The sequence below is a fragment of the Lissotriton vulgaris genome, chromosome 8 (genome assembly GCF_964263255.1).
Source record: "Lissotriton vulgaris chromosome 8, aLisVul1.2, whole genome shotgun sequence".
NCBI classification, from domain to species: Eukaryota; Metazoa; Chordata; class Amphibia; order Caudata; family Salamandridae; genus Lissotriton; species Lissotriton vulgaris.
The window spans coordinates 736959084-738112516 of record NC_141696.1 but is presented as its reverse complement, the minus strand read 5'-3'; the positions used below and the strand labels follow the sequence as shown (position 1 = coordinate 738112516).

The 1153433-nt window shown below is 43.2% G+C and overlaps 1 protein-coding gene across 1 annotated transcript; it reads left to right on the top strand.

The window, feature by feature from the left end:
- The first annotated feature begins 354639 nt into the window (after positions 1 to 354639).
- LOC147697938 (heparan-sulfate 6-O-sulfotransferase 3-like) lies at positions 354640 to 1036272 on the top strand. Its single transcript, XM_086933376.1, has 2 exons — positions 354640 to 354690; positions 1034786 to 1036272. Exon 2 carries the CDS (start codon positions 1034805 to 1034807, stop codon positions 1035492 to 1035494), a length of 690 nt encoding a protein of 229 aa, XP_086789502.1. The 5' UTR covers positions 354640 to 354690; positions 1034786 to 1034804; the 3' UTR covers positions 1035495 to 1036272.
- Positions 1036273 to 1153433: the final 117161 nt, after the last annotated feature.

Here is a 1153433-nt window from a genome sequence, read left to right as displayed (position 1 = left end):
TCTACTGTGAGTGAAACGTGTAATTTACTGACCTGCTTCGCCTCTCTTATTTCTCCATTGTCTCCACTGTGACTGTTTAATTATAATCTTCAAAAGAGACCCCAGACTAAACTTTCTCGTTTGATTTTAATTCCATGTAATTTGCTTTTATCCCTTCCAGATTCGAAATGCCAAAGTGAAATTCTTAGTCAGCCACCAACTCTGCATACATTTCCCTTCTAACACATAACTATCAAGGGCACCCTAAGAAATGATTTGGCTGTTTGATTAATGCAAGCTCTACTACCCTTCACCGCATGGTACTAATCTGGGGATCTAATCTGGGGTGACATAAGTGTACCACATAAATTATTACAAAGGTGCTTCTAAACGTGTGTACAACTCTTCCTGATCTGCGGAGCAGAGTAGTATGGACTATGCTTTAATTATGGAGGTGCTTATTACGAAAATGTTTATACAGACCTTAAAGCTTGAATCTGGAGTCCCCATAAGCATTTCTTACTGCTGTTTATTTTCTGTAGCGTTCTCTTGGAAATGGAGAGCGTGGACAGGTTCACTTAGGCTAGTGTTGGGTTGTACTCCAGGGTCTCTGATTATTCCCAAATGTACATGTAACCATAATGGTCAAACACTTTCACATTTTGTAAAAATTTTTTTACAGACCGTCCCCAACAAAATGCATACCATGGTCTAAACAAAAAATGGTTTTGCATATACATACATTAACCCTTTCTATGCTGATGACGGAACCGCTCCGTCATCAGCTGCTGTGGCGCTGTGCTGATGACGGAGCGGTTCCGTTATGGCCCGGCCGCCGCGCCTGCGCTGAGCGGATTCCACGCCTGTGCTGGGCGTTCTATTGAGCGGGCGGGGCCATGACGGAACCGCTCCGTCATCAGCACAGACCAACCGCGGCTGATGACGGAGCGGTTCCGTCACCAGCATGCGGCTGCCCTGCCCCCTTAGCACTGCGGCGGAATAGCCGCCACAGTGAAGGGGTTAATAGCTCGATTCACAAACAACATTTTGTAGCACGTAAAGAAGTACTAAAGTAGTACTACTTAATAACGGCAAAATAAAATTGACAGCCCTACAGGCTCGATTCACAAACAGCATTTTGTAGTACAAAAAGTATTACTACAGTAGCTATTTACATATTACAAAATGTAATTTGCAAACCTATGAGTGTAAATTTCGTCCTTCACCTCTCCTATATTTTCTTTGGGTAGATCCTCACACATATGTTTACTACTTACTACTAGATGAGAGAGGTTTGGGGAGGAGTAAGCAGAGGTTTATTAAGGGCTAAGAACGTGTTTAAAGAGATACAGATATCCATCCACAAAAAGTAAGGAAATTGCTTTTTACAAAGTGCACTTCTAAAGTTACTCCAGCCCAAAAATATCCAAAACAGTAGTAAATCTACTCCACCTCAAACCTGGAGTAAATCCCACACCACATAAGGCCAACCACTGGTAGTGCAACATGCTCTCATAGAAAATAATGCAAGCAGGGACTCATAATAGAACTACATGCGAAATAATGTTTATATAAATTAATTTAAATAAAACAAATACATAATAGTCCAGCCCGAACTGCCAGGCCAAGTCCTCCCTGGACTGAAAGCAAGCATACTAGGACCGATTTGGGGGTTTCACTACTCATCAGCCAGGATAGCTTGACTCCAGTGGAATGGAGGGCATGGGATTCTAGTTGAGCATGGAAAGTTTCGGGGTGATTAGTCAATATGGGGGCAGAGAAAAAGGGGGGGGCAAAAAAGAGTGGTTCCCATGTTAATTCCAGTAGGGCTTTTGAACACGACTACTGCCCAAATGCTGGATGGAATTACACCAAATGTTGGCGGAAAGCTAGCTCTTGGTCCAGAAACAATGCTTTTTGTTATTTGGTGTAAATTAGTTCAGTAGTTTTAAAGATATGCAATGAAATCCAAATTTGTATATTCAGGGTCATGAAGGCTCCACGAATCCTACTGATCTCGTGCTGAGATCTGATTGGCTGCCAACACTTCAACTAGGAAGTGTTGGTAGCCATTTTGGGACTCCTCTTCCGCCGTCCCTGACAAAAGCATTAAAAAATAAATCAAAGTGGGCAGAGTAGGAATACCCTGATCCCTTAGCTCTGGTCCTTGCGTCCCAGAGGGACCCTGCCAGGGCAATAAAGCACTTTTTAAAAACTTTTTTTCCATAAAATCATAATTGAGTCACAAATCTGCTGCAAAAATAAGAAAAACAATTATGCACAGTCTCCCGTACTGGTTTTTCATGAAGCCCCCGGGTAGGCCTGGTCCTGGGGGCATGTCTCCTTAATATAATTAAAGGAGGGATGCACATGGCCCTCCTACATGGGCATCATTGGACTCATTCTCCTACACACCAATGAAACCTGAGAAACTTGCAACCCCTGCTTTTTATTCAGGCTCCTCAGTAGCAGGCTTTTCTTCCACCCCCACCCCTCTTGGTCGGACAATTCCTGGGATAGGCTGACCAGGATTCTGGACAGAAGGCCCCTTCTTCCACCTCAATGCCCCACCCACATCCCACAGCTGGACCCACCACTGGTCAGGAGACTGGGCCGCCCTCCCGTTGGCTCAGGAGTCCTTTTTGCAGCTGTATGGCGGAGATCCTGCTAACAACAGCTGCCGATGACTGTGAACTTTGGAGGTACCCGGGAGTCCAATTAATTGGTTCAATTCTAGGCAAAGCTGTGCAAGGCACTGCTGACAATATCTGCAAATCACAATAATGGAGCAAGGTTTCACATATACAGAAACTTGCTTGTACTGAGCCCTCTCTGAATAACCTGTAATATATTACCCAACATGTTTTATTTACTAATATTTGAACAAACGAAACATTTCTAGTATCTAGGGGAAGCTTACCTATGTGCTTTTACTAACATTAACTTGAGGGTCCAAAAATGGCCGCTGAAAACTCGGGAAACCTTCTGCGCATGCGTCTGTAACATCTACGTGGCATGACGTACCTCTATGCTTGGTGGGAAATCTTTGCTTCTGCACACTAGTGCCAGAAATGGCTGCTTTAAATTTTACATGCTAACGCTTATGCTGCAGCTTGTACTAAGTTTGTTTGTTCTGCTTAACTATTAATGCCCAACTTAAATTAAAGTAATGGGTTTAGAGTAGAGATAGGTGGTAAACAGTGCATTCATTTATTTTTGCATTCTAATATGTTTCTTTTTGACTTTGCTACTAGCTCGTACTTTGGGCCTGACCATTGTCACATCCTCCATCTTGGAAGACGATGCACACGTGCACTCTGACTCTGAAATTGCTGAAGCATTGGCATTGATCTTCGACCAAGAAGCATCTTACCCACGATGTCTATGAGGAAATGCCCTTCTGACCTCTGGAGGAACTGAAATCATATAAAGTATATCAAACTTGTTGAACAGTATTAATGAGCAGAATAAAATCATGGGAAAGTAAATTGTGGGTGGGGATTTAATTAATATGAATCAAACTGAAATTACATCATCTTAGTATGGTGTGATGACGTCTCCTCGTCTTTCCAACCAACCACTGAAGGGGAGAAGTACTATAAAAATAACATAAAGGGCTATACCTACCAATAGCCCCAATCCCATTACCAAATAATCAGTCGGTTGGCAGTGAAGAATAGTTCAATCATTTATTAAGCAAAATACTCTCTAGAGGAGCCACTCCAACCCTCACACATCAGTGCGCGGAGAAGACTGTTGGCTCGTATTCAAACATGAGGTTATATACTTTTCGGTTCAACACATATAATCACAGTAAAGGAAAAACACCAGTTGGCCCTCGAGCTCCAGGGAAGGACCATATATGGCACACATGATTATTTGAAAGCTTAACTATTTATTACTGGGAAGGTCAGGAGGGGTGACTACCTTTCGTCTTGGTGCCCGGGAGTGTAGGCACGGCGCCTCCAGGAATGCGCTTAACGCACCCAAAGCCAGATGCGACCTTGAGTCTCAGAACAGTCGAGTAGACAGCCTAAGTTCAGCTGCTCCCAGTAATTCAGGTGAACTGGGGCTTGACAACTGCCGGAGACTAACACGTGATCACAGCCCGTGTTCGAGTATAGGTTCGGAAAATGGCGTCTGTATAGTTCTCGGCCTACTCTATTAGTAATAGACACGCAAGGAGCGAATAAATGTTTTCTCCCTTGCAAGCACATACAGATATATATATATATATATATATATATATTTGTAGCAAAAGAGGGTATGTATAGATGCATCATGCTAACATAATATAGGTCAGATACTCCTTATGCTTGGGAAATCAATTTTTTTATCCCTCAAAACGGCCCTTTTAGCATGATGTAGCTAACTAAAACAGCTCAATCTTCAAATATTCCTTCATCAATCATCATTAAATATTTGAGCTCCTGCCAAACTAACTGAGCCTTTACTGCTGCTGGGGATGGACCAGCCACGGAGGAGGTGAGTTTAGTTGCGCAATACGAGCAACATGCAGGTCCGCATTGTACACAAAAGCAGCACGTGAATATGATACCGGCTATACATGCCAGCACTATCAGAATTTTCCATCCCCAAGAAGACAACAGACCCCAGAATCAACCAGAGAGGGACCATGTACCTGTCTCTACATGTATTTCGGAAGCCAAACGAAGTAGCTTCTGGATTGCCAAATGAACGGAAGGGGCGGAGTCAGGGATATAAATACAGCAAGAACTGCCGATCACACATCATGCTCCTCCTCGATCTGCCAAGATAACGTCTAAAACCATACGATTTTGAAGCGAAACGAGACTGGTCGCTTGCAGCTCTACGGTTATATTAGTCAATATTCCTGCAGTAGTGTTAATTACCCCTTCAACTACTCTGGACAAACGCCGTACTTCTTTGCTGGTTATTATAGGCCCCCAAATGGGAAACACTCCTTTTATAATGTCGGTAAAATGCTGCAGTGGAGTATCCGTATGATTTATATCGGTAGTATCTATCTCTCTTTTATTCCTCCTTATGAGCACACTTTGTTTATCTAAGCGGTGATCCTTGTGATAATTAGAAGGGGCAGTATAGACTGTATGGTACAGGAAAGACAGGTAGCAATGTCCAGCCCAACCTTGTGGAAGCCAAGTATAGGCATTTTCTCCACAAACAAAATATACATTAGAAGGGGTTAACAGCGGAGGGCTGCTAAAGGTACGCAACTGATAAGTGTAATTACATGGGCTTTCTCCTACTGATATGTACCCTACTGCCTGAATACAGAGGTACTATTAGTATAGGCACTGGAATAGCCCTATCTTCAGTAACATTACAGTGTTGAAAATGTTGAAAATACTGAGTGAAATTAAACTCAACAAAATCGAAAATCTCATTTTTCAACCAAGTGGTATTTTCATGTGTTGTATACATATTCATACATGCATTCGGATCTAAGGTTCCCTCTCCATTATTCCCCTCGGGGTTGAATCCTTGATGAATCTCAATATATGCTAAAATAATTTCATGATCCTTTTCTGAAACCTTTTAGTGTCCACAGTATAATGCATATAAGTATGGGCGGAAAATCCGTTCCGCTCGCGGATTTTGCGGATTTTCGGTAAATTCGCAATCCGCGAAATTCGCGAATTTCCCGCAAAATCCGCAAATCCGCGAGCAGCGGATTTTATGGCTTGCTCGCACTGTTCGCGTGAGTTCGCGGCTTCCCAGTTCAACTTCGCGCCCCGCGAATAAGCGCTAAATTGCAGAAATACGATCTTAGCAAAACTGAAACTACTTACCAGGTTTAAAAGTTCAAGCTCATCATTAGTAGCCATTTCCTGTAGTGCTTCCTGAGGGGCCCCTCCAGAGTTCAGTTGCCTACTTGCAACTATTATGTGACCCTGCTCTGACCCTCAGAATAGTTACACATATGCCACAAAGGTCCTGAATTACAGCTAAGGGAGACCAGCAGGAGCCAGGCTGGAAGTTCAAATCCAGTGACACATTAATCAGCCCCTAATTCATTATTGTCAGTTGGGGCAGGGCAGGTGTTGTAACTAATTTTGCAACAATGAAAGCACTTAGCAAGTGCAAAAGATCACTAATCAGGAAACACTAAGGAAGCAGGTGCCAGCTAAAAAAATATTCTGTGACACATTAATCAGCCCCAAATTAATTCAGGTCACTTGAGGCAGGGAAGGTGTGCTTTGCTTTGCCACAATAATGTACACTGGACAACCAGAGGGTGCTGTGATGAAACAGAGGGTGGCATGGGTGAGCTAGAGGGTGGCATGTGGTGACAGAGGGTGGCAGTGATGAAGAAGAGTGTCCCAAACAGGCTGGACACGTAGAAACAACAAGTTTGCAAAACTTGCGACCCGACAGGTAAGTTCGCGTTTGCGAAAGTGTACAAAAACCCTTGCGACCTGGCAGAAACTCGCGCGAACACAAAAAAAAAAATCTGCAAATTCGCGAGAATTCGCGGATTTTGCGGATTGCGAGTTCGCAAATCCGCAAAATTCGCGAACGCAAGATTCGCAAAATTCGCCCGTGCTTAAATGCATATACATCATTGAAAGTAATTTAAACCAAGCCTCACATCTCCCCAGATGAGACAAGTGTAGGGATATGAATAAGTCGTGTTTGTGCATAACAGATGGTAAAAGACCACAAACCCAACAATTTGTAGTATTGGTGGCACTGGGTGTTTGATGAAGCAATTCAACAAATACATTTTTCACGTAAGTCTGATGATGCCTTTCCTTATGTGGGGCTAAAGTATGAAACACATGTTCCGGAGGTGGGGCAGTTGTTCCTAAAACAGTATGCATAGGGTGTCGAAATTCTAAATAGATGAATACTCCCATCAATGTGATTAGTAATATTGCTATAATAACTATAAAGGCAATTTTAACTTGTTGGGTCCAACTAGAAAAGACAGGCATATATGCAGGGAAATAACACGGTACAAAAGGACGTTCCTCTTCAGGAACGAAACGAGCAAAGGGATACATGCTAACTAAAAGTCCAAAAATAAACTCCGGCGTGGCAGTCCAACCTGCCAGAGGGTGCTTCTCTCCTGTGTCTGTTTAGAGCCTCACAGGCAGGCTCCTATTGTTCATCACAAATAATATCAAAGCAAGCTTCTTAAGTTGGAGTTATGTTCTCACACAACCCTTGAAGATAACACAACCTGGGCCTCTTTAAACAAGAAATTCAGGAGCATATTACCAAGCAATAGCAATAATTATCGCTATTTCTTGGTTAGCGATAAAAAATTATCGCTGAGCTGCGGCGATTTTTATCGCAGATAAATCTTGGTATTACCAAGGTTTATCGCAAATGCGATAAAAATCGGCAATAATGCATGATTATCGCTGAAAAGTCAGCGATATTTAGGCATTATCGAGCTAATGCTTTTAGCCATGTTCTCCACCTCCCATTGGATAACATGGCTAAGAACTGCTCCTGGGCAGGTGTTAGCATTTGGAGATATTCGCGCTTAGCGTGATTATCTCCAAAAGTTGGTAATAGGGGATAGCGATGTTAGCGACTGTTTCCAGTAGCTAACATCTTGGCACGCCCACTTTGCATGTCATTAGTGATACATTTTTCTGACATGCAAAGCTGGGCCCAAGATGGTCGCTATCTCCTACTAGCTGTCGCTAACGTGTTAGCGACAGCTTGGTAATAGGGAGATAATTTTATCTCCGCTTTCTTGGCTTTTAAAGCCAAAAAAGCAGAGATTAATCCTTTGATAATATGCCCCAGTCTTTCTTTCTGAACAGAGCAAGCAAATGTTCAAGGCTCTCAGTGCGTTTAGTCCATTGTCTCGCTCAGTACCTCAGAAGCGCTTCTAACAGACATTCGTGGAACAGGTCTGTACCCTCTCACTCAAGTCTCTCCCTTCCTCCTACCATATTCACCTGGGGTACCGTGTGTTTTTCTGGGCCGCAGGTTGTAATGAGCATGGCCAGGCACTTCTTGATCAGAGAACAAAACAGAGAATGATGAATCCGGTGAAACAGGGGTACTGCGAGCCTCTTGTTCGACTGTAGGGGCAACAGAATCTGGGGCAATCACTTGTGCTGATCACAGAGCCCCTTCCGAGCCTCGAACATCTTCTCCTTGCCCTTCTCCAATTACCTGGGCATCAGAAAAAGGGGAAAAATGAGGAACTCGCTCACTTTCCTGGGTCAGAACCCCTTCCTGGGTTCGCTGATCATATGAAAGCGGAAGGGGTAGTTTTTTCAGATGTGACACAAGGATCCAGTGTCGCTTGCCGTTCACCTTTACCGTCGTCCTCGTGGCCAACAAGACTTGAAATGGTTCAGACCAACGGGGATCCAAGCTGGATTTTGGCTGATAACTACAGACCAGAACCCACTGTCCTGGCTCCACGCAATGTCCGGGACCCTCCATCAGGCGCTGCAAAGCTGCTGAGACCAGTTGATGAATGGAAGGGAGATCTTTAGCCTGTCATCATAGGATACTCTATATCACGAAATGTTCTGGGTCTCGGGACGCCCGAAACATTAGCAGGGCACCCAAAAATGACCTCATACAGAGATAAGCCAGAACGAGAATGTGGGGTAACCCGTACTGACATTAATGCCAGCGGTAGAGCATCTGGCCACTTCAATCCGGTACTTTCTTGAATTTTTGCTACTTTGAGCTTCAGTATTCCATTATACTTCTCGACCAACCCCGCGGACTGGGGGTGTCAAGCCGCATGGAATTTCTGTTTAATCTGTAGTCCATTACAAATGTGACTGATGAATTCTGCATTAAAATGTCCCCCGTTATCACTCCAGATCACTGAGGCAATCCATAGCGTGGGAAGTATTCCTTTACCAACGCCTTTGCCGTTGCCAAAGCAGTATTTTCTTTGGTTGGGTAGGCTTCCACCCATTTACTGAAAGCGCACACCACCACCAGGACATACTTCAAATTATTTACGCCCTTCAACTGCATATAATCCATTTGGAGCTCCTAAATAGGCAAAGAAGGTGGTGCAAAGTTTCCACTCAGAACAGTCTCCCTGCCCCCAGGATTATGTCGTAAGCAAACCATGCAATATTGCACCAAATGAGCAGAGGTCCTTGGAATATTGGGATTGTACCATACAGGATCTAATAATGCACAAATACCCTTTGTCCCAATATGAACTGAACCATGTGCCATTGTCACCACCGCATTCACTAATGCATTAGGCAACAACCAAAACTATTTTCCTGTCAAATCATTCCAACAATCTTCTGCATCTAATTTCCCCACTTTCTCTTTCCAGTGAGCCAGCTCCATAGGGGTAGCTTCTTCCTGTATTTCTCGGACACTCTTCATGGTGTTATTAAACATCTCTGTTTTAGCAACCCACCTAGCAGAGCTAGTCACAAACATTGAGGTCAATTTGGATTTTGCTGTTTCCTTAGCTACTTGATCAGCAACGCCATTACCTTCACTCACTTCATCAACCACTGCCTTGTGTGCACTGCATTTAACTACAGCCACCATCTCTGGTAACGTCAATGCTGTTAGCAATCGCAAAATCAAGGGGTCATGCTGTATTCTCTGACCATGGGCAGTGAGAAAACCATTTTCGACCCAAAGTCGGCCAAAACTATGAGCCACGCCGAAGGCGTATTGGCTGTCGGTGTAAATATTTACTCTCAATCCTTCACTTAGCTCACAGGCCTGAAACAATACCACAAACTCAGCTGCCTGTGCTGATTGATAGGGTACTCGAGAAGCTTCAACTACAATGTGAAGAGTAGTTATCGCATATGCAGCAGTTGTCATGCCATCTGGTAATTTGAAACAAGAGCCATCGACATACAACTCCCCTTGAGGGTCAGATAAAGGATTGTCCGTCAGGTCTACCCGTCCCTTCGTCTCTTCCTCCGTCCGAAATATACAATCATGAACATCATTGTTCCTTTCGTTCGAAGGGAGGGGTAGCAACGTAGCAGGGTTCAGAGTGGCACATTGTTTAATCGTTACCTTCCAACTTTATATTTTTTGCTCTCAAAATCCTCTGATGGGGCTTAGCTAGAAGGAGTAGCTTGGCAGGGCTCCACTATGCCAGAAGCCCTTTCTGCAAGGTCTCACTGGACAGATTTTCAGTGCAGCAAAAAGATTAAAATGCAGCAAACCTGATCTTTTTGCCTGCATTAGGCATACCCTTCCTAGACAAACACCAGCACCTTGTCCTGATCCTCTGGAGGTGGAAAAATGATTAAGTCCCACTTTTCTCCACCTGGTGGGAAAGATCTTCTTGGTCACACCTGCAGCTATCAGTTCCTCATGGAAAGCTTCTAGCCACCAGTTTTCGAGTCCTAAGTGGTCAGCTGGACCATGTTGGAGTCTGAAGCCCTTCTACTTTTGTTGCCTAGGAGTAGAAAAAAAGGAGGGCAGCTGCCTGACCCTTAGAGAACAGTTCCAGTGCTTGGGTGCCAGCAGCAGTTAGGAGTCCTTGAGTCTTCATTCTTACAGCAGGGTCTTCTTCTTCTTCAGCTGTCGTCAACCGAGATCCAAGAGGTGGTTATGAGGTGCTACTTTTATCCTGTGCACTGGCCAGTGTTTGGAGAATCCTTCCTACCCAAGCCTGTCCACTTTCTTGCACACCTACTTTTTCTGCATGACTTCACTTTACTGTAAAAATTCTCAGAAGCACTACATCCAATATAGTTAACCCCTCCTTCCATCTGAAAGATCTATGTCTAAACCCTAACCACTTCAATTGTAAAACAGTGGTAGTGAGATGCACACCTTTTGATTTTTTTTTTTACTAAATTTCTATTTAATACTTCATGTTTGTTCACTAGCTTCAACCTTCTGTTAGCATGCACGCTTGCTCCGCGCTCTGTCCAGTTGCGCTGCAATCATAAATGAACACAAGGGAACCAAGTGTGATTCCGCTGAAGCTGCACAGCCATTACAATCGAATGAATCCAATAAATCAAATCCATGTAAAACTCTTCCATTAATCCAATTTTGACTCCATTATTTTCCACTTTTTCACCCTTAGATTTCTTCAATTCATTTTATTCATTCTTTTATTTTGTATGATTGTCCTCGAAAACACAGGAGAATCACATGTTTCCACATGTCCCGATTTATTTAAAAAACACCCCCAATGCATTTCGGGACAACCTTTCGTCAGGAGTAAACTGGGTGATGAACGACACAGCACTGCTAAAAAGTGACATTAAGCAATGTTTCCAGAGAGTGAGAGAAACGCATGCCATGATACCCATGACGGAGGGTTGTCCCGAAATGCATTGGGTGTGTTTTTTAAATAAATGGTGACATGTGGAAACATGTGATTAGAGTAGAGTCAATGTGAACGTGGTGTTCTCCAATTTCTCCTGTCCCCCCAAATGGCTAATCCCTTTTAAGCGACGTGTTGTTGACAGCACTCCTGATTCCTGGGCCCAGGGGCCAGGCTGTTGTTTTCTGGGGAGTAGGGTAATTAATTCCAGCCGGAAATGTGCATTAGCCTCTGTAGGGGAGATTAGTGGTAACACTGTTTCTAAGTCAATTTTGGCTCAAGCAGTACAAAGTAAAGTTTTATAAAGTTATTCTTTGAGAAACGTTATCAAAAATCTGATTTCACCATCAAGTTATCATTGCATAAAAAATCACCATTACATACATTTTCTTAAACTGAATGGAAATAACTCTTTGAATCATTTTGCTAGTACTTTCTCAGGTGAACACAGAAATTAAGGGTTTTAATTTTACTTAGGTCTGGTAAGGGGTCACTAGTCAAATCTGCACAGTGAAAACAGCATTTGGAGTTTTAGCCACTATCAGTGCACTTTATTTCAAATATGTAATGTGCCACATTTTTTATATTAAGCACATTGATGTTCCTTCAACTACCACCACGTCTGCCAGAAGCCTTTCTTGGTTTCTTTCTTGAAAATGAGCTTTCATTTTCCACACAAACTTCACATATGGCAACTATCTTTTGTCAAGCTCTTAGGACCCTTCAGAAAATGTTTACTTTTATGTACATTTCTTTTTGGAAACTCATGGTACGAGCCCTCATTACATCTAGATTAGACTGTAGAAACTCCCTTTATATTGCATACCTAATCATCTACAACAGCGTTTACATATTGTATTGAACACTGCAGCCCAGGTTGTACTGAATATCCCAAGATGTTCAGTGAGGGTACATCTTGGGTCCCAGCATTGTCTTCCAATAATTAAATGTGGTCCTCTACTCAGTCATTGCTTACAATCCCTCAAGTCAATCTTACAAGACAAGGATGCAGCCAAACTCTAATCATAACGCCTTTAGTGAAAAAATCAACACCTGACTGTTTCAAAATACTTATTAGTGGAGTGGTGCCTTTCCTCTCCTATTGACAGTTGTCTTTAATTCTAGTTTGTCTTTTGGGTAGCTGTAGCGCTTCAGAAATGGTATTACATTAATTCATTCAATTGGCTCCATGAGTGTACAAGGCACATTTTACAGGTGACTTCTTAATATATAAAAATAGGATTTCCTCCATAGCAAATGCACTTTTCCTTTCTGTGGGTCCCTGCAGTCCACATAATTTTCTCATATATGTGAGTGGTGTAAGTACACACTGCAGGTTACATATGACATATAATTTTCACGTCATTAGTGCAATCTCTCTGCTATTTACCATAGTCTTACAGGGAAGTTAAATAAACCAATTGTGTAAAACAAGCTTGGCAGTGCTATTTTAGGGCTGAACCACATACACTATGTCTTTAAATAGTAGTGTCACAGGGCAGATAATCATAATATTAATCAAACTGGGGTCCAAGGAAAGGCAACGATCTGGGGTGATCACGCAGAAAAGATAATTCTGCTATAATCCCAAACATAACAATGCACAATACAGACTAGCAAACAAAGGAAATGACAACATGCATTGCTATACTCTAATAACTCACAAAGAATTATCATTTTGCTGAACAAAATAAAAGTATAAAGTTAAAAACATATTAAGTGCTTATACTGGAAAGATGGGCCACTTTTGCTTGTCATCTGATTCCTAATGTATCTCAAAATGCTCTAGCAAAGATGAGTGGTAAAGGAGTATCTTTAAACAATATGGGAGTTTCATGTAGCTGTCGGAACCAGGCATTGCTTGTGACTTTGGTGATCCAGTGAAACAGGGGAAGTGAAAGAGGGTATTGGAGCAACAACTCACACAGTGAGTTATGTCAGAAAAAGAAGTGAAGAGAAATGGTATTTCCCAACACATGTAATTATGTATATAGTCAAGGGAAAATAATGTGAGCTCACATCAATATCTGTACACGTACATAGAATAACTGTCCATGTCAAGGTACATTATGCTTTGCATTTCTTGCACACAGTGGATATCCTGCAGATTAGTCAATTCCAATATCTGTATCTAAATTGCTACTTGCTGCAATATATCACTTTGCTATATTCTGACAGGACAGGCAATAGTTTGCACTACATTTCAATGTTGTGGCAAATGTCTCATGTGCTTGAAGCACATGTTGCCGTGTAGTCACTAAAACCCTTTGAGAATTACATCCGTGATTGCCCCATCAGCACTCAATCAACCACAGTTCCAGAAGGCCCAATATACTTGTGTTTGCCAATTTATTGGGTGCAACACTTGACAGTTATCTACCAAATGTCAGTGACTGCTGCTGAAATAAGCAGATGGGTGTCTCAGGATATGTAGAAGATAGCAGAGAGGGAGAAGTAGAGAGAGTGTGAATGAAGCTGATGCCTTAATGATACAGTAGCAATTTCTATCAACCAGGGGTGGTGGGGTGGGAGAGGTAATGAGAGAGGGGGGAATAATAAAAAAAATGGCACTTACCTTTTTTCCACCGACCGCCAGCAGCCACATCTTCTTTCTCTATCCTCCTCTCGGCAGGAAGCACACAGTCTCCCAGAATCCCCTGACCAGTCACAACGCTGCCTTAGCAGCGTTGTGATTGGTCTGAGTGCCACGGTTTGGCGCTCAGACAGGGGCAGGCAGGCCGTGCATGTTCTCCCCCCAGGCTGTAATACATCCTGTGTGGAGAACATGCAGAGTTCGCATGACGCTTTGGCCAGCCGAAGACGGCCGGCCAAGCGTCATGCGCACTTTGGATGCTGCTACGACTCCTCTTCCTTCGATGCGGGGAGCCCTGCCCCGCCTGCCTGGCTTCAGCTGCAAGCTGAATACAAAATCATACTAACGAAAGTTTTTATTTTTTTATTTTTTGCATTTAGCTTGCAGTTGAATCAGTGGGGCGACGCTCCTCCCCCTTAGCAGAGGAGCCACCAGTGCAATGACAGACGCAGGACTTTCAAGAGTGAGAGGATGAACAGGTGGCTGAGGAGAGAGTGTTTAACCACAAAGTTACTGTGTTGCATTGAGGGATAGGGAGAGCAGCAACATAGCTCCTTAGATGTGGTACAGTTGCTCTCACCCTCAGCTGGTGCCCTTTTGGCTGCCTTGTGCCACGCACACTACCTTGCACCACAGTGCAAGGTTGTGTGTGTCATGTCTAGCATAAGTTTTGTACTGGAAAAGAACCATTCGAGAACAAAAGTCTATGCTTAGACATAGTTGAAAACATTTCTCACTTGGTATGTGTGCTGTTCAGTAGAGTACACATGCAAAGTTAGAAATGTTTTGAGAAAAGAAAACTTTTCTCGTATGTTATCCGTGCCTCATGGAGGTGTACATCCTTGGTGCAAATGTTAGTAGATAGGGCTTTGCATCAAAGTCCATAGGTCATTTCAAGAGAATCCAATGAACCTGAGACAAATGTAGTGCAGAAAAGTACATCTGCTACTTTGCATTACTTTAGTGCTATTTTCTGGAAACTAATATCAAAATCAGCACTTTGCACTGGTCTGCGTCACTTTTGGTGATAATGCACTTGCGTAAAGTGTTGAATAATCCGGCTGGTAGTATTATTTCCTTTTTAATTCCTGCAGCACATGTCATGGAGAGTGTAAACTGTGGGATGGCTGGTTTAGAAAGGCCTGATGGACTGTATCAAGGCCTGCGTGCCACGGGCGCTGTAGTGCACCGTTGGGACTCGTCTGTCTGGAATACCCTAATGGATTTCACTGTGGAAGCTGAACTATCTGGATAAGCCTGGAACATTCCAATGTTGCTGTTAGAGGCTAGATTCCATCTTGGCCTTTTTTGGCATCGCCTGTGGGCTATTGTTTAGGGTTTTGCTGGGGCCTGCCTGGAACGCCCTTGCAGATTGCGCAGTATCATGCAATGAAAAGATTGTTCGAGTGTTTGAACTGGGTTACCACTTCATTCTGGACACTAACCTGAGTGGAATAGCTTTGGCTCACTGAAATGGACTGGTGATTTCCTAGTGGCATTGGACAGTTTCGTGTGAGACAGTCAGACAGCCCAAAAATTGTATTTGTAATCAAGCACTCTCCCTAGCTCCTTTTATTGCTTTGTGTCTCTGTCTCTCTCTTTCTCTGTTTCTCAACCTCTCTCACTTTTAATTTTTTGCTTTATTTAGCTGTTCCTTTCATTCTCTCCCTCTCTCTAATTGCCCTTCTCTTTATTTGTCTCCCTCGGTCTCTTTGTTCTCAGTCTCTATTCTCACAATTTCTCCTTTATCCTTCTCTCTTTCACATACTCTCCTCTATCTCTTCTCTCTCTCCTTTGCCTTTCTCTCTTTCACACACTCTTGTCTATCTCTTCTTTCTCTCCTTTGTCCTTCTCTCTTTCACACACTCTCCTCTATCTCTTCTATCTCTCCTTTGTCCTTCTCTCTTTCACACACTCTCCTCTATCTCTTCTCTCTCTCCTTTGCCCTTCTCTCTCTAACGCACTCTCCTCAATCTCTTCTCTCTCTCCTTTGCCCTTCTCTCTTTCACACACTCTCGTCTATCTCTTCTCTCTCTCCTTTATCCTTCTCTCTTTCACACACTCTCCTCTATCTCTTCTCTCTCTAGTTTGTCCTTCTCTCTTTCACACACTCTCCTCTATCTCTTCTCTATCTCCTTTGTCCTCTCTTTCACACACTCTCGTCTATCTCTTTTCTCTCTCCTTTTTCCTTCTATCTTTCACACACTCTCGTCTATCTCTTCTCTCTCTCCTTTGTCCTTCTCTCTTTCACACACTCTCCTCTCTCTCTAATCTCTCTCCTTTAACCTTCTCTCTTTCACGCACTCTCCTCTATCTCTTCTCTCTCTCCTTTGTTCTTGTCTCTTTCACATACTCGCCTCTATCTCTACTCTCTCTCCTCTAACCTTCTCTCTTTCAGACACTCTCCCTCTCTCTAATTTCCCTTCTCTTTCTTTCTCTCCCTCGGTCTCTTTGTTCTCAGTCTCTATTCTCACAATTTCTCCTTTATCCTTCTCTCTTTCACACACTCTCCTCTATCTCTTCTCTCTCTCCTGTGCCCTTCTCTCTTTCACAAACTCTCGTCTATCTCCTCTCTCTCTCCTTTGTCCTTCTCCCTTTCACACACTCTCCTCTATCTCTTCTCTCTCTCCTTTGCGCTTCTCTCTTTCACACACTCTCCTCTATCTCTTCTCTCTCTCCTTTGCCTTTCTCTCTTTCACACACTCTCGTCTATCTCTTCTCTCTCTCCTTTGTCCTCTCTTTCACACACTCTCCTCTATCTCTTCTCTCTCTCCTTTGTCCTACTCTCTTTCACACACTCTCCTCTATCTCTTCTCTCTCTCCTTTGCCCTTCTCTCTTTCACACACTCTCCTCAATCTCTTCTCTCTCTCCTTTGCCCTTGTCTCTTTCACACACTCTCGTCTATCTCTTCTCTCTCTCATTTATCCTTCTCTCTTTCACACACTCTCCTCTATCTCTTCTCTCTCTAGTTTGTCCTTCTCTCTTTCACACACTCTCCTCTCTCTCTACTCTCTCTCCTTTAACCTTCTCTCTTTCACACACTCTCCTCTATCTCTTCTCTCTCTCCTTTGTTCTTGTCTCTTTCACACACTCGCCACTATCTCTACTCTCTCTCCTTTACCCTTCTCTCTTTCAGACACTCTCCCTCTCTCTAATTGCCCTTCTCTTTCTTTCTCTCCCTCGGTCTTTTTGTTCTCAGTCTAAATTCTCACCATTTCTCCTTTGTCCTTCTCTCTTTCACACACTCTTCTCTATCTCTTCTCTCTCTCCTTTAACCTTCTCTCTTTCACACACTCTCATCTATCTCTTCGATCTCTCCTGTGTCCTTCTCTCTTTCACACACTCTCATCTATCTCTTCGATCTCTCCTGTGTCCTTCTCTCTTTCACACACTCCCCTCTGTCTCTTCTCTCTCTCATTTGCCCTTCTCTCTTTCACACACTCTCCTCCATCTCTTCTCCCTCTCCTTTGCCCTTCTCTCTTTCACACACTCTCAATCTCTTCTCTCTTTCCTTCGTCCTTCTCTCTTTCACACACTCTCGTCTATCTCTTCTCTCTCTTCTTTGTCCTTCTCTCTTTCACACACTCTCCTCTATCTCTTCTCTCTTCTTTGTCCTTCTCTCTTTCATACACTCTCCTCTATCTCTTCTCTCTCTCTCTCCTTTGTCCTTCTCTCTTTCACACACTCTCCTCTATCTCTTCTCTCTCTCCTTTGTCCTTCTCTCTTTTACACACTCTCCTCTATCTCTTCTCTCTCTCCTTTGCCCTTCTCTCTTTCACACACTCTCAATCTCTTCTCTCTTTCCTTTGTCCTTCTCTCTTTCACACACTCTCGTCTATCTCTTCTCTCTCTTCTTTGTCCTTCTCTCTTTCACACACTCTCCTCTATCTCTTCTCTCTCTTCTTTGTCCTTCTCTCTTTCACACACTCTCGTCTATCTCTTCTCTCTTTCCTTTGTCCTTCTCTCTTTCACACACTCTCGTCTATCTCTTCTCTCTATTCTTTGTCCTTCTCTCTTTCACACACTCTCGTCTATCTCTTCTCTCTCTGCTTTGTCCTTCTCTCTTTCACACACTCTCCTCTATCTCTTCTCTCTCTTCTTTGTCCTTCTCTCTTTCACACACTCTCCTCTATCTCTTCTCTCTCTCCTTTGTCCTTGTCTCTTTCACACACTCTCCTCTATCTCTACTCTCTCTCCTTTAACCTTCTCTCTTTCACACACTCTCCTCTCTCTCTACTCTCTCTCCTTTAACCTTCTCTCTTTCACACACTCCCCTCTATCTCTTCTCTCTCTCCTTTGTCCTTCTCTCTTTCACACACTCTCCTCTATCTCTTCTCTCTCTTCTTTGTCCTTCTCTCTTTCACACACTCGCCTCTATCTCTACCCTCTCTCCTTTAACCTTCTCTCTTTCAGACACTCTCCTCTATGTCTATCTCTCTGCTTCTTTCTCTGTATCTCTGCCTCTCATTGCTTCCATGCCCGACCCTATCCTACCGGTAGTGCACGCATCAATTTACTCGAGGGTCTCAAGGGGGCTGAATGGCAATTATTCTGCCTTGTCTACAGTGTGGCTATTTGCAAAGTCATCTATTTTTGAGACAGTGGAAATGTAGAACTCATTACAATATTAATATTAGACAGAATTTGAAGTGCATGTGAACATGTTCTGCTGTCCACTGGGACCAAGCCCATCTTTTATTTCAGAATTGTTTGACTTCATGCCTCAATGCATGTATACGCCCATTAGAAAACCCGGTAAAAATAGCCCTAAGGTTACCAAAGAAAGGACATTTGAGGGTTAAGTGCGCACTCATGAATATTCATGAGATTACACATTAAGTCATTGATTAAATCACTGATGACATCCATAATCACATCAGAAATTGTTCCAAACGAAAGCAGAAAACATCATCTAACTAAGAGTACATGGTGTAATTAGAGCAGGTTGCACATTTCACGCTGTTTGGGAACAGAGCTGCTTCAGATACTGGTTAGCCTTGCTTCATTGTAACCCTACATCATGAAAAAGCAGAGATACCTTCTATCAGTCTAGTGGGAGACAACACCATTTACGAAATGCCAATCAGAAACATCAGAGTAGTCATTGCCTGTCCAAGAGAGTAGGCTTTGATCAGCCATTGGTCAGGTATTGGCAATTATGAAGCAGCACTTTGGTTCTCCAAATGAAAGAGTGATAAATAATGTTACTTCGAGGGGAGGTATCTACCTTCTGTAGTAAAGGCCTCGTGTTCTGAGTTTGCGTGGGGTATTGGGTGCAGAATCTGTGTTTACCGCAGCAAATTATTTCGGTGCACGTATTTAGGATCAGTTTAACAGATTTGTTGACGAAATCTATACCGAAAAAACAGTGGAGTGTGTTGTTTACCACAAAATCCGGAATTCCAATCCTTGTGCAAATAAGAGTTTTGCAGAGGCTGCTCCCGAAGGGGGCTCGAGAGCCGACGCCATAACCAGCGCCATGCCCTCCCCCCGGACAAACTAGTGGGGCGGCATTTTGGCGCGAAGAGGACAAAGAGGCCAAAAGAAGTCCCCCTCCCCTTCCCCCCACGGCGGCTGCCGGAGCAGCGACGACACCCCCGGCCAAGGGGGGGCTAGGGCGGGGATACAAACCCCCTAATGGAAAGGGAGCCTCCCTGGGGGCGAAGGCGAGTTGGGGGGCACATAACCACTGCTCCCCCCAGGCAAGCTCCTATCTTCACAGAGCGGGGGAGCAGCAACAACGGCAGAGCCCAACCTTGTCCCACCCACCCACACCTAAGGAACAGCAATGTCGCAGTGCTGAGGAAGAAGCAAGGCGTGGCGAAGAACTACGCTGATATCGGTTGGTACGGAGGCACACCGGAGGTTGGTGTGCCAGAATAGGTCCACTCACCTTCAGATGCCACACGGCTGGGTGAGTTGGCCTAAGGACAGGTATGTAGGACCACCCACTCTGGGATGCCTCACGGCTGGGTAACTTGGCCTACTGAATGGGGGGAGTAGCAAACAGAGACGGCACTCGCAGCCCAGCCCCCGCCAGACGGCAGGGCACAACAAAATTGGACAAGGTAGCGAGGGGGCCTAACTCTGGGACAGAAGCTACTCCCTTCCCGCGCAAACGGAGCGCAAGAAAATCCAACCTGCCAGAAAACGACCCAGAAGGGCTAAGAGACAATACCAAGGAAGTCTGTGATGACATAGCATGATGCAAAGTATATACATGTTTCCTTGTATTCCTAATAAACTAGGGCCAACAAATGACCATCACAAGACAGATGTGTGCGTTGGCTTTTTCTTGTCATGATAAGGAATACAGCATGGGGTATATGCTCCATACAGGAGGGAGTGGGGCAGAGTGCGAAGGTTATAAGCAAAGATCACAATTTTTCTCCGCCGTCATAATCAAACTAATTGTAATTTTTTTAGTCCGTGGTCTAAGATGGTGGCACTTGTGACACCTTCCTTGTTCCAAACATTATCAGGCAGCACAATGTTTTGTCATCATGGTTACTTGATATAATCTGCAAATCAGTGCAATCATTTCATCCACCTAACTACTGGTCATTATGGTGTGTCAGCAACAACCTGTTGGGAACAGTCAGTTTCCTCAGTGTTAAAACTGTACCTGCAGTGGTTTGCATTTTCTCTCACCACACAGCCCACTGCTCACATATTTTTCAGGATATCCCCTTTGCTAAAGCAACTCTAGACTCAGTGGATTTTCTGATTCATAATCACTCAACATGGTTCATTTGTGGCTCCCTCGGTCTAAAACTAATTTCCTAAGTTAAGTGCTCGCTGTCTCCTTTCCCCCAGTTGGTTTCTATCCACCTATTTTTTTCTGTTTGACCTTTTGGATTCATTTACCATAAGCCAAGCAGTACTTACTTCATTTGGGTGGACATCAGCATTTATTATAGGGAACCAGGGCTTACTTTTCAAGACCAAACGTTGACCAAGGGCAAAAGAGAGAAAGGAAGAAAAGAAACAAAGAAGGTGAAAATAAAAGAGAGGAAAAAGTGAGGATGTAGGCAGTGCTCTAAATGGAGAAAAATAATTGCAGGTACTCATGAAATTGAGCTAGGGGCGTGGCAGTGGGCGGGGTTAGAGGCGGGGTGAGACATGATGATACAAAAACATTTTTTTGGAGTATTCATTTTGTCCTTGATAGTTGTCTCCAACTTTTCATATGCGCAGAGAAGGGCATTTACACCAGTTGCAGGACATACCAAAGCATGTAATAAATATATGAAAATAAACAAAATGTGCTAATTTGTTACAAAAAATGAATGACACACACCGCATGTTAATATTTCCTTGTTTCACAATATTTGCAGCTTCTTAATGTCATACTGTTCCTACTTGCTTGCATTTGGCGCAATCCTTTTATATTCAAGAGTGCACACACATACACACAAAACAAGTATTCCACGCATTTCTTTTCAAATTCCTCCTGAGTGTCCCGATTCTCTTCCGCTCTGATTTCATTTCTCTCTCACACACAATTTCCCCTTTAAACTCTTCTCTGCTTCTTCTATCTCTGTCCCCGAACTCTTCGCCTTCTCTCACCCCATTATCCGTCCTCTTCCCTCAGCAGAAGGCCCCTCGGACGGTAAGCTTTCAGTGGCAGACAGTGAGCACTGCTAGGTCGTGAACATGTGCAATGTCCATCTCAATGTCACAGCAGGCGGGGGTGGATTTGCAGGGGCAAGTGAGTCAGGGGAAAGACAGTCAGACCCCAGTAGGAGGCCAAGGGGTGAAAATGGCCCTTTTTACCTGGGTCCTTAAGAGGCTACTCCTGAGCAGGCTGTCCCCCCACCCGCCCCCAACTCATTCAGTCTGCACACATCACTGTGCTACGCCCCAGGTAGAAAATGTCCCATACACTATCTTACAAGACGTCCCAGCATGGAGGCTCAGCCTGGGGCTGTTGAGAACAATGAAAGTCTTCATCTGGTTGGGGAGGGAGAAGACGCCCACTTGACGCAGCAGCAGGCCGCCGGTCAAGCCCCATCGTGCAGCTTGCCACAGCTGAAGGACACAGACAAACGGCAAAACGGTAAACATGCTGCTAAAAAAACAGGAACACAGCTGGCCCTTGGCACCGGCCCGGTGCCAACCTAGTCAATTCGACCCTGAGTACTGGTACTCTCCTTGGCAGTGGAGAAGTGCCGGTACTCTGCTTGGTAAAAATAGGAAGTGCCGGTACTCAGTACCGGTGAGTACCAGCCCATTTGAAGCACTGGATGTAGGACTGAAAAGAACTAGCAAGAGTGAGCTAAACAGAAATGAAACGTAGGTTGGTGGAAGAAAAAGGCATGATGTGGAATAAAAGAAAAGGCGACCTAGATATTTGGCAACTCTGATATCTGCTTGCACTGACTGCCAGACACTACGAAAATCGATAAATCCTTGTATTTGTGATTTTTCTTCAATTTAATCACCGGAGCTCATTCCCAATTAAAGCTGATAATCTAGCATATGCTTCTACTAACCAGTTCTGTGCCCAAATTGTTAAACACCTCACCTTCATATCTAAAACCTTATTCAACTGATCTTTTCAGTTCAATCACTCGCTTAATTCTGGTATTCGACCCTCTTGTTTCAAATCTGCAGTAGTCCTGCCTTTACAAATAAGTTTACAGCTGAACCTTCTAACCATCATCCCCATCTGAGATCCCTTTCTCCATGATACTGGAATGACTGGTGTTCACTCACTTTAGTCTATATCCCTCCTCCAGAAATATACCTAACCCTCACCAATCTGACTTCTGCGCTCTCCACTCCAGGAAAATCACATTGACATATGTAACCAACATCATTCCGTTAGCTCATCGCACCATCATTTCGTCCTTACTCCTTTAACAATCCGTTACATGTGATTCGGGTGAATCTCCCCTTCACTAAATTCCCATCAGCACCCTAGGCACCCAGTGACCAGTCCACAAATGGCTGTCTTCCTGTCTCTATGGATGAATATATTTGTAGCCTAATGCTTCAGACTATTTGTACCCACCTCACTTCCGGCTGGTTCAACTTTCATTGTCTTTTTTTTCTCTGTATCAGTTATGTTGTTAACATAACTCCTCAATTAGTTTCTTCTGTAACTTCTGTGTAGAACAACACCAAAATATTTTTCTCTTTGCATTTGTACTCCCCCCGTCTCTAGTAAATGTAAATATAACTGTATCTCTGCTATTCGGCAATGGATGGCCCAAAATTCTTTCATGTTGAGCTCATCCAAGGCTTTTCCCTTTCCCTCCTCCCTCCTCATCTTCATTGATTTCCTTAACCAAGTCAATTTCCCTCAACACTATGGCTTTCACACCTTCTCTCAGAAACGTCTCTGTTCTAAGCAGTCCATTCAGCTACATGGAATCAGTCATAATCAGCATAGCTCCCACTTGAGATACCAGCTATTAAAGATGTGAAAGGTCTGCTCACTGATTCCGATCAATGCTATTACTACAACCGTCCACCAGTCAGCATCTCCTAACGTACACTGTTCCAACTTGGCAAGATCCTAAAGTTTGTTGCTACTACTCTTTTCAACCTCCTTTGACATGCTCATAACTCATCGTAGAGCCAGTAACCTGGCTGCTAACCACAAATAGGGTCCTATAAAACGTTAAGCTTACTTGTAAGTCAAAGGGACATATCCTGGTTGCCTCTATGATATCCTAACATGGGGTCCTATAAAACTTTGCGCTTACGTACAAGTCATAGGGACATACCAAGGTTACCTCTATAATATCCTAACCTGCTAAACTCCTGCCAAGAACTGAAGATCTGTGATTGTAAACCTGCTAGTCTTGTGCAAAACACCCTGTACTCATTCTAGTTTCTGGTCCTCCCAGGACCATCTCACCAACTGGAGTCACTACTACTACTAATAATAATAATCCACATTTGTGAAGGACGAACAATCACCCGTAAGGGTCTCTAGGCACTAGGGGCCGTTGGGAAGATTAAGCAAGCTATTGCACAGAGTCACATGGTGCTGGGCTAATCTGCCAATCGTCCACCCCAGATTCCGGAGTCAGTCGCCCTGACCGCGGCGCTACACCTCTTCCTAACTAACAGTTATTTGAGCAAGACCTTTACTCCAGGAGTATTACATGGCTTTAGGAAGGCATCATCTGTTGCTAGAAAGCCAAGAGTGATTATTGGACCACTCAGCACACACACTTGTAAATATCAATACTTGAGTTCAACTAAATACAGATACATAATTAGGTGATCATCTGTCCTCAATGACAACAGACAAACAAAAGAGCCTACTATTCGTGCCCAACTCAAAAGCTCAAGTTGGTGTAAACCCCCTTGGCCCAACAGTCATTGTGTTGGTGCCATTCACTCTTACCTTGTCACACTGTTTCTACTACAATATTGTTACTGTCAGCGATGAACAACATGTGTTATTACTAGCAGTTTTCTTATTGATTGCGGTGGTGGGCACTGTCACTCCTATGGGAGGAAGGAGTAAAACAAATTCAAGAAAACACCAATTAAGGTTGAAAGCAGGAATAAAAACGATGCCAACTGATGAGATAAAATTAAAACAATTTAGGGTAGTTGAAAAAAGCCATTAGGTGGAATCAAGACAAGACAGCCTTTGAATTGAGCAACTCCAGCATTTGGCAGTTCCCCCAGTGGGTTTCTCTGAAATACTTTGGCTCTTGTACTTACTTTTCATTTAAATAAAGCACTGATTATCCCAAATGACTAACTTTCCTGGTTCCCAGAATTTTTTTATTTTTGAAATGGTCTCTTGGTGCCTATTGTGACTAGGTGTGTGAAATTAATTTCTATGCGCATAATTACAGGAGTTTTCCAGAAAATAAGACCAAATATTGGGAATTGCACATATTTATGTGCTATTATGCAAAATGTAAAACTAACAATCAGTGCTAGATTTTAATGGGTCCTGGCATGCATTTTGGAAAAGAGGGTGCACTAAAAACACAAGCATCACACACAGTAGCCACTCACTTTCTAGTCATTCGCGTTGCACCTCTGCACACACTAAACCTTGCCATCAATGGTGCTTAATCGCTTGCCATGACAGAATAGCGAAAATCCAGCAACTACTCATAATAGGCGTAAAATGAAATTACCAACATCATATTTGAGATTATACTGATCTAACAGAAATTTTTACCAAATGTAATTGTAACTTCATGGTACGTTTCCGAGAGGATACTTCCATGGGGACTGCTGCCAACTAAAAAGTAATGATCTTAAATCTAAAAAGAATAGGCTTCAGGGAGACACACACACACTCAAACATCCTACATCCTGTACAGTAAAAAGAAAGACTCCATGCTGTTTCAAATGGTCAAATTAAAGATGGAATTATTGAAGGATGACTTAAATAATGACCAGGAACATGCGTGGAGTGGTAAATGCTTTCAGAAATCCATGACGCTAAAACTGGACAAAACATCTGAGAAAAAAAGTCTCTGCTAATAACCGAGAGAGTATACAAGGGTCAATCTCGTAGAGAATGTTAGCAATGAATTAACCAGCACTAGTGGTGCTAGGCGGTAAGACAAGCTAAGAAAAATGGACAGAAAAATGCTGGGTCTGTAGGTCAAAACAAATTGTATTGCCCTTTTCAGCAGTGTATTTTTGTGAAGAGAAGCAGTGAACAAGTGTTGAACTCATATTTACAGAAAAAAAAGGAAAAGTGACCACGTAACCCTTTCCTATCACCTGAAACAAGCCCAGTATTGCGAAAACATGTCAGTTCTACAAATGTGACTATTAGCATTGTTGTGTTCAGTTCGCTGGTTTTTGCAGTTCTCATAAAGTAACGCATGTTGTGTGCTTGAGTAAGACTCAGTGGGGCATATGCATGAGAAAATGTAGGAGCACAGAGCTGTGCCAAAATTGGCAGCGCCATGCTCCGACATTTTCAAAATGCAGGAATGCACCGTACTCACAAGAATACGGCGCACCCCTGTGTTTTCCCTAGCACTGGTCCTAAACTTAGCTGCCTAGCGCCATACAGCACCCTCGCACTTCCTCTAGAATACCTCAGCACATGGTCTATACCATAAAACAGGAAATTCCTATGCAACCTTTGTGACTGGCATTCATTTACATATGTTGCCACTGGGTATCTTATATCACATGTTTTTGCTGCTCTGAACTGCTCACCCACTCTTTCTTTAAGAGCCCGTATTGTGCTTCCCACAAACAAATGACCACACTTACATTCGATGGCATAGACAACATATTTAGCCTGGCATGTGATGTTTGAATGCATACTGTAGTCTCTTCCTTTAAAATCCGTAAAGAATTTAGGGGCATATTATCAAGAACGTCATTAAAATTATCGCCGGCTTAGCGGCAGAAAATTGCAGCTAAAACAGAAATAATGGGCTTGATAATATGCCCTGGAGAATTCCAATAGAAGTCCATGTTCACACCAGAACATGGACTTCTATTGGAATTCTCAAGGGTGTATTATCAAGCCCATTATCATCATTTTAGCATCAGTTTTCTGCCTCTATACCGGCGATAATTTTTAATGCCGGTCTTGATAATATGCCCCCCAGTTTTGTCTTTGCACCACCTGCACATTGCGCAGTTGCCACATTTATAAAAACCCAATGTCTGATGTGGTAACCAGCTATATTAGAATGCAGCTGCTCACAGCTCTTGTTTTCTAAGGTAACTAAGACTCAGTAGGGTTCTCAGAGGATGCCCTCTCCAAAAGGTGTACCCGGTCCTGAGGGTATGTAATCCCTCAGGGCCCTATCATCTCTCAATAGGTGGTCTATTAAAGCATTTACAGTATCTAATTGCAAGGGCATTCAAGTGTGTGACATGATGTACAATTGTTCTAGTATCGCCCTTAGTTGTATGGGTGTCCAATGTGTATCTTCTATCAGTACAGCCATTCATCTCCTAGCAGCTCTAATTACATTGATGCCATATCCTCCTTCCCAAAATCTCCTCTCCCTGTCCTATATACAAGCATTAAACTCCCATTCCTCACTACAAATCCTTCTGGCTCTAATCATTTCTCTGGAAGGTATAGCAATGGTTTGACAGTGTGGATGTGAGCTGGAGTCATGTAGAGTTGCATTGCACGAGGTGGGCTTATGGTAGAATTTACTGTGTAATTCACTGGCTTTTACATATAAGTCCACATCCAGAAATTCAATTGTTGTCTGACTCTATTTGGACATGAATGTGCAGCACACATAGAAGCAGCAAATTGCCATTAATTAATGATGGTTTATATGTAGGATGGGACACCTTCCTGCACATAAACACGTGTGTGCTGCAGAATGGTACACACATAGAAAATGCAAATACAAGGAGAAATAAAATATTTCTCCAAATTTCACCACTATAATGCGTTCTTTTGCATTGTGTTCATTTTTGGAGTTGCCTCAGAAAAACACCTCCTTGTAAATCTGGAGCAGCGTCAAAAGCAATGGGTGTTGTGGTGGAATGCCTACGGCAACACTCAGTGCATTGCATGGCCCTTTCACTTTAAGTGATGCGTGTAAAGGGGCCTTTTTTACAAGGCAGCGTTAAGCCACAAAAAGTAACTTAAGGCTGCTTTGTAAATATAGACAAGGGCATATCGCACCAGAATATCCCTAACAATGACGTTCTGGTGGCGATATCCCATTGTTAATAGGCCCTTGTGTCTGATGAGTTCATTTTTGGTAAATGGTGGAGCACAAGGATAGCTGACGCTTTTTTTTTATCATTTTCAAATTGTGCGAAAAATATCAATAGACTCATTATCTGCACTATCTTATTTTCACTGAAAAGTGTTACATGGAGCTGCATTCTAATATGTCTGGAGTGCTAACAGTTACTGCAAGCCTAACTCACAAAGCCAATATGTTTTATAGGGCCCAATGTACAAAATTCTTTACTCATCTCAGAGTTTGTTATTTGCTAAATCAGAGGTTTTGCAGCAGTTAAAAAGCATTTTTGTATTTACTAATCGCATTTGCATGTTCAGAGAAATGTTTTAGAATGGATAAATGGGTTTGGAAATGGATTACGGAATGCTATTGTTAATGGGTGTGTTTTGGGCATCCCTCCCAAATTGCGATAAGTACCCTCATGTATCAATGGTTTGCTGCTGTAATGCTGGTCGAGAACCATTGATTGGTTACCACCTCCCAAGTTGTGTGGGAATAACTCATTCACAATGGGGAAGGGGGTCCCCACTGGGCCCCTTCTGCTTTGTGAAATTTGGAAATAGTTTCAGGGACATAAACTTTTTGAAAATATTTTCTATTTAAAACACAGTTCCCTATTCTCTAAACATATTAACAGACCTGGTAAACTGCCGTATTTAAAAATACTTTGCATTTATGGGGTCTGTTTTAGGTGGGCTTTCTTCAATTGCACTACATCCTTTAATATAGTATAAAGCAACATTTTGCGCTATTTGAGAGACTTTGTGTGCACTTGTAAATTCTCACAAACACATATGGTCTGCATACAATAATCCATCCTAAACCCTGTGAGGCAATACAATTCACTGTGAAACTGCGCTCATTGCCGGCACAAGCGGAAGTACCCTAAATCATCAAAAGCGGTACAAATTCTGAAAACAAAATGGCGGATGCCACATCCGCCAACCTTGCAGCTCTCCCAAAACATTTAGAAATGGGGACACTGCAGGGTTTTTGACTGAGGAGCATTATTTTACTCTGACTTTGGAAACCCTTGGTGAGATGTCCTCTCTGTCACTGGCTCATGAGGTCACACTGAAAGTTGCTCTGTCCTACTTAGGACAGGCTGCTGTCACAGTTTTTCTGTGTCTTACACCATCAACTTGAGCAGGACATACTTTTAATGGCCCGTACAGGGGAAACACTTCCAAGGTTCTTGTGTAAAACAAAAAAACGAACAAGGTATAAGAAAGCACAGTGTCTCCTCAGCATACTCCTCTTCATACAATACAAGCATTACACAAGTGGATACATTGTAGGCAGTGTGATCCCCACCAGGCAGACAGAAATATCAAAATAAAGTCGGTGTTTCTGTGTAGGTCGGTGGGAGGGGGCAGGTCATGTACCAATCTGTGTCTAAATGATTAAACATGATTTAAAAACGTAATTATAAAAATACTCGTCACAGCCTGTTAAAGGCTTGTCCTGCCATTTTCCCTCTTACAGGAATGGAGAGTGCTGGAAAAGCAGAGCCTCTATTCCTTCTGCAAGTGGTTGCGAATAGTCAAAGAGTAAGAAGGAGGTCTATCAATAATCGACTCGTGCATATTCAGGAGAGGGCCGGTAGTACAGCACTATATTGTCCTGCTACTCTGGGCTTCATATGTAAAATAAAAATAGTGCCTGGGCCCTTATAATATAATCTCTGTTGTAGATGAACATAAGGATGATCAAGTACAATGTGTTGTAATTTCTAAGTAAAATGTTCTGAAATCATGGCAACCACTGATTTTACAGGGAACATGTACCACTATTAGAAAAGAGTCAAAATGATCAAAAACCAGAACTGATGCTATCCACATACGTGTGTTAAAAAAGAAAAGTAATGTAGTGAGTTCCCTTCACTGTACTTTGGCGCGAGTATTGCCCATTCTTCCCAAGAGGCAAGTAAATCCGTCGAAAACCACTCTCAGTAACCATGCTATTAGTGGAAGGCATACTCTCCAAGGTGAGGCACTTTTTCTATTTTATTTAGCATGCTTATAAGATTTTTTTTCAGACCACTGAGCTGAGGCAGAATTTAATCAGCTCTGTCCCTCTGTACTTATTGACCTACGTAAGAAATCTACCTTTGAATATTTATGCTTTTCACATTTCCTCACAGTTTAATAAAGGAATCTCTGTGTGAGGTCAGGCAGATTGGTTTTTATTTATATTTTTTATTTCGATGGCGGTGGTTTTATTGAGTGCTCCTGCAAAACAGCATGGCCTTTAAGTTACAAAGGGGGTGTTTGCAGGCACCAGTGACCTTGAATCGAAATTTCTGATTCACAATAAATTGGCCATTAAGGTGCTCTTACAAGATGTTCACGCAGGTACAATCGGTGCTTGGAGAGAGCAGATCGACACAGGTCTAGATTAAGAACTGTGTATTTTAGCTCTCCTGGCTTTGGGAGTAATTGTGAGCTTTTACAGCCAATTTCTGCTTAAATTCTTTTTTTTCAAGAACTTCAATTTCAAGTTTTTAACATTACTTTGGGAGCAGTTAGCTATTTTATGAGTGCAATTTCTGTTCTAATATGTGTGTACACAGACATCATGTAACTGTAACAGTGAATTGCGCTTGGCTATGAGATGGCTATTGCCACTTCTGGCCCGTTCAGCTAGTCTGGGCTTTCTAGCCAGCAGCACTTTACATGCTAAGACTTTTTAAGCTCCTAAATATGATGGGAACAAGGATTCTTAATTCCCATCATCAGATCACAAACCATTTTTATTTAGTAATTATTAGATGTCATTGGTGGTAGGTAGGGCACTGTTTGTTGTGACTACTTTTATTACTGTATTAGGAAAGCAGTTCTGTGGTGGAGGATAATATGTGACAACTTTTATAAACTTTCAAGCAGATGCACTGCAGTTCAGCAAGAACAACATAACACACAAAAAAATATGACAATTTAACAACCCAGATGAGGAACAACAGCATAGCATAGTAACACAACACAGTATTCCCTTCACAGAAATCAACTCAATAATTCAATTTACCATGAGTCGTTTGAGTTGTGTTTTGTGTTGCTGTTTCCTTTTTCTGGATTGTTGTAACTTTATGTTGATATTGCGTTTATTTGTGGGTATATTTTTGTGCTTTTTTGTGGGTATATTTTTGTGCTTTGTAGGGTGTTGTGTGTGGATATTGTGAGGTATTTGTTATGTTGATGTATTGTTTTGTTGCATTTTTATATGTTGTTAATTTAGTGTGTTTCGTGGTATTATTCTGCCGTGTTATTAGTGTAGTTGAGGTTTATCATTTTGTAGTTGTTTTGTTCATATGTTGTGTTCTGTTGCATATTTGTTGTTTGTTAATGTGATTTGTGTGCTGTATTGTTGTGTTTTATTGCTTTGGTGTGGTTTTTCTTGCATTGCATTATTGTGGTCTGTCCCAAATGCTATGAGGCTGTGTTGTGAGTTCTATTGTTCTACTTTTGCTGTAGCGTTCCCTTTATTTGTGTTGTTTTTGTTATAGTTGGGTTACGTTTGTTGTTTTTCCATATTCAACAACCCTCACCCTGTGTAGTGTTAAGACCATACTTCTCTCCCCTCTTCTTCACAGAAGTGGCAGCTGTGCTCATGCTCTCAATGTATGCTTTCCTGTTTCCTGTCTGCTGTGCCTGCTCACAGGGCAGTCTGAGCTTCAATCACTGTCTACGACTCCCCCTATGCTGCCTCAAGCAACTCCCAGTCATGCTACAACCTCTGTATCTTTAATGGCACTGGTTTTCTGCGGTCCTGGTGCGTAGTTGTACATTGTAAGGAGGTATTTTATGTGTTTTTATTGTATTGTATTGTTAGTGTAGTAACTTGATTGTGTTCTGTGCTTGTTTAGCTCTTTTGTTCTGTCTCATGTTTGTTGCATTATAGTGCTGTTTTGTATTGCTTAGCTGTGTTTTATTTCTCTATCATGAGACTGTGTTGTGTTGTTGTTGTATTGTTGGTGTAGTGTGATGTTAATCTGTGTTTCTCTTGTTCTGGTTTAGTTGCATTATTTGTGTTTCCAGATTTGACAATCATCCCATTTGTATTGTGAAGTTCAAATCTCTTCCTCTCTCAGTTCGACGAAAGCGGCTGTGGCACTCATGCTTCCCTTGTCTCCAGTGTGCACTCACAGAGCGGCCTGAGCTTCCGTTACTGTCCACGGCTGACACTGGGCTACTCAAGTGAATCTCAGTCTTGCCACACCTGTGGCCGCACTATGGTTCTGCAGTCCCTGGTGCTTTGGACCACCAGCATCCTCATCATTGGTTCAGAAGCTACCTTTTGTTTGGACACGTTGCACTTGTGGTGGACTTGGGGTAGGATTTGTATTGGGGAGGTAGTTAGCTAGTAGAGTGAGCCCTTGTTGTCTCACAATAGTTGGAGAAGGCAACAGAGGTGCAGCTTGTGTCCTGTAGTGAGAAGGTCAGTGGAACACTGCAAATATTTGAAAGATTCCATTGCAAGCAGCAAGTTTATTAATGGAGACAATTCAAGAATCATTTCAGGAATTTTAGAACATTGGAATGTTGGGAGCTCTATTGAAAACAATGGAGTGCTCCTGTCTTCTGAAGGCTGGTAAAAAAAATGCCTCATGGAGCTCGAGTGGATTCCTATTCCCTCAGTGAGGCTTTTGTTTCACAAATTAGAACATTCTGCGTTCTAGGGGCGGAATGTTCAAATAGCCTTAGAGCCCTCCATAGCAGGCTCTACTGGCCGGTAAAGGCCTGCCTCCTTGTTGAAGGCCCTCTCCTTCGCCTCTGGCCTTTAATGCTGGAGCGGGCCTTAAATGGATGGTAGTGCCCACTATAGTGGGCTCTAAGGCTATAATAAACGCAGCAATAGGTGCCTTTATAACATTAATGCTCCAAAGGCTATGATGGCCTAGATGCTTCAAAGTGAAAATAGGGATATACAAATACACAGGATATAAACTCGAAACAGGCCAGGTAATTGAATATTGGCAACAGCTGGTGATTTTTAGTGGGGTAGTTATTTGTATCCCATTGCTTTTCCAATGAGTTTTAAAAGAAATTATTGTCAGACGCCAAAGGGCTTGATTTTAGCCCTGCGTATGGGTCACCATATTCTGTTAGTGCCCACAGGAGCAAAATTTGCAAGAAAATTGAAAGCAAACCGTAGGCTCGGGGGCTTTCTTCTTTAGCGTTTTAACTGGCATTCTGAAGAAATCATACCTTACCCTTTGCCCATTGTTTGGAAGTTAAGGATAACTATGAATTATCCCTTTCAGTACCTAGTGCACCACTTATGATAAATGTTGAAACAAGCAAAGGTCAAATGACAATGGAAAATATGAAGTCAAGTAAAGCACCTACCAGTGTGCATGGAGCATTTAAAAGTATGAAGAATACATTTATTTTATACATTTTGGGTGAACCCAATGGGTTAATTCACTCAAAGTGCACCAAGAAGCAATTATTAAATCACCCAGTAAACCAGTGGACACTTTGTCAGCTACTTTACAAATGAGTAAGAATAATTTAATGTTGATTGAACATGAAGGTTTATCAAAAACCGATCAAGAATAAGTTCAACCAGTAACTCAACTTTTCCAATCCTTGGTTAAAAAATGTGTGATATTCCACCATCTCAGATCCCATCATTGAAGGACTTTAGACATGGCTACTCTAAGGAAGACAAACCATTGCATAATAATCAAAGACATGGTCTGTCAATTGTAGACTGTACAATGTTAACATTCAAGACCTTGTTGTCCAATTAAATAAATTAATATTCCAATTAGAGGAATAATTCTTATAATTGAATATGTAGTTCATATTAGAGGTATTACTATCACAATTGCAGTTATTAAAAAAATGACTGGCACCCAAAATCTTACATTTGGTTTTTTGGGGTATTTTAGAAGGTATCCTATTAGGTGATAAAGGAAAGAAAACATTGAATGTATGACTCAAGCAAATGTTTCAGGACATCACATGGGGGATTGTGAAGTTTGAACTAAATGAAGTACTATTGCTAACCACGAACCTCAAGCTGGGAGACCAGACCAACACATTCAATAGATCCCTTCAATAGTTCTAGAAATGCTCACAAGCAACAGAATGTCTATTGCAATATAAACAACTCAAATACTAAAAATACATATTAAGTTTTAGTTCTTTTGCTTCTAGTATATATATCTAATCCAGATATGAAAGCTTGTGAAAGAAATGGAAGGGAGAAAACACCATTAAAGAAAGCTGGGTTTTTCAAAAATACTGACTCTACCAGAAACTATAATGCCAGAGGCAAACTCATCAAAACGAAACTGTTATGTTTCCCATTCCCTTGTTGTACCAAGGAGCAGGATTAGAGACTGTTTATATTGGAAGCCTGCAGGCGATACAGTTGTGCGCTTTGGGTCTCTGGTCCATTAATGGGGTCCAGCTATTCTTGAATGACTATACAAGTACCTGGCAGAGCTTGCACCATCACTGGACGCTAAAACATTGTTTATGTTTGCAAAAACATTAGGTGTATGTTTATATACGTTAATTGTATGATTATGTAATAGATGAGTGTATTAAAGCACATTAGTCAAAATAAACCTTTTGCCAGGCCTAAACATTTCATTTTAATACATACAAGTCCCACCTTGGGTAGGTACTAAACAGCTTACAGAGCAGGGTGCATTGTATTTAAACAATTGGACATGAATTGTTTTACATGTTCCTAGTAGTGAAAAACTCTTACTTTCTTTTTTCACTACTGCAAAGCCTGCCTCTCCAATGGAATATCATTGGGTTACCGTATTACATTTAGTAAATTATATCTTTCAATTGGGAGCAGGTAAGAATGTTGATATTGGTGTCTAATGAATTAAAATGTAAAGCCCTCTTTAATGGTAAAGTTGTATTTTAAGTTACCATTCTGAAAAATGCTACCTTTTGCTACCTTGAGACCCTCCGGGTAAGTAGTGCGCTCTATAAATGTCTTTGATTGATTGATTGATTGATTACCTTTAGAAGGTTTTCATTTTCTTGTCACAACCATTTGGTGCCTGTAGCCTGTATCCTGGGTCATGTGACTTTGTGAAACCTGGCAGTTGTTTTTTTGTCTATTGCTATTGGACAGTTAGACAAAAGGAAAATAGGTGTTAGCAGGATGGGCCAACTTAGGGGCGGAGCTGACACCTACCATACTTGGCACATCACAAAGACTCTGCCTCAGCACACTTAAAAAGGGTTTGACAATAGTAGTTTGTGCCCCTAGACAAGCTGGGCTAGGGCAGGGAGGAAGGTAATTCCAAACTCCTCTGGGTGTGGAAAACTCCAGAACCTTCTCCTACTGCAAAGCTGGGACCAAATATAAATATTAGACCCTCCGACCAACTCTTCAGTGCACCTCTGAACCTGTGGTAGACTCAGAAGGACTGATGTGCTGCTCTGCTGCAAGAAGGACTGCTACCCTGCTGCCTGCTGCTCTGCTGCCTGATTGAAAAGGACTGGACCTGCATCCTGAAACCAGGACCACTGAATGACTTCAAGGGCTAGTTGGTCCGCCTCCTGATCAGAAACTCAGGTATAAAAAGGGCTCCAACCACCTTGAACGCAGCACCTGGAAATTGTCTGCTGTGAGTCTTGCCCCCCAAAAGGTGCCACAACAATCCTGGACCCTTGGAAGTAGGCTTAAAAGTGCTCTATTAGCCCAGCTGTGTTCTCTTGGGCAGAACCAAAACAGCAAAACACATCTCTTAGCAGCTCTGCATCAGAACTGCCACTGTGTGACACCTCTATGACTCAAGACTTCAAATCACATCTCACAGCTCCTCAGAACCACCCCTAGGTGATGCATCCCTGATGCAGAACTTTGCATTACAAGTCAGTATTTTCCCTGCTTGCGTTTGGCCCAATGGGACCCTTACAGCACCACTGGTTGGTACTAGTGTTATATTTAGGATTGTTCTTAGCAAGTTGCCCTTTTGGTGATTGCCTTGTGTTCCAATCACCAAAGAGACCAAAATGCGGAATCATGACGGAATGCGGAATCATGATTGAAACTATATGCTAAGATATCGCTACATTAGTAGCGATATCTTAGCATATATTTTCAATCATTGACAGTTTTTGTGTAACATAGATTCAGTTTGATAGACCCAGACTGAACCATTAAAATAAATATTTTCAAGTCCTTCTTCTCGGTTGATTGGTTGGGTTGCTCCTTAAGTCAATAGGGTTTAGATCTGGAGGTCCACCATGAGATTCTTTGAGTGTCATTGGAATGGTTGCACACTATTGAACACTCCAGAAGCCATGCTAGCCACCTTACAACTGAATTATAGCCACGCTTAAAAATTAATATAGTTGTTTGAGCTCAGGATAAGCAGCATTTCTGCTGGCACAGCTTAATAGTTAAATTCATTGTTCAAACTGTGTTTCATCCAATGTTTTTAAAGGAGGTCCAATGGAGATTTGGTAGGGAATAATAAACATGACATTATCATTAAGGTATATAAGTTGTGACTGGGGATACGGTTCGGCCATCACAAGCCTGTGCCTTCTACATTAGAAGAAATCATGATCACTTCTAATTCATTAACCAATCTTTTATTCTACAAATCATGTTTAACTACACCATTCACTGTTTAATGAAAACCAATGTTTTTCTTTATGGTTGGGCTCTTCACCTTTGAACAATTTTATTGTGGTCAAATCACCCTTTTCCCTTTCTTTCCTTTTCAACACACTGCACTTGAGCATCATCATTGTCCATTACTATTACTATTTAAAGCAGGAACACAATTCCAGTATTAAAGTTTAGCAAGCCATGAACTATTCAAGAAATGAAGTGCTGGTTTTAATACACTGATTACCAACTCATGTTAATTTTTGTGGAGAATGCAGGAAGTGCAGAAATTGATCTGGTCAAGGCTGGTGAAGGACGTGATACTTCTTGTGCACCACTGGTGGGACTTGGGGCGTGATTTGCTATCATTTGACAAATGTAAGGAGCAGGAATGCTCCATATTTACTAAGATATGTTCCATTCCTGCTCCTTAGCTGCACTAGTGAACTGTGTGCTGACTAGCGCTAACACAGGCCTCCTTATGCCATGATGCAAGGGTGCCTGCGTCACTGGTGAGATCGTTTTTGTCAAAATGAGCCCTTTGGATATACGCAAAAAACCATCCACACCTTACACACTCTTATTATATCTTCAATCACACTGAATACATGGTCACATAGAAGTTTAAGTATCCCCATCATGGTATTTAATAAAGTATTGGTTACTTCATTAGTGGCTGACGAGTCTAGTGAAGAAGCATGAACATTGGTCACTTTACATATAAATATTACAAGGTTAAAAGTATTATTGCATCTTTACCAAAAAAAATCCATATGAAAATAACCCTTATTAAAACATAAAACATTTTTATAGTGCTCAATTAATTTTTGCTCTCTAATGGCTTAATACACATTTAAAAATACTCCATTGAATATACACTTCAAACAGTCGATTCCAAAATAAAACATACAGAAAGATAGACACAGACTGGGAAAATACAATAGACAAACACATATGTCTTTTTTATCACTCATCCATTTGGTTCCCTTCTCACTCTTCAAAGAATCCTTAAGAAATGAATATTGACTGTATCCTTTACTGCTCATCAGATTTAGTGTCTCTAAGTGCATCTGATAAAGCGCTATGTCCCGTTGGGAAAGTTTTTGTGCCTGAAGAGACACTTTCCTGATCAAAAACAATCCTCAGAGGCATTTCCGTCTTTCTATGTGTACTGCAGAATGTTTATATATCCTCATTTACCCCCTGTTACGATGGAGTAGCAGTTTGATACATCCCATGATTTATTATCCTAAGTATATCTGTAAATATGCCAAAATCAATGGCTGGCTGTGTTGGAACATCCACCATCAACCCATTGAACACCATTGCAATGCAGAGTATTTCAAGGCAGTTATTTGTGCTGCCTTTGCGTTAATCTGAATATACTAAGCCAAGCAGACCCATTCATGGTGGCTTTGATTGGCTTAATAGGTATCACTTTAACCTTTGCATTGCCTGTGTCGCCTTGCATAACACAATAGCAATGCAAGGGATTAGTGACTCTAGGCCTTAGTCTGAAAGAGGGGAGGTTTGCATGCAGATGGATTGTTTTATTAGATGTGGATTTTATGTGTGCATTAGTTTGAGCTTAGTCCCTTAAAAGTCTGTTCCCCAGGCTCATTGCAGTTGAATTTGCATCAGATGAATATCTAATTTTGGATAACGGCCAGATGCATCCAGCTTCTGCGGATATTCATTTTTTTCCACTCAAAGGCTATGTAAATGGTGAATAGCTGAGGTGATGTGGAATTTTCTTTCCAGATTCAGATGTAATCTGGCTGCTGTTTTTGCTTTCAATGGAGCTTCTGAATCTCCTTGTCAAATGCCCCTTCAGTGACTGTGTTGAAGTAATCTATCCCAGATAGTGGCAGGACACAGGCAAAATAGTACTAAGGGGCATATTAGCAAGGGCTTTATCTCTGCTTTTTTGGCTTTGAAAGCCAAAAAAGCGGAGCTAAAACTATCGCCCTATTTACAAGAGGGTGCTAACATGCATAATCGCATGTTAGCACTCTTTTTCCAGACGCCTCCCTTTGCATCTCTAATGAGATGCAAAGTGGGCGTCACTGGGCGTACCCCTGATGGACTACCTTGTAAAATATCGCTGATGTGCACATCACAATATTTACAAGGCATCCCACCGGATTTTAGCACATGTTAGATTTCGTCGAAAACTGCGGTTTCCGCCAAAAACTAACATCTGCTAAAATCCTGACTTACCTATGCTTAACATAGTGGGTGGATTATGCTGATACGGCCACAGGGTCGTATCATCAAGGTTATCCCCGTTTTGCAGGGACGATGTTCTCTGCGAAACTGCAATTTCCCCGGTATCGCTGGATTTCTTATTGCCGTTGTGAAAAGCGTTGTTGATACAGTGCTATCACGGCGATGAAATCCAGTTATAGGATGAACATCGCTAAACGCGCTTAGCAATGTTTATCTCTAATCGTTGTTGATATGCCCCTAAGTGCTTTGTGTGAAGGAGTAAAAGGTCCTCAAGAGGTACAATGGAGTATATGTAATTGTGATTGCATAATGTTAAAGTAAATATTTAAATAAAATTAATTCACTGAACAAAACACATTATCAAATTGTTGTATGTGTGCTCTTTGTATTGTGTTCTCTAAGGTCAGCATTAGTGTAGATCCCAATTGTGCTTACATTAAAATAATGCAGAAAGCATAAAAAGTAAAAATATTCTATTCCACCGGCAGGATCGGAGAAATTTAGTAATTCTGCATTATTCTTGTAACATACAATTACTGGTAATAATAACTACTTTAATCCGTCGTGGGTTCTAAACATAGAGGGACTGCTAACTACTTTAATCTGTAGTGGTTTCTAAACACAGATGGACTGCTCCTTCCCGCCATGTTTAGAAACCACTGCATACCTCGCTGCACTCTTTCATACTATGCAGTTTTAATCTCTGCAGAGTATTTCAGAGCGATTGTAGGCTGCGCTATTTCCTTAGGCAATATGCACCCTTGCATCCATTTTTGTACCCGAGGGTGCATTTTGTACAAAGAAAATAGAACCAAATGCCCACTCAGCCTCATCGCGGAATTGCACAAAATCTGGCAGAAATTTAATTTAATTCTGCGTTATTCCACGGAATCAAACCCCACAAATTCTGCTCACCCCTAATAAAAGCTCATTCTGACATAACTAAAGCTATGGCACTTTCTCTAATTATATTTGTCTTTCTATTTATTCTGCTGTTGCTTTTGCTCCTGTCTCTCCTTTGATGACATCATAGGGTCCTATGATGTCATGCGTTAAATGTGCTACTTGGTAGCTGGTTGGTAGTTACAGATAGGGGCTGAGGACGGTGAGTGGGTGGCGTTGACCGTAGGTACACTCAACAAGTACAGATTGGATGATCTAAGGACTCCCCCAGGTTTTTAGAAGCTCACTCTTCTCTTGATGTAATGAGCACCAGAGCCATGTAAAGCTTTATAGGCCAGTGTCAAGGCTTTCAACTGAATTCTGCGGCGAATGGGAAGCCAGTGTAGGTTCCTCAGGTGGGCAGAGATGTGAGCCTGGTGACCCAACCTAAGGATGGCTCTGGCTGCCACATTCTGCACCACCTGGAGTTTATTTAATAAATATTCTGGGAGGCCTAAATAAAGGACGTTAGCGTAGTCCAGTCGAGATGTAATGAGGGTCTGGACTACTGTCCTTCTGTGGTCAAGAGAAAGTAGAGGTAAAAATGTACGGATGGTCTTCAAGGTTCCATAGCAGGTCCCTGCCACTGATTGAACCTGCTTCTTCATATCCAGGGAGTCATCCATTTGCACCCCAAGATTCCTGGCTACTCTGACCGAGGACTGGAGAGGGGACATATCGGAGGGCCACCACTGCCTCCATTCATCGGGATTAGAGACCCCAAAGAGAATCACCTCTGATTTGGCTGAATTACATTGCAGCTGATTAAGGCTAAACCAGGAAAAAAATTCTTTAGGCAGTTATTAATTAGTTAAACACATTACATCTCGTCTCGTCGCTAAAAATATACAGACGTGAGGCGAGATTTCTAAGAAAAAGCATCTCAAGCATTCAGAAAATTAAATATATGATTTCTATAATTGATCAAAATAAAAATCTATATGGTTTAGTTATCTAGCAATTGTGCAATCTTTATTGTCTCTGTAAAAGCCAGAGATGTCCATGAGAATTATCATGTATCAGCCACAATACACAGCATAATGCATTATGTTGTGAATGTAGCCTGTTCTATTACACGTTTGACTGCTTTTCTTGTACAAAAAGAACTCATATTTTCAAAACCCATATTTCTCTGGATGATACTGCTTCTGACCACCTGCACCCTTCGGAGACGCGGAGAGGAGAAGGAAGGTGGGTAAGACCGCAAACCACTACCCTGCCGCAGCACTCGGGTCCTTAGAAACCCTGACGAGTCAGTGAAACAAATGTGATCCACATCAGTAGGTAACTACTTTGTTTACCCACTGTTGTGGCGCCAGTGGAAAGAATAACCAGATTTTGTTACAGATATTCACAGGAGAGGCCTCCTGTGGAAGCCATACAGAACATATAGATTTAAAGATGGGTAACTACAAAAAAAAAGCAGATGGTTTTCAAGGAGTGAGCTCTGAGTGACATGAAATAGACTACAAGATGGAAGCTCGAGCTGTCTATAATGTTACTCCAATTTTGCCTTCATTAACAGTTAATCAGCTACAAGTTTATGTTGTCTCTGGATTCATAGGTGGTCCACTATGGTGAAAAGGCTTTTACATTTGAGGTATCTTGAAGATCGAAGTAAACAGGGACTGAAGGAGACCGGCTCCAGTGAGGCCTTGACCAGTGTTACATCACGGCAATGAAAACCAAGCCTCATTTCTCAATTCTCGATGTAATTGCAGTAAATGTTAGCCTTTGAACACCATGTTTCGGATAGGGAATGGGACTCACATATATATATATATCCACTACAGTCAATTCCATTCATTTTTTGTTCTGCATTAGTAATGAGTCTGAAATGAGCCATGAGAGGTCTTTACATCTAAAAAAATGTAAGTCACTTAAATTACTTTTCCTACAGGTATTACTTTGGGAAAAATACATTCTATGAAATGTTGGCATATCTTACAGTTACCTGTTATTACTGCCCGGGGGTTCCTTAAATCTTTCCTTACTGTAAGAAAATACAGGAAAATTGCTACAAAAGTCATTCCCATCCATGCATTCGTCATAGTATCAACAAATCACATATATAGCATATACATTGCATAATAATTGTTATTGCGTCTTTTGTAGTATGTTTTTATGGTTTTAATTAACCGAATAAAGTGAATTTGACTGACTGACTGATATATATAGCATTTCCCTTTGTGCTCTATAAATATAGGATTTTTTTTCAAATGAATTTCCACAAAACCGCGCAATTGGCTAGTTATGAAAAGATTGTGTCAGTCACCCTTCGCTTTGCACTACATTTGCTGCAAGTGACATGACTTTCATGAATCTGACGCCCCAAGATGAGTGAATGCATAAACCGGCTTTCTGATAAGGGCGACTGTGTGATTCCATGAGGTATCCCAGGGTAGCCCATGCTCCTTGTCATGAAGTTGCTTCTTAATTACAGCTCAGCCTGTGATAACCGTGAGAAAAAATTGAATTGGACAGTATTGATTGCAAGCACTTAGGTTAATCTACTGGGGCACTCTGGGCTAGCAAAAACACTCGCTGATCCGCAGACGGAAACTGCCAGGTCCGCCATTTGCTTGCCATGATCAATAGCAGTCTATTTTCATGGCGGATGCAAATGTTCATTTACCCCTAGTAATAGTTATTAGTAGCTGCCGCTGAGTCTGCAGGGAGAACTTGCATTTCTGAAATGCGGAAGATGCAGCTCCTGATCAATTACTTTAATATGGAATAAAATATTAATGCATCTTCCTAAAACATTTTAAAGATAGAGTAATGGATCTAGAGGTGTGTTAATAATATTACAGGTACACTACAACTGCATGAGGAATACACTGCAGGGCAAAAGGGTATCATAGATTGCTGTTGATGCATTATTTTATATTCAGGTAGCAGACCATCATTACTTAAAAAAAATAAAAGAAGCAACTAAATATTTTGCAAAGGAGATCAGAGACTTGTTTTTTTCACTTTAAATGGAAGGCACAGTGGCAATGCTGTGGATTAAGCCACACTTCTATTTTTTATATTATGGGCCTGCTTCAATGAGTGTGATCTGTTAGGTTATTTTTGCGTTCTCCTCTCAGTCCTTCTCATTTCCTCACGTCTGCTGATACTTTCATCACTCTTCTGCCTTTTGTCCATCTCCTCCCTTCCACTCTCCCTCACTTTGTTATCTTCCCCAACACTTTCCTCCATTGACACTTTATGCCCTCTTTTCTTCCATCCTCCCTGTTTTCCTTTATTTCCACTCCTCCCTTATCTTTGTGTATCTGTTCTGTGAGAGGGGGGTGGGCAATGCTGCTGCCCATGTTCGCTTTCTGTGTCTTGTATTTCCTCTCCTGGTGCTGCCACTTGCCCTGTGCACATCCTTGTGTTTGATAAGCTAACAGAACTGCTACCCACGCTCTTCAAAAACAAAACTGATTGGCATGGCCAATGCTTGTTTAAAAGCATGATGCAAGTGAGTGAAATCTCGCACAATATGTCAACAGAGCATCCTTTTGCTTTCCCATGTGAAATGGGCAATCACATTTCAAAAAGCTCTAGACGACTTTGTAGCAAGCCAAAAAATATAGTTTTTGTATAAAACATAGAGGGTTATGGGTAGAATGCTTGAATTAATCTCAGCCACTGATTATTTCTCGGGTAGCATCCCATACTATTGTTTTTGCCCACTACGCCACTCTAGGCAGAGACCAACGGCATGAATACTAAGCAATGGAAATGCTTCGTGCATCGCATTTTTGAATGCTGCCAGTGGTCCTTTCCCTCCGAAAGAATAAATAAGTATGCACCTGCAGGACATCTTCATTCATCTTCTCATAGTCTGTTCAACGTCAAAAAATGCATCAAAGCTTGAAGGTGAGCTACAGCTTTTAGAACCTTCGACCAAAGTTGTGAAATTTCACTTCCTTAGATCTTAAATGAAAAGTACATCTTTCCACGATCACACATAGACTGAAAACCTGTATTTTGGACAACTTAATTGGAAGGCTTGGTCTGTCAGCATTTTTTGGGTGATTTACCTTTAGGCTCCCTTCAGCTAGTGACATAGAATAGGAGATTATCAGCTAGATTCATCATTGTCCCATTTTGCGAGCCCTTAATAGCGATTATTAAGGAATCGCTATTAAGGACTTGCAAAACGGGATTCATGTAGGAATCGCTAAATAAATTGCGATTCATACACATTCCTTATTTGCGATTAGCAAATTGCTAATCGCAAATAAGGATGCGATTTCAAGGGTGCCAGGGGTGTCAGAAGGACACCCTGTAGCACCCCTGAAATGAAAATGTAGACTGATGTTGCGCACACACATGTTTAAAGGGCATGTGTGTGTGTAACATACAACTGAGAAAAATGCACAAAAGTGCATTTTTCTCAGTTTTCGCTATTTACCACGAAGTCAGACTTTGCGGTAAATAGCGGCCAAAAATAGCGATTTAGCAATTTTTAAATGCTTCTTGAATTGCATTTAAGGAATCTCTAATTGAGATTCCTTAAATGCAATTATTCGCAAATATGCGGTTTCTAAAAATGCGATTTTAGCATTTGGGATGATGAATCCCAAATGCAAAAATAGCGCTCGCAAAGGGCCAGATTCTCAGAATCTGGCCCTTTGCGAGCCGTTTTCGGCTTGATGAATCTGACCGTATGTATAGTGTTTCGTGTGCTTTAGAAAAGGACTTCATGTTTGGATAGAAAGAAATAGACTCATGGCATAATTATGAGTTTCGGAGTCCATGGGCCTGCCAAACTTGAGGTGGAGGTGCAGTGGTGGTCATGGACCGCCGCACAAGCGGTCCGTCCGACCCCGTATTACAAGTACGACGGTTGGACATTCAGGGAACCATTACAACCACCAGGGATCCGTGATCCCTGGCACTGGCACAGCAGTCTTGAGAGCGCAATATTCTTGGTGGTACTGCTGCAGCAAAAACGCCAGCCGCAATCAAGCATTCAGCTGATTCCTAGCAGAGGAGAGATTAACTCCCCCGAGTTCGATCACATCGGAAACGACTCTTACACAGCGCCGGACCGAGCTCATCTTCTACCGGCCAGCCTCAACGGCTAGATCAGCACCTGAGAGACACACACTGGCCTGATTATTGCGTTCCTCCGCTGCCATTGGTTCCACACCGGTCTACTTTTACATTTGCACTGTCTTCAACCCATCCTTGTCCTGAAGATGATCCTGATTCCTATGGATCGAAATGCCGTTGACAAACCAGCGCAATCATAGGCGCTTCCTCACAAAGTGGTTCATGAACAATGAAAAAGAATTGTGATATAACTGTACCTACTGAATTCATTAGAACCACACTGTGATAACTATTAACTGTATATTTTTTTTACACCAGTCACGTTGCGCCGTTCACGCTGCTCACACTGTCGCCAGAGCTGCTACCTTGGTTTTCACTCACAAACCAAGAGCGCCTTGTGCCACTTGGGTTGATCCAATTATTTTCATTTATGTACTACAGTACTGTTATAACTGTATTATCCACCTTGTTTTCCTTCCAATTTTCTTCAATTGTTTCTATAAATGATGCCAAGAGCACATACTATAACTAAATAAAGGCGCCTTGTTTTACCTTGTGGATAACGTTGCTTGCATATCCCTAATATTTGCCTATGAATGATACCAGTTGGGATAACTGTTGCTTATAATGCAGCACCATCAAGCATATTACGAATTTCCTCACACCATGAAATTGCTGGTGGTGAGGAAACAAAAGGGGCCCTACATGGCCCCCTCTTGCCCTTGTGCATGGGAGTGCATGCAGGGGGGCACATGTTATTCCTCCATATGTGCATTTACCCCTGTTGCTGCAGGCATGGATTGCACAGTCCATGCTGTGCAGGACTGTGCATTGGTGGTTCTGTGGTGGTGCAGTTCTATGGCTCATATATGAGCCTTTGTACTGCACCCTCGCAGGACCACCATGCCGCCCACCCACCAGACCATAATATTACTCGTAATCTGGTAGGCGGCAGTCCTGTTTGGCCATGTGCGAGCAGAGCAGTGACGTGGCAAGCTGCTACCACACCGCCAAACTCAGGCCCTTAGACTCTAAAAGGGCCATTCCAATCTAAAATGCTTGGCCAAGTTCCCCTAAGGCTGTTCTAACTCTAGAGGGAAAAGGTGTGCAAAATAATTAGGCCAATCTCTGGAACTTATTGTAAAAGTAATTCGTCTCACTAATTTCACAGGATGGACCAAATGAACATACAACTTTGTGTATGCAGGAATTTTTGCATTAACCTCTCACCACTCTGCTTGTGTTGGAAGTTAGATATTTTAGCACATCCCTATTCTATTTCTAACCATAATTTTAGAGCTACATTAGAATATGAGACTAAATAGTACGTTATCATGTTTCACCAATCTTGTGCAATGCTGGTGGAGTAAATGGTTGTTGCAAATGGATTCCACCCATTTAGTATGCCCAGAGCTTTTCTCTAATTCATAACCTGGTTTTGGACTTTTTACTGTGGGTGAGTCTTACTAATTGTTTCTCACCCATGGTAATCACATGGTAAATAGACTGGGCTTATTTAGCACCAGTGTCTGCCTTTTAATATAAGGTCACTGTGATGCAGCCAGGGTAAGGGGCACTTTACTGATTACAAGTGAACATGTGTGCACACACGTTTGTACATGTGTGCGGGCTGCACGTGTGAGACTACTGTCATGCATAGCCCATTAATGGAGCACAGGTGACCTGGCACATGGTGGACTCTGCAAGGTTTTTTATTGAGCTGGGATAGGTCTTAAATTATTAGTGGGCACTCATAGGTAAAGTCAGTATGGATTACTGTTTTTTCTGCAGTGGCTCTGTATTATTCATAATGGGGAAAATCTGCTTTAGGGTGCAGTTTCACTTCCCTTAGGCCTACAGAGGCCAGTCAGGTATGAAACTGGGGTGAAACATGACTACATAGGCCCCAAGATGATGCAAGTACACCTTATGCTTCGTCCAGAATTTTCAAATTTCTCTGGCTTCACAGGATCAGAGTCCAGACCTTTAGCAGATAGAGCAATAAAATGAGTAATTTACAGTGCTTCCCTCAGCTCTTGAGGAGGAAGGCGCTGGGAAGAAAATCTGTATCTCTTTATTAGTTGACACACTTTACCAGGGCTGGTAGAGCACAGGCTCACTGAACAAATGAGGAAGTCCAGAAAAATGGAGCCAACACAGGAGGAGGCTCCTCTGACGTTTCGTGGGAAAGGCCGTGGCAGCGATGTCAGTGAGGAGCAGAGCAGAGGCTTCTGAATGGCACCATCTTCAACTATCCCAGCATGGTGTGGGATGGGACAGGGGTGAAGGGGTGATGCGGCACCCCAGGATTGGCCTGAGGTGACTGACTTCTAGATCAGTCCACCCCATTCAAAAAACTCTCACACAAGTTAAACACTCGAATTGGACAACAGCATCACCATGAACTACTGGTAGGACAAGTCTGTATGCCCAAATAAACTAATGACCCCGTCTAGGGTAGACCCCAGGACTAGTGGGCCTCTCCAGGACCAGGACGCTGGCCATGTTACACCACTTTAGGCCCAATTGAGCACCTGAGACCAAACTAGAGGAAAGGATTAACAGAGGACAAAAAAAAAGGAAGACTGGTGCAGCAAACCCGTGTAACTAGCTCCTTGGAAAGTGTGCCCCTTTCAAGAGAAGGAAGCCTGTGAAAAAGGCTTCATGGGGCTAGGGCTCGCTACTAGGGAGCGAATTGGGCCCAAGTTTGCACAAAACAGCCTAACAGTGCCCAAAATATTTCAGGGTAAAGGAGTTGACCTTTGACATTCCAGCGGAGAAAAAGAGATTGTAGAGCTTTGCTGCAAAAGTTCAAGATACTCCCGGGATGAGCCAGGCCAGGGGTGAATGCAAGTTACATTAATTATTTATCAGCTCGAAGGAGGCGAGCATGGGGGCCCCCCAACAGAGCTCTAGATGCAATGGTCTAAAATCCTAGACCTGGTTGATGCCAGATCGGGCCCACGACCCCAGTTCTGGGCCCCGGTCATGAAAATGGAATGGGGTGTATCGTCACACACCCCAAAAAAGAAGGAAAGAACCCTGGGACTCTATCTCTGGGGCCTGACACTGCAGGAAGGTGAACGCCATTGTGCTTCCCAAGAAGAGAGGAAAAGGACTCGGGACCCCATCTCCCGTCCCGCACCACAGTGGCCTCGCTTCTGCTCCCTGTGCCCATGTCCTGGGGGAGCAGGCTGGTCACTCTGCCTGAAACACTCTGCCCACATGGGGAACAGCCTTTACAACGCGGGTATTACCACGCGCTACCATTACAATGCTGCTATTGCAACGCAAGTTGTTACAACGACTTGCGCTGGAGGGCGCTGTTGGATAGGGAATAGTTTAATTTTCTATTCCAACACCTTCCCTACTGTAACGTGGGCTAGAGTTGGAATAGAAAATTAATATATTCCACTATCCAGCGCTTACAGCGCAAGTCGTTGTAATGACTTGCGTTGTAAAAACAGCGTTGTAATGGCACGCGTGGTAAAAGCCCGCGTTGTAATGCCATACAACCGCTCACATGGATCAGGCAGGGAAAATGCCAGTTGCCCTCTGGATAGAGGCCAGCCATGTGGGAAGTTGGCCAGGACAGCCAAGGGTGGTCTCCTCGTGCTACCTGCAAAGTGGAAGCATGTGGGGATGGAAAAGGAGAGGCAAGCAGGAGCCAAGCACAAAAAAATAAAAGCCGGAGCACCTTACTAAAATTCACCCTCCCATGAGGGAGCATCCCATAATGCCCTGGGGGCTGACGCAGCCTAAAGTTTTAACTTGATCTGGTGGCCCCAGGATGGTAGGGGCGCCACCAACGATAAATAGAAAATGTGTGGGAGGAGCAGCAGGAGTGCAGCAGTCCCCCCAAACAATATTTTATGGTGACCCTAAGTGTCAAAGAAAATAGGATTCCCCTTGGCTTTTCATCTTGATGTTTGAACATTCCCATGGTTGAAACATTTGTTCTACAGCCTGGGAGTGCAGTGATCTCTACTGTTTAGTTCTGAGGCTACATGCTTTTTGGCCTGAAGGTGTATGAAAAAGACGCATACATGTTATGCTTATTTTGACTGCTTTATTAACCATTTATGCCGATAGCGATTGCTGATCAATGTTAAAATGCTTCATTGACCCTAATGATTGTATTTACAATTCAAATGATGATGGTTTCTAACATGTGGGTTATTTGTCTTTTGTTGTGCTGAATATTTGAGCAAGTCAATATACTTTTCTTAGTTGTGTTGTGATGATCTTAGACAAAGCCAACAGAACTGTTATGTTTAAAGTGCTACCTCCTACGTTGTGATGTTCTATCTGGTGTAGAGCGGTACTGTGATTTTGGGGAGTAATGACCCTTTAAGAGATAAATATGATTTCAGAGTGTCACCTAGGTATTCTACATCTGCCTGATGTTTACATTTTTAAATTAATAGTTAGTATTTAGTAGTGTGTGTGTGTGTGTGTAATGAATGCCCTTTTCCTTTTTCAGAGAAAAAGACTGACTCAATAATCATTTATTGAGTGTTATTATTGCTTGCCAGTGAATTGTGATTACTGCCACACACCACCTTCCCTAAGTAGGCCTTTGACTGTTCAGTTTCACTAACCTGAGAAAGTCAAGTAGTGCTTCTTTTCCAGTATGGGGAAATTGTGGATCTTTTGCTTTGGCAGGCCTCACATCCTCCACAACTAATTACCAGACTTCCTACAATTAACATAATATATCAACCATAGCCATTTAGACATGAGCATAGGATACATACATAATCATGACAGAATGAAAACTGTAGTGGGGGGCCTATCCTCAGAATTTGATGCTCATTTACAATTTTGAGCAGTGTAATAGTTCTTAAATAATGGCATACAGGAGGACTAAAGCATAGGGAGAATTCAGTACATAATATGCCCAGGACCAAACTATTTGGTAAACTAATAGAGCTAAGACTCGAACACAGTACTTCATCAAGGGCTTGTAACTTGTCCAGACATTTTGATGAGAAGAGTGTCAAGCATGGTGCTGACTGAGTCTCAACATAGCAAGTTTGCTTCCAGTCTAATTTATTTATGACCTACATCTCCTGCCTAAAATTAGGAACGAAAGTATAAGTAAAGAAAAGTGATTGCCAAAGAGCACTGAACAACTGGGTCGGGGTAGAGCATTGGTCTGACCTATTTCGCAGTCTGTCAGTCTATCACTGACTTATGTGCCTGCTTGAAAGGGCACCATTTTTCTTTTTGGTCTCGTGGGCCATAATGGGGCAAAGAAAAATGTCACACACACTGTCCGTTTCAGGGTGGTCTATCAGGAAGTGCCAAAGTTCCAGACTGCACAAAAGCCAGTAAAATTATGTTGGGTTGGCAGTGATAGCAATGCCAAGCAACTGTTCTCCCCGGTAAAATCCAATTGGGTTTTGAAGTTTGCCCAGACTTAGAATACAGTGTGCATTATCAAAATATTTTGGTGAAGTCACAGAGCTCAAATATAATACTGCTTTGGCTAAAATCTCATTTAGTGGAGGGGTGTGGTGCCTCCCACCAAGTGAATAGTCAATTTTGCTGAGGTTTCTGTCACAGTCTTCTTTTTATTATGGCATCAATACCTAAATTGAGCCTGTTTCCAAACACTTCCAATGTGTGTAGATAAGGAAATAAGGCCTGGAGAGGTATGTGAGACTTTTTCTTCATTAACAGGACAGTATACTTGTTAGATAATGTTGTTTACTATTGGTGTCCCAGGATACTGTTACATTCCAATTGGAAAGGCAAACTATTCCATTTGTACACTTAATTCATGAAGGATAGTGATGGGGAGTAGGCTAGGCTTACTGTAAGAGGTGGTCAATGGATCCGTTAAAAGCAACCAGTGGCCTGATTTTGAGGTGGGCAGTGTGTAATAAAAGGCAAACATATACACCATGATTCATGGCCCCAGCAATGAATGGAGTCTGAGGGCTGCACAAGTGTGTAGTGCCTCATGTGCATCAAGTGTTTCTGTGCTTGCAAAGTGTCTTGCCGCATGATAATGGACTATGATCACCTTCCTTCCATTTTCTCTTGTTCTGATGCAATGAGTGAGCAACTTATTGAGGGGCATATTTATGAAGCTTTCATGCATCGCAGCAAGCCACCCTGCTGTGCTCCGTGGAAGGGAAAGAGCAGGAATAAGTCTTATGTAACATAATACATTCCTATCTGTTCCTTGCACTAGAACCCTCTTGGCTGCTGAGCCCCAATGCAGGCACCCTTGAGTCATGGTTCAAGGGTTCTGGCGTTACAAACAGGATTATTTTTGTGCAGGAAGGGACACCTTTCTGCACAAAAACAATCTTCTGAGGCATTTTTCCTCTGCGTTCGTGTGCCGCAGAATGCAGCACAGATAGAAAGAGCACAAAATGGGGAAAAATACATATATTTCTCCTCGTTACTCCCCCTGGGGAGGTGTAGCATTTTGACTCATTCTTAGGTTTACCATTATTTGAAAACCTGGGAATGTGGAAAAATCCATGGGTGAATGCATGGAAAACCCCATACTCCACCCACGGAACGCCTCTCTGGCACAGAGTAACGCAAAGCAGCGATTCGCACTGCGTTGCATTACTCTGGATTCATCAAGTCATGCAGGGCCATCCAAGGTGGCCTTGCGTGGCTTGATAAATTTGACTTAGGTTTTGCATTTCCCTTATGCCCCCTTGCGTGGTGCAAGGGCGATGCAAAACCTTCATGAATATGCCCCTGTGATTTTGTCATGCTGTATTGAAATCAATTGGTTTTTCACCCATCAGGACAGTTCCCTTAGAAAGAAAGTGGATCCTGAGTACAAAGGTTAATTATAGGACTTGTTCACCAGCTATATATTTCGTACTAAATGGCAGATAGCGCAAATGAATGGGCTAAATGTCCCCCTGATGTACATTATAAACATATAGCAAGTCACCAAGGAGTTCTTTGACTGTGTAAAGGAACAAAGCCAGAGGCCATGTTCATGTGTAAGGTAGTGGAACTCTGAAATGTAATGCACTGTATTTTCAAAGTATGACGAAATGTATTTTATACTTTATACTACATGGTCACACCATCACCCTTCCCACAAAAAACAGTTGCTGTAGAATGATATTGGCAAATGTATGTCAGATTGAAAAAATGCTGCAGCGCAGACTGTGTAAAAACAGGCAGAAAGTCTCTGTATTCCCAGTATTAATCTGAAGCATGAAAAAAATAAACATGTTGCCATATATATCATCTTTCTGCTGATCACTTCATTTTTAAAAAACAGATCAGAAAAAAAGTTAGTTCACCTTATGTCTGTTGAAACTGCAGTTGTAATTATGCTACGTGACCTGTCTCTCACTTTTGCTGCTGGCTCAGGTAGCAGGCATTATGATTTCACAGGTTAGCTTCAATACATTCTTACACTTAAACAGCTAGGGCCTCATTTATGAGGATGTGCGTCACTTTTACTCCGCCGGTGCGTCACTTTTTGTGACGCACCAGTGGCGTAAAAAATGCGCCATATTTACAAAGTGACGCATCTAGGTAGATGCGTCATTTTGTAAACCCCTGCGCCACATTATACTTGCGCCAGCTATAATGTATGCAAGGGGGCGTATTGACGCAAGGAAGGGTCGTAGAAGTGACGCAGTGAAATCTCATAGATTTCACTGCATCACTTTTAGGACACCGTTGCGCCAAAATCTTGCACCTGCCTCACAGCAGGCGTAAGACGGACGCAGGCCCTTTCACATGGGGCTTGCCCCATGTGAAAGGACGCATTGCTGGAGTTGCGTCACTTTTGTGACAAACTCCAGCAATGCGTCACTTTTGCGCTTACAGATACGTCAGAATTACTGACGTATCTGTAACTCCTTGCGACATGATGCGTCATACATTAAATATGACGCATCAGGAATGTCGCAAGGAGTGCGCACTGAGAAGTGACGCATCGCTGCTTTCACGCAGCGATGCGTCACTTTTCATAAATGAGGCCCCTAGTCCTTTCCTTATTACAGATGGGTTGAGATGTCACAACTCCACTGTAAGGAGGAAATTAGAGGCAGTATTTTATACACTGCGTGCAGACTCCCTTGTGATGTATACATATGATGGAAGAAATGTTTTAGAATGAAACATTAACAAGCACACATGAAGCCTTAGGAATCGGCTAATATGTTGAGTTCTCTTTTAGTAAGCTGAAGCTTTTGACTATCTTTGTGACTCATGTTTTTCTTTTTCTTTCCTTTCTTCACGTGGGGACCGACACACTTCGACCACAAACTCTGTCTTCATGACTTGCAAAACGAAATAACAGGTATGATTTTTTTGTACTTTTCTACATGAATTGCCAAATTCTACTGGTAGTTTCCAACTTTCTTCCTATGTCGCAGGTTTCGTTTCAGGTGCATTGCTGTCAAACTGTTGAACTGCTTATTGAATCTATTGTTAAGTGACCTTTTTATGCAGAGTTGATGTTGGCATTACATGATTGATTCATCTCACTTTTTATTTGGCGCCTGGTGGAACGACTAGGTGTTTGCAGTGGCACAATGCTCATGTTTGTGCTGCAGCTCAGCATTTGTCTGCACACCTCTGTCTGTGCATGCTTTTCAAATTGTGTATAGATGTTCAGATATAAAGAGAAAACAATCTCGCCAACAGAAGCATTAAAGTCACCTTGAATCGCTGGTACCTCCTGAAAAGCATGATTTAGTTGGTTGACACGGCGGTTAATGTTTTCCAGCACACTTATCTCAGAAGGAATAATATGGGAGTTGAAAAACACAGTTTTTGATAAATGTGACTTCAGAATCTGATTCATACTGAGATTTCGGGTAAATGTATTTTGTTTGTGTGTGGTAGCTTTAGCAGGCCCAGGAACATTTGTTTGTTTAAAACTGCCTGCCATGCTTTTTGACTCGGGCAATTGACAGCGCGATGAAATTGGAATGAATAATGGTTGGAACACATGGCATGAGCCGCCATGTCCTCCAAATAGAGATAAAGGTGGTTTGTAAAATAAAAACGGGTTAATCAGCTGTGGCATTATTTCACAGTTCACCCTAGGTAACATGGCCTCAGTTCATGTGCTGCAAAATATGTCTATACAGTGGAGAAGCAATTCTTTATAGAACTGCCAACTTTTATTACTCCTTCCACACCGGGCTCATCCCAGGTCATTATCGACAATGTCTCCAGTCTTTTCATCCACAAAGCATTGATTTTAAATAATAATAATCGATATTTGTAAAGCGCAAACATATCACTCCTTAAAGTGCACTGGGGCCATTGGAGAGATTATGTGAGCTATTGCCCAGAGTCACAAGATGCTGAGCTGGGCTGCCGGTGGCGATCAAACCGTGAGTGGCGCACTCCAGAGTAAGCGGCACTGTTTGCTGCACCTCACCTCTGACACAGACTTAGGGGGTCATTAGGATGACGGGCGGACTTAGTACGCCCGCCATCCCATCGGGGAAGGGATCGCCCGCCATAAGGGTGGGCGTCCCGTGGGGAGTATTAGGATGAGCCCGCCACAGTGGCGGGCGCATCATGCATGTTTAACGTTGCGGCGGGCGGTGTTTACACCAGCACCCGCCGCAATGTTAAAAATGCTTGTTATGCATTTGCATACACAAAGCGGCAGGCACCGCGCGGTGCCTGATGCATTGTGTATGCAAATGCAGGGGGGTACCACAGGTACCCCGCATGTGCACCCCCACCTCGCCTTCACCATGGGGGCCTGCAGCGGGCCCCCAAAGTGAAGACTGCATGCTTTTCCGTGGCGGCAATGCCGCCACGGAAAGGCATCTGACGAAGCCCATCCTGATATGGCTGGCGGTGTCTGATAGACACCGCCACCATATAAACCCTTTTCCGCCCCGGTCGTCTTTCCGTCCGCCGCGGACCCCCAAGCCATGTTGATATGTCAGGGGGTCATTGCAGCAAGGATGGCGGGCGTATCGCCCTTGCCAGCCGGCGGTGGCTACCGCCAGCCTGGCGGGGGCGATCCGCCTGCCATCCTAATGGGCCCCCTAGTCTTAGTAATTCACTGGAAGCAAAACATGAACATTCAGCTTTGTGAACATGGGCCTTCTGATCTAATCTCTTCTCAAACTTTCAGTGTGTATATTGACATGTATAGACCTCCTCAAGTGTAGTTCTACACCTAGATGTAGACTTATAAGTCTCTACCCTCTCAAGCAACGGACATGTAACTCCTATGACTGAATCTTTGAGTGCAAAGTCACTATTAGTGACTTTCTACTTCTTTGTGAAGATATCTGCCACCAGGGCAGGAAGCTCCCTATAGAAGGGGCATATCAACAAAGGGTGGCGATAATAATATTGCCGCTTTAGAACCCGTTTTTGGGCGAAAAGCAGCAATGATTTTATCGCATTATCAACAAGGACACACTAGCGCGTGTTTCCTTTCAATAGCGCCCCTTGTCAGCACGCCTCCCCTCGCATCGCTAATGAGATGCAAAGGAGGCGTGCCTGACAAGACTCCCTTGGGAAAATATCGGCAACCCAGCTTCGTCATATTGACAACGAGGCTTAACGATATTTAAAATCACGTTAAGTATGCCTTAACGCAGAAATGTAATGTCTGTTAAATTCCACCAGGGAAAACGGCGATATCCCCACTATCTCTGGAATTTTTATCGCCTCGGCGATGCGCGTTGTTAATAACACGTTAACCGGGCGATAAATTCCAGACATAGCCGGCGATAAATATGCAAGCGCTAAGCGCGCTTTGAGATATTTATCGCTGGCCCTTGCTAATATGCAACGAAGTTTTATAAATCAATTTAAAGTTAATAAAAATATTTTTTTTAAATAAAAAAGTAACTGAACGAAATTTTCCTAGCTCCTATTCAACTAGGACTACCAGAGTAACACGAGACCACACACTAAAATTTAACATATAAGTATATGTGCAAATATTGTACTGTTTTAATTTTTATTTTAATACTTTTTTTAAATTAATTAAAATGCCAACCCCCCTCCTATTATGGTATCATTTGTGTTGAATGCATCAAAGTCTTGGACGTAATGTGTGTTTTATTGTATGTTAATTTTACATTACATGTTTAAACAAAAATAAATTAGTCTTGGCAATATATTTTATTATAATGTAATTAAGTAAATTAAACAATACATTTAGAATGCTGTAATTCGATCTAATAATAATAAAAATAAGATTAATGAATACATTTTTATTTAAAATGTTATTTGATTTATTGCATATGTTTTCCTATGTGTTACTGTTATTCACTGCCTCCCTTATTTTCTGTGGGAGTGTGTTGCAACACTAATGGTTAGACATGTGTTTTGCTTTACTTACTTCGAGGCTGGCTACAGTATATTTAATCCTGGTTTGTCATTAGTACTACTGCAATAGATTTAAATATGTATTTTATGATTTTCAATTGTTTCACAATTATGTAGGTGGGTGATTTTATTAGCACACCCTTCTCTAAATACCTCCTTCAATTTCCCCTAACCTTACCCATTTTGCAGCAACTATTTCCCATTTTCCTACCACCCTCCTTGTCCTTCACATATTTACTGCTAAATCTTACACTTAATGTGTGCAAAGATCACCACGAATGAGGCAGAGATAGTCACTACTGGGATGGATATCCCCTTATAGAGAATGTAGGAGAAACAGCAGCAGAGATCTCCAGCCAGAAGTTTGTGAATTGCATTTTGGAGTATGTAAAGTAGCAATACTTTAAGTACTCCACAATAGGATCTTCAAATTAATATTTGTAGTTAGGCCCCTTTGAAGAAGCAAAAAGATTAGCAACACACTCAGTACTGATGCAGACATCAACCACAACAGAATCCAGCCCACCTGTAGGAAATGTAACTGGGTTATGGGAGGGAGAAGCCAAATTTGTGATGTGAACTGGAAATTTAACTACCAACCAATAGCTCAGTAAAAAACAATGTAAATAAAATCGCCACTTCAGGTTTACATATCGGATTAGATAGAAAAATTACTACAAATCAGGACAAAAGGATAAGGGGGTCAAAAATGACCACAAAATAAAAATAACCCTAAATCTAATTGGTGGCCACAAGGTTACATTAAAGTCTATATAAAATGTAAAATTAGTGTATGACACAAATAGCATTTAAAAAATTTCGTGCTGCAAGAATATCATGAATATTGAGGAACAGAATATAGAAGGTAAGAATATCATTATGCACATATATAATATTGTTTTATTTTAAACACCATTATAAAATATTGTTCATTTAAATATAGGTGTAGTATGCATGTATATATTAAATATAATGTTCTAATACATTTAATATTTCCTATTAATTGTAATATTTTAGGTATTAGTGTTATTGTACTTGTTTTGTTAGTATAATTTGTAAATTTATACTGGGTATTTAATTTTTGATAACATTTAATTATTCATTTATAGTTTAGTAGTGAATTATTGGTTTGAAAAGGGAATAGGGTGTGAAATTATTAAACTAATAAATTAATATATTTTATTTTAAATGATTTTTATTTTAAGTACATTTTTAATTGGTCAATAAATATGTGAATTATTTACTGGAATGTTTTTATTATTTAATTGCTTGTGATTTTAAAATGAAACTTTAATTTTCTATAGTTTAATTACTAATTCATGATTTAGTAGTGGATTCTTAGGCTTGTAGTAGAATTGGGTGGGAAGTTATTTATATTATAATTTTTTTAAATTATTTTATTTTGAAAGGTTTTTTTGATTTTTTTTGGCTAGTAGGTAGGGAAATATATTCATGGTAAATGTATGTATTTTATGTTATATTTATGAAATTTGTTACATTATTTAGGTATTGTCAAATTTTATTTTTTATTTACATTAATATTATTTATTTATAATGCATATATTTCTTCTTTTACATATGTTGATATATTTTTATGTTGTGAGATGTTTAAATGTTTCTAAAAAAATATTTCAATGGTTATCTAACCCTTCCAAAGTCCAACACTTTCCCTACAGCTGCTTACATTGGAGTGGTAATACTAAATGTAAGCCCACCAAACTCCAATACTTTCCCTACTGTTTCTTAAACTGGAGTGGGAATCGTTATGCATCTCCTCCTAAGGTTCAATACTTTCCCTACTATTTTTTAGATTGGGGTGTGAATAGTAAATCATACTTCTTCAATGTCCACCACTTTCCCTACTGCTGTTTAAATTGAAGTGGACATGATAAACCTAACCCCTCCAAATTCCAACACTTTTCTCAGTGTTGCTTCCTTTGGAGTGGAAATACTAAATCTAACCCTGCAAAGTCCAACAATGTCCCAGTTTTGCTTACGTTGGCATTAGAATGGTAAACGTATATCCTCCAACACTTTCCCTACTTTTGCTTGAATTAGAGTTTGAATATTAAATCTGTCTCCTTTGAAGGTCAACACATTTGCTATATCATTTTTTTTTAGTGTTTATATTATTTACAAATAGAATTGCATTTTTTTATTTCAAATGCATTTTTTTATAATCATTTTACATTTAGTTAAGCTTGACATATGTTTTTGTTATTACGTTTATTACTATTAACTTTTTAAGTTACAGTTGATATTTATAATATACATTTTTACATTGTTTAATTTTCAAAGTGTATGTGTGTGTGTATATATATATATATATATAGTCACATATATATATTTAGCTCATATTTTTCATTACATATATTTTTTTATAAATTTTATTTTTCAAATTAAGTCTCATATAAGTTTTTATTATATTTATTTTTGTTAATGTTTACCTTTAAACTACTGTTAATATTTTTTATGTAGGATTTTTCACATTTTTACATTTTTGGGAGGATTATATATATATATATATATATTCAAAATCTTGTGTTTTCAGGAGACCTGGTTGGTGGAGGAAACCCACATTGAAGGATATAAGACATATCACACACCAGCAATTCCCTCAAAACATGATCGACACAAGGGGGGCTTTGCCTCTACATTTCAAACTTACTGGAAGTGCAAAAAATGTCCCTGATAAAACCTACCAATTATTATCAGATAGTATCGATTTATGTGGACCCAAATTGCATTTTAAATGTGATAAACTTTTATAGCAATATAGAGAAGGGCCAGTTCGGGGATATCATAAGACAGCTTAGCGACAATATTGGCAAATTAGGAGTTCCAATTGATACAGACATGACTACTATTTGAGGGCTAGATTTTAATGTCACTCAATGTTCAAAACTAGGGTTAGGCGCTTGTGGCTTAATGACAGAAGAGGACGACCCATTAACACATTTTGACCTTTTAGAATGGGGAGAAAAGTTGAATGATTTGTTTTTCTCATGACTATGGTTTTGCAAACCGATTGTGTTCCCCTAGAGTGGATTTTGACAACACCTTTATAGGTAGAGTCTGCCAATCTATAATAGTTTTTATAATTGTTCCAAATTGCTATGCAAAGTGGGTAGCAAATTATAAAATTCACATAAGCGTCATGAGTGATCACCTGCCCCTAAGTATTGACATATTATTCCCAGACGTCACTGCCCAGCAAACGAATATTAAATTGATTTGGACCCAGGGCAATCACCTCTCCAGTCACAATGGATACACCTTGCGCTGGGATAACTGTGATTCCACTGAGCTAAATAAGCAAATCATGTTTAAGGCATATGATTTAATCCTAGCTTGCTTGCAGGAAAATTCATCCCACAAAACTACCTTGAACCCTTTTCTGCAGATTACCTAGATTGTTCAAAATATGCTCAGAGTGGAAAATAGAAGCGGTCGAGACCGTAAAAATGGGTGGTTTGATTCAAAAAGTACAAAGTCATACTCCCGATTAAAAGAGGCCGTCCATAGGACAGTGAGAGACCAAGATGAGATCAGAGAGTGCAGAAAGTCCTACAATTTAGCATGATATACAAGAAAGAAAGAAAAAAAACAGAAAGAAAGAGCTAAAAAAACAGTCATGGACGGCACTCCACAAAGCATCATTGAGTAAAGATTGTACCTTATTCTGGCGGGCAGTAAATGCACTGTTTTTTAAAACCAAGGATGTTGCGACAATTGTGGTTGCAATAGATGAAAAGACCTGGGTAGAATTCTTCTCTAATGTTTATAGCACTCAGAGGCTGATGTGTAGTTCCTATATTCCCAATAGGCTCTGCGCATTGGAATAATATATCCTATAGATGTGACATAGGACTTATGTCTACTAGGTCTCTACCGAATATATTAGACTTAATTATGAGTGCCAGCTAGCTCAGAGGTCACTAGAAACTTTCTTGAGTTCACAAGAAGGGATTTAGTTTCTGACAAGGTTGTTTCCCTAAGATAAAACTGATTTTCAGAGTTGAGGAAACAATAGATAGATATTTTACTCAGTCATTCATGCATGCTTCGTTTCACCAGAGATGCAGAGACATAGATAGACGGGCGTTTTCAATAAAAGGTATTTATTGAACAGTCTTCTTCCTCAAGCAATAGAAATGAACTGCTACAATCGTAATACTGGTTATATATAGTGCATACAGTAAAAAGAGTATAATAAAACAATACTGTAAGAGCATTGTATGGTTCCTAGACCATAGATAAATACATACATAAACAACAGAGGCCAAAATGTACTCAACTGGTGCTTCTAAATTACACCTACCCCGATGTACCTAACCTAAGCTTAGTACGATGGAAGAAGTAAGTAAGGTATTGCATACATTTAGTATTCTTTGCCATGAATCTATCCAAGATTTCTCTTAGGGTCTAATCAGCTCTGTACCTTGGTTTAGAATGAAATAGGTCAATCTCGGGACTCGATTTCCCAACAATCCTCAAGGGTAGCTTGGAAACACTGGAACGGGATTTCTCGGCAGGAAAAAGACAGCGGCCTAGATGTATCAAGATTCCATTTTGCGAATCTTAAATAGCGATTTTTTGCGAATCGCTATTTAGAATTCGCAAAATGGAATGTATGTAAAAAATTGCATTTTTTTTGCGATTCCTTAATTATCTTTATTTGCGAATTCGCATTTTGCGAATTCGCAAATAAGGAATAATTCCCCATGCATTCCTACGGGCCAAGAGGCCCATAGGAATGATTGTGCAGTAATTCTCAAATTGCGAATTCGCAATTTGCTAATCGCAATTTGAGAATTATTTCAAGGGTGCAGGGGTGTCTCATGGACACCCTGCTGCACCCCTGAAACTTACATGTGTGAGCATATGGCACACCTACATGCCCTATGGGCATGTATGTGTGCCACATGCCACCTTCAAAATAGTCATATTTTGTTTTTTAAAAGGATTTCGCAAATTAACACGAACCTCAAATTGGTGTTAATTTGCGATTCCTTAACCCAAATTCGCAATTTTAAAAAGTTTCATACATGCCATTTAAGGAATCGCAAAATTGCGATTCCTTAAATGCATAGGCAAAATAAGGAATCGCAAATTTTTGCGATTCCTTATTTTGCTAATTTCTGATACATCCCAAAAGATGCTAAATGTCCGTTTGCGATTCCTTAAGGCCGAAATTCTGCGAATTTCGGCCTTAAGGAATCGCAAAAGGCTTGATACATCTAGGCCAGTGTCTCTCTCAGTGTGTCTGCTGGAGGGTCAGCTTCCATCGCCACTTGCTGTAGTGAGATGCATCGGGCAATTAGATAGCCGAACTGCACCAAACCACTGTGTGTTTGCTATGGCAACTGTGGGCATATTTATACCTTGATGGTGCCGAGTTTGACGTAAAGGTGGACATATTACCATCATCAAAGAGTCTCAGTTCTTTGAAAACTCCATGAGTTCTTGGACAAATTATATTCAAGCAAGGGGAAGTCCCTAACTGCTGAAGCCGAGTTTTCCAAGAAATCATTTTGGATTTTCGGAACTAGTGGAAGTAGCCCTGCCGTATTTGGACTGCATGAGCTTTGTCTAAATATGGTAATGATTTCTATGCCTATATAAGGATATGGTGATTTATCTATATCTATACTAATATAATAATGAGAGAGCCCAAACCTTTGAGGCGGGTAATCTCAGGAACCAAAGCACCAATCACAACACCCGATACCGCGTTGGAAAGGGCAGTTGCAGCAGAAGGACATAGGCTATGCAGACACCCACCATATACATTTTAAAGGTAAAAGAACCGTGCTAGCAAAGTAGTCCCTTGTGGGCGTGTCTGCGTTGTGCTGTGGGCGTGTGCTGGGGGCGTGACAAACGATGGGGGCATGTGGTACCTTCCACCCTTCATGCCATGTCTCATATTGTGTGCTAATCCCATCCTGCTCCCTTTAAATACCCCTGCACCCATAATCTAAACCCACTGTTACTCCTTAAAATACCCCAACACCCTTAAACACTAACCCATCTTAACCCTATAAATATACCCTGTACCCCAAAACCCAAACCTATCCCTAAACCCTAAAAATACCCCTGTACCCCAAAACCTAACCTAGCCCTGAACCCTATAAATACCCCTGTACCTCAAAACCCAAACCTACTCCTGAACCCTAAAAATACCCCTGTACCCCAAAACCCAAACCTAGCCCTGAACCCTAAAAATACCACTGTACCACTGTACCCCAAAACCCAAACCTACCCCTGAGCACTAAAATACCCCTGTACCCCAAAACCCAAACCTAGCCCTGAACCCTTAAAATACCACTGTACCCCAAAACCCTAATCTACCACTGAACCCTAAAAATACCCCTGTACCCCAAAACCCAAACCTAGCCCTGAACCCTAAAAATAACCCTGTACCCCAAAACCCAAACCTACCCCTGAACCCTAAAATACCCCTGTACCCCAAAACCCAAACCTAACCCTGAACCCTAAAAATAACCCTATACCCCAAAACACAAACCTAGCCATGAACCCTAAAAATACCCCTGTACCCCAAAACCCATACCTATCCCTAAACCCTAAAACTACCCCTGTACCCCTTAACCCAAAACTATATCTGAACCCTTAAAATACCCAAACACCCCAAAACATATACCTCAGTACCCTAAAACATATACCCCTATACCCATACTTACCTAATCCAACTATGCTTTTACCATTCATGCATTTACAACTAATTTAGTTGTAAATGTATGCGTGGTAAAAGCATATAAAATGTAATGCCATGCGTTATAATGGCATTGCGGAGTCATGGTGCTTTCGTAATGAAAGTATGCGGAGTGATGGTATGCGGAAAGAACGTTGCGGAATAATGGGTGTTTACCCTCCCACGGTAAGTACATTGGTGGCACGGCGGCCCACATCTCCAGCAACATACTCATATTTTTTCACCACCCATTTGAAAAATGTACAGGTCTCTCTCATTGATGGTCAGCACCGACATACACTTTTAAACACAACTCCCGCCAAAAGTTCTAGAATTGCGAACTTTAGAGCTGGGGAGCTACGTTCGAATCTCGGCATCAGTTCAACATCCTGTGATTCCAGGCAAATCGCTTTGTCTCCACATGCCTACCACAAATGAATGTGTCCTTCTGTAATGTAAATTGTGCTCATGCCATGTTGTCAAGTTCGCGCTATATATTATTGCAAGGAAAAATAAAGTAGGGAAACTCGAGTTCACACACTACTGAACGCGCACTCTTAAATGCATCAGCAGTGCACTGTGAATCGGAGCGTTTCACAGGCCTGTCACAGATAAGAAATGCTATCAAAACGAAATCCTACAAAACAATATACTACTGGCCGGCAGCAATTCATACCCGGACAACGTTGGGACGGGCTGCTAGTTCCTATATAAGGACATGAATCGAGAAAATTACAGTAGGGTCCTAAAATACTATACAACAAGGCAGGAGGAAATCCTTCCTGATTCTATATCCCCTCGGGTGGAATATCCCACTACTTTTATACCCATTGAACTTTAATTTTTCCATGATGAGGTGATTGAGGCAGTAAATGCAAGCAAGGGAGTCAAGGCCCCTGGGCCTGACAAGCTCCTCATTTACCTATTTAAATCAACCCCACTACTCTGGTCACCTTGGATAACTAGGGTCCTTCAAGCCAGTTGTGCAAAGGGCTTCATAAAAACATGGTCGGAGTCAGTAATTTTTCCAATTTTTTAAAAAGGAGAACGAGAAAACTAGGCATGGGCGGAAAATCCGTTCCGCTCGCGGATTTTGCGGATTTTCGGGAAATCCGCAATCCGCGAGATTCGCGAATCTCCCGCAAAATCCGCAAATCCGCGAGCAGCGGATTTTGCTCGCACTGCTCGCACTGTTCGCGTGAGTTCGCGTGAGTTCGCGCCCCGCGAATAAGTGCAAAATTGCAGAAATACGATCTTAGCAAAACTGAAAGTAACTACTTACCAGGTTCAAAAGTTCAGGCTCATCATTAGTAGCCATTTCCTGTAGTGCTTCCTGAGGGGCCCCTCCAGAGTTCAGTTGCCAGTTGAAACTATTATGTGACCCTGCTCTGAATCTCAGAATAGTTACACATATGCCACAAAGGTCCTGAATTACAGCTAAGGGAGACAAGCAGGAGCCAGGCTGGAAGTTAAAATCCATTAATCAGCCCCTAATTCATTATTGTCAGTTGGGGCAGGGCAGGTGTTGTAACTAATTTTGCAACAATGAAAGCACTTAGCAAGTGCAAAAGATCACTAATCAGGGCGCACTAAGGAAGCAGGTGCCAGCTAAAAAAATATTCTGTGACACATTAATCAGCCCCAAATTAATTCAGGTCACTTGAGGCAGGGAAGGTGTGCTTTGCTTTGCCGAAAATAATGTACACTGGACAACCAGAGGGTGTGGTGATGAAACAGAGGGTGGCATGGGTGGGCCAGAGGGTGGCATGAGTAGTCAGAGAGTGGCAGTGGTGACAGAGAGTGGCAGTGATGAAGAAGAGTGTCCCAAACAGGCTGGACATGTAGAAACAACAAGTTCGCAAAACTTGCGACCCGACAGGTAAGTTCGCAAATTGCGACATTGTGAAAAACCCTCGCGAACTGGCAGAAACACGGGCGAACACAAAAAAAAAAAAATCCGCAAATTCGCGGGAATTCGCGGATTTTGCGGATTGCGAATCCGCAAATCCGCAAAATTCGCGAACGCGAGATCCGCAAAATTCGCTCATGCTTAGAGAAAACCCGGCATGCTATCGCCTGATATCCCTACTTGATTCTTTAATGGAGGTTATGGGAAGGGCTGTCCTGAACAAATTACAATCTTGGGCTGATGAAAAAAACGTAATAAGGGATGTGCAATATGGTTTTAGATAGGGGCTGGGGACAAATGAGCAAGTTCTGAATTTAAACATCTTAATTGGAAAATATACTGAGGCAAAGGGTGGGAAACTCTATGTGGCGTTTGTAGACCTAACAGCTGCATTCAACTGCGTTATACATAATAAACTGAGGAGTGTTCTACAAAGCCTGAAGATTGACCCGGTATTGATTCCGTTTTTAAAGCAATTACACTCTGGGGCTACTGCTAAGGTGCACTATGGTTCTAATGGTGAATGTACCGTGCCATTTACCATGGATGGGGGGGTGCGACAAGGCTGTATGCTTGCGCCATTCCTTTTTACTCTATATACTAATGCTTTGGAGCAGGAGCTTGAAGGAATAGTGCAGGATCCCCCTTATGTCAACAAACGGCTGATAGTCTCCCTCCTCTATGCAGATCACACGGTACTCATGGCCCACATGCAACTAGGATTGAAGAACGCCCTTATAACATATTCATGTTATATGGATTACCTAGGCCTGAAATTAAATGCAAAAAAAACATTCGTAATGACCTGTGGGCGAGGGATAAATAAATGTAACAGCGTCCTCCTGGGGACAAAAGAGTAGACTCCACAAACATCTTCACATGCTTGGGTGTTTTATTTGCAAATACGGGTTCTTGGGGCCCAGCGGTGAAGAGTAGGAGTTTGCTATTTATGAAGTCGACTGCTGCTGCCTTTAATTTCTCCAAAAAAATGGGAAAAAGGCCCCCTGGCGTACTTCTTAAGATTTACCTGGCCAAGTGTATACGTATTGCGATTTTTAGGGCAGGAGTGTGGTGCTTTTATGATGTGTCTATGATTCAACGTGTGGTAAACGCCTTTTTAAGGTTTATCCTAGCTGTACCAGCAAGCTCCCCGGTTTTTAATTGTCATAGCGAGCTGGGTATCTCTGATGTCTCTGATATTATAAAAATGCAACCTGTATTATTATGGCATAGTGTATGGACAATTAGCAGCACATGTTTAAACAGAGAGATACTCAAGGATTCAATTAATCTGGACCACACTGATAAGATTACTTGGTTGAATTATGTTAAAAAATTCTTGATTGACATTGGGCACCCTGATTACTACTTTACCCCAGAGAAAATGAATTCTATCCACAGGAAGGAACTCAAAGTAACCTGCTTGGCCCATTTAGAGTCACTTAGAGCCGCCCTGGTGATGAACAAAGGGATGGTAGTTTAACATCAAACGACCTTGACCACGTATGATATCCAACCGTATCTGTTATGTTGTACCGAGGGATACGATAGATACCTTTTGACTCGTTTTAGGTTTAACAGTTTTCCTTGTCTGGTTAGTTATTCAGGGATAAATGATTGGTCCAGAGAAATTTATCCTGGCCCCTGCGACAACGTGTCACCACAATCTACTATCCACGTGACATTGTTTTGTAAATTTTTCACAAGGGAAAGAGCTAAATGGATCCTCCCTTAGTTAAAACAGGCAGGTTGGAGACAATGTAGACCAGCTTTTTTCTATTTATAATTTTAGTATTTTATCTGTATGTGTCATGTCTTGCTTCCTGGAACATATATTGAGAGTCAGAAAAAGTATAAATGAACAAATTGATTCTGATCAAAGTCTGGTCTCCATAACTCTGTAGGTTAATCTACTTTTATCTGAAAGCACGTTATGCACTTTGGGATAGATAATGTATTTTACCCAATGTATATTTGAAATGTTTATATTTGTTTTTATGAACATGTATGCTTTTGTGATTGTAATTTACTAAAATCAAATAAAGCTTATTTTGACTTTGACTATATATACACACACATCTGTTTCCCATTTGCTGGACGTCACCAAACCCTAACAGGAGAGCCCTGATGTGTGGGAACGGATCCCCTCTATTCATCGCAAAATATTGCATTAACTTTGGGTGATCCAATATACACTTGTGGACTTGGGTAAAAAAATAAACTGGTAAAGATGCCAGCAGGGGATTTATTTGAAAAATGTTTTTTTTTTTAAATGTGATATATTTTATATAGAGTGACAATATATGACACCACAAAATAATTAAATCAAAACTTACACAATTCATTCAGTAAGTAAATTACAATAGCCGGGTGTCTCAATAATGATTTGATTTATATCAAAAATTCAAAAACAGGGGTTCAGAAACAGGCAATTCCCAAGTACATTGATAACAGAGATCACGGATAAATCACGGATGGAAGTATACTAGTCATCAATGTATGAATACCTATCTCCACACAATCAGAATTTGAGTCTTTTCTATGTATAGGATTCAGAACTCAAAACATACTAATTTAACAATAACTAAAAAGAAGAATGGGTTATACGTCAACATTTCGGTTTCCATCGGAATGTGTCAATGAGACCATCTTCAGGACATTAATGAATTTTGTTATAGAGATCCAAAAGCTTCATCAGGATAAAGTTATTTGTGACATCTGAGAGAGGTCAACATTTTTGACTTCACTTTTTTGGAGACTTTGGCAACACTTTTTCTAGATATTCAAATGTGTACAGCAACACCAGGCTTTATGTTTTATTTGTTTTCCAAATGTCTCTGTAACATACGCATTTGTAGCTTTTCACTGAAGAAGCAGAAAGCAGTTAGCCCCAACTGTTTGCACACAAAACACATTTCCCCATATAAATTGCATGCTCTTGAGGAGGCAGGATTTCTCAATGGGAACCAAGTCAACAAATTCTACTGGTACATATATTACCAGGGATTCTTTCCAGGATCTCTGAGATTACTCTTTTGCAGGACCATATCTCATTCCTAGGGGTCCTGCTCTCTGGACAGAGCTGACTCAGCAGTCCACATCAGGCATGCTTCCACTTAAACAGCTGGTTCCAAACCACTTAGGATTTCAGCAGTTTTAGGTAACTGAAAATTCCCCACATGCAGCATCTTCATGTAGACTAATAGGACCTTATCTAGGCACATACGATCTAGGTGCTCAGTCTCCAGCAAGCCAAGCAGAGTGTGAATGAAGCAGGAATATAGTGAGCAAGTCATACCTAATCAGTAATACTCAAGATGAAATCTTGACATGCCATTTTTAGGGATGTTCTCTAAATTGCCATTTACCTCACTTTACATTCCCAACTCTTACTCGCTACAGTATGTATTACTGAGGAACTGCTGAATGCAAGATCTGACATAAAGCCCTCCTACAACATCCATGGCGCGATCATGGAAATTATCCTCAGCTCCTAGCGTCTACACATGCATTTCATCCAATGATTTGTCTCTCAGCATTGTTGCAGGGATTATGCAGAGTCACCAGACTATGCTTGGGATCATGGAACCTTAGTTGTGAGGGGCTCAGTCATCCTACCACCTGAGTACCCATGAGCCTGAGGACCGATTAGCCATAGTGTGTCACTTGCCCTCCTACTCGCTCACAGAGGAACAAGTGATTCGACACCCCAGACACAACACACCTGACCATCTCAGGAGTCACCGTTGCGGGACTCACCCTTTCGCTTTCACTCTTGCGCCAGTCCACAATAAGATTTGACAGACATGAGGAAAGAGTAAAATCTTTATTTTAACTATTGTGATCTTGTATGCAGCATAAACGCCACAACAAGTAGAAGAATGTCTAACACAAATACAGTTAGCATAGCAAGTAGTCTGTAAATCATAAAAGGTGCTCTTATTATATACAATAGTGTAGCCTAATTTACCTCCCCTTCTACAAAAGCAAAGGGGCATATCATCAAGACAATTATCGTCGCTTTAGCGGCCGTTTTCGGCCGGAAAGCGGTGATAATTTTTTCGTCCTATTACCAAGGTCACACTATATTGTGAATCCTTGCCTTAGCGCTCTGTCCCTGAACTCCCAGCATTGCATCTCCAATGCAGCTAAAGAGCATAGTGCTAAGAAAAGTAGCGCTAACCATGGTTATCGCTACTTTCCTTATGCCTGCTCTCAGGTTGACTTAGCCATTTTATCCAATGGTAGGTGGATTATGGCTAAGTATGGCATGCCCTATCATTAAGGTATCGACGTTCCCTGTGCGATTATCGCTGGATTTCCAGCTATAATCACACAGTTTGGTGGCTAACGCTTGGATTTCTATTACATTGGAGATAAGGGTTGCTGATAGCACGCTATCTCCATGATAGAAACCCGCGGTAGCAGGTGATAATTATCCTACCGCTAAGTGCGCTTAGCGATAATTATCGCCGGTTGTTGATGATATGCCCCAAAATGATTATATATTAGAAGATCTTTGGCTGTTTAGCAGCAGACCCCTTACCTCAGTCTATAGATGGAGGATCTACATCACAGGTGCTGTCACACTCCCTTCTCTGGAAATATCTCTCTCCAAAGTGTGTATTACCCACCTGTGTATACCTATATGACCAGAGTACATGTTCCCAAACAACAGCTGCACCTGTATGCTTTTTCTAGGTGCTAGTTTGCAAACAAAACAAGTGATGGACTGAATGTAGATCAATGTCATACATTCACCCCAGTCCGAAGATCTGGGCCCAAATCCATCGTTTTTTTGCACTCCACACCATCCTGGGTTAGACAATGGCGATATGCAAATCAGCTCTGACCCTGTGCCCCATGGGAACAGTCCAGTCCGAACTACAAAAGCCATGTCCTTCCCAGAACGGAATCAAGCATCCGAGGACCGGACCGGTTTCGAGGTAACACCTCTCATCAGCCCTGCTAGCTTGACTCCAGTGGTGTGGAGTGCCTGGGACCCACGTCTGAGCATCCCCAGCGCACTTAGGGCGGAATTTGCAAACAAAACAAGTGATGGACCGAATGTGGATCAATGTCACACATTCACCCCAGTCCGAAGATCTGGGCCCAAATCCATCGTTTTTTTGCACTCCACACCACCCTGGGTTAAACAATGGCGTTATGCAAATCAGCTCTGACCCTGTGCCCCATGGGAACAGTCCAGTCCGAACTACAAAAGCCATGTCCTTCCCAGAACGGAATCAAGCATCCGAGGACCGGACCAGTTTCGAGGTAACACCTCTCATCAGCCCGGCTAGCTTGACTCCAGTAGTGTGGAGTGCCTGGGACCCACGTCTGAGCATCCCCAGCGCACTTAGGGTGGAATTTGCAAACAAAACAAGTGATGGACCGAATGTGGATCAATGCAACACATTCACCCCAGTCCGAAGATCTGGGCCCAAATCCATCGTTTTTTTGCACTCCACACCACCCTGGGTTAGACAATGGCGATATGCAAATCAGCTCTGACCCTGTGCCCCATGGGAACAGTCCAGTCCGAACTACAAAAGCCATGTCCTTCCCAGAACGGAATCAAGCATCCGAGGACCGGACCGGTTTCGAGGTAATACCTCTCATTAGCCCGGATATCTTGACTCCAGTGGTGTGGAGTGCCTGGGACCCACGTCTGAGCATCCCCAGCGCACTTAGGGCGGAATTTGCAAACAAAACAAGTGATGGACCGAATGTGGATCAATGTCACACATTCACCCCAGTCCGAAGATCTGGGCCCAAATCCATCGTTTTTTTGCACTCCACACCACCCTGGGTTAGACAATGGCGATATGCAAATCAGCTCTGACCCTGTGCCCCATGGGAACAGTCAAGTCCGAACTACAAAAGCCATGTCCTTCCCAGAACGGAATCAAGCATCCGAGGACCGGACCGGTTTTGAGGTAACACCTCTCATCAGCCCGGCTAGCTTGACTCCAGTGGTGTGGAGTGCGTGGGACCCACGTCTGAGCATCCCCAGCGCACTTAGGGCGGAATTTGCAAACAAAACAAGTGATGGACCGAATGTGGATCAATGTCACACATTCACCCCAGTCCGAAGAACTGGGCCCAAATCCATCGTTTTTTTGCACTCCACACCACCCTGGGTTAGACAATGGCGATATGCAAATCAGCTCTGACCCTGTGCCCCATGGGAACAGTCCAGTCCGAACTACAAAAGCCATGTCCTTCCCAGAACGGAATCAAGCATCCGAGGACCGGACCGGTTTTGAGGTAACACCTCTTATCAGCCCGGCTAGCTTGACTCCAGTGGTGTGGAGTGCCTGAGACCCACGTCTGAGCATCCCCAGCGCACTTAGGGCGGAATTTGCAAACAAAACAAGCGATGGACCGAATGTGGATCAATGTCACACATTCACCCCAGTCCGAAGATCTGGGCCCAAATCCATCGTTTTTTTGCACTCCACACCACCCTGGGTTAGACAATGTCGATATGCAAATCAGCTCTGACCCTGTGCCCCATGGGAACAGTCCAGTCTGAACTACAAAAGCCATGTCCTTCCCAGAACGGAATCAAGCATCCGAGGACCGGACCGGTTTCGAGGTAACACCTCTCATCAGCCCGGCTACCTTGACTCCAGTGGTGTGGAGTGCCTGGGACCCACGTCTGAGCATCCCCAGCGCACTTAGGGCGGAATTTGCAAACAAAACAAGTGATGGACCGAATGTGGATCAATGTCACACATTCACCCCAGTCCGAAGATCTGGGCCCAAATCCATCGTTTTTTCGCACTCCACACCACCCTGGGTTAGACAATGGCGATATGCAAATCAGCTCTGACCCTGTGCCCCATGGGAACAGTCCAGTCCGAACTACAAAAGCCATGTCCTTCCCAGAACGGAATCAAGCATCCGAGGACCGGACCGGTTTCGAGGTAACACCTCTCATCAGCCCGGCTAGCTTGACTCCAATGTTGTGGAGTGCCTGGGACCCACGTCTGAGCATCCCCAGCGCACTTAGGGCGGAATTTGCAAACAAAACAAGTGATGGACCGAATGTGGATCAATGTCACACATTCACCCCAGTCCGAAGATCTGGGCCCAAATCCATCGTTTTTTTGCACTCCACACCACCCTGGGTTAGACAATGGCGATATGCAAATCAGCTCTGACCCTGTGCCCCATGGAAACAGTCCAGTCCGAACTACAAAAGCCATGTCCTTCCCAGAACGGAATCAAGCATCCGAGGACCGGACCGGTTTCGAGGTAACACCTCTCATCAGCCCGGCTAGCTTGACTCCAGTGGTGTGGAGTGCCTGGGACCCATGTCTGAGCATCCCCAGCGCACTTAGGGCGGAATTTGCAAACAAAACAAGTGATGGACCGAATGCGGATCAATGTCACACATTCACCCCAGTCCGAAGATCTGGGCCCAAATCCATCGTTTTTTTGCACTCCACACCACCCTGGGTTAGACAATGGCGATATGCAAATCAGCTCTGACCCTGTGCCCCATGGGAACAGTCCAGTCCGAACTACAAAAGCCATGTCCTTCCCAGAACGGAATAAAGCATCCGAGGACCGGACCGGTTTCGAGGTAACACCTCTCATCAGCCCGGCTAGCTTGACTCCAGTGGTGTGGAGTGCCTGGGACCCACGTCTGAGCATCCCCAGCGCTAGGGCCTGACCAGAACAGAATAACAAGGTGCATTTTTGTTCGACCTTGTCTGCAGTGTTCAGACTAAATCCCAAGAAAGAACAGAATGCAAAACAACACTATGTTCTGAGAGAAAGTTTCAGTGTGGCATAAAGCAAACTACGTTCATGTAGTAATGTGTGCAAAGCAGAAGACAGTCTGCCACGTGCTCCTGCTAACATAGTGAAAACAACACAAAGACCACATTCACCATGTGACAGAAACCTGGATCTTTGTCCAACCTACTATTGCATTCAGCTAAAACATGACTGCATTAGCTGAATCAACACATCAACTAAATCATTGAACATTGATCCTTGAAAAAATTACTAAAGAGGCGGCACAAATTGAAGAGAGGACTAGTTATGAGGAAATCAATGAGTACTGTATATAGGGTGGGATTAGAAGACTCAGAAAATGGGACAAACTGTTCCCCTTCTATTATCCTCCAAACAGAGAGGAATAAGGATCTAAATTCACAATCTTTGATCGTCATCCCATGTAGTCAATTAGCAAAGATCTAGTCCTGATGAAGAACTTCAGTGAATATTAGAACCATGTAGAGAGGTGCAAACTCAATGTGTCAACGTGTTTCAAAATGAGGCACACTGAACAATTTATATGGACGATAATACTCCACAGCATAAATATGAAAGTGTTTTCAAGGTGTGAAATCCTATTCTGTTAGTGGCAATAATGTATTGATCTTTCTTACAGAATCTTTTTGTGTGACTGATGATTCTTGATACAGGGCCTGGTACTTGTTTCTGAGTCAAGTGCTTATTTCTAAAACATGTTTTGAGATTTGTTTTGTTGGGTCTTATTTATTGTTTTGGCATGTATTTCTTTTGTGATATTCGATCAAATTCTGAGCAGTGCATTTCATAATCACGAGGTGGCTGAAAGTATATAAATGAAAACACAGGTTTCATACAGTGTCCTTAGAATAAGAATAGGAAGAGATTTGCTCTTGAAAGTAATGAATTCTAGTGAAAAGCAATAAACTGACACAAGAATTAAATCCTGGTGTCAGCTCTTTCATAAATGTTTAGGGGTTTTTATCGATAATTAACTGGAGGACCCTGGCATACCTGAATTCACGAATAGTCCACACCTCCAGAAATTGCAATAGGGCAAAAGCCCTCATTTATCACACTACAGTTAGCTGCAAAGAAACACAAGACACAGGCTACACTGATTTGAATGCTCACTAGCCAAATATATTATCAGCCCAAACTCTGTGCATTAAGCAGCCATTTAAAAAAATGAAACTTGTCACATTTTTTGTGACCTTCTCATTTGACACATCCTTTAAATCTAAAATGGGCTGCTATTCCGGGCAATATCAGTTAATGTGCTGCTCACTAATCTAACACACTTGCATACCAAAGAATCATTGATATGCTGAACTTAGGACTGACTCAAATGATTGTAAAAACAAACCCTTCCAGAGACCTCCTGTTTTCACTCATCAAAGCACTCCAAATCATAGGGCATCCACCGCTCTCCTGATCAGATCATGTCTTGCTTAACCACATATCAGGGTAGCTCTGAAGTAAGCATAAAACGTCACTGAAGAAGAATTCTGCCTTCCCAGTCATATATTGCAAAAGCCTCAACACTGGCACATTTGCAAAAAATCTTGAAAGCCACAAACAACTCACCTCTTGTAACTCCAATGGAACTCTTAGCACACCTGGAAAGCTAAGTCTGCCTGGCTCTTGACCACCTAATGCGCCTCAATGTTCACAAAACCATCCCTGAAAATAAATTTAAAAAAGGCTGGACTGGCAGTCCTGACCCCCGCCATGACAAATTAAACCTGAAAGCCCTCAGGGACAGTCCATCAATTCACAATCACCAGCCAGTCACACAATTGGGCAGAGATATCCAGAGGCTGTAACACCTCTTGCACCAGGATTGAAATAGCACAATGCATGCCTGCATTGCTAATACTGATAATTGATAAACACATCTAATCAGAATTTATTTAGAAAGAAAATGTGTTTCTATCTGTTTTAATTGTCATCCCTTGTTCTCTCACTAGGACTATCCAAATTATTATTGACCTCTTTTTAAGAAAGAAAATCACCACCATAAAAGAAAACATTGAACTGTAACACATTGCATGATCAAAGCAGAGGAGCAAAATTACCAGCCTTTCCTTTGAAAGTACATAATTTCCATTATCGCTGCTTTTATCGGCAGGAAACTGCCGCTAAAGCGGTGATAATGGGCTTGATAATATGCCCTTGTGAATTCCCATAGAAGCCCAGGTTAACACCAGAACCTGGGCTGCTATGGGAATTCACAAGGGCATATTATCAAGCCCATTATCGACGCTTTAGCTGCAGTTTCCTGCCGATAAAAGCAGTGATAATGTATCGCCCTTTCTTGATAATATGGCCCTAAATGTCATCAAGATTTTCTAATCCTTCAGAAAGCCTTGTTGCTTGCTGGGACTTGACAGCTTTCGTTCCCTTCTATTACATCCCTCACTAAAAACGTCATAAATGCCTCACTATCCATAGGTGATATCACTCACAAACTCAAATATGCTATTATCACACCATTATTGAAAACATGTAACTCTTACTCTCTGCTCCCCCCAGAGTTGTGAGTGAATTTCGACTCCATTGCCAAAATGTGTTGCTCAATTTCCTAGTTATGCAACTGGTAGTCAGTGGAACCACAATATCAACGTTCACATCCTTTTTGTGAGCAATCACAAGAAGCAAGTTTAATTAGGACTGCACCGCTGTAACATTTCAGCATTTATGGGATTCTAAAGAGATTGGAGCACTCACCAATCCATTGCAACATCTACATGGTCAATCTAACCTGCATTCTGAAAGCCCATCAGATTAAGCATCTTTTATAAGCCTACAACAATCTACCTCAATTTAGAGGATGGATCTGGAGACATACAGGGAGTGAAAACCTGCTTGTAATATTTCAAGCACTACATTAACTCAATTATATTAGCTTGAACACTCAGAAAGATAAGATCCTGTTCTCTAGTCTGCTGACCCTTAATCCTTTCAGCATACATGGAAAACCACCATCGGTCCACCTCCAGTGCTAAAACAAAAAACATGCAACCTAGAACTGTTAATTTAGAATGACTTTCCCTTTGGGAATCAGGTATATCAGTCTCGAGAACTTTTTCCATGACTTTAGACAAATGCATGGAATCCGCACTCTGCTGCTCTTTGCATACAAAATAACTCTAGTTCTGGAGGGGATCAACTTGCAGTTAGACCTCTGCATCACCATCTACACAGGGCTACCAAAAAAATGCCTGACTAAATTCAAAGGACTAAAACCAGCTGGGTCCAAGCATACAACTCTTTGTCCGATCATACCTACCCTGTAAACACTACACTAAAAAATCACTGTTCAAAAGATTCTCTGGTCAATGAAGCCCTTCGTGGTCATGCAAAAACCTTTTTTCAAGGAGCCCAAGGTCAGCCAAACGATAATATTTTTCCATTGAACAAAAGAGATGCAAATAATTTTGGGTCAGAGAAAGCCATCTTGGTATGAAACTGTTCACCTACATGCTTAGGATTCACAAATATTCATTATGCACAAGAGAGATTTGAAAACACATCTTCAGCTCCACCTATGATTAGGATTTCACCTTTGGCTGAGAGCCTATACGACTATATACCACTTGCAGTTCAGTCTGAGCTATTGAAAATATGATTAGTGGCCTTTAGATAAGGAAAAATAGAGACACTGTGCTTCAGTTTAATTTATCAAGAGTAATATTCATCAATACTCCCTGCAATGAACTAGTGAAATGTACTCCCTGCACTACAAAGTGCACAGATGTTAAGGGTTGTGAAAAAAAGAAAACACTATGGGGCCCATTAGGAAGGCGGGCGGATTGGCCCCGCCAGGCAGGCAGAGGGCGATCCGCCCACCATCCTTGCTCAAAAGACCCCCCGCCATATTAGAATGGTGGGGGGGACCGCTGCGGCAGGCGGTAAGACCATCCGCCGCATTTACGCCCCGGTCGCAAGGCGACCGGGGCGGAAAAGGTATAATATGGTGGCGGTGTCTATCAGACACCGCCAGCCATATTATGATGGGCAAATTTGAATGCCTTTCCGTGGCGGTAATGCCACCATGGAAAGGCATGCGGGTAATCCCTGCGGGGGCCCGTTGCGGGCCCCCAGGGACTCCGGGGGGTGGGGGGTGCAAATGGGGGGTACCTTCTGGTATCCCCCGCATTTCAAAGTGCAACATGGCAGGCACCGCGCTCTGCATGGCATGTTGTGCTTTGAAAAGCAAAAGGGTTAAAAAGTCCATGCATTGGAATCTCTAGAGCTGCATTTCAGATACAGAGTTGATGTATTGTGAAATGTGCTAGCGCGTTGATTAACAAGCAGGCATATTTATAAGCATTTACTGCTATTCCTATAATTCTGAAACAGAATAGTGGGTGCAGGGGGGTTAAATGAAAAAACATCTTATTAGCACTCTAGTCTGTATTGCAAACAAAAGGTCTCAGATGCAAAATAAATCAACACAAGTTTATCCCATTTGTGTATATCCCTGATAAAGATATTTATTGTGATAGTTAAATAATTATATGTGAGGCGAAGTGTGGCTCATCATATTATATATTTTATTTACAAAAGGTGATAGGAGGAATGTTTGGAATATGTCTTATCCTGGTAATTACTCGGGGGTAGCATACCAACCCATTGTTCTTTTGTCCACCATGCCACCCCAGATTAGACCCAGCTATATGCAAATCACCCTTGGCCCTGCTCCAAAGGGAACAGTCCAGCCCGAATGGCCAACCAAGGCCCTCTCTAAACCAAAACACAATCAACCCACAACCTGTTCTGCCTTGAGCGATTGCCAGTGGTGAGATTTATTGCAAGGCTTCATCTGTTGCGAAAACTTGAGTTCATTAAAGGAACATTCTGCAAAACAGGATTATGTCTTAATGTTGTTTATAATTTGGGACATATTTGCAATAGTGTTGCAATAACTGATTATAATGTAATCCGGTGTTGTGTTATCTGCTTGCAACAGCAATGATTGTTTAAACAAAACACCAAAGTTTAGCAGCTTGGGCACGCATCAGGACGAGAGAAGGCTCTATGTGCAAACCACTTTTACAGCCTTTGCATCACGTATCCCACCACCTTTTGTGTGTTTGATGTACAGCCCTAAGTGGCAAGGATATACCCAGATGTGGTTTCAATGCTCACTGTGCCACTGAAACCAAACCACGCCCTACAGAGGAGCCAGATCAGGTCATTGCATAGTCCATACAGTGCTGAACAGAATTAGTGTATATACAAGTGCATAGAAAATGGCCATCCTATATATTATTGTTCTTACTTTCTACATAGGTTTTACCACCAATTCAATTCTCAAAAATGTTATTTGGGACCGATCATAGTATGGGATATACAAGTTATGATAGGAACATTTTCTATAAGTCAGTTTGGATTTTGCTCTTTCGATAATCTGGGGAAAAAATTATTTTTATCATTAGAAAAGTATCAGTCCCTATTATATATCTTTCGTGAGAAGAATAAAAACATTCTGAGCAGTGACAGCTCCTTATCAGGGACTTCAGGGTGCAGCCCTGCTGCCTGACAACTGCCACTTACTGCCCCTTTCCATAACGAATGTCCATGTTTACAACATCTAACTGCTAATTATTTAAGTGAACAGTGTTCATGAAACACACATTATGTGCTTCCATGAACACTGCCAGTCGCAGGTCAGTGCTCTCAGTCTTGTCACCAGATTCCTGATGACAGGAGGAGGAGAAGGCGGGCTGAAGTAGTTGAGGCATGATCCAGCTACAGAGTGCTGTCTGAAAACATGGTAATCTGTAGGTCTATGTCTAGACTTCGCATGTCTGAGGGGCATTATTTAATTATGATCCCCTCATGCAGGCATGTTCCATTTTATTTAGCAGACATACTGTGCATGCCTCAGGCACCACGGCATATATGTTATAATGTGGCAGTCAGTGCATCCCTGAGGACAATGAGAAGCTACACAGAGCAGAAGGGGAAGGGTCCCCAACAGTGTCCCAGCTTCTTACAGGTTTGTGCTTCTAGTCATATCAAGAAGCTGGGAGAGGTATTGAGAAGGGTCTTCCCTTTTTCAAACCTGGTCTTGCTGCTCTGTCTGGATTCTTATTGGGAATGATGCTTGTTGGTTCCAGTGCCCAGCCCCTGAGTACTGCTCACCTGTTACCACAGAGCCTCCAAGATGCCAGCAGAGGAAGCAAGGTAAGTAAAAAGAATGTTTCTCTGTGCATATGTGTGTATGTGTTTGTGAGTGAATGAGATTGAGTGAGAATTTGTGATCAAGTGTGCTTAAGTTTGCCAATCAGAGTGACAATGAGTGAGAATCTGAGTTTGCGAGAGTGCGTGAATAAAGTAAAGTGAGTGCACGGGTGTGACTGAAGGAATGTGAGAGTGTTGAAAAGAATGAGTGTGAGGGAGTGGAAGTAAGTCAGGGGTGCAGCTATCAATGTTGCAGCAGATGTTGTTATGCTGGGCAGAGTCAGTGAGTGTAAACGGTGATTGTGAGCAAGTGTATTTGAAGGAGAGAGTGAGAACCAGTGAATGAGTTTGTTTGTGTTTGAGTTCCATTTAGTAGGAGTTACTATGAGGGAAAATGAGTAAATGAGAGAGTGTGAATTAGAGTGAGTGAAGGGGAAGGGAGTGAATGTTACAGAGACTTCATACGAGTGAGAATTAGACATTGTGAGAGAGTAAGAGTGTGTTTGGTTCCATGTTTTATGATTGTGAGCCTACCACTGGCCATGGCATACTTAGTATAATTCTGGGCTTATGGCAGTATCCATGGTAACATGATTCCGCTGGCATATTGGAGATAGTTCTTGGCTTAAGAAAGGGCACTCATGCCACCATGCAGGCAGTGAAATACTGGAAATCGTTTTGGCTTAGGGCCCTAGTGGAAAAAATGCTGGCTCTTGCATACTAGAGTAAATTCTTGTCATGAGGTCACCTGTGGCAAAATGCTAATGTTGGCATACTGGAGGCAATTCCTTTCTTCAGAGAGGGCAGCCATGGACTACTTGGGCTTAGGAGGAAGGTTGAGGGAAGCAAAGCATGATAAATGATAAAATGCTGGCTATAAACTTATGGAAGTAATTTTTGACATATGGGCCACCACGCAGTATTAATGGCAAAATTCTGGTACTAGAATATTGTTTGTAATTCTTCACAAAAAGGGTTAACTGGCCACCAATTTCAATGATCACCAGCCACCAATGATTCTGAGTACACCTAAACCACGCCAACTGTATATATTTCTTTAGGTAGGGTTATGAAGTCTTAAGAGATTGTAGACAATAAAAACGTCTATAAAATTGTCCTGGCCTTAAATTGTGGTTGTAATAGGCGCATGATGATATTTAATTATTATCTCAATCTATTAAAATTGGTTTTCTGGCTTATTTGGTCCTATGTGAACCGCCATTTTTTTGTTTCTTTAGAAATGGCCTTAGCTCCCTCTCTGACAAAATCCATCACATAGAACCTAAGAAGGGACTTTCAGCTAAATGAAGTAGTCCGACTTTTAATTTGGTGAAAGCAAGTCTCGCTTTTTGATTGGTGAAATTAGTAGCACTCAGCATTTATCCACAAAGCGGAAGTGTTTGTTTAATTGTCTTTTATGCTTCATAGTGAAAGCTGAAATGGAGGCTGTGCTATATAGTCTTGCTAAACAGGAATAGCATGTATGCAGACTTTATGAAGAAAAATCATATTCACTGTTAAATTGCACTTTTTTCTAGAGGTGGGTGAAATGTCGATTCTGCCCATGGAATTGGCAGAATTTGGCGACTCCGCTTTACTCTTGGAACATGGAGTTCTGGACAAATTCTGCCAATCACAGTGGGGTGTAATTGTTTCCTGCGAGGCTCCATAAATGCAAGCACGAGTGATATTTGGCATGCCTTAGTACCATTTTCTAACACCAGCAGTCGCAGTCAGAGGTCTGCTTCTCGAGGAAATTTGCTGCTGCTCGAGTAGACTTTCTACTCGAGGGCAGGCAAAATCAACTCGCGTGGCCGCGAGCTATGGCACTGTTTGCACTGATTTTTCAGTGCTGCCTGCTCTACTGGTGCTAAAACTGGTGCTAAATTATAGGCGGCAGCAACATTTACATATTTTCCAACCATTGGCGAAACTCTGCAGAATATTGCAGAGTTTTTATACAACTTTGCGGAATTTGCTGAGTGAAACACCGCAAGATCCACCCATCCCTACTTTTTCCAGCGCCTCTTTTATACTGAGCTGCATGTTCTCATTAACAGACTTAACAGCCATAAATGACGACTGAACTAAATGCTTGGATTACAGATGGGGTGTCTCATTCCTTTGGATTGTCACCTGTATCACAAGGCTGACTGTTCGACCTGCCTTAACCTCCCACCAGCTTCGTAATTGCTACCAATGGATAAAGAATGAGCTAGGAGTGGGAGTGGAAACTACAGAATGTCCAGCTCTGTTTACTTTTGTTCCTGTCAATCCTTTTGTGACTCCTGACAGCAGGCGTAGAAACTGTATTGTGAGGCGTCACAACCATGCATAAAAAATGCAACCCCTGGTGACTCATAACGAATGTCCATGTTTACAACATCTAACAAACCCAGTTTCCCTAATTTACTCACTAACATTCACACCACACATACCTTTTATTGTCACTGGCAGCTGGTGCATTTATTCATTGGCTATATTTAACTGGCTCAGTTCTTCACTCATGCACTGGTCTACCGCATTTGATTACTTTACCACTGTAGTTCTGTACATTGCATACTAAAGACCTAAATCAGGTAGATATAAGAAGAAGCTGGAGGTGCAGACATGCTCCGCACGGTACATAGAAAGAGCTATCCCAGTACTTGGTATCTAATTAGAACAAAGGATATCAACGCAGGTATACATGTGTACAAACGTGGGAACATCAATGCATATATCTGGTTGGCACACTTATTATTTAATCACAAGGTGCACAGAGGTGCAATCTGTCATATATACATTACATTTTAGTAATACAATTACATTAGTGCCCCAGGGAGTGGAGGAGTGGGATAGGGGAGTAAGTGAGTAAAAGGATGTGAGGGTTTTATACGGTAAACAATGCTAGTCCTAGATTTAAGAATACATAGGTTAATCAACCCTGGCTTCACCATAGAGCCAGCTAAAACAGGGACCATTTATGTTCATAAAATAATTAGAACAAAGCCATGCTCCATGCGCTTGTATGGATATCTTGAATGCAGGTTGCGCAAGCTGGTAGGGGTTTAGGTTTGTCAACGTTTCGACCCCAACTGGAAATTAGTTAGCTGTACGGCCTTTAAACCGGGGTCTTCATCAGGACGTGGGTGGTGTGGTGGGCCAGGATTATCTATAAAAATGAGATGTAGTGAGTGATGTAATTAAACAACACAGTGAATTAAAATGAGAAAAGCCAAATGGCATTATACCATGGGAAGGGCTTCAAGGTTTGGGCCATATGGCTCCAATCCAAGGAGAACACACGGCACACTGCCAAAATTAATAAGCAGAACGGACGTGTGTAAAGTTATGGAACATCTATATGGGAATACAATTCACCAAGTGTAACTATTCTTAGTCATCTTAACACTTACATAGATATCGTGATAAAAGAGACTTAGTTCGCATAGGACTGTGAAGCCGCCGTGAAGGTCAGCAAATTACTAGCTGAAACAGGTACATAAAACGGAGGAATCAACATTAATACGTGACAGGGGGTATGAGAAATAAAATACCATGTCACCACGACTGCGAATACTCACTTGAGTTTTACTGTATCAGTAGTGAGGTCAATGATTCGGGAAAGAGGAGGACCGCTGCAAAGGTAGGCACAGTCTGTAAAGGCGAGGGCACGGTAATTAAACGCGACGCGAAAATGCTATCGAGTATAGCCGCCCGCCCTTACCCTGTTTGTAAAGAGGTTGCCACATGATAAATACCTCTGAGAAGCCGCTGCCATCAATGGAGAAGGGTATTTCACAGCAAAAATACCTCTGACACCATGAATGAAAATCACTAGTATCACAGAAGTCCCTTTTATTGACTCTGCGTTGTAACTCATTTAACTTTACTTTGTATTTTTTATATATATTGGTATCCACATTTGTTTCAAAAGCTCTCCTCTTATACACAACAAATTATGTGAGGTTATTACCACAAAAAACGTAATTATATCACAAGACATATAACTTTACACAAAACATATATACACTTTCAATGCGGTCAATTAAATTCATCTGTACATTTCATTTAATTGGTACGATCAAATCATTTCAAATCATCCTACTATATACACTTTGACAAGTGCTAAATCTGGGGTAGAGATATATGTCCCTTGGATTTGGATTGAATCAATAGTCCTAAATAGTGCAGGAGAAAATTACTATACACAATTATACTCCTCTGGAAAAATGTCTTTTTTCTCTTATATATATATATAAGTAGTTAGAGCATAAATATCTCCAAATCGCTGTCTTGGCTTTATCTTACTTTGTTTTCTCCGGTTCCGTGAGTTGTTTCTTTCTTGATGCTTGGCGCTTTCGGCTTACGCGTGCAGGGTGTGGATCTGAAAGGCTGTTCCAAACGTAGAAGGGCGCCCTTCTACGTTTGGAACAGCCTTTCAGATCCACACAAAGCCAAGACAGCGACTCAAGATACACCGGGAACCCCGAAAAGGGACAACAGTATTCCCCATAATGGATTCAGAAAACCAAGGGTGATGTCCTACAACCAAATTACAGCCCTGATGAAGACCGCACAACAAAATTTTACCTTGTCCTAACGATAAGACAGTCGAAACGCGTTGGCATAATTCAGTGGATTGGAGATATTTATGCTCTAACTACTTATATATATATATAAGAGAAAAAAGACATTTTTCCAGAGGAGTATAATTGTGTATAGTAATTTTCTCCTGCACTATTTAGGACTATTGATTCAATCCAAATCCGAGGGACATATATCTCTACCCCAGATTTAGCACTTGTCAAAGTGTATATAGTAGGATGATTTGAAATGATTTGATCGTACCAATTAAATGAAATGTACAGATGAATTTAATTGACCGCATTGAAAGTGTATATATGTTTTGTGTAAAGTTATATGTCTTATACCCCTTCGGGGGTCTATTCTTGCGCTATAGAAGAATATAAAATAAATTGTGATATAATTACGTTTTTTGTGGTAATAACCTCACATAATTTGTTGTGTATAAGAGGAGAGCTTTTGAAACAAATGTGGATACCAATATATATAAAAAATACAAAGTAAAGTTAAATGAGTTACAACGCAGAGTCAATAAAAGGGACTTCTGTGATACTAGTGATTTTCATTCATGGTGTCAGAGGTATTTTTGCTGTGAAATACTGTTTTAGATTCCACCTCTGATCCCCTTAACTGAATCAACCCCCCCATTACTCTAAAAATCAATGGAGAAGGGGTCCTGTGTATACGCCCAAAAATCAGCAGTCACACAGGACCCGAGCCGTCAGAGTTTTAAAAGGACTCACGCAGCGCGCGTGCAGGTTATCTGCTGCGTCATGCGGCAGATAACCTTGGGAAGAGTATAGATCATGGAGAGTCTAGGATGACTCTGATTGAGAAAACCAAATTCCTGGTCCGTGATGAAGCCTTGGTCTCTGCCTCCTTGGGTAACATGTAGTATCTCCAGTGCTAGTTTTTTCGAGGGATCCGTCAGAAGTTTTTTATAGCTCACCCCATCATTCAATTATCCACAATGGACTTAACAAATTGGACAGCGGTCATGCCCAATTAGCAACTTTGAGCCGATAGAATCCCTATCCCACTATTAGCCTCAATGTTTCAGTTAAATCCAAATCACATAGACTAACACCTCCTGTGATAGGACTTATATATGTGTTTCTGAAAACCTAAACTTTAGACACATTATGGTGGACAACTATACCCTCGTGCCTGAGAGGTACTTGTCGGGCCCTGCACACAATCATGAGTGCCTGCAGTTTTTAATTAGCCATCTAAATCACGTAGACCAACACCTCCTGTGATAGGACAGATATGTGTGCTTCTGAAAACCTAAACTTAATGCACATGATGACGGACAACTATACCCTCGTGCCTGAGAGGTACTTGGCGGTCCTTGCACACAATCATGAGTGCCTACAATTTCCAATTTCACCTGAGTTAGCCCCAATATTGGACTTCTGAATTTAAATTAATGGTACTTATATGAATGTCTTCACCCTCATGCTTGAGAGGTGCGCGTTCTTGTTTACAAAAGTATTATGTGTAGATATGCCGCATCTACAACCATGACAATGGCCTACTTATTAATGTTTGCCCGAATGTTTGCCCGTATGATGTTACATTGTTGGTATCAGTAACCATCTGTATAGCGCCTTCACCCCCGTGCCGGAGAATTGCGCGCTATTATTATAATATCCAACCATGTGGGACATATGTGTATTGACACTTGTGAGGATGGCCTATTCATTAATGGGTTTCACAGATGGTAATTATGATACTAGCAACGACTAGTGTATCACTTATACTTCCGTGTCTTATAGGTGCACACTAGTATTAAGATCCAACCAGGGGAGTATATTCCTTTAGTTACAGCACACCGAGTCTTTCCATCATGTCATCTCATGCATCACGCGGCATATAACGTGCACGCGCGCAGCCTGCGTCCTTTTAAAACGGGTCCCGTGCGACTGCTGGTTTTTCGGCGTATGCACAGGACCCCTTCTCCATTGATGGCGGTGGCTTCTCAGAGGTATTTATCATGCGGCAACCTCTCTACAAACAGGGGCAGGGCGGGCAACTAAGCTTGATAGCATTTTTGCGTCGCGTTTAATCACCGTGCCCTCTCCTTTACAGACTGTGCCGACCTCTGCAGCGGCCCTCCTCTTTCCCGAATGATTTCACGAAAGATTCTATCATTTAATATTTTATTTGCTTCCCTGTTCTTTTACCTCAAACTTTAAAATTGTACTACATCATCATAATAAGTCATTAATGACGGGAACTTAGAAAACATACATTTCACTCCAACGAGACTTTTTGAAGAAAAAAAAGTATACTTTCACAAAGTTTTAGAAGATTCAAGGCCCTGAGCAAAATCAGTTCACATGGCAACAGCAGAATGCTGCTAAGAAGGGGTAGAAAACTTAGGTAGCACTTATGAAAAAGCAACCACAAATAGGACAGTTTAGAAACAGCAAATGCTATTTCAGACACCGATATATCTTTATACCATGTACTGCAATTGCACAAAAAACAATAAATTGAAGAACAAATTAACTGAACATCTCAGATGATAAACTGAAAGTTCAGTTTGCATTACCATTCAGTTTCAGATGTGATTTACAGTGGGAATTGGAAGCCAAAATATTTAAATTGCTGGGAATAATCTATGCTATCTTTCAGCAAGTGTGTCATTTTGCATTGATCAGGTACTGCTTTTTACGAGGCCCTTACAAACCTTCATTATTTCCACCCATGAATATTTGCCAGTTCTTCAGGAAAACTCTGAATGGTGTAAATATTTTCATGGCTGCCGAGAGTCACGACTTGCACAATAGGCTTGTGATGAAATGTGAAACTCTTGACAAGATTGGGGAAAATGGACCCTTTGTAGGTCGAATTCTACCAGACAGCCCAGCTGTCTGGTTTGCTGAAGCCATCTTGGGGACCTTCAGAAAGCTTCCCTGGGAATGCATTCTGTCCCTTGTCTACCATTGGATTTGTGGTTTGTAACTCATGTTTCATGCTTTCTATGTGGTGGCTCTATTTGTGTTAGGATGTCCAGCTTGAGTTTGACCCTTCCTTTGCCTAAAGCTTGTTTACTGTATCCATCTGACATCTCACTTTCTTTAAACAGACCTTCAAATCTTATGCTTATCTTTTCAAATTTGCTGTGCATTTAAAATTAAAGGTCAAATGTCAGGCTCCTTCTTCAGATGAAGCTTGGTGTTTTCTTTCATTGACTTCAAATTGAGAGCATTTATAGGAAAGCAAGAGGGATGCAGTTTACTCACCCAACAGGGCCCGCTCGTGCCCCTCCTACGCTCCAGTTTATGAGGCTGTAACATAACCCTTAAAACAGGCCTCTGTGGAGAAGATGCATGCACTTTCTGTGGCAATAAATATTCATGTTGAGGTTCCTATATTGTTGCAGGGATTCTTCACAAACACAGAACTATGCACTATGGTAGATCTACATCATACGTGCTGTCTCGCTCTTCTCCCTGCAAAGGTCCCTCTCCAATTGTGTCACACCCATTTGTGTACCCCACTAAAATCCCAAGTATGCTATCCAAACAACAACTGCATTGGTATGTTGTGTCTAAGTGCTAAGATCTGGCCAGTACAAAATAACAAAGGGCATTGTTGTTCGACCTTGCACATAATGTTCAGTCATCATCCCAGGAACATGCAGAGAGTGAACACAGCAATGAGTTCTCATGTGAAAGCAATCATTGAAAGTGTTGCAAAAATAAAGGACTGCAATAACATGCGCAAAAGCAGCAGGCAAGCTGTAGCGTGCTCATGCTAAGTTAGTTAAAAATGACAATGTCCCTATGGGCCATGTGATACTCTCCCTTTGGCCAGGGCATTGGCCCGAAGCGAAAAACAATAATCAAAGGCAAGCATCATTGGAAATTTCTGAGTTGCAACTTCTATGTGTGCTGCATAAAGCAGCACACATAGAAGTGAAAAATCACCATTTTTGATTCTTTATGTGCAGGAAGGGACACCTTCCTACATATAAACAATCAGTCTTTGCAATGCAGGCAGCCTTGCAATATGACGCCAAAGCAAGGGTGCTTGCGTTGGCACTAGGCTGCTAAATTTAGCCCTAGGGGAAACACAGGGATGTGCTGCATTCTTGTAGATACGGCACATACCTGCCTTTGGAAACTGTTGGTGCGGTGAGTTATTTGGATATTTGGATATTTGGATATTTGGAGGGGTATTTATAAAGCGCAGCGTTCGCTCCGGAAGGAGCAACATGGCACTGTAAGTCCTTGAGACCAGATCACAGAGTGATAGGGGGGGGGGAGGCTAGATGGCGGCTTTTGTCCAGTCGTCGGAGAGATTGAAAATCCAAGTTTTGAGGAGTTTCCTAAAAGGTTTCTCAAGAGTCTGAAGTCTGAGATGTCTTGGCATGCTGTTCCAGGCTCTAATAGCCAGGGTACTGAGGGTTTTTCCGCCTTTAGACTTCAGGTTGAACTTGGTGGAGGTCATGAAGTTTTCTTGTGAGGATCGGAGGGAACGACTCAGATTATAGTGAGGGAAGCGTCTGGTAAGATAAGAGGGACCTGTTTTGTTGAAGGCTCGGAAGGCAACGGTGAGAATCTTAAAGAGTATTCTCTTGTGCAAGGGGAGCCAATGTAAGGTCTTGAGGGCTGCGGAGATTGATGATTTGCGTGGAAGTTTTAGGACAAGGCGGGCAGCAGTGTGTAAAACACTTTGAAGTTTCGAGAGAGTGGACTTTTTGGTCCCTGCCAGAAGGCCATTACAGTAGTCTACTCGTGAGAGTATAATGGCTACTGTAACTGTCTTTCTAGAGTCAAGGGGGAGAAAATCAAAGAACTTTCTCAAGGATTTAATTATGCCGAAGCATTTTCTTGCTACGGACGTGACGTGGTGATCGAATGAGAGGTCAGAATCAAAAATGACCCCGAGGTTTCTGGCAGAAGTGACCGTCTGAGGGGGGGCTACAGAGTTGTCAGGCCACCACAGGGCAGGACAGAACGAGGCATTCTTTCCAATGGGGAGGATCTCAGTTTTATTTGAGTTGCAGCGAAGGTGGTTAGCGTCCATCCATTGGAAAACTACAGTTAGGCAGTGTTTAAGATTGAGCTCTGCTTTGTTGGAATTGTCGTCTAGGGGGATGATCAGCTGAGTATCATCGGCATAGGAAGTAACGGTTATGCCGAATGATTCTATTAGGGTGAGAAGAGGGATGAGATAAATGTTGAAGAGGAGGGGGCTTAGGATGGATCCTTGGGGGACTCCGGAGGACACCTTTTTCTCATTGGATTGAAAGGAGCCAAGGGTGACAGTTTGGGACCTATCGCTGGGAAAAGATCTAATCCATGATAGGGCTGAGTTGGTGATGCCGATGTCAATAAGTCTATTGATCAGGATGGAGTGGGATATGGTATCGAAAGCTGCCGTAAGGTCAAGAAGGATTAGAATAGCCTTCTTCCTTTGGTCTTGTAGGGATTTAATGGTATCGGTCAGTTCGATTAAGGCGGTTTCAGTTGAATGTTTGGACCGGAACCCGGATTGCTGGGGATGGAGTAAGTTATGGGATTCCAGAAAGGTCTTGAGCTCTTTGTGGACTAGCTGTTCTGTTATTTTACCCAGAGCGGGTAGCAGGGTGATGGGACGGAGGTTGGTCAAGTCCGTTGGGGATTTGTTCGCCTTTTTCATAAGTGGCTTAACCACGCCTTTTTTCCATGCGAGGGGAACAGAGCCGGAACTAAGGGACAGGTTGATTATTTCATTGATGATAGGGTTAACCTCATTAATGATGAGGTGGAGAATCTTGGGGGGACAGGGGTCGGAGGGGGAGCCAGATTTGCAGGAAAGGATCGCTTCTCTGGTCTGAGTCAGAGTCATCGGAGTGAAGTTTTTGAGACTGTTAGCGGTCAGGCACGGTTGGTCCGGATCGGGACCAACCGTGCAAGATAGTTAGCTATCTTGGATTAACGCCGTACTCCAACAGTTTCCTTGTACAAAGACCCAAAGTGTTTTGTAGTCACAAAGCCTATGATCTTTCGATTTGCATGCTTTACAACTCCATTATACTTGTGAACATCTTCCTTATGTACTTAGAATTAGAAAGTATTACATTCTATCAAAATGGATGGTAGATACTTATTATTTTTTCATAGAAATGCTAATTATTCCACAATATAGGTGCTACAATAGAGACTCTACACCCCCTTCTGCGGCAATTCATCATCTAGGACAACTGCAAGAAGAAGGCAAAGCATATCTCTGAATTATGTTACTGTAACTTGAATATATTTGATCAATAAAAACAATGCTTATCGTAGCAAATATAAGGGGCCCACTTCACAGAAATAGTAAGAAATATAATCTTATGTGTTTCCTCATTTTTTGTGTAAATATCCAGAATTTCTAAAGCTCAACAAAGAGCCAATGAGTATGTCTGGAATGCTATAGTGAGCAAAGGTTAAAGGGATACTTCTTAGTTTCCTTTATGGATTCTATGAACTACCATATAACATCGTATTTACATGTGTAAATGTACACATAGCATATATATATATGAATTCGCCAAAGCAGCATAGTGTTTGTGGATAAACTCTTTCCATATAAGCTCTACTTGCAAACTTTGAAAACACCTCTTTATTGAGAATCTTGTGCCAGTTGATTAAATGTGAGCACATGCAGCCCTACTGCACTTTGTAGGCATTGAATCCACAACTAAACAAAATGGAAGTTATTGTAAAGTCACCACTGATGGTTTCTTTGCCTGTGGCATTTGATTGAGTACACCTTTCAGTCTGGTGTTAAACAAGACCCTTTGATTTTACTAATATCATATGTATTATATACTTACTTAAAGGGACTTTCATCCAGCTCTCTTTATTTATTGCACTGTGGTTGGGCCATTCACATTTTGCTACCAACCACTACAACATGGAGTTTTAAGCTGCGCCCATTTTTTATATGGGTTGGAAAGAACCAAAGCACAAATCTTCTTTTTTTTTTCCATTTTTTTTGTCCTCATACGCCAATAAATATATTTTTAGTATTTGATTGTACCAAGAATCTTTATGGGAGCTCTTTGTGCAGACACCCAGTAATAATCTCACAGTGCCACCAAGTGGCCAGTCAGCTCAGTCTCTCACTTTACCGGACCCTTAGACTGATCTTCGGGTGGATCATTCTACAGAAAGGGCTAATCATTGGACAAAGTAGTTATAAACCATTGAGCCAAATAATGCATGGAGTCCAAAAATGCTTCCTTCTCTACCATACCATACTATCCAAACTGAGAGTGTGCCTGATTGCCCTAATCCAATTTACATATGTCGGAACAATAGTGCTCACCCATAGTTTACATATTTCCCTGCGGGCTAAGACAATTAGATAAAAAAATAACTTATTATTATCTCGTGAGACATTCTCATAATTAGAAGGAATACCAAAAAAAACTTGTTGCGTACTAACCTGTATTTCATACCCAAAAAGGGCTTTCATACCTTCTTGTATATCAAACCAGAATTCTCTAAGTGCGGGACAGGTCATGAACATGTGCAGGTCATCTGCTTTTTCCAAATTGCACTTTGGACAACAGGGAGTAGGCCCCTTCGAAAATTTGGCGAGTCTGGCTGGAGACCAATACACTCTATGGAGAGAAAACAAGTGGTTCCGCTTTAAATTGGCAGGTGAGACCGTAAGATGTAATAAATCAAAGGATACTTGCCATAGATTATGCAAATCGGTATCCAGTACTTGATCCCTCCATAGCTGATCTGGGAGGATGAACTCTCCATCTTCTTCCTCAAGTATTGTCCAATAAAGACTGATGTTTTAAGAGTTCTAGGTTTCTTCATTAGGAGCTCATCGAGAACAGTCTTGACACCTTTGTCCCCTGTAACAGCCTGGGTCCAGCTTTTTATTTGAAAATACTTGAATTTAGATAAATTCTTATCTGTAAGAACAGAAATGTCTTCCCAACTCAAAAGGTTCCCTCCAGGTAATAACTGGCCCCATGTTCTGATATTTGCATTCTGCAAAGCAGTAGATAATAAATCTTTAGTCCATTCAGGAGAGCCAGGAGAGTCCCATATTGGGGCGAGAGCGGAATAATATGGAATATTCAGCGCTCTTCTAGCTCTTGCCCACACATATGCCATGTCCCTAAAAACCTTTAGTCTCACTTTTTTAAAGTACCGCATGTCTCCAAACTTAAACAAAAATGCATTAGATCCTCCCTGGATCTCTGATAACATGTTTTGAAACATAAAGTCTGTTTCTGTCTCCCCTAGGGTGTCAAATAGCCTTATACCCGCTTTCAATAATATGGTCCAGGCATATACTCTCAGATCCGGTGCGCTTAAACCACCCTTGCTTTTCTTCCTACAAAGCTTTTTCCAAGAAATCCTTATGCCTTTAGAGGCCCAGATAAAGGAGTTCCATTTGGCTTGAATCTTACTAAGTTTGGCTTCATTGAAGGCAAGTGGGATGTTCTGGAATATGTATATTAATTTAGGAAGCAGCATCATTTTTATTACATTGATTCTTCCAATTAAAGTCAGAGGAAGAAGTGACCAGCTTTTTAAGGATTCCTCAATTTCTTTATGAATTTTAGAAAGATTTTTGTCCGCAAGTTGATTTATGTCTTGTGTGATTTGAATTCCCAGATATCTGATTTGATGTTTCAAAATTGGGATGGAGTTAGCATAGGTTATATTCCAACACATACATTCTGATTTGGATTGATTATTCAGGTATCCAGACACTTGACCAAAGTTCTCTGCTGCTTTGTATATGAGAGGAATTGATTTGATGGGGTCAATAGTGTACAGCATGAGATCATCCGCATATAAAGCGACTTTTTTCACCCAGTTGTTATATTTAAAGGGTATAATATCTTGATCTTGTCTGATCTTTTCTGCGAAAGATTCCATATATAGATCAAAGAGCAGGGGGGAAAGCGGACATCCCTGTCTTGTTCCTCTCTGGATTTTTATCGGAGAAGATAAGCTTCCATTTATTAATAATCTAGCTGTCGGAACCTGGTAAAATGCTGCTATTGCCCTACAAAAATTTCTCCCTAGGTTAACTTTTTCTAATACTTTAGCTAGGAATGCCCAGTTAACGCGATCGAAAGCCTTAGCGGCGTCTAATGTGATAACTGCTAGTGGGACTTTAAATTGAGAGGCAACATCTATTGCACCCACCAAAGCTTGTGTAAGATCTTGTATAGAGCGGCCTCTGACAAAGCCCTTTTGGTCTAGATGCAATAGTTGGCCTGCTACCCCATTTAGTCTCTCTGCTAATATTTTCGCCATAAGCTTATAGTCCGTGTTAAGGAGGGAAATCGGTCTATATGAATCACACTGGGATGGACTCTTCATTGGTTTTAAAATAAGGACCACTATGGCATCATTCCAAGAGACAGGAATTTTACCTCCTTCCTCATATATAGAGGTAAAAAGCAATTTCAAAACTGGTATCATTACAGGTGCTAGCACTTTATATATCTCGGATGGTAGCCCGTCAGGGCCTGGAGCCTTACTTTTTTTAGCGGAATCTATTGCCAAAGCTATTTCAATGGAACTAATTTCACTATTAAGATTGTTAGAAGCCTGATCATCTAGAGCTTTAACCTGATATTGATCCAGCCATGATTGTATTGATTGCTGTTGTGGTAGGAGGTCTTCTCTATATACTTCATCAAAATGGTGGTAGAAAGCCTGATCAATATCTGTACTTTTATCTGAGATCTCATTCGTGTTTGATATCTGTACTCCCTTAATAGAGTTCTTTTTGATATCTTTTTTTGTTTTCCAGGCTAAAAGTTTTCCGCTGGCCTCGCCATATTCGAAATAAGCTAGTGAGCTAGCCTGCCAACGTTTCCTCAACCTTTCATCTAATAACTGTTGCAGCTGTAATTTACATGTTAGCAAATCTTTCTTATTATTCTCTTGATCAGTCAGGTGGGGATCTAATGCATCCTGTTCAAGAGCTTTTATCCTTGTTTCAATCTGTGAAATTTGTGCCTTATATGCTGCATATTTTGCGGTCTGAAATGCTAATAGGCGCCCTCTCAAAAAGGCTTTATATGTGTCCCAAACAACCGAGAGTATAGCTGTACCTAAATTAAAAGTAAAGAACTCGTTGGATTCCTTAAGTAACTTATCTATTATTTCATCTTCCAAGAGAATACTTCTGTCTATTGTGTATCTCTTAGCCAACTGTGGACCTGACAATTTTAGAGTTAGAGTGACCGCTGAATGATCAGAGATGTGGGCACCAAGATGTTTTATCTCCACTACTTGCTGAGCTAAATGTTCCGCAATCAAAAAAAAATCTAATCTGGACTTATGCCGTAATTTCTTATTGTGGAAAGTGAATTCTCTTTTTGTGCCATTTTTTTGTCGCCAGATATCTTTCCATCCAAACTGAATAATCGCATTAGATAGGACAGCTCTAGTTTTGGAGTTATGTGTGAGCCTTACAGTGGTAGATTTATCTAGCTGTGGATCAAGTACTAGGTTAAAGTCTCCTGCAAGGATCACCGGGTCTTCATAATCTAATAGTTCAACAAGGAGGTCTTTAAGAGGAAGGGTATCATCCAGATTAGGACCGTAGTATCCCGCAATCGTAAACTTAAATGCTTGTTGCTTTATTCTTGCTATGACCCACCTTCCCTTTTTATCCCACTTAGATTGTAACAAGGTTATCTCTGAATTAGATTTAATCAGTATAGCCACCCCTTTGGTAGTGGTTGGTTGTGAGGTAGTTACCACCTGCTGAATCCATTTTTCCCCCTTCAGAATATCTCTTAATTCTTGTTCGGTAGAGTGGGTCTCTTGTAAGATAAAATTTTTTTCAGGTGCATCCTTTAAGTACTGAAGAAATCTTTCTCTTCTATGCTTAACCCGTAGACCATTAACGTTCCATGAAAGAATCTTAAGGTATGATAATTGAGTTACCCTATCCTGCATTATTTCTCAAACCGAATATATTTAAAATCAGACTTTAAATATGGCGATTTGGACATTTTTTTTTTCCCCTGATGCTCCCCACCCAGTGCCTTCCCCTCCCTCCCCCCCCCAATCCTGACCCTCCCGTGCTCCCCTGGAGAACCCCCCTCCTTTTCATGGCCTACTTGGGCCATTGAGACTCTTCCTCCCGGGTGTCTGCTCTATATAGATTGAGAGCATTGAAAGTATGTAACTAAATTTTAATAATAGTTGATGCATGAACTAAAGTTCTCAATGCTTTGACTGTTCATCTTCTTGCTCTCTTAAATTATCATCTTTGAGTAATTGCAGGTATTCTTCTGCCTCATCCAACCTTTTTAGAACTTTCATTTTATTTTTATACATCACTTTCAGTGATGCTGGAAATTTTAACTGAGCGGTAGCGCCAAGTTGTTTAAAAGGTTCCAGCAGCTTACCAAGCTCCCACTGTCTAGATGCTGTGATGGAATACACATCTGATCTGATCTGATAAGAAAAGCCGTCTATCAAAAGCTCGCTAGTTCTTAATGCCCTATTGAGGATCTCTTCTTTTAGAGTGTAGGTCAAAAAATATACTAGGATCTTCCTAGGCCTGCTCTTGTTTGGGTTCTGCCTGAATGGGTCCCTGTGAACTCGTTGGATATCTTTTATTATTTCTTCTTCAGATATCTCTAGTTCTATTGTTTGTTTGATCAATCTGGCCACAAAAGCTTTAATATTTCCCCTTTCTGCCCCTTCTGGAACTTTTAACAGGCGTAAGTTATTCCTCCTTTGAGCGTTTTCTAAGGACTCCATTTTTTCTTGGAGTCCTTGCTCCTTCAGTCTGAGATCCTCAAGCTTTTTAGTATGTTGGGTAGCAGACTTTTTTAGTTCTGCTACTGAGGATTCTAGATCAGTGGTTCTAGCGGCTAAAGCATCGAATTTCTCCTTGATCTCCTGCTGATTAATTAGTGTTGCTTCGAAACCACTTTTAACCTCATGACTCAGAGCTTTTAGCATTACTATCACTGACTGATCCATTTCTGAAATATTTATGGGGACTGCAGATAAGCTGTCCTCGCTGTTAGAATTCATTATATGTGTTAGAGCTTCTTCTCCAGATTCAAAATCCTTATCCTCAGAGCTACGTATAGTGTTTTGTTTCGGGGTTACTACAGGGTCAGAGGCTTTCTCAAATTCCACGTCCGAATCCAGCCCCTCCAAAGCTTGATACTTATTAGTAGTTTCCAAGCTGCTTATATCTACCCCGCCTAGAGCCTCTTCCGACAATTTAAGTTCTAATACTGAAGGCACAGCTTTAAAATATGCCTTCAAGGAAGGAGGTGGTTTCGTCTTTTCAGCTATTTTCTGAGCTTTAGCACCTTTTTTCCCAGCTTTTTTTTGAGATTTTATTTTGGATTTCGATATAGCAGCAGGAGGTGTGTCTAAAGGGTCATTTAGATTAAATTGCTTTCCCCCCTTGCTCCTAAGAGTATATCCCGAAGCCTGGGATCCTTGAGTCTCTCTTTCTGACATATGCAAGTCTGGGGTTAATAGAGCTGGATCCTTCAAAGTCTCACTTAGCCCGTTGCATTGTGGGTTTGGTGGTTTTAAATTCCATTTTATAGTTTCAGTTTTTCCCCCTTGGTAATAAAAACTATATCTGTATCCAGCTCTTCTCCCCTTCTTAAGCTCATATGCAGCCTTAAACCATCGTATTAAACCCTGTTTTGAGGCATCATATGTTCCTACCTCTAAGATGCAGGTGGTAAAACGTGGCAGAAGAGAAGTCACGGCCCCTGCCGTGTCAGTATGCGTGAGCCTCTCCAGACTGTTTGTTTTTTTAAACTTTGACACGAAGAAAAATGATGAAAACGAAAATAGACACCAAATATCAGCACATCTGTTCCCCTTCAGTAACCAAGTCTGTTTTTCAAAACCGCTCTCGCTGCAACCGCCGTTCAGTGCTCAGAAAGCTGCATAACGCCGGTGCATGCACCTTATGCCTCGGACTCCGCTTTCCGATTTCCGATTTCCCCCAGCCAGCAGGAAGCCAGTGCACGTCAGTCAGCCTGAGTCTTTGTTTATTTGATTTGGTCTTTGCGGCTGCTCGAGAAGCTGCTCAAAAAGCCGATGAAAATGCCGATGAAAATAACACGAGCTCTGACACAAGGAAAGCTGCTTCCAATGCTCCCGCTATCAAGGTCGTAGAGGACCGGAGCCGATGCAAGCACTCAACAGCTCGGGCTACGGCTCCGCCCGCTCCGCCCGTTCACCTCCGCTCTCCGCCAGCCAGCCTGAGTTGTTGTTGCTATATTACTGTAGCTGTAGCTGTTGCTGCTACCGCTCGCGGAGGACACCAAGAAAGAAGGTTAGATCAGCATTTTTTTTACCGTTCGCTGCCCTGCTCATACTCCGCATAGCACAGAAACCCGGGGCTCCAGAGTCTCCCGACTAGCCACGCCTGCTAGCCGCCATGTTCTCCTCCCCTGCTACTTCCTCTTCAAGCACAAATCTTCTTTTGTGTAAATGCTAACTATGGGTTGTGGGGCTCCATATCAGATTTTTAGACTTCTCCCCAAGGGGACACAGTTAATGTAGATTACAGGTTGGACCCTAGTTTCCCCTAGGAAATGAGAAACTTCCAGGGACGTTCCTGGTAATTTCACGACTCCCCTGGTAATTCTTTACTTTCCCACTGACTATTCATCATCAATAAACTTTATTTGGCTTTAAAGCTAAAACCATAAAGGTCATACAGACATCAATCTACCATCATTCAGGTTACAAATTGACAAATTTGGTAAGTTCCAAGTAATCTAAATACGCAAATTAATCATAGCTTGCCCTGAGTCTAACGGTGACCAGTAAAAAGTTGAGAGTGTCAGGAACGGTGTCACTAGAGAGGAGTTGTAAAAAAATAAAAGCTGGTCTCACCCTCCTAAAACCCATTTTTTAAAGAATTGGGCTAATAATAACTTTCTGGGAACAGTGTAAAAAGTACAAAACATTAAAAAGTGCATCATGTCCTGAGGAGACTCACCGTTGCAGCCACAGGGAATGAGGCACTATCCTCTGTGGGAGCCACGGGGGTGTGCCAACAAGTAGTGAAAGACGTTGAGTATGACCCTCGTCAATAAAAAACAATCATAAGTACTTTTAAGCCCTAGGAGATAAGGCTCTATGGTAGGCACAGTTTTCAGTACAATGTACTTTCCTATACAGGGCTTTCACAGCTCTCTTCCCTCCCTTTCATAATATAGTGTTCTTAAAAAACACTCCTTGGCCCAGACAAGGTCTCTTTTATAAGTACACTCAGGGTTCGTGAGAAGTTCCACTCTTCCTAGCCTGGCTGAATCTGATGTACTGGAGTCATCCGTTATGTGAAACATTATCGAGAAAAAGACAATCCCGTAGGACGTCTTTACTAAGTGTATTCTCTTGCTTAGCCCAGATCTTGAGCCACAAAGCCAGGGGACGGAACGACAGTTCATCTGAAAGAAAAGGCATCCCCATTTCTTCATGAACAACATAAGATGGGATACATTGCGGGACAGAAAGACCCTTCGCAAGAAAGAGTTTTCTGCACTTTGCACTGTCCCAAGCTCAGTGTAGCTTCCCTCCTACACTCCTGGCAAAATTAAAGACAGCTGCAGAGGCTTTCACTAGGACCCCTTTCTTCCGGTTAAGCAAGGGACACCAGCTTAAGGAATCATCAAACACTACTACCAAGTAGGAGAAAACATTAGTCTTAGGTATTGACGAGCATCCTAATTTAAAAAAGGGTTGCTTTGCCCTTGCCTTGCATGATGCATGATTTAGAGTGGTTCACCAACAGATCCAGGTCCTCCATAAATGAGGCGAAAGAGTTAAGGAGAAGTTGCAAACCCCTTGCTGTCTTCGCCAGGAGGACTGCATCGTCCGCAAATAGGAGGACCTGCAGGCTACGCTTGCCTACCTAGGGCAGGCAGCTTTTGTTGCAAGAAGGCCCTTTTCTACAGAGTTGATATATAGGTTAAAAAGAAAGGATGCTAGGATACACACCTGGCGCACCCCCCTCTTGATGTTGAATTGGCCGGACAAATTCAAATTCTTAGAGTAACCGGCAACCGCCCTAGAGTCTCGAGGAAGATCCCTCAAGAAACAGATAATGTTGTTGTCAATTCCGATGGATGACATCAACTGCCATAGCTTGGACCTGTTCACACAGTTGAATGATGAGGACAGGTCCATAAAGGCTAGTTATATGGGGCAGGCATGAGCCACGGTATAATTATTCAGGACCAGATATAAATGTAAACACTGCTCCACAGTGGAACAACCAGGGCGGAAGCCGTATTGAATCTTAGCTAGAAAATTACTTTCATCCGCCAAGGATTCAAGTCTGTCAAGAATCATGTGTCCCACCACCTTTACCACAGATTCTAAAACAGAGATGGCCCTCTAAAAAGAGGAGCTGTCCCGATCACCCTTTTTTAATACCGGGACCATAGTTGCACTGAATTTAACCAGCTGAACTCGTGGAGATAATCATACCAGCTCTGCAACAAGTGTATTAACCCACTAATTCCAATTGGGCAACTACTGAGAGTTAAAGTCCCATTGTAATGAACTCATAGTAGTAGAGCCCTCAATGTTTTTAATAATACATATAGTTGACTCCGGTATGATTTCTATCGGAAAATGTGTATTGCTAGATTATGATGAGTGAAACTGTACAAAACAGATCACCTGGGCATATAATAATAATAATAATAATAATGAAGTTTATATAGCGCAAACTGCTACCTCAAAGACAGAGGTGTCCCAGCGCTCTATATAAATTAGGCCTGGAGCAAATTAAATTACGTAATAGTTGAACTAATTTTAGAAATGTTTTGTTTTGCAAAATGTCCAATATTGCACAATTAAGCCATGTCGCCTAAGTATGCTGCGATACATGGCAACATTATAGCATGGGAGGTCAAGAGCATTGCGAACAACTAGATTGCTAGCTGCTCTTGTTCACGGCACTTGTGTTTTTCATGACATATTGTAAGTGCGAACTGCATCTTTGCATCAAAAATTGACACAAATACCAATTTCGAACACTAATATATTTGACTAAATGGTGCTTTGGGTAATTTCGAGTACTTTAGCATAATGTTCCCAAAATGTCATGTAATTATACAAATCAAATTGTGTGAATTTTGCACACCCCAAATATAAATCTGAAAAACTACAGGAGCTTTGTTTGTGACCCTATCTTGGAAAGTAATCTGTCAGATATGTGTGCTCTCTGACGAAGTGACAATACACCGGAACATACTCCTGTTAACAGGCCAGTGGCCCATAACTGACGGGAGCGAGCTCTCAGCTAGAAGAGAGTGACACGCCGACCTAAAAATCATGCATATGTTCCAGACAATCTGGCTGGAACACTTTTTTCGTTTTAGATTGATTGACTCACATCTAAGCCTCCTGTCTACTTTGTAAGGGTAAATGAGGCTACGGCCTGGCCGCCACTGCTCATTATCGCGCTGATTACCTGCATTTTTATTCTAATATCTCTATTCATGAATATTTATGTCTTTTTTTTAATCCAGTGTGCATTGTTATGCAAAAAGTGCCTCTCACTGGTAAATGATGTGAGGTCTAATTTCAAATGCCTCAGAAAAGAGGACCTTCTTGGGGCATCTGACAGGTACACTTGAGAGAGTGCGCAAAATGCGAACATGTAAATGATTTTAAAAAATGTCCTTACACACCATGTAATTATTATACACAACTCAAGATGCGCAATTGAAATACATTCCAAACAGGAAAAATGATGTCTTGAGTGCAAGTGCAACATGCCCTCAGCACAACTTTTGTATGCAAAATAGACAATTAGCCAGACAGTGGAAAAGGATCGATTGATCTTTTCTGGAATTTTCACACCACAAATATTGTTTTGAAAAAAAGGCCATTAATGACAACATCTTGAACCTACTAAGCCCATTTTAGATTTTTTTTTACTACCAGATTGTATAATTTAGCAGCAAGGTGAAGTGTGACAAATCACCTTCTCCATTGGTTGCAAATCTTGAACACTTTTATGGCTAGATTTACAAAGGCTTGTTACGTTCACAGACTGGAAGATTCTCAGAATCAGCTCATTTGTGAATGCAAAAAGGTTATTTTACATGTACAAAGCCCCATTTGTGATTCAGTAATCTATTACCGAATCGCAGCAAATTGGGTTTTCGATTTGGAATTTGGAAGGGGCTTGATTAGGGTGTCCCTTCCAAATACTGAATCGCAGCGATATGTGCAAATGTTTTGCAACCGAAATGCGGTCACAAAACATTTGCATTTTACAGCCTACTTCAAGAAGGTGGTAACCAATTCCCAAATGGGAAGGGGTACGCAAGGGACCCCGTATCCTTTGTGATTGTTTGTAAAAACATCACAGACATGGTGCTCTGCTGACCCCAGCAGGCCACCATCTCTGTGACTATTAATATTCATGAGGTAGGTATAGTTGTGACCCACTGAGAATCATAAAATGTGTCAAAGACTCATTTGTACATTGGTGTTCGCGATTACCAAATAGCGAATCACTAAAATTCACTATTTGATCATCCCAAACGATTTCTAACGTACAACTGGCACTTAGAGCCAAAGCACAGGTCACAGAACTGCACACCTAATTGTTATTTATTACATGGGTTGCAATTTACCACTTTCTTTGATTAACAGCAATCACATGGATGGTGACCTGAAAGGGACCATTCGACCATTCCTATGATTACATTCCAAAATAGAAACCTTTTTTTTTAAAGCAGCCTGAGTTCCATAAAGAAAACAGTACTTTCTTTAAAACAAACATGTTTTGCACTTTGGAAAACTTCAGGGGGAACAGCAAGTGATCTCCCAACCCACTACCACATCATCACAATGCTGCCAACATGATTCCTGAAGGGGAAGGTATCCTAAGGTGACCATGAAAATGAGTTACTACCATACATTGATTGCCAGTAACTCGCCAATGGATGGAAACTGCAATTGCAATCATCAACTGTTGATACACACCTTTCAGCATAGGAGGGAGGAGGGGGACACTCCTTTTACACCCTCTCCATTTTGGTGAGGATCACAAAAGTTCTTTAGTGAGTTGAAAAGTATTTTCAAACTCATAAATTGTCTCTTGAACATAAGAAAAAGCCCTTTTGCGGTTGCAGACCCTGTGATTTTGTGAATCACAGGTTTTGTGATTTCAAACGCACTCTGTGCATGGTGCCCTAATCCAATTGTTAATTTGTAAAACAATATAAGTGCTGGGGCTCTTGTCAGGAGGCAGCTTACACCAGCCCATTTCTCCTGTTAGCGCTGCCTAAAAGAGAACCAACTGTTAACCATGAAACAAGGGACAGGATGTGGTGTAATGGCAAGAACTGCAGACTTCAGAGGTGGAGAACCAAGTTTGAGTCTCTGCCTCGGTTCAATATCCTGTGATTCTGGGCAAAACAATGAATCTCCCTTTAAATGAATGTGTCCTTGACTGGTGCTCATGAAAAATGCTGGTGTTGATGATTATGTGCCGGTGAAACCACCAGCTCAAATTAGGCACTCAAAAGCACAAAATCCTGCTCACTCAGAAAGAGTCTCAACAACAATGTGACAATAAATTTGGATTAGCACAAAAAGAAATTCTTGTCCAGCGTCGTTTTCATTAGAGGTTCATGTATCTCTCCTTTTTATTAGGTCATCAGAAAGGTAAATTTAAATGCAGCCAGCCGACACCTGTTTCGTTGTAGGACTGTACATGCACAGAGACTACAACTCTTCAGGGCTTGATTGCTGAAATGTCAATACATAGGCCCAATTCCGGTGATATTTCCAACCCGGAAGGGTAACCTTTAAGTTGTAAAATCACGATATCTGTCGCCACCGCTTATCTCTGAACCTCAATCCGAAATGTCAATATCGATTCTTATAGCTTCAAAGTTCCGCTCAAGTCTGGTTGTGTCCAAATAGGTAAAATTCCCCAGAATAACAAACCGTAACCACGGGTGCGTGTGTCACGAAATCCTTCGGCACAATCGCCCTCGCACTACTGGCGTCCTAAACCCGGATTTACGTCCGGGTTTAGGACGCCAGTAGCGCGAGGGCGATTGTGCCGAAGGATTTCGTAACACACTCACCCGTGGATACGGTTTGGTATTCTGGGGAATTTTACCTATTTGGACACAACCAGACTCGAGCGGAACTTTGAAGCTATAAGAATCGATATTGACATTTCAGGTTGAGGTTCAGAGATAAGCGGTGGTGACTGATATCGTGATTTTACAACTTAAAGGTTACCCTTCCGGGTTGGAAATATCACCGGAATTGGGCCTAGGTATTGACATTTCAGCAATCAAGCCCTGAAGAGTTGTAGTCTCTGTGCATGTACAGTCCTACAACGAAACACGTGTCGGCTGGCTGCGTTTAAATTTACCTTTTTGATGACCTAATATAAAGGAGAGACACATGAACCTCCAATGAAAATGATGCTTGACAAGAATTTCTTTTTGTGCTCATCCAAATCTATTGTCACATTGTTGTTGAGACTCTTTCTGAGTGCGCAGGATTTTGTGCTTTTGTTGTAAGGGTGTATGTGTTACGCTCTAATTGAGGGGTTCTCAAGGGTCTCCCCTCCCTGCTTGCACCATTACTCTTGAGAAAAAACTTATTACGTTTACTTTGCTTGAGCGCCTATAGATCCCGAATACTTAAAACCCTCTTCTCTGATATCAAATTAGGCACTCGTCTAATCCCTTTATCAATCTTACTCTCATTCTCATTGTTTGCACTTGATCAATCTTTGGAAACTCCAACTTTGTAGGAGCAAATCGGATTATTCTGCTTTTCCATCCTGCATGTCCACATGATCATTCCCAGAACAGTTTCATCTTTGTTCTTACTGTCCAAGTGCTGTGTGCATTTGTACAATTGTGCACCCAGGAGATGCACATTGCCATAAGTAAGGTCACTCTAAATAAGAAATGTCTGCTCTGATACGAACCTGCCGTTCCACCTCCAAAATACAAAATATATTTTGGTTGATTTACATAAAACCCAAAATGTAACTGAATTAAGTGGTCTAGTGAAAATAGCATTAGCGGGTAAAACCCACATGTACAAATGCAATGCAAAGAGTTAGAGAAAAAAAGGAACCCAAAACATGCCCAACTTTCATTGTTTCAACTGATTGTTTAAAACCCTGGTATTGCCACTTACCCCAAACAACTAACCAAAGGCAGGATCAGTAATTCCTTGACATTGGTCAGGCCACCTCTGGGCCATTCAGAGCCTTGTGTTTCCTGCAAGGCCAAAAACACTCTGGAGCAGATGTCATCATCTACTAATTTGTCTTTTTGTACAGGTTATGGCTGAAGTGGTGACAAGGGCAAGTACGATTCGCAATTGGATTATGAGCTCCTTTTGCATTTTTTTGTACACCATTTTTTAAATATTTATCATGGGCACGCACAAGGTCAAATGGTAGGTGTCTGGCCCTCAAATGAACTCAGTTTGCACAAATGTGGTCCATATTGCATTTGTGCTTGATATACACCTACCAGGGGGTATTCCAGCAGTGGCGGCCGCATGGATTGGGGGAGAGTAGGGATAAGGGGTTGTAAAAAAAAAAGAAGAAAAGCTTACCTTGTTCTGCAACTCTCCTCCTTCTTCTCTCCCAGCTGAACAGGAACCTGGAAGCTCACCCATGACCCCTTGACCAATCACAACGATGTAATACAGCATTGTGATTTGTCTGAGCGCTATGGTTCAGTGCTCAGCCATGGAATGGGAGCCTAGGCATGTTCTCCGCCAGGTTCTAATGAAGCGTGGGTGTAGAACATGCAAAATGCGCATGGCGGTTTGGCCGGTTGGCCCGAGAGTGCCGACCAAGCAGTCATGTACACTTAGGTGTAGACAAACCACTCTTCCCCAACTACACTGTCATCGGAGCAGCCCCTCCCCTCAACCTGCAGCAGAAGGAAATATAAAAGTATATTAACCTTGAGTTATTATCATTTTATGTTTTCTTTATTTCACTGCTGCAAAGCAGTGAATCAACACTCACCTCATTAGCGGATGAGCCGCCACTGTATGTAGACCCCATGAAAACATTACATTCTTTTTCTCTATAGGTGAAGTGGTCTTTATTTGGATACATGGGTAATCATAGTCATGTGAATAACATTTCATAGTTTGATCAATAGAATGTCTCAGATGTCCACCTATGCAGCTTCTGAATTATGCAACCTAAACAACATATATTTATACAAAGCTTTGGTTGATATGCCAATGAGCTACTGGTGGTACATCGTCTACCTCTTCCACCTAACAACCTGAGTATATTTTTCTTGACGAGCATTAGTGCACTGAACACCTACCTATGAATGTGTTTGGGCATGACATTTGTGTCTAAGAAATCATGTAAGATTACAACTTCAGTCAATCTTGCCAAATTTACACACCCCTATGAATTATGAAGCTGATGCCTACTCGTTCCAATAGGAGTAATGCAATCAATCTAATTGTTTTAATAACAATGCATTTTTTTAGGATGTTAGGAACAATGCATGGTTTTGAGGGTGACAATCCCGTGTACTAAGTTTATGATTGTGGAAAATCAACCATTCATGCAGATTTCTTTTCCTTTTAGATTTTGAAATTGCTATTCGAAATAATCACAAATCTTGATTTCTTAAATAGAAGCTGATATTTGTGACTGCTAATTGACATTTTGAACACATACATGTTTCAAAGGTGTGTGAAACATGTTTTGGGAATTGGGTAATATGTATTTTATATATCATACTATTCATATATGTTATTATTTCACATGTTGAACGTTTGATAGTGTTTTTGGTTTGGGGGCCTCTATTAGGAAGATATGTTCTTACCAGTAATCCACAGGGTCAATTTAACCTAGGAATAGAATTCATACGTCTAGCCATAGGCATATCCTAGACAAAGGGTACATGAAAAAGTTGCTTTATATTCTATAGCAAAGTGCAGTCATCATTTACAGCATACAGTAGAACCAGCCACAAAAAAACTCCACAGTCCACAATATATTTCTGGTTTGGGGCTTACTGGCACATGCATCAACGTAGGCTTTTGCGATTCCTTAATAACGATTATTAAGGAATCGCAATTAAGGAATCGCAAAAGCCTATGCATGTAGGAATCGCTGTAAAAATAGCGATTCCTACACATTCCTCAATTGCGAATCGCAAATTGCGAGTCGCAATTAAAAATGCTGTCCCATTCATTCCTATGGTGCAAGGGTGTCAAAATGACACCCTGTTGAACCCCTGAAATCGATCTGTGCACATATGTTGCACACACACATGCCCTAAGGTCATGTGTGCGTGCCACATGAAACTTTGAAAAATGCACAAACGTGCATTTTTCAAAGTTTTTGCAAATTACCATGAAGTTCAACTTCATGGTAATCTGCGCCCCCTCTTAGTGAAATCACATTTTTTTTTACTTTATTGATTTGCATTTAAGGAATCTCAATTTGAGATTCCTTAAATGCAATCACAATTTAAGTAATCACAAATTAGAGATTCCCTAAATAACGAGTTTTGCATTTGGAATAATGCATCCCAAATGCAAAAATACCGGTCGCAAAGGGGCAGATTCTGAGAATCTGCCCGTTTGCGACCGGTTTGTGCATTGATGCATGTGGGCTTTAGTTTTTACACCTGATTTGTCCTAATTACCAAAACGTGTAGGATAACAGACCGAGATGATTTTTCTGGCTAATACCTGGTGGTAAACCTGAGTGAATAATTCTAGTGAGTGCATGCTCACGAGGCTTTTGCAACATGTTTTACACCCACAAAATTCACAAGTTTCATGTTATCGATTTGTTTTAAAATTTTGAGAATTAAGCAGTTGCAAAATTATGGATCATTTTTTAACCATGGAAAACACAGGTTTGCACAGAAAATGGCTTGTTGCCGACATGGTCTCATTAAGCCAGTCCTTTGCCGGTATTTCATGTGAATTTCGAAAGTGTGGTTTAACCGCAAGTTTAATTTTCACACAAGGAAATAGCAGTGAGTTTTGTGAAATGTCATGGAATTTTGAATAATTTGCACACACATTTTTGGAAATAATTTTACCATCAATATTGCTGACTCAAAACGGTTTCATCAAACTTACTGGCTAGCACAATGGTCTTCTCCCAATGACTGCAGAACTAGTAGCATGTGCTGAAGGTATTCCTGCTGCACATGCCTGTAAATTAGGTATGCAGTGGTTTTACAGAGGTTTAGAGAGTCTCATGTCTCTACGTTATCTTGCCTCATCTGATCCAGGCTGATAATTCATTAGTGTAAGCTGATGTTTGGAGTCCATGTAAAACATTTCAGTTCTCCATCCAGTTCACAGTTGACTTGTACCTATTTTACATGATGACACCACCTCCACAATTTACAAAAATGAGCAGTTTAGCAGGCTGCCAACACGCAGAAGGGGAATACAGAAATGCATATGGAATCTGAACTTCCTTTTCATTGTTATGATCAGGTTTTATAATTGCATTGTGAGGGCTCTGGGTCTGTTTTTATATTTGATCTTTTCAAGTGCCTTTATTAATGGACATTAGTAGATGCCTCTGTTTACACTATAGCCGCTGCGAATTACACAATTGATCCAGCTGAAGTGTACTTATAAGTAATTCTATTTATTTTATCTACTCTATCTGCTCTCATTTAATCCTTCAACCGGACTGGGCCCTTTACGATTAGATGATCAATGTGTTTTTACCACTGAGGCAAAGTCCTCTGATGAATCTTTCTCTGCCGATAGGAGGGGTGGAGATAAGGGTGACTAAACTCACTGTTAGCTGTCCAATGAGGACCATTAATTGACAACCAACTTACATGTTTGGCATCAAATTAAGATGCACCACTCTCAAAACCATACTGTAGATATAAAGAATAGCAACTGTAAATTCCCACCTTCTAAAGAAGTTAAGATGAATAAAAACTATGCAAACTAGTAGTCCTGCAGTCGCAACACAAAATGAAAGAAGCGACACCTGTTGTTCTGTCAGGGCCAGTGTCATAGCTACACTTCCGCCCCTGGCCGCATTGAAGAGTGGGGAGGGGATCTGGTGATTCATGTCATTGCCGCGGGTGGGGGGGTGCTGTCGATTCCTGAGTTTGCCGCAGAGTGGCAAATGCATGCAGGAGCAGGGGGGTCTGCCCACAGCCCCCAAAGCTCATGCTGTCTGGGGCGTACCCCCCCCCCCCTTGCTACGCTATTGGCCAGGGCTTGCTGATTCTTTCTACAATACATTTAAAATATTAATCAAACAGCAAATCAACAAGACTCAATAATAGACACAGGTAAGTTCAAAATAATAATTATTATATCAGAGATGCAAAGTTCATCATAATCAGCAATTGCTTCGCCAGCTCAGTTATAAATGAACAGCTTCAGTAAGAATGGCAAGCATTTAAGCAGGTGTTTAAATCAAATTAGCCACAGATTAACAGAATCTGTCTACCAAATAGGCAGAAGTAAAGTTTGCAGACTAACAGCTCATTTCTAAGGGATGGATTCATTCATTTAGACACCTTTAATGGGGAGTCCATTAGCAAAATGCAAAAAAAGATTTCTGGAGTAGTACAATCCATATGCCACTGACTGTAGCATAGACTACGCAGGCCAAAGTTAGTAAAGTTCAACAATCAAATAGCATCTAAATCTGTTGCAGTCCATAATGCAATATTAGCATGCTCCAAAAACAAAAAGTCTGCATTGCAAGTGCACACAGGCAAAATATATCTGCATCAGTGGAAAGGTATGCATCTGCTGTGCATAAAAGAAAAATGAATGCATTGCTCCTCCTTTGGGCTTTCTTCTTTTATAAGTTCTTTAGCAAAGTCCTAGTTGCATTGCATCACATGACCATCTAAAGACCATCGCATGGCTATGGTCACACCATGTCACCTAAAAGGATTGAAACATCGAGCTGGTTTCCCAAGTCTGTCATGAGAAACACAACTTAGAAAGTCTACATAGACCTATTATACAAAATTAAATTTCGTGGTCAGAGGATAAATTCCATTCCCATGGGAACATTTCCACAGTTAACATTAAAAATTACCCCAAGAAACAGAAGTGTACAGAACAAACAGGTTACATTATGCATCTGAAGAGCGATCTCTTCCATTAAATTCAGGGGAAAGGTCAATAATATCAGTAAAAAATTATCTCAAAAGAAGGAAAGGAAAGAAATAAAGAAAGACCTCTAACTTAGTATCGCTCGCGGAAATAAAATAAGCTCTAACTCTACCTTACTTGAAACTAATTCAAACAAATTCCCATAAAAAGTTTTGAACATTCACAAGTGTTATTACATGAAATGTTTACTGTCAATAAAACCTTCCTACACAAATGTTTTCACGTTAATCTTGTAAATGCACATTTTTCAAATCACATAACTCCAATTTTTTGGAATGTTTTCATATTCTATAGCATTTCTAATAACTGTCTGTAAAATATCAAGTTCGTATTTAATTTATAACACATTTTAGCAAAGATTTTCTAAATGATGCAAATTAGCAATAGGCACCATATAACTAAGCCACTCCATTTTAGCATAAACTTCCATTGTTGAGCACATGTTTCATTAGTACAACTTCATTTATATGTATTAATATTATTCTACATGTGTTTTCTTCATCTTATTTTTAGAAGCACACTTTTACAATGCTTCTACCCCACTAGTTTCTATTGCATGTATCCCTATCTTTTGCGTGTAATGTAAAATTTCAACCTTTTTGTGCTCTCCGCATATAAATGTGTTATGTGTTTTGATTCTCAAAATCCCACTGCATCCCAATTTCAAATCTGAAAGGAACTGAGGCATCATTTAGGTCCCCATGGGAATCTATGTGACTGCTTTTTTGAAGAATGTCTGTTTCTATTAGTTTTTCCTTTCTTTTCTGGAGAAGAGAAGCTGCATGCCTTCTTTACTTCACATCGTGCATCTCCCTCTCACACTCCCTGTCCACATTGCTATCTTCTCTGTAACTACCACGTAGAGGAAGAAGCTGCACTTTTAGTAACCTCTCATGTCAGTGCCAGGGTTGTATGACAGAGGCACGCATGGCTGAACCATGCTTGCTTCTATCATGCCACCCCCAACAATGAATGTTTCTAACAAGCGCATTTCCTTACCACACATGCTTTTGTCACACAATTTCGTGATAAAGGCATGTTTGATAAAGGGATGTGGAGTAATGTTCACACCCTAGCCCCTCTGCCCTAAGTCCTAAAATCCTGTCCCATGCTCTATAACACGTTTTCCCCTCCTGAGCCCTAAAAATGACCCCACTCCTAAAACATTAAACTAATGTGACTCCCCCTGCCCTGAGCCCTAAAAACTTCCCCCTGCCCTGAACCCTAAACACTGCCCCTACTTTGAAATTACCACGACCTTCTGTGCCCTGAGCCCTAAACACTGCCCATTGCCTTGAATACTTCCCCTTCCCCCTGCCTTGAGCCCTAAAACTTTGCCCCTACCTTCACACCTACCCTGCCCTCAACACCCCTCTCTGCGCCCTAAAACTGTCCCTTTCCATTAAAGCCTAAAACTGGCCCTCTCCGGTAAAACCTACCACCCACGGGCCCCCACCATGAACCCTAAAACCAGTCCTCTCTCTTAAAACTTACCCCCAGCCCAACTTACCTTGCTGCGTCCCCATCCTTCGTGCAGGTCCTCCCTTCCGGTTCCTTTCCCCACCCGATTAGTAAGCTAGACCGCCAACTGCCTTAACCACACATATGCAGGCTTTAGGCATTTGTGTGGTTAAGGCAAGCATTGTTTAGCTTGCTGTGAAACAGAATGCGTGCTTGAAGCTGCGTTGTAAAAGCTGTTTCCTAAGTGCCGGGGCTTTTCAATGCTTATTCTCCATCTTTTACAGTGGGTCTCAATCCCCTGATTCGGTTCAGAATCCTCACTCCCCCCACCTCTGGACTGCAAAGTCAGCTTCATTGTTTTTTTCAGTGTTCTATAGCAGGAACTCCATCCGAAGGTTATGGAGTGCTTTACATAAGCACTAATTACATACACAAGGTCACATTAATGTCTTCTTTTTTTAGGTCTCGCCAACGCAGCGCGCATGCGCAGGATAGGAGACCTTTAGCGTCATTCAGCTCTTTTTTGAAGCACATACTCGTCCTATTGGCGGAATCCACCTTGTGGGAGCGAGCAGGAGCGTGCCATAAGCATGAGTATGTGCTTCGAAAAAGAGCAGACTGCTCTTCCAAGCGCTCTCGCACACTCACTCGCTCCGCCCTCTTCATCTCATTTTTGCTTGCGCTTCTTTTGTTCTCATTTCATGTTTTATTGTTTCTCCACTTTCAATCTGCAATACTGGACTGGCCTTTTGTGCAGTCTGGCACTGACAGATGGGCCACCTTGAAAGGTTCAGTGTGTAAGCCACTTAGCTCTACAAAAAAAATGACTCCACACTCAATCTTCTTCTGCTATTTGCCTATCTTATCTATTCTACCTTTTCTTTATTCTTTCCTTCGCTGCCACCCTTCCCTCTCCTCAACTCCCACTCTCACATTACCATCTTCCTCTTGCGCATTTTGGCATCCGTATCCTGTTCCCCTAATCCGTTCTCTGCTTTGTATCCTCCCCCGCCACCCCCTCATTCACCCAGCTCATTCTTTTGACCCCTTTACTCTTTCTCTTCTCCTTCTTCTCACCATGTACCATATTGTCTCTATCTCTTGCGCAGGCAGTAGCACAGTTACATTCAGGCTCCATAATTGAGGCCAGCGTCCACGGTTTGGCAGACAGCAGCACCGCTAATGCCTCCCCTAAAGCACAGAAGGTCAAACTAGGGTTTTATAAATATTACAGAAAATTATGCGATCCGGAGATGTGTTTGTTTTCCAGAATTAAGTTGGCACATCAACCACCAAGGCCAGCCACCCACCCCCTAGTGAACATAGAGGTACACATTTTGAAAACATGAGACTGACTACTGAATTAAAGGCCAACTTGAATGTAAAGACAAATGGGAACACAGACTCATGCAAGGAGGCATGGTGAGGGACATTTAGAAAACCATAAGCGTGGAAGGGTATACTCAGATGTGAGTCCCTAGCTCATTGCACCATCAGGATTCAAGCAAGCCGGGCCGAAGACGGCTGAAATGCCAGAAACCGGTCCCCGGTAGCTTGTTTCCTTCCCAGTATAAGAATTGGCTTGGTAGTTTGGTCTGCCCTGTTCCCATGATGCACTGGGCCAGGGTCAGACTAATTTGCATATAGCCAAGTTCTGAGCTGGGATGGTGCAGTGAGCTAAAAAACGGTGATGGATAAAGCCCTGATCTTTGGACTGGGTAAGAGTGGTCTGCTTAATTCAGACACTCTGTTCATCACCACCCCCTTTTCTGAATCATTTTTGTCCACCATAAGCGTGGAAGGGTATACTCAGATGTGAGTCCCTAGCTCATTGCACCATCAGGATTCAAGCAAGCCGGGCCGAAGACGGCTGAAATGCCAGAAACCGGTCCCCGGTAGCTTGTTTCCTTCCCAGTATAAGAATTGGCTTGGTAGTTTGGTCTGCCCTGTTCCCATGATGCACTGGGCCAGGGTCAGACTAATTTGCATATAGCCAAGTTCTAAGCTGGGATGGTGCAGTGAGCTAAAAAACGGTGATGGATAAAGCCCTGATCTTTGGACTGGGTAAGAGTGGTCTGCTTAATTCAGACACTCTGTTCATCACCACCCCCTTTTCTGAATCATTTTTGTCCACCATAAGCGTGGAAGGGTATACTCAGATGTGAGTCCCTAGCTCATTGCACCATCAGGATTCAAGCAAGCCGGGCCGAAGACGGCTGAAATGCCAGAAACCGGTCCCCGGTAGCTTGTTTCCTTCCCAGTATAAGAATTGGCTTGGTAGTTTGGTCTGCCGTGTTCCCATGATGCACTGGGCCAGGGTCAGACTAATTTGCATATAGCCAAGTTCTGAGCTGGGATGGTGCAGTGAGCTAAAAAACGGTGATGGATAAAGCCCTGATCTTTGGACTGGGTAAGAGTGGTCTGCTTAATTCAGACACTCTGTTCATCACCACCCCCTTTTCTGAATCATTTTTGTCCACCATAAGCGTGGAAGGTTATACTCAGATGTGAGTCCCTAGCTCATTGCACCATCAGGATTCAAGCAAGCCGGGCCGAAGACGGCTGAAATGCCAGAAACCGGTCCCCGGTAGCTTGTTTCCTTCCCAGTATAAGAAATGGCTTGGTAGTTTGGTCTGCCCTGTTCCCATGATGCACTGGGCCAGGGTCAGACTAATTTGCATATAGCCAAGTTCTGAGCTGGGATGGTGCAGTGAGCTAAAAAACGGTGATGGATAAAGCCCTGATCTTTGGACTGGGTAAGAGTGGTCTGCTTAATTCAGACACTCTGTTCATCACCACCCCCTTTTCTGGACATTTAGAAAAAGCATAACTTATAGCAGTAGAGAAGCGCCTTCCAACAGTGAGGTCTCCAGGTACAGCAACTCTCGTACATTCCACGCTTTTGCAAGACGCTTTTCAGCATCCCAGCAGGCCGTTGCTTCCGCCGCCTCTATGTTCCATGAATGAAAATGCCAGATTCCTGTAAGTAACATCACGAGCTGTTGCCATAGGAAAACAAGCATTTGCAATGCAATAGGTTTTGCATTTGCATGAGTTTAAGCTATTGGTATTGTAAATGGCAATGCCTTTTATTGATGTTTTAAAAACCAATACGTGAATAAACTGCATTGTTATTTACAATGCCAACAGCTCAAACTCTCGCAAGTGCGAGACCTATTGCATTGCAAATGCTTGTTTTTTTAAGCACGGGGAGGTTAAGCGATTTGCCCAGAATCACAGGATGTTGAGCCCATGCAGAGTTTCGAACCTGTCTCCCAAGTTTCAAAGTCTGCAGTCCTTACATACTTCCATCCCTCTCCTAGGTGTTATCTGTGGCATCATGTTTCATAACTTTTTAATATTTTTCAGTCATTTAAATGTGCTTTTGTAATGAGAAGGAACTTCTATAAAAGCCTTCACCCAAGTCCTAAGCCCATAAACTACACCCAGATTGCATAATGATTATGAACTTCAGACATGGGTATTTGAATTTTGACAGAGAACCTAGACTTTGGTGAGGCCCTTAGGATTTGATTTCCCCACTATTAGGATGTGACTCAACCGTGCTCATTGACCTGAAAATCCGCACTGGATATACTCTAAGGTAGTAGTTTACAAACCATACCTGGTTGGGAGTCAACAAGAAGACTCACCCTCTACTCTGAATAAAAATTATTTTAAAAACCGACCCAGTACCCAAGGACTCTGGTTCTACTACTCATAAGGGCCTTCTCCCTGTGGATACTAAATTTATGATTTAATTATAAAGTCTGTTTAGAGCCATTTTCGCAAGGCCACACTTTCTATTTCGGTGTCCTGGTGAAGACCTGTAGGGATGTTTGAACCGAGCACATAACTCTATTGGGTCAAAACATCAACGATTACTACAGGTTGTCCATACCTCAGTTGAGCATATCCCACATCCAAATATTAACAACATATGCTTGAATCTATGTGAACTTAATTTGGACACCCTTTAGAATCATTTTTGTATTTTGTGTTCAATTATGCAATGTTTTGTGCATGTAAATATTTTTAGTTGTGGTACACTGTGTCGATTTTCAATCAATTTGTTTAAAATGTTTTTGTATATGTTTAGTGAAGGTCCTGTTTATAGTTGTGGTATGTCATTATTTGTAAAACCTCCATGATATATGAGTGTTAATATACCTCATCATAATTCAAAAATCTTCGGTGTCAATGATTATTTCACATTTACTAACCAGAAGGGTTACGCCACACATGTGGCTATTCCCAGTTAAAAAGGTTTATAAAAGGGATTTTGTACTCTCCTACACAACCACTGTTGCTTCATATGACTAGGTTTCCCAAGTTCTGTAGGACACTGGGTTACCCCATTAGCCTTAACCGATCTTGGAACGGGGCCTGGCTCTGTATCCAGTCAGCATGCATGTACTAAGCATGCCCTATGGCCATTCAGGGCGAACTCTGGATTCAGTTCCTTTTTTGGGGGGGAGAGTTTGATATAGCACAAACTAGACCTAAAGGTATCAGAGCGCTTTACATGAGCACCAGTTGCGTTAAAGATGGACACATTAATTTTGTTAGGCACGGGGAGATTAAGTGATTTGCCCAGAATCACAGGATTTTGAACATCCCTGCTGAGACTTAAACCCGGTTCCCCAGCTTCAAGGTTAGTCCACATCCTCTTTCCAGATGCAGTTGCCTTCAGACAAAAGTTGCACTCAGCCTTCAGGCCACCAAAACTTGCTGTGAGTAGCCTTGGGTCTTATGCTGCATGCTCAGACATCAGGATATGGCCTTTGACCTGGCCCAGCCTAAGTGCAACAAATGTGTGTTCATGGCCCAGGAGCACAATGCCCACATGGCCATTTCTAGTTTTTTTGCCACCCTTGGTGAGAACTAAAAAATGCTGCACCCTCCCTTTTACTATCATCACTCTCTCCTCCTATCATTCAGGCTACAAGATTTAATGCATTAGATATTCCAAACTCATGTTTTTTGCCGCCCTCCCCCTTTTGCTGCCCTAGGTGGCCACCTAGTCTTGCCTAATGGTAGAAACGGCCCTGAACATCCATTGGGCTGAAAGGGCTTCAGCCCCCAACATGTTGGTTTTCGCTGACTCAGCTGCCTCTCTAAAGTATGACAAGAGCCTCTCCCAGCCTTGGATATTTGCAGCATTGACAGGTCTGTGATTGTTTTCTTTTTCATGGCTTCAGTAACGCTCATGATAGGTGCACTCTATCTAATTGTTTCTGTTCAAAGAAAAGGGGCAGTGACATTGGTTACTTGAGACGTCCAGTGAGGACGTCGGAAATCACAGTAGGTATGCAAAACGGCTGTTATCTATTGCCAAAAAAAGACCAAAAAAAATGCTCCTATCGAAAGACAATCTAAAAACAGAACTGACATATTTTGCATTCACATATATATGTGTACATATGGATACAGCTTACCCCTGCATCTGGAAATAGTGGATCGTTTAATGTTCTCTTTCCTTTGAGGCCCTTCAAAATCTGGAGTGCTGAACAGATCAATATTTTTCTGGTAAAACCATTCTTTGCAATGATTATATTACTGTAAATATGTGCCACAGTTGTGCCATCTATGCAAAACGTGCAGCGGCAGAGCTAATAATTGGTGTCAGATTCAAGGGGCCCTCTACAATCTAATTACACTTGTCTCTTACTACCAAATCAAGAGGAATATTTACAAAGAAGTAGCAGAGCGTGTTGTTAAACTCCTTGGCTTAACAACACGCTCCGCCACTTCTGAAATGCATGGGCTGCTCCATATTTACAAGAATATAGTGCAGCCCTGCATTCCCCCTGCGCTGGCACTAAATTTAGCAGCCTAGCACCAACGCAGGCACCCTTTCACCATAGTGCAAGGGTGCCCGTGTCGAGGGGAAGATTGTTTATGTACAGGAAGTTCCCCCTTCCTGTACATACCCAATCTTTAAATGCTGTTTTGTAACGTCAATGTGTGCTGCTTAATGCAGCACACATTTTTTTTAAATGATTGTTTATGTATAGGAAGGGGGACCTTCCTGTACATAAACAATCGAATCACTGACAGAATATCGATGTCGAAAATATCGACATCAAAAATATCGGAGGTGGAATATCAGCATCAAAAATATCGAAGTCCTATCTACATTAAGGTAAGTACAAAAATATCGAGAAAAAAAAAATATAAAATTAAACAAAAAAGACATATAATTAAAATAAACATAGTTCAAAATATATTTAAAATTATAAGTGCTACATATAATGTAAAAATATAAAATATATACTTAATATTATTTACAATTAATTACTCTAATAACTTATACATTGTTAAAAAATAATTTATAAATAATAAATATATACATACAACAATAATATAAATACAAATATCAAAACTATATATAACACATTTCAAAAATTTATTTCAAATAAATTAGACACTTCATTAACCAAAACAATAAATATTGGATAGCGTAGGGGTAAAAATTACTATTCTAACTCCAGAGGTTGTGTAACAGTATGGAAAGTGTTGGATAGCTTAGGGGTTTAAATTACTATTCCAACTCCAGAGGGTGCAACAGTAGGGAAGATGTTGGATAGCGTAGAGGTAGAATTTCCTATTCCTACTCCAGAGTGTGCAACAGTAGGGAAAGTGTTGGTTAGCATACGGGTCAAAACTACTTACTAATAATTAAAATAATATATATATTTTGTTTAAATAACCATTTAATTATTAAATTACAACAAATGAATTAACAATACCAATAAATAATTATTTAAAAAAATACCAATTAAAAATAATTAACAATTAAAATAAATACAATTAAATAATAATTATTAAAAATGTCTTAACAAATAATAAAACAATAATTATTAAAAAACATTTAGGAGGTTATAATTATTTACCAATAAATTATTGATAAATACCAATAAACTATATTTAAAAAAATCCCAAATTAATCATTAATAAACAATTATTTTTAAAAAAACATAGGTAAAAATGAATTACCAATCGATAATTGATTAACACTATTTTAAATTATCAACACTCAACACTAAATTTTTTGTAATTAATTGCATCAAAGTACTTTCAACCCTATTACCCTATAACCTCACAACACACTTCAGTAATAAATGAATACACTTAATATAATTACCAATTAATCAATTAATAAAAATTTATTACGAATTATTAAAAATTCATTACCAATTGATAATTCATTAACATAAAAATATTTATCAATACCAATAAATCAAAATTACACATTTACTTAATTCCAATTAAATTACTTCCTACCCTATTCCCCTATATACCCACAACCCGCTACGGTCCTAAAACGCAAAATGTATTAAAAAATATTTAATAATTCCTAAAAAACATTTAATTAATTTACTATAATTAAATTACTTCCCACCCTATTCCCCTATAAGCCCACACCGCACTACGGTATTAAAACGCATAATGTACTTAACTAAATTATTACTAACTTAAAAAATGTAATAAATATATTTTAAAACTAGTTCAATTACTAACAACAATTATGAAAATAAACATATTAAATAAAATACATAACACTAATATTAATATCGATATTAGTAACATTTATATTTTTGCTATCGATATTACTAACTTCGATATTAACAAAAACAATATTTCACACCTTCAGGTCGATATTCTGGTCGCCGATATTCTCGATTTCGATATTCTGTTCCTCTGAAATTCTGGACTCGATATTATTGCCTGTCGAAATTAAAAACTCGATATTTAGATTGTTTTTACCAAACAATCATTGGTGTTTTGTTGTTTGAAATCAGCAAAAATGAGAAGAAATGTAACATTTCTCCTCGTTGCACCAGGGTAAGACCAGGTTTTGTCTTGTCTTAAGTTTAGCGCTGTCTTACATTCACGCTGCCCCTGTAAATATGGGGCGGTGTCAAAATCAATGAGTGTTGCAGTGGAACGCCCACAGCAACACCCATTGCCCTACCCTTTCCTAAGTGTAGCATGAAAGGGGGCCTTATTTACAAAGCAGCGTTAGGCCACTTAATGTGGCTTAACATAGCCCCTATCACCAACACAATTTCACTAAACATGACATTGTGGTGGTGATAGGGGCTTGTAAATATGGCCCCAAAAGTCTGGAACATTTTTCTAAGCTTACGGCTCATGGCACCCAGGCTACTCCACTGTTTCCTGCCGTGGTTTTAAATTGTTGCTTGCGGTGAAATGCGATTGAATACATCTGACATGTTTTCTCAAATAACTGTGATACTTCCAATGCGCACTTGGTGTAGGTTGATGCACATGGAAGTGATGCCACCTTATGCACATAGAAGTGATGTTAGGCAGAGGAGGAGTTCGCCTAATGCAGCAGCATTGCAAATTGTTGACACAGAGCAGTGGTTGGTTTTGCTCATGAGGCAGTCTGTTTATCCTGCAGAGTTCCAGGGTTGTGTTTTTTATAGAGGTGTATATAGTGCAAACGCGACCGGAAAAACATAGCTCTTTACATAAGCACCAGTTTTGTTACAGATGGACACTTTTTTTGTGTATGTGTTTGTGTTAGGCTCAGAAAGATTAAGTGATTTGCCCAGAATCACAGGATGCTGAGCATCGTTGCCAAAACTCGCTCCTGGATCCCCAGCTTTCAGGTCGACTGCTCTAGCCGTTAGGCCACATACTCTCCTGGTGTTGCTGATTGCTTTTCATTGGGTATGCAAGCAGAGATCAGGGCTTGATTTCTCTGTCCCTGGACTATTGGTTTGAGTGTGTGTGGCATTTCCACTTCATTTCACCTGGGGAAAAGTTAGCATAAGCAGTTTATATCACTGCAGTACACTACTGGGGCTGTACCAACTAAGCATATTGGCATGTAGACCACAGCAGCGGCCCGTGCAAGTAAGAGCAGTGGGGTGGTGGGGCTGGCTGTGGGAGGATTTCGACATACGACGAGGAGAGGAAATTATTCAATTATTTAATTTACCCTTGTCTGTCGAATCCCCCCTCGATCCAGCCCCACCACCCCACTTCTCTTACCTGCACAGGCCGCTACAGGTAGACCGTTCTGAAACAGCATTTGAATACCAGCTTTAGAATTTTTAAAGCTTAACAGTCAGTTATAGGAAGCCATTTTTTCTGCCTGAAAGGTATCCATTTGGAAGCATTCTGAATGGCTGATGTTGGTTTAGAGAAACATCCCCTCCGTCAATCAAGAGAACATGTACACCTGCATCAGATTCATCATGTTAAGCTGTAGCTTTTGACCCCCACCAGCTTCAGTACGCACCATTACCATGTACGAATGCTGGTGGCATCTTTCTTCAGTAAGGATTGCGACCCAGCATAGCGCTCTATTGTCACATCACTGGGCTGTAGAGGACAAACTAGAGGGGGTGATCCCAAACCTGGTAATAGGGCTGGCTTTTCACCTGTTACCTGCTAGGGAGATGGCCTACGGGCCTTTCCTGTGTTTTTTAATTGATTCTGCAACACCCCTGTAACCAGGTCCTTCGTCCAACCATGTGTGTCATAAGTGCTACATGCATATAAATTACTTGTGTGGGTAAAGAATGCATGTGGAACACATATGCCACATGGCTGTAGTCACATTGAGGTTCATTTTGTGGTACTAGTATATTAAAATCCAAGGGCCAATGCATTTTACCACTACGGACTGTCCCCACATACTACCATGAATACTGTTTTTCTTCACCCTGATGAATGCCCTCTGTTGATTATGTGCAGTGATTTCATTGTGTGTGTTCTATAGTAATCAAGTACTTTCTTCTTTTAAACAAAAGTACTGGTGGGTGATCATTTCATATTATCTGATGTTTGTGGAGTTCTGATTTATAACCTCACACCAAATTCCTCGGAAGGCCTTGAACCGCTAGACCTCGATACCATTAAGATGACATGCTAAAAGGGTGCACTTGGTGTTCGGATTTGGATCCAGCAGAAAGGTTAAGCCAGAGACACTAGTGGTAAGTGGCTCAGATTGACACAATCTGAACCCATGAACTCAGTAACCCCTTATTGCCCGGAACTCCTGGAAAAATTCCCACAGCGGAATGAACTGTATGTCAGAATACTGTTAACAAACTGTTGTCAGGCAGGAATAACAGCCTATTGGTTTTAAATGTTCTATTATTAAACACATTGGGGTGATATTTTTGGAAACAATACTTAAGACACAATATATCTGTGAGATACTATTTTGTCTTTCATCTGTTTAAGCCTCATTACTCCTGATAGAAGCCAGTAACGTAGATTTGTCATCCATTCTGGAAGTATTAACATATGTTACTACTTAGCTTTCTCAAGAAGATGTATTTTATGATCCATTTTTGACACAAGGGTTGACTTACTCATTCTTCCTGCACAGAGTCCAAATATTTTCATAAAGAAAAATACTATTATGTATTTTTATGTGACTTTAAAATAATGTTCCGCTGTAACTAGAGCTGTAACTAGAGTTTGTGAATGAGGTGCCTATTTGGCTATTGGTTTTGTTGTATCGTGGACGACAATTCTCAAAAACTGCAAGGGGATTAGAAATTGTGTCACACACACTTTGCCAATGGTATCCTATGTGGATATTTAGCCAATGGTTGGCTCATCAACAACTTCCTAATTACTACACAGAGGTTGTCTTGAGGCAAATAACTTTTAGAGGTATATTTATCGTCTCATCCTGCCTCTGGCTTCTTTAACCCTGAAACGAGGAGGAGGAAAGCAGTACCAGGGTTACCAAATGGCCACCATCTTGTAGCAGATGGCACTTCAGGCCTCTAGGTGAGGTCCAGGTGTTCGGTTTGGTAGCAAGAGGGATAATCACAGTCTATGCTCAATATCTAAGCTTCATGTGCTATTAGCGCCAATATCTTTCCAAGCGTGGATTGCATTACAAACTACGAGCATTTCCAAGCACACCAAAATGAGGACTATATGATCGGGAGCTGGAACCAGGGCCGCACTGGCCGTAGGGGACACCGGACATTTCCCTGGTGGGCCGGAGGGGTGGGAGCTGTTTTGTGGCCAAGGGGGGGGGCGCTTTTCTTACAGGGGGCGGTTTCCCAGTAGTGCTGCAAAATAGCCCCCCTGTAATGAAAGCAGGAGTGGTGCTTTTTGCGTCCACCCCATCCAACCGCCCCCCTGCTCCCAGGGCCAGTCGAGCAGCAACCTGCCGGGGCTTTTCCCAGTCCGGCCTTGATGGGATCTTGCTGCGATACAGCTTTTAAATTCTGAGTGTTCTAGAGTTTGAATGTGATGCATCCTTTCACCAGACAAGAATTGTTTCCTGTACTAATCTGCGATTCTGCAAGCAATGTAATGGCATTGTGTGCTTGGAGAAGTAGCATGAACACATCAATAGCTATGCATATGTGCTTACACAAGTTTTATAAATCTAGTCCGAAAGCAAATTATACAGTATTCTTCGGTGATGTCTTTAATTCTTTATTCTGTTGGACAATGCAGGCTGGCTGCATTGTCCAACAGAATAAAGAATTTAAAACATCACTGAAGAATACTGTATAATTTGCTTTTGGACTACATTATAAATCTTGTGTAATGTTGCATGTGTGCACAGGATTTAGATATACTAGTTTGCTGTAGGGTTTACCTCGGAGATTAAGGGGTTGCAAGGGTTTCTCCTTTCCTGTTAGCACCATACTTGATATTGTGAGCCACATACACTGACGTGAATCTGCAGCGCGCCATTACTTCTATATACTAAAACCCTGAACCTGTATTACAACATTGGAATGTTGGGAGCTTCATTGCAGACAATGGAGTGCTCCCTGCTTCTACGGGCTGGTAAAGGTACGCAGAGCAACATTCCAATGTTCTACAAAGACTTCTCGAAGCTCGAGGGGATTTATCCCCTCGAGCTTCGAGAAGCCTTTGTTTAATTTGTTACAACATTCTGCCCTCTAGTGGCAGAATGTTCTAATAGCCTTATAGCCCTTCGTAGCAGGGCTATACCGGCTATTAAAGTCCCGCTGTCTCGTTAAAGTTCCTCGCCGTCGGCTCGGGCCTTTAACGACTCAGCGGGCCTTTAATAGCCGGTATAGCCCGCTACGGCGGGCTGTAAGGCTTTATTAAAACATTGGAATGTTAGTAGCTCCATTGAAAACAATGGAGTGCTGCAGGCTTATAATGACTGGTATAAGCCTGGAGCTTCAACATTCCAATGTTTGTTTGTTCACAACTCTGACTGTGAACAAAGGCTTCATGGAGCCAGATGGGAGTTCAATCCCCCTGCGCTCATTAAAGTCTTTGTTTTATTTTTTAGAACATTCCGCCCTCTAGTGTCAGAATGTTCTAAAAGCCTTTTAGCCCTTTGTTTCAGGGCTATACCGGCTATTAAAGTCCTGTTGCCTTGTTAAAGACCTTCGCCTTGGGCTCGGCCCTTTAATACTGCAGCAGGCCTTTAATAGCTGCTATAGCCCGTTACGGCGGGCTATAAGGCTATAGTATTAATGCAAATGTGCTTAAACTGTACCATTTTCCACCAATATTAAAAATGTTTAGGATCCCCGCAATGTGTTTTGGCAGGTGTTTTGCCCTTGGAATTAGAACTTGCAATTTCCAATATTGCTAGGTCTACTGGCCAAACCTGGATTATAGTCCATCATTTTCCATTCTTTTTGCTAAAATTTCTTGATGGAAACCCCCTGTCAAGTATAGTAAGTTTGGTTGCCACTTATAAGATTTGAAATCATCATGACTGGTATTTTAATGTCCTTGCTGGTACAAAAATTTGAAAAATCACCTAAAAACTGTATTTTTCGCTTATCAGTACATACGTTAAACAGTATATGTAAGAGGAAAACACTTCAATATGTGTTCTATAGTTGGCTTAATGATCCCTGACTAATAATTAAAGGAAATAAAGACCATGTAGCTGATTAAAAATCAGTATAGACAATTTCATGTACAGTTCTATTTATGAATCATGTCCAGGCATTTGCAGCGTGTTAAAACGTGAACATCTGGCTGGAATTATTCTCTGGGAACGGTGACAACCCAAATAGTAACAAAAGTCCAATGTTACTTGCCGAGTGTGCTTAAAAATAAAATATTGTGGATACATTGTCCAGAACAGTGGGGCATAATATCAAGGGGGTTTATCTCCGCTTTTTTGGCTTTAAAAGCCAAGAAAGCGGAGATAAAATGATCTCCCTATTACCTAGCTGTCGCTAACACCAGTTAGCGATAGCTAGTAGGAGATAGCGACCATCTTGGGCCCCGCTTTGCATGTCAGTGATATTTATCACTAATGACATGCAAAGTGGGCGTGCCAAGATGTTAGCGACTGGAAACAGTCGCTAACATTGCTATCTCCTATTACCAACTTTTGGAGATATTTGCGCTATGCGCGAATATCTCCAAAAGCTAACACCTGCCCCTGAGCAGTTCTTAGCGATGTTATCCAATGGGAGGTGGATAACATGGCTAAGAGCATTAGCTCGGTAATGCATGAATATCGCTGAGTTTTCAGCGATAGTCATGCATTTTTGGCCGATTTTTTTCGCTTAGGAGAAAAACCTTGATAATAGCAAGGTTCCTAAGCGATAAAGATCGCCGCAGCTCGGTGATAAAAATATCGCCGCTAAACCAACATAGTGATAATTATCGCTAGTTGTTGGTAATATGCCCCAGTGTTCTTTCTATGTTATGCAATGAATGATACAATAAAGGGGTGTCACAAGTAAGTTTGATATGGATTCTAATTCTAGGTCCGCCCCCTCTGTTAGAAGTGCTAGCCCACCCTAAGGTTTGGGTTTAGTTGCACCCCTGGGATCGGCTATGAATAGATGTGCCTTATTCCAGGCTTATTATAACTTACTTAAGAACTTCAAGAAACACTACATGCTTACTCGTGGTTTCCATGAGTAAGCGTGTCTTGCTCCTAAAAATACTATCAGAACACTTTTTGTGAATCAAATTAAAATGTTTAGGTGCAGACAACTCAAATCTAAGACAGAATTAAGACCCAACGGCTCGTAGAAAAAGATTTGTTCATCAGGCCCACAGTTTTTATGGACATGTTCCTGAAATGCTGACTCTATACCCATCGTGCACTTCGCATGGAAAGTTTAATTTTCGATTTACCAATCCATTACTATGATGCTCTGTCCTCCAGCAAAGATGCAGAGTGCGCCCGTTGGCCTGGGGGAGAATCGTTGTTGAATGTGATTGTTAGCTTATGCACAAATTACTTGAAATCTAATCACCATATAATCTCGGAAATGCATCAGTAAAAGGCAGTTAACGCCAGTACCCGTGCTTGCGGGGGTGTGTGAAGCTGTATTTAATATCCAGTATACGAGTCTACAGACGTGTATCTATCTATCTGTCAGTCAGTTGATAATAGGAGCGATTAATTACGAATTGCTCCGAAATGGAAAATGAACTTTATAAATTGCAGTCAGCAGACTGTAAAACTGTTGGTTTTGTGCCTGGTATCTCCTCGTGGGCACGTGTCAGCACTCGTTTATCTCAAATAACCCCCATAGCAAGAATTACGCGCCTATGCTCGGAACCAGAGCCGGTCTGCTGCCGTGTTAGTCCACGTGCTGCCTACTCTGGATGGGTCGCTTCAGTTAACCTTCTCACGCTCTCCATGTAAAAGATAGGAATGTGTGTCATGCGCAGCTCATGCTGTGGCTGTCAGCGGCAGGTGCAACAATTCTGACGTGCACTGTGCCTGGCTGCGTTGCCACTTCCGCAGCGGCTAGTGGGGCAGGCAGGATATGACGTGAGAGACGTTCATCTCTCAGAACGAATTATTCTTTACATAAAAACCATTAACAGTACGGGGAAGATATTCCAATTTGCGATGTTCAACTCGAATTATTGCTAACACTGTTTTTCCCTTCCCCATCCTTAACACAGTACACATTAATATGTAGTGCCTAATTTGTCCAAGAATGAGTGCCCGAGCCCAAGTTATATGCAATTGTTTCTAAATTCCAGAGGCGGCTCCTTCATAAGGGAGGAGGAGCTTCGGCTCACTGCTTTCTCGCCGTGCAAGAAGCAGAAACATAAAATGGTAAAACTACAATTTTATGCTTCTGCTTCTCGCACTGTGAGAAAGCAGAAGGGTTTGGTTGGGGGGCAGGCGGGTCTGCTGGAGATCAGGGCAGGGGAGGAGTAGCTAGCCCAATGCTGAGGGCCCTGACTGTTTTGTTGGCCCTCATGGGCTGACCAAATCTGTCATGGGCACTCGCCCTTTTCTTCATGTAGGGTGTAATAATGACAACATTCATGCAGTAATCTAGTTCTATTTAGTCTACAGGCTATATAATCAGGTGAAACAGAGTTAGGAGTATGGAATGGGCTGTATCTTCTGGTTTCTCATGGCTAGTAAATCCGATTGCGAGCATCTTTATTTAATGTCCATTCAGCCTCTCCTGACAGATATACTTTAAGTAATAAAATGGAAAGGAAATGGGTGCAAATGTTAATCAATACACATTTTTAATAAACTAGTTCTCTGGCTCCCAATCTTATGCAATACCCTACCACAGACACTCCTGCAGTACTGAGACCCACATGCAGCTTTGCCATGAACCTCCTGACCTGCAGCACCCAATTTACTGATATTCCAGTATTAGGTCCTAGGTGTCGCTCTTCCATTTGCCTCTGACTCACAGGCAGCTCTGCCAATCACCCCACTCTTGCAGTAACAATACACACACCAACATGCAGGTCTGCCTTTACAGCTTAAGCTTCATGTGGAGCACCACCACCATTCTTCCAGTACTGACACCTGATCTGCAGCACTCACCAATAACTACTTCTGTTATTCTGTACTGGGGCCCATTGCCACATAATTCCGTCTGATTTACCAACTGGCTAACCAAGGTAATTTTTCTAGCATAATTGTACAGCAAACATGTGTCATACTCGAATATACTATATAGAACTTCCGAGACAATATATAAAGTCTTTTGGTGACTGGATCTTAGTTTATTAAAGTTGTATGTTGTGTCCAGTACCATAGTGAAAATACATGTCCCAGAATTCAAAGTGTTCTTCGCTTAACAACCATGGCAGGCAGAAAGTGTCACCCTCATAAGATGTAGTTTATTGGCAGTTATGCCCAGTGTTACCTAATTAGCATGAGCAAAAATCAGAACACAGTTCATGCATGGATGCCTGTGTTTCTGCTGGAAGGTATTCTCCCTAGTTACTCATGACAACATTGAAAAAACGGTGCAAAATGTAGTACAATCCTGCACACTTTGTGCTAAGAATGTTGATTTCACAATCCATATAATTTTCCATGTACCCTACCCAGACACAGATAAACGGTTCCTGTCATGCATTTCAGTAGTGTGTATAATTAACTTATTGTGACATTCATCAGAGAACATTTTCAACCCGGAAATTAGAAGAAAAGTAAGATGTGTCCAAAATCATCAAATGTTTTTTTTAAACACTTTCAAACATTACCAACAGTACAGAATCATTTTTCTAGCAAAATATATAAAATAAGAACATGTTTTTTTTCTACAAAAAGCTGGAACTATCTTCTATGAATAATGGTGCTGGCTGTTAGCACAGAGTCTTTAAGTCATGGCAAGGTGAACACGCTGTTGTCCATCATAACTGTCAAGTGGTCTCTTCATGTCACATTGTCAGGCAGCACTGCTTTTTAGCCAATATATGTTGCATTCTGGGTGATGTCGTTTTTTTTTCTCATCATTGCAAGTATGGTGGGTTGGCTAAAAAGCCATGAATGGCTGAAGGTATCATGCATGACAGCATCTGGACTTTAGGTTGCTGAACTTTACTAGGATAGGATGTTGTGGAAGGTGGTTCTGTTAAGGAATAAACTACACCTAAACGTATTGTTGCCCCGACCTGAGAGCTAGGTGGTGTTGGAAATGGCCCTTTTTACAGGGTTATCCCCAAACATTTAGCTTCTTCCTTCTATTTTTCCTGACCTTTTTATGTTGGCCTTAAGACTCTGGGCACTTTAACACTGCTAATCAGTGCTAAAGTGCATGTGATCTCTGTGTAAATTGCAATTAAAATTGGTTATCCTTGAGGAAATGTGCCCGGACCTCCAGACTATCATTGTTAACTTGGAATGTGCGGGGCCTGGAGGAAGCAAGATGGCGGCCGCTACTGCAGCCGTGTGAGGAGCTGCTCGAGTTCTCTCCGGGGATCTGTCCCAGCCTGGCGTGAGAGAGGTGTTTGCTGCTGCTGATCATCTGTGAGCGGAGCGGAGCTGAGCTGTGTGCCGGAGTCTTTTCCGTGGCGCCAAGGAGAGAAGATCGATTGCTCTCCAGTGTTCTACACGCGATATTGGAGCCATTGGTCCGAGTTGGTCCGAGTTGCTGGACCGTGCTGACTTTTTCCCCGCTGGTTGGCGGGGGACCCAGGTGCTTCCGAGCGTCCGCGGCGTTCTCAACCGCGGCGCTTGCAAATTGGAGTCGGCTGCAAGACCAGGCGGGTTGAGCTGCAGCGAAGCGTGTGGAGGACGCAGCTTGGGCGTCTGAGCGGGTGGAGTGCTACATTGTTACATTGTGGGCTACATTGCTGCCAATATTATTTCGAAGGATTCGGCCGGTCCTTTCGGTCGCTGTATGGTTCAAGGACGCGATTAAAGGCGTTTATCAGCAGTACTCGCACAAACCGCTTTCCAGCTAGCAACTGTAGCAGCTAGCAATTGTAGCAGCTTTCTTCCTCCTGTTGCATGTTCAAATTAAGACACTTTTGGTGAGTGGAGAACACATTTTTTTTTTGAATTTGTTACATTGTGGAACTTGCAGTGCTTGAAAAACTTTTTCTTTGCAGCCAGCAAAACCCAGAAAGTATCGAACTCCCAGAGGTGATTTAGGTGACTGGAAAAGATTCCTCCTATATTGTTAAATACTTAACATGGCTCCCAAAGGCAGAGTAACAAAAAAAAATGCCTCTAATTTAGCCAACTCCACAAATGCTGTGAATTCTGCAAATGCTGCAAACACTATCACAACAGTAGATCCAGAACACCGTAATTCACAAACAAATGGAGTTTTGAAAGAGCCCACAATACCTGAGCTATTTAAGAAAAAGCCTACAATTATCCCTAATAAAAGCTCTACGATTGAATTGACTCCATCAAAGGCTACTGAACGCTCTAATCCCGATAAAACCAATTTGAACCAATCAGCTAAAAGTGATGCTGCTTTAGCTGCAGCTAATGCTAATGAAGATGTTGGTGTAAGGGGGGAAGTTAACGATGACGATGCAGTATCTGAGCTTTGCCTTGCTGTAGAGGGAGTTAGAGTTTCACCCAGACCGAATGACCTACAACAACAACATGATGCAGAATCTGTAGAGTCTGGGGGCCAATTCTTTTCAATGTCTGATTTATCTGTTGCCTCAGAAGGTGATCTGGAGGAGGAGCTCCTAAATGAGGAACACTCTCAGGTTAAAGATTCGGCAGAGGAGTGTAATCAAATTACAGAGGAAGACATGCTTGGCCCTGACTTTCTAACTAATGAAGGAGTTTCAAATACAGTCCGCAAGGTCATAGAGGAAAAATCCAAGGAGAATTTAACAGCAATGAATCAACCTCAATGGGATGGGAGCGGTGCTAATAATAATGAATTTGATCATGAAAATTCTGAAACTCCTGAGTTACTAGAGGAATCTGAGGAGATCACCTTAAAGTCCATATATAAGCTACAGGCCTCAATGTACCGTATGATTCTAACTCACAGAGAAGAAACCAAGGCGGAGGGTCTTCGGACTCAGGGAGCAGTTCGCAAATTTCAAAATGTTGTTCGACGTTTGGCCAAGTCTAGTACGGACACTAACTTGAGAGTGCAAGAGGCTGAAACGCGTATTTCAGCAGTAGAAGATGAGTTAACGCTACAAAAGAATTCAATCAAAGACTTGGACAGTACTAGGCAAGACGTGGACTGGAAGCTAACCGATTTAGAGAACCGCGCTCGGCGCAATAATCTGCGCATCTTGGGAGTTGGGGAAAAATCAGAAGGGAAAGATACTCGACGCTTTGTAATAGACTTGTTTGCGGATGCTTTTCAGGATCTCACTGGATGGGACAGGGATAAGGAAATTATAAGAGCCCATCGGTTCCCATTTAACCAAAAAACAGACCAGGAAGGGAGGAACAAACATCCAAGAGCTATTCTCATCTGTGTGCAGAACTATCTTCTCCGCGAGATTCTGTATGATTTGGCAAGACCTTCGAAACCCAGAAAAGGTTTGGGGCACAAATTTTTTGTGAGACCAGATTTTTGTGCTGCAACTGTTCAACAACGTTGGAGACTAAAACAGCTTATGGCACCAATGCAAGCTAAGGGGGGTCAAACCTTCTTACTTAACCCTGCTAAACTCAAAGTTGTGCATAAAGGAAGAACCATATTTTTTGTATCGGAGATAAAAGCGCAACAATACTTAGAGACTATGTAGTAAAATGTTATAGGAACAAGGTTATGTTCAACATTGCAGTTAGTTCGAATAGGCTGACCCCCTTAGTAATATGCTTTGATACTTAACTGATCTCCTTTCTTTTTTCTGCATTTTTTTTCCTTTGCTACTTTTGTCAGGAGGGTCAGACCCGGGTGGAACTCACAGCTGCTACTCACATTCCATCAATGAGGGCAATAGCCCTTACGCTTCTGGTGGGGGGGTGGTGGGGGAAGGGAGGGGTGGGGGGGAACAAAGGGGTGGGTGGGTGGGAAGAATTTTTTCTTTTGGGGTGCAAGGTCATGCAGCTAGAATATGTATTTGTCTTTTGTTTAAGATTCATTCTTGGTAGATATCGAATTTCGGCAGTTGTTGCTCATATGTTTGTGTTTAGTCTAGTTTACTCAAAAATGCTTTATAATGGCTAAATTGTCAATATATTCTATTAATGTATGTGGTTTGAATGATAAAAGAAAAAGAGGTATAATGGCCCAGATGCTTTCAACTATGCGTGTGGATGTAGTTTGCATTCAAGAGACCCATATTGCTTGGTCCAATAGAGGGACCCTAAGAGATCTTGGGTTGGAAGTGGTAGGATTCTCTCGTCAGGGTGCCACAAAACGTGGGGTTGCAATACTCAAGAGGCGTGGAATGGGGGAAGTTAAAAGAGTTAAAGAGGATTTATCTGGACGGTGGGTGATTGCAGAACTTAAAGTTGGAGGCTTGGTAGTTACCATATGTTCCTTGTATGGATATATATTGGATGATTCTGGTGCACTTGATTTTTTAAGTGTAGAGCTGGCACAATGGTCACCCAATATTATTTTTTGTGGAGATTTTAATCTACATTTGGAAGAAACATTTGATATTCATAGTAGGATTCCATACAAGGGGGGGAAGAAGAAGGTATTTACAGCACTTAAAGGGATCATCGAAGAGTACAGACTAACTGATGTAGGTCATGAGAAGCGAGGAAATATGTTTGGGCACACTTTTTTTTCTGCACCGCACCAAAGATTTTTTAGATTAGATTATTTTTTTGTATATAAGGGATTATATGATGATTTAGCACAAATAGAATTTGAGGTCCTTCCAAAAGTTATCTCAGACCATATTCCTTTAATACTCAAGTTTGCATTGAATATGGTTAATACTACCCGCTCATGGTCTTTTGACCATAAACTACTGTATGACCCAGTTTATGTTGATCGTATGAATGTTTGTATTCCGGAATTCTTTCTTAACAATAAAGGCACTGCATCACCAAAAATAGTTTGGGATGCTTTCAAATGCGGGGTTCGGGGTGAAACACTTAGTTATTCATTGAGTAAACAAAAAGAGACCCGAAGCCAGGTAACTTCTGAAATTAAAAATCTTAGATCTTTAGAGGTTCAACTTATGAAGTCATGTAAGCGAGGATTACCTATGGAAACCATTATAAAGAAACTAGTAGCTCTAAAAAATACGATTTACCAACGATATGCTACGAAATTTGCACAACAAGTCTCTGCATTTAGGACAGAGTTATATGAAGTTGGAGAAAATTTGGGCAAAATATTGGCAAAGAGGGCAAGGCAAAAAGCAGCTTTTGCTAGTATCAATAAAATAGATAACCATCTAGGGATAACAGTTAGCAAAGTGGAAGATATTCTGAGAGTTTTTAGAGATTTCTATTCCCAATTGTATACTGATGATGATCGTCCTGATTGTTTAGACCAGATCAATCAGTTTGTCGAGCCAGTATTGAATACCATTCTATCTACTGAAGAGAAGGAGAAACTAGATCTGCCATTTACCTGGGAGGAGATCGAACTCTCCCTAATGTCCCTAGCTTCAGGAAAAGCTGCGGACCTGACGCCATTCCGTTAGAATTTTATAAACTTTTTAGGAATGTATTAAAGGCAGAATTATTGGATTTATGTTTAAATGCACAGCAAGGTAACTCCCCTCAATCATGGCACGATTCTATTATTACGGTGTTTCTTAAAAAGGTAAACCTCCTTTATTGCCCTCATCTTTTCGCCCTATTTCACTTATAAATTCTGATAGCAAAATTTTTTCTAAAATTTTAGCGGTTAGACTTTCTAATATTATTTCCCCTTTAGTCTCTAAATACCAACATGGGTTTATCCCAGCTAGAGACACCGCCGATCACATTCGACGTGTGATTTCCTTCTTGGATTGGTCCCAAGCAACTCGGTCTAATATTGGACTCGTATTCTTAGACGCTGAAAAAGCTTTTGACTGGGTTGCTTGGGATTATCTTTGGGAAATTCTGCTCAGGAAGGGATTAGGTCAGGGGATCATCAAAGCTTTGAAAACTTTGTATATTACCCCAAAAGCATATATTCGAATCAACGGACAATTATCTTCACCTTTATTAATTTCTAGGGGTTCCCGTCAGGGATGTCCCTGTTCTCCTTTACTTTTTGCTTTCTATATTGATCCCTTAATTAATCGTTTTTTTTCGGAAGCCAATATCAAACCCATACATTTAGCCAATATTAACTGCCGAGTCCTTGCTTAAGCCGACGATATCGTGATTACTACTGCAGATGTCCAAACAGCCTTACCTATTACTGATCAGATTGCTAAACAGTTCGGGTTCTTCTCGGGTTATAAACTTAATTTGGAAAATACTCAAGTTTTGTGCTCCGGAGAAAACCCACCAGCTAATATCCCCACTACTTTAGAAGTCACTTATTTAGGAATTAAAATTTCGCTACCTATAGAAAAAATACCAGAGCGCAACTTAAACCCTATTATCACCCAAATCAACACTTTATTACAGCGTCTTGATCATTTACGGTTGTCCCTCTTTGGCCGAACCAACATCTTAAAAATGCTGGTTTTACCGAAGGTTTTATACTTATTCCGCACAATTCCTCTGGATTTCCAACTACATTCCTTCAAAAATTTAGAAAGAACCACATTTCGCTTTCTTTGGGGCTATAAACGCCATAGAAAAGCTGCTAAAAAAATGATTCTTAGCAAGGAATGTGGCGGATGGAACGTACCGTATTTTCTTTTTTATTACTTTTCTGCTGTTTTACAATACATCGGCCCTCTAATTTTGGGTGAAAGAATTGAACTTGCAGAATGCCACACCCCATCAATTTACCAAATGATTTTGGGCGAGAAAGTTAAGGGTAGCTTTTTGAGAATAGTAGAACCCAGTTATCACAAAAAAAACGAATATAAGACTCTGAAATCAGCTTTTGGAGTCTGGCAGAAAATTCGTAAACATATTAAATTAGCGAAATTAAATTTCTACACTCCTCTTATATCAATGGAGCTATTTCCAGAAATTTTTTATGATTTAATTATGTATAGGTGGCAGCAGAAAGGAATAAAGCATCTGGGTGATTTATTTTGTAATGGGCAAATAATTTTGTTTCAGGATTTAATAACCAATTTTTCTGTGGAAAGAAATGATTTTTTTAAATACCTACAACTTCGTAGCTTCTTACAGGGCCATCCCGCAAGTCTACCGATTAAAAATTATTTATTAGAGCTTTTACAAGAAAGCCTCGGATAGGTGCTATATATTCAAGCCTAATGCAGGATTTTGGGGATGATTTAGGCCAATGTCAGATTAAATGGCCCAACAGTCTAGGCATAGTAGATGTTGATATTTTATTGTCAATAAGAATGGCTGCAGAATGTCTTATAACTGGGATGATGAAATCCCAACACTTCATGTGTATCCACAGCCTTTATTATACTCCTAAAAAAGTAGTTAAATGGAGCACGTCGGCCGGTATGAATTGCAGCCGATGTGGATTGTACGCAGCTGATGAATTGCATATGTTTTTTTTTTGTCCTAAATTATCATTGCTGTTCCAACAAATTGAAACTTTTTTGTCTATTATTTTGAAATGTAATATAAAGTTAACTAATGAATTAGTATTGCTTGGTATAGATCACACTACTACTCGGCCTAGACCAATCTCTTATTTTCTTTTTCTATGTATGGCCGCAATTAGATCTTGTATCACCAAAGAATGGATTAGTCAGGATCCCCCCACGTTCTTTATGTGGAGGGAAAAATTACTATTTATGTTTAATATGGAATTTGCTATCTATAAGCTCAAGGGGGTTAAAAAAAGAATCATGGGGGAAAAAATATGGGCACCAATTGCCGAGTGGATTTGATTTAATTTTATGTACTCTATAGTTGCTATTCCAATCTGTTCTTTGTTAAAAATTTGTCATATAATTTGTTCTTCTTTTTTTATGACACTCTGCTCTTTTTTTTTGTTTGTTTTTTGTGTGTTGTTTATTATAATGCTTTGCTGTATTTCCTTGCAATAAAACAAATAAACTTAAAAAAATAAATAAAATGGTTATCCTTGTTCGGCATATTTGATTTACTGGTAAGTCCTAGTAAAGTGCACTGTGTGTGTTCAGGGCCTGTAAATCAAATGCTACTAGTGGGCCTGCTATGTGTCTAAGCCTACCCCTATACCATCAATTTTGAAAGATTTGTTTTCTCCAAAAAGAATACTTCTCACCTTCGTTTCTCTGATCGTCAACTTATGACTGCTGTTGTCTGTGTGATTGATGTTGTTATGTGTACATACTTGCCTTATTATTTATATGTAACTGTGGTCTTTTTTGTTCACTAATGAAGAAGAACAATATTATATTATACACACAATCCATTGTCTTCTCTTACTTTGGGGATCACAGTGTTACACAAGCATTTGACACATGGCAAAGTTAGTGTACATCTTTTAAGATTCATAAAATATAACCGCAGAGATGAGATGTTTCCTCTTTTCAAAACATTACTTTCAAGATTGATAATATAGGGTGAACATTTAGACACATAGTATGTATTAATCTCAGCCCCTTAGGTCCTAATTTGGATCCCTCTCCACTAAGAACAAATAGTAGTGGGTCTGCAGCACTGATTGTGCCACCCACACAAGAAGCTTTTCAAATGTGTCTCAGACCTGCCACTGCAGTGTGTGCACGCACAGTTTTAAACTGCCATGTTGACCTAACAAGTGAACCCAATTGCCAGGTCCTAACCTTCCGTCTCCATGAAAAACACATGGGGCCTCTGAATCAAGGATACACCCTAACAGGGAAATAAACTTTTTTAGAAAAAAGCGATAGCACCGGGTTCAGTGCTGTTTTACCAAAAATATGTGCGCCAACTCTAGATACTTTCTAACATAATGAACACTGTATCAATAAATTTAAGAAAATATTTTTCGTTTTATTGATCTTTGTTTTTTGTTTAGTATAAAAAACATATAATAAATATATGCATTCACTTTTCTATTAAACACATGAATAAATCCACATTGCTACATATATTACTCCAATAGGTTCAACCACAAACTTAATTTAGCTTTCACAGTTTGGATTATATATCAGGTTTCGCTTTCGCTATCGCTTTTTTCTAAAAAAAAACTAACCTTCTTCCTTACATGTAAGGCACCCCTCAGGTAGGGCCAAGGTATCCCTATGGGCAGTGTGCAGTATTTGCGAAAGGTGGGACATGTACTGGTGTGTATCACATGTCATGGTAGTGAAATACTGCCAGTTTAGTTTTTCCCTATTGAAAGGCAATTTGTCCCATAGGATAACATGGGAGTTGCTTTGTAACATCTTACATGTATAACTTTCCATTGGGACAAGATAGATAAATAAATGGAGTTTAGGCTCCCTGAACTCAGATTTTAATAACGCATCTTTTTGGGGAGATGATTTTAATTGTGTGTTTGAAAATGCTACTTTCAGAAAGTATTTGTGTTTCAAAAGGGTGTGCAGTTCCTAGGGAAAGGGGAAGGGAAAGAAATTTCTTTCTTCGTGATGCCCTCACACCTCCCGGAGGATGTCATGCTTCATCATTGAACATTGCTGCTTGTCAGGCTGGCGCTGCAATGTCCAATGGGCACCCGTAAACGGGGCTCTTTGGCGAAGGATTTCCTCCACCACCTCAAGTGTGGCCAATTGAGGCATGTTTGTATATAAAGCTTTAACGTCCAATGTTAGGAGGATGTCAGAATGGATCACCTCTTAGTTATTGATCTCAATTAAATTAAGTACATCCCTGGTGTCCTTGAGGAAGGTGGGTGTAGTTTGGACTAGGGGTTGGAATAAATGGTCGCAGAACTTTGAGAGCGGTTCCAGGACTGACCCTATGCCAGAAACTATGGGTCTCCCGGGGGGGGAGTGGTTGAACGCCCTTGTGGATTTTGGGGAGGGTGTAAAAATAGGGCATTTTGGGGAAGTCGTTGATCAAGAAGCCCGCTTCATGTTTTGTAATCCACCCCTGATTGAGAGCAGCGGTCACCATCAGTTTGATGCATGTGGCGAGGCACGGTGTTGGGTCTTCAGTAAGGGGGTTGTAGTAGCGGGTGTTGCTAAGTGGACGTAGACATTCTGTTCTGTAATCCGTGGTGGACATGATCACAATGGCTCCTCCCATGTCCGCTTCTTTGATGGTGATGGAGGGGTCTGATGCCAAGGTTTTTATAGCTTTGATTCCAATCTGTTGACACCTCCTGGCCGCCCATCACCTTACACCATGTTCCCTCAGTGTTTACTGTTTCTTTATCATGATCTATTTATTAATATGTATTATCCACTTTCATCCAAGGCCCCATCAGGCAGTCAACCCTGTCCCATGGACACAGCGGGTGCACTGAAAAAATACAGACACACAATTTTTATATGTAGCACATATGACTGAAACCTGTTTAGCATGCCTCAGTTTGTAACACAGACCAAGGCGTGTGGCCTAAAATTAAAACAAGAGGAATTTCTTACAGTAACTTACAGAATTTCTTACAGGACCCTGTGAACAGCACCACACTCCTTATAAGGTACACAAGTTGTTGATCACACATGCATTGCATGTCAGTAGGCTTTTACATATTCCTTAGGTGTTGTTTCAGCTATGTCTGTCTTTGATTAATGTGATCTTTCTCATCGCAGATTCTGGTAGGAGGCCATCTGTTTTGACATCAGAGGTTCTTCAGTATCTTAAGATTAATTTGTGTGATACCAGATATTGCCATCAGTGGTGCCCCCCTTCCCCCAAGCTCAGACCTTCCTCTTCCAAAGAAATATTTGTGACAAGGTTCTAAATGCATAATTTAGAGGTTAGTTTTAGTGCTGCAATTGTTGTCAGTCTGGCTATGGTCAAATGAATTACCTGAATAGGGCTTGCCTGACATGTGTTCACCCGCATCTCAGAGCCTTTAGAGCAGGAATACTCAAAGTACGGCCTGGGGGCCGCATGCAGCCCTCCTGACCTTTAATTTTGGCCCCCAGGTGAGCAGCAGCACTGGGCTGCTGGTCACTTGACAGAGCAGGAACATTCAGAAAGCTATAAAACAAACTGGCATACTTTATTTACACATTAACTAAAGTAATAGTAAAGAAAAAATAAGGTTTCCTAGACAACTTATCTTTAGAAACACATTTAGTTTTAAAGACATCTTGCACTAAACATGTAAAAACATGATAAACTCTCTGAAAACTTAAAAAAAAGGGTCTTTTGTTAATATGCATGAGTATTTTCGATTATAGCACTGCATTGAAAGGCATTTATTAGCATTCATGGCTACCCCATTTTGAAAACAATGCCATTAGTGAACCGAGTGGCAAGTGATTTGTCAGGTGCAACTTGTGGGTAGCCTAGGTTGTTATATAATCGGTACAACATTATAATTGATTAAATAAAACACAAGAGAAGGTTTGGTACAGCACACATCTTGCACTCATATATTTTTAGAGGCTCTCATTTGTAGTATTGCACAAATAGAAGGCAAAGTGAAATTAACCACATGCCTACGATAACACAATTTCATCGAGTGGGAAAGCCAGGACTGGTACTAGGTTTTCTGGTTTCACATTTTGCAATTCAGCCACCGGATGAGTATCTCTTTCGCCTCTCATGTTCTACATTAGAAGCTAATACTTTGACTTTATTCTCGGTGCATGAGAATAGAGCATTGGTGGCAGACAGAAGTCATGTGAAGGCTTGGTTTGTTGTCCACACCATATATCTGCTTTGCGTCTCCTTAAGCCCACCATTCATCACCCTGACCCTCACATTGCCGACATTGGTGCAGCCCTTGGGCATGCCACAGACAGTGCTTTGCTGCCCCGTGAGTACCCATTCATTGACTATAGGGTAAGACCCCCACTCAAAAAAGGCTTCTCTGTTTGAGCAATAGTAGACATAATGTGCATGTTCAAAATGTTTCATAGATTTGTTCAAATCATCTACTTTATTTTTATTCAAATTGTTATTACACCTGATTGGGTGAAATGTATAGCGGTAGGCCCTGTGCTTGTTATTGAATATTTCAGATAGTTGTTGGTTGCCGCTAAGCATGGGTGAATTTTGCGAATTCGCGATCTGCGAATTTGCGGATTTGCGAATTTGTGATCCGCAAAATTCACGAATTTGTGTGAATTTGCGGATTTTTTTATTTTTGCGTGTTCGCGGGTGTTCGCGGGGTGCTTTGCGTGTTTGCGGATGTTTGCGGGGCGCTTTGCGTGTTCGCAGTTTTTTTTTGCCTGGTTAATCACTGCCACCCGTTTCTGTAGCCTTCTGACCTCTGCCCTACTCATTTTTTGTCCCCTTCTGCCCTCTGTCCCACTTTTGTGCCCTTCTGCCCTCAGCCCCACTTAAAATAGCACCGGCAAGCTGCCAGCGCCATTGTAAAATAACTACAAAGAGCTTCAACAGGAAGCACTAATAGATAAAGTAAAGCAGGTGCTCGAGTTGAAGGTGAAATTAAGTTACACAATCATTAATCACCCCAAGTTTGGGGTGATTAATGATTGTGTAACTGAATTTGAGCTTCAACTCGAGCACCTGCTTTATTTTATCTATTAGAGCTTCCTGTTGAAGCTGACTTTTGTAACTATTTTAGAATGGCTCTGGCACCTTGCCGGCGCCATTCTAAAAGAGTTACAAAAGTCAGCTTGAACTTTTGACCCAATCCGTTCCGCTCGCGGATTTTGCAGGAGTTGATATGTGTCAATTCTCCGAGACATCAACAACTATTCAAACTGGCTTATATGTATTGTGCTCCAGTGAGCAATGGTCATATGCGGACTATTCTGTGTAGGGCAAGTAGTGCACCCCATGACTAAATACTTTTGTTTCTAAATGTTATTTCTATGATATTCTTGACATTTAAAAATGTTTGGCTGATCGATGCAACGGATGCCCAATTGGTGTACAAACCAAAGACTGCTACTTAATCAGGGTTAAAAAATTGTGCATAATTTTTGCACCAATAATTCTTTTCTCCCTACATAATTTTTCCCGATTAAACGTGCCAATATTTTGTGAAGAAACAATGCAGGATTCTAACTTCTTCACCTTGGAATGGTGAAAAACTCATCTTAGCACCATGATGAGACGCGTTCCAATGTGTGGAACTCATTACTGGACAGTGATACAGCAGGGGACCAATACTGTGCCCGCACTATTTGTATTCCTCAGGCAGTCTTGCCACAAGTGAATACTGGGGCCCTCAGAATACGGCCATAAACAATGTGATTTGAGAAAGAATGGAAATTGTGAGTTTCTCAAAGTATATAGATTATTTATTTATTTACTTCAGATCTTTATGTAGCACGAACAAGCATCACAGTACTTTCAACTGACTAACAGGGCTCTACTGGCTGTAATGGGCATTAGGCGGTTCCCAAGGGGGCTGGAAGGGTGGGGGACTAGTTTGCCATGGTGGGGGCTGGTTTTCTTGCTTGGAGGCCGGTTTTGCAGCAGTGTTGCAATATCAACCCCTAGTAACAAAAGAAGCAGTATTGCACCCTGGTGCACCCCGCATTCACCTCCCCCACCTACCCTGGGGCTGGTCCAACAAAATTGCCAGGGATGCTTTGGGTTCCCATTCCAGCCCTGCTGACTAAGATATAGACAAATGTATTTATAAGTGTGAAGTAGAGGCAAAACTATTTAAACAGAGCAGGTAACTAAACAAAAAGAGTGCAACAACCGTGATACATAATTAACCTACATAAAGTACAAAGTCTTGACATCCATTAGTAACAGCAAACATTTCAGTAACAGGTGATTACGGCTAAAACCCTAGCATAGGTCATTGAAGTCAGAGTCATGGGGTATCTGAGTCGTCATGACTATTACCTACAAAATCACTACATAGTGTGTTCCACGCAGTGGACATCTCAAAAGACCTGCATTGTATGCAGTCAGTGAACACAAAGGCCCTCAATGTGATTGGCCTAAATATTTGAATGGGACCTGTAGTAGAAGTTACTGGCCTTGTTGGAATGATATGTTTTGCTGGAATACCATAGCTCTGTGGTGTTTGACCCAGACATACATAGATTGGCACAGTAAGTCAGATTTCCACTGTTACGATTTGCAATGTACCCCAATATAGGCCTTGGTAGTCATCTAACCTTTCAGCTACATTCACCCTGACATTGTCCTACATAACAGTTTTGGTACTGACCTTTTACCTAGTTAAGGTGCTGCATAAATGTCATGCGGTTTTCCCCGAAAACTAGCCTAATTTATTATACATGAGAATTCTCAGAATCACAGCAGGGTTACCATCTTCTGCGTAATAACAATGGATAAGGTTCATCACTATTGTCACTCTCTGCCAACATGACACATTAAGATAGAACCCCTGAGGGTACCTTTTGGGTATATAAATGCTATATCTTTGCTGGGGCGGGTAGAGGAGAAAGACTCCCATGCTAACACACTGACGCGAGAATCTGAGGTTCCTGCACACAGATACTCAAGCATGCTGTGGTCTGTCATCCCTTGTGGGGTGTCCGTTCGGGGCCAAGACAGGGTCCTTCATTCTCTCACACCAGGTAATGGGGTTGGTTCTTTCCTAGGGGTTTTTTGGCTCTTCACCTACATACTTGCTAGGTACGTTTAGATACATCTAGTTAGGGTTAACATCATAGGAGTACGTATTTCCCCTGTCATGTATCTATATACCTGCATTACCTACTGGCGTCTCGCCAGTAGGTATATATAGTTAGGATTTTTTGTCTATGGAACTTTTGAAAATTCTATGTCTAATAACTTTGGCGTTTTTGGACGGAATCGGCTGAAATTTTCAGGAAAATGGCACATTTTGTTTCTGAGCAGCTCTTGAAAATTTGGGGGGGTTTCGTCAAGGGGGGGCCGAGAAAAAAGGGGGGTCCCAAAACGCGTTTTTTGCATTGAGTTTTCCATAGGGCGGTTGGACTCACTTTTAGCTCGAACGGCTGAATGGATTTGCACGAAACTTGGCAAAATTGTAGGGACTGTTAGCCCGATGTGCCTTTGCTAGGTCTCAATATATGTGCTTCAGTGGATTTTGAGAAATTAACGTTTAAATCAAGATATATATCTGTAACAGCGCTCCGGGCAGCGATCCGGTCCGCTTACTTTTCGCTTATCGGAACTTTGCGCGCAGAAAGCTGATTGTCTCTCCGGTGTCTGTCAACATTCTAAACAGTCCGGAGCGGACGCCATCTTGTCTCTCGGTAGGATCGAGAGAGAAGAAGAGGTGAAAAACGAAAGGGGAATTTAATGAAAGGGGGCAAGGTATCCCCCTCTTGACCCCCTAGGAATGTTGTTGGGGTTATTAAAGGGTCCCGTGGGGAAAATAAAAAAAAATGATTTTTCACGGTAGAAGCGCGGCCGCGAACTGGTAGCGAAACGGGAATTCGCCATTTTGTGCTTCGTTAATTAAATTACTAGTTATAAGTGGGTGCGGGAGACGTATCCTAATCCCCTATGTTTCCTGAGGGTGGCTGAGGAGGCTGATATATGTTGATACATCTCTTCCAGCGGCTGTGCGTGAGCTTTTTTTTTTTTTTGCTGCGTGACAGTCCGGAGCGGCCGCCATCTTGTCTCTCGGTAGGATCGAGAGAGAAGAAAAGGTGAAAAACTAAGGGGGAATTTAATGAAAGGGGGCAAGGTATCCCCCTCTTGACCCCCTAGGAATGTTGTTGGGGTTATTAAAGGGTCCCGTGGGGAAAATAAAAAAAAAATGATTTTTCACGGTAGAAGCGCTTCACGGGCCGCGAACTGGGCCGCAAACTGGTAGCGAAACGGGAATTCGCCATTTTGTGCTTCGTTAATTAAAGTACTAGGTATAAGGGGGTGCGGGAGACGTATCCTAATCCCCTATGTTTCCTGAGGGTGGCTGAGGAGGCTGATATATGTTGATACATCTCTTCCAGCGGCTGCGCCATCTTGCCTTTTTTCGAATGCCACAATTTTGTCGTGCACGGCAGCCATTTTAGATGCCAGGCTGGTCCCAGGCTATCACCTAACCCTGCGGATGTAGTTTATGGCCCCAGCTGTAGAGAATTCAGACATGCCAATCCTCCTGATTCAGGCGTGTGACTACTGATTTCAGTGCTAGTCTCCCGCCTCCCGATTTCTGCAAGCAAAAACCCGGGGGCATATTACGAACAACTAGCGATAATTTTTGTCTCTAACTTGTTTAGAGACAAAAATTATCGCCGCACATCGGCGATTTTTATCGCAGATAAACCTTGCTATTATCGCAGAAAAGTCAGCGATATTCATGTATTATCGACCTAATGCTCTTAGCCATGTTATCCACCTCCCATTGGATAACATGGCTAAGAACTGCTCAGGGCAGGTGTTAGATTTTGGAGATATTCGCGCTTAGCGCGAATATCTCCAAAAGTTGGTAATAGAAGGTAGCGATGTTAGGGACTGTTTCCAGTCGCTAACATCTTGGCACGCCACTTTGCATGTCATTAGTGATAAGTATCACTGACATGCAAAGCGGGGCCCAAGATGGTCGCTATCTCCTTTTAGCTGTCACTAACTGGTGTTAGCGACAGCTTGGTAATAGGGAAATAATTTTATCTCCGCTTTCATGGCTTTTAAAGCCAAAAAAGCGGAGATAAACCCCCTTGATAATATGCCCCACGATTCCTTGGGGGTTTCAGCTGACAGGGCTTGGTATTGTGTTACATGGTAATTTTTCCATGAAACGTCAGAGGGTCGATGCAGGGGTTCTAGAAGAGGTGATAAACCATTTAAGCCTCATGAACAAGCGCATGGTCTTTTAAAGATTTGTGAAGTACTCGGGGCGGCGGTGTGTGTGTGCCCTCTTTCAGGAGCGGGCGGGGGGGCACTGCCAGCAACTTGCCAGGTCAGGTAGTGTTCAACACGTGCATCACCCTTTCTCTGCCTGCTATTGCGCTCCATGCTTCGGAAAGGTAAGAAAAAGAACGTGCATTTGAGTTTGAAATGTCCGATCCTGCAGCAGCACACTTCCAAAGCCCACACATGACAATAACCCGATTCAAGGCCCCATTCACCCGTTTTTAAAAAAATAGATAACACTCCAACAAAGTAAGGTTATAAAACTTTATTAACTACTAACTTTAACGAACGGAACAAAAACTAAAAACATTTAAACATTTCTCAACACAAAAAGCAACAATGGTTAGAAGCTGTCTTTTGTGCGAATAGTCCCAAGGCAGCACAACGTGCAGAGTTCTGGACGGCACCCAGGTGATGTCGCCTGGGTGCCGCACTGGTTTAGGGATCCTACAATGCTGCTCCGAAAATTGGCGTGGGGCGTCCCAGGTGGGGCGGGGGGAGGCCTCGTCAGTAGCGGTCTGTTGTGCGAATAGTCCCAAGGCAGCACAACGTGCAGAGTTCTGGACGGCACCCAGGTGATGTCGCCTGGGTGCCGCACTGGTTTAGGGATCCTACAATGCAGCACAGAAAAACAGCGTGGGGCGTCCCGGGTGGTGCGGGGGGAGGCCTCGTCAGTAGCGGTCTGTGTCCAGTGTCACATGGCTGACACAACATGTACGACAGGCACCCAGGTGATGTCCAGTAAACTGCCGCACTGGTTTTGGTATCCTACAATGCTGCTCCGAAAATTGGCGTGCGGCGGCCCGGGGGGGGGCGTGGGGGAGCCGGCGTGAACGGGCCTCCCCAGGTGGCGGCCATCTAGCTGAGTTGCGCTCGCTCTTGCGGCCACAGCGTCTCGCTCACCATGTTGTTGAGTTGCTCCCACTCTTGCAGTGCAGCTATAGGCGGCTGCCACATGGCTCTTAAAATGGCGGACAGCTCCTCGGTTTTAGGCCTGGTCCACTGAAATGGCCCTGGGACACTTTGGAACTCGGACGCTTGCCTGCTAGGGCTTGGGCTCCATTCTCGAAAAGCGTCCCCTCAGCCGTGAAGATTGTATAAAAGTCTTGGGGGCCCCCGACTCCCGCAGGCTTCCGGTGGGGAGCGGCTGCCATGATTGCTCGCGGAATGACCACGACGGAGCCACGAGATGGTGGTGCTCTCATGCTGACGCCAGCTTCAGTCTGAATGATCCAGAAACAAGGTGGGGCTTTCATCGTTTGGGAAAAAAAAATGTTCTAAACCAATGAAAAGTGTTATTTTTAGGTCATATGACCAAGCCTTCCATCTTTAGGAAACCAAAAGTAAAATGAACCAATGAAAAGTTTTATAAACAAGTCACATGACCTGTTATGCGGCATAGGGCTACAAAAAGCGTAGAAAATCCGTTGGCACGTGAGGCGGCGTCAGTAGCGGACCGATGTGCGAATAGGCCGAAGGCAGCACAACGGGCCGAGATCCGGATGGCACCGAGGTGGTGTCCAGCAAATTGCCGCACTGGTGTGGCCATCCTACAATGCTGCGCCGAAAGACGGCGTGTCCAGCTGAATTGCGGTCACTGTTGCGGTACAGTGACTCGAACGCGCCGAGATCCGGATGGTACCGAGGTGGTGTCCAGCAAATTGCCGCACTGGTGTGGCCATCCTACAATGCTGCGCCGAAAGACGGCGTGTCCAGCTGAATTGCGGTCACTGTTGCGGTACAGTGACTCGAACGCGCCGAGATCCGGATGGCACCGAGGTGGTGTCCAGCAAATTGCCGCACTGGTGTGGCCATCCTACAATGCTGCGCCGAAAGACGGCGTGTCCAGCTGAGTTGCGGTCACTGTTGCGGTACAGTGAGTCGAACGCGCCGAGATCTGGATGGCCCCGATGTTGTGTCCAGCAAGTTGCCGCACTGGTGTGGCCATCCTACAATGCTGCGCCGAAAGTCGGCGTGGGGTGCCCCGTTGGCTTATGAGGTGATGTCAGTAGTGGACCGATGTGTGAATAGGTCGGAACCAGCACAAGGCACCAAGATCCGAATGGCAAGTCCTGGATGTTGAGTGCCTCAGTTGAGAGTTCTGAGCAGTGCTTGTAAGACTGTCTGAAGCTTATTTGCACCTGCTGCAGCTTCACTAGGTCCGGCGGAACTTTTTTCCTTTTCCTTTCTGCTTCTTTTCCTACAATGCGTTTCATCTGAAGACACGACCAGGTCCCTGAATGTGTGCAGGGGGACGCTATTGATTGAATGAAAATGGCGGCTTGACACAAAGCTGACTCAAGCGTTACTGTTGGTGCTATACAGACAAAAATTGGTTTTCAGTTTGTACATTCTTCAGGTTTTTTTTTTCCATCCAAGTCTGATTGAGAGTTTGTAGAAAAATGGCTTCAGATTTTCCACATACTACTCTTCAACATTCTTCCTAAATGTAACAATGTGAAACTCACTAGGAGAACGGCTGTTTCTGTTTCCTTTCAAAATGCTGCCACCAATATTTTCTGAATGGAAGACACCATCTTGTAGCATAAAGGGCCGAAAGGGGTTCTGGTCTGGCCGATGGTTGGTGGAGACATTTTGACTATATCTTGGACCTGCCCGGCCTCGCCCAAAATGGCGCCGGTATAAATGGGACTCGTAACTCCTTGCCCGCAAATGTATATCTAGAAAATGTTATTGTAAGTGGCCCTGTCGTATTTTAATTACAAAATGTACGTCCACCGATTCCGCAACTGTTAGACACCTTTGTTCTTGTCACCTAATGGCCCGCTCGTTACGTTCTTCTACAGTGTAAATGTCTCCTCATCATATACGATTTCAGTTTGCTCCGTGGCCGGCCCACGTGGTTATAGGCCCGTATTTGTATACTGACATTTTCACAATAAAGGTTTTTAAAACAAAACACGGTAGTAGTATTTACATTTGTAAAGTTTTTACTTTTAGTGACTGTTTTCGAATCAGTAAAAGGCAAGTGAAATAAAGCAGTCCAATTACATGACGGATAAAAGGTATAATATGTAGGAACGCAGTAAAGATAAATGGTCAAGGGCAGTTGTGTTTTTCATGTCTGCAACATAAAGTGATCGATAAGAATCTGATAATCAGGCGTATCGGCGACTAAGACAGCAGGCCGAATCTCTTTTACTCAACGGCTCCGTCATGGAAGGAAGAAACGCCCTTTTTCTCGAAAAAGGAATATATTTTACTTGCAAGACAGTTGTAAATTTTCCGGGAAAGTACATTAGCCTGGAATATTATAATATATGTTTGAAAAAAAAATATTGTTCGAAAATAATAAAAAGCGTAATTTTTAGGTCATATGACCAAGCTTTTCATCATTAAATTAACAAAAGTAAAATGAACCAATGAAAAGTTTTATTAACAAGTCACATGACCTGTTATGCTTACGTTACGCGCTGCGCGCCGCGCCTCGGATCACTTCCGGGTGCGCTAACGCGGCGTGTCATAAAACGCATTACGCGACAACGTAGGTCAAGAATATAGTCTAAATGTCTCCACCAACCAGCGTTCAGAACACAACCCCTTTCAGCAGTCCAAAAAGTTCTGTTAAATGACAACAGAGGGGACAGGCAACAAGAACCATCAGTCAAAGAGGGGAGGGCAAGTTCTTCTCTTCCGGGTCATGTTGGGGCGCTACCGGAACTGATCGAATTGGTAGTCTATAGTGTTTCTGGATGTTTCAGACTAAAGCTGGCGTCAGCATGAGACCACTACCATCTCGTAGCTCCGTCGTGGCCATTCCACGAGCAATCATGGCAGCCGCTCCCCACCAGAAGCCTGCGGGAGTCGGAGGCCCCCAAGACTTTTGTAGAATCTTCACGGCTGAGGGGACGCTTTTCGAGAATGGGACCCAAGCCCTAGCAGACAAGCGTCCGAGTTCCAAGGTGTCCCAGGGCCATTTTAGTGGACCAGGCCCAAAACCGAAGAGCCGGCCGCCATTTTGAGAGTCCTGTGGCAGCCGCCTATCGCTGCACCGCAAGAGCGGGCGCATCTCAACTACATGGTGAGCGAGACGCTGTAGTCGCAAGAGCGGGCGGTAAACAGCTGAATGGCGGAAGAGGCACAGTGTAGCAAAAGCGGGCGGAATGGCAACTAAAACGATAAAGGGGCGCCCCACTACAGCTTGTCTTCAGGTCAAACGGATTGTGGGACAAGGTCCAGAATTGAAGAGTCATCAAAAGGCAAAAAGTTCCGCCGGACCCCGGGAGCCGGCCGCCTATGTCGGGGGCGATCTCAGGCTACACCAGTGCTATAAGACTTGGGGAGGGTGTCGGAGCCAAGCGTCTTCTCCGAGTCCATGGCCATCACACCGCCCCTCAGGGGCCTCCGTCAAGCTGTTTAGGAAGGTAACATATCACATTGTTTTCTAATGCAGTCAGGTCCACAAACGACACTCACTTACTTTGAGAATAGTGAAGCTGCAGTAGGTGGAAATAAGCTTCAGACAGTGTTACAAGCACTGCTCAGAACTCTTAACTATGGCACCCAACATCCAGAACTTATGCTATTTGAGAATGGTAGTGACATCGAAGCATCTCAGGGACCAAAACCATTAACGTACTTTCACGTATGAAAATCTTACTTGGGGAGGGGGCAGGAGCGAAGCGCCCCCTCCCAGTCAGCGCCACCACACCGTATGTTGAAAATCTGAAGCCATCGTTCTACAAAGTCAACCAAACTTGGATTGAAAAATCTAGAAAAATGTACAAACTGAAAACCAGTTTTGGTCTGCATAGCATCAGTAGCAACGCTTGAGTCAGCTTTGTGTCAAGCCGCCATTTTGATTAAACAAAGCACAGGCATTGAAAAAGGCTGCAATTCAGAACTCTAAACTATGGCACCCAACATCCAGGAGCTTGCCATCCGGATCTTGGAGCCTTGTGCTGTTTTCGATCTATTCACACATCGGTCCACTACTGACATCATCTTATAAACCAACGTTATGTAAATAGTTTTTTAATAAAATGTTTTACCCTGTTTCTTTGCTGGTGTGTTGTCTATATTTTTAATATTTGCATAGGGTTTGTCGTTATTTTGTGCGGGATGGGTGATGGAGCCGAGCTGTCTTGCAGCCCTCATGGTGTGGAGCTCAGTTCATCTCACTATTTTCGTATTTCTCATGAAGGGTTGTTCCTAATATTTCTATTTTAGCGAGGTCAAAAAGAGATCCAATTAGTGGCCTACTGATTTTGCTCGATTACTTTTATTTTTTTACACGATTTTTCACTATCTGCAAAGACTAAACAGAGTATTGCGACTTTGTGCTTGTTTGTAAATAGAGAATGATCCAAAGAGAACCAATTCTAAAACAGTAAATGCTTGGACAACAATCAATCAAATGGAGAGACAAGGAGGCACGACGGATTACAACGGGGGTAAAGGCCTGCGTTAACTACCCTTCAGTATCTGCAAAGAGAGAGTACTACTAAGACAAAAGAGGGGAGGGGGGGGGTGCAGCGTTCAAAGCACATCAGCGTGCATAAATACGAAAATGTTTTTATCTATCACGTACTTGACATTTTAAAGCTTTTCATATTTGCTATTAAAAAACCAATGAAATTCACAGAAAAAACCATAGGTTATAGTGGATATATAGTTAGGAATTTGCATTTACAAAACCTTGAAAATTCAATGAAAAAACCATTGGTTTTAGGCCATATATAGTTAGGAATTAGCATTTACAAAACCTTATTTTACCCGCATAAAACCATTGAAATTCCATATATAGTTAGAAGCGCTAACTATATATCGCGCACCCGCAATCCACTGCTGATGATGTCACATATTACATCATTCATGACATGGTCAGTGACATCACTGATGACATCACTGATGACATCTCAAATGACATCACTGATGACATCACTGATGACAACTCAAATGACATCACTGATGACATCTCAAATGACATCACTGATGACATCACTGATGACAACTCAAATGACATCACTGATGACATCTCATTTGTCATCACTGATCACATCACTCATGTGATAATACAATGAACCTCTTCAGACTCTAATATAACCTTACATACACTCAGTATAAACAGACACTCACAGACTGTCACTCATCCATGGAGTTACTCACACACCTAGTCAGTCATGCAAAGAATCAATCACACCTCCATTTCCTCAACTATACAGTTATACACATCTTACTTATTCAAACATATAATAACACATATTTACTCTCTTATATAATCCCTGATACAAGCTCACAGTGATCGATACAGCCACTCACACATTCACTGGCTCTTATGTTCAGTTATTTATATATCTCAACTCTCACATGTATTGTGTTTTACATACGTACTTACTTGCACATGTAGCAATGAGAAATCCATTCACTCACCAACACACCCATGCACAGTCAACCGCCCATATAGCTGTTTCCACATGCACTCTTGAACTCATACTCCTAGTGAATCAACTGCTTACACATTTATGCACAGAGTCACGCACCTCCCAGCCACCCACACACACACTCAGCCTCCCATTCAAATACTTGGGCAACCAATCAATAACCCATATGGCCACTCTTATAGCTACTGATCAACACATGCAGCAGCTTACACAACAACAAACATACTGATGCACAAATTAAGACAGTTTAGTCACTAACCCATGCACTCAGTGAGACACATTTAATCACTCTTTCATACAGTCAGTCATGCACCTACTAAATTCTTCATCCAGACACTTATACATCCACTCATTCTTCAATATGTAAAACATATTTAAACTTTACAGACACATACAATCACTGGATGTTGTGATCAGTGATGTCATCAGTGATGTCATTTGAGATGTCATCAGTGATGTCATCAGTGATGTCACTGACCATGTCATGAATGATGTAATATGTGACATCATCAGCAGTGGATTGCGGGTGCGCAATATATAGTTAGCGCTTCTAACTATATATGGAATTTCAATGGTTTTATGCGAGTAAAATAAGGTTTTGTAAATGCTAATTCCTAACTATATATGGCCTAAAACCAATGGTTTTTTCATTGAATATATATATATATGGAAGTAGTCTATGTGTAAGTGTCCACAACGAGAACAAGAATTGCACTCAACGCATACAGTAAGCAGCTATAACACAGGTCCAATCAGTGCTTAATTTGTAAAAAAAAACATAAGTGCCAGAGCACTAGTCAGGAGGCTACTGCAGCTTACACCAGTTATTGCCCCCACCAGTGCAGCCAGCCCCAGTAGCAACACAACTATTAACTATCACACTCCTACAGGTGTGACTATTCCAGGCCCCCAAAGCCATTTATTAGTCATTTTAATGCATTCTAAACTGCAGTGCACCACTGCTTCACCATTCACCATTCAGGAATGACTCCTTCAAATTCGTGCTCCCTCTCAAGCAGCCTAGCTTTAAGTTGCACTTGTTTCAAGGTTATATGCTGATGTGTAACGAGTAAGAAACCAAACACAATTCGCTGAATTGCTTTTTTGATGGATTGGGGCTTTTTGGGCAACAATCTTGAAAGTAATTATATGCTCATTGCACTCCAAAATTGTTTTGAAAAAATGTCTAACCAGTCGAAAGAACTAAAGGCACTGAGCTGGAAACAGGCACTGTGCTATTGATTTATGAAGCAAAATATTACAAGTGACACACCTTGGGAAGTCAACAAATACATTTAGAATGTGTAAGATATCCTGAACTTCACCCACGATCAAACAAATATACCTTCACACAGATATATTTATGTTGAGCACCCCATGATATTCTTTAGGGCAAAAATTTTAAATTGAAACAAAATTTGGAAAATGCGGATCAAAGATATTTTCAATTAAAGAAACAAGAACTTATTGCTTTTGTAACTGTAAGGCGAGGGCCTGTGTAATAGTGATCAAAGAACAATAATACAGTAAATCTAATCATATAACTCATCATGGCTTACACCCTTATGGTACTGAAATGGCACTCTATATGATATATATGGCATTCCAGTGAAAATAAGTGAGGGTTAATTTTACGTTATTTACAGCAACAGTAATATAAACACACATGTATTTCTAACAAGCAAAGGTCAAATCCCATGTTATTACCAGAGTACAGTGCTAACTGCATATTCTCACACAAGTAGAATTTCACAATGATCATGCAATAGAAAAGAACTCTAGTAACAGCCAAGAGGCCTATTCACTGTAATGTCATCTCATTTCATGTATTTATCCCCTTCTAATCTTGCTCTTAAATTCAACAATTGCACAACAGCAAAAAAACTTAAATGTACACCAAATGCAATGTTTATGACCTCCCAATATTTATATCAGAAAGTAACAACCCCTAAACCGCAAAGTTATTACATAACAACACACACTCAAACCAATAGATTGTATTCTATTCATCGCTGTCTCATTGATAGTGTTAATGGAAAAGTAATATGTAACCTGACCTGAGAGATCATTCATGACATTCGTAAAAGCATCTGTTACATCAAGGGTGCAGTCATTAGCATTGCATTGCATTTGGTGTGCGAGTTATGGTGTGTGGGACAGTAGCGGTCAGTGGTGAGAGTGCTGCCGGGCGAATTTGGCGATGCAGTGCGTGCAGCAAAATTTGTTTTATTTATTTATATGTGTACTTACCTGTATTTGTAATAAAAGAGAGAGGGACCCTTTTCCAAAGGGATGGGGTACCAACTATTGACAATGTCAAAACAGAGATTCCCTTTGGACAGATTGATCATTGTGATCAATCTGTCCAAAGGGAATCTCTGTTCTTACCTGTATTTGGCCGTATTCCATAGTTTACTACCCTCCACCCTGCCCCTCCCCTGCCCTACGTCACCGCCCGGCAGCACTCCCACCACCGACCGCTACTGGTCTGAGATCCTCCAGGCAGTGTCAGGATTCACAAATCGAGGTCAGGATTTGCAAACCCTGAATATTATTTTTAAAAATCAGTTTGTTGCACATCTGCTCTGCATGTCCTAAGGACATGTACGGTGGAGACGGGTAATCACAAAAGATTGGGCTTAAAGTCAGGCTCTGCAGCCAACCTCTGCCTTCTACAGCCAAAGACCAAAGTAGTTGAGTTGGGCGTCTTTGGAGGGTTGGAGCAACCAAGCCCCGTTGTGCATGGCTGAAGGCCAAAAACCATGCACGGTGTGGGCTGGCAACCCGTGGTCCAATGGCACACCAATTTTAATGCTCAAAACTTTTATAACAATGAATGCAATATTGGGCTTGAATTTCAGGCATTCTGGCACTGCCAGATGTGCCATCTAGAATAGTGAATGGGCCATTTTATTTGGTTCCATGAGCTGTGATAGGACGGAAACTAATTTCACACTCTTGCAATTTCAAGCTGGCGCATCTGGCAGAGTCAGACTGCACGAAACTCCAGTTCAACACTGAAAAAATACAGGAATTTAAAACTGCATCTTAAAATGTCAACACATGCGCAATGAGATCACAATCCACATTTGTTTCATTCATAATGTTGATGGTAAGGTAATATGTAGCTAGTGAGTTCATTCATGTAATTTGTAAAGACGTCTGTTACATCATGGTGAGGTCATGAGCACTGCATTTGGTGGTAGAATTGGTGTTTACCTGGCAGGTGTGCATGCTGCAGTTTGCACAGATCCATGAAGGTGGGAAATTTAAGAGGTTTTTAAGTTTTATTTTGTAACCGTAACTGCACTTTACCAGTGATTTGCAGAGGTTTTTTAAATATACATTTGTTTAGACCAAAGCTATTCATAATTTCACTTTAACTACACGTATACATACGTATGTTTCTTCATACCAAGCATGAGATAATGATTTCTATTTTGTGCAGCCTGTATATGTTAAAAAGGAAAACAGGCATGGCTGTTACAGGTAAGAGTGGTAGGGGGGACAACAACAGACTATGAGATAGGTAAAAAATAAATAAATAAATAAATAAAACCACTTACCTTGTGCTCTCCATATTGCGCGAGCTCAAGGTAAGTGGTTTTATTATTTTTTTTCATTTAATTTTAACTATCCCGTCGTCTGTTGAACTCCCCCCCACCCTGCCCCGCCCACCGCTCTTACCTGTGCCGGCCGCCCTCTGAGAAAGACTGCTATCCATGGGTGACATAAAACATTAACGAATGAACACCACTAAAAACATTATTTCACACTGTGGTGCTCTAAAAGTACGTGAGGCTCTCATAGTGAGTCATAAGGCATAGTTAATCCATATTGTTGAAGGATCATGAGCAATGCAAGCCAGTGGGAGTTGCAGAACTGATCGATTCTCCCTTTCCACTGGAACACTTCAGTACCATATCTCAATGTCAAATCAGAGATGTTTAAATGCATGGGAAAAGTAGGATATGGCTCAGGGCCTCAGCCTTTCAGCTGGACCCCTGATACAGCCAGCTCTGTTCTGCAGAGAGTCTTGCCCTGGTGACCTTGAATACTTCTTAAACAGGTAAATAGCGTTTTCCTTTCCTTGATTTTTAATTTGAGTGATTGTCTGAGAGTTTATTACCGACATTTTGCAGAAAAATGTTGTCTTTATGTTTCATGCAACATCCATAAAAATATCTTTTTTAAATCAAAACAGGACCTCACATATGAGTATTAGGAGAGTGTCACAGATATTATTTGCAGTGATTTTAGGGAGCTGTTGTTGTGTTACAATGCTGAAAACACACATCGTTATTCCTGAATATTAGATGCAAGCACATTTAGAATTTGGACCAGTGTGGCTGTGTGCTGTCATTGACCTGGCCAAAGAAGGCATGAAAGAGCTGAAACTGGATCATAAAATCAAAGCTGTTCCGAAAAGGGAGCCCAAAAATACATTTGGCCCAGGCCCCTCAAAATCCTTAAGACGTCCTTGTGTCAAATCACTGGTTTGCTCTCAATAGCTATTCCTTCACAAAATGCTCTCACTTCCACATATGGTAGAAGTACCCTGCTCCAAAGAGCAAGAAACAATTATAAGCAGGCCTTCAGGGGAACCACAGTTGCTACTGACTTGCCAAACTGACCAGTTATCATAGCCTCAAACCCATACTTTAGCTACTCCCCAGCTGTTGTTTGACATACTGAGCAATCTCCTTGTTTCCCCTCACATTCACTTCAATCTTTTCCAACAGCTTGTCTAGTGACTTAACCTCTACTATTACAAAAACCAACCACATTATAAACAAGCTTACCAGTCTCATTACTGCCTCCTCTCCATCATCAAGCTCTTCTCATCTTACCCGCTAACTCTCTGCTCATTTGGACGTCATTTCTGAATTATCTTAATTGATCCCCATAAACATGAACCAGATCACTTTAGCCCTCAAATCATTAGTCCACCTACCCATTGTGCCAAAATGAACTCCTTATTCAAAAAATCTGAAACCATTCATTCTTCTCTCACACCCATCAGTGATTCAAGTTTGCTGCTGTGTTTCTGCCTATAAAAGGGACCACTGACCCTTCTTCTTTGTTATCCTGTCCTATTATCCCTGGATGACATTGTAGCACTACCTCTTTCTGCTGAAACTCTTGGTACACAATTGAATTCTAGCATTTTGTCTCCCATTTATTTAATCCTACCAAGTTCTGTCAAATGTTTTCTACTAAATGTACCCTCATAGCTCATTTCATAGAACAAACTCCCTGAAAGCCATGATTAAAATTGAATGCTGTAACCTCCTCCACAACAGCTGGTGGTCATTTCAGTTAAGTAATTGTGAACAGTTTATTTATAGGTTTCATTGGGCGAGGTGTGGCGCAGCAGCCAGATTGGCTGACTCTGGAGTGTGGGACTTGCGGTTCAATCCCTGCTGTCGGAAGCCGCTCAGCATCATGTGACTCTGGGCAATAGCTCACTTAATCTCCCCGATGTCCCCAGTGCCTGGGTACCCTTATGGGTGATAAATCATACTTTACAAACATGGGGGCAAATTTACAAGCACCTTGCGCCACATTGGCGTCATTTTTAACATGGGAAAAATGACGCAAAAGTGGCGCAAGGGGCTTGTAAATCTGCGCCATTGAATTTAGATTTATTTCGAATTTGTTTATCACTCCTATTTATGCAGACACTCATTTACGGTGTTGAGAGGGTGGCATTTGTCTGGGGAACTTATATAAGGTTCTAGTGCCAAGCTGTATAACCTTGTACAATGGCATAAATGAGTGGAAAAGGATAGATGTTAGTAGCATTTAAAAGTACACACATTTGTATTAACAAGTACTGAGAGGAGCCACTAGAAATGCACAACAAGTGGCAAATTTGCGGAATTTTAAGAAGAAGGCTATTGGAAGCAGTGATCATGGTAGTAATAAATGATTCGAGGTGCATGATCGAATTGAAATAGATTCCAAACATTTCTAGATGACAATGTTATGATGAATACTGCTGAGGAAAATGGTAGGGAGAGAATAATATGTGCTGGTACTCAGTGAAAGGAACATAAATTGTGCAGAGATCTGGGCATAAATCAATTTTTTTGCCCAACATTCCATTTCGGTTTAGACCCAGCCATCTACAAATCAGTCTTGACCTTGCTCCCCATGAGAACAGCTCAGCCCAAACTGCCAAGATGGGTCCTCCCTAGACTGGAAAAAAAGCATCCTAGGACTGGGTTCAGGGTATCACCAATCATCTGCCAGGCTAGCTTGACTCCAGTGGCATGGTGAGCATGGGGCTCACGTCTAGGCATACCCTTCCCACTTAGGGTGAGAAATGCAAAAAGAACTATTGATGGACGGAATTCTAAAACAATGTCAAACATTAGCCCCCCAGTAGAATGATCTGGGCCTAAGTCCATCGTTTGTTTGCACTCCATGTCATTCTAAACTGGGGGTGTGGTGAGAAAAAGAACAATGGATTTAACCCAGATCTCTTGACTGGGGGTGAATGTTTAATTTCTTCTGCATTCCATCCTTCATTTGTGCGTCTTTTGCAATTAGATAGATAAGCTAAATGTCCAGGTAGGAATCATTCACAACAACCACTTTAGGTTTATCAGTGTCACCTGAGTGATCACATGAATCAATGGAGTGACCCAAGGGTTTATATCAAAAATATATTCACTTTATTTTTGATTATGCAATTTAGATTTTTCTATACACGGAAAAGATATATCAAAACTGGCAACATACAGACTAACATAACATGTAAACTAAATGCTAGTCTACATACACCTACAGCATAGTGTGTGGCTACGTACTCTAAACCACAGCAAAGTGAGTATATACACATACAAATTCACAAATCAATTTGCACAGTGAATTATACAGTGTATTGCATGTCAGGTGTTAAGCGTCGACGTTTCGGTCCATGCTGGTCAAGTTGATCCGTCGGACCATCTTCAGGACAGAAGACGTTGCACAGCAATGTGAGAAATAAAACGCCCAACAGGTCGTTATGTCAAAATGTCGCCACGTAATTTAATTAGCAGCAATGCGCCGGCTCTACGAAGTCCGTGCTCGTTCACCGTTCACCGGTAACTACTCGGTTTCTTTTGCAATTAGGCTCAGAGCCACGTTAAAAATCAATACCTCTTGGCTTGATTTAGAGCTTGAAGGACAGGTTACTCTGTCATAAATAGTATGTGCATCCTGTTCACCTTATAATGGGTACATTATATGCTATTGCATTTGTAAAAAATAATAAAACACACAAGTTAGCGGTCTGCCAAACTCAAAATCAGGAACAATTGATAACCCCTATGTCCAGATAAAGAAAGAACCGCTTTCAAACTATTTCCTTCAGGTACGTAAACGTTGATTGTGGTTTACATGACCATCTCAGCCACCTCGATGCTCCAAATTATATACGTTTCCTCGTTTCAGCAATTTTTGTTGTTGCATAAATTATGAAGATTGGAGCAACTACCTATTCTGTACAAGTTCTGTTATCAAAGTTCATGAATAATACTGAAAGATATTTTCATAAGTAACTGACAATTAAAATGAAATGTATATTAATTAAAGATAACAGCAATTCAAATCCGTACACATGATCTATGAAACGGTTAATTTTAATGAGATGGCAATCAGTCTGAAAACTCCAAAGTTAATTGTGGTTAGAAGAATGATTCTTCTTTTGAAATTTTAAAAAGAAATCTTACAGGATTGATATAATGTGCAAAAAGGAATAGCATATTGGGCATCGTTCTTGAAACATAGTCCAAATGTTTTTGGAGAATGTGTCAGTATAAGTATTATTGCCAATGGCCTTTTTCAAACATCCTCCCTTTGGGATTTTCTGGTTCTTCGAGTTTAACATTTTCATAGGTTTTAAAGCTCAGGAAGAAGATATCAGTAAAAGAAAACATTTCAGTCTGTAGAACTTCAGCTCTTCAGCTTGACAGCTTTTAAATATTTCATTAGGGTCAGGTTATTCACATCAGGGGAAATGAAATGGGACATTCTCAGAGAGCAGATAATTTCAGACTTCACATAACCACCCTAGATGACAGATTACATTCAAGAAACCATTTGTTAAAATACTAACAACAGCCTCTTTAGATGCTGCATTGAAAGCCAAGTAGGTGCAAATTGCCACGTATATGTGCAGAGATTGAAAAACAAAAAACGGAGGAAAACAAAATTGCATTAATTATCCCCACTGGTAACTGCTCTGTGTCGCATTCCAGTCCACCATTTATTATCAACTATGTCACCTCAGACAGGATCCAGTTGTATGCAAATAAACCTTGTTACTGCTCCAATAGAAACAATCTAGACCAAACTGCCAGGCTAGGAACCTGCTGAACAGGAATGCATTCAATTCGAGACTGTTTTCTGCCTACTTAAACTTCATCAGTGAGGTGTAGCTTGGTTCCTGTGGCAAAGTTTGCATGTCTGGACATATTTGTCACACATATGGCACCACACTAACGAAAACAAGAAGTGATGGGCTAAATGCCTAAATAATTCTCAGCCATTCAGGTCTATGTTCCAGTCTATCATTTGTTGCCCATAATTTCCATTGCAGAAAAGAAACAGTCAGCCTGGTTCTTCTCCAAAAGGAACAGTTCACCAAGAACTACCAAGCTAGGTAACCTCTGAACTGGTTGGCTGTAGGCCAACTCTCCATGGGTTGTCAACATGTATTGCATATGCCCTCCAGTCTGTGAGCAGCAGGAGTTGGACACAGGAATTGGCATGGGTCTGGATCCATGGACCCAAAATAATGAATGTAGAAAAAGCTCCCTTGTCCAATTAGGTTACAGTATTCCTTAAAATGTGGTTACACAAATGTTCCAGAAAACTGGGTTTTCAGACCATCTGTTGAGTAATGGTCCACATATTTGTCAATTGATGGACAGGTCACCATATGGTGTGAAAATGAGGGTGCTGCAGTCACACCAAAATATCCAGGCTAAAGTTTAGGAAGGGAATGAGTGATAAAGATGTCTTGAAATTTTATTTTAATCCTGTTTATATGCAATGCTTTAAAACACCGGAGTCAAATGTCAGGCTATGTCTTCTGACAAATTGCAGCTTAAGTTTTTTTAAAGAGAGATTAGTGTTTACTTTTCTTTTACTGCAAAGTGAGAGAATTTTGTAAAGTGAACTATGTGATAATATCGAGGGGGCATAGGTAGTGTGCAAGGAAAGACATTAGACAAGAATATGTAAATACTTGTTTAGTAACCTGTATTATATTATCTGGTTGCTTATTTCCTAGCTGCTCAGCCAGTGTGAATGTGATGCATAGAATGATGGTGTGATGGTCATGAAAGGAATGTTTGAGTGCCTGGATGCTTGAGTGTGACAGTTGGAGTATGACCTGAGCAACAGGCAGACTGCTCCTGGTGGGGCTGCATCACACGAACTCAAATACTTGTAACAGAACTCCATAAATCTACATGAAACTACATCTTGGCTACAGACCTCTTCACTACAACTTGTAAATGAACCATACAAATGTATTTTAAAATACATCAGCAGAAAGGAAGCACAAATTAAGCGAATTTCTTATTCTGAAGTGTGATTGAAACAAAGATCAAAGGATCTAAATGTATAAAGGCACACAGTGACGTGCAATTGATAAATATTTGGGGAAACCCTTTTATAATTAATACGGTTTATAATTTTATCAACATTTTTATGTCTGCAAATTTAGTGGGCATTTCAATGAAAACGTGCTGTTTTTAAATGACAATGTGCTACCCCACCATGCTTTAGTAATAACTTTGGAACAGTGCACTACACAATGCGCCACCAGACATACTATACTCTTACAAATATTGTAGCTTATTTGCTACACTTGTTGTGTGAGGCCTGGGTTTTTAAAAATCCCTATGACTTCTGTCATGTACCATTGGTGGCAACACCCCCGCCCTGAAAACTGTCCCAGCACCACTGCAGGTCACATTAATTTTACACCCTATGCAGACACTTTTCTAACACTAGTTTCTCAAAACTACCAAAACTAAAACAAGCACAGCGCATCCTTGAAAAAGGTGAACTTTCATGCAAGTTTGGTATCATTCAATGTACCCACTTTTTCTCTAGCAGACAGCCCCAAAATCGTGGCTTCAGTGGGGGAGGGGCAGATTTGGGTGGAGCACCCCCTCATAATCTTCTAGTCTGGTCTTGGTCAGTTGGATCAGCCAAGAAAATATGTGCCAAGTAAATTATGCAAGAAACATATTGCACAAATATGATAAAGTCACTTGAAATTTTAAAATTAGTTTATTTCTTTAACATGCAGGAACGTTTCACCCAGGAACTTGATTATATAAATGCATTCAGAGACATTTTGTGAAGTGATACTTTAAAAACATGAATTTCAAAATATTCATGCTTTTACCTCACTCTTATAACAGTGCCATTTGTGAAATCATAGGCAAGGAATTGTCATGTGTAATCAATATGTGGCCTATATTCTTAATATAAATAGAGAAAAATTACTGTTGTTTCAATCAAACGTAAGGTGCAGCACAATTAATGAGCTCACACATTTGAAAGGAGTCTCATAAGTGATAATGAAGAAAAAGTAGGATCTGTGAAATAAAATATTTACCTAGGATCAGACATTTGTTCAAGAGGGGAAGCCAGGCTTCATCCTTGATTATTTGGTTTCCCATCGTGCAATGCAGCTACTAAATCGGTATCTCTTTCTTTCATTCATTTCTCATCAACCGATACTGCCTTGTTGTCAGTTCTTGGCACATGAGACTAGAACACTTAGGCAGGCTGATGCCACATGAACCTTCATTTTTTTTGGCCCTGGGGGTCTAAGAGAACCTCAAGCTAAGCCAGGCATTTGGCTTGAGCTTTCAATTAAGCCTTGGCGTAGAACTCCGCGAAGTGTGAAAAAAAAACTGCCACGCTATGTGGAGCTCTGTGATCAGTGGAGTGCACCAGATAAATGCAGTTCACTGTGATTTTCAGTGCCAGCTGCTTGTCCGCTCTGTGCAATCGTCGGGAATGGCGCCATGCACAGCTCAAGCGAGCGCTGCTTCCTTTCTGCCGCTCGAGTAGATTTTTATTTGGCCGGCTGCTTTCTCAACGCGAACGGACGACCACTCGCAATGAGAAATCTGACCGCCCACGTTGATAAATATTGCCAGGAGTTTCATGCTCGTGCTCACCAACTTGATGTTAACGATAGTGAACAATGAGAAATCTAGTCCTGAGATGGATTTTCCTTGCTTGAGCTCGCCAACATGACTTTGATGAATGTAAGTGAGGAAAAAAACTCGATTTTCAGAACTCTGCATGCTCCGTGTAATCACCCAGACTTACTTTCAATGACTCATTCATCGAAGATTGCACCTCGGATTGCAGAGTGACCTACAAAGAAAGATGTGTGCCGTGCGCAGGCAGTGTAGGAGGCATGGATCCGATTGGGCCCCTAAGCATCACTTCACATCAGTTTGCCAACTGTAGGGTTTTAAGCAGGTTAGATGCTGCCAGGTCTTAAATGCAGCAGTAATTCATAACTATCTTTGTAATGGGCCCGTATTGGATCCTACATTCATGTTATTTACAGGCAAAAACAATGCTTGAGTTCCCAACAACTATTGTAGCAAACCTTAAGGTAATCCATCACAGCGATGCAGTCCCTGTTTGTTCATTTTAACTTCATCTTGCATGCCCTAAGAGTATTTGTTTTTCCCATATGTTGTGTTTCTGTATTTATTTTAAGTAACATATGTCCTTCACATGAGCTGAGTCATGGCATATGAGCATGTTCTTGTTATCAGTGACTGATCATAATGGGGTACAAGAGAGATCTGGAGTGAGAGTCTGTAGGTAGTGTGAACTTCTCATAGTGACGGTTTGTGTGTCCAGAATGTATCCAGACTTCATGTACATGCAATCCTTGGTCTCTCTGCAGAGCACATAGAAAGATGGTCACATGTCTGTCAATTGTAATTTTATGGGAAATTGTGTGAAGAAGGTACACAACTCAAAATATTGACAGGTACAAAGGAAATAAAATGATGGGTTGTATCTCAAGGATGTTGAAATGAGGAGATGAAAAGAAGCATTCGTAGAAGCTGAAAGGTACAAGATGGAGCAAAGAGGAAAATGGTGACGTGATATGTGTAGATTATTTCAGAAAGATATGGGAAGAGAAAGGGAGTATGTGTGTATTAAGCTGTGAGACGGCAGAAGGAACTGGCGTAAAGGGAAACAAAAGTGAATGAGACACTCGGAAGACCTTCCACAGATCTTATCAATGCTAAATTCAGAACTGAAACATTTTTATTTTCATTTATTCAATACTTCTTAAAAGCATTAGAAATCCAATGGGTCGGGCTGATTTTTTTTATGCGTATGTCTGTTGTATTATAAATGCTTCACAAAATGCACTGGCTTAGGGTTGATAAGCGAATCAAATTCAATGCTTTATGCTATTGGTTCCAGGCCAGACATAGTTTGGTCCCCTTATACATTCAAGGTTTAGTGGAATCCTATGTGCTTACCCACAGTTGAGATCACCCAACCTCTCACTGTTCACAACACCCAGGTTTCATTTTGCTCGTATGAAGGGTCACTCATTTTTCTATCTGGGCCCAAAACTCTGGAATTTTCTCCCGGTTTCTCTTGGGAATTGTCACTCCCTGCTTACCTTTTGTAAGAACCTAAAGCATGTATGACATGGCTTTTTTAGCTGCCATGTCTGGTTTCTGTTACATGGGGCTTTTAGCTGTCCATTGCGGCTTCCATCTGCTGCATATGTTTTTGGGTACCTGCTCGCTATATGAGTTCTGCAAATAAATAAATAAATATGTCTGTAAGTAATAAAATATAATTCAGAGACAGGCTCCCAAATACTAGCCTGGAGGTGTGGTTTGTAAAGCACAGGATTTTAATTTTCCACACCCTTAAGTACATATCCCATGCATCTTGGAAAGGATTCCAACTTAAATTTATTTGCCAATGTCCCTTTTATAGTCTCCCCACTTTTTTCATTCCTCTTAAAGTACTGGCCACATGAGATGATGACTATAGGCATCTGATCAGTGAATAGTTTTGCAGCTTCACACCCCTCTCACGCCTTATGTGTGTGCTTGGACACCTGTGATACAGAGCTTCAGCAATTGAAGTTGGCTCTTAAATGATGTGTTCTCCAATGCAGCATTATTTTTCCTCCATCTGTATCTGCGTTTGTATATGAGATGATGATATACATTCCAGTGATTCCATTTAGGGCTGTCAGGCCCTAACAAAGTCCAGCTTTGTGCCCTTTCACCAGACTAACGTAAGATCTTTAAAGTCCTCACTACTGCACCTCCTACTTTTGTTTAGTTCTACCTGGACTGCCGCCCATCTATCTTCCCAGTGTGACAGTGAGTTGTGAAACCAGCGTTTGTGCTAGTTCCATACCTATTCAGAGAATAGCAGAGCAAACAGCTATGCTTTACTGATAGGTCATTGAAATCGTAAAGATTAGTTCTTAAAGCACTTCATTTTGTGTTATTCTGTAGTTCCGTAAATAATAAATATTCTTATAAATTAAGGCACTTGATAAAACAATTGATGGAGTCAAGTTTGCATGTGTAATCTTAGAAACAGAACTTACATGCCAACAAGATACTATACATAATTTTGAGATGGCTCTCTTTCTGTTATAGGCTGCTCTTACAGCTACCAGTGGTCAGGTCAGTGCCATATTAAAGACATCCTGTTTGTCATTGTAGAATCTCAAATTACTGGGGCATGACACCTATTGGTGCATATGACAAATCCCAGTAACTGTGCAGTATCAGGATGCTTGATGAGATTCAGTAACAGAGCTTCCCCATCACAGAGCTTTGTTGCCCAGCTGGTAAATGTACATGCCCTTCAGTGTCACTAGCCTCTTCACCTCAGCATGTGCACAAGGGAACCAGCTCCAAATACAGCAGCATCAAAGTCATTTACACACATCCATTCACACACAAGACCCAGCTATAGTTACACACCTCACTAGAACAACACCCCATACACAAATTCACCAATATAAGCAAACTAACCATCAATCATCCTTTCAAAAACACACATCAATACAAACAAGCATATTCCTTTCAAATGGAATCACCATCCACATCCCATTGTAGAATCTCAAATTACTGGGGCATAACACCTATTGGTGAATATGACAAATCCCAGTAACAGTGCAGTATCAGGATTCTTGATGAGATTCAATGACAGTGGTTCCCCATCACAGAGCTTTGTTGCCCAGCTGGTAAATTAACATGCCCTTCAATGTCACTAGCCTCTTTTTACACCTCAGCAGGTGCATAAGGGAACCAGCTCCAAATACAGCAGCATCAAAGTCATTTACACACATCCATTCACACACAAGACCCAGCCATAGTTACACACCTCAGTAGAACAACACCACATACACAAATTCACCAATATGAGCACACTAACCATCAAACATCCTTTTAAAAAAACACCCATCAATACAAACAAGCATATTCCTTTCAAATGGAATCACCATCCACATCCATTTATCTATACATCTATATGAGCACACAAACTCAGCATTCAATAAAGCATAATTTCAGCCTCACACTCATCTAGTTGTCCTCCAACTGACACCACCATCCACTTCTCCATACATTTACTCATGTATCAGTACAGTCATTTACCCCTCCACACATAACATACCATGACATTGCATATATATTTGTAAGCAACAGTTCAGCCCTTGGGGCATCTTGGTGCCAAAATAACTGATATTGTACACTACCATCTGTACTTAAATCTTCTACTTGCTTAACCGTCTGTGCACTTACCAATCCACGCAACCATACTGAAACATGTGGATCAAATAGGTAAGGGTGTTTGAAGTAGACTGTGCTGTATCAGTTATTTGAGAAAGGAGGCTTCACTGATGCTTCCTGAGTTTTACCTGTTCTGTTACAACAGGAAGCTTGAATTGCTGCTGTACAGTCAGGGATAGAAGCTTGCACTAATATTACCATGATGTACCTCTTCTTTGAAGAAGAGAAGCCTGTACTTTTGCCCATTCTATACCTGTTATAATAAGAATGGAAGCTTGCACTGTTGATGCCCACTGTATCTTTTTGTGTGAAGATGGGAAGCTTGTCAACTGAATCACATGTTGCATATGCTCTGTGAGAGAGGGTATCTTGCAACATTAATACCTGGTTGTGCCTGTTTTGTGAGTGACACTTGCACTGCAGATGATGTGCTGTATCTATGCTGTGAGGCAGGGAAGTTTGTCCTCTCGTGGTGCAGAATTATTAATCACACATTCTGTTGTGTCCCTGTCTATTGATGCCATCGGGTGCAAATAAATGTGGGTTCTGACCATGATACCCCATCGTCTATGAAGACCTGCAGGAATGGTAGCCACACTTCTTTGAGAAAAATATTCAACATTTCTGTTCATGCTGAGGTTATGGTAGGGCCAGCAGATGGTACTTAATTAGCAAATTGTGTAAAGCTCTTTAGGACATGTGTACAAACATTTTTCACTGGGTTTGCAGCACAAACACAATACAAACTTGTACAGAATATTTATTTTGGATTTACTTTCCAGCGCAAAACATGTTTTGCAGTGAAAAGTTGCCTTAACAGTAGCACAGAGCAGTGCTTGTCACTGCTTTGCTTACTTTACATCAAGAGGCATTCCATAGGTGGTACATGGGTGTTCCAATGCAACCACCCACAATTTTTTTCAAATAATAGTAGAAACGGCTCAAATAAAAAAATAAAGCCTCTCTGAAACTGGCCTAAAAAATGAGAAATGTTTTTATTACTTCTTTCACTGTGCACTGTACAGCACACATCCAAAGTGGTAAATGTTTAAAAGTTAGTCACAATATGCTGCAGATGTGTGTGCATGGTGCTAGGTAGCCTGATTGCACACCCAGCCACACTAGCACATCATACTACATCGTCCCAGATTAAACACAATTCCTGTCACCATCATATGCACAATACAGCTCACAGTCATACAGTTGTCTAAGTGTTGTTGCCTCAGTGGTACATATTGTCAGGTTATACTAGCAAATGGTATCCTGTCATTCATCAACATATATATTGTGAAAAAGATAGGTTAAACCTGCAACATCCACAAACACTTAGAATGACATCAAAGCCACATAATTAGGAAAGGTAGCTCTAAACCTAACAAGTACTTGAAGGTGAGAAATGGACAATTGTACGCCCCAGCAGAAAGAAATAAAGTGCACATGAATCAATCTGAATAATATTTATATTTTTTAATTGGTGATACCATGTCTATATTTTCAATTAAAAGGGGAAATGAAATAGGGATCACTGGTTTATTGATCTTCAGATAACCACAGTGTAAAAGGGTTTTATGATCCAGTTCGTTTCAAAAATTCCTTTGCTGGAGTTTTAGATACCCTATGTCATTTACACACTGTGAGGTATTCTGCACAATTCACTACTATTTTGCAATTTTTACCTAGCCTACTCTTCCTGATTACTCTCTCCTTCCAAGCAATGTCCACTGCTTGGCCCTGGTCTACTAAAAGATTTGCCCTCACTTCCTATCCTATGCCTGGTTTGCTGATGTTAGGTATGGACTAATGCTAGTATGCTCTCCAAGGTGACTCTGCACTACATTGCTGTGAGGAGGAACAGGACTAGCGTGGGAAAAATAGTCCAAACTATTTCACTGAGGTCCTACACTAACTTGGCTCACTTTCACAAATAACAAAAACAGAAATAACTAACCCTGCCCATTACCACCATTCAGTGGCCCTAGTCCACCCTATCCTTCTTAGTGGGCGATACCAATTGGCATAGCTACGGGGGGTGTTTGGGATGTTACAGCCTCCTAATAAATGTATTATATACTAAATAGTTAGGTACAGGTGAATAAGTGGGGTACAGTGAGTTGTTTGGCAGAATTCACTTGAGATTTTTATATACACATACAAACAAAGGCACACACAACTCTTGTCTCTGTTTTAAAAGAATTAAACAAATTATTTTACAAAATATTGAGGTATACTTACCCCTCATAATCCCTACTCCTCTTCCTTCATACTGCTCCTTAAGGCCTCCTCCTGCTTCTCATATAATATACTTTAACTGGTGTGATTGGTGGAAAATCTGAATCTTACACCCCCCTAATCCTACTGACCAAGCTACGCCCCTGGTTACAGCTCATTGTTTGTTGGGAATTTTCAAACTCACCCCCACTAACATTATTGACCAAGCAAAAGCCCCTGGACAGCACAGATTCCTTTGGTATTAAAAATGGGAGACACCATTTTTTACCAATTTTTTTTGCTGTCACTGGCCATGTGTAGGATGGGGACCACAAGGGGAGCCTCAATGCTTTCTGTACACACAAGAGGCTGCTGGAAATGCAGCTCCCTACATGCAAGAGCAATAGTTTATCTTTTTACCTGCCCTCATGTCTGCACGTAAATATAGAGATTAAACCTCTGCTTCCAGCAATTGGGAGCACTTTGACAGAACCCTCTTGCTGGAAGCGGAGTGTTTGCTTTGCTGGATGGTAGCTGTCATCTTGCGCAAAAGCAAACAGCTATGTCCCGGGGGTTGGCTCCGCTGGATATAGCAGGAGGGGTTGGCAGTCCCCAGGACCATTATTGGCTTCAGGAGGGGGGTTGTGCAGCCCGCCCCTTCTCTGTGCATGGGCCAGCCCCGGGAGGTGGTGGTCTCTGGGGATGTATGTGCCCCAAGAGGTGCATGTTTTTTAATAGCAGTCCTCAATGTGGCTCCTGCTATTTATAGGTACAAAGCCCCAAGGAGGTGATGGTCCCCAGGGCTGTAAAGAGCTTATGGAGGATGGTACTCATGGTAACCCCTCCTGTATTTTAAAAAAAGCCCTGGTGAGGTGGTAGTCCTTGGGGCGCAAAATAGCCCATGGAGGAGGCTTTGTGAGGCCCCCTCCATTTTGTTATTAAAGCCCTGAGGAGGTGATGGTCCCTGGGATCAAAGAGCTTTAGGAGGGGGCCCCTCCTTCTCTTAACAAATGCCCCGGGGATCAGGCCCCCCGGGGGGCTCTTTTCAAAACAAGTACGGGAGCCCGCACTTGTTTTTTTAAAACATTTTGCTGTAGTACAGATTTGCAGTGATTTTTGGTGACATTTAAAAAAAATGCTTTTTTGCCCTGCAAGTTCCCTCTGGGACCCTAGGACTGGTGATAAGGGGTCAGGGTATTCCTCCCCTGCCCCCTTTTCTTTCTTTTAAATGTTGTTTTCTGTTCCCAAGTCCCAAGATAGCTGCCAACACTTCCTGCTTGAAGTGTTGGCAGCCAATCAGATCTCAGCTCGAGATTGGGAGGATTCATGGAGCCTCTGTGTCCCCATTTATCCAAATTTGAATTTCTTTTAATAACTCAAAAAAGTACAGGACAGATTTACACCAAATAACCAAAAAGCACCCTTGATGGCCCTGGGGATCGCTACCCCCCAGGGCCTGCTCCTGCAGTGTCCCGGGGTGCCCACCCCCGTGACACTGCCGTTTGCAATGATAGGGTGGGAACCGTGCGGCTCCCACCCTGTCATTGCAAACTGCTTTGCTTCATTAAAGTGAGAGCAGGGAAATCTGCTCTCGCACAATGAAGCAAAGCAGATTGCTTTTCCACTAGGGGAGTTGCATGTTAGCAGCTCCCCGTGTGGAAAAGCAATGCCGGCTTCTGCAAGATGTGGGGAGCCGGCGGGACTGTGGGGGCATTGCGGCTCCCCCCACGGTCCCCAACAGATAGGGCCTGCCTAAACCTAAAACCTATGTTTTTTTCAGTGAAAATATATATATATATATATATATATATATATATATATATATATATATATATATATATATATATATATATATATATATATATATTCACTGAAAAAACCATAGGTTTCACACCAGTTATAGTTAGCTGGAAATTTTACTGATATAAAACCATTGAAATTCCCACGTTATAGTTAGTCGGACTCACTATAACTTGCGCGTGCAATGCACTGCTGATGACATCACATATTACATCACTCATGACATGGTCAGTGACATCACTCATGACATCACTGATGACACCATCCTTGTGACACAGTGACAGACCTCCTTTCAGTGTAATGTAACCCATGAAACACATATTCAAAAATAGAAACTAATATTTTCAAAAAAGTGGATATACCCATACCAGTTACAACAACCAATTCAGTAATACCACCATCTAATACACATCCACTCATGTGTATGTATATGGGTTATTAGATATTTTTATTAGTATCAGTATGAGTGTCTATATGGTTTGGTGGGGGTATTACTTAGCACATAGATGCATGAGTGACTGACTCTTTGTTTGTATGTGTTTTGAAGACAACATATGTACAGGACTGTATGGGTGGATGAGTGTCTATATGTGTTTGTTAGTGAGTGAATGACTGTCTCACTAGTGTCTTTATCAGTAACTACATATGTTTTAATCTAGTATATATGAATATTGATGTATATAAGTGAGTATATGTGAGAGTAAGAGATTGTAAGAGTTCCTGTTTAAATAAGTATGTGTTTCTATAAGTGATTGTTTAAGAGAATAAATATGTGTAATTTTAAATAGAAGTAAGGTGGAAGTGTGTGTATAACTCTATATTCAAATAAATGGATGTCCAATAGTTTATTTGCACGTGTGAATATGTGTGTGAGTAACTTTTGGATGAATGTCGGTGTGTAACAGGATGTATAGGTGTATCACTTCATATGATGAGTGAGTATATGTATGAGTGACTATATAGAACTGTTGGTGAATGAGTGGATGTGTATATAGATAGTGGAATTACTGAATTGCTTGTTGTAACTGATATAGGTATCTCCATTTTTTAAAAAATTTCAGTTTCTATTTTTGAATATGTGTCTCAAGGGTTACATTATAGTGAAAGGAGGTCTGTCACTATGTCACAAGGATGGTGTCATGAGTGATGTCACTGACCATGTCATGAGTGATGTAATATGTGATGTCATCAGCAGTGCATTGCACGCGCAAGTTATAGTGAGTCCGACTAACTATAACGTGGGAATTTCAATGGTTTTATATCAGTAAAATTTCCAGCTAACTATAACTGGTGTGAAACCTATGGTTTTTTCAGTGAATTTAATAGGTTTTTTAAATGCTAATTCCTAACTATAACTGGTGTGAAACCTATGGTTTTTTCAGTGAATTTCATAGGTTTTTTAAATGCTAATTCCTAACTATAACTGGTGTGAAACCTATGGTTTTTTCAGTGAATTTCATAGTTTTTTAAATGCTAATTCCTTTGTATATCGAGTTTCTAACCTTTTTTTTTTTTACAATTTGCTGTTTTTTTTTAAGTATTCATTTTTTTTTATATTTTTTTTCTTTTGCGCTCTGGGTGCGCGCTCCGGGAAGCTTTCAGCTAAGCTCTCCTGTAAGCTTCTCCGAGAGCTCATCTGAAAGCGCACCCAGAGCGCAACTGTCGTTTGTGAAAAAAAAATATGAATGAAAAGTTAATAATAATGCAAAACATTTCGTACCATACAAATAAAATTTGTTTTTTTTAATATGGAAAATGATTATGCATTTCTATAAAAGATTGATGACGTCACTTCGGCGCGCAACGTAAGTGCCCTCGGAAGCGCATACGTGCGCGGCGCATAAACGCACGGAAAAGCGCCTACGATCGCGCCACGTTTGCGACCCGGAAGCGCCTACGATCGCGCTGCGTAAACGCACCCGGAAGTGCTCCGGAGCGCGCAGCGTAAACGCGTCGGGTCATGTGACCCTAAAATAACACTTTTCATTGGTTGCTAACAGTTTTTTTTTACAATGAATGAAATCCCCACCCATTTCCTTCACTTCTTCTTTCACTTTTGTGACTGAAAGACCTGCCTTTTTTGCTGCTCCATATTCCTGGATTCATCATGGCTGCCAGACCATCCAGCAGTGAAGATGATTTCATTGATGAAGAGCCTCCTACCCCAAAGGTGAAGGAACATTTCATCTGGAAATTTTTTAAGTTTCCAGAAGGCCAGAAGAAGGTGAATGCACCAAAAGTAGAGTGCAGGATCTGCAAACAGGTCCTGTCACGGGGTAACCCCCCAAAAAAATACTCTTTTGGCAACTTCACCATGATTCGCCATGTGGAGAGGAGGCACCCCCAGAATTTTGCCCGGGAAAGTGTCAGGGCTCTGGCACAGGAGGTTCCCAGAGATGGGGCCTCTACATCAACAGGAGGAGCAACTTCTTCTGGAAGAGAACAATCGCAGGGGCAGGTAGCAAACATTCAACCTGCATTCAACCATGGGGTCGTCAAATGCAGATACTGCAATCAACTCCTCACCTATGGGGAGCAAAGTGTCCTGCTCATGGTTCGGGCATTGGAGAACCATCACTGCCCTTCCCACCCCTAATTTTTTTCTTTTCTTTTTGCTCCTGTTGAGCAGTTTCTATTCCCTGTTTTTGTTCCTCTTCAGTTAAAAGAAGAAAACCAAAAGTTCTTTTCAGAACTACCTCCAATTCTCATCAAAGAGCTATAATCTTAAAAAATGAAGAGTAAGTGAAATATAGTGCATTGATAATTGAAAGGAGAATGAGTAAGAAAGAACAGAAAGGTATGAGAGGTGAAAGGAAGTGAAGTAGGAGGACTGAAAGAAGGTGAGTGTTAGAAAAGAAAGTTATGACACAGTGAATAAACTGGAGGCCTCATTTCTGAAAAGTGACGCATCGCTACGTGAAAATAGCGATGCGTCACTTTTCTGGACGCACTCCTTATGACATTCCAGATATGTCATATTTAATATATGACTAATCAATTCGCAAGGAGTTACAGATATGTCAGTATTTCTGACATATCTGTAAACACAAAAGTAACGCATTGCAGGAGTGCGTCACAAAAGTGACGCAACTCCAAAAATGTGTCCTTTCACATGGAAAAAGCACCATGTGAAAGGTTTGCTGTGAAGCAGGCGCAAGATTTAGGCGCAACTGCATCCTAAAAGTGACGCACTGCGTCATTATTACCAAGCTTTTTGCAAGGAACACCCCCTCTGCATGCATTATACCTGACACTATTTTTTAAAAAGTGACGCATCTAGGTACATGGGTCACTTTTTAAAACTCTGCGCCATATTGTATCTGCATCAGGTATAATGTATGCAGAGGGGGCAATCCCTCGCAAAAAGCTTGGTAATAACAACGTACTGAAATCTATGAGATTTCCCTGCGTCACTTTTAGGATGCTATTGCGTCAAAATTTTGCGCCGGCCTCGCATCACTTTTATGTTTACACATATGTCAGAAATACTGACGTATCTGTAACTCCTTGCAACATGATTCGTCATACATTAAATATGACACATCTGGAATGTCATAAGGACTGTGGACAGAAAAGTGACGCATCACACCAGCAGTGTAATAAAATGTGCCTCGTTGCACTATATTTAAAGGATGCAACAGCATCCTAAAAGTGACGCAGTGAAATCTCAAACATTTCACTGCGTCGCTATTACAAAGCTTTTAGTGGGAGAACACCCCCTCTGCATGCATTATACCTCACGCAGATATAATGTGGCGCTTGATTTTAAAAAGTGACCCATCTACCTAGATACCTCACTTTTTAAATATAACGCAACGCAACACATTTTTTTACACTACTGGTGCAATGCGTCACTTTTCTGTGCGCACTCCTTATGACATTCCAAGTAACGCATTGCTGGAGTGCGTCACAAAAGTGACGCAACTCCAGTAATGTGTCCTTTCAAATGGGGAAAGCAGCATATGAAAGGTCTTGCCTCAGTCTAACACCTGCTGTAAAGCAGGCACAAGATTTTGACGCAACAGCATCCTAAAACTGACGCAGTGAAATCTCAAAGATTTCACTGCGTCGCTATTACAAAGCTTTTTGCGGGAGAACACCCCCTCTGCATGCATTATACCTGACGCTATTTTTAAAAAGTGACGCATCTAGGTACATGGGTCACTTTTTAAAACTCTGCGCCATATTGTATCTGCAACATGATTCGTCATACATTAAATATGACACATCTGGAATGTCATAAGGAGTGCGCACAGAAAAGTGACGCATAACACCAGCAGTGTAATAAAATGTACCTCGTTGCACTATATTTAAAAAGTGACGCATCTAGATAGATGCGTCACTTTTTAAATATTGCATAACAATGCGCATTTTTTTACACCGCTGGTGCGTCACAAAAATTGACGCACAGGAAGCGCAAAACTAACAGCGCAAGGCCTTCATAAATATGGTCCTGGATTTTCCCCGTGCTTCGCCGGTGCGCGTACCATGCGCTTCCCCCGCGCAAAACGAAAAAAATTTTTTAATGCCGCAGGACCCTATTTTAGTCCCTACATCAAACCTAGGGGGTCAGAGGGGGTCTACTCTTCCCCCTTATGGTCATTTGCCCCTTTTTTTTTCAAACCCCTTGTGTCTCGATTTTACCGAGACACAAGATGGCGGCCGCTCCGCACTGTTTAGAATGTTTACAGACAACTGAGATCCAATCAGCTTCCTGCGCGCAAGTCGCGTGTCGCGCCTGGAGCGCACTCCGGTGCGCGCACGGGAGAGCGCCTATAGATATATATATTTTTTTGAACCTAAATTACTCAAAATCCACTGGAGCACATATCTTGAGACATAGCAAAGGCACATCGGGCTACCAGTCCCTACAATTTTGCCAAGTTTGGTGGAAATCCATTCAGCCGTTCGGGCTAAAAGTGAAATCGACCGCCCTATGGAAATTAACATGGGGAAAACGCGTTTTGGGACCCCCCTTTTATCTCGGCCCCCGCTTGACGAATCCCCCCCAAACTTTCAGGGAAGGACCGGACCGCCATGAGACCATTTTCCTGAAAATTTCAGGCAGATTCGTCAACCGGCGCCAAAGTTATTCAAAATAGAATGTTGAGATTTAACATTGAAAATTATCCTAACTATAACTACCTACTGGCGACCACCAGTAGGTAATATATATATATATATATATATATATATATATATTCACTGAAAAAACCATAGGTTTCACACCAGTTATAGTTAGGAATTAGCATTTAAAAAACCTATTAAATTCACTGACAAAACCAGTTATAGTTAGCTGGAAACTTTACTGATATAAAACCAATGAAATTCCACGTTATAGTTAGTTGGACTCACTATAACTTGCGCGTGCAATGCACTGCTGATGACGTCACATATTACATCACTCATGACATGGTCAGTGACATCACTCATGACATCACTGATGACACCATCCAGTGAATATGTGTCTTTCTGAAAAATAAATATTAGTGAGTAATGTTTAAATATTTAAATATATATATTATTGTTTCACTTTGTGTATAAGTGGCTACATGTGTTGGTAAGTAGCTACATGCGTATGTATATGGGTTATTAGATGTTTCTCTTAGTATCAGTATGAGTGTCTATATGGTTTGGTGGGGGTATTACTTAGCACATAGATGCATGAGTGACTGACTCGCTGTTTGTATGTGTTTTGAAGACAGCATATGTGCAGGACTGTATGGATGGATGAGTGTGTATATGTGTTTGTTAGTGAGTGAATGACTGTCTCACTAGTGTCTTTATCAGTAACTACATATGTTTTAATCTAGTATATGTGAATATTGATGTATATAAGTGAGTATATGTGAGAGTAAGAGATTGTAAGAGTTCCTGTTTAAATAAGTATGTGTTTCTATAAGTGATTGTTTAAGAGAATAAATATGTGTAATTTTCAATACAAGTAAGGTGGAAGTGTGTGTATAACTCTATATTCAAATAAATGGATGTTCAATAGTTTATTTGCACGTGTGAGTATGTGTGTGAGTAACTTTTGGATGACTGTCGGTGTGTAACAGGATGTATAGGTGTATCACTTCATATGATGAGTGAGTATATGTATGAGTGACTATATAGAACTGTTGGTGAATGACTGGATGTGCATATAGATGGTGGAATTACTGAATTGCTTGTTGTAACTGATATGGGTATCTCCATTTTTTTTTAAATTTCAGTTTCTATTTTTGAATATGTGTTTCAAGGGTTACATTACAGTGAAAGGAGGTCTGTCACTATGTCACAAGGATGGTGTCATCAGTGATGTCATGAGTGATGTCACTGACCATGTCATGAGTGATGTAATATGTGACGTCATCAGCAGTGCATTGCACGCGCAAGTTATAGTGAGTCCAACTAACTATAACGTGGAATTTCATTGGTTTTATATCAGTAAAGTTTCCAGCTAACTATAACTGGTTTTGTCAGTGAATTTAATAGGTTTTTTAAATGCTAATTCCTAACTATAACTGGTGTGAAACCTATGTTTTTTTCAGTGAATTTCAAAGGTTTTTTAAATGCTAATTCCTAACTATAACTGGTGTGAAACCTGTGGTTTTTTCAGTGAATTTCAAAGGTTTTTTTAATGCTAATTCCTAACTATATAAGACCTGAAAGCCCACCAGGAATCTCCAGTATGCGCCAGGGGACTGCATTGCAGAGAGGTGTAATGAAGCCACAACCCTTTTTACACCTCTCTGCAACGCAGCCCCCGTGCATGTTTGAAGAGGGGAAACTAATTCCCCTTGCATACTGGGGGCCCCTGGGGGCCAATTAGCCCACCTGGAACCTCCAGTATGCGCCTGGGGCTGCATTGCAGAGGTGTAATGAGACTATGCCCCTTGTTACACCTCTCTGCAACGCAGCCCACTGCCGCGTTTGCAGAGGGGGAACTAATTCCCCTTGCATACTGGGGGTCCCTGGGGTCAACTAGTCCACCAGGAGCCTCCAGTATGCGCGAGGGAGCTGCATTGCAGAGAAGTGTAATGAGGCCACACCCTTGTTACACCTCTCTGCAATGCAGGCCACTGGCGCCTTTGCAGAGGGGGGACTAATTCCCCTTGCATACTGGGGGTCCCTGGATCATATCTGCCCAAACACCGATATTCCGAACGATTGTAAATGACTTTTCTTGAGAAACATTTGGATTTGGATTATCATGTCCTATACTTTGGAATTTTTGAAAGACTGACTTTGAGGATGCTATAAATTACTCAAGTCTGCCCGAATTGTGTGGGTAAAATTGATACCTAGTCACTTTTAATAAGAATATACTTATGTCTCGTCTAACATTTGGAAGAAATATCTAGTTATATGACAACGGGATACCGACATAACTTGAAGGAAATAAGAACGCCCTGAAGAAGTTCTGTTGTACAGAACGAAACGTTTCGGCTGGCTGTGGTACATAAACTTAAGGAAAATAAAAGCATTTGAATATACACCAAGATTCAGCGCTTCAATAAGTACTCTAAGTGATATGATTTGATTGGACTCATTGTGAAAGTGGTGCTGTGCCAAACTTTGGAATATTCTCCACTACTCTCTACTACTTACTCTCTCCCACTCTCTACTACTCACTCTCTACTGCTCTCTACTACTCACTCTACTACTTACTCTCTACTGCTCTCTACTACTCAGTCTCTACTACTCACTCTCTACTACTCTCTACTACTCACTCTACTATTCACTCTACTACTCTCTACTACTCACTCTGCTACTCTCTCTACTGCTCTCTACTACTCTCTACTACTCACTCTCTACTCTCTATTACTCACTCTCTACTCTCTACCTCTCTACCTCTCTACCTCTACACCTCTACCTCTCTACCTCTCTCTACACGCACACATATAGACATATATGCATATATATATGTGCATATGCATTTATATATATGTATGTGTATATATAAAAAAAACAACTAAACATTTTTTTTTCTAATCAGCTACTTTTAAAACTGTCATTCTTTTTCCCCATGGTACACTCCCCGGTACGCTTACCGGTGCGCGTACCGGGCGCTCACCCCGCGAAAATCAAAACATTTTTTTATTTTTTTTTTGCCCCGTGGGGCCCTTTTATGGCCCCCACATCAAACCTAGGGGGTCAAGGGGGGTCTACTCTGCCCCCTTATGGTCATTTCCCCCTTTGTTTTGGCCACCTCTTGTGTCTCGATCCTACCGAGACACAAGATGGCGGCCGCTCCGGACTGTTTAGAATGTTTACAGACCCCCCAGAGCCAATCAGCTTTCTCCGCGCAAGTCGCGTGACGCGCCCGGTGCGCGTACCGGGCGCTCACCCCGCGAAAATCCCAAAATTTTTTTTTTTTTTTTTTGCCCCGTGGGGCCCTTTTATGGCCCCCACATCAAACCTAGGGGGTCAAGGGGGGTCTACTCTGCCCCCTTATGGTCATTTCCCCCTTTGTTTTGGCCACCTCTTGTGTCTCGATCCTACCGAGACACAAGATGGCGGCCGCTCCGGACTGTTTAGAATGTTTACAGACCCCCCAGAGCCAATCAGCTTTCTCCGCGCAAGTCGCGTGACGCGCCCGGTGCGCGTACCGGTGCGCTTACCGGAGCGCTGCTATAGATATATATATTTTTTTGAACCTTAATTACTCAAAATCCACTGGAGCACATATCTTGAGACATAGAAAAGGCACATCGGGCTACCAGTCCCTACAATTTTGCCAAGTTTGGTGGAAATCCATTCAGCCGTTCGGGCTAAAAGTGAAATCGACCGCCCTATGGAAATTAACATGGGGAAAACGCGTTTTGGGACCCCCCTTTTATCTCGGCACCCGCTTGACGAATCCCCCCCAAACTTTCAGGGAAGGACCGGAACGCCGCGAGGCCATTTTGAGGAAATTTTCAGGCAGATTCGTCAACCGGCGCCAAAGTTATTCCAAATAGAATTTTCAGATTTAACATTGAAAAAAATCCTAACTATAACTACCTACTGGCGACCGCCAGTAGGTAATATATATATATATATATATATATATGACCCCACCTGCTATGAAAGATCCAATGGGATGGCCTATAAACGAGCCAAAGACAATTTGAAGAAAATGTTGTTGTCTTATAAAAGAACTAATTTGATCTCTCAAGCGGAGTTTGACTATTTGCACAGAGAACACCCGGTGTTACCAAGATTGTATTTGATCCCAAAGATCCATAAGCAGAAAATCCCCACTCCAGGTCGCCCCATTATAGCGGCAATAAATAGTGTGGGGGAGAACATTTCACACTATATAGACTTTTTTCTGCAGGACATTGTTAAAGATTTGCCTAGTTATCTAAAAGATACGGGGGACTTCCTCTCCAAACTGAATTCTATCCAGTGGTGTCAAAATTGGTGTATTTTAACTTTGGACATTGAGTCTTTATACACTTCCATAGACCACAGTAAAGGATTGAATGCCATCACGCATTATCTTGGTTCCCGATCATGTGAATACTACGCACATAACAAGATGTTGTGTGAACTAGTGCAATGGTGTTTGAACAACAATTACTTCATGTTTGCTAAAGATGTATGGAGACAAGTACGGGGTGTGGCGATGGGATCGTGCTTCTCCCCCAGCTATGCATGCTTGCATGTAGGCTGGTGGGAGGAGCGCGGTCTCACCAACACTCCCGGATTTGAGCAGGTTCGATACTGGAAACGGTTTATTGATGATGTGTTTTGCATTTGGGAGGGGGATGAGGAAAGCGCTAGAGTCTTTGTTGATGCTTTGAATCAGAACAATGATAACCTGTTCTTCACGGCCCATATCAGCAGAGAGAAAGCAGACTTCCTTGATGTACATGTTGCCATTTCCAACAATATGGTTAATACTTCATTATATCGTAAACCAACGGCTGGCAACAGTATATTACACGCCAGCAGTAAACATCCCCAACACGTAATCACCAATATTCCTTATGGAGAGTTGCTCAGAGTTAAGAGAATTAGCAGCACTCCAGAAACCTTTGAACAAGAGGCACAGGTCACAATGGATAGACTGAGAGCCCGGGGATATAACAATAAGGTTCTCAACAGTGCACTTAGGCGATGCCGAGCCAAGTCTCGGGAATCCCTTTTGACAAGTGAAACTGTAGAACAGGAATTAGACAATCCGGCTCCCCGACTGATTCTGGCATTCAGTAATCAAGAGAAACAAATAAGATCTATTGTGAAGAAACACTGGTCTGTTCTTCAAACAGACAGTATCTTGGGTGATATTATCCCCAGTGCCCCTATTATAACATACAAAAAAGCACCTAGCATGAATAACTGTCTGGTCAAAAATAATCCTGAACTAAGCAATGGCAATGCTTGGCTCAAACAAAAAGGTTTCTTTAAATGTTCCTCCTGTAGGGCGTGTAAATTTGGAGTTAATACATCTTATTATTTTACACCTTTCAGCCCTAGGAGGAAAGCCATCCGGGGATATTTCAACTGTCACAGCGAGTTTGCAATATATGTTCTGACGTGCACCTGTGGCCTACGTTATGTGGGTAGTACCAAGCTACAGGTGCACGCCAGAATCTTGCAGCACTTACGTGCAATTGTGAACAGTGACAATACATACCCAGTAGCACGTCATTTCAAATCCACACATAATAATGATTTATCCAACTTATCTTATTATGTTATTGATGTGGTTGCGCCCCTCATGCGAGGAGGCGATAGAGAAAGACTGCTCCGAAAAAATGAAACCGAATATATTATTGAATTAGACAGCAAGTACCCAAATGGGTTAAACACCACTGAAGATTTGCATCATCTGTTATAACTTTATCCATCTCAAAATTCTTACGTGGTTTTCTCCATATTTTTCTCCTCAAGGTCGTTCTGAAAATAACAACTGATACCAGATGGCGCCGGCTAGGCATCATATGGGAGTCCAGCAAGGATTCATTTATCACATTGACCTTGTAGGGTTTTGCCTTCATGTAAATTATATCTTTCTTTCCTTTTCTAAAGAATATATTGGTGACTAATGAATTTCAAGTCAACCAACAACTTGTTTTTAACTCACGATTTTGCACTTTCACGATTTGTCCATTACAGATCATATTTTGATTCAACACTAGTGGGTCAATCGAACATCTGTGTTGCCATGCTATAAAAACATGTACAGGTTGATGTCATACATCCTTCTAGAGTATTGTCAATAACTATACATTGCTTTAGGTCCTTTTGTCCATATAAATGCTAAGAAATTTCCAAATTAGGATTATAATGAATGTATATTTGTAGATAAGAAGGGATTATATATTTTTGTGGTGTATAGATGTGTACATAGGTATAGGTTTATAGAGATATATATTTGTATATATATTTTTTTATATATTACACTTTGATACTGTATATAGGATGGTACGTATATATATATATATTTTTATTTCTTGAGGTGTATATAGATGTATTGGGAATTAAATGGACATGAGTTAATATGGGATGTATGGGTGTATATACATTATATATGTAGTTGTACAAATATATTATTATATGTACATGGTCATGGTGAAATGATTTAATAATATTGCATTCATGCAGTTATAACTTTTCATATAACACAGGTTTTTGTTTCAATTGTATATAGAGATGAGCACGTAGTTGCTAAGTGAACGCGTGTTTTTTCTATGTCTATACTTTGAGACCCACGAAAATGGGTGGAGCATCACTGGTTAAAAAAATGTATAAATTTGTAGCTGACCTGGTGCGCGGTGTGTGACCAAGGGCACTCGGTGCTCGAAACGCGTAACCAGCGAGGGATTGATTAAAGATTTCCTTGACTACAGCCATTGGGTCCGTGTCTTCGCTTTTTCCACGACAGGAGTGTGGTTATTTGAAGATCGTTTGGTTCATATATATATATATATATATATATATATATATATATATATATATATATATATATATATATATTGAAGCTCGTTAGTCTCCCTCGCCACTCCGAAAGAAGACCTGAAGCACTCCGGGTATGGCACTAGATTTTATTCACGGCACACAGCAAAAGATGACAAACGCGTTTCGGACAGTAGTCCTTCCTCAGTGTCGCCGACATGCAATTTTTCGCGACATTTTATGTATACGCCCCCATAAAGACTGAGAGCGGACAACATAACAGAAGCATTTAGACGTGATGTCAAACAGAAAAAAAACGTGGCGGCCATATTAGAACACATTTCATGAAAAGAAAAATGTTAATGTTAAATCATGTTAAAACGTTTTTACATTTCTTTAAATGTAATTATACATTATTAACTTAGTGCAGACTATTCGCCACTGCCAGTTGGTAAAGAATCATATATATATATTGTTCACCAAGGCCCAAGAGCTTTTAGGGGCGCACTCGCAGTTAATTAACCATCCGGCTTTCTCACATGGGAAATCACTCGTTGTTGCTCCCGGTCACAATCCACTGACCTGAGGCTCTTGAGCTTTTGGTGAACAATATATATATATATATATATATATATATATATATATATATATATATATATATATATATATATATATATATATATATATATATATATATATATATTCCAACTCAAACCCCCTGAATCAGTGAGAGGACACTCTGCAACAACCCGCCCTCCGGCTCTGTATAGCTGTCCGCATCAACAGCCTCACTTATTTTCCATGCCGACGCGTTTCGAAGCATTGTAGCTTCTTCCTCTTGGGCTGCCATGAATAACACTCTTGAATCGCATTACTGGTTTGAAGCATTTTATTTGAAACCATGCCTCCCTCAAGGGCGTGTCCTTTCTTCCGCGCACGTGATGACTTATGGGGCATGTAGTCTTCTAACGCGATAATGTTCTTAACTTTGAGTAAGTTCAATCGTGAAATTCTATTCTGGCACTATTAAAAGTCTTTGTTTTAACCTTAAGTAGGTGGTGAGTATGTTGTTGCAGACTCACGTGCTGTAGGGATGTTGCGCTGGTAATGCGCCAGTCGTTTTGGAACTTTCAGCCCCAACTGGCTAGCGATGTGTTGTCTCCAGCCAATGGTGGTGCCACTCTCCGCGGCCGGGGCGACCGCGTGCAATTATTCCAACTCAAATCCCCTGAATCAGTGAGAGGACACTCTGCAACAACCCGCCCTCCGGCTCTGTATAGCTGTCCGCATCAACAGCCTCACTTATTTTCCATGCCGACGCGTTTCGAAGCATTGTAGCTTCTTCTTCTTGGGCTGCCATGAATAACACTCTTGAATCGCATTACTGGTTTGAAGCATTTTATTTGAAACCATGCCTCCCTCAAGGGCGTGTCCTTTCTTCCACGCACGTGATGACTTATGGGGCATGTAGTCTTCTAACGCGATAATGTTCTTAACTTTGAGTAAGTTCAATCATGAAATTCTATTCTGGCACTATTAAAAGTCTTTGTTTTAACCTTAAGTAGGTGGTGAGTATGTTGTTGCGGACTCACGTGCTGTAGGGATGTTGCGCTGGTAATGCTCCAGTCGTTTTGGAACTTTCAGCCCCAACTGGCTAGCGATGTGTTGTCTCCAGCCAATGGTGGTGCCACTCTCCGCGGCCGGGGCGACCGCGTGCAATTATTCCAACTCAAACCCCCTGAATCAGTGAGAGGACACTCTGCAACAACCCGCCCTCCGGCTCTGTATAGCTGTCCGCATCAACAGCCTCACTTATTTTCCATGCCGACGCGTTTCGAAGCATTGTAGCTTCTTCTTCTTGGGCTGCCATGAATAACACTCTTGAATCGCATTACTGGTTTGAAGCATTTTATTTGAAACCATGCCTCCCTCAAGGGCGTGTCCTTTCTTCCTCGCACGTGATGACTTATGGGGCATGTAGTCTTCTAACGCGATAATGTTTTTAACTTTGAGTAAGTTCAATCGTGAAATTCTATTCTGGCACTATTAAAAGTCTTTGTTTTAACCTTAAGTAGGTGGTGAGTATGTTGTTGCGGACTCACGTGCTGTAGGGATGTTGCGCTGGTAATGCTCCAGTCGTTTTGGAACTTTCAGCCCCAACTGGCTAGCGATGTGTTGTCTCCAGCCAATGGTGGTGCCACTCTCCGCGGCCGGGGCAACCGCGTGCAATTATTCCAACTCAAACCCCCTGAGTGCATTTTCAAAGTTTGGGACAAACTGGGAGCGTACACATATTGCGGTCGTCCAGCCGCAGAAAATGCACCGCCTCGCTAAAGTGGGGGCCATGGGACTCTAGATGTTACTGAGCCTCATATGGGAACTTTCACCAAAAAGGGATCGTGAGTAGTACAACATGCCGCAACAAACCACATGTCCCAGAATTCCATCTGGGCTCAACCTAGCCGCTCATTGGACGTTTGGCATTGAAATGGATGGGCATGGGAAGACCACGCCTCTGAAGAAGTGCGGAGGCACTGAAACGCGTCAGGCGTCAAGAATTAAGCAGACAGGAAGATTCTAATGCCGCTGCAACCTGCGGTATGCTGTCACTGCTTTCACCCGTCATCGGTGAGAGTTGGAGTGCATTTTCAAAGTTTGGGACAAACTGGGAGCGTACACATATTGCGGTCGTCCAGCCGCAGAAAATGCACCGCCTCGCTAAAGTGGGGGCCATGGGACTCTAGATGTTACTGAGCCTCATATGGGAACTTTCACCAAAAAGGGATCGTGAGTAGTACAACATGCCGCAACAAACCACATGTCCCAGAATTCCATCTGGGCTCAACCGAGCCGCTCATTGGACGTTTGGCATTGAAATGGATGGGCATGGGAAGACCACGCCTCTGAAGAAGTGCGGAGGCACTGAAACGCGTCAGGCGTCAAGAATTAAGCAGACAGGAAGATTCTAATGCCGCTGCAACCTGCGGTATGCTGTCACTGCTTTCACCCGTCATCGGTGAGAGTTGGAGTGCATTTTCAAAGTTTGGGACAAACTGGGAGCGTACACATATTGCGGTCGTCCAGCCGCAGAAAATGCACCGCCTCGCTAAAATGGGGGCCATGGGACTCTAGATGTTACTGAGCCTCATATGGGAACTTTCACCAAAAAGGGATCGTGAGTAGTACAACATGCCGCAACAAACCACATGTCCCAGAATTCCATCTGGGCTCAACCGAGCCGCTCATTGGACGTTTGGCATTGAAATGGATGGGCATGGGAAGACCACGCCTCTGAAGAAGTGCGGAGGCACTGAAACGCGTCAGGCGTCAAGAATTAAGAAGACAGGAAGATTCTAATGCCGCTGCAACCTGCGGTATGCTGTCACTGCTTTCACCCGTCATCGGTGAGAGTTGGAGTGCATTTTTAAAGTTTGGGACAAACTGGGAGCGTACGCATATTGCGGTCGTCCAGCCGCAGAAAATGCATCGCCTCGCTAAAGTGGGGGCCATGGGACTCTAGATGTTACTGAGCCTCATATGGGAACTTTCACCAAAAAGGGATCGTGAGTAGTACAACATGCCGCAACAAACCACATGTCCCAGAATTCCATCTGGGCTCAACCGAGCCGCTCATTGGACGTTTGGCATTGAAATGGATGGGCATGGGAAGACCACGCCTCTGAAGAAGTGCGGAGGCACTGAAACGCGTCAGGCGTCAAGAATTAAGCAGACAGGAAGATTCTAATGCCGCTGCAACCTGCGGTATGCTGTCACTGCTTTCACCCGTCATCGGTGAGAGTTGGAGTGCATTTTCAAAGTTTGGGACAAACTGGGAGCGTACACATATTGCGGTCGTCCAGCCGCAGAAAATGCACCGCCTCGCTAAAGTGGGGGCCATGGGACTCTAGATGTTACTGAGCCTCATATGGGAACTTTCACCAAAAAGGGATCGTGAGTAGTACAACATGCCGCAACAAACCACATGTCCCAGAATTCCATCTGGGCTCAACCGAGCCGCTCATTGGACGTTTGGCATTGAAATGGATGGGCATGGGAAGACCACGCCTCTGAAGAAGTGCGGAGGCACTGAAACGCGTCAGGCGTCAAGAATTAAGCAGACAGGAAGATTCTAATGCCGCTGCAACCTGTGGTATGCTGTCACTGCTTTCACCCGTCATCGGTGAGAGTTGGAGTGCATTTTCAAAGTTTGGGACAAACTGGGAGCGTACATATATATATATATATATATATATATATATATATATATATATATATATATATATATATCACCAAACAACCACCTTATTCCCAAGAAGTCCAGGGACACAGCGGGGATTCTGTGGAAGCCTTTATTCACAGATTTTCAGCATGGCATGATGCATTTAGACTCTTCGTCTTCTTCAGATGCTGATGCTGAAATGTCATCACCTGTTGCTCCTTTGAACAACTCTTTGCGCTCCCATTGGTGGGAGTTCAGCCAGTCCTGCTGCGCTGTGAGGAAAGTAGTTTCATGTACAACTACAATTCCCATCATCCATTGTTCAGGTAAGTGCTGCAGCCGGATGAAGTTGTAACTGCTGTAAGTGCTGAGGATTGCTTCACAAAGGGGGGCCATGTTGTGGCAGGTGAAAACAAAATATAAACGTGTTGCAGGCTTCCTCAGGTCCCCTACGCCCAGCCCCAGTAATGAGAACACATCGGGCCTGAGGCAAACTGAAGTCATGCTCACCTACCCATGTAATCACGGGCTGCCTGGTCACAGTGGCTGCTGATATGATTCATTCTCGAGGCGGTCCTGGCAGAATCAATACCTTGATACACAGTCCGAGTTGCCAGGAAACACCAGGACCCATGATGGAATATATATATATATATATATATATATATATATATATATATATATATATATATCCACTGCTTGGCTCGCTTTCCCTTCGCTAGGCGCTCCTTAGTTCTCGGTCGCGTTTCTCCTGCGGTTGAGCCAACCGCTGCAAATTATCACAGGATCTCCCCGGTCCCGGGGAGGAATGGAGTCGCTGAAAGACGGCACTGACACGCTTTGTTCAATGAAGGTGATTTATTTCATCAATTCGTGTGGGGAATTTAACAACAAAAAGAAACCAACGCGTTTCGACAGCGTCCGCTGTCTTGATCACGGTCAGTTTGGAAAGTGATGCTCACAGTTTTGTAAAACAAACAAAGCATTGGTTACACCCCTTGGTAATTGGTACCGCCCACATTTTAAGGTGTTATGGGATATGTAGTCCTGAACCGATCGTATCACTTTTGCGTGAGTGTTTAAGGATGCTTGTTGTTTTACTTTTACAAAGCTGCTTAATTCAGTTAATATCCCCAATCGTTTTTATACTAGAACTGCATTTCAGGCTTGTGGGTGTTGTGAAAACCTTTGTGAATTTCAATCCCGCCCTCCAGTGGGCTTAGGCTGTGTCTCTATTCCCTGTAATTATTTCATGTCCCCTTAGGTTAAGCATTTTTGTCATGCTACCCCGACTGTGATCTATATTCTCAGTGACATTTCATTTAGTTCAATACATTTATACAATGGGGTGTGTGAGTTCAGTCCTTGGTTTTATATTCAGGTTTTTCTTAGGTGTAATACTGCCCTCTGGTGGGCTAATTAGTCCATTAGAAAAGCTTGATGTTTTACGTGTGAGCATAGTTACAGTGAAAAAATGAGTGAAGTGGTAAAACCAAAATAATAAGTTAAAATAGTTCATGGTTAGCGGGAAGTTATTTAAGAGTCTAATTGATTAAAGGTGTATGTATAATTCTTCCGACTGATTGAGCCCAAATGGGGTCATGGTCCTGAAGCTCAGGATGTGTTTGGATTCTTTTCGTCGGAGTTCCTTCTCATTGTGTCCACCCCTCATTGAGAGACTTAGGGTTTCGATTCCCCAGAAACGCAGTTTCTTCCAATCTCCTTCGTGGTTCAGCTCCATGTGTTTGGCAACAGCGTTGCTTCTGTCCTTGTGTACAGTGGCTCTAACGTGTTCCAATATACGTTTTTTTAGCTCGCAGATTGTGCTGCCTATATATTTGAGCTTACATGGACATTCGATCATGTACACTGTGTTTTTGCTGTTGCAAGTAATACATTCCTTAATTTTCCAGGTTTTGTTGTTGGGCATTGGTATTTCTGTAGTTGGCTTGGCTATTTCGCAGATCTTACAATTGTAACATTTTACAAAACCTTTTGTTTGCAGCCATGATTTCTTGTTGGAGGTTTGGAAGTGACTGTGAATCAGTTTGTCCTGCAGGTTCTTGGCCCTTCTGTATGTCACTATGGGGTGGTTACCCATTTTTTCTCCTATTGCTGGGTCCAACTGTAGAAGTTTCCAATTTCTTCTTAGAATTTGATTCAATTGTTTGGCCTCTTGACTGTAATCCGTTATGAACCTGATCGGTTCTTCTTGTGTCGGTTCTGAGGTCTCTTTAGGTTTTAGGCAGTCTTCCCTTGTTTTTGAGTTGGCCTTTTCCCAACATAGTTGAGTTGCTCGTTGGTTATATTGTCTTTTGTTGAAACGCTGCTTGGCGATGTTACTTTGTTTTTGCCATTGTTGCTCTTCACTGCAGATTCTCCGTAGCCGTAAGAATTCCCCGTAGGGGATGCTTGTTATGAGTGACGGCTGGTGAAAGCTGGTGGCTTCTAATGTTGAGTTTGTGGCAGTGCTTTTGCGATGAAGGGTGGTTTCTATTAGATTGTTTCTTATATAGACTTCCGTGTCTAGGAAAACTGCTGCATCTTGACTAACAGTGTACGTGAATTTGATGCCAGGTGTGCTGTTATTTAAAATGTGGAAATATTGCACGAATTTGTCTTTTCCTCCGTCCCACACAATGAACAAGTCATCTATAAATCTTTTCCAGACTTGGATGTGTTGTGTGAACGTTTTTAGGTTTGTGTTCCAGGCCACTGTTTCCTCCCACCAACCCATCGCGGTGCAGGCATAGTTGGGGCTGAAGGAAAAGCCCATGGCAGCTCCATTCTTTTGTCTGTACATGGTTTCCCCAAACACGAAGACGTTGTTTTCAAGCAGATATTTGATCATGTTGAGCAGCATGATGTTGTGGTGTTGGTAATGGATGTTTCGTTCTTGAAAGGCGCATTGACACGCCTCGAGACCCATGTTGTTGTCTATATTTGTGTATAACGCAATCACGTCCATAGTGACCAGGATGTAATGTGGTTGCCATTGTATTAGTTTCAAATTGCAGAGAAAGTCCGTGGTGTCTTTTATATAGGACTTTAGACGCTTCACGTGTGGGCTCAGGTAGAAGTCTATGTAGTTAGATAATGGCTCCAGTAGAGAACCGTTGGCCGACACTATTGGCCTCCCTGGTGGTTTCGTGGCATTTTTGTGAATCTTAGGCAGAAAGTATATGGTAGCTAGCTTTGGGAAATCCACTGTCAGGTACTTTTTCTCATCAAAGTCTAGAAGTTCTTCTTTTTCCCATTTTAATATCTTTCCGTCCAGTTCTCTCTTAATTTGGTCCGTTGGATTTTTGTCTATTTTTTCATAATAGAGTGAATTGTTTAGTTGTTCCATCGCCTCGGCAGTGTAAAGTAAATTTTGTTTCCTGGTGCTAGTTGCGGGTAAAACTTAGATTTTGCTTTCAAACCACTAGTTCCGGCTCCCAGTTGTGGTATGGCTGTTTCTAGGCTGATTTCTTGGCGCGCTTTAACCTGGCTCAAACAAGAATTGACCTATACTTATACATAAGGAAAATCAAGCTTGCAAAATTCTTCGCGGAAAGAAAAAACAAACCAAAAATCACAAAAAATCAACCCAAACCAACATCAATACTTCTTGCAAAAGAGTCGGAAGCATACCTAACTGTGCTAAACCTAAATGCACAAGAAGGCCAAGAAATCAGCCTAGAAACAGCCATACCACAACTGGGAGCCGGAACTAGTGGTTTGAAAGCAAAATCTAAGTTTTACCCGCAACTAGCACCAGGAAACAAAATTGACATGTTTCAAGAGGCAGTAATTCATGATTTATACAACATCAAAATCAAAAACCAAACTAGAGACAATCTATCTAGAAGTGAAAGGGAAGCCTTAGACTCACTGCGGAATAACAACACCTTTGAAATCAAAGCGGCCGACAAAGGCGGGAACATAGTGCTATGGGACCGAAAACTTTACACTTGCGGGAGTCGGGGGCCCCCAAGACTTTTATACAATCTTCACGGCTGAGGGGACGCTTTTCGAGAATGGAGCCCAAGCCCTAGCAGGCAAGCGTCCGACTTCCAAGGTGTCCCAGGGCCATTTCAGTGGACCAGGCCCAAAACCGAAGAGCCGTCCGCCATTTTGACAGCCATGTGGCAGCCGCCTATCGCTGCACTGCAAGAGTGGGAGCAACTCCACAACATGGTGAGCGAGACGCTGTGGCCGCAAGAGCGAGCGCAACTCAGCTAGATGGCCGCCACCTGGGGAGGCCCGTTCACGCCGCCTCCCCCCCCCCCCCCGGGCCGCCGCACGCCAATTTTCGGAGCAGCATTGTAGGATACCAAAACCAGTGCGGCAGTTTACTGGACATCACCTGGGTGCCTGTCGTACATGTTGTGTCAGCCATGTGACACTGGACACAGACCGCTACTGACGAGGCCTCCCCCCGCACCACCCGGGACGCCCCACGCTGTTTTTCTGTGCTGCATTGTAGGATCCCTAAACCAGTGCGGCACCCAGGCGACATCACCTGGGTGCCGTCCAGAACTCTGCACGTTGTGCTGCCTTGGGACTATTCGCACAACAGACCGCTACTGACGAGGCCTCCCCCCGCCCCACCCGGGACGCCCCACGCCAATTTTCGGAGCAGCATTGTAGGATCCCTAAACCAGTGCGGCACCCAGGCGACATCACCTGGGTGCCGTCCAGAACTCTGCACGTTGTGCTGCCTTGGGACTATTCGCACAAAAGACAGCTTCTAACCATTGTTGCTTTTTGTGTTAATAAATGTTTAAATGTTTTTAGTTTTTGTTCTGTTCATTATCGTTAAAAGTTAATAAAGTTTTATAACCTTAATTTGTTGGAGTGTTATCTATTTTTTGAAAAACGGGTGAATGGGGCCTTGAATCGGGTTATTGTCATGTGTGGGATTTGGAAGTGTGCTGCTGCAGGATCGGACATTTCAAACTCAAATGCACGTTCTTTTTCTTACCTTTCCGAAGCATGGAGCGCAATAGCAGACAGAGAAAGGGTGATGCACGTGTTGAACACTACCTGACCTGGCAAGTTGCTGGCAGTGCCCCCCCGCCCGCTCCTGAAAGACGGCACACACACACCGCCGCCCCGAGTACTTCACAAATCTTTAAAAGACCATGCGCTTGTTCATGAGGCTTAAATGGTTTATCACCTCTTCTAGAACCCCTGCATCGACCCTCTGACGTTTCATGGAAAAATAACCATGTAACACAATACCAAGCCCTGTCAGCTGAAACCCCCAAGGAATCGTGGGGCATATTATCAAGGGAGTTTATCTCCGCTTTTTTGGCTTTAAAAGCCATGAAAGCGGAGATAAAATTATTTCCCTATTACCAAGCTGTCGCTAACACCAGTTAGTGACAGCTAAAAGGAGATAGCGACCATCTTGGGCCCCGCTTTGCATGTCAGTGATATTTATCACTAATGACATGCAAAGTGGCGTGCCAAGATGTTAGCGACTGGAAACAGTCCCTAACATCGCTATCTCCTATTACCAACTTTTGGAGATATTCGCGCTAAGCGCGAATATCTCCAAAACCTAACACCTGCCCTGAGCAGTTCTTAGCCATGTTATCCAATGGGAGGTGGATAACATGGCTAAGAGCATTAGGTCAATAATACATGAATATCGCTGACTTTTCTGCGATAATAGCAAGGTTTATCTGCGATAAAAATCGCCGATGTGCGGCGATAATTTTTGTCTCTAAACAAGTTAGAGACAAAAATTATCGCTAGTTGTTCGTAATATGCCCCCGGGTTTTTGCTTGCAGAAATCGGGAGGCGGGAGACTAGCACTGAAATCAGTAGTCACACGCCTGAATCAGGAGGGTTGGCATGTCTGAATTCTCTACAGCTGGGGCCATAAACTACATCCGCAGGGTTAGGTGATAGCCTGGGACCAGCCTGGCATCTAAAATGGCTGCCGTGCACGACAAAATTGTGGCATTCGAAAAAAAGGCAAGATGGCGCAGCCGCTGGAAGAGATGTATCAACATATATCAGCCTCCTCAGCCACCCTCAGGAAACATAGGGGATTAGGATACGTCTCCCGCACCCCCTTATACCTAGTAATTTAATTAACGAAGCACAAAATGGCGAATTCCCGTTTCGCTACCAGTTTGCGGCCCAGTTCGCGGCCCGTGAAGCGCTTCTACCGTGAAAAATCATTTTTTTTTTTATTTTCCCCACGGGACCCTTTAATAACCCCAACAACATTCCTAGGGGGTGAAGAGGGGGATACCTTGCCCCCTTTCATTAAATTCCCCCTTAGTTTTTCACCTTTTCTTCTCTCTCGATCCTACCGAGAGACAAGATGGCGGCCGCTCCGGACTGTCACGCAGCAAAAAAAAAAAAAGCTCACGCACAGCCGCTGGAAGAGATGTATCAACATATATCAGCCTCCTCAGCCACCCTCAGGAAACATAGGGGATTAGGATACGTCTCCCGCACCCACTTATAACTAGTAATTTAATTAACGAAGCTCAAAATGGCGAATTCCCGTTTCGCTACCAGTTTGCGGCCCAGTTCGCGGCCCGTGAAGCGCTTCTACCGTGAAAAATCATTTTTTTATTTATTTTCCCCACGGGACCCTTTAATAACCCCAACAACATTCCTAGGGGGTCAAGAGGGGGATACCTTGCCCCCTTTCATTAAATTCCCCCTTAGTTTTTCACCTTTTCTTCTCTCTCGATCCTACCGAGAGACAAGATGGCGGCCGCTCCGGACTGTCACGCAGCAAAAAAAAAAAAAAAGCTCACGCACAGCCGCTGGAAGAGATGTATCAACATATATCAGCCTCCTCACCCACCCTCAGGAAACATAGGGGATTAGGATACGTCTCCCGCACCCACTTATAACTAGTAATTTAATTTACAAAGCACAAAATGGCGAATTCCCGTTTCGCTACCAGTTCGCGGCCGCGCTTCTACCGTGAAAAATCATTTTTTTTTTATTTTCCCCACGGGACCCTTTAATAACCCCAACAACATTCCTAGGGGGTCAAGAGGGGGATACCTTGCCCCCTTTCATTAAATTCCCCCTTCGTTTTCCACCTCTTCTTCTCTCTCGATCCTACCGAGAGACAAGATGGCGTCCGCTCCGGACTGTTTAGAATGTTGACAGACACCGGAGAGCCAATCAGCTTTCTGCGCGCAAAGTTCCGATAAGCGAAAAGTAAGCGGACCGGATCGCTGCCCAGAGCGCTGTTACAGATATATATCTTGGTTTGAACGTTAATTTCTCAAAAACTACTGGAGCACATATATTGAGACCTAGCAAAGGCACATCGGGCTAACAGTCCCTACAATTTTGCCAAGTTTCGTGCAAATCCATTCAGCCGTTCGAGCTAAAAGTGAGTCCAACCGCCCTATGGAAAACTCAATGCAAAAAACGCGTTTTGGGACCCCCCTTTTTTCTCAGCCCCCCCTTGACGAAACCCCACCAACTTTTCAGGGGCTGCTCAGAAACAAAATGTGCCATTTTCCTGAAAATTTCAGCCGATTCCGTCCACAAACGCCAAAGTTATTAGACATAGAATTTTCAAAAGTCCCATAGGGAATTAATCCTAACTATATATACCTACTGGCGATAGCCAGTAGGTAATATATATATATATATATATGTATATATATATATATATATATATATATATATATATATATATATATATATATATATATATAACCAAAGGTTAAAATGATGTTAAATGTTGGTGATAATTACAGTGACGAAATAACATTTTGAACTTAAAAAACACAGAAATCCACCAGTTAAAGTTAGCAGAGCTAACTATAACTTGCGCTGCCTCCCCAAGGGCCCCATCTCTCTGGCCGTATTGTAATTATACTGGAGGGGACGCATGGTCACCTCCTCTAGTCTTAGAGGCCCCAGGGACCCAATCCCCATGAACAAGCAGATTTATATTAGGGAAGTGGGACACATATCCCCCTCCATGATCCCAATATGGCTTTGGGAACCCCATCCCCTGGGAAAGGCAGAAAATATTGGAGGGGCACGCTACCTCCCTTCCTGAGCCTTCAAAGGCACCTGGGAACCCATCCCGGGGCAAGCATATTTATATTAGGGGAAGGGGCATGGCTCCCCGGCCCAAGCCCAAATGGAGATGAGGGCCATGCACCTTATCCATGGAGCCATAACTTAACAATAGGGGAGGGGATGTGTGGCCCCTTCCTGAACCTTAAAAGGCCTAAGGGACCCCATCTCGTGGGGCCAAAAGCAATTACTTTCGATGAGTGGTGTGCATGGCTCCCCTGCCATAGCCCAAATGGACCGAGGGACCCCATTCCCTGGAGCCTAAAACAATTAATTTAGGGGATGGAAGATGTGGACTTTCTGCCCGAGCCCAAATGGGCCTTGGGTCCCCCATTCCTTAGGTCAACCACTAATAATAGGGGTGAGGCATGTGGCTCTCTTCTGACTCTTAAGAGGCACCAAAGACCCCATCATCCAGAGCCAACCACTAATAATAAGGAAGGGAACCAGTGGCTTGCCTCGGTGAGCCTTATTAGGCCCTGTGAACCCAATCCGACGGCGCCAAATGGCATAAAAAAGGGAGGAGCCTTTACAGCCCTACTCCTGAGACTTATTAGGTCTCAGTGACTCCATCCCCTGGCAATATTAGATCCCCGGGACACCATCCCCCAAGGTTGAATTGTATTATGAAGGGGACTGGAGGGGGGTGTGGCCCCTCTACATGAGATTTCATCCCTTGAGGCCAGAGGTAGATGCTACAGTGCCCAACAGAAGCACCCACAAACCATAAACTGGGGCTGCAGGGGTTCCGTAGGGTGCCACAGCCCCACACAGCTCCCCAATTGGTGCAAGAGCCAGTATTGCTCCCTCCTGGAGAGAACAGCAATGTATGCTTGCTCTCTATCCGGGTTGGAGAAATATCTGTTTCCTTGCCTGAAGGAGTTTGAGCAGGGAAACAGAAGTCTGACCCTATCCAGCTGGAGCATTTTGTAAATTTTGCACCGGCTGGGAGAAGACATGCCTTCATTCTGCTTTACACATAAAAAGAGGAAATCACCTGAATTGATTGATTTTGTGCAGGCAGTTGTCTCTTTCTGCATAAAATCAATCATGCCCGCAATGCAGGTACCCTTGCACGATGGAGCAAAGGTGCCTGTGTTGGTGCATGGCAGCCCATTGTGTGCCAGCACAGGGGAAAAGGGCAGAAATGCACCGTATCTTATAGATACAGCACATTCCTGCCCTTTTCTTTTGATGAAGGGCAGTGCAGCAAGATTCCTTGCGACACTGCCCTGTGCCCAAACATCATAAATGAGGCCCACAATTTATAAACTAACAAACACTGAAATTCATCGGCTACAGTCCGCCTAGCTTACTATAACTTGCCCTCAGCCCTTCACTGCATATGACCTAACATATTGATCACTCATGACATGTTCAACAAAAGCATTGATGACATCACTCATGAAATCACAAATGACATCACTAATGACATTATCCAATGAGTGTGACAGTTTGCTATATGCTTTTAACACTAGAAGGTATTTAGTGAGCTACATCTAGAACAACTATTCAAAAATGTTTGCTCTGCTAACAAGTGTAACATTTAGCACAGTGCTTAGACTCCTAAAGGGGCTTGCATGTGTGGAGGGTGTGGGATCTCTGTGAAGAGTTGCCCATAGGATAAAAGCTGTGCATAGTAGAGCGTCATCACCTAACAGGGTTTGAGACTCTGAAGGTAGTAGGCGCTCTGAATGTTGTGCACATGGCGATGGCTGTGCATAGTAGAGGCTTGGGGACCTAATGGGTCTCAGTTATATGCAGCGAATGAGCTCTTTGTGAAAAGCTGTGCACAGTGAGAAGGCTATGCATAGTAGGAGCGTGGCTACCTAATGGGACTTGGGTGCTTGGAGGGAATAGACTCTCTGTGAAGATCTTTGCTTGGGGTGAAGGCTGTACCCAGTACAAAATGAAGGTGGAGTTACATGTAAATGATAGGCAAAAGACACTGTTGCTTTCAAAATCCACCTTTTTAGAAATCAAGTTATGATTTATGTACTTGCAGGTTCTTTCATCAGAAATGAGAAATTATCAGGAGACTTGGCAACAACATTGCATCAGAAATCCATCATAAATATTCCATTTATCCCTGGAGTTACTTTCAGGTATTTTTGTTTCTTAAGCAGTCGAAGTGTCTGGGTGAAAAACACTGACTCTTTGGAGTTCTGCAGGTCTTGTAATTCCGGGGTCTTTAGCTTAAATTACCAACTCCATCATGATCATCACATAAATTGAAACACTATTGGGGTATCCTAGGAAGGAGTTCTGCATCTCATCATATCTCTGCTAGTAATTCTTCACTTTGTGTCATAATTTCTGTGAAGTCATAAGCAAGTTCATGTCTTTGGCCCATAATTCAATTTTCTGAGGTCCAAATACCAATAATTCACTTCCTGTCATCTTGAGTTCTCTTTTGAATGAAACTTCTTTATGTATACCTAGATCCGTTAAATTCAATATGACTTTCAGGTTGTTCAGAAGAACATAATATCATGGTCAATCTCACGAAAGCTGTGGCAACCAGTAGACCGCTTCTTTTTGCAATTGGCATATTAACACATTTAGTATGAGGGTCTCTACATGCCCACTATCTGCTGTGACTAGTGGTGTAAAGTTTTTTTACACCAGCAAAATGTTTCAAAGTTTACTATCCATGCCCTTTATGGAGCTTGCAAAATTTCCCTTCACTCTTGTTCAAGTGTAGTACGTTTTGCTAGGTAACAGCCCCCAAGCAGGACAATCATCATTCTAATGGGTGCAGATATGTGATTGTTTTTTGTGTGATTTGAGCACTGAATTCTTTCTGAAAACCAAAGCTATACCTCTCTGTAGAGCTCTAATTAGAGCGAAACACTGTGTCAGGGGTTGCTTTTATTCATTTCAGGTTGGCTTGAGTTGGTATTGTGCCAATTCAAAGCTGTAATACTGTGCCTGGAGTGATAAATGGCTTATGCCATTTTACAGCTCGGTAAGGACAGCACTGTGCTAGTCCTATGCTTAAAGACTTTGCTGTATAAATGGCAAAAGACTTTGTCCTTTTCTATCTCGGCGTGGATAGCACTGTGCTATTCCTATGCTTAAAAACTTTGATAAAAAAAGAGACATTTGAGGTGAGCAGATCTAGAGTGTCGCTGGTGTTGAGAGTGCTCTAACAGGAGCTGCTTTCCACCAAAACTTGAGAACTACCCAGAGTTCTCTCCTTCTTTTTTGTATGTATATATATATATATATATCTATATGTTTTCCTGCTGATTAAAATTGCGTGCACAGCAAACTTCTGAGCGTCCATTCGATAGAATGGAGTACTTTGGTGAATATAATGGGTGACCGGGAGCCCTACTCCGACCCACTCGTGAGCGTGACTGGTGATTTACTGGAACTTTGGTTTATATATATATACGCACAAGGGACTGTTAGCAGTGAGGCACCTGCCTCGTGTGGACATTGTGCAGTGCACCTTTGACCCCTGTGGATGGAAATCTGTGCGTGGGGCTGTGGTGTTACGAGGGGACAGGAGGACGGATTGCTCGGCATTGGGACAATACAAGCCCGGTCTCCGTCTGCCCTGTGGCCGCGGTGGAGACTATACTCCACATCTTCCCCACTTCACCAGCCCGACTTGCTCTAAACATATGGCTTGCTGGGAGCTGTAGTCCTTGGATGTTATTGGACTGCTGCAGGTGGGCTCGACAAGTAGCAGGGGGAGGAGCGGTCCACGCCTAGATGTACTTAAGAGGCAGCGGACATTAGACTCATGAAGGACTTTGGTGTAGGGTATTGAGAAAGGCGTTTTTGCCGAAATGCATTTGCCGCCACCAAGTTGCCCTTTTTGCTGAATAAACCCGCCTTACCTGACCCCTCGAGGCTCCTGCTTCTTTTGTTATGGAGGAAGAGTTTGTGCAATAGTTTCCTGGGCCTGCCGGCGGCACAGTTCTGGAGCTCCGCCACAATCGAGGAACTGGGCAATTGCTGGCACACGCTCCTCGGAGCCTTCATTTTCCTGGTAAGGACAGCCCAGTTCTCGCTTCGCGCACAAGGGACTGTTAGCAGTGAGGCACCTGCCTCGTGTGGACATTGTGCAGTGCACCTTTGACCCCTGTGGATGGAAATCTGTGCGTGGGGCTGTGGTGTTACGAGGGGACAGGAGGACGGATTGCTCGGCATTGGGACAATACAAGCCCGGTCTCCGTCTGCCCTGTGGCCGCGGTGGAGACTATACTCCACATCTTCCCCACTTCACCAGCCCGACTTGCTCTAAACATATGGCTTGCTGGGAGCTGTAGTCCTTGGATGTTATTGGACTGCTGCAGGTGGGCTCGACAAGTAGCAGGGGGAGGAGCGGTCCACGCCTAGATGTACTTAAGAGGCAGCGGACATTAGACTCATGAAGGACTTTGGTGTAGGGTATTGAGAAAGGCGTTTTTGCCGAAATGCATTTGCCGCCACCAAGTTGCCCTTTTTGCTGAATAAACCCGCCTTACCTGACCCCTCGAGGCTCCTGCTTCTTTTGTTATGGAGGAAGAGTTTGTGCAATATATATATATATATATATATATATATATATATATATATATATATATATATATATATATATATTTATATATTTATTGAACTGTGATGTCCGGATGGTGGCAAACTAAACTCCCCTGGTGTGGTTCCAATGCATGTGTCGGACCCGTTCTTTAGGAAGAGACGGGCTGGTGGTGGATGTGTATGCAGCAAGTCGGCGCTGCAAATCCGACACGCCTCTCGGTTTGGTGCTCCACTGAAGCCGGCATTGCTTTGTGGTGTTGCGTGCTGAATGCACACAGTGGCGCCCCCCCGCCCTAGACTTTGTTTCGGTACCGGGGAGAGAGCAGCGTTATTCCAGCTGACTGGGACACCATCGGGAGACGATTGCCGCCAAGATGGTTTCTCGCAGCAGCAAGTGGGCAGACTCATATGGCCGACAACTGTTGGGGCATTACTAAGTGCCCGGACCGGTCACTGCACCTTGAGTCCACGTTTTGGGAACAGCCTACAAGCCCTCTCTGTGAGACCTGTACGGACTACTGATCAGTGTGGGGACTCCATTTACCAGCATTCATAGCGATCACTGCAGCAGAGGTATGAAGAACGGAGCCTCTGATTGGACAAACTTGACTCCAATGGGAGTTAAATGAGCAGTACATACCCCACACAGAACCATCGTTTTAAAGAACACAATGCTGGCAATGAGGAAGGCAAACGCCGAAACGCGTCTGCCAGGTGTTTTTATTGAACTGTGATGTCCGGATGGTGGCAAATTAAACTCCCCTGGTGTGGTTCCAATGCATGTGTCGGACCCGTTCTTTAGGAAGAGACGGGCTGGTGGTGGATGTATATGCAGCAAGTCGGCGCTGCAAATCCGACACGCCTCTCGATTTGGTGCTCCACTGAAGCCGGCATTGCTTTGTGGTGTTGCGTGCTGAATGCACACAGTGGCGCCCCCCCGCCCTAGACTTTGTTTCGGTACCGGGGAGAGAGCAGCGTTATTCCAGCTGACTGGGACACCACCGGGAGACGATTGCCGCCAAGATGGTTTCTCGCAGCAGCAAGTGGGCAGACTCATACGGCCGACAACTGTTGGGGCATTACTAAGTGCCCGGACCGGTCACTGCACCTTGTGTCCACGTTTTGGGAACAGCCTACAAGCCCTGTCTGTGAGACCTGTACGGACTACTGATCAGTGTGGGGACTCCATTTACCAGCATTCATAGCGATCACTGCAGCAGAGGTATGAAGAACGGAGCCTCTGATTGGACAAACTTGACTCCAATGGAAGTTAAATGAGCAGTACATACCCCACACAGAACCATCGTTTCCAAGAACACAATGCTGGCAATGAGGAAAGCAAACGCCGAAACGCGTCTGCCAGGTGTTTTTATTGAACTGTGATGTCCGGATGGTGGCAAATTAAACTCCCCTGGTGTGGTTCCAATGCATGTGTCGGACCCGTTATTTAGGAAGAGACGGGCTGGTGGTGGATATATATATATATATATATATATATATATATTACCTACTGGCGGTCGCCAGTAGGTAGTTATAGTTAGGATTTTTTTCAATGTTAAATCTGAAAATTCTATTTGGAATAACTTTGGTGCCGGTTGACGAATCTGCCTGAAAATTTCCTCAAAATGGCCTCGCGGCGTTCCGGTCCTTCCCTGAAAGTTTGGGGGGGATTCGTCAAGCGGGGGCCGAGATAAAAGGGGGGTCCCAAAACGCGTTTTCCCCATGTTAATTTCCATAGGGCGGTCGATTTCACTTTTAGCCCGAACGGCTGAATGGATTTCCACCAAACTTGGCAAAATTGTAGGGACTGGTAGCCCGATGTGCCTTTGCTATGTCTCAAGATATGTGCTCCAGTGGATTTTGAGTAATTAAGGTTCAAAAAAATATATATATCTATAGCAGCGCTCCGGTAAGCGCACCGGTACGCGCACCGGGCGCGCCACGCGACTTGCGCGCAGAAAGCTGATTGGCTCTGGGGTGTCTGTAAACATTCTAAACAGTCCGGAGCGGCCGCCATCTTGTGTCTCGGTAGGATCGAGACACAAGAGGTGGCCAAAACAAAGGGGGAAATGACCATAAGGGGGCAGAGTAGACCCCCCCTTGACCCCCTAGGTTTGATGTGGGGGCCATAAAAGGGCCCCACGGGGCAAAAAAAAAAATTTTTTTTTTGATTTTCGCGGGGGAGCGCCCGGTACGCGCACCGGGGAGCGTACCATGGGGAAAAAGAATGACAGTTTTAAAAGTAGCTGATTAGAAAAAAAAATGTTTCGTTGTTTTTTTTATACATATATATAAATGCATATGCACATATATATATGCATATATGTCTATATGTGTGCGTGTAGAGAGAGGTAGAGAGGTAGAGGTGTAGAGGTAGAGAGGTAGAGAGGTAGCGGTAGAGAGGTAGAGATTAGTAGAGAGAGAAGAGAGAGGTAGAGAGGTAGAGAGTAGAGAGTGAGTAATAGAGAGTAGAGAGTGAGTAGTAGAGAGTAGTAGAGAGCAGTAGAGAGAGTAGCAGAGTGAGTAGTAGAGAGTAGTATAGTGAATAGTAGAGTGAGTAGTAGAGAGTAGTAGAGAGTGAGTAGTAGAGAGTGAGTAGTAGAGAGTAGTAGAGAGTAAGTAGTAGAGTGAGTAGTAGAGATCAGTAGAGAGTGAGTAGTAGAGAGTAGGAGAGAGTAAGTAGTAGAGAGTAGTGGAGAATATTTCAAAGTTTGGCACAGCACCACTTTCACAATGAGTCCAATCAAATCATATCACTTAGAGTACTTATTGAAGCGCTGAATCTTGGTGTATATTCAAATGCTTTAGAGAGGTGTAACAAGGGTGTGGCCTCATTACACTTCTCTGCAATGCAGCTCCCTCGCGCATACTGGAGGCTCCTGGTGGACTAGTTGACCCCAGGGACCCCCAGTATGCAAGGGGAATTAGTTCCCCCTCTGCAAACGCGGCAGTGGGCTGCGTTGCAGAGAGGTGTAACAAGGGGCATAGTCTCATTACACCTCTGCAATGCAGCCCCAGGCGCATACTGGAGGTTCCAGGTGGGCTAATTGGCCCCCAGGGGCCCCCAGTATGCAAGGGGAATTAGTTTCCCCTCTTCAAACATGCACGGGGGCTGCGTTGCAGAGAGGTGTAAAAAGGGTTGTGGCTTCATTACACCTCTCTGCAATGCAGTCCCCTGGCGCATACTGGAGATTCCTGGTGGGCTTTCAGGTCTTATATAGTTAGGAATTAGCATTAAAAAAACCTTTGAAATTCACTGAAAAAACCACAGGTTTCACACCAGTTATAGTTAGGAATTAGCATTTAAAAAACCTTTGAAATTCACTGAAAAAACCATAGGTTTCACACCAGTTATAGTTAGGAATTAGCATTTAAAAAACCTATTAAATTCACTGACAAAACCAGTTATAGTTAGCTGGAAATTTTACTGACATAAAACCATTGAAATTCCCACGTTATAGTTAGTTGGACTCACTATAACTTGCGCGCCTGCAATGCACTGCTGATGACGTCACATATTACATCACTCATGACATGGTCAGTGACATCACTCATGACATCACTGATGACACCATCCAGTGAATGTGTGTCTTTCTGAAAAATAAATTTGTTTTATATATGTATTTGTAAAGGTCGATGGAAGAATAAATGTTTAAATAGGTGTGTAAATGGATGTTTTTTTTAAAAAAAATTGGTTGGTTAACTGGCTTATTAAGTGTATCTTAGTGAATACATATATTAGCGAGTATTGTTTAAATATTTAAATGTTTGTATCAGTGTTTCTCTTTGTGTATAAGTGGCTGCAGGGGTTGGTGACTGACTCACTGTTTGTATGTGTTTTGAAGACAGCATATGTGCAGGACTGTATAGGTGGACGAGTGTGTATATGTGTGTGTTAGTGAGTGAATGACTGTCTCACTAGTGTCTTCATTAGTAACTACATATGTTTTAATCTAGTATATGTGAGTATTGATGTATATAAGTGAGTATAGTATATATAGTGAGAGATTGTAGGAGTTCCTGTTTAAATAAGTATGTGTTTCTATAAGTGATTGTTTAAGAGAGTAAGTATGTGTAAGTTTCCTTAGAAGTAAGGTGGTAGTGTGTGTATAAATGTATATGCAAATAAATGGATGTTCAATAGTTTATGTGCATGTGTGAGTATGTGTGTGAGTAACTTTTGGATGACTGCTGATGTGTAACAGGATGTATAGGTGTATCACTACATATGATGAGTGAGTATATATATGAGTGACTATATAGAACTGTTGGTGAATGAGTGGATGAGTATATAGATGGTGGAATTACTGAATTGGTTGTTGTTACTGGTTTGGGTATCTCCATTTTTTTGAAAATGTTTGTTTCTATTTTTGAATATGTGTTTCAAGCGTTACATTACACTGAAATTAGGTCTGTCACTCTGTCACAAGGATGGTGTCATCAGTGATGTCATGAGTGATGTCACTGACCATGTCATGAGTGATGTAATATGTGACGTCATCAGCAGTGCATTGCAGGCGCGCAAGTTATAGTGAGTCCAACTAACTATAACGTGGGAATTTCAATGGTTTTATGTCAGTAAAATTTCCAGCTAACTATAACTGGTTTTGTCAGTGAATTTAATAGGTTTTTTAAATGCTAATTCCTAACTATAACTGGTGTGAAACCTATGGTTTTTTCAGTGAATATATATATATATATATATATATATATATATATATATATATATATATATATATATATATATATATATATATATATATATATATATATATATATATATCCGGGGATTTCCTCCAGAAAATTGCTAACCTAGAGTGGTCAGATGGTCTATATTTAATTTCTCTCTATATAGAGTCTCTCTATACGAGCATAGATCATTTGCAGGGATTAAGAGCAGTCAAACAGCAGGTCTAGAACAGTCTATGAGCACAACAAGATGATTGTGAAGCTTATAGAATGGTGTCTAAATAAGAATTAATTCCTTTTTGATAAAGATATTTTTAGGCAGGTAAGGGGTGTTGCGATGGGGGCCTGTTTCTCCCCCAGCTACGCATGCTCAAAACTACCCACCGATTGCTCTATGAGTCACATGTTGTAACTTATTTAAGGTACATTGATGATGTCTTCATAGTATGGAGAGGAAGTGAAAATGATGCATATAAGTTCATAGAGGAAATAAATCAAAACTCTATGACCCTGGAATTCACTTCCCATATCGATAAAAACCAAATGGAATTTGTAGACGTAAGGCTTTATGTCAATAATGAGAAAATTGAAAGTACCTTATACAGAATACCTACTTCTGGTAACATTACCTTGCACGCAACAAGCTCTCACCCTAAACTCTCACCCTAAACACCTCATTGCTAGCATCCCGCATGGTGAAATTATCAGATTGAAGCGCATCTGCAGCAATGAGGTGGATTTCATCAACTGTCAGTTCGAATTAGTGGGTAGGTTGAAAACTAGAGGATACTCTGATAAATTAATTGCGGATGCAATAGAGAAGGTTAATGCAAGATCCAGAGTAGGTCTTTTTAAACAAAAAGATGCAGGAATTAATGAACCTCTAACAATAACAGATTACAAAAAAACTAATACCCCCAGGCTAATTACAACATATAATAGGGAAGAGCGCAAAGTAAGATCCATCATTAATAAAAACTGGCCAATAGTACTAACTAATAATATCCTTCAAGGAAGATTAGCTGACACTCCAGTCATAACATTCAGACGGGGTAGTACTATGGGCACCAGTTTAGATAGGGTCTCACCGGAATGTAAAAAGGTCACCTCATGGCTCAAGCCGGCCAATGGATTCAGAAAGTGTTCGACATGCAGAGCATGCAAATTTGGCCGCAATACACATGAATATTCCACCCCGTTCAGTGAAATACCTCTCTCTATTCGGGGTTCATATAACTGTAAAACCGAGTATGCTGTATATGTCCTGACATGCACCAGTGGCCTTAACTACATAGGAAGTACGAAACTACAGGTACATGTCAGGATATTGCAGCATATAGGAGCCATTCTCCACAGTGATCCAGCATATCCTGTGGGTCGACATTTTAAACAAACCCATTCAAATGATATTCATGGCCTGTCTTATTATGTTATCGTTGCTGTTGCCAAACACAGAAGAGGGGGCAATAGAGAACGACAGCTCAGGCAGTTAGAAACCAAATACTTTTTGGAGTTCGATTGTAAATGGCCTAACGGTTTAAACCCTACAGATGATATGTACAATTTTTTATGAATGTAGAGTAATGAGAGATTTCAAACTGATATGTATTAATATTTCCTATGTATATAGTAAATGAAGTAGCATTCTGTAAATATAGATGAAATTTGATGTGGTGTACATTTTCCTTCCTTTCCCTCATGATCTGATTTTAAGCAGAATATAATTCTTTTATTTGCAATTTAATACCTTTTTATAACCTTTTAATAGTATCCTGTCCCTTGTTGACATTTTACTGTTATATTTTTGGGTAATTTTTGTATTATTATATTGCTTTATCAGATCAATCTTTTGTATATAATTATATGATGTGGATGTGAGCACTTTAAATTTGCACTTTTTTCACATTTTGCATTATTTTGCACACAATTAGAAAAATATAAAAAGCAAAAATTATGTTGCACATATACAGTTTAACACTTTGGTTGTAAGGATTTATCCAGTGATAGATGTATATTGATGACTACATTCTGTGAGGATATAATGGATTTATCCAGTTATCTATATTGTAAAAGCCGCAAAAATGGTTTTAAATACATGAGATATTTTTATACATGTAATCATAAATTAATTTGATGCACATTATTATTTAAAAAATAATTTGTGGTCTCATTTATAAGAACAATGAGCCACTTGAATGAAGTCTGTCTTTCATATTTACGACCATGTGACCTGTGACGGTGAACAAGGGGTGTGGTTATTTAAAAGTGTAAAAATCACTAAGACAAGTAGACATTTTGCACGTGAACAAGGGCTTTTAAAGCTTGAAACGCGTTGTGTCGGGTCGAATAAATCTGATTGACTGAAGTGCTGCAGGGTCTGTGCCTCCTTCTTCGCCGTACCGCCGCTGTGTGGATTCGGAGTTGGTGGGAGCAGAAACCGCGTGTGTATATATATATATATATATATATATATATATATATATATATATATATATATATATATATATATATATATATATATATATATATATATATATATATATATATATATATATATACTCCAAGAACTCCACTGCCAACAGGCCTCTCATAAATTCTTTTCCAAAGAACATGGAGCACGGACCCAATTTGGTGCACAGAATAGTCTTTATTCAGTCGCTTTCTTGTCTGCCATTGCGCGTTTCCGCACCGGAGCGCCTTGATCACATGACACGTGAGTTAGTCACCTGACTACTTTTATACCAACACTTTTTTTCCCTTTTTTTTCTTTTAGTTGCTGTGTTAAAGTGACAGTGCATATTCCTTTCTAGTTTACTACATAGGGCACAGATGTTCATTAAAATAACATGTTCATCATAGCTACCTATTACGTTGTGTTTTCCTGACAGTTGATTTATACTAATTATTTGTCCAAATCACAATTGTGATATAAATACCTATATTTTTTGACATATGCGTACAATATTGTGCAATAAATAGTTACACAGTATTAAACATTCAAGTATAAATACTAAGATTTTCATTTGTACATGTGCAAACTTTGATTCACTGTGCAAAATAGTGCAGATATAAATATATTGTAATACATTTTTACTAGACACAAAATACAAATAAATATGAATTATATAAATATATATTCCTATAAATAGATTTAAATGTACTATATAAAATCCATTTAAAATTTGTGTAAACTAATACAGCTGAATCCAAATTGAATTATTTCTATTCTTGGCTGTTGTTATATCTAGTTGGTGTAGACCTTCAATTTGCACTCTAACATAGGTATTGCATAGGTTCCCCGACTATGATGTTTTGTTAATTTTTTTTTTTAATCGCCTCCTATTCCTGTAGTAAAGCTCATCTGTCAAAAGAAGCCTCTATCGACAGTAGTATATCTCTATTATAGTGAACAGATAATACTTAAAGTGAACTTTTATTTTTAAGTGTATAAAAACGATTTAAAATGAAACATCTAAGATAAAACTTCAAAAGTTTGGAAGGAGAAACCCTTATTAGAAAAGGGAAGGTTTTTTTTAGAACAGACAAAAAAAGCAGGTTCCCTTTTCGTGTGATCTAGAGGAAGAGAACTTACGTCTCTAGTTATAGAAGGGGTTTGGAGTGAGCCAAAAACGCGTAGTTAAAGTTGTTCAAAGATCCACAAATTCACAATCAATTACACACTACATTGCTAAACATCATTCTGCTTATCTTTTTGCATGACATGGAGTAATAAGGATGTAAACACTAATTTTATATAAAAAAAACCTCTTTATTAATTGATTATTTTCAGTTCATACCATTTTCTGAAGTAGTACATCGATATTAAAATAATTAAAAACAGCTACTGTGGGGTTATACTCCCAAGCATCAAATATCTAAGTCACAATTTAAAAATAATTTTTTCAAAGCAACAATGTAAAAATAATTCTATCAAAACAACACATTTATCACATAAAACAAAAAAATTTTTACGTTTATTTCACAAAACACAAATTGTCGACGCGGCGTTTCGGTGATTCTATATCTTCACCTTCTTCAGGACAGTGTGTCAGTTTAAAAAAACTCTATAAATTTAAAACACAAAAAAAACATTTAATGTATTTGGTCTATGGTAGAACAGAATTTTCTTATCGTCTGTACATTCTCATTCAGTGTACATCCTATGTTAAACAACAGTAAATATTTATTAAACGTTGCAAGTGGCCTCATCTATGCTCTCTTTACTGCAGATGTTTAACAAGAAACAAGCCTATTCGTTATTTGTGGATCCCACAACTCTAGTTTTGGTCGCACATCCTGAATTACATCCCTTCAAGTCTCTTATTCTGGGCCTAAGAGCTTGGCGTTAATACCTGTCTATTTTAGGTATTACTTGTTGGGCATCACTTTTTTTATATAAAAAAGAATTTTTTGGATGACCTCACTTTTAACAGTTTCATGATATGGGGTGTATTAGATTTATACATACCTCCAATTTCGGTTGTTGTTTGGTCTGTCGCTTTTTAAGGAGAAATTAGCGAATCATGACCCTGTCGGATATCTCGACTTCTGTAGAAATGAGTAAAGCACACCGGGTCGTTAGATCACCTCTGGGTGTTGTTTATATTTTACTTTAGCTACATTTTACTTGTAACTTGTTATACCTTACTCTAAATGGGATTTCCTCTTCTGTAGGGTGGTGTTAATCTGCCTCTTCAATCTTATTTAAAAGGCAGTGCCTGTCAAGACAAGATAAGTATTGGCACTTATTCTAGCTTGTTTTATCCATTGTTTAGCTTCTGGGTTTAGTTAGCAATGTGCTATCACTAATCTTGACCATTAGGGTCAAAAAAAGGGATTTATTTTCAGTACCTGTGGTTTTCAGCAAATGGGTCTTTATACTGGGATGGTATCAATTCTCCTTCATCCGATCTGTTTGGTGAGGTATTTTTGTCTTTACGGCCAACTGGGGAACACCAATTAATAAATATTACCTCGGGTTCACAATGGGGGATTCTCACATTCTTTATAAACCTCATTCCACTCTTTTATTAATTTCTCTAATATTAAGAACGGGATTTGTAGTACCTGTGATGCTTCATATAAGAATCTTATGCAGCGGACGGCCTTCCTTGTCTTTACCCGGTATTGATCAGAGTCTTATTTCTAACCTTTAGGGAAACCGGAGAAAACATATGTGACCTTCGTTTAAGGACGACCTTGAGCTATCTGTCTGTTTTAATGCACTACTTCTAAGTTTAAATGCCTTACCTTTGGTTATCTTTTAAGCAGCTCACATTTACTTTTGGAGCGTGGCTTGTCAAAAAAATGGGGGTAATTCTTACTTTGTCTAGAAAAACAAACAAGGGGGACCATTAATTTAATCTAGTACATCAAAATTTAGTCATTAGATGTAGGGATTAGCTCTATTCTGGGACTCGAACCGAGTTGGTACTTACTCGAATTTTTCTCCCTCCGCGTTTCCCGGGCATACACCTTCGCCGTCATGCAGATATTGGTAACTGGCCATTGCTGGGTCTCCCGCTTTTATACGTCTCCTAATTGATAAATTGTACTCAAGCTCTTGCACCTGAGATTTAATTCACAAGCGAGCTCGATTGTCTGGTTTCTTGTGGCGGCCATCTTAGCGCTATACAACATTCATTGCGCCTTCCTTTATTTACATTCTCTTGATCTATTTTATGTTTAGTAGCCCTATCCTTCCCTATTTTAAATTTGTTTCAAGCACCTACTAGTTTCCGGCCATTCCGGGATTCATGTTGTTCCTCGTTTCGGGGTGTCACGCCTGAAATTCATTTGCGCTAGTTGAAACTATATGCGCATGTACGGCGGCCATTTTGGAGCAGGTTCAGGTCCGCCGTTTTTCATCGCGCTGGTGGACACTCTAAGCTTGTGTGCGGCGGCCATCTTAGAACAGATTTAGACCCGCCGTTTCTGGGAATAGAGATCTAATCTACACGTTCTGTTTACATTATAGTGCATTTATCTCTTTACCTATACGTCTGCGCCGAAGCCCCCTTCGAATTTTAAAATCCGGCGAGATCTACAGAGATATGTGATCTACCCTCTTTGGATATTTACTATTGGTATTATATTTAATTAATGCGCTTGTAATTTGCGCCAAATATATTTACAGTCATCATCACTTCCCTTTTTTTAAAAAACTTTTTCCTTATATTTCTTAGATTCCATGAGGGTCATGGAAAAAAAGGAAGCGTGCCCTTATTATTGGGATTTGTTGGGTATTTTGTTCTTACTCGGGAAAAAATAGCTTTGGGATATTTCCTAGGAATTGATGCATAATGCGAGATATATGTATCGCATCTATTTGTTATTGGTGATTCCAATACTCTATATTATGTTTTAGAAAAAAGGGGGGTACTAGTCTTGTATCTTTAAATTGGCCTTTTTCATCCTGTTAGAAAAATTAGAGTATCCTATCCCACTCTTCTTTACTATTCAGTCCATTTTTAAAGGTGTTAAACTTTGACATGTAGTATTGTTCTCTCTTTTTTCTTTTCATGTCTAAGTCACCTCCTCTGTTGTTTAGTGTGACTACTTCGAGCACGCACCATTTGAGATCCTCAACCTTATGTTTCAGGGTATCCCAATGTTCAGTCAAGGGGGCATTTGCCCGTTTTGATCTAATTGCAGATTTGTGCTCGTTTAGCCGTAGTCTGATTTCTCTGGAGGTTTCTCCCACATAGGCTTTTTGGCAAGGGCACTGTATCATATAAATTACATTGGAGGTCCTGCAGTTGACTAATTTAGTTTGCTGATGAGTGACTCCATTATATGTAACTTTAGGTCCCTTTATAATCAGGTCGCAGTTTTTGCAAGAACCGCATGGGAAATTGCCCACTGGGGTTTTCCCGTCTATGGTACTCAATCTATTCCTCCTATGGTTGTCAGGGTACGTGTGCACTAGGCAATTTTTAATTGTTCTATTCCTGCGAAAAGCATAGATGGGTTTTGGTAGAGGTGCACTATTATGATTTTGCAATAAATTCCAATTTCTGTTTATTAGATTCTTAATCTTGTTACTTATATTGGAAAAATTTGTGACGCACACTAGCTGTTGTTCTGTTGTGGGCCGTTCAATTTTGGGTTCAAATATGCTATCTCTGTTGAAATACTTCGCTCTTTTATATGCTTTCTTGACCATTTTTTTGGGGTAGCCTCTCGCTAAGAATTTGTTGGTTAAGGTTAGTGCATGTTTTTCAAATTCCGTATTATCCGTACAATTTCTCCTCACTCTTAAAAACTGACCAAAGGGTATATTGTTCTTTTGGGTGGATGGGTGGAAACTGCCGTAATGTAACATTGTGTTACGATCGGTGGGTTTACTGAAGAGCTCTACTTTTAAAAGGCCTTCTGAGTGTTTTATCTTTAGGTCTAGGAAGTTACAGTTTTGATTGCTGTAGGTGGAGGTAAATTTTAAGTTTTTGTCCCCAAGGTTTATCCATTCGATAAATTCCTTAAGGTTGTCTTCGCTGCCTGACCAAATAAAAAACACATCGTCAATGAACCGATGCCACATTTTAATATTTTCAAAAAAGGGGACAGTTCATTAAATACATGTTTCTCCTCAAAGGTTGAGACATAAAGGCAAGCTAAGCTCGGTGCGCAAGTTGCGCCCATGCTCGTGCCCTTTATTTGTTTAAATAGATCTTCTTTAAACAAAAATATATTATTTGTTAGGACAATGTCTATACAATCCGCAATGAATTGCGCATGTTCAGACATCTCCTCTTCTCCGCCTTTAAGGATATTTTCCATCATTACTCTCGTATCTTGCTGCGGGATGTTCGTGTATAGTGATTCTATATCTAGAGTCACTAGCCACTCGTTGTCTCTATCATAAGGTTTATTTTCAATTTTATTGATCATATCTGTGGTGTCTTTGATATAGGCTTTTTGTTGGGTTACTAGAGGTTGAATAAACTTATCCACGTACTGGCTTAAAGGTTCAGTTAACGAATTCAGACTGGATACTATAGGTCTCATGGGTGGGTCCATTAGGTTTTTATGGACCTTGGGCAGCCCATAGATTGCCGGTATCACTGGTGTTTCATTTCTTAGGAAGTTAAATTCCTCTTGGTTTATGACACCATCTTCTAGGGCATAGTTTAATCTGTTTGTTATTTTTGTTTTTAGGTTAGACCATTCCTGTCTATTTGAGGGTGTATAATGTAAAGGGTTTCTCAACATTTCTTGCATTTTGCTTTCATATTTATGCGTGTCCATGATGACAATGCTGCCCCCTTTGTCACCGGGTTTTATTGTTATATCTTTGCACTCCTGCAAGGTTCCTAGGGCATTTTTCTCATTTTTGGTGAGATTATATTGGACCCAGGATTTTTGTTCTAGAAGGTCTTCTAACCCTTTTTCTATGACTTTTTCAAAAATTTCTATTTCCTTGCTAACCATGGGACCGGTAGGCATCCATTTTGACTTAGGCCTTAATCCTGACTTGTTATCACTTTGGGGTTTTTCTTTTCCTTCGAAAAATCTATTCAACCTGATTTTTCTAAAAAAACTTTTTATGTCCCGCTGAAGATTAAATTTGTCTACAGGTTCAGCGATGGCATAGCCTAAGCCCTTTTCAAGTAATCGCATTTCATCAATGTTTAGGACTCTACTGGATAGGTTTATAACAGCTATTTTAGGATCTAGTCCCAATTCTTTTGACTGCGTGTCCTCATATAGGGACGTGCTTGCCCTTGGTTTTGGGGATAGTAATTCCTCCCTCTCCCCCTTCCTCTTGGGTTCGTAATTTGGTTTGTCTTGCGCCTGTCTAAAAAAGGCAGACTTTCTCGACTGGGTTTATTACTATTGCTATTACTGTTGCTGTTTAAACAGCAACACAAACCAAATTACGAACCCAAGAGGAAGGAGGAGAGGGAGGAATTACTATCCCCAGAACCAAGGGCAAGCACGTCCCTATATGAGGACACGCAGTCAAAAGAATTGGGACTAGATCCTAAAATAGCTGTTATAAACCTATCCAGTAGAGTCCTAAACATTGATGAAATGCGATTACTTGAAAAGGGCTTAGGCTATGCCATCGCTGAACCTGTAGACAAATTTAATCTTCAGCGGGACATAAAAAGTTTTTTTAGAAAAATCAGGTTGAATAGATTTTTCGAAGGAAAAGAAAAACCCCAAAGTGATAACAAGTCAGGATTAAGGCCTAAGTCAAAATGGATGCCTACCGGTCCCATGGTTAGCAAGGAAATAGAAATTTTTGAAAAAGTCATAGAAAAAGGGTTAGAAGACCTTCTAGAACAAAAATCCTGGGTCCAATATAATCTCACCAAAAATTAGAAAAATGCCCTAGGAACCTTGCAGGAGTGCAAAGATATAACAATAAAACCCGGTGACAAAGGGGGCAGCATTGTCATCATGGACACGCATAAATATGAAAGCAAAATGCAAGAAATGTGGAGAAACCCTTTACATTATACACCCTCAAATAGACAGGAATGGTCTAACCTAAAAACAAAAATAACAAACAGATTAAACTATGCCCTAGAAGATGGTGTCATAAACCAAGAGGAATTTAACTTCCTAAGAAATGAAACACCAGTGATACCGGCAATCTATGGGCTGCCCAAGGTCCATAAAAACCTAATGGACCCACCCATGAGACCTATAGTATCCAGTCTGAATTCGTTAACTGAACCTTTAAGCCAGTACGTGGATAAGTTTATTCAACCTCTAGTAACCCAACAAAAAGCCTATATCAAAGACACCACAGATATGATCAATAAAATTGAAAATAAACCTTATGATAGAGACAACGAGTGGCTAGTGACTCTAGATATAGAATCACTATACACGAACATCCCGCAGCAAGATACGAGAGTAATGATGGAAAATATCCTTAAAGGCGGAGAAGAGGAGATGTCTGAACATGCGCAATTCATTGCGGATTGTATAGACATTGTCCTAACAAATAATATATTTTTGTTTAAAGAAGATCTATTTAAACAAATAAAGGGCACGAGCATGGGCGCAACTTGCGCACCGAGCTTAGCTTGCCTTTATGTCTCAACCTTTGAGGAGAAACATGTATTTAATGAACTGTCCCCTTTTTTTGAAAATATTAAAATGTGGCATCGGTTCACTGACGATGTGTTTTTTATTTGGTCAGGCAGCGAAGACAACCTTAAGGAATTTATCGAATGGATAAACCTTGGGGACAAAAACTTAAAATTTACCTCCACCTACAGCAATCAAAACTGTAACTTCCTAGACCTAAAGATAAAACACTCAGAAGGCCTTTTAAAAGTAGAGCTCTTCAGTAAACCCACCGATCGTAACACAATGTTACATTACGGCAGTTTCCACCCATCCACCCAAAAGAACAATATACCCTTTGGTCAGTTTTTAAGAGTGAGGAGAAATTGTACGGATAATACGGAATTTGAAAAACATGCACTAACCTTAACCAACAAATTCTTAGCGAGAGTCTACCCCAAAAAAATGGTCAAGAAAGCATATAAAAGAGCGAAGTATTTCAACAGAGATAGCATATTTGAACCCAAAATTGAACGGCCCACAACAGAACAACAGCTAGTGTGCGTCACAAATTTTTCCAATATAAGTAACAAGATTAAGAATCTAATAAACAGAAATTGGAATTCATTGCAAAATCATAATAGTGCACCTCTACCAAAACCCATCTATGCTTTTCGCAGGAATAGAACAATTAAAAATTGCCTAGTGCACACGTACCCTGACAACCATAGGAGGAATAGATTGAGTACCATAGACGGGAAAACCCCAGTGGGCAATTTCCCATGCGGTTCTTGCAAAAACTGCGACCTGATTATAAAGGGACCTAAAGTTACATATAATGGAGTCACTCATCAGCAAACTAAATTAGTCAACTGCAGGACCTCCAATGTAATTTATATGATACAGTGCCCTTGCCAAAAAGCCTATGTGGGAGAAACCTCCAGAGAAATCAGACTACGGCTAAACGAGCACAAATCTGCAATTAGATCAAAACGGGCAAATGCCCCCTTGACTGAACATTGGGATACCCTGAAACATAAGGTTGAGGATCTCAAATGGTGCGTGCTCGAAGTAGTCACACTAAACAACAGAGGAGGTGACTTAGACATGAAAAGAAAAAAGAGAGAACAATACTACATGTCAAAGTTTAACACCTTTAAAAATGGACTGAATAGTAAAGAAGAGTGGGATAGGATACTCTAATTTTTCTAACAGGATGAAAAAGGCCAATTTAAAGATACAAGACTAGTACCCCCCTTTTTTCTAAAACATAATATAGAGTATTGGAATCACCAATAACAAATAGATGCGATACATATATCTCGCATTATGCATCAATTCCTAGGAAATATCCCAAAGCTATTTTTTCCCGAGTAAGAACAAAATACCCAACAAATCCCAATAATAAGGGCACGCTTCCTTTTTTTCCATGACCCTCATGGAATCTAAGAAATATAAGGAAAAAGTTTTTAAAAAAAAGGGAAGTGATGATGACTGTAAATATATTTGGCGCAAATTACAAGCGCATTCATTAAATATAATACCAATAGTAAATATCCAAAGAGGGTAGATCACATATCTCTGTAGATCTCGCCGGATTTTAAAATTCGAAGGGGGCTTCGGCGCAGACGTATAGGTAAAGAGATAAATGCACTATAATGTAAACAGAATGTGTAGATTAGATCTCTATTCCCAGAAACGGCGGGTCTAAATCTGTTCTAAGATGGCCGCCGCACACAAGCTTAGAGTGTCCACCAGCGCGATGAAAAACGGCGGACCTGAACCTGCTCTAAAATGGCCGCCGTACATGCGCATATAGTTTCAACTAGCGCAAATGAATTTCAGGCGTGACACCCCGAAACGAGGAACAACATGAATCCCGGAATTGCCGGAAACTAGTAGGTGCTTGAAACAAATTTAAAATAGGGAAGGATAGGGCTACTAAACATAAAATAGATCAAGAGAATGTAAATAAAGGAAGGCGCAATGAATGTTGTATAGCGCTAAGATGGCCGCCACAAGAAACCAGACAATCGAGCTCGCTTGTGAATTAAATCTCAGGTGCAAGAGCTTGAGTACAATTTATCAATTAGGAGACGTATAAAAGCGGGAGACCCAGCAATGGCCAGTTACCAATATCTGCATGACGGCGAAGGTGTATGCCCGGGAAACGCGGAGGGAGAAAAATTCGAGTAAGTACCAACTCGGTTCGAGTCCCAGAATAGAGCTAATCCCTACATCTAATGACTAAATTTTGATGTACTAGATTAAATTAATGGTCCCCCTTGTTTGTTTTTCTAGACAAAGTAAGAATTACCCCCGTTTTTTTGACAAGCCACGCTCCAAAAGTAAATGTGAGCTGCTTAAAAGATAACCAAAGGTAAGGCATTTAAACTTAGAAGTAGTGCATTAAAACAGACAGATAGCTCAAGGTCGTCCTTAAACTAAGGTCACATATGTTTTCTCCGGTTTCCCTAAAGGTTAGAAATAAGACTCTGATCAATACCGGGTAAAGACAAGGAAGGCCGTCCGCTGCATAAGATTCTTATATGAAGCATCACAGGTACTACAAATCCCGTTCTTAATATTAGAGAAATTAATAAAAGAGTGGAATGAGGTTTATAAAGAATGTGAGAATCCCCCATTGTGAACCCGAGGTAATATTTATTAATTGGTGTTCCCCAGTTGGCCGTAAAGACAAAAATACCTCACCAAACAGATCGGATGAAGGAGAATTGATACCATCCCAGTATAAAGACCCATTTGCTGAAAACCACAGGTACTGAAAATAAATCCCTTTTTTTGACCCTAATGGTCAAGATTAGTGATAGCACATTGCTAACTAAACCCAGAAGCTAAACAATGGATAAAACAAGCTAGAATAAGTGCCAATACTTATCTTGTCTTGACAGGCACTGCCTTTTAAATAAGATTGAAGAGGCGGATTAACACCACCCTACTGAAGAGGAAATCCCATTTAGAGTAAGGTATAAAAAGTTACAAGTAAAATGTAGCTAAAGTAAAATATAAACAACACCCAGAGGTGATCTAACGACCTATGTGTACTTTACTCATTTCTACAGAAGTCGAGATATCCGACAGGGTCATGATTCGCTAATTTCTCCTTAAAAAGCGACAGACCAAACAACAACCGAAATTGGAGGTATGTATAAATCTAATACACCCCATATCATGAAACTGTTAAAAGTGAGGTCATCCAAAAAATTCTTTTTTTTATATAAAAAAAGTGATGCCCAACAAGTAATACCTAAAATAGACAGGTATTAACGCCAAGCTCTTTGGCCCAGAATAAGAGACTTGAAGGGATGTAATTCAGGATGTGCGACCAAAACTAGAGTTGTGGGATCCACAAATAACGAATAGGCTTGTTTCTTTTTAAACATCTGCAGTAAAGAGAGCATAGATGAGGCCACTTGCAACGTTTAATAAATATTTACTGTTGTTTAACATAGGATGTACACTGAATGAGAATGTACAGACGATAAGAAAATTCTGTTCTACCATAGACCAAATACATTAAATGTTTTTTTGTGTTTTAAATTTATAGAGTTTTTTTAAACTGACACACTGTCCTGAAGAAGGTAAAGATATAGAATCACCGAAACGCCGCGTCGACAATTTGTGTTTTGTGAAATAAACTTAAAAAAATTTTTGTTTTATGTGATAAATGTGTTGTTTTGATAGAATTATTTTTACATTGTTGCTTTGAAAAAATTATTTTTAAATTGTGACTTAGATATTTGATGCTTGGGAGTATAACCCCACAGTAGCTGTTTTTAATTATTTTAATATCGATGTACTACTTCAGAAAATGGTATGAACAGAAAATAATCAATTAATAAAGAGGTTTTTTTTATATAAAATTAGTGTTTACATCCTTATTACTCCATGTCATGCAAAAAGATAAGCAGAATGATGTTTAGCAATGTAGTGTGTAATTGATTGTGAATTTGTGGATCTTTGAACAACTTTAACTACGCGTTTTTGGCTCACTCCAAACCCCTTCTATAACTAGAGACGTAAGTTCTCTTCCTCTAGCCACATCTAAGATAAAAGCCTTTATCTTACTCCGTTATCAATTAATCTATCGTGAGGTCTTTAACATATGTTTTTAGTATCTTTACTTGGTAGTTGTTCTCTGCTTAAGAATTCACTAAATTTCCTCATTTTATTCCTGTAGCTATTGCAGATATGGAGTAAAGCCAAAGTACCCGCTTATAGACATGTGTATAAGTCTTCAGTAATATTCAGACCATTGGGGTGTCTGGAATCCAGTTCTAAAATGTACCTGGTTTCTATTTTACGGAGACTACCCTCCCTATTTCCCCCTCTCTTGTTAAAAGGTAAACTGTCAATTAAATAGTATTTTAAAAGCTTTGGATCTGCTTGTTGAAACTCATTAAAATGTCGAGCAACAGAGTAAGTTGAATCTCGATTCTTGATTGCTCTAATATGTTGTAAAATTCTCTTATGCCCCTGTAGCTTGGTACTTCCCAAGTACCTAAGCCAACAGGGGCACTCGAGAATGTACACAACATATTTTTGCATGACAGAGCTTTGGTGATCAATTGTTCACCTCTACTAAAAGCAGTTTCAAAACTGGAGGTGTTTACCCCATTTTAACAAGCTTTACAAGTCTTACACTTGTAAAAGTCCTTTCTTTGATTAAGCCAGTTCATTTTTGGCTGTTCAGTTGGGTTGTTTATCAATCAATCAAAGACATTTATAGAGCGCACTACCTACCCGTAGGGCCTCAAGGCACTGGGGGGAGGGGGTGCCGTTACTGCTCGAACAGCCAGGTCTTCAACTTCTTCCTGAAGGAGAGGTGGTCTTGGGTCAGGCGCAGGTCGGTCGGGAGGGAGTTCCAGGTCTTGGCGGCCAGGTAGGAGAAGGACCTTCCTCCTGTTGTCGCTCTTCGGATGCGGGGGACGGCGGCGAGGGCGTGGTTGGCTGATCGGAGGTGGCGTTTGGGAGCGTAGAAGTTGATTCGGTTGTTGAGGTAGCTCGGGCCTTGGTCGTGTAGGGCTTTGTGTGCGTGGGTGAGGAGGCGGAAGGTGATTCTTTTGTTGACGGGGAGCCAATGCAGGTCTCTCAGATGTCCGGAGATATGGCTTGTTCGTGGGATGTCGAGGACGAGTCTGGCTGAGGCGTTCTGGATCCGCTGGAGTCTCTTCTGGAGCTTGGCGGTGGTACCGGCGTAGAGGGCGTTGCCGTAGTCCAGTCGACTGGTGACGAGGGCCTGGGTGACGGTCTTCCTGGTCTCGATGGGGATCCACCAGAAGATCTTCCGTAGCATGCGTAGGATGTTGAAGCACGCCGAGGAGACGGTGTTGACTTGCCTGGTCATGGAGAGGGAGGAGTCCAGGATGAAGCCCAGGTTGCATGCGTGGTCTGTCGGTTTGGGTGCGGTGCCCAGGGCGGGAGGCCACCAGGAGTCGTCCCAGGCAGAGGGCGAGGAGCCCAGGATGAGGACCTCCGTCTTGTCTGAATTTCAGGCGGCTGGTCGTCATCCACTCGGCTACCTCTTTCATCCCTTCGTGAAGGTTGGCTCTGGCGGGGGCGGGGTCGTTGGTCAGGGAGGGGATCAGCTGGGTGTCATCGGCGTAGGAGATTATGTAGAGGTTGTGTTGGCATGTGATGGCCGCGAGGGGGCTCATGTAGATGTTGAAGAGGGTGGGGCTCAGCGAGGATCCTTGAGGGACGCCGCAGATGACTTCGGTGGCCTCTGACTTGTACGGTGGTAGGCGGACTCTCTGTGTTCTTCCGTCGAGGAAGGAGATGATCCATTTCAGAGCCTTCTCCTGGATTCCGACGTTGCTGAGGCGCTGCACTAGGGTGCGGTGGCAGACAGTGTCGAATGCCGCGGAGAGGTCTAGGAGGATGAGGGCCGCTGTTTCTCCATTGTCCATCAGGGCTCGGATGTCATCGGTGGCGGCGAGGAGGGCGGTCTCGGTGCTGTGGTTGGCTCGGAAGCCAGACTGTGAGGGGTCGAGGGATCCATTCGTCTCGAGGAAGGCGGCCAGCTGCTTGTTGACGGTCTTCTCGATGACTTTGGCTGGAAACGGGAGGAGCGAGATGGGGCGGTAATTCTTGAGTTCGGTGTGGTCCGCTGTGGGTTTCTTGAGTAGAGCGCTGAGTTCGGCGTGCTTCCAGCTCTCAGGGAAGGTGGCGATGTCGAAGGATGTGTTGATGATGTCTCGCAGGTGGGGTGCGATGACAGCGTCGGCTTTGTTGAAGACGTGGTGAGGGCAGGGGTCGGTCGGAGATCCGGAGTGGACGGAGTTCATCGTGCGGATGGTGTCTTCGGTGCTGATCGGAGTCCAGGCGCGGAGGGTGGTGGTGGGGGGTGGTGGTTCGGTCATGGTGTGCGTTGGTTGGTTGTTGAAGCTGTTGTGTATGTCCGCGATCTTGTTGTGGAAGTATGAGGCGAGGGAGTTGCAGAGGTCTTGCGATGGGGTGATGTCGTTGTTTCCTGCGCTGGGGTTGGATAGCTCTTTCACGATGTTGAAGAGTTCCTTGCAGTTGTGAGCGTTGTTGTCCAGCCGGTCCTTGAAAGCAGTTTTCTTGGCGGTGCGGATCAGCTGGTGGTGCTTCCGGGTGGCGAGCTTGAAGGTGGTTATGTTGTCCGGTGTTGTTTCCTTCTCCAGACTTTCTCGAGGGCTCAGCAGTTCTTCTTGGAGCTCTTGAGTTTGTCGGTGAACCATGGGGCTTTCTTGCTGCCGGGTCTGCTGGGCGGGGTCCTCAGCGGGGCGAGCTCGTCCGCGCAGTTGTTGATCCACTTCGTGAGGTTGTCGGCGGCATGGCTGGGGTTCGCTGAGCTGGCGGGAGGGTGCTGGCTCAAGGAGGTGGCGAGCTGGTCAGCTGTGATCTTGTTCCAGCTTCTGCGGGCAACCTGTTGCTGGTGGTGGAGGGTCGTCGTTCTTTTGAAGGTGAAGTGGACACAGCTGTGGTCCGTCCATTGAAGTTCTGTGGCGTGGCTGAAGGCGATGTCTGTGCTGGATGAGAAGACTGCGTCTAGTGTGTGTCCGGCGAGGTGGGTGGGAGTGGACACCAGCTGCTTGAGTCCAAGATTGGCGAGGTTGTCGAGCAGGGTGCTGGTGTTGCGGTCGTTGTTGTTATCCAGGTGGAAGTTGAGGTCCCCCAGGAGGATGTAGTCAGCGGAGGGGAGGACATGCGGGCTGACGAAGTCGGCGATGTCCTCGCTGAATTGGGTGCGTGGTCCCGGAGGCCGGTAGATCAGGGTGCCTCTGAGGGTGGTCTTCGGGTCGGTGTGGATCTGGAAATGCAGGTGTTCGGCGGTGGTAAGGGAGTTGTCGGTGCTGGTCGTGATACGGATGGTGTTCCTGTGGATGATGGCGATGCCTCCTCCCATCTGGTTGGCGGTGCGATCCCTCCGGGTGATCTTGTAGCCCTCTGGGATGGCGATGGCGATGTCGGGTGCTGAAGAGGCGTTCATCCAGGTCTCCGTGAGGAAGGCAACATCAGGGGCTGTGGTGTCGAGGAGGTTCCAGAGTTGGATGGCGTGTCTGTGGACGGAGCGGGTGTTGAGCAGGATGCACTTGAGGTGGGTGCTGCTGGTGTTCGACTTGGCGGGTGCTGGTGCAAGGCAGGTCCGGATGCAGGTGAACTTGCAGGCGTGGCAGCTGAAGGGTCCGTGGGTACGTCGTGGTGTGGCTTGGTAGCATCCTGGGAGTCGACCGGCGTTGAGTGCGCTGAGGTTGGCGGCGGTGTACGTCAGGCGGGTCGGCCGAGGTCTTCGAGGGCCAGGGGTCCTGGCACTGGGCGCGGTCCAAGCGCGGACGGGCGTAGACGGGCTTGCTTTTGGCCCGCCTTCGGCGCACAATCGGCGCATCCGCTGCGCGTGACCGCTGCGCGCACGCACGGTCGCCATATATGGCGAAGTGCGCGGGGGGCGGAGCAGCTGGGAGGCGGGAGCGGGGAGGGAACAGAAGGCAAAAGGGGCGGGGTTTAGCGGCGGTGGCGGGAAGCGGGGAGGGAGGGAGAAGGTTGGCGAAAAACGGCAAACAGGAAGGAAATGGGCAATTCAACAACAGGCAGTACAGAATACAAAAGTTAAACAAAAATACAACAGTCAATACAGAAATGCAGCAAAGTAACAGGGGCAGGACAAGCGATCGCGGACCACGCCGCTGGAAGGCAGGGGGCGTGGTCACGCGGCGTCAGCGAGGCAGTCGGCAGAAGGGGGCACACACGGCGGCTGGTGGCCGTGCGGCGCGGGGGTGTCCTAGAACTAGGTCACACTCACCTGCGTCGCACGGTCGCCATATATGGCCAAGTGCGCGGGGGGGCGGAGCAGCTGGGAGGCGGGAGCGGGGAGGGAACAGAAGGCAAAAGGGGCGGGGTTTAGCGGCGGTGGCGGGAAGCGGGGAGGGAGGGAGAAGGTCAGCGAAAAACGGCAAACAGGAAGGAAATGGGCAATTCAACAACAGGCAGTACAGAATACAAAAGTTAAACAAAAATACAACAGTCAATACAGAAATGCAGCAAAGTAACAGGGGCAGGACAAGCGATCGCGGACCACGCCGCTGGAAGGCAGGGGGCGTGGTCACGCGGCGTCAGCGAGGCAGTCGGCAGAAGGGGGCACACACGGCGGCTGGTGGCCGTGCGGCGCGGGGGTGTCCTAGAACTAGTTGTTTATCACCAGTCTATCTCTCATGTTGGGTGCCCTTCTGTTTGTAATCGAAGGTCTGAAAGGTAAGTTGTCACCCAGAACTGGATCATTCTTGACCAATGACCAGTTTCTCTGGATTATGTGGCTGATTTCTTTGTTTTGCTTGCTGTACCCAACTATCATTCTAAATTCTTTGGTGGGTGGGTGGGTCTGCATTTTTTACCTGCTTTACAGCAATATTCGTCTCAACATTAGGTTCTATTTCTGGTAGGTTGAGTTTTAAAAGCTTATTTCTGTCTATTGAGTTACTTTTCCATATTGCAGCATCAATACATTTAACAGTGTAACCCTGTTCCAAAAATCTTGATTTACTTTCTAGTTGGGCTTTTCTCTGTTCACACTCGGTGCTACAGATGCGTTTTATATGTAGCATTTTCCCATAGGGGATGCTCTGGACCAGGTGTTTCGTGTGGTGACTGCTTGCGTGTAGGACTGAATTAACCGCAGTAGGTTTTCTGTGCATTTTTGTTTCAATCCTACCGCCCTCTATATATATTTCCACATCCAAAAAAATAACCAGCTGAGCACTAATTTCTGAGGTGAACTGTAAATTAATGTCAATAATATATATATATATATTATATATATATATATATATATATATATATATATATATATATATATATATGTATATATATATATATATGGGTCAGTTTCTGCTTGAAATGGTTTTGACCACAGAAAATCACGGACCACCACGCGGCTCTTCGAGTGTTACAGAAGAAGTTTATTATCCATATTCAGGTTAAGATAGGCACAACGCGTTTCGGGCAGGGACTTCCCTTGATCACATAGCGGACATGCAGTAATGGTCACTTTAAATAATGCACACACTCTTTTTTTCTCATTCGTGGTTTCACCACGTGACCTGGTGATAAACAGTGAAAACATACTATGAATATAAAGTGCTAAATGTTAACTGGGTTTGTAGCACTCCTGTTCAGTGACATGAAAGTTAATTAAAAGCACATTTTAAATCACATTCTTAATTGTGTTTTTCAATAACAACTGTACATTATTTCCGCATAAATGCGTGAAACTGTGCAAAATTAGCTAGCAGCATTGGATCGAATTATACCAGAATAGCTTGTTATATACACATAATAAATAACATATAAATATGCTAAAAATTATTATGTAAAAAACCTTATGTAAAAACCATAAAATGATTTTATATTACATGCGCAAAAATTATGCTAAAATGAATGTGCAAATAACACTATAAACTGATGCAATAAATGGTTTTCTTGCATAAATGCATATTCCATAGTGCAACATGGAGCTGCCTCGCTGAGATTTATTCTAGATCTTGCACTCGATGTTATATGTGCTGTTGCTGTCACAAACATACAAAGTGCTAGTGCTTGGATAATTCTTATAGATTAAGGATCAATCCCGCTCCCGGGAAAGGCCAACAATTTTATCAATTATCCATGTTTTGCAAATACCCATTGATGTTTAAGATGCTGAGTGATAGTAGTGCAAGTTCATTTAGTGTTAAAAAAGTGATATATATATATATATATACACATTGATGTACTCATTTCATACAAGCTTCAATGGTGCCCATCATATTGTCCTGTTTTCCACCAGTTGCATAAAGAAGTGCCCCCATCTGTAAAAAATTGATATTATAAAATGCTTAAAAACAACAGACTCAATTGCAGATTTCAAATATCAAAAAACAATTATTCATGTAAATGAATTGCCAATTCTTCGTTAATATTTAATCCATTTGGAACCAGACTTTCCAGATCAATAATGTAGCGGGACTCCAACTTGTTAAATGATAGTTCCCGGCTGGCCCCTCTAACACCTAGATCTACACAATCGATCACAACCATACGCACAAGAGCATCATCCTGCATGTGGTTGTCATAGAAGTGACGGGCAATTGGGTGTTGCTTGTTATTCTTCGGTATCGCACATAAGTGCTCTAACACCCGTTTCTTTGCCTCATGTTTCGTACTTCCAATATCACTTATTGCAGGGACAAATCAGAACATAGGCACTGTAAGGTGTATTGCAGGTAAGTTTTCTCTTGATGACAAACTCTCTCGAAGAATTAGGTACTACTAATATTTTGCAGTCCTTGCTATTTTTGCATGCTTTACAGTAGCAGCAAAACCTGAACCCAGGTGTGCCAGCACCTGTACCCATTTTCTGTGATGTTACATAATTATGACTCAATTCATCTCTCAAAGATCTCCCCTTCCTAATCGTAATCTGGGGATTGCTATCAAGATTTTTCTTGAGGTGATCGTCAGTCATAAGGACATGCTAATGCTTTTTAAAAATTCTCTGCACTTCATTTGCCTGCCCTGAAAATGTGGTGATAATTGTGATACTTTCTGTGCCTTCACTCTCCTTTCTAGGATGTAACAATTCATCCCTGGATTTCGTCTCAACTCTGGCAATAGCTTCATTAATGGTTCTTTTGCTATGCTTCCAACTTCGACATGAAGCTGGAATGGGCCCGACTTGCGGTGTGTCTTCCTCGCGGCTGAGCAAGCCGTAAACATAAATACAGGTCGCACCAATTCAAGGAAGACTCCAGAATTCATAGCTCAAACAACTTGCCAGCAGTCCTTGTGCCCCAGACCTTGCATCTAAATCCTCGCCAGACGAGTTTCAGGATCGTAAATCCCTTCCTCAGTGGCAGCAAAACATGAATGAAAGGCATCGGTCTGCCCAAGCGACTAATATTTACAGCACCTGCCCTTGTAGGCTTGGCTCTCCTGACGCCTCCTGGTGCTTGAAGTCCATGCAGCAATGTTCCCCAGTGGGTGCCCCTTTCATGCAGTCAAGTAAATGCAAATGTCACTCCAGTGAGTTGATGCTTGAAAAAAAGGGCAGTGGCTGCCCCGCTTTACAGACGTTTGAAACACTCGTAAACTCCGACCCTGAAACGGAGTTTGAACGCTTCCTCCCACTGCTTCCAACTTCGACATGAAGCTGGAATGGGCCTGACTTGCAGTGTGTCTTCCTCACGACTGAGCAAGCCGTAAACATCCAAAAATACAGGTGGCACCAATTCAAGGAAGACTCCAGGAAGGTGATAAAAGTTTACTTTAATTCATAACTCAAACAACTTGCCAGCAGTCCTCATGCCCCAGACCTTGCATCTAAATCCTCGCCAGACGCGTTTCAGGATCGTAAATCCCTTCCTCAGTGGCAGCAAAACATGAACGAAAGGCATCGCTCTGCGCAAGCGACTAATATTCACAGCACCTGGCCTGGTAGGCGTGGCTCTCCTGAAGCCTCCTGGTGCTTGAAGTCCGTGCGGCAATGTTCCCCAGTGGGTGCACCTTTCATGCAGTCAAGTAAATGCAAATGTCACTCAAGTGAGTTGATGCTTTAAAAAAAGGGCCGTGGCTGCCCCGCTTTACAGACGTTTGAAACACTCGTAAGCTCCGACCCTGAAACAGAGTTTGAACGCTTCCTCCCACTGCTTCCAACTTCGACATGAAGCTGGAATGGGCCCGACTTGCGGTGTGTCTTCCTCACGGCTGAGCAAGCCGTAAACATCCGAAAATACAGGTTGCACCAATTCAAGGAAGATTTGTTTCAGTGTTACAACCAAGTAAAAACAATGGGTGACAACGCTGAGTCTATCAGCAGGCTCGTAGCAACATAAGCATTTATTTTAGCCAATGATTATGTGGATATTAAAACGCATCTCGCATTATAATACGGGCAGCATTTTTCACACTATTTCATGGTGTTCGGAAGTTATGAGACGCAATATGAGTATTAACCTGTATTTGAAATGTTGCTACTTTACAAATTGCTGATCTGCAAACACTTGTTTCTACGAGCCAGGGAGATATTTTGTGGGCTCTTAATTTGCCATTATTGATATGTATGCAGAATTAGTATTTTACATGTTGCAAAAACGTCACTCACTGTGTTAAAGACAGGAATTAAGAATGAATTCTGAGATATTATGTCCTTACAAAATGGCCACCAGATTTGCACAATTTCTACACTATGGAGGGTGTTTATTTACTAATGAATTAAGAGGTGTATTTAAAGATGGCGATTTGCATTGTTTGACGAGCGTGAACAAGCCGTAATGGCGAAACACGTCGCTTTTGCACTTGCCGAATAAATATTATTGCAAGAAGCCTGGGTGTCTAAGTATTTCCTTGGAATCACGGTTCTGTTGGTGTGAATATATCTATATATATATAAATATATATATAACGTCCCTGTAACCTTCGTTTTTTTGGTGAATATATATATATATATATATATATATATATATATATATATATATATATATATATATATATATATATATATATTACCTACTGGCGGTCGCCAGTAGGTAGTTATAGTTAGGATTTTTTTCAATGTTAAATCTCAAAATTCTATTTGGAATAACTTTAGAGCCGGTTGACGAATCTGCCTGAAAATTTCCACAAAATGGCCTCGTCGAGCTCCGGTCCTTCCCAGAAAGTTTGGGGGGGATTCGTCAAGCGGGGGCCGAGATAAAAGGGGGGTCCCAAAACGCGTTTTCCCCATGTTAATTTCCATAGGGCGGTCGATTTCACTTTTAGCCCGAACGGATGAATGGATTTCCACCAAACTTGGCAAAATTGTAGGGACTGGTAGCCCGATGTGCCTTTGCTATGTCTCAAGATATGTGCTCCAGTAGAATTTGAGTAATTTAAGTTTAAAAAAATATATATATCTATAGCTGCGCACCGGTGCGCGCACCAGGGAGCGCTCCAGGCGCGACACGCGACTTGCGCGCAGAAAGCTGATTGGCTCTCGGGTGTCTGTAAACATTCGAAACAGTCCAGAGCGGCCGCCATCTTGTGTCTCGGTAAAATCGAGACATAAGAGGTGGCTAAAACAAAGGGGGGAATTGACCATAAGGGGGCAGGGTAGACCCCCCCTGACCCCCTAGGTTTAATGTGGGGGCCATAAAAGGGCCCCGCGGGGCATTTAAAATATTTTTTTTTTTTTTCGTTTTGCGCGGGGGAAGCGCTCGGTGCGCGCACCAGGTAGAGCACCGGGGAGCCTAAAATGAGGGAAAAAGATGACAGAGTTTTAAAAAAATTAAGTTTTTATTTAGAAATTGGAGGCAGTTCTTAAAAAAACTTTTTTTTTTCTTCTTTTTGTTGTTTTATATTTTTTTGGGGAGTTTTTAAACTTTTTTTGCTTTTTTTGGTTTTTCTGAACATTTTTTGTTTTTTTTGTATTTTTTAAGGAGAGAAACAAAAACCAAGCATTTCAAACGGGCTCAACAGGAGAAAAAAAAAAGGGCAACAAATTAATATTTCCTTTGGCACTTGTGGTTTTCCCAAGCACGATTAATAAGAGTGATGCATTGCTCACTATAGCAAATCATTTGACCACAAAATTTACAAACCATTTTAAAATTTGAAAAGTTGGTTTGTATGATGGAGCATGTCTCCCTAACTTCCAGTCCTGATGGGGTGGGAACAGTAGTTTTGGAGGTGCTGGCAGAAGATTGTACAGGGTTTTTGGCCAGTTCCCTGACCTCTGCCCTAGAATAGTTGTTGGGATGTTTTCTTAGCATATGCCTAATCATTGTGTGGTTGCCGAAGGAGTACTTCTTGTTGGGATTCCCCCTTGACATCTCCTGATGACAGATAAGGCAGGTTGCTTTAGGTGCATTCACTTTTTTTTGTCACTCGGGATAGAAAAAAATTGCCAAATGATGTGCTCTTTTGGTTTGTATGTTATGTTGTCCTACTGTCCTCTTCGTCCTCATCTTCCTCCTGTTCTGGATCTGCACCACTGTGAAGTTGAGGAGGTCCTTGTGGTGGTGGTGGTGGTGGTGGTCCAGAAGATCCAGCAGCTGCAGCTAATGTAGCCATTTTCTATAGATAAAAGTAAAGGTCTTCCTCTTTCAAAGCAAAAAGGTAGAATAAGGAAAAAAGGTGGGGGCTTTCCTCATTTTGAAAAAAAAATATCCTGAACCAATGAGAAGTGTTAATTTTAGGTCACATGACTAGGGGTTTTATCATTATGAAACCAAAACTGTTATGAACCAATCAAAAGTGTTATTTTTAGGGCACATGACCCGACGCGCTTACGCTACGCGCCCAGGGGCGTGCCCGGGGGCCTGCCCCGGGTCACGTAGCGTAAGCGCGTCGGTGCGCTTACGTCGTGCGTTTCACGCCTACGCGGCTACGCGATACGTCACGATCATGTTTTCGTTTGCGATATTGGCGCTCACGGGACGCTCCCCGGAGCGCGCCAGGGGGCGCTTTTCAGAAATACGCTTTTCGGGGCGCACTCCGGGGCGCGCTCTGGGAGCGCTCCCCCCAAAAATTAAAAAAAAAAAATGGGATAATTGTAGGGACAGGTAGCCCTATTCTGAAGTGGTTTGTAAAAAAATTAACTTTATAAAAATATGTATTGTGCTACATTGGGCTTAATATATGTTAGAGCCAAAATGTAGCCCAAATGTAGCCCAAAGTAGCCCAATGTAGCCCAAAGATGGCCACCAGAGACCAAAAATTGTAAATGTAGCCCAAATTTCAACTAGATGTAGCCCAACTGTAGCCCAATGACAGAATGTACCAGAGTGTTAAAAAGAACAACTAGAGTGCTAACAGTCTTATTTATAAAGTGAAACTTATAGTTAGGAATTAGCATTAACAAAACCTATGAAATTCACTGAAAAAACCATAGGTTTCACACCAGTTATAGTTAGGAATTAGCATTTAAAAAACCTATGAAATTCACTGAAAAAACCATAGGTTTCACACCGGTTATAGTTAGGAATTAGCATTTAAAAAACCTATTAAATTCACTGAAAAAACCATAGGTTTCACACCAGTTATAGTTAGCTGGAAATTTTACTGATATAAAACCATTGAAATTCCCACGTTATAGTTAGTCGGACTCACTATAACTTGCGCGTGCAATGCACTGCTGATGACATCACATATTACATCACTCATGACATGGTGAGTGACATCACTCATGACATCACTGATGACACCATCCTTGTGACACAGTGACAGACCTCCTCTCAGTGTAAAGTAACCCTTGAGACACATATTCAAAAATAGAAACTGAAATTTTTAAAAAATGGACATACCTATATCAGTTACAACAAGCAATTCTGTACTTCCACTATCTATATACACATCCACTCATTCACCAACAGTTCTATATAGTCACTCAAACATATACTCACTCATCATATGAAGAGATACACCTATACATCCTGTTACACACCGACATTCATCCAAAAGTTATTCACACACATATTCACACGTGCAAATAAACTATTGAACAACCATTTCTTTGAATATAGAGTTATACACACTTCCACCTTACTTCTATTGAAAATTACACATATTTATTCTCTTAAACAATCACTTATAGAAACACATACTTATTTAAACAGGAACTCTTACAATCTCTTACTCTCACATATACTCACATATATACATCAATCTTCATATATACTAGATTAAAACATATGTAGTTACTGATAAAGACACTAGTGAGACAGTCATTCACTCACTAACAAACACATATAGACACTCATCCACCCATACAGTCCTGTACATATGCTGTCTTCAAAACACATACAAACAAAGAGTCAGTCACTCATGCATCTATGTGCTAAGTAATACCCCCAGCAAACCATATAGACACTCAAACTGATACTAATAAAAATATCAAATAACCCATATACATACGCATGTAGCTACTTATCAACACATGTAGCCACTTCTACACAATGTGAAACACTAATATATGTATTTAAATATTTAAACATAACTCACTAATATTTATTTTTCAGAAAGACACATATTCACTGGATGGTGTCATCAGTGATGTCATGAGTGATGTCACTCACCATGTCATGAGTGATGTAATATGTGATGTCATCAGCAGTGCATTGCACGCGCAAGTTATAGTGAGTCCGACTAACTATAACGTGGGAATTTCAATGGTTTTATATCAGTAAAATTTCCAGCTAACTATAACTGGTGTGAAACCTATGGTTTTTTCAGTGAATATATATATATATAGCTGCGAAAATATGCGGAGAACTTGAGGGAGCACTGGACTTTGAAATTGCCTTACCTCCCAACTTGCTTCACGACTGTGCCTGCTCTCGATTTCCACTCCGACAGTGTCACCCCGTCGAGCACTCCTTCACCTGGCATGCACCATACAGAGGCATTCTGGGACTCGAGGTCCGGACTTACAGGACCACACAGGTGTGCTCTATGACGACAGGGGGCGGAGCAAGGTTCCTACATCTCCTTCGAGGCAGGGTTGCCTACGCCACAGCACACGAAGAGGTCGGAGAGAAGCGCTGACGAAGGCTCCAATTGCCGAAATGCATTCGCTTATGACTCTTTCTCATTAAAGTGCGCCTTTGAGTCCTCCACATGGGTTTCTGCTCGTTCTTGTGAAGGAGGTTACTGTGAATATTGTATGCGACTGCCAGCGCGCATTACAGAATACCCCGCAGCACAAGAGGTCTGGGCGGTCTGGTTTGCTCTGACGAGCGTTTCTACATTGATTGCGGTAACAATCACGTCCAGTACCCGCCAGGACGCCTGGATATACAGCGGTTTGGAGGTATTCATACTTCCATTTTGGGTGACCGGGACTCCTGAGCCAACCCCCGTGAAAGTTTCCAGGTTGAGAGGCAGCTGCGAAAATATGCGGAGAACTTGAGGGAGCACTGGACTTTGAAATTGCCTTACCTCCCAACTTGCTTCACGACTGTGCCTGCTCTCGATTTCCACTCCGACAGTGTCACCCCGTCGAGCACTCCTTCACCTGGCATGCACCATACAGAGGCATTCTGGGACTCGAGGTCCGGACTTACAGGACCACACAGGTGTGCTCTATGACGACAGGGGGCGGAGCAAGGTTCCTACATCTCCTTCGAGGCAGGGTTGCCTACGCCACAGCACACGAAGAGGTCGGAGAGAAGCGCTGACGAAGGCTCCAATTGCCGAAATGCATTCGCTTATGACTCTTTCTCATTAAAGTGCGCCTTTGAGTCCTCCACATGGGTTTCTGCTCGTTCTTGTGAAGGAGGTTACTGTGAATATTGTATGCGACTGCCAGCGCGCATTACAGAATACCCCGCAGCACAAGAGGTCTGGGCGGTCTGGTTTGCTCTGACGAGCGTTTCTACATTGATTGCGGTAACAATCACGTCCAGTACCCGCCAGGACGCCTGGATATACAGCGGTTTGGAGGTATTCATACTTCCATTTTGGGTGACCGGGACTCCTGAGCCAACCCCCGTGAAAGTTTCCAGGTTGAGAGGCAGCTGCGAAAATATGCGGAGAACTTGAGGGAGCACTGGACTTTGAAATTGCCTTACCTCCCAACTTGCTTCACGACTGTGCCTGCTCTCGATTTCCACTCCGACAGTGTCACCCCGTCGAGCACTCCTTCACCTGGCATGCACCATACAGAGGCATTCTGGGACTCGAGGTCCGGACTTACAGGACCACACAGGTGTGCTCTATGATGACAGGGGGCGGAGCAAGGTTCCTACATCTCCTTCGAGGAAGGGTTGCCTACGCCACAGCACACGAAGAGGTCGGAGAGAAGCGCTGACGAAGGCTCCAATTGCCGAAATGCATTCGCTTATGACTCTTTCTCATTAAAGTGCGCCTTTGAGTCCTCCACATGGGTTTCTGCTCGTTCTTGTGAAGGAGGTTACTGTGAATATTGTATGCGACTGCCAGCGCGCATTACAGAATACCCCGCAGCACAAGAGGTCTGGGCGGTCTGGTTTGCTCTGACGAGCGTTTCTACATTGATTGCGGTAACAATCACGTCCAGTACCCGCCAGGACGCCTGGATATACAGCGGTTTGGAGGTATTCATACTTCCATTTTGGGTGACCGGGACTCCTGAGCCAACCCCCGTGAAAGTTTCCAGGTTGAGAGGCAGCTGCGAAAATATGCGGAGAACTTGAGGGAGCACTGGACTTTGAAATTGCCTTACCTCCCAACTTGCTTCACGACTGTGCCTGCTCTCGATTTCCACTCCGACAGTGTCACCCCGTCGAGCACTCCTTCACCTGGCATGCACCATACAGAGGCATTCTGGGACTCGAGGTCCGGACTTACAGGACCACACAGGTGTGCTCTATGACGACAGGGGGCGGAGCAAGGTTCCTACATCTCCTTCGAGGCAGGGTTGCCTACGCCACAGCACACGAAGAGGTCGGAGAGAAGCGCTGACGAAGGCTCCAATTGCCGAAATGCATTCGCTTATGACTCTTTCTCATTAAAGTGCGCCTTTGAGTCCTCCACATGGGTTTCTGCTCGTTCTTGTGAAGGAGGTTACTGTGAATATATATATATATATATATATATATATATATATATATATATATATATATTCACCAAAAAAACGAAGGTTACAGGGACATTATAGTTAGGAATTAACATTTAAAAAATCTTTGAAATTCACTGAAAAAAATCATTGATGTCATTGAAGATGTCATCAGTGATGTCATGGACCATGTCATGAGTGATGTAATATGTGAGGTCACAAGCAGTGCATTGTGGGGGTACAAGTTACAGTTAACTCAGGTGACTATAGCGGCTGAATTTTTCTGGTTTTGTATGAAATAAATCTAACCCTAACTATAACATCACTGTGACCTTTTTTTTTTTGTGTGAATTTCTACGGTTTATTAAATTCTATTAGCTAACTATAGCGTCCTTGTGACCTTTGGTTTCTTCAGGGAATGTCTAAGGATTTTGAAATGTTAATTCCTAACTATAACATCCCTGTAACCTTTGTTTTTTGTGAATTTCTAAAGTTTTTTAACTTGCAGTCATGTTTGCAGAGTGGTGGAGAAAGGGTGCTGAGGCTCCAACCAGCTGTCAGGATTTCTGCTGTATAGGACTTACAGGAGGTAATCTTCACCCCAAGGTCCTTCTGGAACCAAGGGGACTTTGGGGCATATTATCAAGGGGGTTTATCTCCGCTTTTTTGGCTTTAAAAGCCAAGAAAGCGGAGATAAAATTATCTCCCTATCACCTAGCTGTCGCTAACACCAGTTAGCGACAGCTAGTAGGAGATAGCGACCATCTTGGGCCCCACTTTGCATGTCAGTGATATTTATCACTAATGACATGCAAAGTGGGCGTGCCATGATGTTAGCGACTGAAAACAGTCACTAACATCGCTATGTCCTATTACCAACTTTTGGAGATATTCGTGCTAAGCGCGAATATCTCCAAAAGCTAACACCTGCCCTGAGTAGTTCTTAGCCAAGTTATCCAATGGGAGGTGGATAACATGGCTAAGAGCATTAGCTCGGTAATGCATGAATATTGCTGACTTTTCCGCGATATTCATGCATTGCGGCGATTTTAATCGCATTTGCGATAAACCTTGGTAATACCAAGGTTTATTTGCGGTAAAAATCGCCGCAGCTCAGCAGTAAATTTTTGTCTCTAACCAAGCAATAGCGATAATTATCGCTATTGCTTGGTAATATGCCCCTTTATCCCCAACTAGTAGTGCACCAGGAGGCATGTTTGCAGAGTGGTGGGAATAGGGGGCGTGGCCTCTGACAACTTCTCCGCAATCATGCTGGGTGGGACTTACTGGAGGTAACAGGAGGGGTAGTTGGCCCCCAAGGAAGTCCTTGCGGGACAACTTCCCCTCCTATTACCGCCAGTAAGTCCCATACAGTCAGATAGTATGCCTTGCTCCCTATCTCCACCACACTGCAAATGCACCCTCCTGATGCAATACAAGCTGGGGAGAAGTCCCCTTGGCTTTTGAGGGTCCATAAGGGCCAACTAGCCCTCCTGTTACGTCCAGTAAGTCCCACACAGCTGGATTGTTGAGAGGTGGTCAGAGACCACGCCCCCTTACTCAACACTCTGTAAACGCACCCCGTGGCTCACTGCTGCTTAGGAGAATGAAGTCCATTTAAGTCCTGAGGCCCTCAGAAGGCAAAGGAACCTCATCTCCCCACCAGCAGTGCGCCAGAAGGCATGTTTGCAGAGTGGTGGAGAAAGTGGTGGGGCCTCGGGCGAGTTGCCCGGTTTTTGATTTTTTTTTGTTTAAGGAAGAGTGGCTCCATGGCCCCCCCTTCTCTTGACCCTCTTGGGCCCAGGGGACCCCATTCCCCGGGCCTGATTGATTAAAACGGGAGGGTGCCGCTCGGGCTTGGCCTTTATTTATTTATAATATAAAAAAGGGAAGGGGCTGCACAACCCCCATTCCCAGGCTGATTTTGGTCCCTGTGACCCCATCCCAGTGGCCCAGCCAGTTTTTAATTATTTCTTTTTTAAAGGGATAGGGGGCCATTTTTGGTCCCAGGGACCCCCTGGCGCATGGCTTCTCAATTGGGACTGAGGGGGGAGCCTAACTTTACAAATAGACCCAGGAGGTGGCTGTCCCTGGAGCTGTGGGGGGCACATGGCACCCTGCACTCCAGTATATTAGCTCCAGGGGCATGGCTCTCCCCTGGGCTGCAGGGGTACCACATGGTCCCCTGCATTTCAGTGAGTCAGCCCAGTGGAGGTGGCGGTCCCCGGGACTGCTGGGGGCCCACGCGGGCCCCATCATCATTATTTATTGCCTCCAGGACCTGGCCCACTCAGGGTTTTAATGAAACGAAGCGTGGCAACCCGCGTTTCATTTTTAAGAAAAAAATTGGGGGCTTCGTAGATCCAACACAACTCCAGCTGAAAAATTTTAAAAAAGCTTTTAGTGACTGAACAGGCCTAGGGGTTAGGGATGTGTCTACCCTGCCCTCTTTTTTATGTATTTGATTGTGTCTCAGTTCAAGCAATTCACAAGATGGCTGCCAACACTTCCTGGTTTGAAGTGTTAGCAGCCAATCAGATCTCAGGCACAGGATAGGCAGGGGTCACAAATCCACAGTAGCCACCGTTGTATCACTAAGAAATCTTTAAATCTCTCAGGAACTACTGAACTGATTCACACCATTTCACAAAAATAACGCTTTCTGTACCAAGAGATACCTTTTTGCCAAATTTGGTGTAATTCTGTTCTGCAGTTCAGGCTGTAGCTGTGTCTAAAGTTTCCTTTGGAAAATAACATGAAGAAAAAGCATTTAGGGACTCCCCCTTTTCTAGGCCTCAGGTTGACAGATCACCATGAAATGTTCAAGACAGGAGCAGAAGTGAGCGTTAAACTAGTTTTAAAAATTTGGCGAAGATTTGTCAAACGTTGCTAAAGTTACTGGCAAATCAAAACTGCTATTAAATAGAATTCAGGTTCTAACTATACCTACCTACTGGCGACCGTCAGTAGGTAAAAAGGAATATGAAGAAAGATAAACAACGGAAGGTTCAATGTAAAGTGTACATGCTCACGCTTGACTTTAAATGTACTTTACAGCAAATAAGCACACATTCACTTTTTTGGAGATAAAATGAAATATTTGACAGAGATATATAAAAATATAAAAACAGAACTATCAAAAGTAAATTTATTGTGCTTTAGGATAATTTGTTCAAATCTCCTCACAAGAACACATTTATATAACATACTTGTGACATAGCAGGAAATGAAATGATAAATATTGCAGAAAATATTCTTGTTTATGATCATATCATTGATTAATGCACAGTTAAATGTAAAGAGTTGATAATTAGTGGTCAAATTACTTTTTAATTGAAGGTGAAGAGAGTTTTGGCAATGGCCTTTTAAACAGACATTCTGTAGTAATTACTCTATGGCCCAGTAGAAGGCTTCGGCCAAAACGCGTAGGCCTGTGGTTTGTTTGTTAGCACAATGGACTTTGGCTGAAAAGGAAAAAGAACAATTAAATAACGTACTTGAAGAATCAGTAAGTAAATAAATTGTAGCAATAGTCAGGATTCTTCTTCGATGTCAAATCTTAGCAAAATTTGTGAAAGGACCTAGGATTGCAAATTTGCACACCTTAACTTAGACCTCATTGTGGTCTTCAGTAATTGAGAGAGCAATTTGAATAAAACCAAGTACTCTAGCAACAGCTGAGTTTTATTCACTTTCTGATTTCACCAGTGATAGGAAGTTTGGTACTTCCTCCCTACTTTATTTAGTAATTTTAGACAGGCAAAGAAACAATGGTCTGCTGAGGTGTCCCACTGGACTATATGGACCATTTAAGACTAAAAAAACACTTGGGGTGGAGTATGATACAATGCAGTGGTGGACAACCTAATGCAAACAAATGTTTACATGGACTGGCTGAACCGTGCCAAAAATATACTTTTTGCAGATACTCCATTAGCACTGATCGGTGAGTGCAACGGTTGGTGCAGAATTTGACAATACTGGTGCAAGTTTTTTGTAAACAGGTTTAGCAGAATGCTTCCACTGTCTTAAATAAACAATTTTTAAGGTCTAATGATCCTAAAAATCCAGAAGGTGAATTGTGGGTTTTTTCTGCAAATGTTACGTTTCCACCATCTGTTTTCTCCATTTCAGGGGCCACGTCAGGTGATCAGTTTTGTATTAGTGGACCTGAATTTATTTTGGAGTACTGGGCATATCCTGTACATAGATTAGCTTAACATGATTGAATTTCTCAGTGACAAAGACTGTGGGCAGGATTTTAATGTGTCAGGGGCCCCTTGATCTAATTATCTTGTTGCAGCATGTAACGTAATTGTTGATGTTGCCAGAGGTAATCCAATGAATAATGTTTTATCCAACACACTTTAAAAATACAGACAGGTGCTTCTGCCAATAAATATTACAGACATAAATCTGTTTACATGATAGGCCACTGGTCCCCAAGCCATGCATCAAACTCCTCTTCATTTTTGTCAGGATACCTTGTTAGCGACTCATAACATTATAAGTGGCAGATTGATTACACAAACCTAATAAATTAGCCAGTTTGTAGTCAGTCCTCTGTCTGTGCTTGATGAAATGGAGAAATTGATGAAAATATGATTTCTGTGCTTCTCTGGTATTATAATCTGAACAAGTGCCATTGTTTCCACAGGCATCAGCAGCCACAGATCAGCAACAAGGAGCACTGCTATCCCTTACATTTTACTATGGATCTTTGAGGAATTACTTAGTCTTAATCATCAAACACTAGAGGCATGATTCACAAACTGCACTTTGAGAAAGTTTATACTTTTGAGTACAATTACAACTTTTCAATATTCATAAATTGCACTTTTGAGTAAGTTTACACTTTTGAGTACATTTACAACTTTTCGGTATTCACCAACTACACTTTTGTAGTAACTCACACTCTTGTAGTACGTCCAGCACTACACATGTCCAACCACACTCATTGCAACACCTTAGCACAGAAAATAATGGGTGTAGGGAGTTAAAATAAGATAGCATGTGTTTAATATTTAATTATGAAATAGATAATATCCTGTTTTGAACGTAAAAAATTCAATACAATCATTGTTACATTATTTTTATTTCAAAATTGGTTATTTAAAAATAATGTAACAATAATCATCAAATTAGTTTTTACACTGAAAATAAGTTATTACATAGTCTATCATACATTAATAAATATGTAATATTTGTATGTTTTTTTAAATACATTTATATTTATTTTTTGTTTTAAGTATTTTAAATAGTTTAGTATAATTTACATTATTTTGTTTGAGTTTTTATTTTAAGGACCTACCTCCATTATTATCTTTATTATCTATGGGAGGGTGTTCCAATATCAGAGCTTGGCCATGTACTACACATGGCTAGACTTGCTACTGTTTTTGTTTTAGTTCAGTTTACTAACCAACTACAGAAAAGCCACTGACAAGAACAGCCTCCTACTTTATGACAGCCATCACCCGAAGGCCCTTAGGGATAGCCTCCCAGTGGGGCAATTCCTCCATCTCAGTAGGATCTGCAACACTGGGGTAGAGTATGAAAATCAAGCTATGATCCTGACATAGAATCTTGCAGAACCTCACTATCCACAAAAAGTGATACGGCAAGCATACAAGAGGGCCAGGAATAACCACAGAGAGAGCCTCTTGGAAAGCAGGTTAAGACACCAACTGACACCCTCACGTGTGTTACCACATTTACCCCCAGCTCTAATAGGATACAAAAGGTGATTAAAAAGCATTGGGGCATTTTACAGATGGACAGTTTCTTCCCTGGGCCTATCCCCTTGTTTGCCTTCAAACATGCCCAGAATTTGAGGGCTTTGCTTGTACACACTCGCCCAAAACCCCAACTGACAAGACAGCCAACTCTATGGGCTCTTCCTTCAGTAGAAGGACATTTTCTTTGCGGGTGCTGTGCTGTGTGCCACCTGACTATGACAACTAAACACATAGATCTGGGTCTCCAATGACCTTGGCAACAAAAGAAACATACCAATTGTAACACCAAGCATTGTTTATACCTCTTCACATGTCCCTGTAATCTGCAGTATGTGGGTATGACCACGAGACGAGTCAAGGTCCGGATTAGTGAACATAAAAGCACCATTTGATGTAAGAAGACAAACACCAGGATGCTTAGTCACTTTTTTGAGGCCAGCCACACACCTGACAGTTTGAGGTGGACCGTTATCAAGTCCAATCCCAACGGGTCGGTCAGAACCCACTTCACACAAGAACAACATTCGGTGTCCCGCCTACAGGGTAATACCAGAGGTCTCAATGATGACATCCCCTGGGCTGAATTTATTAATTGATCTACGCTCCAACCTTTGGTTGCCCTTGTTATTTAACACCTACATTACCCTGAACATTTCTAGACACAGGAGCACCTTTCATTCCAATTACCTGAAACATACAGGAGTCCTCCGCACCACTGATTGCTAGCGTGAGGCTGATCTGCAGCTATTACCCTCAACCTGTTTCCTTGGTTTGCCAGCCATCTCCTGTCTCCACCCATCCTTGAGTGTATATGCATAACTCTTGTGTAAATATCGACACCACACTTGTTTGAATATGCATTACTCTTAAATAAATACTTTTAAAGTGGCCAGCTGTTAACCACTCTGTTTGTTTAACCCATTCCTACACTCAATATGGCTGCCACGATGCACCACTGTACTAAGATACACTCGCATGGATCAATTATCCTGGCCGACATCTCTGCCAATATTTCTTTGTTTATGCATAAACACATTTCAAATTTAACTTGAATATATACTTTTAACAGGACCTGTTGTTAAACACTCGGTTTGCTTAACCCTGAAGATATTGGGGCATATGGCCGGCCCAAACAGATGCACGCATGCAGCTGTGCGCGACTCCGCGTTCCACTCTCCCATGTCACTCGGCTCTCCGAGGTGACACGCGGACGTGGAACATATACGGAAGAAGCGTTATCGCCTTCCACCGGCATTCAAGCAGTGGAGGGCAGATAATATGCTGCATTCCAGGAGAGGCTCCGTGAGTATTTTCCATCTGGTTTACACACCGAAAGAGGTATGCTCTGGGCCATAATCGCCCACCACCATTTTCCACTGTATCACTCAAGGTAGCCCTCTTCATTCCACGCTTAAACACCGATGAGGCCAGCCTTAACTACTGGTGGGGTAGGATATATATGTTGTATGTCTATTTGTTTGTCTGTCTCACAATTATTTCTGACGCCGTTACTCGCACAGGAGTAACTTTGTTACTGGAAGTGGCCCAGCAGGTGTATATATATATATATATTTTAAAGGACTGCACCACAAATCACGGCCCCCACACAATTTCGATAGACATCACAGATATGTATCATTTTACTCTTATCATGAATGGGGATACACATATCCAAGTTTGCAAACACCAGCATGCTGACTCTTCTACACAGCACCAGTGTGTTGAGGTGCCGTGAATTTCACATCAAGCGACAAACTGTGTGCATTGATATTGCAGTGTGTGTGAGCACTGCAATGTCGGTTCCCGGCGACTGGGGTATGAATGTGACAGCATGCATCCTAGCCCCAATCATGACACAAATGTAGTGTATGAGTCAAACGCACTATTTTTCCACAATACTAATGAGTGCTATGACTATCTCTCCAAAAGAATGTTGCCCTTTTTTCTTTTCTTTTTAGGTTGGATTTTGGAACTCCTAGTGGGCGTTCCTCTAGGTGCACTGTCACCGAAAAAAGCTGAACTTTTGTACTATAGGGATACTGGGTGTCTTTGTCTCAGATTCTTATTTTGAACCTCTTTCACTTTTACCACGGTCTTGATGAAATGCCAAGGGATCCATTAGGGACCTATTTAAGGCGTGAAACATGTCGCCTAACTGATTCACCTATCACTATTACCTTCACTTGTTGACAATAAAACAAAAGGAAAATACTCACCCCCCTGAGATAATTAATCTAGAGGCCTTCTCTTGTCATGTGTTTTAACCATGCTACACGGACTCCAGAATAAAAAACTTTAGGGCACCAGTGAAGTATTTTTAATTCACTCACATTTTTCCCCCACACACCCACACTCACCACTGCAGTGTTTCTCTGAAAAGAACTCCGATAAAGAGCCCTCGCTCCTCTCTTTTGGAACAGTCACCCTTAAGTGATTAATTTGTTTTAGTAGTATCTTACTTTCGGAGTTTCTGAATACTGAAAGTATGGGCTTTATTCACAAAGGGCACTTTATCGTAAGTTTATAGTACAAGAGTAGTGCTACAAAACTAACTACAAAGTGCTATTCTCAAATTGCACTTTTGTAGTAACATACACTTTTCAGTAAGTTTGCTACTGTTTAGTTTCTCAAACTGCACTTCAGTGGTAATTTACATTTTTGTAGTAGCTTACACTTTTGTAGTAAATCCCTACCTCTATAATTTGAAATGTAAGGTGCCAGTGGTTGGCCATGTGCAGTGCTAGACTTACTACAAAAGTTTAAGTTACTACAAAAGTGTAAATCAATACAAAAGTGCAGTTTGTGAAAACCGAATAGTAAACTTACTCAAAAGTGTCAAACTTACTAAAAAGTGTGAGATACCGTTGTGAATCGGGCCCTAATTGTGCACAGGGGTCTGAATATACAGTTGTGTGATAACTGTCACTTACTTCTGAAGTTTATAAGGGGAAAGGTCTGAGAAAAAGGCAAAACCTGTAGAGTTTGGTGTGCTAAAAAACAATCCTGCACAATATGCAACAATTTGCTTTTAAACACTCAAAATAGGAGGTATTTACCACAAGTGTTAAAAATCTCCTGTCCCTGGGGTAATGGCATTTACCACATGTGGTAAATACCCCACCCTAGTCTGTCAAACTCTTAATGAGGGCCAGACTTGCCTCTCAATTGTGCGTATCATGCTACATTGCAGCACCTGTGGAAACCTCTGTTTGAAAGAGAATTGCAATTATAAGTGGTTTAGAGTTTTTACAACCCTTTAGACTTTTTCCAGGTTTGACTTGCTGATATTTACTGGGAAAAGCCCTGGTAAATAGTTAAAAGCACCAACATCTGCAGGGTACTTGCCACTGCAATGCAGGCAACTTGTAACATGTACTACTAATCGCTCCTGTTGAATTCTGAATCGCAGGGTATTGGCATTAAAAGGGTGTGATAAATAGCACTTGTTACTCTGAGGTTGCGATATTTGGGGCCTTTCATTTTGTCTTTCCAGATGATCCAAAATTGTAGTCATGCATTCAAGATGTACCTGGCCTTGCGCCCTGCTACCTGATGTGTGGATTGTTTAATCCTGGCTTTTATGTTGCCCATATGAATCATGTATATATTTATGATAATCCAGCTAGGTATTTTAACAATAGTTCGCTCCTTCTGTGTGTCAGTCACCCTTCAAGTAGATCACAAAGAAGTCTGAACAATGCAAATCCTCCGCTGTGTTAGCAATACATTTTTCCAGCGGATTGTAATACATTCCCTCCAAGGTATCCTTTATAGTGTCACTCAACGAAATGTTGGAGATTAGATATGTATGGCTAGAAAATATCATTTATAATGTATACAGCATGATGAAATGGACACTAATTTGCAGATGCTTACTGCTTTTTTCAGGAGATAGTGGGAGTTCCTTACAAAAACCCTTCTTTCAAACTGAGACATTTCCCCCTGTGATTGTACGCCTTCGTTCTGTATATTTCTAACTTTTATAGATTTCAGAAAAACATCCGGAGACTAATCCTGTGACTCAGGGACATATATATATGCATGTAAAAAAAGTGTGACTCAAGTGTATTTTCACTTTGTTACTATTTTTTCTAAACCAGGAAAGTATTTTCTCCATGGGAAAATGATTTCATCCCCATCAGTTTACAGAGGGAGATCTTGCCTCTTTCCCACTCTGAAAACAGAGTAAATCTATAAACACTTTCATTATGAGAACTACTTTCCGAACATTTATGAATGCCCAGATACCAGCATGTTTTCTTCATTAGCATTAACAGATAGATCCAGTAAGGAAGGCGAATTTCACCATGAAAACTGGTTAGCTTCTGCTTTCTACAGTAATATAAGACATTTTAATTGTGAGAAAAAGTCACAATTTACAGTAACAGAGTTTTGTGTTCGCAAATTCTTACATTTTGGCATTGAGTTTCCATTTAATGCAAAAGAAAATTGTGATTCGGGACGATTGTTGAAATAATCGCTTCCTTCATCAGGGAAGCAAAGCACTATCAGTAGCTCTTCTAAGATACACCTTCTCACTTTTCATTCCCAGTGCATGCATACATGTGCAATAACTTCATGGCATCATGTAAGCTTTGTCTGTCAGCATTTCAACCCAAGCCTAAGCCAGTGGCAGAATGCAGATATATTATATGCAAAGAAGCTCCAGATCTTTCTAAATCAAAGTAGAGGTATAGGTAGAGCTTTCAGCCTTAGGAATGGGGCAAATTGAGATCCTTTTGTGTCTGGAGCCTGTGGCCTGTTACTAGTTCCATAGAAGGCAAAGGTTTGAGTCACCAATTCAGTTTGCATAAAAGGAGAAAAAGATTAGCTCTATAAATTAAAGAAAATGAGGACTCAGGTAACTACTAAGGGCCCTATTCCGATCTGGGTCAGAAATCTCTCCGACCAAGCCGGATCCGGAGTGTTTTCCGACCGAGCCGGACTCCTGCAGTCCGACCGAGCCAGTACAATGCGGCCTCATGCTGCCGGACTCGGTTCGGTTGGACTCCGATAGAAGTCAATGGGAGCCAGTTGTACGACACGTACATGGGCTCCCATTGACTGAATGGGTATGTCTTGCACAAAGGCGCCCCCTACAGTGGGTATGTGTCGGTGCCATCTGCACCGTACATGCCTGTTTTGGGGAGACTGTGTCTGAGTCGTAAGGCTGCGGCCGACAGGGGGTCTGACGCGGACACCCAAATGCAACGTCGCAGACGTTTTGCAAGCCGGAAACTTCGGCTCGAACCGGCTGTCCGACGCGTGCATCGTACTGGCTCAGGCGTAAATTGCATCCATTGCACGGCACGGTTTCCTTATGGACGAGAGGTACGGGCCGGTTCGGACCCGGAAACGATAGGGTCGGTGAATTTTGTGTGTCTCGCATCATACTTGCTCGCTCGTACAGCTATACGAGTCGGGTAGAAAACACATGTACGGCTAGTACTTTTTCCATCCGGATCGCATTCGGTGCCCTTCCGAGCGAGTACGGAATTGGGCCCTAAGTGTAGTGAAAACTTACAGTGCTGAAATGGCAAATGTTTTAGAGTTACCAACAAGGAAGAATACATTCATTACAGGCCTGCTTACACTGCCAGGGTTTTGAATGCTTTTTGCTCAAAAGGTATAATAGACACGTTTGATAACTATTGCCTTGTAAGTATGACTGATAATCAACATTCTTTATAGGAGCACTAACACTACTTCAATACCATGTTGATGATTAAATGTTGATAGACAATATTTCGAATACATGCTATTCTAGGAAGAATAATTAGAAAGAACATTATCTGCACAGTAACATTTGTAAAACATCTAATACTCATCTTGTTTTCTACCTGCTATTAGTTTACAATGAAACTAATATTAGATGCAAAAAACTGTTATAAAACTGAATAAAAATATTAATATCTAAAATGAATATACATGATAACATTTGCCGCTGAATAATCACTGATAACTATAATTATTGTTATCTCAAGTAACTATAATTGTGCCCTAACGTAACTATAACTCCCGCCCCGCAATGCACAGTTTTTTCATCAATATTTTTACTGCAAATGTTTCAGTGATATTATCAATGGTGTCATAGATTGATGTAATTTTTGAGGTAGTTAGCAGTGCATGGCGAATGAGAAAGTTATAGTGACCTTAGGGCACCAATTATGATTTCTTGAGATAACTATATCTGTGTTTTATATGTGTAAAATCTGAACCTAACTATAACGTTCCTATAACCCTTGTTTTTACTAGTGAATGTTTAGTTTTTAAAATTCCTATTTCCTAACTATACTGTCCCTGTAACCTTTTTTCTTTAAGTGAACTTCTAAGTTGTTTAATGCTTTCTCCACTCTAACGTACTTGTAACCTTTGGGATTTTAGTGAATTTCATCTTTTTTTTTTACACAAATTGTACTATGATTTGACCCATAAGTTCAATTTACTGATATACATTTTCACAAGTTCATAAATACATTCTATTCATATTCATTATTATTATTATATATTTTAAAACTAAAAATGAAAAAGATTAAGATAAGGTAACTTATGTATTCTTTCTTATAAATGCAATGGATCAAGTTTTTCTTTTTTTTAAATTCATTTTAGGGTTGCGTGGATCCATTGCAAATCCTTTGACAAAAAAAGGGTTTTCTGGTTATATTGCACTTTTTCAAAACAAAAACAACAGCATATTTTATACAAACATTTGCTATTGTAATTTCTATAGGTGTATCACTGCCTTTGTGTGGATGTGTGAGTGGCTGCATGAGTGACTATGTGGGCATGTGAGTGGCTATATGAGTGTGTGAGTGGTGTGTGAGGCACTTTGTGGGAATGTCATTAGATGTCTGAGTGATTTTTTGGGTCTGTGAGTGAGTGTGTGAGTGGTGCATGGGTGTGTGAGTGGGTGTAGGAGTGGTGAATGAGAGGCTGTGTGGGCCTGTGAGTGTGTGTGAGTTGTTTGTGGGTCTGTGAGTAGGTGTGGGTGTGATTGTGTGGGGGTGTGAGTAGTTGTTTAGGGGTGTAAATAGTTGTGTGAGTGGGTGTTTGAATGGTTTGAAACACAGACTTCATCAGGGCATAATTTTCTTTGTAATATTGAACCCTTAAATATGTCAAAGAATCGTCAAGCAGGACCAAATAGATTCCTAATTTGGACTATCCTTCACTTATTCCCCATATATATTTAGGGACAAACAAGGCCTATCCAGATCCCTTAATATGTTTCAGGGGGCACCTTAATACTCTCTGTATCTCTCCTCACAGCCGGCAAATCTCTTTTATCAACAAGAGATTTCACAAAAATGGAATGCAGGATTAATAATTGAAAGGTCAAAAAACTGATCCAATGACTCACAGCTCGTGGGCTGTAAATCCACGCCAAGGACCCCAGCAAATTACAACACTCACATCGATAGACAGCACCATTCAAGGGCTCATCACTTTCATGCCCTAAAATGCCTAACACATCAACCTCACCAGCTGATGGAATGTGTGAACTGGTGTTTGCCTAGCAGTGTGTGTAGTAACCAGCAGCAAGTCACTACTCACACACTGCCAGCCAAGCACCAGTCCATGCACACTGCCACCTAAGCGCCAGTCCACGCACACCACCAGCCTAGTGCCAATCCATGCACACTGCCAGCAAAGCACCAGTCCATGCACACTACCAGCCAAGCCGTAGTCCACACACACTGCCAGCCAAGTGCCAGTCCACACACACCACCATCCAATCACCAGAACACGCACACCTCTAGCCAAGCACCAGTCCACGCACACTGCTAGCTAAGCCCCAGGCTACACACACTGCCAGCCAAGCACCAGTCCTCGCACACCGCCAGTCAAGCACCACTGCACACACACTGCCATCACATTTTTTTAATTTTTATTACAAAACAGAGAACACAAATTAATTGTAAGTAGATGCAAAACTGCAAACACAAAAACTCTAACTAAATGCATTGCACTAATGCCAACCTTGAAACTGAACAAAAACATATATAACACTACAAACCAGACAGTTACCTTTTACACTCAAGATTGCTCCCAAAAAGTATTTTGCGTGTGGTACATTCTTAAACAAGCAGGCACATACAACGCAGGTTTAGAAGAACACTCGGGCAGTACATACACGTCTCTTTCTGTGCACCTCTTTGCATACAGACTCTACATCTCCTACTGGGAAAGTATTTTTTGAGGGTGGGAGGAATGCGATCAGCAAAGTGGCAATCTTTCAATCTAGTCACATACTCCACCACTCCAACTCTAAGAACACTTGCCTGTTCTACTACAACAAAGCTGCCTATCACAGACTCCAGAAACATAACAAATATCATCTTTGACTCTGGAGAACAATCCTTGAATACAATATAATCATTAAAGGTGGGGAAGTGGAAAAGATGGATAGCCTATTTCTTATACCAAATGTAAGCTTCACGAAGAGCAGTGTAAGGTTCCAACTTCTGATCTACTCTATTAACACAACCCATGTGTCTATTATAGTCTAAAATGCACACAGGTTTGTGCACTTCAGCAACCTGACCCCAAACAGTCATAAGTGAAGTACTTTCATCATGGATGGTAGTCGGCATGTAGACATCTCTCCTGTCTGCAAACTTCAAAGCTAGAAGTTCATCACTATGCAAAGCATTGCACTGTCCCCTCTCATGTATTTTAAAAACAAGTTATTTTGGGTAGCCTTTCCAGCTAGAGTGGATTATGACCAAGCAACAGTGTTCACTTTGACCAATCCCCTGAACTATTGCATACAAGTTATCTATATTTAAATGGTGACCTTTGTTAAACAGTCCTCTACCAAGTTCCACCGCAATTTTCCCACTAACTCTGAAAGTGGACGGACAACCAGGCAAGTTCAATCCTGGAATTTCTACCGGTGTACACCCTGAAATTATAGACATATGCAGTCCTACTCTCGGACAACATATACATCTTAATTCCATAATGTTCCCTCTTGCTACTAATGTTTTGCCTAAAAATCAAATGACCCTTGAACAAGACCAAAGACTCATCCACTGCTATTTCTTTCCCTGGAGCATAGATCTCTGAACACCGCTCTACAAAGTGATCATGGACAGGCCGAATCTTAAAACAATAGTCACAATCAGGGTGATCTTATGACAATGCTTAATCATTATCAACAAAATGCAGCATCAGAAGCAGAACAAATACTGATCATGATTCATGATTGCAGAAAATATAGCCATTGCCATCAAGGGACTATTAGACCAATATGAAGACATCAATGGCTTCCTTATGTTGAACTCATCCAGATTTGTTGGAGTCTACTAGATAACTCTAGAATGGGGCTTAAGTCTGGCGCAGTTGTCCCTCAAATACTGTTCAGCATACAAATTAACCTGCTCAACAATCTCATCCAAAAATACATCGTCCCCTAACAACTGAAAACAAGTTTACAGTATCCACTCTACACCTTGTGACACCAGTAAAGGCAGGCAACACCAGCTGCACAATGTTTGGGGCAACCCTGAAGTCAGCTCTTCCAATGGGAAGCCTTGCAATCCAGATACCTGTGCTGCACTATCGGAACACCAGTGCCCTCCTCTGAAACAGGCATTCATATGCACTGAGAGTGGCTTCATCATCAGAGGATTCCTCTCGGACAGAAACTTCCCGGCCAGAATCTTCCACTCCCTCAGATGCAGAGTCAGTCACTGAACCATGTTCAGAGGAAGACTCGAAAAGCATACCAGCAACCTGCTCAGCGGTCATCCTGTGGCTAGTCATAATCCTTACTAAGAAAAGCAACTTCGCAAACAAGTCAATAACAACCAACACTGTGTATAATAAGTAATAAACAAAGTGTGGCTTTATCACAAAGATTGATATACTCAAAAAAATACCACTCACTTGCTAGAGACAGCTAGACTCACCAGCACCTACTCTGCACAGACACAAGAAAAACCAACAATATCCCACTAGAAAGAAAAAACGAAATATAATTACTCACAAGACAACACAATACACATTGAGCACAAATGCAAAACGATTTTCACATACAATAGAACAGAAGCTAAACATGCTGCTCTTCCTACATCATTTACAAAAAATGCATTAATGAGGGGAAATGATACTCATTTACAGTAAATAGTACAAAATAATTTTTTTACCCAACACATGGAACTACTATGGTAGAACTACCAGTGAAGAAACCGCAAACAGAAATAGCAGCAAAAAAAAACTAAAGCTTTGAACTAGAATGAAAATGAGAAATAAAACATTACAAACACAAATGCAAATGATAAGAAATAAAAGTTAACATTATAAAATGCTATGTCACTATCCAAATGTCTGTCCATACACACCGCCAGCCAAGCGATAGTCCACACACACCGCCAGCCGACCTCCAAACACACATTCAAAGTTTCCCTGGTGTCAAGTGCTTTTATACCCCGTAGGGGGCTGATGGGCCTTGAATATGGCCAACCTGCCACCAAAGGGGACAGAAAAATGGCCAAAAGTAAATAATAACTGATGGTCCACCCCACTGGACCAACCCTTAACCAAAGGGCCACACCCAAACCTAAATATAGATACATATCCCCGGTCCTAGTCGTCCCCCCCTCCCCGGAGGCTGATGGGCCTCCAAAGACTTCCGATCTGCTGCCAGTAGGCAGAAAATGGGCAAAAGTAAATAAAACAAATGTCATCCCCTATTGGGGGGGATCCTTGTCCAAGGGGCCGCCTCCAATGAATAGTATGTACACATCCCTGGTGTTAGTAGGTTTTCTGTCTCCTACCCCCATGGGCAGATAGTCCTCCCAATCAGGGTGGAGGCAGGGGGCAGAAAATGCCAAAAAGTAACAAACAAATTATTATTCCCTTATAGGGGTGGTCCTTGCCCATGGGAACACCCCCAAATATAATATGAAGATATCCCTGGTGCTAGTGATTTTTCTACCCCCAGAGTCAGATGGACCTCAAAATAGGGCTGATCTGCCCCCAGTGGGGCAGAATATTGTAAAAAGTAATTAAAAAACATTATTAGCCCCAACAGGGTTTATGCTTGCTCAAGGAACTGCCCCAAAACATAACATGCCAACATTGCTGGTGCTAGTGGGTTTTCTGTCCCCTGTGGGCTGATAGGTCTCCACATAGAGCCAATCCACCCACAGGGGGCAGAAAATGTCCAAAAGTGATTAAAAAAACGTTAACCCCAGTGGAGGAGCTCTTTGCCCAAGGGACTACCCCCCCCCCAGCAGAAAACAGCTGAATCTATCTGAATCCATTTAGAAGTGGTCCTTGCCTAAGGGGTCTGTTCCATTTCAAAAAGAAAAATCTCTGCTGCTAGTTGTGGCATTCCAGTTGCACGATCGTGACCCCATGCACAATTGTGTGACAGGAATGACCTCCAAAGAGACATTGGAGGAGAGGGAAAACTGTGCATAAAAAAAAAACCCTTGACTAGCAGGAAAAACCTACCTTCTCTCCGACGAGCTGGAAACTAAATGGCTTCCAGCTGGTCCGGGGATCTTCATGACGTCGGCACATTCCTTGTGCGCGGATGCCATGGGATTGTGGGGGGGGGGGGTCGAGGTGGCAGCGGATTAGCTTCCAGCTGCTATCCCTGTTTGGGAGGGTTACATAGGTGGCTCATGGGGGGAGCACCAGCGCTTCTCTTTTGGGCGGGTCGAGGACATAACGTTAACACCCTCAGCACACGCACACTGGGCCATATGTATGAAGCCTTTTGTGATTCGCAAAGGCCGAAATTCGCAGAATTTCGGCCTTTGCGAATCGCAAACGGCCTTTTTGCATGTTTTGGGATGTATGAAACATTCCCAAAATAAGGAATTGCAAACTTGTGCGATTCCTTATTTTGCCATAGCATTTAGGGAATCGCAATTTTGCGATTCCTTAAATGCTATGTATATAGCATTTTTGGCTAGCGAATTTTGGTTAAGGAATCGCAAATTACCACCAACGTGTAGTTGGTGGTAATTTGCGATTTCTTGTAAATATGCACAATTGTGCATTTGTGAGGGTGGCATATGACGCACATACATGCCCATTGGGCATGTATGTGCGCCATATGCACACACATGTAATTTACAGGGGTGCAGCAGGGTGTCCTTGAGACACCCCTGCACCCTTGCAAAAATTCTCAAATTGCGATTAGCAATTTGCGAATTCGCAATTTGAGAATTATTTGGAAATCATTCCTATGGGCCTCCTGGCCCATAGAAATGCATTGGAAAATATTCCCTAATTACAAATTCGCAAAATGCGAATTCGCAATTAAGGAAGCTTAAGGAATCGCAAAATAAATGCTATTTTGTTCATACATACCATTTTGCATTTCCTAAATAGCGATTCCTTAAAATTCGCTATTTAGGAAATGCAAAATAGTTTGATGATACATATGGCCCACTGTCTCTAAATGCATTTAGTACAAAGGAAGAAGGGTTTACCATATACAAACCATCTGATTTACTGATTTGTAGGATTTGCAAATGCTAAAACCCAATGCACATCTGAGCCTTCATTTCACCTGGCATTAATGAGGTAAAACAGGTTTGAAATGTTCTAGTATATTTAATTAAGGTGAGCTCATAAATCTCTGTACATTGCAGCTCTTTTCTCCATAAAACACATTTTGTTAATCTAGATTTTATAATTAATGTCACAGTCCAGACACACCTGCAAAAGTAAAGAGCAAGTGGGTGAAGCTTTAATAGACAGTTTAACCTAATCATGAAATTTAGCATTTCAGAAAACAATAGCCCAAATGACTATTTCATTACACATTATAATGCCTCATTAGCTTCACATTTACCGTCTAAGTTAAAGCGAACTCCCAGTGCTGTTGTAGCTCACACAGACAAATGAAGTAATCATTGGAAGCTTTAATGTCAAATTATGGAAAATAGGGGAGAAATTGGTCACTCTAAACAGACTTGGTTATTTTTTAATGCCTGAATAAAAAATGGAAAACATTGTCGCACTCGTTTATTTGAACTCAAGTCTCCTTATGGTGCTTTATTTAAAAAAATGCCAATGCTTTGAAAATTAGAATCCGTTTGTTATTAATTCAATCTTTTAAATACGAATTGTAAATTCAGAACAAAGAGGGTCAAAGTTCAGCTGCGCCCACAGATTCAGGCCATGGACAGTGACCCAGCCTGATACACAAGAGTTCCCCTCCTTCACCTGGCCAGAGAATGGAGTCAATTTCATGGCAAGTCATTAGTGGCAAATATGATCTACTGCTGATAGTTATCTAATGGACCTACGGAAAGCCAAGGATTGGTGTCCATTAGTAAGTACATAAATCCGCATCCCCAGCTGCTGCTCGATCTGAAGGGGGTTGCTCATCTTCATTGGAAGAGTTTCTCCCCGTCGGATAGAGGTAATGACCAGACTGCCCTGCAGCCCCTTAAACCACTGAGCACCCTCTTTCAACTCCCTCATTGTCAATCTCTCTATAATGATGTCCACAGCCTGAAGCCACATCCTGTTTTATCTCAAAATAACTACTATTTATTTTTGACATACCCTTCTCACTGTCAGTCACTTGCATCATGGGCATTAATTGGGGTCTACAGAGACAGTAACTGCAGGCCGGGTCCAGACTGTGAACCCCATGCAGCCCTGCTATATCTGGTATATGTTTGGGACCAGGCCTTGTGTGGTGGAGGAGCAGGGGGGTGCAAGTGTGAAGAACTGCCGTTTTGGTTACTGGGGGCCGATATTGCAACACCACTTCAAAACTGACCCCCATTAACTAAACCGGCCCCCGCATGCCAAAATCGCCCCTCATCCTTCCAGCCTCCAGAAGGAAACTCCTGATGCCCGCTACATCCAGTCTGGCCCTGGTGCTGCCTCTCTCTTTCCCTTTGCTATCCCTGATCATGCCCCTGCAAACCTGGCCTTTGAGGCTACACTGATAGCACAAGGAGCAGAAGAAAACAAGGCCTATGCAGCCGCTCATCTTGGATTTTACAAAGCAGGTGCACGCATGCAGTCGATTGGGAGTCAGATCGGAGCACATTTAACAAACTTGCCTTTTTTCGCAGATTTTATTTTAAAGTCTCCTGTCCCTCTGCTGTGTTAACTGCTGAAACAATGAAGCAGAACAGCATGGTTTGCAAAAGTCAGGTCGGAGCAAACCGAAACTACAGGGGCGAGTAGCTGGCTCTGAGCTGTTTTGAGAATTGACTGCTCCAGGTGGGTTTAGTTCTCCTAACTGTACTGAAGGCACTGTTAGTTACAGGCTCTGATGTCAGAAGTGAGAACAAGAATGCACAATCAGTGCATGGTGAGCAACACAGGGGACTGTTCAGCCTTCGTTTCTGGAATAGCAAGAGGCCAGGAAGGAGAGAGAAGAACCAACTTGAGAGAAGAGGGAGAAATACTGTGGTGCAGACATGGACGACGATTGGCAAAGGCGGCAAAAATCAATCAATCAAATTGGTAAAGAGTATTACTCAGCCGTGAGGGTCTCAGGGCGCTGGGGGGGGGGCGGGAGAGGGTGCTGCTACTGCTCGAAGAGCCAGGTCTTGAGTAGCCTCCTGAAGGTAAGCAGGTCCTGGGTCTGCGGTAGGAGGATGTGGAGGGTGTTCCAGGTCTTGGCGGTGAGGTGGGAGAATGATCTGCCGCCCAAGGAGTGAGAACTAAAAGGAAAAAAGGAAGGATTAGACCTGAGAGCACAAAAGGAAATAGGCGGACCAACAGAGATGGGAACCCAAGAGAAGGACATAGAGGATATAAAATCGAACACAATAGGTCGTAGGAAAGGGAGTGTGAAGGGGTGAGTAGAAAAAACATGGAAAATTAATTAAAGAAGGAAAGGGAGGGAAAAGAGCTTTGAGCACAATGAGGACACACAAGAGGAATAAGGGATAGAAAAAGGGAGGTGGATAGGAAAAGGAATAAGAAGGGCTGATTGGAGCAGTAGGAAGCCTGGGGCAAGAAAGATGCAACCTAGAATAAGGCCTAGGAAAGGGTGGAAGGATGATAATAACTTTATGTAAGATGTCTTCTACCACAGTTTTACCTGATCAAGCACGGTAAACAACACATGTTTCTACTTTTATCAACATAAAAACATTAAGGAACGAAGGGCCCGATGTAGGTAATTCCGATTTACCTACTCTTAAATACCTAATCATACCGATTCGGTATTTAAGAGTAGGTAAATTGGAAGTAGGCAGAGGTAGGTAATTCTTATTTTACAATTACCGATTCTGTAAGATTCGGTATTTACCGATTCGGTAAATACCTAATCGGTATTTCCCATTGATTCCTATGGGCCTTGAAGCATATCATGCATTTTTAACCTTAAAGCAGCACCCGCCACAAGGTTAAAGATACGGGATGTGACCTCCAGGGTGACAGTCACATCCTAATTGCAACGGAGGGACCACCACTACTCCTGCGGACGGTCCCTCCACCTCGGGGGTGGCGGACGGATGCAGGTCCGTCCGCCATCCTAATAGGCCTATTGGTTAGGAGAATGCCAAAATGGTATTAAGAAAGTGAAAGTAAATGGGTGAGATAAAATAAAAAAGAAACTAAATATGTTTTTAACAATTAAAGATAATGAAGTACTTCGCAGGGTAGTTGCTTACGTTTGAAAAGCACACATGGTTTTCTGTCATGTTTGGGTTTCCTAAAAACGAGCATTACAACTGATGAGAAGTAGTAGTCAGGAGGTTGCCCTTGTTTTCATCTTGATGAGCTATTATCAAGGTCGACATGGCTGTGGAGGACCAGACCACTGGCTTTAGGGAAGAGCCCCATTCCTTTTGCAGACGTCATTTAAGGACATGATTAACAGTTTACAGAATAAGTGAGTAGAAATAGCAAAAGAAATTTACCTTTTAGTATAAGAAAAATATTCTAGACTTTCAGGCTTTCAAACTGAGCAAAAATGGAATAGATTGCATTTATTTTCAAGCTAAACGTTTATCAAGATTAGTTTCAAGTGTAACATTTTCCACCTTACAATTTTGTCTTGGGAACTTTCAGAATTTTCTTCATGGGCTTTAAGTGGTTCGTGGACTAGGTTTATCTGACTCTCTTTAGCAGCTAACAGTGATATTGCATCTCAGATGTACAAACCAGTTCATAGCAATAAGGGCCGAACACCCTGGGCAAGGTACTTGAGAATATGAAGGTCACTTCATCTCATTTGATTGTATATTTGTAAAATGTTATACTGTCTTATTTATAGGTTCACTTATTTCTAAGTTCTATCAACTATTACAGTAAAGTGACCAGAAGAACATAATGATGAAACAAAAACCCAAAGAATGAATACAACGAGGCTAGTCGTATCTTAATGAACCCCAAGGAACCATTTATTGTGAAACAATGTACCTAAAGGTTATACCCCAATGCTTCTATCTTATCTCAAAACAGTGGGTCTGATTACAATGTTGTTTGGATACTGTCCCAAAAGAATCGGTTCCACGCTAATTTCCAAACGATTCTGGTCCTGTGAGTCCGGATGACCGATTAAGATTTCTCCCAGCATCGTTAGGTCAGAATCGCATTGACTTTAATGGGAGCCTGTGTTCCGAACACAACCACAGGCTCCCATTAAAAAAAGGGGGGGTTGGGGAAGATCTTGCACCCTGTGGCAGGCACCTCATGGTGCCTGCCACATTGTGCGTGGTTGGGAGAGGGGTCGCTTGGGTATCCCCATGGGCCACATTCGGATGCCTCGGGTGAAGGGGGGTCTGGAATGGGCCCCCAAAGACCAATTCTTAAAGCTGTTTTGTCTCAGGCAAACTGAATCGGAATGGCTGTCCGAATTGCTCATCTTCATTGTCTATCCCGAAACCGTGTCTATAGAGCCGTATGAATCAGCTCTGAAAGACTTGGCCTATCCGGATGCCTTTTGAAACCGATTCGGTCTGCTCGAATGGTTTCCAGGCATCGTAATCAGTCGTTGGTAAAACTGTATGAGTCAATAGGAAACAAGGGTTCCGAATCAGATTCAACATTACCGAATCCCATCTGAAGCCCTTCCTAGTGACATCGTAATCGGCCCCATAGTATTCAAAGGTTCTGTCCAATCTTTTTTAATAGTGCACCAAAGTGCTTTCCTGTCTCAAATCTGAGTACACTAAGGCTCTATCCTATCTCATTAAATTCGTTTTTATGCTCCCACCAGATGCCTTTCTTCAGCCAAAGCCTTCCGAGCCAAAAAGCCTAAGATTAGAAGTACTAGGGCTGGTGGTAGATCCTTCTCCTTCTCAGGCTCGTCATCTTGGAAAAGACTTCCATCTGAGACCCATAGCATCACAAACTTGTCTCATTTCAGGAAACGATTCAAAACATGGTTTTAATCAAGTCTAAACTAATCTGGTCTCTATGGGTAGACCAAGGTGCAGAGCGAAAGGACACTCCATAGAGTAACAGAGCAGGTATAAATGCCCGTACATTTAATATTTACAGAGTACCCCAAGGAGTTATCTCACGATAATAGCTGATACTTCTGCAGATTAAAGATAGGAATCACCATCAACCTTCTCTCCCCACTATAGGTTGAACCCAACAGCTGTAACCCATCACCATACTGAGTACCTCAAAGTTCTATTATATCATCATTCAGACTACCCAAAGCTCTACCCTATTACAGTTCAGAGTACCCCAAAAGGCTAAACCTCATTATATAGAATATCCAACAACCTTATATTGCCACCATGCACAGCACACCAAAGGTCTTTCCATTTTCAGTGGAACATGCTAAGGGTTCCTCTAGTCATCATACAAAATACTTCAGGGTTCTTTTCCATAAGCAACTAGGCGGCAGCTGTCCAGTGACACAGACATTGCACCTGCTGCATAAAGTTACATTCACATTTGGGCTTCATTTAGAGTATCATGAAATTAGACTTTATATAGTTAGCCTCATTCTTTTCTTGTCAATTCCAATATCCTGCAATGGACTGTGTCTGCTTTAGGGATTTGCACATGTGGTAAATCTATTGCCAAATATCATACACAGAAAACATGCTCTTTTATTATGTTTCTGTTAGTGTGCATGCTCAGCAAATGTTAATAGAAAATGAAGCAACTGAACAAAGAGACGACCCTGTGTCCATAAGTCTTTTTTGCTGAATTGCCAAGCAAAGGCATTTATTCCAACGAAAGCTGCTAGATAAAGCATCAATAAATAATGTCACTATTTTGGACTAGTGAGAAAATCCACAATAGAGTGACATCCTCAGGAAACAATTACAGTAAGGAGATAGATATTTAAGCCCCCCGCACAAAAACATTGAGAAAGTTCAATTATTATGATAATAATCTATTAGCTGATGAGATCATAAAACCAAATGGCCACTTATTTGACAACCATTCACGTAACCCCTTACTCACCATTGCCTCGGCCAAGGATCTAGTGGAATACACATGACAAGAAGAATGCGATCTCCACATAACGCTTCTCCATCAAACAATTCAGGAAATTGTGAAGTGATATCAACCTGTCTCCGAGTGGGGGTGTTTAAGTGCCTCAATTGTGAGACTTAAGGGGGATTACCAGTCGAGCTAACCATAGGATCCTGAGAGTAAATAGTCTTGACCACCTTGGACCTCGCTGTTTTACAGAGGTCAGAGGAGGCCTAAATATTGGCTCCATCAACTACTAGAACCATGCAGAGTTGATAAAGGTTGCACTATATAAAATAGGTTTCAAGTCACCAATTTTTACGTAATATATGAGTTGAATTGCTATGGCATATAAAGGTACTGTCGTGACAAGCATGCTTTTCAGATTGATCAACATTTCGGAGTGGACCATTGTGCACTCAACACAACAGTATTATATTGATTTTCTGCACTAAATACCTTTCTTAGTGACCAGGTTTCTAAACAAAAAGCCTTTCTGTGTTGTGGATTGGCTACTGTAGGTTTCTGAGAATCTCACAGTGAGATGGCAAATGACTATACTTGTGGGACAGTAGCAGCATACCAACCGAGTACTTATTGATGATGATATGCACCATTTTGGACTTCATAATGTTTGATTCTATATGATTGTTTCACAGCACTGAAATATTGTGACCCCATTAAAGTCTCAGGAATTTGTGTCTTAGGGCCATATGTATCAAAATAGCATTGTGCGATTCTCAAATAGCGATTTTTTGCAAATCGCTATTTGAGAGTCGCAAAATGGTATGTATGTAGAAATCAGCTTCTTTTTAGCGATTTTTTAAGATTCCTTAATTGCGATTAGCAAATTGCTAATCGCATTTAAGGAATAATTTCCCATTCATTCCTATGGGCTAGGAGGCCCATAGGAATAAAGGGGAAATTTGCGATTAGCAATTTGCTAATCGCAAATTGAGAATATTAGCAAGGGTGCAGGGGTGTCCAAAGGACACCCTGCTGCACCCCTGAAAATGACATGTGTGCGCATATGGCGCACAAACATGCCCTAAGGGCATGTATGAGCGTCACATGGCACCTTTTGTTTTTACAAAAATTGCTTTTTGAAAGGAATTCGCAACTTACCACCAACTTGAAGTTGGTGGTAATTTGCGATTCCTTAGGGACAATTAGCAATATTTTTTTGCATGATGCATTGCATTTAAGGAATCGCACATTGTGCGATTCCTTACATGCAATCGCAAAATAAGGAATCGCAAATTGTGCGATTCCTTATTTTGAACCACATTTGCTTCATACATACCATATTGAGAATTTGCAGTCTTCTATATGCACTATCGTATTGCTTTTGTATATTCCCTATTTGACTCTTGTACTGTTATGGTACATCATTCCCTCTCAAGTGTAAAGCACTCTGATATCCTTCGGGATTAAGTTTGCGCTATATAAAACTAATAAATAAATAAATAAATTGGTACTCAATTTACTGACTTTGAAAAACTGATTCTTCCTATTTGCATTTGAAGTTGTAACTGCTACTCTGTTCCTTGAGTATGGTTGGTATAGGTTGGGCCATAGTGCCCTCTGCATGGGATGGGATTTGTTGTTTTACAAGAGTACCCAAAGGGTGTTCATTTCATGTGAAGGCAAACTTGTAGCTATGCTTGAGCACCGAGTGAAGCAAAGCTAAATGAGAGATACAGGTATATGTGCTGATACTTACAGTTGTTAATCTTGGTAAGCAGAGCGTGGGCTTCTACTATGGGATATGTGAAAAAGTTATCGGTGATATCTGAGAAATCCACAGCTTTGCTCCTATCATATCCTGGAAAGATTGTATCTGCAGATAGTTGTGAAGTGAAGGGTTCGGGGTGAGATAAAGGGATACCCATTGGAAAACTAGCATGACTGCAGAGTGATGTGATTGTGTAGGCATGGTAGTTATTGTCTGCTGCCTTTTGAATTCTGAACTTTAATTGGTGCAACTGATATGAGGGAAGTTTTCCATAGTGAGAAGGTCTCTGTTTACTTGATTCATTGAGCGCTAGGGATAGGACTTCTGATAGATGGTTGTTAGAAAGTAATCCTCTCAGTTCTTTAAGGTGAGAATGAGTTGAGTTTGAGCCATTTGATCAGTATTGATTTGACTGTGGATCTTAAGGAGTGGTCCAGGCCAGTGTATGGCTTTCAGATTTTGAACTTGAGAATGATCTGCATGTCATCTGCATACTGGTCAGAGGTTCATTAAAGTATTTGAGTTCCAAATGGAGTGGAGAGATTCTGGAATCTTGCAACACAGCAGAAGCAGAGCTGAACAGAATTGTAGAGTAAGTTAGGAGCTCAATAATGATTTGTCTGTCCAAAATCCAAACTAAAATGGTTCGTGGAGTACAGAGGTGTTCTAGACTCAGTAGCAGGGCGGGAGATGCACTCATATGTTCTTTGTTGGAGATCTAGGTGAACGTCAAATGGTTCATTGGAGATTGTGGGGTAGCTCACCAGTTCCGCTTGATTGAGGTTTTGTTTCTTCATGTACAGCTTGATGCAGGAGGTCTTTAGGTCATTTAGAAAAATGTCAGAGGTTCATGTCAGTATTAGAATCGGACAGTTTTCTCCAGTTCAGTTTTCAGCAGTTCTATAATTAAATGCACAAAATGAAAATCTTGCAAAATATAAAGCCTAATATATTGTATTTCTTACAGATAGTGGTGCATGTCATACTTATTCCAATATGGCTGTGTATATGGCTTTATTCCACCCTACGGTAAAGATTATTTTTGTTATTTCTAACATTTATGTTCTACAGTGGACTATGTGCATTTAATGCACATGTATCATATGCCCGACTTAGATATATTCAGAGTACGCATACAATTAATATGTAAACAGTTTTCATGCCTCCAGTACATGTCCTGTGTCAATGCCTCAGATATTTTCACTGCATGGAAGCCTCAGATATAGTGATAGTATTGCAGACTCTGATATATACAGAGAATATGTGACGTTACAACACGATCAAAATGATCGCGGTACGTTACACCGATGTTTTACAACACAAGTCGGTACAAGGACTTGCGCTGAAGGGCGCAGAACTTAGGAATAGTATGATTTACTATTCCAACACCGGTCTACGTACAGTAGGGAAGGTGTTGGAATAGTAACTCATTCTATTCCTTAGGTTAGAGCGTCATCCAGCGCAAGTCGTTGTAACGACTTGCGTTGTAATACCCGCGATGTAAAGACATTGCAATGCAATGTCCGCGTGGTAATCGATGTCTCCCATAAACAGAGTGTGCAGGCATCAAGTATATTCATAGTATGGAAGCCTCATATACATGCTTAGTAGGAAGGCTTCTGATGTATGTCTCACACGCATACAGCTTTTCTTACTAAATTTCTGAAGTTTTTAACAGCTACAAATAACAGGGATTACAATTCCCTAATTTAATAATGATACTCAATTTGACAATTTTAGAAGAACCAACATGGAAGGATGGAAGTGTTGGCTATAGCGGTATCAAACTTATGACTTGCAGATCACAACGACTGTTAAGGGCAATCATTAACTCACATTACATTACACTTTTCATTACATTCATATTTGATAACCAATGTGCTTTAAAAGGCAACACACTTTCCAAAATGCCCTCAGGGCAGAAATATTCCTCAATTTAAAATATGATAGAAGGTACTTTGTTGGTTTGTTAACCAGTCAACTACCGAGGCTTTCTTACCCACCTTAGCTATTTAAGGTAATTTGTGTTGTCACTCCATAACTTTATTTCCACATAAAGTATCCATGCCAAATTTGTGTCCTTTTTTCCCAACATCATACAGATTCTAAAGGTACCCAGGGCTTGTGGATTTCCATGGAGGGGACCAATAAAATATCCAAACTGTAGCTACATGTTGACCAAAAGGTGCTGTACAAGAAATTGTCTGTGTTTTCTTCTTAATAATGGCATCAACAAAAGGATTGCTGGGTGAAAATCATCATCTTCAAAGAGATCACAAACAAGTAGAACAGAATCCCCCCAAAAATGTTACCTCATATTTGGAAGTTTTTCTAAGAGGTAGCTCAGTTTTCCTAATTCATGTACTCTCAACCTACTTCCAATTTGTGGGGAAAACAGGCATAAAACAATGAGTGATCACAAAAAGCTGTACATTCTGGATTCAGCATGGAGGGGTCACTTGGATAGCTCCTGTAATATTTTTCCAAATAAACTAACTGTTGAAATACAAAAATATTAAAAATGGGTGGAAAAAACAACAATTTCTGGTTTAAACTGTTTCTATCTGGTTCCTCTTGTTCCTATGGTTGATTTACAAAACAAATATACCGCTACTTTTGATAGACCCTTCTACCCAGAGCCAGCAACTGAGATGCACCTGACATTGATTTTTTATTGCGAACGGAATATAGAGCAATTTAAATGGTAACAAATAAAAAGTGGGTATGAAGGAAACCTATCTATTTCTGAAATATACACAGAATGCTGAGTTGAGGAGCAGTGATTATGTGTCCAGTTCTGAAGTCACGGGTACCCATACCACCATGTGATTTAGAGGGCATTTTGCTAAATGTCTTCTTTTTTGCATACTTTCTTACATTTGGAAGGCACAAATTTATGAAATACAATTGATAATTACATATGTTCTACTATTTTGTGTTTCTATATATCTCCAGAGAAAAATGGTACCTCACTTGTGTACCTAGGACCAGTGTCTTTGACACAATATACCCCAAAACATGACCTGACAAAATCATATTTTACTCAGCAGAATCCACACTTTTTTAAATGTATAGCTTTGAATTTGGGTCTTAGCTCAACCTCCACCGTGGAAAACCTACCATACCTAAATGTTTCTGAAAACAAGACACCAAGGAGATTTGCTTATCCGGAAGCCCTTACAAACCTCAAACTCTGCCTAAAAATGCATTTCCTTCACATTTCCTTAAGGAAAGTTGTATAAGCTGTAGAGAGCTACAAACACCATCCAACGTTTCTCCAAGGGTCCTGATAAAAACAGTACCTCGCTTATGTGGGTGAGCCTAGTGCCTGCGACATGAAAGTGTTCAAATTACAACATTGACACATCAACCTTTTCCACTCAAAACCAAACACTTTCTTGCAATTAGGGTAAATGTCTGTGTTGGGTCCCTAGTTTAACCGACAACTAGGAAAACCGGCCAAAGCTGAACCTTTCTGAAAACTAGACACAGGGGTGGCATGGCTGTCACCAGGTCTTTTTACCCAAAAGTCCTTGCAAACATCAAACAATGGCTAAAAACACACATTTTCCTCCCATTTCTCTGAGGAAAAAGTCTGGAATCTGTGGGGAGCCACACATTTCCTACCATCCAGTGTTACCCCACATCTCCCGATTCAAATGGCACCTCAATTGTGTGGGTGAGCCTGGTGCCCAACAGGAATGGGCCTAAAGGCTAAAACACAATGTGGAGACATCAACTTAACCATGATTAGGCAATAGAGGTTGCTGTGGTATTTGGCCACTCAGGGAAATGTACCAGACTCAGACATTTCTGAAATCGTCTGGAGACCACAGTGGTTTGCTTTGTGTAGATTCCATTACATTTTCTAACCCATATGCCCGCAAATCTTTAACTTTGCCTAAAATTGTCACTTCCTTGCATTTCTGTGATGTAAACTTCCGGACTCTACAGGGATCCACAATATTCCTTCTACCCATCATTTTCCTGCTTGTCCCAATGAAAACGCGACCACAGTTGTGTGGCTGGGCCTAATGCCCACAACAGGAAAGGATCAAACCAACGTCAATCGCCAACTGACACAATGAAGAGAGTAAAAATAACCACATTTAGCAATTTGTTTTTAAAAACTTTAATGCATATAGAAGACCCTGACCCATGACCACTATCAACATTGCCCATGAACCCTTACGTTTATGTTTTTATAACTAGTTGCCATGCCCCCTAAAACCTATGTCCTACATAACATCCTTTTTGATCTTTTTCATCCCTCATATTTTTATTGATTACAAAACAGTGATGATTAGCAATGGTTTACCATCATCACACACATGGAACAGATTAGATGAACTCTGAATTATTGCAGACATAACTCACATGCACTCTGCTTTATAATTGCCTTGTGTAGTGTCTTGCTTTTTCAGAATGTTACCTTGTCACTATGGAACATGGAATCTGTAAGGGGCATATTTCCGAGATGCGCGTTGCGAAACGCACAACGCACATCTCCGTATCGCCGGCTATCGCCGGATTTCATCGCCTAATTAGCGCGCCATTATCAATGCGCATCAGGCAGGCGATCAGAAATCCGGCGATAGTCGGCGATATGGCACATTAGCGCATGAAAACAAACGTTGTTTTCATGCGCTAATGTGGGCCTTGTTAATATGGGGGGGTGGATTCAGCTTTATGATCCACACCCCCATGTTAAGAATGCCTAACGCCTGATCGGAGCAGGCGTTGGGAGACCTGCAATAAATGAGTTTATCGCAGGTTTTTGTCTCCCAACGCCTGCCTTGGTAATAGGGTGTTCCCACCTCCAACCACATTTTACATGTGGTTGGACGTGGGAACGCCCACTTTGCATGTCATTAGCGATGTTTATCGCCGACATGCAAAGTGGGCTCGGGCCAGGCTTTAAAGTGCCCTTGTTAATAGGGCTCTAGCTGTATCGCCGCTTTCTCGGCACAATTCGCTGAGAAAGCGGCGATACAAGCCCTTGGTAATATGCCCCTAGGTTGCTAGGGAGGACTGTGGAACCTGTCAGTTGACAGTTACCAGTGTCTGGTGCTGGATGGGGTTTCTGATGTCTACTTCTTATTGAAGAAGAAGTCAACTCTACTACTCCAGTCTCCTGTGTTCCTGTCCAGATCAATGTACACCTTGCTTGAAGTGTTCAATTAAAAAATATCAGTTACCACAAATATGTAAGTGCAAAGTCTAACAATACTGTGATGCCGCACTTTAAAATTTTTTTGCAGTTTTGAAGTTTTTCATTTGTATTGGGGTGATTTCTCTCCTTAAAACAACTGAATCCCTGATACCTCTGTGCATGTGTCATTGTAGTTGAGGCAACTAATGCAGCTCCTATAAGGGCATAAAATCCGTATTGTACAGGCTCACATAATGCCAAAAATTCAGGTAACCTTACTATGCAGTAATAACAGTTATTATGCTAGTGTTTGCTGAAATTAGTTACCAGAATAGACTGTTCTATTGGATTTCCCTTAGGCCTTTTAAGAAACAACTCTATAAATATTAGTCAAGCAAAATTTTACTTACACATGTGAAATTACCGAAATTGGTAAATTGCACAATACATGAAATCTAGGAAGGTTCTTGAACATTCGCATTGCATGATTATGAGTAATATTTGTTTGCAGGAGACTGGTTTGAGCAGAGAATGTCTCATCAAGAAATATAGTGAGCTTGAACTGGTCTCCTGCCATTGTCTCGCATAAACATTTTATGTGAGGTATGCACATGCATGAACATTTCAAAATATATACTGGTAAGCCACATACATATTACACAAGCAATAATAACATATTGTTTTAAAAATGTTATGAAACTTCACAAAAAGCAATTCTTGCACACTCCTGATAAAAAACACATGGAAATACATACTGATTCACTGCTGTGACCTCTCTCCACCCTCATGTGATATTAACTTTTTTCGAAGGCAACGATGAGATGTCTATATCACCTTATGAGATAGGATGCAATAGTAATAATCCATACTGCAATACAGGGGGTTAAATTCATTGTCTATCAGAAGCATGAAGATAATAAATCTGTTTCCATTTCCACTGACAAAGGCGCAGTCTTGTATACACCTATGTCAATATGGGCTAGGCTGTCAGCCAGCTTTGTTGGAAAGAGTCCAGTGATGGGCTGCACCACATGTGTGGGGGTCCGCAGGCCATCCCAAAGATTCAGTAACAAGAGATAATCCAGTGTCCCCTGCTGTTTTAGTATGTCGGTGTACCAAAGCATCTTCCACCGCCCATGGAGGAGTACATAAACTCCCCTAGAGTAATGGAGTCTGACATCATCTCCTAACAGGTGTCATGTGAGAACTCCACAAAGCATTTGGGCATTTTTAGGGAGGCTGGCACAGCATCCCAAGTAGGAAGCCTAATTTCTACCTTGCTACTTGGGAGATTGCAAATAAAGGAAGAGCGCTGCTATCAGTGTATTTAAAGTAAACAAAGGAGGGAAGCTGCTACAGCAAGGGAACCTTAACTGAGGGTGGAAGTATTCCTCACTTACATGGGGTGTTCTTTCAGAGAAAGTAAGGGCCAACCCACTTGAAATTGCCAGTACCCTAGTATATCTGGCACATATTAGAGGAGTAGCTTCTTATGCAAGAAGTATGAAGTGCATGATAATTATAAAAACAGCACAAATAATTAGGGTTTTTTTGTGCTAAAAAAAGTGTGCATTGTGAAAGGAGCACAAGAAAGCACCAGCACAAGAAGTAGACGTTTTTATGTAATTAACTTTAACCCCCCCCCCCCCTTGTCTCATTGGGGACATAGACTAGATACAGGTTTAGATCTCATGCCAGCAGAAACCTATTAAAGAAGTGTTCTAGTTGAAATAACTAGGTCTAGTAAGGGTTTGAGAATTTACATGAAATATCTTCCTCAACCATGCAGAGTGTTCAGTTTTTGTCAAAGAAGTAAACTTTACCTTCAAATGACCATTTTTACAAGCTTCAATTATAGTGACCACATTAGGTTTGGGGAAGGAAACAGAGTGTTCCATAGACCATTAGCCAGATTCACACATTTCTGGTCTGGGGTATAACAGGAATACCTAGCTCTTCTCAATGACATAGCTGGTATCTTTATTGTAATTGGATAAATTTACCCCGGAGTATATATGGAGATGCCACAGATATATTTGAGGTACAAAAGGGGGTGGTGATGGACGGAGCATCTGAACCAATCAAACACTCACACCCAGTCAACTGATATGGGTTTAATCCATCACTGTTCTTTAGCCCACTCTGCCACCCCAGTTCAGACATGGCCATATGCAAATCAGTCTGACCCTGTGCCTCATGGGAACAGTCCAGCACGAACTTCCAAGCCATGCCTTCCCTGGAACGGAAACAAGCTTCCTAGGACCGGTTTCTGGCATTACAGCCGTCTTCAGCCAGGCTTGCTTGAATCCAGTGGCAAAGTGAGCAAGGGACTCACGTCTGAGCATACCCTGCCAACTTATGGCGAACAAAGCGGTGCAAAAGGGGGTGGTGATGGACGGAGCATCTGAACCAATCAAACACTCACACCCAGTCAACAGATCTGGTTTTAATCCATCACCGTTCTTTAGCCCACTCTGCCACCCAAGTTCAGACATGGACATATGCAAATCAGTCTGACCCTGTGCCTCATGGGAACAGTCCAGTCCGAACTGCCAAGCCATGTTTTCACTGGTACAGAAGCCTCCTAGGACCAGTTTCTGGCTATCAGGCGTCTTCAGCCAGGATAGCTTGACACCAGTGGCTTAGTGAGCATGGGACCAACGTCTGGGCATACCCGTCCCACATATCTTTGAGACACACAATATTTTGAAGATGCAATTTATCAAATATTCTATTTGAATTATTATATCTCTGAAATTATTCAGGCAATATCTTAATTATCTTATTACACACACGCAATGGTGCATATGGTTAAGAGTTTGTTGTTTTTTTTAATGCATTTTATATCCGGACATTGAAATGCAACATTGATTTACTGATATTGCCGCTATTGTTGTGACTTTGCATGTATCAATTTCTTATTTTATTATACCTGCTCTCTGCACAACACTTTGAATGGGAGGCCACTGATTAGTAATTGGTCATGATATCCCTCCAATATACATAGTTGAATGTGGGTCATTCCAGCACAAGCTTCTAGTGTAACATAAAGTACATTTGTTAGCACACTATTGAACTATGCTCTGAGTATGTGCATTTCTTAAATTTTAAGCAGGGAGAGCATCCTTAATTCTTACAAGTGGTACACTGGTCACTCAAAGGATTTTAGATACTTAGGTTGCTCAGACCTGTATGGTGAATTAGAGGCTCAGTTACTCGCCAATGCCATTTCCATGTAAGTAGATGGTCAAATTCATGAGGGACCCAATTATGCAAGTCACATTTAGAAGCTGCAGGGCCCTATTTGCAGTGTGTCTATGGATAGCAATGCTTCATGCAAAATAATTTCTTCCTACAACATGAGCAGTGCATTGGGTGAAATAATTTCTTCCAACACCATGAGGCTAATAAAGGCAGGTTTTCGTTTGTGGGTGTTGTGCTTGCTTCACTGCATATGGCTGCTCTTCCCTAGGGGCATGACCTTTGAAGTATGATTGATTCCACATTGTATCCGACAATATGCTGCCACCTAAGGTGATGTGAGGATCTTCTCCTTGAGCCCTCATTCATGTCTGTGAACCTTGTTGTATGACTTCTGTGCTCAGGTGTTAGATTGATGTCAGGATCTACAAATAAGGGAGTTCTTGTGTCGTTGTAGGTTAGTGAAAATGTGTGGACTACTTTAGCTGAGCATATGTGAACTTTGGCTGTGCTCACTCTACTCCACAGTCCCCTGTTCTAGAATAATGGGTTTTCAGATTAACATTATGCTGTGCTTTGAATAGGTTGAGGGCTCACCAATGCTCTAGCAGGGACCTGTTGTGTGGTGAATGACAGTTCAAATCAGTTGGAATGTGAGCCTCACTGTGTTCCTCTTGGTGTGTTTCCAACTGTAATATATGCTGTATACCACTGATAAGCACATTGATCAATCTGTACCCTTGCTGACCATCTACTGTATCGTGGTCAGATGGCTCATGCTCAAAACAGCCTTCCCTTCTGGCCCTTGTTTTATACTCATGCAAGATGTTATGTTATGTTATGTTATGTTATGGTATGGTATGTTATGTTATGTTATGTTATGTTATACTTTCTTATATAGCACACGGCTGCCCCAGCAAAGGGGCGTCCCGGCGCTTGATCAGAAGAGAGAAAGCAAACACAGCTAACAAAGAGAGCACAACACAACCAACTACTGGCAGAAAAGGTGATACCAGCTAAGCTGACTTACAGGAAAATGACTAATCCATGTCTCTATATTGTGAGGTGTCTCCTTCTACCAGGGTTGGAGCAGCCTAGAGGGCAGTAAGACAGTGCCCAATGGGATTGTCTGACAGATTAGTTTGCAGGCCAGGGTTTTAGCAGTTTGTGGGCTGGTTTTATGATCTGCTGGGCCAGTTTCTACTGTTGATTTCCTTGATATTACCACAAACAGTGCCTGTTGCAAACTCAAATGGATGCAGACTCCCATCCCTTGCAAAATAAACACACAGCGTGTCTTTACAAGTTCAAAACAAGCCTGATTTGTGAATGTGAGCCATTTCTAACTATCTGGTTTGCTAATCGGAGCCACTGTTATTTCGGTGCCTGTGCCTATTTTTGGTCCCTATCCGGCCCTGACTTCCACCATCACATTGGGGATATGTCCTATCCAAACCTTATATGTGTATATTTAATTATTTGCTGACCGCATAGTCAGCCAGGTGTTATCGTATTGTTTTTGACAGTCTTCAGCATGTTGCAATCACTTATTGTTCCAGGCTTGGAGCTATTTAACTCTAACACGTTCATTTGCTGCCATTGCTCTACGGGTGTTGGATCACTGCCCAGCACTCAGGCATGAGTGAATATGTGCACTTTAGTTTTTTTGTTGGCAATGGCGTTGTGATCATAGTGGGAGCAAACTGCTAATGGCTTTGCACCTGTTTGTTCTGAATTAAACTTGCTCTTGTTAGCTTTTTCTCTTCAGAATTGAAAACATCTGCAATGTGCAAATCAAGCGCACTGCTGGGTGTTTCAAAGAACACCAGTAACATAGATGCTTGATGTTGACATGGGGCACATCTTTGAACCCTTTTCTTTCTAAGGCTCACCTTACACAATACATACATAATGTAGCTCCAAGACACTTCCGGGTATTCGTGCGCTCTAGAAATATCTATAGCATAACATAAGATGGCAATATCCCTTTAGTTTACCTGCAGCATCTTCTCTACTGTTACTATAAGTCGATTTATCGAAAATATAGAACATCATTTGACTGCATGAAGATGAACATACACATTTTCCTCCTGGAAGATTGTAATCGCAGTTATATGCCTGAAATATTTCACCAAATCTTACTTATTAGTGAGTGAATGTGAAACTTGGATAAATTAATATCCGCGTGGCAGAAATCTGGATGTAATCTTTAAATGATAGCTTTTATTCATGAGCAATGGAACTTTTCACCTTTGTATTGAGTGGGGAGATGGATCAGCTCTGCTTGCTTAAGGTTTGCATGTGCTTAGGATGTCTTTTACTCTTGTAATATATGTAAGAAGGCATAATTTATTGATGCAGTTGAATTGTGTAACAAACGTAGATATACTTGGACTATGTAATAAGGCATTTTAAATAATAGATCGGTGGAGATCTGTAAGGAGCATTGTTTAAATATGCAGAACTGGCATTGAAAATGGGTCAACTTCTGTATTATCAAGCATATTCCACAATGGCATAACAAATATAAAAAAAATTAAAATGTGATAAAGATAGTAGGTAGATGAGTGCATTCACTCTAGGCTCCTGTCATCCGGCTGGAAAAATAACTGCTTTGTTATTTAGAAGCAGCTTTGTTAAAAAGAAAAAATGCCATTGATGGGGTCATGTGATATACCCTTCGCATCCCATTATCAATATTCTAGGCAGCCGTATAAACTGCTTCAGAGTGCTGCTGCACGCCACTAATTCAGACATTCAAGAAAAAAAAGTAGAGGTGAGCCTTTGAAGTCAAAATGACTGAATGATAGGACAAGCCTGGAATAAGAAGAAACTGTGCTCATGGGCACCTCATAGACATATAAAAGTAGTTATTTTCATGTATTAACAGGAACTCAATGTAGCTAAAGAATGTTCAATGTCTTAGTGGACTTTTTGTAGACATCAGTATTAGGGGTGGGTGTAACGTGCAGACTTTAACTTTGCAGAATTTCACAGGGTTACATAAAAACTTGAGAGATTCAACATATTGCAAGCGGGTGGAGTTCGGCATGTGGCGCTGCTCGTGCTGATTATAAGCACCTGCTGTTTGTTCTACGCTGAAAAATAAGTGCGAACTGCTCCACACGGTGACGCAGAGGGCGCTGCTTCTTTCTGCCGCTCAAGTAGATTTTCAACTCGATCAGCAGCTTGTTCAACACAAATGGTCATGACCAGCTGCAACTGACCACCTTTAGAAATTTCACTACGAGGCATACTAGTGACTGAAAATCACATTAGGGGATGCAAATTCTCATTTGCGTTCGCCAACTTAACATTGGTGAGCTGCACGCGAGAAGTAACTCTGCCTCTCGGTGGTCTACAAACTCCTCTGGCGGAGCGGAATTTTTCACCCACCCAAACCAGAAGCTGCTAAGCTGGCGCAGTGTTCAATTTCTGCTGCTAATGGTGTTTAATGGTGCTCATTTCAGGCATTGGGACTTTGTTCCTGAGGAAGAGAGAAAAAGAGAGAAAAGAGTGCAAGAAGGAGTAAGCAAAAAATAGGAAAAACATTGGCAAAGAGGGAATTCGGTGGTGTGAAAGAACACACAAGAATGAGTTGAAGAAAAGAGAAGTGCAGGGTGTGGAAGAAAGAGGTATGAAGTGAAATAGATACTAGAGACCCCGATATTCAGCGGTCCTGGTGTTCAGCAGCGCTAGCAGAGGACTCCTAAGAAAAGCTTTGGGTTGCTGCCCATGTTTATCTTTTACAAACTGAACTCTAGTGGTACCTTAATAATGAATGTCTGCTCGGGCAGACAGCTGAAGTAATTTGGTATTGCTATAATCCAGGCTGAGTTTGCGAGATAAACAACCTACGCCTCAGAAAACTCACCTAGTAGTATAGAAACATGTTCTCTACTTCCCTCTAATAACATTTCTTTTCCGACTGAACACCTACAATGGGTTCCATCCTTTTTTATCATATTTTCAAATATGGCTTCCATTTGGCTAAGCCTCTTCGACACTTCTTCTTTTTGTCCATATCATACGTACAGAGTCCTTACATACTTCCCCATGCAAGTACATGTCATGCAAGCCACTCACTCCCCCACACCCATCCGTGCCCCACACTTGTAAAGATGAGCTTTACTTTATTAGTGAGGCTCTTTGATTGGTTCATATCTAAACGCCATCCGCGGCCTTCAGGTGCCAAGGTCTTTGATTAAACAACCCCCTCTTCTGCTTTTATTTAAGTAATAAAAGGAGCCCTAAAGCAGCTGCGGCTTCAGTGGCACGCGTAAATCAAACCTGTACCATCTGCTACACATTTGCTAAATTGAAGTTGTCCAAACATGCAGGAGTATTGCAAGTTTAATCCTGACCTGTAGAAATGCATCACAGGCAGGAGTCATTAAGAATAATTGCTGTGTCAGTCCCACTCCATTTCCTTTAATGCAATATAGTCATACTGTGTGTTGCCCAAGATTTAAATCTGCATTCATGTGTGTCTAGTGAGATTGAATGTGTAAGATGAAGGAGCTTATCCTCTTGTTCCTAGTACTAATAGTGCTATTTGATAAAGCCATTGTTCATTGATTGCTAGGGTAATATAACAACCTTTCAACCATGAGATATGGTCAGATGTCTGAATATTGTGCTGCAAGCAGCATGAACTGGGGCAATAAACAGTAACCTTTTCATTGAGTCTGGGACAGAATTTGGAGAGTGGCCTACATTACAAGCACTATAACTGCCTTCTCTCTTTGCTCCAGGTCAAGAACGCTAGTCTGACTACAGCTTAGCTTAGCTTATTTTAGGCGCTCTCAACACATCAATAAATGTAAAGAAAGAAAAAGCAACTTTTTTTACGCATTCATCAGTTCCTCTCTCACAGACCGTGGGAGAGGAACTGATGAATGCCTAAAAAAAGTGAAACGAAAGAGCTAGTTAGGTCAGACATTGGATGTTGAACCAGTATATTACTGTTAGAATATCATCTGACATAAATATCACATCCTATACATTGTCTGCAAAAATATTGCTCCATTGGAGTTAATAGCAAAAACTCTACACCTAAAGAGACAATAGCTTTGTAAAAAATATTTAGGGCACAATATGTATGCCTGGAGATCTTGCAGTATATTATATTTTGAAAAAACATTCTTGAAATGGAGATAGTGTGTGAGACAGTGTAAGACAGAAGAAAATGGATAAATATGGAGGTAAACAGTCAATAGATTTGAATACTTCTGCTTCCATAAATATTTACCAGAACACCCTACAGCCAAATATCTAGGGCAATATTGCCTTGGTATTCAACTTTTATGGGTATAGCTTCTGTTTCTGTAGCACTGAAAAGATTTAGCAAGACAAACTTTCCCATTTTATCCCAGGAGGCAGTCCTACAGGGAAAAAAATGGCAGCATAAAAATACTGTTACTAACTATGTCAGAAAAAGGCACTGTACCAGCTTGAAGGCCCACTCTAGAATAACGTGCTTAAAGACAAATTAAGCAAACTATGAGGATCTCCTAATTCTACCCATGTTCTATCTGTATTTTGCATTTTGTTTTTATTGCATATATTAAAATGCTTTGACCCAAAGTGCTTCACAAAAAATAGCGCATAGTGCGATGGAAATATTTAGGGGCCGATTAAGATGTCGGGCGGAAAGGCTCCTCCCGACAGTCAGAATCTTCTAGACCGTGTCAGAACCCTTCCGACCGACTCGTCAGTTTACTCTCCGACTGACCGATTACGATATTTGTGGTCGGATTGTAAACCGCACAGTCTTTCCGAATTGGTTTTGACCGTGTCCTGAAAAATTTGTGTCGGTCGGACCCGCATCATACAGCTCGATGTCGATTTCCAACAGCCTTTCACAGTCCGCCTGTCCTTTGGCCTCTAGTTGGGGGCTGGTGGAGAACCAAAGGGACCCCCCCTGTAAAACCCTGCACTGTGTGGCAGGCACAATGGGGTGCTTGTGACAGGTTGCAGAGTTTTCATCACCCCCCCCCCCCATTTCCCCATAGGAGTCTGTGTTGTCGGGCTGAACACTGGCTCCCATAGGAGTTATTGGGAATCTGACCAAACAGTGTTTGATCATATTGTAATCAGAACCGCCAACCGCTAGTAGGTCAGTACCAATTCTGAGTCGGTGTCGGAAGGAGGAAACTCTGACTGAGATCGTAACGAGGCCCTAAATGTCTAAAGACAATAGATCGCAATTATTGAGCACCAGGTGGACTAGATAGCTCACAGATTTGTTTTTTCAGTACCTGCCTATGGTGCAAGTGTTCCCCATATGGTCACACAGTTAGTTCAACATTTTTGGTGCAACAAGGTCAAAGATGCAGGAGAGTGGGAAGCATATGGAGATTTGGGGACAGATAAGAAAAAAAATTAGACAGAGTAAATAGCTTCATAGATAAAGTATATAGACATTAATGAGCATTGAAAAAAGTGAGCTTCTGAGTAAACACATTTAGACACTAAGGGCCTGATTCTTATTTTGGCAGTGCAGGAGCAGATCGCCACACCAGCGGCCCGCTCCCTCACCAGCAAACCTGTCTGCCCTCCGATTGCCAAGTTACAAGTTTCCTTATGTCTGGCACGCTTTTTTTGCAGTCCGGCTGCGGTGCCACTGAAAAGGGGCACCGCAATGGGAACACCAAAAAGAGTTCCTGCACGCCATGGACTGTTGAGGCCCACTGCATGCATTCCCATGCACATGGGGACAGGGGGCCCTTTAGGGCCTGCTTTGTTTCAGGACCGCCAGCCTTTTCATGGAGGAAAGACCTACGTGATTCCACTGGAGGTCCTGAAACTCATAATATGCATGGTAGAGCTGCAGCGGCACTACCAGCATATCATTGAGGCCCTGACTGATGCACCACTGCCAGGGAATGGTGGTTCCATGGTGGCTGCAGCAGTGCAATGACATTTCGACTGCTCAACTTGTAATGGGGCGGTCGGAGTGTCAGTGTCTGGACTACTACCGCTGGGCCCCGCTAGTCTGGCAGTCCTCGGACTCGGACTGCCAGACTCAAAATTAAGCTCTAAATTAGAGAAACACTGAAAACTAAGGAAGCTGTCAATTAATGAAGCCTAAAAGGTAAACACATGAAGTTTGAATAGTTTAAGAGATGTTGCAAATTTTAGTAGACAAACAGAAAAAAATAGTGATTAAGGTGAGAAAAATAAAAGATTGAAGGAGATGTTTAAAGAAGATAATAGAACAAACAAATGAGTTTTGCAAATATGCTAGGGACGAAAGTTACAGATTTTAGAAACAGTGACAATTTAATGAATACAATTAAGCATATATTTAAACTCAAATCCAAGACAGTAAGCTTATGCCTTGAAAGGCAGCTAAGTCTGAGTAAAGATAACAGCTAGAGGGCAACTATTTGATGAAGCACGGAAAAAGAGAATTTCTATTTTTGGAAGTCATGTTTCAGAAAGTGGGTGATATCCAAGCCTCAACAAGTGAGAGAGACAGACAATTGAGCTTAAAGCTCAGAAGAAAAGTAACGAAAATTTGGAAATAATCTGCATAGACTTATGACTGAAAACATAAACTGGAAATAATGGCATACACTGGAGTTGCATAAAGAGAAAATAGTAGAGAATCCAGAACTGAACCCCGGAGAACACCAAAGTCTAAAAGATTAGTTGTGGTACGACATCCTTCCAGGATATTGAGAAGGTTCTGTCAGACAGATACAAGTGAAACCATTCTGAAGCCGAACTAGTGATAGAAAATGTCGAATAAGTACATAAAGGAGCTTACTGTTACGTGTCTGCAGAAGAACGTTATAGTAGAGTAATTTCAGGACGGATGCCAGACTGAAAAGAGGAGAAGATGTGATGAGTTTGGAGAAAAGAGGTGAATTGTGAAAAAATAATTCATTTTAAAATGTCTGCCAAACAGTGAAGAAAAGAAATATAGAGAATTAGACAGAGCAGAAGGCTCAGTTGACCTGATGTAATCCTTAACAAAAGAAAACAACTTGAAAGGCAATAGAACAACATTATGAGCAATATGACGGATGAAGTGTCAGAGATAGACAATCACAAGAGCTCATGAATATATCTTGCAAGAAAACAAAATGTTCTGAAAAGACCTTCTAGTGTTTGGACAAAATATTGATTTCAAAATATTGGGGGGCAGAAATATAAGAAAATAAATATCTTGAAACACAAATATCTTGATTCACAATTATCTCTGCTAAGAAAGCGTTTTTAGAGGAAATTAATATTTTTAATAATTTCAATGTTGTTAATATTGTTTTCAATAATATAGTGGTTAAAAATAATAGGGCTGATTCACAGAGGTAAAGTTAGATGAAAATCTAACTTTACGACTTTAGGTATTCACAAAGGGCATTTACTACTCATAAATGCCCTCTGTGACTACTGAAAGTCCAACTTTATCACTTTCAGTATTCACAAAGGGCATTTACTAATTGTAAATGCCGTTTGTGAAGACCTAAAGTCTAGCTATATGACTTCAGTATTCGCAAAGGGCTTTTATGAGTAGTAAATGGCTTTTGTGGATACCGAAAGTCATAAAGTGAGACTTTCGTCTCACTTTACCTTTGTGAATCGGGCCCATTCTTTTTAATTATTAGAATGTATTTTAGTTGATATGTTAATTTTATGTGTTACTATTGTTTATATAAAGGTTATTTTTTAAATATATATTGTAATTTTTGTGATTTAGAATTTTTTATTTAAGTTTTTATAGTGTCATCGTGTGTTTTTTGTTTTACAGTGAACAGGGTGGGAAGTTAGTTAGCTAATAAGGATTATAAATTATTAAAACACTTCATTCATTGTGTTACCTATATATGAAATGTGTTTGAAGTGAAGTACTTTCCCTACTCTTGTTTGGACTGCAGCAGGAATAGTAAAATTAAGGTCCATGCAATTCAACTTGTTCCCTATTGTTGCACAGACTGGAGTGCGAATAGTACATTTTACCCCTCCAATGTCCAGCACTTTCCCTACTGCCAGACTGTTTGGAGTAGGAATAGTATATCTTCCCCCTTCAAAGTTCAACGCTTTCCCTACTTTTGTGCTGACTGGAGTGGCATTAGTAAATGCCACCCCTCCAAAATCAAGTGCTTTCCTTACTGTTGCACAGACTGGAGTGGGACTAGTATATTTTACCTCTCCAAAGTCCAACACTTTTCCTACTGTTGTTTTGTTTGGAGTGGGAATAGTAAATGTCACCCCTCTGAAATCCAACGCTTTCCCAACTGCTGCACAGACTGGAGTAGGAATAGTAAATGTTACCCCTCCAAAGTACAATACTTTTCCAACTCTTGCACTTAATGGAGTTGGAATAGTAAATTACACCCCTCTGAAATCTAACACTTACCCTACTGCTGTACTGACTTTAGTGAGAATAGTACATTTTACTCCTTCCAAATCCAATGCTTTCTCTATTGTTGCCTTGTTTGGAGTGAGAATAGTAAATGTAGCCCCTCTGAAGTTCAACATTTTCCATATTGTTGTGGTGTTTGGAGAGGTAATAGTAAATTTCACCTCAACGAACTCACATGACTCGCGGACCGCATCAGGAATTATGCTGCCATACAGACCACAGTTAAATTGTAAATGCCGAATGATCTCTGTGCCACAAGATTCATTTACCCTGAGCTGAATTAAAAACTACTGATGTTATTTCTATTACAGCCTTGAGGAAGCCCTGGTCTGATTGACCTGAAGGGCAAAACATGTGTCGGCTGTTTGAGGATCTTCTATTGTACCTCACTTTGCAATAAATACCACACATCTAAATAAATAAATATATTTAAAATCACAACTTGGATCTGTGAACTATTTCTGTTAATGGGAGAACACTGCAAAATGGAGGCGGAGGTAGTCACATACCCCTATCTGTTAATTATTTAACTGAGGTATAAAAGGTTCAGTACATCGAGAATCGTCTCCCCCAAATCTAGGATTGAAGGCACTTAAGTACAGGAAGAGAACCCTTGAACCTTGCTTTGAAACCATAGCCCTACAAACTCTAATGCTTTCCCTACTGTTGCACAGATTGGAGTGGAAATAGTAAATTTTACCCCTCTTAAGTCCAATGCGTCTACTATAGTTTAGTCTTTGGAGTGGGACTAATATATTTTATCCCTCCAAAATCCAACGCTTTTCATACTGTTGAACAGACTGGAGTGAGAATAGTAAATTGTTCCCCTCCGAATTCCAAAGCTTTACATACCTTTGCATACACTAGAGTGGGAATTGTATATTTAATATTCTCAGACCCCAATGGCTTTCATAATGTTGGTTGAATAAAGTTTATAGCAGGAATTACATTTTATAAATATTTTATACAATTTTTTTTTTAGTATTTATTCAAATTGTTATAGTATTTTTTGCAAATGTACTTTTGAGTTGTTTCAATTAGTAATATGTTTGTATTTTCCTTTTTGCCACATTAATCAATATACTTTTTCTTAGTGCTTTTTCGAAATATATATCTCATGGTTTAATTGTGTATGTATGATATGCATGTACATATATTCGTCCAAAACTCACCAACATTCAGAAGCACACACAAAGGCAGGCGGACCCAACAGCAACTGGAGAGTCCTTTATTTCCGCAATACCAGCAGCGCACTGAACATTTCCTGTTTATGTCCCTACGCAGTTTCAGTTTCAGTAAAGCTTTTTTCGATTTTTGCAAAGTATAAAATCATAAAAGCTACATATATATACACATCATCATTTCATAATAATAAATAACCATCAACCCTTAAAAATTTCCCTACGCATTTCGAAGCTCCTGCTCCTTGCTCAGGGGAATGCGCCAGCAGAAAGAACTGCCCACATGTCCCTCATAGCTTTATAACACCCTCAAATGGGCTTGTGACACTTATGGGACTTTTAGTCCTCTTGATATATATATACATATATATATCTATATATATATATATATATATCAATCAAAGAAATTCCAATATCGTACGCTCTCAGGAATCAAAACACAGTCCAAGAGTGAGATAGAACCTTGGTTTATTCACACAACGCGTTTCGGCGGCTTGCCTTGATATATATATATCAATCAAAGAAATTCCAATATCGTACGCTCTCAGGAATCAAAACACAGTCCAAGAGTGAGATAGAACCTTGGTTTATTCACACAACGCGTTTCGGCGGCTTGCCTTGATCAAGGCAAGCCGCCGAAACGCGTTGGGTGAATAAACCAAAGTTCTATCTCACTCTTGGACTGTGTTTTGATTCCTGAGAGCGTACGATATTGGAATTTCTTTGATTGATATGGATTTTCCGGTTGCTTCGCCGGAGTGTGCGCCACTTGTCTATGGGTCTCAGCGTTGCAGCAGAAGCAGCTGTTGGTTTGTATATATATATATATATATATATATATATATATATATATATATATATATATATATATATATATATATATATATATATATATATATTCACTGAAAAAACCATAGGTTATAGACCATATATAGTTAGGAATTCGCATTTACAAAACCTTATTTTACTCACACAAAACCATTGAAATTCCATATATAGTTAGTTGCACTAACTATATATCGCGCACCCGCAATCCACTGCTGATGATGTCACATATTACATCATTCATGACATGGTCAGTGACATCACTGATGACATCACTGATGACATCTCAAATGACATCACTGATGACATCTCAAATGACATCACTGATGACATCACTGATGACATCTCATTTGACATTACTGATCACATCACTGATGATATCATTCATGTGATAATACGATGAACCTCTTCAGACTCTAATATAACCTTAGATACAATCAGTGTAAACAGACACTCACAGACTGTCACTCATCCATGGAGTTACTCACACACCTAGTCAGTCAATCAAAGAATCAATCACACCTCCATTTCCTCAACTATACAGTTATACAAACTTTACTTATTCAAACATATACTAACACATATTAACTCTCTTATACAATCCCTGATACAAGTTCACAATGATCCATACAGCCACTCACACATTCACTGGCTCTTATGCACAGTTATTTATATATGTCAACTCTCACATGTACTGTGTTTTACATATGTACTTACTTTGACATGTAGCACTGAGATATCCATTCACTCACCAATACACTCATGCACACAGTCAACCGCCCATACAGCTGTTTCCACATGCACTTTTGAAACCATACATCTAGTGAATCAACTGCTCACACATCTATGCACAGAGTCATACACCTCCCAGCCACCCACACACACACTCAGTATCCCATACAAATACTTGGGCAACCAATCAATAACCCATATAGTTACTCATATAGCTACTTATCAACACATGCAACAGTTTACAGAACAACAGACATAATGATGCACAAATTAAGACAGTTTAGTCACTAACCCATGCACTCAGTGAGACACATTTAATCACTCACTCATACAGTCAGTCATGCACCTACTAAATCCTTCATCCAGACACTTATACATCCACTCATTCTTCAATATGTAAGACATATTTTAACTTTACAGAAACATACAGTCACTGGATGTTGTCATCAGTGATGTCATCAGTGATGTCATTTGAGATGTCATCAGTGATGTCATCAGTGATGTCACTAGACACTGCTGTGTAGACATACATTGCTATTTATTGTGGATTATTGATGTATGTTCTACGATAGGGAATACTGCCAATTTTTCATTCTGAAGCAGTACCACTCTTCCTTTGCCTGATGTTAAAAACTTCTTTTTCCTTTGCACCCTTTTTCACAATCTTTCTCTATATTCTGATGAGTTCGGTACAGGCTTGTGCCTTACTTCAAACAAAATTCTGTTTGTTGTGTGATTGAAAGATTTAAATTGACCTTGTGTCTAACATTCTTAAAATAAATTCTATGCCCGGCTGGGTAGTAGAAGAACTGTACATGGTTTCCGATTGTGGTCCATTTGTTACCTTTTTTCCAAGAATTGTTTTGAGCTTAGGACCTTTGTTCTTATAAATGTCACTGACCATGTCATGAATGATGTAATATGTGACATCATCAGCAGTGGATTGCGGGTGCGCGATATATAGTTAGTGCAACTAACTATATATGGAATTTCAATGGTTTTGTGTGAGTAAAATAAGGTTTTGTAAATGCGAATTCCTAACTATATATGGTCTATGACCTATGGTTTTTTCAGTGAATTTTCAAGGTTTTGTAAATGCTAATTCCTAACTATATATGGTCTATAACCTACGGTTTTTTCAGTGAATTTTCAAGGTTTTGTAAATGCTAATTCCTAACTATATATGGTCTATAGCCTATGGTTTTTTCAGTGAATATATATATATACATACATATATAAACATATATCATCTGTATATCTACATATAAATACAAACATAAATGCATGCATACATATACTTATATGCATTTTAGGGTTGTTAGGGCGTTTTCGTGTGTATTATGTTGCTTTTTTAGGGCTTTTGGGTCAATTAAGTAGGGTTCCCGGAGCCTAGGGCTGAGGGGCCGGTTCAGTTTCGTGCGTATTGGTGTTGGCAAGGTTTTGAGGGATTTTGGCGGTTTTTGGTCGAGATTTGGCCGTTTTATGGCTTTTTTTTGTGTTTGCGGGGGGCGCGTATTCGGGTTGAAATTCGTCCCCGTTCCAGTGGATGGATTGAGCTGATTTTTGGTGAGATGTTAGGGAATCGCTGGAACTAGTGTCCAGCCAAGTTTGAAGCGGATCGGAGCAGTGGAAGTGCGGAGTAGCGAATTGTCATGTTATTCAATGGGAGTTTTTGGTGCGCATGGAGAAGGTGAATTTGGGATGTTCCAGTTGCGCTAGAGGGACGGGGCTTGGGTGAGCTGTAGGGAGAGTGGATCGGCAGGTGTGCCGAATTTTTGGGATTTGTTGGCCGAAGGGAAGGGTGTGCTTGGGCAAAGTCGATTTGGTGAAAACGGTGCGTTATTTACATGAAAGTTGAAAAAACACTAATAAAAGCAAAGCTAAAAAGCCACCTCATTACAAACAGAATGGCTTTAACTTAAATGAGGGCGAGATCTATTGCATTTTCAATGCTTGTTTACTTTGGTTCCATCAAGAAGGCATTCAGATGTGTCACACATTTGCCATAAATTCTGAATGTTATCACTCTAGTTGCACATTAGATCACTGTAGTAAAGCTACTGCTCACCAGGGACGTCTGCTGCTGGTATTCAAAGTGCATGTTTCAGTCTGCATGTCAGAATTTTTTTAATGAAATAGAAGAGGATTTGAGAAGTCACTCAAAATGATCCCTAATTTTTCTTTCTGAAGCACTAATCATACTTTCTATGGCAAAATTAACCCCCTCATGTTGTTCCTTTTTAAATTGAGTGTTTTCAGACTTACCACTTCATTCCAATCAAGATGGCTTCTGGTGTGCCATACTTTTGTCATAAGTAAGACTGTTAGCGCTCTAGTTGTTCTTTAGAACACTCTGATACATTCTGTCATTGGGCTATACTTGGGGTACATCTGGGTGATATTTGGGCTACATTTAGGCTCTTTTGTCTCAGGTGGCCATCTTGCGAGACTATGTCAGAATTTTTTAATGAAATTGAAGAGGGTTTGAGAAGTCACTCAAAATGTGCCCTAATTTTTCTTTCTGCAGCACTAATCATAATTCATATGGCAAAATATACCCTCTCATTTTGTTCCTTTTTAAATTAAATGTTTTAAGAGTTACCACTTTATTCCAATCAAGATGGCTTCAGGTGTGCGATACCTTTGTAATAAGTAGGACTGTTAGCGCTCTAGTTGTTCTTTAGAACACTCTGGGACATTCTGTCATTGGGCTATACTTGGGCTACATCTGGGTGATATTTGGGCTACATTTGGGCTCTTTTGTCTCTGGTGGCCATTTTGGGAGACTGCATGTCAGAATGTTTTAATGAAATAGAAAAGGATTTGAGAAGTCACTCAAAATGTGCCCTAATTTTTCATTCTGCAGCACTAATCATACTTTCTATGGCAAAATATACCCCTTCATGTTGTTTCTTTTTAAATTAAATGTTTTAAGAGTTACCACTTTATTCCAATCAAGATGGCTTCAGGTGTGCCATACCTTTGTAATAAGTAGGACTGTTAGCGCTCTAGTTGTTCTTTAGAACACTCTAGGAGGCTGCAGTAGAACACAAAGGAATCAACTGACAGTCTCTGTCCTTGTTGGATGTACATGTTTTACTGAGAATGTCAGACTTCATTTTCACATGACTGAGAAAGATAATGTGAATTTACAGAAAATATGCTTTCAGTTTAGCTTATAGATCCCCTTCCAAACCACTGTGGGAAAATCATGAGATATTAGTTTTCTTTCAAACAATATTCATGATATCACAGCAGAAGGTTTTTTCACATGGTAAAATCACCTTAGAACCCACCACAATTCCTAAAACGAGTATGGTACCATCAACAAATGATTTATAATGTAACTAAAGTCCTAAAACCCTCTATTAACTACAATGCTTTTTAATGAGGTGCTATCATGTATATTGGTCCCAAGATGGCTGCCAACACTTCTTGGATGAAGTGCTGACAGCCAATCAGATCAGATGTGTGGTTAGGCTCCGCCCAGATATATATATTTTTTTGAACCTAAATTACTCAAAATCCACTGGAGCACATATATTGAGACCTAGCAAAGGCACATCAGGCTAACAGTCCCTATAATTTTGCCAAGTTTCGTGCAAATCCATTCAGCCGTTCGAGCTAAAAGTGAGGCCAACCGCCCTATGGAAATTAACATGGGAAAAATGCGTTTTGGGACCCCCCTTTTTTCTCGGCCCCCCCTTGATGAAACCCCCCCAAATTGTCAGGGGCTGCTCAGAAACAAAATGTTCCATTTTCCTGAAAATTTCAGCCAATTCCGTCCACAAACGCCAAAGTTATTAGACATAGAATTTTCAAAAATCCCATAGAGAAAAAATCCTAACTATATATACCTACTGGCGACCGCCAGTAGGTAATATATATATATATATATATATATATATATATATATATATATATATATATATATATATATATATATATGTATAGCAAATGTCCCTTTCGGGGGGAGCAACGAATAGCTGGTGCAGGCGGCGGGTTCAGGACAATCCCGCAATAATATTTTTCAGCAAAACAATTTCACAAAGAACGCCGCACTCTTTCTGGATGATTCAAAAAGTCAGTTTATTGACCCATTATCCTCTTGTCACTCCTACGCGTTTCGAACTTACACAGTAAGTGCAAAAATTGAAACTGTAAACATTTCCTTTCAGCCTTGGAACCATTACAGACTACAAAGACCAGGGGCCTTATTTATGAAGGACTTGCGCTGCCGGTGCGTCACTTTTTCCCATGTTAAAAGTGACGCACGGGCGGCGCAAGTCCTTCATAAATAAGGCCCCAGGAGTCTCAGCAGCCATTGGGGGCGTGTCAAAACGGAAAAAGTATGAGAGCATGGTTTCCATCAGCTGAAAGGACAAGGACTCACGGCGCACCTTTGAAAAAGCTCGAAGGTCGAGCGAAACATGTCAGGACTGCCGGGTGAGAGAAAGTACTTTTAATAGAAACACAAAGGCTCCGCTGTTGGTGTGCGGCTTACTTTCTTTCTTTGTGGAAGATGTTGGGGAATATGTAACGGCGTGGTTCTGCCGTAAAGCGACGCACCTCCAGCAAAGAGCGCCATGCCTGCCCGAAGGGAACCGCAGGTGGAGTTACAGAAATGTCAAGGGCAGTGCGGTGAACGCCAAAGACCGACTTTGGTAATGGACCACAGGGAGCTTTGAAAATGGGCTCTCAGTGGCACAACGGACTCTTTGTGCAAAAATTGAAACTGTAAACATTTCCTTTCAGCCTGGGAACCATTACAGACTACAAAGACCAGGAGTCTCAGCAGCCATTGGGGGCGTGTCAAAACGGAAAAAGTATGAGAGCATGGTTTCCATCAGCTGAAAGGACAAGGACTCACGGCGCACCTTTGAAAAAGCTCGAAGGTCGAGCGAAACATGTCAGGACTTCCGGGTGAGAGAAAGTACTTTTAATAGAAACACAAAGGCTCCGCTGTTGGTGTGCGGCTTACTTTCTTTCTTTGTGGAAGATGTTGGGGAATATGTAACGGCGTGGTTCTGCCGTAAAGCGACGCACCTCCAGCAAAGAGCGCCATGCCTGCCCGAAGGGAACCGCAGGTGGAGTTACAGAAATGTCAAGGGCAGTGCGGTGAACGCCAAAGACCGACTTTGGTAATGGACCACAGGGAGCTTTGAAAATGGGCTCTCAGTGGCACAACGGACTCTTTGTGCAAAAATTGAAACTGTAAACATTTCCTTTCAGCCTGGGAACCATTACAGACTACAAAGACCAGGAGTCTCAGCAGCCATTGGGGGCGTGTCAAAACGGAAAAAGTATGAGAGCATGGTTTCCATCAGCTGAAAGGACAAGGACTCACGGCGCACCTTTGAAAAAGCTCGAAGGTCGAGCGAAACATGTCAGGACTGCCGGGTGAGAGAAAGTACTTTTAATAGAAACACAAAGGCTCGGCTGTTGGTGTGCGGCTTACTTTCTTTCTTTGTGGAAGATGTTGGGGAATATGTAACGGCGTGGTTCTGCCGTAAAGCGACGCACCTTCAGCAAAGAGCGCCATGCCTGCCCGAAGGGAACCGCAGGTGGAGTTACAGAAATGTCAAGGGCAGTGCGGTGAACGCCAAAGACCGACTTTGGTAATGGACCACAGGGAGCTTTGAAAATGGGCTCTCAGTGGCACAACGGACTCTTTGTGCAAAAATTGAAACTGTAAACATTTCCTTTCAGCCTGGGAACCATTACAGACTACAAAGACCAGGAGTCTCAGCAGCCATTGGGGGCGTGTCAAAACGGAAAAAGTATGAGAGCATGGTTTCCATCAGCTGAAAGGACAAGGACTCACGGCGCACCTTTGAAAAAGCTCGAAGGTCGAGCGAAACATGTCAGGACTGCCGGGTGAGAGAAAGTACTTTTAATAGAAACACAAAGGCTCCGCTGTTGGTGTGCGGCTTACTTTCTTTCTTTGTGGAAGATGTTGGGGAATATGTAACGGCGTGGTTCTGCCGTAAAGCGACGCACCTCCAGCAAAGAGCGCCATGCCTGCCTGAAGGGAACCGCAGGTGGAGTTACAGAAATGTCAAGGGCAGTGCGGTGAACGCCAAAGACCGACTTTGGTAATGGACCACAGGGAGCTTTGAAAATGGGCTCTCAGTGGCACAACGGACTCTTTGTGCAAAAATTGAAACTGTAAACATTTCCTTTCAGCCTGGGAACCATTACAGACTACAAAGACCAGGAGTCTCAGCAGCCATTGGGGGCGTGTCAAAACGGAAAAAGTATGAGAGCATGGTTTCCATCAGCTGAAAGGACAAGGACTCACGGCGCACCTTTGAAAAAGCTCGAAGGTCGAGCGAAACATGTCAGGACTGCCGGGTGAGAGAAAGTACTTTTAATAGAAACACAAAGGCTCCGCTGTTGGTGTGCGGCTTACTTTCTTTCTTTGTGGAAGATGTTGGGGAATATGTAACGGCGTGGTTCTGCCGTAAAGCGGCGCACCTCCAGCAAAGAGCGCCATGCCTGCCCGAAGGGAACCGCAGGTGGAGTTACAGAAATGTCAAGGGCAGTGCGGTGAACGCCAAAGACCGACTTTGGTAATGGACCACAGGGAGCTTTGAAAATGGGCTCTCAGTGGCACAACGGACTCTTTGTGCAAAAATTGAAACTGTAAACATTTCCTTTCAGCCTGGGAACCATTACAGACTACAAAGACCAGGAGTCTCAGCAGCCATTGGGGGCGTGTCAAAACGGAAAAAGTATGAGAGCATGGTTTCCATCAGCTGAAAGGACAAGGACTCACGGCGCACCTTTGAAAAAGCTCGAAGGTCGAGCGAAACATGTCAGGACTGCCGGGTGAGAGAAAGTACTTTTAATAGAAACACAAAGGCTCCGCTGTTGGTGTGCGGCTTACTTTCTTTCTTTGTGGAAGATGTTGGGGAATATGTAACGGCGTGGTTCTGCCGTAAAGCGACGCACCTCCAGCAAAGAGCGCCATGCCTGCCCGAAGGGAACCGCAGGTGGAGTTACAGAAATGTCAAGGGCAGTGCGGTGAACGCCAAAGACCGACTTTGGTAATGGACCACAGGGAGCTTTGAAAATGGGCTCTCAGTGGCACAACTGACTCTTTGTGCAAAAATTGAAACTGTAAACATTTCCTTTCAGCCTGGGAACCATTACAGACTACAAAGACCAGGAGTCTCAGCAGCCATTGGGGGCGTGTCAAAACGGAAAAAGTATGAGAGCATGGTTTCCATCAGCTGAAAGGACAAGGACTCACGGCGCACCTTTGAAAAAGCTCGAAGGTCGAGCGAAACATGTCAGGACTGCAGGGTGAGACAAAGTACTTTTAATAGAAACACAAAGGCTCCGCTGTTGGTGTGCGGCTTACTTTCTTTCTTTGTGGAAGATGTTGGGGAATATGTAACGGCGTGGTTCTGCCGTAAAGCGACGCACCTCCAGCAAAGAGCGCCATGCCTGCCCGAAGGGAACCGCAGGTGGAGTTACAGAAATGTCAAGGGCAGTGCGGTGAACGCCAAAGACCGACTTTGGTAATGGACCACAGGGAGCTTTGAAAATGGGCTCTCAGTGGCACAACGGACTCTTTGTGCAAAAATTGAAACTGTAAACATTTCCTTTCAGCCTGGGAACCATTACAGACTACAAAGACCAGGAGTCTCAGCAGCCATTGGGGGCGTGTCAAAACGGAAAAAGTATGAGAGCATGGTTTCCATCAGCTGAAAGGACAAGGACTCACGGCGCACCTTTGAAAAAGCTCGAAGGTCGAGCGAAACATGTCAGGACTTCCGGGTGAGAGAAAGTACTTTTAATAGAAACACAAAGGCTCCGCTGTTGGTGTGCGGCTTACTTTCTTTCTTTGTGGAAGATGTTGGGGAATATGTAACGGCGTGGTTCTGCCGTAAAGCGACGCACCTCCAGCAAAGAGCGCCATGCCTGCCCGAAGGGAACCGCAGGTGGAGTTACAGAAATGTCAAGGGCAGTGCGGTGAACGCCAAAGACCGACTTTGGTAATGGACCACAGGGAGCTTTGAAAATGGGCTCTCAGTGGCACAACGGACTCTTTGTGCAAAAATTGAAACTGTAAACATTTCCTTTCAGCCTGGGAACCATTACAGACTACAAAGACCAGGAGTCTCAGCAGCCATTGGGGGCGTGTCAAAACGGAAAAAGTATGAGAGCATGGTTTCCATCAGCTGAAAGGACAAGGACTCACGGCGCACCTTTGAAAAAGCTCGAAGGTCGAGCGAAACATGTCAGGACTGCCGGGTGAGAGAAAGTACTTTTAATAGAAACACAAAGGCTCCGCTGTTGGTGTGCGGCTTACTTTCTTTCTTTGTGGAAGATGTTGGGGAATATGTAACGGCGTGGTTCTGCCGTAAAGCGACGCACCTCCAGCAAAGAGCGCCATGCCTGCCCGAAGGGAACCGCAGGTGGAGTTACAGAAATGTCAAGGGCAGTGCGGTGAACGCCAAAGACCGACTTTGGTAATGGACCACAGGGAGCTTTGAAAATGGGCTCTCAGTGGCACAACGGACTCTTTGTGCAAAAATTGAAACTGTAAACATTTCCTTTCAGCCTGGGAACCATTACAGACTACAAAGACCAGGAGTCTCAGCAGCCATTGGGGGCGTGTCAAAACGGAAAAAGTATGAGAGCATGGTTTCCATCAGCTGAAAGGACAAGGACTCACGGCGCACCTTTGAAAAAGCTCGAAGGTCGAGCGAAACATGTCAGGACTGCCGGGTGAGAGAAAGTACTTTTAATAGAAACACAAAGGCTCCGCTGTTGGTGTGCGGCTTACTTTCTTTCTTTGTGGAAGATGTTGGGGAATATGTAACGGCGTGGTTCTGCCGTAAAGCGACGCACCTCCAGCAAAGAGCGCCATGCCTGCCCGAAGGGAACCGCAGGTGGAGTTACAGAAATGTCAAGGGCAGTGCGGTGAACGCCAAAGACCGACTTTGGTAATGGACCACAGGGAGCTTTGAAAATGGGCTCTCAGTGGCACAACGGACTCTTTGTGCAAAAATTGAAACTGTAAACATTTCCTTTCAGCCTGGGAACCATTACAGACTACAAAGACCAGGAGTCTCAGCAGCCATTGGGGGCGTGTCAAAACGGAAAAAGTATGAGAGCATGGTTTCCATCAGCTGAAAGGACAAGGACTCACGGCGCACCTTTGAAAAAGCTCGAAGGTCGAGCGAAACATGTCAGGACTGCCGGGTGAGAGAAAGTACTTTTAATAGAAACACAAAGGCTCCGCTGTTGGTGTGCGGCTTACTTTCTTTCTTTGTGGAAGATGTTGGGGAATATGTAACGGCGTGGTTCTGCCGTAAAGCGACGCACCTCCAGCAAAGAGCGCCATGCCTGCCCGAAGGGAACCGCAGGTGGAGTTACAGAAATGTCAAGGGCAGTGCGGTGAACGCCAAAGACCGACTTTGGTAATGGACCACAGGGAGCTTTGAAAATGGGCTCTCAGTGGCACAACGGACTCTTTGTGCAAAAATTGAAACTGTAAACATTTCCTTTCAGCCTGGGAACCATTACAGACTACAAAGACCAGGAGTCTCAGCAGCCATTGGGGGCGTGTCAAAACGGAAAAAGTATGAGAGCATGGTTTCCATCAGCTGAAAGGACAAGGACTCACGGCGCACCTTTGAAAAAGCTCGAAGGTCGAGCGAAACATGTCAGGACTGCCGCGTGAGAGAAAGTACTTTTAATAGAAACACAAAGGCTCCGCTGTTGGTGTGCGGCTTACTTTCTTTCTTTGTGGAAGATGTTGGGGAATATATATATATATATATATATATATATTCACAGAAAAAAAATAGGTTTCCGGAGCGTTATAGTTAGCACGACACTTCACTCCAATGTGATGACGTCACATATTACATCACTCATGACATGGTCAGTGACATCACTCATGACATCACTGATGACATCTCAAATGACAGCAGAGTTAGGGTTTGGTCTAGTTTAGCGGGATCTGTCACAGCTCCTGCCAAGCAAAAACAAACAGCTATCTCCCGAGGGTGGGCACCTAAGGAGATAGCAGAAGCTGGCCCTAGGGGTGGCTGTCCCAAGAGCCATTAATGGCTCCAGAAGGGGGGCTCTGTGGACCCCCTTCTTTACTATGAACAGGCTGGCCCTGGAGCAGTGGTGATCCCCGGGGCTGTATATGGCCCAATTGTAGAGGGGCCCGTAGCCCCCTCCATTATTTGAAAAGAGCCCCGGGAAGATGGTGTTCCCCGGGGCGAAAACGAGCTCTCGGAGAGGGGCCTATTTGCCCCGTTCTTTTTTTAACATGCCTTCATTCCCATGGGACCTGACCCACCCGGGTCTAAAGTGAAAACAAGCACATTCTTGGGGTTTTTTGCTGTGAATTTTTGAATTTGTTGTGATTTTTGCCACAAAAATATGAAAGGTAATGCTTTTTTGCACTGACATGGTCCATGGGAGACCCCAGCACCAGAGCATTATTTTTTCATTTTTCTTATGCTACTCAGCTTCAGCTGCTTGAAGTGTTGGCAGATAATCAGAACTCTTAATGAGATGGCCATTAATCACAAAGGCTACGTAGCCACAGATACACAAATGTGGATTTTCTTTAATATCTCCAAAACTGCTGCATGTATTTACACCAAATAACAAAAGGGCAATTTCTGGACCAAGGGCTACCTTTCTCATAAATTTGGTGTCATTCGGTGCAGTGGATTAGGCTGCAGTCATGTCTAAAATCTCTAGGGAATTAACATGGGTAACACGCTTTTTTTGATTACCGCCTTTTCTCGGCCCTTGCTTGACAGTTCACCACAAAATTTTTCATGCACTATAAGACTCACCGAGTAAAAAACACAATATCCCAACTGGTATTATTCAAGAAAGACAATTAAACATGTATGCGAAGGCATTACTTGAACAGAAAACAAGGAGACTCATTTGCTTATGAAATGGGCTCATGGCATCATATAATTGAAAGGAAGAGAAAAAAGGGGAGGGGGGAAAAAATAAAGAAAACAAATTGTACAGTTGTATCAGCACTATACTTAAATTATTAACAAAACAACCCGAATTGAACTTGGTGCTCAGAATGTGCAAGTGACATAAGGTGGTGACGCAAGTGACAATTGTGATCAGCAAGGATGGCGCATGGTAAAAAGGTGTAATATGTATACAGTGAATTGAAAAAAACACAATGTGGCTCCAAACAAATTGCAATGCGAAAGTTTTAGTTTGTAGTAACAATTTGGGTGAGCCACATTTGGATATGCGCCTTTTATTGCGCTGAGTAGTCGACGACGTTTCGATCCGTCTTAGTAGGGATCATCTTCAGGACTGGTTTGAGGTTGAAGGGATGGTACTCTTAGGACAATCGGTATCCGATGCAGTACAAAGGCGATGGATAGACGGGAACTGAATTCCTTATAGGACTGTTTGTTCGCCTCGCATGATCGGTCTCCGTGGAGGTTTCAAGGGCGATGCTCAGAGTAGAAACCTGAGCTGAATGAAGCAGCTGGCAGGAACCGCCACAGCGTGTGCGGTTAGCCACGATCAAGAAAGGACTTGGGGTTTTTTTGCAGTGAATTCTTGAATTCATTGTGATTTTTGCCACAAAAATATGGAAGGTAATGCTTTTTTGCCCGGACATGGTCCGTGGGGGACCCCAGCACCAGAGCTTTATTTTTTCATTTTTCTTATTGGACTCAGCTTCAGCTACTTGAAGTGTTGGCAGCTAATCAGAACTCTTAATGAGATCTCCATTATTCACAAAGGCTACGTAGCCACTAGCCACAGATATACAAATGTGGATTTTCTTTATTATCTCCAAAACTGCTGCATGGATTTACACCAAATAACAAAAAGGCACTTTCTGGAGCAAGGGCTACTTTTCCCAGAAATTTGATGTCATTCGGTCCAGTGGATTAGGCTGTAGTCATGTCTAAAATCTCTAGGGAATTAACATGGGTAACACTTTTTTTGATCATCCCCTTTTCTCGGCCCTTGCTTGAAAGTTCACTCCGAAACTTTTCATGCACTATAAGATTCACCATCACACTTTATTTCTATAATTTTGTGAAAATTTGTCAAATGGAAAAAATTGATTTCCCCCTTATTAGAGGCAAACCAGTTCCGCTACTTTCGCACGCGGATGATATCATGCTTATGGCCTTGGCGGACAATAGCTTACAAACAGCACTGGGTGTCTTTACAGATTTTATGTCGGCCCTTGACCTGAAGGTCAACTTTTCAAAATCTTATGTAATGGTATGTGGTCCAAAAAAGACTAAAACACAAAGCTTTACTGCAAGGGGCAAGGTTTTTGAAAAGGTGGAAATGTTTACATATTTGGGGAATATGTTCAATAATTAGATGAAGTGGGAACCCCTGGCCACTGCAAGAGCTCAGCAGACAAGTAAAGTTGTGGAGGGTTTGTTTAGGTTTGACTGTACGTTAGGCCATAAGCCGGTGCCTGAGCTAGGTATTTTATATAAAGGAAAATGTTGATCGGTTGTATCTTACAGGGTGGGAATGTGGGGCTACCATAAAAATCGCCTGTTACAAGTGGTGGAAAATACGTTTATAAAAAGATTATTGATGATTCCACATAGCTCTGCCACTACTTTCTCCCATCAAGAACTGGGGATGAAATACTTAGAAGATCACATTGGCATTGCCCCCCTGATCTTATGGACCGAAATATGGGTGTCTGAAGAGATACTGTTTGCCAGGGAGATTATTGAAGACTGTATTAACTTGGATAAGTCATTGAAGATCCTCTGACTTTGTGAAGGAGAGATTGGTTTGGGCGAGTTCTTTGACACTCCGGCCAGTATTCCCAAAAATGCTAATGTTATTATGAAAGAGGCGCTTCACACTTGGGCAAATTTTTATGTACTCAATTCGAGGCAACAGGTCCCAGATACTTTTTTACGCCTACACAGAAATGTTATTTATCCTTCACTACGAATACCCAGACAAGTTTCTTTTCAACAAGATTCCGCTTAGCTACTCTGCACTTTCTATTGGCATTTCCTAGACAATCTGGGTGGACGGACAATCTTATTCCCTGCCCTTGTGACAATATGGAACCCCGAGTATGCAGCACTTTATCCATTTTGCTTACTGTACAAGGAACCAAGGAGAAGATGCTTGGCACCACTACTAAAGAACATTCGGTCATATACATATGTGAAGGGGTTTGGTTTAGATATCTGCAATCGCTGACCGGTTCTGCTATTTGTATTGTGGTTTCAAACTTTATTAAAACTGCAATGGCCATTAGAAAACTATATGAACTACAGTAATCAGATGGGGAGGAGAAATACTTCTTATGGTTTCATTTTAACCAATATGAAATTTTATGGTTGATGATGTATCGATTTTATTTTATTATTAAGGATTTTTAATATTTTAAAATATACTGTCTGCCTATCAAACTATTGTGGTCTTGGTGCCGAATAAAGTTATTCTTGACTTGACTTGACATCTCAAATGACATCATTTGTGATAACACAGTGCATGGAGAAGGTGTGACTTATAGTTAATGTGATGTGGCGAGTGAGGTGACAACACTGGATATGTGGGTGAACAAGTTATAATAATTTGAAGATGGTGTGCAAAATGTAAATTTAACTTATAACTATAACTTTAGAATTTCTGAAGTTTGTCTGGTTTAAGTTGGGTTTGTATAGAAAGAAATAAAGTTTTCCTAATTATAACCTATACCTAACCATTTATATATATATTACCCAGTGGCGGTCGTCAGGGGGTAGTTATAGCTAGGATAGTGTTTCCATAGGAAATACCTTTATTGTGTTGCTAATACCTTTGGCGCTATTTTATGAATCTCCACAAAACTTTCCAGAGAACTACTACATTTTGACTAGTTTGCATATGGAAAGTTTAGTGGTGAACTGTCTAGTGGATCAGATTAAAAAGGGGGTGCCTAAATGTATTTTCCACATTAAATTTTCCTTAGGAACTTTAGACAGAGCTACAGCTCAATTCGCTGAACGGATTTACACCAAAGCTAGTTCTTGTTCCAGAAATTGCTGTTTGTTATTTTGGTGAAAATCTACTCAGAAGCTTTTGATCAATTAAACCCACAAAAATTGTATATTTCACGTCACAGAGGATTCATAGACCCAACAGATGTGACTTGCTGCCACCACACCAACCAGGAGGTGGTGGTAGCTCTTTTAGGACTCAAGACTCAGTTTCAATGCTAACATAAATGCAACAAAAAAAGATACGCTATAGACATAGGGGGCTAGGTATGGATACCCAGACCCCCTAGGCCTGGTCATGGGGTCCAAAAGAGACTTCACCTGGGGCCCAAAAAAAATGTATTTTACATTTTGCTGCAAATTCGTGAGGGATGCATGAATCTGCACTAACATTGTTTTAGCAATGAGAAGGCTATCGCCCGTTTTCCTAAAAATCCCCTGGGTTGGGCTAGGCCCTGTGAGGTGGCATATATGTTAGGGGCGGGGAGGGGAGAGGATGGCCCCCCACTGCAAGCTTCTAAGAGGACCCGGGGACCGCAGCCCCTGGGCCAATAGTTTATTTAAGAGGAGGAGGGCATGTGGTCCCCCTTCCCATGCCTAAAAGTGCCTGAAGACCCCAACCCCCGGGGGCCAATAATTTAGTAAATCGCCTCCCTTACCAAGCCATTGTATAGCCCTGGGGACTCCATCCCACATGGCAAAAAATAAACAGATTGGGAGGGGGACCAATGCGATGGCCCTCCTTGAGCCATTTTATGGCTGTTTCCCTGCCCGTCCCAAATTTAACAATAACTTGCACCCTTGCCATGCACTGCTAATTATCCTACATATTACTTATGATATCTTCTAAGATCTCATTATTAATATCACTGCGAATTTTGCAATTAAATTCTTGATGAGAAAACTGTTCATACTATTTGTGCCATAATAGTTACCTTAGGGCACGAATTATGGTCACCCGGGCTAACAATAACTAGTGAATTTCAGTGGTTTTGTACTTTTAAAATGGTACATTGCCACTGGAATTCTCACATAACTATAACATTTCATTAATCTTTGCTTTTTTCTGTGATGTTTTACGTTTTGTTAATGCAAAGTAAGATATTAGTAACATACCTAAGTATAAAATCACTTTAGCCTTTGTTTTTTTCAGTGAAAAAAAAATATGTATAATATATATATATATATATATATTTCAGCAGCCTCTCACAAGGAGAAAGATGAGTCGCACACTTAATGCGGTAGGTTTTCAGCTGGTTTTATTTTCAAAGCTCCGTTAATTCCTGATGCATTTCGACCGTTCCACGGTCTTTTTCAAAGGAGGAGCAGGCACACAAAGTCCGGCAGCATTTCGTCTCACAGGGCCATATCGGTGCTTCATTTATTTAGTCCAGCCCATCATGGGCGTTTCATTTCACAGTGAGCATCCTGGTTCCTGTAGTGCGATTTGAAACCGGCAATGTTTTCCCTTCAGTGGGTGATTTTCTTGCCTAATTGACTTGCTCCGCATTACCCTCACAACTCTTTTGCGAGATAATAAGGGCCAATTCCACAGTCCAGTCCGTGGCGGCAGCCACTGCCCTATGCCTGGCGGCGGAATTATTTATTGGTCTGTTTCGGGCAGATGCGGCGCTCGTTGCTTGGAGGTGCGGTGTTCCACGGCAAGACCACGCCGTCATAGATTTCAGCAGCCTCTCACAAGGAGAAAGATGAGTCGCACACTTAATGCGGTAGGTTTTCAGCTGGTTTTATTTTCAAAGCTCCGTTAATTCCTGATGCATTTCGACCGTTCCACGGTCTTTTTCAAAGGAGGAGCAGGCACACAAAGTCCGGCAGCATTTCGTCTCACAGGGCCATATCGGTGCTTCATTTATTTAGTCCAGCCCATCATGGGCGTTTCATTTCACAGTGAGCATCCTGGTTCCTGTAGTACGATTTGAAACCGGCAATGTTTTCCCTTCAGTGGGTGATTTTCTTGCCTAATTGACTTGCTCCGCATTACCCTCACAACTCTTTTGCGAGATAATAAGGGCCAATTCCACAGTCCAGTCCGTGGCGGCAGCCACTGCCCTATGCCTGGCGGCGGAATTATTTATTGGTCTGTTTCGGGCAGATGCGGCGCTCGTTGCTTGGAGGTGCGGTGTTCCACGGCAAGACCACGCCGTCATAGATTTCAGCAGCCTCTCACAAGGAGAAAGATGAGTCGCACACTTAATGCGGTAGGTTTTCAGCTGGTTTTATTTTCAAAGCTCCGTTAATTCCTGATGCATTTCGACCATTCCACGGTCTTTTTCAAAGGAGGAGCAGGCACACAAAGTCCGGCAGCATTTCGTCTCACAGGGCCATATCGGTGCTTCATTTATTTAGTCCAGCCCATCATGGGCGTTTCATTTCACAGTGAGCATCCTGGTTCCTGTAGTGCGATTTGAAACCGGCAATGTTTTCCCTTCAGTGGGTGATTTTCTTGCCTAATTGACTTGCTCCGCATTACCCTCACTACTCTTTTGCGAGATAATAAGGGCCAATTCCACAGTCCAGTCCGTGGCGGTAGCCACTGCCCTATGCCTGGTGGCGGAATTATTTATTGGTCTGTTTCGGGCAGATGCGGCGCTCGTTGCTTGGAGGTGCGGTGTTCCACGGCAAGACCACGCCGTCATAGATTTCAGCAGCCTCTCACAAGGAGAAAGATGAGTCGCACACTTAATGCGGTAGGTTTTCAGCTGGTTTTATTTTCAAAGCTCCGTTAATTCCTGATGCATTTCGACCGTTCCACGGTCTTTTTCATAGGAGGAGCAGGCACACAAAGTCCGGCAGCATTTCGTCTCACAGGGCCATATTGGTGCTTCATTTATTTAGTCCAGCCCATCATGGGCGTTTCATTTCACAGTGAGCATCCTGGTTCCTGTAGTGCGATTTGAAACCGGTAATGTTTTCCCTTCAGTGGGTGATTTTCTTGCCTAATTGACTTGCTCCGCATTACCCTCACAACTCTTTTGCGAGATAATAAGGGCCATATATATGTTTAGTTTTTGTATAGGTTTTGTAAATGCTAATTCCTAACTATATATGGTCTATAGCCTATGGTTTTTTCAGTGAATATATATATATATACATACATATATAAACATATATCATCTGTATATCTATATAAATACAAACATAAATTCATGCATACATATACTTATATGCATACAGATGCATGTTATTTACATGAAAGTTGAAAAAACACTAATAAAAGCAAAGCTAAAAAGCCACCTCATTACAAACAGAATGGCTTTAACTTAAACGAGGGCGAGATCTATTGCATTTTCATTGCTTGTTTACTTTGGTTCCATCAAGAAGGCATTCAGATGTGTCACACATTTGCCATAAATTCTGAATGTTAGCACTCTAGTTGCACATTAGATCACTGTAGTAAAGCTACTGCTCACCAGGGACGTCTGCTGCTGGTATTCAAAGTGCATGTTTCAGTCTGCATGTCAGAATTTTTTTAATGAAATAGAAGAGGATTTGAGAAGTCACTCAAAATGATCCCTAATTTTTCTTTCTGAAGCATTAATCATACTTTCTATGGCAAAATTAACCCCCTCATGTTGTTCCTTTTTAAATTGAGTGTTTTCAGACTTACCACTTCATTCCAATCAAGATGGCTTCTGGTGTGCCATACTTTTGTCATAAGTAAGACTGTTAGCGCTCTAGTTGTTCTTTAGAACACTCTGGGACATTCTGTCATTGGGCTATACTTGGGGTACATCTGGGTGATATTTGGGCTACATTTAGGCTCTTTTGTCTCTGGTGGCCATCTTGGGAGACTGTATGTCAGAATTTTTTAATGAAATTGAAGAGGGTTTGAGAAGTCACTCAAAATGTGCCCTAATTTTTCTTTCTGCAGCACTAATCATAATTCATATGGCAAAATATACCCCCTCATTTTGTTCCTTTTTAAATTAAATGTTTTAAGAGTTACCACTTTATTCCAATCAAGATGGCTTCAGGTGTGCCATACCTTTGTAATAAGTAGGACTGTTAGCGTTCTAGTTGTTCTTTAGAACACTCTGGGACATTCTGTCATTGGGCTATACTTGGGCTACATCTGGGTGATATTTGGGCTACATTTGGGCTCTTTTGTCTCTGGTGGCCATTTTGGGAGACTGCATGTCAGGATTTTTTAATGAAATAGAAGAGGATTTGAAAAGTCACTCAAAATGTGCCCTAATTTTTCTTTCTGCAGCACTAATAATACCTTCTATTGCATAATATACCCCCTCATTTTGTTCCTTTTTAAATTAAATGTTTTAAGAGTTACCACTTTATTCCCATCACGATGGCTCCAGGTGTGCTATACCTTTGTAATAAGTAGGACGGTTAGCGCTCTAGTTGTTCTTTAGAACACTCTGGGACATTCTGTCATTGGGCTATACTTGGGCTACATCTGGGTGATATTTGGGCTACATTTGGGCTCTTTTGTCTCTGGTGGCCATTTTGGGAAACTGCATGTCAGAATGTTTTAATGAAATAGAAAAGGATTTGAGAAGTCACTCAAAATGTGCCCTAATTTTTCATTCTGCAGCACTAATCATACTTTCTATGGCAAAATATACCCCCTCATGTTGTTTCTTTTTAAATTAAATGTTTTAAGAGTTACCACTTTATTCCAATCAAGATGGCTTCAGGTGTGCCATACCTTTGTAATAAGTAGGACTGTTAGCGCTCTAGTTGTTCTTTAGAACACTCTGGGACATTCTGTCATTGGGCTATACTTGGGGTACATCTGGGTGATATTTGGGCTACATTTAGGCTCTTTTGTCTCTGGTGGCCATCTTGGGAGACTGTATGTCAGAATTTTTTAATGAAATTGAAGAGGGTTTGAGAAGTCACTCAAAATGTGCCCTAATTTTTCTTTCTGCAGCACTAATCATAATTCATATGGCAAAATATACCCCCTCATTTTGTTCCTTTTTAAATTAAATGTTTTAAGAGTTACCACTTTATTCCAATCAAGATGGCTTCAGGTGTGCCATACCTTTGTAATAAGTAGGACTGTTAGCGTTCTAGTTGTTCTTTAGAACACTCTGGGACATTCTGTCATTGGGCTATACTTGGGCTACATCTGGGTGATATTTGGGCTACATTTGGGCTCTTTTGTCTCTGGTGGCCATTTTGGGAGACTGCATGTCAGGATTTTTTAATGAAATAGAAGAGGATTTGAAAAGTCACTCAAAATGTGCCCTAATTTTTCTTTCTGCAGCACTAATAATACCTTCTATTGCATAATATACCCCCTCATTTTGTTCCTTTTTAAATTAAATGTTTTAAGAGTTACCACTTTATTCCCATCACGATGGCTCCAGGTGTGCTATACCTTTGTAATAAGTAGGACGGTTAGCGCTCTAGTTGTTCTTTAGAACACTCTGGGACATTCTGTCATTGGGCTATACTTGGGCTACATCTGGGTGATATTTGGGCTACATTTGGGCTCTTTTGTCTCTGGTGGCCATTTTGGGAAACTGCATGTCAGAATGTTTTAATGAAATAGAAAAGGATTTGAGAAGTCACTCAAAATGTGCCCTAATTTTTCATTCTGCAGCACTAATCATACTTTCTATGGCAAAATATACCCCCTCATGTTGTTTCTTTTTAAATTAAATGTTTTAAGAGTTACCACTTTATTCCAATCAAGATGGCTTCAGGTGTGCCATACCTTTGTAATAAGTAGGACTGTTAGCGCTCTAGTTGTTCTTTAGAACACTCTGGGACATTCTGTCATTGGGCTATACTTGGGCTACATCTGGGTGATATTTGGGCTACATTTGGGCTCTTTTGTCTCTGGTGGCCATTTTGGGAGACTGCATGTCAGAATGTTTTAATGAAATAGAAAAGGATTTGAGAAGTCACTCAAAATGTGCCCTAATTTTTCATTCTGCAGCACTAATCATACTTTCTATGGCAAAATATACCCCCTCATGTTGTTTCTTTTTAAATTAAATGTTTTAAGAGTTACCACTTTATTCCAATCAAGATGGCTTCAGGTGTGCCATACCTTTGTAATAAGTAGGACTGTTAGCGCTCTAGTTGTTCTTTAGAACACTCTAGGAGGCTGCAGTAGAACACAAAGGAATCAACTGACAGTCTCTGTCCTTGTTGGATGTACATGTTTTACTGAGAATGTCAGACTTCATTTTCACATGACTGAGAAAGATAATGTGAATTTACAGAAAATATGCTTTCAGTTTAGCTTATAGATCCCCTTCCAAACCACTGTGGGAAAATCATGAGATATTAGTTTTCTTTCAAACAATATTCATGATATCACAGCAGAAGGTTTTTTCACATGGTAAAATCACCTTAGAACCCACCACAATTCCTAAAACGAGTATGGTACCATCAACAAATGATTTATAATGTAAATAAAGTCCTAAAACCCTCTATTAACTACAATGCTTTTTAATGAGGTGCTATCATGTATATTGGTCCCAAGATGGCTGCCAACACTTCTTGGATGAAGTGCTGACAGCCAATCAGATCAGATGTGTGGTTAGGCTCCGCCCAGATATATATCTTTTTTTGAACCTAAATTACTCAAAATCCACTGGAGCACATATATTGAGACCTAGCAAAGGCACATCGGGCTAACAGTCCCTACAGTTTTGCCAAGTTTCGTGCAAATCCATTCAGCCGTTCGAGCTAAAAGTGAGGCCAACCGCCCTATGGAAATTAACATGGGAAAAACGTGTTTTGGGACCCCCCTTTTTTCTCGGCCCCCCCTTGATGAAACCCCCCCAAATTGTCAGGGGCTGCTCAGAAACAAAATGTTCCATTTTCCTGAAAATTTCAGCCAATTCTGTCCACAAACGCCAAAGTTATTAGACATAGAATTTTCAAAAATCCCATAGAGAAAAAATCCTAACTATATATACCTACTGGCGACCGCCAGTAGGTAATATATATATATATATATATATATATATATATATATATATATATATATATATATATATATATATATATATAGATAGATAGATATATATTTATATATATGTATAGCAAATGTCCCTTTCGGGGGGAGCAACGAATAGCTGGTGCAGGCGGCGGGTTCAGGACAATCCCGCAATAATATTTTTCAGCAAAACAATTTCACAAAGAACGCCGCACTCTTTCTGGATGATTCAAAAAGTCAGTTTATTGACCCATTATCCTCTTGTCACTCCTACGCGTTTCGAACTTACACAGTTCTTGTTCACGGTAGCGTTTACAAGTGCATCATTGCTTTCCGTCTTCTTATACCAAGTCACCACTTAACCATTATGAAGCATTGTGGGCTTGATAGTTTCAGTGTTTTATGTAACTATCCTCGACATTGCTTGTAAGTGCAATGTTTTTTAACCGCTTCTTTATTTAAACCTAAGTGGCGTTCTAAGCGTGATTCATGTGTCTGCAAGAATAAGCAAATTGTACACATAAAATCATGCAGAGATTAACAGGTAATACACCTGTGGTTGTATGGCTAAAACCACAGGATTATCACCTGTTAATCACTGCGTCATCAGTGATGTCATCAGTGATGTCACTGACTATGTCATTAGTGATGTAATATGTGACGTCATCAGCAGTGTTTTGCGGGCGCGCAAGGTTTAGTTAGCTGAACTAACTATAACAGGGGAATTTCAATGGTTTTGTATGTATATATATATATATATATATATATATATAAATATTACCTACTGGCGGTTGCCAGTAGGTAGTTATAGTTAGGACCTATTTTCCATAGGAAATTTGCAATAACTTTGGCGCCGGTTGAAGAATCTTCGCAAAATGTTCACAACTTGTGGGGCGCTCCGGTCTGCTCCTCTCCTGAAAGTTTGGGGTGATTCATCAAGCAGGGCCAAGAAAAAAGGTAACACTTAAAACATTTATTTTGCAAAGGAACAAAATGGAGGGCTTCATTTTGCCATAGAAATTATGAATAGTGCTGCAGACAGAAAAATTAGGGCACATTTTGACTTTTCAAATCCTCTACTATTTCATTAAAAAATTCTAACATGCAGACTGAAACATGCACTTTGAACACCAGCAGCAGACTTCCCTGCTGAGGAGTAGCTTTACTACAGTGATCTAATGAGCAACCGGAGTGCTAACATTGAGAATTCATGGCAAATGTGTGACACATCTGAATGCCTGCTTGATGGAACCAAAGTAAAAAACTGCAAGTATTTCCTACTGAGGAGACTGTAGTAAATGAGAAAATTAGGCAACTTCATAACAAATAAGTCTCCCAAGATGGCCACCAGAGACAAAAGAGCCCAAATGTAGCACAAATATCACCCAGATGTAGCCCAAGTATAGCCCAATGACAGAATGTCCCAGAGTGTTCTAAAGAACAACTAGAGCGCTAACAGTCTTACTTATAACAAAAAAATGGAACACCTGAAGCTATTTTGATTGGAATAAAGTGGTAACACTTAACACATTTAATTTGCAAAGGAACAACATGAGGGGCTTTATTTTGCTATAGAAATTATGATTAGTGCTGCAGAAAGAAAATTTAGAGCACATTTTGACTTCTCAAATCCTCTTCTATTTCATTAAAAAATTCTAACATGCAGACTGAAACATGCACTTTGAATACCAGCAGCAGACTTCCTTTGTGAGCAGTAGCTTTACTACAGTGATCTAATGAGCAACTAGAGTGCTAACATTCAGAATTTATGGCAAATGTGTGACACATCTGAATGCCTTCTTAATGGAATCAAAGTAAAAAACTGAAAGTATTTCCTACTGAGGAGACTGTAGTAAATGAGGAAATTAGAAAACTTCATAACAAATGAGTCACCTAGACGTGGGTACCGTGCACTCTATGCCACTGGAGACAAGTGTTGCATACCATAATGCGCATGTGTCGCGAATGCGTGGGAGCAGGAGTCGCGGACTTGTCGGATACCAATTGCGCACATCACGTTTATAATAAATGTATATGATGTAACTGAAAAACACGCAGCTGTCTCACAACGTACGCGGATCCTTCACAACTTTTCTAAAATGGCAGCTAAAATTCACACACCCACCATGATGTGTACGCTTTGGGTGCGCAACTCAGAAAAAAAATTGGAAACAAAATGTAAAAAGAAAATCATATAAATATATTAAAAGAAAAAATATAACAAAAAATGAAATAATATTTCAGTTTTGTTTGAATTTTTTTTGTAATTTTCAGAAAAATATGTTATTTAATGAACAAAATATTTATAAATAAACAGTTAAAAAACTGTGGAAAATCAGTACAAAAAATAGGTGTAACTACTATTACACTTAAAAATTTGCATTTAAAAAACCTTTGAAAATCACTGAAAAAAACCATAGGTTTCAAAGACGTTAAAGTTAGAAACCAGCATTTAAAAAAACCTTAAAAATTCACAGAAAAAAATCATAAGTATCAGGGGTGTTATAGTTAGCTGGACATTTAACTTGTACAAAACCATAGAAATTTCTCTGTTATAGTTAGTTCTGCTAACTATACCTCGCGTGCCCGCAATGCACTGCTGATGTCACATATTACATCATTCATGACATCGTCAGTGACATCCCTGATGACATCACTGATGACATCTCAAATGACATCACTGATGACATCACCAATGACATCATCCAGTGAATGTGTGTCTTTCTGAAAATTAAACATTTTTTATATATGTATATCTAAAGGTCGATGGAAGAATAAATGGGTAAATAAATGTCTAAATTGAGGTTTTTTGTAAAATTGATTGTATAACTGACTTATTAAGTGTATCTTAGTGAATACATGTATTAGCGAGTAAAGTTTAAATATTTAAATATCTGTATGAATTACCTGCGCTACTGTTCTGGGGTCAGACTCTAGTGAGGTTTTAACTGAAGTGGAGGAAGTGGCAGCAGGGTCTCCCATGGCCAACTCAACAACTTTTTGTGACAACAACATGGTTTCCTGATGTGAAGCTATTAGTTCTTGTTTTACATTTTTATTTTCTTCCCTGATGCCTCAATCGCTCTCTGAATTCCTACTAGCATGTCACCTAATGCTTTTAAATTAAATCCCTCCGCCATTCTGCCTGGGCAAAGTAGCTTCGTGGGCACTTCAAACTGTCAAGACCCAGTAGACTTTGCGGAAGCAGAACGGACGTTGATCCCAATGCCCGCCCACCGGTGCCGCCGAGCTCTCACAGAGCAACGTCTCCAGAAGGGGGAAGGGGGAATGGGAGAAAAGAGAAGAGACACTCCTTCTTCAGCTACTACACTTGTGCTGCTCTCAGGAATCTTCTATATGGATGTTCCTGACTGCCAAGTGGGTACCTAATACACAGAAGAAAATAAAGCATAAATACCGCACATGCGGTCTGCTTATGTTAGACTCAATTGGTTCTCAGTTGGACCTTTCCCTACCAGTTGTAGCAGGAGTCTATGCCTCTCTTCTATATTTACTGTATTGTAGGTATGAGGATGCTCAATCTGAGATAGTGGTGTATTCCTGCAACTAAGAGAAGAAAACATGAGTGGTGTTCAACTAAACATTTCTATCACCTAAAATAACAACTTGTTTCTAAATATACATTCTATTCCAAACTGTATAAATGATAGTTAAACTCAATGTAGTTTTTTTAGGTTGGTCGCATTTTCCTCCTGATAGAATCTTGTCTTGGGCCAGTGCTTGATAATTCTCTGAGCAGATGCGCGCAAAAAGGTACCGAAAAGGGAAGAAGAGGAAGGTAAGAGAAAGGGAAAACCGCAAGAGAGGGTTCAGCAGAATGATTTAGCAACAGGTAGGAAGCGTTCTGCTAACTGGCATTAGCTACTTTATTAGTTAGGACTATTGTCTTGGAAGAGTCTTACTTGAGAGAGGATTGTTGTCCCAATACTTGCTCACTCCTAGTGGAAGCTCCGCTGAACGTGAAGTGAACGCTCTTTTATGGCTGCAGTCGAACTCTGAGGAGGATAGCGCAAAATGCAGGATACTTGACGCCGTAGGAGGTACCGAGTAGGTACTCGGAATGTCATGAGTGATGTCACTGACCATGTCATGAGTGATGTAATATGTGACATCATCAGCAGTGCATTGCGGGCGCGCAAGTTATAGTTAGCTGGACTAACGCTAACGGGGGAATTTCAATGGTTTTGTATGTGTGAAATGTCCAGTTAACTATAACATGTGTGAAACCTATGTTTTTTCAGTGAATTTCTAAGGTTTTTTAAATGCTAATTCCTAACTATAACGTGGCTGAAACCTATGTTTTTTTCAGTGAATTTTTTAAGGTTTTTTAAATGCTAATTCCTAACTATAACGTGGCTGAAACCTATGGTTTTTTCAGTGAATTTCAAAGGTTTTGTAAATGATATTTTTTAAATGTATTAATTGTTATATTTTTTATACTAATTTACTACATTGTTTTAAAGTATTGGGGGCAGATTTATGAGTTCTGGCGCATCTCTGCAAATCAGCAGGGATGCGCCAGAACTGATGCGTCACACAATTCCCTCCTTGCGGCACCACAGATGCGCCGCATTTACAATGCGGCGCACCATGGTGCAAGGAAGGGCAGATGCGTGACGCATCCTGTGGTGTACGGGCGGCGCATTGCTGGAGTAGCGTCGCAAGTGCGACGCAACTCCTGCAATGTACAGAGGCCACCCATACATAACGTGGTGCGTCACTCCTTACGCCTGCTTCAAGCAGGCGTAAGGAATTGACGCATCAGTGTCGTAAAACTGACTCAGTGAAATCTTGTAGATTTCACTGCGTCAGTTTTACGGGGCTTTCCTACGAGGGAACGCCCACCCTGCGACAGAACGCCCACATGAAACCTGACGCAGGTTCCATGCGGCGCAGGGCTTTACAACGTGACCCATCTGCCTAGATGCGTCACGTTGTAAATAGGTCGCAGGGATGAGCCACGTTTCCGCGCCGTTGCGTCACGCACCGGCGGCGTAAACGTGGCGCATGTCCGACATAAATCTGCCCCTTGATTTTTAGATATTTTATTTTTTAAATTGCATTACATATTTTTTTATATAAATAGAAAAAAAAACTGAAATTGCAATATTTCTTTTTTTATTTTATATTTTTTTAATTTATATATATTTTATATAGCAGGCAATGATATCCTATGGAAAGAAATTCAAGTTACTGGTAAGTTCAGTTAAATTTACTTTTCAGGAAAATTAGTGAGCTGAAAGATGCAGCACTGAGTTCTCTCCAGATAACAGGTGAGTACCCAAACCCGTCTTTACCGGATACATAATAATGCACCCGTCTAGATACGTCCCAGCAATGGTACTCACCGGGAAGCACGGAATCGGAAGGCCTTGGAAAACTCGACTGGACTGGACCGGACTGGACTCAACTCGACTCGACACGTGGATACTTCGGAAACTGGTGGGCCTCTTGACACCTCGGACCTTGCTTCTTTCGGCTAGGCTCTGGTCGGGATCCTCCGCACTCCTCACCGCCTCGTCTGGGTGCTGATCGCAGTCTTCGTCACCTCCGTGGGCCAGAGGGAGATACAGGAAATCCTGTCAGTATGCGTAGTTCCGTCTAACTGATGGCAGGGGACAGAGCTTGCAACGCACCAACCGGCGCGTGGGGTGGGGGAGGGGTTCCTATTCGGGCGCCAAAATAATGTGGTAAATATTTGATTTACCGTCCTAATTTCTATGCAGGTAAGTACTTAACAAAAATAACTCAATCGGAAAGAAAGAGGCAGAGTCCGTGGTGTTAGAGTTCTTAGGGGTTTATTCCTTAAAAAGGAATGGTCATGGTACCAGATCGGATATCTTGTTCCTGCCACCACTGGGGTGCAGGAAGGGATAGAGCAATATTTTATTGATAATACATAGCTTATATACTTAAATCATACAATAGAAACCAATATAGGAGGCGTAACAGCTGAGAGAAACAAGATAACAGCATACACGTGGTAGTGATACGTAATTAGAAGGCGTGAATTAGGCGTGAGCATAGAGGCATGTGCTAGAAACGTCATATGTAAGTGTCACAAGTAGGTGGGTACTTAGCAGAATTTAGCAATGTCAGCAGAAATCTGAGGCCTGGATGCGCGCACAGCTGCATGACTCGTGAATGACGTGGAACTGGAGGGTGCAGGGGACTTGACATTTACACTTGCGGAAAGAGACAGAAGTCTGGCATGTCAGATCAACACGTACCTCTATCATATCTGGTATCTGATGTTTAGGAACCATATTATCTAGAAGGAAAAGGTCTCCGGGGCAGAAGCTATTCTATACTGACTGTGAGTGCGTGTATAAGCGTCTAAGTGTCTGCATGAGATGTGAGGGGGCATGGGCCTACCATGGCAACAGAGGCTATGAATTACTTGCACGGAGACAGTGAGGCCGGGCCCTTTGCTCTGCAGCTGGAAGATGTTTACTTGAACTAGTAGGCAGGAATGTACGTCTGAGGAGCGGAACAGATAATTCGAAGGTTGAATACAGTGTTGGCAGGCAGCAGGCTGAGCTAAGCGCCGTTAGCCGCACAGGGAGTAAGGCAGAGGTCACGGGTACAGAGGCAGCCTGGGCTGAGGCTTTCAGAGTCAGAAGGCAGGAAAAAGGCTCGATGGCAGAATTCAGGGCCTACTTCGCCAGAGCTGAAAAACGTATAAAGTACACCACAAAAAGACGTTGGCATGGCATATTTAGGAACAGAATATTCAACCCATTCAGGGTGGATCTGAAAGAGGACATGTTAACGTTGGACGCAAATGTATTTGCGTCTTCATAGCTGGCACAGGAGGGAAGTTACATGCACTTTAAGCTGGTACATGGAGACGGTGGGGTACACGTTAGGGAACATTTCTCGACCATAAAATTTATATTTCCTCATTCCCTCCTTGTTCCCTACGGACCCTTCATGATATATCGATTCTCATGAACCGATCAGTCTGTTCTTGTAACATTATTTGCTCTTCTTTCTTCTTTTCGCGTTTTAAGTGAAAACTGGAATGTGCAATACATGAAGTGGCGCACAGACCACAAATCGCTGGCCCACACTGTTGGCACAGGCAGCAACTGAATACTATGACAAGGGCAATGCCTAGGAAGGATAGGATCTTCCACCCCCAAGCGGTCAACGTTGTCCAGAACCAACCGGACCAAGTCCAGGTGCCTGGATTCTGATGTATCAAGCTTGCAATCTTATGAAGACGTGTAATAGCTTTGTATACTGTAGGCGCGTTTTCTGGAATGAAAACACAGCAACTTGACCCGATGACCTTACAAGCTCCGCCCCTATCTGCTAGGATGACGTCAATAACAAGACGATTCTGAAGAACAACAACCCGCATGGCGGACTGCTCCTCTGTTAAGTTACCTAGGGCGGAGGCCGTTTCATTCACTACTGCTTCGAGTGTTCTAGTTAATCTGCGTATTAGTTTACTGTTTTGGACGGGGCCTGTGAAGAAAAAGAATCCTTTATTGAAATCTGTGTATTGCTCCCATGCCGTTTCAGTATAGTCGACAATCGGGAGATCTCTTCTGAGTCTATTCTTCACTAGATTCGTATTTCTGTGATAATCAGGAGGGGCTAGAAAAACAGGTGGCAGAAGGAATGCAATGTAACAGGTACCATCCCAATCTAGAGGTAAGCGTATGTATGCGGTATGGCCACAAACAAAATAGGAATGACGAGTAGTTCTAAAGGAAGATTTGCCTTGATCACTGAATTCGACCACAGTAGTACATTTGCTATGACCTAAGTGTACTGAACCCTTCTTTCTGACACATAAATCACCTTTGACTGGTAATACTGACATAGCAGGGAGAACTGGTGCAGCTTCGGATTCGACAGTAAGAATCATAAGGTTAATTGTATAATTACCTAATCCATATACTTCATTTTCTAGATCAGTTCCTATTCTAGTGGGAAGTCCCTTTTTGTCAGGATAACAGGCGTTAAGTAGAACTAAGTTCAAGTTTCCCCAAACCCAGTTTCCTTCGAAAACAGCAATATCAGGATCTAAGGAATTAATTATTCTAAACCAAGCTCCACAAGAGCCATTGTGTGTGAACGGGTACGGAAAGAGGGGCAGAACTCCCTTGTATTTCTGATAGGGAGGGAGTCGGCCACATATCCAACAATTTGTAGCATTATTAGTCTGATGGGAGTGATGTAACATACTAATGAAGGTGTTGTTGCGCAGCGCAAGTCTGTAAGATAGTTCATGTGGGGGTAACTCGCTAAAAGAATGTTCGGCAGTGACATTGTAAGCAGATTGTTCACGCTTGAAGATAGGGTAATATATGGGAAGCAATATACTAGCAACAATAATCAGAAGACTTAGAAAAAACATAATCAGTAATGTCACTATACAGTGACTACGGAGTGATTTACAATATGCATGTTTCTTGAGTTGTCTCTCTCTCTCTCTATCTCGATCTAGGGGATACATGTCAGAAACTATTTAACCGATTCACCTAGGGGAGGACTTAAACAATTAAACTGTCTGACTTGCTAGATCGAAGCTTTAATCGATACTCCTCTTGGGGAGTTTTCTCTCTTTTTGGAACTTTGAAGTCTTTAGTATCGAGGCAGTCCTTTGAGGGGGGGGCGAGTCAGTTTCTGGCAACAGTTCATTACATTTTTTAATATGACTCGTGTGGATCCACCCCTTTCGGCCTTCCACCTTGATTGCGGTCCTCGTGGTAAGAAGGACGATCTTCGGCTCCTTCCAGCGGGGCTCCAGCGGGCTTTTCCTGTCGAAGTTACGGATTAGGGCTGTGTCCCCGGGACGGACATCGTGTGGCTTTACATCAGTGTTATCGGGAAAGGCTGCAGCAACCTGTGAACGACATGATTGGAGTGCAGACATCAAGGAGGCAAGGTAATCTGTCAGCATATTAGAATCAACATCGGTTATTTTCTTAGGCATGGGCGTCCCCCACATATTCGGTGGTCTGCCAAAGACCACTTCATACGGGGATAGTCCTGATCTCGAATGGGGGACCATTCTCATATAGAACAGTGCAACTGGCAGGGCGACTATCCAGTCGACCCCTTTCTCTTTACAGATCTTTGCAAGGCGTGTTTTCAGTGTCTGGTTATGTCTCTCTACAAGGCCAGCGGCTTCGGGATGTCGGACGCAGTGGAATTTCCACTGATATCCCAGCAGAAGGGAAACCTGTTTCATGAGCTCGGATGAGAATGGCTGTCCGTTATCTGAGTACACGACACGAGGCAAGCCGTACCGTGGGAAGAATTCTCGAACCAGCTGCCTGGCAGTGGTCGGAGCAGTGTAATCTGGGACTGGATATGCTTCGGTCCAACGGGAAAGTGCACAAACAACTACGAGGACGTACTTAAATCCTCGACAACGGTCCATCTGGATATAATCCATCTGGAGGACTTCAAAAGGGTGATCAGGAGGATGGAATCCACCTTGCTCTACAGGGACGCTTTTACCTGGATTGAACTGACAACAGATCATGCAAGTACGCACTTTCTGTTTTGCTGCTGCTCGTAAGTGTTTGTTGTACCAGAGATTCTGTAAACTGTCTAACATAGCTTTTTCTCCTAGATGTGCTGGACTATGTGCTGTATTTATTATGACTTGAACCATAGAGTCGGGGAGAAACCATGTAGAGTTTCCCTTCGTCATCCAACCTTGATCTGTGTGGATCCCTCCTAGTTCAGTCCATTTCTTAATTTCATCTGGAGTAGCATGTGTCTGAATATCGATTACATCTAGTGTGGGATCCCTAACTGTCATACAATGTGTCGGTACTATTGTCTTTGTCATATCAGTTGTCTGGGTGTGAGTCAATGCTGTATGTTTTTCTGTTTGATCTGCCAGGTTGTTACCCTGGGAAATGGAATCTGTAACTTTAGTATGTGCTTTGCACTTCATGATGGATATGCCTGAAGGCAGATGTATTGCCTCTAATAGTGCTTGAATGAGGGGACCGTGTTGGATCTTGGCACCGTGAGAGGTCAGGAAACCTCGTTCTTGCCATAACACTCCGAAGTCGTGTACAACTCCGAAAGCATAACGTGAATCTGTGTATATGTTAACATTTCTGTTCTTGGCTAGTATACAGGCTCGAGTCAGAGCGATGAGCTCTGCTGCTTGAGCGGACAGTGTATCAATACGATATGTTTCTTTAACTTCAGTTTCAGTGGTCACTGCATAGGCGGCCACTAATTCTCCTGTGTTTGTTCTCATACATGAACCATCCACATAAAGTGTCAGGTCTGGATTTGTCAGTGGAACATCTGTTAAGTCTCGTCGGGGCTTTGTTACTGCATTAATGATCTCTATACAATCATGCGGGGCTGAATTAGTCATAATCGAAGGTAACAATGTTGCGGGATTCAGGATGTTACAGCGTCTGATTTCTATGTGTGGCTGGAATAGTGTCAGTTCATAACCTGTCAGTCGTGCTATAGTCAAGTGTTGGGTCTGAGTTCGGTTTAGAAGAACCTCTACAGAATGTGGAACTTGTACTGTTAATTGATGTCCTAAAACAATTGAGTCGCTCTGTCTAATTGCTAGAGCTGTTGCTGCTACTGACTTTAAGCACGCAGGGAGCGCCTGGGCTACTGAATCCAATGTACTTGAAAAATAAGCGCAAGGCTTATGTGAACCTGCTTGATCTTGAGTGAGGACAGACAACGCTGTACCATCACGTTCTGTAACAAAAAGTGTGAAGGGTTTGCTGTAACATGGTGTTGCTAAAACTGGTGCTTGACATAAAGCTTTCTTTAATTCCTCAAAGGCCTGTGTATGTTCCTGAGTCCAAGGGAGGGCAGTCGAAGTCGCTGCCTCCTGTGTTGTCAACCGAATGAGTGGTTTAGCTAGAAATGCATACTGAGGAATCCATTGTCTGCAGTACGAGGTGAGGCCTATAAAGGCCCGTACTTCCTTTTGTGTCTGGGGTTGTGGCATGTTTACAATTAACTGGATGCGGTCAGGAGTGAGCTGTCTCCCCACTTTGGACAGCAAGTGACCCAAGTACACAACTTGCTGAACACAGAATTGTAGCTTTGAAGGAGACACCTTGTGTCCCTTGTCGGCCAGAAAATGTAAAACTGTCAGTGATGCTTGTTCATATTCGGGCTCACTTCGTGCGGTGATCAGCAGATCATCGACGTATTGCAGTAAGGCGGTGTTAACTGGCATTTGAATACAATCGAGTTGTCTTTTCAGTGCTTGACTATAGATGCTGGGGCTTTCTGTGAATCCTTGAGGTGCGCGTGAAAATTTGAAACTTCGTCCATTTAAACTGAATCCGAAGAGGTATTGGCTCTCTGGATCAATGGGCACACTGAAGAAGGCGTTCTTGAGATCAATTACAGTAAAGAACGTTGCTTCTGAATCAATAGCAGTCAATAGGGAAGAGATGTTGGGAACCACAGGGTACTGTGGAACGATGCATTTATTCAGTTCTCGTAAATCAATCACCAACCGATATACTGGTGGTGCATTGGGATCAGTACGTTTAAGAATCGGAACGATAGGGGAATTACAGATATTGGAGTCGGTCTCTATGACCACACCTTGGGCAATGAGCTCTTCAATTATTTCCAGTAAAGCCACTACAGCATCGGGTGGTAACTTGTATTGTCTGATTCTTGGTAAAACAACTCCTTGTTTGAGTGTAACACGGTATGGTGTAATGTGCATGCAACCTACAACGGTCGGGCCTTGTGCCCACAGGTGCTTCGGTACATTTTTCAATCTGACATCAAACTCTCGTAATACATAGTGACCCTTAAAGTCATGTAGGAAAAGTCTAACTCCTTCCGGAGAACAACATATCACAGCTCCTAGAGCCTTCAATGTTTTGATACCTAACAGATTTTCTGGACATGATTTCGTAAGTAACAAGTCTGTAACACGTGATAATGGACCCACAGCCAGGGGGACTGGTTTCGATACCTCATTTACGATAGGTTGTCCTGAAAAACCAAGGGAAACATTCTGTGAGCCTGAGAGGGGTGCCCCTGGGACTTCATTATGGCTGATTGTTGTGCGGCTTGCCCCTGTGTCAATTAAAAACTTTCTATCTTTTCCCAATACTCGACTGTGTACGTAAGGACCCTCTTGATCTACAGGAATCTCAATAAGAGGCAAGCCAACCTCCCTCTCTAGGCTGTTTCATGTGTATCGTTGATAATCGGGATAATCAGATTGGGCATGCTGGCACATCTGCCGTGAAACTTGCTGCGTTGCGGCTATGGGCTGTGACTGTGGCTGTGATACCGCTGCTGTCTGTGCTGTATGTGGTGGAGCATGCATAGATTGTGAATTCTGTGAAGTCTGTTGCTGACCCTGATCTTGTCTAGGCGGATGCGGTCTTTCTTTAGTTTTACCTGTTGCTATATTGTGTTTCAGGACTGGGCATTCATGTACGTAGTGACCTGGCTGCTTGCAGTAATTGCATGTCCCTTTAACGGGAGCTGCAGTATTTCCTGTCTGGGTCGTACCCTTTCTCTGGCCGTCGGCTGGAACCGACTGGGCCACTAACATTTTCATTTTCGTGTCTTTCATACGTCTCTGTTCGTGATCCTGTTCTTCTCTAATTCTGTTCTGATGGTATTGTAACATTTGTAACATCTGGGATGGCGTATTTGCTTGCCATGTACTTTCGACTTTATATACACGGTTTTTGACTACTGTCAGGGAATTCTCGACTAACTTTGATACAAAAAGATGTGGGTACGACTCGCTACCTGGTTTTAGGCCACTATTAATAATGAAACATTTCTCGAATCTTGAATAGAAGTCACTGGTATCTTCATCGTGTTTCTGTTTACAGGCTGAGATTGCATCCCAGTCTTCCTTTTTGGTGGTCAGTAATCTTGGCAGAACCTGTACTATTAAACCTGGTAATGCTTTAGCTTTCTCCCCAAGGCCTAGCCCTGGGGTACGAGTTTTCTCCTCGTCTTCTATTTCTGTCCATATAATCTTTTTGTCTCCCACCTCCCACTCTCTTTCCTTGAGTTTCTCGTAGATGCCGGTGGGCAGCAGTACCTTTAACATTTTCATGATATCTGCATATGTGTAATCTCCCATCAGTAACATGTCTTTAAGTTCTCTGTGAAAACCTGCAGGGTCTTTATCGTGACAGAGTACTAGTTTCTTCATCTCCAATAGTTCTAACTTGGTCAGAGGTGTGTGTACATACACACGTTTCAAGGTATGATCGGTACCCATAACTGGATGTACTTCTCGTAAAGGGTTCTGTCTTTCTAAACGTTCCATATGATACATTTTTCTTTCTGGGGGCGGAGCGGGAACATATTGTGGGCCTAAGAAAGTGTTGAATCTATGCCGTTGTTCTAGAATTATTTGTATTAACTTGGTACTTAGACCTCTCCATCTATCCATGAGTAGTGCTTCTAATGTATCGTGTAAGGGACCTGGATCAGAATGTTGATTTCTGTATAATGTGAGGAGGTGCTGAATCATATATGTACCTGCTAATTTCTGCTCGTCTGGGGATAGGTTCAGAAATATCTGCGCTACTGTGTCATCATTGTATATGTTAGGATTGTCAGCCCATAGTACTGCCGACCGGGCTAGTTCTTGTTCATCCATAGAATTTAGTACATGGTACCCCATTCGTTCTCGAAGCATTTTGTCAGTGTCTTGGAACTGATGTTCAGGAGAATTCGGTTTTGATATGCCAGAGAGAAAAACTCTCTTGCTTTCTGGACGAATGCCTTTCCTAAGGTAATTTCCCTTACCTACATACGCTATCGTATCGGTAGTTATCTCTTGTTCTTCAGGTCCTTCCTCCTCTTCGGAGGAAGCATTCTCTTTTTCTTTTTCATGTATTTCTATTACTGCTTTTCTTATTTTCTTGTACATGCTCGATATACAAGTCATTTTATCATGCTTTCCGTCGGCTATATTTTGACCCCACTTGTTTAGTGCGTCCATTTCATCCTGGTCTGTCCCAGGCCTGTCTCGTTCTCTTATTAAGCAATTTATGAAAAAACGTAATATATATGCTTGAGTGTCAACTTTCTGATGTGCCAGGGCCTCCTTAATACTTTCAGGATTTTCCCCAGTCTGGACAAAATGATATATTCTATCTAGGTGATCAGTCATCCCTGAGAATAACACTAGGTAATCTGTTGCTTGTCGCAAACGTAGTGATGCTATCAACATTCTATCGTCTTTGCCTGGTACTGGATCGTATCTGCAAACTGGAAGTGGTTCTTTGAGTATGTCGAGACGGGGTGACTGGAGTGTAGGGTGCTTCTGCATGTCTCTAAGGTGTAATCTGTGTGTTGCTGGCGGGGTCTGGTAACCCCCGGTTGCACCTCCTGAGGCGGAGGCTTGGGCATTATCCCTCTGTGGAGTCTGTATGTGTACTTGAACTTGTCTCTTAACAGGATCAGGCAAAAACGGATTTGGAATCTTAACCTTAGGTGAGGGAAGTGGTGGAGGTGGAGGAACGACAGGCTGTCGGACGGGGGAACTTTGTTGCAGTAATGGCGGGATATGGTCTGTAGGCGGGTTGCCACCTCCGTCCCCGTCACCGTCAGTAGGCGGGGCGTGTGAGTTGGTGTAAGCGGGTGCTACATCGTCTAGATAGGAATTCAGAAATATGTCTTTAGTAGTTCTGTGATTTACTTTAGTTGGAACCAATGGTGGCGGCAGATTTTTCGGTATTTCTGAAGTGGTTTCAGGCGAACCCTCGGCCACAAGATACATGCCATTTACAAGATTGTTTCGTGCGCGGTCTACTTGTTCTGCTTTTACTCGGATTCCTTCATTAACTAATTCGTTCTCTCGGGCTTTATCTGACTCTTCTCTATGTCTATCTTCTCTACGGAGTGCTTTTTCAGCACGTTTATGTGATTTTTTACGCCAAAATTCTATGGCGTCCTTCTGAGATTGTCTGGCTTTCTTTTTCCATAGTGCTTCTTCCACCTTCATGATGCACTCGGCATCCCATGTTCCGGTAACAGGCCATCTGTGTCTCTCGTCTAGATGCTTAGTATAATCGGCCCATAAATCTAGATACAATATGGCATCTAAGCCATGCTTATGATACATGAAATTTCCAGGAGTGTCCCTAGGGGGGATAGGAATTTCTTCCTCTAGTATCCCTTTCCTAGTTCCTATCTGCTTTAACTTATTGAAAAACGGCATCTTGTTTACTTAGTACTGAATGCTCAATCCTTGCTACTTAACTCTGAACACAGCTAGTTACACAAGAACACAATAATGCACATTAAAAACAGTCACTCATACCACGACATCAATCACATGAAAGACATTTGAAACATATATGACTACCCCCTCTATACTGGATGTACTGCTAAACAGCACAGATACACTGTCTAAAAACAGTGCAAGAGCTGGAATAACGGATATACTGCTAAACAGTACAGATACACTGTCTAAAACAGTGCAGACCGCGTTTGTGTACCCAAACCCGTCTTTACCGGATACATAATAATGCACCCGTCTAGATACGTCCCAGCAATGGTACTCACCGGGAAGCACGGAATCGGAAGGCCTCGGAAAACTCGACTGGACTGGACCGGACTGGACTCAACTCAACTCGACACGTGGATACTTCAGAAACTGGTGGGCCTCTTGACACCTCGGACCTTGCTTCTTTCGGCTAGGCTCTGGTCGGGATCCTCCGCACTCCTCACCGCCTCGTCTGGGTGCTGATCGCAGTCTTCGTCACCTCCGTGGGCCAGAGGGAGATACAGGAAATCCTGTCAGTACGCGTAGTTCCGTCTAACTGATGGCAGGGGACAGAGCTTGCAACGCAACAACCGGCGCGTGGGGTGGGGGAGGGGTCCCTATTCGGGCGCCAAAATAATGTGGTAAATATTTGATTTACCGTCCTAATTTCTATGCAGGTAAGTACTTAACAAAAATAACTCAATCGGAAAGAAAGAGGCAGAGTCCGTGGTGTTAGAGTTCTTAGGGGTTTATTCCTTAAAAAGGAATGGTTATGGTACCAGATCGGATATCTTGTTCCTGCCACCACTGGGGTGCAGGAAGGGATAGAGCAATATTTTATTGATAATACATAGCTTATATACTTAAATCATACAATAGAAACCAATATAGGAGGCGTAACAGCTGAGAGAAACAAGATAACAGCATACACGTGGTAGTGATACGTAATTAGAAGGCGTGAACTAGGTGTGAGCATAGAGGCATGTGCTAGAAACGTCATATGTAAGTGTCACAAGTAGGTGGGTACTTAGCAGAATTTAGCAATGTCAGCAGAAATCTGAGGCCTGGATGCGCGCGCAGCTGCATGACTCGTGAATGACGTGGAACTGGAGGGTGCAGGGGACTTGACATTTACACTTGCGGAAAGAGACAGAAGTCTGGCATGTCAGATCAACTCGTACCTCTATCATATCTGGTATCTGATGTTTAGGAACCATATTATCTAGAAGGAAAAGGTCTCCGGGGCAGAAGCTATTCTATACTGACTGTGAGTGCGTGTATAAGCGTCTAAGTGTCTGCATGAGATGTGAGGGGGCATGGGCCTACCATGGCAACAGAGGCTATGAATTACTTGCACGGAGACAGTGAGGCCGGGCCCTTTGCTCTGCAGCTGGAAGATGTTTACTTGAACTAGTAGGCAGGAATGTACGTCTGAGGAGCGGAACAGATAATTCGAAGGTTGAATACAGTGTTGGCAGGCAGCAGGCTGAGCTAAGCGCCGTTAGCCGCACAGGGAGTAAGGCAGAGGTCACGGGTACAGAGGCAGCCTGGGCTGAGGCTTTCAGAGTCAGAAGGCAGGAAAAAGGCTCGATGGCAGAATTCAGGGCCTACTTCGCCAGAGCTGAAAAACGTATAAAGTACACCACAAAAAGACGTTGGCATGGCATATTTAGGAACAGAATATTCAACCCATTCAGGGTGGATCTGAAAGAGGACATGTTAACGTTGGACGCAAATGTATTTGCGTCTTCATAGCTGGCACAGGAGGGAAGTTACATGCACTTTAAGCTGGTACATGGAGACGGTGGGATACACGTTAGGGAACATTTCTCGACCATAAAATGTATATTTCCTCACCTAGTGGAAGCTCCGCTGAACGTGAAGTGAACGCTCTTTTATGGCTGCAGTCGAACTCTGAGGAGGATAGCGCAAAATGCAGGATACTTGACGCCGTAGGAGGTACCGAGTAGGTACTCGGAATGTCATGAGTGATGTCACTGACCATGTCATGAGTGATGTAATATGTGACATCATCAGCAGTGCATTGCGGGCGCGCAAGTTATAGTTAGCTGGACTAACGCTAACGGGGGAATTTCAATGGTTTTGTATGTGTGAAATGTCCAGTTAACTATAACATGTGTGAAACCTATGTTTTTTCAGTGAATTTCTAAGGTTTTTTAAATGCTAATTCCTAACTATAACGTGGCTGAAACCTATGTTTTTTTCAGTGAATTTTTTAAGGTTTTTTAAATGCTAATTCCTAACTATAACGTGGCTGAAACCTATGGTTTTTTCAGTGAATTTCAAAGGTTTTGTAAATGATATTTTTTAAATGTATTAATTGTTATATTTTTTATACTAATTTACTACATTGTTTTAAAGTATTGGGGGCAGATTTATGAGTTCTGGCGCATCTCTGCAAATCAGCAGGGATGCGCCAGAACTGATGCGTCACACAATTCCCTCCTTGCGGCACCACAGATGCGCCGCATTTACAATGCGGCGCACCATGGTGCAAGGAAGGGCAGATGCGTGACGCATCCTGTGGTGTACGGGCGGCGCATTGCTGGAGTAGCGTCGCAAGTGCGACGCAACTCCTGCAATGTACAGAGGCCACCCATACATAACGTGGTGCGTCACTCCTTACGCCTGCTTCAAGCAGGCGTAAGGAATTGACGCATCAGTGTCGTAAAACTGACTCAGTGAAATCTTGTAGATTTCACTGCGTCAGTTTTACGGGGCTTTCCTACGAGGGAACGCCCACCCTGCGACAGAACGCCCACATGAAACCTGACACAGGTTCCATGCGGCGCAGGGCTTTACAACGTGACCCATCTGCCTAGATGCGTCACGTTGTAAATAGGTCGCAGGGATGAGCCACGTTTCCGCGCCGTTGCGTCACGCACCGGCGGCGTAAACGTGGCGCATGTCCGACATAAATCTGCCCCTTGATTTTTAGATATTTTATTTTTTAAATTGCATTACATATTTTTTTATATAAATAGAAAAAAAAAATTGAAATTGCAATATTTATTTTTTTATTTTATATTTTTTTAATTTATATATATTTTATATAGCAGGCAATGATATCCTATGGAAAGAAATTCAAGTTACTGGTAAGTTCAGTTAAATTTACTTTTCAGGAAAATTAGTGAGCTGAAAGATGCAGCACTGAGTTCTCTCCAGATAACAGGTGAGTAAATCGGAATTCATAGTTCGGCTGATTTTTGAGGATTTTTTTTAAGTTCCGAAACTCTACACTTAGAAAAATTTCCAAGTGAAACCAGTCAATGTTAGCCTATGAAAGGAAATTCAAGCTACTGTAACTACGATTAGAATTACTTTCCTGGATCAGTAGTGGGCTGAAAGATGCAGCACTGAGGTCTCTCCTGATAACAGGCGAGTAAATCGGAATTCTTAGTTTCGCTGATATTTGAGGATTTTTTTTTAAGTTCCAAAACTCCACACTTAGAAACATTTCCAAGTGAAACCAGTCAATGTTAGCCTATGGAAGGAAATTCAAGTTATTGTAAGTATAGTTAGAGTTACTTTTCAGGATCAGTAGTGGGTTGAAAGAAGCAGTACTGAGGTCTCTCCTGATAACAGCTAAGTAAATCGGAATTCGTAGTTCGGCTGATTTTAGAGGAATTTTTTAAAGTTCCTAAACTCCACACTCAGAAGAATTTCCAAGTGAAACCAGTCAATGTTAGCCTATGGATAGAAATTCAAGTTACTATAAGTATGGTTAGAATTACTTTTCAGGATCAGTAGTGGGCTGAAAGATGCAGCACTGAGGTCTCTCCTGATAGCAGGTGAGTAAATCGGAATTCGTAGTTTGGCTGATTTAGGAGGAATATTTTGCTCAATAGTGAAGGAAGGGGGCGGGGCCTGAGGTGACATGTGTGCAAACACACCTTGTGGCGCGTTTTAGTTTGGGGAAATAATTCCTCTTCAATCCTGAGGTCCCCTGTGAGCCAACTAGCCCACCAGGTACCTCCATTATGCACCAGGGAGCTGTGTTGCAGAGAGATGTTTAAAGGGCACGTCCCCTTTTTACAACATTCTGCAACGCTGCTCCGGAACGTCTACTATGAGGTAGAAGGAACTTAACCATTTGATGGCTGCTGCAACCAACACATCCGGTTTCTTGGATACTAGAACCAATTGAAGACTATTTGCAAAGGAAGAGTGTATCACCATAGGGCAAAGATAAGAAGGCAATTGAGATAAAAAATGCACATGCAGCAATATGTAGTAGGAAAAAATAACTGAAAGGGCAGGGTATTAGTAAAAGACAGAGCAGCTGTTTGAAGCAATCACTTCCTCTTTTATAGGTTATGCCAGTTACATTGACAGAGGCGGATTCCCCATACAGGTGGATGCAGTGAGTGACCGCACTTGCCTATAGGGGGATGTCTGGGTGGGGTTCATGGAAACCCCATTTCAGAGGGCACATTTGTAGGTGGACTGACCCTGTACCATATCTTTACGGCACATATACCTCCTGACGAATTCTTAGCCTCTGCACTCAGACAATATTATGGACCCAGGCACAGTGGCAAAGAGTTCCCTTCATGTGCATGGGGTAACACACCATGCAAATATGTGAATACTCTCTTATGATAGCACCTAGCTATGTGCGATATATGTGTGCCAGATGTATCTGCATTACAGAAGGGCTTGCACAAGCATCAGCTGTCCCTTCTGAAATACTACAGTGCACCAGGGGCACATAAAATGAGTTCACACACCCATTGTGCCTGAGGCAGGTCTTTTGAGGATCATAGAGTTTCAAACTACTGTCACTGGGTCCATAGGGTAACACTTCACTGCAAGTCATCGATAAAAAAGCAATCATCCAACCAAAACAGGTGGAGTAAATAAGAGAGAAAATCCAGTGCAATGGGTGTTATAAAAATTATCAGTTATGTCAGGGTACAATAATCAGCTTCCAAAAATTGTCAGGCAAAATAAATCACTTATTCTTGCCTGTGTTTAAAATAACCTTGGAAAGATGCATTTAGTTCACACAAGAAAAGCATATTTATAAGATAAAGTATACATACAAATGTGTACATTAGCCGAAATGCAGTACATTCACAAAAGCTTACATAGCAATAGAATCATCCTGTATCTATGTTTGTTTGTGGTATTTGCATAGTGCAAACCTAACAAGTTGCAGTGGAGCACTATACAGGTTCAAAGGCCAGCATACAGTCATAAAATGATATGAGAGGTAGCTGGATCCAGACTGCAGTGTACAGTTACTGCATCCAGGGGTAGAGTTCCATGGGAATTATGAGATCTGTAGGAACACTACTGGTCTCTTAACTTTTACTATGAGATTTCAGCTGCTGAAATCTCCAGGTTAAACTCTGGCCAACTCTGGCCAAAACCAGGTAATTTCCTGGGGAATCTCACCCAGAATTACTGATACTCAGTAATCCTAATTTCTTAGAGGAATCTCAGGGTCCAACTCCTAATGGATCAGATTTCTTCCACTGCTGGAGTTACTGTTACCCCCTATGTCAGTATCTTCGAAAGGCCAGAGTTTTTGAAAGTGTGTACTGAATGCTGATGGAACACAGTAATATGTAACTTGATTTTGGCCACAGGGAGTTTATTTGCATATAAAACTCTGTTTAGAACAGGTAGAAATTGATTGCAAGTAGAAAACGTTCTCTGTTGACCACTGCTGTTGTTGGTGCCACGGTGATCCAGGGCTGAGGTAAGTAGCACCAATGGCGAACTTGAAATAGCATGCAGTTTCTCCTTTTGGTCTCATTGCAGGCTTCTTTTATGCAGTTGGAGTTAAAACTGTTTGTTTTTTCACCGCTAAACCCAAGGCTTGCTAGATCTGCTGTCTGCTTCTTCATTACAAGGAAGAGCTTCAGATGTCAATCAATACTGATTTTGGTTATTTGTGATTTGATTTTGGAGTTATTCTGGTTATTCGTGATTTGATCTTGGAATGATCTCTTCTGGCCTCAAATATAAATACATTTCATGAAATTACACCCCAGTACATGAGCAAAAAAGTCAACCTTCAGATGTCACAGAGTTAACTACCCAGTAATAGATTCACACTAATAAATTCCGAGCCCAGTCCTGGTTGTGTGGCACTGAGCAGTCAGGCTTTACTAGAAGAACATGTGTTAAGAATTTCAGAGTACCAGCATGGATGATATATATTTAGCATGACTCGAGATGATTCTGACACCAATATGTATAAATAGAGTGGGATTTTATATAAATTTAGAAACCAAAATGAACATAATCAGATAAGTATAACCAGAGTTATTGATTTTAGATAGAAAATTTAATCAGTGCAGTTCACTACTGCAAAACGTTAATGTTGCAGTCAATGGAGAAAGATATTAGTGTAGTGACACTCAGTTACATGCAGGTCAAGTATAGCCCAACCCACTGGGGGGGGGGGGGGTGTTAGGTGATGTGGGTGATGTGGGTCCCAGGACCAGGCCATGACAGTCAATTAAATTTTACCTAGCTCATAGGGCCTGGGTGCTGAGTTGTGCCGGCTGTCCCTGGTGCTAAAGAAGGAGCCGTGGGTTTGCTCGTTTTGCTGGTGAGGAATTGATGCAAAAACTCAAAAATGGGGTCATTGAGGTGGAGGGTTGAAGATGTTGCTATTTGTGAATGTGTACTAGTCCACACTCACAAAGTCCGTCACTCCCGCTGCTAAGCATCTGCCGTGTATACGCAAGTGTCTCCAAAGGAGGTGCTGAGCAAACGCCAGACACTCAAGTATACACAGCAGATGCTTATCAGCGGGAGTGATGGACTTTGTGAGTGTGGACTAGTACACATTCACAAATAGAGGGTGTTGCAGGTATGCCCAAGATGGGCAACTACCCGGTATAAAATATACAAAAATTGGTGCAGTGTGGTATAAACTGACCCTTGTCCTGATGAAATTGCCACAGGTTCCCTCTGACAATGAAACATGTGGGTCCTCTATAACTAAATAGATAGTAGGCAACAGTGTGTCTTGGTTTTAATGTGAGCAGACCCACAGCATGCAATAAAATAAGATAGCCAGTGGTTGTCTAGTTAGTTTTTAGATACAGAATAGCGGTATTCAAATCCAGATTCCGCTATTCCTTACAGGGTTGGTACTGTTGGGCACCCAGATAAGATATCTTGTGTGCTGGCATCACAATACACCACACTAAGCACTTTGTTTCTTTCCTTTTCTTATCTCACTACAAATGTTGCTATGGGTTGGCAGTTGCTGATGATGAGAACCTGAGGATGCAGGTGAGAACCAATCTGCAAACACCCATGGTGTTTCTCCCATGAGGCACTGCCAACCTTTTTCACCACTTTTTCTTTTTCATTATTGTTTTGTTATTCACATGACAGGGTGGTACAGACTATGGGAGACAGAGCCCACATACACAACCTTTTTTTAAAAGAATAATAGGTGATTAAGGATTCCCTAGAATAGACGGTATAAGTGTAGCTGCTGTTCAGTCACACAAAGTTGGGAGACCATAGATTGAGGGAGGGGTCTCCGAATACTTAATTCACCTAAAGATCAGGTCCATTTAGTGTCATAATTCTGAGAGTGGGGGGGAGACCTGTTCATTATCCCCTTATAGCTCCTTTATGTATATGGTCCACTCCCAGTGAACTAGGCACAGGAGCAGAGGTGGAGACTATGATATCCGTGAGACTCAAGAAACAGGAGGCAATCCAACAAGTCATTGGAGCACACTTGAATGCAGAAGCAGACTCCAACTCTCCTTCAGAGGAGTCAGAGAGCAGCAGGGCAGCACATGAGAATATCAGGCCTTCCAGGTTAGCAGTCTAGCAAGGAGTCATTTGAGAATCACAGTAGTTCTTCTGACAGAGGTTTAGTTTTAGATCCCAAAGTGTCTGATTTTTTGGGACCAGAGACGCAGTACTTATACCCAAATGTAGGAGAGACTTCAAAGAGTGTCTCATAAGTACACTTGTATCTCTTTCAACCCAGTCCAGTCTGCCAGGCTATCTATGTGGGGTAATCAGTCATTTTGTGGGGTCAAGCCACTACCTATTTAAGTGAGAGCCCCTTCCTCCATTATTACCCAGGAAGGGCCAAGTGAATGCAGATGTATGTAGATTGGTACTTAGCAATGACTATCGTTTCTGTATTTGTGGCTGTCTGGAGGAAAAGCACAAAGTGTAACTGTCACCCAGCCCAGACATGTCTTGCAAGGCACACTGAGCAGTAAGAGGAGAGAAATGTCCACTTTTTAAAAGTGGCATTTCTAAAATAATAATGTTAAATCCAACTTTACCAGTAAAGATGGTTGATCATTACCACTCCAAAGACATGAAACATAATGCAGCTACTCCTTTCCAATCAGCAATTACTGCTTAAAGGTGTTTTAAGGAATTCCCAAGGTTAACCTATGAGAGAAGTAGGCTTTGCAGTAGTGAGAACTTAGCAGGACATGTAAATTTAAAAGTACATGCCTGCCCTTTCACTTACACAGCACTCTACCCTATGGGCTACCCAGGTCCTTCCTTAGTGGGGACTGCTGAGTAACAAAAGGGGAGTTTAAGTCATGGAAAGGGTTTTAAATGGCATGTCGAAGTGGCAGTAAACTGCACACACAGGCCCTGCTGTGGCAGACCTGAGACGTGGTTAAGGGCTACTGGGTGTCATAATCAGTACTGCAGGCTAACTAGATGCATTTCATTTATAGGCCCAGGGCACACCTAATGCCTTTTACTAGGGACTTGTAAGTAAATTAAATAGGCAATTGGGGGTGAACCGATATCACCATGTTTTAGGGGAGAGAGCACATTAACTTTAGTACTGGTTAACAGTGGTAAAGCGAAAAAGTCCTAAAGCCAGCAAAAACGAGTACAGAAAAAGGAGGTAGGCAGAGAAAAAGTTGGAGGCAGACTATCCCAAGGCTATCAGGTCTAACAAACAGTTAGAATCCACTCCTTGAGATTAAGGGTGTCTCCTCCACAGTGGGGAACACCTTTATGTTTTTAGGCCCCCTCACACACCAACAGGCCCCTTGGTGTCATGCTTCATCATCGGGGTCATCATACTCTCTACGGGGTACGGCGTGCTGCGACCTACGGAGACGTGGGAGCACTTGTTAGACTATGTGTGGTGTTGGTGAGGGGGTGTTTTGAATAAATGTGAGTGTATTGTGGGGTTTGGGAAATAGTGATAGTTAAAAAGAACCTGGCTCGTGGGGTGACTAAAAATTATTTAATAAGCCCCCGGGCTGGTGCTGTTAAAAATGAGGGTGGGAGGTCACTACGCTGACAATGTGCGTTACCTCCTTTTTGTGTGCGTCGACATGTTTCGGTGCCAGAAGCACCTTCTTCAGGACGGGGTGCACAAATCCCCACCTTACTCACGTTTCTCTAACTAATACCAGAATTTTCTAATAAAAGTGAGGAAAAATTACAGTGCAGGTAAAAGTAATGTACCTAGCAAAAAAAGACGTTGTCTATTGATCAACCTGTAAAGGAAAGAAGACAAAAAAAAATGTTCTGGTGGTCTCTCTCTCCATATCCATAGGTAAAATGTCCAGTGGTTACAGGTGACATACTATAGCTGTATTCCAGTGCTTATAGTGGGATAAAAATATTTTACAAAAAACACACTAGACTCACTGACACACAACATAGAGCACACACACTTAATGAGGAAATTTTTGATCAGATGTTTTCAAATCATTTCCTGGTCGTAACACTATTGTTGGTAAAGAGGGAAAGGACAAAGTTTGTGTTATATCCCTGTAAAGTGAGGAGGAAAAATGTCAATTTCATGCCATTACATATTTACAACATACTGTTTTGGAGTTGTAGATAAACCTCATGAGCCAAAACGTCAGGATCTGGTGTGCTAACTAGCACCTGTTTGAGAAAGAAAGGCATATTCAGGTCTTGGTTTAACTTACATTCATGTAGTGGTGGCAGTGCTCACAATCATCAGACCTTTCTACTCACGATTTCTACGAGGAAATACCTCCCGATCGATCCCTACGTGGCTCCGGTGATAATGCCAGAAGGAATTTTGAAACCGGGGTTTTATACCTTTTCTCGGGTTGGAGTTAATTAGTTAATTGCATGACTAAGGTTTCCTTATGGCCATATATGGTCTTTGTCTGTTTTAGTTAGTTAATTGCATGATTGTGGTTTCCTTATGGCCATATATGGCCATTGTCGGTTTTAGTTAGTTAATTGCATGATTGTGGTTTCCTTATGGCCATATATGGTCATTGTCGGTTCCTTGCTCGTGGTCATTGTTTTCTCGCGTCTTTCCTTCGCGCATGCGTCCATGCGGTGTGTTTTGTCCTGCTGCGCATGCGCTGTTATGGGTGTCTTTGTTACCCATTATGCGCATGCACTATCCTGCGCTTGTCTCATATCTCATGATGGTTAGCTATGGCAATACGAATGACGTTTTTCCTCCTAACGGACACAATGTGCATGGCGTTTCGTTGGAAAAAATGCCCACTTTGTTCATAATACTGCGTTTCATTGTTTGCTTGTTTTCTTTTGCCAAGGGGCAGAGAATACATATTACCAGGATGAGTGGATATATATTCTAAGGATGAATGAAAGATGCAGACCCCCGGGCATATTATGGTTCGTCTGGTAGATGCTCATGTGGGGAAAGTCTGGAAATCTTCATGAGACACTCTGTTTACATAAATTGTATTTACGCCGCGTTGAAGAGGACATTCATCAGGGCATCATCTAAGTTAACTGACCCCAGGGGATAGTGTCATTTAGACCTGTAGTGTTAGTCCCCAGTCTAAAAACCCATCTCTGCTCTTTCTCAAAGAGTCCTTGTTCAGATGGGAGTTGTTCAACTACTGTCCACCTGATGTCATTCACACAATGTCCATTCTCAATGAAATGTGTGGCCATTTTTGTCGCTGTCTTCTTACAACGGATATTGCTCTTATGTTCCCCGATTCGTGTTTTCACTGGTCTTTTTGTCATGCCAATATACTCCAAATTGCAAGGGCAGGTTATCATAGCAATGACATTTTTGCTGTTGCAGTTGGTTAGTTTCTGTTGTTCCCACCTCTTTCCGTTAGCAAAAGTTAGATTCTTACTTTTCTGAGTCAGGTGACAGCTCGCACAGTTACCACATGGGTAGTGGCCTCCCAGTCATTGTGGATGGAGTTGTGGCATTTGTTGCAGTTTTGGGCGTGTGTGGACTAGCATGTCCTTGAGATTTTTGCCTCGTTTGTGGGCAAATAAGGGTTTCTCAATGTTTAGTTTGCCACTTGACAGGATGCGCCAATGTTTATTCAGAAGTTTGGAAACCTCATTGGTTCGGGGGCTGTAGGTAGTCACTCAGATGGGTCTGGCTGATGCCTGATTGCTCTGGGGTTTGTTTTCCAGTAGTGCCTTCCGATGGTTATTTCTCGCCCTTTTCATTGCGTTGTTGATGACCTTCTCTGGGTACTGTCTTCTCTGCAATTTGATTTTTAAATCCTTTGCTTGTGCCTTGTAGTCCAGGATTTGTGTGCAATTACGTCTCAGGCGTAGGAACTGACCATACGGCAAATTGGTGCGTAAGTGCCGTGGATGAAAGCTGTCATAGCGAAGGAGACAGTTCCTCGCCGTTGGTTTAAAGTGGGTATTGGTATGTAGTTTCCCGTCTTTTGGGAAGATGTTGAGATCCAGGAATACCAATGTTTCTCTTGACACTGTATGAGTGAACTTTAAGAAATGGTTCTGCTGGTTTAACCAAACCATAAACTCAGATACAGATTCTTGGTCCCCATGCCATATCACAAGCACATCATCGATGTACCTTCTCCATGTGTGTATGTGATGTCTGTATGGGTTGTCGGTATGTAGGATTTTTGTGCTCTCCATGTGGTGGACATACAGGCACCTCCGTTAGGAGGAAAAACATCATTCGTATTGCCATAACTAACCATCATGAGATATGAGACAAGCGCAGGATAGCGCATGCGCATAACGGGTAACAAAGACACCCATAACAGCGCATGCGCAGCAGGACAAAACACACCGCATGGACGCATGCGCGAAGGAAAGACGTGAGAAAACAATGACCGCGAGCAAGGAACCGACAATGACCATATATGGCCATAAGGAAACCACAATCATGCAATTAACTAACTAAAACCGACAATGACCATATATGGCCATAAGGAAACCACAATCATGCAATTAACTAACTAAAACAGACAATGACCATATATGGCCATAAGGAAACCTTAGTCATGCAATTAACTAATTAACTCCAACCCGAGAAAAGGTATAAAACCCCGGTTTCAAAATTCCTTCTGGCATTATCACCGGAGCCACGTAGGGATCGATCGGGAGATATTTCCTCGTAGAAATCGTGAGTAGAAAGGTCTGATGATTGTGAGCACTGCCACCACTACATGAATGTAAGTTAAACCAAGACCTGAATATGCCTTTCTTTCTCAAACAGGTGCTAGTTAGCACACCAGATCCTGACGTTTTGGCTCATGAGGTTTATCTACAACTCCAAAACAGTATGTTGTAAATATGTAATGGCATGAAATTTACATTTTTCCTCCTCACTTTACAGGGATATAACACAAACTTTGTCCTTTCCCTCTTTACCAACAATAGTGTTACGACCAGGAAATGATTTGTAAACATCTGATCAAAAATTTCCTCATTAAGTGTGTGAGCTCTATGTTGTGTGTCAGTGAGTCTAGTGTGTTTTTTGTAAAATATTTGTATCCCACTATAAGCACTGGAATACAGCTATAGTATGTCACCTGTAACCACTGGATATTTTACCTATGGGTATGGAGAGAGAGAGACCACCAGAAAAAAAAATGTTGTCTTCTTTCCTTTACAGGTTGATCAATAGACAACGTCTTTTTTTGCTAGGTACATTACTTTTACCTGCACTGTAATTTTTCCTCACTTTTATTAGAAAATTCTGGTATTAGTTAGAGAAACGTGAGTAAGGTGGGGATTTGTGCACCCCGTCCTGAAGAAAGTGCTTCTGGCACCGAAACATGTCGACGCACCCAAAAAGGAGGTAACGCACATTGTCAGCGTAGTGACCTCCCACCCTCATTTTTAACAGCATCAGCCCGGGGGCTTATTAAAAAAAATGTTGTCACCCCACGAGCCAGGTTCTTTTTACCTATCACTATTTCCCAAACCCCACAATACACTCACATTTATTCAAAATACCCCCTCACCAACATCACACATAGTCTAACAAGTGCTCCCACGTCTCCGTAGGTCGCAGCACGCCGTACCCCGGAGAGGGGTACGATGACCCCGATGATGAAGCATGACACCAAGGGGCCTGTTGGTGTGTGAGGGGACCTAAAAACATAAAGGTGTTCCCCACTGTGGAGGAGACAGCCTTAATCTCAAGGAGTGGATTCTAACTGTTTATTTAAATATGCCCAGGGAGAATGAATCCATTCTGATTTCTCTCCCCCCTCTGATTGTTAATTATACCTAGGCAGGGCACAGCTGCGGGAGTTCCCCTTTTCCCACTAGTAGCACTGACAACACTTCATTATTAACACACACATTGGTCGTAAGTATACACACACTTACAGCACGATGGAGTCTGAACATGGACTTACATTTGGCGAGGACGAAATTGATGAAATTCTGGCGGCAGCTAACGCCTTTGAAGGCCTCAGCAATACAGATCCAGGACCAAGCGTGGCAGACTGGGACGAGATGATGAATCTCAGAAAAACCCAGATAAGAGCAGCCCTTCATGGTCTCCTAATGACGGAATATCTGAGAAACAAAATTGTGCCACAGGGGCTTCTAGTTAAGAACCAACCTTTCATTTTTCAGACGGACAAAGTCTTTAAAAAGGAGTGGTCACTAATCTCGTGGCACTGTAGACGGGATTGGTTAGTCCTAATCATAAAGACAGCAAAACGAATCACACAGGAACTAAAAATAGATATCCAAAAGATTGAGATTCAATTGAAAACCTACATAAAACCTACTGAACTAAAGAACAGCCTTGAGGAATTGAACCAAGAAATGTCGGATTTCGAAGCAACACTTAAACAGAGTAAGTACAAAAAACTAGGAAAAGATAAAGACCGCTTCACTCCAGAAACTGTGTACCCCTATACGAAGGATGACTACGTCTCCCGGAACGTCAACAGCGATGTTGACAGTGAAGGTTCAGACAGTGGATCGTTGGGATCAAGTACTGGCAGTAACCCCAAACACAGGGGCACACAAAGGTCAAGAGGCCAAAATTACCCAAGACAAAGAGGATGGAGGGGTTACCAACCACAACCTTTCTACTCACAGTACGGGGGGCCTGCTCCGTTTCCACCTTTTGCCTACGGCCCTCCACCTCCACCTAAACAAATGTACCAACAGTGGGGTAATGAATATGACAATGGTTTCTTTCAGAACCAGTCTTTTTTAGCCTCACGCCCAGGACCACGCAGAGGCAGAAACAGAAAAGGAAACAACGTGTCTTGGCAGGACCCGGCCCAAACGGATCCGAGAATGAATACCAGGAGTATGACGGGGGCCCTACCAGAGAACCCATCAACCAGCCGGAGGGGGACTTAGTAATAAACATTACCCTGTATGAACTAACTGATACCCAAAGGAGGGTCTTGAACAAAGGATTAGGCTTTGTTCCCACCAACTGTCATGTGCTTATCTAGGTTCCTGATCGATACTGTGACCTTATGCCCCTATTCGGCTATAAAGCCCTTTATTCCCTATATTGGCATAACCGTTCAAGTATGATTTTCTGTAAAGTCATCTCTGGCCTCACACGAGCAGAGCCACAGAGCCACATTCCAGCATGACTCTCTGCTACTTCCTTTGCGACCAATTAGTGCAATGACAGAGCAGCAGTCACTATCTGATATTCCTAGATAACACTCCGAGTTCTTCAACAAGATAAAAACTTAGCAAACCTGGAAATCCCCGCTTGCTATGTTTTGATTAGTAATAGAACTCTAATGAGCAACTGATAGCTGCCACTTCCTAGTGACATCTTTAATTGACGTCTTATGTCCAGCAAACTTGCGTCAAACCCGGCACCTGTCAGGTATAAATATTACCAACGTTGCCTTAAGCAATGTGAGCGAAGCTGTGAGCTGTGAGAGCGAAGCTAACTGCTGTTGAGCACTCTGTCGCTGCAGCCTGCTATCCTGTGGTGGTGAAGCTACTGATTACCATTATCGCCGCTACAGCGCGACCTATGGTGCAGTACGCTTGAGGAGCCGTGCAGCCGTCCTCTGCGAAGACATCCAGCCCAGCTGCCCGCGGACGCTGTCACCCCTCCTTCCTCCAGACGCGCTGAGAGAAGCCGCTGCCTTTCTCGTGCAGAGAAATCCAGTCCCGGCGCTTCCGGTTTACCCTCGCAGGTGAACTGGGATATCGAGAGAGACCCCTGAAGGAGATACCAATCCTCCATCATTCTATTCAGAGGTATGGTGTTGACTAAACCCTTAGACGAGAATTCTTGAAACAAACCTTGGCAAAACCAACTTAACTTAAGCTACTTACTTACTCCCCCTTCTCACGTGTTAGGCCTAGGTCAGGCACACTGGGGTAGGCTTAGTTAGAAGCACCAGTTGAGTATGTTAGCCTAATGTATATATGACTGTATAAATGTTTTATTACTTTTAAACCATTGTATGGCTAAGAAACCATATCAATGCTTTTACAGTTCTATTTCGCTATTCTTATCTTACTGTACGTACTTTTCATAATAACAGTTATTGCAATTGTGGCAATACATTTCTCTTGTACGAGAAGAAAGACTGTTCAATAAATGTTAACCTTTATTGATACACGCCCGTCTCTCTATTCTCTACATACTGTGAAAGTAAACTGCACTAGACTGACTGAGTGAAATCTATGTCTATTGTTTCACACGACCCTAGAGATCGACTCTTAATCTGAGGAGCAAAGTTGTCATGTTGCACGGTTGTTGGAAAGCTGAATCCCTTCTTGTCTGTGCCAAGGAAGCTGATCACTTCCTATGCAGAGAAGAAAGTTTCCAGTGACCTCTGAGCTAGTTGGTAACACAACCCAATTAAGTTTAGCATAGTCAGTGGAGGCCTGGAATATAGCCAGTTCCACGTCGATACTACTGTTTATGTTATTCCAATGCGCAGGGCCTAGTGGGAAACTAGGAACTACACTACATGGCGCCCTAACGTTTGGTAAGGCGATAAACTAACGTAAGACTTGTAGAGTAACTCAGTCGTGCATATTTCACACCCCTTTCTCCCTTAAATACTCCAATAGACGTCTGGAGTGGGTGAAAGGTTAAAATCCGCCCGACCTTAGTAGGAAGAGATTCCTATGTAAAGCTCTGGTTTATTCAACGTTGAAGGATACAGTGTTCCAAAATATTGTGCATCTAATCTTTGTCTCCTTGGAGACCCACTCTGCAAAACTGCATTTATAGAATGTCAGTACAGAAAACGGAGCCCCTGGGGCCGCAGTAGATGCGACTCAGCAAGGTCCCGAATACACAGACCCGGATGCTATTATCATCCCGGTCCAGTTAAGAAGATCTATAACTTTAAAACTTATAGAAAACGGACTGCCACCTCAAGGTGGTACAGTAATTTTCGTGATAGAGGCTCACGAGTATCGGCAGACAGAGGTATTCTATTCATGGATAAACTTTCCAGCGGTAAACGCTATAACACAAGAGTTTCACTATTACAAAATAGAGGAACCTCCGGATGAGTACGCCCCTTTCGAGGAGGTTGAAATTCCACTTAAATTTCAAGAGCACCTGCTCTGGTTTAATGGCGCCCTAAAACACAATGATCACATAACTAGGCTCGGTCCACTAGGTAGACCAGGAGCCACGTGGCCGGTTCTAGCCAGCTACACACCACATCCTGACATTATAAAAATGTCTAGAGAAGAGCTGTTAGCACAGCTAAACACATTAATAAAAATACATAGGCAATTAGTCCAATATGAAATACGGACTGCAACAGTCCAGCCAGCTGTTCATACACCACAGCTGACCCCTCATCAGGGGAACACAAATAAAATTACACCACAGAACATACAGTCATGTCTTGGTAAAACACCCGTAAAACGGGAACAAATTCCTTTCTGGTTAGCCCAGAAAATCACTCAAATAGAGGCAGTATTTCCTGATACTACCCCTATTGAGAAACACAGAATCTTGACCATCTGCCTTCCTATGGGAATCGCACCACACGTGGAGGACTGCGACACTTGGGGTACAGTCTTTGCTTCCATTTACACAAAAACACACGGTGTTCCGTCCATGGCGGTAATACCAGACGTGCTAAAACAGATTCAAAATGAATTCGGTCCAGAACCAGCTTTAAATCTAGGTATGAAATTACTGAAAGATTTCAAGCAGGTCACGGCTATATTATTAGCCAATGTAAAGGGAGAAGCAGCATCTGTGGCGATTCGCCAGAAGTTGAGGGAAACAGATATAAAAGATCCTGTTGAGCTTGCAAAAATCATAGAAAAATGCTATGAAGAATTAGGTAGAGACAGCTTGGGTGGAAAACCAGTTAAGCCCCAACTTCTCGAAAATACTGAAAAATTATTTATTAAAAATAATTTAAACACTCCTAAAAAGAGCTGGGATGGAAATAAACAATCCACTCCCAAGGAAAAAGTTTTCCAGTCCAGAGGAAGGTCTCCTCGACGGAGGGAAAGAACTCCGACTCGAGAACGCCAGTCTCCCCAACGGGAGCCCTCTGAGAAAAGATATAACCTTAGAAATAGGGATAATATAAAAAGACCTGATAGATATCAAAGTATTGATACACGTCCCTCTCGATCTTTTCCACAGAATTCGGAAAGAAGAGGACGGTCAGACCCAGGAGAGCACACCAAGTCCAAAGACAAGGAACCTGCTCAAAATAAGAAATCTCAATTTCAGAAAAAGAAGGTAGCCAGTATTAGAGTAATCAACCATGCCGAGAATACTGAGGACACAGTTGAAAAACGGGGAGTGGGCATTGACAATGTTGGACAGTGCAGCAGAGATCAGTATAGCGCGCAAGACCTTGATGAGTCATCTGGAGACAGTGGACACGAATGAATACATTCAGGTTGAAACTGCCGACACCAGACTTAGCGAGCCCCATAAAATATACGAAATAACATTGCGTATAGAGGGTGATAAGACTAGGAAAATTAAGGGTCTATTTTGGGATAACCTCTCAAAAGGCTATGATATTCTGTTAGCTGAAAAAGATTGGCCCCCGGAGTTTGTCAGGGTGTGCCCTCGTGGCGAAGAAGTGATTATGCCTGCCTTCTCGAATCACATACCGATTCACAAAAAATACACATATGCAAGGAAATGGGCAGTAGCCCAGGCACCTGCATTGTATAAAAATCATGTAGGATGGGATGAGGATTCACCGCCTCACAAAATCCAGCTAAAAAGTGAACCAACTGCCCAACGGCAGTATCCCATTAAGCAAGAAGCTAAAAAACAGGTCAGGGAGATCTTAGATCAACTTGAGTACCAGGGGGTGATTGAAACATGCACCTCTCAAATGAACAATCCTTTGTTTCCTGTCTCCAAGCCAGACAATTCATATCGTCTAGTTTTGGACTACAGACATCTTAATACATGTTGCAAAACTTTTGCAGTACAAAACTCGCATAGTGCAGCCCTAATGAATAATATAGTTAGGAAAAAATACAAAACGACATTAGACATTTCTAATGGTTTCTTTTGTCAAAACATTGCACCAGAAAGCAGATACTTGACCGCTTTCTCCGCATTTGGGTCACAGAAAAAATTCTGTCGACTCCCACAGGGGTTCAAGAACAGCCCAGGACTATTCTCAGCTAGGGTAACAGAGTTACTACAAATCTATGATGATGAAGCATTATCTTACGTAGATGATATTTATCTCACAGACGACGACTTGGATACTCACTTGAAAAGAGTGAACACCATTATACTTGGGTTCGCAGCAGAGGGTTACAAATTCAACTTTAAAAAGTCCCGAATTGCCCATCTGACAGTACTATTTTTAGGGTACGAATTATCAAGTGAAGGAAAAAGCCTAGCGGACAACTTCTTAGAGAAGTGCGCTGTACTCCAAGCTCCAAAAACGCTGAAGAATTTACAATCAATACTAGGTTTTCTGAATTTCGGAAGAACTTACATCCTAAATTACGCAGAGAGGGTTAAACCTCTCTACGAACTAATAAAACCTGATTTAAAACAAATCAATTGGACTCAAAAACACACAGAAATTTTGAGATCACTGCAAACAGACATGTTAGCAAAAACAAAATTAGATACACGTGACAACACGATCGATCTTGTAATCCGAGTCATCCCAGGAAGATGCGGATTCACATACCTAACCTCTAATGAGGGAGAAAAGGTACCAATTTCAATTAAAACTCACTTGTACACACAAGCAGAAAAAACATTCAGTCGCACAGAAAGAACTGTGAATGCAGTGCAAATCGCATTAGCAAATGAACGAGAACTAGCACACGGCAAACGGATTAATATCCTTACAGCGGAATCCGCCTTCGAAGCGCTATTCAGCCCAGTAAACCTGCCTACAGTGTCACTGGATCCAAAATGGATACAGTGCATAGATTCTCTAGGAGCGGAAGATGTGAAATACTATTTCGCCCCGCAATACAAAGAACTGAATGATTTAGAATATGAAGAAGAATATCCTCTGCCAATCGAAATCCTGCCTCTCCCACAATACGCCTGTATAATCTATACAGATAGCTTTGTACAGCATTTTAATGTAGAGAGTAAATCCTACGATGCAGCATGTGCGATCATTAAATGTCGTTGGCTGTGCGGTAAAATCAAACCGAAAATAACAAAAACTGAATCAGTGAGGTACTGTTCGGTTCAGAGAACTGAAATCAGATCTTTAAAGATGGCGCTCGAAAATGCAGAACGCGAATTCCCCACACTTATCGTGTGCGATTCTCATTTTTGCGTCAATTCTTTCAACAATAAACTGCAGAGTTGGATCGAAAACGACTACAAAGATGACACAGGTGCCACAATAAAGCATAAAAAGCTCTGGAACGAGGTAGCTCTTTTACACAAAGAACTACAAAAGACTCACGTGATTCACGCACAGAGTCTTCAACGTGATGGCGTTCACGTTGCAGGGAATTCATTGGCTAATACAGCCACCGCGGAAGCAACTAACCCGGCTTCCGTAGCCACAAAAAAGCGTACAGATAAGTATATAGACGGGGAAACCATGATAGCAGTAAAAACGACCGTAAAAGGCGACTGTGCAGCACTACCCGTAAACTATCCACTCAATTATGCATACATAATCGATGCAAACTCCGTTCCTTTTGCTCGAATCCCTGGAGTGGGGGATAGAGTAATTCCAAACAGGAGCAGGAGGGGCTTCCTCCTACTGGAAGCACACATGGGGTTGGGTCTGAAACACCAAACAATCAAAGCCTCTCTGAAAGAATTGCAATCAGAGTACTGGTGGCCAGGAATGAGTATAGATATTCAATGTTTTGCTCAAAATTGTGAAGACTGCAATAGAGATCGCAGTAATGAACAGGCCAGTGTAGTTTCAGGATCCCTTCTAGACAGCATAAGGCGGTCTATCTGCGCAATCAAAGAAGAGAAGCGCGTCCCAGTGTACACCATTAAGACGAAAAGCACTTAAATAATGAGGCCCCCAGCGCTCGGCTGACGCTAGAACGGTTATAAAAGATTTGCGAGTCCATATCGGCACATACGCAATTACCACGTTCCATTCTGACCAGGGTCCTGCTTTCAGCTCTCGAGCTTATAGGGAGGCCATGGCCAGCATGGGAATTGGGTTGCGGTATTCTTGTCCGTCGCATCCCGAAGGGAATAGTGTGGTAGAAAGAAAAAACCGGGACATAAAGCAATCTATAACAGCGAAGGTATTAGGTTCAGGCGCTGGGTGGGTCAAACATTTAATAAGTGTCCAGACTAGTCTTAACAACATGCCAAGAAATTCTCTAAAAGGTTTCAGCCCATACGAACTATTGTTCGGAATAAGAATGCGCGTTCAGGACCTCGATAGTCAGATGTCAGTGGTACAAGAAGAAACAAAGCAGTTTGAAGTAAAAGACCGTTTGGCTGTTTTACAGGAACTGAATGAAACAAGAAAATCATTAAGTAACATAAAGTTAAAGCAACAGCCAAGTACCACTGACGAGGCACCACCCGCAACAGCCCCAGCAAGGCCTGTCTGGATTCCAAAGATTGGGGATCTAGTCAGAGAAAAAATCGCGGTTAAGAAGGAATTTGGGCCTTCTTACAGAAAAGCAGTACCTGTCTTAGCAGTCACCGGAACAAGATCAGTTGTGCTACCGCCCCTTGCTGGTAAAAAGGAGAACAGAGTCGTGTCCATCGATCTGGTAAAACCACAAGCATGTGGCCTATAATCAACAGTAGGCCCAGTGGACTCCCAAGAAACAACAGAATACCCAAACTTGCAACAATCCAAGAGGTTCAAACTGAAAGACTAATCACATTCGATCAGCCTGCAGTGCACAATGAAGGACTATGCAATAATGCCATGGAACTCGTGCCTCTTGAAACACAGATTGAAACAGTTCGTCAAGAAACAACACCAGTCTACAATGATGTGGCATCAGAAAGTGCTACCGAGAGACAGATTGAAAGAACAATCCCATCAATTGACAGAACTGCCTCTGGTTATTTCATCAACTTCGACAACTTCTCTGAAGATTTAAACGAGCCCGAAGTGATGCCAGAAACAAAAAAGTTTTCCAAAGAAAATACAACAGGACTCCTTCAACAAATCAAAGAATTATATCTGGATTCACCGTTGATTGAGCATTGGATTATCTCAGGGGTATTCATACTCCTACTATGCCTAATTTTAGTTTTAATTTTAGGAAAGTTCATTACAATTGAATGGACACAGCAAGTCAGAACATCAACCTAGTCCTGAAACCACACAGATCATCCCACGTGAAGAAAAGAGAACTGTCAACAGTAAATGTCACAGCAATTCCAATACCTGGTGGGGTAGTATGGGAGAAAACAGACTATGAGATCTATGGTCCGGTCGAAATCCTGAAGTATCCTCATCAACTAAAGGTTTCCTTAAGTGACTTTGTTACACCTAGTACATTCTCTGATGATTGGGACTTTAACAGTATTAATGACATGATGTCTGATTTAGTAATGTCAGCTAGATTCACAGATCATGATTATTTACAAGGTTCATCTAGTTATGAGCAGTTATTCTGTTATACCCACTATGGGGATCATTACTTGCATAAATCTGCACAGCCTAGAAATGTTTTTATGTATAATCAATGGGAACATTGTTCTACACCACCTAAAAGCAGTTCTAAAGCATTTTTTGAGAAATTCAAATATTTTTCAGGGTTTAACACCAGTGATGCAGAAACGTTTTATTATAAACTGTTAGATAAAACAGGAATGAAAACAATGCTGACAAATTCTAAATTGATATATTCAGAAGCATTTTATGACAAAATGATGACAATTGGTTTTGATTATTGGAAAAATAATATTGAAACGAAAACAATTTGGGGTACAAAAGATTGGCAGGTGCAAGGCATAGAAGCACTATTTAGAACCTGCATGATACCAGAACAAATGTTATTTTTAAATGACACTGTACACCAAACATCTTGTCTTGGCCTAGCCAAAAACAAAGAAATGAAAACACCGTCTATACCAAAGCCAATAGCTGAGAATGCAACTGCAGATAATGAATTAGACGTGTCACACATTTTACATTTCAACAGAACACATCCTGATTGAAAAAAATGGTTAATCTGGCCTACCGACACAAATAGCTGTCAAGATAGGTTCCTGAATAAAACACAGGGTTTAAAAATGACCAGATTAGACTCAAGATATTCCCAGAGACAACATCCAGGAATTATAACCACATACAGTGTAGGCAAACTCTGCCTAGAATGGCTAACTACATCCACACTGGCTGAAATTAAGCAACACTTGTCTTTATTAAAAGATGGTGCTGATTTGCGCGACTTCATTCTTGGTCCACGCAAACAGTGTCAAAAGCGTTTCATAGCGACCAGCATCTATGCAGCTTACAACGAGGCTTGGAAAGTAAAGCAAATTGAAACTGCTGAAAAGATACGAGAAATAGATCGTATTCATTTGGAAAAAACACTTTCTGTAGTAGACAATGGGTTAATGACTCTGTCTTCCAGAATATATTCTTTGGACAATATTGTATCATCTGCCTTTGATGTGATAGGCAGAGATTTGCTAATGTTACAACATGGCCAATCTCAATTACGCTCTATTATAGAATTAGGCTGGACGCTGCAAAATCTTCGTTCAGGCTATGTGCCTTGGCGTTTGATAAACACAACGTCATTATTTTCCATTTTTAACCTTACTGATAAACAGATCAGTTTGGCACAGAAAGGAGCAGACTATACAATCTTGAGCATCGAGAAACTCGAGAGATTACCATTGACAATGTCAGAGAGCCCTGTCATTGAATGGATAATACACGGAATTATCACTATTCCGATAACAACTTTCCGCTTTAAAAAGTGCCTTGAGTACATACCTGCTGGCCAATATGAACAATTGGGTAAGGGATATGTTAAATCCGAATGGAAATTACCATACACTCATTCTTGCTATAGTGACAGCGACAAAAATGTATTTCTTAGTGGTGACAACTGTAAACATTCACTAAGCGGTATACTTTTGTGTCAGGGTATTAATTTACACGGAGCATGTGATGGCAATTCAAAAAACCTTTCATGCCACCAGCTAGTCACACCTGCAACTCAGATAGAGCCCTTCTTTATGCAACTCGCAAACGGGAGTTACATTCTAAGAACGGATCACAGGTGCTGTGGCCTCGCGCCCGGACTAAGTTATCTAGTAGAAGTTACGTCCATGGTCAAATGTTGCATGCAAGCATTGTTCCCGAGCGGGCCTCCAGACACAGTGACTCCCCTCTGGCCTCGTCTGAATCTCTATTCTATACGAATTGATACATTAAGCAAAATGAAATCTGTGCTTTTACAGACAACAGTGCCTATAACGTCATCTAAAGAGACGTATGATCTTCTAGTCGCAAGGACGGCTACTGAGGTCCATGACCTTTTATCAACAAATTGCCCCGTGCATTTCGTACAAATACTCGACCAACTCCTTAACATGTCTAGTGCTACAAGCATCCCAGGCATATTTAAGACAGTCTTTACGGGACTGCTAACACCCTTCCAGGCAATTTTGGGAATCTTTCCTAATTTTGTGCACTCCATCTTTGGTGGTATTCCACTATTTTTTGGACTCATCGCAGGGATTCTATTTTTGACCCTTCTGCTACGTTATGGCAAACCTCGGCTCAGACATAGCTCCCATGGGAATGGAAGAAACAATCCTAGCAATGCGCTACAGGGACAGGATAACTAACGTCCTCGGATTGGCCAGGCTGAGAGATCTAAACATGACCTGGTTCCTTTCATTCAGACCGATATGGCAAAATTGCATTTTACCTGTGCTACGGTGTATGCTTTGCGGCGAGGAATGCGTGTTGGACATCTGTCTTTCACTTCCATCAGCAGTACCAATGGACGTCGATACTTTGCTAAGTCCGATAACGGCTCACGCATTGTGTTGTCCCCAGCGGCTACCAATCCTGATGACGGCATTCGTGGAGACTCCTGTACTACAGCCAAGTGGTAACAGTGGAGCGAGTGACAAAAGCAACATCATCCAGGTACAACGTTCTGTGAGCATTGCTGATCCTGCCTTCGATGACAGCAATCATTCTCACACCTGCCAAGTTACAGCGCTATCTAATTTGGTTGAACTATCACCTGATTTTGTAGACCAATTCTTTGCGAGCCTGTCTGATACGATGTTCTCACCCACAGAGAAACAATAACTTTTGAGAAGCTTTCCGACACACGGCGTTCCCATGAACTCTGAATTCGGCCTTCAGTTTTGATCAACAGAAACTGCCAGGAGCTTTGGTAAACTGATTTTTTTTTTGAATTGGACAATTTTTAATATTGACCCTTTCTTTTTTTGGCACGAACAATTCTTTGCTTAACGTAAAAACTATTCTTAGAGAACAGAAGCTTCACACTTCTATTTCTAAAACACATCTAGAGACATAACAACATAACACCAGCCTCTAGCACACATATTATTACAATGCATTTTTATGTGATGATTTATCTCGCATTTCTTCTGTCAGAGATACTTCATGTGTAATTCTTTATGCATAATCGTTCATTGATTTCATATGCAATAATTTTTTGAATGATTACTATGCTTTTAAAACTACGTACAGTACCTAAATTCCATGTATTACAAGTACGCCTATTTCGAATGCATTTATGTATTTTGGGGTGGGCAATGTTACACATACATCTAATTGCTTAGTTTTAGTAATTTTGATGGACATGAATTCGTGGAGTGGGTGTCATGTGCTTATCTAGGTTCCTGATCGATACTGTGACCTTATGCCCCTATTCGGCTATAAAGCCCTTTATTCCCTATATTGGCATAACCGTTCAAGTATGATTTTCTGTAAAGTCATCTCTGGCCTCACACGAGCAGAGCCACAGAGCCACATTCCAGCATGACTCTCTGCTACTTCCTTTGCGACCAATTAGTGCAATGACAGAGCAGCAGTCACTATCTGATATTCCTAGATAACACTCCGAGTTCTTCAACAAGATAAAAACTTAGCAAACCTGGAAATCCCCGCTTGCTATGTTTTGATTAGTAATAGAACTCTAATGAGCAACTGATAGCTGCCACTTCCTAGTGACATCTTTAATTGACGTCTTATGTCCAGCAAACTTGCGTCAAACCCGGCACCTGTCAGGTATAAATATTACCAACGTTGCCTTAAGCAATGTGAGCGAAGCTGTGAGCTGTGAGAGCGAAGCTAACTGCTGTTGAGCACTCTGTCGCTGCAGCCTGCTATCCTGTGGTGGTGAAGCTACTGATTACCATTATCGCCGCTACAGCGCGACCTATGGTGCAGTACGCTTGAGGAGCCGTGCAGCCGTCCTCTGCGAAGACATCCAGCCCAGCTGCCCGCGGACGCTGTCACCCCTCCTTCCTCCAGACGCGCTGAGAGAAGCCGCTGCCTTTCTCGTGCAGAGAAATCCAGTCCCGGCGCTTCCGGTTTACCCTCGCAGGTGAACTGGGATATCGAGAGAGACCCCTGAAGGAGATACCAATCCTCCATCATTCTATTCAGAGGTATGGTGTTGACTAAACCCTTAGACGAGAATTCTTGAAACAAACCTTGGCAAAACCAACTTAACTTAAGCTACTTACTTACTCCCCCTTCTCACGTGTTAGGCCTAGGTCAGGCACACTGGGGTAGGCTTAGTTAGAAGCACCAGTTGAGTATGTTAGCCTAATGTATATATGACTGTATAAATGTTTTATTACTTTTAAACCATTGTATGGCTAAGAAACCATATCAATGCTTTTACAGTTCTATTTCGCTATTCTTATCTTACTGTACGTACTTTTCATAATAACAGTTATTGCAATTGTGGCAATACATTTCTCTTGTACGAGAAGAAAGACTGTTCAATAAATGTTAACCTTTATTGATACACGCCCGTCTCTCTATTCTCTACATACTGTGAAAGTAAACTGCACTAGACTGACTGAGTGAAATCTATGTCTATTGTTTCACACGACCCTAGAGATCGACTCTTAATCTGAGGAGCAAAGTTGTCATGTTGCACGGTTGTTGGAAAGCTGAATCCCTTCTTGTCTGTGCCAAGGAAGCTGATCACTTCCTATGCAGAGAAGAAAGTTTCCAGTGACCTCTGAGCTAGTTGGTAACACAACCCAATTAAGTTTAGCATAGTCAGTGGAGGCCTGGAATATAGCCAGTTCCACGTCGATACTACTGTTTATGTTATTCCAATGCGCAGGGCCTAGTGGGAAACTAGGAACTACACTACACAACAAGCTAGACCTATTCAAATTACACACTGAAGTACATGAATTTATACGGAAAATAAAACTACAGGTTTTCTTTGAAAATAAAGAAAAACCCATTTAAACCGATACAGGACTAAGACCAAATTCGTCCTTTGTCCCACCAGACAATACACTACCTATAGAAGTCCTGGCTTATGAAAATGCGGTGATGACTGAGTTACAAGCCCTGAACAAGGATAATCACCAGGTCTTCCAAAATACCAACTGTTATGAACACGAAGCCATTCGTGACCTGGCTAACAACCAAGACATAACAATCAAGCTCGCGGACAAAGGGGGAGCTGTGGTAATCCAGACATCAACAGCCTATAGAAAGGAATGCCTTAGGCTACTGTCGGATCAACGGAATTATACCATCTTAAACGAAGACCCGACAGAATCCATTAGAATTACCATTGGAGCCATGGTGGAGGAAGCCCTGGATCATAATTGGTTGTCAAAGAAAGAAGCTGAATTTCTAGCCCAGAAGACACCAAAAACACTGTATTTCTACTGCATCCCGAAAATTCACAAGAGACTGGAAAATCCACCAGGCAGACCCATCGTTTCGGGGATAGGCTCCATCCTTGAGCCCCTGTCAAAATTTTCTGATGCCTTCTTGCGCCCCTTAGTCCAGGGGACGAACACATACCTGAAGGACACAAAAGCAGTCCTCCAGCTTTTACAAGAACTGACTTTTGATCCAGAAAATCAACTACTTTTTAGCCTGGACGTGGAGAGCCTCTACACGAGCCTCCCTCACGATGAAACCTTGGCTATCATAGAAGAGGTTTTATACAGTACCGACTGGAAATACCAAACACCGAGAGGTGTGGTAATGGAGTGCATCACATTTGCATTAACGAGAAACTTTTTTGAGTATGAAGGGACCCTCTACCTCCAACGCCATGGCACCAGTATGGTCAGCACCTTCGCGCCGAGCCTGGCGTGCCTGTATGTCCATCACATGGAGAGCACAAAAATCCTACATACCGACAACCCATACAGACATCACATACACACATGGAGAAGGTACATCGATGATGTGCTTGTAATATGGCATGGGGACCAAGAATCTGTATCTGAGTTTATGGTTTGGTTAAACCAGCAGAACCATTTCTTAAAGTTCACTCATACAGTGTCAAGAGAAACATTGGTGTTCCTGGATCTTAGCAGCTTCCCAAAAGACGGGAAACTACATACCAATACCCACTTTAAACCAACGGCGAGGAACTGTCTCCTTCGCTATGACAGCTTTCATCCACGGCACTTACGCACCAATTTGCCGTATGGTCAGTTCCTACGCTTGAGACGTAATTGCACACAAATCCAGGACTACAAGGCACAAGCAAAGGATTTAAAAATCAAATTGCAGAGAAGACAGTACCCAGAGAAGGTCATCAACAACGCGATGAAAAGGCGATAAATAACCATCGGGAGGCACTTCTGGAAAACAAACCCCAGAGCAATCAGGCATCAGGCAGACCCATCTGCGTGACTACCTACAGCCCCCAAACCAATGAGGTTTCCAAACTTCTGAATAAACATTGGCGCATCCTGACAAGTGGCAAACTAAACCTTGAGAAACCCTTATTTGCCCACAAACGAGGCAAAAATCTCAAGGACATGCTAGTGCACACACGCCCAGAACTGCAACAAATGCCACAACTCCATCCACAAGGACTGGGAGGCCACTACCCATGTGGTAACTGTGCGAGCTTTCACCTGACTCAGAAAATTAAGAATCTAACTTTTACTAACGGAACGAGGTGGAAACAACGGAAACTAACCAACTGCAACAGCAAAAACGTCATTTATATGATAACCTGCCCTTGCAATTTGGAGTATATTGGCATGACAAAAAGACCAGTGAAAACACGAATCGGGGAACATAAGAGCAATATTCGTTGTAAGAAGACGACGACAAAAATGGCCACACATTTCATTGAGAATGGACATTGTGTGAATGACATCAGGTGGACAGTAGTTGAACAACTCCCATCTGAACAAGGACTCTTTGAGAAAGAGCAGAGATGGGTTTTTAGACTGGGGACTAACACTACAGGTCTAAATGACAATATCCCCTGGGGTCAGTTAACTTAGATGATACCCCGATGAATGTCCTCTTCAACGCGGCGTAAATACAATTTATGTAAACAGAGTGTCTCATGAAGATTTCCAGACTTTCCCCACATGAGCATCTACCAGACGAACCATAATATGCCCGGGGGTCTGCATCTTTCATTCATCCTTAGAATATATATCCACTCATCCTGGTAATATGTATTATCTGCCCCTTGGCAAAAGAAAACAAGCAAACAATGAAACGCAGTATTATGAACAAATTGGGCATTTTTTCCAACGAAACGCCATGCACCTTGTGTCCGTTAGGAGGAAAAACATCATTCGTATTGCCATAACTAACCATCATGAGATATGAGACAAGCGCAGGATAGCGCATGCGCATAACGGGTAACAAAGACACCCATAACAGCGCATGCGCAGCAGGACAAAACACACCGCATGGACGCATGCGCGAAGGAAAGATGCGAGAAAACAATGACCGCGAGCAAGGAACCGACAATGACCATATATGGCCATAAGGAAACCACAATCATGCAATTAACTAACTAAAACCGACAATGACCATACTTGGCCATAAGGAAATCTTAGTCATGCAATTAACTAATTAACTCCAACCCCGGAAAAGGTATAAAACCCCGGTTTCAAAATTCCTTCTGGCATTATCACCGGAGCCACGTAGGGATCGATCGGGAGGTATTTCCTCGTAGAAATCGTGAGTAGAAAGGTCTGATGATTGTGAGCACTGCCACCACTACATGAATGTAAGTTAAACCAAGACCTGAATATGCCTTTCTTTCTCAAACAGGTGCTAGTTAGCACACCAGATCCTGAAGTTTTGGCTCATGAGGTTTATCTACAACTCCAAAACAGTATGTTGTAAATATGTAATGGCATGAAATTGACATTTTTCCTCCTCACTTTACAGGGATATAACACAAACTTTTTCCTTTCCCTCTTTACCAACAATAGTGTTACGACCAGGAAATGATTTGAAAACATCTGATCAAAAATTTCCTCATTAAGTGTGTGTGCTCTATGTTGTGTGTCAGTGAGTCTGGTGTGTTTTTTGTAAAATATTTTTATCCCACTATAAGCACTGGAATACAGCTATAGTATGTCACCTGTAACCACTGGATATTTTACCTATGGGTATGGAGAGAGAGAGACCACCAGAAAAAAAAATGTTGTCTTCTTTCCTTTACAGGTTGATCAATAGACAACGTCTTTTTTTGCTAGGTACGTTACTTTTACCTGCACTGTAATTTTTCCTCACTTTTATTAGAAAATTCTGGTATTAGTTAGAGAAACGTGAGTAAGGTGGGGATTTGTGCACCCGTCCTGAAGAAGGTGCTTCTGGCACCGAAACATGTCGACGCACCCAAAAAGGAGGTAACGCACATTGTCAGCGTAGTGACCTCCCACCCTCATTTTTAACAGCATCAGCCCGGGGGCTTATTAAAAAAAATGTTGTCACCCCACGAGCCAGGTTCTTTTTAACTATCACTATTTCCCAAACCCCACAATACACTCACATTTATTCAAAATACCCCCTCACCAACATCACACATAGTCTAACAAGTGCTCCCACGTCTCCGTAGGTCGCAGCACGCCGTACCCCGGAGAGGGGTACGATGACCCCGATGATGAAGCATGACACCAAGGGGCCTGTTGGTGTGTGAGGGGGCCTAAAAACATAAAGGTGTTCCCCACTGTGGAGGAGACACCCTTAATCTCAAGGAGTAGATACTAACTGTTTATTTAAATATGCCCAAGGAGAATGAATCCATTCTGATTTCTCTCTCTCCCCCCTCTGATTGTTAATTATATCTGGTCTAACAACCACATTAAAAGAGTAGCGCTGATTTGCCAAAGATGGATAAAGGTAATATTTATGAACATTATTGTGAGCACACCTGCACCACAACCTATTGTTTCCAAATGAGAACTGCGTATTTATAACATGTGTCCTGTATGTATAGTTCTTAAATCAACTCACCCATATTTACCAATACAAGTAAACCTCAGTTCTCTACCTGGTCTCATCATAGGTACCACTAATTTGACTGAAGGTTATAGTCTGACTGTTTTCACGGCATGAAACCTGTCACTACATGTGGTTTGATTCCAGTCTCATGATTTTTTTATTTCTAAAAACTTGAACTCTCGCAGTGGGACCCTCTTCCTCAGAGTTTGTTGCACTATCTCCATGGCTGTGAACTCTGAGGGTCTGACCTCAGGCTTGGGGTTCTCAGTTTTAGTGTCATATTTGTGACTTACCGGATGTCATCCACACTATGGATTAGTTCTCCTACCTCCCTCTCTGGGTAAACAAAGGCTCTGATCAAATTGTCTGAGCTAGCACATCTCCAAATCTGTAAAGTCTTAAGTTCTGACCCTTCGGTTCAGGATATGCTCTATTCAGAAAGTGTGCAAGGATTTTGGCGCATTTGGCAATATAACCTTGTGAGTTTAGAGTGTTACTTGCCCCATAATAAAAGGAGATTATTGGATCTTTTCTTGAATTTGATATCACTTAGAGGTGATACAATTACACTGCTGCTTTATCTCAATGTCCGGAAGTGCAGACTCTGGATGCAACATCTATCAAGCTAAAAACTCTCAGAATATGATTCAAGGTCTCAAGATCTCTAGTTCAACCTCCCCACCTGAGAAATCTCAAGGTCTGACTAACTGAGTCTGTGTTAGCTGTATCAGCTTTATATGTCAAGTAGGGTACATATATTGTGCTCATACCACGCTTACACCAGTGAAAAGCACTGCAGGCTCTTGTCAGAAGAAAGGGTGCCAAAGTAAGGAAGGCGATGACAGGCAGAGGAGAAGAACCATGGGAACATGATATTACATCATGCGTTGCCCTTATGGCATGCATTTCATCATCATGTTCAGAACAGGACCTGGAAAACTGGCAAAAATGCTCAAACCAGCCCCGCTCCCTTCATAACTCTATGCAATCTCTCTTTTTCCATCCATCCAGTCTCTCTCTCCCTTCTTCTCTCCTCTTTCGCTTCTCCCTTTCTGATCACTTTATCCTCCCTACCTTCGCTCTCTCTCCGTGAGGCATCCAGTGCCTGGCGCAAATAACCTCCAAGAGCTTGAGAAAGTAACTGAGGCACCAGTTGCGGCCCTCTGCCTAAAAAACTAGCCTACGAGGGATGCAGGCCACCTGAAAAATGGACACTGAAATAAAAGTCCTTTCCGGCCATGATCATGTTTTATCATTTTACACAGTATTTATGTATCACACACACAACAATTGTTTGTCTCCTAAGCATGCTTTGATGCAGACAGAAATGTCTGTGGTTGTTGGTACCTAGTGGTAGATCTTCAGTCATCCTAAAAGTCTTCGGAGCACTGCAAATCTAAGCTGCTAATTCTGAATTTGAAGTTAATTCCTAGAGCCCATAGACCTACGAGACTCACCCCCGCATGACTCGCCACATATACAGTGAGGGCAGCTGGAGCACAGACATTTGAGCCTTTCCAGGGCACTTGGACTGTCCTCTTCCATCGTCAGCTGTGGCGGCGAGTTTCAAGAGGCTAGTGCCTTCATCTTTTGCTGCTGCTGTGGGGGGACCTGTGGATTGGTCAGGCCCCCCTCCCCACTACATTACCCTCAATACCTCATGGTTACAGAACCTAGCACCAGGACTGAGTTGGTTCCCTCCCTTTGATCACGGGGGCCACCATGATTACACCCACAGCAGTGAGTTTCTTTGTGGAAGACGAACCCGCATCGTGGGGTCACTTCGGGGTGCACCGCAGACTAGCCGGCTCACACTACTCTAGTCTTTCTCCCACAGCACCGAACCAATGACTACCTTTCCTCCATTTACGAACTCCCCTACTCTTGGTATGGAGCCTTCATGCCCTACAGCCCTAAGCTACCCCTCTTCCTATAGTTGGCGCCCAGCATGAGCTCAAGAACAGCCCAAGGCTCCAGCATGCTGACTTTGCCCACCACCACCCGGCCTTCTACCCCCAAGGCCATCACCAGCTCAGAGATCCCTCCAGGACCTAGATCACCACCCTTGAGTGCAACAGCACTATGAAGGCCTGGCTAAATGAGCACCGCAAAAACCCCAGCAATGGCGAGAAGTTTCTGCTCTGTAAATATGTAATATATATTTGTCCAACCATAATCACTTCAACTTTTCTTAAAATGTCATCTTGAATGAATTTGCAACTTGTATACATTAACTCTAACCACTAGTATCTGTAGTAGAGGTATGTACTTACTGCAATTCTTATGTGAGTTTAGAGTTTGTCTGTTTCTTATCTTTATTGTATCTATGTACTCTGAAGTCCTTATGTGATATAACTGGTTCTATTGTAAAGCGCTCTGCCAACTTCGGGTAATGTCCGCGCTATATAAAAACGCATAAACAAATAAATATAGGTGTGTTTTTTCAGATGGAATAATGTAAATGTAAATTGATACTTGTATAGCGCACTACTCACACGCAAGGGTCTCAAGGCGCTTGTACAAATACCGCTGTGGAACCCGTCTGGCTTTCCCTGTGAGGCGTCCACTCCTGGGTACCCCCAGGGTGAAGGCCAGGCATCCTTAGCGTTGTGGGGGCCGTTGTGGAGCTTAAGCAAGCTATTGCCCAGAGTTGCAGAGTGGGACTCTATGACTGGAATAGGCACCGAGGCGAGAATTATCAGGTCCCCTCAGGTCCGTGGAATTTTGAGCCCAAGACCCGCCGAGGCGGGGAATTGAACCCTGGTCCAGGGCCAGACCTCTGCATCATGGTCTGTGTAGAGTTTGCATTCTAGCTTATGCACGTCACGTCTGACGTGACGTGCGGCGGCCATGTTGGTGCGCTGCGCGCGCACCGGCATTTGCGCGCCGGGAAAGCACACAGAACGGCAGCGCCGGCCGGCGCTCCTCCAAGTTAACTACAAGTTAAGATTTAAATAAATATAATTACTGGCACACAACCAAGTGGTCCGCCTGTCATTTAAACGGCGACTTTACAGCGGCGACTTTACAGTGGCGACGAGGGTGGGATGCTCCAGCTGACCACCCACGTGGAAGGAAGAAAACACGGAACCCCACGTGGACAGCAGCAGGGAAGGCAACCCCACACTACTGTAGCAGGTAGCTGAGCGCCCCGCACAGCCCACATTGCTGAGGGTCCAGGGAAGGCACAGCTGAGACACTACACGAGCGGAGGAGCGTGGCAGTGCCACAGACAACTGAGAGGCGGCGAAGTGGCTGGAGAGGCTGCAGCACGCCCCACAGGAAACAGCCCACGGTGAAACCCTCACCACCACACCGGGCCCTGGAGGTACAGCGCTGGCTACCAAGGAGGAAGAGGTGGGGACTAGCACGGAGAGTCCCCTGGAAAACACCACCACAGAGGTAAAGGACAGCACCCCAGGGAGCCCCACCAGCAAGGACGTCAAAGCAACAGCGATCAGGGAGGTGAGGATGAGCACGCCAGCAGGCTATGCGATTGCGCCGGTGCAATTCCTACCGAAACCAGGGGACCCCCTGATGAAGTGGGAAGACTGGAAAGAATATATTGACAATTTCATAGGGGTCTTGGAGGATGAAAATGAAGAGTCGTTCACCCCCCAAAGGAAGAAAAGGATCCTATTACTGAACCTGGGCCCGGAGGGTCTCAGGATTTACAAGAGCCTGGTGCCCAAAAAGAGGGACGAAGCAGACAAGGATGTATATGCACACGCATTGGAAGATTTAGACGAACGTTATCGCCCCACCGTATGCGTATCAGTGGACAGGTTTAACTTCCAGCAGAGACGACAACAGCCGAGAGAGAACATTGAGGAATATGTAGCGGCCTTGAGGAAGCTAGCTGCCCCATGCAAATACGCGCTGTGGGAAGACGAATTCATAAAGGACCAGATCGTGATGCATACTACCAGCACAAATGTCCAGGACAAGTTATGGGCAAACAGCGACACCACGCTCAAAGACGTTATGGTCATTGTAAAAAGGGCAGAACTCGCACGGAGATGTGCCGATGCGACAAAGAAAGACATAGCTCCCCCAACGATGGTGAACAGGATCCAAGAAGGAGACCACCGGAAGGACCAGAGGGGCAAAGAACCGACGGCCAGAGGAACCAACAGATGGCAAGGGAAACAAGCAGGCAATGAAGGCAAGAAATCGTGCTACAGGTGCGGCAGTTGGTCCCATGACGCACGTGATCGAAGATGTCCCGCGTTCAGAGCTAAGTGCCTACACTGCGGCATCTTGGGCCACTATGAGAAGGCGTGCAGGAAGAAAAATCCCAACGGAATGGTGAAAAGCATAGACCAAGGCGAAGTAGACCTAGAGGAGATCGCAGAGGAAGAGGTGATCACAGTCTTATGTATATACGACCAAGTACTGAGCGTAGAAGGGAAGAAATCCACGAAACCCATTCTGGACATGTCGATGGGAGGAATCACCATCACGGTAGTGGCAGACACCGGATCCCCTTTCACCATTATCCAGCGAGCAGTGTGGGAAGAAATGTTCAAACCCAAGTTGGGCCCAGAGCTGGAGAGACTAGACATTCGGCCGGTCACGTAAAACGGCGACCGCATTCCAATGATGGAGTTCCGGCGCTTGTTGTTCGAATTCAGAGGCCGATCAGCGTGGTGCAAGCTATATATAGCGGAGAAAGGACCCTCCGTCCTAGGATGGCTGGACCAGGGTGACTTGGGGATCAAGCTGGATCCGGGGGGGAAAGAACAAATATTGCTCGCAGAACAAGAGGAATGGCCGAACTTGAACAAGTGGAAGGAGAGCTTCCCGAAAGTGTTTGGAGGCACAGTGGGACGGATGGAAAAGTTCCAACACAAGATCGTGCTCAAGGAAGGGGCCATACCAGTAGCTCACAAGGTGAGAAACGTGCCGATCGCGGTACGAGAGGCGGTCCAGAAGGAACTTCAGGAGTTGGAAAAGAAGGGGATAATAGAACCGATAACATGTGCGGAATGGTTGGCGCCCCTGGTGGTAGTGATGAAGCCCAATGGAAAGGTCCGGCTCTGCGTGGACCTGAGAGAACTGAATAAAAATATAGTGGTGGAGAAGTTCCCTCTCCCCAGAATCGAAGAAATGTTGGCCAAGACCAGAGGAGTGAGGTGGTACTCCACTATTGACTTGACATCAGCCTATCACCAAATAGCACTCCACCCGGACAGCAAAAGTCTCACCTCTTTCATCACCCCGTTTGGTTGCTACCAGTTTTGTCGCATGCCGTTTGGGCTGGCCTCGGAGGCTGCGGTTTTCCAGAAGATGATGCACCAACTATTCAGAGACTGCAAAGATGTCCAGTATTTTCAGGACGACATCCTGGTGATGGGCCGAGACAAGCAGGACCATGACCGGAAGCTGGAACACGTGCTACAGACACTAGAAACTAAAGGCCTTACGGCGGAGTGGGCGAAGTGTCGGTTGGGACTACAGTCGGTAACGTACCTAGGACATGAGATCGGTCAACAGGGCGTCACACCCAAGCTGGAAAATGTAAAGGCCATCGCTGATGCCCCACCACCCAAAAGCAAGGAAGAAGTCAGGTCATTCCTAGGGATGGCGGAGTATTACAGCAAGTTTGTGGTCCACTTCGCCTCAAAGACCCACAACATGAGGTTACTGACCAGGGAAAGCACTGTGTTCCAATGGACACCGGAAGCACAAGCTGAGTTTGAAACGATCAAAAAGGATGTAATAGGAGCTGTTCCCCTCCAGGGCTACGACCCACAAGGCACCACCGTATTAACGACGGATGCCAGCGACAAGGGCCTGGGCGCCGTGCTCATGCAAGACAGAGGAAGAGGAGAAATGGAGACAATCTGTTTTGCGTCCAGGGCACTGACGGACACAGAGAGCAAATACAGTGTAATTGAGAAGGAGATGCTGGCGGTAGTGTGGGCCATGGCGAGGTTTAGGCAATTTCTGTGGGGAACACATTTTCTGCTTAAAACAGATCACAAGCCATTGGTGAAGGTGTTGACATCAAGTGGACATGCCAGTGCCACTCCCCGAATAGCCAAGATGTCACTAAAGTTACTCGAGTTTAGGTATGACGTGGAGTACCTTCCTGGGAACCGGAACCGAGTGGCGGATTTCCTGAGTAGGGCTGCCGCCATGGAACCAGGAGAGGAAGACCATACAAACAATGGAGAGCTGGTAGCCCTTATAGAGGACCAAGAAAGGTTGATAAGCTTACAGGAATGGTCAGAGTCCTATGAGGAAGACGCGGACACGCAAGAAGTAAAAGAGAACATTGTTCAAGGATGGCCTGAGAAAAGGAACGTGAGGGCGAGCGTCAAACCATACTTCGAAGTCAGAGAGGAACTGTCGGTAGGGGACAAAGGGGTATTCATCTACAGAGGAGACAAGGTGATCCCCCCCAGGAACCTCACCTCAAAACTGTTGGACCTGCTACATGAAGGACACCTAGGCATAGGAAAACTCAAGGCAAGGGCAAAGCAAAATTACTGGTGGCCAGGCATGGACATAAAGGCAGAGAGGCATGTCAGGGAATGCCCACAGTGTCAAGGGGCAGATAAGACCTTAAAACCATTGAGACCAGCAATAGGGAAGTTTGACCCTCCCGCCAATCCATGGGAAGAACTATCGATTGACATATTAGGACCCGTCTTAGATGACCAAGGCATGCAGAAGTACGTGTGCGTACTCATGGATCGATACTCAAAATGGCCGGAGGTGAAAATAGATGAATCCATGGACACAGAAAACATCATAAAGTTCCTGTCAGAGACTTTCACCCGGGAAGGAATACCCAAATCGATCTTAAGTGACAATGGGCCCCAGTTCACGTCGGAAAGGTGGAGCAAGTTCATGCAAAGGAATGGCATCACAGTCAAACACACAGCGATCTACCATCCGGCCGGTAACGGCCTAGTGGAGAGATTTAACCGGGTAGTGATGGGAGCCATCCAAGCCGCCATATCCAGTGGACAGAGTTGGGAAAAGGCGTTAGAGAACATGGTGTGGGCGTACAGAATAACCCCCACTGGCACGGGGTACAGCCCATTCCAAATATTGAGGGGACGTGAACCCTTCACCCATGACAACAGGATCTGGAAGGAAAAGATCGTCACCAGCGAGTGGTCCCCTGCAGTGGTACGGGCCAACCTGGAAAGAGCACAGACAATTTACAGTGATCACTACAATAAACGGAGGAATGTCAAAAATACAGGATTGGAGAAAGGAGAGTGGGTGAGAGTAAAGTTAGCCACCCTACAGAAGAAGGGAGACAGCAAGTACAGCAAGCCGATGCAAGTGGTGGAGGTGTACGACCGAGCTGCTTTACTTAGTGATGGAAACGTATGGTCTCAGGACCGGATGGCCAGGTGCAATAAGGTCTTGGGCTGGAAGCAACATGGAAATGAATGGGAAGACATGGAAGGTGCGAACGTGGAGAAGAGACAAGAAATCGGCGAGCAGCCAGACAGAGGGAGGGGAGAAATGGATGGAGAAGAGGAAGAAGAGAATGGAAGTAGAGGTCAGGAAATGGACAGGTTGGAGAGAAGCATGAGTGAAGAGAGAGTGGTGAGAGAAGGAGCAGAGAGCCAAGAGGAGGTGAGCCAAGAAACTATGAAGAACCCGGTCAGGGTTACAAGAAGTGGGAGGCCGGTGGTAAGGCCCTCCAGATTTCGAGATTTCGAGTTGGACACTGGACTGTAAGTGACTCAGTTACATTTTGATAAAAAAGGGGAGATATGTAGAGTTCGCATTCTAGCTTATGCACGTCACGTCTGACGTGACGTGCGGCGGCCATGTTGGCGCGCTGCGCGCGCACCGGCATTTGCGCGCCGGGAAAGCACACAGAACGGCAGCGCCGGCCGGCGCTCCTCCAAGTTAACTACAAGTTAAGATTTAAATAAATATAATTACTGGCACACAACCAAGTGGTCCGCCTGTCATTTAAACGGCGACTTTACAGCGGCGACTTTACAGTCTGCTGCTCTAACCATTGAGCCACACTTCTCTGTGCTCTGTTCACAGCAACATTGGGACATTTTGTAAGACTGCTATTTGCACGTCCTGGGGGGATAAAAGAGACATTTTTCTTTGGGATTAGTGGAGCGAGGGCAAAAGGTTGTCAAGTCTCAGTGTATTTGCACGCAAGCCCTAGGCCACATACTACAGCTTCATCTCAAGAGCACAATGTCCAACGTTACCTTCCTAAGGGACAATATAGTGGAGGAATTTGACTCGTGAATCGGATTAATGTTTTGAAGTAGTTTATCGAACAGCAGTCATAAAAAGTGAGCATCGTTTTCTGGTTATGTTCGCTTGTGCGTCCTAATTAATGTTTTCTTTTTTCATTTACAAATGTTTGTTTCATACTTTGATGGATGTTTTTTTCAAGATATTGTGCGTGTTTGACCTTTGCAATTTAGCCCCTGTCATTCATCATCTAATCAGATTATCTTTCAGTTCGCCAGTCGGTCAGTTCTGCAATACTCTTTTCTGTGTATGTTCTGCGTTGTTTTTTTGCCAGGAGTTGTGTGCCAAGCAACTTTACAAGTAGTTACTTTCATTTCACTGGCCAGTAGTATGCTGTCCACATGTCTCCATATTTCAGCTTTCAGCTTCTTACCATAACAGGATTTTACAATTCTGTTGGGGCCTTACAACACTTAAAAAATATCATAGGCTAGACCGCAAGAATTGCACCTCTGCTGGCCTATTGGGCACTAGGGGTCAGATGTATCCAGAATCCGTTTTGCGAATCCTAAATAGCAATTTTTTGCGAATCGCTATTTAGAATTCGCAAAACGGTATGTATGTACAAATTCGCTATTTTTTAGAGATTCCTTATTATTCTTTATTTGCGAATTCGCAATTTGCAAATTCACAATTAAAGAATAAGGCCTAGATGTATCAAGCCTTTTGCGATTCGTTAAGGCCGAAATTCGCAGAATTTCGGCCTTAAGGAATCGCAAACGGACATTTAGCATCTTTTGGGATGTATCAGAAATTAGCAAAATAAGGAATCGCAAAAAATTGCGATTCCTTATTTTGCTTATGCATTTAAGGAATCGCAATTTTGCGATTCCTTAAATGGCATGTATGACTCTTTTTAAAATTGCGAATTCGGGTTAAGGAATCGCAAATTAACACCAATTTGAGGTTCGTGTTAATTTGCGAAATCCTTTTAAAAAACAAAATATGACTATTTTGAAGGTGGCATGTGACACACATACATGCCCATTGGGCATGTATGTGTGCCATATGCACACACATGTAAGTTTCAGGGGTGCAGCAGGGTGTCCATGAGACACCCCTGCACCCTTGAAATAATTCTCAAATTGCGATTAGCAAATTGCGAATTCGCAATTTGAGAATTACTGCACAATCATTCCTATGGGCCTCCTGGCCCATAGGAATGCATGGGGAATTGTTCCTTATTTGCGAATTCGCAAAATGCGAATTCGCAAATAAAGATAAATAAGGAATCGCAAAAAAAATGCAATTTTTTACATACATTCTATTTTGCGAATTCTAAATAGCGATTCGCAAAAAATCGCTATTTAAGATTCGCAAAATGGAATCTTGATACATCTAGGCCTAATTTCCAATGCATGATAGTGCAATAATTCTCAAATTGCGAATTCGCAATTTGCTAATCGCAATTTGAGAATTATTTCAAGGGTGCAGGGGTGTCTCAAAGACACCCTGCTGCACCCCTGAAATCTACATGTGTGTGCATGTGGCACACATACATGCCCTATGGGCATGTATGTGTGTCACATGCCACCCTCACAAATGCCAAATAGGGCATTTTTAAAAGAAATCGCAAATTACCACCAACTACAAGTTGGTGGTAATTTGCGATTTCTAAACACAAAATCGCAATTTCAAAATGTTTCTTACATATCATTTAAGGAATCGCAAAATTTGCGATTCCTTAAATGCTATGGCAAAATAAGGATTCACAAATTATTGTGATTCCTTAAATTGCGATTTTTTCATACATACTAGAAAATGCAAAAAGGCCGTTTGCGAGTCGCAAAGGCCGAAATTCGGCGAATTTCGGCCTTTGCGAGTCGCAAAAGCCTTGATACATCTAGGCCTTGGTTTGTCAATTTTGCACCAGAGCTGGGAAATGTTGTAGTGATATTCGTAGGAACTTTGCATAAAATTACCTTTGCATTAAATCGCTGGCGCAAATTCAGCATTTTGATTCAAGACTGGTGAAAATGTTTCGAACATCAGAGCAAAATTGCCTGGCATCCGAATTTCTATCTTCTTCAGTGCTACTAAACACACTTTATGAGGAAGCAGTGACACACATCTTTTGTATTGAACATTTAATAGCCAACATTCAGATGTATTTCTAACAAGATTCACTACTGCTTGTTGACAGTAATTCCCTGCGCTCAACAAGGAATCAATACAACAGTATGCCGAAAACTAGGAAAAATCATATTCCTACTCATTTTTTCGTATGAAATTTTACTAAAAGGGTGTTGATGTGCTTAGAAATTGAGGGACCGATTTTTTACGAATTTTGCACACCTTTTCTCTATGCTAATTCTCAATTCAGGAATAACGTACTTTTACATGTCAGTGTTGTCAAATTTCCATTTTCAAAAAATTAGCATTAGGGATGGCATGAAAGTCATTCCTTGGTGGGCACAAATGCAGTAGGGGATGTTACTGAACGGGGTGGTGGGGCAGGGGTAGGGGCAGAGGGGAGAATAGAAAAATAAAATTAAAAATAGATTTACCTGAGTGTCGCCGGCTGCCGCTTCTCCTCCAACATCTTATCCACGCCGCAACAGGAAGCACACAGCCTCCCAGAATCCCCAGGCCAATCACAACGCAGCAATGTAGTGGTTCGGAGCTCAGACGGGGACATGTTCCCTACCAGGCTGTGTAATGCAGCCTGGTAGGGAACATGCTTGGTATGGAAAGTTCCATAAAAGTGGACAATGTGCACTTTAAATGGAGAAGTCTAACTGGAGTTGCGTGTTTCTACAATGGCGGTTCCTCCATGGGAACGGAAGAGTGATGCCCCCCACAGACTGCTGTGCAGAAAGCGTAAAAAATGCAATAGTAATAACATGATTTTTTTGCCATTTTATTTTTGATACTTCCTGTCAGCAAACAGGAAGCGAGGGCAGGGCAGGCCCACTCCGTCACTATTGTCATTGACTGACAGCAATGAGGAGTGGGCACTTAGGTTTGCATGTGGATTTTGCCGGCTACCTTGTTATAGCCAAACAGACTTGCACAATTCTAACCTCTCCAACCCGGCTGTCTTGGACAACTGGATTGGAGAGCAGGCACAGGCCTACAGTGCCTTTTGGAGCATGGAGCCAGTCCACTCCAGCCAATCAAGATGCATTAGAACAGCGTCTTGATTGAATGAGAGAGTTGGCTGTGGGTTACGAACTTAGAGGATGTGCTGCAGAACAACGAGGATTTACTGCAGAACATCGAGCAGCAGTGTAAGGTAAGTGAATTTATTTATGTGTATATTTATGTTAATTGGTATATTACTGTGTATTTGTTTTGTGTATCATGTGTATGTGTTATGTGTATAATTTTTGCGCCCCCCCCCCCCACCCCCAATGTGATTTGCCACTGTTTTCAACTTGTCTTTTGTGAATGGGAAACTGAGAGTTTAGAATGAGAGATGTGATGCAGCTTTTAATCAGTTTGAGAAATTGGAAAAACAAAGAATGGATTTAGAGAAAAGGTGGCAGCTAGGAATTTGGACAGATTTTCCCTCAATTATTTTGTTATTATTCAAATCATGGAATCGCACCATCAACCAAACTTTATGAACTATCATTTGAAGTATATGTTGATTTTTTTTAGTAGTGTATGACTAGTCGAAATATTGGGCTTTGCTATGTTTTGAAGTGCTTTATGCAAGTTTGTATGAATGTAAATGATTTCCACCTGTGGAAACTTTGTGACGTTTTTTATGGACTAGTGTTTTTACCAAAAGACATCTCATTTTTTCCTAAATTGAGAAGGTATCAGAGTATAGTGCTTTCATGAGTATGCAGTACAAATTAGCATATAATGCAATGTTGTGATCGCGAGGGTATGTTATGTTTATATTACTTTTATCTCCATATTCTCGGTTGTATAATGGTGTGGGGCACAGAACTGACATTGAATTGGCTGCACTTTGGTGCCTTGTTGTCTGTGTGATAGTGAAGGGGTTTCTGTCTATCATGTGCTGAGTGAGTATGCCCATTTGCTGTTGAGATTTAAAAAATAACTATCAGTGGCGGCTCCTCTATAGGGGCGTTTGGGCGCCGACTCACTGCTTTCTCGCCGTGCGAGAAGGCAGAAACAAATGGTGGTTATTACCGTAATAACTACCATTTGTTTCTGCCTTCTCGCACGACGAGAAAGCAGAAGTTCCTGGTTGAGAGAGTGGGCGGTTTTACTCGAGGGCAGGGGGAGTGGCTTGCCCACTGTTGTTAATACTGTCTGTTTGAGCAGCCTGAGGCCGTCCAAACAGACAGTATCAACAACAGTGGGCAAGCCACTCCCCCTGCCCTCGAGAAACACCGCCCACTATCCCTGTTCTCTCTGTATGCTGCAGCATACAGAGAGAAAATGACGCGGGTGGGGCAGCGGCCGCACAAATCACAGCGCTGCACTGTGGTGGAGGGGAGGGAGGCTGCCTGCAGCCTTCCTGTTGACGAGCAGCACCCTGGGAATTCCAAACGCAGTACGGCGGGAATCTGGAGTCTCGGAACTTAAAGGTGGGAAGCAGGTAAGTTTGACTTTTATTATTTATCCTGCCATCCCATCCGCAGCGCGACAACACCTTTTCCACCCCCCCACCCCCCCACCCCACCGGCCCATAATGCCGGCTGCGACTGCTTAGGGCCTTTTCATGCCCAGTGCTGCCAGGTGTATTCTGCCCGCACAGGACGAGAGAAGCCACTGCCACCAACCCGCATTAATGTCTGGCTCACCTCTTCCATTTATTGTGTTTTGTTGGCCCTGAAAAACACGTCTTGGTATCATGGGGTCACGCTGAACAATCCTTGTGTTAGCTCATGCTTTCTTTAGTATTTTTACATAGAGGTGTATTACTAAAACTAACAGAATACACGTTATCAACCTTGGAAAGATGAAATCAAAATTACAGGATTCAAACTTTTGGCCAGATGTGAGCTGGGCCACCTAACGATTTTACTATGTCAACCAAGTCCCTTTTCCAGATTTTTAATGTAGTAAAGCAATCTGTGGTCATGCATTACTCAGTAGGAAATCATTATGGCAGCTATTAGCAGGTTTTAAAGTGCTCTCTTCTTTTGATATTTGAAGTATGTACTTGGGAAAATACCAGCTTTCAGATATGTTCCTAATGGTTCTACCGGACTGGACTTCAAAGGGGGTCATCATCAGTGCGGACTCCTGAAATGACTGCAGCCTTGTAGTTCCTATGCTGGGCCTCCACAGCCCCCCCCCCTCCAACACACTGCATGACTCTGCTTGAGAGTGTGGTTGCAGGGAGCATTTAGTTCTGCTGCAGCCTGGGGTCTGTGTGCGTATATGATGTGTGGTGATGATGGTGAATATTGTGACTGTGTGCAATTGCAGAGTGTGTTGCGTGCGTTTGAGTGCAGGGCAAGCAGTGCGCAGGGTGAGTAATGAGAGCCCACTGGTTGAGTAGTAAGATTGTACGAGTGAATGGTGTGCTTATGTGAGCACAGAGTGAGTTGTGTGACTGTGTGAATGCACTGGATGAATGGTATGGTCTTGTGAGTGCAGGGTGAGTGAAGCAGTGTGTGCCTGTGATTGAAGGTGATTTACAAAACGGGGTGGTGATGAACAGAGTGTCTGAATTGAGCAGACCACTCTTACCCAGTCCAAAGATCAGGGCTTGAAGACGGCTGTAATGCCAGAAACCGGTCCCCGGGAGCTTGTTTCCTTCCCAGTGTAAGAATTGGCTTTTGTAGTTTGGTTTGCCCTGTTCCCATCATGCACTGGGACAGGAACAGACTAATTTGCATACAGCCAGGTTCTGAAACTGGGATGGTGCAGTGAGCTAAAAAACGGTGTTGGATCTAGCCCTGATCTCTTGACTGGGTGAGAGCTTTCTGTTTAATTCAGAGACTCTGTCCCTCACCACCCCTTGTTGTAAATATTTTTGTCCACCCTAAGCGTGGAAGGGTATTCTCAGATGTGAGACCCTTGCTCATTGCACCATCAGGATTCAAGCAAACCGGGCCGAAGACGGCTGTAATGCCAGAAACCGGTCCCCGGGAGCTTGTTTCCTTCCCAGTGTAAGAATTGGCTTTTGTAGTTTGGTTTGCCCTGTTCCCATCATGCACTGGGACAGGAACAGACTAATTTGCATACAGCCAGGTTCTGAAACTGGGATGGTGCAGTGAGCTAAAAAACGGTGTTGGATCTAGCCCTGATCTCTTGACTGGGTGAGAGCTTTCTGTTTAATTCAGAGACTCTGTCCCTCACCACCCCTTGTTGTAAATATTTTTGTCCACCCTAAGCGTGGAAGGGTATTCTCAGATGTGAGACCCTTGCTCATTGCACCATCAGGATTCAAGCAAACCGGGCCGAAGACGGCTGTAATGCCAGAAACCGGTCCCCGGGAGCTTGTTTCCTTCCCAGTGTAAGAATTGGCTTTTGTAGTTTGGTTTGCCCTGTTCCCATCATGCACTGGGACAGGAACAGACTAATTTGCATACAGCCAGGTTCTGAAACTGGGATGGTGCAGTGAGCTAAAAAACGGTGTTGGATCTAGCCCTGATCTCTTGACTGGGTGAGAGCTTTCTGTTTAATTCAGAGACTCTGTCCCTCACCACCCCTTGTTGTAAATATTTTTGTCCACCCTAAGCGTGGAAGGGTATTCTCAGATGTGAGACCCTTGCTCATTGCACCATCAGGATTCAAGCAAACCGGGCCGAAGACGGCTGTAATGCCAGAAACCGGTCCCCGGGAGCTTGTTTCCTTCCCAGTGTAAGAATTGGCTTTTGTAGTTTGGTTTGCCCTGTTCCCATCATGCACTGGGACAGGAACAGACTAATTTGCATACAGCCAGGTTCTGAAACTGGGATGGTGCAGTGAGCTAAAAAACGGTGTTGGATCTAGCCCTGATCTCTTGACTGGGTGAGAGCTTTCTGTTTAATTCAGAGACTCTGTCCCTCACCACCCCTTGTTGTAAATATTTTTGTCCACCCTAAGCGTGGAAGGGTATTCTCAGATGTGAGACCCTTGCTCATTGCACCATCAGGATTCAAGCAAACCGGGCCGAAGACGGCTGTAATGCCAGAAACCGGTCCCCGGGAGCTTGTTTCCTTCCCAGTGTAAGAATTGGCTTTTGTAGTTTGGTTTGCCCTGTTCCCATCATGCACTGGGACAGGAACAGACTAATTTGCATACAGCCAGGTTCTGAAACTGGGATGGTGCAGTGAGCTAAAAAACGGTGTTGGATCTAGCCCTGATCTCTTGACTGGGTGAGAGCTTTCTGTTTAATTCAGAGACTCTGTCCCTCACCACCCCTTGTTGTAAATATTTTTGTCCACCCTAAGCGTGGAAGGGTATTCTCAGATGTGAGACCCTTGCTCATTGCACCGTCAGGATTCAAGCAAACCGGGCCGAAGACGGCTGTAATGCCAGAAACCGGTCCCCGGGAGCTTGTTTCCTTCCCAGTGTAAGAATTGGCTTTTGTAGTTTGGTTTGCCCTGTTCCCATCATGCACTGGGACAGGAACAGACTAATTTGCATACAGCCAGGTTCTGAAACTGGGATGGTGCAGTGAGCTAAAAAACGGTGTTGGATCTAGCCCTGATCTCTTGACTGGGTGAGAGCTTTCTGTTTAATTCAGAGACTCTGTCCCTCACCACCCCTTGTTGTAAATATTTTTGTCCACCCTAAGCGTGGAAGGGTATTCTCAGATGTGAGACCCTTGCTCATTGCACCATCAGGATTCAAGCAAACCGGGCCGAAGACGGCTGTAATGCCAGAAACCGGTCCCCGGGAGCTTGTTTCCTTCCCAGTGTAAGAATTGGCTTTTGTAGTTTGGTTTGCCCTGTTCCCATCATGCACTGGGACAGGAACAGACTAATTTGCATACAGCCAGGTTCTGAAACTGGGATGGTGCAGTGAGCTAAAAAACGGTGTTGGATCTAGCCCTGATCTCTTGACTGGGTGAGAGCTTTCTGTTTAATTCAGAGACTCGGTCCCTCACCACCCCTTGTTGTAAATATTTTTGTCCACCCTAAGCGTGGAAGGGTATTCTCAGATGTGAGACCCTTGCTCATTGCACCATCAGGATTCAAGCAAACCGGGCCGAAGACGGCTGTAATGCCAGAAACCGGTCCCCGGGAGCTTGTTTCCTTCCCAGTGTAAGAATTGGCTTTTGTAGTTTGGTTTGCCCTGTTCCCATCATGCACTGGGACAGGAACAGACTAATTTGCATACAGCCAGGTTCTGAAACTGGGATGGTGCAGTGAGCTAAAAAACGGTGTTGGATCTAGCCCTGATCTCTTGACTGGGTGAGAGCTTTCTGTTTAATTCAGAGACTCTGTCCCTCACCACCCCTTGTTGTAAATATTTTTGTCCACCCTAAGCGTGGAAGGGTATTCTCAGATGTGAGACCCTTGCTCATTGCACCATCAGGATTCAAGCAAACCGGGCCGAAGACGGCTGTAATGCCAGAAACCGGTCCCCGGGAGCTTGTTTCCTTCCCAGTGTAAGAATTGGCTTTTGTAGTTTGGTTTGCCCTGTTCCCATCATGCACTGGGACAGGAACAGACTAATTTGCATACAGCCAGGTTCTGAAACTGGGATGGTGCAGTGAGCTAAAAAACGGTGTTGGATCTAGCCCTGATCTCTTGACTGGGTGAGAGCTTTCTGTTTAATTCAGAGACTCTGTCCCTCACCACCCCTTGTTGTAAATGTGATTGAAGGTGAGTAAAGCAATGTGTCTGTGTGGGTGCAGGCTGAGTGATGTGTCACTCTGCATGAGTTAGATTTTGCGAGTTTATTTGTACCCTTTTTTCAACCACTCCACACTGTTTGATGAAAGGTTGCTCACATGCACTTTATACTCAACGCAAACCTTTCTGATTCACCACTTTCAAAAAGCACCAGCCGCCACTGATAACTAGTGTTATGATTGTTGGATAAAGAGTGCATTTGTATGCCTGTAGATATATCACTTTTTATCTATATATTTCTAGGTTGTATAATGGTGTGGTGCACAGAACTGACATTGAATTGGCAGCACTTTGGTGCCTTGTTGTCTGTGTGATGGTGAAGGGGTTTCTGTCTAGCATGTACTTTGTGAGTATGCCCATTTTCTGTTGAGATTTAAAGAATAACTAGTGTTGTGATTGTTGGATAAAGAGTGCATTTGTATGCCTGTGTAAAATCCTAAAATAGAGCTACAAAACTGTATTGCTTGAATATGGTATGGGCTTTATATACAGTTTAGATTGAGAGGTTGTACGTTGGTTATGATAGAGCGCACACAGCACTCTAAAATGTAGGGGTGTATTATATTAATTGTTTAAACACATTTATCTACAGTTCTATTGTGTGCAGTGTACTACGTTTATTAAATGCATTTATTCAACATCGTAAACATAGAATCATAAAGTATATCTTTAAGTAGGATTTATATGTATTAGAGACACTATCATTTTTGTATTCATAACGTGTAGAGTGACATTATATTCATATTAATGTAACTGTGGGTTGTTTAAGTTGCCTCAACAGTAGGCCCAGAGCTGCAGGTTCTTGATAGTTTCACTACTCTTGGTAGCTAAAAGAAATAATTAAATGAATTGTTTTTGTGAATAAGAACAGTATGCTCTCCTCCCATTGCAGGTATAAAGAATTCAACATCATTATTTTTAGTTTAAGGAGACAACTGGAATGTCTTTGAAGAGTCTGAGAAGCGGGAAGGGAGGATATCTTCTGTGCCTGGCCTATCTCTACACTCCAAGGTCATTAGAAGCAAAGAAGATTTAATTGAAAAAGTTATGGAAAATCACCACAATCTTGGAGAGTGAAATAAGTTATCATGTGATACATTTAGGAGGGGGGGCTGAGTTTGTCCTTTTTGTATTATGCTTAACGACGGAAAAATCAGACTTCTAGATTTTCGGAGGAGAAGGAGCATCTTAAGAGTGAGCTCCATAGCTTTAAGCCATTTTGACCCATTTGACGTGAGTACTTCTAAGAAAGTCTACACGTGCTGACACCTTTGAGAAATGAGATAGAATAAACAGCCAGAAACATCATCAATGAGAGTAGTGTAGGGAAAGAGAATTTAGGCTTTCCTCCCTAATGAAAAAGTACTTGGTTTCCGCCACCACCTAGGGTGGTGTACTCATTTTGGAGTTCATTACTCTGTGTCTTCTATGCTGAATCAATTATATGGGTAGATTTGGCTCTGTATTGATTTTCCCGTACCTATATTCACTAATTCTCCATTGTGTATACATCCTATTATTTTTGGCCTTATAATAAAATGTATAAATTAGAATTCGGAGTCTGTGGTCTTTAAAGCATGACTACATTGTAAGTATAATCTTGAAGTGTTTATTCCCCTCGACTACTTTCAGCAGGCAAATGAAAGACCATTAGTGCTAAATTTAGAAGGTAAGGCAAGGTCTAAATTTGGCGCAATCAGTTGAGACTTTGGAAGGAGAGCAGTCAGCGAGAAAGTATTATTCTTAAAACAAAGACCCCTCTGACTGTGAAACCGACCTGGGTGCTGCTGGTCTTGACAACAACTTGCAGCACCCGCTTCGCGGGTGCCGCTGCGCAGCGTGTGGCGAGGGGTAGAGGCTGCCGGAGCGTCTGCTGGTCTGAGGAAGGAGGAGGGAGCACCGCGAGTCTGCCGAGGGAGCGCGCCAGCAGGGACTCACAAGACCAGGAGTCCCTGCGCTGCACAGGTGTGCACGGCCGCGCCCCCAGCAAGACACGCCCCCCTGACTGCAACGCCCCCAATTTTTCCACCGGTTTGCCGCTCAGCTGGACGCCGAGCGAAGCCCGAGCAAAGGGCGGGCAGTCTGTGGCAGTCAGGGCTGACAGAGGCTGGGCTGGGCCATCCCCCTTTCATCCGTCGCTTCTGATCCAAGAGCCTGGTTACTCCCTGCGGATATTGAGGCCCACATGTCTACCCGTTCTGGAAAAGCACTGAGGGCTGGGGGAGAAAGCGCTATGGGGAGCACAATGATAGGCACAATGGACAAATTCATCACAAGGGTAGCAGCGGTCATCGAAAAGGAGATTGTGATGACGGAACGTCGCCTCTCACAAGATTCCTTCCCTTCCAAACGCTCCTCTTTAGGAGCTGTTGCACATGCCCTGTCTCCAATCTCCACCTACCCTACCTCCCCTCTGTCCGGGAACTTGTCCGTACAGCCACGGATTGCAGCTATAGGGGCAGGTATCGACAGGTTGGAAAGCTTAATAACAAATCCCCTGCCCCCCAGCCCTAGCCTAGTGGCTGCTGATCCCCGCCCTGTCACACTCATAACTACTAGTAGTCGTCAAGGAGGAGGGAGGGTGATCAATCGATCAGCCGGGCACCGATTACCACCCAAGGAGGGGGAAGGTCCAGTATCAGCTTGTGCCCGTGTCAATTACACGTTAAACAAAGGAGGTTGCTGAACTGTTCTTATAGAAAGTGAGGAATTAAATGAGACTGGCGTGACCGGAGGTGTGTGTGTTACACCTTTGGGCATCCATTTTGTTGGACGTGTTTGCCTCACACACCCGAAAGGGTGTCATGCTTCATCATAGGCGTTGCTCCTCATCGGGGAGGCGGTGCAATCCCCGACGGGCTCACCTCGGAGAGGGGCTCTTTGGCGGAGATCTTTTAGTCCAACAGCCTATTGGTGAAGTGCGGGTGTGTGGGTTAGGGCAGTAAGTTTCCTGGAGAAAGTGATTAAAATGTAGCAGGGGGTGCCGGAAAAAACTTTATTCTGGGGGTCCCCCTACTGCAGTTAAAAACGTGGGTCTAGCTCGCTGGGTAACGGCAGGTTAGGTAGCGTAACCCTAGACGAGACTAGAGTGAGGGTTGGTCGACATGTTTCTCGCCTGGGAATGATCTCCCGCGATTCTTCAGGACCTTGTGATGGTGAGAGTTAAAAAGAACAGAAAAACATGCTGGTGTCATGTGTTAGGTGTAGGTTGTTTGCCGACGACACCCTCCTTATTTCGAAAACCCCCCAGGGCCTCCAGAAGCTTATGAACCGCTTCCAGGACTTTTGTACAAAAAGAGGACTTGTCATCAATGTGGACAAAACCAAATATCTAATCATGCACCCCCCCCGCAAACTTGGCCGCCCCCCTATCCTGAACTCTATCCCTCTTGAAAGAGTGTCAGAATTTGACTATTTGGGAATTCGTTTGAGCGATGTCATGAGCTGGACTCCCCACATCAACAAAATGACCATCAGTCACAAAAGGGTGGGGGGAGCTTTGTTGAAGGAGTACAACAATTCATCTAAACAATGCGTAGCTCCAATAATTGACATTTACAAAGCACGAGCTGTAACCGCATCACTCTACGGGGCTGAGCTATGGGGCCTAGGCAACATGGAGTCTTTGTCTAAGGCAGAGAACAAATTTCTCAAGGACCTCCTGGCCATCCCGATGAGCACCCCGACAGTTCCGGTGCTTCTGGATGCGGGTTGTAAAGCAATCAAGGACCAGGCCCGCCTCCGGCCTCTTCTCCTTTGGACTCGTCTGTGGAGGGTTCCGGAACTAAAATCATATGCAGACGGGCTGTCAGAGGTGATGGGTTCGGACGGCTGGCACAAGATTAAATGGCTCAGGGACATTAAAAACCTCCTAGGGGACCTAGGATTGGGGTCTTGCTGGTCCACCCACTCTGCCCCCCCGAGGGCGACCCTAAAAAAACTATACTGGGAATGGGTCTCTGCCAAGCTCATCAGCAACCAGCGTCACTGCAATTCCACCGCAGCTTACCTGAAAATAAAAGACGTTGTTGCCTTTGAGCCCTATTTGGACCGGGCACTCTTTATTAAATTTAGACTAGGCACTTTACCTCTAGCTGACCTCCTCTCTAGATGGAATATGCCTGCGCAGGCATCACGCCACTGCGCCCTATGTACTAATAGGCCTGAAACCGTGGCCCATTTCCTTTTTGAATGTCCTGACTACGCCCGCCCAAGATCCCACTGGTATAAACCACTTTGTAGACAATTGGGTACTCGCCAGCATTTGGTGGCTCTACGGATTTAATTAACTGATACATCCTCTCCTATCGTTTGTGCTGTATCCAAATTTTTAAAATGGGCATGGTTGATCTGCTCAAAAAGACTGTCCATATCAATTTAATTCATCTTTTAATTAATTTATTTCTGATCAAATTGCCACTTTTTATCTGCTTTGTTTTTAAATGTACAGTCTTTTACGATGTGCTGTTTTTATATACTTTTGTACTGCTTTTATGATATTTGCATATCGAAATAAAGCAATCAACCAACCAACCAAAACAAAGAAAGTCCCTTTAATCATTAGCAAGATATTGGGCTCCGCCTTCTGAAGATGAGGTAGCATCCCTGATAATCTGTGGGACTAAATCCCAAAAATAAAAACAGAAGGTGGTGCACAGCAATCTTAGCAGTCACAAATACACAGATCCTACAGCAATGGTTAGGGGCGGGTAATTATTACTGACCGAATCGTATTAAAGGATTGGTCGCGCTACTTTTGAACCTGATGTACTCAAGGAAAGAAAACCAGAATGCAAGACCAACCTTGCCAGGATGAAGTGCCCAAGACCCAGTACTCTGTCACATCATTCCGTTTCTAAGTTTGGATAGATAAGGTTAAATTGTTTTCCCCAGCTCCATGGTGTTTCATGTTCGGAATGCGGATTCTTGACATCCCATTCAGGACCCCACACCTCCTCACCCTTACTCACGGCATCCTCCCCAGAATTATACATGTACTTAGAAGAGGCAAAAGAATTGACCAGAAAGGACCACACAAGGGCACAGAACTGAAGGCCGCAGTCTGTATGAAACAGGTTTTATCAGGAGTTTGTTTATTCAAAAAATACTTTTAATTGGTTTTAAGGAGGTTCTTCATCTAAATTGTTCTTAATTTGTGAGTTTGATGAATTTATCAATGTTTAAAAAAAACTTCAGAATGTAGTTGACGTTCAATTCATTTGCCTCATACATCTCAAGTGAGAATATCCTATTTGCCCATAAATTTCGGTGGATGGAAGTAACAGTATGTGAATTGAGAGCCTTACAGCAAAATAGTGCTGTTAGGGGGGGATTTGGTCAATGACGATAACGTCGGCAAAACAAGATAACTATTTCACTAGGATTGCAGAAATAAATTGTGAAAAAGATGGTGAAAAATAAGAGTTTCTAAACTTTTAACTGAAAATAACAATGTGTCTTTCTTGCAGTGTTCTCCCTTGAGGACCTGTACTTGTGCATTATTCTGAAATAATTACACAAAGGCCGTCTCTCTTAATCTCATAGGAATACAAGGAGGAAAAACTGAAAGTGGAAAAACCAATACAATGCTTTGAGACTTTTCCCCCAAAGGGATTTACCTGCCCATTCAGAATTCTATTGGTTTGAATGAGAGATGACATGCACAATCGATCTTAGAGTGGAATCTTTGAGTTTCCCCTTGTTAAACCAGTTTTGTTTGCAGAAACCCCTTCATGTAATACTGGTAGTAATTTATGCTTTGAAATATCGTTCATTCTTGTGCAAATTTTAAATGACTTGGAAACTGGTGTAACTATGAGTTGAACAGCGCACTATGCTACAAAGAAAATGCCTGTTCCTCAGCTAAAAGGATTAGAAAAGAACTCTGATATTGCAGCACGTTTGTTGTTTCTTACCTCATTGACCATCCAGTCTCAATCATGACATAGAAAGGATCCATTTTCATTAAGATTTAGGGGTGTGCAATGTTTTGTTTTTTATAGGCTAGAATCATTTTACGAAGTTCCTGGTTTTCACCCTTCATGGTATTTGTTAACTTTCCTGGTTTAAGATTGCTTTAGCCCATGCAAAGTTCTTCTGCGCATAGCACAATATTTTTCAAAGAACTGCCAGATAATTTTCACTCTTATCAGACCCATTTAAGATTTTTAAAAATCCAGACTTTTTCTCCATGACTGTATCATTATTCTGTCCACAATGGCAAATGCATCAGATTTGTTCTCTCTAAATTTACCTTTTGAGGCATACATTGTTTCAAAAGATTATCTTGCAAATTTGGGAAAACATACAACTTTGTAACTTCTCAATGAAAGCATTCAAGAGAACTTTGAACATTTTGTGAGAATCTTCACACAGTCTTAACAATGTCATGAATCCTTAGAAACATTTCTGTGGGATAATCTAACCTCACAGAACCTAGGAGGCCTAGCATTGAGTTAGTGGTAAGGAACTGTAGGGTATAGCCCTGTGACCGTTGGATTTCCCTGTTCTCCTTTTGAAGAATAAGGGCTTTGCTGATTGAAGTTACTCCACAATAGAGATACTTTTGTGGACGAAATTCAGCCGGTGGATTATATTCCATATTTAGAGATTGCTACAGAAAGTGGAGGATTTTAAGTTTCTCCTCAAACTCTAAATTAGGCCCTCTGTAATGGGCCTGCTATAAGTTTCTGGTATCATTAGGTATCGAAAAAGGACCAAATCATAGGTGAAATTGATAACTGGAAGGCATAGAGAGCATAGAGAGCCACCTTCATGCATAATGTAATATCACATTCTTTGATAAGAAAATTCTAGAAATAGACAGTAGTGACTGACGCTGGTAAAGAATAGAGGGGCGGTTGGAGGAGGCACCGGGGATCCACAAGGGAGTGCGCGCGGGTTTATAATAATAACAAAAATAATAAAAGACTTACCTGGTGCTGCTGGCCGCCTAACACTCCTCTGCTTCTATTTCCTGGCATCACAGACTCCCAACCCAGTGGCAGCGTTGCTCTCAGTCATGAAAGCAGTGTGGGGATTGGCCTCAGTGGGCTGAATTAACACTTGTTCAGACACAGGGAGTCTGTGCTGTTTCTCCAACCCGGCTGTGCAATACAGCTGCGTTGGTGAAACCTAAGTGTGCATGTCAGATTAGTCGACCTAAGAAGGCCGACCAAACTAACATGCACACTTAAAAGTGCCCCTACCACTCCTTCTCCCCCACCCACGGCCCGGTCCCACCCCTCCTTACACACGCTGGCTCAGCCAGCAGCTGAAAAATAAAACAATAATAAAATATTGCTTTGATCTTTAGCTGCTGGCTCTGAGCCAGTGGGGAAACGCTCCTCCACCATTGTGGGCCATCCGCTGCTGGAAATGGATATGAAGTATCTTTTTCTTTGTTGGAATATACCATGCTGTCCTAAAACACAGCATCGAAACATATTGTGTAACAACGTTGACTTGAAATAAAGTAAACAACCTTGCTATCCGGTCACATTATGGACACTGATTTGGTGCACTTGTCATGTGCAGATTAAAACATTAATAAATATTTACTTAAAGTAAAGTAATATGAGAAATTCTAAAGTAATGTATACTGTCCTTAACAAATTTCTCATGACACTTTGATTATTTTGGTGTAATTTACTTATGTTGTAAGTTTGCATTATGGGTTCTTATTTAATATATGATGAAATGCATGCGTACATGAACGTGTTGTTTGTCGCAAAGTTCAATAGAAAGTATTCATAAAATACACGGACATATGAGAAAATTATATTCTAGAAAATGCACTGAGCACAATAAGAGCTCATTGTACTTCTGGTCTCTTTAATTGAGCAGTTGGCTTTCACATTATTGTGCAACCCAATAACCTAACCACCACAACAAAGTTCACAGCATTCAAGCTTGAGTGTTTTCAAAAGTGAAAATATAGAGGAAATGTAAACCTATTCCCTAGTCCCACTACTGGTGATTCCACAAAGGTACATAAAGGAACTTAAGGGATTTAATTGTCAATTTTACCAGCTGTAAAATAGATTTCTCGACCTTTTACCCACCTTTGTTTGCCCTAAAGTCTGCTTAGTTCTCTAACATGCAACTCCTTTTCGATTTGCTACATTGTGGTTTTAATTATACCTGCATATATTGTTTTTTTCTAAAGCACTGTACATAGTTGGAAGCAGTCTCCAACTTCTTTATGGGAGTGTGGAAGCAAAATAGTACAACTGGCACATCAGTAATGATCAAAGGTGTTGTGGTTCTGTGTCTATTGTTTGGAGGTAGGAGATGTAGCTCTAAATGAACAAGTGAAAGCATACAGGGAGAGAATTGACCAGATGGTCACAAAAACCCAAAAGAAATTGGATAGTGCCTTGATCTAATCTTCTGGGAGCCTACTTGGCAGAGGGTAGCAACACAGTAAAGTGTTAGAGGTAGAGAGTCAAGTATTGCACTGCAGCGTTGGTGTTCAGTATTTTCATAATGAGAGTTACAGTTGTTGCATGATTAACGTTATCAGGGATGAACTATCTGAACAGCAATGCATTAAGGACATTATTGAAGAGTGGATGTAATACAAAGAAGCAGGAAAATGCCAGATGTGGTGGAAAATATTCACAAAATATAGAGGGGAAAATCAGTCAAATTGATTGTTTATGTCCACCTCTATGAAAGTAAAAGCCTTGGTTACCAATTATATAAATCATTTAATATATTTGAAAAGCAGAATTTCTTTCTTTATGTTCTAAAAGTGAGCAGATATGAAGGGAGATGTGCCAAAATATATTAAATCTAATTGGTCCAGTATTTTGAAACCCAGATTACCAACTGAGAAGCACCTCATGTCTCATTTATAAGAGTTCACATTTACTTCTGAAATCTTGAGCAGTGACACTATTAAGCTGAACTGTTGACAAAGTTCTGTAGTCAGTCTCTGTATTGGTCATGCTCTATTGTGTGTATGTCATATTAGGATAAATAAAGTGAAAAGCTACTGTGACTTTGTGAATTCCAGTTCAGAGAGGACCTGGCCTTGTATTTCATCTAGACTGTTCCTGTTTGAGCAGGGTCAAGACTGGTTTGCATATGGCTGGGTCCAAACTCAGTAGGATATAGCGATAAAAAAAATGGATTGGAATGCTGCCCCCAGGGATTGTCAGTGGTTAAACTTAGTGCAAGTATTCCTCCCATCACATTTTGTTTGTTTGATGTACTGCCCTAAGTGATAAGGGTATGCCCATATGTGGGTCCCATGCTCACTGTGCCACTAAAACTAAGCTACATCTGACTGAAGAGCACTATTCAGGACACAATCAGTCGTCGGTTGCTTGTATTCTGGTTCAGGAAGGACCTGTCTGGCAGTTCAGGCTGGCCTTTTCTGAGGTGGCATGATAGACAAAGAATGAATGGTTGGAATGCTACCTGAGTGATTGCCAGTGTTTAGATGTATTGGAGTATCAGCTTTTGTGAGTTTGATGTACTAAGTGTTGCAGCATCTGGGGTAAAACCTTCACGAAATGCAGCATCCAGTGACAGCGCATTCTTTTTTCCTCTTTCTTTTTTTTGTGTCCCCGGGGAAGCATTTTTCCCCATGGAGAAACTCCTTCCCCTACACATCCAAAAACTTTCGTGGTGTTTCATGTTACTCCCCACTGTGGATGATGAGTTATAACACCCCAGCACATCAAGGTTGGAAAATAGTCAGAGAGGAGCTTGTGAACTGCAACAAACATTTGTTTGTGAGCATTCACAAACTCTCAGGGTTGATTAGGCCTGGAACCTTACACTCAATACCACTGCTTTGTGGTTTACTATAGTGGAGGATTGTATGACATTTTGGATCATAATTAAACAGGAGTATTCTTTTGTGGATTTCTGTTTACTGATAATATGGCTATGTCCAGCCGTGCATATAGGTTTAGGGATATAATCTGCTTTGTGAATCAAACCATAACATTTTCAATAATGTCAGAGACAATGACATAAAACAGCTTTTCCTCATCTCACTCTCCTTAATCTGATCCCAGGCAAGTGTTTATTCTATGCTAATAACAGACTTCAGTAGGATTCCTTTGCTTAGTTCATCTTTGCCTTCAGAGTCTGAAGAGGTTTATTCAGGCAGAACTGAAGCCCAACTGAACACAAATTCCAATCTCATTGCAAACAAGCTGTACCTCTGTGATGAGTTGCAAGAAAAGGCAGATTGATTGTGTTATCTGAAGCTCACATAAAAATGCTTCTAATGTAGGTGTGACATGGTAGCATTAAGATATTAAGTTTAATCAGCATTTATAATGAAGTCAGATGCAATTTGTTAAGGATATTCTTAACACAATTCTGTGAGGTATCAGCAAAGGGCACTCTATATTTGATTAATTAAAATTCCAGGAGCTGTATTATACCATGTGCCCTTGGGCACCACAGGCATGTGCTCCTGTTTTTTTACACTCCTGGGGGGAGATTTACAAACATTTTGCGCTGGGTTAGCATCATAAAAATTACGATAACCAGCACAAAATGTTTTTATTTGCTACTTTACAGCGCAAAACTTGATTTGTGCTGGAAAGCACCCTCAAAGTAGCACAAAGCAGCAGAAAGCACTGCTTTGCATTACTTAGCCCGAGGGGGAATTACGTGGGAGGAACATGGGTGTACCCATGCAACCACCCATGCCTTTTGACGCAAAACCATATTTACAAAGATTGTAGACACGGTTTTGCGTCAAACGTTAATGCCTCTTCAAAGGAGGAGCTAAGAGGCGAAATGCTTTCCTTTCTCCATGCTTTTCTAACTTTCGATGTGTGCTGCACTGTGTAGCACGCATACAGAATAAGAAAAAGTTTCCTTCTTGTCTAGGCATAGTATTTTGTACAAGAAGGGTACCCTTCCTGTACAAAATCTATGTTAGACTAATGCACACACCCTAGCTCTATGGCGCTCAGGTGTGAGCATGGTGCACGGCTCCTGAAATCAGAGCTGAAGCAATGGAAACGGGAGCAGAGTTGTATTTCTGAACATATGGCGCTTTCTTGCTCCCTTCCTGTCAAACAATGCAGCCCAGCCTTATAGGGGGTTGCACTGCATTAAGTGCCGGTTTTTGTACATCTCCACCTTTGTTCTTTGATATTACATAAGAGGCGCTGGATGCTTCCACAGCCTCTTCCAGAATATGGATCATACTTGCACTATATTTCAGGAGCAAATGGTTTAGCGCTGTCCCTGGGTGTGAGTGACCACAGTAAGATTTATTGAAGTTGTGATTTGGTGATTTGCATGGGTGTAGCTGAGTGATTTTTTGCTCCAGCCAATGGAACATTGTTAAATGTTGGTACTGAATGGTGAATGAGATAAAGTTCTTTTTTTTTAATTTTTTTTTTTTTTATTGAGATTACTGATGTCATACAAAAAAAGGTGTATACAAATTCATTATATAATTATTCCATTTAGACCGTAAAAGAATGCTGATGATACAAGTTAATAACAATTCAGTAATAAATACATGTTATCCAGAACCAAGCTATTAAAATAGTAGGGCAGTAGTTCAACAAACCATACATGATCAGGATACATATAAAACAATACTTAGCCACTCGAACTTCTCCAAATGGCTAGTGGAGCCCAAATGTTTCTTCCTAATTCCCTCGATTTTTTTACCTTTTAACTCATAGAGGCAAGACTCAATATTGTGCAATCCGAGCAGCCTTGCGATCCACATTTGAAAGGTGGGAGGGGAGGACTCTTTCCAGCCTGCTGAAATAAGGATACAGATTACAGCAGTAGATATAAAAACCAAAGCTTCGGCAGCACTTCCCAGCTTCAATTTCCTATCTACACCTAATAGCATCTGGGAAGGGGATAGAACAATCCTACATTCTAGCAGCCCCTCCAAAAAATTTGAAATTTCCCTTAATATCAAAGAAAGATGATCGCACTGATGGAACATGTGAATTAGATCAGCAGGACCCTTATCACATCTAGGGCACTTATCGTTCTCCACCAGGCCCCAAGCATGCAGCTTCGCCGGAGTGTGATACAAATTAAACAGCGTTTTATAGTGCTGAGCCCGTAAGTTAGAGGATCGGAATAATCTCTTATTTAGTACCAGTGCTAGATCAAAATCCACATCAGGATCGCCTAACTTCGCTGCAATTGCAGATTCTGGTTTTTCCAAATCGTCCTGGATGCCCACCATTAGATGGTTATAGACTAGTTTAATTTTATTGCCCCATTCCATAAATATTCAATTAGGGGGATGCGGCTCGTTACAGAAATCCTCGGTCTAAATGCCATCACTGTTTGAACCAGTTGTCTGTAGAGAAACCAGTGGTTAGATGGAATCCCAAACTTGTGCTGAATCACTTCGAACCTAAGTACCTCCCCCCCCTGCCATAATGTCCCCTATGGTCCTTATTTCATGATCTTTCCAGAACAGGCAGTTCTTATCCATACCCAAATAGGGGAACACGTTAGAGTTCCAGAGGAGGAGGTGCGCATTAATCTTAGGGATGTCCAACGATTTTTGGGTAGCTTTCCATGTCCCCCAAACCCCATCCAGGATCTTATACCGGGCCTTCTTATAATATCTCCAATCTACCTCGCTCAAAAGTAGCCCAACAGCCTTCTTCCCCAGTAAAAGCTCAAAGATGGAAGGGGAATCCTGCCTATCTCCCCGGGCCTCTTGCGGGCTAGAATCTGATAGAAACAGAATAGACATTGGAGCCAAAAGGCAAGAAAAATTATATAAACTGAGGTTTGGTAAGGCCATGCCCCCCCTTTCAAACGGGAGCGACATAAGCTTCATGGAGTGCCTAGTCTTCCCATAGTACCAGATAAACTTGTTAAAGATTGATTCCAGATTTTTTATTAATTTTTCCTCCAGCAATATTGGGATGGCTCGAAACAGATATAGGACCTTAGGGAATAGTGACATTTTAAGGACATTAACCCTCCCTACCAGGGAGAGGTGTAATACATCCAGCCTTTTTAATTCTGCTTCAATCGATCCCATGAGGGGGCAGTAGTTATCTGTGATGATCTTATCCACTGAGGCATTAATTCTTACCCCTAAATAAACTGGTGAGTCTACACATCTACTGTCTGACTAAAAAATGTTCTGGGTGCAAATAATCTGGGTTTTCCCCTCATTTAGCAGGTACCCAGACCTATTTCCAAAATCCTTCGCCAGCTCAGCAAGTACAGGCATCGCCTGCTGCGGTTCGGTAGTGAGAACTGCCAAATCGTCAGCGTATGCTAACAGTTTATTTGTAAACCCGTTCAGCATCACAGGATTAATCTGGGGACAACCCAAGATTTTATGGATCAGGGGGTCTATATATAATGAAAAGAGGATCGGAGAGCAGGGGCATCCCTGGCGAGTTCCTCTCTTGATCACAATTTTCTCCGAGCTCTCTCTCATTACTGACACCCGGGCCACCGGATCTTTATACATCGCTCTAAGAGCTCTGATGACCTTAGGGCCAAAGCCCCTACCTACAAGGATTCCCCACAAGTACTCCCAGACCACGCGGTCGAATGCTTTCTCCGCGTCGAGGAGGATCATGGCCATCTCTCCCCCCCTGGCGGCATGGGCATCAAACAGCGTGATAGCTCGTCGGGTATGGTCTGTCGTACCTCGACCAGGCACGAACCCATGCTGCCAGGGAGGGACAAGACCGCCGATGATCCTCCCCAACCTTTTGGCCCAGATTTTCGAGTATAATTTGGTATCCGCATTAATGAGCGAAATAGGGCGGTAAGAGCCGGGTTTTTCTTGGGTTTACCCTCCTTGTGGAAGATATTTATATTAGTCTCCTTCCAAGAATCGGGAATATCCCCGGTACACAGTATACCAACGAAGAGATCCTGCAGAATTGGGACTATCTCTGATTCAATGCTTTTATAAACTTACAGGGGGATTCCATCCGGACCCGCTGCCTTACCGGCAGCAAGATCCCGTAGGGCATTCTGAATCTCGCTTCTAGTCATGTCCCTTTCCAACTCTTCTCTAGATAGTTCATCCAGCATTGGGCCCCTGTCCCCACTCTCCACCTTAGCTGTTCTTGACGGCTCTCTTCATCGTACAATTTTTGATAGTAATTTTTAAAAACCTTTAAAATTTCCTTTGACTCCGAGTAGTTCTTACCATCCTCATGTATGCTCTCTATGATGTTCCGAGTTCTATCCTGTCTGATACGAAGGGCCAGAATCCTACCTGCATGTTCCCCTGTCTCATACCTCCTGGCCCTAGAAGCCTGATAATCCCCTACTGCCTTCTGTATAACTAATTTTTGGAGCTCGGCTTTTACAATTGCCAGGCCTCTTTGGATCTCCGTCCCATCGACACCCCTACCAATGTCACTGATATGCAGTTCCTCTGCCTTCGCTAGATCGCCCATAAGTCTATCTAGCTCTCCCCTATCCGCTTTCCTAAGTCTCGCCGAGCAGCTAATGGTTTCCCCCCTAAGGGCTGCCTTAAAGTTTCCCAGACGCCATTCCTAGATGTACTGTAGCGATTTGCGTCAAAAAACTCTCCTGTCCATTTTTTTAATATGTTCTAAAAATCTTTGATCCGATAATAACCTCCTTTCAAATGTCCAGCTGGTATGCCGATTCTCTGCTTTAATTACTCCACAGGATAAAATCAGTGGATTATGATCCGAGATTATTCTAGGTATTTTCCTGATGCTGACTCTGTTCAATTCTGAAGAAGAGATAAAGAAGCAATCTAATTTAGAATATTTTTGAAACGGGTGCGAAAAATAAGTAAACCGGGGTTTTGTGGCTCCTTTTCCCCCCAAACATCCTTTAGCCCATGTGAGCTCATCAAAGAGGATATAGCCCTGGGTTTCCGCCCTGAGTACTTATGTACATTATGCCAATCAGTAGATATATTTAGATCGCCACAAACTATCATTGGGGTTGGCCAGCCCGCTAGCTCTTCTTCCAGAAGATCAAAAACATCAGGATCATCACAGTTTGACCCGTAGATTGAACAAATTGTATACCCTAAACATAGCTCTGCAATGACCCATCTTCCCAAGCTATCACTTTTAACCAGCATCGCCCCCCCTAAGCATGATCTACCTAGAATTGCAACCCCCCTAGTTGTTGATGTCTGTGATGTGCAAGTTATCATATCAAAGCCCTTGATGAATAGTAGATTCTGTTTGACCCACGGCAGGTGAGTCTCTTGCAGACAAAGTATATCAATCCTGTTGTATTTAACGAAATAATCTAACTTTTGGCGTTTTTTCCAGTCATTCAGGCCACTAACGTTGACTGTACATATTCTAATGTTCAGCATTAAGTAGTTTGCTGACCATCCTTACCACTGTCTGCCCTATTTGTCTCCAAGTATTCAGTAGCATTATCTCAACCAAAACAATTATAGCACTTAAACAACCGGGCTCATAAATGCCAATCTCATTACAACACCAGATTATCTCATTTTTTCCATTTTCCCCCTCACCCAGTTACCCCTCCCCACTCCCCACACACCCCCCTGCACCCCAGCTCCCTCCTCTGCCGCCCCACAAACCCCCCTGAGCCACCCACACCCCCCCTGCACTCCCTCAGTCGAGGCGCTCAGACCTTGTCTGTGCATGTGATGTAAAGCAGTGGTCGCAATGAGGAATAAAACAGATACCAAACAACTTCAACCGTCCCTTCCTAGGAAAAAAAAAACACACATAAGCACCGAGAGACCCAGTACACAACCTGAAAACCTGAAAAACCAGAGAGAGAGACGTGCCGTATTCTGGGAGATACCCTTAACAAAAAAAATATCCAGCTAATGCACTTTCAGCTAGGGCCTAATTGCCCAAGGAGTCAGGTACTCCTTCGCCTTTATCTCAAAGGCAAAGTAATGGGTCTTCCTTTCATTAATAACCTTCAGCTGAGCAGGGTTTATCAAAAAGGCCTGTAATTTTTTTTCCTGAAATGGTCTAATAAGCTGCCGTAATCTCCATCTCCTTTTTATCGTTACATGGCAGAAATCCGGCCGAACGAACAATGAAATTCCATCACTAGTCCTCCTTGCATCCAGTCTTGCCTTCTCTGCAACTAATTGCCTCAATACAAACTTGCCGAGGAAGATTAAAATGGCCCTTGGCTTGTCTCCTTCCCTTGCGTTTTTCAGAACTTTGAAAGGAGTGCGATGTACCCTCTGAATTTTGGATGACCAGTTCCAACTAGAGAGCTCCGGGAATGCTTGGTCGAATAGCTTGATGGTATACGCTCTAATGTCTGAACCTTCAACCCCCTCTGGAATCCCGAGGACCCTAAGATTGTTACGCCTCAGTCTATTTTCCATGTCCTCGAGTTTCCATTGAATATTTACCACTTGTGCACAGTGGGCATCCACTTTAGTTACAGCAGCTGCCTCCTCGGCCTCAGTTGAGACAACTCTCTCCTCCAAATTTGCAACTCTGTCCCCCAGATTTGTGCATGTTTTAGACAACTTCCTCACCACCCCCTGCATCTTCCTCATAGCGGCTTGTCTTACCGTCTTGGCAAGTCTCCTCTCGATGGGCGATAATTTCCTGGTGTATCATTTCCAGGAGCGACATCTGAGATACCTTTATGTTTAGACTCCCCTGTAATGGCATGGCCGATGAGTGATCCCAACTTAGGTCATAGTGATCTTGCCCCTTCGATACAGCCCCAGACCTGACCGCTGTAGTTGGGGGTTCTTGCTCCAGATCACTTTCTGAGTCCTGTATACTACCTTCCGGGAAGGAGCTATGTTCATCCTCGTCCGACCATTCTGCATTTTCGGACACCGAGAAAAAACATTCACTTGGGACTTTTTCCACTGGACCCCCCGATGCTCCACCCAATGCTCCACCTGGGATAGCCTCAATAGATGCTTGGTCAAGATTGCAAGAACCTGGGGCTACACCCACCTCACGCTGCTCACGGTGCTCACCCACTTCCCCCTGCCGAGGACCACTGCTGGTATATTGGCCTACCTTTAGGAGAGGTGCCCACCTTGTAGTCCTTGTTGTCCAGAGTTTCTTGGCCCTTTGATGCTTTTCCTACTGCAGGGCCCCCACATATATCGATTGCCGGGGTGGATATAATCACTTGCATGCTACAGTTCTGAGGTACTTCTTCGGATACTTGCTGGGTTGTAATCCTTTCTGCGCTTTCTTCTATGCCAGCCAGACTGATGATCGCTGCGTCTTGGCCCCTAGCATCCTGTGTTCCCCCATCCGCTGCCTGGAGTGGAATCTCCCCCATCCGCTGCCTGGAGTGGAATCTCCTTTGGGATCTCCTTTGCCCCTTTCTCCTTACTATTCTTTGAGAACATGTCCACAATTGAAAGCAGTTGCCTGACGTGTCTTAACTGTCAGCTGCTGCTGATGTTTCCTTGCAGTGGGTGATTGTTTCAATCGGGGTCTCCTTCTTCCAGCGCAGCCAACGCCGCCATTCCCCCTCAGCCCCTCCTTTCTTCTTTGATGTTGCCGCTTTAGAGTTATTTAGTTTGGGGGCCATATCTCCTGGGCACAGCGGGCAGCCTCCTCTCCTAATCTGACCCCTTGTCAGGCTCGTCAGGCTCCAAGAATTGCAGACGCCCAAACTCCAGCCGCGGCTCCCGACTCCGCTCCTGTGCTTTGTCTTCGCACAGATCTCAGCTCTGCTCCACTGCCTCACTCGCATGCCCAGCCCACCGATGCTCGTAGAACGCCAGCGGCAGGGAGTGAGAGCCGCAGCAGCCAGCTCCAGAGCCCGGAGTGAAGATCTCTCAGAGCCATGGCATGCGAGCAGGTAAATCATTCTTTCATTGCCGGTAGCTCAGCTCTCAAAACCGTGGCCAGCTCAGCACCATCCTAGGGCTTAACCCGCAACCTCATTGCGACCTGCTGCTAACGGCGGCTGCTACACAGCCGCCATCTTGCCTTCAATGACCAGAGTGCACGGTGCAAAAAGGAAGTTACCTGTTAAAATGCAGAGAATGATGGTTTCCGTTTTGCCAGCAAATCCTGTGAACAAGAGCCAGGAGGCTCGAAATGCATTAGAACCAAAAAAGAATTCCTTTCTGTGTAATACAATTTTGAGGCATTAATATAGCTTGCAAACAATGACATTCATTTGGATCAATTATATCCCCGACTCATCATACATTGCATTTAGATCAACACAAAACATTTAATGTATCTAAATAATTTTTATTAAAAAAAGTTACTTCCATATACTTAGTATAGACACTTTATCACAAGTAAAAATAAAATCATATATACACTCAAAAAAGTGAGTGTATATACAAACTTTCGGCCTGGTCATCAATAATTTACCAACACGTGTAGGAGACATGGCAACATCTCATAAACATAGAAGTTTACGTATCTAAGCACGGGTTCAATGGAAATGATTTGCCCTACGGTGTTTTCTGTAGAGCAGAGGTGCTTGTTGTGGCATGTAGCAAGAGTTTCAGTGTGCTGCAGAGGAGTCAGGCCCCAGTGGACCTCACCATGCCATCCCCATGCCATAACCTTCCTGATACCAACCTTGAAAAAAAACAAGACCACGCCGCCTAACAAACTCAAAAAGTGGACTCGGGACACCAAAGACCCTAATATTGAGCTACTAATAGAAAGATTTGAGAAGGACCTAAATCCGCCTAAAAACTTGCTGAATGTGAACAAACTAACAGACTACTACACTACATCAGTGTCGAAAATTGTCAACACCACCATGCCACTAAAACTGAAAAGAGTTGCAGAGAAAGATAAAAACCCATCGTTTAATGGGACATTGAATGAAGATAGGTGGAAACTGAGAGTCGCAGAAAGAAAATGGAGACAGCACTCATCATCCCCCCAGCTGAAATCTCTCATAAAAATCAGAAACGAGTACAACAAAAAGGTCCTTAACTTCAAAAAGGAATTCTTTAGATCGAAACTGGACAACACCAAAAACAGACCGCAAAAACTATTTGAGCTCTTAAAGCCACAATCCAATAAGTTGGCCAAATCTGCCCAAGAAACTACTAAAACCCAACTGAGCTGCGAGGAATTCGCAACATTCTTCACCAACAAAGCCAACATGCTAGAAAGAGAGCTCAGGATGGCAGCCGAAAACCTTCCCAGCCAGCCACCCACACTGAACATTGCTACCAAGACAAACGATCAGGATAGGGCAAAAAACAAGGCACAATGGGCAACCTTCAAGCTATATGACCAGAATACCATTGCTAAAACTCTCTCGGATATCAAACCTAACAACCACTACAATGACCCACTCCCCTCTAAATGCCTAAAAATAATCAGCCATATCGTCGTGCCAATATGGACAAAAATTATAAATGCCTCACTATCTCAAGGAATCCTTCCAGAATGCCTAAAAGCAGGTCAAATCCTCCCCATTATCAAAAAAACAACAGCAGACTGCCAGTACTCAACAACTTTCGCCCAGTAACCAATATTCCATTACTTGCCAAACTAATTGAGAAATGTGTACAAAACCAACTGAGCCATCACATCGCTAATTTCAAGCTGCTGGACGACTGCCAATCGGGATTCAGAACAGGCCACAGTACGGAAACAGCGATTCTACATACAGTGGATTATGCGCTACAGGACCTGGATCACAATCAAACATGTCTACTAGACCTTCTTGACCTGTCTACTGCATTTGACACAGTAAATCACGAAAAACTATTAGCCAGGCTTCATGACAGGATAAGTCTATCTGGAAATGTGCTGAAATGGTTTAAATCTTTCCTTCAGAACAAAACTCAAAGATTCCTGGTCAACCAGACACTATCCCCATCATGCCGGAATTCAATTGGAGTCCCTCAAGGATCTACACTTTCTCCATCACTATTCAACCTATATGTCGAACCCCTAACAGAAATCCTCTAAGACGCAAACATATCCTACCACATGTACGTGGATGACACTCAGATCTACATCAATATTGCATCACTGGAAGAAATCAAGCTAATAAATGAGGCCTTAAAAGTATTATTACACTGGTTAACTAGCAATCATCTGAAACTAAATGCCCAAAAAACTGAATTCCTATTAATTTCACCACCAAAAAACTACACAGAAGTGAAGGAATGGACCAAACTGATCACAGCACTAAACTGCACCCCTATTCTAGTTGACTCAGCGAAATCGCTAGAAATCACGCTGGATAAGAACCTAGACGTGAAAGCCCACATCAAATCAATGTCAAAAAGTGCCTGGTATCACTTGAACTATATTAGAAAAGTGAAACTATTAATTTGAATGGCGGACTTCAAACTGGCAGTCCAGTACTTAGTTATCTCAAGGATTGAATATGGATGTACAACTTTAGCAGGTCTACCAAAATTTTCCACAGCAACACTAAAAGCATGTCTTAATGCGGCCGCAAGACTCATCTCCAGATCTAGGAAATACGGCCATATCTCCCCACACTTGAAAGCGCTAAACTGGTTACCATACGAAGCAAGAATTCAACTTAAACTGGCATGTATTTCCCACAAAGCGCTCCACAACAAAACACCAAGGTACTTAGCCCAGAAAATTGAGCTGTCAGGGGGAAGCAGATCAGCCAGGAGTGCCAGGGAGCTGTTGTTGAAACCGCCCATCTTTCGGAAGAGGAAAACATATAACAGAGCTTTCTCTGGAGCAGCCCCAAGAATCTGGCACTCACTGCCACCAAACATTGAGAAAATGTCAAACATGGCAACATTCAAGAGGGAAGCAAAAATCCTCCTAATGAGCAAGTTACTTTCGTAAGCAAAACGGTTCATCACCAACACAGTGATATAGGTGTTACTAACACACAACAACAAAGCATGTTAAGATAAGTCACCAGTTATGCTGAGAATAATCTTCAACGGTACTGTACTACCTGGGTCTCGTTTTTGGATGTAGAAATCACGGAAAAAGACACATCGGAAACTTTTGTATAGAAATACTGTTACACCTGTACTATAATCAGTCCAAAAAACGTTATTTGAAACTGAGAAGATAGATATGTATAAGGAATATTATATATATTTAGGTTAATGCTGCTATACAAGCTGTATCTCAAACCTACCTCATGTCAATGTGAAACGCTATGCTATACTAACTGTATCCCAATCCTACCTTAGGTAACTGTAAAGCGCTCTGATACCCAAGGGTCACGCCCACGCTATATACAACTCTATAAATAAATCAATAAATAAATAAATAAACTGTATATATAAATAATCACATTGTAAACTCCTGATATAATGGACTATAAATACCTAGGTCTCACACATGTAAAAGATTGGTGCCGGTCTAGGGGAGAGTGTACATAATATCAAAAAGTGTAAAAAAAGTGGACCTCACGCTCTGAGGGGTGGATCAGGTGCATCATAGGCTTAATAAACTATTAGAAATGTACATTCAGAGCTTCATCAGCATTCATCCCGTGCAGGATTTTTGAGTTAAACAGGATGATATATCTCGACTCCAATCTTCTTAATGTCAATTGTCTATTCCCTCCTCTTGGATTTTTAGGAACTGTATCAATGACATAATAGGAAAGGTCTTGGGCTTTTCCCGCATGGCATAAGCTAATATGCCTTGCCACCGGGTAAGATTGGTCATTATTGGAGATGACCCTCAGATGCTGTAGAATGCGGACATGTACAGGGTGGACAGTGCCCCCCACATACCTTTTGATACACGTGCATTGCAGGACATAAACAGCTAAGTCCGTTTTGCAGTTGTAACTGCCACGTATTTCCTAAGGTGTTTGTCTGAAGGGCATTTGGACTGTTTTGGGATTAACACCATGTTTGCAGGCTTTGCATTTCAAACATTTGGTAAATCCCTTTTGTGTTTGCAACCAGTTTGGTGTTTTGACAATTGCTGAAACATTACGCACTAATTCTTGGCACATGGACATGCTCTTCTAAAGCTTATCGACGGGATTTTGGCACAGGTGGGGCCCAGAATGTGGTCATTACATGTGTATTTATTTATGTAGTAATATCATTTATATATATGTAAATGTATTCATTTTGCCCTGGGCATCTTATGTGCTCCTTTTACCTTTTACTCCGCTGCGATTGCCCTATTCTGATATCATGATATTGTGAGATTATATATCACATTGACTTGACGTTATATTACATAGCTGCATCTGTATGCCATAGCTCATATCATCCATACATAGGGCCTCATTATGAGTTTGGCAGTGTGGGTCGCTTCATCACCACCCCACTCCTGCACCGGCAAACTCAAACACTGCCCACCAGATTACAATTCAAATTGTCATCTGGTGGGCAGGCAGCCTTTCGGCCCCACAGAGGTGCAGCAAATGGCTCAATGAACCCTTAATACTGCCAGGCCATGGGACCACCATAGCGCATTCCAGCCTGGCATGGACTGCATGGACTGTACAGTCCATGCCATGCTGGAACTAGGGGGGTATTTGCACACAGGGAAGGCACAACATGTGTCCCCCTGCATGCACCTACCTGTATGGGGCACAGGGGCTCTGTAGGGCCCTCTTTGTTTCCCCAACTCTAGCTTTTACATGGCAGTGCTGAATGCCATGTAAAGCTGGAGGTTGGGAAATTCAAAAGATGTATGGCAGTGCAGCGGCAGCACCACCCGCATATTCTGAGCACCTGAACGCTGCACAATGACTGATAATGCAGTGGTCTGACTGCCGCTGTGGCTTCGGCTGGACCACAACGGCCATGCCCCGCCCCCAGTGAGTCAAGTGGTCCATGGACCGCCAGACTCGCAACAAGGCTGTAAGTCTCTACAGCCATTGTTTTTTGGTTTGTTTCTCAAATTTTGAATAAGAGGTATTGCCCATTTATGTTTGTATGACACTATATCATGGACTGTAAAGTCCATGCCATGCTGGAACTAGGGGGTGTTTACACACAGGGAAGGCACAACATGTGTCCCCCTGCATGCACCTACCTGCATGGGGCAATGAGGCCTCTGTTGGGCCCACTTTATTCCTCCATCTCTAGCTTTTACATGGCAGTGCTGAATTCCATGTAAGGCTGGAGGTTGGGAAACTCAAAAGATGTATGGCAGTGCCGCGGCAGCACCACCAGCATATTCTGAGCCTCTGAACTCTGCACCACAGCTGATAATGCAGCGGTTGGACCGCTGATGTGGCTGTGGCTGGACCACAACGGCTATGCCCCAGTGAGTCAAGTGGTCCATGGACCACCAGACTCGTAATAAGGCTGTAAGACTCTACAGCCATTGTGTTTTGGTTTGTTTCTCAAATTTTGAAAAAGAGATATTGCACATTTATGTTTGTATGACACTATATCAAGAAAAACATTACTGACATACACAAATATCACCAAAATAAATTGATAACCTAAATATCCTGACCCAATATTTAAATAGTAAACACACAAAATGGATGACAAATGATATTGCAGAAAAAATCTAAAATAAACAATATCATACACAAAATTAAATAAGAAATATTGCATGCACACTAAAATGAAAAAAATGTAACAACAGTGATGAAAACTAAAATATCAAACACCGGAAAAACAACCTAGTTCTAAATAAAAGAAACGTTATTCAATGAAATACATACATGTATAAACATAATTCAAAATAAAACGATATACATTTAATACTAATTAGCGTTTACCATAAAATATGTAAAACATTTCTTAACTAGTTGTGAACCAACTTATCAAATTAAATTTACAACAGTTAATATATAAAACCAATTACAAATAAAAAGCAGTATAAAAGGGCCACAAAATGCTTTTGAAAAAAGAATTACAGTGTCACTCTGCTGCATTATAAATCTAAAAAAATATGTAAACACTTCAAGAAAACCAATAAATATAACAAGCAAAGTACGTTTTTTAGCAATAAATGTAAGCTAACAATAATAAAAAATAGCTAAAACTATGTCACGAAAACAAATAAATACAACTATGCAACATGTTTATTTCTCCAAATTACAGGTGCATCCTCCATAAGAAGGAATACATGTTTTCATGGAAAGAAAGACACAAACATCTAATTATTTGTAATACAAAGAAGATCACATCCTAAGTAAGTACTGTAACCAAATGCCCAAATCTACATTTAAAGTAAAACTAAAGCTTTAATAGATTTAAAATATACACTAAAACTAGCAAACTTCTAACCAAATTTTACATTAAAAAGGAAACCAACACAACTAATAATTTTCTTTTTCCCAACTGAATGGAACATAAGAAAATGGTGCCATAAAGAATGCCAAACAGACCAGCAAAGAAAAAAATCTACAACTAACATGAAGTAAAGACAACATTACTAACGTAATTTAAAATGTGCACTAAAAATGTTCAAGTGTATATATTATAACATATTATTTATTATGCAGATAAAATGTCAGAAATAGCCAAATATATCAAATCCCAAACAGGGAAGATGCTATTAAATTATTGAGGATATACACGGGGGCGGAGGGACTGACCGCTGCCAATATGACTGGCTCAAGGAGCCCGTCAAGGGAGAGGGCGGAAAGTGATCCCCTACAATAGAGCAGTGCCTTCTCTAATGCCCATCCAAATAAAATCACATTGAGGAAAATGTCAGACTCCGAGGGTTTCAGAATTACTATTCTAATTTCAGACTTAACCACATTGAGGAAAGTAGTGTACTTCCGAGGGTTCACATTTACTATTCCTTCTCCAAACTTAATCTCAGTGTGGGAAAGAGCTGGCGTTTGGTGTGGGGGGGGGGGTCACATTTACTATTCCCTCTCCAAACAAAACCACATTGGGAATGTTTTCAGATTTACTAGTCCAACTTCAAACTTAAACACATTGAGGAAATTGTGGGCCTTTGGTGGAAGCTTAAGAGTTTAAATTCCCAATGCAAAGTTACCCAAACAGATTGGGGAAAGTGCTGGGCTTTCGAAAATTCATATTTACTATTTCTACTCCAAAATTAACCACATTGAGGAAAGTATTGGACTTTAATGGGTTCATATTTACTATTCCAATGCTTAACAACATTGGGAAAGGTGTTGGGCTTTGAGGAGTTCAGATTTAACTAACCTCATCGAAAACTAAACCACATTGGGCAATGTGTTAGACTTAAGGGGTTTACATTTATATTCACTTTACAAACATAACCCTGTTGGCAACAGTGTTGTACTTTTCGTGGCTCTCAGATTTACTATTCCAACTCCATACTTAGGGTCAGAGTATGAGTTTCAGCGGTCCTGGAGTGGGCGGCACAGCACCGCTCCTCTCCAGGACCACTGAAACTCACTGCTGCCTGCCCACCAGATTGCAAGTCATTTTGTGGTCTGGCGGCATGGCCAGAGCAGGTTTCTGCACAGGAAGGAATGCACCATGTCTTGCAATCCTTCTTGTGCAGTAGCAGGTGCAAAAGAACAGGGGGCCAGACATATTCCCCCCTGCATGCACCCCTGTGCACCGAGGCAAGATGGGGCCCTGTAGGATCCCTTGTGTTGCCTCACCACCCCCTTTTTCATGGCGGTACGACCATCATGAAAATGGTGGTGGTGAAGTAACTCAAAATATGCTTGGCGGTGGTGCTGCGGCACCATCAGCATATTTTGGCCTCAAACAGCTGCCAAACTGCTGCAGGATCCTTGATCTACAGTGGTAGCAGTGGTTCAGTGGCGCTCTGATGCCACACCTAAATACTGGGGGCGGTCCCTCAGTGTGGCAGTGGTTGAACCATCACCATGACCATGACGGTCTCATAGACCGCTGTAGTCATAAGAAGACAGTATTGGACTTTGTGGGAGTCACATTTATCATTCCTGCACCCAAATTAACAACAATGGAGAAAGCAATGTACTTTTAATTTCAAATGTAACTACTTCCACAAAATAATAATAGAGATTACTCTACAAATAATATGTTATTGAATATCATTTTAATTATCATCAAAACAGAAACCACATGACATGGCTAAAGTAAATTGGAAGTCCGACCAAAATAAAATTACAAATATGTTCTGTAACTTTAAAATTCAAAACTATATTCAGTTATTTTTAAGTTTTTCGTAAAAAAATCATTCAAAATAAAAATTTGCAAAAGTTTACATTTTCAAAACTATATTTACATACAGTTTAAATCCAAATGAGTAAAAAAAAAGACAAATTACCAAACTACCTTGATACAAAACCGAAAAGCATATTAAATTATTTTACAGTAAGACCTACTTATTACACATTTGGAAAAATCTCAATAATATTAATATGAGTTTTCAAAAATTGTCTTTTAAGAAAATTACATACACACATTTATATTTTACAAAATTATTTATAAATATGCGATTTCATAGAAAATTTAAATATAATAATTAGAGTAACAATCATTTTCAACGCAACCATCCTAAAATGAAAACTTTTAATTTACTCCCTCCATTCTCCTATAAACAAAAAGGCTTGAATTTGTTATACAATATACAATCATATTTAATAAAAACAAGATAATAGTGCAGAAAAATACAAAATACACTTACAAAATATACATTTCAATGACATAAAAGACAACAACATTTTTAACAATTACAAAATATAAAAGAAAGATACTCTCCTCTGCTTTATCTTGACCCACAATATTTTGGGCATCATGATATTTAAGATACAATATTTGTGCCTCACAATATTCTTTACAAGATATTTTTCAGAGCACTGTGCAGTTATATCTTTGGCAACAGTAATTTTGTATTGGTGATTGATGAAAAAAGATTTCAGTTTTTACCTATTTACCCTTTCACAGCTAGGGGCTGCTCACTTTTTCTCCAGCAGTTAGGAGAATAATGTCTCCCCACAGCAGAGGATTCTCTCTCTGCCAGCTCAAAGTCAAGCAGAGCATCTGACATCTTCTCTGCGTCCAAGTTCACACATTTCTTTTCTTCGGATTTCATCAGCTTATCTGCCTATGCTGCTGGCCCATGTCTCCTTTCTATACAGATAAATTCAAAACTTTTCAATGTATCTGTTAAAGGCTTTTATTGCACCAGTATAAAATATCTATAAAAACAATGCTTTCGCCTGATTGCTCCAGAATCTAAAGGCGTTGCACACAGAGAATCTAATATTGACCACGACTTTCAAAGTGAAAATGCAAATGTATGAATAAGAGTTATATCTTCTCTATTATTAACCCATGTAATGAAGGCAGTGAAGGTATTTGCTGTTGTTCTGTTCAACTTTGAATAAAACAAAACATTCAAGGGGGTCTCCAATAATTCATAATTCTGATATTGAGATGGCAATGTTAACTTTAATGGGGATACTTATGAGAGCTTTTGCATCGGTCCTAGGTATAGCAGTCTATGTAGCAAGCAATTGTGTCTGTCTCAAGTGGAACACCTAATAATTGCTTGCAGTACTGCACCTTTGTGAAAGAATCTTCAAGGTCTTGTGTCTGACTCAAGAGGAACATCTTGTAATGGCTTACTGTACTGGATCTTTGTGAAAGAACCTTCAAGGACTTGTGCTTGGCTCAACACAATCATCTTTCAATGGCTTGTATTAGTCAGGTACATACTTTGCATAAATCTTAAATTCTTCCATTTCCAACTCCAAAAAGAACTTCATTTCTTTTGATAGAGGTATACCTGAACAGAGTGAATTTGAACATGAGTACTGCATATGATGTAGAAATGTGGCATGTTTCCTTTGTGTTAGAGAGCAAATACTGTATTATTTATGGTTATGGCCATTAGAACATGGTTCACCAAATTATTAGTGGCCCCCATTCCCTGATAATATGAGCTGATCCCTTGAGGCCAGATGGTACCTGTTTTCTGCAGGGTGCACTGACTCATTTGTTCAGTGGTCTATTGAAAAGTAACAAATAACAAAGCTGATGCAGCACACTCTCTGTGTTAAACAATAATCCAACTAGAGTATTGGATACGTTCTATATAAGTCAAATTTCCAATGCAAAGGTCCACATCAGTTCATACAAACAATCTGGTGAGACATCCGGCATACAATGAGCAGACCAAAGAGGTCATCAGACAATATTCAATTTCTTTTAATTTATTATCTTCAAACAATAATCCCAGCACACGAACTATCTGACACGTGTTTCATCTAATCCTAAACTTTTTCTAGGCGATTATGGAAAGTAGTCAGTAAGATTCCTATGCCCCGATAGGTCGATGAACTCAAAATCCAATATTGTAATTTGAACAGGATAGTCCGAATAAAATAAAGGGCTTCCACGAATCACAATTGAAAATCCAAGAAGATCCATTGCTGCGTATGCTCCTAGCGGTTTAGTGACTCTGTAATATGTCCTGTTATATATAATCCCAGGTCCCAGGTCCTGTCTCATAATATTATACGGACTGAATGTCTTGATCAACTAGTGTAGCAATGCTATCAAGTCAGTCTGCTCAATACTTCCGGGCAGCTGCGACACTCGTGACTTCGTTCGGTTTATATCGCATATACGAGTTTGCACACTTATCATGGGTGTGCTTCTGTATTGAGTAGACTGACTTGATAGCATTGCTATTGGGGCATAGGAATCTTACTGACCGCATTGCAACTACTTTCCATAATCGTCCCTAGCATATGGCATCCTGGGTACCCAGGGCATGAAAGGTAGAGTGTCCACCCAGGGCTGCAACACTGTCTGTGCCACCCTGAGTGTGACAAAGGACAAAATGGACCCCAGCCTGCCACTGCAGATTGGAAGAGCAGTGTTTATACTGCAAGTTTGTCTGTGCTATGTAAAGTCAATGACAAATCCACCACTCCCTTAACCCTATATGTAAAACTCCCCTAAAAAAAGACCTATAGAGCCGTATGGTAGGAATCTATATAGTGTTAAGTAGAACGTATAACTTTTCACAAGTCTTAACAGCAAAACTTCAGAATTGTCATTTTGCTGAGGGAAAGCCCTACTGGCTACCACAGGGTTAGCGTCTGGTATCCCAACCTGGCTAAATTCTAAATGGGACTAAATAACTGGGAACTTCAAGGTGTCAAATTAATCATGGAATTAATTCTGACCTGATGCCCAGAAATTGCTGTCAAAAGTAAAGTTAAGCAATTTTAGGAAGTTGCTACTCAGTGCCCAACAAGTCGAGTGACCTCACAAAGGCCTTAGCATACAGACAGCGTTCTACACACCAGGGGAGATATATGAATGATTCCCAGACTTAAGAATTAAGGCATTTTCAGCAGAGTGAGGTGTTACCACCTCATCCTGGAACACCACTCGGGTATTAGCCGAAAAGGCGAGGTTCAAAGGGGGTGCCAATTTTGAAGGGACACCTGTGACAACACTCCCGAGCAAGATGCCTTATGTTCCTGCAGACAAGTTTGAGACCCATCCCCAAACCAGTTTCAGGGCATGTAGTTCTCAGGTAGCCATACCTCTTGGGTGGGCTACCAAGCTCCTGACGACCAAGGAAGGGTCCCAACACTTTAAGACTTGCTAGAATAGTGTACGTTGGAACAGCCACATACCACATATTGCAACTTTTTGCCTGAATCTTCCGCATCAGGGCCACTCGATTAAAGTCAATAGTGGTCATCTTGCAAGGTTCAGAACTTGCCTTAAAAATGCTCTGGTGGCCAGGTAACTGTCAAAAGTATCCTCTCTGGCACCCTAGACGTCCATCCTGTTGGATTTGGTCACCCAAGCCAGGTCAGAGTTGTCAAACTAACTCTTTCAAACATTTACAAACTTTTTGTTGACCAATGCTTGTTTATGGTCGCAAAAGTATTTATATCTTCAACAATCTGTATCCCTGGAACCCTCTAGTGGATTTTGATCATCATGATCTCTAAAAGTGTATACAAATATGCTCCATTGTTATAACCTGCTGTTGTGTCTCTTTCTTTTTGTGCGATTTCTGTACTTCTTTGTTTGGTGCTGTTAAATGCTTTACACTAAGTCAAGCCTTGCTGCTCAAAGTCAAAACCACCCAGCATTGAGCAAAGGTGATACCAATGAGCCTGACTGAACCTAAGATAGTTTTTGCAAGTGAATTCCATGATAATACCACACAGACATATCTTCTAATACACCCACATCCTCAAAAATGTGATTTCAAACCTTTTTCTAAAAATGGTGTATAGTTCGGAAGTTAATTGAGAAGGTAATTAATATGTTTCAAGTCACTTCTCATTTTACTGCATGACCATCAAGTAGCCTTAGCATCACTGTTAAAAACAAAAGTAGCCTTAGCATCAATATTGAATATCGCTAATTGGACTGGTGTAAATAGTCTGTTATAAATAAAACATAACATATTAGTGGTGTTCACTGTACAGGATGACTTGTGAGTATTCTCCCATTTCAATTTAATTTTTGATTTCACTCTAAGTTTGTTAGGTACATTATAATGTTTGTAAATTATTGACACTTTATAGTGGTGCGATAATGATTGAGCTATCTTATCATGTTTTGAGTTTCCAAGATAGTCTTCTGATAAATCGGAATGAGAGGTGGGTATAAAATCAGCTAACAATCCTATTTCTTTTAAAATGAGGTTGGTAATTTAAAGATGGTTGGAATTTCTTTAAAAAAAAGAGAACATTTTTGTTAGTCATTTATTGATGGATCCATACAAATATTTTCTCTTTCTATGACTTCTAACATGAATTCATGAAATCGATTTTTTGTTGACTGTGAGAGTGTAAAATGTGTCTTATGCGATTACATGAAAAGGCAGTAACAGGTAACGATAAATATAACATTCTTAGAACTAATGATTCAAAAGTTCTTGTAAATTAAATGTATTGTGAAATCGTTGAAAATATGGTAAACCTTCTTTCACATCCTGTTATACATCTTCAAATGTGAAAGAGCAAATCTAACTATTTTTTGCATAAACATTTAACCAAAATGGAATCTATTGTTTTTAAATATACAGCAGGGATTTGAACAGGGATCTTCCAAATTGCATTATATATGAGAAGGGAAATCATCATTTTAGTAGAATATAATTGTCCCCACCAAGAATAAAACAATGAGGTTCATCAAATGTACTTGAATAGTTTCTCTAATTTGTAAACCATATCCCTAAGTATTTAATTGTGGTCAAGTTGCAGAAGAACCCCATGGTATTGAATAACTATTGTGGAAAATGTATTAGGAGGGAGCATTACAGACTTCTTTCATGAAACCAAGTGAAGACACATCAGGGTATATGTAAAGGAGAATGTCATCCTCATGTAAAGATAACGTCAACTGAAAATATCATATAGAAAACCTGAAATTTCTCAATTATTATTTTGAAGGGGGAATATTCTAATAAAATACCATTTTCTAACATCTAAGCATTAGGAGAAATGTACAGCAACAAAATAAATCCAGTATGTGTGAGCCAAAGCATAAACAGTTACAACGTTAAACATAAGTTGCCAACCAATTCTTTCTAATATTTTCTCTGCATCTAATGCAGTTGAAGCTAATGGGAGTGACAGTTTCAATCCCTTACTAAGAATAGTAAGGAACATTCTAGTGTTATCAGAGCAAAACCTAATAGTGCCGGTCTAATAAGACTTAGGTAAGATAGGATCAATGCTTAAATCCAGGATCTTCGCATGCATTTTCTATTCAACTTTATCCAAGGAGATAGTGCTTTAATTTTTACAAAGCTTAAACTCACAATTGTCTTTAAATATTGGGCATATCATTACTTCTTGGAAAGTGCATGGAGCCAATGTCAATTTTGCAAAGGAATGATACAATTACAGGTTCTTGGGGATATCTTTGAAAAATAGGAATACAATTAAATTGTGGACTAATCCCGTACAGGGGATTTCTTCTCTTTCATACCTTTACTGCTTCATTAATTTCTTCAATTGAAACACCATTCTCTAGTAAAGAAAAAACAATATTAGTTGTTAGCTATTTCTCAAATGGATGTGAATAATCTTTCATATCCTTCTCAGTAGGATTTTATTCTTGGTATAGAGATCTATACAAAATACTATAAATGTATCTATTATATAATAATTTTTTTATATGAGCCTTCCATTCATTCTTTATCACTGATTATATTTTGATAAATGTTTCTCTCTGTTATTTTTACCATCAAAATATCTGGAACTGCTGCACAGTAAAAAAGAAGAAGCTTTTTCAGAAGCAATTTTATTAAATTGTAATTTAGCTTTGACTAGCTCATTTAATGAATTTTAACATTTTAACTAGTAGTATACGCATTCAAGTTTCTTAATATTAAGCACATTTGATTTGTTATCCATTTAACGTTTTTCTCCTGAATATTTAATAATAAGTCCTCATATGCAGCTACCTTAATTGAATCCCAAATAATTGATTATGAGGTATTATGAAGGCTGTTAAGAAATAAATATTTCTTAACAAATTCTGAACTTTGGTATCAAGTCAAGGGTTCAGTAACAGTGAAATATTAAATCTGCATATTTTAAAATAAGGTTGGAGTATAATTAAATCAAAATCTGCAATTAAAGGGGCATTATCAGAAATTAGAATATCACCAATTGCTGCATTAAGTAGTATTTGAGCCAGATTTTTGCTCATTAATAAATATTCAATTCTGAATTGTGAATGATGGACTGGGGAGAAGAATATCAACTCTCTTGTTGTAGGGTAACACCTTTCCAAACATCAAGCAAAGGTTTTCATGAAATCGCAAAAGAAAATTGTTTATGCATTTTTTATGGGATGTATCTCGCTTTTGAGTTCCTATCCAACATAGGGAACATTTTCCTGGTTAAAATCACATGCTAAGATAAATGAGTTGCAAGTGTATTTCAGCATTAGTTTAGCAATATCATTCCAAATGGGGTTATTTACTGACGTTGTACAATAAAGATTGAAAATTGCAATTGCTATTGTATTAACTAATAATTTGACCATAGCCTACCTACCTTTGTCATCCTTCACAAGATTTAACTGTGGTGTACCGGTTTCAATACACAAAATTATCATCCCATTTTTGTGCTGTGAAGCAGGAAATTGGAAAATAGTACCAACCCAACATCTTTTAAGTTTTCATTGCTTCTTTTTAAGGAAGACAGGCTTCTTGTAATAACGCTACACCTGTCTTTAGATGGCAAGATGTGTTAAAATGCTTAATTTTTTGTTCAGTTATCTAAAAGCTTAACATGCCATCATACTACTCTGAATTAATGAGAAAAACCATCTATGATGCAAACATAAATATACTTAAACTACTTAGGGGCTATTACGATGTTGGTCAGAGTTTCCTTTGACTGACACCGTGTTGGAAACGGGACCGACCTACCTCCGGTTGGCAGTCCCGACCGCCTAATTATGATGCGACCGCACATGGTGCGGTCCCATTTCCCCATTTCTCTATGGGGGGCTTGTGTTACGACCGTAAATAGGCCGTAAGAAAAACTCTAATAGAGAAATGGGAGGTTGTGTTAATCCCTGCACCTCAAGGTACATGCCACAAGGTACAGGGATTAACAGGGGGGCATCATAGGTGCCCCCTGACCCCCAACCAGAGGCCAAAAGGGAAACAGGTCCTGCTCGAGGCCCCCAACATGCTTTTCGACAAGGTTTCCATGTCTGAGAGGCCAGCATGGAAAACCCTGCCGAGAAACCATGCATCACAATCTGGACGATGTAAACCACCATCCATTGGAGCGGGTTTCAACTTGAAGCCAGCTGGAATGACCACCTGGTTTCAATTCTTACTGGCTGTATCATAATCAGCTGATCAGAACTGAAACCGACGATGCTTGTTGTAAATCCTCCGATCTGAGGTTGAAGGCTTTATGACAGACAATATATTTGGTCTCTAAGTTTTGAATAATACATTATGTCAATAAAAGAATGGAAGGGAATTATATACGTGAGTAGAGGGAAAGTTCAAAAGATGCAAGGAACAACATATTCAAAGAGCTCTAGAGGAGGAAAAAGAAAAGATAATGGTAAAATGTGAGAAAGTGGTTTATTAGTTGGGGTAGATCAGTGGTCACCACAAGTAATAAAGTCATTGTCTTGTTAGGTCCAGTCAACGGTTTCAGTAATTTAAACCTGAGGTCAACCTCTGGTAGAAATGGCATAGAGCAGACAAGTTTAACTTAAAGAAAATGTGTAACGTACTGAGAAATATCAAAAGAGTTAAAATGTCAAAGATGCAATATCATAAATAATCCCACTCCAAGTAATAAAGTTAGATATTAGGCAAGATGATACCAAAATTACAAAAATACAATAAGTAGAATCACAGATATGAATGTGTAAAGAATAAAGGAAAAATGATGCCAAGCAAAAGTAAAGCATCAATGATAGTCAATGGTCACAGTAGATCGGGACCAAAGTCTAATTTCAGCCCAACCACAACGGAGCTAGGGTTTGATGAATCAAGTGGACTGGTCCTGTGAATGTCTGGAAGTTAAACGTAATGGATAGGTTTCCAAAGTACTTTTAGTGCATAAACAATCACATGAGTACACTTGTAAGACCCCTGGAAATTCATGGGTGGCACTTAGAAACACTTAGGGCATGTGTGCGCTTTACATGTGCACAATTTGTTGGGGTTTCTTTTACGGTGGATCTTATGCCCTCGAGCAGCCTTTGTTTTGCCTTACCTAATTTGCGATTACCTATTAGGTAATCGCAAATTAGATAATTCACACTTAGGGGCCCATTATGATAACGGGCGGATCGCCACCGCCAGTATGGCGGTGGCGATCCGCCCGCTAAAAACCACTGTCGACTCCCGAATTCCCCCCGCCAGATTACCATTGCGAGGGGACCCCGGCAGACGTAAAGACCATCTGCCGGTTTTCCGCCTGGTCACAGTCGACCGGGAGGAAAAGCAGCTAGCATGGTGGCGATGTCTTGGAGACACCACCATCCATATTAGCATGTGTGTGTGGGATGTGCCTTGGTGGTTTCATACATTGGGGGCCCGTTGCATATCCCCCAGGGACTCTGGGGGTGGGGGGTGCACCTGGGGGTACCCCCCAGCAGGTCCATGCACAACATGGCAGGTGCTTGTCATGTAGTGCATGGAAGTGCACAACGCGCCTTCCTGGCAATGTGGTGGGCGGTGCTGAGTGCACCGCCCACTACAACATCAGGAATGCTGGATGTCCGTGCCACTGTGGTGGGCGCATCCATGAATTGACATATAAAGGAAAGATACACTTGTCTAAAGAGAGAAAAGGTTCAATTGAACATATACATGTACTATACCAGAGACACTTTTTCAATGTTTTAAAAAAAAAATAAACTTTTAAGATATATCATAAGTATGTCTAAGTTTTAGATGTCCCCGTCACCCCCTCCTTACAATCATAAAAAAAATGTTGAGTTTTGATGGATTGTACTAATTAACTGTTTAATATTTGTAAGTGATTCTAAAACATCAGGGATGTAGTAATCTAAATCTGGCATTAAGAGTTCTGTAGTTGTGGTCTTGAAACCAGGAACTGCATCTGTCTATCTGATGTTGCCTTCAATACATCCTGGGAAAATCATTTTTATGGGCAACACATGTTATATGCTTCTAAAATTTTGTTGCATTGAGAACTTTAATGAGATCAGGGTGTTCCCAAAATAATATCATAATACCTTTAGAGTTAATGATTGATGTTGACCAACGTCTGTGAGCCCAATTAATGTTTAGATGACTGGAGAATGGTAAATTCAAAACTTCTCAATAAAGATTTTAAAGGAGCCAATTGGATCATTGTCTTCTGTGCCTTCCAGAAAGCAATATATTCTCAGCTTGTTACTACAATTTATATCATCAAGATTCTCAGCATGTTTCTTAAGGTCAGCTACTTTTAACAATAAGCTGGTAATTTTAACCTGTGCTATTGAATCTCCATATCATTGCCCTGAAGTGAAAATGTATATGTGCCGTGAAATAGCACTTTAATTCTAGTTTTGTACATAAAATAGCTTCTGATAATAAACAATGAATTAGTAAGGCAATGCAATAGTATTTCTGCACATCAACTTTGATAGAATTAAAAATGTGTTCTAACTCCCACATTAAGTGGCAGTCGCTCTCTATATAAATATACCATAAGCACGTTTATCCATACAAGTGATCATTCATTATATTAAATATGGAGAGAAAGGATTTCGATATACTGACTTGGAAACTGAAGCTAATAATTTTTCACCAAACATTCCACCAAAATATCAGTTGCAGACCTTATGAAAATGGCAGCTTTTGTTCCTAGTAAAGAGATTAGATATTGCAGTCTTCATCAAGCCTCCACCTCTAAGAATTGTATGTGGAGAACTAGTGAAGCAAGATGACAGTATTTCAGAAAAATGCTCCTTACAAGCTTCACGTCAGCGCTTATCATAAAAGGACCATCATGCTTTGAGTCAAGTATTCTAGTCCGTTCTTTTCTTCCTAATTGAATTGAACACACATAGCAAAGATCATATAATAATCACAGCTGCACGAAGAGGAAATGTCCATAATTCTTGTAAGTGTACATTGCATGCTTCTGCATTAAATATCCTCATCGTCATCATGGAGTTGCCTCAGAAAGCGGCCATTTTGCACGGTGTACAAGCCATGCCCTCCCCAGGCATTTCTTGCCTGATAACTTAAGTGCTGTTCTGCTGGGTCATATCCTTTAATATGTTATTCATTCTGGTTGAATATGTCCTCCTAAACTTTCTATAAGTCTTCCAGGTCTTCTCTCACTATTTTGTAGACTGAACTTGCTCGGTGTTTTTTCAATTTCCTTATACGTAAACATCTCTTGCTCATTAACTAGTTTTTTAATCGGTATCAAGTTAACAGTTATAAGTAATTAAGTTAAATGAATATTCATAAAGAGGAGTCAAGAGAATTAACAATATTTTAAACAATAAACAGTTCAATATATCATTATGAATTCACACAAGCATAAGTTAAACAATGAAGTAGGATGACAGTCTATACAGTTGCCAAGGTCACTATTAAGAGACCACTCTGTACAGGTGTGTACAGTATGTACAAGAAAACAACAAACCTTAATGGTACAAATTGTACAAATTGTCAAAGACACTTACACCCAAGCATCAGTAAAATAACCTAAGGAACTACAGAATATGCAACATCTATTTTCTTCTTCAGAAGACCATATGAAACCCAAACTTGTAATCTGTAAACCAGTAACAGAGGAACAGGCACTGAACCAATAGACCTTTCAACATCTCTTATGACAATTGTAAAGGTCTAATAGTCCTAATTTTAAGAAGAACAGAGTTGCACACCCTGAACTCAATCACAAAGAAAGATTATTTTACAGTCCATTTTTATCAAGGAAGGATTTCAAGTAAAAGTGAGTGAGTATTTCTTACGTTGAGGGTACCACCTAATGTCAACACATCATGTGCAAAATGGTTAGGATTACTAACCTGTAGACAAAGCACGTATATCTGAATAAGAGTCAGACTTAGAAAGCCATCTGAGAGAGGTGCGGTAATAGCCTGTTAACAGGATGATTGCAGTCTACAACAGGGACAGGTGAATTTTAGGGGTTCTTTTAGGAACAAGTAGCTATGGACAGCACCACAGGTTGTACATTAGTTTTCGAATTGTCATCAATGATTTATGATTTTATTCCTTTAGGTTGTAATAATTCAAAGTGCAGTCACTTTTGCGAAAAAGTTTATGTGGGGTTCAAGGTTTAGATTTGTGCCCATAATGTGGGTGAGGCTGTCAAGCACATTAATATTGTGAAGAGATTTCTTTAAGTTGCATTTCCATCTCATCAGTTAATTTGAGCATTGCATTTATTTATCATCATCAAAATAGTTTTTTTCTGATATGAAAAATCAATAAAACACAATACATAAAAATGCAAAGTATGAGAACAAAAACAGTATAAAAGATTAATGAGACTAAAAGCAGTAAATAGCAGTCGGTACATACAAGGTGTTAATGCCACTAAAGTACATTCACACATAAAAAGTAGAATACAAAGCAGCACAGCATTCAGTTAGATGCAAGTAAAAAAGAATAAGAACTGAGATCCGAAGTACAATTAAAAATGCACCTGTAATAAAGACACAAAAATCAATACTTCATTACCGAGCACCACCAACAGAGGAAAGCCAGGTAGCATGCAGAAACTTGGACGTTACAACCATGGTCACATTACTGGTATCAGAATGCAGGATGCGAAGTGCATGCGCCTACTATCGGAAGCCCAAACGTTTGCACAAAAGCTTCAGCCATCGCTTACTTGATTTGGCATAAGCGGAGCAGACAAAAAGCAAAGTGGTGGAGGGTTTCTTCTGCAAGGTTACAGGAGGGGCACGTACTTGAGCTACAGTACTTCTTGCCCCACTTCACACAAAAACTGTTCACCGGGAGAATCCCATACCTCTATTTAAAATGAAGGTGTAATTGCGTGGAGCCAGGGAATGTCGAAAAACGATTCGTCAGCAGGGGTAATCTTTATATCCAAAAACGAATCAGCCATACTCCCAGATTTGACACTTTTCAGATTCCTAAACCACAAATGCTCTTTTAAACAATTTTTAATCAAGGAGCGAAAAGCAGACTTAGGTATGCCCAGTAAATTTCAAAGAGAGATTATACCTAGTTCATAAATACAGACTTGATATAAACAAGCCAGGTGATCTCATCCTACCCCGGGACAGGCCTGGACTGGCCGTTGCGGGCACCAGGCAATCCCCCGGTGCGCCGCAAGGGTGGGGGCCGGGTTTGAGCCCAGGGGGCCGTTTTTGTTACAGGGCCGTTTTTGCAGCACAGCTGCAAAAGCGGCCCTCTAACAAAATCGGCCGAAAACTGGCCTGACAAAGAGCTCGGTCGCACCCCCAGGGGGCCGGTCGAGCACTTTGCTAGGCCGTTTTGGTTCTCTGTCCTGCCCTGCCCCGGGACATTTAAAAGCGCCCTGATCGAGGCTCTGTAGGATTCCAGTTCAACTGTAGACCAAAGTATATGCCGGTATACGATGAGTCTAGCCATTACAGTGTGATTAATAGGGTACAAACCTATGTCTAGTAGCTGGGGAAGACAAGGACCACTCTTCGGAAGGTTAAGGACACTCCTCACAAACCTGTTTTCTATTTTACGGAGCTCATCAGACTCAGTGTGCCCCCATACATGGCTGAGCTTTTGACTTTGAGATTGTAAATCTCCACCACTGGGGCAAGAGAGCATGCACAAACTCCTGCCCTTGTTGAAGTGAAACACCCTGCGGCACTATTTTAGACCTGGCTGATTTATAAGGAATAAGCACCATGAAATTGGTTTTATTGATGTTTAACTCAAGGCCTTGTGTGCTGCAAAGATGTAAAAATCAATCTACAATTGCCTGCAGACCACACAGAGTTTTAGATGTTAGTAGCGTGTCACTTTGTTAAAAGTAGCATAGCGATTTATGGGGGTCCAAGTTAGGTGCGTCATTGCCTGGGAATTCATCTTCCGGTACTAGGTCATTAATGTAAAGAATGAACAATGTAGGGGCCAGCAAACAACCCTGGTGAACATCAGATTCAATGTTAAAAGAGTCAGTGAGCTTTCCATTATTGCCATATCTAACCCTGCTGTGTTATGCGCGGGTAGCCTGATTAGAACAGTCAAAGGTTATCGGGACACCCATCTCCTTCAGTACCTCCCACAGCTTACCTCTGGGGATAGACTCAAAGGCTGATCTTAGATTGACAAAAACAATATATAAATGTCCTTTGTTGAGTGTGACTGATTTCCAGTAGAGGCAGCAAAAGCATAGAATTTGGTCCACTGTGCTGACCCTGTTTCTTAAGCCCGCTTGGAACTCAGAAAGAAATGGAGTTGACCATGACCCTGTCCAATAGCTGACCCAGAATGAGATGGGACAAGAGTTTCTAAGAGAAGTCAATAAGGCTGATGGGCCTGTAGTTTGGCGGATCATCTTTACTGCGTTTTTGTAAATACATAATATCTCAGTGGTATGCCAAGTCCCAGGGATAGGACTATCTGCCAACAATGAGTGGTAAAGAGGCTGGAAATATGAGGCTGGAGATCAGTTTTGGCCCTAAATATGTCCCCGGGTAAAGATTCTGGACCCAGGGCTTTGTGTACAGGAACAACCATAATTGCTTCCACAACATCTTTATACTTGAAGGTCAGAGGGGCACTTCCGCCATTAGGACAGGGAGTAGCAATTTCTATTTCTCTATTCCCACCTATGGACTTGCATGCATAGATGTCTGCAAAATGGTCCATCCAGGTCTGAGGGCCTGTAATGGTAGATCTACTTTCAAGCGCCTTTCGTAAAAGAGTCTCATTGATTACATTTTTCTGTCATTGTAACTGTGGCCCTCTCTCACAAACATGACAGGCATAGAGCACTTTGATAGTGATCACAATGCTCTCCATTTGATCCTTCATAGGCCTGCGTCTGGAGTCCATCGGGCCGCTTCTCTAAATGTAGCGTACAATAATTTTTCACAAATAATAAACAGGCCCTACAATGGGAGGCAGTTTGCAGTGATCCTCATAAGTTGACCCAGGTCATTGGCCTGGTGGCTGATACTATGGAGGTCATGGGTGGCAGTGGATCAAGAACGCCTGGCCATCTGTCGATCACCAAGCACTATGAAAAGTTGTTTAGGTCACTTGAAGGCTATGCAAGGCTGGTCGCAGGGCTTCCAGGGTATTAATGTGTTGTGCATAGTTTATTAATCACTGCAGGAGACTAAAACATACCCTTATTCATAGTCTAAGCTGGAAACAGGCAAGTCATTCCCTGTGCCAGAAAAGATTGTAAGGATGCCCTCGCTTGGGCTAAACCAGATTGGGGGCATGAACTGTGGGTGGACCTGGTCTCAGCCATTATGACAGGGAATACCCCTTTGGGAGGACCTGGTCGCAGCCATTAAGACAGGGAATACCCCTTTGGGAGGATCTGGTCTCAGCAATTAGGATAGGGGATATCAAGTCATTCTGGGGAACAGTGGCTCGTGGCAGCCGCAGCTCTGTTGCCAGTGTTGATTACAACCTCCATTTATTTACTAAACTGCCTCAAGTAAAGGATTTTTAAAAGGGCACCATTGTGCTTCTTTTTAGAATAGTCCTTTTATTTCATCTCTTCTGACTCATAAATTAAGCCAAAGTATATGTAATTGCACATTTCTGCCCATAATCCATTCAATAGTAACCTTAAACTATTCCAAGAGTGGTATGTAATACAAATCTTTATATACAAATAAACTCTGTCAAGAGTTCTTTAAAGTGTCACATTTTTTTCATTCCTTGTGTAAACTGTCTCTATAAAATAATAAAATAAGAAGCAGAGTAGACCATGGATTTTTGGGGGAGTTTGACAAATGGATATAATGTTAGGTGGCAGAGCAGACAACATAAGGATGGGTTGGAATGCTACCTTGAGTAATTGCCAGTGAATAGACTATTTATAAGCATTCCTTCCATCACCTTTTCTGTAGGTGGGTCCCGTGCTCACTGTGCCACAGAAATCAAAGCGCCACCCGACTGAAGTGGCTCAAACAGGCTGAAACTAGTTTTGGGTTGCTTGTGATCTGGGTCGGAAAGGACCTGGCTTGGCAATTTGACTGGACTGTTCCTCCTGGAGCAGGACAAAGACTGATTTGCATACTTTTGCATATATTCTGAGGTGGCACGGTGGACAAAAAGACAATAAGTGTGAATGCTTCCCTGAGCGAGCGATTTCCACTCGTTAGTCTTTTTACAAGCCTTCCTCTCATCACCTTTCTGCATGCTGGATTTCCCTTCCACCATAATTAATACAAGTGCATTATAGTCAATAGCACTTGTAATAGGAGGACTGGATATCCACCATATTTGCAATGGAGTACTATATCTGCCAATCTTTAAAGAGGGCCCTCTGTCATCTATGTAATGATAATACCCAGCTAGCCTAAGTGAAAAATTAAATAGCTAGAACACTTAGGTCTTGATTACAATTGCCCTGGAGGTTGGTGCACCCGGTAAAATATGAAACCCTGGGTTTCCAAATTCCAAAAAGAACAATTATTCTGTATACAGCCCCAAAAAAATGACATATTGCATAGATTCTTTGGATTTCTGAACCAAAAGCTACACATGGCAATATTTACTGGGGCACTTTCCCCCAGTAAATTTCAGTAGGTTAGCCTGCTGTAATTCACCCGGTGAATGGACTGTACCACAATCCATAAATGATCGGGCGCAGAAAAAACACTGCACCACTTGTAATTAAGGTCTATGCGCAAACTGGTGTTTGCACAGCGATCGTTAAAAACCAGGCAGTCGTGATCTAGGGCAAATGTACCAAATGTACCTTCTTCTGTCTGCTTTTAGGCCCTCTCTAATCCCGGTACCAGAGAAAGTTCCCTAAAGTCTTCTTGTTAGTCCTTCAGAACGCAGCAGCTAAACTCTTCGTACAATAAATTGTAGCCTGCATTCCCACTGGGACAAAAAAGTGTGACTCTGAGGTTAATATTACCCGTGTGGAATTAGGAGTGGCATACAGAATCATTTTCAATATGACACTTCTGAGCACCTGGCGTCCTACAGATGTGAGGAGCAAGCCAAGCAGTCTGTGCCCAGACACAAAACACCGCACGCGCAGCGAATACGGAGCGTGTGACGTCCATACTCGCTATGCATACGGCGAGGCCTGCGTGTTGGAAGTTAGTTGTGGCAATAGTTATTCTTTGGAAATAATGTCATTACGGAATCAAGAGACGCGTGTATGGCCATCTGTTCGGGCTCCAATCGTATTTGCTGAATTTCGGTAGTGCGACATTTCCATGAATAATGGCCTGGCTCACCATCTGCTTGTTAATTTGTTTCATATTGAAAAATAATCCGTCATTTTTGCTTAGTATAATGTATATGCAGGCTCATAAATATTGAGCAATTAACTAAGAATAGCTTAATTAAAAGCCCCTTTAGGTTGTGGATGCAGTCGTTGAAGGAGAACAAGAAAATTTATAAGGTAATAAAAATCATATTATCATATTAATTTATGTTTAATTAAAATGCTCGACGTTTTTTTAAAACAGGTTGAGTGGGCCTATTCTCGCAACTCTGAAGGTAAATACAAGCATCTGTGTTCATGGAGTTTGGGATGAGCAAACGTTGGCTCCTGGCTACACAACTATTTACAAATGTTGAGGCAGCTAATGGTATTGAATGTAACAAAAACATTTGCTAGAGGATTGTGGACAGGATGCATTTAAGTTATCAGTCTAGTGATAGAATAAAAGTGAGCTATATGTAAAAGTATGAATTTGAAGACATTACTTTCAAACAATTTAACGAAAAAAATATATCAGTAAAACACTAGGGGCCCGATTCACAGAACTAACTTAAGACAAAATCCTAAACTTACTACTTTTGGTATTCACAGAAGTTAGGATTTTGTCTTAGGTTTGTCTTAAGACAGACTTAAGACAAAATAATAACTTAAGTCTGTCTTAAGTCTGTCTTAAGACAAACTTAAGACAAAATCCTAACTTCTGTGAATACAAAAAGTAGTAAGTTTAGGATTTTGTCTTAAGTTAGTTCTGTGAATCGGGCCCTAGGAGTAGGAGGGGGAAAGGTCATCAAGATCAGTGAAAAATAGAAAAAAGACAATATCACTGTTGGATATTGGGTCACTAATTGAGGTACTGAAGCCCTACTCATGCAGCAACCACAATCTCTTACAGGGTGATACACAAACAAACCCCAGATTAATCTGTGCTCAACCCTCTGGTAGCTTGGCACAAAAGCGGCCAGGTTTAACCTAGAAGCAAAGTGTGAGGTATTTATGCAGCACTTTAAATAGTAATAAAGTGAAAACACAGCACAAGAAGAATCCCACACCAATTTAGAAAAAAAGAGTGAAGTTCAATAAATTATTATTAGAGGCCAAAACTGCAAAAAATCCAATCAGTAGAAATGAAAGATGGAATCTCAAAGTTTTAAGTACAAATAGTGCCTAGAAGCACAAAATGCCAATTGTGGCTATCTTGTTGTACTGGAACAAGACAAGGTCACAAGTTCACCTCAACCACGACGAAGATACAAAATACAGGGGGCCCCGTTATGCCTGCTGAACAAAGTACCTTCAAACCTGGTTGCGGAGTGTTATGAGATCCCGCATGGAGGTTACATTGCACAGAGGCAGTACAGACAAGCTGCAGGGTTGGGGTGCCATCCTCGAGGATGCCATCAATGAGGGGCTTGTGATGTAAAGGACTGTGTTGAGGTTGTGTTGTACAGCAGCGATTCCAAGGACATTGCGGACAGCGAGTTTGGTTCCAAAGTGGCTGCAAAGAGGTGTATTGCACTGCATCGGTTTGGCTCACAGGACCGCGGCTGGCCTACTTCCAAGAGTTCAGGACTGGTATACCACTACTTGAGGAGCTAGAACTTACAGGAGACAGAGTCCAGCAGCTGGGTTTGAGGCAGTAGTAATCTATTCATTCCCTGAGGCTCTGATGAGGAGGCCGGCTAACTAGCCCTTGGAGTTACTCTGGTGGTGCTGGGTTCAAGAGGTAGGCACTGTCCTTCCACTCAGGCATCAGGACAGCAGAGTAGCAGTCCTTCTTACAGAGCAGCACAGCAGTTCGTATGAGTCTCCCACAGGTCCAGAGATGAGTTGGGTCTTAGGGTCCAATATTTACACCTGGTGCCCACTTTGAAGTAGGAGAAAGATCTGGAGGTTTCCAGGCCCAGAGGTTCTTGGAATTTCCTGCACCCCTTCCCAGCCCAAGATTGTCTGGGGTCACAATAGACTAGTGGCAAACCCTTTGTGAGAGTGCTCAGGCACAGCTTTTGTGTTGTGCAAGTGTGGTAGGTAACAGCCCCCCCTTCATCAAGCCAGCTATGTCCCATCCTGCCAACATCAATGCTTCTTTGTCTCACTGTCTGAGAGCAATACACATAGACCAACTTCTAGCTACATCTAGTTGTGTGACCCAGAAAACAGGCTGCAAACACCAAATGGTTAGGACAAGAAAATGATGTGAACGCAGCTGGTACAATCTACTTACACCATTTAAAGATCATTGAATATATTGAAATAGCTGAGTCAGGCACGCATGAACATAATGGAGTGTGCAAGTTAAGCTGAAGTAAAATTTTGAAGGAATTGTATAGAGTGCTACACAAACAAACGAATAAATCATACATTCACCCCCAGTCAAGAGATCTGGGTTAAATCCATAGTTCTTTTGCTCACCATGCTATCCCAGTTCAGACCTAGCCATATGAAAATCAGTCTTGACTCTGTTCTTCATGGGGACAGTCCACCCCAAACTACCAGGCCAGGTCCTCCCTGGACCAGAAACAAGCATCCTAGGACCAGTTTCGGGGTATTACGTCCTTATCAGCCAGGCTAGCTTGAATCCAGTGGTACAGTGAGCAAGGGACCCACGTCTGGGCATACTCATTTCACTTATAGCGAAAAGTGCTACACAAACAAATGATGGATGGAATGCTGAATAAATCATACATTCACCCCAAGTCAAGAGATCTCGGTTAAATCCATCATTCTTTTGCTCACCATGCCACCCCGGTTTAGATACAGCCAAATCCAAATCAGTCTTGACCCTGTTCCTCCTAGGAACAGTCCAGCCTGAACTACCAAGACAAGTCCTCCTTGGACTAGAAACTAGCATCCTGGGACCAGTTGCGGGGTATTACTTCTCATCAGCCAGGCTGGCTTGGATCCAGTGGCACAGTGATCAAGATGCTACAAGGTGCCGAACGTTATGAGGACATTGAGCAAGATATATAACATTAAAATGGCTCCTACTGGCTATTCATACATATTTTTGTAAATGTATGTAATGTAGCACAATGTTGTATGGTCTATTTGAGCTTTGGTTCTCGTTTCTATTGTTGCCTGATAAAATATTTCATCACTTTCAAATCAAGTCAACTACATTAACATGTAAGCCACAAACTCTGAGACACATGTCTGTGATTGTTGAACATATTTGGGAGAAGTCTATCTTCTGTTTAAGTGAAGTCATGTTTAAAGTTTGCTGGCTCTATTTGGAGATCTTGCTTGGAATTACTAAATGTAATAAGTTGGTCTTTACTTGTGAGTACTGAATTACTACGCCTTGTGCTTGCTACTTAAATGTGGATAGAAAGCCCTTGAATGTAGAAGGCATGAAGAACGCCTGAAACAATTAACCCAAACTGGACGAAAATCCTCTTATGCCCATAGATTGTATTCTATGGACAGAGCATTCATCCCAATGCTTTATTTTTCAAAAGACAATTAGGGCAATTTAAATAAGTACAATTGTCAAGGACATAACTATATATATATATTGATCAATACAGGAAACCAAATGGTTTACGTACATAGAAACAGCAAAAATGAGGAGAAATAAACCATTTCTCCTAGTTGCGCCATATTACAACCCGTTTTTTTTGTCTTAATTCTGGCGCTGCCTTATATTTACATCACTCTTGTGGAGAGTTGGCCTAACGGCTAGGGCGGTCAACCTCGAATATGGGGAACTGGGTCCGAGTCTCAGCAATGACGCTGAACATCCTGTGATTCTGGGCAAATCACTTAATCTCCCCATGCCTAACAATAAAATGAATGTGTCCTCATGTAATGCAACTGGTGCTATGTAAAGCGCTCTGATATCCGATTCGGGTCTAGTTCACGCTATATAAAACTCTATAAAATAAAAAAAATAAAAAAAATATGGGCAGCATCAAAATCAATGAATGTTGCGGCGGAACATCCACCAGAACACCCATTGCCAACCCCTTTCAAGCTAAGTATAGCTTATACGGATACCTTATTTACAAGGCAGCATTAAGCCATGTATCGAACACAGGAACGCTGAAAAAAGTGACGTTCCTGTAGTGATAGGGGCTTGTAAATATCCCCTAAATGTTGGTGTTTAAAGCTAGTAGTAATTTTGGAAGGCTTGACGAGTTTACAACTTTAGTGAAGGCTTGGAACATTCAAATACAGATAGAAATATACAATACATTTACCTCAAAATTATTATTTGTCAGGACTAATATCTGTTCACGTGATACACAGAGGTGGTCCAGCAAAAAGCAGAAAAGCTTCATTGAAAAGTAATCAGGAAAATTATGTAGAATGCATTGCTACATAGACGAGAGATTTCTTTGTATTTCCAAAGATTGTGCCCAAGATGAGTAGTGTTTGGATGTTTAATTTTTTTCTGCTCTCAAAGTCTAAAGTGATCATTATGTACATTTCATCACAAAATATTATAGAAGTAATTATGTTACTGTCTACTGTACCTACTGAATCTGATGCTAACATACAAGGCCACATAAACTGTGCAGGCCTAACTCTTATAGAAAATTATTTCTTAAGAGAGTTTACATTTCTTCCAGGTTCTCCATTGTTCTCACAGTATTGTGACCTCAGCCACACAAGTAAGGCCCAGAGAATGTGCGAGCAATCATTATTTTTTTAAATAAAAATCTGGATTTTACTTTCCCAAAGACTTTGTAGGTCTGCTCTTATGGCTCTCCTTCTTGTGCAATGCATAAACATTGCGTTCGGCAGATTTAGAAACATTTCTTGGAATTTGGCATTATGTGATTTTGTGGAATTTTCCATACCAGAGATTGGTTCAAGCAGAAACTTTTTTAGTGAGACACATTTTTGGCTCAATCTTGTCTACTGCCAACATCCTGATGATGTTTTGATTGAAGATATGCCCTTGTGTGAAATCCTGATTCAAGAAACCGGCAAGCTACATTCCCCCCTACATGCATATTTTTGCATCATTTTGATTATTTTTCATGGAATTTCATGAAAACATTACAGAATTTCATACACCCTTGCATGTTAACAATTTCTCCAGCACACGGTTTTTGCTGATTGAAATGAAATTGATATAGAAGAAATACTAAAGTAAGGCGAATAGATGTGATGCCATTCAAGAGAGTGGAAGAGAACAGTCTGCCATGCACACAAAGACAGAACTGTTTAATGAAAGGCTTGGACATTGTGAAAAGGTTTGATTTTGTAATAGAAGTTAATGGTGTTAGTTAATGAAAAAATGTTTATTAAGATGAAAAATATTCTTTAATTTCTTATCTTTCAGGTAACTTCATTTTTGAAAGACACCATAACATATGCTCCTGATAAAAGGAATAGTTTATTTCCTGAAATGCCTTTCAGATATATAACTTTAAAAATATTATGACAACTGGGGGCGGAGCTTGCCGGCGTCCATGGAAGACGCGTGAGCGCTGAGCTCCTCGCCTGAGCCCCTTTAATATCCGACAAAACTATCCTTCTGGCACCCGGCTGGCCCTAGGAACTGTGGATATCGCTTCAGCTGCCCCCGGTGCTGGTGGGGGGACTTTCCCCGGTCGAATTCGGTTGTGGTTTCGCTCCGCTGGTCGGCGGAGGGCGAAGTGACGGTCCAGGCCGTACTCCCCGGCCTATCCTGTGGGGCTGCCCGGCCTGCGTCACGCTGCGTGCGGCGTGTGGTACCGGAGTGGACTCGGTCTGCCGGCTCGACATTTGTTCTGCAGTTCCTGCTCAGTGCCTTTGTGCTGAGCTTTAGGGTGTGGACGTGGTCGCCCTGCTCACGGAGGTGCGTTTCACGAGGACCAACTGCTCCTGCCTGGAGGTGCGCCGGCGAGGCACGGGAACCCCTCGGCGAGAAGCTGTTCCCTCCCGAAGACATTTGTCGGCGGTCGCCTTGATCTGGGACGCCTCCGGGGCCGTTGTGGCACAGTGGTCTGGGAGTGTGCTGGAGTGAGAGGGTGCTGTCCCCTGCCATCAGTGGGAACTGTCCCGTTGAGCACGCTTGGTGGCGTGCTTCGTTGTCCCTGGGGCCTGCGGCCGCCATTTTGGCTCCTTTTCTTGCTACGCAACCACTGGCTTCACGGAGTTCGCTCCCCCGGCGCCCCCATTTCACCGCGTCGGCACTGGCTGGTACCTCCTTGGCTAGCCGTGGGGTGCCTTACTAACAATCTATTAGCGGCACTATGGGGAAGGGAGATAAGAACCAGCCGAAACTATCGTTCGATCAGCGGAAGCCGAAGGGTGCGGAAGGGACGCCTCCGGAGACCTCAAAGCAGCCTGCGACCGCAGACAGCTCGCTGTGTGCGGACATCCGCGAAATGCTTTGCACGATGGAAAAGGGCTTGCAGGACAGCATGGCGGCGATTGGCACGAAAATTGACGCTCTCTCCTTCAGGATGGACCGCATGTCTGAAAGGGTGGACAAACATGCTGAGAGGCTGGATATGGCGGAGCGGCGGCTGACAGAAGCGGAGGAGGCCCAAACGGAATGGGATAAAGATCGGAAGCAGTTCAGTCGTCTCCTCCAGGTCATACAAGACAAAACGGAGGACTTGGAAGCACGCTCACGGCGCTCCAACGTCCGCATCACGGAAGTGGCGGAGTCTACCAATACTGGCAAGATGGAGCTGTTCGTGGAGAAGTTACTCTGTACGCTGCTAGGGGAGGATGTCTTCTCCCCCATGTTCATTGTCGAGAGGGCCCATCGCACCCTAGGACCGAAGCCGCAACCTGGCCTACCGTCGCGGCCGATCATTGCAAAACTCTTGAACTATAGGGACCGTGACTTGGCACTGCGGCTGGCAAGGGAGAAAGGGAATCTACAGTTTGAGGGCATGAACATCTCCCTCTACCCGGACTTCCCGGCGAGAGTACAGGAGGAAAGAAAGCGCTTTGCCCCGTACAAAAAGCAGATGAGAGACATGGGGCTGGACTACGCCATGTTGTACCCAGCGAGACTCAGAATCAATAAGCAGGGGCACTCGCATTTTTTTACGGACCCAGCGGATCTGAAAAAATCGTTAAAGGAGTGGGCCAAGGAACAACGCAACAGCCCGAGGGGTCAGCATGAGGATGAGGAGGAGGCCGCCTCTATGGACAGCCGGGGGTGATCCACCCTGTGCCCCATCCTCGGTTTGGCTGGGTCTCAAGTACACGTTTTGTTACTGCTACAGGTCCTATGAACCTACTTCCTTGACTTTGTGGGGTGTGGTTTTTGCTGCTTGTGTCATGCTGCAGGGACGTGATGTTTCTATAGTACATTGCTTGGTATTCGGATTGTGGGGAGCTCTCCTCCGACCGGGGGGTCTGTTATTTGTCAGTTTGCTTTGCTGGGGCTGGGGGTGGGTGCCAAATGATACTGGGGGGTAGGGTTGGGGAGCTACTGAGGTACTTGGTTCTTGCTTGATTGTATTGCTGTCTGGCTGGGAACCTCTGCCCCTGCGCTTTCGGCTCTTGGCCCTCTAGAGGGTATTTGGGTTTGTAGTGTGCTGCATTGGGGGGGTTCAGGGTGGGTGGTGACGTGCTCTGTCTGACCGGGTTGGGGTTGGTCGGCTGTGGGTGGGTAGAAGTTTTGTCCTATTCTTCTTTGGTTACTCATGGCGTGTGGGCTGTTCAGGGACTGTTGGGGGGGGGGTTTGATTGAGCCAGCTACTGGATTGTGTCTTCTGTACCGTCTGTTCTACTCTGCTATGCTCTCTGAATTACAATGGCAAATGTTGAGTCCCTAGTGCCGGAGAGCGGCCCTGGCTCTCTCCGACTGCTATCATGGAATGTGAGGGGACTAAACGATTTCCGTAAACTTAGAAAGGTCCTAGCCTACTTGCAGCGCCACCAGATTGATCTTGCTCTGCTGCAAGAAACCCACCTGCCTTTGTCCAGTCCTATGATGCAGACGAGGGGTCTTGGGAACGCTTGTGTTGCTGCAGGGTTCACCACGCATGCAAGAGGGGTGATCACTTGGGCTAATCCTAAATCTCAGTTGTCGCTACAGCAGGTAGCGGTGGACTCGGAGGGTCGGTATGCGATTGCTCGATGTGTGGGGAAAGGACACGATTTGTTGCTTGTGAATGTGTACGGCCCCAATTATGACACTCCTGCTTTCTATGCCTCACTAGCGGACAGCTGTAGACAATATGTGGGCACTAGGATGCTGTGGGGGGGGGACTTCAATTTTGTACTAAACCCAGAATTGGACAGGTCGGCTGGTTCCCCTAGGACCCCGGCGGCCTCCGCAATGCTCCTGCAAGCGGAACTAGTGAAACTTGACATGCTGGATGTATGGCGCCATAGGCACCCTGGGAAGGGCGGGTTCACCCATTACTCAGCCTACCATAACCTGCACACGAGGATTGATTATTGGTTCATCTCCCGGTCCCTACTTGATTCGGTGAAGGGGTGCGCAGTGTTACCTCGCACGCTATCTGATCATTCGCCACTACTTTTGCTACTGGTTCCCCCGTTTACCTGGAGGTTCCCCCCGTATTCACTCCTAGACGAAGCCTTCAAAGGGGAACTGGCTGAGGACATAGATGTGTTTTTTTCGACTAATGTGGGGTCGGTGGATAGTGTCCAGGTGCTCTGGTATGCATTTAAGGTGTATATCAGGGGGATGACGATGGCTAAACACTATGGGGTGCTTAGGGCTATCAGGCAACGGTTGAAATCACTGGAAACACAGCTGGCTGCTCTGGAACGGCAGGCGGGAGGTGGTGGCTCTGCTGACATCACTGACAAGTTTAAGCCCCTGTTAGAAGAATTTCATGAAGAGGCAGACAGGGAGATAAAACATATGGGTAAATATGCCACAGCGCGCGCGTATGGGAGCGGGATCGCCCTGGCTCCCTTCTCGCCAAACTGATGCGCAATAGCAGGCCGCCCCTAGTGATCGAGGAATTGGTAACGGCTACTGGTGAGGTGGTGTCGGGGGAGCAGGACATCCTGTCGGAATTCCATACTTATTACACGGCACTGTACTCGTCGAAGTCGGGCCACCTAGAGGAGGAAATCGACGACTACTTGAGTTACATACAGATGCCCTTCTTGGCCGACTGGCAACGAGAGTTTTTGATGGCCCCGTTCCAGAAAGAGGAGATAACAGAGGCGCTAGGGGGAATGAGGTCGGGTAGCGCTCCTGGGTCAAATGGCCTCACGGTGGCCTTTTACAAAGCTTTTCAGGATAAGCTGGTCCCATACCTGATGCTTCTTTTTGACGATATTTGTCAACAAGGCAGCATGACGAAGTCTATGAGGGAGGCGCTGCTCATAACCATCCCGAAGCCGGGCAAACCCCCAAACGAATGTGGCTCTTATAGGCCGCTTTCGCTGATTAACGTTGATGCAAAACTGTACGCGAAGGTTCTAGCGACACGGTTGGCTCTTCTGGTCCCGGACCTGGTAGCCCTGGAGCAAGCTGGGTTTGTCCCTGCGCGTAACCTGACATATAATATCCGCACGGTGTTGGGCACTATTCAGCATGTCCGGCAAGAAAATAAGGCTGTGGCCATCTTCCTGGACATGGAAAAGGCCTTTGACTCAGTAGAGTGGTCATTCATGCTCAGGGTCCTTCGTAAGTATGGGCTCGGAGAACCCTTTCTTCAGATGCTGGGAGCCCTGTACTACAAGCCCACTGCGCGGCTAAAGATTGGGAACCTGGTCACTGCCCCGATCGAGATCGGCAGGGGTACTCGGCAGGGCTGCCCCCTCTCCCCACTGTTGTATGCTTTGGTGGCGGAGCCCCTGGCCTGCGCTATAAGAGAATATCACAGGTTTGAGGGAATCAACTTCCCTTCTTACCAGATTGGTATCTCGACCTATGCAGACGACACTCTGCTGTATGTCCGTGACCCGGAGGCAAACCTCTCGGCGGTCTTGCGGGAAGTAGTGAGGTTCGGAGCCTTATCGGGCCTTCGGGTCAATTGGAATAAGTCAGTGGCGTTGCCTTTGACCCCGGTAACTCTCCCGTTCGACTCGGAGTACCCATTGCAATGGACCACGGACTCCATACGTTATTTGGGGATCCGCATTCACACTGACCCTGAAATCCTGATACGCGAGAACTACGGGGTCGCCTATTCCAAACTGGTGGATGATGTGGAGGTGTGGTGCAGGCTCCCGCTGTCCCTAATGGGTAGGATAGCGCTTATGAAAATGGTAGTGCTCCCCAGATTCCTATTTCTCTTCACAAACATACCTGTAGTCCTCTCTAAGGCCTTTTTTAAGCAGCTCACCCAAACGCTCATTAGACTTGCGTGGGGGGGCAAGCAGCCAAGGGTTCAATGGCAAACGCTCCTTCTTCCCTATGAGCAAGGGGGTCTGGGGGCTCCGGACCTGGAACTGTACTATAGGATTGCGCAGGGGGAACATCTCCACACATGGATCCACGGGGACCCTGGCATCCCACATGTGAAACTGGTGCGCCTCTTTGCGGACCCTGCACATCTCCCGGCCACGATCTGCTACCCGGCTGATCGCAGGGTCGGCAACTTGGATTCCATTGCTGCCACGAACCACGCTTGGCATGAAATGGTCCTCTCCCGTGAGAGTGCGCTGTTGTACTCTCCTCTACTGCGTGTGGAGTGGGCAGTGTGGTTGGCTCCGCTAACGGAGAAGGGCGTCCTGAAAGCGCTGCGGGAGTTGGGCATTGACAAGATGGGGGACCTCTTTTTCAATGGCAAAATTAAGACGTCGCAGCAGGCGCTCCAGTCCCACCCTGGGGTGACACTATTGCATAGCTTCCAATACCACAGGGTTCGTAGAGCGGCGCTGGTATTACTAGGCCCGGATTTGGCAGAGCCGCAGGAAGTGCCTGAGCTCACGTATGTAATTAAAACCCCCTCTTCCCGTAAATTGGTAACTACTCTTAAGAAACTCGGTGATGGGCACCGGCAGTGCCCCCCCTCCAGGGCTAGATTGGCCTGGCAGAGCGACCTTCAGTCTCCAATCTCAGACGAGATGTGGCTCTACTGCTGCGCGAACACTAGGAAAATTTCACTTAATAGTAGGCACCGTCTAATTCACTTTAAGTATCTGCAACGGGTATATTATACGCCGGACAGGCTATACAGGTACGGGCTGCGGGAGTCGGCAGAATCTGAGCGTTGCCATTTCCCTACAGCCGATTTTCTTCATATGTCCTGGACTTGCCCCAGTATTCATAAGTTCTGGAGGGAGGTCTTCACGGAACTTAGCTCTATCCTGGGTGTGGAGATTCTGCCCTGCCCGGCGCTGGCGCTGCTGGGTTTCTCCAAACCGTTGCCGGTGGCATTGCGACGACTGGTTGACATGGCGTTGCTGACGGCCAAGCGTCTGGTTGCATTGTGCTGGATGAGGGGGCCGGTCCCCACTAAGAAGCGCTGGGAGGCGGATTTGTTGTACTGTTGCACGCAATCGGAGGTGTATAGCGAACTGCTTCCCCCCAAAAGTCGCCCTAAGAACTTCTGGGGGCTGTTTAAGGACTTCCAGAGCGCGCAAGGGGACAGTGAGTCAGATCCTGAGGGGGAGGAGTTGGATGTACTGCAGGAGAGTGGGGTGGCGATGGCTGCACTTGATGAGAACTGTGGTTGAGTGTCTCCATGTTGAAGGTGGGTGGGGGATACCGCCCGAGTCTCACCTGTGCAGTGTACTGTGTGTATACCTAAGACACCTGTACTGGGTGATGATTTGCATAGTCCTTCTCATACTTTGCTCCGTTTCATTGGGCCCTTGGGTCCGTTGATGTGGGTTCTATGTTCGACCATGGGCGTGGAGGTTAGTGCAGGTGGACGGGTGGACACGGGTATAGGTAGGCTGGCTAGTTTGTGGGGTGGGGGTTTGTTTTGGATTGGTATTGTGGGTTACTGCACTTTTTTATCCCTCCCTGCCGGGAGAATTTATCCTCATGTCTTTGAGAGTTGGCTTAATGCATGTGAACTACTGTTGCCGCCGGCCTCCGGGTTGTAGGCGATAAGGGCTGTGTGCACATTGCAAAGGTGTAATAAAGCACAAATTTAACCCTTTCGATGCTGATGACGAGCTCAGCTCGTCATCACCCACGGGTGTTGTGTGCTGATGACGAGCTGAGCTCGTCATGGTTCCACTAAAATGGCATTTTCCAGCACAGGGGGGGAAACGCCCAGCAGCCATGTGGTTAATAAAAAAATATATATATATATTATGACAACTAAATAAATATGTTCACTGTTCAATTGGGATAGGAATGGTCTGTCCATTTGTGTGTGACATATATCTAAAAGGGAGGAATTCCTTCTAGCCATTTCAATGTAATTATGATATAATGCAGATTGGGTACACAGACAAAATATCGATTTTTAAATATCGATATACAAAAATATCGAAGTTTAAATATCGATGGGGCAAAATATCGAAGGTAAGTAATATCGACAGTCTTAATATCGATATTAGTATGATATCAGTAATATCGAAGTTTTAAATATCGATGTCAATAATATCGAAATAAATAACTTCGATGTTACTAATATCAATTTTTAAATAAATTTAGTGTATATTATATTATATTTATTATGTTTTATTATTTATTTTAATGTAATTTAATTAAATATTGTCTTTTACTACTGTAGCGGGTTGTGGGTTTATAGGGGAATAGGGTGGGAAGTAATTTAATTATGTTAAATTAATTATTAATTAGTAGGAATTATTAATTAATTAATTGAGAAATAATTTTTAATTATTTTAAATAATTGATTAATTGATAAATATGTTCTGTAGCGGGTTATGGGTTTATAGGGGAATAGGGTGGGAAGTAATTTAATAATAATTAATTAATTGATATATGTTTGTACATATTTTAATTAATATTTAATTGGTAATTAATTTATATTAGTTAGTTAATTAATTAATATAATTTTGTACATATTTATAATTATTAATTAGTTGGTAAATAATTAATATTAATTATTTAATTACATTAAATATAGTAATTTTTTTATATATAATTTTTTGTTATTCTTAATTAATTAATTTGGAAAAATAATATTAATTATTAAATTAAATTAATTACAGCTAATGTGCTACTATATTTACTTTATTGTTATTGTTAATTAATAATTAATTGGTAATTAAATAATATTAATTAATTTTGGGTAAAGGAGTATTTTTAGGGTTCAGGGTCAGTTTTCAGTTTTTGGGTAAAGGGGTATTTTTAGGGTTCTCGGTCAGTTTTCAGTTTTTGGGTAAAGGGGTATTTTTAGGGCTCAGGGTCAGTTTTCAGTTTATGGGTAAAGGGGTATTTTTAGGGTTCAGGGTCAGTTTTCAGTTTTTGGGTAAAGGGGTATTTTTAGGGTTCAGGGTCAGTTTTCAGTTTTTGGGTAAAGGGGTATTTTTAGGGTTAAGGGTCAGTTTTCAGTTTTTGGGTAAAGGGGTATTTTTAGGGATAAGGGTCAGTTTTCAGTTTTTGGGTAAAGGGGTATTTTTAGTGTTCAGGGTCAGTTTTGGGTTTTTGGGGTACAGGGATATTTTTAGGGTTCAGGGTCAGTTTTGGGTTTTTGGGGTACAGGCGTACAGGGTAAAAACAAAAAAATATTACATTAAATCAAATAAATAACATTAAAAAAATTACATTAAATATTAAGTGTTTTATTTATTTTAAATTTATATGTATTAGTTTTAATTTTGTTTTAATATTTTAATTTAATATTTGTAAAATTATATGTATTTTAAAATTATTTTTACATTATTATTAATACATTTAAAAAAACGATATTTTTGATTCCGATATTTTTTTACTACGATATTATTTTTTCGATATTTTTGTACTTCCGTTTATGAAGATAGGATTCCGATATTTTTGATGTCGATATTTTTGCTCCAATATTTTTGCATTTCGATATTCTGTCTGTCGATATTATGTCAGACATTCGCAGATTGATTTGAACCCCTCCACATATGCACCTAAACATTTAAAGCAAATAAGTGAAATAGAAGTTCGAAAAAATCAATACAATGCAATGAAAGATGGTCCGCCCACAAAAAACAAATACAAAGCCATGCACAGCCAGGTTGGTAACAACACAGGTTATGTTAGTTGTACCTTGTAGCAATGACCTGCCAATAAAAGCAAATCTGGGAGAGGGGTTGAGGCAGAAGAGGGCGTGTAGATTGGCAGTAAAGCTGTTTGTGATTCATACATTGCTGGAAGAAGTACAAAAGCCACCAGAATATGTGAACATGGCTCCTTTTTTTTCCTTCTCTCAACTTGTGGAGGGTGAAGACACTGAACTCACATGCAGACTAACAGAATGATGACATCACTACTCACTTGTAGTATGTGGGATAAAATACCCTCTACCATACAATATAAGGATATTGCAAGTCTCTGAGTTCAATTACCATGAAAAGAAATAAAGCCAAAGGTTGAGTTCCTCAGAGAACTCCAAGTGACCTCTAAAGACATAGAGTATTGTACTCCTTAATTACATTGACAAACCAGTCACCTTTCCCAATCATCCTGTTTGATCTTCTTACAAAACCCATACCAAGGTTGTAGATATGAAGCATTGATGCAAATTAGTACTTTGTAAATAAACACCTCAATATGCTGCATCAAATTAATTGCAATATATATTTTAAGCAGTTTCAAGTAATATGCAGTAATGTTATTTTATGTTATGGGGGTATTTGTATAGCGTACGGCTACTCTGAAGAGTGTCCCGGTGCTGACGCACCAGTAGACCACCTGAGAGAAAAAGATGAGGAATGACAGCACAGAAAAACTGCTATTATTGATGGGACAGCCAGGTCTTTAATTGGCACCTGAAATTAAGAAGCTCATGCTCTTGTCTAAGGCTGAGTGGAAGGGAGTTCCATATTTTCCCTACTACCACCTGAAAGGATCTACTACCCTTTCTGACCAGAGAACATTTTGGTATCACCAGCAGATGCTGTGTCGATGATCTCAATGTCCTCACCGGGCAATACAGTATGACCCTCTGTCGAATATACTGTGCTCCACTATTATGTAGGGCCTTAAAGGCAAGCACAAGGGCCTTGAAGAGTACTCTATTTTTCATTGGGAGCCAATGGAGAGTTTTCAGATGGCTCGTCGTAGGTGTTCTAGGTCCTACCAGCATAATCGCTCTTGCGGCTGCATGTTGGATCACCTGAAGACAGTTAAGTAGGTAACTAGGGATTCCCAAATACAAAACATTAGCGTAATCCAACCTAGATAAAATGAGGGATTGGACCACGGTCTGCCTATGGGACTGAGGGAGCAAAGGAAGGAAATTTTGCATCATCTTCAGTAATCCGAAACACGTACCTACCACGGATTGCACCTGTGCTTTCATGGACAGAGATGAGTCCAGCCTGACTTCCAGATTTTTAACAACCCTGACTGGGCATGCAGGAGTTGTCTGAGTCTGGGGCCACTAATTTCGCCATTCATCTTTGGGCACAGGTCCAAAAAACATTATTTCTGTTTTGGTTGAATTGCATGATAATTGGTTCTGGCACAACCAATCAAATACCTTAGTAAGGCATAAGAGGATTGCATGCTCATTTAGCTGCTCAGCTTTCTCAGCCCTAAACAGCAGCTGTGAATCATCGGAATAGGTTATAATTTTTGCTCCTTATTCCTCCACCAGGGGTGACAAAGGGTCCATATAGATATTAAAAAGAGTGGGACTTAATACTGATCCCTGAGGCACCCCCTCATGTTCAGTTGGGGAATATCCGCCGAGAAAGGAGGCGACCACACGGTTTGTCGATGGTCCTCGAGAAAGGAAGAGAACCACCTAAAAACTGTACCCCCGATGCCGCACTCCCTCAACCTCTGTAAAAGCCTGTCATGGGGTACGGTATCAAATGCCGCCGAGAGGTCCAGCAGTATCAAAACTGCCTTGCTGCCTCTATCAAGTGTAGCTATGATAGTTTCTGTAATCACTAGTAAAGCCGTTTCCTTCCTGTAATTAGTTCTAAAACTAGATTGACTGGGATGAAGAGCATTAGTAGATTCAATAAAATCAGTAAGGATCAAATTCACATACTTTTCTTAAGTTTTAACAAAAAGCGAAAGCAAAGTTATGGGCCTATAGTTACTTACTACTGTGGGATCTGCTGAAGGTTTCTTTAATAGAGGGAGGATCTTACCCTGTTTCCAGCTCCCTGGAACCCTGTACTCTGACAAAGACATATTCAAAACTTGATTTGCCACAGGGTTCAGAACCTCGGCCACTGACGCCATCATCGTCGCGGGACACGGGTCCGATGGTGACCCCGATTTAAGCGCTTTCATGATACTAAGGGAGGTCTCCATGAGAATGGGAGGGAAGTCCGCCAGTATTTCCTGTAACATGCAGATAGATTCAGACATTCTTGGAAGGGTCTGCATTAAACTTACTGTAGAAAAGTCTCTTTGCCAGCTAATGACTGTACATTTTCATTAAGGAAAAGTTCTGTAGAAAGAACTTAAACACTAACTATTACTTTGATTGTATACACAACAGCTGTAATTCAACTGTCATAACGTAACATAGCCTTATAGCCTGCCGTAGCGGGCTATACTGGCTATTAAAGGTCCGTTCCCGCGTTGAAGGCCCGAGCTGAAGAGAAGGGACTTTAACAAGGGACCGGGACTTTAATAGCCGGTATAGCCCTGCTGCAAAGGGCTATAAGGCTATTAGAACATTTTGTCACTAGAGGGCAGAATGTTCTAACAAATAAAACAAAGGCCTCTCAAAGGTCCCATCGAGCTCCAAGAGGCCTTTTTGAAACATTGGAATGTTGCTCTGCGGGCCTTTACCAGCCCATAGAAATAGGGAGCACTCCATTGTCTTCAATGGAGCTCCCAACATTCCAATGTTCTAATACAGCGGTATAGTAGCTATGCCATTTTTTTAAATTTCAGGTGATCATTGAAGTCATACCTAGACCGCAATAATAAAATTAGTTATGCTTTTATATATGGGATAAAGCACCCTCTGCTGTACATTATAAGGCTATTGCATGTCACAGAGGAGTTCGTTTTTGAGCTCATGAAACTTCAAGATGACTTGAAGCATTCCAATGTACAGCAAAGGGTATTTCATTCCTTAGAATACGAGATCACACCATCAACCTTCCCATAAACAGCTTAAAGCCTTGGTGTCTCGCTCGTTCATGTTCATAACACACAAGAGAAATTAAAACAGAATCTGTAATGAAAAATCAAACTCTTTAAAAACAGTTAGTGATTTTTAAAAAAATTATTAGAATCAGTTAAGCTTAAAACAGGTTAAAATGCTGTGCTCAGCTTATGTAGAAACATGCAGCTATTCTCTCTTTCTTGCAATGACCTACAGCAAGGTAAAAAAAACATGTTGCAATAAATGTCTTCTTTGTGTTTATCACTTTTGCTTTATAGAGGCTTTATAGAGAAATGTATCAGAAAGAGGAAAAGCACGTTTCTGCTTTTCTTCTTTTAACTGCTGCTGTAATTATGCCCCATTACCTGCCTTTCATCCTGGCTGCTGCCGCGGCAACAGGTATTCTGACATCAGAACTGACCTGTAATGATTTATTACAGTTAAGCAGATATATCAATTCTTTATTGCAGGTGACTTGAGACTTTACAAAAAGCGCACTATAAAGAAATTAGGGACAGCTTTTATCTTGGTTTTCAGCCTTCCATGTATTATACATCTACAAGGGACTTCCATATATATTTAAATTGATCACATGCTTGAAATAAAGCCACTTCAATGATATTCAAACAGGTACATTCAGATACAGTAAGTACTATCTCTGTCTTATTATACAATAGAATAGAACGTGAAAGAATCCATACTCTCTTTTAGGAAGAACTCCAATGGAATTATAAGAGATGAATAGAAGGCGGGTGATCTCTGCAGAGATGTCACTTCCGCTCTGCACAAATCTTGTTCCGTCTGCGTGTTGTTATTTCATATCTACAGCCGCATTTAGTTGCTTTTCGTGGCATGCAGAAAATGATGCTGATTCTCAGCTTTGCTTCTGACCTCCTAGCGGCCCTGTCGCTATTCAGAAAAGATTCCAATGACTCTGGCCACAGGCCATGAGTCAGAGCACTGTCTATGTAATTGTTTTCACCACTGCACGGTGAGATCAAGGCACTCCCTTCACCTATGATACACAATTCGGGGAAAAGCTCATAAAAATGAAAAAAAGAGGACTAAAATAGGAAGCGGTGACAAACAACTTGGTACTAAAAAATTATGAAGCCATAAATCCAGGCCATTTTAAATAAAGCTTTGCAAGCTCAGCTGCAGTTGGTAAGCCTGCAGTAGTGCCTTATCGAGTGATTTTTGTCCCTGCCTCGTGCAATTTCCATGTCGCTTTCATTTTAACAACACCTAGGGGGAAGGATGTCCTTCAGAAATTGCTATATTTCCAAAAGCTGGACCCGTTGAATTCAAAAACAGTAGTCCGCGGGGTATTTCAATATTCTAAAAATAAGTACTGCTCATTGCTGGGAGAAAGAAGTAAAATGTATTATCCTATTGGATAAGCTATGAATTAAAAAGACTCAAAAACAAGTGTCTGTCTTGTATAGAAGGTCTGTAAAGCAGAGGCCTGAGGCAGCAGTGAACTTGTTTGATAAAAATTCCAGTAACAATTGCAGGAAAGTATCTGTTTTGGAAATGTTTGTAGATTTTAAGTGGTTCATGTAAAGTTCAGAGTAGACCATAAAAGATGCAGTTAGGTTCTGATTTGTGGCACTTCTATGAGATTGAAGAACAAGAGATTTGTTATGTTTTTAAGGTGGAACACAACGTGCCATGTTGCATTGCATTTTACTGTTTGAGCGATGGATGCTCTAGTAAGTCTGCGTTGTTATTGAGGGTGATACACAAAGGTTATAAAACAAATCGAAAGCTATGAGTTGTAGGTATCCTCTCATGACATACGTACGTCTCTAGGGAGTTTTCAAGGGAACCTAGAGAAGGTCCCCCAAGTATGCATGGAAATCTCTGAAAACAAAAGACTTTCAATACCTGCTCTTGACTCTAAACTGCTAGATTTTCCATCATTGAAAAAACATAGCAAGGTCGCTGTTGTATTTAAAGTCCAAATATGCCTCATATTTGGGACTGATGTTAGCCAAGATTCTTTAATTTTCAAACAAATCCTCGTAAAATACTTACATATAATGATACCGGGGCTTTCTGTCAGGAAACAACCATTTCAACGCTGCCGTTACCACGCACAACCATTACAACGTGGCTGTTACAATGCCGGTATTGTTACCATGCATAACCATTACCACCCAGTATTTCCCAAGGCATATGCTTTTACCACATGTAGCTTTACATCAAATTTCCTTATAAAGGCATGACTGGTAAATGTACATGCATTTTAAATCTAAGTATTAGGTAAGTATTAAGCATATATATATATTCACTGAAAAAACCATAGGTTATAGACCATATATAGTTAGGAATTAGCATTTACAAAACCTTGAAAATTCACTGAAAAAAACATGGGTTATAGACCATATATAGTTAGGAATTAGCATTTACAAAACCTTGAAAATTCACTGAAAAAACCATGGGTTATAGACCATATATAGTTAGGAATTAGCATTTACAAAACCTTATTTTACTCACACAAAACCATTGAAATTCCATATATAGTTAGTTGCACTAACTATATATCGCGCACCCGCAATCCACTGCTGATGATGTCACATATTACATCATTCATGACATGGTCAGTGACATCACTGATGACATCACTGATGACAACTCAAATGACATCACTGATGACATTATCCAATGACTGTATGTTTCTGTAAAGTTAACATATGTCTTACATATTGAAGAATGAGTGGATGTATAAGTGTCTGGATGAAGAATTTAGTAGGTGCATGACTGACTGTATGAGAGAGTGATTAAATGTGTCTCACTGAGTGCATGGGTTAGTGACTAAACTGTCTTAATTTGTGCATCATTATGTCTGTTGTTCTGTAAACTGCTGAATGTGTTAATCAGTAGCTATATGAGTAACTATATAGGATATTCATTGGTTGCCCAAGTATTTGTATGGGAGACTGAGTATGTGTGTGAGTGGCTGGGAGGTGTATGACTCTGTGCATAGATGTGTGAGCAGTTGATTCACTAGATGTATGGGTTCAAAAGTGCATGTGGAAACAGCTGCATGGGCAGTTGACTGTGTGCATGAGTGTATTGGTGAGTGAATGGATATCTCAGTGCAACATGTCAAAGTAAGTACATATGTAAAACTCAGTACATGTGAGAGTTGACATATATAAATAACTGTGCATAAGAGCCAGTGAATGTGTGAGTGGCTGTATGGATCATTGTGAACTTGTATCAGGGATTGTATAGGAGAGTAAATATGTGTTAGAATATGTTTGAATTAGAAAGGAGTGTATAACTGTATAGTTGAGGAAATGAAGGTGTGATTGATTCTTTGCATGACTGACTAGATGTATGAGTAACTCCATGGATGAGTGACTGTTTACACTGATTGTATCTAAGGTTATATTAGAGTCTGAAGAGGTTCATCATATTATCACATGAATGATATTATCAGTGATGTTGTCAGTGATGTCATTTGAGTTGTCATCAGTGATGTCATCAGTGATGTCACTGACCATGTCATGAATGATGTAATATGTGACATCATCAGCAGTGGATTGCGGGTGCGCGATATATAGTTAGTGCAACTAACTATATATGGAATTTCAATGGTTTTGTGTGAGTAAAATAAGGTTTTGTAAATGCTAATTCCTAACTATATATGGTCTATAACCCATGGTTTTTCTCAGTGAATTTTTAAGGTTTGTAAATGCTAATTCCTAACTATATATGGTCTATAACCCATGGTTTTTTCAGTGAATTTTCAAGGTTTTGTAAATGCTAATTCCTAACTATATATGGTCTATAACCTATGGTTTTTTCAGTGAATGTCAATGGTTTTTTAATAGCAAATATCAAAAGCTGTAAAATGTCAAGTATGCGGTAGGTAAAAACATTTTCGTGTCTATGCTCGCTGATGTGCTTTGAACGCTGCCCCCCCCTCTTTTCTTTTAGGAGTATTCTCTCTTTGCAGATAGTGAAGGGTAGGTAACGCAGGCCTTTACCCCTGTTGTAATCCGTCGTGCCTGCTTCCCTCTCCATTTGATTGATTGTTATCCAAGCATTTACTGTTTTGGAATTGGTTCTCTTTGGTTCATTCTCTATTTACAAACAAGCACAGAGTCGCAATACTCTGTTTAGTCTTTGCAGATAGTGAAAAATCGTTAGAAAAAACAAAAAGAATCAAGCAAAATCAGTAGGCCACTAATGGGATCTCTTTTTGACCTCACTAAAATGGAAACATTCGGAACAACCTCTCATGAGAAATATGAAACTAGTGAGAGGAACTGAGCTCGACGCCATGATGGCTGCAAGACAGCTCGGCTCCGCCGCCCACCCCGCCCAAAACAACGACAAACCCTATGCAAATATTATAAATATATACAACACACCAGCAAAGTAACAGGGTAAAACGTTTTATTAAATAACTATTTACATGGCAGCCTGCTGCAACATCGATCCAAATGCATGCCGCCGTTCCCGGGATTTCTCCTCGACTACTCTGCGGCCTACGAGATGGAGAGGCCGGGGCGTTGACTAGGCGGGACCTCCGGCCGCAACCACAGCGCCAACGATCGCTGCTGACGGAGGGGAGCCTTGCCGGTGACAGCCACTGATCTGAAGAACCGCTGCCTGCGGTGCCTCCCTGAGCCGCTTGACGGAGGCCCCCGAGGGGAGGTGTGCTGGCGCGGACTCGAAGGGGGCGCTTGACTCCTGCCCCCTCCCCAAGTCTTGTTGCCCTGGTTTGGCCTGAGATCGACCCCGACATAGGCGGTCGGCTCCCGGGGTCAGGGGGAACTTGTTGCCTTTTGGTGACTCTTCCATTCTGGACCTTGTCCCACAATCCGTTTGACCTGAAGACACGTGCTGCGGTGCCCTGGTCCAACCATCACATATACCTGCACCAGGAGACGGCGTGGGGTGCACTGGAAGGGAGAGGCGGCGCGAACGAGCCTCCCCCACCTCCCCAGGTGGAGGTTTCTCAGCTACACCCCAGCGCTTCACTCGGCCACCTGAGTTGCGCCCGCTCCTGCGGCACAGGGCCTCGCTCGGCCAGCTGAATTGTGCCTGCTCTTGTTATTACAGCGTCTCACCCGCCATCTGAATGAATTGCACCCACTCTTGCAGTACAGCGACAGGCGGCTGCCACGGAGCTCAGGAAATGGCGGTCGGCTCCACAGACTTGGGCCTGGCCTGCAAGGATGGCTCTGGGCAACCCTGGAACTCGGACGCTTGACTGCTAGGGCATGGGCCCCATTCCCAAAAGCGTCCCCTCAGCCTTGAAGATTCTACAAGAGTCACAGGGGCCCCCGACTCCCGCAGACTTCCGGTGGGGAGCGACTGCCATGATTGCTCGCGGAATGGCCACGACGTAGCCACGGAATGCTCTCATGCTGACGCCAGCTTCAGTCTGAAACATCCAGAAACACTGTAGACTACCAATTCGATCAGTTCCGGTGGAGCCCCAACGTGACCCGGTAGAGAAGAACTTGCCCTCCCCTCTTTGATGATGGTTCTTGTTGCCTGTCCCTTCTGTCATATGATGCGCCGCGTTAGCGCACCCGGAAGTGCTCCGGTGCGCGAGACGCGAAAAGCAGCTTCCCGGAAGCGATCCGGGGCGCGGCGCGGAGCGCGTAACGTAAGCATAACAGGTCATGTGACTTGTTAATAAAACTTTTCATTGGTTCATTTCACTTTTGGGTTCCTAATGATTTAAGACTACGTCATGTGACCTAAAAATAACACTTTTCATTGGTTGAGAACTATTTTTTGACCCAAATGATGAAAACCCCTCCTTGTTTCCTCACTCTGACTTTCATCTTTGTGAGAGGAAGACCTTTTTTCATCACTTAGCAATAGCAAGTGTTGTAGCTTCAGCTGGTGCATCCCCACCACCACCACCACCTCCTAGGAAGAGAGTACCACCTCCTCATGTGGTGGTTGAGCAAGAGGTGCCCCCCCCACACCTTCTTGTTGCCTGATTCGGCCAGCTCAATCGATCGAGCATGAGACTCTGTTGTGATCTGAAGAACTGCTGCCTGCGGTGCCTCACTGAACCGCTTGATGGAGGCCCCCGAGGGGAGGTGTGGTGGCGCGGACTGGGAGGGGGCGCTTGGCTCCTGCCCCCTCCCCAAGTCTCGCTCGGCCAGCTGAGTTGCGACCACTCTTGCAGCCTACGACATGGAGAGGCCGGGGCGTTGACTAGGCGGGGAATCTGGCCGCAACCACAGCGCCAACGATTGCTGCTGATGGAAGGGAGCCTTGCCGGTGAGAGCCACTGATCTGAAGAACGGCTGCCTGCGGTGCCTCCCTGAACCGCTTGACGGAGGCCCCCCAGGGGCGGTGTGGTGGCGCGGACTGGGAGGGGGCACTTAGCTCCTGCCTCCTCCCCAAGTCTTTCTCGGCCAGCTGAGTTGCGATTACTCTTGCGGCCTACGACATGGAGAGGCCGGGGCGTTGACTAGGCGGGGCCTCCGGCCGCAACCACAGTGCCAACGATTGCTGCTGACGGAGGGGAGCCTTGCCGGTGAGAGCCACTGATCTGAAGAACGGCTGCCTGCGGTGCCTCCCTGAACCGCTTGACGGAGGCCCCCAAGGGGCGGTGTGGTGGCGCGGACTGGGAGGGGGCGCTTAGCTCCTGCCCCCTCCCCAAGTCTCTCTCGGCCAGCTGAGTTGCGCCTGCTCTTGCTATTACAGCGTCTCACCCGCCATCCGGCTAAATTTCACCCACTCTTGCGATACAGCGACTCTTCCATTCTGGACCTTGTCCCACAATCCGTTTGACCTGAAGACACGTCCTGCGGTGCCCTCGCAATGCGGCCTGGTCCCTGAATGTGTGCAGGGGGACGGTATTTCTCGCTTGGCCAGCAGAGTCGCGCCCACTCTTGCGACCTACGACATAGAGAGGCCGGGGCGTTGACTAGGCGGGGCCTCCGGCCGCAACCACAGCGCCAACGATCGCTGCTAAAGGAGGGGAGCCTTGCCGGTGAGAGCCACTGATCTGAAGAACAGCTGCCTGCGGTGCCTCCCTGAACCACTTGACGGAGGCCCCCGAGGGGCGGTGTGGTAGCGCGGACTGGGAGGGGGCGCTTGGCTCCTGCCCCCTCCCCAAGTCTTGTTGCCCTGGTGTGGCCTGAGATCGCCCCGACATAGGCGGCCGGCTCCCGGGGTCCGGCTGAACTTTTTGCCCTTTGGTGACTCTTCCATTCTGGGCCTTGTCCCACAATCCGTTTGATCTGAAAATACGTCCTGCGGCCTGGTCCCTGAATGTGTGCAAGGGGACGGTATTGATTGGATCAAGATGGCGGCTTCACACAAAGCTGACTCAAGTGTTGCTGCTGATGCTATGCAGACAAAAACTGGTTTTCAGTTTGTACATTCTTCAGGATTTTTCCATCCAAGGAAGGTTGAGAGTTTGTAGAACGATGGCTTCAGATTTTCAACATAGTACTCTTCACCATTCTTCATAAATGTAATTCTGGTCCTGCTGCTACTTATTGGAGACATTAAACTATACTCTGGACTGCCTGGCCTCGACCAAAATGGCGCCAGTATGGGAGCGACTTGCAACTCCTTATGACGTTCTAGTTACTTAGCCTTGACGTTATGGGGGATGTATGCGGTCTTTGTGCACATGGCGGGCAGGGAAGGGTACTGACTGGGAATACGGACAACCCTATTGATCTCGATTTTTCATTATTGATTATTGTATTAATAAAGCTTCGAAGTAATGTAACCCATGATACTCGCCCATGGTGTGCGTATGGACGATTTTATTGTAACTGATCCTGTTATACTTTCAATTAAAAAATCAACCTTCACTGATCCTACAACCGTTTATCACATTTAGTTTTTTCATTATTGATTATTGTATTAATAAAGCTTCGAAGTAATGTTACCCATGATACTCGCCCATGGTGTGCGTAAGGACGATTTTATTGTAACTGATCCTGTTATACTTTCAATTAAAAAATCAACCTTCACTGATCCTGCAACCGTTTGTCACGTTTAGTTTTTTCAATTAAATGGCTCGCTTGTTACATACTCCTATACCCCTGGCTTTACCTGGTCATACTCCTATACCCCTGGACACCATCTTGTAGAATAAAGGGCTGCGTCAAGGGTGGTATTGCCCAGAATGTCTTGTTTTCTAGTGCTCGTAATAATGAAGCCAGAACTGCCGAAAGGGATTCTGGTCCTGCCGCTACTTATTAAAGACATTAAACTATACTCTGGACCTGCCTGGCCTCGACCAAAATGGCGCCAGTATGGGAGAGACTTGCATATCCTTATGACGTTCTAGTTACTTAGCCTTGACGTTATGGGTGATGTATGCGGTCTTTGTGCACATGGCGGGCGGGGAAGGGTACTGACTGGGAATACGGACAACCCTATTGATGTCGATTTTTCAATATTGATTATTGTATTAATAAAGCTTCGAAGTAATGTAACCCATGATACTCGCCCATGGTGTGCGTATGGACGATTTTATTGTAACTGATCCTGTTATACTTTCAATTAAAAAATCAACCTTCACTGATCCAACAACCGTTTGTCACGTTTAGTTTTTTCAATTAAATGGCTCGCTTGTTACATACTCCTATACCCCTGGCTTTTGAAAGACACCATCTTGAGGAATAAAGGGCTGCGTCAAGGGTGGTATTGCCCAGAATGTCTTGTTTTCTTGTGCTCGTAATAACGAAGCCAGAACTGCCGAAAGGTATTCTGGTCCTGCCGCTACTTATTGGAGACATTGAACTATACTCTGAACCTGCCTGGCCTCGACCAAAATGGCGCCAGTATGGGAGCGACTTGCAACTCCTTATGACGTTCTAGTTACTTAGCCTTGACGTTATGGAGGATGTATGCGGTCTTTGTGCACATGGCGGGCGGGGAAGGGTACTGACTGTGAATACAGACAACCCTATTGATGTCGATTTTTCATTATTGATTATTGTATTAATAAAGCTTTGAAATGATGTTACCCATGATACTCGCCCATGGTGAGCGTATGGATGATTTTATTGTAACTGATACTGTTATACTTTCAATTATAAAATCAACCTTCACTGATCCTGCAACCGTTTGTCACGTTTAGTTTTTTCAATTAAATGGCTCGCTTGTTATATACTCCTATACCCCTGGCTTTTGACCCTTTCCTACGCGCGGTCTGTACTACCGCCCTCGGGCGATCTATGTAATGAACAGACTACCATTGCCGAAACACAAAGGAATGCATCTCAGAGAGATAAGTCAAGTACGTCGTAGATAAAAACATTTTCATGTTTATGCACGCTGATGTGCTTTGAACGATGCCCCCCCCGCCCATTGCACAAAAGCGTACCGGGCGCTCCCCACGCAAAAAAAACGATTTTTTATTTTATTTATTTATTTATTTATTTTGCCCCGTGGGGCCCTTTTAAAGCCTCCACATCAAACCTAGGGGGTCAGGGAGGATCTACTATGCCCCCTTATGGTCATTTCCCCCTTCGTTTTGGCCTCCTCTTGTCTCTCGATCCTACCGAGAGACAAGATGGCGGCCGCTCCGGACTGTTTAGAATGTTGACAGACACCGGAGAGCCAATCAGCTTCGCGAAGTTCCGTTACGCGTCAAGTACGCGAACCGGAGCGCTACCCGGAGCGCTGTCACAGATATATATATTTTTTTGAACGTTAATTTATCAAAATCCACTGGAGCACATATATTGAGACCTAGCAAAGGCACATTGGGGTAACAGTCCCTACAATTTTGCCAAGTTTCATGCAAATCCATTCAGCCGTTCGAGCTCAAAGTGAGGCCAACCGCCCTACGGAAATTAACATTGGAAAAACGCGTTTTGGGACCCCCCTTTTTTCCCGGCCCCCCCTTGACAAACCCTCCCCAAATTTTCAGGGGCTGCTCAGAAACAAAATGTGCCATTTTCCTGAAAATTTCAGCCAATTCCGTCCACAAACGCCAAAGTTATTAGACATAGAATTTTCAAAAATCCCATAGAGAAAAAATCTTAACTCTATATACCTACTGGTGACCGCCAGTACGTAATATATATATATATATATATATATATATATATATATATATATATATATATATATATATATATATATATATATATATATATATATATTCACTGAAAAAACCATAGGTTTCACACCAGTTATAGTTAGGAATTAGCATTTAAAAAACCTATCAAATTCACTGAAAAAACCATAGGTTTTACACCAGTTATAGTTAGCTGGAAATTTTACTGATATAAAACCATTGAAATTCCCACGTTATAGTTAGTTGGACTCACTATAACTTGTACATGTAATGCACTGATGACACCATCCAGTGAATGTGTGTCTTTCAGATAAATTAATATGTTTTATATATGTATGTTAAGGTCGATGGAAGAATATTTGTTTAAATTATTGTCTTAATGGATGTTTTTTTTTAAAAAAATAATTGGATATCTGCCTTATTAAGTGTATCTTAGTGAATACATATATTAGCGAGTGAAAGTAGGTCAGTCTCTCTGTCATCAGTGATGTCATGAGTGATGTCACTGACCATGTCATGAGTGATGTAATATGTGATGTCATCAGCAGTGCATTACACGTACAAGTTATAGTGAGTCCAACTAACTATAACGTGGGAATTTCAATGGTTTTATATCAGTAAAATTTCCAGCTAACTATAACTGGTGTTAAACCTATGGTTTTTTCAGTGAATTTGATAGGTTTTTTAAATGCTAATTCCTAACTATAACTGGTGTGAAACCTATGGTTTTTTCAGTGAATTTCATAGGTTTTTTAAATGCTAATTCCTTTGTATATCGAGTTTCTAACCTTTTTTTTTTTACAATTTGCTGTTTTTTTTTAAGTATTCATTTTTTTTATATAATTTTTTTCTTTTGCGCTCTGGGTGCGCGCTCCGGGAAGCTTTCAGCTAAGCTCTCCGGTAAGCTTTTCGGTGAGCTCACCTGAAAGCGCACCCAGAGCGCTACTGTCGTTCGTGAAAAAAAATATGAATGAAAAGTTAATAATAATGCAAAACATTTCGTACCATACAAATAAAATTAGTTTTTTTTTATAAGGAAAATGATTATGCATTTCTGTAAAAGTTTGATGACGTCACTTCGGCGCGCAACGTAAGTGCCCTCGGAAGCGCCTACGTTCGCGCCGCGTAAACGCACGCAGAAGCGCCTACGATCGCGCCACGTTTGCGCTCCGGAAGCGCCTACGATCGCGCTGCATAAACGCACCCGGAAGTGCTCCGGAGCGCGCAGCGTAAACGCGTCGGGTGATGTGACCCTAAAATAACACTTTTCATTGGTTGCTAACAGTTTTTTTTACAATGAATGAAATCCCCACCCATTTCCTTCACTTCTTCTTTCACTTTTGTGACTGAAAGACCTGTTTTTTGCACCTGGATCTTTTGTGAATTACCATGGCTGCCAGAGAATCCAGCAGTGAGGATGAACCTGAGTTCATCAATGAAGAGCCTCCTACCCCAAAGGTGAAGGAACATTTCATATGGAAATTTTTTAAGATTCCAGCTGACCAGAAGAAGGTGAATGCACCAAAAGTGGAGTGCAGGATCTGCAAACAGGTCCTGTCACGGGGTGACCCCAAAAAAAAGTACTCTTTTGGGAACTTTACGATGATCCGACATGTGGAGAGGAGGCACCCCCAGAATTTTGCCCGGGAAAGTGTCAGGGCTCTGGCACAAGAGGTTCCCAGAGATGGGGCCTCTACATCAACCGGAGGAGCAACTTCTTCTGGGAGAGGGCAATCGCAGGAGCAGGTGCCAAACATACAACCTGCTTTTAACCATGGTGTCCTCAGATGCAGATACTGCAATCAACTCCTCACCTATGGGGAGCAAAGTGTCCAGCTCATGGTTCGAGCATTGGAGAACCATCGCTGCCCTTCCCACCCCTAATTTTTTTGTTTTCTTTTTGCTCCTGTTGAGCAGTTTCCATTCCCTGTTTTTGTTCCTGTTCAGTTAAAAGAAGAAAACCAAAAGTTCTTTTCAGAACTACCTCCAATTCTCATCAAAGAGCTATATTCTTAAAAAAATGAAGAGTAAGTGAAATATAGTGCATTGATAATTGAAAGGAGAATGAGTAAGAAAGAACAGAAAGGTATGAGAGGTGAAAGGAAGTGAAGTAGGAGGAATGAAAGAAGGTGAGTGTTAGAAAAGAAAGTTATGAGAAGAAGAGTGAATATGGGGAATGTTGATATTCAATGAAAATGTTGAAAAAGAACAGGAGTGTTGAAGGATAAGAAAAGATGCATTGCTTGAGTTGAAGGTAGAAGGCTTCATTTATGAAGCCATGCGTCACTTTAACGCCACCAAAGCATCACTTTTTGTGACACAACATTCCAATAAAAAATGCACCTTATTTATTCATATTTACAAAGTGGCGTTTCTTGGTAAATACATCACTTTGTAAACCCCTGTGCCACATTATTCCTACCTCAGGTGTAATGTATGCAAAAGGGACGTATTGACGCAAGAAACGGTCGTAGAGGTGACACAGTGAATAAACTGGAGGCCTCATTTCTGGAAAGTGACGCATCGCTACGTGAAAACAGCGATGCGTCACTTTTCTGGACGCACTCCTTATGACATTCCAGATATGTCATATTTAATATATGACTAATCAATTCGCAAGGAGTTACAGATATGTCAGTATTTCTGACGTATCTGTAAACACAAAAGTAACGCATTGCTGGAGTGCGTCACAAAAGTGACGCAACTCCAGTAATGTGTCCTTTCACATGGAAAAAGCACCATGTGAAAGGTCTGCTGTGAAGCAGGCGCAAGATTTTGACGCAACAGCATCCTAAAAGTGACGCAGTGAAATCTCAAAGATTTCACTGCGTCGTTATTACCAAGCTTTTTGGGGGGAACACCCCCTCTGCATGCATTATACCTGACGCTATTTTTAAAAAGTGACGCATCTAGGTACATGGGTCACTTTTTAAAACTCTGCGCCACATTATATCTGCATCAGGTATAATGTATGCAGAGGGGGCAATCCCCCGCAAAAAGCTTGGTAATAACGACGTACTGAAATCTATGAGATTTCTCTGCGTCACTTTTAGGATGCTGTTGCGTCAACATCTTGCGCCTGCCTCGCGTCACGTTCATGTTTACAGATATGTCAGAAATACTGACGTATCTGTAACTCCTTGCAACATGATTCGTCATACATTAAATATGACACATCTGGAATGTCATAAGGAGTGCACACAGAAAAGTGACGCATCGCACCAGCAGTGTAAAAAAATGTGCCTCGTTGCACTATATTTAAAGGACGCAACAGCATCCTAAAAGTGACGCAGTGAAATCTCAAAGATTTCACTGCGTCGCTATTACAAAGCTTTTTGCGGGGGAACACCCCCTCTGCATGCATTATACCGCACGCAGATATAATGTGGCGCTTGATTTTAAAAAGTGACCCATCTACCTAGATACGTCACTTTTTAAATATAACGCAACGAGGCGCATTTTTTTACACCACTGGTGCGATGCGTCACTTTTCTGTGCGCACTCCTTATGACATTCCAAGTAACGCATTGCTGGAGTGCGTCACAAAGTGACGCAACTCCAGTAATGTGTCCTTTCACATGGAAAAAGCACCATGTGAAAGGTCTTGCGTCAGTCTAACACCTGCTGTAAAGCAGGCGCAAGATTTTGACGCAACAGCATCCTAAAAGTGACGCAGTGAAATCTCAAAGATTTCACTGCGTCGCTATTACAAAGCTTTTTGCGGGGGAACACCCCCTCTGCATGCATTATACCTGACGCTATTTTTAAAAAGTGACGCATCTAGGTACATGGGTCACTTTTTAAAACTCTGCGCCACATTATATCTGCATCAGGTATAATGTATGCAGAGGGGGCATTCCCCCGCAAAAAGCTTGGTAATAACGACGTACTGAAATCTATGAGATTTCTCTGCGTCACTTTTAGGATGCTGTTGCGTCAAAATCTTGCGCCTGCCTCGCGTCACGTTCATGTTTACAGATATGTCAGAAATACTGACGTATCTGTAACTCCTTGCAACATGATTCGTCATACATTAAATATGACACATCTGGAATGTCATAAGGAGTGCACACAGAAAAGTGACGCATCGCACCAGCAGTGTAAAAAAATGTGCCTCGTTGCACTATATTTAAAGGACGCAACAGCATCCTAAAAGTGACGCAGTGAAATCTCAAAGATTTCACTGCGTCGCTATTACAAAGCTTTTTGCGGGGGAACACCCCCTCTGCATGCATTATACCGCACGCAGATATAATGTGGCGCTTGATTTTAAAAAGTGACCCATCTACCTAGATACGTCACTTTTTAAATATAACGCAACGAGGCGCATTTTTTTACACCACTGGTGCGATGCGTCACTTTTCTGTGCGCACTCCTTATGACATTCCAAGTAACGCATTGCTGGAGTGCGTCACAAAGTGACGCAACTCCAGTAATGTGTCCTTTCACATGGAAAAAGCACCATGTGAAAGGTCTTGCGTCAGTCTAACACCTGCTGTAAAGCAGGCGCAAGATTTTGACGCAACAGCATCCTAAAAGTGACGCAGTGAAATCTCAAAGATTTCACTGCGTCGCTATTACAAAGCTTTTTGCGGGGGAACACCCCCTCTGCATGCATTATACCTGACGCTATTTTTAAAAAGTGACGCATCTAGGTACATGGGTCACTTTTTAAAACTCTGCGCCACATTATATCTGCATCAGGTATAATGTATGCAGAGGGGGCATTCCCCCGCAAAAAGCTTGGTAATAACGACGTACTGAAATCTATGGGATTTCTCTGCGTCACTTTTAGGATGCTGTTGCGTCAAAATCTTGCGCCTGCCTCGCGTCACTTTTATGTTTACAGATATGTCAGAAATACTGACGTATCTGTAACTCCTTGCAACATGATTCGTCATACATTAAATATGACACATCTGGAATGTCATAAGGAGTGCGCACAGAAAAGTGACGCATCGCACCAGCAGTGTAAAAAAATGTGCCTCGTTGCACTATATTTAAAAAGTGACGCATCTAGATAGATGCTTCACTTTTTAAATATTGCGTAACAATGCGCATTTTTTTACACCGCTGGTGCGTCACAAAAATTGACACAGAGGCGGCGCAAAACTGGCAGCGCAAGGCCTTCATAAATATGGTCCTGGATTTTCCCAGTGCTTCGCTTCCCGGTGCGCGTACCATGCGCTTCCCCCGCGCAAAACGAAAAAAAAAAAAAAATGTAATGCCCCGCAGGACCCTATTTTAGCCCCCACATCAAACCTAGGGGGTCAGAGGGGGTCTACTCTTCCCCCTTATGGTCATTTGCCCCTTTTTTTTTCAAACCCCTTGTGTCTCGATTTTACCGAGACACAAGATGGCGGCCGCTCCAGACTGTTTAGAATGTTTACAGACACCCAAGAGCCAATCAGCTTTCTGCGCACAAGTCGCGTGTCGCGCCAGGAGCGCACTCCGGTGCGCGCACCGGAGAGCGCCTATAGATATATATATTTTTTTGAACCTAAATTACTCAAAATCCACTGCAGCACACATCTTGAGACATAGCAAAGGCACATCGGGCTACCAGTCCCTTCAATTTTGCCAAGTTTGCTGGAAATCCATTCAGCCGTTCGGGCTAAAAGTGAAATCGACCGCCCTATGGAAATTAACATGGGGAAAACGCGTTTTGGGACCCCCCTTTTATCTCGGCCCCCGCTTGACGTATCCCCCCCCAAACTTTCAAGGAAGGACCGGAGCTCGACGAGGCCATTTTCAGGAAATTTTCAGGCAGATTCGTCAACCGGTGCCAAAGTAATTCCAAATAGAATTTTGAGATTTAACATTGAAAAAAATCCTAACTATAACTACCTACTGGCGACCGCCAGTAGGTAATATATATATATATATATATATATATATATATATATATATATATATATATATATATATATATATATATATATATACATATCCAAACCACAAGTCCCCGAGAAGGGAGCCACCAACCCTGCAGGGCGGCCTCTCTACCATGGGCATGGAGACGCCCGTTATTTCACTCTCCTTGAGAAACAAAACGAGAGGCCCATTGCGAGAGACAGGATACTTTAATTCACTGATGAGCACAGTGCTTCACAGCGTCCTCACTCGGAAAATAAGAGTCACTCGGTTCCGAGCGAGGACGCTGCATTTAATTGAGCATTGTTCACAGTACGCAGCCGCGGTCTCCGGATCTATTCTTTCAAATTTTGCGGGCAATGTAATTTGAATAAGAACTGCACCACCATGCCACAGTATTCCTATTGGATTCGCCCTCTGCAAACAGACTACACAAGTTGGTTGCCTCACCTTTTGAAGCAATTTCTAAACCGTGTCAGGCATGTACTCATTAATGTCCTGAAGATGATCCTATTATCGTGTTTAAAGGATTGAAACGTCGACGACTCTTGTTAGACAGCTTTGCACATTATTCCAATGTGTAAAACAAGTGCCCTGACTGTCTTTAAAAAGCTTGATATAATTTGTAATTTGACAAGTTATACTTGACTTGCCTGAAATGTCTGTTGTGTGGGTTTTGTACTTGTCGTGTTCTAGAGAGGATACAGGACTGTGTCCCACTAGATTGATGTTCACAACTACGGTTGTCTAATTGTTCACATCATTAAAATTATTGTCCGGCTGGACATGTGTTAAATAGCTCTGATTTCAGTCTATATTTATCGTGCTATCATTCTGATCATTTAAGGACCACTGTTTATGTTTAAAAATTGATACCCAAGATCCTTAATTACCTTGTGGGTTCCCTTGTTATTGTTGACAATTGAACAAAAATGTGACGGCCATCATGTAACATTGCTAAACTTAACGTAATGGCAAAGTGCCTATGGAAAGAATAACTGAGAAATACTGACAAGAAATTAAAGCAATACGTATTGGGACGCATTACTGAACTCAGATACCAGGTGTAAGCATAAAGTTGACCAATGATATGTTCTTGATTACTACATCAGTACATATAAAACATATAGTATGTGAAACCATCCAGATATTAGTTCTTTACGCAGCTTAGTGCCTGTAGAAGCGCCACTTGTGTAACTTGAGATGTGTAGTCTAGATAGAAGGCTGTTAGTTGAGCGTTTAGCGTGTGGTCAAAGCAGATAGTGCTGTAGTATGTGACTGAAGTTGATCTTAATGTTGCATGTCAGGAAAAGTGCCATAGGTCCACACCAAAAAGGTATAGCTGAACCATAATAATGTTGTTTATTGTGCTATGTGACCAGTATAATAAAACACAAAGTGTGTATATACTATATTTGATATAGCTGGTGTGCTATATAATGTTGGTTACTAGGTTATGAAATAACAGCACAACGTATACCTAAAGTCATAAGGTAAATACAAAAACATACTATATGACAGCTCATAACAGAGGGCACAGTCTCAATACAGAGAAAACACTGTTTAATTAGTGGACCACTAGAGGATGCATATATACAGTACTGAGAGGCAAAGGAGAAGCTAGAAAAGAAAATAAGGAAGGGGAGAAACAGTGAGCAAAGGTAAATATAAAGATATAAAGAAATCTTATCTGGATATAGTGATGCCCCCAATTGGGGGGGAAGAAAAGGATAGGGGACCCGTGGAATAACGTGTCCGTCTCCTGGCGGAGGGTCCCTTCCTTTCTCCCTGTGAAGATATAAGAAAAATTGTGCTGGTATATATATATTACATACTGCCGGTCGCCAGTAGGTAGTTATAGTTAGAAGGTAGTTTCCATAGGAAATGCGCAACATTCTATTTGGATTAACTTTGGCGCCGGTTGACGAATCTTCGTGAATTTCTCCAAGAAAATGGCCTGGCGCTCCTTCCCTGATAGGTTGGGGGTGATTCCTGGAGTGGGGGCTGAGAAAAAAGGGGGGTCCCAAAACGTGTTTTCCCCATTCAATTTTCCATAGGACCTTTAGCCGGGGCTACTGCCCGAACGGCTTAATGGAATTACACCAAATTTGGCAGAGAGGTAAAGTTCGGTTCGCAGATCACCCTTTTTGTTAAATGGTGTAATTCCGTTCTGCAGTTTCTGAGAAAATCAAGTAAAATCATAGATATATCTATAGGCGCTTACAGTACGTGTACAGTACGAGTACAGGTACGTGTACCGTGTGCGTACTTACGCGTACCTTTCCGAGCAGGAGCTGCATGCTCATTGGCTGTCAACTGTCTGTCGACACTCCAAACCTGGAAGTGTTGGCAGCCATCTTGTGCCTCGGTAGACTGAGGCACAAGAAAGCAGAAAAACAACTGTGTAGAATGCAAAAAGGAGGCAGGGTAACACCACCCTGACCCCCTAGGCCTGCTCAGGTGGTCCCACAAGGAGCATGACACCCGGTGGTGTGTGAGACCAGTCCTTCACTTTTTGTGAGATGCCAGCACTCACAAAATAACACTTCACTTACACTAGTAACATTCCTACTGATAGCGGTTCATTGTGGTAAACGGTCCCACAAGGACCCCCAAGGACCCACCCCCAAATGTTTTTTTTTAAATTGCGGGGTACGGGTACGTACGCGTACCTTTCCAATTACGAGCTGAATGCTCATTGGCTGTCAACACTCCAAACCAGGAAATTATGGCAGCCATCTTGTGCTCGGTAGACCGAGGCACAAGAAAGCAGAAAAACAACTGTGTAGAATGCAAAAAGGAGGCAGGGGTAAAACCACCCTGACCCCCTAGGCCTGCTCAAGTGGTCCCACAAGAAATCCCAAGGCCCAAAAAAATAATTTATTTTTTTTAAAAGAATCGCGAGGTACGCTTCGTACGCGTACGTACGCGTACCTCATGAAAAAAAACCTGGTCTGCTTTTTTTCAAATTAGCCCCCGGGTGGGATCAAATCCCGGGGGCACAGAGAAAAAGAAGTGTGGGGGGCCCCAATCCCCCCCACACTGCCCTGGGGACCGCCAACCAAAGTAATTATAATAGCGGGCGGCACACGGGACCTCCCCGCAGCCCCGGGGACAGCCACCCCTGGGGCTTGTATATGTATGTTGGGGGGCCTCTAAGGCCCCCACATGCCCCGGACACAGCCACCTCCCAGGGGCTCTAATATGTAAAATAGGGGGTCCGTGACGGACCCCCAGCCCAGCGGACCACCACCCCTGGGGCTTTTAACAGGTGGAAGGGGGGCCACGCGGCCTCTCTCCTGGAGCATGTGATGGCCCTGGGGACGCCACCCCCCAGGGCTGGCTCCTGCAGTGTCCCTGGGTGCCTACCCCCGGGACACTGCTATTTGCAATATTCGCCTTACCATAGCAAACTGCTTTGATATTTGAAAGAGAGAGCAGGAAACCTGCTCTCTCTTTCAAAAATCAAAGCGTATTGCTTTTCTGCATTGGGAGAAGCATGTTAGCTGCTCCCCAAGCAGAAAAGCAGGATGCGGGGAGCTGGCAGGGACCGTGGGGGTCTTGGGGACACCCCCACGGTCCCCAACAGAGAGGGCAGGTCCCAGGGGATGGGGTCCCCGGGCCATAAGTTGCCCAGGAGGGGGGCCATGCGGCCCCCTCCACCGTTGATATAAAAATAAAAAATAAATAAAAAAGGCTGTCCCGGGGGGATGGGATCCCCGGGGCCTTAAGGAGGCATAGGAGGGGGGTATGCAGCCCACCTGCACAAAAAAATACATTTAAATGCTGCCCATGCCCCGATGGATGGGGTCCCCGGGGCCGAAATTGGCCATGGGGTTGGGGGGCCACGTGGCCCCTTTCTGTAAAAAGATTTTTTTAAAGAATTGGGGGCAGGCCCTAAGGGAATGGGGTCCCCTTCTTAAAAGTATATATTATTTTTTTGAATGGGATCGGGAGGAGGCCACCTCCCCCCCGCCCTGCACCTCTCTTCAAACGCTCCCCCTGGCGCGTTTGCATAGGTGGAACCGATTCCACTTGCATACTAGGGGGTCCCTGGGGGTCAACTAGCCCACCAGGAGCCTCCAATATGGGCCAGGGGACTCCCTTGCACAGAGGTGTAATGAGGCCGTGCCCCTTTTTACACCTCTCTGCAACGCAGCCCCCTGGCGCATACTGGAGGCTCCTAGTGGGTATTTGGCCCCCAGGGACCCCAGTATGCAAGGGGAATTAGTTCTCCCTCTGAAAAAGTGCCAGGGGGCTGCATTGCAGAGAGGTGTAAAAAGGGGGCGTGCCCTCTGAACACCTCTCTGCAACACAGCTGCCTTGTGCATACTGGAGGTACTTGGTGGGCTAGTTGGCTCATAGGGGACCTCAGGATTGAAGAGGAATTAATTCCCCAATCTAAAACGCGCCATAGGGCATGTTTGCACACATATTACCTCAGACTCCGCACCCTTCCTTCACTATTGAGCAAAATATTCCTGTAAATTCTGCCGAACCACCAATTCCGATTTACTCACCTGTTATCACAAGAAACGCCAGTGCTGCATCTTTGAGCGCACTACTGATCCTGAAAAGTAATTCTAACCATATTTACAGTAACTTGAATTTCCTTCCATAGGATATCATTGCCTGATATATAAAATATATATAAATTAAAAAATATATTAAATTAAAAAAAATATTAACATTTTTACAGTATAATTCTCAGCTGTGGTCCGTGAGGTAACAGCGGTGAGGCAGGGTTGGGGGGAATTTCAAAGGACGATGCTGAGGGAAAATTAATTATTCATTTAATTTTCCCTTGGCATCGTTCCTGAAAATCCCCCCAACCCAGCCCCACCACTCCACTGTGTGGCTCAATGGTTAGAGCGGCAGACCCTGATGCAGAGGTCTAGCCCAGGACCAGGGTTCAATTCCCCGCCTTGGCGGGTCTTGGGCTAAAAAATTCCACGGACCTGATAATTCTCGCCTCAGTGCCTATTCCAATCATGGAGTCCCACTCTGCAACTCTGGGCAATAGCTTGCTTAATCTCCACAACGGCCCCCACAACGCTAAGGATGCGTGGCCTCCACCTTGGGGGTGCCCAGGAGTGGACGCCTCACAGGGAAAGCCAGGATGGGTTCCACAGCGGTATTCGTACAAGCGCCTTGATACCCTTGTGGGTGAGTAGTGCGCTCTACAAGTATCAATTTTACTGTTGTTACCTGCACGGACCGCAGCTGATTGTTATCATCTTATTTTCAACACAGTCTTTCCTGAACATCCTTCAATTCACATTGAAACCCTGGGTACACTGCTAACATAATTAAGTCATATACAGCAAAATAGAATTGATATATCCATGATCAGCTTGGCTGAAAGCAATAATAACAGGACAAAGATGATGGGAGGTCCACAGTCAACGACAAATATTGTTAGAACTAATAAATGTGCTTAATATTATTATAATCAGATTCATCCTCATCCATGGTTGGACCAACATATACATATGATAGATATTTAGCCCATACCTATTCTGCAACCATGCATTCGGGAGCTATGTCCTATGAACCAAACCAAGTTGATGTTAAAGAAACTAAGGTGACTTGAGAGTCAATTGCTTGCAGCAGTGCTTGTCAATTTTCTACTGATTTGCTCTATTTTGTTTTTGAAATAATATTCACATTGGGGTATATTCACAAGAAGGTGTGATAACTACTGCAAGAGTAGCGTAACGCAACTTTCAACATTTTAGCCCATCCCGGGAAAATAACCCTGTGTCAACGTGGAATTCACAACACGGTGGTAGCATGCGATAGTCCTCCGCATTCACGGCCAATGTCCGCAATGCAACCACCTCAATAGAGGCAAAAACACAAACCACAACTCCAAAAAACCTTCGATGTGCCCAAGCGCAATGAGGAAATCAGAGATAAGCAGCGCCAGGCTTGCAACACACACCTGGCAGGTGGTAAAAATCACCATAAAAGTAGAAAAAACACCCAAATACAAACTGACCAACACCCAAGCGCCATGGAGGCAGCCGGAGCAGGTGCAGTGGACAAGCGCAACCCCACAAGCACCCCAGACGACCAGCCTAGGACCTCGGGAACAGGGAAGGGCAAGGACAAGAAGAAGATAAAGATGAAGTTCAGTCCGCAGGCGAACAGGATCATAGTCACAGAGGTGATGGAACACCATCAACAACTGTTTGTCACCTCCAACGTGTCATTGGGCACCAAAAATGGAATCTGGCGGGACATCATGCACAAGGTGAATGCCGTCAGAGTGCACAAGAGGACAATGGTCGAGGTCAAGAGGCGATGGAATGACATTAAGCAGCGGACCAAGGAGAAACCCTCCACCAACCAGAAGGCAGCAATGCAGACTGGAGGTGGGGGTCCAGCGCCACAGCACAAGCTGGATGACATGGAGGAGCTGGTGTCGACAGCCATAAGTGTGGAGACTGTGGCCGGAGTCGGGGGATTGGATAATGCTCGACAGGACAGAACACAACCGCAAAAGGGTGAGTGACCACCAGGTACTGGGGGAACGGGTGGAGATGGGCATAATGGCACACTTGCACAATCAAGCAGAGCACAGTGCACACCCACAATGACTCTGGGTCATTGCCTAGATCTACAGACTGTCACAATACACAATGCCATGCTGTCTGAATGTGATCATGTACCATGCGGCTACATACATGTGGACACATCGTGATACACCATCTCTCCTTCACATCGCAGGGGCACCATCAACACCTCCTGCAGAGCAGTCCCAGCCACTCTTCACTGATGACAAGGAGGACAACACCAGCATCGACACCCAAGCCATCCAAGACATCATGGACCTCATCCAAAACTCACCTCCAGGATCAAGGCAGGCAAGCTGCATCGAGGAGACCCCACCCACTACCCAAAGCACCCAGCCGGAGGCACCCCCTAAATATCCCCAGGAACAACACGTGGCCTTCCAACTCTGTGTGCTGCAGTGCCAGAGGGAGACCGCAGAGCTGGTGTGGTTGGGCTTCGGCAACACGGCAACCAAACTTGATGCCATCCTTGGGTGTGTACCCCTACTATCTGGTCTCCAATGAGCCCTGACTGACATCGCTGGAGTCATGACGTGGAGAGAAGACCTCCTGTCCACTCAGAGTGGCTCCAGAGATACCAGCTGTGAGCTGGCAAAGATGCGGAGGCTCATGGAGGACATGGTGCGGATGGAGGTAGAAAGGATGGCAGCCACCACTGAACATCAGCCGAATGTAGCTGGGATCTACCATGCCCTGACGATCTTCATCATGGAATTGCTACCACAAGATATGGTCATGTTGAATGCTGTTGCCCCCACACCATCCACATCTCCTCCCCCTGGTGTGCCTATGCCTCCCTGTGTGGCAGGCCTAACTACTCCGGCACCTGAGGTGTCAGTGCCACACAGTGCCCCAGATAGACTACCTCCGGCACCTGAGGTGTCAGTGCCTCCCTGTGCAGCAAGCCTATCTACTCCGGCACCTGAGGTGTCAGTGCCACACAGTGCCTCAGCCGGTACAGCAAGCCCCCCAGGTGGGGCAGGGAACATATCCAGGGACGAGGACGTGGATGGGCTTGTGATCAGAAGGGCTCAGTAGTATTAATTTCTGCCACCTGGCCTGTTCCACCTTGGACAGCGATATGGCCCGCCACATCCTGTTTGATGACCAATTACACAGCAACCAAACGCAGACTACACGCCTCCTCTCCCGCAGAACTTGTCTTCCACGGATGTACTCTGGCTGGCCCACCACAGGCCTAGATAGTGTGGTGTATTTAGCAGTGCCCTGTACTGCTTCAGTTGCGGAAAAGCACTGGCTGTGCAATAAACATCCAAGGACTCACTCCTGTGCCATGTCTTTCCTCATTCATGTATGTATGTGTGGATGAATGTAGGGACAGGGATTTCCCTTGCGTCAATGATGCACATCCTGTGGGATGACCGTCAGAGGGTGCAACATGGCAATTTGTGTAATGGGTCCAGCGGACACCACTGCAGGGACACACGGAGCAGCCACTATCTTGTCCGGACATGGACTGGACCACGCCCAGTGCCCACAAGTCATTTTTGCAAGCCCTGCCCTGTTTCAGCGTATGGCAGGCCAGACCACTCTGTTCAAGCTCCCAGGGGGGGCCTCGTTGCTACCCATCGCACGCATACTAGCAGGTGGTGTGCAGGTCACTGGTCTAGTTGTCAGCATGTCACAGCCACTCCCTGAGGGCAGGTCTGCACACACACCACACCCACCTGGCACAGGCGTCACGGACCATGTGACCCCGCTAATATAAGGTGCCGGCGACGTCACATACCCCTCTGCTGGTGGTGACAGGATGGCGGACCCGAGGCCTTGAGGCCTGCGCTGGCCTACCACCATGTGGCGCAAACTGGGTTTGCACAGGGTTTGTGGCAGCCGCTGCGTAGCGGCCTGCACATGCACCCTGACACGGGACGCTGCTAGTTTCTACCATGCCTTCAAGAATTGTAAAGGAATTTGCTGTGAGTAGAAAAACGAACTTTGTCATTTCTTTATCCTCATTTGACTTCTGAAAATCTGTTATAAAGGCTTGAATATAGAGAACTTTAATAATCATTTGCCTATGAACAGTTATCATTTTTAGGGGCTGGAAAATCACATACTGGTTGCTTATAACTTAGAAATAAAATGTATGCATAGAAATTGTTCTAAAATGCTTTCTTGAATTATACATCTGGGGCCAGATGTAGGTAAGTATATTTTACCGATTCATAAATACCGAATTTTACCGATTCGGTATTTATGAATCGGTAAAATAGAAGGGGGAAGATGTAGGTAGAATCGGTAATTGAATTACCGATTCTGTAAGAATCGGTATTTACCGAATCGGTAAATACTGATTCGGTAATGCCCATTGATTCCTATGGGCATTGAAGCCCATAGGAATCAATGGGCATTACTGAATTGGTATTTACCAATTCGGTAAATACCGAATGTTGCAAGGGTGCAGGGGGTGTCACTTTGACACCCTCTAGCACCCCGAATTCAGGCATGTGTGACATGTGGCACACAGACATGCCCTAAGGGCATGTCTGTCTGTCACATGCCATAGGTGTGCATGCACACATGTGCATGCACACCTGGAATCTGTATTTTACCACCCAATTGGATTGGGTGGTAAAATACCGATTCGGTAAGGCCTGTGGGACTCAGAAGAGTCCCACCTACATCTCAAAATTACCGAATCGGTAAAAATACCGAATCGGTATTTTAGCGATTCGGTAAATTTACCAAATCGGTAAAATAGGGCACCTACATATGGAATGACCATTTACCGGTCGGTAACGGCCGAAATCGGCCGTTACCGGTCGGTAAATGGTCACCTACATCTGGCCCCTAGAGAGGAAAGAGCCCCACACAGTTATTTTGATAGAAGGTCCCAAAATAACACTATTCAATTAAATGTCCAACCACGACATATCATACATTGTGAAAACCACAAGACTATTCAAGGTTAGTAGCCATTGGTGAGAGGGAGCCGGACCTGATATGCATAGGAATGCCACGTCCAAACGAGCCAATAATGCCTGAAAACAGCAGGTTTCTCTGGTGTGAGTTTTATTACATTGGTAGGAAACTCCTACTACCACTGCTGATCATCAGGGCAGGGGTTACATAAGGCAGCAGGCTGACCTACCTCTGATTGGTACTGAACCATCTGGCAGGTACTGATGTTCATTTTGCATAAGCGAGCAATAAACAACCGGTTATTCTATAGTTTCACTTCCGGTCAGGCATTAACACCAAGGATTTATTTCTCAAACCTAAATGCAATATTTTGGTAAGTCCTTAACGTTTAGTCTCGAGCAGCATATTCTGGTGCTCCTAAGTAATATAAAGTACAATGAATATGACTCTGCTTCTTAAAAATGGCATCAAGATTATATGATACCTTTCAAAGCTATTCACAATAGAGGTTTCACCTTCATATACAATCGACTCTGAAACATTATTTTGTGGAGGTGATTTTTTGTCAGAAGTGACTGCACACAGTATGTCGCGTTGTCATAGTTACACAAATAGATTATGCAGCAATGATTCACAAAGCACACCTTCCATCAGAGTTGTTAAGCTTGAGCAGTGCATTCTTAACTTAATGGAAGTCCCGCCTCTGCAACATAATCGACGTATTTAACGTGGATGCGCGTCTGTGCGTGCGTGGGGTCAATTAAAATGGCTTCTGCTTTGAACACATTTATTATGAGCCTTTATTACTGAGCGTTTAGGAGGCACAACACATCACCCAATAAATATAAATATTGTAATGCTTGAAGCTAAATGCATCCATCCCAATATTATGATGATCGAAAATGTATACATTGACAAGTACATCATTATGTGCATGTAGTTTAAAGTTTTCAAATGTGGACTGGAATTAGTTTAAATTATCTCTGTTTAGCTCAAATGTGCAGACGACGGCGATGGATTTCCCTTCGGATCTGCATGGCTCTCCACAGTACAACTGTATAGCATCGAGGGGCATTATATGCATGATATTTATGATTAAATTGAAAGTTTCAAACAGGAGCCTGTGAAATTGGATTTTAGACGTAATGTACCATAAATAAGTACTATAAAAATTGCTTCTAATGCTATAAATCTGATTTTATTGGCTTCAGCTATCTTGCTATGGCAATTGTATTACACCCAAAATCAGAGGAAATCAAAGAGCTAGGCACTTTTCTTTTTTAATAATGGCTCTTCTCACATTCTCTTGGCACGGAGGCTACTGCTCCTGCTTAAAAAGAAGGACAGAGAAAGCTGATATAATGTCCAGAAGAATACAGGAACATGACATTGCTTCCAACAAACGATCATATACACTGCCATGGTGAGGCAATTGTTTTCGTCTCTGAATTTTGCATAAAGCTGCAATGTAACTCTACTTTACATTTTTTTAAGTGAGGCACTCTTTAGCTCCACTTCATTCCATAACATTCAGCGGTGTTTTGCGGCAGCAAAACTAATCTTGTATTTTTCTCTATTAGATACTATGAACCTTTCCTGCTGTGAAACAGCCTTGACTACTAGAAAATTAAACGGATCAAAATTCGAATTTAGAAGTATTTATGGCGCCAATTAAATGCTGGTGCCTTTCATAAGAATGCCTTATTTATTTATTTATTTATTTATTTATTTATAAAGTTTTGTATAGCGCGAACGTGACCCACGAGGGTATCGGAGTGTTTTACAGTATATAGTTCAAGACATATGAAATGAGGTACATGCATTTGATATTCATCATTACTCACAAAAGAGGTAAGAAGTATGAGATAACATAGGTATAAGATAACATTGGTGACCATTGGACGACATATGATGATCATAGAGGGCAACAGCACATTACAATCTAAGCGATTATTATGCCTTAGGTCAATATTGTGGAAATAAACAAACATATAATGATCTCTTACAATCCACACGAGGTAACCAGTTATAAGAGTATAGTAACATCTTAGAATGTAAATCTGTTCATTAGGAGTATTTTTACCTCCTTTTTGAAGGTGGTAAAGGAAGATATTCCCCGAAACACTGGAGGAAATGAGTTCCAAATCTTAGGAGCGAACCCTGAAAAGGCTCTGCAACCAGTTCTCTTTTTATGAACGGATTGGGATTTCAGAAGTAAAGAACCAGCGCTTCTCAGTTGTCTGCAACCTCCGGATCGTTCGAGCTTTATGGCTACATAACTGGGTGTGTTGTTATAAAGTGCTTCATAGTTAGTTAGTTAGTTAGTTTTTAACTCCTTCCGTGCTCATGAAGAGCTCAGCTCGTCATGCGGCATGGTGCTCGTGTGTTCATGACGAGCTAAGCTCGTCATGAGCCGTGGAACGCTCGCACGCGGGGATAATTCCCCTGCTGTGCTGAATGTTCCACGAAAACAGGTCATGAGCACACGAGCACTGTGCCTCATGACGAGCTAAGTTCCTCATGAGCACCGGGGCAGAATTAGCCCGCTGCGAAGGGGTTACATTTATCGTGCACAACAGATACCCAAAAAGGGTTTCCCGGCGCATAGGACGGGTTGGGGCTAAGAGACAGGCAGCTAGGGCACTTTACTTGTCGAAAAGACAAGTTTTCAATGTCTTGTGAAACTGTGTGTAATTGGCCTCATTGCAGAGGATTGTGGGTAAAGAGTTCCAGGTTGAGGGACCGAGATAAGAAAAGGACCTACCGCCCTTCCGGGCTAATTTGAATTTGGGGAGAACAAACCTTCCTTGGGTGGCAGAGCGGAGATTTCGGGAGGGAAAGTAAGGACTGACCATGGACTGAAGATAGCGGGGCACAGTGGGATTTGATTTTTGCATGTAACTCAGGGCCAGATGCATCCAAGGGTTTTGCCCATTCCGTGTCTATGGGAAAATGTGTTGATGCATAAGGACCTCAGTGCCTTGAATTTTATTCTGTTTTCTATTTTAAGCCAGTGCAGCTTGCGTCTGTAGTTCGAAATGAAAGTGGACTTAGGGACTCCGTATAGAAGTCTGACAGCTGCATTTTGTACCATTTGTAGTCTGTAGACTACAGATTTGTTCGACCCCAGGTAAAGAACATTTCCGTAATCGAGTCTCGATGTTATTAAGGCATTAACTACGGTATTTCTGGTGGATTCTGGTAGCATCCAACAGATTTTCCTTATCCATTTGAGGATGGTGAAACAGGTTGCTGCTACTTTAATTGATTGAGGATGCATGCTGAGTGAGTCATCAGTTGTGATGCCCATATTTTTGTCTTAAGGGGACGGAAGATTGCCCATTTCGCTCGGCCAGTGTTTAGGATTCCATAGATATTTTTTCTTTCCTAGTACCAGAATCTCTGTTTTCTCTCCATTTATCTCAAGAAAATGTTGCTGCATCCAAGAAGCTATTATGTTTAAGCCAATTTTGAGAATCGATGAATCATCTGTTTTGTGTGAGGAAATGGAGAAAATGATTTGTGAATCACCGGCGTGGGAGAAGAGGGATAATCCTGATTTTTCGGTTTCCTCTGCCAGTGGTCTCACATAAAGATTAAATAACAAAGGGCTGAGGATGGATCCCTGCGGCACCCCATGGGCAAAAGAATGAATTTCAGAGCAGGCTGAGTGTGAAAAAACTTGGAAGGTACGCTTTGTAAGGAAGGCAGTGAGCCAGTTTAAAGCAAGCCCACCAATGCCCTGTGACATAAGTGTGCTTATAAGCACAGCATGTGACACCATACCGAAGGCAGCGCTCAGATCCAATAAAATGAGCGCTATGGTGTAACCATTGTCCAGATGTTGGCGTATACTTTCAGTGACCCCAAGTAAGGTGGTTTCGGTTGAAAAACCTGTTCCGAAGCTTGACTGGCAGGGTTGAAGGAGACCATGTGTTGTTACAAAATGGCTTAGGTATTGGTGGATATGTCTTTCTAAGATCTTTGAAAAGATAGGAAGTGAAGATATGGGACGGTAGTTACCGGGCACCTCAGGGTCGGTCTTTGCCCTTTTCACGAGGGGGTGAATCATAGCATGTTTCCAGGACGATGGAATGATAGCTTCCTGTAGTCAGGCATTAAGGAGATTTGCTATCACAGACAATGAGTAAGCGCTCAACTGTTTTAATATTAAAACAGGTAGAGGATCATTTGGCGATCCAGATTTGATGTTGTTTAAGAGTGCTGTTAAACTTTCTGTAGTGAGCCGAGGCCAAGTCGTCAGGGAGTGTTCATGAAGATTCAGTTGTTCCACTGGATTTCGGAGTGATTTAGCATTAAGAGGAGAAGGTGGAAGTGGTGGGGTGGCAGAGCCATTTTTTGTCTGATCAAGCATGATATCTTGATTTATTTTGTCACTTTTTGCACAAAAATCAATTAGGTTTTGTTAATGCGGGGAACGGAGCTTGAGTTTTGGAGCCCGCCAGTTCCTTAATCATATTAAAAAGAGTCTTAGAGCAGTTAACAGCATTTGCAATAGTAATTGAAACATATTCTGCTCTAGCTAGTTTGCAAAGTTTGTGATATTTTTTTAAAGCATTTCGATAAACAGATTTTGACGCAGAAGTGTAATTTTTTTCTTCACTTTCTTTTTAAACCTTTACAGTTTGTTTTTTCAATTTTCAGTGCCTCAGTAAACTAAGGAGCCGGTGGCTGATGGTTATCATTTTTTTTGTTTGTGATAGGTAAAGAAGTATTTATGGCGTCTAAAAGCCAGTTTTTTACTGAGGATGATAGCTGGTTTACTTGAAGTGCTGAACAAGGTTTGTGAGAGTCCAAAAATAAATTTAAGGTAGTGATATCTAACTTTTTCCAATTTCTACTCCTTGAAATCGGCGTGCTGGGGGTAAAGGATAGGTGTGCTGGGAGAGTCAAGTCGAATTTGATCAAATAATGATCCTTCCAACTTGTAGGCAGGTCCGGGGAGCAAGAAATCTCTGTAAGATTCGAGAAAACTGGGTCTAGGAAGTGGCCTGCTACATGTGTAGGGCCGGAGTTTATTAAATGTAGGTTTAGAGAGGCTAAATCAGAAATAAAATTTCAACTATTTTTACATGTAGTGTTTTCTAAATGGAGATTAAGGTCTCAAAGGAGGGAGAAATGTGCTGCTTTTATGGCTTGAGGAGCTATGAGGTAGGGCGGCAGTATACTAGTATACCTGAGAGGGTGAATTTTGGGGATAGCGTCAACTTGAAATGAGCACCCTCACAGTGTGGCAGGGCATATGTTCAAATTCGCATTTGAAATCTTTCTTAAAGATGACCGCTATCCCGCCTCACATTTTTTGGCTTCGATCTTTCCTCACTATGGCGTAATTTGCGGGCAATGCCAAAGCAATATCTGGACCCGAGCTCTCATGGAGCCAGGTCTCTGTGAGGAAAATGGCATCAGGCTTGTCGTTTACTTGTAGATCAAAGATGTCCGATTTGTGTTTAGATAGAGAGCGGCAATTAATACTAATAAAAGAGAAGGATTTATTATGAGAAGAAGCTGGGTTGGTGCTGGGTGATGGAGTCTTAGCTTCAAGACTGGGAGAAAAGTATAAACCACAGTTTGTGCATGGTTTGTAATTTCCTAGTGAATGTACTCTAGTACAGTTTGGATGCAGGGGTATGTGGAGGGCCTTTAATTGCTCAGCAGTGTACTTGAAACTGTTATTCGAACATTGGAATGTTGGGAGCTCCATTGAAAACAATGGAGTGCTCTGGGCTTATAATGGCTGGTATAAACCTGGAGCTACAACATTTCAATGTTTCTTTGTTCACAGCTCTGGCTGTGAACAAAGGCTTCAGGAAGCCTTCAGGGGATTCCAATCCCCTCACGCTCCCAATAGGCTTTGTTATTTTGTTAGAACATTCTGTCCTCTAGTGACAGAATGTTCTAATAGCCTTATAGCCCTTCGTAGATGGGCTATACCGCTATTAGAATCCCTCTCACTTGTTAAAGGCCCTCGCCTTCGGCTCGGGGCCTTTAACGCTGGAGAGGGCCTTTAATAGCCGGTATTGCCCTCTACGGCGGGCTATAAGGCTATAGTATGTGCCTTGGTATTCGATTTTAAATTAAAAGAAGGACCAGCACATTTTAGCAAAGGACCAGGGTTCCAGGCACGGATGGGTGCTGACGGGCTAGCCTTTGGCGCGCCTTTGGCGCGCCAGTGACGCGTCCTTTGCGCGTCGGGCCATTGACCAAATTGGTCATGCAGGCAACCTTTTGTTATATTCTTGCCTCATATGGGAGCCAATACAGAGTTTTCAAAGTCGGGAAAATGTGGCTATTTCTTTTAGATCCTGATACCAATCTAGCTGCAGCGTTAAGTGAAGTCCTCAGCGGAGCCAGCTTGTCTCCTTGGAGGCCACAGAGAGTGGTGCTTCCATAGTCTAATCTTGAAAACACTAAAGCTTGCACTGCCATTTTTAAGTCGGTATGAGGGAGGAAGGGTTTAAGTTTCCTTAGTAAGCTCATCTGGTGATTGGCTCCCTTGGTGGCCTTATTGATGTGCGACTGCATAATCAGGTGTTTGTCTATGGTAACTCCCATGGATTTCACTGAGTCAGTGATGAGGGGTGAACAGTCCATGGCTGTCAGGTGTTTCAACGATTGTTCTATCTTTGGTGTGTGATTGGGTGGGGAGATGAATTCTATTTTTTTTGTACTAAGCATGAGGTGGTTGTTCATGATCCAGCTTTGCGTGTTCAGAAGAATAGTATTTGAGGGAGATGAAGTCTTCTGGAGTGGAGATTTTCAAATACAGTTGAGTGTCGTCTGCATACATGTGATATAAGATATTCACTGATTTCAATGCTTTAGCCAGGGGTTCCATTAATAGGTTGAAAAGAATAGGTGAGAGGGCTGAGCCCTGGGGAACGCCTATGTCGACCCCGAATGGTTGAGAGAGTGTATTCTTCATCTTGACTCTTTGAGACCTGTTATTAACCGCATGCGCGCTAGCGCAATTCCGCTCCTGTGCTGAGTTTTTTTAAATCTCACTTTACGTGACGAGCTGGGCTCGTCATCAGCATGAGAGGAGGCTACGCCATGACGAGCCCAGCTCGTCATCAGCGTGGAAGGGGTTAAGGAAGGAGGAGAACCATTGTAACACTCTGCCAGAGAGGCCCATCCTTCCTTCTAATAGTGATAGTAGGTTGTCCTGTTTAACCGTGTCGAAGTCGGAGGATAGATCAAGCAGTATCATTAGGCAGGATTTGTTGTGGTCAAGCATTAATAGTATGTCATCCAATATGTGTGTGAGAGCAGATTCTGTTCTGAGACCCTGGCGGAAACCAGATTGGCGAATGTCTAAGAGGTTGTAGTTCTCAATATAGTTGCATAATTGTATTTGTACACATTCCTCCATCAGTTTCGCCAAAGTAGGGATGTTAGATATAGGGCAGTAATTGTTGAGATCAGATGAGTTTGCGTCGGATTTCTTTAGTATAGGTGTAACCTGCCCTATTTTAAGGCAGTCCAGTATGGAGCCTTGCCTCAGGCATGCGTTTATAATTTTGGTCCATATTTGTAGGATGGATGTTTTTATCATTTTGAAAAGGGCAGGAGGAAGGGGGTCAGAGAAGTGGTTGGAGGGATTGATTCCCAGAAGAGTGTTATACATTTTTTTGTTCAGAGATTGGCGCGAAGGTGTTCCAGGAGGCATTGTTTTTTGTGACTTCCCGTGGAGAACTGAAGAGGACCTTGAATTGTGAATGACTGTTGGCATCATTGGCCAGAGGATGTGGGAGGGCCTTCTTAAATTGGATGTCGAGCTCGATGACCTTTATCTTTTCACGGAAGAAGTTGGCTTAGATTTTGGAAATATTTTATATGGTGCTCAAAATCACCCACTACAATTCAGATCAGACCAGAAAAAGCTGATTCATCTTGTGCACTTTGTGTATTTTGGCCCAGCATCTTTGCCCCATTAGCTGTTGCGTTAGGTCACCCATTGCTGAGGATTAGCCCCTGGCTGAAAGTTCGTTGTGAGGTATCTCTGTAACAACTGCGATAACTTTATCAGGGCCTGTATTATGCAAACAGCGCATATTCACTGTTTGCGCTGGGTGCACCTTTTAAAAGGTGCCTCCAGTGCAAACGATTAAAATGCGCTGCATTATATACACTGCCCCCAGGGAAGCCACGAAGTCGCGCTTTCCTGGGGACAGCATATTCCTGTGAAAAACGGATCAGCTGCTTTGAAGCCGCTCTGTGTTTTCACAGAACAGGCGGCAACCCGCCTGCACTTTTAAAGGGGATTAGAGATTCCCTTGCAGGTGGGTACAGTGAGTGACTGCACACACCTGCAAGGGTTGTATGGGGGGTCCATGAGACCCCCTCTCCCCAATCCAGACTGACAGGCCGCCTCCTAAGAACTTCTTTACCGCGGCGCCCACGTCTGTAATGCGGCTCAGGCGCAGAGGCAAAGGGATTCCCTCATTTGCATGGGGCCATGCCCCCATGCAAATGAGGGAATTGCTTTTAAATATAGCAATGGCGCTTTATGTGCTCTAGCATTATCAGTATTAAAGAAGGGGATCCCCAAGCGTCTGCGGCCCCTTTTGTAATACCAACGTGCACTGGTACATTGCACCCCTAGGGCACTTCTCCAATACGGCCCCATAATGTTCTATACTTTGGGCAAGTGCAAGCTTGTGACTGGTGCCAGTGCATTAATGAAAGGTGGACTGGCTCTTTAGAGTAGCTGCTCTGTCTTTCACAGTGCAGTCGTCACCCAAACCTGCACTCCAAAGTGGAGACAAAGTAATCAGCAGGCAGGTGAAGGGAAGTGAGTACTGCAAACACCTGCAGGTGTGGGTCTGGGGCACCCATGAGATCATCCATTTCACCGTACAGAGAACCCTCAGGGGTACACTTCAAATTGTGTCTTTCATTTTATGAGGTCACACCGCTATGAAAATAAGGGAACACCCCCTTACAATAGCTCGAGTGCTACATGTGCACCAGTGCTCTCTGCATTACAGAAAGGGCCACAGAGGCGTCTGCAGCCCCTTCTGTAATATTACACATCCCAGAGGGTGGAGAAAATGGACACACACACTGCTCTTGTACAATTTTCTTTTTGTTTGAGGTTGTTATTGCTGAATTATTTATGATCATACTCTTCGATTATGTTATTACCAAATTATTTAACTTCATCATTCTCTTCTTTCATGGTTCTGTTGCTGCGTGGTTGTTTTTGCAGGTATCTGCCCACCCAGGATTCTTTTCTTGAATGATTATGATCATCTATGATTCTAATTCCAGGATGATTTTGCCAGCATATTGTTGCTATTTATCCTTTGCCAGAATTCTGACATAAAGCCTGCTCTCACAATTTCTGTCCATGTTTTATTAGACTATCCATGTTTGTTTTTTCATGTTGTCTTCCTAGGTGATTTGGTTCATTCAAATTACTTCCCTTGAATGGTCTGGTTCTTCCATTATTTCGATTTTTCCATCATTTTTTAAGTCTAAATCCTTTATTTCATAACCCTGTACATTTACGGTGAGTTTGTTTGCGTTGCCCTTTCTTTATGTGTTTGGACTCCTATATTATGCTGCTATCTATTTAAGACATATAGGAGCATATTCTTAAGGACTTATCGCCGAGTTAACTGCACTTTATTGCACCCAAATTGGCGATAAATGTATCGCCCTATTCACAAGCTGGTGTTAACAGCCCATATCACCAGTTTACCTGCGATAGCATCCCCAAAAATCATTGCGACAGATGACACCGGCAATTATCGCTAATGAGATGCAGAGTAGGCGTTCCTGTGCATAAAGCCACAACAACACCACTCCTCAACATTCTCAACGACCAGCCAGATCGCCATAACATGCGATAAGCCACGGTAGCTGCAGGAAACTAACATCTGCTCTGGCCTGGTGTAAAGTCAGACAACAGCCCGCACCACACAAGGGAGCCCAGCCCAGAGCCACACCTAAAGGGCAACCGATTCCATTTATCCAATGATCATGTAGCTGGGAGCCCCAACAGTGCCACAACACCCACCACCACCACCGCCAGGAGCCCCCCTCCCCGGGCCCCTCCTCCCCGGGCAAAGACATGCCACAACAACTACACAAAACATGTAGCAAATAATCAGACTGATGTCGCACAATCATATTTGGTGACATGCATGTGTCGTCACAAAAATGAGCATCACACATTCACCTTTGAATTAACAAATCGAAAATGTATTAAAATAAACACAGAACAGAAATGAAGACACATTGCAGCTATCCTCGGGACAATCTGTAGGTTACAGCCTACAAGACAAAAATCCAGATGAGAAGGTGTGATTGCGCTCATCAAAGGACAGAGAGAGCGAAGGAGAGAGAGAGAGAGAAATAGAGAGAGAGAAAGAGAGCACGGGAGAGAAAGACGGACAGAGAGGGGGAGCGAGAGAAAGATGGACAGAAAGGGGGAGCGAGGGAAAGACGTACAGAGAGGGGGAGCGAGACACAGATAAAAGAGAAAGTGCCCACACTGCGCACCGACCTCACTGCTCACCTGCTGACACCGGTGTGTTTCCTGCCACGTGCCGGTATGTAGTGTAGTTCACAAGGTCCCACATCTGAAACAGATCCGTCATCTGAAAGAGAGTCCAGATACATGAATGGCAAAGTACATACAATTGCACAGGACATCATCACCTGTCCTTCCCTGCGCACCCAGGCAGATGTACACCAGCCCCTCCCACTGCCCAGCAGGGCATGCCCGCCCGGGCCCACCCAGGCAGATGCACCCCAGCCTCTCCTGCCGCCCGGCGTTGCATGCCTGCCCCCGCGCACCCAGGCAGATGCATCCCAGCCCCTCCCGCTGCCCAGCGGTGCATGCCCACCCATGCGCATCCAGGCAGATGCACCCCAGCCCCTCCCGCCATACAGAGGTGCATGCCCACCCCTGCCCACCCAGGCAGATGCACCCCAGCCCCTCCTGCTGCACAGCAGTGCATGCCTGCCCCTGCGTACCCAGGCATCACTGCTCACCTTCCGCCACTGGTCTATCGCAATGAGGGCCCACCACATGCCAGTGAAATCCCCAAGTCCGGGGCCCGCGGACATGGCACCCTCCACATCATGCAGCCCGCTCTGCAGGCCACCAGGTCTCACATTTGATTCTGGGACTTGATTTCACCATGGCAGAGGACGTACCAGTGCACCCGACATCATAGCAGGCTGTACACCCGCTCAGGCCTTGCAGTGCCACTAACTCTGTGATCCAGGAGGCGAGGCCACATGGCGTTAGGCTTGTGCTGGACACTGACTCTGGCCTACACTGCGGCCCAGCAGGGCACACGAATCCTGAGCAGTCCGGACCGTCTGGACGGGGCATCATTGCAGGCTGCACACCCGCTCAGCACTTAAGGTGCCCCTACCTCAGTGCACCGAAAGTCACAGTCCTGTGGCGGTGTGCCTGTGCTGGCCGCAGTGTATCTAGTGCCACCAACTCTGTGCCCCGCAAGTCATTAACCCTGTATGATTGGGTATTATGGTGCGGACACCATCATGTCACCTCCGGGCCAGGGGAATGTGATGTCGAAGGGCCCTAGGCCCTCAGGCCTACAAGAACACCACACGGATACACCCAGATGGAGAGGGGAATTGGCATCGAGCACGAGCGCCCAGGCCTTTTTGTTGGCAGGGTCACATGTCATGTGATGCGTGTGCTGGATGGGTGTGGTGTGGGTGTATACCAGCCATGAGGGAGTGGCTGTGGCATGCTGACAACTAGACCTTTGATTAACAGATCACTACAGGGAAGACCTGGCACATGTAGCGTTGCCGTCCACCCCTGTGAGCATAAGCGGAGTGGGCTGGCCTGGCATATGCCAGTCCAGCATAAGGGTGTGCACAATGACCCCGGGGTTCTGGGCGTGGTTCCGTACGGGGCTGGACAAGGAAGTAACTAATGAGTGTGTCCCTGTTGTTGTGTCAGCGCCACCCGGACCGCATTCGGCAATGTGTCACTGTGTGACCCAAGGCCAACGACATGAGCCACATTGGACATAAGAGGAATTCACTGAGCCTACATTCATCCATACTTCCACACTCGAAAGACCGTATACATGACACATCTGTGTGGTTATGAATGTTTAATGCACATTCAATGGAGTGTTGCATCTGGAGCAGTACAGGGCCTTGCAAACCCCACATGATAATTTAGGCCCGTGGAGGGCTAACCAGAGCCCTTCAGGGTATGACAAGTCCAACAGTACGGGAATAGTTGAGTCCGCAGTCTGATTGCTGTGTCATTGGCAATAAAACAGAATATTGCAGTCCATGTTGAGTTCCAAGGTGAGTGTCGCAGAGTTCATCGGGGGACAGTGGAAGGTGATGATGCAGAGGGCCGAACCAAACAGAAACAGGCCATAGGACAGATAAGAATGCTACACTTTTCTTCTTATCAGTAAGGCGGTTTCATCCGCATCTGCATCCTCTGCTGTTTCATGTGCCTCACATGTGGGTGGTGGTGTTCTGTCTCTTGCACTATGTGGCAGTGACACCTCAGGGGCCGGAGGTGGAATGTCTGCCGCACTGTGCGGCACTGACACTTCAGGGGGTGGAGATTTGGATGTAGTGGTAGCAGAAGCATGCATCAGTGCTAGGCCTTGTGGCAGCAAAGCAATGAGGATGGTTTTGAGGTCATTGAGGAACCCAGCTATCACTCACTGGTGTGCAGCGTTGGCAGCTGCTCTTTCCACATTCGCCTGCTCCACGGTCTACCTTAACCTCTGCATATTTCCCAACTCCTGTGTGACATCGCTTGAGCCACTCTGACAGGACAGTTGTTCTATTCTCTGAGTCAGGGCTTCAGCGATGTCAGCCATGGTCCGTTGGAGAGCATGGAGCAGACTGTGGGTGTCCGTTAGGGACAGTGAGTGGTACCTGTTGGGACTTAAACACCCACGTATGGCATCTAGTTTGTCTAGCATGCGGTCAAAGCCCACCCACACCTGTTCAGCTACCAGCTCCTGGCACCCCAGCACACGGCGTTGGAAGGCCATGTGTTCTTTGTGGGAGTCCTGGGAGTTAGCCGTAGTGATGGGTGCTGCCTGCTGTGTGGTCTGTTCAGGAGGTGGGGTCTCTTCGTAGCTGCTGGGCTGCCCAGCTCCTGGAAGTGGGCTGCGTAGGCTCTCCATGAGCTGTTGGAGGGCGTCGGAGTCAAAGCTGTGGTGGTCCTCTTCGTCATCAGAGAAGAGAGGGTTGGGCTGCTCTTGAGGAGGTGTTGATTTTCCCTCTGCAATGTGAAGGGGAGATGCAGTTTAACAATGTGTCCACATGTTTGTTGTTGCATTGAACATGTTTTCATAAAGACTGCATGACTGTGTACATTGTGGCTGTTTGGGAGGGGCTGCCTATTTGATGGGGGACAGTGGACATTTCAACAACAGATGTGTGTGTTTGTACTTGTACATTATCAACTCACATTTCCCTGCAATGCCAAATGTGACTGGCCAGTGTCTACACCCAAGCTGCACCAGTTGTGTCCTATGTCTGTTGTGGATGTGTTGCGGTTTTTACCACATTTTTGTCATTGTTGGCGAGTTTCAGCTTGGTTTTGCTCTTGACATCATTCCAGTGCCTCTTGACCTCTTCCATTGTCCTCTTCAGCACTCCCACTGCGTTGAACTTGTCCACGATGGACTGCCATAGTCCATTTTTGGTTGCCAATGTCACAGTGGAGGTGACGACTAGTTGTTGATTGTGTTCTACCACCTCCCTTATCAGGATCCTATTTTCCTGTGGACTGAACCGCTTCTCCTTATCTTCTTCTCCTTGGCCTTCCCTGACCCCGAGGTCCCAGGCTGGTCCTCCGAGGGGGTTCTCATCCTCCTCCGTACTTGCTCCGGCAACATCCGTTGTGCTACACTGTTGTTTGGTATTTGTTTGTCTGTTTTTTTCTACTTTTATGGTGCATTTTCCTGCATGACGCGTGGGATTTGTAGGCCTGACGCTTGTTTACGCGGTTTTTGTATTGTGTTTGGCATGATTGCTACTTTTTCTGCGTTTGTGTTTCGCAATTTTGCGGCATCGCGTTGGCTTTATCGTGGACATGGTGCCTCCGTGTTGTGAATGCTTAGTTAGCACAGCGTTATTTTCCCGCGATAGACTGCAATGTTGAGAGTTACGTTAAGTTAATTTTGCGATGGTTATCACACCTTCTTGAGAATATGCCCCATATTGTTTCACAGTTCTTGTCTTTTATGATCCTGTTCACTCTTCTATCTGTATGTGGCCTTGTACCTTGATGATTATATGCTTGCATGAATCTATTCTTTCATTGTCCTTGTCGGGTTTAATACTTGTATATTTAATGTGTTTGTTCTTCTATTACTATGGTCTTTAATGTCAGTTTCAATGTCTGGGTCTCTTGTTTCATTATTTTACCTCTACATGATTTTGTTCAATCAGACGGACCATTTATGACACTATTTTTGCAAGACTGTCTTATAGCATGAGTATGTTCTTTTATTATTCTTTCATTTTATAGTTTACTTCTTGCAATACTGTGCTTGCCCTTGATTCTGTTCTTGGACTACAGGCATTTTTAGTTGGCAACACTTTTTATATTTTTGCTATGATCTAAAATAATTACCTTCCTGCCAGAGATAAAAACTAGCTGCAACCGTAATCGTCACACAAGCCTTTGTGGTTTTCTCATCCTATTCCAATTTTTATGTAATCTGCAGTCATGTGTCATAAATCGCTGGGTGTAATTTAAAACTACAAGGTGTCTTTGTGCCCTGGAAGAAGTGTTTTCTATCTGAACAGTTTCTAAGCTGTTTGAGATGCAGATTAGGCTTGTTTTATGTATACCTCCCTTTCAGATTTTTTGATTGCTGGGACTTTTCTCTGCGGGAGTCAGTCCTGTAAAGCAAGCTGGCAGTGCCTCTGAATGTTTCCTTTGTTTTGCTGGCAAACTAAGCGTATTTCTGTTTTTTATTTTGACAGTGTTTTAAAGAGACTTTGCAAGCCAGATCTCATAATAAGATATGAGAAGTTCACAAGTCAGAGACTACAAAAGCCATCCAACTCTAAATAGTGCAGGGTGCATTGGTAGGTTAGTGGCAGATGTGCCATCGGGTCAATGGTTTCCACTGATGAAACCAGCTGATGCCCAGCCAGCAGAAACTCAATGCCTCCCCTGCCTATACAAGGGGCAACAGTACCACAAGGTAGGCAAATTGGGAAATGTTAGATTTGGGGGTCTCTAGTTGGCACAGGTAGGTACTTGTGACAAATAGGGACCCTTACCTCTAGTCAGGGTAAGGGGGTACACTCCTAAAATAACCCCTGCTCACCCCCTTGGTAGCTTGGCACGAGCAGACAGGCTTATATCAGAGGCAATGTGTGAAGCATTTGTGAACATATACAGTAATAAAGTGACAACACTACAGATGGACACCACACAGTTTTTATATCAAAAACAGTTATTCCTTATATAGACTTATCACAAGACCACAAACGACAAAAATCCACACTACTGTACTAAAATGGTAGAATTAGCTTAGTTCTCTTTAGATCTTAAAATGCGACACTTGGAGTCAATGTACCTTAAGATGTGACATGCCGGGCAACATAAGTGTTGCAACAATTGAAATGCGGCTAAGATCCGGTGCAAAGAAATAAAGATGGAGCTTTCTCCTTGATGCAACAAGCTTCATGGTGATGCGGCGGCGTCTACGGCGACGTCGATTCTCTCCCCCGGAGATGAGAGATGCTTGACGCGATGTGAGCCGCGACATGCCCTTCGACAAGCTTCTCAGTGATGCAGCAGCATCTGCGGCAACAAGGATCTGTTCCAAGCCCTTGGAGATTTTTACACAAGTTGATGAAAGTACACACAAAGTTTCTCTCTCCTTTCTTTGGCAGTCAGGCAACCACTGCAGGCCAATCCCCCAAGCAGCACTTCAGCTTAGGGATAGTCTCTCCTCAGTTTCTTCAGGTTCCTCTCCTCAGCAAAGGTTTCTTCTTGTAGCCCAGAAGTGATCTAATTTCTTGGGATCAGGCTCCCAATATTTATACTGCATACAAAAAGGAGTCTAGAGGGAAAGACAGACCTAGGACGCCCTCCACTCAAAGAGTCATCAAACACAACAAGTCTTAGCTCTCACTGCAATGCTTCTTAGTGATACATAGATGTCACTGGTTGCTCATAAATACCACCAGGGAGTTCCTTAATCTAGGGATACTCACGACATCCCAATCATTTGCTTAAATAAAAGGCAGCCTCACTCTGATCTCGACAATGCAAGACAACACAGAACACACAAACACTTTGAACGGACCAAAAATGTGTGAAGAGCAAAACACAGTAATGACATAGGAACCGTACCATGAAAGAGTAGATCAGGAGGTACATGAACTGCACCATATGAAATAATAGTGTCTGGGATAAACATCAACTGTGGTGTCATAGAAAGCTCATACATACCACTCCAAGATGGCCTCCACACATCACAACACGACACCGTCACTAGTGTTGAATGTGAATTATAACATCATTATTCCTTTGAATACCACAAGTATTGATTGTAGTTGTGTGTGTATATATGAAATAACCAGCACAGTGTACCACTAAAATATAAATATAAGAGGTGCCCTTATACTTGGGTTTCTAGAAATTGAAGTAGTAAATTACCCGAAAATAAGCCTATGAAAATACTGAGTTCCCAATTATAACGAGTTGTTTCTACGCCCTTAGAAACCTTATAATCTTTGACAATCATTTTTATGCAGGGCACACTGCCTTTTCAATCATGGCCGCCGCTGTCAGGTAAACAATACGAGCAAGTTAGATGAGTCGAGCATTGATAAATGAAGTAACAGGAAAATCGGCCAGTTATATTTATGGCACGCAGCCCGTTTAGCCATGGCCGCCGCTGCCAGATAATATTTTGACCTTGTCATATGAGCCGAGTATCGACCAATGAGGTAGCTGAAATAATCGGCTTGGCAAGCAATGAGGGCGGGGGCAGACCACGTGAGGAGCGGAGCCAATCCGGAAGGCCGAATCACGGCCAATGAGAGACGGTGAATAACGGAGCCGGGGTAAACAAATGGATCAGCTGTGACACTCGTTCGGCGTTCGAGTAGTGAGTAGACGCCGAACGAGCATTCTCCTAGAGGTGAGATTGGAAAGGTTAAGGAACCAAAGGGGGAAGCCTTGCTGACACGGGTAAGATCGCGCTGTGAAGGAGGCTAATTGCTGATGTGAATTTAATTTCATTCGCAGTAACCGCATGGAAGGGAGATAGGATCCCGCTCACCATTGGGGGCATTTTCCTAGTGTTTTTCCTCTCGGCTGGTATGAGGGGTTAAATCAAACACAGGGTAATTATTATATCCTATAATGGAAATAGCATGATTGGTAGACTGCACGAGTGTCAATGCGTACACTCCAGTTAGGTGGCCAGGAATGTAACCCTATATATTTCTGTCTGTTTTTATTGCAGCGTTGGCAGCACAGTGCCTCTAGCAGTGGCATTCAAATTGAGTGGCCCTGAGGAAATTGCCTGATCTAAACCACGGCAATGAAACATGTCGGCTGTAAGTGGGGTGTGAAGTGATAGGTAGTCTTCACACTCCTCTTTTTTATATTTTGTCTTACTGTTCGCAACAAAGAAGGGAACATAAGTAAAGTTTAATGCCCTGGTTGCGCAGTATCTTATATGTTTACATGTTTAAATGTTTGTTAGTTTTTGTTACATATAAGTTGTGTTCACTGCATCACGCACTGTTACTTTGGGTTTGAGACACGTTTCCTTTAAAGCTTGATGGCACCAATGATGATAACAGGGCCATCCTGGTGAGTACCAGCCAGGGGTCCCATTGGTGGTGCGCCCGTGAGGTGCCATCTTGCTCTTCACACATTTTTTGTCCGTTCAAAGTGTTTGTGAGTTCTGTGTTGTCTTGCATTGTCGAGATCAGAGTGAGGCTGCCTTTTATTTAAGCAATTGATTGGGATGTTGTGAGTATCCCTAGATTAAGGAACTCCCTGGTGTGATTTATGAGCAACCAGTGAGATCTATGTATCACTAAGAAGCATTGCAGTGAGAGCTAGGACTTGTTGTGTTTGATGTCCCAATATTTATACCCCAAAATCTCTTGTCCTCTGAAGGCAGTGTTGTGCAGCACACATGAAAACAGCAAAAATCATATGTTTAATTATGTACAGGAAAGTCCCCTTTCCTGCACATAAACAATCATTTAAAAAAATGCAGTTTTGTAACTTCTATATGTGATACATTAAGCAGCACACATAGAAGTTACAAAACATAATTTTAAATTGTTTATATGCAGGAAGGGAGACCTTCCTGTACATAAACAATGTTCCCCTGCATAGACACCCTTGCACCAGGGTGCGCCCCAGCGCAGGTGGAAAACGCAGGTCTGCACCATATTCTTGAAAATATGGTGCAGCCATGCGTTTCTGAAGTGGCGAAGTGAGGCGTTAAGCCAGAAAGGCTAACACCTCATTTCGCCACTTCCCTAGTAAAAACGCCCCTTAGCGTTTGAATGGGTGTAATTGCTATTGATCAGAATTGATAAGTGGAGGTCTGTGTTCTCAAGCAGAGAAACAAAGATGACAAATTATGAAAGCGACTCATGGAGTGAGCAGTGAAAGTTCTAATTTGAGACAAGTCCCTGCCACAGTTTTTGGTTGACTGGTTTCTTAAATAGCTGAAGAATTGAAGCAGTAGCATTTTACCATCTTAGACAGTAGTAAATGTTTGCATATCATAAGAACTTTGAAGACAAATGTTGTTACAGCTAGACATTTAGCAGCATTTGTTACCATCTCTTCAGTAAACAACAGAGCGTAACACAATAACGTAGCACACAACAGCTTATCAGCGTATTTACAACACAGCACGGCACTATACAGGAAAACAGTAAAAACAGAAGGCAACACAACAGCCACACCACAAGGCAAGAACATCACAATGCAATAATGCAGCACCGAAAGACAACAGTATAAAAAACAAAGCAACACATCACCATCACAAGAAAGTACAGCAACTCAAATATGTGCATATGTTCTAGTCATGCCTTACCACTTTCACAAATCTGTGTTTGTAATACGGTGGCAAAAGGTGTTTGCATCAAATACTGCCGACACTTACCACCAAAGGCATGAAACGTGCCAGTGAAAGCTGGTTTGTTGTACGGCCACAGAGCATCAAAATGTTGTCCTGATGCAAATCACAATTCCACTGTCAGTTTCTTGAAATGACAATTTTAAAATTTTATTGGATACAATTTTAACCGCTTCCGCGCTACCGGTTTTCCCGCTGTGCGCTGGATTTTCAAAAATCGCTGGTTACATGACAAAGCCAGCTCGTCATGCGCGTAGCGCAGGTAACGCCCATGACGAGCTGGCTTTGTCATCTGCGCGAAAGGGGTTAATTTAAAAAACGTATCTGATGCCTAATTTATACCAACAACTTCACGGTTGGTTTGATAGAGCAAATCATAATCCTGGTACCGTAAATCACACTGCTGTGTTGGTAAACGAACATACCAGATGACACTAAACCTGCAACACCGTGAAATCCTTGAATCTACCATGGGAGTTTAAGTGACAGGTGTTCCCACAAGTAGCAGAGCTGCAATCTGCAGACAGTCGCAAATGTCACTCATGATTCACTGAAATCTTATTTCTGTCAGGGTTATTTACCAGAGCCTTGTAAACATCTGAAGTATGCTACGTGGGAACTGTTTGCTGGGATTTGTTATAATAATACATACTGTATTCAGAATTATTAAAGTATTAACATGAATATAATACAATCACACATTGAAAAGTCCTTTTGTTGATACAACATGTTTGAACATATAAATGTCATTGTAATAAGTAATATATGATTTGCATTAGTTTATCCTTGAACAGTATAAGACAAGAGATAAGAATAAAACAAGTATAGAAGAACGTACAATTTCTATAAAAATCGACAATAGGTTCTATTGTACAATAATGTACCATAATATATAGGGTTGGATTGTATCTTGAACCTTTAAGGATATGTTTGCTGCATACTGCTAAGTTAAACATCTATATTGGCTAATATTTTTTCAGTGAGATATTATGGGGAATTAATTGTTTTTTAAGGATCAAATTCAGTACTCTGAGCAACGTCAAAGATGTGAAGAAAGCAAATCTGATACAAGACGTATCACTAGTTTAAAGAGATGCTATGGGGCTGCTTCTATTGGTGAAGTACTCCTTTGTTTAGAGATTGAAGTGAAATTGAAAGAATCCTGCAGTTGTATTGATAATACTTTCAAGATATTGAAGAACAAAAAAACAGAATATAAGGCATATTCAAATACAAAGCCGTAGTGTGAAACTATTGCTTAATTCACCTGGCTAGCCTGTGTCAATGGCAAGCCTGTATCATGTATGTCAAGTTCTGTGCATTCTTGATGAGAACGATTCACAATAACTCAAGAAAAAAAACAGAGATCTATGCATTGTGCGCATCTTCTAATAATTTGTGTAGATTTATATTGTTTAAAGGGTTATTTGGAATTCCCAGGAGTGCATATGGATACATATGCAAGCTGTATTTTTACATATCCACTCCTTCTGGTAGACAATTACTCCTGATTATTGTCCAAAGATGGAAAATCCTTGGGAGTACATGTGGTGTAAATTTGTATTTTGCCATTATTTATTTTTTTAAACTAGAATAATTTTTTCTTCCAGGTTTCAAAAACCCTTCTTTAAATACCCCTGAAAGGTGCTTGTGTGTTGTTCACACCGATTTAGCACACCCACTCCAGCCTTTTGTTGCAATAAGTGAAGGAGAGCAAATTGGTGTGAAAAAATATGAAGGTTTGTGAATAATCATTTATGACTTTAGAACTGATTACAAGTAATCCCAATGCATTAATTTTGTACCAGTAATTACCAATACCTGGTAGTTCAGTAGTCCACAAATGCTATATTACCTGGGGATTATAAGTGGGAAACTCCTCTGGAAATTGATTTGAGTGCAAATCCTCAATTCTGGTCTATTCTCCAGACACAAAATCCAACGAGTATACCTGGTGCATGCGTCTTTAGAAAGACATAGGGTATACAGTATGAAAAATGATCACTTGTGATATTACCACCAGCGGCGGCCGGCGCTGATTGGAGCTAGGGAGGTGGGGGCGGGAAGGAGAGAGGACGCAGGAGGTAGGGGGCGGGGGCGGGAGGGGGGACAACGCAGGGGAAGTGGAAATAAAATAAAAACTCACCTTCTCGCCGCTTCCTCGCCTCTGTGGTTTATCCCTCACTTGGCCTTAACGGAAGCACACCCAGGGGCCAGTCAGCCAATCACAACATTGCCTTAGCAGTGTTGTGATTGGTCTGAGCACCGTGTTTCGGCGTTCAGACGCTGACTGGGGGCCTGGGCATGTTCCCCATGTAGGCTGTTATGCAGCCTGTATAAAGAACATGCGAAATGCACAGGACTTTTGGGGGGTCCGAGAGGGCTGCCAAGCAGTCACTGCGCACTTTAGGAGGGTGTTAACACTCCTCTCCTGCCCCCCACCTAACGCAAAGCGGGTGGAAATAGGAGAAAATAAAATAATAATAACATGAGTTATTATCATTACATTTTCCCTTTGTGTCACTGCAAAAAAGCAGTGAGACGACGCTCCTACGCCTTAGTGGAGGAGCCGCCACATATTACCACGTCACTCAGAACTCTTGATGCGGGAGTAAAAGGAGATACCGCCAAATCTAGATTTCTGGTGCACTTGAAATGAGAGCCTTTTGTGTCTTTACTATCTTTACATTAGCCAACCCTGAAACTTAGGTGCAACACATACTTTGTGAATTAAACCTACTGTTTTTAAGTAAAGGACTATACTTTGTGGATGGAATGAGAGCAATATCATTATGGAATGATTTGTTTTGAAAGCAAACAGATGACGCAAGTCCAAACAATCAGACTGTCTTTTTCTTTGTGTTTTAAATGTGATTTACGTTATCAAACAGGAAGCCTGAGCATGAATCAATATTACATAGAAATTTTTGTTGCATATTGATTGGGTATAAGGTCAGGAGCTCACAGGATTGAGCCACAAATGGGTCACATGACCTCTCTTTGACACAACAAAGCCAATAAATGCCGCACTACACCCTCATGCGCCTGTGATTTATACCATTTTGTATTTAATACGCCATTTTAATATTCAAGTCTGTGACTTTTGTCAACTTTATTACATTTCCTTAAGCTGACATGGCATGCCATATTATTCTAGAAATCTCAACAGGAAGTGAGCGATTACGACAGAAAACGCACTCAACACAAGAAGATTAATTGAATTAACCTGCACCTCGCCCAGGCGTTTTGCTGGCACATTAGCACGTCTTAATTTTAACTCCATTGCACAGTGTAAATGTTTCCCGAAAAATATTAACACATCCAGTGAAAGAGAAGGCAGTGTCCTGTCACGTGCAGACAAAGCATGCCTGCACACACTTGAGTTGCATGATTGCTTGCTTTTCATTCTTGGAAGGGTAAAACTGTCTCTGCCTTTTGTGAAGCGACCAAGATAATATTGTTATGCCCTATGGCAAGGAAGTACTGAATTCAGGTTCTCCATGAGAGCAGTCTCCCAGGAATTGGATGCCTGTCACTGCAACCTACCTTTTCTTCTCATATTGCCATGTGATGGCTGTCTGCTGGGGGTGGACTTTGTAAGTGCAAAGTGCTCACCTTTGGTTGCATGCGTCATTCCTGAAGGGTAGTAAAGCAGCCAATTGTTGCTGCGATCCAAGGTGTATCGAGGTCAGCAACAGAAAATCAGAATTGCACAAGAGGCCAGTGGGTTTGTGGGCCAGCACGTGCTTTTGTTAAAGCAGCAACAGCAGGGTAAATACTATGACAAAAAGCTCGGGGTCACCAAGGACGAATGAGTTATGAACCAGTGGGCCTGAAGTTGAGCACCTTGTTTTTTTTTATCAGTAACCGGAGTCTATTGTGGAAAAGTGCAGAGCTTCTTCTTCGTGAGATCAGCAGCTAAACTCCTAGGGCCTCATTTATGAAAGTCTTGCGCCACCGGTGCGTCACTTTTTCCCATGTTAAAAGTGACGCACCGGCGGCGCAAGGCCTTCATAAATAAGGCCCCTATTGTGGAGAAGAGGTGGCAAAACTCTCACTTAAACGGGATTTCAGTCAGCCCTCTTCAAACCTTGGCCTGCTGTGTCATTCACATTTTGTTCCGCTCCCCTACAGCATGGGACCATGGGTCCAGTGGCGGTTCCACCCCTAAGGCAGAGGAGTGTTGCACTACTGCCATAAAGCAGCAAAAGAAAGGAAAAAATAGAATGATAATAACATATTGTTATTATCATATTATTTTCTCCTCCTGCTGCGGCAGCTTGCGTGAGGGGGCCGGACTGAAGAGCATGGGAGGAAGGTACAACCTTCCTTAGTGCTCAATGACTGTTTGGTCGGTCCTCTCGGGTTGGCCAAAACAGTCATGTGCACTTTCAGTGTTCTCCATGCAGGCGGCATTACAACCTGAATGGAGAACATGCCCACCCCTCCACCCCCTGGCTAAGCACTGTGTCACGGCGCTCAGACAAATCACAAAGCTGCATTGCAGCGTTGTGATTGGCTGCAGGGAGCCTCGGAGCCCTGGTGCTTCACGCTTCCTCTTTCTCCCAGGAGGCAAAACCCGCCCCCGCCGCCCCTTCCCCCCACCCACCCTACTGCTGCTTCCAGGCAGCAGCCGCAACTGCATGGGTCAACCTATTCAACCATTGGTTAACTTCACTAGAAGTGAAGACATTGTTCCCATTCATAAGCAGCACTCCTGCACACAAAAGGGCAGACTTGCAAAGTTGTCATGCAACGCAGTGCAGCAACCAAATTATTTTTCTGCATTACATGAGAGGGGACAGCAGAACAGCTCAATATCTACTAAGATATGACACTCCTGCTTTCCTCCTTTACTGTACAAAATACTATGCTTAGACAAATGTTAAATTGTTTCCAACTGTGGATGTTTGTTGAACAGTGCAGCACACATGCACCGTAAAAAAAAGTTGGGAAAAATAAAAATGTTTCTCCTTTTTAACACAGCCATAAAGAGACGTCATTATTTGCATTAAATCTCTCTGCACAAATGTAAGTACATGGGGCTTTCAGTCAAAAACCATGAATGGTTGCATGGGAACGCCAGGAAACACACATGGTGCACCTCCCTTAATGTTAGGGCTACTTAACTGCTGCAAATAACGATTGGTGTTGGCAAGCAAATACCAAATAAATATTTTGTACTGGTTTGCTCCACTTTTGTGTTAGTAAATCTTCCTCAAATGCATTCCCTTCAGTGTCAGGAGCTAGCAATGTGAGTTTACGAGACCATAAAATATTTTGCTTTCAATAAGGAGCGCTAGAGAGCAAGACGTGCCAGATCACCCTCCAATCATCATATATTCGAACATCAAAGATCTGCCACTGATGGGCACCTTCTCAATTTTTTGTGTATAAAGGATTGATGTGGGGGGGATATTCTTATCTTTACTCAAAACCAGCTGTTCGTTGACACAGTCTGATCTAATCCTCTATGCCCACTTGATTAATATTTTAAAACAGACACGAGCAGAAAAGTGGTCAGTCAAGTCACTCAACATACAGCATACCCACTCTAATTAAGTGTATGTGTAATGCAAAGAAAAATGTGTATAGAAATGAGAAAGTATCTCACGTGCGTACCACCAGAGGAGCTACTGGTAGGTTCTCACCAGCTTGCCCACGTTTTTAACATCATCGATAAAGTAGAGAAAAAAAAACCCACACGAGAGACCCCATGAAAAAATGAGACACAAGAAGTCTCTAATAAAATTGAGCTACACTCACACACATACGTGTAACTTTTTAATCTGAAATGTGAGTCTGCCCAGTATAAAAAACACGGCATGTTGTAAACCACTTCAAGAACGGCCATAAAATATTTGACCTTTTAGCCAATTTTTCTGTTTTTTAGATTGATGAGGGTCTGGCAGCTTTCTCAACAATAAAGATTGGAAAAACCATGAAAAAATCAAAAGGCTGGCAACGAAACCCAGACCTATTGGCTTTGCCTTTGCGTGTTTTTGATGAATATGATTTGACATTTAGATCATGTAATGGGGGTTCGTGCAAGCAACAAAAGGTCCTTCTTTGAGATAATATCCATCAAATGCAATTATGATATAGGTTGAGGGCAGCTTTCGAGGGATGGGTGCTGCTTTGATGGAGAGACAATGGAGGTAGAAAAGAAACATCGAAGAAAGGGAGTGCACATCACAGCAATGGTGATTTCCTGTTCATGTACCTTTTGCCACAGCTAGTAGAGCCATTTATCTTTCTTGAGTAGCCATCTGGGAATAACCCTTGTTTCGGCTCTGCTGCCGCAGGTTTTAATTATCTGTGGGGTGAAGCCCTAGGGAGCTCTCCATAGCAAAATGTGCTAAAGAACATGTAAGATGGTGAGGCCAGTGTGCTCCAGAACGCGTTGATTTTTAGGTGAGCACTCTGACTGCTGCAGTTATTGAGCCTGTTGCACACATTTGTGTTTGGCATGATGGACGCAAGCATGTTCTCGTGGGAGCTAACTGGGTCTGTCACTTTTAGGAGACAGCACAGAACAGTGAGGGGAAAAAATAGGTGTTGGTATAAATTAACTCTGGGCTATGTTATTACTGGGCACCAGCTGCTGAAGGGTCATGACCTTTTGTATGTTTATGAATCGATTTTTCTCCCATACTACCTCTGCACGTCAGTTATATTTTATTGCGACCAGTCAGAGAGCAGGGTTTACTGTGTCATCCATTGTCCAGTTTTCATTTTCATCTGCCTTTCTGTTATCAAATCTTTTAACGTTTTATGTATATTTGTAATTCATGCAGTTTTGTCGTTTTTCAGGTTTTGTTCACGCTGCCTTGAGGTACCACTTAGTTCACACAATGACGGGCTAGGCATTAGAGCTGCTCATCAGTTATTGACGCCGATTTAATTAATTTTAAACTTGAAGGTGTTAGAACAATCTGACTTGGTTAATAACTTGCTGTTCTTTACAGGAGGCAAACTACTTGTTTAATTATAAATCAACTCTATTAATGGGTGATTCAGAATTCAGTTGGTATGCTGAAGTTGTCTCAAATGTGTCCGAATACTTTCGTGTGTGAGCACTGGAATGTTTTTAAGCTCTGAAGTGAAAGCGACCACTTTCAAGGCATTCCTTAATGTGTTACTTTATAGGTCATGTTAGGGAGGGAAGACTGGACAACAATGGCGGTAGGGAAAGGACACATGGGCAGATGAGGCAATATTACCGAGGCCTTGCAGCACACTGTAGATGAAACTGTTGACATGCGCAGTAAATTTCATAATACGGCTCGCCGTATTCATGGACCATGCTATGAGACTGGCCAATTTTGCGCCGACGAGTCGCGCTGGCAGAGGACTGGGTGTGTGCAGTGAGTGCGCATTGGCTTTAAACCCATGCTGCATTGCATGCCCTACACTTTGGGATCTCCAAGGGCACTACACGTGCCAATCACACAAGTGACATTGAGGTAGGGATGACCGGGTCCCATGTTTTCCATTGTGTTGTCTGAGTTGCGTTCTATCTGGACAAGCTGTGTAGGCTAAGAACAGCTCTTAGCTGAACCTGGACCCCCTGCCCTGCTGCAAGTGTCACTGACTGTCACTTTCTTTATAGCTGATGAATTCATTTTTAAATTCAAAAAGTGCATTTTGGGTTGCTTAATTTTAGCACATTATTTTATATCCCTGCATGGACTACCCTCTGTTAGAAATAGTGCACCACGTCCCATTTACCAAGATGATTTTATTAAGACCTCGAGAGGCAAGGTTCTTTTCTTGTATCTCCTATAGAAGGCTTTATTGTTCTACATGAAGGAACACAGGTGAGGGACCGGCCCGAGACCTACATTAACTATTCCCCCCCTTCTCCCTCCAGAGTGGGAAATCTTAGTGGGGTAACAAATGGATGCAGACACCATTACTGCGTTAGAGAATATACAATTCCATTTCCATAAACACGACATTCTTAACAGAAAATATCAAAACTTTCAATGGTTATTTACAATTTGTACATCAAGAAATTTTGATTGCAAGAACTAATACATTTTGGTTCCTATCAACAGTTCTTCAAAGGAGTCATGTCTAGCCACTCCCCAGGCACCACGACATTGACTATTCCGACAGATTTGGGACTGTGTCCCCCATATCACAAATAGCATATCACAAGGCGAATTCACCTTGCCCCCTCAAGATAGAGGGGGCGTGGGCCAGCATGACAACTGAGCCCCCAAGATAACCATGCCAGAGCCAAACCAAGAAGGGTTCCACACTGTCACCCACTGGGGAAGGGCCTGGGCAACCGGGCCCTACCTTGGACCCCTGGCGCCTTCCCCCGATATCCTCTAGGGCTATGTAATGGAGTACCGTGAGAGACCTAGGGACAGTTGCTGCAGCGGAAGTCCCAACCCCCTACGGCAACCTCCAGCCCTGGTTCTGAAGCCAAAGGCTTCATAATTCAGAATTCACCTGCACTTCAATTACTGATGCCTAGGTTGACCACCTGTTTAGTGACAAGACATGACCCCTTCCCCATCAGAGATGTAGTCCAAGGGAATAGGAGGGTGGGAGAAAACAAGCTTCTTCTGGAAGGTCGCCGCAATTCTTCCCAGTAGCGACGAGGCACTGGAGCGAAGGCGTAAAGCGGTGGGGCAGCCAGGCGAGGACACGTGGGGAAACACTCCGGGCCCGATTCACAGAATGAATTTAAGACTCAATCCTAAACTTACTACTGTTATGGTATTCACAGATTGCACTTACTACTTTTGGTATTCACAGAATGAACCTACTACTTTTGGAATTCACAGAATGCACTTACTACTTTTGGTATTCACAGAATGAACTTACTCATTTCGGTATTCACTTACTACTGTTTTGGTATTCACAGATTGCACTTACTACTTTTGGTATTCGCAGAATGAACCTACTACTTTTGGAATTCACAGAATGCACTTACTACTTTCGGTATTCACAGAAGTTAGGACTCCTAACTTTAGGACTCCTAAATGCCTTCTGTAAACTTGTAAACTTGGGGATTTGTAGAGCGCAGTTGGTGCCCGTGGGCGTCCAAGCGTGGGGAAATCGTAAACCTACAGTGCACATGAAGGGGACAGAGAAATAAGTTAGCAAACAGATGTGAAGAGATGAGTTTTCAGTTGTTTGCGGAATATATTAAGGTTCTGGGTGGCTCTAAGATGAAGTGGTAGAGCATTCCGGGCCTTAGCTGCGTTGTACATGAACGTTCTGCCGCCTGTTCTGGATCTCTTTATTCTTGGGACAACAGCCAAGAGGGTCTGGCTAGAACGGAGATTCCGCTTCGGGATATATTGACAGATCAGGTTACGGGTGATGATAGGACCCGTGTTCCAGAAGGCTTGGTGGGCTATGCATAGCTCCTTGAACAGAACCCTTTGTCGGATCGGTAGCCAGTGGAGGCTTATTAAGCCGGTCCTAACTGAGTGTCTGTAGGGGATTTTCAGTAAGAGGCGAGCAGCGCTGTTCTGAACAGTTTGCAGCCTACGAAGGGTGTATTCAGGTGCACCCAGGTAGAGTGCATTGTTAAAATCAAGCCGGGAGTGGATGAGTCCTTGGATGGCTGCCTGTTTGGCTTCCAGAGGGAGGATGGGGAAGATTTTGTTTAATACCCTCAGAGTGGAAAAGCATGTAGCTGAGAGTTTAGTGGCTTGGGTATTGAAGGAGAGTGAGCTGTCCAGCCACACTCCAAGACTTTTAATTGCATTTTTTGGGGTTGGCGGCGGCCCTAGGCTGGAGGGCCAAAGGGAGGGGGGGAGAGCCGGTTCCGAGGGTCCTAGGAGCATTAGCTCGGTTTTGTCTCCGTTTAGTTTCAGGGCTGATGCCGTCATCCAGCTCCTCACTTCCTCTAGGCATTCTCTGAGCCCACCTGACGCTGTTCGGGATGACTCTTGCGCCAGTGAGACCACCAGCTGTGTGTTGTCCGCATATGAGATGATGTTAACTCCAAAAGGGCGGACGACGTTGGCCAGTGGTCTCATGTATAGGTTGAACAAGGCCGGGCTCAGAGAGGAGCCCTGAGGAACTCCACAATTTAGTGGTCTGCTGGAGGAAGCTGAATCACCGTCAAAAACCCTGAAAGACCTGTTCCTCAAAAAGGATTCAAACCAGGCCCAGGCTCCATCTACAATCCCCACACTAGACAGGCGGTTGAGTAAGGTGTCATGACACACTTTGTCGAAAGCCGCGCTTAGATCAAGGAGGATCACTGCCACTGATCCTCCTTGATCCAAGATTTTTCGCGCTTCCTCTACAACCATGAGGAGAGCTGTTTCTGTCCCGTGCTTGGGTCTGAAACCCGTCTGAGTGGGATCCAGTATATGGTGGTCCTCAAGATAGGACACCAGCTGTTGGTTTACATATTTCTCCAAAACCTTGCTCAGCCAAGGGAGAAGAGAAATGGGGCGATAGTTCGCCAGGTCAGACGGGTCCAGATTGGGTTTTTTGATCAGAGACCTGACCATGGCCTGTTTCCACTCGGGTGGGACAGTGCCAGAGGAGATGGAAGAGTTTAAAACCTCTCTGATGACAGGCAGGGTAGTGTGGGAAGCTGCCATTAGGATGTCTGGAGGTGCAGGGTCGGACGGGGAGCCTGACTTAACACTGAGGGCCAGTGATTCTAAAGTGGAGAGGTCTAGCGGGGGGAAGTGAGTTAACTTGTAAGGGGTGGGGGGAGGCGGTGGGCTGGAGGGGTTATTAGGTTGAGTGGGCAGGTCGGTGTTTGAAGATGAAAAAGTTGAGTAGATTTTGTTTATTTTCAGGTAGAAGAATTCGGCGATGTCATCACACTGGGTGACCGATTTCTCGACATGGGCTGTTGGGGATGGATTAGTTAGCTTTTTAATGATTTGAAAGATCTCTTTAGGTTTTGATCTAGCGTTCAGGATCTTTTCGGCAAAGAAGGTCGATTGTGCTGTTTTTATTTGGGATTTGTACTTGTTTAAGGTTGCACGGTACTGATTTTTGTTATCTACTGATCGGTCTAAGCGCCAGCGTCTTTCCGCTCTTCTACAGAGGCGCTTTTTTTCTCTGAGGGATTGGGTGTTACACGGGGCGCTTTTCTGAGGCAGCTTCAGTACAGTTTTGCTCATTGGGAGCGTACAGTCAAGGGTTTGGGAGATCCAGTTGGTGTATGCCTGATTTGCTAAGGCGGGATCATCCTGGATTTCTGGTTGTAAGCTGGCCAGTTTTGTGCACCACTTATCCACCTCAAGGCGCGCCCAGGCCCGCCTGAGTTTGGTGGTGGGAGCCGGAGGAGAGGGTTTAAGTGTGGTCCATTTAAAGGGGATTAAAAAATGGTCCGTCCATGGTAGGGTGATGCCTGGGTCCACTGTGATTTCAGAGCAGTTTGAGAAAATTGGGTCTAATAAATGACCTTTTTCGTGGGTGGGAGAGGGGACGCGTTGAATTAATTGTAAAGCTGCTAAGTCGTCTAGTAGGATAGCAGCTGCATGATCAGAGGGGGAGTCGAAGTGTAGGTTCAAATCACCTAACACGGTGTAACTAGAAGAGGTGCTAACTCTACTAGCTGCATTCGATGGAAGGGATAGGAGGAATTGCTTCGGAAGGCCGGGCGGATGATAAATGAGAGTGCCTGAAAAGCAGATGTTGGGTGAAAGGTTGATGTTAAAGCCCAAGCTCTCGCAGTCCGCGATGGACTCCGGGGAGAGGCGACAGAGGTATTGCTCTTTAAAAATGATAGCAAGGCCTCCTCCTCTCCCTTTTGGCCGGTCTTGCCGCGATATTTGATAGCCGGTGGGGAGGGACTCAACTATCGCTGGGTTGGATTTGCTGGTAAGCCAGGTTTCCGTAAGGAAAAACAGGTCCGGGGTGTGCTCTTCTATCAGTATGGCCATTTCTGTGCTGTGTTTGGGCTAAAAAACGGTGTTGGATCTAGCCCTGATCTCTTGACTGGGTGAGAGCTTTCTGCTTAATTCAGAGACTCTGTCCCTCACCACCCCTTGTTGTAAATATTTTTGTCCACCCTAAGCGTGGAAGGGTATTCTCAGATGTGAGACCCTTGCTCATTGCACCATCAGGATTCAAGCAAACCGGGCCGAAGACGGCTGTAATGCCAGAAACCGGTCCCCGGGAGCTTGTTTCCTTCCCAGTGTAAGAATTGGCTTTTGTAGTTTGGTTTGCCCCGTTCCCATCATGCACTGTGACAGGAACAGACTAATTTGCATACAGCCAGGTTCTGAAACTGGGATGGTGCAGTGAGCTAAAAAACGGTGTTGGATCTAGCCCTGATCTCTTGACTGGGTGAGAGCTTTCTGCTTAATTCAGAGACTCTGTCCCTCACCACCCCTTGTTGTAAATATTTTTGTCCACCCTAAGCGTGGAAGGGTATTCTCAGATGTGAGACCCTTGCTCATTGCACCATCAGGATTCAAGCAAACCGGGCCGAAGACGGCTGTAATGCCAGAAACCGGTCCCCGGGAGCTTGTTTCCTTCCCAGTGTAAGAATTGGCTTTTGTAGTTTGGTTTGCCCTGTTCCCATCATGCAATGGGACAGGAACAGACTAATTTGCATACAGCCAGGTTCTGAAACTGGGATGGTGCAGTGAGCTAAAAAACGGTGTTGGATCTAGCCCTGATCTCTTGACTGGGTGAGAGCTTTCTGCTTAATTCAGAGACTCTGTCCCTCACCACCCCTTGTTGTAAATATTTGTGTCCACCCTAAGCGTGGAAGGGTATTCTCAGATGTGAGACCCTTGCTCATTGCACCATCAGGATTCAAGCAAACCGGGCCGAAGACGGCTGTAATGCCAGAAACCGGTCCCCGGGAGCTTGTTTCCTTCCCAGTGTAAGAATTGGCTTTTGTAGTTTGGTTTGCCCTGTTCCCATCATGCACTGGGACAGGAACAGACTAATTTGCATACAGCCAGGTTCTGAAACTGGGATGGTGCAGTGAGCTAAAAAACGGTGTTGGATCTAGCCCTGATCTCTTGACTGGGTGAGAGCTTTCTGCTTAATTCAGAGACTCTGTCCCTCACCACCCCTTGTTGTAAATATTTTTGTCCACCCTAAGCGTGGAAGGGTATTCTCAGATGTGAGACCCTTGCTCATTGCACCATCAGGATTCAAGCAAACCGGGCCGAAGACGGCTGTAATGCCAGAAACCGGTCCCCGGGAGCTTGTTTCCTTCCCAGTGTAAGAATTGGCTTTTGTAGTTTGGTTTGCCCTGTTCCCATCATGCACTGGGACAGGAACAGACTAATTTGCATACAGCCAGGTTCTGAAACTGGGATGGTGCAGTGAGCTAAAAAACGGTGTTGGATCTAGCCCTGATCTCTTGACTGGGTGAGAGCTTTCTGCTTAATTCAGAGACTCTGTCCCTCACCACCCCTTGTTGTAAATATTTGTGTCCACCCTAAGCGTGGAAGGGTATTCTCAGATGTGAGACCCTTGCTCATTGCACCATCAGGATTCAAGCAAACGAGGCCGAAGACGGCTGTAATGCCAGAAACCGGTCCCCGGGAGCTTGTTTCCTTCCCAGTGTAAGAATTGGCTTTTGTAGTTTGGTTTGCCCTGTTCCCATCATGCACTGGGACAGGAACAGACTAATTTGCATACAGCCAGGTTCTGAAACTGGGATGGTGCAGTGAGCTAAAAAAAGGTGTTGGATCTAGCCCTGATCTCTTGACTGGGTGAGAGCTTTCTGCTTAATTCAGAGACTCTGTCCCTCACCACCCCTTGTTGTAAATATTTTTGTCCACCCTAAGCGTGGAAGGGTATTCTCAGATGTGAGACCCTTGCTCATTGCAGCATCAGGATTCAAGCAAACCGGGCCGAAGACGGCTGTAATGCCAGAAACCGGTCCCCGGGAGCTTGTTTCCTTCCCAGTGTAAAAATTGGCTTTTGTAGTTTGGTTTGCCCTGTTCCCATCATGCACTGGGACAGGAACAGACTAATTTGCATACAGCCAGGTTCTGAAACTGGGATGGTGCAGTGAGCTAAAAAACGGTTTTGGATCTAGCCCTGATCTCTTGACTGGGTGAGAGCTTTCTGCTTAATTCAGAGACTCTGTCCCTCACCACCCCCTGTTGTAAATATTTTTGTCCACCCTAAGCGTGGAAGGGTATTCTCAGATGTGAGACCCTTGCTCATTGCACCATCAGGATTCAAGCAAACCGGGCCGAAGACGGCTGTAATGCCAGAAACCGGTCCCCGGGAGCTTGTTTCCTTCCCAGTGTAAGAATTGGCTTTTGTAGTTTGGTTTGCCCTGTTCCCATCATGCACTGGGACAGGAACAGACTAATTTGCATACAGCCAGGTTCTGAAACTGGGATGGTGCAGTGAGCTAAAAAACGGTGTTGGATCTAGCCCTGATCTCTTGACTGGGTGAGAGCTTTCTGCTTAATTCAGAGACTCTGTCCCTCACCACCCCTTGTTGTAAATATTTTTGTCCACCCTAAGCGTGGAAGGGTATTCTCAGATGTGAGACCCTTGCTCATTGCACCATCAGGATTCAAGCAAACCGGGCCGAAAACGGCTGTAATGCCAGAAACCGGTCCCCGGGAGCTTGTTTCCTTCCCAGTGTAAGAATTGGCTTTTGTAGTTTGGTTTGCCCTGTTCCCATCATGCACTGGGACAGGAACAGACTAATTTGCATACAGCCAGGTTCTGAAACTGGGATGGTGCAGTGAGCTAAAAAACGGTGTTGGATCTAGCCCTGATCTCTTGACTGGGTGAGAGCTTTCTGCTTAATTCAGAGACTCTGTCCCTCACCACCCCTTGTTGTAAATATTTTTGTCCACCCTAAGCGTGGAAGGGTATTCTCAGATGTGAGACCCTTGCTCATTGCACCATCAGGATTCAAGCAAACCGGGCCGAAGACGGCTGTAATGCCAGAAACCGGTCCCCGGGAGCTTGTTTCCTTCCCAGTGTAAGAATTGGCTTTTGTAGTTTGGTTTGCCCTGTTCCCATCATGCACTGGGACAGGAACAGACTAATTTGCATACAGCCAGGTTCTGAAACTGGGATGGTGCAGTGAGCTAAAAAACGGTGTTGGATCTAGCCCTGATCTCTTGACTGGGTGAGAGCTTTGTGCTTACTTCAGAGACTCTGTCCCTCACCACCCCTTGTTGTAAATATTTTTGTCCACCCTAAGCGTGGAAGGGTATTCTCAGATGTGAGACCCTTGCTCATTGCACCATCAGGATTCAAGCAAACCGGGCCGAAGACGGCTGTAATGCCAGAAACCGGTCCCCGGGAGCTTGTTTCCTTCCCAGTGTAAGAATTGGCTTTTGTAGTTTGGTTTGCCCTGTTCCCATCATGCACTGGGACAGGAACAGACTAATTTGCATACAGCCAGGTTCTGAAACTGGGATGGTGCAGTGAGCTAAAAAACGGTGTTGGATCTAGCCCTGATCTCTTGACTGGGTGAGAGCTTTCTGCTTAATTCAGAGACTCTGTCCCTCACCACCCCTTGTTGTAAATATTTTTGTCCACCCTAAGCGTGGAAGGGTATTCTCAGATGTGAGACCCTTGCTCATTGCACCATCAGGATTCAAGCAAACCGGGCCGAAGACGGCTGTAATGCCAGAAACCGGTCCCCGGGAGCTTGTTTCCTTCCCAGTGTAAGAATTGGCTTTTGTAGTTTGGTTTGCCCTGTTCCCATCATGCACTGGGACAGGAACAGACTAATTTGCATACAGCCAGGTTCTGAAACTGGGATGGTGCAGTGAGCTAAAAAACGGTGTTGGATCTAGCCCTGATCTCTTGACTGGGTGAGAGCTTTCTGCTTAATTCAGAGACTCTGTCCCTCACCACCCCTTGTTGTAAATATTTTTGTCCACCCTAAGCGTGGAAGGGTATTCTCAGATGTGAGACCCTTGCTCATTGCACCATCAGGATTCAAGCAAACCGGGCCGAAGACGGCTGTAATGCCAGAAACTGGTCCCCGGGAGCTTGTTTCCTTCCCAGTGTAAGAATTGGCTTTTGTAGTTTGGTTTGCCCTGTTCCCATCATGCACTGGGACAGGAACAGACTAATTTGCATACAGCCAGGTTCTGAAACTGGGATGGTGCAGTGAGCTAAAAAACGGTGTTGGATCTAGCCCTGATCTCTTGACTGGGTGAGAGCTTTCTGCTTAATTCAGAGACTCTGTCCCTCACCACCCCTTGTTGTAAATATTTTTGTCCACCCTAAGCGTGGAAGGGTATTCTCAGATGTGAGACCCTTGCTCATTGCACCATCAGGATTCAAGCAAACCGGGCCGAAGACGGCTGTAATGCCAGAAACCGGTCCCCGGGAGCTTGTTTCCTTCCCAGTGTAAGAATTGGCTTTTGTAGTTTGGTTTGCCCCGTTCCCATCATGCACTGGGACAGGAACAGACTAATTTGCATACAGCCAGGTTCTGAAACTGGGATGGTGCAGTGAGCTAAAAAACGGTGTTGGATCTAGCCCTGATCTCTTGACTGGGTGAGAGCTTTCTGCTTAATTCAGAGACTCTGTCCCTCACCACCCCTTGTTGTAAATATTTTTGTCCACCCTAAGCGTGGAAGGGTATTCTCAGATGTGAGACCCTTGCTCATTGCACCATCAGGATTCAAGCAAACCGGGCCGAAGACGGCTGTAATGCCAGAAACCGGTCCCCGGGAGCTTGTTTCCTTCCCAGTGTAAGAATTGGCTTTTGTAGTTTGGTTTGCACTGTTCCCATCATGCAATGGGACAGGAACAGACTAATTTGCATACAGCCAGGTTCTGAAACTGGGATGGTGCAGTGAGCTAAAAAACGGTGTTGGATCTAGCCCTGATCTCTTGACTGGGTGAGAGCTTTCTGCTTAATTCAGAGACTCTGTCCCTCACCACCCCTTGTTGTAAATATTTGTGTCCACCCTAAGCGTGGAAGGGTATTCTCAGATGTGAGACCCTTGCTCATTGCACCATCAGGATTCAAGCAAACCGGGCCGAAGACGGCTGTAATGCCAGAAACCGGTCCCCGGGAGCTTGTTTCCTTCCCAGTGTAAGAATTGGCTTTTGTAGTTTGGTTTGCCCTGTTCCCATCATGCACTGGGACAAGAAAAGACTAATTTGCATACAGCCAGGTTCTGAAACTGGGATGGTGCAGTGAGATATAAAACGGTGTTGGATCTAACCCTGATCTCTTGACTGGGTGAGAGCTTTCTGCTTAATTCAGAGACTCTGTCCCTCACCACCCCTTGTTGTAAATATTTTTGTCCACCCTAAGCGTGGAAGGGTATTCTCAGATGTGAGACCCTTGCTCATTGCACCATCAGGATTCAAGCAAACCGGGCCGAAGACGGCTGTAATGCCAGAAACCGGTCCCCGGGAGCTTGTTTCCTTCCCAGTGTAAGAATTGGCTTTTGTAGTTTGGTTTGCCCTGTTCCCATCATGCACCGGGACAGGAACAGACTAATTTGCATACAGCCAGGTTCTGAAACTGGGATGGTGCAGTGAGCTAAAAAACGGTGTTGGATCTAGCCCTGATCTTTGACTGGGTGAGAGCTTTCTGCTTAATTCAGAGACTCTGTCCCTCACAACCCCTTGTTGTAAATATTTTTGTCCACCCTAAGCGTGGAAGGGTATTCTCAGATGTGAGACCCTTGCTCATTGCACCATCAGGATTCAAGCAAACCGGGCCGAAGACGGCTGTAATGCCAGAAACCGGTCCCCGGGAGCTTGTTTCCTTCCCAGTGTAAGATTTGGCTTTTGTAGTTTGGTTTGCCCTGTTCCCATAATGCACTGGGACAGGAACAGACTAATTTGCATACAGCCAGGTTCTGAAACTGGGATGGTGCAGTGAGCTAAAAAACGGTGTTGGATCTAGCCCTGATCTCTTGACTGGGTGAGAGCTTTCTGCTTAATTCAGAGACTCTGTCCCTCACCACCCCTTGTTGTAAATATTTTTGTCCACCCTAAGCGTGGAAGGGTATTCTCAGATGTGAGACCCTTGCTCATTGCACCATCAGGATTCAAGCAAACCGGGCCGAAGACGGCTGTAATGCCAGAAACCGGTCCCCGGGAGCTTGTTTCCTTCCCAGTGTAAGAATTGGCTTTTGTAGTTTGATTTGCCCTGTTCCCATCATGCACTGGGACAGGAACAGACTAATTTGCATACAGCCAGGTTCTGAAACTGGGATGGTGCAGTGAGCTAAAAAACGGTGTTGGATCTAGCCCTGATCTCTTGACTGGGTGAGAGCTTTCTGCTTAATTCAGAGACTCTGTCCCTCACCACCCCTTGTTGTAAATATTTTTGTCCACCCTAAGCGTGGAAGGGTATTCTCAGATGTGAGACCCTTGCTCATTGCACCATCAGGATTCAAGCAAACCGGGCCGAAGACGGCTGTAATGCCAGAAACCGGTCCCCGGGAGCTTGTTTCCTTCCCAGTGTAAGAATTGGCTTTTGTAGTTTGGTTTGCCCTGTTCCCATCATGCACTGGGACAGGAACAGACTAATTTGCATACAGCCAGGTTCTGAAACTGGGATGGTGCAGTGAGCTAAAAAACGGTGTTGGATCTAGCCCTGATCTCTTGACTGGGTGAGAGCTTTCTGCTTAATTCAGAGACTCTGTCCCTCACCACCCCTTGTTGTAAATATTTTTGTCCACCCTAAGCGTGGAAGGGTATTCTCAGATGTGAGACCCTTGCTCATTGCACCATCAGGATTCAAGCAAACCGGGCCGAAGACGGCTGTAATGCCAGAAACCGGTCCCCGGGAGCTTGTTTCCTTCCCAGTGTAAGAATTGGCTTTTGTAGTTTGGTTTGCCCTGTTCCCATCATGCACTGGGACAGGAACAGACTAATTTGCATAAAGCCAGGTTCTGAAACTGGGATGGTGCAGTGAGCTAAAAAACGGTGTTGGATCTAGCCCTGATCTCTTGACTGGGTGAGAGCTTTCTGCTTAATTCAGAGACTCTGTCCCTCACCACCCCTTGTTGTAAATATTTTTGTCCACCCTAAGCGTGGAAGGGTATTCTCAGATGTGAGACCCTTGCTCATTGCACCATCAGGATTCAAGCAAACCGGGCCGAAGACGGCTGTAATGCCAGAAACCGGTCCCCGGGAGCTTGTTTCCTTCCCAGTGTAAGAATTGGCTTTTGTAGTTTGGTTTGCCCTGTTCCCATCATGCACTGGGACAGGAACAGACTAATTTGCATACAGCCAGGTTCTGAAACTGGGATGGTGCAGTGAGCTAAAAAACGGTGTTGGATCTAGCCCTGATCTCTTGACTGGGTGAGAGCTTTCTGCTTAATTCAGAGACTCTGTCCCTCACCACCCCTTGTTGTAAATATTTTTGTCCACCCTAAGCGTGGAAGGGTATTCTCAGATGTGAGACCCTTGCTCATTGCACCATCAGGATTCAAGCAAACCGGGCCGAAGACGGCTGTAATGCCAGAAACCGGTCCCCGGGAGCTTGTTTCCTTCCCAGTGTAAGAATTGGCTTTTGTAGTTTGGTTTGCCCTGTTCCCATCATGCACTGGGACAGGAACAGACTAATTTGCATACAGCCAGGTTCTGAAACTGGGATGGTGCAGTGAGCTAAAAAACGGTGTTGGATCTAGCCCTGATCTCTTGACTGGGTGAGAGCTTTGTGCTTACTTCAGAGACTCTGTCCCTCACCACCCCTTGTTGTAAATATTTTTGTCCACCCTAAGCGTGGAAGGGTATTCTCAGATGTGAGACCCTTGCTCATTGCACCATCAGGATTCAAGCAAACCGGGCCGAAGACGGCTGTAATGCCAGAAACCGGTCCCCGGGAGCTTGTTTCCTTCCCAGTGTAAGAATTGGCTTTTGTAGTTTGGTTTGCCCTGTTCCCATCATGCACTTTGACAGGAACAGACTAATTTGCATACAGCCAGGTTCTGAAACTGGGATGGTGCAGTGAGCTAAAAAACGGTGTTGGATCTAGCCCTGATCTCTTGACTGGGTGAGAGCTTTCTGCTTAATTCAGAGACTCTGTCCCTCACCACCCCTTGTTGTAAATATTTTTGTCCACCCTAAGCGTGGAAGGGTATTCTCAGATGTGAGACCCTTGCTCATTGCACCATCAGGATTCAAGCAAACCGGGCCGAAGACGGCTGTAATGCCAGAAACCGGTCCCGGGAGCTTGTTTCCTTCCCAGTGTAAGAATTGGCTTTTGTAGTTTGGTTTGCCCTGTTCCCATCATGCACTGGGACAGGAACAGACTAATTTGCATACAGCCAGGTTCTGAAACTGGGATGGTGCAGTGAGCTAAAAAACGGTGTTGGATCTAGCCCTGATCTCTTGACTGGGTGAGAGCTTTCTGCTTAATTCAGAGACTCTGTCCCTCACCACCCCTTGTTGTAAATATTTTTGTCCACCCTAAGCGTGGAAGGGTATTCTCAGATGTGAGACCCTTGCTCATTGCACCATCAGGATTCAAGCAAACCGGGCCGAAGACGGCTGTAATGCCAGAAACCGGTCCCCGGGAGCTTGTTTCCTTCCCAGTGTAAGAATTGGCTTTTGTAGTTTGGTTTGCCCTGTTCCCATCATGCACTGGGACAGGAACAGACTAATTTGCATACAGCCAGGTTCTGAAACTGGGATGGTGCAGTGAGCTAAAAAACGGTGTTGGATCTAGCCCTGATCTCTTGATTGGGTGAGAGCTTTCTGCTTAATTCAGAGACTCTGTCCCTCACCACCCCTTGTTGTAAATATTTTTGTCCACCCTAAGCGTGGAAGGGTATTCTCAGATGTGAGACCCTTGCTCATTGCACCATCAGGATTCAAGCAAACCGGGCCGAAGACGGCTGTAATGCCAGAAACCGGTCCCCGGGAGCTTGTTTCCTTACCAGTGTAAGAATTGGCTTTTGTAGTTTGGTTTGCCCTGTTCTCATCATGCACTGGGACAGGAACAGACTAATTTGCATACAGCCAGGTTCTGAAACTGGGATGGTGCAGTGAGCTAAAAAACGGTGTTGGATCTAGCCCTGATCTCTTGACTGGGTGAGAGATTTCTGCTTAATTCAGAGACTCTGTCCTTCACCACCCCTTGTTGTAAATATTTTTGTCCACCCTAAGCGTGGAATGGTATTCTCAGATGTGAGACCCTTGCTCATTGCACCATCAGGATTCAAGCAAACCGGGCCGAAGACGGCTGTAATGCCAGAAACCGGTCCCCGGGAGCTTGTTTCCTTCCCAGTGTAAGAATTGGCTTTTGTAGTTTGGTTTGCCCTGTTCCCATCATGCACTGGGACAGGAACAGACTAATTTGCATACAGCCAGGTTCTGAAACTGGGATGGTGCAGTGAGCTAAAAAACGGTGTTGGATCTAGCCCTGATCTCTTGACTGGGTGAGAGCTTTCTGCTTAATTCAGAGACTCTGTCCCTCACCACCCCTTGTTGTAAATATTTTGTCCACCCTAAGCGTGGAAGAGTATTCTCAGATGTGAGACCCTTGCTCATTGCACCATCAGGATTCAAGCAAACCGGGCAGAAGACGGCTGTAATGCCAGAAACCGGTCCCCGGGAGCTTGTTTCCTTCCCAGTGTAAGAATTGGCTTTTGTAGTTTGGTTTGCCCTGTTCCCATCATGCACTGGGACAGGAACAGACTAATTTGCATACAGCCAGGTTCTGAAACTGGGATGGTGCAGTGAGCTAAAAAACGGTGTTGGATCTAGCCCTGATCTCTTGACTGGGTGAGAGCTTTCTGCTTAATTCAGAGACTCTGTCCCTCACCACCCCTTGTTGTAAATATTTTTGTCCACCCTAAGCGTGGAAGGGTATTCTCAGATGTGAGACCCTTGCTCATTGCACCATCAGGATTCAAGCAAACCGGGCCGAAGACGGCTGTAATGCCAGAAACCGGTCCCCGGGAGCTTGTTTCCTTCCCAGTGTAAGAATTGGCTTTTGTAGTTTGGTTTGCCCTGTTCCCATCATGCACTGGGACAGGAACAGACTAATTTGCATACAGCCAGGTTCTGAAACTGGGATGGTGCAGTGAGCTAAAAAACGGTGTTGGATCTAGCCCTGATCTCTTGACTGGGTGAGAGCTTTCTGCTAAATTCAGAGACTCTGTCCCTCACCACCCCTTGTTGTAAATATTTTTGTCCACCCTAAGCGTGGAAGGGTATTCTCAGATGTGAGACCCTTGCTCATTGCACCATCAGGATTCAAGCAAACCGGGCCGAAGACGGCTGTAATGCCAGAAACCGGTCCCCGGGAGCTTGTTTCCTTCCCAGTGTAAGAATTGGCTTTTGTAGTTTGGTTCGCTCTGTTCCCATCATGCACTGGGACAGGAACAGACTAATTTGCATACAGCCAGGTTCTGAAACTGGGATGGTGCAGTGAGCTAAAAAACGGTGTTGGATCTAGCCCTGATCTCTTGACTGGGTGAGAGCTTTCTGCTTAATTCAGAGACTCTATCCCTCACCACCCCTTGTTGTAAATATTTTTGTCCACCCTAAGCGTGGAGGGGTATTCTCAGATGTGAGACCCTTGCTCATTGCACCATCAGGATTCAAGCAAACCGGGCCGAAGACGGCTGTAATGCCAGAAACCGGTCCCCAGGAGCTTGTTTCCTTCCCAGTGTAAGAATTGGCTTTTGTAGTTTGGTTTGCCCTGTTCCCATCATGCACTGGGACAGGAACAGACTAATTTGCATACAGCCAGGTTCTGAAACTGGGATGGTGCAGTGAGCTAAAAAACGGTGTTGGATCTAGCCCTGATCTCTTGACTGGGTGAGAGCTTTCTGCTTAATTCAGAGACTCTGTCCCTCACCACCCCTTGTTGTAAATATTTTTGTCCACCCTAAGCGTGGAAGGGTATTCTCAGATGTGAGACCCTTGCTCATTGCACCATCAGGATTCAAGCAAACCGGGCCGAAGACGGCTGTAATGCCAGGAACCGGTCCCCGGGAGCTTGTTTCCTTCCCAGTGTAAGAATTGGCTTTTGTAGTTTGGTTTGCTCTGTTCCCATCATGCACTGGGACAGGAACAGACTAATTTGCATACAGCCAGGTTCTGAAACTGGGATGGTGCAGTGAGCTAAAAAACGGTGTTGGATCTAGCCCTGATCTCTTGACTGGGTGAGAGCTTTCTGCTTAATTCAGAGACTCTATCCCTCACCACCCCTTGTTGTAAATATTTTTGTCCACCCTAAGCGTGGAAGTGTATTCTCAGATGTGGGACCCTTGCTCATTGCACCATCAGGATTCAAGCAAACCGGGCCGAAGACGGCTGTAATGCCAGAAACCGGTCCCCGGGAGCTTGTTTCCTTCCCAGTGTAAGAATTGGCTTTTGTAGTTTGGTTTGACCTGTTCCCATCATGCACTGGGACAGGAACAGACTAATTTGCATACAGCCAGGTTCTGAAACTGGGATGGTGCAGTGAGCTAAAAAACGGTGTTGGATCTAGCCCTGATCTCTTGACTGGGTGAGAGCTTTCTGCTTAATTCAGAGACTCTGTCCCTCACCACCCCTTGTTGTAAATGTGTTTGGGCAGCGAGCGGCAGTTTAGCAGGAGCATTTTGAATTCCTGAGTGGCTGTTGTGCGCAGGTGAGGTTTAAGAGGCGCAGAGCAGGTAGGGCAGATGGAAGGAAGGTCTGTGGCTTGGAGGGAGTGCCACGGGCATGCGGTGACCGGAGGCCTTAGTTGGTGAAGGCAATCTGAGGAGTAGCATATAAGTGCTGGCTGTTGGGGGGTAGGAGGGTGGCCCGAGGCCAGGACTCGGCGTGGACGAGCGCAGACGAGCTTGCCTTATGCGCGCCTTCGGCGCGCAATCGTCGCGCCCGCTGCGCTCGTCCGCTGCGCTTCCTGTACATGCACATTTTTCTAGTCTGTGATTTACTAGGGGGCGTGGCCTCGGAGTGGGCGTGTCCTGCTCCGGGCGGGGAAATGGGCTTACCACAGAGAAGTCCCTGTAGCCTTCCCAGCGCTCGTTTTGGTGGGGGACAGGTGCCTGCACACAGTAATCGTGTGTAGGAGAAGGGCGAACGTGCAGTTAAAAGAAGACACAATTTTCAGTTTCAAGTTTTTTTAAAAATGACAGAGCGTCAACACAAAGCAATCTCCCGGCTGTGCCTCAGGAGGAATACAATTACCGGCGCAATAGCGACTCAGCGCGCTATTTATGCGTTGTGCTAGGGGGCGTGGCCTCGGAGTGGGCGTGACCTGCTCCGGGCGGGGAAATGGGCTTACCACAGAGAAGTCCCTGTAGCCTTCCCAGCGCTCGTTTTGGTGGGGGACAGGTGCCTGCACACAGTAATCGTGTGTAGGAGAAGGGCGAACATGCAGTTAAAAGAAGACACAATTTTCAGTTTCAAGTTTTTAAAAATGACAGAGCGTCAACACAAAGCAATCTCCCGGCTGTGCCTCAGGAGGAATACAAAATTCTGTAAATACCGAAAGTCTTAAAATTAGGATTTTTCTCAATTTAGTAGTAGTAAAGTTAGGACTCCTAACTTTAGGACTCCTAAATGCCTTCTGTGAATACCGAAAGTCCTAAAATTGGAATTTTTCATAATATAGTAGTAGTAAAGTTAGGAATCCTAACTTTAGGACTCCTAAATGCCTTCTGTGAATACCGAAAGTCTTAAAATTAGGATTTTTCTCAATTTAGTAGTAGTAAAGTTAGGACTCCTAACTTTAGGACTCCTAAATGCCTTCTGTGAATACCGAAAGCCTTAACATTAGGATTTTTCTCAGTTTAGGGGTCCTAAAGTTAGGAGTCCTAACTTTACTACTACTAAAGTGCTAAGTGAAATGACATAGTGATCACTTGAGGATGGTGATCACTGTCACCTCGAGCGACTATGGCATAATTGTCGATCAGTGGGAGGATGTCCTTGTTACAGATGCTGTAGTCTAGGAAGCAGTGAATATAACCATTTGATCTTGTCCAATTTGGTGGATTGTCCTTAGGGAAACGTCCATTCAGGATTGTGTAGCCCAGAGCGCTGAGTTGTAGCACCATGTATTCCCCCGAGTTTGCTATATTTGGTGCCAGTGGTTTTGTTTATTCTAGAATGTCTGACCATGGTGCAACATATTCTTCAGGAAGTTCTTGAAAGAGGTTTGTATTATAATGTATTATAATCATCAGATACTAGGCAGGCTGGTCTTTTGTACTTACTCTCTAGGTTACACAGGGTCTGGATTAAATGGTTGAACTTCGTTTTTTTTCTCCTTAATACTTGGTGAAATATAAACGTTGATCAAGATCAGTCGGTTAGTCTGTTTGGGATTGTCTATCCTTATACCAGAGATCCAGTCTTCCTTAAATGTCATTTGGGCAATATTAACATTTAGCTTAACTGAGATGTAGATTGAAAGACCGCCGCTGGGTTGGCCAGGTTTATGTGACCTCTGAGCGGGGACTCTATATTCCAGGTATCCTTCTATTGGAAGACTGACTAGGGACCATGTTTCCTCCAATAGTATGACCTTGTGTTTTTTTAAGAATGTTAACATATTGGTAGGTTGAAGTTTCGTAGTGAGGCTGTAAATATTCCAAGAGCATACTGAAAGACCGGGTTGGGTGATGATTCAAATTTGGTTTTCCCCGTCCAGGGCCGCTGGCAGCCAAGCCCAGTGAGACGCTGTGATTTGACCTCCTCTGTTTCAAGGCATATGGCCCTTCCTGGGGATCGGCCTTTAGTGGATCTTAATATTGAAAGAGATGAAGGTCCTGGTTGATCGAGTAGGGCCGGGGATTTTGCAAGAACTGATGGGTACCGTGGTTCCGCTTGTTGAACAGCTTTAATTCCCCATGTATTAAGTAGATCAGACATTGTTAGAACCTGTTCCTAGATTACTGCGGTTGAAAAGGTGATTAACGTTGGTTCGGTGAGTTGATTACTTCCGATGGGTTTGAATTCAATTGAAGTTATATTGTTGGATTCAATATGACATAGTTCAGGGATGTTTTTAAAAAGTTTCAGAATGTTCCCTCTGTTCAGGATGTCATGTGGTCCTTGGGTGTGATATTCAGGGATAAATAACAATTTAGTTTTTGGATCTGTTGTTGTCGATATCTGGAAGGGGGTCTTATGATTCTTTTTATCTATTGTCTGGGGTAAATTAATTCTCCTTTGGGTTTGATGTTATTGTTGCTTGTTCTTCTTGAGGTTGGTGGTTCTCAATCTTGGCCGACTGTTTGCCCATTTGTATTATGTTTCCGGTTTTTGAACAGTGTTATTTGAAAGTTCTCTTTTCGTCTTGACCTATACTCGTCCTCATGCTGGTCTATCTTTTCCCGGTTTTTGCTGTCCCTTAATGAATTTACCATATTTGTTAAAGCTATCGGGTCTTCAGGTCTGATCTTAACCATATGGGGCAATGTTTCAGACTTGATGGCTCCTCCTGACTCATGTGGGGTCAATTGGTATGGAGACTTTACTAAGACCTCGCCCTAGCCACGGATGTGTCCTTATGATTATTACTGTTGGCGGGAGATGATAACATCTTACTAGTTGACTCTGTGGGTACTTGCGAAGATGAATTTTGTGATAGTAAAAAGATGCTATCAGAACTCGCAGAATTGATTGAGCCACGTCATGTGTTGTCCTTTTCGGCGTAGGGGGGGACATTAGTCGTGTTTTCGGTCACTGTGCCGCGCTTATTGAATTTTTTCCTTAATCTCTTCTTTTCCCTTTTGCTTAAATGTTGGTTTTGAAGGGGTTTATTCATTGATCTTGACCTCGAGTCTACGTCTCGAGTGTCAATATCTTGCCTTGTCTCAGACGTAAGCAGTGTTTCTGTTTTTAAGGTAATGTTATTTTTATTGCTTAGTTTGGCGGTTTGAAAGATACTGAACTCCTTGGGAGCCACTTGATTATCTGAAAACGGTATTGATACTGTAACATTGGTCAGGTAAATATCAGTTTTTGCTGGCAAAACATTGTTGCCGTCGCTGATTTTATTATGGTTTATGCTTTGATCGTTAACTTTCTGAGTAGTTACGTTATTTGTGAGCAAGCATGAGTGATATGGTGTATCTTGCAAACCTGATGGTAATTTTCTTATTTCTGTCAAGACCAGGGCAAGGAACTGGGGAAGCGTTGACAGGCTATCAATGATTGGTGAGCAGCACCATATCGCTTGGGTCAGGTTGACTTTGGATTGTGCTTTTGTAATTAAGGCGTTCAAGCCTTCCAATTTATTGTCAATCCCTGCCGTGTATACTGCTAGTGTGTTTAAAAGGTTAACTTGTAGATCGAGTTTATCTGAGTGATAATTTAAAGCTGATACTGTGGAATGTAGAGTTTGTAAAAGTTGGGGCCGGATGGCGGTGAATTCCAATGCTATGGGGTTGAGACCTTCAGACTCATCTTTTGTTTTATTTGATTCTGTTATGAAGAAGGATAAGTCCATGAGGGAGTGATCATTGATTTCACCTTGGTTGGCTTCAGGAGTTTCCTGGTGGGCCAAAACGGGTGGCGTTGTTGGTGTTAATGGTTTAAGGATTCCCGGAGTAGTCCTGGTCCACTGCGCTGCTTGGGGGGTAGAATTTATTTTGTTTCCAGCGGAGACCGAGTTATCTATGAGAGGGTTGGTTTCATGCTGCAGGGGTAATCTGGTGTTGAGAGGGGAGTCATCGTCGCTTGAAATTGACATTGGGTATGAACATTTATCCTTGTTTAGTTGAAGCACATGTTGTAAAGTCGGAGACATGTCTCCAGACTGGATGACTGATCTTGGCCCCTTTTTTTCTGACGTATGGAGTACGTCCCTTGTGGAACAACTGTCTGGAGGTGTGACAGTGACCTGATTGTGGAGCTATTCGTGGATCAGGGCCTGCACTTTAATCTGAACTAGGTCTTGGGAAAGATTTGGGGGGGCTGAACTAATACAGACGACATTTCATTAGGTTGATTATAATTTGGGCTTTTGATCCATTTTTCTTAATATAATCTCTGAGGGTCCTCTTTTTTGTATCATTACTTGTTTCATCCTGCGTATTATGATGTTGGGTGAGGGGCGCTGGAGAGGTTATTATTTCCGTTGTGGTTGTTTGGACCGAGGTGCTAGGTTTATAATCGTGATGCTGTAGAGGGGGCAGTGATGGTGCCTGGGGAGGGGATTGCACCATCCCCGATTCCTCAGGTGACTCTGTAAGATCTTTGTTCAACTTCTTGCGGATTTTTGTTGCTTCTTTCTTTAGCCTTCCGGACCGCATTGAGATGTAACTGTAGCTTAATGTTGCAAGGTTTCCTTCTTTAACGTTTTTGGCTTCCTTATGGAGGAAGGGAACACCTGTGGCTCTTATAAATTGAGAGCTTTGACCTCAGTGGGCTACAGCCAGCCCCGCTCTGTTTTTGGTTGATGGTTGATGGGTGTGGGGTACCCACAGCGGGGAAGCAGGAGTGCACTAACCTGCGCTGGACTCTCCTCAACCCCGCCACACAACCCCTCCGCTCTTCCAACTCGGCCCCCAATCACCGATTTTGTGCTTTGTCCAATCGGTGGGGGACTACTAACTATAAAGGGGTCCTTTCCTTCCTTTGCAAGTGTGCACAGCCAGGTCAAGGATACTCAAGGCTATTCTCTCTCTCTCCAGGTGAAACTCTGGATGACTCTCCACACTTTTGTTATGGGATAAGACAGTTGTGTGGTTTAAAAGGGCTAAACTACTCCACTCGTCCAGCCAACATGTCCCATTGGTGAGTGAAGGTTTAAGGGGGGGGCTGAATGGGAAGACTGAGTTGGAGGCTGAAGAGAGATAACAGGGTGATCAGGATCAGGGCTCACTGGGGCACCGCAGCGGCTCCCAACTTAGTTGAGCCGCTTTCCGCGGCGCACCCAGGCACAACACCCTGCAGCCTCTGATAGCAGAGGCCCCGCTCCAGACCCGGCTCTCGCCTCGCCGAGGTGTAGACGCAGGCTCCTCGCTGGCTGCTCGCTCCTTACCGCAGGCTGCCTATGTTGTGACAGGGGCAGAGGCATCAGTCAACAGATCGTGGTCCTCAGGGTGCAGGCCATGTGAAAACCGGGTCTCTACTGCGATTTTGCCGATTTTGCCAATTCTCCGCGGTCCTAGATCCACCGGGGGGCCACGGGCGTCCTCCGGCAGTGACAGCTCGCCGGCTCCTCGCCTGCTCCTCGCTCGCTCCTCTCTCCTGGTGATCCTGCACTGCCATCTGTGCAGATTTCAGCAGTCCTTCACAGCGAGGCGAGGTAAAAGGTAGGAAACATTCACAGGAAACTAGGAACATTCCTCTCAAGACAGTGCATGCTATTAGATTTTTGTCTTTTAAACCCATGTGGGGGGAATCAGATCAAAGCCATATGTGGCTGTAGGGTAGGGTGACCAGAATATTAAACCCAAAAACCGGGACATATCAGAAAAATAAAAGGACTACAATTTCCTTTCAACTGAGTGCACAGAATGACAGTGCTCCTCAGCAGAGAAATACAGAAGAGGCAGTAAGAACATAAATAAAATATCTGTTAATCAAATTGCTTTCTTTATAACAGCTGATACTATACCTGATTTGGAAAACATAAAAAGGCACCTCCCACTGTTTTCAGTCAACCCTCTCTGAAAACAGCTGGGACAGCTGGTGTCAATAAACAAAGTAAAAAAAAAAACAGCCCCAGTGTAAGACACCGGGGAGAAACGCAAGGAGGCCTGGGCTCGGGTGCTGGTTGGACACCACTCTTGGAGGACCAGCTGTGTGATGGTGCCTTGGCCCGGTTCTCCCCTACAAGGTACAGACTAGAGGTCTCCAGACTGCTGGGCAGTCACCAGCCCTTCCTCGCTTCCTCCTGCGGGGCTCATCCCCGAGCTCTCCACACACAGAAAGTCACATTAGAAAGGTGTACTATCCCCAAGGCAGGATTTAGACAGTTTGGAGTTGGATGGGTGTTCAATATGGAGCCTATCCTACATACACAGACTAGACTATTGACAGAACAAGATTTTGAAACTTAACTAGAGGACTCTGGCACACATGACATTAGGGATACACCAGTAAGTAGAAGCCGGGAGCGTCGGCTCCCATATACATTCATGAAGCCCCCAGCACACCCAGGGATGCAGGATGAGGTGGGGACCTGAGGGATATTTGGCCCACTGGCCCTGCTCCTGGTCCACTTGTTCTCGGTCAGTCACTAGACATAGATTCTGGATTCCTTTTTTTTCTCTTTGCCAAGCTTTATTGTGCTCATTTTCCACTGGATGATCAATCGGCTGGAGGGCCCCCCACAAGATATATGATATTTGAACTGGGGAACATTGAAGGGTGCAAGGCGATGTTGGGCACAGCCGTAGAATTATATTGTCACATCATAATTCACAGCAGACTATGTATGTTAAAATGGCAAGGAAAACAAGTTTGTAAAAAAGAGATGTCCTCTCTTTGACCTTAGAAATTGTACATGATGGAACATTATAAATAAAACTGAGTAGAGTTACTGTAGTGCTTCCAGGCTGCAGGGATTCAATGAAGCGCTATTGGTGGAAAGAAACTGAAAGTAATACGACTTCAGCAGAGGCCAAGTCAGAAATAAATGTTGGAAACATATTTTAATCTCTTACTGTCCTTTTGAATTTACAACTTAATCAAAGACAGGAGGACATCAGGTGTACTGTGCCTGAGTAAATATTATCCTGCCACCTCCATGTAATGTTACAGCTTCTGACACTCTCAGCTGGTGCTTCAACACCTACAAATGGCTGGCCTTTGAGACTCTTGCCATTTCCTCAGATATCAGCATGCAACGCTCAGAGACTCTCAGACGGAACATAAAAATATGTTGCCTTCCATGAGACACATCAGCCCACATTCATACACCAGTGCCGCTCCCTCAAATTTCTTGAACCAGCCATTAGATATCCTCTGCATTCCATCAGAGATCTTCAGGTGCAGCCCTCCTTCAGCCACCCTTATTAAGTCATTAGCTACCCTGATTACAGCTCTTCGCCCACCTTTGGACACTCCAATGGATGTCCCTCAGAGACCCTCAAACTACTCTCTGACATTTCCAGCAGGCCTTTGAAGACCTTTAGCCAGTCCCAAGATACCTGCACTCTTCTATAAGACACCTCCATACCACTCTTAGAAATTACTGGCCAGCCTTTAGAGACTCCCTGTAAATTGTCAGCCTGCCCCTTAATACCTCCACATGGTCCTAGACAAGCCAAGGTGTCCTGAAGCCTGACTTAACGCTCCAACATCTGGTATTTAAATAACCCAGGTGTACTCTGGATTTCTCTTTATGTTCCCACAGACACCTCCAAAATGTCCCAAGAATGAATAAGTCTGCACTTAGAGACACTCACTCTGCCCCTACCCTCTACTGGTTCTTCAACACTCAAAGTGAGTCTTCTGAGATCATTGGTGTGCCCTAAGATACCTCCAGGATGCCCTAAAAATACCCTGAGCCTGTCATCAACCACCCCATTTTACCCTCAAAACTCCCCCAGCCAGCTATTTGAGACCCTTAATCTGTCCTGAGATACTCCTAGCAGGCTCTCAAATGAGTCTTGATACACCCTTAAAGGTTCTCAGTCACACCTCACAACACACATGCAGACACAACCATCTGCCTTTCAGACGTTGTCATCCTGTCTTCAGAAACCTTCATTTGGTTCTTAGAAACCTGTTCAACCTATCCTAATATATCCTTAGAGATCCGGTCCTTGAATACCCAAAAAAAGCCTGGTCTTTGGCGACTAGGGAGAGATTGCCTCCCTTGAAATGCGTCACCCCATGTTGCTCCTCTATATGTCTCATGACATTTGAATCAGTATCAAGTACACACATTCAGGGGAAAGATATGTGGGATTAGGGAACTTTAATAAAGTTCATTCTAGAAAGTCCTAAAAGTTAATGGGCCTGAAAATGTGTCTAATTAAGTCTATGGAAAGTTCCTTGGGGCTGAGAACTAGCCATAAAAGGTAAGCCCATATTTCAATGTAACATTCAGACTTAGTGTATTCCTTCAAGAAAATATGTTCTAAACAAAGAACACCTATGGATGCGAAGAGTTTAGAGATTATACAATGTATCCAAATCTAGTTTAAAGATTATACAATGTAACCAAATCTACTGTGATTCTTGGTAATATTGCCAGTGAGTCCTGAAATCCGATGCAATGGCCTCAACGTGGCTCCACAAAGTCTCATAGTCGGTTTTCAGATTCAAATATAGAGGAATTAATTCCTCTTGCTCTTGAGTCTGGGACTCAAGCTTGCATTGAAACATTTTGTTCATGTTTTTCATCACTTTAATATTCGAAATATATGTCTCCGGTGTGGACAGGGCACTTGGAACTGTCTGCTCAGAGTGGTTTTTTTTAACTCTTGTAACTCTCTGCTTTCCTGATTATTGGAGTTCAGATGACAAAAAGCACAGTGGTTACAATTGGAACTGCTCTAAAGCAAATTTTGATAAAAGTTATGACTTATTTTTGTTTCATACCAAGAGTTCAAAGTGCTAGCTTCAGGTCTGTAGAGAAAAGCATGGTTGATCTTCTAATGGGGACTTAGAACTCCAATTAGAGCAGTATCCTGGCCCCCTGACACTGATGCACTTGATATCCAAATTGATGCGAGTGACGTCCCTTAAAGTGTGAGACTATGTTGACCCTGCCTCAAGGTGAAATGGCACATTTGGCCGGCTCACAAGACAAGATAGACTTAGCATGTAATCGTTTACTTTTAAATGGATCACTAGCAAAAATATTGGCCCCTGCTTTAAAATGCTAATTCACACTTGTAGGCCTTTGCCTAGGACTGGGTATAGTCAAACCACTCTGGAATTTTCTATGGAGAACTGATGGGAAGGTGAGACTGTTGCAGATTCGCAGGACTTCTCACATGTTCTAGTTTTTGTGTGAATGAAGCAAGACTACATATATGCATGCAAAAATGTAGCGCATGTGCGCAATGTTACTTTTTTTTAGATTTTTTTACATTTCAATGTTAAAATATTTTTATTGTGGCTCAACCTCTTCCCCTACGAACTCATTGTGTTCTCCTGCACCTTGAACCCAGAACCCCCATAGTGACTCCACTAAAGAAAGGATTATGACTATATGATTAGTTGTTTGACATGTTTGATGGATTACAGAAGAGATGTATGCACAATTGTATAGAAGGTGGCAAAGAATGCATAGCTAAATGGAGTAAAACATATTTTTCGTTTTCACAGATTGATCCCTTGAAAAAGGCGCAAACTGCGCCGAAATGCATTGGGAAAGTGATAATTTTTGTGAATGTATGAACAAGATATAAATAAGTCAAAACCATGACATACTAAAAGAGATGTGAATCAAACATCTAAAATTGAGAATATGAAATAAAAGAAACGTTTGGAACAAATTACCAAAGGCATCTTTATTATCAAACTTTTGAACTGAGTATTCAGCCTATACAATGCCCAGGGAGACAGACCAAAGTTTTGGTTCTGCCCTACAATTCAACTCCTGATGAATGCCTCATGGACAGAAAGGGCTCCACCGATCTTGAACCTTTCATCTGGACTCTACATGCTCTGAATCCTAACCCTCTAAGTAGTGCGTCCCCAGTCCGTGACCCTAGAATGTGGGGATCAAGGTGCTCTTCCAGCCCAGCTGTTGTCCCCATCAAAACCAAATAGAAATAACACAAAACTCCGCAAAGCCCTGCCTCAGAGATACCAGCATAAACAGAACCTATTCAGAACAACGCAATGCTCTGCAAAGCATTGCCGTACAGCGCATCGAAACCAATGCAGAGCGAAAAAAAGCCCCGCAAAGTCTTGCCACACAGCTATTCGAAACTGATGCAGGGTGACACAAAGCCCTATAAAGCCTTGATGCACAGCTTCAATGGAACCGATACCAGATGATGCTAAAAGGGCCGGGCCCATTATACTAGGCCTTTTCTAGAGACCCATTCCAATAGTTCTTTTTTACAGCATGAAAGTGTGAAGGGGAAAAATTGTTGATACACAGTCAAGTAGCCAAGAGCTCTCCTTGATGCATAATAATAATCCAGGAACAACTAGATAAGATTAGTTAATTTATTACAAAGCCAAAAAAACCTGGACATAGACACCTCAACATGAGGTGAATAGAAATACAAAAGAATTAGCATGAAGCAAAATCTACACATACAATTTAAATGGTGCAATATGAACAAGACTATTAATTCAAGAAGTAGGATACAGAAAATCAAGAAGAATGAGTTCAAATTTCCCTGCACCGAGGTTTGATGAGTAAAAAGAGTTACATTTACCCCTTCTCTGGCGCTAAGGTGATATCCCTACATAAGCATTCTCAATTAAAAGGAAATAGGTGTCAGTACGTGGAGTCTTCCTAAGAAGCCTCTCCACCATCAATTTGTCAAGTTACATAAAGCCACTATCGCAAGAGAAAGAGCTCATTCTGAGATGCTCTCCCTCCGAAGGCAAGACAGAAGTGGGTACTTTCCCTAATTCCAACAATCAGTTATCCACAGGTAGAATTCCCATGATGCGCAACATGAGCATAATCCACAATTCACACAATCATGTGAGTACTTTTCCACGATGTTCTACATATACAGCTCTCTTAACATTTCACCCTTGGTTCCCATGCCTTCTCTCATGTGAAACCGTCTCTGTCTATCACCTCCAAACCATGTATCTGTAACTTCTTCTCTACTTGCCTAGCTACTGAAACCAAGACATTACTTTTCCCTTATGAATGCTTCTCCACCCGCAATGCAAACATGAGAAAGAACAGATTCTACAGTGCAAATGAAATTCAACTTTTAATTCTAAAGCGAAAGCTATCAGGGACTTGCTTCACAGCACGAGTTTTTCATGTTAATGTTTTCTGCATTACTTCTCCATGCTACTTGCAATAACCTAAAACATGTCACATTGTTGCATTAATACATTTCAAAATTCTAACACCTCACGTCAATATAGTTGCAAGATTATAAGCGGATGCGCTCTACATATTATTATTATGCACCACTACAAATGAAGTGAGAGTTTTGCTCCATCAATGCGAAGCCTCACACAGCAATGCCGCAAAGGAAAAGACATGAGGTACAATCCTCAGTGGGCCAAACTAGGTACAATGCCTGGCTTGCGTTTTGATGTGGTATGCCTGAACTTGTGACTTCTTTGTCCCGGTCCAGCGCAACCAGAGAACTTCAGTTGGTGCATTGCGCCTTTTGCCACTATTTCTATCTAAAATGTGTAAATTGCATGCCTCCAGTTCCACTGTTTGGATTTTTGCAATTTTTGGTCTCAAATAAATTATTTGAACTTATTCTATTTTCTTAAATTGTTTTGGGATTTTTCTTCCATTATGTTTTCACTTTATTACTGTTTGCTGCCAACATATGTTACGAATTGCCTCTAAGTTGAGCCAGACTGCTTCTGTGCCAAGCTACCTGAGGTTTACGAGCAGGGTAATTTAGTGACCTTTGTGGTTCACCCTGACAGGGATTGTGGCTTTTGCTTGAGTACTCACACCCTGTCAACCAACAACCCAAGTTCCCACAACACCCAACCAATTTAAGACTGTTGCACATGCATTAATAATTTCTAAAACTGACACCATTCTAGCATGTATCCCCACGGCTTTTCTAGTGTCAATCAAAGCAGTGCTCCAAACCACACTGAGACTAATTTCAGACAGGTAAAATATGGCCATGTCTTGACGACCTCCTGTGAGCTCCACTTTTTACCAGTGAAGGCTAAGATAATATTTGCATTGAGCCATTTTTACTTATAAAACCATTAATCTGAGAAGAAATAAATATACGGCCAGGCTAATGGACATGTGGCTGAGAAGCCCCCGTTCCTCAAGATGCAAAATCTCTTTAGAACTAGAACCCCCCCCCCCCACACCAAATTCATAGTTGAACAAACATTGAGACAATCTGTCAAGGGTGCAGAAACTTCCTTCTGGAATTTCCTGCTGATACAGATAAAGACACAGCTTGATATCCTATTCTACAGAAGAGGACTAAATTCCCACTTAGTTAGACTTTATTTTAGCTGATTCCACCGGGCAGCACATGTAGTTTGTGGTCTTCTCAGTTGATCGAGCTCACTTAGATATTCCTTCCTACCATATTTTTAGGGCTTACTGTCTAATGCTGGCAAAAATACCAAGACCGCTCTCATCAATTTAACTTATACCTAAATGCCCTCAACTTAAACAGATGACTGAAATCTACCTCATGCATACTCCTACTGACATATTATCTTCCCTTCTGGGTTGCTATTGTTCATATACACTAGTGGATATGTATCTGTAGTCTGGTTTTATATTTAAGCAGTCTAATGTTGCTCAGTAAAACGAGCAATAGAAATATCTACTGTCCTAATTAGTAAAACTCAGCAATATCATGCATTTTGATAAATTGTCATGATTGTATTAAAATCATGGTACATCCGTGTCATGGAAACAGATATTTTGTTACTTGGTTTAGAGGACCAAAACCTCAGTATAAGCTAGATTTTAGTGAATTAAAAGGTAAAAACCTTGTATGAAGCAGAAAGTTCTCAATCATCCCTCAAATCGCTGGCTCGTCCTCAAAGATGATCTCAGTTGGAAGTAAATGAACACTAAAGGATGTCATAAATGCTTTATGATGGTTGGAAAATATAATGGTGTGATGAAGTGCAATCTAATCTTCCTCCTCTTTCCCTCTCCATGGCTGGACCATCATCTGACCACCACTAACCAATATACTACAAATTCGTTTTTTCTTCCTAGGGTGGACAAAGTCACAAACCCGACAATTTCATCCTCCTTTACTACTCATTTTTCTTTTTCTCTGTTGCTGTGTTACTGTGAGAGGTTGAAAGAACTTTCATGGGAGTTTGGAAGTGAACTTACTCAGTTCCGCCAAATATGAATATCTGCAACACAGATACCTTCCTTCCTCCCTTCCGCCTCTAGGATCACCCATGCTCTCTTCTGCATCAATAGCTCCATTAAACTCTGGTGTGTGTGGAATCATCCTTTCCCCCAGTGGCGGCCCCTCCATTAGGGCAAAGGGGTGCTATCCCCTTGCCACCACCCTCAAATAAAATAAATAAAATGATAGTAAAATGGGTTTATTATTTTTTAATTTTAATCCCGTTGGACCCATGACTCTGACGAGTCATGGGGGCAGTCAAGGGGATGACAATGCTGGTGGAGCAGTGCATGACTCTTGTGAGTCTTGAGGGCAGTCCAGGGGGATGACAATGCTGGTGGGGGAGTGGTGAGCACTGTTACAGGCTGTCAATATAATAAACAGAAATGTCTCCAAATGTAATAAATCAACAAGTGATAGTAAAGTCACTGTGGACAATTTTTTGAATTTGGAACGTGTTGGTAATTTTGAGACAAAACAATATTGTGTTTAGGAGGGCCATTTGTCTCCTAGCTCTATCATTTAGAACTGTGGGCATTCGCCTTTTGTATCCTCAACTGTTTTTATTGAATCTGAATGAGTGGATCCTCTAGGATCGGGACGAATGGGACTGAGTGAGTATGTGTTGGAGTAATTGTGTGAATGACTGTTCCTGTGGGGGTCTGTACTCTTGCTGTATATGTTTGTATTTTGATATCACATTTATTGAAATTAATGAATTGTATATATATGAATACTGATTAAAACTTATTCATGGATTTATTTCTAAATGTTGTCTATTGATTGCTTGACCCTGGGAGGGAGATTGTATCCATAATGACTTTACTAGCACTTGTTGATTTATTACAGGTGAAGACATTTCTGTTCATTATATTGTCTGCCTTTCCCCTGCGTCTCCACCTACATTGAAACTCAGGGGCCCCCTTGATTTAGTGGAAGTGTGGCCGGCTGTCTCAGGTCAGCCAAAACATCATACCCACTTAAGCTCTCTCTAGCCCTAGCTGCATTGATGGGGCTGGAGAGAGCAGGCACAGGCTCTCAGTCTAACCGGGAGCGCAGGTTGACAGCGCTCAGATCTACCCTGATGCTGCTTTCATTCAGCATCAGGATTGGCTGCAGTGCAGTCTGGGAGCTTGTGTCCAGAAGAAGACTGGAAGAGCGTGATGCTGCGGCGTTCAGGTAAGTTTTCTTTTTAATTTGTTTGTCCATGAACGCCCCCTCCCCATCTCCCTCCTCGGCCGACCCTTTGGCAGGGGACGGCCGCTACTGCCCCCTCCAAGCACACCACAATCTTCTTTTGCAGCAAGCTCTGACTTCCTCAGCATGCCTTGTTATTCTCTTCCATCTATTCTTACCTCCTTTCAAAGGTTTTGCTCTAAATGCAGAGTTTTGGGGATTTTGGTGGTTGTCCTTAGACTTCCAGTTGATGGTTGCAATGCTGTTAACTGGAGATGTTTAAATGACAATGGGGTTCTGTGGGCTTTTATGTAATTCTGAGTGTTTACAATGAGTAACAAATACTCAAATTACATCTCCTGAAATTAATTATTTGTAAATGTACCTGATACATGCTCATAGTAAATATCCTAAAAGCCTAAATGGACTTCAATATTTGATGATTCAACATGCTTTTCCTAATGTATTTGCAAGATGAGAATTTAAAAAATATGATAAGGTAATGCTGCTCAAGAAATCCCTAGGAGCTCACAATTTCTACTTCTAACACTAGTCCAAAAATAGAATAAAGTGTGGAATGTATATCATTTTTTCCACTCATTGTAAATGCAAACCCAACAGTTGCCATTATAAAGAATTTATATATTCAAAAAATACAAATTGCATGGTAAATCATTACTAATAGTTATATATTGAAGCACCCATAAAGTTGCATGTTCTAAGAGTGTTCAAACATTTTTTGTCTTTTAATGCAAAATGTTCAGTGGTGTGAATCACTTTCCATAGTAATATCTATGATCATTTGAATGACTGCGCAATAATGGCTGCTAATGTTGCAAGCTGGCGGCATAGAAATAACATTACAAACCCATCTGTGCATCACTTTCAAATTTACGGAGGACATTAAATGTAAAACAGGTATCTTTTCAGCCAAGACCATTTTGTAGTGAATTTGCCTATTTTTCATGGCATGTGGAAAAGATGTGCAAGGCTTCTGTGTTTCAAGCAGCAATGTAACTGAGAAAATGATTCTAGTGTCCTAGCTATAATTATGTGGAAGTTATAAAGGAATTACAGAATTTCTGACCTCATAACTGTTAGAAATGGGGGTCTCTAGTTGGCAATGGTTTGCACTTTTGTCCAAGTAGGGGCCCTTCTTCCTAGTCAGTGTAAGGGGGATACACTTCTAAAATAAACCCTGCTCACCCCCTTGATAGCTTGGCACAAGCACGTGTAATACAGTGAAAACACTACAAAAGGACACCACACCAGTTTAGAAAAATAAGTAATCTTTATCTAAAGCAAACAAGATCAAAACTACAAAAATCCACAATACAGTAATCGAAATATGACTTTTAAAAGGTAGAAATAGTTTGGTTCATAGAAAATGGTGGATGCCACACTTTCAACACAAAGTACCTTGGATGCGCCAAAACACAAGCAAAATGGGTCGCCAAAACACAAGCAAAATGGGTCGCATGAAAGGTGATGCGTCAGTTCCTTACACACAGGGCCGGTGGTGCATTGGTACCTTGCTCCGGGGGAGGTGATGCGTCAGTTCCTTAATGCTGCGCAGAGGTGATAATGCTCCAGTTTCTTACTGTGTGGAGAGGTGATGCATCGGTTTCTTACAGCGTCCAGCAGTGATGCAACAGACCTGGCACCTTGGTGTGATGCATGACGATCCTGGAGGATGCGATGCATAAAGAATCGGGATGCGCTGCTACGATTCCACCTCGTCCATTTGATGCGTCGGTTCGTACACAGCAGGGCCTGCGTCAGTGTTGGTGCTGTGAGTAGGCAGGCACTACATTGATACTTCGACTGCAGCATTGCATCAGAAATTCTTCTTGCACCGCTGCGATGTGTTGATACCAGCTGATGCATCGATTTTCACAGTTCTTTAGTCTTTTGCAGTTCCCAGCTCCAGAAACAACCTCTAGAGGCCCGGAACACTGGCAGGCCCCACTTGGCAGGTCAGAACTCCTAGCAAGGGATTTCAGGGGGGCTGGGGGTGAAGTCGTTGTGTCCCTAAGACTTCAGAACAGGAGGCAAGCTCTACTTCAAGCCCTTGGGATCTTCCTCAAGCAGGTGACACAGCACACAGCAAAGTTTTTCTCCTTTCCTTGGCAGAAACAGCCACTGCAGGCCAACCCCAGACAGCACACAGTAAAGAGGCAGTACTTCTCGTCAGTTTCTCCAGCTCTTCTCCTTGGCAAAGGTTCCTCTTGAAGTAATCTTTGAAGTCTTTTCTATCCCCGAGACTTCCAACAGGAGGCACGCTCTACTTCAACCACTTTGAGAGAACTTTAACAGCAGGATGATGAAAGCACAGTTCAGTCCTTTCCCTGACCAAGACAGAAGCAATCACTGCAGGCCAACCCCAACAGCACACAGCACAGGTGCAGTACTCCTCCTCCAACGTTCTTAGTGCTTCTTCCTAGCAGGTTCTTTAGTTCAGCAGTAATCTAAAAGTCTGGGGTCAAGGCCCCACTATTTATACAGCATTTTCCTTTTGTTCTCTGGTGGAAGAGAAGTTCTTTGCCCAGACAAAACCAGTTCTGTCCTCACTGGTACAGCTTCCTGAAAGGAGTTGGAGACAGCAATGTCCAAAGCAGACGAGACCCATTCAGGTGTAAAGGAAATCTCTGCCCCATACTCTAAATGCAGCCCAGGTCTATTCAGCCCAGCCCTGACTCATTCAGGAAAGGCAGGACACACATCAACCCCCCCCCCCCCCGGTGGTTATCTGAGAGAATGGCATATGGCCATGTCTGAACTGGGGTGGCAGAGTGGCCTAAAGAACAGTGATGGATTAAACCCAGATCAGTTGACTGGGGGTGAGTGCTTGTATTGTCAACGCTCCGTCCATCATTTCCTTTGGTTTTTCTTTCTTCACCATAAGTTGGCAGGGTATGCTCAGACGTGAGTCCCTTGCTCACTTTGCCACTGGATTCAAGCAAGCCGGGCTGAAAATGGCTGACATGCCAGAAACCGGTCCTCAGTAGCTTGTTTCCGGTCCAGGGAAGGCATGTCTTGGTATTTCGTGCTGGACTGTTCCCATGAGGCACAGGGTCAGACTGATTTGCATAGGCCATGTCTGAACTGGGGTGGCAGAGTGGGCTAAAGAACGGTGATGGATTAAACCCAGATCAGTTGACTGGGGGTGATTGCTTGTATTGTCAACGCTCCGTTCATCATTTCCTTTGGTTTTTCTTTGTCTGAGAGAATGAACATCCCCAGCCCCTGTCACTCCAAAGCCAGACGGCCAATACACAAACTAGCAGAGGTACACAGGATGGCTAACCAAGAAAATACAGTGGTATTTTGAAACACACAATATAAAAATCATCTTTCCTAAAAGATGCATTTTTATATTCTGAGTTCAGGCACACTAAACTGCATCTCTCTATCTTGTCCTCATGGGAAGTTATCATTATATGATGTAATGTATTTATTTATATATTTATCAATATATGTATAAGCACAACATTCATTCGAGTGGATTTCACGGCGCTGGGAGAGCGGAAACCTGAGTGTGGGTGAGGTGATGTTCGACGGCTCCATGTGGGTAGTTAAACCCTGTGGAACTGATGGGTTATAAATAAACTCTCATTCTATCATATGGGACAGATAGCCTTTCAATAAAGAAAAACTAAATTGGCAAGATTTCACTATCAGGACATGTCACACACATCAGGACATGTCCTACCTTTCACATACACTGCACCCTGCCCACAGGGGTACCTTGGGGCTACTTTAGGGGTGACTCACATGTAATAAAAGGGAAGGTTAGGGCCTGGCAAGTGGGTGCACTTGCCAGGTTGACATGCCAATACTAGACTGCACACAGCAGACACTGCAGTGGCAAGTCTGAGTTACATTTACAGGCTGCTCATGTGGGAGGTACAGTCAGTGCTGCAGGCTCACTACCAGTATTTGATTTACAAGCCCTGGGCACACACAGTGCACCATACTAGTGTACGGTCATGGAAACATCAATCATGGAAACCAATCATGGAAACACCAATCCATCTTAACAATTGACAGGAAGAGCATATGCACTGTAGCACTGATCAACAGTAGTAAAGTGACCAGAGCCATAAAACCAACAAAAACAGGTCAGAAACAGAAGGCCAAAAGGTCTGAGGATAAACACGCAGGAAAAGCCAGGTCTAACAATAACTCAATTAAAAGCATAAATTTCCTTTATTGGTTGAATAATAGGTTTACAACTGTAATCCCTATTATCCACATAGGAGGCTGTCTTTTAGGGGTACATATATTGCTTGTATCGTCACTATGTAGATTAGAACTACATTGAGATACCACACCATGGAATCAACTTCATCAAAATTACCAGTCCAGGAATACCCTTGATGAGAATATCAGTACATGGAATACGCTAAACTCCAGTTAAGTTAGTTAAGAAAAACATTAAAGCTCGATCTTTCCCTACCCCTAATACACACCTTTTTTTGTAATCAATGTATTTATTGACATTTTCAAAAACAGTACACATTCTACTTCACAGTGTATAATCTGTATAATTTGATATAGCCTCCAACACAAATGTGTATGCTTAACAGAAATAAAAATGAAAAACTATAACAGAACAGACAGGGAGCACTATACATTTCCACAGCAACTGAATAAAAACACTTGACATTTGGCTAGTCTGCATTGAAATCACAACATAACAATATGTTTATTGACTTCTCACAGAGGGGCCGCTGTAAGGTGGCATACTGGTGTCTAATTATATTATCTACGTAAAAGAGACCGTTTGGGGTAGTTATTCACATGTTTGTGGTTCAAGTGATTATAACCCTTGTGTGTCTGTATGGGTTGGTGAGGTAGAATCATATTCTTGGATCGTTTTTAGCAAGTCTAAAAAAAGACCCCAAATATTCTTGGGTCTGTAAGCTATAGGCATCAATTCCCAGAAATTAGTTAATTGATTTTGATTGAAGGTGACATCATGAACCCATGCCTTAATCGTGGGTGCTTTTCTGTCACCGCAATGGATGGACACTCTGCGTTTAGCCAACAAGAGCAGCATGGCATGTAATATACGAGTCTGAGCATTAGTACTTTTCACATATCCCAATAACCCAATAAGCTGAAGAGGTTCATTAGGTACCCCTAATATTTCTTGAAGTTTTCTGATTATGTCAACCCAGAAGGTACCAATAGGTGGGCAATACCAGGATATCGCCAGCATCTCTCATCTGGTCTGATCCCCATGTGATATAACTGAGAGGGGGTCCTGTAAAACCTATGCAGAAATTTAAAATGTATTAACCTCAGTTTATAATTTGGTGAGAGCAATTGGAGTTGGCCACAACAAAAAGCCAATTTTTCGTCCGTTACCTCCCCATCAAGGATCAAGGTCAGTGTTTAAACTGTGCTGGGCCTTGGGTTTATTCAGTGGTGCTGTGTTTTGCATAGAGCTGTATAGCTGTGTTATTTGTCTACGGGATTAAGCGATTGTTATCATCTGCTCGAGTGCTGGTAATTGATTGGGGGAGGGCGGCGTGTAATTGCCTACATGTAGCTCTAATCTTAAAATAGAGAATTAACTCTGAGAAGTTCTTGAGCCCTTGGCCGGTGGTTCCGGTGGGGCTCAGAAGGTATCTTCATGATAGAGATCTGCAAAGGTTTCCTGTCGCATTGATCTCACCAGTGCCACATTCCCACCATAAGCCATGGCGGGATCTGTGGATTTCGTGAGAGAAGGACAGAGGAGGCAAATAATATCTCCAGGCGAGCTCTGGTGTGCAGCCTGTCTCGAGCCCACCAAAGGGTTTCCACTGTATCTATACCATCCCTCGGTCTTTGGTATGCTTTCATAAAGAGCCATTTGGAGGGGGACTGGGGCTGCAGTATCCGCCTCAACAGCCGCATGGGGTTGAAACTGGGTGGGGTGTAACTAATAATGTAAGAATTAAGCTTGTGCACAGTACGCATAGGACGGTATATCCGAAGCCCTCAGTCCTCCCTGAGTGAAGAGAAGTGTGAGCATTTCCCAGGAGATGCATGCTTGCTTTTCCGCCCAGACCATGGAGATCAATAAAGAACAAAGAGTTTTGAAAAAGGCTTGAGTGAGAGGCATCAGAATATTAACTAATAAATATAAAAATAAGAACAACATGGCCATTTTAGCAATGGCTATTCTACCAGCGAGGGAGGTTGGCAATCTGGTCCATGTTTCTATTCTCTTGTTCAACCAAAAAACTGCCCGGCCATAATTTAGTTTCCATATTTCTTGTTCGTCCCGACTTAACCAAGTACCTAGGTATTTTACCGGGCCATCCGCCCATTTCAATGGGTGGTTCAGAAACCTTATACAAACCTTAAGCTTAAATCTTGCCCTCACTCAAACCCTAACACTAAGCCTGGCCCTAATTATTACCCTTGCAAAAGAAACAATTGATGGATGGAATGCTGGACAATGCAAACATTCACCCCCAGTCACAAGGATCTGGGTTTAATCCATCATTCTTTTACTCACCACTCTACCCCGGTTTGGACGCAGTAAATCAGTCTTGACCCTGTACCTTGTGGGAACAGTCCAGCCCAAACTGCCATGCCAAGTCCTCCCTGGACCGGAAACAAGCATCCTGGGGCCAGGTTCACGGCATCACCATTCATCAGCAAGGCTAGCTTGAATCCAGTGGTTTAGTGAGCACGGGACCCACGTCTGGGCATACCCTGCCCACTTGGGATGACATATGCAAAAGAAACAATTGATGGACGGTATGCTGGACAATGCAAACATTCACCCCCAGTCACAAGGATCTGGGTTTATGCCATTATTCTTTTGCTCACCACACCACCCCAGTTTGAACCCAACCATATGCAAACCAGTCTTGACCCTCTACCTTGTGGGAACAGTCCTGCCCGAACTGACAAGCCAGGTCTTCCCTGGACCGGAAGCAAGCACCCTGGGACCAGTTTCAGGGCATCACCCTTCATCAGCCAGGCTAACTTGAATCCAGTGGTGTAGTGAGCACGGGACCGACATCTGGGCATGCCCTGCCCAATTGGGGCGACATATGCAAAAGAAACAATTGATGGACGGAATGCTGTACAATGCAAACATTCATCCCCAGTCACAAGGATCTGTGTTTATTCCATCATTCTTTTGCTCACCACACCACCCCAGTTTGGACCCAGCCATATGCATGTCAGTCTTGACCCTCTGCCTCATGGGAACAGTCCTGCCCGAACTGCCAAGCCAGGTCTCCCTGGACCAGAAACAAGCATCCTAGGACCGGTTTCGAGGTGTCACCCCTCTTCAGCCAGGATAGCTTGATTCCAGTGACACAGTGAGCCCATTACCTACATCTGGGCATACCTGGCGCACTTAGGGCAAGAAAGCAAAAGATACACAATTGATGGACAGAATGCAGGACAAATCAAAACATTCACCCCCAGGCAAGAGATCTTGGTTAAATTCATCATTCTTTTTCTCACCATTCCACCACAGTTTGGACCTGGCCAAAAGCAAAGCAGTCTTGACCCTGTGCCTTATGGGAACAGCCCAGCCCGAACTGCCAAGCCAGGTCCTCCCTGGACTGGAAACAAGCATCCTAGGACCGGATTCAGGGTTTCTCCCCTTTTCAGCCAGGATAGCTTGATTCCAGTGGCACAATGAACCCAGGACCCACGTCTGGGCATACCTGGCAAACTTAGGGCGAGAAAGCAAAAGACACACAATTGATGGATGGAATGCAGAACAAATCAAAACATTTACCCCCAGTCAAGAGAGCTGGGTTAAATCGATCATTCTTTTGCTCATCATGCCACCCCAATTTGGACCTGGCCATATTTGATACCCACAAAATTATCGGGCAGGGCTTTATACCTGGACATTCCAAACCCACAGGTAACCAAATATACGTTTGAGCATGCTCATCAGTAACTCATGACTAAGCATGTTTAGATCTGACCTTGGCCACACAAAACCACACAGCTCTAAGTGCAGATATACACTTTATTACCCAATACACCACACAGTCAAATATAGAAACAGATCAGAGCCTAATTTCCCAATACCTACATATGAATAATGTGTGCGAAACTGTGTTCTGGGTTGAAGGGGTGAAACCCTACTCAAGCAGCAACCACAATTCTTGTCAGGATGAAACACAAGCAAACTCCAAATTAACATGCGCTTTACCCTCTGGTACTTGGCAGAAAGCAGTCATGCTTAACTTTGAGGCAAAATGCAAAGTATTCATGCAGCAAACACAAAGCAATAAAGTGAAAACAAAACACAAAAAAATTCCACACCAATTTATAAAAATAAAAATTAAGATGTAATCAATTATTTGACACGAAAACAAAAAATGTAATTAGTAGAACCGAATATATGCAGTTCTAAAGGTTTTGTACAAATTAATCGCGAAGAAGCAAATAGGGCCAACCACGAATACCTGGTTATGGTAGGCTGGGTCCAAGTCACAAGTTCAGGCCAACCATGATGAGGTACAGGATGGATACAGGACTTGGTTCAGTCTGCTAAAAAGTAAGTTGTAGCCTGGACATCAAGCTGCAAATTGTGTTGAGCTGTGCGGGCCAGCGCTGAGGAACCGTCGACCGAGAACTGAGATGTGAATGTGGAAGGTGACAGCTCTGCCCCCTATCAAGTCAGGTATGGTCCACCCTGCCAACACCTATTCCTTCTTTGTCTCACTGTCTGGGAGTAATACACAAAGACTATCTGGCAGCTCTACCTAGTCTTGTGACCACGGATACAGGCTGCAAGCACCAAAAGGTTGGGACAAGAAAATGCAAACTTTCTAAAAGTGGCATTTTCAGAATTGTGTCTTAAAACCTAACTTGACCATTAAAGAGCATTTTATGGGGATGTTTCGAAAATGGAGTCCGTGTACGTCACCCTTTTGGACCTCCGCCACAACTGATTGTCCACGGGTGGTTCAAGGAGCACTCTCCCACAGCATGGTGTTGCCTGTCACAGAGAGACACCCGACTTTCCGAGTGCAGATGCCCAGTGGCCTCGCACGCTGCCATAATGGCAGCTGCAACTGAGTGTGGGCGGGGTGCCCTGTGAACAGATTCTCTAACTGGGTGCCTACTGGGCCAGAAGGAAGGCCAGAATATGCCCTTGTCCCTATGGCGCAACATCGGCCCATAAGCTGTTTCAGGCACAGATGTCTTGGAAAGCACAGCAAGCCTCAGCGCCAGATAAAAAGGCTGCATTGAAGCACAGTCACCCTGTTAAAAATGGGATCTCTGGACCAAAGCCAGGCAGAGACCACCACTCTAGTCAAGGCAAGGGAGTTACACGCCAAAGAAAACCCCTGCTCACCCCCTTGGTAGCTTGGCATGAGCAGTCAGGCTTATCCCAGAGGCCATGTGTTAAGCATTTGCACAACACACACAGCAACAACATACTAGGCACACCACAAAAGGAACTCCACACGAGGTTATATCAAAAATAGCCTTTGAAATATCATAAAACACATTAGAGTAGTAATCATACAATATACACTGTGCCAAGTGGCACTGGGCAATATTTACAGGGGATTATATAAACATGACAGGGCCACTAGGACCACTGTCAGAACCATCACAAAGTGAACTTAGTAGATGTAGAACATATAATAAATGTAGAACACAAGTAATTAATGACAAACACTGTACTCAGCATCATCCTGTAACACAAATCATATTATGCACAGTATCATATTAGGTGTGAATTATATTCTGCGCCAACCTCATAAGACTAAACATATTAGCCCACAACCTCCTAAACATAACTCACATTAGGGGTATAACTCACAGTAGAGAATAATCTCACATGCATAAATCACAGTATGCAAATAACCTCATAATCATAAAACCACTTTTAGAGGCATAAAACAGGGTGCATAAATTATAGCATATAAATAACATTTCCTAGCACCACATAAATCACATTAGGGCCTAGAGCCCTGTCACTCTAGGTCCCCCAGGCCAACTGGCCTTCTCAAAAGGTGCTCAAATGCCCTGCCTCCAGAATTGTAGGGATGCTGCCAATACAGCAAAGCTCGCAAGTGCGCAATGGCGCAGGGGCAGAATGTATCTCACTCCTATAACATAGCAAAAATGCCACCCAAAGAATTGTGTCCTAAACGTAACAGCTGGCACTAAGTGCTGCGCAGTTGTGAATGTTAAATGAGGTTTGGACACTCAAGGTGCCCTCTTGGTGGACAAATATGCAGAGCGTTGCAGCTGCCAGTGCTGGTACGGTGCAGCTGTGAATCAATAATAGGCCCTGGCACAAATGTTCCCTGTGGGCCTTACTGGGGCTCTGTAAACAAACATGCCCCACGTTGCAGCTGCCCTCTGGAAAGCAGGCAGCTGGAGATATGGCCAACTGGGGAGATCAAGGGCCTGTCTGGGTCCTCTACACCAATGTGTTCCCCTCGTTGGAGCGGCCCGCAATGGCAGGTCCACTCAGGAAATGATGCGGGCACTCACTGGGCCCTCTGGAGTCCCCTCTGCGACTGTAACTGAACGCGGCCTTGTACCCCGCCCAACCCTCACTCACCAGGCTCTGTGGGGGAGGCTCGCCTCGCCACCGGTCCTCCTGGCGCTTCTCTCTCGACTCGGCCAGCACAACGCGGGGCTCTCTCCTCAATCACGGCAGCCCCGCTCTGCTATTGCCGCCTCGGCTGCCACTTCTGCGCTTCAACCGGGCCCCCTCCTGGGACCCGGGACTTGGATGTGGAGCCCGCAAGGCTCCTGACTTTCTCTTCAGTGTATGTCCCAGTGCGGGTTGGGCTCCTGCCTGGGGTTTTGAATGCAGCACTTCCTCTACGGCGCCGGGGCTCCCAACAGGTCACGGGAGCCTGCTCGGATTCACAACTCCTGCCTCGCCTGCGGCTTCCGGGATAGACGTGGCCGGCCCCGCCTCCAGTCAGGCAGTTTGCCTGACTTCAGGGCCGGACGTCCTGCTTTCCCCGGGTCGCAGCGGTGATTCTTAAAAGTAGAATGCAGGGTGGGCTCCCGCGAAGGCAGAGAACGCGGGGTGGGCACAAGCAGTTGAAAATAAATATAAAGCGGCCAAATGGGGTTGGCACCCACGATTTAAATATAAAAATAAGCAGGGTGGGCTCCCACTCGATCACGGAACATGGGGGAATCCCTACACCCGGGATTCCCTCTCACTGAAGGGCAGCTCAGCGCTGCGGAGCCCTCGTGCTCCTTTATTGAGGGAAATCAATTAATTAAAGCACAGCGCTCCCAGGGCGCGAAAGGTAGAACAAGGTCCTTAAGGTCCTCAAGCAAAGCAGAGGGTCCCAAGCAAAAAGTTCCTTTAGGAATTAAGGGGCAATGCAGGGCCCAGGGAGGCAAGCCCTCATGGCAGCCTCCCCTGGGCCCCAGCAGAAGCACACCCCATCAGGATTCAGGAAAAAGGACTGAACAAAATCATGGGGTCACAGCCCCTATATTTATAACACCAAATCCTTTGTCTAAAGTGCAGGGCATGGGGGAACCAGATGCAACTGGTTCAGGGGGGACTTTGTTTTGCAATCTCCTCTTCCTCTTTGTCAGGTGGGGGCTAAGTGATCAGACACACCACAGGGGGTGGATCCAGCATTCACTAGGGGAAAGAAACCATCCTATTCAGAGTCAGGGGATTACCCCTCCCACTACTCTCAGCCCAGATGTCCTATTCTGTCCAGCGCTGACTCATCCTACCCTTCCTGGAGCCACACACACCTCCGAGCTCCTGTCACTCACAAGCCAGACATGCAATTCACATCAGGCAGGCAGACACATAGCACACAGTAATGCCAACTTCTAAAAGTGGCATTTCTAAAATAACCACAATAAATCTGTGCACACCACTGCGCAGCATTTATTCACACAATTTCATACATATCAGACTTGACCACTCTACTCCTCTCATATCAGGAATTGCCACTGACACACTGATCAGGGAATCGCCAATGCATTCCTAGGGGAGGGCAGGCCAACCTTACAAATGTAACACAGAGAGCACATGCACTTTACACTGGACCACAGTGTAAAAATGCCCAGAGGCCCAAAACCACCAATACCAAGTCAGAGAAAAGGCAAAAAGTTTAGGGGTGAACCTGCCAAAAAGGGCCAAGTCCAACACACCCCATGGTGGATTCAGGGGTGGTGGAGAATGTGGGGCAGGAGGCAATGGAAAACCACTGCTGCCCTGCTGGGCCTCATATTGCCAAAAACCTGGAGGACAATGGAGAGGAGTGACCTTTTGGGACAGGAGCAGGCACCTTTGGCAGGTGGGAGGAGGGTGCAATAGACTAGACTGGGCCTAGTTGGCACTCAGTGGGCGGAGAATCCACCCAAATAGGGCCCAGAATTGGGGAGCAGATCTACGGTGGACAATGCAAGAAGATCCACAGTGGAATAGCACACGCTTGTCGTGCCCATGAACAAGCAAGCGTACTGCCCAGAGAACTCTCTTCAAAAGTCTGCTGGCAAAAAGGAGATTTTCAGCCTAAAGCACACTAGTGTGATTTACACTCAAGGTTCTGTATTTGATTGTTGAGCGGCTTTGCTAGGGGAGGTTGAACGCTGGCATGGCAAGCCACTGCAGCAAGAATGATACCAAGCTTAAAGAGATGCTTTCCAAGCCTGCTGCCATGAAGTCTAATCCGGCCTGAGATGCATTGCCCCCCCTCCCCCACCCCCCCATGACCTACAATGCATTAAAAAAGTGAGGGACGTGGCACCAGTTACAGCCACCTTAATTGAAATACTCTTCCACATGCTGCGGAATTACACCACAGCCTTGACACAAGAAGTGCCAGCGGATAGCAAAGACATTGCCACAGTGTGCTATTTCTGACAACATTTTTTGGAATGAAGATTTACAGGCATCTCCAAGACCATCAGGTATTGAAAGAATGTGGTCTCATAAATGGTTGCAGTAGTCAAAGTGTCGCATTACGAGGGTCCCATATTTGTACCTACCTAGTAATTCCACTGAGGGCCTCCAGTAACCTTTGGGAGTCAGTGTTATCAGTTACAAGTCGAACCCCAAGGAATCATGGAGGGAATTGGAAATACCATGCTTGATTCCACTGATAATTCCTCATTCCTCCTTAGGGACCAGTAACTCATGTTACCAGGTAACCATCTGCAGCAGATACTCAAAATAAAGTCCATGCTGTCAGAATTAATTATAACTTTCGTTTTAGCTCCTGGGTGAGGGCAGGCTCTGAATGGAGAGATTAAGGATTAATCTGTGAAATAAGCATTAAAGATGGAGGAGGCTGACCTTTGTCTGGGGGAAAAACAACCCAGATGCAGGCTATGCTTCTGTCGGGTGGCTTGGGTGGACCCCGAATGGAAATAAACCCCCCTTGTGCAAGTCCTGGGTGTGGCGGGCTCTGGCTGCTAGAGTGCAGCTCCCATATTTATACACTCCCCTTCTGCCCATTGCATCTCATCCGGAGGTATCGGCTGCTCGGGAGCCTGCCACACTGAGGGAGCTTGCGACGGTTGGGATTGTCAGGGTGGGGGATCTGTACAGGGAGGGTTGCTTTAAAACCCTTGGTGAGGCCCAGAATGTAGTGGATCGCAATTTTATGTTCAACTTCACGTACGTCCGAGTCCGTCAGGCCATTTGGGATGCATATCCGGACTTCCCCGGGGAGCCCAAGGCTCTTCGTGCACTGCAGGCGATGTTAAGGGGGGAGAGCTGCAAGGGGCTTAGTACTAGGCTTTATAACGCCTCCCAGTGGGAACGAGAGTTGGAGGACCACCCGTCATGCCAACGCTGGCAGATCGCGATAGGCAGTCCAATCTCGATGGAGGTATGGATGGCATGCTGTCAGCTCATGGGCCCCTTACGGCCAACTGCAACCTCAGGATCATCCATTTTAAATTCCTGCATCAGGTATATTACTCGCCCTTAAAACTCCATAAGTATGGCCTGAGAGAAACGGCGAACTGTGTGCGGTTTGGCACTGTGGATGCCTATTTTTATCATGTTGCACGGCTGTGTGGGACAGTGCTTGCATTCTAGACTGAAGTGCCTCACATCTTGTTGGAAATGGTGCTGGAGCCTTTGGCTTGTATGCCTGAGTTGTGTCTCCTGGGTTATGTGAAACGTCTAAAGTCAGCTAATAGACGCATCGTGGCGATCACCACCTTGTTTGCAAAGCAGGCGGTGGCGCAGAGATGGGGATTGAGGTCTGCCCCCACTATAGAACAGTGGCTTAAGGACCTGGTGTTATTGTAGAGACCAGTTGCAAGCGTATGAGGAGGAGTTGCCAGAATCCTCCAGCCCTAAAGACTTCTGGAGCCCCATTACAGCGTATCTGATGGCTCATCCTGATTTGTTCTAAAGGGTATTGTTCCATGGGTTGCAATGCTGCATTTAACCTTAATACACTATCAATGGACAGGATATATATTACTACCGAAACTGAATGTTGGGTTACTCCACCTATGTGATGGTGCTTCCTGGTTGTAACTGACCACTGTGCAGTACATGTTCTTGTTGTGTTGCCACAGTGTGGCGCACATAAGTATTCCAACCCCTGGGTGAGGTTCGGGGTGGAATGGGAGGGTGGGGGAGGTTCTGGGATCTATGTACTTGCTTTGATATGTACAGAGATGTACTGCAACTGTAACTGTAATTCACTGTCTCATACCTATGTATACTATGATTGACAAATACGTTAACAAAGAAGGTACAATGTATGTTGGTATTGTCAAAATTCCAATAAAAAGTTTAATAATAATTTTGAAAAAAGATGGAGGAGGCTTAATGGTTTACAGAAGGGAGAAACAGATTGTAAAAAAGAGGTTTCAGAGGGCAGTATAGGCGATTCTACAATTGTGAAAACAGAGTCAATATTATGGAGACAAATAGAAATTAATTGCATATAAAGAGAGTCCAACTCATAGTATATGGGGATTCTCCGAAACCTTTACACAAAACACACATTTAGAGCAGCTGTTGTCACTTTCTACTGTTGACTCTTTCTATTTGTCTCCAACTGCTGTGGTAACAGAGGGTTGTATCTGTCTTCCACAATGCCTGCTGCTGTTGCCTCACATTATCCACCTTCGTCCCTTCTCTACAGACCCTATTGAAGCAAAGGAGGGGTGGCTGCTACAACAGTCTATTTCATCATTTCATCCCACCTCTCTGGTGTCATAAGGAGGCATATATAGCAAAGAGATAGAACCATCTCATCAAGTGGTAGCTTCTCCTGTCTTTCCCTGCCTCTTTCCTCTGCCACTCCTATAGTGATACTGCAACTTGGCGCTTTGGCTCTCCACCAGTGAGGGAGAGCAGAGAGTGAGGTTGAGTAATAAAACAGAAGGTGGAGTGAGAAAGCAGGATGGCAGGTAAGCCATTTGTACTTTCAAGGGGCGATTACATTAATATACAGAGAAGGGTGACTGGAGGCTACTGATATTTACATGAATCTGATTGGCAAAACCTGAATTAATCAATTGTTTATGAATGCCACAGAATAACCCTACTCATCACTTTCTTTGCTGGTCACTGAGGACAGCTCATGGGTTTGTGAAAGACACACACAAAGTACTACATGAACAAAAAATGATTCCGAAGAAAGTGTGAAGCAGGGCAGTTCCTTTTGAGGTCTATGATCTTACACTGAGCACCTTGATGAAATACAAGCCTTTATTGTTGATACTTATTCATGTAACATTTTGTTTGGGTCTGTGAAGGAACATCAGAAGGTTGTCGTGGATGCAAAGGGAATGGGGGTGAGAAGAGCACAGAAGGGTATTGATAAATTGGGACGCATTCAATTTTGAAGCAATTTGAATTCTGGAGGAGGGCTTGTAATAAGGAATGTGAAGGCTGGTATTGGCATAAACTGAAAAGAAAGAGTGAGTTAGATAGTTGAGAGTAGAATAGGCCACATATTCACTGAAGGAAGTGACCCGATTTAGGGCCATCCGGGTCACATGCAACCACCTCTCAGCCTTCCATAAAAATGAAGAGCTGGTCAGACAGTAGAGAATACAAACCAAGTATATTTAGTCGGGTACACTTGGGGGGAGTCCAGTCTGATTAGCCTCCTGGGATTGCTGCAGAGGGGCTGGCTTCAGCTAACATAGAGATACATTATGTACATTTCTGAACCAAGGAAGTCCCACCCATGATGGAATTTTACTAGCAGGTGCAGCTAAAACAAAGAAGTACAGTAGGATGAGTTTCGACTCTGAGGCCGGGCACACATTATCTCTATGCCAAGGTCATTCTGTCCCTGCCTTCTGCTAAACTAGTGGGAGAAAGCCTCTATCTATGGAAAAGGTATGTGTTTATAGGAACAGTGTATTCATTAGCAGAGCAAATGCCAAACCTTGGAGAAATGAACTTTCCACAGCCTGCTTTTCGAGGAGGGAATACGCAGTTGACGACGTGATTCAAAATGGCAGCTAAACATAAAATGGTGCAGCAAATGCTAATTTAACATAAGAATAATGCACAAACAAAATAGTAAAAATATATTCATTTCATCATCACGTATGCATTTACAATGCATGCCGTTTCAACGCGGGCTATACAACGAATGCGTCGTTACCAAGCGTTCCATTACAACGCAAGACGTTACAATTACTTTCTTTAGGGAAGTGTTGGAATTTGAAATAGTATATTTTACTGTTCCAACTCCAGTCTGCGCAACAGCAGGGAAGGTGTTGGATTTTAAAATCCAACACTGAGTTCCCTAAAGAAAGTTGTTGTAATGACTTGCGTTGTAATGGAACACATGGTAATGACGCATTTGTTGTAGTGCCTGCGTTGCAATGGCACTGCGCTGTTCTGACTGCTTTGTAAACGCTGTTTCCTCTTGGGAGTCTACTGTAAGGAGCTGTCCAGGGTAGGAAAGAGCGCAAACTCCATTTCAAGTGGTTAAAGACTCCTCCATGATTAAATAAAAAAAGGCTTAAAAATGGTGTGTAGACATTTTGAAGTATGAGAGAAGGAGTGAATCCCATAATGACAGGGGAAAATAGACTTCAATGTTTTGAAGTAGTGCAGAAGAGCCTTCGATTTAAGGGGGTTGTAGCGAAAATTTGAAAAAATAAAACTTATTTTGGATGGAGCAGGGGGACATACTTGTAGTACTGGGCAGATAATTAAAATGATGATGAGTCTTGTATGTGTTTTCCACAATGTGAGCAAAACCAATGCAGTATAATTTCAAACAGAAAGTAAAATAATAGAACTAAGAAAGACAGCTGCAGTTGACATAATTAAATCTGTTTTCGTTAGGTGCAAGTTTTATTTCTACTATAATAATTGTAAGCCTCTAGAAAAAACTGATATTCAAGTTTACCTGCCTCCACTTTCTACTATGATAGACAATTACACCAATGTACCTCCGGCAGAGGGACACACCACCAAAAAAATCCCACAGGCACTATCACTAGACTAGCAGCCTGTGCAAGGAGCACAGCAGCAAAACATCTACTATTTGAGATTTCCTGATGACCATAGCGTGCATCCAAAGATCATAGATCTAGAATAGACTCAATGCCAACAGACCTGAATTTTGCCAGGGGGGGCCTCAGAAAGTTCACAGACTCACTCACTGAAGTATACAGGTTGGCAAAACAATCAGTGGCAGAATTGACACAAATTAATAAATTGAATACAAAACAGCAAGCTGCCACAAAAAAGAATGGAGGCCACCCTTTCAAGGGTAATAATAATCCAGTTGCTCAACTACAGAGATAAGGGCAGAATATTACAGGCAGCCAGGCAGATTGATTGCATCAGTTATGAATATCTTGAGCTTTTACTGTTTCAAGATTACACACAATTGGTGGAACATAGAAGGAAATTATCTGATGAGGAAATGTAAATCTCATGGGAAGACACCAGCTTCTGCTGCTGCAGTTCCTTCAATACCCTCCAACCTCAAGATAGAGGTCTCACATGGGTAATCAGGCATGAATGACAGGACCTTACTCACTTTGAGCCTGTGGATCAGAATGAAATTAGCACACCAGTCCTTCCCACTAGTACTTCAGAGGTTCAGACAGACACCGCTCCCCAGAGATCTATAGCAAAGGGGGTAGAATAGCTCAGTTCAACATGCAAAAATACTTTTCACCTAATCTGCACTTCAGCTCTATGCAAATTCTCTCATTGGAGTTGTGAAGTAGGGTGGGTTAAAGGATAGTCAGTCATTGATGGTGAGTTCTAGCCAATTCTAATACGAATACCAACCTTCTCACTTCCCGTTCTGCAGCAAAGTGATGCAATTACTGATCAGGGTATATGCTTTGCACCAACCATCTACATTGGTAAATGTTCATCACAACTGTGCACTACTGTTGGCAGTGTTTCAGTGTTCCAGCTACTCTAAGCACAGCGCCTTGAACTTTAAATTGGATCTCCACCTTTCAGCCAACATTTTGCCCAGATCTCCTCTACGGTAACTACTCACTGCTCAAGAAGGTCTAATAACTTAAGGTAACCCATGGACCAATCTTTCATGTATATTACCTTGTAGAACCTGGGCCAACCGGTCCCTTCCTGAAGCAGGAGGGGACCTTTTTCTGTGGTGTACCTCCTGTATGGTATGGCTTAACTTAATTGTTTGAACCCCTTCTAAATGGAGACAGATATCATAATTGCATAACAAGCCCAAGGGAGTCGTCCTTCCCATTTTAGGCCTTGTTTGGACTGTCTTTTGAAGTGGCATCTGGAGAACATGGTCCACAAAATGGATACAGCGAGTGCTATGCCAGACAGAAATAATATAAGTTTTAATTGTAAAATTCCATGCTCCTTTATAAAAAAAAAAGATAGAAATTCTGTCACCAACATTACTGGTCTTGTTGCCTTAATATCTCCATTGTTTTCATACTTTATTTGTGTCATTTTTGGTCTCTTATTCTTTCACTTAAGAAAAAAGAACATAGTGAAAAGCAAAAAAAATCTTTATTTGTCGAGACTTATCATTCCTACCCACTTTGATTATAGAAAATACCTACAAAATCTGAACAATTGAAATTATTCTTATCGTTGTTTATGTAAGAGAAAGACGATTAATAGAGCTACGGTGTGTTTTTTCAGTGTAAGCTATTGGCAGAGAAATCACCCTAAAAGGACTTTTACCATGAACTATAGTCATTGTGCTGTCTCCTAATGACATATCCTATTATCATTTATGGCATTTACACTGGCACGCCTCACATGTTATCAAGTGAAAGTGCAACTCCATAAAACAATATACAGCTAATTGCATTTGACAATGACAGCTCACTGCAGAAAAATGGCAAAAAGGTGTTAATTGGAAGAAAATGTATGAATATTGTGAGGTTATTCACAGGTTCCCTGCCTGGACAACAAAGCAAAAGGTCAATGGATGATTTGAATTTGTCAGCTAATTCTATATTTTGTTCATTTGATCGTGTGCCCTTTTTCGTGATTCATGAGTGAACTTCTTTTATATGCCAGGTGAGAAAATACATTTCTTGAAACATAGTCGTAGGGACATGACACTTCTAAGCAATAGGAGCTTGGGTGAAACTTGGCATAAAGAATAAAGTAGATTTGTCTTATTTTTATTTGGAGTAGTGTGTTTGTTGGAGTTGTACATTGTTATCTGTGCAGCACAAGAATAGGTTCCTAATTCTGCATTGTTTTCTGCAGGCCATGCCTTTTCTATTGTTGTTTAGAACTGAACAGGTTAGGGTTTACACTTTCACATCTGCGTACTCTGTGCAGGCAAAAGTGGTTTTAGCAATCCATTATGTATAGCCACTGTTAGCTGAAAACAGATGTAAGAACAAGCACAGCTGCTTGCCAGAAGTAACAAATGTTACTCAAACCAAAAACTATATAGATGTTTACAATATTTCACCCAAAAACATAAAATGTGCCTAAAACAAAACTTGCCAATATTGGTTCTCAAAGGCACCGTGCAGGCCCCGGACTCAGTGTACAATGGGCAATGTTCTATTTCACAGTCCATACTTTTACAGCCTGCTCCTTTAAATGTATTACTCTACCTCCATTTGTAACAGCAGAATTCCATATTGCTGGAGGTAAATTAATTGGAAAAATATTAGACCCCATTTCTGAAAGCGCAAAGAATTAAAACTCAATTCAGAGGAAACGAAAATAAGTATAACAACAACGTTGTTTAAAATAACAAAAAAACTCAGAACAAATCAAAAAAATAATTTTGCAAAGAAAAAAACTCATTTTGAAAGACAAAATGTGGAACTCATTGCACATGTTGGTTAGTTAATATAGCTTATTTAGAGATTGATGGCAAGGGTACTCCACCACAAACTGACGGTCTTTTCACTCTACTTAGAGTTGGGCAGACAATCATGTTTCTGTCAGTGGTGACTCTACTGCCTCCGGTGGCGGTAATTTAAATCAACAACTTAAAGTACTCTGACCATCTGCCCTATTTAGAGAGGATGGTCTAAATGATTAGTTTCCCTGTTCAGTACTACCTGGAAAAGCCTGATGATCAAGAGTTGAAAAAACTGCAATATGACCCTCACAGCCTAGGAAAAATGTCCAGGGGGTGAGAGCCTTTATGGTTTTATTTTTTACAAAAAGAAACTCCCACTTTGGGAGTTTGAATTTTTGGGATAAAAATGTGTGTTGAGTGGACAGATAAAACACGGTAGACACTCAGAAAATGTTTACAGCCCCTATTGGCGGAGATGTCCCATAGAGAGGATAGGAGAGGCGAAGGCGGATATCTCTGCCTGCAGGTTATGAGTAGTATTTTTTAGAATGTGAGTAATACTACTGTAGTACTACTTTACATGCTTCAAAATACAGTTTGTGAATAGATCCCTCTGTAAGATGATAAGCATTGCATATGGCGAGTGTGCTCTGTTTGCATGACTGTTGCGTAAGTTATGGGTTATGTCCAAACTCCAGAAATGGGAAAGTGCTGCTAGTATGTATTTTTTCACATGTGTCATGCATATGTGTACATTCAACACCTGCCGTCAAAATATACACACCTGCATCGACATATGAAAAAATATTTCCCGTCGTCAGGAACACCACAGTTGCCCCAGTGGTGACATCATTATACAGTGGATGGGAGACTGCCTTGGCAGCTGTCTTCTTGGGACCGCCGCTGAAGTGGTATGGCAGTAAGATCGCCAAACTGGTAATCAGGCCCTTAATACCATTGAAGATCCATCCTAATTATTAAGAAAGTGATTGTGTTTTTAATTTTCATGTGTATCAAAATTGTATTTACTGAAATAGTTTATGTGTTTTTATGCAGGCGCGCAATGAGTTGTTTTTAACAAAAAGTGTATTTGTTGAAAATATTTTTTATGAAAATAAATAATGAGCTATATTATTATTGTGTGAGTGTATTAGATAGCAAAAGGATCTAGTGGTTATAGTTTGGGTGGCCTTGACAACCATACAGGTTGTGTAACGTGAGTCAGTCCGCCCAGGGAAGATTTCTCTTTACTATTTATTTCAAACATAGCTGCATTATTCCAAACAATAAAGGCTAATAAAACCTAGCATAGCATCCCAACAATTTTTAGGGTTGTAAGCACAATAATAAACATTTTAGGCTACAGGTGGTGGGTCATTGGTCAGAAGTCATATAGACCTTATGCGATCACACAAAATAACAATGTTCAAACTACAGGGTATCCCTGCAGTGCTTTTAGCAGTAGATTAATCAATTTAGACACATACATAAACAAAGTAAGAAGAACTTACTATTCTCAAGTCCACTCCAATTGTATTATGTTTTCTGTTTTGGTGGGTAACTTTCCCAAACCCCCTTCTGCTTTGTAAACTCCCCATACCTCCATTTACCTCTACTCACCTCTAAACCCTAAAATCATGCCCAGCTCCGTTTATCTCTACTTTAGGAAATTGAGTTTTTGACTGAGGGAGGTGAAGACCATTTTCAAGCAACAACCGTAATCGCTTTCAAGGTGAACCAAAAAAATTAACTAAATTAAACTCTTATTAAACCTCTAGCAGCTTGGCACTAAAGCAGTCAGGATTAACGTAAAGGCAAAGTATAAAGTATTTGTGCAGCAAGGAAACAGTTATAAAGATAAAACACAACGCAAAAAAAATCCCAAGCCAATTTAGAAATACAGAGTAAATTACATTAAATAAAATGAAACCAGAGCAACAAAAATCCAATCAGTAGAACCAGTAGATATGCAATTTCAAACTTTTAGGTAAGTATATCACCTAAAACACAAAGCACCACTCACGGTCATCTGGTCGTGAGAGACTAGGGAAAGTCACAAGTTCAAGCTGACTGAGATGAAGAGCATTCCGGGTACAGGGATCAGTTTAGTCCCAGTAAAAAAGTTACCTTCTCAAAGTCCAGTGCAAAGAGAGCAGTTTGCAGTGAAGGAGGCAATAAGGGACAGGGAGAGTGTTGTCACTGTAGTGTGAAGAGCAGGCTTGGCATTTAAGACGGTCATCACTGTAGCATGAAGATCTGGTATGGCGTCCCAAGGCAGCTGTTGCTAGAGCGTTTCGTTTGTGGTCCTCGTAGGATGTTGATGGTATAGCGTGAAGTGCAGATCTCGCATTGCCAGTTATCAATGGTGGTTGCTGAGTTGCTGAGTTGCATGGGTTGGTGAGTAGCTACATGAGTGTCTACATGGGTTATTCCTTGTTTTTTTGAGTATCAGTATGAGTGTCTGAGTGTCTGTATGGTTCAGTGGGGGGATTACTTAGTGCATAGATGCATGAATGAGTGAGTCACTGTTTGTATGTGTTGAAGACAGTATGTGTGCAGGACTGTATGGGTGGATGAGTGTGTGTATGGGTGTGTTAGTGAGTGAAGACTGTCTCAATGGTGTCTTTATAAGTAACTACACATATTTTAAACTAGTATATGTGAGTATTGGTGTATATACGTGAGTATATGTGAGAGTGAGAGATTGGAAGAGTTCTTGTATGAATAAGTATGTGTTTCTATAAGTGAGTGTTTAAAAGAGCATGTGTGTGTAAGTTTCCGTAGAAGTAAGTGTGGGGGTGTGTGTATAACTGTATATGCAAGTAAATTGATGTTTGATTTTTTATTAGCATGAGTGACCATGTGTGTGAGTATCTCTATTGATGAGTGGCAGTGTGTAACAGGAAGGATAGGTGTATGAGTATATATGATGAGTGAGTACATGTATGAGTGACTATATAGGACTGTTGGTGAATAAGTGGATGTGTATGTAGATCTTGGAATTACTGAATAGGTTGTTGTAACTGGTATTGGTATGTCCATTGTTTTGAAAATGTTAGTTTCTATTTTTGAATGTGTGTATCAAAGGTTTATTAGGGTGAGAGGAGGTCTGCCACTCTACCAGAAGGGTGATTTCATCAGTGATGTCATCAGTGATGTCATTTGAGATGTCACTGACCATGTCATGAGTGATGTAATATGTGACTCCATCAGCAGTGCATTGTGGGTGTGCGAGTTATAGTTAGCTGAACTAACTATAACGGGGGAATTTCAATGGTATTGTACGTGTGAAATGTCCAGCTAACTATAACGCCCCTGAAACCTATGTTTATTTCAGTGAATTTCTAAGGTTTTTTAAATACTAATTCCTAACTATAAGGTACCTGATACCTGTGGTTTTTCAGTAAATTTCAAAGGTTTTTTAAATTCTAATTTCTAACTTTAACATGACTGAAACCTATGGTTTTTGAAGTGAATTTCAAAAGTTTTTTAAATGCCAGTTTCTAACTATGCCTAGAGAGGTAGGACATGTGAAGAAAGAAGAAAAAACACACAGAAAGAAAAAAAAAGAAATGCAGAGAGAAGCAACAGAAGTCCTCAAAGACGAAGAAAAGTGCAGGAAGAAGGAAAATGTGCAGAAAGAACAAACAGAGGAGCAGAAAGAAGATTTGTTGCAAAATCATCTTGTACCCTCAACTTTTTCAGACGGGTACTGGTGGTAACTGAGTCTGACTAACCAGTACTAGAGCCAGTGCTATGTTAAAAGACACTTTGAATACAGTGAAAACACCTACATACACTAGGGAACACTATGCGTTGCAGTACCAGTGTGATTACCAGGGTCTCCTTAGTAAGACCCTAGTACATATTAGGGCAGGGAAACTAAAACTACCTCTTAAAATGCACCACAGGGCATGTTTGCACACTGGTGAAGGGAGAGGGGCCTGAGGTGACATGTGTGCAAACATGCTCTGTGGCCATTTTAAATTGTGGGATAAAGTCCCCTTGAATCCTGAGAGTCCCTAGGGTCAAACAAGCCCACTAGGTACCTCCAGTAAGTGCCGTTGCAGAGAGGTGTAAGAAGAGGCATGGTCTGGACCACCTCTCTGCAGTGCAGTGGCGCTTACTGGAAACACCTGGTGGACTAGTTGGCCCCCAGGGACCCTCAGGATTGAAGGGGAATTATTTCCCCAACTTAAAATGAGCCACAGGGCATGTTTGCACACGTCACCTCAGGCCCCGTCCCCTCCCTTCCCCACTGTGTAATTACGCCCTGTGGCCGTTTTAAGTTGTGAGAATAAGTCCCCTTGATTCCTGACAGACCCCAGGGTCAAACTAGCCCACTAGGTACCTCCAGTAAGCACTGTTGCAGAGAGGTGTAAAAAGTGGCACGGCCTGGACCACCTCTCTGCAACGCAGCGCAGTGGTGCTTACTGGAAGCACCTGGTGGGATAGTTGGCTCCCAGGGGCCCTCAGGATTGAAGGGTAATTATTTCCCCAACTTAAAACATACCACAGGGCATGTTTGCACACGTCACCTCAGGCCCCGTCCCCTCCCTTCACCACTGTGTAAACGCGCCCTGTGGCCGTTTTAAGTTGGGAAATTAAGTCCCCTTGAATCCTGTGGGTCCTTAGGGTCAAACTAGCCCACTAGATACCTCCAGTAAGCACCACAGAGCTGCGCTGCAGAGAGGTGTAAAATGGAGCATGGTCTCTGAACACCTATCTGCAACGCAGCTCCCTGGCGCATACTGGACGTACCTGGTGAGCTTTTTGGCCTTCAGGGACCCTCAGTATTGAAGGGGAATTAATTCCCCAACTTACAACTCACCAGGGGGCGCGTTTGCACAATGATGATGGAAGGGGGTGGGGCCTGAGATGACATGTCTGCAAACACGCCCTGTGGCGCGTTATAAGTTGGGGAATTAATTCCTCTTCAATCCTGAGGGTCGCTGGGTGCCAACTAGCCCACCAGGTACCTTCAGTATGCGCCAAAGAGCTGTGTTACAGAGAGGTGTTCAGAGGTCATGCTCCTTTTTACAACACTCTGCAACGCAGCTCCGTGGCACTTACTGGAAGTACATGGTGGACTACTTGGCCCCCAGGAACCTTCAGGATTGAAGAGGAATTAATTCCCCAACTTAAAACACGCCACAGGGCATGTTTGCACACACGTCAACTCAAGCCCCGCCACCTCCCTTCACCACTGTGCAAACGCACCCCGTGAAGCATTTTAAGTTGCGCGATTAACTCCCCTTGAATCCTGAGGGTCCCTGGGGTGCAACTAGCCCACCAGTTACCTCCATTAAGCTCCACAGAGCTACATTGCAGAGAGGAGTAAAAAGGGGCATGGCATCAGAACACCTCTCTGCAATGTAGCTCCCTGGCGCATACTGGAGGTTCCTGGTGGGCTAGTTGGCCCCCAGGGACCCCCAGTATTCAAGTGGAATTAGCTCCCATCTCCAAACGCACCAGGGGGTGTGTTTATAGAGTGCTGCAGGGAGGGGGCGGGCCTCCAGCGAGATGCCAGTTTTTCTTTTACTTTTCTATTTTAGGATGGGGGCTGTGTGGCCCCCCTTCTTTTCCTAATTTATTGGCCCTGGGGACCACATCCCCTAGGGCCTGACCCCTATTTTTTTTTTCTTTTTTTAATATGGAAGGGGGCCATGTGGCCCTCCTCCCAAGGCCATAATAGACCCCGGGGACCCCATCCCCGGGGCATGGCCATTTATTATAATTTAATTTAAAAGAAGGGGACTTTGTGACCCCCTCCTCAGGCCATTTATGGCCCCGGGGACCCCATCACCCGGGGCTGGCCTTTCCTTATTTTTTTAAATAGTAACAACTGCAGGGTAAAGACAACGTGGGATAAAGACTGCGGGCTAAAGGTAACATATCCTGCAGGAAGAAAATTGAGGCACTAAAATAGCCACTTCCTTTCAGATGCTCCTTGTGTTCTTGTCTTGTAAGACACTAGCTAAGTCGTCTTTGACTGGGCTTTAAAAGTGAAATTTTGGCTGTGCTCAGCATGCTTGGCTGCCCGATTGTCTTGATGTCTGTTACATTTCATGGCCACATATAAGGAATAATCTTTAGACTCTCTTCCAGCAATGGCTGGTGAAAGGTCTGCCACTTTCTCATTCCCTGTGAAAGATTTGTCTCAATTCACAAAGCATTTTACTTGAGTAAGTGTGTCTGGCTTTCTGCAGGCTCTCAAGAACTTCCATGAAGACAAACAGGCTTATTTATTGAAATTTGCCTCGCTGTGCTCCTTCCCTGAAAGTTTGGGGGGGATTCGTCAAGCGGGGGCCGAGATAAAAGGGGGGTCCCAAAACGTGTTTTCCCCATGTTAATTTCCATAGGACGGTTGGAATCACTTTTAGCTCGAACGGCTGAATGGATTTCCACCAAACTTGGCAAAATTGTAGGTACTGGTAGCCCGATGTGCCTTTGCTATGTCACAAGATATGTGCTCCAGTGGATTTTGAGTAATTTAGTTTAAAAAATATATATATATCTATAAGCGCGCCCCGGTACGCGCACCAGGGCGCGCCCCAGCGTGCTACGCGAGTTCGCGAGCGGAAAGCTGATTGGCTCTCGGGTGTCTGTCAACATTCCAAACAGTCCAGAGCGGCTGCCATCTTGTGTCTCGGTAGGCTCGAGACACAAGAGGTGGCAAAAACAAAGGGGAATATAACCAAAAGGGGGCAGGGTAGACCCCCCCTGACCCCCTAGGTTTGATGTGGGGGCCATAAAAGGGCACCGCGGGGCAAAAAACATTTTTTTTTTCGATTTGCGCGGGGGAGCGCCCGGTACGAGCACCAGGGAGCATACCGGGTAGCGTACCATGGGGAAAAAAGAATGACAGAGTTTTTTAAAAATGTAGCATTTTTTATAAATTGGAGGTAGTTCTAAAAAGAACTGTTTTTTTATTCTTTTTGTTGTTTTATATTTTTTTTATTGTTTTTTGGAACATTTTTTACTTTTTTTGGCTTTTATGAACAATTTTATATTTTTTTTGTAATTTTTATGGGGACAAACAAAAAACAGGGAATTGTAAAAGGCTCAACTGGAGCAAAAAAAAAACAGGAAAAAATTAAGGGTTGTTTTTGCACTTTTGGTTGTCTCCAGCACGGTTAATCAGTTTAATACTTTGCTCTCCATAGCAAATTGTCCTTCCACAAAATTTGCAAACTATTTTGAAATCTCCAAACTGGGTTTGGATGTTTGGGACCATCTCACTTGTCTCTGGACCCAATGGAGTGGGTTGCTTACTTTGGGTGGTGCTGGGAGAAGATTGGGGAGGGTTTCTGGTCAGTTCTCTGACCTCTGCCGCAGCATAGTTGTTTGGGTGCCGGCGTTGCATGTGGCGAATCATGGTGTTGTTGCCAAAAGAATACTTTTTGGCAGGGTTCCCCCTGGAAAGTACAGTGCCATAGATCAGACAAGTAACCTTTGGCGCATTAACTTTCTTGAGGCCCCTTGGGATTTTAAAAAACTCCCAGACTATGTGCTCCTTTGGCTTATAGGTGGTAGTATCTTAAGGCAGGTACCGCCTCTCCTCCTCCTCCTCCTCCTCCTCCTCCTCCTCCTCTTCTTCTTCTCCACCACTGTGGTGTTGTGGTGGTCCATGTGGTGGTGGTGGTGGTGGTGGTGGTTGAGATGCTCCTGCTGCTGCTGCTACTGTAGCCATTTCTCAGTACAAATAGGTACAAATAGGTCTTCCTCAGTCAAAGTAAAAAGTGAGAATGAGGAAAAAAGGTGGGGGCTTTCATCATTTGGAAAACAAAACTGTCCTGAACCAATGAAAAGTGTTATTTTAAGGTCACATGACCCAGGCTTTCATCATTTGGAAACCAAAACTGTCTTGAACCAATGAAAAGTGTTATTTTCAGGTCACATGACCCGACGCGATTAAGCTACGCGCCCTGGGGCGCTCGAGTGCTTCCGGGTGCGCTTACGCCATGCGTATCACGCGGACGCGGCTACGCGATTCATCACGATGATGTTTTTGTTTGCGGCAATAGCGCAAACGGGACGCTCATCGGTACGCGCACCGGGGAGCGCCGAAAGACTGCGCTTACAGGTGCGCTCACCGGTACGCGCACCGGCGCGCTCCAGGGCAAAAAAAAAAAAAAAACATGAACAATATACATAAAAAAAGTAGTATTACATAAATATACAATATAGGATTCATTACAAAAAATATTATATTTCATAGCTATAGAAATTTGCTATTAAAAAACCTTTGAAATTCACTGAAAAAAACATAGGTTTGAGGCCCTATATATAGTTAGGAATTAGCATTCATAAAATCAGCATACGTCCCAAAGCTCCGCCGAGCATTTCAGCCATAGTTCCCGGCTGCGGTCGGAAACTATGGCTGAAATGCTCGGAGCTCGGAGCTCAGAGCTCGGAGCTCTGGGACGTATGCTGATTTTATGAATTTGGTACCTATCAGCTGTCAGCGCTATATATCATACCAGAGTTACTGCATTTGACGAGGCGCAACTAAAAGCATTATATGATTCATACGGAATGATAAAATATTTTTTGTGACTAGAAAAAGGAAGGAAACTGTGGTCTACCTTACGCGACACAGGACTAATATCTAAGAAGGACATTCTGTACTAATTAGTAAGTTTACCCTGCCGAAACCATCCTAAGGTGACAACAATAGGAGTTGAGAATCTTTTGACTGTCTTCCTTCTTTGACGGAGAGTGTCTGGAGGATGGTTGTTAATACCTGTCCTCAGCTGTCAAATTGAAAAGGCTTCAGCATTTGGCTGTTACTTGAGCTGTGGTCCCACGAAGAAGGCTTGTACTATCATACAAACATAGTACTTTTGTTAATAGAGAGACACAAACTCCAGGTTGCGAGACCCACTGTTGAATTGCCCCTGGCTTGTCCTGATGAAGGTGGTCCTTATTGCTGTTCTTCCACCGAAATGCGTTGGCCATTCTCTTATTTAGATCCAACCCGTTGGTTGTGTAGTGGACAACTGGTGCAAAACAACAGGATTTTCTTTTGTTATATTTGAGTTGTGTATGTTTAGGATGTGTGAATGAGTGTGAATGTATGTGGTTCTCGACCTGGTCACTATAGCTGTCTTGCTTTTAAAAGATATTTGTGGTCTTTCCTATTATGGAATTATAAAAGGAATTTTTTGTATATGTATTTAAAGAAATTTATGTAAAACACAGTGAATAATTATCTGTATTTTAAAAAAGGAAAAAAATGACTTAAGAAATGATAAAAAGATGTCAAATACAAAAATAAATAAATAAACAAATACGTTGAATATGTGGTTTGTGTATGCTTGCAATAGAGGTTTTTCCCAGTAGTAAAGTGGTTATAGGTCACGAGGGAGTCTATTCTTGCTTCTAATTGTTCTTTTCCCCTCTACTCCTTGACCTGAAAGTACTTTTCAGAGGGGGTCCCCATTTCTATCTATTTGATATAAACGATCTGGCCTGATTCACAAAATCATTTGCAGTAAAATATTGTGCGGCTAAAAGAAGACTGCAAAAAAGTTTGTCAAAAATGTAATCTATTAAAAAATTTGAATATTTAAAAAAATGGTGGCTACAAAAAAAAACAGAAAAGTGTTGTGTCTTGTACGGCAGGTTGAGTGTACTGGGAAAAGTGTTAAGGCTGCATCCTCCTGGTAAAGTAGGGAGGAGTATTTGCGAGTAGCATTAGGGGTAGTAAGAGATTGGTAGGGTTCAGGGATTGGTAGTATTACAGGGTGGTTAGGATCTCTTACGGTTCAGGAAAGAGTATTGCTAAGGGGTAGTATGAGTGTTTTAGGATGAAGAGGAGGCTAGCATTAAGGGGTAGGTCAGGTTTTGAAAAGCTCAAGGGTGTGAAGCTGTAAGATGTCATGCAGGGTTTTTATGTTACATGGAAGTGTAACATTAAGGCAGAGATCTTCAAACCGGGGAGCTTTCAGTGATCTCAGGGGGGCACCGGTCTCTAGACAAGAGAAACATCATGCTTTGTTTTAAGTGTTAACAACATGAGCGGAGTAAACCACCTTGAAATGTGGCATCACTAACAAATTTTATTCTGTAAAAAAGGGTCGCAGAGTTCAAGTGCAATGTTTCATTATGCTTAGACATATTTAACTCCATGGCTGCTAAGGCAATTTCCCTCCTGTGCTGGAAATTGCTATTTTACTTTATTTCATGACGAGCTGGGCTCGTCATCAGTGTGCGAGGAGGCTACACCATGATGAGCCCAGCTCGTCATGAGCGTGGAAGGGGTTAAACATTGCCAATTTATTGTATAAATGTAAAAAACTTGAGGGGGGAGCAAGGATTTTTATTTACAGGGGGGCAGATCATTAAGAAGTTTGAAGACCATTGCAATAAGGGGTAGTAAAGTTTTTTTTAGGATACAGCGAAGGGTGCATAAAGAGATGGTAATGGATTTTTAGGGTTCAGGGAAGGGTAGCATTAAGGGTTAGTAAGAGGTATGTATGGTTCAGAAATTTGTTGTATAAAGGTTTTTTTAGAATCTTTTAGGATCCAGAAAGGATACCTTAAGAGGTTGTAAGGGTATTTAGGGTTCAGGAAAGGTATCGAAAGGGAAATAAAGCATTTATAGGTTTTAGGGAAGAGTATAATTCAGAGATAGTACTTTTTTTAGGGTTCGGGAAAGGCTAGTATTAAGGGATGTTTAGGGTTCAGGGAAGGGTAGCATTAGAGAGAACTAAAAGTGTTTAGGGTTCTGGTAAGGGTGCCATAAAGTGATAGTAACATGCTTTTTGGGTTCAAGGAAAGGTGTGTAAAGAGGTAGTAAATGGTTGTTTAGGGTCCATGGAAGGATAATATTACAGATTAGTAAGGGGTTGGTAGGGTTCAGAGATTGGTAGCATTGAGCGGTAGTTTCATGCCTAAAAATGTACAACAAAGTCACATCTCTAGGGTCTCATCTGGTGATTGGCATCACAATAGCTCTGAAAATTTCAGTTAACATCATCAATGAAAGAAATATTCTAGAATGACTATTGTTGTTGATTGTTAGAGAAGCAGGATATGGCAAAGATAATTGATTTTTATTTTTCTCCAGACTAGAGGGCCCCATTAAAATAGGACACAGCTACAGAAAATGCTTCATGAATCAAGCCCCTAGTCTATTGTTCATTCTACTGAAACAGGTCTTATGTGTGGAACTATATACACTAAATCTGAAATCAGGCTCCTATTATTGTTAGAACAATGGGTGTAAGGTGCACATAGTGACTGTCAGACATTGGGTCTTTAGTTGACAGAGGTATTCACCCTGTCCAAGTAGAGACCACAATCCTAGTCGGGGTAAGTCAGTAACACTAAAATAACCTGCGCTCTCCTTTGGTAGCTTGGCACAGGGCAGTCAGGCTTAACTAAGAGGCAATGTGTAAAGTATCTGTCCACAACACACACAGTAACACAGTGAAACCACCACAAAAGGACATCACACTTGTTGAGAAAAATAGCCAATAGTTTTATGAGTAAAACATGACTAAATTCCAATCAGTAGAACTGGAGTTATGAATTTTTAAAGAGGGATTTATAGTGTTTAGATTCATAAAGTGCCAACCGGGGATATCTGGTTGTGCTAGACCGGAGTAAATCCAAAGTTCAGGCTGACAATGATGGAGAGCAGGCCGGCTACAGGACTCCCGCATGGATCCACTGAAAAAGTACCTTGGATGGAGTATGCATCAAAGTCAAGGCCTGATGCGAGTCGCAGCTTCGTTGTTGATCCCTTGGATACAAGTGACATCTCGGTTCTGATTCGTGCAGTCAGCGAAGACTCTTTGACTAACCCCTCTGCAATAAAGGCCATGTGACATTGTTGAGCCTTGCAGACCATTGAAGCATCTTTGGTGAACCCCTTTGTGATGCCGGGGTTGCATCATCATAAAACTGCACAGTCCGTCAAAGTGATGTTGTGGAGCAGCAACTGTGTTGTTTTCAAAGGAGATGCGTCGGTTCCGATCGGTGCAAAGTCGTCAATGCGTGGATTATGCTGGCTCAGCACAGTAAAATCGCTTACAATGGGCTAGGACTGAATTGGCACCACTTAGCAAGGCAGGACTCACAGATTGCAGAGTCCAGGTGCTGTTGCAGAGTTGTAAGAAACATTTGATGACCCTAAGACTTCAGGACAGGGGGCAAGGCAACAATCTATTGTAGATCCTTAGGCTCTGGGGATATAGAGAGTCGGGTCTAGTCCTTCTCACTCCCAGGCAAGAAGCAGCAGGCCAACACAGCGAAGCGGTTGAGCAAAGTAGCAGTCCCTCCAGGCAACCCAGTAGTCCTCCTTCCTGGTAGAATGGTCCTCAGTTACAGAAGTGTTCTGAGTTCATGGTGTCAGAGGTCCAGTACTTATACCCAGATTGGCATTTGAAGTAGGGAGACTTCAAAGAAATGCTTGCTTTGACATGCATAAGACACTGTCCTAACTGCCCTGGCTTCAGAATCACAATGGGGTATGCAAACCTTTGTGATGGGACAGGACCTAGCCCATAAAGATGCAGAGTGTTAGCTCCTCCCTTTCATCCTGCCTGAGGATGACCTATCAATATGCAGATGCCTCCTCAGTCACACCTACCCTTCCTTTGTGGGTGGCTGTTTAGAGGAAATGCAATAAGCCAGCTGTCACCCACCCCAGACATGTATTCCAGAGACGGTCAGAAGGCACCAAATGGTTTAAGTAAGAAAAATGTCAACTTTCTAAAAGTGACATTTTCAGTACAGCAATTTAAAAAACAATTTCACCATGAGTTCTGTTTATAAATTGTGAGTCCAGAGACACCAAATCTCCATTTCCTATCTGTTAGAAGGTGGTTCTGACACTATGGGCAGCCCAGATTTTTCGCTTTTTGGGCCCCTCATTGTGGAACTTTTACTGTGGGGGAGCCTCATAAGTGGGGATTCACCCACAGTGAACTCATAATGAAAGATACTGAATGGGGATTTTACTTGTGTTCCCCTGGCTTCACCGGGCTGGTTACATGCAGACTCATGTGTACATGTGTGTGCACACGTGTAGGGGATCTGCAGAGGAGATTCCTGGCGTGCGCAGTACAGGAGCAGCTACAAAGTGAATGATGTGGCAGGACTTATGCAGAATTGGGTGGTGACATGGAATAGGCTTCATACACTGGGAAGAAACATGCCAGGGAAAGTCAGTGTGTTTTACTGTTTTTCACTTCATTATTACCCTATGGGGATGTGGAGCCCATGGGATAGATTACCTTTCCTAAGGCCTACAGATTCCAGACACGCACTAAAGTCCACTGTAACGGGTGTGAGGAGTACTATTCTGCAGAGTCCAAAGTCCTTTTTATACTACTTTTGGATCATCCAGAAATGTCATATTTCTCTGAGTCAGCCATAACCAGGGCCTGGCTGAGGGCTGACCTAAGCAGGCTGGAATGATAACCTTTCTTTTACAAACTAAGGCCTCCTCTCCAAGGAAGAGAAGATGGGTGGAGCTACAGGCTCATCCATCAGCAGCTATCACTGGGGGCCAGGCACCAGGCTGCACCAGGGAGAAGGCAGCCCCGAGGGGAGGGGCTTTTTCAGACACCATGAGGCCAGAGACCCTGGACGATGCCATCTTGAACCAACCCAGAGGCCTGGGCAGGAAGGAGGGAGCCGGGGCAGGGAAGTGATGTTGCTGTGTGATAGTGCCAACAGAGACTTCCTGTCAGACCCCTCCCCAAAATTTAAAAAGTGTTTGCACAGTAAGAGAAGCTCTCTCTAGGGTGTAGTCTGCCGAGCCAGAAGATGCTGGAGTCTGGCGCAATGGGCATTTGGAAGGAGCAACCCCCTGACAGTCCCAGGATCCCGAACAGCTCTAGTAGAAGAGACCAGGATAAGTGCACAGAAGCAAGGGCCTCTGTGCAGGGAGAAGAGAGGCCCAGGAGGAGAGTAGGTGAAAGGCTGGCACAGGGAGCCAGTGAAGATAGCTCCATGCTGAATCCACCCTTCAGGTGACCAGGAGGGTGAAGCAAAGTGCTCCCAGTGGCTGGGGTGCGCCACAAGGAGCAAGACGAGGCTACGATCATGAAAATTGGACACCTGGGGGCCAAGATACAGCCCCCAGAAGGTAGGTGACCTTGACCTCTGGAAGGACCGACGATAAAGCGCGTGGGGCTCCACCGTCGGTCCATGATGTGCCCCCAGGGTGGGTCAGGACCCGGGGCCTGCCCACAACAGAAGTAAAGGCGGGGAGCAAAGTTGCGCTCCCTGTGATGAATGTGCTCCCTCGGGCGCCAGGATCCCAACCTGGCCCCGCCAAACCTGAAGCCGGGGAGCACCATCGCGCTCCCCATGAAGAGTTGCAGGAGGGAGGGGCCCAGGATCCCAACTCAGGGCCCCATGTGTGGAAGGAGTCGGGGAGCGCCATCGCCCCCGCAAAGATAAAAGTCAGGGAAGCGCCATCGCGCCCCCGCAAAAATGTGCCCAGGGGCCAGGGACCCCATCCACGGGCCGAGAAGAAGTAAAGTCAGGGAGCTCCACAGCGCATCCTTGGAAGATGTGCCCAGGGGTCGGGATCTCATCCCCGGGCCCCGAAGAAGAGAGAAGTCAGTGGGGTGCCATTGCGCCCCCCGTGAAGAGGAGAGGAGGGGCACGGGACCCCATCTCCAAGCCCTGAAGGTCAGGAAGGAGGTGGGGGAGTGCCGTCACACTCCCCCAAGGTCCGGTGAGACCAGCGGGACAAGCGCAAGCCTCCGTGTCTGCCGCCAGAGTGGGCAGACCAGAATGCACACACTGGCTCCCGTGGCTGCACACGAGGGTGCCGGCCAGAAGGAAGCCGGCATGGGCAGTCGGGGGTGGGCTCCCCAGGCTGTCCCCAGCAGTCTGCCAGCACAGGGTGCCCGGGTGGGACCAGGCTCGACAAGGGAGAGAGGAGCAGGCGAGAGTGGGCTCCCCGGGTCCTGGAAACCACTCACCAACAGCACGGGTCTGGGTGGGACCATACCTCCACCGAAGTTCTGGAGTGGCCGGGGGTAAGCTCCCCGACCCACGGGAGCCCTCACCAGAGGCACGGGGTCTGGGTGGGACCGGACCCCCAAAGATGTTGAAAAGTGCCAGAAAGAACGGCGCGTCTCTCCCTGGAGCAGCGGGGAGCCGCTGCTTTAGTATGCGATAGTACCCATAATGCCTTGCAGGCCAAGACCAGCCTGTAAGGGCAAAACAACATTTTTCTCTGCTTGTGGTGGTCCTAGGAGGATGGGGTCACCACCACCCATGTGCCAGGGTGCATGGGGAGCTGCAAAAGCAACGCAGTCTCCCCCAGGACCAGGAAGAAAAGTCCCTCCCTAAGACTCCTGGGGACTTGCAAAGTATAACCCCTCAAGGGCTCAGCTAGCATTTTAACTTCTCTTGGGCTGGAACTTTTCTTCTACAGCTGGAGGAGAACTGAGAAGTGCACCAAGGGATGAAGGGCTGAGTTGGGGATGTCTGGAGAAAGGCATCCCTGGAGGTGAAGAGGTGTATTTGCACCTGTAGTGCATTTACCAACGTTACTTCTTTTTAGAGGGACTGAAGGTCACAATTGTAATGTGAAGTACTTGTGTAAGGTGATGGCATAAGCAAAGTGTGGTTATGTTGCTGGACATTCCTGCTAGGGTGTCTGGCTATAAATGCATAACCCGATTTCATCTGTGATGCCATAGGGGCTGTAATTGCAATGCATTCTAATGATATCCAAATGTGATGAGTACTGTTATTCTAAAGTGATGCTTAAACATGTATTCTTGCTGCTGCGCTTAGGTGAAGAACCCAGACTGCTGGCCCTTAAAATGTAGGAATGTATACTTCATGGTTGTTAGGAAATGCTCAGTCAGGGTTATGTGTCACCAAGGCAGGGCTACCAATATTAAATGCTTGTTGACATAATGGGGTGGGTCGTCACTGGGATGGTGACAGTGCGCAGGGCCCATGCTCCAGGTTATGTTCAACTAACGACAACAACAAAGAATCAGCAGGTCCCTAAAAGAATGAGTATATATACACATACGGGTACACAGTACAACCCCACAGAGAAGCGTAACAAAGGGGAGCCTCATTTAAGAGGACAGAATCCCATCACCCACCGAAGTTGCATGCTTCATCATTTGGGATCTCCTCTTGGCTGCAACCTAGTGCAGTCAAGGAACTACAACTCCTTGCTAGTGTAAAAGAGGAGGTCGCAGATGTTTTAATGAAATCCGGGACTAGATCACCTAAGATCGAAGGATCATGAAAATGGTGTGGTGAGAGTGCGTGATGCAATGTATGAATTACGTGTGTTAAAATTGGCTACCAAGAGAAAAAGAGTTTATTAAGTATCTCTTGGTGTCAAGGAATAAAAAGCAGTAAAGATGCGATCTGAATGAATGTAGAACGTGTTAGTGAAAGGGTCTACATGTTTCAGCCAACTTTGATCCTACATTGATCATGGCTTTCTTCAGGACCTAGATATAACTACTGCACTCTAAATATGTGAACAATTAACACATTAACACTCCATTTCAGCTTCCATGGCCAGTTTGAGACCAGTTAATGGCAATTATCTCCAACTGAAGACATATCCATTCTTGTCCATGGGATTTAAGTCTCACCTCCTCAAGTGCCTTAATGAGGTTAAGAACATTATCACAGCCCATCTCTTATGTGACATACCTAGCAAAGTGTTTGGGTGAGCATTTTAAAATTAATCAGTCTTGTTCATCGCAATCCATACTTAACCAAAAGCTTCAACAACTCATAAGTATGACCTGTAGTCTCTGCAATGCTCCAATTAATATATGAAACAGTTTGGAACAAATGTATTCCTCCATGTCTGTTACACGACTAGCATAGGTAAACTCTTTAATTGAAAATCTTTCAAGAAAAGTTTGTACTCTTATTTTGAAAACGTTAAAAATTGTAGCACTTGAAGCAGCGATAACTTAAATACTAAATTCACCTACTCATTTAATCTAACAACCAACTAACCTACAAGAAGGTAGGAACATAGAGGGTATAAAAGGAGCAGTCCCACAAGCACCAGAGCTCTGGTAATTAAGTAAAAATCAGTTTTACAGATTAGTCTCTGGGCATTGCACTGAACATTCTTCTTTACGTCTCCCTAAGGACAAGATTTGCCTTCATCATTGAGCATGTGTAGTATATGGGATGGAGATTTATCTCTTTCGGTATCAGCCATTCTTTTATTTCTCCGAATTGATGTGCCCTAAAATCTCCAATAATTTTTGTTGCACTCTTCATTGTGAATTTGTTGAACCCAAGTGGCTAATACATAAACGCTGATTCCTCCATTTTAATGACTGTATACTTTTTTGATAGAATACTAAATGTACATTCGAGTTCATATGTTACCGTGACGCTCCTTTCCGCCACCGTTATTGGTCTCAATGTAATCTATGTAGTCTTACATTAAATTGGTTTGATTGATTTGTGAAAATGCAGCAGGGTGAACATTGAGGATTTTCAATTCTTTGGGAAATCATCAACTTATTCTCCAGAAGACCTCACATCAAAACGAAAACAGTCAATCACACAGATACATATTTTAACATAAGTGTCCCTTGCTCTTCTACAGGAACAATAAATTCCAGTAATGAATCAAAAGTGGTGCTCAATATTTAGCAAGTGACAAATGTTGCTGGAAAGATTTTGCATCCAGAGCCTTCCTTTTGTTGTCTAACTTTTTGAAGCAGTTCTGGTAATTTGTTGGAGCCTGACTTTCTCCATAGACGTTTCCAACCACACCACTCTCTCACTTTTTTTTACATTCTCCCTCCCAAACTGACATGGTGTGTATTCCTGTCAAGATTTTCACTGTGTTTGTGCGTTTTTCTATTCTATTCTAAGTTTCATTTTCCTCTCCTCTCTTGGCCTAATGGGTCTGGTTTGGCTCTGCGAGCTATGAAAATGTTTGGTATGTATATCGTGCAACAAGCATAATGTAAAAATCTGATACAATCTCTTCGAAATGAAAAAAAGTGTATTTCTTTAAAACGTGATAGTATTTCACCTTAGTACATCAGATTATATCATGGCATAGACAGACATTTATTAAAAAAGTGGTAGTTATTGGAAACATTCATGACTCCCGCACCCCCGTTACAATGGCATCAGTGAAGCCAGTAGTCAAATAAACTGTAGACGTGATCTAGATTCTTATTATAGATTGAGCAACATTTCAATCTTTTAAAGACTAATATAAGAGAGCGCACATCCTGAACTCAGGTATTTAAAGGTGTGCTCCTGTGCGATAATAAAGAAAAAGGCGGCTCTGTGTAATAAAATGTGTGCCTACGAAAACACAATTTGGACACCCAGAGAAGCTAGTATGATTTCAGGTTATCTAGTTTCCCATTTTGAAATTCACTCACCAGATGAGTATTTCTGCTTCTCCATCTCTCTCTTTTATATAAAAGGTCACTCTTTTGTCTTTCATTCTTGGCTCACAAAGCAAAAAACAACACAGATATCGCAGGTCCGACTCTGGGCTCACAGACACATCTACGAAGCCAAAAGTACATTTATTGGGTGGGGTGTCACACCCCAAACATCACCTCTAAAGATACATCTCTGCACCTGTAGCTCTTCTGCATTACAAAAGTTGCCTGTGACACGAAAAGAATCCAGTAAATTAATTGCACTCTGTCGAGTGGATCAATGATATGCATATTTCTAAATTCCAGTCCTATAATCTTATTAGAGGTTCCCTAGAGTCCTGGGGGGGGCAACACTAGTACTGCAAGAGCACATTCAGTGCATCTTATCTAACGTTTTCACCAGGGTTATAGATGTTGAAACACCCCACCACCACTGCTCAGAAGTACATGTCTCCCTCCTGGTTGTTTAACCGATTCAAGTTTGGCTCCTTTTTACCGAATTCTTTTTTTAACTTCTGTAAGTTGAAATCAAGAACAGCTATTGTTCAAATACAAATATATAAGCAAGTTAAACTTATATTCTAAAAACGTCATAAAGTTCCACATCTCCTTCCTACCCACTGCATTGTGTAAGTTATGATTAATATTTTCAATAATTGTTGCACATGTGAATCAAAGCAACTTCAATGCTTTATTATATTTTCTGAAGGCCCTTTTCTCCGATCATGACCCTATTCTTACTCTAATCATCTTTTCAAGCCATTGCCAAAATTCCAGATGGTTCATCTTTTGCAATTTTTTTATTGGGGGAACAAGCAATACCATCACAATTAAAATCCACTTAGTAATTGGGCCTGGCCCCTTAAAGCTTCCTTTAGACTCTACATTTAGTACTGAGCACTCTGTAAATGTTTGAGATTGTAAGTCAATAGATTAACGTTTTTTGTGCCTGCATTCATACCAGGTTGTGAATGTGAGCATGTCCATGTGTGTGAGTATGAGAATGGGTATTTTCAGATCCTTCCTGTCCTGTGATGCAGCGCTGCGCCAACCCTCTTACCATTGGTTATTCGATAGACCTTTCCTTGTCAACTAAGAGGAAAAGGGAGTTAGCATTCAATCAAAAAAATTCAATTAACAGTGTAACCCATTAGGATAAACAATAGGACCAGGAATCAGTGTATATAGTTAATATGTTTTATTACAAATTAGCAGTCAGGTTAATGTAAACAAATCTTAGTACCATGATCTAAAGATACAAAATAACAACTGAGTAACCCAACCTCCTAAAGAAGTTTAGGCATACCAGTATAAGGCAGACAAGTACTTCAGCCACAGCAATACAAAAGATCAGCAACATAGAGCGTGAAACCATGCCTTAGCACCCATTTTCTTTGTGCTTCACCTCGCATCGCTAATGAGATGTGAGGTAGGCGTTCCGGACAGAAATACAGCGAATATAGTCACTAACCCAGCTTCTATCTATTAACAAGGATATCGCTAACCCGCCTAGCGACATTAAAAGTAGCTCTAACCTCGTATGTTGCCGGATTCTAACACCTGCTAATTTTCTGACTTACCTACATGTCTCATGGGAGGTGGATTATAAAGCTAAATCCACATCACCCTATCATCAACTGATTTCCCTAGCTCTGTTCTTTATTGCTTGAAATCAAGCTATATTCTTGCTTTTCGCCGCTATTTCCCGGTTTTCTATCGCCTCCGTGATGCGCGTTGTTGATAGCGCGCTAACCGGGCGATAGAATCCAGCATTAGAGGTTGATAGTAATGGTCAAACTACACGCAGCCAGCGATAATTATTGCTGCCACTTGATGATATGCCCCGATGTTCCCAGAGAGTTTTTCTGATTCTCTCTTCCACACCTGAGTGAAGTGTAAAATAATCTATGTCAATGTCCAAACTAAGGAGGATGGTTCAATATTCTAAAGGGGTCCCTGAAATCAGGGAAAAGCAGTTAAATAGGAAAAAATGCAGGGAAGTGTGGGAAGGTATGAGTTTTTCAGAAGCTCGGTCAAGAGTCTTCTTGGGACCAGGAAATACGTGTTAGCCTAAACCACACTCAACAAAGAAATCAAAGGGAACGCGTTTAGGTCTGCACCTCTCAAAATCCAAGGAAAAGTGTTGTAACCTCAGATATTGTGAACACCAGTTATTTCCACCAGAATCTCTAGAGCAACACCCCCCTTCGCTCGCATTATCAGGGGCTCCATTGACTTTTCCATTCTCATGTTGTAAGCTGCAACATTACCTAAATATCCCAGGTCAGACATGGGAAAGACATCGTCCTTTGTCACCTGTGACACTTTACAACAGTGTTGAGTGTAGCCCTTCAGTTTACGCTCTAGCTTTCCATGTTCCTTTTCAAGGTCCTTTTCTCAGGCTCCCTCTCTATCACTAGTATATTGTTGTATCTATTCTCAAACTAACACACCATGTGAACGTACCTGCAAGGACAAGACATGCAAGACATGCAAGTAGAAAATGTATTAAATCAATGGTGTACATTTAATATGCATGTGCACATTTAAACACTAATGAATAAAGCTGTCAGTACATAAGATTCAGGTTAAGGCTTTGGAAAGATACAATAACATTGAGTACACATGTGTAAGTGTGACTAAGAACTACATTATGAATGCAAAGGTGAAACATTAGTTATATATACAAACAGTGGTCCTTAAACAAGTAAGATATCAGCAGGATAAATATAGACTGGAATCAATACTATATTCAGAATGTCCAGCCAGACATACAATTTAATAATGTAATACATCTAAAAACACGATTGAGAACAACAATCTAGTAGGACACAGTCCTGTTTCCTATAGGAAACATGACATATACTTAACACACAAGGACATTTCAGGCAAGACAGGTGTAGCTTGTAAAATGTGAATTGCATCAAGCTTAGTACAAACAGTCAATGCACTTTTCTGCACAATGGATTAATGTGCAAGCTGTTTCATATGGGCCGGCGACGTTTCGATCCTTTCAGCGAGATAGTAGGATCATCATCAGGACAATGAATAGTGCATGCCTGATTTGTAAGAAATTGCCTGTGAAATAAGGAAACAAAGGGGAGGAAAAAAGGATGGGGTAAAAAGATAGAATTAGGGCGACCTAATAATAATGAAGCTTCTCATTTTGAAGGCTTCCTCACTTGTCCAAGTGACATCACACTTGTGTTTTTTCCATGATAAGGATCTTGCAAACGGTGTCCAAAAACTATCTGACAGGTGTGTGGGTGGATAAGGGGGTGGGACTGTAGCATATAACAAGGTGGTGAACCTCTCGAAGTGGAGACAGCTGGGTGTGCTTGGTGAAAAGGCCTTTGATGGGGCGTGAAATTACCGTACCGTGAAACATGCAGTCCAAATGGAAATCGTAACTAGCTGCAACAGGATTCACGTGCAACGTTGCCCTACTGTGCAGTTTAACTAATCAATAACAATATCCAATGGGGAGCAGTTTAATTACAACGCGTCTCTGCGGACTGCTAAAATGCATAAGGAGCGATAAGTGGCGCAAAACTTAGACCAACCAACCAATAAAGCAGTTACACGCACCTCAGAACTTTGAGGTACCAATTCCAATTGACAGTAGAGTCCAAGGGTATAAATGAACCAAGTAGCAAGTCTAGTGGGCAAAACATTAAGGATTAGGCGGACCGCGTGTTAAAAGGAAAACGCCAAAGACTTGGTTTTATCCTTGACCCCAGGTCACATAGAAGAGGAACTCGTGTTTCAATTAACTCACGAGCTTTACTTGATTGTAAAGGTGAGCCTTGCCCAGTATAAGTATCACGCTCCAGTTTTTCTTTTAACACGCGGGAAGAGAACAAGTGCTAAGTGCACACATACTTTGCTTACTTGTGACGTGTAAAGATGGGGCCAAAATTACACAGATCCACCTGTATTTTATTTTCCAGCAAGATCAAGTTTTTGGGGAGATCCGAATGACACCAGCACTGGTAATCTTGAGAATGCATCAAAATGCTATGCCTCCCTAGGTGAGGCGTAACGAGGAGAAATATCCAAATTTTTCCTCATTTGTCCTCTTTCAATGTATGCTGCAGTTTGTCGCACACACAGAAAGAGAGAAATGCCTCAGATGATTGTTTTTGATGCAGGAAGGTGTCCCTTCCTTCACAAAGACAATCCTGCTTACAAACAGGCACCTGTTCACCATCATACAAGGGGGCCTACGTTGGCGCTATGCGGCACATTGTGCACCAACGCAGGGAAAAGACAGGAATGCACCATATAATGTTAAATTTGGCACGTTCCTGCCCTTTACCTATCACACAGCGCTGCAAGATAGCTTGCTGTGCTGGTTGATTTTTTATAAATGTGCCCCCATATAAAAACAATTAAACAACAGGGGGTGGTGAAGGACAGAGTTTCTGAATTAAGCAGAATACTCCCACCCAGTCAAGAGATCAGGGCTTAATCCAACACCGTTTTTTAGCTCACTGCACCATCCCAGCTACAGAACCGGGGGTCAGGATTCAAGCAAGCCGGGCCGAAGAAGGCTGAAATGCCAGAAACCGGTCCCCGGTAGCTTGTCTCCTTTCTGGTGAAGAATTGGCTTGGTAGTTTAGTCTGCCCTGTTCCCATGATGCACTGGGCCAGGGACAGACTGATTTGCACATAGCCAGGTTCTGAGCTGGGATGGGGCAGTGAGATAAATAACTGTGATGGATCAAGCCCTGATCTTTGGACTGGGTAAGAGTGGTCTGTTTAACTCAGACACTCTGTTCATCACCACCCCCTTTTGTAAATCCCATATAAAAACAGCACTACACTGGTGTTCTACCAACATATCAAGTTTTTTTTAATCAACCTACAAAATGTTTCAACTCCAGATCAGTGACTACAACTACATATCATCCAGTTATGGATATATAGGTAAGTATAGATTCACTTGACTCCACATCTACAACCTTGGCAGGGAATGTGCTTGGGGCAATCACTGCCAGACAAACATCTGTGCCTAGAGTGCGGCGGTATTTGCCCTAATGTGAAATATCCGCAAATCGTGTCGAGGGTGATGCCCCTCCCCCTTTTTATGGATCACAGGCCAACCCAGGCGCCTCACTTTGCCCGGGTGTTAAGCTCTTGCACTTTGGTGAAATCATTTGCCCTCCCTTTCTTTCCAACACTGTAAATCATTCTCTGCTAAGGACCACTGGAAAGTATCTTAAAATTGTCTTTCCCCTTTTAGGTAAATGCGATTTCATTTGCAGGAAAATGCCCCCCCTTTACCTTTGGGTTTAAATTGTGCAACCAGTATATGTGGAATTGGTGCTAGGGCAGCCTCAAAAGTGTATTTTAAAAAAAATAGTTCAAAATATATTATTTCAAATGAAATGCACAGGGGCACTCATTTGTCAAGTTATTAGCATATGTTTTTAAAATCCCGAATAACAATTTCTCTGAGATGATTTGCTGCATCATGTTCTGTGCTTCTAATATAGGGCGCCTCAGAAATACAAAGGCTATATTTCAAGCAAATTAAAATCTCGCAAGAAAAGAATATGACTATTGGAGTGAATAAGCGTAATATTTTGGCGAGCTTTGAATGCAAAATACATACACGCCGTGCTTTCATGATTACATTGTGGCCAAAGGGATCCTTTTTCAGTGGAGAAATGTCTGGATGAATGTCAATAAAATTGTCTTCGGGAATTAGAATTCTTCCTCTTATGTAGCTGCTAATTCATCATTGCGAGTGTAGTGCAAGTGACAGCAAAATATCGTTTAATTAGCTGGCTCTTTTATTTAGTCAGTCGAGAAACTCAAATATGCAAGAGAATGAGAAAATTGGTGGACCAAGCTTGTATTTAATGTAGCGGTACAAAGGCTGAGATGTGACGTGTGCTAGACACTTCTAAATTAAATTAGCAACAGCGGGATTTCAGCAGCGGCATGGTTGAGGGGCTGTCTCGCTCACATCCTAAAGTCACTTTACTGGAGCCAGTGAAACAGAAAGTGGACTTTTTCCAGGGTGCTCTAACCCATAATGTGCACTTGGTCAGTATTATTTAACACATTCTTTGATTACTGCCTAAGTGCCATGATCATTCATTTTAAACGGGCCATCCAGCAGAGAGGTGAAAAACAGGTATTTCTACCCACTCCTACTACACGTCTAACAAACAATACGAATGTTTTATGTCAACTTGGGGTTTGAGACCTATTGAGACATCTCCTTTTAGTCTGTTTTATTTGAGCTCTTTTCACATGCTAATGTTTGAGCAATCCAGCACAATGGTATCTTTAGTTTGAGCCTCACCCCTATTTCTTTGAAGAAGTCTGGGTTTAATATACTTTTACATTCATTATTTGTTTTTGAAAGTAAGTTATGACTTTTTAATTTTAACACGTAATTGGACTGCTTTGGTTTTTCTGAAGTTTATTTACTCTTTCAGAACTGCACACTTTAGAGACTTCCCCACCCTTCTATTTCTGAATTTGAAATGTATTGGCCTAAGCAAATGTAGTGTCCAATTTGTCTATTAAACTCTTTCTTGGTAGACTATTACTACCCTTTAATTACATTTTTTGTCTCTTGTTTGCCGTCCATATTCTTAAAGTTGTACTTTGTGATATCTATTGGCTAGGAGTTGTAATTAAATGGTAAGTAGAATTGTCTGTGTCCTATAGGATTTGGATAATCCTCCTTTAAATTGACAGTATATCTGTTAACCTTATCCAATGATGCCCAGTAGAACTGAGCAGGTTATAATTGCAAAATGTAATTTAATGAAATAAAACTGCCGACACTGAATATGGCATGAAAGGGAGCTATGTGTCGGTAATGTTACACACTGTGTGGTTGACCAAATTCAAGTAATTAGCAACAAAAAGTAATCTAGCCATAATTATCACAACCCTATGCAGAGGGTCACGCAGAGGGAGAGGGAAATTATCTATTCGGGCCGGATTTATCCCATGACTTTGGTTGTGCTTATGTGCTATTCTATTGCAATGACTCTTGTTCATCGTATTATGGGGTTTACATAGGGGCCGATTAGGATTGCGGTGAATCTGCATCCTCCAAGCCGGCGGAGGCCACCGCCGGCCCGGAGGATGCGGATTCACCGCTGCAGTGATTCTAAAGACCCCCCCGCCAGATTAGGATGGCTGGGGGGTCATCGGCGGACGGGAAGACCGTCCGCCACTTTTCCGCCGCAGTCGCCTTCCGACCGTGGCGGAAAAGCTCTAATATGGTGGTGGTGTCTATCAGACACCGCCAGCAATATTAGGATTTGCATTGGGACATGCCTTTCCGCGGCGGCAATGCTGCCACGAAAAGGCATACGGTCTTTTCTTTGGGGTCCCGTTGCGGGCCCCCAGGGTGAAGGGGGGTGGGTGGTGTACATGGGGCGTACCTATGGTATCCCCCTGCATTTACATGCACAAAGCGGCAGGCACCACACGGTGCCTGCCGCTTTGTGCATGTAAATGTAAAACATGCTTTTTTAACCTTGCGGCGGGTGCTGCTTCAAGCAGCACCCACCGCAAGGTTAATGACCCAGGATGTGACCGCCAGGGTGGCGGTCACATCCTAATTGCACCCGAGGGACGGCTGCTGCCCCTGCGGACGGTCCCTCCACCTCGGGGTGGCGGACGGACGCAGGTCCGTCCGCCATACTAATGAGGCCCATAGTTTGCACAAGCTAACTAGCACTAGGATACTTTGCGCAAAACATGCTGCAGAAAGGGAGACATTCTTAGCTAAGTTATTTCATTTTTAATTTGCAATTCATTAATGCGTAGTTGCCTTTTCAGTGCCTGATTACAATGTGGGAGTAAGGTGTGAGTTATTTACCACACAAATTAAGTACTATTATTTCTTCGTGAGTTGTACACTGCAGGCCCGGCCCGTGCAGGGCGTTATACCGGGGCGGTGACGTCAGGCAGGGGAGGGTCAGGGTGGGGGGTTGTAAAATGCGGGATATGGACCATTGCAGGTAAATACCAGTAAAAAAAACGAATTTAGTTGCCCACACTGCATCGCCAAATGTGATGCAGCGTGGGCAACGAAATTTGTTTTATTTATTTTTTTCGGTACTTACCTGTAATGGTCCATATCCCACATTTTGCAACCCCCCACCCTGACCCTCCCCTGCCTGACGTCAACCGTCCCGGTATAACGCCCTGCCCGTGCCGGGCCTGGTACACTGCTGTAGTAAACATCTCCTATTCCCAGTTTTACAGCAGGAAACGAGGCATTACATGCAGAAGCAAGGCCGGACTGGGATAGCAAACAAGCTCTGGCAATTACGTCCGACTGGCTGGAGAGGGGGGGTGGTATCGGGAACACGAACACTGCTGCTGCGCTTTTGTTACAAGGCACTGATTTTGCAGCGCTGCTGCAAAACCAGCCCCTAGTAAAATAAACGCCTCACCGGGGAAATACCCGCAATGGCCGGTCTGGGCTTGTGCAGAAGACGAAACAGACCCACCAAATTCTGCATGCTTTGCCTTGTTATGGGGCTTTTCTCTCATACATTTCGGCAGATATAAGCTGTTGAAATCAGTGAGTAAAAAACTGTGGTGCTGAGATAATCATTGAATAACTCTCAATATTTAGCACTGTGGTAACTTCTGTTTGCAAAGGATCGGAAAATACCCCCAGGGGCGCAATTAGTGGCTTAGTGTAGTTCTAAAAAAAAAAGAGGGTGGGGGGTTGTCTAAAACTTGCTTAGTAAAACATGGCATGCTGAAAAGGCGGCAGGTTGGCTATAAAAGCCCATTCTGTGCAGTGTGAGATGTGCTACTTATGCAGTCACACACTGGCAATCTTTACATACCTCATTATAACTTGTCAACATCAGCACCACAAGGTGCATTTCCTGTAACCTGGTTCTTGGTTTTCGAGTTTGAAAAAGACTTAATTTAGGGAAGAACTGACGCCATGCTAAAGTCCTTGAGAACACTAAAAATAGCATACCGCTTACGAACATCAAACATCATTACATGCTTCTAAATATGTGAATGAACTGCTACCGCCTTTTTATGTCTACTCTGTAACACATTAGTGCAAATAGCGCCTACCGCACTGTTCTAAAAAGAGAGAGAATTGATTAACCCAGTAGTAACCTTTGTCAGTCTCTTTCACCTGTTTCTTTTCGAGTAAGTCTTTTTTATTTTTCTGTCTTTGAGTTTTGCTTAGCACTCGTGTCATTTGTTATTTCACAGCTGCTTCAGATAGTTAATGAAGCTAAGCCCGTCCTTGAATGTCCTTCATGCAGTGCTAGCACATTGACTGGTAAGAATCGGTAGCTGTTGGCTCTCTACACAAACACAGAGGTTATGGCCAAGTCCTAGTTGCAAAGGTAGGGGAGCATTGATGTGAAGCCATTTCCAAGGACTGCTTTCTAATCAAGCCTTTCTTACTTAGACATCTGGATAATTAGAAGGTGTTCGAAGGCCAGAGTTATGCTTCTGGTCAGCTTGCAGGGGATGGAGTCTTGGAAATGATACAAGAATCATATCCAAGCATTGAATTGTAGAAAAATCTTTTAATTAAGGTATGTCTTTGTTTCTGAGCCAAATAAGGACCTTCAAGGCCCTGTAGATGTTGTTGATGCTGTGTAATTATTGGCTGTTTGTAAACTTAGATATTACTTGGCCTTTGACTTTTATAAATTTAGGAGCATATTATCAAGGACAGGCGATACATTACCGCCACTTTTATCGGCAGGAAACTGCCGATAAAGCAGCGATAATGGCCTTGATAATATGCTCTATGAATTCCAATCGAAGCCCATGTTAGATGTGTTCACATCTAACATGGGCTTCGATTGGAATTCATAGAGCATATTATCAAGGCCATTATCGCCGCTTCATCTGCAGTTTCCTGCCGATAAAAGCGGCAATAATGTATCGCCTGTCCTTGATAATATGCCCCACAGTCACATCTGTTTGGTTTTATTATTATACAGTGGAGGGACACTTTAAGTTTATGCATAGTAACACAATGTTTTAGAACCCATTGCCGGAGGTGGAGGCGAGGAAAAGCTTTATCAAACTAATATATTTGAATTCACATTTGTAGCATTTCATTGTTTTATATCTCAAATATTTCTTTGACTTGAACTCTGTCTATTTTGAAAATAAAGCTTCTCACCACGAATGTAAAAAGGGTTCTGCTGTGTGCAACTTTAGGACCCTTATTTTGGTGTCAGATCTTGTTCAGTCCAAACAAAGACCCATGCCACACATTGTGCTGATTGAAGGCTAAGAACAATTATTAGAGAGCGTATTACATTTAGCACCCAGGTTCAATATGACCCTGTTGCCATAGAAGTCTTCTCCCTGTGCATTAGAAGAGCATATCCCAAGCACTGCTGCAATACATTTAGGGCCCGATTATGACTTTGCAGTGCAACTTCGGGTATGCCCTGCCGCCGCACCGCCAAAGATGTCAGACCGCCTACCAGATTATAAGTTATTCTCATGTCTGGCAAGCTTTTTTGGTGGCGTTCCCATAGCGGTGCCCCAAAAATGGGCACTGCAAAGGGAAGCCAAAAACAGTTCCTGCACGGCATGAACTGAAAAGTCCATGCCGTGCAGGAACTGGTGTGTATGCAAATAGGAGGGCACATGTTGTGCCCCCTGTGTGCATCCACAGGTTGAGGAGGAACAGGGGACCCTGCAGGGCCCCTTTTGATCCTCTCCGCCATGGTGTTCATGGAGTAAGAACCTCCATGGTACCGCCAGCGGTGGGGAAACTCATAATATGCTTTTGCAGCCTCCTGACCGCTGCAACACCAACAGGGAATGGCTGTTCCCTAGCAGCTGCGGCAGGGCTGTGGTGGTTCGACTGCCTAACTTGTAACTAGGTGGTAAGGAGACCGCCCCTACTGTGCCACCACAAGTCTGGAAGTCCGTGGACCGCCAGACTCCTAATCTGGCCCTTAATAGGAGAGTATCAGCCCTTCTCAAGTACACGCAGGTACTCTTGGCCTGTGAGTACCTACACTTTTGTAATTTCATTTCAACCACTAGTTAGCTAGATAATCTAATTACCAAAAGAAGAAAGACACATGTGAACAGTCAGACCACCTAATCATTCAGAACTAGACGTTTTAATGTTCCCCTAAAAGAATACCACTGTAGCTACAAGTTATTTGGTCTCTTGAGATGGATTAACTGTTTCTTACATTTCACAGTCCCTCCACCCCACCACACCCATCTGAGTGCAAATGTAGTCAACACATTCCATTAACATCAACAAAGATCACTTTTGCTAGGGCTATAGGAGGGCAAGGTTTCGTTGGCTACTTCAACTTTGTAGGAACCTGGGGGCATATTACCAAGCAATAGCGATAATTATCGCTATTGCTTGGTTAGAGACAAAAATTTACCGCAGCGCTGTGGCGATTTTTACCGCAAATAAACCTTGGTATTACCAAGGTTTAACGCAAATGCGATAAAAATCGCCGCAAAGCATGAATATCGCTGAAAAGTCAGCGATATTCATGCATTAGCGAGCTAATGCTCTTAGCCATGTTATCCACCTCCCATTGGATAACATGGCTAAGAACTGCTCAGGGCAGGTGTTAGCTTTTGGAGATATTCCCGCTTAGCGCGAATATCTCCAAATGTTGGTAATAGGAGATAGCGATGTTAGCGACTGTTTTCAGTCGCTAACATCTTGGCACGCCCACTTTGCATCTCATTAGTGATAAATATCACTGACATGCAAAGTGGGGCCCAAGATGGTCGCTATCTCCTACTAGCTGTTGCTAACTGGTGTTAGCGGCAGCTAGGTAATAGGGAGATAATTTTATCTCCGCTTTCTTGGCTTTTAAAGCCAAAAAAGCGGAGATAAACCCCCTTGATAATATGCCCCCTGGTGTCTAGACATTGCAGCGATGTGCGCAGGCTACTAAAATTTGATACCCACTTGCCCATTGTGTTCTCCATCTCACGCTTTTTATTTAGTATGTGGTGCACTCGTAGAGTCATTTTAAAGAAGATTGTTAATAGGGATGGCAATAACTGATGAACACCTCCTGCCTAAATCCTTTTATCATTAAATTTCGTATATATTGTTTTTATCTTTGTCAAAATGAATGAGCTATACCTAATGATCAACTTTCGTCCACACTAAAAGTTGTACATATATATTGGTGGCCCCACACTGTTCTTGCACTAGATAACTTTCGTGCTGCCTAGTGGGTCCGAACACAATAGCGGAGCAAATGTTGCCCTTTTTTTTAAAAATGTTTTAACTTTTAGCTTGTAGAGTCTTACACCCATACTTTGGGGGGGCTAAATATTCTCCTCTAGCGCATTTTTAAAAAAACAGACTAGTAGCTTTAGAAGAATTAAATAGTAGGATTATTACGACTAACGTTTTGCTCAGGTATTGCTCATGTGTTCAACTGATATTACTCTATGTGCACCGTAATTTTAAATGTATTACATAATGGAGCAAAGATGCCTTTTTGGATTAACCCCTCTTGTATACTGCACAAGCACTTTAAGTCTTGTTTATCATCATGGTGGAAGTCTAGAATAGCTACCCTAGAACAGGAACATTGACCTGTTTGAAGTGTACATAATCTATTGTATTTTAACAGTCATTTTAACTGTGCTTTTATGGCCATGTGTGTCGAAATAAAGTTTTATGAATTGGAATTGGCAAAGACCACACTTCACCTCTAAGGTGGAAAAGAGGTTACATTTCAAGTCTGCTAATGTTAAATGTGGAAATTAAAAAATCACAGCGCCCTCTACGATCTTTGTGTACAAATGAGAACTTGAAGAAAATGAGTGAATTTTATTCAGAGTATTTGTTTTAGTTTTTATTATTATTCCAGTCTAATTTAGGTTAATCTGCCCAAAAGAACCTTGATGCTAAAGGGCATGATTTGCAATAATGAATAACTAGAGTAGTCTCAGTATCTTGGATCACAACCCAACTCTACAGAAAGTCATTGACATGCCACTTCAAATTAAAGAAGCTCAGATCAACACCAGCAAGCACTGTAAATATACCAGGGAACCAAAGTTCCACAGACTTGGAGCCACTGCCTCGCTCATCTATCCTTGGCCCTCCCCCTCTCCTTACCCACACTACTATCCAGACCATTACTGTAAACCATGCTTTACCCACTTAGCACGCATTTTCCAAACTTTTTCTACCCCACTCCCTTGATGTGCTCCTAATTTCTATCCTTTACCCAGAATTCATATAGACTCCTCTGTTGTTCTGCAGCTAAGTTTGTGCTTTATAAATTATCACACATACAAACATACCACGCATCTTGTGAAATTCCTGCGACATTAGCCTGTTAAGTGCAGGCACCCAGAAGTCGTTCACCAATCATCACTTTGAGGAATATCACGGTATGCAACGCTAACAACGCGCTCGTTACCACGACCTACTATTACAACGCGGTCGTAACAACGAAAGTTGTTACCACGCATTACGCTGGGGGGCGCTCAAGGATAGGAAATGATTTAATTTACTATCCCCACACCTTCCCTACTATCCACGGGGACTGGTGTTGGAATAGTAAATTAAATTCTTTAATTTTGCGCCCCCCCCCAGCGCAATGCGTGGTAACAACTTTCGTTGTTACGACCGCGTTGTAATAGTAGGTCGTGGTAACGCGCGCGTTCTAACGTCATGCATCCAATATCACTTAACACAAATATAACCTAAACAATTTCGGATCAGTATAGTTTCTATGGGGCATATTATCAAGTGGCAGCGATAATTATCACTGGCTGCGCTTACCGCAAATGTTCCTATCACCGGGTATCGCTGGAATATATCGCCATGCTAGTGCTGTAATAGCACAATGGCGATTAATATTCCAGAGATATCAGCAGAAATGGGCCAACATCGCTGGAAAACCAGCGATGTTGCAAGCGAAACAATGATAACCTTGCTGATACGGCCCTGTGATCGTATCAGCCTAATCCACCCCAATGTTATGTGTACATAAGTCTGGATTTTAGCAGACGTTAAAATCCAGTGATAATGGCCAGTTAGCATGATTTCTTTTACCGCTACGCCGGCCGGGCCATTGTTGTACATATCGCGAAGCTTCCTTTGCGATATTTTGTCAAGAGGTTTTGGCAGGCATGCCTGCTTTGCATCTCATTAGCGATGCGAAGTTAGGCATGCTGGAAACGGGCGCTAAGTCAAAGAAACACGCCCTAGCGTGTCCTTGATGATATTGCGATAAAATTATCGCCACTTTTCGCCCGGAAACGGACGCTAAAGCGCCGAAAATTCTATCGCCAGCCCTTGATAATATGCCCCTAAAATAGCAATGCAGAACATCCTCCTGCTTCATAACACAAACATTGTTTTTTTTCCTGAGAAGCATGGCGCTGCTATTTATGTTTGGAAATAAAAAACGCAGTTTGTGTTTCTCTATCTTTGTGTGTGTGTAGCGCCACATGCCCGAGTTTCTCTGCAACGCAGCGGCTCACACAGGCCCTAAGCCTCTGTTTCAAATCAGGGAGGACGAATCAGAACGCAGCATCAGGGATCCAAGAACAATTTCTGCCTCCTCGCAGATTGTGGTTGCCCTGTGGGATGCCTAACTCTGACTGGAGGAGGTTATCTGGCTTCCAGTGTGTGCAGACGTCTGGTGAAGCGCCTTCTGCTGGGTCTGACAGGGCTCTTTAATTTGGAACTGTAGGGTGTAATGAGCCACTGATTTACTTCACAAGCCAAATTAAAACTGAAAAGTGAACATAGCAGCTACAGAGATGGAATAAAGGCACTCAGCTTGACAGGAAACGAGCATATTTTTTCATAGAGTCTTTAACACGAAACAGCTTCTGTTACAACAACAGCATTTAGGATTCACAATTGAACATGTAATAAGGAAGCATATTCCGGAATTCCAGCCAATGGAAGGAGAAAGGAACATGTTTAGTTCCTGGGAGAATATAGAGCTGGGGAACCACCCAGAGCCGGGGAGTCGTGTTTCCATGGACAACCGAGGTGAAATGTGTGATAGTTTCAGTGATGGGGAAGAGCGACCTCTAAAATGAATACTGCACTGAATGCCATCCTTTGTAGATGATATTAAGGATTTAGTTTTGTTTTCGGAGTCAGAAACGGGCAGCTTTCATAAGACCTTAATAAGGACCAAAGATTGAAACTGTAAAGTGGTTGATCCCTGGAAATGTGTTTTCATTTTACAGATTCATATTGATTTCGGAGCTTTAAAGTGTTCAAATAAAAAGCGCATTTGGAAACATAAGCACTAACGAGGATTATCTGCACGAGCTCTTCTGGTGAAGGGAGGGGACTGTGCTATCCGCCCAGGGAGTATGGGGGATGGACCAGAGAAGATTTAAGGCATGGGCAAAGTGGTATTTAGCCCAGGGCCCTAGCCTTTCAAGGGGCCCCCTGATACTGCCAGATCTGTTCTGCAGAGAGTCTTGCCCTGGTGACCTTGAATAATTCTTAAACAATTTTTTTTTAAATACATTGGGGCATATTTACAATACCTGGCACATCCTCAGGGATGCGCCAGGTATTGTGCACCTCAGCTCCGCCACCAATGGTGCGCCGCATTTACAATGCGGAGCACCATGGGGCAAAAAGTGGCGCATTGCTGGAGTTGTGTCGCAAGCGCGTCGCAGCTCCAGCAATGCTCTGGTGGGCCCTATCTGTCCAATGCTGCGTCAAGCCTTACGCCTGCTTCAAGCAGGTGCAGGGCTTTGACGCAGCATTGGCCTAAAAGTGACTGAGTGAAATCTTGTATATTTCACTCAGCCACTTTTAGGAGGCGTTCCTGCACCGGAACGCCCCCCCTGCGCCGGAACGCCTCCTTATGGCACAGGGCTTTACAACGTGATGCATCTCCTAGATGCGTCACGTTGTAAATACCCCGCACCATGGCGCATCTTTTGCGCTGCCGCTGCGTCACAAAAGTGACGCAACGGCGGCGTAAAAGAGGCGCAAGGGGCTTGTAAATCTGCCCCTTTGTCCCTTTAATTTATTTTTAGAGTGAGAAATGCTGAGAGTCTATTTACAACTAAGAAGATAACGCAACAGCGTATGCACTCAGTGGTCAAACTTATCAGATTGTTCAGTAGAGTCACTTACACAATATTATAGTACATTGCGTGCAAAAGGGTGAAAGGTTCTGCTAGTCCTTTAGGCTATAAGCAAAGTGAGCATCCGGGAGATTTCCCAGGGACCTAATGCACTGCATCAATCACTCAAATGAGTGTAAACCATAAATCTACATGCAAAGAATTACTATGTTTGCACAAACTTAAACATAAGTACACAACTGTGAACACTCTTTTAAACATTCAATTGAATATCATAGATATCGGCATTATGGATTGGTTGCTCAATAGTTGTTTATTGAGAGTTTTCCATGAAATTGTTGCAGATTCACAAAATCAAGAACTGAAGAATCATGCTCAATTATACATCCCAATGCATTTCGGGCTGAACAAGCTGCCCTTCGTCAGGGGATTCTATGACATAATAATAATGCATATTACTAAACAGTATTGGCAGTGTTTTCACGGCAAATCATTCAAAGGGGGCAGGTATTATTACTTTTTAGGCACATCAGGTTCCACAGGTAAAGAAAGGGTGAAAAGATGGAATGAATGAGAGTGGAAGGTTGCAGCCACTAAATATAAAAAATATACCTTACATAGAATGACAAACCCACTGGGAGCCCACTTAATGCAGAGCAAAAACAATTTAGGCTGGATAAATCTTGACATTTTCAAACTGTTCTCAGGGTGACAGGCTACAAAGAGGTGCCAGATGAGGAGGAGACAGAGTTAGCAGAGATGATGAGGGTTCATACAAACTTTGATACAGTGTTTTTAATATGCATCTTATTTGTATTGGGAGACATTTTCCAGAAATCATGCTGCAGATATCAAATACATGGACTTAATGCCGATGGCCCAGGTAATGATTTTTGGGGGTGTGGTTGCAGTGTAATGAGGAGTTACAGACAACAGTCAGCACAGAAAATATAATAAGATAGGGTGAGAGGAACATTCATCTATGGCTGTGGTAGATCACACCCGCAGAAAAAATCTCCACAGCCCTTGCAATGTAACAATCCATACTTCACGAGAGGATTAGATTTCCTTAATTTTTCACAAGCAAAAAATTGCATAAGGCATTCGATTAGGCATTATTTTTCTGCTTTTGAACTTTTTTTTTTACTAATATACTCTATTGTTATTTAGGCCACACAGGTGAAATAGCACGGAACATGTGCTGTGACTGCTTGCAAATAGGGATGCAACCAAATGTGGTGGTACACTGACTTGAGGTATAACCTTGAGGAAAAACTTTGCACCAAAAGAAGCAATTCATGTCTAAGTGGGGAACTGCTAAACCCTATTCTTTGATTAAAACTTCTGCGATCCACACAAAATCTTAAAGGTCAGTCCAAACTTTTTGTGATGGCCATAGGTGATAGCTAATCAGCAGTTTCAACTGGTGCAATAATTCCTTCCCTTATCATCTCCCATAATATTACAACTGACCTAATGTCAAACCACCACAAGAATTCTCCTCAACAAATTCCTAACGAACCTGGCTCCCAATTTCTAGACTATTATGTGTACATAACAGCTTTAAAGGCCCACTTTGTCCTCTAAAGGTTCCTTACATTTGTCCAAGACTCTTTTTAAACCATTATCATTATCATTAGCTTAGGCAAATGAGGATCTAGGTTATTATACAAGTCATGTTGTTGAAGCACCCTAAAATATGTGGCTCCACCATGGCAGCATAGATCTTGCCTTGAGCTTTGCGTCCCTCAAATGTAATATCTGACTAATGTACCCCAGAATACTTGTAGCTTCAAACAAGTTTTGCAGAATAAAAACATACTAGCAACCTGGATCAAACATCAGTTCTATTTGTTTCTATTCATCTTAAATTTGCATAGGGTCGAATTTTTCCTTCTTTCATCTTCCTGCCCACACACACCACTCATAATAGTTTTCTCATTTTGCTTCTTCTACACAAGCTACCCGTGCTGTGCTATGTTCATAACATGCAATGACCAATCATCCATTCTTCCCACACTTCCAGCAGGTTTTTATTTATAGCAAAACATCTGTAAGTGTGCATTGTTGATAAACTTCCTATTCAAACAGCACCCTCCGAATATCCCCTTAGTATGAGTACTCTATTGTTTGCTGTCACTTGGCCATGTATCATTTTGTAATATTCTGTTTATGTTTATTACACTCCCCTTCAACGTTACATTAATTTTATTGTGTTATTTGGCACTCAGTTCATCAATATCAGATTCTTCTACAATTTATTATTCTCACTTCTTGCAACATGGGGTTTTCTACCCTCACTGTAATCAAAAGGGTCCACCTCAAGGAGGTTTAGTGTGTATCCTGTTGACTCTGGAATACACACACTTGTTTAAAATACCCCTCACACACCAAAAGGGCCCTTGGTGTCATGCTTCATCATCGGGATCTTCCCGCCCGGCTGCCGGACGGGGCAGTGCTGCGACAAGCGACTACGCTGGAGCACCTTTTTAATTGTGGGTGCTATGTGAGTGAATTGGAGTGAGTGTCAGTGGGGTCAGGAGTGATAGAGAGGTGATGTTGAAAAATACCTGGCCTAGTGATAAAAAAACTATTTAATAAACACTGGCTGGTATTGTTAAAAAAAGTGGAGTCGGAAAGAGTAAGCGCGTTTATGAGCTTACTTTCCTGTGTGGGTCGACATGTTTTGGGGCGCCATGCCCCTTCGTCAGGACCGGGGTAAGAGATCCCCCTGTCACTCACTAGTGTGTCGCCACAATGGGTGTATTTACAAAAAGGTGAAGAAAAGATCTATGTGTATGGATATATACTTTATATTCTAATACACATCCCTTTCTAAATAAGATACTCATGTAGTATGCCTGAAAAGACAAGAGCACGGTATTATTAATGCGCGGATCCCAAAGCGCTATTTCCTAAATACCTGTAAGAAAAAGTGGACAGACATACATATAGTAGTGGTCCAGCCCTAGGAAACCCAGGGAGGGATCTGTAATTTTACATTGATAGTCACACACATAAACTGAACTCACACATTATATACATATATAGTGCAGAAGGATTGGCTGGATAGTCTGTAATTATTTTCAATACATACCTATTATGGTGAGGAACAGTGCCTCATGAGCCAACACTAGATCGAAGGGTATTTTAGGGGTCCAACTGCAGGTGGGATAAAAATAAAACAGAAATGCATATGTAGAGGATTTGGTCTTAGTATTCTGGTGGTAAGTATCTAAGAGTTATATTAGTGGCACCCCATATGCCACTATCTACTTGTCCTTCCTTGCCGGCTATGCCGTACTTACTCAACCCCCAGCCTCGTTGTGCTTCCTCCTCCGTCCATGGCCTCCGTGGTAATGAGGATGGAGGTAGGGGCGGGTGTTTAAATAGCTGCAATAATTGGTAAATTGGGGTGGGTCTGATTGTTAAAGGGTCGCTGATACCGGACACCTGTGCTCGAAAAATAGAGTGCCGAGACCCGGTTACTACGGTGGCCATTGTAAGCTGGTCACCGACAGTGGTTTTACATGGGGAAAGTTGGGGACAGCTGATTGGGCATAGGTCATATGGTCTATAGATACAGTTTTAAAGAAGGGTTTTATGCAGCAATTCTATACCAAACACAGACAGTGACAACTGATTAGGCAACTATCATTTCATAATGCTGGTCAGGAATTTAGATGGGACCAGGGTATATCATCATTTAGGCCGGTACGATGTGTACCTAGTCGATGCACCCAGCGTTGTTCCTTTTCTAGTAAGTTTTTGTCATTCTTGAAGACTTCGATGACTGTCCATTTCAGGTCATGAATGCTATGGCCCTTTGTAACATAATGTGTCGCCATTTTTGTCGTGGTTTTTTTACAGCGCACATTGCTGCGGTGTTCATTCATGCGAATTTTCACAGGTCTGCTCGTCATCCCTATATATTCTTTATTGCAGGGACAGGTGATTAGATAAACCACGTTGCGACTGTTACAATTCGTAAAAGCGCGTTGTTCCCATGTGGTTTGATTAGAGAACATGATAGTGCGGCTTTTTTGCGTGTATTGACAAGACGTGCATGAACCACATGGGTGGTGGCCTCCTATTTCAGAAAGTCTGGTAGGGGCATTGGACTTGGTGGTTCTCGGCCTTGTGTGGACCAGTATGTCTTTCAGATTTTTGCCTCTTCTGTGCGAGAACATTAGTTTCGGAAAATCAAGTTTGCCGCAATTTAGCATTCTCCAATGTTTGTTAACAATTTTAGTGATGTGGTTTGAGTTAGTGTTATATGTTGTAACACAGATGGGTCTTGGGTCAGGCTCTTTGGTCTCTGTTTCTTTTAGCAGGGCCTCTCTGTTATTGTTGCGGGCTCGCTTTTGGCCCTTCTTGATAATGGCCTTTGGATAGTTTCTGTTGAGTAATTTGCACTCCAGATCTGCTGCTTGGATCTTAAAATCTCTGATGTTGCTGCAATTGCGTCGCAATCGGAGGAACTGCCCATAGGGTAAATTCTCACGGAGGTGTCGAGGGTGGAAGCTGTCAAAAAGTAACAAGCTATTCTTAGCTGTGGGTTTAAAATGTGTACTAGTTTGCAGTTTACCATCAACCGGGTAGATGTTCAGATCAAGGAACACAAGGTTCTCTTTGGAAACCGTGTGAGTAAATTTTAGGAACTGATCTTGTTGGTTGAGCCAACCCATAAATAGGTTGACTGAGTCCTGGTCACCCTTCCAGATTACTAGCACATCGTCGATGTACCTCTTCCACATTACTACATGGTTTCTGTAGGGATTCTGGTTGCTCAGGATCTTGGACGTTTCCAGGTGGTGTACGTACAGACCTGCCAGACTAGGCGCACAGGTGCTGCCCATGCTCGTGCCATGTTTCTGTAGGTAGTAAGTGTTCTCATACTGAAAGTAGTTCTTCCTCAGTGTGAGAGAAATGCACTCAAGTACCACCTGCCTTGGAGTATGATATTGCCAGGCGGTGGAGAAGAGAACTTCCTCTATTATTTCCAGGGTTTCTTTGTGGGGGAGGCTCGTGTAGAGACTCTACATCCAAACCTACTAAGAGGTGTTGTTCTGGGTCGAACTGTATCTCCTTCACCAGTTGCAAGACAGCTTTCGTGTCTTTCAAGTAGGTACTTGTAGTTTGTACGATGGGTCTGAGAAATGCATCGGCGAACTTTGATAAGGGTTCCAGGATTGAATTGATACCAGATACTATAGGGTGCCCAGGTGGATATGGGGCCACTTTATGAATTTTTGGTATCGTATAAAAATACGGTGTAATGGGGTTGTCCTGAATCAGAAAATCACTCTCTTTTTTAGAGATCCAGTCAAAAGCTGTCGCTTCCTCAACCATTATCTGGATACAGATTCTGACCTCTTCAGTTGGGTCATCTCTCAGTACTTCATAGTTGCGACTATCCTCCAACAGTTTTCTACATTCCCTATCGTAGTTCTCATAGGTCTGTATAACTGTGGCCCCGCGTTTATCGGCTGGTTTGATCACGATATCTTGGTTATTGGCCAGTTCTTGTAGTGCAATTCTCTCTAGTCTGGAGATGTTCTGAAATTTGATGCCTGTGTCTGTGGGCAGTTTCTCTAGATCCTCCATGACCGCTTTCTCGAAAGCTAGGAGTTCGACCGGTATTGTGGAGTCCGGTGGGGTAAAGGTGGACTTTTTCTTTAGTCCCGTGTCAGATTGATCATTAGACTTAGTCTCAGAGTTCTGGAAGAATGCTCGTAGCTTTAGTTTTCGCATGAACTCTTTCATTTCTTGACAGATTTTGAATTTATCCACTTTGTTGGTTGGGACAAAACCCAATCCTTTGGACAGGACTTTCTCTTGGGCTTCTGTTAATTGTAACTCAGAAAGGTTTACCACTAGGTTCCTCGACTGGTTGATGCTGTCTGGCTCCGGGTTGACACTCCTGGGGGTACTGTTGGTTGTTGATTCCAGTGTACCTGAGTGCCCTTTCGGTTTCTTCCCTTTCGGGGGCCTTGGCGCTGGCCTAAAAAAGGCGGAGGACCATAGTAGTTAAATGAGGGTGCCTGTTGGTTCCAAGGTTGGTACTGGTTGTCCATATAGGGTGGCATTGGTGGATATTGCATGTATCCAGGATGCCCTTGGTAGGGAGTCCAACCTCTCCCGCCTTGTGGATATGGTCTTCTATAGGGTCGCCCACTACCTCTGGCTCCCTGATTACTGTTCCTACTGGAACCTGAACTGTTGGAGCTTGTGTCAGAATTATCTGTATCTTGATCACTGTTGTGATCCTTGGACACATAGTCTTTTTTGATATATGGATATATGCGTTCTTGTGTGAACCCCTCTGTATCTTTTTTGTGTTTTTTATATTTGCTTTTCTTTAGGGTAAGTTCAACATCCGTCATTTCTTGATTAAGTTCCTCAAGTCTCTTCTTGAGGGCGGCTGGAGAGAGGTAACTCTTAATCTTCACCTCCAGTTTTGTTATCTCTATTTTTAATTCTTGTGTAAGTTTGGTGGCGGTTTTTATAATCAGGACTAGCCAGTCTCTGGTGCACCTCCAACTTATCAATGACCAGTCCCTTTTGAATTCTAGGTCATGTGTGAAAATGAATGGTTCATTTTTTACTATTAGACCTGAAGGGGCGGTTTTTGTTTTTAGGTATTCTGACATCAGTAGGCCATGTAAAGCTGTTTTTATCTGTGTTCTCCTTAGAACAGCTAGTTCATCCCAATCCCTGTCGTTTGTGCCTGGTTCAGAGCTGCTTAGCCCTTCAAAAGGGCGGAGGTTAGCTAGTAACCTGTCCACTTCTTCAGCATCGAAGGTGAGGCCTGCTGCGTCCTCCATGGTGAGAAACTAACTTAATGTGTGAGGTAACTATGTGTGTGGACTAACTGTGATGTGCACATACAAATAGAGTGTACGTAAAAGTGACACAGAGACCTACAAATTGGTGGTCCTGTGTTGTCGGACGGAGGAGGAAGCACAACGAGGTTGGGGGTTGAGTAAGTACGGCATAGCCGGCAAGGAAGGACGAGTAGATAGCCAATCCTTCTGCACTATATATGTATATAATGTGTGAGTTCAGTTTATGTGTGTGACTATCAATGTAAAATTACAGATCCCTCCCTGGGTTTCCTAGGGCTGGACCACTACTATATGTATGTCTGTCCACTTTTTCTTACAGGTATTTAGGAAATAGCGCTTTGGGATCAGCGCATTAATAATACCGTGCTCTTGTCTTTTCAGGCATACTACATGAGTATCTTATTTAGAAAGGGATGTGTATTAGAATATAAAGTATATATCCATACACATAGATCTTTTCTTCACCTTTTTGTAAATACACCCATTGTGGCGACACACTAGTGAGTGACAGGGGGATCTCTTACCCCGGTCCTGACGAAGGGGCATGGCGCCCCGAAACATGTCGACCCACACAGGAAAGTAAGCTCATAAACCTGCTTACTCTTTCCGACTCCACTTTTTTGAACAATACCAGCCAGTGTTTATTAAATAGTTTTTTTATCACTAGGCCAGGTATTTTTCAACATCACCTCTCTATCACTCCTGACCCCACTGACACTCACTCCAATTCACTCACATAGCACCCACAATTAAAAAGATGCTCCAGCGTAGTCGCTTGTCGCAGCACTGCCCCGTCCGGCAGCCGGGCGGGAAGATCCTGATGATGAAGCATGACACCAAGGGCCCTTTTGGTGTGTGAGGGGTATTTTAAACAAGTGTGTGTATTCCAGAGTTAACAGGATACACACTAAACCTCCTTGAGGTGGACCCTTTTGATTACAGTTACTTTTGCAAGAGGAGGACGTGCCCACCTCGGTGCCACGCAGCACTACCTCTTCCTCCCCCCCTTTTTGATTTCCCTACTAAGTTTTCTACCCTCAATCATTGCTGTAATATTTCATTATTGCAATTAAACATTAAGTGGTCTCTGATCATTTCACCAATCACGTCTCCAAGTCGTATTTGGCACACAACTCCTTCAAAACTCCAACAAACTAGTCAGACGTTTCACCAAGCTTCTGTGGTAGAATATAAAACAGGGTGTTGCAGAATGATGTTTCTCAATTTCCATAATACTTCTCCATTCTGTTTATTTTGCTCGTTTATTGCTCCATTCTTACAATGCACAATAAATTGTAAACAACTAGAATCATGCTGACCACCCTTTCACATTATATTAAACAAGAAAATAATGTTCTTTGCTAGGTCTAAAAACAACACATCTAAGGCCTTCAAATAATTATCTAAAATATCCACCAAATTCAATGGAAGGTGAATCCAACTGTTCTATAAAAAAGGGTGGATGCATAACTGATTGTATCACTATGCCCTAAATTGTGAAACCCTAAACAAATTCAAAGTAAGATGTTCTCACAGACGTCCTGTTTGCACTGTGTCTTCCACTGCAGTCCCAGCATCTGGATACTGTAAGTAGCCTGCCAACAGATATTCTACAGACATTCAGATTGGCTGTTCAGATTGTTCACTGTATACTCTTATCCTGAGACTGTTCACCTGTTAACAAAAATTATTCACAGTTATCTACATACCTGCTAAATCCAATTGCTATCACATCCACAGATTACTGTGCAGCAGACAGTAATGGAACAGTGGGTACACTTATGCTCTGCATTTGTGTGCAGGTCTTCTCCCCAACTCATGCAGTGACTTTGTGAGTGTAGTCCCAGATAGCACCAATTCTCTAGATTGCCCCAATGGACCTCAAAATTACTGGGTTGCAGAGTGCCCCTCTGCAGGTACTAACTAAATGGGCCCTGTTACATACGAAAAGGCTTTTCATAGGCTAAACCATGTTCTCTCTTTGTAATGAATCCAGATATCACCCCAAAGAATAAAATCTCTGACTGGGCCACCCTCAGGAGTAGATTCTAAGAGCCTTACTGGGACACTATTCCCCCTCCTAAATGGCTCATTGCAGGTGTGTGCTAAATTTCTGGCACCTGTTCAGTTGGCACAGAGTCCTCAAGTCCTCCTAAGGCCTATTCCACATATAATGCAGTGACGTGGATCATGCACTCTGTCAAACCTATACCCTCATCAGCATGGGGCAACCCCCATGCAAATACTGTCGCATTCTCTTTCGAATGAACACCTAATGCAAGAAAGGACCCACATCTGATATTTAAGAATGGGATGTGGAAGCAATAATCTAGCCTCAGGTGCAGTGCGCCTTAAGTATCACGTTTTATGCTTGGCAGACACAAATAACCGTTCATCGCTTCATCGCTTCATGGTGAATAAAATGATTATAACTGAACAGAGAGTACTGCATTTGTAAATTGCAAGCAGTTGCATATGTTCTTATGAGCTGAAAGGAACTGGCCATGCCTGTTTTCTGTTGTGACACCAAAGCCCTAATTATGAGTGGCCCGGACCCACACCATATAAGCCTGTATTCACAGAGCTGCAGAGTCAACTCATATTTTGACTTGACTGCTGAGATTCCATTGAGAAATAGGGAATTATCAGTGAAGCAGTAATTCTTGGTCATCCGGGAATTCCCCATTCCACCCTCACCTGGTTTGAGAAACTGAAAGCCCTGAGGGAATCAAGACTGGTCCATGGTGTTTTCAAGGACCTTCATAATCCTGATGGGACCTGTAACTCCCGTAAAGGCACTATTCAGAATTAACAGGCCACTCATAATGAGGGCCCAAGTATTCAAACTGGCAAATCTGACCACAATATTCCATGATGATAGCAGTGCAAGCAGATGCATTACTCGTGAACAGCCAGCTACTTTATGCACGACTGGCATTGTACCAACAAAGTACTTTTTTATACTTGGCGTATAAAATATTACTAATGCCGAATAATTGCCTGATCATTTGTATAGAACTGACAGCAATCCTGCCAAATTGTCATGAATGCAGGGGAGAGCTTTTTCGTGCACTCTCTGTAAAGCAGCTGGGTTGAACAATTTCAATTGATTTTCTGCACAATATTTTTAGGACATGACCTACAGTCTCCTATGCATCAATCAAAATAAGGAAGTTAAATGCATAATTGCAAAGTGATTTTAGCTTCCAGAGAGGAATCCAAACATATGTAATGTCAACGGTCATTCAGACAACAAGTCAGTATAAACTGGTCTAGTCAAAGCACTGTATCACCTTGTGCCCCTGTAACCCAAGTTGTTTGTATTACTGGGTGTGGTAAGTACTCCACACCCATCCAGATCACTTGTAAACAAGGCCTATAGGTATTTAAGTGTCACACAATATTAATTTTTAAAACATCTAACATAAATAAAGCAAGGGTTTTGTTATTTTGGTATTACCTGAAACCTGTACAGTTAATTAGCAAACATGCCATTCCAGTTAAGGGTGTACAGTGGTAAAGAAAATCATTAGTGAAACATGAAGACATAGGTTTATCTTGTATTTTACTTTACGAAAAACATACGGTTGAATATATCAGTGTGCAAAAGTGAAATTGTAAGTGAATCATTCTCTCTGCTTGGTAAAAATGGCCCCTATAAAGTGACATCTAAACCAGAAAGGTATTTATATGGCTCATTTTCATCACCCGTGCACGTCCAGGGAGGTTGCACCCAAATTGATATTATAACTCGGTGGTTTAATATCATATCCCATGGAAAACCTAATTCAAATCGCGAAAATTATGAGATTGCATATCTCAGAACAATGTAAAACTTGTTCATAGCTCACTCTCCTCCAGTATATCGATCACAAAGCATATTGTGATGTCAAAATATAGAAGTAAGAAAAAGACATCAAAAATATCAACTTTACATACTTATAATGTAAAGAGCTAAAATATCAACTACAAAAGAAACATGATCCAAAATATTTACATTATATTAGTATATATATATATTTGAAAAATATAACATAAAACGCAAATTATTATTAAAAAGTAATACATATATTAGAAATATATAGATTTAAAATAAGTATTTAAGAAAATGCAAAAAAAATCAATAACATCATTAATATAAATACGTATTACTTATTGATTTAACAATAGAGTAATCTTAGTATATAAACTAATTTAAGACATGTAAATAAAAATAACATTAAACATTCCAACAAATATAATATTATTAATTGATTACTAAAAAGAAACCACAAATTCACATATATAATTATTATTATTTGTAAATAAAAATATAAACATTTCCAATATATATTTTTTTATTCTTTTTACTAAACGAAAGAACAAGCTTCAGATACAAAGCAAATCCCAACATACATATACAGTTTATGGCGATGACACAGCAGTTACAGAATACCTCAGCACGCAGCACGCAAGTACATGTTACGCAATTGTGCACAATACTAGATTGAATTTTTCTCTTAACTCTCATAGGATAGCCTGTACAACACACCTTATGGACCCCTCACAGAGCTCTATACAGTGTCCATGCCCATCATATTTTCTCCCACGTGCGAGGGCATCCACGACTTTGATAGACCACCGGCTCCGCATTATGACACCAGTCCATATCTCACAGCCATGCTGCCACTGTCGGGGGCTTCACCGCCCCCCAAGCATGGACAATATTTCTCTTAGCAGGAATCAACGATGGGAGCACACTGCTAGCCTCTCCTTAGCGACCCCCCTGCTAAAGCTAGCCACAGCTTGGCCCACTGTGGCCATGTGATCTCTCCTGTGACGGCCAGGGAATGCGATCTGGACTCCATAGGAACCTGCTCGCCCACTACAGCCTCCATTATGCGGGTTAGGCCCCTCCAGTACTTCTGAATCCTGGGACAGGGCCACAATATATGGACGAAAGACCCCTTCTCACCACATCCCCCTGGCACATAGCTCAGATCCACAACCATTAATACAGACCTGTACAATTCTCGGGCATAAGACCTGTGAAGGATGCGGAGTTGAGCAAACCTAAAGCGCGCTCTAATGGCTATGCCTCTGGGGCTCTAAAGGGCCTCTGCCCAGTCGTCATCCTCCAAAAGTCCCACATCAGATTCCCAGGCCTCCCTCAGGGAACCCAGTCAGTCCGGGGAGTTGCTTACCAGTTTTTTGTAAGTACGAGACACCGCTTTCTCAATCATGGGATCTAAGAGGAGTCTATCCTCCAAGGGGGAATATTCTGGTATCACAGTCTCTTATTTCAAATGACAATAAAGTGCTGAACGCAGCTGTCGGAATCTAAGGACTTCACCTCCTCCCATTTAAAAGCCCTCCCGTACGATATCGAATGTTACCATTTTGCCACCCTTCCAGACGTCCCCGAGTACGTCAATGCCAATAAGGCTCCACTTCTGGAAATCTTGAAGCCGTTGTACTTCTTTAAAAAATCTCCCTCCCATAGTGGAGTCTGCTGTGTGAGTTTCAACTTTCCCCGTCATTTTAGTTGCCTTATGCCAAATGTCAATAGCCATCTTTGTGTGTGTTGGCAGATGTACAGAACCCCTACCCCTGCGGAACAGTTCAGCCAGATGACTTTGATTGCCCAAGGCCAGTCTGTCCATCCTATAAGCTGGTTCCTCAAGTGGGTAGAAGACCCATCCTTTGACATTGATGAGGTGAGCAGCCCAGTAGTATTTCCTAATATCCGGAACTGCCAGCCCTTCTTCATGCACCCCATTCTGTAGCTTCTTGAGCACAATTCTGGTACTGCCCCCCCCCCCCATAACAACTTGTGTAGCTTGGCCTCAACGGCTTGAAATAATGTTTCCTGGATCTGGTAAGGGGTGTTCTGGATGGCGCAGAGTAAGTGTAGGAGGGCCATTATCTCAAAGAGGACTGCCCTGCCCATAAGGGAGTTGGGGAGCCCCCTCCAGTGCACCGCTCGTCCCGTAATCAGTTAAGTTGCACCTGCAGATTCAATTGTGTGAACTCCTCCACAGGCTTGCTTATCCAGATGCCCAAGTACTTAAACTTATCTTGCAGTATTAGCTCCGAGCGTGCCGAAGTCAAGACTGGAGGGTCACCCACCAGTGAGAAAACCAAGGATTTGTCCCAATTGATGTGGTAACCAGAGTAGTAACCAAAAGACTGTATTATGTGAATGAGCCTCTGAAATGTTTGTCTGGCCTGTGCGCTTAGAGAAGGATATCGTCCGCATACAAGGATATGCCCTCTTCCCAACCCCCCCATATCTAAGCCCCTCACTACTGGGGTTTTTCTGATCCACAACGCTAGTGGTTGCAGCGCCAGAGCAAATAGCATTGGTGACAGTGGGCCCCCCTGACGCATCCCCCTGTGTAACGCAAAAGCTCTGGAAATGACCCTGTTGACCCTGACACGTGCCATCAGAGCAGTGTATAGCAACTGGATCCACTTTTGCAGATTTGGGCCAATGCCCACCTGCTCCAGCACAGCAAAGAGGTAGGAGCATTCGATGCTGTTGAACGCCATCCTTGCGTCCAGTAAGAGAAGGGCGACCGGGACATCTGGCCTCATTTGGATCATGTGCATGCCTCCATATAAGCATCTCATGCCTCCATATAAAGCCGGGTGCTCCAATGCAGCATAAAGGCAGATTGATCTGGGTGGATCAGGGATTGTATGACAGGGCTCAAATGATTTGCGATAATCTTGGCTAGAACCTTGGCCACAAAATTCAGAAGGGAGCTACAGACGTCATGCGGTTTGCCCTTCTTGAGGAGTACCACTATAGTCGCCATTCTCGTGTCCTCGGGGAGTTGGCCCTCATCAAATGCCTCCAGAAACATGTCGAACATGTAAGGAGCTAGCTTGCCCGGCACACATTTAAACAACTCTGAGGGGAGCCCATTTGGGCCCGCCGCTTTCCCTGATTGTAGGTCTTGCATGGCATTTTCTATTTCTTCCAGATGAAAGTCAGAATCCAGCGCTTCCCTGTCCTCTGACCCAGGAGTCGGTAGGGAGATCTCTCGTAGGAATTCAATATAATCCAACTCCCCCACGTGGATTGGGACTGCTAAATGTTTTCATAGTACTTGGCAAAAATTTCTGTCAGGGCCGCCCCTGTACCACCCTGTGTTACCTCTACGGACCGAATCTTGAAAACCCAGTTGTGACTCCTATCCCTCCTTTCCAGCCATGCGATCAGTTTGTTGGCCTTATTGCCCAGATCATAAAATGTTCTTTGTGTGGCGATTGCGTGAGCCCAAGCCGCATTTTCTGCTAAGTCTCGTAGGGATTTTTCCTTCAGTTTGAGAGTGTGCTTGAGCCCGCCAACGCCCCCAGTGTCAATGCTTAATGTTCACTCAAAAGCTAATATCTCCTGCTCAAGCTTCTCACACTGGGCTTGTTTTTCTTTATGTTGAGCACAGCTCACCACCTGTACAAAGCCCCTCTCTACCACTTTGTATGCTTCCCAGAGAATATGGGCGGAGCTCACAGAGCCTGCATTTTTGGCAAAGTATTTATCCGTGCGCTCCTCAAAGAGCTCTCAAAATTCCTGATCCTGAAACATAATAGGATCCAGTCTCGGAGGTAGAGACCAGTCGCTATCCGGCCCGTGCAGCTGTATCACAACCGGTGAGTGATTTGATATCCCTCGCGCCTTGTGGCACCCTCTCTGGAAAAGACCCGCCGAGGTAGTGTGCGAAATTCCAGTATGAGCTTGCTAAGGTCCAGGAATGTACTCTCATGCAGTTGCGGGGAAATAAACACAGAGCACAGATTCACAACCTGTCCCTCCCGAGTTCCAGGCAGGGCCACATAACATCCCAAGTGGTCACACCATGTGCGCTGTATCACCAGAGGTCTTGCGTTTTTAATGAGTGTGGCCATGCCCCTGGACCCTGATGTGAAACCAGGGTGTGCCTGCAGTGTATACCCATATCTATTAAGGGCTAAATAGTTATTTCCTTTGAGGTGTGTCTCTTGAAGTAGGACAATGTTTGCTGAGTGTCGATGCAGATACTGTAGAACCATAGTGTGTTTAATTTTGTCCCCCAGGCCATTCACATTCCAATAAAGGATTGTCAGCTGTCTAGTAGGTTGTGTGGCCTTGTAGCTAGCCTATGGCATCCCCCCGCCCCACCAATCATAGACCCACCCCTAACAAGCGGCAGTACCCGACTCGTGGACATAAATCTCAAACCACAATTGTTGAAGCGCCTGTTCTGATGCAAGAACCAACAAATATATAACATAAAAAATACAAAAAACCCTAACAGTGCCCCCCCACCCTGCAACACTGCCTTGTAGGTCTTGAACTACCTACATCCCAAATAGCCTGTCACCCAATAAAACAAATAACTAGTATAGGGCTGACTGGCACCACCACCTGAAAGCGCCTTCTCCCGGGCCCATGATTCCACCTCACAACGTATATTACAGCTGGAGGATACATGACATTGTCTCATCCGGCGGTGTCCCGAACTTAATTGTCCCGCGAGTCTTATCACTTCACATTATCAGTAAATTTAGGTCAGTACCTTAATTCCCTCAGAGACAATGCAGCAGTTTCAAGAAGAGAACCATGTCCCTTACTTTCCAGGGTACATTGCTTCACTCATGGGGCTTCCAGAACGGTAGCTCCTGTATCTTGATTCGGACCTCTCTCCCTCAGATCGAAGACTCGAGATTGCGGTAGCAACTCCCACACCAGCCCACTTCTTCACGACGCTTGTATGTTCTGGGGAGCCCCCCATCCAGCCACTTTTGGACCTCTGCCGGTGAAGTAAAAAACAAGGATTTATCGTTGTGAAGGACCTTGAGCTTGGCCGGGAAGAACATCATATATTTGATCCCCTTCTCTCTAAGAGCGCATTTCAACCCGTCGAATGTGCGCCTCTCCTGCTGCACTTTTAGAGTGAAATCCGGGAAAAACCATACTGCTGAGTTCTCGTAGGGGAGATCGCCTTGTACCCTAGCCGCCTGCAAAATGGCGTCTCGATCTCCGAAGTTCAGGATTCGAACTATGATCGTCTAAGGGGGGCCCCCGGTTTCAGCTTATGGATCAGAGCAATATTTCCAACATTTAACCATTGTAAAATATACAAAATCTCATTCTGTACAATCCTCAAAAACATTTGGAAATATTTTTTGAAAACAATAAAAATATTTTTTTAAATATAAGTGTCTAAAAATACATATTTAAATTCAACATGCTATAAATATGTAAACCATGATACAAATAAGTAGTGTTTACTAATGTAATTACAATCAAAAACTTATATTAATGACACAATAAATATTTAAAAAACTAAAAGGCCCTACAATAACTCCAACACAATAAACATTAACTAAAATGCAGAATTGGAGGGTGGAAAAATTACTATTCTAACTCCAATGCACAAAACACTGGAGAAATGACATATGTTTGGGCTGTGTGAGATTTACTGTTCAAAATCCAGTTCAACAAATAATGGGAAAATTGGATGCAAATGGGGGTGTCAAGAAGAAGACAGCAGGAGAAGTCCTTATTTACAGAAATATGGCACTCTCCTACCCTCTCCCTAGTGCAGAAATTAGCAGCCGTGTGCCATGCAGTCACCTTTGCACCATTGTGCAAGGGTGTCTGCATGAGTCTAGCATAGGGTTGTACTGGAAGTATAGCCCTCCAGTGCAAAATACTATGCTCAGACTAACTGTAAACCATTTCCCACTTTGTGCGTATAGTGCAGCACACATACAAAGTAAGAAAAGGAAGAAGCAATTAAAACATTTCTCATCCATAGTTCCTACTTGAAATGGGTGCAATTTTCTGACACTAAACAATAGTAAATAGGGGCTTAGCATCAGAAAACCTGTGTGGGTCCGTGGGAATCTTGTTGCACCACCCTTGGTATGCCCCCTTGGGGCTAAATAATGCAAAATAGAGTTGTGTGCTGCTTTGCGTTATTTTCAAGTGATTTTCCAGTGCTAAACAAGTTAAGCACTGGAAAGTAAGTAGGTAAATATGATTTTGGGTTGATTTGCATCACTTTTGTGATGCAAACACGGTGTATTATTAAATAGAACACTGATTTTTGCAGAAATTCTACCAGTGCTAAATACAATATCCAACACCATTTGCATTTATCAAAGGCATAGTTACCACTTGGGACTGCACTCCAAAATAGAGGGGAAATTGAGTTATTGAATTCAAAACGGCAAATCAATATAATCACACCTCTCTGATGTTTGTGTCATCTGTTCAAGTCTGATAGTTTATCCACTACAAACATGCAAACACTGTGCATGGAGTGTGTATTGAGACATGCATCTACAAGCAATTAAATGGAGCAGCCCTGATATTAGGAGGTAGACAGTATTTAAAACATCTGATCATGAAGGTCTAATGTGACTAATTGGGTGGCAGGTTAATCTGATGTTCTGGCGCTGGAGTATTTTTAGCATAAACTGTCCTTTGAGTAACCCTTACCACACATTTGTAGCACAATTCCACCTACCCGTTACAGGTTCTTATCTGTCTCTACATGTGTTGTTTAGTATACTTTCTCTCTCTTTGGTAAGGGCAAGCCCTCACTCAAAAAATTACAGTAAGGTGGTAATACTCAAAGAAATAAAGGCACCTTGTTATTGGTCAGCCGAAAATGAGTCACAAGTATGAATCTTGAGATGAAAATGTAAGGAAACTTAAAAGCTCCTGTTTGGAGCTGTTTCACATTAAAATAATGCCCACAAATGCTTCAATTACTTACCAGTAATTGCATTGCTCCAAGTATGTTTTCACTCCTCATTAAAGTAAATAATTAGGGGAGAAAACGTGACTAGGAGGTAATGTGGTAATCTAATCAGGTAATCTTTTTCATTTTGACCATCAATCATAAACACACTGAAATGATTTTGTTAAACATACAATGGCATTTTCATTAAAGCCTACCACATTATATTTTGACAAAATATGAAATGTAAGGTAATTTGCCTTTGGCAACGCTTTTTTATTAAAATGATGACACCGTTGATGCGATTTTATAAGGCCTGATACTCTGAAAAGTATTCTTATTATTCTTGTTCTTATACTATTACACTTTATTTTAACAATTTTGCTTCAGATTAGGTAAGCTTACTAGTTTCCGATCTAGTAAATAAAACACTTAGACAGATTTAACCCCTCCCACGCTGGTGATGGAACCGCTCTGTCACGCCCCTCAGGTGAGCTGTCCTGGTGACGGAACGGTTCCATCACGGCCCGCTTGCCGCACCAGCGCAGTGCTGATTTCGTGCCTGCGCAGCGCGTTCTATTGAGCGGGCGGGGCCGTGACGGAACCCTTCCGTCACAAGCACAGCTCACCCGAGGGGCGTGACGGAGCGGTTCCGTCACCAGCGTCGGAGTGCCGCGTGGCCGCCCCTTAGCACTAACGAAAGGCTTAATACTGGCTGTTGAATGCAACCAGCCATTAAAAAAACACACTGAAGTTGTTTTATCGAAAGCATGCTGCTCTCTGAATTAAAACAGCCCCAGTGGGATTTTTCAGGAGCTAAAACTGAAGAAATAATGAAAGCTAGAGAGAAGGGGTTATGAACAATAAAAAACAAATGATAAAATTATAGCTTTGACAGAGAGAGAGACACCTGGTACAGGACATTAATAGGGTCAAAGCTAAGAAACCACTTGAAAATGGTGCAAGAATGCCTCCCTGTGGTAGGAAGGTATTCAGTGCATCTTAAACTTTGAAACAACTGCTTACATTGTATTCTCTGTCTCCCCCTTCAAAGCTTGTTCCTCCCCTAAATTATTCTATGATTCAACAATTGTAAAATATATAGTTCTTCAATTAAAAATGCTCTTGTCAAAGACAGTTGACCATTTGTCAAACCAAGCCTGGAGATGGCCTGAAGTTTAAAAAAGACGAATTTGTGTATGTCAAAGAGTTACCAGTTGTAGCGTTCTCCCTAGCCTGATGGCCATTTTGTCTTCGCGCCATGATGCACTTACTTTTTCCTTCACTTTGCAAATCACCACAAAATGGTTCTCCTTCCCGCAGCCTGTACATATCTGTCCAAGAGCGGTACATTTACTTTCGTGTGGAAACATAAATCCACACCTAAAACACAACTTCATTTTACATGTAGACATTACTTTGTGTCATTCATAGTTTTGTTTATGGTTACTTTTCAGACTCATGACAGATTAATTCTGGGCACCTTCGACCTCCATGTCATCAGCTTGTCTATGAGCACGCTCTTAAGCTTTGGCAGCCATTAACACTCACTCCAGAAAAGAGTTTCTCTCAGCATTCATCTTCTGAAGGATATTGATAATTCTTCACTAACTCTCAGATGCAAAACATCTTCAACATTAAAATAATTGAATATACAATGTCTGATGAATGTGTCGAGTCTCCACAAATTCATCAATGGTTTCACCAAATTTCTGACGTTCTTGGTCGGAGATGTGTCATTCGTAATCAACATTTGGCATTGGATTAATCTGATGATATTTGACTTCTTCATCAGTTTGTGTCATTTTCTTTAGGAATTCTTTTACACCATCACCAGCAAGATTTTCGCAAATACTTGATAATCTTTTTGTTATCAGTCTCTTCCAGTGCATCAATAAAAACCTCAAATGTCTCTATCAAAGCAGTCCATCCATCATCAATATTTAGCTATTTTGAGGTATCAAGCGGTGGTTTGGGGAAAGTGGCAGCATCCATTTATGGAAGTGGCTAACGTTGAGGGTGCAGCTCTCTCCAGTTCCATCGGCTGTTCATCTTGACCCTGTTCATGTGAGCCATCTCTGAGACCTTGGGGCGTGCTGGACTCTGCATCATCCTTGATGACTTTTGGAAAGACGACCTCTGCCTTTGGCTCTGAGGGGTAAGCAGTGTTTCACTATTGCAAAATATCTGCAACCATCCTATTTGTCACCCACTGACAAAACTCACCACCATGGTAAACACAAAGCATCTGCTCTGCCTCGATTGCGGCACTGGCAATGAGGTCGTTCCGGCTCACTTTACTCAAGTTTTGGTGAGTAAATGACGTTTTTATTCTTTGGTGTCTCTGTGTACTGTCTGACACCTTGTTGATCTCTGCCTCACAATGCTTCTGATCTCAGCGTTATCTTGCAATTTGCTGTCGCTGTTTGCTGCTCATTCAAAACCTAGTTGCATCCACCTTTGGCATTATCACTCTGTATTACGTGTGACTGTATATTCTGTAACAACGCAGTATCTTTATATACAGTTTGACCAGCAGGTTTTCTGTCACCAATATGTAGATTTCTTTGCAATGCTTTCATTATTCATAGCTTCTTTACAGCCGCTGGAGTTGAACTTTGTCTCCACATGCGTTAAGTGTCAGTTCTGTCCTTCAACTGCAATGCATGTGGCATGCACAAGCAGTTTGCTGTAACTACAGCAAACTCTCTGAGAGAGCACTGTCGATCTTCAGGTTACTTATCCTGTAACTCGTCGCCAGTTGTAGCGTCCTCCTGAGTCTGGGTACCCGCCAATGACTGCGCCACATGCAGAGCTTAGTACTATAAGTCTTTATTCATCTGCGTGTAACTGCACACTAAACATTTTTAACAAGTCTTCATTGCATTCTGCAATAACACTTACGTCACAGCTCTACGTAGTCTATTAAGAGCCAAAAGAGCTCCATCATTTCTAACTTGCAAGACACTAGATCAGACACTGGACATCATGGGCCTTATTTATTAAGGTCTTGCGCCGTTGGTGCGTCACTTTTAAAATGGGAAAAAGTGGCGTACCATGGCGCAAGGCCTTCATAAATGAGGCCCCATGGCTATAACCTCTGGCCTCTTTATAAACACCCCTCAATGGGAATGAAAATTCTTTATCTGCTGTTCAGAGTGTTTTAAACATCAAGAAAGTGATGTTAAATAAACCAAATAGTTACATATAGCGACTTTTAGCTTGAGTAAAACCTCTATCACTTAGGCAGACTTTGAAAAATGCTCATCCATTTTGCACATTTTGGCAACGTTGGCTATGTTAGCAAAGAAAGCACTAGGACATGGAGCATCACCATTAGATTGTGCCTTTTTGGATTTTACTTTAACTTGTTATTGGGTGACAGGTAGAGTAAAACGGAAATGTTAGATGTGTGGCATTCAAGTGGACATCCTTTAAGGGCACACGGGCAGCTCAATGAATTCCTGGGCCATTGATCTTAAGCAGGTCAATGGATTCCTGGTTTCTTGTGATGAATAAGGAAGCACATTTCAGAATTTTGGAGAAGAACAAATAAATGTTATAGCAATGCTCCATTTAATTAAAATAAGCTGCGGACCCATCTTTTCTCATAACTGTGCAGAAGGTACAATCTTGTGTAATCACCAGGAGCCGGGGGTGGGTAGTGCCCCTCGATCTTTGTGTCTATCAGCACTCTTTTGTGTAGCAAATGGCCTTGACTTAAATGTGAGCAAGACCAAAGAGCTAATTTTTTTTATTAAACATTCCTCAGTTGCAGAAAAGAGTGTCACATTAACACGCTTAATGGTAATACACACAATACACTGCAATTCAGTGCTTACATTCAGTTATCTCAACATTCGGACCGAGCCTTGCCCAGGTTAACAGTCAATTACAGATAGTGTCATCGCTCCACCTGAGGGAGCTCTGCTTGCTCCACCCACCCTTTCCCACCCTCTAGAATTCAAAGTCCCCCATATTATACCCAACAACCCCATACCTTCCCCCATTTTCGAGGGCAACCTCTGCTCTCATTGACCATCTTTTCTGCAGCACAGCACCAGTATTAGTCAAATTTCCATTGCCCACCTCTTGGAGGGAGGTTCGCCCCCTGGGCTCTGGCAATGTTTCTCTTAGCTACCATAGCTGCCACATTAGCCACAACTTCTGGTATTTTTGCCATGTCTCATCATCTGTTACACATAGAATGTGCCATCTAGCTTCCAGTGGTATTGCCTGTCCTATCACCTCAGACAAGATTTCTGTCACCTCTGTGCTTGTACTTAGTACCAAGTTAGGCCTTAATATGGAAAGGCTAAAGTATTTCTGTTTGGGAGAGCTGGCTCTGGCATGGCACGCATGCCACTCATGGCTGTTTGCTAGAATTGGTGGTCATGAAAACTGATGCCCCAAGGGGGCTTGATATATCAGCAGAGTATGTTTATTGGTAAAGTATAGGCTACACAGCTTAATGTTTTGAATCTGTCAGCTACAAGAGGGGAACTGTATGACGTTGTATTCCCTCCATGGAGAAGAAGACTTTAGAACTTTTTTATAATGAATATCTCGGCAGGCAGCATTGATAAACGTCTCTCCAAATACGGGTCAGTGTGTTTTTGACTCAGGGATTTATGTAGTGTTATTTGGAAGAGTTAACTCATCTGTGTGTTATAACCTATTGCTGGGCTCCAGTGTGCATGGTGCATGACAAGGGAAGTCTGCATGCCAAAGGCAAGGAATCCTTACTTTATCAAAGTAAACACAGCAAAGTAAACTCAGCCACTCATGATCCCTGATTCTATAACCATGTATAATGAAGTGAATGTATATCTGGAATATTTTATAAATTATCGTTAACTATTTTGTGTGTATGTGCGTGTGTTTTGTTGTATGTATGTATTGCTATTTATTTCTTAATATAGTGCTGATGCTACCACATCCAAGCACTTAGATATGCAGTTAGTGCACATTAAGGCCCTGATTTACTAAAAACAACACGCAACCCAGCAAGTAAATTGCTGCACTGTGCTGCATTACGTGAATTGGAGAGAGCAGAACAGCGCCATATATATTAAGATATGGTAATGTTCTACTCTCTCCCAGTGCATAACATAACATATGTATTTGTAAAGCGCGCGTTCACTCAGAGGTATCTTGGCGCGGAATAACAGATGTTTCTTGTTACCCAACTCAATGATGCTCATTTTATCGACCTCAGATGGATGAAAGGCTGAGCGGACCCACCGGGATTTGAACCTGTGGCCATGAGGTCAAACACAGGTCCCTGCAGTGGAGGCATTAGTCCACTGAGCCACTAGACGCGGCTCTGCAGGGTCACTTTAAGCTACCATGCACCGAAGCAGACACCCATGCACTATAGTATATAGAACGTCTTGGAGCTTCAAAACTAAAAGCAACAGCTGAAGTTGCAAAGGATATAAAAAGATATCAGAATGTTTAAAGATTACAAAGTAAAGTCTTCAGTTTTATGTCAGAATGATAGATAAGGAACCACAGATATGGGTAACAGCAGCTTTTTTCGTACCTTTGTCGCTGGCACTGAGGAGGCCCTGTCACCAAAGAGACACTTTTATCTCTAGGAATATTTTGCAAAAATTTGTCGGAGGAGAGTAATATACGTTTGAGGATTCATTGCTTAGTTTTTTAATCATGAAAGCATGTGATGCCAAATGGATGATGCAGTGCACTATTAGCAGAGATGTGAAAGCTAATATTTTACCAAAATGTAACGAATAAAGGTACTTCAAAAAGGAAGTATATGATCTTGTCATCTTTATCCTGTTACAAGGTATGCCACGGCATTTTATAGAAGTTGGAGACATTTTACCAGTTTATCAGTAAATACAACTTGGATGGAATTCCATTAGTTCAAATGAGTTTGTACGAGAGTGATTATACCAGTAATGTGGAGATCAGTACCATAATATGTGGTAGAATTCTCTTTAGGTGTTTTCTTTGCCAATGACAGCCACCTACCTCCTTTGAAATCTGAGACTCAGGGGATCGATCCAAGTCGATGTAGACTCCACAGCTTCAAATGACCTTTACCAGAACTGGAGGTGGGCTGATAATTCCAGGCCACACCTGAGGGTTAATTTGTCCATGGCATTTTTGTGATCAAGAGCTTAGGGGCATATTACCAACGAGTAGCGATATTTATCGCTAACTAGGCTTTGCAACGATGTTTTTATCGCTAAGCTTCGGCGGAAATTATCGCTGAGATAACTTGCTATTAGCAACGTTTACCTCCAAAGCGATAATTTTTCCGGCGATAGCGTGAATATCGCTGAGAATACAGCGATATTCACGCATTAGCGACAAAATGCTCTTAGCCATGTTATCCACCTCCCATTGGATAACATGGCTAAGAACTGGTCTGAGCAGGCGTTAGTTTTTGGCGATAGGGGGAATATTTCCATCGCTAAGCCCGCCTTGCTAATAGGCGATAGCGACGTTAGCGACTGCTTTCAGTCGCTAACAGGTTGGGTACGCCCACTTTGCATGTCATTAGCGATAAATATCCCTGACATGCAAAGCGGGCCCCAAACCGCTCGCTATCGCCTAAAAGCTGTCGCTAACATCCGTTAGCGACAGCTTGCTGATAGAGCGATATAATTATTGCCGCTAAACCAGCGATAATTGCCTATCGCCCCCCTTGGTAATATGCCCCTTAGTTTTTTTGAGGTTTAGTTTTGAAATATCTGAGGATGTCCAATTCTGTACAAACCTGAGAACAGGAGAAAGGAAATCTCTCATAACTGTGGCTGTTAATGAAAGTCTTCTAACATCTGCTAGTTTTTAGACAAGCTATGAATGGTCAGCATGTATATACATTTGCTCAACCATCAAGTAAGTAAAGTATATGAGCAAGGGAAAGCAAACATACATTAGACGTTATCGTTTCACTTAATATTTCATGTAATGTTGCTATGGTGGTTGAACCCAATTTCCAGAGAGAGATGACAGGACAACAGGTGTGGTGCATCAAATCAGAAGGGAACTCACAAATTCTCAAAAATTCACTCCGTATGGATTAGATGTTAGCCAATGGCCTACCAAAACGGTGTTTTCTTAAATCTCCTACAGTCTGATTCTGAGTGAGTGGTAGAGGAAGTAAGTTCATGGTATATGTTGGTTTGGAAATGCCAACTGTGGTCTGAAATGCACCTGATTCTTGCATAAGTGGGGAGGTAGTGACAACGTATATCTGGATATATTGCCTTTCTGTGCCAGGTAGATTATATGAAGAGCTCTTTGGAATATGTAAGGCTATTTAGGATGCCCTTATGAAGAAATCTATAGAGCCTATACAGTTTAGGTCTCCATACATATATGCCAAATACTTTTTCCCATTCGTGATGTTTTCTGTCCTGCTCAATAATGGCCCGTACAGCAGTACATTGAGCGTGTATATCATGCACTGCGGTGGTTGACATGAATAGTACTTTTCCAAGGGTTTCAGAGTATTAAATAAGTTTCTTCAAAGTCATCTTTCTTATCTGTCAATTTTTTGTGCTAATGTGTGCTGTTGTTTAAAGTGAGACACTAAGCCCTTCATTCAGAGATTGCCGTTAAATGTCAAATCGAGCGCAAACAGACAGTTTCTTTAATTCCTGACACAATTTATGTGTCTAAAAAGGGCCCAATTCCCCAGTGTTGCAACTCGGGACAAGGAAAACACTTACTTTTACCATGTTGAGCCAAAACTATGCATGGTCCTGAATTCTGTCCTTCAAAATGCAGAATCCGGCGGTAAAACGGTCTGGGGAAAAAACATATCATGCACAAGGTGTTTATCTATGCATTTCTATCTCACAGAAATGAGGAGCCCCGAGAAATTAGAGACTATTTTAGCGCCAGAACTCAGCAAATTTTGTGCCAGCTCTTGTTTTAAAATTAGCCTCGATACATGGGACTGGGTCAGAATTTTTTTTTGGCTGAAGCTATTACATGTCACTGGTAGTAAATAAGGTAGTGCTTAAAGCAAATGCCTTTTTCCACTGTCATGTAGCTGGTACAAACATATTTGTTTATATTTGTTTTGTTGTACTTTATTGTGATGGTTATGTGTTGTCTTATTTTTGTGCTCTTATGCTTTTTTTGTGCAATATTAGTGCATTTGTATTGTTGTGTTTTTATGAGGTTGCTGTGTTGGATTCTGTTTTGACTCTTCTGTTATGTTGTGCCCTGTTATGTTTGTCTTGTTATTTTGCTTGTGTTCTGTTGGTGTGTGTGGTGCATTCTATAACTTCATTAGAAATGGCATCAAATGCTGCTACATTTCCAGTAAAAAAACAACACAGCATTTTCCTTTGAAGTGACAGCGACAAACAACCATTTACCATTGTCTAAGGTAGTAAAATGAATGTATCTTTTTAAATCATGGATTACTTTTGGCTGGAAATGTAGCAACATGTGCTGTTATATCGAAAGTAAACAACTGAACGTAACACTGTAGCATATACAGAGCAACAAAGACACAAGGTAGAAACATAGCAGGGCACAACACAACAAAACAGGCAAAATTAAAGCAAATAGCGAAATTGTACAACACATAACATCACATTGCCGTAATTCAGCGCAAAAACACTGCAGCATAGAAAACAAAAGAATGTACCAGTTCCTCAACAAACTGCAACACAACAAATATGCATAAAGTTTGATCACATATTAGCATCTTCAGGAATAGGCTTTCATAATACAGTGCATTAAGGTATTTGAAGCAAGTACTGCCTTAAGTTACCCCTTAGAATGTAAAATTACGCCAATCAAAAATATTTTGAGGCTAATTTCGACTACCGTAGCCGCGGTGGCAGTACGGCCCCCGCAGAGCCGCCTCTTCGATTGCTCTATTACGAGTTTGGCATTTTGGACCACCAAAAGACTGCTGCACCCCCCAAGGACCCAGCTCCCCGGCAGTAGATTAGCGGTCTGAGGCCTGTAGTATGCTTCACAGTGCAGCAGCAGCACCGCCAAGCATATTAAGTGTTTCCTCACTGCCACAGTTTTCATTGCGATGAGCCCGCCATTAAAAGTGTGGTGGCGAGGAAACAAAAGGGGCCCTACAGGGCCTCCTATTGCTTCAGGGCCAGGGGATGCACCCTGTATGCATGCACCCCCAGTTCCGGAAGGGCATGGTAATAACAATCCATGCCGTGCAGGATTGCACTTTGGCAGTCCCACGGCACTGCCTTTCTAAGGCTCGCATGCGAGCCTTTGAAAGGCACCACCGCGGGCCAGCCGCCGCCAGACCACTTGACCAGGAGAAAAGTCCTCATCTGGCGGGCAGGCGGGGAAGACAGCCAAAATCCCATTTGTGATTCCTGGCAATGCTTCAAATTAGCACTCACAGCGCTTTTTTGATGTGATATGGCCATCAGTGCTGATTATGACACAAGGGGGCATATTATCAAGGGGGTTTATCTCCGCTTTTTTGGCTTTAAAAGCCAAGAAAGCGGAGATAAAATTATCTCCTGATTACCTAGCTGTCGCTAACACCAGTTAGCGACAGCTAGTAGGAGATAGCGACCATCTTGGGCCCCACTTTGCATGTCAGTGACATTTATCACTAATGACATGCAAAGTGGGCGTGCCAAGATATTAGCGACTGGGAACAGTCGCTAACATCACTATCTCCTATTACCAACTTTTGGAGATATTCGTGCTAAGCGCGAATATCTCCAAAAGCTAACACCTGCCCTGAGCAGTTCATAAAATGTTATCCAATGGGAGGTGGATAACATGGCTAAGAGCATTAGCCCGGTAATGCATGAATATCACTGACTTTTCAGCGATATTCATGCATTGCGGCCGATTTTTTATCGCATTTGCGATAAACCTTGGTAATACCAAGGTTTATCTGCGTTAAAAATCGCCGCAGGCCGGCGATAAATTTTTGTCTCTAACCAAGCAATAGCGATAATTATTGCTATTGCTTGGTAATATGCCCCAAGATTTTCTTATTTTAATAACAACACCATCCATGAGAAAACCAAAAAGTCATGGCAACTAGTTTGATATATATTTATCTTTGTCCTTTTCGTTTTGAAATGAAATCATAAAGACCTTGCAACAGAGCATACTCCTCTGATAGACGGTAAGTGGTCGGAACAAATTTTGACAGACATTGCCTTGCAGAATTTCCTTTCTAGTGCTTGATTTTGAACCTACGTCACCGTGTCTCAATAACAGCATTGAGAAAAGAAGCTCACCTTGGTTTAGTTGTGTGACAGGACAAGTAAGAAACATGGCCATGTTAATTTATTTTAAAAAAGCATTTATTGTTGACTTACTTTTCCAATATAAATACACAGCACTACAGGACACCAAAATAATGACTTAGGTTCTGTTATAGGTGACCACATTTTGCACGTGACTCTTGATTTTCTTTTTTTTTGTTGTTGCGTGATTGTTTTAGCTGCAAATACTGTTTGTTTTGCTTCCCTCATAAGACGGTCTTGATATAGGTGGGATGAATATTAATGCTTCCTCTAGAAAGTCGTGATTGTCCAACTTCCGACCTTCTGATCTCACAGAGTATTAATCTCCTATCAGTCAGACTTCTACCTGCTGTGATTAATGACATCCCCGACAGATTGCTTTTAATGTGACTTTGATGGCTCAAGATTTTCTGCTGACTTTGTTGTTATCAATGACAGGCCCATCTTCGTGCCAGGTGAGAAGGTTATGTATTGATGAAAACTGCAATATCGAAACGAGGACTCTGCCCACGAGCTGTATGCATCTACAATGGAAGGCCTCTGGGTTTTAAGATGATTGCTTTCATTGGAGCTGATTGAAACCACTTTAAAATGCATTAAAACTAGTTTCAGTTACACGTCGTCTAACATTAACAAACAGATAATGCCTTGAGAGGTGTAGCAGGGCCTTCGCTTGAATATTTAGAAAGCTCTAGCTTTGATTAAATTCATGCAAAATATTCTTGCTGCCAACACTACCTGATCAAGTTATGTTTCTACACGTCAGAGGGCACCCTGAAGGTTGAAGTCAGAAACAAATATTCTGACTGTTCTCTCTTTTGTTAGAGAGTTTTGAATTCCTTTCACATTAGACTGCCACGGAGAAGGCCACGCCGTCTCATTGTTTACTGATAGTGGGTGTGATCGTCTGCTTGTGATGTTTGATCTCTCAGCATCTTCTAACATGGCAGGCAATGGGCTTCTGTGCTCTGTTTCTTCGTTCACATGAGTGTGGCTATGGATGGAAGTCCTCAAGTGGTTTTCATCTTTTCACTTTAGACACACTCAGGGGCAGATTTACAAAAACTGGCGCATCCCTGGGGATGCGCCAGTTATTGTGCGCCACCGCTCCGCCACCCATGGTGCGCCACATTTACAATGCGGCGCACCATGGGGCAAAAACGGCACAGATGCGTGACGCATCTGTGCCATAAAGGCGGCGCATTGCTGGAGTTGCGTCGCAAGCGCGACGCAGCTCCAGCAATGCACTGGGGGGCCCTATCTGTCCAATGCTGCATCAAGCCTTACGCCTGCTTCAAGCAGGCGCAGGGTTTTGACGCAGCATTGGCCTAAAAGTGCCTGCGTGAAATCTTGTATATTTCACGCAGGCACTTTTACGAGGCGCACCTGCCCCGGAACGCCCACCCTGCACCGGAACGCCCACATGTGGCGCAGGGCTTTACAACGTGACGCATCTGCCTAGATGCGTCACGTTGTAAATGGATTGCAGGGATGCGCCACGTTTACGCCGCCGTTGCGTGACGAAACGGCGGCTTAAACATTGCGCAAGTCACACATAAATCTGCCCCTCATTCTTTTTTATATGAAGTTCTCTAGGTCTGTTCCCCTCTACCCACGTATTGAGGTGTGACACCGGCAGCCATCTTGTTTCATCATTTTGTTACTCTGCACATGGAATCATTGGTCGATCTGGTCATTTCTTCTCAAGACTCTAGCTATCTGATTGCTGATGACACATTATTCTATCTCTGAGTGTCATCTGAGGTAGACAGCCATCACCTCAAGAATTGCCTTTCAGTGACTATCAAATGGGTGGCATTGAATCCTCAGGGAACTCTACTTTGCCTGTTCAGACCTACAGGTCCAGTTTAGCTAAATAAAGTAACCAGTCTGGCATGAACGACTTGGGCAGAATCCCATGTTTTTCTGACTGGTTAACAATTTCTCTTTGTTTCATATTTCTAGAAAACTAATTTAGCACAGTACCCCTTGATCTTTCACAGATGCATCGACCGCTTTATTTCAGCCATTGACGTTTGATACCCTGTTCATGCTTTATGTCTGTTGTAGATTTGTTAGTAATTTAGCCTAACTGGTGAGCCATGATGAACACTTTTGCCCTTGAGTGTGTTCCATGTCTCCGCTTTGCTTGTTGTGTACCCATTAAGAAAATGGGGTGACCCATAAGTAGGCGTGGGCGGAAAATCCGTTCCGCTCGCGGATTTTGCGGATTTTCGGGAAATCCGCAATCCGCGAGATTTGCGAATTTCCCGCAAAATCCGCAAATCCGCGAGCAGCGGATTTTGCTCGCACTGCTCGCACTGTTCGCGTGAGTTCGCGCCCCGCGAATAAGTGCAAAATTGCAGAAATACGATTTTAGCAAAACTGAAAGTAACTACTTACCAGGTTCAAAAGTTCAGGCTCATCATTAGTAGCCATTTCCTGGAGTGCTTCCTGAGGGGCCCCTCCAGAGTTCAGTTGCCAGTTGAAACTAGTATGTGACCCTGCTCTGAACCTCAGAATAGTTACACATATGCCACAAAGGTCCTGAATTACAGCTAAGGGAGACAAGCAGGAGCCAGGCTGGAAGTTAAAATCCATTAATCAGACCCTAATTCATTATTGTCAGTTGGGGCAGGGCAGGTGTTGTAACTAATTTTGCAACAATGAAAGCACTTAGCAAGTGCAAAAGATCACTAATCAGGGCGCACTAAGGAAGCAGGTGCCAGCTAAAAAAATATTCTGTGACACATGAATCAGCCCCAAATTAATTCAGGTCACTTGAGGCAGGGAAGGTGTGCTTTGCTTTGCCGAAAATAATGTACACTGGACAACCAGAGGGTGTGGTGATGAAACAGAGGGTGGCATGGGTGGGCCAGAGGGTGGCATGAGTAGTCAGAGAGTGGCAGTGGTGACAGAGAGTGGCAGTGATGAAGAAGAGTGTCCCAAACAGGCTGGACACGTAGAAACAACAAGTTCGCGAAACTTGCGACCCGACAGGTAAGTTCGCAATTTGCGAAAGTGTACAAAACCCTCGCGAACTGGCAGAAACACGGGCGAACACAAAAAAAAAAAAATCCGCAAATTCGCGGGAATTCGCGGATTTTGCGGATTGCGAATCCGCAAATCCGCAAAATTCGCGAACGCGAGATCCGCAAAATTCGCTCATGCTTACCCATAAGGTATGGACCTGGGTATATAGTGATATAGAAAAACAATGGTCCTGAACCTATTAATTGTGATGATGGACTTAATCAATTATAATACCCACAGTTTTGTGTGTAGAGCAACCACAACCAGTCTGCTCTATTGTACTCAAGTTGCTTAGTACCACGAGATAAACCTACACCACGGTTAAAGAAAATACTTTCAATTTATTAACTTGTTTTTTATTTTTTAGCAGTTCATTTTTATACACAATATATAATTTCAAAGTAGATAAAAACAAAATGGTTGCCCAAAAAGAGAGCGTGCAAAGAAAGAGCGTGATCAGGAGTGTGAAACAGGTGAACAGAAAGGAAAATTCACAAAAGTGGACAGAAATGATTCACATTATTTGACAAACAATATCGCACATATGATTTGCCGAATTGAGAACCTGGCCAAACCTTTTTTTTTAACTTTTTGCAATCAGAACATTATTACATACAGACATATATGTCTTGAGGTTTTTGCACTATATGAAAAGTTTTTAATAGTTGGTCCAAGGTTATATGAAGGTAGCGTCGACGTTTCGACTCGTCTTATGCCCAAACGGTGATTTGAACCTGGGGATTGCGAGTCTTCATCAGGACTGGAAAAACAGACGGGGCAACCAAGGGATAATAATAACCCCTTCAAAAATGAGAGAGCAATAGGAGGTGGTCCATATTGTTTCCTATACTAGACCATTGGAAGTGGTCTGAAATGACACTAACAGAAGAACTTTTAATCAAAAAACATTTTTTACAAGGTTTTTGTGATTCTCCCAACACATAAACGTTTGTAACATAACACCTCCAAATATCAGGCAGGCTGGCTTCGAATACTTCCCTCTACCTATATCCAACCAACCTGCTCTCAAATTTCATGTTGAACAAATCATTACCGCTCATACTGTAATTATGTTTAGTTGTTGAGCTTTTGTGAGGTTTTAAGTCATTATTTGAAAAACATTTCCATCAGGTTCCACATATTTTGAGAATTATTGATTTTATTTTCACGCTTTCAACATACATTAATCCACAATTTTAGTATAGTCCTTGGATTCGCCTCTGGTTACTGACAAAAGCCCAAGACATTGTTGTGGGTTGGCGAGCTGAACTGCGCTGAACTGACCTATAGTATTTACAACAAGGGGTGGTGAGGGACAGAGTCTCTGAATTAAGCAGAAAGCTCTCACCCAGTCAAGAGATCAGGGCTAGATCCAACACCGTTTTTTAGCTCACTGCACCATCCCAGTTTCAGAACCTGGCTGTATGCAAATTAGTCTGTTCCTGTCCCAGTGCATGATGGGAACAGGGCAAACCAAACTACAAAAGCCAATTCTTACACTGGGAGGAGCCTTAGATTCAACAAGTGGCTTCACCACACAGATGCAAATAATCAGCATTTTGAAAGCTGCCACTACAAGCTACTCATGTTGGTGTATTCTGAGCTCATTATACATAATATCTGTGCTGGAGTGCCTGTTGACAGGTTTTCTAGTTATGGCTCCTGGTTGCAAGTTTTATCCAAGTAAGATTCATATTTACCTTGTGCCAGAAAGCATCTCTATAGCAGCTCCATTGCACTGCCTGAGAGCCACATAGGCCAGATCTACAAAGGCGGTAACCTGCTCATTATGCTCCTGAAATCTGATTGGTTCTAAGATCCTGCACTCCTTAATCTTGACTGGTGGAGCAAGTCGCCCTTCTTCCTGAGTGCTGACGCTTGTTCAAAGGGGAAGACTCTAATGAGGATAACAGTTAGATTGATGCTTATAGAGAAGGTTATCCCTTCTCTCTTGTTATGGTTGTCAGGGTCACAGGTTGCATGGATTGAGGTTTCCATAAAACACGATGCCAAGTGCATGTTTATCCATGTATATGTGTATGTGTATGTTAGAACTAACAGCCTTGGGGTGGTCTTCCCCCCAATGTTTTGCCTGCCTCCTCCACTCTTCTGGCCTCGCTTTTGCTGGTACTAGGACTCTGTGCACTTACCGCTGCAAACCAGTGTTAAAGTGCTTGTACTTTCTCCTCGTAGCATAGAAGCATAAGTTCATCCCTAATTGTCATATTTAATTTACTTATATGTCCCTAATAAAGTGGTACCCTTATACCTAGGGCCTGTAAATTAAATACTTCCAGTGGGCCTGCAGCACCAATTGTGTCACCCACTTAAGTAGCCCTTGAACCATGTCTCAGGCGTACCGCTACAGAGCCTGTGAGTACACTGCCACGTGGACCTGGTAAAATAAACCTCTTGCCAGGTCCTAACCTTCCCTTTTTATACATATAAGTCTCCCCTAAGGTAGGTTCTGGACAACCAAGGGGGAAGCGTCCAATGTGTTTAAAAGGCAGGATATGTACTTTTATATTGTACATGGCCTGGTAGTGAAAAACTCCCAAAGTTGTTTTTCACTACTTCAAGGCCTACCTCTCCCATTAGTTGACATTAGAATTATCTTATTACATTTTATAAGTTTAATTTTCAATTGGAAAGAGATAAGACCCCAATATCTGGTTTCTCTGGAATCCTAATTTAAAATTCTAACTCATGGTAAAGTTGGATTTTAAATTACAATTCTTAAAATGGCACTTTTAGAAAGCTGGTATTTTTTTTACTTTAGCCATTAGGTGCCTACTGCCTGTCTCTGATCACATGTCTGGGGTGGGTGACAATTGGGGTTTGTGTATTTGCCCCTTATGTGTGGCTTGATGGGCCATCCTGGCAGGATGGGAGGAAGGAGCTGGACCCAGCCTCACTTACAATGGAATAAGCAGTTAGTTTCTGTCCCCACACAAAGGAGTGCATACCCCCTGTAGTGAGCCTGGAGCCAGGGCAGCAGGTGATAACTTATATGCACTTCAAAGGCATGCCTTTGAAGTCCCCCCACCACTTCAGAGTCACAACCGGGTGTATGTACTGGACCTCTGACACCACTACTTCATTACACCTCTAGAACTTGGGATACTCTGCCAAGAAGGAGAATTGCTGTGTTGCTAAAAGTACTGCCCTCTACTGAATTGCCACTCCGAATGAGCTGCTGCCTTGCTGTGCTGATCTGCGGCCTGCTGCCCTCCTGGCTGGAGAGGAAGAACTGAACTTGGAACCCATCTTGAACCCAGGTCCCAGAGGGACTCAAGGGCCTAGTCTGCTGGCCTCCTAATCCTAGCCTCAGAGACATAACAAGCTCCCCACACCTCCTGGACCAGTTTTTAATGAGCTCCTGGCCTCAAAGAGGCGCCTCTCTGGCCCTTGTTCCTTGTAAGTGGTTTTTAGCCTCTTAAAGTCAATCTTTTGGACTCTTCATGAATGCGAATGGGCCCATTCACTCCGGGACTGCGCCGCTTGCACAGAGAATAAGCGTGAGCCTCTGCAACTTTCTCTCTTCGCTCAGCAAGCAGCGTACGCCTGCATGGATCATCACCGCAAGGCTCCAGCCCACCCATCCATGACATCCGGCTTGCTCTTCATGCCACAACAACCAGCAACGCTCTTCTTGCTCCCAAACAACTTCTCCCCTGCAATCAGGATTCCTGCCACAAATCTTGAGAAGGTAAAACTTCAGCAGGACTAACCTGGGACAGTATCCGACCCGCGCTTGATCGCAGTTAACCTGAACCTTTGGATTTGACCCGTTCCAGCGCGAGCATATATCCCATTTGGCACTTTATGCTAATAAGTGCTGTTTTACCGTTTATTCTTTAGAAAGTCATAACTTTGGTTCTACTTATTGGATTTTTTAAATTTTGGCTTTGTTTAATTTATAAAATTAGGCTCTGTTTTTCTAACCTAGTGTGGAATATTTGTGTTGGGTGTTTTTCACAGTTTTTTAGTTTGAAGTGTTGCACAAATACTTTACACATTGCCTCAAACTTTTTGCCTGACTGTTCTATGCCAAGTTACCAGAGTGTAAGCACAGGTTATTTTAGGGTGTGCCTGGACATTACTTCATCTAGGATTGTGGTTACTGCTTGACCAGGGTTCATACCCAAGTCAACCAGGAACCCAATTTGTAACACTGCTGATTGGCGCTATCAGGGACTAAAATGCAAAGAGTTTTCCGATGAAGTGCACCTGGTTAGGGTCTCCATAGGCCGAAATGGTGCTATACATTGTTCCCATAGTCGGAAATGCCAATCTCTTAGCTTACGATCACCCAAAAAGTGCTAACAGCCTGGAATGGGGCTCAAAGGGGTGTTTGCAAGCCACTAAGACAGGCTAGGACTCCACTACTAGGTGGCCATCCAGTGGGGCACGTATGGATGAGCCCTGAATTTAAGATTGCTGTTAGGGGGCCTCAGAGGACATTTTCCCACATCTTTGCCTTAACATGTTTTAGGATGGGTGTAATTGTGCTAATGTGAGAGCCAAATTGCCATAAAAACATTGCTTATCTCACACTGATCTGCAGTTAGCACAGCCCATGCCTTTCAAAAGTTGCAGTCTGCTAGGTAGTGAGAAGGGTGTGGTATGGGGTCTTACATTAATGTCTAGGATGACGAGTCCTCTCTGAATAGCTATTCAGCTTTGGAAGTACCACTTTCTCCGATGATGACACCAATGAATTAGAAGCAGCGGTATTGATGGACCAAGGGGAAGCTCCCCTCCCAGCGTCGGGGAGGAGATAAAAGGGAGATAATGAACACCATGGAGCAGCTTTAAGTGTTCACTGATTGGTGCTCCACTGCTCCCCTTTGAAACAATTTAAAATCGTTTGTTTTTGTGAGGTCAGACTGGAGTCCTGCGTATGTGCTTGCTGGCAAGGAATTCCTCGCCCTCGAGACACAAGCGTGGAGAGTGACATCAACCCGATGGAAGTGACTGCACAAAGCAGCAGTGAATAGATTTAAAATAGAGCGCTTATGAAATGGCCCAGGGCACGGTCAGCAGAGCGCCATTCACCTTAAGGAGAAGGGGCAGGGTTGGCCTATAGCAATACAGTGCAGTGGGTCACAACAATTGCAGCACTCCTTTCGTCTCCACACTATTAGGCTTCTTAATTGGATAATGCAAGCTGGGGGAGTGGGCTATTGTTGAGTATGGCAGTTTTTATTTGTGGGATTATCAGCAGTCAGCAGGTGTGCTGTAGTGCACTTGTTGGCTCTTTATGGCATAGGAAGGGCACCATTGAGCTGTTCCTGGCCTAAATTGACACTACAGACACCAGTTGTTGGAAAAAGAAAGCTGCCGGCAGCCACAGTAAAAAATGATCACCCAGCAGGTTTGTTTTTTCAAGTTACCAAGAGCTGAATTGAGGCTGGGGGCTGCCATTAAATATAACAAAGGTGCTGAGTCTTCCTGTCTTCCATATTCATATGGACCCAGCTGGTCTATGAAGAAGAACTGAAGAAGACACCTTGAGATTTGCCTTTTAAATCAATGTGTTTAATGTTTTCACCAATTCCTTTGTAAAAAATCGAGATAGCAATAGCATTGGCTAATGATTTAGAAATGATTATTTGAATCCAGAATACTTATTTCACAGAGAGTACATTTTCCACCTTTGGAAAATAGCTCCTTCGACTACTAGTGTCAAATCAATTTGTCATTTCATGCATATTCACTTACTGAACGTGCACACAAAACTATACGCATTCGTTCACACATTGTCACATATGCTTATGTTTGTTCAACAGTACTGCGTACACACTTACATACACACACTGCGATGCACAAACGTGTCCGTTCGTATGTGTATGCATTTGTTTGTGCACATAGGCTTGCACATAAAGCCGTTCCCTCTACACATATGGAATGCCAGAAACCGGTCCTCGGAAGCTTGTTTCCGGTCCAGGGAAGACATGGCTTGGCAGTTCGGGCTGCACTGTTCCCATGAGGCACAGGGTCAGACTGATTTGCATATAGCCATGTCTGAACTAGGGTGGCTGAGTGGGCTAAAGAACAGTGATGGATTAAACCCAGATCTTTTGACTGGGAGTGAGTGTTTGATTGATTCAGATGCTCTGTCCATCACCACCCCTTTTGTGCCGTTCCCTCTACACATATACACATACCTAAACACAAAAACCCACACTTTTTTATTGTAAACACTTGCACACCCACTCTCAACAACGCATACATATATAGTGCTGAGTATTGAACCAATATAGACCATTTTTTATGTTCTTGAGGGTAACCTCTCCCAAATCTCCCTCAGAACAATCAGGCTCACCCACTTTGATTGCTTGCATGCCAAAAAGTATGAATTGATCTTTCGCCTCACCACTTCCAAATTCCACCAGCTGCCACTGTAAGGAATACTGGGATGTTCAAATTTGACAATTTTGTCTTTATGTGGGGCTTAGGTGTCAGGGCTTTTTTTCAATTTTTCTGAAATTGTAATACAGCATTCAAGCACTGTGAATGTTACTGGGCCTCTGACTCTATTCATTGCTTTGCTTCTCCTTTTTCTTTCTAAATATGGAGCTGCTTTTGGCTGCATGTAGCACTTTGCAAGTCAAAAAATATTTGCATAAATACATTTTTTTCTTTTAGAATTTTTTTGTAATCAAATCGATGGCTGGTTATGAGTAGTATTTGAAATGCGAGAAATTAAGTATCAGGTGTGTACATTGATCGTATACTACTCAAGGCAGGAGTATTATAATATATTATAATACATTAACCCAGTTTGAATGCTTTTGAAACTGTTTACCCTGTTACTCAAATTTTAAATTTTACTTTTTTTACGATGAATTTATAACATAGATTGTTGATTGCGATTGCATTCAGCGTATACAAATGATGTGTTGCAAATGAATGTATATGGTTTCATGCGCAATTCAGATTGCATAAACTGTAAAGATATTTGTTATGCTTTTTTTAAATTGAAACAAAGCTAAATATATCAATAAGTGGAGGTTCATCAGATTGCTTCTCACCTGACCATTTTTCAGTGGCATACCATTGAATAGTCCATATGAAACATCCGTTCTATGTGGAGGAGGTCTTGTGGTGGCTCCCTAGGGAGGGGAGTTCTGTGAATCTACCCCTGAGTTCAATGAGACCCAAGGAATCCACCAACATCATGCTCTTGTTGCAGGGATTCTGCTCAGACACAGAACTGTGCACAGAGACTCAGGACTTCAGTGAATTAGGGTGTGCCAAAAACTCACCAAAGTACCCAAAATCCCCTACCAGAGTAGCATCAGTGTCTCATTAGCTCTTCGTCCTATAGCAAAGTCACCAATGATTAGACAACCCAGAACATGCAACTTAGGATACCTCAGGTAAGGTGGGAAACATGAGCACTCTTTTGTTATACTCTCATACCAGTCCAGAACAGGGAGTAAAGGGAGACACATGCAAGTTTGAAATATTTATTTTAACGCCGTGATCTCAGGTGCAGCAACTTAGCTAATAAAAGAAGACATATGATAAGAAATAAGATTGTCAGCATAGTTACCATTCCATAAAATACAAAGGGAGAAAGCATGTTATAATGCTAAATGAAAACAGGTTAAACATATACCTGTATTTCACCCTTCCTTGCTAGTAGGTTATTTTATAACTAAAGAAGGTCTCTTAGGCTTGCATAGGCGACCCCATACCTCAAAGATTAGTAGGAGTGAATCACATTGAGTTCTGCACAAGCTCTCAGCATACGAATATTCTCCAAGTGTGTTCAACCATGCCTACACAGTGCATTGTTAAAGGCGCCATTATCTGAGTTGGCCACAGCTGCATATATGTTATGGCTAGAACGTGTGCTGATCAGTTCGAACAACAGCTACAGTGTTGAGATAACCTTGAAGGCCTCGGCACTCACTGTGCAGACTAAGCTTACGAAACAAGTCTAGCAATGTAGAAAAACAAGTTATTCTCATGTGAAGCAAAACACTCAGTTAAACACTAAACAATAGCTAACGTGTGTGCTGTGTGCAAAAGAAAGCAAAAGGTAAAATGGCGTTTAAACTTCTAATAAGGTCATGCTAACTTAACACTGTTTGAATGCAAGGCTCACTACACTCTGTCCTACAGCACTGACCAGAACCCCTTTACTTTGATGAGGACTAGACCTAAGAGACTGATGCAGTTTTAGTGTTGTATGTCCTGTTACAACTGGTTACATAATACCTATTATATCTTTGGTTGACAAAGTGGCAACAGGGAAGACCCTGATCTACAGAGGGAGGGCCCTGCATAGGTGACCCACCCAAGAAGATTAGTGGATAAACGTTGTCCTTGACAGCATTTTCTCACTGGCAGGAGCCTCTGTCCATTTTAGTAGGATTTGAAAAAGGGGTGGTCTGTACTTCCTGGCTTTTTGCGGACCAACCATACAGCAGTATGGATTGCCCGTTTGTGGAATGGGTGCCTATATACCATACATTGCATTTTAATAAAATCATAATTTACTTTTGATCTTTATATGGAAACGACAGCTACAGGAGCAAAACCAAAGATAACATGAAGAACCACTAGAATGAGACATACAGCAATTTATCAAAATGAAGGGGTCTACTCATTAGAAGATGTGAGAAACACACTGTGTTTTGAAGCAACTTCAAACATCCCGATTCAAGAGTAAGTAGACTTTTAGGCTTGAATCGAGATTCTGAGTTGTGTGCAATTTAACCCCTTCGCTGCAGCGGCTATTCCGCCGCAGCGCTAAAGGGGCGGGGCGGCCGCGCGGCGGCCGCATGCTGGTGACAGAGCCGCTCCGTCACCAGCCGCGGTTGAGCTATGCTGGTGATGGAGCGGTTCCGTCATGACCCGCCCCGCTCATTAGAACGCCCGCGCAGGCGCGAAATCAGCGCCGCGCAGGCGCGGCGGCTGGGCCATGACGGAACCGCTCCGTCATCAGCACAGCGCACCCGCAGCTGATGACGGAGCGGTTCCGTCATCAGCATTCAAAGGGTTAATGCACTGAGGTTGTTGAACCACACGTTTTTTGCCAGATGAAAAGTGACGGGTAGCGGTCCAGCAGCAGGTCAAGGGGAAAGGCAAGTGCGAGACTCACCATACAGGTGCGGGTGCACTCACCTGATGGCCAAAGACACCACTGCAGCAGGTGCCAGAGGATGGGCACATGGAGCTGTGCAGGTGTCTCCCGGGACTCTCCTCAGTGGCCCGAAGTAGTGCGGAGAGCCCAACTGGAACACACGCCGCGGAGAAAGGCATGGCAATATTCTCGGAGGCTGAACTAGTTGGTTTGCTGAAACCTGCATGGGCCAAGAACCAGGAAGCAGGACTGTGGCAGATGAGAACAGCAGTACCGAGCACAGAGAAACGGAGAAGAAGAGCCGGTATAAGGCCCATGGGGCAGCAGAGCATGGCCTGAAAAAGAAATGATGGGGCAGACAGTGGAAGAACCCAGCACACTTCCGGGATGAAGCAGCTGACAAAGAAGAGGCGGGGTCACAGAGAAAGAAGCAAGTCAAGCCCCATGGAGAGTCTAGCACAGAGCTTAATGGTGACTTGCAAACCCTACTGGAAAAAACAAGGGCTTAGGTAGCTTTGAAGGGAAAGGATTAGACGGAGGAGCAGATCACCGGGGGCCTGGAGGAGAGGTCAGCCAAAAGAGCCAAGAGAGCACCAAGGAAGCAAGCAAGTCAGGAGCCAGACCTCCCAAGGCAGGTTGAATGGGGCATGTAGGCCGAACATTGTCCCCCGTCAAGCAGGGTAAGGGGGGACAAGAGCAAGGGGGCAGCAGCCTCACACAGCACAGAGAAGGGCTAAAGTGAGTCCTACCACAGGAGGACAGGCGAGCCACAGCAAGAGCACAGCACCAGCACCTCTGCACGATGAGGAGGAAAACCATGAGCAGGAGGGGTGCAGAAGCAAAGATTCCAGTGAGGGTCCTGTTGCCACGATGGCGGCACCTAGGCAGATAGAGAGCATTGTGAACTACAACATGGTGATAAGGAATGGTGAGCAACAAGCAAAAGGAAAAGGGTTGGAATGCTCGTAAATGGGTGGGGGCGAGCAGGAGGTACTGAAAGGGCACCAGGGAACATTGCCAGCTGCAAGACCCAATTGAAGGTGACCAACTACACAGTGCAGGGGCCTTGGGACTCGAACTAACCCATGCCAGTGAACCAGGGGGGCAGACAAGGGGGAAAAAGGTTTCCAGGGGGAAGCATGGGGGCACATAGCCTTTCAGCAGCAACCCCCTCACCATCAGCATGGATGCCCTCATGGCCATGTGCAGAGTCGGGCACACAATTCAGCGTGGGGCACCACCCAGTAATGATTACAGTTATAAAGTAGGATCACCAGGAAATAGAAGGGTACACGAGTCACATGGTGGCAGCCAAGGAGGGTGCAGGCACGCACAAACATAATTTTCAGCCCTCAGGCTTTAAAGGAGCCAAAGGCCAACCGGGGGAAAGACCGGGAAAGGGTGCACAAAAATGTGCTGGAAATACGACAAAGATGAGTGTAAATGTATCTCTTTCCAGCTTCACTGCAACTTACACGGTAATGCACTTGATTAACTTACTGCTTCCTATTTCTTTTGTATTTCTCATGGTTTTTATTATTTTTCAGTATTCTTGTGTTCATTATCATTTTAACTTTGTGTTTATTTGTATTTGTTCTTTTCTTGAAAATTCAATAAAAACGATTTGAAATTAAAAAAGGATGAGTGTAAATGGGGACACGCCTGCAGATTTAAACACAGTTGCAGCATCTGCGGTGACAATCACTGAGCAGTCCACTGCAAGCAGGCAAAAGAGGCAGGAACAGAAGAGAGAATGGCCACAAGAAATAGCAGAGGGCGCAAATAAGCGCACATGGGAGGGGAAGCGAGAAGAGGAGAAGACACTGCCCACTCCCATCAGGGTAAGAAGATTAGATGCATTACTGAATAGTTACCTGTTGGGCTTGGCCCTTTTTGTAGGGTTATCCCCAAACTTTTTGCTTCTTCCTCCTATCCTGTTGATGTTGGCTATAGGACTACTACTAATCAGTGCTGAAGTGCACATGCTTTCTGTGTAAATTGTGAACATGATTGGTTCTCCCTGATTGGCATATTTAATTTACTGGTAAGCCCCTGGTAAAGTGCACTAAGTGTGCCAGGGCCTGTAAATCAAATGCTACTAGTGGGTCTGCAGCGCTGATCGTGCAACCCACATGATTAGCCCCCCGAAAAGGTATCTCGGACCTTCTACTGCAGTGCCTGTGCACAGGTTGTAAACTGCCATGTCAACCTGGCAAGTGGGTACACTTGCCGGGCCCTAACATTCCCTTTTCTTACATGTAAGACACGCCCATAGTAGGGAAGGGTGCAGTGTATGTGAAAGGTAGGACATGTACTGGTGTTTGTGACATGTCCTCATAGTGAAATACTGCCAATTTTGTTTGTCACTATTGAAATGCTATCTTGCCCCATTGGATAGAATGAGAAATGCTTTGTAACATCTTACAAGTATAATTTCCCATTGGGACAAGAGAGAGAAATAAAGTTTAGGTTCTCTGAACTCACATCTGTTAGTAAAGATGTTTTTAAATAGTGTGTTTGAAAAATGCTACTTTTAGAATGAAATCATTTTCTTGTTTAACCATTCTATGTGCCTCTCCCTGTCTGGTTTTGGTGTGACAGGGGCAGGGGATGTGCATTCACTGTAGACAGCCACTGGGGGGTGAGGTGTGCCTGGCCCATCCTGAATGACTCAGAGCTGAGCTTAATGGGGTTTGGCTACATGTAGTATAGGGGGAGGAGATTTCCATGCAACTGAATAGGGCCTGTTTCCCTTGCACAATGCTGTCTCCACCCCCTCTAGTCATACTGCACCAGTGAGGACAGACCTGGTTTGGACTGGGCTCAGAGACCCTTGCACAAAGAGATGAAAGACAAAATGTGATATAAATAGTAGATCTGAAACCACAGAACTTTAGATCACTTCTGGACTCAATAGGAAACTTTGCCAAGAGGGGGAGTACTGCTGCTTTGTTGTGAGCTGTGTGGGGTTGGCCTGCAGTTGCTGTTTCTGCCAAGGAGAGGACAGAAACTGGAACTTTACTTTGAAACTGCTTGAAAAATATCTCAAAGGGCCTGTGAGTGCTGGCCCTCTGTTCTGAAGTCTCAGGGACACAAAGACTTCACCCCCAGCTCCCCTTGCTGAGGGTTCTGACCTGCCAGGATGTGCCTATTCCAGTTTTGGTCCTCTGGAGGTTGTTCCTGCAATTGGGAGATGAAAGAAGCCTAAAAGAATCAAGAACACCGGTTTCCGATGCTGCCAGTGACGCCTCTGTGATGCCGCAACCTGCACCGAAGCCCAGAGCACCGCTCGTGAAGTGAACAACGCACCGCCTGGTCTGCATTGCAGCTCCAACGCCCTACAACGCCTGCCGATGTCTACAGTTATCGGCTGTGTCCGACGCCAGTGCTCGCACCGACTCCATCATCGCCAGTGCCTGCATCCTGTTCTCCCAACACAAATAACTGCAGGGGGTGACTCCACGAACTTGCCGACTTCGCATCGTTACGAGAACCGACACCTCAATGCCAATGCAACCGTCTTCACCTGTCCTGGATTTGACACGTCGCCTCCTCGCAGACACAACGCCTCGCCTCCCAGTGGCAACGAAGGAGGCGGCCTCGGCACAGACGCCTCACCTCTACGACGCCGTGCATCGTCATAAACTTTGTTTCCAAGGTACTATTTGTTCAGAGGTCCATGTGACTCCATGCTCGACGCCGCGCTCCTCGGGGTTGGCATCATACTTTGGATTTATTGCGGTTACTATGTCGCAATAGCCCCAGGTGGAGCTATTTGTTTTCTACAAGCTTCATTTTTGCAATAACTGTTCTAAAAGTCATATCTTATTACCTGTATGTTGGATTCTTATTGTTTTGGATTTGTTGAGTTTAGATAAAGATACTTTATTTTTCCTAAACTGGTGTGGTATTCATTTGTGGTGTTGTCATGTATTACTGTGTGTTTGGAGTACAAATACTTTAAACATTGCCTTTGAGATAAGCCTGTCTGCTCGTGACAACCTACCCAGGGGTTGAGCAGGGGTTATCTAAAGCGTGTATCCCCCTTACCCTGACTAGAAGCAAGGCTCCCTATTTGGACATAGGTGTCTACCTCTGCCAACATTTGACCCCCATTTCTAACATTACCCAAAAGAGAAAGACAGACAACTACTTGCAGATTTGTTTCACATACAGGTTCCCCATACCCTGCAAGGGCCTCCTGTCCCCGCAGCTTAGCTGCAATCTAAAACCCATACAGGACAACCCAGAATTAGCCAGGCAGAAGATGGGGAAGGAGGTCCAACTGGGGAGGGTAGCAGGCCCTTTCAGCACCCCCATTGCAAAATCTCATGGAGTCCCCATTGGGGTGGTACCAAAGAAGGAGGTGGGGAAATTCTGCCTCATACACCATTTGTCAAACCCACAAGGAAATTCCATAAATAACCGGTTGGAGTGTAACAGCTGCTCGGTGGCGTACACCTCGTTGGATGATGCAGTGGATCTGATTAGGAGGGTAGGAAAGGGGCCTGTTAGCCAAAACAGGCATAGAGTCCGGGTTCTGCCTCCTGCCAGTCCACCCACAAAGCTACCAGTTGCTGGGTTTTCAATTGGATGGGCCTATCACTACGACAAATGCCTACTGATCGGGTGTGCAATATCATGTTTTTACTTTGAGTCCTTCAGCAGTTTCTTAAAGTGGGTGCTAGGGACACCTCAACTGGCGGGGGGGTACATATACTGCATGGACGACTTCCTGTTCATTGGCAGCCCAGAATCAGAGGGATGCACATACCTAATCTGCCAGTTTGAAAGGTTAGCAGAGGAGCTGGGAGACCCTTTAGTGCCAGAGAAAACCGAGTGCCCGGTCACCAAGCTATCATTCTTGGGTATTAAATTGGATTCAGTGGAAGGAATAGGCAGGCTACCAAGCGACAAGGTAACTGAGCAGCACCAAATCATAGGGCAATTGCTACAATAAATAAAGGCAACACTGGGGGAACTTCAGCAGTTACTAGGAAAGCTGAATTTCACTATCATAGTGATCCCAGCAGGGCAACCGTTCGCCAGGCGGCTAGCCTGATTGACCGAAGGTATGTCAAAGAGACATCATAGGGTGTGCCTCCCGCAAAGGGTGAGGGAAGATCTAGAGCAGTAGGGCCCTTTCCTAGCCGACTTCAATGGCACCCTTGTGTGGCGTGAGCCCTGGGTGACGGGCAGAGCAATTGGAGCTCTTCAGGGATGCAGCTGGCAGCCAAGGCTTTCAATCAATCAAACAATCAATCAGGTGACTTGTAAAGCATGACTACTCACCAGTAAGTGTCTCAAGGCATTGGGGAGGAGGAGTGAGCGGGGGCTGCTGATCCACCAAAAGCACTGTGGTTCAGTGAAAGAGCCAGGTCTTGAGGTCCTTCCTTAATTGAGGCAGCGACGGTGATTGCCTGAGATGGAGAGGCAGTGTGTTCCAGGTCTTTGCTGCAAGGTATGAGAAGGACATTCCTCCAGCCATGGTATTGGGGCTCCAGCCATGGTATTGGGGTCAGCTCAATTTTGCAGCTCACGTAAACAACCTTACCTCTTCCTGCTTTTTCCTTATTAAAAAACTGAGAACATTTTTTCCTTCCATTGGCCAGGCTCTGCAAAAGACAGTGGTAGTGGGCCTTTTGCTGTCTAAACTAGACTATTGTAATGCACTGCTTCTGGGAATGGATAAATCCCAGAATAATAAATTGCAGTCCTTGCAAAATGCAGCTGCTAGGCTGCTGTTAAATATTCCCAAAGGCATTCTAACATCGATAGGAATTAGAGCGCTACACTGGCTCCCTGACAGCAAAGGGTGGAGTTCAAGGCCTTATGTATTGTCCATAAAGCGCACTATGGGGGAGGGGCCAAAGATATGCAGAGACTTTTTAGGCCTTATATTCCAGCCAGGACATTAAGGTCTAGCAATGCTTGCTTTATGCAAGTAGATACAATCAGCAGAGTGAGATGGGGTGGAAAGACATTTTCCCATCCTGCAGCTCAGTTGTGGAATAAACTGCCAAATGCCATGCGACTGCAGCCCAATCATCGAACTTTCAGGAAGAATTTAAAAACTCTGTTGTTTTCACAAGTATAGTTTGTCTTCCGTGCAATATTCCCCCACTTACACTAGCGCCAAGACGCGGTTGCATTTCTGCGCTTTATAAATGCTTATCCTATCCTATCCTATTTGGGATGGTGGCCAAGGCCAGATGGTCGGCGTGGAGGTCTCTGGTGGGTGCGTGGAATGAGAGGCAGTGGTTAAGGTACGCAGGTCCCGTATCGTGTATGGCTTTGTAGGCGTGTGTGAGAAGCTTGAACATGATACTTTTTTTGACTGGGAGCCAGTGGAGGTCTCTTAGGTGGCTGAAGATGTGGCTGCAGAGGGGGATATTGAGGATGAGTCTGTGGGAGGCGTTCTGAATGTTCTGCAGTTTCTTGAGGAGTTTCTGGGTGACACTGGCATAGAGTGTGTTGCCGAAGTCGAGTCTGCTGCTGATGAGTGCATGTGTGACTGTCTTTCTGGTCTCAGTGGGGATCCACTTCAAGATCTTTCGGGGCAGGCATAGCATGTGGAAGCAGGATGATGAGACAGCGTTGATCTGGCAGTTCATGGTGAGCACAGAGTTCAGGATGATTCCAAAGTTTCGTGCTTGGTCTGTGGGTGTGGGGGGGATCCAAGATCTGCAGGCCACCAGGAATCATCACAGGCGCAGGGGTTGGAATCCAAGATGAGGACTTCTGTCTTCTCTGAGTTGAGCTTGAGGCATTTGTCCTTCATACAGGTAGCAACGGCCTTCTCCCATCGTGGAAGTTGTTCTTGGCAACTGTGGGCTAATTGGTGAGGGGGAAGATAAGTTGGGCATCGTCGGCATAGAAGACGATGTTGAGGCCATGGTTCCTGGCGATGGCTGAGAGTGGTGCCATGGAGATGCTGACGAGATTGCGGCTCAGGGAGGAGCCCTGAGGCACTCAGCATCTGATCTCTGTTGGTTCAGAGTGGAATGGAGGTAGTCTGACTCTCTGTGTTCAGCCGGTGAGGAAGGAGCGGATCCATTCCAGGGCTTTGTCATGGATGCCAGCGTCATTGATTCTTGTATATATACGGTTCGGTGGGAGGCTTTGTGGCTATCCTGGGGAATACATGGTCAGCATTGCATTGGCCAGACATCTGGCATAGCACAGGAATTGTGGGCAACATTACACACCTGGAGCGCTTCACCATCATAGTGTCTTTTACAATATGGGGTGACAAACTTGCTAACAGGCGGATTACGTTTTGGTCAGACAATCATGTAGTGGTCCAGGCGATCAATCTGGGAACGGCAAAGTGCCTGGCAGTGTGAGGCTCTTGCGACACTTAGTTGGCTGCAAACTGGGGGCGAACATAGCAGTCACGGCTGGACACATTGCAGGGGTGGTGAACTCAATAGCTAATGCGATCTCTCATTTTCAGTGGGACAAATTCAGGTAGTTGGCACCCCACGGAGACCAGTGCATGACTCCGGTACCGGGACACCTCTGGAACCTCCTGGACATGGCATAACAATGTTTGGGAAGACAGGACTGCCCGGACCTACTCCAGAACGGTCGCTCCCCCACGCTCCTGAACCCTACAATCTGTTCGTGCTGCTACCCGCATCGCACTGTGCTGTAACGCACGCCCTACCGGAATTGGTATCGTTCATATTTGGCAACGTTCTAATTGTAATTGACATCAGCTTGTTTGCCTGTCCTCGTAGCAATTAGAGCGTTTTTTGACGCGTAGTGCCGCACTATCTGCTCTGTATCACAGCGCGACCTTGCTGAAGCTTTTTCTGCATGCTAGTAAATTTGGCTGCCCACTCGGTGCCTTTGGACATTTGCTGCCCCTGTCTCGCTTTCCCTTTGACCCTCCATTTTGTTGTTGTGGTTTCCCCTGGCCCGCCCCTCATCCCCGCTACCGCCTCCCTGCTGCCCCTCCCACGCTCCGCCCCCTCCACTCTCCATTTATGACAGATGTCCCAACGCGCAGCGTCCACGCGCTGCGGCCGCGCCGAAGGTGCGCCAAAGGTAAGCCCGTCTACGCCCGCCCGCGCATGGACCGCGCCCAGCACCAGACCCCCTGGTCCTCGCCACATCCAAACCACTAGTGCCACATTTGATGCCGCAACTCTCCGCTCCCTCAACCCCCGACGCACACTACAGTGCTGCGTTGCTACCCCAGGTTTGGACCCACGGCCCATTCGCCTGCCTCTCCTGCAAATTCAACTGCTTCAGGACTCTCACCAACCCCACCCCCCCACACCTCCGACTCCAATCGCCTTAAGTGCATCCTGCTCAATACCCGCTCGGTCCACAGACACGCAACAGAACTCTGGGACCTAATCGACACAACGGCACCTGACATCGCCTTCCTCACAGAAACATGGATGAACACATCATCAGCACCCGACATCGCCATAGCCATACCGGACACGTACAAGATTATCCGAAAAGACCGCATCAATCAAACAGGAGGAGGCATCGCCATCATCCACAGAAACACCATCAAAATCACAACCAGCTCCGACGACAATCTTGCAACCGCCGAACATCTCCACTTTCAGATCCACACCGACCCCAGGACCACACTCAGAGGCACCCTCATCTACAGGCCTCCAGGCACCCGCACTCAATACAGCGATGACATCACGGACTTCGTCAGCCCACACGCCCTCGCCTCCGAGAACTATATTCTTCTAGGAGACTTCAACTACCACCTTGAAAACAAACACGACAGCAACACCACCACCCTTCTGGACAACCTGGCCAATCTCGGACTCAACCAACTTGTTGACACCCCCACACACATAGCCGGACATACGCTCGACCCAATCTTCACCTCCAGCAAGCACATCTCTTTCGATCGCACCACAGCCCTCCATTGGACGGACCACAACTGTATTCACTTCAGCTACAAAAGCGCCCTGACCCACAACCGTCCACAACCTATTCCTCAGAGAAACTGGAACAAAATCACCACCGACCAACTCCTCACTTCACTCAACCAAAACCCTCCTACCCTCCCAATGGACCCTGATCAAGCGGCCACCAACCTCAAGCACTGGATTACCCACAGTGCCGACGAATTAGCACCCCTGAAAAAGCACCAGATGAAATCAGCCAGCAAAAAGGCCCCTTGGTTCAATGATGAACTTAAAAAATCCAAGAAACTATGCCGCACCCTGGAGAAAACATGGAGAAAAAACCCAACTCCAGACACATTGGCCTCCCTCAAGACCGCCACCCGCAAACACCACCAACTGATTCGCTCCGCCAAGAAATCAGCATTCAAGGATCGTATCGACAACAACATCATAACAGCAAAGAACTCTTCAACATCGTCAAGGAATTCACCAACCCCACCGCAGCATCTAACGACATCACTCCCTCCCAAGACCTCTGCGACGCATTATCCTCCTTCTTCCACAACAAAATTGCCGACATCCATAACAACTTTGAGAATTCTTCCAGCGATCAACCCTCCCCATCCTCTTCAGATCCCACTCCACCAACTAACAACCTCAGCGCCTGGAACACAATCACCACTGAAGACACCATTCGCCTCATGAACTCAATCCACTCTGGCTCGCCTTCTGACCCCTGCCCCCACCATATCTTCAACAAAGCTGACTCCATCATCGCACCCCATCTCCGCGATGTCATCAACTGTTCTTTCAACTCCGCCATCTTCCCAGATAGCTGGAAACACGCCGAACTCAGCGCCCTACTGAAGAAACCCACAGCAGACCCTTCTGAACTTAAAAACTACCGAGCCATATCCCTCCTCCCATTCTCAGCCAAAGTCATAGAGAAAGCCGTCAACAGCCAGCTCGCCGCCTTCCTTGAATCCAACAACTCCCTTGATCCATCTCAATCCGGGTTTCGAGCCAAACACAGCACCGAAACCGCCCTCATTGCAGCGACCGACGACATCCGATCACTCCTGGACAACGGAGAAACAGTGGCCCTCATCCTACTCGACCTTTCCGCCGCTTTCGACACAGTCTGCCATAGCACCCTTATACAACGCCTCAGCAACATCGGCATACAAGGAAAAGCCTTGGACTGGATCATCTCTTTCCTCGCCGGGAGAACTCAAAGAGTCCGACTTCCCCCATTCTACTCAAAGGCCACCGAAGTCATCTGCGGCGTACCTCAAGGATCCTCACTCAGCCCCACCCTCTTCAACGTCTACATGAGTCCTCTCGCCTCCATCGCGCGCCTCCACAACCTAAACATCATCTCCTATGCCGATGACACCCAACTAATCCTTTCCCTCACCGGAGACCCCAACACCGCCAAAACCAATCTTCACGAAGGTATGAAAGAAGTAGCCGAATGGATGAAACCGAGCCGCCTAAAACTCAACTCAGACAAAACGGAGGTGCTCATCCTAGGATCCTCCCCCTCAGCTTGGGACGACTCTTGGTGGCCGTCCGCTCTGGGCTCAGCACCCACACCCACAGACCACGCACGTAACCTTGGCTTCATCCTAGACTCCTCCCTCTCGATGTCCAGACAAGTCAACGCCGTCTCATCCTCCTGTTTCAACGTACTTCGCATTCTCAAAAAGATCTTCCTCTGGATTCCCCTCGAAACAAGAAAGATTGTCACTCACGCTCTGGTCACGAGTCGATTGGATTGCGGTAATACACTTTACGCCGGAATCACAACAAAATTACAGAAAAAACTCCAGCGCATCCAAAACGCGTCAGCTAGACTCATACTAGACATCCCGCGCCAGGATCACATCACCGGACATCTAAAAGACCTCCACTGGCTTCCCGTCAGCAAAAGAATTACATTCCGCCTTCTCACCCACGCACACAAGGCCCTCTACAATCTAGGTTCCGAATGCCTCAACACTCGACTGTCCTTCTACAAACCCACCCGTCAACTAAGATCGTCCAATCAAGCCCTCGCCGCAGTCCCGCGCATTCGAAAATCCACCATGGGCGGCAGATCCTTCTCCTTCCTGGCTGCCAAGACCTGGAACTCACTCCCCACCCACCTCCACCTTACTCAGAACCACATCTCCTTCAGAAAAGAGCTCAAAACCTGGCTATTCGACAAATAATGTATCCCCCGCCCCCCCAAGCGCCTTGAGACCCTCTGGGTGAGCAGTGCGCTATACAAAGGCCAGAACTTGAACTTGAACATGCCTAAGCCAGTTTCAATTCACAGCAGTAATGAGGGAGGCACTGAAAAGGACAGGGTTCCCGCCCAGAGAGTTTAGGTCACACTCATCCCACATAGGGGTGGCAACTACTGTGCCCCACTAGAGACAAAATGCCGATCGCATCAAGACGGCTGATCCGCCGGCAGATATCATATGGTCCGAACTGATTTCCCCCCCGAGTATGGAGAGGGGCGATCAACCAAGGGTAATGGACAAGGTATAAGAAAATATCATCATGGCTAAGATATGTAAGGTGAATGGATTGGGCTTTGTGTGGAACAGGCTGATCGACCTTAGGACACTGGGCTACCACTTGGAGGAAGTCCCTGCTCAACATAGTTAGTGTCCTGAAATAGCTGGTTTTCTAATGAGTTGGAAGAAAGAGGGAGCTGCCTCTGATAAGTAAATCATTAGCAGTGTGGCAGAGGCAGCCTAGAAAGATACCCAGAGAAAAGAGAACATAGGTAGAAGAATGGCTCAGTGTCCTTGGGATGCCTCACGGCAGGGACCCAGGGGAGCAGATGACAGCACACAAGAACAGCCAGAGTAGAAGAGCTGCTCAGACAGTGTCCTTTGGATACCACACGGTAGGGGCACTGGAAGCAGGCGAGTTGCCAGCAAGGGTCCAGGGCAAGCGGAATGGCACTTGGAGCCCGGGCCAGGTCTGACGGCCACCCACAGAATCAGTAGTTAGGGGAAGCTTAGAACCCGCAGAACACTGTGACACCTGCCAAAGGGACCCTCGCACAGTGCCAGTGCTGTCAGGCAGAAACAGAGACAAACCATTGTTTCAATGTTTTGACTGATAAATGTGAGGTGTAATGAACATGGGTTTTCGAATGTCCAACCAGTTAGTTTTTAAATGTATAATCAATGTTTTGAAAATAAACTGCGGCCTTTGATGCACCATAATCTTCTGTTGTCCCCTGAGTGATTCAAGGGGAGGGGATGACAGGGGGTGGGTGAATTCTCCACCTGGGAGGGGTCCTGGTGTTGATTCTGTGGGCAAACTGCAGACATTTTTATTTTGTTCCCTCAGAAGGGGGAAGTGGTGTCCAAAACTCAAAATGGTGCAGTATCTTACCACACTTTCAGTATCATTATTTGTCATTTGCACAATTACCCCCAAAATTGCAATGGCCCTGCAATGAGGGTTTCCATTGTTAGTGTATAATCAGTTCTCCATTGCTTTAAGACAAAGTTTGCAGTATATAAGTGCCCCAACTTAGATATGTTGTACAACAGAAGCACCTAAGGAACTTCTTTCAATTGAAGGTCTGGACCACCAATCTGCTTAATTTGTTGCTTTGGATGCAATCCATGGGGACAACTCAGAAACGTTAAATTATGTATGGCGATCTCTGTGATCATATGCCCACGCCTCTGCCTTGGTGCAATTCTCAAATAGAAGGTGGAGATTTACATCTAGCAGTAGGCATATATGTACTCACGCTCTTACATAGGGGCATGTATGACTCAAAATATGACAGAAGGAGTTAGTAATGGAACGCCTAAGGGTGCATTTTTGCCATAAATCTGCAAAACTAGCACTGCACAGTGTAGGTAAAGAGCTACACCTGTACCTTTAAGAGATGAATTTTATGAGTATCTAAATTAAATATACAGGAGTTCTATACATACTCGTAAATGCTGGTTAATTTCTGGTGCTTTTGTTTGCATAGGGATAAGAAAAATAATCTGCTCTTTCTATGCAGCAAGTTACTGTGGTTAAGTTTGTTTTCATTTCCCCATGTCATTACTTTTCATCAGTTCTTACACTCAGAGACATTATGTGGTGAGAATGCGTATTGCGGATTAGCAATAGAAGCCAAAATGCCTGCAACAAAAGCGGGTTTGAATTGGACGACTGCACACAAACAGCCCCTTTTTAATTCGGCCTATAAATCCAATCAGTTCTTTTTCATGTTAAGGAGCACTTCCTGGGCCTTCAGGCTAGGATCTTGTGCCTCAAGAGGGCATGGTTTCACACGTGTGCACTGATGTGTTGCTTGACTGAATCTGAACTTTGGTTTTTGTTGCTCTTTGACAATGTCGTTGATAGTCGGCGTGGCCAGCAACCTTCCTCGAGGCCAGCAGATCCAAATGCCGGAAATGCATTCTGTGATTCTGACACTGACGCCCATCCCCCATATTAACAAGGATTCGGTATGAAACGCATTACATATAATTGAAAGTGAAAACGCTTTCACTTAGAATAAGTGAGGAAAAGGTCTGAGCTGACACAACTGGTTGGGGATTAGGAGCCTGTAAATGAAATCTGAAGAGAGGCTAGCGGGCAAAACTTGCAGAACCATTCGCTCGCAATCTCCGATGCAGATTGTTGCTGCCGTACGCGCTCTCGCTTCTTGTCTGCAGAGGCGGGTCCTTTCTCTCTGGCCAAGCGTTAAAAAAAAAGCTCGGCCATTTTTCTTATGCTGCTCGTTATCTCGTGCTTTGACGTTCTCTTTTCGCGGGCGACGCAGCAAAGAATCAACACCTAGGCTGACGGCGTACGTGCTTAATGATTAGTGCGCGCGCGGTCACAAACACGGTTCATCTCCTCCTCTGAGGCAGAGCGGAAGGGGCAGATTGAGGCCACCAGATGGATAGCCCTAGTCTAAGTGCCTGGCCGTGGCATTGCTGGCAGCAAGGCCATGGTGCTAATGATACTCCATCAAAACACTGCCACAGACCAAGCAGCAGGGCGTTTCAAGAGGGTGCACGTGAACCGAAGGATAATGGCTGTGCAGGGGCACTCTGTTGTAATTATTTATATTGCCTTTTTGTACGTAAAATGAAGTTTTATCCTCCCTCGCTAAGAAGGCAATCAGTGCTCACGAAAACAGAAAAAAAAGTAAAAACTAATTTTCCTTCCTCCTGGCATAATCTTCTGGCTGTGCGAGTTCCTAAATGAGATGTTTAGTAATTTCCTGTCATTTGATTACATGTGTAGTTGTCAACGTTGCTGCCTGCCTTTTTTTCCTGTTTTCATGTTTCTCGTTAAAGTGGGCAGCTTAGCAGAAATTGTAGTTTCTATTGTTCCTTTATGTTATACGCTGTGAATGCATTCAGGTTTGTCTCCCGAAAGTTAAAATTCAGGCCATCTTTCTATGTTTTTGAATGCATTATCGTTGACAATCGTGTGCAATTCGTCAAGGGGCAGAGTAGTACTAGATACTTTTTTCTGCAGTATTTCAGTGGAAGGAAAATCAATTATAAACCATTCTGATAATTAATATTTTCATTACCATCCCATTTCAGATGTTGCTGTTTTCTTATACTGCGAGGTTTTGTTTTCACATTACCCAACGGTTCCTCATCTTCATTACAGTCGTTTGTATCATGATGGATCGTCACGCCTCTCAGACATGCACTCTTCTGCCTCACCCTAAATATAATTTATTTCTAAAGGCACCACTCTCCCCCCCCCCCACCCCCCCCCTCTCTGCAGGTCCTATTAAGGGAACTGAAAAACAGGCCTCTTTGTTTCCTTCTTTCTTTAGGGCACTATTTTACCCAGGGCACATGTCCTATAAAAAGAAGTGGGGGGACTGGCCAAGTAAGACAATATGCAAATGACCTCGTGACGTCACAACGTAGCGCTATATAAGAAATAAAATAGTGCTATTTCAATTTTTTGTGTAAATATTGGCACAGACTAACCCATCTGACAGTCTTACAGTGTCTGCATTTATATACAGGGATAGAACAAAGGCACAAGCATGCCTCTCTTAAGTACCTGTGAAGAGAAGGAAATCTGTGTGCCTTTGTTTCTCTCTGTGGCATTTACATTTAAGGTTCCAGGCGGCCCCCAGTCAGCATATACAAACAAAAGGTGGCCGGATGGCCCTATAACTTCGACCCAGCTGGAGGTAAAAAAAGGCTCCCTCGCTGCCTGCATTTTGCTGCTGGGAATGGAAAGCAGGCAATGTGCAGTTGCCGCTGAAAGTGTTCCAGTGTCTGAAAATTACACCGGGACATGTTCAGCATATTTCCGTGGGCCCCAACTTCTTGGCAGGGGGGACGGCGTGCACCTTGTGAAAAGAGTGGGGGGACGCTGTGTACCTGTGTGTACTCCTGACTTGAGCCCTGATTTTATCCCAGGCTGTGGTGACCTTTCTTAAGTGTTTTGCCAAAACATGTTCCATGGTGGAAAGTACCATAAAATCTTATTACCGATGTGATCGCTAGGCATCACCCTTGGATTTACAAAAATTACTCTCACGGCCTGCTTCAGACAGGGCGTGAAATGTGTAGAGAATGGGCAGCTGTGGCAACGCAAGGGTCTTGTCACATGGTGGTTGTTTTTTAGTGTTGGCTGTGACATCAGGGAAGTATGGTTGATTTTCAGTTTCATTGGGTGGTGTAAGGCAGAGATTAATAAGGGCAAGCATCCATTCCTTCATTCAGAATTCTACTCAGTGGCCTTACCTACCGATACTCAGCACTGTTCCACAAGAAGAAGCGTGATAGAGTCTGGGGGGCGAGTTCAGGAATTTTTTTGCTGCCTAGTAGCTTATATAGTAGGCCTGGGAGATATGTTAATTACGGCAGAGTAATCTGAGTAAATTTAATAATTATGCATTGCTCTTGTGATTTGAAACTACCAAAATTAAGTGATTATACCAGCATGAGTGACTAGGAGTAATTTGGGGCAAAAATCCTACTGCAGGAGCAGAGCAACAACAAACTAAGCGAGAGTGAGCAGCTGCTGGCTGCTGCGGTTCGTCTCCTGTAGCATATTGTGCTATTTTTTTCTTGCATCCTCTGACCCATCTTGGGCATGAGGGTGCTTTTTGCACTAACAAAATAGCTCTAAATGATGAATTACGCGTTTCACACAATTACAAGTAATTTTGAGGTAATTATGAGTAATTACACTAGAAAGAATTATGCCAGTTATGCCCACCCCTAATATTTAGCTCGAGATCTGCATGTCTATTTAGGGGAGCCATGATTAAGACAAGATCACCATTTGAATGCTTTCAACCTCTACCACCTGCTAAGCCCTAAGGTAACAAAATCAAACAAAAATATTTAGGGAAAACCAATCCTCCAATCCAATAACAACAGACTCAGACTGGATCAATATATGGAAATCGGTCACCTCTCAAAAAATCTCCACAGTACTCTCACAAACTAAATTCTGGCTATAAACGAAGCCTACTGGACCCCGTCTTGGCTATACTCCTTAAAAATCTTGGAAAACCCCACCTGATGGAGTTGCAACAAAGTGTAGGGAGCCCTCGCTCATCTCTTCCGTCATTGTTAATCTGTCCAACTTCTGGGATAAAATCTTCTAATTTCTATCAAAACTATTTAATTGCCACCCTAAAAAAGAGCTCTCTTTTCTCATCAAAGGCTTCTTTGACTCTGACCTCAACTGCTCAAATGATCGCTCCTCGCACCTTACTAGACCTCCTACAGTGACAAAAATTGTTCTCTGTAATTGGAAAAATACACACGAGGCTTCCTTTCGTTCCTGGATCATTTGGGTTGTTCACATCAGGAGAGGAGATAATATTGCACTCCAACATTCCCAGTGGAAATTTCCTTTTAGACCCATATGGGGTACCTTGGACAACTACTTTGCCATCAATAAACCACCTTAGGCAGGATCTCTACCCACTTACCCTCCACCCACACCGTCTCTTCCCATCAGGCTATGCCAGACACATTCACTTCACCTAACTCTAAGGCTGTCAATGACTCTAGGTAACATATTAGAATTAAATCTGCATACCTTGCTGCTTAATGCACCTTTATACATGGTGCCTAATGAGTATGATGACTAGACACTCGCAAATCAGAGATCACTCATAGAATAACTCTTGTGACTGAAGCTTTGTAGGTGCATAATATTATGAAAGTATGACTAACTGGTGTCTAACACCTAACTGAACATGCATACTGCAAACTGTATTGTAAACTTAAAGATACGTATCCTACCTATGTCTACGCTTCGGAAACTATGCATTGTACACTAAGCAAATCATCTGCACCTAGTAGACTGCTTTATATATAATGTAACAGTGCCTCTGCATGTTTGTTCATGCAATATCTGTAATGTGTCACCTCCCATATTAGAGTCTGCACCTCTTGTGACTCCAAACAACTCTGTAACTTTAACCCCCTTTTATGTTCCTATTTATTTATTTACTTATTTGTTTAATCATGTTTTTCTCTTGTACCCTCTGTATTTTTTCCTTTAAAATCAATAAATATTTTGAAATAAAAAAGAAATGTTCAGTGTTCTCTGACCGAATGTAAGGAAACGTCTCTTTTTGCATGAGCACCACCAAGTTGCCTGACTGATGCTACTGTTTTTTTTTTACTCTGAAGGTGCACTGGACCATGTCAAACAGACCTTAGTGCCAGTGTTCTGCCCCCTAAAAGTTATATGTCTAATTGGTTCACCCACAATTGGTGTAAGTCAACTTACTTATAAGTCCCTAGTACATGGCACCAGGGTTACCTAGAGCCTGTAACTAAAGTGTCTTTCTTGAACTGCTGTACTTATTATGTGACAAAGCAAAGCACGACTCACAGAGTGCCATTGATGGCCGGCAGAGTTGTTTTCTGATATCTACCTCGGCTTTGGCATTTAAAGCAATGGCAAAGCTCAAACCTTCCTTTTCTAATATTTAGAAGTCATCACTAAGGCAGGCATTTAGCCCTAAAGGCAAGGTGCTTTATATGAAAAAGTTGGACATGTGTTTTCTAACTGACAGGACAAACCCTGCATAGTTGTTTTTACTGTGAAAATGCTAGTATCTTTGGCCAGTACAGAGTTACACACAGACAACTAAGCAGTGCTAACCTCTAAATGGGAAAACTAAATATGATACTTCAAGGTATGAAAAGAATTGCAGATATATAAACATGCCTTGAAGCTCAAGTTGAATTTAATGTAAGTTTTGCACAAGTAGCTACTTTATTGCTAAAAGTTTCCTGTGACCGTTTACGGTCACTGGCCATGAGACAGACTTCTGCCCTTCGGGGAGGAGGTTTGAACGACTCTCAGGAAGGAAAGCAAAGGGCCTGCCATTCGGAAAAGGTTGACTTTTCCAGGGCAGAAAGACCAAATAGGCAGAAGGCAAGCCTTAAAACGAAAGCAGTCTTTGAAGGGCAAATGGTGGTTACACACAAGAAGGGCCACACAAGAAGAGTTGCTCTTCTGTTCTTGCAGACAGGTTAGTGTCGGGGACAGAGAGGGGGAAGCCGTTGACAAACTGTTTTTTTGCATGGGAGTGTACCCAAGAGAAAGCCACACCTCTGAGGTGGACTAGGGAGCTACACACACCAAGACAACAGTTCTGCGTGTTGTAAGTGGGCAGAATAGTACATTCTAGGATAGCTAGATGCCACACTTTACAGGAAGTCATCATTAGGCAGGAGGGGACCTGGTAGCCTACTGGATAATAGTTACTACATCCCCTGGGGGCAATAACTGGGCATAAAAGTGGCATCACTGGCACCCAGACCACAGATCACATTTGTGCTGAAAAGTGGGCTTAAGAACGACTGTCCTGGTGTTCCCTGAACCAAGCAAACAGTGGCTTCACTATGACTGAACTGTACCTGCTGCTCCTTGTGCTAGCAAAGAGATGACTCTGCCTGTGGTGCACTGCTCAAGGAAAAGTCATTTGCAATCCTCAGACAGAAGAAGGGACTACAAAAGTAATTTGATTGACTTCCTGTTACGGCTATAAGACCACAAAAGCTGAAGAAACCTGCCTTGGAAACCTAGTAGCCAAAAACTCTTGATTGCCGCAACTTCCAAAGTGCATGCTGGGAGACCTGAGACTGCTGGACCCGAGAAAGTGCAGTTTGGTCACCCAGCAAGGAAGTTATTGAGCTTTAGAGGGAACAGCTGGTTTTGCAGTAACAGGAGACCAGCAGACCTGTGACAACTGTTTTTTGGTGCACCTTCACCCAGATTTGAAGGACATCGACCGCTGATGCCAAAGTTGCCTCAGTGTATTTGTGGACTGAGGGATGTCCCCAGGATGACCCCCCCCCCCCACCCCCCATCAGAGACTTAGTATCCACAACATCCTTGAGCATCTTCAGCATCCTGCATCCCTTGCATCAGGACCACTCCATTGAATTCTATGGCGGTTCACCCATAGAGCCTGGAAGTGGACTGAAGACTGCTTTGACTGCAAGGTAACTGTTTCACTCTGCCCTACTGGTCCCTGTTACTGGCTTCCTGCTGGAGGTTGCCACCACAAAAGTGCCTTCTGAGGCATTTTGAAGTTATTTGTTGGGACTTAACAGCGAGTCAAGGTAGATTACAGCGATTTATTGTGCTGAGTTAAAATATGTGATTTATTGCTTCTTTAAAAATTCATATCTTCAGAACCCTCTGGGGGATTTTTATCATTGAGGTTTCTATTAAGATTTTAATGTAACCTATATTTATAAATTGGTCTCAAATTGTTATTATGTTGCATTTTCTCTTATTCAACTGTTTTGATACTTCTAAATGTTTTGGACTTGTTCCTTTGACAAAGCCTGACTGCTTTGAGCTCCAGTTACCCGGGACTGATAAAGAGTTTTCAAACGAGCCTCACTGGACCCAATTGTGTTTGTGTGTTTATTACTTAGTAGGTCTCACAACCGCACCATATAATAAACTGCTTTCCTCACACTTATCATCCATCTTTCCACAAACTGTTAAGACATTATTTCTTCCTTCCCATTGTTGTTTTGCTTTTGTAAATCTTTCAATCAACAAAGAAATGCCAGTACTGCAATTGAGTTAATGATTTGATAAATTGAGTAACAATCCTCAATTCAATAAGACCAATAAATCCGTCTATTGACTTCTATTTTGATTCTTTTTATTTTTCAATTTCTTTTATGTGTTTTGTTTTCTTGGGTTTGAACAACATGCTTCGAAACCAACAATATGATACACAGAGGACTCATAAAGTGCATACAAAACCATCAATTATATACAGTCCTACAAGGATACAATCATATAAAGATTATTTAAAAAGGCAGTGACCACTGCCTTTTTGATAATTCATCGTCCTTCCATTAGACCAATCCTGTCATGACTACAAATGATAACAATTGATTCATTGGATGGTCTACTGAAAAACAAGCCCAAAAAAGCAATTTGTACTAAACATCAGTATCCGCACCTCTCTTAACGAAAACTTTATTAATAAAAGGGCGGGTACATTTGTCTTTAGGAACGGTGAACCCTTTTCATTGTCAATAGTGTCTTGTCTTGTATGTTTCTGTCTCTAAGTGTATTAAGTGTAGTCTTTTGAAATGTTCAATGTCTCCTCTAAATGTGTTGCTAAATAATCTTTATATGATTGTATCCTTGTAGGACTGTATATAATTGATGGTTTTGTATGCACTTTATGAGTCCTCTGTGTATCATATTGTTGGTTTCGAAGCATGTTGTTCAAACCCAAGAAAACAAAACACATAAAAGAAATTGAAAAATAAAAAGAATCAAAATAGAAGTCAATAGACGGATTTATTGGTCTTATTGAATTGAGGATTGTTACTCAATTTATCAAATCATTAACTCAATTGCAGTACTGGCATTTCTTTGTTGATTGTTATATAGGCACAGCCTTACTGCTTTGGCCAGAACCCCCATTGTTGCCCCTTTGTAAATCTTTCAGCACCAGTTCAACCTTTCAAGGTAAAAGTGTTTATTTTCTAAAATGATTTATATTTCATTCACGTCACAGCTGGAGCCCTCATTACTTTCTGTATATGCCTTTTTGTTTAGCTTTAGCCAGTCTCTGAATCTGATGCAAGCAGTAACTTGGTCTCCTTTGAGAATCCTTTCCTCCTTGGCATAGCAGAAAGGCTAAACTCATCAACCTGGGCCTCAAGAACTAACACCAGTCATCACCAACTTAATTAATACCTCCCTTTCCAGTGGTGTCATACCAGGGGCCCCTAAGCATGCTGTCATAACTCTCATCCTAAATAAATTCACAACCCTACAATAGGGTTTTCACAAAAAGTAGGAGCTGCAAACGTTGAATACTCACCCTATCTCTCAAAATAGAGAATCTGCTCCTTGCGAAAGACCTTCATTCTCTCACCTGGAGGAGAGGTGGGATTTATGTGAAATCAAGGAATGGAACTTTAGCCTCTGGCATTGATGAGACCATTTATATACCTTCGGGATGGAATTACACCAACAGTAAGGATCACCATCATAGGAATTTAGCCCTGAAGCAGTTATTGTGTACTGCTTGGTAGCGACTAAACACATGTTGGCTAAGCTAAGACTTTGAGCGAAGGAACGCACAACAAGGACAATAAATCCTGGAACCACACAAAGCAGTGGACGAACAGTGTTTCTTCCTCTATTTTCTCATTATTGTACTAACTAAGTTTGTTTACTAAGAGCATGTGCAGGGGACTTTTGATATCTAATGAGGCAATGTGTAAAGCATTGTGCAATACAACACACAGTAACACAATGAAAACACCACGAAAAGACTCCACAGTGGGTCAGAAACATAGACAATAATTTTATGAATAAGTCATGACCCAAATAATGAAAATTAAATATGGAGAAGTAGAGTTATAAATCTTTAAAGAACGAAAAGAATTCTTGCGCTTAGGATCAATAAGCACAGATGGGGTTATCTGGTTGCGCTGGACTGGGGCAAAGTCAACAGTTCAGGTCAACCACGATGGAGCGCAGGATGGGGACAAGAGCCACACAGGCCAGATGAATGAGTATCTTGCTCCTGGAAATAACAGCGACATATGGGGTGCAGGCGAGCAATGAGTTGATATCGAGCCCGCAGTTAAACTGATGCGTCAATTTTCTCCACGCAGTGGTGTGATGTGTCAGTTCTGAAGACGAAGCACCAAGATGAGATTTGTTGGTCCCCAAGTGTGATGCACCGGGGGTCCCCACACAGGTGAGGGGATGCATCAATCTCTCCACACTACTGCGGTGGCGATGCACACTTACGATGTGTCAGACTCTCAAGGTGGTGCATTGGTTCTGAGAGTGATGTGCTGATTCTACTCCTGCAACAGGATTATTGAGCCAGTTCTGCTACACGCAGACTGGAGCTGAGTATATTTCTCTGGTGCAAGTATCTGGGCTCACCTCCAATGAATCAGGTTCAGGAGCAGCTGCAGAGACTTTGATAGTCCTGAGTTTCAAGCAACAGGAGGCAAGCCAAAAAGCCCTTGGAGATTACTTCAGATGCAAGGCAGAGTTCAACTCTCCCTCAGTAGGGTCAGAGAGAAGCATACAGCAGAGCAGAAAAGCTAGTCATCCAGATCAACAAACCATTTCAGAGAGGGCCATTTTCCAACACAAACTCCTTTCAGTTAAAGCCAGGGTAGACTAATCACTGCCTGCTTAGGGCGCTAGAACATAGACACTGGCCCACTGATGAAGGGGGTATTTGCCAGTTTATGCCTTTCTGGGCCAATTTGGATCCCTCTGTCTATACTCCCAGGGGCCACTGAGCTTACCAATGGGAAATATTTCTCCTTACCTGTGGACTCCATCTGTGCAGAACCTAATCTTAATGTTCTAACAGATGCATCCCAGTAGGTAAACAGTACCATCATGACCAACAAAATGATGTGGCATATTCCACCCTGTAGTGTAGTTCCTAGTTTCCCACTAGGCCCTGCGCATTGGAATAACATAAACAGTAGTATCGACGTGGAACTGAGGATATTCCAGGCCTCCACTGACTATGCTAAACTTAATTGGGTTGTGTTACCAACTAGCTCAGAGGTCACTGGAAACTTTCTTCTCTGCATAGGAAGTGATCAGCTTCCTTGGCACAGACAAGAAGGGATTCAGCTTTCCAACAACTGTGCAACATGACAACTTTGCTCCTCAGATCAAGAGTCAATCTCTAGGGTCGTGTGAAACAATAGACATGTATTTCACTCAGTCAGTCTAGTGCAGTTTACTTTCACGAGATGTAGAGAATAGAGAGACGGGCGTTTGTCAATAAAGGGTTAACATTTATTGAACAGTCTTTCTTCTCGTACAAGAGAAATGTATTGCCACAATTGCAATAATTGTTATTATAAAAAGTACGTACAGTAAGATAAGTATTGCGAAATAGAACTGTAAAAGCATTGATATGGTTTCTTAGCCATACAATGGTTTAAAAGTAATAAAACATATATACAGTCATATATACATTAGGCTAACATACTCAACTGGTGCTTCTAACTAAGCCTACCCCAGTGTGCCTGACCTAAGCCTAACACGTGAAAGGGGAGTAAGTAAGTAGCTTTAAGTTAAGTTGGTTTTGCCAAGGTTTGTTTCAAGAATTCTCGTCTAAGGGTTTAGTCAACACCATACCTCTGAATAGAATGATGGAGGATTGGTATCTCCTTCAGGGGTCTCTCTCGATATCCCAGTCACCCGCAAGGGTAGACCGGAAACGCCGTGGCTGGATTTTTCTGCACGAGAAAGGCAGTGGCTTCTCTTCAGCGTGTCGAGGAAGGAGGGGGGACAGCGTCCGCGGGCAGCTGGAATCTGCTGGATGTCTTCGCAGAGGGACGGCTGTTCAGCTCCTTAAGCGTACTGCACCATAGTTCGCGCTTTAGCGGCGATAATGGTATCAGCAGCTTCACCACCACAGGATAGCAGGCTGCAGCGACAGAGTGCTAGATTTACCAACACGGGGTCTTGCAGGCAGCCAGCATCAGCAACAGTAGCTTGCAGCTCACATTGCTTAAGGCAACGTTGGTAATATTTATACCTGACAGGTGCCGGGTTTGACGCAAGTTTGCTGGACATAAGACGTCAATTAAAGATGTCACTAGGAAGTGATAGTTATCAGTTGCTCATTAGAGTTCCATTACTAATCAAAACATAGCAAGCGGGGATTTCCAGGTTTGCTGAGTTTTTATCTTGTTGAAGAACTCGGAGTGTTATCTAGGAATATCAGATAGTGACTACTGCTCTGTCATTGCACTAATTGGTCGCAAAGGAAGTGGCAGAGAGAACTATGCTGGAATGTGGCTCTGTTCGTGTGAGGCCAGAGATGACTTTTCAGAAAATCGCACTTGAACGGTTATGCCAATATAGGGAATAAATGGATTTATAGCCGAATAGGGGCATAAGGTCGCAGTATCGATCAGGAACCTAGATAAACACGCAACACCCACTCCACGGGTTAATGTCCATCAAAATTACTAAAACTAAAGCAATTAGATGCATGTGTAACATTGCCCACCCCAAAATACATAAATGCATTCGAAATAGGCGTACTTGTAATACATGAATTTAGGTACTGTACGTTTTTTAAAGCATAGTAATCATTCAAAAAATTATTTCATATGAAATCATTGAACGATTATGCAAAAGGAATTACACATGAAGTATCTCTGACAGAAGAAAGGCGAGATAAATCATCACATAAAAATGCATTGTAATAACATGTGTGCTAGAGGCTGGTGTAATGTTGTTATGTCTCTAGATGTGTTTAGAAATAGAAGTGTGAAGCTTCTGTTCTCTAAGAATAGTTTTTACAGTAAGCAAAGAATTGTTCGTGCCAAAAAAGGGTCAATATTAAAAAAATTGTCCAATTCAAAGAAAATAGATTACCAAAGCTCTTGGCAGTTTTTGTTGATCAAAACTGAAGGCGGAATTCAGAGTTCATGGGAACGCTGTGTGTCGGAAAGCTTCTAAAAGTTATTGTTTCTCTGTGGGTGAGAACATCCTATCAGACAGGCTCTCAAAGAATTGGTCTACAAATTCAGGTGATAGTTCAACCAAATTAGATAGCGCTGTAACTTGGCAGTTGTGAGAATGATTGCTGTCATCGAAGGCAGGACCAGCAATGCTCACAGAACGTTGTACCTGGATGATGTTGCTTTTGTCACTCGCTCCACTGTTACCACTTGGCTGTAGTACAGGAGTCTCCACGAATGCCGTCATCAGGATTGGTAGCCGCTGGGGACAACACAATGCGTGAGCCGTTATTGGACTGAGCAAAGTATCGACGTCCATTGGTACTGCTGATGGAAGTGAAAGACAGATGTCCAACACGCATTCATCGCCGCAAAGCATACACCGTAGCACAGGTAAAATGCAATTTTGCCATATCGGTCTGAATGAAAGGAACCAGGTCATGTTTAGATCTCTCAGCCTGGCCAATCCAAGGACGTTAGTTATCCTGTCCCGGTAGCGCATTGCTAGGATTGTCTCTTCCATTCCCATGGGAGCTATGTCTGAGCCGAGGTTTGCCATAACGTAGCAGGAGGGTCAAAAATAAAATCCCTGCGACGAGTCCCAAAAATAATGGTATGCCGCCAAAAATGGAGTGCACAAAATTAGGAAAGATTCCCAAAATTGCCTGGAAGGGTGTTAGCAGTCCCGTAAAGACTGTCTTAAATATGCCTGGGATGCTTGTTGCACTAGACATGTTAAGGAGTTGGCTGAACATTTCTACGAAATGCACGGGGCAATTTGTTGATAAAAGGTCATGAACTTCAGTAGCTGTCCTTGCAACTAGAAGATCATACGTCTCTTTAGATGACGTTATAGGCACTGTTGTCTGTAAAAGTACAGATTTCACTTTGCTTAATGTATCAATTCGTATAGAATAGAGATTCAGACGAGGCCAGATGGGAGTCACTATGTCTGGAGGCCCACTCGGAAACAATGCTTGCATACAGCATTTGACCATGGATGTTACTTCTACTAGATAACTTTTCCCTGGCATGAGGCCACAACATCTGTGATCCGTTCTAAGAATGTAACTCCCGTTCGAAAGTTGCATAAAGAAGGGCTCTATCTGAGTTGCAGGTGTGACTAGCTGGTGGCATGAAAGGTTGTTTGAATTTCCATCACATGCTCCGTGTAAATTAATACCCTGACACAAAAGTATACCGCTTAGTGAATGTTTACAATTTTCACCACTAAGAAATACATTTTTGTCACTGTCACTATAGCAAGAATGAGTGTATGGTAATTTCCATTCGGATTTTACATATCCTTTACCCAATTGTTCATATTGGCCAGCAGGTATGTACTCAAGGCACTTTTTAAATCGGAAAGTTGTTATCGGAATTGTGATAATTCCGTGTATTATCCATTCAATGACAGGACTCTCTGACATTGTCAATGGTAATCTCTCGAGTTTTTCGATGCTCAGGATTGTATAGTCTGCTCCTTTCTGTGCCAAACTGATCTGTTTATCAGTAAGGTTAAAACTGGAAAATAATGACGTCGTGTTGATTAAACGCCAAGGCACATAGCCTGAACGAAGATTTTGCAGCGTCCAGCCTAATTCTATAATAGAGCGTAATTGAGATTGGCCATGTTGTAACATTAGCAAATCTCTGTCTATCACATCAAAGGCAGAGGATACAATATTGTCCAAAGAATATATTCTGGAAGACAGAGTCGTTAACCCATTGTCTACCACAGAAAGTGATTTCTCCAAATTAATACGATCAATTTCTCGTATTTTTTCAGCAGTTTCAATTTGCTTTACTTTCCAAGCCTCGTTGTAAGCAGCATAGATACTGGTCGCTATGAAACGCTTTTGACGCTGTTTGCGTGGTCCAAGAATGAAATCGCGCAAATCAGCACCATCTTTTAGAAAAGACAAGTGTTGCTTAATTTCAGCCAGTGTGGACGAGGTTAGCCATTCAAGGCAGAGTTTCCCTACACTGTATGTTGTTATAATCCCTGGATGTTGTCTCTGGGAGTATCTAGGGTCTAATCTGGTCATTTTTAACCCCTGTGTTTTATTCAGGAATCTATCTTGACAGCTATTTGTGTCTGTAGGCCAGATTAACCACTTTTTCCAATCAGGATGTGTTCTGTTGAAATGTAAAATTTGTGACACGTCTAACTCAATATCTGTGGTTGTATTCTCAGGTATTGGCTTTGGTATAGACGGTGTTTTAAGGTCTTTGATCTTAGCTAGGCCAAGACAAGATGTTTGGTGTATTGTGTCATTTAAAAATAACATTTGTTCTGGTATCATGCAGGTTCTAAACAGTGCTTCTATGCCTTGCACCTGCCAATCTTTTGTACCCCAAATTGTTTTCATTTCAATATTATTTTTCCAATAATCAAAACCAAATGTCATCATTTTGTCATAAAATGCTTCTGAATATATCAATTTAGAATTTGTCAGCATTGTTTTCATTCCTGTTTTATCTAACAGTTTGTAATAAAACGTTTCTGCATCACTGGTGTTAAACCCTGAGAAGTATTTGAATTTCTCAAAAATGCTTTAGAACTGCTTTTAGGTGGTGTAGAACAATGTTCCCATTGATTATACATAAAAACATTTCTAGGCTGTGCAGATTTATGCAAGTAATGATCCCCATAGTGGGTGTAACAGAATAACTGCTCATAACTAGATGAACCTTGTAAATAATCATGATCTGTGAATCTAGCTGACATTACTAAATCAGACATCATGTCATTAATACTGTTAAAGTCCCAATCATCAGAGAATGTACTAGGTGTCACAAAGTCACTTAAGGAAACCTTTAGTTGATGAGGATACTTCAGGATTTCGACCGGACCATAGATCTCATAGTCTGTTTTCTCCCATACTACCCCACCAGGTATTGGAATTGCTGTGACATTTACTGTTGACAGTTCTCTTTTCTTCACGTGGGATGATCTGTGTGGTTTCAGGACTATGTTGATGTTCTGACTTGCTGTGTCCATTCAATTGTAATGAACTTCCCTAAAATTAAAACTAAAATTAGGCATAGTAGGAGTATGAATACCCCTGAGATAATCCAATGCTCAATCAACGGTGAATCCAGATATAATTCTTTGATTTGTTGAAGGAGTCCTGTTGTATTTTCTTTAGAAATCTTTTTTGTTTCTGGCATCACTTCGGGGTCGTTTAAATCTTCAGAGAAGTTGTCGAAGTTGATGAAATAACCAGAGGCAGTTCTGTCAATTGATGGGATTGTTCTTTCAATCTGTCTCTCGGTAGCACTTTCAGATGCCACATCATTGTAGACTGGTGTTGTTTCTTGACGAACTGTTTCAATCTGTGTTTCAAGAGGCACGAGTTCCATGGCATTATTGCATAGTCCTTCATTGTGCACTGCAGGCTGATCGAATGTGATTAGTCTTTCAGTTTGAACCTCTTGGATTGTTGCAAGTTTGGGTATTCTGTTGTTTCTTGGGAGTCCACTGGGCCTACTGTTGATTACAGGCCACATGCTTGTGGTTTTACCAGATCGATAGACACGACTCTGTTCTCCTTTTTACCAGCAAGGGGCGGTAGCACAACTGATCTTGTTCCGGTGACTGCCAAGACAGGTACTGCTTTTCTGTAAGAAGGCCCAAATTCCTTCTTAACCGCAATCTTTTCTCTGACTAGATCCCCAATATTTGGAATCCAGACAGGCCTTGCTGGGGCTGTTGCGGGTGGTGCCTCGTCAGTGATACTTGGCTGTTGCTTTAACTTTATGTTGCTTAATGATTTTCTTGTTTCATTCAGTTCCTGTAAAACAGCCAAACAATCCTTTACATCAAAGTGCGTTGTTTCTTCTTGTACCACTGACATCTGACTATCGAGGTCCTGAACTCGCATTCTAATTCCGAACAATAGTTCGTATGGGCTGAAACCTTTTAGAGAATTTCTTGGCATGTTGTTAAGACTAGTCTGGACACTTATTAAATGTTTGACCCACCCAGCGCCTGAACCTAATACCTTCGCTGTTATAGATTGCTTTATGTCACGGTTTTTTCTTTCTACCACACTATTCCCTTCCGGGTGCGACGGACAAGAATACCGCAACCCAATTCCCATGCTGGCCATGGCCTCCTTATAGGCTCGAGAGCTGAAAGCAGGACCCTGATCAGAATGGAACGTGGTAATTGCGTATGTGCCGATATAGACTCGCAAATCTTTTATAACCGTTCTAGCGTCAGCCGAGCGCTGGAGGCCTCATTTTTTAAGTGCTTTTCGTCTTTTTGGTGTACACTGGGACGCGCTTCTCTTCTTTGATTGCGCAGATAGACCGCCTTATGCTGTCTAGAAGGGATCCTGAAACTACACTGGCCTGTTCATTACTGCGATCTCTGTTGCAGTCTTCACAATTTTGAGCAAAACATTGAATATCTATACTCATTCCTGGCCACCAGTACTCTGATTGTAATTCTTTCAGAGAGGCTTTGATTGTTTGGTGTCTCAGACCCAACCCCATGTGTGCTTCCAGTAAGAGGAAGCCCCTCCTGCTCCTGTTTGGAATTACTCTGTCCCCCACTCCAGGGATTCGAGCAAAAGGAACGGAGTTTGCATCGATTATGTATGCATAATTGAGTGGATAGTTTACGGGTAGTGCTGCACAGTCGCCTTTTACGGTCGTTTTTACTGCCAGCATGGTTTCCCCGTCTATGTATTTATCTGTACGCTTTTTTGTGGCTACGGAAGCCGGTTTAGTTGCTTCCGCTTTGGCTGTATTAGCCAATGAATTCCCTGCAACGTGAACGCCATCACGTTGAAGACTCTGTGCGTGAATCACGTGAGTCTTTTGTAGTTCTTTATGTAAAAGAGCTACCTCGTTCCAGAGCAATTTATGCTTTATTGTGGCACCTGTGTCATCTTTGTAGTCGTTTTCGATCCAACTCTGCAGTTTGTTATTGTAAGAGTTGACGCAAAAATGAGAATCGCACACTATAAGTGTCGGGAATTCACGTTCTGCATTTTCGAGCGCCATCTTTAAAGATCTGATTTCAGTTCTTTGAACCGAACAGTTTCTTACAGATTCAGTTTTTGTTACTTTCGGTCTGAATTTACCGCACAGCCAACGACCTTTAATGATCGCACATGCTGCATCGTAGGATTTTCTCTCTACGTTGAAATGCTGTACAAAGCTATCTGTATAGATTATACAGGCGTATTGTGGGAGAGGCAGAATTTCGATTGGCAGAGGATATTCTTCTTCATATTCTAAATCATTCAGTTCTTCAAATTGCGGGGCGAAATAGTATTTCACGTCTTCCGCTCCTAGAGAATCTATACACTGTATTTCATTTCGGATCCAGTGACACTGTAGGCAGGTTTACTGGGCTGAATAGCGCCTCGAAGGCGGATTCCGCTGTGAGGATATTAATCCGTTTGCCGTGTGCTAGTTCTCGTTCATTTGCTAATGCGATTTGCACTGCTTTCACAGTTCTTTCTGTGTGACTGAATGTTTTTTCTGCTTGTGTGTACAAGTGAGATTTAATTGAAATAGGTACCTTTTCTCCCTCATTAGAGGTCAGGTATGTGAATCCACATCTTCCTGGGATGACTCGGATTACAAGATCACGTGTGTTGTCACGTGTATCTAATTTAGTTTTTGCTAACATGTCTGTTTGCAGTGATCTCAAAATTTCTGTGTGTTTTTGAGTCCAATTGATTTGTTTAAAATCAGGTTTAATTAGTTCGTAGAGAGGTTTAACCCTTTCTGCGTAATTTAGTATGTAAGTTCTTCCGAAATTCAGAAAACCTAGAATGGATTGTAAAATCTTCAGCGTTTTTGGAGCTTGGAGTACAGCGCACTTCTCTAAGAAGTTGTCCGCTAGGCTTTTCCCTTCACTTGATAATTCGTACCCTAAAAATAGTACTGTCAGATGGGCAATTCGAGACTTTTTAAAGTTGAATTTGTAACCCTCTGCTGCGAACTCAAGTATAATGGTGTTCACTCTTTTCAAGTGAGTATCCAAGTCGTCGTCTGTGAGATAAATATCATCTACGTAAGATAATGCTTCATCATCATAGATTTGTAGTAACTCTGTTACCCTAGCTGAGAATAGTCCTGGGCTGTTCTTGAACCCCTGTGGGAGTCGACAGAATTTTTTCTGCGATCCAAATGCAGAGAAAGCGGTCAAATATCTGCTTTCTGGTGCAATGTTTTGACAAAAGAAACAGTTAGAAATGTCTAATGTCGTTTTATATTTTTTCCTAACTATGTTATTCATTAGGGCTGCACTATGCGAGTTTTGTACTGCAAAAGTTTTGCAACATGTATTAAGGTGTCTGTAGTCCAAAACTAGACGATATGAATTGTCTGGCTTGGAGACAGGAAACAAAGGATTGTTCATTTGAGAGGTGCATGTTTCAATCACCCCCTGGTATTCAAGTTGATCTAAGATCTCCCTGACCTGTTTTTTAGCTTCTTGCTTTATGGGATACTGCCGTTGGGCAGTTGGTTCACTTTTTAATTGGATTTTGTGAGGCGGTGAATCCTCATCCCATCCTACATGATTTTTATACAATGCAGGTGCCTGGGCCACTGCCCATTTCCTTGCATATGTATATTTTTTATGAATCGGAATGTGATTCGAGAAGGCAGGCATAATCACTTCTTCGCCACGAGGGCACTCCCTGACAAACTCTGGGGGCCAATCTTTTTCAGCTAACAGAATATCATAGCCTTTTGAGAGCTTATCCCAAAATAGACCCTTAATTTTCCTAGTCTTATCACCCTCCATACGCAATGTTATTTCGTATATTTTATGGGGCTCGCTAAGTCTGGCGTCAGCAGTTTCAACCTGAATGTATTCATTCGTGTCCACTGTCTCCAGATGACTCATCAAGATCTTGCGCGCTATACTGATTTCTGCTGCACTGTCCAACATTGTCAATGCCCACTCCCCGTTTTTCAACTGTGTCCTCAGTATTCTCGGCATGGTTGATTACTCTAATACTGGCTACCTTCTTTTTCTGAAATTGAGATTTTTTACTCTGAGCAGGTTCCTTGTCTTTGGACTTGGTGTGCTCTCCTGGGTCTGACCGTCCTCTTCTTTCCGAATTCTGTGGAAAAGATCGAGAGGGACGTGTATCAATACTTTGATATCTATCAGGTTTTTTCAGATTATCCCTATTTCTAAGGTTATATCTTTTCTCAGAGGGCTCCCTCTGGGGAGACTGGCGTTCTCGAGTCGGAGTTCTTTCCCTCCGTCGAGGAGACCTTCCTCTGGACTGGAAAACTTTTTCCTTGGGAGTGGATTGTTTATTTCCATCCCAGCTCTTTTTAGGAGTATTTAAATTATTTTTAATAAATAATTTTTCAGGATTTTCGAGCAGTTGGGGCTTTACTGGTTTCCCCCCCAAGCTGTCTCTACCTAATTCTTCATAGCATTTTTCTATGATTTTTGCAAGCTCAACAGGATCTTTTATATCTGTTTCCTTCAACTTCTGGCGAATCGCCACAGATGCTGCTTCTCCTCTAATGTTGGCTAATAATATAGCCGTGACCTGCTTGAAGTCTTTCAGTAATTTCATACCTAGATTTAAAGCGGGCTCTGGACCGAATTCATTTTGAATCTGTTTTAGCACTTCTGGTATTACCGTCATAGACGGAACACCGTGTGTTTTTGTGTAAATGAAGCAAAGACTGTACCCCAAGTGTCACAGTCCTCCACGTGTGGTGCGATTCCCATAGGAAGGCAGATGGTCAAGATTCTGTGTTTCTCAATGGGGTAGTATCAGGAAATACTGCCTCTATTTGAGTGATTTTCTGGGCTAACCAGAAAGGAATTTGTTCCCGTTTTACGGGTGTTTTACCAAGACATGACTGTATGTTCTGTGGTGTAATTTTATTTGTGTTCCCCTGATGAGGGGTCAGCTGTGGTGTATTAACAGCTGGCTGGACTGTTGCAGTCCGCATTACATATTGGACTAATTGCCTATGTATTTTTATTAATGTGTTTAGCTGTACTAACAGCTCTTCTCTAGACATTTTTACAATGTCAGGATGTGGTGTGTAGCTGGCTAGAACCGGCCACGTGGCTCCTGGTCTACCTAGAGGACCGAGCCTGGTTATGTGATCATTATGTTTTAGGGCGCCATTAAACCAGAGCAGGTGCTCTTGAAATTTAAGTGGAATTTCAATCTCCTCGAAAGGAGCGTACTCTTCTGGAGGTTTCTCTATTTTGTAATAGTGAAACTCTTTTGTTATAGCGTTTACCGCTGGAAAGTTTATCCATGAATAGAATACCTCTGTCTGCCGATACTCGTGAGCCTCTATCACGAAAATTACTGTACCACCTTGTGGTGTCAGTCCGTTATCTATACGTTTTACGTTATAGATCTTCTTAAGTGGACCGGGATGATAATAGCATCCGGGTCTGTGTATTCGGGACCTTGCTGAGTCGCATCTGCTGCGGCCCCAGAGGTTCCGTTTTCTGGCATTGTAAAAATGCGAGGTTTGCAGAGTAGGTCTCCAAGGAGACAAAGATTAGGTGCACAATATTTTGGAACAGTGTATCCTTCAACGTTGAATAAACCAGAGCTTTACATAGGAATCTCTTCCTACTAAGGTCGGGCGGATTTTAACCTTTCACCCACTCCAGACGTCTATTGGAGTATTTACGGGAGAAAGGGGTGTGAAATATGCACGACTGAGTTACTCTAACTGTCTTGCGTTAGTTTATCGCCTTACCAAACGTTGGGCGCCATGTAGTGTAGTTCCTAGTTTCCCACTAGGCCCTGCGCATTGGAATAACATAAACAGTAGTATCGACGTGGAACTGCGGATATTCCAGGCCTCCACTGACTATGCTAAACTTAATTGGGTAGTGTTACCAACTAGCTCAGAGGTCACTGGAAACTTTCTTCTCTGCATAGGAAGTGATCAGCTTCCTTGGCACAGACAAGAAGGGATTCAGCTTTCCAACAACCGTGCAACATGACAACTTTGCTCCTCAGATCAAGAGTCAATCTCTAGGGTCGTGTGAAACAATAGACATGTATTTCACTCAGTCAGTCTAGTGCAGTTTACTTTCACGAGATGTAGAGAATAGAGAGACGGGCGTTTGTCAATAAAGGGTTAACATTTATTGAACAGTCTTTCTTCTCGTACAAGAGAAATGTATTGCCACAATTGCAATAATTGTTATTATAAAAAGTACGTACAGTAAGATAAGTATTGCGAAATAGAACTGTAAAAGCATTGATATGGTTTCTTAGCCATACAATGGTTTAAAAGTAATAAAACATATATACAGTCATATATACATTAGGCTAACATACTCAACTGGTGCTTCTAACTAAGCCTACCCCAGTGTGCCTGACCTAAGCCTAACACGTGAAAGGGGAGTAAGTAAGTAGCTTTAAGTTAAGTTGGTTTTGCCAAGGTTTGTTTCAAGAATTCTCGTCTAAGGGTTTAGTCAACACCATACCTCTGAATAGAATGATGGAGGATTGGTATCTCCTTCAGGGGTCTCTCTCGATATCCCAGTCACCCGCAAGGGTAGACCGGAAACGCCGTGGCTGGATTTCTCTGCACGAGAAAGGCAGCGGCTTCTCTTCAGCGTGTCGAGGAAGGAGGGGGGACAGCGTCCGCGGGCAGCTGGAATCTGCTGGATGTCTTCGCAGAGGGACGGCTGTTCAGCTCCTTAAGCGTACTGCACCATAGTTCGCGCTTTAGCGGCGATAATGGTATCAGCAGCTTCACCACCACAGGATAGCAGGCTGCAGCGACAGAGTGCTAGATTTACCAACACGGGGTCTTGCAGGCAGCCAGCATCAGCAACAGTAGCTTGCAGCTCACATTGCTTAAGGCAACGTTGGTAATATTTATACCTGACAGGTGCCGGGTTTGACGCAAGTTTGCTGGACATAAGACGTCAATTAAAGATGTCACTAGGAAGTGATAGTTATCAGTTGCTCATTAGCGTTCCATTACTAATCAAAACATAGCAAGCGGGGATTTCCAGGTTTGCTGAGTTTTTATCTTGTTGAAGAACTCGGAGTGTTATCTAGGAATATCAGATAGTGACTACTGCTCTGTCATTGCACTAATTGGTCGCAAAGGAAGTGGCAGAGAGAACTATGCTGGAATGTGGCTCTGTTCGTGTGAGGCCAGAGATGACTTTTCAGAAAATCGCACTTGAACGGTTATGCCAATATAGGGAATACATGGATTTATAGCCGAATAGGGGCATAAGGTCGCAGTATCGATCAGGAACCTAGATAAACACGCAACAACCCCTTGGGTCTGACTTCTGTCCCCAACCCAAGGCACACTCTGTCCATAAGTACAGCAACCAACAGAGGCCAGTGACAGCTGTCGGTGTCAAGAGCCAGACCCCTGGCCACCCAGGGGTCTCTGTCCTTCATTGTTTCTCAGAATGGGGGGGGGGGGGCAAGAGCCCCAGGTGCCTTGTATCATTTTTCACTCCAACTCCCACTATTTCTGGGGTAGTATCCTTAATCTGGTCTTTCAATCCAGAGTCTGTACCCTTGGGCTGAACAGGAGTCAGGGGTGTGGCCTTCCTCCCCTGCCTCTCCATCTGGGGTTCTGTACCCTTTGTTTAGGAGTGTTACCCCCAGAAAACTGAACTGTCATGGTGCCTCCGGCAGCAGCGCCTCCCAGTTCTCCTGACACTGAGGGCAACTCATTCCCCAAAATGCAGTTAATGAGCATCTAGGGACTAACTATGGCCCTTCTCTGGGCCTCTTTCCCACCCTCATCTACGGACACCAGGGCCATAGGGCGGAAAATGTCTTGCCCTTGGGCCATGGTCACCCTACACATCTGGTCAATGTACTGCTATGGGGAAACTAGCTCTTCCATAACCATGGTCCGGTTAACCCCAATATCCATCAGAGCAGTGATTAGGACCTCATTCACTCCCACCTGGTGGAAGTGACCACTCCCGCCATCAGGAATCACCAAATCATCCTATGAGTCTATCTCCCAGCTGATGGGGATAATGGGATTATCTATGACCTGCCCGTAGGGACTACTTTTCCCTAAGGCCACCTTGGCCACCCCTGTAGAGTTCCCACCAGTGGGTCATTTCTTTGGACAGACAGAGTCTCCTTGCTTGTGTCCTAGTTGGGAAAACTCTAAGCAGCAGGTCGGAATTTGGGTGCCATGGGCCATCGCCCCCCAAAACTCCCTCTTTCTTCCCAGAAGTGGCATGGGAACCCTTTCCTTGCCACTTGCCCTGAGATCTGTTTTGTGCTTTCTTGACCTCCCCCTCACTCTCACTCTGTTGGGGAGAACCTGAACCATCCTTCTTGCAGTCACAGATATCCACCTTCTCAGCAAGCTTCCTTTGGTCAGTAACCCTGCTATCAACCAGGTTTTAGTGCAGCTCTGGAAAACAAACATCAAGCATGTGCTCTGTCAAAATCAAGTTGTACAGCCATGGATATTCACCCACATTGCTGCGCCTAACCAGCCCTTCAGTGCAGTGCTAGCATGATTCAAGAAATCCACCCAGGCCTGTGATGAGATCTGGTGTCTCCCCCTGAACCGTTGCCTATACTTTTCAGGGGTCAGTCCAAACTTGCTGACTAAGATGGCTTTGATTGCAGAGTAGCATGTCTGGTCCCCCGCCTTCAGTGTTAAGAGTGTATCCCTCCCTACTGTAGGCATGTACCTCTATAGACTACCCTACCAGGATTCCTCTGAGACCTTGCGCACTTTTAGAGCCACTTCACAGGCTGCCAACTACTTATCTATATCATCCCCACCACGTAACTGGACACCAAGTATTTGGGTATGCAGATTTTTGAGGTATTCCGCCACTGTTTCTGCTGGACCCCACCTGAAGTGCCCTGATGTCCAACCTCTCTGATGCTTAGCTCATGGCCCATATTCCTCTACTCAATGACCAGCCTCCTCTCTTATAGGGCCGGCTATTTCCCAGCCAAAGCAAGTTTCTGCTCCTGCTCTAAATTAGCAAGCTCCAGCTTGGGCTTCTTCTACACCAACCACTCTTCCAGCTCCTCTTGGTGCAGGTCTCTTTAATGAGCTGCTTCTCCCTGTTCTGGGATACTCCAGGGCTTCCAGCAAGTTGTGGCCCCCTTCCACAGGCAGTCCCATATCCACATCACCCTGCTCCTCAATTTCTTGCTCCTCCTCTGCGATCTAAGGCCTGCATTCAGATGTAAGTGTCAGTCCCTTCCTCCCTTCCTGCCTAGGAAGAGCCATCAGAATGTAGATGAGTAATCAAACCCACCTAACCTTCCAGTGTTTGTGGCTGTCAAAAGGGAATGCACAAAGTGTAGCTTTTACCCACCCCAGACGTGTATTGGAGTCAGGCTGCAGGCACACAGAGCTGTAAGAGCAGAGAAGTTTGGGGCAGATATGAAGCTTATAAGGGATATAAATTGTATATAGTTTCCTATAAATAAACACTAAAGATCGGCTAGGAGATTTTTATGCACTTGCACATGATAAGGCATAGAATAGCTCCTTAAGGACAGTAGAAAAGTTAAAGAAATCCTTAGGTAGAGTTTACAAAAAATTTTTCACAGACTTTGCTAAAACAACTGCTTTTCTTTTCCTACGTCACTGTTGTGCAAACAAATGCTCCGAGGTAGCCAAAAGCAGAAATACAGCACTTTACAAAGCACCCAAAATAATAAATCAGAGACACAGAGCTGTAAAGCACATTGTGACATTCAACATTGCACATTTGTGAACCAAGATCTGCGACCGCAGATTTAAAATGCAATACAATGTAAAGTGAAAGTGAGCACAACCAATGGCAGTGCATATTGAGCTCTCATGACACATACACTTTATTTAAGGGCTGGCCATAGGCAAGTCCCTGTGCCCTACCCCCATGCCCACCATGCAACTGTGCATACCCATAGGTCATGTACTGTGAGCTATGTGGTAATGTGGGTTGGTTGAGTCTGGCCGAAGACCACGGCTTTCACCCCATCCCAGTGGTTCATGGCAGAAGGACAGGCAAAGCTAGTTATGTGCATGGTGAAGAGGGAAACAATCAAAGGATTAGTTCTGTGGCTAAATTTTCTTAGTCAATTGGACAATACCTATCCTCTTCCTGGCAGGAAACAGCAGTGTCCCAGGGGATGGGCTCACCAGAACACCTGTTGGATCGAGCCTCACGGGATGGATCCCCAGAGCAGACATATGGATTAGGGAGTGGGGGACCGATGCCCCACTCCCCTGTGAAAAACTGCCCTGGGGATGGGGTCCTCAAGGCCTCACTGAGGTAAGGGGACGGGGTGCACGCCCCACCCTCTAGATTGTGTATTGTGACTCAGAGAATAGGATATTCACGGCCTGAATAAGGCTCCCCTCCCCTAAATTATGTAATTAGCACTGGGGAATGGGGCAATGAGGCTCAAAGAGGAGGTGGCACATTCCTGGGGCCGTAATGAGCCTCGGGGTAGGGGGCCACATGCCCCCCTCTCCTTTAATTAACCAATCAGCCCTGGGGGAATGGCTCCCCAGTATCTCATGGAGGCTTGGGGAGGGTGGGGGCACCCCCCTCCCCTATCAAATGCATTACACTGCCTCACCAGGCCCTATCCCTACCCTGTGGGGTGGTGGTTTGAAAGCATGAAAATCGTGGTAAAATTGAAAACATATTTTCTTGGTCTTTTCTAGGCTTTGGGGGGAGGGTATCCCTAACCTACCTTCTCTATGTTTTTTTTCACCTTATTTTCAGGATGGGGGGCGTGGCTGCCATCACATCTTTGTTTATGTGGTGGCTGCCAATCAGATCTTATCTCTAGATCCGTCAGTTCCACAGATCCTCAGTGGCATGAACATTCCATATCTTTTTAATGTTCATTTCTTAAAAACTACTAAATGGAAGCATTAAAAGCATGCATTCTCGACCAAGATCTTACTTTCTGCCAAATTTGGTGTAGTTCTGTTTAGCCATCTTGGCTGCAGTTATGTCTAATTTTCCGTTTTAAAAATGAATGGGGAAAGTGTTTTGGAAACCCCCTCTTTTTTTCTGCATCCACTTGACGGATCACCTTAAAACTTTTTGGGAAGGAGCTGAATTGAATGAGACATTGCTTGAAAAATTTCCTGAAGATTTGCGACACAGCATCAAAGTTATAAGCAAACCAGAGAATGCTTTTCCTGTGGAAACCTGGTTCATACTGTAACAATACAGTGGCGACTGCCACTGGGTAATAGATTTATATATATATATGTATGTGTGTGTGGGGAGTGGGGCTGAAGCCAATTCTGCTGTACTCGGCTGAAGCTGTGCACACTGGGGTTGGCTGCTCCCAGGGGTTTTGCACAGGGCCTATGGTTGACCCCTGTGCATAAAATCGAAATATCTTGATATTACCACCATCATGTTTTGCTCTAGGGGGCCGATTAGAATGGCGGACGGGCCTGCGTTCGTCCGCCACCCCAGAGGAGGAGGGACCGTCCGCAGGGGCAGCGGCAGTCCCTCTTTGCTAATTAGGATGTGATCGCCACCCTGGCGGTCACATCCTGTATTTTTAACATTGCGCCGGGTGCTGCTTGAAGCAGCACACGCCGTAATGTTAAAAAAATGCATGTTTACCTTTGCATGCATGAAGCTGCAGGCACCGCGTGGTGCCTGCCGCTTCGTGCACGCAAAGGGAGGGGGTACCATAGGTACCCCCCATGTGCACCCCCACCCCCCTTCACCCCTGGGGGCCAGGAATGGGCCCCCGAAGACAACACTGTATGCCTTTCCACGGCGGAAATGCCACCGTGGAAAGGCATATGACCCCAGCTATCCTAATATGGCTGGCGGTGTCTGATAGACACCGCCAGCCATGTTAGAGCTATTCCGCCGCAGCCGGAAGGCGACCGCGGCGGAAAAGCGGCGGACGGAAAATAGATCCCCCAGCCATCCTAATCTGGTGGGGGGTCTTTTTCCAGGCCGCAGCGGATAATCCGCATCCTCCGGGCCGGCGTGGCTTCCGCCGGCCCGGAGAATGCGGATTATCCGCAATCATAATCGGCCCCTAGGTTTGCATTACAAAAATAATACAAAGTCTGAATGTTAGTAAATCTGGGCACATATGTGTATACTGCACAACATTGTGCCAAAGAATGTTTAATGTGCCCTTTGAAACATATTAACACAGTTTAACATTAAAGCACAGACATGACAAACAACAAATTGTTTTCCTCTTTTTTAACCATAAAAGTGGGTCTAACAGGAAACACAGTTTTTTTTTTTTTTAAAAAGGGTTACATTTTTTCAATATTTTTTTATTTTTTGGCAGCTCAACTAGGTATGCAAAAACATAGCATCTAAACGAAAGCATAAAAACAAAAAACTATTTCCTGCAATTTGCTTGGTGAGGAGCCAACTGCTGGTGTCTGGCTGCCATATTCTGTTATCCAACAGATATAATTCTTGCACATTTAATGCAATATATGGCATTGTTTTCATATAGAGGGTTCATACCTTAGGTTTGAATAGCAGCATCTTCAGGAGAATGAGAATCACCAGGCTGGAAACTCTGGAGTGGGGGGGGGGGGGTGGCATAGATGTTGAGGCTCACTCATCTTCTTGATGTATTCTCTTCGCTGCATTGAATTGCATAGTATAACCAAGCATTGAGGTGCTTTATCAACTCATATGTCCAAACAAATACTTTTTGAGTGGAAAACTCACAGTGGCTGAGGATTCAGATAACCACTTCTGCAGAAATGTTCTTTTCACCTGCAGGGATGGAAAAGATCTCCTACACAATGGACTTTTGAGAGGTCCTCACTCTCCTGTTCTTCGCGGGACTCTTCACCTCCACTGCAGTCTCTGCCGATGTCATTATATCTGTTTTTTAGTTTAATTACCCAAAAACGTGGAACACTACACATAAAAGTGAGCATAGAGTGCAGAGGATGTCAATAAATGGAAGGGTCATCCCCTAGTAACAATAATAGAGCAGAAATTCATTCAAAATACATCAATACAACTACATTAGCCAATAAGATGTAGTTTCACTGTGAGTCACAGAAATCACAGTACTATTTTCAGGTACAGAAACACCAAAAAAGGCAGGCATTTTAATAAAAAACAAGAAGGTTTCTTGGTTATTTCTGCCTCTGTGGAAATCCTCATGCGCAAACTTAAGAATTTCCCATTTAGACCTTCAGGATTCAGTTGTACTCCATGAGGATCCCAAAAAAGAAGTACATTTCCCATGGGAGTGACGCAGCACTTTGTCATTGGCTATATGGGCCCCATGTTTTAGAGAGTCAGTTTGGTGTGAATAAAAACACACTCCATGATGGCCTCATAAAGAACTGAACTCTAGGAGAGACAAAGCACACCATCCAACATGCCTAGCACAGATGCAGTATCACAAGATGATGATGTTATTATCATTGCATCAATATCTGCAGCAGCACAGCAACTGAGGCCTGAGAAATAATCTTGATGTGGCTAGTATTCCATGGGAATGAGTGGGATGTGCAAGCCCCTGAGGGCTATGCATCTCAACAGCATAGCTAATGCTGAGATGGAGATAAGTCAAGCGCCAGCCAGAAGGACAGCTGGCTGCACTAGAGGAAGAGCTACATCAACATCAAGATGATGACAAGGTGCTGGATTTTTGCTACATATTATAGGCACTGCATAAACGTTGGATGTCTGATAAGTGTTTTTTAGCTGTAACATATTTGTATTGAACTTGTCCACTGTCACGGATTTCCTCTTTGGGTTGATATACACAATAACAAAGACCAATGGGTCGACCAACTGTTGGGCCCACTCAGAGGCAAGGTCAGTAAACAGGGATCATGCAAGGCCAGTACTGTGATTTTTGCTGTTAAGTTGGAATTTACATAAACTGCCAATCCACCCTTTGCCCTTCCAAAGGAGCTGCTCTTTTGTGCCGGTTTGCCTTATTCCACGAATCCTATAAGGGGATTCTGAATTTTTTCCCATGTACCCGGCACTGCTATCATGTCAAATGCACTCAGATATTCTACTATGGGGGGATCTTCAATTTTTGGCAATAATCCTCCCATGTTCCATGAGCAGATGGTTAAACCACTCAATTCCGTAGCACTAGATTGCACTGCTATTCAATCCTTTCCGGTAGTTGTAGATAGAGCAGATGGCAGCCAGATCCAGAATTCCTAGTTGTTGTGCCTACATATGGTCCTTCACTGCTCGCGAGCTCATGTTCTGGATTTACCTAAATTGTGAGAGTGAGGTACTTAGAGGAAGTAGGTGATGGAGCAGAGGATGGATAGCCCCCCATTGCATTTCTCAATATTGATCTTGTGGAACCTGTCCCCATATTAGAATGTTGTTGTTGTGTAAACAGGGAGGGATATCGGTTTCCCTAAAAAACTGATAACATCATCCAATGAAGGTGACCATGTTCTACAACACTTTAACCTTTGCTTTTTCGTGGACTAGAAGTCATTCAACCAAGCTACACCTAGGGCCAATTTCCTAACACCTTTCAAATGGTAATAGCCATAACACAACATGCAAAATACAAAGTATATTTGTCAGCTCACCCACATTTAGTTGATGTTATCATCTTTTTACTGGTTTTCAGCTGCATAAGAAATAAAATGGGGTCAACAATGTATTAGTCCTCTAAAAAGAGTGTTTGTTTTTTATTTTTCTTAATGGGGATGCCTGTTAAATAGCTTATCTGACATACAATTTTAAGTCAACAGCTTCACTTCTATGTGTTAGCCACTGATAAGGCATCACCTTAAGGACAACCCTCTGTAGTTTGTAAAAATACACTACACACATTCCTGAAATCAGGAGAATGGCATACAGCCTTAGAACTACGTTAACAATGATACCATGAGTTAATCCATCTCTAAGTGGGTCAACCATGAATTATACATTTTTCAAAAATGTACAATATCTCAAAATATTCACAGGACTTCTAGAAATAAACATCAGCACCTTGTAAACCGCCAGATTATATAGACATTTTCAATGGCATGTATGACAACTATTCAAAATGGCCCTGTGTCCAGAAACCTAGAGGTGTTTAATATATTATAAACAGAAGCTTTACCTTTACTCATACATTTTGGCAACAGGCCTTTGATTTAAGCCACAACATATTTGAAATGATCCTCTAACGCACTCTAGTTGTGGTCAGTCTCTACCTTATTTAGTACGGAGTACTGCTAGCTCTCAAAGCTTTAGTGGAAGGTAAAGTGTGAAGCAAGTTCTTTGTACCATAACGATCCAGACTTTTCTCTAGTTCTATGCTATTGTTAATCTATGTATGTACTTACAGTAATTGTATTCTCTACAGCATTGTAGAACCTTCCGTACCATGTGTGTTTTTCACAATAATTCAAGGGTTTATGGAGTAATGCGAATAGCAGTATCATGATTGATGTCATCAGCGATGTCAACAGTGTCATTTGATATGTCATCAGTAATGTCATCAATGAAGTAATCTACCATGTAATGATTGGTGTAATATGTGAGGTCATAAGAAGTTCATGATGGAGGCGCAAGCTATAGTTAGCTCACTTAATTGTAACTGATGAATTTCAATCTTTGTTTTGGTTTTAAACATTAGTTCTTGTGTAACTTTGTCACCTACCTATAAATTGACTTTAACCTTTGTTTTTTAGTAAATATACATATGTAAACAAACTGCATTATACTGCCACAAATGTATAGTGAGTAATAGAAGCTAAGCAAAAGGCTTTGCCAATGCTTGTTTTACTCGGCATGACCTTGCTAGAAAATACTTGAGTGTGTTATTTCTCATTATTATTGTGGACGTTTTAAAGAACGTGGACTAGATCACAAGTGGTATTAGAATGTTGTACAGGTTAGTAGTTTAAATCAGAGATCACCAAACAAATTAACATAATAGTAATCACTTTCATATCTCTTTTAGCAATCACATAATGCAGGATATCAATAAGGAATTAGCAGAGCACAAGGAGCATTATCCATCTTAAATCAAAATATATGTAATTTTGGAAACATTCATGATGGTTTTGAGTTGGTTATCAACATTCTCTTTCTAGTAGCGCAGTATGGGGATTGTCATGCCTCTGGTGGCATGCAGGCATGCAAGTTGGGAGATAGGCAAACATTTCAACTGAATCAGTGCTGCTGAATTAATATATGCAAATATCCAGAGAAAGAACCAGTATGTCAGTTCTCATGCACTGTCAACCCCAGAAGACTTAAACTGCAGGGGGTGGATGCACTAGGGGCATTCATTGATTTGGGGGAGGAGGGGTGTCTGTTCTGACCAAGAGGAACATTATTATGCTTCCGGGAAACAGAGGCAAACATCATGCAAACAGTGTAAGTAAACAAGAAAAAAGTGTGTCGATGAGCCACTTTGTAATGGGCCATGATTTATGCCCTTTAAACTCATGTTGTAGCTGGGAATTACTGTCAAAGTGTGTGGTGGGTCCAAATACCAGCTTAAGTACCTCCAGTCCTTTTCTGATAAAGTTTGACACTGTGGACACTTCTACACTTTTTAGAGAGACCTGGCTGTCAATAGAATGTTGGCAATCACGTATTCACCAATTTTTATTATTATTTTGAGAAGAAAAGCTTGCCATTCTGGGGCAGGGCTTATGATTTCCTTTTTACATGAGGGAGGCAGCATTAAATAGCGTGAACGCCATTGTTCTTTTCGGATGAGTAAAGTAAGGCTATGTGTCCATTAAAGGGAAGGCTTGTGCCGGTGGAGGTGAAGGTGATCAATGGGAGCACAGGCAGGTTAAGACTTCTCATCCTAGGGTTTGTCTTGTCCGGAAAGCTGTTTGTAAATGCTTCAGCAACATTGAGTAAACCAACGCATGACAAATGGAAAATCTAAGAGTAGAGCAATGCTGTCAACATATAAGGAAGAACGGATTTATAGTATATCTTGCCTTACTTCACAGAACTGTCATAATTCCAGTACAAACCAAGCAATACTGACACAAACCCAGACCCCTTTTTCTGGTCTTGCAGTGATCTATACAGTTCGTTACTCAGTTTGTGCCTTATAGATCCTCCTAGATGCACAAAGAGTATGCATGACAATACATATTAAAACAATTCATTTTAGGCAGGCTACATTTGTTGCATTTACTAATGGTTCCAGTAAGAGCACAACACAATACGTGCCTGCACATTCATTGTGATACTTATCTGGCTCTCCTAACTGCTTCCTCTTTAATATTTTCTTTTCATAGCTGAAACATGCTGCCCTCGGTTTCAGTTGACAGGCAGTGTTTTGCTAACTATTAACAGAAGAAAGGTTGCTAATGTCTCGTTTTACACGAGGTTTACATTCTCTCAAGGTGGCAACCATTTGAGGATTATTTTTAAGAACTGATTCTGTTCTTAAAAGTCCGCTAAAGCACAATTATCAGCATATTCTCAGCAAAATAAAAATAAAAAATACAGATGAGAGATTTTTTTCCGTGAGAATCAACCCACTTTCTGTCGCGATCCCTCACGGGCGGCCATCTTTGTCCATTTTGCCCCGGGGAGCAGCGGTACATTAGATTCATACAGTACGGGTATTTTTCCATATTCTGCTATATACCATGTCGCACCTAAGGACTTCCAGCCTTCTTCAATCTTTCCTTTATTTCCATCTGAACTGTCTGGTGCAGCGGCGAAATTATTATAAAGTACCCTGCGCTGCCATTTCCATGAGCCTTGTTATAAAAATATTCAGAAAAAAAGCTGTTTTCAGTATAAATAATTCATGCTACATTCATTATAATTGCTTATCACAGTTACGCCTTTCCCCCAGTCAAGATAAATATAGAGTCAGGATTCTAGCAGAAACTTTTGTTGGATGTTAAGTAAGTATTATAGGCCTCCGGATTCGATCATCTACGCTTCCATTGCCTGACAAGGCTCCAGGAAGGGGCATTTTGGTGGTGTTTGACAGTCACTAGGGTAATTTTCCTTCTGCGCATTGTGGCAGTTTGCTACATTATGCTATCTGCAGATTTCACCCGTTCCCCCAGCTCTGTGATTCATATCAACATCTGTGACCTTTTAAACCGCTTTTGTATACATTTATATATTTATGTCGGCCTAATGATAGCGCGGTGACATGGCCATTCGTTTCACTTACGGATGCACGCTTGGCAAATTATTCTTAGTGATCTGAAGGTATGAAATTGGGTTGGAGGAAGTTAATGTACTTTAGGATTCGCTATATTCGGTCATCCTCCTTCCTTCCACGCTTATGCTAAATGTACCCATGCTGCGGGCTATTTCCTGCTATAAGTGGCACTGAGTTTTCATTTTCTTATTATGGAATGGATACGAATGCGCCCCCCCCCCCCCCCCCCCTCAGATGGATGGATCCTTCCTTCCTATTGGATAGCTCTCAGGATGAGTGTGGCAGAACCACAGAATGCAACTGTGTTGCTGCTGGCATACAGCTAAGCTAGAGACTGTGAAGGGTCAGTCTTTTCCGTGGGTATGTTCTGGGCACAGGTCTGCATGCTTTCATCTCATAGGCTCACATCACCCACGTGATATATCATGCTAGCAATTCCATCACTTAAAAGGAGATTTATTTATCTCCTGATCTTTATGCCCTGGCTGCAAGTTCGGTGGTATAGTCCAATCAATGCACAAATAGGAACCTTTGCAGGGAGGTTTCTCCACTTCGGGTCGATATATGTTATCTACTCATGTAATAATGAATGCGATCTACTCCATATTAGCAAAGCAACAAACATGGAGTAACATGGGCGTTGTTCCTTTTTTTGCACGAGAGGAATCTTTATAATATGCGGGCACATGCATCATTGTCAATTGCATTCGCAAATGGTGCGACTCGCAATTTTCTCGCGTTTGCGAATGCAATTGACAAAATTGGGATGCATCATGTTTTTCACAATTTTAGAAATCGCAATTATGTTGCGATTTCTAAAATTGCGCTTGCATTTAAGAAATCGCTATTTGAGATTTCTTAAATGCAATGCATGAACATTTTAAATTTGCGAATTCGCAAATAGGGAGAGGTAAATTACCATGAAGTTGACCTTCATGGTAATTTGCGAAAACTTTCAAAAATGCACAAAAGTGCATTTTTGAAAGTTTCATTTCACACACACACATGCCCTTGGGGCATGTGTGTGTGAAAAATGCACTTAAAGTTATATTTCAGGGGTGCAGGGGGGTGTCCTTTGGGCCCCCCCTGCACCCTTGAAATTGCATTCTCAGTTTGCGATTTGCAAATTGCTAATCGCGAATTGAGAATGACTTCCCATTGATTCCTATGGGCCTCTTGGCCCATAGGAATCAATAGGAAGAGATTCCTTAATTGCAATTCGCAAATTGTGAATCGCAATTAAGGAATTTTTAGAAATCGCAAAAAAAATCGCGATTTCATGATGCATAGCCTTTTGCGATTTCTTAACTGCGATTCCTTAATTTTCGAAATCAAGAAATCGCAAACGGCAACAATGATGCATGTGGCCGATGGCTCTAAAGTGTTGTAAGTGTGAGTTAAGACTCAATTATTGAGTATGACCCGAGCAACCAAGGGAATAACGAGGTCATTTATATCAATTTAACAAGCATTGTTTAGCATCCAAAATGTAAAATGTAATAACTTAAACCTGGGGGGGGGGTCATTTGCCACGAGAATAAAGCATAAAGTGCAATATTTAGAAATGTACAGTCACAGACTTTTTAGAACTATTAACTATGTACATAACATATTTGATGTTACTAAAAGTCTTCTGTGAATGCAACACTAGGATCACGATTACAAGTTGGTCAGTATCAATGAGCAAATCAGGCTCATTAGTTATCAAATTATATAAATATCGTCAATTATGAATTCTTCTATGATAATGCGGAACAACCAGTACTTTATGTATTTTGATGTTTCCCCCATGACTGTCCACATGTCCTGGTATTTTCTGGGCCGTTTTCACCTATAAATATCACCTTGTTTGTCCTTTCAATTTCTACCTGTGGAAAACCCCAAAGGGACAGAGAACTCTGACTTACTTGTAATTGCAATACATGTGCAAATGGGTCGCAAGGGGGCTGCCATGTTTTCCCCTGGGTGTCACAATTAACTTGACACTCGTGATCAAAGCTAATGTGTACTTTGTTTAGTGCTTACATAATGGGAAATGGAGGATGAAGATTTTGCCTTGCCTTGATTAAAACCCCGGAAAGGAGAAAACAAGCATTCTCCATTGCCTACTGCATGAGCATCATAAATTGTGCAAACTGAAATTGCTCCTATTTTTGCCATATTGTACAATTTTAGACCTGTTACTCTTTGCTCAATTCCTGTAGAAAGGAGCAAAAAGAGCACAGAATGCATTCACATAATTGTATCAACAGTTGCCTTACTTTATTTAGCAGAGACAACTACTTTCTATCCCAGCCAACACCTGGTTGACCAACCTCTTAAAGGTGGCTGGGGTGTTCGCCAACCCAAGGGGCATAACCCGGAACTGGTAGTGTCCCTCTGGGGTGGAAAACATAGACCTCTCTTTGGTCCCATCGGTCAAGGCAATCTGCCAGTACCCAGATGTTAAATTAAACATACTGAGGAACTTGGCAGCTCCCGGGCGATCTATGAGCATATCGGCTCCGGGGATGGGGTGCGCATCAGGCTTAATGACAGCTTTTAGCCCACTGTAGTCCACACAGAACTGCAGTTCAGATGTGGCACCGGGTGCAGCGGCCTTTGGGGCCAAGACCACCGAACTGACCCAAGGACTGTTGGAGGGCTCTATCACCCCTAAGGCTATCATTTTGGACAACTCTTCCTTGATGCTGGCTTTGACCTTGTCAGTCAACCTGTACAATTTGTGTCTTATAGGTGGACTATCCCCAGTGTCCACATTGTGGGTAAACCAGTGAGTGATTCCTGGGGTCAAGGAAAACAGAGAGGGGAACTGTCCCAACAACTGGAGACAGTCCACCTGCTGTCCCACTTTCAGTGTTAGGGAGAGGTTCACACCATCCACAGACCCATTCTGCTCCTTGGCAGGCAGGAGGTCAGGAAGAGGCTCACTCTCCTCTTCTGTTCCATCATCTGTCACCAGGAGCATGTTCACTTCAGACCTCTCAAAGTGAGGTTTGTGGCGGTTCACATGCAGAACCCTCAAAGGGTTCCTTGGAGTCTGCAAGTTCACCAGTAAGGGGACATCACTCTTGCACTCCACCACCTCAAAAGATGGTGGAGTGCATCTGTCCTGCAGGGTGCAGGGCACCACTGGGGCCATGACCCACACTTTCTGGTCAGGATGAAACTCAACCAGAGTGAAATTCTGTTCATACCAGAGTTTAATATCTTCTTGGCTTGCTTCCAGGTTCGCCTGAGCGCGCTTCCTGAAGCGCACAGTCTGGTTTCTAAAGGCCAGCATGTAGCTAAATACATCCTGGAGGGGGGGGCTTACTGAGAGGTTTCTACCAGCCTTTTTTCACCAGACTGAGATGTCATCCCCGAGGGTTCCCATACAGCAGTTCGAAGGTGCTAAACCCAGTGAAGTCTACGGTAACTCCTTGTAAGCACAGAGAAGGCATGGTAAGAGGACGTCCCACTTACAGCTCATGAAGTCTGACAGACCCCTAATCATGATTAAACCAAATCATGCCCTTCAGGGTTCCGTTGAACCTCTCAATCAACCTATTACTTTGAGGTGGTAAGGAGTGGTGAACACCACACTCCTCCCACAGAGACTTCATATATTTGGATATGAAGTTGGTACCCCGGTCGGATACCACCTCCTCAGTGCCCGGCCCATCACAGGCGTAGTCACTGTTCTTAGAGGTATAGCCTCAGGGTAGTAGGTGGCATGGTCCACCAAGACCAGGATAAACCTGTTGGCCATGGCTGTCTTAGGGTCCAGAGGCCCCACAATGTCAATTTCCACCTGTTTAAAAGGGGTGCTTGTGGTATCTTCCATCTGTGCCGCCACCACCCTCCTGTCCCAGAACATGCTGTGGAACGCTCCGTGGTGACATCACATGGAATGTCACCACTGCGAGGGTTCCAAGGCGAGCGCCGGCAGTGACTCCTGACCAGCTGTGCGGCGGCTAGGCTTCAGCGGTGGCTGAGGTCGTGTGTTGTACCTCTTACTTTGGTATATAATAAATACTTCTCATTACCTGTCATGGCCTCCCTCGCCTCATTGGTGACTACTACACTGGCGACGAGGACAGGGATCATTCTGAACACGACCTCAACACGGAGCAGAACGAAGAAATAGGGAAAAGAAAATAGAAGGTCCGGAAATTAAACAGTATGGAAAGAAGAGTTAACGAAGTGAAGCACCACCTGTAACGGAAGGTACTGTTGGCAAAGTGTGGCGCAGGGAGAAACTAGAGAATTCATAACCTTCAGTGCGCTTATATGAAGGTATAGTCCACGCGTGTGTGGCATCTTGAGGGAGAGCTATGTGAAGGGCTGTGTGACTGATTGGATCACTATACCAACGAAAGAGTGTAGGGAAACTTTGCGAATACCGAAGGAGCAGTGAGTTGCTTAACACGTACCTGTGGAATTACGCTGAGTTGGCATTGCGGGCGGAGTGTTGTGAGGAAACGAACTGAGCGATTGACGGCGTGAGTTGGCGCAGGTAGGGTGCTGCGGAGTAAGCGAAGGAAATAATCAGCCTGCCTGTGTGATCGTGTGGCGCAGAAAACACCATCCGAAGATCGTGGTGTGGGAGGCGGAAAAGAACGTGAGAAAGAGTAGCTGGACTGAGTCGTTTTAGTGTGGCACTAAGGGAGAGTGTAAGCAGAGTACGTACATTGCAGAAAATAGTAGAAACTTATCTGTACTAGACTGCTTGAGGATCAAACCATCGCGTGTGACTCGCTGGGAATCTACGGCTGTGGTGAAGTACGGGGAATTATTTATTTACGGATTTTGTAAAGCGCACGGCTACCCCCAATGGGGGTGTCCCGGCGCTAAAAAACTGTTCCTTGAGGGATTGTATCGTGCCTGATTTATGTAGAGCAATTTTTCTCATCATTCCTTTGAGTGCACTTCCTGCCACACAGAAAAGAGATTTGATCTTGCTGGAATTCTAAAGGAGGGGAGCCTGACTGAATGTGAGCTCTAAGAACAACAGTGCTATCTTGTGGGCTCCAAAGTACATTGCACTCACTTATTTATCTATATTGATGAAAATGTGTTTTGGGAGGTCGACAGAACTGTATATTGTCTTTCTAGCGTATCTAACAGATGTAGTAGAAATCTATTTTATTTTCAATAGAGCTTGTATCAAGAAACTGTTAGAAGCATGCAGAACGTGACGCCACCCCCTATGTTTCTTGTGTGTCCAGGGGACCCTACAATACAATGGAAGAAATGGAAGAAAATGTTTATGAACTATGCTGTTGTATGCGGGCCAAATCTGGGTTTAGAGAGAAAGGTGGCTTTATTAGCGTATTATTTGGGGCGGAGGGAGAAGAAGTGTTAGAGCATCTCCCAGAGCTTGGCGCACATGAGGCTAGAGGGCTGAATGAATTTGAGATAAGCATTAAAAAACTAGACCTACACTATCTCCCTAAAACTAGCACCATTATGAAAAGATACCACTTTGGAAAAAGGGGACTCTGTAGAAGATTTTGTGTCTGATTAGCGGAAGCTTGCCGCAACCTGCAAATTTGGGGGTTCAAGCGAAGAGAGAATCAGGGACCAGTTTGTGTTAGCGTGCAGGACGGAACGTGTACATGAGGAGTTGTGGTTAAAAGATGATCCACTGCTAAGAGAAGTACTTATAGTTGCCAAGACGTTGAGGGCAAGGCCAAGGTGAGTGAAGTGGTGACAGAAGGCGAAAGTGTGTTACAAGTCAAAGGACAGAAGATGGGACACAAAGAGCAGAAGGAAAGCAAAGTGGGATGGTCCTTTAAAGGGAATTGCTATAGGTGTGGTAAGCAAGGGCATATGGCGAACGATAAGGATTGCCCAGCGCTCAAGTACACATGCAACAGGTGTGGTAGGAAGGGCCATTTTAGACAGTACTGTCGAAGTGGTCAGGGCATTAAGAAACAAACCAGAGACAACACGAATAGAGTGTGTGACGAAATTGTCCTGCAAGTTCAGAGTGGTCAAGTCAGTAGTCCTAAAGACACTATAACGTGTAAGGGGACAGGAATAGAGGCTATGTTCGACTCATGCTCCAAGATCACGATTATTAATGCCAAAGAATTTGAAAGGGTGGCCAAGGGTAAAATCAAATTGAGCAGGATGGATGTTAGGCCAGGGGGGTATAGTGATCAGCCGATTAGCATGAAGGGTTACTTCTGGGGCACAGTAGAATACAAAGATAGACTTACAGTGTCTAAGGTGTACGTTTCCTCCAAGGGAGACAACATTCTGGGACGGCAAGCGCAAAAGGATTTAGGCATATACCTCAACCCTAACAGAACCCCTCAAATTCTGGTACAGGAAGTGAAAGGAACCAGGGACAGCATAGAGACAGAATTCAAAGGTGTGTTCAATGACGAATTAGGGTGCCTGAAGAACTCTTCACACAAGATAAAACTGAAAGAGCATGCAGTACCGGTGGTAGCCAAGGTTAGGAACCTTCCTATAGCAATTCAGGAGGCAGTCAGAGACGAAATAGAAAAATTGTGCAACCTAGGAGTCATTGAACCAGTGGAAGCAACCGAATGGCTGGCGCTGATCGTTGCAGCAAGGAAAAAAGGATGGATCGGTCCGTTTGAGCATCGACCTTAGGGCACTGAACAAGGAGGTGGTCATGGACAAATTCCCCCTGCCAAACATCGCACAAATAATGAGTATGCTGGAAGGTGCAGGAGTATTCTCCACACTGGATCTGACCTCAGCCTACTTCCAAATCAAGTTCCATGAGGACTCACAGGAACTTACATCGTTCGTGACACCCATGGGTGCATTCAAATTCAAGAGAATGCCCTTCGGGTTGGTCTCTGTCGCGGCAGTATTCCAAAGAATCATGGGAAGCATACTAAGAGGAATTCCCGGCGTATTATGTTACCAGGATGACGTACTCGTGTTTGGCAATGATGACGAACAACATGACAGAAGGTTGAGGCAAGTGTTGATGAGGTTTAAGGAACAAGGTCTCACGGTGAAGAGGGAGAAGTGCAGAATTGGGTGCAAGGAGCTAGACTTTTTGGGGCACTAGGTGACACCAGGAGGGATCCGTCCGAAAGCCGAACTACAGAACACCATAACAAACTTGATGCCTCCGAAGAACAAAGAAGAAATAAAGTCATTTATGGGAATGCTGGAATTCTACAGCAAATTCGTAAAGAACTTCGCCGGCAGAACGTTCGCAATACGACGCCTACTCAAGAAAGAAGTAGGGTTCAGTTGGGATGAAGAATGCCAGAAAGAATTTGAGGATGTGAAGAGAGCACTGGCAGAAGCACCCAGCCTGAAAGCGTTCATATCAAACAGGAAGACGGTGGTGACAACCGACGCGAGCTCGAAAGGGCTCGGAGCAGTTCTTACTCAAGTAGGGGTGTGTGGAGAAGAAACAATAGCGTTCGTGTCGAGGTCGCTACAGAAGTCCGAGGTAAACTACTCCATAATAGAGAAGGAGGCGTTGGCAGTAAACTGGGCCATGAGCAAGTTCAGAGACTTCATCTGGGGTACAAAGTTCACACTTCATGCCGACCACAAGCCTCTTGTGGAAGTGTTTAACAAAAAAGGACTAGATGCAATCTCAAGCAGAATCAGGCGATGGGTGGTAAACCTACAGGAATACACATTCTGTGTCGAGTACGTGCCTGGTGCGAGGAATCTAGCGGCAGACTGCCTCTCGAGGTTGGTGGAAGAAAGGGGTGAAGACGAATCTAAAGACAAGAATGTTGAAGACAAGGAAGACTACCAAACTGAAAACGTGTGCGTGATTACTCAAGGGGCCATCAGAGAAGAATCCTGGAAAGAGGCCCTGAAGGCAGACAACCTACTTATGGGTGTGTGCGAGAGAGTAAAAGGGAAGTGGAGACATGAAGACAAACAGAGCGAAACACTACGCCCATTCTGGATGGTCAGAGAAGAACTGTCAGTCATTGACGGGTGTCTGTTCAGAGGAACGAGGCTGATCCCGCCCAAGACGTTGAGAGCACAATTGGTGGACTTAGCCCATGATAGACATTTGGGCATCACCAAGATCAAGCAGAGGATGTGGGAAGACTACTGGTGGCCGTGCATGGATCATTCCTTTGAAAGGAAATTAAGAGATTGTATCCCCTGTACGGTTAGTGACAAGGTCCTGAAACAACACACGCCACCCATGATCTGCAGACCACCCCCTTCAGGACCATGGGATAAAGTAGCGCTGGACATAATAGGCCCACTGACGGTAGAATTACGCACACCGTACATCCTCGTTCTTGTGGATTTGTATTCAAGATGGCCAGAGGTGAAGGTAGTACCTGAAACCACCACGAAAACAGTCATTGAGTTCTTACAGGAGGTATTCCTCAGAGAAGGACTACCTAGCAGTCTGCTAACGGACAACGGAGTGCAGCTATGTTCAAAGGAAATGAAGCATTACACAAAAGGGGGGTTTACCCATGCAGTCGTGGGGACCTGGGCGCTATGTGGTACATGAGGAACAGGGGGTCCCCGCAAAAAGAAAAATTGTATTAAAGTTACGGAAAGTTATTTTAAATAATACAACAACTTTCTCACAGTATTGCAATTTATTAACAAAACTGGATACATCAAAAAAATGACATCTGTTCAAATAGTCAATCAACGAGCTTAAAAAGCCCCAAGGAGAAAAAGGGAAGGAAAGGAAAGGGGGTGCTCATTAGAGGAAATTACAGGAAAGTGATAGTCATATTGAGTCAGACCAATCACAAAATTCAAAGGTAATTAAAGATTTCAAATGTAACATCCTAAAAATTGGGAGACTAAATTTGGTACAATTGCAGGGAAGACATTCTACGGTGCAACCACGTCAATGGTAATGTCAGGGACTTGGGACCGGATGTCAGAAAAAACCAAACAAAAGCCGTCGACGTTTCGACCCCTGTAATGTAGGTCAAGTGGATTCCTTAAATGGGGTCTTCATCAGGACTGAAGGGTAAAACGGGGAAGAGGGGTGGGGGCCGAGATCTGGAAATTAAAAGAAGGGTGGGAAAAAATTAATTATTTAAGAACGGAGTGTACTATAGTATCACAACCAATTAATCACAGACGTCGAGGAACCGGCGTCAAAGTATGTATACGCGCAATTACCATGGGCAGCAGGCTACAACGTGCTCTGCTGGGGGAAATGGGGTATCCCAATCAATCGTAGAGGAATATCCAACGCGAAACCCAAATCGCAAACTACAGAGGAATAATAAAACAGACAGGAAGAATGATAAGCAATGAGTTATTGAGGAGGAAACCTGTGGGTAGTGACTATATGGTATAAACTCTGGTGCCACGCAGAGAGTTTCCTTACAGCAGAAATTTATGTGGTATCCCAAAGGATGGAAGTGGGTCCACCCAAGTACTAATGTGGGCCCAACATCTTCAAAAGATACGGAACACCAATGGAGAACAATTGAACCAGTGATCGACCAAAGGGGCCCCTGTCACTTTGCATCTTAGTCTACTTCTGTGTGAAGAGATCCTTGCTTTGTTCTTTTGTTGTGTCTGGCCCACATATAGTAGATTGCAGGGGCACCTAATAATGTAAATAACCCCTGTTGTGTTACAATTAGTGTAGTGTTTGAGGTGAAATGTGCGTTGGCCATGTTGGAAACTTTTTGAATTTGTTTCTTATAGCTTCGTATGCAACCCTCTATTTTGAAAGTACTCCTTTGGAGCCTGTGAACCTTGGATTGATCTAGTGAGTATGGTCCCCTAATCCCTGGCTTTTAACCGCCATATTTTTCTAATATAGTAAGTATTTTTCCTTTGTGTTTACAGTGTCCCCTCTTTTCAAACTCTGGCTCCCTGTTCAAGTCATACAGGTTATCCGGATGCATAAGCTTGGCTCTGCATTGATTTAAGGCCCCTCGTGACCTTATACTTAGGTGAGCTTCAATTGTTCTCCATTGGTGTTCTGTATCTTTTGAAGATGTTGGGCCCACATTAGTACTTGGGTGGACCCACTTCCATCCTTTGGGATACCACATAAATTTCTGCTGTAAGGAAACTCTCTGCGTGGCACCAGAGTTTATACCATATAGTCACTACCCACAGGTTTCCTCCTCAATAACTCATTACTTATCATTCTTCCTGTCTGTTTTATTATTCCTCTGTAGTTTGCGATTTGGGTTTCGCGTTGGATATTCCTCTACGATTGATTGGGATACCCCATTTCCTCCAGCAGAGCACGTTGTAGCCTGCTGCCCATGGTAATTGCGCGTATACATACTTTGACGCCGGTTCCTCGACGTCTGTGATTAATTGGTTGTGATACTATAGTACACTCCGTTCTTAAATAATTAATTTTTTCCCACCCTTCTTTTAATTTCCAGATCTCGGCCCCCACCCCTCTTCCCCGTTCTACCCTTCAGTCCTGATGAAGACCCCATTTAAGGAATCCACTTGACCTACAATACAGGGGTCGAAACGTCGACGGCTTTTGTTTGGTTTTTTCTGACATCCGGTCCCAAGTCCCTGACATTACCATTGACGTGGTTGCACCGTAGAATGTCTTCCCTGCAATTGTACCAAATTTAGTCTCCCAATTTTTAGGATGTTACATTTGAAATGTTTAATTAGCTTTGAATTTTGTGATTGGTCTGACTCAATATGACTATCACTTTCCTGTAATTTCCTCTAATGAGCACCCCCTTTCCTTTCCTTCCCTTTTTCTCCTTGGGGCTTTTTAAGCTCGTTGATTGACTATTTGAACAGATGTCATTTTTTTGATGTATCCAGTTTTGTTAATAAATTGCAATACTGTGAGAAAGTTGTTGTATTATTTAAAATAACTTTCCGTAACTTTAATACAATTTTTCTTTTTGCGGGGACTCCCTGTTCCTCATGTACCACAAAGGAAATGAAGGACTTCCTCAAGAAGTATGGAATTGAACACAAGCGCTGCACGCTTTACCACCCCAAAACCAACGGAATGGTAGAACGGCTCAATAAGACCCTAAAAGAAAGCATCCAGTTAGCTAAAACTAATGGACTGAACTGGAGGGAAGAAATCACTAAACGTTTGGAAGCCTACCATTTGACCCCTCACCAGACGACGGGGCCAACACCTTTTGAATTGCTCAGAGCGAGAAGACCTAATACCAAACTATCACCGGGATGGATGGGGTGGCACAAAGGATGGACAGATCACTCTAGGGAGAGTATAGGACTAGACAGACAGAGCAAGGTCATGTTAAAGAGGAAGGAAAGGTTCGATAGATTGCACTCAACTCGTGATGCGGGGTTCAGGGTGGGAGATGATATAAAAATCAGAGCACCCACAGGCAGAGCGAGTTGTTCGGAGTTCAGCAGACCCACCAAGATTGTAAAACTATTCAGAAATGCTGTGAAAACCCAGGAGGGAAAGATTTGGAACTTGGGAAGAGTAGTGAGGTATTATCCTAGTGAGGGAAATGGCAATGGGGAACCTCAGGTGAGAAAAGATCTGCCTCCTTGGGAGTGGGTTGTAGTATCTCACCATGCCAGCAGAACCAGCCAGAGAGTGGTCAGACCGCCCAGACATTTGGAGCAATATGTGACTAAATAATGCAGGTTGTCTTTGATAATGTTCACTTTAACTAATGTATTTTGTTATGTAGGGAAGGGGGATGTGTGATATCTTCCATCTGTGCCGCCACCGCCCTCCTGTCCCAGGACATGCCTTGGAACGCTCCGTGGTGACATCACATGGAATGTCACCACTGCGAGGGTTCCAAGGTGAGCGCCGGCAGTGACTCCTGACCAACTGTGCGGCGACTAGGCTTCAGCGGTGGCTGAGGTCGTGTGTTGTACCTCTTACTTTGGTATAAAATAAATACTTCTCATTACCTGTCAATGCCCCCCTCGCCTCATTGGTGACTACTACAGTGCTCACAACAGGAAAAGGTTGGACAAGAAGAGCCTTACATTTCCTCCCATTCTTACCACTTGCCTGGAAAGTTTGGCAAGACCTACAATGGGTATCACAGCTTGTATGCATTTGAGGCCACCAGAAGTGGGTGATTAACCTTTCAAAGATCTTGTCCTGCCCCAAATGTCTTTCCAAAGGCACATCATGAGCCAGACCCAGTAGGAAGTCGCTGTGGCACAGGGGTATCACCAGCACACGGGCTGCCCCAGGATCAGCAATCTTAAGCTCACTATACAGGAGACCATTCTCCCAGTAGATCCAATGTTATTCAGACTGATCACCCGCTGCCTGGGTTGTAGCCTGCTGCCACAAATGCACAAGAGAAAGGCATTCTTGCTGCTCCTTGCAGAATTCCTCCCTGGTGGGACCCTCACTCTTGCTGCGAATGGGTCAGCTCAGGCAAATCCCCCAGATCGGCCTCTTGCTCCCCTGTAGGCTCTAGGATGTCCTAGCAGCCCATGACCACTCGGTCATGGGCTGCCATTGACCGAGTGGTCACACAGGCCCACTTAGGCTGACTCACCATCTCTAAGTGTGCCTGGTGTTCCACCCCACGCCAGAGGGAAATCCTACCGGTAGGTCCCTAGCAGACACTCAACAAGCATTGTTGTATTCACAGCCACCTTCGAGGGACCTGAGACCCCCCACTAAAAAGGAACCTGCACCACCTTGTAATGGCAGTCAGAGTTGTCCACAGCAACTACCTGGTGAAACACATTGGGGACCACCTGCTCCTCAGACACCAGACACCTTACCATAGTCAAACTGGCTCCTGTGTCTCTCAGAGCCTTCACCCTCTGTCCATTGATGGTCACCCACTACCTGTACCTCTTAGTGTTCTCAGTAAGGAGGGTTCTCTACATCACCACACTGGGCCTGATTCACAGAACTAACTTAGACAAAATCCTAAACTTACTACCATTTTGGTATTCACAGAAAGCACTTACTCATTTTGGTATTCACAGAAGGCACTTACTCATTTCGGTATTCACAGACGTTAGGAGTCCTAGCTTTAGGACTCCTAAATGCCTTCTCTGAATATCGAAAGTCTTAAAGCTAGGATTTTTCTCAGTTTAGGAGTAGTAAAGTTAGGAATTCTAACTTTAGGACTCTTAATTGCCTTCTGTAAATACCGAAAGTCTTAAAGTTAGGATTTTTCTCAGTTTAGGAGTAGTAAAGTTAGGACTCCTAACTTTACTACTCCTAAACTGAGAAAAATCCTTAACTATAAGACTTTTGATATTCACAGAAGGCATTTAGGAGTCCTAAAGTTAGGACTCCTAACGTCTGTGAATACCGAAATGAGTAAGTGCCTTCCGTGAATACCAAAATGAGTAAGTGCCTTCTGTGAATACAAAAATGGTAGTAAGTTTAGGATTTTATCTTAAGTAAGTTTTGTGAATCGGGCCCTCAGTCCCCTCTTGAGACACCTGTCATCTCAGCTGATTCCCACCTTTTCCTGGGACTAACTCCTCCCCAAATGCTACACTAGCCAACTCATGTGACTGTGCACCAGTGGGTGCCGGTATCCAATTGGGACACTTGGGACTCCCCCTCATATGACCCTCCTGATCACATGTATAACATTTGTGGGAACCCCTCTCTGCAGACTTCCCTGTAGAGATCCATGCCTCTCCAGCTTCTCTTGCTGACTACCAGGCACTCAGGACCTTGTGCAGCTCCTCCTTCCTAGCGGAGCTTCTAAATGGCCATCCAGAATCCTTGCAAAACTGTTTGAGCTGATCCACATTATAAGACTGTAACATTTCAAGTTCAAACACCTCTTGAGGGCTGACCTGAGAGGATACTACAAGGGTTATCACAAAAATAGGAAAAATCAACAAAAAGCCCTATATGGTTGAGCAACGGTCTGCACTCAGTAGTAGTATACACTGATCACTGTATGTCAAAGTTCAAACACAAGTCCTATCCTCACCGCTAACCACCAATGTTAGAAATGAGGATCTCTAGTTGGCAGTGGTATACACCCTGTCTAAGTAGGGACCCTTCCTTCTAGTCAGGAGAAGGGGATTACACACCCAAGAAAAACCCTACTCGCCCCCGTGGTAGCTTGGCACCAGCAGTCGGGCCTATCTCCGAGGCAATGTGTAAAGTATTTGTACATGAGACTCACAGTAACACAGTGAAAACACCTCAAATGGACACCACACCAGTTTAGAAAATAAAGTATCTTTATCAAAACCAAACAAAACCAAAATGACAAAACTCAAACATACACAACCCAAAATATGACCTGTAAAGGTTTCAAGCAATTCTGTCCATAGAGCTCTATGCATGCGTGACTTTTACACAAAGTACCTCAAATGCATCAAAATCCACAAGGCAAGACAGCAGCAGAGGAGGGAAGCATTGGAAAACACAGCGATGTGTCAGTTCCTGAGCCGTTGGGGAGGCGATGTGACAGTTCTGCTGCATGCAGGAAAAGTGATGCGTTGAATCCGGATTGTAGAGGGAAGTGATGTATCGTTTCGAAGATGGTTCTGGTCAGCGTGTGCTGCGTCGGAAATGCATGGCGCACAGGTGATCAATGCAGTGGCAGCAGTAAGGCACTGAGTCAATTTCTTCAGCTGCATTCCCACGATGCATCGATCTTGACAGTCGCACAGCAGGGCTTGTGTATGAGTCAGTGCGGTGGTCTCAGGTTTTTCAGGCCGTGGGCAGGCGCTGCTTTGGTTGCTTTGGCCGCACGGCGGTGGTGTGTGGAAAAAACAGTCCCTTAGATATCTTCTTGATGCTTTTTGCAGCAGGAACAACCTTCAAGGGCCCAGAACTCAAATGGGCACCACAAGGCAGGTCAGAACTCCCAGCAGTGGAGGTCATGGATGCTGCAGTTGAAGTCTTCTTGTCTCTGGTACTTCTTAACAGGAGGCAAGCTCTGCTTCAAGCCCTTGGGAAATCTTCCTAAGCAGGATCCCAGTACCTAAGTGTAGACATATTAAAGGATTACAGAGAGGAAGGGATACGTTCTAGCATACCTTTCTTTCCTACAAAGGAGCTTAAAACATCCAGCTGTTGGTCGTTTATGTATTAGGAGTATGGTCCAGTTCTTTCCGGTGGTCCATGCATGACTGCTGGAGAAAAGAGATGACATTGGAGTCAACGTCCTGGGTTAGGCAAAGCTTAACTTCAATGATGGATCTTGAATATTCAACTCAGTGTGTGGAGTTTGGGTATTGTTGTGATGTTGGGTAAGCCAATAATGAATGGAAAATAATACATATTGAATTGGGCAGACTTAGAGTGCAGTGATTGAGTTAGTCATGGCATTCTGGTTGGTTCGGGCGAGAAAGCTAATGCATTGTAAGAATCTTTTGATGCTGTCACAAAGAAGGCAGTGGAAAGTCTTTGCCTATCTGGGCTGAGGAATAATGCCCAAAATTCTTTGATTGGAACACAGCCCATAATTTGATAGAGGACGCAGTAACCCTAAGAAAGAGCTCCAAGTGCTTCAAGTAATTATTATTGCTCACCACTCTACCCGAATGTAACAGTACAGTGCCCATCTTAGGCCTCCTGAGCTCAACACTGAAGGTGTCCTGGGTGCCTAGAGTTTGGCATTCCAGGTGTCTCCTTAGGTAGCAAGACCTCAAAAAGCATGTTTTGCCAGGAGGACACAAGTGATTACAGAGCAAACCTGAAGGAATATTCCAGTTTGCAGTTGAGTCTGCAACAATCTAGACATTTTACACTGGTCAGAGAGAGAGGTAGGAAGGGGAGGAAGAGGTGCCTTACCAGCATAGTCCGCAAAATCAGACATGGTGTACTTACAGGTGAAGAGAGTGGCTTTATGTGTTACAAGAATAAATATATAACAGGGTCTTCTAATCTGTAGGGGAAGGGCTCACTCGGCCTCGCAAAATGAAGTCTCTGACATGCAGTGCATGCTATTAAAATTTCCTAATGAAATCACCTTCCAGTTGTGTGTAAGCTACTCTTCTCTTTGTTCTTTCCCCTTCACCAACGACTGTGTTTTGTCACCTAAAGCAGAGTTACTCCTCTGACAGCAAGAAATGTTTGGGCCTAAAGGGTGAAAGTATTTCCCAAGCCTGCAATAGATTTGATTTGGTGAAGAGATGATCTTCCTTGACCGGGTGGCCTCCAAGATTACACACACTCACTTGTGCTTCATCATGCACGGTTTTATACCTGGCATCCTTGGCATTTATTCCACCAAACATTTTGCCTTTCCTCGGCCTGTTTAGCTGAATTTACTTTTGTAGGCATTAGGATTATGTGCACTTTACCATTTACCAACCACTTTAAAGTGCTTGTGAGTCCTTAGTAAATTGTACTAGCTGTACCCAGGGCCTGTAAATTAAATGCTACCTCTGGGCCGGCTGCTCGCATTGAGCCACCCACTAAAGTAGCACTATAAAATATGGATCATGCCAACCACTGCAGTCTGTAGGGCAGTTTTATACTGCCATTTCGACCTGCAAAATAAACCTTTTTGCAAGGCCGGAACTTTAACCGCATCGCTGCTGCGGTGATTTTTGCGCTGTGCGGCATTTTTTAAAATACCGCGTTTCATGACGAGCTCAGCTCGTCATCAGCACCCGCCACCCGTGGCTGATGACGAGCTGAGCTCGTCATCAGCAGCGAAGGGGTTAAAAAAAAAAACACTTTTAAGTCACCCCTAATTTAGACCCTAATCACCCAGAGGGAAGAATGCATAGTATTTAAAATGTAGGGCATGTGGGTTTAAGCTTGATAAGTCCTGGCAGTGAAAAACTCCTAAAGAAATGTTTCACTATTGAAAGACCTATGTCTCCCATTACGAACCACTGACACAATATTGTGGTAAGCAATATCGTTGACAAAAACATTGTGTCAAAAATATTGTTTACCACAATATCATGCTCCTAACTTGATATGATAAATACAAAATAGTGTAAAAAAAATATTGTTGACATATCAGTCAAAAATGGACAAAACTATTGATTACCTAGTATAGAGTTTAAAGTAGTAAGCAAATGTTAAATATTTTAATATATAAATGTAATATTGTGCAAATTAAATATATTCCACTAATATTTAATACTATATATAAATAAATACATATATAAAAACACTAACACATGTACAATATATTTGTAAGTATATACATATAGATTGTGTAAAATAATACATGTATAGACATATAACTAAATAAAAATATGCATTTTGCATTATATAAATATTTCTAAGATTTCAAATATATTATTATGAAATATGTATGTATATTTATATATATATATATATATATGTAGCATGAATATTTTTGTAGACACATATTTAGTTATTCATGTTATACTATAAATATGTATGTTATATATATATATCATACATACACAATACAACCATGAAAAATATAAACAATTGAAAAATAAAAAATATTAACTAATGCATACAGTAAATAAAATATAAAACATTTTAATAAAATAAACACATTTATAAATAAATACTATAAACATTAAAATGCAACTTTAAAAATAAAAACAAATAACAAAATATAAAAAACTCAAACAATTAATGCTATGCAATCTATTTAGCCAATATTATGAAAACGATTGGAGTCTAAGAATATTAAGTATACAATTAGCACTCTAGCTTATGGAATAGTAGGGAAAGTGTTATTTGTTTTCTATTCCTACTCAAGTCACTACAATAATAAGGAAAGTATAAGCCTGCAGATGAGTTAGATTACCTATTCCTTTGCCAGTCAGTGCAACAGTAAGGAAAGCATTGGGCTTAGGAGGGCTGAAATTTACTATTCCCGCTCCAGTCTAAGCAACACTAGGAAAAGCATTGGACTTTGGAGGGGTGACATTTACTATTCCCACTCCAGTCTGTGCAACAGTAGGAAAAGCATTGAATTCCAGAGGAGTGACATTTACTATTCTCACCCAATGCAGGGTAAAATTAGGGAAAGGATTGGATTTCAGAGAGGTAAAATGTACTATTCCTACTCTGAACAGCACAACAGTCAGGAAAGTGCTTGCCTTTAAAGGGGAACATTTACAATTCCCACTTCAGTCTGTGCAACAGAAGGGAAAGCATTGCATTTCGGAGGGGTGAACTTTACTATTCCCACTTCCATTAGTGCAACTGTAGGGAAAGTGTTGGACTCTAGATGGCTAACATTTACTATTCCCAGTCCAGGCTCTGCAACAGTAAAGAAAGCATTGGGTTTCAGAGGGGTGAAATTTACTATTCCAACTCCAAACAGTGCAACAGCAAGAAAAGTGTTAAATTCCGAAGAGGTTAGTTTTACTATTCATACTGCAGACTAAGCAATAGTAGGGCAAGCAAACATTTGACTTCAAACACATAACACATATGAGTAACCCTATGAATTCAGAAAAAGTATTAAACACCTAGTCAACAAAATTAATTAACATAAATATTATGTATACATGTGTAAAAAAACTAAACACAATTAATCAATTTCCATAATTAGTATTTATAAAAAAAGTATTTATCAATAAATACATATTTATTATTCTATTACTAAAGAATTTGCGACCCTCTACGCCTAAAATCCTAGCATCAAAACACTAACAATCTAACAAAAAAAAATATTCCGCAACTTACATATTTCAAATAAATTAAATAATTAATAAACAGTTAAGTATTTCTTAATTAACATCCCACTCTGGACCCATAAAAACCTAGCATTCTGCAACTAAAATAAAATAAAATTAAATAAGTATTCCGCAATTTACCAATTTAAAATTCAATTCAAATATTAATTTATAAATATTAATTAATATTAATTATTTCTTAATAAACTTCTCACCATATACCCCCTACAAACCTAGCACCCCACAACTAAAATATAAATAAAATAAATCAGTAGTCAATATTTTACATACTTAAAAATCAATTAAATAATTAATTACCAATTATTAATAATTTGATAATTAATTATTACCTATTTAACTTCCCCCTACACTTCTACCTAATCAGCCTCCTGCAACTAAAATATAAGTAAATGAAAGAAGTATTGCATAAATTACATAATCAACAATTAATTAAATACTTGTATAAGTTATCCCCTGCAAACCTAACAGCCCACAAATAATATACAACAAAAAACAATCAGTATTGCATGAATTACATAATAAATATCAATCAAAAAAATAAGTAAAATTTACCAAACAATTATTGATTATTTATTATCTAATTAATGTCCCACCCTATCCCCCTACAAATCCAACAACCTGCTACAACACTATAAGTTACTATTAAACATTAATAAAATGTCAAAATCACTTAAAATTACACGCTGTATTTTAAAAACAATTGATAACATTTATTTCTACAATAGTACCACATAAAATTTCCATACCAACTAAAACACATTAAAATATTTAAACAATATTTTTACCAGAGTAATGAAAATGATATTAAAAACATTAATAATAATTACAACAATGTTTACTCAAAAAACAATATTTTTCTCAAAGATATTTGTGCATCGCGATATTTGTGTGTCACGATATTTCATTTCCAATATTTCTGTCTCTCAATATTTTCAAAATTATATTTTGTTCAAACAACCCCATTAACTAACACTGGGTTCCAATATTGGATCTAATAAGTGATAACTTTGGGAGCAGAAAGAAATGTACTGTTTACACTCAAATACATTTTAAATCAAAACCCTCTCTAATGGTGAAGGCGGAACTTAAGTTGCAATTCTGAAAATGCCACATTTGGGGAGTTGGCATTTTCTTGTCCTATTTGTGCCGTCTGCCAGTATCCTGGGTCACATGACTGGGATTGGCTCTGATGTTGGAGTTTGTGTATTCCTTCCACACAATGACAGAAACAGGGCTTAGGTGTGGACAGAATGGGCCACCATGGCAGTATGACCGGGTAGAAGCTGTACCCAGCCCCACTTGCACTTTAAAGGGCTCTGCCTCATGCACACGCAAAGTAATCTGGCCCCAGACTTGCCTTTCTTTTGTCACCCGCAGACAATTTGGAGCCTTGACAACAGAAGGGAAGAAATGTCCAGAACCAGATTTAGGGGTATGACATGGAGTCCCGCTCAGACACAAATGGTAGCCCAAGGTATACAATTTGAATCAACTGACACAGCCCTGTAGGACATTTCTGGACCTATGGACGTTGCAGAAGAAGGACTGCCCTGCTGCTTTGGGACTGCCTTGATTTCTGAGAGAAAAGACTGGATCTGCTTACCTTCTTCCCACCGCGGTACAAAAGGGGGTGGTGATGGACGGAGCATCTGAACCAATCAAACACTCACACCCAGTCAACAGATCTGGATTTAATCCATCACCGTTCTTTAGCCCACTTTGCCACCCCAGTTCAGACATGGCCATATGCAAATCAGTCTGACCCTGTGCCTCATGGGAACAGTCCAGCCCGAACTGCCAAGCCATGCCTTCCCTGGACCGAATACAAGCTTCCTAGGACCGGTTTCTGGCATTACAGTTGTCTTCAGCCGGTCTTGCTTGAGTCCAATGGCAAAGTGAGCAAGGGACTCACGTCTGAGCATACCCTGCCAACTTATGGCAAACAAAGCAGTACAAAAGGGTGTGGTGATGGACGGAGCATCTGAACCAATCAAACACTCACACCCAGTCAACAGATCTTGGTTTAATCCATCACCGTTCTTTAGCCCACTCTGCCACCCCAGTTCAGGCATGGCCATATGCAAATCAGTCTGACCCTGTGCCTCATGGGAACAGTCCAGCCCCAGATCTGTTGACTGGGTGTGAGTGTTTGATTGGTTCAGATGCTCCGTCCATCACCACCCCCTTTTGTACGGCTTTGTTCACCATAAGTTGGCAGGGTATGCTCAGACGTGATTCCCTTGCTCACTTTGCCACTGGATTCAAGCAAGCCTGGCTGAAAACGGCTATAATGCCAGAAACAGGTCTAGGAAGCTTGTTTCCGGTCCAGGGAAGGCATGGCTTGGCAGTTCGGGCTGGACTGTTCCCATGAGGCACAGGGTCAGACTGATACCCAGCGTACATGGGGTGCGCACCGTACACCCACCGTACATGGGGTACGGTGCGTACCCCATGTACGCTGGGTGTACGCCGCGTACCCCACATGATTGCAGGGGTACGTCGCGTACCCCGGCGATCATGGGGGGTACGCGGCGTCCCCAGGGGGGGGGCGTTCTGTACTTGTTTCGGCGCGAACTATGCATTTACGGCTGTTTCCAGCTCCCGTAAAAAAAAGGCTCGTATGTTGCGTACCTGACACGAATCGTACTTGCTGGGTCGTAAGAACCAGCCGCGAACCGTAGCGATGTCACGTACAGCGGGTTCCGAGTGAGACTCGTACAGATATTTTAGTCGTACGGAGTCCTGTACGACTCGTACGGTCTTTGGCTACTGGTATGGATCGTACTTCGTCGTACGTACGGGGACGTGTACGGGTACGATTCGTATGGGGAAAATTGCTCCGTACGACCATTCGGAGCGCATTTTACCGGATCGGAATCGAGCCCTTAGTGTATGAAAATTCATCATTTTGAAAACTGTGAAATTGACTAGCCATACCTTTGTAGGGCCTTTTGACATCCCATGAACATTGTTTATTGACCAGGTTCCGCTTTCACTTCTTTTTGTTGGCTCAGCTACACTGGTGTAGCAGAGGTCACGTCCTAGAGTCTTGTGGCTGCAATGGCACCTCTCCACAGGACATGCTTCACTTTTTAGTGTTGTGTATGCACTATGTAATTGTACAGAAAGTTCTTTATTATCCTAATTTTATAAAGGCTGGAGTTTAGCAGGTGCAACCAGCTCTTATTTATTTACAATTGTTGTCTGGTGATACTGTCCTTTTTGTGCTTAATTTTCTGAAATCAGCAGTGAGGCTTATAGCCTCTTGTGATTAATTGAAAGTTTATCCTAAATGATGGTGTACCACCTTGTTAGGCTTGCTGGTGACACATATTGCTCAGTTAGGGGTTGTGTGCTTATTCTCCCTTCTTTCTCTTCTTTTTAATGATTTATTGTGTATGCATTCTTTAACTTTTTACAATTAATTGTATGAGAATTTTAATCCAAATTTGCTTTTCATATGTTTTTGTATAAACAAATTGTATTAGATTACATTTTATACTATGTACGGTTTTAGAATACTTTCATGGTTGTATGCAGAAACCGAATAAAGTGCAGTTACTTGATTGATTGACTTACATTTGGGTATGCCAGACAGAAGTCTGGCTGCATCGGTTTGTAACAATTGCAGTTTGTTGAGGTGTTGTTGCTGCATATTAAGATATAATCCATTACAGTAGTCTAACTTTGACAAGATAAGGAAGGTCACAACTGTTTTTTCACACTCCCAGGGGATGAAATGTAGAATCTTTTAATCATCCTCAGTGTGAAGAAGGTAGAGACTGTCATTGAGTTTACCTGGTCACCAAAGGTGATTTTGTTGTCCATTGGGACACCCAGGTTATTTGCTTGTTAAACCGGAATCGGCAAAGACCCTAATTCATCTGGCCACCAATTGGAGACCAGAAGGAGGTTTTATTTAGTCATATAAGTACTTCAAATTTTTTCAGAATTCAATTTTAGGCAATTGTTGCTCATCCTTGTGCTAACGGCCAAAATGCAATCATGAAATTTAGGGCCTGTTTCCATTTCCAGATTTGATAATGACACAACAATTTGAGTCTCATCAGGGTACGAGGTAAGCGAGAAACCAAAAGATCTAATAAGATGTGCCAATTATGACACATATACATTAAGTAAGGTAGAACTGAGCAAAGATCCCTGAGGGACCCTGCATGGGAGAGAGAAAGGCTCAGAGACAAAAGAAATCAAGGCTAAAGATTGCTTCCTCTCTGAAAGGAAGGACCACAGCATAGTCCAGGCTGTACGCTGAACTCTGATCTTGGCTAAACGGTCCATCAAAAGATCCTGATTGACCATATCAAATGCCCCAGAGAGGGCAAGCTATGTCAGAGCAATGTTGCCCCCGGCATCTAGAGCCCCTCTGATTTCTTCCGAAGATTTAATCAGAGCAGATTCTGTGCATGGCCTCCTCTAAAGTCATATTGAGTGGCATCTAACAGATGATGACTATGGATAAATTGAGATAATTGAATCTTCATAGCCCTTTCAACTAACTTTGCAGGGAAGGGTCGAAAACTATTTGGGTCATTGGGATTTAAGTATTTGTTTAATAGAGGCCTCATTCTATGCCTTAGGAAAGTGCCCAGTTTTAAACATAGAGTTAAACGATTTAGCGAGTTTCTCAGCTATTACCTCTGGGACTATTTTGACCATAGATACTGGACAAGGATCCAGAGGTGAACCTGACTTAACTGCTTGAATTAAATCAAGGGCCTGTTTGGGTGGAAGAGGGGTACATTCAGAGAAGATGGTCTGGGTGTCTGAGGACATTGAAACATCTGTCTGTTTCTACTTCTTACAAGAAAATGAGTATTGTCTGAAATGACCATTGGACATTTGAAGTCATAGTAAATTCGTTCTACTTTGTTCAAGAAGAAAGTTTCAATATTGTCGCAAAGTGCTTGGTTGCTAGCGACCTTAGTTGTGCAAGGTGAGGCCAATTTTGACACAGTCCTGAAGAGTTCTTAGGTGAAATTTTCAGCAGCAGTTATTTGATCAATACAATAACCTGCCTTTTCTTTAACTAATGAGGGTTTATACATAGACAGGCAGAGTTTGTATTTTTCCTTTTCCAGGCAATTATAACTCTCTCTCCATTAACGCTCCTGTCGCTTGCAGATGAGTTTCTGCTTCCTGAGTTCATGGTCAATACTATGGGGCAGTGGGGAGACGGTGTTGGGGATGGATAATTTTTTTGCAGTGTGAGAGCAGAGCATGCCGAGTAAAGCCAGTCAGTATACATGGCAGTAGCTATTTCTATGTTGTCTGGTAATCTTGGTTGAGAAGTGGAGAGCTGCGTAGGTCATATTTTATTTTGTTCCAAGCGCGAGTTGTTAGGAATAAAATGGGCCTGAGGAGTGGGTGGAGAGGATAATTCAAACATGATCGCATAGTGGTCTGAACAGGTAAGCAGTAGAGAGTCTAGATGTTTAAGATAGGGATAGTTAGAAAAAATGCCATCTAGTGTATCGTCGGCCTAGTATTTAGGGCCTTGTACCAGTTGTACGAGGTCTGTACTGCTCATAATATCCATCAAACGGGCTGTGTCAGGGTCAACAGAGGATTCAAGGTGAAAATTAAAATTGCCAAGCATGGTGAAGTTATTAGTAGATAGTACATCTTCCAGTAATGAGTCTACATTGGCAATCAAAGCATTTCTTGAGCCTGGAGGTCTATGGAGTAGAATGCCCTTAAAATAATGATGCTTAGAGAGTAGAAGGCTGAAGGAAAGAGCTTTGCAAGCAGGAGAAGGCACTGTGATAAAGGAGACTAGGAGTGGTTTGTGTTAAATAATGGCAAGACCTCCTCCCCTCTTTAAAGATCTGTCTAATATGTGACATGCAAAGCCCGTAAAAACAAAGTGTAACCAATTTTTGAATGAATAATAGACAGGCGTATTTTGTTAAAATTATACATTTCAAACTTTGAGGCAAGGCTGGAGTGGCTTTAATAGGTGTCAGGCATTTCACCGGGAGCCTGGTAGGGTGAGGAGCTGAATCTGTTACTAGGGGTAATTTTTGTAGAAGTACTACAGTTTTGAAAGCACCCGCTGCAGACCTCCTTGTGTATCCAGTAGTTTTCAGGCAACAATATAAGTCTCAAAATAACTGGTGATTAATGCCCCTGCTGGAGAGAGCTCTGAGCTTTGTCTAGTGACAGTTTTGACTCATTTTATGTAGCTCAGAGGATTAATATGCTTGCTGCAAAGGACTATGCAGATCACAGAACAGTATTTTATGTGCATAGATTAGTGGGTTACTGCTTTTGTCACAGAGACCCTTTTGTTACTATGCAGTTTATAAGTTGCAATCATAATTTAGAACAGTGAGCTATGACGTGTCATCAAAGAACGGCATGCAAACTACATAGTACAGGTTAGAGGGTAATCTTTCATTAGGCTAATTTTGCTAAAAAGGGTTTATTTGGGTAGAAATAAATTCTTATTATTAAAGACAACCCTACCACTGTGTTATGTTCTGAATCCTGGGTTTGTGCTTCTCCAGACCAAACACTATTAAAAAATGCCAACCAATAGATATGACATGAATCCTGCACATTGTAGTCTCCTTTCTCTTATGCAACATTTTCTATACACTGATTTATACACGTATGATTCATTGTCTCTGTATTTGTGTTTGATATAAAGTGCTCCGACACCCTACACTGGTATGAGAGGCACTATAAACCAAATAAAATATATATGAGAGAAGGGCTATTGAGAGATGAAGGGCACTGCTGAAGTGTGATAGTGAGAGAATCCTTGAAGAGCCCAAACAAAGGGGTCAATTAGGATGGCGGACGGACAAAGTCCGTCCGGCATCCTGTCGGGCGACGGGACCGTCCGCCACAGGCGCGGAGGTCCCGTGCCTCGAATTTGGATGCACCCGCCACAGTGGCGGGTGCATCCCGCATTTTTAACATTGCAGCGCTGAAAGCACCGCCCATTGCAATGCATGTTATGCGTTTCAAAGCACAACATGACAGGCACTGTGCGGTGCCTGCCATGTTGTATTTTGAAATGCAGGGGGGTATCATAGGTACCCCCCAAGTGCACCCTCACCCCACTTCACCCTGGGGGCCCGCAACGGGCCCCCAAAGCAAAGACCGTATGCCTTTTCTTGGCGGCATTGCCGCCACGGAAAGGCATTGCCCACAGCACATCATAATATGGCTTGCTGTGTCTATTAGACACCGCCACCATATTAGACCTTTCCACAGCGGTTGCCTTGAGACGGCGGCGGAAAAGCGCCGTACAGTCTTCCCGTCCGCCGCCCGCCATTGTAATATGGCGGGGGGAAATAGGTGGCGGACGGGCACGGATGGCGGACTGATTGCCACCGCCTACATGGCGGTGGCGATCCGTCCGCCATCCTACTCGGCTTCAAAGACTGTTGAATCCTGGTGTACTCTAGGTTGCTCATTTACTATGCTTTAAAAGCTAATACAATTGAATATATAATGAAAAATGTGTTGTAGAATGTGCCATTTTGCCCATTTTCTCTTGCTGGGAGAACACCCCTCAAGCCTTCCTTGTAATGGTCAGGTTTGCTTGCTGCACTCACTATGCACTGTATAGCGGCTGGTCTGACAAACTTTGTAAGGGCTGCTTTGGGTTCCCAATCTGGCCCTGCTTTGAGGATCAGATATAAATAATTATTTCTTGACATTTTTCAGATTTAGGCCAAAAAATCCTTTGTTATTCGTGCCCCTGATGCTTTTCTAGGTGTCATGTGCTGGTCGCTATCTGTATCATGGGTTGTATAATAGCTCTGCATGGTGAAGACCAAACAGCTCTGACTTGTGGAAGAGTCTAACTTTTTGCATTAGAAAGTAAGAGTGTGAAGCACAAACACTTCACAAGGTAACTGAGAGCTATTTACCAACATCAATTGCTCTTTGTAGAATATAATAGCTTTGGATTAGTTACTGTTTGTTCCCTCTGTACATCGGGTCCCTCAAGGCTCTATCATCTCACCCATGTTTTTTAACATCTAAATGAAGTCATTACCAGCACTGATCAATCACGTGCTATAACTATGCAGATGAAACACAAATACTCCTTCAGCTGGAATTCCCTAAAGACATTGGAAACTCGCCAATTTTCAGTTGTCTCAGAGCAGTGGATCAATGGATAACATGGAGCCATCTCAAACTGAATGCTTCCAAAAAGGAAATACTCATGTGTGGTGATTGGAATCATTATGACCCGCTCGCCGTGTGGCCTGATGATCTGGGAACACCACCTAAAGTGTCAGAGGAATTAATAAACCTCAAAATGACTATGGACTCCAAGCCATCAATGAATGTCCAAGTAGACAACATAGCAAGATCGAGCTTTCTTTCCATAAAAACTCTGTGTGAAACCTTCCCCCATTTGGGATTTCCACACAAGGTCCAGGCTACAGTCTCCCATGTCTGTCTAAACTCGATTACGCCAATAGCCTCTACGCATCCCCTGTAACGACCATGAAAAGACTACAATGGATTCAAAACTCGGCTGCCATTCTACTGTTACATACAAAACTGCAAGACCACATCTCCCCTGCCTTGAAAGCCCTGCATTGGTTACCGGTTGACAGAATATCCACGTTCAAGATCCTTTGTATCACCCACAAAGTGAAACATGGAACAGGACCGCTCTTCATTAATATCACCAAACACATTCAATAAAGGATCTTCCCTCGAGTAGCACCTCACTTCAAAATACCAACGTACAAGAAGAAAAACATGGGTGGCACATCCTTCTCTGTTCAAGCAGCCAAACTATGGAACTCTTTATACTCCCAACATAAGATCCACAGAAAATCACCTTATCTACAGAAAACTACTCAAGAATTGGCTCTTCCCCACGAATATGCGATGTTACATCGTGTGCCATTACAACACGGTTGTTACAACGACTGCATTGTTACATTGCATACCTTTACAATGCAAGTCATTACAACAACTTGCTGTAGGGTGTGCTGGATGTTAGAATAGTAACATTTACTTCTTCAACTTCAGTCTGTACAACAGAGGGAAGGTGTTGAATTTTAAATCCAACACCTTGTGCCCCCACAGCAAGTTGTTGCAACAACTTGCTTGTAAAGGTATGCAATGTATCAACGTGGTTGTTTTAATGACCGAGTTGTAATGGCATGCGATGTATCGCATGCGATGTAAAGGATGTCTCCCCTTCCGTACATAACCACCATATGCAAACAGAAATATACAGCATACCCCTATGTATATAAATATTTATTTGTGCTATAGATATGTACCTATATATTTGTATTGCGATAAACGTGTAGAATAATTATGTTTAAAAAAAAGTATAGATATTTATTAGTTTTGCTTAACAAATGTACATATTACTGATAGTTACATTATTCTTAGTTTTTAACATGTATATATGGTAAACAGTCAAAATATCGAGTACAAAATATCGAATGGACATAATATCGAGTTAAAAATATAGAATGGACAAAATAACTAATGGACAGAATATAGTTATCAAAAATATTGTTTATAAGGTAAGTAATGTAATATCGAATGTTAAAATGATAGAAAGTTAAAATATCGAAGTATATAATATAGGTTATTAAAGTTATCGAATTTTTAATAATATCAAATTTATTATAGTGTTTTTTATGTTAATATATGTGTGAAAAGTGTGTATTTATGTTATAATTTATTTTAATTAATTAATTTTATGTTTTTTAATTTTTGCGTAATTTAATTCTGTAGCGGGTTGTGGGTTTATAGGGGAATAGGGTGGGAAGTAATTTAATTATAATTAATTAAATATGTAAATTTATTTATTGGTATTTAGTTCTAATTAATTGTTAAATAATTTATATTTGGTAATTATTACATTTTAATTGGCAAATAATTTTATTAAATTGATTAATTGATAAATATGTTAATTTTACAAATTTATTTTCTGTAGCGGGTTGTGGGTTTATAGGGGAATAGGGTGGGAAGTAATTTAATTATAACTAATTAAATAATGTAATTTATTTAATTGTATTTAATTTGAATTAATTGTTAATTATTTTTAATTGTTAATTAATTAATTGTTATTATGAAATAATTTGTATTAATAGGTAACTAATTGTAATAATTAATTTTATTTTGTAATTTTAATTGATTAATTATTATATTATAATAAATGCCATTGGTAATTACTTTTAAATATATATTTTTTAATATTAATATATATTTTTTAATTAATATATGAAGTATTTTCTTTCCCTACTGTTCCACTCTCTGGAGTGGGAATAATAATTTTTACCCCTACGCTATCCAACATTTTCCCTACTGTTGCACTCGCTGGAGTGGGAATAGTAATTTATACCCCTACGCTATCCAACGCTTTCCCTACTGTTGCACTCACTGGAGTGGGAATAGTAATTTTCACCCTTACGCTATACAACGCTTTCCCTACTGTTGCACTCTTTGGAGTGGGAATAGTAATTTTTACCCCTATGCTCCAACGCTTTCCCTACTGTTGCGCTCTTTGGAGTGGGAATAGTAATTTTTACCCCTACACTATCCAACACTTTCCCTACTGTTGCACTCTCTGGAGTGGGAATAGTAATCTTTACCCATACGCTATCCAACGCTTTCCCTACTGTTGCACTCTCTGGAGTGGGAATAGTAATTTTTACCCCTACGCTATCCAACGCTTTCCCTACTGTTGCACACTCTGGAGTGGGAATAGTAATTGTTACCGCTACGCTATCCATCGCTTTCCCTACTGTTGCACTCATTGGAGTGGGAATAGTAATTTTAACACTCCCGCTATCCTACGGTAATAATATTGTATATTTTTTAACTATATTATGTTAATATATATATATGTTTTAACAAATAAAATTGTATTTTTTTATAACTTAAATTAATTATTTATTAATTTTAAGGTTATTTAAGTATTTTAAAGTATATTTTAGTTATTTATTTGTTATATTTTTTTAATTTTACATTAATTTGAATAAATTCGATATTTTTACAAAGTACATATTTTTAAACGATATTTTGGAGTCGATATTTTTGTACTTACCTGTTTGTGGATAGGACTTCGATATTTTATCTGTCGATATTTTGGCATCGATATTTTGGGTAGTCTACATTTTGTCCCTCGATATTATGTCAGTGATCCGTATATATGTGACTGCATAAATAATTAAATCTTTTTTCATAACTATCTGCAATTGCTTCACTATTAAATTGCAAAAAAACAATAAGTAAATAAATACAATTTATTTAAACTACAACATTTGAAAGCCAGAGTTTATTTAATGCATCTTTCATCTAAATATTACCTTCCTTTATGCATCTATGTACCTTCCATGTACTTATAGATCTATATATTTATCACGTTTCTTCTAATTAAGCATATCCAATGCACTACCCACCCTATACTGCTCTCAATATATCCTCTACCTCAACTCTCCTACTCATCTCAAACCTCTTTCAACAACACTTTTCAATGCACCACCCTATTTCTCATCCTATACCTCTATCAATATATCCTCTACTTCCACTCTCTCATTCATCCCAAACCCCAAACGACTACTATGATCCCCAAAATAACCCTTTGTAGACACTTCCGTGCTCTTCCCCTCCTTGCATCAGCTCATACCTCTTTTACAATTCCGATTTCCCAAACCAAGCCTTTCTAAACCCTTCCCTATGACTCTTCCCCCTCTACCTCCCTTTTACTCATCCCAAGCCTCCTCCTACTGCTATGAGCGCAAAAAAAAATCTAAAACCTTCCCTCCTCCATCTCTCCACTACCCTTTTCAATCCAGATAACAACTAACATGCCCACCACTCAAATTTATTTCATATTTCACTATACATATCCACCACTCAAATTTATTTCATATTTCACTATACATATTCACCACTAATACTTTATGGGCTCCAGAGCAGCGTGCTACTCACTGAAAAAGCGCTTCAACACCTCATCAGGGATGGCAAGCGCTACATTAATTCAAACCTTTTTCCCTCTTCTATTCCTCCACTATCCCTCGCAGTTCAAATAACTGACTAACATATGCATCACTTAAAATACTTTAATATTTCACCATACTAATTCACCATACTAATTCACCATACTAATTCACCACTAATTCTTTATGGCTTCCGGAGTAGCATGCTACTCGCTGAAAAAGTGCTTTGACGCCTTGTCAAGGGTAGTGGGCGCTATATAAATGCAAATACAATACAATACAATAAATGTTTTAGCCAGTGACGGTATAAAATCAATATGAGATCAATTTAATGCAAGTGCCTTAATGATCTCATTTCAAATTAAACAATATTGATAAACATGTGCTATTTTGATGCAGACCATTAGCATCACTGATGTGAACCCTATGTTTAGAATGGCTTCCAGAAAACTTTTATATGTTTGACGGATCAGTTGCAGAGGGGTAGAATAGTCATGGGGAGCCAAGCAAAAATGGCCTCTCAGCCCTCAGGGGCTCTGGCCTTAACTGGGTGAATGCCATTTCCTTCACTGCCCTCTGGGCATCGCCCCTCAATTTCTTATCTCAGTAGGAGATCAGAGAGCCAACGCAATGCTGACAGGCTGTACTGAAAAGCCTCGCACAATCTGGAATCATCTATCCACCACAGGTCCGCACAGACCTACAGCTGAATGACTGTCGATAGCCACACATTCCTTGGGTCTACAGAACCAGAGAGATGTGCAGGAGACAGGAAACCATGAATCATGATTCTATCATGTTCTTTGGGGTCTTTGGAAACCCAAAGGAGAAGGCTTATCCATGATTGCCAAAGCAACGGGTCGAAGCCGCGGCTTTTTCTGCTTTGACATCAGAGCAGTGAACACATAAACTTATTTTTTACTGCTCTTACACCAGAAGTTTTAAACCCTGTTAATGGTAATGGCTTCCTATGGAAAATGCACATGACATTACTGGTTATTTATTTTTCATAGTTCTTGACCTTTTTAATAAGTTTTCATTGGACATTTTCCTTCAGACATAAATATGTTTTAAAAACAGTATTCCAGAAATATAGCTGGACGGTTTTGCTGTCTCAGTATTGTAGATAGGAATAGGTACTTGTTCAGTTGCTGAATTTACTGTGAATATATGGTATATTTTAAAAAATACATTTTACTGTGGTTTTGAATTTGCTATGTTCCATTCTGAATTATCTATAGGGCCTGAAGCAATAAGAAAGTTCACCTTTTGTTTACCTTTCATGGCCATTATGCTGATGAATCACAAAGCAATGTCGAATGTGGCTAGTGGTTTTAAATTGCTTAATGATCTAAATGCATTGTCCTGCTTAGAGACGACAAGGAACTAGGCCATCCACTGAATGAACTCCACAGTTCAAAAGAACCATGGAACTGCCGCAAATTGACTAGATATGTCAAAGATAAGAGCTCATCCCTGTGAAATAGGGATTTTTAAATATTTATTTTGTGATGTATAATTACCCAAACATGTTATCTATGTATCGTAACACACTATCCTATAGATTCATCAAGCATCCATTCTGCGATTCCATATTAGCGAAAAATAAGGATTCGCTAATAAGGAATAGCAAAAGGCTATGCATGAAGAACTGGCTAAAAAAATAGCGATTTCTTAAAATTCCTTAATTGCGACTCGCAAATTGCGAGTCGCAATTAAGGAATACCTCCCCATTCATTCCCAGGGCCTAGAGGCCCATAGGAATGAATGGGAAGGCATTCTCAATTTGCGATTCTCAATTAGAGAATCGCAAATTGAGATTGCAATTTCAAGGGTGCAGGGTGTCAAAAGGACACCCTGTTGCACCGCTGATATCTGCATATGGGTACATCTTGCACACACACATTCCCTAAGGGCATGTTTCTGTGTAAAATGGAACTTTGAAAAATGCACTTTAATTTTTGCAAATTACCATGAAGTTCAACTTCATGGTAATTTGCTCCCCCTTTTAGCAAAATCGCAATTTTTTTTACTTTAATGCATTGCATTTAAGGAATCTCAATTTGAGATTCCTTAAATGCAATCGCAATTTAAGTAATCGCAATTTTGCGATTTCTTAAATTGCGATTTTTGCATTTGGTATGATGCATCCCAAATGCAAAAATACCGGTCGCAAAGGAGTAGATTCTGAGAATCTACCCGTTAGCGACCGGTTTTTAGCTTGATGCATCTATGCCTATTAGAATCTGCCAGTCGGCGACCGGTTTTAAGCTTGATGCGTCTATGCCTATATGCTAAAATGTGGCACAAAAATATATCAGCAATGAAATATGAAATCAGGCAAAAAATCCCGACCTTAAGATCACTAACTATAAAAACAAGCAATCCAACATGTCTTTGGGATATTCGTATTTTCATAAATCAACAATATGCAGAGAACAAGAGAAAATACAATTACAAGAAAGAAGAAACAAAAGATGGCTACATGAAAACAAACCAGCTGGATAAACTACAATCAAGTCACGAGGAGAGTTATGTCTTTGATTTATAGTGAGAGTTGTTTGTAGCTGAGTACTTTCTCTAGACTTTAGCAGTCTGGTGCCAGTAGAACTGCAAAATAAAATCTGAATTTATTTTACCGCTGGAAGACATGGCTGTGAATTAATAGGAGATTAGTCACTGGCATGAGAACTAAACGTCAAGAACTTTGGTTCCTGAGCTTGCATGCAAAGTGCCAGACTCTTTTCAAAGCAAACCTAATGCTGCATGCGGATCACCGATTTCTATCAAGCAAAAAGCGTGTGGGTGGATTAAAGGGCGCCATGATGGGATGGAGTGACATGGGCATGAAATGAAGCACATAGTCCACTGCTCACAGACAGAGAATTTAGTGGTGGAAAATGATTGCAAATCTCACGGGGGCTTACCACATTTTTCACCCACTATTCAAACACAAACACTATGGCCCTCATTATGAGTGGCATCTTTTTTCCACTGAAATGATCAAATCCGTGGGAATACAGAGGAATGGTTTGGATACAACAGCAAGCAGCTGAAACCTCCTGGTCGATTCCCAAAGAGGAATTTCCAGGGGGGGTTGGGGGGGGGGGGGATCAGCCTGGATATTAAAAATTGTCTTGGAAATTCTCATTTTTTGTTCCACCAGTAGTCCGCGTAAACATAGCCCCTTGGAGGTACTGGAACCACATGAACTGTAACTTCCTAGGGTGTTGTGGATTAACGGGAAATTTGTGCCAGACATAATGAGGGCCTGTATGGTCTCTAGCTTTAAACCGGTATCTTTATTATTACAGCTGCTCCCTTTGCTGGGCTTACCATCCCACCTTTTGCAGAGAGGTGTTTGCGTTCATTCACTAAGCGATCTGTGAAAAAAATTATTTTGATGTAACTCCTGCCTTCTCTTCTGTGTTAATGTGTGGCCGTGGTTCTAACAGTATTTGATGAAAAATGCTGGCCACTTCCACTGTGTTTATTCCATGGATGTCATATAGGGGTCGCCGCAGTGAGCAGCCGCTGCCCTTGGCTTACCCATTTTGAGCCCTGAGGTCTGATCTTGCAACCTGTGGCCTCAAAGATCACAAAATCATTACTGAGAACAGAAAGCAGTGTCCTGACGAGCACTGTTCATTTTCAGCAATATCCACTAAGACCCAGGACTTTTAGTTGTGTGAAATATTGTAAAGTAGGGAGCACAATACACTTTCTTCTAGATAAATAGACAATTAAAATAAAAGATACACATTTTTAAAACACTTTTCGTCTTTCAGTATTGTTAATACACGAAAAATCATCTGTTCGGACAAAATATTCACATCTGTGCTTAGTACAGAGACAGTGCTTTACAAGTGAGCATACATCAAAATGTTTTAACAATTATAAGGACTCATTTGAACCAATAAAAGTTCATATTCAATACATGGTCCATTTGAACTAATAATAAAGGTGGCCATCGCAAACTGTGTTTTTAAATCTCTTTTATGTGAGTCTCACGGTGACATATCGACACATTTTCTCTTTTGGTATATACTAGGGTAACAATTAAATCATGGCAGATGGTGGTACCAATAATTTCAGTAACCAGTGTTGTTCTGTGTTTTGTGGCACTATATCCTATATTTCGAAATACCTCATAATGTTTCATGCAATTATAAAAGAAACGTAATATTTCCTAGACATACCATGTCAGTATCTAGAATTGAGGCGATGTTTAAAATCACTTGTGAAGTTATCAAGGTCAGTAACAAGTGACATCATTTCTTTGGAAGAATCCTGGGTCAAGGTCCTATGATATCACTTCCTGTGATGTCTTTGAGATCAAATGATGTGTGATGTCCTCAGCTACACCCAGAATTCTATATCCATGATTTATTCTTTTTTTAATGTTATCTGTCTTCTAATCAAGCTACTTTTCTTTAGACTATATACTTTTGGACTCTATGACTCTTGGTGAACAAATTTACTAGAAGCTAAATTGCATTAGGAAAGACATATTTGTAAATGACTAATAGGTGTAGTGGGTGTCCATGAGGAAAAGAACAGTTGTCAACCTACCATCTTCAATGATCCATTATGGTATAACACACTGTATCATTGCAACCAAGCTATATCCGGCTGATGAGCCCATACCAATGGTGAAACCATTCCTGAATTGCTTGTGTTCCAGTTCAGGGTGAACCTGGCTTAGCAGTTCAGTCTGGACTGTTCCTATTAGAGCAGATTTAAGACTGATTTGCATATAGTTGGGTCTAAACTGAGGTGGCATGGTGTGCAGAATAACAATGGATTATGATCCGGCACAAGTGCCTGAGTAATTACCATTGACTGAGATTATTTCACGCATTCCATCCATCACTGTTTTGTTTACTCATTATGGTATAATGACACCCAGTTTTATATATCTAAAGGTCACTCAGTGCAATAGTCACTGGTCTCTGACATGTGGGGACATGTTGTAGGAAAGTGGGATCTTCTTCTTATGGTTATCCCACCTTTTGCTTCATGTGATACTGTTTTTGACTAGTCTGACTGGGATCCTGCTAATCAGGACCTCAGTCTATCTGCTTTCTCCTTAAACTGTAATGTTATGTACTTAGGTACTCTCCAGATCGGAAACTAGGGTACCCTTGTCAGTCCCTAGTATATGGTACCCATGTACCCAGGGCATAGGTACCCCAGAGGCCTCCCATGGACTAAAGCATGCATTATGCCACCCATGAGAGGCCATGCAAAATGGAACTACAGGCCTGCCATTGCAGCCTGTGTAAGTTGGTGCATGCACCACTTACTTTAGATATAGGTTTACTATATCTAAGGCTCACTGCACTTAAAACCTATGCCACCCTTATAGCATGCCTTAAAAATCCTGAAGGAAGGGTGTGTGGTTCTAAGTGAGAGGGTGCCACTATATGAGCAGGACACCCCTGGAGCCTACGGAGTCCATTCTCCCGGGTTGTCAGTGTATCAGCCATTTACGATATATAGAGTGGCATTATGCGACTGTGTGATGACCAACTATAAAAGGGCTGAAAGTAACCCTATCTTGTTTGGTGTCAAACATTGTGGAATCATACGATTCCACCCCCCAGAAATGAGCTTTGTGAGGTCCCTGGTGTTCCCGGTACCAACCTTCTAATCCCGGGCAGCTCCAAAATGTTTTAGGCTGACCAGAGACACATTTCTACCCTCCTGCTGCTGAGCCAAGCTCGAGCAGGGGGTGGCAGAAAAATAGGCATCCTGTCACCGGGAGGTGCGACCACCTCCCAGACAGGATTTAGTAAATTAGGCCTGTGTGAGTGTGCTTGCCAGTGACTGAAAGTCTGCATGAGGGGCCCATTTGGTGTCCCTGTGTATAGTCCAGTTCAAACCAGTCCTGGGAGCCATTGGCTCCTGCTCTGGCACAAAACTGGGCAGAGGACATGGGAGTAACCTCCCCACTGTCCTGACCCTCCCCTTGGAGGGTCCCCTGAATCTATCCAACCATCTCATGTGGGTACAAAAGGGCTTACCTGGCTGTAGAACCCTAGATTTGACAAGATTCTGATCAAGAAACCACTGACCTTTCACAGTCTGGACACTCTCGACTTCACTGGACTTCGTTTGGGCCCGACTTCATCTCCCACTTCGTTCAATGCATCGTATGTGCCCATGCCCCATACAGACTCTGTGCAGGACCTGTGGAGCATCAAGGACAACTGAAGACATCTCCCTTGGAGTGCAGGAGTTAATCCCCTGCAACCGCAGACACCATATCTCGACTGACCGATCTGCTGCTCCTGAGCTCCTATGAACTCTGAACACTGCAGGAACACAGGAGGTGGGTTTCCAAGTTCCTCGAGGTCCGAGCTGCCCTCTTACCATGTTTGAGGCCAGAATCCCTCCTGGGGGCTGCAATACCCATACCCCTGTGTACTGCATTCATTTGAAAGTGCATATGCTTGTTGGCATTTCCCGAACAAGTGCACTGGGCTTCAAGTAGCCCTAACCTCTGGTAACATTTACTACAAAGAACTCCAGCCTCGTCACACCCAGTACTCCGTGGGCTGCTGCTTTGTGAAACTGCTTGAGGTCACCTCATGACTCCTGGAGCTCCAGCCTCTGGCTCGCTGCCTTGAAGAGGACACATAGAACCTGGGCTGCTGTTCCCTGCACTCCTCCCAGTTTAGATCCCAGCTGCGCAACAGGCATTGGAAGCCTACCCGAGCAGCTATTGCGGCTGGTTGCGGAGGTGCTGTGCGGGTGGTGACAGGGGAGCGGGCCCTTTGCTCTGTGGCGCCTGCTGAAATTCCACCGGGGCCGCCCAGCGGCCGGTTACTGCGCCCATTGGATACTGGTTGGGCGTCGCCAGTGTTCCGCCCTAACGGGTTGCGGCATGGGCTGCAGAGATCCAAAGCAACGAGTAATCCCTTTTGAAAAACTGGTGGACACTGTTAGGGACCAGCCACCAGACATGACGGAGGGGAGGCGGCCCCTGTCCAGCTCGGTAGATGATCCACAGCAGCTCCAACCACTATTGCTGGAAATGAGGCCTGGGTTTAAGGTGCTGGATATGTGTTTCGACTCCCTTGACAGAACCATAGCTGAACTGGGAACCAAGATCCAAGTGCATGATAGACGATTTGATGTTGTGGAGTCTCGCACTTCTGACTTGGAGGATGGAACGGCACAAGCGGTGAAGCGGCTTGACCGCATGGAAAGGATCCTGAAGGATGTCACGTCGAAGAATGAAGATTTGGAGGCGCGCATTCAGTGAAATAACATCCATCTGATGGGCGTTCCGGAGTCTACAACGGCAAAACGCATGGATACGTTAGTAGAAAGTATCCTCACAGATCTATTTGGGAAGGAGGCTTTCACGTCCGGCTTCGTGGTGGAGGGTGCCCATCGGTCATTGGGCCCCCGCCCCAACCCGGGTTGCCCACCCAGACCCATCATAGTACGCATAATGAACTTTCGGGACAGGGACAAAGCACTTCGTCTGGCATGAGAGCAGGGCGAACTCACTTAGCAGGGTTCCAGACTGTCACTGTACCCAGATTTTACCGCCATGGTTAAAGATGCTCGGAGGAAATACCTTGGGGTGAAGGCAACGCTGAGGAACTTAGGGCTGAAATATGGCATGATTTACCTGGCCAGACTAAGGGTGAAGGTGCATGGCAAGGTACGCTTCTTTGACAATCCTACAGAAGTTCAAGAATTTTGCCGTACTTATAAGCAGAATAATAAGCGCCCCGCAGAAACGGACACCACTTCGCCTCCACACATCGGCTCAGCGGTCAGTGTGGATCTTTTTTCGAACTCCCGGCATGGCTGACTGTTGCTGGTGGACCGCCTTCCACTATGCTGCATGTTTACTATGTGGCAAGAACAGCTGGGACTTCATATGTTAAATATATTGTTCAGTTGGGTTACTAGGCCGTGTAGGGCAAACGACCCCCCACTTTGGTGAACACCTCAAGATTGTAATGGTGATCTTAGACTGTACCTTAATTGTTATACTGCTTTTTGGTTTTGGAATCTCTCTGGTACTGTTGTATGTTGTTATGCAGTTGGTATTGCCTCTCCGGATGGGCAGGCAAGCTGGGTTGGGGGAGGAGGGCGGGGTATTGTTCACATTGCATTGCACTGTAGCTTTAGTTCTTTTTTCTCATTACACGACAAAGGGGCACTATACTTGGTTTTGTACTACGCATCACTGGTACTTTTTGAAATGGCACAGTAGGTTACAATGCTGGTCCTTCCAGGGTCACATTAATGACGTGAAATGTCTGTTGTTTAAATAACACACGCAAAAAGCGTCAAGTAGTTCATTATTTGCTCAGAAATGGGGTGGATTGGGCCTTCTTGCAGGAAACATACCTTCCCACTAGCGACCAAGCCAGGTTCACCTCATCTTGGGGCTCGAACAGGTTCTTCGCAAATTTCAGCATCTACGCACGGGGTACTGCCATACTTATATACAAGCAGCTTATTTTTTAAACGTCATTCGGTTACTACTGACCCTGATGGTAGATATGTGATATTGGTGGGTACGTTATTTAATCAAAAGTTAGCACTAGTTTGCGTGTATGGCCCAAACACTGACTACCCTGATTTTTATTATGCATTATTATCAAAACTGCTACTGTTGGACCCCATCCTACTCATACTGGGGGGTGACTTCAAAATCGCCCTGCACCCCCACACTGACAGTACCTCGACTGCCCCTGGCACTAAATGCCGAGCCTGTAAAGCTCTGCGATCATTATGTGGCATTTCTCACTCCTAGATGTGGGACGCTCACGAGACCCGGGACATACCACTTACACCCATTACACGAGTCCACACAATACGTGGACTAGACTTGATTACTGGTTGGATACTCCTGACATTTCCAAGTGGTTTCACGGACTTCTCACCCTGCCCATAACGTATTCTGACCACTCCCCTGTTTTGTTGACCCTGCGGATAACACAAGGGGTTTGAGAGACAATGGAGGTTCCCCCATCAAGCATTGGAGAATGAGGTGTTTAGGCAAGAGATCCAGGATGCAATAGAGGAATATTTTACACTTAACACGGGTTCGGTAGACACAGAAGCAGTGCTGTGGGAGGGCTTTAAGGCCTATATTAGAGGAGTTTGCATGACTAAGTGCTCTGGGGTACTTCGTGATGTTCGCAGTACTCTTGCTCGGGTGGAGAGGGAGATTGGGACCTTGGATTCTGGACAAATGACAGGTTTTGACCAGGAGCGCGTAGTAAAAAGAGCCGCCTTGCTCCTAGAATACAGAGAGACGGCTGAGTGGGAAATTCTATTCATGGAAAAGTACCATAATGCAAGGGTGTACGGGGAGGGAGACCGCCCTGGTAGGGTTCTGACACAGATGGTTAGAACCCCCTACTCTAAGTCTTACATCACTGAGTTACGCTCACAGGCAGGGCAACACCTCACTGATCCTTTGGAAATACAGCAGGAATTTCTCTCTTATTTCAAGACGTTGTACTCTACAAGGCTGGGGTCAGGCAGTGCGGCACAGGAAGCCTATTTATCGGAAATTGCCCTTGTGTTCCTGGAAAAATGTATGCAGGACATCCTGGTGATTCCGGTCACAGTGAACAGCATAGATGAAGCAATTACGTCTCTGAACTCCTCATCTGCCCCTGGCCTGGATGGGTATACTGGGGCATTTTACAAAGCTTACAAGGAGCTATTGATTCCTCATCTGCTCGATATGTATGCTGAAGCTTTGGAAAAACAGGTCCTCCCGCCCACACTCCGCGAAGCAGTTAATATATTACTCTCTAAACCCAGGAAGGACCCCTTACTCTGTAGTTCCTATCGTCCTCTATCCAACCTTGACTACAAAATACTTGCTAAGGCATTGTCATGCCGCCTGTCATTGCTCATGGAATCCATAATCTCCCCGGCTCAGTTGGGTTTTTATACCCCATAGATCTACAGCCTTTAATCGACGTACTTTATTCAAAAACACTGCATAGAATAGGCCCTGACACCCCTGCAGCTGCTGTCCTGTTAGACGCCAAAAAGGCATTTTATTCCCTGGATTGTCCCTTTTTCCTCTCCATAATGCAGCGAATGGACATGTCGCAGGGCTTTATAGCTACTGTAGCCCTACTATATACTTCGCCCACAGCCAGGCTCCGACTTAATGGAACTCTGTCTTCGCCCATTTCGCTATCTCAGGGTACAAGGCAGGATGTCCTCTGTCCCCCCTGTTGTTTATTTTGGTTATGGATCCACTAGTGAGGCACTTCCAAGAAAAACATCTTCACAGGGGCCTGGTGTCCAGTACGGGCCCGGTATTGGTCTCACTATATGCGGGTGATACGATCCTTTATGTCCATGATCCCAGGACTAATTTAGATCCACTTTTTTGAGAAATCCTACGCTTTGGCTCTTACTCCGGCCTGGGGATCAATTGGCATAAATCTGTAATCTTCCCCTTACGAAGAGTACCACCCCGTGGGCACTCGAATTTCCGTTGGAATGGTGCTCCGACTTGGTGAGATACTTGGGGGTGCATGTCCATAGTGATCCGGATCAAATTATTTGTCTCAATTACGGGGTAGCGATCTCCAGGCTTAAATCACAAATAGATAATTGGCTGAAACTGCCTCTGTCTATGGCAGGACACGTAGCACTCATCAAAATGATAGTCCTTCCCAAATTTCTATATTTATTCCATAATATCCCGATCCCCCTGTCTAAGAAGTTTTTTAGCACGCTTCGCACACAATTAATTAGATTGGTTTGGGGCAATAGAACGCCGAGGGTGAGATGGCAGGTCATGACACTCCCATACCACAAAGGTGGTATGGTGACCCAGATATGCAGCTCTATTATCTGGTGGCACAGTGCAGCTTTGCGCAGGCATGGTATCACCCAGATGCCAAAATACCTTTTCTGAGACCTGAGTCAGACTTTGTCCTACTGGACACTTTGGCCGCGGTCCTGCCTATGGGTATCCCACAAGATCGCACAGATATACAACCTGTCTCTACTACCAGTTGGGCGTGGGCCACACTGAGGTGTCTCACAGGCACACAAATAGTATACTCATCAGCCATACCACTTCCAAATCCCAAATTGCTTCCCATAACCGAAGAAAAGCTTGTACAAAATTCCTGCACGAAGTTTGACATCGCTAAAATGGGAGACTTTTTCCCTGCGGGCCACATATTTGATATGGAGGATGAGTCCCTTTTTCCTGAAGTGTCGTTTATGGACCAATTTGTGCTGCCCAGACTCAGGGATGCACTTCGAGCCTGGCTCCCTGACTTCCCTCTGGAACCCCCATCATTCGCTCTTCTGACATTAGTTATTGACAGCAGCAGAGGGGAGCATTTGATCTCGCAACTTTATAAGGCGGGTGCAGATCTGGTTACACTGGACGATGCTAGGGTGCGGAGTGCCTGGGAGGCGGACTTGGGCAAATCAATATCGGATGAGCAGTGGGCTGCGTGCTGTTTGGAGACCATACTAGTGTCCATTAACAGCAGGCACAGGTTGATTCACTTTAAGTTTTTGCTTCGAATCTATGTTACCCCTCTCAGAGCACACAGGATTGACCCCAATAGGTCACATCAATGTCAACAGTGCCAGTCCCCCCTGGCAGACTTTGCACACTTGGCCTGGACCTGCCCACGAATTCACACATTCTGGATGGGAGTACTTAGCACACTCAGCAAGATTATACTGATACAGGTGAATCCCCTACCTGAGATTGCTTTATTGGGATACGTGGTACAATTCCCCATTAAGGTCAGGTGGTTCACGACCGTCGCCCTGCTGTTGGCAAAGAGAGAAGTAGCGCTCCACAGCGGGGTTAGGAGGGCTCCTACGGTGCAGTCCTGGCTCCAAAGCTTAGCGTCCTGCTCTATGAGGTGTGAGAACTACGCAGACACAACCCCCTCAGCCTCCAGACCTAGAGATATATGGGGTCCCTTCAAGAATTATCTTATGGCTCAACAGCAGGAACACTCAACACAACAAGAGCGGGGTCTGGTGCCAACTGGTGTGGGCTAGAGTACTGCTTTATAATGTAAGCGGAACCTGTGTTTAGACGCGTAGTCCACGGGCAGCAACTGTCTGGTATGATGAGGAGAGCGGGTGGTGGGTTGGTGGGTGTGGGTGATGTCCGGGCAGCATAATTGCTCAGTGCATTGCTTTGTTTTTGAGTAAAATGCTAAATATAAGTTGAAAAAAAATGTACTTACAAGATCACTGAAGAATGCCTGCTAAAGAGCTGCATGAAGCCTTGAGTACTTGATTTGATCAACAGAAATCAAAGGAGTACTGCATTGCCAACAAAAAATATTGGTGTTAGTAGGAACAAGGGCTTTATAATTTGTTGGCACATTTTATGAGAAGCATTCATTAAGCCACCTTAATGACAGCAAGACTCACTCAGTAAATTACTTTAAAGGCATTGGATGATTTTGAACCACATCAGTGAATGGCGCTTGCATTAGAGCTCTTGCTTTGAAATAACTTTTTACTAAAGCCTGAAAGGGAGTGTTACAACATTGATCCCAGAATGTGGTATCCTTTTTTAGCATCCAGTGTCGCCTGCACTAGCTCGGATTTTTCTCAATTGCCAAGAATGGCTTCAAATCAAGCACCAATTGAGCTGATTAGAGAACATTAAGAATTCATCTGATACACGTGTGACTGGCCCTGGAAAACATCTACATAGAGCAGTTCCTTTCCCTAGTAGGAGCTCCAGAAAAGTTTCCGTGGAGCGGTTCCTTTCCTTAGTGCAGAGGTCTTCAAACTTTTGAAGGTTGAGTTCCCCAGCTGAATTTTTTTAAATGTCGGGCCCCCACACCACCTGACAGAAATTTCTGGAATCTGGTACACTACATAATCGACCGCCACCCGCATATCCCGGGCCATATCCGGCAAATAATGTTCAATCCAATAAGTGTTTCCTCCTTCTCCATGAATTCCCTCACTACCACTCACCAACAATGCACCTCATCTCTCTATAGCACCTTTCTGGCAAACATATAATTTTTTTTATAGTGCTACTCATAGTTTCATCATACTCAGGGGCATATGTACAAGCCCCTATAGACACCACACCATCACTTTTTACGACGTTGTGGTGGCGATAGGGGCTTTGCCGTATTTACAAGGCAGAGTTAAGCCACTTAACCACTGGCTTAACGCTGCCTTGTAAATAAGGCCCCCTTTCATGCTATGCTTAGCGTGAAAGGGTGGGCAGTGGATGTTGCGGTGGGCGTTTCACTGCAACAGGCACTGATTTTGATGTTGCGCCCTACTTACAAGGGCAGAGCAAAAGTGAGACAGCGTTAAAATTAGGAACAGGGAAAACCTGGTCTTAGGCTGGTGAAACTAGGAGAAATGCATTATTTCTCCTCATTTTTGCTTCATCCGTGTGTGCCTTGTATTTGTAATCTTTAAAAAAAAAATCAATTTTGTGATTTCTGTGTGTGCTGCATTAAGCAGCACACATGGAAGTGAGACAAATGGCATTTGAAGATTGTTTATGTACAGGAAGGTCCCCCTCCTGTACATAAACAATCTTTTCCCTGCACCCAGACACCCTTGCACTATGGCGCAATGGTGTCTGCGTTGGCGCTACACTGCTAAGTGTATCGCCAGCGCAGGGGAAACGCAAGGCTGCACCATATTGTTGTAAATATGGTGCAGCCTTCCGTTTCCGAAGTGGCAGAGAAAGGCCTTAACCCATGACTGCTAACGCCTCACTCCGCAACTTCCTTGAACATATGCCCCTCAGTTCTTTGATCTGCATGGTACACCTTCTTTGTAGCAGGCACATTAACCCTCTGTGCAGGAGTGCTCATGTGAGTGCACAGTGAGGTATGCAACAGTGTGAGAGTAGGGTAAGTGGAGTGACTGCAGGGTGAGTGAGGTGACCATATGAATTTGGGTGTGCATGTTAGTGCAGAGTGGGACTAATGAATGCATGGTTAGTGATGGGCTTGTTTAAGTGAGATTGCAGATTGAGCAGTGAGGGGGACAGGTGAGTGAAGAGTCACATGAGTGCAGGGTGGGTAGTGTGCTTGTGTGGCTGCAGGTTGAGGTACAGGGAAAACCGCTGAAGTGCATTGTGAGAGCGAAGTGATCACTGAGTGCAGGGTGAGTGGTGTGAGTGCATGGGGGTCAGTATGAGGGAGTTGTGATCGCTGTGAGTGCAGGGTGAGCATGAAAGTGAAGGGCGAGAATGAGGAGCAAGTTGTTTGAATGCAGGGTGCATTGCCAGACACGTGCAGTAACTCAGCATGCTATTGACGGCAGCGCAGGGTTTCAGATATGTTAAACTATTGCTATTGCAATTATGGCATTAACCAGGGATCGAGGGCGGAGGCAATAAATACTGGGCTGATCTTGTAACAAACTTCCAGTTTTATGATTAGGGTTGCCAGCTCATTATTTTGATGTCCCAGGTGGTACAAAAATAAGCAGTCACCTAAAACTCTATTTTCAGCACTTATCTGTGCATACTCTGAACAGCACATATAAATAGAAAGCACTTTAAATTGTGTTTTAGGGGTGACTGAATGATATGACTGATAATAAAAGGGAATAAAGACAGAAAAGTCACATCATAAATGAATACGTACTTCTTTACAACCCATATTTAGTGTCAAGCAATTTTCAGGCTGTTTAAACACCCGATTGGGATTTGTCTTTTGGCAACTTAAAACGCTTTTAGCCCTGTGATCATTGTGCTCCAGCCAGTGTAATTTAAAAAGCAACATGGTCACCTGGGCTAAAATCCTAGAGCTGGAATGCTTCAGCTGCAGTGGGAGGCAGGAAGCCTTCTCTGCTAAAACTGAAAGCAAGTAACAGACATTAATTTCATCTGCAGTGTGAGGTAAGGAGTCTCCTCTGCTCTGAAATAGTCGCTTTCAGTTTCAGTAAAGGGAGCTTCTTGCCTCACACTGCAGCTAAAGCATTTCAGGTGTACCAGGATAGCCCCCCCCCCCCACCCCCATGTGTGGCAGCCTGGATGAGATAGCTTCCAGTGCACACAGCCAGTATTTCACAGGTCTTTAATGGACCTTTTTCTTGTTAATGATGCTTTAATGGTTTTCACCCCTTCTTAGGGCCCCTGCAGCTCCACTCTGCAGTTTGTTTGAAGAGGGCAAAGGTGAGATTTTAGGGAGGAGTGCGCGCCCCCCCTGAGACGGTGTTGCGCCCCCCCAGGGGGCGCGCCCCACAGATTGAAGAACTGTGCCTTAGTGGATCCTCTTTTTGTCAAATGACAGTTTAGTTCACACCTCGACCTACCTGGCCCTTGTGCCTCGTTCAATTAAAAGATCCATAAATATAGAGATATATTCTTGAAAAATGTTGCACGGGTATAGGGTATCAACAGTTCTTCACTAGCTCGTTTTTCTAGGGCCTCCATCTCTATAGCTATTGAAAAAGTAAATTATTTCTATGTTGATTGTTCCTATTTTCACACCCAGAATTTTAGTGATCAATGTTTAGTTTTTACTTACTCTTTTACGGGTGACTTTGCCTAAATTTCACATTATTTGTCTCTTATTTGTCTTATATTGTTTTTTTTAAATTATTTTTAAATAGCACTTCCTAGTGTATTTCTGCTGTTTGTACTCGTACGAAAGAGATCGTATTTGCTACTTCAATATTGTCTGCTTTTAATTCATTTTGCGTTTTCTTTTCATACAGATTGAATGAGAATTATAATTCTAAATATGTTATGTCTACTCTCATTGGCAATGCACTAATGTTGGTGTTCAATAAATATAATGCACCAGTGTCTAATCTCATATTCTACTGTGACAACTTGTTGGTTGATGAACAAGGTTATGGTTTGTCAATTCTGCGACCAAAAGCAAAATGTCTGCATAAACAAATTATCTCACACAATAATGCTTCGCCTCATTTGATGTACCGCTCTGCATGTTTTGATACAGTTGTTTTACATTTTGTTTTATTTTTATGGACCCCCAAGTTCTGATTTCATAAACAAAACCAGTACCTTCAAAACAACTATTTAGAACTACGCTCTTTCAAGCACCTTTGCCCCTGCAACTCTAAGTTTTACATTAGATTGAAAAGTATTTGCATATTTAGATCATGGCTGAGTTATTACAATTAATTTGTTATTCCACTTTGCATAGCCCGCATTTTCATCTAGCTTCGCTTTTCAAACATCTATATGTTTCTTTAGTCATTTTGTAATAGACTACACTTAACATTTGGCATTTTATAGCAATTATATTCACAGGTGAAAACACGTTAACTGTAGGGTGTCATGGGCTGCTTTCGTTCTTTTTAACAAAAATCTACTCACGTTACACTTTTCTACTTTTGATTTCAGTTAGGCGTGTTTCATTAACAAAAACAGCATTTTTATTTAGTTGATGTTACCAACTGTTTTGTACTCTTAACCCTTGCTAAGACATTCACAATTCCAGGGTGTGCAAAATTATTCGTTTGCGCTGTACATTGCCTGTGCGTATTGCACCTTACAAAGTGTATGTACCTCGTGCGACTTCGCCTGGTTTTTGGTCCAATGTACACATAATTCTCTCATGCTTCAAAAAACATTCATGTCTTTTCTCTTATTCCTCTGACCATTGACCTGTTGACCTGTTCTGGTTCTAAAACGGAGTAAAAAAAATAGTGAAAGAGCAAGAAAGAAAGGTAGAAAAAGATAAGGAAAACGATGAAAGAGCACTCTAGAAAGAATAAAGTGAAGGAAAGAGAAAAGGAGAGCAAGCAGAGTACAAGTCAAGAAGAAAAAACGTAGAAAAAAAAGAGCAAGAAAAAAAAAGTGAAAGGAAAATGGGAAAGGGTGTAAGGCGAGAAATGGCGAATGAAAGGAAGAAAAAAAGTGGGAGAGGATGTAGCCTTGCAGCTAGAGCGTCGACCTCGAAGGTGGGCAACAGGGTTCGAGTCTCGGCAAAGATGCTCAACATCCTGTGATTCTGGGCAGCCGCGGCCCGTGGAGGGAGTTCAGGTGGGGCAGAAAGGTGGGGCAGGGGAGGGGCAGGGTAGGGGGTGCTAAAAACCGGAATATGGACAATTGGAGGTAAGTAAACAATTTAATTAATAAAACGAATTTCGTAGCGCGCGCTGCATCGCATTTTGCTGATTCTGGCTGATTCTGGGAAAATCACTTAATCTCCCTGTGCCTAACAAAAATAAATGTGTCCTTGTGTAACAAAACTGGTGCTCATGTAAAGCGCTCTGATACCCGACATCGTTTGATCTGCTTTGCGCTATATAAAACTCTTTAAAAAAACATAAGCCTAGCCTGAAAACAACTACTGTGAATTGGCACATTACGAGTACTATCTTTATGTCTGCATGCACTCTGGCATACCACAGGACACTGATGTGTCCCATTACCTGACATACAGCCTCTAAACGCACAATTATATAGTTAACCCAACAATACTTTAATCTACCACACATCCATCATCACAGAAATTACATGTGATGCGTGAAGGCTCTTAGCTGAGTAGTCTAATCTTACGTGAGATACTTTTAGCTTGTCCATGCATCTGTTGTAAGCAATGCTGTGCAAGCTGATATTGTTGACCTTCATAAAAGATGGTAAAACACTCCAAGTCCCACAATGCAAATCAATAGTGATCAAAATCCAAATGTGGCTGGGGATGTCCAGCCCTTGATTTAGCATTTGAGTTCTTGTATTACTTTGCTTCTCACCAAAAGGCAGGATTCCAGGTAGCAGAAGACAATGTGTCAACAAAGAGTGGCTTGTGGTTCCAGGCCTAACCTTACAACCAATCTCAGTGCAAGTTTCCAGTATTCTATTCGAGGTAAAGTGAAGTGGACAAATTCTGCAATGCAACACTGTTGTTGAAGGTATTATTGACTAGCACACTCTTAAATTATGCAGCCCCTTATTTTGCATAATTCAACAGTCTAGATTTGACCTGGCGAGAAATTATTCAGTGTATACATTTCCGTTATTCAGCAGTGAAGTGTTAGTTTAGAGATCTGTCTGAACATTTACAAGACTCTGCTATTTAATTATGGTGGCCAACAGCAGAGGGCCTCCAGAGATAAACGTCTATCTCTGGCTGGCAGCTGAGAGCAGGAGGCAGTGTGAAATTAAAAAGGTCCATATGTTTAGAGTTTCAATAAAGAAATAAGTAAGATAGGTGAATCAACCACAGATGCAGCAATTTTACATCTTCAGCAAATGAGCTGATGATTCCTGTCACAGCAAATGGACTGAAAAATCGAGGATTCAATCCAGTTGGTTGTGTCTGGGCAGACAAATAGTAAGATGAAGGCTAAATGTGATCTGCAGTAGAGGAGGTGGAATACCAATGAACATTTGATTAAATATGGCATAGGTGTTTAAACACATCAAAGCATGTTGTTTTCATTCCCTGGACAAATGTCGCAGCAGTCAGCTTAAAGGAGGACAGTGGAGAACATCAAGATGTACATGTGGATGTATACCATGCATGCAAAACATGAGACACCTGTGGCACTGTGTTTGGAATTGTTATAGTCAGAATCAGTCATAGCTAAGAACATGACTTTTTCAAATGGTCTGTTTTGCACAAGTGGCTTGTTCAACATGCTTTGAACACACTCCCTTCATAAAACAACACGTGTGCAGGGTACCTTCGTTGGAGATTGATTAACGGGGCATTCAATCTCCACCACCTGGAGCATTTCTCTCTCACCTTATGCTATTGACTATTTGGTGGGCCATTCTGCCTCCCATAGAGTCCTTGCAATGAAATGCATAAGGGACTAATTTACATCTAAAAAAATACTCATTCATCACACATTCAGTTCCTAATGTTATACATGCATTCTATTCATAAAGCAAGCCTTTTGGTATTATTTTTCGTTGCATTAAGTTTTTTGTTGACATTTCTGAAAAGCTCAAGGCTGCTTGTGTCGTAAGTTCTTCTCTGAGCATGCTCTGGTGATAAGTGTTTTCTTCCACCCATGTATTTTTCATCACTCTTCAGATATTACATTGGCGGGTAAGTTGTAGGGGTCCACCCGTGGTGTGCTTGCATTACCACTGATTCATGCCAACAGTAACAACATCAAAGTAGACAAAAATGTTCACAAATAGGATGATAGAAGACGGAGCATGGACTCAAACAGGTTTAAATGATCTGAAAGTACTCTGGTTTCTGAGGGGCTTCTCATTTCCAGTGTTTGTGATCTTCTCTGAGACTGCAGTGTGTTTGCTTTCTCCCCTGAGCATGTAGTAACAGGTTTTTTGTACTACTCATGTTCTGATTGTGTGGTGTGGTGGCAATGATAGGCTGTCAATAGCTGTATGTGCCATATATTTTGAGAATAGTCTGATGATTAGCATCTTTCCACTTGGCATATGCCTTCTACTACAGCTGTTTACTTGCAGATGCTCTATTGGCATTTTTCATTCTTCATTTAGCATAGTGGAGTGAATGAAAGTAGCAAGAGGAAATGTTTTAAAATCTTTTTTATTAATTTCCCCAAAAAATTACAAAGTATGCACTGTCACTTACTTCGGAAGAAAGCATTGACAGGTATCCCCAACAGTGACCGAATCAATGTCTTAACTCCTATACCAGCAACATCCACCTCTGACAATGCATGCTCATATGGCATTATGTACTTTCTAAAGCACCCTCTTTCCAAATCATCAGGGTAATCCAGAGTGAAGCAAATTGTGTGCCAGTTCAGTAGTTTTCATGGCACTGCATACTTTTCCCCATTTAAAATTAAATGAAAAAGCATTTCTAAAACGCATGGTTACACTGAGGCATCCCAGCGCTAGGGCAGAGGCCCCACTGAGCTGTGGCAAATCAATTGGGGAAAAGCCAGGTTTTGACCCTCTTGCGGAAGACAGTGTGGTTATGCTCTTTACGTAGCTGAAGAGGCAGAGAGTTCTAAAGTTTAGTGGCATTGTAGGAAAAGAGCTGGCTGCCACTTCTGGCCCTCTTGATTCTAGGAACAGATGCCAGGTGGAGGTCATTTGAACGTAACCATCTATTAGCTTGGTAAGGCTGGACAAAGGAGGAAATGATAGCCGTTTCCTGACCTCCTAGCATCTTATTGGTGGTTCAGAGGGCTTTGAAGTGGATTCTTTCCTGAATAGGAAGCCAATGTAGAGACTTAAGGGCAGCTTTAGCTGATTGGCGGCTTGGAATCCCCTCAAGGATCTTTGAAGCACAATTTTGCATGTTTTGGAGATTCCTAAAGACCGCACAGGGTGCACCGAGATAAATAGCATTTCCATAGTCCAGGCGAGATAGAATAAGTGCCTGGACCACAACCTTTCTTGCTTGAGGAGGTAACAAAGGAAGCACTTTGCACAGCATTCTTAGAATGCCGGAGCAAGAAGCAACAACTTTCCTTGCTTGAGTTTTAAAGCTAAGCTCGGAGTCAAGCCAAAAACCCAAACTCTTTATTTCGGATTTGGGGACAGGCACAGGACCCATACATGCTGGCCAAATGGAGGAGGCCTCGAGGGGGGAAAATTACTGCGCAACATGAGCTCGGTCTTGTCACTGTTCAATTTTAGATGGGAGTGGCGCATCCATCTCATCACCTCCTTGAGGCATGGGCCCAAGTCGATAAGGGAACTGCTTTTGTGGTTAAGTGCCACCACCAATTGAGTGTCATTAGCATATGTAATAGTATGCACCCCAAAGGGTAAGACGATATCAGCAAGAGGGGCCATATAAACATTAAAGAGAGTGGGGCTCAGGGACGACCCCTGAGGCTCTCTACAATGAAGGGGCCTTGTGCTTGAAATGGCCTCGCCCTCGAAGACCTGGAAAGATCTGCCATCCAGGAAGGAACGCATCCAGTCAAGGGTTGCTCTAGTCAAACCCAGATTTTGAAGTCGATGGATTAGGATACGGTGATTGACCGTATCGAATGCCACGCTAAGATCTAATAGTATCATGGCCAAAAGAACCACCAGCATCAAGAATCTTTCTGGAGTCTTCCATGACTGCCAGTAAGGCTGTTTCTGTCCCTTGAGAAGGGTGAAACCCAGTTTGAGATGGATGCAGGAGTTTTCCAGTTTCTAGGTGCCATGTTGACATGTTTCTCTATGATTTTACCGACCCAGGGCAGAAGCGAAATGAGTCGGTAATTCGCGATGCAGTCGGAATCTAAACCAGGCTTCTTCAACAAGGCCTTTACCTTTTTGCATAGGGAGGGCACCCTCGCAGAGGACCGTGAAGTGTTAATCAAATCTATAAGGAAGGGACCCACAGAACCAACTACTAATTTCAAAATTTTGGGGGGACAGGATCTCTGGGTGATCCACTCTTGACAAGGGCTGAGATAGTTCAGAATGCCTCTTTGTCATGGGGAGGCAATACTTCAAGTGAATCGTCCCCACTAATGGCACTTGATTCTTCAATAGAAGAGTTTGTGTGAGGTTCGGAGAACAAGGTTCGAATAGATTGGATTTTGTTGTGAAAGTATTCTGCAAGTTCGTTGCAGCGACAGCCCGCTGGCTTGGGAGTATCAGGGGCGGCCGCAGCTTGCAAAAGTTTTTTAGCAATATGGAAAGTTTCATGAAGTGATTTAGCTGCACAGGAAATCTTTTCATTGTAATAGCAGGCTTGGGCCCTTTTAATTTGAGTTTTGTATGTTTTGATGATGTCCCTATATTTGTTTATCCTAGAGGGGGAGAAATATTTTCTCCAGGCTCTCTCAGCTCTTTTACAGATCTGCTTTAGTTTATGGAGTATGGGAGTATACCATGCTGAATTGTTAGGCCCTAGTTTCATTTGGTGGGTCTTTTTTGGAAGAACTCGATCTAAGGTCTCTTCCATCCAATTATTGAATTGGCCGCTGAAGGATCTGGATAGGTGGAAGGTATGCTACCTTCTAAAGAGGAGGCCCGTTCATCTAACGGAAATTTTGGCCAACAACGAGCTGTTTTATATGTAGGTCGGGCAGAAGGAATGACAACATTAGGGGACCAGTAGAGAGAGATCAAGTGAAGATCTGACAGGGGATAGGTGTGGCCTCCAAGCAAGGCAGCTCCTGGAGGTTAGAAAAAACAGGGTCAAGAAGGTGCCCTTTCACATGAGTAGCCTGGGATACCTTCTGCAGGAGTTGCAGGGCTGTAAAATTAGAGGAAAGTTCTAAAGCACTCGTTGATGTTGCGTCATCAAAGTGAATGTTTAGATCCCCTAGGATAATAAAATTGGTGACAGTGCTCGCCAATTTCGTGACTGCTTCAGGTAGAGAAGAGTGGAACTGGACCGAAGAGGTCGATATGTAATAATACCTGAAAGGGAGAGCAGGGGTGTGAGTCCTATGGAGAAATAAAGATTCTCACATTCAGTCAGAGGGCTTCCAAAGGTTTGACAACTCAGATCGCTTTTATAAATAATAGCCACTCCACCTCCTACTCCTGTCGCTTTATCCAACTTCTGTAGCAAATAATCAGAAGGAAGGGCTTGAACAATATCAGGTTAAGAATCAAAGTTATTCCATGTTTCAGTAAGAAACAAGATGTCTGGGTTTTCGTCAATCAACAGTATGTACAGCTCTGTGGAATGTTTAGGTAAAGATCTACAATTAAGTGAGAGAATTTTAAATGTTTTGGTGGGCAGTCCCACGGGGGGGCGGAGGGGGGCGAAGTGTCCGTAGCCTAAAAAAACAGTGCTGGCAAGTCGGAGCGGAGTTGTAGGGGTTAAGGGAATAAAGGCATTTCTACTCTGGGGTGTTGTTTTTAACGTAATAGCTGAGCCGAGCTATAACAATACCTTTCTTGAGAGAAAGAAACAGGGGTCATGGCCCCTGGCCCCGGCATGGCACTGACGGGTGCAGACGGGCTTGCCTTAGGCATGCCTTCGGCACGCCAGCGGCGCATCCGCTGCACAGTCGCATCATCGGATTATGACTCACCATCCAATGCACTTTGGAGACTGTCCCTCCATTCAGCTCTTTGATCAATACCTTGGCATCTTGTGGGAAATAATCCTGTGTTTTGGTCCTGTTTGCCACTGACTACTCAGAGCTTTTCTCATCTATAAACATCTGAAGTGTTCCATCTCGGTCAGGTAAAATTCTTTCTGCAGATAAGAAAGCCTACAAGTTTCGAAATTCATCATCCACTCTTAAAACAACTTTGGTGGCCACGCTGCATAACTCACACATATGTCCAGCAAAGCCATAACAGATCACAGCAGTATCTATCTTGTTATTTTACCAGCACAATGAATCAATTTTGCTGCTGCCCACCAGGATTTGATAGCATTTACAGATGTTCTGGGTAAAGTACAGGGCGTTTTCCCCATAATTAAAGTGGAACTCATTGCGCCGGCTTTAAGCTAATTTAGCCAATGTAATAAAAGTATCTTTCAGATGCAGGTTTGCCTAGTCATTCAGAGTCATTGGGTTTGTCACTCAATATGCTCTTAGGTGTGACATTGCAATACCTCCATCATAGGTCGATCAAAAGAGTTTTGATAGGGCAGTGTAAGAAATTGGGTTACTGGTTGAGGTGGGGTGAAACCCAACTCAAGCAACAACCACAATTTTTGCCAGCGTGAGGCACAAGCAAATCCCTAATTCACCTGTGCTCAATACTCTAGTAGTTTGCACAGAGCAGTCAGATTGAACTTAGAGGCAATGTGTAAAGTATGTATGCAGCACTTTAAACATTAAGAAAGTGAAAACACATCATGAGAAAAAGAAAACACCAATTTAGAAAAATAGAGATAACTTTAATAAATAAATTTAGACCAAAATGACAAAAAAAATCAGTAGAAACAGAGATATGCAGGTTTAAAGAGTTCAGTAATTCTATTGTCACAAAGCACAAAGTGGTAACTGTGGGTATCTGGTCGTGACAGACCGGGACAAAGTCACAAGTTCAGGCCGACCGCAATGGAGCACAGGCTGGCTACAGGGACCCAGTTAGGTCCACTGAATAAAAGTACCTTAAGTTCTACTTGTGGTGTGTTGCGAGATCCCACGCTGAGGAAGCAGTGCACAGCAAGGCCGATGCATTGCTTCCGAGGCAATACAGAGTTGCGATGCAAGGTCCTCTGTTTTCATCGTGGATCTCGTCAATGAGGGATTTTGATGCAAAGTCCACTGTGAATGATGCATCGTGCAGGTGAGATGAACAGTTGGTTCTGAAGAGCTGAGAGACTGTAATGTGAGAACCTGCATCATCATCTAGGCTGCCATTGAGGAGAGCTTTGCGATGAGGGAGCATCTCATAAGTGGCACTTCTGATGCGGGCTGTGAGGTCTATGCAGAGTATTTGCATCTGGAAAACTGTTGCAGTAGAGATGGTGCATCATTTCTCTAGGGGCTGCACTGCATGGCAGAGGCGATGTGTTGATTCTGCAGCATTTACAGATAGAACAGAAGATTACATTTAGGCTTATTTGCAAGGGTCCAGGACAGGGGTGGCACACTTGGCAGGGTAGGACTCACAGATGGTAGAGTCCATTTGCTGGGTTCAAGGGTGCTGGAGCCTTCTGTCCCAGAAGCTCTAGTCAGGAGGCCAGCCAACCAGCCATTGGAGTCGCTTTGGAGTCCTAGGTTCAAGAGATGCAGGCCCAGTACTTCTCACCAAGGCAAGAGGGCAGCAGGTCAGCGCATCAGTTCAGCAGTCTTTCATAGCAGCAGTCCAGCAAAGTGGCATTTCTTAAGTTAATTGTGTGGCACAATGAGTGCTGCAGACACACAAATAGTATTTAATTTGCAGGCCCTGTGCACAATACATTAAATATGTAGTATGCAGAGTCCTAAAGAAAGCAAATATTAAGTCAGGGAAACAGGTAGGTGAAGGTAAAAAGTTAAGGGGAACACAACACCAAGGATTCCAAGTCTAACAGACGGTCATTAAAATCCCACAATAAAGTTCTCTGGCATTGAGAATGTATAAAAATGTGTGGAACAAAATCATTGGAATAATGCTGCCCGACCGAGAAAAAATAGTGCATGATTTCAACAGTGTGTTGCATCAGTCCTAAACCCCTGCACAGGTGTAGTTAAGTTCACAGAAAATGATTCAGTCTTTACGGATCTCCATGTACAAATATCCGAACCTTTGTTACCGGACAGTCATTAAATTATTGATCTGAAAAACCCTCAGACTTTGTTGTATAGGAAGATTTATTTCTGTTAATATTAAACCAAAGTTGTCCCATGTTCTCCAGACACTGCTTACAACCTGGATAAGTAGGATATCATCTGGATTTAAGGGTATGTGGTTCTACATTCTCTTTCTATAGATTGCCCCGTAATCAATAATCCGCCATAACGCAGCATGCCTAACACTCTACCAGCAAAAGAAAAATAGTAGAAATTTGACATCAGTAAACATGCCGTGATTCCTGTCTCAATTTATATGACGGCACATGTTGAGTGCTTTCTTTTTTTTTTTATTTCAAAAGATTTTATTAAAGAGATTTTAACAAAACATGTGAAGTGAAGGCAGTACTGTCTTATGCAATGACACTTATAAATGCCAGAAAGTAAAGAGCATGCCGGGTGACAACCACTTATCAGAAAAGTATCCCCTGCAAAATGGATGAATGACTAGGTGAGTGTACGAGTAAGTGAGGAAGGCGCAATAAACTCCTCCCATCAACACGATTATAGCTACCCATGCTCTCACCCATCTTCTCACTCATTTATTTATCCACTCGCTCATCTATTTGTATTGTATTGTAATTGCATTTACATAGTGCTTACTGCCCCTGACAAGGCGTCAAAGCACATTTTTAGCAAGTACCACGCTACTCTAGAACCCATGAATGATTAGTGTTGAATTAGTATAGTGAAATATGAAAGTAATTTGATTGGTGGATAGGTTTGTCAGTTATTTGGATTAAGAAGGATGGCGGAGGGCTAGAAGAGGAAAAAAGGTTTGCATTTATACAACCCTTGTTACCTCTGATGGGGTGTTGAAGTGCTTTTTTGGTGAGTAGCAGGCTGCTCAGGAACCCATAAGGGATTAGTGTTGAATTAGTATAGTGAAACAAGAAAGTACTTTGAGTGATGGATATGTAGTCAGTTATTTGGATAGAGAAGAGTAGTGGAAGGATAGAAAAGGGAAACAAGTTTGCATTTATATAGTGCTTGTTACCCCTGATGAGACTCTGTAACCCATAAGAGATTAATGGTGAATTAGTGTTGTGAAATATGAAATTTGAGAAGTGGACTATTTATCCAGCCATCTGTCCATGAATTTACTCACTCATTCAACCGCGCTTGAAGCCACATATTTACATATTCGCTCAATTGTCCCTCCATTGATGCATGTATTCATTCATTCATCCATCTACCCTTTGAGATATTTTCACATTCACCCACTCAGCAATCAGCCCAACCACACGAAGGAAATAAGCGATCAATAAACAATCAATGAAGAAGCACTTTAACTTTTTTTAAAACCAGACCAGTTAGCTGTATAAAGCTTGTTTATTAGGCAGTCACCCTGGAGGACAACTAACGCCCACCGATTGTTCAGTCCGCGAACACCTCATCCACATCGGAAATTCCAGCAAAATACTTGTTCTGTTTAGATTTAGAGGTCGGTCACAAATAAAAAAAAAACAGCCTTTCCAGTGTGCATGCATTAGGTAAAATACCAGCTTTCATCAGGTTTCATATTGCTGACTCTCAATATGCCTTATTACGCCCACAGGAATATGTGGGTGGACTGATAAACAGGCCTCCGCTGCAGTGGTATATTATGCATTCATATCTGTCGGCACAAGGCAATGGCCCTTAAAACCAACGCAAAATGCTTGGGGAAATGTTTTGTTTTATTAAAAATGCATAGAAACGGATTGTCATTTATTACTGTTTACTTTGCACTGGAAATTTTACCCCATTACTACGTTAATAAAGCGATGTATTTTGGTTCTGAATAAAGAACAAGATACTGAGCAAAGATCGTAAACAAGTAATCATTTTAATATCCAATTCCTAACTAGTATTTTCTAAAAGGTATAACTAATACCTCGAGCTTGAAATCAGTTGCTTAGGGCTAGTGGATACACATAAGCTCTTTTCTTTTAATAACAGTGAAAAACGTTTTCCTTTCTTATTTATCTTTAGACTACATTTAGAAATGCTGAATATGTTTTGTAGGGATGAGTATAAGGCGCGCGTGTATTAAAATCTAATTAGAAACCTTTATGGTAGTGCGGAGTAAAAGATGCGTTGTAACGGGTGTATACCGGTGTACGATCGATCGTTCTGGTCACACAATTCGATCACAAATTGTGCACAAAATTTTAGCGACAAGTATTTGATTTTGTGAAGTGTATCAGGTCACTTTGCAGCAGTACTGAGTCATCAGTAATTGTTCAATGGTTTGTGCCCACTACAATGGTTTACAATCAGAATAGTGGTCACAAACCGTTGATACATGCCATACCAAAGTCACAATCTGGAATGAACACCTCTTCTAAATTGCGAAGTGGTATGTGTCGCAAAACGGCACGTATTTGTTATGGTTTTCATTCCCAAAAACATTCGCACTCGTTAAATGAGTTATGTACATAAGAAACAGCCAGTTTGTAGTGAAAACCCTGTGATGTTGCAAATCACATGGCTTAGTTTGTACACCTGGCCTCAAGTAGTATATGTGTAAGTTTCACCTGAAATAAATGGAGGGTACTGTGTGAGTGGTAATGAGGGTCAAATTTCACAAATTTGAGGTTATTTCTTAAAGCAGCTGTGCCAAATCAGAACAGGCAAATCCTGTTCAACATTCTAAAATGAGTAGGCAGCAAAGTTAGTAATCTAAGTCAATGAGACATCCAATAAAGTTAATCTCTGATGCCTAGTCATAGTATTACAATGGTCACCAAGAAATGGGCTTTAAACAGGGGTGTAGGGACATTTCGTTTTGTAGCCAATGTTCTGTAAGTAAAGTAAACATGTGTGCATATCCCAAAGTAGCTTATTGGCTATGGTTTATTGTCCAGAAACAATCTGTGAAAGAACTTGCCAGCAAAAAATTATTTTGGTAGGAGCATTTTTCCTGCTAAAAATAGGTTTTGGGTGGATTTGTATTACACAGAAGTTGAGCAAAACAGATCTCTTCAACCATTTTTTTTATAGCATTGGAAATTCTATCTCATCACTAGCTTTAAAGTGAGGTGAGGGTGTGCAGCATGAAAAATTATCCACTGTCAATCTTTTCTTTTAAACCGCGTGAAATAACAGTTTTGTGGTACCCCTGAATGTTAGTTATAAAGTCACAATCCTTTCAGCATGAAAATATAACAAACCTCAAAAGCCTTCTCCATACTTCGTTGTCTGTGAGCTTAAAGCCAAGGTTAGAAAAGGTGGAGGATTGATAAACTGAAACTATGTAGAAGAGAAGGTTGAGGTTTCTCTCCGTTTGAACATGACTGATTTCAGCTTCCAAGGAATTCCTATATTTCAGGCTCCTATTTCATTGTGGAAGAAGGAGTTTTAAGTAGTTTGTAATAAGCTAATGGAATTTTGTGTTTGTGGGGTTACTCATGGCCGCACTGAGATAGCAAACCCACCCTGGCAATTTTGTCCGGCTGGCCCCCGGAAAGGGGTGGGCGGTTGAATGGTGGCAGGACTACTGCTGCTTCGCTTTTGTGACAAGGGGCTGATTTTGCAGCACTGCTGCAAAACCGGCCCCCAGTAATAACAAGCATTGAAAATGCAATAGGTCTCGCCTTTGATTAAGTTGAAGCTATTTGCTTTGCTATACAATACCTTTAGCAAAGCAAATGGCTTTAACTTAATCAAAGGCGAGACCTATTGCATTTTTAATGCTTGTTTTTCAAAGAGACAGTTTTCAAAGATGAAACATTCATGCCTCCACCCACACTGACAACAACTGCAATAATGAACAAAGAGGCAAGTGAATTGTCATGTGAATCCAGCTGGATGCAATGGGTTAAAATACATCGATAAAATTATAGTTTATTGAATGGAACACTGGAAGGTTTTGTTCAGCGCACACCCTGAACTCGTGTATTTTACGGAGCTCTTATATGCGGCAATTAGGAAAAAGAGGCAAAGTGAAATAAAACAATTGCATTACATAATATGTTCAAGTGGGAGAGCCGGGATTGATCCCAGGTTTTCTGCGTTTATATTATGCAATTCTATTGCATTCCAATTCAATAATCAAGTTACTGCCTTTCTACATTTGACTCTCCTAAGGTAGCAATAGCAAGCATGGCAGACTTACCCCAAGGCTCTGTAAATGGATGGTGACTAAAATACAGCATAAACCTCTAGAGTCAAATGGATCATTCTTCTAAAGACTAGCGTCTTTATTTAAAGGGCACACCATGTACATGATGTGCTTCCTCTAGGTCCACCGTACACCCCTCCTCACTTCTAACACCCCTCTCCCACCCTGCTGACATCAATGCGGCCCTCGGGCACACCACTGACCATACTTTGTTGCCCCTGGGAAAATGTTTATGAGTGCCCATGATTTAGAGCTTAGTGGGCCTACCGCTGCCCCACTGTTGCAACAGAGACTTGGCCTCTGCCAACACTGCAGAGCCTGGCCTGTAATTTTAAGTTGCATGCCAAACGAATAGGGGTCTATGACCAGAAGACCTCCCGCCAACACAGGAGCAGCACTCGTGGAAATTATCAATGTCCACAGGGCGGCCATGTTTTCACAGCCTGGTCAACATTTTTTGTGTTTTTTAAGAAAATAAATAAATAAATAAATAAAAGATCCCATAAATTGATGGCAGGTTCTCTCAGTGACTGGGGGTGATTATTATTATTATTTTCTTTGCACTTTCCAGACCTGGCTTACCGTGTTAGGGCCTAAGCAGCATTGAAATGTCTGGCCGTAAATGGGCGGGTCTTATGATGCCTGGGAGTCAAAGGCATGTAGAGGATGTCTATTTGGCACAAGGTCTCTATCAGCAAAGTCAGTTGACTTTCCCGCAATTCCCACACCTCTAAATAAAGTTTGCGGATTTGTGAGTCAGACAGATAAGGCATTTTGACAGATGCCCCTCTTCCACCCTACTTTAACTTTAACTAACGCCACAAGATAATTTACTGGGACGGGCATTTACAGCAAACTAAAGCAAAGTAAGTTACACTGAGAGGCTTTTAAGTGGTAATGTGGTGTTCCTAACATTTGCACATTTGTAGTTAATGGCTCTCCCTGTAGTAACCTGGCTGGCGAGGTTAGTGATTTCCCAGATAACAAGAGCCTCACGTTTCTATGGAATTTCCATTTGCCATGGAGCTGATGCACGCCTGATTGATATATGACTTCAGTGGCACTTTTCCATTTGATGCTCCCTTGCCTTCTCTCTTCGCTTGTGTAGCAACAGCCGGAACCTTTGTGTGTTACAAAGGTAAAGGAGGAGCCCGAGTGACAGCAGAAGGAAGAGAACAAAGAAAAAAATGCACTTCCACACGGTGGGAACTCCAAATAACTGTTCCAACTGAGCGGGGAGTAGCATTTTCCAAAGGTAAGTGCCATTCTAGTGGAAGTCTTGAGTGCACTTTCTTTCACTCGCCAGTGTTTGAATTGCAACAACCCCCGTTTTTAAATGTGCTGACTGGGAGTGTTGTCCCTTCCAGTCAAGAATCCATGCCTGACCTGTGCTGTGGTACAGAACCGCGCCGTTTACTGCCCTGCGGCCCATGACCGTGCGCACTCTGCCCATCCAGTGCCAACCGTCAGCAGGGGTGCCCAGAATGCCTTAAAAGAATGGACGCATCTTATTTCTGGCATCCCCTGTCATGCTAGGTGGTACCACTTTTAATTTGAGTAATAATATTTCTCTCACCTTTGTCATGGATTGAGGAGTGCTGGTTGCGGATTAGGACAACTTTAATGTATGACTTTGGTTGGTTGCAAGCTATGAGGAAATCTGGGGTGTTTGTCTTGACTCGGCCAAACAGGAGTATATTTAGTAGCCAGTTTAGCCCTCTTCAGTACAGCACATGCTGTAAAGTGGATGTGCGCAAAGGGTGCGGAGATGCGCCGTCCAGAGCTGGTAGTAGCCACTGTCTGAACCCATTGACCCTGAACTGCCCCTTTTTGGGGTAGTTGAGTGACGCACTTTTCTGAACTCTTGGAAGCACAAAGACAGATCACTGTGAGGTGGCTGCACACATCTGGCGGGGGCAGCCGACGGAGCACACTGGTGGCGGCTTGTGTATTTGAAAGTGGGCTGCGCGCATGGGACTTCTTCTTTCCGACGAAAGGGAAATGTGATTCGGCTCAGGAAGGGATTATCTCTCAACTACCTACAAAGACAGGGTAAGTGTGGCATTCCTGCAACATCCACTATGCTTAAAATACCATAAGTTATGCATGTTTCAAAATTATCAGCGGTAGGCGTATTTGTAGAATCCATAGGAACAGTGGAGCCTTGATGACTTCTTGGTGCTATTGGCGGACCCTGGGTGCTTATTGCCACCTAACTTAAGAGCAATCATTTAACAAGGTCGGAAGGAGGAAACAAGCGCTCGCCATGACGTTGGCATTTTCTCTTTTTCTGCCATCCCACTTGGGCTGCCCTGACTTCCTGCTGGCATAAAAGGTTTTTATTATCTTTATGGGGCCATGTGTTTAGCCCCATAAAGAGAACAAACCTTTTACGCCAGCAGGAAGTCAGGGCAGTCCGTTGAAGTGGGACGGCCGAAAAACAGAAAAGTTAGAAAAAAGTGTACGTCACAGAAACCTCTTTTCCAATGGATGGCCATCATTTAGCATAAACGATGATGCCGACCAATGGAAAAGAGGGACGGGGTTTAGAGCCCGCTAGTGAAAGCTCCTTAAGATCATAAGATCTCGCCAGCAAGACTGCGCATGTGCGCAGCTCTAGGCTTTGACCTAAAAACGGCCCCACTGATTGAAAGCTGCCCCCCACCCTTCTGGTCTACCGGGGAAAATCCCGGTGCCCTTACGGCCAATCTGGCCCTGGTGTGACTACTCACCCACAGAAAGCTTCATGACTATGTATAAAGCTTGTGAGGCCTCAGTATCTGCCAGATCAGTAAGGGATGAATTCCTGGGGATGTGCTGTCTGAGATGTAAATAGTCTTTATATTGACGTAAATCAAATTAGGACGTATGTTTCTAGCAAGTGTGATACAAGGGTACAGTGCTATCCTTTTTTGAAAGCAATTACACTTTTTCTTTTTAACATTTAATTGGCATACTCTTCAATAGCCGATCCATTGTGTTCTCCATACCCAGGGATTGGACTTTTTGGGGTAATTGTTGAACTCTACAAAAATGTATAACATATGTAAAGGAAAGATTAATGTTTCTTCTACCTTTATCAAGGAGCCCCCTGAAGCCCAATAGTAAGATTTCAGTCATCACATTGTGCCCTTTAATTCCTGTCAGAAAATATTGTAATCCTATACCCAAAGGACACTGCAATGGAAAGCTTTTCAAGATAATCTCCTTTGATGCCAACCACTGGATCTACTTCCCAATTGAGGATAACCACAGGCCATAGCACTCATGGCAGAGGTGAAACCTTCGACGTTTGGTTAATCCATGGTTAATTGTCCGGATGAGGCAAGATAAAATTTTGTAACTGGAAGGTGGATTTTGAGGATGTCTAACCTTCTCACAGAAAGTGAAACCAAGGTGCCATGCCCTTTCAAGAACCCAATTCAGAGAATACCTGAATTTGACCCCAAAAGAAGGCAGGAGTCAAGAGCCTTTTTATTGTTTGTTTTTTATGAAACTCTTAAAAATGAACCTATTGAACCCAAAGGAACAGTTGCAGAACTTATATTTCTGAAACTAATTGTCAGAAATAACATTATTAATTTGAGAGAGCATCACACCTATCAACCTAATAAACACATTGTGGTTAGTCCAAAACACAGTTTCAAGAGATCCCCTGCTCAACCCACGATAGGTTCGCCACAAGCTACAGGCAACTCCACAGAATTGCAGGTTAAGGTAAATTGTTGCTGACAATTTAAATTAAATAACACAATAAATACAATTCCCAAAAAATTTAGAACAAAACAAGAAATTTAAATGAGCAAAAGACACTAAGATAAATAAAAGGAACCATGGATATGAATTTTTAAAATTTACGGTAAAAAGTGCCTAGGCCCAGTTGCAGTCTGACCATGATGGAGTGAATTCAAATATACCAAGCAGGTCATTCTGGTTACAGATTTTACCTTCAGACACAGTCTCTGAAATGGAAGCCTAAATCCAAGGTCCAAGTCTGAGGCCAGCAAGGGTCACTACAAGTCAGATAAGTCCTTGCTGAGGTCCGGTTAAAGCCATTGGTTTTGGTGCCCCAAGATGTGAGTGGGACAAAGCTAGATAGACAACAAGTACACTTTCCTGTTAAATAGATGTATTGCAGTGTACTGATGCAAGGAATTACCTTCAGACTTAGACCCTTTTTGGTTTTCTTAAAATTCTCCACCAGAGCAAGGCTGGAAGTTGTAGCTGGGCACAACACCACAAGACTCATATCTCTACCATGACCTCACACTGTCGGCATAGCAAAAAGCTGCAAGTGGGCCAAACTTAGATTTCTGGCTAAATGTGGTGCAAACTCACTGGGCAAGTCTCAGTACCTTTTCTGACCCTCAGAAGTAGGAAAAAAATGACAAAGGGCCTGCTTATGAGTTTGGTGGATGGGTTACTCCATCACAAATGGGACGGATATCTCTTTCTCCATATTACGTGTTCCAATATCTCCAATGGAATGTAATGTAACTTGTAATATGGCGGACGTGATCTCCATTACGTTTATGATGGAGTAACCCATTTCCCAAACTTTTAATCAGGCCCTAAGTGTCAATATTCTCCACATGCTGGGGACATTCCTTATGGTAAGTCCTTCAGCACCTAGCTCCTCAGGGCAGGCCTCCAGGCGCCAGGTATCTACACAGTCTGTCCCCATGCCAGGTCCAGTTCTCTGTGGCCAGCTGGGTCATCTTGGAGTCTGGAGCCCTTCAGCTTTTTGTGTCTCTGAAGAAGGCTAATAGAAGGCAAACCACTTGACTCTTGGAAAGCAGTTGCAGTTGCTGGGTTTCAGGGAATGAAAAGGAGAAGTACTCTTTTGCATCTCCATCTGAAAAGAAGAAGTGTTCAGGCTACCCTTTGTTCTGTTGGCTAGCCTGCATCCCTCTCATAAAAGTAATCCCTATAAAGTAGTCAGTTATTAACTTCACTCTGTGATTCCTAGGTTCAGAGGCAGGATTTTATCTTCTCAGCCAGCTAGCCAAGTATTTGTTTGTGAGTGCTGGAGGTTTAATTAGTGGCATAACTGTTTTAAGCCAGTTCTACTCCAGGCAGCCTAAAGTACAATTTTATAAAGCTTCTTTTCAAATAGAGTTATCAAATTCATATTTCATCTTTAAATCCGATTATGAAAGTTAAGTGGAAAATACATTTGACATATTTCTCCTACATTTCCCCAAGCTGAGATGTAGATAGAATATTTTAATGAGACCTAGGCCTGTATTACAGAATGTGTAGCTGAACCTACTTAGTACAAATAAGTTTTAGGTCTTCGGTCACTCTGAGTGTACACTTTCTAAATATAGAGTATGACATTTTTATATAAATTACACGTCTTGTCGACTGACCAGGCATACTCTAGAGGGGATTTATTTATGTATAAAAATAGGTTCACATACATGGCAAAGGCACCTCTTCTTGACATGTATTACTGCTGTACCTTTTATCTGCAGCCCAGTCAGACCACAGTGATGCTTCTGGCAGCTATAGATCTTGGCCATATATGTCGGTACATACACACTGCAGCCCACATATGAATTGTAACTTCCCTGTCCCTGGGGCAATATATGCGCCATGGCCTCACAGGAAAGATAAATACATTAATTGTTTGAAACCAGTTTTGTTCATACAGTTTTAGGACTGCAAAATACACAATGTGACACTGAAATGTAGTGTCACAGGGCGCAGAGTCTTAATACCAGCAAGCGCAGGGTCCAGTGATCTCCAAGATATCCAATGAGATTATGCACTAAATGCAAATTTGCTAGAATAATCTTGAAAATGATTGTCAAGCTCAGAGGCACCTAGAAGAGCCAGGTAAGCCTGACAAATACAATCAAGGGGTTTGCCTGACTCCGGCACCAGTGTCACTGTATTAGACATTGTGGAATCTGCCAGATTAATTCAAATTCCTCTTGGATCTCGTGGTGGCATTTAACACTGTGCACTACTGTGTTTTTTTCCACTCTCGCTGAAAAAAACAGAATCAAAATTAAATATGGATTGGGTCCATTCCCTTTTTTCAGATTGAAGATGGTTGTCCAGGATGGTGAATTTTGATATTCTCAGTGAGAACTTGATTTTGGAGTAGCATTAGAGTTACCATTATCACTACTGCTCTCTAATTTGTACTTTAAATCCCATTTGACTTTGATCTACCAACGGCATCCACAGTACAAATCCTATGCTGATGATACACAGCATTTCATCGAAATTTAATAGGGGCAACAGCAAGCAAAATGAAAAATTGCAAAGGTGTCCAGTCAAGATTCACTCTGTATTTAACTCCAGGTAGCTACCATTGAATAGAAACGAGACCAATGTTGTGCTCTTTGGTTTGAAAACAAAAAGGAAAATAAGTACCATACCCGTATAGTAGGAACAAATCATCTAGGCCAAAAATGTTAAATCCAGAGATAGATCTGAATTAAGGTCTTTCAATGAACTAGCAGTAAATCAGGTATCAAAGAACATTGTTTTCTCCTACAAATGCAATGGGTAATCTTTTACATCGCCCGGCAATATCGCCCTTTAGATGTTGCAGTCATAATTAATTCATCCCTCAATTGTACAAACAGTTGTCTTTAGAGATCCCTTAATATTTGATCAGCAATCTGCAGATGGCACAAACCATGTGAATAAAAGGGAGTTGGGTCTGGGTAAATGTGACCATTTCACAGAGGAGCGTCAAAATCTCCACTTGCTGAGAGAGGAAGACCAAGTTTAATTCCTAATTCTCTGCCTCGTCCATTAGACCCTGTATGGGAAAAAGTTTGGGCGAGCCAAAGTCCCTTCTGTTGAGCCACTCCCATACTAAGACTGGCCAAGAAAAATGTGCGGCTTACGAATCTATGTCTGCATCAGAAGCTGGGTGAAATAAGTGTTTCCTTCTTCACTCCAATGTAGTGGCATGTCAGCTCAATTAAGATTAGAAAGAGTACCACAACCTGAAATTCTGCTCATTGACAAAATTACCTCTCTTTTCCTTCTCTCCTAATTGGTAACGGGTTATGATCAGTAGGTGACACTTAAAGACTGGGCAATTTGACAACATAAAACCAAGATATATGAAGTGTAATGGGCACTATATAAATCAATCAGGGGAATAAATACATTATAAATAGTAAATTAGCCTCCTCCTAAAAAATATTTAAGTTTCTTAGTCGATTTGAATTTGGATTACCCAAAAGTGAAAATATACTCATACCAATAGTGATGTTTGCTCAAGATGCAGTTCTTTTAACATCTACCAAACTAGATATGCAAAAGCATTCTCTATGGCGAAGCTTTTTGCTGGTTATAATGATCACGGTACCAACCATTTCCTGGTAATAAACTGGTGATAATAAAAATGCCGATCTTGAGCAAACGATGAAGCCCAAAAGACTTTTCAGGATTAATGGACAACCATTCAACCAAGTTAAGTGCTTTGACAATATTGGTATAAGGTTTGCAAAGACGTTATCGTGGACAAATCTGTGCTAACACTTATTCAAGTCTGAAATGTGATCAAGCACTTTAATCACCAACATGGTTGCAAAATCAGTTACAGTTATAAAAAACGTACATCATGCAAATGGTGTGGCTAGATCCACACATGGCAGAGAATTGTGAAGATACAGCAATGTTGATCTGAAAACATATTGTGGAGAAGTGTTTTGTAGTTTCGGCCTGTACCGGTGATATATTGGCTAGAAATGTGGCTGCAAGGATAAAGCTCAGTTTACAATCTGGTCTGTCTTGAGTTGATGAACATTTGGGGAAAAATAAGAAACACTTAGCTGGACCACATTAAGAACACTCTGATGGTTATAAAATGTGATAATCTTTGACACAACCTAAATTTCATAAATGTATGAAAGTATAATGGTGGTCAAAGAGAAACTTTGGGGCACATGCTGATGTTCTTTCTTTCTTAAGCATTAAAAAGACTCCTGACTGTGTAAATACCTGGATTCAAAAGATGATGTTGGACAAGAATCTTCCTATGACACTCTTTATTTCAAGTTACAACTGCTCTCTACATGTGATGTTTTGGCTTGATAACCTGCCGCTAAATACCTAGTCAGCATAATGGAAAATGCTAGTGTCAAGAGCGTTGTTGGAAATTGTATTTGTAATAGGTCCTTATTTTGTGTCCCATGCATAAATCTCTGCATGCAAGGTGGTTGCTTTCACTGTTCAAAATATTTTGTACATCTAAGGTCAAAGAGACTATGTTACTAAGTTGCTGGACAAAACCAAAGTTAGTACAATATGCTGTCTATAACTGCATATCTGCTACGGGGACAATGCAAAAAATGTTGCTTAAAAAATATGGCCATTATAAGGTTGTGTTCTAGTCATGCTTCTGGTCGTGAAACAATACGTCAGGTATATTAAATTCATTTCCATACTATTTGTGTATACATTTGACATATTTGATGTTTGTATAGAGAAATGTGGTTCACCTAAAAGGCCTTGTAAAAGCAGTTTTAACTTTTACTTTTTACTATTTGCTTGGCCAATTTATAATTGTAACTGCATTGAAACTGTATTGTACTTATTCAATTCAATTTCAAATCTTTATTTCGATCATAAAAGATCATAAAAGATATACACAAGATAAAAAAATCATTAAAATACATATAAATCCCAATAGGAGCAGTATACAAATATGCTTAATAGAGTACAGTTCTAAAAAATGGGTTAGCCCAAATACAAGGGAGGTAGAAGAGGTGTTCACAGTGTTGTGGTCTCCTTGATTATTCGGGCATGTGCCCGCCACATTGAATATTGTACTTATTGTAATAATGAATCTTTCATTCAAATACAAAATCATTTGATATATTTGATAAATGCCTACAGAAATACATAAATAAATATATAATCAAATGAATTAATGAATTAACTAATTCATTCATTCATTTTGAAGTCAGAACCACTAGCAATTCAGGCTTTGTCAATTAAATTTCACTGAGAGTCCTTAAAGACATAAAGAGGCTGTATGCTGACAACTGCATACCACAATCGGTGGGGACAACCAAAGTCACATCCCTGAAAGACTTGCTAGAAAGTAGTAAGTTATACTTATAGTGAAGGCTACACCATAACATGACTACATTTGTCCTTCACTGGGAACCAAACACCCAGTTGTAGTGCCTGACTCTCAGAGGCTAGAGTTGCAGAGCAGTCTGAGGCTTTCTCAAGGGAGGTGGTGTGGGCTAGTAATCTCCATTTGCAGGTGCGCAAAAATAACACTCAATAATTGATTGTCCAGTCTGTACTTTGCTTTGTAAAAGTAAGAGTACATTTATTAAACACGCACACTACTCAATACTATACACCAATTTACAAATATACAAAAGCTGTGGGAATTACTTTGTGACATTGCATGACATCTCCACCCCTCCCTCAGAGGGGTGGGGTCTAGTACCACCACTCCCATGTATGCACATCATCTAGCCCTCAATGCACTTAGTGGACCATAACCTGGGGCATGGGCCCTGCGCACTGGCACCATCCCAGTGGCGACCCACACCATTACGTCAACCAGCATTAAAAATGGGTACACTTGCCTTGGTGACACATAACCCTGACTAAACAACAAAAGAGGGCCTTGACTCCTTACTCAGTACGCCTGAGTCAACTTGAACTAATATAACAAAACAAACGCCATGACTGAGAATTTCACTTGGCCAAATGAATAATTCAAATAAATAGCTGTTTTGAATAAAGCAAAAACAACTTGCTTAGAACATAGCGACATACACATTTTTAATACTTCTTTTTGGTTTTCTTCACCTTTTTAGGACACTTATTTTTTAGTGCATGGAAATACAAAGTATTTTTTATGTACACAATATATACAACATTTACAATAATGAAAACGAATAACATTTACACACTACGAACATACTTGGCCTAGCAATCATACATAGCTCATTCAAACACAATAACAAAAAATGGGTAAATAAGAAAGATGAGTAGGTCCCCAAATCTGGTCTGTTGTTAAAAACTACTGGAGAAAATCCATTTGCGTTTTGCCAATATTTAAAGTCTTTTCAAACGCCAATCAACAAGAGAATTAACTTCTCTAACTTGTTATGGGACCGTTGTAGAAAGTTAGAGTTAAGCCAGATGCGGGACCAAGCTGGTCGACGTGTTTCGAACCCCTGACAGTTGTGGGGTTCTCCTCAGGACCAAAACAAGTGCTGTAACTACAGGAAAGACACTATTTTAGAAATATTGAAAAAGAGACTAGCCCCCTGTGTCTGTCATAACCAATAGCCTAATCATACCTTGATATCTTGACCCGTGGTCCAAATTGTCAAAGACTAGTATTTCCAATAGAAGTGCGCGGGCTGTGGAAGAAGCAAAATAAAAAAGCGCATTGCATTTAGACACCATTCATTCTCAGGCAATCAGTCTAACTAAGCGTGTGCGAAGGATGTTTACCTGCTAGGAATCGGGCGTCCAACTCGCCATTGTTGTGAAAGCCTTCCTCGTTGCTGGGTTTTTTTTTTTGGCTGTAAGCAAAACGGAGAGGAAATGAGTCAGCCTGTTGCATGTTAAACCGCTGTGGGAACATCGCGGTCACCGGATCAAAGTTAACATACCGATTAGAGGCAGCTCTGGCACTTAGAACGAGCTTGCGGGATGAATCACCTTCACTCGCTGATCTGCCGCTACTGTGACGTCCTGGTTGGAAAACCGACATTAGCAGTGCTGGGGTATGTAGTTGAAGTGAGGGATTCTGGGAAATGTAGTTTAGTCTGCGCGTTGACTGGAGCCTGGGGTAAGATGAAGGAGAAGGACTTGAAATATCAAGGTGCAGTTCAGTTGGGATTCAAAGGTGCTGGCGGTTCAAAGGCAGAGAAATTGGGGGTTTTAATTGTTAGGTTTATATATTTCAGAGATCTCGTTCAGGCCCCTCAATGCTGTATTAAATTTCATTATTAACAGCGCTTCGCGCTGGCATAGCTTGGCATCAAGGTCACCGCCACGTGGATCCCTTTCCACCTTGGAGAGGACTGTCCATTTCAGATCGGTCTGTTCATGTTTAAGATTATTCCAGTGGTTTACAAGTGGTGCATTTTCAACATTTCTGCGAATGCGAGATTTATGTTGCGTGATACGGTTTCTGACTTCTTGTGTGGTTTTCCCAATGTAAACCAATGGGCAAGGACAGACTATGGCGTAAACCACATTTTTGGTTTTGCACTTCGTAAAAGTTTCATGCTTCCAATGGATGTTATCATAAGTGAAAATTGAGTCTTCTATAGTCTCGTCACAACAGGTACAAGTGCCACACTTGTGATGTCCTTGAGTAGGAGGTAGTCCGAATAAGCTTCTCAAAGTTGGAGTTTTGACAGTTGGGAGGGCAGCTCTAACTATATGGTTGGCCACACTTTTCTCCTTTTTGTACGCAAATAGTGGGGGGTGGTGAAGTCCTTGTGGAGATCTTTCAATAGATGCCAATTTGACATTATAAGTTTTTTATGTTGATTTGCTGCTGGGCAGAAGGTAGTGACACACACCAGTCTTCTCAGATCGGGTTTGATTTTCTTTTCAAGTAAGGTCTCTCGTGGGGTCCACCAAGCCCTTTTGAGGGAGTTTTAAGCAGTTTTTTGGGGTAACCTCTTTGAAAAAGACGATCCATTAAAATGCCAGCATGTTTGAAGTATTCTTCTTTTCCTGAACAATTTCGTCGGATTCGGAGAAATTGTCCGAATGGTAAGTTTTGTCTTAGGCTGCGTGGGTGGTTACTGGTGAAGTGTAAAGCTTTGTTCCTGTCTGATGGCTTTCGGAACAAGGTGGTACTTAGGCTTCCTTCATGGGTTTCAACTTTCACGTCCAAGAATGTAATTGATTCATTAGATGCCGTAACTGTGAACTTAATATCGGCAGTTCTTGTGCCAAGCCAGCCAACAAATTGGTTTAGTTCTTCATATCCTCCTGTCAAGGTGAAGAAAATATCGTCTAAGTAGTTGGAAATGCAGTTACTGTAAGGGTTATTGTTGTAAACAAATTTCTCTTCAAATAGTCCCATAAACATCACTGCTAGTTCAGGGGCGAAGGGACAACCCATCGCCACCCCCTTTATTTGGTAAAAGAACTCTGTGTCGAAAGTGAAAAAGGTTTTCTGTAATGCAAAGCGCGCCAGATCTAAAATGAAGTCAGTAGGTACTCTAACTGGTCTTTCCCTGTTCTCCAAAAAGACTGACAATGTTTCAAGTGCCTGTTCTTGCGGAATTTGAGTATAAAGTGACACCATGTCTAGTGTCACAAGAAGCTGTCTCTCACTATCAAAGTGAATGGTGGCTATTCTGTTCAAAAAGGCGGTAGTGTCTTTTAAATGGGCTGGGATGGTATCAATGAATGGTTTTAAAAAGAAATCAATGTATTTGGCCACTGTTTCGAAAAGTGACTCACAGCCAGAAATTATAGGGCGGCCTGGTGGGTTTATTTCGTCTTTGTGCATTTTAGGAAGCATGTAAAATACTGGTGTTCTGGGATTTTTGTTTATCTGTGGTTATGACAGACACAGGGGGCTAGTCTCTTTTTCAATATTTCTAAAATAGTGTCTTTCCTGTTGTTACAGCACTTGTTTTGGTCCTGAGGAGAACCCCACAACTGTCAGGGGTTCGAAACGCGTCGACCAGCTTGGTCCCGCATCTGGCTTAACTCTAACTTTCTACAACGGTCCCATAACAATGTTAGAGAAGTTAATTCTCTTGTTGATTGGCGTTTGAAAAGACTTTAAATATTGGCAAAACGCAAACGGATTTTCTCCAGTAGTTTTTAACAACAGACCAGATTTGGGGACCTACTCATCTTTCTTATTTACCCATTTTTAGGTTTCGGCTACCGTCCCACTGCGAAGCAGTGGGTGGGCGGAGCCGAAATCTTTTGTTAGTAGTATCGGGGCCTGAACACGCCCCTCTTCTCCATTGGCTGGCCTCGTAAATGCTGGCCAGCCATTGGAGGAGAGGAGCGTCACTGAGTTCAGGGCCCGCCTTGACGCGATTCGGGGGCGTTTCCGTGTCTTTTTTTAAGTCACGCCCTCTCCTCTTCCCATTGGCTGGAATTTTACCTTCCAGCCAATGGGAAGGGGAGAGCACGAAAAACACGCCCTTGCCTTACGGACTCCTGTCCATGCGAACATGTAACTGCGCAGTTGTACCCCGCTACGGTAACAGAGGCAACCTTGAATTTATCGGCAGAGGTATGACGCATTCAACACTAACTTCGCACTCGTTAAACCAATTCATTTTACTAATCTCAACTATCTATTCATCCTTACTAACACAAAATAGAGCCCGATAGAGAGACCCGTTTTGAGCTCCCCTTTAAAATAAAACTGCCGGTGTTCAGTATTGTATAAACTGTGCAAGAAGGAGGCCTCTGTACGTGTTAGTGCGGTCACGTGACTCAGTAGAACCATCGGCCTCCATGATCAAAAACCGTAGGTCTGCGGAAAGTTGGAGTGCGGTGGGGTCCAGACGGATTAGCAGGAGTGGAGCGTTCTGCTTGGGTTAGTTCAGGGGGCGGAACATGGTATGTGGAAAGGGGGGGTGTGCAAAGTAGCCGACGCAAACCTGGGTTTTGCAAAGCACTCGTGGTCTCACGCACGGTGCGTGTCCTCCCCGTGTGAACGCACCTGGCTGGGCCAGGTCTGCGCGCGAGAGTCCCCGGGGCCCGCAGCGTGAGGTGCTCTGACACCTGGGCGAGGCAGCCCGTCTGGAGCGCGCGCGCAAGGCCTCGCGCCGCAGCTTCATGATCAGCAGCGGAGCACCGCGAGGAGACTGCAGCAGAGGGGGTCACGCTGCAGGGTCCGGGGGATCCCACTGCAGGAGGCGGGGGTGCGGCTCGCTGTGATGCAAGAGCCTGGCGGGGACCACCGGCAGTGAATGCACTCACGGAAGGCCGGGGGGTCGCACCGCAGGTGGCCAGGTGGATGCACCTCGGGATGTCGATGTGATCTCCCATATTCAGGTTAGGGGGAACTGCGCTGCAGGGAGTGACGTGACCGTGCAGACACCGGCTCACACCGAGGTGCTTCTGCTCCTGGAGGAACACAGTGATGGAGGCCGGAGGATACACCGGAAGGAGGCTGGGCTGGTGAACTGCACGAGGCTGACATATTGGTGCTGCAGAAGGCCGGGTGATCTCACTGCTGGAAGTTGTGTGTGAGGCAGGAACTGACCAGCCACAGGAGGTTGGGGTAACTGCACTGGGGTGACTGGGGCTAAGGCACTGGCGGAGGTTGAAGGGACTGTACTGCAAGTGATAGTGACTGCGTACACTAGGGGAGGTTCGGGTGACTGCTCTGGAGAAGCCTGGGGTGACTGCTCTGGAGAAGGCTGGGGTGACTGCACTGGAATCAATTGGCGATAACTGCACTGTAGGTGATTGGAGCTACCTGCGCAGGCAGAGGTTGGGGTGGTTGTGCGGAAGGAGGTTGTTGGGACTGCACTAGAAGAGGTTGGGAGACTGCACGGGTGATGCTTGAATGAGGTTGGGTGCGACTGCAAAACTAGAGATCAGGGGGCATGCTCTGCTGGAGGCTTGGGTGACTGCACTGGTGGAGGTCGGGGTGACTGCTCTGCTGGTGTGACTGCACTAGAGGAGGGTGAGGTGACTGCGCTGGAGGGTGTAATAGGTGACTGCACAGGTGGAGGGTAGGGTGACTGCTCTGCTGGAGGCCGGAGTGACCGCTGTGATGGAGGTTAGGGTGACTGCTCTGCTGGAGGGTGTAATAGGTGACTGCACTGGTGGAGGTTAAGGTGACTGCTCTGCTGGAGGCCGGGGTGACTGCACTAGAAGAGGGGGAGGTGTCTGTGCTGGCGGGTGTAATAGGTGACAGCTCTCCTGGAGATCGGGGTGACCGCTGGGGTGGCGGTTAGGGGTGCCAGCACCTCGGCAGGTTGGGCGATTGCTTTGCGGGAGGACGGACGTGGCTCCATCGGAGGAGGAGAGCTGCACTGCAGCAGCACAGCGCCAGTACTGCACGGCCTGGGCTCCCTGCAGCGCGGGGAGAAGGATGCACGGTCCCCCGGATACACCCGGCCCTCGCCCGGCTCTACTCTGCACCAGGCCCCGGGGCTCAGCACCCGCCGCCTGAAGAGCGCCCAGGAGGAGGACCATGCCCGGCCTACCAGGCTACCTACACCACAAGTAAGTGGCACACCGCCCACCCCTCCAGCACACACAACCACACGGAAACCCACACTGCACAGCAGCAGACACACAAACCCATCACTGCTGTAGTAGGCCACAAGCACACACATGCCGTACGGACACTCCAAAGCATAAGATACACATGAACATACACACGCACTTCAAAGCAGAAGACACACACAATACATCACTGCGGTAGAAGGCCGGCCACACACGCGCACACAGACATACATACACACGTGCACACACACACGCACAGTACATCGCTCTTCCGGGGCATGCACGCACACATCACTGCGAGAAACATTCACAGGCTGTTCTGATGTGCTTCCACTCACCAACGCATAGATTTAGTCCACCCTTCCCTCCATGTGCTTCCTCTCCCGCCGAGCCTGGCCCGCCTTCCTTGCACGTCCTGGCGTGTGTTGTTGGGATCACAACGGCGGTGATGTGTGGAGCTGGGCTGATTCTGTGTTCCATTACGCATTTATTGTGCATGTTTAGTTTTCCTGGCGGGGCTCACGTTTCTGTATGTGTATGCGTAGGCTGGTAACGTTATGTGTGCTGGATAAATGTGTTATTTTCTTTTCACTGGGAATATCAGTTTGCGGCGTCCATTTGAGTTTCTGTCTTTGTGCACTGGGACTTTCGATGGCCTGAGTGTGTTCTTGCCGCTGTACTCAAGTCTTTGTCCATCTTTGTGTATTTGCTTCTGCATGTGTATCTGTGGCAGTGTCAGTGTGCCTGTTCTTTTATTTGTATGACAGTCGGTATGTGTCTGCATGTGCCAGGTCTCGCATTTGCGAGAGATTAAGCTATTGCCATTGTAAATGACAATGCCATTTATTTATCGGTTTTCAAAACCAACACATAAATAAAAAGTTTGTCATTTACAATGCCAATAGCTCAAACTTTTGCAAAGGCGAAACCGTTGCATTGTAAATGCTTGTTTGTTATTGTGTTTGAATGAGCTATGTATGATTGCTAGGCCAAGTATGTTTGTAGTGTGTAAATGTTATTTGCTCTGCTGATTGAAGAGCACTCTGCTTGGGATCTAACTGCCTTGCCCGTCTGCCTACTGCTCGCGGAACCCGCTCCGCGGGTCCCACATCGCGCTGTGTGACCTGTAGCAGCCTTGAGATTGGAGGGTCAGTTGGGGGTGATTATTGACGGGGCTGCGAGCGGCATGCGCTCACGGAGGGACTTCAACTCCCAGGAGCGCCTGCCATCCCGGAAGAGCAACACCTGGGCCGCTCTCCCCGACCCCTCCCACCCTTTTCACCTGTTACTATAATAAGCCAATACTACTCCCGCAGCGCGGGAGAGCGCGCGGGAGAAGCCCGGGACAAGGGCGGGACCGTCTGTGGCCGTCCGGGACCGGTAGAGGCCGGGCTGGGCCATACCCCTAACATTTTCTCCCCTTTTCTTTAACTATTGGTCTGTATAGCACTATTTAATTGGTATTTTGTTTTCTTTGCTTTTTAATTAACCAAAGTGCCTAGATTTAATCCGGGTTGTGATTTTGCATAAGCCAGAATATATTTGGCATATTTTCACATTATTGACAGTATATTTCTGAGGTTGGTGTTAACTGTCTCTCGTTTAGATTTAAAAATGACTTTAAGATCGGGTAAAGAAAGACAAGTTCAGGTTTCCACCTCTAATGGTACCTTTTCAGGGACTATTGATCAGTTTTTTAAACGTTCCACAGCCATATTGGAGAAAGAGATCGCATTAGCAGAAAAACGGCTCTCGCTGGACATAATAACAGGCAAGCGATCCTCTCTTGGGAGAATTAACGAGGCTGTCTCCCCCGTTCCACTCTCTGTGTTAGATTTAGATAGTGACGTTGTTAATGCTGATTTAGGATCTGTAACTGTTTCTGAGACCCAAACTGTAGAGTTAGTAGAGTCTGGTCAAGAAAGTCGATTTAACACTGCACATGATAATCTGCTAAATGGTGGGACTATTTCCTTAGACCAGTCCGTAGAGAAATCAGGTCTCTCAGATTCTCCAAACCTCAACATAAGTAAGGAGCAAATGAATTCCCTCTCTGGTTTACAATGTTCACCCTTGCAGAATCCCGGGAAACGTAAAAGGATAGATTCTCCCGACTTTGAGATACACAGTGAGGATATAGGAATTGTTCCTGATTCCCCCATACAGTTGGTTAATGCACACGAGGTTATCCAACCAGAAGATCACAATACCGTAATTAGTATAGTGGAGGGAGTATTTTTGGCTAAGATAGAGTTGTTACTTAAATCCCTACTTTTACCGCTATTCGAGAGAACAAGACTCTTAAACACTAAAATGGATTCCTTAGAGTTGATGGTGAAAGACAATATAGCTACCTCAAACAGAATCCTCGCTAGTTCAACTTCTAAAGGATTGATTCCCCCTGCTTTGCCCCTTTCAAAGGTTAACCTGGTGAACAGTAAAACAGGGGGTATTAGTACAAAAGAGGGACCCACTGTGCCCAAAGTTCAGCAGAAAACTACTGTATCTGCTCCCAAGAAAATAGCTTCTACTGAGGTTGTTCCCAAGTCTAAGGCTGTTAAACTACCCCAGGTCAAGAAAAACCCTATTCCCCCTAGTAATCAAAATCAAAGCTCTGGCCCAAAATCTAAACCTATCCCAAGGAGACAATGTGTGAACCTTCCACCAGAGTCACAGCCATACACCATCATCTTAACTGGCGTGGCTCCTCTTGATGATGGCAAGAGAGAAACGCACATGGACCTATATAACAAGGTTATTTTTTGGCTTAATAAAAACCGCCCTCTTCCACCCAATGTAAAGCCGGAAATCCCTAATGTAAGGAGAGTGGACTGGGTCGGCTTTAGCAAGAAAGATCTTGAGGGGGATTGTGTGGTAATAAGCTTTAGAGAGCCATGGATGGCAGAACTCATTAGTAGAGAACCAAGATTCGGAAGAGTGGGGGATGTGCAAACCTTATTGTTGAATTATTTCTACCCTGCCTTATATTCAACTAGACCCCAAACTCCGTTTCAATATCCCAGAAGAGACAGGCAAAGAGAGAGATTCCCTTTTGACACTCCTATTTACCCATTGTTTCATCCACATCTCACAAATCGGTTGGCTCCATTGTCCGGTCTGGAGGGCGTGGACTGACTCAATAAAGAACCACCTGCTTTGGGGTTGACGAAGGATGTAGGGAATTGCCCTACTATCTATTCTTTATCTCCCAGGGCAGAGATAACTTTAGGGACCCGTAGAAACGCTCAAGTGGAGGTAGGAAGGGAAACATCCCAAAATCTAACCACAAGACTCTCGACCTGTGGAAAAACAGTGAAATCTTCTATTAATCTGCTAACAGAACCCACTCATTCCCTTGAAGTCTTGTCATGGAATATAGCGGGACTAAAGGGGAAAATGACTGGGGATGATTGGGGCTCCTTTGTGGATACCTATGATATAATCATTCTGCAGGAAAGTTGGACCACTGAAGCCATACATCGGGCTGGTTACCTTAATTATTATAAACCAGCATGCAAAGGTCCCAAAGGACGTCCTTCAGGTGGTCTTGTCATCTGGATTAGACAATCTTTGGCAATTACAATTACTACTGTTCCCACTTCTAGTAATGATATTTTGGCCTTAAAACTTTCTGGTAAAAACAACCCGGATCTTTTTTTGATAAATATGTATGCAAGAGGGCAACCTGGTGGGAAGCCCACGAGAGCGGCCAGTGACCTAGATTCCTTACTGAACGAAATTAGCAGAGAAAAGTGTGTCATGGTGGCAGGCGATTTTAATTGTTCCTTCGAACCATTCCCTACTCTTGACAAAGATGGGTATGGGGAAATTGATTTAATTTGGAATATTCCACATCTATCTATTCCCCCAATTAAAAAAGTTACAGAGGCCGCTATGCAGTGGTTAGGCCTCTGCCTTGAATGGGACTTGCGAGCTGCCAACGGCAGAACTAAATCTGACCTGATGGGCAAGGTCACTTTTGATAACTCTATGCACTCTAGTCGTATTGACTATTTTCTAATCAGTATAGAGTATTGGAAAATCCTAGAGGACATGGAAGTAGTTACACGACCAGAAAGTGACCATAATCCCTTGGCAATAAAATTATTATTGAATGAGGGATTAAATAGGGACTCATCAACATCTATTACCACAGCTGAGGCCATTCTTACTAATGATTGTAGAAGGGTTCGATGGGCTAGGTTTTTAGATAATCCTACCACCATAGACAAGATTGCAGCGGAGGTCTTAGCTGCCACTGATTTGATGGTACCCATACTTAATGATGGCACTTCTTTAGAACAAATAGGGATGATTCATGACTCCCTTTTTAATAAAATTAAAACCTTTTTTAATAAACCTGTAAAGGGGAGAAATAATGGCCCAGCTCTAAGGAATAAATGGTATAATAAAGCTTGTCGCACTGCCCATAGTTCCTTGTTAGATGCTATTAAATCTAAGTCGGTCACTGACATAAGATTAGCTAGGGTTAATTATAAGAAAGTTCTCAGAGAAGCCAAAATAAACTGGGACGATCAGCGCTGGTCGGACCTATACCAAGCAAGCTCCTCTTCCAATCAACAAAAATTCTGGGAGGTTGTGAGATGGGGAGGATCTGGGGTTCAGAAAGTTCCTGTTAACCACGTGCCTGCCGAACAATGGGTCAAGCACTATGCGACGCAGTTTAGTAACACGGAACGGATCTCCCTATCTAGGGAAGATGCCAGTGTGCTGACTGCAGAGCTTTTGCCCGATCACATTGTCTTCACTGAAATGGAAGTCGTTGCTGCTTTAAAACAAGTTCAGAATGGTAAAGCCCCCGGCATGGACTGTGTCCCAGCAGACCTTTTTAAGTACGATCAAGTGCACTGGGTCCTATATATAACTACCCTAGCTAATGCAATAGCAAGAGGAGCTAGCATTCCAAAGTCGTGGAAAGGGGCAGAGATCTTGCCCGTGTACAAAATGCGGGAAATTATCGTCCCATCAGTCTTATTGACGCCTTACAAAAGGTAGTGGCCAGAATGCTACTAGGGAAAATTGAATCATGGATGTTAGGAGCTGATATTCTGTCTCCAATGCAGGCTGGCTTTAGGGCAAATATTAGCACTGTAGACCAAATATTAAGATTTGTGATGATTTATTGGAAAACTGTGCTACTTGGGGGTGGCAAGATATTCGCTGCATTTGTAGATCTCAAATCAGCGTTTGATTTGGTCCCCAGAGGTAAGATGTGGGCTGCCCTGAGACGGATGGGTGTTCCACCTGCGCTACTTGAACTTACCATCAGATTGCACGAGGGGAACTTTGCCAGAGTGAGATGGGGTCGTCAGGGCCAGGTTACTGAATCCTTCCCCGTAACTCGTGGAGTGAGACAGGGCTGTGTCCTGGCCCCCACTCTTTTTATACTCTTTATCAATCAGGTGGTTAAGTTCCTGTCAGCTATCCCTACTGACGCCCCATCACTGGGGGGGACTAAATTTCCCCTTTTAATTTTCGCAGACGACACACTTATACTGGCCAAAACACAGAAGGGACTGCAGGCAGCTATAAATAAATTTGTGGACTTCTGTAACGAGAATGATTTAGAAATTAATATTAACAAGACCAAGTTCATGGTGTTTACAAAGAACAAACCGTTGAGGGGTCACGTTACGATGAATGGGTCTACTTTGGAGCAGGTCGAAGTAATGACTTACCTTGGTGTAGCAATGGATTACAGGTTACGCTGGAAAGAGCAAGTTGCGGCGCTTAGTCTGAAATTTGCTCGTTTGTCCGGCTGTTTAGTGAAGGAGCAGCGGTGTTCTTTGACTAAAAGAGTTTTGCCCGCACTTAAAATTTATAGTGCAAAAATTAGATCTGCAATATTATATGGGGCTGATATTTGGGGTTGTGTGGACCTGGCTGTCCTTGACAGGATCCAGAACAAATTTCTCCGTAATTTAGTTAATCTTCCCCCCTCAACACCTGTATTACCACTCCAGATGGACATGGGCTTTTATTCTATAAAGCTCCAAGCTCAGTTTAGGATGGTGGCGTTATGGAGGCGCATTTGGTCTACCCCGGATCTTGTTATGTTTGCTCAAGAACTACAGGACGTTAGAAAGCAACCAGGGGCAGCTGAAATACCATGGCTTAAGTTAATCAGAAACACTCTCACTGGAATGGGCCTTCCCCAGTTATGGTCAGATCCGGGCTCCCATATCTTTCCCTCAAAGAAAGATTTTAAATTACTCTTTTGGTCCATGGTGAAAGAAGAACACGTTGCTCTTTCAGCGAAACCGAATCTGACTGGTCAGTTTCTGCTTTATAAAGCAGCTCCACATACTGAGACCTATTGGGATGTAATTCCTAAAACCTTAGACAGGAAACTCTACCACCAGTTTCGTCTAGGTACACTACCACTAAGGGATTTCACTAGTGGTTGGTTGAAATCGGAGTCATCCTGCTGTCCTTGCTGTATTGGACATAAAGAAACAATAGGTCATTTTTTGTTCGTATGTACTGCTTACTATGAACCACGCCATAAGTGGTTAAAGCCCATCTGTACTAGATTAAAGACCAGGGTGAGCAAGGAAGCTTTATTTATCCTAAAAACTAACACCTCCAAATGGCTATCCATTGGTCTAGCAAAATTTCTTGGTTGGGCTTGGTTAATAAGGATTAAGTCAGTTCGCAGTACTATAACTTTAACTTCAACCTGAAACTGAAAAAGCATGTTAATTTTTATCATCTCTTGACCAGTATTGTTGTTGCTGCTGTTGTGTTTATAATCAAATGTAAGGATATTACTATTCCTCAGTCGTCTTTATTCGCATATTTAATTGTGGTTTTTAACAAATCTTTTAACTAACTTTTTAGACACTTTTTCTTTCTAGTTATATACATTTATGACTATGTTACTCTGATTATATATACGTTACTCTGATCATATATATTTATGTTTATGACTATGTTATTCTGATGCATGTAAATACTTTGTCTTTTATGAAGAAATTTCGAAATAAAGACGTTAAAAACTGAAACTGAAACTGTAAATGTTGTATATATTGTGTACATAAAAAATACTTTGTATTTCCATGCACTAAAAAATAAGTGTCCTATAAAGGTGAAGAAAACCAAAAAGAAGTATTAAAAATTTGTATGTCGCTATGTTCTAAGCAAGTTGTTTTTGCTTTATTCAAAACAGCTATTTATTTAAATTATTCATTTGGCCAAGTGAAATTCTCAGTCATGGCGTTTGGTTTGTTATATTACATAACCCTGACTAAGCATCTCCTACTGACCATAAAGTAGGCACCTATACATCTTAAGGGCTACCAGTCTGGGTTGTTCCTCACCCAACTGCAGCAGCAAGAATACGTGTTTAAGCACCACTTTAGAATGATAGTACTCATAACATTTGGATATTATAAAAAATGCTTTGCAATTACAGCCCCTAAAGGCAACACAGCTGATCACAGGATTATGCATATATAGCCAGACACCCTAGCAGGAATGTCTGATAACATAACCTCACTTTGCATATGACATCACCTTACACCAGTACTTTACATTACACATGTGACCTTAAGCCAGTACTTCACATTACACATGTGACCTTCAGTCCCTCAATACGAAATAACATTTGTAAAAGCATTTCTGGTGCAATTACACCACTTCACCTCCAGGGGATGCCTTCTTCCAGACATCCATCCCTCAGCCCTTCACTCGTTGAGGCAATTATGAAAAGACTCTCCGCTGAAGAACAAAAGTTCCAGCCCAGAAGGTGATAATTGTTGGCTGAGCCCTTGAGGGTTATTCATTTGAAATCCTTAGAAAGGTTGACATTTCTCTTTGTGCAGGGGGGAGACTGCTCTTCTCCGGCAGCTTCCCCCAGCGCCTTTTCACCATTGAATGTGACCCTCCCTCCTCTGAGGGGCCACCAAGCACCAAAACAGCAGACTCCCAAATGCCTGGCAAGGCATTATGGGGTGCTTGTGCTTGTGCTCCTGCTCGTAAATATGGAATTAGCGGCTCTCCCGCTGTGCCTGGGTGAGCCGCGCTGATCTGCTGGCGGCTTCTCCGCATTCTCGGACCTCGGTGGGGGGCCCGGTCCCACCCGGGCCCCCAGGTGAGTGCATGCGGCTCGGGGAGCCCACCCTCAGCCGCTCTGCCCGTTTTCAGGGTCCTGGTCCCATCCGGGACCCCCACTTGCCTTTGTGTGGGAGGGCAGCCTGGGAGCCCCCCCCCGGCTGCCTCCTCCGGCTCCCCGCACAGCCAGCACTCTTCTGTACTGCCGCAGGAGCCGGCCAAGCACTTCTGGACGTGGACTCCAGCAGTCCCGTCGGGACCTTGGAGGAGTGCGGTAGCACTCCCTCAGCCTTCTCCTTGTCGTCGGGGCCCAGGGATAGGGTCCCTGGCCCCTGGACATCTTCGGTGGCGCAACGGCACTCCCCCCTCTTCCACCTTCGGTGGGGGCCAGGATGGGCTCCAGGCCCCCTGTTGGGCATTTCCACACGGAGCACGACAGCGCTCCCCGACTTGACTTCGGGGCCCGGGGATGGGGTACCAGGCCCCCTCCAATCCTCTTCGCAGGGGGGCGCGATACCGCCTCCCACCCCCGCCTCCTCACACGGAGCCCGGAGTTGGGCTCCTGGGTCCCTCCTCCTGCAACTCTTCAAGGGGAGCACGACAACGCTCCCCGGCTCAGTGTTCAGCGGGGGCCAGGGTGGACTCCTGGCACCCCGCGGGGGCAGCTTCACGGGGTGCCCGACGGCACACCCTGGCTTTACTTCTTTGAGGGCCAGCCCCCAGGACCTGACCCCCCTGGGGGCCCATTGCAGACTGGCGGCGGAGCCTCACGCACTTCGTCGCTGGTCTCATGAAAAGGTCAAATGTCGCCTACCTTCCAGGGGCCATATCTCAGCCCTCTGGCTCTTCCTGCCCCTGGTGGCACCCCCAGCCACTGGGAGCACTCTCCTACACTCTTGGGGTCTCCAAGAGGGTCCCATTCTGCAGGGAGCTGTCTTCACTGGCTCCCTGCACCAGCCTTTTGCCTTTCTCCTCTCCTGCACCACTCTTCTGCTTGTGCAGGGGACCAGGTGGCTGCTCACTGGTCCTGGACTCTTCTCTTGGTGCTGTTCAGATTCCTGGGACAGTCAGTGGGGTACTTCTTCCAACTGCCCATTGCGCCAGGCTCCAGGACCTTCATCCAATGCAGATCACACCACAGAGAGAGCTTCTCTTCCTGTGCAAGTACTTTTTAAAAGTTGAGTAGGGGGCCGGCAGGAAGTCTCTGTGTGTCCCATCAAACAGCGACACATCACTTCCCTGCCCCTGCTTCCTCCTTCTTGTCCAGCCTCTGGGTTTTTCAAATTTGAGTCAGTAAGTAAGTATTACTTTTATTTGTTTTTGTTCAAAATCATAAAAGCATGAGAAAAACACATATTACATAATAATTAACTGAAGTTAAAATCTATGAAAATGTAGACCAGTAAAAACCATTATCCTTTCGTAAGCTTTGGTCGCAACAACAGTTAAAACGATAACATTGTAAGAAGTTCATTGCAGTTAGAGATGAAAAGAGCGATATTTGATGTCTGTGCAGAAAGGGAGTGACCAGTCAGTCATATTCCTTTGCTGTGTGGACTATTGTCTTTTTTGTCCAGTTCTTTGGCTGCTATTTTCCAACTGGTGACGGCTCGACATGACAGCTGAATTGACAGTCCACCAAGGCATTGTATCACTGCAGCTCTGCAAGATCTCAATTGGTGCTTCCTAAAAATCTCCAGAAGAACTATTTTTTGAGGTTCCAATAGCACGGGGCAGATGCATAAAAGGTGTAATAACGACTCTTCTCCTTGTTCACACAGGCGACATTCTTTAGTAGGCCATGTTGACTTCCATTTCGGGGTTAAATCCTTTGTGGAGAAAGAACCCAACCGCAACAGCGTCAAATAGTGCTTTTTGTGATGCGAGAAGTGTTCGGACAAGTACGGGGGTTTCAGAAACTGATATGATTGAATCACTGCCCATGCATGGTTTTTCTTAGCAAAGGCAGCTTTATCAATTAGTAGCGAAGTTCGCTTTATTGCACTGTTTACCGTATTTTTTAACCCGGAATATGATGTTGTTGTATGCCATGCCTCTTCAAGATGTAAATCAACAAGTGATTCTTTTAGGACTGCAACAATGGAGTTTTTTTGCCTTGCCTGATTTTCGATTTCTTCCCAACAGCCCTGGGCTAAAGTGTCATCTTCCGCTTGCCTCATCCGCCAGTAATATTTTACCATCGCCCCTTGTCTGGCAGGTTTCTGATTTTTCAGCCCGTATAATTGGAGTCGTCCAGTGTCTCTGGCCACATGGCCCCCTTTCCCCCAGTGCTGCCTTCACCTTGGTTCAGCTTGGTCCCTGGCACCCAGCGACAGCGATTGATGGATTGGCTTGTAGCTCCACCTATCTCCCTTCCTTGGAGGGAAGATCTTCGCTCAGGGAAGAAAGGGCATTAATGTAACCTGCCAGGGTGAGACCCCAGCCAGGGCCTCAGACAAAATATGACATTTCTGGATGACCCAAAAGCAGTACAAATATGACTTTGGACTCTGCAGAATTCTTCTTTTCACCTCCACTACAATGGACTTTAGTGCGTGTCTGGAATCTGTAGGCATTTTGGAAGTCATTTTAGCCATGGGCCCCACATCCCCGTAGGGGAATAATGAAGTGAAAACACAGCAAAACACATTGACTTTCCCTGGCATGTTTCTTTCCAGTGTATAAAGCCTATTCCATGTCACCACCCAATTCTGCATAAGTACTGCCACACCATTCAATTTGTACTGCTTCTGGACTGCGCACACTAGGAATCTCCCCTGCGCAGCCCCTACACAGTGCACATTCATGCACACATGTGTCTACATGTGACCAGGCCGGTGCCCGATACTCCATCTGCTGCGCAGCAGCCTAGTCATGCCAGGGGGACACCAGTAAAATCTCCATGCAGTCTCCTTTATTATGAGTTCACTGTGGGTGAGTCCCAGATTATGAGGCTCCCCCACAGTAAAAGCTCAACAATTAGGTGCTCAAAAAGCGGAAAATCCGGGCGGCCCCTAGTGTCAGAACCACCTTCTAACAATTACTGTCTGGGTCAAGGTTAGATTTATAGGATTAAGATTAGGGAATGGTATAGTTTAAATACGTTTAGGCTTAAGGTTAAGTATAGAGGGTGTTTGTGATTTGTGTCAGTCAAAAACATTTTTCTTGCAAAGAAATTCAGTGTAGCAGATTTGTTGTTGCAAGGCAAACTAAAGTAATTAAAACTCAATGAGGGTTTGTTGAGAATGATTCTCTGTAAAATTATTCACTGTAATTGTCTTTTCTGTAACAGCATAAAACTAACCAAATGTCTGTCGGATTTCACACATGGTCTCATAGTTATTGAACAGGATAGGGGAAAGAAGAATTTGTGTAATGAGGTTTGCCACATATAATCAACACACTTCATCTTTAATTAATTAGCGTCATATAGCAAAAGCCCATTTTTCTATTTCAGTGGCAAATATTTTGAATTTGGTTTGGAGGTTAAATCTGTGTGACACACAGAGAGTCGGGAGAACTGTGAAGTCTTCCTGGGTCTTGGATTTTTCCCATATCTTCTCCTATCTCCCGAAGACCCACAAGCTGTCTTAGCTCCTAACCATACAATGATCGTTAAAGCTTTGGTGAGTTGGCTTTCAGGGGTGAATTGATGTATATGTTTACTTGGAGGCTGTGGTGAGGGCATCCAGTTGGGTGATGCAGTTTGTGGAGATTTCTGATCTGGAAGCTGTCAATGCAGATCTTACGGGAGAGAATTGACATGGTAGTTCTTAAAGGAGTAGAATGGCTGATTGGTAATTTCTGGCCCGCTGGTATATAATGTGTGAAGTAGGTTGATAGCAATGTGGAGTTGTCTGTGTGATTAAGTGTTGTTGATGTGTGGCAGGTGAGAGGTAGCCTGAGGGTGAAGACAAGATCAAGGGTGCCTTGTGCATCAGGATGCTTCTTGTATGTTTAAGGTAGCTGAGTGGTATATGATATGAATGTAGATGAGGAAGAGTAATTGAAGTAGCTCATCAAAGCTGTGGTGATGACATCTGAGGACTTGATGGTAAAGGATAAGATGTGTTCTGGGTATCTGTAGGTAAAGTGGAACGTGTTTAGATAAAGTGGAAAGTGTCGCCAGGGTCTGCAGAAAAAGAGGCAGATGAGATGTTGAAATGATTTGAGTATAAACTGTCCCTGAAGAGTGTATGGCTTTGTGGATTTGTGAATGAACACAAGGCAACCTCCTATATTGTGTGGATGTTCGATGTGCTGGATTTTGTATCCTTATGGATGAGAAAGCTGAAGGTGTGTGGAAATAACAGAGAGCTATGTCCCCCAGGGGAATATTACATCCGGTTTGTGTTTCTATATTGAGCCTAGAGTGTTTTTGATTGTCATACTAAAGAGTCATAGCGTGTTCTACATGTGTGCTATGTGTCATTATAAGGTACATGATGTTCTTCGAGTTGGCTCTACATGGGCGATGTTTGTGATCAAGTTTTTTGTGGGCTTCAGATTTGGCTGGGATGTGTCTGGATAAGGCGACTAGGAGGCACAATGTGTTTGCTGCGGTTAGGTACAAGTTTGGTGTCTTAGAAGCTACGGGCCGTTCCATAGCCTGAAATAAGCCCATGTCTTTTTGCCCTTGCTATCCTAAATTTGGACACTTCTTGGCCAAACAGAGAAAACTTCCATTCTGGATCTGAAGTATGTTTCACAGACATTAACATCAACATTTAAACAATTGCAAATATGAAAATAACAGGTACAGCAGTTTAAGGTATAGTTATGTAAATCTCTAAAAAATGGTCCATAAGTACACATGTTGCTGGTTGTCTAAAAACCCTCCCTGTGTTTGTTTGGATGGCCTACACACACAGCATTTAAATAATTCCCTAAAGTGCTTATATATCTGGTTATACTTGTCTGAGAAAGCATCTTGATTTTTTAAATAGTTTTACATACATCCCATATTCTCCTCTGATTATAATTTTGACCACCCATTAACAGTGCAGTAAAACTACTAGTTTCTTGCAGCCTAGTGAATGCTCGTAGTATAGACAATATGCTCACTGGTATCCATATTAGGACACCTCTTAAAGTATCTGCACAGTGTGCTACTTCATTATGCCTCCTTGCTGCATATCTGCACTATGGTCAAAGACTCATCTGCCTGAGATGAGAAATTAATCTACTTAACTAGATTATAAATGCAATGAAAAGAGACAGATTGAATCGATGGGTACATTTCCTTCCCACTCATTTCCCAGGTCTTCATGCCAGCCCTGTCTCCCATTATAAGTTTTAGGTGGGGAAGTGTAGCTCACTGGTTAGAAGCGGCAGACCCTGAAGCAGAGATCAGGCCCGGGACCAGGGTTCAATTCCCAACGTGGCAGGGTCTTGGGCTCAATGTCCGCGGACTTGATAATTCTCTCGCCTCGGCGCCTACTCTAAACATGGGTCCCACGCTGCAACTCTGGGCAATAGCTTGTTTAATCTCCACAATGGCCCCAACAACGCTGGGATGCTTGGCTTCACCTTGGGGGTGCCCAGGAGGGGCATCTCACAGGGAGAGCCAGGAAGGGTTCCACAGGGTTATACAGTGCTGAGACGCCCCGTTGCTGGGGCAGCTGTGCGCTTTACAAGTATACTACACACACAAATCAAAGATCATGTACATGAATTCACTTTTGCAAAAACAAATCCGCCATCCTTCCTTTCGATGTCGAAGACTGAGTATTAATAAAATGCTAATAAAAGCACCTGATATATACAGCTCTTTGAAATGATTAAAACCGTGACATGAAGCACTACATACAAGTTGAATTGCTTTTAGTTTTATCATTATTATGATGATTGTTATGCATAGCTCTCAATGAGATCCATTAGAGTGAAGTAGCAGCGCTGGGTTACAGATCACACAATTCAGTGTTGCTACATCATAAAGGAGTTCCAGGCAGCTCCAGCTTGGCTCCTTGAGAGTCTGCCAAAGCAGTACTGGAATGCAGGGAGCATAGCTGCTGAAGGAGAGGGAAGATTAGGCAAAGAGAGCGGAGGTGGAGAGGAGTGACAGGAGATCAGGTAGGTTTTTTAAATGTGGGACATGGAGGAGAGATCATATTATGATGTCACCACCATTACTCCTCCATCTCTACGTAGCAGTTGCAAGCAGAGGTAAATGATTTGAAGTGGTTATACATAAGATACAATTTCTGATGGGTAAAAAGGGAATCCTGGAATGTTTTTCACCTTGGGGTTCTGGGTGACATCATAGACAACACAAGCTTCGTTCTTATTGTCTATTTCATGTCACTCAGAACACTTCGGTGAAAAACATCCCTGTAATTCACTGTTACCCACTTATAATTCTAAATTTTATGCATGGCTCTGGAAGAGAGCCATTAAAGTGAACAACTGTTGCTATGTCATAAAGGAATTCCAGGCCACTCTGGCTTGGTTCTCTGAAAGCATGTCATAGCTGTGCTGGAAAGCAGGGTGTGCAGCTTCTGTAGCGCAGGGAAGGGAAGGCACAGAGAGCAGTGGGAGTGGATGGCAGAAGGCCATGAATCTTTTTACCATTTTGGGACAGGGAGGAGAGGCCATGTTATATATGACTCCCTGTCCGTCCTTTGCCTCTGTGTAGCTGTTGAAAACAGGGGCAGATGATGTTGGGGGCCATACAGAACATACAATTATACATGGGTAAAGTTGTCTTTTTGATGTCACTCAGAACCCCTCGGTGAAAAACATTGCCATAATTCACTGTTAGCTATCTATAATCATATATATTATGGGGTTGCTAATAAAAATATGTACTGTTACAATGCTCAGTGGAATATTATTATTAATAGTAGAAATAATAATAATGTAATATGCTCACACACTGCATTAAAAAAACATGAAAGCCAGCAATATCTAAAAGAAAAGAAAACATCAGAAAGCGAAGGCAGGCCATCAAGTAGAGCTCACAACCAGGCAGCACATGTCAACACATATTCCGCGGAGACACACAGATTGATTAGCTAGCTGCACAAGCTTCACTTCAAATATCCATAAGAATGATTAATGTGCACAAACCTCCTTAATACCCATGAGATGGATTCATGTAATTGGGGAGAAGAGGAATAAACAGTTTAATGTAGATGAGTGATTGAGCATAGAGAGTATATAGCACTAGAGGCCTCATTAGAACACTCTTGACTGCCTCACCACACCACTGAAAAAAACAAAATAAAGTTAGAGGACATTGAAGGTTTATAACAAATAGTGCTCATTTGACGACGAATTTCACGATCAGATGTCCCAGAATTGAAGGCACGTTTCCAGTTTTGAACATGTGCCTAGGGGTCCTGATACTTTGGACCACTAACAAATACAATTCACTTTTGAGAGAGATGGTTGGCGAGTATGCTCACTATACTATAAATGCTGCTTATGCTCATAGGTAGGACCTTCTCTTGCGACGCTGCTTACCGACACCACTGCCGCGTCTCACCATCGCTCAGAGAGATGGGGAAGCTTCTCCATAAGGAGTAATAGACAAGCTTGAGATTCATCTTGTCACTCTGAACCTTCATACCATGACAACATTTTTGGGCTTGGGCATTTTACTCAATCATTCAAAAAATGATTCAGTTTTAGGGTCAAGTGCGACTCTGTTAAAAATCAAGCAGTGGCAAAGCCAAAAGATCTTGCCTTTGCACCTATTTGGTTTGCCAATGCCTTTTAGTCAGGTGTTCGCATTCACAAAATGCTGTGAAGCATGGCAAAAATATAAAATAATTTAAAAAAAGGCACAATGATACAGTTACATAATTTTGAAGGCACTAGTTATATATTATGCATGCGCACCTACAAAATTATGTGGGCACAACATTTTTTTATTTACTGATCTGGAATGGATCTGTAAATATGCAAAAAAAATAGAATCAAAGCAAAAGCGCTTAAATGAAGGATGGGCCTGCTGCAATTTACTGTCTGATCCTCTGAAAAAAAATGCATTTTGAGAAACACTACAGGTGAGGGAGGGTTCAACAAGATGAGAGGATGAGGCCTAATGGCTAGAGTGGTCGACCACAAAGCTGGGGAGCCGGGTGCGAGTCTCGACAGGGACGCTCAACATCATGTGATTCTGGGCCAATCACCTAATCTCGTTGTGCCTCACACAAAAATAAAATAATGAATGCATCCATCTGTAACGTAACTGCTACACGTGTAAAGCGCTCTGCTACCTTCAGGTCGAGTTTGCACTATATAAAACAACAATAATGGGTTGAGGAAAGTTTTGAGGGGAGGACTATGTCAGCAGAAGAGTGGGTGAGGGCAGCAATGGGGAGAGAAAGGGTGGGAGTGATAGCAACAGGGAGTGGGCTTTGGAGAGAAAAGCGGCAGTTGATGGAGAAGCAGATGAACAAGAATGCAATGTGAGGGATAAGCAGAGAAGAGTGAGCGCAACACGGAGGGGATGGGGGAGAGGAACACAGGCAAGAAAGTGCAACACAGCGTGGAGCAGAGGGTATAGGGGAGTACACGAGGGGGACATTTGAAAACGACAACAACCCTCATGGAGTGCTTACCCAAAAAGAAAAATGTTTCTTAAAAGTAGGTAGTGGAAGGAAACTAGTAAAGAGTTTATGCTCCAGGGGACGGGCAAACATAAGAAGATGAAGGCAACCCCACACAAAGCAATGGAAAGAAACCAGAGTAAGAGTGGCAATAAAAACAATCAATGGTAAGTAATGAGTGGGCACTAAGCCCACTGTAAGTTAACAAAAGGTATTTTGCTGCCCTGTCTGGTAAATGGGACATCAACAATTAGAAGTCTGGTCACAGCAGATCAAGTGCAGCAGCATCATCTGCTCAGCAGCTTATAGTGGCCTAGGTTGCCAACACTAAATAGATCTTCATTCAGCCCGTCATGACCCTGTGTCTGTGCTAACATATGCAACATGGCTCATACAGGGGCCTATTCACACAAGTAAATGTACACTTGAACAAATCTACATGTGTACATTTACTCCTAAATGTGCTAATTTTGGCTATTTACCATTTTGAGTGCATATTTACTACAAAGGGGTAGATTATGATGCTGTAGGAAATGGCTCCGACTCTCGGTCGGAGCGGTTCCTTCGGTATCGTAATCTCCTGTTTGGAGTTGGTCGGAAATGAATTCAAACTGGATTTCCGAATGGCTTCCGACGGGCTCCTGTAATCCCAAGGGCAGCTCTTTCTTCCGGAGCGACAGTTTTTCTGTGTCAGCCTTTCAGACACAGAAAGGCTGTTGGAAGTCGACTTTCCATGGTTGGCCGATCCCTGTTGATCCCTGCATCCTGTGGCAGATACCTTGAGGTGCCTGCGACGGGATGCAGAGATGAACTGCACCTCTTCACTTTACACTGAGAGTATGCATTCTGGTCAGAATGCATGCTCCCATTGTAAAGAATAGGAGTGCGACAGAACAGTGTTCGGTCACATCCTAATTTGTGGGTTGGGTCCGCCGACAGCAGGTCGATCGGTCCCAGTACCCAAATGATGTCAAACGGACTTAGGTCCATCCAACATCGTAATCGGGCCCAAAGTGTGCACTTATACGTCTCCACTGGGTGTCAAATTATTACAGACAAAAAGAATCCAAATGAGTACTATATGTGCTCCCGCTTAGACATGGAGAAAGTCCAGCACCACACATGGCCAACAACTGGTACTGAAACATTCTCCAATGGAAAATATTGCAGGCAGGGTCTTAAAATAGAATCCCATAGGAAATAATGATAACATAATTAATTTATTGAAAATGAAGTTAATAGTGTTAAGTTACTAATAGAAACTTTTGACATGTAGGTGGAGTTCTCCACCACTGGAGCAAAGTCACCTTATGTTAATGTATATTGAGATTTAAAAGTTTATTAAACTTAAAAAATTAGTAACACTAGTGTTACATTTTAATGAAAATACATTTTTATAATTACCTTTGATGTTGAACAAAAAAGAAAATGCTATGGCACTGTTAATTTAGGATTGCATTACATAGATAAATAAGTTAAATATATTAAATTAAATTAACAACATTTTAATATGTTTATATGTACGTGTGAGGTATATAAAACTGCACAAAAGTATGTATATAATTATTTTTAGTTAATGTAAATATGAAAAAAATAATTACTTTAATTTTAATTTTACAAAAGCTTAATAAAATCTTGTTATAAAATATTGTTTATGTGTATGTATATATTCATTTTTAGCATTAAATTAAATGAATATTTTTAAGTCAAAATAAATAAATTTATTTTACAATTATTTGTTATGAAGTTCTATTTTAAGTCTGTTCCTCCATTATTTTATATGGGATGATGTTGCAATGCCATTGATCGGCTATGTGTGGTGATGGACCTCCTCCAGCACCGAGGTGTAATAGGTTTGTGACTGGTTTGGTCCTTGTTCGCTGCAGTAACTTTAGAAGTGCAGCTTGTGAATAGGAATGGGCTTACTATTTTGTGGGTGGGTGCACATCTCTACCTAAATACCTCCCTAACTATCCTTTAACTCCTCCACTTTAGTAGTAAGTAGCACTCATTTTCCAACCACTCCTCCCAGGCTCTCAGGCATTTACTACTACAATGAATACTTATGTGTAAAGAGGCTCCGCAGTCGGGATGGAGATCTCCCCATAGAAAACCAATAGGAGAGGCCGAACCTCAGATTTAGGTTTGTGAAAAGCATTTTGTAGTACATTAGTAGTACTATTAAACATATTACAAAGTGTGCTTTGTGACTAGGCCCAATAATTTCTAAACATTAAATATTCACATAGATAATTAGTAGATTTGCTCCTTTTTCAGTGCCATTTTAACAGATAAAAAAGTACTTCAAAGAAGTGTGATGGTACTGAAACGCACTTTAAATGCTAATTATTTCTTTAGCTCATGCAGAAAATATTAGAGAGAACATTACATGGTTTTGTACATGATTAAAGAATGAAATACATACATATAATACAAAGCAAACCTAAAGGGGATGATGGACGGAGTGTTGAACATTGCAAGCACTCACCCCCAGTCAACTGATCTGGGTTTAATCCATCATCATTCTTTAGCGCACTCCGCCACCCCAGTTCATACATGGCCCTATGCAAATCAGTCTGACCCTGTGCCTCATGGGAACACTCCAGCCCGAACTGCCAAGCCATGTCTTCCCTGGACCAGAAACAAGCATCCTGGGACCGATTTCTGGCTAATCAGCCGTCATCAGCCAGGCTAGCTTAAATCCAGTGGCAAAGTGAGCTAGGGACACACGTCTGGGCATACTCTGCCAACATAGGGCGGACAAAGCAAAACCAAAGGGGATGACGGATGGAGTGTTGAACATTGCAAGCACTCACCCCCAGTCAACTGATCTGAGTTTAATCCATCATCATTCTTTAGCTCATTCCGTTACCCCAGTTCAGACATGGCCATATGCAAATCAGTTTGACCCTGTGCCTCATGGGAACAATCCAGCCTGAACCGCCAAGCCATGTCTTCTCTGGACCGGAAACAAGTATCCTGGGACCGGTTTCTGGCTAATCAGCCGTCATCAGCCAGGCAAGCTTGAATCCAGTGGCAAAGTGAGCAAGCGACCCACTTCTAGGCATACCCTGCCAATGTTTGCATTGTCAGCATTTCGTCCATCATTTGTTTGCTGTAACACTTTTCACCCTAAAAGGGATGGGTATGCCCAGCCGTGGGTCCCTTGCTCACTGTGCCACTGGATTCAAGCTAGCCTGGCTGAAGAGGGGTGAAATACCCTGAAACCAGTCGGTCCGGAGAGGACCTGGCCTGGCAGTTCGGTCTGGACTGTTCCCATGAGGCACAGGGTCAAGACTGATTTTCATATGGCTGGGTCCAAACTGGGGTGGCGTAGTGGGCAAAAGAAAGATGGATTTAACCCGGATCTTTTGACTGGGGGAGAATGTTTGCATTGTCAGCATTCCGTCAATCATTTATTTGCTGTAACACTTTTCGCCCTAAGTGGGATGGATATGCCCAAACGTGGGTCCCTTGCTCACTGTGCCACTCGATTCAAGCTAGCCTGGCTGAAGAAGGGTGAAATACCATAAAAACCAGTCCCAGGATGCTTGTTTCCGGTCCAGAGAGGACCTGGCCTGGCAGTTCGGTCTGAACTGTTTCCATGAGGCACAGGGTCAACACTGATTTGCATATGGCTGGGTCGAAACTGGGGTGGCGTAGTGGGCAAAAGAACGATTGATTTAACCCAGATCTTTTGACTGGGGGGGATGTTTGCATTGTCAGCATTCAGTTCATCGTTTGTTCGTTGTAACACATACATATAACACAAAGCAGTCACTTCAGATGTCATCTGTATATGTAGATTGTGAAAGTTCATATAATTATGCTCATTAGCAGTGTATAGTGTCACATCCTTACAGATATTATTAGTAGCTGGAAGTTGGTAGTTTCACTTTTAATATCTGCATATTGAAGAAAAGCATACATACAAAAACAAGGCTGTATTTTAAAGGTCAATAATCATGGGAAAAAGCAGACCTATGCAACTTCCTTGATGCAATCAATGATGTGAAGCGTGATGTGACCTTTAGTGTCATTTTTCAAATAATTTATGTCAATGGAAGTATCATTTGTGTGGTCATGAGCAGTACATATTGTTGCATAGCGGATCATAACTTGTACATTTTTTTGTGTTTTTACTTTTAAAATCAATCATAACTACAATAAACCTTTAGTTAGAGATATTAAAGGTTCTTTTAAAGATTGTTTTAGAATGTGGCCTATTTTCTGATCTTAATACAGAACCTTATGTTCTGTCAATGAATATTACAAATGGGAGAAAGAATGTAATGTCCCAGTTCTCTGCCGAATTGCTGCTGCCTGTTGAACTGCGAGGATCGCCTTCGACCTTTGTTTAACCAGGACCGCCGTTTTAAGTGAATTTCATTTAAAAGTGATCGAGGGCCTGCAAATCGCTTAAATACACAGAAAACTGAAGTATAGACTATCTGTGCATTTTCATCAGCAGCGCCACTTCCAAAGTCACTCAGGGAGATATAAAATCAGTCGATTTGTGTCTTTTACAGATGATTGTACTCATCGCTACCATCTACTTGACTTTGAGGCCCATTAAAACTCCATGAGCTTCATTTATCTATAAGAAAGGGTATTCATGATTTGATTTGTCTGTCCTGAGGATGGTCTCCATAACGCAAGTCTAGAGACCGAAACGTCGACTGCGCTTATTCCACTGCTTTTAATGATATAACTTGTAAATAGGTGGATAAGCTACAACAATTGCTGCAAATAGGCTGTTTTATTGATATTTTTCCTATTGTAGCTTTTGCAACAAATGGTATACCCATGTATATTTTATTTTTGTTTTGTGAATAATTAAAACAAACAGAACTTTTCCATACACCCTGCTATTGCTCTCTCTTTTTATTACAGTTTGGTATTAGCTCTATTTGTTTAAAAACTTTGTCTGACACAAATTGTGCATCAGTGGTGTCAAATGCTTAGGACCACAAAATAATATATAATTTTGAATACTCTACAGTTCAACATAACCCTTGACGGCACAATTACCCTTTCATACCTACCGCCCAAGCACTCAAGGGTTTATTGGGTTGCTCATTCTTAGTTGACCCATCTTTGATGAGTCTGCTCTCTTTAATCAGAAATAGCTTCCTGCCTTTGTACTTAAGCTGTCCTCAACAGTGCCCTCCATTATGAACATCTCCTTATCCCTAATCTCCCCTTCTCTTTTGAACTTGCTTTCTTTCACTCTCCCCACACAACCCCCTTCTTTATTCACAAACCTATCTTCGTTTCTCATAGAATTGCTTTGCCTTTTCCTGTGTGTTTCTTTTTCCCTCTCCATTCTTATCCTTTCAGTCCTTACAAGTATTCTCATATGCAGTCCTAATTTCTTCTTCATTTTATCTCTTAATCTTTTCTCTAACATATTCCTCAACTTGCTTTCGCTCCCCTCTACTATATCTTCTCTTCTCCCTTCATACCTTCCACCTTGTCTGCCCATCTCTTGCATCTTCCCCACTGCGGCTGCTCCCCTTTACCTCACTCTATTATGTGTTGCTCAACTCTATTACCCCTTTATGACAACTGCATTACTTCCTTAACCAGTCTCCCTTCTTCCCTTTTCCATTCAACTTCTGCCTTTTAGGATCATGCCCTAATTTTTTATGATTTGTTCTTTTCTGTTATCTCCCTCTAACAGTATATCCCTTTGTGAAACCTATGCAATCTGCTTCCAGAATATAAAATACAATTATTTAAAATGTTTTCTCATGCACCAGGCAGCAAGACTGGCTGCTTTAGCACACTTATCTTACCAGTTTTAAGACCTTAGGAGTACCTCCAAATCTCCGATGAGCGCAGTAGCAGGAGTGACTATGTCCAGCGGGATTTTAACCCCTTCGATGCTCATGACGAGCTCAGCTCGTCATGAGGTACACCTCTCGTGTGCTCATGACGAGCTGAGCTCGTCATGAACAATGGCATTCTGAAAATTTCAGCACAGGAGGGAAATCTGCTTAGCAGCCAAGGTGTTAAGAAATGCATGAAAACCACACCTCTATTTTGTTTCTCCCAGATACTCAGGTTGCTCAATACAGTCAATATATCAGCGTGGAAATGTGGTGAGGAAGGAAGACTAAGCCATCAGATTGTATGCATGAACTCTGATTCAATGGGCTGTTTCTCATTCCTGAATAGATCCTCCCGGTCCATCTTGGAATGGGTCAGGTTTCGTAGATCTAGAGACACCATTCCACTTGGTAATGGTACCTCAGGACTTGAATTGCCATACCTGTTTACAAATATCTGTTAATGATCCTGAAGTGGTGTTTATCCGCAGTACAGGCTTTAGGGAGCTCAATTGTGCACCTTCCGGCCCAACGGTCAATCTGATAAAATTTGCTTTATGTTACAAGAAACTGTAAACCATTACCTAACTAGGGGGACAGTCTTTCCATATCTTAGTGGGAACAAATATAGAGCAAAAAATAGAATCATTATTTCCAAGGGTAAAAATAACATTTTGGATTCATCGGTTAGTCCTAATGTAGATTCAAAATTGAAATCACCAATCACCAGTAAGATATCTATTTCTGTCCCTGAAATTTATTTTCTAGAGTTTCAAAGTAAAACAATCATTGGCAAAGTCAATAGGTCCTGCCTTTTAGTTTAACCAATGCTTATTGAGTTTGTGAATGTTTTTTGTATGAAGGCACGGATTGAATGAAAAAAACATTGTCGAAAGGCTAATTTGCATATATTTCTTACGTAAATGCACATACTCCACAAGCCGCTCCTGGTACTGATGGGGTCTAATTATTGTGAGAATACGCAGAATGCGGAAGAGCAGAATACCATTGCTCACAGTTAGGTTAGCCTGTGGCTGAAGTGGAGTGGCTCTGCGTGCCCTGCTGTGAGCTGTGGTGGGTGGGAGCAAAGCGTGAATTACTCTACAGCAGGCCAACAGATGAAGAGGTCTGACTGCAAGCCCCATGTAAATACGAAGGTGTATATTTGTATTAAAAACTAAGGGGCAGATTTACAAGGAAAGTGACTCGGTGTGTGCTGCAAGCCATTTGGCTACGCCGCACCGAGTCACTTTCAAAGCACAGGGATTATGACGCATCTCTGTGCTTCCCCCCTATGCTGGTGCACAAACTGCTGCTATGGGCCGGCGTAGGCACCCTTGCACCATGGTGCAAGGATGCCTGCGTCATGGGGAGATTGTTTATGTGCAGGAAAGGACACCTTCATGTACGTAAACAATCACCAGAGGTGATTTCCCTTTTCTATGTGTGCTGCAGAATGCAGCACCCATAGAAAGAGGAAGGAATGAATACATTTCTCCTCGTTGCAACTATACCCCCCCAGCGTGGCTTTTCCTGTCCTTGTAAATATGTGGCAGTAAAATGCGCCGCCTGTGCATCACAAAAAGTGACGTACCGGTGGCGCAAGGGTCTTGTAAATCTGCCCCTATAGGTCTTGGCTACCTTCAGTTCTAAAATCCCAACCTGACTTTTTCTTCAAACAAAACAAGAGAATGGCAGCACTTAACTGTCGGAAATAGTATCTTTTGAAAATCCTGAGCTACAGTAATTTGCCAAGTGAGGCGTTACATTTCTAATACACGGTGCTAAACAATACCTGCACTTTTATCCACAGTTTTCACAGTAGCATGGTATGACATTGAAATCCCTATTAAATGTCTGATTCTCCATCATTAAATCTTTACTTAGTCTGATTCATGTTACAGAAAGATGAAACATATTCCTGCAATTTAAACATGAGTGCAGGTTTTCTAACATGAATGTTTAAATTAAAGTGTCATATTTCATAACGAACGGTATTTATTTCAATGTGGAACAGAGGAAAAAGGCACCTTTGAAAGAAAATATTGCGGTATCATTAGCTATTGCCTTGAGCCTGAGGCTGCCAGCGCGACATATTTGGTCAAATTTAAAATTAAATTGTCTTGTCGTGTCTCACACAAAAGAACACAGGCGCCTAATGTATAGTCTTTTTCGCTCACCGAAGTAGAACTTGGTTACACAAAAATGTGATCTGTAAGAGTAATTGTTGGAATCCTGAATCACAATCCCGTTATTTGTGAGGCGAAATGTTCATATTATTCTTTAAAAATGACTGCAACGGCTTTTGTGTTCAACTTGTCATAAAAATGGTGTGCCGAACCATGACTTCTCTCTGAACTGGCGGGAAAAAGGGTGTAGCTTCACGAAAAAGCTCCTTGCGTTCAGCATGATGGTACAAAATATATCAGAACTAATTAGAAGCGGAAACATCTGCACCCCACATAATCTGGTGAAAAAACAAGGCAATATGCACAGTCGAAAAAATTCGTTCACTGGAGAAGTGTGGCTCACTGGTTAGAGCAGGCAGACCTGGAAGCAGAGGTCAGCCCGGGACCAGGGTTCAATTCTCGGCTCGGTGGGTCTTGAGTCCTAAAATGTCCATGGACTCGACAATTCTCGCTCCGGTGCCTACTCCATTCATGGGTTCACACTCTGTGACTCTGGGCAATACCTTGCTTAATCTCCACAAGGATGCCTGGCTTTCACCTTGCGGATACCCTGCTGGGGTTATCTCACAGGGGAATACCAGGGCGGGTTCCCTAAGCAAGCGCTTAGAAACCAGTGGTGATTTGCGCTATATAAATTCCTGTACATTTACATTTACCTGGCGCATGTTACATAATGTGGCCCCTGCGGTTTGTCCTGCCTTCACCTCAAGTGATAGGACAACAGATCCTATGAGCTGGCAGGAGCACGGGCTGGTATTTGCCTGGGGCCTTATTTATGAAGGCCTTGCGCTGCAGGTGCGCCACTTTTAACATGGGAAAAAATGACGCACCGGTGGCGCAAGGCCTTCATAAATAAGGCCCATGGAGTGGAATTGTCACTGAGCTTCTTCAGCACAGTCTTACTTCCTTGGGAGTTTGTTGTCATAGCGTGTTCAGATGTTGCTAAACCTCAGTTATATGCACTCTTTCCCCTAATTGAATTTTACAAGATCAGTGCTCTTCGTTTCCTTGAATATGTAATTCCACATCTATGTTTCAATTACACGATACACTTTAGTTAATACAAATAGTCTTACTATAACAATATCTATTTTGCTCTTAAATCAGAACTATATACATGTTGTGTAACCTTTCACCAAGGTGCTGTAGCGCACTTAAAAGGGTGTTGCTATTTTGCTGCATTATTTATGTAGTTGTGAGTAATGTTTTGCAGTAAAGAAAATTATGGTCATATGTTTTTTGGACAAGATGATCTATTTTTGGCAGCTGAATTCTGGATTATTGTGGTGGAGTTTAAGATTTTTCAAAGGCAATGATAAGACCTCTTTGCAAAAAATGGCTAGCTTCCATGTTCTTTAGAACATATTTAATTCAGTTTTTCCTTTTTTTCAAACAGTACGCCACAACAATTATTGAAGGCAAAATGTAGCAAGTCGATACAGTACTGGAAACAGGTCATAAATGCAATGGAAGAAGGCACAAAAAGTGATGGGTGGGATGCTTGAATTAATCTCAACCACAAATAATTATTCATGGTCTCATCCCAGTCCTTAGTTTTCTTCTCAACCAAGCCACTTCAGATTGGACCAAGCCGTTTGGAAATCAGCCTTCAACCTGCTCCAATAGGAACAATCCAGCCTGCACTGCCAAGCCAGGCCCTCTGTGAACCGAAACACCAGCAACCCAGGACTTGTTTTACCCTAATTAGGGCTCATCAGTCAGTTTTATCTTTGTTCCAGTGGAGAAGTGAGCATGGGACAGTGCTTAATTTAAGCAGATGCTTACTGATTGGGCCCACCACCACTCATTTTTAGTGACTGGTACTTATTTTACCTCATCAGATATTGACTGAGATCAAAAGAGGAAAAAAACTAAAAACATTAAAGAAGGAGGAGAGAAACACTGAAACAAATGTCACAAAAGGGAGAAAGGAGTCACTGGCAAGAGTAAAATAAAAGGACAGGCAGTGTCTGATGGTTGGATTAAAGAGGCCTGAAGTGAATTCAAGGATACACAGCCTTGGTATTCGGTGTGCCGAGATCTGATAGTAACGTCTGGAAACTTTTGAGAAGAGCTTTGGGCACCTAGACTGATACATTCTAAATTAAGCACCGGCACGGGACCCATATCTGGGCCAACCCATCACACCTAGGGATCTGACTAAAGTATACAAATATTGATGGGTGGGATGCTTGAATGGATCTCAGCGTCTGGTAAAAACACGGGAAGCATCCCAGTCCATCGTTTTATACCAACAATGGCACCTCAGATCAGACAGGCCATACGCAAATCAGATCTGATCCGGCCCCAATAGGATCAATTCCACCTGACTGCCAAGGCAGGTCCTCTCTGACTGGAACACAAAACAACCAAGACCATTTTAGACCTAGTTGGGGTTCGTCAGTTGGGTGCAGCTTGGATCCAGTGGCAAAGTGACTTACAAATTTTCCATGCATCAAGATGCTTATCAAATATGTGCTGCTTTCCATCCACCTCGGGGCTAAAAGCAACAAGAACAACTTTAGCAAGGCAATGAGCCAGGAGATTCCATTTTCTACTAATGATATCAATACCATGATAATAGTGTTTATTGACGGGATAATAGCTTCATTAAGTAAGATAGATATGTGGAGAAGTGTGGCTCACTGGTTAGAGGAGGCAGACCTGGAAGCAGAGGTCAGCCCAGGACCATGGTTCAATTCTCGGCTCGGCGGGGTCTTGAGTCCCAAAATGTCCATGGACTCGACAATTCTCACTTGGGTGCCTACTCGATTCACGGGTTCACACTCTGCGACTCTGGGCAATAGCTTGCTTAATCTCCACAAGGGCCCCACATGGCGGGATGCCTGGCTTTCACCTTGCGGATACCCTGCCGGGGTTATCTCACAGGGGAATACCAGGACGGGTTCCCTAAGCAATATAAATTCCTGTACATTTACATTTACATTTACATAGATATGACTAAAACAGAAATACAAGCTCCTTGATTTAGGAACCACATCAGGAAAGCCAAATGAGACTGTAAAAACTTGGAGCACAAGAGAATAGACTATAAGATGGAAGCTAAATCTATTTAGAGGGGTGCCAAGAGCAAATATAAGCAGCTTATTAAAGCAGCGAGAGCATCTTCTTGTATGTCAATGAGCACTTATTCAAAAAATCCTTTTTGCGATCTGGCTCTGTCATCTAAATCCTACTGAATAATTCTGAATCATTCTGCAGTCTTTGACACTGTGTTTTACTCAGTGCTTCTTTCCAGACTTACTAACTTTAGGGTTTGCAAACAATTTACCTTCCCTTTAATATCTGGGTAACAACCACTCACACTATTTTCAGAAAAGCTTTGATTTTCCAACTGCCATTATCTGTCTGTGCCTTTTTCCTCTTTCTGTGGCTTTGAGTCTAGTGTGCGGGAGGCCCTCAGGACAACAGTTCAATTTCTTTCTTTCTTTCTTTCTTTCTTTCTTTCTTTCTTTCTTTCTTTCTTTCTTTCTTTCTTTCTTTCTTTCTTTCTTTCTTTCTTTCTTTCTCCTTGATTATGCTCTCCTGACGCTTGTCTGGATACAGGGCCGTTTCTGCCATTAGGCAAGACTAGGCGGCCGCCTAGGGCGGCAAAAGGGGGAGGGCGGCAAAAAACAGGAGCTTGAGATCGCCTGTCACTTTCTTTTTTTTTTCTTCATCTTTTCATTAAACAGCACAGTTAGATTGGTCATTTCATACAGTAAGCATTAGTTACAGCCATGTGCCTGTCACTTTCTTGCAACAGCTTAGGGATGCAGTGGAGGACAAAGTTCAACGCAGCCCGTCTTGTCACCCTAAAGATGTTTCTAAAGTAAAGGGAGAGCAACAATCCATTTGTGTTGCTGTTTATCTTTGGCGGCTCGGAAATTATGGTTAGGCTCATCACAGCTCCGACACTCCGAATAAACGCTGCTATTTGGGGGCGGTCCGCTCCAGTGGAGGGAATCGGAAAAAATAACAGTGTTCCAAGGAGGGAACTTAAGGTGCCGTATCAAGACAAGGTCAGATGCCGTGGCCTTCTTTCATAAACACCCAGCGCCTCGACGACCTCCCTACTAACCTCTGCATAAAATATGAATCAGACCTGGCATATGTTGGCTCAGCAGCAGTTGTGCAATAAGCAGCAATTTATGGTTTGAAGAGCAAAATAAATCCCTGGTCAATAAAATAACAAAAATGCTAAAGGAGGTACAAGTCTTTTTGAGTTATTATACATATTCCAACAGATCTGCAATTATAACAAGGATGTGGCTATCATATACCCATGGGCATATATATATCCAGATGACCGTGTAATGCAGTCCAATTACATCCCCAAAGTCCAGTTACTACCTCAATACCAGCCACAGCACCACATGAAAAGGCACAACTATGTACGAAAGGCACAACGATTAGGAACAGCTTCAATGTTAGCAGTGCAGGTTTCAATCATATTCATAGACTTCTGCTATAAGGGCTCAGGGAGATTCTCCACTGGGAAATTTTTTGAATGATATGGGGTCAAATTTGACACAGATTGGCTCAATAGCCATTGGTGTGCCAAGCCAGTGCAGCCTGACGCTCCCCAGGCGTGGACCCTATTTATTCAAAATGAGCCAGCAATAAATAAGGCCAAGAATTACTTTACATATGCCATTGCCAGAAATGTGTTGTTTCCACTCACAAACACACGCGCTCGCTCACATGTTCACGCAGACACACATTCTCTCTCTCTCCCCTTTCTCTCACACATACACACAATCAAACGCACACACATGCACTCACCGTCTCTCTCACACATAGACAGTTTTTTCTCCAACTTTCCTGGCTTCAGCTGCCAGGATCAATCCACTACTGCTCCTCAGCTGCTGTTGCATGGACACTCCGGCAGCATGCAGTTACTTCCAGGCTCAGGCTCTGAGACAGGTAACTGAAAGCTGACATCTGTCTTAACTGAGCAGAGTTAAGTTTTTCACTTCTAAATTTTTCTCTGTACCCTCTCACATCATGTCACAGGATTGAGTGAGGCTCCTGAGCTCACCCTTTGATGAGATGGAAGATGATGAGATGACAGCCTGGTATAGGGATGGGCAAGTCACCAATGCCAGTCTATATTCTGCTTATTACAGAGAACAGGGGTCCTAAGGAATTACAATCTGACAAGAGAATAATAATATAGACTACAATCAGTGCTATATTTTTTCAGCGCCCAGCCGGGCGTGGGTTTATTCGAGGAATGATGTAGAATCGTGTTGACCCAGAGAGGGGCCAAGATAGGCGGCGAGATAGGGTACAGTCCTGTCTATATTCTGCAGCAAAACGAGCTGAGTTGCCACTGTAAATTGCAGTTAAAGTTCTCAAAGAGTGCTAAATGATTTTTTGGGAAAAGAAAGAATTATAGTATATAGAGAGTGAGAAACTGCAGAGGCCTGATTGACAGGGGGACCGAGTGATGGTTGTAAAAGGGAGGGGGGGCATTTTTCAAATCTCGCCTAGGGCGGCAAAACACCTAGAAACGGCCCTGTCTGGATATAGATTTCTTAGGGACAATGATGTCTATTGCTCAAGACTACATCAAGGTGCTTTTGATTTATGTTACATTGCCTGAGAATTATTATTGATCAAATAGCTTGGTATTTCAATTCCTTAGTCCGGAATCAATACTCGAAATTTGGACTTAAAATCAGCTCTAACACCTGTATAGGTTGACATTGAAAAATAGGAATTGACCAATCTAAGTTTATACACTTTCATCACTATTCCAGTCATACAAAACCTGCACAAAGGCATACAATTTGAAAAGGGTTTGAATTTTTTTCTCCAAAGTCATTGAACATTTGGTGATGATTTTAGTTAGCTATTTATTAAGACTGTTTTGGTATTTCAGGATTCAGAGATTATTGAATTGCACAAGGTGAAATGAGCTGCAATCTATAAATAGGAATACTCTCTTTTCATTAATAAAACTGACATCATTACTCTTTGGCAACAAGAAAAATGTTCTCTCTGGACTGATTTGTGACACACAAGATTTGTTACACACAGTTGTAAAATTTGAGAGCCATGAGAAAAGCAGATTTAGTAGCATTTCTCAATCCAATACATGTAAAAATAAAAACAACCTAAAATGGTAAAAAGGCCTACATTGAAGCTGAACTTGTATCTGTTTATATTAGACAGTTAAAGAGAAATGTCAATCCCTGCATCCCATTGCCACCCTCCCTACCATATGACACTAGTAACCCTATCCATGACTACCTTGATGGTGTTATTATTATACCTTACATAGGAGAAGCGGATTAAAAATCTGCACCCACATCAATGAGATGTTTGGGCATACACATAAATAGGCTAGTCCCACATGCTTAGATGACGTGCCAGTACCAGACAAAACACAAAGGCTATATACAACAAGGGATATAGGAAAGGCCTAGCTCATATCCTCTGATAGCAAAAGAAGGAGTAATACTTAATGGAGTAATACATTTACATAAGGCTTGTTGAATATGTTACTATGAGTGTTGATATCAGTAAGGCACTAGTTGAAAACTGTATTTATTGTAATCACTGGATCTGATGGGCAGCATGCATTTTTTAGGTAAAAAAGATTTACATCTGTATTTTAAAGTTGATATAAAAAAGTGTCTGCTGTCAGAACTACATGTTTGGATTGCTTATTCCCCCCTCAACCCCAAAACCACTTCTGTTGTTCTGTAACCCAGCACTGAAAACTGTAAATTGCTTGTATTCATGCCCATCTGATGCACTTGGTTGTGAACTGTGGGCCCGATTCACAGAATGAACTTACTACTTTTGGCATTCACAGAATGCACTTACTACTTTTGGTATTCACAGAATGAACTTACTCATTTTGGTATTCACAGAAGTTAGGACTACTAACTTTAGGACTCCTAAATGCCTTCTGTGAATACCGAAAGTCTTAAAATTATGATTTTTCGCAATTTAGTAGTAGTAAAGTTAGGACTCCTAACTTTAGGACTCCTAAATGCCTTCTGTGAATACTGAAAGTCTTAAAATTAGGATTTTTCTCAATTTAGTAGTAGTAAAGTTAGGACTCCTAACTTTACTACTACTAAATTGAGAAAAATCATAATTTTAAGACTTTCGGTATTCACAGAAGGCATTTAGGCATCCTAAAGTTAGTAGTCCTAACTTTACTACTACTAAATTGTGAAAAATCATAATTTTAAGACTTTCGGTATTCACAGAAGGCATTTAGGTGTCCTAAAGTTAGTAGTCCTAACTTTACTACTACTAAATTGAGAAAAATCATAATTTTAGGACTTTCGGTATTCACAGAAGGCATTTAGGAGTCCTAAAGTTAGGAGTCCTAACTTTACTACTACTGAATTGAGAAAAATCCTAATTTTAAGACTTTCGGTATTCACAGAAGGCATTTAGGAGTCCTAAAGTTAGTAGTCCTAACTTCTGTGAATACCGAAATGAGTAAGTTCATTCTGTGAATACCAAAAGTAGTAAGTGCATTCTGTGAATGCCAAAAGTAGTAAGTTCATTCTGTGAATCGGGCCCTAAGGGTCTATGTAAAATGTTGGACTGTGCTAAAAACTCTCTCCTTTTCGGCTTCCATTGTAAATCCCTAATAAATAGTGTTTAAAAAAGATAAATGGCATATAAAAATGCAAAATCCCTTTGTAGCTAAAAAAGAGTTCAAAGAAATGTTCTATCTTACTGGCCCGTTTTTTATTTTTTAATACTGGATGATTAACTCATCCATTTTCTGAATATCTGATATCTGAATATCAATTGGTAGGCATTTATAAGCTTTCAGTCCACAGATGAACCTTACCAAATCAGCAGATGGGAATGAAATGTGAATATTGGAAATCTAAAGATTATTAAAAAGAAGAGATGTATTTATTATAATTTGTTACTGTCAACACGTAACATAGTTTTAGATCTTGATACTAATTTTCAGTTAAAATTTGTATCCTTCACTTTAGACACTTATCACTGTTCCTTCTATGGTAGTATGAACTGCTGCTCACCACAATGCAATTCTTCATACATGTTATGTTATGTTATATACTCTAATAATGTGCACGGCTACTCCGAGGAGTGTCGCGGGGAGAGTCCAGGAGGAGTCACCGAACTGTCACACCATCACCATATTATTCTATTTATTGTTATATATCCTGAATAATTTGATGAGTTCAGTGTTCTTGAAATATTTTTGTACCTTTATTTGTTGCATTCAGTGTTACATTTATTGAATTGATTCATATTGTTGGGTCTGCCGTTCTGCATGGTTCTCTCATTTTACAACTGTGACATACAGTTCTAAGGCCCTCATTATGAGTGGTCTTATGTTTGGTGCACTAATTATCCAATTTATCGGGTGTGATAATTGTTGACTGTGTCAGCTCTCCAGAGGCCAAAGTACAGTATTTGAATGAGGCAGGGACAGCGGCATCCTGTGCAGGTGAGAGCGGGTGGGGGAATTTCGACAAACGACAACAAGGAAAAATGTATTATCCATTTAATTTTCCCTTGTGGTCTGTCGAATCCCCCTCCAACCTGGCCCCACCACTATCACCTGGACGGGCCGCTTCTGGGCAGGGATGGGCTTCAGCCTCACCTGCCTTCATCCACCTCATGACGTCACAGACCCAGAGATCCAGGAGAATGTCAACCCCTACCATTCCCACATAGAGGAACTCTGCACAGAACGGATCTCACAAAGAACCCCAGATTGCTGATTTCATAGCACCTGTCAGCACGGTACCAGCTCGCCATTATCTGTGGAGAACAAGAGCATGGCTTTTGAGGGGGCAATCCACAGAGAGTGGTGTTGTCGGGTGGCAGAAAGCCAAGTACTATTTTAAGAATGGCAGAGGGAGAAAGTAGTGCAGTTGCACAAGATGGTGGATAGCCGCAGGGCATTGAGATTTTGAAAATATTGGCAAGGAAGGGGAGGGCAGTTCGAGGGCGGTGTGTATATTTTGTTTAATTGAGAAGAAGAGTGCTCCGAGGAGGGTGGTGGTCACCAGGTAAGCATTATATATAAAGAACATTTAGGGAGAGGGGCTAAAGGAGGTGAGGCCATGCTGTGCATGGATTTTCCTTTTGCTTCTGCCATTGTGCAGCTGATCCATTTTGTCAAATGAACAGGGTCAGGGGACTGATAGAGTATCATACATGACATACAATTGTAGATATGTTGCTGTAAATACCGGGGTTGCTTTCTCTCTTTCATTTGCTTTCATTCAAAACACTTCTGTGGAAAATTACCCCGTTAGTGACACCTATTCATCTTCATTTCTCTATGTCTCCTTTCATGGTGCTTCTGTGCAAGAATCATAGACTTGTCTTTGCATGCAGAACTCAGAATTGTTTTAGTCACAGGTATAAACATGGGTCTTATAAGTATTTCAATCTCATTTAATTTTTATATTGCCGCTATTATCAAGGGTATATCCCTTTGGAAGCAGCACGTCATAATAATGAGAAATTAGTGCCCTTTGAGAATTAGAAATCACCTGTTTTAAACAATTTCACAAATGTTATGATTATACAGAAACAAGGATCTTTCGATGGCAATAGTTTCCTTAAAAGCAGAGCACCGTAAATCAATTTGACACAAGTAATTTGGCCTCTTTAATGGATAGTTGGATTTTTGTTGTTGAGGTCTATGGAACATTTTTGGTATCTAAGCGATTCCTATCATTATTGTTTTCTTATTTTCTGCATTTTGTACCAGGTTACTTAATCGTTTATGAAAGATTCTAGCTGTTTGCCTTTCCCTCTCATTGATAAACTAATTTCTTAGTCTGTTCCTTGATCTGCTTTCTACTCTCTTGATTTCACCTAATAACCTTTGTTCTTGTTTTAACAAGTCCCTGCTTTGCATGAATAACACACAGATCTTTTATTGGTGATTAAATGGCATCCTTTTACTGCATCAATGTGCTCATTTTATTCTGTTTGTTATTGCTTTGGAGGCAATTGAATAGCTTCTCTCCTTTGCTTGACCTTTGTGCAAACATTTATGAAATAGTTTAAATATCAAACGAGAACAAAGAAGTCCTAGACAAGAAATGGGATTGTTCTGTAGGTTCAATCGATTTTAGTCTAATAGCAAGTTGTAGAGACTCCAGTATTTAAAAACAGCATAGGGCAACAACATCATTCCCTAACTGCCATGCCAAAAAGGACATGTAATTGCCCATTTTCTTCTCTGAAAATTCAAAAAAGTACATCTTTTATTCCATAATTTTATTAAAGTAGTCATGCATTTCCGTTTTGTACAATATCCTGTTCTGACAATGACAGGAGGCTGGAATGCAAAGGTGGTACATTTAATTTGGAAATCTATGTTGCTAAATTGCCCTTAAATCTGTTCATTTAGTTTGTCTTTTTTTCGATACATTAGGCTTTGGTAATTTAAGAATTTGAGGTCACATGTACAAACAATTCTGTATGCATTTACAAATTGTGAATTTTTTGTGACTTGCTATTTGGTAATCGCAAACAGCAATGTACAATTGTGTGTTTTACACATTTTGCCATTCCCAGTGGGTCGTAAATAGACCTACCTCCTGAATATCAATGAGGTAGATCTCAGTTTGCAACCCATTCGGAATTGCATCACAGGGATGTGGCCTGCTGGAGTCAGCAACTAGGACTGTGATTGTTTTCAATAACGCAATCTCTTTTTTTTTTAATGCAGTCCGTTTTCCTTAACAGACTATGCAATGCATTTAAAAAAGAAAAAAGAAAAGTTTTCTTTTAATTTTTTAGGAATTGCCAGTGGTTCATTGGACCACTGCCTGCTCTTACAAAACTGTTTTTACAAATATTCTCAAAAGGGAAGGGGGTCTTTTGGGGACCTCTTGCCATTTGCGAATTTGTTACCTACTACTTTAGGTAGGCGGTAAAATGTGAATATTTTGAAACCGTATTTCGGTCGCAAAAACATTCAAACGAACCACTGCGATTTGGTATTAGGAAGAAATCCCCTAAGCATGCCCCTTATTACTACTGAATCGCAAATCCAACTTGCGATTCAGTAATAGGTTACCGAATCACACATAGAGATTTGTATGTGTAAAAAAGCCTTTTTGCATTCCCAAATGGGCCAGTTCTGCGAATCGCCCAATATGCAACCACAAACAGCCTTTGTACGTATGGCCCAGTATTTGGAAACAAAATTGCAATTTATAATTTTGCTATAGAGTTTTTATTATCAACAGGTACAAGTTATGCAAGATATCTACTAATAACATTTTGCAATAATTGTATCCAACAGTAGTTTGTTTTAAATGTATTTAAGATCACATGAAGTTGATGCTTTAAAGGCTTTTATTATACTCTGTTTTTGTTGCACAATCAAACACATGCATAATTGTAAAAGTGTATTTAAACAGTTTATTAAGCAAATAATAGAAAATAAAATACTCTGTACCAACGCACACTAACTCACCAATGGAATAAAATACGTTAATTTATATGTAGCCATATGTACTCCAAATCTTTATCCCATACTTGGGAGGTGAGCTAAAGTTTTAAAGCGCAAAAATGGTCTGGTGTCATGTTTCTAAGAAATAAGATATCAGGAAAAGTCTTCAGGGGTCTACTTAACTCAAACACAGCCACCACTTTTGGAGCCCGTGCCAGACATGCATTGCTGGGGCAGTTTTTTTTGCACCACTTATAGGCCAAACATAGTTTAGGGTATCTCAATGTTCTCCAGTCTTGTGAGGGCTTTGGCCTTTTTCAGCGGGTGGTAGAAGCAACCCATAAGGGAGGCCATATACTTGATCTGATTTTCTCTGAAGAGCATCTTCTTACTATCACGGAATTCTTACCTTTGGTTTGGTCGGACCATTTTTTAATTAAATTTTTAGTGGACATGGTCAAAAAGAACCATTGAACAAGTGGGGTTAGAAAAAATTATGTTGGTCGTGACTGGAAGGGGCTCTCACGCAAGCGAGGCTCAGTCCTGCTGTTTGCGGTAGATAACTGTTTTTCAGTTACAAAGCCAGTCAGCGAAATTTATACTTCTCTCTGCACAAAGATAACGGCAGACCTGGATGTTCTGGCTTCCTTGAAAAAGCATAGAACTAGAGGTAGTCCCTCGGCACCATGGTTCAATGATAACTTAAAAACTATGAAATTGGATTGTAAACAGGCAGAGAAAAAATGGAGAAGAGGCTACTCTGATTCTAATAAATAAACAAATATGGAAATCTAAGATTGTGGGCTATAAAAAGGAGATAATTAGGGTTAAGGCAGAATATTTTTCAAATGTGATCCTTAATGCCCCCAATGCTTCCAAAAGTATTTTTAATATTTTAAATAATCTTACCAAACCGGAATGTACAGAAAAGCAGATACCTCCCTCCCAGGATTTGTGTAGCAACTTAGCTAACTTTTTCCATCTTAAGGTCAAAGCTATCATTGACGAGTTAGGGGAGGAGAATGAGCGTGTGGTGCCTGGAACCACTGACTCTATGGGCAGCAGCGATAAGGAGAAAGAAGTAAAGATCGTTCCTATTGACCACCTAGATACTAAAAGCGATAACCTTTTAATTGGGTTTGCTCCTTTGACCTTGGAAGAATTTTGTAAAGTAGCACAGGGCATTTCATCGGGCTCCCTCTTAGACCCCGTACCTCATAAAATTTGGAAGACCTTTGAGACAGAGCTGTTTCTTACATTTAGTTTAATTTGTAATCAGTCCCTTAATAGTGGTTTAGTGCCGTTGCAGTGGAAACAAGCTCTGGTAACTCCTTTGCTTAAAAAGGCCTCTTTGGATCCGGAATGTCCCAAAAACTATAGGCCCATTTCACTTCTGCCCTTTCCGCCCAAAATTACGGAGAAAGTGGTCATTAGGACCCTCTCCAATCATCTGGAGCTGCACAAACTGTTGGAGGAGGCTCAGTTCGGCTTCCGGCCTGCTAATGGTATAGAGTCGTCCCTGGTGATCGTGATGGATGAACTTTGGTCGCAGACAGACAGGAATCAGGCAGCGGTTCTTATCCTGCTTGACCTGTCTGCCACGTTTGACACGATCAACCATGGAATTCTGCTAAGCAGGCTGGAGAAGGTGGGGGTGAAGGGTTGGACCTTGCAATGGTTCCACTCTTTTCCCACGGGTCGAACGCAAGCAGTGTCCCTTCCTCCCTATCGGTCAGAACTGATTAACATCACACATGGGGTACCTCAGGGCTTGGCAATCAGCTTGATTCTCTTTAACATATGTATGAAACCTTTGATTGCGGTTGTTAAAGAGCATAGGATTAACATCACAAATTACGTCGACGACACGCAGCTTATTTTCACACTGGAGGGAGAACAATCTACCTCTATTGAGGAGTTCCATTGCTGTCTGCGTGACACGGCTCAGTGGCTGAAGGATAACTCATTGCAATTCAATGCCAGTAAGACGGAGGTACTCTTTTTCTCTGTGGACAGGATCCCCTCAGTGCTGCCTAGTAACTTCTGGCCTAGTAATATGTCAACTGCAGTGACACCAGTGGAGAAGGTTCGTAACTTAGGCATTATGTTTGATAACAAGTTGACCATGGAGGCTCAAGTCACCAGAACTGTGGAAAGCTGCCTGGTGAATATTAGGTCACTAAGTAAAATTCTTCCTTTACTACCTCCTCAAGCTCGGTCACTAGTTGTACAGAGTACCATTTTGAGCAGACTGGATTATTGTACTGCCCTTCTGCTTGAATCTCCCATGTCTCTTCTGGACAGACTTCTTAGAATTCAGTCTACCGCAGCTAAACTTGCTCTGGGCTGGCCTAGGCGGTCTTCGTCCTCTAGGGCCATGGCAGAATTACATTGGCTCCCGGTGGGACAGAGAATTCAGTTCAAGTCCCTCTGCCTAGTGTTTAAAGCCCTGCACGGGATGGGCCCTGTTGTGTTGCAGAGGAAATTTGAGTGGTATGTGCCAGCTAGAAACCTTCGCTCCGCCTCGGCCAGATTAGTTAAGGTTGCGAGGTTTAGGAAAGTCAGAACTGGGGGCAGAACCTTTACGGTTGCTACAGCCAGGCTTTGGAACGGACTTCCTTTGGAACTGAGACAGATCAGTGATCTCCTTCCTTTTAGAAGAAGGTTAAAAACGCTGCTGTTTCCGAATGTTTAGCTGCTATACTGTCCTGTATTAGTTTGCCCTTGACGCTCTGCTGTTCGCCTCTTGCCGTGTACTTCGAGTTTCTCAGCGCCAGGATGCCGTCAGGTGATAGAGCGCTTTATAAATGAAATAAATAAATAAATAGCTGATAATCCAGAATATTGTGAGATATTACAGCAAATAGCTTTTTTGTCTCAAAGGGACCATAAACAGCAACTGATTCCAGGGGTGCTAATATCTAACAAATTTAGAATAGGTCAATGGCAAATATATTTATTGTATGAGTATTTTACAAAGCTCACCATGTTCCTTTGACCATTTAAAAAAAATGTGTTACACCATCAACCTACAGACAAAGAATCAGTGCAAAGCAGATTGATTTAGAAATATGACATCAATATCATATGCATGTGTTTAGTTCTGTAGAAGACAGAACCGAAGGCCTGGTTTAATGTGCAATTTTCTTAACACAATACAGTCTTATGGCCGTTGTCAGCCAAGAAAGAATGTCCTGGATTCTATAGATTTTCCCTACTGAAAAGAATGCCTGGAGGCTATTTTGAGCCAATGAAAAACATTGTAAATTGGAGATGGCAGTCTTAAACCAGGTAAAAATGTATAATCTTGTTTTAAACCAGAAATACACTTCTGTAAATTAGGTAGGCTTGGCCAGGCTTATCTCTGCAGCATACCTGAAAAACTCTTTAACAGCTTGAGCTCACTCTAAATGTATTTGTCAATATACTGTTTGACAGATAATGACGGTTAAAGACTGAGGGTAAACATAGCGATTTTGTTCAAAAGTCTTAAAGCAGTAAAAATGTTAAAGTAAAAAATTCATGATCTCACAACATTTGTGCTATAATCTCAAATTTTCTCTAACATAAATTCTTGCTTAATAATATTGCTTTCTTTCAGCATCATGCACAATTGCACACCGCTACTTTTCTCTGCTGAACTGTGCCTGTGCCAAGCGCCGGAGGACTGAGATAGCGCCCTGTGATCCTGCTGAAGCGCATTTCAAAGCGCTACTTTTCGCCGGACCCGCTCCGCGGGTCCCGCTTCATCGGAACTGCATCCTGCTGAAATTGTCTTCACTGAATTAAGGGCTTGAGGCAACCAGGGCTGCGAGCGAGCATACTGCTGGACTCAAACTCCCAAGAGTCCCAGCAGCTGCCATCACCGATACCACCTGGTGACGCTCTCCCTGAAGGCCACGCCCCCTGCTATCCTGTAAAAGGCGCCGGATTTTCAGCTGCTGTGGATACCTTTCCGCTACTTTTCTCTGCTGAACTGTGCCTGTGCCAAGCGCCGGAGGACTGAGATAGCGCCCTGTGATCCTGCTGAAGCGCATTTCAAAGCGCTACTTTTCGCCGGACCCGCTCCGCGGGTCCCGCTTCATCGGAACTGCATCCTGCTGAAATTGTCTTCACTGAATTAAGGGCTTGAGGCAACCAGGGCTGCGAGCGAGCATACTGCTGGACTCAAACTCCCAAGAGTCCCAGCAGCTGCCATCACCGATACCACCTGGTGACGCTCTCCCTTAAGGCCACGACCCCTGCTATCCTGTAAAAGGCGCCGGATTTTCAGCTGCTGTGGATACCTTTCCGCTACTTTTCTCTGCTGAACTGTGCCTGTGCCAAGCGCCGGAGGACTGAGATAGCGCCCTGTGATCCTGCTGAAGCGCATTTCAAAGCGCTACTTTTCGCCGGACCCGCTCCGCGGGTCCCGCTTCATCGGAACTGCATCCTGCTGAAATTGTCTTCACTGAATTAAGGGCTTGAGGCAACCAGGGCTGCGAGCGAGCATACTGCTGGACTCAAACTCCCAAGAGTCCCAGCAGCTGCCATCACCGATACCACCTGGTGACGCTCTCCCTGAAGGCCACGCCCTCTCCCAAGGCCATCCAATACATAGAGTGTCAGTATACCGCTGCGCGGTAGCGCGCGGGTAGCGCCCGGGAGAAGGCGGGCCCTCTGAGGCCCTCGGAGGCACGAGAAGGCCAGGCTAGGCCCACCCCCTTACGCCCGGTAAACCATATTCCACTCTTGCCTTAAACTACCTGTGTGACTGCAGCTTCAGCCAGTGTGTTGCCGGTTTTGTATTTAAGCTCCCGATCCTAGAAATATTCCCTTGTACCGTAATCACAGAGTCCATTATCCTTTTTGGCCACGTTACTTTACTGTGCAACCACGACAGTGTCCCCCTGTCACGATGACAAAGAAACTAAGATCCGGTAAAATAATAGTAGGTAGATCCAGCACCAAAACAAAATCAAATCCCCTTAGAAACAAACATAGCCAATCCACCAACATGAAAAGTACGTGTCAGCTCTTCAATTTCTGGGAAAAGGGTAAAAACAAAGCCACAGGGGTGGACAATAAAGCAATGGACCCAAAGGACTCCGGAGTTATTCTCTTAGATTCTGCCCCTAATAACCTGCGAGAGAGCCCTGAAATTAAAAAGGTAACGGCAGACTCGAGTCCAGGGCCACCTAGGGCGCTACAATCTCCCCCCAAGAGCGAGTTCTCACCCCCCCTATTTTCAACTCTGAAAAATAATATTGACCTCGCACCAGAGGTAATCATAAAAACAAAAAAAGACATAGAGCAAGATAATTTAAACATCATGATAATTCCTCACGATGAAGCTATTCAGCCAGTTAACAGTTCACCAACCAAAACGTCATTTCACAACGGTTTGTCCCCAATGATTCTAGATGAAGTCCTATGTCAACGGTATTTAGAATCTGATCCTACAAAAGTTGAGCTACCCCAGAACACCCCGCAAATGTCAAACCATGCCGGCTTACATCTTTACAGTAGTACTCCATCCAAAACCTCACACTCTCACTTTTCCTCTAGCCCTAATCTAAATTTGACCGGAATAAATACCTTCCAATGTAAGGGTCCCGACAAACCGTTTTCTGATTCCCTCCACATTTTAGAACACTTATTGGCTTCTATCCTACATTTATTGGAAAAATTTGTGGGGGGATCTGATTGTGTGCTTGGTACAGTGACTCAAATTTTAAAAGTCTTGCTGAGGTCCCAAAAAGAGAAGGATGTGGACGGGAAGGGGTCCTCCTCCCCTACCCCGGCCTCAGATAAGATAGGTATAAATGGTCATTCCCCAGTAGCTATAACTACTACAAAAATAGCACAAGAGAAAATAAGTGTTCCCCAGTCACCATCCAGTTTAAATGGCTCAGCAAATAACGACTTTGAAATAAAACCTCATGGGGAAACCCCGCTAAAAACTGGAAATGACCTGTTCCCAATTTTTAAGAAGCAGAAGGGGGACGGGGATATAGAGGAGGAAGCTATCCTGGGGGAAACTGATAATAGAGGGAAAATTGTGTCAATAAAAAAGAACGGAAAGCACAAGAGGAAACTGTTAAGACGGATAGATAAAAATAGGCGGAGGAAAATTCTATTCAGGAAACACTTAAACTCTCCCTTACCGAAAGCTACACCCCAAGTACAGATGGCAGTGGGAAAAAATAAAAACTCTGTCAATATGTCAGCCAAAGAAAACATTGCCTTTACATCCAAGGCAACCTCACCCTTTTTATCTACCCATACATTCCCCTTGTCAGCAATTGATAACATATTCACCTTTGGTCAACAAAGCGACAATATTAGGGATACAAAAGTGGCACACAAATCGACCACCCCAGGTCAGGTGCAAAAGCCACTTATCCAAGCAACAATGGCACTTAATCCCTTTGCACCTGCCTTCCAGGGAGTAACCGCCCAGGGTGCTCCCCCCCAAGGTGCCATGAACCAAGAAGCAGATAAACCAATTTCATTAGGGCATGAGCAAAATCTCCCCGCCCAAAAAATTTCTTCATTCAATCCTTTTATAACTGCCCCCATGGGAGCACCTATAAAGGTTACCCCGGGTAAAGAATCCATGAAAAATAATATAGATACTGTATGGGTGGAATTCTTTCCCCTTTTCGAAGCTGACTGTATCCTGAACAGATCCCTCTTGTTGAAATACTTTCAAGAATCTGCCAATCTGAAACTTATCCAATCAGCCGACATAGACATAGTTCTGCAACAAAAGTCTGAAGTGGGGACGGTTACGAGGGTGAAGTTTCATTCTAAATTAGTAGCTAACCTCATCCTACAACGGGCTGAAGACCTCCAGAGTAGAGGAATAGATGTAATTCCTGTATTAATGCCCTCCAGTCGGAATAATGCCGCTAAAGCACTAAACCAACAGAATCCACCCTCCTCCCTGCTGCTAGCCGCAACAGGTAACATAAACAATTTGGGTGAAATCAAAGAATTAAAAATAAGCAAGTCCAATGACTCTCGAGTGGTATCCTATGCTCACTCCTCTCTTTTTACTTATCAATCTACCTCCAGAGAGGAAAAGGATCATTGGAATTGGCTCCCCAAAGTATTGGCCGACAAATCTTTGGGTAAACCATTATCCAATCAGTTCCTTTAGCACGGACCTATCCAGATATATCGTGGAACTCAGCAGGCCTAAAAAATAATCCGGAGAAAATACAATTCCTTTTGTCGCTAGAGGCAAATATCATATGCCTCCAGGAGACATGGTGCAATGGAAATATCCAAATAGGGAAGGACTATATTGCACTGGAAGGCAGCGCCACTGCGAATAAAAAAGGCCACGCCAGTATAGCTTGCCTTCTATTAAACCGTATAAACTGGGACTATGACCATTTCATGGACCCGAGTAAACTTTTCCAGGTAGTAACTCTGTTTGGGTCAGGCAACCTCTTAGCTGGAAACCGCCTGGCCTTGATAAACGCTTACATTCCACCTGAAACAGGTTTTAATACAATTTTAAATAAAATCTTCCTCCATATACAGAGTATTAAGGAGAAAGATCCCAGAACGGTTATCATCCTAACCGGGGACTTGAATTGTAAGATCTCCAACTTTAGCTTAAATCTATTTTCTGACAAAATAAGAGAAGAAACACTCCATATTCCTCGAGCAACGTTCCCTGAAAGTATATTAACAAATAAACGGGGTAAACTATTATTAAATGAGTTGGCAGAATCCGATGGGATAATCGCAAACGGGCGTCTTCCTTCGGACTCCCCAGCAAATTTTACGCACAAATCGTATCAAGGGGAATCGATTCTTGATTATGTTATAATAGGGTCTCATTCATTTGAGTTATTAAAGGATATCGCTGTAATTGAAACCATATTCAGCGATCATAAAATCCTTTCCATCTCGATGAACGTACACCCTCCTAAATGTGACCAATGGACCTTGAATAGTAACCAAATAAATTTTGGTAACAGTTCTGGAAGATGCTATTGGAACGCAAGGGCTCATCGTTACCTGGAGGATATGCTAGATATAGCAATCTCTGAGCTCCCCTCGTGGTATGGCCGCGAAAACGAGCTTTTTTCCCTATTTTTGAACTCGATAATAACAGGGGCTCAAAAACAGAATAAGAAAAAGTCCACCAAAACAAACCCCTGTCCCCTGAAACTGCTCAACGTAGATCTGAATAAATTTATAAGGGCCCAATATTTAAATAGAACTGACGATATATCCCGACAAATAACAACACTAAAAAGGAGAAGGAGACGACTCTTATATGCTCTTCGCAAAGAAAAAGAGGACACCATCTGGGTAAAAATAAGGGAAGCAGCAACTAATGGGGAAATGAGACAATTTTGGTCCCTTATAGGGGAAGGGTGCGGAACGAGAACCAGTCCGCTTCCCATCCCTATCGAGGAACATATATGGAGGGATTTTGTCTCAAACCTCTATGCCAGTAACCACACAGTTTCACCCCAGGTACGGTTAATAGACACAAGCCCGCCGTTAGAGTCTTTTTCAGAAAAAGACATAGATCTCGCCATTGGGGAAATGAGACGTTCAGGGGCTATGGGCCCCGATGAAGTTCCAATTAATGTGTTAAAGCAGAACAGGGTCAAATGGAGCAAGCTCTTGTGTCCTATCTTTAATTCCTGCCTATTAAGCGGAAAGGTCCTACCTTCCTGGAAGGGAAGCATCCTGGTCCCATTGTTCAAAAAGGGTGATCGTCTCCTCCCCCAGAACTATCGCCAGATTGCATTGTTGGATGCAATCGGCAAAGTTTTTACTAGATGCCTGCTTAAACGGATAAATACATGGGTGGAATCTGCAAACATCCTTCCACTCGAACAGACAGGCTTTAGAAAAAACCACGGGACCATGGATAATCTAACTGCCCTCCAGGTAATAGTTGACAAGTACATAAGAGCAAGGAAAGGGAGGGTCTATGTGGCCTTCATAGATTTCTCCACGGCCTTTGATAAGGTCGACCGTCAGGTATTGTGGAGAAAGCTACACAACTTAGGAATGCCACATAGTCTCTTACGCTTGGTCCAGGATCTGCATGATAACACATGGTGTAAGGTACTGTTGGGAGGAGAAAGAGGTCTCTCCCGGCTCATTCCATCTGCAAATGGCCTCAAACAGGGCTGCCTATTAGCTCCCCTCTTATTTTCCCTTTATGTTAGCGACCTCCCCCTCACTTTATCGACATGTGTAGGAATTGCACCACGCTTAGGCGAAAGACACATCCCCTGCCTAATGTATGCGGACGACATTTTAATTCTAGACCTCACCCCTAAGGGTCTTAATAATCGTCTACATGCACTACACACCTTCTCCGAAGAGCACTTTCTGAAAATAAACATTTCTAAAAGTAAGATAATGTGCTTGGAAGGACGAAATAAACTAAAGTTGGACCACATTAGTTGGGAATTGGGAGGTCAGAAATTAGAAAGAGTAAAATCGTATGTCTTTCTAGGTATGGTAGTCACTAGTGGTTTGGGCAACAAATCACATATTGAAAGCAGCTCCCGAAAAGCAAAGTCACAGGGTAAAGGCCTAAGAGCACTGTATAAATCAACAGGCCAGAGACACTTTGTCCACTTGTTGGAGGCCTTTCGGGCAAAAGTCCCCCCGTCTCTGCTCTATGGGGTTGAATTAATTGACCTAGCGGAATGGGGCTTCCTAGATACAGTGGAGGGCTCCCTATTGAGAAATTTGTCCTCGGTTAATAACAGTTGTAGTGCTGCAACCCTGCGTTTAGAACTCGGCCTTAGGAGTAGCTGGGCTCAGGGACTTGCAGGAGTGATTCGCTGGGTTATTAGTCTGATCAAAGGAAAGCCAACTACTCTCAGATCTCTTATTACAAAAGAGTTGATGGGCCCACTAAATGAATACTCAATCCTAATAAAGAACTATAGGAGAGCCATCACTCTCTTGGATTTGGAGGAAGCATCCATCCTAGAGCTTTCCATGAACCAATTAAAATTACAACTAAAACAAGCCACATGGAAGCTAAGTTACGAGAGGGATCGGAATTTAATAATACAAAAAAAGGGGGCCATACAAGTTGTTGATTCCTATACAATTAGACAAATACAACCCTACCTGTCATGGAACATCCCCCACGGCTTACGCCGCTTTTGGCTACTCCTCAGGCAGGACTTGCTCCCCCTGAACAAGTTGTTGGCCAAATGGTATGGCATATCTAACGTATGCAATTACTGTAACCTTGCAATTCAAGATTCCAAACACGTCCTGCTAGTTTGTCCAGCATTATTGACTTACCGTCGCCTCTGGATAAAACCGGCTTGTATCCAGTTTGGTATTTCTTCCGTAACAGCCTTGTTGGATGCTATCCTCAGTCCCCCAAATGGAATTTTTTGTAACAAAATTTTTAATTTTTTTAAATGTTTCTTAGAACTTTATTAGTAGAATGGTATATTGCTTTTGTATAATTACTGCCTGCATGAGTTGTTATTTACGGTCTAAATTTTATACTGTGTTTGTAATTGTATAATATGTGGATCTCTACGGAGTTCCAAAACATATTTAATAAAATTGAATATGAATTGCACACTTTTACCCAGTGTTAATTTTCCATTTAAATAAAGGAATTTTCAATATCATTGATACTTTTAATGGAGACAACACATGACTTACACTTGATAAACAAGGTACAAGTGCAAGAAGACCACAGCTGTAGACTACCTCTTATGAAATAATTTGTTGTTATATTTTTCAATAGTACATTCAGACAAAGTATATTTTTGGTATGCACATATACATTTCCAAAGCATTTATTTGAGACATATTGTTCTAAAAATATCTTTAGGATGATTTGTATTGCAAATATATTTTAGTGCCCATTTTGTTCAAATAAAAGAACATTTGAACAACTCATAGTTACTACAAAATATATATGTATGCATCCAATTAGAGTGTATTTGTATGATTTTAATAAAGCCATGCGTATATAGGGCAAGATGGCGGCTGTGTGACCTGAGCGGGTGTCACTCCCCGACTGCTGCTGTCTGTAAAAATGAATATGGGAGACGAATTGCGGGCAACTTACCACAATGTTACAGTGAGAGATTATTGAGACTGACGGGTGAGCTGAAAATAAGCGGTTCAGATGTTCGGTGATCTGGAAAAACAAAAACCGTGGCTCCGGGCAGTGCGGCTCTCGATAACGATCTCAGAAGCCGCGCTCACCTGTGGACATGTTGGGCTTGGTCCGCGGAAAAGGCTTGGCAGGACGCGAACCCCAGACTGAGACACGGTATGCCACCTCTGAAGAATTTAAATCTAGCCGCTCTTAGCACCAAAGCGCCAGCAATGAAGAAAATGCCGCTGGGCAAGGAGATGGAGGGTAAGCTGCTCCCGGTGATGAAAAATCGGAGAAAGCTGCAGACAAATACGGTTTGAAAGTGACGGCGGCAAACCTGAAGAAAATCAGCGTGAGTAAGGCTAAGTGCGCGGAAGCAGCACACTCCCCATTTCTAGTGAGAGACGAGGCTGCAGGCAGGAATAATGTATTACCTGGGGGCGCTCCCCTACAATCTGATGGCGCTGGGCGAGGAAAAATGCTAACTGTCCCTGGGATGTTCTCTGGTAAGCCCCCCGGCCTAAAACCGGTGGTAAAACCCCCTCACAATACAACTAATGCAACTAATGTGCCTGAACAAATTTATGTTACTAAAGGTAACAAGGCTGGCAATAATGAAACAGACATTTCAGAGACAGATATTACTGACATGTCTGTAACTGTGAAGAGTCCTGAGATTGTGAACCCTCTAAATATTGTTGTAAGGGGGGCCAAGGGGGACATTGGGAAACAAGCGTAAGAAGAGGAGGCTGATTCTGATACTATCTCTGCTCTTCAGGACCCGGCTGGGGGCACACCGGGTACTGGTGGTGGGATACTAGATACCCAGGATGGAGAGAGCTTTCTCTCACTTGCAGAGGAGTCCGATATGGATAATAGTACTGATCTGGATAACACTGATGATGATAAGACTGGAGAGGATAGTGGGAGTCACCCAACTACTGCGGACACTGTAAAAAAGGCCATTCATCGACATAGTAAATCCAGGAAGAAACCCTCTGCTAGTCTAGGACGACGAGAAAGTATTCACTCTGAAGCCAGTGACAACCTTCAGTGGGACTATACCACAACTAGTCTAGCAGGGACAGGTGGGCCGGGAAGGCAAGAAGATGATCAAGGGGCCCCAGGTAGCAAATCAATTTCACCTCCCTCAATCAGCCTGATATATGGTACGCTCAAAACTATGCAAATAGAAGCACGGCAAGAGCATAAAAGAGAGCAGCTGGCAACCAAGAAGATTCATGGGGCGATTCGTAAAAACACCAAAGTTTGTTCAGAGGTCATCGCTATAGCAACTGCCCTTGAGGTGCGAATAGTTGGTTTGGAGGCTGGGTTAGAAAATGCTGAACTAAAGAAAACTGCAAATGACAAAAGGTTGGCGGACATAATGTGGAAGCTTGAAGATTCCGAAAATAGACAGCGCAGGAATCATCTATGCCTACTAGGGATTGATGAAAAAGCTGAGGGGGATTATGTAAGGGGGTTTGTACTGAGATTGTTTAAATCTGCATTTCCAGAACTAGCACACCGGAGTTGGGAAACTGAGATCCAGAGAGTTCACCGATTTCCCCTAATGATGAAAAAAAATCCAGGCTCTGACTCTAAACCCCGAGTAATTTTAATTTTTTTGGGTAACTTTTTGCTGAGACAGGCCGTATTTGAAAAGGCACGGCCAGATGCCAGAAAATCAGCTGAGGGCAAGACTTTCTTTGTGCGGCCTGATTTTTGCCACGCAACAGTGGAGAGGAGATGGCGGCTCCGCCAGTTGATTAGCTCCTTCCAAAAAAATAGATGTGAGGTGTATTTGATGAACCCTGCGCGGCTGAAGGTTATACACCAAGGTAAGATTCGGGTGTTCACTTCTGAAATTCAAACTGAAAGCTATTTGAAGGAACAAACTGCTGGTTAATAGACTTTAGTTGTTTATGCATTGTTTATAAACCTGTTGGATTGTCAGTGGCCTGCTTGTGGGGCTTGTATTTCTCATGTTTTCTGATGTAGTGATGTTAGAATGTTGGGAATGTCAAGAAAAGGTGGGATACGATGGATAGGGAGGTTATTTTTTTATTTTTATTTTTTGGTGGGGTTCCTCACTTGAAGTCTTTGCTGATCCCAATAGGGTTGGATTCCCTTTGTCTAAAGGCTTCTTTTGTCTTCTCCCTTTTCCTTCTTTTTTTGTGGGTCAGGGAGTGACAGGGCGACACTCAGGAATGCTGGAGGCATCGCACGGGTCTGAGGACCTTTTGTGCCTTAGTGGAGGGTGTGGGGGGGTAGGGGAGTGGGGGTGGTGGATCCGTTTCAGGGAAGGGGGAGGCTCGATTTAATTGGTGGGTACTTTGCGGGTAAGAGGACAGTTTGGACAGGGGGGGTATCTTTTTCTATGGTTTTAGTTTGCTGTAAGGAATTAATGTTTATACAAAATGGCATGCATTAGGATAAACTCCATCAATATTTGCGGGCTAAACGATCTAGTAAAACAGCGTAGGGTGAGAGAAGATGTCCGATTCTTGAAGGCAGATATCATCTGCCTCCAGGAGACGCACATCGAAGCCAGCCTTAATAAACTTCTGGAATTTGAAGGATTTCAACTAATTTCTTGGACAAAGCTGGAAGCAAAAACAAAAGGGGTTGCAATACTGGCACGTCAGGGTTTGGTTAATATAGTTCGCTCTTCTGCCGATGAGTATGGTAGGTGGGTTATTATACAAGGCAATATTTATAATAAAATATTCATACGGTGTTCTATCTATGGTCCGGTATTATATGATCCGGAACTTTATAATTGGCTTAATTTAGAGCTGGTCGGCTGGCCTGCTCCGATCATATTATGTGGTGATTTTAATATCAATATAGCTAGTGAAGTGGCCAATCACCCAGATATAGGGTATTTTGGGCGGAAGCCTAAAGTTTTTAAGTCTTTGGTTCAAATGAAAGAATTACACGGCTTGATTGATATGTGGACTTTTGTTAGTAGAAATGATCCTGGGTTTACCTATTTTTCAGCACCGCATAAAACTCACTCTAGGTTAGATTATTTTCTTATCTCTCAAAGTTTGACGCAGGGTGCTAGAATAACTAAATACCCCAGAGTAATGTCCGATCATAACCCGTTGGTACTAGAGGTTAATATACAATCTAAGGGAAAAAAACAAGATAGTTGGACTTTTAATCTGGGTTTGTTGAGAGATAATGCTTATATTGAATGCATGGCGATAGGGATAACTAGATTTCTAAATGAAAAAATTGGTAGCACAAATATACAGAATGTGTGGGACACCCTTAAAACTGGGATTAGGGGCGAGACTACTCGGTATGTGTGGGAGAGTCAGAAAAAAGAGAAGCAAAAAATACAGGAGCTATACAGAGTATTGGAAGATGCCGAGATCAATCTAGTTAAGGTTTTATCGGTGGGTGGGGTGTCTGAAACAGCACAAACTAGGATAACAATTGCAAAATCCGCCATAACTGAAATTGCTTTAGCAAAATCCGCAAGCAAATATGTAGCCTGGCAATCTAAACTATATGAAAATAGTGAAAGAGCGGGTCACTTGTTAGCAATAAGGACTAAAGAAAAAGCGGTCGCTTCACGGATAGCCAGTATAATGGATCCGGATGTTGGGTTGGTCACGAGGAAGGGGCAATTTTACTGGTTTCCAGAAATTCTGTCAAAAACTATATTCGGAAGATCTTAGAGATAATTATGAGACACAGGGGGCAATACAAAGGTACCTTAGCGAGATCGAGGTAGACTCATTGTCATTTGACGACCATGATATGCTCGATGCTATGATTAATTCAGAAGAGTTATCTTTAGCTATAGATTCTCTTCCATCTGGTAAGGCTGTGGGTCCAGACTTTTTACCTGGAGAATTTTATAAGATCTTTCAACTCCAGATTGTACCTATCATGCTAGAGATGTTCACAGTGGTTCAGAGTGGGGATAAGCCCCTCGAATCTTGGTGGATGGCTAGGATAGTTACATTTCTAAAGAAAGGAAAGATAGCAACAGATACAGGTTCTTACAGGTCAATTATTTGATCAATAGTGATATAAAAATCAATTCTAAGATATTTGCAAACCAACTTGCAGTGGTCATTTAAAAAATGGTCTCCCCGCAACAACATGGCGTTGTCCCAGAGCGAGAAACTATTGATCACATACGCTGAACTATCACGCTGTTCGATTACACCAAGGTTACAGGAGACCCTATGGCTTTAATTCTGCTAGATGCAGAAAAAGCTATTGATAGGGTCTCCTGGCCTTTTTTATGGCCCACTCTGAAGCATTATGGCTTAGGGGAGAAATATATTCGAGCCAATCGGAGCATGTATGAACAACAAATTGCCCAAGTATTGGTGATGGGTGCTCAATTGGGAACAATAAATATATTGTGAGGAACAAGGCTGGGGTGTCCATGTTCCCCCCTGTTATTCGCTATTTATATTGATCCCTTATTCAAGAAGATATTGAATGACCCAATAATTCAACCTGTGCAGGCTAAGGGTGGGGACATAAAAATTCTAGGCTATGCTGACGATTTAGCGATTCTGACTTGTTCCCCACAGTCGGCTCTACAAGAAATTAAAACTTTAACATTACAGTTTGGTAAGATCTCTGGCTATCATCTAAATGAAGGTAAAACTCAAATAATTTGCAATGACAGAGTTAGTTTAGTGGATCATCGGATAGTAGGAAATGCCAAATATTTAGGCATAGAAATTAGTTCAAAACCCGAGGAAATTGTGGAGATTAATTTAAAGCTACTTATACATAAACTAGATATCGATGCTCGTCGTATGAATAATTTGCAGTTGACGCTGCGGGTCAGATGTAATGTTATCAAAATAATATTCCTCCCCAAAATTCTATATTGTTTTAGAGTTATTCCTTTGTTGATAGACCAAGCCTGGTTTAAAAAGTTAGATCGGATTGTTTCATGGTTTTTATGGCCTGGGAAATGCCCAAGAAGGGCTCTTAAATTTATGACTCTGCCCAGAGACAGGGGAGGGTGGGCAGTACCTAATTTTCAAATCTACTACTGGCCTATCACATTGAAACAAATAGGGGAATTATTAGACAGAGGAATTTCGGATTGTCCGGATAAGTCAATATATTATTTAATCTATGGGGCAGAGGCTAGGGGACTTTTGTTTCGCCATATATATTTTGCGTATTTTAAAAGGGTGAGTTTTAAGGTCTTGCTTAGCGCCTTTAGAGTTTGGACGGCGGTCCGTAAAATGTTTGAAATTGGACGGTTTCATATATACTCTCCCTTCGTAAGGAATATTCTTTTTCCAGAAATTTTCTGTGATGTCTATTTTAAAGAGTGGATAGATAGACAAAGGGGTTAAGTGTATAGGGGATATTATACCTGATACTAGTATTATGACCTTCGAGGCTATAAAACAGAAATATGGGATAGAGAACAAACAATTCTTTAAATATTTGCAGATTAGAGATTTTCTTCGTAAAAGAACTGTTACCTGGACACATATTCCATAACTTGAATTGAATGGGAGCCAAGCGTCAATATCTTCTATATATAAAATAATAAACGAGAAAAGAAGAGATGATTTAACCAAGCATTTTGACAGTGGGCAATCGGATTTACAATCAGGACAAGGTGAATGTGAAGATTCTCTTATGTATAGCCAAACAGCCTGTATTTCCGCAAACCTCCAGGTACAATGTTTTAAGACTTGGTACAATTTGTACATAGCTCCTGCTCGAATTCACAAATTTTTATTTATTTTTATTTTGGGGATTTGTAGAGCGCGACTGATACCTTGCAGGCTTCCTGGCGCTGTAGAGTACTCTGTTAGCGAATAACCGGGGGAACAATCAAACGGACAGTTATTGAGGGAAAAGCCAGGTCTTGATACGTCTCCTAAACGGAAGAAGCTGGGACATCTGACGTATGTCAGTGGGCAAGCTGTTCCACAGCTTGGCCGCTGCAACACTAAAGGATCTTCCCCCTGTTCTGGCTTTATTAAATCTGGGTACCTTTACCAAACAAGCCGAGGAGGAGCGTAGATCTCTGGCAGGAGTGTACCACATAAACAGGGCTTGCAAAGGTTTAGGTCCAAGTCCATGCAGAGCCTTAAAGACAATGCAGAGGGACTTGAAGGCCACTCGTTGTTTTAGAGGTAGCCAGTGTAGCTCAGACAGAGCTGCTGTGGCCGAAGCCCTCCTCGTCCAGCCAAGAGCCAGCTTGGCGGCGGCAGATTGGATTCGCTGTAGACGATCCATCAGCGTGACTGGAGACTCCAGGAGCAGGGCGTTACAATAGTCAAGGCGACTGAGTATCGTACACCTGACTATCGACGCCCTGGCTTGTGCCGGGAGGAGAGGCATGATTTTCCGCAGTGAGCGAAGCAGGGCTGTGCAGATCCCCACAGTTTTCGTCACCTGGGTTTCCATACTTAATTTGTTGTCAAGCATGGCTCCCAGGTTGCGAACCGAGGGAACTGGCAGAGGTTTGTCACTAAACTCTGGGGGCCAGAAATCAGTCGGAAACTGACGGGGTATCTTGGTGCCTGAACAGAACAGGACCTCCGTTTTTGCGGAGTTAAACTGGAGGGAGTTTATGTGAAGCCATCCAGCCGTCGCTCTTAAGCAGTCGTGGAAGGTCGAGAAAGGAGTGGCATCTTCACCCTCCCAAGAGAGGATGAGCTGTGTATCATCCGCGTAGTTTATTGTTTTGATCCCAAAGGATTGGATTAGTTTGATTAGCGGGATGAGATACACATTAAAAAGGATGGGGCTGATGGAGGAGCCCTGAGGGACTCCCTGGGGTACTGGTGCAAAGGTGGATTGGAATGGGGGGAGAGAGACAGCCTGTCTTCTGTCCCGGGGGGGACCTCTGGGATAAATTGCTCTTGATGTGGGCAATTCGCTGCAGACAGCACACATATGTTTGCCACCTGCCCCAGCTTGTTTCAACTGCTTAGTAAAATTGAACAGCGTTTAGGACAAGTTCTGGGATATTCAGTATTATTGACCTCTCATGTTATTATGTTAGGTGTTTCCAATCAAAATATGGCTGAACCAGAGCGTAAGATGCTTTTTGTAGCGATGGCTGTATTACGGCTTTGTTTAGCCACGGTATGGCTGGATTCGGTCCCCCCGACGAAACATGTATGGCTTAGCAAATTTTTATGTGTGTACAATTGGAAAATTTCTGTATATAGGAGAAAAGGAAATAGGGCTCGGAGGGAGAGAGAACAGATTTGGGGATCTCTTACTAATTGGTTGAATCAGGAAAAATAATGCTTAGCTTGATTGGTTTATGTATGTATCTGTCCTCTGTACCCTGTGGGGATACATCGGGGTAGGGTGGGGGGTGAGTGGGGAGTATATTAAGGAAAAAGAGGACTTAAGGCATAGTGGTTTATTGTATGCTCTTTTCTTTTTTGTGTTATTTTGTATCTATGTCTGACGCCCTAATACAGATTTATTTTTTTAAATGCCATGCACATATAATGTTTCTAGTACAAAAACCAAATATAATTTTGTAGGTTGCTTAAAATCCCATATGTTCAAGTGTATATGATCACAACAGTGCACAGACTCTAACTGCAAACAAAAATCACACAATCATAGAAAACATACCAGATCACAAATATTTTGACTGGTGCTAATGCATTCCCTTAGTGGTAGTAAGTAAGACAGAGCTCGGTGAAAGAATATTTTAATTCAGTATTATGAAAACAGGTTTTTGGAGGTAGCCATGTGTGACCAGAATCTATTTGCATATCTATTTTACTGCTTTTTGTTGTGCAGGTGATGTGTTTTTTTTGTGCTGTTGTGGTTTTTTGCTGAATTATTGTGTTGTTGTGTTTTACTGTCTTGTGCTGTATTCTGTTTGAATGTCTTGTTGTGCTGTGTCCTGTAGTGTTTTTGTTGTGTTGATAGTTTGCTTTGTGGTTTGTCATTGTGTGTGTTTTGTTAATTAGTTTAGAAATATCAGCATATGTTGCCACATTTCCTGTCAAAAGTAGCAAGTTCCTTTTTAGTTCCCATGACAACAATTTCTCACTGTATCGGGAGGTAAAACACTGCTCAATCTCTTCAATTATTTAAGACACCAATTAGCTCATAACTGTGGCAGAGGCCTATACTAAATTAACACGTTCAGTCCTGAATTTCTGTGAGATAGCCACTGATGTCATGTGTTGACTAGTTCTTTTAAACACCATGTGAATAAGATCAAGAAAAATGGGTCACGTTTGGGAAGAAGCTGTTTTGTAGACTCAGTTGGTTCAAAAGTTTTAAATAAAAATGTTCCATTTATAGTATACATATGCAAAGATACACAAAACAACACATGCCTACCTGAGGGATCCTTATTAACGCTATCAATAGAGCCTTGGACCAAGAATCAGGGAAAGCATACTATTCATAGCTATATGAGACTCCTAACTGGAATTTATTTCATGTTGGATGTACCGTGGTTCTTTCCAGTATGATTAAGAATAGTTGTGCTACTCAGTAAATTGTTGTTCATTTTAGTTCCATATTCCCAGAGCATTCTCATTATATGTCAAACTTCTATAAGGTTTCTTAACTCCCACAACTCTAAATAGTAATATTGACTAAGCTGTTCTTCACACCTTCTGGTTTGCTTGAAAATGCACCATTTGCCTACTCTTTTTTCAAAATTTTCACTGGGGTGATCCCCCGAAAAACTGTGCTCGCTCGCTACAGTAAAGTACAATTGTTTTACGCCTCACCCCTTTCAAATGTCACTAGCTGCCACTGTGTGTTACACTTGTTCTTTGCGTGCGATGCTTGGAATGTTTCCTATGATTTCAGTAACATTGATGGCAGCGCCCCCCACTCTGAAAATTGTTCCAGCACCACTGCTTTAGAGACCATTCTTGTATGGACTTGCCACCTCTATGATGCAAGTGCAAAAAGAAATTGCCTCATCACAAACCTTAAGCTCTTCTCTAAGGTGCTCACAAAGCAATGAACTTCCTTTCCAAGTCTTAACAAGAAGTCACACGTGATCTGCTATGAAACTCCATTTAATTTGATGTATTATCTCCTTGGATTTATGTACCTGCCACAATTAAAACCAAACAAAGATAGCTATTTAGTTTGAATGTTGGAAAATGTTTAATCTTTTAATTCAAATGCATTTATGGCAAGAAATAATAAGTCAGTACATGCTTTTCAAATGCTTTAAAAAAATAATAATTTACAGTTCCTCATCCCATTCCTCATATTGCCCAAATTAACACATGGCAACTGGATCCAAAGAGAGCGAGCTCCACCCTTTCTATAATTTTAGTTTCTGATATTAGTTTCAGGAATTGTAGTATGTTGTCTGCTGGAGGCGGAACTTTGTGGAAATCTGACAGTGACTATGTGACAACCTATGTGGGTTTCTTCTTAGGGAGTGACAGATGATTGCACAGATGAAGGAGGGTAATACATGTCCATTGAGTCATAAGCAATACTTAGTTTCACCTGTATGTGACTGGATTGTGTTACGTGAGTGGAAGTCCTCCTCTCTATCTCTTTCCCAGTTTTTAGTCAGCATGCAGTTATTGGCATAGAGGATAGTAGGGTTGAAACAATGGATCAGCTGTACCCACTCTGCAACATAACTTAACAGTGTTATCACACAGATAGCAGCATGTTAGTGTACTTCAGAGGGTATTCATGAATCATATTTGGATATTGTGATGTATCTGACAGCCAGGCAGTGATGGCTGAAAAAAAAGGCACATAGCAGCGCAGCATATATTTCACATATGGTGCCCCAGACACACATGTTTATCTTCTTGGTCATTCACTGTAACTTAGTGTTTCAGAATGCTACACCTTCTGGCCCTCATCAGGCTATGCTTGTGGTTGCACTGTTACTCATTACAGCTAGAGTTGGTCACCCGACCAGCGGTTCCTCTCTTCTGTTATTTTATTCCTCAATTTTCACCCTGGGTTCTTAGTTCTTCCTGTTGTGTAATTCTCTTCCTAAGAGATGTTTAAGCTGCTTCTACTCCAGCCCTTGTTCAGCTTTCTGCCATGCCAGTAATATCAGTACATAAGTTAATTGTTCCGTCTTGTATGTTGTACATTAAGTTTTCTTTTGTCAGACTAGGGCAGCCTAAGAAATAAGAATATATTTTACTGTTCATAGACTGAGCTTCATAAGAGGAATCATAAGTCAGCTGTATCTCCGTGAGAGCAAGGTAGCAAAGGGGATTGGCTGATCTTGTGGTAGGAAGGGCTCTTTCATGAGCATCAGCTAGATGGAGACTGAAAGGATGTGCTAACTAGTGCACTTTGTTTGCAATAAACAGGCCCAACTGTTGCTTAATGAAATGTGGTTTAATGGGTTAAAAGTGTCTTGACATTTAAAGAGAAATGTTGCACTATGTCACTTGGAACTCCTGAGAACGTGTTATTAAATCATTAAGCATTAATCATTGGATCATTAAGTGGGCAAGGACGTCTGCTCAGTGAGTATTTATGATTTCTTGAAGAGTATCAGACTGAGGACTGTCTTGCAGTTTGTAATGGGACTGTTGTAGTGATTGCAGGGGATTGTCCAAAAATTTCAGGAGGTTGTCATTGGTTGGCCTACACATGATCTTTCTGTTGTAGATATTTATGGTGCACAATGGAATATTGTTAGCTTCTTTGGATGCATGTAGCCTGTGACCCTCATAAATCAGTGAGCGTTCTGAAACAATGAATACTTTATCGAAGGTACTGATCTAGCTGGTATCCTTTTGAGTGAAGAAGACAATGCTTGGGTTAGTAGGGCCTTTGATTAAACATTGATAGCTATAGTCTATCAAAGTCTTTAGCTAGTCAATTAGAGTGTTTGTTTTGATGGTTCTATCTTCTGTTTTCAAGGATGTGGAGTCTGGGAAGGTAATGGCATGGCTTCAGAGGCTAACTTTTTCTTGGCAGCAGACATATGTTAATGACATTGTACAAGCACTTTTCAGCAGGGCTCTTATACTTGTAACAAGATGGCTCCATCTCTCCATCGCTTCTTAGAAAGGCCGGTAGACTTGTAATTGCAAAGCACGAATGGTTTAGCAGTATCACTAGGAAATTGAATGATTTAGGGACACATTTACTTTTCACACATTGCAGCATTGCACTCAAAGGTGCTACGTTGAGCTGCGGTTTGTGAATGGGACGAAGCAGAACATCACATTATCTATTAGTATATGATGCTGTTTTACCCTTTCCCTGAGCTCACGAACTTTAGGCTCCCATGCACCAACACACACACCCTTACACAATAGTGAAAATGTGTGTGCTTTCTGTCAAGCATAGACTTTGTGCTGGAAGGAGAATCTTCCAGTGCAAAAACTATACTTTAATACTTTTTCCACTGTATAAACTGCACAGAAAACACAATTGGGTGGTTGCAGGGGAATGCTCATTTACCACCCTCAGAATGCCACTTTGAACCAAACTAGTGCATAGTGCTACTTTTCTTTACTTTAGGAAACTTTCCAACACAAACTAGGATTTGTGTTGGAACATAAATCTCCCTTCATACCAGGTTTACATCACTCTTGGGACACACACCTGGTGCAAAGTGTTAGTAATTTTCCTCCTGAAAGTACATAGTTTAAATGGTCCACTCACTCTCCTCAACAACTATACTGGACACCATTTGGCATTATAAGGAGCTGATATTCCTGAACAACAGTTTTTAGGGCTCTTAATTCAGCAGTTTTTTTTTTACATCAATGAGTGCTCAGATATCTCAGTGCAGGATGCTACTTAACATCAGTGAATCCCCCGAAGTGAGGCTGCAGCTTCCTGGCCTTTCTTCTACTACTTTTTGTTCTTTGCTTCTTTATTGACAAGGTGCCTTTCTCCAGAAATGATAGCCTTCTTCTTGGAACAGTGACTTCAAATATGGAGGTGTGACATGTTTAGGATCTACTTTCTTTTTCATGGCCCACCTCAATTTTTATCTTTTATTTTAGGGACTTTCTCACTATGGCCCTTGTTCTTTGCTACCTTTTTTAGGGGGGTCACTCCAACCCCTATTAACTCACCCCAGTTTTCTTTTTTTAATTCTTTGCCCACTCACCCTCACTGTTTCATCTCTCGGTTGAGTGTAAGCATAAAACTATCAGGGCCTCATACCACCTCATTCTCCCCATTGCTGGCAAAGGAATCATACTGCTCCAGACCTTACCTACTTTTGGAGGCATCATTCTGCTGAGAAATGTGTTGATCTCCATACAGGACAGACCTCTGGGATCCAAAGTTATTTGCAAATTTGGTACACCTTACATGTGACTAACTCTGTTCTAAGAGGCATGGTTCTTTTGGAAATATTGGTCGTGTGACTGAAAAAGGGAAGTGTGTCCAAGAAGGTCAGCTTCCCCTTCGCAGTTGTGGTTGAAATCTACTGCTACTGTTCAAAACCACAATAATTTGTCGACACCCCTTACACATCAGTTCATAATTGCAATTCATATTGAGTTTGAAATGTTTTTCTAACTTAAAAAATTGGTTGAATACATAGACCCATTTTGCTGTCTCACATTATGTGATTTTGTGAATCGCAGTTTGCGACCATAAGCTGGCTTTATACACGCCTGGTGTGTTAAAATCCTGTTTGTGGATAAATGTGTTTATTCTTCAGGCTACATATTTTGTGAGATAGAGGGCGTTATTAAAGTGCCTACTAAGGATATCTGTGTGTAACTTGCTGATCACATACCTAGCCTAACTCTAACCGTCTTTAAATTTGTTTTGACAGAGTAGGATTGTCATACCTTAATAGGATGTCCCATGATAGCTTCTATATTACTGAGAAATGCTGCTAAACATTGAGTGTGATTGTACAAACCTCGCCTCATTCACTCCTCATGTAAGTATTACAATCTCTTTGCAGTGAACCTAGCTTTTTACTTGGCACTGTAAAGACACTTTTCAATGGAGCGGCACAGTCTATAATTCGACCTGTACTAGAATTCTCATCATTACTGTTATACAGTAGCACCATTTTTAACATGGCTGCTATGGGGTTAATGTAACTCTTATTTCTCAAGAGCCATTCAATAATGCTAGTTATTGACCTTCATAAAACCTACAGGTTGAGGTACAGGCAATGGTGCATAAAAAGGTCATCAGGTGTGGTATCAGAACATCTGTCACAATATTGTCTTACGTAAATATTGTGTCCTACATATCACTTATAAAAAGATCTCCACATTAAATAATAGAAGTACTGCACATGTTGATGCAATTTTGTTGGTAAAGTCCATTCAGGATACAATATTTATGTTAGACCCTATTTCTAACTAGGATATTCTGGCATACAACTATCCATCCAATTTCTCTCCTTCTTAAGCCGTTGCTCATCCTTTCCTTGCTAGATCCAAGTTGAAAAAGAAATCCACATGAAACTCAGCATGAAAGGCTACGGACTGTATTCTGAGAATGGTGTTTGGCTGTCCAACCTGCAACACTGTAATGAATGGACTTCTTAGAAAGGCTGCAATACTTTAATGGAAAACCTAACACTTATTAGCATCAATTAGAATGTGTTTTCAAGGGAGGGAAGTTCTATAATTTCTAGGAATGACTGCCTTGGACGCTCTAGGTGTAAATGTGTCCATTTAAGATCGACCCTGTGCTGCGAATCTCCTGGCAAATGCAGCCTTTTACTTATAAAAGGGTGCTCTATGATTAGATCTGTCGCTGGACTGCCCCACTTGCATGGATAAAAATAAGTTGCCCCTTTCTATCTGTCTCTACCAACACTTCCTGGAACAAATGTTCATGGTCAATATATATAGTCAACACCAACACACACATGAATTGATGTTTTTGTCAGGCGGATACACTAAGAGTATGGAGAGGTATATGATTCCCTTTCTTCTGGATAAACATGCCAGGCTAGCATTGTTTGTAGCTTTATTTACTCTAAATCCACAAAGTAATGACTGATGTATGTCATTTTCTCCAACTCTCTGAGGCACCGGATATTTCTTTCTTTTATCAGATGCATTCAACTTACTGCTGATCGAAAAAAAACTATTTCAAATAAATACACAGCTTAAACTTTAGTGAAAGTCCACACAGCCAAAGAAAACACCCACCTACCTTTTTATGGTGTGTAGAGCATGTTTCAGTATTTCCAAATATTTTCCAAAATATCTATATCAGGTAAATAAGCCCTGGCCTCTGATACCAAATCTTTCTTTGCCAGGCCTAAAAAATCTCCAGATGCTTTTTTTAAATGCTGTTCATTATGCAATGAACCATAGAAACAATGGTGAACAAGTAAGTCAATACTGACCTAATTATTTGCCCAAATTTTTGAAGCAATACTGTGCTGAACACTTTAACCTAACACAGCAATTTTTTTTTGTTGTAAGTTTCAAAAGGAGTTTATTGAAATAGACATTGCAATACATAAACTTATAATACTCTTAATGCAAAAAGAATAGCAATCAAGTCAAAGAAATAATGAAATTACAATATAAAGGGAAAGAGAAAATAAAAGAAAAAGAAAGAAGAAAGGAAAAGGGAAAGAGAAAGAGGAAGCGGGAAAAAGAAAATAGAGGGAAGAGCGAAAGAGGGAGAAATCACAGAACAAACTTCTAATAAAAATGCAGTAAGAGTATAAAACATGTAGAAATTCTACATAAGCTGTTACATAATAAAAAGAAAATATTCATGTAATATAGGAAACTGGAGGATATAACCACATCATGTGGGTTTAGAAACTTCTTCACGAGAGGGGGTATGTAATGGGTGAGATTTAGCAGATACATTCAAAAACTCAGTAACTGGTAACCATAATAAATCTTGTTTGATGGCAAGCTGAACAGGATATACATATGCTCTGTCAAGTCTATGATTGTAGCAGATACCATACCACCAAGCTTGAAAGAGACATTTGCTGCTTTCTTCCATGACTTAGTGATCTGTTGAAAAGCCACTGCTAAAAGAAGATCAACAATGGAAACATTGGAGGTTTGGGAGGACCATATATCAGCTAAACTACCTAGAAAAATGTGGGAAAGGGAAAACGGAAAGTGAGTAGAAAACATAGAATTGATTTGTTGCCAAACTTTGGACCAAAAAAGATTAATCAAAGGGCATGTAAAAAGCATGCGTTTGAGATCAGCAAATGTATGAGGACAGGACCAACAGGTGGAGGAGATAGATGAATCAATAGCATGTAATTTGGAAGGGGTGATGAGAAGTCTGTTGTAAACAAAAAATAGTGTTTGAGTAGTGTTGGCTGCTCTAGAGGATTTCCGTAATTTATTCCATATATCATGCCATAAAGGGATAGCGAAAGAAACATCCAAATCAGATTCCCAATCAAGTTCAGTTTTAGATTTATCACGGAGAGGAGAAACACTCTGCAATTATGTATATACTTGAGAGGCTGAAGAAGAAGATATGAGAAAGGGAATAGTAAGAGAGGAAGACATTGTAGAAGGACGAGAAGTAGCGAAATAATTATAACTAGATTGAAGAGCCACACACAATTGGTTATATTTGGGAAGGAAGGAATCAGGAAGAGAGAAACGAGATTGGAGAGATGAAAAAGGAAGACAAATGCCATCCTGAAAGAATTGATGAACCCAAAAGAGACCAAGAGAGTGCCAATCATTCCAGAAAATCTTTCTATTGTTGACCTTAATCAGAGGATTATACCAAATGGAGGACTGTAGAAAACGATCTCGCTCATCCAGACCATTGAGAAAAAGAGGAAGGAAGAGTTTCCTAGAATTTTTAAGAATAGGAAGAGATAGTTTCGGCGGAATATGTGGTAAAGAAATAAATTCCTTAAAAGTGAAGGGATGAAAGAAAGAGGATTCAACTGTGACCCATAGAGGAAAAGATGAAATATCAGCAGAAGAATGTAATAGAAAGGAAACACAATGAGAAAGAAAAAAGGAAGTATGATAAGAAGAAAAATCCGGGAAGTTAACACCACCTAAACATTTAGGACGTTTGAGTTTGGCAAAGGACATCCTAGCTTTTTTATTTTGCCGTAAGAATTTTGAGAGGATAGAGTAAAGGGATTTATAACTAGACTTAGGAAGATTAACAGGAAGATTAGAAAGAAAAAATAAAATTATTGGAACTAACATCATTTTGATAGAGTCTAATCTACCCCACCAAGAGAGAAATAAAGGATGCCATCTAGTAGTGGATTCTGTTAAAGTAGTCTGCAAATTTTTAATATTTAAGGCAACGTGTCTTTAATAGAAGGAGTAAACCAGAGACCTAAGTATTTTATTTTAGATGAATTCCAATGAAAAGATGAAGTCGAAAAATCAGCCTGAAAACAATATTTATTAAGAGGGAGAATTTCACATTTATCAACGTTAAGCTTATAACCTGAAACTGCTGCATAGGACGATACTTCGGATAAAATGGCTGGGATAGTGGTTTGGGGTTGAGAGATAAATAAAAGAATATCATCCGCATAGGCAGACAGCTTCAACTGATTTTCCCCGTACGGAAAACCAGAGATATTATTGTTTAATCTAATCTGAGATGAAAAGGGTTCTAAAAAGTAGAGGCGAAAGAGGACAACCCTGCCGAACTCCTCTAAGAAGAGGGAAGGAAGAAGAAACTAGACAGTTAGCAAAAATAAAGGATCTAGGAAAGGAATACAATAAAGATATGTAAGAAATGAATTTGGGACCAAAACCTAACCAAGATAAAGTAGACACCATAAAAGACCAGTTGACTCTATCGAAACCTTTCTCAGCATCTAGTGCGATAGCAGCCAAGGAGTAAGAGAAGGAAGGGGCTTTACTGAGAACATTAAAGAAAAAACGAGTGTTGTCCGAAAGATGGCGACCCTTTATGAAACCACATTGTTCTCGACCAATGAGTTGAGGAAGAATTTTATCTAAACGTAAAGCTAAAATGTTATAATCTAAATTGATTAAAGAAATAAGCCGATAGTTTTTGCAAAGAGTGTGATCCTTATTATCTTTGGGAAGAAGACAAATTAATGCTTCTTGAAACGAGCCTTCAGAACCGTGAGAGGAAATAAAGTAAGAAAATAACTGATGTAATTTAGGTATTAGAAAAGAAGAAAAATGTGAATAGAATTCGATCGAAAATCCGTCCGGACCAGGAGCTTTGCCTCTTTTAAGAACTTGGATTGCCTCTAGTATGTCTTTAGGAAGAATATCCTTATCTAGGGGCGAAAAATCAACATCTGACACTGAAGTCAATAATAAGTCAAGTCAATAAATTTGTATAGCGCGCTACATACCCAGAGGGTCTCAAGGCGCTTGAAGAAGGGTGGGGAATTACTTGTCAAATATCCACGTTTTAAGTTGCTTTCTGAATGCTAGGTGGTTCTGAGTAAGGCGAAGATGAGTGGGGAGTGAGTTCCAGGTTTTAGCTGCCAGGTAGGAGAAGGATCTACCTCCCATGGTGGTTTTGTTGATGCGAGGTACAGTGGCAAGGGCTTGGTTGGAGGATCGTAGCTGGCGGGAGGGGGTGTAGAAGGACAGTCGTGTGTTGAGGCATTCGGGTCCGATTTCGTAGAGTGCTTTGTGAGCGTGGGTTAGGAGCCGGAAAGTAATGCTCTTATTGACGGGGAGCCAGTGGAGGTTTTTCAGGTGGCCAGAGATGTGTTCTTTACGCGGTATGTGTAATATGAGCCTGGCTGAGGCGTTCTGGATGCGTTGGAGTTTTTTCTGGATTTTTGCGGTGGTACCGGCGTAGAGGGTGTTTCCGTAGTCCAGTCGGCTCGTGACTAGAGCGTGAGTGACAGTTTTTCTAGTTTCGGTGGGGATCCAGCGAAATGTTTTCTTGAGCATGCAAAGAATGTTGAAGCAAGATGAAGAAACGGCGTTGACTTGTTTGTTCATCGAGAGTGAGGAGTCCAGGATGACGCCCAGGTTGCGTGCATGGTCCGTCGGGATAGGTGCTTTTCCAAGGGCCTCTGGCCACCAAGAGTCATCCCAGGCGGAGGGGGAGGTGCCTAGGATGAGGACTTCTGTTTTGTCTGAATTCAGTTTCAGACGGCTGTGCTTCATCCATTCGGCTACTTCTTTCATTCCTTCATGCAGGTTGGTTTTGGCCGTGTTCGGGTCTTTGGTGAGTGATAGGATCAGTTGAGTGTCGTCGGCGTAGGAGATGATGTTGAGGTTGTGTTGGCGTGCGATGGCCGCAAGGGGGCTCATGTATACGTTGAAGAGGGTGGGGCTGAGTGAGGACCCTTGGGGTACGCCGCAGATGACTTCAGTGGCCTCTGACTTGAATGGTGGGAGGCGGACTCTCTGGGTTCTTCCGGTGAGGAACGAGGTGATCCATTCCAGTGCTTTTCCATGGATTCCGACGTTTCTGAGGCGTTGTAAAAGGGTGCTATGACAGACCGTGTCGAAGGCTGCGGAGAGGTCGAGGAGGATGAGGGCGACTGTGTCTCCATTGTCCAGTAGAGTTCGAATGTCGTCTGTTGCTGCGATGAGGGCGGTTTCGGTGCTGTGCTTGGCTCGGAAGCCGGATTGTGAGGAGTCGAGGGATTTGTTGGTTTCGAGGAATGCGGCGAGCTGGTTGTTGACCGCTTTCTCGATGACTTTGGCCGGGAATGGAAGGAGTGAGATAGGGCGGTAGTTTTTGAGTTCGGTGGGGTCAGCTGTGGGTTTCTTCAGGAGGGCGCTGAGTTCGGCATGTTTCCAGCTTTCCGGGAAGGTTGCGGAGTTGAGGGAGCAGTTGATGACGTCTCGGAGGTGTGGTGCTATAATGGAGTCTGCTTTGTTAAAGATGTAGTGAGGGCATGGGTCTGTGGGGGATCCTGAGTGGATAGAGTTCATCAGACGGATGGTGTCCTCAGTGGAGATTGGCTTCCAGTCATTGAGGATGTTCAGATGGGTGGGGGTCCTGCAGGGGGTTGGGTGGGTTGGTCTTCGGGTCGGTTGTCGAAGCTGTTGTGGATGTCTGCAATTTTGTTGTGGAAGAATGAGGCTAGGGAGTCGCAGAGGGCTTGAGAGGGGGTGATGTCGTTGGAGTTGGCCAAGGGGTTGGTAAATTCCTTGACGATGTTGAATAATTCCTTGCTGTTGTGGGCGTTATTATCTAGTCTGTTCTTGAAAGCGGCTTTCTTGGCAGTCCGGATCAGTTGGTGGTGTATGCGGGTGGCGATTTGGAAGGCGTCCTTGGTGCTGGTGGTTGGGTCTTTTTTCCAGGCCTTCTCAAGGGAGCGGCAGAGTTTCTTGGATTTCTCAAGATCATCGTTGAACCAGGAGGCCTTCTTGTTGCCTAGTTTGATTTGTCGTTTTTTCAGTGGTGCTAAGATGTAGGCGCTGTTGGATAACCATTGGGTGAGGTTGGTGGCTGCTTGGTCTGGGTTTGAGGAGTGGGCTGGGGGGTTTTGAAGAAGCGATGAGGAGATCTGGTCGATGGTGATTTTGTTCCAGTTTCTTTGCAGAGTGGGTTGGGGGTGGTTGTTGGAAGTGGGCTTGTTGTAGGTGAAGTGAACGCAGCTGTGGTCAGTCCAAAGGAGAGCTGTGGTGTGGCTGAAGGAGACATGTTTGCAGGAGGTGAAGATAGGGTCGAGTGTGTGACCTGCGATGTGGGTGGAGGTGGTTACAAGTTGTTTAAGTCCGAGGTTGGCGAGGTTGTCCAAAAGGGTAGTGGTGTTGCGGTCGTTGTTCTTTTCAAGGTGAAAGTTGAGGTCTCCCAAAAGGATGTAATCCTCGGAGGGGAGCGCGTGTGGAGTGATGGATGAGGGATGGACGAAAGGTAAGTGTCAATATGAGAAGGTAAGGGAGGAGATTCAGGAGTATAAAAAGTTTGATAAAACTTCGTAAATTCTTCAAAAATATCTTCATCTTCATGTAAAGATACATTAGAAGAAGACAGGATTGAATCAATTTTTGTGCGCTCTTTTTTAACTTTAAGATAATTAGCAAGAACATTACCTGCTTCATTTTGCGAAGAGTAAAACTTAGCACTAGATTTAAGTAAGACCAAGTTGGCAGAATTGGTAGATAATTTATTAAATGAAAGTTTCGCGTTAATGAGTTGGGCTAGAACAGAAGGTGATTTGGATGAAAAATAAGAATGTTCAAGCTGTTTAATTTGAGATGTTAAAGAGGATAAAGATTTGGAAGCAAGACAACGCAACATAGGAAATAATAAAATCCCTAGAAGCAGCTTTAAACGTGTCCCAAATTAAATGAGGAGAAGTGTGGGGAGTCTCATTCTCTGTAAAAAAGCGTGAAGCAAAATCTGGGAAAGCAGCAGTGAAGAATGGATCTAAAAGGAGAGAATTATTAAATCTCCATCGTCGTGTACCTTTAACAGGAGGGAGTAAATCAAGACCTAGGGATACAGGAGCATGGTCGGAAATTAAAATAGAACCAATGTCTGAGTGAGTAATGTGTTGTGTCAAAGCTTTAGAAATAAAGAGATAGTCAATTCTAGACTGGGAGGAGTGAACAGGAGAGAAAAATGTGTACTCTTGTAAAGTAGGATTACAAAGCCTCCAGGAATCAACTAGAGCTCGTTGGGAAATAGTGTTTGTAAATTGAGTATAAACCTGAGAGGGAGAAAAATGGGAAGAAGATTTCCTGTCAAGAAACTGGTCCATAATCATGTTGCAATCCCCACCAAGAATAAAATAATCATCAGTATATTGCATGGAGGAGGAAAGAATTTGGGGCCAAAACAATTTGTCAGGAGCAATGGGAGCATACATTTTAAAAATAGTGAGAGGTATTTTATTAACTAATAATGACACAACCACCCACCGACCTTCATTATCGGAATTTTGAGATATAAGCTGAACATTCAAACGTTTATGGCATAAAACTGCAACCCCATTACGTTTACCCGAACCAGGGGAGGCAAAAACATGGCCTACCCAGTTACGTCGCAATTTAGGGATTTCAACATCTTTAACATTTATTTTTTGTAACAAAGCTATATCTGCTTTCAAATGAGCTAAATGGGAAAGAACACGTTGTCTCTTAATAGGAGACCCCAATCCTCTAACATTCCAAGAAATTATATTAATCGACATTTAAAACAATATCGAAGATGCAAGAACAATGAACAATGAAACAATAACATGAGTATATAATAACAACTTATCCAAAGTAAGTGGAAACAATATAAGCAAAATAGATAAGGAAAGATAGTGAACATGAAGGAAAGAAGAAGCTGATGAGAAAAATTAGAAAAGACTACAAAATCAGAAAAATTGAGGTGGAAGAGAAACCGAAAGAAGAGAAAGGGAAGGAAGAAAAAAGACAGGAGAAAAGTACAGAAGGACATATGAAAATGAAGGAAATACACAGAGAGAAAATAGAACATAATAGAAGGAAGCAAAGAGAGAACAATAAGTGAAGGAAAAATAATGCAACAAAAGACATACCACAAGAAAACGGAGAGAACAGGGGTGGTGGAACCACATAAGGGAAACGGAACGCTGAACAGGAGACTCCAAAACGGGATCGCGAGGAGAACAACTCCTCCCAGGAAAGACATATGAGGTACAAAGTGATGAGGGACCATAATACAGCTTACCTAAAAGAAATATGAGGGAAAAAATAAAGAGATGAGCACTAAAACACATAATGCAATGAAGGACAAGAAAAATCAATAAAAAACATTACAAAAATCACCATACAATAAAAACAGAGAGAGAGAAACAATGATAAAACACGACAGAATTCTCAGGGAAGAAAAAGTAAGTCATCATGGTCGAGGAACTTCCATGGATTCTCCATTGCAACTGTCCAAAAATTTCTGAAGTAGAGCAGGGTCTTCGTAAGTGGTCGTCTTATTATTATAAGTCACTCTGAAGAGGCAAGGGTGGAACAAGCCATATCTAGCATTCAAACTGCGCAGTGCAGGCCTCCTCTCCAAAAATCTTTTTCGACGATCTGCAGTGACTTTAGAGTAGTCTTAGGCCAAAAAGAGAGTAGAACCATTCCAAATCAATTTTCCACATTGTTTTGCAGCATGAAGAACTTTGAGTAGCTCCGTGTACTTCAGAAAATAAAGGATATCACCTCTGGGTTTTGAGGAAGACAAAGCTGACTGAGAAATCGAGCCAAGACGATGATCGGGTTGAATATTCAAAGGTGGAGTATCAGGAAGACCCAAAAGAGTTGGTAAGAAAGTCTGAAAAAAGGATATTGGGTTCGGACCTTCAAGACCTTCAACCAAACCATAAATACGTAGGTTGTTGCGTCTATTACGGTTTTCCAATTGCTCAATCTGCTGTTTGAGGTGAGATATCTCCTTAGACATAAGAGGGACCTGGGTAGCAAGTCCTTGAACTGAGTCCATACGATTTTCCAAATCCCCAACTCGTTGTTCAGTGAGGGACCATGAGGACTCCAAATTTTGTAGGCGGGCATTCGTCTCTTCCATATGTGGCTTAAGGGCACAAATTTCCTTAAGAAGCAGCTCCATAGAGATTGAGGAAGACGAATTAGTGGGAGAAGGCGGGTTAACTTTCACTCTTTTGCCAGAGGCAGTTGCTGACATTGAGAGTACTTTAGTAGTTTGCTTCAAGCTGGTGCGGGAGCTAGAAGAAGATGCAGAGCCTTTAGACACATTTGAATCTGTGTTAGACTCGTCCACAGGTTCTTGGAGGACATTGAACGAATTAAAGTCTTCCAAACCAGCTTGTTTAGATTGAAGAGACCCACCACGGTTATTACGAGACGTTGCCATGAAAAGTCGTACAAAAAGAGGTCCGTCAGGAAAATTATGAGGAGAATCTCAAAGTGTGAGGTAAAGATGAAAAAATCAGTCAGTTATCAGAGAGCAAAGTAAAAGAATCAACGTGGTGAAAGAGAAGTCAAAGGTACCCAATAATGAAAGAAAAAACTTGTCAATGCAGAGAAAAACATTTCCTGAGAGAAAGATTCATCGCACACAGAAAGAGCGAAAGTCCGTGGGAACGCTGAAAACAAAATGGCGGCCGCGACGTTACTCTAAGGGGCAATAACAATTTGAAGAAAATAAAGTCGCTGAGTTCACCATGAGTGTAGATTTTCGCCGCATCAGAAGCAGCTCTGGTTCCGACGTCCGGAAAGGAGAAAATTCTGGTCCGGACCTAAGAAGCAAGTCCTAGAGCCGCTCCATACCCTCACGTCTTTGGCGGAGCTCCCAAGAACAGCGGCCATTTCCGAAGGCTCCGAAGCCACGCCCCCTAACATAGCAATCTAACCACAAAAGAAACCACTCAGTATTTCTACACCATGATGAGTGCCAGTCTTTCTCTGTTATGAGGAATTTGGCATCTTGTAACAGTCAATGGTGTACTGATTGTAAAACCTTTAACTCTGTGGGAAATATTATCTAGGAAGTGGCCTCCTTGGCTTAACGCCTCTCATCGCCACTTCGGAAGCGCCAGGCTGCACCATATGTGTGCTGCTTCATGCAGCACACATGTAAGTTATATAATGCTATTTTAAAAAAAGGTTTGTCTATGTACAAGAAGGGACACGTGTGAATGGGTCCTATTACCAAGGCAGCGTTAAGCCACTTAATGTGGCTTTTAGCCACGTTATGTGGTTTAACGCTGCATTGGTAATAGGGCGCTGCCCCTATCGCCACCACAATGGCACAAAAAGTGATGTTGTGGTTGCGATAGGGGCTTGATAATATGCCCCTGTGTGTTTCTGTTCATGACTCAACTTTGAAGTTCCTGTATACATTGCATTGCTTTTCTTAGTAAGAGTCACCAATAGATTACCGGTTTCATGAATGTTGGACTTGGCCTTTTTTATCTAAAGTTCCCTAAACGTTTTTCTTCCCCCCTAGACCTTTCTTCTGACATGGTGTTACCAACTTAGATGCTTTGGGCACTTTGCCACTGCTGATCAGTATCAAAGTGCAAGTGCTCCCTATGTAAAGTGTAATGGTAATTGGTTGTCCATGATTGGCATGTTTGCATCCTTACTAATAAAATCCCTAGTAAAGTGCACTATGTGTGCCAGGCTGGTAATGCAAATGCTACTGGAAACATATAACACAGTCTTCTGCATTCTGTCTTATGGACAAGATGGCCTTGCAATAGTGAAAAATGAAATGGAGAGTATTTCAGTGTCAGGACGTGGTATACACTTCAGTACATGTCCTACCTTTCACATACACTGCACCCTGCCCAGGGGGGTACCCTGGACCGACCATAGGGGTGTCTGATGTGCATGGAAACAGAAGGGTAAGACCTGGCAAGTGGGTGCACTTGTCAGAACAACATGGCAGTTAGCAAACTGCGCGCAGGCACTGCAGTGGCGGGCCTGAGTTCTCCCTTTAAGGCTCTTTGTGTGAGTGGCACAATTAGTGTTGCATTCCGCATTGCATTATTTCTGCATTATCAACGGCCGGATGGTTGCATTACGCATTGCATTCATTTGCCTAATGAATTGCCTGATTGTTGCATTACGCATTGCATTATTTTGGCATTACTAACTGATTGATTGTTCTGCATTATTGTTACATTGCGAAGTGCCTGATTCTTGCATTACGAACTGCATAGCATTGCATTAAGACAGCAGTGGATCATCTAGAATTGCTCATTAATATCGGCAGACCCTACAGGGGCTGGTTGGCCCAATAACCGGCCAGGAGGAATATTACAAATGTGCATACGTTGGATTTATATTGTGTGGTCTCATCGTTTATCTTTTTATATAAATATATACTTGTTTTTATGAAACTCATGTGGAGTCCATTTGTGCTGTCATAATTGGGTTACTGAGAGTGTGGTTGTAAATACTTTACACACTTGCCTTGAAGATAAGCCTGGCTGCTCGTGCCAAGCTACCGAGGGGGTGAGCAGGGGCTATCTGAGAAGGCGTCCTTCCTTTCCCTGACGTGGAAGCAAGGGCCCCTATTTGGCCTAAGGTACCTACCTCAGCCAACTAGCTTTCCCCAGTTCTAACGTGAAGCATACCAAACAAAAGAAAACTTAAAATGCAATTCACTACTAAAACACATGGTTGTATGACACAATATCAAGGTCGTTTATATCAACCTTATCACATCCACTTGAACCTGATTGTATTGGAAGATAAATGTGTATTTACCATTCTTAACCCCACTTACTTGTCTTAGGAATTAAGTATACATTGAATTAAGGATATTTATTACAACATTGTAATGTTGGGAGCTCCATTGAAGACAACGGAGTGGTAAAGGCCTGCAGAGCAACAATCCAATGTTTTACAAAGGCCTCTCGAAGCTCGAGAGGATTTAAATCCCCTCGAGCTTCGAGAGACCTTTGTTTTATTTGTTAGAACATTCTGGCCTCTAGTGGCAGAATGTTCTACTAGCCTTATAGCCCTTCGTAGCAGAGCTATACCGGCTATTAAAGTCCCGCTCCCTTGTTAAAGTCCCTCACCTTCGGCTCCAGCCTTTAACGTGGGCCTTTAATAGTCGGTATAGCCCGCTACTTCGGGCTATAAGATTATATTAAAACATTGGAATGTTGAGAGCTAGATTAAAGACAATGGAGTAGCTCTAGGCTTATATTGGCTGGTACAAGCCCGGAGCTCCAAATTCCAATGTTTGTGTCCATGTTTTTCCCTTTTTAATTTAGAACATTCTACTCATAGTGTGTGGAATGTTCTAATTGCCTTATAGCCCTTATGCTTCAGGTTATACCAGTTGCTATAGGTCCACGTCATTGACTTGGGCCTATAACTCATGTTCAGTGCCTTTAACAGCAGGTACAGCCCTTGGCTGCGAGCTATAAGGCTATATTATATACGTGCCTTACTATTGTAGCAGTAAATTGACAGTGGATACAACATTATTGTCATTTATTATATTGCCTGCAATATAACCCACCTAACAAAGAGGTAGCATTGCTCATTATACTCCTCATAATATGAATATTAAGACATTGCCATGCATCTTTAAACTGGTGGAGTCCAAAGTGAATTCCCTAAGCCAGATTTATTAAAGGCAACAGAACAAAATCCTCTGCCATGTGTCCTCCCGTTAAGTGAAAGAAAAAATTATCTGTAGAGTAGCAATTTCAAAACATCAATGCCTGTTTATAATACTATCAGTTCAATATAAATAGTTGACTCTGGCTGTGATATTAATCTACTGCCCACCTATTTGCTGCAGATTTTTATAATGAGAACAACTAGAATATAACAGATCTTTTAGATTGTGAAGAAAGTAAATAATGTTTGAACTCATTGTGGTGTCTGCTGAGAAAGGAATCCATTGACATTGTAAGTATTTTTTTTTTTAAAGAACTCAGGGGCATATTACCAAGCAATAGTGATAATTATCGCTATTGCTTGGTTAGAGACAAAAATTTACCGCTGAGCTGCGGCGATTTTTATCGCAAATAAACCTTGGTATTACCAAGGTTTATCGCAAATGCGATAAAAATCGGCCGCAATGCATGAATATCGCTGAAAAGTCAGCGATATTCATGCATTACCGAGCTAATGCTCTTAGCCATGTTATCCACCTCCCATTGGATAACATGGCTAAGAACTGCTCAGGGCAGGTGTAAAACAGTAGTAGTAGTAGGTAATAGGAGATAGCGATGTTAGCAACTGTTTCCAGTCGCTAACATCTTGGCACGCCCACTTTGCATGTCATTAGTGATAAATATCACTGACATGCAAAGTGGGGCCCAAGATGGTCGCTATCTCCTACTAGCTGTCGCTAGCTGGTGTTAGCGACAGCTAGGTAATAGGGAGATAATTTTATCTCCGCTTTCTTGGCTTTTAAAGCCAAAAAAGCAGAGATAAACCCCATTGATAATATGCCCCCAGATTTTTTGAAAGACTATTGGTTTACATAATGTTTGGGGTTTGCGCTTTTTCTTATATCTTTACAGTGATCTAAGCATAATAGTTTAGTTTTCTTTTTTTTACTGACATATTTCTTTTAATTCTTTTAGTAGTTTTTTTATACAGCGCAAAGTTGGTCCAAAGGCATTAATGTGCTCTACATGAGCACCATATCACATTACACTTTGACTTTTTTTTAGGCAGGGGGAGATGAAATGATTAGCCCAGAATCACCCGATGTTGCTCAAAGGTGGGGAGATCCGGCTGGTCTTCGGCCACATGCCCCTGGTCATGCTCCACCCCTTCTTTTATTGATTATTTAAAAGTTGGCCACTCCAATGTCATGCAAACTAGTTCTCCCTTGAAGCTGACTTTGTCAAAGTCTGCCACGATTATGCACAAGAAATATTTCTACACTTGCTTCCTCAAGGGAGACATAAAGTCCGCATGGCAGCCACTGCTTTTTGGCTGTGCCCAGCTTTGAGAAATCCTATTATAATGATTTACAGCAGTCTGGGTCAATACTGCTATATATTACTACAGCACTGTCAGATCCTTCCAGCAATTTTCAAGATTAAATGAGGCCCGTGTTTGGGGGTTGAAAATAATACAATCAGGAGACAGGGAAATACGAAATCAGGTACTGCTGTCAAATTACTTTGCTGAGCATGTGATTGCGTAAAGGGTAGTTCTACCAATGCTAGAGGCCATCCTTACCGTGGATAAGGAAATAACAATATGCACGCGCACACATACGATTAAAAGTGTCTGTTGAATCTGCCAATGGCAAATGTAAGGCACGCGCTTCTTCACAGCGAGAAGGGGCAATTTATATTGCGAGAAATATCATTTGCCAACAATGCTTTGCTTGCATTAGAAACTATGCAGTCATCAGAAAAACCCTTTCAAGTGGCGGGTTACTGGCTTCCATCAGAAACCTTGGAGCGCAGTTTGAGGCCACGAGAGTCAAATAGGTTAATGAGAATACATACATTCACTGCTGAAATTACATATTTTTAATGTTCATTTTTCGGAAAGTGTAATTCGGAAGGAAAGGATGAACGCCCTATAAGTGTGTGGGAATTTATTAAGTAGTGGATAGTTGACGTACATGCAGTTGTGGGTGAATTTAAAATGAGTGCTTAATTTCTAACAAAATAAGGGGCATATTACCAAGAACCTCGTTAAAATTATCGCCGTTTTAGCGGCAGGAAACTGCCGCTAAAACGCGATAATGAGCTTGCTAATATAGGTTATAGAATTCCAATAGAAGCCCAAGTTAGATGTGCCGGACATCTAACCTGGATTTCTATTGCAATTCTATAACACAAATTAGCAAGCCCATTATCGCTGTTTTAGCAGCAGTTTCCTGCCGCTAAAACAGCGATCATTTTTACGAGGTTCTTGCTAATAGGCCCCTAAATTCCATCCCACTTACGTCCCTCATAATGCCAACTTCCAGCTGATACAGTTCTACATTATGCTTAGGGCATGTCTTACCCCAGCGAAAATCAATTGTTATTTCCAAGGGCTGGGTTCAGTATGCCTATGCTGCAGTCACCCTGACACTGATATTTTACATAAGTTATGGTCATGCCCATCACTACGGCTGGACTGGGGGTAACACAACATCTATTGACCTGCACCGATCAACAGTTTGCATGCACGTGGGAGGTCTGTATACTAGGCATCATCCTAAGAGACAAGAAGGACAGGGCCACTACATGTTTTTGGACCTCGGTTTCATAGTAGCTAAATGCCTCATTACGAGCCACTGGAAGGATAGTGAGCCACCGTCTATAAGGGCCTGCTCACAATCTATCCTCAAGTATCAACAAAAGGAGGGGGGACTAGGAGCAAATGAAGGTCCAGTGCCCTTGCCCCAAAACATATAGTCAATTCAAGATAGGGGGTTTACTGTTCCTAAGAGGAAAAAGTAGCTAGTGAATAAACCAAGAGGCGGACACACACCCCCAGGGGGGTCATGCTACATCATGGGGTGGGCGATCCTCATCGGGCCGGTGCTGCAATGCCCTATGGGTCCCCCAAAGGGTCACTTTGGCGGTGATCTATTTACTTTTGGTTATTGTATGATGAGTGTGCGAGTGTCCTAAAGTGGGGTATCAGTGGAGTGTGGTGATAGTGAGCTACAACTGGCTAGGGGCTGTCAGAATCAGCTTTATACTGGAGACTCCCCTTTCAGGTTTAAACAGAAGCGTTGGTGCTGCCTATGAGGACAAATGATATGCCCAAGTAGCTAGTGGTATAAAGGTCAACATTCTTCATGCCTAATGGTCAAAGACTGCCTTATATGGTCAGCGTTGTACATTTGTGGAATGATATATACTTAATCTGGCATGTGAGGCATTGAAACGTGCTCGTCAAAGTGCTCCCCGTAACCCGATCTGCAAAGCCTTATTAGTTGGTCGGAGAGCTATGCCCTATCAGATGGGGCAGAGGACGTGCACTGTTTGCAGGTAATAGAGAAGTAAGGTGGGAGGGAGAAGAAGGAAAAGTGAAAGATATTGGTTTCCATACTTATCTAGTTAGCGGAATGTGCCAGAGTCTGTTAAGAACTCCGGCATCCTTGCGTGTGTTCACGTATAGTCAATATTCCCTCAGCGGTGAACCTACCCAATCCCTCTGCTCACCCGGGTCTAGGACGAGTGTTAGGGGCGTCGTATATGGAGACATAGCCTCAATGATTATCGGGCCAGAGAGAGACCGCACATGTCTGGCAGCCCTCTTGTAGCAGTGTGGGCTTCACTAGTCCACTATTCCGCTTTCATAATTATGCTGGCAGTGATGCTCTTGATAAGTTAACAGTATGTATACATTAGTTATGGTCACAATGATAGTACTCATAACTAAATCCATTGTGGGTGCATGGTATGCAGCATATTTTTTTCTGGCACCATGTCATCTAAACATAGTAAAGAATACAATTGGTGTATGAGTTTAATCAGTCCTTTCATAACTGATTGTGACTCTTAGGGATTATGCCGTCTAGAGACAGGGGTAGATAAATATGAATTCCTGTGGATATGACTACCATAGTGATTAGATTGAAGAAAATTATATTGCAAGGGACTGTGCAGATGGTGCCTGCAGAATCATTATCTAGAACGAATGGTGTTTATTGTATTACAGGTCCATCCAGGGAATTTCATCTTTTTTTGTGTGCGTAAGCAGAAAACCCAGTGTTGTTCTCTTAGTTTGGCCACTACCTACTTCTTCCTCTTAGGTACAGTGTCCCCTATCTTGAATTGACTGTGCGTTTTGGAGCATAGGCACTGGACCCTCATTTGCTCCTAGTCCCCCACCTCACTTTTGTTGATACTAGTATAAGCACATCAGCATAGCGGAGGGACCTCTCTTATCCTACTTCTCCTACTCTTCTGAATCTTCTTATCTAGCACACATACAAATATGGAAGAGAACTTAGGACTCAACTAAACCAGAACATTGTTGCGCCTTCATAGTTCACCCAACTTAAGTGCCATAAAATGTTTCACAAAATGAGCTAATTGTTCATGATCAAACCCTTCAGTCCAATTCACACCTTCCAATCCACTGTTGAGTGCTATCCAGTCATACATCAATGGGGACAATACAGTCCTCACTGGTTTTCTTGACTCCCCCTAGACTGTTGTAAATACTGCTGTCCATCCCACTGACTTTCTAACAACTGGCCAGCCAAAGTTTGAAATCCATACCCTGACACCCAGGGACCTTCTTTGCAGAAATTGTAAATCTTTGTGCATCATATACAGGGCCATTCATACCAATAAGCCCAACTACCTGCCGTAAAAGCATATTTACTTTGATAACTCTGCACCACCTGCAGCCGATCCCTGCTTACACTGAAGAGCCCCAGATCAACCAAAAAGAAAATTGGGAAACACACCTCTTTATTCACCCCCAACTCTCTAAAGCAATGATTTGCTTTGCCAGAAATTTGCCCTTTACTTCTGACATTTAGGAAAGAACGGAATGCCCTAAATATCCCAATCCATCTCCCAGTCCTCTGAATTGCATATATCTAGTTAGCCAATTTGATTCTTCATTAGTCCTCTACATTTGTGACTAGCCTGCTAATGGTCACTCTTTTATGTGTTATACACTCACTTTTGTAAACGTTTGCAGTGCATTAGTAACCAGATTCTGACTCAAGTCTCAACTCTGTGTTGTGGGTATAAGGCTATCTGCCTTGCCCGACTAGGTGAATGGTGTATAAATATATTCACTAAAATAAAATAAAAATAAATCATATTCCATAATTAACGGTGCATTATGGAAGCAGGTTTTCATAGTGGACGTGTATGACAAGAATGTTTGTGCATATTTGTTGTGTGGTGTTTTGTTCTAGTAGTGATGTGCTCTATTGCTTTTTGTGCAGCTGTGTTTTGTGCCGAATTATTGCAATGCTATTTGGTTGTACTGTGGTTGGTATGTTGAGTTTTGTTTTGATATTTTTGTTGTCATTTGCCCTGTTATATTTTAATTCTGTTGTTATGTTGCTCCTTATATGCTGTTGTGTTATGTGCTGTTGTTTACTTTAGATATGTGAACAAACGTTGCTATATTTTCAGCCAAAAGCTGCCAATGCCTTAAATGTTCCACTGACAAGCACTCATTCACTGTCTACAGGTGGTAAAATAGCTCTGTTCCCACTATTCAACTACTTTAGACAATAGTCAGCCCAAAACTGTGGTAAAGACCGAGTCTAAACTTAGAAATCCCAGTGCCTATTTTATGTGATATGGCCCTAGGTCTTAACTTAGTACTCAAAGTGTTCACATTTTGTGATATGGCTCCTTGGCTGACTGACAAATCTTCTATATTTCACTTGTATTACAGTGAAATCTGCTCTTACTTATACTTTTATTATGTAACAGACATAATGTTAATTTAAACAGGTGCACTGGGTGCAAACAGGGAGGGTTCACACTTGCAATAATTACATTGCCTCCAGGGCAGCAGCAAACTTGTGCTTGCCTTGGGTGAAGGTACACCAGTGAAAGACAGGCCGGCTACATGAAGAAGCAGTACCGTCTATCACTGTGCAGGCAGCCCTCATCTGCACTTCCAAGAGGAGTAATATGGCCCCTGCTCTGTAATTTGGCCCATGTTCTGTAATTTCCAGAGGCATAGCAAGACTTCCTTTTTGAATATCTGCAACAAATGAAATTTCAGTTTTCGTACTTTTATCATTTTTTTGAGCCGTTAAAAATGAATACCCCATCCAGGGCTGTGAATCATAGCATAAGTTGTGAGTGTGCAATTTACTGCTCACTGCTTCAAATCTCTCTTGTTGCACCTCTGGCATCTTTAAAAGAAAAACCTCATAAAGGCATGTATGAAACCATTTGCCACTCAAGAGTCTGTACACCCTTAGGTTAGACTGAAAACACTGGCGCACACCGTTCAGCAGAGCTGGTTGCAGGATTGGTTTTTCTTGGCATGCACTGTCAAAATGCAGGTGAAAATATCTTTAAGCACTAAAACCTTCGAACATCAAAATTATTGAACTGCATCCGCCAAGTTATTGCTTAGAGAACAGCATCAAATAGTTTTGCTTTGAAGGATAATAGGATAACTTGCCCCCCTGCACAGGTAAAATCTTAAACAACTAATGAAGTGAATCAAAAGATGCCTTGTTTCAAAAAATATAATCATGGATGGTAGAGTACATGCTCTTTTTTTTAAGAACTATTAGTCTTTGGAATACATTACAGGGTGCCTTACAAAGGAACTCTATCCACATTGACAGAATAAAGCAGCCTGATCTACGGATTCACTGCTGATGCATTTCCTTTGGGAAAAGGATGACTTCCACAGTGAATATAAAATTGGAATAGACTTCGGTCCTGGTATCCAATACTTACTGTAATTAAAAACACTAGGATATATTTACGAATACGTTTTCCAGATTTAAGGCATTCTTAAGTTTATTTTAAATCAGGTAAGAGGGCCTGATTAATGAATAGTTTTGCCCTTGCTGAAAAGAGTTTTGAGTCAGAGAAAATGCATAGTAAATGCGACCTAACAGTTGAAGGTTTGTCTTAAGCCTGGAAAGACAGTTTTGAGATTGTCCTAACGCAGGAAAGCTAGTGGTAAGGTTCGCTTAGTCCATAAAAGATAGTCTTAAGTCTATAGTTGTTTATAACTCCCCTTCTAAAACCATGAGAGCAGATTATAGAAGGACTGTACTATATGTTTAGCATCCCTTTCACAAATTTGCACTTGGAAAATGTTAATAGATCTTAATGTACCAGTACCAATCACCCTGTTTATTTGTATAATTATTCATTGTAGCTACCATAACGGAAACAAAAGCAACATCTCACTCTTCATCTTACTTACTGAGACCTTTGTTTAGGGGAGCAATGTTGGCAAACATATTAAATTATGTGAAGCTGGTTTGCAGAGAGTTTAGACATACTAATTCCCACTGACAACGATTTATCAAAGAGTTCTGTGGCATCGGTTCTTTTGAGAATTATTTTTATCAGAGAGTTGAAAATGATGCTAAATTAAACTTTCTAACACCTACAAATAGGGATTATTAAAATACTCTATGAAAAATTTCGATAGTCAGGGAACTTAGGGCAAACTTTTGTCTGATATACACTGTTTAGAAACACTTTTTTAGACTTGCTGTTGGATTGCAAATTGCAAGGTAATACACAGTAGGATAAATGATGTATCAATAAAATTAGCATCCCTGGTTCTGAAAGTAAACAGGGTCCAGCAATTAGGACTGCCTGTTACTGCTACCTATATACAAATGAATGGTACCCAATTAAAACAAACATTTTAAATTCATATAGCTCTTTATCCATAGTGTTAGCATCAATGTTTAGAGCCCATTATCCATGATGTGAACAATCATTTACCACTGTCGTCCCAAGGTCTGAGGTTAATCTCTTTCTTTGCCATTTGACACTCCAACAGTACCAATTTCGAGCAGTCTATGCCTATTCCAGAAAGTGGTAATAGATGTGGAACTCATATAGAGTATGACACAGTAATCTCACATGATAAGTGTTCTTGTTCAATGAGAGGTATTTTCAAAAGAATTGGTATTTTTCACATAGGAAATACATGAACAAGTAAAATTAACACTAACCAAAAGGTTCTAGTCTAATGCTTTTCAGTGCTCAGATAAAACTTCCAAACATTTCTTCAAAAAACATAGGGGTACATGCATCAAGAAATGTTTTTGCGAGTTCTTAATTGCGATTATTAAGGAATCACAATTAGGGACTCTCAAAAGCCTTTGCATGTAGAAATCACTATTAAATTAGCGATTTCTAAACACTCCTTAATTGTGACTCGCAAATTTCGAGTTGCAGTTAAGGAATGGCTTCCCATTGATTTCTATTGGCCTAGAGGCCCATAGGAATGAATAGGAAATTGCATGCGCAATTTGCAAGTACCAATATGTACTCGCAAATTGTGTATGCAATTTCAAGGGTGCAAAGGTGTCAAAAGGACACCCTATTGCACCCCTGACATTGTGATGTGCACCCATGTTGCACACACACGTGCCCCAAGGGCATGTGTGGGTGTAACCTGAAACTTTGAAAAATGCATTTTATTGCATTTTTCAAAGTTTTTGCAAATTACAGAGCAGTTCGATTTCACTGTAATTTGCGGTCCCAAATACTGAAATTGCTATTTCAAAGTACTTCTTGAATTGTGTTAGAAACATGACCCTGGCCGTCCAAGACTCGCGTCGAGGTCAGTCAGGGATCACCATCTCTAAAGTCAGGGCAGGGGAGTCACACACCAAGGCAACCCCCACTCGCCCTCTAGGTAGCGTGGCGCGAGCAGTCTAGGCTAAACTTGGAGGCGGTATGAGTTAAGTATTTGCGCACGCACCCCAGCAACAACACCCAAGGCCCACCACAAAGAAAGACTCTACACAAGGATATATATAAAAAATAGCCTTTGTATTTATAATAAACAAAACACATTAGATAACACACGCAAACTGTACAATGTGCCAGAGGCACGGGCAGAATTTACAAGGGGAATTATGTACAGGACAGGGCCACATGGACCACTGTCAGGGGTAGGCACTTGTTAGAAAATAATACTGGTAGATATACACTTATGTCGTAAACATAGAATGAGTAGCACCAAAATTATAAATGCAACACACATCCAGTAATCACTGGAACAGTAAGGACCTCCTACGCAACCCTAACTCACTGTAGGTAAATCACGCAGGTAACTAGGACCTAAGGAAGGAATACCAACACCTAAGCAGTTCACTCTTAGCAAAGGGAAGGAAACCTAAACAAAACATGAACCATCAACAATCTACTATGCAGGTCACATTTAGCATAATGGATAAACATAAACAATCCTCTCTGCAGGTCACATTTAGCAAAAGGGGATAACCATAAGAATACCTAATCAGGTTACTTTTAGAAAAGGTAAGAGGAATCAACATTTCTCTATGCAGGTTACTTTCAGCAAAGAGGGATAACCATAAGAATACCTAATCAGGTTACTTTTAGAAAAGGTACAGGTTAGAACACATGCGCAAGAATTACATAGCAAGAAATAATGCGCGGGGTGCACAAAGCACAGCACTCAAAAGTGTCTCTCAGGCCAACTGGCCTCGAAAGGGGCGGAATGCCCTGAGTCTCAATGTCAGGGGGTCTGTGCAGGCAGCACAGAACACAAAGCCTAAACGTGGCAACTGTCCACTAAGTGCTGGACAGTTGCAAAATACAGATGCACAACGTTGGAGCCAGGAGGGCTCAAGAACAAAGTGGGCAAGGAGCCTCTCAGGGGCTCACCAAGCAAAATGTGCCAATAGAGCTCAGCGCTCTAAATCAATGCAAATGGCCTCACAGAGCCTCATGGCTCTCAACTTAAGAATTGCTGCCCACGTTGGAGCCTCGCTGGGCTCAGAACACACAACTTGCCCCCAGGAGCCTTGGGGCTCCAATCTGGATGGCAGGCTTCGTTGGAGTCCCTCACAGGGGACTCGTGATCAGGTAAATGCCCCCTGAAGCCCTCGGGCTTCACAAAGTAGTGCGCGCAAGATCGCGCTACGGGGGAGGGGCGGACACCGAAAATGTGTCCCGACGCCCCTCTCCCTCTTGGATGCACTCACCGGCTGTCTTGCCTGCGGGACGGCTCTTCGGCAGCTCAGCTGGGGCCGCGGGCGGGGCTCCCCTTCACTCGGGAGCCTCGGCGGCTGCTTCCTGGATCTCCGGCGTCCCTGGTGATGCGGCGGGAGGCTCGGCCGGCTGGGCCAATCCCAGCGCGGCCGGGCGCTGACGTCAGCGGCTGCTTCTTCTCGTCCCCGGGCTGCAGCGGTGATAACGGGCAATGCCGGGTGGGCACCGGCTTGTAATTAAATAAAACAGTACGGGGCAATGCCGGGTGGCACCGGCCTTCAAAATAAAAGATAAAGCGAGGTGGGCACTCGCTCCTCAAAGATCGGCAAATCAGTTCCAATGCCGGGTGGGCACCGGCAATATCGATAAAGCGCTCCCAAGCGCCCAGGGTGCACAGGAGAAGCGCGCTCGGCGCTAGAAATACAAGCAAAGCGCTATTGAGCGCTGGGGCATCAGGAAAGCGCTCCTAGCGCTACAAATCCATCAAAAGCGCTTCCAGGCACAGCCACAGCTCCAGCAGGGTCTGGAGGCAGGCAGAGGGGCAAGGCAGGGCCAGAGCCAGCACACTGGGTCTCCAGGCAGGGAGACAGCCAAGTGGCGGTCCTCTTGACCCCTGCAGCAGCAACAGCCCCCTCTGGCAAGGTCCAAAGCAAAACAGAGAACAAATTGTATGGGGACACAGCCCCTTCTTATACTGTAAATTCCTTTGTCTCATGGTGCAGGGTGGGGGAGAAACCAGTTGCAGCTGGTTCTGAAGTACTCTGTTTACCCCAACCACCCTCTCTATTCACTGGCAGGGCTAGGGCCATCAGTCGCACTACAGGGGGTGGAGCCAGAATTGTCCGGGGAAAGTCCAGGCCCATCAGGGACCAAGTGCACTCCTCCCAAGCCATCAAGCATGCTGATCTCACACTCACCACCGGGCAGACCCATCCAGCCTTCCTGGAGCCAGGCTCACCAGCCAGCTCCAGCCAATCACACTGCAGACATATTTTCCATTAATATGCCAAGTACTAGAAATGGCATTTCTACACATGCCACATTCACGCAACATACATCATTGCGAAGCATTCATTCCCACGAACACGCACATACCAAATTCGAGCATGCACTCCCCACACATCAGGAATTACTAGGGACACAGAAATTCCCCATGCACCCCTATGGGAGAGCAGGCCAGCCTAACTACATGCACGCACTTTACTCTGGGACACAGAGAAAAAGTGCGCACAGACCAGAAAATCATCACACAGATCACAGATCTAACAGCAAAAAGATTAGGGGTGAACCTGCCTTAAGGGCCAAGTCCAACACAACCCCCTACCAGCCAAAACGCAGGGCAGACCAATCACCACCGTGATGGACTTCCCTGCTTGGGGCGATAAAACACGGACGCGGGCCCGCAACTGCAGGGACACCATCCTGTTTTACGCCACTGTGAACCCCTAGGGTTCTTCCTAAAGCTACTGTAGGGACTCACTGGATTACCCCACTGGTACTCTCCAGCTGCCCTCGGCGAGGACCAGGCCCTAGGCCACCCAGGTGCCACTGGTTCCTGCCAACTCACCAAGTGGGGGGTAGTAACCCCTGGCACATAACAGCCATGCTCCACTCTTCCTGTCTGCAAGACAGGGCTAGACTGCCACTGGTTCTCCAGCCTAGGGTCTACAACCTTAGGTGGACCAGGAGTCTCAGGGAAGGCTCTCCTCCCCTTACCTCTTCTCCTAGGGTTCCTCCGCCTCCTGCGAGGGGTACCCTCTAAACACCATTCTCCCAACCTAGGGTTTAACCCCTCAGGTGGTACCGGGGTCAGAGGCGGGCTTTCCCACCCTCTGCACCCCCTTCCAGAGTCCTGCTCCCTGCCAACCGGGGCGGTACCTCTGGAGAAAGAACTGGTCAGGATACTGGTTACAGTACTCCCACCCTTCAGGTCAGGCAAACCCTGAACCTGGACCTCCAACCTCCGGTCTAGAACCTTTGGTGGAATCACTGCCTGGCACTCCAGGACTTCTGAGGACTCACAGGTAACTCCCAAATCACTCCTTTCACTGGACTTCTGTACTCTCCCTCCTGGAGCAGTACTGCCAGACTCCACAACTACAAAAGCTTCGCTCACAGATGCTCCAGGTCCTCCACACACTAGGAGATCTCCCTCAAGTGGACTAACAGGTAAGCATAGGTCCCCACCCTGGTGTTCCCTAAAGAAACCATCCAGGCTCTGAGGCAGGGCTTCGGGCATCTGGGGACTCTCGGTCTCACACTCACTTCCGCTCCACTGAGACAGACAGCAAGCCCCTACACCCTCCTCACTATACTGAGACCTAGCTGGGCTACTCTCACCCTCCTCCACCACGCTGGGTTGGAGAAAACCTGACCCACTATTATTGGAACCACTCACTAGCGGCGCTAAGGAACCTCTTGCACTCTCCCATCGGTCCGCTTCCGCTGCAAGCTCACATGCACTAAATGATCTAAACTTCAACAGGTGCTGGCGCAACTCTGGCACACAATAACTGAGCAGGTGCTCTGTGACAACCATGCAAAACAATCCGCCAGACTTGTCGTTCACGTGAGCCTTTTCCCAATCAAACAGTGCTCCACAACACTCATCCTCAAAGTCTTCCCAAGACTGATGAGGCAGTTTCCTAAGTCTCCTGAACTTCAACCCAAACTCTTCTGCGGGGGAAACAGGAACCGTACTCAGGGAACTGGGAGTGGGACTGTCAACACCAACACTTAAAAAGCTGCCACCACTGGACTCCACCCTCCCTGGGGAATCCAGACAATTACACATGCACTCAGGGGGTAGCCTACTCTCTTGGGCTACCTTCTCCCTGAACAAGGCCCTCTCAGCCTTTAGCTTGGCATGCTCCAACCTGAGCTGTTCCATCGCTAGCTGATGTTCCCTCTCTTCCTTCCTATCCAACCACTCCTCTGGGGACAGGGAAAGGGACGGGGCCCTGGTACTGACACTGGACCCAGCAAGGGACTCCCTATCTATGGGGTCATCACTCTCTGCTGACATCCATCCACTGTCATCACCATCCAACTCACATTCATCATCAGAATCTTCAGGGCTCCCCACAGACTCACCACCCTCATGGCGTGCGGCCCGGGCCCTATCTCTCTCTCTGTGCTCGAGATCCCACTGATCCTTTTGCCACTGGATCAGGCTGTCCCTAAGCTGGGACTGAGTAACCAACTCACTCACCTCTATGCCTCCCTTTTCACAGAATCTGACCAGCTCTAACCTACTGTACCTAAACAGACTACAGAGATCAAAAACTGGCTCCATTTTGACGGACGTTCTCGGGAAAAGTTTGACACAGGGAACCTGGGGGTCTGAGCTAAACAGGAGAATACAATCACAAAATTCAGCAAGATTCCTATCTCAGAACTTGCACTCCACTGTCCAGCGTAACACACACTCATTCACACACAACCCTCCCCTCGGACTGGTAAGGCAGTTTCTACCACCCCTGATTCTCTCAACCTGACCACTAGCGACACAGGTACCAAACTCTGGGAGCAGGGCGGGGAACAAGGTACTGGACAAAATACAAATGACACCTTTCAGGAGAAGTCAAAACTGAACTTCCCTAAAAAACAATAATCCCCAAAATGCGGTTATCTAAAAAATGCAGAGCTTTGAAGTGTGGCCTGTCGCCACTGTGGTACAGCGCAAACACAAATCCTTATCCTCACCGCTTGCCGCCAATGTTAGAAACGGGACCCTGGCCGGCCAAGACTCGCGTCGAGGTCAGTCAGGGATCACCATCTCTAAAGTCAGGGCAGGGGAGTCACACACCAAGGCAACCCCCACTCGCCCTCTAGGTAGCGTGGCGCGAGCAGTCTAGGTTAAACTTGGAGGCGGTATGAGTTAAGTATTTGCGCACGCACCCCAGCAACAACACCCAAGGCCCACCACAAAGAAAGACTCTACACAAGGATATATATCAAAAATAGCCTTTGTATTTATAATAAACAAAACACATTAGATAACACACGCAAACTGTACAATGTGCCAGAGGCACGGGCAGAATTTACAAGGGGTATTATGTACAGGACAGGGCCACATGGACCACTGTCAGGGGTAGGCACTTGTTAGAAAATAATACTGGTAGATATACACTTATGTCGTAAACATAGAATGAGTAGCACCAAAATTATAAATGCAACACACATCCAGTAATCACTGGAACAGTAAGGACCTCCTACGCAACCCTAACTCACTGTAGGTAAATCACGCAGGTAACTAGGACCTAAGGAAGGAATACCAACACCTAAGCAGTTCACTCTTAGCAAAGGGAAGGAAACCTAAACATAACATGAACCATCAACAATCTACTATGCAGGTCACATTTAGCATAATGGATAAACATAAACAATCCTCTCTGCAGGTCACATTTAGCAAAAGGGGATAACCATAAGAATACCTAATCAGGTTACTTTTAGAAAAGGTACAGGTTAGAACACATGCGCAAGAATTACATAGCAAGAAATAATGCGCGGGGTGTACAAAGCACAGCACTCAAAAGTGTCCCTCAGGCCAACTGGCCTCGAAAGGGGCGGAATGCCCTGAGTCTCAATGTCAGGGGGTCTGTGCAGGCAGCACAGAACACAAAGCCTAAACGTGGCAACTGTCCACTAAGTGCTGGACAGTTGTAAAATACAGATGCACAACGTTGGAGCCAGGAGGGCTCAAGAACAAAGTGGGCAAGGAGCCTCTCAGGGGCTCACCAAGCAAAATGTGCCAATAGAGCTCAGCGCTCTAAATCAATGCAAATGGCCTCACAGAGCCTCGTGGCTCTCAACTTAAGAATTGCTGCCCACGTTGGAGCCTCGCTGGGCTCAGAACACACAACTTGCCCCCAGGAGCCTTGGGGCTCCAATCTGGATGGCAGGCTTCGTTGGAGTCCCTCACGGGGGACTCGTGATCAGGTAAATGCCCCCTGAAGCCCTCGGGCTTCACAAAGTAGTGCGCGCAAGATCGCGCTACGGGGGAGTGGCGGACACCGAAAATGTGTCCCGACGCCCCTCTCCCTCTTGGATGCACTCACCGGCTGTCTTGCCTGCGGGACGGCTCTTCGGCAGCTCAGCTGGGGCCGCGGACGGGGCTCCCCTTCACTCGGGAGCCTCGGCGGCTGCTTCCTGGATCTCCGGCGTCCCTGGTGACGCGGCGGGAGGCTCGGCCGGCTGGGCCAATCCCAGCGCGGCCGGGCGCTGACGTCAGCGGCTGCTTCTTCTCGTCCCTGGCTGCAGCGGTGATAACGGGCAATGCCGGGTGGGCACCGGCTTGTAATTAAATAAAACAGTACGGGGCAATGCCGGGTGGCACCGGCCTTCAAAATAAAAGATAAAGCGAGGTGGGCACTCGCTCCTCAAAGATCGGCAAATCAGTTCCAATGCCGGGTGGGCACCGGCAATATCGATAAAGCGCTCCCAAGCGCTCAGGGTGCACAGGAGAAGCGCGCTCGGCGCTAGAAATACAAGCAAAGCGCTATTGAGCGCTGGGGCATCAGGAAAGCGCTCCTAGCGCTACAAATTCATCAAAAGCGCTTCCAGGCACAGCCACAGCTCCAGCAGGGTCTGGAGGCAGGCAGAGGGGCAAGGCAGGGCCAGAGCCAGCACACTGGGTCTCCAGGCAGGGAGACAGCCAAGTGGCGGTCCTCTTGACCCCTGCAGCAGCAACAGCCCCCTCTGGCAAGGTCCAAAGCAAAACAGAGAACAAATTGTATGGGGACACAGCCCCTTCTTATACTGTAAATTCCTTTGTCTCATGGTGCAGGGTGGGGGAGAAACCAGTTGCAGCTGGTTCTGAAGTACTCTGTTTACCCAAACCACCCTCTCTATTCACTGGCAGGGCTAGGGCCATCAGTCGCACTACAGGGGGTGGAGCCAGCATTGTCCGGGGAAAGTCCAGGCCCATCAGGGACCAAGTGCACTCCTCCCAAGCCATCAAGCATGCTGATCTCACACTCACCACCGGGCAGACCCATCCAGCCTTCCTGGAGCCAGGCTCACCAGCCAGCTCCAGCCAATCACACTGCAGACATATTTTCCATTAATATGCCAAGTACTAGAAATGGCATTTCTACACATGCCACATTCACGCAACATACATCATTGCGAAGCATTCATTCCCACGAACACGCACATACCAAATTCGAGCATGCACTCCCCACACATCAGGAATTACTAGGGACACAGACATTCCCCATGCATCCCTATGGGAGAGCAGGCCAGCCTAACTACATGCACGCACTTTACTCTGGGACACAGAGAAAAAGTGCGCACAGACCAGAAAATCATCACACAGATCACAGATCTAACAGCAAAAAGATTAGGGGTGAACCTGCCTTAAGGGCCAAGTCCAACAAATTGCATTTAAGGAATCACAAATTGCGTTTCCTTAAATGCAATCGCAATTTAGGAACTTGCAATAAATTGCGAATTCTTTAATTGTGCTTGCCAAACACTTTCATGCATCGCTAAAGGGCAATTTGCGATTGTAAATGCCTGATTTTTGCAAATTGCGCAATTTGTGCTCGCAAAAACCTTTGATTCATGTGCCATGTATGCCATGTGCAGTCAGTAGTATTCCATGGAGAAGAATTACACACTCTGCACTGTCTGCAGAAACCACAGGGTCTCAGTCTTCTTACTGCTGCTTTTTACATTGCAAAACAATTAAGTTATGGGAGGCAGGCACAGTGGGTTAATGTATCACATTTGATATAATACATTTGCCTTGTTCCAGTTTCACTGCAGCTATGCATCTAAGTGTATTCAATTAAGTGAGAACAAGCCCAAGCAGCTGGGATTCTGCCAAAAATTTCACAAAGTACACAAATGCCACCCAATCCACCCAACAGACAAATAAAAAACCACAAACCACCCAAGAGAAATATGATTCTCATCCAAAGAATTTTTTTCTTTTTGGGGTATCCAAATAATAATAATTCAAAATCAAAGTTCTAGGACCTTATTCACAAAGGTATTCCTACACTTTTGTGTAAGGGTCTCAGCACATAAAAGATAGATCTTTTTATGTGTGGAGACTCCGCACTAGTAAGGATGCCACTCATAAATCCCTTTGTGAATAGCACAAAATCATAAACTTGCATGAAAGTCTACACATACCTTTGTGAAACAGGTCCTCGATGTCCTGTAGTTGAAATATTTTTAGCTATAGTGGTCAGAGACACAATTAAGACTGCAACTGCTCTTTAAGTCAAAGTTCAAACTGACAGACTACTGATGTTGGAATTATGGTAGCATAGTGACTCCCCCTTAGGGTTCCAAACATAAGAGGGCAATATCCATCATGGGGGTGAACCCCCAAATGCAAATACCAATGGGGAAAACAATAAAACTATTTGAACTTTTCATAATGCTGCTTCAAAAGTTTGCGTTAAGTGCATAATTTGTCCTATTTTGTTATGTTGAGCACCTACTTCAGTGAATGAGCATCCAACAACCCCCAGGGCCTATTTAATGAGTGTCCATTCAGAACTGCCTGGAAAATTTGCTCGGGGGGAGAGATGTACCCAGAAACTCCCATACATGAGGCAAGGTTCACTCACTCCTCTGACTAAATAATTGCATTCACGATATGTTTCAAAGTTGTGGTTGGTAATTTTGCTGGGTGCTCCCTTGACTCAACGCATTAGTAGAACAAGTGTAATGTCAGAAATTCACTTAAGGATATATTCTAAAACTCACTCCTAAGCTGTGAATGAAGTGAGTTTCAGTTTTTAGGCTTGTAGAGGTAGAGCAGCATTTCTGAATAACTGATAAAGAATATAAAATAATACAGCAGTGTGGACAGTAAGACTTTTCACAATTAACCACTTGTTAGAAACAGGGTTCTCTAATTGGCAGAGGTATGCACCTTCGTACAAGTAGGGACCCTTGCTTCTAGTCACGGTAAGGGAGTTATACAATTTAGATAACCCCTGCTCATCCCCTTGGTAGTTTTGCACAAGCAGACAGGCTTATCCGAAAAGCAATGTATAAGGTAGTTATTCTCAAAACACACCGTAACACAGTGAAAACACCACAAGTGGACACCGCACCAGTTTAGAAAAATGAAGTATCTTTATCTAAAACAAACAAGACCAAAACAACAAAACTTCACCACACAAGTGTCAAAATATACCTATAGAACAGTTATCTCAAAAATAGGACTTGTAGAACAAAATGGCTCCAACTGGGGCTATTACGACATCATGACAGGCATCAATCCAAAGTACGGTGCTGACACTGAGATGCGCGGCATCGGGCACCGAGTCACATGGGCCCCCAAACAACAATATCTTGGAAAGCTAAGTCTATGGACAATGCACAGCGTTATGGAGGTGAGGCGTCATTGCAGAGGATGAGGCTGGTTCCCTGGTTGCCATTCAGGAGGCGAGGTGTTGAGTCCGTAAGGAGACATCAAATCCAGGACAGAGTAAGTTAGGCAGCATCGGTTCCAGTGAGGCGATTCGATACGAAGTCAAAGAATTTGGGAAGTCACCCACATCAGTTACAGCATCAGTGAGAGTGCTGGCGTCAGAAAGGCTGAGAACTGCAGGCTTCGGCAGGTGTCAAAGGGCGTTGAAGCTGCAGTGAAGGTGGAGCAGTACGTCGTGCACTTCACGAGCTGTGGCCCCTGTCTCAGTGCAGGCCGTGACATCACGGAGTTGTTTTTCTTGCATTGCAGCACAAACCTCACTGGGCCGAGGAACTGGAATTGGCGCCCTTTTGAATGTAGGAAACACACAGGAGTCTAGGTGCTGGTCAGTGGGTTGCAGGTGAAATCTTTGTGCCCCTGAGACTTCAGAAGAGGAGGCCAGCACACACAAGCCCTTGATGATTCTTTTTCAAGCAGGTTCACAGCAACGTTCTAATCTCTGTACTCTCATTGGCAAAGGCAGCAACTGCTGACCAACCCAGCAACGCACACTCAGCAAAGGGACAGTACTCCTCCTCACAGCTCTTCAGCTCTTCTCCTTGGAAGACTTTCCTCTTTAGTACAGAAGTGATCTAATTCTCTGGGGTTTAAGATCCAATACTTACACCCCCTATTCTCTATGTTCTCTTTGTGGCAAGGGTCTCTGAGCCCAGTCCAAGCCAATTCTGTCCTTTGTGGGGTACTATGACCACATCAAGGGGATACAGCATTGTGCAAAGGAGACACAGACTGTTCAGTGCAAGTGAAACTCATCCCATCACTCTAAATGCAGCCAAGGTCTATTCAGTCCAACTATGAGTCACCAAGGAAAGGCAAGGCACACTCAAACCCCCCATGTGACTGTCTGCAGGGAATGCACATCCCAAGCTCATGTCACTCCAAAACCATACAGTTAATACACAAACAGCAGAGACAGACAGAATGGTTAAATAAGAAAATGCCTACTTTCTAAAAATTTCATTTTCAAACACACAATTTGAAAACTGTCTTCCTAAAAAGATGTGTGACTAAATTCTTAGTTCAGACAACCTAAACTTTATTTCTCCATCTTGTTCCAATGGAAAGTTATACTTGTGAGATGTTACAAAGCAACGTTCATGTTAACCTATGGGACAGATAGCCTTTCAACAGTGAAAAACGAAATTGGCAGTGTTTCACTATCAGGACATGTATAACACTCCAGTACATGTCTCGCCTTTCACATACACTGCACCCTGCCCATTGGGATACCTTGGGTCAAACTGAGGGGTGCCTTACATGTAAGAAAAGGGGAGGTTGGGGCCTGGTAATTGGGTGCACTTGCCAGGTAAACAAGGCAATTTGCAACATGTGCACAGACACTACAGTGGCTGGTCTGAAACACATTTACAGGGCTACTCATGTGGGTGGCACAACAGGTGCTGCAAGCCCACTAGTAGCATCTGATTTACAGGCCCTGGCACACCCAGTGCACTTTACTAGGGACTTAGCAGTAAATCAAATATGCCAATCATGGATAAGCAATCAGAATCAAAATGTATACAGAGCAGGGACACTTTCGCACTAATCAGCAGTGGTAAAGTGCCCAGAGTCCTAAGGCCAACAAAACAGGTCAGGAAAAATAGGAGAAAGAAGCAAAAAAAATTGGGAATAACCCTGCAAAAAGGCCATTTCCAACACCACTTATTGAGGTTACCACTGTTAAATGGTTCATTCAGAATTAACAGTATATGATCAACAGCCCTAAATGACAAAGGCGCTCGAATTGTGCCCTTTTAGAAAAGTTGATGGGGCAGAATATCTGTTACTATCATAAACAGATTCTCCATGTTGTAATTGATCAAAGCACACACCACGGTGTGCCACTGTTTTGTGGAATGAGCTGATGAAAGGACGATAGCAACAGGAATTGAAAATTGACAGCCGGGGATTCTGAAGTAATCCGATGAAGACGTTTAGGATACAGAGCAGGATACACCTGTAATTCTGGACATGTGCAACAACCGAGATGATGGATGAAAAGAGGGGTTAGTGGAAGTCTCAAAACACCCAAGAAAATCAACTCAGCTTTGTTCTGATTAAGTTGGATCCAGCTGTCACCCATCCAGTGTTTTATTCTTTTGAAACACCAATAATGGTTTTGGAATTTTAGGTCATCTAATGAAATGGATATAAAACTAAGGGGCATATGTACAAGAAACTGGCGGAGCAGGGTGTTATGCCAAAATTGGTAACACAGTGCTCCAACAATTTCAATATGCAGAGATGCACCGTATTTACACAAATACGGCACACACCAGCATTTTCCCTAGCACTATAAAATCTGCCTAGCACCAGCACAGTCACCCTAGCACCATTTTGCTAGGCTACCTGCACTGCAGGGCGGATTTATATATGCAGGAAGGAACACCTTCCTGCTCATAAAAAATCCTAACAGGTGATTTGCTCTATCCATTTGTGCTGCAGAATGCAGCATATGTGGAAAGAGCAATACACTAGGAGAAAGAAAAACATTTCTCCTCGTATTGCCTTTTCAAGACCAAATATTTTCTGGTCTTACTTTTGGTGCTGCCCTATACCCTGTAAATATGGGGCAGCGTAAAGAAGCAATGGGTGTTGCGGCAGAACACCCACTCCTACACCTATTGCCCTCCCTTTTTTTTTAAGTGCTGCATGAATAGGGACATTATTTACAAGGCGGCGTTAAGCCACAATGTGGACTGTCCACACTGAATGCTTTGCGACCCAACATTCATTTTGTAATGAGACTGATATACTAATGAGCCACATTGCAAAATGATAAATGGAATGGTAAAAACTCATTTCTCAATAACAGTTATAAGGGAAGAGTCAATTTGCAGCTCTAAGCAAATCATTGCGAATGCAGGATTGACAGCCTGCGAGGTACAGCAGACCTCCGTACTTGCACTCACATTCAGACAGGGATGATATTTATTTTCCAAAAACATTAATTGGCATTAATTGAAGGACATCAGCAGAGGATGTCAAATGCACACCTCCACAACTTGCCGATGGGCAAACTGTCCACGAGACAGCTTCCAGTTTGTGATCACCATACAATTACTTTCAGGGAGTTAATGTAAAATCAATGATTTGCAACCACAACTACAATCCAAACCAGTCATCCAATCCTCTGAGATTTTTGCAAATGGTATTTTCTAAGTTGGAAAGTGATTTCCGGCTCCCATTGAATCTTTCCTACATACCTACTTTTCTTTTTGTGATCCAAAGTTCACGATTTAGTGAAACACAGACTTTCCAATTATAAAATCGTTTTTGATTTTTTTGTCCTCATATCTCCACAGTTGCTGCAATCTCAGGTGACCCCTTTAAACCGACCTGGCTCCTTCTGCACAGAAAGCTTGATAACTCGGTTCCTTTACCCTACAAAAAGTAGGATGAAAACTATTTAAAAAACAACAGTTTTGCTTACGTTTTAGAAGAGTCTGCCACTTAGGTACTCCTAAATAGGTAAGGTACAGTTTGGACCTGATGCGAAACAATCTAATGGACAGTGTTTTTGTTGTTTATGTGTCTGCTGAGTTGATCACGAGGAAGACAGGGTATCCTTGTGTTTTCTAAAATTGTGCAATTATCTCATTAACGGTAATAACCTTAGCAATTAAGAGGCATCTAGCTATTTAGGAAATGTCGGCTAGAATGAATTATTCTTCACTGTCTCTACACATGGATTGCTTTGATTGGATAGCAGGGAACATGTAGGTCAGTGCAATATTTCTTTCTGTTTTGTGCTGTCAGAAAGATGTTTGTCCTGCCCTTGGAATGCACAGAAGGGTGTTATACCACTGCTGGTTTTGTTTAGAGCCCCCTGGCAATGGCTGGCATGTGCAGTAATAGAATTAATTCACATTTCGACCATTAACTCAGATTAAAAATCACGGTGGCTCTGTTTACCACATGTAATATTCCTTGTTTATTTGCTGGGAACTCCAGATGCACGAGGTAACAATATCATTGCCTCTGGGTATTACGTCTGGGTTCACACAGGACTTTAATTGAGCCTACGAATGTATTCACTATCAGAGTCAGCATTAGGTATTTTGTTTACTTTGCACAATCAAGGAAAGATGGCATGAGCTCGGTATTTGAATGGCTGACGAAGGTACATAAAGACATACAAAACTGCATTAAAATAACATTGCATAATGTAACATAACATACCATAATTATGAAAGGTCTGGTCCTCTTTGTATAAATGGTTCATGGCCATATTGGCTTGACTTTCCTATCAACTCCATGCACCTATAACAAACCCTGTCAAATTGTTATAGATACCACTTGCCAATATGCGACTGTTTACTTAAAATAGATTGGAATACGTTTTTATGTTGTATGTTATGTAGGTTCCATTTGTCATTTCGAGGCAGCACACGCCACGCAGAAGCGGGTTTCCGTACACCGAGCTGCTCCATCAGCATCCGCTCATCTTATCAAGCCTATACATCTGCATTTTGTCTGAGCCTGCCGCCTAAACGAGCACCAAGTTGCTTTATCAGCTCCGTCTTTTACATATCCGGCCCGCAACCTAACAACTATCCCAGCTTGCCATCTCAGACACCACGCAGCTGCACATACCCGAATCCTGAGCAGCTTACCAGTTGCTGTCTAGCTATCAAGCTCCCATTTTAATCACCACACGGGATCATCGTCCTCGCACACCGTTATAAACTTGCCGACCTCTACAAAGCCATAGTGGCAGTGTTTCTTTGGAACAAATACTACATTGAGCTTCTGGCAGGCACTGTTCAGCAGCCCACCGGAAATTTTTAAAGTCCTAAGGAATTAATTCCAAATATAGGAGCCACTGTAAACACCTTTGCCAGATGACGCAAAGACTTTGATCGGACTGATCACTACACGGATATTTTCATCAATGCCCGATACCAACCACATATGCTACAAGATGGTAGCGTCCTGAGGAAGACACTTAGGTGTTGAAACGCGTAGACGAAAACCATCTTTCCTTCAGATCATTGGGAACATCTACACACAAAACAATGCATATCTATTGATCCTCTAATGAAATGAAAAATATTTTTATTGTCAACTGCTAATTTTGTCTGTCATTGATTATCCTTATGACTATTTTTATCACTTTTATCAAATTAAATTTCTAAATGCTATTTTTTGTGCTTGATTTTTGTTATCATCTTCTATTTTAAATTGTTATTGCTTGAACCTTGCCAGTACATTTGCTTTTTGCCTGGGTAAGTTACCTCTTCACATATATGTTGTATGTTATAGCATTGGCGTTTATATAGTGCACATTTTGCCATTCATATGGCTTTGTAGAGCTTTCGGAAGTGCAGTCACTTTCCATATTTCTCAGGGTTTACCATTAAAACCCAGAGTCTGTGTTTTTGATGATGTGATTTAGGTAATACATCCTGGTCTTGTTCGTCATCAGTGTATATATCTATATATATCACTGAGCTATTGCTGTTGGATTACAAGTGGATGACTTTCCCACTTTCTTCTGCATCTTTCTGGCTGAAAACATTCTTATTGCTGGCAGATGAGCACGAGTGCATGATTTTGGTTGGTTGTTGTATGAAATTGGGATACTGGTTGAGGGGGTGAGCCCCTACTCAAGCAGAAACCATAATTCTTGTCAGGGTGAAACACAAACAACCCCCAAATTAATCTGTGCTTAACCCTCTGGTAGTTTGTCACAATAGCAGACAGGCTTTACTTAGAGGTAATGTGTGAAGTATTTATGCAGCACTACAAGCACTAATAAAGTGAAACCCCAACACAAGGACAAACCCACACCAATTTAGTTTAACAGAATATATTTTAATACATTATTTGACACCAAAACAACAAAAATCCTTGACAAAGGACCCGCAGCCCTTTGGAACCACTGCTGCATGGCGCACCATCGATGCAGGCTCTCACAGCTCTCTGCAACCCGAATTTAAGGTACTTTGTGAAGTAGGGCCGTAACTCGGTCCCTGTATCCAGCCCATGTTCCATCATGGGCAGCCTTAACTTTAGACTTTGTCCTGGCCGGGTGCGACCAGATGACTTGGTTGCGGAGAGCTGTGAGATCCTGCATCGAGGGTGCGCCATGCAGGGATGGCTCTGATGAGATGCGGGTGGCAATGCGAAGTCCTGCATCAAGGATGCATCACACTGCTACAGTTCTGAGGAGTTGCAGAACTGAGATGCCGGTCCTGCATTGAGGAGACGGCCCACACATTAGTGATTCCGAAGAGCTGATGGGTCCTGTGTAAAGGATGCGTCATGTAGCTGTGTGTCTGATGATGAGCTGCAAAGAGATGTATGGCACTACATTGGTTCTGAATAACAAACCACAGCTAGGCTGGCAGAGCACCTGTAGGACTACTTTTGAGTGTCCAGAACTGTAATGGCACCTCTTGGAGTGGGGGGGGGGGGACTCACAGCAGGCACACTCCAGTTGCAAGGTTCATGGTGGTTGGAGTCTTTTTTGTGCCTGATACTCTCATTAGGAGGCAAGTAAACAAGCTCTTGGAGTCCCGGGTTCAAGATAGAGTTCCAGTCCTCTTCGCTTAGGCAGCAGCAGACCAACAGGGTAGCAGAGTAGCTGTCCTTCTTGCAGCAGGGCAACACAGCAGCCCTTCTTCTAAGTCTTCCACAGGCCCAGATGTGTACTGGAAAGTTAGGTCTGAGGGTCCACTACTTATACCTGGTGCCCACTTTGAAGTGGGACAAGCTTCTATAATCCACCCCTACAGAGGTGTCTGGAATTTCCTGTCTCCCTGCCCTAGGCCCTGGTTGTATGGGGGCACAAAATACTAGTGTGAAATCATTTGTGAGAGTGCTTAGGCCGAGCCTTTGTAATGTAATGTGGCAGCTCTGCCCCTATCAAGTCAGAGATAGCACATCTTGCCAACACCTATTCCCTTACATCTTTCTGTCTGGGAGTAATATACAAAGACCAACTGCCAGCTACACAAGGTCATGTGACCCAGGCTGTATGCATCAAATGTTTAGGACAGGAAAATACCAACTTTCTAAAAGTCGCATTTTCATAATTGTGACTTAAAATCCTACTTTACCTTTAAAGAGGGTATTAAATTACAATTCTTTTGAGACAAAACTAGACTTTCCTACCTGCTACCATTTGAAAGTTCTCACTTATTAAAAGTGATAAGGTAACCCAATGTTATCCTATGGGAGAGACAGGCCTTGCAGTAGTGAAAAAACAAATTTAAGAGTTTTTCACTCCCAGGACATGTAAATGGTAAAAGTACATGTCCAACTTTTTAAATACACAGCACCCTGTCCTGTGGGTACAATCATTTTATTGCTGGTTAACAGTGGTTAAGTGCACAGACTAGTCCTAAAAGCCAACACAAAGGGTTCAGAAAACAGGAGGATGAAGGTGAACAGTTTGGGGATGACCCTGCAGAGAGGGCCAAGTTCAACAGTGGTGAATTCTGTCAAAGGCCAGGCAAGACTTCTATGTGGCAAAGTTGGCCATTCCTAAATATATATTAGGAGGTATGTCTTATTTGTTCTGTTGTATGTGTGTACATACCATATCATCATCATAATGTGTGTTTTGAGCTTGATCATATCCAACTATACATGTATAACTTGTTGAGCTGACTGCACACAAAGACATTTTAGACATAAAGTGGTTATGAGGATGGGTAGAGATGAAAGGACAAGGTGTGGGACCATGGAAATTCAAGGAAGTATGCGGATGCATGATTACATTCTTTTGCCCATAAACAATGAGACAACCTATCAGAAGCTTTGTGAGGCCTCAAGTTATGTTTTTTAAAAATCAGCTATGTCTGTCTTCTGTCTAGCTCGAATACCACTGCCCCTCCCCATGTACCTGCAGGACCAGGCAGACAACTTAGATAATATTCAGTACTGATGTAGGTCCATGAATAAGTAATTCAATTTTTTCAGTAGGATTCTACAATTACTGTGCTAGGTGTTTATATTAGCACATCTGTTGTACACTTTTTGGCCATTGTACACTACAGTATCAAATGTGGCATAGTATCTCACCTGGCCTGTGTGCCCTTGGACCATAAAGGTGTCAATGCTCGTAGTGAGCAGAAAAAAGGTTGTTTTTAGGCTTGCAAATGGGTTGGTTGTGATTGTAGTAGGGAATATTGAATCTCAAAAATCCACAGGGCAGATTATCATTACCACAAAATTGAGGGACAAAATATCGAAAGCTAAGTGCTCAGAGGGAGTTATGAATTTACTACTGTTAACTCCACATCTTTGCACCTTGAAGCTATCTGAAGCTCTGCACTTGCTGCAATAAACTTTTCACTGCTTATATCGCTATCACTGATGGTGTGATGCCGTTTTACTTCTGAGCCTAATCAGCGTAAATGAGAAGAGGTCTGTGCCTGCTGTGTTACCGCTTCGACAGCGGTCAGGAGTGCTGTTTTGATATATATATATATTTATATATATATATATATATATATATATATATATATATATATATATATATATATATATATATATATATATATATATATATATATATATATATATATATATATATATATATATATATATTACCTACTGGCTATCGCCAGTAGGTATATATAGTTAGGATTTATTCCCTATGGGATTTTTGAAAATTCTATGTCTAATAACTTTGGCGTTTGTGGATGGAATCGGCTGAAATTTTCAGGAAAATGGCACATTTTGTTTCTGAGCAGCCCTTGAAAATTTGGGGGGGGTTTCATCAAGGGGGGGCCGAGAAAAAAGGGGGGTCCCAAAACGCGTTTTTCCCATGTTAATTTCCATAGGGCGGTTGGACTCACTTTTAGCTCGAACGGCCGAATGGATTTGCACGAAACTTGGCAAAATTGTAGGGACTGTTAGCCCGATGTGCCTTTGCTAGGTCTCAATATATGTGCTCCAGTAGTTTTTGAGAAATTAACGTTCAAAACAAGATATATATCTGTAACAGCGCTCCAGGCTGCGCACCGGTTCGCTTACTTTTCGCGAAACGGAACTTTGCGTGCAGAAAGCTGATTGGCTCTCCGGTGTCTGTCAACATTCTAAACAGTCCGGAGCGGCCGCCATCTTATCTCTCGGTAGGATCGAGAGAGAAGAAGAGGTGAAAAACGAAGGGGGAATTTAATGAAAGGGGGCAAGGTATACCCCTCTTGACCCCCTAGGAATGTTGTTGGGGTTATTAAAGGGTCCCGTGGGGAAAATAAATAAAAAAATGATTTTTCACGGTAGAAGCGCTTCACGGGCCGCGAACTGGGCCGCAAACTGGTAGCAAAACGGGAATTCGCCATTTTGTGCTTCGTTAATTAAATTACTAGGTATAAGGGTGTGCGGGAGACGTATCCTAATCCCCTATGTTTCCTGAGGGTGGCTGAGGAGGCTCATATATGTTGATACATCTCTTCCAGCGGCTGTGCGTGAGCTTTTTTTTTTTGCTGCGTGACAGTCCGGAGCGGCCGCCATCTTATCTCTCGGTAGGATCGAGAGAGAAGAAGAGGTGAAAAACGAAGGGGGAATTTAATGAAAGGGGGCAAGGTATACCCCTCTTGACCCCCTAGGAATGTTGTTGGGGTTATTAAAGGGTCCCGTGGGGAAAAAAAAAAAAATGATTTTTCACGGTAGAAGCGCTTCACGGGCCGCGAACTGGGCCGCAAACTGGTAGCGAAACGGGAATTCGCCATTTTGTGCTTCGTTAATTAAATTACTAGGTATAAGGGGGTGCGGGAGACGTATCCTAATCCCCTATGTTTCCTGAGGGTGGCTGAGGAGGCTCATATATGTTGATACATGTCTTCCAGCGGCTGCGCCATCTTGCCTTTTTTCCAATGCCACAATTTTGTCGTGCACGGCAGCCATTTTAGATGCCAGGCTGGTCCCAGGCTATCACCTACCCCTGCGGATGTAGTTTATGGCCCCAGCTGTAGAGAATCCAGACATGCCAACCCTCCCGATTCAGGCGTGAGACTACTGATTTCAGTGCTAGTCTCCCGCCTCCCGATTTCTGCAAGCAAAAACCCGGGGGCATATTACGAACAACTAGCGATAATTTTTGTCTCTAACTTGTTTAGAGACAAAAATTATCGCCGCACATCGGCGATTTTTATCGCAGATAAACCTTGCTATTATCGCAGAAAAGTCAGCGATATTCATGTATTATCGAGCAAATGCTCTTAGCCATGTTATCCACCTCCCATTGGATAACATGGCTAAGAACTGCTCAGGGCAGGTGTTAGCTTTTGGAGATATTCGCGCTTAGCGCGAATATCTCCAAAAGTTGGTAATAGGAGATAGCGATGTTAGGGACTGTTTCCAGGCGCTAACATCTTGGCACGCCCACTTTGCATGTCATTAGTGATAAGTATCACTGACATGCAAAGCGGGGCCCAAGATGGTCGCTATCTCCTTTTAGCTGTCACTAACTGGTGTTAGCGACAGCTTGGTAATAGGGAGATAATTTTATCTCCGCTTTCATGGCTTTTAAAGCCCAAAAAGCGGAGATAAACCCCCTTGATAATATGCCCCACGATTCCTCGGGGGTTTCAGCTGACAGGGCTTGGTATTGTGTTACGTGGTAATTTTTCCAGGAAACGTCAGAGGGTCGATGCAGAGGTTCTAGAAGAGGTGATAAACCATTTAAGCCTCATGAACAAGCGCATGGTCTTTTAAAGATTTGTGAAGTACTCGGGGCGGCGGTGTGTGTGTGCTCTCTTTCAGGAGCGGGCGGGGGGGCACTGCCAGCAACTTGCCAGGTCAGGTAGTGTTCAACACGTGCATCACCCTTTCTCTGCCTGCTATTGCGCTCCATGCTTCGGAAAGGTAAGAAAAAGAACGTGCATTTGAGTTTGAAATGTCCGATCCTGCAGCAGTACACTTCCAAAGCCCACACATGACAATAACCCGATTCAAGGCCCCATTCACCCGTTTAAAAAAAATATATATAACACTCCAACAAAGTAAGATTATAAAACTTTATTAACTTTTAAATATAATGAACGGAACAAAAACTGTAAAAACATTTAAACATTTTTCACCCAAAAAAGCAACAATGGTCAGAAGCTGTCTTTTGTGCGAATAGTCCCAAGGCAGCACAACGTGCAGAGTTCTGGACGGCACCCAGGTGATGTCGCCTGGGTGCCGCACTGGTTTTGGGATCCTACAATGCTGCTCCGAAAATTGGCGTGGGGCGTCCCGGGTGGTGCGGGGGGAAGCCTCGTCAGTAGCGGTCTGTTGTGCGAATAGTCCCAAGGCAGCAGAACGCGCTGAAATGTTGATGGCACCCAGGTGATGTCCAGTAAACTGCCGCACTGGTTTTGGTATCCTACAATGCTGCTCCGAAAATTGGTGTGGGGTGGCCCGGGGGGGGGGGGGGGGGGCGTGGGGGAGGCGGCGTGAACGGGCCTCCCCAGGTGGCGGCCATCCAGCTGAGTTGCGCCCGCTCTTGCGGCTACAGCGTCTCGCTCACCATGTTGTTGAGTTGCTCCCACTCTTGCAGTGCAGCGATAGGCGGCTGCCACATGACTCTTAAAATGGCGGACGGCTCTTCGGTTTTGGGCCTGGTCCACTGAAATGGCCCTGGGACACCTTGGAACTCGGACGCTTGCCTGCTAGGGCTTGGGCTCCATTCTCGAAAAGCGTCCCCTCAGCCGTGAAGATTCTACAAAAGTCTTGGGGGACCCCGACTCCCGCAGGCTTCCGGTGGGGAGCGGCTGCCATGATTGCTCGCGGAATGACCACGACGGAGCCACGAGATGGTGGTGCTCTCATGCTGACGCCAGCTTCAGTCTGAATGATCCAGAAACAAGGTGGGGCTTTCATCGTTTGGGAAAAAAAAATGTTCTAAACCAATGAAAAGTGTTATTTTTAGGTCATATGACCAAGCATTCCATCTTTAGGAAACGAAAAGTAAAATGAACCAATGAAAAGTTTTATAAACAAGTCACATGACCTGTTATGCGGCATAGGGCTACAAAAAGCGTAGAAAATCCGTTGGCACGTGAGGCGGCGTCAGTAGCGGACCGATGTGCGAATAGGCCGAAGGCAGCACAACGCGTCGAGATCCGGATGGCACCGAGGTGATGTCCAGCAAATTGCCGCACTGGTGTGGCCATCCTACAATGCTGCGCCGAAAGACGGCGTGTCCAGCTGAGTTGCGGTCACTCTTGCGGTACAGTGACTCGAACGCGCCGAGATCCGGATGGCACCGAGGTGGTGTCCAGCAAGTTGCCGCACTGGTATGGCCATCCTACAATGCTGCGCCGAAAGACGGCGTGTCCAGCTGAGTTCCGGTCAGTTTTGCGGTACAGTGACTCGAACGCGCCGAGATCCGGATGGCACCGAGGTGGTGTCCAGCAAGTTGCCGCACTGGTGTGGCCATCCTACAATGCTGCGCCGAAAGTCGGCGTGGGGTGCCCCGTTGGCTTATGAGGTGATGTCAGTAGTGGACCGATGTGTGAATAGGTCGGAACCAGCACAAGGCGCCCTGCACTGTTGAGCTTTTTTCAATGCCTGTTTTTTGTTGTTTCCCCTCCATCAAAAACAAAAAAAATATATAAAACTGTGAAAAAAAAAAAAATGTTTAGAAAAGCAGTGCTTGTAAGACTGTCTGAAGCTCTTTTGCACCTGCTGCAGCTTCACTATTGCCCTGGTGTGGCCAAAGATCGCCCATGACATAGGCGGCTGGCTCCCGAGGTCCGGCGGAACTTTTTTCCTTTTCATTTCTGCTTCTTGTCCCACAATCCGTTTTACCTGAAGACACGACCAGGTTCCTGAATGTGTGCAGGGGGACGCTATTGATTGAATGAAAATGGCGGCTTGACACAAAGCTGACTCAAGCGTTGCTGTTGATGCTATACAGACAAAAATTGGTTTTCAGTTTGTACATTCTTCAGGATTTTTTTTTCCATCCAAGGCTGATTGAGAGTTTGTAGAAAAATGGCTTCAGATTTTCCACATATTACTCTTCAACATTCTTCCTAAATGTAACAATGTGAGACTCACTAGGAGAACGGCTGTTTATCTTTCCTTTCAAAATGCTGCCAACAATATTTTCTGAATGGAAGACATCATCTTGTAGCATAAAGGGCCGAAAGGGGTTCTGGTCTGGCCGATTGTTGGTGGAGACATTTTGACTATATCTTGGACCTGCCCGGCGTCGCCCAAAATGGCGCCAGTATAAATGGGACTCGTAACTCCTTGCCCGCAAATGTATATCTAGAAAATTTTATTGTAAGTGGTCCTGTCTTATTTTAATTACAAAATGTACGTCCACCGATTCCGCAACTGTTAGACACCTTAGTTCTTGCAACCTAATGGCCCGCTCGTTACGTTCCTCTACAGTGTAAATGTCTCCTCATCATATACGATTTCAGTTTGCTCCGTGGCCGGCCCACGTGGTTATAGGCCCGTATTTGTATACTGACATTTTCACAATAAAGGTTTTTAAAACAAAACACGGTAGTAGTATTTACATTGGTAAAGTTTTTACTTTTAGTCACTGTTTTCGAATCAGTAAAAGGCAAGTGAAATAAAGCAGTCCAATTACATGACGGATAAAAGGTATAATATGTAGGAACGCAGTAAAGATAAATGGTCAAGGGCAGTTGTGTTTTCCACTCCTGCAACATAAAGTGATCGATAAGAATCTGATAATCAGGCGTATCGGCGACTGAGACAGCAGGCCGAGTCTCTTTTACTCAACGGCTCCGTCATGGAACGAAGAAACGCCCTTTTTCTCGAAAAAGGAATATATTTTACTTGCGGGACAGTTGTACATTTTCCGGGAAAGTACATTAGCCTGGAATATTATAACATATGTTTTAAAAAAAAAAATGTTCGAAAACAATAAAAAGCGTAATTTGTAGGTCATATGACCAAGCTTTTCATCATTAAAATAACAAAAGTAAAATGAACCAATGAAAAGTTTTATTAACAAGTCACATGACCTGTTATGCTTACGTTACGCGCTGCGCGCCGCGCCTCGGATCACTTCCGGGTGCGCTAACGCGGCGTGTCATATAACGCATTACGCGACAACGTAAGTCAAGAATATAGTCAAAATGTCTCCACCAACCAGCGTTTGGAACACAACCCCTTTCAGCAGTCCAAAAAGTTCTGTTAAATGACAACAGAGGGGACAGGCAACAAGAACCATCAGTCAAAGAGGGGAGGGCAAGTTCTTCTCTTCCGGGTCATGTTGGGGCGCTACCGGAACTGATCGAATTGGTAGTCTACAGTGTTTCTGGATGTTTCAGACTAAAGCTGGCGTCAGCATGAGAGCACTACCATCTCGTAGCTCCGTCGTGGCCATTCCACGAGCAGACATGGCAGCCGCTCCCCACCAGAAGCCTGCGGGAGTCGGGGGCCCCCAAGACTTTTGTAGAATCTTCACGGCTGAGGGGACGCTTTCGAGAATGGGACCCAAGCCCTATCAGGGAAGCGTCCGAGTTCAAAGGTGTCCCAGGGCCATTTTAGTGGACCAGGCCCAAAACCGAAGAGCCGGCCGCCATTTTGAGAGTCCTGTGGCAGCCGCCTATCGCTGCACCGCAAGAGCGGGAGCAACTCAACTACATGATGAGCGAGACGCTGTAGTCGCAAGAGCGGGCGGTAAACAGCTGAATGGCGGAAGAGGCACAGTGTAGCAAAAGCGGGCGGAATGGCAACTGAAACGGTAAAGGGGCGCCCCACTACAGCGTGTCCTCAGGTCAAACGGATTGTGGGACAAAGTCCAGAATTGAAGAGTCATCAAAAGGCAAAAAGTTCCGCCGGACCCCGGGAGCCGGCCGCCTATGTCGGGGGCGATCTCAGGCTACACCAGTGCTATAAGACTTGGGGAGGGAGTCGGAGCCAAGCGTCTTCTCCGAGTCCATGGCCATCACACTGCCCCTCAGGGGCCTCCGTCAAGCTGTTTAGGAAGGTAACATATCACATTGTTTTCAAATGCAGTCAGGTCCACAAACGACACTCACTTACTTTGAGAATAGTGAAGCTGCAGTCGGTGGAAATAAGCTTCAGACAGTGTTACAAGCACTGCTCAGAACTATGAACTATGGCACCCAACATCCAGAACTTATGCCATTTGAGAATGGCAGTGACATTGAAGCAACTCAGGGACTAAAACCACTAACGTACTTTCACGTATGAAAATCTTACTTGGGGAGGGGGCAGGAGTGAAGCGCCCCCTCCCAGTCCGCGCCACCACACCGTATGTTGAAAATCTGAAGCCATTGTTCTACAAAGTCAACCAAACTGGGATGGAAAAATCTAGAAAAATTTACAAACTGAAAACCAGTTTTGGTCTGCATAGCATCAGTAGCAACGCTTGCTATCAGAGTGCATGAGTTTCATGCTCGATCGATTGAGCTAGCCGGATCGGGCAATAAAAAGTATAAAATAGTTATGTAAATAGTTATTTAATAAAATGTTTTACCCTGTTTCTTTGCTGGTGTGTTGTCTATATTTTTAATATTTGCATAGGATTTGTCGTTATTTTGGGCGGGGTGGGTGACGGAGTCGAGCTGTCTTGCAGCCCTCATGGTGTGGAGCTCAGTTCATCTCACTATTTTCGTATTTCTCATGAAGGGTTGTTCCTAATATTTCTATTTTAGCGAGGTCAAAAAGAGATCCAATTAGTGGCCTACTGATTTTGCTCGATTACTTTTATTTTTTTACACGATTTTTCACTATCTGCAAAGACTAAACAGAGTATTGCGATTTTGTGCTTGTTTGTAAATAGAGAATGATCCAAAGAGAACCAATTCTAAAACAGTAAATGCTTGGATAACAATCAATCAAATGGAGAGACAAGCAGGCACGACGGATTACAACGGGGGTAAAGGTCTGCGTTAACTACCGTTCACTATCTGCAAAGAGAGAGTACTACTAAGAGAAAAGAGGGGAGGGGGGGTGCAGCGTTCAAAGCACATCAGTGTGCATAAATACGAAAATGTTTTTATCTATCACGTACTTGACATTTTAAAGCTTTTCATATTTGCTATTAAAAAACCATTGAAATTCACTGAAAAAACCATAGGTTATAGTGGATATATAGTTAGGAATTTGCATTTACAAAACCTTGAAAATTCAATGAAAAAACCATTGGTTTTAGGCCATATATAGTTAGGGATTTGCATTTACAAAACCTTATTTTACTCGCATAAAACCATTGAAATTCCATATATAGTTAGATGCGCTAACTATATATCGCGCACCCGCAATCCACTGCTGATGATGTCACATATTACATCATTCATGACATGGTCAGTGACATCACTGATGACATCACTGATGACAACTCAAATGACATCACTGATGACATCTCAAATGACATCACTGATGACATCACTGATGACAACTCAAATTACATCACTGATGACAACATCCAGTGACTGTATGTTTCTGTAAAGTTAAAATATGTCTTACATATTGAAGAATGAGTGGATGTATAAGTGTCTGGATGAAGGATTTAGTAGGTGCATGACTGATTGTATGAGGGACTGCTGCATGTGTTGATCAGTAGCTATATGAGTAACTATATGGGTTATTGATTGGTTGCCCAAGTATTTGTGTGGGAGACTGAGTGTGTGTGTGGGTGGCTGGGAGGTGTGTGACTCTGTGCATAGATGTGTGAGCAGTTGATTCACTAGGTGTATGAGTTCAAGAGTGCATGTGGAAACAGCTATATGGGCGGTTGACTGTGTGCATGAGTGTATTGGTGAGTGAATGGATATCTCAGTGCTACATGTCAAAGTAAGTACATATGTAAAACACAGTACATGTGAGAGTTAACATATATAAATAACTGTGCATAAGAGCCAGTGAATGTGTGAGTGGCTGTATGGATCATTGTGAACATGTATCAAGGATTGTATAAGAGAGTAAATATGTGTTAGAATATGTTTCAATAAGTAAGGTGTGTATAACTGTATAGTTGAGGAATTGGAGGTGTGTTTGATTCTTTGCATGACTGTCTAGGTGTATGAGTAACTCCATGGATGAGTGACAGTCTGTGAGTGTCTGTTTTCACTGAGTGTATCTAAGGATATATCAGAGTCTGTAGAGGTTCATCGTATTAACACATGAATGATGTCATCTGTGATGTTGTCAGTGATGTCATTTGAGTTGTCATCAGTGATGTCATCAGTGATGTCATTTGAGATGTCATCAGTGATGTCATTTGAGTTGTCATCAGTGATGTCATCAGTGATGTCATTTGAGATGTCATCAGTGATGTCATTTGAGTTGTCATCAGTGATGTCATCAGTGATGTCACTGACTATGTCATGAATGATGTAATATGTGACATCATCAGCAGTGGATTGCGGGTGCGCGATATATAGTTAGCGCATCTAACTATATATGGAATTTCAATGGTTTTATGCGAGTAAAATAAGGTTTTGTAAATGCAAATCCCTAACTATATATGGCCTAAAACCAATGGTTTTTTCATTGAATATATATATACATATATATATATATATATGCATATATATATATATATATATATATATATATATATATATATATATATATATATATCCAAGCTCCAATTCCTTCAAACATACCCAGCCGGGTTGGAAGGATAGTCAGCACTCACGATATATATATATATATAGTATATATATATATATATATATATAACCTACTGGCGGTCGCCAGTAGGTAGTTATAGTTAGGACCTAGTTTCCATAGGAAATCTGCAATAACTGTGGCGCCGGTTGTTGAATCTTCGTGAATTTCTCAAAGAAGATGGCCACCTCCGCTCCTTCCCTGAAAGTCTCGGGAAGATTCGTCAAGCGGGGGCCGAGAAAAAAGCCGGGGTCCCAAAACGTGCTTTCCCCATGTTAATTTCCATAGGACGATTAGACACGGCTACAGCCCGAACTGCTGAACAGAATTACACCACATTTGGGAAAATGGTGAGGTCTGGTACGCAGATCACGCTTTCGGTTAAATGGTTTAAATCCCTCCAGTAGTTCCTGAGAAAATCAAAATATATATATATCTGGGCGGAGCCTAATCACACATCTCATCGTGAGATCTGATTGGCTGTCAGCACTTCATCCAAGAAGTGTTGTCAGCCATCTTGGGACCAATATACATGATAGCACCTCATTAAAAAGCATTGCTGTTAATAGAAGGTTTTAGGACTTTAGTTACATTATAAATCATTTGTTGATGGTACCATTCTCATTTTAGGAATTGTGGTGTGTTCTAAGGTGATTTTACCATGTGAAAAAGCCTTCTGCTGGGATATCATGAATCATGTTTGAAAGAAAACTATTATCTCATGCTTTTCCCACAGTGGTTTGGAAGGGGATCTATAAGCTAAACTGAGAGCATATTTTCTGTAAATTCATATGATCGTTCTCAGTCATGTGAGAATGAAGTCTGACATTCTCAGTAAAACATGTACATCCAACAAGGACAGAGACTGTCAGTTGATTGCTTTGTGTTCTACTGCAGCTTCCCAGAGTGTTCTAAAGAGCAACTAGAGCGCTAACAGTCCTACTCATTACAAAGGTATGGCACACCTGAAGCCATCTTGATTGGAATAAAGTGGTAACTCTTAAAACATTTAATTTAAAAAGGAACAAAATGAGGAGGTATATTTTGCCATAGAAAGTATGATTAGTGCTGCAGAAAGAAAAGTTAGGGGACATTTTGAGTAACTTCTCAAATCCTCTTCTATTCAATTAAAAATTCTGACATGCAGACTGAAACATGCACTTTGAATAACAGCAGCAGACTTCCCTGGTGAGCAGTAGCTTTACTACAGTGATCTAATGAGCAACTAGAGTGCTAACATTCAGAATTAATGGCAAATGTGTGACACATCTGAATGCCTTCTTGATGGAACCAAAGTAAACAAGCATTGGAAATGCAATAGATCTCGCCCTCGTTTAAGTCAAAGCCATTCTGTTTGTAATGAGGTGGCTTTTTAGCTTTGCTTTTATTAGTGTTTTTCAAACTTTCGTGTAAATAACATGCATATGTATGCATATATGTATATGTATGCATGCATTTATATTTGTATTTATATGATATGCAGATTATATATGTTTATATATGTATGTATATATAAATATATCACTGAAAAAAAATAGGTTATAGACCATATATAGTTAGGAATTAGCATTTACAAAACCTTATTTTACTCACACAAAACCATTGAAATTCGCATATATAGTTAGTTGCACTAACTATATATCGCGCACCCGCAATCCACTGCTGATCATGTCACATATTACATCATTCATGACATGGTCAGTGACATCACTGATGACATCACTGATGACATCTCAAATGACATCACTGATGACATCACTGATGGCATTTGAAATGACATCACTGATTACATCACTGATGACATCTCATTTGACATTACTGATCACATCACTGATGACATCATTCATGTGATAATACTATGAACCTCTTCAGACTCTAATATAACCTTAGATACACTCAGTGTAAACAGACACTCACAGACTGTCAGTCATCCATGGAGTCACTAACTCACCTAGTCAGTCATGCAAAGAATCAATCACACCTCCATTTCCTCAACTATACAGTTATACACACCTTACTTATTCAAACATATACTAACACATATTTACTCTCTTATACAATCCCTGATACAAGTTCACAATGATCCATACAGCCACTCACACATTCACTGGCTCTTATGTACAGTTATTTATATATGTCAACTCTCAGATGTACTGTGTTTAACATATGTACTTACTTTGCCATGTAGCACTGAAATATCCATTCACTCACCAATACACTCATGCACACTGTCAACCGCCCATACAGCTGTTTCCACATGCACTTTTGAACCCATACATCTAGTGAATCAACTGCTCACACATCTATGCACAGAGTCATACACCTCCCAGCCACCCACACACACACTCAGTCTCCCATACAAATACTTGGGCAACCCATCAATAACCCATATAGTTACTCATATAGCTACTGATCAACACATGCAGCAGTTTACAGAACAACAGACATAATGATGCACAAATTAGGACCGTTTAGTCACTTACCCATGCACTCAGTGAGACACATTTAATCACTCACTCATACAGTCAGTCATGCACCTACTAAATCCTTCATCCAGACACTTATACATCCACTCATTCTTCAATATGTAAGACATATTTTAACTTTACAGAAACATACAGTCACTGGATGTTGTCATCAGTGATGTCATCAGTGATGTCATTTGAGATGTCATCAGTGATGTCATCAGTGATGTCACTGACCATGTCATGAATGATGTAATATGTGACATGATCAGCAGTGGATTGCGGGTGCGCGATATATAGTTAGTGCAACTAACTATATATGCGAATTTCAATGGTTTTGTGTGAGTAAAATAAGGTTTTGTAAATGCTAATTCCTAACTATATATGGTCTACAACCTATGTTTTTTTCAGTGAATTTTCAAGGTTTTATAAATGCTGATTCCTAACTATATATGGTCTATAACCCATGGTTTTTTCAGTGAATTTCAATGGTTTTTTTAATAGCAAATATCAAAAGCTGTAAAATGTATTCTTTTTTAAAGGAAAAATATATTTTATATGTATTTAATATAATTTTTTTATGTATATACATTTTTTGAGGGAACGAATTTATCAACTATCATGCTGAAGAAGAGTGTGGGGAAAAAAAACAAAGAGGAGGACTAAGAGGAAAGAACAATCAGTTCAAAAATACAATTGCTTTAAAGCATAAAGTGCTTTTCCACACATTTACATTTAAATAACCCATATTAGAACATACAAAATATCTACAGAGGAGACGGTGTACATTGAATTTTAGACTCTTCATTGGTACCTACATGTTGGTACTTACATCACCCACACAACACAACAGCTCTATTCAAAGCACTCTAAAATATTATTTTACTATTTCCCTTGGTTTTCCCCTTGTTATGCTTTCCGGAACGCTACCCGGTGCGCGGACCGGGCGCTAACCATGCGAAAATTTGGAAAAAAAAGGTGTTTTTTTTTACATATATGGGCCTCCTCAGCCACCCTCAGAAAACCTAGGGGGTCAGGATATGTCTCCCGTTTCCCCTTATACCCATTCCCAACATTGTTTATCCTCCATCTTGTGACTAAATTCGTCCGAAACACAAGATGGCTGACTCCCGTTACGCTACCTGTGAGCTACCCGGTTCGCGTACCAAGTAGCGCTTCCACCGCGAAAAATCGAAAAAAAAATGTATTTTATTTTTCTGCCCAGCGGGGCCCTTTAATAGCCCCCACATCAATCCTAGGGGGTCAGGAGGGGTCTACCTTGCCCCTTTCATTCATTTCCCCCTTCGTTTATTTCCGCCTCTTGTCTCTTGATCCTACCGAGAGACAAGATGGCGGCCGCTCCGGACTGTTTAGAATGTTGAGAGTCACCGGAGAGCCAATCCGCTTCTCCTCGCGAAGTTCCGTTACGCGTCTGGTACGCGAACCGGGGCGCTAACCAGGACGCTGTCACAGATATATATATTTTTTTGAAAGTTAATTTCTCAAAATCCACTGGAGCACATATCTTGAGACCTAGCAAAGGCACATCGGGCAAACAGTCTCTACAATTTTGCCAAGTTTCATAGAAATCCATTCAGCCGTTCAAGCTAAAAGTGAGTCCAACCGCCCTATGGAAAACTCAATGTTAAAAACATGTTTTGGGACCCCCCTTTTTTCTCGGCCCCCGCTTGACAAAACCCCCCTAAACTTTCAGGGGACGCTCAGAAACAAAATGTGCCATTTTCCTGAAAATTTCAGCCAATTCCGTCCATCAACGCCAAAGTTATTCAACATAGAATTTTCAGAAATCCCTATTAAAAAAAATCCTAACTATGTCGCCAGTAGGTAATATATATATATATATATATATATATATATATATATATATATATATATATATATATATATATATATATATATATATATATATATATATATATATATATATATATATATATATATATATATATATATATATATATAACATTTCTATGGCACAATGAAACCCCTCATTTGTTCCTTTGCAAATTAAATGTTTTAAGTGTTAACACTTTATTCCAATCAAGATGACTTCAGGTGTGCCATACATCTGGGCTACATCTGGCTGATATTTGGGCTACATTTGTTTTTTTTGTCTCTGGTGGCCATCTTTGGGCTACATTGGGCTACATTTGGGCTCTAACATATATATAGCCCAATGTAGCCCAATATATATTTTTCAAAGTTAATTTTCATAAAAACCACTGGAGCATATATCTTGAGACATAGCAAAGGCACATCGGGCTACCAGTCCCTACAAGTTTTGTGGAAATCCATTCAGCCGTTCGAGCTAAAAGTGAGTCCAACCGCCCTACGGAAAACTCAATGTTAAAAACAAGTTTTGGGACCCCCCTTTTTTCTCGGCCCCCGCTTGACGAAACACCCTCAGAAACAAAATGTGCCATTTTCCTGAACATTTCAGACAATTCCGTCCATCAACGCCTAAGTTATTCAACATAGAATTTTCAGAAATCCCTATTCAAAAAAATCCTAACTATATATACCTACTGGCGACCGCCAGTAGGTAATATACACATACATATATATAAATGCATATATATGCATATATATATATGTGTGTATATGTGTGCGTGTAGAGAGAGGTAGAGAAGTAGAGGTGTAGAGGTAGAGGTAGAGGTAGAGAGGTAGAGAGGTAGAGGTAGAGAGGTAGAGACTAGTAGAGAGAGAAGTAGGGAGAGGTAGAGAGTAGAGAGTGAGTAATAGAGAGTAGAGAGTGAGTAGTAGAGAGTAGTAGAGAGCAGTAGAGCGAGTGCCAGAGAGTGAGTAGTAGAGAGTAGTAGAGTGAATAGTAGAGTGAGTAGTAGAGAGTAGTAGAGGGTGAGTAGTAGAGAGTCAGTAGTAGAGAGTAGTAAATACTGAGTAGTAGAGAGTAGTAGAGAGTGAGTAGTAGAGAGTAGTAGAGAGTGAGTAGTAGAGAGTGAGTAGCAGAGGGAGAATAGTAGAGAGTAGTTGAGAGTGAGAAGTAGAGTGAGTAGTAGAGAGTAGTTGAGAGAGAGTAGTAGAGAGTAGTAGAAAGTGAATAGTAGTGAGTAGTAGAGTGAGTAGTAGAGAGTAGTAGAGAGTAGTAGAGAGTGAGAAGTAGAGAGTGAGTAGTAGAGAGTAGTAGAGAGAGAGTAGTAGAGAGTGAGTAGTAGAGAGTAGAGAGTAGTAGAGAGTAAGTAGTAGAGAGTAGTAGATAGTGAGTAGTAGGGAGTGAGTAGTAGAGAGAGAGTAGTAGAGTAGTAGAGAATGAGTAGTAGAGAGTGAGTATTAGAGAGTAGTGGAGTAGTAGAGAGTGAGAATTGGAGAGTAGAGGAGAATATTCCGAAGTTTGGCACAGCACCACTTGCACAACAAGTCCAATCAAATCATATCACTTAGAGTCCTTATTGAAGCGCTGAATCATGGTGTATATTCAAATGCTTTTATTTTCCTTAAGTTTATGTACCACAGTCAGCCGACGCGTTTCATTCTGTACAACAGAACTTCTTCAGGGCGTTCTTATTTCCTTCAAGTTATGTCGGTATCCTGTTGTCATATAACTAGATATTCCTTCCAAATGTTAGTCGAGTCGTAAGTACATTCTTATTCAAAGTGACTAGGTATCGATTTTACCCACACAATTCAGGCAGACTTGAGTAATTTATAGCATCCTCAAAGTCAGTCTTTCAAAAATTCCAAAGTATAGGACATGATAATCCAAATCCAAATGTTTCTCAAGAAAAGTCATTTTCAATTGTTCGGACTATCGGCGTTTGGGCAGATATGACCCACGGACACGGTTTATGACCTTTCTTGAGAAACATTTGGATTTGGATTATTATGGCTATAAATTAATCAAGTCCATGGATGCTGCTGGGAACGCCCCCAGCAACACCCATTGCACGCCCCTTTAATGCAGGACACTGCGTTAAAGGGACTGATATTTATCAGGCAGGATTACGCCACAAAAAGTGGCTTAGACCTGCCTGATAAATATCACTCAGTCTTCTGCGCCACCGGAACGTCACAAAAAGTGACGTTCCGGAGGCGCAAGGGGCTCGTAAATAAGGCCCCATAGGTTTCACACTCGTTATAGTTAGGAATTAGCATTTTAAAAACCTTTGAAATTCACTGAAAAAACCATAGGTTTCACACCAGTTATAGTTAGCTGGACTCATACAAAACCATTGAAATTCCCCTGTTATAGTTAGTTGTACTCACTATAACTCGCGAGCCCTCAATCCACTGCTGATGATGTCACATATTACATCATTCATGACATGGTCAGTGACATCACTGATGACATCTCAAATGACATAACTGATGACATCACTGATGACATCATCCATGTGACAATCAAATACACCTCATCACACACTAGTATAATCTTTCATCACTCACTGTAAAATAGAAAGTGACATATTTGAAACCATTGACACACCAATAGAAATTTCTAAACACCCACTCTGTTATTCATAGAACTATACACACATCTGATCACTTACCTATAGATTCAGTATTATATGCAGTGAATAATCAACAGAACACTATCAAATATACTTATAAGCCTATTTCAACATTACACACCAGCACACATTGTATTCACTTATAAAGACATCCTTCTGACTTTTGCAAACAATTGATTATACTTACAATTACTCACCTACACACTTATACAAACACCACTTCATCTATTTATATAGATAGTAACTCACACTTAGTGTGTTATAAAATCACTATTAAAAGTATACAGTTATCCATATAGTGACTCATACAATCACTAAGTCTTAGGCACACTTAATTAGATATAACTGTCACAGACACTGCCTTTTTTTTCAAGTTTAATGGAGATATACCATTGAGAGAAATATTTCATCACCACCACACCCATAAACATATACACTCACTGAAACAACTGTTATAACATGTAGTCTTAACCTCATATACCTACTGAATGAACTATTCACACATTTTTTGGCAAATATATAAATCTTTATATCCAACTACAAAAGCCAAAATCAGCGCGCTCTCAGGGACTCGAAAAGGTAAACCACCGTGTTTATTCACAACACGTTTCACTCGCAAAGGAGCTTGATCACGATCTTTATATATATATATATATATATATATATATATATATATACACATATATTACCTACTGGCGTTCGCCAGTAGGTATATATAGTTAGGATAAATTCCCTATGGGACTTTTGAAAATTCTATGTCTAATAACTTTGGCGTTTGTGGATGGAATCGGCTGAAATTTTCAGGAAAATGGCACATTTTGTTTCTGAGCAGCTCCTGAAAATTTGGTGGGGTTTCGTCAAGGGGGGGCTGAGAAAAAAGGGGGGTCCCAAAACGCGTTTTTTGCATTGAGTTTTCCATAGGGCGGTTGGACTCACTTTTAGCTCGAACGGCTGAATGGATTTGCACGAAACTTGGCAAAATTGTAGGGACTGTTAGCCCGATGTGCCTTTGCTAGGTCTCAATATATGTGCTCCAGTAGTTTTTGAGAAATTAACGTTCAAACCAAGATATATATCTGTAACAGCGCTCTGGGCAGCGATCCGGTCCGCTTACTTTTCGCTTATCGGAACTTTGCGCGCAGAAAGCTGATTGGCTCTCCGGTGTCTGTCAACATTCTAAACAGTCCGGAGCGGACGCCATCTTGTCTCTCGGTAGGATCGAGAGAGAAGAAGAGGTGGAAAACGAAGGGGGAATTTAATGAAAGGGGGCAAGGTATCCCCCTCTTGACCCCCTAGGAATGTTGTTGGGGTTATTAAAGGGTCCCGTGGGGAAAATAAAAAAAAAATGATTTTTCACGGTAGAAGCGCGGCCGCGAACTGGTAGCGAAACGGGAATTCGCCATTTTGTGCTTCGTAAATTAAATTACTAGTTATAAGTGGGTGCGGGAGACGTATCCTAATCCCCTATGTTTCCTGAGGGTGGGTGAGGAGGCTGATATATGTTGATACATCTCTTCCAGCGGCTGTGCGTGAGCTTTTTTTTTTTTTTTGCTGCGTGACAGTCCGGAGCGGCCGCCATCTTGTCTCTCGGTAGGATCGAGAGAGAAGAAAAGGTGAAAAACTAAGGGGGAATTTAATGAAAGGGGGCAAGGTATCCCCCTCTTGACCCCCTAGGAATGTTGTTGGGGTTATTAAAGGGTCCCGTGGGGAAAATAAAAAAAAAATGATTTTTCACGGTAGAAGCGCTTCACGGGCCGCGAACTGGGCCGCAAACTGGTAGCGAAACGGGAATTCGCCATTTTGTGCTTCGTTAATTAAAGTACTAGGTATAAGGGGGTGCGGGAGACATATCCTAATCCCCTATGTTTCCTGAGGGTGGCTGAGGAGGCTGATATATGTTGATATATCTCTTCCAGCGGCTGCGCCATCTTGCCTTTTTTCGAATGCCACAATTTTGTCGTGCACGGCAGCCATTTTAGATGCCAGGCTGGTCCCAGGCTATCACCTACCCCTGCGGATGTAGTTTATGGCCCCAGCTGTAGAGAATTCAGACATGCCAATCCTCCTGATTCAGGCGTGTGAGTACTGATTTCAGTGCTAGTCTCCCGCCTCCCGATTTCTGCAAGCAAAAACCCGGGGGCATATTACGAACAACTAGCGATAATTTTTGTCTATAACTTGTTTAGAGACAAAAATTATCGCCGCACATCGGCGATTTTTATCGCAGATAAACCTTGCTATTATCGCAGAAAAGTCAGCGATATTCATGTATTATCGAGCAAATGCTCTTAGCCATGTTATCCACCTCCCATTGGATAACATGGCTAAGAACTGCTCAGGGCAGGTGTTAGATTTTGGAGATATTCGCGCTTAGCGCGAATATCTCCAAAAGTTGGTAATAGAAGGTAGCGATGTTAGGGACTGTTTCCAGTCGCTAACATCTTGGCACGCCACTTTGCATGTCATTAGTGATAAGTATCACTGACATGCAAAGCCGGGCCCAAGATGGTCGCTATCTCCTTTTAGGTGTCACTAACTGGTGTTAGCGACAGCTTGATAATAGGGAAATAATTTTATCTCCGCTTTCATGGTTTTTAAAGCCAAAAAAGCGGAGATAAACCCCCTTGATAATATGCCCCACGATTCCTTGGGGGTTTCAGCTGACAGGGCTTGGTATTGTGTTACATGGTAATTTTTCCATGAAACGTCAGAGGGTCGATGTAGGGGTTCTAGAAGAGGTGATAAACCATTTAAGCCTCATGAACAAGCGCATGGTCTTTTAAAGATTTGTGAAGTACTCGGGGCGGCGGTGTGTGTGTGCCCTCTTTCAGGAGCGGGCGGGGGGGCACTGCCAGCAACTTGCCAGGTCAGGTAGTGTTCAACACGTGCATCACCCTTTCTCTGCCTGCTATTGCGCTCCATGCTTCGGAAAGGTAAGAAAAAGAACGTGCATTTGAGTTTGAAATGTCCGATCCTGCAGCAGCACACTTCCAAAGCCCACACATGACAATAACCCGATTCAAGGCCCCATTCACCCGTTTTTCAAAAAATAGATAACACTCCAACAAATTAAGGTTATAAAACTTTATTAACTTTTAACGATAATGAACAGAACAAAAACTAAAAACATTTAAACATTTATTAACACAAAAAGCAACAATGGTTAGAAGCTGTCTTTTGTGCGAATAGTCCCAAGGCAGCACAACGTGCAGAGTTCTGGACGGCACCCAGGTGATGTCGCCTGGGTGCCGCACTGGTTTAGGGATCCTACAATGCTGCTCCGAAAATTGGCGTGGGGCGTCCCGGGTGGGGCGGGGGGAGGCCTCGTCAGTAGCGGTCTGCTGTGCGAATAGTCCCAAGGCAGCACAACGTGCAGAGTTCTGGACGGCACCCAGGTGATGTCGCCTGGGTGCCGCACTGGTTTAGGGATCCTACAATGCAGCACAGAAAAACAGCGTGGGGCGTCCCGGGTGGTGCGGGGGGAGGCCTCGTCAGTAGCGGTCTGTGTCCAGTGTCACATGGCTGACACAACATGTACGACAGGCACCCAGGTGATGTCCAGTAAACTGCCGCACTGGTTTTGGTATCCTACAATGCTGCTCCGAAAATTGGCGTGCGGCGGCCCGGGGGGGGGGGGGGGGGGGAGGCGGCGTGAACGGGCCTCCCCAGGTGGCGGCCATCCAGCTGAGTTGCGCCCGCTCTTGCGGCTACAGCGTCTCGCTCACCATGTTGTTGAGTTGCTCCCACTCTTGCAGTGCAGCGATAGGCGGCTGCCACATGGCTGTCAAAATGGCGGACGGCTCTTCGGTTTTGGGCCTGGTCCACTGAAATGGCCCTGGGACACCTTGGAAGTCGGACGCTTGCCTGCTAGGGCTTGGGCTCCATTCTCGAAAAGCGTCCCCTCAGCCGTGAAGATTGTATAAAAGTCTTGGGGGCCCCCGACTCCCGCAGGCTTCCGGTGGGGAGCGGCTGCCATGATTGCTCGCGGAATGACCACGACGGAGCCACGAGATGGTGGTGCTCTCATGCTGACGCCAGCTTCAGTCTGAATGATCCAGAAACAAGGTGGGGCTTTCATCGTTTGGGAAAAAAAAATGTTCTAAACCAATGAAAAGTGTTATTTTTAGGTCATATGACCAAGCCTTCCATCTTTAGGAAACCAAAAGTAAAATGAACCAATGAAAAGTTTTATAAACAAGTCACATGACCTGTTATGCGACATAGGGCTACAAAAAGCGTAGAAAATCCGTTGGCACGTGAGGCGGCGTCAGTAGCGGACCGATGTGCGAATAGGCCGAAGGCAGCACAACGCGCCGAGATCCGGATGGCACCGAGGTGGTGTCCAGCAAATTGCCGCACTGGTGTGGCCATCCTACAATGCTGCGCCGAAAGACGGCGTGTCCAGCAGAATTGCGGTCACTGTTGCGGTACAGTGACTCGAACGCGCCGAGATCCAGATGGCGCCGAGGTGGTGTCCAGCAAATTGCCGTACTGGTGTGGCCATCCTACAATGCTGCGCCGAAAGACGGCGTGTTCAGCTGAGTTCCGGTTACTCTTCCGGCACAGTGACTCGAACGCGCTGAGATCCGGATGGCACCGAGGTGGTGTCCAGCAAGTGGCTGCACTGGTGTGGCCATCCTACAATGCTGCGCCGAAAGATGGCGTGGGGTGCCCCGTTGGCTTATGAGGTGATGTCAGTAGTGGACTGATGTGTGAATAGGTCGGAACCAGCACAAGGCGCCAAGATCCGAATGGCAAGTCCTGGATGTTGAGTGCCTCAGTTGAGATTTCTGAGCAGTGCTTGTAGAACTGTCTGAAGCTTATTTGCACCTGCTGCAGCTTCACTAGGTCCGGCGGAACTTGTTGCCTTTTCCTTTGTGCTTCTTTTCCTACAATGCGTTTCTTCTGAAGACACGACCAGGTCCCTGAATGTGTGCAGGGGGACGCTATTGAATGAATGAACGCGCCGAGATCTGGATGGCACCGAGGTGGTGTCCAGCAAATTGCCGCACTGGTGTGGCCATCCTACAATGCTGCGCCGAAAGTCGGCGTGGGGTGCCCCGTTGGTTTATGAGGTGATGTCAGTAGCGGACCGATGTGTGAATAGGTCGGAACCAGCACAAGGCGCCCTGCACTGTTGAGCCTTTTTCAATGTCTGTTTTTTGTTCTTTCCCCTCCATCAAAAACAAAACAAAAATACAAGGCGCCAAGATCCGAATGGCAAGTCCTGGATGTTGAGTGCCTCAGTTGAGAGTTCTGAGCAGTGCTTGTAAGACTGTCTGAAGTTTATTTGCACCTGCTGCAGCTTCACTAGGTCCGGCGGAACTTTTTTCCTTTTCCTTTCTGCATCTTTTCCTACAATGCGTTTCATCTGAAGACACGACCAGGTCCCTGAATGTGTGCAGGGGGACGCTATTGATTGAATGAAAATGGCGGCTTGACACAAAGCTGACTCAAGCGTTACTGTTGGTGCTATACAGACAAAAATTGGTTTTCAGTTTGTACATTCTTCAGGTTTTTTTTTCCATCCAAGTCTGATTGAGAGTTTGTAGAAAAATGGCTTCAGATTTTCCACATACTACTCTTCAACATTCTTCCTAAATGTAACAATGTGAGACTCACTAGGAGAACGGCTGTTTATCTTTCCTTTCAAAATGCTGCCAACAATATTTTCTGAATGGAAGACACCATCTTGTAACATAAAGGGCCGAAAGGGGTTCTGGTCTGGCCGATGGTTGGTGGAGACATTTTGACTATATCTTGGACCTGCCCGGCCTCGCCCAAAATGGCGCCGGTATAAATGGGACTCGTAACTCTTTGCCCGCAAATGTATATCTAGAAAATGTTATTGTAAGTGGCCCTGTCGTATTTTAATTACAAAATGTACGTCCACCGATTCCGCAACTGTTAGACACCTTTGTTCTTGTCACCTAATGGCCCGCTCGTTACGTTCTTCTACAGTGTAAATGTCTCCTCATCATATACGATTTGAGTTTGCTCCGTGGCCGGCCCACGTGGTTATAGGCCCGTATTTGTATACTGACATTTTCACAATAAAGGTTTTTAAAACAAAACACGGTAGTAGTATTTTCATTTGTAAAGTTTTTACTTTTAGTGACTGTTTTCGAATCAGTAAAAGGCAAGTGAAATAAAGCAGTCCAATTACATGACGGATAAAAGGTATAATATGTAGGAACGCAGTAAAGATAAATGGTCAAGGGCAGTTGTGTTTTTCATGTCTGCAACATAAAGTGATCGATAAGAATCTGATAATCAGGCGTATCGGCGACTAAGACAGCAGGCCGAATCTCTTTTACTCAACGGCTCCGTCATGGAAGGAAGAAACGCCCTTTTTCTCGAAAAAGGAATATATTTTACTTGCAAGACAGTTGTAAATTTTCCGGGAAAGTACATTAGCTTGGAATATTATAACATATGTTTGAAAAAAAAATATTGTTCGAAAATAATAAAAAGCGTAATTTTTAGGTCATATGACCAAGCTTTTCATCATTAAATTAACAAAAGTAAAATGAACCAATGAAAAGTTTTATTAACAAGTCACATGACCTGTTATGCTTACGTTACGCGCCGCGCCTCGGATCACTTCCGGGTGCGCTAACGCGGCGTGTCATAAAACGCATTACGCGACAACGTAGGTCAAGAATATAGTCTAAATGTCTCCACCAACCAGCGTTCAGAACACAACCCCTTTCAGCAGTCCAAAAAGTTCTGTTAAATGACAACAGAGGGGACAGGCAACAAGAACCATCAGTCAAAGAGGGGAGGGCAAGTTCTTCTCTTCCGGGTCATGTTGGGGCGCTACCGGAACTGATCGAATTGGTAGTCTACAGTGTTTCTGGATGTTTCAGACTAAAGCTGGCGTCAGCATGAGACCACTACCATCTCGTAGCTCCGTCGTGGCCATTCCACGAGCAATCATGGCAGCCGCTCCCCACCAGAAGCCTGCGGGAGTCGGAGGCCCCCAAGACTTTTGTAGAATCTTCACGGCTGAGGGGACGCTTTTCGAGAATGGGACCCAAGCCCTAGCAGACAAGCGTCCGAGTTCCAAGGTGTCCCAGGGCCATTTTAGTGGACCAGGCCCAAAACCGAAGAGACGGCCGCCATTTTGAGAGTCCTGTGGCAGCCGCCTATCGCTGCACCGCAAGAGCGGGCGCATCTCAACTACATGGTGAGCGAGACGCTGTAGTCGCAAGAGCGGGCGGAAAACAGCTGAATGGCGGAAGAGGCACAGTGTAGCAAAAGCGGGCGGAATGGCAACTAAAACGATAAAGGGGCGCCCCACTACAGCTTGTCTTCAGGTCAAACGGATTGTGGGACAAGGTCCAGAATTGAAGAGTCAACAAAAGGCAAAAAGTACCGCCGGACCCCGGGAGCCGGCCGCCTATGTCGGGGGCGATCTCAGGCTACACCAGTGCTATAAGACTTGGGGAGGGTGTCGGAGCCAAGCGTCTTCTCCGAGTCCATGGCCATCACAGCGCCCCTCAGGGGCCTCCGTCAAGCTGTTTAGGAAGGTAACATATCACATTGTTTTCTAATGCAGTCAGGTCCACAAACGACACTCACTTACTTTGAGAATAGTGAAGCTGCAGTAGGTGGAAATAAGCTTCAGACAGTGTTACAAGCGCTGCTCAGAACTCTTAACTATGGCACCCAATATCTAGAACTTATGCTATTTGAGAATGGTAGTGACATCGAAGCATCTCAGAGACCAAAACCATTAACGTACTTTCACGTATGAAAATCTTACTTGGGGAGGGGGCAGGAGCGAAGCGCCCCCTCCCAGTCAGCGCCACCACACCGTATGTTGAAAATCTGAAGCCATCGTTCTACAAAGTCAACCAAACTTGGATTGAAAAATCTAGAAAAATGTACAAACTGAAAACCAGTTTTGGTCTGCATAGCATCAGTAGCAACGCTTGAGTCAGCTTTGTGTCAAGCCGCCATTTTGATTCAACAAAGCACAGGCATTGATAAAGGCTGAAATTCAGAACTCTAAACTATGGCACCCAACATCCAGGAGCTTGCTATCTGGATCTTGGAGCCTTGTGCTGTTTTCGATCTATTCACACATCGGTCCACTACTGACATCATCTTATAAACCAACGTTATGTAAATAGTTTTTTAATAAAATGTTTTACCCTGTTTCTTTGCTGGTGTGTTGTTTATATTTTTAATATTTGCATAGGGTTTGTCATTATTTTGTGCGGGATGGGTGATGGAGCCGAGCTGTCTTGCAGCCCTCATGGTGTGGAGCTCAGTTCATCTCACTATTTTCGTATTTCTCAAGAAGGGTTGTTCCTAATATTTCTATTTTAGCGAGGTCAAAAAGAGATCCAATTAGTGGCCTACTGATTTTGCTCGATTACTTTTATTTTTTTACACGATTTTTCACTATCTGCAAAGACTAAACAGAGTATTGCGACTTTGTGCTTGTTTGTAAATAGAGAATGATCCAAAGAGAACCAATTCTAAAACAGTAAATGCTTGGACAACAATCAATCAAATGGAGAGACAAGGAGGTACGACGGATTACAACGGGGGTAAAGGCCTGCGTTAACTACCCTTCTGTATCTGCAAAGAGAGAGTACTACTAAGGCAAAAGAGGGGAGGGGGGGGCAGCGTTCAAAGCACATCAGCGTGCATAAATACGAAAATGTTTTTATCTATCACGTACTTGACATTTTAAAGCTTTTCATATTTGCTATTAAAAAACCAATGAAATTCACAGAAAAAACCATAGGTTATAGTGGATATATAGTTAGGAATTTGCATTTACAAAACCTTGAAAATTCAATGAAAAAACCATAGGTTATAGGCCATATATAGTTAGGAATTAGCATTTACAAAACCTTATTTTACTCGCATAAAACCATTGAAATTCCATATATAGTTAGCTAACTATAAGCGCTAACTATATATCGCGCACCCGCAATCCACTGCTGATGATGTCACATATTACATCATTCATGACATGGTCAGTGACATCACTGATGACATCACTGATGACATCTCAAATGACATCACTGATGACAACTCAAATGATATCAATGATGACATCTCAAATGACATCACTGATGACAACTCAAATGACATCACTGATGACATCTCATTTGTCATCACTGATCACATCACTCATGTGATAATACAATGAACCTCTTCAGACTCTAATATAACCTTACATACACTCAGTATAAACAGACACTCACAGACTATCACTCATCCATGGAGTTACTCACACACCTAGTCAGTCATGCAAAGAATCAATCACACCTCCATTACCTCAACTATACAGTTATACACATCTTACTTATTCAAACATATAATAACACATATTTACTCTCTTATATAATCCCTGATACAAGCTCACAGTGATCGATACAGCCACTCACACATTCACTGGCTCTTATGTTCAGTTATTTATATATCTCAACTCTCACATGTATTGTGTTTTACATACGTACTTACTTGCACATGTAGCAATGAGAAATCCATTCACTCACCAACACACCCATGCACAGTCAACCGCCCATATAGCTGTTTCCACATGCACTCTTGAACTCATACTCCTAGTGAATCAACTGCTTACACATCTATGCACAGAGTCACGCACCTCCCAGCCACCCACACACACACTCAGCCTCCCATTCAAATATTTGGGCAACCAATCAATAACCCATATGGCCACTCTTATAGCTACTGATCAACACATGCAGCAGCTTACACAACATCAAACATACTGATGCACGAATTAAGACAGTTTAGTCACTAACCCATGTACTCAGTGAGACACATTTAATCACTCACTCATACAGTCAGTCATGCACCTACTAAATTCTTCATCCAGACACTTATACATCCACTCATTCTTCAATATGTGAAACATATTTAAACTTTACAGACACATACAATCACTGGTTGTTTTGATCAGTGATGTCATCAGTGATGTCACTGACCATGTCATGAATGATGTAATATGTGACATCATCAGCAGTGGATTGCGGGTGCGCGATATATAGTTAGCGCTTATAGTTAGCTAACTATATATGGAATTTCAATGGTTTTATGCGAGTAAAATAAGGTTTTGTAAATGCTAATTCCTAACTATATATGGCCTATAACCTATGGTTTTTTCATTGAATATATATATATATATATTCACTGAAAAAACCATTGGTTAAAGACCCTATATAGTTAGGGATTAGCATTTACAAAACCTTACTTTATTCGCACAAAACCATAGAAATTCGCATATATAGTTAGTTGCAATAACTATATATTGCGCACCCGCAATCCACTGCTGATGATGTCACATATTACATCATTCATGACATGGTCAGTGACATCACTGATGACATCACTGATGACATCTCACATGACATCACTGATGACAACATCCAGTGACTGTATGTGTCTGTGAAGTTAAAATATGTCTTACATATTGAAGAATGAGTGGATGTATAAGTGTCTGGATGAAGGATTTAGTAGGTGCATGACTGACTGTATGAGTGAGTGAGTGATTAAATGTGTCTCACTGAGTGCATGGGTTAGTGACTAAACTGTCTTAATTTGTGCATCATTATGTCTGTTGTTCTGTAAACTGCTGCATGTGTTGATCAGTAGCTATATGAGTAACTATATGGGTTATTGATTGGTTGCCCAAGTATTTGTATGGGAGACTGAGTGTGTGTGTGCGGGTGGCTGGGAGGTGTGTGACTCTGTGCATAGATGTGTGAGCAGTTGATTCACTAGATGTATGGGTTCAAAAGTGCATTTGGAAACAGCTGTATGGGCGGTTGACTGTCTGCATGAGTGTATTGGTGAGTGATTGGATTTCTCAGTGCTACATGTCAAAGTAAGTACATATGTAAAACACAGTACATGTAAGAGTTGACATATATAAATAACTGTGCATAAGAGCCAGTGAATGTGTGAGTGGCTGTATGGATCATTGTGAACTTGTATCAGTGATTGTATAAGAGAGTAAATATGTGTTCGTATATGTTTGATTAAGTAAGGTGTGTATACCTGTATAGTTGAGGAAATGGAGGTGTGATTGATTCTTTGCATGACTGACTAGGTGTGTGAGTAACTCCATGGATGAGTGACAGTCTATGAGTGTCTGTTTACACTGATTGTATCTAAGGTTATATTAGAGTCTGAAGAGGTTCATCATATTATCACATGAATGATATCATCAGTGATGTGATCAGTAATGTCAAATGAGATGTTATCAGTGATTTCATCAGTGATGTCATTTGAGATGTCATCAGTGATGTCATCAGTGATGTCATTTGAGATGTCATCAGTGATGTCACTGACCATGTCATGAATGATGTAATATGTGACATCATCAGCAGTGGGTTGCGGGTGCGCGATATATAGTTATTGCATCTAACTATATATGCGAATTTCTATGGTTTTGTGCGAGTAAATTAAGGTTTTGTAAATGCTAATCCCTAACTATATATGGGCTAAAACCTATGGTTTTTTCAGTGAATATATATATATGTCCGCTCAAACAACACCACAAGTACGAGTCACTCTCAAAGCGGGTGCCAACAACGCGATGGTGTCCGCGTCTACAAATCCAAGCTCCAATGAATCCAATCAAATGTGGCATAGTATCTCACCTGGCCTGTGTGCCCTTGGACCATAAAGGTGTCAATGCTCGTAGTGAGCAGAAAAAAGGTTGTTTTTAGGCTTGCAAATGGGTTGGTTGTGATTGTAGTAGGGAATATTGAATCTCAAAAATCCACAGGGCAGATTATCATTACCACAAAATTGAGGGACAAAATATCGAAAGCTAAGTGCACAGAGGGAGTTATGAATTTACTACTGTTAACTCCACATCTTTGCACCTTGAAGCTATCTGAAGCTCTGCACTTGCTGCAATAAACTTTTCACTGCTTATATCGCTATCACTGATGGTGTGATGCCGTTTTACTTCTGAGCCTAATCAGCGTAAATGAGAAGAGGTCTGTGCCTGCTGTGTTACCGCTTCGACAGCGGTCAGGAGTGCTGTTTTGATATATATATATATTTATATATATATATATATATATATATATATATATATATATATATATATATATATATATATATATATATATATATATTACCTACTGGCGGTCGCCAGTAGGTATATATAGTTAGGATTTTTTCCCTATGGGATTTCTGAAAATTCTATGCCTAATAACTTTGGCGTTTGTGGACGGAATTGGCTGAAATTTTCAGGAAAATGGCACATTTTGTTTCTGAGCAGCTCCTGGAAATTTGGGGGGGGTTCGTCAAGGGGGGGGCCGAGAAAAAAGGGGGGTCCCAAAACGCGATTTTCCCATGTTAATTTCCATAGGGCGGTTGGACTCACTTTTAGCCCGAACGGCTGAATGGATTTCCACGAAACTTGGCAAAATTGTAGGGACTGTTAGCCCGATGTGCCTTTGCTAGGTCTCAATATATGTGCTTCAGTGGATTTTGAGAAATTAACGTTTAAATCAAGATATATATCTGTAACAGCGCTCCGGGCAGCGATCCGGTTAGCGAACTTTTCGCGTATCGGAACTTTGCGATGCGAAGCTGATTGGCCCTCCGGTGTCTGTCAACATTCTAAACAGTCCGGAGCGGCCGCCATCTTGTCTCTCGGTAGGATCGAGAGACAAGAGGAGGCCAAAACAAAGGGGGAAATTACCATAAGGGGGCATAGTAGATCCTCGTTGACCCCCTAGGTTTTATGTGGAGGTTTTCAAAGGGCCTAGGAGGGTCCAAAAAAAAATTTTTTTTTTTTTTGCGTGGTAAGCGCCAAGTTCGCGAACCGGAAAGCGTTCTGGGCAGCGTACTATAAGGATAAAAGAATGATAGACTTTTCTAATACTGTATGTTAATTATTTGTTGTTTTTGTTCGTTTTTTTATATTTATTTATTTATTTTGATTTAAAAAAAATGTATTTATTATTTTCATAGTTCATTAAAACTTCCAGCATTACATCATCTGGAATCTCGTCAAACATGGATGTTTCTGTGTCTTGTAAGCTTTCAATAAAATGTTCATCAAAAGATTCATCCATAAAATCTTCATCCACATTTTCTTCAGTTAAAATGTCTTCTGTTGTAATGTCGAAGGAAACATTGGTTTTTTCGTGCTCCCCTTCCATTTTTTTGCTGTAAATTGCATAAAAAAATAATTATATTAGAAGAGTTAGGGCACTGTTGGGTTTAAGTTCAGACATGTAGTTCTGTTTTTTTAACAGTGAAGTTAAAGTAAGTAAATTCATAATTATAGCAGAGAAGTGTAAGTCAATCAATAAATGTAACAGAGGAGCTTATCTGTATCTATAACTATAGCAGGGGGACAGTAAATAATTATCAATAAACGTTTTTACAAATTAATTTAAAGTGCCACTTACAAATTATCAATTTACTTTACAGGGAGGTGAAAAGGCTCTTGAAATGTAGTTCAGGAAGTAGCAGTGAAAATGGCTGTGTTTCCTTCTCTTCCTTTATATATATTCAGGTATATAACCAATCAAATGTCAGGTAATAAAAATTGTAAATGAAAGTAAAGTTTTCATTGGTTGTCAATTCCAATATTTTAGATGTGTTTTGTGAAGTAATTTACCTCAGGGTATTTAGATAGGTCTACAGGCTAAATGGCTAAATGAAATTTCAATCAAATTTGTGAGAATGAAAGGGATTGTTATGTAGTATGAGCTAATCTATATTTGGTGAGAGTGTCTCTAGTCGTTTTTCTGTAAATTACTTTCCCACCTTTTTTTAGGACCGCTTTCTGGAAAGCGGCCCGGTTAGCGAACCTTAAGCGTCACGGGAGTCCACCATTTTGTGTTTCGGTCGCTTTAAGATACAAGATGGAGGGCAAATAATGTTCAGAATGGGTAGAAGGGGGCACAGTAGACTTATCTTGACCCCCTAGGTTTTCTGAGGGTGGCTGAGGAGGCTTATATGTGCGGAAAAAAAACATTTTTAAAAAAAATTCCGCGAGGTTAGCTTTCGGTTAGCGAACCGGGTAGCGCCTCGGGGAGCGTATTTTGTGGAAAATTAGTGAAAAAAGTTAGAAAAAAATAATAATTGTGAGTGATTAGATGAAGGGTAGCTCTGAGAAGAGCTTTTGGGTTTATGGTACATTTAGGTACTTATAAGTAGGTACCAATGCACAGTCTTAAATTCAGAATGAAAATTCTGTTGCCCTCATCTGAGAAGTGAACTCCATCTCCTCTGTAGATATCTTGCATGTAGTAACGCAAGTTATTGTTGTACAGGGAGCCCATTCCATGGTCTCTCATGAAAGCTGAAACAGATTTGTTTACATGCTTCCTCGACTTCTCAATTTGTGGACAAAATTGGTTGGACCACCTCCATTTCTGTCTTTGGCATATATTGGAATATACCAAGGCAGTTTGAGGAAAAAGTGCCATTAATTGCTCAAAGGTGTCCTTTAAAAGCATTTCCAGACCTACCCCTGTCAAAGTGCCCAAATCATTACCTCCACAGTGCACTATTAACAGGTCAGGTTTTGGCAAATGCATAAAGGTTTTCACCAATGGTATCAATTGGTGACATTTTAATCCTCTTTGGCCCAACCACTTAATTTCCACATCTTGTAAATTGAGGTTGTGTAAATTTCTGTTCTCAGCATACCTTTGAGCCCAGTGGATGTAACTATGTCCAACAATCCAGACGTTAAACATGGTGGGAGAAGGTTTTGCTGCAGTCAGATGAAGTGTGGTAATGAAAGGGCAGTTGAAACAGTAGGAGTTTGTAAAGAAAAAAAACTGTGGATTTCCAATGCTAATGATTCATTAGCAGTGATTGGTGTATTTCCATTTCTGAAAACAGAAAGTTAGGGTGCATGGATGTGTTCTTTGAAAGATGTAATTTGAATGGTCAAGGAAGAAACTTTTAATGAAAGATTGCACTGGATACGCAGGTGCACTGAGAGTTCAGAGTTCAATTGAAACATTGTTGTGTGAATTTGCAAACATGAGAGGTCTTCCAGGAGGTCGTTGCTATGGAAAAAAGGTAGAGAGGGCAGAGGGGGGAAGGGTTTTGATTTGAAAAAAGTGAGGGAAGAGTTATGATTGGCTAATATGAGAGATATGTGAAATGAATATCTGTATTTCTGTGCTTTCAATAGCTGCAGACTCTGGAGTGCATCCTTTTTCTTCTGCTGAAGACAATTTGGTGTATTTCTGAGACTGTTTTCAAAACTCAAAAAGTATTTGCTAAGGTGAGAAAAGATTTATTTATTTTAGATAGAGAATAGTATGAATTAAGGAGAAAATGATGAAGAAAGCTGTGTTTTTAAACTGTGGCTTTGTCTGTAGTGATATAGAAATAGATTTTGTTACTTTGAGAAATTGTAATTGCATATTCGGTGTAGCATTCTGGAATGCAGTTATACAAGTTATTGTTGTATATGAAGCCCATTCCATGGTCTCTTATGTAAGCTGAAACAGATATGTTGTTTATAAAAATAATTTTTGAAATCAATTACATTTCTGCATATGTACTGCTAGAGCTTCATAGGTTGTTTTGGGTCATATTTATAAGGCATTTGAGTGTCTTTGATGTTATTTTTCCTTTTTAAATGGAAAGCATTCCTCATGGGGCAAGTGTCTTGTAAATACGCTCCCACCTGCGCTTGGCAAATTTAGATTTTGATTATGGGAGTTACATAGCCATGTTAATAATGTCGAAAAAATGGTGCTAGGGCATTCCGGAAAACGCTTTCATGTGTCTCAAGGACATTTTCAGTCATTTCCTCTTGAATGCAGGTATACAATTGATTTATATGCTGTGTTTAAAAACGATTCTTTTCTATGATGTTATTTTTTCCTTTTTAAATGGAAAGCGTTCCTCATGGGGCCCTGAGCAGTTCTTAGCCATGTTATTTAATGGGAAGTGGATAACATGGCTAAGAGCATTTGCTGGAAAATGCATGAATATCGCTGACTTTTCAGCGATATTCATGCATTGCCGCCGTTTTTTTTCGCATTTGCGAGCAGTTTTTAGCCATGTTATCCAATGGGAGGTGGATAACATGGCTAAGAGCATTTGCTGGATAATGCATGAATATCGCTGACTTTTCAGCGATATTCATGCATTGCGGCCGTTTTTTATCGCATTTGCGATAAACCTTGCTAAGGAGAAAATGATGAAGAAAGCTGTGTTTTTAAACTGTGGCTTTGTCTGTAGTGATATAGAAATAGATTTTGTTACTTTGAGAAATTGTAATTGCATATTCGGTGTAGCATTCTGGCATGCAGTAACACAAGTTATTGTTGTATATGAAGCCCATTCCATGGTCTCTTATGTAAGCTGAAACAGATATGTTGTTTTTAAAAACCATTTTTGAAATCAATTACATTTCTGGATATGTACTGCTAGAGCTTCATAGGTTGTTTTGGGTCATATTTATAAGGCATTTGAGTGTATTTGATGTTATTTTTTCCTTTTTAAATGGAAAGCATTCCTCATGGGGCAAGTGTCTTGTAAATACGCTCCCACCTGCGCTTGGTAAATTTAGATTTTGATTATGGGAGTTACATAGCCATGTTAATAATGTCCAAAAAATGGTGCTAGGGCATTCCAGAAAACGCTTTCATGTGTCTCAAGGACATTTTCAGTCATTTCCTCTTGAATGCAGGTATAAAATTGATTTATATGTTGTGTTTAAAAACGATTCTTTTCTATGATGTTATTTTTTCCTTTTTAAATGGAAAGCGTTCCTCATGGGGCCATGAGCAGTTCTTAGCCATGTTATCCAATGGGAGGTGGATAACATGGCTAAGAGCATATGCTGGATAATGCATGAATATCGCTGACTTTTCAGCGATATTGATGCATTGCGGCCGCTTCTTATAAACTACATCCGCAGGGCTAGGTGATAGCATGGGACCGGCCTGGCATCTAAAATGGCTGCCGTGCACGACAAAATTGTGGCATTGTAAAAAAGACAAGATGGCGCAGACAATGTTTATCAATAAGGATTCATTTATAACGAAATATTTTATCGCACTGACAAATTGGTGGTCAACACTTCCTGATTTCCTTCGAATCGAACGTTAACAGACGTCACGCAGCAAAAAAAAAAAAAAAGCTCACGCACAGCCGCTGGAAGACATGTATCAACATATATGAGCCTTCTCAGCCACCCTCAGAAAATATAAGGGATTAGGATACGTCTCCCGCACCCCCTTATACTTAGTAATTTAATTAAAACGAAGCACAAAATGGTCTCCCGCACCCCCTTATACCTAGTAATTTAATTAAAACGAAGCACAAAATGGCGAATTCCCGTTTCGCCAGCAGTTTGTGGCCCAGTTCGGTGTTCGGAAAGCGCTTCTACCGTGAAAAATATATATTTTTTATTTTCCCCACGGGACCCTTTAAAAACCCCAACAACATTCCTAGGGGGTCAAGAGGGGTATACCTTGCCCCCTTTCATTAAATTCCCCCTTCGTTTTTCACCTCTTCTTCTCTCTCGATCCTACCGAGAGATAAGATGGCGGCCGCTCCGGTCTGTTTAGAATGTTGACAGACACCGAGGAGGCAATCAGCTTCGCATCGCAAAGTTCCGTTTCGCAGGTGGGAGCGTATTTACAAGAAACTTGCACCATGAAGAACGCTTTCCATTAAAAAAGGAAAAATAACATTATAGACACTCATATGCCTTATAAATATGACCCAAAGCAACCTATGAAGCTCTAGCAGTACATATCCAGAAATGTAATTGATTTCAAAAAATCGTTTTTAAACACAGCATATAAATCAATTGTATACCTGCATTCAAGAGGAAATGACTGAAAATGTCCTTGTGATTCAGTGCTGGTGCAAAAGATTTTCTATGTTAAATAATAAGTAGGGCGTTAAGTTTTTGATGACTGTTATTCATTTACTGTTTGGTAATAGTGGTTAATAACATTTTTTATTATATTTTTCCACAGATTCAACTGCAGATCTTTTTTAAATTTGAAAAATGCCAACGAAAAATCGTATTAGAAAGGCTAGAAAACGTCAAGGACAGCAGGATGATGTTTTATTGCAGCAGTCCTCTTCCCCAAATACTTATCAAAACACCAAGAAAGCTCCGGGTAAGAGCACAAAATCATTCTTAAAAAATATTTTTAGTAAAAAAAGTATTTTTCGCAAAAATGTTTCAGTTCAGAAAAAGAAGAGTAATTTAAATGGAAAGGAAAGACCCATCAAAAATGTTACTGGTAGAGGAAGAGATAACTCTGTGCATGATAGTAGAAGGAAACAACAGTTTAGGGACATTCGAAAACGAATGTTCCGTAACAGGATAATAGTTAATTTATTAAGAAATATTAAAAAAGGCCAACAGAAAGCGGCATTTTATAAGAAGAAGAAAAATGTAGAGAAAATTATTGATCATGCTTTTGAAATTAAGCGAAAGTTGTTTATTTTGGTAATCAATAGAATTAGGAAACTAAGCAAGGTAATTTCTGATTTCAAAACAAACAGTAGATGGAAGAGAGTAGTAAATCGTAGTAACTTTTGTGAAGTTTTTTCCGGAGAATGGATGCATAGTTCAAGTTCTGAGGCATTTTTTAATGAGGAGAGTTATTTTCAGGATAATGATTTGATGTTTGCAGTTGACACCAGTGGTCGAGCTTATGAAGTGAAGGATGGTTGTCCAGTTGAAAAAGAAAAACTTGTGACAACAGAGACAGAAGAGGTGCTAAGTGATGAGGTTTTAGGAAGACGTCCTAAGGGTCCTGTGTACATTTGGAAGTGTAGTTCTATTTGCAGTGTGCGACAGGTTTCCATCAATTTGCTTTGTGATTTTATACGGACATTTAATAAGAAAAGTTTGAAGCAGAAAATGAAGTTGTTGCAAGATTTAGATCCTTGCAGAGTGAGACAAATGACAGGTTTGCGTGGTCATTCACTGGCTTGTCTTTCCAGGAGAGTATGCCAGAGTGTTTTTCATCATTTCAGGATGGTAGCAGTGCATCATAATAAAGTGAGAAAATTAGTGAGAATGTTGTATTATGCTAAGAGTCCAGCAATTATGCTTAAACAATTATGTGCTGCTCTTTTGCATGGTTCTGAAATAGATGTGAAGAATATTTGTGAAGAAATTGAGTTTTGTTACTTTAGTAGTAAAGATGAGAATGTTCAAATTGACCCTGAAGTAGAGGGTAATGTTGAAGATAATGTACAGGTTTCCAGTACAGATAATTTTCAGAAGGAAATTGCCATGTTTCAGATGAAATCAAGTGAGAGGCCTAATTTCACTTGTGTATGTTGTCGACGCACTTATTATAAGAATCAGACTAAGGTAGTGGATTTATATGCAAAAAGTGAAAGGGAAAATAATAGTGAATGGAAGGATTTTGCCACATACTTGATGGTAGAAAATTATTTTGATTTAGGATCGGATCAACGTGTGTGTACTTATTGTTGTAATAAATTAAACCAAAACCAGATGCCTGCTAGGGCAGTTCATAATAATCTGGAATTGGTTGAGATTCCTTCTGAATTGAAGGATTTAAATACTTATGAATCTATTTTGATTCAAAGTATCCATCCCTTTCAGGCTATTGTAAGAATGGAGCCAAAGACAGGGAAGTTGCCTCCAGCAGATTTACAGAGAGGATTAAAGGGAAGAGTTGTTTATTTGCCTCTAGATTTGAACAAAAACATTAACACAATTGGAATAGAAAAAGTGGAAGAGGAACCTCTGGTTATCTTGGTTAATGGGGTTCCGACAAAGAATAAGAAAATATGGCAAGATTTAGTGGATGTTAGGAAAGACAAAAAGGCAACAGTGTATTTGAAGAAAAATAATAAGTACTATAAGAATGTATATGTTGCAGAAGAGGAAGTAAGTGATGAAGAGGATAGCGATTTGTGTGCTGGCCAAATTGAGAAAGTAGAGGCCTCTAAAAGTGAAGAAATATATGAACATTATAGTGTTCATCCTTTGCATTCCAAGGAAGTCATGGGGAATGCTATTGAGTTGTTTCAAATGAAACAAGCCAAAGGGAGTCCCATTAGTGTTTGGGAGGAAAGTTTGGAAGCTCGGTGTTTCCCACAGCTATTTCCTACAGGTCGAGGAGGAAGATATGATGAGCGACCTCATCAAATTCCTGCGTCTGAATACCAGACTTTACGATTGTATGCAGAAGATCCTAGGTTTCGTCAATGCATTCCCTATTTGTTTCATCTCCTGTTTGAAAGCGATCTGTCTGGACTGTCATATGCAGTGAACCACATCTTAAAAAGTGGTATACAGATGCGAAATATCTCGGCAAGGGACTTTATGCATAAAGTCAATGTCCAAGACAGTATTTTGGATTCTCACTTAATTAATCTCATGGCGTGTCAGCGTGGTACTAATGAGTACTGGTACCGTCGTCATGGTGATTTAAAATGTATGCTGAGGAACTTAGGAACTCCGACATGGTTCCTCACTCTGAGCTGTGCCGAGTATGGCTGGGAAGACTTACTTGAATTTCTACGAGAGGCAAATGGAAATATTGAAAACATTGAATTCAAGACACCTGGAGAACTGTGTTCTTTGGATCCTGTGAATGTATGCAGGTACTTCAATCATAGATTTGAAGCTATGATGTCTTTCATCACAAATAAGAAGAATCCACCTCTTGGAGAGGTGTTGGATTTCTTCTGGAGAAAGGAGTACCAAGCAAGAGGTGCTCCTCATATACATATGTTGTTGTGGATCAAGGATGCACCTAAATTTGGAACAGATCCGGATGACTTAGTGATGAATTTCATAGAACAGTATTCTAAGTGTGCTGTTCCAAACGCAACGGAGAAGAAAAGCCTAAGAGAACAAGTTCTATGTTTCCAAAGCCATCGTTGTGGAAAGTACTGTCGTCGTAAATTCAGAAACAAGGACAAGTTCTACACCAAATGTTGTTTCAACTTTCCACGACCGGTGATTTCTAAAGGAAAAGTGAACAGTTTGATGTCTTCACTGCGACATAATGTGACGAGGAAATCACCCAAAAATACATACAATTTGAAAAGGAACGAAGAGTCCAAGTACATCAACGACTACAACCCAGTGATTTTGTCCATGTGGAATGCTAACATGGATATACAGTTTGTGGGTGACAACTGTATGGCTGTGGCTCGGTATGTGACATCTTACATCACCAAAAAAAGAAAAGACAGAACTGAAGGATATGTGGGAGGACATTTCCCATGAAAAGAGCCTCAGCAAGAAGTTGTCCAGTTTCAGTCTGAAGATGTTGTCGCATCGAGAAATCGGAGCTTACGAATGTTCAGATCGATTGTCTTCAGCAAGTCTCTATGCCAAATCCAGGAGTATTGTTTGGGCGAGTCTTGGTCTTGCTGCAACGCGAAATCGGGTTCTAAAACCTGTCCGGGAAATTGAATATTTGGCAGAAAAGGAACCAAACAGTACCGACATTTTGAAGACCAACATGTTGGATACATATTATCCAAATCGAAGCAGTCACCTTGAGAATGTTTGTCTATATGAGGTTCTACAAAATTATATATTCAAGAGGAACATCAAAGAAGATATTGAGAAAGGAGTGTATGCTGTAATTGGAAGTGAGGGATGCCTTGTCAAGCAAAGAAAATGCCAATTAGTAAACCATCGAAAATTGAGTGGCGAATCTTCAGAAAAAAAGGAGTTTTTCTATTTAGCACTTTTGCAACTTTTCAAGCCTTGGCGTGCAGAAGAGGAACTGCTTGGAGATTTCCTCTGTTACGAAGACTCTTTCACTGCTGCTAAGGATAGCATAGAATGTCCTGCTTTTCCCAAATATCAAGAAATGCTAACTTTGGAAATTGAGCAGGAAGCAACGATTGCAGCCGAGATTGCCAGAGACAGTTCTCAGGACAGTCAGAGTTCTGTTTCATTGAGTCAAGATCCACTTGGAGGACCTATTATCGAAAATGAAGCTGCCACTGCTATGAATGAAGTGGAAAGAGCCATGGCACATGCTCAGGAGGATTCAGTTAACTTAGAAGACTTGGAAAAACAACTCAACGTTGAGCAGAGGAAAATATATGATGAAGTTACCAAGCAAATTGAGCATGGATTAAGTCATGAGAAGAAAGAGTGCTCATGTACATCGTTGAAGCCTGTCCAACTGTATGTGAGTGGAGAAGCGGGAACTGGAAAAAGTTTCCTCATTAAAGCAATTTCATGCTATCTGCAGGAAAGGACTGAGTCATCGCTGTCTTGTGTTGTCACCCCTCCTACTGGACTTGCAGCACATAACATTAAAGGTATTACTTTGCATCGTCTACTGATGCTGCCGGTGGAGCATGACAACAAATTACAATATCACAAGTTATCTGGGGATGCTTGCTGTGAAGTTTCAAGAGTCTTGAGGAAAATGAAACTACTTATCATTGACGAAGTAAGCATGGTTTCCAATGTCATACTTGCCTTTGTGCATTTGAGAATACAAGAAGTACTTAAAACTGAATATGATGTGTTATTTGGTGGCAAACACATCATTGTTTTCGGAGATCTTCTGCAGCTGACACCAGTAAAAGGAGAACCTGTGTTCAAAATACTCACGCATGAAGATACCAGGAAGTGCCTAGGGAGCATTGGCAACGTCAATATATGGTTAAACTTCAATTATGCTGAACTGCATGAAAATATGCGTCAGGCAAAAGATGAAGATTACAAGAATATTCTACAAGATATTAGAATTGGAAAAGTGACCGAGCATGGAAAAGAAGCTTTAAATGCACGATTACTCTCAAATTTATATCCCGAACAAGAGATTGTGGCTGAGAATATTTTTCAGAAAATTACTGAGAAGAAATCCGGAATATGTTTGATGCCAACTCTTGCAGAATGTGCCATCTTCATCAACAAAATGTTGAATTTAGAAAAGCAAGACATTGTGAAACTTGAAGCTATTGACAAAATAGAGCACATGGGATCAACAATTATTTTGTCAGAAAATTTGAAATCAAAATTGGATTCATTAGAGAAGACTATATCTAAAAGAGCGGGTTTTGAAAAGACTTTGAATGTGTGTTTAAATTGCCGAATCATTTTGAGAAGAAATTTACATGTTGAAAGAGGTCTGGTAAATGGATCAATGGGTAATGTTGTTGATTTTGAGAAGTACAGAAATAGAGATGGAATAGAATTTTTAAAAATTAAATTTGATGGCATTGAGGAAGTACAGCTAATTGGTCGTTGTTCTGCTAGGTTTTTGCTTGTTAAAGACTTATATGTTCGCCGTAAACAGTTTCCTGTTTGCTTGGCATATGCGGTAACAATCCATAAATCGCAAGGTTTAAGTGTAGACAGTGCATTGGTGAATATTGGCAGTTCTGTGTTCAAGGAGGGTATGGCATATGTGGCATTGTCACGAGTTAGAACTTTATCAGGATTGTACTTGATTGACTGTGATGTCACAAACATTTGTGCGGATCTAGATTGTGTTAAGGAATACAATAGGTTAAGAAGAGAGTATGCGCCACATTTGCCTCAATATCCTTTGTTTGAGAAACGTGTGGTAGGCCGGAAACGTAGAAATATCAGTAATAGTAGGGAGGTTGTTGCAAAAAGACTAAAAGTCAATGAACCGAAAATTGTTAGCAGAAAGAAAGTGGATTCTGTTGAAGATGTTGTCGGTTTTCAATTTGAAAACAGTTCTGGTGTCAACTGCTATGCAAATGTAGTGGTTAATGTTCTCTTTTCACTAGAGAGTTTAAAAGAACAGATTCTGTTGAATTCAGAACAAATTTTATGCTGTTTGTTGAATTCTGTTTTCGAGAAATGTAGCACTGATCGAACAAAAGTAGAAAGTGTGTCTGAAGTTCGTTATCTGTAAGATGAATGTTCAGGTCAAACAGACTTCTCTGAAAATAATCAGCAAGATTGTCAGGAGTTTTTAATGTATATGCTTGATGTATTGCAAGATGAGGGTGTAGATGTAGATCACCTGTTTGGGCTTTCTTATCAATGGCAGCATGACTGCGAGAATTGTAGGGTATCAAGTACTACTAGTGTAGACTCAGAAAGATTTATATATTTAACTTTGCCAGACAGTAAATCAGTCTCCTTTAATAAGCTAGTAAATGCAGCGGATCACAACATGGAGTGTAGCCAATGTAAATCTGAAATGATGTCAACATTATTTATACGTAGATATGGACAGTATGTCATTTTAATGATTCAACGATGTAGGCCTGATGGATCAAAATTGTTAACTTTAATAAAAAAAATTGTGGCTTCTCAGCTTTCAATATCAGGAAGGACTTTTGTAACTGTAGCAATTATCTATCACGATGGTCCTTCAACAACATCAGGACATTATACAGCTTATTTAAAGTCTCGAAACGGCTGGTCATTCTGCAATGATTCCGTTGTAACTTTCAAAAAAAAATTGCCGTTTGACCTTAAAAATTCTTACCTGGTGTTTTTAAAACCAAAATTTTAATGAAAGAATCTCGGGATTTCCTGTGAAGAATTGCAAAAGGTTCATGAAGTAGAGGGAATGTAAGTCTGCAATGCTGTCTAGATTATTGGTCCAAAACTTTTAATTATAATGTCAATTTAAAAATCCAACTATATAAACCTGATGCAAGTAAGTCTGCTTCATAGTAAGCAGTATCAGTGTCATAGGAAAAGGAGAACATGAGTGACAAAGAAGGGTAAGGTATTAGTAGTCCAGGATTGTGAAAATAATCTTAAATGTATTATTTTTGAAAGTTGCGAAAATAGAAAATGTCGGGATTTGATTGGAAGAATTACAAGAGTTGCGAATTGCGGCAACATGATTTGGCCTAGTGGAAACATGTGATAGAATGAGAGAAGTCTTTTCTTCTATGTAACATATTTTTCGTATCGATGGAGGTTTTCTTTCAGAAAGTGGCGGGCTGAAAATATTTGTAGCACAACAGAGTGGATGCTGTTCATAGGAGATCCTTCGACGTCATTGAAAGTAAGTTAATTTTAAGGAGTTTTGAAATCAGATTTCTTAGGTTGTATGGGTTTTTTAAACACAGTCATTTTGATTGTGTTTTTTTTTCCCCGCTGTTACATGATGAATACCTTCAAGTCACTGATTTAAGTGAAATTTGATACATTCTGAGAACAGCAAAAATAAACCATATAACATGTATAATTAATGTTCTTCTGTTTGTACTTATGATATACATTTAGAAATGTGAGGTAGATATGGAGAAACTGAGTCTTCTGTAAGTGTCAATTTTAATGCTTACAGTGCTGTACTTCTGGGTACTGTTTTTTTTAAAAAAAAAAGGAATAGGCCTCACCTCAAAGAAAGCTCTTCAAAGCACACATCTTATTTGCATCCTGAAACTATCATTTAAAATATTAGACACAATTTTATGATGGCTTTACATCTTTTTTGCGCTGCTATTGCATCACTATTGTGAGACATCAGCAGTGCAAAAGAAGTACCATGTTCCAAAATAGGTCTCAGTTCATCAGCATGAAGATACTGTTTGTTTAAAATATATATCTTTAGGATTGTGTAGGGGACGTAGAGAAGCAGAGGCTTCTGTAAATGTCAAAGTTGTTGAAAAAGTGTTTCTTCTTGAACCTTTTCCCTTTTCTTTTCTAATTTTTAAATACATGTTGTAATATTTTTGGAAATGTTTGTTCTCTCTTTTACAGATTGAAAGTATGAAAAAATATTTAAAAAAGGTAACAAGAATTATAAGGTAAATGTTTTCTACTCTTTTTACCCGCAATGCACTGCTGATGATGTCACTGACCATGTCATGAATGATGTAATAAGAGGACATGATTTACTTCATTGGTAGGCCTTCACATGCTTTATCTGCTCTGTATTCTTCAACAAGTGTAAAATTGATCTGTAACCCTGAGTAGGTCTCACCTTAAACAAACCTCAGGAGACATCACACCTTATCGTCATCCTGAATTAATAAATAGATCTATTAAACACTATCTCTGGTTTACTCTACCTATAGCTGTCTTTCTTTTTACATTACTCTCTGTTTACTTCCCTTATACTAACTCTTCTTTTTTTTTTTTAAATATTTTTTTGGTTCGCTTAAAGTTCGCGAACCGGGCAGCGAACTGGAAAGCGAACCAAAAGAAATAGAGCTTGCCAGAGTGCTAAACATTCTAGCAATTTTATTTGAAAGGGGAGGTAGTTCTGAAAAGAACTTTTTTTTAATGTTTTTGTTGTTTTATTTTTTATTTTTTATTTTCTGAACATTTTTTGTTTTTTTTGTATTTTTAGAACAGTTTTATGTTTTTTTTGTGTTTTTCATGGAGGGTAAACAACAAAAAAACAGGCATTGAAAAGGGCTCAACAGGAGCAAAGAAAAAATTACTGCTTGGGTGGGTTAGGGCAGTTATGGTTATCAAACACCAAGTTGATTAAGTTTACGCTCATGTTGCCACATGAGAGCATAGCACCACAATGTATGCACGTAAACTTCATGTGCTTGAAGTTTGGCTGTATGTTTGGCACAGTTTCCTGTGCCTCTCTTGCAGTCAAAGATATATTTGAAGTTGATTTGGCCACAGGAGTTGTCGGGGGATTATCTTGCAGGTCCCTTAACTCTGCCCGGCTGTAATTTAATGGATGCCACCTGACCATATGGCGATGCATAGTATAGTTGCCCATACTATACTTTTTCACTGTGCCTCGAGATAATCTTTTTTTGCAAATTAGGCAGGTGGCATATTTGGCATTAACCTTCTTCTCCCCTCGAGGAATTGAGAAAAACTGCCATATAAAACTTGTTTTCCTTCGGGAAACACGGGGCAACTCCTGAATAAATTCAGGTTCATCAGTGTCCTCTTCTTCTAAGTCGTCCTCTTCCTCCTCTCTGTTGGAGATGAATTGTGATGGTGGTCCTCTCTTGTCATGAGGAGGTTGAGGTGGTGGTGGGGGTCCACCAGCTGAAGCAAAGATAGAAGCCATTGCAATCAAAATGGAAAATGGTCTTTCTCTCACCAAGATGAAAGTCAGAGTGAGGAAAGAAGAAGGGGTTTACATGATTTGGGAAAAGCAAAAGTTCTGAACCAATGAAAAGTGTTATTTTTAGGTCACATGACCTAGTCATACATCATTTGGAAACCAAAAGTGAAATGAACCAATGAAAAGTTTGATAAACAAGTCACATGACTTGTTCCGCTTACGTTACGCGGTGCGCGCCGCGTCCCGCATCGTTTCCGGTTCGCGGTCCGGAGCACTTTCGGGAGCGCTAAAGCGGCGCGTCATAAGACGCATTACGCGACAATGATACGTCGCGCTTCCGCGACGCGTCACAGTTCCGCTAACGTAACGTTTACCGGTTCGCGTACTAGATTGCGGCATCAAGATGAGCTAACGGAAAGCTTCCCGGTTCGCTTACCGGAAGCGAAGAAAAAAAATATTTCAATAAAAATTATCAATAAACATCTAAAATATATTTTGGGTTTTAAAGAAGAATACATTTTACAGCTACAGATGTTAGCTTTTAAAAAACCAATGAAATTCACAGAAAAAAAACATAGGTTATAGTCCATATATAGTTAGGAATTTGCATTTACAAAACCTTGAAAATTCAATGAAAAAACCATTGGTTATAGAACATATATAGTTAGGAATTTGCATTTACAAAACCTTATTTTACTCGCATAAAACCATTGAAATTCCATATATAGTTAGATGCACTAACTATATATCGCGCACCCGCAATCCACTGCTGATGATGTCACATATTACATCATTCATGACATGGTCAGTGACATCACTGAGGACATCACTCATCTCGTTTGACATGACTGATCATATCACTGATGATATCATTCATGTGATAATACCATGAACCTCTTCAGACTCTAATATAACCTTAGATACAATCAGTGTAAACAGACAGTCACAGACTGTCACTCATCCATGAAGTTACTCACACACCTAGTCAGTTATGCAAAAAATCAATCACACCTCCATTTTCTCAACTATACAGTTATACACACCTTACTTATTCAAACATATAATAACACATATTTACTCTCTTATACAATCCCTGATACATATTCACAATGATCCATACAGCCACTCACACATTCACTGGCTCTTATGTACAGTTATTTATATATGTCAACTCTCACATGTACTGTGTTTTACATATGTACTTACTTTGACATGTAGCACTGAGATATCCATTCACTCATTAATACTCTCATGCACAGTCAACCGCCCATACAGCTGTTTCCACATGCACTTTTGAACCCATACATATAGTGAATCAACTACTCACACATCTATGTACAGAGTCACACACCTCCCAGCCACCCATACACACACACTCAGTTTCCCATACAAATACTTGGACAACCAATGAATAACCCATACAGTTACTCATATAGCTACTGATCAACATATGCAGCAGTTTGTAGAACAACAGATATAATGATGCACAAATTAAAACCCAGTCACTAACCCATGCACTTAGTGAGACACATTTAATCACTCACTCATACAGTCAGTCATGCACCTACTAAATCCTTCATCCAGACACTTATACATCCACTCATTCTTCAAAATATAAGACATATTTTAACTTTACAGAAACATACAGTCACTGGATGTTGTCATCAGTGATGTCATCAGTGATGTCATTTGAGATGTCATCAGTGATGTCATCAGTGATGTCACTGACCATGTCATGAATGATGTAATATGTGACATCATCAGCAGTGGATTGCGGGTGCGCGATATATAGTTAGCGCATCTAACTATATATGGAATTTCAATGGTTTTATGCGAGTAAAATAAGGTTTTGTAAATGCAAATTCCTAACTATATATGTTCTATAACCAATGGTTTTTTCATTGAATATATATATATATATATATATATATATATATATATATATATATATATATATATATATATATATATTGAGGCTCCACTCGCACCTGCCTGTTGCACTCTTTGGCGGGTGCCTGCAGTCAGGGGTGCACCCGACAACAATATCAGCTCAAAGGTCCCTCCCCGCAGTCCCACGGGAATTAGGATGCAGCACTCCAAGGTAGGTTCACAAATATTTATTCTCAAAAGAACGCGCTTTCGGCACTCGGCCTTCCTCAGTTATGAGACGGAGAGCCACAACAAACACCATCCATTTAAACCTTTACAATACATAAGTGCTAGACATAGAAGTAGGACACAGAGTAAATCAATGTCCGCCATCTTGGAACGGGTCTATAACTTCTAAGATATAGCGATATGTATGAAAACGCATATATCACTATTACGCAATTCACGAATTAAACATAATCGACAATTTTAAGTCATCATTCAATCAATTAGTGTTCTATAAAGCCCTATATGGGCCATATTGTTACATAATGCAGTATCAGACCTGTGCGCATTGTTACTCAATCTTGCCCTGAATGGGCATAATCCTTTAAGTATAGCTTTCGTAAAGGTAATTACAAACCCACTGATATCAAAAAATATACATTGTAATCGATTGTAAGGTGAAATTCAAAATAAAAGGAAACAGAAGCAATGAAGCAGTTAATCAAATAATGTCGGTACATATCAGTTATCGTTTCATACTAGATGGACAGCTAAGTCCTCATGCATATTTAATCCCATAGGCATTTTACTTTGCAGGTCTATAATGTAACGCGATTCCAGTCGCCTGAGCTTTTGTAGTCTATCCCCACCTCTTGCGTTGACTGGGACAGAATCTAGACAGAAATATGCTAACAGATCCCTGTTGCGTGCATGCTCTTTGTCAAAATGTCTAGCCACAGGATAGCTCACATCTGCATTTTGAATAGCTCTCTGGTGTTCTAAGATTCTTAGTTTCACCGGATTCGTCGTACTACCAACATACCTTCTGCCACAAGGACATGTCAGACAGTACACGACGTAGGGCGTGGTGCATGTGAGAAATTTTTGTATTCTCTTGGGCTCTTTCACTCCTGGTATGCTATATTGTGTAGTGCGTTTACTCCCTTTGCACGCCTTGCATCGCCCACAAGGGAAAAAGCCTTTCATGGGTTCGGACTTGGGTTTGGGTTTTAGTTCTTCGTGGTGACTATGGACTAAATAGTCTTTCAGTGCTCTCGCTTTCCTGAAAGTCACTAGAGGATAGGAGGGTAGGTCCTGTTTGATGACATTATCTGTCATCAGGATGTTCCAGTGCTTACGCATAATGCGTTTTATGTCGGGGGCATTTCTAGAATAGGTGGTTATAAGACGAAACAACCCATCATCAGTGTTCTTACTCTTTGTTTTGTCTTCTAGCAGTTTTTTCCTATCCAGAGTCTCAACTTTGTTTAGGGCTTGCCTGAGTACCCCTTCTTTGTACCCCCTGGCTTTGAATCTCTGTATGCTATTACTAGCCGCTTTTCGGAACTCCTTTTCCTTGGTGTTATTTCTCTTAATCCTTAATAGTTCACCATAAGGTATACTGTTGACTAAGCTCTTAGGATGTCCACTGGTAGCATATAAGGTAGAATTTCAAGCGGTAGCCTTTCGAAAGAGCTTAGTATGAAGACTATATATATATATATTCACTGAAAAAACCACAGGTTTCAGGGACGTTATAGTTAGTTGGACATTTAACTTGTACAAATTCGGCTGTTATAGTTAGTTAAGCTAACTATAACTCACGCCCCTGCGTATATATATATGTTCCAAGGCATATTGAAGAATGAGTGGGTGTATAAGTGTCTGAATGGATGATTTAGTAGGTGCGTGAATGACTGTATAAGTGAGTGATTAAACATGCTTTACTGAATGCTTGGGTTAGTGACTCAACTGTGTGAATGTCTGTATCAGTCTGTCAGTCGGTGTGTAAGCAGCTGCATGGGTTGGTGAGTAGCTACATGAGTGTCTATATGGGTTATTGATTGGTTATTTGAGTATCTGTATGGGTGCCTGAGTGTCCATGTGGGCTAGATGGGGTGTGTGACTCTGTGCATATATGTGAGTGGGTGATTCGCTGGGTGTATGGCTTCAAGAGTACATCTGGGAAGGGCTGAATTGATGGGTGAGTGTGTGTATGGGTGTGTTGGTGAGTGAATGGATGTCTTAGTGGTACATGTGTGAGTAACTACATATGTGAAAAGCAGTATATGTGAGTGTTGGAGTATATAAATGACTATATGTGAGAATGAGTGATTGTGAGAGGGGCTGTATGGAGGAGTGTGTGCTTGTATCAGTTTGGATCAATTTGGTGGTGTTGGAGTTTACTGTTCTTGACACTAACTGCATTATTTGTATTTCTTAAGTACTTTGCACATGTTTTATTCGCTGTTCAAAACTTAATACATTAAAATCCATGGCTTTCTTGTGTGGGAGCTACAACAGTTTGATTAGTGAGAGGAATTCTGACCCTGTGTTTCTTCCTCCTCAGTTTTCCATGTCACCGCGTTCTGCAAAGTTTGAAAGATGTCCAGGCAAAATTTAGGGGTAGCCAAGCATATTGAATATAATTGCTTAAACCTCAAGCTTTCGAATTCATTAGTATGTGTATGTTGTTAAAACCTTGATTTGTTTATGTCTTCAGCTTAAGTGTCACTGAGAGCTTCACATTCAGGTAAATATCTAGGTCATTAAACTTTTGAATTTTGAAACTTGCGAGTATGTTAACTGGGACAGTTCTACCTTATTGTCTGCTTTGTTCCAAGTAAATCCACTCAATTTATGATTCAAACAAGCAATCTGGGCCCTATTCACAAGGTAAATATATATGTGTTTATTTACTCACATATATATTTGCTAGTACACTTAGGTGTACCGTTACATATTTTTGCTATTTTTCATTTCTGAGTTTAGATTTACATAGTGGTGTAGATTTAAATGTCTTTACTCCCTCAAACCAGGGGATGGAGATTCCTACAACACAATTTATGGTTGTAGAGTTACTACTAGTAACTTGGCACATGTCGGTGGAGATCTCTTCCACTATGACAGAGATCTGCCTATGGGAAGGAATAGAGAACATTATTAAAATGTGTTATTGTTTCAAAAGTTTTACAAAATATTTTAAATAATAATATACATGTAAATTGATTTGAAATATTTATTAATTTACACCTAATAAAGTATAATGTTACCACAAACTAATTCATCAAATTAAAGGTATATTAAATAATGAATTAATGTAAGTATTTTAATTGTATTTAATATTTTTTTAAATAAATATTTTAAATAACTTCCTATCATTAACATGTTTATTATTATTGAATCTGTAGTAAATACTGTTAAACATTATGTATTTAATTGATTTCATTTTTTATTTTGTAATGGAAGATTATTTTTAAATAAGGATCACTGTTAAATTTGAAAATAATACAATAATTAATTATTAATTATATATACATTTTAACAAACACACCCACCCCTATATATATGTGTGTGTGTGTGTATATATGTCTATATATATGTGTGTGTACGTGTGTGTATATATATATTTTTTTTCTTCTTTTTTTCTTTTTTTATTACTGAAAAAACCATAGGGTTTAGGCAAGTTATAGTTAGAAATTAGCATTTAAAAAACCTGAGAAATTCATTGAAAAAAACATAGGTTTCAGGGGCTAATAGTTAGTTGGACATTTCACTCATACAAAACCATAGAAATTCCCCCGTTATAGTTAGTTCAGCTAACTATAACTCGGGCGCCCGCAATGCGCTGCTGATGATGTCACATATTACATCACTCATGCCATTGTCAGTGGCATCACACACTTTTTCAGTGAATTTCAAAGGTTTATTAAATGCTAATTTTGAACTATAACATGCCTGAAACCTATGGTATTTAAGTGAATTCCTAAGGTTCTTTAAATGATAGTTTCTAACTATGTCTACAGAGGTAGGACATGTGAAGAAAGAAGAAAAAATGCACAGAAAGAAGAAAAAGACATGCAGAAAGAAGCAACAGAAGTCCTCAAAGATGAACAAAACTGCAGGAAGAAGCAAGATGTGAAAGAAGAACAAACAAAGGAGCAGAAAGAGGCCTTGTTGCAAAATCATCATGTGCCCACAACTTTTTCAGACGGGTTCTGGTGGTAATTGACTCTGACTATCCAGGCCTAGAGCCAGTGCCATGCTAAAAAACACTTAGAATACAGTGAATACACCTACTTACACTAGGGAACACTATGCGTTGGGGTACCCCTGTGATTAGCATGACCTCTTATGTAAGGCCCTAGTACATAATAGGGCAGGGGGATTAAAACTGCCTTTAAGTCAGAGGTGCAGAAAGGCCTCGCACCCTTCCTTCACCACTGTGCAAACGCGCCAGTGGCACATATTAAGTTGGGGGATTAAATCCCCTTGAATCCTGAGGGTCCCTGGGTCCAAGTAGCCCACCAGGTACCTCCAGTAAGTGCCACAGAGCTGCATTGCAGAGAGGTGTAAAGAGGGGCATTACCTGGACCACCTCTCTGCAATGCAGGCCTCTGGTGCTTTTTGGAGATACCTGATGGGCTAGTTGGCCCCCAGGGGCCCTCAGGATTGAAGGGGAATGAATTCCCCAACTTAAAACGCTCCACAGGGCGTGTTTGCACACATTACTCAGTCCTTACCCCCTACCTTCACTACTGTGCAAACGCGCCCCATGGCGCGTTTTAAGTTAGGGGATTAGGTCCCCTTTAATCCTGACGGTCCCTGGGGTCCAACTAGCCTACCAGTCCTTGTGGGACCCCCTGAGCTGGTATAGGGGGGTCAGTGTGTTTCTACCCTGCCCCCTTTTTCTGTTTTCTTGTGCCTTGGTTCTACCGAGGCACAAGATGGCTGCCAACACTTCCTGGTCTGGAGTGTTGACAGCCAATTAGCATAAAGCTTGTGGTCGGGACGGTGCGCGGATTCTCCATGCCTCTAAATATCAAAACTTTTATTTTTTAATTTCTCAGCAACTACTGAAAAGATTAACACCATTTAAAAAAAAAGAATGCTTTCTGAAGCAAGCACTACCTTTTTGCCAAATTTGGTGTAATACCGTTCAGCAGTTTCTGCTATAACTGTGTTTAAAGTTTCCTATGGGAAATTGATTTTTTTACTTTTATTTTTTTAATTTCTCCTGAACTACTGAACAGATTCACACCATTGAACCAAGGGCTACCTTTTTGCCAAATTTGGTGTAATTCCGTTCAGCAGTTCGGGCTGTAGCTGTGTCTAAAATTTCCTATGGGAATTAACATGGAGAAAACACAGTTTGGGGCTCCCTTAATTCTCAGCCCCCACTTGTCGAATCACCCCGAAACTTTCAAGATAGGAGCTGACCGGAGCGCCCCACTAGTTTTGAAAATTTCGTGAAGATGTATCAACCAACGCCAAAGTAATAGGGAAAGACAATGCTTTTGGAATAGAAACAAGGTCCTAACTATAAAAAATATATATATATTCAAAATGTTCAGAGAGAGAACAAAACAACTCCACGAACCCACTGATCAGCATTTCAGATATTTAAATCACATAACAGAAAGTCGCGAATCAACCACGTCCGTGGTCTTGGTCACTTGACCCCTTCCCTGGTCAGTCCGCTTTTAAAGATACAGTTTGCATACGTGGACACCACATTTTAATGCATTGACATAAACAAATATGCAGAATAAAAATATCAGTTAACATGTATACTGAGTAGCTGGTAAATTTATACAGGATGTATCAATATATGATGAAGGAAGCCTTGCTACAGGCAATATGGTCTCCTAGCATATTCCCCTAGTGCGGGTAAATTCACTGTCCCCAGGAGTGAATGTATAGTTTGTTGGAAAGTGCAGACTACTAATCCGGATGTGCTGGGTATAGTACCCATAATGAATATAGCATAGGTTGCCCTGTGGTGGTGTCAGTGACCTCGTACGAGGCAATACTTGTCCTAAGGAGAGTAGGAGCAGCCACAATTGTACTATAGTACCATAATAGTGGGAAAACTGTAGTTACACAGTTCCCAAGCATGGTAACGTCATTGTATGTTCTCCTGTATTAGAGTATCAAGTGCCAAGGTCTAAGGTGGACAGCGTAAGAGTGACTATGGTGTCTAGGAGTAGTGAGGTTAGCCGAGAATGTCCTTCCACTCTTCGTGCGCATAACTCTATCGAAGGTGAGTCAGTCCAATAACAAACCACAGCCCAGTGGGCCTGCAATGACAAGGTGAAACAATGCTATTAATAACAGCAATGTCACTAGTTTTCATCTGCACAGTTACTCAATCACTAATTCCATATGTTCCCCAGAGGTCATATGCCACATATGTATTTGCAATACATCCTGTAACACCAACAATTCTAACAATGTGCATCTTAAAAGATTCTCAAGGACAAAGTGAGAGCAAAAAAATAAAACAGAGAATATAAGGGGGGGGGGGTTTTGAGGAATCTGGCCTGCCAGGTTTGCTACAAGCTAAAGCTATTCTATAAGTGCGAGTGTATCTGATTATCTAAGTTGACCCCTCCTGGGAACATAGTTCCGGCCTGTATAATGAAGCGGGATTCTAACCTCCACAGAGCCGCCTGTCGGTTGCCACCTCTGGGGTTCAGATACACTGAGTCCAGGCCACAGTATTTGGCCTCTGTCCAATCACCATGTTGTTTGTCAGTAAAGTGTCTGGCTGTGCAGTAGCTGTGGTCTTTGTTACGAATGGCACTCATGTGTTCTAAAATCCGTTTTTTCACCGGAAATGTCATGGAGCCAATATACAACAGGCCACACGAGCACACAGTGGTGTACACCACAAAGTCAGTACCACAGATAATTAATCTAGGGATCTTCCACTTGGTTTTGACTCTGTCTAATGTGACTTCTGTTAAATTGCTGCTATGTCTGCAGGCTTTACAATTTCTCCACCTGCATAAATCCTTGTTTTTTTCAGCCAGTTAGTCTCTCTAGTCTGGAGGTGGCTGTATACTAGGCTGTCTCTGAGTGAGGTACTTCTTCTGTAGGTCATAGAAGGGTTAGGTCTCGCTTTGGTTTTCAAGATTGGATCCTATCTCAGAATCCTACGCTATTATAAACAATAAAGGCCTTACCTCAATTACACCTACTCCTAACAGGAATGACAATACAAGGGTTCTCAATAACTTTCTCAATTCCCTTGAGTGTGATAACTTATACTACTCTGATTTGTCACAGTGTATCTACCTCTACTCTTTTTTTATAAAACAAAACATCATCCAGGCTAAGTTCAACCTCCCACCAATAAAAAATTTGTGAGGGGAGAGAGAGAGTACCTCACAGTAGAGAAACCAAAGGGGTTGCTGGCTGGTACTCGCTAGTTTACCCACTTATCATCATCGGCAACTCTCTCTCTTTATGTGTGAGAAAGAAGCAAGAAAAGTGTATGTTCTCCCTTAAACAGAATATAATGAAAAAGTAATAGTGAGTACAGCAACCGTGCTTGCTATTCATTCTATGTGCTCATTGAACCCCTTTGAGAATCAGTGAACATAATTCTCACCTTTAAAACCTGTTAGGGCTTGCTGGCCAACCAATTTTATTCCAAGCTGCAAGCCCTCCCAATTAAAAATGGTTACCATTAAACCATAGTCAATCCAACATTGCCAACATGTTTCGTTGCTACAACTTCTCGCAACTTAATCAGGGCTGATAGGGGTTCAAACTCTCAATCTTCACTTTAAAATTCTCCCAAAACCTGTGATGGTATTAAAAAAAGGCCAGTTGTGAGTCTCTATCTGCCTTCATCAAAGGCATAATGAAATCCAAAGTTTGATAAAGCACACAGTTTACTGCAATTACAGTGCATATTCTTTACTTGACGATTAAGAAGTCACTGCATACCTGCAACCGTCACCGATATGGACAACGCGTCGTTTCATCACGTGTCCGCGTAAAGACTATCCAATATCTAGCCCCCTGCAGGTATGTATAAAAACATAAAATACATCATAGATTATTTGCTTCTGTTGCCTTTATCACACTTCCAAACTTATCACTCTCAACACGAAGTGTACACTCGTGTCGGTAACTCAGAATGTTACGCAACTGTTCCACATGGCTACTGTACTTGGTGATGAACCGGATGGGTTCTGATATGTTCTCTTTTAGTACTTTCGTAGCGTTTTGTTTCAGCAGAATCTCATCCCTGGAATGTTCCTTTACCCGAGCATCCTCCTGCATCAGTGCTTTAGGTGGGTAGCCTCTTTCTCTAAACCTCACTTTCATATCCTATTTGGTTTGCTTGTGTGCAGAGGCAGTGCTGCAGTTTCTTTGAGCTCTTAAAAACTCACTGTAAGGTATGCCCCATCTAAAGCTCGGTGGATGCCTGCTGGAAGCATGCAATATGGCGTTACTTGCATTTTCCTTTCTAAAGAGATTGGTGCAGATGGTGCCCTTATCGACAGTAAGCTTAAAGTCAAGGAAATCAACTGTTTCTTTACTGTAGTGTCTGGTAAATCTAAGGTTGACAGAGTTCTCATTTAATACATCAATGAACTTGTTCAGTTCCACTTCATTCCTTTCCCATACAAAGAACATTTCATCGATGTGCGTTAACCATTTTTTGACATTTAAAAATCCACTTTTCAGTTTTCTTTCCAGAGCACCTGCTTCTCCCACCAGCCCCCCATGAGATTGGCGTAGCTGGGGACGAAGCAGGTGCCAATGAAAGTTTCTTGTAGCTGTTTCTCAAAGATAAAAAGATAAATAAATGTTCTTTTAACCCCTTCCATGCTTGTGACGGAACCATCCGTCACGAGCCACGGGTGGCGTGTGCTCATGACGGAGTGGTTCCATTATGCCGTGGCTGCTCCGCCCACGTGGCACTGATTCCCCGCCTGTGCAGGTGAATTAATGAGTGGGTGGAGTTGTGACAGAGTGGTTCCGTCACAAGCATGGCGGCGCCACGTGACCCCCCCCCCCCACCCCCACTGCGCCGTAGCAGAATTACCTCCACTGCCAAGGGGTTAAGTAAGTCTCGATGATTTCCAGGAGCATGTGTGTGTTCCAAGTATTGTATGACACATGTTTTGAGGAGAATTTGCATGCTTTGAGTCTGTCTAGCTTTCTAATGCTAGTGCACAGAGACTCTACATCCAAACTTACTAGCCACAGATTCTCTTTCATAACCACATCATTTATCTTCATCAAAAAGTCAGTGGTGTCTCTCAAGCATGCTTTCAATTCTGTGACAAAGGAATACAAAAAATAAGTGACAAAGGTCAAAGTGTTTTCCAAAAGGCTATTTTTGGAGGAAACTATGGGTCTGCCCGGTGGTTCCTGGGCATTTTTGTGAACCTTACATAGGAGATAGAATGTGGGTGTGGTGGGTGTCTCATTTTTGAGAAACTGTCTCTCATCCATGTAAGTAGCTCCTTCTCATGCCAATCCTGTATTCTGCTTAGATATCTGTGCTGCAAGTCAACTAGGAATTTCTTGTCCACCCTACAGTAGCAACTCGTGTCATTGAGTCGCCAATAAGCCTCCTTAATGTACATTATCCTTGTCATTAGAACTACATTGCCCCTTTGTCAGAAGGGTTGATTATAAGGTCTTGGTTTTTGATAACCTCCCAATGTGTTTTGGTCATATTCCTATGGCGGGGTGTAGTGTAGATTAGTTTTTCGAGATCTTGTGCCACCAAATCGATAAAGATGTCTATGTTGTCCTTTGCTGTAGTGGGCACATACTTGGATCTGGCCCTGAAGTCAGTGGGAAAAGCTTCTCCTATTTTTATGCCAAATTGCTGCATAATGTCCTGTATAAGTGTGGGATCAAATGGATCAACTTGTTTACAAGAGTCTTGTTAGATTGTCCTTCTTTGCCTAGGTCATTCATCACCTGAAACATAGGAATGTCCTCTATTGCCAGTCTAGTCTCATCATTGGGTAGGGTAGGTCGTCTCCCTCCCGTGGTCCCTGTATTCTTGTGTACAGTGTGCATTTTGTAGAGCTTGAGTTTGAATTCAAATTTGCAAAGGTCAACACCTGTGTCTGGGCATAGTCATAGCCTATTTCTGGACAAAATGGCAAGCCTAGCTTCAATACATTCTCCTCCTCATCAGTGAGGACTCTACTAGTCAAGTTCATTACTGTTAATTGTGTCACATTGTCCTCTATTATACTTTCTTGTTTGTCTGGCCTCATGTTCCCATGCCTTAGATATACAACAAGGGGGTGATTCAATTAAGGAGTTCCAGAGGTTGGAATCATATATTCATATCAAAATAAATACCTCTGAAAACCATAAATTACAACACTTATTTTTAGCCTGCAAAAATCCTTTTTTATTGATTTTGGGCAACCAGTCCTTTTTTGTTTTTACTTTAAGTCTTTTTTTGTTTAATGTTTCATACACCTGAAATGTTTTTAGTTATTTTTCTTACAATACATGAAGACAGTTATATTACAATATATTTATATATACAAAAAATGCATAATTCTTGCATTTACACATACACCATTGCATGTTCAAGGGTTTCAGCTTATACCCCTCTAATTCTTTGAAGTATTTGTGTTCATGGGGGCATTGACCCCTGTCCAAACCAGTTCTGGGCGTCACCCTGCCAGTGATATTTGATATTTGAAGTGGTATTTCTAGAGCGCAACGTTCGCTCCGGAGGGAGCATCATGGCGCTGAGATTCCTAAAGCCCAGTGTAAGAGGTTGTCGGAGGCTAGATGGCAGCTTTAGCCCAGTCATCGGGTAGGGAAAAGATCCATGTTTTTAAAAGATGTCTGAAGGATTTTTCCAGGGTTTGATGTCTCAGGTGATTGGGCAGGTTATTCCAGGCTCTGATGGCCAGGAAGCTTAACGTCTTTCCACCTTTCATCTTCAGGTTTTACCTTACAGGGGACATTAGGTTGTCATGTGCAGAACGAAGGAGACGAGTCGGGACGTAGTGGCGGAAACGTCTGATTAGATATTTGGGGCCAGAGGTGTTAAACGACCGGAAGGCAATAACAAGTATTTTAAAAAGTATTCTTTTATGCAGAGGGAGCCAATGCAGGGATCTGAGAGCTGCAGAGGCAGAAAATTTACGGGGTCGTTTTAAAACCAGTCGGGCAGCGGTATGAAGAACGCTCTGAAGTTTGGCCAGAGTGGACTTTTTTGTTCCTGCCAGGAGGCCGTTACAGTAATCCAGGTGTGAGAGTATGAGGGCCACTGTGACAGTTTTCCTGGCGGCCAGTGGTAAAACGTCCAAAAACTTTTTTAGGGATTTAATAATCCCAAAACATTTGCCTGCGACGTTCATGGCGTGCTGATCAAAAGAGAGATCCGAGTCGAAAAGTACACCAAGGTTTCTGGCTGTTGTTACGGTCTGGGGGGGGGGGGCAACGGAATTATCCGGCCACCACAGAGCTGGACAGAAGGAGGTGTTCTTTCCGATGGGAAGGATCTCTGTTTTGTCAGAGTTACATCTAAGATGACTAGAGTCCATCCAGTGGAAGACCGCTGTTAGACAGTTTTTAAGATTGAGCTCAGCTGAGGTTGAGTTGTCCTGTAGGGGTACAATTAGCTGTGTATCATCGGCATACGAGGTGACCGGTATGCCGAATGATTCTATCAGGGATAAAAGAGGGATGAGATAGACATTAAAAAGAAGGGGACTAAGGATGGATCCCTGGGGTACTCCAGAGGAGACCTTTTTCTCTTTGGATTGAAAGGGGCCAAGAGCAACGGTTTGGCATCTGTCAGTGAGGAATGATTTAATCCATGCTAGAGCAGTGTCAGAGATCCCTATGTCCTTCAATCTGTTGATCAGAATGGAATGGGATATGGTGTCGAAAGCTGCTGTGAGGTCAAGAAGGATGAGAATAGCCTTCTTCCTCTCATCCTGCAGCAGCTTAATTATATCTGATAGTTCGATCAGAGCTGTTTCGGTCGAGTGTTTGGGACGAAAACCCGATTGTTGCGGGTGGAGTATGTTATGAGCGTCCAGATAGGTTTTAAGTTCTTTATGGACCAACAGTTCTGTTATTTTTCCCAAGGCCGGGAGAAGAGTGATCGGGCGGAGATTGGACAGGTCCATCGGGGGTTTATTAGCCTTCTTCATGAGAGGTTTCACTATGCCTGTCTTCCAAATGCGGGGTACAAAACCGGTGCTGAGAGAAGAATTAACTATGTCGTTAATAATGGGATTTACCACATCTATGATTTGGTGGAGTGACACCTTCTTCCTTTGATAGTGGGGGTCTGGATCCTTAATCACTCAGCAGGAGATGGAGCCATTGTTTTATGGCAGCAACCCTGGCCTCTTCACCTCCAGGGGCTACTCCTCCCCCCTACACTTCAGATGCAGGTCAGCCGGTTGCTGTCTCACCTCCTCCCCTTGGTCAAAACATTCCCCAGACCCTATCACTTTCAGATCCAGACAATGTTAGAGCACAAAAACTCAGCCACTTCTACAACACTGGTTTCTAAACACACAATGCAAAAACCATCTTCACAAAAAGATGTGTTATTGAATTTTGAGTTCAGGCACCCTAAACTCCACCTTTCCATCTTAAGCCTTTGGGAAGATAGGCTGAATATATATTGCACAGCCTCCCCATTCTCTCCTATGGGAGATGGCCTTTCGACAGTGCAAAACGAAATGGAGAGTATTTCACTGTCAGGACATGGTACACACCTCAGTACATGTCCTACCTTTCACATACACTGCACCCTGCCCAGGGGGTACCCTGGACGAACCATAGGGGTGTCTGATCTGCATAGAAAGGGAAGGGTAAAGCCTGGCAAGTGGGTGCACTTGTCAGAACAACATGGCAGTTTGCCAAACTGCGTGCAGGCACTGCAGTGGCAGGCCTGAGTTCTCTCTTTAAGGCTACTTGTGTGGGTGGCACAGTTAGTACTGCAGGCCAAATAGTAGCATTCGCATTACCAGCCCTGGCACACATAGTGCACTTTACTAGGGACTTTACTAGTAAGGCAAACATACCAATCATGGACAAGCAATTATCATTACAGTTTACACAGGGAGCACTTGCACTTTGACACTGTTCGGCAGTGGCCAAGTGCCCAAAGCATCTAAGTTGGCAACACCATGTCAGAAAAAAGTCTCGGGGGAAGGCAAAAAGTTTAGGGAACTTTAGCCAAAAACGGCCAAGTCCAACACTTGTGTGTGCAGAGATCTCCATGCAGAAAAGATTTGAGCGGCGGAGGCTGAGGTCTAAGTCAGTAGGTTTGTAAATAGTATTTGTTGTACGTGAGTAGTACTACTGTAATACTACTTTATGCATTACAAAATGTATTTTGTGAGTGGGCGCCCTAATTTATATCTGAATGTCAAGCACTGGCAAGAATGTGTTTTTATAGGCCAATGACAGTAAACTGTTATATTATCTACCATATTTTCTAATGACAGGAATTTTTAAAGTATTTGTGAGCATATGCTCTTATGCATTCAGCTGGCCCCAACCAAGATGGCAAGTGTTTCTGTCAGCTTCTCTCAATTCATTATCTCGTTGCAGGACATTGTTTGTATATGTGATTTCATGTTGATTAGCACATATACAAAATGCTCTTTCCTCCAACCCTGCACCAGCACAAGTCACCAGAGTAAGTGCTGAGGCCTTCATCAGGAGGCCACCACAGTTTGCACCACACATTGCCAATGTATTCACACAACTACTAACCATCACACAGTGTGACAATTCAGACTGTTCAAGGTCACGAAGGTGACTGTTCAAGGTCACGAAAGCTTTAAGAATGGCTTGGATGGCAAGTATTAGTTGCTTTTAATGTATATTAAATTAACGTACAACTGTTTCTCTTTTTAACTTTAAGTTACACAAACTGCGCCACAATGTGGCAGTTGTCATAAGTGCAGGTTCCGACAATTATGTTCTGGTGCCGGCAATTGCTTACCAATGCTGAGAACCGAAATACAACTACCTCAAATTAAGCACTGCAAGTTGCAAGAATAAAAAAAACTTTTCTGAATTTGGACCTTTTTGACAATTCATTTCTCATAATTTTCTGTGAGTTAATGACTCCTATTAGTCTAAATAGTATCATAGTCTAAATCTGATTCTAGAAATGTAAAATAGTTTATTAATAATATGACTGCATGACCAGAAGATTGCCTTACATAGGGTGATAGTCACATGTGTAGAGTGTACTACCCTTCTATATGCTATATTTTCAGATAAAGTCCAAAAGTGCATTAACCGATGACAGAGTAACAAAGTTCTTGCATATTGTACTTGAAGGCATGATTTTGGCAGCTAGTGATAATCGGTGTACTTCTCTCGCCAGTAGAGGTGAAGAGCCATTATTGGCCCGGCGGTGTTCAAAGAGGCGAAAAAGCAGAGCACTTTCCTGCTATTATTGGAATACATTAGCAAGGTAAATTGGCCTTTTTTCTTCCATAAAGTACAATTCTCTTCTTATGGGGCAAAAGTCTCTCTCGAAGAGAAAAGAAAGTGAACATCGCACATTTATATGTCCTACGCGTCAGCCTTTCAGCACAAATTATATTTTCCATGTTCTTCAATTCATGTCTGTTCAGGTGTAAGTTCCCTACTGTTATAATGCAGCAGACATTTGGATGGCACGTAGATTATACCTGCAGGGGGGAGGTGTTTTCTTGTCCTAAAACCGGGTGCCATTTGATTTGATCCTCTCACATCAGACAGCAGGATACGCTTGTAACTACATGAATACATTCTAGCAGAATAAACCTATAACACAAAAAATAGCAAGGTGAGACTTAACAAGTTGCTTCTGCTGCAGGGCCTAGAGCCCTAATCCTGAAACTTCATTGGTTTCAATAGGTCAGACCCAGATTGGGATTTGAGTGGGTGAAAGCCTTCCTTAATCCCTGGAACCAGCAGGTCGAGATGAATCCATCAATTGCCAGCATTAAAAAGGCATGTAAAGTCTACCAGGGTCTTCCCACCTCCTGACATGACCTTTAAATAGGTCACCATCAATGCTAATTTCACTTTCAAATATATGCAGACCACATGCAGATACATCGCTGGCTGGTTGGAGGGTCGGAGGTCAAGATCTGTCTTTTTTTTGTGAACCTACACACCCAGCTGAAGGAAAGCTGTGTGTGAGTGCCAACAAGCCCAGAATGGAGGATGTTCAAAAGGGCCATTAACACCCACTTGACCAGAGTCATTGAGACCTCTTCCAGCTCCACGACAAACGCAAAGGTGAAAACCTATAAATAATTGATTGATTTTATCATTGACTTAATTTTGATATGCTGTTATTACAACCCCATGGACTCTTGATGACTTAGATGCAATTTGTGCATGATATTGAAACTCAGTATTACATTATAGTTAAGATTGCTTCCCCTTTTAGTGTATTCACGATGATGATAGAGGGTTTTAGGTGGTAGAACCTTGGGGTTTGAGCACCCCTCCTGACCTGACATAGTCTTGTGTACTGGTGGAGTCGGGTCTATCCATTTCTGCAGACATTTGCAAATTACCCATAAATAAACTTTGAATCAAATTGTCCTTCCTTGCATATCAATACAGTTGTGGTGAAAATGAATTCTGTACCATTTAGGGAAAGAAGGACATTGAAAGTACTATGTACCATGCACAAGGCTTTCTAGAGGAACTGCCTTCAATTACTTTCAGAGAGTGGAGCCAGAACACCAACCCTAAAGTGCATGGTAGCAACATATTGGGTCCTTAACATTGTTTACAAAAATATAGCCCACTGGAGTTAATAGGAAACCTATGCCCATTAGGGTGATAGTTTATTTAATTATATTTAGATCACAGTATTATATTGGATGATATTTTGTACTTGATATTCTGACATACAACCATCCCAAGAGGGATCTTAGTTTCAAGCATTCTGTCCACATTCAATAAAGAAACTGAAGCGGAAGAAACATGCAGAGCACCCAGTCCCTCAAAGATACAGCAACGTGTTACAAATCCCCGTTTTCAAAGACCGCTGGTGATCTGGATCATTTGTAGAGTGAGAATATGTTTTAATAAACTGCTGATGCTTCTTTATCAGCAGTAGACATTATGGAAAGTCAATTGGAGTTATGAGTGATAACATGCACTTAATGCTAAGAAATACAGTCAATCAATGAAAATGTCTTTATACGATTAATAAGATATTAATCATAAAAGTTACAGAAATAAATCACAAATAAAAATTTCTAAGAATCCAGACTATTCATTTCAGCAATTGGCCAGTTTCCTTGTTCTCAAAGACTCAAATAAAAATTAAGCGACGCTAAAACAGATTAAAGGATCAGACAATATTCGTAAAAAATGTAACGCAGGACAACATTGTCTAAAATCTCATTTACTTAAAAGAGGAATTAAAAAACTTTTACGGTGATTACAGTACAATTCACAAAAAAAGATGTGCAAATCAGTTTGTAACAAGAGATCATCGCAAGGGCAGCATGGAAGATCATTACAGGAGTAAACACCACCCGGGTAGCCCAGCATACACGGGATATAATTTAGGCGGAATCGTAACAAAACAAACCTGTGTTGAGGGATTGCAACAAACTCCAGATAGGAGGGTATCCCTTTGACCTGAAGTGGGCCCTCCAAATATTCCCTCATAGTAGGTTTATTATGAAGTTCATTCATTCTTGCATCATTGTAAAAGGCTAAAGAAAATGATTTTCAAAACTTTTTTGAAACCAATAGACAATTTCCCAGTGATTCAAACAAACTCCCAGAGTCTAGGGTATATAGGGTATTTTTCACATATTTTAACCATGGGATATTGTCAACATGTTCCATAGCTAGGCAGTCAGTTATTATTTGTTGGGAGAGGGGCACCGTATCTCTGGACCATACTGAGTGCCATAGAAGGATAGGGACTACCTTGATCTCATCAGTTATATAGGGGCTATTTAGCTCTTGATGTAGTTTAAAATTGGGACAGCTACTGGGGAGACCCACCAAAGATTTCAAGAAGCTGCCCTCTATTACTTGTAGATTCTTTACTTTGACATGGCCCCATACTCCAGCACCATAGGCTGCTACTGAACTAGATTTAGCCCCATAAACTTTTCTTACTATAGCTGGGTTTCTTGTTCTCAATTTTTCTGCAAAAAAAAGGATGGCATTAGTACTTTTTTCCAGCAACATCCCTCGATTTGCCACTCTGTTCCCCCAAGCTGCTCGGTAGTCAAAGGTAACCCCTAAATAGGAAAATCAATTTGTCTGTGCCACTTTCCGGTTCGAGATAAAAAAAAAGCGGGGGATTTTTCTGCTTCTTCCCTGTGGTTAATACGAATGACTTAGATTCATGTGTATGGAGAACCAGGTTTTTCATGAATTCTACATAATTATTCAACAATTTCTAGAGCGATCTTCCCGTGTGTGCCATTAAAAATGCATTGTCTGCATACATTAAAATTGGAATGCGCGTCTTATTTATTCTCGGTACATCTAAAATCGATTCGAGCAGTTGGGACACCACCCCATTAGTATGAAGTGAAAACAGAAAGGGGGCGAGAACACACCCTTGGTGAACGCCTCTCGTGACTGGGAACCATCTGGTGCATTCACCCTGGGAACCATATCTTACACAAGCTTCACTCCTCACGTACAGTTGTCTTACAAAGTTAATTATTCCATTATCTATCCCCCTGTCCCTCATTATCTTCCATAAATGTGAGTGAGATACACAGTCAAATGCTGCGCTAAGGTCCATGAAGGTCAGGTAGAGGTTGCCTTGCTTAGCTTGGGTGTACTTTGCTTTAAGCAAGCTCACATTCAGACACTGATCTTGGGTCCCTCTACCTTTTCTAAATACATATTGTTCAGGGATTGGGATGTTATATGCCAAAGCCCATGCCTCCAGTCTATTTAGTAATACTCCTCCCATATGTTTAGCTGTACTGTCAAGGAGAGAGATCGGCCTATAGTTTCTGGGGTCTAATTTATCCCCTTTTTTATAAATTGGTATTAAACTGCTTTATGCCAAGAGTCTGGGGTTCCCTCTTTGGCTATGGCATTACATGTATTAGTAAGTAAAGGGCTCCAAAGGTCTGGGCAATCTGTAAAAAAATCTATTGGTGTGCCTTCTATGCTCGGAGCCTTATTACTAGAACATTGTGATACGGCTGCCCCTATCTCGGTATTATTAAACGTAAGGGGGATATTGGTCGAGCTCATCTACCATTGGTTCTGGATCCATTCTCAAGCTGTTAAACATTTTTCGAAAATGCTGTACCTATGAATCCTCTTCCACATGTGTGTCCAGATTAGGATCAGAACTATGTTGTAAAAATGGTGCATTAACCATTAACAAAAATTCCCTCGTATTATTTGTAACTGCAGCTTTCAGTAATTTATCCCAGGCCTCTTCTTTCAATATCTTTAACCTGTGCTGCCTAGCCTTAAGATAACTATGCCGGGCCTGTTTCACCAGGGCGGGATTTTTTAGAACACACTTGAGGGATCAATGTAAGTGGAAAAGTGCCTTCATGCAGTTATGATCAAACCATGTAGGTCCTATAGATTTATATGATCCACTACTCTTCAAAAGTTTCTTCTTCACGTCCAACAGAATAGTTTCGAAGGCCTCTATTGTGGGCTGAGGATCCTGGTTTTGATCTAAACAACTAACTATTTCCTTCATTCTGCTAGATACAACCTGGGTATTGAGAACAGTTTTAGCAATACCCTCCCATTTAAGTGTTATCCCATTCTTTTTTTATATGACTGGCTTTATATGTCAGAGGTTAGTACCATGAATACGTCGCCATTTCATAATCCAAGTAAAGGGTACATGATCACTGAAGCCTAAGGATTCAACAGTTATATTGCTAAAGGCTCCTGCCAATGTGGCTGAGGCTATTATAAAATCTAATACTGTGCTATGCTGAGTAGAGCAAAAAGTATCACACAGAAGGCCAGTAAGTTCTGACCGAGGGTTCAAAATCTCCAAATCTTTTACAACAATGAATTTGTTGACGGCATTGCCATATTAGTTATGAGCAAAATGAACAATCCCACTTCCATCCTCATCTGTTAAACCACAGATGGAGGTTGATAGCAGAGGACAGGGGTGCAGATTAAAATCACCGACCCACAGAACTGAGGGGTCTCTATTACAAGAACCAGTTATCCTGCTCATAATTTCCTGCACACTAGCGACAACTTTGTACATATCACCCCAAATAAGTTGTTATAAAAATTAATCAATTAAAAAGTACTGTCATCTGACCCTTTAAAAAGTAAGATATTGAAATACTGGCAATCACTGAAAAAAGTTAAGAACTCCATCCTCAGCGAGTTATTAAAAAATGTCACAATCCCACCCTTCACCCTTCCTGCCAACGAGGCAATAGCAGGGGTATAATATGACCTATAGCCATTGTAGTAAGGAGGAGGCGGTGTTTAGTTAAGTTGCTTTAATGGGTTAAGAAGTAACACATAGATGCCGTCAGCTTATCATCTAGGGGCTCAGCTGCTATCTCAACATTCGATAGCGAGCGCCTGAGCTGTCAGTGCGGTCCATACCAATGTGGGTGAAAAGGGAGGGGGGAAACACGGGGAAAAGGGCATACCAAGTTACAACACATCATCCTCCCTAGGGAAAGAGGAAAATATGGGGGAAAGGAAAAAGGATAATAAGAACTGGAGAAAGAAACAGGTCAGGGTTAAATGGGAGCGAACCCCCGCCCCGCCATAACCGTTCCAAGTCTTTCGCAGAAGACCTACAAAACATAATACTTTGTATTAACATAGCTGCTCAGGATCTCATTATGTACTGTTTATGCCAGTGGGGTGGGATCCTAGGTCTATCGCTCTTCCTGTGCTGTATGTCCCCATCCTTGATGTCTCCACCCTCCATTCCTCTTGAGCCTGACCTAGCTTCATTCCCCTCTGTGGGCACCACCCGATCATGGCTCCATAACCTTCCATCTTCCATGACCACAGTGTTTTTCTTTGGCCTACTGATAGTACTGGAGGCATAATACTTTTCACCACCTTTTCTTAGACTTTCCGGTTTCCTGATGTAGACGTTTTGTCCTTGCTGAAACTCCCTCTCCTTGACTCCCCACTTCCTGTCGTACCACTCCTTGTATTTCCTTTGATTGGTTTCGATCCTCTTCTTGATTTCTTTGGGATCGGTCTCATCTATTTGCTTCCTTCCCATCCACTTTGGGGTCAGCTTCGTTCCAGCTTTCCTCCCTCTCAGTAACTCGAAAGGAGTACATCCTGTGGTTGATTTCGGTGTGGTGTGGTATGCCCACAGCATGTCTCTTATTGCTTCCTCGATGTTTTCCCCAGCCTGGTTAGCCAGCTGCATGCACTCTTTCAACATGCGGTTAACTCTTTCCACCTTGCCATTTGCCTTGGGGCAATATAGTGGCGTGCAGATATGGGCTATGGAGCAGTCTTTCAGAAACTCCTTCATCTCTTCGGAGATCAGTTGCACCCCATTATCCGTTACCAGTGTCAACGGAATGCCTTCTCTCGAGAACACCTCCTTCATGAACTCAATGATTGTCCTTGTGTTCACGTTGTGGACCATCTTGCATGTGATCCAGCTGGTTTAGTAATCCACCAGGACTAGTAGGTACCAATCCTGGGGCCCTTTGCCATGAATAGGTCCGGCTATGTCAAAGCCTAGCTTGTCCCAGGGAATCTCTGGAACTTCCACAGGTGACAATGGTGCCCGTCTAGTGACTTTAGACTTGTCGCTCAGGCTGCATGCGTAGCAGTCCCGCACCTTGTCTTCCATTTCACTGTCCATTGCAGGAAACCAGTAGTCCATTCGTAGTCTAGCTTTACTCAAGCTGCGGCCCAGATGACCTTCATCCGCCAGCTCCACAATCTGGATCCTTAAAGCCTCCGGCGGAACAAGCTTCCCAGACTTAAGTATGAAATTTCCTTCAACGGAAAGATCTTCCTGCACATTCCAATATGGCTGGATGTCGCTCTCCATGTCCTTACACTTCTTTGGCCATCCCGTGAGGATATGTTTCTTCACCTTCTTCATAACTTCATCTTGCTCCATCTGGGTTACCCAAGCATTCTTCTCCACTGCTGCTAGGCTCACCTCCAGAATGGAGTCACCACTCAGCTCTTCATCCTCCTCTCCTTCGGCTGGTGCTCTCGATAAAAAATCTGCAACCCTGTTCTGTTGCCCTGGAATATATGTCACTCTGAAATTATATGCTTGTTGCCCTACAGCCCATTTGGCTATACGGGGTGTCATGCTTTCCATGTCTTTCTTGGTGAAGAGTGAGACCAGGGGTTTGTGGTCCGTCTGTACCTCAAACGGAATTCCCCATATGAAGAATTTGTAGTGACGGATAGCCCAATATACCGCCAGTGCCTCTTTCTCTATGGTCGAATAATTAGCTTCTGATGAAGTGAGGGTCCTTGATGCAAAGGCCACAACTTTGATTTTGCTTCCCTCTCTTTGCGCTAATGTCACCCCAATGCCTCTGTTGCTGGCATCTGTCGATATGATGGTGGCTCGAATTTTCCAATGTACGGGGCTTCAATGATTGCTCTCTTTATGCTCATTCTGGACGTCTCTTGTTCCTTCCCCCACACAAAAACACTATCCTTCTTAATCAATTCTCTTAGAGGCTGCGACACCATGGCAAAGTCCTTGATAAATTTAGCCATGTACTCAGCAAGCCCTAAGAACGATAGTATGTCCTCCTTGCTTTTGGGTGTGGGGGCGTCTCTCACAGCTTTGACTAAATCGTACTTAGGCTTTATGCCTTCCTCCGATAAGGTGTGTCCAAGGTAGTCCACCGAGCTTACTCCTAGCTTGCACTTGCTTGGTTTTGTGGTGAATCCTACTTCTTTCAGCTTCTCTAACACCTTCTTTGCCATCTCATTATGTTCTTCATCGCTACATCCATAGATCAGTATGTCATCTTGGAAACAGATGGTCTTCTTGCAGTCTTTCAGCACATGTTGCATGACTCTTTGGAAAGCAGCAGCCGCAGACGCCAAGCCGAATGGCATTCGCTGAAACTTGAAGTTTCCAAAAGGAGTGGTGAAGGCTGTTAGAATTTGCGATTCAGGATGCAGTTTGATTTGGTAATATGCAGAGGAAAGGTCTAAGACGCTAAAATATTTGGCCCCCCTGATAGTGCTCAACATTTCACTGATGCGGGGAAGTGGAAACCTATCCACCAGGATGTTTGCATTTAGATCTCTCAGGTCCACGCAGAGCCTTATGCTGTTTCCTCCATCTTTTGCGGTGATCACAATCGGGGCCAACCATGCAGAACTCTCAATTTCGGTGATAACTCCTTGACTGACCAACCTTTGAAGTTCTTGCTGAAGCGGTTCTCTCATTCGCAACGGTATTGATATAGTTTTGTGCACTACTGGTACTGCCTCCTTCTTGAGAATAATCTTGTGCATGTAGTTTTTGAATACACCTAGCCTTTCGCTGAATACCTCCTTAAACTCTTCAGTGAGGTCCCCTGATATGCCTTCTGGGTTGATCAGTAACACCTGCTCCTTGTTATTTGGGTCTAGTTTCATGCCCAACTCCTTCTGGTGTTTCCAGCCCAATAAGGTCGAGTCACTAGTGGACACATACACCTTCCCCACTGTGTGCCTGTCTTTAAATGCAATTCTCATTATTACCATTCCCTCTAAGGGGATTCTTCCCTTGTTGTACCCCTTGGGACTGATATCTGCCTGCATCAATTTAACGGGATGATTGGCAAATTTATCATCAAATACACTTTTGTCTACCAAGGTGTAGGGAGAACATGAATCAGCATACATACTGAACTTTATACCATCAAGTAAAACATCACATTTGGGATAGATGTCATCATTCTACCTGGAAGATATAATATTTCTCCCCCTCCTCTTCCTGAGGAGATTCCTCAATTGCATGTACAGCCTTGCTGGGTGCCTTACACACTTTTGAATAATGCCCCCACCTGTTACACTTCCTGCATTGTACATTTCTCGCTGGACATTTCCAGTTGTTGGCTAAGTGATTGGGACTACCACACTTGTAACACAACATAGTTCCTGTCTTACTTCGAACCATCTCTTTACTCTTGTCCCCCACTTTACAAATGGTTTCTCCCTCCTGGTGGACCTTGTTTTTTGCCCTCTCTTTGTTAGTCCCCTCCTGTGGTTTCATTTCTCTCATACACCGCGCAGTGTGTTCTAGACCCTTAGCTATGTTGATGGCTTCCTCTAAATTAGGGTTCTTAGTGAGTTATTCCTCTTGTGTTTTAGTATCATTAGTACATCTCACAAGTTGATCTCTTATCAACGAGTCAGTAAGTTGCCCAAATTCACATGTGGCTGATAATCCTCTCAACACTGCTATGTACGCACTCACCCTCTCCTCCTTCTTCTGTGCCCTCTTAAAAAACTTATGTCTTTCCATCTCCACATTTATTTTCTCTTTAAAGTGTGCCTCTAACTCCCTCAACGTGCTCTCATAGACATTGACACCCTCCACTACTTCTTCTTGATCATCCTCCACCAGTCTTCCAGTAATATCCTCATAAATGTTCCTACCATGTGTGCCTAAATTGTTGAGAAGTATGTGCTGTTTCCATATGTTAGTATAATTACTTCCTCCTATGGCAATAAGATACGATTTAAATATGCCTTCCCACCTCCTCCAGGGAATAACTGGTTCCCCCAATTCATTCAGAAAAGGTGGAGGCTGACTCATACCTGCACCAGCCATTGCCATATACAACTGTGATTCTAACCAAATACTCCTTGAGAATGAGCTGGTAAAAAACATAGTAGATAAATCTGAGGGTGGTATGCTCAGGGGACTACTTCCTCTGCGAACAATCTTGTGAAGAATACAGTTTTACCGCAAAACAAACACAGTTTCCCACACTAGAATAGATTTCTCACACAACAGCAGGTATAACCTCTTTCTACAAGTCCCCTTTCTTTTTCTATAGTTTATAGTCTCAAAAACCAATGGAGCGAGTCTCCTCCCCGATTGGCGGGAACTTCCTGTGGTAGAGTGTCTGACTAAACAGTTCCTGTCGGACCCGAGCTGACTCAGGAGGGAGTAAGTCTAATCCTTTCACTGTGTTTCCTTTGTTGAGCTTGCTCATAAATTATCTCGAAAAACCAGTTTATTCCTTAATACTTCTGACTAAGTAGAAATTGGCTAAGGTTCAGGGAGGCGCCAAATGCTCTTTCTCTAGTTTCCCTGCAGACGCGCTTGCCCTGAGCTGCCGTTAGGATTGAGATGACGAGTTTTCCTCACGAGCGCCGGCACTTGCTCTAAACGCTTATGTTGAAGAAAAACGCCGCGCGGGTGTTAAACATTAGCTGCCAGTTCCTTCATCCAGGACCCACTACCCACGTCTCTTGTGGACACACTAAGTCAAAAGAAGTGATGTATTTTATCCAGTCAGGGTCCAATAATTTCTGCGCCAGACCTGCAATGTTCCAAAAGATGGCTCTGAAGGTATCCATATCCTTTACAATGGGCTCAGCGTGTCCTTCACTCGCCTGAAGGTCACATCGTGCAACATTCGTGGGATCGACACTAGTATACCGTCAGTCACAGGCATCCAGATCCGACAGTGGTAAAAAGCTATTTGCATTTGGTAGTGCAGGGGTAATATTTCCTCTGTGCTGTAGGAGTCGTTGAGACTTGGAATTAAAAAAAAGAGGTTCCTGGGCCCTGTCACCATCAAATCTTTGTTGGTAAGACAATGGTTTATAAAAAAAAAAACAAGAGGTAATACAAATATTTGTGTTGGTAACTGAAGGTTTATCAGGTAATAGTTGTAATAAGTCTTTCGATCTAGTATCAGGAGATTTCAGAGTTACAGCCACACAATCCCCTGGAATAGTTTTTACTTGCATTCCCACCCAAGGGACTCTGCAGGCCATTAAGATGTTGCAGAGACCCTCTACCTGACCATTTGTGAATTTGAAAAAGCCAATGACGTTTTTTTCTGAATTAGTTGGGTTGTGGGTTCTGCTTGGTAATTTCGTAAGGTTGGAGTGTTTGCTAAAATGACTACGTACAGCAGGAGTGAGATCTAACCTTCGACCTTCCTCTAAACTAAGGGAGTGGTTGGGGCTTTTCTCTAACCTTCTGGCTGAAAACGCCTATACTTGACCCCTAATCTCTAGGTGAGGATTAGGCTCATGCCTTTGCCCTGGGACATGGACCACAGATGATTTCAAGGGGGGATTAACAAGATTATGCTGAGATGGGAGCCGGGAACCAATAGTGCCACCCTGGGTATTCCATGCCACTATCCCAGGGTTTATGCTAGTACTTGCCATTACATTAAGGTCACTTTCTATAGGGTTATTCATCTGGCCTTGAATGGTGACCCTAGTCCCACCCTCACAAGATGGAATAAGTCTTGAGGGTACTATCTCCTTTATGGCTTTTTGGATATATTCTAGTTGCAGAATTATGGGGGCTAATAGCTCTCTAACTTTGTCTACTAAGTCTTCAATATTCTAGACTTTGGGTGGGACAACTGTGTGGTTGTTGTAATATTTCCCTATTATCGGCAGTTACATTTCTTGGGGTAATTTTACCTCTCTTGGGTCTCTTAGGACTGTTTATGGGGGTGTTTGTGGCTGGGCCCCTCTTTCTTTTTGGTAGTGGTGCTGCAACTGGTAGACTTGTATCAAACAAGGGTTCCCTGTATGAACTAATGGAAATACACCCCTAGGTCAGGGAAAAACACAATGAAAGGAACAACCTAGGCGGAAACAGTGGATTGCCTACACAATGGTAACAGGACAAAGACTAAAAATGAACAGCTTCCAATTAATTACTTAATTTTATTAAACAGTTTATTATATATTTCATAAAGCAAATAATAACACATATATCACAAAGCAAAATTTAAAAATACATTCCTAAAAAATGAACATGAATATAAAATTGAATAACATTAATAATTCCTTTACAATGAGGAATAGGTTGTGTGTCGACGCGATTCGGCGGCCAGCGCCTTTCTCAAGACAAAATACAACTTTCTATAACTAAAACGAATTAGTCATAACGGTCGTTATCAGGAACTAAAGATTCTGTTCGGTTCTTGATGAAAAAGATTCACGTGTTCAAGTCGATGGAGTTCTAATATAGCAGGTCCTTATTTCTTATTTTAAAGTAATATTTATATACTTTTCTGTCTTTAATGGAACGATAACTAGGTAGATTAACCTGATATAAAACAAAAGTTTTCGTCGCCTCCACAAGATGTTATGAGCTTAATTTAACCACTGGTATTTCAACATCGCCTAGGCAAGCTTTTTATGGGATTATAAATGCTTGTCGGCGATGTGTTGAAGATTCGGAGACTACGCTGGACTCGGTGTGTAATTATTATTACAGCGCGGTACTTATAGCTTAGCTGTTCTGGATTTACAGCGTGGCGTTTTCTGATTTTGCCGGGTGCCGAAGATGTGTACACCTGGTCAATGCCTAAAACTTTAATACTTTGAATTTTGGCGCGTGGAGGCGAACATCTATCTCGAACGTGTTTCCGTGATAAAATTATCACGGAAACGCGTTCGAGATAGATATATCACTGTAAATTCTATTAATAATAGTGCCAAGTTCCTCAAAATCCGCTATAATACCCATAGGGGGGGCATTGACTTCCAGACAGCGAAATATCTGTCTGAAACCACCTACCACAGCTGTACTATGTAGTTTTTCAGATTTTTCTGTACACCACTTTATCCGGGTTCCATTAGGTCTACTTGGAATAATATTATCAACAACCCTGCCTGTAGGCGTATTTCTGGGACCCCAGATAAGAATAGACATAGTTAGGGCATTATGATCGCTCAGACAATAGTCCTTAATAATTGGCACTGTACAGAATGGCACCAAAAGGGTTGAGATCAACAGATGGTCAATAACCGACTCAGTATCCCTCCCTTTGAAAGTTGGAACTATATTGCCCATTTTATCGAGAGCTGGTTGGTGGATAACTAGATCAAATTTTAATAGGAAACCGTTAAGGGAAGTCCCATATGGGGAGTGTTGGAAATGTGCTTGATTCTCCCCCGAATCCCCATCAAACCCACAAACTGGGGTGTGAGAGTGCGCGCAAGTTCTGATGTTGAAGTCCCCTCCCCATATGATGTCATAAGATGTGTGGGATTTATTACAAATTTTATTCAAAAAGGCTTCCAGTTCGTCCACGACTAGAGTGCTGGTAGGATCAAATGTATTATTGTAATGATTGATCAGTATGGTGTTCCTACCCTTTTTGGCTTGTAGTTCCAGAATTTGTGAATGTGTGCCAACAATAGAATATGAACCTACAGTTATCGGGAGATCTACTGATATTAGAACAAGCAGGCCCCCTTTTGACCTCCCCATAGCGGATTCCTGGGCAACACAATTATAAGAAACAAAACCATCAAAGTAAATGTCTGTAGTGGACCATGTTTCCTGTAAACATAAAATATCAAACCCTAGAATGAGTTCCCTCCACCCTAGAGCCGAAGCTCTCTGACGCCACCCAGCTATATTCCAGCTCACCATGGAATACCCTTGATCACTTGAAGTAGATATCTCTTCTAAAGGAGAAATCATTATACATCCCCTATCAGCAATAACCTCAGCAGGTGGTGAAGGATGGACTTCAGTTGGTTTATCGGGAGTTAAGGGGATCAGATCGAGTAGATCAGAAGTTATTTTGCCACCCATTACTGGCAAGGTGTAATATTCCACAGTAACCCCGCAATCGAAAAAATGAGTCTCGTTGGGTAGAGGGGGAACATTGGTATATACACTGGGTAGTCAGTCAACTCCTTCAAGCCCATCAAGACAGCTGTATCGATTATAATTCCAGAAGGTGGTCTGCGGGGTCTGAAATGGGGGCAATCTGGGGTGTCTTGGGTGAAAAGGCCTTCCCCTACGTTCAACCCTAGTCCAGTCATTGCTTCCATCATAATACATGGGGTTAATAGGTGGTGGGAAGAAAAAGGAGACAGGGAGAGTCTGGATAGTAGAATCTAATGACCTATTAACAACCGCACATATGTAAGACACTGTACGTGGATCTCTAAAACTGACAGTGATACAATCACCCTTAATGGATTTTGGGGTTTTACCAACCCATGGTACCCTCCTCACCATGATAACTTCATTGTGCAGGTGTGCCGGAAGGGGTCGGTTCCAATTAAGCCATTTTATAACTTGGTTTTTAAGGGAACTAAAGGTTTCAATTTCACCCCTATCTAATGGAGGTGCTCCTGCCAGAATTACCATAAACCGGTTGGCCTCCGGTGGGAGATCAGGCCGTCTAGTTCTTTGTGTTATGAGATCTTCGGGTGGGGGCCCTTGGGTATCGATAGACATAAGTGCAGGTGGGATATGCAAACCTGGGGGGGGGCCTGGAATATTCTGTGGGGCAACTAGGCTAACCGAGTTAGAAACTTGGGGAACAGGTTGGGTGCTTACGGTCGTTGGAACAGGAATTTGGGACACAGTAGTTGGATGAATAATTTGGGGAGTAGGCATACTAGGAGGGAGACCAGAACTTTTAGGCTTGGTGGAGTTGGCTAAAAGAATAGCAGTTGATTTCTCTATATTAGACATTCTGAAATCAAGCCTATCTAGTTTGGCCTCTAATGGAAAAATAATCGATTTTAGTAGGGTTGCAATTTTATCCATAGAGATATCGTTACAGGGTGGGCTCCCTACACAGTTGGAATTCAACAATACAGATTCTCCATCTATTTTGGCTGTTTTAGATGCCCTCCCGGTATTTTTACCCTTACTGTTATACTGTCTCTTCCGTTTCTTAATAGCCCCTTCTTTCCCCCCCTTTCATTTTTAGTCTTTGTCCTGTTACCATTGTGTAGGCAATCCACTGTTTCCGCCTAGGTTGTTCCTTTCATTGTGCCGCAACTGGTAGAGACAGTGGGGTCATTGTCTCTAATAGAGGGGTACAGCTAGTCGTCGCAAGATTAGTGGAGGAGTCAAACATATCCCCTTCGAGAATCAGACTTGGTGGCATATCCTTATTTGCAGCAATATCCCCCCCTAATGATAATCTCCTCTCAGCCCGATCAATCTCCAAAGCAATTGCAGTCGAGGCTTTAGCTAAAAATGTATCCAAACAGGTAAAATGTACCTCTTCTGTTGCCGTATGCACAGCTTTCCTCCAGCCTTCAGCAGTCTTCTTCCTTAAGTTTTTGGCCATTGATTCAGTAAAAGGGGGGACCCAGGGGGAGCTGGGTGCGAGCCGATCTCCCCCTGGGTTGTTTCGCGTAAGGGAGCTGGCCACCAGGTGTGGGGTGATTAGGTTCTTTAAAGAAAACCTACCACAGCTAAAAGGGAAGCATGGTATACTGAGACTCTTAAGACAGAAAAGCAGGGATGTAGAAAACTGGAGAAACTTTGGAGACGGACAGGCAATGGGGAAGACAAGGACCGCTACTTGGCGGCAATGACCTCTTATTACAAAAATATAAAAAAAGATAGAAAAATAAGCCTCACCACCCAAATTGCAGAGGAAGGCAATTCTACAAGAGAGCTATTTAAAATCATTCAGACCTTCACCAATCCTGTAGTGTGTGAGAGCCCAGACACCTTTACTCAAGTTCTATGCGATGAAATATCCCAGTTCTTTGAGGACAAAATAGAAGGGACATATAAGAAAATTACTGCAGTTTCAGGTCCCTTGGAAACTGAGGCCCCTGAAATTCTCCCAATGGCGACCTCTAGGAAAACTCTTCATGTAATCCCAGAAATAGCGATTAAAGACCTGACTGCACTTATCAATCAAATAAAGACCGGCTCTCCTACTGATCTGATACCTGCCAAACTTATCTCCCCTTTGAGCGAAATATTAGGACTCCCTATTCAGAAACTGCTCAATCTCTCCTTTGTCGAGGGACAACTCCCACAATTATGGAAGGAAGTGGTAGTGAACCCCATACACAAAAACTCCACCTTGCCCTGGTCAGAACTCTCCAACCTCCGCCCGATTTCTCTCCTTCCTTTCATCAGCAAACTGGCAGAGAAACACGTTAGCACCATCCTCTCCAGCTTTATCGAGGCGACAGGGGGCCTGGACTAATCTCAATCTGGGTTCTGGCCCAACCACAGCACTGAATCAGCCCTCCTCTCTGTGACAGATAAGATCAAAATGTCACAGGACAGAGGTGGTTCTATGATTCTAGTGCTGTTGGACCTGTCCGCAGCCTTTGATACCGTGTCCCATAACATCCTTCTCAGCCGTTTGCAGGGAGTAGGAATTCGAGGCTCAGCACTATCATGGTTGGAGAGTTTTCTTCCCGGGAGATCACAATCTATCAGCCTGGGCCCCTTCCGTTCCATCTCAAGGGTGCTCACAAAGGGGGTGCCACAGGGCTCATGCCTTAGCCCAACATTGTTCAATGTATATGTGGCCCCTCTTGCTGAGATTGTACGGAAATATGGGTTCATACCGGTTTCCTATGCAGATGACACCCAGCTCCTCTACCCTTTCAACTCCCTTGGCCCCAAAGTCAAGGAGAACTTTGCTGAGGGTATGAGGGCAGTGTCACATTGGATGGCTGTGAACTGCCTCCAATGTAACGTGACAAAAACAGAGGTCATGCTCTTTGGCAAGGCGAGTCTCCTCTGGTCCCCAGACTGGTGGCCAATAGATCTTGGCCCAGTACCTACATCCAAACCGCATGTAAAGAATCTAGGGGTGAAGTTAGACCAAAAACTGACCTTGAAGGAACACACCAACTACATCGCAGGGTTGTGTTTCCACACCATCGGCCTACTTAGACGTGTCTTCCCGTATCTCCCTGCCATCTATAGGAAGACACTTGTACAGGCCCTGGTGACCAGTCGCCTGGACTACTGTAACGGCCTGCTGACACTAGCAAACGCAGATGCAGTAGGTCGCTTGCAGGTAGTCCAGAACACAGCAGCAAGACTGGTCATGAGTGCACCAGCCAGGACTCCCTCTAAACCCTTATTGAAGGAACTACATTGGCTTCCCATACGGCAGCGCATCAACTTTAAGATATGCTGCACGGTTCACAAATGTCTTTACGGAGCAAGTCCTAAATATCTGTCTCAATCCCTTGAGCTGTAACAGCCCAGCAGGTCTCTCCGCTCAAGCAACCAAGCCCTTCTAAAGCCCCCTGTCACTAAGAAATACAGACAAGGAGATCGTGCTTTCTCCGCGGTTGGACCTGCCCTATGGAACAAACTTCCCACTGATGTAAGAATGACCACCAACCACTTGTCTTTTAGAAAGACACTAAAGACCCTTCTTTATCAAGAAGCATTTCTGTTTTGTTAACTTGTATGATGCACTACCTGTCGTTCAATAGCTGGCAGAGCGCGGAGATACCCTTACGGGATTGATTCCTGCGCTATAGAAGAAATTAAAATAAAATAAAATAAAGAGGCCGTGGGCGCGCGGGGGAAGTTAATAATAGGGGCCTGGCGGGGCGGGAAAGGTACTTTGTCTAGGGGAAGGCGGGAGGCAGAAGGCTGCATTTTTGTCTCGCGTTTTTGGCTGCATCACATACTTGGTGGCTGGCTGGTTGCTGTGGCGGCGTCCGAGGAAGTGCGGGAAGCTATCCGGGTGCTTTGCGCTGCAGGCAGAGACAACCTGCTGCAGCCTGGAGTCCTGGGTGAAGCTCCGGTGGGGCTTGCGCACTCCACTAGGAAGGCTGCTCGGGGAGTGGCGATGGCAGTGGCTGCCTGCTTGTCACCACAGGCGGAGGAAGAAGAGGAATGCTCCGCTGCCATGCCTGTCGGCGTGGAGCTAGGAGAGGCGGCGCTCACCGTGGAGCCTCTTGACCCCTCCACTGTGGTCCCCGGTCCCACGAAGGTATGTGTAGCGTCTATGCTAGTGGCAGGGAGGAGAGTGGCAGCGGGAGGGAGGTGGGGGTGGTCCTTGGGTCGGGTTGCCAAGCTGCAGGAAGGAGGTCTGGGCCTGGCTGCTCTCCGTGACAAGTCTGGTATGCGAGGGAGGAGGGGGAGGAGCGCCGAGTGCCGGTTAACCCTTTATGCAGGCAGCAGGAACCTACAAGTATCCAAGGTGTCCCGAAGGCAGGTTTTCAGTGACCTTGGGGTGCCCAGTTGATTACCGTGCATGGGCAGAATTATTTACTGAGCCTGGCTTCCAGTTTGATTGTTTTTCCTACACAGCTGTGCCCCCAGAGGCCCCTGTGGTGGGGTCAGCGGGTCGGTTGTCACACATGGGTGGGCAATTGTCCTCCTCTGCATTTATGTCAGGGCAGGCCCCCAGCAGTGGAGAAGTGCTTTTGCGGGCTGGTGTAGGGGTACAGGAGGAAGCCTTGCAGCTGCCCATTTGGCATAAGACAGTAAAGGAGCCAAGGCCCACTGTTCACATGGGTGGTGCAGCATACCCGGTGGCACAGCAGCCAGGCATTTCAGGATTGGTGTCGGTACTCCTGGAGTGACTTTTGGTGCCCCCACACAGACGGTAGTGCAGGACCCCCAGGGAGGCCAGTGGGTGTGGGTAGGTTCGGGTGGTGAGTCGGCTGCGTTGGTTGGTGGCACAGTGGGGGTTTCACGGGGGATGTCAGGAGCGGAGCAATCAGGTCTGAGCGGCTTGAAGGGCAAGGTTCCAGCCTTGTCAGGATGGAAGGCGGCTGGCAAAAGGAAGCTGCGGACTGAGCACGCTGCGGCTCATTCCGGGGGGCTGTTAAAGGGGGGAGATCTGGTGAAGATTTCCTTTCCACTGCAGGCAATACAATGGAGCAACCAGATATCCAATGGCAAATTTATGATGGTGGAGTTGGTGATGGGGAACTGCCCGGTGGAAGTGGGGATATTTGGTTGTGGGGACACATTGATATTTGATGCTGACAGCGATGACCTGGAGGAGGGTGAAGTGAACTGTTTTGGCTCCAGTGATAAAGGAGAAGAGGGGTGTCTCGGGACGACCAGGGTTTTTAGTCTTATGCAGACGTCAAGTGCGGACCGAGCAAATGTACGGGAATCCTCAAATATAAGTACACAACAGGATGACCCTCTGGCTTTTCCCAGGAGAGCATTGCAGTTGCCAAAAGGTAAGGCAGGATGGTGGTCTGTTTGGCAAAAAAGGGGTCCATCGAGAAAGTCTACCAGGTCTTTTGGTATAGCGGGTGAGTTGGTTTTGGATAAAGTTCATGATGGGACGATGCATTCAGGGCATTCACAGGAAGAGGTAAAGGTGGGTGGGGCCACTGAAAAAGTTGGGCAGGGACCCAAGGAGGGGGAACCAGACAAAAAGGAGGCAGTGGAGGAGAATAAAAACATACATAAAAAATTGTCTTACATGGGGATTGGTATGCCTTTAGGCTCTCATTTGTCTGACAAGACCAAGAGCAGAATTTGGCAACATGAATTTGTAAATGTTTTTAAATTGTTACATTGTGATATTCAGGCCAAAGAAGAGTCAAAGGAGGAGGAGTGGGAGCTAGCCAGGCATCCCAGAGTCCCCAAAACGATTGAGAAATGGACATCTGTCTTTCTTATATACACTAGTGTCTATTGTGAAAAACACCAGGACAGAGCAGTAGCTATGTTTAAGTATATGGATATTATGAGGAAAGCTGAGAGTTACTTTGGGGGTTATGCTTGGCTCTCATATGATGAGGGATTCCGAGCTCACATGAGCATTTTTCCTGATAGACCATGGGGCGATGTGGACTCAGAGTTATGGCTGCAATGGATGGCGTCTTCTACTCATACTGCAAGTGGGTTGCCAGTATCTTACCAGCCCTTTCAATATCGTCCCACCTAGACTAGGGCGGGGTTAAGTGGCAGGGGTCAGACAGCGGTTTTTGGGGCCTGTTGGAATTTCAATAGAGGATTTTGCAGTCAGCAGTTTTGTAGGTACAAGCATGAGTGCTCTCAACGTGGAGACAGACATCCCATCACACAATGTTTCCCAGGCCAGAAATTTGGTGATCGGGGACGGGGGAAGAGGAGAAGAGGGGAAGAGGGGAAGAGGCCAGGCTTTTCAGTTTGTCCCAAAGGGCTAATACACCCATTAGGATGGAGGTATTGGAGTAGTGGTTGGCGCCATATCCAGACACTGACACTGCAAATAGATTGTTTTGGGGTTTCAAAGATGGATTTATGATAGGTTACCAAGGTACCCGCCAGAGCCGGAGGTCAGACAACTTGAAGTCCGCCAAAGAATTCCCTCAGGTTGTTTAGCAGAAGTTATGGGTGGAAGTCGAAGCAGGCAGAGTTGCTGGTCCTTTTGTTCACTGTCCCATACAAGACTTGATTGTGTCTCCTCTGGGGGTGGTGCCTAAAAAGAAAGCTGGGGAGTTCCATTTGATACACCACCTGTCTTGGCCCGAGGGCTCCTTTGTCAATGACTTTATATCACCTGAAGATTCTATTGTGTCGTACGCCTTGATGGATGATGCATTGAGGTTGGGGAGATCAGCGGGAAGAGCGGCACAATAGGCCAAAAGTGATATACAGTCTGCATTCCGGCTTTTACCAATTCATCCTTCAGATTTTGGTCTTCTAGGTATGCACTTCCATGGAGCGTTCTATGTGGATAAAGTTTTGACCATGGGGTGTTCCGTATCCTGTGCACTATTTGAAACCTTCAACACTTTCTTACAGTGGCATTTTGGTCACAAGCTCATTTGTCACTATTTGGACGATTTCAGGTTCTTTGGTGTTCAGGATTTAGGACAGTGTCAGGAAGCGTCACACAATTTTCAAGGCATTGGCTCAGGAGCTTGGTGTGCCGTTGGCACACAACAAAACAGAAGGCCCAGGTACAAGACTGACCTTTTTGGAGATAGAAATAGACACTTTGGAAATGGTAGCGAGATTGCCAGCGGAAAAAGCACAGGAAATTTCAGCCTTTTTGTCCTCAGTTTTGGGGGAGCGTAAACTGGAGCTCAGGAAGGTGCACACATTGTTGGGATACCTGAATTTCGCATGTAGGGTGGTTAGAGCTGGGAGAACATTCTTCAGAAGTCTTGGTATGTCTTTGTCTGGGGCTTCACTGCCACACCGTAGAGTGCGCATTTCAGCAGCAATCATGGTGGATCTATACATATAGCTAACATTTCTACATGATTTTAATGGCGTATCTTTGTTTTTTGCGGACGAAGATATGATTTGGCAAGTGCAGGTTTACACTGATGCTTCTGGTGCTAAAGGATTTGGTATATTTTGGGAGAGGCAGTGGTACGCAGAAGGTTGGCCATTGCATTGGCAGCGGCAGGGTCTCAGCATCGCCTTCTTAGAGCTATTTCCACTACTGGTTGCCTTGTACGTCAGGGGCGAGGAATTCCAGAATAGAACAGTTTGTTCCGTGTTGACAACTTGGCTGTAGTGGAATTGATCAACAAGAAAAAGGCCAAGGATTTGAGAATGTTGAGGTTGTTATGTGCTTTCATGCTCAAGTGTCCACAGCTGAATATTATTTTTAAAGCAAGACATATTCCAGGAGTCAATAATTGTATAGCGGACGCTCTGTCTCGTTTTCAGTGGGAGGAATTCCGCAGGCTGGCTCCTGGGGCAAAGCCCACCAAGACTCAGATTCCAAAGTACCTCTGGGCCTGGGGGGACTGAAATTATCGAGTTGGTAGAGAAATCAGTGGCAGATTTCACAAGAAGAAGCTATCAACAGGCCTGGAACGAGTTCTTGCATTATGGTAACAAGTTTACTACACATGGGTGGTTGGTTGATGAGGAACAGTGTTTGCTGAGTTTTGTTTTACACCTGATAGATAAAGGTCTTTCCCACACTACTATTTCTGGCAAATTTGCCGGCATTTCTTTTTATGGGCAGCTAAGGTGGGGGTGGGATCCAGTGGGGGGGGTATTATTGAGAAAGGTTCTTAAGGGGCTGGGTAAGGAACAGGCTGTTGGCAAACAGTTGCGTAAGCTGGTGTCTTTTGAGTTGCTGCAAAGGATGTTGTTGCTGTTGCCCTCTTGTTGCTATGATGTATTTGAGTGTGAGAGTTTCGGTTATGTTTTTTGTGGTTGTTTTGGGGGCATTTAGGGCCTCTGAGTTACTAGGCTTAAGGAATAGGGAAGGCATACACAGTGATGAAGTTTTTGTTGAAGACCACAGGTTGCGCATCTGGTTGAGGGCCTCTAAGACTGACCAATTGGGTAGGGGAAAATGGGTTTTCTTGGGGTAAAGTGGTCTGGATGTTTGTTGTCCTGTCACGGAATGGGAGGTTTTTCAAGCTTCTTCTTTTTTCGCACCTGGGGTCATATTTTGTCGCGCACAGGTGAGACCGATTTCAATTTCTCAGTTGTTGGCAGTGTTGAGGAAGGTGCTTCTTAGTTTAGGTGAGAATCCACTGCATTTTGGAACACACTCCTTCCGCATAGGAGCAGCAATGGAAGCTGCCAAATTGGGGTGGTCTTGGTCAGACATACGTAGGATTGGGCGGTGGAAGTCCAGATGTTACGAGAAGTATGTTTGGAAATTATTTCAGTGTTTTTTTTTCCATTGTTAATCTTTGTTTTTCTATTTAGGTCCGATTCTAAGGCTTGTACATTTTAAAATGACAACTTGGATAGTAGAACACCCCTTCGTAAAGTGGGCTGCTGTTTATGCTGAACAACAACTTTGTGGGAGATCGCTGGGACTCACGAGTGTTAACCATGAGGTCATATGGAATGGGAAAGGGGAAATGCGTTGGGGGGGTTTGTTTCCAATGTTGTCTCTGATGTGTAATAAAGGGGGCCCTCCGGATTTACTGGTCATTCAACTTGGTGAGAATGATCTTGCAGACTTATCTGGCCTGACGCTGATCAAATTGATGAAATTGGATCTGTCCGTCATCAAAGACAAGTGGGTGAGCACCACAGTGGTTTGGACAGAATTCATTCCGCGACAGCATTGGAGAGGAGCAAGAAACCATGCTGCTTTGGAGAAGGTGAGAAAGAAACTTAATAAAGACATGCGACTATTCTGTGGGGAAATGGTGGTTAAAGTGTTATCTCATCCAAATATTCAGAGTATTGAGGGGCATCTTTTTCGTGCAGATGGGGTCCACCTATCTCAGATTAGGCAAGCATTTTATTTACTGGAATTACGGGATTTGATTGCTCAAATAAGGAAGGAAAACATTTGGTGTTCTATCAGACGTTCTTGAAGGTTCTCCCTGGTGGGGCAGGAAAACTCTATTCGGTTTTCGGGGTTGGCGGAAATTTCTGGGGGGTGGGCAGCCTGGAGCGGGTTTGTCCATCCTTAAACGGGGGAGGTGGGGTGTACAGTGAAAGGAAATGAAGGGGATCTCAACAGGAGTCCGTTCCTTCTGGGTTGGGTTAACTTTGTGGGGGTTTAGGTATTGTAGGCATGATAATTTAATTTGGGGGATTTACTTTATCAGATAAATGGAAAGATGTTTTGGAGAAAATAATTACTTTGCACCTGTCTTAATAAAGTGGCCTTTCTTGCTAATAAAGAAGTTGTGGACAGTGAATTATTGCACAAGGGGGTACTCAGGGGGAGCTGGGGGCGAGCTGGTTTCCCCCTGGGTTGTTATGTGCGAGGGAGCTGGCCACCAGGTGCGGGGGGATTAGGTTCTTTGAAGAGGCGGTGGGCGCGTGGGTGGGGGAAGTTATTAATAGGAGCCTGGGGGGGCAGTAAAGGTACTGTATCCGTGGGAGGCGGGAGGCAGAAGGCTGCATTTTTGTCCCACCCACCCTTCCCTCTTTTTTCATATTTTTGACAGGTCCCGGGTAGTTTTTTAGGTTGACAGCCTTGGTTACTGCCAGAGCTGTCTTCCACTATTTGCCACTATAAGACAGGTCAGCTTTGATGTTAGAATTAGTAGGCAGAATTTTCTGGGGGGGTGGGCAGCCTGGAGCGGGTTTGTCCATCCTCAAAGGGGGGAGATGGGGTGTACAGTGAAAGGAAATGAAGGGGATCTCAACAGGAGTCAGTTCCTTCTGGGTTGGGTTGGGTTAACTTTGTTGGGGTTTAGGTTTCGTAGGCATGATAATTTAAGTTTAGGGATTTACTTCATCAGATAAATGGAAAGATGTTTTTGAGAAAATAATTACTTTGCACCTGTCTTAATCAAGTTGTCTTTCTTGCTAATAAAGAAGTTGTGGACAGTGAGTTATTGCGCAACTTTAGAGGGTGGGCCCGGCCCAGCCTCCTCCTGGCTTCGACGGGCATGGACGGGCCCGCCCATTGGCCTGGGCGCGTCCCGCAATGCAGGCCGACTCTCCTCTTAATAGCTCAACCACGCGCTAGTGCTGCCGGGTGTTGTGGTCCTCCAGGACCGGAGAAACAGGGCCCAACAGGGAAGCAGTTACAGTCTTTTGTGCTGCTATTGGTCTTTAAATCTGCATAACTACTGTCAGCTCAATACATACATCCACCAAATGGCTGCCCATGTGCTTTTTAAATAGCTATGACTGTAGATCATTTAATGGCATGACAGTCTCTAATTTAGATCGACTGTTACTTCAGATGTAGCATACATTGTCTGGTATTAGATATAACTCTCTTGTGTGACCTTTTAATAATTCTTTATAATGTTAGATTCTTTTCAAGAACATTGTGCTTTTAATATATAAAATAATGGTTCTTCCAGGGCATTCATTGCTTTGCACAGTAATTGGCTGTCAGTCCTAGTCTGTTGATGGAAAAACATAGAGTCATCTTCAAAGATTTAGATTTGGAATAGGAACTCAACTTATTTTGTTTGTGCAACGTCCAGCATTAATGTAAAATAATACCTCTTAGCATGGCCGAGAAGTGCTGCCAGAGTGTACGTCTTTAATGCCTGGTGGTGAGAAATGTTTTCTGCTAGTTGAATGAAGTCCCACCGAGTGAGTTACTCCTTTAACTTACACCCTAAAAATTATTGCGCAATTATAACATAAAAGTTAGATTACACATTAGGTAAGTGAATAAAGCAAAATCAATGGCACAAAAAATGTCACAAGTAGGCATTAAAATAAGAACAGCAATCTTCACTACCTGTAAGATGGTCTTAAATTTGATTACATTAGTAGCACTTGTGTCAATTCTCATACAACCCTAAACATTGTGTAGTGCGACCCTATATTCAAGGCATGAGCTCTGTACCAACTACATAAGGCATACAGGTTGAGGTTCTGCATACCACGAGCAGGTGAAGACAAGTGATCTGCACGCTTTAACACAAAGCACATGTGCAACCCTATAATAGAAGTTCAGGAGTGACCCTGGACCTGTTTATAGAGATTAATGATCACACAATTCGGACAACCAACATGGGTCAGACTATATCACTGCTTCTTGGGCCTATGACAATCTTACCCATGGGGTGTATGTCAGAATTAAATATTGTTCACATAAATATTACTCCATCGGGGCTAAGTTTTCTAATAATAAGTCGAAAGGCTGGATATTTAAACGATATTTAGGATAAAAAACATCACGTCAGACAATATTTTGACCACACCTTATAGACAATGGTGTAGCTATCATCACTGCAGCCGGTGCAGTGGCACCAACACACAATGTTGTTAGGGGGGTCTCTATACTCAACTCATAGCTATATTTAGCTACCAACCTGTGTTTAGGGGGGTGAAATTTCCTTGTGTGCATGAGCCCAGGGCTCTCTTGCTATGTCACAGCCTATAAACCATGAGGGCTAAAGAGAGCAATGTTCTTGAGCACAAAGTCACACTATCTAGTATTTAGTTCACAATTAGTGTATTGGGCTATTCCCAGCTTAGCTAGTGACTGTTCCATTTTGTACAAGTGAAATAAGTTTGATGGTATTAATGTGGATCCAGGTGAGTCTGCTTTTCCTATTGGGTATTAATAGCCCACTGCCGATGTTCAACATTATGGCAATGACACACTGCTCACTTACCCTAATATCAGCTTGAGCGGTGCATCTGCTAGCATATGTGAACCGGGGATAGAATGGAACTCTCATGAAACAGTGTCTGTAAAGATAACTTCCTCTTCACAAGTAACACCATAACCCTGCCTGGCTCTAAAAATGGCATTTATGTTTTTTCAGCTATAATTAGTCAGGCTGGGGTCTGTAACGAACTCTAGCTACCGCAAAAATAGCAACCAAAACCAGTAGCTGCATTGGGAATCTCCAAGCCCTCATTAAAAAGAGAAAAGACCATCATGACACACACTAAATCTTACAGGGCCCAAATCACAAAGGTCAAATTAGAGTTTAGTCTTAGTTTACTACTTTTGGGTATTCACAAAGAAAAAATTATGAGTAGAACTTTACAAGTGTGGAGTCTCCGCACTCTGGGCAGAAGCTCCGCCCCCTGGATGGAGGCTCTGCCCCAAGTGCGGAGACCCCGCACCCATAAAGTTACTACTCGTAACTTTACCTTTTTGAATAAAAAAAGTAGTTAACTTAGACTAAAGTCTAAGTTTACCATTCTGACTTGGCCCACAGTTGGATACCCTTTCACTTGAAGTGTGAAGTGTGGTGCAGCGGCATGGGCAGCTGACTCTGGAAAACAGGGGTTCATGGTTCGATCCGGTGTCGGCTACGGGGTAGCCCAGCACCCTGTGACTCCGGGCAATAGCTCGCTTAATCTTCCTGACGGCCTCCAGTGCCGGGACGCCTCGCCAGAAGTAGATATGGCTTTTACAAATTCTGGTATTTATTATTATTCCTACCACATGCTATGATAACTTTCTGGATAAACAGCTCTCTCCACAAAATGGTAGGGTTATGTCACTGGCGCCATCTATCTCTAATTCCACCATGAAAAGCTGTGCAAAATGCACAACAAAAGCACAGGTGTGCAGGTTTAATACTTGGACTTTCAACCCGCTGTCTGACCAAAAATCCTTCTTTGTCAGCCATCCAATCTCCACATGCGTTTACCACCGTAAAAGTGAGTACGACTTTCAACAAGTTTTTAAATTGTTCCTCAACGCAGTTTGCACCTGAGTATTAGCCATTTCGATAGCCCACCAGTGCAAACTCAAGGTAGTATAAAACACCAGTTAATCTCAGCAGGATAATAAGGATGCCATGAGCCCCGGTGCAAGCAAGAAAAATGGCACCTTTAACTCCTGTTGAGGTAGTAAAATACAGTGATTATCAGGGTTCAATGGGCCCCTTAATGCTCTGGGCCCTGGTGTCACAGCACCTGCTTCACCTAAAGTTGCTGCATCCCTGCTTTCATTTGCCCACAAAAGCTCATGTTCCAATGCCAGCTGGTGAACAAACATCTAATTTTGGACCAATTATGTAATATCCTACTGCAACCATCTCCTAGCCCCGAAAATTGTTATAAAATCACTAGCCACCGATTAACTGTACAGTCTGATACTGTGCTAGTTACATGCCCATTCACCCTTCCCACAACATCTCGATTTCTGTAATCCAGTCTCAGATGCATCAAGCAAACATAATTCTGTTTTCCATGCAGTGCCTCATGTTTGAGGTGTTCTTGCTGCCTTAAATATTTACTCTCCTAAGATCTCCTTGGCTCCCTGATGCTAGGTGTGTGGTATATGAAATTCATAAAATATGTCCACTTTCCAGATGAGGCAGCCTCCTACATTTTTGTTATGGCCAACAATGAGCAACAACTACGAGCAGCATTGTCAGAAGTTCTTTCGGGGTCCACACTACCATATTGAAGCGGGGTCGTTCAAAGAAGGAAAACCTTTTTCACAGTTTACAAATATGTCCTGTAGGGAAAGAGAAAACGTGGCAGATCAGCATCTGGCACTATCTAGTTCAATTAGCTGGGCGTGTTGCTTCACAATTAATAACGATAATAGATTTGTTGTAAAAATCTATAAAAAATGTGCACCATGAGTTTGGGTCTCTGCAAAAAGCATGGGCTAGGTAAAATTATGCCTCTGCCCCACTTATTATGGTCCTGACAATGAGGGTGCATGACGTTATTGCTTATTAAATGTAATAAGGAAAGCCAATGTTATCCTACAAGAGAGGCAGACCCCTCAGTAGTGAAAAAACTTATTTGTGGGGTTTTCACTATCAGGACATGTGAATCTTGAAGGTACACGTCCAACATTTTATTAACATGCATCCTGCCCTTTGGGCTGTTTAGGGCCTACGTTATGGGTGATTAATATGTTATAAAAAGGGGGCTTTAGGGCTTGGCAAAAAGATTATTTTGGCAAGTCAAATTGGCAGTTTAAAACTGCCATAAGTCTGCATTGGCGGGCCTGGAAAATTATTTAAGGGCTTTCTTAAGTGGGGGGATACAATAAGCAATGCAGGCCCACTGGTATCATTTAATGAAACAGCCCTGGGTATATGATCTACCAGTGTACTAGGGACTTATACGTAAATTAAATATGCCAATCAGGGGTGAGCCAGTTTTACCATGTTGTAGGGAGTGAGCACAAGCACTTTGCACTGGTTAGCAGTGGTAAGGTGTGTAGAGTCCTAAGGCCAACAACAATGAAGTCAGAAATATTGGAGCAGTGAAGGTAAAAGGTGTAGGGGAAGACCACCTTTAGGTCTGACTGGTCTAACATGGTGCTGGGAGCAGAGACAGGGTGGCAAAGGGGACTGATATCGCCTAACATGTCACGCTTCTTAATTTTCCCTTTAATACCCCTGAGGCTTCATGGCTGATTTATTGTCAATAGCTAGATGGGCTTCGTTTATGTAATGTTGTGGTTAGGAATCCTAGGCAGGATCACAAAACATTTTTGATTGGCGCTATCACAGGTCCTTTGTGATACGACAAGGCACTATTTTTGCCACCATATTATGAAATTAGGCTACTGGTGGAGATAATGTTTGACAAGAATGTTTGTACACATTTGTTGCTCTGCAATATGATGCAGTGGGGATCTGTTGTTTTGATCGGTTGTGTTGTTTTGTTTTTGTGCTGTTGTGTTTTTTTGATGCATTTCTGCATTGGGTTGTTGTTTTTAACTGTGCTGTTGTGGTGCTCTCTGTTTTGGCTGTTATTTTGTGTTGTCCCTGTTGTGTTTTTGTTATGTTGTTATTTTTCTTTGTGTTATTTAATTCTGCTCTGCTTTTTTGTCTTTCGTTGGAGATGTCCATAAATGGTGCTACATTTTTAGTCAAAAGCTTCACAATCCTTTAAGGTCTAGTGGAAAATAATTATCATTGTCAAAGTCCCAGTGTACAACAACACATTACTAATTGTCTAAGTTAGACAACTGGCAAAGCTCCAGCTTTTCAACTATTTAAAACTGCAGTCAGCCCAAACTGTGGCAGAGAACTTTCTTAAATTAACTTACTTTTTAAGCTGTTGCAGGAAAGTCTTACTGTGCACTTATTAGCTGTGAAGTTCGGTTTTGGGTGGAGGCCGAGGGTTCTGGCACAGCAAGCATTCATTGTCCAAATTATGAAACGAGTTTGGTCAGCGTTCAGAAATATTAGATCACAACAATGTTTTTGCATGTTTAAGCACATGGTCAGCCACTGGGGTACAGCAACAGAGCATACCCACAACAGGACCAAAACAACACACCCATTACTATAACATTATCACAATACAGTTGCAAGATAATGCAACAAAACAAGGCAACGACTAAAGCAGAACACAAACACAAAAGGTCAACTCAATACACTAACACAATGCAATAATACACCAGTACCGCACATTGGCAATCAAAGAACACAACAATTGTAAAACATAAGTACAACATGCCAACTCAAAAACTAAACACGCCAATTTAAAAACATATCAGCACAATACCCAAACTGCAATGCACCAAAACACAACAACACAACAATGACATGGTAGCATACCAACACAACACAATAACACAAAAAAAACAATAACACAACATCACACAATGTAATACAATAGAAATACAACAAAAAAGTTCAGTTGTGTTTTTGTGGAATGCTAGGTTGAGTTGTGTTTTGTGCTGTATGGTGGTGGTGAGTTATAGTGCTATTCTGCTGTACTCAGATGTTGTTGCCATCTTTCTGCTGTTATTCTTTTCTGTAACATTTGGGTGTGGTTGTTACAATATGTTGTATCTGGTGATTTTTCTTGTTTTTTTGTCTTGTGTTTTTATGATGTTGCTTTATTCTGTTGCGGTAAGTATTCACTTTGCAGCCTTTAACAAATGCTTCTAGGTTTCTAGAAGAAAGCAACACATGCCAATAAAGTTTAAGTACAAAGCAACTATTTGCCACTGTCAAAGTTGGTAACATAATACTACTTAGCTCTTTCCTATTTGCCATGTGGCAAAGGAAATGTGCAGTGTGTCAATGGAGATCAGGGTAACCAGATATCTTTCTTGTTGATAGGAACAATTCAGTCCTGCAGTTGTAAATCAAAGGTGTCTCCACTGGTACTGCCCAGGGTGGATCATGACGCATTGGTGATAGAAGTACGGCATGGATATCCATTCAGTGGAGTTTTGGGGTCTGATCTGCTTCCTGCTTGTAATACACCTTTTTATAGACATTTCCCTTATCAAATAGGATTGACCTCTTAATCTAATTATTCTCTTTTTACCATCTTCTTTCGCCTGGTAGTGGATGACACATATTTTACAGTGTTGCATCTAAGCTGCCTGGCTGGTGCTTAACTGGGACAAGTTGGGGGCAAGCTGGCATATTGCTCTGAGTGCTCACCCAGATAGAGCTTGAAGACAGCGCTCCTTCACTGGCGGCAGATAAAAGCTTCTCCACCCTCCACTAACCTCAGCTACAGGTCTGATCATTGCCCCAACATCTTTCAAGATTTCCTGGTCTCCTGTGACTACCTCTCTAGCCTCTTACCAATCATCAGCTCTCTGTCCAGCCTCTTGCGCCTTATGCAATCCTACCTTGCAGTTGGGGTCTCAGTGGTTCAATGATGCCCACCTCCGCTGAACTGTCTAATCAGTAACATTTAGTTGGGAAGTTGAGGCTGACACATGGCCCTCCAGTGACAAGTTTGGTGTGCTGTTCAAGGGTCAGAATCCTGCCATGACCACAGAGGTTGTGAATCACAGACTGGCAGGACTTTAACAGGAGAGGGTGTGGGGGCGATGTCTCGCCCATGGATGGAGACCATGGTGTCTAATGCCCATCATATATAAGGATACATCACCCTGACAACTGCGCAACATAGAGGCCGACCCCCACCCGCTCATAAGTGGATTGATGGTTACTTCTTCATGGCAACAATCATGTTGTCAGCCGCCATAAAAGAACCATCTATCTCTCTTTCTCTCTCACACACACACTCACTCAGTAGACGTCTGGGCATGTGTCTTTGGCGTGGATGGATGCCTCTGAAAAAATGAAGGACCTGGACACATTTAAACATTTCTTACAGTTATGTGCGCAAAAGTGGGCTGCCTTGAGAATGTATTCACCCATGAAGCATGAAAAATGAATGTACCAGCAACCCAAGCTTCCACCACACACATAGCATGTGCAACCCACCAACAGTAAATGTTTCACTCAAATGCAGAAATGCTACTTCACAGGTAATGGCATATCCACTTCCTTGACACACATAAAGGCACAGTACGTGTAGGAGCAGAGCAAGCATATCTCTCCTTCCAAACAGATGCTGCACAGTTACCTTAAACACACCCAGAACACGGAATACCTAATTTGAGCCAATGGTAGCTAATGAGCACCACCTGTACTAATTTCAGGGGACCTTGGCAGTTTAAATTTGCCCTACATTCCCCGATTGTAAAACACTACAAGCAAACTCAGCTTGAAATTATTGTTCTATTATTTTGTTGGCAATGCCTCATGGCCGAATGAAAAATTGCAGCCGGTAGTGCCAGACAACAAGCCTTAACTATTCAGCATTTATAGAAAACTTCATTTATAGTGAGGAAAATGGTGTTGTGGATGATTGTTTTGAGTTCCCTGAAGTCAGCCACCACCAAAATACTGCTTCAGTCGCAATATATGTAGGTTCATATTAATTACAAGCCCGAGCCAGCAGTTGAAGTGGCGGGGACAGCCTGGGAAAACGGTTGGACACATGCACTTATTTGTTTACATATTAAGGATTGAGAACAAGAGAAGCATCAACTAAATAGGTACAGAAGAAACCACATCCATCCAGACTTCCCCACTCCAACACACATATTCAATTCAATTCAATAATAACTTTATTCGGTAGTTTTGAAAAAAACACCATAAAAGTTCACAGTGAGCAACTTACATGATTTACAAAAGTTAAAAACCATTAAAAATACATTTGTTAAAAAGCATTTAAAAAGAGCAGCAGCATCTCAATTTGTATACATTTTTCGACCTTATAATAACATACAGTTTTCCTGTTGCCTATCATTCTTTTGTTTGTGCAAAGCTGCGGTATAATTCATACTCAAAGATTCGTACGATGACGTATACAGAATTTGAGAAAAAGTACGATCGCTTTGGCATAATTTTCGTTTTCGAGATACTGAAGTGCCAGATATGCAGGAAGGCACTGTCGAAGGCCCCAGAATTTCAAGATGGGCAGTATCCAACGTTTACGGGGTTCACACACATATACAAAGACACATACCCTGTTGGAGCACAGGGAGCAACATCACAAGCTTTGACCCCCAACATCCACCCACATACACTGATTAAGGCAGGCATTAACAATGTTCTGGCTCCCCTGCCCACAAACAGCAATCATAGAAAGGCAAGTGACAATTGAAGCTTTCTGACCTGCAGAACACAAATTGAGAAAATCTATAAACCAAATTTTTCACTACCCGAAATAGTGCTTGCACTCAAAGGTGCATTACTTGTTATCTGAGTATTTAAAGAAAACAAGGGTACCCCATTAGTAAAACCTGGGGTGAAAGTACTTGCAAAAATTACAATGGTTTTTGGTGGCCTCAACGAGGTCCTGGGAAGAATACTGTTAATTATGAAATTAATTCATAAAATTAATTCAGGGAGAAAGTCTTAGTAGAATACCATATAGGTCAGTTTTCAGGACTCTAAAGGCCCATAGGAATGAATGGGAAGACATATCGGGTCCATGGGTGTCCAATGGACACCCTGTTGCACCCCTGAAATGTAAATGTAGCCTGATGTTGCGCACACACATGTCCAAAGGACATTTGTGTGTGTAACATACCACTTAGAAAAATGCACTAAAGTGCATTTTTCTAAGTTATCGCTATTTGCCACGAAGTTACACTTCGCGGTAAATAGCATTCGCAAATAATAAATGGATAATGAATTGCATTTAAGGAATCTCTAAGAGAGATTCCTTAAATGTAATTCCTCGCAAATATGCGATTTCCCAAATAGCGATTTTTGCATTTGGGATGATGAATCCCAAATGCAAAAATTGCGCTCGCAAAGGGCCAAATTCGAAGAATCCGGCACTTTGCGAGCCGATTTTTCTTTCATGAATCTAGCTGCTAGGCCCAGATGAATCGAGATACCCTTTAGCGATTCTCAAATAGCGATTTTTAAGGAATAGCTATTTGAGAATTGCTAAATGGTATGTATCTAGAAATTCGCTATTTTTTAGCGATTTCTTAAAATTCCTTAATTGCGATTAGCAAATTGCTAATCGCAATTAAGTAATAATTTCCTGTTCATTTCTATGGGCCTCCTGGCTCATAGGAATGAATGGACAGTTATTCTCAATTTGCGATTCGCATTTTGCAAATCGCAAATTGAGAATAATTTCAAGGGTGCAAGGGTGTCTTAAGGACACCCTGCTGCACCCCTGAAATTGACATGTGTGAGCATATGGCGCACATACATGCCCTAATGTATGAGCGTCACATGGCACCTTTAGAAATTTCAAAAAGTGCTTTTAAAAAGAATTCGCAAATTACCACCAACTACAAGTTGGTGGTAATTTGCGATTTCTTAGCCTAAATTCGCAAAGCTTAAATGCTACATACATAGCATTAAAGGAACCGCAATTTGCGATTCCTTAAATGCTCGCACAAAATTAACGAATTGCAAATTTTGCGATTCTTTAATTTTGTGGTGCGATTTTTTGATACATCGCATTTGCCGATTTTTTTGTCGCAAATGCTGCTTTTTTGCGATTCACAGCGTTTGCGACAAAAAAACGGATGATACATCTGCCCCAATGTTCCCAGAATACAGGCAGACTTCCTAATTTTTCAGCTTCAGTCAGAAGGCAGTCATCTGGATAACCTTGGATGTAATATCAGCCCGGTCTACCTGGTACAGGATGGTGTATCCCACCATCTCATTCTCCATATCTGATGCCAAAGTGAATTACAAGTTTAATGATTTGCTAGTCTAATACAGTAAACAGTGGACCTATTCTAAGCTAATGAGCTGTAGAAAAGACACCTGCAAGGTAGGGGAAAAGGAAGGCACTTGCAAAACATGTTATTAAATGTAACATATGCACTTAGGCCTGGTTAGAGATAAGGCTAACACTAGATTTAAACAGATTCTAACTTAATATAGTTGGCATAAGTGATGATATCAAATGAAATTTAAAAGAAAGCATTCATTTTCCTTCATGGTGAGTACATTATAACTCTGCAATTATACAGGTAGCTCTCATTAAAAGAAATATGCAGCCTTTTGCTCAAAAGGATTAATAAATACACACACATTAATATAGTTAAACATACGTTAAGTATATAAATTGCATATACAAAGGGGTGGACACTAAATTATGCTGTTCCAGGTTGGTTTGCTGGTCTGTCAAACTCAATGATACATGACATGAGGCGCAACACAAGTGGCACACACAGTCCTTATATTTGTGCTGTGGTGTTGGCTGCTGGGCGTGTATATTTCACAGAAATAAAATGCTTAGAACAGATAATGATGTTGCATGCCTGGGATGGTGAACCTTAACCCTCATGACCTAATGACTCTGGTGTCATTTAATTGGCATGTAAGTTGGCCTGTGCTGGTGGCACAGAAATGAGAAAAGAAAATCTATAATTAATGCACACAGTGAAAACAGAGAGACTTTTTAGTGTTGAGTTTACCATGGGACACCCCAGAAAGAGAGGGTGTTTATTTATTTTATTTATTTATTTTAAAAATTTATAAAGCGCAGCATATACCCGTGGGTGTCTTGGCACTATGACTTAGCTGGAAATCTCAGATGGAGCATATGTCTACCTTAAAAAGTATTATGCTGATCAGTTTATTGGTCAAATAACCAGGTTTTTACCAATTTTCTGAATTGAAGTAGCGAGGGTGCCAATTTTATTTCCCCTGGAAGCGTATTCCACAGTCTTGCTGCGGAGTTGGTGAAGCATCTATCGCCCCATGTCACCGTCCTAGTGTGTGGTACTACCAGTAGGTGTCTCTGTTCAGATCGTAAGGATCTTTTCGATAAATAGTAAAAAAGTTTCTGTTTGAGAAATGCTGGTCCAAGACCCATGAGAGCTTTATAGGTGAGACACAAGGTCTTGAATCTAATGCGATTTCTCACTGTTAACCAGTGGTAGTTCCTTATCGCTTGCTTGGTGGACTGAAACTTGGGAATGCCAGCTAGAAGCCTTGCGGCAGCATTTTGTATAAGCTGCAGTTTGGCCACCACCCGTGCCTGAGCATTTACAAATAATCCATTGCAGTAATCAAGTGATGAGAGTACTAAGGAACTCACCACTGTTTTCCTTGTACTCTCAGGAAGATAGGGCAGGATTTTCCTAATGATCTTTAGCTTATAGAAGGCAGACGACGCAACCTGATTAGCATGGCTGGAGAAGTTAAGATTGTCGTCGAATATAATTCCCAAATTCCTGACCTTTTGCACAGGTTCTGGGGGGGCTCCAAGTGGGGTCGGCCACCAGAAAGTGGACCACTGTGGCGATAGTTTTCCAAAAATCATTACCTCAGTTTTATCAGAGTTTAGACGCAAGCAGTTCTCAGACATCCATTCCTTGATGGCCAGCATGCCTTCTTGAAACCTGGCGGCTACCTCCTCACCATCATTCTTAATTGCGATCACCAGTTGGGTGTCGTCAGCGTATGAGGTAAGGCTCATCCGGTAGTTCTTGATTACCTTTGCTAAGTCCGACACATAGATGTTAAAAAGTGTCGGACTTAGGGATGAGCCTTGCGGAACACCACATGGGAGGGCAAGCTCGGTGGATTGAAATGCGCCCAGTGTCACTGCTTGCGTTCTGTTGGACAGAAATGAGGCCAGAAGCTCCTTAGCCCTTGAGCAAATGCCCATTTCCTCGACACGGCCAATCAGGACAGCATGATTGACCGTGTCGAAGGCCGCCGAGAGATCCAGCAGGACCAGTATTGCTGTTCCTCCTTGGTCCCTGATGGTTCTGATGTCATCGGCCGCCTTTATGAGAGCAGTCTCTGTTCCATGAAGCTTCCGGAACCCAAACTGAGACTCGTCCAAGAGGTTGTTTTGTTCAATATATTCAGCTAATTGGCTGTTCATTGCTTTCTCCACTATTTTGGCCAGGAAGGGCAGACTGGCAATAGGTCTATAATTTTTGAGAGTTGTTTTGTCTAGACCCGTTTTTTTAAGGAGAGGTTTCAGTAGAGTGTTTTTTAACGTATCTGGGAAGATCCCGGATTGGAACATGGCGTTACAAATAGAGGTAATGACTTTACTAACCACGTCGATTACTGGAATGAAGATTTTAGGGGGGCAGGGATCTAAGGATGATCCTGTTTTTACCTTTCTCATGAGATCACTTATCTCCTGATTCGTCACATCCCTGAATCTAGTAAACGAACAGTCCGGATTATTTCTAGGTGGTTTAGGTTGTGTGTTGGTATTTGATGAAGCAATCGAAAATTCCGAATATATGTCGTTTACTTTTGAAAAGAAGAAACCAGCTAATTTGTTGCAGAATTCCTGTGAATGGGGAGGGCTCAAGTCTACCACTTTCCCTGCCAGAGTCTTAACTACTTCAAACAATTGTCGACTTGAGTTTTTAGATTTGTTAATTTGCTGCTCAAAGTAGTTTTTTTTTTCCTCCTGAATCATTTTTTTATAGATGTTAAGTTCGTCTTTGTACTTGGCTTTGCTTATGTTGTCATACGTCTTGCGCCAGGTTCTTTCCTGGTTCCTACAGATCTGTTTTTGCTTTCTGAGGGTTTCTGAGTACCAAGGAGCTGAAGGCACTTTCCTGTTTTTCGATATGGTTTTTAGTGGGGCATGCATCTCCACCGCATTGCCTACCCAATTGAGAAACTGTCCCACTGCTTCAGTAGGGTCGGACTGAATGTTCGGGCAAGTGTTGGACAAGGACATCCTGAAGGTTTCGTAATCGATGTCCTTCCATACTCTGAATTTATTTTGGAAAGGGGTCTGTTTAGCGGGGTTGGTTCGTTTAATCGGTAACTGACACAGAATGGCATGGTGATCTGTCCATGTGAGAGGCAGAATTTTGGATACCTCCAACTCACTGATGTTGTAAAAAATGGCATCCAAGGTATGTCCCGCATCATGTGTTGGTGCTTTTATGTACTGGTTTAAACCCAATGTATAACATTCTGCTAGTAGAGCTTGTGTATCAGCCTCGTCTGTCTTGTCCAGATGGAAATTTATGTCTCCTAATGCCATAAAGGAGTCCTCGATGGCTAGAGGTTCCATCCAAGAAGTAAAGGCAGAAAGAAATTCTGCACGAGGTCCTGGTGGTCTATAGATAAGCACTCCCTTAAGGTTATGTGAAGCGTTCAGATTAATGGCAAAGTGCAGCGCCTCGCATGCCGGCGATGGTACCGGGGAAATTCTAACTGGGAAAATATCCCGGGTAATGATTGCCAGGCCTCCTCCTCTTTTTCCCCCCTGTCTGTCCCGCCTAAACACCCTAAAGCCGTCTGGTACTGCTACCTGAAGATCGGGCTCAGATGTATCATCCATCCATGTTTCGGTCACAAATAGGATATCTATTGCGTGGTCCACAATTAGATCAGCGATATCCTGCCTATGCCTAGCCAGGGAGCGAGCGTTGATGAGGGAAATGGATATAGCAGTGTGTTTGGCGGTGCCTTCAGTCAGATGTTTGACTGTATTATTAATTAGGGGAATGATGGATTTACAGTTCCTACATCCGATTTCAGCTTGATCTGACAGCTCCTCTAAGTTGTGCTGGCTACAAGTCGTCAACTGTCCTGGATTCAACTTACGTGTTTCTTCAGAGGAGTAAGCAATCCTTTCGATATCAAACGACATAGGGGGTATGGCGCTGGGCGCGTGTCCGGCGTGGACGGGCGCAGACGGGCTTGCCTCTGGCGCGCCTCCGGCGCGCCGCCGGCGCGTCCGCTGCGCCCGCCCGCTGCGCGGACGGGCAATGTTGTTTTTATACATACTTTGGGCGGGGCGGGAGGAGGGTGGGAGGGGCGCCGAGCTCTCCGGCGAGCCTGCCCAATCTAAAATGGCTGCCAAAGTGGTGTTCAAAGCTTCCCTGCGCCTCGCTAGAGCGACGCTGTGGAAAGGGGGTGCCTCAGCGAAGTAGTCTCGCTGTAGGGGGTGTCAGGGATATTTAAAAACGCTCCCAATAAAATATGGTACAGTTTTTAAAATTATTATTAAACAATTAGCAAATCAATCGTTTTTAAAGCAGAGGTGCAAGAGAGCACAGTAAACCTCCGGCTTCCGCCTCAGAGGGAAACAGCAGTCATTAATCACACGAACCCGATTTACATCCTGTTAAATACCCAGGGAGGGCGGGAGGGGCGCCAAGCTCTCCGGCGAGCCTGCCCAATCTAAAATGGCTGCCAAAGTGGTGTTCAAAGCTTCCCTGCGCCTCGCTAGAGCGACGCTGTGGAAAGGGGGTGCCTCAGCGAAGTAGTCTCGCTGTAGGGGGTGTCAGGGATATTTAAAAACGCTCCCAATAAAATATGGTACAGTTTTTAAAATTATTATTAAACAATTAGCAAATCAATCGTTTTTAAAGCAGAGGTGCAAGAGAGCACAGTAAACCTCCGGCTTCCGCCTCAGAGGGAAACAGCAGTCATTAATCACACGAACCCGATTTACATCCTGTTAAATACCCAGGGAGGGCGGGAGGGGCGCCGAGCTCTCCGGCGAGCCTGCCCAATCTAAAATGGCTGCCAAAGTGGTGTTCAAAGCTTCCCTGCGCCTCGCTAGAGCGACGCTGTGGAAAGGGGGTGCCTCAGCGAAGTAGTCTCGCTGTAGGGGGTGTCAGGGATATTTAAAAACACTCCCAATAAAATATGGTACAGTTTTTAAAATTATTATTAAACAATTAGGAAATCAATCGTTTTTAAAGCAGAGGTGCAAGAGAGCACAGTAAACCTCCGGCTTCCGCCTCAGAGGGAAACAGCAGTCATTAATCACACGAACCCGATTTACATCCTGTTAAATACCCAGGGAGGGCGGGAGGGGCGCCGAGCTCTCCGGCGAGCCTGCCCAATCTAAAATGGCTGCCAAAGTGGTGTTCAAAGCTTCCCTGCGCCTCGCTAGAGCGACGCTGTGGAAACGGGGTGCCTCAGCGAAGTAGTCTCGCTGTAGGGGGTGTCAGGGATATTTAAAAACGCTCCCAATAAAATATGGTACAGTTTTTAAAATTATTATTAAACAATTAGCAAATCAACCGTTTTTAAAGCAGAGGTGCAAGAGAGCACAGTAAACCTCCGGCTTCCGCCTCAGAGGGAAACAGCAGTCATTAATGTGTGGAGATTACCACTTTTCCCATGTCTTATAGCACTTTGACTTTAGGAATGTAATTAACAAATATTTTTGACGAGTAGTTCTGAATTGCTCCTGTCTTGGAATTGTACCAGAATATCGTGGTCTACAATCTGTGTTACAAAAATATTATGGCCTAAATATCGTTTGAAAAAATAGCGCCCTATGCGAGTTTATGGCAGAACATCTACATTTGTGGGTGATATTTTGGTAAACAATATTTTGACCAAGATACTTGACACAATAGTTGTATTACCAATATTCTGACATACAAATCCTGTCTCAGATGTGAGTTGCACCTTACTATCCAGGCCTCATTCACAAAGTATTTTGTATGAGTATTTCCTGGAGTAAGACATTCTTACCCATTGAATTTTTGAGTATGCCTTTTTTTGTTCTAGAAATTCATGTCACACCTAAGCCTGGGTAAGACATACCTGCTCATCGAAAAAGGTTTGTGAATCAGCTTATCATTACAACACTCCCCTTAAATTTAGCCTAGCTCCTTGGGGAACACACTTTTTGTTTTTTGATGCAAGATTTTTTTATTATAAATACAATTTGCACAATCGGTTGCTGCATGTAACGTGAAAATACGCTGTATACAGGCTGAGCCCACGAGAAAGCATCTCTTAGGTCAATTCAGGGCCTCATTTATGTGGTTTTAATGTAGGGCAACTCCAGAGGCCTTCCTGCTGCACTGTCCTACGGTAAAAGAAAAGGGCAGGAAAGCGTCGTATCTATGAGATATGGCGCATTTCTGTCCTTTCCCCCTGTGCCGGTGCACAATGTGCTGCAGTGTGCCAACGCAGGCACCTTTTCACCATGGTGCAAGGGTGTCTGCTTTGGGGGTATGATTGTTTTTGTGAGGGAAGGGAAACCGTCCTGCGCAAAAACAATCACAAGAGGCTCTTTACTCTTTCTATGTGAGCAGTGCTGCAGCCCACTTAGAAAAAGGAAAGACAAGGAGAAATTAAGATATTTCTCATCGTTGTGCCTTCCTTACACCTCCCCTGGGGAGGTGTACGTTTTTGCGCTGCCTCAGATTTATGATTTCTCGTAAATCGGGGGCAGTGTCAAAAAGCCATGGATGTTGCTGGGAACACCCCCCGCAACACCCATGGAACGCCCCTTTAACGCAAAAAACTGCGTTAACGGGAACCATATTTATGAGGCAGCATTAAGCCAAAAAAAGTGGAGCAGTCTACTGCGCCAGTCCACAATACGCCACAAAAAGCGACGTTGCGGCGGCACAAGGGGCCTCATCATGAATGAGGCCCTCAGTGTTTGATGTTACCAATGCTTCAAGCAAGCATTAATCCAGTTCAGCCCTCCCTCTGACCTGCCCTGCGTTGCTATATTCCGTTTCGGCCATTTTCATCACATTGGGATGGGAAAGCGTGTGGCACTCGCCAGGAACGTGATTTATTAAATGTTAAGATGACATGAGATCGAAGATGACCTGACAGCCTTGTTTATAAAAATAGTCTGTCTGGGCATCATTTTAACGCTGGTATTGATTAGTGGAAGATGAATGTGTCTTAAACTGGGATTATTCGCTTTAACATTGATCTTTTCACAGCGTTGCCATACTGCTTGCTGCAAGTGCTTGGCTGATAGCACCATAGCTCATCACCTGCAGATGCGCCTCGAGAAGCAGCACAGCGCCATTCTGTCACCAAGAGTGTTTCCCTTTTCTAACCACCCGGCATGCGCTCCCTCACTGAGGAATCTCCGCATAGTTCACCCGACTTTTGACTGATGAGGAATGTCTTTCATTGAATTTATTCTGCAGCTTCTCACATAATGCACGTTGGCCATTTGTTTAAAGAGCGAATGGGCACCTTGTTTACACGTATTTTATTTATTTGAGTTTTATATAGCGCTGGTTAGACTCAAGGGTATCAGAGCGCTTTACATGTTTTGAGAATAAATTTACAAAAAGTACATGATGAAAGTCGAGTGGGCTTCGCAAACAGTCTTACAGAAAAATATCGGACAACAGAGCATTAAAGTAGACCATAAGAAGGATACGGTTCTAAAAATAAATCAAGCAATTGAGTACTGGGGAAGCGTTGTTGCTGATTTTAATTACATTTATTTATGCGTTTCGTATCACTTAATTTTGGTGCTGGTACGACTGCGCGCTGACTGAGCGGTGGGAACAATTCCTTTAAATTACACTTGGACTCACAATATGTGTCTCAGAAATGTGCTCTTTTTTTAGGCAAACATGCCTAGCAAAACTCTCTGGAGCTTCAGATGCTCGATTTACTATCACATTACATAATGCAATATGGAGGCGGCTTCATTTGGACTTCCTTTGCATGACAGTCCACCTACATTACTTATCAGGGAGGCAATAAAACACCTTGTACCTGACATGCCACAAAAGGGGTGGTGCACTAGTCCTCTCAAGACAAAACAGTGTGAGTATAAGCAAACAAATTTGAGTGTGCTGCATTGCACAAGGGGGAAAACGCAACACAGAGCCATATCTACAGAGACTGGCCTACTGCTGCAGTTATCCCTTGTGCTGGCACACTCAAAGGCTGCCTTGGTGGACATGCAACCACAAACAGAACAGTGTGTGTTGTCTAGACAAACATAGAGGGATCCATCATCACACACTGGATGTGTGCAATGCACTTCAGTTCAAAGGTGATGTGGTTCTTCTAAGAAATGAAAACATTCAACTTTTTAGCGTCTGCTTCAAAGAGACAATGGTTTTTGATGCACAGCCTGGTCTAGCTATCTTAGTAGATCAGGCTTTATGTTGAAACCTGTCGGTGTTTGCGGTAATCCACTCAAGTAACATCCAGTAACTCCGCCTTGACGCAAAGCAGTGCAAAGGGGTATTTGCATTGAAAAAAGGACACCATTCCTGTGCTTAATGCCCCTTGTGCTGGAAATTAGATAACAATTTGTTGCAATGCGTGATTTTTCATAACTTTGCAACAGTGCAAAACGTCAATAATTCTTTGTCTTTGTGCCTAGTGTGCACTTTACTTGGGTAATATATTGTTTTTTGTATACTTCAAAAATTGATCAGGTGTATATATGTGTGTAAGTGCTAAACAATATAAGGTGATATCACAAGCAAAGTAAAGTGTACAGTGTACAATGTACCGTATCTACAACAGTGCTAACCTACGCATGTAGGTCATATAGCCATCACATTTAACACGACACGAGCAAAGAGCACTCCCATTTCTAAAACCAGTGCGCACACAGCAGCATAAATAAGAACTACTATACCAAACTACGGACACCATTCACAACAGACATGTAAATTAGTACCAATATGTTGCCATAAGTGCTGCGCGTTCACACCATGAAAGTAAAATGTGTTTAACAACCGAATGCGCTTATTTTTCCACTGACTCTTCACAGTCTAAATATGTGCAGACCAGACAGTTGCAATAAGAGGCTAAGAGCCATATCAAGCATCACCATTTTGGGTTGATCATTCTATAAGAAAGTATAATGAATGAATGAATGAATGAATGAATGAAAGTAAATTTCTATAGCGCAACTAAGCCCAATGGGCGTCAAGGCGCCTAACCAAAAGATACCAGCTATTAAAGTATACTCTTACTGAGGGTAGGGCTTGATAAAACACCAGGTTTTCAGCGCTTTTTTAAAAAGGGACAGAGATGGTTGAGTCTTAATCTCTTGGGGAAGCGAATTCCACAGTTTGGGGGCAACAATGGAAATTGCCCTATTGCCCCAGCGTACCCTTTTGGCACGAGGAACCACCAGCAAATTCATCTCCGAGGATCTAAGAGATCTACAGGGCAAGTAACGAGTCAGCAGGGCACCTAGAGGATCCGGTGGCCCGTCTGCCAGAGCTCTGTAAGCTAGGCATAGGATCTTGAAAGAGATCCTCAGATGTATGGGGAGCCAATGAAGACTCTTTCTGGCCATTGTAGCAGAGGATGCATTGGGAAGTGCAAGGACAAATCGAGCAGACGCATTTTGCACGACCTGAAGTCGATGAATGAGTCCCTTGTTGGAGTCTGCATAAAGTGCATTGCAGTAGTCCAACCTGGAACCCACCAATGCCACCACCGTCTGCTTGCGTACTGAGGGAGAGAGATAGTGAAGAATCTTCTTAAGGATTTTTATGACCCCCCCAACAGGTAGCAACAGTTCGGTTGACCTGTAGAGTCATGGACAGAGAGGTGTCGAAAATTACGCCTAGGTTTCTAGCTGACTGGGAGGGCGATGGACAGGTTCCCAGCGCTGCCGGCCACCACTCATTGGACCAGATATCCTGGTCTTTGCCAAAGACCAGGATCTCAGTTTTGTCGCCATTCAGCTTCAGGGAATTCTGGAGCATCCAGTCCGAGACTGTTTGCATACAGATCCTGAAGTTGGTGGCGGAGGTGGAAACCGAGTGGGCCAGTGACACCATGATTTGTGTGTCATCAGCGTATGACACCACTTCCATCCCCTGTGATTTTACTAACCTAGCAAGGGGGGCAACATAAATGTTAAATAGGGTCGGACTAAGGGCCGACCCTTGTGGCACCCCACATTGCAAGGATTTGACAGGGGAAAGGAATTCGCCAAGCATGACTCTCTGCTCTCTATGATGTAAAAAGGAGTGCAGAAGGTTCAAAGCCGAACCGGCAATCCCTGCCTCCCTCAACCGAGATGTAAGAGTAGAGGGAGACAGGGTGTCAAAGGCTGCTGTGAGGTCCAATAAGACCAGCACCATGGTTTGGCCTTAGTCCACCTTCATGCGGATGTTATTTACCACCATAGTCAAAGCTGACTCCGTACTAAGGGCCTTTCGGAATCCATGCTGGGAGCTGTCAAGAAACCCAGATGAATCCAGAAAGGTAGAGAGATGAAGATTGAGGTGAGATTCAAGCATTTTTGCGGGAGCAGGTAACAGTGAAATAGGTCTAAAATTTTTCAACTGTTCCGGGTCCAGCGTGGGCTTCTTAAGCAGAGGCTTCACTATCGCCCTCTTCCAGACTAAGGGGAAAGTGCCTTGAGTTATGGAACCGTTCATCACTTCCAAAAGAGGCGGAAGAAGTGTAGATCTACATTCCTTCAGGGCCTTCAGAGGGCAGGGGTCGAGAGGGGATGAGGATTTAGTCCTATCAAGCAAAAGCTCAAGTCCTTCAAGGGTAAGTAGCGGGAAATCAGTTAGACTCTTGGAGTGGTCTTTAGGCCAAACTTCTAAGTTGACCAAGGTTTGAAGAGAGAAATCACCCAGGGTATTCCTCTGGGTTTCTAAGGCAAGATAGATGTCCTCAATTTTCTTGTAGAAAAACTCTGATATGTTGTCACAGAGCTCCTGCGAGCCCACAACTGGGTCAGGCACCTGAAGGGAGCAAAGGGAGTCGACGATCTTGAAGAGCTCCCTAGAGGAGGTGAGAGAGGCAGTGAGATTCGAGAAATACTGCTGTTTTCCCCAATGACACTGGCTTTATAGTCTCTTAGCAGACCCTTATGGACCTCCCTTTCAGTAGGGTCCCATGTTTTCCTCCATTTTCTTTCTTGTCTTCGGCAGCTTTGTCTGAGAAGTCTTAGTGATTCCGTAAACCACGGGGCAGTGGGCTTGCGGCGGGCCGAATATCTAAAAGATAAAGGAGCCAACTCATCAACCGCTTTGGTGATGGAGTCAGAATACCGTTCAGCTGCTTCATCCACATCTCCCAGGGGAGAGTACCTAATCTTCTATATATGGCACCAGGGCATCATTAGTGATGTTCCTAAAACTCCTTTTCGGACCTCTGGTATTGGAGGGTGGTTCAGACATTACTTCCGAAGGATAGGCCATCAGGAGAGGGACAGCCAAATGATCTGACCAGACTAGGGGCACCAGAATATCGACAGAGAGTCTTTCGTCATTAGTAAAAACTCCGTCCAAGATGTGGCCCGCCAGGTGTGTCGAGTTGTTAACAAGTTGGATACACTCACAGGCTGCAAGTGCGTCCACCAGCCTAATGGTGTCTGTATCCCTTAGGTTATCTAAATGAAAGTTAAAGTCCCCAAGTATAGTCAAATGAGATTTGCCAAAATAGGGTTCAAGAATTCTCAGAAGGTCCTCAGTAAAAGTAGCTCTGGATCCAGGGGGTCTATACATAAGGATTCCCTAGAAAGAAACCGAGGGGGCACACAGAATAGAAAAATACAGAGCTTCAAAAGGATCCGAGGCTACGGACAAGGATTTTATTGTGCAGGGCAGGGCGGATTTACAGAGAATGGCCAATCCTCCCCCTCTGCGTTTGAGTCTGTCTTGTCGGAACAGTTTATAACCTTCTGGAATGGACATCAGTAGGTCATGGCCCGACGACTCAGAGGCCCATGTTTCAGTAACAAACATCCATTCCGGTTGTCTGTCCGCCACAAACTCGTGAAATGTGATGTTATTTTTGATAAGTGACCTAGCATTAATCAGGAATCCCTTTTTTGTCGACAAAATCCCAGGAGGAATAGAGGTATCTCTGGAGCTGCACTTCTCTTTTATTTCAGCTACAGGTACGATTGACCTGACTCTACAAATAAGAGTGTTAAGTTAACCACTCAAAGTAGTCGCCACAACCTGCTACTACACATTCACTGGTCCTGATGAAAGCCTCTAGATAAGCAATGAGGCTGAAGCATGTCGACCACCATCAGTGCATTAAATTGGTAACTTGATCTACGTACGAACTATTCTGTTTTTACTTTTCCACACCACCACATCCATTGTAGTACCTCGATAAGGTGGCATGGGGAATTTTAATCCACTTCAGAAGGGCACTTCTCCTATTTTTCATTTCTGGACCCTACTGCATTACCAGTTGGTCTTCCTACAGGTGGAGGTCAGCAAATTCTCAAAATAAACCCTATGATGATGCTGTGACGTTACGTTAAGGCGGAGAACCAAGCTATACAGCCCAAATCTTGTGTATGTTTAGACGGAACAATAACGAACCTGACCCTGGTACACAGGACAAGTGGTCCACTCTCCCACCTTTGTGACTTTTTGTATTGATGTATGGAAGCCGAATGGACCATAGCTTCTCCTTCCACGGGACAGCAAGGCCAGTGATTACGGAGTGCCAGCTCTGCAAATACAAACATGAGTCTTTGGCCCATATTCTACTCTGCTGCCCGGCTCTGCATCTAGCCCGCAGAATCTACCTCAGGCCCATCCTACTTCAACTGGGCACTCGCACTGCAAAGGAGGCAGCCTTCGACTTTGCACACTGGACACAGTGAAGCACATGGCTACCTTTGGCAAATTTGTCCAACATACCCGCAAAAAATTGATGGATATTTCCCCCCTAACCAATCAGGCAGGCAATCGTGAGGCCTACTACCTTTTATCACCTGATTGTTTTTATCTAAGCATGTAAAGAAAATGTTAACAATCGTTGTGTATATAGATTCATCTCTTTTTAGATTTTGGATTTTAATTCCATTGTTTTTAAATGCAGTGTTTTTCTTTTTCTATTGTAATGATTTTGAGAAACCACATAAATAAAGCTTCATTCAGTGCATAGCTTCTCCTTCCTTCCATCCTGAATTAACTACAGGTCCATATGTCACTCTCACTAACTTTCTTTACCATACACTACCAACAATGTACAATACTGAACTGAATTCACATCAATCAATCAATCAATCAATCAATCAATCAATCAATCAATCAAAGCATTTATATAGCGCGCTACTCACTCGGAGGGTCTCAAGGCGCTAGGGGAGGGGGGTTCGCTACTGCTCGAACAGCCAGGTCATGAGCTGCTTCCTGAAGGCGAGGTAGTCCTGGGTCAGGCGGAGGTGGGTCGGGAGGGAGTTCCAAGTCTTGGCGGCGAGGTAGGAGAAGGACCTTCCCCCTGTGGTGGCTCTTCGGATGCGGGGGATGGCAGCGAGGGCGTGGCCGGTCGATCGAAGCTGGCGTTTGGGAGCGTAGAAGTTGAGGAGGCTGTTGAGGTATCCTGGGCCTTGGTTGTGTAGGGCTTTGTGTGCGTGGGTGAGGAGACGGAAGGTGATTCTCTTGTTGACCGGGAGCCAGTGCAGGTCTCTCAGGTGTCCGGAGGTGTGGTTGCGGGGGATGTCCAGGATGAGTCGTGCTGAGGCGTTCTGGATCCGCTGTAGTCTCTTCTGGAGTTTGGCGGTGGTTCCGGCGTAGAGGGAGTTGCCGTAGTCCAGAAGGCTGGTGACGAGGGCCTGGGTGACCGTCTTCCTGGTCTCGGTGGGGATCCACCGGAAGATCTTCCGTAGCATGCGCAGGATGTTGAAGCACGACGAGGAGACAGCGTTGACTTGTCTGGTCATGGAGAGGGAGGAGTCCAGGATGAAGCCCAGGTTGCGTGCGTGGTCTGATGGTTTGGGTGCGCTGCCTAAGGCGGGGGGCCACCGGGAGTCGTCCCAGGTGGAGGGTGAAGATCCCAGGATGAGGACTTCCGTCTTGTCCGAGTTCAGTTTCAGGCGGCTGTTCTTCATCCATTCGGCTACCTCTTTCATCCCTTCGTGTAGGTTGGCTCTGGCGGTGGCGGGGTCGTTGGTGAGAGAGAGGATCAGCTGGGTGTCGTCGGCGTAGGAGATGATGTTGAGGTTGTGCTGGCGTGGGATGGCTGCGAGGGGGCTCATGTAGATGTTGAAGAGGGTTGGGCTGAGCGAGGTGCCTTGAGGAACGCCGCAGATGACTTCGGTGGCTTCTGATCTGAACGGGGGGAGGCGGACTCTCTGTGTCCTTCCGGCGAGGAAGGAGATGATCCACTCCAGTGCCTTCTCCTGGATTCCAACGTCGCTGAGGCGCTGCACTAGGGTACGGTGGCAGACAGTGTCGAAGGCCGCAGAGAGGTCCAGGAGGATGAGGGCCGCTGTTTCTCCGTTGTCGAGCAGGGCTCGGATGTCATCGGTTGCTGCGATCAGGGCGGTCTCGGTGCTGTGGTTGGCCCGGAAGCCAGACTGCGAGAGGTCAAGGGATCCGTTCGTCTCGAGGAAGGCGGCCAGCTGTTTGTTGACGGTCTTCTCGATGACTTTTGCAGGGAACGGGAGCAGCGAGATGGGGCGGTAGTTCTTGAGGTCGGTGGGGTCGGCTGATGGCTTCTTTAGTAGAGCGCTGAGTTTGGCGTGCTTCCAGCTCTCCGGGAAAGTAGCGGTGTCGAAGGAGGTGTTGATGATGTCCCGCAGGTGGGGTGCGATGGCAGCGTCGGCCTTGTTGAAGACGTGGTGAGGGCAGGGGTCGGTCGGAGATCCGGAGTGGATGGAGTTCATCGTGCAGACGGTGTCTTCGGTGCTGATCGGGGTCCAGGCGTGGAGGGTGGTGGGGGGGGGGGCGGTGGTTCGGTCGTGGCATGTGTCGGTTGAGTGCTGAAGCTGTTGTGTATGTCCGCGATCTTGTTGTGGAAGTAGGAGGCGAGGGAGTTGCAGAGGTCTTGCGAAGGGGTGATGTTGTTGCTTCCGGCGTTGGGGTTGGAGAGCTCCTTAACGATGTTGAAGAGCTCCTTGCTGTTGTGTGCGTTGTTGTCCAGTCGTTCCTTGAATGCAGTTTTCTTGGTGGCGTGGATCAGTTGGTGGTGTTTTCGGGTGGCGAGCTTGAGGGCAGTCATGTTGTCCGGTGTTGGGTCTCTGCGCCAGGCTTTCTCGAGGGCTCTGCAGTTCTTCTTGGAGCTCTTGAGTTCGTCAGTAAACCATGGGGCTTTCTTGCTGCCGGGTCTGCTGGGCGGGGTCTTCAGAGGGGCGAGGTCATCTGCGCAGTCGCTGATCCACTTCGTGAGGTTGGTGGCCGCTCGGCTGGGGTTCGTTGTGCTGGTGGGTGGGTTCTTGCTCAGGGAAGTCGCGAGCTGGTCGGCTGTGATCTTGTTCCAGCTTCTGCGTGCAACCTGTTGCTGGTGGTGGTGGATCGTGGTCCATCTGAAGCTGAAGTGGACGCAGCTGTGGTCTGTCCAGTGGAGTCCGGTGGCGTGGCTGAAGGCGATGTCCTTGCTGGATGAGAAGACGGGGTCGAGTGTGTGTCCGGCGTAGTGGGTGGGGGTGGTCACCAGTTGCTTGAGTCCGAGGTTAGCGAGGTTGTCCAGCAGGGTGGTGGTGTTGCGGTCGTTGTTGTTCTCCAGGTGGAAGTTGAGGTCCCCGAGGAGGATGTAGTCAGCGGAGGGGAGGGCGTGCGGGCTGACGAAGTTAGCGATGTCCTCGCTGAATTGTGTGCGTGGTCCCGGGGGTCTGTAGATGAGGGTGCCTCTGAGGGTGGTCTTGGGGTTGATGTGGATCTGGAAGTGCAGGTGTTCGGAGGGAGCGAGGGTGTCGTCGGTGTTGGTCGTGATGCGGATGGTGTTCCTGTGGACGATGGCGATGCCTCCTCCAGTCTGGTTGATGGGGTCCCTCCGGATGATCTTGTAGCCGTCTGGGATGGCAATGGCGATGTCGGGCGCTCAGGAGGAGTTCATCCAGGTTTCCGTGAGGAATGCGACGTCTGGGGCTGTGGTGTCGAGCAGGTTCCAGAGCTCGACGGCGTGTCTGTGGACGGAGCGGGTGTTGAGCAGGATGCACTTCAGGTGGCTGCTGTTGTTGTACGTCTTGGTCGGTGCTGGTGTAGTGCAGGTCCGGATGCAGGTGAACTTGCAGAAGTGGCAGCAGAAGGGTCCGTTGGTGCGTCTCGGGGTGGCTCGGTAGCATCCAGGGATCCGGCCGGTGTTGAGTGCGATGAGTTCGGTGGCGTCGTAGGTCCGGCGGGTGGGCTGATGTTTGCGGGGGCCAGGGGTCCTGACCCTGGGAGCGGTCCTGGCGCGGACGGGCGCAGACGGGCTTACCTTTGGCGCACCTTCGGCGCTCAATCGGTGCTCCCGCTGCGCGCGTCCACTGCGCGGTCGCTCTGGGGGCGTCATAAGAGAGGAGCCTGGAGGGCGGGTCAGCTGGGTGGCGGGAGCAGGGCGGCCAATGGGCAGGGGGGGGGTCGGCGGAGGTCTGTGGCGGGAAGGGGCTCACAGGGCGGCTCTGCGGCGGCTGGGTCATCCGGCGGAGGAGACCCAAGGAAGGGGGAGGGCAGCAGAGGGGGGTAAGGGTACACAGGGCAAGCAGGAAGGGAGAAAAAACGAAGTGGCAGCAGGGAAGAAGCAGGAAGGGGGAAAAGAAAACGAGGTGGTAGCAGAGGAAAAGAACGAAGTAGGCAGCAGTGGGGCAGCAGGAGGGGGGAAAATGCCGAAGGCAGCAGCGAGGCGGCGTAGCAAAGGCTCAGGCAGGCAGCAGTCAGCAGCAAGGCTCAGGCAGGCGGCAGGCAGGAGCAGCGGAGTGGGGGCGACCTCGCCTTGGAGAAGGCTCAGCGGTCGCTCCCTGACCCTGCACACGGACCCCTTAAGAGAGGAGCCTGGAGGGCGGGTCAGCTGGGTGGCGGGAGCGGGGCGGCCAATGGGCAGGGGGGGGCGGGGTCGGCGGAGATCTGTGGCGGGAAGGGTCTCACAGGGCGGCTCTGCGGTGGCTGGGTCATCCGGCGGAGGAGACCCAAGGAAGGGGGAGGGCAGCAGAGGGGGGTAAGGGGTACTCAGGGCAAGCAGGAAGGGAGAAAAAACGAAGTGGCCGCAGGGAGGAAGCAGGAAGGGGGAAAAGAAAACGAGGTGGTAGCAGAGGGGAAGAACGAAGTAGGCAGCAGCGGGGCAGCAGGAGGGGGGAAAATGCCGAAGGCAGCAGCGAGGCGGCGGAGCAAGTCTCAGGCAGGCAGCAGTCAGCAGCAAGGCTCAGGCAGGCGGCAGGCAGGAGCAGCGGAGTGGGGGCGACCTCGCCTTGGAGAAGGCTCAGCGGTCGCTCCCTGACCCTGCACACAGACTCCTTAAGAGAGGAGCCTGGAGGGTGTGTCAGCTGGGTGGCGGGAGCGGGGCGGAAAATGGGCAGGGGGGGCGGGGTCGGCGGAGGTCTGTGGCGGGAAGGGCTCACAGGGCGGCTCTGCAGCGGCTGGGTCGTCCGGCGGAGGAGACCCAAGGAAGGGGGAGGGCAGCAGAGGGGGGTAAGGAGTACACAGGGCAAGCAGGAAGGGAGAAAAAACGAAGTGGCAGCAGGGAGGAAGCAGGAAGGGGGAAAAGAAAACGAGGTGGTAGCAGAGGGGAAGAACGAAGTAGGCAGCAGCGGGGCAGCAGGAGGGGGGAAAATGCCGAAGGCAGCAGCGAGGCGGCGGAGCAAGGCTCAGGCAGGCAGCAGTCAGCAGCAAGGCTCAGTCAGGCGGCAGGCAGGAGCAGCGGAGTGGGGGTGACCTCGCCTTGGAGAAGGCTCAGCGGTCGCCAATCCCTCAAATCCCCCAAATGGTATCTGCACTTTCTCAATCATGTTGTTTTATTGAAGAAGCACCACATTGATTTCATAATACTTCTAGCAGTATGCACTGGTTTAAATAAAAAATGCTGCTGCCCAATTTTCAATAGTTAAAGGCACTGCCTCCTTGTCAGCTCCAACTCCCCTTTGTTGGAGCCCTCTTTCACTCTCACTTTCCTGTGCCATAATGTAATCACTTCAATATATTTACAGTTCCATTGCCCCCAGAAGCACTGTCGTATGCCAATATGGCAACTTGTTAGGTTGTTCCTCCTTTTCCCCGATGATGTCCTTGTCCTCCAACTCCTCACTACCTCCTGTTCCTATTGTTACTGTCTGTTATCCTTCTACTGGTTTACCTTCACCTCCTACCTTAATAATCAATCTTGCTCCCTTAACTAAAAACGTAGCTCAATTTTCTTAAAGTGCCCCTCTTCACCATCTCAAGTAATCCCCCAATTCAATCAATATTATATTTGTGCCTCCTTCTGCACACCTTTTCTCCTCACTACATTCTTGGTCTCAAGGTTGTGGCCCACACCTTATCCTGATCCTGATTTACAGGTGCCCACCAAAGCTGCTCCTTTTTTCTGCAATGACTGCCTCTTTCTTATTCTTGCGGCAAAATACATTTGCATGTTGGAGTACTTTCTAACCGGCCAAACTCTGGTGCTGCCTTCACCTCTCTACCTTATCACCCCCACCCTATTCTGCCCACCATACATCCCCAATTTGCCCTGCTGCAATTCCTTGACCTCCATTGCCCCATAAACCAGTGACATCCATTCAAGCTTTACATCATTACCACCATGCCTTTAGAAACCCCTGGTACTCAGTCTCTCACCATCACCCATTCCCCGTTATGGCTCATTGCACACACTGTTCCTCTCTCAGCTTAATGTCATTTGGTTATACTAATACACCAAGCAACAGGTCCGGTGTTTAAATGATCAGTCAGGCAAATATTTAAAAGCGAGAAAAATCGGAGGCGATCTTAAGGGTGCACCCAAACAGCAGGCAACAGCCCTCCCCTCTCTGAAAACCGTAAATAAAAATAATAGACAGATTGAATCTCTGTACTTTTTGGATCAGAAAGCATCAGATCCAAGTCGGTCCCAAGGATAAAAAAACAGGAAGTGAGGTGGAAGCATGTGCTCTTAATATCTCCACAGTGGGTATGTTAAAGGTAGAAAGTTAATGGTAGTAGAAAGTTAAGAAATAGCTTGGGAAGGGAGGAGCAAGTGGAAAATATGCAGGGGCACATGTACAAGCCCCTATCGCCACGGGAACGTCACTTTATGTGACGTTCCCATGGCGATAGAGGCCTTGTCTTATTTACAAGGCAGCGTTAAGCCACTTAACGTGGCTTAACGCTGCCTTGTAAATAAGGCCCCCTTTCACGTAATGCTTAGCCTGAAAGGGGTGGCTAATGGGTGTTGGGGCTCGGCGTGCACTGCAACACCCATTGATTTTAACGCTGCCCCCATTTACAAGGGCAGCGTAAATGGGAGGCAGCGCAAAATTAAGACCGGGGATAACCTGGTCTTAAGTTGGACAAATGAGGAGAAATGCTTTAACTCCCCTCGTTTTTGCTTTTTCCATGTGTGCTGGCTTGTGGGGCACACATGGAAAAAAGCAAAAAGCCTTGGATTGTTTATGTACAGGAAGGTGACCCTTCCTGCACATAAAGAATCTTAAAACACACTTCCATGTGTGCTGCATTAAGAAGTGACAAAATGGCATTTAAAGATTGTTTATGTACAGGAAGGGGGCCCTTTCTGTACATAAACAATCTTTCCCCTGCACGCAGATATCGGCTCCAACCCTTAAGTCTGGGACGACTCCTGGTGGCCGAAGGCACTGGGGGTAGCCCCGACACCCACCGACCACGCACACAACCTGGGAATCATCCTCGACTCAACGCTCTCAATGACAAAGCAAGTCAAGGCCGTCTCCTCCTCCTGCTTCAACACCCTCCGCATGCTCCGCAAGATGTACAGATGGATCCCGACAGATACAAGAAAGACAGTCACCCAGGCCCTCGTCAGCAGCAGACTCGACTACGGAAACGCCTTCTACGCGGGAGCCCTGACCAAGCTCATCAAACGACTACAATGCATCCAAAACGCCTCGGCACGACTGATCCTTGATGTACCACGCCAGGGCCACATCACCCTCCCTCTACCTGAGAGAGCTGCACTTGGTCCCCGTCAACAAGAGGTTATCTTTCAAGCTCCTCACCAACGCACACAAGGCACTCCACAAGACTGGCCTAGCCTACCTCAACAGACGGCTCTCATTCTACATCCCAAACCGCCAGCTACGCTCCGCCAACCTCTCACTCGCCACTGTCCCGCGCATCCGAAGAACAACCATCGGTGGGAGATCCTTCTCCCACCTCGCCGCCAGGACATGGAACACTCTCCCACTGAGCCTGCGACAGACCCAAGACCTGCTGACCTTCAGGAGGATACTCAAGACCTGGCTGTTCGATCAGTAACGCCCCCCCCCCCCAGTGCCTTGAGACCTTCGCGGGTATGTAGTACGCTTTACAAATGATTGATTGATTGCTTGCACCATGGTGCACACTGCTAAGTGTAGCGCCAATGTAGGGGTAAAGGCAAGGCTGCACCATATTCTCATATATATGGTGCAGCCTTCCGTTTCTGAAGTGGCGATTGAGGCGTTAAGCCATGACGGCTAACGCCACACTCTGCCACTTCAGTTGTACATATCACAGGCAGTGCTTAATTTGTAAAAGAACTGCTGGCGCCCAAGATTTTGCTTTGAAGTCCACGGCTGGCACTGCTAAGTATTAGCATGCTGAATACGAACCCTGCAAATCTCTGGATTCCACCTCATGCCTTGCATGCATGCTATTTTGAAATACTAAAGAGTGAGATTTTGAAAAATAAATTGGAGGACTCTATTGTCCCAATTGAAGTACATTGAAGTAAAGGCAATTTTATGCGGGAGACTACTAAGGTAAAGCCATTGTTGGCTTAAAAAACAGGAGTCTCCCGCTTGAATTGGATCTGTTAGCATGTATGTAATCCATCCCAGTCACTCCCTGCCCCTTTATCTCATTTTTGACGATTCCTGCTCTCTCCGCTTGACACTCTTTTCCCATTATCTCTTCCTTCTTCTTTACGATTGTGTTTTTATTTCTCTAGTTCTGAGTCAAAGTCTGATAAATTAAAATAGGCGCTGGTCCCCAAAAATGAGTGTCGATGGACCCCACCAAAACACTGGTCATAGCCCATATTTAAATAATAAATGGGACAAGGAAGGGGGCGTTTGGATAGTTTTCTGCAGGGCTTTAAGTGGGCCGGGTTTCATTGGGTCTGAGCACCGGCAGTTTTTTTAAGGTGGCCTCGAAACGGGTCTCTATCGTTCTCTGGTTTGTGCCCTGGCACCGGCGCTCCTTTTTTTCCCAGACTGCAGTCCGGAAAAAAGTGCCAGGGCACAAAACAGTTCAGAAAAGGGGGTGGTGATGAACAGAGTGTCTGAATTAAGCAGACCACTCTTACCCAGTCCAAAGATCAGGGCTTGATCCATCACCGTTATTTATCTCACTGCCCCATCCCAGCTCAGAACCTGGCTATATGCAAATCAGTCTGTCCCTGGCCCAGTGCATCATGGGAACAGGGCAGACTAAACTACCAAGCCAATTCTTCACCAGAAAGGAGACAAGCTACCTTGCTTGCTTGAATCCTGATGGAGCAGTGAGAAAGGGACTCATGTCTGAGTATACCCTGCCACACCTATAGTGGCCAAAAACTTGCTTGCTTGAATCCTGATGGAGCAGTGAGAAAGGGACTCATGTCTAAGTATACCCTGCACAAAACAGAGCCCGATAGAGACCCGTTTCGAGACAGCAGGCACCTCGATGTGCGCTGCTCACTTTTCACTAGTGTGTGCGTGCTCACACTGCTCACTTCTCACTAGTGGAGAAGTTACGACATGAAACTCAGGAGCAGCAACATTGTCATGGTGTCAGCAGGGCTTTAAGTGGAAGCCTTTTCAATATTATATGCAAGCCATAGTAGCTGCTTATTCATCTTATGCAACTAACAACGATTGCAAAGCCAATTGTCCTTATTTCTTGTAGGTATGTTGTTACTTGTTTAATATATCTGGATGCAATACCAGAAACAGCAAAATACAAGTCGGGCGACACACTATGCTAAACACAGATTTTCTGCGCATATCTTTTTAAGCCACGCCCTATATTACATTGGCCACACCCTTTTGAGAGACCCCCGCCCCCCTCTCAGTTTTTCATCCCACTCAAAGCCCTGGGGGGAGATTTACAATAACTGGCGCATCCCCAGGGATGCGCCAGTTATTCTGCGCAGCAGCTCCGCCACCCATGCTGCGCCGCATTTACACCATGGGGCAAAAACAGCACAGATGCGTGACGCATCTGTACCGTAAAGGTGGCGCATTGCTGGAGTTGCGTCGCAAGCGCGACACAGCTCCAGCAAGGCTCGGGGGTGCCCTATCTGCCCAATGCTGCGTCATTGGCCTAAAAGTGACTGAGGGAAATCTTGTAGATTTCACTCAGCCACTTTTGCGAGGCGCACCTGCCCCGGAACGCCCACCCTGTGGCGCAGGGCTTTACAACGTGACGCATCTGCCTAGATGCGTCACGTTGTAAATGGGTCGCAGGGATGCGCCACGTTTACGCCGCCATTCCGTGACGCAAACGTGGTGCAAGTCCAACATAAATCTGACCCTGGTTTTCAGTTATTCTTGCAGCCTCACCCCGCTCCGTTGTGCTCCGAGAACTGTGGGAGCGGAGACACCTTTCACAGACAGTTGAAACGCAGCCCCCACCTCTTTCTCACCATTCAACAATCAACACTGTTCGCTATGCCATATAACAAAAATTACAACACCCTGGCTGATTTAGTGCAAAAATAATGCTGTTGTTTACATGAACAGGGTCTCACTCCATTTAGGAAGTGCGACGCATGATGCTTGCAACTTTCAAGGAGAGACTCGCTAAGGGAGGGCGCAGCCTGGCAAAGGGCATGGGTTTGCGCCTGCCCGAGGCCACGCAGTGGCCATTAGGAGGGCGGGCTCTTAGTCATGGAGGGCTGTCCCGCCCCCACATGACATAGTACTTCCTCACCCAGGGCAGTCTCCCCTGGTTGGTGGAGACTGTGTAGGTGATGCACGTCCGGGGCGGCTGGGAGGAGCCGGCGGGAGTATTTCTGTCCACTTCCCCGCTGGGGAGGCCTCTTTGCCGCTCCGGACGTCGATGTAGTTCCATGTTGGGACACTCTTTTGATCGCTCGTCCCGGCCCTGTGTTTGGCCTCCGTTTGCGGGCTGCGCCGCCGCCCTCTTCCCCCGCGTGCTGTCGTGTGTTATTCGGGTCGATGAGGTGTATCTTCACCCGACAGGTACGTGTGCCACTCTCCTGCCTACCCCCCTTACCCCGCCATGTGGCTGGTATTGTTTCTGGTCAATCGGGGCCCTGTGGTGGATACCACGGGGGGGGGGTGTTGAGATGGCTACCGACGGGAATCGCGAGTTGTTTTAGTTAGTGGCGGCACTGCTTCACACGGGTCTCGGGCGTGGGGTGGTGCAGCCTGCTTTGGGGGACGCGGTAGTGCGCAACGCGGCCGGGCAGACGGAGATCGTTAATTAAGTTTGCCATGTGGCAGAGCGGGCAGTCCGTCGGTTATACGGATCTGCCGTCTGCTCTCCCGCAGTGGTCTTAAAGCGCCTCGAGCCAGCAATTAGCGGGCTGTGCTCCGATGCTCATGGATCTACATTTGTGTGATTTGTAGAGGAGGTAGCATGTGGTCCGAGGTTATATTCCCGGTTGTCCAGTAATAAGGGACACGTGAGAAAGTATTCCGGGCTCGTACAACAGCAATTCATGAAGCATGAGCGGTACTCAGCGAGCAGGGAAAGAATTGTTATGCGGAGCGGGCATAATCCTTTATCTATTGGAAATGCTAGGATGGGTATAATGTGATGTACCTATCTGCATGTTTGATCACTGTATATGCACGACGCTTGCTCCCGTGCGCCCCCCGCCCCCATCGAATGCCGCGTTTTGTAATGAGCGGTAGTCACATCTTCGACTGTCTCGTGCCTTTCGGGTTGCGCTCGGGGTTATGAGATGTTGGTTGAGAGGTTACCATGCATTCCGTTGGCGCCCTCGCTTTCCTGCAACACAAAACGTTCCCTTTATCGTATTGCTCGGTTGTGGGTAGGGCTATGTATATCGGCCAGCCATTTAAATATCGTATCCGGCTGGTCATTGATGTTTTCACTTAAGATAATGATGCCCGCGGTTTGCCGGTCGCTTGCCCCTCACCTCTGGGAGATCACGCATTCCAGCCCTGTATTTCGCTGTGTGCTCCTTCATTTCTTGAGCAAGGCGCCGCACTGGGGGCTCCTGTCCTTGCGACCGAGTGGCCCTGCCTGCTCACCTTCAGTCTTTCCGAGCATGCGATCACTGCGGCTGTGACTTCTTCAGCTACGCACCTCGTGGGCGTGCTGCCAGACGTGCGCCCATGTATTAAGTCCATCTGTGCTGCATCTGCCAGCAGGCACATGCCTTACTTTACCCTAAGTTACAGCCACAAATCCCAATACCGCGCCCGGTCTCCATGCCACCCTGCCCCAAATGGTGGCCTGTGCAAGTAATAGGGCTGGGGGGAATAACTACCAGCCACCTCAATTAAGCGAACCCAATACCACCCCAAAGGTGGGTGCACCAAGTGTGCGCCGTGAGGTGGCGTTGTGCGGAGATTGATTTGGTAAGTTTGGTAAGCGATCCGGAAGAAGAGAGGTGCAAACGCTGGACGTCAGCGGGCACATAGGGGTGCCAGAGCATAACCTCAGAGCCTAACCTGGAACCTCATGGGAGGCGCAGGAATCCGTGTCGGCGCCCCAGTAGTCCTTCGGGCGGTTGTGGGCCTGTGCAACCGGGGGTTTGCCTAGTCACGCCCAGCAAATGGGCGTGTCATATAATTATGGTAGTTGTACAACAGTTGGGTGGTTCGCCACTGTGTTGTTTGGCTCAACAGGCGGGCAGGTGGCGAGAATGCGGCCTGCCCTAGGATCGCCCGTAAGCTAACCCACCGTCATTACATATGTTGTATGTAATAAACCTGCAGCAATTTTTACCCAAACCTAACATTTGTGTCCTTGTGTTATTTGCGGGTTTGGGCATGTGGGGCGGGTGTTCATGTGGGCCCTGAGGTGACTATGCGCCTGCCCGAGGCCACGCAGTGGCCATTAGGAGGGCGGGCTCTTAGTCATGGAGGGCTGTCCCGCCCCCACATGACATAGTACTTCCTCACCCAGGGCAGTCTCCCCTGGTTGGTGGAGACTGTGTAGGTGATGCACGTCCGGGGCGGCTGGGAGGAGCCGGCGGGAGTATTTATGTCCACTTCCCCGCTGGGGAGGCCTCTTTGCCGCTCCGGACGTCGATGTAGTTCCATGTTGGGACACTCTTTTCCCGCCCTTCCTCTAACCCAGAGTGTCTGCTTGAGGGGGCTCAGGGGGAGCATTTAATGTGTTCCTTTTTCGTTGCAGGCGGAGTTACTGGGCGATCCGGAAGAAGAGAGGTGCAAACGCTGGACGTCAGCGGGCACATAGGGGTGCCAGAGCATAACCTCAGAGCCTAACCTGGAACCTCATGGGAGGCGCAGGAATCCGTGTCGGCGCCCCAGTAGTCCTTCGGGCGGTTGTGGGCCTGTGCAACCGGGGGTTTGCCTAGTCACGCCCAGCAAATGGGCGTGTCATATAATTATGGTAGTTGTACAACAGTTGGGTGGTTCGCCACTGTGTTGTTTGGCTCAACAGGCGGGCAGGTGGCGAGAATGCGGCCTGCCCTAGGATCGCCCGTAAGCTAACCCACCGTCATTACATATGTTGTATGTAATAAACCTGCAGCAATTTTTACCCAAACCTAACATTTGTGTCCTTGTGTTATTTGCGGGTTTGGGCATGTGGGGCGGGTGTTCATGTGGGCCCTGAGGTGACTATGAGGCCAGACTGCCAACTGTCTGAGAACGGTCTGAGAACGGTTATGTTGCGCCTGACTGTCTGGGAGTGGTGATTAACACCCTCCCGGTTGCAGCTATGGGCCTGTCAGCAGCTTCTGACTAGAGCAGGGGGGGCGGGTACACGATCTCTGTGTCCTCAAGGCTATTTATTGCGCGCGAAATAATCCGAAGCAAACACTTTCTCCTGAAGATCACACAAGGGATACATTTCTGAGCAGGCGCCTCAAGTCTCCCCAACGAATTTCCAGGCAAACAAAACAAGCCTCGAGATTCACTTCAAGAAAGGTATTGATTCCAAGTGCGGAGGCGTCTCTCTCGAACTGGGTAGAAAGCGTTGGCTGTGCCCGGCGCATTTGATGCCAGGCACGAGGCGGAGCCTGCTTAGCCAGGATTGATGAGTGCGAACATTTGTCAGTTTACCCATTTCAGGCAGGTGCGTTTTTAACTCGGATTAACAAACATATGTCTGCTGGCAGCTTCTGCGCGAAGGAGTGTTTTGTAATGGAGAGGGAAGATTTACTTCTTGGACAGCTGCTGCCTTTTCTGCCAGCAAATCCTTCAGGGCAAGCACATTAACTCGATCAGGAGGTGTGAAAAAAGTACAGAAATTCCCTCTACAGACGTTGTGTTTTTTTAATGCAATTCTTTGTGCTCTCGAATTTGCAGACTTCTCATTAGTTCTGAATCTTCATTGTTCTCTCAGCCCCACACTTTTTCGAAATAAGCACGGTGAAGGAAAAGTACTAGCGGCCAGATTCATCAATCTGAAGTTTTGCGAGCCTGAAATAGCGATTCATAAGGAATCGCTATTCCAGACTCGCAAAACGGTATTCATGTAGGAATCGCAAAAAAATATGCGATTCCTACACATTCCTTATTTGCGATTAGCAAATTGCTAATAGCAAATAAGGAAAAACTCCCCATTCATTCCTATGGGCCAAAAGGCCCATAGGAATGAATGGGGAGGATTCCTTCTTTGCGATTAGCAATTTGCTAATCGCAAATAATCTTGCGATTTGAAGGGTGCCAGGGGTGTCCAAAGGACACCCTGTAGCACCCCTTAAATGCACATTTGAACAGGTGTTGCGCACACACATGTCCAAAGGACATGTGTGTGTGTAACATGCAAAAGAAAAAAATGCACTAAAGTGCTTTTTACTCTTTTTTCGCAATTTACCACCAAGTCAGACTTGGTGGTAAATTGCGACCAAATATTGCGATTTCGCAATTTCTAAATGGTTGACGAATTGCATTTAAGGAATCTCTATTAGAGATTCCTTAAATCCAATTCCTCGCAAATATGCGATTTCGGTAATAGCGATTTTTGCATTTGGGATGATGAATCCCAAATGCAAAAATCGCACTCGCAAAGGGCCGGATTCTGAGAATCTGGCCCTTTACGAGCGCATATCAGCTTGATGAATCAGGCTGAATGTTTCGTGGAAAAATGACAACAAGATGAATACGCACCTTGTAAAGCCCAGTACAATAAATAGGAATACATATATGACAACTCATGTGTTGTAAATTATGTATTTTAGGTGTCATATATGTCCGCTTTAATTAGTGTGCCCCTTGGTATAATCCATCCTGCCTTTTGTTTCTTCCCCACGCTTCCCTTCCCTTGTGGTGCTTACCAACATTCCATTGTCCTTTTGTATGTGGGGTTAGAGTGCTGGTTGTGCAGAAACCAAAAGCTGTGGGATGACCGAGGCTGTCACCTAACAAACACTCCAGTGCGATTATATTTTGAATTGTGGACTTATTTACAATAACATGGTTAAAGAGGTTGAGTCAAAATAGTGCGGTGTAATACAAGCAAATGACCTTGCACTTCTTTAATGTGTTGCATAGCAACCATTTTATGGGAAGCACTAGATAATGGTTGTCTCCTTGGTGCCTCTTAATATCTGGGCTCATTTGAAAGATTATTTGGAGCATGCACGGTAGGGCTTTATTTGTAAATGCCAGGGCGGATCTGCTGATATTAATTTTAATCTAATATGTTAGACACTCTGCTGATGTGTTCACTTCAAAAATAGACAAAAGGTGCCACCATGTGGTAAACTGTCATAGTGTTGAGAATTGAGTGCTGGGCCTGAGCACCAGCAAAACGAGCTCAAATTAAGCACTGATGTACGGAAGTCTCTAGCTACTCTTCCATTGTACGCTGCCAAGAGGTTTTACTTCACGGTCTAACTACTGACATTGAGAAGGACCTGATACTGAGCATGATCATCACTTATACCAATACTTATAAATATATGAACTTACTCCTCCAAAAGCTCTCTTTCTTTCTGTGACCTCGCACCACAATGTTATGATTTTAGGGTTACAGTGCACATTAGAGATGTTTTACACATTTATTAATTTGGCTTGAAGGATGGCACCAGGGAGGCTAACAGGCCATGAGTTTGAACTCTGGAAGGCCAGCTCAGTCTTCCGCGCTTCTGTATTCCATAAATTGAGTACATACACTCAGTAGTAGTGACATTTGTAATTTACAGCACTTACAAATTATAGAAATGCACTTTTTAAAGGTATATAAAAGAACAAAAGCAATTTGTTATTATATTAATACAAGAATTAGCTTTAGGTTGTACCTCCCACAGCATCTTCTGTAACAAAAAAGGATTCTTTTTATAGCTGCATTGTCTTTCTCTTTAAGTACAATGTAGAGAAGTAAGTGTGTGTTCATTTTATTTAATTTGCTTTCTCATAAGTATGCAAAATTGTATGGCAAGACCGGAGGCTCCTATTATGCTTTCCATATCTTGCTTTATTAAACAGCAGCCAAGATAAGTGAAAACTACAGTTCCCAGGGGCCCAGGTAAACAGACGGACCAATGGGAACACGATATCAGATAACCAATCATGACATAGTAGGCTATATAACGTCACATCTGACTGCGTAGCTTCCTATTTTCTTGCTGCGCGCAGTCAGATAAGTGACTTTTCTTTGCTCCCATTGTCTTTATATCGTTATTGTACTGTTTAGTGCATATATTTAGCTATTACTTGATGTATGTTTCAGGGTATTAATTACAGCTGCCTCTTTGCGCTCTTACTCAGCGCTCCTGTCTCATAACAGGGCCCGCTCTGCAGCCTTGTTCCCCGCGACGCGCTCCGCTTTTCCCCCGCGGGCGCCACTTTGGTGGTTTCTCCTGCTGAACTTCACTCGCGCTGAGGTTTTGTCCGCACCCTCACCGTCAACGGTCTTTGGGGCAGGGCTGGTGATGTATTGGCCTCATTTTACACTGCGCTCCTTCAACGCTGCTGCTTCTTGTCCCCACAAGCTCCGACTGAGCTCCGGAGCACTTGCTAGCCGGGACACGCCCCTGGGAGTTTGTCTCCTCGTTCCTCCCTCTTAGCTCTTGTTTAACCCTTGGTTACCTCTCCTTGCCTGTTTTTCCAACCTTATGGAGTTAGACAGTTCTCCTGAACCTGTTCATGCCAATGAAGAGGGCAAGGCCTTCAAACATGATTTAAATAAATTCATTAATACCTCTGTGGAGAATGCAGTAGAGGTGTCCATAAGACGCATGTCCAAGGGTATGGAGGATTCATGTTAAGCCTCCTGTCCAAGGCTCTGGCCCAGTCTGCGGGGGATAGCAGAAAAAGAAAGGTGGTTTCCTCTGCTTCCTAACATGCTTCCAAACTGCGTCTTTGTTGACTAGCAGTGTTTCCTCATGTTTGATTGAGGACCAAGTGCCTCCCAGGTCTCCTGTGAAAGAGGGGTTTGTTGGCAAATGTAAACAAAAGGTGAAGAATGCAGAGTTACCAAAGAAAATGGTTATTTCCACCATCTTGGACACGGATGATGATATGGGTGACGCAGATGACCTCTTTGACGTTTTTGATGTTTCTGACCCCCCCTCCCCACCTTACGAAAAATCCAAGTCAGACTCTTTCACTTTTGAACCAGTTTTTGATTCTGAAGGGCTTCCTATGTTTGACCCTTCCTCTATATGACACATTAACTCCACAGAATGGCTGCCCGGTTCTCATGTGGGAGAGTATATATCAGATAGGCTTCAGTTACCTTTGGAGACAGCTATTAGGTCGCGGTTAAAATCAGAGTGTCCCAAGCCCTCTTTACCTGACAAGGTTACTCTAGTCCCTTCTATTGATCAACCCTTACTTACCTTCTTTTCAATGTTTGGAAAGGACCCTCGCAAAGGGGTGGACAAGGCCTGGTCTACTTGTCAGGATAAATTACTTGATGTGGTGGGTCCACTGGTGCGTATCTTTGACATGGCAGAGTCGGCTCGGCTGGATGGCTGACCTTTCCGCTGAGAATGTCTCTTTGTGGGTCCAACGTGCCTTTTGTTTATGGGGAAACGCCGATGCCGCTATCACGCACAAGCGACGTAAAGGCCTTCTCATTGAATTAGATCCCAAGCTGGTCAATCTGGTTCCCTTGGACACAGGCAGTAAGGCTAATGTACTTTGAGAAAATCTAGTCAGAGATCTCAGCAGATTTTTTTCCATCTTTGCATCTTTGGACAAAGCACAGCAATCCATTAAAAAGGTTTTTTCTACCCGGGTTTTTGGACAGGCCGGCAGAGGCAGGGGTCACTCTTCCGGCTGTCCCTACAACAACCAAGGCTCCAGAGGCCCCTACAACAACTCTGCCCAAGACTACAAACCTCAATTCTACCCGCAGCAGAGTAGAGGTTTCCGGGGTCGAGCCAGAAGAACTATCGTAACAACACCAACAATCAACAAGGTAGGTCTTTCTTCCCCTCCTCCTGTGGGGGGACGGTTAAAACTGTTTTTGTCAAAATGGCAAACTATCAGCCCAGACCCATGGGTTCTAAATACAGTTCAAGGCTATCTTATAGAGCTCTATTCTCCGCTTTCCCAGACTATGCTCCCCCATCTCTGTTTTTCTCCAAAGACATGGCTCTTCTAATCTCTGCGGAAATTCAGACCCTTCTCCAGAAACAGGCCATTCAGATTTCTCCCTTCGATCCTACAGGTTTCCTAAGTTCCATCTTTCTTGTTCAGAAAAAGAACAAAAAGCTACGTCCAGTAATCAATTTGAAATGGTTCACTCAGTTCGTGGTGTACCGCCACTTCAAGATAGAGACTATTCTCCATTTAAGGGATACGCTTTGTCCAAACAACTGGATGGTTTGACTGGAATTACAAGATGCTTACCTTACTGTGCCCATTCACTCCTTCCATTCCAAGTTTCTACAATTCCAGTGGTCGGGCGTGACATACGGATTCACCTCTCTTCCTTTCGGCCTTTCACCAGCACCCTGGTGCTTTACAAAAATCCTGAAACTGGTGGTAACCTTCCTTCGATCCCTTGGAATCAGACTCATCATCTATCAGGATGACTTTCTGATCATAAATACAGACAAGCAGTTTCTTTTGTCTGAGCTAAGCACCACCCAGTCTCTCTCTTAGAGCTGGGGTTTCTCCTCAGTTTCGAAAAATCCATGCTAATTCCGTCTCAGAACATGGAGTTCTTGGGTTTCCTAGTAGATTCTGCCGCAGCCTCTCTTCGCCTTTCCCAGTCAAAGGTCTCCACGATCAAGGCTGAGATTGCAAGCGTCCTTTGGACCTCTCTTATATCTCCTGAGATCTCTTGCGAAAATAGTTGGCCTTCTTTCTTCTTCAATTCAGGCCATCTTTCCGGGTCCCCTGCACTATCGAGCTCCTCAGCGTCTAAAAATCAGACATCTCGCCAAGGCCTGGCCTACGCCAACCTTATCCTTTTGGACCAAGAATCACACGACAAACTTCAATGGTGGATAGACCATTTAGATGCGTGGAATGGACAAACTATCTTCGCTTCGGCCCCAGATCTTGTGTTAGAATCAGATGCCAGCCTGTCGGGTTGGGGCTCACATGGTCTCATGGTACATGGTCTCACGAGGAGTCGAAATTGCACGTCAATTGTTTAGAGATGCTTGCAGACTCCTTTGCAATTCAAAGCCTCTTGAAAAACAGGGTTTGCTGTTCCATTCTGCTTCGCATGGACAATGTTTCTGTGGTTTGCTATTACAACCATCTCGGCGGTTCCCAATCCAAACCTCTGGCACAGATGGCGAAGAGTCTTTGGGAATATTGCCTGTCACACCAACTTTCCTTGACAGCGGAGTATCTTCTGGGAGATCTAAATTCTGTGGTGGATTGCCATTCTCGGTATCTCCGAGACTCCAGCGATTGGAAGCTGCTTCCATCCGTTTTCCTATCTCTGTCTTAAAAATGGGGTCCTTTTTACATAGATCTCTTTACGTCCAGTCTCAACTCTCAGTTGCCCCGTTTCTTCAGTTGGCGTCCAGATCCTTCAGCCTTAGCAATGAACTCTTTCCTTCAGGATTGGTCACTCCATCTCAATTACGCTTTTTCTCCCTTTCTCATGATCAGCCGAGTCCTTTCCCAGGTTCGTCGGCAATCGACTTCCTCGGTTCTGGTAGCCCCCTTTCGGCAATCGCAGATTTGGTTTTCCTCTCTGCTGGAGATGGCAGTAGATTTTTCAGTTCTTCTCCCGACATACGATGATCTGCTCCTGAATACTCAGGGTTTACAACACAACCTCATTCTGGACAATTCTCTGATTCTGTCGGCATGGAAAGTTTCCGGCCTTTCTCTCCTCACGTCCTCAATTCACAAGAGGCTTCTCTCTTTATCAGCAAAGCCTGGGGTCCTTGGACCTCCAAAGCTTACAATTTTGCCTGGTCTCCTTGGGCAAGCTGGTGTCTGGAAAGGCATATTGATCCCCTTTCAGCTCCTCTGAATTTTGTGATAAATTTTTTGGCTTCCGAAGCCAGCGCAGGTAAGTCATACAGAACAGACAACCTATACCGATGTGCAATTCCTCTCAATCATGCTCCCATTGATGGCAAGGCAACAGGCGCCCATCCTTTGATCTCTCGCCTTCTGAAAGGAGTTTGCTGTTCCAAACCTCGGTTGGCTAAGCATTCATCTTGATGGGATGTTTCTGTGGTTCTTAAGTTGTTTTCTGATAGGCCAGATAATGCTTCACTTTTGTTAAAAATTTTATCTGCTAAACTTACTTTGCTCCTGTGCCTAGTTTCCATTAAACATGTCTCTTATGTTAGAGCGTTGGATATTTGTTCTCGACAGTTTTCTCCTACAGGTGTTGTGTTCCAGATTGATAGACAAACGAAAACACACTTAAATTCTGTGTTCTACCCTTATTTTCCTTCTTATCCCAAGTTATGTGTCGGCCAGTGCTAAGTGTATGAACAAAGGACTTCTGATCTCAGAGCGCCCTCTCATTCCCAACTCCTTATCTCTTTCCGTAAGCCCCATCTTCCTGTTTCCTCCGCCACCCTTGCCCGTTGGGTTCGATGAGTTATGTCCCTTGCGGGCATTGATGTCTCCGTTTTCGGAGCCATCCATTCCAATTGAGAAGCCATGGCTTCTGAAGCCTTTTGGGCCGGCTCCCGCCTTGAGGACATTCTGAGATCAGCAGACTGGACTAATGATAATGTTTTCCGTATGTGCTATTGCAAACCAATTAATTCTGTGGTAGTTGATATGCTTTGAACAAGCATAATAGGAGCCTCCGGTCTTGCCATAAAATGTAGATTTTCCTAGTTGTTATGACGGAAAGTCTTAATTTTATTAAAGACACTAAGGCGAGTATTGTCCCACCTCTACACTACTAACTTGTATTCTCCCTCCCTTCAGGGAATCCAGCCCTGCCGCCTGCATCTTCATTATGGACCTGCTCTCTACCAATTATGACCTTCATCTCAGCTGATTGCCTCGCCTTCCTGCCTGGAGTTACCTTCAATATAGCCCAATGGTCGTTTCTCCTGGATACCTTTGGCCCAAGAAGTTTGTTCCTGGACTATGGCCCTCTCTATTGTTTTTGCGATTATTCCTTTGTTTTCTGACTTTATCTGACCTGCTCGTCAGCAAAAAGAAGAAGCTACGCAGTCAGATGTGACTTTATATAGCCTACTATGTCATGATTGGTCATCTGATATCGTTTTTTCTGTGTTCCCATTGGCCAGTCTGTTTACCTGGGCCCCTGGGAACTGTAGTTTTCACTTATCTTGGCTGCTGTTTAATAAAGCAAGATAAGAAAAGCATAATACTCGCCTCTGTGTCTTTAATAAAATTAAGACTTTCCGTCATAACAACTAGGAAAATCTACATTTTTAGAAAAATGACACTAAATTAAGCGTATTTAAGTGTAATGCAAGTCCATCGTTTTGTGCTGTATTTTAGGGAGAAATGCATCCTTGCATCAATTTTTGATGTGGAGACACATTTTGTGCCAAACAAATAAAACCAAAGGGGCATATTTATTGAAGGCTTGAGTCATGTTTGCACCTTAAAACTCTAAGTCAGATTTTTGAAACCACAGAAAGCCACTTTGCGTGGTTCTGAATGGCTTAAAAAAACTGGAGTAATGCAATGCAGCATAAATCTCGAACTTATGTTACTTTATTTAATTATTTTTATTTAAACAGTTTTATATAACGCTGGCTAGGCCCTGAATTTGGACACCCTCCGGGGTCCTTGTGTTGTTGTAATCGATGTTGGGCCCCCTACGCTGCCCCCTTTCTCTTACCTCTTACTCTGACTTCCTGATCGAGTTCCTGCCCTGGCACTCATTTCTCTGGGGATCGGGTGTAACTCGGACCGCCTACGTCTCGCTGGGTCTCTGGTGCTAAACAGCTAACTGCATCCAAATTCAGGGTTTCACCGCTCCTCGACTTAGTCTCCCGCAGTCTTGATTATGCTGCCCCTGCTCTGGAACAATTAGAGCGAGTCCGCTTCATTTCAGGCGCCATTTTGCGGTGGGATCATCTGGCGAATTTTTGCCGATTACACGGCAACAGTGCAGTTCAGTGGAGCGGCGCCGAAATCAGCATACTCTCCCAGTACTCCGATGCTGGGAGTAAGTTTCTCCTGTTGGTTTTGGAGCAACCAAGCACCTTGCTAGGTTGTTGAGCGCAGGGCTTTGCACCCCCACGGCGCTCCGACCGCTGCACGCAGGGGAGAGGGGAGCCAAGGCCGTTGGATCCACTGCAGCAGTTGAGGGGAGGTGTTCCATGGGTGTTGTGTGGGTGTTCTCACGCAACTCCCATGGTTTTTAACGCATTCCCAGATTTGGCAGTGCTGGTAAACCTAGGAATGTGCCAAACTGTTATGCCTTCCCGGGGAGTCATAGCAATGAGAAATATATCTATTAGTCCTCATTTCTTCCTCTTTTTATGTGTACTGAGTGCTGCAGCACACATAAAAAGAGAAATATGTATCTCAGGATTGTTTTGTGCAGGAAGGTGCCCCTTTTGGCACAAAAACAATCCTACATGTAACACAGACACTCTTGCAGCATGGTGCAAGGCTGCCAAATGAGTGCCTGCGCAGAGAAAAGAACAAGAATTTGCCATTATGTCTCAAATGCAGGGTATTCCGGAAGTGCCGCTGCAACGTAGTGCAGCTCAGCAAGGTGACTTGCTGTGCTACATCACTTTCTCATTAATGAGCCCCAAGTTTATTGCAAACAGTAGTAGCCCATGTTTTAGTTGTTCATGTTCCTCCCATGATCCAGTTCTATAATTGTGTCACAAACTGCAGCATAATGAAGCAACATGTTTTAATAGTATTGTTTCAGGATATTAGCATAATAAAGCGTAATGCGAAATTCCCAAAATTACTTGAACTTCAGAATCACCCAAAGCAGTATCCCTCTAGGGATACCACTCCAGGCGAATTGCAATGAGGGATATAAGGGATTCACATCATCCTAGGATGGCTAATTTCTGTTGCAGGTGCTGTTGCGATGTTTTAAAGTATTTATTTCATTCTCAGTTTACCTTTTTTTCATGTATAGCATGTACTTTGCTAGCATGTATTTTTGAAGGCATGGTTTGCTCATAACCAACAATTATACAAAATATCTAGCTATAACAAAATAAACAACCACAAAAACCTCCACAATTCATTACTGAATGGCTTGTCATTCCACACAGCACCAAATATGAGCACTAGTGCACCAGCATTCAAGGCCTCATTTATGAGGAATTGGCGTAGGGCAATGCCACAAGTCTTCCTGCTGCACTGACCTATGCCAATGTGAAAGGTGAAGAATGCACAGTGTGAGATTTGGGGGTCTCTAGTTGGCAGAGGTAGGTACCTTTGACCAAATAGGGACCCTGGTGTCCAGTCAGGGTAAGGGGCTACACTGCTAAAATATCCCCTGCTCACCCCCTTGGTAGCTTGGCATGAGCAGGCAGGCTTATCTCAGAGGCAGTGTGTAAAGCATTTGTGAACACATACATTAATACAGTGACAACACTACAGATGGACACCACACAGGTTGTATTATAAAAAAAAGTATTTTTATATAGGCTTAACACAAGTCCAAATGACAAAAATCCACAATACTGTACTCAAAAATAGACTTTCAAATGTTATGAAATAGCTCAGTTCTCTCAAATTGTAAATGCAACACTTTACTCCCAATGTACCTTGAATGCATAACGCAAATAAAACAAAAGGGGTTGCAGGGAAGGTGATGTGTCAGTTCCTTACACGCAGGGGAGTGGATGGGTCAGTTCCCTACTGCTGCCCAGGGGAGTTGATGCTTGCTTCCTTACTGTGTGGGGAGGTGATGTGTCGGTTTCTTACTGCTATCCGGTACGATGCGACAAGATGGCACCTCGATGCGATACTCTTCTCCGGTGCGATACGGCAAAATGGCATCTTGGTTATGATGCAACAATGGTGGTGCGATGCGTGCACGCCCAAAAGCCATGCGACGACTCGATGATCTTTGGAGCCGCGACAGGCCCTGCGACGCACTTCTCCGGTGATACGACGCTGACCTCTGTGGTGGCGTCCCGCTTCTCCGGTGATGCGCCGCACTTCGGCAATGCGATGATGACAGCGGCGGCTCGCTTCTTCGGCGATGTGACGACAGCTGCTGAGGCAGCAACACGCTTCTCGTCGTTGTATCGCGCCTCCAGCTCCCAGCGGCACGCAGTCTCTCAGAAGGCCCAGCACAACAGCGGGCACTTCAATTCCCAGCAAGGGAATTCAGTGGGGGAGCTGGTTGGTGAATTCTTGTATCCCTGAGACTTCAGGCAGGAGGCAAGCTCTAGTTCAAGCCCTTGGAGATTCTTCTTCAAGTTGATAGAAAGCACACTCAGTCCTTTTCTCCTTTCTTTGGCAATGAAGCAATCACTGCAGGCCAACCCCCAAACACAAAGCACAGGGGTAGTCTCCTCCTTCAGCTTCCAGGCTCTTCTCCTCAGCAAAGGTTTGTCTTGATTACCAGAAGTGATCTAAAGTTCTTCGGTCTGGGTCCCAATATTTATAGGTACAGAAAAGGAAAACAATATCTGGGTTCAGGGACCTGTCTTGTGTTGTGGCTACCTAAAAGTGGTGTATTAATGTAGCTCTTAAAGAAAGAAAAAATGTTCTTTCTTGTTTTCCCCTCACTCACCGGAGTTTCCTCACGGTGACATGCTTCATCATTGGGGTCATCCCAGTTCTCTACGGAAAGGGGCGTGCTACGACTTGCGAACTACGTAGGAGCACTGTTAAAGTGAAGGACTATATGTGGTGTAAAGAGAGTGGAGTGGATGTGTGTGTGAGTGTTAAAAATACCGTGCCAGTGGGCCACAATGTTTTATTCTGCTCCTAGACCGGTATGTTAAAAGTGGGGTTTATACTGTGTACCAACCAGTGATGTAGGTGGGTTCAGTTTATGGTCAACATGTTTCACGCTACCCCTAGCGTTTCGTCAGGACCATACAGGGACCAGCCCTGTATAATACCACTCCTAAAAAACCTAGATTTAGGATTTAAAGAATTTATTAGTGCGAAAATATTTACAGTGGATGACGCTGTTCCTACTTGGTACACGCGTGGATGTATTGCTCAATGGTGAACCTGTAAAAGAGATGAATAGAACAAAGTTAAGAACCACCTTGCCCCTATCTCAACCGAGATTGGGGACTTTTCCTCCTTCAAGATGTATGTTATCAATACACGTACATACATGCACATGGTCTATATGGTGTTGTTTCACCATATTGGTGCGTGCACGCTTTCAAAGTCCGATGTCTGATCGTTAATTTACACTGGAAGTGAAAATAACGTGAAAAATCGTGACAGACATACAAGGTGACTATACATAGAACAGTGAACACACAGTTTGACACACAACCAGAGAAAAAATTCAGAATATTTACATTTGTAGGTGCTTAATGGCACATCATGGTCTCTTAGGGGGGCGGTATCGCCTCAATGGAAACAATGCTAAAAAAGGTTTGTAGAGTTGTAAAACACGTAATTAGTTTTCGAGCGTATTTTACCTTAAATAATGTAGGAAACTCGCTCTTGTGTTCCCAAGCTTATGGGCCCAGATGGTTAAAACTTACTTCCTAGTCAGCAATGCCGCGTGGTATTACCTAGCTGCTTCCCCTCGGACCGCATCTTGCAGAGTGGTCCGTGGGTTCGGTTTTTGTACGCTTTGGTTTCCGGGTTCGGAGACTAGACTGTGATGATCCGGCGGCCATCTTTGGTGGATGTTAATGTGCCTGGCGTGGGTCTTTCTACTATTCCCATTGTTTTGGTTGATGTAAGTAGGCCTGATCATACAAAGGTTATCGCAATATGCATTGTTTTACAGAGGACATAAGGGATTCTTCATTTTAAAGTAGGAACGTTTAGAAATCTGTACTTGAGGACTTTTTAAGCAATATAATCAGATCGTCAAATGTCATTTGCTAAGAGCACCCCAAGGTATGTCATCATTCAGCCCTCTTGTATCTGTTTGAAGTCTGAAAACCCAGCGTTGTTCACGCTCATGGAGGATTTTCTCAAGGTTTTCCTTGTTCTTGACACATTCCAAGACTACCCATCTTAAATCATTTGGTGTATGTTTTTTTTCGATAAAGTGGTTAGTCATGCATGTTGTTGACTTCTTACAGCGTATATTGCTCCTGTGCTCCACAATTCGAGTGCTTACCTTTCTTGAGGTCATGCCCACATAGTGCAAATTGCACGTACATGTGATTAGGTATACCACCCCACTCGTATTACAGTTGGAGAAATGTTTGAGTTGCCATGTGGTATTGTTATTGAAAGTGATTGTTTTTGTTACTGAGGTAAGGTGGCAAACACTACAATTGTTACACGGGTAATGTCCGGTTGGTAATGGCTGAAGTCTATTGGTGTTCTCTACTGGTTTTGGTCGAGTGTGTACCAGGTAGTCCTTCAAGTTCCTTCCTCTTCGATGGCTCAACATCGGCTTTGGGATGTTTAGTTCTCCACTGTTCAGTATGGTCCAGTGTTTCTTGACAATTTTGCTGACTTGGTCGGATACTTTGTCAAAAGTGGTAATGCAGATAGGTCTGTCATTAGTAAGCGGTTGTTCTACTTTTGGTTCCAAAAGGGCCTCCCTGTTGTTGTTACTTGCTACAGGCTTTTTTTACCATTCTGTTAGGGTAGTCCCGTTGTTGCAATTTTTTGCTCAATTCTTCTGCTTGTGATAGGTAGTCTGACGTGTTGGAGCAGTTTCTTCTTAGTCAAAGGAATTGTCCAAATGGGAGGTTTTGCTTCAGGTGCCTCGGGTGGAAGCTGTTAAAGGTAAGGAGGCAATTCCTCGAGGTTGGTTTGTGATGAGTGGTGGTTACTAGGACTCCGTCTCTTGCCCAGATGTTTAGATCCAGGAATACCAGATGGCTTCTGCTCATGGTGTTTGTGAATTTCAAAAACGGGTCTTGTTCATTTAACCAGGCGCAGAATCTCATTGCTTCTTCCTCGTTGCCGTTCCAAATCAACAAAATATCGTCGATATAACGTTTCCACATTATTATGTGATTGGTGTATGGATTATTGGTAGTCAAGATTTTCTTTTTCTCCAGGTGGTGGACATATAATCCAGCTACGCTCGGCGCAAAAGTGCTGCCCATACTAGTCCCATGTTGTTGGCGGTACAGGGTCTCCTCAAACCGAAAGAAATTTTCTGTGAGGGCTAACCAGCAGCATTCAAGAACCACATGTCTTGGTGTGTGATAAGTCCACTCCTCTTCAAAAAGCACTTCCTCCAGAATTTCCAATGTTTCTTTGTGTGGTAGACTAGTATAAAGACTCTCCACATCTAGGCTTATCAAAACGCTAGATGTGGGGTCAAAAGTTGTGTCTTTTAGAAGGCATAGTACATCCTTCGTATCTTTCAGATAAGTATCTGTTTTTGGACTATGGGGCGAAGAAATGCATCAGCGTATTTTGATACTGGCTCCAAAATAGACCCTATCCCCGAAACTATTGGTCTCCCAGGTGGTTGTTCCATACGTTTATGGATCTTTGGTATCGTATAGAAGTAGGGGATGACTGGTTTTGAGTTGACTAGGACTTCCGATTCTTTTTTATCCATGCAGTCATTGACCAGGCTCTCCTCGATGAGGTGTGCAATGCAGACCCTTAGTCTTTCCGTCGGGTCTTCTTTGATAATGATGTAGTTCCTTGTGTCTGCAAGGAGGCGTAGACACTCTTGTCTGTATTTTTCAGTATCCTGCAGGACAATTGCTCCTCCCTTGTCCGCAGGTTTTATGGTGATGGTGTTGTTATTTGATAGATTATGGATTGCTTCAAACTCCAAGTTGCTTGTGTTCTTGAAAACCCTTATGGTATTCGGATCCAGGTCCTTCACATCCTTCATCACTGCTTTCTCAAAGGCTAGCAATTCGACTGGTAAGTTGTGGGGGGGGGTGGGAAAAGTAGATTTCTTCTTAAGGCCCGTATCCGTGTCTCTGGTCGTTACCGGGTCTTTGTCTTTGAAAAAGACCTGGAGTTTTAATTTTCTCAAAAACTCCTTTAGCTCTATGCACAGTTTGAATTTGTCCGTTGTTGGGGTGGGGACAAAACCTAGTCCTTTGTTCAGAACCCGTGTCTGAACTTCTGTTAGGGTTAAGGAGGATAGGTTGACAACTAGATCTGGGGGTTGCTTGTTGATGGTTCCGGTGGCCCCTTGCTCCGTGTGTGGCGCCCCGTTGTTTCCACAGGTTGGGCCCATTGTACCTGTTGGCCGGTTTTGTTTTTCGCTCTTTGAGTTGTTTGGCCTCTCCCTAAAAAAGGACGGTTGGGATTACTTTGGTTGGTATTCCAATTTTGGAAAGGTTGTTGGGGGTACATCGGTGGAAATTGTTGTGGTCCATAAAAAAATGGTGGTTTGGGGCCGTATGGTGGCTGGTAGGAGGGCCACATTTGTGGTTGGTTGCCTCGGTATCTTCCTGAGTTTCCTCTACCTCTTCTTTGTTTTCTATTTGTAGGGTAGTTGTAAAATTTGGGGGAATTTGACTTTTCAGACCCGCTGTCAGATCCATCGCTGTCTGTATTGTAACCAGGATTTCTGTTGCTAGGTTTGTAGTCATCACGTATATATGGATAGACTGTCTCATGGGAGAAATTTTTCTTGTCTTTATCCAGTTTCATGTATTTGGTATCTTTTAGGCTAATCTCGAATTCTGTCATGCTTTTATTCAGTTCATCTAGTCTTTTCTTAAGCTCAGCAGGTGCTATGAAAGATTTTAGGCGGACCTCTAACGTGTGTATTTCTTCTTTCAATGTTTCAGACAGGCGAGCTGCTGTCTTGATGATCAGGACTAGCCAGTCCCTGGTGCAGTGCCATGATATCAATGACCAGTCTTTTTTGAATTGCTTATCATTTTGAAAGATGAAGGGTTCATTTCTGACTATTAAGCCTTTGGTGCAGCACTGATTTTAAGATATTCTGCCATCATTATTCCGTGTATTAAGGTCTTTATTTGCAATCTTTTTAGTTCCGTTAGTTCGTCCCATTCTTGGCTGGAATCCCCATTGTCTTTGTTTGGTGCCCCAGTGTGTGGTAAAATGGAGGCCATTACTCTTTCGATCTCTTCCTCCGAAAAGGAGAGGCCTGTGATCTCTGCCATTTTCTCGGTAGGGGATAATTCCTCTGGTATGTGTTTTTGGTGTGTGTCACTGTTCTCATGGAACAGGTATCAGAGACCTGTCCAAAGTTCAGTTTTATTCCCGCAGTCTGGAGGCTGCTTGAATCATGCCAACTAAGAGGGAGATGGAGGTGCTAAAGAGCAGGTCGTCCTCCTAAAGAGATAAGTACAGAAAAGGAAACCAATATCTGGGTTCAGGGACCTTTCTTGTGTAGTGGCTACCTAAAAGTGGTGTATTAATGTAGCTCTTAAAGAAAGAAAAATGTTCTTTCTTGTTTTCCCCTCACTCACCGGAGTTTCCTCACGGTGACATGCTTCATCATTGGGGTCATCCCAGTTCTCTACGAAAAGGGGCGTGCTAGGACTTGCGTACTACGTAGGAGCACTGTTAAAGTGAAGGACTATGTGTGGTGTATAGAGAGTGGAGTGGATGTGTGTGTGAGTGTTAAAAATACCGTGCTAGTGGGCCTCAATGTTTTATTCTGCTCCTAGAGCGGTATGTTAAAAGTTGGGTTTATACTGTGTACCAACCAGTGATGTAGGTGGGTTCAGTATATGGTCAACATGTTTCACGCTACCCCTAGCGTTTCGTCAGGACCATACAGGGACCAGCCCTGTATAATACCACTCCTAAAAAACCTAGATTTAGGATTTAAAGAATTTATTAGTGCGAAAATATTTACAGTGGATGACGCTGTTCCTACTTGGTACACGCGTGGATGTATTGCTCAATGGTGAACCTGTAAAAGAGATGAATAGAACAAAGTTAAGAACCACCTTGCCCCTATCTCAACCGAGATTGGGGACTTTTCGTCCTTCAAGACGTATGTTATCAATACACGTACATACATGCACATGGTCTATATGGTGTTGTTTCACCATATTGGTGCGTGCACGCTTTCAAAGTCCGATGTCTGATCGTTAATTTACACTGGAAGTGAAAATAAAGTGAAAAATCGTGACAGACATACAAGGTGACTATACATAGAACAGTAAACACACAGTTTGACACACAACCAGAGAAAAAATTCTGAATATTTACATTTGTAGGTGCTTAATGGCACCTCATGGTCTCTTAGGGGGGCGGTATCGCCTCGATGGAAACAATGCTAAAAAAGGTTTGTAGAGTTGTAAAACACGTAATTAGTTTTCGAGCGTATTTTACCTTAAATAATGTAGGAAACTCGCTCTTGTGTTCCCAAGCTTATGGGCCCAGATGGTTAAAACTTACTTCCTAGTCAGCAATGCCGCGTGGTATTACCTAGCTGCTTCCCCTCGGACCGCATCTTGCAGAGTGGTCCGTGGGTTCGGTTTTTGTACGCTTTGGTTTCCGGGTTCGGAGACTAGACTGTGATGATCCGGCGGCCATCTTTGGTGGATGTTAATGTGCCTGGCGTGGGTCTTTCTACTATTCCCATTGTTTTGGTTGATGTAAGTAGGCCTGATCATACAAAGGTTATCGCAATATGCATTGTTTTACAGAGGACATAAGGGATTCTTCATTTTAAAGTAGGAACGTTTAGAAATCTGTACTTGAGGACTTTTTAAGCGATATAATCAGATCGTCATATGTCATTTGCTAAGAGCACCCCAAGGTATGTCATCATTCAGCCCTCTTGTATCTGTTTGACGTCTGAAAACCCAGCGTTGTTCACGCTCATGGAGGATTTTCTCAAGGTTTTCCTTGTTCTTGACACATTCCAAGACTACCCATCTCAAATCATTTGGTGTATGTTTTTTTTCGATAAAGTGGTTAGTCATGCGTGTTGTTGACTTCTTACAGCGTATATTGCTCCTGTGCTCCACAATTCGAGTGCTTACCTTTTTTGAGGTCATGCCCACATAGTGCAAATTGCACATACATGTGATTAGGTATACCACCCCACTCGTATTACAGTTGGAGAAATGTTTGAGTTGCCATGTGGTATTGTTATTGAAAGTGATTGTTTTTGTTACTGAGGCAAGGTGGCAAACACTACAATTGTTACACGGGTAATGTCCGTTTGGTAATGGCTGAAGTCTATTGGTGTTCTCTACTGGTTTTGGTTGAATGTGTACCAGGTAGTCCTTCAAGTTCCTTCCTCTTCGATGGCTAAACATCGGCTTTGGGATGTTTAGTTCTCCACTGTTCAGTATGGTCCAGTGTTTCTTGACAATTTTGCTGACTTGGTTGGATACTTTGTCAAAAGTTGTAATGCAGATAGGTCTGTCATTAGTAAGAGGTTGTTCTACTTTTGGTTCCAAAAGGGCCTCCCTGTTGTTGTTACTTGCTCTTTTACAGGCTTTTTTTACCATTCTGTTAGGGTAGTCCCGTTGTTGCAATTTTTTGCTCAATTCTTCTGCTTGTGATAGGTAGTCTGACGTGTTGGAGCAGTTTCTTCTTAGTCGAAGGAATTGTCCAAATGGGAGGTTTTGCTTCAGGTGCCTCGGGTGGAAGCTGTTATAGGTAAGGAGGCAATTCCTCGAGGTTGGTTTGTGATGAGTGGTGGTTACTAGGACTCCGTCTCTTGCCCAGATGTTTAGATCCAGGAATACCAGATGGCTTCTGCTCATGGTGTTTGTGAATTTATACTCATTTTCCCTTTGTTCTCTGAAGGCAGAGAGGCCTTTGTTATGTTATGTTATAAGCTTATGTAGCGCTATATCACCCAGAGGTATTTAAGCGCTGTCAGTGGATACACAACATCAGTGGGTACAAAAGCTAGATCACAGAGGTCCCCACGCCTCCTCAAAAAGCACCGTCTTCAGCTTTTTCCTGAACAGCAATAAGTTTGTTTCCTTCCTAAGTTCCGCCGGAAGATGGTTCCAGGCCAGAGGGACGGTGCTGGAAAAGGCTCTGCCGCCCTTGGATGTGAGGTTGTACCGAGGGCAGAGTAAGTTACATGCCTCAGCTGACCGGAGGGACCTAGTAGGTAGGTACCTAGAGAGCCGGTCTTTGATGTATTTGGGGGCTGAGCCGTAAATAGCTTTGTGTGCGATACAGAGATTTTTAAATTTGGTTCTTTGGGCAATGGGCAGCCAGTGTAAGCTGCGGAGTAGGGGCGTAGCACGAGTGTGCCTAGGTTTATTAAAGAGAAGCCTGGCCGCATCATTCATTACGACCTGTAGTCGGGCCAGAAGGTAGTTTGGGAGGCCATAGTAAAGGGAGTTGCCATAATCCAGCCGTGCCAGAATTAAGGCGGATACTGCCAACCTCATTGTGGAGAAAGATAGGAATGAGGAGAGTTTCCGCAACTGGCGAATCAGACTTACACAAATGCCCACCACAGATGATACCTGCTGGGTCATAGAAAGTCGGGCATCAATTTTGATGCCAAGACTTTTAACTGCTGGTGCTGGTGCTGGCAGTGGCCCTAGGTCAGTTGGCCAAAACTGGTCACATCAAGGGTTGGCAGGTGTAGTGATTGCCAAGACTTCAGTTTTGTCTGGATTTATTTTTAGGGAGTTATTTGACATCCAGCTGACTGTAAATTTGAGTATGTTCTGCATTCTCAAATGGGCCTGAGCAGTGTCGTCAATCTGAATCAGAATCTGTGTGTCGTCTGCATAATTATAGACTCTACAGTCCATCCTATTTAGTGACGCAATCAGTGGCTGCAGGTAGATATTAAAAAGTAGTGGTGACAGAGCCGAACCTTGAGGCACGCCACAGGTCAGTTTTGATGACTTGGACACAAGGTCGGCAAGCTGCACTCGTTGCGCCCTATCTTCGAGGAAGGATGTCAACCAAGCCAAGGCTGTGCCCTGAATCCCCAAGTCCTTTATCCTCGATAGAAGCTGGCAGTGATTAACAGTATCAAATGCCGCGGATAAGTCCAAGAGGATCAGGGCACAAGGTCTTTGCCTAGTCCAAACCAGTTCTGGCCAGTCATGGAGCACTTTGTTGACAAGACTCCTTCCTTCCTTTCACAGTGTAGGCCAGGGACATCATACACACCACAGAAGGTGGAGTCAGCATTGTGGAGGGAAGGTACAGCCCTATTCAGGTCCCAGGTGCGACTCCTCCCTCCTATCTGCATGCAGATCTCTCTATTCAGCCTTGTGCTGACTCACCCTTTCTCCTGGAATCCACTAGCCCCTGTCACTCAAACTCCAGACAATGTGTATACAGCCTAGCAGAAGCAGGCTTGGATAGTTAGGCAAGAAAATACCTACTTCCTAAAAGTGGTATTTTCAAACACAGAATGTTAAAACCAACTTCACCAAAAGATGTATTTTATCATTGTGAGTTCAGGCATACTAAACTCGAATTTCTACCTAGTTCCCTGAGTCAGTTTGGATTATAAGATGTTATAATCAAACTGCCCATTCAGGCCCATGGGGAACACGTAGCCTTGCAATAGTGAAACTCGAAAATGGCTGTAATTCACAATTAGGACATGCCACACACATCAGGGCATGTCCTACATTTTACCTACAACGCACTCTGCCCATGGGCCTACCTTAGGGGTGACTAATATGTATAAAAAGGAAGGTTTAGGGACTGGCAAGTGGGTGCACTTGCCCAGTCATTATGGCAGTACCAGGATGCACACAGGCTCTGCAATGGCAGACATGAGACACACTTTACAAGCTGCTCTGGTGGGTGGCACAATCAGTGCGTCAAGCTCACCAGCAGCATTTGATTTACAACCTCTGGGCACACGCAGTGCACTGTACTAGGGTCTGACAGTAAACCAAACAAACCAATCATGATGTCACTAATCCTTACATGATTTTACCATAGGGAGCACTTGCACTTTGGCACTGAACAGCAGTGGCACAGTGCCCAAAAGCATCTAAAACCCGCAAAAAACATAAGAGGCAACAGCAAAAAAGGGAAGGAAGTACCACGCCAATGGTGCCAGGTCTGACACGTGTCCCCTCCATTTAAAATGTGGGGAGAACTACCCTACCTCCTGGGAGTTCTCATTACTAAGGTGGAAAAATCTGGACAGACCATCCGCATTGACATGTTCTGTACCAGGGCGGTGTTCCACCATGAAGTCCATCCCCTGTAGGGATATGGACCACCTCAACAGCTTTGGATTCTTACCCCTCATCTGCATCAACCATTTGAGGGGCCTGTGATCTGTCTGAACCCGGAAGTGAGTCTCAAACAAATATGGTCTCAACTTCTTCAGTGCCCAGACCAGAGCAAATGCCTCACGCTTAATTGCACTCCACCTCTGTTCCCGTGGAAATAACCTTCTACTGATGAAGGCTATAGGTTGATCTAGCCCCTCCTCATTTATCTGTGACAAAACAGCCCCCACACCACGCTCTGAAGCATCTGTTTGAACAATAAACTCTATTGAGAAGTTGGGTGCCAAAAGCACGGGTGCCGTGCACATGGCAGTCTTCAAGGTATCAAAGCTCTATGACAGGTGTCAGTCCAAATCACTCTATTTGGCTGCTTCCTGAAAGTCAACTCTGTCAAGGGTGCAACAGTGCTGCCATACCCCTTGATAAACCTCCTGTAATACCCGGTGAGCCCTATAAAGGTTCTCACCTCTGTCTGAATCTTGGCGGGTTCCCAAGCCAGGATGGTCTCAATCTTGGGCTGCAGGGGCGCCACCTGGTTGCTCCCAACCTGGTGTCCAAGTACACCACAGAACCCTGCCCGATCTGGCACTTACTCACCTTGATCATGAGGCCTGCTCTCCGCAGCACCATCAACACTTCCCAGATGTGGGGCAGATGTTCTTCCCAACTGGTGCTGAACACTACAATGTCATCCAGGTAGGTGGCACTGAACTCTTCCAGTCCAGCCATACCTGGTTGACCAACCTCTGAAAGGTGGCAGGGGCATTCTTCATCCCAAAGGGCATAACCGGAATTGGTAGTGCCCATCTGGTGTAGAGAATGCTGATCTCTCTCTTGCCCCATCAGTCAAGGCGATCTGCCAGTACCCAGATGTTAAGTCAAACGTGCTGAGGTACCGGGCAGCTCCTAACTGATCGATGAGCGCATCAGCTCTGGGGATGGGGTGCGCGTCAATCCTGGTGACTGAATTGAGCCCTCAGTATTTCACACCGGACCGCAGTTCTGGCATGACACCCGGTGCAGCAGCTTTGGGACCAAGACCACTGGGCTGGCCCAAGGACTGTTAGAGGATTCAATCACCCCAACACAAGCATCTTGGAGACCTCGTCCTTATACAAGCTCTCACCCTGTCAGTCACCCTGTAAGGGTTGTGCTTGGCAGGAGGACTGTCCCCAGTGTCTACATCATGGACGCACCAATCAGTGACACTGGGATTCAGGGAGAACAGGTCAGAAAACTGTCCCAGCAACTGGTGACAGTCTTTCTGTTGCTCAGGGGCCAGGGTGGTTCGCATCTTGCTCAGTTGCAGACAGGAGGTCAAGGAAGAGGCTCAGTCTCCTCCTTCATTCCAGCATCTGTTGCTAGGAGCATGCCCACTTCCTACTTCTCTAAGTGGGGCTTCAGGCACTCGACATGCAGGACCCGCAACGGTTTCCTGGGAGACCGCAAGTCCACCAAGAAGGTAACCAAACTTTTGCGCCCAACCACCTAAAATGGTCCGGTCCACTTATCATGGAGCAAACAGGGCTCCACTGGGGCCATGACCCACACTTTCTGACCAAGCTGAAGCTCAACCAGAGTGGCATTCTGGTCATACCACTGCTTCATCTCCTCCTGGCTGGCTTCCAAATTCGCCTCAGTGAGTTTTCTGAATCGCCTAGTTTGGTTCCTGAAGGCCATCATGTAGCTTTATACATCCTGGGGAGGTTTCTTGGGAGATTGCTCCCAGCCTTCCTTGACCAAACTCAAAGGTTCTCTCACTGGGTGACCATTTAGAAGTTCAAAGGGGCTGAATCCCAAGAACTTTTGTGGCACCTTACGGTATGCAAAGAAAAGGCATGGTAAGAGGACCTCCCACTTACACCTCATGAGTTCCTCAACGCCTATAATTATGCCTTTGAGGGTCCAGTTGAATCTCTCAACCAGCCCATTACCTTGGGGGTGGTACGGAGTGGTGGACTTGTATGTTACACCACACTCCTGCCACAGGGACTTCATATACTTAGAAATAGAGTTGGTACCTCGGTCTGACACCACCTCTCTGGGAAACCCCATGCGGGAGAAAATCCCCATCAGTGCACGTCCCACCACAGGGGCCGTCACTGTCCTGAGAGGGATGATTTCCGGGCACCGGGTAGCATGGTCCACCAAGACCAGGATGAACCTGTTGCCCATGGCTGTCTTGGGATCCAGAGGCCCCACAATGTAAATGCCCACCCTTTCAAAGGGGCTGCTGACCACAGGGAATGGCTGGAGAGGAGCTTTGCGCTTTCTCCCACTCTTTCCACTTGCCTGGCAAGTCTGACAGATCCTACAATGAGTGTCTGAACTCTTGCGCATTTGGTATTTGGGGCCAATAAAAGTGGGTGACAAGCCTTTCAAAGGTCTTGTCCTGCTCCAAATGTCCTACTAAAGGCACATCGTGAGCCAGCCCCAGTAGGAAGGCCCTGAAGCATTGGGGTACCACCAGCATATGGGCTGACCCAGGCTCAGCAACCTTAGGCTCACTATACAGGAGACCATTCTCCCAGTAGATCCAATGTGATCTAGACTAATCACCTGCTGCCTGGTTTGCAGCCTGCTGCCGCAAACCCACAAGAGAAAGGCACTTGTTCTGCTCCTCAAAGAACTCTTCCCTGGAGGGACCTCCTTCTTGCTGCCAATGGGTCAGCTCAGGCAGGTCTCCCAGTTAAGCGATCTCTTGCCCGGTAGGCTCCAGGGCATTCCCCTCAGAGTGTGCCTCATCCCGGTCCATGGGAATCTCAGGGGCTGGTTTCCCGTGCCCCCTACCTATTCTCCTTAAGAATGGCACCTGGGCCATTTTTTCAGGTTCCAGGTCCTCTTGAACACCCTTACTAGCTGCCATAGACCGAGTGGTCATTCAGGCTTACTCAGGCAAACCCAACATCTCTAAATGAGCTCTTTGCTCCACCTTTGCCCAAAGGGAGCTCTCCAAATCATTACCCAACAGGCATGGCAGGTCTCACAGTTACTTGAAGAGTCCCTGAGACCCCCCACTCAAAGGAAACCACTGTTGGATAGATTGGAGGGAGAGGTTTTGACACTTGGCCTCTGGAAAACCAGATCATGGCCCCATTAAAGATTAAGACCTGCATTCCACGGCCTCATGGCAGACAAGACTGAAATTTAGTTAACACATATGTAGTTCAAAGGAAGCCCTATGAATCAACCCCTACTTCTAAGGCACACAATAATATAACTACTGGTGCCATACTTAAGCAGGTGAGAAATACACGTGTGGGGATGTGGGACCAGACATCCTGAAACTATGTGGTGCACACTGCCAGAGGAATGTGTTTTGTACAAGGAAGATATCTGCCATTGAAAGGGACCGTGCACCCATCCTGCATAGTGGCAGGCCTGGCCAGACTACCTGCTTCTGTGTGGCACCCTGGAGTGTGCTCTCCAAGTGCGTGTTGTCTTGCCCCCCTGTTCTCTTGTGAAGGTCGCAGGGACATCAACAACCTCCCATGAGGGACCCACACTGTACACATGACACATGCAGAGCAGTGTACTCTAAAGTGCCCGCATTGTCTGCTGGATCAGAACTGGTAGCAGAGAGTGAATGTGGTACTAAGTATTGTGCCTTGCGACTGGGTTGCCTTGGGAAGAGCCCAACAAGTTTTTCCAGCATCCAAGCAGTGTGGCCCCTGCATTGTGCGGGCCTCAACAGGAAAAAGCAGCTTGTTGGTAGTACGTGTTTAGCTGTTGTGGGACAGAGAATGGCTCGCTTCCTAGATCATGCAGCATCTCTCACATGAGCCACGTCAACTGCATTCTTATTGCATGTGGTATCCGATTCACGGGTTACAACCCTCAGAGGAAGGGCATACCCATAGTAATGCCTCATTCTACCTCATGCGGCACTGCTAAACTTGCACCTGTCTGTGTGACCGGAATTGTCTGGTGCAACCCATATCAACGTGCACCAGGCACTGTGCCTCATTTCCAGGTAAGTATGGAGTTTGCCAATCTATGTTGTGTGTGACTGGTATTGTCTGGTGCGACCCGTGTCAACGAGCACCATACATTGTGCCTCATTTCCAGGGAGGTACTGAGTGTGCGACTGCTCATTGTATGTAATTGGAACTGTCTGGTGCAATTCATATCAACACACACCAGACGTAGTGCATTATTTCCAGGGAGATGCGAAAGCGCAGATTAGTGTTCCTTTGTGCCTGCATTGCCTGGGTGCTACTTTGATTGACATGTGTTTGACAGGGTGCCTCCTTTTTCCCAGAGGCCCCTTCTTCACTCCCCATTCATCTACTGTTCCTTTTGAGGCGTTAGTGCAGCAGATCAACTGTCCTCTCCTCACCCCAACGACTTTGTGTTGCCAAATAGTATTGCCCGGATCAGGCCTGGGTGGTGAGAGTAATTGATTAGGCTGAGGAAAACTCCAGAGTACAATTAGAAGTGGGTTAAAAGACTGAGTGACTCCCAGTGTGCTTCGTAGAACTGGGCTGCCGCTGGAAGGCCAATTGTGGAACCCTGTGATTGAAATACTATTACCCTCAGCCCGCTTCTGATCAGCATAACATGAGCAAAAATCCGATGGGGTGGCCAAACCCCCATTTGTCAACTGCTGCCTAATTAGCCCTGCTACCTACCCCACCTTCGTCCTTGGTACCCTGACTACGTGTGACTCCAGCCGCAATTATCCTAGTATCAAGGGGAGTTTTTTACCCCATCCCGTCGGCATAGAGGAGCCAGGGTTAGCTGAAAAGTGGAGGAGGTATTGGGCCTCGGGGTCCGCATGTGTATTATCAACTGACCAGCCCTATATCCCTTGCTCTGCATTACGGTGCTGTGTGAATGTAATTGCGAGTGCGCTACATACAGACCTGCCGGATATCTGTTGCGCCATGTAGCAGTGCTGAGTGAGTGTGTGAGAATGACTGCAGTAGGACCTCCAATTAATAATCACACCTCTTGGCAGTGTTGCTTTACACGTTGATTCTTTGCCAAAAGAATAAAAATCTTGACATTGGTTTTTGCCCGTGCGACTTTGGCCCAGGGTGCCTTTTAAAAGTGTTGTAATTATGTGTATGTGCACATTTCTGATATTGTTGTGATCTAGGGTACACTCTGTGACTGTGTGGTATTGAATTGGAATAACTGCCATGGTGGCCCTAGTTCTGACAACATTTTGCATCGTATAAGGGTGCTGCGGGGTAAAGTAGGATCTTTCCTAAGTGTGCATACTACTGATGTCATTTTAACACGGTTTGGCCTTGTACTGCTAGTAAAAGCTCCAAATGTAATTTATGCCCAGAAATACATGTTTATGTTATGTTAATTAATGTATGTGTTGAATACAAACTTTATTTGTATACACTATGTGTGAAGTCTCTTTTGTGACGCTCAGTGTATTTATTGTGCGAAAACGCTGTGCCAATGCTTTACAAATTGCCTCCGTGATAAGCCTGACTGCTCAGTGCCAAGCTAATTAAAGGTGAGTGCAGGTTATACAGTGAGTCTAGTAACCTGCCTCCAACGGGAGTGGCAGGCTCTGTCTGGCTAGGGCATAGCCTCAGCCAACTAGAAGTTTCAGTTCCAACACTTGTCCTCAAAAAAAGGCTTGGTGTGGCAATTAGGTAATGGAAAAGAGCAAGTATAAGTTTGACAAAGGTGAAAATGTAGACTTCTGGTTGAGATATGGGGGGAGCTCACCATGCAGTTACCACTCAGTTGCCACTCATCTCGCCTGCAACTTTTGTTCTTGAGTGAGGGATTGGGAAGCCTTCTTTTGAACTGTGTCTGTGTCTCTGGACTCTGTAGGGTGGCTGAACATTTCCAAATATGCAAAATCAGCAGCAGGGAAGGCCAGCAAAGATTCAGGGCAGTAGCTTAGTCCAGGAGTTGAGGAAATGAGCAGCAGGCAGATTAGATGATGGGGTCGAAAGGAATTTCAGTGAATTATTTATTCACCTATTTCAGAACTCAAAATCAGCAGCTATCCTGGTAACAAGAGTGTAACAAGAGTGTAAAAGTAAATCTGCTATTTTTGTGAATTTATTGTTACCATCACGCCACTGCCAATCCTCTTTATTCTATGTTGTATTCACTTTCCCTAACTAATTTGAAATGCCTTCTCGTCTATGTTCTGCACAGCGACTCATTGCCTGCATTTTTCAGCTTTCCTTGATTGAACACAATGACCCTCATTATGAGTGGCCTGATAAATGTTCTGGATGATTCCCATACCCAGAGTTACCAATACTTAGGGTACCAGTATCTCCAGGGGTGGGGAAAATCTGGCCCATTAAAAGTTGAACCATTAGGGACCACCAAGGAATGCGGAGTTACCAAAGCAGTATGTAATTCTGGTTCAGATTCCTCTGGTAATTCCTCATTTTACCAAAGTCTTTCACTCTGACATTTTGACTGTTTTTAGCTGGCGCATTGTCTGGGCGAAAAAAGATCAGTGGTGTTTCTGCAGATCTCATACATCTGAATGGGTTGGTAATTGATGTTACCTTTCTCATCGGAATTAAGAGGGTACTCATAATAATGGCAAATGTCTTCCAAAAGAGTGAACTGTGACTGCTACAGTGTTCTGGTTTATGCGCCAGGAATGAAATGCTTGCTTTGCTTCTGTAATATGCCTGTCTACCCAACTCTTCACCTTGTAATGTTATTTTATGTATTTTATGTTGTGTTGAGTTGTATAGCTCACTAATTACCCAAGAGGGTATTCAGGTGCTTAGGTAGGGGTGTAGGTTTGCGGTCCCCAATGTCCTAAACGAAGGACCAGCACTTCAGCTTCTTGTGGAAGTCAAGAAGTGAGGAGGAGGCTCTGATGTGTTGAGGGAGGTTGCTCATATCTTAGGTGTGCTGTAGGAGGATGAGTGACGTCCAGTTTTGCTTCTGCGGATGCAAGAAATATGTGTAAGTGAGAGTGAGGCAGAGTGTAGGTGTCTGGTGGGTAGGTGAAAGTGTATGTGGCTGTTCAGGTATTCTTGTAATTTGTTGTGTAGGGTGTTGTATGTGTGCATTAGAAATTTAGAATTGGCTGTGCTTGTGACTGGGGAGCCAGTGAACCTTCCTGAGGTGCGGTGTAATGTGGTTTCAGTGTGGGAGGTCGACCATGGGTTTTGCAGTGGTGTTCTGGATGGTCTAGTGTCTGTATAGTAGTTGTTTGGAGATTCTGGCGTAGAGAGTGTGGCCGTAGTCCAGTCTGCTGTTGGTGAGTGCTTGCATGATGGTCCGTCTGATGTTTTGAGGCAACCATTTGAAGATTTTTTTGCCACCTGCATAGGATGTGGAAGCAAGCGGTGTACACTGAGCTGACTTGAGCTGTTATTTTGAGCATGTTACATTCAGCTAAACCAACTAACACCGCTGTAAATGTGGTACTACAAGACCCACAATACCTCATGTTTACCACCAAAAGTTGGCACAACAAAGAACTCAGCTCAGAATTCTGCTCACACAGCTGAAGGAGACATTGACCTCTGAGGTATAATTCAGACAAGAAATGCAAAGAGAATATGAAATCTTATCTCGCTTAGAGGATATGAAAGTCAAGCAATATTGTTTATGTCAGGCAACATAAACCTCGAGCTTACTATCTGCCAGCCATGGTTACCACAGTGATATAAAGGAAGTATTAAAATGTGAAACTTTGTGGCTTATTTACAAGCCCCTTGCACCGCAGGTACGTCACTTTTTCCCATGTTAAAAGTGGTGCACAGGCAGCTCAAGGGGCTTGTGAATAGACCCCTTTGTTTCAGCAACAGCATCATATATGTAAAGGAGTATGAGACTAAACAATATTCAAAACATTCTTCTGTTGTAAAAGGCAAAACATGGAAAGGCTGAGAGAGTTTGTAAGTGACAGGGTGAGCTCATTTGACCCCCTCAGGAGTCGGCACTATCCCATGTACCTTCAATGGCAGAATTTGTTTTTGGCAAAATAGGCTCCCTGGTTTTCCTTTTCAAATACCAGGGGGCTTATTTACAAGGCGCTTGCACCACTTTTGCGTCATTTTTAACATGGGAAAAGTGACGCAAAAGTGGCGCAGGGGCTTGTAAATTTTCCCCCCAGGATTTTTTAGGGCCACTACTTTTCTTGGCACAGTATTTCTTCTGTGGCTCAGTGCTTCAAATTGAGACAGTTTCTAAAATGGTATATTGGGTGCGACACATTTGTAATGGAAATATAAATGTTTTTTACTAGTTGTCAATGGGTATTAGCGTCACACTTTTAAGTATCAATGATTTCTTGAGGTCACTTCTAGAGCTGCCTTTTTTTGTTGCTGGGACATTTTCGGACGCACTCAAGTAGGGCATTATGCGTTGTTTCAGTAACAATAGGAATGTTCCAAAAGGTGATCAGAGTTTTGTGAAGAGGTGAACTAATATTTAGATAGGTAAGGCACACTAGCTAGGAGTTGGACTGAGAATTCCTGGCTTATTTGCCATGTGGATCACTTGTAGGAAGAGGGTCTAAGACCACAGGATCAAAGACCATATTAACTAGTGGAAGTGATCTTGCGTTCTTCACCAGTCAGTCACTGCATGAATTGTCAAATTACTAGTTTTATCTGATGAATTAGTTGCAAAAAGAAACCATTTTGATGGAGTATGAGCTATTTGAAGGTGGCATTATCTTACATGCAGTGTTAGTTATACCTTTTGGAAAATATGCTCCATAGCATATTACTTCACCATTCTGCTGCTAAATGTATTTAGCAAATTTGCTACACTTATGTTTCCTTTAAGAAGCTCTTAAATTTTCACAGATCGTATACCTACAAATTGCTCCAACAGCACTAACCAGTGGTGGCCGGCATGGCTCACGGGTGGTTGGTCCGGGGCGGGCGAGAGTAGGGTGATGCTGTGAGCTGGGAGGTTGTAAAAAATTAAAATAAACACTTACCTTGTCACCGGGTTTGCATCTCTGCTCCTGTTCTCCTCGTCTGACTCGAGGAACAGGAAGCACAGCTAGGCTTGCCTGACCAATCACAACGCTGCACTGCAGCATTGTGATTGATATGCACCCAGGCTCCCCTGACCAATCGCAATGCTGAAATGCAGTGTTGTGATTGGTCTGAGCTCCCTGGTTCGATGCTCAGCCAGGAAATGGGGGCCTTGGCATGTTCTCCACGCAGGCTGTAATGCAGCCTGCATGGAGAACAGGGAAAGTGCGCATGACTACTTTGGGCGGCCTAAGAGGGCCGACCAAACAGTATTGTGCACTTAGGAGACGGGAAAACTACTCCTAACCTAGCCCGCCCACCTGCCCACCTGCAAAGCAGCACTGAAACTTAAAATTATAATAACTCAAAGTTATTATCATTTTATATTTCCTTTACTTTGCACTTCTTAAAAGCAGTGGGGGACCACTCCTCCAGCATAGCAGAGGAGCAGCCACTGGCACTTGCATGTGCAGAGCCGTTGTTTACATTAACATTTTTACTCAGAGGAGAAACGCCCTTGCTAAAAAAAAAAAATATTATTGTTAGACACTCAAATGTTATCTGTTTTAACCAGCAAAGATCTTGGGCAAGCAAAGTTAGACCTCATGATAGCTCACCTCCTTTGTTCTGCCACTTCTAACAAATTGCACAGGCCACTGGCATAACAAAACTTGAGGGGGCCCCCCTGGCAGGTTCGTGGAGGGGCCCCCTCCAGACTCAATCAGCAGCTCTCAAGACAGAGTATTGTGCCGAGGGGCCCCCTGGAGTTTGGGGCCCCCCGCACTGAGGGGGCTGCGGTGGCTGCGGGCCCGTGTTACGCCACTGGCTCGGGCCCCAATTCACAAAAGTATTTACATGTAGTAAAGTTACAACTGCAGAGTCTCCTTGCTCAGGGAGAAATCTCCACACAGCAGTACTCAGTTCAGAGTGCCACCCCAAGTGCGGAGACTCCGCAGTCATTACTTTACTACACTTAAATAACTTTATGAGCCAGGCCCTCAATGAATGATTTGGTGGAGTAGGTCACGATTTACACAGGGCCTCCGCACTCATGGCAGAGGCCCGCACACGTGGTGGGGGTCCACACTAATGGCTGGACCTATGCATTGTAGTTTCTCATTGTGGCAATTTATTTATTTATTTTTTACATTTCTAGAGCGCACTGTTACCCGGAGGTGTCCTGGCGCTAGCAGAATGAGCTGGTGTGTGTGGATCGGTGCTTTAATGGATGAAGAGCCAAGTCTTCAGTGCCTTTCTAAAGGATAGGAGATCGGGCAATTGTCTAATGTAGAGGGAAAGCTTTTTCCAGGCTACTGCGTCTCCTAAGGAGAAGCTCCTGCCTCCCCATCTAGCTTTCTTAACTCTAGGAACCGAAACCAGAGCCTGCTGAATAGATCTAAGGGATCTTGCCGGTTTGTACCAGAGGAAAAGTTCCTTCGTGCAGCTCGTGCACTGCTTTAAAGACCACACAGAGTGCCTTGAAAGTAATTCGTTTCCGCACTGGCAACCAGTGAAGTTTTGCCAGGTCCTGAGCCACCGATACGAACTTGGGTGTATCTGTTATCAGGCGTACGGCGGCATTCTGTAAGGTCTTGAGTTTATTTAATACGCTAGCTTGAGCGTTCAGCATAAGGCTGTTACAGTAGTCTAGCCGGGAAAGAATTAGACCGGTGACCACTGTTTTTCTGTGCTCTTGCTCCAAAAATGGAAGCACTTTCCTGATTGTTTTAAGAACAAAGTGGGTGTAGGACACCAGGGCATTGATCTGAGGTTTAAAAGATAATGTGTCGTCCACCAGAATGCCGAGATTTTTCACCTTGGTCACTGGGGCGGGCAGAGTTCCCATTTCTTCAGGCCACCATCTCGGGGACCAGAAGTTATCTTTGGAGCCAAAGAGTAGCACTTCTGTCTTCGAGGAATTCAATTGAAGACAGTTTTGAGCCATCCAAATCCCCACTTCTCGCATGCAGCTTTTGAATCTATCCGCAGTGCTATCTATATCCCCCGGCAGCAGCGACACCACTATCTGGGTATCGTCTGCATAAGCTGTGAGGTCGAAACCGAAGTTTTGAATTATCGGAGTTAGAGTGGAAACATAGACATTAACAAGGGTCAGGCTCAAGGAGGAGCCCTGGGGTGCTCCACAAGGAAGTGTAAAGGGGCGTGATTCAAAATCCCCCAGTGTCACCGATTACGTCCTGCTGGAAAGGAAGGCATGCAGGGTCTTCAGCGCCTTATCTTGAACTCGGCAGGCCCTCAACCGGTCCACCAACAACTTGTGATGGACCGTGTCAAAGGCAGCGGAAAGGTCCAGCAGGATCAGGGCGGCTCTACTTCCTCCGTCCACCACTCTTCTAATGTCTTCTACCGATTTAATTAGGGCGAATTCCGTGCTATGTTCAGCACTGAAACCATGTTGGGATGGGTCCAGATGTTCTCCTGTTCTCAAGAAAATGCTTAACTGCTTATTTAAAAAGCCTTCCATGATTTTGGCTGGAAGGGGCAGTCTTGCAATAGGCCGATAGTTGTTTAAATCGGCTATGTCAAAGTTAGTTTTTTTAAGGAGAGGTAAGATGGAGGCTCGTTTCCATTTTGCGGGAAATTCCCCACTATCCAGCATGAGATTAAACAGGGCCCCCGCCACTTCTGTGAGTCCTCCGCCCAAGTGCAGAGGCCCGTTGTGAATTGGGCCTGTATTGTAGAAAAACCTAGATTGCAAAAGCAAGGCACAAATACACTGTCTTACAGTTAAACTATGTAAATAAGAAAAAACAAAACATTGGCTGCATTTTCAATGCATGAAAGTGGTAATTGCAGGGAGCAAATTGAAGAGCTGTTAGTAAGCAGTCGACTGGAAACAACAAGGCAATGCTCATAAGAATGCAAATTGTCCATGATGATTTCACTGTGCTGTCTCCAAGGTAAAGGCAACCATGCTGGTGCGCAGCATGAGCAGTGATATTTAAGAAATGCTGCATACTCCTGAATAGGTTGATAGGCCTCCTGTACAATAGTATAATTTCATCAAATAATAGTGACATCAAAAGCTATTTGGATCCAATGAGATCAGAAGAAGTAACATCACACAATCTATCACAGGGCCAGGGTCTATATAGCATTCTTTAAAAAAAAATTGAATTATTCAGACATCATCAAAGTAGTAAGCCGTAAGTTTAGCCGGCATTAACAATCAGATACTGAAAGTAGAAAAAAATGGTAAAGGGATACTTACTTTTAAAAGCTCAACTGCTCGAATGGTTCATTAATTATGATTACACAATGGTGCACATACTTTCCAAGTAGCATCCTTCCAATTGTTTTCAAAACAATGTTTCAATGCAAGATCGTTTCATTTTTCAATTAAACACACTGAAAATATAAACTTATTGATATTAAGATCAAAAAAGGTCAAAGATGATGTGTGGGTTAGGGTCGGGATTATGGTAAGAAACATGAATTGAGTCCAAGTAAGATTCACAGTTAAGGGGAAGGGGAAGGATGAATATTCTGGTTAGAGTTGATGTTAGGATCAGAGTATGATACATTGTAATTTTGTGTCATGTTACATAATGGTATATTGTGTAATGCATTACTGCCTTATGATTTGTTATGAGGTTTAATGGGGGTGATTATATTGTGTTTTGCCTAGAGTGTTGATGATGATTGGGATGACAAACTGCTTATTTGGTGATCCGTGTACTCAGAATGAAGAGGCTATCATTTGTTGTCAAGATAGGTGGATTCCCTGAAATGCTTGAGGTGTAGCTTGTAGAGTGCTGCAATAGCCATTTGATGCATTACATTCTCGTGGGCATATTGCTGAATGCAATTTACAAGATGGAGTTTATTCCTACATGGGACAGTACCCAATTTAACCATCCCTGACTTCAGTAACTGAGCATTGTTTGGTTGAGGAGGCATTTTCAGACAAAGTTTAGGGCCACGGAAAGACATACACTCAAGTTTCTGGCTAGGACTAGGATTACCTAATTGACATAGTTTGTGTTAGGGACAGAGTAAGTAAGGATAAGGATTAAGGTCACAGTTATGGTTAAGTTATGAGTTAGAATGAGGGCAGTTTATTAGTTACTGACAAGGTTATGCATAAGGTTATAGTTAAGGAGAGTGGAAAGTTTAGTGTTAGGATTGGGGTTATGGCTGCAGATACGCTGCAAGACATTAAAAAAAAAATACATTGCAAAAACAAAGGGACTTCTTTGAAAATCATCACTGTGTGCCAATGAAATACAGTGAACTGTTATTGTTTAATGAAATGTCCATCCACTGTATAGATAAGTCAGAATGTTACATTGAAATAGCTCTCCATGAAATAATGCAGCACAATTGTATTTTGGAACAATGTACTGAAATACAATTTAAAGGTCCTTCCGAAAAGAAACACAAGTTTACAATAGCGACACTTCTAGGTATGCCTAAATGATCCTGCTTGTGTATGAGAAGCATTTATTGTTCCTTTTAACATCTCCACTTTTATGATCCGTGCATTCCTATGAATAACAAAAATATTTACTTGTCTCTATGCTATAATATGGTAAATCTTTGCCCATGAAGGGGCATGTTGGTGCTGTATGAGAAAATTGAATGAGTTGAAAACTAAAAACAATCACTGCTGGAAAATAATGGTGTTTATGAATATCAAGTGATGCAGCACGGACGGTAGAGCATTTCATTTCTGAAAAAGATCGAGACAAATCATCTTTCTTCAATTTTACTTTCTACAAAATTGTGTATTAATAAGCAATAGCAGTCCATCGAGCAACTAACTATTCCTTCTGGCTCAATATCTGTTTGCTGATTAAAGTGAAAAATGATGTATTGCTACAGAGGGCCTTAGGCACAGATATAGGAATTTTTAAATTAACAGTACATAACTGTTAGACCTGGCATCATTGGCGTGAGTCTCCCTTCCATTCTGATGTATTGCCTCCTCTGTTTTGACATATTTTTGCTGGTTATGTGCTTTGGGCACTGTGCCACTGCTATTCAGTACCACAGTGCAAATGCTCCCTTTGTTAAATTGATGTACTGATTGGTGATTCCATGATTGGGTTATTTGATTTACCTGTCAGCCCCTAGTACAGTGCACCATGTGTGCCCAGGGCTTGTAAATCAAATGCTGCTGGTGGACTTGCAGCACTGGTTGTGCCACCCACAGAAGCAGCTTGTTAAGTGTGTCTCAGGCCTGCCATTGCTAGGCCTGTGTGCAGTCTAGTACTGCAATGTCGACTTGGCAAGTGCACCCACTTGCCAGTCCCTAAACCTTCCCTTTGCTTCATATTAGACACCCCATGGTAGGGCCAAGGGCAGGGCACATTGTAAGTATAAGGTTGGACATGCTCTGGTGTGTGTAGCATGTCCTAATAGTAAACTACAGCCATTTTCGTTTTTCCACTATTGCAAGGCTACCTGTTCTCCATAGGCTAGAATGGGCAGTTAGATTATTGCATTCTTATAATCCTAACTGACTCAGGGAACATGGTAGAAATTCGAATTTAGTATGCCTGAACTCAGAATGATAAAATACATCTTTTAGTAAAGTTGGTTTTGAAATTCTGTGTTTGAAAATACCACTTTTAGAAAGTAGGTGTTTTCTTGCCTAACTGTCTAGGCCTGCCTCTGCTAGGTTGTGTATTCCTTGTCTGGGTTAGTGAGTGACAGGGCTGGGGGATTCTAGGAGACAGGCTGGGGCAGCCCAGTGGTGAATAGAGAGATCTGCATCTAGATGGGAGGGAAGAGTTGCACCTGGGACCTGAATAGGGCTGGGCCTTCCCTCTTCAATGCTGGCTCCACCTCCTGTGGCTTGTCTGATGTCTCTACCCTGCACTGTGAAAGGGAAGAAGGAATCTTGTCAACAAAGTGCTCCAGAGCTGTGCCTACCCTCCACTGTGCTGGCTCCACCTCCTGTGGGGTGGCTGATGTCTCTGTCCTGCACAGTGAAAGGAAGGAGAGAGTCATTTAAACAAAGTGCTCAGGAACTGGTTTTGACTAGGCAGTGGCCTCTCTGCCTTCAGAGAAGAAAGGATTTTGGGGTATACATATTGGGACCCTGATCCCAAGAAATTAGATAACTTCTGGAACAAGAAACCTTTTGCCAAGGAGAGGAACCAAGGAAGCTGCAGGAGTTTGACTGCCCCTCTGCCAGTGTGCTGTTTGCTGGGTTGGCCTGCAGTGGTTGCTTAATTGCCAAGGAAAGGAGAAGGAACTTTTTAAGGAATTTCATCATCTACAGAATATTCTCCCAGGGCTTGAACTGTGCTTGCCTCCTACTGAAGTCTCAGGGACAAAAGACTCTTATCTCCAGCTCCCCTCTGAATTTCCTTGCTGGGAATTTTCGCTGGGAGCTGGAAGCGTGACGCATCTAGAGGAAGCAGCTAAAATCGTTGCATCGCTGGAGAAGCAAGCCTTCGCCGCATCTCCCTGGAAGCATGTGTTCATCGAAGCTGGCTGCTGTCGCATCACCGGAGAAGTGTGACGCTATTGAGAGAGTCGCTATCGCGTCACCGGAGAAGCATGTCGCAGGGCCTGTCGCGGCTCCAAAGTGCAGAGTTGTCGCAAGGATGCCAGGGCGCCTACGCATCATCATCGCAGCGTCCTCGCATCAAGGGTGACATCTTCTCGCATCGCAACTGGATCATCGCATCGCAACAAGGTGCCATCTTGCTACTGCGATGGGCCCGCAGGTTGAGAATCTATGCATCACCTCTGCACCGGTAAGGATTACGACCCATCCCCTACTCTGCGCAAGCATTGAGGCACGACGCATCATTTCCACCGGATCACGGAACCGATGCATCTCCCCTTTTCGAGCCTTTTGTTTACTTTGTGTTACGCATCCAGGTACTTTGTTGAGAACTTTGTCGCATTTAACATCAACTTGAACTAAGTAACTTTTATCATTTTTAAAGCAATCTTAAGTGTTGTATTGTAGATTTTTGTCGTTTGTGGTCAAGTGCGAAGTCTATTTAAAGAATAGTTATTTTTATAAAGCCTGTGTGGTGTCCATCTGTAGTGTTTTCACTGTATTACTGTGGATATTCACAAATGCTTAACACACTGCTTCTGAGATAAGCCTGTCTGCTCGTGCCAAGCTACCAAGGGAGTGAGCAGGGGTTATTAAGAAGTATAATCCCCTTATCCTGACTTAAAAGTAAGGGTCCCTATTTGGATAAAGGTGAATAGCATTGCCAACTACAGACCCCCCAGATCTAAAAATAACAGACACTTTCTTTAGCACTACAATGCTCACAAAACAACCCCAAAGTCATGTAGATGACTAAGGGCCTTATTATAAGTTTGGCGGTCTTGGAGAGGGCTGTCAAACCCATAATGAGATTGCCTGCTGGATTCCAAATGGAATCTATGTGGGGCAGTTCTGTGGCAGCTGGCCCATGGAGGTGCAACGCTAAGGCTCATATGTGAGCCTTAGCAAGGCACGGCAATGAGAGCATCAATGCATGTTTCCGCAGGACATGAACTGTTTAATCCATGCTCTCAAGGAACTGGCAATGCATGCATACAGGGGACCTACCAGGTGTCCCCTGCATGCATCCCCTGGCGCAGGAGCAACATGGGGCCCTGTAGGGCCCCTTTAGTTTCCTCACCGCCACACTTTTTATGGCAGTCACCCCACCATGAAAACTGTGGCAGTGAGGAAACTAGTAATATGTTTGGTGGTGCTGCAGCAGCACCACCAGCATATTACCAGCCTCACCCCACTGCAAGACCACCAAGGATTGCGGATCCCTGTGGTAGCAGTGGTTTTGTGGGGGTCTGCCAGACATAGTCAGAATATGATGGGTGGAACGCCATTCTGGTGGTCCATGGACCGCCACCATGACTACAGAGGTCCAGTGGACCGCCGTAGTCGTAATAAGGCCCAAAGTGTTCAAACCTTGGCAGCCCGTTCATACCATACTATTCAGAACAAGTTTACATGCACACATCATACCCACATAATTGGTGATAATGCCTCCCAGTTAAATATCCTACACTGAAGGAGCATGGAACAACTCAGAGAGAGGTGGGAAAAATAGATGGTAAACTCCTTTGGGACACACATCCATAGGCATAATGCACTACAAAAATCACAGACGTTTGGGAACACCCTATTTAGTCCAATTTCCAATACAATCCAATTCAATCTAATACGTTGGATATGCTTCTTTTCTTTAACAAGCCAAAATGACAACATACCACTTAGATTCCAGAGAACTGGAGAAGCATGTGCCGTACTTTGACTCAGGAAGCACAAAGGGGCCCCACAAGTGGCAGAAGTGTGCTATACAAATACTGGTAACATAACATAACATAGTTTAACTACAATATATCACCAGCAATATAATGAAGGTTATGTAGATTCAAACTAAAGTATAAACAAAATCATCATCAATACTCATCATTTTTATCAGTTAATTTATATATGTTACAGATATTAACCTGATTTACAGAATTGATTTCCTGTACCACATAATTGGCTATTTGCTGGTTAAAATGTCAAAGATTCCATTCCTGTATAGACATTATACTCTTGCTTTATTTATTATATAAATAAAGTTTGATCTTCAGAATATTTGTTAAGTCCCTTATCCACTACTGCCAGTTCATGCAACCAAAATGTTTCTTTTTCAACCTCAATTTGACGTATTTAGATATAACAAATCAATATTAAAAGACACAGGATATGCATTCTTACAGTTTTTACAGTATTGAAATACTCTTCCAGTCATTCTTTTAGTGGTCTTATTTCAGAAAAAAACTAAAGCAATGAGCATACACAAATAATGATATATAAATGCATTACCATTGTATTACAGTTCAAGAAATCCATATTTTTCAATGTTCTGTATCACTCCATATCTTTAATTTAAATTCCTTTCTTTGAGTGTAATCACAATAAATCCAAGGATATGGAGTTGAAGATTTAGGCTTTAACAACATAGGTCATGATAAGGAAACTATGGAAGCGAGTGTGAAAGGCTAGTGGGTGAAGGAAAATTTAAAAAGGGTGGGCAATGGGTCTAAACAAGATAGTAGTGAAAGCCTTGGGTTAATGATAAACTGTATTGCTCCTATCAGGAAATTATGAATCCAGAAAAGAGAAATGCCTCAGATTCACAGTTCAGCATGTTCAGACAGTTTGATTGGTGGTACAGAAAGGCAGGATCCTGACAGATGCAAAATGATGGAATGGTTGAAATGTATAATGCCACAAAAATGTACAGGCAGCCATTATCACTAAAAGGTTTAAAACATGAAAAAACGTAAATTACAAAACACTTAGAATGTAATGATCTTCAAAGCAGAAAAAGGAAATCCCCTATTGAGAGTAGGTGTTTATTATGGAAGCCAAGCTTGTCTCCCAGTCATCATCCATTATTCCTAATCCATCATTCATCATTTCTCATTCATCATTTCTCATACCTCTTACATCATTTCGCATCCACATCCCCTGTATCATCCATAAGTCATCATTCATAATTTATAGTCCATCATTATCCATAACTCGTCAATTGCCAATTATCATCCTGAGGCACTATGAGTGAGGGATGATGAAGGTGGTATGTGCAAAAAGAACAGATGGTGGATGAGAAACAAGCATTCTGGAACTGGTTTGGGGGTATCAACTCTCATCAGCCAGGCTAGCTTGAATCCGGTGGAATAGCGAGCACAGTATCCACATCTGTGCATACCCTTCATACATAAGGCAACAAATGCAAAAAGAACAGATGATGGACTGAATGCTAAACAAATCAAGCATTCATCCCCAGTCACAGATCTGGGTTGAATCCATCGTTTTTTACTCACCTTGCCATTCCAGTTTGGATTCAGCCTTATGCAAATCAGTCTTGACCCTGCCCCCCTTGGGAACAATCCAGCCCGAACTGCCGGGCAAGCATCCTGGAACTCGCTTTGGGGTATCACCTCTCATCAGCCGGGCTAGCTCGAATCCGGTGGCATAGCGAGCACAATACTCATGTCTGGGCATACCCTTCATACTTACGGCGGCAAATGCAAAAAGAACAGATGATGGACGGAATGCTGAATAAATCAAAAATTCACTCCCAATGACTGATCTGGGTTGAATCCATCATTATTTGCTTTGCTTGCTGCACATTCTAATTCGGACCCAGCCTTATGCATATTAGTCTAGACTGAGGTATGGGCAGAAATGTGTTGATTTATGGCATAACCATTTATCCAAGTTACTCATGACTCCTTAAGTTAGGGGAGGGCAGATCATTGAGAAATAAGGAGTGAGAATTAAGGATGATGGATGCTGATGAAGGATGAAGACTGAGGAATGAGGGAAGAAGAATGGTGGTTGAGGGACAGATGAAGGACTGGGCTCTTTTGGACCCAGCGGTGCCAGGGCACAACACCTGAAACCTTCGTGGGTAACCTGCTCCGGCGTACAAGTTACAGAGACACGGGACACTTCCTTCGGCGTCAAAGAGTCAAGATTTATTTACTGCAGGGAACACAGAAGTCACGACAAGTACAACACGTGCAACTTGGGGAGACTGCTTCAAATTGGTTTTGTGGATCGCTCCTTTTATACAGTTTTTACCCATAAGATAACATAAGACACAATAGTTTACAACCCGGTTCCCACATTTAGCTCTCAGAGGGGTCGCTTTGGTCACTTTGAAACACATAAGGTCCGGAACATAAGTGCGGAAACATTTGGCGGTTCCCAACTGTAAAAACCCATCTTCCCACCATTAGCAAATTCCAATCAGCAGTAAAGTAGATCGAAATAGGAACGAAGACAGGTGCAGAGGAAGACGGAGACAGTGGGGAGATCGGAAAGGGTGTAAAAGGGGAGGTAACGAGAAGCACGAGATACAGGCATCAAAGGGACGTGCCTAATGAGATGCACGGCTGAGACAATAAGTCCGTGCGGCAAGATGAGCCTCGAGCGGCGCCATCTGCCTTACAGTAGCAACCCCCTCGTCATAAAGACACTTTCAAAGGACATGTGTCTTCCGCAAATATCTTGGGAGTCCCAGGGTCGCGAAGCGGACAGCGTCCGTTCGCTGACTACTTGAGGGCAAGAGACAAAATGGGTGCCGTATCTAAGATGGAACCCGTGGGTACAGATGAAAAAACCCACGTAACAAACGAACGGTTTAAGTTAGCACAGCGAAACTGCGCACACTTACTAAACTCGTCATTTGCGGTTCATAGATACCAGACTCGACCATATTCGTGCGAGTCGAAAACACCACTTACAATTGTCACGGAACCTCAGACGCTCCTTTTGCCCTCATGTAGGCAAGCACTAGTCGGAATCATATTCGATATTCATCAGACCATCAAGATGTCGTTGTAGCATAGCTCTGTCCAACCGAGTCCCCTTGGTAACAGATGGTTGTCTCATACACGTTGTAGCACAGAGGCCACATAAGGCAGGACCACACTGCACACAAAGGCAACACGTGAACAGGAACACTACCACAACCCCGATGATCATCAGAATCTTCCAACCCCAAGTCGATACCAGGCCCCAAAACCATCCAAGTAACGTCCAATCCCCTACATCCACGTGTATGGATTCGGAGATCTTATGCAACTTCGAGATGGCTTGATAGACAGTAGGAGCATTATCAGGTATGAAAATGCAACAGCTCGAATGGATCACTTTACATACCCCACCGCGATCTGCCAAGACGACATCTAAAACCATACGGTTTTGCAACGTCATAAGTCTCTCCGCCTGAAGTTCTGAGGTGATATTACCAAGGGCACTGGCAGTAATATTAGCTGTCGATTCTACCACTCGAGTCAAATGTCTCAGGTTCCTACTATTAACCATAGGTCCCCAAAACGGGAGGAAACCCTTGAAAAAGTCTCCTGCCTCTTGACCGGCAGTATCCTCTTCGCTAATAACGCCTCGTACAACTCTAGTCTTATGATAATCGGCATCTACAGTAAACGTCGGAGGCAACAGATTTGCAACGAAACATGAGCCCATGAAGTCTGTGGGCAACCATGTGTATGCACGATCATGACAGATAAAGTATGTACCCTTGGCAGCCAGAAACACAGGGGTCGGGGACATTGGCAGAAGGTAACTTTCAGTGCAAGCACTTACTCCAAGTGAGGCTTGCGAACCACGACCCACAAGACAAAGATTACCAGTGTGGGGCACGACCCATATTGGAGACGAGCTTTTAAGCTGCTTTTCATTAGTGAACATACTATATTCCCCTCTACTTAGGACCCTATAGGCTTGTACCTCTTCTTTAGGGATGAGAAAAGCATCATGGATCTCATCTTCCATATCCGCTATTGCCATCGATAGCACCCACTGATACGAGGTAGGACCAGGGATGGGGGAACGTTGTTCTGGAGTGGGGTGGAAACCCAGTGCGCTTCGAAGCATTGTTTGAAATGCTCGAGCTGACCCTTGGGAACTATACGGTAACACCAGATATGGAATTCCCTTACCCGTAGTATGTGGCATCAACCCACACACCCAACAATTAGTAGTGTTAACCACTAACTGATGCTGATGGAGGAGCTGGATAAAGGAATTGTTGCGGAATTCTACACGTCTAGCCTGTTCGTGTTCCGGTAACATATGAAAGGAATGAGGAGAAGCAGTAGAAGTAAGGTTAGGGTAAGGAGTAGGAGTAGGGGTAGGAAGTAAAAAGTAAGACATAGTGTAATACACCCCACCCGCCAAGAATGCAGAAGCAGTCAAAAACAATACAAACAATTGGAATACAACACATTTAGTACGACTGAGTTTCTGCAGTTTGACTCTGTACGCCTGAGCTCCTTCCAAATCGTTCAGCTTCGAAAATGCCATTTCCCTACGACCGTCCGCAACGTTTCTTGACGCACTTCGTTCTGTGCAGCAATAGTCAATTCCCAGGAGTTCCTAGGAACCGACGGCCTTTAACCTAGCGTCAAGACCTACTGTCCAGAAGGAAGTACGCGCGCGGCCCTACGGCCCTCAATACACAATATGTATTTTATTTAGCACAATATTTCAGCTGTGGAAGGAAAAAGATACAAGGAAAAATCTTAATATATGTACAAAACAATTTTCAATGATACGAATTGTTCAAAGTTGATCAGGGGAAACGAGGATATTGCAGTTATCAGTTTCAGCAAAGCAAGAAAATTTTATTTGTCCTTAGTATGAGAACGCAAAGAATATCGATGTTTCCCGGGACGTGTCTGCTCGTCGAACAAAGGATCCGTTGAAGAGACAGCGTCCTGTTGATCAATTGGTTGATTTGATCTTGAGTCTTTTGCTGACAAATGTTCAACAGCGGCTTTCTGCTGCGCTGAGTGTTCACCAACAAGCTGTGCGTCGCTAAAAGGTACAAACGCCGGCAATGTCTCTGCTTCTGTTGACGCAATGCCTTTCCTCACCCACGGTTCTGCCGGCAAAGGAATAGGGACTCGCTTACAATGGGTAGCATGTACCCAATTCTTCCGCCCCTCAAGACGAACGGCAGTCCTCGTGGCCAGGAGCACCTGGTAAGGTCCAACAAAGCGGGGGTCCAGATTCTTCTTGCGTGAGAAGTTACGGGTAACTACCCAATCACCGGGCTGGAGCTGGTGGCCTGGACCCTCCGTCTGCGTCGGCAAGGCGTCGTAAACCTGTTGATGAATTAACCTCAGTTTAGCAGTCAAGTCATGTAAGTAATCAATCAACATCGGATACTCAAGATCAACGAATATTCCTGGCCTAGGAACCCCCCACACATTCGCAGGACGGCCGAACACTATTTCATAGGGACTAAGCCCTATTCGGGAGTGTACAGTCGCCCTAGTTGACAGTAATGCTAGAGGCAAAGCGTCAGGCCACGAAAGTCCAGTCGTAGCCTGAATCTTCGCTAGTTTTAGTTTAAGGGTGCCATTGTACCCTTCGACCAATCCAGCTGACTGGGGATGATTGGCGCTATGGAATTTTTGATTAATTCCAAGGCCCTTACACACACTCTTCATCACACTTCCAACAAACTCACTTCCGTTATCTGACCACACGACTCTAGGCATTCCATACCGAGGAAAGTATTCCTTCAGTAGGATTTTCGCAGTAGACAAAGCAGTATTATCTTTGAGGGGATAGGCCTCGATCCATCGGGAGAATGCGCAAACCACAACCAAAACGTATTTCAGGTTATTGCATCGCTCCATATGGATGAAGTCCAATTGGATCACCTCAAAGGGATACGAAGGAGGAGCAAAACTGCCAGGGGGAGTTGGGGTTCCTTTGCCAGGATTGTACATTATACACACCATACAATTCTTCACCAGACGTTCAGCACACTTCGTAATGCCATCATTCTTCCACACATCAGCCAACAACTTGCAAATACCTTTCGCGCTAATATGTGCTAACCCGTGTGCCATTGTCACAACGGCCAGTACATACGCATCAGGCAACATCCATCTTTTCTGATCCGACAAATCAATCCAGCAACCATTCACATCCAACCTTCCCGTACTTTCTTTCCACTTCATCTTTTCAGTGTCGGTGGCCTCATTCTGTATTGCTTTCACACTCTCTATAGTATCCTCACACATACTCGACTCTGTAGGCCACCTAACCGAACTTGTCACATACATTCGAGTGCTAAGGTTCCGGGCAGTCTCCTTAGCAATCTCATCTGCAAACGCATTACCACGACCAACATCATCCGTCACTTTACGATGCGCACTACACTTAACAATTGCAACTTGAGCAGGTAAAGTCAATGCATCCAAAAGATCGTTCACGAGCTGGCCATGCTGTATTTTCGTGCCATGCGACGTGAAGAAACCACGCTCTCGCCACAACCGTCCAAAGCTATGCGCTACACCGAATGCGTACTGGCTATCGGTGTACACATTCACACGTTTACCTTTTGCTAACACACATGCTCTAGTAAGAGCAATCAGCTCTGCAGCTTGGGCAGAGTTCTGATTCAATCTCGCAGTCTCAACAACCGTATTCAACGTCACAACAGCATAAGCAGTAGTCACATCACCATTCGGCAATTTAAAACATGACCCATCCACATACAGAGTGCCCTCCGGGTCTTCCAATGGGGTGTTTTTAAGGTCCACTCGACCTTTCGTTTCCTCCTCTGTCCGCAAGTAACAGTCATGTTCTGTTACTTCATCTGACTCTGCACTAATTGGTAACAAAGTTGCCGGATTTAGGACATTACAACGTTTTATCTGAATATGGCTTGCCAAGAGCGTCAATTCGTACCCAGATAACCTCGCACTCGTCAAGTGCTGAGTTTTCGTTCGATTCAAAAGAGTATCGACTGCATGCGGAACCATCACCGTAAGCATATTATCCATGACCAATCCTGCTGATTGTCGGATAGAGACCGCAGCTGCCGCAGTTGCTCTCAAACAACTCGGCAATGCTCTAGCTACTGGGTCTAAGGTCGAGGAAAAATATGCACATGGACGTTGCTTACCACCAAACGGTTGCGTTAAGACACTCAAAGCACAACCTTCCCTCTCGTGGACATATAACGTGAACGGCTTGCTGTAATCAGGGGTACCTAACACAGGAGCCGAACACAATGAGTCACGTAATTCAGAAAAACTTTTCTGACATTCTTCCGTCCATGGTAAAGGAGTTGAAACATCCTTGCACGTAAGAGCCACCAATGGTTTCGCTAGCAATGAAAAATTAGGAATCCACTGCCTGCAGTACGACGTGATACCTAGAAAGGCACGCACATCTCTCTGGGTTTGTGGCACAGCCATTCGCGCAATCGCTGCAATTCTCTCTGGGGTCAATCTCCTTCCCTCCTTTGACAATAAGTGACCTAGGTAGGTTACTTCTTGACAACAATATTGGAGTTTAGAAGGTGACACCTTGTGATTTAACACACAGAGATGTTGCAGCAACGATACCGTAGCAATTTTGCAAATGTCCTGAGTATCAGCAGCCACCAATAAGTCGTCGACGTATTGGATTAAAGCCGCACCAACCGGCAACCTAAACGCATCCAGTTGACCCTTCAAAGCTTGACTGTAAATCGATGGACTTTCACAGTAGCCCTGAGGAGCGCGTTTGAACCGGAAGCTACGTCCACCAAGAGAGAAACCGAAAAGGTCCCTGCTCTCTTCGGCAATCGGGATGCTGAAAAACGCATTTTTCAAATCAATCACCGAAAACCACGAAGCAGTAGCTGGAATCAGAGTCAGTAGCGCCGTGATGTCAGGCACAACAGGGAATTGAGGAACCACAATTTTATTTACCTCCCGTAAATCGATAACAAAACGATAAACAGGCGGTTTGGTAGGATCAGTACGTTTAAGAATGGGCAGTACAGGGCTGTTGCACACGTTTCCCCGTGTCTCCTCAATAACATCTTTCTCGATCAAATCATAGATGATCGCTAACAAAGCTCGTTCACCATCAAGGGAGATACGGTATTGGGGAATACGTGGCAATCGCACATTCGATTTCAACTGAACAACATAAGGGGAGATATCAAGTAGGCCCACATCATTTGGACCCGTCGCCCACAAAGACGCAGGAAGAGAATCCAATTCCGGTGGAAGCTTATCGAGAGACAAATACATGGGAGAGACTACGCTCTCTCCGAACGTAAGCTTTACACCCGCAGGAGAACAATACAAAGTTGCATACAAACATTTAAGCAAATCCAGACCCAAAAGATTTTCACCACAACCAGTGGTTAAAATCAACGGAGCTTCGAGCTCACGAGGCCCAATTTTAAGGGGCAAAGGGCATGAAACTGGATTGCTAACGGGGGCGCCAGAGAATCCAACGGATACATTTGTTAAGCCAGACAAAGGTGCGCCAGGGAGTTTCGAATGCATGATAGAACTTTTCGCTGCACCAGTGTCCAACAGAAAAGGCTCAACAACGCCCGATGTAGCAACTGCGACGTAAGGCCCTCTCTGATCAACCGGAACTGATACCACTCCCTCTCCTTGTCTATGGCTGTCCTAGTAATTACTATCGTCAGTTCCCTGATCGACGTAATAATCGTCTACATTGTACTGCGCAGATCGTCCTTGCGATGATCCACGTTGATCGAAACAGTTATTAGAATTAGATGAATTGTCAGAACGGTCGTTCTGAGCACCACGACCTCTACCACGTGATGTATTCTGTGAACCACCACGGCCTCCTCTGGATGAATTACCACTATTACGGTCATTTAAAGCAGGACAATCAAATTTAATGTGTCCCTCCTGTCTACAATAAGCACATTGATTGTACCCTAACGAAGATCTTTGGAAGGAGGAATCATTACGCGACTGCGATCGATTCGATTGCGACTGTGATCTATTCTGTTGAGGCGCATTCTGATTAGAACGCGGCGGATATGCTTGTTGCAACAACACTTTAGTTTTCAGCTCTTTCGTTTTTTTATCAGCACGGTCAGTTTCCTCTTTTTCTCTATTTTCGTAATATTGTGCCGTAGCCAATATCTGAGCTGAGGTAGAAACGGCCCACGCACTTTCTGAATTCTTCAATTTATTGCACAAGTCGGGCAATAAGTTCGATACAAACTTATCCACAAACAGCCGTTGTCCACCCTCAGTACCCATATCCTGTCCACTATGATCAACGAATGTTTCCTCAAACCTCGTAAAGAAGTCTGAAACACTCTCATCTTTCTTCTGCTTACAGGCTGACAACTTGTCCCAATTCACCCTCATAGCTGGCATAAGCGTTTTCATTAATGTAATGATTCGCTGGGGAAGAAGTTCAATCAACTGATCGGGTTTAGTAGCAGCCACTTGTCCAGCGTCTGCCGCTGTAATAGCAGCCCAATCACCACCTAATTCATTTGTGTGATCTTGGTGACGAATCTTGGCCCATACCGGTTGCGGTACGACATTGCCAAACAACATGTCGATATCGGCAAGATTCATTATCGTAGCGTCTACGAGCTGCGATAATTCCTTATAATACCCTGCAGGATTTTTGCGAGGATCGGGCAAAGTTTGTTTCACCTGAAGCACTTCCGATCGTTTCCATGGGAGGTGTATCCACACTCTCTGGAAATGTGCCGCAACTGGAGCATTAGCATTAGTATTATCAGCGGGTACCCAAACCGGCGGAACTTCACGCATAGGATATTGGCCAGACTCATCTCCTTTCTCAATGTCCTCAACGAACAATGCATGAGGAATAGGAGCGGGACGAAGAGATAGTAACCGCTCAACAGCGCGTCGGACATTAGTGTCGACTATCAGTCCAGTTGCGAACTGAAGCCGAAGTTCAGACAGGGCGTACAGCACCTCGTCAGGCGCAAAGGCCACTATCTGATCATGTAAGAACTTGCACATTTCATCAAACACATATCTCTGAGTAGGTATGTTGAATTGATCAAACGTTTCGAGGACAACACGAGGTGGATTTCTAACAGGGTTTAGTATCCAACCCATCGCCATATTGCATAGCGTAACACGTTCTCTATTGGCAGGAAGCTGGCTACGTCTCTGAGGACCATCAGAACCAGCAGACCCAAAAACAGGTCCAAGCGACTGAAAGAAGTTTGGCACACTAGGAGAATTACGATTACGAGTAGAGGGACAAGAATAAGACACAGGACTAACAAGAGAAGGAGTAGAGACATTAGCAACAACAGGGGTTAACAACACAGGAGCAGTAGTGTGAGCAGGAGTATGTGGAAGCGGAGGAGCAGTAGGAATAGAAACAGGCAAAGGAGCAGGAACAGTCGGAAGAGCGGGAGCAGGTTGAGGAACTGGTGGAGGAATAACAAGTGGAAGAACAGGTACGGCAGGGACCACAGGAGCTGCGATACCCTGTACGTACGGAGGTGGCGACTTCATAAGATAGGACATTAAAGGATCCTCAACTGCCTCTTCCTTCCTATCCGACTCCGTAGGCAAAGCAGGATAGCATTTATCTATGGACATACGCTGTAGCCTCTCAAACACTTCCTTATCCTTATCCTCCTTATCACGCTGAAACTGCTCAGCTTTCTTCACTATGGTAGCAACATTATCTCGCTCACTACGTTTATTCTGTCTGATCTCTTTCTGTCGGGCTTCTTTGCGCCACAACCGAAAGGCATCAAACATGGCCGGCCTAGATTTACGTTCGAACAACTTTATTTCCAAATTATCTAAGATCGACGCTTCGAAGCTACCGTGAGGTGGCCAACGAAGATCGCCGTCTTTCTTTGTATATTTTATCCAGTAATCGTTAAAAGCAATCGGGCCTAGCCCATGTTTGCTATATAAGTCATAAGTAGGAGTTCCAACCGGAGGTATCGGACACGAGTCCTCCAGCAGGGAATCCGCACCACAAGGTCTAAAGCAACTGAACAAAGTACTGCGACCAGGCATCTTGCACACTAGCCGAGTTTCACAAACTTCAAGGGTTACGGGATTTACCAAGTCCCAGCAAGAACAAAACCCCCGGTCTTTGGCGGCTGCAGTCGTCAAACAAATACAACAACAAAGTACGCTAGCAAAGTGTCACCGACAAAAACACTCACACAGCGTGTACAACAAAAACACTAGTGTTTACAACAAAGACACTCGCTAAAGTGTCTACAACAAAAACACTCGCTAAAGTGTTTACAACCAAGGATTCTGGGAGCGACCCACAAATACTTAACTCAAAGATCAATGGCGTCCTCAGGAAGGCCCGTCAATCGTCTCGCTATACCAAGGTCTACGCCAGGCGCCAAAACAGGTCTACAGTCAGGGCAGCAGTCCGTCGCAGCCGTTAGGAGGCGGGAATCTTCGCGGGAAAAGTCTTCGGGCCACTTATTTCGACAACAGGATCGATGAAGCGGGGTGCACCTTCCCTCGGAGATTTCACACGAAGTTCCTCACGATCGTCGGGCTTGGACCGGTACCACTGATGCAGCCCCACGAGTTGGGCGCCAACTGAAGGACTGGGCTCTTTTGGACCCAGCGGTGCCAGGGCACAACACCTGAAACCTTCGTGGGTAACCTGCTCCGGCGTACAAGTTACAGAGACACGGGACACTTCCTTCGGCGTCAAAGAGTCAAGATTTATTTACTGCAGGGAACACAGAAGTCACGACAAGTACAACACGTGCAACTTGGGGAGACTGCTTCAAATTGGTTTTGTGGATCGCTCCTTTTATACAGTTTTTACCCATAAGATAACATAAGACACAATAGTTTACAACCCGGTTCCCACATTTAGCTCTCAGAGGGGTCGCTTTGGTCACTTTGAAACACATAAGGTCCGGAACATAAGTGCGGAAACATTTGGCGGTTCCCAACTGTAAAAACCCATCTTCCCACCATTAGCAAATTCCAATCAGCAGTAAAGTAGATCGAAATAGGAACGAAGACAGGTGCAGAGGAAGACGGAGACAGTGGGGAGATCGGAAAGGGTGTAAAAGGGGAGGTAACGAGAAGCACGAGATACAGGCATCAAAGGGACGTGCCTAATGAGATGCACGGCTGAGACAATAAGTCCGTGCGGCAAGATGAGCCTCGAGCGGCGCCATCTGCCTTACAGTAGCAACCCCCTCGTCATAAAGACACTTTCAAAGGACATGTGTCTTCCGCAAATATCTTGGGAGTCCCAGGGTCGCGAAGCGGACAGCGTCCGTTCGCTGACTACTTGAGGGCAAGAGACAAAATGGGTGCCGTATCTAAGATGGAACCCGTGGGTACAGATGAAAAAACCCACGTAACAAACGAACGGTTTAAGTTAGCACAGCGAAACTGCGCACACTTACTAAACTCGTCATTTGCGGTTCATAGATACCAGACTCGACCATATTCGTGCGAGTCGAAAACACCACTTACAATTGTCACGGAACCTCACAGATACGAGTAAAGATGAGTTTGAGATGAGAAATGAGTGATGAGGAATTATGGATGAGGGTGAAGGATGGCGGATGATGGAAGATGGATGAAGAAGGATTGATGAGAAATTAAGTTATCCTAAAATGGATTCCCTACTGCATAAATCTCCATCTCTTACTTGCCAAGGAGAGCAGTAGGGACCTGCTCAGCATTTTTCCAGGGTAGAAACTTTCTTGGGGTGTATGTATGGTGGACAATTGACATCGTCCAATTTGGGTCTGGGTGGGGCGGGATGTTGGGGTCAAGTAGGAATGACTTTGGTGTTGAAGGGCTTTGATGGTATTCGATTTGGTGCATCATCCATGTGCGATCATCACACCTGCAGTATGCCTCCAATGCACACACAATCAATCACAGCTGTTCCACACAAAAGGGTATCTGAAGACAGCATTAAGGTTTGGAAAAAACGGAATTTTATGAAAGGCAGAACAAGATCAAGAAAAGGTAAAAGGGAGCCAGATGCTTAAAGCACTCTCCGCATGATTCGAGATTGCATAGCAAGCACCATGACCTACATGAGTAATGTAAATCATCAATTTAAGTAACTTTGAAAAGAAATGGATAACAATCATCTTACAAGAATATTTCTAGGAAAGCAACAAATAAAGAAGCGCACAATTAATAGAGTACTCAAATCAAAGTCAACACCTTTTGACTAGTTTTTTTTCTGTTATCTTTTCTCCCTGCTTTCTTGCCTTTCCCCTTCATCGATTGTTGCCTATGTTTGTTTTCGTTTTAACGCACCCCTCATTCGTGTTGTAGGCTGGCCTTGTAGCACTGTGGGTACTCCCTTTGCCTGGCATTGTAGACTGGATTAACTTTTGACTTGGGTTTGAACAGCGTTTTGGCAGTTGATTGTGACAAAGTGGGTATGTTTATTTGGTTTCAGAATGTAGCAGCTATAGTTGCCCATTTTTTATTGCCATTCTTGGCTTTGGTATATTAATAAGGCAGCATGGAATCATTCAAACAGGCCTCAAAAACCACCTTTAGATACACCTGGTACGACAACTAACATATTTTATCATTTGGCATCATGCATTTTCTTTCCTTCCTACTGTTTTTGCATTGCTTATGGCAATTGTTGTGCTCCTGTAGCGATTTCCTTCTGTGATAATTTGTGAACGGATGCAATATTGTCAACCCTTTGTACAAAAATAATGGAAGTTATGCATAACATCTGCTGGCAATTTTTATTTGCCATTCATTTGTAATAAATCTGAAGACGACCAGAGCATTCAAATTGTGCACCAGCCATGTTATTCCACACATGAGGCATTTCCACTGTATAATATAAGGAGAGGCTTTGAGTATTTTCCAGAGTTACTGAAACAAATCTTTATGAATTCGGTTTGCACATGGCCATCTGAAATATGCTTAATGGATCTATAAATGTGATCCTGTTGATTAGATTGTTGAGAATATGGTTTCAAACATCTCATCCTGTTTCACTAGGGCATAGAGTGACAATCTGGCCTAAGTTCAGGCTTAGACTGTAGATATGCGCCCATTAAAGAGAGAAATCAAAATGTCTCCAGTATAAACCTTCACTAGTTAAATAGCATGTGAACAGCAGACTGTAGATCATGGAAACAAGAATCAGTTGTAAACCTAGGCTTCATTATTTTAAGCTAGTGGGCCTCATGAACCTCAGATAAGGTTCCCAAAATAAGGGGGATGTTTCAGGGGGCGATCAGCATATAAACACAGAGCACACTATGGCCCAGATGTAGGTAAAATAGATTTACCGAATTTTAATTACCGAATTCTACCGATTCGGTAATTAAAAATCGGTAAATCTTAGGGGTGGATATGTAGGAACATCCAGATGTTCCTTTTACCGAATCGGTAAATATCTGTATTTACCGATTCGGTAAATACCGACCGGTAATGCCCCATTCATTCCTATGGGCTTTGAAGCCCATAGGAATGAATGGGGCATTACCGGTCGGTATTTACCGAATCGGTAAATACCGATTTTGGCAAGGGTGCAGGGGGTGTCACTTTGACACCCTCTAGCACCCCCAAAAAAGATTCGGGGGCCATGTGGCAGGCATACCTGCCCTAAGGGCAGGTCTGCCTGTCATATGGCACAGGTGTGCATGCACACCGGAATCGGTATTTTACCATGAAGTTGGATTTCATGGTAAAATACCGATTCTGTAAGGCTTGTGGGACTCAGAAGAGTCCCACCTACATCTCATTGTTACCGAATCGGTAATAAAATACCGATTCGGTATTTTACAGATTCGGTACATTTACCGATCGGTAAATTTACCGAATCTGTAAAATATGTGGCCCTACATACCATTTTGTGAATCTCGGTCGGTAACGGCCGAAAATACCGATTTTCGGCCGTTACCGACCGACCTACATCCGGCCCTATGTGTTTTCATTGTGTGCAGCCTGTAGTTTGTGAGAAAAATTGCTACAAAAAATGCAGGGGCTCATTTATGAGCTCTTGAGACACTTTTGCACCGCCGATGCGTCACTTTTTGTGACACACCGGCGGTGTAAAAAATGCGCCATGTGAGCCCTATTTAGAAAAGTGACGCATCTAAGGAGATGCGTCACTTTGTACACCCCTACGCTACATTATACCTGTGTCAGGTATAAGGTATGCAAGGTGGGCGTTCCCCCACATCGAAGCCTCGTAGAAGTGGCACAGTAAAATCTATCAGATTTCATTGCGCCACTTCTAAGATGCTACTACGGCAATATCTTACGTCTGCCTCACAGCAGGTGTAAGACTGATGCAGGCCCTTCCACTTGGGGCTTGCCCATGTGAAAGGACACATTGCTTGAGCCGCGTCTGTTTTCAGACACACCCCAGGAGTGTGTCACTTTTGCGCTGACAGATACGTCAGTAAATATGACGCAGCCATCATGTCGCAAAGAGGGCGCAGCGATGTGTCACTTCTCATAAATAAAGCCCGCAATTTCTGAAGCTATCATTCAATCAGTCTAGCCATGAGAAAGTGCTAAATGAGGCTGTGTGCTGTTGTGACATGGCCTCATGCATAAATCTAAGATGCTTGTGTGCATCTCCAAATTTGTTGTTGAGGAAAGGTTTGTAAATTGGGCCAATGTATGACCTCCTATCCAGTGGCACAGAATAGGGGGAGGTAATATCATTCTCAATAAACACGGATAGTGAATTTTGAGATATTTTTCTGGTGCTATTCAACCTCCCCATTCCGAGTTCCACACCATATAGTGGGTGAAAATATGATTAAACCACGTTTTCTCCAATTCTAAGCTGCACAAATCATAATGCTGTGGCACTTGCCTGTACAAATTTAGCCTAATTTTCCTGAACTCTGAACAACGCTTGTTATCAGAATTCAGGAACACTTTTCCATTTTGTGCTTGAATTTATATTCCTGATGAACTAAAGATGTATGGCATTTCAGAAATTGTCACTCCTATGGTTGGAGATCACACATGCAGGAACCTGCTCCCAAAGGTAAACATACACATGTAAATATGTACACCTAGGCGTAACTCTATACTTGGTTGCTGCTCCCCATTTACAAGTGTAAGTTTACACCGAGGAGTAGACATACATGTCTCCATCCCCACAACTTATGGGGTGGAGCAACCTACAGCAAGTTTTACAAGAGTACATTTACCACAAGTAACTTTGCAGACATAGGTGGAGACCTGTAGCACCATTTTAATGTATTTAATATTTGTTCCGGTGGTGTGTTCTTTTATTTCCCTGCCTTCATTGTGTTCTATAGAAGTCTGGTGCAGTACCTCTGAGTGGCCATGTGTGGGGCGAGACTTATTGCAGTCTGAACTGGAGTAAATATGACCCTACTTTGACATCTTTATGGCTTTAGTATCTTTAGATGGGTACGTTTTGAATAGCAATAGTCTTACTCTTTTATGTGTGTGTAGATGTAATAGCATGTCCCTCCCTAAACCTTTCCTTCATTTTCCCATAACCACTCCCATATAGTAGTAAGTGTTATCTGTTCTGAAGTCTCTCCTCCTTGTCCCTCCCATATTTACTACCAAAGGATATACTTACGTGTGTGGAAATCTCCACCACATTGACAGAGATCTCCACACAGAAAAGAGGCGGAGGTCTCCTCCCATAGGTTTGCCAATACAATTTTGCTGTACATAAGTAGTACTGCTGTAGCACTACTTAGCATATTACAAAATGCAGTTTGTGAATTGGGCCCATCAAGACTGGCAAGTTATCCTCTGTCCCCATTGTCAGCTAAATGTATCTTTCATATTTTCATTTATCTCAAGGTGGCATTGAAAACTCAATTTCAAAACCATGCTTGTAAAATTGTTTTTATCTTCTCTCATATACTTGAAATGCAAAATTATATGCTAGATGGAAAAAGAGATAATAACTAGGCAACTGACTTCATAGCAGGGCGGACTACAGCTTTCAATTAGCGATGGCTACATGGTGGTCCTGGGACAGATTGATGATATTTGTGAGGACCTTTTTGTCTTCTCTTCAGATGCCTGTATGGCCTTTGATACAGTTGAATGGCCATATCTCTTCAAAGTTCTCGCCTGCATGGGTTTCGGCCCTAAGTTCCTATCCTGGCTGGGGCTCTTATACAATGAACCTCTAACACAGGTTGCAGTCAAGGGCCGTGTGTCAAGAATCTTCTGTCTCCATCCCGCTACCAGGCAGAGCTGTCCGCTCTCGACACTCCTCTTTGCCTTCATACTGGAGCCACTAAAGGCATGGATCTGGACTGATCTGCTGATTAGAGGACTGCGCTGGACTGGGCAATGGGAGGACAGAATATCCCTTTACGAGGGCGCTGTTCTGCTCTACATCGCTGAGCCACCTTTTTCTCTCTACAGGATTATGAACATATTCACACTCTTTGGCAGATATTTGGGGTACATGATCAATTGGTCCAAATCCATAATTTACGTCCTACATGTCCGAGTTCCATCCCTGCCCAGGGAATGCGAGGCATGTCTAGCGGTGGACGGGTTTCGCTATCTAGGGATTTTTGTCACCACAAGCTCAGTCCTATTCTATGACAAAAAATCTCTAGGTACCACTGGCATGTCTCAAAAGTGACTTCCAACACTGGAGGTCATTGCCATTAGTGCTATTGGACAAGACAGCACTGTTTAAAATTATGGCCTTGCCGCGCTTCCTTTACATTTGACAGAATACACCCTTCCCTGTCCCTCCAGAATACTTCAAGGCCATAGATAGAGAAATAAGGACGTTACTGTGGGATGGGGGATCAGAAAGTATCACCCTTGCCAAGCTGACTAGAGATTGGTATGATGGGGAGATAGGCTTGCCTTACATCATGTAAATACTTGTTGGTGAAACAATTGCCAGTCATCAACCAATGGGTACACCAAACGGGGGACACGCCGATGTATCATATGAATCGATAGGCTCTAAAACATCAGGGATATCTGTGTGTGCTCTATACCAACTTCAGGGGACCGCAGCTGTCATAGTCTGACTATGGCACTCAACATGTAACTTACTGAGCTGGGGGAACAAGATAACTCAAGCTACTCCACAGTGGGAGTATGAGAAGCTGGGTGAGTTGGGGAGGTGAACTGGTTTTAACAAGTGGGATGTAATCGGCATTTCCAAGGTTGGGGACCTATGGGCTCGGGTGACGTTATCCCTTTCTCTGGCGTACAACAGGAATATGAACTAGCGCCAACTGAAACCTTCATTACCTACAGGTAAGGCATGGTCTACAGGCAGCCATTTTCGGGGGAACAGACCTCCTGGAATCATCTCCCTTAGTGGATAAGCTGCTTGATGATCACAAGCATCGCATAAGGCAATTTCCTTCACATACAGGAACCGACATGCTCCAACATTTGCGCAAGATGTGGAGTCAAAACTAAGGCGGGATCGAGGACAAAAAGTGGCCAGACACCCTGGCCTTCCCTAAGGAGGTTGCCATTTATTTATTTATTTATTTTGAAAGTTTTATATAGCGCGAACAAGATCTTTGCAGATATCAGAGCGCTTTACAGGGGGAGATGAAGTAATAGAATGTAATAGTTGAGGTAGTTAGGTACAAGGTGCATAGTTACATAGGTAGGTCAAAGAAAAAACGGAGGTAGATCATAGGTGAGGTAGTGTCAGTACAAGGTACATAGTCAAACCGTTGCGCCAATTATATAAAAGTACAAAAGTAAGCATATACTTATTTAAGCGTGCTGCAAGTGTTTTTGGAGATAACATAAAGGTGGGCATAGTTGATGTAGGTGCGTGCAGGATGTATAGTCACACAGGTGCATCAGTAGTACAAAAGTAGGGATGGTTGAGGTCGTGTAGGTACAGTGTGCAAGTCAGACAGGTGCGTCAGTAGTACATCAAAATACAAAGAGGGAACATATACAATCAAATAAGTCATAATACCAGTGGTACAAGTAGTACAAAGGGGGAACATATACAATCAAATAAGTCATAATACAAATAGTACTAGTAGACCAAGGGGTCAGGCCGGTATTACGGAGCGGATTCATGAGAGCTACAGGATAATAGATCATGTGTATTTAGCCATGAGGATCGCTTTTACTTCTTTCTTAAACAGTTTGTTGGAGGAGATGAGCCTGGTTTCAGGAGGGAGTGAGTTCCAGATCCTGGGCGCCATTCCTGAAAAGGAGCGTTTATAGGTTTTTTCCTTTCTGAATCTTCGAGGTTTCAGCAGAAGATTGTTTGTACTTCTAGTAGTTCTAGAGCCACCCGAGATTGTCAGCTTTTGAGTGAGGTAGCTGGGCGAGTTGTGGTGCACAGCCTTGTGAGTCATGCAGGCGATTTTCAGATGTATTCTGGCTTCAAAAGGCAGCCAGTTCAGGGATTTAAAGTCAGGGGAAATATGCGAGTGTTTTTTTGAGCCAGTGATGAGTCTCGCTGCAGCGTTAAGGGACGCTCTAAGGGGTGCCGTTGTTGTTAGTGGGAGCCCGCAGAGGGCGGTGCTTCCGTATTCTATGTGCGGGATGATTATAGATTGTACTGCAGTTTGGAAGTCTTTGGCTGGAAGGAAGGCTTTAAGTTTCCTCAAGGTATTGATTTGGAAGTTCGCTCCTTTGGTTGCCTTGCTGATGTTGCCATTAAGGCCTTGTTTCGACTGATACAGCTCAAAATACTTCACAGGTCATATCTGACATACACAACAGTGGTCAAGATGTTTAGGGCTTCGGATGCAGGTTGTCGCCGACAATGTGTCCAGATGGGGGCTTTCTTACACATTATTTGGGATTGCCTAGTAGTGTAAATATTTCAGGAAGTGGTGGTAGAGTCCTTAAATGCAGTGTGCAGAAGTGTAGTTCAGATCTCAGCCAAGTGGTATTTCTTAATGTGGGATGAGACGGGCCTGAATATGACTGAACAGACAAGGAAGACTCTGGGTCTGGCGATAACCAAACGTACCATTGCACGTTTATGGGAGGTGGCTGTACCTATCCTCCTAGGTGTTTGGAAGCAGTACTTGGACTGGTGTATGGTGGCAAAAAAGTGGTCTAGGAAAGTTAGGGCTGTCCATGGAAATGAAGGAAAATCTAAGGGAGTTGGAATGCCTGTAGGGGATGCCCCTGTGTCTCCCTCAATCCAGCAAACACAATGGACACAATCCTGCAGAACTTCTCTCATAAAGCAGTTTTGGGGGTCAGGGTGGCAGGAGAAGGGCTCAAGGTAAGTACACGCTGAAGTGCAATCCTTTGATCTGAAGTTTTTATCTGCTGTTTATTTGATAAAAAGATGTTTTTTAAAAAAACCTTAACTTCCGCCCCATCAAGCACTTGCTTTCGACCTGGCTCTACACCCATCCATTCGCAAAAGCCCAACCCTAATTCTCGTCTCTTTTTCTTCAATTTTAAAAATTTCATAAGTCACTTAATTTATGCTGTCATAAGCAGTGAGTTTTCTGGCGTTCCTGCTAGATTGTCATGAGCATTGAGGTTCTCCTTTCATTCACAGAAATTACTGCCCACCAATTTTAACTTGGATTATATTCAAAGGCATTATTCGTATATCGGGCTAGGAAATTGAGGAATGTTGCCCTTATGGTTGCCTCAACCATATGTCTAGTTCACTGAAATATAAATATTATCCCTCCCTACAAAGGACCGCCAATTAAAACAGTGGAGAATTTCATTTTAAGGACAGCGCTTTGCAGCAAGAAATACAAACTCTATCCATCTCCTACAGATGAGAAACCAAATGTCCTCACTAACACAATATAAAGTCTAACAAACCGACGACTCGTTATCCACACAGAAATCTTCCTCCTTCAATGCAACACAGTAGTTTCAACCAAAACTGATGTCAATCTAAATGTCCTAAAGTCACCTTCATTTTAACATGTATTTGTACTTTTACAGCTCTTTAACATCTAAATAGTTCCAACTCCCGTCCTTTCTACACAGCTCTGCTCCAACCCGCACCCTCAGCCTCTCCCTGTAATATAGCCTTCCTGTTCTGGGTCCAAGCTAATCCTACTCAAAATTATAATCAACCTGCAATACCCTTAACGTAATTTTCCCAATTTAGTAAGCATGTTCAAGCATCAGCAAAGGATAAATACCTCCTTCTCTCACAATTGTCCCCCCGAAGCAGCTTGAAAAAAATGAAATTTTACATTTCTAAACATCCTTCCACCATAAGAGTATTCCACTCTTCAAAGGGTTTAGCGAAAAGGCAAAACAGGAAGTCTTCCCCAGTGCACCCATAACTAAACCCAAACCAACCCTGCCCTTGACCTTCCTGATCAAAGCCAGACTCCTAGTTGGTCAGATAGTATTATATTGCACTAAAAGCTTGGAGGAAAGCCCCTGCAGACCCATTTCCCATAATCACAATAAACAAGAAGATAGTGTGGAAAAGCACCCTTTACTTAGACAAGTCTCTTTTAGCAATAACAAACCCTTGCTTAGAGTCTGTAAAAACATCCATCATCACTAAACAAAATATAATACCCAGCAAAGCAACCACCCTTAGACCACTTGCACAGAAACCACACCTATTACCAATAATTTAAGTATCTTAAATTCTTCTTGACTTAATATGTCAACATACCTGTACTCACGCCACCTAATAAGCTAGTGCCTTTTTCATGACTCTGTTACTCCCTCTAACCCCATAACCTCTCCCCTAACAACCTCACAACAATGCCCCTGAATTACTGGAGGAATTATTCATTTCCTAGGTATGATACATACTCTCCCTGAGCAACCTATATGCCTCAAACCTTGTTTCATTGTGATGGGTCCCTTCAAAACCTTCCTGCTCACAAATACCCTTATCTCTCTGTTAAATGTCCTCTTCCTCACTTTATCTATTGCTATCAGCTTAAACCCAAATGCCTATCAAATGGCTTTTGTCTGCCTGCTTTGCCATCCACTTTACAAAAGAAAGATAGTATATACAGACAGACATCCTCACTTGTGCTGGGCCCAGTGCTCAAGCTACCTGCAGGGATGATACACTTTCACTCACTAAGCAGGGTAATCATTTAGCTGCACCTTCTTTCGCATTGCTGCTATACATTTGGTTACAGTCAAATGCAAATCATGATTTGCATTGGATTTTAAATACCAGAGCAACATTTTGTGTCAGGGTTGAGTTAAAAGAGTAACACAAACCTGACGCAAAGGTTTTCTAAATCTGGCCCCTGATATAACTTAGGTGTGCAAAACAGTCCAATATATGATTCTTAATTCCAAATTCTTAGTAACAAATTTAGAACTATTGGAATTTTCGGTTCGTTTTGCATGATGGGTGGGAAAACAATGGTATGGCAGATATTACACAGCTATATGTTTAGGATCATAAATGTCTATGTGGATGTTTATAGGAGAAGAGCAAAGGGTGGCCCGGTGATGGATTAAACCCATATCTTTTGACTGGGTGTGAGTGTTTGATTGATTCAGATGCTCCGTCCATTACCACCCCCTTTTGTACCGCTTTTGGCCGCCATAAGTGTGGCAGGGTATGCTCAGACGTGAGTCCCTTGCTCACTTTGCCACTGGATTCAAGCAAGCCGGGCTGAAGACGGCTGGAATGCCAGAAACCGGTCCTCGGAAGCTTGTTTCCGGTCCAGGGAAGACATGGCTTAGCAGTTCGGGCTGGACTGTTTCCATGAGGCACAGGGTCAGACTGATTTGCATATAGCCATGTCTGAACTGGGGTGGCGGAGTGGGCTAAAGAACGGTGATGGATTAAACCCAGATCTTTTGACTGGGTGTGAGTGTTTGATTGATTCAGATGCTCCGTCCATCACTACCCCCTTTTGTACCGCTTTTGGCCGACATAAGTGTTGCAGGGTATGCTCAGACGTGAGTCCCTTGCTCACTTTGCCACTGGATTCAAGCAAGCCGGGCTAAAGACGTCTGGAATGCCAGAAACCGGTCCTCGGAAGCTTGTATTCGGTCCAGGGAAGACATGGCTTGGCAGTTCAGGCTGTACTGTTCCCATGAGGCACAGGGTCAGACTGATTTGCATATAGCCATGTCTGAACTGGGGTGGCGGAGTGGCTAAAGAACGGTGATGGATTAAACCCAGATCTTTTGACTGGGTTTGAGTGTTTGATTGATTCAGATGCTCTGTCCATCACCACCCCCTTTTGTACCGCTTTTGGCCGCCATAAGTGTGGCAGGGTATGCTCAGACGTGTGTCCCTGCTCACTTTGCCACTGGATTCAAGCAAGCAGGGCTGAAGACGGCTGGAATGCCCGAAACCGGTCCTCGGAAGCTTGTTTCCGGTCCAGGGAAGACATGGCTTGGCAGTTCGGGCTGGACTGTTCCCATGAGGCACAGGGTCAGACTGATTTGCATATAGCCATGTCTGAACTGGGGTGGCGGAGTGGGCTAAAAAACGGTGCTGGATTAAACCCAGATCTTTTGACTGGGTGTGAGTGTTTGATTGATTCAGATGCTCCGTCCATCACCACCCCCTTTTGTACCACTTTTGGCCACCATAAGCATGGCAGGGTATGCTCAGACGTGAGTCCCTTGCTCACTTTGCCACTGGATTCAAGCAAGCCGGGCAGAAGACGGCTGGAATGCCAGAAACCGGTCCTCGGAAGCTTGTTTCCGGTCCAGGGAAGACATGGCTTGGCAGTTCAGGCTGGACTGTTCCCATGAGGCACAGGGTCAGACTGATTTGCATATAGCCATGTATGAACTGGGGTGGCAGAGTAGGCTAAAGAACGGTGATGGATTAAACCCAGATCTTTTCACTGGGTGTGAGTATTTGATTGATTCAGATGCTCCGTCCATCACCACCCCCTTTTGTACTGCTTGTGGTCCGGCCTTTTTACAGTATGGGTATTTACAATATACAAATGGAATTTTTCACTCAAATTACACCCGAGATTTACTCTGAAAAAAAGATTGCCTACATATTTAAATTGGGTGGAAATATTCCCCAACAACTCAGTTTAAAAAATAAAGTTTGTATTACTTTTTCCAAAAAAGATTGTCATGACAAAAGAAATAAACAGTGTATCGAGTAGACATTAGCATAAGTCATGGCAATGACAAAAATAATACCACCAATCAAATAACTATGCAGGTTTGCACAAGGATAGGTACATGCAGTCTTATTCTTTATAGCTGGCTAGCCAACAACACATCTATTCCAGCTGTGAAAGATTTTCAGTCAGTGAGTTCAGGATGGAGTAGCAAGTATGAACGGAGCGGCTGCCAAATGTTCGGGAAGCCAGGGGAAGCAATGTTGCATAAATATCACTAGTAGTCTCACAGTACATGAGATCACTCATCCAGGTCTTTACTGTCGGCGGTCGCAGGCCCACCCCAATGTAAAGAGATCTATCTCATTGCTTGCAGTAGGGCGATAGTAGAAAAGCACCTCATCCCAGTCCCAAGAGGACAAACATATCCTAGCAGTGCAAGCAGCAGGGGGGGTCAGCTCTGATTCCACCATCAATGCCCGGTGCTCAAAGACCACCTCCCAGAACGCAAGGACGGGGGAAATTCTATGCCAGATGAATGAAATCTGTGAGCGCAGCCGCACACCTCTGGCAATTGTGAGACCTGGCTGGGCCCACTTTTGCAACAAGTTTGGGGGTAACATAAGCTTTATGTATGTATTTAAAGTGTAGAGGTTTGTGCTTCTAGTTTCTAGAGATAGAGCGGGTTTGCTCACAACAATATGACCACATCATATCTGTCATAGGGTGTCCCAAATCTCCTTCCCAAGCCGCTCGCGCTCCCCCACCCACCTCCGGATGGAGAGTCTGGGAAAGGCTATACAGTTGAGACCAGGTGTGTGTTGTCCGGTGATACAATTATTGTAAATAGGGGAGGGAATTCTTGCGGCTCCACTGTTGAGGGGCGTATCTCTGCGACCAGTGAGGTCTGCGTCCTGTGTATTAAAAACTTGTCTAAAATAGATATGTTGTGACCCTCTATTATATTCACCACTGAATGCACCTGGTCGTCCTGGAACATATCTCCTATGTCTCGAAGGTGACATCGGGTGAGTGCATGCTGCACCAGTGTTTTAGTGGCCGGGGTAGTCATGGGTTATTGAGTCGTGGTAGGTGCAGGGAGTAAAGGCAGTTGACCCTCAGGTATCTATGGAGTCTTATCCAAGCCCAGCATGTGGTTTGCAGTGTGTGGATTTCCATAAGGTGTCCTCGTTAGACCAAGTGGAAGGTTGGTGGAGAGTGGAGAGCGTTGCGCATGAGAATATTCAGGTTTTAAATACTGCAGCCTCGCATCCGGATGGTTCCAGAGGTTGGCATAGTATGACTGTGCTACTAGGTAATATGAGTAAAGATCAGGCACTCCAAAACAGCCTTGCACAAAGGGCATAGTGAGCGTTTTGCAACCCCACCCAGGCCTGCCCACCAGCCCAAATTAGTTGTGTTAACATGCTCTGGAGAGTAGCAAAAATGTTGTTGTGAATGGCATGGGAATATTTTTTATAAGAAAGAGAAAGCAAGGCAAAACAACCATTTTAATAAAGGCAATCCTACCAGCAATAGATAGTGGGAGCGCTACCCAGGGATCAATCTGTACCGATAGGCAATCTATGGCAGGGCCATAATTGAGGTGGATAACTTCTGAGGCTCTACGGTCTAGTATAATACCGAGAGTTCCAGGAGGGTTGTTGCACTACCGCAAGGGGAAGTCCAAAGTGAAAGGTGAGGTAGCATCCGTTAAGGGAAAAACCTCGGACTTGGTCCAAATAATGATGAGCCCAGAAACGCCACCAAAGCGAATCGCCTCACAAATTAGTTGGGTAAGATTTGTAGCTGGGTGGCGCACAAATAAAAGAATGTTGTCCGTATATAGCGAGGCCAAGAGGCGCCCGATGAAATCTGAGTCCCCATTGGAGATGATGCTCTTGGAGGTGTCGCACCAGTGGGTCCATTGCAATGATGAACAGAAGGGGCGATAGTGGACAACCCTACCTAGTGCCGCGCGACAAGGGGAACTGGTCCGCGGGTTCTCCGTTAACAGGGAGCTGCGCTACAGGGTAACAGATCAGTTTTTCAAGATGGTGTAAAGTAGTAGTAGTAGTAGTAGAAGTAGGCTTGGTCACAGGTATAATATTCCCTTTGGAAAAGTAAGGACCAGATTTATCAAGGGGTTGCACTGTCCTTGCAACAGGTAGGGTGTCACATGGTCAGCACAATCTCTAAGTCAGATTTACCAAGCCATGCAAGGCCACCTTTTGATGCATTGCCTCTTGTGTTAGGAGTCTGAGAAGTACACCAGAAAGGAGGACAGGATTGTCGCCTCATGAAGTCATCATGGGTTGAGCGGTGAGACTGTCAGCTGTTCCTGCAAACACTCTCATCAATATTACAGATGACTTAATATTAGACTACTGCAAAGTTTTGGCTGATATGGTACGTTCTTTGTCTCACCAACTCAGAGAGGCTGCCTTTGCTGCTCAACAAGAGCAGTGCTATGACCTCAGTCCTGGTGATTGGGTAATGGTGAATTAGCATGTGCGGAAGTCATACTTGGAACCCCATTGGAGAGGGCCCACCAGATGATCCTGGTCACCAATACTGCTGTGAAGGGTGGAGGTCTTCCGAATTTGGTAAATGCCGCCCATACTCACCGAGCCCCGTGTCCCCTTGATGATACAAAAGCACCTGTTCCTGATGTGCCGGTCATTAGTGAGACGGAGAGAGCAGGTAAGTCAAGCTCTTGGGGACCAGCAAGCAGCTGGTACAGCACTCAATTGGCCTGAGTGGGGTCTGTAAGGGTCAACTATTGTTGGTACAGAAGGACCCCAGTCAGTAGAGTTGGCTACGAGAGATGCAGATCCTAATGAGGGACTTAACTGTCTGACTTAAGGAAGAGTAACACAAACCATTCTTGAAAGTGCTTAGCAGTCCGATCAGAGTGATGTTGATGATGAGTGAACAGCTTTAAAGGAAATCAAAAATAGCAAGAGCACCCAGTCAAAAGTACTCATCTCCTGAGTGTACTTATCTAGCACAAAATGAATGGGAATGGGAATTTTCTGCATTTTGCTTTCACAATATGAGTCCACCCGAATCTCCTTGAAATAAACTATGTTGTGTCTATCAATCTTAATGTACCACTTGAAGGACTGACACAATTTATCCTAAATATACTAATCGTTGAAGCTGATCTGCGTATTTTTCCATACTGAACAGAACCATTGAACTGTGCCTTGGTATTTCTTTGCCAAACTTTGTTGAACTGCTCAAACCACTTGCTACTAATTTTAATTTTTTTATTTAAACAGTCTGAATTGGGAAAAGCCATGAAGTCTAACACTGAACTCTCTCTTAAATGCAAATGTGTATCTGCAGGAATATTTTCTGTTATTGCCTTGATATTAGTTGCATTGCTTATTATTTTAAACCGCTGGAACACAGTTGACTAACTACAAGAATACTCCCAGGGTTGTCTACATATTCACTAAAAGTTAGAAAACAGTCTTAGGAAATCTTCACGGATATGTTCCTGAGTTTGAAGCGACGTATGTTTGTGAATTGGGCCCCAGGTCATTCAGAATCTGTTCTGGTACTCTATGAATCACTGAACTCCTGGGAGAGGGACTTCAGTAAACCTCGCGCTTGGCGAACATTGTGTCACAGCAAATCCTTAAAATGCATCACACCAACTCCTCTGATGGTTGACAAAAAGCCAAAAGAGTCTTTAATACTTAATGTGTTCCAGCATGTTCCCGCTATATACTCCAATATTATGCCAGTTTCTGTGCCCTCAAACAACGCCAAAATATCTACATGTAAAGTCAGTCTCACAGCTGTTCTAGACAGTCAATCCAATCATACTACTCACAATACTTCTCTTCCTAAGAGCCTTTAGTTCTCCTTGTCGCAAACTTTGTAAGGATGAATTCCACACCCTTCTTGTAAGCATGAGTAGAGGGAAACGGGACACGCCTGGTACATAAAAGGCACAGAAAGCAACTGTCGACAGTGAGGCATTGAACACATGTACATCGCACATTCTAAAGATGTCATCATGTTCCATGCTTCTCCAGAGACTCCAGGGACATCATGACAGGACTTCTGAGATGTGTCTTTTAATCTTAAGCAAAGTATTCTTTTCCTATGTTTTAATTGCCACCCATTGGAAATTGTTTGATTTTGTTTCTTTAGTTGCTATCTGTAGGCCTTTACTCACATTGCGTCTTGTATGCAAAGTTCCATAGTCTCATGGCTTTATGATATTATGATATGAGTCCATACTTCTATACTTTTTCGAACATGCAACCTGTAGTCTGAGGATTTTTAAGTGACATTCTGACATTTTTATTTGAGCCCCACAGTATCATCTTGTAATACTGAAAAGAAGTCCCTATAGCAATCGTACCCCCATTCGCAGACTGCGTGATGACGGCTACAGCTTAATGCACCCAAACACACACTGATCTTTTTAGATATACTTGCTACAGTTCTCATTACAGCTTGGTTCGCCAGACTCATGTTCCTTTTTAGTATGTCTTCTTTAAAAAGTAAAAGCTCCTCTAATTTGTTCTAATTTGGGTTCTTCTCCACTGAAACATGACAGTTGGAAGCTAATTTAATAGGGTAGATCTATGGTATTGCTGTAGCTGGTTTGTAATAATATATCAACATTTTCTCTTGTCAGAAATAATTTAGTAGCAAAACAAGCAGTGCTAATTTTATGGATAGCGCTCATTACCCTGTCTGTGTCATGGCTCACTTGTTTGTAAGGCTAGACTGGGGCTCAAAATAGGCCCGGCACCAAAATAGAAGTGGCCACAATTAGTGAGTCAGATAGCTAAAAAGATGGGCCATGATGGAAAATCAGGGCAGTTTAGAACTTGTAAAGCATGCTTTGTAAGTGTTTTGCAAGGTATAGAAGACTACAGGGATTTGTGATTGGTACAGGCAATATTTGTTTTAATATCAAGAAAATCCACAGTAAAAAACTAACCAGCAGATCATAAAACGGGCTCACAAGCAACCACAAATCTGTTCTACTCGGTAAACATCCTTTACAAGGTAACTGGTACAACGCGGTACCGTTACGACGCAGCTTTAACAACGAAAGTCGTTACAACGACTTTCGCTGGAGGGCGCTCTAGGATAGGGGATAGTTTAATTTACTATCCAACACCTTCCCTACTATCCACTGGGACTGGTGTTTGGATAGTAAATTAAACTTCACTATCAGCGCCCCCCCAACGCAAGTCGTTGTAACAACTTGCGTTGTTAAAACTGCGTCGTAAAGGGACGCGTTGTAACGGTACGCGTTGTATTGTCATACATCCGTTCTACTCACTGACATGTCAGTGCTGCCTGTCGGGCAATGTCTGATTGCTTTATAGGCCAGTATGATCTTGCAAACTTTGAACTTGTTGCACCAGGTGCACACAAATTTACTTTATTACAATGAATGCACTGTCCATAGCGCAGCTGCAAACTCAATCTCATCGGTGGCAGCCGATTAGTAAAAGGCAGACTGGCTGGTTAAAGCATCCACTCCTCCTTTCACTCTGCAAACAACAACTGGTTGGTAGTTTAAAGGGGGCAGAGATAGCCCTCCAGGTGGGTGCAGGGAATTGAGTGGCTACACCTGCATACAGGGAGATATTAAGGGGGTCCCTGGGACCTCCTTTGAAGAGGTGTCCTACATGGGAACACTGACTGTCAGTTTCTTTGCTTCTGTATCTGTGAATGTAGAGGAAAATTGTTCTCTCATTCCATCATTTGCCTGGGCCAACACCTGCTTGGTGTCATGCTGGTGCTAAATGTGCACAGAAATTATCTATTTTACAGAAGAGGCAGTAAATGCATCTGAGGCACCTTCTGTAATAACAAAGTGCTCCTCTGGGTGCAAAAAGCAGGCACTCATGCCTATTGGGCCTCTGGGCACTTTTGTTAATACAGGCCCAAGAAGTGATTTTTCAATGGTGGCAGTTAGCATACCACCACTGGGTAAGTCTATGCTTTTACATTTAGTTTTTTAAACCCAATGAGATTTTGTTTCTCAAATTAATTGTAATTGTTTTGCTAAGTTTCACTATGATTGTGTATTTTTTCCATGCCTTTTCCACCACCCAATGAAAATTCTAAAGGTTTTTAAGTGATTCATGATAAGAGCTGTAATGCCAGATCAGTTATTATCAGCTACATGCAAGCTGAGCTATTCAGGATGGATGTACTCTCTACTGTTTTGCCTCATTTAGAGGCAAGAGAACCCATTTGTTTGCAAAAGTGGCTCCTTAAATGGCTGTCTGTTGGAAACCCAGTCACAGACCAGTTGTCACAGGAACTCTGGCTTTTCAGTTCCAGGGGTTCTGCTGAGTACAAGTCAGGCCTTCAAATGCTGTTTGTATTACTGTTTATGACTGCATTGACAGGCACAGTGCTCATTGATAAGAATAGTCAACAATGACATCTACTGTCTGGGAGAAAACTTACTGCACACTGCACACTTGGGGCCATATTTATCAAGAGTTGCATCACTTTTGCACCACGTAACGGGGTTCAAAAGTGCACAACCCTTGAGATGCAATTTATCAAGACGCGCAAGGCCACCTTGCATGGCCCTGAGTGGCTTGATAAATCCAAAGTAACACAATGCAGCGCAAATCGCTGTGTTGCTTTACTCTTCCCCAGGGAGGTGTGCTATAGGTGGTGCATAGGCGTTCCCACTCAAAACCCACGGATTTTGATGCATTACCAGATTAACCATAAGTTGTAGACCTGGGAATGCGCCAAAACTGGTATGTCTCCCCAGGTGAGGCATAACAAGGAGAAATATGTTTATTTCTCCCCATTTTTCCTCTTTCCATGTGTGCTGCAAAGAAAGAGGAAAATGCCTCTGCAGATTGTTTTTGTGCAGCAAGGTAACCTTCCTGCCCAAAAACATTCCCGCTAACAATGCAGGCACCCTTGCACAATGGTGCAAGAATACCTTTGTTGACACTAGGCAGCACATTGCGCACCAGCACTGGGAAAAGGCAGGAATGCTCATACAATGTAAAGTTCTGCACATGCCTGCCCTTTCCCTATCACATAGCACAGCAAGGTATCTTGGTGTGCAGTGCTGCACTGTGCTGCGCGATATAATGATAAATATGGCCCTCAGTCCATTTTAATTTTTTACAGAGGCAAGCATATTTGTTGGATTTTTTCATTGAAAAACAAGTGAAATTATGCCAGCCAGACCATCTTGATATGGCAGCTCAACTAGTATTACATTGTCACCAAAATGGCTCCATCCTTGTCAGGAAGAGCTCTTTTGACAATAATGCGCCTTCAACACGGTGGGGAACTTTAACTACAGTGTTTGAGCGTCTGTTCAACCGTGTGGTGTTGCAGCCCTCTAAGTATTTGCAGAGATTTGGATGGCTTTCCATTTAACACATATCTGTTCTTCGATAAATCCAAATTAAAAATCACTCTAGTGATTTTTAACATTCTAGTTTGCAGTTAAATGGGATTATAAGGCACTAATTAGGGGTGGGCGGAACTCACATTGTTTTACTTTGTGGAATTCCGCTGAGCTACCTAAAAAGTCCCCAAAATTCCACGAACAGCGGAATTCAGGGTTGTTGCGCTAATTTTTAGCTGTGGCAGCTTCTCCTGCTCTGTCAAATCAAAATGAACTGCACCACATGGTGCACCAGAGGGGGCTACTTTTTTCTGCCGCTCATGTAGATTTTCTACTCAAGCAGCAGCTTTCGCAAACTGAGTGTCAACTTTCTTAAGGCTAGCTGCAGCGACCTACCACATCTGCCAGTGCTGAGAAATTGCTCCAGGAGGTGGTCTAGTGCTCATACTTGAGTCACACGGGAGAAAATCTCCACCATGTGAAGGTTGGTTGAGCTTTTACCAAACTCTGCACTCCAAGTGGAGTACAGGGTGGGCAAATCTCTGCAAACTCCGCTGGCGGAGTGGAGTTTACCACCCACCCCTATTAATAATGCGAGTATCTGTGTTTGATTGGCTAGACACCTCATTTTCTGTATCTTGCAATCCTCGATATTCCCTCCACTTCCATCTCTAGTCCTTGCTGGAAACTCCACTACTATCTGATACAAGGAAGTGAAAGGCAACATAAAAAATAAGGCGGTCCTAACAAAACATACTACTGTATACTCTTTCAAGTTCAAACCTATTCCTCTGTATTGCCTGTAGGTCTTTACAATTCTTAGAAAGATAAAAACAGTGGGACATTGTGTTTGCAAACCCCATTGCTCTCTATTGGACATGTTTTTCTGTCATCGTATTGTCTGTTAGTTTCTAATGGATAAAGTAACCATATAATTGTATGTTATCAAGCACATCATGTTACAGCCTTGGGTTTTTCATTTTCCAAATCTTTTTTTCAAGCGCTTTATTGTTTTAAATGGCTGTAGTAACTTTTGTATATTGGGTCCAGCATCAATGATGTGACTAGTGTCTCCTGAGTCAGTGACAGCTGTCATACCTTGCGTTTGGCATCCTTGTGATAGAACAGGCCTCGAAAATCTTTGTGCAGATTGAGGAAACCTCATCACTGTAAGAAAGTGTGCACCAGCTTTCCCAGATCCATGCACTGGGCTCAGTAGAGATCATGGTAGTTCTGACATTCCTGCTGTCGCACTGGGACAGCAGAAGGCAAGAGAAGTCTGTTGTTCAGACTCAGTACAGGGCAATAAGTCTGAGCTAAATTACCTGTCTACTTCCAAATTGTCTTCTTTGAAAGACAATGTGACTGGTCTTTTCCAAGCCATGAGGGCTGGCATCTCTATTCAGATTATAACTAGTTTACCAAACAATGCTGAATGCTAACAGATTTCTTAAAAATTTACTTCATTTGCTGGTGATGAATGTGTCATAACACATTCAAGGTCTTCATTTTTGTTGCCTTCATTGACCACGTTGGGCCCCATTACAATGCCGGTCAAACAAGCATCCGACCAGCATCCAGTCGGAAACGGGACCGCCCAACAAGGAGTCTGCTGTCCCGCTTCCCGTATGAGGATGCCACCACCTTCCCGGTGGTTAGAAAGTGTATATTTCCTATTGCAGCTTGTGCTTCGGGCTGCAGCACAAGTCGCGATGAGAAAGATACACTTTTTAAACATCCATGCACTATGTGGCACACGATGCATGGATGTTGGGGTGGCACCACTGGTGCCCCCCCAGGCCTCAAAGGGGGCGCCATGGGGGCGCAGGGGCCCTGCAAGGGGCCTGCCAGTCCATTTCCGACAGCCTTTCTAGAGCAGTCGGACCGCATGCACCACCTCCATTTTGGGGATTACGATCTTGAACCTGTTGGAGATGGAGAGAATTTCCCCCACAGTCATCCACCGCACTGCCCTTATCAAAATACGGTAGTCGGACTGATGCCTCAGATGTCGGGTGGAACGCCACTGACGAGCTGTCAGATGGCCTTCCGCTCTACATCATAATGGGGCCCTGTGTGTCCCTCATTTTTGTCGCATTTTGAAGCTACAAGATTCATGTTGGTCTCCTGAACTCTGCGAGCTCTTTCACTGGTGCTTTTCCCAGCTCTGATCTTGGATGGATTTGAAGAGGAGCTTGCGTTCCCTTCCTTGGGACTGAATCAAGAAGGCACTGGTCAACTTTTATGTGTCTAACTGTGCAGGGTGACACTGCGGCTACTGAAAATGGTTGCCTCTCCCTCAGGCAATCAAAATCAACCAGAAAGGCTCCCTTGAGGATTCAAACAATTGGTGTTATTGACATGAATCAGCAGCATAAATTCTAGAATGCAACAGGTTGTTAGAAGAAAGTCCAAGACAGGCAAACAATGTCTATCTTGATTTGTCATCATCTGCAGCTATTGGTAAATGCTTCAATTGCTATATTGGTAGAAGGTAAATTACAGCAATTGGAGCTTTAACCAAAGAGCAGGTGAAAACATTTCACCTGTATGAGAAGTGGAGGACAACCAGGAGAGCCCCCTAGAAAGCAGTTATTTCAATAGTTCTTAATCTGCACGAAGTTCCATCACAGACAATGATCTTTTTAATGGCTGTCTGTGTGCAAAAGTCCTAGGCCAATGAAGAAACATGATATTTAGACTTAATGACGACTTTTAATTATGTTCTCTATAAAATGTAACAGACATTTTCTCAAAAGACCATGCAGGTCTAGAGTCCAATATACTTTCCTGACCTTCTCACCATTTTTTTTTAAGAGTTTTATATAGCGCAAACTAGACAAGAGAAATGGGGTATCAGAGTGCTTTACATGAGCACCAGTTTCGTTACAGAAGGACACATTAATTTTTGTTAGGCACACGGAGATTAAGTGATTTGCCCAGAATCACAGGATGTTAAGCGTTGCTGCCGAGACTGGAACCCGATTCCCCAGCTTCGAGGTTGGCCGCTCTAGCCGTTAGGCTACATCCCCTAGAGGATCGACACTGTTTGACAGGACTTAGAAGTAAAAACACTGCTACTCATAGTTCACAAATTCAAAATGTCCACCACCAGCAAACAATTATTTTGGGTTGTAGCAGCATCAACATAGAATTCTCTATCTGCACACGCCGTGAGGTGAACGGCCAACGCGCACAGCTTCTCAGCGCTCAGCTCCCTAGCGCTCCAGCGCCCTACCAGCGCCCTACCACCGCCGTGAGGGGAACGGCTAGCGCTACCTGAAACCACAACTCCCAGGTGCCCCGGCGGCGGGAGTGACGCCGCACGAGCGCCCGGAGGCGCTTCAAAGAACGGAGCGCCCAGAGCTCCAGGGGGAATCTTCTCAAGCCGTGAGGTGAACGGCCAACGCGCACAGCTTCTCAGCGCTCAGCTCCCTAGCGCTCCAGCGCCCTACCAGCGCCCTACCACCGCCGTGAGGGGAACGGCTAGCGCTACCTGAAACCACAACTCCCAGGTGCCCCGGCGGCGGGAGTGACGCCGCACGAGCACCCGCGAGTCGCGCGCGGGAGCCGCCCGGGAGAAGCCCGGGAGAAGCCCGGGACAAGGGCGGGCCGTCTGAGGCCGTCCAAGGACGACCAGGGACGGGACGGGCCACATCATTAACATCATGGGTAAGCGTAAACTTGTTACTTCACTGACCGGAGAAGCCAAGGCTAAGGTCCCAAAATACACGACCAGCATAATTACCTATCTGACTTCCAAAGTGGACGAGCTATCCACTCAGATCGCTGTGTCTGAACGTGCCCTGGGCTTGGAAAACACATCTGGAAGCATTAGTACTACAACTATAACTTCCTCGCCCATTAGTTGTGTTCCACTGGAGCCGAGGGTCGTAATTGAACCATGTCGGACAAACTTGGCACAGACTCCTACAGTTTTGCCCTCCCCTGAACTTCCTATTACTGTCATACCTGTCATTCCTCCTAACATCGAGGCGATGGGAGGGAAGGAACACACGGCTATTTGTCAATCTGGGGGACAAGGAGCTCCATATATCACCGAGGAGGGTCTTACGTTGCTTTTGGAAAAACTTTTTTCTGATAGACTAGAATCCGCCTTAATCCAGATTGCAACGGACATTACTGAGACGCTAAAGGACTGTGTTAAAAATTTGCTGAACAAATGTGAACGTATAAATGATTTCTTGCTTAGCCAGGCACCGGCTTCAGTACCAATAGAAATTGATCCTCCGAGTATCCCAGTAATTAATACACCGGCAGAAATATCTGCGCCCGCTAAAGGGAAAGTTGTTAATGGGAGATATACGCCCCTGCCACATACAGTGCCTAACCATGTTCTACTGGATAAGCCTTTAGTTTCACCTGGAGAGCTGTTGGGCAGGACACCTCCAGTGCACCTTCCCCCCGATGCAACACCTTTTGTAGCTGTACTGGTTAATGTTCCCAAACTAGATGCGGGGGTGGTAGAACATCAGGCAACCCTGCGGAACCTTACGGAAAAATGGTGTAATGCAAACTGCACGGGTGAAAGCGATATTGCTGCCAATATTTTGATGTGCAGAAGGGTCAACTGGGTTGGCAGAACTAAAAAGTGTGTGGCTGGTGACTGTGTTATAGTTAATTTTAAATCCCGGGATGTCACAAGCCGCCTCTTTTGGGATGCTTCCCCTCTAGACCCATTAGGCAAGGGTGTGCGTGTCATGCCATTAGGTTTTTTCTACCCACCTCCACCCAGGCCAACTGGCGGTAGGTACGTTTGGCCACAGCCAAATAACACCAACAGGCTTTATGGCAAACAAAATCTCCCTTTGCAAGGGAATGAATGTGTGACCAAGAAATCAGGGGGCGGTGGTGTAGCCACTTCTGCAATACACACACATGCAGAAAACCTGCCACTCACAAATAGATTTGCTGCTCTCGTTAACCATGAAGATATGGACTGACTAGAGCCTAAGCAAATAAAACTGCCAGTGAATGGTCAGGTTGACCCCATTAACATCCCTACTCCTTGCAATATTGTTTACACCCCCACTTCCTGTAATGTTGTATCTAATGAAGGGGAGGCGTTAACGGAGGGGGGCATTAGAAGAGCGAAGATTTTGTCCTGGAATATTGCGGGCTTACGCGCCAAACAGAATGACCCAATTTGGCTGGGTAAGCTAAAAGAATACGATATAGTGGCTATGCAGGAGACATGGGCAAGGGATAACTCCTTCTGGCTGGACGGTTACTCCTCATTCTTTGTTAAAGCACAGTGTACCTCGGTGGGTAGAGACATAGGTGGCCTGATGTTTTTGGTGTCTTTTAAAATAGCTGGGAGTGTGAGGGAAATACCAGGTTCCTCACACTATTTTCAGTTCTTAGAGATCCGCCTCCCAGATAAAAACAAGATAGTATTTATTAATTGCTATAACTCCCTGCACGGCGGTCCCCAAAATTTTGTTTTAGAGAGTTTAAGTTCATTTATAACTGATTACATGTCAAAACAAACCACTTTTGTGCAAATTATTTTAATGGGTGATTTTAATGTTCACTTGTGCGAATTATATTGCCAGATTAAAGATTTTAATGGGCCTGACCTCACGACTCCCCCCCACTTTGAGCATAGTCCGAAGGGCATAGCTATGGAACTTCTGTTATCAGCAAACGATTTGTATGAACCTGGCTTTTCTGACCCAAAGGACCGGGTGGTCACATATAATGCAAGGGGCAGTGAGTCCATTATTGATTATATCTTTGTGTCCCCAGGGCTACTCCGCTATGTGCACTTTTATAATGCTATCGAAAGTGGATTCAGTGACCACAACCCGGTCTGCCTAACTCTGGATGGGTCGCTTGGACTACTCAAGGGGGTTATGTTGGCCACCTCTGTGAGGCATGTAAAGAGTAAAGATCAGGGGAGGCGATTAAAATGGAGCAAAGTTTGTCCAGAAGACTTTTCGTATCTTGTTGAACAAGAGATGATGGCGGAAATTCAGACCTGCAGGGACCCTGCCAGGGGAGATAAAGAGACTATTGCTGCCTTTGAGGCTATTTGCTCGACGGTGAAAGAAGAACTTACACTTAGGCCCAAAAGGGGTCCTGCCCCAGTCTCCGGTTGGTTCGACCACTCTTGTTCTAAAGCTCACTCCGCATTGATAGCAGCGCTAAAACATTCTCCCAGAAACAAGTCTGTGGTAGCGCAGCTAAGGAAAAAATATGCTGAGGCGGTAAAGATACGTAAAAAAGCAGTAAAAGAAGAAGCCTGGGACGCAATAATGGACTCAACCACCTTGAAAAACATCTCAAAAATTTTGGTCCATAATAAACAGCCCTATATTTGCCGAAACATGCAACACAGATCTGGAGGCAAATATACCAGAACAAGAGTGGCTTAATCATTTTTTTCAGTTATCTATGGTAGCAATCAAGTCTATGAAACTTTTTGTATACCTCCCTATTTTGATATGCAATCCATGGTAGTCCTTACTGAAAATGAAGTCAAGGTCGCGATAATTGGGTCCGCTAAGAATAAAGCTCCGGGTCCCGACGGCGTCCCTCTGGACTTATATAAATCAAATCCAGAGATGTGGGCAACTATACTTACAAATGTTTTTAACCATGTACTTAAAGGGGGATTTCCCAATACCTGGGCATGTTCAATCATTGTGCCAATTTTTAAAAAAGGAGTAAGAAGTGACCCTAAATGCTACCGCCCCATATACTTGCTGGATTCCTCTATGAAGATCCTGGGCAAAGTACTGTTGGCAAAAATTAATAAGTGGACATTAGAGAATGATATTTTGTCCAATGCCCAGTATGGATTCCGGTCAGGTAGAGGGACTGAGGACCAATGCCTTAACCTGCACATGATTATTTCCAAATATACGAAGGCAAAAAAGGGGGCAATTTTTGTTGCTTATATGGACCTGTCCACAGCGTTCGATTTAGTGAATAGAGCTAAGCTGTGGGGCATGTTATTAAAAATGGGATTGGATCCTCCTTTGGTCCACTTCTTGGCTGAACTCCACAAGGATTTAAAGGCTTCCATCAGAATGGATCAAGAGGGACATTGTACAGCATGGTTTAAATCTGGCAGGGGTGTGCGGCAAGGCTGCATCCTTGCCCCTATGCTGTTCACTTTATACATAAACTCTCTGGAAAAAAATCTGCTGGCTGCATCCGTGGACACACCACGTGCAGGAGACTCTCAAATCCCAGTGCTCCTGTACGCGGATGACGCCGCTCTAATAGCTAGGACACATCTGGGCCTCCAGAGACTTCTTGATGCATTCAGTGATTTTATGTCTTCCCTTGACCTTGTGGTCAATAACGCCAAATCTCACGTTATGGTTTTTGGGGCAGCAAAAAATAACACTAGATCTTTTTACTGTAAAGGGGAAGCGATAACTAACGTAAAGGTTTTCACTTACCTCGGTGTAATTTTTGATATCAAGGGCAGTTGGATCCCGCAGATAACAGCAAAGACCAAAGCAGTAAGGAGCTCTGTTAATGCTATTCTGAGCTTCTCAAAGAGACTTGGGGGGAAACCAAGTGGTGCACTGCTAGCTTTGTATAGGGCAAAATCACTGGCTATAACTAGGTATGGAGCTGGGATATGGGGATATGTAAAAACTGAATCCATCCAAACAGAGGTAAATAAGTTCTTCTGTTCAATATTAGGACTCCCCTTTTCAACACCCACCTTCTCTGTCCATCAGGAGCTTGGAGTAGGATACATCACTGATATCCTCTCTATGGCACCCATTCTTTTGTGGATAAGAATCTGGATAAATGAAAATCTAGGCCTTAACCACAAAATTTTGATGGATTGTCTAAAACTTGACAAATACAAAGACATTCCTTGGCTGGCGTACATACACAAGTGCTCTGTAGAACTTGGACGGCCGGAGATTTTCTCCTCCCCGCTTGACCTAAGAAAAGTAGATCTAGCTTGGGTCAAGGAAAACTTTCATAAACTTAAGTTTTTGGAGAGAGAACAAGTCCAGTTAACAAAACCCATGGTCAGAGCACATTATATGACAATCACTTGCGTAGCTATTCAACCATATCTCGTCTTAGTCAACATTCCGTTCCACAGGTGGCTCCTGGTTAAGTTTAGATTCAACCAGATTTATTTGGTACTCTCTGACAGACAGGGGTGGTTTAAGCATGAGGATGCGCCTGTATGCAAATGCGATAATTTCACTACACAAGACAATATGCACCTTATGTTATTCTGCCCTTTTTATCAAGTACCTAGGCAAAAGTATTTGTTACCGTTGTTGAAAGAGAAAGCATTTACGCAAGCAAAACCTGCTCTTCTGTTTTTACAAATGCTTGAGTCACCCTTGGTAATGTTTAGTGTAGCAAATTACCTCGTTGCCGCTGTGCGGATTAGGAAGAGGAAATTACAAACTCAGCAGTGGGGTCAGTGAAGCACGTGGTACATATTGCTTTTTTGAACATGATGATAGCTTATTTGCACATGATGAGTTCATTTAATCTGATTGTTCTATTGTTTTTAATTGTAATGCACTGTATGATATATTTTTTACTGTAAATGGATTGTTTTTAATTACTGTAGTATGCTTTTATGATTTTTAACAAAATCGAATAAAGTGGTTTTTGACTTGACTTGACTTGACTTGACTCTATCTGCACACTTGAGAAATCAAACCTGCTAACGACCTCTAGAAGCATCTTAAGACGTATCTTGTCAGAAGGTTCCTGAGCCAAGAAAGCATGCGCTGTTCCAGGCCTTTTTTTGAATGTTAGAACTCTCCTTATGGTTTTGGCTGTTTATTTTGTTAGTTACCTTAATGCCCTCCGCTATCTCAATGTAACTGGTGGCGTGATCGGTTGTGTGTACACTGCCCCTACCTCGGTGCGTTATATGCATGTTTAAATGAACAATAAATACATAAAAAGCTTCACTTGTGCTTGGAGAAAAGGGTTTGGTCCAGTGTGCGTTCATAGCTATATGTGATATTACTAAAGCCTGCACCAACAAAAAGTGGAACTAATAAAACACAACTGATGAAAGCAATGCAACGAACTTGTCACTTACAGTAGCCACAGTGAAACCAATGAAAGCACATTGACCAATGGGTTTTCAACGACTATGTGAGATTCGCTCCCCGTTTATTTTTATTTTCGAGTCTTTTCTAATATATTACATGTCTCCCTTCCACAGGAGTAAACATTTCTCGCCATTATCCGTTCGCCGTGCCACACCCACCTCCTCTCCTTTTGTTCTTTAGTTTTTTTTCCTTCAGTTTTTTAAATGCCCAGTGTGACCTATACACACCGTCCTCTTCAGACCTGCATCCGTTACATGGTTCAAAATCGGCCAATATGCATTTTTCTCCATGTGCCAACTCTTTAAATTCTAGATCAGATCAAGGTGTTTATTTATTTTTCTTTCCATTTTCCAATACAATGTATATTCATTCTTCTCTTCCTCCTTTCCCTCAACCTTTCTGTTCTTCATTACTTACTCTCCGGGCTATACCTCCCCTTTCAGCCTACTCTTCTGTTGCTCTGTTCAGCTTCAATTATGGTAGCAGTAAACATTACAATTGAAATCATTTAAATTCATATTTCATTTAAGTCTGGAAGTTTTAAAATGATCAAATTAAATTTAACATCAAAAAGGTCGTTTTTAAAAGCAGAGGTTTGTGTTTTCAAAACTAACTTTCTATTTCTCCCTCCAATTCCGAGATTTACGGCCACATGCATCATTGTTGCCGTTTGCGATTCCTAAATTGCGAAAATTAAGGAATCGCAATCTAGAAATCGCAGCAAATGGTAATGCATGAAAAATTCACATTTTTTATTGCGATTCGGTATTTTTCCTTAATTGCGATTCACAATTTGCGAATCGCAATTAAAGAAACCCTTCCCATTGATTCCTATGGGCCAAAAGGCCCATAGGAATGAATGGGAAGGCATTCACATTTTGCGAATTTCATTTTGCGAATCGCAAAATTTGAATGCAATTTCAAGGGTGCAGGGGGGGTCCAAAGAACCCCTCCCTGCACCCCTGAAATTTAACTTTAAGTGCAATTTACACACACACATGACCCAAGGACATATGTGTGTGTAAATTAAAACTTTCAAATATGCAACTAGTGCGTGTTTGAAAGTTTTCGGTAAATTAGCATGAAGTTCAACTTCATGCTAATCTACCCCTTCCAAATTGCGAATTCGCAATTTAAAAATAATCATGCATTGCATTTAAGAAATCTCAAATTGCGATTTCTTAAATGCAATCGCAATTTTAGAAATCGCAAAGTGGTTGTGATTCCTAAAATTGCGAAAAGCATGATGAATCCAAAATTTGAGAATTGCATTCGCAAACGGCCAAAAATTGCGATTTGCACCATTTGCAAATGCAATTCTCAATGATGCATGTGGCCGTTAATCCCTTGCTATTTTCTTTCAACTGGGAAGCAATGTTTGACATTGTATCTCGATTTCTTTTGAAATTTGTCGGAGAGGGTTTTTTGTAAGGGAGGTTTTGTCAGGTTAGTGTTCACTTCATTTTCCTTGAATTATCACAAACCCATGTTTCCAAGTCCTATCTGTATTTGCCCTTTTACAAATATAATAGCATAAAACAGAGAAGAAGCAGAAATTATACAACATTTTCAATTTGAAAAACATCACCCTTAATTGCAAATTCGCAAAATTAAGCATTTTCTTAGTTATACTTAAGGTTGGAAATGGGGATCTCAAGTTGGCAGACGTAAGGGGGATAAACACTTTAGATAACCCCTGCTCAACCCCTGGGTAGCTTGGCATGAGCAGATAGGCTTATCCCAAAGGCAATGTGTAAAGTATTTGTACTCAGTCAAAATACACAGTAATACAGGGATACCACCACAAATGGACACCACACCAGTTTAGAAAAATAAAGTTTCATTAGCTAAACTCAATAAGACCAAAACGACAAAAATCCAACATACATGTAATAAGAATATGACTTTTAAAAAGTTTCAAGCAACTTGGTCCATAAAAATCTAAGGGTGCGTGATTCTACACAAAGTTCCTGTAGGTGCGTCAAAATTCACAAGGCCAAACAGCCACAGAGAAGGGAAGTGTCGAGAAACAAAGAGATGCGTCAGTTCCTGAGTCCTCGGGAAGGCGATGTGACAGTTCTGCTGCACGCAGGAGAACTGATGGGTCGAATCCAGAGTGTTGGGGGAAGTGATGCATCGACTCCAAGACGGTTTTCGTCTGTGGGTGATGCATTGGGAAAAGTTGCCGCACATGTCACAATGCATGGAAATCCGGAATCCGCTGCCGATCGATGCCACGGCGGCAGGCAGCACTGTGTCAGTTTCTTCAGATGCGATCCCACAATGTGTCGGTTCTTGTAGCCGGGACAGGTGCTTCGTTGTCTCTGCAGTGGCATGACTGTGCATGGAGATTCTTCTCACATAGCAGTGCTGCATCAGGAAAACAGCTGCAAGAAGGGCAATGCGTCAATTTTCTCAGTTCTGCAGGTTTCTTCCAGCTCTCAACAGCAGGAACAACCTCCAGAGGCCCAAACTAGAATAGGCACCTCCTGGGAGGTCAGAACTCTCAGCAGCGGAGTTCAAGAGAGCTTGGGTGAAGTCTTTGTGTCCCGGAGCTCCAGAACAGGAGGCCAGCTCACACCGGCCAAAGGAGATTCCTCATCAAGCAGGTTCAGAGCAAAGTTCCAGTCTTTATGCTTTTCCATGGCAGAAACAGCAACTGCAGGCCAACCCCACACAGCACACAGTAAAGGGGCAATACTCCTTCTCATAGCTCTTTTCCTTGGCAAAGGTTCCTCTTTAGTCCAGAAGTGATCTACAGTTCAGGGGTTTAAGGTCTAATACCGATACCCCATTTTCCCTTTGTTCCCTTTGACCAAAGGGGGTGGAGACATTGTGCAAGGGAGACAGGCCCTATCCAGGTGCAAGGAAATCTTCTCCCACTATTCTAATTGCAGCCAAGCCCCATTCAGCTAGCTCGGAGTCATCGAGGAAGGGCCAGGCACACCTCAACCGCCAACCCCCAGTGGCTGTCTACAGTGAATGCACATCCACAGCCCGTCTCTCAAAAAACAGACAGCCAATCCACAAACAGGTAGAGATAAACATAATGGTTTAACAAGAAATTGCCAACTTTCTAAAAGTGGCATTTTCAAACAAATAATTTTAAAAACAACTTTACTAGAAGATCTGTTATTAAATTCTGAATTCAGAGAGCCTAAACTTTATTTCTGTATCCTGTCCCAATGGGAAGTTATACTTGTAAGATGTTGGAAAGTATGTCCCATTCCATCCTATGGGACAGATAGCCTTTCAATATTGAAACACGAAATTGGCAGTATTTTACTATCAGGACATGTCACACACAGCAGTACATGTCAGGACATGTCACACACAACAGTACATGTTCTACCTTTCACATACACTGTACCCTTCCCATGGGAGTACATTGGGCTTACCATAGGGGTGCCTTACATGAAGGAAAAGGAAAGGTTAGGGCCTGGCAAGTGGGCTCACTTGCCAGGTGGACAGGGCAGTTTAAAACTATGCACAGACACTGCAGTGGCAGGTCTCAGATACCTTTTCAGGGCTACTCATGTGGATGGCACATCAGTGCTGCTGGCCCACTAGTAGCATTTTATGTACAGCCCTTGCACACTCAGTGCAAACCATCTAAGCCAGCAAAAACGGAATCCAGCACAGCATCTAAAATACAGGCGGTAGAGGCAAAAAGTCTGGGGAAACCAAGCCAAAGATGCAAAGTCTCAAACCTAATCTGTAATAAAAGTTTTAAAATACTGTAACAGCTTTCTTCTTGTAGTTGCAATCACTCTTCCCTATGGTTTGCTCCTTGCATGTTTAAAATCTGCTACTAAAAATATCCCTGTTCTGGATTAAAACATTTGTCAAATATTGCCTCAAAGGAGCCGAAGCACCTTTTCCTCTAAATATACACTATAAAATATTCAAGAAGGCAATGTTGCTGCCAGTGCTTCAAAGAGGCATATATATTAAAGAAAGTTCAATGGCTAGGGCATTTTAGTGGAGTGCCCACATTAGAAACTAAAAGTATTCTTGAAAAATCCTTAAAACCTGTATAGGAGGTCAATTTAACCCCTCCAGATTCAAGTCTGAAATCTCCTAGGATCCCAGGAAATTCACTGGAGCCCAAAACAGTCTTCTACCCTGGATTGAAGCAGTGGCAGTTGGTGACGCACAAAAATGGTGAGTCGACATCAATACAATTAAAACGACTACATGAATACAATTTTTAAAAAAACATGCCAATAAACATTTAAAAATAGAAAAAGTTAACTTACCTTACCCTGCAGCATGTTCTCTGTGTTCTCCAGCTACGGACTCCTTCAAGCACGATGTCCCATGGGTTCTTATCCAATTCAGACACTGCTTTCATGCTGCATGAGAGAAGTGTCTGGATTGGTTGAAGCAGGCTGCCTCAGCTCTCCGAAGAGCACTGAAGCCTGTGCCTGCTCTCCAATCTGGCAGTCAATGACAGCCGGATTGAAGAGGTTGAACTGCGCATGTCTGTTTGGCCATAATAATGTAGCCGGCCAAACAGGCAAGCGCAATTCATACTGAAGGGGCCCCGCCCTGCCCTCTCTGTTTGGCAGAATCCTGGAAAAAAATGGTCATAAAATCTTATTATTACCATTTAATTTTTCAAGCTTTCTGTGCTGCAGTGTGGCGGGCACCATGGATGAACCGCTCCTGCTTACGTGTATGTTAGAAAATATAACTGGTACATGGGCCTGGTGGTTCAAGTGAATAATACATTCACTGCAAAAATCTGTGATTGACCTCATGGATACAGGTGTAAGTCCTGGTGGGCCCAGTCATCCTTACTGTGTCAATAAAATGAGCACCTTTGAGTTGGGTAACAATAAACATCTGCTATTTAACACCAAGATGCCACCCGGTGCATGACAAATATATATGTTAATGTTGTGTTGCCTTTCAAAAGGTATTGACTGGTTCTGGAACTTGGGCTTAAAGGTGTTTTATTCATGCAGCTCCTACTATGGAAATTGACAAATCTACCAGGGTCTCTCACATGTTTAGAGATTTGGTGATGTGACCCCTACCCCTGGAAGTGACACAGTGGCATTGAGGTGAGTAAACTATGTGTCCCACTTCCAAATGATGAACTCAAACCTGGGTCATGTGTAGTCAAGCGATGTCTATATACTGGCTCCTGCCATTTGGCCACCATATCTGTTTCCAGTAATGTCTATACTGCAAAAAATGTCTCTCGCTCAACATGCACATGTTTTCTTGTTCTGATAGCTTACTTTAACCATTTTCTTCACTGAGTTCTTTTTTTGAGACTCAGCAAATTTCCCTATCCCACTTTGGGAAGGCTATCATTCTGCACATCATGGTGACTATTGGCCAAGTTTTTAAATTAATTGTGGTTCTGGACTCGAGGTGGGCATTTGCATGTATCATCGTCAGCACAAGCCATATTGTAATGCATTTGGTGAAGGTTTACCATTCTGTTTTTCAAAGTTGCATTTCTTGAACTTATTATTGTGTGTGATCAAAACTTTACATATTTACTAAGCAAGATTGGAGGCACTACAGAGCTTGAACCATGGTTATTGGCAATGCATTATTTATGGCTACTGGTGTGTTGTGTGTTCAAAATATCAACACCCTTTTCTTACATATTTTGATACAGAGTATGGTTCCTAATAAAAGTTCTAATTTTTTAAGTTGTATTGCCCATGCTCATGAGTGCAATGGATTTTCTCCTCAATAAAAGCTCAATAGCTCCCTTTCCTACCAGGTTACGAACTATTTTAAAAATGCATTGGTAAAGCCACATTGTCTGTCCTTTAACAAGCTGGTTTAAAGGTCATATTTATTGCAAGCATTTGACAGAAAAATAAAAAGCAAGAGAAAGAAAACATGCTTGCCTAATTTGAACTGGTGGGGTCCAGAACTCGTCACCAGCACTTAATTGTCAACACCAGCACTTATGACACATGGTGGCACTGTTTGTCTATTTTTGTGCTGAGCATAACAGTTCTTTAATAATTCAATATACATTGAAAATGAGTAATACCTGCCTCCCAAAGCTATAAGAATAGCTTGGGTGGCAGGTATTAGCCATGCGTAATGTGTATTAAACATCTGAATTGTAACTCTTGTCTGAGTGTGATGGTTAGTTGTATTGCTACTGTCATTGGCTACGCCAGCAGTGGTAATGGGAGTGCAAGCTTCTCAGGCTCCTGACAAAGACCCTGGCACTTATTTATTTTTTTGCAAATTAAGCACTGGAAACATGCTGTCACCTAAACAGAAAGGTCAAATGCTTGCAATAAACAAATAAAAAAAAGTAGCATAAAAATATTTTTTGAAATCTCCATTGCATACAATGTTAATAGAAGAAGTTGGGTGCTTCCTTGCAAGAGTTACAGTTAGAGCAGGCAAATAAACCCTTTTTAGTTGTAATGCAAACCACAGGATTCTAATCGGCACATAGAAGCTAGGGTGGCTCAGAAAGTAAATAATAATAATAATAATGGAAAGAAAAAAGAACTGACAAAATAAAATAGGCTTTATCTCTGACTCTGAGTAGCACACCTTTTCAGGTGGAGATGCCCTTGTGATTGAAGTAAAATGATGTCACTTGGTGCAAGAAAGCCCCGTGCTGTAGGCTGCTGGGGTTGAGACCAAATGTAAACGGCATTTGAGCAGAACACTGGAGATGGGCTCACCACAAACCCCTCTATGTAGGCACATACCATTTATGTACTTTTTATTACAAGAGGTTACTAGACAGCTAATGCTCTGTATAGTCAGTACCAGTGCTTGAAATGGAAAAATAGAAGTGAAGGTACTCTGTACCAGAGTCCACAATAAGGAGCATAGGAGGGAATAGCCAATCAGGTCGTCCTCCATTAATAACATCAATATATCAAAAAAGACCTGATTGAGCTCGGACACAAAAGGTTTCCAAGGATCCTAAAGGCAGGGTAGTAATATCTCTGCACAAAAGCTGGCTTCTAAAGAATGCCAATGGCAGCCGGACCTGGGTGTCCAAATTTCAGTGTTTGTCAATCCACCATACTTGCACCCCCACTAGTCAGTGTATACAAGAAAAAATGTGTGAAAGGTCGGAAAGTACCTCACGTAAGCAACACCAAGGGAGCTGCTGGTAGGTACTCACCAGTTTGCTCGCGTTTTTCATCATTGGTGACTCTCATGAACTTGAAAAATGAAATGTGTGTCAAATATAAATTTAGGAGGTGAAAAAAAGAAGAGATAAGTAATGAGATGTGAACAGATGCACAAAAAGTGCTTGTTTTGTGCTATCCCCCTTAGGCCCCGAAGTGAGAGAAAGGAAAACTTGCTTCTCCAAGCTAAGATGAGTTGGGACTCACTAGGAAATAAGCATACTTTATTGGATGCCGTGAGCCCACTCAGGTTAAAAAAGGAAACTAATGGGTAGATGCATCATTGTTTCCATTTGCGATTTCTAAATTGCGAAAATTAAGGAATCGCAATTTAGAAATCGCAAATGGCAATGCATGAAAATTTCGCATTTTTTTTGGCGATTCGGTATTTTTCCTTAATTGCGATTCGCAATTTGCGAATCGCAATTAAGGAAACCCTTCCCATTGATTCCTATGGGCCAAAAGGCCCATAGGAATGAATGGGAAGGCCATCACATTTTGCGAATTCCATTTTGCGAATCGCAAAATGTGAATGCAATTTCAAGGGTGCAGGGGGGGGGGGGTCCAAAGAACCCCTCCCTGCACCCAAGATCCATTTACACACACACATGCCCTTGGGGCATGTGTGTGTGTAAATTTAAACTTTCAAAAATGCAATTTGTGCATATTTGAAAGTTTTCAGTAATTTAGCATGAAGTTCAACCTCATGCTATTTTACCCATTCCAAATTGCGAATTCGCTATTTTAAAATAATCATGCATAGCATTTAAGAAATCTCAAATTGCGATTTCTTAAATGCAATCGCAATTTTAGAAATCGCAACATGGTTGCGATTCCTAAAATTGCGAAATGCATGATGCATTCCAAATTAGTGAATTGCATTCGCAAAAAGGCCGAAAAATGCGATTCGCACCGTTTGCGAATGCAATTCAGTTTGATGCATCTAGGCATAAATGTTGCAGACCACGTCGATTAGGAAAAGGTCAGAGTACCTGCATGTTTCTGAGCAGTGACAGTAATCTCCAATTAAAAGTATTACGTTTTTCTTGAGAAGTGCAGGTACTCTCTCTTTCAAAATAAAAAAGTGTCGGTACTCAGTACCGAGCAATTTAAAGAACTGGTCAGTACCGAAAACAATAAGCGCCTTTTCTCGTCACGTATGCATTTTTTATTTTAAAAATGGACTAGTGTATGGATTGTTACCAAGGCCCTTGTTTTTAATCAATTCGGTGATGTGGCAGCCTCTTCCTCAAGCAGTCAAAGCGCGCATTCCACCCACTCCTCTGCTCCTAAAACTCCTGTCAGTGGGCTAAAGGTAAGGAATGACTGATAAAAACAGACCACGTGCCAAAAGAGTATGCGGGAATTTACTATATCAGCTGTTTCCTTTCAGAAGCAGCGCGCTCCCTCTTGTGGCAGCAAAAAGGCATCGGCACATAAAAAGCAAATCACAACAAGACGTTAATGGAGAAAGAACATTGCAATTTGGTCGTATTCTCTGTCATTGAAATCCATTTATCGCAGAAGAACATTTCAGCTTTAAATCAAGTAATTTTATGTTGCATAATGGCTGCGAGAACACGCATCAGCCGAAAGGTCAATGGTACATCCTGTAATTGTATCACTCCTCTAACTGCGCATTTATTGCTCTGAAGTAATGAAAGCGGAGGTTGCAGTGTATTAAAAAGATTCCCAGGAAATAGCAAAAAGACCCTTTCTGGTGTGGAATTCTTATCACACAATGTACTGCGGATCAGCAGAATCCCAGGATATTAGCTTTATTTTTCTTACTAATTACATCGTCACCTTGGTTTACCTGAGCGCAGAAAAGCTGAAGGTCGGCATTTTGTGGAGAGGAACAAAAGCTGAATTTCTGAAGGCAGGTTTTTTAGTCAAAGCGTTATGTAGTACAAGCCGTACTCGATTTTTTTTCTCCACAAAATATATAAATGGCAGCATTGAAAGATGTTCTTAGTGGTTTGCCACCGGTTTCATCTATTTCTACTGCTGGTAATTGCTCCCATTGGTTCAGCCCCTTTCATTCTGCGCCTTTCCTTGACATAGTTACTGTATCGGGGACGGTGCCACGAACAGCGGCGCTGGTTGGTTCAGTGCAAAGCGACTACGACAGTTTTTGTTTGCATTTAACTTCGAACTTCTCCTTGGACCTTTATGAACTGCTGCAGGCACAGCTCAGAAATCTGCCGACATTTCACCGTGGGGGCAGCGAAATATCCGTCAGCAAAAAATGAAAAAAACGTGCGGCAAAATCCACATATCCGGTTCAGAAACAGTGACTAATCACTGTGTTTCTGTTTCAGAGCAGTGCTTTCTGCTCGGAGAAATGTTAAGGTAAATGCATGCGCTCTAGACGTTTGAGTCAGCTGCACGTCTTCTCTTTGCTTTGTCTGGGAGTCTAATTCTAAAGCTAGCCAAAGAAAAGTCAGGCAAGCTCACTGGTCCTGCGTCATGTAATAATTTTGTGGAAAGTGCACCGGAAGCAAAACATTGACTTAGTGCCTGGCTTTAGTGAGCCTTAGGTATCCATGGCCAAGGTATTTGAAGTGCAAAAACCACAGTTGATGGACAGAATGCAGAACAATGTCATACATTCACCCCAGTACAGAGATCTGGGCCTAAATCCATCGGTTTTTTGCACTCCACACCACCCCAGTTCAGACATGGCCATATGCAAATCAGTCTGACCCTGTGCCTCATGGGAACAGTCCAGCCCCAACTGCCAAGCCATGCCTTCCCTGGACCGGAAACAAGCTTCAGAGGACTGGTTTCTGGCATTCCAGCCGTCTTCAGCCCGGCTTGCTTGAATCCAGTGGTGTGGTGAGTACCATGCTCTCCACACCACTGGATTCAAGCAAGCCAGAATTTCTGGAAAAGGCCCAAATTCCTTCGGCCAGAATAGATCATTCCAAGGGCTTGACAAAAGGGGAAGAGGAGCCTGGAGGAGCCTGGAAAACAAAGTGCTCCAATTCCCCCCTGAACCAGTTGCATTTGGTTCCCCCATGCCCTGCACTACAGACAAAGGAAACTGTAATATAAATGTAGGGGCTGTCACCCCATGAAATTGTTCTGTGCTTGTGCTTACTTGGAGGGGACCCTCTGCCAGGAGGAACCACCGCAGGACCCTGCTGCTGTCTCCTGGGGGTCCCTGCATTCTGGCCTGCCTGGCTGCACTGTGCTGTGGTCTCCCCAGCACCAAAGACTTTGTTGCCTGCCTGCTTTCTAGCACATTGTGAGCGGTTTTATTTTTATTTGCCGAAGAGGAGAGGGCTGGGGCTTTGCAGCGCGGAGCTTCCTCGCATTTAGGGGAAATCCCAACATGGGGATTCCCCCACATCACTGCCCAACGGAGCGGGTGCCCGCCCTGCATTTGTGTGCACCGAGCGGGGGCCCACCCTGCATCTTTGTCTTTATATATATACTCATAGAGGGTGCCCACTCCACTTTGTATTTATTTAAAACAGGAGCCTACCCCGTATTGCCCCTGCATGAAGGAATCACCGAAATCACCGCCGCGGCCCGGCACAACCAGGAAGACGGGCACTTTCGCCTGACGGTGGGCGGGCCATGTGACATAAGCAGGTGCCCACAGGAAGCCAAGAGAAGCCGGGCTGTGGGCAGGAGAGAGATTGGGAGCCTACCCCGTCTCCCAGGGCGTCCTGGGACAAAGGAAGAAGTTGGGGGAGTCTCCAGCAGCCAGGGGGAGCCTGGCTGGGTGTAGAACCGATGTCCCTTTTTCTCTGAGGAGTAGAGAGGAGCCTGCAAGGTCCAGGTGAGTGGGGCCTATAGGGAGGTAGTGTTTTTAGTTAAGGAGACCCGTGGGGCTCACACAGGCATTGCTGGTGCCGTTAGGGGCACATTGCAGGTGCCCGTTGCTGCCACAGCTGCCCCACCTTACAACATTGGGCGCAATCTGGGCTCCACAGAGGCACATTGTCAGTGCCTGGAGCATCGTCGCTACTCCCTGGGGGCCCCTTAGTGCCTGGGCTAGTTTGGTTCCCTCAGCTGCGCCACCGCAGCGGGCAGCTGCAATGTGAGGCAAAGTTATTTACAGAGCCTCAGAGTGGGGCTCACCAGGCACAGAGGGGCCAGTGCCATTTCCAGCTGCTCTGCGAAAGTGCAGGCAGCTGCAACGTTGGGGGCATTTTTGTCTTATGATAAGGAAGGGATGAGGTGCACCCCATGCCCCAGCACATTTGCGCTTTGTGGATTCTGCTGCATTGGCAGTCACCCTGACTTTGCTGGCATTGGAGCCCTAGAAAAGGCTGGTTGGCCTGGGGGTCATGTTAGGGTGTGATCGGGGTACACTGGGTTTATGCTTGTGATGCTTATCCCTTAATGTGATTTATATGCCCGGATTTATGCCTAATGTGATTTCTGCTTTTGAGGTGATTGCATAACAGGTTTTGGTTATAAGGCCTATTGCGTAATGTGTTTATGCTTAGGAGGTTTGGGCCTAATGTGTTTTATGCCTGACATAATAATGCTGAGGTCATTATTTTACCAGTAGTCACTGGTTGTGTTTTCTATTGCTACATGCGATTTCTAAAGGTGGCCCGATCAGCTCTGTCATGTATATAATCCCCTGTGAATATTGCCTAGTGCCAGTTGGCACAGTATAAACGTGTGATTATGTTTCTAATATGTTTATGACAAAATAAAAGGTATTATTTACATAACCTTGTGTGGAGTTCCTTTTGTGGTGTGCCTAGTGTGTTGCTGCTGTGTGAGTGTGTTGCGCAAATGCTTTACACATTGCCTCTGGGATAAGCCTGACTGCTTGTGCCAAGCTACCAAGGGGGTGAGCAGGGGTTATCATCAGTGTGTAACTCCCTTGCCCTGACTAGAGTTGTGGTTTCTGCCTGGCTTTGGCGCAAGCCTTAGCAAACCAGAAATGCCATTTCTAACAGTCCCATTTTAGAAGAGAAACAGAAAGGGCAGAAAATCTCCTAGACCATCTAGGAGCTTCATAGATAGCTCTTAATTGGAGATGATTTAGGCAGAAAAAGATAAACAAGGCACCAATATTTTCGGCCCATCAATGAAGTGGAAAGAGACAAACAAGGGCTTCCTGAAGATAACACAAAGAAAAATCTGTCTGCAAGGAGCAAAACTCAGTGGCAAAAATGATAACAAGTGGACAATGAACATGATCAAATATAAGGAAGTGAATGTGATGCGACACATCCTGCCCTTGTTTATGCCATTTTATTATATGATTGATTCAAACAGGAACTGACATCCCAGGAAAAGGCTACATTTAATATTAGATTGGGAACATTGAGCACTAATTTCTGGGCAGATCACCATCTTGGAAAGGGCAATGTATAATGCTGGACCACTCCCCTTTCTTCCAACACAAGGCATCTACTAGGCACACAAAGAAGAAACCCACGTTTGATATCTTTCTCGAGAGGCACTGCCTGATTGTGCCAGAAAGACACTGTCTTTTTCTCAACATTTGCTGCCTCTGGTAATCTCCTGGTATGGATGTGACAATGTACGCCTCCTCCTGAAGATCTCGGTTTATCAGGGTGCCTCTGGAAAAAGCAATGAAACAACAAGAAAGCATGAGCAGAAGAAGCATCTTCAAAAGAGCTCTCACTAGATGGAGAATGTATCCAAATAATCAAGAATTGGAAATAACCTCAAAATCATCAGAGAATTACAGATTTATTAAAATTCATATTCTGATTGTCCTTATGCCTTTATTTGCAGAGGTTGAAATGGGGCCAATGATAAGAATCATAAACGTATGGTTCCAGTTGGAGAGAATGTGAGATATAATTATTCTTTGAGAGTAATAACAAATGGACCAAAATATTGTGATGGAACTTTAACTTGTAACTTGTGAATAATAAGATAACAAGAAGACAACCAAACTAATTTAAGGGGAAAAGGTGAAAAAGATGATCTTGATTTGTCAGCATATTCCTTTATCTTGACATTAGAATGGTGTAAACTTTCATAAACCAGTTGCCAATCTCAAGAGAAGCAGGAAAACCTCTTGGTGAAAAAATAAATAGATAACAAAGGGTAAAATTTAGTGGCACTGTGAGTTCCATTGTTATAAGATATTTGTAAATTGGTAAATAGGAAGCCCTATTGTCTTGAGTTGCATTACAATAGCATCGTAAGCATTGTTCCAAACTGTCAGGATGCCTGACAGGACCTCTCTTCTCATCCCAATTTCTACCTTTGCTCCAAATAATGCTGGTGAGAGGTTCTAACTTCTCACCTTCCCTTCTTGTTTCGTATCTCCATTCGCACCAGTTTCATACATTTCCTCAAATAATGCTGCAGAGAACATAATTCTTGCCTCCTTCCCGTCCTGCTTTTGCCCACGTAACAATGGGAAGAGTATCAAAGATCCCGCTGCAGTTTACTGTGTCTGGAGTCTTCAGTGCATGTTGAGAACCTAAATGTATGTACTCTAGGTCTAGTCTCATGAGGTGTTATGAGATCTTGGCAGCAATTGTGGGTACTTTGACTTGAATTGTCCTTGTGTGCAATTACCAGAGACCCACTCCTCTGGTTTGCTTGTGGATGATCTTATCTCATCTTCCATTCATCGCTTTGGACAGCAAGGATCCTCAAGGTCATTGCATCTCTACCTCTTTGGACGGGTGAGAATTTTGTCCAGTAGAAAAGGAAAGCAAAAAGCCAATGGTAGTTCAAGTCATAAATTCATATTACACAATTGGATCCACGTGGGCATTGCAAGCCCAATCTATGCTCATAACTTGTGAGAACATTATAAGAGAGATCAGAGTACAACGACATATGGTCAAAGAACATTTGTTGTACATGGATATCTCGTACACGGTTTTGTGAACAATGGTTATTAAGTTATTAAGGAATGTCTTAAGCAGCAACTAAAAATAGCACAAGAACAGATCAAGTGATAAATACCTTGTGATGGAACAAGTAATTTCCCCCTGAAGTGGGAATCAATTTCATGTCCAGTAAAGGAAAGAACAAGTTAGACCAAAGAGAAGCAAAGGGATATTTGGACAATGTTTTGTATTTGTTTGATTGAGTAATCACTATACAAGTGAGTTGACTGATTTGGAAAAAAGGTTAATGATCTATTCCTTGCATGATTTCCCTTCCATTCTGTGAGGACAATAGCTAGTTAAATCCTGTAATCACAAGTGAGAGGATCCAGTGAGGAGTATCCCTCACCATCTAATCCAGGGGCAGAGATACAAGGTCGGCAAAGACAAGCAGTGCAGAATAATTACTTAGAGACAAAGGACCGTATTGGAGTTTGGTGAATAGAGTACTCTGCCACAAACATGGTGGATTACCCTGTCTGCCAAACCTCCTGTTCACAAGCTTTATTTAGATTCAGGAAAAGCATTATGTTTTCATCAGCAGAGCCTCCACTCGCTCTACCATTGCATTTCTTTGACAGATAGCCCGACTGACAATGGGCCTTTCTTCAAAATACCTTAGACCAGTGATTCTTAACTTGTGGTTCTGCGACCTGGGATTCCACAAAGCCTACTCAGGGGATACATGATTGCTTAGAAAATGTAACAATATTAATAGACTAATAAAGTGGATATAAATAAACAAAATAAAAAAAAAATAAGGGCCTCCTTACCATGGCGGTGGTACCGCCACCGTCAGGCCGTCGGTGGTAGTCCTACCGACATCGGACCCTGCATGACTGCCTGCCGCATTATGATGGCGGGCAGATGGAGGGCGGGCAGGAAGTCTGACACACATCTGACGTGCTCAAGGAGACCATCGGTGTGTCGGAGGGACTGCAATCCATACAACAGTGGCGGTGCCTACTCAGGCACCGCTGTAGGGATTACAGTGTCCTTTTCCACCGGCCGTTTCATGGCAGTTAACCTACCATGAAAAGGCAGTTAGAAAATCACTTGTGGGCCCATAGCCAGCCCCCCTTCCCAACTGGCCCTGCGATATGGGCCCTTGGTGGCACCTAGGGTGGCCCACACATACCTCTGCACCATGTGGTATGCACCGCGTGGTGCCTGCCACATAGTGTAGGAATATGTGCAATGTGTTTATTTTGGACTGGGGCCTGTGCTGCAGCCCACAGCAAACACCGCAATACAAAATATACAGATTGCGACTGCCTTGAAGGCAGTCGCAGCCTAATCCTGATGGCGGGACCACCAACAGCTAGTCGGACGGTCCCGTTCCTGACAGGATGGCAGTCAGACACTCGTCCGACTGCCATCATAATCTGGCCCTAAGTTTGTATCCTCTAATTGATTCATGAGAGCAGTGCAATTACATCAAACACAAATATAGTATGGACGATGTGTGCCCTCAAATTTAGAAAAGTAATTACATTTTAATTTTTAAAAATATTTATTTGTGAATTAAATAAAATAATTCATTATATGTTTATTTGCTTAATGAATGCTTGTTTCTGTACTTTTGGTGTATTGTTTTGTGGTTCAAATCATCAAAAATGCCAAGGTCGAGTTAGGGTTAAGAAACACTGCTTTAGACAGTTTCCCCTAAGTGAATGATTAACTGTACTTTGTTCCTATATGAAATGACTTTAAAACTTCTTGAGGTTCCAAACAGGAAATTTAATAAATGACCCTCATGCTCTTGGAGAAAACTCTCAGGCAGGCAGGTCATACTGTATATTTTCTCATGGAGTTAGGGTGTCAAACCAAAATCACTGTGCACACAAAGGCGAAACTAAGCCCCTGTGGCACTAGGGACCCTCTGGGCAGGTGGCAAGTGAGCAGGGGTAACAATTGATGTTATCTCAGGTCTTGATGGTACTTTTCCCATAGGGATCATTGCATTTTATTTCTGGAGGCAGCTCAAGCTACTACAGTGTTGGTTTTAGACATCCTTGCCTCTAAATGTTTTGGAATGTTTACATTTGACTCTGCACCAATGGGAGAATCTCACTGCCCAGGATGGCTTCATGAAGCGCATGGGCAGCCAAGAGCTTAAGCTCCCTCCTTCCTTACATGGTACAACACAATCATGGGGTCATACAGCAAACTTTCTTGATAGCCCTCAGAGCCCTCAATTGAGAGGTAGGGTCCACTCTCCATCTCCTTCTCTGGGTCACTACACCCAAAAGATGCAGTTGCACTCCTCTCGCAAGATCTCTGACCCTCACCCTCAGGACACAGTTTGTGCTCACTTCCTGCTACCGCCCTTGTGGGATGATTGGACTTCACTCAGGATAGAACATTCCCCTCAGAATTTAGATTAACCTCCTGACTGAGTCATCCTTGGTTCATTGGCCTGATTCCCTTCTTGGTCACAAGAGTGCAATTCACCTATCTTAGTTGTCAGGCTAAAGTCACTCACCACTACACTGGCAATGTTAGGAGGGCTGATGTCTCCCATCTGGAGAATCTGGGGCATGCACTGGTACACAGCCCCACCTATGGGCAGCAATGCCCATCAGTCCTCCTGTGGAGATGGTCCAAATTCCCCACCTACGGACACTCAAGCCCCACTGATTCAACTGAAACTGTTTATCATCGCTCTGTAGGCCTTCCCTGATATGCGCCCACCTTGGACAACTCCCTAGTTTCAAGTGACCAATCTGAATACCAATTAGGGACCCTAAGGAGCTCTTTGACATGTGAGCCAGAAGGCAAATATATCGCCTTCCTCCTCACTCAGCTCCACTGCTGACACACAAGCTAGATTGGTGCCTGGCGACCAAGAACGTCTAAGGAGGCCTTCCACCCCAATATTGGTACAACTAAAGTGCATGAGGCAGGAGTATGCCAAGGCAGAGCCCTCAGCTGCTTTTCCTTCTGATAGAGCAGAGTGAAAATCCCTAACACAAGTGCCTAGCACCAAAATAGTCTGATACTTATAGTCACCTCCTTATGGAGCTGGCACCATCTACTTCCTACACCCTGGATTGGTGTATAGGGATACGTAGCCTGGCACCTGGTCCTCCAATACCCAATCCCTATGGGCTGGTTAAAAGTTAGATTTGCTCAATAGGAGGTCAATATTTGGTTCAATTGTTCATCATTTTAAACTTATTTCAATCCTTTAATCAATCCATGATTCAATCAATCCACCATAATCCAATATATTTGGAAATTTCATCTTTATTGGCAAATTGTTACAGTTGATAAAAAACATCCAGAATCCAATAGCCAACACGTGTTTCAAGGAAAACTCTCTTTGTCGTGGCTTGAGAATTACTTGTGGTATATGTTTCATGGAAGAAGGGTTGCCCCAAATGTCAGTGCCTTAATATTTTAGACATCAATTGCCCAAAATTTGGTATCAGCAACCAAGATGGACTGAGGGCATGTTTCATTACTACGAGGACATGCTGCCAGTTCATTCAGGTTGCTGACAGACCTCAGTGAAGACAATTGTTTTTCTTCATTTGAAAATGCATAGGAATAACACAAGGCAACCATTGGATTTCGGACATAAGCCACAAATGTACCAGGAGTACTCTTGGCTAATTCCTGGAATATAGGAGTAATACGCCATGAGTACTACGAAAAGACATCATACCTGCTCATGGCCCAAATTTTGGAAATTGGGCCCTGCCTCTTTCTTGTCATTGTTATTCTACTATCGGAAATGCACAAAACATCAGTAATTTTTTTAAGGCTCAGATGGTTCATTCTTAATCTTGACTACTTCATGTAGGCCTACTATGGTTTGCAGAACTCTGCTCTTATCAGCAACGTTGTCTTGTAAACATGATTTAATAGTACATAAGGTGTTGGAAAGATTTTACTTCCGCAAATTACACTGGATTTAATCGTCATGCAGGAAGTGTTCTTGCTACTTTGATAAAATATCAAAAAACGAAATGTGATAAACAGTGCTGAAACGTATTCAGTTTTAAAGCATATTTTAGATTTCTCAAGCTTCCTAGTTCCATGCATGAGTAGCTCATCCGTTTCAGGGTTTTCTCTTCGCATTCTGAGATTTTCTACTTTAATATTCTCCCATTTTCAAATCAGAAGTGCAAGCCCTGGAATTAAAAGAGTACAACTTGACAGAATGAACCACTCACACACGTGCACAAGTTGGCATGCACATATATACCACTCAGATTTTGTGATGGTTTTAGTAAGATAACCATTGGCTGTCAAGTAATATTGTGAACGAGTACATAAAGCTATCCCTGCCAAAGGGGAATTAATTTAAAACAAGGACAATTTGAAATCAGTACCAGGGCCTATTATGATGGCGGGTGGACTTTATCCACCCGCCTCCGCCACGGAGCACGGGACCAACCGCCGAAGTTGCGTCGGTCCCACCAGGCAAATTAGGATGATCCTGTCACGCTGGCGGGCGCATCCACGACATTAACATTGCGGTGGGCGGTGTTGTAAGCAGCACCCGCCGCAATGTTAAAGGCCATGTTGTGCATTGCCTGGCACAACGTGACAGACACCGCGCGGTGCTTGACATATTGGGCATGGCAATGATGGGGGATACCATAGGTATCCCGCAGTGCAGCCACCCCACCACCCCCTGGGGGCCCGCAATGGTCCCCAACGGAGATTTCCTGCTTGCCTTTCTATGGCGGAGTCTCTGTCATGGAAAGGCACGTATCCTAATATGGATGGCGGTGCCTGCAAGGCACCGGCACCATATTGAGTCCCTTTTCCGCCCGGCCGGCAATCCGACCGGCAGAAAAGCGGCAGATGGTCTTCCCGTCCACCGCGGTGCCCCCGCCATACTAATATGGCAAGGGGTGAACCAGGGACATTTGGCAGGCAGATTGCCACTGCCGGGCCGGCGGTGGCGATCTGTCCGATATCATAATGGGCCCCTTAGTTGTGACTTATAGATGATTTTGCAGGAATAAAACATGCCCTTGTTTCACAAAGCCTTTTTCATGAGAAAGCATATCTTACTCATTAGTAAATCCTGTCTCCAAAACTGGAGTAAGACACAGCGACTCATAGAAAGTAATGTGTGGCTCGAGTCCTCCATCATTAGGAGGTAAAGCTGCATTGCTTTTATTCTCATCGCTAAAATATATCTGACTGAAACCTCAAGGGGAATCTCTGTGGTACTGCGAATGAATAGTCAAAAATGGGGACTTGTACTGCAATTCCCATCAATATATATTTGTCACAGTAGAGGTGCTGCATACAATGAAGTGTGTGAACATTTCTGCTGCATATGACATGGTTGTACACACTTATGTTGGTCGGTGATTAGAATGGCTTTTATGATTTGTTGAATACTTACAAATTAAGACTAACCAAAAGTATGTTCATTCTGTTTTATACATATGTAAAATCTTTTTACTGAATATATTTCTTTCTATTTCAGGAACTTCTATTACATCACTATGCTTAGAGATCCAGTTTCACGCTACTTGAGCGAATGGAAGCATGTCCAAAGAGGTGCCACTTGGAAGGCCTCCCTCCATGTGTGTGATGGAAGAAGCCCAACACCGGATGAGCTCCCAACATGCTACCCAGGAGATGATTGGTCAGGAGTTAGTTTGCAAGAGTTCATGGATTGCGACTACAACCTGGCTGACAACCGCCAAGTCCGCATGCTGGCAGACCTCAGCCTTGTCGGCTGCTACAATTTGACTTTTATGAATGAAAGCGAAAGAAATGACATCCTACTGCAGAGTGCAAAGAACAATCTTAAGAACATGGCCTTTTATGGACTCACAGAGTTCCAGAGGAAAACACAATATTTGTTTGAGAGGACATTCAACTTGAAATTCATTTCTCCATTTACTCAGTTTAATACTACAAGGGCCTCGAATGTTGATATTGATGAATGGTCGCGCAGGCGCATAGAAGTGCTCAACTATCTTGATATGCAATTGTATGAGTATGCCAAGGAACTCTTCCTTCAGCGCTTTCAGTTCACCAGGCAACAAGAACACCAGAGAAAAAGGCAAAAGCGGAGGGAAGAACGGCGGCTCCTAAGAGAGCATAGGGCCCATCAGTGGCATAAAGAAGATGAAACTTCAGAAGTGACAGCCACTGAAGACTACAATAGCCAAGTAGCAAGATGGTGACACTATTTTCTAATTTGATGCAGATGAATGGAACAAACATTTTGATATCTTGAGAAGAGTTTGGTGAATAGGGAGAATCTTGAGAAAGGGCAATGGCCATACTTCGAAGTTTCTTCAGTGTCTTATCTATTTCATATTTTTGCTCAAAAAATTAAAACCTTTGTGTGTTTCTAACACGTTAACATCCTTTACGGAGAATTTGAGGCAAAAAGTAAATTGGAGGCATTACTATATTCACTGCATCCCGATTATGAACAGCCACAGCATAAGTGAGAAATACATGAATTTTTCACCAAAACACCATATGTTTTATTGGGCCTTGGCAATGACTGTGTGACAGCTAACATTGCTTTCATTGTCACCCTTTCTTACACTGGATGTAGCCCGAACTTGCAAATATGTGATTCCTGTACTCCAAAATATAATTGGACATCAAAAATGTAAACATTTAAATGTAAAAGAGAATGTATATTTCATATAAGGTCAGATTGTGTAGCATTATTTCCATGTACAAACAGTTCATATTTGTACTTGGCAGTATATTGCATTTTCCATTTTCCAGTTCCTTTAAAAAAAATATCCTTCGTTAATGAAATGTTATTTGTTTTACTATTGGCTTAGTTTGCTGCTGTGTTTGTAACTGCAACGACTTCTCTTCAAAGGAGCAAGATTAATCACCAGTATTGTTTGTCTCTTTAATATGTAAAAGCATCAACCTGTCTGAGACATTCTTGTGTTGCAAAGCATTTAAAATAAATTGAGGATCCAAAATAAATGCAAAAATTGCAGATTAGAACACTTTTTATTCTGTAGTATGTATTCTACTACTAAGCTGACTGGATTGCACTGGTTAGGCAGTGAATTACATCATCAGAAAAAAACAACCATTTAATAATGGGGCGAGCATCATAAGGTATGCTGACAGACTTAAAAAGATAATCAATGTTCAGCGTTTAGAGGAATACAAATCGAATTTTAATGGAGCTAGAACATACTTGTTGCCTGTGCAAAATTACTTTAGCTGTGTGGACATCACCGTCAAGTGTTTAAAAAATCTTAGAGTGAAAATTGCAACATTATCCATATCTACCATGTTATTTGTTTATATAGTTTAGTTATAACATATAAACCCTTTGGAGTGAGTATTTGGAGAAATCTGGCAATGTTTTGTCTAAACTGAATATTACTCAAAATGACTAATACTGGTGAGCTAAATATTCTGCAACACCTTTTGCGAGACAAAGAACTACCAGCAGTAGTCCTGGTAGTTGTTCTTTTTGTATTTTAAATTCCAACTATCAATGCGAAAATGTAATTACTACATAAATAAGCAAATGTTAAACTTAACCTTTCCTCATACATAACAATCATGTACACACAGTGGCAGTCAAATCAGTGGGACACAAGCACACGTGCATGCACACAATCTGGTCTTTATGATAATGTCGTATTGACCTGTTTACAACTTTCCATTGACCGTATATGTTATCAACAACAATACTATGTTACAGCTTGTGTTGCAAAGCTGATTTCAAAGTTCAGGTAGTGTGTCTGCACATTCTGCATAAATACATGTGTCTCAATAACTGAAGCAGGTATCTGAATTTTATTCCGAGGGCAGGACATCTTAGTAATACAAATTTACAACAATTCCTTTCAGGAAATGGGAAAGTGATAATAGTAATTGTGAAATATATATGATTTCATATTGAGAACAAAGGGCTTCTAAAAGGAAGTATCCACTGAACTTTGGGGGAAAAAATCAAACATCACTCCACTTTCAGAGAGGCTTGCCTTGAAATGCCCCTGAACTATTACAGTGAATGCTTAAGACCATGATGGATACTGTCAAGACTGGCAATGTTTTAAAAAGAATCCATCACAGATAAATTGAAAACCCATTCTTAAAGTGCAACATTTAAAACAAAGACAATGTCTATAATGTTTCATTCCAGTTTCACTCATTTCCCCTTCTTCTAAGTGCAATAGATTAGCCATGTGTGGGACTAAAATACCTTGAATGTGTTGTAGAGTGAAGTTGCAAATCTTTCTTTTCAATCTTCATAAAGGTCTACAGAAAACTTTGCAAGTTTGGAAAGTTTTTCACTGTACCACTTCCACATGAAAACTGTGAAACTATGTCACATATTTAACACCAACAAAATGTTATTGTGGATAGAAAAAATCTGAAAAGATAAACTTGGAGAGAAAACACATGCAAACAATTGCGATGATGCATATTCAATTTTAACCAACTTTAAACTTGCAAAGAAATATCCTTAAACAGCGCCCTGGCCTAGAGATCTTTCTAGATATTTCAATAAACATATTTACTAGATCTGGTTTACCACTCCACTCACTAATTAATTGTAGCTTTGCCTTTGATCTGGTACAGTGCTCTGCTGCCTTCTGGCTAGTTTAGTGCTATGCACATACATACATACATTTCTTTTTGTTTGTCCTCATTCACCTCAGACCAAAGTGACCAACCAGCCGCCAGTACGTTATACGTTGTTAGATGACAGGTATTTGGAGTTTGAGGGTTCGCCCACCTGCTGGTACATCTGCGGACTAGGGTGGCACCGACCCGAAAAAAATAGACACGGTCACTCTCTAATGTGATCCATTAAACACTGGCGGCTGCTGATGTTGGCATTAGGGAAGCGGGAAATACCCAACACAGTCTAGAGAGATCCAGAGAGGAATGAAATGGATACACAATCAGATTTCATTGACGATTCTCAACATTTGACCATCTCAATAAAAACTCCCAGTGTGCTTTCTTCCTCCTAGTCTAAGTTCTCTCAAATCTAGCTTAGAAGTCAGGAAGACCGAAGACAACCACTCAGCATGCAGGGGGGGCGAGTATTCCATCTATTTTGTGCACATTTCCCTCCTGGCCAGAAGTATAGCATAGAAGAGGAATGACCTCGATGGGTCTGTGACTTCGCTGAAAATCCCAAAAATTATCAAAGAGAAGCTTAATTGAATTTGAAGACCCAAAATGTCCAAGATGGTTTCAAAACATAAGTACGTTTCATCATCATTACAAAACTCACATCCAGCCTTACAGAAAGACATACACACAACTTGCTTACAAAAGGGCAACACAAAATGTTTCCAGATAAAGGATAGACCCTCTTTTTATTTGGTGAGTATGAACAGCAAAGGCCAGCTACAAGTTTCACCTTAACAATACAAAGCTTAGATCATTGTCTGGTCTGCCTTTCAGATGTAAGCTGCCATGTTATACTTTCAAAGAGCTGCTTATGAGTTGTCTGTGTTTAGTAATGACCTGTAACAGGAAGCATGATTTCACTCTTTCATTTTCCTGGTGTGTTCTAAGTAACCTGATTGTAGAACTCTCCTGGCCTCGTCTCTGTATGTTTTACTTTGTCACTTCCTAACTTCATGGTGCTTCACAGCATGCAGTCTTTTGGCAGGTTTTGCTTTTTTTTATTTTTTTTATTTTACTGTAAATTCGGCATATTGAAGTCACAAATAACTTTAATGCCCTATTCGTTTAGAAAGACATAAGGGAAATGAAATGAGTCGGCACAAATAAGGACTTATGTTGCCCTCATTGTGCAAATTTGGCTTCTGCCAGATTGTTAACAGACAATCACACAGGAAATGGGGCACCCAGAGAATACCACACTTGGCTAACACAGTGTTACCAGTACGGCCAGACTGGGAAGAGAAACCAGCCCTGGCAATTCTGCTCAACCGGCACGAGGGGGTGGGCCTACTGAGAATTGCTGGTTTTGTTGCTAGGGCCAAGCACCACTGCCACGTTTGTTACAGGGGGCTGATATTGTATCGCTGCTGCAAAACCAGCCCCCAGTAACAAAACTGACCTCCATGGGTCAAAAAACAGCACCCGCCCTTCTGGCCCACCGTCAAAACACCTGGTGCCCGCTACGGCAAGTCTGGCCCTGGTACCAGCCATCAATAGATCAGCCTGAACCTAGTTGGAATGGATAATATAATTGGCCATAGCAAATGTATTGAAAGGACACTGCACTTGCTTTATAACACGCTCTTTCAGACGGAAGTCCACTGGCATATGCATTTGTTCGCCTAAAACGATTAATTAACTAGGGCGCATGCACACTGTCTTCTGCGAAGACAGTACTAAATCCATCATGAGTATTCCTAACATGTGTTATAGTAAGCTGCAAGCTAATCCATATCCCTTGAGACCTGAGAATTAAGATATACAGCATTTGGACTCAATGCATAATTAATTGCCCTCATGAAAACCCTACAGGAGGTCAGCATTAAATTTAGAGACAGCATACTCATTGATGATAGATAATAGCTAGCAAAACAACCATGCTAACAATTGCCTACCTAGAATTTTTTTCAAACCAATTTTAAGATTTAGAATAATACTTCAAACAGTTCACATGTACCACAAAAATCATTGAATTTGCTACTCAAATCCACATATTATTAATAAGATGTTTCTTCTATCAACAGGATTAAACTACTTGTAAGCATTTCTGCAATCCCCATTTCTATGGTTATTCAGTACTAAAATTTGGCTTGAAGTAATCTTGGCTTATTGCTTCAGGTTGATGAAGCCCAAGATTGTACAAAGTGGTTTTAAATGTCTAAATAATTGAACCTCTTTCAAGTTTTGATGTAAAACAAATTCTAGAGTAGTTAGTCTACAGCTCAGCTCACAAATAAACTGTGTTGTGAATGCATCTTTGTTCACAATGCTTTCGTTGTTTAACTCGGAACACAGTTCAAATAAAGATTCAGTGTGGAGGGTCACCAATAACATTAATTTGCATCAATATCGACGAAAGACAGAGAAGCAGGAACCCAGGACTCATCTTCCACAGAGAACCAGACTCCATTTTGGTCTTGTACTCATTAATTGCGTTGCCCAATTGTTCTGTTAGGAATAGTTTCCAGGTTTGCTGAACTGGAATCTTATTTGTCCTTTTCATATTTATTAAGCATAGCCTGTTGTTTGGTTGAATAAGTGCTACAAACAAGCATCAGTTTGCATTTTTATAAACAAATACAAGCACATTATTGCAAACACCTGTGTGACTAAGTGTTCACCATACTGCTATCTCTTGTAGGGGGCATCTAATCAGGAGGAACTGTCTATCAATGTGATTCAGATGAAAACTTTGCATGGATTTGTTGTGCTTTTGAGTTACAAAATCCCAAAAAAATGAGACATAGCATCCATGAATACATAGAACTAGAAAGAGGTCTATGTAAATTCCTGATCATTTCAAAATATACTTATAAGTGTGTCTCAGTGAAATACATTTAAATACATAAATACTGGTTCGCTTTACTGGTCAAGTGAAACTCTAGTTTTTGTACAAATACGAAGGTTTCAACGTAAATTAAAATGCACATGTTAATTTTATATACTGCTCTCTATATACTATACATTAAGCATCCTACATCCAAGGCCACTGGAAATATGTGATTCTCTTTCCGCTCTAAATTCTGCATAATTATGAGTTTATGGCACTTCCCACATAACTCAAATCTGCTGCATAATTTTCAGGTTTCATTAAAAAGATCATTTTCAGCATAAATGATTTAAACCTTAATAAACAATAGTGCCACACTGTGTTCACAATAAAAGATTCTTTGTAATTGGATAACTGGTCGCCTTTCAGTTGGTAATTACTGATTAGTGATATTTAAGTGTCAGCCAGGTATTAATGACCTACATATTTTGATCAGTCAGTATAAATGTGTGTTGAACTGATAAACTATTGCAACAATACTGCTTCAGAATGTGCCACCTTATGCTGCTTGAGCTATCTTTTATTGCTGCACAATTCAATGTACCATGCTGCATAATGTAGGTCTAAATTGCCACCTAATTTCAGTGCCTCTGTCTCTATCCCACTACCATACTTTGTGTTGAATACTACCTTTTGCATCAAATAGTACAAGTTACAAAAGCAATCCAACGCATGGGAATGGCTTGCCTTTTGGTGAGCAGTGGACAGCAGTCTAATGAAACCTGTATGTGCTGCCACAGTAAAAATAGTAATTTGATGAATGCACTTAATCCAAAATCACTAACTGGCATTCATAGCTAAAATACCATCAGAAGTGTAGAGGTGGTTCAGTAAAACCAGATTAACAAAGTTGTCTATGTCAGCATTGCAACATAATATTAATGTAGGTGTTTTCATTATTTGTTGGCAAACAATGGCACATTTTACTGAACTGATCATGCACTCTTTCAATGAAGTGTCTGTTCAAACTTATAATCTAAGGAAATATACTTAAGTATTCTGCAATAAAAAACACTAGATGGACAATGAGTATTCCTGGCAGGCAGAATTGCGTGGCAGCCTGAAATGGTTAGCAGTCACCACTCTTGTATTTGCGTTCGCATGCGGGGAACGCTCTATATGAACATCAGCCCATGTTTGCAAAACGCACAAGGCTGCTTTAAAATTGCAAATCCATTGTGTTAGAAATGAGGTTTCTGGTTGGCTAGGGTATGCGCTGAAGCAAGGCAGAACCCACCACACTAGTCAGGATAAGGGAGTTACACACACTAGATAGCCCCTGCTCACCCCCTTGGTATCTTGGCAGAGCAGTAAGGCTTATCCCAAAGGCAATGTGTAAAGCATTTGTGCAGCACACACACATACCAGTGACCACTAGGTACGCCACAAACAGAGACTGCACACAAGGTTATATAAAATTATCCTTTGTATTGTACATAAAACACCTTAGACCACAATCAAATAAATCACTTTGCCAACCTAACAATTGTCATGACATTACTAGTTAGTGCACTCCAGTAAATACTTATAGTTTTTACACATTATAAAACCACCATCTCTAACACTGTGCATATTATCCAAGTCCTGAAAGAATACTTGTTGTCCTGTTATGAGAAGTCATAACCACAACATACATCTTCACATCAGGGCATGAAAATGGAGCGGTTTAGGACAGGTTATATGAATCATCACATGGTACCAGAACATCATGAAAGAGCACGTCACTGTGCATATTTATGCAGACACATGATATTGTCCTTGTTATCCTAACCAATTTAGGGATATACAACGACATACATCAATATCAAGGCATGAAATGCAGCAACAATATATGACAGCCCTCCTAGGCTCTTCTTAAATGTTATCTGGCAATAAATACAAGGGTACCGGACACAGAAGTACTGGCATGCCTATCATAGGTAATATGATAAATAAGACCAATATCTGCAGCAACGTCACTTCCTGGTTGTGAACAGGGCCTCCATTATGTATTCACCGGGTACCAACCCACCAAAGGGAGAACCCCATAGTAAGGCTCCCAAACGCAGTGGGAGAATGCACACTATAGCTCCCACATGTAAGAGTTCCAAGGGCAGCTGCCAGCAAGTGCACTGAACATCTGCAGTAATCCCAGGGTTCATGGGCCAGGTACAGACCAGGACGGGCACACACGCACCACCAATATTTCGTGGGCAGACCTCACTCTCCCCCCCCCACCCCCCACCCCCCCCCACGGGCCACAGAGCAGCTACCCATGTTCATGAGGGGCAGCTGCAAGTTCCCAGACACCCTCTGGGAGATCCAGTGAGTCACCAGAGTTGGGTGTTGCGGGGCTGGTCTTCCAAAGAGGGCAGGATGTCCTAACTTCTGTTTTCAGGCCCTTAGCTGCCAGCTCCCCGGCAAGAACCCCAGACCCGGCTCTTGGTCACAGCTGGCTCCTCGCTCCATAGGTTGGCCAGCCCCGCTCTCTGCGTCTCCTGCGGCTGCAGGGGCTGTGCTAGGGGAGGTACGTCACGGCCGGTCATGTCACTATTCTAGGCCGGAGGTGCAGTGGTGCGACCCGGTCACCTTATGGCAGCTTCTGCATGGACGGCAGGGCATACACAACACCCACTTAGGGAATTCCCTCAATGCCAACAGGGACCGGGAGTGCAGAAACACTCACTGATTCAGGGATAAAAAGTTAGCTCTCCCACACACACTACAGAGCGGAATCATAGGCAGTGCTCCACCCGCTCTTGGACTAGTCTCGGGATAAAAACCTCACAACGCACTGGGAAAGTACCACAGCCAGTGCTTATCATGCCCTAGTTTCTTGAAGCCCAAAACAAAGGAATAAAGCACTTACCAGGCGCTAAGGCTTCAAAAACACATGGCTGGCCTCCACAGCCTAGCCGATCACTGGGGCACAATCAGCAGGAAGCAGACAACAGGCCAGCACACAGGGTCCTTGCAGGCAAAGAGGCAGTCCTTCCAGCAGGTCAGCAAACTAAAGCAAAGTCCAATTGGTGGTTTTCCTAGCAGCACAGTAATCCTCTGGTGCAGCATGTAGAGCCAGCAGCATCTGGTTACCAATCCCAAGCAGTGTCTAAAAACATGGCCCTGTACTTTTACTCCAAAAGTCTTTGTTCTAGGGGAACTTCAAACAACTTTTAAAAGTGCTCAACACCCTCATTCAATCCCCAGCCTTGGCGCCAGACACACTACAGGAGGGCGGAGACAGAATTGTGAAAAGTAGACACAGCCGTATTCAGGTGCAGGTGACAACTCTTCCCACCACTCCAAATCCAGACCGGGCCTACTCAGCACAACTGTGAGTCATCCAGGAAAGGCAGGACATGCCTTAACCCCCTTGTGACTGTCTGCAGTGAAAGCACATTTCCTGCTCCTGTCACTCTAAACCTGATATTGAATACACAACCAGGCAGGGCACAAAGAGTCTTAAGCACACAGAAATGCCCACTTCTAAAAGTGGCATTTCTATCATGGGAATAACAAATCTTCTTTCACCAATAAGCAGGATCTATCACCACTATTCCAAAAATACCAAACATGGCAACTCTACCGCTTTCATATCAGAAATTGTCACTGAAACACATCAGGGAATTCCCAATGAAACCCTGTGAGAGGAGTAGTCTCACAGCAGTAAAAAAACCAAATAGGCACTACCAGGACATGGCACACAATAATGGCACATGTCCTACTTTTCCCCTACAGAGTACCCTTTCCATAGGGCTACCTAATGCCTACCTTAGGGGATGACCTACATGTAGTAAAAAGGGAGTTTCAGATGGGCAAATACTTTAGGTGCCACATCCCTGTGGTAGTAAACTGTGTGTGCAGGACCTGCAACGGCTGAGATCTGAGACAGGTTTGAAAGGCTACTTCAGTGGGTGGCACAAGCAGCGCTGCAGGCCCACTAGTAGCATTTAATTTTCAGACCCTGGTTACATAGGATACCATTGTACGAGGGACATACAGGTAAATGAAATATGCCAAACAAGTGTAGACCTATTTTACCAACTTTACAAGAGAGAGCACATGCACTTTATCACTGATCAGCAGTGGTAAAGTGCCCAGAGTCATAAAACCAAAAATAACAGGTCAGAAAAATACAGGAGGAAGGCAAAATGTTTGAGGATAACCCTACAAAAAGGGCCAGTTCCAACACATTGTGAATACATCGGTGGAGCACGCAGTGGTCTCTGGGAACATTGCCTGCTCGCTCTGAGACTGCCCAACTTGATTATCAAAGGAGACGCTGTCACCCAGGTGTTGTAAAGCATTAATGCATACCACTGTAAATCGCAATTAGGTTGAGTTTCCAATTTACCCTGCTCCTAGTTGTGATTCGGAATAATTAGCATTTTGCAGGAACAAATCATAGAATTTGTGACCACAAAATGGAGCTGAGCCATCTACTAATCCCTTTTTGCAAGTTAGAAAAGTCTTTATAGCTCTCTTAATTGGTATAGTAAATGGCCCTACTCCATGTTGTAGTGCAACTCCTGTAATTTTCTGAATCACAGAGATTCAGACAGCAAAATGGTTTAGGATATCCGTCTTATATTTCTGTATGCAGCCCAGAGCCGGACTGGCAATAGCGGCATCAGGTACTTGTCCAGGAGGCTGGAAAGTGTGGGAGCGATTTTGGAGGAGCAGTGGGGCCGGTTTTGTCAATGGGGGTCCTTTTTGCTGCACTAATTGCCACCAGTAACAAAAGTAGCAGTGCTGCGGGCCGCTTTTGTTAAGCAGCAGTGCTCCCTCCCAGAGGGTGGGGGCCATTCAGATAAAATTGCCAGGTCTGCTTTGGGTTCCCAAGCGAGTCCTGACGTGGCCAGCAGCAGCGCAACTAACTTCAGATTGGTGGAGCAACTTCACACCTTCCATGAGGTTGGACCCACACATCTAAGATGTGACAAAAAATGTGAATCACAAAAGGCACCAGTGCACCTGAAGAAATGCATCCACAGCAGCCCCCAACTCTGCCAAATGGCAAAGAAGCAACTTAATAGTGGTTACATTGTGACACCGACTTAGCAAGCTGCCCTAGACTGACCTTTGCCCAGCACACTAAAATCTGAAGTAATATTATCCAACTGATAACTTAAACCAGTCAATGCTTCCTATGTGTAGGTGGTTGCAAGTAGTGGGCATCAGCTCAGCACTCATTTTTGGAGTCCAGGACTTATTTTTTGTCACCAGACTTTGACAAAGAGAAAATGAGAGGAGGGTAGAAAAGAAAACAAGAAGGAAGCTGAAGATAGGAAAATAGTGAGAAAGGAGATCCAAGATCTTGGCAAGATCTTGGAGTCCCACGTAGCAGGTTGCCTGAGCTCCTTTGTAGAAGCATCCTCTCTTCTGGATCCCAATCAGGCTGGATTCTGTCCCGCCCATTCGACCGAAACAGTCATCCTGTCGGTCATGGATGACCTCCGCAGAGGAGCAGATCAAAACATTTCACAGTCTCTAATTCTTCTTGATCTATTTGACATGGTCGACCACAACATCTTGGTCGACAGTTTCAGAAGTGCAGGGGTTGGAGGTCAAGCTCTGAAATGGCTCCAATCGTTTCTGTCAGACAGGTTTCAATCTGTTCGTCTGGGCCATTACTGTTCCACGAAAGGCAGACTCCCTTGCGGAGTCCCGCAGGGCTCCTCCTTATCTCCCCTTTTGTTTAACCTCTACATGCAACCTTTGATCACTGCCTTGAGGGAGAGGAACGTGTTGTTTTTTAACTATGCAGACGATCTGTAACTAATTTTCAATTTACATTCCTCCAGTTCATCTGAGTCTCACCTGCGGGATACCATGACTTATATTAGCAACCGGATGAACCTGAACCAACTCAAGTTAAACCCGAACAAAACAGAGTTGATCTTGACTGGCAGTAACAACAGCCCTTGGAACTCCAACTTTTGGCCTACCCACCTGGGATCTCCCCCTACCCCGGCAGTTACGGTAAAGAGCCTGGGGATCACAATAGGCAAGGATCTATCTATGCACCCTGAAATCAACTCAGTGGTTTCTGCTTGCTTTTTTATGCTGCGGAAAATAAAAAAGATAATAAGATTCCTCTCGAAAGAAGCAGCCACTTTGGTAGTCCGGGCGTTAATTATCTCCAGACTGGACTACGCAAACTCTCTGTATGCCTGCCTCCCAGCCTATCAAGTACAACGCCTACAACTGATACAGAACCACACAGCTAGGCTCATCTTCCGAATCTCTTCTCGCCATCATGTCAAACCCATGCTCCAACATCTGCATTGGCTCCCGGTGAGCCAACGTTGTGCATTTAAATTAGGCTGTATTGTCCACAAAGCTTTGACGGACGCTGGCCCGGCATTCATATCCAGCAAAATCAAGAAATACAGTCCCTCCCGCACCCTTCGATCATCCTGCCATTACCTCCTGAGCAACCCTAGATATAAACAAAACAAACATGGCGAGCTGTGCTTCTCAACGCTGGCTCCCAGTTCTGGAACTCCCTCCCTATCTCCCTACGTCTAGCTGACAACCATCTTCAATTTAGAAAGCAGCTTAAAACCTGGCTTTTCACGTCAGCCTATTCCATCTAATTCACTCTTGTTGTTGCGCCCTGTTCTTAAGCGCCAAGAAACCTATCCGGTGTATGTTGCGCTATAGAAATAACTTTTAACATAACATAACAGGAGAAATCAGGGGTGAAAAATAACTTGCAAAAGTGAGTTTAGGGGTCAAGGTGTGTAGAGTGGTGGAAGAAAGAGGTATGAGATGGAATCAGGGCAAGGCAGTGTTAGCATTAAGTCACTCGGGCTTTCTGCAACATTGGCTCCTAAGAAAAACGGTAGGCCCCTGCACTCAAACATTCTTTCACAAATTAAACACCGGCTAGCTCTACTCATTCTCTTTGATCCAACCACACAATCAGCGTCAACAAAAGAACATGTCATAAAACGTATCAGGCCTGTACATTTCTTTCTGTTTGATAACAACTCACCTGCAAAGACAACAGACCACCGAACTATATCCCAGAAAGACCTTCCATAATATGGACAAGGGCGTAGCTTAGTTGGTGAGAGTCGGGGCTGTGAATCTAAGATATCCCAACTACACAAGTAGGAAGAACCAACACAGGTGGGGCAGACCTGTTTCTGGAACCCCATGCCCTACTGCCAAACCATGAATGCATTTATTTGGAGGGGGGTCACATGCAAACACTCCCCCTGAAGCTACACCCCTGAATATGGAGCTTGTTTCAAAATTAAGGCACCAAGTGAGTCATGATAAATTGCGTGTTTATAATATAGAGACATTATGTTGTAAGCACTTCTGTGCAAGGTGGTCAAAACACAATGATCAGTACATTTCTACATCAAAGAAATGATCATCTGACATTTGCTTGGATTGCTAGTATTCATGGAAAAACAATCATGACCTAAATCAGAAATAGGGGTTTTAATCGGTGGGACAAACTTTGAGTAAACTATACTCGATTCAGCAGAGTGCAAAGACTTCACACTCGTCACTTTACACTCATAAGTCCCTTTGTGCATTGGGCCCTCTGGGTATTAATGAAAAGGGAACTCTGTAGTTTGAAAGTACGAGGGCTAGAATTTCTTGGGTCTTCATTACAAGTTTTTGAGTGATGCTAAAATGGTAATTTTACATCTGAAATTATGGATAGCATCAGAAGTGGTGAATTTGGGATGCAGAAGTGCTTTCAAGTTCAAGAGGGAGGAACCCTCATTAACACATGATAAGCTGCGCTTTAGTGCAGTAATTCCCCCTTGGGCCAACTCATTCCTGGTGCTAGTCAATAGGCACTTGCCTAGGTTTGCAGCTACTAAGACACAATCTTGTCTCAGGACAGAACACAGTAATCTAACATGCGAAACAGTGTGATACACTAACTGTAATCATCTATGCAGTGCCTCTGCAGGCATGGAGGGGTAGTACAGGCTCAGTGCAAGGAGATTCAATTTAGGGTTCCATGTGGCAGATCTCAGCAGAAAGTCTCCTCACTGACCGGGATGCATACTCGCCCATGCCATTATTAGCGTGCTTTCCTCAGTGTAAGAAGCCTTTTCGACTCCCTCCTGTTTGGTGTTCCACTAGGCATAAGCATCACAAGGTTCAGTCAATGGGGCAGAGGTACCATACAGAATGAGAATGCTTCAGTGCATTACGTTACATTGACTTTGTGTCTCTAAGCAGCCTTAGTGGGGAAAAGCAAGACAACTCAGTGGGTTTAAGTCACATGCTTGTGATTCCAGCAAAAAATAGTCCAATACCCAAATACCTCAAAATACCTCAAGTGAACACGGGACCTTATCCAAGCTAATAGTGAAAGTTTAAGGTTCCGAAGGGGTCAGTTCACACTCTGTTGGTGTATAGTTAATGAAGCTTTCAGAGTGTCTCAGCCACAGCACACAGTTTATGGTGGATCAGTCAAAACAAGGTTCAGCATGGATTGACCGGTGCAAATATAAGGCTAGCGCCCAAACTCTAGCCAATCTCACACAGTTTTCAAGAGCTGAGGTCAAGACTTTCAGTTGATGAGGGCACTGACTGGACCCACTAAATTACCAGCTAACACTTGATAAGTGCTATTTAGGTTGAAGTCCAACCAGTTTAATATGAAATACTTTCAGAACCACGCAATAGGGTCTCCTCATCCAGGTCACAGCATCAAAGTCACTTTCATGATCCAAGACCTTTTCTCAGTCTAACACAGGGGTCTCCAAACCGGTCCTGGAGGGCGGGATCCATGCCAGATTTTTAAAATAACTTCATGTATCTCAATGGGGATATCCCAAAAATCTGGCATGGATCCGGCCCTCCAGGACCGGTTTGGAGACCCCTGGAAGGGAAAACAGTGGCACACACAGGCTTGTTTCTGATCAGCACTTCTCTGGGCTGGTGTAATAGACACACTGCTCAGCATATGTACAAGGAAGTGGCGGAATGAGGCGCTAGCCGTCATAGCTTAACTTGCACTCCGCCACTTCAGAAACGTAAGGCTGCTCCATATTTACAACCATATGGTGCAGCCTTGCGTTACCCCCTGCGCTGGTGCTACACTTCGCCATTTAGCACCAATGCAGACTCCCTTGCACCATAGTGCAAGGGTGTCTGTGTGCAGGGGAAAGATTGTTTATGTTTATGCAGCACACATATACACAGTAAAATGCCTTGGATTTTTTTTATGTACACGAAGTTCCCCCTTCCTGTACATAAACAGTCTTTAAATGCCATTTTGTCACTTTTATGTGTGCTGCTTAATGCAGCACACATGGAAGTCAGAAAATTGCATTTTTTCAAGGGGACCTTCCTGTACATAAAAAAAATCCAAGGCATTTTACTGTGTATATGTGTGCTGCACAAGGCAGCACACATGGAAAAAGCAAAAACGAGGAGAAATAATGCACTTCTCCTCGTTACGCCAACTTAAGATCAGGTTTTCCCTGGTCTTAATTTTGGCACTGCCCCTATTTACGCTGCCCTTGGGTGATGCAGTGGAAAGCCCACCGCAACACCCACTGCCCACCCCTTTCACGCCAAGCATAGCATCAAAGGGGGCCTTATTTACAAGGCAGCGTTAAGCCACATTATGTGGCTTAACACTGCCTTGTAAATAAGGCAATGCCACTATCGCCGCCGCCGCAACATTGTAAAAAGTGACGTTGTGGTGGTGATAGGGATTTGTACATACGCCCCTGCTTGTCTCAAGATGGAGCGCAAAGATACTGATGAAGTGGGGCAGTATTTGTTCTACTTGTGTGGCACGGGCAGGAAGCCAGGGCCACCCAAACTACAAGCTACCTTTAAATTTTTAACACTCATTTAACACCCCAAGAGTGACGTTGCTGGTATTTTTTTGCACCCCCAACAAACTGTCGCATTTTGCAGAGAGTGAGGTTAAGAAGTGAGATCTGTGTTGGAAATTCATTCATGCGTGTCAATGATGATATCTTTAACACAAAGCAAACACTCTTGGTTCAATTACCCATGCATGGGCTATTAGTTTCTATAAGATCACTGATACATTTTATATTATTTTTTATCATTTTAGTTACCAAATGTAAGATTCCAGCACATTTCCCTCTGAGTCCTGTGATCCATCAGCACGACGGATCGACAAAAAAGCTGCAAACGTATAGTGTTCTAATTGCAAATGTACAGTTTCAGGGCTGGAACCGTATTGTGTATAAAGACATATCTGACAACTTTACCTTTGTCATGAGGGCAAGTAAAGCACAACTTGATTTTGATTAGGCTGAGTGAAATTGCTTTACCCCTCTTTAATCTTGTGCATTTCCAGATTTTATGTTACACAAAAAAGTGTGAAATGTTTGCCATTTTCAATATCTTGAATTTTGGCATGTTTTTTTTCCCAAAAGGAGGCAGATTTGAGCAAAAAATGTCTCATGTTTGTAGGTGGCATGAATTTTCTGTGTAATATAGATCCTCATGGAGAAAAGTTATTTAAGATACCAGTGAAATGTATTTTGGGAAATGTGTATAATTTCACAAAAAATACTCCTACTTGACCAAAAAAAAGGAGAATTTTGCACAATTAGACTACGACTTGTTCTTATGATTTTCCAATTTTAAGAATGGGCCTACAAATTTCAGCAGGCAAAGTTGTGTCAACTTAAAACCCATGAAAAGATGGCAGTGCCCTTCATGACATAGAATTACTCGACAGCTATGTCTCTTTTTGCAACTGAGTTGTCATACAAAGCGCCCATTTTTCTTTAGATAAATACAGAGGGGCAGATTTATGATGCCCTTGCGCCGCAATTGCGTCACTTTATTTGACGCAACTGCGGCGCAAACAATGCGCCCTATTTACAACGTGACGCATCTAGGAGATGCATCACGTTGTAAAGCCCTGCGCCATAAGGAGGCGTTCCTGCGCAGGGGAGGGGCGTTCCTGCGCAGGAACGCCTCCTGAAAGTGGCTGAGTGAAATCTATGAGATTTCACTCAGTCACTTTCTGGCCAAAGCTGCCTCAAAACCCTGCGCCTGCTTGAAGCAGGCTTAGGTCTTGATGCAGCATTGTGTAGATGGGGCACCCCCGAGCCTTGCTGGAGCTGCGTCGCGCTTGCGACTCAACTCCAGCAATGCGCCACATTTCCGGCACAGATGCGTCACGCATCTGTGCCGTTTTTGCTCCATGGTGCGCCGCATTATAAATGCGACGTACCATGGGTGGCGGAGCTGTGGCGCACTGTGGCGCACGTTAACTGGCGCATCCCTGGGGATGCGCCAGTTAACATAAATCTGCCCCATAGGGTGTGAAATATACACAGAGTTATGAAAGCATGTTTAAAAAAAACAAGGATATCTGTGTAAAGTGTGCCATCTTCAGCGAACTTTTTAATTGTCAACTGTTTCTTAGATGCTGGAACTGGTTGTTCCATGTTTACTATTGTAAGTATTGATTCTAGAATCCAGCATGGAAAATGTTGCTGGCTAAAAAGCCAAAACTGGCTAAAGGTAAATGATGATTTAGTGTTTGAGAACATATAATCCCACATACGTGACAACTGCCATTTCCAATACGAAGTACATATAAGGGATTGTAAAGTATGTTCCATACAGGACTTTATTTTTTTAATGAGTTGTGTGCAATAAAAAGAATTGATAGCACTGTTAATAACTATTTGTAACATTAAAGCATTTCTTTTACTCCAGTTTATGGAAGGTTGTAGCTGGGTGTTTGGAAAGTATCATTGATGTGAAGCACAATTTACTTAATAACGTGTTTTATCATTGTGATGTCAGCAAATTGCTTTGTCATATGCTTTTCCATATTGTTTTCTTTGTGTTTTTCTGTAAAATAAGATGCTTTTAATTGAACGTTAATGAGCTTGTACAAAATAAATACTGAGACCCGAAATATTTGGTTTGATCTTTTATGGACCATTTCCCTATGCATTTGCTGCTATCACACAATATTCATGTATGTGCACTGCTATCTAACATTGTTGGACTCTGGCTTAAAATGCTATAGGGGTATATTTACAAGGGAAGTGGCTGAGCGTGGCGTTAGCCTTTTAAGCAGGGCTGCATGGCATTTACAACAATATGGTGCAGTCCTGCGTTTCCCCCTGCGCTGGCGCTTATTACAGCTGCCTAGCACCAACGCAGGCATCCTTACACCATAGTGCAAGGGTGCCTGCATTGCAGGAATGATTTTTATGTGCAGGAAGGTGTCCCTTCCTGCTTATAAACAATCTTAAATGGTGATTTGTAACTTCTATGTGTGCTGAGTTGTGCAGCACACATAGAAGTTGCAACTTGTCATTTTTAAAATGATTGTTTATGTGCAGGAAGGGGAACAGAATAAATCATGCATGACATTTTTCTGTTTTAACGTGTGCTACATAATGCAGGACACATAGAAACAGCAAAAACGAGGAGAACTAAAGCATTTCTTTTCATTGCGACATATCAAGACCATGGTTCTTTTGGTCTTAATTTTGGTGCTGGACCATATTTACGCCACCCTTGTAAAAATGGGGCAGCGTCAAAATCAATAGATGTTGCAGCAAAATGCAGATTGCAACACCCATTGCCCACCCTATAGCGTGAAAGGGTGCCTTATTTACAAGGCGGTGTTATGCCACGTTAAGTGGCTCGACACTGCCTTGTAAATAAGGCGTCGCTACAGGAATGTCTTTAAAAGTGACATTTCTGTGGCGATAGGGGCTTGTATATATGCCCCATATTTATATAAGTGATGTAGGTTTCCTTTCATGTCTTTGGTGCAATCAGAGAATGTTTCTGTCCGGCATTTTTTGCTTGGTTCTGAAACAGAAGCATGAGTTCTAGTGCAGTGTCCTCTCCGTCAGGAGTTTTATTAACATGTCTCCAAACATGTAATCAGAAATTGGCGAAACCAAGTAACCCAAGGTGAGACAATTCCTTTATTCCAGTTTGTAGCCCAATTCATCGAGCATCTGAGGTACATAAGCTCGAATAAAAATACAGCCCACACACAAGTAAAATAAATAGATAAAACAACACACAGTTTGTGAATTCTTTTAAAGGAAAAATAAACTATAACTATGCAATGTCATAAAATATAAGAACGGAGATAGCAGGTAAACAATATATAAGTAAGGATTCGCATTGCTTGTGTGATAGAAATCTAAACTGTTTCAAAGAAAGAATGCCAAAATGATATGGCACCTTCCTCACAGACAGAAACTATCATGCTTTAGTGAACTATGAGTCTGAGAAGAGTAGCTAGAACAATGCACCACCTGAACTGGAAAATGGGTCTAACAAAGCAGACTGCTGAATGAAGAAGAAAAGGCCAGGATGAGGGAGACCGCGATTACCAACTCAGACGTCGTATGAGGAGCTGACTAGGTCCAAAATAACAAAGCAGGCGGAGTAAGGCCAGGCCATTGCAAATGAAAATAATCCACTAGGCTGCAAGAAAAAAGAAGAGGGATCAGAGTGAGAAGAAAGGCAGTGTAAACTCAATGCAAAGGGAGAGAAAAGCTGCATGGAGACACGCATAATGAAGAAGTATATTCCAAAATTGGTAACGCTACACTCTTCAATGCAGAGATGCGCCGTATTTTAAAATATACGGCGCAACCCTGCATTTGCCCTAGCGCTGCCACTAAAAAAGCTGCCCATGTTGCAAGGGTGCCTGTGCTGCAGGGGGATTGTTTATGGGGCACCTTCCTGCACATAAACAATCTTTAAAGGTGATTTGCTGTTTCTAAGTGTGCGGCCGAATGCAGCACACATAGATCAAAATACGAGGAGAAATTAATAATTTCTCTTCCTTTGGTCATCTTAAAACCAGGTTCTACCTGTCTTTAGCTTTCGGCGCTGCCCCACTCTTGTAAATATGGGCCATCTTCAAAAAGAAATTGGTGTTATGGTGCAATTCCCACAGAAACAGCCATTGCCCGCCACTTTGCCGCAGCGGACTGCTGCAGTAAGGGGCATATTTACAATGTGGCATTAAGCCACGTTAAGCGGCTTAACGCCACCTTGTGAATATGGGGTAGAGAGCAACGCCACTGGAGTGTCAGAAAAAGTGATGCTCCAGTGGGTTAGGTGCTTATACATAAGCTCCTACGCATCATAATTAACGTATGAGGCTAACTAGAATGCCACCTGCCAGAGTTTCAGACCAGGAAGAGAGGAATATACCTTCTGCCTCCTTTTCTTTAATAACATTGAGATTTCCTTGACACACACTAGGAACATTTTTATTATATCACTAGGCATGTTCAATGCCTCGCAAGCATAGCATTTGCTATGTGCACAATCAGCCTGAAATAGAAGGTCCGAAAAGTGGAAGCATTAGTCCATTCAGCAGCTTTTAAAATATCTACAAAGCCACAGAGAACTAAAGAGGCCTTCGAGGGCAAAGCCACACCCAAGAGGAATGGGTTCTGAATGTTAAAGATCTGAAGTCAATTTCCTAAAACAGTCAGCAGACCCATTTGGTAAGGGTTAGGGAACTGACCACAGTGTTTCAGTATCCTGAAGAAAATGAAAATCTGTGAATAGGCGGGAGGCCTGAAAGGGACACAAAGCTGAGGATGATCTGGCGAGTAAGCGTAAACAACTAAGGAACAACCCATTTTGGTTATTCCTGAAATTAAGATGAGCTCCCCAGTGGTGAAGAACATTTCCCAAATAGACAGAGACCTGACATAGGACACCCTTGTAATGTATATTAAGCAAAGGAAGGCAGCCACGTTAGGTATCAGTTGCTTAAAAGGCAGATCAGAATTTGCTGATCAACCATCAATGCCCTTAAGGACTGTTAACATCCCATTTCAAAGAGTAGTGAAGGAGGGGGCGAAGGTGGATATCCTTCAACAATCTATTTTCAAGAGAGCTGCTATCCAAATAGAAGGAATGCAAGGTAGGGACTCCAAGTGGACACAGTCAAAACACATTGATAGCTCTATGAGATAGGCCGTTCTCAAATAAGGAAGTATGAAACCTGGCTAGAGCAAGAAGGGAGACATGAAGGTGATCTGTGCTCCCTTCCATTTGCCAGACAACCCAAATCACCAAATGTATTCTGTAGACCTCTTAATTCTGGGAGCCTAGGAATCTTTGATGAGATAGGAAGCCATGTTCGAAAGCAGGAGTAGTGGTCTACTATCACTGATACTTACCAAAACAAAAGGGACAGATTGCTGGCAAGGACTAGGGTATGGGGATTCCCCATGGAATTGGTTAAATGAACAGAAACAACAGAAGAAGTCCATAGAGGCCCCTTGGTTGTTCTGAAGGAGAAGGAAACTAAGCCTGGAGGGGCCAAAAATAGAACCCTAGTACCGTGCAAGGTGTGCAGATGGAGACGAACATAAGAAATCAGAGAGAATAAGAAATATGTGTTGCATGGAAAGGGCCCTCAACTTGGAAAATGGCATCCACTGCCCTCAAATCAAAGTCCATCTCTCAAATTTCTCCAACTGCTTTTGAGGCAGGAGGTGAAATAATTCTCTCTTAATGGAATCCACAGAGAGAAGGCCCGATTATCCCTCTTCCAAACATTGGAATTCCAAAGATGAAGAAAAACAGTTTTGCCATTGAAATGTAAGTTCAAGGGATGTACTCTACTTTGAGATTGTGCTAAAAGAAAATGTTTAATAGGTCCATGGACAAACCACCAGATTCCTATGCCTGGGCTCCCACAGCACATTTACAGAGTAAGCCATGAGTGGCCGTCCTTTTGAAGCAGAATGTGACTATTTAACTTGGCAAGAGAAAACTCTTGACAGCAGATATTTCAGCTAGATGCACCTGGTGCCTAATATGGAGGAAACAACCCTCCTGATACCAGGAACTCATGGTAGAAAATAATTAATAGTCAGCAACGAGCCAAGATTGCTTGCATCTTAATTGATAACTATGATCGGTTAAGAGCTGAAAATGGTCCACTCACTCGAGACCTCCATGTTGGTCGGTGACCAACAGGACTTCTCTCACTAGCCCTAACCCAGAACAATTTGAGTGGAATAGGGGAGACCCCTTAGGGAGATGAAGGTTCTTCCACCTTTGAAGGGCCCTTAATGCAAGGAGCCCAAAAAAATCATCTCGATGGAGAAGGAGAAAAGGCCTACAAGGCTGACCAGGCTTCCTCAGAGAGAAAGATGGTTGAGCTTGAGCCAGCCAGAGCTCTCTTTGAATGCATCCAGGCTTGTCCCCGGAGAGCTTCAATAGAGTGTGTGTCTACTCAAAGGCCAGGAAAGTCTGTTATCTGAGTTGGCAAGCAGGCAGTCTTCTTGAATTTCACTATGTTGCCCAGGGATTTATGCTGCAAGTCAGATTAATCAGAAGGATTTTAAAGCATATTATTAGGTGGAAACCCCTAGTCCTTTAGAACGTCACTTCAGTCTGAAGAAGCTTACTGAAATGCCAAATGATAAAACAAAGATTAAAGGTAAGGCAGCAGCTCTGTCACATGTGCCTGTTTCACAGGAATTGAGTGTTTCAAGCCCAAGGGATTATAGTGTGTGTTGGCACCCTTGTCTACAATCTTGGTGTAAAGAAGCATAAGGATGTGTTCAGTATGAGGATAGCACTGGCAGCTCTGAAGAAATACATCACCTTCCCTCTAAGGACATTAGGATTAACTATAACAGGGGAGGCAATGCCCTGGAATAGTATAGTACTAATAACCAGCTTCCTGAGATATATTTACAGACTGGGATTTAGACTGCTGGTGCTTGGATTTTACAGAGACCTTCATGCAACCACTAATATTTCCAGTAAGTGACGTACTGGCAGATTTTAATTCCCCACATGACAAAAGTCTGGGAGTCCAAGAACATTAAGAGTAGTCTGAAGACTATGGATGAGGGGTCTCCTAAGTGTGGGCAGGAGTATGTGCCAGAGACCTAAGGGATACAGCATCCTTTGGGTAGACCGCCAGCAGAGGGCATGCACGCTAGGGACAATAAGGGAAACACTGCTAGTCTTTGTGAGTGAACTTAAGAACTTCATAAATTGCACTTTAGAGAGCCTAGGAGAAGAGGGAGAAGGATTCTCTCTCACAAAAGTGTCATTTTCAGCCATAATGTTCTGTCTTTGTACCAGTCTTTGAGCGTATACCTCTTAAGGGGCTTCCTGTTTGGAAAGTTCAAAGAAGACACCTGCCATTTGGAGTGCGGTGGGAGGGGGCCAGGCCCTAGAGCCAATTCCCCTATTCGAGTGGCCTTTGGCTGTGCCTGGCGGGAGGTTGACCATCCTGAGCTCTGGCATTGTGACAAATCACCTGCTGTGCACAGCTGAAAGCCATATGCAGTGGAAGGTTGACTGCATGCAGGATGGGTGGGCATCGAGGGATTGGGCTCAGGGCCTGGCCTGAGGCCAATTCCTGTGGTCAACTTCCTGCTGATTATGGCTGGAGACCATGTGCCACTGCGTATTGGACATTTTTCTATAAAAAGGTACGCCCTAAGGATACTTTCAGGTCTGGGAGGAGGGGGGAAACAACAAGAATATACAGCAAAAATCTCCCACATGACCTATAATCTTTTATTATGGATAGAAAAAGCTCTAGTGGGCTTCCCTTTCTAAATAGATCAGAGCCTACTACATAGTTTCATTTATGCATATTATTCAAAATATATTTTTCTTTTAGCCAAAGTAATATTTTTACTCCATAGTAAATATTTTTTTGAACATTTCTAAGCATAATTTTTTTATAAAGTGACATTTCTTTTACATGTATTATTAAAACATGACGAACATAAAATCAGTACATTTCATAATTAGAACTACAATGCATGTAGATAAGCTTTCAATAATATATAACTTACTTTTCATATCCCCATCAAGAGAAAAAAATTATGAGAAAAAATCAAATCACACCACACATCTCACTACTTTTCATCCTCACCAAAACCAAACACACATGAACACATTCAAACTTTCATTCGCCACCAAGCTTAAAAAGACATGCTAATACAACACATGGCAGGGATCCATTTTAACTATCCATGGTGTAGCCATCAGCCGGGAGTACATCTAGCCAAAGTACGTTTCGGTGGATTCAATTAATTACTGTCCACCTTCCTCAGGAACATCCAATTTTTATTCTGAATCTCAATGGTAGAGTTGTGATGGGGAAATCTGCTGGTAGAAGGGTTATCAAAAATATTTTTTGAAAGAATCCCGGGACAAATGTTTATTATAGCACTAAGTAATCAGACACACAGAAAATCTTGTGCTTGCTACTTCGCAAATACACACTATATAGATCATGCAGAAATAACGTGAGTGCAACATTTTTTTTTTTTTTTTACTATTCGAGCAGTGATCTACCATTGTGAGGTCAGATGTATATGACCTTCACCAAACCTAGAATGTGCCAAGAGTAGAAAAAAATTAGAAAAGTGACTTGTGCGCTACATGAGTATTTTTCTCTGTGGCACACCCATCGTGACCTGGATTAATATCGTGACCTTATTTACATGGTTGCAGCAAATCTTATACTGACCCTATGTGGAAAACCAGGAAGTTTATTTTTCCCGCAGTCTACTATTCACAGGCAAACCAAGGATGAAGTCCTAGTGTTGATGCTTCTTACAGCACACAAAGTATTGGACAACCACCAGTGTAACAGAGGTTTGGATGGCTGTGGGGTGACTGAACATTGTTGGGTGGGATTGGGCACAGGGTCTGCTTGTAGACATCTATACTTTCCTCTTTTACATCCTGAGAAAGAAATTGAGGCTCAACCCATGTGGAGCCATTTGAAAGCACTCTTTACTGACGGGGTGAGATTTGTCTTTAGAAACTGGGACTGAAAATTCTCTTTGTGCGTTAGTCATCTACTGAATGTAACTGCAGTACAGAAGTAACAAACATGAAGAAATAGAACCAGTAGTTTACCCAGTGACAAAGTATGCAGAACCCTCAGTTAGTAACCTGTGAAAAGTACTTAAAGTTATGTAATCTGTAAACAGTTATAGAGCCTTAACTTGTTTTCGTCTGTGTGGTGACTTGTGTAGGTGATAAAGGACAATCTGAATTCACACTTAAGTAATTTTCCCATGTTTTCAAACACATCTCTCTTAAAACTCATAATTAAATAGTATACACCAGCATAGGTCTTGAGGTGAAAAATGGGATATTCTAGAAGGTTATCATGGTTTGGAGTTGGGTATGAGGCAGGTCCAAAATTTCACATCTCAAGACATATTACTTTGCTCTCCTACACCATGAAAAAAATGGAGCCCATCCTATGTGAAACTCCTTAGAAATATTCATAGTGCAGCAGAGGGTTGGACAGCTGCAGGGTGCTTGGACGTTGCTCAGAGGGTTGGTCATAATTCCTGCTTGTAGGCATCTTTACATTTCTCTCTTACATCCTGAGAAAGAAATTACAGTTCATCCCTTGTGGAACCCTTTCAAAGCACCCTTTAGAAGTGTTGAAGTTGGGCTGTTTCTAGGTCTACTGCAGGGGTGAGATTTGTCTTTAGAAACTGGATTGAAAACTCACTTTGCACCTTAGTCATCCACTGAACATAAGTGTGGTATAAAAGCAGCATATCAGGAAGATGAAACAGTGGTTTGACCCAGGGAAAAGTATGTAGAATACTTGGAAAATTAAGTACGAAAGTAGGCCCAAAAATAAATAAAATAATTTAATCTATAAACAGCTGTATAGCCTTAACTTGCTATAGTCTATCTGATGAATTGAGTAGGTGACAAAAAGTAATCCAACTTTATCCAAACTGCCCAAAAAGTAGGGGTTAGATCTTTATTTGAATTCTGGACTAAAACTCTCCTTGCAATTTAGTCATCCACTGAGCCTAAGAGAGGTATATATGTGATTATATGTGGATTTGGCATAGGAGAGCCAAAGACAGAGCCCCGAGCATAACGACACTTCCCTCCTCCGTCACTCCATGAATCTGTCATACTGGAGCTTCAGAAGGAGGGAACAGAAATTCTGATCAGCTTCTGTCTCCCTTGGGTCTGCCAAATGTTGAAAAACAGTTGTACAGATCCCAAAGTGAAAGAGGCTGAATGTTGCCCTCTTTCACAAAAATTGCTGTGTTTGCACTTGTTAGTAAATCCCAGGCACACACAGGAAAATCTGGGAAACCCACTCAAGTCTTGAAGGAGTGAGAGCTTCTAAACCTGAGATGGGGTTTCTTGCCCCAAGAAGCGATTTTTCAAAGATATTGTGGTGGGTGGCTTGCATTTTCAATATGGGCCTATTTATATTTTTGCATTTAATTTGTCTTCTTTTGTAAAGGAATAATTTTGCATAATTTGGTAAATTTTCTCCATGTTTGTTAAATTGGCAATATTTATTTATTTTACTAGGTGGCCTAGTCTGCGAAGGGGCTATCCACTAGACCCAGGCCAATGCTAGTCATGGGTGAAAGAAACAACTGTTTCTGTGGTAAATATTGTTTTAAAACATTTAGGGCTGGAATCTCATTGGATAAATAAAAATGTTGTGTTTTTTTGTATTTCGCTTTTTTTGTGTACAGAAAGTTTATATGTGGGGTAATATTTCATGCCTTGGAAGGATGTGTGTTGTCAAACTAATTGTTACAGCTCAGTTAATTTTCATATGTATGATAATGAAGGAGTGAGGAGCCAGTGAGTAGCCGGTCGCGGAGGCTCCTGGAGTCAAGAACCAGGATGTCTTGGGCAAATGCTGAATAACTCTGTGAATCCGTAACAGCATGGTGTTACATATAAACGTGGGCTATAATCTGTGTGCAATGATTTGAATTACTGTTGTGGAAGAAAATAAAAAAAAAGAAAAGGAAGCTTACGCAGGGCACTGCGGGCGGCTGGAGGCGGCGTGTTCTGGCTGCCAGCTGTGTTTGTGGCTCGGTCCTCGGCGCAGTGGAGGTGGCGGGCCGGTTGAGTCTGTGGCAGCAGCAGCTGCTGAGTGGCAGCCTGGGGGGGGCCAGGAGATGCAGGGATCATTGTGAACCCATGGGACCCGCGAGGTTGGTCTTGGACGGAAAGCTACGGTAAGGTTCCCTAACCAGGGCGGCAGAGGCAGAGGCAACACAAGTGTTATGCCTGAAACACAAGAACCACAAGGAACCCCCCCAGAAGGACGGAGGTGGTGGTGGAGAAGAACACAGCTGACGCCGGGGGAGGACCAGATTGCAAAGTAAGTCCACACTGGTAGACAAACTGGGGGGTAATCACTTGATCTGAAGAATTACGGTGACTCTGAATGAATGAATGAAGGGAATCTTTTATCGCGCAACTTAGCCCAAGGGTCATCTAATGAGTAATCCACCAGCATAAGCTTTTACAGGTAAGCTTCAGAGAAAAGCCAGGTTTTTAAGGCTTTGCGGAACAGAGCAAGCGAAGGTTGCCTTAAGAGTTTAGGAGGGAGAGAGTTCCATAGCCTGGGTACAACCACAGAAAATGCTCTACCTCCCCATTTCGCTCTTACAAACCTGGAGACCTCAAGGAGGTATTTGTTAGAGGAACGAAGGGATCGACTAGAGGAGTAGGGGTGAACGAGTGACCTAATCCCCTCTGAGCCAATACAATGAAGAGCCCCATGAGCAAGACAGAGGATTTTAAAAGAGATCCTACAGTGTATGGGAAGCCAATGTAGGCTTTTCCGGGCTAACGAGGCCGAGGCAAGTCTAGGGAGGTTAAGAACCATCTTCGCCGCCGTATTCTGGACCATCTGAAGGCGATGGCTAAGGCTCTTACATATGCCCAAATAGAGGGCATTACAATAGTCCAGTCTTGAGGAGACTAATGCCACAGTGGCCTGTTTCAGGGGATCACGGGAGAGATAATGGGCAATCTTTCTGAGAACCCTGATGATGCCACAGCAAGTCGGAATGGTCCTGCTGACCTGACGGTCAAAAGAGAGCGCAGTGTCCATTAGCACCCCTAGCTTCTTAGCAAACTGGTGGGGAGGAGGGCATTCCCCAAGTGAGGGCGGCCACGAATCGTTTGACCAGATATCCTTGCTGCCCCCAAAGATCAGCACCTCCGTTTTCTCCCCATTTAGCTTCAGGAAGTTCTGTACCATCCACTGAGAGACAGCCTCCATGCAATTCCTGAAGTTAAGGGCCGAGTCCTTCAAGGGTTGCGTGAGAGAGACCATTATTTGGGTGTTGTCAGCATATGACAGCGCCTCCAGCCCAAATGATCTAACCACCCTGGCAAGTGGGGCCACATAGATGTTAAACAATGTAGGGCTCAATGAAGAGCCCTGGGGGACCCCACAATGCACAGGCTTAGGGGCAGATAGAAACTAGCCTAGCTTCACTCTCTGTTCCCTTTCATTAAGAAAGGAAGCCAGAAGACTCAGTGCAAGACCTCCGACCCCTATCTCCCTGAGGCGAGCAACCAGTGTAGCTGGGGACAGGGTATCAAAAGCCGCTATCAGGTCTAAGAAGACCAGAAAGGTGGTATGACCCTTATCGACCTGGGAGCGAATGTTGTTAACAACAACATTGAGGGCAGTTTTAGAGTTATGAGATCTCCTGAAACCATGCTGAGAGACATCCAGGAGGGCAGAGTCCCCAAGGAAAGAGCTAAGATGCCGATTAAGGTAGGATTCCAGCATCTTTGCAAGGGCAGGAAGAAGTAAAATAGGGCGGAGGTTTTTCAGAACCCCTGGATCCAATGTAGACTTCTTCAAAAGATGTTTTACAACCCCCATCTTCCATGATGAGGGAAAAACTCCCTCCGAAATCACGCGGTTCATGACGTTCATGAGGGGGGGAATAACCACTTCCCGGCAAGCTTTCAAAACTTTAAGCGGGCAAGAGTCTAAAGGAGAGCCCGATTTTGGTGTTATCCAAAAGCTGATTCATCAGCTCTGGTGTAAGGAGAGGGAAGGACAGAAGACTAGGGGATTGTCCGCCAGACAGACTCCCAACTTTACAAAGGGCGGGGATAGTAGGGGGTCCCATGCCAAGGTTTAACGATTCAAGTTTGCCAAAAATATGCACGATCTTTGAATGAAAGAAGACCAAGATACTGTCGCACAATTTTTGTGATTCGACTATAGGATCAGCCACCTGGGGGGAGCTACCCGGGATAGTATCAGAAGGCAGAGAGTTCAACTTGGCAAAAAATATATAAAAACGTCATCGTCCCAGAGTAAAATAACAACTGGGGATTGGGTCCCTCCTAAAAATAGGAAACCTAAGAAAACAAAATAAACCCTCCCAAAAGCAACATAATCCTAAACTCACCCCCTGACTGGGGAATTACTTTAGGGTTGCACCCAACACTCTAATATTAAAACCAATAGACTGCACATATTCTAAAAACGCCTTGCAGTTACCTGAATACCCGGAAGGTATACTAAGCCCAAATAGGTTCCAACCATTCGCAAGAGAGCTGGAATCACCAGATGGAGAGGGCGCCAGAGAATTAATGATGGCAGATGAAAGAGGTAGAATCTCAGGCACAAGCACCCTGACAAACCAGGGGGACTTGGTTTCCTTAAGAGAGAATCAAACAGGTGAAATGAATCCCGGACAAGCGGTAGCTCAGAGAGGGGACCTTGTAGACCAGACTACTCACCTATCAGTTGCAGATCTCTTACAAAAGCTGACAAAGGAAGTCAGACAGAGATTTGTGGTGTCAGAAAAGAACTAAGCTGAAATCAAGCTGTCATGCAAAGAAATAGAAGATAAACTGGATTTATTAGCAGCCAGGACTACAGCTTTAGAATCTACTGTAGCTGAGCTCGCTTCTCAAGCGTAGGAGAATGTAATAGATATAAGTCTGATGAAAGAAAGAGAAATGGGCTTCCAGGAAAAGTTGAAATCCCTTGAAAACTCCCAAAGGAGGAACAACATTTGTTTGCTTAAAGTTCCAAAGGGAGCTGGGGGAGTAATATCAAAGAGTTTGTGGTTAAATTGTTCAAACAAGCTACTCAAATTGATAACTCAGAACAAGCCCTTATGGTTGACATTCAGAGGGTACACAGGGATCCATTTAGATTTAGCCCAAATAAAACCAGACCCAGGAAAATCTTAGTTTGTTTTTTAACATAACATTTGAAAGATGACATTTTAAACAAGGCTCTCAAGATGAGCTCACTAAGTGTGGAAGGAATAACTTTCCAAATTAGGTATGACATGTCATCAATCACCGCATCTAAGCAGTGGGAGCTGGGGAAGCTATTAGAACCCTTCAGGAAGCAGGGCGCAACAACACAACTTAAATTTCCTGCCACACTAAAAGTGATGCACAACAATAAAATGCAGGCCCTTGGGCAGGTAGAAGATGCTGAAATCTTTTTGCAGTCTTTTTCGGGGAGAGGAAAGGGAGCGGTAAGCTAAATAAAAAATGTGTACACTACTGCCTCTTCTGGTCAGTCAAGATTAGATGTATGGAATGTGGTGTTTTTTTTAAATTTTGCTTTTTTTTGTGTACGGAAAGTGTATATGTGGGGTAATATTTGATGCCTTGGAAGGATGTGTGTTGTAAAATTAATTTTTATAGCTCAGTTAATTTTCATTTTTGGCATTGCTGAATTAATGGTAGTGTTTTCTTCAGTGTTACGATGCCTCCATTGTTTGTCCAGTATGTCTGTGTGTTTGCCATAGGCCACCATTGATTTGTCTCTGTTCTCCATGCCATGTGGCTAGAGGCCATTTTGTGGAGTCTGTTTCCATAGGCCTGAATGTGTTCTCTTTGTTCCCCATGCCTCCTTGCTTGCAGTTGTTGTTTGGCCATGTGGCTGGCAGCCCTTTTGTTAATTTAGCCAGTGTGCTTTTTCCATAGGCTCGCATATCTTCTTTGTTCCCTATGCCTCGTCGCTTGCTGTTGTTGTTTCACCACGTGGCATTGGCTGGCATCAATTTTGTGCAGGGAGCCAGTGCGCCTTTGCTATAAGCTTGCATGTGTTCTTTGTTTCCCATGTCCCCTTGCTTGCTGTTGCTGTTTGGCCATGTGGCTGGCAGCTATTTTGTTCATTCACACAGTGTGCCTTTGCCGTAGGCTTGCATGTGTTCTTTGTTACCCATGCCTCCTTGCTTGCTGATGTTCTTTCGCCATGTGGCTGTCAGCCATTTTGTGCATCAAGCCAGTGTGCCTTTGCCATAGGCTTGCATGTGTTCTTTGTTCCCATTGCCTCCTTGCTTGCTGGTATTGTTTGACCATGTGGCACTGGTTGGCAGCCATTTTGTGCATCCAGGCAGTGCACCTTTGCCACATGCTTTCATGCATGATTGTTGTTTAAGTTTAATAATATGCTTGAGGATCATTTTAGTATGTATATAGATATTATGATTTTGATGAACAGTGCTTATATATGACATGCAATGTTTGCATTGTTTTTATTTAGCATCTCCTTGCCTCACATTAGGTTTATTCTCATCATCCCATACAAACATCAGCGATTATTGACTTGTTTTTTAATTTCAATTTATCTTTTTAATTTTTAATTTTTAAATCCGAATTTTGTTTTTGCCATTTTACTTTGGCGGATCCATCCATCCATTTATCCACCCACCATAGGCTCAGAGTCACACAACAGCATTCAGTGTTTTTAGGTATAAATCCATTTCCTCCTGGACACCCTGGCTGCGGTGCACTGCAGACACATCAACATTATTTATTTTTGTAATGACTATTCCAATACCCCCGGGACCACATTGCCTGCCATAGCTGCAAACTAACCTCTATTTTTTAAAACATTGTTATTCCATTTACCCATGCATTTCCCTGAGTGCCACAGGTGTCTCCTTCAGAATATATGGACATAAAGGAAAGAGTTCTATCTGCATATTGTGTGTTAGCCTGATGGGGAATTACATTTTATGGTATGGTAGTGGTTTGACTTTAAAGTGACTTTAACGAAAGTAATCAACCACACTAATAATGCCTTTGTCTGTACTAAATCTGTCAATCAATTCACCCCACATACAATTGGGGCCCTGTTGTTCTTAACACTTACCACCAAGAAAAAAATGTACTTAAATCTTTATAATCATAGAGACCACATGTAGATGCCCGACTTTTATATCATATTCTCATGGTACATATATTAAAAACGATATGCATTACAACCAAAATTTCATCAGTTAAAAACAACCCCATTTTGAACACCCCAACAGTGCCGGCGCAATAAGACAAAACAAGACAAAAAATTATATAAAATGTAAAGCAATAATCAAATGGGGGTAGCCTTAGAAACAGTATTGCTAAATCTGTTACAAATGGTGATCAATTATGTCTTATCAAACACGATTCTTGATGAAGGTAATATTCTTCATCTATGGTTCCTCGTTGTAGTCAGATTCAGCATATAGATATGCCAATGCATTTCAGTGAACTTTACCAGATTTCAACCACTTTCCTTAGGACAGAATATTTGGGTATGAACCTCCCTCAGCTTAAAAATAATACTTCATTTAATGTCAATTTTTTTTTTTTACATATGAAAAAAGATTTGAAATTAGAACTTAATAAATCTCCTACGGTACTCACCCACAGTTGCGGTATGTTTACTGGAAACCAACAGCCTTGCCCTTCAAAACCAGGGCAGGCCCCTCCTACCAGTGCGGGGACCCAGGAAAGTAGACTAAGTCCCCTCTCATATTTACTCTTAGAGTCGTTCTCACATTCAAAACATTTTGTCTAAATAGGACCATCATGCCTACCTTCACTGACCATGTTAATGCAGTGCCATAATAGTGTTTGGCTGTATTGCGGTTGACTTGTATTTCCTCAGTAATAGAGCTTACATGGCCTCTGTGAATAGGGGGTGTCACCCTCTGCTGTTCCTAGGAATCACCCCTGTGGAGGAACATATTTCTAACTCCTACGAACCACCATCCTCACATATAAGCAGTACTTGTCATTGAATGAAGTGTTAATTTTAAGATGAGGAAGGTTCATACCCACATATTTTGTCCTGAAGAGGATGGTTGACATTTGGGTGTCAACTGAAACACGTGGATGTATTTATATGCTGAATCTGACCACAATGAGGAGCCATAGATCAAGAATATTCCCTTCATCAGGACTCGTATTTGATAAGAAATAATGGATCAGCATTTGTAACAGATGTAGCTACACTGTTTCGAAGAGGTCTATCATTTGACTATTGTTTTACCTTTTATATTATTTTTGTCTGTTTGAGGTTTGAAAAGGGACTGTTTTTGAATTGATGAGATTATTTTTAATGGATATAGTTTTTAATATATGTACCATGAGACAATGATATAAAAGGTGAGTTCCTACATGGCTTCTCTTTGATATTCAAGGTTTATGCAAACTTTTTTCTTGGTGGCATGTTTTAAGAACAACAGGACCCCAATTGTACGTGGGATGAATTGATTGATTGTATGTCATGAGTGATCGATTGTACCTATTGTGTCACATATTGGTCCCAAGGGAAGTCTTTTATTCTAGTGATTCGTAGTGTCCTGTTCCACTGGTGTGGAGGCCCCTCACATTTTTTCTATAATGTACTAAAACTGCAACAATGCCACATTTCACTAAATATTATTCTTGCTTATTTGCTTATAGATAAACAAGAGAAGAATAGCTATCACTGCAATACTGCCAAACAGAAGGCCTGTACAGCGACATCACATGTCAGTCTGTCAATCTGTTCCGCTTGTGTAGCCTAGTGCCAGTGCCAACTGAGCATTTTAAGATGGCCCTAAAGTAAGTTGCTATCAAGAAAGTGGTCAGTGAAAAGAAGCAGCATTTCACCAGTAGTGCGTTGGCCCAAACCTTTTTAGGACAACATTGTGTGCCTGCTGCACCAGCCTCCGAGTAGCAAGCTGGGAGCAGCACTCCCGTACCACAGCATCACCCCAACCTGAGCCGAATACCATGTCTGTCAGTGAGGCAGCCACTGCAATCATGGTAATGCCAAGGAGCAGTGACATTGAATTGAATTTGTCTCTTTCGCAAAGTAGTACCCAGTTGTTTCAGGAAACAGAGCATAGTGGACAGCAGTCACAGCCAGTAGGAGTACACTGTACTGGTGTATGGGCAGAACTGAAAGTCAAGCATCCTGCAGAGCAAGAACCTCCTCTTTTAGAATTATAAGCTCCTAGACCTCCAGCAAGGAAAAGAAAGGGTAATACTCCACAGTCTTCTTCACGCACCACTTCTGATGATGATGATAGTGACGTGGCATGGAACAAACCAGAACCCAGTAGGGGCAAGGGAAAAGAAAAGATCATGAAAGCCTTAGAAGGATAGAAGGTGATGATGAGGGGAAAGATGATGATGAGCTAGTCACTATGGAAGGTGACACAGAGGTGTCCAACATTGCTATTCAACCTGGTCTGATGGATGTGGAGCATGCAGCACCGGCAGCTCCCATGTTTGCAAAGCCCCAGCTGAAACCTGCACTAGCCATTACCTCAGTAGAATTATCACTGCAGAGAAGCAATCAATGATACGCCCACATACCTCCAGTTCTTCCTCAGGCTTTGGCAGTGGCCCAGTAAAAAAGTACTCCTCCCCAGTTTGTGACTTTTTTATGAGTAGCAAAGATGAAGAGGACATTGCAGTAGCACCATTTGCAAAACGAGTGTTCGTCAAGGAAAGCCTGGTTCACATTATGGTACTGGAGGCAAAACGACCCATATGTAAAATCATCACGCAATCCAGTGGGAGTAGCACCTTAAAAAAATTGCTGAACGTGGTCGTGGTGGTGAAAGTGAGATGAGCCAGGGAACATCAGCTACAAGCTCAATCACGGTGGGAAGTGATGATGCCAAAGAAGAGGGTGACATCCTCATACGAACCAGCCCTGTCCCAAGCAGTGCACCAGCAGAATCACCCACCTCAGCGACTTTACAATGGCACCAAACTCAAAATCAGATGGAGACACCACTATATACAGTAACTGCCCTACCACAATGCTCACAGAATCAGCCACAACCTACTTCTCAAAAGTCACTTGAATTAGTGGCCCCAGAAAAGGAGAAAAAAATGCAGGCTACCATTATGGGCAAATTTAGGCAGAAGGGGCCCTACGACTGCAACCGCCCAACAATGCACTTGTACAATGTGAAGCTGGCTAAAATGTTAGCAATGGACCGCCTCATTTTTTATTTTGAGGAAGGAGTGGGATTCTTATAATTTGTGGCAGCCCTCTGCCGAAAATGGAAGGTTCAACATCAGACCTATTTTGCCAGAGTTCCTGTTCAGCGCTGCATCACAATCTGCTGCAATTGGGTGGACAAGCTCTGCAGCAAAGTTTTGTTCACACTATCCCACTGACCACAGACATGTGAACCAGTTGTCAGGTGACTGATTACATGTACATCACTGGATCTCTTTTACGGGGTAAAGCAAAAGATATCTACCGGTCTTGGCCCTGAAGAAAGTTTTAAGAGCCTTTGGTGGCATGCAACAGTGGCTGTGTTCCTCATGGAGAAATAACATACAGCTGCGAGCATCTTGGATTAAATTAACAGCAAGGTGTCTGAATGGCTATGATGCAGTGGTCTCAGAATTCGATTTGTTGCCACAGACAATGTCAGTAACAAAATCAAGACCATGGCAGATGGTGGGTATTTCAAAGTCCTGTGTTTGGCCAATTGCATGAAACTAGTGGTGCAAGACTTTCTCAAAAAAGAAGACATAGGCAGCAACATAATCACCTCCTGCAGAAGAATCTGCACGAATTTCAGCCATTCTTTTAAAGTCCAGAAGCAGTTGCAGATTATTCAGTATGCTAATAGAGTACCAGTTAATGCCCTGTTGCAGGCAGTGCCAACATGTTGGAACTCAACGTATTACATGTTGGTCTGTTTAAGCTGTACAAATAGATGAATGACTTTGTAATTCAAATAGGATGAAATGCAGTTGGGAAAGCTATGACCATGGATGAGAGGAAATGCGGTCTTGTCAAATGCCTGACACAGATGCTACTCCCTTTTGAGGTTTTTATGCTGGAAGTTAGCAAGGAGAACAATATGATGGGCCAAGCTATACTGTTGTTGCATCTGCTACAGGACTAGCTAAAGAAGGTGTCTGAAAAGTTCACCCACGCACAGGAGTGATTGCCTTGGTTGAGAATTTACTCTTTCGACTGGCTTCCAATGGAAGGCTCCAAGATACCATAATCTTGTCCAAACAGTAATCAGTGCCACACTACTAGATCCATGGCATAAATTCTTTTTGCCAACTTTCATTCCTTTTTCTGACGGGGATGTTTCAAAATAGAAGAGGTGAATTGTTGAGGAAGCCAGAGACCTGGAAGAACAATGGCTGAAACTTAGAGTCACACCAAGCAGTTCAGGGATGCCACCTTTAACTTCCAGAGTTAGCAGTCTTGTCTCACAGCAGCCAACAACACCATCAACCAGAACACCAGCAACAACAGCAACAGAAGGCCTGGACCCAATCTCCTCATTGTATTGGTATCAATCAACAGGGCTTAAGTCCAGTGCAGAGGCGTTGGCAAAAGAGGTCAAGCAAGTGGCAGCACTATGACCAATCAGAGGATATTCCAGTAGTATCTGGATGATCCAAAACCGGTTTATTTGGATCAAACCCCAATGATGTATTGGTATGGGAAGATATACCAATGGCCAGAGGTCAGCAGGCTGGCAAGAAAATATCTGGCTTGTCCTGTAGCCAGTGTGCCTGCTGAACATGTCTTCAGTGCAGCTGGTGCAGTTGTTACAATGAAAAGGACCAGTCTCTTGCCTCAAATTGTGGAGAGGTTGACTATGATCAAAATGAACCAACATTTCATACCACTCAATTACACCGTTCCTGAAACAGCACAGGAGAAGGAGGAGGAGGATTGGTCAGAATCAAGTGTGTTAGCTGACCAACTTCTGGGTGAACCACCTGAGTTTGAGGATGAACTCTACTTCCCAACTAAGTATGCCAATTCCACCATGAAACCTTTTTATCATTTCTCGCTGAACTGCTTTTTTTTTTTTTACAAAAAACAAAAACGTAGCTAGTAGAACATTATGTTTGGGCCATATTCATGCTGCCCCACCATTTTTGTCACATATATTGCTGGATTGCAATAGGACCAGTGTGCAGTGAAAAAAAACACCACAATTCCTTCATGACATTTGAGGCAAGGCCTGCCTCCCTTGCATGCCTTTCCTTTTTTGCATCGCTTAGCAGGGCTGCACCAGAGCGCCAATACTAAATTACAATGTGCTACCAGCGTCTAAGACACAATGTGTGCCTACTACATTATGTACCTGTGCTTGGATTGGAAGATGTAACTACAACTATTGCAACAGTGAGTGAGTGATTATGAGTTATGATTGATTATTCATATGATGGCAGACAATGAGGGAGGGTGTTCAATGGTAATTTGCAAACTTGATTGAGTTGATTTGTAATGTTCGTGGCTGAATGATGGGTGATGGGTGATCATTTTTCCTGGAGGTGATTGGCCTTTGCCAAATTAATTAACAAAATATAACCTATACGGTCCACTCCTAATATCCTTCTTTTTTTCATCACCTAGAAGGGCTGCCCCAGAAGATCATTTGATTTATAAAAAGGCCACATGTCAATCTGTTGCTTGCATCAAAGAGGAGATACACTTGTGTACCTACCACCATGTTTGGATTTGGAATACATACTATTGCACCAAACAGTGATATATCATTGAGTGATTGTGAGTGAAGATTGAGGACTTATGAGGGGCAGACAGTGAGGGAGGGTGTTCAACTGTAATTTTTTAAACCTGACAAATGATTTATAATGTTTGGGGCCTGAATGACAGGTGATCATTTTTCCTGCAGGATATTGGCCTTTACAACCTTACGTAGCAAACATTAATCTGTTTGGTACACTGCTATGATCCTTCTTGTTTTCATTACCTAGAAGGGCTGCCCCAGATGATCATTTGATCTGTGTACCTACAACTGTGCTTGGAGTGGAACAGGTAACTATTACATTAATGAGTGATATATTATTGAGTGATGGTTGGTGATATGGTGGCAGACAGTGAGGAATAATAGTCACCTGTATTTTGTAAACTTGATTGAGATGATTTTCAATGTTTGGGGCCTGAATGACGGGTGATAATTTTTCCTGGAGGTGATTAGTCCTTTCACAAGTCAGATTTACTTGCAGGGTCGACTCCTTTTTTCTTGGTGTTCAGGGACCAGACAAGTCCCTCTACTTAACATACAAAAACTCATACAAAATACTGCAATTGTGTTTCTCTACTTGACCTTCAACAGAAGTGCACTACACGACTATCTTGTTAAGGTTGGGGGTTGGACAGAGTTACTCGGAGTCAGGAGGAGGATGGAAGAACTCAGGGTGGGACTACCTCATCAACAGCTACAAGAAAGAAGTTATCGACTTCAAAGGTAAACCGTGACTCTGAGGCCTAGTACTCAGCTATGTGGAATGGAGAGAGGTGCATTGATGTGGCAAATGCTGCTAAGTGTGTGTGTTGGACTGGTTGCAAAAGCGAAACTACGAGGCTTCTTGTTTCTTTCTCTGCCTCTGAGTCTTCTTCTTACACTACTCATGAAGCTTACAAAGCTTACCTTCCTTCTGTCCATCACGTGACACTAAAATACAGTTGCTGTTTTACAATCCATAAGCCTTCTCATCTCCTGCACAAACAAAAGGCGAAAGCTGAGCTAAACACTCCAGCTTACATACCAGACCAGTCCAGATAGGCACCCAAGAGTGATCGACTTTCCAGAAGGAGGATGCAGATGCTCCACCCAATTTGGCAAAACAGTATCCTTTTTCTTTTAACAATCACATTTCTAGAACAGGGTGGGTACACTTATTCATAAATTGATTTTTTTCAAACCTAGAAGACAGAACATTTAGATATCTGCTAACTTTGGTTTCTGGGGCAGAAGAACTTTTTGCAATGCATTTGACTGTACTTTGTCATACTCATTCCTTTGTTTCCTTCCACACCAGATTAATGACAATGATGTGCTGCTCATCGCCCAGATGAATCTTGTCTTTGTGGAATGTTTGTCTTTGTCAAATCTTTCCTAAATTCCCTTTCCCATCCAATCATCAACCCCTAACACTCTTCCCCCGAGCTGCGTGATTTATTGAGTGGTGTGACTTAATTTACACCACCAATGGATCACATACTTGGTGGGTCAGATGGGGTGAAAGTGAAACCACATTACTGCAGGATCTTCTATTACCTAAGCAATAGCCTACACGTGCCTCATTTACCCACCCACACATAAAAGTGATTCATATTTTAGATATAGAAGAACATCAGTCGTCAGCATCATCATTAATGCCTTGTGTTGCTGAAACACTTAACCTTGTCCACTCCAGATTTTGAGTCCACTTTACATGACTTTATGATTTCATAACTTTAGGTTTAATGAATATTAGCTTCTCAGTTCTCAGAAAAAAGTTGCTATTGCTATTGTTATATTATCACTATCCAAAATTCTTTATTGTGTCAAGTAGTAGCCTGGTCTAAATTATTTGTAAAGCTATGAAATCATTTATCACCTTCTAAGTCCGTGTTTTTAATTTCATTTACTTTCCTGCGATGGATAATCCTTCCGTTTAATCATACAGTTAGAGCTCACTTGGGTGGGAGTAGGACATTACTTGTGAAGTTGTGATGTCTTCCTTTGTATTGCTTCATCTATAATCAAGGAAGAGAACTATGAAGTGCTGTGAACTATTTAAGTTAGTATTAAGTAAGCAGCTAAATGCTACTGTACAGAAGTAATCATATATCTAGTTTGTTGTACACATGGCAGCATCCCCACTAATGGTCAAGATAGTTACAGAGGATAATAAGACAAAGGTATATAACTAACTATAAGTAATGGGTATACACATTTATAAACAGATTTAAAAAAAACAGGTTGTGCTAAATGGCAACAGTGCAAAGCAAAACTAAACCACAAATAAAAACTACTTCAGGCATAAAGTGTGGTAAAATAATTTTCCCCTTTAATATTTTTCCAAAAAAATACCCTTTCCATCCACAGCAGGCCCACCCCTCTCCCCAAACAAATGAAACCATCCCCTACCAATGTTCAAGCAAAAGTCCAAGAAAAAAACACCCAGGCCCAACTCCCTTCCCACCCTCTCCACTTACAAAAAGTCCCTCCCATCCAAAAAATAATTAAAAAAGGGCTTAGAAGAGGGAATTATTCATACGGGTCTGCAACTGGTCCAGGCTCTGCTCTATGCTCCCTGTATGGCTTTCAATGTTGATGAGCTGCAGCAGGATGCAAGCCTGAACTTGTCTGACCAAGCAAGAGAGGGTCGCAGCAGTGGTAGTCTGGGCTGCTGAAACTGGCAGCGGTATCAGCAAAATAATGGCTGGGAGGCTGGGGCTGGCTTGTTGTACTGGGGCTTGGGTAAGGGGCAGCTACTTCCGCTATTCATCTTCTAGGGCCACCAGTCACTGGTATTTAGACTGGATGGTCGTCTGCCTCTGCAGACGGGCCGCTATCTCCTGCCTGGTGGGTGCTGGTAGTGGACCAGAAGGAGTAGCTATAAAAGGAAACACAAAGAAAAAGGAGAAATTGTAAACAATGGTCTGTGCAAACTTGTTTAAAATTAAGTAGTGGGTGGCATAGTAGCAGTATTTTGTGGGTCAATTTTATTTTTTACCCTCACATGCCTCACTTCAAAAGCACTGACTGTCTGGCAGAAAAGAATTAAGGCAGAATAACACCAGGTTATGGTAAATAAACAGACATTTGAGTGGAAAAATGAAAACAAATCACCTCTCATTAATGAGAACAGCTTTATGCACCATAGAGTACAAGTTGTTGTGCTAAATTATTTCAGGCATGCTAGCCAGCATTTCGGGTCCTTTGCCACTGTTTACAGCTGGAACAGGTGTAGTTGACAATTATCTATCTTTAATTCCAATGGGCCTGATTTTCTCCAAATGCCTTTCACTTTCTACCTTGACACCAGAGAGGCAGATAAATAATAAATAAGATACTACGTCACACATGTCTCATATAAAATGCAAAATTATTAGCCTGTCTGCAGTTAGTAGACGTTGGGAAAAATTATGCACTGCACTACAGGGAAAGGAACAGGCTATATAGATTGTAATTGGCACATTTGTCACAAAGTATCCCTTATGCGAAACCTAAAGTCAAATCAGGCACTTAGTCCACTTTACTCACTGGCCTCGCCCACCACTGCAAAATATTTCCAACAAATTCATTCACTGGCAGTAAAGAAAGGAAACTTGACTTACTCTAATGCAGGGTAAGGCAGAGGGATTAGGCGTGCAGGTAGAGCTTCTGCTATAGAATAAAGGAGTGTCACTGATCATTGATTCGTCATGTGCGTAAGCTTTGACTTATTCAGTCACTGTAACCGATGAAAGTCTGAAAGGAAAAACCTGAACAGGCATAAAATAAACATGTTATGGGAAACCATGAAATTTATTTGGGAATCACTTCAAATGGCCGTAAAAATGTGGCACATGCCAGGAATGGTATTTTCAATTTTTTTGGTAGACTGGGGTGGAATAAATTAGGAAATCTTGTGCTTGCTACTTCGCAAATACACACTATATAGATCATGCAGAAATAAAGCGAGTGCAACATTTTTTTTTTTTTTACTATTCGAGCAGTGATCTACCATTGTGAGGTCAGATGTATATGACCTTCACCAAACCTAGAATGTGCCAAGAGTAGAAAAAAATTAGAAAAGTGACTTGTGCGCTACATGAGTATTTTTCTCTGTGGCACACCCATCGTGACCTGGATTAATATCGTGACCTTATTTACATGGTTGCTGCAAATCTTATACTGACCCTATGTGGAAAACCAGGAAGTTTATTTTTCCCGCAGTCTACTATTCACAGGCAAACCAAGGATGAAGTCCTAGTGTTGATGCTTTTTACAGCACACAAAGTATTGGACAACCACCAGTGTAACAGAGGTTTGGATGGCTGTGGGGTGACTGAACATTGTTGGGTGGGATTGGGCACAGGGTCTGCTTGTAGACATCTATACTTTCCTCTTTTACATCCTGAGAAAGAAATTGAGGCTCAACCCATGTGGAGCCATTTGAAAGCACTCTTTACTGACGGGGTGAGATTTGTCTTTAGAAACTGGGACTGAAAATTCTCTTTGTGCGTTAGTCATCTACTGAATGTAACTGCAGTACAGAAGTAACAAACATGAAGAAATAGAACCAGTAGTTTACCCAGTGACAAAGTATGCAGAACCCTCAGTTAGTAACCTGTGAAAAGTACTTAAAGTTATGTAATCTGTAAACAGTTATAGAGCCTTAACTTGTTTTCGTCTGTGTGGTGACTTGTGTAGGTGATAAAGGACAATCTGAATTCACACTTAAGTAATTTTCCCATGTTTTCAAACACATCTCTCTTAAAACTCATAATTAAATAGTATACACCAGCATAGGTCTTGAGGTGAAAAATGGGATATTCTAGAAGGTTATCATGGTTTGGAGTTGGGTATGAGGCAGGTCCAAAATTTCACATCTCAAGACATATTACTTTGCTCTCCTACACCATGAAAAAAATGGAGCCCATCCTATGTGAAACTCCTTAGAAATATTCATAGTGCAGCAGAGGGTTGGACAGCTGCAGGGTGCTTGGACGTTGCTCAGAGGGTTGGTCATAATTCCTGCTTGTAGGCATCTTTACATTTCTCTCTTACATCCTGAGAAAGAAATTACAGTTCATCCCTTGTGGAACCCTTTCAAAGCACCCTTTAGAAGTGTTGAAGTTGGGCTGTTTCTAGGTCTACTGCAGGGGTGAGATTTGTCTTTAGAAACTGGATTGAAAACTCACTTTGCACCTTAGTCATCCACTGAACATAAGTGTGGTATAAAAGCAGCATATCAGGAAGATGAAACAGTGGTTTGACCCAGGGAAAAGTATGTAGAATACTTGGAAAATTAAGTACGAAAGTAGGCCCAAAAATAAATAAAATAATTTAATCTATAAATAGCTGTATAGCCTTAACTTGCTATAGTCTATCTGATGAATTGAGTAGGTGACAAAAAGTAATCCAACTTTATCCAAACTGCCCAAAAAGTAGGGGTTAGATCTTTATTTGAATTCTGGACTAAAACTCTCCTTGCAATTTAGTCATCCATTGAGCCTAAGAGAGGTATATATGTGATTATATGTGGATTTGGCATAGGAGAGCCAAAGACAGAGCCCCGAGCATAACGACACTTCCCTCCTCCATCACTCCATGAATCTGTCATACTGGAGCTTCAGAAGGAGGGAACAGAAATTCTGATCAGCTTCTGTCTCCCTTGGGTCTGCCAAATGTTGAAAAACAGTTGTACAGATCCCAAAGTGAAAGAGGCTGAATGTTGCCCTCTTTCACAAAAATTGCTGTGTTTGCACTTGTTAGTAAATCCCAGGCACACACAGGAAAATCTGGGAAACCCACTCAAGTCTTGAAGGAGTGAGAGCTTCTAAACCTGAGATGGGGTTTCTTGCCCCAAGAAGCGATTTTTCAAAGATATTGTGGTGGGTGGTTTGCATTTTCAATATGGGCCTATTTATATTTTTGCATTTAATTTGTCTTCTTTTGTAAAGGAATAATGTTGCATAATTTGGTAAATTTTCTCCATGTTTGTTAAATTGGCAATATTTATTTATTTTACTAGGTGGCCTAGTCTGCGAAGGGGCTATCCACTAGACCCAGGCCAGTGCTAGTCATGGGTGAAAGAAACAACTGTTTCTGTGGTGTATATTGTTTTAAAACATTTAGGGCTGGAATCTCATTGGATAAATAAAAATGTTGTGTTTTTTTGTATTTCGCTTTTTTTGTGTACAGAAAGTTTATATGTGGGGTAATATTTCATGCCTTGGAAGGATGTGTGTTGTCAAACTAATTGTTACAGCTCAGTTAATTTTCATATGTATGATAATGAAGGAGTGAGGAGCCAGTGAGTAGCCGGTCGCGGAGGCTCCTGGAGTCAAGAACCAGGATGTCTTGGGCAAATGCTGAATAACTCTGTGAATCCGTAACAGCATGGTGTTACATATAAACGTGGGCTATAATCTGTGTGCAATGATTTGAATTACTGTTGTGGAAGAAAATTAAAAAAAAGAAAAGGAAGCTTACGCAGGGCACTGCGGGCGGCTGGAGGCGGCGTGTTCTGGCTGCCAGCTGTGTTTGTGGCTCGGTCCTCGGCGCAGTGGAGGTGGCGGGCCGGTTGAGTCTGTGGCAGCAGCAGCTGCTGAGTGGCAGCCTGGGGGGGCCAGGAGATGCAGGGATCATTGTGAACCCATGGGACCCGCGAGGTTGGTCTTGGACGGAAAGCTACGGTAAGGTTCCCTAACCAGGGCGGCAGAGGCAGAGGCAACACAAGTGTTATGCCTGAAACACAAGAACCACAAGGAACCCCCCACAGAAGGACGGAGGTGGTGGTGGAGATGAACACAGCTGACGCCGGGGGAGGACCAGATTGCAAAGTAAGTCCACACTGGTAGACAAACTGGGGGGTAATCACTTGATCTGAAGAATTACGGTGACTCTGAATGAATGAATGAATGAAGGGAATCTTTTATCGCGCAACTTAGCCCAAGGGTCATCTAATGAGTAATCCACCAGCATAAGCTTTTACAGGTAAGCTTCAGAGAAAAGCCAGGTTTTTAAGGCTTTGCGGAACAGAGCAAGCGAAGGTTGCCTTAAGAGTTTAGGAGGGAGAGAGTTCCATAGCCTGGGTACAACCACAGAAAATGCTCTACCTCCCCATTTCGCTCTTACAAACCTGGAGACCTCAAGGAGGTATTTGTTAGAGGAACGAAGGGATCGACTAGAGGAGTAGGGGTGAACGAGTGACCTAATCCCCTCTGAGCCAATACAATGAAGAGCCCCATGAGCAAAACAGAGGATTTTAAAAGAGATCCTACAGTGTATGGGAAGCCAATGTAGGCTTTTCCGGGCTAACGAGGCCGAGGCAAGTCTAGGGAGGTTAAGAACCATCTTCGCCGCCGTATTCTGGACCATCTGAAGGCGATGGCTAAGGCTCTTATATATGCCCAAATAGAGGGCATTACAATAGTCCAGTCTTGAGGAGACTAATGCCACAGTGGCCTGTTTCAGGGGATCAGGGGAGAGATAATGGGCAATCTTTCTGAGAACCCTGATGATGCCACAGCAAGTCGGAATGGTCCTGCTGACCTGACGGTCAAAAGAGAGCGCAGTGTCCATTAGCACCCCTAGCTTCTTAGCAAACTGGTGGGGAGGAGGGCATTCCCCAAGTGAGGGCGGCCACGAATCGTTTGACCAGATATCCTTGCTGCCCCCAAAGATCAGCACCTCCGTTTTCTCCCCATTTAGCTTCAGGAAGTTCTGTACCATCCACTGAGAGACAGCCTCCATGCAATTCCTGAAGTTAAGGGCCGAGTCCTTCAAGGGTTGCGTGAGAGAGACCATTATTTGGGTGTTGTCAGCATATGACAGCGCCTCCAGCCCAAATGATCTAACCACCCTGGCAAGTGAGGCCACATAGATGTTAAACAATGTAGGGCTCAATGAAGAGCCCTGGGGGACCCCACAATGCACAGGCTTAGGGGCAGATAGAAACTAGCCTAGCTTCACTCTCTGTTCCCTTTCATTAAGAAAGGAAGCCAGAAGACTCAGTGCAAGACCTCCGACCCCTATCTCCCTGAGGCGAGCAACCAGTGTAGCTGGGGACAGGGTATCAAAAGCCGCTATCAGGTCTAAGAAGACCAGAAAGGTGGTATGACCCTTATCGACCTGGGAGCGAATGTTGTTAACAACAACATTGATGGCAGTTTTAGTGTTATGAGATCTCCTGAAACCATGCTGAGAGACATCCAGGAGGGCAGAGTCCCCAAGGAAAGAGCTAAGATGCCGATTAAGGTAGGATTCCAGCATCTTTGCAAGGGCAGGAAGAAGTAAAATAGGGCGGAGGTTTTTCAGAACCCCTGGATCCAATGTAGACTTCTTCAAAAGATGTTTTACAACCCCCATCTTCCATGATGAGGGAAAAACTCCCTCCGAAATCACGCGGTTCATGACGTTCATGAGGGGGGGAATAACCACTTCCCGGCAAGCTTTCAAAACTTTAAGCGGGCAAGAGTCTAAAGGAGAGCCCGATTTTGGTGTTATCCAAAAGCTGATTCATCAGCTCTGGTGTAAGGAGAGGGAAGGACAGAAGACTAGGGGATTGTCCGCCAGACAGACTCCCAACTTTACAAAGGGCGGGGATAGTAGGGGGTCCCATGCCAAGGTTTAACGATTCAAGTTTGCCAAAAATATGCACGATCTTTGAATGAAAGAAGACCAAGATACTGTCGCACAATTTTTGTGATTCGACTATAGGATCAGCCACCTGGGGGGAGCTACCCGGGATAGTATCAGAAGGCAGAGAGTTCAACTTGGCAAAAAATATATAAAAACGTCATCGTCCCAGAGTAAAATAACAACTGGGGATTGGGTCACTCCTAAAAATAGGAAACCTAAAAAAACAAAATAAACCCTCCCAAAAGCAACATAATCCTAAACTCACCCCCTGACTGGGGAATTACTTTAGGGTTGCACCCAACACTCTAATATTAAAACCAATAGACTGCACATATTCTAAAAACGCCTTGCAGTTACCTGAATACCCGGAAGGTATACTAAGCCCAAATAGGTTCCAACCATTCGCAAGAGAGCTGGAATCACCAGATGGAGAGGGCGCCAGAGAATTAATGATGGCAGATGAAAGAGGTAGAATCTCAGGCACAAGCACCCTGACAAACCAGGGGGACTTGGTTTCCTTAAGAGAGAATCAAACAGGTGAAATGAATCCCGGACAAGCGGTAGCTCAGAGAGGGGACCTTGTAGACCAGACTACTCACCTATCAGTTGCAGATCTCTTACAAAAGCTGACAAAGGAAGTCAGACAGAGATTTGTGGTGTCAGAAAAGAACTAAGCTGAAATCAAGCTGTCATGCAAAAAAATAGAAGATAAACTGGATTTATTAGCAGCCAGGACTACAGCTTTAGAATCTACTGTAGCTGAGCTAGCTTCTCAAGCGTAGGAGAATGTAATAGATATAAGTCTGATGAAAGAAAGAGAAATGGGCTTCCAGGAAAAGTTGAAATCCCTTGAAAACTCCCAAAGGAGGAACAACATTTGTTTGCTTAAAGTTCCAAAGGGAGCTGGGGAAGTAATATCAAAGAGTTTGTGGTTAAATTGTTCAAACAAGCTACTCAAATTGATAACTCAGAACAAGCCCTTATGGTTGACATTCAGAGGGTACACAGGGATCCATTTAGATTTAGCCCAAATAAAACCAGACCCAGGAAAATCTTAGTTTGTTTTTTAACATATCATTTGAAAGATGACATTTTAAACAAGGCTCTCAAGATGAGCTCACTAAGTGTGGAAGGAATAACTTTCCAAATTAGGTATGACATGTCATCAATCACCGCATCTAAGCAGTGGGAGCTGGGGAAGCTATTAGAACCCTTCAGGAAGCAGGGCGCAACAACACAACTTAAATTTCCTGCCACACTAAAAGTGATGCACAACAATAAAATGCAGGCCCTCGGGCAGGTAGAAGATGCTGAAATCTTTTTGCAGTCTTTTTCGGGGAGAGGAAAGGGAGCGGTAAGCTAAATAAAAAATGTGTACACTACTGCCTCTTCTGGTCAGTCAAGATTAGATGTATGGAATGTGGTGTTTTTTTTAAAATTTTGCTTTTTTTTGTGTACGGAAAGTGTATATGTGGGGTAATATTTGATGCCTTGGAAGGATGTGTGTTGTAAAATTAATTGTTATAGCTCAGTTAATTTTCATTTTTGGCATTGCTGAATTAATGGTAGTGTTTTCTTCAGTGTTACGATGCCTCCATTGTTTGTCCAGTATGTCTGTGTGTTTGCCATAGGCCACCATTAATTTGTCTCTGTTCTCCATGCCATGTGGCTAGAGGCCATTTTGTGGAGTCTGTTTCCATAGGCCTGAATGTGTTCTCTTTGTTCCCCATGCCTCCTTGCTTGCAGTTGTTGTTTGGCCATGTGGCTGGCAGCCCTTTTGTTAATTTAGCCAGTGTGCTTTTTCCATCGGCTCGCATATCTTCTTTGTTCCCTATGCCTCGTCGCTTGCTGTTGTTGTTTCACCACGTGGCATTGGCTGGCATCAATTTTGTGCAGGGAGCCAGTGCGCCTTTGCTATAAGCTTGCATGTGTTCTTTGTTTCCCATGTCCCCTTGCTTGCTGTTGCTGTTTGGCCATGTGGCTGGCAGCTATTTTGTTCATTCACACAGTGTGCCTTTGCCGTAGGCTTGCATGTGTTCTTTGTTACCCATGCCTCCTTGCTTGCTGATGTTCTTTCGCCAAGTGGCTGTCAGCCATTTTGTGCATCAAGCCAGTGTGCCTTTGCCATAGGCTTGCATGTGTTCTTTGTTCCCATTGCCTCCTTGCTTGCTGGTATTGTTTGACCATGTGGCACTAGTTGGCAGCCATTTTGTGCATCCAGGCAGTGCACCTTTGCCACATGCTTTCATGCATGATTGTTGTTTAAGTTTAATAATATGCTTGAGGATCGTTTTAGTATGTATATAGATATTATGATTTTGATGAACAGTGCTTATATATGACATGCAATGTTTGCATTGTTTTTATTTAGCATCTCCTTGCCTCACATTAGGTTTATTCTCATCATCCCATACAAACATCAGCGATTATTGACTTGTTTTTTAATTTCAATTTATCTTTTTAATTTTTAATTTTTAAATCCGAATTTTGTTTTTGCCATTTTACTTTGGCGGATCCATCCATCCATTTATCCACCCACCATAGGCTCAGAGTCACACAACAGCATTCAGTGTTTTTAGGTATAAATCCATTTCCTCCTGGACACCCTGGCTGCGGTGCACTGCAGACACATCAACATTATTTATTTTTGTAATGACTATTCCAATACCCCCGGGACCACATTGCCTGCCATAGCTGCAAACTAACCTCTATTTTTTAAAACATTGTTATTCCATTTACCCATGCATTTCCCTGAGTGCCACAGGTGTCTCCTTCAGAATATATGGACATAAAGGAAAGAGTTCTATCTGCATATTGTGTGTTAGCCTGATGGGGAATTACATTTTATGGTATGGTAGTGGTTTGACTTTAAAGTGACTTTAACGAAAGTAATCAACCACACTAATAATGCCTTTGTCTGTACTAAATCTGTCAATCAATTCACCCCACATACAATTGGGGCCCTGTTGTTCTTAACACTTACCACCAAGAAAAAAATGTACTTAAATCTTTATAATCATAGAGACCACATGTAAATGCCCGACTTTTATATCATATTCTCATGGTACATATATTAAAAACGATATGCATTACAACCAAAATTTCATCAGTTAAAAACAACCCCATTTTGAACACCCCAACAGTGCCGGCGCAATAAGACAAAACAAGACAAAAAATTATATAAAATGTAAAGCAATAATCAAATGGGGGTAGCCTTAGAAACAGTATTGCTAAATCTGTTACAAATGGTGATCAATTATGTCTTATCAAACACGATTCTTGATGAAGGTAATATTCTTCATCTATGGTTCCTCGTTGTAGTCAGATTCAGCATATAGATATGCCAATGCATTTCAGTGAACTTTACCAGATTTCAACCACTTTCCTTAGGACAGAATATTTGGGTATGAACCTCCCTCAGCTTAAAAATAATACTTCATTTAATGTCAATTTTTTTTTTTTACATATGAAAAAAGATTTGAAATTAGAACTTAATAAATCTCCTACGGTACTCACCCACAGTTGCGGTATGTTTACTGGAAACCAACAGCCTTGCCCTTCAAAACCAGGGCAGGCCCCTCCTACCAGTGCGGGGACCCAAGAAAGTAGACTAAGTCCCCTCTCATATTTACTCTTAGAGTCGTTCTCACATTCAAAACATTTTGTCTAAATAGGACCATCATGCCTACCTTCACTGACCATGTTAATGCAGTGCCATAATAGTGTTTGGCTGTATTGCGGTTGACTTGTATTTCCTCAGTAATAGAGCTTACATGGCCTCTGTGAATAGGGGGTGTCACCCTCTGCTGTTCCTAGGAATCACCCCTGTGGAGGAACATATTTCTAACTCCTACGAACCACCATCCTCACATATAAGCAGTACTTGTCATTGAATGAAGTGTTAATTTTAAGATGAGGAAGGTTCATACCCACATATTTTGTCCTGAAGAGGATGGTTGACATTTGGGTGTCAACTGAAACACATGGATGTATTTAAATGCTGAATCTGACCACAATGAGGAGCCATAGATCAAGAATATTCCCTTCATCAGGACTCGTATTTGATAAGAAATAATGGATCAGCATTTGTAACAGATGTAGCTACACTGTTTCGAAGAGGTCTATCATTTGACTATTGTTTTACCTTTTATAATATTTTTGTCTGTTTGAGGTTTGAAAAGGGACTGTTTTTGAATTGATGAGATTATTTTTAATGGATATAGTTTTTAATATATGTACCATGAGACAATGATATAAAAGGTGAGTTCCTACATGGCTTCTCTTTGAAATTCAAGGTTTATGCAAACTTTTTTCTTGGTGGCATGTTTTAAGAACAACAGGACCCCAATTGTACGTGGGATGAATTGATTGATTGTATGTCATGAGTGATTGATTGTACCTATTGTGTCACATATTGGTCCCAAGGGAAGTCTTTTATTCTAGTGATTCGTAGTGTCCTGTTCCCCTGGTGTGGAGGCCCCTCACATTTTTTCTATAATGTACTAAAACTGCAACAATGCCACATTTCACTAAATATTATTCTTTCTTATTTGCTTATAGATAAACAAGAGAAGAATAGCTATCACTGCAATACTGCCAAACAGAAGGCCTGTACAGCGACATCACATGTCAGTCTGTCAATCTGTTCCGCTTGTGTAGCCTAGTGCCAGTGCCAACTGAGCATTTTAAGATGGCCCTAAAGTAAGTTGCTATCAAGAAAGTGGTCAGTGAAAAGAAGCAGCATTTCACCAGTAGTGCGTTGGCCCAAACCTTTTTAGGACAACATTGTGTGCCTGCTGCACCAGCCTCCGAGTAGCAAGCTGGGAGCAGCACTCCCGTACCACAGCATCACCCCAACCTGAGCCGAATACCATGTCTGTCAGTGAGGCAGCCACTGCAATCATGGTAATGCCAAGGAGCAGTGACATTGAATTGAATTTGTCTCTTTCGCAAAGTAGTACCCAGTTGTTTCAGGAAACAGAGCATAGTGGACAGCAGTCACAGCCAGTAGGAGTACACTGTACTGGTGTATGGGCAGAACTGAAAGTCAAGCATCCTGCAGAGCAAGAACCTCCTCTTTTAGAATTATAAGCTCCTAGACCTCCAGCAAGGAAAAGAAAGGGTACTACTCCACAGTCTTCTTCACGCACCACTTCTGATGATGATGATAGTGACGTGGCATGGAACAAACCAGAATCCAGTAGGGGCAAGGGAAAAGAAAAGATCATGAAAGCCTTAGAAGGATAGAAGGTGATGATGACGGGAAAGATGATGATGAGCTAGTCACTATGGAAGGTGACACAGAGGTGTCCAACATTGCTATTCAACCTGGTCTGATGGATGTGGAGCATGCAGCACCGGCAGCTCCCATGTTTGCAAAGCCCCAGCTGAAACCTGCACTAGCCATTACCTCAGTAGAATTATCACTGCAGAGAAGCAATCAATGATACACCCACATACCTCCAGTTCTTCCTCAGGCTTTGGCAGTGGCCCAGTAAAAAAGTACTCCTCCCCAGTTTGTGACTTTTTTATGAGTAGCAAAGATGAAGAGGACATTGCAGTAGCACCATTTGCAAAACGAGTGTTCGTCAAGGAAAGCCTGGTTCACATTATGGTACTGGAGGCAAAACGACCCATATGTAAAATCATCACGCAATCCAGTGGGAGTAGCACCTTAAAAAAATTGCTGAACGTGGTCGTGGTGGTGAAAGTGAGATGAGCCAGGGAACATCAGCTACAAGCTCAATCACGGTGGGAAGTGATGATGCCAAAGAAGAGGGTGACATCCTCATACGAACCAGCCCTGTCCCAAGCAGTGCACCAGCAGAATCACCCACCTCAGCGACTTTACAATGGCACCAAACTCAAAATCAGATGGAGACACCACTATATACAGTAACTGCCCTACCACAATGCTCACAGAATCAGCCACAACCTACTTCTCAAAAGTCACTTGAATTAGTGGCCCCAGAAAAGGAGAAAAAAATGCAGGCTACCATTATGGGCAAATTTAGGCAGAAGGGGCCCTACGACTGCAACCGCCCAACAATGCACTTGTACAATGTGAAGCTGGCTAAAATGTTAGCACTGGACCGCCTCATTTTTTATTTTGAGGAAGGAGTGGGATTCTTATAATTTGTGGCAGCCCTCTGCCGAAAATGGAAGGTTCAACATCAGACCTATTTTGCCAGAGTTCCTGTTCAGCGCTGCATCACAATCTGCTGCAATTGGGTGGACAAGCTCTGCAGCAAAGTTTTGTTCACACTATCCCACTGACCACAGACATGTGAACCAGTTGTCAGGTGACTGATTACATGTACATCACTGGATCTCTTTTACGGGGTAAAGCAAAAGATATCTACCGGTCTTGGCCCTGAAGAAAGTTTTAAGAGCCTTTGGTGGCATGCAACAGTGGCTGTGTTCCTCATGGAGAAATAACATACAGCTGCGAGCATCTTGGATTAAATTAACAGCAAGGTGTCTGAATGGCTATGATGCAGTGGTCTCAGAATTTGATTTGTTGCCACAGACAATGTCAGTAACAAAATCAAGACCATGGCAGATGGTGGGTATTTCAAAGTCCTGTGTTTGGCCAATTGCATGAAACTAGTGGTGCAAGACTTTCTCAAAAAAGAAGACATAGGCAGCAACATAATCACCTCCTGCAGAAGAATCTGCACGAATTTCAGCCATTCTTTTAAAGTCCAGAAGCAGTTGCAGATTATTCAGTATGCTAATAGAGTACCAGTTAATGCCCTGTTGCAGGCAGTGCCAACATGTTGGAACTCAACGTATTACATGTTGGTCTGTTTAAGCTGTACAAATAGATGAATGACTTTGTAATTCAAATAGGATGAAATGCAGTTGGGAAAGCTATGACCATGGATGAGAGGAAATGCGGTCTTGTCAAATGCCTGACACAGATGCTACTCCCTTTTGAGGTTTTTATGCTGGAAGTTAGCAAGGAGAACAATATGATGGGCCAAGCTATACTGTTGTTGCATCTGCTACAGGACTAGCTAAAGAAGGTGTCTGAAAAGTTCACCCACGCACAGGAGTGATTGCCTTGGTTGAGAATTTACTCTTTTGACTGGCTTCCAATGGAAGGCTCCAAGATACCATAATCTTGTCCAAACAGTAATCAGTGCCACACTACTAGATCCATGGCACAAATTCTTTTTGCCAACTTTCATTCCTTTTTCTGACGGGGATGTTTCAAAATAGAAGAGGTGAATTGTTGAGGAAGCCAGAGACCTGGAAGAACAATGGCTGAAACTTAGAGTCACACCAAGCAGTTCAGGGATGCCACCTTTAACTTCCAGAGTTAGCAGTCTTGTCTCACAGCAGCCAACAACACCATCAACCAGAACACCAGCAACAACAGCAACAGAAGGCCTGGACCCAACCTCCTCATTGTATTGGTATCAATCAACAGGGCTTAAGTCCAGTGCAGAGGCGTTGGCAAAAGAGGTCAAGCAAGTGGCAGCACTATGACCAATCAGAGGATATTCCAGTAGTATCTGGATGATCCAAAACCGGTTTATTTGGATCAAACCCCAATGATGTATTGGTATGGGAAGCTATACCAATGGCCAGAGGTAAGCAGGCTGGCAAGAAAATATCTGGCTTGTCCTGTAGCCAGTGTGCCTGCTGAACATGTCTTCAGTGCAGCTGGTGCGGTTGTTACAATGAAAAGGACCAGTCTCTTGCCTCAAATTGTGGAGAGGTTGACTATGATCAAAATGAACCAACATTTCATACCACTCAATTACACCGTTCCTGAAACAGCACAGGAGAAGGAGGAGGAGGATTGGTCAGAATCAAGTGTGTTAGCTGACCAACTTCTGGGTGAACCACCTGAGTTTGAGGATGAACTCTACTTCCCAACTAAGTATGCCAATTCCACCATGAAACCTTTTTATCATTTCTCGCTGAACTGCTTTTTTTTTTTACAAAAAACAAAAACGTAGCTAGTAGAACATTATGTTTGGGCCATATTCATGCTGCCCCACCATTTTTGTCACATATATTGCTGGATTGCAATAGGACCAGTGTGCAGTGAAAAAAAACACCACAATTCCTTCATGACATTTGAGGCAAGGCCTGCCTCCCTTGCATGCCTTTCCTTTTTTGCATCGCTTAGCAGGGCTGCACCAGAGCGCCAATACTAAATTACAATGTGCTACCAGCGTCTAAGACACAATGTGTGCCTACTACATTATGTACCTGTGCTTGGATTGGAAGATGTAACTACAACTATTGCAACAGTGAGTGAGTGATTATGAGTTATGATTGATTATTCATATGATGGCAGACAATGAGGGAGGGTGTTCAATGGTAATTTGCAAACTTGATTGAGTTGATTTGTAATGTTCGTGGCTGAATGATGGGTGATGGGTGATCATTTTTCCTGGAGGTGATTGGCCTTTGCCAAATTAATTAACAAAATATAACCTATACGGTCCACTCCTAATATCCTTCTTTTTTTCATCACCTAGAAGGGCTGCCCCAGAAGATCATTTGATTTATAAAAAGGCCACATGTCAATCTGTTGCTTGCATCAAATAGGAGATACAATTGTGTACCTACCACCATGTTTGGATTTGGAATACATACTATTGCACCAAACAGTGATATATCATTGAGTGATTGTGAGTGAAGATTGAGGACTTATGAGGGGCAGACAGTGAGGGAGGGTGTTCAACTGTAATTTTTTAAACCTGACAAATGATTTGTAATGTTTGGGGCCTGAATGACAGGTGATCATTTTTCCTGCAGGATTTTGGCCTTTACAACCTTACTTAGCAAACATTAATCTGTTTGGTACACTGCTATGATCCTTCTTGTTTTCATTACCTAGAAGGGCTGCCCCAGATGATCATTTGATCTGTGTACCTACAACTGTGCTTGGAGTGGAACAGGTAACTATTACATTAATGAGTGATATATTATTGAGTGATGGTTGGTGATATGGTGGCAGACAGTGAGGAATAATAGTCACCTGTATTTTGTAAACTTGATTGAGATGATTTTCAATGTTTGGGGCCTGATTGACGGGTGATAATTTTTCCTGGAGGTGATTAGTCCTTTCACAAGTCAGATTTACTTGCAGGGTCGACTCCTTTTTTCTTGGTGTTCAGGGACCAGACAAGTCCCTCTACTTAACATACAAAAACTCATACAAAATACTGCAATTGTGTTTCTCTACTTGACCTTCAACAGAAGTGCACTACACGACTATCTTGTTAAGGTTGGGGGTTGGACAGAGTTACTCGGAGTCAGGAGGAGGATGGAAGAACTCAGGGTGGGACTACCTCATCAACAGCTACAAGAAAGAAGTTATCGACTTCAAAGGTAAACCGTGACTCTGAGGCCTAGTACTCAGCTATGTGGAATGGAGAGAGGTGCATTGATGTGGCAAATGCTGCTAAGTGTGTGTGTTGGACTGGTTGCAAAAGCGAAACTACGAGGCTTCTTGTTTCTTTCTCTGCCTCTGAGTCTTCTTCTTACACTACTCATGAAGCTTACAAAGCTTACCTTCCTTCTGTCCATCACGTGACACTAAAATACAGTTGCTGTTTTACAATCCATAAGCCTTCTCATCTCCTGCACAAACAAAAGGCGAAAGCTGAGCTAAACACTCCAGCTTACATACCAGACCAGTCCAGATAGGCACCCAAGAGTGATCGACTTTCCAGAAGGAGAATGCAGATGCTCCACCCAATTTGGCAAAACAGTATCCTTTTTCTTTTAACAATCACATTTCTAGAACAGGGTGGGTACACTTATTCATAAATTGATTTTTTTCAAACCTAGAAGACAGAACATTTAGATATCTGCTAACTTTGGTTTCTGGGGCAGAAGAACTTTTTGCAATGCATTTGACTGTACTTTGTCATACTCATTCCTTTGTTTCCTTCCACACCAGATTAATGACAATGATGTGCTGCTCATCGCCCAGATGAATCTTGTCTTTGTGGAATGTTTGTCTTTGTCAAATCTTTCCTAAATTCCCTTTCCCATCCAATCATTAACCCCTAACACTCTTCCCCCGAGCTGCGTGATTTATTGAGTGGTGTGACTTAATTTACACCACAAATGGATCACATACTTGGTGGGTCAGATGGGGTGAAAGTGAAACCACATTACTGCAGGATCTTCTATTACCTAAGCAATAGCCTACACGTGCCTCATTTACCCACCCACACATAAAAGTGATTCATATTTTAGATATAGAAGAACATCAGTCGTCAGCATCATCATTAATGCCTTGTGTTGCTGAAACACTTAACCTTGTCCACTCCAGATTTTGAGTCCACTTTACATGACTTTATGATTTCATAACTTTAGGTTTAATGAATACTAGCTTCTCAGTTCTCAGAAAAAAGTTGCTATTGCTATTGTTATATTATCACTATCCAAAATTCTTTATTGTGTCAAGTAGTAGCCTGGTCTAAATTATTTGTAAAGCTATGAAATCATTTATCACCTTCTAAGTCCGTGTTTTTAATTTCATTTACTTTCCTGCGATGGATAATCCTTCCGTTTAATCATACAGTTAGAGCTCACTTGGGTGGGAGTAGGACATTACTTGTGAAGTTGTGATGTCTTCCTTTGTATTGCTTCATCTATAATCAAGGAAGAGAACTATGAAGTGCTGTGAACTATTTAAGTTAGTATTAAGTAAGCAGCTAAATGCTACTGTACAGAAGTAATCATATATCTAGTTTGTTGTACACATGGCAGCATCCCCACTAATGGTCAAGATAGTTACAGAGGATAATAAGACAAAGGTATATAACTAACTATAAGTAATGGGTATACACATTTATAAACAGATTTAAAAAAAACAGGTTGTGCTAAATGGCAACAGTGCAAAGCAAAACTAAACCACAAATAAAAACTACTTCAGGCATAAAGTGTGGTAAAATAATTTTCCCCTTTAATATTTTTCCAAAAAAATACCCTTTCCATCCACAACAGGCCCACCCCTCTCCCCAAACAAATGAAACCATCCCCTACCAATGTTCAAGCAAAAGTCCAAGAAAAAAACACCCAGGCCCAACTCCCTTCCCACCCTCTCCACTTACAAAAAGTCCCTCCCATCCAAAAAATAAATAAAAAAGGGCTTAGAAGAGGGAATTATTCATACGGGTCTGCAACTGGTCCAGGCTCTGCTCTATGCTCCCTGTATGGCTTTCAATGTTGATGAGCTGCAGCAGGATGCAAGCCTGAACTTGTCTGACCAAGCAAGAGAGGGTCGCAGCAGTGGTAGTCTGGGCTGCTGAAACTGGCAGCGGTATCAGCAAAATAATGGCTGGGAGGCTGGGGCTGGCTTGTTGTACTGGGGCTTGGGTAAGGGGCAGCTACTTCCGCTATTCATCTTCTAGGGCCACCAGTCACTGGTATTTAGACTGGATGGTCGTCTGCCTCTGCAGACGGGCCGCTATCTCCTGCCTGGTGGGTGCTGGTAGTGGACCAGAAGGAGTAGCTATAAAAGGAAACACAAAGAAAAAGGAGAAATTGTAAACAATGGTCTGTGCAAACTTGTTTAAAATTAAGTAGTGGGTGGCATAGTAGCAGTATTTTGTGGGTCAATTTTATTTTTTACCCTCACATGCCTCACTTCAAAAGCACTGACTGTCTGGCAAAAAAGAATTAAGGCAGAATAACACCAGGTTATGGTAAATAAACAGACATTTGAGTGGAAAAATGAAAACAAATCACCTCTCATTAATGAGAACAGCTTTATGCACCATAGAGTACAAGTTGTTGTGCTAAATTATTTCAGGCATGCTAGCCAGCATTTCGGGTCCTTTGCCACTGTTTGCAGCTGGAACAGGTGTAGTTGACAATTATCTATCTTTAATTCCAATGGGCCTGATTTTCTCCAAATGCCTTTCACTTTCTACCTTGACACCAGAGAGGCAGATAAATAATAAATAAGATACTACGTCACACATGTCTCATATAAAATGCAAAATTATTAGCCTGTCTGCAGTTAGTAGACGTTGGGAAAAATTATGCACTGCACTACAGGGAAAGGAACAGGCTATATAGATTGTAATTGGCACATTTGTCACAAAGTATCCCTTATGCGAAACCTAAAGTCAAATCAGGCACTTAGTCCACTTTACTCACTGGCCTCGCCCACCACTGCAAAATATTTCCAACAAATTCATTCACTGGCAGTAAAGAAAGGAAACTTGACTTACTCTAATGCAGGGTAAGGCAGAGGGATTAGGCGTGCAGGTAGAGCTTCTGCTATAGAATAAAGGAGTGTCACTGATCATTGATTCGTCATGTGCGTAAGCTTTGACTTATTCAGTCACTGTAACCGATGAAAGTCTGAAAGGAAAAACCTGAACAGGCATAAAATAAACATGTTATGGGAAACCATGAAATTTATTTGGGAATCACTTCAAATGGCCGTAAAAATGTGGCACATGCCAGGAATGGTATTTTCAATTTTTTTGGTAGACTGGGGTGGAATAAATTAGGAAAGAATAAAGGAGTGAAGATCTAAGAGGGGACTGAGTGGGCGAAGGGGAACATACGTTCTCTGTTCAGTTTCCAATGCATTGAAAACTTTGTATAAATATCACTCTGAGCATTTTGTTGGTTCACAATGTTAGAAAAGCCAGATAGGCAAACCAACCAAAAACTTTTCGTATTGGAGGCGCAATGCTTTAGCCTATGTTGATGATGACTCTGAGTCACTAAAGCACATGAAAGGGTGGAATAATAATGCTCAATGATAGATATATGGTGTTGGTTGTCATATGCAATGGGACCTCATATTTTGTAACTATGCTGCACTGTTATGGGAGATGCTGGTATACTGTATGAATGAATTACACAGCACAACATTAGGGGTTGGGGGATGGTCCCTGACCATAGCCACTATCTCTGTAACTGTTAGCGCATGAGCAAGAAAAAGAAAGCATTCTCAACAAACATATATGGTGAATATTATTTATAATACTAGCTGACTTAGGCCTGCAATCTTAACGGTAGACAGTAGAGTACCAAAAATCTTTTCTTAGTCTTACAGTACACCAAGATAAATAGGGGTGGGGGAAAGATAAACAACAAAGCAGAAGAAATCTACAGACCGGACAAAATCAGCTACTCAAAGAAAAATGAAATAAGGAAAAAAAAGAGAATGCAGGGATAATAGGATTGGATAGGGCAGTTGGAAAAAGGAGACTGTATAACAAAGAATAAATAAACAAGGTGAAAGTAAAAGCTGTACAATAGTGGGCAAAGGTAAAGGTTAGGGAAATAATAATAAATAAATAATAGGATACTGGGCTGAACAGAGCCCTCAGTAGTGGTGCTGGTGGTTGGCACCTGCTCCCCAGCTTTTCCTGGACCTTCTTCAGTGCAACCCTTCTTCTTGCCCTTGGGTGCTGATCTAAAAAATAAAGAAGATAAAAAATAGAATAGTGACACAGTTAATCTCCCCAAAAGTATCATGACAGGCAAACACAGTAATATTGTACTTATCTAAATCAGATTGCCTATAGTACTAGTATCAACTTTCGTTAAGTTGGCCATACTAATCTTAAAATCATTATTCCAAATTTCCTTAAAAAAAACTACACTTGGAACTAATGTTCAATCAATATTCTTTGATTCTATCCTAATTTCTCAACCCCCTTGAAGAACCAAGTCTCACTTTTTTGCAATGCATAGATGCATGCCTGTTCTACACATCACTGTGAAATTACCTGGGACTGTATTAGCTACATAAAGAAAGTTACAGAGAATATTAACTCACTCATATCACTAATTCACTATGGTGACAGGACAGAGATGTCTGCAATGCCTCCTTAAGTAATCAGTCAAAGCGAGTGCTGACAAGTACGATTAGTTAGCGCCCATTACCTGCCTAGCTCAAAGTGGATCACACAATAGCATTCTTAAAGTAAACTAAACGCAACTTACCTCTGAGTGTGAGCAGCATGCTATTCAGAAAAAATGGTTAGCATTGTAGAACACAAACACAAGAAATAATTAATACTCACCGAGCCCCGCAACCTTGACGCCTAGCAGGCCGAGGAGGTCCTGCTCCCAATCTAGAATATCTGCCCAGCGGTGCGTCCACTACTGGGTGGTGCACTGAACTTGGCTGGTGTGCCGCACACACCTGCGTACCCTGCCCCAACGCAGCTGACTCTCCCACAGGGGGTATTCACTGCCAGGCCTGCAGCCTGCTGACAGCATTGAGGGGAGGTGGTGCTGCACAAAAAAAGCAGTACTGCCACTTCCACATCATAAAAGATGGCCCTGGGCTGCACATTTTGGCACCCAAGGTAGGCGGCTGCTGCTACTGGCTGTTGGAGGCACCTGGTGCCACCACTACCCTTGTAGCCCTGCTCTGCAATGGTGCTGCATGGGGTAAAGAAAAGAAACAGGGAACGGAAGGAAGGAACGCAGTGAAGGGAAAAATGAACAAAAATGCAAAGCGTCATATAAAATACACAGACAAAAACACACAAATGAGTGGGTAGATCAATTAGGAGGGAGGAGGATTAAAATGATTACAAAGGGATTGAAAAACAGACCCAGCACCATAAACAGAATAAGAAAACAAGATGGCCACATCACATGCTAACCGGACGAATAAGGACGTATTCCGCATTGCGTTTGCAACACGAACAGGCGTGCCGGGAAACTCTGCGTGGTGTGGTGTTTTTTTACCACTTCAAAGATTTGCGCTGTAAGCTCTGCACCGGCATACCACAGACCCAACTAAAGTGAGTCCCTGACCCATCAGGTCACCTCAGGTCACCTCAGGTCCTGTGCTCTAGGTATGTCTTAGAGAGCTGTATATTTACGTTTTTGGGATCTTCGTGACTGAGAATGGGCCTGCTCATATCAAGACCTAATTGCTTGCACTGTAGTTCAACGCGAAGCTCCCTGCAGCCATCAACCACTAGCTGAGACTGCCCGTGACAACTTCAGAACCTTTTTGCTATGCTGGAAGCCTCATGCAACACTCTCCCTGCTCCTCTGGGCCCCCTCCACCATGAACGGTCACTTGGCATGGATTTTGAGAAGGTAAACTCCAGCAAACCTAACCTGGTGACAGTAACCAGCCTGCGCTGCATCGCGGTCAGCCTGAAAATGTGATTTTATTATTATTAAGATTATTTATTAAGCGCACATATCACCTAGAAGGGTCTCATGGCCCTGTAGTGGAATCAATAGATGAAGTAGCCAAGCATAGAAGGAAGTTTAAAACAGCCAGGTTTTAAGCTCGTTTTTAAACAATCTGTGATGGCTCTGAGGTGCGTTGGAAGCTCGTTCCACTGTTGAGGGGCTACGTGGGAAAAGGATTTTTTTACTTTGACCCGATCAGCACATTTAGATGTCCTGAGTTGATGCTTTTTGATTTTTGGCACTATTTCTACTAAAATCTTTAAAAATTATTAAATCCGGTTCTACTGATTGGATTTTTGTTTTATTTATTAAATTTTGCTCTATTGTTTGTAAACGGACTGCTCTGTGCCAAGCTATGAGAGTGCTGAGCACAGGTTCATTTGGGGTTGCTTGCGACTTCAATTTGGCAAGGATTGTGATTGCTGCTTGACCAGGGCTCACATCCCAGTCAACCAACAACACAATTTCTAGGAATCATTTCCTGAAAAGACTCATAGATTCATGCCTCCTAAACCTATAATACAAGTTCATGGATCATAGGGTGAAGTAAATCCACATCCAGTGATACTGATTTTGCTATGCAATTTCTGGACATATCGGTATTACCATGTGCAAAGTTACCACAGCTGCTTTGTTGGGATGCAAAAATACCAGCTATGGTATAACTGGACACAGCAATACTGTGCATTCATGGTGCATTCATGGTGCACAAGTGTAAACAGATAACACATCATCAAGCAGTGTCCCCAGGATTTAAGAATGTGGAAGGGACTCTGCTGAGCCGGCTACAGTACAAGTTATTTATTGTAGTCTGCATAAATCTGCTTCCAGACACTTCAAGAATGCAGCTATTAAGTGGCAGTCATTTTTGCACCAATATACGTTTGGTTCTATTTGATAAATTCTATTCAGTGGCTTCCTATACCCATAGCTTCCACACCTCCAGACCATGAGCAGTTGACAGCATGGCTTCCTCTAGACAGACCAAATTTAAGGTTTTAGAGAGAGAAGGAGCTCCAACACCTCCTGGAGAGAGAAGGCAAGGCTAGCTGGGCTTGTCATGGTCAAAACATCCCCAGGTCCGTTTCAAGATCTTGCAGACAATCCCTGTTCAATTGAATGCTGTCTCTTCTCACCGTTACAGTGTGAGGGACTGAAAGAAGAGACTCAACTATCTCAATTAGAGTGCAAGTGCCCCCCCTGCAAGTGACCAGAAGTTACACGTCAGCCATGGAGTAGACTGTGTGAGGAGCATACTGCATTTCAGCGGTTTTCATCCACTGTTAAATTAATTTTACTAACAGTAGACAGAAATGGCCTCATGCGGATGGGACACCATCATCAAAAGTCCATATATCAAGAGGGTAGCGGCTTGTCCATGCACGCCCAAATGTTTCATGCACCATAATGAAGAATGTAAATCCTAATCTGGGTCTCCTCTTGGGTCTCCTCTTCCCATCAAAGCAATGGATAACTGGGAAGATGAACTGGCAGAACCTCTCCTACAACTCTGTAATCATTCCCTTAAAACAGAGACTGTGCCTGACTGTTGGAAAAAAACTATAGTGAAGCCATTACTGAAAAAAGCTCTGTCTGATCCATCAGATCTAGTTAATTTTAGACCTATTTCCCTTTTTCCGTTTCCAATAAAAACTCTAGAGCGTTCTGTAAGTACAATAATGTCGCAATACCTAGAGGATTATGCATGGCTGGAGGAAGAGCAATTTGGTTTTCGTCCTGGTCATGGAACTGAGACTGCTCTGATTTGCGCTACTGATGAAATACGGAGGATAACAGACAAAGGACAATCTGTGATACTCGTTCTCCTAGATTTGCAGCATTTGACATGGTAAACCACTGCACTCTTCTGTCCAGATTCATGTCAGTGGGTGTTGGTGTTCCGATGTTAAACTGGCTAAAATCCTATCTGCTCGGCTGCTGTTAAGTGGTATCTATTTCCCCATTTCTTTCTAAATTCTGAATGACCTTAAATGGCATCCTCCAGGGCTCTTCCCTCAGCCCTATTTTATTCAACTTTTATATTTAACCCCTTTTTTCTCTTATTAAGTCCCACCGGATGAAGCTGATTAATTATGCAGACGATACCCAGTAGATTTTGTCATTAAACAAAGATCAGGACATCAATGCAACTTTCAGGGATGTATCCTGGACATCTCTAACTGGTTGAATGCACATTCACTTAAGATGAAAGGAAGCAAAACGGAGCTCCTTTTCTGCCCATCTAACAAAATTCTGGTATCTTTATCCCCTAATTTCTTGCCATTACCCATGGAAACGCTGTTAGGAACCTCAGCTGCAGTATGAAATGTAGGGGTTGTTGCAGATGAAGGTCTCTCTATGGAAAAGCAAGTGAATGGAATCACAGTGACTTGCTCTGCATTGATCAGTTCCCTTAGGAAGTTATACCCACTACTTGACCTCCCAGCCAGATCATTGATCTCTAGAGGTGTAATATTAAGCACGTTGGACAACTGCAAAGTCCTTTTATTAGGAGCTCCCAGCTACCTATTAAAGAAGCTGGAACACATTCAGATAATTACAGCAAAGCTTGCATTAAACAGACCTCAACACTCTTCTGCCACAAATGCCCTGAAAGTTCTTCATTGGCTGCCTATCAAACAGAGGATTATATTTAAATCACTCTGTATCGTACACAAGGCACTACACAACAAAGGACAGAAACCCTTATAAGCCAAACTAATAAAATACACTCCTGGCAGACCCCTCCGTACCCCGCCTGGTACTTCTTCCTCACATTGACCCTTGGTAGCATCTACTTGAGTGTCACCATCAACTGTTCTGATATTTCATTTGTGTATGCCTTGTGTCAACCTTCCAATTTTAACATCTTGTGCACATTAACTCCATTCCAACATGGCCGCTGCCATACTTTTTTCCACCCCAGTCCCCTCACTATGTCTACCCCCGAATCACGTGATTCACACCCGACTTTGTTTAACTCCGCTATTGGAGACTCCCTCTTGAACTCCGCGGAAACTCCGCTTCAGACACCTGCCGCTTCGCAGCCGCAAACCCGATGCTCTGCACGCATCCACTTAGTCTACAAGTAAGTCGGGGCCCCGACGAGCATTAGCCTTTTGTTTCGCCAACCGGCTTGAAACAAACAGCGATAACAGTTTCTTCCCACGTTTTTTCTTAGGTCTTCACCAAACTGACCCACCACCTGCACGTAAGTGTCTTCGATACTTGCCTGCGCTTTCCTCTTCACCGTCCCCTCCTGGACCCTTTCATAACCTCGCCGCCCCAACCCATCACCCGCCACCCCCTGGGCCATAAGGTAACCTTGTTCACCCGCCATCACTCCACCATACAAGCATGTGTACTCATGGGTTGTCAAACTAATGTATATTATTGCAACATTTAAGCATATATGCATGTTTTCTTTTTGGGTTAGTCCAATTCTAAATAAGTGTTTATGTGTACGTTTTCAGCGCTCCTTGAAAAAGGGCTTTGCCTGCCCGAAATGCATTGGAGCATTTGTTTTATGTGAAGCCTAACAGTGTTGAATCATTTCACCATATGCATCAATATGGATAAGATGAAGTTATAAAATGTAACTAAATGAACTTTGAAAAACTTGAACACAAATTAAAAAGCAACTCATTTCTGAAATTCAGGAGTCTGTCGTATTTATGACGACGCCAACGGTGTGCCCAAACACAAGGATGCGTTCACATACCCCGTAACGCACTCAACCAGCCACAGACCCCTCCGATTGGCCACATGCAATTATGTCCAAGAATTCAGATATAATAAAGTCCGACGTGCATTTTCCGCAAAATCAGATCAGATCTGGAATAAACTGCCAGCTCCATTAAGATTCCATTCTGACCTGGTAAAATTCAGAAGGTCTTTGAAAACCTGACTCTTTCCTCATTAATAGCTAGTTTTAGCTCCAGTTTTTTAATCAGTCGACATCCTTACATAGTTGTAACAATTAAGGGGCCAACTCCAAGGTGGTTATGAATGGCTCCGATCCTCGATCAGAGCCATCCTAACCGCATCGGAGTCACCGGTTTGGTTTCCCTTCTGACCGACCCATTCCATTAGGGTCGGTCGGAAGGGAAACCGAATCATTGCCCGAATGGCTTCCGACGGGCTCGCCATTCAGAAGACCCTCAGTAATCCTCCGGCCAGCTCTTTCCGGCCAAGGGATTACGATTGCAGTTTTCCACTGTCTTTTTGTGCCGGCCTGTCCGGTACAGAAAGGCATTGGGAAACAGCTTTGGGCTCCTCCAGCAGGGCCCCTATGAGTGCAAGGCCACTGAATGGCAGCCTAGGAGGCACATATGGTGCCCCTCTGTTGATCCCTGCACCCAGTGGCAAGCACCTCGGAGTGCAGGGATGAACTGCACCTCTGCTCTTTCAATGAGAGCATGCATTCCGTTCGTAATGCATGCTCCCATTGAAATGTATAGGCATGCAACCGAACAGGGTTCAGTCGCATCCTACTTCCAGGGCTGTAAACAACGACAGGAGGTTGTTCAGTTATAGTTCCTGACCAAGGTCAGATGGACTCCAGTCTGTCTGACATCGGAATCGGCCACTAAATGTTGCAAATATGTCACCCATGTCTAATCTTCTACCAGTAACACATTTCTAAAGCTCATCATCTGGCCATGTATGAATAATAACGGCAAATGCAGGTATTATATGTTAAGTGCATAATGTCTGTTGTTGAAAGGAAAATCAATTTAAGAAGCATTGATAAGGCTTTATGCATGTCTGTTATTCAGACAGCATGTTAAATACAATGGTCAATTCAACCGGAATAGTTGCAAAGGTGTCCCAAACATAAACTTGTAAATGTTATAGCGTATGGCTTAGAACGTTTATCTTCTTCCATTAAGGGCATTTTAATGAGACTTGAAACATCACCAATCAAGTATCGTAATGATTACTCTACTGACACATCTATCTTGTGCCAATAGGAGACAGCAAATGTTTAATGTAGTCAGGGGAGATGATGCCATACTGCTATCATGAAGGCACAAAAAGAGAACGGATATCAAACAGGTCATAGGCCACAGGGCACCAGAAGAATGAAGCACAGGCAGTCAGTAGGTCTCCCCTTTTGGCTTTGCCAGTGTGTTTTGCAGATGCTGTTTAGCAACAGAAACCTCAACATTACACACCAAGTGTGTCTTACTGTGGACTCAGACTAAGAACAAATAGCTTAAATAGATATGGAGTGGCATCGCTTTTTAAAAAAGTTTTTAAAATATATGCCTTTATTTTAGATCATAAATTGGGACTGGATCTTCAGAAAATATTTTATGGCTCACAGAATAATCACAACCGTGCGTGAAACTACCAATGCACATGAAATGAATTATAGAAATCTCTGCATTTTCAGGGACCTGGGAATCTCAGTGAATCTCAGTATAACAAACATAAAAAAACTAAAAATAGGCAAGCAAGAAATATTTGCTCCCAGCACAACCAAGGCCAAAATGCACCAAAACTGAAAAAACATGGAAAAGGGAAGCACATGCGGCATGGGAAATGTGGGGATGCCGTTATGGCCTCTGGGCCCACAGAGGTATCCCTAACTGTATGGCATCCTGTACTTGTCCTGTCAACCGATGCCTTGGAGAGTAGGGTGGTTGCCACCACTGGAACCTTAGTAAACAACTTACAGTTCTCTCAATCAACCAACCAATCACCTAGGCACTCATCCTCTACCTATTCCACCCTCTTTTGTGATAAACAGTGCAACACACACACACATTAATAGATTTCATACAGGGCAGAGTTTTATCAAGGCTACTAGCTCAAAGAATGCTAAAGGAGAGCTTCCTACGTTTGCTGCACCAAAGGCACAGCCACATGCAAAGAGGAATTAAAGTCTTTGCTCTCACCCAAAGCAAGCTTGGATTCCATGCCCCAGGTGTGCTCTTGTCAGCTTAATAAGGCATCCTTATGTGGGGTCTCCGGTAGAGCCTTGGGAGACACATTGCTGCTGCAAGAACCTGAGGAGGGACTAGATCAGCCACAGTTGACAATTGCAAGAAATAGACTTGGGGAAAGAGATCCTGTAAAGGAAGAAATGCAACCAATTAATCAAACCAGCATGAAAGATTGTTCGGGAGTTGTGACAGTGCAGGAAAGTGGTAATATTCCTGAGGTCTTACCGACCATTACTCCAGTGAACGCTAACACAGCTCATCTACAGTTTTAAAACCAGTCCAGGCTGAGAATGGTGTACGATGGTGATCTCCTCCACATTGTCCCTACCTTTATTTTATTAGCTGCCACTGTTTTACCTTGCTATCCGCACCACTGGGAGACTTTCCATTGCCGCTTTACTGCCCTGCAGGCAGTAGGTCGTGCGGGACGCTCTTGTGCTGCCACTCTTGTTGGGAACTGCCTGATCACCCTGGGAGAGGACTACAACCCCCAGGGTGCACCATCAACAACGCAGCTGCCGCGAGTGAGGGGGAGGCGTGGTCACCACGCATAAAAGCGCTGCCTCTTCTCCCACGGCGTGGGAGACCTTTCTTGTATTAGCTGCCACTGTTTTACCTTGCTATCTGCACCACTGGGAGACTTTCCATTGCCGTTTTACCACCCTGCAGGCAGTCGGCCATGCAGGACACTATTGTGCTGCCACTCACATTGGGAACTACCTGATCACGCTGGGAGAGGACTGCAACCCCCAGGGTGCACCATCAACAACGTAGCTGCCGCGAGTGAGGGGGAGGCGTGGTGACCGTGCATAAAATGCTGCCTCTCCATCCACAATTCGGACACAGCCCGGACCAAGGGCGGGCCCGTCGGAGCCTGTCAGAGACTGGCAGAGCCTGGGCTGGGCCATCCCCCTAACGTCCCACTGTAAGCATTGTAACTGCGAATCCTTGTGGTTGCTGATTTCAGGTTATGGCTATGATGGATAAGCGCAAGGCAGGGGTGGGATCGGGTGTTGGGGGCACACTTGATGCATTCCTTTCTAGGGCCGAATCAGCATTGATTCACGAGATTCAGCTGACCGAACCCAGATTGTCGCTGGAACCCCAACTACCCTTGAGTAGTATAGCGCCATCGTCTCTTCCTGATTGCACTGCCACTGATGATGTCAACCCACTGTCTAGTCAGAAGGCATTGGCACTACCACATTCTCCATCCTCCAGCTTGGGGAGCACAGCCCACACCTCAGAGACCCCCATGGTATACACGAGGAGCCAGAAGACTGTAGCCGGCCCGCGGGGGGGGACTGCCTTAAAAAAAAAAAGGAAAGCCTGAGGTCCCATTAAATCAAACCAGCAGGTACCTAGAGCAACCAAACATAAGGCGGGTGAAAATGGGAGCGAAGCATGTTGGAAGACCAATACTGTTCCCAGCAATGTTTGTATAACCACCTCCACCTCCACAACAACTGACCTATTATCATGCCCATTTGAGGCTGCCTTCTGCACAGGGATAGAAAACAAACTAATAGCCCTGATCAACCAGCTCCTAGACACATTGAATCTGATAGAAGGAAGGCTGGCTAAAATAGAGCAGTGTATTTCTAGCACCCTGCTAACCAATCCCAATGTGCCGCAGGGGGAGGGACAGACTCCCAGTTGGTGAGTGGACCACACACCAGGGCACTCACAAATACTATACATTGCCCCATACCCCCAGCTGCTACAGTATCTGTGGCCAACCTATCCTTGCATCCTACTCATAGCAGTGTACCCCCTCCACCAGCTCAGACAACAGGTGATTCATGTATTTGGGCTCCCCAGCAATGTGCTATTAGCAATTCCAATGCCCACATGTCCTTACATCGCCCTCCGGACTCGACACCCTACACAGTTGTCTTGGCCACTGTGCCGGTGTTACCGTCTACCAAGCAGGAACACTGGTCTACATTGAGGAACAGGGCACTACATCTGTTGACGGATAGAACAGGTATAAAGCAAGACCTATTCCGTAATTTTAAAATGGCTCAAAGAGTACCATAGATCGGTAACTCACACAAGTCCCTGCCTGGGGACTGTGTGGTTCTAAGATTTGGGTCTCCGGGTCTGGTTCAAAATATTATGGAAAGGATAGGAAATGGACAAATCAAAACGAATGATATTTACATCCTCCCTCTAGGTTTTTTTTACCAACCACCCTCAGATAATAGGTGCAGTATTTGGGGGTGGTATTACAAGCGTATGGCAAACATACCTATTCAGTCCCTACATATAACCGTTTTTACATTTTTGCATCCTTAGATGACATCGATTGACTTGGTTCCAATACCGGTCTATCCTCCACAGGCACATATAATCTAAGGGAAATTTGTGAGAATGTTTCAGAACCTAATACTCTGAACATCATGGAACTTACTCCAAACAGAAACACTAAACAAGTAGGGGCAGGATATGTGGGAGGCATTGACATCTCGGGGGACAAAGGACAAGGTGGGATGGACAGGAGTAGTGCAGTGATGGTGGACCAAATTTCTACATCTCTTCAAGCAGGGTTTCTCATGCCCATTAGCGGATCTGGTGAGATGGATTTGGATAATGCCAACGCTCCCAACTCCTTGATTACTCCCACCATTCTAAATCAAGGGCCAAATAAACCGAATTTATCATTAGTTGGTTAGAATATTGCTGGTCTTTCTTCTAAAATATCCTCACCTGAATGGTCAGCATTTATTAACAACCACGATATTTGGGCATTTCAGGAAACCTGGGCACTAGAACAAACTTATCATCCAGGGTTCCTTAATTTTTATAAACCGGCCATGGGGGGACAGAGGGGTTGACCCATAGGGGGACTTGTCTTCTGGGTCAGACAGCAAGCAGGCTACAAAGTGGAGGAAGTCCAGATCGACAGTAGGGATATAATAGTCGTCAGAATCCAAATGGGTAATGTTCCGAATATATTGGTTATCAATGTCTATGCTAGAGGGACCCCAAGGGGGAGTGGTTCTAGTATAGCTGCGCTATTAGATAGCTTCTTAGATCAGTACAAGGGACGCAGTAATTTGAAAATAGCAGGAGATTTCAACTGCACCTTTGAGCCCCTTGACCATGAGCATGACAACCTCAGTATTGAGGAGGACGCACAATGGGCCATTCCGTCCCTTGATCTCCTGCCTATAAAAGGATAGACTGAGTCTGCATTACAGTTGAAAGGGCTATGCCTGGAACGGGGAGTAAGGGCAGTGAATGGGAAGTCTAAATCAGACAGGCGGGCTCTTATACTTTCAATTATAAGTTGAGGAGCAGCCGTATTGATTATATTTTTAACTTGGAGTTCTAGTACTCCCTACAAGACATGGTAATACAGGAACTGACTGAAAGTGACCACAATCCCCTAGTCCTGTCACTGCAGGTTCCAGGTCTTCCCATCTACAACTACCTGGGAACTGTGCAGGCTACTGTTGAAGTTAAACTCACCAATGAATCCAGGAAAGTCAAATGGGCTAAGGTGTCGAGAAATCCTTGGTCGCTAGAGGGAGCAAGAGAGCTGTAACTGACAGCAAACGCCAGAAACACCAGAAACGCCGAGTGGCGAGCAAGCCTCGGAAAACAGGCTCCAGACCACAGCAATTTGCTTCGCCTCGTTCTACCTGCCTGCCTGCCTGCCTGCCTGCAGAGAGCGAGGGGGTCGTGGCGACGACCGCTGCTCATTGTTCGAGCAGCCTGCTGTGGTCCTTGCCGGGGCCGTGGTCCTTGCCGGGGCCGGGGATCTTCGCCGGCTCCTCTTTCACCGCCGTCCACCGGGGCCAGGTGGGTCTTGTGGTCCGGAGCGAGTGGATTGGCTGCGTCCCGCTGTGTTCCGCTGTGCCCTGCTGTGTCCTGTTGTGCGGCTTGGGAGAGCCACTGCCGGCTGCCGGCGTCCCTGCTAAAAATCTGGTACAGAGAGCAGTGGCAGCAGCTGTCAAGGCAGGTGCAGGTGCCGGGAGAAGTGGACAGGCACTGGGAAAGGCGAGCGTAGCAGAGAGCGAACGAGTGGCAGAGAGTTGCAGAGAGAGGGGAGCCTTCCGGAAGTGCGCAACTGAGTGCCCAACTGAGTGCCCTGCGTCCTGTGGTTTCTCCAGTGCCCCACAGTGCACCACAGCCCTCCAGTTGACAAGCAGGTGGTGTGAGCGCAGGAAGTAAAGGCATAGCGCTGTGACAACACTCCCTGAAGACCCTGAAAGTCCTTTGTATTACCACCATCACTAAAATCTACACTAGTGGCAAGTCCAAACTGCCTCATAGATAGCTACTGCTGAATAGGGAAAGAGGATCAAAACGTGAATCAGCAGTAAGGTCGTGATACACACTGCACCCCGCCTGGTACAGGGTGGGCAAGCCACGGGGGGTGACCTGCGTGCCCTCTCAAGGTCCTCAGTGTTAAACAAGGTGCGAGGCTGTAAGCACCCAAGCCAGTACCAGGAAATCTCAGAAAACACCAACTAATTAAAAATCTAACAAAGTAAACCACCTGGGAAACAAAAAGATGAGATCTGGGAAGCTGAGAACAACTCCACTTAGAACCACCAGGAAGAAAGTCAAGACCAAATCGCCCACTCACCTTCAACAAGCTGGCCCACTTCCCAGTCTAGCATCCCCTACCTATCCAATTTTTGGAACACCGAAACATTCCGGGAAGTTTGCATTTATGAAGGACCCAATGTCGGTGATTTACTCTATATCGGCAACCCCAAATGGTCTACAAAAACCTATGACGCCGAACACTTGTAAAACAAAATCAGAGAAAACAAACATGACGGTTCCTAAACCAGCCTCAAGCACAACGCCGAACGGAGTTGAATTGAAGCACAATTGCGTGGATCTAACCCATGACACAAATATACACATGATGCAATGTCAAGCCCAAGTCCACAGGAATAATACTACATCCAACCCGCCAAAAGGACTTGACGATGAGAATTCATTAACAACAATGCCAGCATCAAAAAGACCCCTCGACACCTCTCTGGAAGGACACACAAGCAAAGTAATACCTAACAACAGTGGAACAAACTTGCCCATGATTGAAAGTAAGTGTTCAGTAAGCACAAGGGATAGTCCTTGCGAGAGGAATAGCCCTCACAAAATCAATTGGAGTGACTCCCTGGACAAGGCTCATCCTAATAACCATTCAACCCCAAGACCGGTTCCACGCCCAAACAAAGATCTAAAATCTAGTGCAGCAAAAACAAAAGACCAAAATCTGGTATGTAAACCACACATAATAATGAATAACAATGAAAACATTGCAAGGCACAGGAGCTGTTCTTCCATTAATGCAACCAGAAGTGACATGGACCAAACCAGTACAAGCGATAAACTACTCCTTGCGGCACTGGAGGACCAAGTAATAACGATTCATGACTCACAGTCAGAAGTCTCATTAAATACAGGTCGAATGAACAAAAGCATAGTAAAGACCCTTAGTAGATCAAAACCGGCATCAGATAACGAAATGCTTACATATGCAAGACCTTGTGACAAGGATGGTCCAAAGAAAGCATCCATATTAGAAATATCAAGCTTATCCTCACCAGACACTGCATCAAAAGTAAGCAACCCAAAACTTGAACAAAATCGAATCCAGGCAATGAAACAAGAAACATTGTTCTGCGAACAGGCACACCTGGATATCTGTACTAGTCAAAATAAAAACCACAGCAACCAACCAGAAGTTGAACAGGACGTAAAAAGCAATCTAGAAGCCATTTTGACTCTCCATAGCGCGCTGGGGTGCATATTGGAAACGTCCATAAAAACCCTCAATATGCAATCAGATAAACTTGACATACAAATACACTTAATGGGCTCAATAGCTGAACATATAGCTGGCATAAATAAAAAACTTGACACTATGGCTGGCACATTTAACAGCTTCATGGAGCAAGTTTGCCCAAGTATGCCAACCCAGCCTTGCACCTGTTATCCAATACTAGACAAACTGCAGGACTTGCCGCACCTACTAAAGGATATCCTGAAGGAATGCAAGCAGGCAAGTCAATCTACTAACAATATTCAACTAAGTGGCGATTTGATCTCCTTTGACCATCAAGTGACCCAACCAAGCGACGCAAGCAAGTCTAGGAACGTAGAGGCAGCTCACAAAGCTGGTCCTCTACAACAGCCGACAGAAGGAAATGATAATCAAATCAACTCAGGCATAATAATAGACGAAGGAATGGGTACCACAAATGTAAAATCCAACATTCTTTTGATAGGTCAACCCACCACCACTAAAAACCCCACAATCGATCAAACTACCAAAATCGACAATGGGACAAGACTCACCAAACGCCAGAAAAAAAGGGCCAGAAAAAACAGAAATCAACAACCTAGATGCGAACCTGAAAACAAACAGAGCATAGCAAACTTTCCCATTTTTGATCAAGCCAAATCAAAAATAAAAAACTGGAGTGTCACCAAAAATGATCCACCACAGTTGACGATAATGAAAGACAAAAAATATAACGATCAGAAGAATGAACTTGACTGCAGGACAGAAACTCTTAGCAAACAAGCACAGAAAAATCTGTCCAGCAGACCCCTACATGCAGCAGTAGTCACCTCCCCAAAAGTCTTGGATACTGGGAACCTTCCAATTACTGACCAATGTAATTCTATTGGATCAAGTTCCTCCTTTGAACAAGGAGTCAGCCTTGAAGATCAATCAAGCATGCCATTAATGACTTGTCAATTCAAACTAGATAAACCTGATCTTGCCTCAACACAAAGTCCTAGTCTGCAGAGTACAAATAAGCGGCACCTAATATTAGAGAAAGAGCAAAACAATGGAAAATCTGGTAATTACAGGCTTTACAGTCAGGTTACCAAAAAATCAATCAATAACGGCATGGCATCCACAATTCTAACCACCACCACCAGTGCGGACATAGAAACTGACAGGCAACTGGTAACAAACGTTAATAGGAAAAATTTGGAACTCATTAAAGTTACCTTCCCCACTGACATAAAGGCAGCTAATGCTGAAACAACAAACAAAGTAAAGGGAAGAGACCACCCTGAGAATCCGGTTGACGCAAATGAGTGCTTAGCAGCAATGAGGCAAACAACAAGTGTGGAACAAGAAGCAAAAACATTAACCATACCACAAATACGACTCCAGAATGGTGCACTTAATTTACTCAAAAACCAGCACACCGTTAACATAATAGACACTGGAAGTCGCATGCAAACGAAACAACGTCAAACCGTTAAAACGTGTGACAATTTGCAAATGATAAAGGAGGAAACCACTAACATAGGGAAACTTCTCTTTATCCCCGAATATGAACTACAAGGCTCACAAGATTACCTAAACCGAGGGAACATACTTCGTTTAACATCAGCAATCCCAAGCCTTGGTCACCTCACCTCAGCAGATCTTCTCTCGGTTGAGTTTATAACAATGAATGACGAGGCAAAAAAAGAATGCACGGTTACAACATGGAGGGACGCAAGTATAGTGACCCACATTCTGTCAGAGATGGCTAAATTTAAGAAATGGGGAATCGTTCTGAAGGAAATGGCCAAGGCAGCGTATCCGTCCCCGCTCCTAAAAAGGAGCCACGAGATCGTAAATCAAGTACAGACGAACCGACCAACGCGCTCAGTCCTTCATGGTGCTAGGGGACCCGAAGTAACTGAGTTTGAGCACCTATGGCCGCAATCGACATCCCCCAATTGAATCTCCCGCAAGTCAACTAACACTGAAAGACAAGTCATAAAGGTACTCTCCTGGAATATTGCAGGCGCAAAAGACATTGTAACCAAAAATGGCAAAGCTGCCACCTGGGCTCCATACGCAATAATAGCCCTACAAGAAACGTGGCTAATCGAGCCAATTGACATTCCAGGCCGGCTATGCTACCATGTAAGTGCGACCCGCTCTCAACGCTTCGGGCGAGCTAGTGGGGGCCTCTCCATCTATATTTCAACAGCCTTAAACATCAAAGCATCACAACTGGCTGCAACAACGGCGGACATGCAAATTCTAAAACTGGAAAGCACGATAAGGGCCATAACCAGAACTTTAATTTTAATAAACACTTATGTTAATCCAAAAAAAACTCCCAAAAAAGCACTCTTCCAACGTATAATAACAGTGGTCTCAAACCTGCGTTTGGAACACCCTAACTGGGAGATAATTCTCACTGGTGATTTTAACTCTAATCTGCTTCAAGAATCAGAAGATGAAACTAACATCAACACAGCTAATGAATTTTGGAATGTTGTGCCGCAGGTGATTCCTCAAGTCAGGAAGAGGGACAAGGAGGGCAAACAATTCATGTGGGATCTAGAAAATCTTGGCCTTAGGGTACTAAATGGAAGATCTAACCAAGACAACCCCCCCTCCATGACCTACACAGGTCACAACACAAGCTCCATTCTGGACTACACGTTAGTCACATTACCCCTGTTAAGTCAAGTACAAGACTTCCACATAATTTGTTCCTTGGACAGTGACCATTCAATGCAACATCTTGAGATTAGGACGGGCATAACCAAACACGCACCAGCGCCCATGCTACCAGGCAGCACCACTACTATTAATTTGAAGCGGCTTAAGTGGACGAGCAAATCCCTCCCTCAAATAGCCAATGATGCTAAGAACTTATTACAAGCGCTCCTTATAGAGAACGTTCTGAGCCCAGAAATTTGGAGTGACTATTTGAAACAACTCCCGAGGACCAGCACAAACAACAAAACCAAAACTCCTCTCAAATTTAACATCAGATTCGATAGCTCAGCACGATCATTAAGGAGGCACTTGAAAAAATTAACGCATCGAGTACATGGTCAAACCCAAAATTCCAGCGTTTGGGAAGCAGTACGTAAGGCCAGGAAACAATATAAGAAATTAATATGGACTGAAAAGCAAAACCTTGTAAATGAATTCTGGTCTAAATTACTGCATAATATAAAGAGAGCAGACTCGAGGGCGTTCTGGTTACAAGTTAACTCCATAAACCGGACAGCTCAACCAATAAGTATGACCTGTATATCCGAACCGGAATGGACCCAACATATAATGGAAACATTTTCAATAAATAATTGGATGACACCGGCAACTTTGCTTAGCAAAGTAACAGTTAAATCAGTGGGAGAACACATTGTCCAAGTCCATCAAGGGGACCGCCTAAAAGCTGTGGAAAACTTGGCACCACACACCAGGCAAGACGAAGAGCAAAGCATATTAAAAATAATCAAGAAAAGTAGGCAAGAAAGCGCCCCTGGTCCAAACGGCGTTCCGCAAGCCATTTACAAGGAGGACCCACAGTACTGGGCCAGTAAATTCGATTTGCTCTTTCGAACAGTAAAGAACACAGGTGGTATCCCTGAGAGCTGGAGGGGGGCGATCATAACTCCAATCTATAAAGGTGGAGACCGTAAAGATCCAAATAACTACCGTCTGATCGCCCTCATCGACGCTGAAGCAAAATACTACGCGTCAATGATACTAGCAGACCTGACCCAATGGTCAGATAAGAACAATAAAATACCACTGAATCAGTCTGGGTTCCGCCGTGGCATGGGAACAATGACGAATGCTATGGCCCTATGCCTGATCGCAGAAAAAAGCCTACAGAACCGCCAGGAGCTCTACACCTGTTTTGTGGACTTCAAGGCGGCATTTGACCGCGTCAACAGGCAATTGCTATGGGCAAAACTAAAAAAACTGGGCCTACCGGACTCTATTCTCTTGCCCATCATTAACCTGTACACTGACACCTGGATGCAGGTAAAAATTGACAATGGGCACTGCCTAACCCGGAAGATCAACACTGCCGATGGTCTAAAGCAAGGATGTGTTTTGGCCCCACATCTATTTAATCTATTTATGGGTGATCTGACAGAAAGCCTGGACAAGGTCAACGCACATCCTCCCCGGTTAAGTAGCCTCCGTGTAACGCACTTATCATACGCGGACGACGTGGTATTGCTGAGCCAAACAAAAATTGGCCTCCAACGCCTACTGCATGACATGTCCGTCTACACAAAAAAGAACTTGTTAACCATAAACATCAGGAAAACAAAGGTAATGCTCATAACGCGACGACGCAAAACTTCACCAAACTTCCGAATAAACAATGATCAACTGGAAGTGGTAAACAGCTACAAGTACCTGGGGGTACATTTAGACAACCGCCTCAATTTCCAAGTGCATTTTAAGGACATGGAAAAAAAAGGGTCCACCTTACTGCACGCTTTCACTAGTTTGGCAGCAGAGCTAAAAGGTCCTCTTGTCTCCCCCTTGCTAACCGCAATGAAATCAAAGCTGTTACCCACAATAGCATATGGGAGTGTATTACATCATGGGAAAAGTGCTACTCTCATAGACAAAATACAAACTAAAGTCTATAAACGGGTCTTTTCCCTACCGAACAGCTCCTCACCAGCGCAAGTAAGACTTGAATTTGGATTACAATCACAAGTACTACTGAAAAAATATGAGGCTATCAAATTCTGGTACAACGTTTGGAGGAACAAGGAGAACAAAATGAATGGGGCATTGTGGGAAGCAATCCACACAAACCCGAGCTCTGAGCACGCAAAGTACCTAAAACTCTCACTGGATACAACCGAGCTGGGACCACTGTGGGGAACAAAACTGCCAGTTTCTTCGTTCAAACAAGCGGTCGTGAGGATCGCCAAGAAACACTCGCTTCTCAACGATAAAATAACCTTCAGCGCCCGGACCCACGCCTGGATGACCATCAAATCATACATAAAGCCCATACCTGCAGCTTATTTTGACATGGCCTTCTCGTTCTTTATCAAATGTAAATTTCTTCAATTAAGGCTGGGTAACCTCCCGACAAGATTTGATCAACCAAAATGGAAACCACAAGAATCAACGGAATGTGACCTTTGTGGCGCAGGTAAACAAGACATTATTCATATAGTTTGCATCTGTCCGGCTATGTATCAAGGTCGGCGGTATTGGTTAAAGGACAAGCTCAACGAGCAAGGAGTTCGTACCTGCCGGACTGCGATAATCCAAATCTTATGCACTGCGGATCCTCAACTGATTTGTAGATCAGTTAAATTCCTGGACAGTTTCGTGAAAAAACAAGACCTATTGTCACAGGTCCGACCTTCATCTTGACTTAAGAACCCTGTTTCCAAAGACAATTTGTGTCTTGAATAATTTCACTGAAACTCACGTCAGTCTTTTGGACACTTAGAATACATACTTTTTCTCGTTTTATATACTTAAATGTTCATTTTAAACATTGTGGAATTGTATATATTGTAATGGTTTTAATTAACCAACAATAAAGAACTACTTTACTTAAAAAATGGGCTAAGGTCATTGCCAACGAAGGGCATCTAGAACAGATGAAGGCCCTGGTTGAGCGCTCGACAGCCACCCTCCTTAATTGTAATACCCAGGAGGACATAAATTCAACCATTTTACAGGTCCACACTGAGCTGTTCACAAAACTTTAAAAAAAATGTATTCAAAAGATAAAAACATTTAGGAAAGAACATTGCCCAAAGGCAGCCTCGTGCTACAGTAAATCCTGCAGAGAGGCACTATCAAGAGCATTTAGATTAAAGAACATATACGACATTAGAAAGGCAAGGGCTGGGTACAAGCTAACTTTTACTCGAGTCAAAAGGATCTGGGATGAAAACCATTGGCAAGATCTGCTTAGGGCTAGTAGGGAAAACAATATGGGTAACTTTTGGCATCTTGTCAAATGGGCCAGTGGCGCATCAAACTAAGCCCCCGCCAATCATGTCGCTCCCGAACTGTCGACCTCACATTTTGAGGCCCAGTTTGATGCTAGTGATGATAGCGCTGACCAATTCATTATGCTCAACCCTACCGTCAACCTGCATTTTTCTGGGTTAGAGGTACAAAATGCCCTCAAATTATTCCCGAAAGTCAGGGCTCCTGGCCTAGATTGCATACCAGCGGATCTGTTTATGCACAATGGGGATAATTGGGTGACCTATATTCAGCTACTAGCTAATGTTATAGCTAGTGGCACCCCCATCCCGGAATTGTGGTCTGGAGCAGAGATCATCCTGAATTTTAAAAAGGGGGATCGATCTAAACCTGGGAACTATAGGCCAATAAGCCTCATCGACAGCATCCCAAAAATCATAGCTAGGCTGTTATTATGTAGAATCCAGACGTGGATGGATGAAACAGAGAATATGTCACCATTACAGGCAGGGCTTCGGCCACATACTGGCACTATAGACCAGGTTTTTAGGTTTCTGATTATTTACTGGCGGGTGGTCATTAAAGGAGGGGGTACATTATACGCAGCCTTCATCAATCTTAAATTGGCTTTTGATTTGGTGCCCCGTGCAAAAATGTGGAGAGCTTTTACGGATATGGGGGTGCTATCGGAAATATTGGCTATCCTAATCACCCTACATGATTCCAATTTCGCTCAGGTTCGCTGGGGAATAAATCAGGAAGTTACGGACAAGTTCCCCATTTCCAAGGGGGTCCGTCAGGGGTGTGTTCTCGCACCTACCCTGTTTTCTCTATTTATTAACAAGGTTGTGCAGTATTACTCTAACTACCCCAAAGATACCCCTTGCCTGGCAGGCATGAAGATACCACTAATAATGTTTGCGGATGACACTCTGATAATTTCCAAGACCCAGAAGGGACTGCATTCAGCCCTTACTGGGTTCGCGGTGTTTTGCCACGATAATGACCTTGTGGTAAATGTGGAGAAGATCAAGTTTATGGTTCTCCACAATCGTAAAGTCATCAAAGGGAGAGTCTCAATGAACAAAGGCCGACTAGAGCAGACTGACGTTTTTACTTGTCTGGGAATCACGTTAGGAAGAAAACTAAATTGGAAACCCCAGATCGTTCTGCTGGCTCTTAAACACGCCCAACTGACAGGAGTACTCATGAAATAACAGAACCTTTCCCATACAAAGCCTGTGGCGCCTGTTATAAAGATATATACAACTAAAATCAGCACCTCGTTATTATACAGGGCGGAGCTGTGGGGCTTTGAGGATCAAGCACCCTTTATTGCAGCCCAAAGCAAATTTCCGAGGACCCTGTTAGGTCTCCCACAATCAACACCTTTGTTGCCTCTTTATCTAGACCTGGGCTGCCATAAAATCGAGGATATAGCTCACTACAGACCTGTGGCATGTTGGAGGAGGCTCTGGGTTACTCCTGAACTGTCCCTGTATGCCCAAACACTTTTTGAAACCAGGGGGGCTAATAGCTCATGTAAGATCACCTGGTTAAGGTTAAAAGATACCCTGAGTGATATGGGTATGAGTAGCTTATGTGAGAATCCCGCAGGGAACCTTTTTCCATCTAAGAAAGAATTTAAGGCCGCCTACTGGAACATGAATATGCTGAAGCAATTCTCATCTCTAACGAGGCCTATGTTGACGAAGGAATTTTTGGAGCATAAACCAGAGCAGAAGTATGAATGCTATTGGGATTTCATTACTGTACCTAACAATAGGAAATTATACCATCAGTTTAGAACGGGTTCCCTCCCTATTAAATCCTTCACTTGCAAATGGCACTCTATGAATGAAGATAAATGCACTGTATGTCCATTACAGAAGGAAACAATAGCAAATGTTATGTTCTGTTTGTTTGCCCCACTTACAAGCTTCCCAGGAAGAGATGGCTCAAACCAATTAGTTCAATTCTCTGCCCAAGGTCGGGCGTAGAGGCGCTAAGGAGTCTAAGGTCAGACACATGTGAGCCTATAGCGGTTGCCGTTGCTAACTTTTTGTGATGGATATGGTTCATTCGGGCAAAAATGATGAGGGCACCATAGTCGTGACAACTTTTTTTTAATGATAGCTTTAATACACACGAGTTTATAATCTCTTAATCTTATTGCTCATGTATATAAATTCCCCTTCTAATTATAGAGTGAGTGTTGTAGTTCTCCAAATTGTGAAAGCCCCCTTATATGGCACAGTAGTGACTCTTGTAAATTGATATTTATCTTGCTTGACTAGTTTTAACGTTGTTTTATTCTTGTGATATATTTTTCCTACAAGTTTTTATATGATTGTATCAAATGGTTTTACATGAACTTGTTAGACTTTTAATTAAAGATGTAGGATGTCTTTAATGATTTTGATAATCGAAATAAAGACCAATTGACTGACTGACTGATTACCCTTCCAAGGGCTCTGCAGCAAAGCTAAACCCACAGTCCACACAGGTATAATCCCTTGAAGGACCGAAGGACCAAACTCTGTGAGACGGACAAGGAAGGGGTTTCAGAGATTTCAGCCACTCACTTGATGGGTGAATGGTATTGCAATTCTCTGAGTCATCGGCAGAGTAGCTCACCCTGAGCCCTGACTTAGCGCTGACGGGCGCAGATGGGCTTGCCTTAGACACGCCGAGCACCCGCTGCGCGTCCGAGCAGGCATCATATTTAAAAGGTGTGGCTAAAGCTGGCGTGCAGTGTGCGTCATCTGGACCGCGAAAAGCGCAAGTTGCGTCCAAGATGGCCGCTGTCCTGTAGTAACCCCCCAAAAGTGCCGCCCTATGAGCGAGGGTAATGGTGCACTCTATTTTAAAACAATACCCTGACATTGTCAGCAAGTAAAAACAATTCCCCTACTATATTTAAAAGAAACAGAAATTCCGAAGTTTCCCAATTCAAGCAACTAATCTCCCCCCCCCCCCCCCCCCGAAAATTGCCTCAGTCAAATTATCACAACGCTTTTTAAATTCGGAGAGTGAGCAAAAGCAACCTTTTCAATAGCTTGAAGCACAATGAATGGATAGCGACACACGGGGGTATTTTTAACCACGAGTCAAACAGGAAATCCAGTGGGTTGCTTATATTGGGCTTCTTCAAATATTTTATTCCTAATCTGTGTTGTCTCTTGTTCTCCGCTGCTGTTTTGGGGAGCAGCTAACTAGCTGATGCTGATGTTGGCTGAAAGCGATTACACTTTGTAGGTTGAAAAGTGGTGTATGCTAATGCATGTACTTCACAACAGTGTGCGGGGAATGAGATTTTGATATCTTTTCTGTTTACCTAGATACCTATCTCATTCTTCCTTTTTGGATCGATTATTATCTGTCATTGAGTAAAAGGCAAACCCACATAGGTTAAATCAACCCCATAGACTGACGCAACTCTGAAGAACCACTTACGACTGATAAAGTTTAAAAAGTTTAATATAAAATCAGAATCAATTGCATATACAATCCTCTCAGGATAAGATTCAACAAGTATACAGGAACTAAAAGGAACATAAATTCCCTAAAGAATCTAAGTCTACAAAAGAATACAATTAAAATCAATTCCAGAATCAACAGATTAAAAAACATAGACACAAAGTGGATCCGTTGCGTCATCTACAAAAAGAGAATAACAAGTTAAATCTGCCCCTACTCTATACTAGGTGACATCCCTACTTCGCAAGTTCTTTACCTAAAAAGGTGTCAGCAGTTTGACTTCCAAAGAAGTTCAAACTCTCCTAGCCCCTGATGGAATTTTATTTCGAGAAGCAGTACCCTTTCTGCCTACCCATCTGCTCTCTAAGGGTCCTCGGCCTACTGTTCTCTTGCGCTCTGTTCTCTCTCTCTCTGACTCCTCAGGCCATCTGCGCTAACTTCTCCCCGGGGTGCTGTCCCTAAATACACAATCACAGTATGGGTGGAACGCCTCTTTGACGCCCACCACGTATACATTTCACGTGATCTCATTTCTGGGTTTCATCTCTTCGCGTCGTCCGTTAAGTTGACCTTGCTTCTTAGGCGCCATCTTCGTCATCTTGCTGGTAACCTCATGACATTCCAGTTGACACTTTCAGAGCAAAGTCTATCACCTCAACAGAGTTCCATTCATTACCGTTGTGATTGTAACCTCGTTTGGTCCTGTGAACAGTCACTTCGTAACAAGACCCCAAATTCCAAGCGTCTCTTATCTCATTTAGGCCATAAACTTCGTCCAGCATTGTCACTTTAAATTTAACAAGACCTTTGACTCTTGGCTCGCACGTACAGATCAAGGCTATCCCCCTCTTCCTGAGAGACCACTAAATTACATGCAGTGGACTACACTCTTGCGAACCCTTGGTCCGTTAGGTTAAAATCACATATGACCACACTATTCTAACATTCCTACAAACTTCTCTACTCAGTATAACCTTTAACACACATACATATATATATATATAATCGAATTAGCAAACCATTGATTATACTTGAATCCATGTTACATAAAATACAGCATTTATACTCTCGTTTCCTACATAGTGCTATATAGTCTGCACATTTCTTCGCTTTATATTTCACAACTTTCTCCGTTTAATAATTACATACGTATATTCAGTTTAGCACGTTTAAGCATTTTCACATTTCTATATTAGCCCAACCTATGTATACGGGCCTTTCTAATTCTAATGCACATTCTAGAATACATACGAATACATTTCTTTTTACTAAGTTACATTGGCTAACTTTACGCTACAAGTGCTACTTCACGTTACAACTTTTAACTTTATGCGATATGCTTGTAAATATGGTACGGACGTATGTTTCATTCAAATTGCGCTCTCTCAGTTCCCCCCTTTGATGACCTCTAGGGGTCATCACTAATTTCTTTTTATCGTTTCGAGAGCTCTTAAACTTTTATACTGTTGATCTTGTAAAGCAGCTAATCTCCTTTCTTGCTCCCTCATGGACCTTTGTAACCGGTTAGTCCTATACCATTTGTACAGTTTCACTAACCCCAATAATGTGATTATGCAAATTAATATTATTAAAACAGGTTTCAATATGTACCACACAACACTTTTACCAAGATTGGCAAACCAATTTCCAACCTTTCCCATTCCATGACCTACTTTCTCCCAAACATTTACTTTTGCTAAATCTTCGATTTCTTGATGTATCTCTGTAATGTTCCGTATGACCTTCTCAAGTGGTTTTGAATTGTCTGGAATGTAAGTACAACATTCCTGGACCTTCAAAGCCTTGCAAACTCCGCCCTCTTTTGCTAGCAGAACATCTAAAGCAAGACGGTTCTGAAGAACCATTGCCCTAATCGACTGCATCTCTCCTTCTACTAGCATCAATGACCTTGCAGTACTTGCAGACAATCTATCCACAACTGTAGCTAGTCTCCTGATCTTAACATCATTAAGTATTAAACCTAAAAGAGGAAACATTGCTCCAAATATGTCTCCAACTACTTCAGCATCTCCTACTTCCCTTTTCGCTCTTGTCGAAGCCTTTCCTTCTATGATCTCTAAATCCTTTGCATGATATATTTTGGGGAAGACAATTGCCAAGTAACACGAACCATACCAATTGTCAGGCAGTTTTACATAGGCATTTCTTCCACATACAAAACATACATTAGGAATCGCTTGCATCCCTTTCATAAAATCTTTCGTATAATACTCTAACCTAAAAGCATGTTCGCAATTAACTTCACCTACAAATACACTCTCATAATATGTCTTGCTTCGAGTTAAACATACCTTCCCTTTCTGCGTTCTATCCAAAGCTATTGGACCATTGCTACCCTTCTTCTTGTGTGCTTTTTCTTCTTCGGTCCAATCTGTTTTCCACTGTCCTGACATTTTTAGAATCTTCTGCCTCCTGTACCGGTCATCTACCTGTCCAATAAACTTCTTCTCAACCTCTGACACTTTGCAAGTCAGATTGTTTCTGCGTGCATATAAAGTATCTAATGTATCCCAAGGAAGAAAGAATTTTGCTAATCTATCTTCCTTTTTATGATAGTCCCACTTATTCATTTGCTTATAATTCGGGACTTCAGGCAGTACCAAATCATAATTTGAATAGTAGTACTCGAACCCTTCCCTACCATAAAATATACTGAGCAATAAACTACATGTTATCCCATATGTCAGTGGGAGATGATGATATCTGATGCCTTCATCTACGGAGGCCGGCAATTGCATGCAAACATAACAATCTTTGGCCTCCATGGCATCAATATACTCATATAATAACTTGGCATATGCATTTGATCTAAAATTTCCCTGCGACTCGTCTACGTGTAACCTACGAGCTTCATCTGCCAGTAACGCCTTTTCACGAATTACCTTGCTCTCCTCCTTCTTCCCAACAAGAGCAGGTTTCGAAGTCGTTACAGGCTTTACATCTGTTGTCTCCTTTACGCTTGTATGTCCTACCATGTATGATGTGGTAACTACTGTAATAATGAGAAAAATTACTACTGCTATTAGTGTACCTACTATGCATTTGGCTTTTCGGTTTGGGTTGCCATTCTCCATGTTATCAAAACAGCGTAGCTCTTTCTTTTTCGAAGAAAAGTTTTCTTTTCAAGTCTTTGTCTTGCTTTATTTGCCTTCTCAGTCTGTGAAGCGCTCTTAATCAACAAAAAGTCTCTTTTCCACAACAATGTCCTTTATCTTTAGCAACAGACAACCCTAACCCTTCTCCGTCCTCTAAATGCAATCCCTAATTTTATTCTTCTTTCCACTCGGCGCTAGGTTATCTTCTTCTTTATAGCTTAAAAGTCTTTATGCATCTACAATGATTCTCGTACCTGTAGCTCTAATAACGTATTCCAATAATTCTAAACGAATGACTTTTTCTTCTTGTGCTGGTATTTGATGACCAAAAGTCGGAAACTCTAATCGATTCAGTACTAGGTCTTTGATCCGACTTAGGTAAAGGGGAATGGGAAGTGTGAAAGTCAGTAACCCCTCAGTCTCGATTCCAGGCGTCAACATCCATATCTCCACTGCCACAATTGGATCGAGATTGATCACTTGCACTTCTCTCACTCTCCCAGATCTCTGTCCCCAAGACATCTGCTAGATAAGTCCACTCTGGGGTGGCGTACCTTCTGCAGGGCACACGTACCCTTCTTGATCTTCTCGGACTCTCAGAGCCTGAGTCCGTAGCTTCTTCGTCTAGTTCCGAATCTTCAGAGATCGGGACAAGGGTGCTCTCTGGATTTGCTCTCAAGCTTGACCTTCTCCTTCTTTCCGGCCAACTAGCTTCTCCATTCCTTGTCCTCCTGCTCCTTGTTCTCGGACTCGTCTCTTGATCACTTACAGCTTGTTCGGTATCCGACTCGAACTCCCAGCTACTTTCCTCTTCTGAGGCGACTTCGGTCTCACTGGTGTCCTTACCGTCGTCGGCCTGTTCCGACACAGGCTCAGCATCTTCGATCACCTCTACAGCTTGACTTTCCCTCTCTGTGGCTTCTCCGCTTTCTGCTGGATTTTCATCCGAGAGAGGAGCTGTCTCTTCCAGAGGTGCTGGAACTCTTCGGGTGTGTGAGGCGTGTATCCAGTTGGGCAAGCCTCCACACTTGACTGCAGTGTTCGTAACTAGTATGACTTGGAATGGTCCTCGCCAGCGCACGTCTAGACAGTTCTTCCTGACATGCTTCTTCACCAGGACCCAGTCCCCCGGACACAGGTCATGGCACAAGTCTTGTGCTGATGGAACCTCTGCAGCCTGGACCTGGAGGGACACAGAATGAATGGCATCAGATAGTCCCTTGCAGTAGTCCAAGATCAAATCGTCTGTGATGTTCAACAATGCTGCAGTCGGAACCGATGGCAATCTCATAGCTCTCCCCATTAGCACCTCGTGTGGAGAGAGACCTGTTCTTCTATCTGGTGTGCTACGTATGCTCATGAGAACCAATGGAAGTGCATCAGGCCAACTCAGGGATGTCGATGAACAAACTTTGGCAAGTCTGGATTTAATTGTGCTGTTGATTTGCTCTACAATCCCCGAGGCTTCTGGTCGATAACTACAGTGGAGCTTCTAGTCTATACTCAAGGCTGAACATAGCATCTTCACTATTTCGCTGTTGAAATGAGTTCCTCTGTCCGATTCCAAAGAGGATGGCACCCCAAACCTCGGTATCAGCTCTCTAAGCAACAATTTTGCTACTGTAAGTGTATCGCACCTACGTGTAGGGTAAGCTTCAACCCATCTGGAAAATATACAGACAATCACTAAGACGTATCTGAGTCGATTGCACTTGGGCATTTCAATAAAATCCAGCTGCATTCTATTGAAAGGCCCCCCAGACCTCCCTATGTGACTCAATGTGACTGGTGTTCTTTTTCCTACGTTTAGTTGCTGACAGATAGCACAACGCTGACATACTGCTTCTGCCGCTACTCTAAACTTCGGATTATACCACGTTTGTCTGAATACTCTCACCATAGCATCTCTACCTATGTGTGCTGGTCCATGCAATCTCCCTGCCATTGGACTAACAAGTTTGTTTGGTAAAACTGCTCTCCCATCTGCAGAAATCCAAAAATTCATCTCACTTTTGGTACACCCAGCTGTTTCCCATGCTTTTTTCTCATCATCTGGTGCATTTTCCTGAACACACTTCAATTCATCCCAAGTATCTACAGTGTCTAACAACATAGTCAACTCAGTTCTTTCCTGTATTCCCCCCACTTCTACATTGGTGTGAGAATACCCCTGTTCTGCACAATAGCGTGCAACTTCATCTGCATATCGGTTTCCTTGCGACACAAACTCGGTATTCTTTGCGTGCGCGGCGCATTGACAACCGCTATGGCTGTCGGACCTTGTAATGCCTCTAACAATAATCTCACGAATTCTCCATTCCTAATAGGAGAACCCGAGGAGGTCATGTAACCTCTTTGAGACCATAACTGCCCGTAGTCGTGAACTACCCCGAAACCATACTGGCTATCGGTGTATATGGTGACTCGAATTTTGTTGCCTGCCAAACAAGCACGGGTCAGAGCAATGATTTCAGCTACCTGAGCGGAATGTACTCCTTCCAGGCAGGTGGCTTCCACAACTCTGGTGATTGTACAAACTGCATATGCTGCTCTCAGCTGACCGATATCGTCTCTTACGCATGAACCATCAACAAAGAATATTTCATCAGGGTCAGCCAATGGCTCATCTACGATATCTGGTCTTGGTTTGGTGCATAGTTCAGTCACATCAAGGCAGTCATGATCTGTACAAATTTCATCATCAATATCATTTGGAAGTGGCATCAAAGTAGCAGGATTCAAGACAGAGCATCTCTTTAGGGTCACATTCTCAGCAGCCAATATGACTTGCTCGTAGCGTGTGAGCCTGCTATTCGTCAAATGCTGAGTCTTGGTCCGGGTCATTAATAATTCCACAGAATGCGGTACGTACACCACTAACTGATGTCCCATTACCACATTTTCACATCTTTCAATGCTGACACCCGTTGCAGCAACGGATTTGAGACATCCGGGCAACGCTGCGGCTACTGGATCTAATGTAGCCGAAAAATACGCAACTGGCCTACGCGCATTTCCGTGTATCTGGGCCAAAACTGCTAAAGCACAACCTTCCCTCTCGCAGCAGTAAAGCAAGAATGGTTTTTCGTAATCAGGCATTCCCAAAGCCGGGGCACGACACAAGTCCTCCCTCAGCTGCAAAAATGCCATCAAACAATCTTTGTCCCATGGTACCGGATCACTTATTCCCTTGTGCGTCAGTTTTAGTAAAGGTTTTGCCTTCAATGAAAAGTTGACTATCCACTGCCGACAATAACCGACCATGCCTAGAAACATCCTGACTTCTCTTTGTGTTTTAGGCGCGTTCATTTTCATGATCGCCTCTATTCTGTCTGGAGACACCTTCCGTTTTCCCTTTTCAATCCTGTGGCCCAAGTATTGCACTTCGGTCTGACAATACTGCAATTTACTTGGAGACACCTTGTGTCCGTTCTCGGCCAAGTGATTTAGTAAGGTGATGGTGTCTACTTTGCAAGCTTCCTCAGTTTCTGACGCCACTAGGAGATCGTCTATGTACTGGACCAGAACCGAATTCATGGGCAGTACTAGACTTTCAAGATTTTTCTTCAGCAGCTGGTTAAAAATCGATGGGCTTTCTGTATACCCCTGGGGAATACCAATGTGAACAACAAGGACCCCCTGTTCAAAAACTAAATTTCTAATACAGGGAAATAAACAATATGCGAAAAAATAACCACATTCAATAATAAAACTAGGGAGCAAACCAGTATGTAAAGCACACAAATCAATTGAGAATTGAACAAATTCAATTTATTAAAAAAGTTATACATTCAAATGTTATCTAAAAAAGACATGGTCAATACAGTAATGTTAAAAAATGCACAAAAGGTACTGCAAAACTATTGGATCAACAATTATACATACAATTAAACATACAGAGTACATAAACACTTCAGTGGCAAAAAATGAACTTTATCGACGCGCGTTTCGGCGTTATCAAAACGCCTTCATCAGGAGCCACATTCAATCTGCAAGACATATTTTAAAAGAGAGTTAAACACAACTCTGGTTAAGAAAATTCATAGCTAAATACAAATTATTAAAAACATCTCATTGTGCTTACATACATAGGAAAAACCCTAATCAAGCAGTTACAGTGTGTAGCTGCAACAGATACAGACTAATCGATGTATATTTGAGCAGTAAAGGGGCCCCACAATTTGTAATAAAATAGGGGGAGGAAGGGGGAAAAAAGGACTTGGGTAGTCACAGTCTGGATGGTGTTAGACATATCTGATTTTGTCATCCCCTAAAGAGTATTCAATGCAAGCAATCTACCATGATGAAGATAGCTACATACATGGGAAGTTACTAGATTAGATCTACTTTCTGTTATGTATTCCTACCTGGAGGACACAGGATGAGTGTTCTCTGTTGGTACTGGATGTATTTCAACGTCTGATTTCTTAGTGGAAATACAAGTCACTTAGTTTGAGGGTGTTTAAAGTCTGAAAAACATGTGGATTGAACAAATCAACTCTTCTGATAAGAACATTATTTTAGGAGGGCGGGATATGAATCAATTTGTTATACTCCTAAGTAGAGGTTTTACTGGTATAATCTCAAAGCTTGGTCTCAAGGCGCTGATTTTATCAGGTGAAATTAGATTCAATACTTCGTTCTGCTTTAGCTAAGTTAAACAGCTTCATCTTGTGTTCATCTAGAGATGGGGATATCAAAAAATATATGTATATGTACACCGATATTGGTGTCAGAAAGATTGTCAGGCGCGGTTTCAAAATAGCGGGAGCTGCATATGTTCACACAATTTACAATTGTAATGGCATCCTGCAAGCGCAAGTCTCTATACCTAGGAGGGTAAATTTAGAACAAGGTCAACATTAGTAGTTCTATAAATCACTTCTAAACCATGCCAAACTGCTACGTTTTCTATTGCATAGTCCTAGGAATACAACTTGCACATTCGGTCTTTAATATGCTATAAAAGCATAGTTCCTTTTCTATCAACATGCTGTAATTACTACTGTGCACGTGTATTTTTACCCTTGAGATGAATGTCCAGAAAAATTAATCAAGAAGGGCGATACTAGCACATCATGTTAGCGCAATCGCAGAGTGGTATGATAGGACCAGGAAGGTAGCTTACCGAAAACAATTCAGTCCGTGTATTCTAAATATCGCCAGGGAAACGTTTGTTTCTTTGAGGATAATGCGGCGTCTCACTGCTGCTGAGATACACGTTTGTTTTCCTAAAGGATATATATACATGCCTCAGTTAATCAAAATAAAGCGCCGTGCGCCTAGAGCTAACACAGTGACATGCTGTGGGGCCTGAATCAGTAGAGCGCTTACCGGGCGTGATAAAAGTAAGTCAGAGTGATTCAACTCTGTGCGCCGTGCAAAAGGGTAAAAACGGCGTCCTGCAGCCGTTGGAAATCGACGGGTGACCAGCTTGATATGCGGTCTCCCTGTCAAGAATATACATACAAGCCTCAATTAGTCAAGATCATGCGCCGTGCTACTGGAGTTAACGAGGTGACACGCTGAGGGGCCTGTCTCAGTGGAGCGCTTACCGGGAATGATAAAATCAAGTCCGTGTGATTGAACTCTGTGCGCCGTGCAGAAGGGCAAAGACGGCGTCTTGCAGCCGTTGGAAATCGATGGGTGACCAGCTTGATGTGCGGTCTCCCTGTAAATGCACGGAAATTGGGTGTTAAAAGCAAATAGCTATTGCTGTACTAAAGTTCCTGACAAACTGCTGCAATGCTTACCGAAAAACGCTCGAATATAGTCCGTGTCTTCAACCTGTAGGAGCCGCGCACGAGGTGTCGATCGGCGTCCTGCAGCCGTTGGAATAGGATGTTTAACCTGAATAATAGGCGGTCCCCCTATATATACATGGGTGTGTACCTTAAAGGGCAAGCAGCTATTGCCGATCTAAGATTCTTAAAGGGCAAGTACGTATAGTCATGCCCAGTAGAATGCAAGTATAGGTCATGACCAATAAGTATGCCTATATCGACTAGTTCTAGAAACAGTGGAAAGATGATATATTTTAATGGATGTTGTTAAATGGATTCAATATTATCACTATCTATTTCGAGTGGAACGTTAGGATTCAGTGTGGGGAAACTAAGTAGCAGAGAAGAGCACCTTAGTGTAACTCGCAATCTGCAAAACGGGAGAAAATGAAACATTAAAAAATGGCATTCTCCCACGGGATTTCATTATTTAAACCCTTTTTAAAGGTGTTCAAAACAAAAATCCAAAAAACTTCACGTTTCTTACGGATAGCACATCCACCCTTATTGTCAGCAAGCTTAATTTTTTCTAGCACTCTCCATTGGATGTCATCCGGTTTGTGCTGCGCTTCTATAAAATGTTTAACAAGTGGAGCATTGAGTTTTTTGGTGTGGATAGCAGATCTGTGCTCTGTAAGGCGTGTGTGAATGGATCTGCATGTTTCTCCTACATAGCCCATTCCGCAAGGACACTTAATGAAATAGACCACATTCGCGGTCTTACAATTCCATAAATCGTTCGCTTTAAAGGTGGAACCATTGTGTGTGAACGATTCCCCTGAAAAGACCGATTTACAGGATTTGCAGGTGGAACAGGGCACAGTGCCTCTAACGGGCAGATTAGTCAATAATGCTCTCTGGGTATTAGAGGCATGAGGTGTTTTGTGATTGAATTTTGAATGGACAACTTTGTCTTTCAGATTACGGTTTCTTCTATGGGCGAACAGGGGTTTCGCCAAAACCGATGTAGAAGATGGATTGCAGTTGAGAATATGCCAATTACTGTTGACTATCTGTCTAATGCGTTCATCCATCGTCGAGTGAGTAGTTACACAGACGATGCGGTCCTTTGATTGTTTGTTGTTAGAAGCTAATAAAGCGTCACGGTCAAAGTACCTTGCACGCTTATAGGAATCTCTTATTAGTCTGTGGGGGTAACCCCGATCCAAGAATTTCTTACGCATGATTGCAGATTGTCTGTCAAAGTCTCCTAAATTAGTGCAATTCCTGCGGACTCTCAGGAACTGCGAGAAAGGGATACTTTCTCGCTGGCATTTTGGATGGAAACTGCTAAAATGCAGCAGTGTGTTGCGAGCTGTTTCCTTCACATAGAGATCCACCTCCAATTTCTGTTCTTTGGCTCTGATCAGTAAATCCAGAAATTCAACCTGATGTTCGTCGTGATGGGCTGTAAATCTCAGATTAACGTTAGTCAGGTTGATCCATTCCAGGAATTCAAGGAGTGTTTCTTTCCCATTGGTCCAGATAAAAAAGATGTCATCAATGTATCTGGACCAATGGGAGATTGACTCAAAGAACGGTGCTATTTCATTATATATGAAGATTTCTTCAAAGTAAGACATATATATATTGGCTATAGACGGAGCGACTGACGCTCCCATGCTGACACCTCTGAGTTGGCGATAGATGTTATTGCCAAATTCAAATATATTCTCAGTAAGAACTATGAAAAGGCAGTCTATGAGGAACTGTTTAGGACAAACAATATTGTGAGTGTCTATGAACCAATCTGTCGCCCTGATCGCTTCATCCAGTGGTATGTTGCTATAGAGGGATTCGATATCCATTGTTACAAGTATATCTCTCCCTACTGTGAAGTTCAGATTTTCTACAGTATTGATCATATGACAGGTGTCTTTGATGTATGATTTGATTTTCGGAATGTGTGGTCTTAAAAAGTGATCAACATACTTGGAGAGGGGTTCTGTTGGAGTGCCAATCGTTGACACTATCGGTCTATATGGAGGATTTTCTTTATCCTTATGTATTTTTGGCAGACCGTAAATACATGCAGTTTTCATTTTATTAGTGTTCAAAAAATCATGCTCTTTTTTACTTATGTCGCCATTAGATAGTGCTTCATCTGTTAGGGTGCTAATCTTTTTAACGATGCTATTGGTTGGATTACGATTCATTTGTAAATAGGTGGAACTGTCATTTAACATTCTTAGCATGTTCGCCTCATAATCGTTGGAATCTAAAACTACAATACCTCCACCCTTATCAGCTCCTTTGATAGTAAGGTCTTTATTGTTCATCAAGTTTTTTAAAGCTACTGATTGCTGGTAATCTAGATTGTATTTGGGCTTTGGAATGAATTCTAGAGATTTTTCCAGTTTTTTCATGACTACTAGCTCGAAGGCCGCTACTTCCGGGCCCAACTGTTCTAGACCAGGGGTGAAGGTGGAGGGGAGTGAGATTTCACTCATCTCTTGCGCTATCGGATCGTTAACATTGTTCTCCTTGTCCTGGAAAAACTTTTGTAATCTAATTTTCCTAAAAAGGGAAATTATATCCCTGTGGAGTTCAAATATGTTCACGAAAGAGTGGGGTACAAATGAGAGCCCTTTGGATAATAGGGCTTCACTTGAATCATCAAGTTCTACGGAGGACAGATTGAAAATTGGAATTATATCCTGTCTGGAGACACCTTCCGTTTTCCCTTTTCAATCCTGTGGCCCAAGTAATGCACTTCGGTCTGACAATACTGCAATTTACTTGGAGACACCTTGTGTCCGTTCTCGGCCAAGTGATTTAGTAAGGTGATGGTGTCTACTTTGCAAGCTTCCTCAGTTTCTGACGCCACTAGGAGATCGTCTATGTACTGGACCAGAACCGAATTCATGGGCAGTACTAGACTTTCAAGATTTTTCTTCAGCAGCTGGTTAAAAATCGATGGGCTTTCTGTATACCCCTGGGGAATACGACACCATGTTAAAACGCGATTTTCCAGCTTAAAAGCGAACAGATACTGGCTTTCCTCATCTAAAGGGATCGAAAAGAAAGCCTGGCACAAGTCTATCACAGTGAACCATTCAGCTTGGAACGGTATCTGAAACAATATTACTGATGGATTCGGTACCACTGGACAACATGAAACAACGATATTATTAACCTTTCGAAGGTCCTGCACTATTCTGTATTTCCCACTAGGCTTCTGCAAACCCATAATCGGGGAGTTACATGGACTTCCCACGATCTCCTTCAGTATTCCCTGTCTAATCATGAATTCAATCACAGGCTTTATTCCTGCGATTGTCTCCGGTGTCAACTTATATTGTGGTGTTCTTGGATACTCGGCATTGGGTTTTACCATGATTTTTACCGGTTCTACCCCTTTGATCAGTCCTATTTCCTCTCCAGTAAAATCCCACACCTCAGCTGACACTGTCTCCTTCAAGTCCTGTGGAAGCTCCTCCACCGTTAGGGTAGGATATAGTTCCACGCATTCCTGCGAGTTTACAACCTTAAAATCAGCATCATCATCGTTAGTCTGCACTTCTACTCCTTCAGGTGTGCAATATATGGTGCAATTTAGTTTACACAACAGATCTCTTCCTAGCAGACACACAGGGCTAGAATCACAAATCACAAACTGATGTTCATCACTGTAGTTCCCTATCTTCACTGACACTGGTTCAGTCAGAGGATTCGTCATTCTCCTGTTTGCGACTCCTACCACCTGAATCGTCTCTCCCGACATTGGCAAACCTGAGACTACCGCCGATCTCAAAGTGGATCGAGTGGCCCCTGTATCTACCAAAAAGGTCGTAGGACATCCAGCCACCTCAGCCTCTACGTATGGTCCTCTCTGGTCTACTTCCAGGGCTGCTCCTAGAGTACAGTCTTCTTCCCTATTCACTCGTTGCCCTGTAAGAGGATCAACGTAGTAGCATTCTTCTCCTCCTACGAACAGTGGCAGTTGTCTATAGGTTTTTCCTCCATTTGCAATCCGAGGCGGTTGAGGGAACTGAGCTCGAGGAGTCTGAGTCCCCCCTTTGATAAACTTTCCCTTCGGGACCACATCCTCCTCCTGTTCTATTTCTCCCGTCTCGACATTATAGGGACACTCGCGTCTCCAATGTCCCACCTTGTTACACTGATGGCACCTCGTTGTCTTTTTCAGTGTCGCGATATCTACCCTAGGTCTCGGTTTTTCTTCCTCATCTCTGCTTTGATTATTCTGTTTCTTCCCTAGGGTTCCTGTTCCCTGTTGTCGCTGTCCACCCTTTCCAGCTGACTGCATCTGCACCAACATCAGCTTCTCCTTAAGTTTCTTTGCTTTCGAATCTATTTCATCGCTACAGTACCTCGCATACCTCAGAATCTCATCTAAAGGTTTGTTTTGCCAACAAATCAAATGCTGTTGAATCATTAAGCTTATGTCTGGTCGCAATCCCAGGACAAACTTCGACACAAACTGTCCTATGTCTTTGGGATCCATCACGTCCAATCCACTGTACTGTTTGAATGCTTTCAGCAATCTCTCATAGAACTCGTGAACGGTCTCTTTAGGTTCCTGAGTTGTTCGATCTATCTTAACCCAGTCTATGTCCTGCAACGGCACCTTCTCTTTTAACCATGCAATTACCCTCTCGTACTTTTCCATGACTCTCTCTGATGGACCATTCGTCCGGGCATCCCTCGTGGGTTCACAACTGGGCCATTCGACACTAAGTTTGCATGCCGTCCATAAATCTCCGGGTACTACGATATCAAACAGGGTGTTCAAGTCGACCCACAGCACCTTAGAGATCTTTACGAACCTCTCTACCTGTTTGTACCACTCGACGGGATTCTCCCTTAGCTTTGGAAAGGAATTGGTAAATGCCGCTAAATCCCCCCTACTCCAGGGCACATGCACGTAGCTTCCGTTCGCGATTTCTCGCAAAGGGAAAGCTTCCATTCGCATTAGTTCTCCATCCGGGGACCTCGTAAGTGTACTCCTTCTGACGGGTCCCCTCTTGGACCATCTTTCCTCCCATTTATCCAAATTCCTCCATAATCTGATACTCGAGATCAGTTCCTTTATGTGTACTTTCAGCCCAATCGTCCTACGCTCATCTAGATCCTGATCCGTGCAGTTTAACCTATGGTTACCCTGTAGAGCTTTAGTTCGTGATAAGTCTATCATATACCTGTCTGCCAGCTCAGATAATTTTTCATGAACTGATCTCGCTTTCCGAGTAACATCCTTAGACATAAACAGTATTTCTCCCTGATCGTACAGCTCTATCCTTTCCATTGGCAATGTGCCGTCTATTATTTCATCCAAATCTGACTTCAAACTGGTTACATCGAGCCGTTTTGCTTTTATCTCAGCTCTCAGTACCTCACTCCTAGGTGGTTCGTTTATATCCCTCTCACCCCACTACGAGTCCTACGTCTGGGCACAGGTGAGTTATGAGGCGTCCTTCTTGTTTCTCTTTGTTCCCACCTCTCCAGATCCCAAGCTTTCCCATCCTCCCTTGGGGTATGGTGGAACAATGTTCTATCCCCCATTACTGCGTTCTGTCTTTTCGGCTCGGTCTCTCTAGATGCAAGGTAGGATCCTCCGTTCTGTTCTATATCACTGCAACTCCCTTGCTGTCTGGTGTCGCTCAATAAACGGTAAGGTCCTTCACGGTCCTCCATGTTCCCGCGATCTCGTCCGTGATCACCGGATGCATGGCGAGACCCTTCGCGACTCCCTATATTCTCGTGACTCCAATGTCGCACGTTTTCTCCCGGGGCATGGTGAGTGCACCTGAAACTATCTCGGTACTCCTGCGTCTTTCGTTCTCCCTCACTAAGAATGAGGCGAGGCACTCCCCCACACCCTGTACTCTTGTCCTCACACATTTGTCTAATGCCACCGATGGTATGGCAAGTATCTCCCTTGCTTCCTTGACTCCCTCCCTCCCACTCCGGGCTGCTTTCGCCAGCTCCGCAGTGAGAGAGGATCCTGTTATCCTGGTCTCTCCATTCTGCTTCTGTTTCTATTCTTTTATTCTGAGTCTCTTCGGCAGCATCCCATTCTTTCAAATAACCCCTTAATTCCTTAAAGGTTTTCGGTTTCGGTCCCCTCAGATCCATCTGTCCTCTCTGACCCCCCTGTTCTATCCAGGGACCCATTGCTGAATCCAATGGGGTACTCTGACTCTGTGGTCCTAGCAACTGCCTTTGGGAATTGATCGTATTATTCCTACTTTCCATCTCTGCCCTTTCCCTGTCCCACCGTGCCTGTTCCTCCTGCTGGGCTCCCTCCGGGTTGTAGATTGACACTATAGGACCTATGGTAACAGGTACTTGTAGAGCATCTGGCAGCTGATACGACCTTGCACACTGCGTTTCTGGCACCTTCTGGACCACGAATCTTCCTACTACTCTCTGTACGGGACTAGATTGAGGTACTTCCTCACCTTTCCTGGGATCCCACTCTGTTACTGGGAGCAGTTTATATTCCCCCCACCTAGCCCCATCCCCTTGCTGTAGTTCGGGACTTTCGGCTTCTCTGTTGTACGGTGGTGGTCTATCTAATAATAGCCTCTCTATCAGATCCTCATCCGGCTCGCTATCCTCATCTTCTTCTAGAGGTTTCTTTTCTCCCGTAGCCTCTAGCAGTGGGTACAGTTTGTCTGCTTCTATCTTTTGCACCCTCCACTTTTTAGCTTTGTCATCCCATTTAGCATCCTGCACTGCTTTTACCGATCGTCTCACTCTTTCTTGGCGCCTATTCAAGTTCTTGTCGTGTGCCGCCCTGAACCATGCACTGAGGGCTTCGAACTGTGTTGGCCTCGGTAGAGGTCTCGTTGCTAGCATTACCGCTTTCAGTTGATTCAATACTTCTAACCTAAACGTCCCGTATCTCGGGAACGTCAGTTCCTCATTTCCTTCTGTTAGCTTACTCCACTCAGAGATCCATAGTATTGAGTGTAACCCTACATTCACAGCCATATAATAAGCTGGTGTGCCTTCTGGTGGGGCTTCTTCCCCTGCATATGAGCTTCCTCTATCTTTCTTAAAGATCGCCCTTAAACGTTTAAAACACTTCATTTTCAAAATTTACGATTTTCCTTATTTCTCTTCCTTATTTACTTCTCGCTGACAAACCACCAATCCCTGCGCGGCTCTCGCTGACCAGCCTATCCCAGCGCGACTCTACGCTGACAGGCCAATCCCAGCGCGGCTCTACGCTGACGTCACTCGTCCCCTCTGCAGCAGTTCCCCTCCTTTCTCAGCTCGTCTCACGGTCTTGCATGCGTTTTCATTCATACGCCGAAAAATGACTACTTCCGTCCAAGCGATCACTTTTCTTGACTGTACGTCCACAGTCTAACTGTAATTGTCACCTCAACTGACGAGACGTCTTTCCTCTCACGTTCAGACGCTCGCCTTAACTGATAGGTTACTTACACACAGTAAACGTCCGACCAGCGTCCGTTACTCATACACTCACTCTGTCACTCCCCCTATCATCGGTCCTGCGGGCGATCAATGGTACCTCATGACCCCCTTTACAATGGTAGACAATTACTCTGGGTGTTCGATACACCCGAACCACTTAAGCCCTTCTCTGGATCTTAAGATTTTATCCGGTTGCGCGCGCTCACAACCTTCCCACAATCACACTACAGGCATTCAACTTCGCTTGACATTACAACACAGGTACAACACAAAACACCGCAATCTGGCAACGCATGACCCTTATACTCACTCTCGACCGACTCTGCTGCTTTTCTCTCGCACCGTCAGCACCTTCTTCGGCAGGGATTCTTCTTCTGGTCGTCGATGACTAGGGACCTTGGGGTAATCTAAGCCTAACCTAGGTTGCCTTCCTCAAGAAGAAAACCATCTTTCTCTGCTACCAGCTGCGGGGAATGAGATTTTGATATCTTTTCTGTTTACCTAGATACCTATCTCATTCTTCCTTTTTGGATCGATTATTATCTGTCATTGAGTAAAAGGCAAACCCACATAGGTTAAATCAACCCCATAGACTGACGCAACTCTGAAGAACCACTTACGACTGATAAAGTTTAAAAAGTTTAATATAAAATCAGAATCAATTGCATATACAATCCTCTCAGGATAAGATTCAACAAGTATACAGGAACTAAAAGGAACATAAATTCCCTAAAGAATCTAAGTCTACAAAAGAATACAATTAAAATCAATTCCAGAATCAACAGATTAAAAAACATAGACACAAAGTGGATCCGTTGCGTCATCTACAAAAAGAGAATAACAAGTTAAATCTGCCCCTACTCTATACTAGGTGACATCCCTACTTCGTAAGTTCTTTACCTAAAAAGGTGTCAGCAGTTTCACTTCCAAAGAAGTTCAAACTCTCTTAGCCTCTGATGGAATTTTATTTCGAGAAGCAGTACCCTTTCTGCCTACCCATCCGCTCTCTAAGGGTCCTCGGCCTACTGTTCTCTTGCGCTCTGTTCTCTCTCTCTCTGACTCCTCAGGCCTTCTGCGCTAACTTCTCCCCGGGGTGCTGTCCCTAAATACACAATCACAGTATGGGTGGAACGCCTCTTTGACGCCCACCACGTATACATTTCACGTGATCTCATTTCTGGGTTTTTCCCATAGCTTCATCTCTTCGCGTCGTCCGTTAAGTTGACCTTGCTTCTTAGGCGCCATCTTCGTCATCTTGCTGGTAACCTCATGACATTCCAGTTGACACTTTCAGAGCAAAGTCTATCACCTCAACAGAGTTCCATTCATTACCGTTGTGATTGTAACCTCGTTTTGTCCTGTGAACAGTCACTTCGTAACAAGACCCCAAATTCCAAGCGTCTCTTATCTCATTTAGGGCATAAACTTCGTCCAGCATTGTCACTTTAAATTTAACAAGACCTTTGACTCTTGGCTTGCACGTACAGATCAAGGCTATCCCCCTCTTCCTGAGAGACCACTAAATTACATGCAGTGGACTACACTCTTGCGAACCCTTGGTCCGTTAGGTTAAAATCACATATGACCACACTATTCTAACATTCCTACAAACTTCTCTACTCAGTATAACCTTTAACACACATACATATATATATGATCGAATTAGCAAACCATTGATTATACTTGAATCCATGTTACATAAAATACAGCATTTATACTCTCGTTTCTTACATAGTGCTATATAGTCTGCACATTTCTTCGCTTTATATTTCACAACTTTCTCCGTTTAATAATTAGATACGTATATTCAGTTTAGCACGTTTAAGCATTTTCACATTTCTATATTAGCCCAACCTATGTATACGGGCCTTTCTAATTCTAATGCACATTCTAGAATACATACGAATACATTTCTTTTTACTAAGTTACATTGGCTAACTTTACGCTACAAGTGCTACTTCACGTTACAACTTTTAACTTTATGCGATATGCTTGTAAATATGGTACGGACGTATGTTTCATTCAAATTGCGCTCTCTCAAGTGCAAGGAATAAGAAACGTGTACCTGAAGTGCCGCCTATTTCAAGTCGCTCGCGTTCTGTAGGGTTTACTGTGTACGTAAGCGATGTATGATCGGGGTGACTGTAGTTTATGGAATGCCGAGTTAAGTGATACTTAATAGTCAGTGCTTTAAATGGGCCAGTACTGTCTGGTACTGAGTACCAGCACTTTTTTATTTTGAGAGGGAGAATACCGGCACTTTTCAAGAGTGGCGTAATACTTTTGATTGGAGAGTACCGCACTTCTCAGAAACAAGCAGGTACGCTTCTACAGAGTACTTGCACTTCTATTTTTCCATTTCAAGCATTGTTCATAGTGGCAACAAGATGTATGTTGGACCTCGGCCAAGCTGAACGGACCGTCCTATTACAGATGGCCAATTGTAAGGAAAGGTGTTCGAAAGAGTTGTTTTAACAAAGATTTCTGAAATATTAAGACAAACAACCTGTTGTTTGGTACTAACTTCATTCCATTCAAATTTCATGCGAGGCGTTGAATCTGACACATCTGCATGTTTGATAGAAGCTGTCAGGGTCACACAGTAAGAGCGCTTCCCTCTCTGCGCTGCAAACGGAGCTGTCGAAGTTCAGCAGTTCTGCTGACCCGGTGAAGTTGGTTGCTCCTGCTGGGGGTTGATGAATTCTTCTGGCGCCCCTCTGTAGGACTCAAAACTCGTTGGTGCCGCTCCCCCAGCTCCATGCTGCAAAAGGTGAGCTGCCCAGGGCGAGCTTCGCCTTATATCCCCCTCCCCTTCCTTCTTCCCTTTGTTCTTGGGGAGGGGAAGGGCCTTGGTAGGGTTACCAACTGGCATGGTGCAAATTCAGGACGGTCAGTGTAAAAATTCAGGACAAAGGGTTAAAATTCAGGACAAAAATTGAGGACAGAAGGTCAAAATTCAGGACATAAATTTGGGACAAAACATAAGTTTTACAGACATATCGGAGGAGGTGGCACAATAATATATAAGTAAGTAAATAGACAACCAAAATAAATACAAGTCAAAATAAGTTTATATAAGGTTGAGCCAATCGTGCACTTCACATTTTTTAGTATGCGTGCAACTTTGCAAAGCGACATCGTGCCCTTTCTGCAATCAAGATTTGTGCTAGTAACAATACAGATTAATAAATAGTATTTTTTTATTTGTATGTTTTAATCTGTCTTTTAAATGTACAGTGAAAACGCTGTTAGTTATTTTATTTTTATTTTCTCCAGCATGCGCCAAGACGAAATCAGAATGCTTTACCATAGACAGTCCCATGCAGGAGATGGCACCCCAAATGCTGTCGACTACAATTGGGCCCATTGTCATTCTATAAGTGCTAATCAGCTGGAGTCTCATACTGACAATGGGCCACTCCACAATCTGCACGTGGAAGGTCCAGGAGGGGCGGCTGCAGGGAGCCTAGCCTCTTCAGTTTAAAAGAGAACTGCGAGAGGCCCAGAGTGAAAACTTTTAAACTCACGGGGCCTCTCGCATGGGAAACTGCATTCCTTACTCAGATTTCCCATTTCGATTTTAGTATGATGTCTGTAAGGGTATCCGTAATTTGAGATCGCCAAATTACGGACGCCTTGTGGACATCATACTAAAGTGATGGACGGTCCGTGAAATTTACGGACGGTTGGTCACCCTAGGCCTTGGGCGCTTTTCGCCGCTCTGCCATTCTTGGTGGCGCTAACCTGCGCAAACGGGATTAGTTCCTTGTGGGGCTGAGGCGGCCGTTAAGGCTCAGGCCCTTGAGGCCCCCTTCGGGGGCGGCCTCTGCTCGTCTGTGAGTCAGGTATCAAAAAAAACATGGGGGCATATTACCAACAACTAGCGATAATTATCGCTATGTTGGTTTAGCTGCGATATTTTTATCGCCGAGCTGCGGCAATTTTTATCGCTTAGGAGCCTTGCTATTATCAAGGTTTATCTCCAAAGCGATAAAAATCGGCCGAAATGCCTGAATATCGCTGAAAACTCTGCGATATTCATGCATTACCGAGCTAATGCTCTTAGCCATGTTATCCACCTACCATTGGATAACATGGCTAAGAACTGCTCAGGGGCAGGTGTTAGCTTTTGGAGATATTCGCGCTTAGCGCGAATATCTCCAAAAGTTGGTAATAGGAGATAGCGATGTTAGTGACTGTTTCCAGTCGCTAACATCTTGGCACGCCCACTTTGCATGTCATTAGTGATAAATATCACTGACATGCAAAGCAGGGCCCAAGATGGTCGCTATCTCCTACTAGCTGTCGCTAACTGGTGTTAGCGACAGCTAGGTAATAGGGAGATAAATTTATCTCCGCTTTCTTGGCTTTTAAAGCCAAAAAAGCTGAGATAAACCCCCTTGATAATATGCCCCTGAGAGAGCTTACTGTGTCCTAATGTTGTTGTCAGAAGAGTGCGGGGGCTCAGGAAAACGCTCAGGAGCTGCTGCTTCTCTCTCGTGCACACCGATGGTTCGCCTTTTGGTATTAAGAACGTCCTGTCAACGTGTCTGTCTGCCACGATCCTACACTAAATACTGTCCATACACTTAATCAATGTCGAGACTGCTACTTCAAGAAGTTGTTACATGAGTTATTGCTTGATAACCTAGAACAAACATTTGCAAGGCAATAGGTCTCGCATTTGCGAGAGTTTGAGCTATTGGCATTGTACATGGCAATGCCTTTTATTTATGTGTTGGTTTTTAAAACATAAATAAAAGGCATTGTCATTTGCAATGCCAATAGCGAATGCTCTCGCAAATTCCAGACCTATTGCATTGCAAATGCTTGTTTGTGAATGTTCCCCGATCCAGCAGTTTGTTTTGCAGTTGAAGCGTTCCCAAAAAGTGCTCTCTTAAGGCGGAATTCCGCAAACTATTAGTTTGATTTACATATATTTTAATAGTCATTTATGAGTGTACCTACTTATAAATGTTTTTAAATGATTTAATTCTTTTCTTCCATAACGATCATGTCACTGCCTATCGCTATGTATTTTACATTTTGTATTTTCATTTCTAGATGAATGTATGTTTTATCCTTTTATGATCATTTTGCAATAATCGAATAAAGAGACAAACTGAAACTATAGCTGCCCGCCTGACTGCCTAATGGCTGTACAGGTCCATATTTCCTTACGTGGATGCACTTTAGTAACTATTTGTACAGATAAAGCCATAGACATTGATTGCTATCTTTAAATCGTCAAGATTAGAGTCGCACTATAGGACTATATGTAGCACTTTACTCACTCTTTGCACAGTTAAGGATACCAACAATTGCCTGTTTCTATCCTTAACAAAAAGTTCATTTCTTTTATCATTTTAGTGAACAGGCTATATTTATATGGCCTATTTCTGCGCAGGACATACATTATTGATCTGAATTGAATTTTGCTGCTGGCTGTTATTGGGTGCCTGCTGCCTACAAATATTGCACTCCACTAGCTATTAAGGACGATAGCCACAATACATTCTTGGATCAGTCCTCTATACCATTTCGGAAAGTTATGTAGTTTAACTGTACGCCTACTGAGATGTATTAGTTTTTTAGGCTGTAAGTTAAAACCAACTATGGGTAGGAGGGAGAATGCTATTAATAAGGGCGTGTGTGTATAATGATGGGCACTTCTTTTTAAAATGTTGTACTGGAAGGAGTTTGGTATTGTTTTAATGTATTACATGTGGATGTATGACGTTACAACGCATACTTTTACAACGCCTACCTTTACAACGCAATTTTTGCACCGCAACATCCATTACAACGCATACCTTTACAACGCATGTCATTACAACGAATTCTTTGAAACTACCTTTACAACGAATTCCACTACAACGCATACTACCTTTACAACACATACCATTACAACGCATAACATTACATTGCATGTAAGGTAAGTGTTGGATAGTGTAGGGGTTAAAATTACTATTCTAACTCCAGGGGGTGCAACAGTAGGGTAAGTGTTGGATAGTGTAGGGGTAAAAATTACTATTCTAACTCCAGGGGGTGCAACAGTAGGGTAAGTGTTGGATAGTGTAGGGGTTAAAATTACTATTCTAACTCCAGGGGGTGCAACAGTAGGGTAAGTGTTGGACAGTGTAGGGGTAAAAATTACTATTCTAACTCCAGGGGGTGCAACAGTAGGGTAAGTGTTGGATAGTGTAGGGGGGAAAATTGCTATTCTAACTCCAGGGGGTGCAACAGTAGGGTAAGTGTTGGATAGTGTAAGGGTACTATGTGTTGTAATGCTATGCGTTGTAATGGTAGGCGTTGTAATGACTGCATTGTAACGGCATGCGTTGTAGTGGTGTGCGTTGTAGTGTCATGCTTTGTAATGGTTGCGTTGTAAATGCATGCGTTGTAATGGATGTTGTGTTGTAAAAGTTTCGTTGTAATGGTAGTGCGGTGTAAAAGTTGTGTGGTAAAGGTTGTTTCCCATTACATGTATCCAGGGAATTTGCAAATTGTAAAATGTATATTTGATTATTGTATGGTTGTCCTTGGCTCTCGCACCCAGCTTCTCTTGTGCAACCTAGGCTTGGTAGTGGCAAAAAGAGACCTGGCCAAGCACAGGGGAGCGCCTGAACAGCCCACCCTAGAAGAATGGTAAAGAGGGCTGGACCTTTACATGACAGCGGAGAAAATCACGTATAAGACTAGGGTTTTGCCCCAAAGAGTTTGCTAAGATCTGTGGTCCTTGGACCTTGGCGAAAACATTATGGAGCAGACGTGATTGATGGAGAAACTGAACTTTTAGAAGAATGACTATAAGCTTGCTTCTATATCTTGTGCATGCTTAAACATATTATATTGATTACTAAAAATGTTGAATACCACTGTACCTGTAATGTATTGCTTACTGGAATTCTGATTCAATACTGCCTCACTGTGACTAATTGCTATGATTTTCAAACGAAAAATACAAAAGAAATAAAAAATAATAATTGAATGGCTTTATTGCAAGCCTGAAACAATGAGCAAAGGAATGAAACAAGGACTTTTCAAAAGCACAGCCTAGCTCAGCTAATGACGAGGAAGACCATAGACCATCACTGTAGTGTATAGTATGAGAAAACATTATGGATGAATGGATTTACAGCACCTCTTGCAGAAAACAGATACGTTTTGTGCAGAAAGAGAAAGCAATATAATACAGGCCAGACTGAAATTTCAAAGTGAAAGAAAGGTTAGATGGTTAGATGACAGATTAGTGGCAATTAATCTAACAAAATTGAAATATTTTGAGAAAAAACTTCCGTACAAGGGAACGAAAAATAACAGCAGCGGTAAAAAGCAGTACAGAAAGAAGAAAGCAAACGGGAGAGAGCTCAAAAACACATTAACACCAATGGAGTGCTGCAAGCAAAATAAAAATGTAGCTCCCTGAATCTAAGCAGTGAAAGAATACAGCAGCAGCGGTTTCTCTATGGGGGCGTTTGGGCGCCGCCCCCCCTGCTTTCTCGCCGTGCGAGAAGAAGGCAGAAACAAATGGTAGTTATTTATTTATAACTACCATTTGTTTCTGCCTGCCCTTCTCGCACGGCGAGAAAGCAGTCAGCAGATTATAACTTCCTGGTTAGTACTAACTCCAGCCTCAGGGCAGGGGGGAGTGGCTTGGGGGAGTGGCTTGCCCACTGTTATTAATACTGACTGTTTGGACAGTCTGTGAGGCTGTCCAAACAGACAGTATTAGCAACAGTGGGCAAGCCGCTCCCCCAAGCCTCCTCCCACTCTCCGTTCTGCAAGATGCAGACTAGGAGGAATGGCGCAGTTAGGGCAGCAGGCCGAACCAATCAGCGCCGGCTGCCATGGAGGGGAGGGAGGCTGCCTGCAGCCTTCAGTGACGAGAGAGGCGGCATTCAAAATCCAGGACGGCGGGAGCAGTCTCGGGACTCGAGTCAGCGCGGGAAGCCAAGGTACGTTTTTTATATTTATTTTATAAATCTAAGCTTGTGCCCCGGCCTGCTTTATGTTGTGACCTTGTAATGCAGTGGACTAGGGGGTCGTCTGGAAGAAATGTTATTTAATAAACAGGTGGCACCCGCTCTCCGTTATAGTCCTTTCCCTTTGCATTATTTGTGAACGTTTGAAACCGAATGGAGCATGGCATTCCCTTTCCAGACCTTTTCTATTGGGGTCACTGCTCATTACCTGCCCTCCTCGCTCCGGCTGCAGCCTGTTGACATATTGGGTTCATTCAGTTAGTTGCAACCCGCTGCGAACATTTGTTAGCAGTATTATAGATTTGGGGGTGGAGAAGTGGTGCGCAGGAACGGGAGCTAGGAATGCTGCCATATAAAATAAAAGTAACATGTGCATACTCCGGAGCGGAGGGTGGTGTTGGGGGAAGGCGCGGGGAGATTTGGTGAAGTGGAAGCTCGAAAGGCAGTGTAGTAATACGAAGTGTATGGTCTCGAGCAGCTTCTGGAGAGTACTGACTGAAACTGAGGCAGTGGACAAGTAATAGTGCAAGATATAATTAGGAAAGTAAAAAATGTGTCCAGTTCAAAGTTTTAATATTTATTTCACGGTATGCAATTTGGATTTGAGTCACCTTGAACAACAGTACTTATCTGCTCATTACCTGCCCTCCTCGCTCCGGCTGCAGCCTGTTGACATATTGGGTTCATTCAGTTAGTTAGTACTTATCTGATGTCCTGCACCTTCCTCAACGGGCAGATCGTTTGCAGTGATGTTATCATTATGCCTTTTAGTAGTATTAAAATTTGAAACAAAACCTACCTCTTTTTGGTCACAGAGTGTTTGCAATCACATGTATCCAAAATACCGACCATCATTCCCTTGGTGCACAATGGTGTGTTTCTATTGAAACAACAGATTTTTGTTTTTGTTTAAGCAATTTGTGTAAACGCCTAAACAAAGACCTATCTAATGAAAGAAATCTAAAAGTATCCATCTTTTCGGCTTCCTGGGAGGTAAGAATTGAAATCCGTCTAGAGTCTTCAGGCTTGTCAACATGGCTAAAAGTTCAGTCAGTTGCTGCCATGGACACTGAGAGCCATGGCTGCAATAGTATGCCGCATCAGCCACCTTTTCAGAACCGCACGTTTTGGCAAGGAGCCCCTCAGTGGCAGATGAGGTGACTCGCAGGCTGCTGTGGACTTGTCCCCGCTACCCCTCTTCTGCCAGGCAGTTCTTCCTGGGGTCTTCCTGGGGTCCATCAGCAAGGTAATCTTTGGCTCAGACTATACGACAATAAGTTTACGCCCCGCCACTTTCAAATGTCACCAGCCGCCACTGGAATACAGATAATGCAATCAAAATCATGGTTAAGAACCTATGCTCAGGATGGAGGACAAACACAACACAAGAGGAAGGAAAGCCCTTGAATATGAAAGACGCAAACAGGATTGACAAGAAAACCAACCAATGATAAGCAGTGGATTGACCAAAATCCTACTTTAACTATTGGTATTTTACACAATATGTCTTCTGATAAACAACAAAAGCTATCTGTAGATGAGATCTAAAAACATGGTTTTATTAACACAGAGATGCATGGGCTCCATATTGGTAAGACATCTAGAAAGCAGAAGGCATGGTACAGAGCATAGCATTTTCCAACAAACAGCCAATCAGAGATGAGCATTGTTAAAAGCAAATAAATATGACATACATGTTATTGTACATGTTAACTTTAGCACCATCAATGCTGATGGTATTCCCCTCCTGTGCTGGCCCCGATTTATTCCCATTGTTCATGACGAGCTCAGCTCATCATGAGTGTACGAGAGGTGTACCTCATGATGAGCTGAGCTCGTCATGAGCATCGAAGGTGTTAATATATCAGACACACAGTCCCGATGGTCTCCTGACAGACCCTATTACTGCAGAAGTGCAGGTAGCGTGGAAAGCTTGCAGATGGAATCCATTCATATACCATATCTCTTGAAGACATACAAAGTCAAGGCCATAATATAATATTGCCAAATTAGCAAAAGGAACGTCCTCAGAATACCAGCTATATTCCAGCTCAAAAAGTTTAAGTAGGTCCTGTTCCTGCTTACCATCCTGTCTACTTAGAGCTGACGTGGTGTTAGAGACAATAATCAATGCACATCACTCAAGGGGTAATTACTTTCTCTAACTTTTGGACGAATTTGCTGGTAAAAAGGAATTTATTTTGCAATGTGAGCTACTGGAAAACTGGTAATCCTTACCGGGGCATTTATTTGATTAGCTGCTGTAATACAAGTGTTCAGGGGCTGATATTTGGTTGGGAACTTGTGAGTTTCCTTAACTGGAAACCCTCTGATTTGGGCTGCAAATCCTTTCTTTGCTTCAATTCTAAATCAAAAATTAATAACCTTTCTAGATATTGTTCCACAATCCTTATTCTTATTGCATCACCTTTCCAATGCAAATGATAGCCAACTGCCTCTTCAACATCTCAGCTGCTAAAATGCCACCCCTGATCGAAGCAAAGCACTTCCTCTCCAAGCAGAATCCACATAGGGGGATATGTACAATGAAGTGGCGGAGCGTGTCGTTTTCTCCTGGGCTTAACAGTATGCTCCTTTACTTCGGAACGCAAGGGTACACCATATTTACAAGAATGTGGTGCACCCTTGCGTTTCCCCCTACAATGGCGCTAAGTTTAACAAGTTAGCGCCAACGCAGGAACCCTTGCACCAGAGTGCAAGAGTGTCTGTGTTCAGGGGAGGATTGGTTATGTGTAGGAAGGTGTCCCTTCCTGCACATAAACAATCCTAAAATGCCATTTTGTAACTTTCATGTGTGCTGCTTAATGCAGCTTACATGAAAGTTAAAAAATAGATTTTTATTTAAAAGGGTTGTTTATGTACAGGAAGGGACACCTTCCTGTACATAAACAAACCATGGCCCAAGGGACTCACGTCTGAGCATACCCTGCCAACTTAGGGCGAACAAAGAAAAACTAAAGGTGGTGATGGACGGAGCGTTGACAATACAAACACTCAACCCCAGTCAAATAATCTGGGTTTAATCCATCCCCGTTCTTTAGCTCACTCCGCCACACCAGTTCAGACATGGCCATATGCAAATCAGTCTGACCCTGTGCCTCATGGGAACAGTCCAGCCTGAACTGCCAAGCCATGTCTTCCATGGACCGGAATCAAGCTTCCCAGGACCGGTTTCTGGCATGACAGCCTTCTTCAGCCGGGCTTGCTTGACTCCAGGGGCAAAGTGAGCAAGGGACTGACGTCTGAGCATACTGTTCCAACTTAGGGCGAAAAAAGAAAAACCAAAGGTGGTGATGGACGGAGCGTTGACAATACAAACACTCACCCCCAGTCAACTAATCTGGGTTTAATCCATCACCGTTCTTTAGCTCACTCCGCCACCTCAGTTCAGACATGGCCATATGCAAATCAGTCTGACCCTGTGCCTCATGGGAACAGTCCAGCCCAAACTGCCAAGCCATGTCTTCCCTGGACCCGAATCAAGCTTCCCAGGACCGGTTTCTGGCATTACAGCCTTCTTCAGCCGGGCTTGCTTGACTCCAGTGGCAAAGTGAGCAAGGGACTCACGTCTGAGCATACCCTGCCAACTTAGGGCGAACAAAGAAAAACCAAAGGTGGTGATGAACGGAGCGTTGACATTACAAACACTCACCCCCAGTCAACTAAACTGGGTTTAATCCATCACCGTTCTTTAGCTCACTCCGCCTCCTTTGGTTTTTCTTTGTTCGCCATAAGTTGGCAGGGTATGCTCAGACGTGAGTCCCTTGCTCACTTTGCCACAGGATTCAAGCAAGCTGGGCTGAAGAAGGCTGAAATGCCAGAAACCGGTCCTCGGTAGCTTGTTTCCGGTCCAGGGAAGGCATGGCTTGGCAGTTCGGGCTGGACTGTTCCCATGAGGTACAGGGTCAGACTGATTTGCATATGGCCATGTCTGAACTGGGGTGGCTGAGTGGGCTAAAGAACGGTGATGGATTAAACCCAGATCAGTTGACTAGGGGTGAGTGCTTGTATTGCCAAAGCTCCGTCCATCATTTCCTTTGGTTTTTCTTTGTTCGCCATAAGTTGGCAGGGTATGCTCAGACGTGAGTCCCTTGCTCACTTTGCCATATATATTTAACAATCATAACTTTTTAAAAACACTCCCAGATACTATATGATGTCATCAGTGATGTCATTCGAGATGTCATCAGTGATGCCATCAGTGAGGTCACTGACCATGTCATGAGTGATGTAATATGTGAGGTCATAAGCAGTGCATTGCGGGGGCACAAGTCACTAACTATAACAGCTCAATTTTATTAGTTTTGCACGAGTGAAACTTGAGCCTAACTATAAAGTCCCTGTGGCCTTTGTTTTTTTTCTGGAAATTTCTAATGTTTTTTTAAATGCTGATTCCCAACTATAACGTCCTTCAAACCTTTGTTTTTTTTTGTGAATATATATATATATATACATACATAAAATAGTACCATTTGTTCTTCAAGGGCCTTAAGCCCTAACTCTGTGATTTCCTATTACAACACCATGCATTCCATTCATGCAGAGGTAATCTCCTGTGACAGACCTCTCGCACGTGTGGTGTGTCCCTGAATACAAGAAAAATACTAGAATGGATGAGCTACTCACACATGTACAAGGGACACATTTAGGTAGTGCAGAAAGGAAAGTGTACAGCTCTAAGTTGACACTTGCCCAGCCCTGTTATACCTAACACAATATTCAGAAAACTCACCTTCAGAAATGTCATGGACTTAAGAGGGCACTGAACTGGGTAATAGTTCATATGGTGAATTCTTAATACTGTGAAAAGTTAACGTGCTTGCTTCTCAGAAATTCAGATTAAAGTGTTTTGTAGTGTATATAGGGCTCAGCTTGCAATACACGAAAAACTTGATTCTTAGGTCACAAACTACTTGCAACATTGTGATGCAAAGTCATCCAGTGCCCTGGGTACCCCTAACTTCTTGCTGACTTGTTCTGATGGTAATGGACCCTGACTGTCCCTGGGCTCTGCCTAACCAACCCAGGGCCAGTGCTATGCTGAAAAGACACTTAGAATACAGTGAAAACACCCACATAGACTAGGGTACACTATGGGTTAGGGTACCCCTATGATTGGCAAGCCCTTCCCTATAAGGTCCTAGTACATAAAAGGGAAGGGGGATTTACACTACATTTAAGACCCTAGCATATAATAGGGCATGGAAGGTTAAAGGGCAGCAGCTTTTCTGCACTTGCATATGTGTACTACTGAAGCCTGCGGTCAGTTTAAAAGCAGCCCTGTGTTGCAGGACTGCTTTTCAAATGCTAATTGTGCCCAAACTCGACTTGGGTGTTTGGGGCACTTACAAATTGATAAACTACAATGTTTGGGCATATTAGGTACCCCCAAGGCTTCCCCTAGGGGTCCAGTGGTGGGGGGTTAGGTATTTATAAGGAGGGCATTTCTAAAATGGGTTATATGTGCCCTGGGTTTAGTGAAATTGCAAATTTCCCTCACAACATTGTTGTAAAGTGCTTCCCAAAATCGATGTTTGTGCTAGAGGCACTGTGGAGTAAGGATCTGCAATATTTGATTAAATTCAGAACCCCTAAAGTCTCCCCTACATGTTCAAGGGGTGGTGGGTCCTGTAGATTTAGGCAGGGTCCACATAAAATATGTTTTATAAGCCCTGATGTTGGAGAAATTGCCCAGTTCATTTTCCCCATTGCAGATCCTCAGCCACATCGGTTAACATAGCAAAAATAAGAACTAACATCAAGGAGGTGATAACAATATCATTCAAGGACTTCCTAGAATGGCATTGATAAATCCAACAATATTGTATTGTTGAATGTATCCTAAAATATACAGACAGCAAGTTATAAGACTTTATTGTCTGTAAGCCAAAATTCATCCCTCTAGGATTTTGATCTGATTGGCCAGAGTTAAGTAGATTAGCCAGGCTGCTTTGTTAAGCCGATAATGAGCCCAGGACACAGGGAGCCATACTTGGTTCTGGTACTTAGGATTGCTATGGCTTCGGAGGGGTCATAAAACATCTTCAAAGAGAGAGGGGGGAGAGACAGTGCAAGTTAGGTCCAGTTACAGCCCTACCCTCCCATCTCAGCCAGATGGCAGGCTTAAGGCAGGAATTTCAATATGCAAAGGCAAGGGAGTGTATCTTAGCATCTTTTTAAAACAAACTTTCTTATTGTAAAATACTGTCACTTTACTTTGTGTGCACTCGCCTTCAGACATCCCTGCTGGTCCCGCGCAGTGGAGTTAGCCCTGCCACGGCCCCCACCACCTTCAATCTCTCCCCGCCGCCATCGGCGAGGACGGAGGCCATGCCCCTTTGTGAGGCCACGCCCCGACACTGCCCTATAAAGCGCTGAATACAAGCGCCGCACATCTAGACAGACCTGTGCTTCTGAGGCGGAAGGCGAGAGCGATCTTAGCATCTTTTTAAAAAAAACTTTCTTATTGTAAAATACTGTCACTTTACTTTGTGTGCACTCGCCTTCAGACATCCCTGCTGGTCCCGCGCAGTGGAGTTAGCGCTGCCGCGGCCCCCACCACCTTCAATCTCTCCCCGCCGCCATCAGCGAGGATGGAGGCCACGCCCCTTTGTGAGGCCACGCCCCCTGACGCTGCCCTATAAAGCGCTGAATACAAGCACCGCACATCTAGACAGACCTGTGCTCTTGAGGCGGAAGCCGAGAGCGATCTTAGCATCTTTTTAAAACAAACTTTCTTATTGTAAAATACTGTCACTTTACTTTGTGTGCACTCGCCTTCAGACATCCCTGCTGGTCCAGCGCAGTGGAGTTAGCGCTGCCGCGGCCCCCACCACCTTCAATCTCTCCCGCCGCCATTGGCGAGGATGGAGGCCACGCCCCTTGTAAGGCCACGCCCCCCTACGCCGCCCCCCCACGCCTATAAATTATGTGTATCTTTCGGACGCGCAGCGGACAAGCGCAGCGGGCACGCCCCCAGTGCGCCGAAGGCGCGCCAAAGGCAAGCCCGTCTGCTCCCGTCCGCGCCATGCCGGGCCCTAGGGCACGCCTCGCTGACCATTTCATCTCCTACTCCTCACAATCCCTCAGAGAACTCCAGCACTCTGACCCCCCGCTGTCACCTACAGCAACCCGCCGTATACACACAGCCGGCCTCACGCGCCCTGCCAAATACCATCCATGCAGACGCGTTCCCTCAGCCACACCGATCAGGAAAACTACGTCCATCAGGGTGTCATATCTGAACACTCGATCTTTAGTGAAACACTCTGAAGACATCTTCATCTTGCTGTCTAATAACAACCCTGAAATACTCCTGCTTACGGAAACCTGGTTAACACCAGAGTCCCTCCCAGATATCTTGACTGCCCTCCCCCCTGATTATTACATCCTTCACGCCGATCCCCCTGGCGGCCGGCCTGGGGGTGGGGTGGCAGCCATCATATCTAAGCGCCTGAACTCCATCTCCTCTCACTCCCTCCTCATCTCTGATGTGGATAACTTACTTATCAGCGTAGGAACTGATTTCGGCGCCCTTACTCTCCTCCTCTTATACCGGCCTCCATATCCTATGCCGTCTTTCTCTACTATCATGAGTGAACAGCTGGCCAATCTGCTAACGCTGCATTCCAGCTTCGCCCTTTTCGGTGATCTAAACTATTGGTTCAATGACTCCAACGCCGGCCCCCATGCCATAGAGCTCTTTGAGGTTCTCAACAGTCTGAATCTTACCCAACAGGTCACCCAACCCACCCATATTAAGGGCCATATCCTGGACCAGATCTGGACCTATAATCTCGCCTTGTCCTTGCCAGATATATCCCCCTGTGTCTGGTCCGACCACTACCTAGTCGACACCACCATCACTGTCGCCGGTCAGATTCCTGCTCCTCTGATGGCTGGTGGCTCTTCACGAAAATGGAGCACATATGACTCCCAGGGCTTCCTCACGGCCCTGGCCGACACCCGCCCAGCCCATAACTCCTCCGATAACATCAATGGAATCGAACACAACATTGGATCCTGGCTGAGATCGGCCAGTGACCTCTTCGCCCCCTCACCAAATTCCCCCGTACTAGGCATCATAATTCCCACAGGTGGTTCTCTGATGACCTTAAGCATCTTAAATTAAAAACACGTCAGCTAGAACGTATCTGGAGACGCGACTACTCCAACCCAGCCAGACAGTCCTACTTGGCCGCGCGTAAAGAATACAAAGCTGCCATTGGCCTAGCCAAAATGGAACATTTTTCCAACAGGATCTCGTCAGCAGTCGACACTCTCAACTCCTTTTTTGTGGAAAAAATCATAAAAATTAAAAACTCTATCCCTCCCCCGCCCCAGCCATACCCATCGGACACCCCCTCTAACAACCCCTCGACTCTCACCTCCTTTCCTGCCCTAAACCCCATCTCACTAGCGGAACTCGCCACTCGTGTGAAATCTGGCACCCCCAACGACTGCTGCCCGCCATCTGTTTTGCGGAGCATCTGCCTCAACTTACCTGACTGTATTCTTCTCCTACTGAATGGGTCACTCAGCAGTGGCATTGTCCCTAGCTCTTTTAAGGAGGCCATCTTAGTGCCTCTCCTTAAGAAACCCGGAGCTGACCCCTTAGAGCCTTCGAACTATCGCCCCATCTCCCTCCTCCCGTATTTCTCAAAATTAATGGAGGCCCATGTCACCCGATACCTGTCAAACTACATCGAATCCTCCTGTTACCTCGAGCCCAATCAAGCCGGCTACAGACCTGCCCACTCAACAGAGGCAGTTATCTTGGCAGTCTTGGACACACTCAGGAGCAACGCGGACGCGGGATCCCCTCAAGCCCTCGTACTCCTGGACCTGTCGGCCGCGTTCGACACGGTGGACCATAACATCCTTCTCCACCGTGTCGAACAGGCAGGCATCCAGGGCACCGCTCTTGAGTGGGTCAAGTCCTTCCTAACTGGAAGAACTCAAGCGGTCCGCCTAGGACCCTATACTGCAACAAAAACCCCCACGTCCTGTGGAGTCCCACAGGGCTCCTCCCTTTCACCGCTCCTGTTCAATCTATACCTCCGGCCGCTGATCCATTCTCTTCAGAAATGGGACATTGTAGTCTATAACTACGCTGACGACTTACAGATCATCCTCCCGCTCAATTCACCTCATGCCATCAACACGTTCCACGCAGTCATGATCCACATCCAATCATGGATGAACCAGAACCAATTGAAGCTTAACCCCGGGAAAACCGAGCTCCTCCTCCCTGGACTCAGTCATGCCCACTGGGGCCCTCAGTTCTGGCCTTCGGAGCTAGGTTCCCCCCCAACCCCGGTAAAATCAGTAAAGAGTCTGGGAGTGATCATTGACGCTGAACTCTCCCTCAGAGCCCAAGTGGGTGCGGTAGTATCTTCCTGTATGTACCAGCTCCGGAAGATCCGTAAAGTCCGTCACTTACTCCCTCCCACCGCACTTACCCAGGTGGTCATCTCACTTGTGCTCTCCCGACTGGACTTCTCTAACTCCATCTACTACGGTCTCCCACAATCCCTGGTACACCGCCTCCAAGTTGTCCAGAACCAAGCGGCCCGTCTAATTCACAAAACCCCCAGATGGCAATTGGCCAAACCTCTACTTCACAGTCTGCACTGGCTCCCAATAGACCAGAGGGCAGCTTTTAAGGTGGCCTGTCTCACTTTCAAAGCCCTCCACTGCTCCGGCCCCGCGTTTCTGAAATCTCTTATCTGCCCTCACCCCCCAACGCGAAACCTCCGATCAGCCCACCGTCACCTGCTAGTCACTCCCAAAACCAAAACCAAGAAATTCGGCGGTTGCCGTTTTTCTCACCTGGCTCCTGGGTTTTGGAATCTCCTTCCTCTCTCCATCAAATCCTCCCCTTCCCTTCTGAACTTCAGGAAATCGCTTAAAACCAACCTTTTCCCTTCCTTGGGCTAAATTTCTGCCACTCACGCTTCCTTCCTCACTCACTCTGTCTTATAGCGCCAGGAAGCCTATGGTGTCAGTGCGCTCTATAAATTTCACCTAAGATAAGATAAGATAAGATAAGATAAGATAACCCAGCCTGTGGGGTAGTTCAGTTAGATCTTCTCTCTGCTGGAGAATCAGCCATGATGAATTTTGGACAAATGGTGCTCTCTGGGACAAGATCGTGCCACACTTTGGAGGACGTGGTCATACCCTGGGTTGTGCCCTGCATCTCATTGGACAGGAGTGCCCTCCTGTTTGGCCTGTAGAACTTGTAATAAGTATCTGAGAGGGGCACATCCTCTCAGATCTGCTGCTTGAAACTTAAGAAAGAAAATGGTTCCATGCTGCAAATTTGATTTGCATCAACCAGGCCCTGCACTCTGAAGACTGTGCCTGCTGAAAAATCTGGAACTACAGCCCTGTGGACCTAACTGGATTCAAAGGGACTAAATAGTGGGCTTCCTGCAAGCTACAGGTTAACAGAGATCACCTGGGACATCACCACTAAGAGTCCTCAGCCTCGAGTGCTACCAGTAAATTTCTAAGGGTTTTGTCCAAGTGGATTTTGGGAACTAAAGTCCCAAACTTTCAAGGACTATCTTGCAGCTTCCAGACCCTTGGAGCAAGTTTTGGACAATTTGGGACCCTTTAGGGAACTTCAGGAAGAAGGTCCAGAAGTTTGGAGTGTTTTAGAGCAGCTTTGAAAAAAAGCTCCATAAGTGGACTGACTAGACCTGGCCAGCCAAGCCCTCAAGGTCCCTAAACCGCGAGCCGGCCTGCCATCCAGGTTCGTTTTGCTGAAATGCTCCGCTGGTCTGACTTCCAGAGTTTGACCAGGAGAAGGCTGAAACCCAAGCCAGCGAACCCTCACCAAATCCAGCCTGGTGAAGAGCATTGAGAGATCCCGCAAGAAAAAGCTCTGCAAAGGTTTCTAAGTCCGAACAAGAGTCAAGCTGCCCACCTTCAACCGTGAGCCGGCCTGGATGGCTAGTTCGTCCAGTTGGAAAGTTTGGGAGGTCATATTTCCACAAGTTTGACCGGTAGCTCGTTGCAAGGCAAGCCGGCGAACCTTCACCAAATCCAGACTGGCTGAGAGCTTTGAGGGACCCCTGGAAGAAAAGCTCCAGAAAAGTTTCCAAGTCCGAAGGTAAAAACTTTGGCTGAGACCTACCTCGAGGGGTAGCCGTGCAGGGCTCCATAGTGGGCAGCCTAAAACTTTTATGTTGTCCCGGTCTAGCGCAACCAACTGTCCCAATAGGCGCTTTAGGTTTCTATGTGCTATTCAGTGCTAAATCTTTAAAAAATCATATCTTTGTTTCCCTACATTGGATTTGTTTTGGTGTCATTTTAAATATACAAATAGTTTCTATTTTCATAAATTGTTGTTGGATTTGTATTGTGTGTTGTTTCTTGAATATTTACTGAATTGGTGATTCAAAATGCTTCACTTACCTGTCTATGAAGTTACGCCTGCAGCCAGGCTACCAGGGGTTGAGCATGTGAATATTTTTTTAAGACATGTACTGAGCCCTATAGTGTGTTAGTGGCTTTATTGCCAGTGGTAGATATATATTTACCACTACTAATAACCCACTTTCCAACACATTGGTATTGAGGACCTTCCTGAGCCACACCAATTGTGGCAATTATGATCATGTGTAGCCACATCTACACCTGTCTCCTGAGTCACAGCCAACATCTCTACAATAGTCAACTCTCATTTACTCTGCATGGTAAGCCTGGCAGTAGGTTTGCAAGGGTACACCCAACAGGTAGAGCACCTGAACACTTGGCACACACTGCTGCAAAAAGGGTGCTGCAGCAGCAAAAAGACTTAAGCTTGCAAATATGCACCTTGGTGCAATAATCTCTCTGGCATGAACTAAACATCTGAGGTA

Excerpts from the sequence above, each read along its gene's own strand:
- LOC147697938 (XM_086933376.1), top strand. The coding sequence starts at position 1,034,805 with ATGCTTAGAGATCCAGTTTCACGCTACTTGAGCGAATGGAAGCATGTC.